The 1,034,233-nt window shown below is 38.9% G+C and overlaps 62 protein-coding genes and 2 long non-coding RNA genes across 103 annotated transcripts; 28 read left to right on the plus strand and 36 right to left on the minus strand.

Annotated features, from left to right (window-relative positions):
• Positions 1-1,774: 1,774 nt before the first annotated feature.
• Positions 1,775-12,279, plus strand: LOC102225981 (solute carrier family 25 member 35). Its single transcript, XM_005802892.3, has 5 exons — positions 1,775-3,066; positions 3,142-3,207; positions 3,292-3,444; positions 6,492-6,626; positions 8,895-12,279. Exons 1-5 carry the CDS (start codon positions 2,695-2,697, stop codon positions 9,063-9,065), a joined length of 897 nt encoding a protein of 298 aa, XP_005802949.1. The 5' UTR covers positions 1,775-2,694; the 3' UTR covers positions 9,066-12,279.
• Positions 12,280-12,776: 497 nt separating this feature from the next.
• LOC102237103 (mannose-P-dolichol utilization defect 1 protein-like) lies at positions 12,777-19,929 on the minus strand. Its single transcript, XM_023341976.1, has 7 exons — positions 18,652-19,929; positions 18,368-18,433; positions 17,070-17,202; positions 14,931-15,016; positions 14,268-14,383; positions 14,074-14,184; positions 12,777-13,984 (listed from the first exon to the last, which is right to left on the minus strand). The coding sequence occupies exons 1-7, from the start codon at positions 18,740-18,742 to the stop codon at positions 13,862-13,864; spliced, it is 726 nt and encodes a 241-aa protein (XP_023197744.1). The 5' UTR covers positions 18,743-19,929; the 3' UTR covers positions 12,777-13,861.
• A 96-nt stretch (positions 19,930-20,025) lies between these two features.
• Positions 20,026-22,544, plus strand: LOC102238279 (transmembrane 4 L6 family member 1-like). Its single transcript, XM_023341977.1, has 5 exons — positions 20,026-20,951; positions 21,228-21,293; positions 21,804-21,940; positions 22,016-22,202; positions 22,294-22,544. The coding sequence occupies exons 1-5, from the start codon at positions 20,775-20,777 to the stop codon at positions 22,300-22,302; spliced, it is 576 nt and encodes a 191-aa protein (XP_023197745.1). The 5' UTR covers positions 20,026-20,774; the 3' UTR covers positions 22,303-22,544.
• A 995-nt stretch (positions 22,545-23,539) lies between these two features.
• On the plus strand, positions 23,540-28,942 carry LOC102216474 (transmembrane 4 L6 family member 4-like). Its single transcript, XM_023342663.1, has 5 exons — positions 23,540-23,849; positions 24,077-24,142; positions 24,965-25,098; positions 25,170-25,388; positions 28,409-28,942. Exons 1-4 carry the CDS (start codon positions 23,673-23,675, stop codon positions 25,369-25,371), a joined length of 579 nt encoding a protein of 192 aa, XP_023198431.1. The 5' UTR covers positions 23,540-23,672; the 3' UTR covers positions 25,372-25,388; positions 28,409-28,942.
• On the minus strand, positions 28,530-34,319 carry LOC102227651 (mitochondrial ornithine transporter 1-like). Its single transcript, XM_005815752.3, has 7 exons — positions 33,882-34,319; positions 33,058-33,147; positions 31,763-32,021; positions 31,541-31,678; positions 30,753-30,928; positions 30,517-30,675; positions 28,530-30,431 (listed from the first exon to the last, which is right to left on the minus strand). Exons 2-7 carry the CDS (start codon positions 33,110-33,112, stop codon positions 30,310-30,312), a joined length of 909 nt encoding a protein of 302 aa, XP_005815809.1. The 5' UTR covers positions 33,113-33,147; positions 33,882-34,319; the 3' UTR covers positions 28,530-30,309.
• Positions 34,320-38,120: 3,801 nt separating this feature from the next.
• LOC102227908 (insulin receptor substrate 1-B-like) lies at positions 38,121-51,053 on the minus strand. The gene is made up of 3 exons (XM_023342839.1): positions 50,337-51,053; positions 44,443-47,580; positions 38,121-41,889 (listed from the first exon to the last, which is right to left on the minus strand). Exons 1-3 carry the CDS (start codon positions 50,683-50,685, stop codon positions 41,882-41,884), a joined length of 3,495 nt encoding a protein of 1,164 aa, XP_023198607.1. The 5' UTR covers positions 50,686-51,053; the 3' UTR covers positions 38,121-41,881.
• Positions 51,054-55,120: 4,067 nt separating this feature from the next.
• LOC102222325 (retinal guanylyl cyclase 2-like) lies at positions 55,121-68,834 on the minus strand. The gene is made up of 18 exons (XM_023341899.1): positions 67,827-68,834; positions 67,446-67,747; positions 66,978-67,350; positions 66,803-66,887; positions 66,606-66,717; positions 66,398-66,517; positions 66,216-66,296; positions 65,335-65,511; positions 65,094-65,250; positions 64,846-64,995; positions 64,528-64,676; positions 64,293-64,450; positions 62,503-62,695; positions 61,109-61,283; positions 59,853-59,951; positions 59,105-59,199; positions 58,934-59,016; positions 55,121-57,138 (listed from the first exon to the last, which is right to left on the minus strand). Exons 1-18 carry the CDS (start codon positions 68,698-68,700, stop codon positions 57,054-57,056), a joined length of 3,468 nt encoding a protein of 1,155 aa, XP_023197667.1. The 5' UTR covers positions 68,701-68,834; the 3' UTR covers positions 55,121-57,053.
• A 6,992-nt stretch (positions 68,835-75,826) lies between these two features.
• Positions 75,827-80,376, plus strand: LOC102222061 (very-long-chain 3-oxoacyl-CoA reductase-like). Its single transcript, XM_023342809.1, has 12 exons — positions 75,827-75,861; positions 76,880-77,100; positions 77,534-77,580; positions 77,741-77,816; positions 77,931-78,041; positions 78,275-78,342; positions 78,448-78,492; positions 78,575-78,609; positions 78,686-78,767; positions 78,864-78,929; positions 79,909-80,058; positions 80,156-80,376. The coding sequence occupies exons 2-12, from the start codon at positions 76,920-76,922 to the stop codon at positions 80,276-80,278; spliced, it is 984 nt and encodes a 327-aa protein (XP_023198577.1). The 5' UTR covers positions 75,827-75,861; positions 76,880-76,919; the 3' UTR covers positions 80,279-80,376.
• A 3,292-nt stretch (positions 80,377-83,668) lies between these two features.
• Positions 83,669-89,490, plus strand: LOC102236840 (testosterone 17-beta-dehydrogenase 3-like). Its single transcript, XM_023342693.1, has 12 exons — positions 83,669-83,717; positions 84,797-85,017; positions 86,207-86,253; positions 86,414-86,489; positions 86,604-86,714; positions 87,187-87,254; positions 87,360-87,404; positions 87,487-87,521; positions 87,598-87,679; positions 87,776-87,841; positions 88,474-88,623; positions 88,721-89,490. Exons 2-12 carry the CDS (start codon positions 84,837-84,839, stop codon positions 88,841-88,843), a joined length of 984 nt encoding a protein of 327 aa, XP_023198461.1. The 5' UTR covers positions 83,669-83,717; positions 84,797-84,836; the 3' UTR covers positions 88,844-89,490.
• Positions 89,491-89,927: 437 nt separating this feature from the next.
• On the minus strand, positions 89,928-100,561 carry LOC102236582 (solute carrier family 12 member 9). The gene is made up of 14 exons (XM_005802932.3): positions 100,260-100,561; positions 96,328-96,534; positions 96,057-96,191; positions 95,802-95,939; positions 95,410-95,712; positions 95,199-95,306; positions 94,911-95,022; positions 94,664-94,821; positions 94,502-94,584; positions 93,860-93,984; positions 93,551-93,743; positions 93,291-93,465; positions 91,189-91,335; positions 89,928-91,097 (listed from the first exon to the last, which is right to left on the minus strand). Exons 1-14 carry the CDS (start codon positions 100,471-100,473, stop codon positions 90,256-90,258), a joined length of 2,940 nt encoding a protein of 979 aa, XP_005802989.3. The 5' UTR covers positions 100,474-100,561; the 3' UTR covers positions 89,928-90,255.
• A 2,894-nt stretch (positions 100,562-103,455) lies between these two features.
• Positions 103,456-114,514, plus strand: LOC102225716 (guanine nucleotide-binding protein G(I)/G(S)/G(T) subunit beta-2). Its single transcript, XM_005802891.2, has 10 exons — positions 103,456-104,160; positions 108,319-108,399; positions 108,511-108,549; positions 108,846-108,952; positions 109,597-109,660; positions 110,749-110,911; positions 111,314-111,380; positions 111,476-111,677; positions 112,117-112,333; positions 113,493-114,514. The coding sequence occupies exons 2-10, from the start codon at positions 108,343-108,345 to the stop codon at positions 113,597-113,599; spliced, it is 1,023 nt and encodes a 340-aa protein (XP_005802948.1). The 5' UTR covers positions 103,456-104,160; positions 108,319-108,342; the 3' UTR covers positions 113,600-114,514.
• A 4,717-nt stretch (positions 114,515-119,231) lies between these two features.
• On the minus strand, positions 119,232-153,266 carry mink1 (misshapen like kinase 1). 5 transcript variants are annotated; one of them, XM_014470213.2, is made up of 32 exons: positions 151,891-153,263; positions 147,717-147,782; positions 146,023-146,205; positions 145,823-145,933; positions 145,643-145,733; positions 145,435-145,565; positions 145,288-145,342; positions 139,112-139,190; positions 136,735-136,910; positions 136,561-136,630; positions 136,264-136,474; positions 134,468-134,575; positions 133,810-133,896; positions 132,229-132,402; positions 131,971-132,141; positions 131,445-131,711; positions 131,232-131,311; positions 131,038-131,141; positions 130,765-130,856; positions 129,283-129,306; positions 128,807-128,958; positions 126,670-126,787; positions 124,940-125,056; positions 124,589-124,700; positions 124,100-124,249; positions 123,654-123,797; positions 123,106-123,240; positions 122,846-122,946; positions 122,598-122,747; positions 122,351-122,510; positions 122,122-122,261; positions 119,232-120,863 (listed from the first exon to the last, which is right to left on the minus strand). In XM_014470213.2, exons 1-32 carry the CDS (start codon positions 151,945-151,947, stop codon positions 120,780-120,782), a joined length of 3,900 nt encoding a protein of 1,299 aa, XP_014325699.1. In that variant the 5' UTR covers positions 151,948-153,263; the 3' UTR covers positions 119,232-120,779. The 5 variants fall into 5 exon arrangements, with proteins under 5 accessions (XP_014325699.1, XP_023197747.1, XP_023197749.1 ...); XM_023341979.1 differs by having other exon boundaries at positions 122,351-122,747; positions 151,891-153,266; XM_023341981.1 differs by having other exon boundaries at positions 122,351-122,747; positions 131,445-131,603; positions 151,891-153,265.
• Positions 153,267-154,965: 1,699 nt separating this feature from the next.
• On the minus strand, positions 154,966-176,371 carry LOC102225016 (phospholipase D1-like). 2 transcript variants are annotated; one of them, XM_005802888.2, is made up of 24 exons: positions 176,100-176,371; positions 171,485-171,640; positions 171,254-171,381; positions 170,203-170,345; positions 169,959-170,052; positions 169,443-169,508; positions 169,197-169,255; positions 168,857-169,102; positions 168,620-168,763; positions 168,441-168,524; positions 166,690-166,768; positions 166,481-166,591; positions 166,182-166,391; positions 165,924-166,071; positions 164,116-164,234; positions 163,735-163,848; positions 161,709-161,813; positions 161,257-161,345; positions 160,232-160,345; positions 159,991-160,037; positions 159,607-159,741; positions 159,010-159,163; positions 158,068-158,185; positions 154,966-157,480 (listed from the first exon to the last, which is right to left on the minus strand). In XM_005802888.2, exons 2-24 carry the CDS (start codon positions 171,615-171,617, stop codon positions 157,256-157,258), a joined length of 2,865 nt encoding a protein of 954 aa, XP_005802945.1. In that variant the 5' UTR covers positions 171,618-171,640; positions 176,100-176,371; the 3' UTR covers positions 154,966-157,255. The 2 variants fall into 2 exon arrangements, with proteins under 2 accessions (XP_005802945.1, XP_023198209.1); XM_023342441.1 differs by having other exon boundaries at positions 171,485-171,645.
• Positions 176,372-178,100: 1,729 nt separating this feature from the next.
• On the minus strand, positions 178,101-196,005 carry LOC102236331 (acetylcholine receptor subunit gamma-like). Of its 2 annotated transcripts, none has more exons than XM_014470199.2 (12): positions 195,860-196,005; positions 182,833-182,966; positions 182,111-182,155; positions 181,868-181,977; positions 181,604-181,759; positions 181,420-181,517; positions 181,105-181,305; positions 180,528-180,642; positions 180,326-180,440; positions 180,030-180,237; positions 179,736-179,869; positions 178,101-179,104 (listed from the first exon to the last, which is right to left on the minus strand). In XM_014470199.2, the coding sequence occupies exons 1-12, from the start codon at positions 195,924-195,926 to the stop codon at positions 178,934-178,936; spliced, it is 1,554 nt and encodes a 517-aa protein (XP_014325685.1). In that variant the 5' UTR covers positions 195,927-196,005; the 3' UTR covers positions 178,101-178,933. The 2 variants fall into 2 exon arrangements, with proteins under 2 accessions (XP_014325685.1, XP_023197547.1); XM_023341779.1 differs by lacking the exon at positions 195,860-196,005 and adding an exon at positions 183,086-183,201.
• A 3,114-nt stretch (positions 196,006-199,119) lies between these two features.
• LOC102236073 (ceramide-1-phosphate transfer protein-like) lies at positions 199,120-205,979 on the plus strand. Its single transcript, XM_014470214.2, has 4 exons — positions 199,120-199,653; positions 202,683-202,741; positions 202,925-203,121; positions 203,495-205,979. The coding sequence occupies exons 1-4, from the start codon at positions 199,584-199,586 to the stop codon at positions 204,105-204,107; spliced, it is 939 nt and encodes a 312-aa protein (XP_014325700.1). The 5' UTR covers positions 199,120-199,583; the 3' UTR covers positions 204,108-205,979.
• A 432-nt stretch (positions 205,980-206,411) lies between these two features.
• LOC102224746 (sodium/potassium-transporting ATPase subunit beta-2) lies at positions 206,412-218,560 on the minus strand. 2 transcript variants are annotated; one of them, XM_023342185.1, is made up of 8 exons: positions 218,148-218,560; positions 212,547-212,675; positions 212,346-212,453; positions 211,927-212,132; positions 211,624-211,683; positions 211,380-211,406; positions 209,971-210,066; positions 206,412-209,872 (listed from the first exon to the last, which is right to left on the minus strand). In XM_023342185.1, exons 1-8 carry the CDS (start codon positions 218,236-218,238, stop codon positions 209,705-209,707), a joined length of 885 nt encoding a protein of 294 aa, XP_023197953.1. In that variant the 5' UTR covers positions 218,239-218,560; the 3' UTR covers positions 206,412-209,704. The 2 variants fall into 2 exon arrangements, with proteins under 2 accessions (XP_023197953.1, XP_005802944.1); XM_005802887.2 differs by lacking the exon at positions 211,380-211,406 and having other exon boundaries at positions 218,148-218,558.
• Positions 218,561-220,399: 1,839 nt separating this feature from the next.
• LOC102235819 (neuronal tyrosine-phosphorylated phosphoinositide-3-kinase adapter 1) lies at positions 220,400-253,099 on the minus strand. The gene is made up of 7 exons (XM_023342483.1): positions 252,475-253,099; positions 234,544-234,783; positions 227,404-227,771; positions 225,566-227,326; positions 224,587-224,829; positions 223,639-223,745; positions 220,400-223,075 (listed from the first exon to the last, which is right to left on the minus strand). Exons 2-7 carry the CDS (start codon positions 234,729-234,731, stop codon positions 222,641-222,643), a joined length of 3,102 nt encoding a protein of 1,033 aa, XP_023198251.1. The 5' UTR covers positions 234,732-234,783; positions 252,475-253,099; the 3' UTR covers positions 220,400-222,640.
• A 2,950-nt stretch (positions 253,100-256,049) lies between these two features.
• Positions 256,050-260,484, plus strand: LOC102228247 (diacylglycerol O-acyltransferase 2-like). The gene is made up of 8 exons (XM_005814949.2): positions 256,050-256,153; positions 256,601-256,691; positions 256,838-256,945; positions 257,266-257,336; positions 258,289-258,493; positions 259,144-259,318; positions 259,420-259,604; positions 259,682-260,484. Exons 2-8 carry the CDS (start codon positions 256,610-256,612, stop codon positions 259,834-259,836), a joined length of 981 nt encoding a protein of 326 aa, XP_005815006.1. The 5' UTR covers positions 256,050-256,153; positions 256,601-256,609; the 3' UTR covers positions 259,837-260,484.
• Positions 260,485-260,962: 478 nt separating this feature from the next.
• On the minus strand, positions 260,963-273,382 carry srrt (serrate, RNA effector molecule). 3 transcript variants are annotated; one of them, XM_023342397.1, is made up of 20 exons: positions 273,305-273,382; positions 272,590-272,708; positions 272,299-272,427; positions 272,074-272,220; positions 271,270-271,458; positions 269,291-269,460; positions 268,557-268,741; positions 268,372-268,482; positions 268,101-268,260; positions 267,871-268,019; positions 267,710-267,771; positions 265,046-265,124; positions 264,668-264,856; positions 264,386-264,556; positions 264,091-264,244; positions 261,996-262,189; positions 261,726-261,882; positions 261,499-261,591; positions 261,316-261,415; positions 260,963-261,220 (listed from the first exon to the last, which is right to left on the minus strand). In XM_023342397.1, exons 2-20 carry the CDS (start codon positions 272,706-272,708, stop codon positions 261,145-261,147), a joined length of 2,634 nt encoding a protein of 877 aa, XP_023198165.1. In that variant the 5' UTR covers positions 273,305-273,382; the 3' UTR covers positions 260,963-261,144. The 3 variants fall into 3 exon arrangements, with proteins under 3 accessions (XP_023198165.1, XP_023198164.1, XP_023198163.1); XM_023342396.1 differs by having other exon boundaries at positions 264,386-264,550; positions 273,288-273,308; XM_023342395.1 differs by having other exon boundaries at positions 273,288-273,307.
• Positions 273,383-276,983: 3,601 nt separating this feature from the next.
• On the plus strand, positions 276,984-279,521 carry LOC111610024 (centrosomal protein of 135 kDa-like). Its single transcript, XM_023341941.1, has one exon. The coding sequence runs from the start codon at positions 277,997-277,999 to the stop codon at positions 279,089-279,091; it is 1,095 nt and encodes a 364-aa protein (XP_023197709.1). The 5' UTR covers positions 276,984-277,996; the 3' UTR covers positions 279,092-279,521.
• Positions 279,522-279,558: 37 nt separating this feature from the next.
• LOC111610111 lies at positions 279,559-281,959 on the minus strand. The gene is made up of 3 exons (XR_002753497.1): positions 281,614-281,959; positions 281,371-281,481; positions 279,559-281,241 (listed from the first exon to the last, which is right to left on the minus strand). It is a non-coding gene; the product is annotated as an uncharacterized LOC111610111 (long non-coding RNA).
• Positions 281,960-283,244: 1,285 nt separating this feature from the next.
• Positions 283,245-291,169, minus strand: LOC102227732 (E3 ubiquitin-protein ligase RNF167-like). The gene is made up of 10 exons (XM_005814947.3): positions 290,745-291,169; positions 288,085-288,210; positions 287,923-288,003; positions 287,687-287,824; positions 287,521-287,608; positions 287,146-287,236; positions 286,881-286,986; positions 286,098-286,191; positions 285,696-285,776; positions 283,245-285,552 (listed from the first exon to the last, which is right to left on the minus strand). The coding sequence occupies exons 2-10, from the start codon at positions 288,187-288,189 to the stop codon at positions 285,131-285,133; spliced, it is 1,206 nt and encodes a 401-aa protein (XP_005815004.1). The 5' UTR covers positions 288,190-288,210; positions 290,745-291,169; the 3' UTR covers positions 283,245-285,130.
• A 6,898-nt stretch (positions 291,170-298,067) lies between these two features.
• Positions 298,068-299,575, plus strand: LOC102228765 (olfactory receptor 52D1-like). The gene has a single exon (XM_005814951.2). It carries the CDS (start codon positions 298,355-298,357, stop codon positions 299,273-299,275), a length of 921 nt encoding a protein of 306 aa, XP_005815008.1. The 5' UTR covers positions 298,068-298,354; the 3' UTR covers positions 299,276-299,575.
• A 693-nt stretch (positions 299,576-300,268) lies between these two features.
• LOC102231021 (connector enhancer of kinase suppressor of ras 2-like) lies at positions 300,269-340,602 on the minus strand. Of its 4 annotated transcripts, none has more exons than XM_023342727.1 (22): positions 340,051-340,602; positions 333,038-333,201; positions 329,883-330,085; positions 328,166-328,253; positions 325,523-325,564; positions 325,312-325,431; positions 322,486-322,545; positions 322,024-322,092; positions 317,790-317,936; positions 315,736-315,854; positions 314,172-314,374; positions 313,915-314,004; positions 311,353-311,537; positions 311,201-311,249; positions 310,917-311,095; positions 310,762-310,835; positions 309,688-309,759; positions 309,386-309,453; positions 306,162-306,262; positions 305,593-306,073; positions 301,492-301,691; positions 300,269-301,405 (listed from the first exon to the last, which is right to left on the minus strand). In XM_023342727.1, exons 1-22 carry the CDS (start codon positions 340,112-340,114, stop codon positions 301,358-301,360), a joined length of 2,826 nt encoding a protein of 941 aa, XP_023198495.1. In that variant the 5' UTR covers positions 340,115-340,602; the 3' UTR covers positions 300,269-301,357. The 4 variants fall into 4 exon arrangements, with proteins under 4 accessions (XP_023198495.1, XP_023198494.1, XP_023198493.1 ...); XM_023342726.1 differs by having other exon boundaries at positions 315,736-315,869; XM_023342725.1 differs by having other exon boundaries at positions 328,166-328,271.
• A 2,717-nt stretch (positions 340,603-343,319) lies between these two features.
• Positions 343,320-351,102, plus strand: LOC102230758 (protein NLRC3-like). Its single transcript, XM_023342303.1, has 7 exons — positions 343,320-343,369; positions 344,296-344,552; positions 345,676-345,780; positions 345,933-346,010; positions 346,108-346,213; positions 346,302-346,539; positions 346,943-351,102. The coding sequence occupies exons 2-7, from the start codon at positions 344,392-344,394 to the stop codon at positions 348,493-348,495; spliced, it is 2,241 nt and encodes a 746-aa protein (XP_023198071.1). The 5' UTR covers positions 343,320-343,369; positions 344,296-344,391; the 3' UTR covers positions 348,496-351,102.
• Positions 351,103-353,341: 2,239 nt separating this feature from the next.
• rnf121 (ring finger protein 121) lies at positions 353,342-362,696 on the minus strand. The gene is made up of 9 exons (XM_005814290.3): positions 362,536-362,696; positions 360,605-360,642; positions 360,130-360,271; positions 359,604-359,758; positions 359,355-359,462; positions 357,073-357,193; positions 356,860-356,993; positions 354,803-354,904; positions 353,342-353,717 (listed from the first exon to the last, which is right to left on the minus strand). The coding sequence occupies exons 1-9, from the start codon at positions 362,611-362,613 to the stop codon at positions 353,597-353,599; spliced, it is 999 nt and encodes a 332-aa protein (XP_005814347.1). The 5' UTR covers positions 362,614-362,696; the 3' UTR covers positions 353,342-353,596.
• Positions 362,697-363,749: 1,053 nt separating this feature from the next.
• LOC102229193 (ribonucleoside-diphosphate reductase large subunit-like) lies at positions 363,750-371,122 on the plus strand. The gene is made up of 19 exons (XM_005814289.2): positions 363,750-363,914; positions 364,580-364,668; positions 364,747-364,924; positions 365,283-365,383; positions 365,486-365,545; positions 365,619-365,658; positions 365,764-365,926; positions 366,442-366,583; positions 366,680-366,763; positions 366,870-367,031; positions 367,115-367,194; positions 367,286-367,487; positions 367,603-367,752; positions 368,476-368,697; positions 368,791-368,867; positions 368,967-369,102; positions 369,981-370,076; positions 370,162-370,350; positions 370,433-371,122. The coding sequence occupies exons 1-19, from the start codon at positions 363,896-363,898 to the stop codon at positions 370,622-370,624; spliced, it is 2,382 nt and encodes a 793-aa protein (XP_005814346.1). The 5' UTR covers positions 363,750-363,895; the 3' UTR covers positions 370,625-371,122.
• A 583-nt stretch (positions 371,123-371,705) lies between these two features.
• Positions 371,706-382,523, minus strand: LOC102230498 (short transient receptor potential channel 2-like). Its single transcript, XM_005814293.2, has 13 exons — positions 381,227-382,523; positions 380,282-380,974; positions 379,042-379,242; positions 378,792-378,956; positions 378,518-378,692; positions 378,233-378,433; positions 377,388-377,550; positions 377,214-377,306; positions 376,828-377,020; positions 376,618-376,745; positions 376,460-376,532; positions 376,264-376,378; positions 371,706-374,140 (listed from the first exon to the last, which is right to left on the minus strand). Exons 1-13 carry the CDS (start codon positions 381,419-381,421, stop codon positions 373,263-373,265), a joined length of 3,273 nt encoding a protein of 1,090 aa, XP_005814350.2. The 5' UTR covers positions 381,422-382,523; the 3' UTR covers positions 371,706-373,262.
• Positions 382,524-383,944: 1,421 nt separating this feature from the next.
• Positions 383,945-415,237, minus strand: rb1 (RB transcriptional corepressor 1; the record flags this gene model as incomplete). Its single annotated transcript, NM_001286307.2, is given in 27 exon segments — positions 383,945-384,020; positions 384,137-384,183; positions 384,435-384,574; positions 385,226-385,256; positions 385,346-385,494; positions 385,589-385,702; positions 385,803-385,907; positions 386,005-386,150; positions 386,504-386,661; positions 386,920-387,035; positions 406,091-406,296; positions 406,430-406,506; positions 408,549-408,580; positions 408,680-408,736; positions 408,812-408,928; positions 409,028-409,115; positions 410,330-410,407; positions 410,496-410,605; positions 411,614-411,691; positions 411,783-411,928; positions 412,148-412,258; positions 412,507-412,556; positions 412,941-412,979; positions 413,063-413,197; positions 414,167-414,270; positions 414,446-414,566; positions 414,971-415,237. Coding segments are annotated over 27 exon segments (2,739 nt in total). The 5' UTR covers positions 415,084-415,237.
• Positions 388,461-390,405, plus strand: LOC102229968 (lysophosphatidic acid receptor 6-like). Its single transcript, XM_005814291.2, has one exon. The coding sequence runs from the start codon at positions 388,862-388,864 to the stop codon at positions 389,918-389,920; it is 1,059 nt and encodes a 352-aa protein (XP_005814348.2). The 5' UTR covers positions 388,461-388,861; the 3' UTR covers positions 389,921-390,405.
• LOC102234924 (lysophosphatidic acid receptor 6-like) lies at positions 401,492-405,398 on the plus strand. The gene is made up of 2 exons (XM_005816554.2): positions 401,492-401,642; positions 403,767-405,398. The coding sequence occupies exon 2, from the start codon at positions 403,842-403,844 to the stop codon at positions 404,841-404,843; it is 1,002 nt and encodes a 333-aa protein (XP_005816611.1). The 5' UTR covers positions 401,492-401,642; positions 403,767-403,841; the 3' UTR covers positions 404,844-405,398.
• Positions 415,238-416,664: 1,427 nt separating the features above from the next.
• On the minus strand, positions 416,665-430,347 carry LOC102230825 (sodium-dependent proline transporter-like). The gene is made up of 14 exons (XM_023341690.1): positions 429,336-430,347; positions 426,419-426,641; positions 425,824-425,955; positions 423,499-423,709; positions 422,616-422,754; positions 422,356-422,490; positions 421,265-421,368; positions 421,055-421,179; positions 420,852-420,964; positions 420,640-420,777; positions 419,663-419,762; positions 419,396-419,514; positions 418,646-418,819; positions 416,665-418,011 (listed from the first exon to the last, which is right to left on the minus strand). The coding sequence occupies exons 1-14, from the start codon at positions 429,405-429,407 to the stop codon at positions 417,841-417,843; spliced, it is 1,956 nt and encodes a 651-aa protein (XP_023197458.1). The 5' UTR covers positions 429,408-430,347; the 3' UTR covers positions 416,665-417,840.
• A 280-nt stretch (positions 430,348-430,627) lies between these two features.
• LOC111610026 (SLAIN motif-containing protein-like) lies at positions 430,628-435,042 on the plus strand. The gene is made up of 7 exons (XM_023341957.1): positions 430,628-432,233; positions 432,544-432,677; positions 432,778-432,897; positions 433,713-433,811; positions 433,909-434,196; positions 434,399-434,524; positions 434,620-435,042. The coding sequence occupies exons 1-7, from the start codon at positions 431,821-431,823 to the stop codon at positions 434,868-434,870; spliced, it is 1,431 nt and encodes a 476-aa protein (XP_023197725.1). The 5' UTR covers positions 430,628-431,820; the 3' UTR covers positions 434,871-435,042.
• A 1,451-nt stretch (positions 435,043-436,493) lies between these two features.
• On the minus strand, positions 436,494-451,819 carry LOC102231084 (transcription initiation factor TFIID subunit 1-like). 4 transcript variants are annotated; one of them, XM_023342391.1, is made up of 41 exons: positions 451,516-451,819; positions 451,229-451,343; positions 450,989-451,112; positions 450,781-450,897; positions 450,147-450,266; positions 449,781-450,022; positions 449,449-449,664; positions 448,867-449,109; positions 448,561-448,798; positions 448,319-448,426; positions 448,067-448,234; positions 447,848-447,975; positions 446,824-446,931; positions 446,545-446,718; positions 446,085-446,258; positions 445,882-445,986; positions 445,589-445,789; positions 445,371-445,512; positions 444,795-444,925; positions 444,618-444,698; positions 444,387-444,536; positions 444,174-444,293; positions 443,801-443,976; positions 443,458-443,690; positions 443,158-443,365; positions 442,891-443,056; positions 442,528-442,739; positions 442,308-442,416; positions 441,165-441,263; positions 440,908-441,085; positions 440,747-440,814; positions 440,548-440,670; positions 440,348-440,440; positions 440,155-440,239; positions 440,006-440,073; positions 439,356-439,472; positions 438,953-439,060; positions 438,682-438,777; positions 437,753-437,954; positions 437,209-437,374; positions 436,494-437,097 (listed from the first exon to the last, which is right to left on the minus strand). In XM_023342391.1, exons 2-41 carry the CDS (start codon positions 451,340-451,342, stop codon positions 436,875-436,877), a joined length of 5,934 nt encoding a protein of 1,977 aa, XP_023198159.1. In that variant the 5' UTR covers position 451,343; positions 451,516-451,819; the 3' UTR covers positions 436,494-436,874. The 4 variants fall into 4 exon arrangements, with proteins under 4 accessions (XP_023198159.1, XP_023198158.1, XP_023198161.1 ...); XM_023342390.1 differs by having other exon boundaries at positions 442,885-443,056; XM_023342393.1 differs by lacking the exon at positions 438,953-439,060.
• A 751-nt stretch (positions 451,820-452,570) lies between these two features.
• On the minus strand, positions 452,571-458,409 carry fam76b (family with sequence similarity 76 member B). The gene is made up of 10 exons (XM_005806613.3): positions 457,859-458,409; positions 456,878-456,942; positions 456,728-456,782; positions 456,391-456,546; positions 456,113-456,300; positions 455,312-455,362; positions 455,138-455,215; positions 454,891-455,026; positions 454,671-454,772; positions 452,571-453,679 (listed from the first exon to the last, which is right to left on the minus strand). Exons 1-10 carry the CDS (start codon positions 457,943-457,945, stop codon positions 453,590-453,592), a joined length of 1,008 nt encoding a protein of 335 aa, XP_005806670.1. The 5' UTR covers positions 457,946-458,409; the 3' UTR covers positions 452,571-453,589.
• Positions 458,410-459,066: 657 nt separating this feature from the next.
• On the minus strand, positions 459,067-466,687 carry mtmr2 (myotubularin related protein 2). Its single transcript, XM_005806617.2, has 16 exons — positions 466,452-466,687; positions 464,882-464,984; positions 464,772-464,795; positions 464,508-464,574; positions 464,278-464,372; positions 464,093-464,197; positions 463,860-463,964; positions 463,699-463,782; positions 463,470-463,619; positions 463,205-463,393; positions 462,586-462,771; positions 462,294-462,500; positions 462,096-462,188; positions 461,895-462,008; positions 460,658-460,834; positions 459,067-460,574 (listed from the first exon to the last, which is right to left on the minus strand). The coding sequence occupies exons 1-16, from the start codon at positions 466,526-466,528 to the stop codon at positions 460,410-460,412; spliced, it is 1,941 nt and encodes a 646-aa protein (XP_005806674.1). The 5' UTR covers positions 466,529-466,687; the 3' UTR covers positions 459,067-460,409.
• A 469-nt stretch (positions 466,688-467,156) lies between these two features.
• cwc15 (CWC15 spliceosome associated protein homolog) lies at positions 467,157-469,962 on the minus strand. Its single transcript, XM_014471613.2, has 7 exons — positions 469,880-469,962; positions 469,347-469,488; positions 468,737-468,849; positions 468,521-468,624; positions 467,883-467,993; positions 467,617-467,744; positions 467,157-467,527 (listed from the first exon to the last, which is right to left on the minus strand). The coding sequence occupies exons 2-7, from the start codon at positions 469,475-469,477 to the stop codon at positions 467,398-467,400; spliced, it is 717 nt and encodes a 238-aa protein (XP_014327099.1). The 5' UTR covers positions 469,478-469,488; positions 469,880-469,962; the 3' UTR covers positions 467,157-467,397.
• A 1,882-nt stretch (positions 469,963-471,844) lies between these two features.
• Positions 471,845-485,531, plus strand: LOC111610086 (zinc finger protein 185-like). 2 transcript variants are annotated; one of them, XM_023342484.1, is made up of 9 exons: positions 471,845-471,892; positions 472,275-472,417; positions 472,504-472,594; positions 472,740-472,817; positions 482,579-482,671; positions 482,778-483,803; positions 483,881-483,943; positions 484,098-484,200; positions 485,088-485,531. In XM_023342484.1, the coding sequence occupies exons 2-9, from the start codon at positions 472,408-472,410 to the stop codon at positions 485,190-485,192; spliced, it is 1,569 nt and encodes a 522-aa protein (XP_023198252.1). In that variant the 5' UTR covers positions 471,845-471,892; positions 472,275-472,407; the 3' UTR covers positions 485,193-485,531. The 2 variants fall into 2 exon arrangements, with proteins under 2 accessions (XP_023198252.1, XP_023198253.1); XM_023342485.1 differs by lacking the exon at positions 471,845-471,892 and adding an exon at positions 471,906-472,166.
• On the minus strand, positions 475,254-479,782 carry LOC111610087 (tigger transposable element-derived protein 6-like). The gene is made up of 2 exons (XM_023342486.1): positions 479,501-479,782; positions 475,254-477,691 (listed from the first exon to the last, which is right to left on the minus strand). Exon 2 carries the CDS (start codon positions 477,683-477,685, stop codon positions 476,384-476,386), a length of 1,302 nt encoding a protein of 433 aa, XP_023198254.1. The 5' UTR covers positions 477,686-477,691; positions 479,501-479,782; the 3' UTR covers positions 475,254-476,383.
• Positions 485,414-491,556, minus strand: LOC102223480 (myelin proteolipid protein-like). 2 transcript variants are annotated; one of them, XM_005806622.3, is made up of 7 exons: positions 491,445-491,556; positions 489,456-489,639; positions 489,211-489,367; positions 488,819-488,996; positions 488,485-488,558; positions 488,300-488,365; positions 485,414-486,283 (listed from the first exon to the last, which is right to left on the minus strand). In XM_005806622.3, exons 1-7 carry the CDS (start codon positions 491,446-491,448, stop codon positions 486,212-486,214), a joined length of 735 nt encoding a protein of 244 aa, XP_005806679.1. In that variant the 5' UTR covers positions 491,449-491,556; the 3' UTR covers positions 485,414-486,211. The 2 variants fall into 2 exon arrangements, with proteins under 2 accessions (XP_005806679.1, XP_005806678.1); XM_005806621.3 differs by lacking the exon at positions 491,445-491,556 and adding an exon at positions 490,028-490,242.
• Positions 491,557-496,999: 5,443 nt separating this feature from the next.
• On the minus strand, positions 497,000-522,757 carry LOC102223918 (neuroligin-3-like). Of its 2 annotated transcripts, XM_005806623.2 has the most exons (7): positions 522,455-522,757; positions 513,752-514,422; positions 509,657-509,716; positions 508,706-508,855; positions 506,375-506,560; positions 502,229-503,018; positions 497,000-499,055 (listed from the first exon to the last, which is right to left on the minus strand). In XM_005806623.2, the coding sequence occupies exons 2-7, from the start codon at positions 514,230-514,232 to the stop codon at positions 498,263-498,265; spliced, it is 2,460 nt and encodes an 819-aa protein (XP_005806680.1). In that variant the 5' UTR covers positions 514,233-514,422; positions 522,455-522,757; the 3' UTR covers positions 497,000-498,262. The 2 variants fall into 2 exon arrangements, with proteins under 2 accessions (XP_005806680.1, XP_005806681.1); XM_005806624.2 differs by lacking the exon at positions 509,657-509,716.
• Positions 522,758-526,478: 3,721 nt separating this feature from the next.
• Positions 526,479-541,896, plus strand: cchcr1 (coiled-coil alpha-helical rod protein 1). 3 transcript variants are annotated; one of them, XM_023341752.1, is made up of 20 exons: positions 526,479-526,508; positions 527,216-527,265; positions 531,254-531,554; positions 531,645-531,806; positions 533,038-533,155; positions 533,399-533,581; positions 533,834-533,997; positions 534,102-534,216; positions 534,402-534,512; positions 536,120-536,263; positions 536,335-536,445; positions 536,672-536,778; positions 536,858-536,970; positions 537,065-537,137; positions 537,318-537,436; positions 537,541-537,729; positions 540,777-540,878; positions 541,042-541,187; positions 541,275-541,392; positions 541,492-541,896. In XM_023341752.1, exons 3-20 carry the CDS (start codon positions 531,361-531,363, stop codon positions 541,623-541,625), a joined length of 2,403 nt encoding a protein of 800 aa, XP_023197520.1. In that variant the 5' UTR covers positions 526,479-526,508; positions 527,216-527,265; positions 531,254-531,360; the 3' UTR covers positions 541,626-541,896. The 3 variants fall into 3 exon arrangements, with proteins under 3 accessions (XP_023197520.1, XP_023197518.1, XP_023197519.1); XM_023341750.1 differs by lacking the exons at positions 526,479-526,508; positions 527,216-527,265 and adding an exon at positions 529,449-529,772; XM_023341751.1 differs by lacking the exons at positions 526,479-526,508; positions 527,216-527,265 and adding an exon at positions 529,449-529,772 and having other exon boundaries at positions 531,317-531,554.
• Positions 541,897-555,036: 13,140 nt separating this feature from the next.
• On the plus strand, positions 555,037-648,161 carry gria3 (glutamate ionotropic receptor AMPA type subunit 3). 2 transcript variants are annotated; one of them, XM_005806625.2, is made up of 17 exons: positions 555,040-555,245; positions 555,373-555,486; positions 557,083-557,241; positions 572,384-572,623; positions 593,835-594,019; positions 615,961-616,014; positions 616,200-616,361; positions 617,246-617,413; positions 617,704-617,808; positions 620,674-620,781; positions 622,368-622,574; positions 624,539-624,912; positions 626,618-626,816; positions 635,139-635,386; positions 642,397-642,511; positions 645,242-645,490; positions 646,727-648,161. In XM_005806625.2, the coding sequence occupies exons 2-16, from the start codon at positions 555,399-555,401 to the stop codon at positions 645,485-645,487; spliced, it is 2,658 nt and encodes an 885-aa protein (XP_005806682.1). In that variant the 5' UTR covers positions 555,040-555,245; positions 555,373-555,398; the 3' UTR covers positions 645,488-645,490; positions 646,727-648,161. The 2 variants fall into 2 exon arrangements, with proteins under 2 accessions (XP_005806683.1, XP_005806682.1); XM_005806626.2 differs by lacking the exons at positions 642,397-642,511; positions 646,727-648,161 and having other exon boundaries at positions 555,037-555,486; positions 645,242-645,361.
• Positions 610,457-611,942, plus strand: LOC111610159 (piggyBac transposable element-derived protein 3-like). Its single transcript, XM_023342960.1, has 2 exons — positions 610,457-610,795; positions 610,904-611,942. Exons 1-2 carry the CDS (start codon positions 610,603-610,605, stop codon positions 611,380-611,382), a joined length of 672 nt encoding a protein of 223 aa, XP_023198728.1. The 5' UTR covers positions 610,457-610,602; the 3' UTR covers positions 611,383-611,942.
• LOC111610160 lies at positions 613,398-613,998 on the plus strand. Its single transcript, XR_002753530.1, has 3 exons — positions 613,398-613,547; positions 613,631-613,743; positions 613,816-613,998. It is a non-coding gene; the product is annotated as an uncharacterized LOC111610160 (long non-coding RNA).
• Positions 648,162-649,567: 1,406 nt separating the features above from the next.
• On the minus strand, positions 649,568-676,024 carry thoc2 (THO complex 2). 7 transcript variants are annotated; one of them, XM_023342955.1, is made up of 39 exons: positions 675,906-676,023; positions 672,697-672,752; positions 672,334-672,425; positions 671,982-672,033; positions 671,809-671,879; positions 671,375-671,496; positions 671,155-671,288; positions 670,332-670,492; positions 669,613-669,705; positions 669,268-669,423; positions 668,864-669,036; positions 668,550-668,745; positions 668,432-668,470; positions 668,195-668,325; positions 667,618-667,719; positions 666,773-666,857; positions 666,166-666,259; positions 665,989-666,069; positions 665,809-665,905; positions 665,367-665,484; positions 665,099-665,278; positions 664,830-664,994; positions 664,444-664,719; positions 664,191-664,332; positions 663,892-664,049; positions 662,718-662,846; positions 662,467-662,598; positions 662,161-662,345; positions 661,083-661,258; positions 660,890-660,992; positions 659,535-659,911; positions 659,290-659,348; positions 657,768-657,803; positions 652,075-652,203; positions 651,845-651,911; positions 651,602-651,747; positions 651,328-651,398; positions 650,577-650,623; positions 649,568-650,489 (listed from the first exon to the last, which is right to left on the minus strand). In XM_023342955.1, the coding sequence occupies exons 1-38, from the start codon at positions 675,968-675,970 to the stop codon at positions 650,596-650,598; spliced, it is 4,677 nt and encodes a 1,558-aa protein (XP_023198723.1). In that variant the 5' UTR covers positions 675,971-676,023; the 3' UTR covers positions 649,568-650,489; positions 650,577-650,595. The 7 variants fall into 7 exon arrangements, with proteins under 7 accessions (XP_023198723.1, XP_023198725.1, XP_023198726.1 ...); XM_023342957.1 differs by having other exon boundaries at positions 650,577-650,617; positions 652,075-652,206; XM_023342958.1 differs by having other exon boundaries at positions 649,568-650,492; positions 650,577-650,617; positions 652,075-652,206.
• A 1,392-nt stretch (positions 676,025-677,416) lies between these two features.
• LOC102231604 (cohesin subunit SA-2-like) lies at positions 677,417-695,633 on the minus strand. 2 transcript variants are annotated; one of them, XM_023342507.1, is made up of 34 exons: positions 695,436-695,633; positions 690,450-690,576; positions 690,266-690,344; positions 689,939-690,097; positions 688,876-688,972; positions 688,720-688,796; positions 688,398-688,602; positions 688,151-688,302; positions 687,596-687,669; positions 687,216-687,339; positions 686,491-686,589; positions 686,224-686,303; positions 685,843-685,950; positions 685,192-685,291; positions 684,879-684,996; positions 684,690-684,793; positions 684,508-684,600; positions 684,333-684,422; positions 684,029-684,232; positions 683,864-683,934; positions 683,659-683,746; positions 683,397-683,477; positions 683,199-683,291; positions 682,936-683,110; positions 682,703-682,842; positions 682,519-682,620; positions 681,841-681,989; positions 681,635-681,763; positions 681,349-681,554; positions 680,518-680,755; positions 680,245-680,355; positions 680,019-680,145; positions 679,810-679,887; positions 677,417-679,417 (listed from the first exon to the last, which is right to left on the minus strand). In XM_023342507.1, the coding sequence occupies exons 2-34, from the start codon at positions 690,491-690,493 to the stop codon at positions 679,394-679,396; spliced, it is 3,819 nt and encodes a 1,272-aa protein (XP_023198275.1). In that variant the 5' UTR covers positions 690,494-690,576; positions 695,436-695,633; the 3' UTR covers positions 677,417-679,393. The 2 variants fall into 2 exon arrangements, with proteins under 2 accessions (XP_023198275.1, XP_023198274.1); XM_023342506.1 differs by having other exon boundaries at positions 685,192-685,300.
• A 2,651-nt stretch (positions 695,634-698,284) lies between these two features.
• Positions 698,285-699,961, minus strand: LOC102225211 (ependymin-2-like). Its single transcript, XM_005806629.3, has 6 exons — positions 699,688-699,961; positions 699,513-699,544; positions 699,293-699,430; positions 699,011-699,197; positions 698,844-698,925; positions 698,285-698,736 (listed from the first exon to the last, which is right to left on the minus strand). The coding sequence occupies exons 1-6, from the start codon at positions 699,944-699,946 to the stop codon at positions 698,610-698,612; spliced, it is 825 nt and encodes a 274-aa protein (XP_005806686.2). The 5' UTR covers positions 699,947-699,961; the 3' UTR covers positions 698,285-698,609.
• An 8,748-nt stretch (positions 699,962-708,709) lies between these two features.
• LOC111610075 lies at positions 708,710-712,160 on the plus strand. Its single transcript, XM_023342322.1, has 5 exons — positions 708,710-708,731; positions 709,682-709,837; positions 710,608-710,709; positions 711,024-711,203; positions 711,354-712,160. The coding sequence occupies exons 2-5, from the start codon at positions 709,682-709,684 to the stop codon at positions 711,537-711,539; spliced, it is 624 nt and encodes a 207-aa protein (XP_023198090.1). The 5' UTR covers positions 708,710-708,731; the 3' UTR covers positions 711,540-712,160.
• Positions 711,845-739,855, minus strand: LOC102225469 (unconventional myosin-Ic-like). 2 transcript variants are annotated; one of them, XM_005806630.3, is made up of 36 exons: positions 739,773-739,855; positions 737,499-737,572; positions 736,749-736,881; positions 735,316-735,429; positions 732,463-732,684; positions 727,546-727,701; positions 727,318-727,433; positions 725,945-726,143; positions 725,754-725,834; positions 725,458-725,637; positions 725,273-725,371; positions 724,444-724,557; positions 724,255-724,326; positions 724,052-724,171; positions 723,890-723,972; positions 723,015-723,120; positions 722,817-722,897; positions 722,661-722,752; positions 722,103-722,197; positions 721,987-722,033; positions 721,758-721,838; positions 721,494-721,599; positions 719,845-719,962; positions 719,644-719,757; positions 719,250-719,326; positions 718,542-718,610; positions 718,296-718,380; positions 718,048-718,207; positions 717,868-717,951; positions 716,301-716,394; positions 716,169-716,224; positions 715,960-716,095; positions 715,048-715,118; positions 714,876-714,973; positions 714,670-714,769; positions 711,845-714,543 (listed from the first exon to the last, which is right to left on the minus strand). In XM_005806630.3, the coding sequence occupies exons 5-36, from the start codon at positions 732,478-732,480 to the stop codon at positions 714,517-714,519; spliced, it is 3,135 nt and encodes a 1,044-aa protein (XP_005806687.2). In that variant the 5' UTR covers positions 732,481-732,684; positions 735,316-735,429; positions 736,749-736,881; positions 737,499-737,572; positions 739,773-739,855; the 3' UTR covers positions 711,845-714,516. The 2 variants fall into 2 exon arrangements, with proteins under 2 accessions (XP_005806687.2, XP_023198088.1); XM_023342320.1 differs by lacking the exons at positions 732,463-732,684; positions 735,316-735,429; positions 736,749-736,881; positions 737,499-737,572; positions 739,773-739,855 and adding an exon at positions 728,275-728,376.
• A 462-nt stretch (positions 739,856-740,317) lies between these two features.
• On the plus strand, positions 740,318-753,670 carry LOC102225731 (rho GTPase-activating protein 35-like). The gene is made up of 7 exons (XM_005806631.2): positions 740,318-740,545; positions 743,115-747,025; positions 747,286-747,427; positions 749,367-749,444; positions 749,593-749,724; positions 749,934-750,039; positions 751,133-753,670. The coding sequence occupies exons 2-7, from the start codon at positions 743,306-743,308 to the stop codon at positions 751,542-751,544; spliced, it is 4,590 nt and encodes a 1,529-aa protein (XP_005806688.1). The 5' UTR covers positions 740,318-740,545; positions 743,115-743,305; the 3' UTR covers positions 751,545-753,670.
• Positions 753,671-757,367: 3,697 nt separating this feature from the next.
• On the minus strand, positions 757,368-828,462 carry LOC102220915 (Down syndrome cell adhesion molecule-like protein 1 homolog). 2 transcript variants are annotated; one of them, XM_023342780.1, is made up of 33 exons: positions 827,820-828,462; positions 814,970-815,290; positions 806,511-806,657; positions 787,080-787,226; positions 786,697-786,975; positions 782,441-782,716; positions 782,032-782,328; positions 779,734-780,006; positions 778,339-778,623; positions 778,117-778,236; positions 777,852-778,028; positions 777,102-777,301; positions 776,597-776,693; positions 776,356-776,484; positions 776,096-776,263; positions 775,946-776,016; positions 775,141-775,381; positions 774,422-774,568; positions 773,459-773,614; positions 769,291-769,430; positions 766,427-766,580; positions 765,835-765,952; positions 765,550-765,713; positions 765,370-765,468; positions 764,919-765,107; positions 763,145-763,432; positions 762,894-763,049; positions 762,752-762,782; positions 761,360-761,478; positions 761,106-761,258; positions 760,792-760,986; positions 760,387-760,698; positions 757,368-759,301 (listed from the first exon to the last, which is right to left on the minus strand). In XM_023342780.1, exons 1-33 carry the CDS (start codon positions 828,409-828,411, stop codon positions 758,865-758,867), a joined length of 6,678 nt encoding a protein of 2,225 aa, XP_023198548.1. In that variant the 5' UTR covers positions 828,412-828,462; the 3' UTR covers positions 757,368-758,864. The 2 variants fall into 2 exon arrangements, with proteins under 2 accessions (XP_023198548.1, XP_023198547.1); XM_023342779.1 differs by having other exon boundaries at positions 774,383-774,568.
• A 4,414-nt stretch (positions 828,463-832,876) lies between these two features.
• Positions 832,877-846,522, minus strand: LOC102232121 (sodium channel subunit beta-4-like). 2 transcript variants are annotated; one of them, XM_005806656.2, is made up of 6 exons: positions 846,125-846,522; positions 845,704-845,914; positions 840,320-840,483; positions 840,015-840,234; positions 838,012-838,141; positions 832,877-837,802 (listed from the first exon to the last, which is right to left on the minus strand). In XM_005806656.2, exons 2-6 carry the CDS (start codon positions 845,774-845,776, stop codon positions 837,706-837,708), a joined length of 684 nt encoding a protein of 227 aa, XP_005806713.1. In that variant the 5' UTR covers positions 845,777-845,914; positions 846,125-846,522; the 3' UTR covers positions 832,877-837,705. The 2 variants fall into 2 exon arrangements, with proteins under 2 accessions (XP_005806713.1, XP_023197489.1); XM_023341721.1 differs by having other exon boundaries at positions 845,704-845,917.
• Positions 846,523-850,085: 3,563 nt separating this feature from the next.
• On the minus strand, positions 850,086-858,876 carry LOC102232371 (myelin protein zero-like protein 2). 2 transcript variants are annotated; one of them, XM_023342910.1, is made up of 5 exons: positions 858,673-858,876; positions 854,018-854,187; positions 853,061-853,271; positions 852,450-852,615; positions 850,086-851,707 (listed from the first exon to the last, which is right to left on the minus strand). In XM_023342910.1, exons 1-5 carry the CDS (start codon positions 858,719-858,721, stop codon positions 851,638-851,640), a joined length of 666 nt encoding a protein of 221 aa, XP_023198678.1. In that variant the 5' UTR covers positions 858,722-858,876; the 3' UTR covers positions 850,086-851,637. The 2 variants fall into 2 exon arrangements, with proteins under 2 accessions (XP_023198678.1, XP_014327109.1); XM_014471623.2 differs by having other exon boundaries at positions 850,086-852,615.
• A 1,770-nt stretch (positions 858,877-860,646) lies between these two features.
• On the plus strand, positions 860,647-868,074 carry LOC102225997 (platelet-activating factor acetylhydrolase IB subunit beta-like). 3 transcript variants are annotated; one of them, XM_023342256.1, is made up of 6 exons: positions 860,647-860,843; positions 861,159-861,305; positions 862,747-862,860; positions 863,216-863,332; positions 863,480-863,602; positions 865,273-868,074. In XM_023342256.1, the coding sequence occupies exons 2-6, from the start codon at positions 861,222-861,224 to the stop codon at positions 865,549-865,551; spliced, it is 717 nt and encodes a 238-aa protein (XP_023198024.1). In that variant the 5' UTR covers positions 860,647-860,843; positions 861,159-861,221; the 3' UTR covers positions 865,552-868,074. The 3 variants fall into 3 exon arrangements, with proteins under 3 accessions (XP_023198024.1, XP_023198023.1, XP_023198025.1); XM_023342255.1 differs by having other exon boundaries at positions 860,647-861,305; XM_023342257.1 differs by having other exon boundaries at positions 860,647-861,305; positions 862,771-862,860.
• An 8,689-nt stretch (positions 868,075-876,763) lies between these two features.
• On the minus strand, positions 876,764-882,544 carry LOC102226255 (transgelin-like). The gene is made up of 5 exons (XM_005806633.3): positions 882,398-882,544; positions 878,567-878,753; positions 878,294-878,465; positions 878,063-878,165; positions 876,764-877,974 (listed from the first exon to the last, which is right to left on the minus strand). Exons 2-5 carry the CDS (start codon positions 878,744-878,746, stop codon positions 877,824-877,826), a joined length of 606 nt encoding a protein of 201 aa, XP_005806690.1. The 5' UTR covers positions 878,747-878,753; positions 882,398-882,544; the 3' UTR covers positions 876,764-877,823.
• Positions 882,545-894,043: 11,499 nt separating this feature from the next.
• On the minus strand, positions 894,044-916,239 carry LOC102226510 (gap junction delta-2 protein-like). 2 transcript variants are annotated; one of them, XM_023342895.1, is made up of 3 exons: positions 914,931-916,239; positions 912,215-912,271; positions 894,044-896,471 (listed from the first exon to the last, which is right to left on the minus strand). In XM_023342895.1, the coding sequence occupies exons 1-3, from the start codon at positions 914,999-915,001 to the stop codon at positions 895,613-895,615; spliced, it is 987 nt and encodes a 328-aa protein (XP_023198663.1). In that variant the 5' UTR covers positions 915,002-916,239; the 3' UTR covers positions 894,044-895,612. The 2 variants fall into 2 exon arrangements, with proteins under 2 accessions (XP_023198663.1, XP_005806691.1); XM_005806634.2 differs by lacking the exon at positions 912,215-912,271 and having other exon boundaries at positions 914,931-916,237.
• Positions 916,240-920,258: 4,019 nt separating this feature from the next.
• Positions 920,259-929,710, plus strand: rab6a (RAB6A, member RAS oncogene family). Of its 2 annotated transcripts, none has more exons than XM_005806636.2 (8): positions 920,259-920,582; positions 923,099-923,157; positions 923,239-923,292; positions 923,815-923,920; positions 924,073-924,184; positions 926,154-926,247; positions 926,903-926,969; positions 928,226-929,710. In XM_005806636.2, exons 1-8 carry the CDS (start codon positions 920,513-920,515, stop codon positions 928,288-928,290), a joined length of 627 nt encoding a protein of 208 aa, XP_005806693.1. In that variant the 5' UTR covers positions 920,259-920,512; the 3' UTR covers positions 928,291-929,710. The 2 variants fall into 2 exon arrangements, with proteins under 2 accessions (XP_005806693.1, XP_005806692.1); XM_005806635.2 differs by lacking the exon at positions 926,154-926,247 and adding an exon at positions 924,864-924,957 and having other exon boundaries at positions 920,260-920,582.
• Positions 929,711-930,625: 915 nt separating this feature from the next.
• dnajb13 (DnaJ heat shock protein family (Hsp40) member B13) lies at positions 930,626-935,824 on the plus strand. Its single transcript, XM_005806638.3, has 8 exons — positions 930,626-930,808; positions 930,895-930,998; positions 931,289-931,450; positions 931,538-931,686; positions 932,356-932,469; positions 935,059-935,172; positions 935,368-935,444; positions 935,632-935,824. Exons 1-8 carry the CDS (start codon positions 930,741-930,743, stop codon positions 935,795-935,797), a joined length of 954 nt encoding a protein of 317 aa, XP_005806695.1. The 5' UTR covers positions 930,626-930,740; the 3' UTR covers positions 935,798-935,824.
• On the minus strand, positions 935,554-943,892 carry LOC102232634. The gene is made up of 15 exons (XM_014471627.2): positions 943,806-943,892; positions 943,569-943,700; positions 943,309-943,442; positions 943,019-943,226; positions 942,739-942,936; positions 942,559-942,660; positions 942,280-942,460; positions 941,891-942,002; positions 938,327-938,455; positions 937,902-938,012; positions 937,596-937,812; positions 937,325-937,522; positions 937,147-937,248; positions 936,894-937,074; positions 935,554-936,049 (listed from the first exon to the last, which is right to left on the minus strand). The coding sequence occupies exons 3-15, from the start codon at positions 943,432-943,434 to the stop codon at positions 935,950-935,952; spliced, it is 1,965 nt and encodes a 654-aa protein (XP_014327113.2). The 5' UTR covers positions 943,435-943,442; positions 943,569-943,700; positions 943,806-943,892; the 3' UTR covers positions 935,554-935,949.
• Positions 943,893-967,061: 23,169 nt separating this feature from the next.
• Positions 967,062-974,405, plus strand: ppme1 (protein phosphatase methylesterase 1). The gene is made up of 14 exons (XM_005806640.3): positions 967,062-967,346; positions 968,670-968,763; positions 969,364-969,456; positions 969,561-969,618; positions 970,215-970,266; positions 970,554-970,708; positions 970,824-970,914; positions 971,217-971,282; positions 971,384-971,507; positions 971,581-971,710; positions 971,836-971,880; positions 971,959-972,023; positions 972,142-972,209; positions 974,030-974,405. The coding sequence occupies exons 1-14, from the start codon at positions 967,261-967,263 to the stop codon at positions 974,031-974,033; spliced, it is 1,131 nt and encodes a 376-aa protein (XP_005806697.1). The 5' UTR covers positions 967,062-967,260; the 3' UTR covers positions 974,034-974,405.
• Positions 974,406-976,264: 1,859 nt separating this feature from the next.
• LOC102232894 (olfactory receptor 52A1-like) lies at positions 976,265-980,072 on the plus strand. Of its 3 annotated transcripts, XM_023342704.1 has the most exons (3): positions 976,265-977,644; positions 978,237-978,266; positions 978,358-980,072. In XM_023342704.1, exon 3 carries the CDS (start codon positions 978,362-978,364, stop codon positions 979,184-979,186), a length of 825 nt encoding a protein of 274 aa, XP_023198472.1. In that variant the 5' UTR covers positions 976,265-977,644; positions 978,237-978,266; positions 978,358-978,361; the 3' UTR covers positions 979,187-980,072. The 3 variants fall into 3 exon arrangements, with proteins under 3 accessions (XP_023198472.1, XP_023198471.1, XP_005806715.2); XM_023342703.1 differs by having other exon boundaries at positions 976,265-978,451; positions 978,533-980,072; XM_005806658.3 differs by having other exon boundaries at positions 978,237-980,072.
• Positions 980,073-985,628: 5,556 nt separating this feature from the next.
• LOC102233156 (nectin-3-like protein) lies at positions 985,629-1,016,821 on the plus strand. 2 transcript variants are annotated; one of them, XM_023342863.1, is made up of 8 exons: positions 985,634-985,992; positions 994,643-994,990; positions 996,680-996,979; positions 997,476-997,593; positions 999,659-999,810; positions 1,012,396-1,012,540; positions 1,015,282-1,015,384; positions 1,016,489-1,016,821. In XM_023342863.1, the coding sequence occupies exons 1-8, from the start codon at positions 985,686-985,688 to the stop codon at positions 1,016,639-1,016,641; spliced, it is 1,626 nt and encodes a 541-aa protein (XP_023198631.1). In that variant the 5' UTR covers positions 985,634-985,685; the 3' UTR covers positions 1,016,642-1,016,821. The 2 variants fall into 2 exon arrangements, with proteins under 2 accessions (XP_014327104.2, XP_023198631.1); XM_014471618.2 differs by lacking the exons at positions 1,012,396-1,012,540; positions 1,015,282-1,015,384; positions 1,016,489-1,016,821 and adding an exon at positions 1,003,908-1,007,023 and having other exon boundaries at positions 985,629-985,992.
• Positions 1,016,822-1,019,454: 2,633 nt separating this feature from the next.
• Positions 1,019,455-1,027,336, minus strand: LOC102228054 (reticulon-2-like). Its single transcript, XM_023341727.1, has 7 exons — positions 1,026,624-1,027,336; positions 1,023,750-1,023,957; positions 1,023,484-1,023,622; positions 1,022,088-1,022,157; positions 1,021,912-1,021,958; positions 1,021,769-1,021,827; positions 1,019,455-1,021,679 (listed from the first exon to the last, which is right to left on the minus strand). The coding sequence occupies exons 1-7, from the start codon at positions 1,026,634-1,026,636 to the stop codon at positions 1,021,577-1,021,579; spliced, it is 639 nt and encodes a 212-aa protein (XP_023197495.1). The 5' UTR covers positions 1,026,637-1,027,336; the 3' UTR covers positions 1,019,455-1,021,576.
• Positions 1,027,337-1,034,233: the final 6,897 nt, after the last annotated feature.

Here is a 1,034,233-nt window from a genome sequence, read left to right on the forward strand (position 1 = left end):
GGACAGACACAGTGGTAGCACAGAACACAGAGAGGCCCAAAGTAGCTCATAATAGGTAATTAATTACTATAAAGCAAGGAGAATTAAATTTACACACTAAAATGATATCAAGTTACATCTCTAAGTCATTGTTAGTTGATCACAAAATCTGAAGGGAAAAGAAATTATATTCAATTAATTTAACTCAGTAAAAAACACAGTAAGTATATTGCTTTATATAATATTGCACATTATAAGATTAAAGGCTCTAATATATTGCTCTTCAAATCAACATAAAACACACTTTATTTTCCAGTCTAATCCAGCTCAGTGACACGTCATACCTACTTAACCAGGCGGGGCTAGTAAGTAAAGTGGCCATGTATAAATGTAACAATCCAGCATTCATTTTATAATTCTAATGTGAGTAAAGTAAGTAAGTAAAGTTTATTTATAAAGCACTTTTCACAGACATAAATTGTACAAAGCGCTGTACAATAGAAATCAGCCTTCAGACCATACAAAACATAAAACCAACATATTGTGTTTAGAAGAAACACAATAAAATCAGGAGATAAAAGCCTGGGAAAGTAAAAAATGTTTTTAGTTGCTTTTTAAAAACCCTCCACAGAGTCAGTAAAACAGAGCTGCAAGGGCAAACTACTCTACAGCCTTGGGGCCACCGATTGAAAGGCCTTCTCACCTATCGTCAGAGGACATATCAGTGTTTCATAATGCCCTAAAGTTAAAAGAAGGAAAAAAACCCTCCAATTACAAATATTGACATTGTTGTTGCTATAGCGTTTACATGTCTGTCAACTAATTAAATAGATGTAATTAAATGAGGTTTTGGACGTCAGCGTTCCAACTCCAACACTAATCTGTCATGAACTCAAGAGACTAACCTGGTAACCTCTGCTGAACTCACTTTGGTTCACGCCGATTAGTTTGGAGAAAAAGACTGCAGAATGTGCCATTAATAAACCGTTGATATTCATTTCATCCAACTGTTGGATTTATATTATTGGGGCAGATGTTGTAGTTTTTAAAAAAAATAAAGGGTTAAAGACCGTGACCCTCTTGGATCATAGGAGAAACTAAAAGGAGTCTCATTATGGAACGTCTTCCATGAATCTTAAATAAGATGTTAAAATTGTGCTGTTAAAAGATGTTAATCAGTGGATTGTGCCAGTTATTTTTCTTCCAACTATAGAAAACCAGTTTTTTTACTTAAATAACATTAAATAACATTAGCCTTTCACCTGCTAAACTTTTAGCAGCAGTTTAATTTACTCTTACCACCCTGCAATGAGATAGTAGTGGTGGACTGATATATGTATACAAATAATAAATTTTAGTCTGACTTGTTTAATCATCTCAGCTTTAGTTCAGTTTTAAATCCAATTTTTATCTGCCATTACATTGTACATTATTGGCTTTAAACCATTTTTTGAGTTGGAAACTCAAACCAGTGTGCTGGATCATGATCTGATCTAAATTGTGTGAAATAAACCCAAGCCTGAATCAGTTCATATGACACACTGGCTCATTTCAAAAACAGCAGTCTTGTTATTGAAGTAGTTTGTAGTTTTGAGTTGGCTGTTTTCCCAGCTTAACCAGTGATGCTGTTGTAGGTCTTCTTCTATGTGAGCAAGCAATGGACAATTTATTACTACTTCAGAATTTTATAACTACTTTATTATTATAACAGTTATGATTAATATCTATTATTTTTCTTTCTTTTTTGAGCCTGTTCGCTTTGAGGTACAGGTGGCTGCCGCCCCCTAGCGTAAAGGAATTGTGGCCAATTAAGGTCAAAAGTCAATATTTGTCTTCCCACTTTCGAACTCTTTTCTTCACCACCATCATTTTACTTTGGTAAACTTGGGTTGACTTTCTTTTTCTTTTTTGGAGGAATAATGTACAGCGTAGCAAAGATGTATTTTCAGTGAAGCGCATACATTTATTTATAAAACACTGTCTAATTTTACACGCTGCTTTACAGCTTTGGTTTTAGTTACTTTATGCACGATTCTATAAATATAATCTGTAACAAGACAAAGCCTGTTCATGGTCTACGATAAGGTTTAAGGACGTTTTATGACGAACACTCGTATTGTTTTCTTTAAGATGAGATGTTCAAGGGAAGGATGAAATGTGGGTTAAAAACTGGGTTAGACGTAAATGTGGGTTTGATGTGACTGTATCGTGTGCCAGAGAAACAGAGAGCAAGAAGTTACTGTTTCTAGTTATGATGGGCTTAATGTTGCCGCTAATGTTTGATTGTGAAAGCACAGAAAGTAGTGACTTTCTTTCTTCTTTCTTCGTTTTTATCTATCATTTGTGTTTCTTAATATGCGGCTTAAAAATACAAAATAGATTCAAATCAATTGGAAATCACACAGAATAAGAATTAAATTCAGATACATTTATGAAGAAGCCATTTTCTTTCTCCGCATTCAGCGGATATTTCGCGTTTGACTTTTGTTTATTAAAATTCCGACTGTACAGGAAGCTCGTGAAGCAGCAATGTCTGCGCGCTTCAGCTAACCGCCATGCATCTGCGGCTTACGACATTACAGCGCGTGAGGGAGTTGTACAGTAAACGTGGGCGGGGACATCGCAGCTGAGCAAATACGTCACAAACATGAAGGACAGAAACCAGTGTTAGCGAGCCCGAACTCCGCCGCTGCCCGTTGTGTCGATCTGACCGGGATGGACTTCGTCTTGGGCGGCGCGGCGGCCTGCGGAGCGTGTCTCTTCACCAACCCGTTGGAGGTCGTCAAGACGCGGATGCAACTTCAAGGGGAAATGAAGAGCCGCGGCACCTACCGGGTTTACTATCGCAACGTCTTCCACGCTTTCTACACTATCGGTAAAGTGGACGGACTGGCCGGCTTGCAGAAAGGGCTGGTCCCCGGGCTGTTTTATCAGTTCTTCATGAATGGAGTCCGGCTCGGCTCCTACGCCATCATTGAGTCGGCAGGTTACATCCACACCAACGGAAGGGTCAGCGCGGTGAAAACCACGTTAGCGGGAGCCAGTGCTGGGGTGGTGGGCGCCATCATGGGCAGCCCTGTGTACCTGGTCAGTGTCTGACTTCACGTTGAATTAGTCAGGTGTCACCTCTGACGTATAACGATGAACTCTCCTCACTGACAGGTGAAGACACATCTGCAGAGTCAGTCTACCTCCTCCATCGCAGTGGGACATCAGCACAGACACGAGGTAAAGCACAGTGACACAAAGTGATAATAAAAATGTAAATGCAGTTTTTTCATGGGTTCCTCTCCCTGCTTCTTCTCCGGACAGGGGATGATCCATGCTCTCAAAGTCATCTACAGGCAGCATGGCATTCTGGGACTGTGGAGGGGCTCCAGTGCTGCTATACCAAGGGTCAGCATTGGCTCTGCGACCCAGCTCTCAACTTTCTCCTCCTCTAAGGAGCTAGTCATCGACCTAAAGGTTAGAAAATATTAATTCTTCGGGTTTGATGAAGATGGCATCCTGCCAAGGTGTAAAATTCTGTTTTATAAGCTTTCTAGGGTGTGTGTGCATGTTTTATAAATGACTTCACAGTTTGAAAGTATCTGGGTTAACTAACCATATAACGTGATAGAGGTGTCTGAATATTTTTGGATTTAAGGTTGTGAGTTTACTGGAATCAGGTGCATCAAATGTTTCAAAAGTTTGAACAAGATCCCGATTACAAGTGGCCAAAATTAATTTCCCTCATAGAGTGATCAGACTCAGCCTTAGTAGACAAAGCAACTCTTTATCTGGGCTGAGGTTGAAGTAGAGCCACTGTTTCTCCATATTGAAAGGAGTCGGTTGAGGTGGTTCTCCTGGGACACATGCCACTGGGAGGAGACCCTGGGGAAAACTCAGAACTCACTGGAGGGACTGGCCTCTGAACCTAGGAATTTATCAGAATGAGATGAAGGGTGTTGCAGTATTTCTGTAAAGCAACTACTTCAGTCTCTACCAGAGCAGATAGCCTGACTAAATAACCAGTTATTATTGCTTGTTATACTCCCACTGTTGCTCTATACTCTATAAAGAGGGAAATAATTGTCAGGTTAAATTTTCTAGGCTCTTCAAAACCTAATACTAAATTTAGTAGATGTTTATTACATATTTTTACTGAGCTCTACATGCCAAAATCACCATAACAATTAAGAAATGTCAAGGTATGTTTAACTATGACTGTAAAAGTTATCATGTGCTTCTCTAGCAATAACTATATAACTATTGCTTTTCTGTTACCACGTGAAAGTTGCAGAATGAGCAGCGCCACACAAGATTGTGATTGACAGCGCTAACACACGCCTCCTGGATCCGATTGGTTGTTTGTAGTGAGCGCAGGGAGCACTGGGAGAAGGCAGAGGAGACAGTGAAAGTTTCAACAAATATGTAAAAAAAAATATTACTTGCAATATATTTTTTAAAGGCGCTATATTTATATATGGACATTTTCTGCAAACTATTTTTCACTCAAGGTTATCACACCTTGTGGTCCAAGGCCTATTCTTAGCCTTACAGAACAAATTGTTCCAGCTGTTTTAGCTGCTAGGGTTAAAAAGATTATCAGGTTCCCTCGTCACTAATATAATCATTTGATCCAGAGGCGATCATTTGTAGTCAGTAGCTGTGCACCGATTACACAAACAGTCATTGTTGCAATGACAAAACGCTCTGTGATGCACTCCACTGGGATAGAAATCCAACACCTTTTACTGGGCCCCTATGGCTGAAAACGTTCGACTTGCACAACCAGTGCTGCAGTTTACTGGTGGGCCTTGCTGCCTAAACTCTAGCTGAAGGGAGTCCTTGATACTCCAGAAGTTTTCTGATGATTAAAGAATGTTATCTTTACTTGACAGGAAGAATTCTAGGAATTATTCAACCATTTGCAAAGTTGTGTAACTTGCTCCGTTGTGAAAAGTCACCGGGAGGAAGCGGGGGGCCGAACCCCTCCTCCCCACATCGCCGCCAACATTGGCTCATTTACAAGCTGCTAAACGTCTGAAATACAGGACAGCCTTATGTTTTATATAAACAGACACATACGCTGCTTGCCACTCACTGGTCTACAACTATAACACATTTAAATAGGTAAAGGTGTTTTAGCCAGTGTACTGTGGAGACATTTATTGGTACTTCTGGTAAAGTGTGCAGTAAGCCTTAAATAAATTCATCTTTTATTGCAGGAGGTAGGCATTTTACACAGAAACATTTAGAAAGGACATTAAAAAAATGCAGTTTTTCAGTGGAGGAAGAAAAATGAAACCACCTGATCTTGCTCTTATTGACCAATATTAGAAAGCAGAGTAGTACAGACATTGTGAACTTGGGAAAAAAAAAAGGAATAGTTTATTAAAATATACACTGTCAGAAATGCTTAGTTTATGGCTTATATAGTTGAGGACACTACATTCTTTATGTGTGCAGCTATATTGAATACTAAATTCAGTGTCGCTTAGCGAGTTTCACTTTTTCCAGTCAGGATACTTTCCTCAGGGAGGAGAGTGAGAGCTGCTACTATGTGATAAAACAACTGTGCTCACAGTTATGCACTGGATAATATTTGATGCTGTTTGCCTGTTTCTCTTTACTTGACAGGAAGAATTCTAGGAATTATTCAACCATTTGCAAAGTTGTGTAACTTTGTGTTTCTTTATGAAGTCTCTAAAACACGAGGACTTTTTAAATGAAAATCTGGTGCAGTCAAGAAAAATAAATAAAAATGTAAATAGTTTTTACTTAAGCTGGATAATGATAAACTCAATATCCATCCATTTAATCATCCAGATAAATGGATGGATAGCGTACTGAAATGGTTCACCAGACCCAGAAAAGAGCCATTTCAGTTCCTTGTCTGAAACCTGTGGGGTTTGGGGAGGCATCATAAGTTTAGTCATTGTCTTCCTGTGCAATTCTGCTTTCGCTTCCAGCAAAATCTTGGCTTTCTCCCATTCACTTGAATTGTCTATGGTAGATTTTTCTACCGGGCCAATCAGTGAACACAAGAAGTTGTGATCGATGATTTCCTGCGCTGTTTGAGAATACTAATCTGTAATTTTAGCAATGGCAGCAGAGGAAATGAACAATGCTTTTTAGTCCGGGTTGGTCACGCTTCCAAATATTGAATGAACATTGACAGCATTTCTCTCTTTGCAGCAGAGGATGGTTGTTTACAGTGCAAGCAATTTCCTGCAATTCTAATTAGATTTTTCTAAAAATCTAAGTACAGTACTGAGAAATGTATGTTAAGACTTTCTCCATGCCTTTATCATACTGAAAACCAGTAACCAGTTGCTACTTTAGCATGCATGTAACACAGGTGCTAAGTTTAGATCCAGTCCTCTGTTTCACTTAGTTAAAATTAGATATAGTTTCTATGTAAGGATGGGCTCATTTTCTGCCACTGCACAGTCAGACCTCTTCTCAGAACTGCTTCAGAGCCCACACTCGCTCATCGCATGCCTTACGACATTTCCATCTTTGCAAAGGTTTTCCCGCAGGACAGCTGGTTGGTGCCTCTTAGTGCCGGCATGATCAGCAGCGTGATGGTGGTGCTGGCAATGACGCCTTTCGATGTGGTTAGCACGCGACTCTACAACCAGCCTGTCGACCATATGGGAAAAGTAAGTGAAATAAAAATAAAGGGAAACGATTGGGTGCCCATTTAGGGGGAACTTTTAGTCGTTGTTTTTCAGTACATCGGATCTACAGATACCTTGTGTTTACGCTACACGCAGATGCTAACATCTATGGTTTCACTTACAGTTTTTATATACATTTACCCTAAAATGTAATGTAATAGATTCCCATTTAGACACTCAGATCAGTTTTAACCTTTGAATATTATAAGCTTGCATAATGTAAAACAACAGGGGTACCAAGTGGTATTAAAACCTCCAAAATAGCAGTTTCACCTTATGTGACAAGCTCTTAGTTAATATTGTAAGCGAGACAAAGATAATTCATCTTTCTAAATGCAAAAAATTACACAACATAAATTGACAATAAGGCAGAATGAGTATAGATTTAGTAAATGTTGCTCAAGCCTCACATTTCTGATGTGTCAAATTATGTCCAATTGATAATTTAATCTTTACTTGGATTTGTCAAAAAATTACAACTCATAATAAAAGATGCCATATTTTCTGCAAATATGCACCATTGCTACAAAATGGCCAAAGGGACTACTTGAATGTCACAACAACGTTCTGATAAACAATGTGACTTTATTTCTTTCTATGCTATGCAGACGTTTTGTCTTCACTAATGAAGACTCTGACTTCGTAGATGAAGGCCTACAGAAAGCTTTCAGAGGCTGAAATGACTCTGTATTTTCTGATCATTATTTCAATAATTTCATCCCTTGTGTGTGCCAATTGGATCCATTTAACTTTCAGCCCAAGACAGTCAGGCGATCATTTAGTCTGGCAAAGTGCTACGAGGTGAAGGCATCTCTGTCCTGAGGCGTGTACCGCGTTGTACATGTCACACATGTTCCAGCGCACACTGAGTGGAGGAAACAAGGGTTTATTATAAGCCGCACAAATACTTTGTAGACATGAGAGGCGTTTTCAGAAAGTACAAAAGATATGAAGCCGTGTGAAAGCTGCTGTGGCTTGGCTGATTTCGAATGAGAAGCTTGACAGTTAAATTTTTCTGGCTACGTTCTGAAGTGAAAACATTCCAGGTGTGAGCTTATTAGCTTGTGCTCACTTGTAAGTTGCTTCAGATGATATAATATGATGAATGGCAACTTGAGCAATGTTCTGTTGATATCAAGAATTTTTACTTTCAAATCGATTGTTTCAGGTTTTTATTAAAATTAACTTAAGAAATACTTTCTCTAAGGATGACTTTTTTGTTTTAGTCAGTGCCATGGATTGTTTTTTAATCCTTACCTAATCCTGTCACAGGTTTATGTACATTGTAGCTTTCAGGCCAGTCTGTGTGTGTGTGGATGCCTCGGGCTCCAGCACTGCATTTACATTCGCCTCCAAATTTTGGTCAGGATTCAAAGGCACATAATGTTCTCTCTGTGCCAAATCATTTGAAAATGCAAAGGTGTGCAAGTAACTGCTGCATTCCTCTTGTGGGAAAGTCATAGTTCGTTGTTAAGGCTCCCTGAAGCTCTTAGTCTACAGGTTATTTATAGTGTCCGTTGTCCCTTTGCTCTTCAAGGTGTTGTAAGTTAAACTGTGACGGTCGTGTCATTATATCATCTGGAGCATGAAACATGTAAACTCAAACACAAGGACACCTGATACCGGAGAAATGTGAGAGATAAGAAGACATTATCTCTTCTTCTGACTTTTTTCCCATTGTTGTAAAATTATAACCACAAACCTTTTTATCTGGTGGACCAACACAAAGTAGGGTTTTTATTTTGTTGTTGTTCTTGTTTAATAAAAACCTGAAAAGTGTGGTGTGTGCATTCGTACACAAGCCATATATTTTGCCACGTCAACCCAAGGTGAGTCTGTAAACATCAGTTTCTAAGGATTAGCTCCGTCTATATTTCCATGAACTCTGACCAGTTTCCACAGCATGATGCTGCCACCACCGTTTATAACCACATGGACGGTGTGCTCAGAAGGATATGCGATGCTAATCTCTTGCCACACAAAATATCTTAAATGTAAGTTAATTCTTGATCACATCTGACCAGAGCACATAGTTGCTTAGTCTTTTGCGCAGGGACTAATGACTTTTATTTATTGTATGCTTTTGTTATTATTATTGTTGCCTTTCATAACTTGTATTCTTCTGTTACATAAAATACCCCCATAAAATATGTTGAAGTTTGTGTTTGTAACGGGATTTGGGAATGAAAAGGAAAGACAGAGAGCTTCTGTTTTACTGATTGGATGTGATTTTCCCGTCTTTTCGTATAGGGGCAGCTGTACAAAGGATTCAGTGACTGCTTCTCCAAGACTCTGAAAAAGGAGGGCCTCACAGGACTCTACAAAGGCCTGGGAGCCTCTTATTTCCGACTCGGCCCACACACCATCCTGTCTCTGTTCTTCTGGGATGAGCTGCGCAAATTGCACCAGAAGCTCAGATAACATCAGGGAAACCAGAGAAAAAAAAATGGGTAATTCATTATGCAGAGGTGAAATGAATCTTCATTCAAGGAGGCAGAGGAAAAACTAGGAGCTGATCTGTTTACTTATTTTTACTGCGAAGGAGCAAAGGTTACCTTTAACACTCCATCGAGAAAGCACATTAAACCCGAAATATGGAATTAGATCTGAAACTTCACCCAGAAGCTCAATCATTAATGGAACCGTCTTGATTTGTCACATTGTTATGTGTGCACAGACAAAAACACACGCAGTATGTCATATAGGCAAACACATCTACCCCTTATGACTCTAATTACATCATTCCAATGCATTTCAAATGTGCACTTTATGCATTATGAAGAAAGCATCACATGAGCCAGTGTGGCAGCCAAATAATTTCTACTGTCTGAATAGACCTGTGATCCCGTCGCAGCCTGACTTTGACCCCGTCTGACTCACCGTGTTATGTTGAAACAGCGTAATGCTTTAATTGCTGAGGGAAAATCTCTCCTCAGTGCAAGTGCTGCTTGTTAAACCTGAATTCCTTGAATTAGTTTCTGAAGAGTTTGTGATGAAGTGCAAAAAAGAAAGAATTGTTATTTAAAGTGGTCAAATAAAAAAATAAACGTGTATATAGAAACTAGAGGCTAAACTGATTTGTTGCAGGATCGTTAGTGGGAGAAAAAAAATCACAGAAAAATCCTTTGAAGTGTCCAGAGTGGGAGAAGTAAAACGGATCCAGTGCTGATCCATGGAAATTTTTTAAAACGGGAACTGAAACTAAAAGAAATGTATCTTCCCTTTTTCCATTCTCAGGGTGCTGTGTTTCCTATGTGATGGGCTACCTCTTTTATACATTATGAAATCAACTAATTTCACTGAGGCGAAAAGCCATGATGTGTATTAACAACAGACAGGACCAAGAGTTGTAAAAACTCTGTAAAAGAAACAAAAGTTGCCTGAAAGAAATGTCAAAATAGTTTTAGGTGATTGAGTGATACATGTGTCATGCAGCATCAGTTTTTATTATACAGTACTTGCCAATGGTAATGAATGAACGTTTATTACTAAATTCTTGTTTTCCATAACCAGAGCTTGATTTTTCATTTTAGCGTAAAACCTTCTTTTCCTGTGGATGAAATTTTTTCGTTACAATTTTCCCAGATTTTCAGCAATTGTGCTGAGTACTTTGAAAATGCCTAAACACTTACAAGTTAGAGGACTTATTTTTGTTACTCTGAAGGCATATTTAATATGATGCAATAACGATTTTTGTGCCTTAAAAATTCATCCAGGGCATAAATGACAATCCATGTTTGTTTATCCTTGGGTCAGGTCAGCAGGGGGGCTGGTGTCTGTCTCCATATTGTCGAGAGACATCTTGGACATAAGTTGTCCACTTTTTTATTTAAGTGACATTTCACTTTAGGCTAACTGTTTAATTTTTTTATTACAGATTAAATAACAGCTATAAATTTAGCAACATTTTAAAACAAAACTGAGCTTTATTATTCATCCCTGACCCGTGTCGGTCTGTTTCACTGCCTTCAGCAGATCCACATCATCAGAACAACTCTCATCAGAGGACAATCTGGAACATGCTTTGTTATCCTCTACAGAAGGGTTTCCAAAGCTGATGTCTCATCTGTCAGGCAGATTTGGTGCTTTTTTAATAACATGTAGGTTCCACCTACAAGTAGGGGTAGCCGATAAATAGGCCAGCCGATAAAATGTGGATTTCCTCGGCCGATACTAAAATGTGAAGCGGAGCTTATTTACCGATCTTATCTACCTCAGCAAAAGTCAAATTCCTCTGCCTCTTGTCTTCTGCTGCGCTGCTGTGACACCTGCCAAAATTGGAATCGGCAGGTCAGGCTTTTTAAAGATCGGCGATCGGCCAGAAAACTGCAATCAGTGCACCCCTACCTCCAAGAGTCATAAATGTAATGAGCTGTGTTAAAGCTCTTTGTGATTTCTCTCTTTGTGTGCGTAAAGGAAGCGGGAGGTATAGTGAGATTTGTTGAAGTAAATTAGATTTTTGGCCATTTGATTCGAAGCAGACCTGTTGCCATTTTCTCTACTTTTAAAAAGTAGCTTGGCTATATTACGCAGAGCTTCTTTGAGACTATGAATGATTCCCTGTGAGGGCTTTTATGTATGCAAGACTATGTATTAATATTTTGTTTAGCAGAATTGTGTAAATGAAGACTAGTGTGTTACATACCTTTTAAAGACAATATGACCAGAAAGGATCAGAAATCTGTTATATATAGATATAATATATTATATCTATGTTCCATAAAAAAATACACTGAGCTATTATTAAGAGTATGCTGACAAATCATAATATTTATTTTTATGCCATACTGCTGAGAGCTCCTTGACTTAAGAGTTACACTCTGTCTCCTCTTCACATCTGTAGCATCCAGTGTAAAAATGTAAAAAAAAAACCTTATAATTTAGGTTCATCTCCTTAATATTTGGCAGCAGTATAATCTCACACAGAAAAGGAACAAACTCCCACCTCTAACGCCCTAAGTTAGCATTGCTAAAATGCACAGTCAGCACAACGATGGAGGCAGTTTAAAAAAAATTTAAAATCTCTGCTTAAGAACTGTAACGAATTTCTCAGGGAGAAATAATGCTAGTCATTAGGCTTTGTACGAATCTTTGTCAAGGGTACAAACAAATGTGGAGGTTGCTATTCATAGAGCCGAGCTGTTTTGGTTGTAATGTCGTAGATGCAGTCTTGAGTACTATAATCCAGCGTGTTAATCCTTAATCCCCATCGTGAATGTCTGCTTGATCTCGATTGTGGTAGTCTAAAAATACACATCGCAGCAGTGGAGGAAGAGTGGGTGAAGAAGGTCAAAATGAACCTCTATAAAATCTAAAAAAAGCAGCTATTCTGAACTTTCAATCAAGAAGTCAGGATATTGTGCCAACTTGCCTAAAAAAAGAGCAAATGTTTGTCTTTTAAGGGATTTTGCCTGTTTTAGGATCTTCAAACATGACATAAACACTGCAAAGACGTAACAAGACTTCATTCACACAAAACGATTCTTCGTCTGAAACATATTCATTCATATGAAAGATGGGTCTCATGTAATAAAGACAAAGCTGAGGCTTTTTTTCAGTCGATGTGTAACAACAGACTCGTCCATTTTCTCTTGATGATGGACATGTAGAGCAAATAAAGGATTTTTTTTATTGATTCCTATTGTGTTTATCATTTTTTTATGCTTTCTGTTCAAATACAAATAATGAGCAATCGGCTTTTGTTGAAAATACCCAAACGTTCACAAGGTTTTGAGGTTTACCAGTGTTTGACTCGACACAGGACCAAATATGAAATCAAAAGAATCCTGCAGCAGCTGTTGGAGAACAGAAAGTGTTCAGAAACTTTACACTCTTGCATTATTTTGGTTTGAACACGAAACCAGACTGGAACTGAGGAAATTGCTAATTTAGAAACTGAAGGAAAACGACTGAGATCATGAGCTTATTAACACCAAAATACACGCTGGACTTCTCCAAGTATTATGTTACCCCTGGAAACATAACACTTGTGGATTGGTGGTATAGCGCGTTCAGAGTTTCACTGCATCATTCAATGGATTTTTGACACAGAAATGTTATGTTATGGCCTGTACCGTCATGGGAAAATTTTTTGACAGTTGTCCAGCAACCAAAATTAATCGCCAAGCACTGTTAGGTGAAAATCACTCAATCAGGTTTATTCAGTATCGAAGACGCAAGATCAAAAACTCATGAACAGATTAAAGGTCCAAGTGAGCCTCAGAGTTGGTTCTGTGTGGATTCTGACAACAGGCAGACAAAATAACAGTTTTACACCAATGATAAGGAAGGACAGTCTAGCTCCTGAGCAGCTGCAGAAAACAGCATCTAACGTTGGGTGTGTTGCCTATAGAGGTTCATTTGGTGAAAGTTCATAAACACTTAGAATTAAAAATGTCCTAAAAAAAAAAGTCTTAAAAAAGCTAATTGCTAATAAAACTGTCTTTTCACACAGTGCTGTATCCAAGCATAATATTGGAAAGTTGAGTGGAAGGTTAAAGTCTAACTGGCAGCAGGGATGACTGCAGACCACACAGAGGCGTTAACAGGACATGCACCATATCTGTTGCTTCCGTCGTGTTAAGATGTCAGTTACGACAACAATCCAACGTCTGCTATTCTTTAAATTCATAGAAACCAAGATCCCAGAGTCAGGAATCATGTGTTAAGTCTTCACAGTCACATATGATTTGGGAACTATGCCATCTACTGGTACTGTGTTTTATCAAGTCTAAAAACATTCTGTTGTCTGCCAGGAATCCTCTGCTCCCTTTGTCTGTCTTGTACCTCTTCATCTTAATTTGTATTTTCCCCTCATAGCCCAATACTATATCACATTTCATTTTTATGCAGATGACTGCCACTTACACGGCTCCTTTCAAATACCAAACACACAAATGGAGGATATTCTGAGGATAAATAAGAACAGGCTGGCATTAAATAAAAAGAAGGCATTCACAGATCCTCATTAGGACTGAAATCTGAGAATGTCGTTTTTCGCAAAGCCACTAGAGGGTGCCACATGACGTTTTAACAGTTGTAGCTAACCTATAGACACAAGGTATTAAAAACTTCACAAAAATTCTAATAACAAACACAACATGCGCCTTGTATTAGAGAGGAAATATCCTTCACACAGTGTTGCACAACAACTACATATTATTAAAATCATTCATACATCAATATCTTAGTCACAGAAACACTTGCTGCCTCTGAAGCTAATCCGTCTTCTTGGCAGCAGAGCCAGTGCTCCTCTCGTAGCAGACTATCTGAGCCACTAGGACAAAGCTGAGACATGTGGACAGTATGTGAGACAAAGTAGTGAAAGATCCTCCGCTCTCCTGTAAGAAAATGATTCACAAAGCTGGAGTTAAAAATCCCAAATAAGACAGAAAAAGAGTACAACATTCAACTGTTTCTAGCTGCTTACCTGTACAGAAACAAAGGCAGCACCAAGAGCACCTGTACATGACAGTAACGCTGACAGGCTGGACAGCTGCCCTGTGTGGCCATTCTGGTAGTTTGTTACTGTTTGAACAACCTGGAAAAAGTAATTAGGACACACATCTGTCCGCATAAAAGAGTCCATGCATCTGCAGAAAGAAGAGACCGATAGATTGCTACCTTGCTTAAAATGAAAGCTGCCAGAGTGGAGGTGTACACCAGTCTGATGACGGCCGCAGCCGCAAACGAAACCAGGAGGAGGATTAGGCCACCAAAACCCAAGAGCAGTAGCATTCCTGGCAAACACATACACACACATTTCTAAGATTTAAATTGTACACTAGACCCAACAACACCAGAGAGAAAGCAAGACCTTTTTGAATTGATAGTTACAAACATGGTTAAAAAGTTTGTTAATTTGAAAAGACACCACAAGGTGGCGCTGCATTAAAGCCTGCAGGACTCTAAAAGAAATAAGCTCTGTGAACAATTATCCAGTTTGGACTTGCACCCTAAGAATTTAAGATTTTAGAACAATAACAATATATGTATATGTACATATATATGTATATATACATACATATATATCAGTGCTATCAGTGGCAGTGTACAGCTGTATTTTCTTTTAAAGTGCTATACACACATTTCACTACTTTGTGAAAGATTTAACCAATAAAATGTTTGCCAGGTATAAGGTAGTCGTGAATGATCCCAGCCATGGGATACTGGTATGTTGAGGTATATAATTCGATAACTACGAACTGAAGACAAAATAATAATCAGCATGTCCTCCTGCTTCCCTTCATTTTCTATATTTAGGATGAATACTGATTCAAATCTGACCTTTGAGGGTTTCACCGCGATAATGCAGGATGAGGAAGATGATGGTTGCTGTCTGAGCCAAAGTGAAGAGCCTCTCAGCCCAGGCACTGTGCAGACGTTCAAACAGAAAGCGCAGACATACTGGTAAACATACTCTGCCAGACATTAAACAGGAAAAGCTACTTACTCTGCAGTGCTTGGACACTAATAGAACCGGAGTCTTTGAATCTGAATGCAGTCATAATGGGGAGTGCGGACCTGATAAGCTAAATATTCGGAAAACGGACGACCACCCAGGAAACCCTGCAAACAGCTGCACTCCCATTGATGGTTGTATTCATAAAGCAAGTATTTACAAATGAACTGTCTAAGTGCTGCAACATGGAGATGAATAGCAAGTTAAATGATGCGATGGTCCTGGAGCAGCTTAATGTAAATCAAACTGCAAAGTAAAACAGAGACAGATTAAATGAAATCAGTCCTCAAAACTATTACATCAAAAAGTCGGTGAAGAGAAATATCAAAACCTCCTGAATAGTTCAGAAGCAATTGTATATTTTACATTAAAAACATGGAATAAAATGGCAAAAAACTACAAAGCTAAAAAAAAAAAATACTTTAAATCTTATGATAATGATCATTAGTTCCCACATTAGACAACCAAAATAATTACATTTAGGGTTTGAAGCAAGAAGGCGGTAGATGTTTTCAGGAAGTCCTACACGACTGCTTTAGATTTCACAAGAAACACTTTATTATAAAACAGAAAACAGAAGAATCCTATCCACTCAAGAGAACACAATAAATGTAAAACAACAACAAAAAACTGTCAAGGAAACTCACTCAGTCACTCAAATCAACAATTCATTGTGCAATCCTGTTTAATAATACACATTTAATCTAAGAAAATTAAGAAAATATGTGGAAAAGAAGTTAATAGATTAAATTACCAAACAACTATGAATTACAAAAAAAGTGGAGGAAATTGAAAGCTGAAAAGCACAAAATTAACAATTAATAATTCAGCTCAAATGATATTCAAAGTCATGCATGTTGGTAATATCTAAATATAAAATCCTTACCCTTACTTTGAGAAATTCCTGTTATGTTTCTGTTTTGAAAGAAATCTTTAATATATATATATATATATATATATATATATATATATATATATATATATATATATATATATATATATATATATATATATATATATATATATATATATATATATATATACCCGCGGTGGGTGAGAAGGGAATTTTATATATATATATATAAGTACAAGGAAGAGATAAATGCTTTGATAAAACCCTAAAAGCGATTTAAGAAATCAATAGCAGAGAAATGAGTCTATGTAAATCAACTCCCACGTATTTCTGAGGATCTCAGAAAAGAATATCTAGTCCCTCTGCCTCAGATCCCGCTAAGTGCGAAATGTCCAGAAATCCTTCAAAAGGCAGGTCCCTGAAGGCATCCTGACACTAAGCCTGACTGGCATCAGTCCTTTTGATGAAGCGGCTCGTTGTTACTGTGAACCAGGTCTTCACCATATTTCTAAGACAGAGCCCAGCCACATATAGATGAAGCTCAATTCTGTATTATTTTATTTTCTTCCCTCTCTTTCATTTTTACACTATCAATTCAGAACGCAGGCCATTTTAAGTACCTTACTACAAACAAATCTAGTGAATAAACAGAAATACATAAACCATCTGATCATAAAGATAGACTCAAATTCAGCTACATTTATCCCACTTCAGTCTTACTAATAATTGTAAAAGCTTTCTTTATAAACGAATGAAACAAGTCACTTTAAAATAGAACAAACATTATTCTTATCTGTAGTCTCACGTTTTTGTTCTCTAAATATTTCTTTTTGAAAGCCTCAAATTAGAGGACCTGATTAAATCCACTCAGCTGTGAGCTGCACCAATCTAGATCCTATCCAGAAATGTAGTATTATTTTGTGATTTTTTTATAATGAAGAGACCCTGACGTCTGGAAGAAAATATTCCGGAGCGGGTCAACAGAGTCTCCCGCAATGTTGGGCTATTTGACGGTTTTTGTGTCAGCAAGCAGAAAATACAAACAAAGTCACAAACAAATAACAGAATACTAACCCTTGACTTGCTTATTTAGTGGTTATCGATTACTTACAAGAATGGGAAGTTGTTGGATGCAGCGTAGACAACCGGACATGACAAAGCATAGAGCTGCAGCAGGAAGGCGGTCAGACTCAGGCCTTCTGCACTTCCTCTCCACAGCAGCTTCAGCAGCTGAGGGAACTGTGCTGCTCACAACAGATGATTGATGTGGAAACATAAAATGAGAATGGAAACGTTAAAAAAGTGCGCAGGAGCTATTCATGATGACTTCTATGCTTTATCTACTAAGCATGTACGGTTATCTTGTAAGCAGCTTGCTGAAGTCATCAAACAACATGACTGCATTATAAAGTGGAAGCTTGCTGAAACACCCAGCTTCTGCATACAGGCAGCATGACAATGATGTGGCTTCAGGACCAAACTTGCAAACAAACAATGTTTGTTTTCAAGATTGAGACATATCCTGTCACTGTTGTTTATCTGAGTTCACAGGCTCTTGTTCTAATTAGATCATTGCTTTCCATCACAAAGTAACGAAAAGTCAAAGAGCAAATTTAGATTTAGGCTCATTGGAAATAAAGACAACCCCACAGTGCTTCGGAAAAGGAATCATTCCCATTTAGTGAGATTGGATGGAAAACATCAAATGTATTGTCACAAGTTAAGTTTTGGTGCTGGATTTTGAAATCATACATATATTTTGATATAAATTATTCCATGTTTTAGTTGGAGCTGGCTGTGTGTTTAGGGCTGCTAAAAAAAATCTCCCACCTGTGCTGGGGGTCTCTGCAGCTCCTCCAGTGATAATACTAACATCTTGGCTGTTTCTGATAAATGTTCTTGTTTCTTGACCTAATAGTTAAGCTGAACATTTTTATTTGATGGACCGAAACGTTGCAGGTTGTCGTACAACCTAAACCTGCATTAATCTTCTCCATAACTTAATCCCTGACTGGTCTGCTGTGTTCTGTGGTTTCGGTTGTTCTGTTTGTGTTCGTTAATTTACTCTAACAAACTTCTGAGGTTTTCATTATAGGATGCAGGTGGATTATTTATTTTTAATTGAATGAACCCTAAACTATTTAGGAACATGAGAGAGTAAAGAGGAGGAGATACACATGCAAGCTGAACTTTTTAGATATTTATTTGCAAAAAATATATATATATATTGCAATTTCCAAATGAAGCTTTACTTGATCAGTTACATTAAATCACAATAAAATAAATTGAAGCTTGTGGCTTTAATATGAGGAATGTGTAAACGTTTAGAGGTTCAAGCCACTGCACGTTTGTTTTTTTTTAATTAATAATCCATTTTTGTTGTTATTTTCTGATATAAAACAGTCTTACCCAAAAATGTGTCCAGTATGATCCAAAATCCGACAATTTTGTTCAACACAAACTTTAGACAGGGACCTGGAAAATAATCATTGTAAGAAATAGCGATATTCAGATCACATCAAACTGTTGAACCACACAGTGAGTAAAGTTTAAATGCTATTTCCCCATGCGTTTCTGATTAAACTCGTAATAAGTTTGCAAGAGCAACATGTTCTCCACTCCTCTGCGGCCGCCATATCCTGCACATCTGGAAACTTTCCCCCCTCAAATATTTCACCTCAAACGTCCCTCACCGTGCAAATGCAAGCGGACGAAAAGCTCCTCGTAGCATTTCTCTGGCATTAAACGGCCCACAAGGAGGCTTTTCAAGGGAGACGTGTCCATCGTGGGCCAGCTGTGGACGGGAATGACCCGCTGAAACAGGGGGAGTGGTCCAACGCTTCCCAGATATTTACAGGGGGCGCCGTAAGTGAGCTGTCACGCTTAAATCAGAAGAAAATGGTCCGTCCTTTTTATTCTCGCTCTTTGAAAAAACATTAAAAAAAAATACCCTGCGTGTTTTTAATGACAGAATACTTCAAAAACTGGAGGGTTACTTCTGCAACCCTAACCTAACCCAGAGTTCATGAGGCAGACGGTGGATAGTTTCTAGATAACACTAGACATAGATTAATCAATTAATACAAGCCGCCATTTTGAATGACGTTATCACACTTTAATTCTTTCCACGGGATAAAATATGGTATATTTCTAGTGCTGTTTATATAAGTGAATTTTGTTAATTACTTCTCTTGACCAAAACGTTTTACCTTTAACTTATTATTTACCTTTTAACTGCTCATTAATAGCCACGTACTAATTCTGGTCATATTCAATATTCACACTTTGACCCTCCCTTACAAAAACAAATCCCATGAAAATTACATGCGATCACATGTATGTGGTTCATACAACTTTTTACATGTGAATGATGTGAATCACATGTGGAAGCACATGTATATGTGTGATTTTGGAACATTTCGTGGTAAAATCAAATGTTTTCACATGTGAAAACATGATTTTCATGGGATTTTTTTGTAAGGGCTTGGTCCCAGAAAGGGAATAAACTAAACATATTTGTGTAATGATAAATATCCAAATAAAATTTTTAGTCTTTAGTTTTTTTGTTGTTTGATCAGCTTTGGAGCTGCAAGATGTAAATTATTTAGAGCTGCATTGGGGCCAATGGGATGGGTCCACCTACTGTTTTCTTCCATTATAAATGTCCAATGCTTGTATTCAAACTAGATTATAAATCCTATCTTTGTGTTAATAATTTATGAATGATTAATCTGCAACTAATGTTCATCTACCACACTAATGTTTTTCCTGCTTCACCGACAGTCCGTGTGCTCAATTTGAATACTGGTTTGATCTGTATTCAAATCTTACTTCTACTATAAATGCAAAATTCAGATTACGGTCAATATAGAGAAGTACAGAAAAACTGTCCACTTGGCCATATTTTACACTGTCAAATTTCAAAATGAGTTTCACATGAAATAAAAGGTTCACAAAAGAAAATGTACAAATGACAAATGTTACAACAGAAATATATGTAAAAAAAAAATCAATAAAAGATTTTTATTTCTGGTCAATTTCTGGTTAACACAAATACCACATGTTATTATTAAAATTAGGTTCTATTTTATGAAAGAGTAGTTATCATGCCCTATGACCAGTTTTCTTTTCAAAACCATGCAGGCAACCATATTCCTGAAAACAAATTGCTCTTAGAAACAAACATACTTCCAACAAGATTTTGACTTCATGTCTCCTTTCACTCGTCTTTTATTATTCCAGTTAGTCAGTTTAGTCAGAGTTAACATTTGATGAGATGGAGACACAAGTTAATGCGCTGTGGTTTCCTTTTATAGAAATTGTATTTCCTATTCAAAATATTATCAGAGGCCGTACTTGGGGCTGTTAGTGATGTCGCAGTCATTGCTGAGACAATGATTGCTCAGTTGCAATTGGACACTGTAGAAAACAATCTAACTGCCATGTTGTGTTAAAATTAAATAATTCTTTCTTTGTTTCTTTTCTGCCCCCATTCTTGCAAAATAAAAAAAGTATTCCCATCATTCTAAAGAACGTGTGGCATACCACAAGGCTCGGCCCTAGGCCCTCAAATGCTTATTTCCAACATGTATCGCAAAACAACTGCAGCATAGGCAAACTGCCCTTTAAAACGATGTAGTTATTAGAAAATAAATTATTCAGCCTCTTCGTCACAGTCACACAGACACAAGGGCAAGTGCGTTGAGCATTTTTGGTCATGTTCAAAGTGGGACTATTCTGAAAACAGGAACTAACTTGACTAAAATGTACATGACTGGAGTTTTTGTTGCAGTCGGCGGGTTTTCAGGCAGACAACATGTGTACTGGAAAGTGCTCCCTTTTCATTGCGATCTCTCTGTACCCCCTGGTTCTTCTGTCCATCCTCTGCAACATTTTGCTCTTCTTTCCTGACTGGAGCACCAAGTATGTCAAAGAAGAACACATTACTAACGAAGTAAAGTACATGGGAGGATTCATCGGTGGTGGTGTCCTGGTAAGTAGTTGGTTGGTAAACGAGACTCCAAATGGAAAAATGTTCTAGACTTTGTGAAATTATTATTGAATAGAATTTTTGGGGGAGATAAATTAAAATACTTTGCACATCTTTAATGGATTTGATAAATGCTTTTGTTGTCACGTAAGTCATTATCAAATGTCTTAAAACCAAACCAGGGGCTGCAGAAAGTTTGTGCCGCTAAAAAGCTTTACCTGACTCTTATCATGCAAACTGAATGCAATCCACTGATCCACCCAATGTGTCCTAATACAGGTACTGATCCCAGCACTGTACATTCACTTGACTGGAGAACAAGGCTGCTGTGCAAATCGCTTCGGGGTGAGTTACTCTGACCTAATTTTAGGTGAAACGGAGCAGCAAACACAAGTTGTAACCAAGTTAAGGAAGATCTGCAACAAAACAGGCTAAATTCAGACTAGTTCAGTTGTTCCTGAGCCGAAGAAATATGCTGCGTTGTGCTGCATCACCATTGCACAACACCAAGGTACTTTTGATGCAGATAACAAAACCACAGTTTACCATAGTACACAACATACATTTCCTCACTTTTGTAGGTGTGATGCGTAAGCACTGTGGCCATTAACTTTAGCATAAAACAATCAAATATTTGCAAATTGTTTCATTGTGTGCATATATTTGATATATATATATATATATATATATATATATATATATATATATATATATGTAAATCTGTGATGAAGAGAGGGAATCAGTGAATATTTTTCCTGTTTAAAATGAGTGAAAAAGGAGGTAAACTCATGATTAACTATTTTAAAATCATCTTCCATTTTAAACTGACCTCTGCTTCTCATTTAATATTGGCAGATGTTCTTTTCCATCATATTTGCCGCAGTGGGTGCAGCTGGTGCCGTATACAGCTTCGTTGTGGCGTTGCTCGGCCTCTCTAACGGGCCTCTGTGCAGAACCTCATCTGTCGCATGGGAACAACCGTTTATAGACAAGTAATAAGTTGAAATGCATCTGTGGCTGTTCTTGTTGCGATTGGGTCATTTACGACCTTTTTGTCTTATCCTCAGGAACCTGAGATATCTGAAAAACCCTAATTCATGGACCGAGTGTCAAGAGCCAAAGAACGTGGTCCAGTTCAACATAGGTCTGTTCATCACCCTGATGGTGGCCAGCGTTCTGCAGGGTCTCCTCTGTGCCAGCCAGGTGATCAACGGCTTCGTCGGGTGCATCTGTGGAACCTGCAACGACAAGCAGGTCAGAAAAAGCTGTGTGACTTCAAAACGTCCTAATTTCCACTTCCTCATTCAGACATTTTTCTCATTGTCTCATTTCTTCTTCTTTACAGGAACCCTGAGTTTGTAGGCATGAAGAGTTCAAAAAGCTGTCGCCGTGCAACATCTGGGAATAGGCTGCTGATGGCTTTTTAAAGAAAATGCTTACTTCAACACTGATGTTCTCTTCAGCTGTATTGGCTTGTTATTTCCACAATATATTACAAATTCTTGATTCTGCTTGCAGTGTATTAATCTGAGGAGATAAGTGTTGGAAACACCATGCACATAAATTGAATAATGAAATAAAATGTTTTAACAGGTAGCACACTTTTGTTCCTCGTGTTAATATTTTGAAGTTGCTATTTCCTGTTTTTTTTCAGTCAGCCAATAAAGTCTGAGGTGAAAGTTTGTGCAGTATATTTTATCTGATATCTCTGTGGCCAGAGATATCAGATAAAAGTTTTAAAAAAGGAAAGTAAAGATGTGGTTCTACATAACAGAGAATTTTCTTTTTTTTTTTTTTTTGATAACTGCTAATTGTATTTGAAAGCCAAAAAAGTTGTGAATATCCATGAGTCTTTCATAATAATGGGCTTGTCATAATGTACTCCTATAGAAAGGGGGTTCCAGTTTTTCAAGGAGCCTTTCCTGGTTGTAAATCGTATCACAATGAGTAACACTGCCTCGCCCAAATGTTACTAAGAGACCAAGCTTCTTCTCAAATCACTCACTTCCTGTCGTTACTGATTAGACAATAACTTTTAATCATTTGATGAACACCAGAGAAACAACGAGAGACGCGCATCAATGTCCAAATTGTATTTGGTTCTTCATAGTCTGGATATTTTCCAGGTTTTCACCGAAGCCAAACATGCTCTGTTTGTCTCTCGCTCCTGCAGCTGCAAGTGCAAAGTTCAACTGCTCAAAGCTCCTACTGTGACAGAGTAAACATTATGAGCTGAAGGGCCTTTAAGGAATGTTGTGGGTGTCACGCAAAACAACAATCAATCAGAATCACCTGTTACAGCAAAATGCAAACACAAACTTTCTTACATCTCTTATTCAGCATGCGATCACTCAGGAAAGTAAGACTTGGTGCAGCCATAGGGACGGCACACCAGCACGTCTGGGTGAGATGACCTAAATGCATTGATATTAGCCATAAAAAGTTTAATGTCCACATTAGCTTTACTAACCCAACAAAACAACACTCTGCCCATTTCCATGACAGCAGAGAGTGAGTCACATTCACTTCTGCAGCCTATCCCTGACTCTGTTTGCCGTTCTTATCTTATCAGATTTAAACCTCCCACAGTCGAGCCGTTTTCAAAAGACGCCCCGCTCCAAACCGGACTACAACTACCCGATCGCTCCAGGGTCAGAGAACAGCAGTCGCCTGAGCTGAAATTTTTAACCAAAGGAAGTTTTTTCTTTCCAGAAATCGGCCAACATGTGTACTGGAAAGTGTTCCCTCTGCATTGCGGTGACTCTGTACCCACTGGTGCTCATTTCCATCATCTGTAACATTGTGCTGTTCTTCCCTGATGGAAGCGTCCAGTATGCTCAAGATGGACACATTACAGATGAGGTGAAGTACATGGGAGGAGTCTTTGGAGGAGGGATACTGGTGAGTTTTTCCTTTATTCAGCTTTAGTTTTATCTGTCCAGTATAATGTTTTCTTATTCATTTTAAGGTGAATAACAAATACCGCATGAATCTCACTGCTAAATATTTATTGTCTCCTGAGTAAATGTTGTCTTTCCTATATTTTCAGTAAACAATTTATGCATTCTGATTCTGACCTCATGATAAAACCTGAGTCTGAATATGTGCTAAAATAACCTCCCACACAGGTTCTGATCCCTGCACTTCACATTCACCTGACTGGAAAGCAGGGCTGCTGTGGAAATCGCTGTGGGGTGAGTCAGACAGGAAACAGTGAAAACAGTGACAGATTAACGATGCGAACTCCTGAATAAAGCGCCTACTGGATATAAAAATGTCAAAATTGTATCACAGAGTTAAATAATCATTACACGAGTCACCAAAAATAGATATTCCCCAAATATATGATATATGGAGTCAAATTTAGTCAAATAATGATTCCAACTTAAATGTACAGTAACTACTGTATTTCTGAACAATTTACTGTAAGCATACATATGTTTCCAGATCCCTTTATTTTGATTCAACTAATAAGCATTTACTGTAATCATTTGCATTTTCTGACAAACTTTAGATTTTTATTTGTAAAAAATATTGAAAACTGTGGATAATTTTCCTTCCACTTCAGTGCCCAGTGCTTTCTGTCGGCCCATAAAGCGAAGTCTCAATAACATAAACCTGGAGCTTGTGATAACAGAGAAATTTTACGGGATAAAAAGAGCTCTGCAATATAATTTGTAAAGATAGAATTTATTCCGGTTTTTATCATTGTTTGAGTACACCATCTTGGGTTTAGGAAGGATTTTTTTTTAAAAATAGAGGAAACATGTTGAGGCAACAAACTCCCTAAAGATTTCTTGTAAGAAGTTGATTTTAAACTGAGGACTGGGATCAATCTTCCCATGCAGACAGGACAAAGTCAAACAGTCATAATTTGTTTAGATTTGAGTTTATGCTTTTGCGTGAAAACCAAACACATATTGATGTTGTCGATGTAAATAGACAACCGGGGACAATTAAATCTAGTATTAAACTGCAACAAACATGATCCTGACCCTCTCCTCTAATCTCTGCAGATGTTCCTATCTATCGCTTTCGCTGCGGTGGGCGTGCTCGGTGCCCTGTATAGCTTCGTTGTGGCCGTGCTCGGCTTGCACAACGGGCCTTTGTGTAAAGTATTACTGGATTGGGGGAGGCCTTTCAAAGATAGGTAAGACCCAGAACTCTAAGGTGCTAATGTTGGTGTGCCGTCTGTAGCATAACAGCTTCTGTTTTTCACAGTGACAACAGTTACCTGGGCGACAGCTCGATGTGGTGGAGGTGCACTGAGCCTGAGAACATCGTCCAGTTCAACATCGGACTGTTCAGCACTCTGCTGGTGACCAGCGGCCTGCAGGTAATCCTCTGTGCCATTCAGATGATCAATGGGCTCTGCGGCTGTCTGTGCGGCACCTGCATCAAGAAGGAGGAAGGGATGATCTGAAGATTTAAAACCAGCAGGTACCCACATCAGCCTTTTCTCATTGAGGTTTCAGTAATTCAACTTAAAGCATTAAGTATAAATTAATACCACACATAAGGAAATTGTTAGGATCCTGATTGTTTAGTTGTTTTGGAGTTTAATTTATTATTCTATGCCTTTTCTTTGTTTAGATCAGTCTTGTTTCTGTTTTACTTCAGTTCAGTTCTTCGTGTTTCTTGTTATGTTTATTTCTATTATCAAGTCATTCTTAGTTACTCTAGTTTTACATTTTTTTAGTTATTCTTTGTTAGATTTATTTACTCCAGTGTAGGCTCCCCCTCACTACATCCGCAACCCTTTATTTCATCAGTCTGGGTCTTTTATTTAGCATTCACCCTCCACAGGATTTAAGCACCTTATCCTCAGTCACTCCTTGTCTGTTCCTCTCGTCACTTTGATGGGTATTCTCCTCCTGTCTCTGGTTCCAGGTTTTTAATTTAACCAGCAGGCAGGAGCTTTGTTACCCATCACCCTTTTTCCTTAAAATTATCAACTGCTCAGCGTCTCAGCCCCTCTGCATGTTGGTCCACTTTCAAAGTCACCACATTATGACAGCTACATGTTCAAACATTTGCTATTGGTTTTATTTTATTATGTATGTAATTTGAAGTTTTCATTAATCTGCAACTGCAAGCCATAATCAATACAATTCACACCAGCCCCGGCGGGATGGACGTGCATCAGGGACACTGTTTTTAAAAAACATGTTCACCTTGGAGTGGCCAAATTTCTATTATTCCTATCTCGATTTAATAGGGACTCCTCGCACTGTATTTGTTGCCCTCTGTCCTCCGCACTTTTTTTTCAGCCATTATAACAGTTTACGCCGTTGTTAACGTGTGGTGGCGTGTTTTTCCGAGCCACATTTAAACGCAACATGAGCGTTTAAGATGCCCGCGCTGCACCGAGTCTGACTCAAACAAATAAACACCTACAACCCCTGGCAAAAAGTATGGAATCACCAGTCTTGGATGAGCACTCATTCAGACATTTCATGCTGTAAAACAAACTCAGATCAAAAACATGATACAATATTAAGGTCGTTCCAAAGTGCAACTTGTTGGCCTTCAGGAACACTCAAAGAAATGAAGAGAAAACATTGTGGAAGTCAGTGAATGATACTTTAATTGACCAAACACAGGGAAATAAATATGGAATCACTCAATTCTGAGGAAAAAAGTATGGAATCATGAAAAACGCATAAACAAAAGACCATTCAAAATACATCACTAGTATTTAGTTGCACCACCTTTGGCTTTTATAACAGCTTTCAGTCTGTGAGGCATGGACTTGATGAGTGACAAACAGTATTCTGCATCAATTTGGTGCCAACTCTCTTTGATAGCAGTTGCCAGATCAGCTTTGCTGGTTGGACCCTTCTTGTGGACCATTTTTTTCAATCTCCACCACAGGTTTTCAATTGGGTTGAGATCTGGACTATTTGCAGGCCATGACATCGACTGAATGTGTCTTTCTTCAAGGAATGCCTTCACTGTTTTTGCCCGATGGCACGATGCATTGTCATCTTGGAAAATTATTTCATCATCACCAAACATCTGTTCAATTGAAGGGATGAGAAAACTGTCCAAAATGTCAATGTAAACTTGTGCATTGATAGAAGAATTAACCACAGTCATCTCCCCAGTGCCTTTGCCTGACATGCAGCCCCATATCATCAAGGACTGTGGAAATTTGGTTGTTTTCTTCAGGCAGGCCTCTTCATAAATCTCACTGGAACGGCACCAAACAAAAGTTCCAGCATCATCACCTTGTCCAATGCAGATTCTTGACTCATCACTGAAGACAACTTTCATCCAGTCATCCACAGTCCATGATTGCCTCTCCTTAGCCCATTGGAGTCTCGTTCTTTTATGTTTAGGTGTCAATGCTGGTTTTCGTTTAGCTTTCCTGTATTGAAATCCCATCTCCTTTAGGCGATTTCTTACGGTTCGGTCACATACATTGACTCCAACTTCCTCCCATTTATGCTTCATCTGTTTAGTTGTACTTTTTCGGTTTTCAAGACAAATGGCCTTAAGTTGTTTGTCTTGACGCTTTGATGTCTTTCTTGGTCTACCAGTACGCTTGGCTTTAACAACCATTCCATGCTGTTTGTATTTGGTCCATATCTTGGATACAGCTGACTGTGAACAGCCCACATCTTTAGCAACCATGCGTGAAGGGTTACCTTCCTCAAGAAGTTTCACAATCCTCTCTTTTGTTTCAAGGGACATTTCTCTTGTTGGAGCCATGGTTCTCACCACTCCACTTCGTCCAGCAGCCCTCCAAGGTGTCATGACTGCAGGTGTTTTGAACTGCACACTAACGGGCACATCTAATCTGGGGCAGGTGTCCATTTAGGGAAAGGAAATAGACTGGGTGTGTCCTTTTTTTTCTACCTCCAATTTGAGTGATTCCACACTTTTTTCCTCAGAATTGAGTGATTCCATATTTATTTCCCTGTGCTTGGTCAATAAAAGTATCATTCACTGACTCCCACAATAGTTTCTCTTCATTTCTTTGAGTGTTCCTGAAAGCCAACAAGTTGCACTTTGGAACGACCTTAATATTGTATCATGTTTTTGATCTGAGTTTGTTTTACAGCATGAAATGTCTGAATGAGTGCTCATCCAAGACTGGTGATTCCATACTTTTTGCCAGGGGTTGTATTGTTTCATTCTGGGCGCAATGAATCTTAAGTTTCTTTTTTTTTTTAAATTTAACAACAAACAAATGTTAATACTTTACGAACAGCGGATTGCAAATCACCCGTATGAACGTGATTTGTTACCGTTTGTGGTCAAGTTTGGTCAAAATTAGGTAACTTTTGAAAATGAATAATTATTGAATGCCAACATATTTAGCAAAACTGCTAGTTTGACAAGTTTAATCAGAGTCAAAACGTATTTATTTGTACATTAATACTGTTTTAAGTAGTCACTAAAACAGTAAATAAATGAGTGAAACCTTAACGCTCTTTTATTTTTCTCTTTCCCAGCTGCTGCGAGTTTCTCACTGGCGCCCCCTGCTGCATCCTTTAACAATAAGAACTGCAGAAGGCTACAGAAAGTGTCTTAAAACTAAAAGTTTGATGTTTTTGTCAATTTTATGCTTTTTACTTTAGTACTGCCTTGCACTTACATTCAGTAGTCTTTCTGTATTGAAAGACTGTATCATTTTGCTTAGAAGAGGCTTATTTTATACCCATGTACATGTTTGTAATTGTATTTCATGCCATTATTAAATTAGGATAACATTCTCAGAGACTGAGGATATGAAACACTGGACCTTATGAGTCGTTTGATTTTTTTTTTACCTGCATGCTGAAGAAGCTGCTTTTAAGCAGCTGTTGAGTAAATTCAGTGATTAAAGTCTGCTCAGAGATAATTCTTTTCTTTAAAAAAAAAAACCAAAAAACTTTGTGATGTTTATGTACTAGCCAAAAACTTTATTGCACTTATGGTGAAACAAATTATATCATAGTCTGTCCTTATGCAGCTTCAAAAATGCAGCTATGTTTTTATCATTTAATTTTATCAAAAAAAGTGTAACCTCTGTTTTAGTGTTTAATTGTTAAAGTGATTTCCTTAAAGAGAAAATAAAATACATGAAAACCCCCAAGATCTCTTTTTTTTATTCATTTATTATTTAATGCATTTTAATGCAAGACCATGTTTGCATTAAAATGTAGGTTATTCAACAATAAAAACACAGAACATGGAATTAGGCTCAAAAAGAGCAACTAACAAGGCTGATATGTTAATGATTTCCTTCTATATAACAAAAACCAACACAGGAGAGACGTGAACAGCAGGAGCGAAATAAAAGAACAAAACCAGCGTGGAAAAAAAAAAGTATTTTAAAGTAATCGTTTTCTGAGTGTTTTTAATAGAATCTCAGGATGAAAACAGATGAAAGCAAGATTTCTCCTGTTTTTAAAATGTACAGAAAAAAGGCCTGAGGAGGTCTATTGGCATGAAAACATTAAGGTTCCTTAATATCAGGAAAAGGTTCTTTAAACAAGGTTCCTGCATATTTCTCATGTAGAAAAACGATCCACGCTTGACTCTGAACAGTTAACCTGTGCTTACTGTTGAAAGCAAAACATAAAAAAAGTATTAATGTTCACTTTGGATTTATGGCCGATATCTCTACATTTGGCGGATATGGGAGCTAAGAACAATAGATTGGAAGGAAGGAAATAAGAAAAAGTAATGAAAGAAAGGAAAAAGAAAGAAAGGATTTGTGACAAGGATGGAATATCAGAAAGAAGGAAAGACAAAACGAACAGGAAAGGTAAAAGAGAAGTCAGAAAGAGAGTGGAGAAAGTAAACACCAAAGGAAGGAGGCATGGATGAGGAAAGGAAAACATTTCAAGGCACAGGGGTTAAAAACTATAAGAAACAGAAATATTAATCTGTAATCATATTCTTTTTCGTATGGAGACATGGGAAAAAAATGAAATCAAATTCCAGCTTTCCGCAGACTAGGAACCTGTTTAAATAAAAACACAGTCATCTTACTACATGTTAGGCAACCTATATCAATTAATATGACACTTTACGATCACCTTTTTCATATGTGATCTTAATGTTAGCTTGAAAACAGGAGTTAATTCATTAAAGTAAACTGCACCGTCTAACAGAGTCTTCCTCACTCTTATGTGTCTTCTGGCAGAAAGTTGTGCGGACACCATGCTGTTGAGGTAGGAGAGAAACTACCAGCTGGAGTGTTCACAGCTTCAGTATTTCACTGCACGCCTTTTCCTCCGTCACATGTTCAGAAACCAAGTTATAAAATTTAAAAACACTGACAATCCAGATAAGGATGCGTGTAAATACTGTATCACTGGTTTATAGGCAGTGCAACTGAGGGAGTGTGGCAGTTTGACGGAGCAGCTCAGTTGTCGAACTGCTTCATCATCAGCTTCCTGCTGACCTCGTAACCCAGGAACAGCGCTCCGTTAGCGGGGAAGCAGCGCACGATGGTGGGGGTGAGGCCGGAGTACAGCGCCCTCACTCCTAAACACACCACACAAGATTGGAAACGGCTCAGAAAGCAGAACGCCACATGTCTGTAGTTCCTCCCTTTCCTGCCGGTGCATACCTTCAGAGCGAGCGATGGTCATGAAGGTTTTGAAAAACCCCGCCTGCTTCCTCGTCATGGACATGACCTGAATCCGAGATTTGACACAGTCCATGGGGTAGACCACCAACCAAAGGCACACGCCTCCGATGCCGCCGCTGAATACGATCGGAGCCACACCTTCAGCACATGCAGCAAACACAAAGTTACTGCATCGGAATCAGACCGAAACAGAGTTATCGTTCCGCTCCCAGTACCTATATCATCTTTTTCACATGTCATGTAATCTGCGAATCCAGTCCTGCAGAGTTCGTAGGCGCCAAAGAAGCAGAAGTACCCGGGAATCTCTCTGGCTATAGTGGTGGTCAGTCCAAGGAAGAAGCCCTGCGGACCCTCGTTCCTCATAATGGACTTCACCACCGACCACACCGAGCTTCAGACACACCAGACACATTTTCACTCTGACATTAGCCGGGCTCAAGTACACACACATTGTAGTCGATCTACAGATGTGCTTAACAATCACTGACCACACAGTCGTGCCGTACATGCGGCCGGTTGTGTGCATGTGAAGCCAAACCATCTGCAAGTCCTGCTGTTAGAAAATAACGATCTGAAGACGTTAGGAGTTCACCAAAGGACACGCTAGCTGCGTTTCTATTGATAATATAATGGCAAAAATTATTTTCCCATTACAAAAATGAATTCCCTTATTGGAAGAAAGCCAATTTTGGAAAAAAAAATAAAACCTTTCGATAAAAAGTTTTTGTGCTAGTATGAGGTGGTTTTTTTGGTATTTCACAAAACTCCAATGGAAACACTTTTATTATCAGACAAGTCATGTGATCAATAATCAGACCTTATCGGAGAAGATGACAGGAAGTGATAGGAATGCTGGCGTCATTCAAAAAAATATCGATAAATATCGTAGAATCGATAACATAGCCCTTTGTTGGGTGTCTTTTTCTAAAATGCAAGTATGTGACCACAAATACAGTCAACTGAAATAATACTGGCAAACCCCCCCCAAAAAAACAAAACATACTTGTTGCTTTTGGCAATCCTTCCAGACATTTCCATCTCATACATGGCTTGTAGTCGACATTTCACCAGCTCAGTGGGGCAGAGGACGAGTGAGGAGAAGATAGAAGCTACAGAACCAGCACAGGCTTTCTGCATGTTGCTGATGAGAAGGGAAGAATAATCAAACCCACACTTAGAAACTGGACATATACGTATGCTTCTTTTACTGTTAGAGGCGGCGAACCTCAGCACAGCGTCGTGGTGCAGTCCAGCTGCAAAGCGGATGACCTGCTGGCAGAAGCCGTAGCTCATGAACAGCACAGAGTTCTCTGCGATGTTGGCCATCAGCGCCGGGATGGTGCCCTGGTACAGCCCACGCACGCCATCTTGTTTGTAGGTGGAGACGATGCAGTGGACGAAACCCCGGTACAAAGTGGGAAAGGTCTGCATCTTTACCTTCGCTGTGTCCAGAGGCTGACCGCTAAAGACACAGGCAGCCCCTCCTACGACACGGGGGGTGAAACCACACACAAACACAAAAGAGCAAGGTACACATTGTGTAAGGAGAGATAAAGATCTGAGAGCGATGCAGACTGCTGCACTCGGCTGAGCGGAATAACCAGCAGCGAGAAACGAGCCGGAAAAAGTCAGGCGTCATCAGAATGATCATCTGGGGTGTCAGACACATAACCATCTTATTATCACTTCACTCAGTTCAGCTCCGGTTTTATTTCCACTAAAAACATCATTTGGTTTAGCAGCCCAATCAATTCTAACATTGGAGCAATCTGACAGAAACCAAAATGCCTTTAAGACATGTACGGCGTATCGCAACCACAGACCTCTACGGATTTTATGAGATAGACCAAAACAAAGTAATGCCGAAGTAGAAGAAAATCAATGCATAGTTTGTTCAAAATAACTGCATTTGTATTCAAACCTGTTGATTGATATCCCTAAATAAAATCCAGTGGAACAAACTGCCTTCAGAAACGTCCTCGTTAGTAAATCAACCTGTGTTTAATTTAATCTCAGTTGAAATCCAGATGTTATGTGAAGGACTCCAGATGTTTGTCAGACAGCACAGCAGGGAAAATTTTTTAAATTTTAAATGACAAAAAATACCCTATGTGTTTGCAGCTTGTGGGAATCCATGTAAGAGATGCAGCATATATGCAAGAAGGTTTGCTAACACAACATAAAATACAACGAACACAAAATAAACATGATGTGCAAAGTTGATAGAGAGCCGCACCCTAAAAGGGTTGCAGCTGTAATTGCGACAAAAGCTTGAAACTTCAGCTTTTTATATGTAAAAAACAATTTTTTTTGAACCATGTATACTTTTTTTCCTGCTTCACAATTGTGTGCCACTTTCTGTTAGTCTTTCACATAAAATTCCAATGAAATATACTAATGTTTGTGGTTGAAAAATACGGAAAGGTGAATATTTGTCCTTTGGCGAGGCATTGTAACTACTGCCGCAGACGCTTCGTGTCAAGAGCAATTGTTTGCACAACATTTAAGGCTTTTAATTACCAACTGCTCCTGCAGAGAGATCGATGATGGCCTGGACCACTTGGTGTGGAGCCATGGTCACCTGAGTGGATTTCTCCTTCTCTCAGCAACCTAGAGGCAAGAAAAAAAAGCACATTTTGTTACAGACTTCCAGCTGTGAGCAGTTATTCAATACTTGGCCGTCTGCAGGAATGTGTGCGCTTTCGTCTAAGGACTGGATCGGGTCAGAGAGCAGCAGCTGAGCCACACATTTCCCCTCCCCCTCCCCCCAACACTTGCAGCTGCTATCATGTGCGAATGAGTTTCAGCAACCGGTCACCCTGACCCCTCACTGTGTTCTGGAGTGGTTAAGAAACCCTGAATGTTGGTGGGGAAAAAAAATACAAATTGAAAAAATAAAAAATCCATTTGCATTACTAATACAAAATGCAAACCCACATAGCCTAATTTCCCTGGAATTTGTCTTTGTTGTTTTCAACAACCTTATCGAATTTATACACACAGCGTTCCTTTAAGTCGAGTAAAGCGCCAGACAGAGTAGTTTTAGGTTTTATAGATAGAGCCCTTTGACGTCTCTTTAAAGAGCTACCAGTAGAAGGCGCCAAAATGCTACCATCTGTCCAGCATTCAAACTATTTTAAATGGCGAACGTGCGCCAATATCTGTCTTTTTCTACTTCACGTAAGAACAAAAAGAGTCAAATGTGACTTTTCTTTGAATGAGTTTTGCTATACTAAAGCTGAATGCCAACTAGAAGAAAGTTACTATTTCCCCCAAAATGCACTCCATTAATTCCACTCTGAAAGCTGAAATATTAAAACGGACTGTTATTTGCATACACAAACCTAGCAGGACAGCGAGGACTTCAAAACAGCGCATCGGAGGTTGAAGTCGGAGTTTGTGAGTCAAACATTAAGAGTAACGGTGACCCTGTGAACTGCTGACCGACGCTAGCATCCACGGTGGGCCTCATGGTTTGTGTTAATGCTATCTAATGGCGTCCAACATCAGCCGCCGAGTTCACCGACAGAACCAACTGAACGGTTCGGCCATCAGAGATGTCAAACCGATGGGAGATGATGGGAATCTACGGTTGTTCCCTCACATCCGAGGAGGAGCAAAAGCTACAGACCACTCGCTCTGAGTTAAATTTCAGGTACCAAATCTATCAGCGTCCGCGCGACAAACAAACGTACGTTTGCGACGAATAATACTTTACGTTAACACAAGCAGTTTTTGTTTACTAAGAATACAAAAGGATAGCAGGTTAGAAGGGTTTTATTTTACACGATTCTAAGTCTTAGCATACGTAACGGTGGGTTTGAAAATGTTACGGTGTGATTGTGTTCATCCTAATTTAAGATCTTTGATAGGAAACAGCATGGCACCGAGCGAACTACAAGTTCCGGTTTTTTTTTTCTTTTTTCAAAATAAAATTTCCTCTGATTATAGGAGAGAACAGCGCCGTCGTGTGTTACCTTTATAAATATAACGTGCCTTCCAATTCGTTGATCTTTTTCCCATTTTATGTTAGAATCCCAAACTTAAACGCGTTTAATTGAAATTTAATCAGAAAGATTTACACAAAATAATACACAATTGTAAAGTGGAAGAAAATGCATAGCGGTTTTAATTTTTTTACAGATAAAAATATGAACATATGAAATATGATGTGCTAGTTTTCTGTCACACAGAATACAGAAACAAGCTCAACGAATATCAGTGCTTCAGAATCCATTCTCTTTTTAAAGAAATTGAACGTATCAATGCAGATTAGTATTAGAACAGGGGGGAAGGTGAGGGTTCCCTTCATATTAACCTGATTGTGTTTTTAGAAGAAATTGTTTTAAATATTTGGAAATGTAGTAACTAATTCTACTTATTTTAGATGCATATGTACCAAATCCATCACAATGGATAAATGTTACAATGCATTTCTTCTTTTACCAAAAAAACATCTTGCCACCTCAGAATGGACTCTTGCAGGAGCCATTATGAAATATGTAACAGTGCAGGCGTCAAATGCAGTCCTATCAAGGAACTTCTCAGAATGTCCTGTTCTTGATCACAGCAATCCAGGGTACTCTGAGATCTCTGCTCTTCAAATGGCTTCATCCATAATTGCCTTTCCTGATATTAGGGCTGTCTGAGGGAACATGTCCTTCTTTTTCTGAAGCAGGAACATCCCACACTCTCAGGACTGTGAAAAAACAAGATCAGATGAGACTTGTTAAAGAGAAACACCTTTTATTCCCCCTATTTTTTTTATTTTTTAATCAGTGGACTGATGAACTCCAGTTATGGCAGCTGGTTCTCCATAGTGACGACCTCAAGTCTCTTTCTATTTTCAGTTTTTGTTTACAGTACTATTGTTTCCCTTAACTAAGATTCCAGGAGTTATTAGATTTTGGGTGTCTTCAAGGCTTTAATACTGAAGTTATTGCTTTTCTTAATCTGTGTGATCTGTTGTTGTAGAAAGGGAAACAGATTGCATCCAAACTTTAGAGAAAATCTAAATTTTTTGATTGCAGGTTTTTGTTTTGAGAAACAAACAAAAAGAAGTCTAAATTCACAACCCCAGCAGACTACACAGAAAAATTAACATGATCATTTGTTCTCTGACATGTATAAAAATATACATGTCAGAGAACAAATATCTATTGTATTATTTTAGCTAATGTATAGAATGCATGTCATTTTAATTTTAGGTCATTTATGATACATTCAAATGTCTTTTTTTTTCTCAGTGGAGAACAAACACCCAACAAACAGCTGGACTTTTTTAAAAACCAGATTTGGCTCCTCAACACCAAATATGATTGTGAATTATTTTCTAATCCACACATGGTCAAACATCATAATTACAACAAAAAAATAAATAATAGTAATAATAATAATAATAATAATAATAATAATAATAATAATAATAAATGATGTATCCATTTTTTGTTTAGGTAGAACAAATCAGATTTTTTTAAATTTTAATTAAATAAGGAATGTTGTATTTTGTACAGAACCCTATCACAATTAAGATTTGTGAGATTAAAACTTGAAAAGGGAAATTGAGATGAAGATAAATATTTCACTAAGGTTTAAAGAAATGAATAGTACTGTATCGTAAACTATGAGCTCTTAGAGGAATGAAACATATCCCTGTAAGTCTTGCAATTTACAATAACAAGTTTTAGGGACTTTAGTTTTAGTCCCTAAAACTAAATAACATTTTGGTCAAAAATTTAGTTTCGTGACTAAAACTGTCAAAATTAAGTATGGATCAAACAGGACAATGATCCAAAACTAGTTTTAAGCTTCTTAAAAGACAAACATCCAACCAGAGTCATGCTTTATGCACCTTAATGAAAACACAATGTTTGTGGGTTCTGTGAAATACAAATTTCCTATTGAAAATACATTGATGTTACTCACAGGGTAATAAATACTGAAACTAAAACTGTCAAACAGCCGAAACCTCACTCAGTTGTTATTTACCCCAAAACCACCCAAACTCCATCTGTTAAACAGAGGAGGCAGGGATTAAAGAAACTCCATCGACAAGCTTATCCTTTAAAACTCAGACCTGTGGCGGCTTACTGTGCATCAGTCTAGACTCATTTGACTCCGTGTCATTAATTCAAAAATAATAAAAGAATCACAGAACACTTTTTTTTATATCACTTTGCCTTTTATCAAAAGAAAAAAAAACATTGTTGTTGTCTACATCACAGACAAAAATCATCAATACTCTGTTTGAAACAATTTTGCCATAAACAGAATGAACCCCATGCCGCCCCGTCCCCTCCCTTCCCTTGAAGCAAACTTCTTTATACACATTAAACTTTACATACCTATAGTTCCTGTTCATCTTTTACAATTACATCATTATCAAAGTAGGATCATTTGATTTTAAAATACATATGATGCTCTTTTACTGTAGTTATAGCAGGTATCCTGATTGTACATACAGTATCATTTCCCACATTTAGAGTCCGTGGAGCAGCTTGTGCACTGTGTTAAAATAGCTAAAGAAAGCAGCCACCTATCTTCCAATGGTAGAACAAAAAAAAAAGAAATACAGCAGATATTAACATATTAAGCTACAGTGGGTTTGGTTGTAAAGTTCTGCACTCCTCTTAGCCGTTTGCACCCACTGAGCCGACATCAGGCTCTCCCAGGGGCTTTACAGTAACACCAACTGTTGCGTCTGCTCTGATTTGAGATTATAAGGTACAGTCAGAGATTCTCTCTAATCCCCAATTAGAAAGGAGGCTAACACAAACAGATTAAAACATACCTCCGATAAGATAAACTATGACAACAGAAGCTCCTGTATGGATTTGGTTAAGATTGTCAATATTGAGTGTACACTGAGAGTGCAGAGACTATGTTAAAAATATCAAAATTGTAAGGAATCCTGAAGGAGCCTCAGTGGTGCCCAACGCTTGGTGCTTAATATGTCTTATTTGAGCCCAAAATATTATCTTTGGTGACAAAGGATGAGAAATATGGTTGTAATAATCAAACAATGAAATAGCAGGATCTATTTTTAAAAAATTGTGATTTATTTTGAAAAAGCAATAAAGGTCATGCTTAATTTAGGTGTGTATGTCAGCCCAATTTTGCAATATGCAAATATACAAAAGTTTGAAACTTCTTATGTTGAAGAAAATAAATGCGTTTTACTTTAACATAATTGCTTTTTTTTTAAAAAGCAGGATTGGCAACCTTATTTTGAAAATCCAAACGAACTTGTTTTTTTGGATTAGGCCAAACAGTAATTTGTATCCTTCTTTACTTGTAGTATTCATTTTTTAAAAAGTACCTGTTAGTCTTACTGTGAAAGTCCAATTTTAACTACTGCATTCTTTATGAAGCATGCACATTGGTTGCCATGGTGATTCCCGCCTTTTCCTCATTTTAATGGAGTGGCTCCTGTTATTACTGTTATTAAGAGGAACGAGGCAATCAGGCACCAATAAGTACTAATAAAAAGCTAAATACTTTTAAGAAACAGATGTAGTTTTCGAGATAAACTTTAAACTGACTTGACCACACTGGTGCTGAGTCCTTTAAATAAATAAACAAAAATTTAAATCAATCTAAATGTGGGAAAAGCTACCAAATGTCAGAACTCCATCAAGAAAACCTTTCATTTGTTTTTACCCTGTGTGCACTCAGCCAGAACCCTGGACTCAGAACAAGTTTGGTTCAGCATTGCATCACCTTATCAACAAAATACAGCAGACATTTTTTTTTCTTTCTAAAAGTATTTGCAATTAAAATGGTCTGCAGTTTCAGCAATGTCACAACAAGGCCAAATAAATGTTGCCACCTGTGGCCGTGATTAAACACCCCCCAGTTAAAGTACTACAGTCAGAGAAACACAATATGAGCTTTAAAAAGGAAAGAATATTTTGACTGATATCTGGATGTGTGTGTTTCCTAAATTAGACCAACAAATTATTCTAAACCTTTCATTAATTTTAGACTTTTGTTTTTTTTCTTTTCTTTTGGGTACTTTGATTGGCTGCAGCAGGATTTATAAAAGAGGAGGCAATGAGTGTAAAGACTTGGTCCACAGTCCAACAGATGTTGTGGGTGGAGAAAAGAAGACAATATGATAGAGAAACAGAACTACTCACAATTACTGGAAGCTCAATCAATATCTGTATCACCAAATCACTGAAAAGCATGTTCATACAGTTTTGACACGAACAAGCTCACAGCCACAAGCACGCTCCATTTTTCCAAAAGCTTGTTAAGGGAGTGCTTTTAAAACGTAAAAGTTAATTCATTAATATCGTGTTCATTATTTACATACAAGATGGCAGCTTCTTCGTGAAGCAGAAACCAGGAAAGTTAAGATGTAGTGCTTTGCAAAGGTATTCATCAATTCCACATTAGGACCTTATCTGACAAACTAACATGAATACAGTATAACTGTGGAGTACAGATTAGATGTTTCTCAAAAATGATTTATTAATAAAAATCTGAAAAGTGTAGGCCTAAATCCAATTGGGAATCTGTGACTTGGACATTTACTGTTCCCAGATGCTTTACAAAGAAGAATGTCTACGTTGTTTGAGCAAAGCTGATTGAAGTACCCTAAAAGACCTTTCTTATTTGAATTTGTAATTATTTTGGAAAAGAAATACATTTTGTCCAACTTTTCAGCTGTGCACTATGTTGTGGTGGTCTGTTTTATAAAATCCCAATAAAATACAGTTTGAAGTTTGTGGTTGTAATGTTCAAAAGCAATGAATAGTTTTGCAAGGCGCCGTGTATGACTAATGTATCGTATATGCTTGTTTTTTCAGGTGGGTGCATGAGAGTGAAATAGAAAGACGGGACCACTACAAAAAAATATATGAGGAGAGGATTCTTTCTTCTTTGTCTTCATTGTCTTTTCTCTTTTTCTTCTTCTTTTTTTTTTTTTTAGCAAAACCTCAGTTTGACAAAACCAACCAAAAAAATAAATAAAATAGCGAGAGGGGTGCATGTGCTTACATTGTGGCTTCAGTGTTAGGCACTGCAACAAAATCAAAACTGCTTCCTTTTTCATGTCTCTGATAAAACACTTTAAGGCAATCTAATCACTGTTGAACGGCAGCAGTTTTACGTTTCTGGTCTGTCCTCCTTCCACAAATTTAAGCTTTGAAGAGAAATGTTATTGTTTTCCCCCAGCCCCGTTTTCACAACCCATTTTAAGATAACCTGTGTAAAAACAGCTACAATCAAAAATGAGGCACTTTATAAAAGAGTATATAGATATCTAGGCTATATAGTATTATTCATTATATGTATACTGTATATTTTATATACCATTGTAGTGTGTCATTTTATATTAAAATTGTGTTAACTGTTTCGGAAATGAGGAAAACTATAACCGCAGTATGTACTATAGTTTCTGTCACTCTACTCTTATTACTATAGTATATACCATAGTGTAATATACAGTTGTAATAGAAAAGCTGAGATGCCAAAAAAAAGCATTTATAATGTTTCTACTAAGTTTGTGTTACTTAAAAGTTCAAAATGATTTTAAGTCTTCAACTAAAAAAAAAAAAAAAAAAGCAACGTATATCTCTATTTTTTTTCCTCTGATGGTCTCTCCTGCTGAAGCGCTCGTTGTGTGACTCAGACATCATGTAATTGATTTGACAGTCATGTGTCAGCCTCATCTGATACACTGTTATTAAGAGGAATCCGAAGGCGGACGAGGGGGGAATATTTGCAGCTCTCTGTCCGTGTAGATGTCGCAGACCGGCTGCGTCTGTTCAACTTCTATGCGTCTAACGATCGGGAAAATCTTTGAACACTTAAAGTGGGACATGAAGAGCCTTGCTAGTTTTATGTTCAGGAGTCTTTAGCACCTATCAGCCAGGACATTTCCATAAATACAAGCAAAAGTATTTTTCCCACTTGAATGGGGCTGGACTTTAAATGCGTCACAGCAATGGGGATTGATAGGTAAATGGTGGGAAAGCATCCTTCACTTTAACTGGCATCTCTGTAAGGACGTGCAAAAAGCCTTAAAATAAATTCCTATTTTATGTTTATATAATTTAAATCTCTTTATTGTATTGGGAAGCCTTTAATTTGTAATGCATGACTTGCGGCTTCCTTGGGGAAACTTTTATGTGACGCAGAGGCACATTGCTCTTTTCCGTTCTTCAACGTGGGAAAGACAAGAGAACATGGCACTCAAGAAAAACATCAACCCCATAAGTTAGGAAATGACCACAAACACCCAGCTGATGATCTAAATTTGGCCATATCTGCAGAAAGAGCAACAATTAAAATCAAGAAAGGGAACAAACAAGGCTGGCCGAGGCAAACGTATAGTTTGAAAACTCCAACAAAGAGTTTGTCAGATTTGCATTACATCCATTGGATACTAGCTACATGCCAGCAGGTTTTTGGGCAGCTTGCAGTGAAAAGTCATTTTAGTCTCAGAATCATCTTATGTGAAATTTTGCTACTGCAATAAAGGACAAATTTATTTTAAAGATTTTTAAACATCCTCACCAGGAGAGCAAATAAATGTGAAGGGCTCTGTAGTGAATTTACATTTCAAAGCATTTGGCCAGTATTTGGAGCACCTCAGTAACACAAGAGCAGTAGTCTAAAAGTATAAAAGCTTTTTTGGGGCAACTTTACAGTAGATAATAATTTAAAACTGTTTACAGTGAGATGGTGTGAATGTTTAAGAAACGTATGTCCAGCAGTTATCTTCTTACTTGCTTGAACCTAAGGGACATCTGTTGATCATTTAAACTATGTGTGCAAAGAAAAAGAATGTAACACTGAAGCGAAATTAAATAAGCGTACTAATTGGCATATAATTACTTTCCAATCTTGTGGCACAGAACTTCAACGAACTGGTTCGCTCAAAAATGACACATGGAGTTTTTGCCAATTATAAAATTCAATGAAACTAACATTAACACACATAATAAAACATTTTGGAACGATTATGATTTTTAATGAAGTACAAAAAAAGGTGGCAACCGTATTTTGTAGCCTGTCACCTGTGAGCTTCTCTGTACCAAGTTAAAAAAAGATCAAGTGTCTCCTTAGTTCAAGCAACGTAACGTCTTTTCCTTACGCTTTGATTGTGTGTTGAGTTTGTAAGGTTGTGTGTGTGTGTGTGCGCGTGTGTGTGTGTGTGGGTGTGTGTGTGTGTGTGTGTGTGTGTGTGCGCGTGTGTGTTTGGCACACATTTGGTTGACAGGAAACACCAAACAGGAAGGGATGAGCTTTCCATAGTTTCAGCGTTCCGACTCCGGCGTCCAGTTCTGTTGTGGCAACACATGGCGAGCCGTCGCATCAAAGACAAAGACGGAGATCAACAGTCTGGAATGAAAGAATCAAAAGAAGGCAGAGATGTTCAAGATAGATAGATGTTTGACACATGGAATTTTCTCATCTTCATGCAGTTAAGAGCATAAAAATTTTCTCTACCCCCAGCACATCTAACGTAGACTTCCTGAGCACAGAATGTTACAGCCGATAAAGCCGTTCTGTCTAGATTATATATTCGCCCAGGCATATTGCTTTTGTTTAATCTAGAAGTCCTGCTGGCAGCTTGAGTAAATATCACATGACGCTTGATATCTTTGTTGAAGGATTTTCTGATTGGTCTCATGGCCGTTGTTGCAGATATCAATATTGTGTGTGTTTGTGAGAGCTTTATCACTTCCACAGATTATTGTTTCTTCTTTTCTTGATAACCACCTGAACAGCACAAAGTGTTCACTGATCTAATCTGATCATTTTCATACAATAAAGTGGCAGCACCTACAATTCTCGTCACAGGTCTAAACGTTTGGCTTTAGATGATTTATTTGAACCAAGGTTTTCATGTCTGGGCTGTTAAATGAATGATTTCTTAAAAAGTAAGACAGAAATTTGAACTCATTATGGATTTTCTGTAATCCACACAGTCATATGTACTCAAATATATATACATACATCCCCACAGATTTTTGTTGATGTTGCTGTAGTATCCATTAACAAGCTGTGGAGCACCGATGTGGGTGTTGTAGCCAGCAACACACTTCTGGATTCAAATTTCTATGCAGAACTTGTAGAACTAATTTAAAATTCCCAACATGGATCTAGCTTTAAAGAAAATATTTTCAATAAGGTTGATATTAATGGTAAGTTCTATCAACAATTGTTTCAACATTGAAGAATTGGGGTTTTCTTCCTCATGTAGTCGACCAGTACTTGTAAACTAGACCATCAGGAAGAATCTAAGACCACCATGGTTGGCATTTGGCTCAACATTCTCAAACTTGAATGTCTAACCCCGACTTATCTAGACATACTTCTTCTCAATGAAATGAAATATCTTCATTTTTGATAACAAAACACGTCTCTGGATGGCGTTGGGCTCCAAGCCTCAAATGTTAGGAGAGCTTGATGCCAATAGTTTTGGAGCAGAGCTTTCTCTTTGTTGGCAGGTTTTGTCTCCATTTTGATGTTAAATTTACTTCACTGTGGAAAGTGATGCTGGTGTTCCAGGATTTACAATTAGGTGCTTGAAGTCACCCCAAACACAACCTGTTGAAAATTGACAGACTATGCATAAAAGTCAGATCCATGCCAGAGAAACCAACCAATTTAAATATATTATACTAATTCTGCTAAGAAGAGTGGTCAAAAACCTTGCCAGAATTTGTCAGAAGCTCTTTTATGGTTAAAAAATATTTGATGTCAAGGTACAAATTTCTATGGGACGTTTGACCAAATACAGTTATAGACCTGAGCCTGTATCTATAGTTTTGACCCTGTGTGGATTACAGAAAATCTTTAATCAATTCAAACTTGTGCACTCAAATCTTATTAACGTTATTGAAGCCGTATATTGTACAAGCTTTCGCTGTAGAAAGAAAATCAAACCCACAAATAAATAGTTAAAAACCCAAAAATCAATATAAGAGTCATGGCAGGGATGAATGCATGTCAACTTCTGATTGGAAATGGAGTAAACCAGGTTCTTTCTGGGTTTATAATGAAGTACTGACACTGCTCTGAGGTACAGTTTATCAGAAAACAGTTACAGTTAATGAAACCAGGATAAATGGGCTTATAGAGGTTTGGATTACTGAAAGGCATGATCAGTCATTAACTGCAGCATAAATAATTACTTATGGACAGAGTACTCCCAGAGCCTTGATTTCAATTATGTAAATGCTAAATAAATAGCTGCACATTTAGAATATGATTGTCCATAGAATCATATTGCTGATAGAGTGCATATTTTTGTAGATCTGCACATGAAAGTCAATTTATAAAAAATAAATAAAAGAGTGAACCTTAAACAGTATTAAGCCAATCTTTGGAATGCAACTTAACGCTGCCATCAGAAATTCAGCAGCCATCAACCCGCCCACATATAAACATATAAACACCTGGCCCGCGTTTTGTCCCCTGTGCCTCCATTCATGTGAAATGGCTCATTACCAGCAGACAAATCAATTGGCCCTGCTCTCTGAACACCCACTTGTGATAATAAGAGACTCTACAGACAGCCCACAGACTGGAAGCGCAGCGCTGCCCACCAGCTTGAAGCCATGGAAAACATCAGTGCAAGATGAAAGCAGCAGTGACTAAGATCCAGACGACGATTTTATCAGATGACTATTAACATCACGTCAAAGCATGTATCCAATCTGATTAGTGTTAAATGTTTTTTTTCTCCTCTTAGCTATATTGAAATGTTTACATCATTGACAGGGTTTTTTCATAACTGTTGGGACTGCAGCTAGTTCTTATTTTGCTTATAAAGCCATTGTGAATGCCAGACAATGTTCTGAATGTCTGCAATTGTCAATTTGTCATTTTACAATTCAGAATGAATACTTTTTAGATATTTGTGGTCTGAGGACTCACAGCACTCACCTTGCCCATCCTTCCTGCTGTTCTGGTTCGTTCGTAGCTCCTCTGATTTGTAGAAATCAATACTGGCATAAGTGTTGAGGGAAGAGCCGGCACTGGTACTCGCTCCGACGTTGTAGACAGGAGAGGTGCGCTCTGCTCCAGCTTGAGGGCTCTCCTTCATGGCTAAGTCAAGGTCTATGTAGTTAAGGCCTTGTTCAGTGGATGTGGTGGAGGCTTGGGGTGGAGGCGTGGCAGACAAACCAGCAGTCTGGCCATTCTCCCACAGTGAGCAGTCCAAACCCTGCCGATGACTCGCTGCATGGCTGCCCTCAGGGAAGAGGGAGGTAGAAGAAGATGCGTATGGTGGCAAAGATGGCGGTGAGCTAAATGTCTCTGACCGGTGGCTCAGGTGTCTCTGTTGATCACCTCGGACCAGTCTGCTGCTCTTATCAGGCGACTGGAAGGACTTGACTGGGGAAGAACCCAAACTTGCATCCTGCTCTCTAGATAGTGGTTGACCAGAGTGAGTGGCAGGTCTTGCTAAGTTGCTCGAACTGGAAATTTTGCTGTCTATAAATGGAACATCCGTCAGCCCTGTTGCCATCTTTATTTTTGTTCTGTACCCTGCGCTGCATTCTGCTACCAGCGGAGAGGGCGAGCTGTGTTCATGCCGGGCCTTGGGGGAAACTGCCGGTGGGTCCTGTAGGGTGCTGAATGTGGATCTAACATGAGTCAGTGGTGTTGAGGATTTCCCTAAATCCATGTTGACATACTCAGCGGAGGTGGAGAGTGGTGCCGAGAAGCTGCGGGGAAGGTTAGCAGGGTTATCATGACAGAGCAGCGGTTGGTTTATGGGCCAAAGAGTTCCATGGATTAAAGGTGGTCCGTGATGAGACCCTCCACTTTGTTCTTTATCGAATGCACCATCTTCCTTAAAGATAATACTTACATAGTCCCCGACATTCTGGGACCCTGATGGTGGTAGATTCTCCTTAACCCTTGGCAAGGTGTTCGCTTTAGCAATGTCTGAAGATACACTCAAAGGACGCCCCCTCCTCTGTTGCTTTGGGCTCTTACTACTGGATGCACGCTTTTGGTGGTGACGTCCGTCCTTTGTGGATGTTCCTGCACTTTTGTATTCTGCCCCAGTTCTTAATAAACTTAACCCCCGCCCACCAGAAGTTGTCTTATCTTCAAGGCTTTCACTGCTAGCAGAGCTGGAGGAAAAAGAAGAGGAAGACATGGAGAGCTGGCAGCTTCCTGCAGAGCCCACTGCAATTTTGTTTCTTTTGCTGTACCCTGTTCTCCCTCCCCTACCAGCACTTTCATGCCCACTGCTGTCTTTCTTTTCTTCCCCTTTGTTCAAGTCCTCCTCAAAGCGAGTATAAAGGGTATGCTGATAGGCTCGTGGCAGGGAGAAGTATGAATTGAACATTTTTGGTTGCAGTTGGTGCTGTTCAGGGTGTGAAGGTGGTGTGCTGCAGGCAGAGCGACTGCTGACAGGGGAAATGTTCATGTAGTCACTGGCCGCTCGGCTCTCCATGCTGGCTCTGCTCTCCCATATGCCCAGTCCATGCAGGTCTGTGGAGCTGCTGCTGTTAGGAGACATGACCATGTAGCCCTCTGAGGAGGGTTGGCGGATGTGCTGAGGAGGGGACACACTGTTTTTGGGGGTCATGGCCATGTACTCATCATCTGCCCCGGGTTTAGCACTGGCGTCGTACATACCCATTGAAAGAGATAGTGAAACAGGTGGAGATGTCACCCCAGGTAACATTGACATGTAGCCACTGTCTACAGCTGCTCCTCTGTCCCCATGTCCCCTGCTTTTGTCAGCCCTCTTCCTGTTCTTCCCTACTGCGTCAAGCTGCCCACCCTGAACTGCTGGATTCCCTGAGCCTTGATGCAGATCCGCACTCTCTCTATTAGCACTCTGTGACATGATGGCATACTCTTCCTCATCGTCATCATCTTCATCTTTTCTGTGCGGGGTTAGTCTTTCATGGGATGCCAAAGGCAGGGATGCCCTCTTACTCAGCAGCCTTCGCTCGGCCTCAGACTCTCGACTTGATGAGCGTCTCAGAATCCGTCTGCCTTTTGAATGATGATGGGAACCAAGCAGACCTTCTCGTTGTCCCATTACTATATAGCTGGAGGAGCCCTCTCCATGTGCATGATGTCCTGATAAACTTGGTATGAGCAGAGAGTGTTCACCAGGACTGGAACCATACTCATCTGAGGACCCGTAGTCACTCGGTGAACCTGAAACAGAAACTCTTTGAGAAACGCGAGCGTAGGAGCAAATCGACATGCCTCCCACTACGGACCCAACCAGGCCACACTCTGACCCATGACCTGAACTGGAGGACAGGCTTGGTGCAGGAGAGGGAGCAGGGTTAGGTGTGTAACGTGCAAGGCTTAAGGTTATCTTAGCAGGTGTTGGAGCCCTTGTGGGTTTGGGCCTAAGCGTTGGAGTAGTTGAGCAGGATCCATTCAGGCTCGGGCTGGAACTGGCCCACGTCCCTCTGGCACTCGCTCCTCCCTCTTCCGACCTGGCTCCAATGCTGGCTGTTCGTGCCCTTGGAAATCCATGACGTGACGTGGGTGATGTGCTTGTGCTGCTGCCACCTGTTCCTGGGGTCTCAGTGCGTGCTCGTCTGGAGAAGCCCACCTGGCTTGGTGGCAGGTTTGGGTGATGACGCCGACTCGGGACACTAATGGGGTTTGAAGCAGTACCGCCACCACAAGAAGTTCCCACAGACTGAGACTTGCTGCGCTGACGGAATTCCTCACTTAGGGCTTTCATAGCCTCCAGCAGAGTCTCGTGCATGTTTTGAGCCACAACAGAGTCGTCCACTTGCATCCAGAACTCTCCGGGGCCTGTAATGGCTGAGCGTCCCACCTCAATGAAGAAGAAATTTTCTGAATGGCCACACCTGCGGACATTCATCAGCTGCAACACCACAGCAGCCACATCTGAGTTGAGTTTGACAAAGTTGACTGTCTTATCAGTTAGGCACAGTCGATAGATGCCCACCAAGTTCCTGGCATGTCCAAGACCTTTAGGCCAAACCTTGACTTGCCATACCTCCTTAAAAGTCGGGATGGGAGATGGAGAGCTACACTCTCCACTGCTGCCATAGTCTTCAGGAGTTTTACCTGGGAAGAAACAGAGCAGAAAACATATATTAATCAATTACACCTCTAAATGTTATTAAAAAAAACAACAACACTGAATTTGATTATTTATTGTCTGTCATGATATAAAAAACTTAGCAAAATATGTCTCTGCCTAGCAGCTGTGCTCAATTAATCTGCATCACTTTAAGCTCCAGCAAATAATAATTATTTATGTCCTATAAGAGGCTTAGAATAAATTAGCTGAAAAGTAATACCACAGTGGTACAGGTGACCATTATTTTTCAAGGTAAATGAAGATATGTAGTCGACTACAGTGAAACTAGGAATTAGTTCAACATTTTCTCTAAATTAGTTGGTAGTTTTGGATATGAGTGATATGGCTCACCACCCAGGGCAGCATAGTTCAAAACCAAACAATTTTTTGTCACAACGTTTCTGTCGATTATTTGTATGTCCAGTGAAATGGGATGTGACACCATACAACGTAGGCAGTTAAACAAAATTCACCACGCAAGGCTAACGACACTAAAGTTGGCATGAAATTCACAGGTTTAGATCTAGTGCCAAATTTAACACGTTTTTCATGGGCCAGATTAAATAAATCGTTCTGATTCACATTTATTAAAGCACAATTTGTGATTTCTCATCCTTCATCCCCTGAGAGCCACACAAAGAAAAACCGTATTGTGGGTAGGAGAGCTCAGAAGGTTGGCTGGTCACATTGCCCACACAGCATTTCAACTTTGAGGAGTTTATCTGTTATTTTTTCCTACTTCAGTGGTTCAACTTTTGACTTTTGTCTTCAAAAAGCCAGTAAAGATACTGTTACTTGAAAAAGTACACATTTAGTAAGGTGTTATTTCCATTTAAAGGTTTTAGAAACACTGAAATAAACGTTGGCCAGAGGTTCTTACAGCTTTTTAAACAAGTAGCATCTCACTAAACTCCATGTTGGTCCATCATATCGTCATGCTGTTTTGAAATAGTATTACAACATGGAGTTGGATTTTTTCCACTTTTTGTTTCTGTTTTCTTACAAACATGTTTTCATCCAAGCTCCGTGTTGGGAGCAAGAATATCCAAAAGTCAAATGTAAAAATAAACAGGATGCCCCTCCAATCTATAATAGAGAAACATAGGGTTTTTTCACCAATCTCAACCTCAAAGTCCAATATTAAAAAGTGCTAATCAAGACTGTGAAAAGGCGTAAAAAGTAAAAAAAAAAAAAAAGGTTGAAAAATATCTAAGATGAAAATATTTCTAGTATACGAGGAAGTTGTGCCACTGTTACGACAATGACTACTGAGGATCAAAATAAATAAAGCAGACAAACCACTGCTGGTTCTGAATCTGAATAAAAAAGGTAGGTGCATGACAAGTATTTCAAAATTGAAAATGAAATGTGTTAGAGATTGGCATCATGGGTGCTTGCTATCATGTTAACATTGACCAAAATCTTGGAGGACAACTTCCTTTTAAATACACATAAGCCCAACATTATTCAAAAAAAAAGAATAGATTTTGGCTTAAGCAAACTTTTCAATACCATGTTTTTCAATACCATGAATTTGACAGAGAATCCAAGGAGGGTGAATAATAATCACCAATCATCATCAAAGATAAAACATTAAATACCAGTTTTAAAAAAAAGTTAAGTGACTATAAACATGGTTTGATGGCTGCAACCAGATATTTCATTAACTGATTACAGAGAAGTGGATCAGTAACGCACGATATGCTATTTTTGAATAGGAAAATGTAAACAAGACATGCACGCATAGAGATATATGCACATACACACACATACGCACGCACACACACACACACACACCACGGCTCTATTGATGCTGTCCCTGGCAACAAGATGTGGTCTACGCACTACGCTCTGAGCGCGTATCTGCTCAGGCTTCCACAACAACACGTCGGAGAGGGGCAAGCCCATCAGTCTACACTGACTGACTGAAACGCATGAAATGCAAAGGGGAGGGGGGCGGGTGGCGGTGGTGGTCTGCTCCCATCATAAGGATAACAACGTAAACACGAGGGTAGCCAACAGAAACATCATTTCCAGTCGGATGCCGTCCCGATCCTGCCTTAACCGCGCCGCGCCGCACAGCGCGAATGTAGGTTAGGCGAGCGGCAAGTCAGAGCTGTGCAGAAAAACAAAAACACAGGCTGCAGCGGAGTGCACCGCGATAGGCTACTACTATATGATGCATCCCTTGGATGGTTGCTATATGCCCACTGCGTCATGCAAAGCACACCATCGTGCGAATGCGGGCTACATTTTAGTCAGAAGAGGTAGCGGTTTTCCCCTGCTGTACGCACGAACAATTAAATATGCATCACATTATTATTATTATTATTTTTTTTTTTTTGCCGACTGGAATTGATCCTCTATGTTGAAGCTTGGTGAGACTGCTGCACAAACACATAACGCGTGCCGCCCGTTGCGTGATGGTCTACCCCGCTCAGTCAGATGAACCACCTCCTGTCTTTAAAAACAGTCTGATTTGCGGAATACAGTGAGATTTAAAAATAAATGAAACAAACAAACGATTAAACCACATATGTCGTAAAAAAAAAAAAAAAAAAAAAAAATCAACATATTCTGACAATACAAGCTGGGCTGTGCTCTTTTTTTTTTTTTTTTTTTTTTTTTAACAATCTGGAATGGGCGAGACAGATATATGGAGATGAACCAGCCTATAGGGCAGGACAGGCCTGATGGAGAAACAGACAGTGGGAATCACAGCCCACGCTTCATGTCTTACAGTTGCACTGAAGATCCAGCATGGCTTGGTACCACTCATTCTGGACCTCCTCGCTGTCCGCAGCGATGGCAAAGCTCTCGCTGCGGGTGTAGAGCACGATCATGTGCTTGTTCTTGGAATCCGCCCGCTTGTTGATGTTGAAGCAGGTCTCCAGGTTCAGGACCTTCTTGGGCACAGGTGATTTACTGCGGAATTTCTTTTCGTTCTCATAGTACTCAAGACGAGCGGGACCATGCTCCGAGGCCGCCCTCAGCACGAAGAACCGCCGGTGCATCGATTTGTGCTTGCGGAGGTAGCCGCTTTTCTGCACATCTTCATAGTTCTGCGGCTCGACCGCTTGGCTCTCCATGACCAGAGCAGCGCGATGAAAGCCCGGTTTAGACCGTAAGAATCTCAGGGGAAAAGCTGAAGTCCATGTGTTCTCCTCATTTGTCCTGCTGCGGCTACATCCCTCCTCTTCTCCGTGCGCACGCTGGAAAAATCAAGCATGTGTGCGGGGGATCAGGACGGGGGAAATCAGCCGAAGCATGTTTTTTTTTTTTTTTTTTTGTATCTGGCATCAGCTGCAAGGGGAGCAAATGAGGGATAAGGGGGGGTATCCGTGCACCGAGCGTGCACAGCGAGCGCCGCCGCTCGTCCTGCAGCCCAGCCCAGTCCTCAAGTCCGAGCCCGGTGCAGTTCAGCTGCTTGAGGACGTCTCCTCCACCTGTCTGAGGATCCCCAAAGCCTGTGGAGACTCCCCCCCCCCTCCCCTCCTCACAAACACACTGTCAACGTAGACGTAGTGATAAACAAACAAGTTCCGTTATGAGCTTTCAAAATAAAGTCTTTCCCCAATTCAAACTTTCGAAAATTAATACATGTTCAATTGTGGTTCTGCTGAAGATATCAATGCAGTGCAGTTTATCTTAACCAAGGAAGGATCTATGAGGATGGGGGACCCAGGTCTTGAGACAGTTTTGACGTCTATACCGACACCACTTCCTTTCACATGTGCGGACATGTGAAAGAAAGATAAAAGATGAAAATGAGTCCGTCTACATCAACCGCATGTGCTTCCACCCACATACTACAATTGCATGAAGTCATTCAGAGGGGCCACAATTGTCCCCCATTTCTCACTTTGTACACCCCTACAGTAAATATACCTCACACTGTTTTCTAAGGAGAGGCCAGAATTTCTAATAACCTTAGCATGGCACACGAAATCTCCAACCGACCAAAAACAGAATTTTATGTTTTATTATATCTCTGTCATGTTAAGGTGGGAGACAAAAAAAAAATGTCAAAGCACATTTCAAATAAGTAAAATTCAATTCAGTTTATTTATGCAGCACCAATTCAAATCAGAAAAAATAGGCAATTCAATCTAATTAAGTGTGTAGCGACAGAGGACAGTCAGGTGCATTGTGTTGTTTCCTCTAGTGGCTTCAACTGGGAGAGAAAACACGTTTGTAGATGAGCTCCGAGCTAAATTAAAAGGTTGTATGTTGACAGAGATCACAGTTGTTTTCAGCAAAGCTCCACCAAATCCAAGTACCTTAACAGAATCTTTAGAGGTTTATTAATCTATGTTGTTATGGTACAACTTACAATAAAAGTGATTTGATATAGTAAAACAAGTTTTTCAGGGTCAATGATTTTAGGAAACGGATAAATTGTAACATATATAAGTGATCCTTGTGAGTGGAGCTAAATGTAACTACCTCGAAATTGGATGCTTTGAAGGACAAAAAAGGAGAACATATTTAAGTAAACAAATAAAGTGTGTCATTTATTTACCTCTTTGTTTCATGCATTTCAGAATATCAGGCATAAAAGACTGTGTGGGAAGGCTACTGAAATAAATACATAAACGTTGAAAGTCATTTTTCTATAGGAGTAGCAGTTGCTCCATTTTAAATTGTGTATTAGGGTGCAAATATGATCTTATGTCTTCTCAGTAATCCGCTTGTGAAACTGGAATATGCTAAAATATGCTAAGGTGTAGTCCAGGTGTGTAGGGTCATCGGGTTAATGGCGTACCCATCCGTGCTTTTATTGTGCAAGACCGTCGCATGGTTTCCGGAATCGCCCTTGTTAAACTTGACGCAGGAAAGCTGGCACCTCCAAGCCGGTGTGTAGGTAGAAAAAAAATAAATAAAATAAAATAAAATAAAACCTAACCGGGCGGCTGCTTGGCTGGGGTTTAACCGGGGGACGCTCTCACGACCGTGCAGAGGAACAGGCAGTTTGTGTTTATTAATTCAGCTTCTTGATTTCACAAAAACAGGAACGGAGCAGCTGAACATGTTGTTCCAGAGGTCGAATTTTGTCTGCAGCCTCTATGTTCTGTCATTCAACCTCTAAATGCTTATTAGAGAGGAAAAGTTTACAGAACATCCTGCATAGTGGTGAGCATGTAGCCTGTTGTTTTATTGTAACCATAGCTATCTAATTATGCTGTTTTACTCTTGTGTAATTTAGCAAGTTGCTTATCATTGTATAGCTCTGTTTAATATAAACTTAAAGATTTTATTTCAGCCACCAGCTGATCAGGAATGTATCAGATGTTGCCAATAACAGTTTAGCATGTGGAGCTAATAAATTAAATCTGTGCCAATCTAAAGTTATGCAGGACCTTCTACCCTCGGCTATCATCACTCCTGAATAACTATTAACTTTTTATTATGGAAGTTTAAACATTCACTCATTATGCATCTAACAAAACCTTTTTCAGTTTGCATCTGGGAACTGGAAACAATAACTATGTATGAGATGCCTGAATCAATTTCACATGACTTTCAGGTGTGACAGCGCTTAAAATCGTAATTTTTTTGTTTTTAACCTCCTGAGACCCTGCATCCTCATATGAGGACATTACATTTTTGTAAACACAGATGTAAATAATAACATTGATTGAATAGTCTTATCGTCACACAGATAGACCCAATGTCCTCATCTGAGGACATTGGGTTTTGAGATAACCACTTATTGTAGAAAGCTAAAATTTAATTTTTAGGCTAATTGGGTCCTGACAAGGAGAAAATGTATATGCAAAAACAGACCCATTGTCCTCATATGAGGGCATTGGTTTTGACATAGTTCAAGAGCACATAGAAAGCTAAAATTTAATTTCAACTAAAGTTAGGTCATACTAATCCCAAATAGTAAGGAGACATAAAAAATGCACATCACACAAAAGCCCGGGTCTCAGGAGGTTAACGGAACAGATCAAAATATTGCAGTGCTTACATGTAATGTGATGCTGCCGCCACCAACAATCACAGGGCAAGTTGATGTGTTCAGGGTGAGATATAGCAGTTTCCACTCAAGAACATTCTTGCACAATGTTTTCTATCTTCCCCATGTCTTCAGACCAAATTTATTGGCTTTCTTTCAACAATGACTGCCTCCGTCTGCTCTGCGCTAGACCTCAGGTTTCAGATCTAACAGGTGCATAATTTGTGTGAGATAACTTTCTGGAGTGGGATAGACTGCAGGGCAGTTTTGCTGAAAGCACATAGTATAGTCTCCCAATTCCCAGCAGCAAGCCGGGGGTGCCAACTCTACACACGGTGGTGCTATCGTCTCATCAGTGCATGTGCATAAAAGCAGCACAGCACTTAATCGGGACATGATTGTAGCATGCGTTTTATTTTAACTGCAGCTCATTCATCTCCCTTTTAATGCTGCCCTGGGCAAATTCCCATACGGCCCAAATAAAAACCACAACTGTGTGGAGTGCGTGTTTTTAAACAGCAAAGAACAATGACAATGAAGTGGGGAGGCAAAAAGGAAGAATCAATCATGGACAGTATCTACAGATTAATACGTTAGGCCTGTTGGAACTAGAAGACAAAAAGCAGGACCAGAGACAGGCATCGACCTTTAACCTTTGGGCCAAGTTTTCAGTCTAAAGGTGTTTGGAAAACTTCACTGATGCTACAATAGTTCAAGTCCCACAAGCAATTTCATTTCTGGGGGTTATTTTAAAAAGGTTCAACAAACAAAACGACAACAAATGAAGTTTTTAATGACACATAGCTCGGAACCCGTCCAGGTTAAACTTGGCTTGTTGCTTGGATAACTATGAGGACACAACATTGGCTCATCTCTTGAGTCTTTCGAGGTTTGGGTAACTTATAGGTCAGTATTAAATGCCAAACACAAGTAGAAGATCTATGTATGCAAATACGCATTTCTGGTCAGGTACTGGAACTCCAATCAGCAAAAAGACGCCACAAAAAAAAAAAACTGTGCAAACAACATTTAAGATGGTGAGTGTGAAATATAGCATATCTCAGAGGATAACCTCTTAAAATGATCTCGCACAGGCTCTTGGAGATATTGTGTTGTTTAAGACCCATTCTTATGTCTTTAAGAGTATTTTCCACCGTAAAGCAGAATCACTGAGGCTCACAGAGACAAAACAACAACTAATAATTAGCCACGACTGTCTGAGAGATTGGGCTCCACAGGAAATATATTACTTGTGACATGTTTAAATGCAGTTCTTTAGCCATTTTAACACTGATGTACTGGCGTCACTGAGTGTTTTTATTGATTCAGGCAACTGTCAGGCCGCCACTTGGGAGATGAGCCTCTGCAGAACTGATGGTCGGCAGCGAGTCAGACATAAGAGGACACAATCTTCACTAAAACCATAATTTATTTACAGAAACACACTGAGATCACTTTCAAAATGAACAATGCAGTCCATTCAGTTTTGACGTGACCTACCTGTTTGGCAAATTGGTTATAAATCTAAAAAAAAAAAAAAAAAAGAACAGGTATTGCCTTTAAAATAGGATTAATCATGTTGCTCTTCAGATACCCATCAATGAAAGAAAAGACCACTCCTCCCATGTTGCTCATCTTGATTCAGGATTTTCTCTTTGTCATGGGTTTAATCGTGCTTGAAAGAGTCAGAACTGCTAAACAGTTAATGGTGTGTAACACATCATATGCAGCCTGATAATTAAGTCATCAGGCGTCCAGGTTTTTTTGTTTTTGTCTCTATACACTAAACTACTGCAGCAAGGTGAAAAGTGATAATCAGCAAGCTGCCAAAAAAAAGTCTGCAGCCTGTTTTTAAGAAGAAGTTCATAACTTGACATCGCCTGCCTGCTGATACATCAGTATAAGATTTGTGGCAGACTGTGACTGAACCGTTGGGATTTGTTTGCATCTCCAGTTCAGTCAAATAATTAGGAAATCCAAGCAGAAAAATCAAACAAACAAAAAAAAAACCCTAATTGTGCAGGACACAAACTATGTACACATTTACATTATATACAAATTAAGCCAAAGAAAAAACCTTGAGGAGTCCAAGCAGAAGTTCTAGGTTGAAGAAAAGACACACGGACATTTCCCTCTGAGAGACGGAGATCCTTCGAGTTTAGCCCGCTGAAGCAGAGCATGAGAAACGATCATTTCAGCCAATTGACTCTAAAGATCTGTGCATCATTGTGGAAGAAACATGCTGTATTAAATAAAGGCCTGCAATCAGCCATGCATGAAGCATGCTACTGTAACAGACTGCCTATAGAGGAACGGCATTGATGAAACCAAGCGGCCATATATAGGATACAGCGCTTACAGCAGTATGCACACCATCAAAAACAACACTGTGAGTCGCTTCGGAAAGTGCTTAAAACGCATGTTCTCAATAGGCTGAGATCATACAGTAAATTCTCACTAAATGATAACCCTGAAAGAAAACACAGTGTTACAGTATCAGGGTACTAATATGAGAATTTAACATAAAATGATCAAAAACATCCATTTGATTTAACTGCTTGCCAAAATAAAAGTTATAGGTGGTATTTTTGGGGAGACAAATGCATCTAGTCTGTAAGTGCAAGCTAAAGTAGCCATTTTTCAGTCAACAGGTGGGGGCGCTAGACTCCAGCACTTTCCCTGGCATGTCATTCGAAAAGACTTGAAACCACAGAAGCAGTGGGATGGAGAATTTTGGCAGTTTTGTTACAGGTACTGGACGGTGAGAGGGTCCCTGAAGCGTTTTCTGTTCTGTCTTTGCAGATACTTTACACCAGGGGAATTTAGTTTACTTCTTTTAGATTATGTTAGATCATTTCAAAATGAAATGTCACATAAACAATCTACTCCACTTTGTGATTTGTACTGCAAAGACCGGAGTATTCCTCAACTACCCGGACTGAGCCAGGCGCTGATGAATAAATCCTAATGAAACTCATAGTAATAGGAGTTGATGTCTAATATATGTGTAGTTTTGACAATGAGGGCTTCTGAAGTGCAGTTGGGAGAACTGAGCTTTTGGGCCGCTGACAAAATCTGATCAATATCTTTATAACGCACAAAAGTAGGAATACGTACAGTAAAAGAAGCACAGCTACCAAACACATGGTACGCAGTGCTAGATATCTCTTATTTCTGGGTGGTTGTCTGACATCTTAGACCTGCTATGTGCATGAAAGACCTTGCTGTATTTTATGCATTTTTGGTTCAAAAACAACTGATGTGAAATCAATTGAAGATCCTTTTCTGCTTGCCTCCTTTTTGCACAGAGGAGTCTGGATTCTTCATTGAAGTGCTGTGATCTCACTACTAATGCAAAAAACGCATAATGTGAAAATCACTGGTTCCAGATGCGCTTCTGTTTCCTGGGTTTGCTGCTTCCCGTTACGAGCACGTCTTTGGCGTGGTAGAAACATGACTTTTCCCAGATCTCGAACATCAGCCCCTGATCCCGGCCTAGTTCGCCTTCTTCAGTCGATCCAGGAATTTTTGTCTTCTGTCTGGAGGGATCTCTTCCAGCCCGATACCATGATTGACACCGCTGTAAGAGGAAAAGCAGTTTTTATGCATCTGTGAGGAGAATACAGGACCAAACGGCATATTTAGTAGGAATACACAGCAGGAGTGAACATTTTTCAACTCTCCATTTAACACAGCTTGTTCTACACTGAACCAGTGAGGAAAACTAATTAAACTGATTCTATGATAGGATATATTTTGTGTGACAATCACATAAGTAACTTCACTTCATAATAATAACACTTATTATTATAATAAGGAACGAAAACCTACACTGGTGGTCAGAAGAGTTACAAATTAGGACTTATATTCTTCAAAAATAAAAGCCTCAATTACTTGTTTAGACTAAAGCAAAAGTAGCTTCCACTAATGGATAACACTGTCTTTTCAAATCAACACTTAAAGAAACTACTCAAAATATAAGTCTAAGTATTATTAAAAACTATATTCTAGTAAAGTAGGTTCAACATTACTAGAGAAAATAAACCCCTTCTGAAAAAGGGTTTATGTTGTTTGTTCACAATACAACTCAGAGATGCTTTACAAAACATAAAAATATTAATGAAACAAACCATTAAAGGTAACAACTGTAAGGCTGTTTATATTTGTTTTAAAATTCCTTTTAGTCACATTAACAAAATTATTTTTCTTATCAGTCTGATATCTATTAATAATCAATCTTAAGGGTAAATCATCTTGGTCAGCAACTCATTTTATTACGTATTAGACACAAAGGATTCCAAATATATTTATTTTAAGATTTAAAATTTAATACTTGAGTTGAAATTAAATGATTATACTAATTAGGGATCAATTGAAGCAACAAAACATAAAACAAACAAACTACTACCAGGAAGAATTCTGAAAGAAACTCAGCATAAATAGTTGGAGTTTCATTAGCTGCTGAAAGACATGATTTTATGACAAATTATGTCAGTTTATGTCTCTGAAATTGAAACAGAAGTATTTCTGTGCATAATTTAAACTTCTAAATACCCAACTTCAAAAGAAACAAAATGGATGGAAAGGACGAATGACATCGCCAAGACAGATTTCATGTCTCTGTTGCAGGTGCACGAAGGCAAAATAAAATTAGTGGAAAACCATTAAGCAACTGAGTCTAAAAACAAAGTGATCAGATTGTATTTGATTCCAGTTGAGCTTTTTTCTTGGTTCTGGTGCATGACAGACTTATTTCCTAATCAGAAGGTTTTCCTTCATGATGACAATTTATTGAGTTCTAAACTAGCAGCACAAGGTAGTCGATTTAAAAAAAATGATTTGAAATGTGTTCACAGGTATGAAAGTAAACGTGGTTTGTTCAGAAACTCCCAGATTTACAATTAACGTTTCTGTCACTTAAGTCAATTATGCAAATAAATATGGTTAGCCTTTCAAAATATATCTAGTATATTCACTTTAATATATATTTACAGAATACATTTTTGCATATTGAGGTTGGACCTAAATCAGACATGAAAAGAAAAAAACTATTTTGTAGTAGAAGGAGAAGTAAAAGCAGTATTTCTCACTGATCTATTTCTAAACATTTACAATGCAAATAAAACTATTCTGCACATTGGCACAGAGAGCTAAAACTACAGGATTTCAGTTAAAACTGTTATCCTAACATTCAGATGTGTTCAACTGATGCATTTGTAACTCATTTGAAACTCAATTGAAATTATCTTAAGCGCTCGCAGATCCTAGAAGGGGCCATTAGCAGCCACAAAATCTTCTATACCTCTGGAAGGAAGAGTTCACCGAGACAAATAACGTTTAGGTATTTTGGGGGAGCAAACAAAAGCTTTTCTTACTCTTTGGTCTCGATGGGAACTGGCAGAGGCTTGTTAAAACCTTCCTTCCCCACCAGCCAGTAAGTGGTCTCAATACCTTTTCCCTAAAATCAGATCACAGTTTGTGTTAACTACTAAAGGACTTACAGTTTTTCTCACATTATTAAAAAGTCAGTCTTTCAGTGTACATACCTTTAACTCTGTCAGACCTCTGACCTGAATCTTGTATCCCATATTCAAGCTGTTCAGGAGATCAACTGTTGTTTGGTTCACATGGATTCTGTAAGCTATGCATGTGCAGAAGAAACATCATTTCAGAGTAGGGAAATCGCTTTATGACATATCCACATAGAAACTATTTGTGTTGGGATAATCTATCTTTATAGATGCTGCTCAAATTGTAAGTACATTGGGACACAGTTGGGAAGCCGAAGCTGATGACGGTGATGTGAGGTTAGATTGGTTGTTGTTTGTTTTTCCTCCACTTGGTGGCAGTAGATCATTACTGGGCAGTTTTTGACTACACATCTGTTCATCCCTGAATATCCACCATATGGTTTAAATTAGCAAACAAAAGCAACTGGTTAAATTCCAAAAAAGTTACATCTCATAAACTGTAGCTTCTAGGGAAAGTCTTAAAAGTTTTCATGTATTAAAAGGCCACAAGAACTTTCACATTAATCCTCAGCTTTATGCCTAAATTTGAATGTACACAGAGTATGATTAATATAAATGTGGTAATTATTGGCATTTATCCCGAAACTTCAACATGCCCTTTAATTCTGTTGATAGTGTTAAAGGATTAGCAGGTACCGCTCACTTAAAGCCCTGTTTAACCTCAGGCAACGTGTATTCGGACTGCCATACACCTGTCCTCCAGCCCAGAACGCTCATAAATTTTTTTTTTAGAAAATTAATGCAACCATCTAAAGATACTTACGCAAACTGGTGGACTCCATTCGAGATGTGGTGTTGACCGTGTCTCCGAACAGACAGTACCGAGGCATCGTCAGGCCGACCACTCCTGCTACGACTGGACCTGTGATTGTCGTATGTAGAATAACACATATACGTAACTATAGATGTTTATAAACATGCATTTTCATAAATGCAGATGGCGTTCTAACCGGGAGAGAACAGAAATGCATTGGGCCATGTCAGACGTCCAGCGTGTGCGGTGTCTTAATAGGATGACAGCACTCTAAGTGGATAGTGTTTCACCGTTCCAGGAACACGTTTCAGACGAGGATAAAAGAGGTAAAAATATCTCCTTGACTTAGCAGCTTGGGGACTCAGATTCTTCTTTAACTCTTATTCACTCTGAAGTGGAGTTTAGGTTGATTTTATCCAATATTGCACAGTACTGACAAATATAACTCCTGACTTACTGAACTTTTCAAGAGTTTTGGCTGCTTTTCAGTAATTACTTTTTATGTAACACACAAAATAATTGGAAATACAGTGTATAAGAAAGATAATATTAAATATTAAAGGTAGAAATGTTAGCGTGTCTCCAATCATTTAACTTTTCTAGGGAAGCTTTTTTGAATCCATGGGATTTCTGAATGACTTTCCAAAGCTTTTGTTCAGGTCTTAGTGGTCCTTGAAAAAGATCATTACCCTTTGGCTCAATGATACTGAGATCATTTACTTTTATTTAAAGTTTTCTCTGAGTGACCTGCCTTTTTGTTGTGTTTTATTTTTTTACTTCTGAAACATGTTTTGGATTAGTTTCTTCATTTATTCCCCTATAGTTTCTAAAGCTTCCTGGTGTTACAAAATCTGAAGTAAAGCTAAACTGTGATAGGATGATCCTTTTTTTTATAAAATTGTATTGTTTTGCTTTTGTAAGTTTTTGTAGATGCAATAAAAGAAGGGAAATATTTGCTAAGTGGAGACACAAAGAAGATGTATGTCTTTAAGTTAAGGGTATTTTTATTCTCAGACGATGCATCAATCTGAGAAATTAATCTATATAAATATGTGCAGCAGCCAAGCATGTTAGATAATTGAAAAAGAGCTTTGGAAAACTCTGATCCATTGTTTGTATATGCTGCAAACCATGAAGTCATGAGAGCTCGCTGAACACAAAATGCAATCATTTGTTTTAAGGAATTGTCCAGATGCTATTTCAAGGTGTGCAGTTGTAATGTTGGGACTTTATTACTGAACAGAAAGTAGTAACTTGATGCTCACCGGAGTGCAGGCCAACACGGAGCCGGAGTTTCAGGTCAGGCATGTGTCTAGCCTTGAAGCTCCCAATCAGGCTCAAAATATCAAGGGACATGTTGGCCATCTCTGCTGCATGACGATTGCCATTCCTGGTGGGAACTCCAGAGGCCACCATGTACGCATCTCCAATGGTTTCCACCTGAGCACCACAAAAATGAAGAAGTGAACAAACACAAGAGCGGGATTTTTGTCTCAACCTTCATTTAAAGACAATTAGAAAACTAAAAAGTGAAGATAATGTCAACTCAATACCAATAGGTGTCAAATAAGGAACATCTGTCTTGAAATAATAAATATAAATGTATTTGATTAAAGAGCTAATTCATGTTCAGCTTTATTCAAGTCCCAAGGGGCAATTATTAAAAAAGTAAGAAAGACATTAAAACTCAGGAGTTTTAAAATTGAGGGGCAATACAGTGTGCCAAAACAACATCAAATATCAGTCCATACAAGATATGGAGAGTACAAACAGTGCATTGTATCATCATCCAACAATTTCTACTAACATCAGTAACACATGTGAAAAAAAATAGAAATCAGCTAATAAACCCAACAGTCAGATGCTACTCCTCCTGCCTTGTCCTGCATTCAAAAGAAAAATCACTAATGTGTTATGAAGTATTTTATTCCTTTAAAGGCAATATTAATGGCAGTAACGCTGTATCTGCTGCTGGGTACTGGCCACATTTAAATGAAAAATACAAACAGGAACTGTGTAAACAGTTTCAAAATGACAAAGCCTATTTTTAATTTCTTATTTTAGGTCAAACAAGATGAGTTTCCTTTCCTTACTACAGAAAACATCTATATTCTTAGGTTTCACACTATGTAATGGCATTATAGAAGGTTTTCAACTCTTTGTATCATTAAACACTGCATGGGTTGGTTGAAATAATATTCAGACATTAAATTTAAAAAATGAAATAATGGCCACCACCACATTTTATTATTCTTCCTTCCAGAAGTACATCAGTTTTTAACTTTTTTTTGTTAAAGTATAATTTCATGGTCGTGTTGAATGAGCCTCAGATCAATGTTTGAGAGATTTACAGAGGGACGCCATTTGTCTGATTGAGGTGATGTAGGTCATAAGCAAAAAAGTTATGATCCACTCCTATATAACACTGTATAATAATTAAACAGATAATATAAAGAACAAAATCCATTTCAGATATAAGGGTTATAGTTTGATTCCATGCGTCACACAATGTAAAATAGTTGTTTGTTACCTTCAGAAACCTTTTTAAAAAGTAGCAATATTTGAGTTTCCTCTGACATGCAAACAATACTACTTAAAAAAAATGCTAAATTGAGAATAAAGTCTTACTAAACGCTGCAAACAGCCCATGAATGCTGACCTTGTAGACGTCGTGCAGTGGGATGATGGCGTCAAAAAGCGTGTAGAGATCGTTGAGCAGGTCGACCACCTCGATGGGCTCACTGAGCGCGGAGATGGTTGTAAAACCCACGATGTCACTGAAGTACAGCGTGACTACACTGAAATGTTCCGGCTCCACAGGCTTGCCGAGCTTCAGCGCCTGGGCCACAGTCCTGGAAGACGGACAGGAAGGCTGAAAGGCGAGCTTGTAGCGCCGACACACCGCTCGGGTCTCTAACAACTATTGCAGTTGTGTTTTCAAAACTTCAACAAAATGTGACTAATTAGCTTCATCATTCTTCAGTGGCCACTAAATTTAACTATACTACAATCTAATCAGAGTTCAGTGAACACATTAATGATGTTTCTTCACTCTAAAGAGTGAGTTTATTTGCATATTAAGATAATATTAGCATTTTAGCTGCTAAGTAGTTAGCTACCTAGTGCTAGCCATTTTCAACATTTACACTTTGACCAAAATATTTGTCACAAATTCAACTTGCAGACAAGCTATGAATTTATATTTATTTGTGTTCATTATCTTTGTCATTTTGTAGCAGTTTTAATTGAAAAGTTATTTCAATTTTTGAGCCTATTTATTTTGGTTTCCAAATTCAGATCTCTGTCAAGTCTTTTCATACATGACGAGGCTGTCATCTTTACATTGATTCATTCCAATAAAAATAAAAATAAAATGAATTAATTTTGACCCAATTTTTTATTATTACTATTTAGCCTTTATTTTACCAGGATAAAAAAACCCATTGAGATTAAAAATCTTTTTTTTCAAGGAAGTCCTAGCCAAGAGATAGCAACAAATACAACACAGAAAAATACACAGTTAAAAGTCAATGTCAAGCTATAAAAAAGAGGCTCATGGAATCGGCCTCAATAATTTTTAGTTTAAATTTAAAAGCATAAAACAAAATGGGTTCAGTTGATCTAAAAGTTCCTTATAACAAGTTCCATGAAGAGGGAGCAGAGTGAACAAAATATAACAAAATATTACTTATTTAGTAATCTGGGTTATAGATTTTTCTAATCCTACATTTTAGTTGACTTTTATGTTTAGAAAGTAGTTACTTTTACAGAGTCAAACCCATAACCTAACCCTGTTAATTTGAGTCAAATGAATTAACACAACCCTCAGTCAGCAAAATAATTCAGACATTTTTGGAGCATAATCACTTAACACCCATGTGGACTGGTATATATATATATATATATATATATATATATATATATATATATATATATATATATATATATATATATACATATATATATATATATATATATATATATATATATATATATATATATATATATATATATATATATATATATATATATATATACTGTATATATATAGTATATATACTGTATATATACAGTATATATATATATACATGTATATATATATATAATTTTATTTTACGATTCTATATTATCCGAATAGAAATTATGTTCAATGACATGAAACACAAACGGATCTTCTGTTGCTTCAGGACAAAGAGAGCCTTGTCTGTTAGGAAGTTTGTGCATTTTTGCACAAAAAAACAAACTTAAGGTGGGCACAATGAAAAAGAACTGCATTGCCATCAGTCACTTTAATGATGCAGCATTTGACTTTCTATCACTATGACTAAGCAGCACTTGGTAGTGAAAATGTTCCTCCTTTGCATCTGTTTTAATCTGTAGCTCGTTGTCAACTGAAGTTTTGAGTATAGCATCATGTCTTTGTAATGTTTTCACATAATGAATACTTACTTGGGCAACATCTGAGCCACCAGTTGATCTGTTTTCTGTCTCTCCAGCTCAAGCTCCTCCGTCCTCTCTCTTATAAGATCCTCCAAGTTAGAGGAGTACTGCTCCAACATCCGCAACATAGAGTCTATAATATTAGTCTTCTTTCCTTTGTGCTTGAACTGTCATGAGAAGGTTTGTTCCCAGTAAGTTTCAGTTCATTATAGAATCCCAAATTAACGTATTTTCAGATTTTTACCTGCTTGAAGATATCCTCAAAGGTTGGTCTCTTATCTGGATCTTCACTCCAGGCTTGTTTCATTAACTGAATTACTTCTACAGGGGCCTCCTCCACTGATATAATGGGGCGACACAGAGGTGGAGGGTCTTTAACCTTGTTGATAATCTCTGTCAACACAAAAAAACGAACAAAATATTAGACACACACAACACAGAAGAAATTAAAGGGAACAGTTTAGTTTAAGAGTCCTTGTCTCATACGAGGAGGATTTTTAGAAAGACCTTAGATATATAAAATTACTTAAAATCTACCACCATCTTGCCTGACATTACTCACCCTTGGGAGGCATATCCAGCATGCAGAAAGGCGAAGAGCGAGAGACAATCTCCTGCACAATGATGGAGAAACTGTAAACGTCACCAAAGAAAGTTCCTTTCCTCCTTAGACTTGGGTCTCGCAGCAGCTCCGGAGCCGACCAGAGCAAGTCTTTTTATTGGACAAAAACGCACAACCATAGATAAGCAAATTGTCATGCATAAGTAAATAAAGAACATTTTTTATTCCAAACTTGTAAGTGTTCTCACCCTCAGGCTTTTCATCATCAGTGTCTATGCTTTGTGCAATCAATATTTCATTAAACCCATAATCTGTCACCTTCAGCACAAAGCGCCCATCCACCACACAGTTACGGGATTTGAGCCGCCCATGGATGATGCTGCGATGATGCAGGTACTTCATTCCCTGATGATAATAAAAAAAATAAAAATACATGTAATGAGACAACCTGGTCATGTGTAAAATAAAACAGAGATAAGTCTTTCTTACCCTGATCAGATCCATTAACAAGGAAGACTTGAACATCCAATCCAGACGCACTTCTTCGTTGCCCAGCAAATCCTCCAGACTTCCCCGGCTGCAGTGCTCAGTAACAATGCCAAAGATCCCCGAGTCAAAGAACAGTCCCAGGAAAAGATTTAGGTTCTCGTGCCTCATCTCCCTTAGCTGCAAGGGGGGGGGGGGGGGGGGGGGGGGGGAGGAAAGCAACACTTTTTCAATGTTTTACAAAACCACTGTGCTCTGCTTTTTTGTGACCAAAAAGTATTTAGTATTGTTGTTAAATTATTTGGTTTATCAAAGATGGAGATTCCACATCAATGAACACAAAGATTCCCAAGTTCAGTCATTTTGAAATGCAAATACAAATACAACTTTTTCAGTTTGCCAAATTTTTTTATATATATAAAGAAATCAACTATCATGGCATCTTCCATCTTAAGATGCAATTTAACCTTGCATATCATCATTACTCTAAAATCTAAACATCCAGGTTACAAAAGGGAAAAAAACAACAAAAGTTGCCATAATTTGGGAGTTCATGTGAAAAAGTAAAAGATTTCTCATTTAAAAGGGTTGACAAACTGTTAATTTTTGTAACTTCTGATTTGTATCTCATTAAATCTTTCTCACACAAACATCCTCAAGGCCAAAGCGTCTACCTGGCAAAAATAGAAAACTTTCTTCTTCTGCCAGAGGCTGAAAGAACAAGAACAAAGTTCTTTCTGGCCAGGACATTTTCTTGGACACCTTGGAAGCCCTCACATATCTCTCCTACTGAAGCACACCACCTTCATATTTCTCTGACACCACATTATAGGAAAAGGTTCTGCCCAGAATGTGTCAAGACCAAACTTCAAGAACTCACTTACTTTCACAAAGACTACCTCTGTGCTGCCATTCACACTAGAAACTGTTCCTGTGGGACTTTTCTTCAACCAAACCCAGTCACCCTGTAAGATAAAATAAGTATCATTTTGAATATCAGAGGCTCCAGACAGAACTAAACGTGGGAAACCTATCCATTGCATCTGGCGTGGTGTGATTTTCTTACCTCAAACACAGCAACGTTTGAACTGTCCGGAGTGGAGGCTAGGTAGCTACGGCCAGACACAGAGTGGTGAGGTGTCTTCATGTCGCCTTGGCTTTTCATGATACTTTCATCATTTAGCTTCTGCTCACACAGAGGAAAAAAAAGGTAATGCCAGAGCAAATCATTTGGAAATGCAAAGAGGTGTCAGTTTTGATTCAGTGAGACTGACCCGTTTGCTGACTTGAGTATTGATAAAAACGAGATCATCAAGAGTCAGGATCACCTTCGATGAGCCACCGTTTCCATTACTCCCAAAGCTGAACCCAACTTTGCCTTGTTTCCTGTGCACAAAAACATCATGTATAATTAAGAAAGCACAAATACTGAGCAAGCTGAGATGTAATTTTCCTACCCTGTTATACCTACTTCAAGTAAAGAAAGATGTTTACTACACCTCCCACCAAAGAAATGAACAACAGGAATAGAAAAAAGAATGTGATTATATCCATCCCTTTGGAAAGAAAAAAAAGGAACAAACGTTTGTGTAAATTACCACATTTATTACATCAGTGTATGGATGCTAGTCTGCTAATACACTGACCTCCAGTGCAAGCAAAGTATGGGCTAAACCAGCAACTTGAATCTGTGTAGGGAGTGCTGCCTGCAAAGTGAACTGAGCGACCAAGATATTGCAAGCCTCCTGTCTTGCCGTCTGTGTGACTACCATGAAGAAAATGTGTGGAGTAGAGCGAGGTGCCCATGCCGCTGTAGTCCAGCACTACATAGCCAGTCTGCATCCCTTCACCGTTTCTTCCTGCCTGCAGCTGCTGATTGAATCCTTCAAATTCAAAGCCTCCCTCACTTTCTCCCAGGACAGCACCTGATACCCAACGGTCTCCACTTGTGCGGGCTTGTTCAGCAGCCATAGCAATATAGTACATCATGTTGTAAATGGTGCCAAAGAATGGAGAAACCTAATAAAGGGCAGTCAGACAACACATTTTAGGAAGAATGCTTTGTTAACTTTGGTGTCTTGCTTTCAATAATTAGATTCCTCAACAAGTCTTACCTGTTCTGGTGGAGTACTGCTGCGGATTTCATAGGTGTTTTGAGCCTCTCTGAAGGCCTCATAGAAATCGCGTTCCCCAGACTCCATGGTGATGGTGAGAACTCCATCATAGGCTTTTCGGAGCTTGGTATCATTTCCTAGCATGTAGTAGTTTGCGTCTTTGTATGGTAGGGAATACAGAAGCGTGTCATAGGTAATAAAAACATAGCCACGGTCTATCATACGCATAGCTAAGGCTGTTGTCAGGAGTTGGTACTGGGCTTGGCCACCAATCAGGACAGAGGGCATGCACATGATGATTACTGCAAAAAGATTAACAAAACAAGTTTGCACAGTTTGCATGGGCTTAAGTTCTTGACTTCTGAGTAAAGTGCATCTTACCTCTAACTCGATCTGCTTCCCTCACTCTTGTCAGAGCTCTCCGAGGCCCATCCTTATCACTCTCCATTGTGATTACAGGGTTGACAGGTAGGCCAAGATCCCTGAGTGAAGTGGCTAACTCCTGTCCTGTGGCTTCCCAAATATCAGTTTCTTCTGAGATGATGGCCACATGAGCCCATCGAAAATACCTTAACACAGTAAAAATTACATGGGCAGACAATGGCAGTGGTCTTAGGAAGGTAGGGTACATGTCTCTTGTCTTCATGTTGGGTTTGAGACAACCCCAAGACAGAATCCCAACATCCCACTCTTTTGCATACAAAGCAGCAGAGGAGCAGTAGCCTGGGTTAGCAGGACCCAAGAAAGCAGCACCGTAACCTTCTAGATCAGCAAAGCGAACAAGGGCACGAGTTGACTTGCAGTCCTCATTAATCAATGTGTAGTCATACCAGTAGCCTTTGTTAAGGTAGGGGTTCTTGTTTATACGGCTGGTGGCAAGGCGGGCTGCCAAGTCAGGGAGAGCCTTAGAGTATAAGATGTCACATGTCCAAGGTCCAACCAGGGCCACCTTGAAAGTGGTTGCCCATGCTTGACAAGGAAGTAATGAGATCATGAGTAATAGGAGATAAAACCAGTTCCCCCTTGATCTTCTGGTTTGCTGCACTGGGGATGATGGCAACTGTGGTGTTGATGACAAGGATTTTGATGACAGTGATAATGGTGTTGATGATAGCTGAAACTTTCTACAGCCAGCAAAACTATTTGTAGTCACCGTCCATATATGCCTCTTTCTTATCACTTTAACTGAGTGGTGCCTCCATCGTGGGTGGTAGGCTAGGTTGTGAAGACATTGAGGGTCTCTCTGATTTGTCATTTTCACATCCAGCTTCAATGATGCCTCAGACACAGAAGGTGAACTGAGAGTTTACAATGGTAGGTGAGATTTTCTTTGGTTCTGGGATTACTTCCCTTGGCACTCTGCAGGCCTCTAGTCCAAAGGTGGAAGACTCCAAGACATCACTGCCTCCAGGAGACAAGAACGAAAATATATTAGAAGGAGACATAAGACACAACATTTCATAATTCTGTTGGAACTGAACACTTGTTCTGATTTAATCTTTATTAATCAGAGATGAGCCTTGAAAATCCATTGACACAATGTCATTATGAATCCTTTCAGCATCGATATGGCCTCACCGCTGAGGACGCGCTGCCTGTGCTGTCCCTTGGAGAATTACTAGCATGTGTGTAAGAAGCTCATTAGCTTTGCCAGAGCTAATTCCAGGTAACCATCAACTAAATCTGGATACTGTTCTCTAACCTTCTTTTTGCTATGCTATCTCCTTTGCCTGTGATTTGGTCTTTTCAAGGTTTTTGCACCATCTTTAAGTCTAATCCAGTCATACATGTGGTACTTCAATGTAATCTGGTATAAATTAAGGTTTCCTTTTCTGAAAATAGTGTGATGAAATTTGTACTGGACTAAAATTATATTAAATGAAATCTCTTTTTAACTTTATAGCTAAACATAAATTGCTGAGTCATACCAGTCTCCTGAACCACGTCTGTTACTTGTATATTGTGTAATTTACATCTACAAACTCAGAATTTAAAACATTTTCACCAAAATATGTAATTAATTCAAGAAGTTTTTTAAGTTAGAATTAGAGTATATACTAGCTCTGGTACTGTTGAATATTCAAAGCTTTCAAATTAAACTTATTTAAAGTCTGTAGCGAGCATAGAAAAGCCTAAGCAAAGCTTCACAAAATAAAGAATTGTTTATTTTTACACAGCACATAACCATATCAAATTAATGGAGATCTTACCTGGAGTAGTTTTCAACACAGGAGCCATGTCAGGGTTTGAGTCTGTCGTTAAATAGCACCATGCAAATTCCAGGTGAATTAAGTGTACTCAAGATGAGATTATCTTTTGTCTTGCATTGTGAAAAATATAAATCCTAAACTTATGTGAGGTACAAAACAAAAATAAAAAAGAAAGAACTACCGGGAAGTTTATATTATTTTTTTGTCCAAGTTGTTAGAAATAGGCTGAATGAAAAAAACTTCAAAATTCCAGGGAATTGGTCTTCTTGGTTTAGTTGTTGCTGTCCCTGTTTTGGACTGGGACCCACCCCAAACCACAGGTACATGAGAAGAGGTGCAACAAGGTTCCAGAGTTTGGACTGGTAAAAATAGATTGGCTTGATAGGCTGAGGGCTTGAGAGAGGGAATAAGTAAAGGGAAGGAAAAAAGTGGGAAGGGCTGACAAGCTTTGACTTCTCAACCTTCTTTAGCTTTTAATCCATGCTAGTGTGGGAAGCATGTGTGTGGGGGAAGCGTAGTGGCAGAGAGGATCACCAGGAGAAGAAGGTGAAAGTAGAAGCACACTCACTGTTTCTCACGTGCTGATTTATCCAAGCAACTGTTGCATAAAGTAAATGACTTCTAGATAACTGGAAGCTTAAATTCCGTTTAAACAAGTCAGTACCTTCACATGTCTGCATGAAAAGACAGAAACTTTGAGTGATTTGCAGTTCAGGCCTGTTTAAAATCAAGGACAAATGACAATCTCGAAGTTTACAACACAACATGAAAGTAAGTTCATGGAACATTTTATCCCATATTCTGATCTGACACTGAAGAGAAAGAGACACACCAGAAAGGTTAGGGATAACATATTAAAAGAGACTGAAAAGAATATTATTCCATAATCCCCTTCAAATGGGAAGAATATGGCACAACTATAAATCTACCAAGACATCAAGTACTCCACAAAGCTGATCTTGTGTAATAATGACAAGTACAAAGCAAATGTTAACACTGGCATACGAGATCTTGTTTGACGATCGCCACAAGCCACTGTGGTTGTGGGAATGTGGTACAAGTCAGATACGCCTCGAAAGAGCGCAAAAGGGGAGGTTCGGATAACTGGAGGCTAAAAGATGGGTATGTGGTGCTGCAACTCAGGAGTCAAGCATAAAATTATACAAGTCACAAAGCATGAATTTCTAAGCCTGATAACATGGGGCTATTCTATGATGTGAGCTAAGGAAAATCAGTCAACAATTTTCAGGGAACAAGATCAACTTTGACCCCTGACACAAAGTGACCCCCCATTCGCAACAAGGGAGATGGCAGAATCTCAACACTTTTAGAAAAGCTTCCCTGTTCTAGACTTGATTACAACTCAACCTTAAAATTACATATTTCTCCAGGTCTCAACTGGTCAAATTTTGAAATTACTTTGAAATTTCACCCAAGTGCGTAGAGGCTGGAGTTTGGTAAAGAAAGTATTTAATAGTATTTAACTGAAAGTCCAAGGGCAGCAGCAACAACAGGAAAACAACAGGTAAGTCAGTTTCCAAAGAACATTGACTAAAGAAATAGGGAAGTATTGTACATGATGTACAGTAGATCCTCTGTATTCACAGCATTTAGAAACCACAACCACCTCCAAATCTGAGAATACTTGAAACCTCCTCTAAAAAACACTTACACCTGCTTGATTTCGCAGTACAATACGTTTTGTTCAAAAACCACACACTGTGTATGGCACAGTGGAAGCCATCTTAGCACTACTGCAGAAGCTAATATCTACAGTCTTTCTTATCTCTGCTCTTAGGAATACAGCCAATCAAAACAAAGTGACACTCCTGGATTGTCACCAGCCAATAGCATATCAAGTACCATTGTGACTGTGTTTCAGCTTCCAAGCTGCATTTTCTTTTGAAAATTACAGATATGCCAAACGGGAAAATCCTTCAATATACAAATTTACTGAGTAATTAGAAATTATATTTCTCAGAAAAATGTGTGAAAAGTTGAATTTACCCAAACTGAACCATGACAGTAGGTGGGGGTCCATGTACATATGCAGGGAGGGTAATAATTACCAAATGGAAGCAGCTCTGAAGCAGAAAAGTGAGTGTTTCTGTCATTCTCCATTTTATTATGGAAGATTATTTTATGAAAGATTTCTGAATATAAATGAAGCAACTATTAAAATGAAAAACAACCATCCAGTAAGAAAGTCTAAGAACAGAAATCATAAGAACGTTCAGAAATGAAGCAACCAAAGTACAACCAATCATGGTGAAAGATTTTTGTTCATAATAGCCTTCCATCTCCCTCCAACCTGTCTGTGTTGAATCTGTACAATGATGCTCATGAGGCAAAAGAAATATATAAGCTGGAGCAAACAGCTGAAAATATCTGGTGTGCTAATTGTGATAAGCTAACAGGGAGTTATTTCTTTGATCAACTGAAAGAAACAACAAAAACTCAGTTTAAAAATGAAAAAGCTGCTTAGAAATAATTCTCAAACATGCACCCTCAAAGACCTCTTCATGAAGGCTGGTTGTGGCATATGTGAGGTAAGCGCTGTTCTCATTTGTCCTGTCTTGCACATCCACAGAAGACTTGTTAAAGTAATCAGATTAGTCAGGCGAGGCCTTGCTAAACTGGTCAGCTGCACGCAAGCCTCTTAGTGACATGGCTGACAGCACTGTTAGAGATCACTCCAAAGCAAGGTCGGACATACAGCCAGCTCAGCAGAGGCAGCATCACTTCACCATACTGTCAGGAGGTGATCACCACTTGTGGTTCATTGAGAGGCTCTTTTAGCAGGCAGTAGATGTGAGGCCACTTGCTTGCAAAACCAGTAATAAGACATTTTGTACAGCGCTCAAAAACACATACTGTCTCAGGTAAAAGCATTCGTCTACCTTAATTCATACTTTACTTGAGAGGATCTGTGAGAGGAGCAGCAGGGAAACAAAAGTCTTTTTCCTGATCAAACATAATTATTCAAGTGATTTGATCTGGCAGACTCTCCCAGTGACATCACTCCCTCCTTCCAGGGAGCGTGTAGGAAAGCTGGGAGTCTTCACTGAAAGTCATACCGCAGTGTAATTTATCAAAGGTAATCCTGAGCAGCCTATGGGGAGAGACCTTTATGTCCATCCTCACTGGCTGCAGAGAGCCTCTCCAGGATGAATCCTAGAGGATCACATACAGTAAACGGTGGATTTTCTCACCTTCAAATTATCCGGTGGAATTACTAACACAACACTTTTTTTAAATTATTATTTAATTTTTTTAAAAATCCTCTACGAGCTTTACTGGGGGGAGTATCGCAAAAGCAGCGTTACTTTACCTGTGTGAGTTTTTGCAAACAGACACGTTGATGCATCGTAGTCTTTTCAGAGGTTTGAGTCGTATTGACTGTATGCTGCCACCTTTTGAGGAAGTAGCGCAAGTGCAACACGATTCTTTTCAAACCAAAGAGGCCGAGTTGATTCACTGACCCCATCCGGACAAGTTTAAATGATTAACCATTATATAGTAGATTATCTGTTCAGATTATTTATTGTGGGCACTTAGACAAAAGATGCACACCCCAAAAGGCAGCAGATGCACAACAACAACTTAAATGAAGGATTTAAATCCCTTGACTTACAGGAATTCAAATGATATGAACACAGGAACACCTTTTTGGCCAAGCTGTTGTTTTAACCACTCAACTCTTCATCTGATTGTAACAGACAATTTCAAAAGTATTAAAACCCTCCCTTTCTCCTATTTTGTTGTATTACAGCATCAAACTTCAGTGTATTTTACTAGAATTTGTGATAGACCAACACAAGGTAAACATTAATAATTGGGGTGTGAAAGACAAAGCATACGTGAACGTCAACCTTTCATAAAAGTCTGGAAAGTGTGGAGTACATATTCGCTTTACCACTTTACTCTGACCAATAGAGAGCAAAGAAAAGAAGGACCACCAAAAGTGAGGAGCTTGAGGGATTGGAGCACAGCCAACAAATGTAAGTCACGTTTGACGCATAATGACCTCCCGGTATTGAACCTGCTTTGGTTAACTTAATACAACTCATATTAGCAAAAGCAGTTTGCCCTAGAGTTGTTCTGCTTCATCATCCATATGCACAGCTCATGTAGGACCATTAGCCTTCAGACATTTCCATTTTTATGCCCGCGACCCATTCATTTGTGACCGATATATAAAACTTGTCTGAGAGGATCTATTACCTGACAAAATGCAGAGAAATGTGCCTGCAGTTCTGGGAGAGAATGAAAATGGAGATAATCATCCCTACTGATGAGGGAACAAGAGTCAGTGGATTTCATACAACAGAAGATAAAAGAGGAAATAAAAGCATAAATAAAAGTGATCTGGAGAGGCTCTATCTTAATGAGATAACAAATGGTGAATTTGAATCGGATTTTGACCTACATTACTTTGCTGATATTATGCAGACATGGGGTGAAAAAAAGAAACCTGATTAGTTATTCAAAACCAGGTCAGTGTTACATGCATTCCAGTAAACAGTAGCAGTTTATCCTGAAGGATTTCAAGCAGTAGACTGGCAAATTATGCCGTGCAAATTCAGGTTCCTACAAAATGTCCACCAGAGAAAATCCAACAAATAAATAAACAAAACAACAGAACAAACTAATAAAATAAATTATGAAATTGTAAACAAACTTGTCATCCAGTCGACACTAACACACCAGACTAAAGAAAAAACAAAAGCAGAAACAGTGTTCATTATTTTCAGATCCTTTGAACTAACAAACTCCACACAAACAACAAAATGTACCTGCATATGACCAAAATAAAAAGAGACACTAAATTATTATAATTAATAAGAATTTTACTATGATAACAATAATATTATTTGTTTTGACAACTGTCTGCTCATTTAAAGTGTGATTCATATTGTGTATGAAATTTAAAAAATAGGCATGTTACCTTTTCCCCTGAGTTATGTTTATTTATTGCAGTTGAAACTGGGAGAAAACAAGAAATGCTGCCAGCTGCAAAAAAAAAAAAAAGAAAAGATTAACTTGACCAAAAACAGGACGGCATTGGAAAGAAATCATCCAAAATAAAATCCTGTCCCCAACAAATAATCTTAAACATGTCAGTCATCTGTAACATATTAATTGTTTTGTCATTTTAAGACTCATATATTCAGTAAAGCTCTTTAGTTATACTGAAACTTTGTGACATCTTATATGTTTGTATTATTTACTTCAGTTGGCTGCAGGCTGCCTCATGAGACTCAACACACATGGTGGTGCAAAGGAGAAAAATCATTTCAGTTGTTTAAAATGTCTACCAGTTCCACAAAGTTTATTGATGTTTAAGAATATGTTCTTGCATTATTATTATGCCGTCAGTGTTATATTACTTGAAAATAGCCTCAAAGCAACATTATGGCTTATTGCAATATCTTCTGGAAGAATTTATTGTCCACCAAAATTTGCCATGGTGACAGGCCTGAGTATGTGTATCAAATGTATCTAGGGGAAGCTATTATTTCCTCAAAACAAAAATGACGGCATGATTTATCAGACAGAGTTTGATGATAACCAGCATGTTCTCGTCATTTGGGCTACAGGACTAGAATTGTACACTCTGTGCGCTATCACCATTGTTGTCACTCTGTCATTTAATCAGAGGCAGTATCAGTTTGTCAATGTACAAACATTCTCTTTGTTTCTTTTTTTCTTTTCTTTTTGTTCAATGTTTTGTTGGCTCTAGTGGCCTTTATTTCGCAAACAAGAACGTGGGCTATGAGAGGTGGAAGACATGCGACCGCGTCAAGGACTATGGCCTACATTGGTCGTGCCTTCGCCACCGCCACAACCCAAACGTTCCCTTTAAATGAAATAGTAGGATTGTTTCTACTGAAATAAACAGCTGACATATTGTAACTGTGACAGGTTGAAGACCAATTACTTTTTCTCCAGTGCAGCTCTGGGGTATTCTATAACTTCATAGCATTAAAATGTTTAGAATAAATATTAATTAATGTTTCACATACGCCTATAAATAATTGAAATCCTACTTATGTTGCACTAATATTTGTATTGATTTTATTTGAGGGACTTACAGCAGTAATCAGTTAACCCTTACGGGTCTGACCTGTAGTGCCACATTCACCACTAGGGGGCTTTTGCGCTAGAGAAGCAACATAAAATCATCGGGTGATTCTTTTTCACAGGTAATGGAGGTCGAAACGTTGTATATTGCTATCCTTTATATTGTAAAAGACATTTTATAGATAATCATTTATCATTTTTATAATCTTTAACAGAATTTTTTTTTAGTTTTATGAGTAGTCTGATGCAGCTTTGTTGTGCGTTTGCGGTGTGTTGGGTGATTACCATTGGACTAACGGCAGAAGCTAAAAAAAACAGTTTGTTGTCCTTATTTTAATAGGACAGTAAATATTTAACTATATTTTCTCATTTTTGTTCATTAATTGGCTTTTGTAGGTGATCATTTTTATGTTTGTGAACTTTAGAAAAGTTCCTCTCCACTTTCATGACTATTTAGACATAATGTGTCTGTGCGTCAGTTGTGTGCGTCAGTTGTGTATTGGGTGATGGCCGTTGGACTAACGGCAAAGGCTGGGAACCTGTGTTATTTTACTGGTCAGAACTATATCAAAACACTGATAGATTATTAATTATTTGTTAGTTTTATTCCCCACTGTATGTTATTGAAAACATGTATTGTTGTGTTTTATTTATCATATATAACTGATGAGGCAGAAACAACCTAGAATCACTCCCTAGATTTTTTTTTTGTCATTTTCACAGGGTGTAACGCGACAGCATCAGCTTTTAGAAACAGTTAACATCTCTGTAATTGTGTTGATTACTGGTTTTTCTTGGGCCTCTCGTGATACAACCAGTGCCAATGCAGTGAGGACAGGTTATTTAAAGCAACAAACCATGCTATTTTAAATATATAATTTGCTCATTCTACTTATTAACACTATCAGATATGATTCAGCAGGTAGAAACTGCTGTGTAATTTAGAATCTCAATTTGGTTGGTTAAAGTCAGAGGATGCGCCTGGGCCAGGTTTGCTTCTCAGAACCATTTTTTGTGCCAACAAGTTCAGCATATTAACAATCAACCTTCTGCAGCAATCTCCTGGAAAACAACTTAGAGGGGGTGGAGAAATGTGGGGAGGAGCACAAACTAAGTATCTCCATTTCTTCTGTTAAAAAGGGAGAAAACCGCTTCTAAACTCTTCCACATTCAGCTGAAAATGCTGCTTGCTCTGGACTTCCCCCACAAGGCGTTGATGATTGATGTTCTGGCAGTCTTAGGAGGTTTAACTGCGTCTCTCCACCTGCTGAAATTCACCTGGAAATGTTGCCGTGGATTCAGACAGTACGTGTGGTCGTCGCGTTGTCAGGCGAACCTGCGGGCGTTTGGACAGTGGGCAGGTAAAGTGTGAGGAAATCCATTATTCACAAAAAATAATAATATTTCAAACATTTTTGAGAGATTTATTTTTGTTCTTTTTGATCAGACAATACAAAGTAAAAACAGAAAAAAGTAAATGTACAATAAAATGATCATGCCACCATACTTGCGATTTATACAGTTTGTTTGAAAAGGAGCATGTACAAGATCTTTTGATTTCCCTGTCCCTCTTATTATCATCGACATGTGATTATTTAAATCTCCCCATAACAGATAAACTCTTAAAGTACTTCCACACTGACTGATATTTAAAATGCCATTCTCATCATAGAATGAGTAATTATTTACACAGTACTAATGTCAATAATAGCATTTTTGGTGTTTCAGACACCCATCCTATGTTGTTCCCATGCTCTACAAAGTTGACTTATCTCTACTAATTTCCTCATGCAGTTGTAACTGGTGCCACGTCTGGCATTGGTAAAGCTTATGCCACTGAGGTGAGTTTGCAGCTTCATTTTGGAGAAATTAGATTTCAGATTTGATGTATTGGTTATATCTTTGCGTAGAGTAATTTAAGACAGAATCTACATATTTATCAAGACAGATTCTTGTCTGAGCTACAGCGTGTTCACCATCTGTCTGCATGTCTTCCTGCAGTTGGCACGTCGGGGTCTGGATGTTGTTTTAATAGGAAGGTCTTCCAAGAGGCTTCAAAAGGTTGCCGAAGAAATCGGTGAGTCAGGCAGAGATGATGGAGGTGTCCTCTAATATTGTCGTCATAGCCAATAAACTCATTAAATTTCTCTTAAAGATGAAACTGTTAACACACATCTACTGTCTGCCTCAGAAAACAAGTACGGACGAAAGACTCACACCATCAAAGTGGACTTCACAGAGGGTGGCAGCATCTACTCAAAAATAGCTAAGGAGCTCCATGACCTGCAGATTGGAATTCTGGGTAATATAGAAAAAACACAGTTAAAAGTCATTATTTATAAGCAGCTCGTGTTTAACATTAAAAACATTTCTATGTTTTGCTGTTTTTAGTTTTCCTCCATATACAAAATCTCCTAAAACAGTTAAAAACAAGTGCTGTGTTTCATTATTTATCTTATATTTGCTATGTTTCATTTACTAAAATAAGACACCGGTAGTTTATTAATGAAAGTTCTTGTATTTTAAACCACACAGTTAACAACGTTGGAATGATCTGCAATGATCATTTTGCCTATTTTCTGGAAACGCCAAATCCTGAACAGGTGATCTATTAGAAATATCCCTTTTTTAGGGCCAAACACTGGATGATTTAAACTAACTGAGGCTATTGTGTATTTTCTAACTTTATTTCTATTTATTTTGAACAGAAAATCACTGAGATCATCAACTGTAACATACTCTCTGTACCCCAGGTAAGATGTCTACGCTAACATACCATCTAATGGGTTTCATACAACTTTCTATCTATAAAAATATGATGTTGTCACAATACAGATGACCAGGCTGGTTCTTCCTCCCATGGTGCTCAGGTATCCAGACACATCAATAACATGCAACAATAGGATGACCAGATTTTTAAACATTTGGGTTTTATCTCATTCCCAGAGGCAGAGGATTAATCATCAACATCTCCTCTGAAATGGGTCTCCGTCCACATCCACTGGTGGCTCTTTATTCGGCCACCAAGGTGTTTATTCTCTGGTGTTTATTTTCACACATTCATTCAATCCCATCATAACCTGCTCACTCTCTGACCCTCAACGTTACGTATACTTTGTTACAGACATTTTCGATACATTTCTCCCAGTGTTTACATGCTGAGTACAAGTCAGAGGGAATCACAGTCCAGGTAACGCACACCTGCCCTCTCTGAAACTGCTCTTGTCTTAATGATACAGTACATTTATGACTGAAATATGTAGACTTTTCAATTTACTTGGTTTCTTTATAGGTTAAAAGAAGCTCTGATTAACTTTTTTTTTCTTTTTTGCCCTTTTTTTAGTTAATGAGATTACACTGGACAACAAATGAATTTGCAATACTATATTAACACATAAGATCATGTGGCTTGGAAATAAAAAAATAATGGATGCAGTAGCGGTAAATAATATCTGCATTGAGCAAGTACAAGAGAACACATTTCTTTGTATTATGTTAGATCATGAAGTCTGCTGGAAGCCTCACTTTAAGCTTGTAAAAGCAAAAATAGCAAAAAGTTTGGCAGTTCTGGCAAAAACAAGGCATTTGATGAACCAGGAATCCTGAAAGTTATAAGTTTCAATGGTGTCCTGACATTTGAATTACTGTGTGGAAATTTGGGGAAATACTTAAAAAAGCACTTTACTTTGTACAATGCAAATAAAAAGCAGTAGGGATAGTTATTAACATGGGATATTTAGACCATACAGATTAATTACTTTTTGAATTAGACATAATAACCTTAATGGATCCTGTCAAATACAAAACTGGTCAAATAATACAGAGTAAGAAGTAATCACTTACCAGAAAACATTAAAGACGACTTAAAAAATGAGTTTTAGAAAGCAAAAAGCACAAATACCAATGAGTAGCATGGGCACTGCAGTCTGTGGAGGGAATTTGTGGAACAATTTGGATGAGGACTTGGAGGACTGTATAAATATAAATCAATTTAGAAAATTATATAGAATATCTTTATTGCAATTGTACATGGATGACAAAGAAATATACGAACACATTGATATTTCTTCTGGCATAATTTGTCAGTATAATGAACAAATATACACCTTTTATAATGAATCTTGACCTTTGTTGTTATGTTATCTAATTTCAATGTTACTGTTCCTCAGTGTGTGACCCCATTCATGGTGTCCACCAACATGACAAACAACATGAAAGTCAACTTGTTTGTGAAGAGTGCTCCAGCGTTCGTCTATGATGCTTTGAACACTGTGGGTCACTCCACCTTCACCAGCGGCTGTCTGTCCCATGCACTGCAGGTCAGAGCAGAGCAGCAGTAAGCCATCATCTGTTCCGATGTTTCAACCCGTCTCCTTTCACGTCTTCACTTTTCTCTGCTTGCCCAAAATCCTACAGAGTGTGGCTTTCTCCATTCTCGTGCCGGACTGGCTTCGGATGTCGACATTTTTCATCCGGTGGCTGAGAAAACGTCCGAAAATAGAAGCTGGTCGGAAAGAAGCGACTCAGGAAGAGGAGTGAAACTGGGCAAAAAAATAACTGAAGGTTTATTGTGTTTTAAAAGGTGACTGAAATGACCGTTGACTTTTTGTTGTCCAACGCAGGCATTATAAGTCGTCTTATTACCTCAGAATATATGTTAAAACTCATGTATTATAAACATTTATTTATTAACATATCAGATTTGTGTGTTTTATGTCTCATTGCTGAGAGTTGAGCTAAATTGACTCTCCTCCAGTATTATTATCGTTGCAGTAGCATAACTGTGCAATGCTACAATCACAAAAATAATTCAAAAAGCAAAATAAAATTTCTCAAATTTCTCACAGGTTGATATTTATGTGCCTCAGAAAAATATGGTGCTGTATTTAGTAAACAAATAAATACATTTAATACATAAATCTCAGCCTATTTAATGTTATGCCCACGTGCTGTACAGCATATCCACTGGCGGCGCCGTAGTTATGAAAGCAGCTTTGGATTACACTGGACTTGATAAAACACTAGCTGAATATAGCAAAATAAATCAGCACTCACTGTAGAAACTTCAGCAACTTGGTTTCTGTGCCTCTCCACTGTTTCCACAGACTCTGTGACCAATGTGATGCTTTGCTTCATGATGTCAGAACAGCATCAAAAACTGTGCGTCACTTTGATATGGTAATTTTCTCCTGGAAGCAAAATATGCTTCAAGAAGGCTGTACTATAAAAAACTGTGAATTAATCAGAAGAAATCAAAGTACAAGATTAGTAGAAAGTGAATAAAGGTTAAGAGGACAATTTCCAACTGCAGTAGGGATTAGAGGTGTAGTATTAAACATGTCAATTTTGTTTTTAGAAACAAAATTTCTAGAAAATTACACCACATGTTGGAATCTATCAGACTAATTCAGAAACACACACAAAAAAACTAAGTTCCTCAATCATGTGTAAATTAAAATAAAGAGGCATTAAAATATATTCAGAAAACGCCAAGAAAATGTAAACAAGTCAAGAAAACAGCAGGAATTTGCAAAGTAGCATCAGCTGATTTAGTAATAAGTGATGTGAAAGAGATTCTGATTACGGAGGCATCACAAAAAAAGCTTTTCATGATGGCTAAAAATAACATCTCTGAACAGCTTCACTTTTATACAGTATAAAACGTTCAGTTTTATACAGCTATAAAACATCCTGGTGAGGTTCAGGTGTTTCCAAACTCCTTATAGTTTACCTGCGTTCCTCGGGGGACAAAGTTTATGAGTGGGAAAATCAGCATTTCACCGTAAACCAAACGCGAACAACAGCTGCTCACAAAATTTCAGGAAATGGAGTCGAAAGAACAACCAGAAGAGGCCCAGACAGCTTCAGAAAGATCTGGAGCTAACATGTAAGTTTTTCCCCCCAAAAAAGCAACAACTTGGAACTTGACAAGCAGCTCTATTCACATTTGTTCTGAAAATTAAAGTTTCGCTCGCATTAACTGGCTTGTCATAGAAAAATGATACATTTACTTACCCAGTGAGGAGTAAAAAGGAAAAATACACATATATTTTAACATAAACATGTTTGGTAGTGATAGGAGTTTGAGTATAGTAATGTCCTCAAAACAAAAATGACAACATGATTTATCAGACAGAGTTTGTTGATAGCCAGCATTTTCCCATCATGTGGGCTATGAATTGGACACTCTGTGCGCTACCACCATCGTTGTTACTCTGTCATTTAATCAGAGGCAGTGTCAGTTTGTCAACGTACAAACATTCCCTTTAAATGAAAGAGGACGGTTTCTGCTTAAACAAACAGCTGACACATTGTAACTGTGATAGGTTGAAGACTAACTGTAGCTCTGTGATGATTTATGTAATTATTCATGTGATTTTATAGCATTAACACTAGAATGGCTAGAGTTAGTCCACTTTGACGTATACCTATATCGGCTTCGATAGTCCAACTGGCCTGAAGGATTTTATCTAGCAGGTGCTTTTGTTCAGTAAATAGGGCCATTACCTTATCAGTACCCTGGTAATGGCCTCAACGCATCTCACAGTTGCACAATAGACTTAGACTTCGACTTCGACTTAGACTGACTTTGTTGTCATTTTCAATGCACAGGGTGTATAAAGAACGAAATTTCGTTGCATACGGCTCAGGATAATGTTTGAAGTTCCAATGTTGTGAGTAAAATAAAAGTCTGATGGCAAGTAGGAAAAAGCTGTTTCGGAACCAGGTGGGCCTGCACCGGATGCTGCAGAACCTCTTTCCAGAGGGCAGCAGGGAGAACAGTCCATGGTGGGGGTGTGAGGGGTCACTGATGATGTTTCGGCCTCAGGACACGCATCCTGCATCGATGGTTGACCTGACACTTCGCCCTTTTGCCTGAGCTGGGTGTGGAAGGTTGTTGCCGAAGCAGTTTCTCCTTGTGTGCCTTCTTCTCACTCACATGAGAGTTACCGAACTCTTTTGCAAGCTCAACCAGGAAGTCCACCCGTCTCTCCTGCACCCCAATGCATGCCTGATAAAGCACATGTGCATTCAGTGCTGCCATGTCAATCATGTTTGCCAGGTTTGCTGACCAGCTGTCACATAGTGATGGAACCTTGGTCACCCCCCGCAAGATTATGACTGAAATAAATGCCATTAGTTCTTGTGAACTAAATAGGTGAAGCAGTCACCTATTTATCCTCCACAGCACAAAAGGCTGCATGCAAATTTGCATGTGCAAAGTCTCCCAGATTTCTTTTGCTTACACTTTTTGCATGATTTTTTTGAGGTGGATCAACACAATTAATTTGGTTAGTTTATTTCTAAACTGTCATGTTATACCCTCTTAGCTTTATTTCAAAGAGAAACATTACTAATTTCTTTTAGAAAAACCTTTGCATATTTTTTGAAACAGATTCTATGTTTTGCAAACTCTATGTACATTTGGCAAAATGACCTGGATAATGCAGCACAACATCATGGATCAGCTGCAAAAGGTCACATCTCTCCAAAAACACTTCATGTATGCTTCAAAAATAAACTGAAGAGCACTACCTACAGGAGACCTGATCTCCTGCAGGTATCATAGATACCCACCCCCAACATGGACTATTCACATTCCTACCTTCTGGCCTGACGGTCAACGACCACATTTACAATTGAAGAAGGGATGCTAATTTGAGCCATCAGAGTCGTCAGGGTGGACTCCGGCCTTTTGGCCCTGCTGAGCCGATATGGGAAGGACTCGAAAACTGTATCATCCTAGTGTTAAAAGGGTTCAGAATTTATATTAACGGACATATTTAAGTCTAGAAACTATTTAAATACAACTTATGTTGCATTAATATTGTTATAGTTTAATAAGCAACTTGAAATCGACCAGTAGTACCACATCCACCACTAGGGGGCTTTTGCGATATCCTCTCGTTCCATTAACCTGTTGATGAGAAAGAAGCGACCTAAAATCACTACGGTGATTCTTTTACACGTCACTCAGGTAATGCTCGTTGAAACGTTGTATATTTGTATCCTTTATATTGTGAAGACATTTTATAGATAACAATTTATTATTTTTGCAAACTTTAAAAGCATATTTTAAGTTTTATGATTAGTTTGACGCAGCTTTTCCTGTGGGTCTGTGGGGTGTTGGGTGATTGCCGTTGGACTAACGGCAGAAGCTAAAAAAACAAACAAACTGTTTGTTGTCCTTTTTATGAGGAAACATGTTGTGACGTAGATTTTTAAACTACATCTTCTTATTTTGGTTTATTAATTGGCTTTTGTAGATGATAATTGTTTTATATTTGGGAACTTCAGAAAAGTTGCTCTCATTTCCGTCGGTTTGTGTTTTGTTTTGGATGATGGCCGTTGGACTAACGGCAAAGGCCGGGAACCTGTGTTATTTTACTGGTAAGAAACATGAAAACACTGATACTGGGGCAGCTTGTTACTGTTTTTGATTTCTGCACTGTGTGATATTGTGGAAAATGTATTGCTATTTTTCTGTTTATGATTCTATAAAACTGTTGATAGAGAAGCAGCCTAAATCACTCCCGTGATTCTTTTCCCACTGTCACAGGGTGTAAGAGACTTACAGTATTAGCTTTCAGAAATGGGAAACATCTCTGTTACTGTCTTGATTCCTGGTTTTGCTTGAGCCTCTTGTGATTAGATGCAATCAGTGCAGACAGGTTACTTAATGCTTTGACTCTGAACAACAAACCATCTTTAAACCAGCTTTAAAAATCATATTTTTAAAGATGTAATTAACTCATTTTGCCTAAATGGTAAATTGGTTGTAATTGTTTAGCGCTCTATCAAGTTCATAGGACTCAAATACGATTCAGCAGGTTAATATGTTAGATATTGCTGGATCAGAACTTGGTTGGACATTTTGTTAAAGTCAGTGGATGTGCCTGGGCCAGGTTTGCTTCTTAGAAATACTTTCTGTGTCAACAAGTTCACCATAGCAACAATTACCCTACTGCAGCAATCTCTTCTAAAATGACTAAGAGGAGGTGGGGAAATGTGGGGAGAAGCACAAACTAAATGTTTTCATTTCTTCTATAATAAAAGGGAGGAAGCTGTTTCTAAACTCTTCCACATTCAGCTGAAAATGCTGCTTGGTCTGGAGTTCTCCCGTAAGACGTTGCTGACTGATGTTCTGGCGCTCTTTGGATTATTCATTTTGGTTCTCTGCCTGCTGAAATTCACCTGGAAATGTTGCTGTGGATTCAGACAGTATGTCTTGTCGTCGCTTTGTCAGGCGGACCTGCGTGCGTATGGACAGTGGGCAGGTAAAGTAAAGTTTGTGCACACACACACAAATTCAACCAAATATTTTTGATGAAAAAGTTAAAATATAATTCCATAAATGTTCTCCACACCTTTATAAGCCTTCCTTAGCCATTATATTTACTCATTTATGTGGTTAAAATTCCACAAGTGGAACATATAATGTGCAAAAGCAGCTTTTTGTGAAGTTATTCTTTCACTCTAGACTTTTGAAATGTCCACATGGTTTCCCCCAGTCTATTATAAGCCTGGTGGGCCACCAGGCTTTACTTGTGACCCACCAGGCTAAACATTGCTTATTTATTTAAGTCTTTTTAAAATATGTAGTTGGTGTTCAGATATTGATCGTCCAATCTTTTAAAAAACACATGATTATGAGGTGATCTTGTTAAATTTCCTGTCAATTTTAAACATTTTTTAACTCAAAAACACGACGGGCCGCTGAATGAATGACTGCCCTGCCACCCAACCAGCGGGCAAGTTTTCTGGGGGAAACCTTGCTGTCTAGAATGACATTTAGTGTGTTATTGTTTCATACATATGCAAAAAAAGGTTAACAGTCTTCCCCTGACTTTTCTACCACTATTAAGTGTTGGCTGAACCATTTAGTGATCACTGCTCTAAAGCATTCAAGCTACTAAGATAGTTTAGCTACTGAAACATCTTCTGTACATTTCTGTGCTCTAACTAAAGCTAGGTTTTAGTCACCTGGGTGTCTAAAACGTTAGCTCGGCCGGAAATCTTTTTCTGTCGCTGCCATTCATGTGTGGTCTGTAAAGAGTTAGCATCCCCTTCTTGCTGATGAAAATACTAACTTCTAGCTCTAACATGCTTTGTGTGGGGTCTACGCTGCATAAACCCCAGAATGTCATTTTTCCTTGAGGGGAGGGATTAGAGCTTTCCCAGGCCACAACTTGAACTGTAAATCTCACTCACTTATAGCAAAAACATAAACTCAGGACATTTTCAGTCATTTACTGCTTATCTCATCCCTCATCATTAGCTCGGGTCTTTTGAAGCTTTTCTTAGCTTTTGTTTTGACAATAAAGTTGTCTGAACAGTGAAATTATATCATGTGTACATTTTGATCAGTTTGCTAAAAGAATCTGTCCTACCAAACTTAAAATGTATGTTTTTAAATCACTAGACATTCTACAAAGTTGACGTATCTCTACTAATTTCCTCATGCAGTTGTAACTGGTGCCTCGTCTGGCATTGGTAAAGCTTATGCCACTGAGGTGAGTTTGCAGCTTCATTTTGGAGAAATTAGATTTCAGATTTGATGTATTGGTTATATCTTTGCGTAGAGTAATTTAAGACAGAATCTACATATTTATCAAGACAGATTCTTGTCTGAGCTACAGCGTGTTCACCATCTGTCTGCATGTCTTCCTGCAGTTGGCACGTCGGGGTCTGGATGTTGTTTTAATAGGAAGGTCTGCCAAGAGGCTTCAAAAGGTTGCCGAAGAAATCGGTGAGTCAGGCAGAGATGATGGAGGTGTCTTCTAATATTGTCGTCATAGCCAATAAACTCATTAAATTTCTCTTAAAGATGAAACTGTTAACACACATCTACTGTTTGCCTCAGAAAACAAGTACGGACAACAGACTCACACCATCAAAGTGGACTTCACAGAGGGTGGCAGCATCTACTCAACCATAGCTAAGGAGCTCCATGACCTGCAGATTGGAATTCTGGGTAATATAGAAAAAGCACAATTAAAAAAAAATTATTTATAAGCAGCTCGTGTTTAACATTAAAAACATTTCTATGTTTTGCTGTTTTTAGTTTTCCTCCATATACAAAATCTCCTCCAACAGTTAAAAACAACTGCATAGCGTAGCTGATGCCTGAGCTAAAACCTAAAGTAAAACTTAATTTGGAGGGAATTGCTGCCACCTCCTGGTCAGTTCAGAGGTTGGTTTCCATGGAGACTAGACATTGCAGGTGGACAGACTCTTCTGTTCAAGACACAGATTACTTACGTGTCAAGAGATGGATAGGCTGTCTGCATCTCCTACAAGTAAAGGAAGATATTTGATTAATTCAAACCTCCTGATAAGAGAAACACTGTTTTGGTTTATTACGTATCTCACACTTTCTGCTTTTTCCTTAAAAATAAGACACGGGTAGTTTATTAATGAAAGTTCTTGTATTTTAAACCACACAGTTAACAACGTTGGAATGATCTGCAATGATCATTTTGCCTATTTTCTGGAAACATCAATTCGCGGACAGGTGATCTATTAGAAATATCCCTTTTTTAGGGCCAAACACTGGATGATTTAAACTAACTGAGGCTATTGTGTATTTTCTAACTTTATTTCTATTTATTTTGAACAGAAAATCACTGAGATCATCAACTGTAACATACTCTCTGTACCCCAGGTAAGATGTCTACGCTAACATACCATCTAAAGGGTTTCATACAACTTTCTATCTATAAAAATATGATGTTGTCACAATACAGATGACCAGGCTGGTTCTTCCTCGCATGGTGCTCAGGTATCCAGACACATCAATAACATGCAACATTAGGATGACCAGATTTATAAACACTTGGGTTTTATCTCATTCCCAGAGGCAGAGGATTAATCATCAACATCTCCTCTGAAATGGGTCTCCGTCCACATCCACTGGTGGCTCTTTATTCGGCCACCAAGGTGTTTATTCTCTGGTGTTTATTTTCACACATTCATTCAATCCCATCATAACCTGCTCACTCTCTGACCCTCAACGTTACGTATACTTTGTTACAGATATTTTCGATACATTTCTCCCAGTGTTTACATGCTGAGTACAAGTCAGTGGGAATCACAGTCCAGGTAACGCACACCTGCCCTCTCTGAAACTGCACTTGTCTTAATGATACAGTACATTTATGACTGAAATATAATGGTGTGGACTATTGGTTAAATAATTGTATGAACTAATCCAATTGGTTTCTTTCTAGATTGAAAAAACCTCTTAACATTTTTTGTCATTTAATATTTTATGATGTTACAAAGGATAAACAAGTTGATTTGCAGTACTATCCTTACTTAACTGGCTTTCTAAGGATAACAGGCATTTATTTTGAGAGGATAGGAAAACCTATTTAAGAGTTTGGGTAGCTTTCCAATGTGTCAGTGCTCCAAGGGCTAACCCAACACAGAGTCAATAACAAGACCAGAGAATAACAATGTCCATGTCCAAGAAGAAGACCAAATCAATTGAACTGCATATTTTTGCAGCACTTATGAGGATATTTCTCAGGTGGAGGAGAAATTCCCATAAAAGTTACTTCAGCTAAAGGTCATCACACCATTTCTATCAACTAATTAATCTAAATTTTATTTTTGTTATCTTGTTTTAAACCAAGGATAATTTGTCAGTATAATGAACAAATATGCACCTTTTATAATGAATCTTGACCTTTGTTGTTATGTTATCTAATTTCAATGTTACTGTTCCTCAGTGTGTGACCCCATTCATGGTGTCCACCAACATGACAAACAGCATGAAAGTCAACTTGTTTGTGAAGAGTGCTCCAGCGTTCGTCTATGATGCTTTGAACACTGTGGGTCACTCCACCTTCACCAGCGGCTGTCTGTCCCATGCACTGCAGGTCAGAGCAGAGCAGCAGTAAGCCATCATCTGTTCCGATGTTTCAACCCGTCTCCTTTCACGTCTTCACTTTTCTCTGCTTGCCCAAAATCCTACAGAGTGTGGCTTTCTCCATTCTCGTGCCGGACTGGCTTCGGATGTCGACATTTTTCATCCAGTGGCTGAGAAAAAGTCCGAATATAGAAACTTGTCGGAAAGAAGCGACTCAGGAAGAGGAGTGAAACTGGGCAAAAAAAAATAACTGAAGGTTTATTTTGTTTTAAAAGGTGACTGAAATGACCGTTGACTTTTTGTTGTCCAACGCAGGCATTATAAGTCGTCTTATTACCGCAGAATATATGTTAAAACGTATGTATTATAAACATTTATTTATTAACATATCAGATTTGTGTGTTTTATGTCTCATTGCTGAGAGTTGAGCTAAATTGACTCCTCCAGTATTATCGTTACAGTAGCATAACTGTGCAATGCTACAATCACAAAAATAATTCAAAAAGCAAAATAAAATTTCTCACAGGTTGACATTTATGTGCCTCAGAAAAATATGGTGCTGTATTTAGTAAACAAGTAAATACATTTAATACATAAATCTCAACCTATTTAAAGTTATGCCCATGTGCTGTACAGCATATCCACTGGCGGCGCCGTAGTTATGAAAGCAGCTTTGGATTACACTGGACTTGATAAAACACTAGCTGAATATAGCAAAATAAATCAGCACTCACTGTAGAAACTTCAGCAACTTGGATTCTGTGCCTCTCCACTGTTTCCACAGACTCTGACCAATGTGGTGCATTGCTTCATGATGTCAGAACAGCATCAAAAACTGTCATTTTGAGGTAAGATGTGGTAATTTGCTTCCTTTGAGTAACTTTAAGCAGAAAAACACTCAGCAAGAAAAAGAAAACACTTGAAGAAGGCAGTAACATAAAAATCTGTAAATTAATTGGAAGGAATGAAAAATGTGTATTAAATGAAGGTTTAATCAATTAGAAGGGAATGCATAAAGGTTAAGAGGACAAATCTATAACTGCAGTGGAGGAAGGAGAGAATGACCCCAAACACACATCCAAGAAAACAAAGCTGCAAGAAAGAACCAACCAATAACCAAATTATATACTTCTGGAATAAACTGAAGGTTTAAAAACTCAGAAGAGACAATGAGAAGCTTAAAAGTTTGAAGACAGTTTGTTTGTGAAAAAAAAGACATTAAAGTGTACTAATTAGTTTCTCCATTTAGACTTTTAACACACAGTCTTCAAGACAACATTTCTGGCTTCACAGAGAAAAAAATATAAACATAAACTGTGTTTTAACATGTTTATTTCTCTTGTCGGTCCGTTGGAGACACAGTTTTGCAAAGAAGTTCTATCAAGAAAAATTATGACCACAAATATGCTGGCTTAAGTACAAAGCCACTTCAAGTATATAAAGTAGGAATGTTTCCTATTAAACTTCAAGTGCTACTTGAATGTGGACTTGTTCCAAGCAAAGAAAAAAAAATCAGGTGGTAAAACAAATAAATACTGCAGAATAACATTCTTAAATATGCAGAATTGGTACTACTTAGATTTAAGTAAACAGAGAACTAAGACTTTGTGATATTTACATCATCAAATGAGGCGAAACGTGCTCAGAGGTCAGTGTACGTGACCGGGGTGACCCCGTGAATCAACAGCGTAGGCCCTAAACCTCTGGTCACCGCTTCCAGCTGAGTCAAGAAGTGCTGTGACTGGTTTCGACAAGCAGGGGGCCGAGGTAAATACAGGAATCGCACGGCAGCCTGAGAGCTGTGCTCCATCAACATGCGGTTCACTGCAGACAGGAAGTCGTCGGATAAACCTGGCGTTGGCTCTTCGCAGCGCTCCCCCTCTGGCAGGGCATAGTGCTGCACCACGGAGTCCCACGGCACAATCTTGATGGACGCCCTGATCCTCAGCTTCCTCAGCAGCTCCCGAAACGTCTCTTCATTGACCACCCAGCCCTGGTCAGAGGAGCCCGTCTCCACATTCAAGAAGATCCTCATTCTTGCATGACGCCACTTGCTAGACATGTTGAGCACGCAGGCCATCTGCAGCAGGAACAGACTGCACACATCCTGGTAGTCCTGGTTGCCTGGCTGGAGCAGGTTGAGAGGCCACACGTCTATCGTCCGCTCAGACCCGTCCACTTTGCTATCTTTGCCTTCTCCCTGCAGCTGGAAGAAGTATCTCCCGAGGCACACGTTTTTCTTCATTTTAATGGCGTCGGAAATAATGCCGACGTACTCGTCCGGCGACAGCCACCGGGGGCTCTCGACGTGTCGGACAGGAGGGAAATGGGCTTGCAGCGAAGGCAGGTCCACCCCAAAATTATATTCCCCCTCACTGCTTTCTCCCACAGATGAATGGCAGAAGGCAGAGTCCTGCAGGAAGAAATCATCTGGAGTGCAGCTGTCATAGAAACCCAGAATCAGAGTGTTGGGCTTCATACCACCTGGGAGAAAGATGGGCAAAAATCAGACTCGGCACATGCAGACAAAACAATGGAGATAATCCGTGTAGACAGAAGGTGGTGAAACGTTTACCAAGTCCTGTGATGCGCAGCAGATGCTGTGTTCCCTGTCTGACTGAAGGAGACAGAGTGAGGTCTACAAAGGCCTTCACACCTAGTTTATCAACCAGACTCAGCCAGAAGTTGTACTGGGTCTGGACAGGGTCTGATGGCAGGGAGTCTGAAATACAAAGCATTTATTACAGCTTGACCCTAATTAACAAAAATTAATACCATTAAAGGGAATTAAGTTTGCTATACAGATATATTAAAAGAAAATATGTTGAGTGGCACTAGTGAGACTTTGCTAGAATATGCTAATTCCCAGGTTTCTTTGACGTCATTGAAAATACACCACATTTTAAGTATTAGTATTCTATTCCATATTTAGCACCTTGAGGACTAATAGGTTTGTGATCTCTTGTCAATTTATTTGGAGTAATGATGAAATCTTAAGCAATACAATAAAATAGATTTGCTATCAGCAGAACTGTTGGAAATCTTGTGTTTAGTTTATGATGAAATCAGAAAAAGATCTCCACTAATTAACATAACTAATAAATATTGTGTAAAAATAGAATAGTCTTAATGAATTTCAAAAGATTTTTTACTTTGCATCAATAAAGGTAACCGTTATGATAGCAATAGGGTTGTAATGTATTTTCTACAGCACCAGGGGGTATACTCACGAAAAACTGGAAATACAGCAAAAAAAAAGAGAAAAAGAAACCAGACTTAAACAGTGCATTATTTCTACTTCATCTTGTTGTCTTAAAGTATTTTCCTGGAGTTCATGGAGATAAAAACAATGACCCATTTAGGCTGAGATCAGAGATGACTGAATATTCACATGACCAACACTCAGGTGCCAGTAAGCTTCAGAGAAAACCTTTGTTGATATTTTCCGTGCCAACAGCAGCACTGGGGAAAAGGGCAGACCCAACAGGACACTGTTGCCTATTGCAGTGTATGTAAACTTACGGACATCTACAGCCTCACCATGTCTTGCTAAACCGGATCTGTTGCATTAGAATGAATGACAAAACTATCACATGCTGATGTATAACAGCAGTGGCATACTTCTGGGCACATGACTAATCCACCCGCTGGGCGTGCTTAGCAAAAGTATTCATACATTTTTACATTGTTAATATTTTGTCACATTACAAACACAAGAATGTATTTTGTGGAGATTTTAGGAGATAAACTGACACCAAGTGGAAGGAAAAGGATAGTTTGATAGAAAGGTTTCCAAAAAACAATGTAGAGGACACACACATGTTGAAGGAGGCGCTCTGCCTTTCCCCGGCAGAGACTCTGAACATACAGCCAGAACAGCAATGTTATGGATTAGACCAGGGGTGTCAAACTCCAGTCCTCGAGGGCCGCTGTCCTGCAGTTTTTAGATGTGCCACAGGTACGAAACGCTGGAAGGAAATGGCTTAATTACCTCCTCCTTGTGTAGATCAGTTCTCCACAGCCTTGCTAATGACCTAATTATTCTATTCAGGTGTGGTGCAGCAGAGGCACATCTAAAAGTTACAGGACAGCGGCCCTTGAGGACTGGAGTTTGACACATGTGGATTAGATCAATGCATTTTTATGCGTTCGAAATGGCCCAGTCAAAGTTCAGACAAATATCCAATTTGTCTGGATATTTATCTCAAAATATCCAGACAAATTGGATAGTTGTCTGGATATCCAATACAATTAAGTATTAAGTTGACTCAATTAAGTATTGAGTCAATACTTAATCTCAGTATGAGCTTAACACATGAGGGGTTTGGTTTTTTTTGAAAACCATGGAACTGTGTTGAGAGTTGACACAGAGAAGTGTCAACTGTGGACTTATTGAGTTGGTCCAGCAGGTAAAATTCCTGTAAAATCCATTACAACGTGTGATATTGAAGACAAAATTTCAAACGGTTCAAGGGAGATGAAACTATACAATTAAATACCCTCCCTCCAATGACAGACACAATTTCATTCTTAAAGTACATCAAGGTGGGAGTGAAAGAATTACATTTTTGAAAAACAAGATCATTTAAGCAGGGAATCACAACATGGTGGTAATTTCAGGGATACATACGGTGAGATCTATTAAGAGGACATTATAGATCAAAAACGGATAATTACCCAGATCTCCCAGCTGCACATGCCCCAACACGTACAGCCCGCCCTTCTTCAGCTGGTTCACAAACAGAATAAGCTGGCAGGAGGAGCGCGGGTTGGACACCATCAGCAGGACTTGGGGCCTCCAGAACTTCACATGGTCTTTCCTCACATCCAGCATTAACAGATACTTCCGCACCTACACACATATCAGTGACAAAACTGAAATTACACAGTTATGGAGGGGAACATGCCTGAGTTCTGCATATGTTGTGTCCAGATACCTGGTGAAAAATGAGAGCCTGGCTGATGTAGCCCCAGCTGCTTGTGGGTGACCTGTAGTGGAGGAAAAGCAGCAGCAGTAGCAGCAGGACGATGCTGCCTGAAGAATACACGGGGTTGATGACAAACATCATGACCAAGCAGCTGAGGATCCCCAGCAGGCAGGTGTGCCACGAGAAGAGCTGAAAAGTTGGTCTGTTAAAACACAAGGAGGAAACGCGAAGAAACCCTGAAAACTGGATCCAGACAGTCTGGAATCAAGGAAGCAAAAGTATATGAGAAGAGTCTTTGATAGGAAATTATATCTTTACCTGAAGTTTGGTGCAGATGCCCATTCAAGAGCCAGACAGGCCAGATCTACAGCAGCGTAAGCAAGTAGGTAGAAGACTGTCACGAGACTCGCCACAGCATTCAGGTGCCCTGCAAACACCACACACTGACAGAAACATGGAAACACAGAAACGGGTTGAGTTTGAGAACCTGCTGTTTGCAGAGCTGCTGCAGTTTTCCATGCAGAAATTCTACATTTTCTAGAGTTCGCAGTTCTTTGCAGTCATTGTATTAAAAAGAGACATACTATTACTTAAGGCTTTAATCATACAGCCTGCAAAAACAAAAAAGGGAAGGAATGAAGGAGAAGAGAAGGGACGGTTTGGACAAAAGAAAAATGACAGAACAAGATAGGCGAGGAAAGAAGGAAAGAAAGACCAGAAGAAGAACAGAATGAAAAGAAATATAAGATAAGGAAGAAGTGAAGGAGACAATGCAGAAAGGAAGAAAAAAATATCAAAAAGGTAGGAATGACACATTCAGACAATGAGATAATAAAGTCTAGAAGTACAGCTATTTCTCTACATTATTATTATCTTTTCAATATTTATCCAGATCTGAAAATGACCAAATGAAAAAATGAAAACATTTTTCAAAATCTAAATTTAAACGGCAGTACTGACCTGTGCCAGGCCCCAGGTGTACAGCACCGCCACCCACGGGTTCCCAGAGTTAGATGTGACCGTTGCCGGGGCCAACGGCAACCCTGAGAAGAAAACATCAACCCTCACATACAGGAAAGGGGCCGTGTTCAAAAAAGAAAAAACAAAAATCCTATGACTTACCAAAGAGATGATCCAGAGCAAGAGCGTGGAGAATGCGGGACGCTCCGATCATGGCGCACATCGCAGCTGACAGAGAGGCACAGTAAATCCCAATAGTGACAAGCGGCGACCAGATGTTAATTCGCTGCAGGAAGCCGTAGTCTTGAATCAAGAGGGTCCTGAAACAGAATAAAACATGCATGATCTGTTTCTGTTTAACATAACTGAAGCTGGTAGGTTGTATTGTCAGGTCTGACAGCTGTGGCACCTGTCGCATGTGGCGCTGACCAAGATGAAGAGGAGGACGTAGACGGTGAAGGTGTAGAAGACAGCGATGATGGTGCCTTTAGGGATGGAAATACTTGGAGTCTTCAGCTCACCTTCAGGTTGAGAAACAGCAAAGATCTATGAACATGTTTATGCAGAGACTTGCAAAAGCAAAGCTTGTTTTTCATTATTTGCCAAATGAAAGCAAGTTTACTTTAATATCCTTAATGCAAAAATTAGCCGATACACTGTGATTGACATTAGAAACATAAAATAATGAATTTGTAACCTGACATGTTGGCTCCAGCCATGATCCCAGTGCAGCTGGTGAACATGACAGCAAACACGGTGGCAAACGACATGACGGAGTTGGTGCTGTAGTCCAAAGAGTAACCGGCTGCACAGAAAAACATTTAAAGAAAAGTCAAAACCCAAAGAAAAGCTGCGCTATTCACTCTTCTTCTTCACAAGCATCAGCACTGTCCATAATCCTGACTCACAGCCTAGATTGTTCCTCAGGGTGGTGGCGCTGAAACCCGTGTAGCTGGCGTTGTAGCGGACCGTCTGGTTGCCGGGCCCCACGTGGGTGATGACAAAGTCTCTCGGCTTGACTGCCACAGAGCTGATGAAGACGGACAGCAGCGACACGGTGACCACCAGCAGGATGGCGAAGGCCGTGCGGGAGTAAATGTGGGCGCCCACCAGGCACACGAGGAGACAGAGCAGGAGCACCACAGAGGAGTACAGAACCGTGTACCAGTAGCCCTGAGGGAGAACCCGCAGCCCTCTGGATACAGACGACTCTGAAATAAACAAAATAACGGGCCTTAATCCAGGTAGTCTGATGATTATCAAAAGTAGGTTTGGGATTTTAAGCGTGGACGCGACATACCAGGATCTGCTCCGAAAACATCTAGGACGGCCTCCACGAGACCCAGGACGTACTCGCCGCACGCAAACACTTTGGCAAGAAAGAACATCAAACCGATGCTTCCACCAAACTCGGGTCCCAAAGAGCGGCTGATCATGTCTAAAATCATTTCATTAAGGATCGTTTATTTGTAAGCGGTAGTAAGTATAAAAGTGGGACAAATTATTAATAGGAATAATTAAAGACCCACAATCTGTTCACATCTGGTAAGGATACAATAGGCTCCTCCGCCCTGAATGGCTCCGTTAGTGGAAATGGCACAGATTGACAGTACTGTGAGAGATATGATGGTGTAGGCGACGACTAGCATTAAAAGACCCTGCAGCAACCCCGCATGACCCACCACAAACCCTGCAAAACGGAGGTCACATCGCTCTGAGTCACCATGACTGAGCAGAGCCCAAAATACTTTACAAACAGCAAAACTAAACTGAACTCGCTTCTTTTTCCCACTTCTCTAAATTATTTTTGAACCTGCGCCACACACCTGTCCTCAGAAACAATATGATGCTGAACATGGAGAGGATGGTCGGCACCATCACACCAAAGAAGGTGTTCAGTCTGCGCGGGTCCTGAGCTGCTTTCCCAGAGCTGGAGTCCTGGGGGGAGTCCGACGCCGCGCCGCATGTCGCTGCGGTCAGGGTCAGCCCGCAGACCCCCGAGGTGATGAGAGGGGAGCGTTCGTTTGGCATGGCTGCAAGAGAATGAATAAAACGCATTGTAGTGCTTCAAATGGACTTAAATCAAACAATTCTGAAACTGAAAATTTTGATAAAAACCAGCTTACCCTGAAAAACTGTAAACTATCCATAAAAACATTGAAGTTTCTGGTTACAATATGAAAATGTTAGCTACATAAATACATTTGTGAGGCACTTTGTGTTATGTTAAAGTACACCAGGTGAAACATCACTAATTAAGTTCTCTGGCCAAAAAAAGATCACTTTAACAATCAGTTGAACAGATACTGCAACTAGCATCATAAAAAGATTCTGAGTGCAAAAAAATATCTGCGGGGAAGTCAGATGGATAAATACCAAACAGCTGTGATCATTGTGCCCTGAGGAGGCACAGCATTAAAAACAGACATGAGTCTGCGATGGGAATCTCTTCATGGGCTGCAGGACATCAGAAAATCACAGTCAGTGAACAGCATTCATTGTTGAGTCTCAAAATACGTTCAATAAAAGAAAAATAAAATGCTGCCATGCAATGAAAAAAAATATATAAACAAGATTCAGAAAAGAAAACACAAGTAATCGGACAAAATTAAAACAGTATATGACTAAGAGTCTTTAAGTGGAGCAGCTTAGACTTTGGTACATGCTGCTTTGTATTAGCATATAGAATAAATATACTCATCTGGAGATGAAAAGTTCTCTACAATGGCTTGCAAAAATAATCACATTACAACTACAAGCCTCGGTGTATTTTGTTTGCGTTCCATCTGACAGAGGACACACACTAGTGCAGTGTGTCCTGCACTAGTTCCCAAAGTGTGGGGCGCGCCCTCTACGGGGGCACAGTGCCATTGTAGGGGCAAGGGAAGAGGTATGGATGAATGCAAAAAATAAAAACAGTTGAAGTGTTTCACTGTAAAGATGGTTTGTAGTGTGTTTTGTTGCAACCTGAAGTATGAAATAAACTTCAATGGAGTTTGAAAACAAAAATATGTGTCTAGGTTTATGTCTGGTTGACCGATGTGTGGGCCCGGTTGATTTTTTTTCTTTTTCTTTTTTGGGGAGGGGATTTTATCGTAATCGATAGGGGGGCCCAGAAAATCTTTGGGAACCACTGGACTAGTGTATGATTGTGATGTGCCTCACATTCCCTTGTTTTTGATTTAGCTTTATCCAGCTTTATAGCTTCCCCATTCCTGCTGAAGAAAAGCATTTCCACAGCATGATGCAGCCATCACCATGGTTAACAGTGGGAATCGTGTGTTCAGGGTTTTGTGAGACTTGCATTTCACACAACCCATTTTTGGTCTCCATGTAGATCCGGGGTGTCGAACTCAGTTTCATCTTGGGCCATATCAAAAATCTGGTTGCACCAGAATGTATTGATAAAACCCATTAAACTGGTAAATTATGAATCAATAGCTGTCCCTCCAGGATTTCGATTGTTTTTGAAACAAATCACAGATTTTGTAGTGCTAATATATTAGTGCATCATGTTTGCACTAATATATGATGTTAAATGAAATTTTTTTTTAGACAAACTCCATGCAGTTTGACTGAAACTGAGCTATTTTGCAAAGAAGAATGGGCAAAAACTTCACTTTCTACTCCCCAGATATGTGAAGCTGCTTGAGACACTCTCCAAAAGACCCACAGCTGCATCAAAAGATAGTTCTTCTTTCCTTTTCTCTTTTTTTGTTGCAAAAACAAAGACCTGCAACCCATGCATTGTTCCCTTCTTACTCACATTCATTCACTCATTACTTGGTGTTGATTTATTTCATAAAATCCAAATAAAATCCATGGTTACTACCGTTTGGAGCATGATAAAACATAAAAGCCTTAAAAGATGTAGGATTACTTTAGTAATTCATTAACCGTACAGTATGCACTAATTTAATTTTCAACGGCATGGTTTTGCATAGTCTAATGGCTGGTGATAAACTAATAGCAGTAGCATTACAATGATGCTTTACCGTTTTATGAGATGTCGTTTGCTCTGTGTTAAAATAAACACCTTAAGTTACTAGGTCCCTTTGTCCAGTAGAAATGTTTTTCACAGCAGTTCCTCTTTTGAAGAGCTCTGCTCATTATAGTCACTATACTCCAGTGTTTAAAATATCCTCACAGGTTTTCACAATTTGAACTTTAAAGCAAAATCGTTGCACAAGATATTGCGTATCGCCCTTCAGAGGCCCCAAAGGAGAACCTGTGAAGCTTTCATGTCACGCTCCTTCATAAAGTCTCCCGCTCGCACTTGAGGTTGGTATTCGCAGTCATCTGATTCGTAGCAGCTTGCTTCTTTTCACATGCAGCTTAAACCAGAAAGAGATCATTTCAGCAGAGCGCCACGCCTCGGCTGTCCTTTAACTCGCTCGTTTGCTTCTGAAGGTTACTCTTTATCATGAGATGAAATGCTCAATGAGTTGCTCAGCTAAAGGAGTCACATGATGGGACAAGCAGAGCCGGTCGTGAAGAGGATGTAATCTCTCTGATAACAGTCTTCCTGCTTGCTTTTGCAACAACCGAGACACCATCTTTATCACTTCATTACGTCTAGAATAGATATATTGAAAAAAACAAACTGTTTTTCAAACTAAATAAAATAGAATTTGCCTCAATCCAACAACCAAAAAGTCCATAAAAAAAAAGACTGAAAATGGTTCAGAAGTGGTTATTTCAGCAGGATAAAAGCCCAAAACATACAGACAGAACATTTCTCTTCTTCCACACGCACCTATGTCTCCAGAACTAAACCCTACAAAAGAAAAGAAACTGTGGAATTAGCTGAAGAAAAGAGAACATTAGACAGAACCCAGAGATCATGCTTAGATGAATGGTCAAAGATCTCCCTTTCTCTCCAAATGTTCCAGCCTTTGGGAATGTTAAAGGAGAAACATAGATGCTGCTCAAATAGGCTTTAGACAAAGTATAGACAGCAGAACTAGTAACTTTGTTAACGCAATTATTTCTCATCGTTTTCCCCGTTAATAAATGGACTCAATCCAAAGTTTGATTCTACATCTTCAGTGTTACACTTGGCTCCTCTAATGAAAGATGAGTTTATTTAAGGTTTCCACAAAGGGACGCCATAAATAACTGCGTGGTTTCACAATGGGAGCTACCAGAGCTTCTCATGCAGTGATCTTTATCAATTTACATTTAGTTTTCTGTGCTGTTCGTGAATTTACTCGAAGGTTTACAGAGGCTCTCCGCCTCACCTTAAAGTGTCGTTTCAAAGGGGAAGTTATAGGCAGAAAGGTCTTTTTTTGCGTTTCCTTCCCTGTAGTGTGATGTTGCTGGGTTTGCATGCTCCGCAGGAGGCTGTTAGTGACGCACTGAGCTTATGATGCAGCTGCAGACAGACCACATCTATCTGAAGGCCCTCTGCACCTCAGCGAGCTCCACTTCAACTTACCAAAACAAACCAACGCTTCCGTCACGTATAAGACGTTGCGTGAAGGTGGGGCGACTGCAGCAATAATAATAATAATAATAATAATAATAATAATAATAATAATAATAATAAGTTAACGCATTTTAAGAGGGCGAAAAGATGCAAAGAAAACACTTGACGTTTTGTTTACGCTTCAGTAGTGAAGGTCAGGAAGTTACCAAATTCCACGCCAGGAAGAACGACCGAATGGGACAGTTTCCCAGACAGATAACAACATCCTGGATGTTTGCACCCTGAAACATCCGGAGGCGTCTCAGAAAATAAACGTCCAAGCAGGCTTACCGCTCAGCTTCATCCACTTCCGGCCTGTTAGCTCCTTATTTATTTCGGGGCTCCGCCGCTGATGCCGGTGTGTGCGCGCGCTGCTCGGCGGCGTTGCAGTGACGCTCCGGCGGGCAAAATGCGACCGCGGCAGGCCGGTGAAAGGAAGGAGCTCGGAGTTACCTCCGGGACAGCTGGATGTTGTGGGGAAATGTGCTGCCCAATAACAACACATCTGCCCCGTCACGCCTCGCTCCCCCTGTTATTTGTTACAAAGAGTCACGGGAGCGCAGAGAGAGCCCCATGTGACATCCAGAAGGGGAGGACGAAAACATCTCAAACACGAGCCAAGGTACTGCTGGTGGGACATAACCCCGCCCCTAATACCAGACCTGTCAAACGTGAGCTCATCGCTGGCTCGGAAACATCCTTTAATGCATCTCCAACAGTAACGGAGCTGATCGGGGATGCTGGGTTATTTCACAGAATAGTGAATGTTTATTATAAGAGAAAAACATGGACAACAAGCTCTACAAGATCTAAGTAAAGTGCAATTGCTAATCAAAATTTGCAATTTTCTTTATCACCACAAGAGGTCACTGTACAGTACCATGCACGGATCCCTCTAAACACTATTTAAACTTTTCTTAAAATCTATTATTTTGTAACAATTACTTTAAAAGTTGTAATGACATTCAATGTTCTATAATTCTTTCATTCAAAATGAGGACACGGGGTTCCTCAGTTCTGTTTTTGATCCTCATTACATTATCAAAAACCATGTAAGTTATTCCCTAAATCCAAATACCAACGTCAGAGTTAAGTTTATGTCCATAGCACAAATTCAAAACAACCAAATGCTTCATAGTCAAGCTGAATACATAATTTTACTTTTCTTCATTTTGAGCCAAGAATGTTCCGTGGAGATACAAACACCGAACCATATCAGGAGAGTAGTTTCTTCTGACATGGTTGCTGAAATCAGAAACTACTCAATGCATCAATTAAGATTAAACGACTCGTTTCCATCTGAAACTCAATCTGCCAACACTGAACTAAAAGGCAAACAGAATAATCAAGTGACACAAAACATAAATACAAAAAAACTACCCATAAAACATTGGATTAAATGAAAACAAGAAACATGCTTAAGAAAAATAAAACAGTAGATGAAAATCTAAGTTTCAATAGATTTTAAAGTTGTCTAAGCAGCATCTACTTAGTAATCTGTAATTTTGGGGCTGCCAGGGGAAAAGCTTGATCACATTTACACATCAGTCTGTAATCAAACAACTTTAATTGTGGTCATATTTGACTTTAAATTCATTTGCGGTGGAGTTATTTTTACATGTATTTCCATCCAGAGTTGCTCTCATTGACTCCTTGAGCCACTCTGGCACATTTTGAACCTGATAGATTCTGACACGGCCATCTTGGAATATGGGCAAACCATCAGGGAAGCCAGAATTCACTGATGGAGTAACCCGGTCATTCAATTCATTCAGGTAGTCAGATGGTCTCACTGTTTAGCCACACAATATTATTGAACCTGCCTGACCAAATGAGCAACTCCAGATCGTAGCTCTGACCCACAGAGTTCTACAGTAGGCGCTGAGGATGAACGGTCCATGGTTTTCTCCAGGCTACACAGCTGTGTCGTCTCAAATCCTTGAGTTCCCTTCACATTTTATAAGTGGGAATGCTCTTACTTTCACTGTTAAACAGAGCCATGGATTTTGCCATTGTTTTTATGACTAGATTTTTGCAGATTATGATCACTCAATATTTTTTTCCATCCATATTTCTTTTAGCAAAGTTGACGGTTTTCCTCTACACTTTCAATGAATGTGGTGGTAAGTTCTTTACCTAATTTTGGTAGATTCAACAATCTCCTTATTTTCCTTCCTTGTTTGATGCATGCCAATAATGTGGTTCATATGAAACATAAATATTCAGTGACCATAAGATGTTTCTTCTGATATGCATAGTAGCTGAAATCAGAAACTACTCAATGCATCAATTAGGATTAAGTGACTCGTTTCCAGATGAAACACAATCTGCCATGCAGTAACGCTGTAATTATCCAATACACTACACAGGTGGTGTATTTTGATTACATTTATGACATCTGTCTATGTAACAGTGTGATTAAATCTATAGCATAAATGTGGTTCAGCTTTCAAGTTCACATTGTTATGAAATGGTTTGTCAAAAATAAGAATGAAAGACAACTGAAATCCTCACTTTGATATAAGCCTGCGTCTGTTCTGATATGGAAATTAAGTTAAAAAGTATTTACATGCAAGAATCTGGCATGTCTACAAAATAAACAGTTTGCAGATAGATATCATCTAATGGCAAAATTAAGATGCTCCAGTTCTCTAACTTTGCGCTTAGTGCTTTTACCTTCTTCACCATCCAACACAAAAGTACGTGACAGTCTCATAAATAATCCTCACCCATTCCAAGGGAGTTGGGAAACTATGAATCATCTCTTACAGATCAATTATGTCAGGCAGTTCAGTCCAGAAAGTTCTTGGCTCTTTTGTGTGCTTTCAAAGCATGTAGCTGGAAACATGGAACCAAAAACGCATGGCAGGCATATAATGTGAGCACAATGTCCACAACATCTTTTGTGGTAGGAAACCAACACACCATCCCCACAGCACAACATGGTGGTGGCAGCATCAGCAGCAGCAGGACAATATCTCCAAACATATGAGTGAGAATGATTTAAATCTAGTCAAAGTCAAGATCTAAATCCATGGAAAGATTTGAAAACTGACCTGCACAGAGTCACTCCAGTCAGTCTGACTGAATGGCTAAACTTGGGATGTTTTGGGGAAAAACACGGACAGCAGTAATTCAGATGAAGCTGGTAGAAGTCAACCCCGCAAAGGACAAAAGCTGTAGTTGCTGCAAAACGTTGACCCGAGAGTGAGGCTAAATCAAAATTCAAGTCAGAATTAGGAAACTATGTATAATTTTCATTGTAGCTATTAAAGTCATTATTATTTAATTATGTTGCAAATATTTTTTCAAGGGTTATATCCAAATGAGTACACGAACAGCTAAGCTTTCATGAGTCACATTTTTGTTTTTACATTAAAATGTGTGCAAATTTTATTTACATTAAATGTGTAAAATGCATAGTGTGGATTGTCCCTTTTCTCTCTCTCTCTCTCTCTCTTTCTCTTCAAGTCTTTGTGTCAGGAAGGCTTATTGATATCAGGGATCTGCTCGTTTCTCCTGTAAGGAAAAATACTACATGAAACGGCTTTACAAGACGTATTGATGTACTGCTGCAAGGATTTTCATCTTATTGTTCATAGGTAGCGGTTTGCAGATTTTGCGTCGGTGCTTCGGGTCTGAGCAGCTGTCCTGCAAGAGTGTCGGAAGAGGGAGGGAGGAGGCAACCAGAGGGAGGAAGGAAACGGGGATAACGTCACGAAGACACGGAGTAAAACGGGCAGAGCAGCGGTTAATGGACGATCCTTGATGCGGGCCAGAGGAAGGAAAAACTGGGGCCAGTTCTTTTGATTTTTCCTCCCCCCTTACATTAGACAAAAATGTTTTTCCTAACCTTCCGTACGTGAAAAGGTGCGACGCCGTCAGCAGAAAGGGGGAAAAGAAGAAAGAAAGAAAAAGGGGGGGGAAAAAAGCAGCAGCAGATTTGATCCTTTCCTATATCTAGGTTTTTGGGGTTTTTTTTTCCTGGAGCTCCACCAAAAGAGAAATGGAAATGTGTGGAGCCCTCCTGCGTTTTCCTGTTCACTGATCGCGATTACACGGAACTTTTTAAAGAAGGATCGTCCCCGGACTGCATCTTTAATGCGTGAAAAAGACACGTATTTCAACCCTTCACGGCATTTCGGAGACGACGGTTTGAGTGTTTTTTGAAGCCCATCGGGAGAATTAACAGGTAGCCACCCTTTATTGAACGCCGTGGGTCAGCAGCCTGGTCTGCGTTAAGATGGCTGGGCAGATTATTTTTGATCACATATGGGCTACGGCCAAATGATTGCAGGTAGACTCGTGTTTGACGTTTTCAGATAGATATAAAAGGCATAGAGAGGTTGCATAGAGAAAGAGAGAGAGAGAGATGCGGTGCTGATGCATCCAGATACATCCCCCATGAAGAGCGGCTGTTTCTTTCCAGTAGATTTTTTTTTTTTATTTCTGGCCTGCATCTGCATGCTGCTGCATACACATCCTTAGACATTTACATCTGGTCCATCAGACAAGCAGCAGTCAAAATGATCTGCTCTGCTCTCCAGCTGCAGATGTGACCACCCTGCTAGCCCAGCATCAGATCAGTGCATCCAGAGGGGTGGGGTCCCCTCAAGATCTCTGAATCCCTGTCATCCTGTGTTGGGTGTGCGGCATGGTCTCACGGGCGAGACAGCCGAGGGAGGTAAAGCCTCCTCTGTGCTGCTCAGCAATGCATCGGCGCAGGAGGAATCTGCAGTGCAGCTCCACCGTGAACCGTCAGCCGGTTGACGCTCACAAGCAGCTAACACGCACACAGAGCATCTGGCTGGAGTCAGCCAGGCCTGATCTCTGATGTGTTCCTCCTCCACTTCCACCTCCTCCCCAAGTCTTTCTTCTCTTCATTGGCTAAACGAGCAGCTGTGCCAGGAGACTGAGACCTATGATGCACCTTCCATTGGCTTCCATTAGTGCTGTGTGATCCATCTGGTCGCAGGCCCCTCCAGGGAAATGTAGTCTACTATAGCTAAATGCTCTTCCTTGCAGTGCGGGGCTCTCTCGTATTCTGGGTGGTTGCATGTATGTAAAGCGTGGAGCAGAGCTGGAGGAAGATGGTGCCGGAGCTCTAAAGAATGTTATATTTGGGGCCCAGTTGGACCAGACCTGAGTATCTTAAGCCCATCGGGTCACATCTGGGCATTAATATTTTCTATTGACATCAATAAATGTCAATAGACTAATAATAGTCTATTGACATAGTCTAATAGTCTATTAGTCTATTGACTAATAATAGTACTATTAGTCAATAGACTAATAATAATACTAATAATAGTCATGAAAAGTGTTCATTTGAGCAGTATTCAGGTGTAAGCATCGTGACACTCAGGCACCCCACTCTGTCTTTCCCACTTCATAAATCTTTTGCTTCAATGCCTAAACTGTGACTGTACAGCACTTTGGTCAGTGGTACTGTTTTAAAGTGCTATATAAATAAACTTGACTTGACTTAAACCTAACCTTAAATACAAGCCGCATTGATAAATCTTAAAATTTTGTACTGTTTGTGATCATAAGCACGGTCATGAGCTGGAAGAGAACTTGGATGGCTGAAAATAATGTCCTGAAAGAACCGGAAAGGAGTTCAGAATGTGGAGTCTTGTTGAGTCTTAGACTGATGTTGATACTGCTGACCCAAATGGAGTAAATGGAGTTTTATTTTTCCAAATAAAAGCATTTCCAGAGTACAACAGCAGATCCCCTAAGCCACTTTACAGATCTGCATGCCTGACCACGTTCTAAGTGTCTTAAAAAGTTATGACTGGTTGGTGCATGTGCAGCAGAAATCCGGTCCAAGTTCTCTTTGGGTTAGCAGCTGTGCAAAAGATCACAAACAATATTTAGCAATTTGTGGATGTAATTTGTAAGACTAGTTAGGGTTAATTGTTGGAGCATAAAAGCAAACAATAAATAAAAAAATAACTGTGACAAAAAAGGCCTGAGAAAAACTCTCCACACGGAATACTTTACCATAATAACTGGAAAGTAATGCATGACTAAGCCTGTCATGATAACTGATAAATCGTCCCAGGAGTTTTTGCGATAAACAGAAATGTTGTTTTCAGACAATTGTCAAAAAACCTAATGGTAATGGAATAACAGTGCAAGAATGCGTTCTTAAAGATCAATAAACTTTCAATTCTAATGAACATTTGGCACTGGAAATTGAAGACGTTTTAAATATCCAAAATGAATAAACAAAACAACAAATAAGATGAATTATGAAGCCTGAAAAATGTCCACCAAAAAAGGGCTAGTTGAGACCAAAGCACCAGACTGAAGACTTTTATTATCCAGTTTTTGGCGGAAAAAGAGAGAAAAGAGAAAAACAATATATCATACAAATGGAAATTATTGCACTGCCTTTAATTTATCATCCAATTAATTGATTTATGCTGACAGGCCTGTACATGCATGTCTTAGGATGCAATATTTTAGTACCTTTTTTTTTTTACTGTCCTAAATACACATTCTACTTGCCAATAAGATATTCAGTCTGTTGGGTGGAGTCTCAGACAACTTGACAAAGCTTTTCTAAAACCCCAATTAATACAGTAAAATAAAAATAATGGCCTGTCACATTTTATTGTTCTGGTTTTACCAGCAGCTGACGATACAGGAATGTACCATGAAATACATTTTAGGTTGAATTGAGCTCAGCCAATTAACTGATCCTAAACAGTTACTTATTGAGCTCTTTGCTAAAATGAATAAGCAGCCTCTGAGTGAAGCTCATCGCCCCTCAGTAACCATAGCAACAACAACATCAATTTTAAATAGTCCAAACTTGATTGAATTTTATGAACCGAGCTTCATGTTTACTTAAATCAAACACATCACCGATCTTTCTTGACCATCGAAACATTCATGTAACAGTATTTATTAAATAAATAGCAGGAAGTAAGCACAGTAAACAATGTTATTTCTAAAATATACTCATGTGGTACATTCTAAATGGGCCACGAGATCCCATGGTATCTAAACGGCACAATGCTTCTCCGTTTAAGTCAAATTTACCCAGCTAAGCATCAAGTAGTCGCCTCATGCTTGATACCAAGTGTCTATGTTTGACACTTTCAAGGACGACAGGAATTTTCCTATTTTTCTTTGACAAAATGAAAAATTCTCATCCAGAAGAAGCTTTTGCCACTTTTTAACATCTGTGTACAAACTACTAATAGGCTTACACCAAGGTTGCATGATATTTATTTTAAAAAACCGTCATATTCTTACTTTTCCCTAAAACACTGAACTCGTCTTCTCTCCTTATCCAATAAAGCTGATATTTGGATCTAAAGTCACACCTCTGAAGGGTTTCAATGCAGACTCAGAAGAGTTGAGAATGTGAGGCCGGTTTAATTAGTTTGGGTTGAAAGCATGCATAAACAAATTTATTCACAGTTACTTTAAACTTTTACCAGTGAGCAAAGTTTGTACCTTGTCAAGTTACAATATTTTCAATTACTTTACATATTTAAAGTGAACTTAAAGCTAAATCCATTCGTAGTAAATGCAGCTACAAGTAGGAAGTTTCAAGGTACATCGTTTCTGTGAGAAGCTAAACGTTCTGAGCGCCCCCTGCTGGCCTGGAGGACCTAAGCAGCAAATAAGTTTGCGTTTGCCTTGGGCTGGCTCTGACAGGGACAATGTTAGCCAGTTTAAAAGCGCAACCGTTGTTGAAAAGATGAAGTGGCATTTACTGTATGTTGATGGAGGGTCTCTCCTATGGCGGGAGACGGTACTCAGCATTATCATGAGGTCTGACTGACCTGTGTGCTTCAAGGGGAACGTTCACCATTTATCTGTTGCCTGGTAATGAAACTGGCAGCTGAGTAGTAGCTTAGTCATTACAGATTATTCTCCCCTGTTAAATCAGACATGGTTTTGCCGTCATAAACAGATTATAAGTGATTTCCTCACAGTGGCTTCAGTAAACCAAAGAGATTAAAGTGTGTGCTTCGATTTAAGTATTTATATCCACAAGTTGGGTGCAAAAAGTGCTTTAAGTAAAGTTTATTTTAAAATCTAATTGTTTGATATTTGATTAAGATGACCACTGGATTACCGGATTATGAGAATATTGAACTATGCATATCCCAGATGGGATTTAATCATATGTACGGTCAGAGTATATCTGCTTATCTCCTCTTCTGGGTGGAAAAGGGAAGGCTGGCTTTGAACCAACCTCAGCTGTCACCAGACAGGAAGCTCAGTGGACATAGGCAAACGGTCATCTGCTGCCACTACCCTGAAACACACTTGATCGTATTTAAGGCAATGTTTTATAAAATTACAATGGTTCTCTAACCAACAGGTCAAAGCTTGGAAAACATCCAAAATGAGCGAGCTGGAGCAGCTTCGTCAGGAGGCCGAGCAGCTGAGGAACCAGATAAGGGTAAGTTATGATTTGAAAGCAATGAACTTCAACTTTAAGATAAAAAATCTATCTTTCTTAAAATGCGACATCCTGTCTTGTCCTCTCCTGTGATGGTGTGCTGCGCATTAGGATGCCAGGAAAGCTTGTGGCGATTCAACACTCACCCAGGTAAATGGCACTGAAAACCGGCCAACTAAATGGTAACTGGACTGAATTTATATGCCGCTTTTCTTGTCATGCCGGCCACTCAGAGCCGCAGGCAACTTGAGCTAAGTGCCTTCAACATGTGGCGAGAGGAAACGAACCTACAATGTTCAGACTGCAAGAAAACTATACCCACTGATCCCACAGTCACTGCCAAACAAACTATTAACATGTGATATTGTAATGAGTTTATGAGCAAACATAATTAAACCGAACACTCTGCAAAATAAAGCTCATGAAAATCTTGTGTTCTCATTTAGATGGCTGCTAGTTTAGATCCTGTTGGCCGGATCCAGATGCGGACAAGACGCACCCTTCGTGGACACCTGGCCAAGATCTACGCCATGCACTGGGCCACAGACTCAAAGTGGGACTCCTAAGTTTTGACCCCGATACTGTCCATGTTCTGCATGTTGTTCTTTTCTTTGCAAAATTGCTTCACTTCAGCCACACTAGATGTTTTTGAACAGCACGTCTCTGAGTCACTGTAGTCTGGACCCGGGAAATATCAAAACTCTCATTTTTGAGTCTTTTTTTTTGAGATGTAAATTTGCACCTAATCACCTAAAATTGTGTGTTATGCTGCAAGGCTGGCTTACGGTTGCGCTTATTTTGGATTGTCCGGATCTCGCAGTAATCAGATATGGCTAAATTATGATAGTCATCGCAGTTGATTTATGATTTAACAACAGAGGCAGTTATGTTTTGGGATAGGGTAAAAACATTTTAAAAAGAAAAAAACTGCTTTTTGCAATTATTCAGGTCATTTATAAAAAATTGGTTTGATAATCTGAAGTATTTAACTGCGATGAAAAATTGGCAAAACCCGAATATGTGCACTGCGCAAGGGAGAAAGACGGGTAATTAAAACACGGAGGTTTTAACAACGGCAGGTCGGATGTCGTCATCAGTAAATATTGGGGTAGTTGTGATCCAACATGTAGACTGGGTTGTACCTGGGATTTATCTAGATTTGTGTTTCCAAACCTTTGCTTTCTGTTGCTTCTGCAGGCTTCTGGTTAGTGCCTCTCAGGACGGGAAACTGATTGTGTGGGACAGCTACACCACTAACAAGGTAAAGTCAGTAAAAATTCTGCTCTCATGAGGTCATAACCCGTCTGGACGAGAAGTTGAGTTGAGTGACTCAGCCCAGCTTCCAGACAACAATTGCAAATGATCTAATGTAACATTTACAGTTGCTTCAGTGGAGATTTCCTGCTGTTAGAGGATTTTTATGCATTTTCCCCTCTAACCGCAGCACTGGATGACATTTGGGCCTTGGAAAAGATTTACGGGTTGTTTCGTATAAGTGGAAACTTAAATGTCTTGTTACCTTGTGAGTTTTATGCTTTTCTCTCCCGTACAGTGTCCGACACATTTGCATAAAGAAATATTGGTTTTGCGACACATTTTGCTCGTTTCTCATACTTTTTCACTATTCCATTGACCTCTGACCTTTTTGACAGGGGAAACTTGGTAGGGTGAATATTTCGCAAAAAGGAAAAGAGACTATTGTACAAAATGAGAAAAAGTGTTTTTAAGCTTACACAGTTTGCAGAAGTTTTCATATCCCTTGCACTTTTTCAAATTTTCTAAAAATATAATTATATATACTTAGTTACATGGTTTTGAAAGCTTCTTTCTTTAAAAAAAAAAAAAAATACCTCAACCGTGTTTAACCATAGGAATTGAGTCAAAGTGATGTGCATTATTAGTTTTCCTACAGCGATTTGAATGGAGGTCACAAAGTTTAATTTTGGTCTCATCCAACCAGAGCCCCTTGTTTTACTCGTTGGCTGGTTGCTAAGTTTAAACAAGACCAGATTGTTGAAAACTTCATTTACTAATAGGTGACTCACTAGATTTCATTGAGTGGTATCAGATTAAAAGGGGCTGAATGAACCACACTTCCAAGATTTTTATATGTCTAACATTTTTGAAAAACGCAATTACTGCTTTGTGCTAGTCTATTACATAAATATCAATTTATGTTTCGGTTTTTTGCTGCTTTGAGGATATAAAAAAAAAAAGGTTCAAGGGGTATAAATATTTTTGCAAGGCTGTTTATAAATCTGGCTGCACACATCGTGACTCCTTCATACTGATTCCTTTCTGCGATGTTGAGAGTTTGCATTTCGTCACATGATGCGTCTTCCTTCTTAGATACACGCCATCCCTCTGCGCTCCTCCTGGGTAATGACCTGTGCGTACGCCCCCTCTGGGAACTACGTGGCGTGCGGAGGCCTGGACAACATCTGCTCCATCTACTGCTTAAAAACACGTGAAGGCAACGTGAGGGTCAGCAGAGAGCTACCTGGACACACAGGTGAAATTTACCTCTATAGTAAGCCCAAACTGATTCATTACCCTGCCAGAAGAATGTTTAAAGTGATATTTAACCAACATGATTCTTTTGGCTGGAAGCGATACTGCTTTAACGAGGTCCGGTCAAGATCTCGATTTCACTCTGATAGGGAATCTGGGGAGGGAGGAAATTAATTTTTCTTGAGATATTTCTTTTGTCTCATTTCTCATCAGAAACAAAGTTCTTGATTAAATGGAAATTTTACCTCTAAATTTGCCAATTTGCTGTGAATATTCTGGGTTTAATCTGGAACATTGAGCCATCAAAAGAAGTGGCAGGCCTACCGCAGTTACTCCAAGAGGGCATTAGTGACTCAAATGAAAGAACTGTAAAGATGACGCCCTCTTCTCTCCGTAACCCCAGGTTACCTTTCATGTTGCCGTTTTATTGATGACAATCAAATCATCACAAGTTCAGGAGACACCACCTGGTGAGTCTGACGAGTCAAAGCCATGAACCTGCAGTGCAAACATGTCCTCCGAAGCTGAACCGCTGTTGACAGACTCTTTTGCTCTTTGTCCCCAGCGCGCTGTGGGACATCGAGACGAGTCAGCAGACCACGGTATTCTCGGGCCACACTGGTGACGTCATGAGTCTGTCCCTGTCGCCCGACCTCCGCACCTTCGTCTCAGGAGCCTGCGACGCTTCGGCTAAACTGTGGGACATCAGGGACAGCATGTGCCGACAGACCTTTACGGGGCATGAGTCGGATATCAACGCCAGTTGTGTGAGTGCGCCAGCCAAACGTAAAACGACACGGCTTCCGGTTCTCTTGTTCCTTCTCTGCCTGTATGGATCTATAGTTTGACACAGTTCAGGAAACGCAGTGAGATCAGATCACAGTGAAGATACTCGTGATGAACGCTCTTGAAAGCTCTTCACATTTTGTCGTGGTACATCTGCAATCTTTCTTTTATTAAGATTCTGTGTATTAGATCAACACATAGGAGAAAATAATCTGAAGTGGAAGAAAAATGAAAGTGATGTATTTGAGCATCTGTGCTTTCAGGAGACGAACAGCAGAGACATTTTTTTAAAAACGATCAGATCAGATTAAGTGAGACACAGACATAACAGATTCCTATAAAAGCTCCTGGCAAATATGGGAGCTTATTTATTGCTGCTTTTGCAAGAGTTTGCTTCTTAGCCATCACTTCTTTTCCCAGTTCTTCCCCAACGGAAGCGCCTTCGCCACAGGCTCCGATGACGCCACCTGCAGGCTGTTTGACCTGCGTGCAGATCAGGAGCTCAGCATCTACTGCCACGACAACATCATCTGTGGAATCACCTCCGTGGCTTTCTCTCGCTCCGGCCGTCTGCTGCTGGCCGGCTACGACGACTTCAACTGCAACATTTGGGACGCCATGAAGGGAGACAGAGCAGGTGGGCCCCAAATCAGATTAGCTGTTAGTGCGATACAGCGCAATGTTGATGTAGCAGCTTAAACGTCGGCTGGTTTTTCTGAAAGATTTGTTATAAAAAGTTAGTTTATTGTGAAAAATTCAGCCTCGTGGACGGAAACAGGGTGCATGATGCATTCAACATGAAGAAGTTGCACACCTGCAAAGGTCTTAGTTCTGCAAGATGGCGACAGATTATATAACGCACACAGTTCTGAGTTGTTGTGATTTTAAAAACAATTATTCCTTAAAAATAAGAGCAAACATTCAAACTAAACATTTGATTTTTGTCAATTTTTTTTCAATAAGACATTTTGCAGCCACAGTAAAAGTTTTATTTGTGTCATGACTGTAATATAAATTTACACAAAGCTGCTATTACTGCAGATTAAACGAGGCAGCTTTAGTGACATGTACCTGCAAAACCTTAAACTACGTCACAGTTTCCATTTATCATTAAGTCTCAGGAATATTTGTGTGGAAACATCTGGAAACAATGTTTAAAATCATACATATAATAACATAAAACAGTCATTTTTAACATAAAAATGACTGTTTTTAGGGTAGATGCAATGTAATGCAAGTGATGCATTACATTGCATTACTTGCAACGATATGCAAGTAATGTATCAAGCGAACAGCTTTTTGTGTAACATTAAAAGCTTTGAAAATGTTAAATTACTTAAATAGGACTACAATTGTGCAAACAGGGGCAAGAGGTGGCATAGTTCTCATCTTATTCTTAAATGACACAAAAATATAATTACACTTTTATATTATACGAGAGCCAAGAGACAATTAATTAGTTGTGTGATAAAACTTAAATTTATAGTTTTATTTGCCAGGTTATGTAATTGCTTAATTTAATTTATGGAGGAAATCACTGTGATGTGCAGTTAGTAGCTGGTGGAGGTCAGTAAGACAGATTTACAAATGATTTGTTTCATAGTATGTTGATAAAATATTACACTACTGTCAAAAAGTTAATTACATTTTCAATTTTATTGCACTTAAACTTGCTGAAATGGTTCCGTTATCCGCATGTTTTGCCGGTTATTAATTCTGTAGTTACTACACAACTAAAAATAAATAAAAAATCTTAACAAGCGTCTTTTTTAAAAAAAAAATGTGACTCCCTACAGGAGTCCTGGCTGGCCATGACAATCGCGTGAGCTGTCTGGGTGTGACAGATGACGGCATGGCGGCGTGCACCGGATCCTGGGACAGCTTCCTTAAGATATGGAACTGAGCCACGCACGTCAGCAGGAACCACACGCACGCCCAGCATCCCTGCACACACACACGCGCACCCCACCCCTAACCCTCCTCCTCCCACCGATGCTGTATTTAAGATTTAACAGCCAAACTGCAACATTTTACTGTACATATTATGAACAACGTAGGTCCGAGTTTATCCACACAGCCCCCGGTTCCACAAGGCTTTGAATACAAGAAATGAACACATGCCTACATCACACACTACTGACTAAAATGCACAGCAGCACACAAAACTCGTTTATATCAAATGTGACCAAATACAGCTGAATACAACTTCAGTTGCTTGAATGACAAAAACACACACAAAAAAACTTAAGATTCACTGTTACCTGAAGCCTTTTAAACACATCTAACACTCCTAATTCACACAGTTCTCCTGAGAGACACCGCTCCTCCAGAAGAGGAGCGGGAGAAGAGCCCACCGGATGATTCTGCCTTTGTTTACAATGAAACTCAACACGCGCTTCATGTTCCTTTCTGTACCATTTCTGCATCATACGTCTTCAGTGACGCCGGCGTGAAGGAAGAGTCCCATAAGTGCATAAACGCTTCACTGACATGCTGTTCAGGTCATGTGGTCACATTTTATAGCTATGTACATCTCACACGCTAGTTTTTAAGTTCACTTTTGCTCCCTTTTCTTGCCTTTTTTTTTTTTTTTAAACTTGTTTTATTCATGTTTTCCCTGTGTGCCTCAGATACACTGAAAATTAGATAATTATCAGGTAATTCCAAATGATCTTGGAGAAAAGAGGGACAAATTACAACATACAGAAACACATCTAGTGTCAGAAGCCAGTTTTCAAACTTTGACTTTGTCATTGATTATTTGGAAATTACCATGGAATAATTGTACATAATACTAATAAATAATAGCCTCTCCTGATGGCTTTTGTGGTTTCTTTTCTAAAGCTGCAGATGGGATACTGCAATTACTGTGTTGAATGCTAAGAATTTATTCTTGGATAAAATAAACCCAGAAAAAAATTTCTGGACTGTTATTGTCTTTAGCCACAAGGGGGTGCTGCAGTCCACTTTGGAACAGATTCAAAATAAAGTTACAAGCCATCCCACGATCGGCAATCTTTGTATGGGGTTCCTACTCAGTCCATGTAATAATAAAAAAGAATGAATATTTATCCTGAATATTCATCTTCATTAGAAGTTGCTAGAATTTATATCAGGCAGTTCTACAGTCATTCCCTAGATATTCATTTGGAGGAAACGCTTTTGGAGGTGTGATCATCCTGTGTGTGGTTGAGGATAATCTTTGTGGTCAGCTTTAAATGTAGAAATGGGAGAAAAAAATAAACAAACGTGTTCCACCAGGAGTGGAAGAAAAGACAGGAGGAAAAACATGGAGGAAGGACCAAAGAGAGACAAAGAAGTTGAGAAGAAATGTCAAAAAAATGAAATGGCACAAAGATGGAAGGCAGGAAGAAGGAAAACATGGAAGAGAGGAAGCAAAGAAGAAAGAAAATAAAGCAGGAATAAAAATGGCAAAAAAGGAAATTAGTTGATATATGGAACAGATGAGGGGCAACATTTAGACAAACGGACAAAACTGTTCCCATAATCCATCTTTTCCAGATTTTTCACTGTCCAGAAATAAAATCATGGATGATTTTGTCCCTTTTACAATCTTTTTAAAATGATTGTATCTGAAGCATTTCATTTTATTGTCATTTCTGCTTCAAATCTTTCTAGCAACTTCTAATTAGTAATCCATGACTTCTGAGACTGCTTCCTCAGAGTAAAAATATAACATGAAACAAAAACAAAAAAAGTAGTCTTTTGTCTTCATCCCGTTTTCCTTTCATTGCAGATGTAACCATCAACAGAAAAAACAGCACCAACAAACCAAAGTGAGATCAAGATTTTATTTTTCAAACAACCTGTATTAAGACATAAATTCATTCAGCACAATCTTTTGAAAGTTTAAAGTTTATAGGTTTATGAAATACAATCTGAAGTTAACCTCTCACAAGTAACACAGATGTGGGCACATTAAAACGTTGCAAAAATGTAAAAAATCAAGTTATTGGAAAAGAAAAATGGATATTATAGCTCTGTCTAAACATCCTGGTGATTATGATTTGCCAATACCATTCACACACGCCACACCAAAAACAACAGAAGTGCCATAATAGATTATTACTAGGTTTTCTATTTATCGTTGCCATTAAGGCAGTTTCTGACATTTCATTGTCTTTAGTTTCCCAGGTGATTGTATTAAGCTGACAGAGAAGGAGCTGTCGTTTCGAGCACTTATAGACGTAAGAAGAAAATGGTTTTGTAACAAACAACCCAGCCTACATTTATTCTGCCAAAGGCCACTGAAGAATCACCACCTGCGAGCCACACTGACGTGGACAGCCAGGGTTTTGATTGGTTCAGATATTGCTTATTTAACAGAAGCGTCACCGTCTCGCCACGGTTCTTCTATCAGTTTCAGACGATGCCTTCAGCTGATCTAACTGATAAACCCTAAAGTAACGCCGACCTTCTTCAAAGTGTATCTGTTTAGGTTTCAATTGGTGCTTAGTGCAAACTTGAACAGAACTTTCACATGTTAAGGTGCTTTTTTATTTTAAAACCGTTTAGGGCTTAGTATTTTTAAAAGGATGCTTTATTGTAATTAGAGATACACAAACCAACATGCCAAAGGTTGGAACTGGTTAGTTTTCCTTGATAGTCTCTGCTGGGTAATCAGAAGAACAAATCCGAAAAGATATTTAAGCATTTCTTAAATGCATGAAAGCTAAAATTAAATTACCAGCATGTACTTTGATCTATTTAGTAAAAAAACGCAATGTGTAATGAATTCAAATGCTTTGAATTCCTTCATTTAGTGATTCAGAACCACGACTTCTATCAAAAAACTTTCACTGCATTTTATATCCCTTTTAATAAAGAAATGTACATGGAGAATTGATCAAAATAGGCATAAAAAATGCTAATCTATACTAGCCAGGAGAAAACTGATTGGTGCAACTCTGGCTATAAAGTAGTATCATGTTAGCCTTAAATTTAATGTGTAGTCTTAATGCTTTTAATGTCTTCTTTAACAGCGAGGCTTACTTTTATAAGCCTCAGTAACAAATCTTGAATGTTTTCAAAAATGAGTCAATTAAATTCTGAAGTTTGATTTTAAAATATGATGCGTTTTGCCTCAGATCTCCCGCAAATTTTACACATCCTAACTAAACGCGCAGTCTCTAATTTTGGCATAATTGTTGTCCTTTCAATGAAAACTTACTTCTTAAAGTTAAGAACTACGGTGCCGAACTGGCTTAGCTTTGGATCCTATTTAGTTTTAGATGTGCCTACCATGTTTTCACACTACAGTCCTCAGTTTTAACCATCGCTGACATCCTTTATTTCTCCAGTTTCACAAACTGATTTTGATAAAACAAACATAAACCTCTGGTATTCTGACAAATTGTTTAAATGTACTTCAGACTCTCTGGTCGCTGTTCCCTTGATAAGAGGCTAAAATCGCCATTCTGATAAATTGATTGATAAATTCTGCACTTCCTTTATGACGATCACCTGAGAATATTAACGGTCCGTCAGCCCCGCGCGGCTCGTCAACCAACATGGACGTCGCTGTGAAAGCTGTTGGACGTCTGTCTGGACAATGCAACGGCCGACAACCGTTTCATTTTTAAACAGCCATTTTATCTGATTTCATGCTGACAAACCCGACGACAGAGAATGTGGGGTATAGGACTCCGTCTCTGTTATGCTAACTTGACCCATCCTAAAATACATTGTGCTTAGAATAGTGTGTTACACTTTTGTACAAAAACAAACCTGTTTTATAGATGTACATTCACCTTTATTTCTGAATAATACTAATTTACAAACTTTATAAAATAGGCTTCTGAGAATATAACAAGCTACTCTCCCGACTACAAGGTTACACAATCAACATCACTGAAGGATAAGGAATTATTTGATCTGTGTAACATGAACCTAAATTACCAACATCGTTTTGAGGACACTTCTCTCACACACACACACACATACATATTCACTTGAGGGTTTTCTCCAAACTGGTTTCATACACATGGCTTTTCTCTGTGCTGGTTCCCTCTGTAAGCTGATCCACTACACATTACATTAAGCTCAATGAATGCATAATAACCCATTTGTTATTTCTGATTGGACGCGCTATGAATCATTTGGAGTTGATTTTGGTGCCAAAGAAAATGCATCTCACGTTCAACTTGGGGGATATTCTAGATTTCATCCTATTTTATTTAAGTGCACTTAACCGGCACTGAGTGGTAGTCCTAAATGTCTTTTTGGAGTTTCTAGTAAGAGACAAGGGACGGGGCTAAAAAAAATTATTCCTTAGGCTTCTAACTTTCTCTACTGCAAGGCACTACTTAATCTGTAAACACGATGGCAGACTGATTGAAACTAAAAAAAGGAAAACGAGTGCCAAAGCTCTGTGTGTATTGTAAATCTGCAGTGTAGGCCATGGCACATAAAAGATATTCAACAAGGGGAAATAAAAAAACGTTTCATACAGTACTATACAAACTGTTGAAGTATGTGTTAGATATACATCTGTAAGGGTTTGTAAACTGAAGGAAAAGTGTTCTCCATGCCCATTTAAATTTTATTCCTGTACAATAAACCATCTATCTATCTATAGAATAAGAATTTTAACTTTGACTCAAACATGTCCTGCGATCTTTATAGCTTTATGACGGTACATCTTATCCTGAAGGGCAAGCTTTAGCAGAGTTTCCCACTGATCACTAATCAAAGGTTCCGTCATCATTTCCTCAATTAGTTTGGTTTCTGATCAGACAGAAATCTGGTTGAATATTTTTACACACTCTTCTTTAGAAATAGTAGACTTAAGCTGAACGTTTTGATTTTAATGTGCATTCGGGATCTCTCTTCAGTTTGAAACCATCTGACTCAAGCGCTCAGATGAAACTAAAGTGGTTTAGAAGTTTGAGACTGCAGGAACCATAAAAGCTCAATCACTTGGATTAACCAGCTAAATGGAGATGAAGTTGGACGATTAAACAATTGTTGATTGGACCTTCTGGGATGTCCTGGACTCAACTTACATTAAAATTTAGGTTTAAATGATTAAAATTCAGTTCTTTGTTGGGAATCCAATCAGTTTAAATTAACTACCAATTCTGAAAAGAAGAGTAGTCAAATATTCACTCACAAGATGGTTGGTGTATACAGAAAAAATACATGTGGCTGCGTTGTTGTACTTCATGTTATCGTTATCAGGGTTTCCCCCAGTGTATTAAAAGCCTGGCAGGCCACCAGGCCTTACTTGTGGTGCCCCCACCAGGCTAAGCATTGCTTATTTACTGAAGTCTTTTTAAAATGTTTGCATGTTTTAAGACTTTATAGTTGGTGTTCAAATATTAATCTTAAAATCTTCCAATAACACAAATTATCAGGTGATATTTTCACATTTTTAGTCAACTTTAAACATTTTTTAACTCAAAAACACGACGGGCCGCTGGATGAATGACTGCACTAGCACCCAACCACTGGGCTTAGCAAGTTTTCTGGGGGAAACCTTGATTATACATTGACAAAAAAAAGGTCAGTTGAGGTTATCTGTGTGTCTAAACCTTCGATCAACACTGTATATTATATATATATATATATAAACCAACTATTTATACATTACAGGAGGAAAGCCTTGGTCAGTGATCTGTGAGTTGTTTTCGCCTCTATTCACAGCTTCCATTTAGTTTCTGCTTTCTTTGGCCTCGACTCACCCAGTTATCCCAACATGCACTGTGAACTTTGGCAGAATGTAAATCTATAAAATATATTATGTTTCATGAGTTGTTCCACTCATGCTCTTCAAAGTGCCCAAAAAGCTGGAGTACTCTGCCGAACTGCAGCGTCTCCCTGAAGATAAATTTTTCTGCTGGCTGAAGACCACAAAGAGCTGTTCTCCTGCGCAAACACTCCTCACACACATAGTCACGCAAAAAAAACAAAAAAACAATTTAAGGACTAAAATATGATACAGCAGAGTTGATCAGCGATTGTCCCTCCACACCCATCCTCCTCCTGAAGCTCTCATCATGCTGCCTCACATACAAACTCCCCTCTTAAAAAGACTCCACAACAGTAGAATATATTGCAATAATATGGCATTAGAAGTACAGTAGAAATTAAGAAAATCAGTAGCCTAGAACTATTACAGAACCACTACATACAAATAGTAAATTTGCGTACTTTGTAAACCTATGAAAGATGGATACAAGTTGAATGGAGTTGGTTTTTACACAAACCCAAGAAGAAACTAAAGCAGGAAGTTGTTCTGTTCTGACTCTATTTACCTTATAAAAAAAGACTTTGAACTAGATTTATCATTTATTAATAATGAACTGAAATTTAATGTACATTTAAACGATTCAAGGCCTGATTGCTGTGACAGCAAAAAAACAAACAAACAGGGTTTACAAATAACTGAAGTATTTAAACAAGCCGCTTCACCTAGGTTTTGCTCATCTTTTTGTAATACATCAAATGTTTGTGGTTAACCTTGATATGGAACAACTTCATTTCAAAACGGCAAACTTCTGAACAAATAAGGTCTGTGCACCACAGCACATGGACTCTTCAGCATTTCAAGTTTGAAACGGATTCTGGTCCAAGTCTCAGGCGATATACTATTGATTTTGAACACAGTACTTGAAAAATAATGCCTTCGTCAAATATAGGAATGTTAACGTACGTCACAAGTAGAAACTAAATAGATCAAACTAAAGAAGACAGCTTCACAAACAGAACAGAATCAAGCTAGGTTATATATACAGAGTCTAAATTAATTGCGGATATTGACATTTGAATCTCATCTGCGATTTTTCATGATGATTCCCGGCAGACTGCCAGCAGGGGGTGAGCTGTACCTTAAGCAGTTTAGGCTGGAATGAATGTAGAGTTTGGTTCTGTGGTGTTTTTTTTTGTTTGTTTGTTTTCTGTTTTTCTGTGTGAGTTCTGGATGTCTTTGCGTTTGCGGTGGGAGCACGCAAGTATGTAGGAGCTTCAGGGTAAAAGAGAGTAGTGTTTGTAAATTGTGTGCATGCGTTAGCAAGAATGTCGGCTCTGCTGGGTTCTACGCACTGACCAAAGCAGCTGCCGCTTCACCAGTTCATGATGCAGTTTCTGTTCAGGGTCATGAAGTACACCTGGCTGCTGCCTCCTGAACGCACGGAAGCAAAAAACACCTGGGGAGCAGCACAGACACAAAGGGCATGCAAGTGTTATAGCAATTATTAGCATATACACCATTATTCTGAAAAAAAGGTCACTTCCCTTTTTAACACAAGTCTTAATGAGTTAGAAACAAAACTTATAGAAAGTCAATATTTTGCAACTTTTACCACTTGAAGTTCGTTGCACTGTCACTACAACTAAAAGCACTTTGAAATGCCTTGCTGCTGAAATGTGCTATACAAATAAAATTTGATTGATTGATTGATAAAAACTAAATTGGTGTTTTAGTATTTTGTATATTTCAAGCTTTGAAAGTCTGAAATTATTTGAAAACAAAAAGTATGACAACTGCAAACATAGTAAGACATGGCTGTAAACCTTGACTAACAATCCTAGCAAGAGGGCATTGACAAAAAAAAACAGCTAGCCTTGGGATTCCTAGAAGATCGGCCGTTTTGGAAGAGTGGGAAAAACTAAGTCATTATTAAAACAAAGCCATGCAAAGTCAATTTTGCAATTTTCCACAAGCCAGAGAGGGAACACAGCAAGAGTACAACACGAGATGCTGTTCTCAAATTATACCAAAACGCAACATTTTGGCCAGTAAGCAAAAACATTCAGTGTGGAAAAGTAAAACTACATTTGTGACTGGACAAACCATTCTGAAACTTCCTGGTTTCTACAGGAAGAAACATTTTTAGAGGAAAAAAGGACAGAGACTAGATGTGAATGTTCTCCTTTTAACAGAACAAAGATTCAAAACATACAATCACACAGATAATTTTAATAAATTAATATGTTTTAATCCAAAAAAAAGACACCTAAGTCAAAATGAGAAACTGAAAAATTTTGGAAATTGATGTGCCACAGTGTACAACTGCACTGTGGCACACTTGCTGTACATATATTTACATATACATACTGTATCTGCATTTTTTGAATCTTTGCAAGGACTGCTCTAAGTTGCTTTTTATATTGACAGCATGTTATATTTTATTTTTATTTTTATTTTGTCTACAATTGCTACTCAGTGGTGGTTGTTGTGTGTCTTGTCTCTATGCTGCTGTAACTGTGAAATAATTTCCCTGCTGGGATGAATAAAGTAATTCTATTCTATTATATTTACAGATATAAATCTAATACCACCTACATATGAAACTTGACAACTATTTTAAAGAATTTTTTATTTCAAGTTCAGAAAAGATTATTTTAATCTAGGTTTTGGTATTTATTTGCTTCATTTCTTTTCGTTAAGCATTGCTGTCTTACCTTATCATTTCTTTCACAAAGGAACTTCAGTCTCTGAGCTCTCTTGTGCATGAAGACCCCATCCAAGTGACCGGTCTCCACAGAGCGGATCTCGATGGCCTTTTCACCCCATCCCATAATCTGGTTGGAGCAGATATGAGCTGCAAACCACAGAAACATTAGCAATGACCAGTGCAACTCCACCTTACATAACCACACAGTTTTAAAGTTCGCTGGGTTTGAGTCGTACCAACGGATGTGGGCATCTCGCCCCACTGCAGGACGACATCTTTAATGATCCGTCCGTAGGTGTTGACGTAAACACCTTCGTCCTCGTAGCAAAGCAGCATCTCCATGCCGTCAGAGTTGGGCAGGAACACAATTGCGTGTGGAGTCACTTGGCTTTGGATCTGCTTGCAATGAAGGAGCAACGTCAATGCTTCCCCAAAGATTTCACTTCTACCAAAATACTGCAGACTGAAAGCTTTACAACTCACATGAACAGGGATGTAAATGTCATAGTTATTTCCAGAGTCTACATCGATGGCGTGGAACCCAGCACAAGAACCGTAGATGACCTTCAACCTCTGGCCCTCTTCTACAGTCAAGTCAACCAGTACAGGCCTGTGTGGCAAGTCTGCAAAAGACTGGTTTAAAAGGCCAAAGGGCATGTGGGAATTTTTTTAGGAAAATAATTAGCTAGATTGACCTCAGAATGTAATGTGATGGGAAAGGAGAGCTCTACCTTGAAGGCCATGAATTTGTGATAAGGTTTGGGCGCCCACGCATAAACCTCCACCGCATTCTTCAAAGCAATCACCAGAAACTTTATCCTCTCGTATTTCACTAGACAGAACAACAGTAAGGCCCTTTGTCAATAATTAATAACTCACTCTTATTTATTTTAGTTAGCCTTCATTTCACCAGGTTAACCACTTGTTGCCACCAATAGTCAACCATCATTTCTCAGAAGGAGAAAAGATGGCTGACATGGATGAAACTTACCCACTTTGTAGTGTACACAGCCCTCCATTTCTCCCACAGTGGTCCAGCCTTGCTTCTTTTCCACCTCCGGGTCGTTGTGAAGGATCTTATTCCTCAGCCATGCCAGGTAATACACGCGAACCTTGTTCTTCTTGCCTTAAACAACAAGGAGATCTTGATCAAAAAGATGTCAAATGTTGTGATAAGCTCAAGAAACAAATTTACATCAGGGTTTCAATCAGTGTATAATAAGCCTGGCGGGCCACCAGACTTTACTTGTGCCCCCACCAGGCTTAGCATTGCTTATTTATTTAAGGGTTTTTTTAATGTTTGCATTTTTTTAAGACTTTATAGTTGGTGTACAAATATTAATCTTGCAATAACACATAATTTTCAAGTGATATTTAAAAAAATAGTTTTTTCTTTTGAAGAGCAACATCAAACCAGAGAAAACTAGGATTATGCACCATTTTATTAGCATTTTCCTATTCTAATTGAAAACTATGAGTGTTTTGCTCTCAAAGTTAATTATTAAAACCCCAAAAGAATGCCAGCTAAAGTTAGTGTACCTGATATTGTGATGAGCAAGTTGAGGCCCTCCAGAACATCCATTTGCTGGAACCTACGGGAGTTGATGAGTGGGTAAACTTTTCCTTGACCACTGCGGTCCAGCAGCTTTAAGCCGTTCTCTGTGCCCACCAACAGGTTCACACCTACAGACAAACACATGGACACATAAATAACTAAGACTGGATGTGAAAAACATTGTAATACTATCGTTCTTGTAGCCACAACTAAAAATAACACAGTAGAATTCATGTTTTTCTATTTACTTTTCTTCTTTACTGCAAAAACAAACTGTAAATTGGTCACCTCTGAAACAAAAACTCTATAGGAGCAGGCTTTTGTGTTTAACTATGCTTATAATTTAATTAAATGCATTTTCCTTTTTGTATTTTCTTTAATCTGATATTTAGCTGTTTTTGTAACAGAACAGTGTGATTTTCATCCTCACCCCAAAGTGCAGCACATAGGATCTCAGAGTTGAACCTTTTCTTGTACTTGCGGATCTCAGGTGTGTCATTAGGAGGGCGCGTGTTGGTAGGATTGACATTCACCATGGATCCCTTCCTCACTTCCATCTTCAGCTGCTCAAATCTGGAGCCTAGAGAGCAAAAACGTGGATTGTTTTCACTAATGATCATTTTCAATATATAATTTTTTTCAAATGACATTTGCATAAAACCAAACCAGCAGAACTGTATATGTGATTCCCCTCAGAATATTTTTGTTGCACAACAGATTAGGGTTGAATACTTTTGCAAATATGACAGATCAAATGTATACAGACTAAACATATGCTAAAACTAATTTTACAATTTATAAATGTTTTGAAAAAGTCAGGTTTGACAAAAAATTAACAAACCAGTGTGGCTGCAATGTTAATTGGTCAATATTTACACTGAGCAGATACTCTGGGACGTTTAAAAAGCTTGTGACTCACCGCTGATGGACATATTGTCCCCGGTACCACCTGGTGACTGATACATGCCAAGATCCACAAAGGTGGTGAAGGACGACTTGCCAGATGCCTTCACCAAACCCCTGGATTGATACTGGATTGAAAATGTTGTCGTTATTTCCACATTAAGGCAACAGAAATTAAATTTTGAATATTTTATACACACAGTATATATGTAATTTTACTACCTATATCACTTTACAAAGACAACTAATAGTCATGTATTGAACAACGTTTGATGAATATTTCATGCCTGACATGATGGCATACATAGCAGACATAAAAATAACCCACGGATTGAGGACTGATATACTTAGAATCAGTGAAACTTGCATCATAAACAGAGTCCTTCCCTGGGGAGGAGTGAGAGGCTGAATCGGTGGGAGAGTGGGAGGGCTGCACCACATCTGGCAAGTTAGTGTATCCGTTATGGCTCCTCTTCTCTGGGGTCTTCCAGGTAAAACAAACACACAATTCGTTATGTAATGATGACGCCACAGATTTGAATCTGGACTAATGTGCTGCAACCAAGTATGACATGTTCAGCTGGAAATAAACTAACCACTTAGAGACCTAATCCCTATATCCATCCATTTTCTAACACCCTTGTCCCTTTGACAGGTCGGGAGGGCTGCTGGTGCCTATCTCCAGCTAACGTTCCGGGCAAGAGGCGGGTGAAAACTATGGACAGGTCGCCAGTCTGTCGCACCTAAAGCCTATATATTCTACCAAAAGTAAGAATCAGAAACATGTGTGCCTTTATCACTTGACAAACCTATGAAGTATTCCCTAAAATTATCATCTATGATTTGAAAAAGGGTTTGACTAGCCACGTTTTCAGAAGTCAAATTTCCTTTCAATTAGAAAAACTTGAGCACAAAATGTAAATTTTCTTTAAGAAGGTAAAAGAAAATTTTGAAATACACTAAATCTAAAATGCTTACCAGATAAGAAGTTACATGAACTTCATGTTGGAAACAAACTGTATGTGATGTAACCCAAAATTACATGAACCAAACCTATGAGCAAAGTTTTTCATTTTCACAATAAATGGCTGAACGGGAAAATTTCTATTTTTACATAGAAAATCAAACAGAGCAAATACTCTCCGGCTTTGAAGGCAAGTTTTTTTAAATGGGTTAAATTTCAGGAATCATAAACTAGTAATCAATGATTTTCTATTTCTTGTAGTTATACATTTGACATGAACTACTGTACATGAAAGCCACTAGGCTGGGCGAGGACTCATGCATCTTGCCATTACAAACAGTGAGCGAGATGTAAGGGTGGAAAAGAATAACCCTGGAAGCAAAGAGTGACTTCCTATGCTCCAAAAGTGTCCATAACAACCATTATACACAATCTACACGGCAAGTTTTGAGAAGAAGCTACAGGGAATTTAACTGGAACTGTGTGCTTCAGACAGATGAGACCAAGTCTTAACTATGGTAACAAATGCTGCGGGCCTGTTTCTATTTTAAAACGCCTGGGAGCCCTGACTGAGTGCAAGCACTCATGAGCTCTTTCAAACACCAGGATGTTAAAAAAGAAAACATTGTGAACTCTTCTTGTAAGCTGAAAATGTGCTGTCATTGAGTATTTCAGAGATAATATTGCAAAACATAAAACCAAATCAACACAAATCCCTAAACCTAAATCATATAAAACCTGTAGAGCAAGGCCATTGCACTTAACAATAGAACTCCTTACTTTCCAATTATCAATGCAACTTGGTGCAAATAACACCAGACAGACATGAATACAAATGCACTTCATAGTATTCATCTCATTAGGAGTCCTCTGGAAGATGTCTCCTGTCATGGTTGTCTCCACAGATATCTCAACAATGCTTCAGCTGACAACGTAACAGTGCTTGGCCAGAGGGGAGCTTAGGGCGATATGGAGGAGTTTGACAAAAGTTTAAAATGCCTGTTTAGAAAGAAATGACAGCAAAACAAATCCAGTAATTTTTTTTACAGTTTCTAAATATCATCGGTTTTGCACTGGTGAAAAAGAAACACAAAGATGAATTTTAAACACCATTGCATGTAGAGGTGACTCACTCTCTGAACCAGCATTGTCTGATCCCCATATCCTCCAGCTTGCTCTCCCTCTCCCACCTCACCCTCATCTTCATGAACCACCATGGTGTTGACTGAATCACTGTCTGCATCTCTGTGGCTGGATAAAAGAGAAAACATGATCAGGAAGATATGATGCTGGAAGCTAAGTGAATATAATTACCATAAAATGGACATGTCTTGAACAGGATGCGCCATCCTCCGTCCTGTTTAGATAATTTAAGAATTACTGAATTGCTGATTAACATGCCAGTCCAATATGGCTTACATTACTATGCTGAAATCCCTTTTCTTCATTTTGTCCCAACCAGACTTTCTGCAGGAGAGTGAAAATGTGCTGCATCCAACACAGCATCAACTCTGCTAGCAAGTCGTCATTCTAAACATGCAAGGCTGTCCCTTTTGTTTCTGATGATACATCGGCTTTGAATACACATCTCCAGTCTTCAATGAACTCACGTCTTGCTTCTGCTAAAGACAGTTTTTTACCTGGAGGATTTCACTGAGGTGTTGAGCTGCCATTAGGATGTTTTTTTCTCTGGCTTGACATGACTGAATTTTTCAGCTTGTTATGTGCAGACCAAAACGTGCAGAAAAGGTTGCTCCATAAATTCAACACTTGTGTCAAAAGTTAAAAAAAAAAAAAAAAAAAAAATAGGCAGTTCAACAAAACAAGTATTCACATACATGCTGGCGTTTGCACAATTACCTGCTCTGTTTTTACTCATTTTTAAAGAATATTTCCACTGTTATTGTACATTAAAGATCTGCTGTTCTTGTATCAACCTTCCAGACCTCTCAGGTCTTCCGATTCTGGTTTGCATCCCCAGAACCAAAAGAGGAGAAGCAGCATTCAGCATCTATGCACCACAAATTTGGAGCAAACTTCCAGAAAACTGTAAAACAGCTGAAACACTGACTTCCTTTAAATCCCGACTAAAAACCCACCTGTTTAGGATTGTATTTGAAACGTAATCAATTACAAATTTAATGATGGAACTTGACTTAATGTCATGTTTTGATTGTTGATTCCATGTTGCAACTGCACAAAAATCCGTGAGGGACGACAGAGTCCCAGAGCGAAATTCCGTGAAAGAGGTGTACGGAGCCTCGTTCCGGAAGCCCGTTGAAAGGCTGTTTTAAACTGTGTGATTGTGAGCGCGAGTGGGAATAAAAATACCAATAGGTATTTCGTTCCATATAACACAGTAGGAGTGTAACCAGTAAACCTTTTATGGATGCAAAAGCAAGAACCCTCCACTTGATGACTTTGTGTTTCTGTGTTTGATATGATGTAAAGCACTTTGAAATGCCTTGCTGCTGAGATGTGCTATACAAATAAAATTTGATTGATTTATTGATCTGCCTTTCTGCATTAACAATTTAATGTTTTATAAATAGTCCGTCTTTTTCTGTTTTCAATACACTGAATGCACATTATACACAGAAAGTGATCCGACTCAGCTGCACATCCTTTGGACAGTAAGTTCAATATTTTTATTTCTAATAACTGCACAGTGTTTTCTGTTTTGTTACTCTTTTATAGTATTAACATTATCTTTACTATCTTTAAACATTATTAAATGTTATTGTTAATCTTGCTTTTTAACACTAAGAATTTTCTGTGTGAACCTTTACACCTGATGCTGCAGTCACACCTGAATTGCTCCTTTGTGGGACAATAACAGTTGTTTCCATTTCATTTTCTGCATAGGTCTTTTCTACAGCAACAACTGTCTGTGGAAATTGAAATGCCACTTGCACAGCAGACACATGACACAAATAGACTGGAATTGTGCAACTATACTTTGAAAGTCATCGTAAAAGGTGAAAAATAGTTAGATTCTCAAGGAAAACCAAACCTTTTTCATCAACAAATCGTACAAGGCCAGCTTTGGAAGCCGTGTTCACAGAGAGGTTAAGACCTACTAAAAGTCACAACTAGTAGCTCTACTGGTGTATCTGGTATTAAGTTTAGTAAAGGACTTCAAAACAGATCATTAAAAAAAAGTAACTTTGCGCAACACCCAGAGATGTTACCGTAGAAGAAATAGGATCATCCCTAGCAGTTTGTTGCGTCTTGAATAATCAGGAATATTTGTGTTAACACTTTCAATACCGATCAGTCGGGCTCTCCTCCTCCTCTGGTCCCTCGCCGCTTTCGCTTTCTTCACTACTCTCACTGCTTTCTGAAGATGAGGAGTAATCATTGGCCTTGACAGGGGGACGCGGTGGCTCCTCAGTACGCTCCTTAGCGTAGAGCCCATGGTCCTGTACACACAGACGTCACAATTTACTTACAAAAGGCACTTAAAACAGAATATTCTAGCAAGAAACAAGCAAACAACACACATGCTCACACAACAGTGACCAATGTGTGAAAAGAAAACAGACATTACAGGATCATCAACAACAAAAACAAAGTTGAGAAAATAAATCAGTAACAGAACATGCCATTAGGATCGTAATATTACAGTTGATGAAGGAAAACGTCAGCCTTTTAATCAAATCTGCATGAACATTAAAAAGTGAAGGAAAACAAACGCATGCATAATTTCAAAGCCTTGCTCAACACACAGACACAGTGCTACTAACCTCCCCTATAGCCCTCTTGTAGCTCTGCACATTCGAAGTCAACAAACAAGAGAGTTAAGAAGATGAGAAACGTGAGCCGTGAGAGCAAAGATGCCCACTGTGTAAAAGTAAGCACTTCTTTCTCTCATACATGGATCATGGTAGCACTGATGGCTTCATCAGTCTGAGAATGCTAAGCATTGATTCATTCAGACAGTATTACACAAAGTACTTCCTGTAATACTGTTCTTCAAAGCATGTTCTTCCAAAAACAGGAAAGTGTATAGCTGGATTTCCAGAAATAAAAGCTATATTTCAATGTACATGTGTTTAGTTTTATATTTATGTAGCACAAACTGCAGCTTGTCAGATGCAGCATAAAATGAACCTGAGAAAACCATGCAGGAGAAAAGTTGGAAGAGATGCTTCATATTTTAACTTTTGCCAAAACACGTGTACAGATATTCCTAGATTTAAATGTTACTTCAAAACATTAGCAAGCGTTTAAGACTAGCACTGGGGTTCAATTAATGGCAATCAGTTTGTGCCTGAAAGGGCATTTTTAATTGTGAATAAGCTTTCTGTAATTTCCCTTAGACTTACTTTAAGCAACTGGTGAATTTCCAATACAAGTAAAATGTCTGTAAATTTGTGTTATCTGTGTTGTGACTGCTTGTCAATGGCAGCGGTCTTTCAGTTGCATTAACATTAAGAGTGCAACGATGCGGGTATTTCTACCGGAAATATCAGGTACAGCCCACGCTTACCAAACAAAGACAGCGCTGCTTTATACCTCGACACATGCAGAATGTTTTAGGTGAACTAAGCACGCAGTGCATTGTTGTATAAAAAGTGACACCAACATTGAACAGAGGACTTCCAGCTATCACTAAGCACTATCATTTGGTAACGTTAAGGTTTCTCATGCAGCTTCAACGGAGAGAGAAAAATAAACCAGAGCAAAAGTTAGTCAGGGTCCGCATTTTTCAACAGGAATACGACACATCGCTCGTTCTGCACTTCAATAAATTACGGTACTCATCTGAAGGTAAATTTCACTGAAACATAAAAAATAATCTGCTAAAATCAAATCCAGCTGCCTGTAGCAACCAACCAGTCCCAAATGCTGCACAGCAGCAGCAACACACTGCTACTGTCCTGATTGGGCCTCTGACCAGAGGTGATGTCTGAACAGCTGAGCTCTTTCAGCTATTATATTCAAGAATAAAAAAGTATTTTAATTCCTTCAGGAGTTTTATTAAAGAACATATAAACATTAATCTTCTCAAGTTACCAGTTCTAAAAACAAATTTCCAATCAGTTGTAGAGGCCACTTTTTGCTTCTCTTGCTTGAAGCTAACCGTGTTGTTACCGTGTGCCGTTACAACCCTAATTTAAACACAGTTGTGCCTCCAATCAACACAGTTTCATAAACAAGTCATTTGAAAAATGGTTAATATGATGCAGCTGAAGAGGAAACAAAACAAAAAGAAAAAGACGTACAGCAGGTCGCCCAGGACGAGAGGATGTACGGGATTCCCCCGGCTTATGGCGACTTTCATGGGAGAGAATTGGTGAATCCATTTTGGAGGTACCTGACGAGGAATATAGAGGCGTCAGGGTCCCTCGCAAACCTTCCATGCAAATCCATGCAACTTAAACTGTTTCATATTTTCTCATGCAAAACTCCAATGTATTTTATTAAGATTTTATGTGATGAAACTTATTGCAAACGTGGCCGACCACGTTTGCAGCACTGGGGAGGAAGGGACTCACTGAGGATGCGATGCCTCTCTAGAGAGCCAGTTTGGGGCAGACCAGATATGATGCTCATACCGTCTCCTCTCTCCCAGCGATCATTGCGGCTGAGATCTGGATTGCTGCCATGAAGGTAATCTAAAGTTAATAACTCTAACCGTACCTTACAATGATCTAATTTGCAAAAAAAATATATATATTGTCATCAGTACCTGGCTCTTACAGGATGCCTAATGCCAGAGGTAAGGTTGGTGTTAAGAGCTGTGGCAATGGATGCAGTTCTCTGAGGAATCTGACAGCAACAGTAAGATATGTTTTTAGTTTCCCACAAAAAAAAAAACAGGTTAAAAAGAGTCCATTGGAGTTTTTAATATATTCTGTTTGATTCTACAAATGCTAGATGAAGTTGAGGTATTGGACTTTACCTTGGGTGGGAGCTCTACATCTGGCAGCCGGATCCAGGGGCCGCGATCCTCCCTGATCTGATGCAACTGAGGTCCCGGGGTTTCAGAAGTGGGATCCGAGTTCTGACGTACAAGCTCTCTGGAGTGGATGGGCCGGGGTGTGGGGGCGAGGGAGGGGTCCTGGGTGGGGAAGGCGGACATGTTCTTAGTTGGCTGGTCACAGAGGGACTGAGAGCGAGGGACAGGGGCCGCGTAAGGCTTCAGTGGAACCAAGTGAGCCATCTGGAACTGCGGAGGGCAGGAGCAGCAGACCGCCAGGCGGGAGCAGCAGCCAAATGCAAGATAGTCCAAGATGTAGGTCAAAGTGAAGAGAAATGCATAGATGGGGTTGGTAGAAAGTATCAGTTTTAATGGGAAAACAGAAAGATGTAAAGAGAAAAGAGAGTAAAGATAGAAAAGCATGAATAAAGCAGCCCAGATATCAACTGTAAGACAGTCAAGATTGAGAAATATTAGTGTTTCTGCAAAGTTTTATTAAACCACACACCTTTCCTTGACCACCTTGGGGTTCAACTGGCCTCTGCATTGGAGGCGTTTGTGCAGACTGGACCATTCCCGACTGACTGATGGAGTCTGAGCGCGACTGGATGGCAGTGTCAGACACGGTGGTGCAGATTTTCGGTGACCCTTGTCTGTTTAGTTTACTTCGCTCCTCCACCTGCAGTAAAGAAAACAAGAGATTTGATTTGGAGAACAGAGCCTTTTCCGGCGGCATGCTAACACTTTCGAAAACAGACACTCCAACCTCTCGGGCCCAGGTGGGTTTGTTGTTGGGCTCTAGGTTTTTGTTATAGTGATAAAGCTGGGGTTTCTTTTCCTGCTGCTGCTGCAGAGACACCAGGTAGGCATGCTCCTGCTGCAGCTGCCTCTGCAGCCGCTCCGACTGCCGCTGCTCCTCCAGCTGCTTTCGCTTATACTCCTGAGGAAGACAAGGCACAGTAGTGAAGACGAGGCATACTTCTAACTACATACATGCAAACCTTGAGCTTTCACCAAACTGAAAAAACAAAGGCTAACGTTTTACAAATCAGGAATGTGATAACTCCCATGTTGCTATATGAGTTACAGTATCTGCTGATAATGTCTGTGAGTCCATTAACATATCCTGAGTTGGAAGCATTTTTGATAGTTAAAAGCAACAACAGAAACATAAAAGCTCCAGAGCTTTGGGTGAAAATGAGCAATGCTTTGAAGACATTGAAATTCTCCAAGTGCTTTTTTTTCTCTCATCAATAAACTATAAACATACAGGACACTTTCATATTCTTACATAAGGTAGTATGCACAGACTTATTTTGTGAATTATAATATTCATGTATTCACTTTACTTTTGTAAAGTGTGCGTCTTGTTTTCAATTGATTATTTCAGCATGAGTATCATATATTTCAATAAATAGACTTCAGAAAAAGCACCAACAAATGTAATTTAAGAAGCATTTATTAATCTGTGTGTTATGGCAGCCTTAACACCTCAGTCACAGATCTAAAGTGTCCAGTACTCCCATCTTGTTTTCCTTTTCTTTCAAAATGTAACACAAAAGGCCAATTTTAATAACTGCTGTTCTTTTGAGGACAAACATTAGTGAACTTTTGAGATAATCTTGACATTATCCTACCATTGGAAGGTCTTATGACAGCTAAATGTTGGACTCCTTTACAGAGTAGATAACGTTTCTAGACTAATTCCTGTGCCGAATGTAGCAAAGCTGTCCCACAGCATCACTGAGCCACCGTGAGGCTGTGCCTAAACACACAGCTGATGTCTGTTCCAGAGAGTGAATCACTGTGGGACTGCAGGGCTCATTGGAGATAGTACACAGTGTTGAATGTAGATTAAATTCTAGTATTTTAATGACTAAGTTGTTCTTCTGTGATCTGTTTGCTGCAAAAGCACCGGACATTTTTAGATTATTGCCAATAAACTTGTTTTGTAGTGGAGGATTCAATAATTTCAGGTACAACTTGATATGCAACAGCCTCATGCGTACAATCGCTTTTGACTAATGTTCGTTCTAAAGTGAAACAAAGATTCATTTTTAATGACGGCAACTCCTACGCACCACAGTAGCAATCTGAAGACAAAGATGCAGAGATGGCAGCACTTCTAAACTAAGCAAAAGACACTTCATAACCAAAAATGGACAAACCTTTTCAGAAAATTTGGGTTATTTTAAGTCTTTTTGAGATAGACAGCAGATTTGACATAAATGGAAGCAACCCACACTAACACAGAAGTTCATTTCAGTTTTAATAACTCGAAGTAATATGGAAGAAAATGTCTGCAAGCAAATGAGGAAGTGATTAAGCATTGGTAAGGACTAGTTACCATAAGCAGCGCCTGCTCCTGAAGCAACTGCTGCTGAAGGATTTCTAGCTGCCGCTGCTCTTCTTCTAACTTGTGCCTGATAAACTCCTGCAGCGAGGCAGGAGGGCACAGAGGAAAGGTGGTGGCACAAGAGAAGGAAATGATGTGGGAGAGGCATGGAAGATAAACACAGATAGAAGGTTACGCAATATCATTCCAGCAAGCAAAAGCAAGAGACGATTTGATAAAAGTCAAAGATTCTGCTGATTATTTTAGCAGGAAAGCTGCTGCTGCTGAGCCTTTGTGGATAAAAGATACAGATTATATCAAATATGACATTGTGAGCACTATACAGAGAATGTGATAAGCTACAAGGCATTAAATCATTCAGATATTTAGGAGGTCAGTGTGAATTTGGTGAAGTTTGCAACACTACAGGATGATCTTGCTCTGATGCCAGACTCTGATGCCGCCGAGGATAGACTGGAAATGGAGAAGCAGAGAGCTCACCCACAGAAATCTCATCTCTGGGTAAATACACTAATTTAGATCCCTGCTGCTATGGCAACCCTCTCACGGAATTTCACCACCAGCACAACTAGCACAGCGCTGCCGGCGGACACGCCCACCCCTCTCCTGATTGGCCGGGCGCAGCTCTGCTTCTGCCGCGGTTGGTTACCTGCTCCCTCTCTGCCATCCTCCTATCTTCCTCCCGTCTCATATCGTCGAGTCTCCGATGGGGGCCTTTTTCTTGCTGCCTCACCATCTCTCGCTCTTTTCTCTGTTGCTGGGAGAGAGGTGACAGGAAGGAGAGAAATGAGCAGAAGGGTTATGCTTGCACAGATGAATTAGACTGCTTAGGGGGAAAAAAACGTACTGTAAAGAGTTGGAGAAAAATGAATAAAAGAACTGACTCTCCTTTACAAACATCTTTTAGTAAAACCACATGATTTGTTCTTTATTGCGCTGTGAAGACCTTTTACATGCCTCCTTGCTGCATCACAATAGCTTAGAATATATTTTATTTGAATAATTTAAAATGTGAATCAGCATTCATTAAAAAAATTATGCATCCATCATGTGACCACCCATTTATTATATATATTTTTTATTTTATTATTTTTATTGTATTTATTTATCTATATACATTTTTTTTCTCTTTTTCTGTTATGTCTGCATGGTGATTTATGTTTATAAAAAAAAAATTCTGAGAAATGATGTAAGTTTTACAAAATGTAAGTAATGTGAATAAATGAATAAGCTGCTCTATCACAAAAACTTTCATTGGTGGTTATAACATGTCAAAATTTTAAAACAAAGTTATACTTGGCCAGTAATTTAATCACGGAGGCTTTAGTAATTTTTAAAATCTATATTAGTTAAAGTGTCTTCAGCTTTACCAGTGATGTTATTCATACTGGCATTTGTTTCTAGCTCTTAAATGTAACATAGTAAATGTTACTATCCATCCATCCATCCATCTTCTTCCGCTTATCCGAGGTCGGGTCGCGGGGGTAGCAGCTTCAGAAGGGAGGCCCAGACTTCCCTCTCCCCAGCCACTTCTTCTAGCTCCTCCGGGGGAATCCCGAGGCGTTCCCAGGCCAGCCGAGAGACATAGTCCCTCCAGCGTGTCCTGGGTCTTCCCCGGGGCCTCCTCCCGGTGGGACGTGCCCGGAACACCTCACCAGGGAGGCGTCCAGGAGGCATCCTGACCAGATGCCCGAGCCACCTCAACTGGCTCCTCTCGATGTGAAGGAGCAGCGGCTCTACTCTGAGTCCCTCCCGGATGACTGAGCTTCTCACCCTATCTCTAAGGGAGAGCCCAGCCACCCTACGGAGAAAACCCATTTCGGCCGCTTGTATCCGCGATCTCGTTCTTTCGGTCATGACCCAAAGCTCATGACCATAGATGAGGGTGGGAACGTTAAATGTTACTACTGACAGTAAATTATTAATGGCAAACGTATATAAAGAAAAAAAAGGAAGTGTTGGCAAACGATGCTGATGTCTTGGTAAGTGCTGATAAAAAGCCAAGAAAATAAATTAGTAAATACAGCAAATGCAAATATATTGTTGAACCTCGTGTTATTAATGTTGAGAACATTTTTGTAAAATTAACTTTAGCACACAGAGACCGTTTGAATAAGTGCCTGATTAGATTAGTCTACAATCAAAGTATATTTTCTCAAATCTCAGTACTGCACAGAAATATTCTGATCGTTTTGCTTACAAAGGTCAAAGTTTATCTGTATTGCACATTTTCAGCAACAAGGCAGTTCAAAGTGTTTTACATCACAAAACATCATACAATTATGAAGCACGTAATAGACATTACAAGCAAATACACCTTGTATGTTGATCAACTAATCAAAGACAACTCTAAACAGGTGGGTTCAAAGTATAAAGCCACAGGAATTATCAAAGAACAGAATATACGATTTAGTGAAACACTAGAGATAAAAAGTTGAGCAGTACCTCTTCGAGTCGGCGCCGTTGTTCCTTTTGCTCTTCGATGCGTTTCTGTCGGTCGTGCAGCAGCTGCCTCTTGTGCTCCTCAGGATCTCGGCGCTGGGCGGCCAGTTGGGCTTGCTGCCTCTTGAGGGCCTCCGTGCGCTCCTTGTTCTCCTGCTGCAGCCGCTGGAAGTCCCGCCTCAGAGTTGACTCACCAGGCACGTTGAGGATGGAACTGATGATCAAAATTAAAATTATGGATGGAGAACATTTGCAAAACTTAAGACTGGCAGACTGAACAGAAATGATCAAATCAATTACCTTGATTCTCTATCGTCCCCACGATTTTCATCGTCCTCGTCACTACCACTGTACTCATACTCTGTCTCTTCTGCAGGGTGATCAACAATAAAGAAAACATTAATCTGATGCAAAAATTGCTTCTTCAAAGCAATCTAAGATGCACTTTAAAATCCTTCAGTCTCTTCTCTTTACCTTTCTCTCCCCTCTTTTTGCGTGTGCGGTCAATGTGGTCTTTGAGCTGAATTCGGACCTGACGTTCTGTGGGCTGGTCTCTGATGAACGAATGCTTGAGCAGTTGCTCTGTGCTGGGCCGGCTGTGATACGTCTTGACGAGACAGCCTTCTATAAAGTCGATAAACTTCTTTGACCTGGGAGGAAAAGTAAGATCAAAGAATGACGATCCTTCTGGGAACAAGGAAGGCATAGAATAACCAGAATACTGCTCTTTGAACTGGGAGAGGACTCTAAGGACCCTGTTGGATCGTCTGGGAATTTGTGCAAGCTCTGGAAGCTCTTTTTGCAAAAGTAAAATCAATTTTATTTTTGCTTTGAAGAAGAACACTAAAGGGGCAAATACATCTTAGATCCATTAAACAAATATTGAAAGTTTAAAATTTAAATCAAGCACAGTCTTCCATCCAAATAGATAATTTTAAAAAAATAGCCATGCTTCTCTTAAAAATGGAAAATTAGTGCCACATATGAATGATGTATCATTTGGATCTGTAAAGTCTAATCCATGACTTTTTTAAGTAGGACTCAGACTTTGATTGAAAAAACTACTTTTCCTAACATGTAGATGTTAGGAAAGATGACGCAGGGAGTTAACAGCCAGACCACCAAGGCAACCAGAGCTAATTTATGTTAGCATTACACATATCAGTGAAGAAAATGTTTTCTTTTACTGTATAGTTTTACTTTGTGTCCACTTTCAGTACAGAGAATCTACTGAAGTCTGTAACTCCCATTAAGCCAATAACCACTTCGACTGCAAATTTAGCCTTGATAATTAAATGTAGCTTCATCATTTTCTATGAAGCATGGCACATCTGATCCAAGTTATGGAGATTGCGTCTGACAGATTGTGCAGTCTGATTATATAGTGCTTCTTTAGCTTAATTTCCATCCATTACATCTGCAGTTATCAACTTGACGTTACTTTTAAGGCCAAAACACAAAGTCAGTCACAAAGTCATATAATGCACCTAACCCCTCTGGAGTAAGACATCAAGTGGAGAAAAGTTAATTTACACAACCAGTGTGTTATTTCCTAATGTATACATTTACAGTTTACATTGAGTAGGTTATTCAGGTGGAAACATGTGGACCTATGACTGTGCTCATTAGCCAACAATAATAAAACCAGAGAAGAAATTATGTATGTGAATGCTACCAGAATGTAGCATGCTACCAGATGGTTCTGAATAACAGGGAACCTGGGCTCATGCCAAACTTCTTTCAAATTTCTCTGTTTGTCATCTCTCCAAAGTACTGATCAGAAAGATTTCTCATGATTTGCTCCTCCTTACTGAAACTGGAACTGTTTAATTACTCTGAAGTACAAGCCTGAGCACAACTGAGAAAGGTTGAAAAATGGCATCTGACCTTTAAACATACAAGAGATCAAGTGGTTGTAATTTACAACTCAAGGTGAAAATGTTGCCAATATGAAAAAAATAACTAAGAGCTGCAACCTGGTAAAAATACCAATATTCATAGATTGTGACCGAAATGTTCATAGAAACTTCTCTATGCGTTTGCACTACTTCCATTTATACATACCGTGTTTATGTAATTAGTCTTTTCACATGTTGGATGTAGGCATTATAGGATGAAAATGTGACATATGGAGTGAGAAATGTACACTTTGGAGTTCTGTTTGGGTATTTAAATACTTGACGCTTTTTGTTTCTTGCTACGGACCAATTTGCCAAACAATTAGCAGTCCTGTTTTACATTTGGTGGGACTAATCAAACAAATACTCTGAAATATTCATAACCCAATAGCCACCGCATCCTAATATGTTTTTGATGATCAGAACAGAAGAGGAAACACAAGAGTCTGGCTCTTGTGGGAACATTGTTCACTTGCTGAGAAGAAAGAGAGAAATAGGAGAGGCAAACACACAGGACTGGACAAACAATGAGAAATTAAATCTTAAATGTCTCTGTACCTTCTCATGCCCCTTTGTCTCGAAAGGCATTCTGCAAATTATCCAGCCATTTGTTGTACAACTCAGCATCATTTACATTTAATGTCCTTCTCTTCTAATGAGTTCTAGCCAATTACTGCTGCGTTGCTAAGTGATTATAAGGCAGGACTGCCTTTTATTATATTGTCATTCTATACCACTGTCTTCGCTTTTCCATCATTACAATTTACTTTATGTGTTGGATTAATTTCAGTTCAAAGAATTGAAACAAATAACTCCACAGTGAAGAAATCTGAAACCACTACGCGCATTAATGCCACCACAACTTTGTCTAAGCAGAACTGAACACTCAGTTACATTTGCAAGGAGAAGCAGTCCACTACAGAATCTGAAAAAGAAGCACAATTTACACTCACCATTTCTTGGACTTAAGCTTTGGAGGGGGGTTCCTTGGAATCAGAAAGAGGGCCCTCATTGGGTGCATGTCACACAAAGCTACAGAAAAAGAAGATTATAAGACTTAAATTCCTGTTAACCATGCTGAGAGCTAAGGAACAAAAGAAAACGCAGAACAAAATACATTTTCTTCTGCGTTTGCAAATAACGCATAGTTTGCAAATAACCTTAAAACACCGTTATATGTGCTTTTTCTACGCTGAAACAAGGTTACAGCTGTTGTTACCCAATCTTTCCTGGTGCCTCAGGCTTATTGTTACACTGAATGTAAGAGCAAGGACTGTGAGTCACTGTGTTCCCAGTGTAGGTAGGCAGCTAAACCTGACTGGTTAGCTTCAGTTTCACAGTAAATAGGCTTCTATTATGCAGTCTTTCGGTAACGAGCAACGTGACCGACACAGTCAAAGGCAATCAGATTTTTTCCCCCTTTCAGTTTTTGAAGGGCCACAATAATCCAGAACAATCCCAGCTAACTTCAGATGTAATTTTTAAGGATGGTTCACCCACTGGCTGCATGCTAACAGCAACTTCCTGTCAGTGGAAAGGATCCAAGTATTGAAGGAGTTTTAATACATACCATGAGAGAAATTCTGATTTTTTAGGACCTTTTGGCCACTTTCTGCTCAAACAATTTACAACTTAAAAGCTCAAAATTTAAGTATTTCTAAAACAAAATTACATTTATCTTATTGACAACTTTAGGGGCAAAAACGTTGTGTCTAAAACAGTTTAAAAAACAATTAGTATTAACATTACCAAAGTCTAGCGAGCTTTTTAATCACAAAAGCAAAACATTCCATTTATTTTATGCAATAAACCAATACAGAATATCATATCATGTAAAGTTGAAAAAAAAAGAAACACGGTTTCCATATTTTATATGCAAATGAAAATCTAAAGTAACATGACACTTTATTGCATTTAACTCCCTTTACTCTGATAGCCCTAAATAAATCTACTGCAACCAATGGACCTTACCAAGCTCCGCCCACAACCGACCCACGTGACCACAAGTCTCACAAACAACGCCTCGCGGTGCATTGTTTCTATGTAATGTAATCTTTGCTCGTCTTGCGGGGCGCAGGCGATTGCCACGGTAACAGGTGTGCTTAAACTACAAAGAGAGAGAGAGAGTAAAAAGGTACGAGTGGTTTTGAGTTGATCACCTGTTCGGGTTATTTTACCTTTGTTTCCCTTTGCTGTGGCGCATTACAGCCGCTGTAGTTTCTAAACGTTGGACTAATTTCCTCGTTCGTTTGAGTTTACGTCATTCACAACAAACATCAAGTAGAACAAATATATTTCATAAAACTTTAACAAACAAATGGCTTCTACCGCAATAATTATGTGAAATTAAATTAATTATATCCCAACTTCAGAAGATTTGCCTTTACCTTTACAGAGCTCTTTGGTTCGTCCTATCAGTCTGTAGCTTCTCATATTGACGTCATCAAACCAAATTTCAGATCTACCATAACTGACTGACGCCTGCTGGCCTCAGGTTTGCAACCGGCTTGTGACTGAGAAACCAGTAACCTCCTCCCAGATGATGACATGAACTTGTGAGTTCCTCTGTCCATTGTAGAAGCTGATATATTGTGAAAATCCGGTAGAAATGATGCACTAATGGAGTCATGTTTACATAGAAACAACGCGCCGCGAGGCTTTGTTTGTGAGACTTGAGGTCACATGGGTCGGTTGTGGGCGGAGCTTGGTAAGGTCCATTGCCTTCTGAGGTCACTAACAATTAACAGAATCCTGTGCATAGGAGAGCTTAAGGCAGAGTTGGGTAAACTATGGTCAATTAAGCATTAAGCTCGTTGGAAAAATCCTAATAAAATATATTAAAGTCTGTGGTTGCAATATGTCAATAACAACAAATATGTGGGTTATGAATACTTTTGCAAGTAGCTGTAAACTGTGCTTCCACAGTCATTTCTGCATTTTCCTCTCCAAGTAAGAGTGGAAATATGCGGTGCAATATTCTCAGTCATATTCAGCTCCAGCTCAAACTGCTTGGAAGCTATCTTAAGTTTATAAACTCCTGTATTTAAATTATGTACATGTCTTCTTTGAATTCTAATATCATATTACTTGTCATACTTATTACATTAGATTACATTCATTTCTTGAGTGACAGGTTGAGAGGTGCAGGTCAGCCTGGCCTCTGTTGCTGCTTTAACGGTGCAATACAATCACAAGGGGCGACCAAACAGGTTTGATTATTGTGCAACCATACACTTGTTGTTACTGTATATTATACTACACCAAGCACTACACAATTAGGCTGAGAGTCGGTCGAATTGGCTGAAAATGGACAGAAAATGCATGCCCAGCATAAGTATCATAGAGAAATGCTATGATAATGCATCTTCAGTAAGCTCTAGGCTCACTGAGTATAATTTTGTATATTACTTTGTGGGATCAGCAAAACCTTTCACAATAATGTGACTTAAATTACAGCAATATACCGCTGCCATCAAAACAACAAAAAAGAAACAATGCACCATCTTTAGAAAAGGAAAATTTATGCTTACTCAAGTTTACAAGCACAAACACAAAAAACAAAAGATATTTGCAAGAGAACTTAACAGATCAAATGCCTAACGTTTTACACTGAAGCACGAAGTGAGTAGCTGGGAAATGGCTTCAGCACCTATAATTAAAAAAGAATTTCATAGAAGGGACCATTCTAACCTACTTCAGTCACTGGAGTGATGGCGTAAGTACATGCTGCATAATTTATAATTGTACACCAAAACCAGCTCGACAGTTGGCCTGTATACCCTGCTACATGTCACTCATAGCAGCAGTCTGTCGGAGCCGTATGTCTCCATCAGCGACGAGAAAATAAACCATAGAAACATTCATAATTTCTCATAAATAACTAGCTTTAATTTGGATTTAAGATTCAATAAACTCATAATAACTTTTTCATTACTAATACTCCACATGCTTATAATGAAATCATAAAGAAAAACTTTTTGTGAGATTGGCCTATACAACCCCTGGCAAAAAGTATGGAATCACCAGTCTTGGATGAGCACTCATTCAGACATTTCATGCTGTAAAACAAACTCAGATCAAAAACATGATACAATATTAAGGTCGTTCCAAAGTGCAACTTGTTGGCTTTCAGGAACACTCAAAGAAATGAAGAGAAACTATTGTGGGAGTCAGTGAATGATACTTTTATTGACCAAGCACAGGGAAATAAATATGGAATCACTCAATTCTGAGGAAAAAAGTGTGGAATCACTCAAATTGGAGGTAGAAAAAAAGGACACACCCAGTCTATTTCCTTTCCCTAAATGGACACCTGCCCCAGATTAGATGTGCCCGTTAGTGTGCAGTTCAAAACACCTGCAGTCATGACACCTTGGACGGCTGCTGGACGAAGTGGAGTGGTGAGAACCATGGCTCCAACAAGAGAAATGTCCCTTGAAACAAAAGAGAGGATTGTGAAACTTCTTGAGGAAGGTAACCCTTCACGCATGGTTGCTAAAGATGTGGGCTGTTCACAGTCAGCTGTATCCAAGATATGGACCAAATACAAACAGCATGGAATGGTTGTTAAAGCCAAGCGTACTGGTAGACCAAGAAAGACATCAAAGCGTCAAGACAAACAACTTAAGGCCATTTGTCTTGAAAACCGAAAAAGTACAACTAAACAGATGAAGCATAAATGGGAGGAAGTTGGAGTCAATGTATGTGACCGAACCGTAAGAAATCGCCTAAAGGAGATGGGATTTCAATACAGGAAAGCTAAACGAAAACCAGCATTGACACCTAAACATAAAAGAACGAGACTCCAATGGGCTAAGGAGAGGCAATCATGGACTGTGGATGACTGGATGAAAGTTGTCTTCAGTGATGAGTCAAGAATCTGCATTGGACAAGGTGATGATGCTGGAACTTTTGTTTGGTGCCGTTCCAGTGAGATTTATGAAGAGGCCTGCCTGAAGAAAACAACCAAATTTCCACAGTCCTTGATGATATGGGGCTGCATGTCAGGCAAAGGCACTGGGGAGATGACTGTGGTTAATTCTTCTATCAATGCACAAGTTTACATTGACATTTTGGACAGTTTTCTCATCCCTTCAATTGAACAGATGTTTGGTGATGATGAAATAATTTTCCAAGATGACAATGCATCGTGCCATCGGGCAAGAACAGTGAAGGCATTCCTTGAAGAAAGACACATTCAGTCGATGTCATGGCCTGCAAATAGTCCAGATCTCAACCCAATTGAAAACCTGTGGTGGAGATTGAAAAAAATGGTCCACAAGAAGGGTCCAACCAGCAAAGCTGATCTGGCAACTGCTATCAAAGAGAGTTGGCACCAAATTGATGCAGAATACTGTTTGTCACTCATCAAGTCCATGCCTCACAGACTGAAAGCTGTTATAAAAGCCAAAGGTGGTGCAACTAAATACTAGTGATGTATTTTGAATGGTCTTTTGTTTATGCGTTTTTCATGATTCCATACTTTTTTCCTCAGAATTGAGTGATTCCATATTTATTTCCCTGTGTTTGGTCAATTAAAGTATCATTCACTGACTTCCACAATGTTTTCTCTTCATTTCTTTGAGTGTTCCTGAAGGCCAACAAGTTGCACTTTGGAACGACCTTAATATTGTATCATGTTTTTGATCTGAGTTTGTTTTACAGCATGAAATGTCTGAATGAGTGCTCATCCAAGACTGGTGATTCCATACTTTTTGCCAGGGGTTGTAGGTGGAGTACTGCTCAGTTAACACTGGTATCACTGACTAAACTTTTCATAAATAAGAATATCAAAAACAAAGTAATGAGAGAAACCAGGTCTTTTTTTTTTTTAGGAAAGAAATGGTATTCCTCAGACAGCATACAGTCAAAAACTCACAAATACAGCTCAGATACTTACTGTATGGAGAATATTAAATGCTGATTTTATGGAACCAACAGTGGAAAAAAAATAAAGTAGCAATCCCAATGATAATAAGATTTAAGGTGTGAAAATATAATATATATTTTATCACTGTCAAGACAGTGTCCAATACTATAAAAGAAGAATCTTAACATCAAACGATAATGATGCTGGTTTTTCTGCTGCCATTCTCCAAATATATACACAACTCCCTCTCTGATCTGTTGGTGCAAACTGTCAGACAGCTGTGCTAATGGAGGCAACTCCCTCTAACGCCCTGGGCAAAAGAAGCGAAGTACAATTTATAGACATTTTTCAACAGTATAATAAGAAAACTCAAAGTAACATTAACTAAATGTCAGCAACAAGCTGCAGCTGCTGGTCCAGGTCTAATAAACAGTCTACTGAGGCAACTAATCCAAACGTCAGCAGAAATAAGGTTTTACATAGTAATTATAAGTATACCTTTAACTGTAGCAGGTGTTTATTCTATGTAAAAGTTTTCTACTATTTTGTAGATAAATATTTTTGGGGCATAAAACTAAAATCTCACTCAACACTCTCAAGTGTTTTCTACTCTCGGACGTAAAAAACTGAATCAGAGAAACTTTCCTAGTGGTGATAATTTAATAGCGCGATACAATTTAAAGCCACTGTTTCAGAACCATAACTGAGCCAAAACAACAGTGGGTCTTGCTGAGGGTTATCACTCCATCAGCTCATCAGAGCAGCCCATGCCCAACACATTCCATTCCTGGCATGGGAACGGACAGGCCCGGATTTCCACAGCAGTGTTTGTTAGATTTATTATGATTTGCAGATTAGTTGTTCCATTTCAAAACAAAATCAAAACCCAACAGTTAACCCTTTAAGCCCAGATAAAAATAAAAAATAAAAAAAACTTCTTCACCAAGCGTATTAGCCTCACTTCACTATTCTCTCAATCTTTGGTTCTGCACCAGATTTCCAGCAGAGAAATCTCCTCATCAACCATGGAGATCCGTGCCATCAGCCTCCACAGGCCAACTGCCAGCTCACAACTCCACTACCTTAATTACAGTGAGTCAGCTGTCCATCTGAAGACACAGACAACAAGGCTGCAAGCACAACACACACTCATTCATGAGGTCTTTAGAGCTGGCTTTAAAAATTATGAAAAATGATCAAATGCTGAATAGATACATGTAGAATGAAAAAAATTATAGTCAATGAAGAAGATTCACTTACGAGGAGCTCCCTCTGCCATCTCGATGGCTGTTATCCCCAAAGACCAAATATCACTCTGTAAAATAAATGGCATATAGTGTCTCTGGTTAATGTTTTATTTTTACAGCAAAGGAGCACTGATAATAAATACAGCCTTTCTGCGGTTACCCTAAAGTCGTAAGTGGAGTCCGGATTCTCGTCACAGGCAATGACCTCAGGCGCCATCCAGTAAGGAGTACCGATGAAGGTGTTCCTCCGCCCCACAGTCCTGTCCAGCTGAGCACTCACCCCAAAATCAACTGCATTGAGAGGGTTGAGACCAGTACAGTGAGACATACTAAAGCAAAACAAACTCAGTATTTTTATTTCAGCATACCTAGCTTGACCTCCGCATTCTCCGTTAGCAGCACGTTCTGGCCTTTGATGTCTCTGTGGATAACCTTATGGGCATGGAGGTGAGAAAGGCCCTGTTTGCAAACAAAGAAGTCAATCACGGTCAGTGAGAGGAAAAGGTTGCTGGATAATTGATCCAACAGTCAAAACTACAGTTTCTCACCCTTAAGATCTCTCTGCAGATGTAAGCGATCCAGTCCTCCTTCAGAGAGCTGCCTTTAGTGTTCTTCACTAAGTCAGTCACTGATCCGGCTCCACAGAACTCCATCACCAGCTGTTCAAAGGCAAACACGCTTAACGAGAGCATGATTAATGACAAAAGCTCTCATAATGTCATTGGACCAGATACAAATGTAAACAGACCCAAAGTTGATCATCGTGTCCTGGCGGGCTCTTCTTCACAAAGGCACCATAGTACGTGGCTATGTTGCGGTGGTGGCTGTATTTCTTCAGCATGTTGATCTCTGCTTTGATCTCTTCCTCTTCCTCCTCCGTAACATCCATCACTTTTATGGCGGCCAGTTGGCCTGTCTTCACGTGACGGCCCTGGTTAAGGAACAATTTGGATCCTTTAGCGCATTCTGCAGTCGTGCCTTGAGTTCAGGGGTGCACCAGTTGCATTTTTCTGACCGATCGCCAATCTTTAAAAAGTCTAACCTGCCCATTCTGATTTTGGCCAATTGTTTTGACTGAAATGTTACTAAATTTAGCAAAAAAGTTGCTAGGTTGGTAACTAGCAATGTGGGGTTACGATTGTTAACAGCAGACGTGCAGACATGACCTGGTGGGTCGGTCTGAGAGTCAAACCTCCCTCATGGCAGAGCAAAAGAGAACAGAGGGGGATTTTTAGACTGTTGCCCAGGTAGATAAGATCACTGGATAAGACTGGCTTCACATTTAAGTATTAGCTGATCACCAACCTTCCAAAATTAAGGTAATTGAGGCCAATTTATCACTACTTTAGATCACCTGACAGCTTGCATTACCTCTCCTTCCACAGCAGAAAGAGGCTGATAATGTTATAATACTGAATTTCAACAACAACGGGGATAAAAGGTACGTTTTCAATCTTTATTGAATTTTTTACTGTCTAATTTAGCATCTGCAGTTTGAAAGTCTGTTTCTGTCTCACTGTGCACAAGAGGGAACAATGGTGCCTGTTCTTCATCATTTGCTATCCTTTGTTTTGTAAATATTTCTTTTTTGTTTAAATTGAAACTTGTTTAACATTTGTTATCAATGCATCATTTTTGTCGTGTAAATTAGTAATATCAACTTCAAGAATCAGCTTTAAAAACATCGGCAGTATGTATCAGGGATTGGTTATAAAAATAAAAAAAGAATTTGTTAAAAATCCTCATTCATCTCTAATATGAATGACCACAAACTTTGGAAGAGAAAGAAACTCACACAGATCCTCCATCATGACTAATAGTGGGCAGGTAAGTGTTTTTTTCCCCCTCATCATTTGCTAAAAATCAGATTCACTTAGGAGTTTTTGTTCCCAACAAACTACATCTTTGTCTTATTTGTTAAAAGCATCCAGTTCCAGTTAAAGTCCAAGTAGAGCAAATCAAAACTTCACATTTCAACTTTTAATGGCAACACAAAAATGACATTTCCCTGACATGGCTCCAGGTCAACTGCCTGGCATGTAGATAATGTCCGATAGTTGTAGCATTTGGCAATCCCAAAATGCTACTCTTTTCTGTTTTACTTCAACAGCGAGAATTGGAGATCTTTTTTAACATTTCATACCATCTCATTTACTGTAGATTGTAGATTCTCCTCTAACCTTAATGATCAATGGGTAAAAAAATATGGGTCTCTGTCTTATTTATACTCCAGAAAAACAGAAAGTCATAGATTGCCAATTTAAGTTCCTAGAACTCTCTGATCAGCCTAAACAAGTAAAGTTTTTGTTAAACAAGGCTCCAAATACATTTATTTTAGAAAGACCATTAAGAGTACCAATATTTGTACTTTCTCTGATTATTTCTCTTTTCACACCAGATGTGCCTGTGAATTTGTTTATGTACATATGCACAATGGCTCACCTTGTACACTTGCCCATACGTCCCATTGCCGACAACCTCGACCAGCTCAAAGATTCCTGCTGGATCCTTTGGAAGAACAACACATTGGGGTTAGAAAAACATCATAATACAAAAAGATTATTAAAATGTCTCGCTGTACGAATAATGCCAACTGAGTTTGCTCTTTTGGTTTCACCTGCTAGAGAAAATATTCAATTAAAACAGATAAACTTGGAGCAAACTATGCTTATTTAGTTTTTTAAGAGGTCCTCCACATGTATGCATTAATTGACAGGTTGTGTGCTACCTTGTTACGCCTAAGGTTTCTTCAGTAAATAAAACGTCATCCTCAAACAAAGAAACTCCACCTGTTCTTAGAAATGCTTCAATATAGATGCAGTCATGAAGTCATAAAAGTGTCCACTAATAAGTACATTTCATGGATTTTCTAATCTGCGAGTATGAATATTACCATAAACTTTGATGTATATTCGTCACTTAACCATGTAGCTCTTTTAATAGCATAAACTGGAATGATATCTGCTCTGTGCTCTCAAGCCAAATTAAAATTAAACATTCATCGGCAAAGAGATCCTCTAACCTTTCCGTTCCCACCAACAAACCTTGAATTAGGAAAATTAATTTTTTTAAATATAAAGAAAAGAATCACAGTGCATTCAACTTTTTATAGTACATGAGACGCATATCTAAATCCGAATTTTCCTTCCTTTTCTGGATTTGATCCATGTACATTTCTGCATTGTGCACACAGATCTCACTGACACTAATAACGAGTAGGCTGCTTTGACTAAATTATGCAACCCCCTCCCCTTAGAGACGAGGGAAAATGACAAGCAGTTCCACTTTCATGTAATTTCAATATGGCTTTAAGAAGATGTGTGGGTGGTGAGACTGCTGCCTTGGGTTTAAAATGTACACCATGACCTATCCTGCTTTCATCTATCTCCAATCCTGGTCCTTCTACCTTCAAAATGAAGATTTTCACTTCATGGTCAGAGATGGATGTGAAAAAACAAAATCATAGTTTTGAGAAACATCCAGGAAAAAAAAAAAAAAACATGAACTGGGTGTTAAAGGTGATAGCTCGTCTAATGTTAAACACTCTGAGGAAGAGAGTGTTTAACATTAAACACATCTTGAATGTGTTTAACATAAAAGAGGAAGAGATGTGGCGTAAAACGGGAGGGAAGAGAATGATGGTATGGAAAGGAATAATGTAATGACGGAGTGGGCGATGAGGCAGAGGTGGTTGCTTCACCCACATCCGCCACAGAGAGTGGGATGAGACGAATGAGCCGAAAGAAGGGGAAGGGTACACTTATATTCAAACATTAGCATAAGCAAATCAGCTTTGAAAAAAAGAAGAATGAAGCAACAACAAGAAAAAGGGAGGGAAATGTGTTCAGCTAGGGTGGCTACAGATAAATGCTAATTATCCCTGGTACATAATACGTTTACTTATTGTTAAAATAATGGAGATAAATGAAGTTGCTTATTCTGCTGTAACATAAAGCTTTGACAAGCTAGCAGTAGAAAAAACACTATTTGGAAGAGGAATGAAGCTCCTAAAGGAAGTAAATATCAAATTTCCTGTAAGGTGATCATTTAGCCGACATTCAGGAAAGAAATGAAAAACAGAAAATCTTTACAGATCATCCAGAAAAATAAAGACTAAAACAGTCAAATTATTTATTTTTTCTAAATTTATTTTAGAATGTTACAGCTACTCTCCAGTCATTAGATTCGAACACAAAGGCTGAACACAAAGTGCTTAATTACAACAAATGCATAACATTTTTATAAAGCTTAATTCTCTGAGGCTTGGTGTGATTTTTTTCTCCTTTTGTGATTAGCCATTATTACATTGTCAAAATTTCAGCTTAAATCTAGAACAAAGGAATGTATTTCTAGATGTCTAGCAACAAAATTAATCAAATTTATGTTCCAATTCAGATTAGATCACAAGGTCCTAATCCTCAAAATGTAACCAACAATGTCACCTGGAGACACCAATCTCTAGATAAATTAATGTTGTAAAATCAAATAAATAATCCTGTTCAAATTAATTGTTAAGAAATGTCTGCTGCAAGTCTTTACATAAAAATATTTCATATTTTTAAATATTATGATCGAGTCACTGAGACGTTTGTTGATATTTGAAGTATTTTAACTATGTTCCTCCACTGTAATAGTAACTGTAATCATGTTGGAGAGCAGAACCGACTGGCTCGAAGACAATGCAGTACGTAGCCACGTGTGATTGCATGGTATTCCATTAATCAACACCTGTTGCCATCACCTGTTGGAACACAGCCAAGCACCAACAAATACAACTGAAGGTTAGAAAACAAGATGATGAACATGAAGGCTGCCTAACTTTGTTTCTAATTCAACTCTACATGGCACTTTTACATGGTCAATTTCCAAAATCACAAGAACATTTTCACACTTGTCTCTGGTGGGTGCTGCTGGCCAAGTAGATTTTGGTGATAAAACCTTACAATAAAAACGGAAGCAAAGAGAACAGATAAAGTTCAAGCAGTACTTTAGCAACTGAAGCAGTAAGTGGACCTAAACATCGTCTATCAATAGTAATATATAAAAGGAAAAGGAAATTAATTTCTAGATCTAAGAAGCAAAGGGGAAGAACCTTCTTTTTTTTTTTTCCAATTGTGTGTTTAGCTAGCATCTTGTGGAATATGTCACTTGATGCCTTTGCACCAGTTAGTGGAAGAGGTTGACTTCCCATTTTAAATGGATTTGTTTTGAAGAACAGCATCACTCTGATGGACATGCAGGGATGTTAAAACAAATCTCTTTCGTTCCCACAAAAGCATGTGGGGATGCAGATTTTGATCTACAACACCGAAAAGTAATAAAGAGGAAGGTCAAATAGGATCTGTATCAAATTTGGTAATTCTCTACATTTTGTCTAATGTCCATACATTTGCAGCTGGTGTCCTAAAGCCAATATCGGTGTATCTGCCTCTAGACTCATTTTACATACAAAAATAAACATATACGTCTATGCAAAATGTAGCAAAGCTATATTATTTTTGTAGCGAACAACAAGGTATGGGCATTTCTAACTCCTCTTTATCAGAATAACTAAACCACATTTAAATCAGCTTTTTTTTTTGCATGAACATGAATTCTAAGCCCATTACATACATTTTAAATAAGGCAATTACTTTTCCAAAAGCTTAACGTTCACCTATTTTGAACATTGAAAATGGGTTTCAATGCAACAGTCCAAGTCGACAAAAGAAGATGAGGCATTCAAATCTCAGAACACTGCATCAAATGCCAGAGACGGTGGGGATAGCATCATTTTTAGAGTATGTTTTGATGTTGATGCATGGCACAAAGTGGATGGAGTAATGAAATAAACTACTACCTCCAAATTATTTAACTTGAACTCAAATTAACTGCTAGCTTGATGGTTGATGCTTGAACACAACTGAGTGTCTCAGGAGAACATCAAACGTGTTTTTGAATGGATAAAGTAGGCTAGCATTAAATTTTTATAATGATTTGTTTCAATCACAAACCTACCAAAGATGCATAAATTAAGCAAAGTAAAGAAAGGTAACTTAAAGCTAGTAAAGTCACTAAACAAACCCTGCCAGCAGTCAAATATCAAGCCACAGAACCTTGTTGTTTATAATGAAAAGAAGGATGCGGTGTACTTATGGCATTTGTCACTAAAAGTCTGCCCAGAACAGGACAAGAAAAGTGCCTAAAAATACAACTTAAAAAAAAAGTCTCATTCTCAAATCAATTGAAATCCTTACAATGTCCTTGACAATATGGTTTAATATGGATGATTATTGAGAAAACATCCCTTTAAAAACTGATAGCAAATGTTTTAGAGTATTAGGAAGCAGGCATGGAATAAAAGAGTATAAGATTTTGATAAATCAGAAGATACATTTTGCTGTGATTTGTGGTTGTAAACATCCCAGCTGCCCACAGCACACACAGCCCCGGGGAGGGTTGGGGGGGTGTGTTGGTTTGACTTCAAGTTTGTTGCGTGGGTGCAACATGACTGTGATTGTGTCAGAGGAAAACTCAAAAATGACATAACATCTACAGGGACCATTGTCTGCGACTGTAACAAGACTAAATTACTGAACCTCGCAATAATTGCAATAATGATAGTAATAATACTCACCCTGAGAGCTGCGAGGTCTATGTCATCCAGGCTTCGTGTGGGGGCGTTTTCAGACATAGCTGGCCAAACTTATGACGTTAGCTAACAAGTTAGCCACTTATTACACAAGAAGAACTTTGACAGGAAAAAAATAAATGGCTGCCCACGAGCCTACTCTATCGATATCATACAGGAAAACTGATTTTCTATATCAATGCGGAGCCCTTTAATATAGCAAGTCCATCCCAGGGGCTGCATCAGACGCACCCAGCAGGCTAGCTCACGTCAACTCTGGCCGAGAGCTGCGATGTTTTCCGCAGCTGATTTAGAAAAATGTCAGCTAGAAATTCTGACTGAAACACAACGAACGTAAAATAAGATTTTTGTTTGTTTGTTTGTTTTTTTTTTAAACAAAATGGCACCGTTCCAATTCAGCCGGCCATTAGAACCGAGCTAATAACTTGCTGGTTTTAAACGCAGCGCACCTCCAGTGTTGTTGAACACCTTGCTGCGTTCATTTTGACAAGATGCTGCTGTAAAACATCCCTAGTAATAATATATCGGATAAAATTATGCAAGCACCGAAAATGATAATAATTTAAAAAAAAAACCCTACCCGATTTTGACAGAGGAGCACTATTTAATTGTGCTGACAATTAATATAAAAAAAAAAATAAAATATGCGGGCTTGTTCAACGCAGTGGTTGTTTTTAAGAAGAACGCAACGCCTGTGATGTGATGGCGTCCGGGTCCGTCCGCACCAGAACCGAACGTCAAACTGGCACTGGCTGCCTTACATGGACGGAATACTGCAGTTAAATCCAAGCCGAACAATTTGATTTAAAAGACTCTAAAAAAAAAAAAAAACGCAGCTCCCACTGCTTCTTCGAGTCAAACTTTACACGACGACCAAAAAAAAAAAAATAAATAATAATAATAATAAATCCCCCACTTTTTCAAGCCGACCGCAAAGTAATCAGAGTACTGGCTCAGGTGTGCGCCTTTAATCAACCCGCAGCTAACGTAGCCGAGCTAGCAAGCTTTTTCCCAGGATAAACTTTCCCTCTCAGTCCATATTTTTTCTGTGTTGACAGTCGCGCCTAGCACTGCCAACCTTCCGGGGGAAACACAGCCAGGCTCTATGTCCGTAACACTCAAAAGACCGCAGCCATCCGTCCGCTAAACTTAATGCTAAACTGTCGTCTCCTCCAGCGTCCAGCTCTGTCGAAACTGCAGTCCAACGGTGCCAGGCACACGGCGTAGCTTCTACCTGCGAAACTTGTTATTTCGCCATGTTTTGACTCCTAAGTCCAGCCTCCTACTTCCAGCCTTTAATGTAATGTCGATTGGCTGCACACTGCACTCCTCAAGTGTTTTCTGCTCCAGAAAGGGACTACGGAGCTGCAGCAGGGACAAATTCGTATGAAAAAAATAAAAGTAAGAGTGGACCTTAACCTCAGATATGTCTGCTCAGACCTGCCATGTCGGAGTCATTCATTCAAACTCACCCGAACACACCCTAAAAAGTTAACATGCTATTCGTGTTTGGCAATTAGTAAGTAAAGTATGATGAACTCACCCAACTCTACCAATTTAAAGCAACATACCAGACTTCTTTGCAATTCAGTTAAACTGACTTTCGATTTGTCACTTAGAACACCATGCCCTAGTTGTTCTATTTGTTTAGTTGGAAATAATTTGAGAATGAAGATAAAATCTACTGTCCTAAAAATAGCTTTCCACACTTACAGGTTTCTGGTGACGTCACATAAGGCAGGTGTAGGAGTATAAGCACAGAATAACTCTACATGGGCCTTCTTCTGTACATCTCAAGTGTTGTCCCACATGTTGTTCTTCACCGCAAAGAAAAATTAGTTAATAAAGCAATTAAGTAAATATTACACAAATAAAAACTATGCCAATTTTGTATCTGAACAGTAAGAAAAAATTTCCATCGTTCAACAATAAGAACGATGGAAAAGTAAAGTAGCGTAAAGCCACTGTACTGGACTAACAAATGATTTCCAAAAGGAAACAATTTCCTTTACTTATTTAATTGTAAATAAGTAAAGGAAATGTACTTATTTATAAGTAAATAAGTAAATTTTTAGCCACTATTTTTAGCCACTTTTAAATAAGTAAAGTAACTTGTTTACTTATAAGTCTTTACTTATGTGATGAGCAGAGAATATGCACTAAATGGTAAAAACTAAACAGGAATACAGAAAAACCTGTACCACTTAAGCGTTCTGAACAATTACTGCCATTATCAATCACCAGTAAACATCAAGTACAATTGCCACTGGCTCAAAAAATGGAAGGTTAAATTTCTTGCAACTCAAACACAATTTGAACACCTTAGAGTTTGTCCTAACCTGGTGAAAACCAGCCCCTTGCTCTGCACTATTGCAGAATTTCTTCGAGTGGAGTTGCACAGGAAATCTGTCACAATCTGTCGAAAAATCTTACTAATACCAGCTGTTTTCATGTTCCTATTGTGACGTCATTGACCCAGATTATGATTGCTACATTTGCCTCCATTGTTTTCAACATCATTCTTTTAAATAATGCATGATTCACCTCTAGAAAGTTCAGGAGAACAGTCTGGTGCATGCATAATTGAGACTCTATAGCTGTAACCTGTATTTTGTACTATGTCGCCATTCACAGAGAAGCTCAAAAATGGAATTAGCAAGTAAATCCTGTTGGTAGCTTTTCATTAGTTTCTACATAAAATTATTAATTTTAACAAGTTGGGAAACTGAACACACAGTTGTGTCAGTAAGGTCTGCCTTTCTACATCTGTACAAGGTGCTTCTTCATGTCACAGGAATATTTCCCAGTGTATCCCTTACTTATTTATAGTTCAGAATCATAATAGTGACGTTCTGTTAAACGTTAGAGGTCATCAGTGAATATTTGCAGTAGGTAACTCATCTTTCCTAGGTATAACTTTCAAATAAAACTGGTCACAGAAGCTGAAGCAAACTACTTACCAGACTTCCTTCAATTTGAAGAAACTGCAATCTAAAAAAAATAAAAAAAATTAAAATCGTACACTAATAAATGTGAACAAGCAATTACATTCAACATGTTTTTTTTTAATGCAAGTTAAAATAAACATGAAATCTCAGATTACAAAGGTTTAAAAGATTATAGTGATTACAAAACAATACGAGAGCAGACATCGATCCAGCTTTAATTAAAAACAAGTACGAAGAAATAAGAAAAACAGCACCGGTTATAGTAAAAAAAGTTAGTTAGGAAGACAATTTTAAAATTATATCTACCCTGAGTGTTAGTGCCTCATTTATTGTATCTACAGATCTACATATAAAATGGTTTTAAAAATGTAAATATAGATTTTGATAATAAGCAATGAAAAATATTTCTCAAGTATTACATTCATAAAACGAGTTCCTAAGGCTGGTTCCTAGATTAATAGAAACAGAATGATTATAAGATCACTTGTTGGTCAGCTAAAGGCATCTCTGCTTTCCCATCACAAAGTGTAGCACTTTAAAAAAAAAAATTTGTATGCGAAATAACCAGTAAAAATGCCAGCATCTACTGTGCTAAGATTCAGAGTGGTTTTTCTTTTCTTCACAGTGTGACTATTTTTGAGACCAGGAGAGTTCTGTGTCTAAATATAAATGTTTTTTTTTCTGGCTCCTGTATAAAAGGAGCTTTGTGTAGAATGAGTTTACACAAGGCATCTGCCAGTCATATTTATCACATCAGTTTGAAACCAAGTAGTAGTGCACTTAACCTAGGCTTATCTGACAGTTTAGTACAATTTAACTTGAAAAACAACATGGTGTTGTTAACATTAGTGAATCCTGTTTACCCCCTTTGGACACACATGCACAAAACCAAATACAATGCAGACTTTTTTACACCGTTAGGGATATAACACACTAATGTCTTATTTAAAAACCTGATGAGCTTCCAGTCTTAAAAGTGTGCTTCTAATTAGGAACACATTTAAAGGGGAAGAACAGATTTTTTCCAAACACATCTATGTTTTCTGTCATTCAGTTAATACATGGTGCCTTGCAAAAATATTCAAATTTACAAATCAGCTCATTTTTGAAGCTAGTTGTCAGTGCACTCAGTTTTATTTAGGGATATCAGTAAAGGGGGTTCTTTCACATTTTTAGTGACTAAGCATGTTTAAACAATAAAAATGTTCTTACTTTTCATGAAAGAACCTCAACTTTGTGTTGACAAACCACATAAAATCATAATGTTATGTAATATCCTATGTAGCAATGTGACAAACTTCAGGGGCTATGAATATTTTTGCAAGGCGTAGTGCAGTAAGTATTGGTTTCCCCCAAATGAGGAAACAAAATATATATTTTTTTAAAAAGTCCAGTGCAAGAGATTTGCATGTTGGTCAACAAGTGATCAATCTGAGCATTCGGGGAGAAAGAAGTGTGTCAGACACATTATGTAACTTCTCAGCTGGACCTCAACAAATGCCTCATGCCTGTGAGCAAATATAACATAAGGTAGACACACAAGACTCTTCATGGCTCCTAGACACGACATGGAAGTAGCTGCAGAATGCCAACAGAGGGTGGAATGTTGTGTGCTGGACTCCAGGCAGTCCATTTGGATGTAACGGTTAAAAAAAAAAAAAGGTAAAATTTAACAAGATTTCAACGACGCACGAGCTAAATATATTTTCTCTCTCACATTTAAATATAAAAATGACACAGAAGTAACTCGTCCCGATCAGCAATATCGCTTTCTTTTTTTTTCCTGGCGCACCATCCTGATTTAGTAAGCCATCCGTCCTATCAGCGCTCTCCTTTTCTGCCCCATCGAGCCTTTATTTCAGCTGCGATCCAGTCATCTCTTTATATCCGTCACCATAACAACCACAAATGTTCTGACAGGTTTTCTGGCACTGCAGTGAGAGGTGAAGCCTCGGAGGGAGAGGGAGAGAGTGAGAGCGCGGGAGAGAGAGAGACAGAGCAACCCACCAAAAAAAAAAATATATATATATATACAAATCTTGCACCCATAAATGTACACTATGTTCCCAGATCATGGGAGATTGTTGATTTCCAGTCCAACCTTGCAGTCCTCCAATGAGTCACACACATTCATTTATATGAGTTTACAATAGCGTCTACTGTTGGTTCGTAGAAGTTACGTGACAGACATCATGAATAAACTGGCCAGTACAGGTGTGTCTATTATTCCAACAGATGATAAAACCTTTAAGTAATTTGAGCCAGACTAGATTTAGGATTGACCCATAAACTGTTTTAATGTGGGAGCTGGTGTTACAATTAGTTTTGTGCGCTGGGATTTAGGTACAGGTTAGCAACGATTGTATCAGTGTTGTAGTGGCCTGATCTAGGCAGATATGTGGTTACGTCCAAAGGTCTGTAGGAGCCATCCCTTCTTTACTGTTCAGAGGAGGCTGCAGGTTTTCCTCACACAAGAATTTCAACGGAAAGTGAACCAGCAGCCCTCGGATGGCCTTCAGCTCCTCTGCCGCCTGCTCGGGGTCTGTGTCGCACAGGCGTTCTTGAGAGCTGTAGTTCTTCAGCAGAGGCAAGTTGTGAACACTGTTACAGGGAAGGCACCTGAAAACCTGATGGATAGAACGTAGAGGTAAGAAACCCGAAACTAAGGCTGCGTTCACACTGCAGCCCAAAGTGACCCAGTTCCGATATTTTTGACGTAATGCAATCTGTATCTGATCTTTTCATGACAGTCTGAAGAACACAGGTCAGATTTTTTTCAAATGCGACCCAGGCCACTTGGATATACATATTCGACCTATCTTTTCAAATGTGTCCTAACATCCAAGCCTCATTCATTGGACCTGAACGTTGTTGAGACTCTATTCTACATCCTGATACAACAAACATGGCGGATTGGAAGATTTTATTGTTTTTTTAATAACTAGAAGATTATGTTATTACAGTGACACCATTAGCTCCACCATTAGCATCTACGTTTACTTCCACAAACATTGAGCACTTCTTCATGGCGGTTGGCAAAACACTGAGCCCGCTCTCTATGTGTGACATTATTGCACCCTCTACTGGCACACTGGAGAACACATACAAGTCGCATTTGACAAATAAAATCGGAATTGGGTCACTTCAGGCTGCAGTGTGAACATAGCAAAGTGGTGGCAAACAGTAGCAATGCGTCGTTTGCGTTCAATCATACCTTGTCGTAAATGATAGCGTTACGTTTAGCAGTTTCATTCCATGTGAGGAAAAAGAAGTCGTCGCTGATTGGGTCGTCAATGTTGATGCTGGGGTCTGAAGTTCCTCCAGTCAGAACCCTGTTGCAGCACAGATCTTTAATGCTGTTTGCAAGTTCATCAGAGTGCATTTGAACAATACAAAATGCTAATCAAAGAAAGTTTTCAAGGCACTGTACAAAGCTTTTTTTTTTCTTTTTGCAAAAGTATTTGTAAGCCTTGAACATTTTCATGTCATCTTACATTACAACAATGGTTCCCAAATATTTTCTGGGGCCCCCTATGAATTACAATAAAATCCATAGGACTTTATTGTACTGCCTGCGCCACCATAACATTGGGTTTGACTCTTCCATCCATTCAGAGTTAAATAACACTGAATGGGTTCATATTTCAGTGTATTTAGGGATGGTTTGGGGTTTTGTGGTTTGCTGTGGTCAGCTGAAAAAGTTTGCATTGTTGCCATGCATATTGTGCTGCAGAATTTTTTGTGTACACATTGTTCATTTATGAGGTCCTACGTGACTATGAACCCATTCCGGCACTGAGCAGATGCTTAAAACAAATCATTGCGTGGTTGTGCCATAACCTTCTTCAGCTGAACAGAAACTAAAGTAATTCTTTTTTGACAGAAAGAGGAACAATCAAGAGTCAGCACCCAGCCCCAGCGAGAAACTGCTGATCAGGCCGAAAATCTGGGTTTTGTGATTAAGTCAGAGCATATTATTAGAGGAATAATGTCCCAGCAAGATCTTGGGAAACTCATCCTAGCGTAGGTATTGATACTTTTCTGTGTGGCGCTGCATATTAAATGTTTGACAGTTTTGTTAGCTTGAGACTCCAAATGAACAAAAAGCCATGATCCTTACTAGGGTGTTATCTCAGTAACAATGTTCTGTCCTGACCTGAAGCACTCTTTGCGCAGAGCAAGCGCAAGCGGTCCTGCCTCGTATTCCTGTCCTCCCATGACGGATGGGACCCTCTCTTGATCTTCCACAAGCACTGCCAGCTCACTGTCTCGGCTGCCCAGCATGCTGCGATCGTTGATGTTGGCTGATCCTGAACAACACGTAGAAACAAGAGGTCCATTTAACTGACATATTTTAAAGCATTTGTTTAAAAGCAATAATACTGGTTCAGTGTATTTTTTTTTTACTTTTCTTGTGTTCAGTCATGATTAACAGGTACCTTTACAAGCATTTTTCTATTTAAGGCTGGCAAATTCTAAATATGCAAAAACATAAACAATTTCAATGGAACATTAAATCTGGCACATCCTTTTTGTTTTCTTTTGGCTAACACAGCAGTTTGCTACTTCCCTTCTCTCTGGTCCGACAAGATATAATAATAAAAGATTAGATATCATGAATGCCAGTTTTTCTTTATACAGGTTTATGGAAAATAAGGGAATAAAAAAAATAAAATACAAAAAACTTGCCGTTTACATAATTTCTCTAACAACTGACTGGATTCCTTGAATGAGTTTGCTGTCAGTGTCTCACCAATTATATAGCAGCGGTCATCAGCAACGAGTGCCTTGCTGTGAACATAAATCAGCTCTGTGACCAGTTTCTCGGAGAGCCGGGAATGCGTCCTGAGGCCACAAAATGTGATGTACTCAGTCCACTGGTCCTTCACTGGGGGACCAATCACAATCACATTATTTACTGTAGAAAATATTACTGGGAAGATTTAGAAACAACTCAAACAGACACGAGAGCTCCTTACAAAATTAAAGTAAAACGAAATCAAGAAAAATGTAAGAACAATGATGTGCAGAGACAAGTAAAGGAACAGAAGGACAAGCAGAAGATCGAGTTTTAACAGGAGGTCAGTAGATCAAATTTTAAATGATGAACCAAACAGATGGGCAATCAAAAACTTACCCTCACTGAGCCTTGACAGAATCGAGTGATCTCCGCGGCACATAGTCCTTACACAAACAAACATAATAAATATAATTGGGTTAGTAAGATAAATAAATCTATACAGTTATATGTTGAATAACTTTATCATGAAAGAAAATATGTCTCAATGTCTCTCACAGGATGTGAAAAGTGCATTTCCTGTGCTATTTCTGTGCTGTGGGCTGAGAGTAGAATGATAATGCGAGGAGAAGGATCTCACCTGTAAGTGAAGTGCATAATGGCTTGAATTGCATTTCCACCTCCAGTGGTAATGTCTCCCTCGAAGCCAGGAAGCAAAGGAATCACCACAAACACCCTGTACTTCTTCTGCTCTCTGCAGGGAAAAACAATGGCTGATTGGTTCCAGTTGCACAGATTGTACTTTAAAGGTACCAACATCCAGTGGTGGGTGTTTTTTTTTCTTTTTAAAGTGTACAAAAGAACAAAACAAAACAAAACACTGCTTTAATACATTTGGGCCGATTGCAAGAGGCCAAAGGATCAATCAGGTGGATATAGAAAAAAGTAGGACAAATGAGTGACTTTTGACAGATTTTGACATACAGTAGATCCTGAAGCATTCAAGTTGAATTTAAGTTTAAAAGGTTTTAATTATAAGTATTTGACACAGAGTATGACTATAATGGCTATGATGCATTCTGACATGAAGTGTGACTAGCAATGGTCTTCTTCAAAACTTTGCACCATCTTCAGGTTCCTGCAGGTCTCCTTATACGCAACTTAAATGTTTTGCAGCCACATAAACACTTTTTAAAAGTGGAATTTAATAAAAAAAATTTAAACGGGACATATTCAAAAGAACTCTAAAAATTGCCTCATCTCTTATGAGATGTGTAACCAGAGGCTTCAACACACAAAGAACTGGTTTAACAGGTAGAGTTAGTCTTGAATAAATAATGTTTAAAATCAAATTACAAGCCAAACAGAAAAACACTTGCACTGACTTGTTGTTCTATAGTTGGAAATCTACATCTGGACTGACTGACTGCACAGAAGAATCTGGCTAGTACGTTTAATACATATATCTTCATAATGGCAATTTTATTTTTGGATTATTTCAGTGAGAAGCTGAATAAGTGATAAACAAAACTCTTACATCAAATCTTCTATTAGCTGAAGCACAAGTTTAATTAACGTAAACTTTTAGAAATTGGCTCTACATAAATGTGCCAATAAAACATGAATAAATCATAGTTTACGTCTCTCTCGTCAGAGAAAACCCACCTGTGTGCTCGCAGGATTCGATCTACGATTGCATCCCCGATCTTATTGTGGACGACCTTGTCCTCCGCACAGCTGATGAAGAACTGGTTCTAAGGGCAGAGAAAAGGCAGATGGTGACTCAGTATGAGGCGAGGGCAAAAGCAGATAGGAAGCTGGCAAAGAGCATTCACGAAACCTTAATTAGGCACCAAATCTGTCAGAGAAGTGAAATAAATGTGTTTTAGACACATATCTCATAAAGCACCCTATATGTAACTCCACAAATAGAAACGATGATAACATTAATTTATGTGTGATCACCTTAAAGAAATTCAGCATGAGCAATGTCAAATAAAAATAAATAAAAATCTGAAGCAAGGCCAGGTCTTTTTAAAGATGGAATGATTTTGAAAGGTAACTTTTTCCAACGCTGCCAATATGCAGGAATAAATAAATAAGTGCTGCTGTTTTACCTCAATGTAGATGTAGTGCTCGCTGTTCTCAATGGTGTGTATGTAAGCCTGAAGGATCGAGTTCTCACAGCTTCCCGTTGACCAACGTTCAGAAGAGCGCAGCACCTGAGGAAATAACACACACAAATTCCCAGAGTTCTCAATTCTTCCAGGACAATTTATCAAGTATGAGGACAACAGGTCATAGTGAATGTCTATGATATAAAATACATGCAAAAACAGAGTGGGAGGGAAGGAAATGTTCACAATCAAACTCATACTTTCACTTTGGTTTACTACAAAAGCAGATCAACACTTTCAATAGACGAATGTTTTGTTTTTGCAAATAAAGTAAACCTAAATCTAACAAAGATAATCCAATATTACTTCCACTAATTTTAAGGATGCTTGGCTTGTGGAGTGAACAGCGGCCCACCTGAGCCGGCAGCAACATCAAATGTAACCAGAGAGCCTTGAAACCTGAATAACGCAGCCACAATAGCAAGCAGGAAAACAACAACATATTGGGGCCACAAGGGTTACAGTTACAGACCACCGCCCACACTGGAATAAAAGAACGTAAACACATCAGCAGCTAATGCTTTTTGAACATATATGCCCAATGCTCAATATTTAAACAATTTTAAACAAGCCATTTAATACAGCAGGTCTGTGCCAGTCAGCTTGCTTCCACACTAATGTTGTCGTGATTGCTTTGCACTTCTAGCATTATTGTTAATTCGGAAATATTCAATCCTCTTCTCCAATCTAAACAGCAGGTTTAAAGATTCCTGTTGGAAATAAGATGCTTCTACTCTCTTTCCCACTCTTTGATAGTGTTTTCTCTGGCTTTGCAGACGAGTACAAAAATGCTGGAAGTAATTTCGCTCTACAGGCTTTACTTTTGTTCCACCATCTGTCACAGCGTAAGAACCGTGAACACTGAAACGCTGTGTTTCAGAAGCCAGAACAGTGTCTCTTTGTTGAACGGTTATCTGTCTGATTTCCTGTGTAAATCTAATCTGGAGACAATGTCAAGAGGGACATTCAAGCTCAGTTCCAATGGCCTGTCTCACATCGCACCAACATCACCAATCTTCCTAAATTATAATATGTAACACCGTTTACATCCTCTGTAATGTGGTATCGCTTTCTAGCATTCAGAGAGATTCTGCTCTACCGTCTGAAGTAAAGCCTCTGGGATTTTTCTTTATTGTATTGGACCAAGAGAGTCTGGTTTATATCAGGCCCATCTTTGGTACTGTCTAATTACTGAGGCATTTGTTTTGCTGCTATAATTTTCAATGAGAAATGCAATCCACAACTAAATTCAGAGATTTATTAGGACATGACAACAGAGCAGTCTTTAATTAGTTTACTCAATGTTTGCATAAAAGCTGTGAAATCACCAATGCTGACTGGTGGTCTGAAGATGTTTTTCATGTTACTGACCTGATTATATTTAGGTGCTTATAAGTCATACAGGCCACAACGTTGGTGTAAAAGTTGTTACTTTGGAAAGAACTCTCCTAGTTAGCCTTTTTTGATATGAATGAGGTATTTAAAACTGAAGTCAGAGGAGGTGCAGAGGTATGCAGCAAAAGAGAGCAAGGCTGTAGCAGGTGTTGGTCATTTCATTCCTTGATATTGCTGCAGTTTTGGTAATTCCATACATACATTACTTTATCTGGTATGAAAAGAAGCCATCTTCCACTGAATGTCAATTCAAACATGTTTTCAGGATTTTTTATTGAACTGTCAAAGCAGCGAAAACAACAAAGTGAAACGGCTCACTAAGCTATTCTGTGGGGACTGACTGATCATTAAGGGACCCGAAGTCCGGGCAGTTAGTGCTGCTCGTGGGTTAGGATTTAGGTTTAAGACTAAGGGGTGAATTGAGTTTAGGTTAGATGTAGGGTTAGGCATGTGGGTTTAGGGTTAGTCCATAGAAGTGAATGAAAATGTATGGAAGTCAATGCAAAGTTCCTGTGAAAATAGAAAGCCATACAGGGTGTGCAAGCGTGTGTGCGTGTATGTAATCAACTACCTGAACTTTGGCTTTCTGGGATCCAGGAACAATAAATGGCAACAAGTCTGCCCCAGTGTGAGACTTGGGGAGAAGGTAGGGGTAGAAGTTATCCTTGTACTTGACCTTGAAGATCTGAGGAAGACAAAACAATTGAATGCATGGATTCAAAATCAGAGAAGAATTACACAGTAAAGTTTACTTAGAAAATTACTTTTGCTCTTTTTATCTAAAAAATAAAAACATACTTTAACAGTGAAAGCCCAGTCATAACATGACTGCAGTGCCCTTAAGCATCTTTTATATGCCCTTCCTCTTAAATATCTGTAATAGTAGGAATTTTGCACTCTCAACATGTTCATAAAACTCAAAACGCTAATAATATAAGCATTAAAACCTTACCTTAGTAAAGTTCCAGCGCTGGATGAAGTGCCTGGCAGCGTCCCTGGCAGCTTTGCCATGCATAGCTGTAGTCAGGTCACGCCAAGGCATGCGAGGAACTTTAGTGCGGTCAATGTTGTCTGAAAAAAAAAAGGTATTAGTGTCATCCTCTAGCTCAAATGCGCTTTGCATTTTTAGAGTGGACTTAACTTCTTAACTGTCATGATGACACCAGCATCCTCATGGTCAGACATGCAACTGGCTTGCATGTCTGACCATGACATGCAAACCAGTCATGGGTCTGAGAGTTAGAGCAGCAGTATGTGACTTTTATTAAAAAAAAAACAATAATAATAGGTGTTTTACATGTTTGTTAAAACTGTCATCATGTTGTGACAGTGTGAGACAGAAAGTCTGTGGAAAAGAAATCAAGCTCCTTTGCCTTCTCCCTATGGAGCTGCTGTCATCTGAACAAATACACTGCTCCATCAGAAACAACCAATCAGAGCCAGGAGGAGGGTTTTAGCACTGTCAATCACCCATGTGTATGTGCTGCTCTCATCCTCCTCCATTCTCACTGCTACGCTACAGCTGGTTCACCACAACAGAGGCTGCCATCAACACTCAGGCTAGTTAGCATGGCCACTGATCACAGAGGATAAATGGCAAGTTGTTTCTCCGCCATTAGCACATTTAGCAGTGCATACACAAGATTTATAGACAGCGCTAAGACACTCCTCCTGGCTCTGGTTGGTTGTTTCTGACCAGGAGTGGTGGATTTGTTCAGACGACAGTAGTAGCACTGAGAGGAGGTGGAGGAGCTCAATCTTTTCACAAATGATCTGTCTCATATTACACAATCACAAATACGACAAACATATTTTTGTAAAAGTTACATACTGCAGCTTTAAGGAACTAAAACTCTACATGCTCATGTGAGACGCTATCTTCTAGGGACTGCGATTGGTTCTCCTTCTTCTTGTTTAATGGCAGCTTAATGTAGCATCACCACCATCAACTGGTAAATAGCATAAACCAAATGTCGCCCAAACTGACCTCTCAAATCCTACCTTACAAATTGCTCCCTCTTAAAAAAAAGTAGAATAAGACCTGGTAGCTTTCACTTCCTAAGTCTTCCTGCAAAATATCAATAAGGTCTAGTTTGATTGGTTGATAACACGAAACAAAATAAGACACATACACACAAGGAAAAGCAAATATTTCACCAAGTAATCAGTTGATAGAAATGAACTGATAATTGGATCTAGACTGGATTAAGCAAAGTGTGTCATGATGATGCATCCTATGCACAACTGAATTAATTGCCGAACAGCCTCAACATGTTTGATTGCACCTTGTTTACATCTTCATCATTGCTGTAATTCGTCACAGCTTCTCGCCATGCTGGTCGCTTTACTAAGCCACCTATTTGATTTTAATGTGGACGCTCACTTGTCAGCAATTCGTAGTGTTTAATCTGGAGAAACGATCAACCTAAAATGGAGAAGAACAGAAAATCCAAACAGGACACAGGAGCACAGCTGAGCTCTATACATTTTAAGGAGAATGTCTCTCCTTTATGTCGGTCTTTCTGGTACCTTCACCGCTCTACCTCTCATGTGTAAGGTGCTTTAACAAAGTTTTAACTTAAGAGGGTGTCTGCAATTTAATTTCTTTTTTACCATTATTAATTTATTTTTGCCACATTAACAGTGGAAAAAGTGTCTTGTTCTTACATTCATCTTAAATTCATCACAAGAGAAATTAATAAATTGAATAAACTCTTTTAGATCTAACCTCCCACATATACCGAAAGAGGTTTTCAATACCTTCAAATGGCCTGTCCAGTAGGGTCCAATCTTTCTTGATGAAGTTGCTATAGTCCTTGCCAAGCCACAGTTTAGTGTTACCAGCCAGATTAGTTGGATCCTGTTTTGTTTGGTTATGTGCATTCTGGCCATCAGCCACACCATTGTCCTGTTTAACAGAGTCACTGTTTTAGGACTCTGGCTACACACTGATTCATAAATTACAGTAAACAAATGCAAGGCACACCAATTAACAACCCCAACAGGGCACATCCTTACAGTTGCATCTTTGTTTGGATGTTCCTCCACGCCCCCGTTTAACATCTCTGCCTGACCCAGGTCGGCCAGTCGATACTCTCTGTCATCCCATCTCCCAAATGCCAGGTCAAGTCCCCCAACAAACGCCACCGTCTGGTCAATGGCAACCATCTTCTCATGGTGAGCCCACAAGACCACCGCAGATGAAACGTGGTCTGGATGTCGCATCACCTGATGGATTACAGAAGATCTAACTGCTAGTCGAGCGCAACAAACAAATGTAACTCTGCAAAGCAGTTTAACCCCAGAAGATTACAGACCTTGATGTTCGGGTGCATGTTCATCAGAGTCCGTTTGCTGTAGTCGCTATTGATGCCAAGTGCCATCTCCACCTCCTTGTAAAGCAGGACACAAACCTTGACTCCTTCTCCCTACAGATAAACGAGGCAATATGGTTTGGAAACAAACATAACTGAGTTTAAAATAAAAAAAACAATTCCGTTTTCATTGAAAGAGAACGAATACCTACTGCTTTCCGTTTTAGTATCTCATCCAGTCTCCAGTGGTTATCAGTGGCAGGTCTCTTTAGGAAAATTTCCGGGCTCAGCCTAATAGAGATTAAAAATCAGAAAAATCATTCTGTATGCTAATGACCTTGGAAATGTAACTTTTATAATACAGTGCCTTCCAAAAGCACTTTCAACTTTTCTTTTTTTTGTCATGTGACAACTGAAAACCTTAAGGTATTTTACTGGAAATGTTTAAGCGGAAAACCACTTGAGGCTGTGCTTAACTGCAAAGTAAAAGAGTCTGGTTTTGTATATTAAAAAATATATATTAAAAAAGTGTGGTGTCAGTACATAGCTAGGCTGATGTTATGGCAACAGGGTAGCCATAACATCAGCAGATTCTGCAGTCCTTCTGCTGGCTCAACAGGAAGTAACACTTTCAAAATAAAACCTGAATTTCACAATAAAACTACCCTAAACCGACATTAACCTTACTGAGAATGAAAAAATATTAAAGACAGAAGGCATTGCACAAAATATATGATCTTAATATTTCTTATTTATGACTCCAACACCTGAGTCAATATCTTTGTGGGTCCACATTTTGATGCTAAACTGTAGCTATAAGTATCTAGGGGTATGTTGGTACCAATGTTTCACATCCAAAGACCTTTCTCTGTTGATTTTCAACATTTCATAACCTTACTCATGCACATAAAGTTTCAGCTGTTGTCACAGATTTAGAAATAAATCTAGGTTTAGACTCTTGACTGACTTGATCACTCTTACACATGATTTTAATCTAAACCACCTTAGGAAGGTGAACTTCTGCACCAGGCTCAAGTCTTTTATAGCCTCTAGGAGGTTTTGTCTCTGAACTGGCCTGTTTTGAGCTCCATTCATCATTCCATCAACACATTCCCTGTTCCTGCCACTTCCATGTTTCACCCTAGAGAGAGTTCGTTTAGGGTGGTGAGCAGTGTAAGTTTTATTCTTATATGACTGAAGAACCTTCTTCCATTTGTCACTACATGGCAAGTGGCAAACTGCCAGCAGAACCTCTAATGGTTTTCTTTCAGCAATAGGTTTCTTCTCTGTACTCTATTACAAAAAGGTTTGATTTATGGCAAAACTAATAGTTGTCTTGTCAACAAATTTTTCCACCTGAGTTGTAAATATTTGCATCTCCTACATTTATTCTGCCCTTACAGTCATTTTAGATGGATAGTTATCATAGGTCACATGGGTGCCTCTTTAAATAATACTCTCCATGCCTGGCTTGTCAGCTTAGGGTGGGGATGCCAATAAATTAGAAGCTGTGCCGTATTTTATTTATTCTTATTTTCTCATTTTTCTAATGACAGACGCTTAACCTGCTTTTTCATGCTGCTTTTTTATTTTTTGCTGGGGCTGAATACACTCATACCAAAGGGCAATTTGTCCTAATCAGTACCTTAACAGTGGGAAAATATCAGAGTCCATGGAGTGAACAGACATGCAGAAAGAGCCCTGGTCAAGACTTTGTTTACTAACTAGCAATGCAATTAACTTTACTTAGGGTTATCAGAGTATAGAGAGAAGATTTTTACTTTATCACAAAATACTGAAGAAAAAAAAAACATCCATCACTTTCTGTCCGCTTCACAGCTATGTACTATGTTGGGTTAGTCCACAACACCAAATCCCAATAAAACAAAAGAAAGTTTGTGGTTTTAAAAATGGTCAATTTTGCACAGGTTGATGGAGTATATAAATCTGTTTATTCTCTTACCACCAATCTGTGATGAAAATCTCCTGCTTTGCTTGTTCAAGGGCATCAGCCAGGTCTGCAAAGTAATCTTTCCCATTCACATACCTTAAATGAAAGCCAATGAACTATAATAAATAATTGAAAGGAACGACTGAAGTTGACTGTGACTGTTAGAGTCATGTGTGGATCAGGGATCTGACCATTTAGTAAGAGTGTCTTCTCGCGGTGGAGCAAAGCCTTGGAAACGGTGGACCTTCAGAAAGTCACAAGAGTGAGCCAGCCGGTTGATTTCATGAGTCCACCATTGGCTTTGTCTGTAGCTTCTGCACTTGATGATCAAATCCCTGGTTAAAAACACCCAGAAGTGTAGTAAAATGAGCAAAAATACAGTAAGATCTAGACATAATAATAATAATAAAAAAGAAAAGCACACACACCGTGTGAAGTTCTTAATGCAGACTCCATATTCTGTTCCAGTCTCGGCACTACCTACTTTCACCTCAAACTCAGGGTCAAAAAGCAGCACAAAGTTGATTTCATTGTTGTCTCGGCTCATATACAAAAGGAAGGAGTCTTTGACCACCAGCCAACGGTGCGACCAGCGAAAACACACCCGATGGTGGCCGATGCAATTCAGACCCAGAACACGATGACCACCCGACCTCTTAATGATCGGTCCCTCCCTGAAACAAATCCACACGCACATCACAATAAACCTTTATCATCCTGTCATCTCCCTAAGAGTCTCTGTTTCATTCAAACATTTTCTTTACTTACAGGCCTTTTGGTCCCAGATCACTGACAAAGGAGAGCGCACCGACGGAGAGGAATTCAAGCTGAAAAAGACAACAGAAATGTAATCATGAAATTTGACTGTAGGCTGTGTAACATCCACTGAATACATAAAAACAAATATGCTTTGGCACGGCAATGGGGCGACCTGTTTTCCTGTCTGACAATCGTCAAAGAAAGTCTATTTGAGCCGACAAAACCTTTAAGAAAAAAGATGTTTTAGAAATGTACCATGCTGCGGTCATTTCTACAGAATCCGTTCTCCAGCAGATCGTTCAGGTACTCTTCAAGGTATTTCTGCGTTGAAAAGAGAGTTAATTAATACCAGTTGACATGTGATCAAATTATTTCTTCCAAGAATATTTTTTTGTAAGAGTGTATGAGAATGACATCACCTTGCAATTTATAGCCAATTTTAATCTTTTTTTTAATATTTTGTCATGTTACAACCACCATCCTCAGTGAGTTATATTTAAATTTCATGTTAGAACTACACAAAATTCTTCAGTAAAAAGAAAAGGAAGCACAGTTTTCCTGTTTTTTGATTCAGACCAATTTTCTCTTGTATGTTTAAAAATGAATTCCAGTGCAACCTCTTGCCTTTATAATCCACTTTATCAAAACAGTGTCAACGTGTGTGTCATCTAATCTAAAAAATGGGACTAAAAGAATCTTTTTTCTAGGTGTTTTTTGCAAGGGACTAAAGTTAAATCAAGAAGCCTTTAGAGGATCCTGAATCCTGGATACCGTTTTGCTTGAGGCTCCTCTGGCGCGTTCTGTCCCCTGTAGGCTGGGCATTTCCTCTGACATTACCCTCAGCAGCTGCCTTTCCTTCTCAGGCCTTTGAAAAAAAAAAACAGAGTTTGAATATTCAAAGTAATCTGTGCTTGAGAGATCCAATATTAAAATCTCAAAGCAGTACATCACTCAGATTTCAAACACTCGTCCCCCTGAGTAAGAGGCTGATTTGCATGTCAGTCGAGACACCGACCTTCTAATGGGCATAAAGTGAAGCATCATCTTGTGTTTGTAAAGGTCTCTGTGAAGCTCCTGAAAGTGCTTGTACTTCCGCTTTACTACCCAGTGAAAGGGTCCATGAGTTAACTTCACAGTGTACAGGTTTCGTACACGCACCTGGGGGCAGATTATTCAAATGATGTAAACCAGATTAATTAGCCATAAAATAACAAACATTAAATACCAAAGAAGGGACCAAAAAAAGAGAGGACACTGAATGTTCAAATCATTTCACATTTAAAGTAAGGCTTGTATCCATAAAAGATTATTAATTTGTATTAAATTGTTTAGCATTTCTATCTGCAAATCTGCATTTTCATAAGAGCTTAAACTGTTAGCTACTGTTTACACTTCAACATGTAAACAAAACATATACTGTACATGCAATGCATACATTTCTCATAGTAAAATCACATGCATTTAATTAACACACCATGTCTTATGGAGCTTAGGAAGAAAACTTTCAAGCGACTGAATCAACAATAAATTTGTGTTATCAAAACATTTTTAAACCAAATTTGTCAAACAGCCAAAGCTTGGTTAAAATCAAAACATTAACAGGACAGTGATCTCCAACACAGCCACAACTCAACAACAGAATGGCTCAAAAAGTACAGAATACATTGAAATGGTCAAGTCAAAGTTCAAACCCCTTCAGTGTAAGAGGACAAAATACTTATACAGAAAGTAAAGTTTGCATTACTTGACACGACAATGAGGGGAAGTATCATCCTGAAAACTTCTAGTTATTGGTGCAACAGTTTTTCACCTACACATTTAATCATGCAGTTTACAAAGCTTTTCTATTTTGTATACATAATTTCTTAAGAACCATATGCTTTTGTATCATATGAATGTACTTTTAAATAACATACAACATTCAAAAGACATTTTTTATTTCAAGGTCTTCTCTGCACCATTTTTCTATCGTGTTGAAATCAACACGATAGAAAAATGTGTTGCATTTACCAAAGAAAATATTTATTGGCTGGATACACAAAAAAAACATATCTTAATATATTTACCTTTGATCGACTAGTGTGTTTCTCTGTGTTGCTCACATTGCATGTAATAGGTGTACCAGGCATTAAGTAAGGTAGATCCATTTCTTTAATTTCAGTCAGACGATGAATTATTGTAAAAGGCCGGCCCTCTGGAATATAGATAATTGGAAGAAAAAAGGTGCTAAAAGGGTTGCCGTCAAGCAACAAGCCAGCTTATACATTGAATCTTTTTTCAGTAATATTTTTACATACCGGTGTTTTTTAGGAGGCTGTCTAGTTCATCTAGTTTCAGGTCATAGCGGTCGTGCGAGAAGCGCCTCTTGTTGAGGTGCGGTACAGCTGAGCTCACAGCTGCAGGCTCGATCTCATCATCTGGACTGGCCATGGCGCTTACGTAGAAAGGTCAAGCTGCCCTACGAGAAAGAAAATAAATACTATCCAAAAAATTTGACATCACAGACTAAACAGAAAGACCAAAACAAGATCAGACTCTTTATGCTGGTTAAATCTTGGAGGTCAAGGTTTCTGGTATTAAATGCAGCAAATTTATAATAAAATTGATGTCAGTTTTGATCAAAAGAATAAAAATGGTCATAGTAAAGCTGTGCAAAAAGTTGAAACGTAACCACAGTTTTTCAAGCTAAGTGGATAGAATAACACAGTGCAGCCCCTCCCAAACCTGTTGCTAAGCATAACCTTCCAATAATCAGCTGTTTCAGCCAGACACCATTTTTATTCATTTTACCATTATTAGCAATACTGTTAGAGTATGGCTATTGAATATTCACCACCATTACTATTGTTCGTTCTCATTAATATTAGTCATCATGAAATACAGTTTACATCAATTTTACTTTTGTATTATAAAAAACAAGATTATTATTATTCTAATTAGATGAGTGTTATTGTTAGAACTGCTATTATTACTGATATGTTTATTGGTTTTATTTTTGTTTTCCTTATTACTATGTATTATGTGCAGGCAAACAAGATTGTTACTCACTAACAATTTAAAACAGCAAACATTTCAGCAAAATTGCCCACGCTTGTATGTAAATGTCGTGGGAACCACATTGTGCAATAAGAAAATTCAACTAATATTTCTGGTCAATGCTGTAGAAAAAACAAAAATCGCAACCCATCATTTTTATTAAGGTGAAGCTTTTTTTAGGTAGGGATAGTTGTGAGTTTGATGTAATAAATATAATAAACTGGAACAACTGTGCTGTACAACTTTTGTTTTAATTACAGTGAAACCATGAAACTGCTATTTCTGCTCATGTTTTTCCAACTGGGGAATCTCATATAGGCCCATGTCTAGTAGAAAAAAATCAAAAATAAATTCCTCTTTACCTTCTGGGTAAATAATATCACAATTAAACTTTTTTTTTGCCTCCTTTAAAATGCTCCTCACTGATAACTTTCCAATGACAGTAACATAAAGTAATTTATCACAATTTCAGTTCTTTTAAGCTCCATAAGAAAGAAAGAAAGTTTTCTTGTTGCCATCATCAACAAACATCTTGTCTTTTTGAAAGACATGTTCTCTTGTATTTCTCGTCCTGCAGAGTTTCCAAAAACAATTGGATGACCGTGCTGTGTAATGTTTGCACTCCTCAGACAAAGAAGCCGTGTCTTCCCAAAATTGACTAAATAAAATAAAAAACAAAGATTGTATTTTTTATTAAAAAAAACCCAACAACAACAACAAAAAAAACTGTTTTCACTCTCAGAAATTGTGAGGTCCTTAGGCTGGCAATTTCTGAGGCCTGGCTCATATCACAATTTGGAGGCTTCGCTAGCTGTTTCTGTTCTCCCTTAGGCAACAATCAGACCCCTACCACAAGATTTCCAAGCAAGCACAGAATTAACACTTTCTGTTGCCAAACAAGATGCAACACAGCCAAGTGACGCAGTGGCAATGTCTGAATAATTGGGTTAATTATCTGCAAACAGGACCACAAAGCGCATATAATCACAGAGGAAGGAGACAAGCAGTAAGCAAAAGTAAAAATAACTCAAGAAAAACAAAACTAATCTGTATCATGATAATTGAAATGGGAGGGACTTAATTTTGAAAGCCAAAAAATGTGAAGCTCTTCATACGTCTACCTAGTGAGCAACAATAAGGCATGAGACATGAAGGACGCAGCTACCAGTAAGAAAATAAGGGAGTGTGTGGGGCCTTGTATGTGGTGTGTGGGTAGAAGTCTTTGAATGGCTGTTTCCTGGGAAACAGGGCAACTGGAAAGGCGGGTGTGTGTGCATCCGTGTGTGTGTGTGTATATAAATATCTGAGACAATAAAAGAGGTACTGAGAATTGCGGTTGAGATATAGCGGAATCACATCTGCAGTAAATCCAAACACTTTTCCAGGAAATGTGTGACTATGTCACAGCTCTTCCACGTGAAACGGGGTTAAATATTACACGTGAGAGAAAACAAACACACAAGAGGCTGGATGGCAGACAGGAAGTGACAGTGGGAACACCATCTGCGATTGTGTGAAGCGTTTACAAGATCTGAAGAGCTACAACATGAACAGATCAGATTTTATTTTTTTTCCAAATGATCACTTCCACTCATCATCATCATCATCATCCATCACAAGAACCTCATGTCACCCAGCTGATGTAATCCAATGTTTCACAGATGGGACAGTGCTTGAAAAAAGCTGCATGTTTGATTAGAATTTGTTTTCCAATTATATATTAAATGAATAAGAAAATGAAAAGATTTTGAGGTTTTAATAATCTGTTAACCAGAAAGAGTTATCTCACTAGCTTCTTTCAAACTAAATGTAAAATCTAATAAACATGTAATAATAATGTCATTATTTAAGTTCAGCATAGCTAACTTATAAGTTAAGCATTCATCTCCTGTTCTTCCGAATGGTCAACGGTAAATTGCAGACTCCAAAGCACTTCAAACTTTAGTTATTCACATTCTGATGGTGTTAAGCTTCATAGTAGCCCTGCGGCAGTCTGACCGGGCCCCGTCGGAGCCTCTGACCACCACCACCAGGCAGGGCAGGCAAAATGTCCTGCGCGAGAACACAACGGCCGACACAAACGGCTGCAACCCAACAGCTACAGGACAAACTCCTAAAACCGTCACCCCAACCTCAAACCCAAAAATGGATAAAAAAGAAAGAGAAAAGTGTCAGTTTAACCGCCTGGAAGCTCAATGTTGAGGCAGCATTACTCTATTTGAACTACAGAGCCACATTTTTGTAATTCTCCAGTTTCTTCAGAGGTATCATGGACCTCTTGGCTGCTTTTCAGAGTAATGCTGTCCTCGCCTCACCTGTCTCTTTAGTTGGACGACCAAGCCCTGGTAGGTTTCCACTTGTGCCAGCACTGAGAGACACTGAAGGCCAACCCTGAATAATGATGTTTGTTCACTAATGTTCACACAGATTATATTTTATTTACTGATCTGCCAGTACAGATGGATGAATACAAACCGCACTTTTAAGATTCATGATTGTATATCGTTTTACAAAAATATGTATCCTTTTAATCTACCACTTTATAGTTTTGTACTGCTCTGTGCTTGTTGAGCACATTAAATATTGATGATAATAAAAAAACCCATAAAGGTTTGTGATTGTGATAATATGTGGAAAAGTTCCAGCAGGTGTTGCCTTCTGGTAAAAACGTTACGTTTTGGTCAAGAAAGTTAACAATAGCCATGATTATTTATTGTTAATAATGGAAGTGCATAAAGGTTCAGCCCTAAACAGTGAGAGCGAGTTTTATCCTCATCAGACACACATGGGATGATCTTGTCTGGTTTTTGATCAGTCTAGAGGGAATTTCACAGGCTGAATGCCAGATCTGATTGTTCTGCATGCTTGTTGAAATATTTTTCTTTATAACATCAGAAAAGGCAACCTTGCTAATTCAGATGAACGCACTTGTAAGCTAAAAAAAACGAAGCGACATGTTGACATTTTAAGAGTGACCTTTCTGATGCACCAAAACAGCAGAAAATCTGGTTTCTACCACCAACCAATGCAAAGGCTGGCGCGTCTTGCAACATAAAAACTGGGTGTGGTCTCAGGTGAAACTGACAACACAGGAATCAAGACTCAATCAGGTTTCTCAGCTTGATGGTTAAATCTGAAATAAAGCTTTAGACACATACAAGATTATATTTCGTTGCATGTTTCACCTTCCAATCAAACATTTCAAACATACATAATATCTGATATGCTGGAATATTTTAAGGGAATGGTGGCAAATTTGTACTTTTAGGTCTGGACTTTTCTATCAATAAATTGAGGGAAATAAATGCCACCTGGTGGGGAAGCTAATAAACATTTATCATAAATCCCTTCATGACTAAAACAACAACACAAAGTCAGATACTACCAGGAATCAGTTTTAAATACACGTCGCCGTTTTTGTAACTTGTGTCACTGTAACTTTAAAACATCACAAAAGCACGTAGGGGAAAAACCTTTTCGTTCCTGACAAGAAGTGATTGAAGTTTGGGAATCCGTCAGAGTTTTGTAAAGTGCACACAAATCTGCTTGAACGATTCAATAAGTAGAATAAAATTAGCTGAGAGCTGATTTAGACGTTCATATCAAGGTTATTCTGGCACAGAAAGGATGTGATCTAACTTTCTCTCGTCTCCACCCATCCCTCGGCTTCTTACCGCGTCTGAGTCCGCCATAAACTTCACATCCGTCTACAAGGACGCGTAAAAAAAAAATGTCACGGCTTTCAACAGACGAGCATTTAGAAAACTGTTTTGTTGTCATACCCCAGGGTGTAAAAATCTGCTGCTGGACCTGTCGTCACGTCACTGCGACAAACGTAACGAAGCGAAATACGCCGATGCCTAAGAATATACTTACTCGTGTTTTAATTACAGCCCAGTCCACTTCCACGCTCCAAACATTTGTGCCAAAGTCTGCGCATTCACACCATTATTTCATCGTTTTCCAACCAGTGTGAAAATGTCACCCTGTAGTTGAGGTGATGCACTCGTTTAGTCCCTCCCATCGGCCGAACATGGGACAGCATAGAGGGGTGGAAATGTGATGAGAGCCCTCTGCGTAAATCTTTAAAGAGCTGCTTTAGGGTGGGCTTGTCTGCTTGTTCACTAAAACGAAACTAACGCTGTTAGAGATCAGTTACTCGGGATGTTTGGCATTCTTGCAAGTGGAAACAAAATAGGAATGGGGGAGTTTCACTTTCCTCCCGTGACAATATTACACTCATATAGTGCAGAGAGCGAGCCTAGGACAGCCCGCAAGCATTCAAAACACATGCAAGAATGTGTGGCAGTGCACATACTAGAGCAACCACGTCATACGAATAAACACGTGACTTCCGGTACGGGCTCTTTCAAAATTAAGTTCAAAAATACATATAGTTTGTTTTTTTTTTCTTCACATTGATTTAACTGCAGTTCAGAACAAATGGCATCTTAAGGCAAACATCATACAAAATTACATAATCAGATCAGATCAATCCGATTATAGAGACAAATAATTTATCCTCACTTTTCATAAGCTGAAGTTTATTTTTTTTTAGTTTCCTGTAAAATAATTACAATTGTCCAGCCTTGACGTAACAAATACTTCTGGTCTCATTGTGAAGGTTTTCCTGTCATCCTGGGAAAGGATGTTCCTAATTTTGACAGTATTACAACACAGGCAAAAGTGGGGATCTATATTGGTTTAATATGGGACTTTAAGGGCATGTCATGGTAAAATATGACTCAGAGATTCCTCAAAGTCATAGAAAGTTTTAAATGTAATAATTTCTCTTTAAAATCTTAACATCCAGATTATCTATGTGGGTCCTAAATTAGCATAAATAGTCATTTTAGCTGCCTTCTTTCAGTTCAAAATGTATTTTGATGAGGTTTTGCTTATAAGCTAAACATGTCATTTTTTTGGTGGAACATTCAAAGTAAATTCTGGACATTTTTGATAATACAGAAAGATAATGTGGATTAGCAGTAATTAAGGTCAACTTTGCTATTAAAGGTACAAACCAAAAATTTGGGGTTAGAAAGGGTTTACATTTTACTGTCTCGCACATGATACAAAAACCCCTATTTCTCCTTATCACAAGGTAAAGAGGGGACAGATGGATGGAAAATGATATTTGGCTATATATATACCTTTAAGTGAGCTGAAGGATATCACTTTGGCTACCACTATTACCTTGCAGCAAGAATGTCCTTGGTTCAAGTTGCAGCCTAGAGTTTGTCTGCATGAAATTTGCATGATTTCCTAGTGCATGTTTGGGTTCTTTCCATGTGCTCCGACTTTTTCCCAAAGTCCAAAAAGTGACTATTTTAGTCACTCTAAGTCTAAGATGAGTGTGGGTGTACTTTATTGCTCGCGTTGCCCTGTGATGAACTGGGAACGTGTCCAGGCTGTAACCCGGTACTTGCTGCAGTGATCACTGGAGATAGGCTGCCCCCTTGTGATCCTGCAAGGATAAAATGATATAGATGTTGGGTAGATGGATATATCTTTATGTTAAATGACAATAGTTAAAGAAAAAAATTTCAAATAGTAGGTGAACTATCGACACAAAGAAATCACCCAAGACATAAGGCAGAGACTTGTAGAGCTGCTCAAGTCTGGTTCATCCTTGGTAACAATTTTCAGATGCTTTAAGGTCAAGGAGTTTAAAAGACAATTCCACTGAATAATAAATACATCTCTGACCGATTCTTCGTCTCAGTATTGTGACATTTGTCCTGTATCCATTTATCTTAATGTAGTACAATTTCTCGCCACAAGATGGCGTTTTATCCCATTCAAGTTTTAACAATGTCGCTCGGACTAAAAGGCTTATCCTAAGTAAAAAGCGCAAAAAAATAGGTTACAAATAGGTACTTAGAATCAAAACACTTTATTTTGGAATCATTTATTAAATACACAATTACAAATAATAGTACAAAACCCAAGTCTGGGAATTGCTACAGAATCTCTGGTTCAACCACCCAAATGCTGCAACAGATATAAATCAAACAAGCCTCGATGTGCTTTATTTGACATGTATGGCAACAATAAAAGTTACTTTATTTAGTTCAGTGTTACACATAAAAATATTGACAAAAAAATGACCAATAAACACATAATATCATCATTTAATCCATCTGCCCTACAAAAGGTCATTAAAACAAGAAGGCAAATAAGTGTTTTATGATGGTTGCTCTGGGTTTTCTTAAGACAGTGAATAATTAGGCAACTTTTGCTCCTCACATATAAACAAAGCAGCTAAACCTCAGAGGGAGTCTCCTTTTACATACGTCTTTCCTCCAGTAAAATTAAATTTGCTTAGTCAAAAGCTTTAGACTTTTCTCCTGAAATGCCTAAAGCCTAAACTTTCTCAGTTTTGAAATGTCACGTCTTTCTCATAGACTCAAAAGTAATAAAGAAAACACAAACCATATTTTGAAGGATTTTCCTGAGCATTGTTATGATTTAGAACATAGCTTTATTGAATCACCAAAAGAACATGCCAAAATTTAAAAGTAAATTAAACCCTCAGCTGCTTTCCAGATGATCAGTGTGATTTTTGACACAGATCTATCCAACCTGACCAAACCCTAAAAGGCTCGGACTTCACAAGCTGTGCTGCTAACTTACAGCATGAGGAAAAGAGAACCTTGTAAATAAATGCTCCAAGAGCAGCAATAATGGGTTTTTTTGGGGGTTTTTTTTTAAGCAACTGGAACATATTTCTTGTTCTCTCCAGGAAATGGAAATTCTGGAGCTTGGTTGAAGTGCCCAGTAAGGAAGATCCCCACAGTGCCTACAGTGAAGAGGAAAATGGCAGCCCAGAAACACACCTTGTCGATCATCTTTCCTATCAGAACCCAGCTTTCAATTTCCTGTGAATAGGATAGAATAGAATAGAATAGAATAGAATAGAATAGAATAGAATAGAATAGAATAGAATAGAATAGAAACAGTATTTATTGTCCCAGAAGAGAAATTCAAGTTTAACAGCATAACACAGCAACAACCTTAATGGGTTTTATTAGAATTGTTTTTTTAATGCACTAACACAAAGTAGGACAAAACGGTGACGTTGTAAAGTAGAAGGAAAAAGGAACTTTGTTTAAAAAAGTTTATAGAAAACATGACTATTTATATTCAACCTCCATTACTTTGACACCCATGAATAAAATCCAATCCACGATTGGTAAGTGGAGTTCTCCTGTGTGAGAGTTTGTTAGAGAAAACCAGAGAAAAAAAAGAAGCATAATGAAGACCAAGAAACTCAGCAGAAAGGTTAGAGGTAACATTTCTGCGACTACAGATCCCACCAAGATAAAATGAGTTTAAACCAACGCACAGTTGGTTTCATCTGTATGTTGAAACCAGAAAATTCCACTAAAATACATTGAAGGTTATAAGATGACAAAGATAGCTTAAGAAGTAAATAAACTTTTGGAAGGCACATCATATTTGTTTAAAACAGAACAAAATTAATCTGCAAACTTAAAATGCAATACTCACAGATCCAATGTCATTCTGCTGCCTTTTGCTTTCAGCAATGAAGTTGCAGGCGTCCACACACTGCTTAATCTCAGGTGCCGCCTGCGCTAGACTCTTGTACAAGTTTGCTGTGCTGCTGACATCTATATTATTTACTACAAAGATTGAGAGAATAACAGATAGGAGCAGAGTAACTCCACTAATAGAAGCAAATAATACTTTGGGGTCAACAGCATCAGCACAGGAGGAGGGATTCTTCTAATTGGAGTATATGGCAAACTTTATGAAACTTTATCAAATGAAAATCACTCTCACCAATTGATCGAGTGAGGCCATGTCTCTCTCTTTGTTTGTCGAACATCATTTCACTCCGAGGTTGTTTCAACACATATTCCTCTGCTCTCTGCATGAGGCCGAAAGAGCTGCGCCGCCTCTCCTTCAACCCGTTCATCTCTGCTGTCGCCTCACTGTCGTCCACCAGCGGGGACATGCCTAAGAAACGAGGCACCATTTCCAAGAACAGCTACAGGAGACAATTTGGACAATCTTTGTTAGCTCACAAAAAACTATGTCTGTTTTTCAAAGCATGTCATTTCCCGCTGTGGGCTTACGTGCTTGACAGTGTGGGACATGATGTGAGTGCTGGGGCTGCGGAGAGAGTAGTTCAGCACCACAATCTGATTGGTTGCGATGAGAGTTGTGACACTCATGACAAAAATGAGGTACCTGAGACGGACATTAGAGATGATCTGTTTTGGATTAGAGTGTAAAACATAAGCAGCAGGAGTCAGAGGGAGACTACAGATGACTCACTTTCCAATCAGAGGGACAGAGAGCGATGTCTCAGGGACCTTTTGAGCAATCAGAAACAGGAAGACAGTCTGAGCCAGCAGCACAGAAATGGAGACAGTCAATTTTTGTCCTCCAGCTGGAAGGAAATGGCAAAAAAACCCGTCTAAAAATATAATCATTGGACAATAATAGCAACACATAGAGAGGGAAGCAACATTTTGGAATTTTTATTATTTTGCTGTCAAATTAATATGGAGGACACTAAAACTCACAAACGATTAATTAATATAATATAATACTATATAATCAGCCACTCCAGCTAAGAAAAGAAGGTAATGTAGAATAACTTTTGTGTCACTTAATTTAGGCATAATGAGATTAGCATCAAACATAATACAATCTCCATATTTACAACATTAAATATGTCCACATCTATTAAAACAACAAAAAACTAAATTAGATGAATGAGTTCTATTTTTGATATGATTCTCATGCACCCCCTTTCTAATGCTGCCCTGGACAACTACCCATACGACCCGCCAATTTTCTGTTCTTTTTTTGTTTCTAAGGGCTGTCAATAATAGGAATTTGCACTGGCCTTGAGCAGGAAGGAAGTAGGCCAGTACAACCAGCGAGGAGATGAGAGAGCAGGGCAGGATGATGTTGATGATATAGAACAGGGGCTTCCTCTGAATGACCAGGTTGAACACAATCTCCTGATATTCCAGGTCGTCGGGGGAATACCTCCAGTTGATCATCTTCCTGGCAGGTCGGTGGACAATGGCCCACTCACCGTTCTCTGTTACGGGGACACATTAACAGTCGGCGTAAACCTGAAGAGTTTATTCGTGCTTGACAGTAAACTCTTCAATTCTGTCACTATTAAGATAGTGACAGAATGGATTTTGTGTACCTGTAAAAGCAGCTGGGTCAATATGCACCCATTCAACTAGTTTATCCTCTTCAGTAGCCAAGATCAAGTCTAGCTCGTTGTAACTGTAAGTTTGGGATCTTGTTTGGGTTTTTGACAAGAGAAAAGAGAAGAAAGACAGTTATGATGCAGCGGGAGACCTGCATACTGTGTTTTATTTTATTACCTGAATACCAGTGTGCAGTTTTGATAGTCAAATGGGAAGTAAGTAATTTCAATTGCACAGGTGCTACGATAGATAGCAGGAGGCAACCAATACATCGACCCATCACTGCTGATCAGGACATTTGCGTAGTAAGCCACATCAAACTGGCCATCAATGCTGCACAAGAAGAAGAGAAATTGGAAACAATGCTGACCTGAGGCTGCATTCTTGCTCTGGAGCAGGAAAAAATATGCAGTATTTGACACATTTTTGTGAAGCCCTCACTTGTTTTCAAGGACTATGTCAGGAAGCCAAACCGTGTTGTATGGGACCCGGATAACTTGAATGCCGTGATAATTGCTCTGGTTCCAGGCAAGGCGATAATCAGACCATTGCTGATGATGACATTTGAGAAAAAGGTCACCAATGACATTAAAATACAGACATTGGCTGGAGTCAAACAAGAAAAAATGAGAGACATATTGCTTCCGGTAACTCAAACTACAAATGAAAAGAGAATAAACTTACAATTTCAATCCATACATTGGTTGTTAGAGTCTCTTCCTTTTCATTCTGAAAATTTGGGGGAGCAGAAAAAGAAAAGCATTGAATATCTGTTGTCTTTAAATAGAACCAGTACTGTGCTAAGAAGCTAATCAGAGAGGTAAATCTTGTAAAACTATTTGCTTTCACAATTTGTTATGTCTTAGCTTGATTTTGGAACAACACGAAGTAGTGAATACAGGAAAGACACACTGAAGGTTTTAACTCTTTTAGTTTCCTGTCCCCGTCTTGCTGCAGCGACAAATGGTTTCTAACAGGCATTGCTAAATGTCAAAAGCTCAGTCAAATTAGATGGAGAGCATTTGTGGACACAATTTCAAGGCTTGCAACAAATTTTCAACAGAATTTAAATCTGAACTTTGACTGGGCAAGAACATGACCACACATACTCCCAAAATGTTCATGAAGCTGTTTGCTCACTAATGTTTTCCAAGAAACTTCACGAGAACAGGAGTATTTGTTGTCCTGGCGAAGCAGTTGACTTGATTTTATGTGAATATGAAAGCACACTTTTTAGATTTCTTTTACAAAAATCTAACCTTATGTTGATCTTTCACATTAAACCTCATTCAAATACATTGAGGTCTGTGGTTGGAAAGTGGAAGTCTTTTTGCAATGGAGTTTGCTCTTATCTTTTATTTGTGTTGTTTTTCTTTCTTCAACAAATGACAGCTTGCAGCTCTTACCAGTGAGATAAGGTTCGTCAGCGTCAGCTTGATCGTAACCTGCACTTTCTCCTTAGGTTCAACGGCTGGACGAATGTTCTTGTTGTAGTTTTTGAACAAGTCGTAGATCAGCTCGGACTCCTCATTACACACCACTGTGGGAATGAAACACAGGATGTAAGAGAGACACCAGGGGAATTTTCTGCAACGATCACCACATATTCAATAAACATAAAATCAATCTGCTAAATTTAATTTATAACTTTAGCCTTACTGTACATCTGTCTTCCAAGTGTTTGATGCCATATGCACAAACATATAATTTCTATTATACCGAGCAGCCCTAAATCTGCACTTTAAATCAGGCTTGGCTCATAAACACCAGAATTAGTTTTCACGTTCTGCAACGAAAGGTCAAAGTTACACACTACAAAACATGGAATCATGTTCTCCCTTATGAGCCGGCAGCCTGGCTGGTCCTGCCAGGTGCAAATATTTAATCTACCCCTGGGACAGTTTGCATAGCTGCCGCTCTGTAATGACAGCATTGACAGCTGTTTAATTTTTATTTTAATCATTAAATACAGTTGAGCTTCATATAAGACGCATTCAGACACAAACAAAATCACAGTGTGAAAATATGAATATCTAAGTGCAACAGTCTTTGAGCTCCTCTAAATAAAAATAAAAAAAACAAGTTAAGGAACAGAAATCTGTGAATTTGGTTTGATCTGCAGTAATAAAAATAACATTGCACTGCATATCTGTTTGAAACAATGCTGTTGACTTCAGTGCAGGGCTATTTGAGCCGAACAGTATGTACTTATCTTCTAAATACAGCTCACTCAATCAACTCAAGTGCATACAAGGTTTAGTCAGTATTTAATGTCAGCGCTTTGACCTCTCTTCACTTCCTGCAGCTGATACCTAAATCATCGTGAAGACAAGCGTAGAGAAAAGAAATCGTACAGAGGATGGCAGAAGGGTGCATCAAAACGGTGACAAACAAAAGCTGCAACAGGATCTATTATACCGTGTGACACGAAGGCCGACAGCATCTTGTGTCAGAGCAACATGACTGTACAGGTAAATATTACAACATCGCTGTTTCAGCTTTGTAAATAACTGACTTGTGCCGAGCTGATCACTGGCAAATAGCACAAAAACATACATTCAGGTCAATGACAATGTATAAAAATTGTATTTACAACGCATGATGCAACTCTCATCAGGTTAAAAAGTGCAACCCAAAATTCGGAAATACAAACAAACAAAAAAATGAATTACTCATTCTTATCTCTACCTTCCCTGCTTTGATTTGTCATCCTCATTTAGGAGTATATCTTTAAAAGATTGAAGGAGTTATTTATTATTTCAGTAAAGATATATTTAGATGTGTAACATTGCTGGCTTCACCTCTGATGTGCAACTTTTTAGAGCAGTTCCAAAATCTCAACCAGTTTTCTAAAATATTTGGGACATATTTCAGAAAATCCATTCTTTAAACTCTAGTGCGCATGAACACACCAGATGTGACCTTTCACATGAAAACTGCTTTTTTCCCAAGGTCTAACAAAAGAGCTGATAGCTCAAAAGGCTGTTCACTGATTCAGATTTCTTTCTTACTAAACTTCCCCCAACAGAACATCATGTCTTATGCAGGAAATACATCTGGAGTGCAATAATGCATTTCTTCAGTTAATGCTAATCAAATAATGTGTTTAATACATATTGACTGGGTCATGCTGAAGTGAAGGGATACAGAGACAGGACAGATTTCTGGACTCCAGTCTCATGAAGTATTATAAAGAACATTATGAAGAATATAACAGGTTCAAAAGCTGGCTGCTGTGTCCAGTAGCACTGACCAGCATCCAGATGCAGCTGGTTTTGATATAACATCATTGGGCTGTATTTCTGTTTTGTTTTGCTTTTTATATTTATGAGTGTCAAATATGGAATAGAAATAAAGCATGAGAAATCCTTTCTGTAGACTTCTGAAAGACCATTTGTTTTTGTTTTATTAATCTGTATTTAGAAAAATAAAATCCACTGAGATAAAGAACTCTTTCACAAGGTTGACCTGGGCAAGAATGCAGCAGCACACGTCAGGTAAGACACGACCAGAAAACAGAAATAACAGAAATAGGCATTCAAAATATAGAAATGGCAACAATTTGACAACAAAGGGCAGTAGTTGTGACAATACTAATTTTAAAACAGTGGCAATTTAATATTTAAAACAGATATCTGTGGTCAGTAAATGTTTGATAAAGTGAACTTTAATTATCTTTAATTATTTTGCGAATGTGATGCTTTTTAAAATGTATTAATAAAACATTACTTACAGTTTACAAAATCTATATTATCATCCTCATTTTATCTTGTGTTTCAGATCATTTTAAGTAGGCCTTACTGTGATTTAAAATAAAACTTATAATTTATTACATTAACAATTAGTTCTATGTTAGTTTTTATATATTCCTCAACTGAAAAGGACTCATCTTAGTGATAAGTAAATCCAAATCTGAAAATTATACAGACAGTTCTTGTTGTATTTAAAAGATTGATAAAGAGCGTCAGAAAAAAATCTAGTGGATTATGAAACTGTATATTCAGATAGTTTGATGTATGATGTTTCTGCTGTTTTGTCACACCCAGACATTTTAAATAGATAAGTAAACAGAAAAAGCAGGCTCAATGATGATTTCTTTGATTAAGAGAAAAAATCCAAACCAACCATAAATAGTTTCCCCGGTTACAGTTATTATATCTTTACCAGATATCAGCGTTAAACTGTAGGATTTTCTTCTTTTTTTTTTTTTTATTTATATTTTTATTCAAAAAACGTACAATGTAAGGTACATAAAAATACGGTAACAAGAATTAAATTTGCTTTATCTTTTAACAACCCGACCCCACCCATCCACATTCAACAGAAGAGAAAGAAAGAAAGAAAAAAAAAAAAAAATGACGGGGAGCATTACGTATCGACAATACAACAATTTGTCATCATCAATTATATATATATATATTCATACATACATATATATACATACATACATACAAACATATACATACACATCTTAGGGCTCTATAGGCTTATGGAGGTGATTCTATAAGGATTTTCTTCTAAAGAGCAGAATTCATGTTTCCATCAATTATAACAAACCATCGTCACAATAACTCCACCATGTTGATCTGTCATTATAATGTCCTTTTCCTGAAGTGCTTTTAGTTTTGCATCTGATGCAAAATGAAATTTTGAAAAAGTTTCCCTTTTATCCTGTCAATCCAAATACTCTTTTCCAAAACATCTTTAAAATAATAAAAAAAAAATGTTTAGCAAACACAAGTGAAGTATTTGTCTTTTTTTTGTCAGCATTTGTTTTCTTTTAAGTTTTCCCATGGATGCAGTTTTTGTCCATATTTCTTATTGATGAACTCTGACCTTAACTGACACAAGTGATGTCGGAGATGCTTCAGATGTCGTTCTGGGTTCTTTTATAACCTCCTGGATGAGTTGTAGTATGTAATTCTGATAGGCTGGACACTTCCAGGAAGATTTTTATCCATAATTTCCATTTGTGGCTCTCATTGTAGATTTGAACATGGTTTAATAACTCTTCCAGACGGACAGACTTTAGATTTTGACATGATGTGTTGTTTTCTTTTAGCCTATTTCATGTTGCCAAAGAAATTCTTTTAATTTTTTTTGACTAGAAACTTTACATCAGACAATACTTACTTGTGAAAATTAGCCAAGCTTTAAAAAACATAATGTGGTTAACCGCAGTAAATTCACTATTTAACAAGAAGACTCAAACTTTTTCACAAGGGGCCAGGATAACTCAGGTAATTATTAACCCTTAACTGAAAGTAGAATTTTAAAACTGCTTTTGTATTTGCCCTAGTTATCGTCTGACCATAATTTATAAAAATAAAAAAACTGACAGATCAACAATCCTAACATTTCTATTTTTACAAGGTAAAAAAAAAAACCCACAAAGCATAATTCAATGAAAAACATCCCTTTGAATCATAACCTATGTTGGGATCCTGTATGTTGAGGCCTTGACTGTTTTCAGCACGATAAGTTGTGTGTTGCTGTCAGTAGGATCAAAGATCCTGCACAACCACCTCACCACTGGCCCCACACGCTTTACATGTCTTAATTCAATATCAGGATTGTTCAAAAATAAAGAATAATTAAAGCTGCAAGCAGCCTCGGGCGGCCCTCGCAGCAAGCGCCGCTCCGGCCTATTGGCCACCGCGGGGGTTCCGGCCACCGCAGAAGCTCTCGCACGTTTTCCAGAGCCGCAGCCCGCTCCCCACCGCAGAAGCTCCGCCGCAGTTTCCAGCATCGCCGCCCGCTAGCCGCCGCAGAAGCTGTCGCGCATTTTCCCCGCCCGTCCACCGGGCGACAGGCGTGAATGCGTTCGGCGGCGCTCCCCGACGACTGTCGAAAAATCTGGTGCAGATCGGTCGATGCGTCGAGGAGATACGGCCGATGTATTAACTTAGGGGGCGCAGTGGAGTCAAATTACATCTCAAACCCGTCGGGCTCTTTAGAGGTGAACAAAGATCATACATATCCAGTTTGGTGCCAATCGGATGATCCACGCGTGAATTAGAGCCAAACGTATGCATATGGCGAGGGACTGATATTCGCCATTTGGCCACGCCCACACGGTTCAGCCAGCAGCGAGCATTGACAGAGTTTATCATCCGAATCATCTTGATTAGGTCAAGAGAGCCATAAACGGAGCTTTCCACGGAAAAAAACGGCACTTCCTGTTCCGAGGGGGCGGGGCTTAGATGACGTCATAATATGGTGACGTAGGATCATCCGGCATCCCACCAGGAACACTCAGGCAAATTTTGGTGCAGCTCAGTCAAAAAATGTGGAATCCAGAGGCAAACGTATACGAACGGCGTTGCCGCCATTGAAAACTCTTGGCACTTTAAAGCAAGCGAGACCAACTTCCTATCTGTCATCCAACACAGAATCACCTTGATTAGGTCAAGAGAGCCATAAACAGAGCTTTCCAAGGAAAAAAACGGCACTTCCGGTTCCGAGGGGGCGGGGCTTAGATGACGTCATAATATGATGACATAGCATTGTCAGGCATCAGACCAGGATGAGTCAGGCCAAGTTTGGTGCAGCTCGGTCGAAACATGTGGAATCTAGAAGCAAACGTATGGCATCGGCGTTACAGGTCACTTCGCCACGCCGCCACACCCAGCTGCTTCATCGCAGCCGGTCAGGGCTTGGATCCACAATACACCAACATGTCTTCTGTCTCTGGACACAGTTTCATGTTGATTAGGTCAAAGGGCTAAGATAGCGACCGTTCACAGTAAAACATGACACTTCCTGTTCTCAGGGGGCGTGGCCTAAGTGATGTCATCATTTGACCATTGGATATTATTGGACACTCGATTATGATCAATCACTGAACGTTTGGTGTCTCTGTGAGTTTTTGTGTTAGAATTACAAATTATTTAATTTTTTCCTCCATTACAACAGTGAACTGTCATTCCGTAGGGCAATGCTGCCCTCTGGTGTCGAATTACTGAAATAATGAAACTATTTCAGTGGGCAGCAGAGGGCAGCACTGCCCTACAAACAACGAACATGGACTGTTTATTATGTAATTACACAGAAGATCTCTCTAATTCATTCTGAGGGGGCGGGGCTTAGATGACGTCATAATATGATGACATAGCATTGTCAGGTATCACACCAGGATGAGTCAGGCCAAGTTTGGTGCAGCTCGGTCGAAACATGTGGAATCTAGAAGCAAACGTATGGCATCGGCGTTACAGGTCACTTCGCCACGCCGCCACACCCAGCTGCTTCATCGCAGCCGGTCAGGGCTTGGATCCACAACACACCAACATGTCTTCTGTCTCTGGACACAGTTTCATGTTGATTAGGTCAAAGGGCTAAGATAACGACCGTTCACAGTAAAACATGACACTTCCTGTTCTCAGGGGGCGTGGCCTAAGTGATGTCATCATTTCACCACAGGGTATTTTAGGACACCCGATGACGGCCAATCACTGAAAGTTTGGTGTCTCTGTGAGTTTCTGTGCAGGATATATAAGAGTTTGGTGTTTCATGGCGAGTAGGTGAACTTTGACCCCTGGTAACCCCCCTTCAGCAAGCTCATACAGTCACCAATTTGATAACTTTAAATCAGACATGCCTTATGATCAGACTGACCGAGTTTGAAGCCGATCAATCGAAATCCCTAGGAGGAGTTCGATCAAATACGAAGGCTGTAAACGTCAAACTCGAGGTCCAAAATGGACCTTCAATAGAAAATGGCCGACTTCCTGTTGGGTTTCGACCATGGCTCTAATAGACTTTTTTGTACGTCCTGACAAGATACACATATGTACCAAGTTTCGTAATTCTAGGTTAAAGCATGGCTTGGGGCTGTTCATTTAAAATACTCTAGGGGGCGCTATAGATAAATTAGGCCACGCCCACCAAATTTTGTTATGAATTCCTGTCGGTGGGTGGATAAGGATCCATCCTAGTGAGTTTGGAGCAGCTGGGCCCGAAATTGTGGAATTCAGAGCCAAACGTATGGCAACGGCGTTACAGGTCACTTCGCCACGCCGCCACGCCCACCTGCTATGTCAAAACCGGTCAGGGTTGGAATCCTCAACACACCAACATGTCTTCTGTCTCTGGACACAGTTTCATGTTGATTAGGTCAAAGGGCTAAGATAGCGACCGTTCACAGTAAAACATGACACTTCCTGTTCTCAGGGGGCGTGGCCTAAGTGATGTCATCATTTGACCATAGGGTAGTGTAGGGCACCCGATGACGATCAATCACTGAAAGTTTGGTCCCTCTATGTGTTTTTGTATAGGAAATATAAGAGTTTCGTGTTTCATGGCGAGTAGGTGAACTTTGACCCCTGCTAACCCCCCTTCAACATGCTCCAAAACTCACCAATTTGATAACTTTAAATCAAACATGCCTTATGATCAGACTGACCAAGTTTGAAGTCGATCAATCGAAATCCCTAGGAGGAGTTCGATCAAATACGAAGGCTGTAAACGTCAAAATCGAGGTAAAAAATGGACGTTCAATACAAAATGGCCGACTTTCTGTGATAGTTGGCTTATAACATTAAATGTAAGTTCTGAGTCTTTTGGTGAGCTCTACATGTGTACCAAATTTCATGTCTCTACGATGAAGTACGTTCATACCATTGTGTCAACATAAAATTGCTAGTTGCCGCCGTTCAGCAATTTTTTTTGCGATTTTTGCGACAACCTTAAAATTCAAAATTTTTAAATTTTCTAGTTGCGACCGCCAAGTTTGGTGAGTTTTTGAATATGATAAAGCCCCCAAAAAGGCTCCTCTTTAGGGGGGCAGAATCGTAATTAAAGCTGCAAGCAGCCTCGGGCGGCCCTCGCAGCAAGCGCCGCTCCGGCCTATTGGCCACCGCGGGGGTTCCGGCCACCGCAGAAGCTCTCGCTCGGTTTCCAGAGCCGCAGCCCGCTCCCCACCGCGGAAGCTCCGCCGCAGTTTCCAGCACCGCCGCACGCCAGCCGCCGCAGGAGCTGTCGCGCGTTTTCCCCGCCCGTCCACCGGGCGACACGCGTGAATGCGTTCGGCGGCGCTCCCCGACGACTGTCGAAAAATCTGGCGCAGATCGGTCGATGCGTCGAGGAGATACGGCCCATGTATTAACTTAGGGGGCGCAGTGGAGTCAAATTACATTTCAACCTAGTTGGGCTCTTTAGAGGTGAACAAAGGTCATACATATCCAGTTTGGCGCCAATCGGATGATCCATGCGTGAATAAGAGCCAAACGTATGCATATGGCGAGGGACTGATATTCGCCATTTGGCCACGCCCACGCGGTTCAGCCAGCAGCGAGCATTGACAGAGTTTATCATCCGAATCATCTTGATTAGGTCAAGAGAGCCATAAACAGAGCTTTGAAAGTAAAAAAACGGCACTTCCTGTTCTGAGGGGGCGGGGCTTAGATGACGTCATAATACGATGACGTACGATCGTCCGGCATCCCACCAGGAACACTCATGTCAAATTTGGTGCAGCTCGGTCAAAATATGTGGAATGTAGAGGCAAACGTATACGAACGGCGTTGCCGCCATTGAAAACTCTTGGCACTTTAAAGCAAGCGAGATCAACTTCCTATCTGTCATCCAACACAGAATCAACTTGATTAGGTCAAGAGAGCCATAAACAGAGCTTTCCAAGGAAAAAAACGGCACTTCCGGTTCCCAGGGGGCGGGGCTTAGATGACGTCATAATGTGATGACGTAGGATTGACGGGCAAGCCTCCAGGATCACTCAGGCCAAGTTTGATGCAGCTCGGTCAAAATATGTGGAATGTAGAGGCAAACGTATACGAACGGCGTTGCCGCCATTGAAAACTCTTGGCACTTTAAAGCAAGCGAGATCAACTTCCTATCTGTCATCCAACACAGAAGCAACTTGATAAGGTCAAGAGAGCCATAAACAGAGCTTTCCAAGGAAAAAAACGGCACTTCCGGTTCCCAGGGGGCGGGGCTTAGATGACGTCATAATGTGATGACTTAGGATTGACGGGCAAGCCTCCAGGATCACTCAGGCCAAGTTTGATGCAGCTCGGTCGAAACATGTGGAATCTAGAAGCAAACGTATGGCATCGGCGTTACAGGTCACTTCGCCACGCCGCCACGCCCAGCTGCTATCTCAAAGCCGGTCGGGGTTGGAATCCTCAACACACCAACATGTCTTCTGTGTCTGGACACAGTTTCATGTTGATTAGGTCAAAGGGCTAAGAGAGCGACCGTTCACAGTAAAACATGACACTTCCTGTTCTCAGGGGGCGTGGCCTAAGTGATGTCATCATTTGACCATATGGTATTGTAAGCCACCTGATGTCGATCAATCACTGAAAGTTTGGTCCCTCTATGTGCTTTTGTATAGGAAATATAAGAGTTTCGTGTTTCATGGCGAGTAGGTGAACTTTGACCCCTGCTAACCCCCCTTCAACATGCTCCAAAACTCACCAATTTGATAACTTTAAATCAAACATGCCTTATGATCAGACTGACCAAGTTTGAAGTCGATCAATCGAAATCCCTAGGAGGAGTTCGATCAAATACGAAGGCTGTAAACGTCAAAATCGAGGTAAAAAATGGACGTTCAATACAAAATGGCCGACTTCCTGTGATAGTTGGCTTATAACATTAAATGTAAGTTCTGAGTCTTTTGGTGAGCTCTACATGTGTACCAAATTTCATGTCTCTACGATGAAGTACGTTCATACCATTGTGTCAACAGAAAATTGCTAGTTGCTGCCGTTCAGCAATTTTTTTTGCGATTTTTGCGACAACCTTAAAATTCAAAATTTTTAAATTTTCTAGTCGCCACCGCCAAGTTTGGTGAGTTTTTGAATATGATAAAGCCCCCAAAAAGGCACCTCTTTGGGGGGGCAGAATCGTAATAATAATAATAATAATAAGAAACAGTACAGAAACAATAGGCCTTCGCAGCGCTTTGCTGCTCGGGCCTAATAATAATTAAAGCTGCAAGCAGCCTCGGGCGGCCCTCGCAGCAAGCGCCGCTCCGGCCTATTGGCCACCGCGGGGGTTCCGGCCACCGCAGAAGCTCTCGCGCGTTTTCCAGAGCCGCAGCCAACTCCCCACCGCGGAAGCTCCGCCGCAGTTTCTAGCACCGCCGCCCGCTAGCCGCCGCAGTAGCTGTCGCGCATTTTCTCCGCCCGTCCACCGGGCGACACGCGTGAATGCGTTCGGCGGCGCTCCCCGACGACTGTCGAAAAATCTGGTGCAGATCGGTCCATGCGTCGAGGAGATACGGCCGATGTCTTACCTTAGGGGGCGCAGTGGAGTCAAATTACATCTCAAACCCGTCGGGCTCTTTAGAGGTGAACAAAGATCATACATATCCAGTTTGGTGCCAATCGGATGATCCATGCGTGAATTAGAGCCAAACGTATGCATATGGCGAGGGACTGATATTCGCCATTTGGCCACGCCCACACGGTTCAGCCAGCAGCGAGCATTGACAGAGTTTATCATCCGAATCACCTTGATTAGGTCAAGAGAGCCATAAACAGAGCTTTCCAAGGAAAAAAACGGCACTTCCGGTTCTGAGGGGGCGGGGCTTAGATGACGTCATAATATGATGACATAGGGTCGTCAGGGTCCCGCCAGGGTCACTCGTGCAAAGTTTGGTGCAGAAGCTATCGACCGTTCACAGTAGAATTACAAATTTTTAATTTTTTCCTACATTACAAAATTGAACTCTGTCTTTCCGTAGGGCAATGCTGCCCTCTGGTGTCGAATTACTAAAATAATGAAACTATTTCAGTAATTTCAGTAATTCGACACCAGAGGGCAGCATTGCACTACGGAATGATAAAGGATCCCCTTTGTAATTACATATTACACAGTCGATCACAGGGGAACTTTGAGCCCTGCTAACCCCGCTTCAACATGCTCCAAAACTCACCATATTGATAACTTTAAATCAGACATGCCTTATGATCAGACTGACCGAGTTTGAAGCCGATCAATCGAAATCCCTAGGAGGAGTTCGATCAAATACGAAGGCTCTAAATGTCAAAATCGAGGTCAAATGAACTTCAATCTAAAATGGCCGACTTCCTGTTGGGTTTAGAGCATGGCTCCAAGAGACTTTTTTGTACGTCCTGACAAGATACACATGTGTACCAAGTTTCGTAATTCTAGGATAAAGCATGGCCTGGGGCTGTTCATTTAACATACTCTAGGGGTCGCTATAGAAAAATTAGGCCACGCCCACCAAATTTCGCTATGGATTCCTGTTCGGGGATGGATAAGGATCCATCCTAGTGAGTTTGGAGCAGCTCACCCCGAAACTGTGGAATTCAGAGCCAAACGAAATTCGATGGCGTTCGCAACGCCGCCACGCCCACCTGCTTCATCGCAGCCGGTCGGGGTTGGAATCCACAACACACCAACATGTCTTCTGTCTCTGGACACAGTTTCATGTTGATTAGGTCAAAGGGCTAAGATAACGACCGTTCACAGTAAAACATGACACTTCCTGTTCTCAGGGGGCGTGGCCTACGTAAAAAAATAATTTCACCACAGGGTATTTTAGGTAACCCCATAACGATCAATCCCAGAAAGTTTGGTCCCTCTATGTGTTTTTGTATAGGAAATATAAGAGTTTCGTGTTTCATGGCGAGTAGGTGAACTTTGACCCCTGGTAACCCCCCTTCAGCAAGCTCATACAGTCACCAATTTGATAACTTTAAATCAGACATGCCTTATGATCAGACTGACCGAGTTTGAAGCCGATCAATCGAAATCCCTAGGAGGAGTTCGATCAAATGCAAAGGCTGTAAACGTCAAACTCGAGGTCCAAAATGGACCTTCAATACAAAATGGCCGACTTCCTGTTGGGTTTCGACCATGGCTCTAAGAGACTTTTTTGTACGTCCTGACAAGATACACATGTGTACCAAGTTTCGTAATTCTAGGTTTAAGCATGGCTTGGGGCTGTTCATTTAAAATACTCTAGGGGTCGCTATAGAGAAATTAGGCCACGCCCACCAAATATCGCTATGGATTCCTGTTCGGGGATGGATAAGGATCCATCCTAGTGAGTTTGGAGCAGCTCACCCCGAAACTGTGGAATTCAGAGCCAAACGAAATTCGACGGCGTTCGCAACGCCGCCACGCCCACCTGCTTCATCGCAGCCGGTCGGGGTTGGAATCCACAACACACCAACATGTCTTCTGCCTCTGGACACAGTTTCATGTTGATTAGGTCAAAGGGCTAAGATAGCGACCGTTCACAGTAAAACATTACACTTCCTGCTCTCAGGGGGCGTGGCCTACGTAAAAAAAAAATTTCACTGCAGGGTATTTTAGGACACCCGATGTCGATCAATCACTGAAAGTTTGGTCCCTCTATGTGTTTTTGTATAGGAAATATAAGAGGTTTTTGTTTCATGGCGTGTAGGTGAACTTTGACCCCTGGTAACCCCCCTTCAACATGCTCCAAAACTCACCAATTTGATAACTTTAAATCAGACATGCCTTATGATCAGACTGACCGAGTTTGAAGCCGATCAATCGAAATCCCTAGGAGGAGTTCGATCAAATACGAAGGCTGTAAACGTCAAAATCGAGGTAAAAAATGGACGTTCAATACAAAATGGCCGACTTTCTGTGATAGTTGCACTATGACATTACTTGTAAATTCTGAGCGTCTTAGTGAGCTCTACAACTGTACCGAATTTCAAGTCTCTACGATGAAGTAAGTGAATAGCAATGGGTCTGTTGAAAATTGCTAGTTGCTGCCGTTGAGCAATTTTTTTTGCGATTTTTGCGGCGACCTTAAAATTCAAAATTTTTAAACCGCCTAGTCGCTTCCGCCAAGTTTGGTGAGTTTTTGAATATGATAAAGCCCCCAAATGGGCCCACGAAATGGGTGGAAGAATAATAATAAAACAGTACAGATACAATAGGCCTTCGCAGCGCTTTGCTGCTCGGGCCTAATAAGAAACAGTACAGATACAATAGGCCTTCGCAGCGCTTTGCTGCTCGGGCCTAATAACAATCCTTCATTTTGGTAATGTTCCCACACATCTATTACAGGTGTATCTCTTTCCCCTTTCCCTACTCTCACATTATTCCTACTATCACGTTTTTCATTTAAACTGTATAAACAAATTAAAAATTATACTTAAAAAGACCCTTTGGAGATTAAATTCAGTTTTAAAAACAAAAACCGGTAAAAGTCCTAGTAAGCGTAAAAAAAACTGCATTCTTACCAAATTCCATCTCATTTTGTTTCGTCTTATGGGTTGTAAATGGTTAACATGACTTACTTCTTGACCACAGAACATTTTCCACACATAATGAATCGCTAAACGGAAGACCTTTAGAGTTGCTCATCCTTGAACACTGATCGTCTGTCCACATATAGCATCATAACTGCACAGCATGCCAGTCACTGAAGATCAACCAAAAGTTTGCAAACACACCACTTACCCAGGCTCGTTAGATTCCCTAGAGCAGTTAGAAATACGAAAAATATCCCTAAACAGCGCAGAGCCATTATGTCCCCCGGAGCCCTCTAATGCATTCCACTTGACTATGTTTAAATATAAAGTGTGAGGAGGAGAAAGACTGTGAGAGTAAAGACCGAAGGGGAAGAGCCTTAAATCCCCCCTATCAAACACCCTGACTGTTGTCCAGCCCCGCTGTCGGTCTATCCGAGGCTCGGGTTTCACAGCAGCTGGAGGCACTAAACCAGGACTTCAAGTCACACTCCAGTCATCCACAATAATCATCATCAAGATCATTTAACAACTACAGCAATGCAACCCGTCCATCCTGTGTGGTTTAGTTTCTGAAACTGCTTCCTGTCGATAGGCATATGTCCAATTTTATTGGCGGCGTGGATTTGTTTTTAGCTGTTTTTGAGTGGAACTAACGAAAAGGCACGGATCCACAGACCCCCATTGGGGTCGCAAGGAGAACAGGTGACTGGATGTGTGGGCCTGGCCCCCTCCCGTCGACCCCCCTCTGCTATGAATGCTGGGTATTAATACATACTGCAGACTCATACCGCTTCCACTGCAGGAGTCCTGCAGCAAGACAGAGACTGTGGATTACCAGTATTAATAGGAGACACTGCTTAGAAAAATCAATAAAACACCGGGGACCGAGTCTCTGATCTGCATCAAGATAAGTCAGCTAACTTTTATGTTTTCTGCAGCTCACTTCAAGATGGCAGTCAAAATATAACTGACATATTTTACTGTTATAAGTTTTGCTGTGAGTAACAAAGATTATGTCTTTATTCAGGGCGAAGGGTGACAGTGGGAAATCTGGAATGTGCCATGTGAGTTGCTCAGAATGTGACGTACTTCTAAATATACAGCAAGGAAAGCAGAGATGGGCTTCTTTACAGTAACTAGAATTTAGAGAGGGTGTGAGTGTCTCACTTACAACTCAGACGCAGGTCTAGAGCAGTCCAACTTCAAGTTTAGAAAACACCTATGTTTACATCCAGGAAAATACCAAAAAAGTACAAAATAAGTTTTCAGCGAGGGTCTTCGACTAAAGCCGTGTATATCTCTTACTGAACTGCCTTTCATAAACCACACAAAGGGGTTTAGAAGCCAATAAAACCACTGAGGTATGACACACAGACAGGAAAAAAACCCATTATACAACTTAAAAAGAGTTGCATATTTTTAGGACAAAAAGGAAATGACAAAAATTACTCAACGCTTTAGTATAAACACTTTAGAGAAATAAATCTACAAAAGAATAATGAGACACTGATTCAGATACAGAATCAAAATTCAAACAACATTTTGGTTTTCATATTTTGTTACTTTCAATAAATTAGTAATTTTGCAGCTGATCTCTGCACATTTCTCCCACAAGAGCTAGCAAATAAAGTAAAGTACACAGTACAGGTGGCAGCAGCCTCTTTTTCCCTATCAGTGCGTCAAAGATTGTAGAGGAAAACCCAGAATTGAAGGGCCATTAAAATGTTGTGCCTATTAAACAATTTTGCAAGCCGCTCACTTGAAAATAAGTCACAATTTGGTGGCTACTTTCCTTTCTAATTCCAGTGAAAACTACACACTAATCAGACTAGTTTTTCTCACTTTGTTTCTTCACTTCCAACCCAGCTTTTGTTAGATAAACAACGATTTGCAGTCTGTGAAATGGTGCTGTTGTTTATTTAAGGTTGTTAAACATGAAACCCGATACGTCAGGGAATATGCTCTGAATTATAAAAGGCTGCACTGAGTCAAGATTTGCAGAACCACCTCTCTACAAGCTACAGCATGTCTCTACAAGCTTTGAACATCTACAGCCCCCATATTTTTCCCATTCCTCTTTGTAAGACAGCTAAAGGTCAGTCATATTGCATGCAACCCTAACCCTACAATTCAGCGGTGTCTAACAGGGCAACACAGATGGATAACACCAGAAACAACCATGCCCACACACATACTCCCTCCTAAGGACAATTCAGAGAAGCCAGTTAACCTAACATTCATATTTTCTTTTATTTGACTGTTGGAGGAAGCTACGATACCCTGGAGAACCCACAAATGTACAGAGAAAACATGCAGAACGGCCGCCATAGGCGAGAGTCAAACAAGGAACTATATTGCTGCAAAGGCAACAGTGTTAACTGCCCAGCATTTATTTCCTCACCAATAAATCCAAATAAAATACATTAACGTTTTGAAATGAGTCAAACTTGAACACTTTTTTTAGTGAGAATAATAATTGTTTCAAGACAACATGTTTCCAACTCTATGCATGCATGACCTAACTAAAGTAGTTATGTGGCTACTGAGGGTAATTTGTAGCTTCACGTGTTAGATAAGGGCTTTATTGCAAAGAGAACAGATAGGCAGACCTCAGTTGTAAATATCTGTTCATTTTTTTTATAATGTGTCATTGAACACACCAGTGAAGGTTCTGCTCACCGACCTCTTCAAAAGAGCCTCTTCGGTTTAAGTTTACACTTGCAGAGGCATCACAATGGTGGCAAAGTAATGATGTGAAGCCAAATACCTGCAGCTGGTGAATGAGTCCCTTCATCCCCTTTTTATCAGATAGTGCCTATTTCAGATCAGATCATCCACTGGCTCAACTGAATGAAAGGCCTGTGTCCAGCGGCCCCCACTCCAACAGTCTCATAATGAATGGCCCTGCTTTCACTTTTTTTTTTCCCGCTCCTTTGCTGGAAAAGGCCATTGTTAAGCCCTTCTTCATGAGAGGACACGTGCTGCAGCTTGAGTGTGGAGTTCAATGTCTGTTTAGCTCCCTTTGGACAGCACTGACTGAACCATCGGAGGCAATAATCAGGCAATTTATGAGCCACATTAGTCAGTTTACGGACATGATTTATAAATCTTAGACTTTAGCTAAAGGAAATTGCATTGTAGTACAAAGGCCAAACTTTAACTTAAAACAAATTTAAGATAAGTGCGTTATTCCTTCTGTGTTTTGTGGAGCTTTATTTTTAAAATTTGAGCAGTTTTATGCACTTTTGTAACCTACGCTGACATGACCTTAATACATAATTTAACTATTCATCTTGTATTTGCATAAACTAAGAGGCTTTGGAGCTTTGCTTGTGTGTGTTAGGGTCATTGTGGCCCTCCCTGTGGCGTGTGTAAATTAGTTTTGATGTGGCAAGGGAGAAAAAGGAGTGGAGGAGAGGGAGAAAGGGGGAGGGAGCGTAGTGGTGGGAGGAGAAGTGAAGGAGCAAGCATTTCTCTGCTCACCAGGAATATAGCACATACAGAGAAGATGAATCCGGAAGAGAGAGGTCACTGTCGGATAAGCTGAGTTGGCTGTACTTTATCAGCTACAGGCTGCTCCCGGCTGATCTCTGGACTCTCAGATTGAGCAACTCACCAGGAGACTGGCAAGCTGAATAATGACAAAAAAGGGAAAACAACAGAAGGGAAAACAGCAGCTTAAAGATGCAGGAATAACTAACAGCAACATGCATACAGGTTTTGGAAATGCAATGACTGGGAAATGTTTTCTTTTGAAGTTTTGAGGAAGAGCATGATAGGTTTCAGAGGACAGGAGGGGGGTCAGAGGACGGGGTCCGGTGACAGTCAGTGAAAGGGCCCAAGTCCTCATGTGAAACACGGAGGAATTGAAAGGTAAAGGGCAGAGAAAAAGCAACAGAGGCAGACTGGCGGGCTGCAGACTGAACGTCAGGATGGGTGTGAAGCGCAAGGCGGCCGCTGCTATCGTGGTCCTGCTGCTGTGTCTTGGATCACTGTGGCTGCGTGAGTATTTCTCTGAGTGTGCAGTGCTAGTCGGCTACGATTAGTTTTATTTCCTCCGCTCTGTTTGGAATGCATTTGGCTCAGACTGAATCACATGCTGCAGACTCAGGAACACTGGTCATATTTCATGAATATGGATCAGTAAGATATCTACCTTTAAGCTTAATTCTGAGGTGTTGGACTTTCATAAACTGTCAGATTTCTAACTTACAGAAGAATTTTTTTCTTTTACCACTATAAAAGGTTTCTTTTTTATTAGAAACCTTCTTAAGACGTTTCTAATATAAAAGAAAAATAACGAGCAGATAACAAATGTGTGGTGTAATAACTCCAGGAAGGTCTAAACTGAGACCATGTGATATCTGTTCCAGTACGGATTGAGAGCTGATCCTGGTTTAAAGATGGAGCTGAAAGCACTTTCATCTTAACCCAACTAAAAAGGTTCTGCGGTCCAAAAATGACCTAAAAATTTTTCTTTTTTATTTACTTTGAAAGGTTTTCATGTCCTATGAGCACGTCTTTCACTTAAACTGAATCATACTGATAACTGTGCTTGGAGACATCAGACTCAAAATTTATATAGCAGACTAACTGAATATAAGTAATATATGTCCTATTATATAATATCCTAATTTCAGTATATCTCATGAATATTATTCTGTGGCAGATTTTGCTACCCCATATTTCAGGATGTAAAGAATATTAAATTTATGACTTAATTCAACAAGCAGCATGAATGCAAGAAACATCAGGTAAGCTCACTGGGTTAAATCCAGAGTACATTATAAAAATATTCATAGCCTTTAAACCATTTCTTAGTTCACATTTGAATGTCTATTGCAAATACAATCTAAAACTTGTAGCCTTTTGTTCGTGAAAGTTTAGAGAATAGCTTCTTTGAATACTTTGTATAATCTGGGGAAAACTATTAACCTTCTTTTGCAGCAACAGTAACATTTATGTGAGGCCTATTGTATTTTCACCCTACTGGAACTTGTGGTTTAGATAAGAATGAAGCGCTCCTCCATTTTCAGGGTTTCGAATGTCTTTGCTAACATCCAAACGCTGAGCCAGAAACGCTGGTTCCCATACTCCCTGTGAGAAACTCTGTGATAACCCAAGTAGAGACGGCAGTGACTCTCTGTCTGATTAAAACAGATCAAACTGAGCAGAATTTGATTCTTGTGAGAATTAATAAAGTTCTGTTTGAGTGGAAAATCACAGATTTCTGTTTGTCATATCTGGAAACTCCTTTTTTTTTAAATTTCAATTTATACAATTATCAAGTGTTTTAAGTCAAAACCTTTTAGAAAAACGATTTGATGCAACTGCAGATGCATGTCTTTTGAACTATGTCTTTATTAGTTTTGTATATGTATTGACAAACAGTTTTTTTCTATTCTGCTTTGGTCATTGGATGGAGAGTCGTTAGGCATAATTTTTTAAGTCCTTCCACAGATTCTCAATAGAATTCGAACACATAAATATCTGGTGTCATATTTAACTGCTACCGCAGTCTTGTCAGAGTCTTGTGCAGCCTCCAAAACCAGGAATGCTTTGGTTTACCTCTATCCACCAACACAGCTACAATTCGACTCTAACCAACTTTCCTGGTGAAGAAAAGCATCCTGTCATCGTGATGCTGCATGACGATGTGTACAGGGTCACCGGGAGTGTTTCCTTCCCTCCATTTACACAATTTTGCATATCATCCAAAAATGTAAATGCTCGTCTGAGTTGACCAGAGAATCTTCCTTCACGTCTTTGCTGTGTCCCCTACACTGATTGTGACAAATTGAAAGTAGGACTTATTGTGACTTTGTTCTTGCCAATCTTCTTCAAAGTCTGGATTGATGAGTAACAACTAATATTTGTACAGTTGACAGATTTTCCTACCTCACCAGTTCATCTTTTGAATTCCTCCTTGGCTTTGAAAGGCAATTGATTGCATTATTTATAGGTGTCAATAAGGTGAATTAACACAAATACACCCTGGGGGCTGCACAGGGGCGCAGTTGGTAGCACTGTTCCCGGCCCGGCGTCTTTCTGCATGGAGTTTGCAGGTTGTCCCTGTGCATGCATGGGTTCTCTCTGGGTACTCCGGCTTCCTCCCACAGTCCAAAAACATGACTGTTAGGTAAATTGGTCTCTCTAAATTCTCTCTAGGTGTGTGTGTGCATGGTTGTGTGTCCTGTCTGTCTCTGTGTTGCCCTGTGACAGACTGGCGACCTGTCCAGGGTGACCCTGCCTCTAGCCCAGAACGTTAGCTGGAGATAGACACCAGCAGCCCTCCTGACCCCTGTTATTTAGGGACAAGGGTGTTAGAAAATGGATGGATGGATGGATGGACACACCACAGTTTTCTCTTTCATCACAACCATGCTGCACTTTGGACTATCATATAAAATCCCCATAGAATAAATTGAAAATGCTCTGGGACAAAATAATTAAAATGTTTAAGAGTCTTTGATGCATTTGCAATGCACTGTATGTGATTAGAAAGCTCATTTTTGCACACTGTTTGGTAAATCCTTGTCTAACTTTAAATCATCAGAAAAGTTTGAAAGCTTAATGTTTGTTCCTTAATCTGTTTCCTGGTAATAGGATTACCGATCGGCAAAACTGCAGCACATGAGAACAAAAGTAGGCTAACATCAAGCAATTGAAGGCAATTAGAGGTATTACCACAGCGGCAGGATTTAATAAATTATAGCACTGCCCATTGATCAGCTCTTCACCCCCTTAGCACACTCTAGACTCTCTCTTTTTGTTGATCTTACCTGTAGCATGCAGCTTTTTTTTTTTTTTGGATGAACTAATCCTTAAAAAAACAATCATAAAATTATCAAAACAAAAGCAGCTATTGTGCTTTTTATTTTGCTCATTGAAGGCTTCAAACAAGAAGCCTTCAATGTTTGAATGCTTCTTCAAACATTGACAAAATACTACACCATCACAACTGTCAATTTTGAAGAGATCATGGCCAATATTGTATGACATGTTCATGTTTTTCTAATGTCTCACCACAGAGGGAGGTTTGGACTATCACTGGGATTCCTGTTTAAAAGGTTACAATCAGGTTAACAAGGTAAAATTACACAAAGGCTGTGCAGAAATGACTCAACTGCTAACCAAACCTGGGTTTGTGTTGGGAAACACTACCCAGTGTGTGATTCACACTATCACACTAGCAGTGAATCAAAAAATCACATGAGCTTTTTCTTTCTTTGTCCCCTGTTGATTAACCCCTGACCTCACCACACACCCCCAGCCCCCACTGCAGAATCAGCCTCACCAGCTGTCCAACAGCAGCGAGGCAGATGAGACACAGGGCCCGCCTGTTCTCGCTCCGTGCCCTGGCCAGAACTTCCAGGTGTCAGTGTTGGTCTCCCACCTGCTGGCTGCTCGGGCTTACACCTCGGATGTGCTGCTGCAGCCATATCTGTCCAGCTGGGACGAGCTTGTAAAGTAAGAGCATCAATTAAAGCTTTATCACAGACACAGATAAATTAGCTTGAAAAGTACTCATATCTCTTGAAATTTTCACAATTAGTCATGTTACAACCTCAAACTTCAGTCTATTTTAATGGGATTTTATGATACAGTAACAAACACTTACATCATTCTAACTTTTACTTTAATTTTTAACAATTTTAGACCAGACATAACTGTGCAACTGCTTTGTCTGTCTTTTAACTAAAATACTAATAAAAAATGCTTAGAAATGTTTGGTTTTTAGGGACATAAAGCATTAACTAGATAACATCAATAAGGTGCTGTACATATGAACCCACTTCCGGCACTGGAAGAGGATTATTTCTGTTCTTTGTCTCTGTCCCAGGTTCATGGAGTCTCTGGGCCCTATGGTTAGTTTAATATCACAGGAGATAGAGACTAAGACTGCTATAATCCGCCAACTGGCCCTGCTTTCTGAGAAGAGCCCAGAAGCAGAGCTTGTCCCAGACATTCACTCAGGAAATGCTGCAAACTCACCAACTGTGGTGAAAAAGTTTGCTGGGGATTCGCGGGGGGCCTACCACTCCGTGCGCTCAATGATTTGGACTGAGCTGAATCGAGGCATAGTTGATTTCCACCACCAGACAGACTCAGGATGCCGGACCCTTCTGCGACTCCATCGAGCTCTGCTCTGGTTGAAACTCTTCCTGCAGAAGCTTGCAGAGACGCCGATGGCCGGACGGCTCAGGAGTCCCTCCGATCTGTGTCGGGAGGCGTACCAGAACACCCTCTCTCACCACCACACTTGGTTTGTCCGGCGGGCGGCTGAGTTGGCCTTCATCGCCCTGCCGGAGCGAGGATTTTTCTTCAGGCTGGTGTGTGTGCAGAACCAGGAGGAGCTGAGCGTGGTGTTAACCAGAGTAGTTAATGCCATTGGAGAAATCTATGACAGGACACAGAAGGCACTGGAGGAAAATGGCATGCTGGACTTACCTTGACGATGTGAATCATCTTTTTGACTTTGAAATCGCTATTAAACTTTCAATTTCAATCAGGAAAGAAGTAAACCTTTCAAAACCAGCAGGGCAGACTATTACTGAAGTCAAAAAATAAACAGTCTGAGCTTATCATCGAATTACCTTAGAGATAATTCGACTCATTTAACTGGGTGAAAACGTCATTATAAAAGCATCTGCGTAACCCAAAGGAAGCAGTGTTTTGTGACAGATTAATGGCTCTTGTTTTTGTATTTTCCTTTGCCTGTCGTGGCACTTTTCTATGGATTAGATAATAACTGCCTGATTAAGTGTGAAGAATTTCATGCTCATTGATTTTGTACGCAGATGCCAACAAATTACCGCAGCACCAGCCTCCCATGATGCGAGGTCTCATGTGAAACTATACGTGCTGAACAGGGGGCGGCATGCTGCATTTCAGAGTAAATGTGCCAACATGACAGACAATAAAAATATTTTCTGTCATATTTAGAAAAAATAAGATTTAGTTACACAAGAAAAACGTACTTGGCAGTTTTCTTCAAAATATGCAACTGTATATATTAATCCAGGTCTGGATGAGTCTGGAAAAAAATGTTTTCCTTCATTCATTCCTTTCTTCTTTCCTGTATGTTTTTTGCCCTTTCAGGTTAGAAGAGGTTACAATGTGTTAAATGTAGGAACATCAGAGTCTGGAAAAGTATGAAATTTTTACCTCGACATGCTGATCACCGTTGTTATGTGATCATTCATCCAGCAGAGGCTCCAGTGCTCTACTCTGGAGTAATCTTTCTATTCCAACAACTTTGCGGCTAAAATCCACTGGCAGACTTTTACAAAATAAGATCCTGGTATAGACCAGAGAAAAAATAAATAAACAAAAAAAATAGGCTTTATGCATTCAGCTTTCTTAAAGAAAATGTCTTGCAACTAACATTCACTGGTTTACGTCCTACTGTGTTAAAACCCTATAATGCTTCATAATCCTGGCCACCTGCTTTTCCTTGCATTACTCTCTTTCTAAGGAGGAGAGAAAAGAAAGGAGGGATAAAGATATAGCTTGAAACCGTGGAAGAGAGCTGAAGCCATTCTTTATAACAGCTTTTACATAAAAAATGTGTTAGCTGTTTTTATTATGATTCTATATCAGATTATATGTCTAAGTTTAAGCAGTTTTTTGTTAAAAAAAATACCACCAAAGAGTGAATTGTGACTTTCACAATAACTTAGTTTAAAAAGTGTATCCCCCCCTACTACCACTCATTCTATTTCATAGCATCAAAAGGCGAAAACAAAACTCCTACTATTTATGATTAGCTCCAAATTTCAGGGGATGGTTTTGAATTTTTTAAAGGGGGGTTCTGTTCAAATATTTTAGGCAGTCCATATCTTATCTGCAGTTTATTGTCCTCTTGGTGTCTTTAGCTTAGCATAGATCCAGATTGGTTGGAGCAACAAGCGGAAGCTAACGGCTAGCTAGTCCAAGAGCAGCCAAGACCAAAGACTTAAAACAACTGTAATTTTAGAAATGTCCCAGTTTTTTCCTTTTAAGGTCCTTTTATAAACCTTTAAACTGTTGCTATGTTTGAATTGGATAGTTATTTACATACAACTTGATATTTCTTTACACTAGAAAAGGAGGTAAGAGTCGGTGCATCACTAATGATCTTCCTGTAGGAAACAAACATATATTAAGAAAGATACATGTGGGGCATTGTGGATCGTTATTGGCTGATTTAAAAGTAAAGCGGAATATTTCAGGTTTAGGTAAACTTCTGCCTCCTACCTTTATTTCCTTTCAAAGCAAACATCAATTTCTGTGTCAATAATACCTAATGTAAACATGAGGACTGAATAAAGGTACAACTACTATGATGTTTTTGGTTCTGATCACTCTCAAACTTGGTGTTGCACTCAGTGTCCAGTGTAAACTAATCTGAAAATAAACTAAATGAAGAGTAGGACTAGTTAGCATGAATCGACAATTTGACTGTCACATGAAAAATTGTGAACTACTACTTCAAAACAACTCTAATCAAAAAAATGACAGCAGTTTATGCAAACACTTTTTGAAACTTTATACTAGTCACATTTGTGTGGATTTGCTATGGACCACTGAGATTATTTTGAGTGAGATTACAGAATATATTTACAAAAAGACACATTTGACACTTCCTGACTCCTTCTTTTTCTCTTGAAAGTATAATATGTTGTTACAATATCACAATCATCGGATTATGCCACAAAATAATCCAAACACTTCAGTAAACATGAAGCTAAAATGCAAGAAGCAAAACCAAGTCCGAGTTCCCTTAAATTACATTTATTTATTTTTTGTCTTGACTTAAACATGAGCAAAAATAGACATAAGGTAAAAGCCAAAAATATGGATCCAGGATTATTATTATTATTTTTTTCATAAATGTATATTTTAGGACAATTCTTTGAACCACAATCATAGCAACAGTGCAACTTTAAGAAGGTAGGTGTGGGTGATGATATTTCTGGTATTTATTCACTGAATCAGGAATTTCTCTCTAACACTTCACACTGTGCAGCTTTGCAGTTTCTGAAAGTGCTTTGAGGGTTAAAGTCCTGTTAGAACTTTGATTGCAAGCTTAAAAAGCTATTATTTTTAAAAAATATTAATTAAACAGAAAAAGACAGACTCAAACGATGGTAAAAACATTAAACCATAATGCAAGTCTAAACAAATTTCTGGCATCTTGCCTTTTGCTGAACTAAATTATGAAACCTCTTCATGTAGCTTTCATTACACAATACAGTTCAAACCTTACATTCTCGTCTCGTTACAGCAAAAATACTCGTTCATTCACGAAGCATTTTATTATTCACTTTTTTTTATATTGGCTGCATATGCGCACAAACGTGGTCCTTCTTTCCCTCTTGCTCTTGAATGTACCGAATGTTGCCTTTGCTCTAAACAAGCACACATTTGCACAGGAGATAAATATATATTGCTCTTTGATAACATTTCCAAATTAGCACAAGAAAAAATAAAGGGATAAATTGAGATAGCAGGAAAGAACATTCTGTTTAACTGGAGGACAAAGATGTCTGTCCACCAGGAGGCACTGTTTTGCTGCAGGGAAACTTTTTCCACTTGTGCGCATGTCTATTATTGTATGACAAGAGGCCTTTATAATTCTGTGGGTGAGATTTTTGCTCAGACCAGCAAATGAGCATCTATCCGAACTGCAAAAATAGATGGTGTGTAAATTGTCATTAATATCTTTGGCAGAAGGAGTAATGTTCAAGTATGCATGACAAGAAAAAAAGAGTGAAATCGGCAGATGAAACCAAACATTTGACTAGATGGTTTGCAGTAATGACTGGATGTGTGTTTAAAAGTATGGAAAAGCTAGAATAAGAGTGCAGTTTTAAAGCCGTGAACTGGGCATTTGATGCTCGGTGCATGAACGATAAAGTAGGGTAAAGAAGTTCAGCGTGCCTGCTTTGGATTAGTTGACCAGATTAAGAGATTACAATGAAATTAAGTAAGAGCTGAAAGCAGGCCAGAAGAAGAGTACATCTGAATCCGTCAGTGAAGTCCCAAAAAGCCAAAAGAGAAGAGCATGTTAAAGCACATCTTTTTGAATTAGGATCTTAGATAAAAATTAGATGATTAATGGTCCAATGTACTTGTCCCTCTAGGCTCAGATAAAAGGTTCTGTTTGGACCTCTGTGAGATTCAGACGCACAAAGAACAATAATATAGACAAGCAGAGTCAGAATCATATGGTCACCAAGTCTCTGTAGCAACATCTCCTTTTCTAAGGGTCGACAATTGTTTAGGGTGCTGTACATGGCTGGACAATATTACAGTTGAGTTTTTACAGATTTGTCAGAATAATAATTCATCTTTTAGGCAGGTTTGTGGGACGGCACAGCACAGTGGATGTGCACCAAAACTCAGGCATGATAAATGACTTTTAATGAAGGTGATACTGGTTAGATATTCATCATGAGGATTTTTCTCTCGTACAGCAGAGAATAAAACAAGAGCAACAAAACAAACTAATAAATCAACATGTGGTCACTCTACATCTAAAAGCTTATTGAGTATTTTCTCACAGAAGCTCAATATCCTGAATAGCGATGATGAGTGTGGAAAAGGTAGAAGGGAACAAAAAAACAAGCTGTCTGCACCCTCCTCCTCCTCCAAAAACTGCAAGTGCTTTTATTAAATCAACTCAGCTTCACAAAAGAAGAAATAAAAAGCACACGTCCAGTGCAAAACAATAAAAAAAATTGACAATGACATCTATTCCTGGTATTAAGGAAATAGATGCAAAACACTCAACAACAACAAAAAGAGACAGAAAACTAAATATTTAGGTTTGAATAAATAAATTACACCAGACATAAAGCTTTGGATTCATCTTTAAAATGCAACTGTACAGTGACAGGAAATGAAGTAATGCTAAAAACTGAATATATGCTGGAAATGAGTAAAATCCATCTCAGTGAGTTGGCAAGAAAAAAAACAACCTTTAATAAGCTAACTCTGATTATCTTTTGGACAACTCTACTACCTTAAAAAAGTGTTTTCCAGAGTTTTGTCTTTTCATAATTAACTCAGTGTTAAAACCACGCCAGATATTGTTCCTGTTTGCTTTGTAAGCAGCTGCTCTGAGTTCAAAGTTTAAATATCCAGGGTGAATGATCTATAACAGGAGCCATCTGATGAATGGATGCGAGCATTCATAATGTATGCCACTTAATGAATATTGCACATTGCATGCAACTTCCCGACCTACAATTAGAAATGGGATCTGTAAATGAAATGCACACACTCATACACAACAAAAAAAAAACATCCATTCAAGCATTTTTTTTGAAGATATGCTTCCAAAAACACACACACTCGGAGTGCATGAGGGTTAAAGCTTGTATTGTGGTCCCTCCTGGTGGTCAGTTACTTAACCTGTCCTTAGTTGACTAGAATGGAGCGGTGGGAACAGTGTGCCTTCAAAGCACACTTAAGACAGCACACACATGCAAATGGCTTCATCTCTGCATCCATCTATTAAGAAAAATGCAGGTTTGTTGGAGTACGCTTTTAAGTGCAACAGAACAGACAGAGCTATATAAGGTTATGATGCCGTATAAATACTGTAGATATACACCTTTTGTATTGTAGTCTGTGTATATTCAGATATATAGTAGGAATACTCTCGAAGGAGGCAGCGGGAGGTGAGCAGCAACACTGTAAACGTGGTAAGGTTGCTTGCAGATTTTGAAAACACATCCTGTTTTATATCTCCTAGTTTATCATGCAGTATAAATAGAGGTCACCTCAAACTAATTTACAGAAAATTATTTGTCTGAACGCTCACCGGCAGAAACAAGGACAGCATTATCACCCTCTCGTGCTCAATTTACCCTGTCGCACAATCCCCTTTCCCCCTAAAAAAAAGAAAAAATAAATAAATAAAGAAAACTGGAGCAGGGTGCAATCGAATCACATGAAAGATGTGAATACTGCGGGTTTATTTTTCTGTGTATGTGCAGTGGTGCAGAAGATGGGGGGAGGGGGAAAGGGGGAAAGGGGAGAAAAGTTTTCAGTTGGGGTCAGGCTAGTTTTGGGAGTTGATCCTCAGCTTGAAAGACACTCTACCAGCAAACTTGTCTCTTTCACTTCCAGTGGGAATGTTGTTGGAGTGGATCTTGCACTCGATGTTGACGTCTTGATTGACGGTGATGTTAAGGAACTTGACAGCGACCAAAGGCTGAGAGTAGTTCACCTGCAATACCAGACCAAAGGCAAACTTTCTAAAAATACAGACAAATATGAAAACATTTCAGAATTTAGACTGTCCATAGATTGAAAGTACTCTCCTACCTGAGCTTTCTTGCCATAGTAAGGGTAGTACATTAGATCAAAAGTGCCATTTGAAGGGAAGTAAATCATCTCTCCAATTTTGTCAGAGTCATCTCTCTAAGAGGGAGAAACAGCTCTATCAGTTATAAAAATACGTAAGTTATCATCTTCTTTATTCTGAACTGTGTTTAAAGCACATACCAACTACCTACTTCAGGTCTATTTAATATGAAATTGTAAACTACAGTTTTCTAAATTCTTTACAAATAGCCTTTCAAAAAATGTGCCATGCATTTGCATTTAACTCTGCCGAATCAAGATGTTGTACCTTTTGTGTCAATTAAGGTTACGTGTTTTGTTTTTTTGCCAGCTTCACTTTCCAGCAGACTGAAATATTTTACATTTTTGTTTCAAATTCAATTTAAAAAACAGTCTCTTAATCCCAATGTGAAATTAAATGTTGTTGTTTCAACTCATATTATCCAAGGTTCTTTAAAGAGTTGCTGTGGGCAGGAAGGATCTCCAGTAGAAGATTTTCTTTCTTCTAAAAAATAGAGGACGTTGTGTCTGTAGGTTCGCAACAATTGAACTGATGACATCACATGCATCGTTGGAAACAGCTTAGCGTATAATGGAAGCGGTTCCCAAAATAACAGTGGTGAACTGAAGAGTTTGATATCTGTGCTTCAGAGGCGACACGTCACAGTAACATGTCCTGGATGACACCATCTGTTGTTGGTGCAGTGAACGTTTTCCATCACACGTAGCATTTAGCATGCAGGCCAAAACTTTAGTCTCATCTGACAAGAGTCTCTTTTTCCTTGTGACATTTTTTCTTGATAATTTTCCATCAAACTAGATTTGTTTAATGAATGGTTGTTAGGTTCTCCCAGCTGAGCTGTTACCATTGGCCTCTTAGCTGCTTTTCCAGTTAGTCTCCTATTTTTGTAGATTTTGCTTGTGCCACATTTTACAGTTTTAGTAGATAGATTGAACAGTGATATGTGAGATGTCGAAAGCTTGGAAAATTGACATCACTTTGCTTTAAACTTTCTCCGCAGCCTGTCTGCTGGGTTCCCTGGTCTTCGTGATGCTCTTTGTTCACTAATGTTCTCTAAGAAACCTCTGAGGCATTCACAGAACTGCATGTGGGCACCACTAATGGCAACCGGACTGGATTTTATTTAAGTGTTTCAGAGTAAAGGGGATGGTTACACATGCATGTCACACTGTTCAGATTTTTATTTGTAAAGATTTTCAAAACTATGTATTATTCTCATTCCACTTCACAGCTATGCAATAGGATAAAATGTAGAAAAAGTTTGAGAGGTATGTATATTTTTTTAACAAGTACTGTAGTTAATCTCTACTTTCTAATCCACTTCTAAGCATCAACATTTCACTATGTGCAACTTGTCTGTTAATCTTACCCATTCATCTTTGCCAACTCTGTATTTCTGAGAGGGAATAGTTTTATGGAGTATAATAGGAGCACAAAAGGACACCAGGAAATTTACAAATGAACACAAATATTGCTGAAACAATGCAAAAATTAGGAGGAAAATATAGGGGATAGCAGAAGATAGGCATGCTGCAAATGAGAGGAGCTATGAATGGGCTGGACTCCAATTTGCCATGGTAATCCTTTCATTGTGAAGGACAAAAAGGGATTACCTTTGCGCCACAGGTGACAGACGGAGCCTGTCCGTCCTTTCCTGGCATCAATCCAATCACCTGGCGTGGCAGAAAAGAAAGAAATGCAATTCATATTTTATCGTCAAACCACAGGGAAAACAAAAACGGTCTTTCACATTGTGTTATGAAGCACAATGGATAAGAGCCACTGCGCTCTTAACCCAGACTTTTCTCCTCTGCAGGGTATTTTTTTTCTCCCAGTCTGCTTTTTTTATGTTTCCTAAATGTCTCCTAGCAACAACATCCATTTCCCTTCCCTTCTTTTTCTCTTCTTTTTCATACCCGATTCAGCTTGATGATGATGCACGGCTTGCCATCCTGGTATCCATAGTAACGGTCATTGAGTCCAGAGCATTCTCTCAGAATGGTTCGGTTGAACTGACAGGAGCGCTTGGGGTTGTTCTTCACATCGCCGCTGTCCTCCTGCAGGAAATACTGGTCCGGAGTGCACGCGTGGTTCTTCTGGGCCTGGATGGTGTCGTTGTAAGCTGCAGGAGGTAAGGGGAGGGTGGGGAAGAGGAGCATGAGGGTGAGGGTTACTCGGTTTGTGAAGCCTCATGACTCAACTGAAACTCTGCCACAAGGCAGCCTCCCACTCACTGATGGTAAAGGAATGATCCAGTATTAGAAAAGCGCAATTGGATAATCCACAGCTGTAAGTCATCTGAGTGGGACCAGCAGAGGACGGGAGTCAGACTTACGTGACAGGAACTTGTCCAGGGCCTGAGCGTACATATCCCAGCTCTCGGTGTTCTGGATGGTGTAAACTATCTCGAAGGTTTCGTCCTGACGGGGTCTAATCACTAAACCTGTGAGAGACAAAGAGGCAGCAGCAGGGTCATGACGACTCACACAAGAGTGGGTTCTGCATCCATGCTGTTTGAACTTGCACTATCTGGCACCTGGTGTGGAAAGGCGGTCCTGCCAAGTGGGTTTGTGGTCATCCAGGGTCTGCAGCATGATGTACATGGTAAGAGCAAACAGGCCCCCCAGGAAGAGGTAGAAAATTATGTAGAACAGAATGATGAGACCTGAAAAAGCAGAAAGAAAATATTGTCTCATTATATATAAGCTATTTTCCATCAGGGTCAGAAAAAACCTTGGCCTCAGCAAGAGTCTCTCTGTCAAATCTAAACCCTAAAACAATAAATATATGATTTATATGATATACTTTAATAGATTTTGTAGTTTCAACGTAAGGCCTGTGCATTATCTCTTAATTTTTACCCATAAAATGATACAGACAAGTTCCTTCAATTCTTGTACTAAAAACTGCTTATGTCTATATCATTACTGTACAGTTTTTAAGTTTTTCATACTTTATGATTCTTTTTTTTTATGAAGTAGGCTGACAGGAAAGGGGGGAAGACATGTGGCAAACGTCGCCGGATCAGGGAGTCGAACCCGCGACAGCCGCATCGAGGACTCAAGGCCTCCAAATGTGGGTCGCGCTAACCCCTACGCCACCACGGCACGCCCCATACTTTATTAATTTTACGCAGAACATTTGGGTCTTTTTGCTCCTGTTGTGCTTTGCTTTCTTTCCATTTAGTTTGGCATTTCATGTGACCCAATGACCATATCCATTATTTTAATGCCATCTAGTCAGTCTGGGTCACAACATGGTCAAATGGCCAAAGCTACAATTTCAGATTGTTTAGGTTACGGTGTAACCCAAACACAAGCATTTATAATTATTTTTTTAACTTGCAAAAACCGTTCTGAGATGCTTTAAATTATTACTATCATAAAAGGCTTAAGACTAAAGCAGCAAAAATACAACACTGCATTTACAGAAAAGAAAAGAAACAAAATCAATACTGAAAATCAAACACATTTTATTTTATCTTTGTTATGATAGGATTATCACCTGCTTTTTGTTGGTAGTATCCACTTCAATATATTTTGCATAATAGGATTTGAAGGATTTTGCTCTCCTCTCATTGGGTCAGTGAAATTTTAGCAATACTAGGAAATGTACGTCTAAAACATTTATTGTCAATTAGGAAAAGTAGATATCAGCAGAATGAGAGAGAATGTTGAACTTTTGAATTAATGGAACAGGAAGTGCTTTTATTTTTGCAAAGCAGGAAGTGTCCTGGTAATGACAGATCAACAGTGGGAGAGTGTTGAAGGTTAAGTTTAAAATACTTTTGTTTTTGTTCTGAGCAGAAGACAAAGAAAACCAATCACATGGTTTACATACTCAGGAAAATATTGCTGATATGACTGCATACTTAGATCTACAGTTTAATTTACTTTGAGTCTTTAGAGCAAAAGTCTAACTCAAAAAAAAAAAAAAAGAGTTTCCCTGTGGTTTAAATTGATAGTTTTAAAGAGCTCTTTTAAAGTCTTTCCCTGTCCTTGCAGAGACCCAGGCAGCAAAAATAGCGTTTTCTGTGACGCACTAACACCTGAGGCCAACACTGGGAAGCAGCTGAGCGCCCTGACCCTGTGCTTCAGCTGGAAGCCCCCCAGCGAAGCCCTCCGTCAGCAGCGGTGTGGCGTCTGCCTCCCTGCACAAAGCAACACTGCCGGTAATCCATAGCAAAATGTCAAGGGGAAGCTGATCCAAGGGAGGGCAATTACCGAAGAGTTCCTTAATGATTCAAAGCCCATGTGGGCGTGCTTTTCATCCAGTTGTTTTCAGAAATATTCAGCTCATTGCTACATAAAATCAAAGTAAAATCGCAGACGACTTGCTTGTTGAAGAAGACGATATTAGCCGACAAGTCAGTGAGCAGAATAAGAGACATTTGGACGAAGAGGTGACAGAGCATTGTCCTTTGTCTCTCCAGGGGCAGGTTGTGCTAGTCAGCACATAGTCATGTGACACCACCCAGGGGAGACTGGACGTGCACAATGGCACACAGGCAACCCTCACTAACGTAAAGAGGGTGTTAGGTTCACAACATGTCCTCTGAGTACGCACTGATGACAGACAGTCAAACATCTCTCTTTCAGCCATTTGCAAACAGCAAATGAATGCAGTCTGTGCCCAACTCATGCTGGGTAATTGCATTGTAACTTGATATAAAACTGTCTTCTGATTCAAAAGACCAAAGGAAAGACATTAGAAAATTAAATCAGGGTTTATTGGTTTTAATGTTTTCCAGTCTCACAATGAGAGCGTTAAGAAGTCGCCTCTCTGACGTCGCAGTAAGAGTTCTACCTTCTTTTTTTTTTAATTTCAGAAATGGGATGCGCAGAAAACCAAATTGGTCCTGTTTTAAGCCCAGGCTCAAGCCTGTCTCATCATCAGCTGGTGGACCTTCATAAAGGCTGTTTTCATTTCTCCTCAGCCCTGCACACAAAGTGAAACATGCAGAAGCTTGTTTCATGTTTAATCCTGAAAGGAGGCTTTGATCCAGTGTTCTGAAGCAACGTTACCCAGCTTCATGAGCCGACACAAGATGAGGAACAAATTCAACAACAACACGTTCAATTAACTTATTTTGAACTAAGCGGAAATAAAAAAATATGCTTTCTACCAACTGTTTACAATCATGCAACTAAGAATACAATAGAATATATACAATTTTGCAATCATAATGGTGTGACTTTATTCCCAGTGTAGTTCTGTGAAATGTCAAGTGAAGCCAGCCTATAATAACTCACAACGGAAATAGACTAATTACCAAGTCTTAGAGAGCGCAGATTAAAAAGGCCATCAGACCTTGGAGCAACGGGAACAAACTGAGCTGGATTAAGTTTGCTCTGTGGGAGACAGAGCCGGCCCAAGGCACATGCAAACCTAGCAGCTCCTGGAGGCGTCCAGACCACCAGGGGCAGCCTGGGACCAATCACTGAAGAAGCCTACTTTTTTTGCTTCATAGTTTTATAAATGAATAAAAATAAAAAAAAACATATTAGCATCTGAAATTCTATTAAATGTGTATTTCAGACTCAAAATATACTAGCTGTCATGATATAGAAGAAAAGTTATCAAAATCATGATTTAGTCTTGCGAGTGTCATCAGTTTGCCTGCATGTGTCTGTGTTGCAGTCCTTCCTGCTACATAAGAGCAAATTAATCAATGAATAAATTATGACTCCCAACAAAAGAAGGCAATGATGACCGACTCTCTGTTCTGCTCTGGTAGTATCAAGTCAAAAGTGCCATGAACATGCTGTTGAATAAATATTCGTTTAGATGGCAATTTTGATCAAATTGGAAAAATATGCTTGAAAAACCAAATATATATGCTATTTTTCTATATAATACATCAAACCCATGACTATATGATCAAATGTAAAAAGGAGCAGATGAAACTTGAACTCATACGTTCAAAGAATTTATCTTTATTTATATCTAACAAACATGTTAGAAGTACATATACATATTTTCCACATTTATTTGAATTATCACACATATAAACATGTAGTTAACATATTATTTATTTACATCAGATATATAAATATACCTTTTATAACCTGTGTGTAAGTAGTAGGATATAAACGCATGGGCAATACAGAGACTTTGAAGTCACAAGATCAAAAATGTAAATTGTTCTTTAAAGTCCTTTGCTTTGCCAGAACATCCTGAATTGATACCTTCTTCATCAGCCAATGAAGTCATTAGATTAGGATTAAATCTCTCTGCTGAACTACACAGGTCGGGAGGGGCCGGGTTGAGGGTGATACAAATAGCATTTGGTCCTCGGCTTTACCCAGATTAAAATGCCCCCAGTGTCATTAGAACACAGCCATATGTGTCCTGCCGTTTCATGAATCTTTAAAATAGTTGCAAGGTCTCTGTACGCTGGGATGCTTTTGGAAAGTTTTAGGGGCGATAGAGGGGATGGGTGGAGGGGTGTTGGGGCAACACTCATAATCTCATGTTAGCCGACTAAAAAAACGAAAGCCAGAGAATTTCAAGGATTTTTATCTTGTTGCTGTTTATAGGCTCTGGGGGGAGGGGGCGGTGCATGCAACACTGGCTTACTATACAAGAGTAAAAACTGACATATATATGTATAAATAAATCTCTCTACAGCTCAGGCACAGTGTCCTACATACTTCTTACCTCCAAACAAACAATTTTGCACCATTTGTACATCGTTGCATATCAGTTTATTTGACTTGATGGTTAAATATTTTTAATAGCTTATAGAGAATTTTTATTATTGGGTTTTTTTTTTGATTGATATAATCTGCAGATAAAACATGTCAGTCAATGGAAGACGCCATGTTTTCATTTGCTGTGGGACTGAACCTGTTTGGTCAAATGGATTCTTGTTAGAGATGAGAGATGATGAAACTTCATCAAACCAAAATAACTCCTCCTGGAGGAGTTAAATCCCCCCAAATCTTATGCAGCAGATCATGAACAAAATATAAAATATTTCACTTACTGCTTTCATTTTATACCAAAGAAACAATTTTGTGCATATATGTGTATTTTTCCTAATGTTGAATTATTTTTTTTCTTTTTTAGCAATTACAGAGACAAGTCTTTATAAAGATGCCTCAATATCTTGTATAAGTTAGTTGAACTGAAAATAAGTTTGATATTACACCATATTTCATTGATTTCAGTTGTGAAACCTCATTTGGACCAACTTGCTCTAATGAAATATGACACAAATCAAAGCAAATAACTCAAGTGACTTCCTGAGTAATGGAGTTTGTAGATGTTTGCTTAGAGGAAACTGCAATTAATATATACAATATATATATTTAAATATAAGTATATATTTAGTATACATTTAAATCATTTATAGATTACCAAAAGCAGCAATGAAACATCTGTGAATATGTACAAACTAACATATGACCCACCTCAGAAGGCTCCATTTTGGAAAAAAGTCAAGTTAGAAATCAAAACGAGCAGTTTAGCACCTTAATTTCTTCTCTTTTAAATTCATGTTCATAAATAAAACTAGAGATATAAGACTTCCTGACCGGGGGCAGCAAGTTCATAGGAGGGGCCATGGCCCCGACGTTGGCAGCGCCCATGTCTAAATGGCATTAAATTAAGTTGAGGAAGAAGTCTGACAAAACACATATCACGTTGCATCATGGTGTACCCACATCTGACGAAGATACATGTATGAAAAGGAGTTTCAATTCCCAGAAAAAGGGCTTATCTGCAGCAGGGTTCAAAGTAAAGCAATGACAAAGCAGAGCTGCTTTAATCTGGACAAATCACATGCAAAAGGGAGGACAGAGCATGACTTCACCCGTATGAGCCAGGAAAAGCTCTGTCCTATATTACTAATAACCCGCCATGAGGGGAATAATGTGCCGGCTTCTGCCAGAGCTGTGCCGCAGTCAGATTTCAGCACCACGGCATTTGGACAGCGGCTGTCTTCTCATTGCCCGAATACTCGCACGAATAAACTTCTACAAAGCTACAATCCTAACGCTGTCACGCATATTTTTAGGGGATTTAAAAGCACTCCGCGTCGCCTGAGGGGTAGCTATACTCCGTAAGAACGACCTGTTACAGAGCCCGGGGAGCTTGTTTGCTGCATTGCCGTAAGCTGGACGGACTTACTCACCCCAGCTGCTCGCCGTTCTGCCCAGAAACTCCCGGGTCCTCGGGTTCCACAGAAACTCTTTCCATTCGCTTTTTTCTCCATCCTTTGCCATCTTGTCCTAAATGTATTGGTGTTTTTTCTCGCCTCTAGAAGTTTGCGACAAAATTGTCCTACGGGAAAGGTTGCAACAACTGCCCGCAACACCGGTAAGAAAAATAAAGAATATATATATATTTAAAAAAAAACAAAAACAAAGAAGTGATGGACCCGAACGCTCAGTGCAAAACAGTTGGTTAGAAATGAAAGTGAAAAACTGTACAGTGGCCTGTCTGATGAGAGAGCAGCAGGACAGACCTAATAATAAGTGCCCTCCCCCCGAGCTCTAGTCTGCATGCCGCAGAGTTTTGATGAGTGGTGCAGAAATGTAGTGATACTGCGGTAAAGCACTCCCTCCGCCTCTCTGTACCCTTCACACACACACATCCACCAACACACACACACTGAGTCTCATCCTCCCTCCCTCCATCTGCAGGCTTAGCCAATCATCTGTTCTCCATCCTCACTCCTCGCTGTCCCGAGTCATGAGAGACAAGCCTAAAAGCAAATTGCTTGGCCAGCCGGGGTCCTTTTTTTATTATTATTATTGGATCCGAAGCCAGAAGCATCACGTATCCGCACGACAATCAACAAATAACATCACCCGATAGTCCCACAGGGATCCCTAAGGGATCTACTTTAAAATACCCAATCAGATTCTGTCTACTAGTTTAGTTAAGTTAAATTAGATAATCATTATGGTTACAAATTAAATATAGAGTATTAAATGAGGTTGTGTTTTTACAGTACATTACAGTGACTTATATACAACTTTTCAAGCCCTGTTGCGTGATGGAACTTAAGACATTATGTCAAAGAAAACAGAAAGAAAAAAAACTATGTCAAGTTAAAACTTCTGTCACCCGATGGGGCCATTGAATGTGGTGCTTTGCGCAGACCCGCAAAGGGTGAGATGAGGAGTGAGTATAGCGCCCTCATTTGGAAATAGTACGTACTGCAGGAGTGCGGAAGGAACACGGTGTCCCGCTCCTCCCCTTTGCTGCAGCTGCTGCAGTGTAATGCATGTTGCATAAAAACGTTTTCCAAGAGCTGGTCCAAAGTTTTCACGGGACCTCAAGTTGATTCGGGGGGTTTCCCAACTACAATTAGGCATCACAGCTCAACCAATATTCAGTTTCGTAATAATGATCAAATTTGTAGGTTATTATCATGACACAGCAGGAAAGCGATGTCAACCACTCAATAACCAAAAAACGTACTGCGTGAATCAAATTTACTCTACATGATTTATGGGCATACAGGAAAAGTAAATAAAAAACACTTTTTTCTTGTTTGTCCTTAAAGAAATTCTGCTCTGGCATAAGAATTAGAAATATCCAACAGAATGCACCTTTTTCTGTTTCTTGTTTCTATAAAAATTGATACAAACGAATCTTGGTGAAGTCAGTTCTTTGGCAAAAACAAAAAAATATTTCATATAGAAGTTAAAGTCAGCAATCTGGATGCACTGATTCACTTGTATCATCTTCAATATCAAGCATAACAAGATTTGTTTTGCATGCATCACCACTGAACTGAAACCTGATTTGTGACAAATCTAGAGCACAAAAATGTGTTAAGATTCCTTTAAAAATAAAGAAACAGACCTTAAAATTAAGCTAAATCTGAAGCTGCAATAAAATGTTCTGATTCACAAGCTGCAAAGTAGAGCAACAGTTTGTATGCAGAGTTTACACTAAACAAAACAAACTTTATTTCCCATTAAACGGACATACAAAATATGGAGTAGATTAATATTTATTATTATTGTTTCAAGCATTCCCAGATCAAACTCCACCACCGGTGAAGTCTAAGAAAGAGCCTATAATTCAAGAAACGTGGATCCAGTTTAAAACTCTGAAATGACAGGACATACTGGGCGAAAGAAAACGCTCAATGGCCCTTATTTCATTTTTGTAGGAATTTGTGTTTATCTGTGGGATGAATGGACTAGGATCTGCCGTAACGTCACAAATCAAAGACTAGGGCATTCTCTCCTTCTCACGCATTTCTCACTTTTCTCATCCACTGTTGAAAATATCACATCAAATTCCAAACTGTTTCAAGAATGCGTGTAGGATCCATCGATTTTTCCAGGTATTCGTTCATCCATCCATGCTTATCCATGCAGGGTCACTGGGTGCATACAAGAACAGGGACCACTTTTGTTTGTAGTGTAAAGTTCATTATATAAAATTTATTTCCAATGACAATATCAATGCAAATATAGCACTACAGTGATTTCCAAGGTACACCGTATCTTACCATATCAATAGAGTATATGGCACTCGTATAATGGCCACAGTTTCAGAAGACACACAAAACCAACAGCCTCTGTAAACTATTCTGGAAATTTTAGCCTGTACCTCGGGTATCGCATCAGTCCGTGACAATAAGGTGATTACTTGGTATTTAAAATCAAACTGGGCACAATAGGAAGTATCATTTGGAGCATTTCAGTGTAAGGAATCTCTGCATGCATTGCACTTGCCCATTTCCTCCAACTTGGCCTGTGTTTTTTATTTTAATTTTTTATGAAAATGGACTCAAAAGGCTTAGAAAAAGAAAGAAATAAACAAGAAAAAGAAAACGTCCAACACGAGCAGATGGACATAAACAAAAGGAAAAGGCCAAAGAGTGAGTCTTAAAACATTTTTAAATAGGTCTTTTTTCACTGGATGTACTGCACTGTACAGTTTGGTACTATAACTATTATTTAAAAAAAAAAAAAAACATCAACCAAGAGACATTCAAGCGCCTTAATACTATTACAGGAGAGCTGACTCTTCAAGGTACAAACTTCATTCCACGTGGCTTTCTGGAAACCCCCAACCCCAGAAAAAAAATATGTAACAATAAGCATCATATTAATAATGTTTATCATGGCAACACTATGTAGTCCATTGAACAACACGGGTATTGAAATAGCAGCAAAGTATTAAAAATGTTAAGACGAAAAAGCTGTTAAAATCTGTACATAAATAAATGTGAATGTAGAAAAAGGGGATCGAATAAATAACAGAGCTTAAAGGGAACCTTGCATAAAATTATATAAAGAACTGTTTGTTTTTGTTTTGTCTTTTTCTCCAGAGGGCTCATTGTTTATAAGTTGAACAATAAGTAATGCATGGGCTGTCTGCATCAGGTACTTAATTCTCTTAGTAAAAAAAAAAAGAAAAGAAAAAGTGAACAAAGTTATGTTTATACAGTCTATGCTACATAATATGTATTGATTACAAGTATGAAAATGGAGATAATTGCTACATTTTCAATACACTTGTACACGTCTATTTACAGTACATCAGGGTTCTGAATTTCTCCTCTAAGCAATGCTTTGTGCAGATTGTTCCAGCATTCGGGTTGAGGTGATCGATGCTCACAGTCTCATCAGCTGCACCGTGTTGCGCAGTCTTTGAGCTGATGGGTGTCAGTGCTCGGTGGAACGGGCGCTAATGTGCAACTGCGTAAAAAGCATGAGCGATGACTGGAGTTTTGTGTACCGCTGATCTGTATCTGACTATACTCGGCTGGACTAACCCAGCCCCAGACTCATCCTACGCAGTAGATTCATCTTTTTCCTACGACCACACAGGACCGTGTAGTTAAGATCCGTCGGACAGGATCCTTGTTTTCTCTCTTCTTTTTTTTTTTTGTCTTACGGTTACAGCACTGCATGTATATTGGTGACATGCAGAGTATGACACAGTAAATATGAGTTCTTCAAGTCTCAGATATGTATGTTATGCTAGCTGACACAAGATATATTATTTTTTTTAAATATGTTGCTCGAGAGTTGTTGTTTTTTTCAGAGCGTATTGCTGTAAAATTGCAGAAAGGCCGAGAAAGTAAATAGATTTACATTACAAATATGCAAACGGACACAGTAGGTAGCTTTTACTTCTCGGTGATGATTATTTGCATCCACAATGACAATCTATTGATACCAAGACATCTCATATACATTCACGATTTTCAAGAAACACTTCGATATCTTATCTACGAGTCTCGTCTGCTCTCCTCTGCAGAGTAGTTTCGATGCTTTGTTGAAGAAAGTACATGATTCCCTTGTGTCTCAAGTAGTCAGGAGGATATTTGGCAACACCAATCTAGGAAAACAACCCACTCTGTATTAGCAATAATAAGTGGTGTTTAGTGGCAAAAAATAACTTGTTGGCAATCAGAACACATCAGTGCAGTACGTAGTACAGAGAAAATACAAATCAGCCGAGTAAGAAATTAACTTAGTCTGATTGTAATAACTACATTTCTTCACTTCTTTTTGTAGTCAAAGTTCAACTAACCAGTCCCTATTACAATAATAGCAAAGTTTGCATTTAATATGCAATCCGTCTTCCTTAAGTAAATTCTCTCCCCAGACCGTTTGAAAGATGATATTATGTAATCCGCTTCTCCTAGGGTCAGATAGCCGTGTCCCACACGACGGCCTGCGGCCTCTGACAGGGTGGTGTGCCAGTCTTACGAGGCTCAGGTGTCCGTCTCCAGCTAGGGAGGATGGGCATGCTGTCCTGCTTGCACAGGCTTTTGTCGGGTCGTCTGTGTGCCTTAATCTCCTTGCACAGGCAGCGCTTACGCTCGATGACTTCAAGCAGCTTGCCGTCCCTCTGCGTCTGCGACGTAGACGACATGGTGCCCCCGCCAGCGGGAGGCTGTCCCTGTGCCAGCTGGGCAAGCTGCTGGAACTGCAACTGTAGGTGGTGCTGTTGCTGAAGCTGCTGGAGCTGCTGCTGGAGCTGCTGCTGGAGCTGCAGCTGCTGCTGGTGGAGCTGCAGCTGCTGCTGCTGCCGGGACACGCTGGGGCTGCAAGGAGCCTGAGCCGGGGTCACACCGTGCAGCTACATGTGAAGCAGAAGGTATTGGTGTTCGTCAGCACATGACTTTCTATGGTTTTAATGTCATCACAGTGCATTAATAAATGGATAGAATCTTTGCAAGTGTTAAAAAAAGGTTCACTTCCCACAGACAGCCACCAGGATGTGCTGTGGCTGCATGTTTAACAGTTTGACGCTCAAACGCATGCAGATAGCCTCTGCAGCACAGTCAAACTGCGTCAGCACTTGCAATAGAGCCAGAAACTGGGCAAAAATGTGATGCTAGGAGACTGCAGTTCACACTCCTGATACAGCTGAGTGTGTTTTCACATCCGCAATGTATTCCTTCCTGACTGCTTCCATTTTTGTCCTGTCGTCACATACCCTCTTTTCCCTTCACAGACAAACCAGACCCTTATTCTGCTCAGTGGGCATAACTACGAGCTATAAATAGATCTGGAGGAGCAGTGTCTCCAGCAGAAGGGGGAAGTCGTAATGAGAGCAATATTAACGTTGGCTTCAAAATAAACTGTGTTTGAAATTTACTAGCGTCTGCAGCTGTAGGGCCAGATGTGATGTATATTCACCTGATTTAGGGCTTCTCGTACTGGTAGACTGCTCTGTCTGTGGACATCTCCTCCACCCACCTGTCTGACTCCAGCAGCAGAGGAGGAGCGGCCCAGCCGCCCCACTTCTGCAAGGAAACAAACGTTACAGTGCATGCCAACTTATCAGAATATTAGAAGGAAATGACAGTGCCCTCAATATGTGTTATATTTCTTTTACTTCTTGTACATTATTTAATTTTTAACCCAAGCAAAAGATTTAACCATGAACGTTTAACCAAAAATAGAACATAAACTCTTTTACATTTGAAGTGTTCAAAGTAAATTAATTAATTGTGAAATGATAAGAAATGAAAATACACTTTTGTGATTAATAAGTATATTTCCCACAATCTTAGGTGATTCATGTCCCACACAAAGTGCAACAGTAAATTTTAAAGTAACTGAGATAATGTTTCTAAGCATGTTTCATGCAACAACTGAAACAGGAGAGAATAACTACTGTACAGCGTCGTTCAAAAGTATTCATACTCCTTGCAATGTTACAACATTTGAATGCGTTCATTTATGATTTCATGATATCGACTAGGACTTGTCAACCAGAAGGAAAACAATAGATGCTTTTCATAACTTTTTATCAGTAGATATTTGAAGAGTGTGTCACATATTAGAATTAAATTATCTTTAGTCTGACACTCTTAAGATATTGCCTAAAAAAGGAAAGAATGCAGCACAATTGCAATCCTTTGTGTAAGTGTAGCAGGACGAAAAGCAATTGTTGAAAGAAAGCAAAGAGTTGTTTTTTTTTAAGTCTGCCCCCAAAAATATGCAGATATTTGATCCTCTAATTTGATCTAGTAATTTTCAAGGGATGCTAATACAACTGCAAGTCACCGCTCATCTATTATCGGGGATTCCTTCTAAACAAAATACTGTAACTAGAAGATAGAACATATTAGATGTGCTTACCTCCGTTACGACAGGCAGGGAAGGTCTGGCAGGGAAGAGGAAGTCCTCCTCTGGGCAGCGCTCTGAATCCCGGGCTGCAGTCCACACCAGCTAAAGACTCGCAGTGACCCAGAGCCCTGCTGGTGGCGCCACTAAAGTGAACTGGGATGCCTGACTGGCCGCCTCGAGAGCCCAAACCGAGATCCTCCTTGTCCATCCTCAACAGTGCATCAGCACTGCCATTCCAGGCCCGCCCTTCATCCTCTGAGTCAGGGAAAGGAGCATAAGTAAATGAAAATGAAACACATATAGAATCACTGTATTCTTCTTCTATTCTTTTCCAGTAACTTAGAGTGATTGTTCAAAAGATTCTGATAAAGGTTATAAGCAGATAATATGCTGTAGAAGGTGATTGTTGTTTTGTCTTAATTTAGACTAAAACTAGATTAGTTGATTTAGTGTCAGAGGGGCCAAAACTAAAGTGGACTTCATTCAACTTAAAACATTTAATGTCCCTGTAACAGTTTGTGCAATAATATTTGGGAAGTCTGTAGACATTAAAATATACGTATGTATTGTATTATGTTTTTTTTTTTAAAGAGTCAATTATTTGTACAGGAAATGACAGTGAGAGTGGGTGTATCAGCAATAATCCTCCTGCTTGAAACATGTACTGAGAATGCAGCATATAACGTGCAGAAAGCAGTGCAACAATTTAGCATAGCATTAAATTAAATTGCTGTGAAACTTTATTTTGTTTCTTTTGATTGTTTTTACAGGATGTTGCTTTATATGAAAGCATTTCTTAGAATCGCCATTTTTGAAGATGGAGTTGTTAAAAGATGGTAGAAGTCTTTGGTCTTGATCTGTCTCAGATTACAAAACTAAGATAATCTGCATTAGCTAAGAGAGTCATCAATTACAAATCTCCTGCATGATAACTTTGCACAAAACCTCACGTCAAAAATTCAAGCCTTATTGATTCAAATTGATGACTTACTCTCTGCCTCTCTGCTCCCATGGCTAAAGGACAGCTTCCTCTGCATGGGCCAGTAAGAACCCTCATCCGCAGCTAAGCTGGCGCTGCTGTCCCAAGGCATGAAGCCAACTTTTGACTGCGATGAGGACCCGCTGTTGCTCTTGGACACCCCCTCGCCCAGACCAGTAAGACTCAAAGGCTGTTGTAGAGATGGTGTCTGAGAGCTGGCTCTCAAGCTCTCATAGGCCGGCGGTCTCCGGAAGCCACTGGACGGGTAGGTCCACAGCAGCGGGCTGTCTGAGGAGGGCGGCTTGTATGCTGGCAGACCGTGGGGTGTGTGAGAGCGGAGGTGTGGGCGAGAATGAGGACGCTGGGAAGAGGATAGTGGCGTAGGAGTGGAGCTGGTGCTGCTTTGAGGTGTTTGGCTGCTAGTGGTGGTGATGCTCTCTATCGGTAATGAGTGTGGCCCTCCTTCCCGATCTCTATCTCTATCTCTATCTCTATCTCTGTCTCTGTCTCTGTCTCGGTCTCGTTCTCTGTCCTTATCCCTGTCTCTATCCCTGTCCTTGTCCTTGTCTCTATCTCGCTCCTTGTCCCTGTCTCTACCTCTGTCCCGGTCTTTATCCCGCTCTCCTTTGTCAGACTTTAGGAGGAAGCTCACACTCTTTCCCTCCTTGCCTGTACTTGATGTTTGCGTCTGGACTGTTGCCTGGTTGGATGACTGAGAGCTGCTCTTGGTCGGAGCAGGGGAATCTCCTCTGTCTGGCTTGCGGTAGTGATGATAGTGCGAGGGGCGATGGTGAGGATGGTGGTGATGATGGGAGAAAGGGGAAGTGGATTTGGAGGAGGGAGGTAGCGGTGTGGAGTGACTCCTGGCTCTCAATCCGGGAGCAGGGCCTAACTGGGAGTCTCGGCTGTATTTGTCCTGCTGTGATGTGCCACCTGATGATTCCTTGGACCCTGACAGGGAGGTGGAAACATTAGAAGAACCCGAGGAGGAGGTGCTGGCTTGAGCTGTCGCAGTGGATGTTTGAGTTTTAGCAGAGGCGGATGTCTTGTTTTGAACCCCAACCCCGCTGGAGGCAGCTGCAGGCTGAGGAAAGGCAAGCAGTGGGGGTCGGTGCTGAAGGAGATTGGGGAACGGTGCTGGGATCTTCGTGTTGGACTCAGATTCGCATTTACCTCCTTGCAACAGATAAGGAGTTGGAGCTCGTGGAGTGTGGGGACTGGTGGACAAGACCTGTGGAACAGGAGTGGACGATGCAGAGGAAGGCAGCGGAGAAGAATGGGAGATGGACACTGTAGCTTTGGGTTTGGAGTAGGATGGAGAAGAAGATGAAGGGCGAGGGAGAGAAGAAGAACTACTGGAGGACGAGGTGGTGACGTGATAGTGCTTTGAGGCTTTAAGCTTCTCATGCTTCGGCAAGAGATGCCTCTGGGACTCTCTGTCCTCCTGATGCGGATATTTCATCTCCTCGTAGATTGCCTCACTCTGGTCTGAGTCAGAGTCGGGCGTGGTGGCCACGGGAGTGACGGGGTGGGGCGTGGCTGTCTGGCTCTCTCTGGTGAACACTTGGCCCACCATTTCTATATAGACTGGCTCATCCTCTCCGTCTCCTGTCTGAATCTGAGAGTCTGCTGCCTGGAAGGGCAAGGGAGTGGCAGAAGGAGGCACACGTGGAGGAAGGGGGTCAAAGGTGAGCTGGGTACTGGGACTCCTTTTGGGTTTCAAAGGAGGCACCTTCTTTGCTCCAATCTCCCCAGAGTCGGACTTCTTCATTGCTGCAAGACATAACAAGTCTTGTTAAAATATGAGCAATTTTCAACAGAGAATGTGTCCAAAACACACTTATGTTTACAATTTTTCTTCTCTGAGTGTTTTCCCTGTGAGTGGGAGCTTGAAGAGGGTGGCGGGGTCTCAGGAGGTCCTCTGCTGTCAGCGGACGAGGAGCTCAGGCGGGTACTCGGATGGCGTTTGGGTTTGGCTGGGGGGCAGCGACCGCCGTGCTGCGACTGGGTGTCAGAGTAATCTCCGTTCTCGAGGCTCGTATCCCCCGCACCAACAGCGTGGCAGGACTGCGAGCGGGGCGCCATGGCCGAGGCACAGGTGTGAGGGGACAGGTCCTGGGAGGCCGGCATGGTCATGAAGCCCATCCGGAAGTGCCGTCGGAATGAAGCCAAGTCCCGAACTTTTCCCACGGTAGCCGATGGATCGTTCTGAGTGGAGCTGCAGAATAGGGTATGGGGGATAACAAAAAAAAAGAAACTGAATCAAGGGAAAATCAAAGTTAAGTAAAAAACATGTTTCTTTCATTTGTACTGACTTGTCTCTTATGTTGCTCTCTCTCTCTCTCATTGCTCTTCAAAAATTCTCTTTACATTGGAAAAAATGCCCACAGGGGTTTCTCTGCAAAAGGAAAGCTGTGCCTCTCAAATGCTTTTCCTTTTGATTGAACTCAAAACACACCGAGTTACAAATTCGATTCCCTTGTCTAAAGTAATTTAGAAATGTACACTACTCTTAGAACCCACCTGTTTTTTTATATGTTTACGTCCAGAACACAGACCTGTCGCCTGAGCAGAGGATCTCCCGAATCATTTCATCTGTTACCGTGGTAACAGCCGTGATTCTTGCATTTGACACTTCAGTCTTTGAAACAATCAATGTCAGACAGCCGTAAATAAAGCAGACTGTAGATTTATTTATTTGTCTGCTATAGTAAAGCAATAATCGGACCTTTAATGAGTTGACATACATATTACCACTTGCTTACAATAAGGTTTTCAGTTTGGATTTTGGTTTAGAAAAAGCAAAACAGACTAAAATAAAACACAAAATGATTATGGATAGAGAGGAGGGATTTCAGATTAGCTTGTCAGGTCAGTGGTTCAAACTGTGAAAGCAAAACTGTGAGGATTGGTGCCCCGCTGAGCTAACCAAAGGTTTATAAATGTGTTCTGACAAGCTTCTGCTTGCTTCTTTGCTTCATAAACTGCCACTACTGTTGAGTATTGTGCTCTTCAGAGGGGGTGTTACACTGCTTCACCCCTCATCAGCATGAAACAAGTCCCTGTGGTCATTATCGACAGGGTTACTGTGAATATTCAGGGCTCGAGAGAGTGAGAGCCTTTCTGTTTTTTGGAGTTGCTCACATACAATGCTTTGCAGGAGGGTTAACAACCGTGAAGGTTTTTCACATTTTGTCTGGCTGCAACCTCAAACTGTAATGTGTTTTAAGTGATAGAAAAACACAAAAAGGCACACAAGTAGGAAGTGGTAACCAATTTTATTTTTTCACAGAGAAGAAATCTTAAAAAATGTTAAAAAATGACACCTCTAAAGAAAATCCTGTGTGATCAATGCCTTGGAAGAAACCTACTTATTAAGTAGACTCCACCTGTGTGGAGTTTAATCCAGCGATCCTATGAAGGCGTCAGAGGTTTCTTCGAGAACATTGGAAAACAAACAGTATCAAGAAGATTAAATAACACAGCAGTTGAGGAGAAGCTTAAAGCAAATGTTGGTCATGAAGCAATATTCCAGATTCTGATCATCTCATGTTAAAATGGGCCACTTAAAAACTACCAAGGCACGATCATTCACCTAAAGTAACAACAGAAACACCAAGTGACCCATAATTTACTCTGGAGGAGCCGCATAAATCCACAGCTCAATTCAATTCAGTTTACTTATATAATGCCAGTTCATGACAAATCACCTTACAAAAAAATGTCATTACAATCCAATCATACATTCCAGTTCGAACAGAGCAGTCAAGTTCAGTTCGTTATTCAAACTGGTTTATAAGGTTTTCTATCAACTCACTGACTTGCAGCAATCCCTCTTACTGAGAATTCATCCAGCGACAGTAGAGAGAAAATTCTCCCTTTTAACAGGAAGAAACCTCCACCTGCTGTGGCCGATGGAAAACTTTGCTAATAGAATAATAACCATTAGCTGCTCATTCCAGAAATATAGCTCTAATGTCTTTTATGCATTTTTTTGTTGGGAGAAAAACGCTGAAAAAAATCTACTTTGCAGTTTGTCAGGAAAAGGGCAAACGCGTGAAAAAAAAGTTGCTCTGCTAAAATGAGACCAGGGTTTGTGAGGTGAAAAACTAACACTGAAAATCACCTTGTAAACAACGCCCACACAGTGAGCCATAGTGGTGCCATCGTCATGCTGTGGGGAAGCTTTTCTGCAGTAGAGACAGGAAATCTGGTCCAAATTAACAGAAATGTGGACAGTGCTAAATAATATCCTGCAAACGTGGGGCAATGGTTAAGCTTCAGAGCTACACTGTAATTGTTTTCATCAAATCAAATTCGTGCGTTGGAGTGGCCCAAAGAGCACAACTAATTTCAAGAAAGAATCTTTTGAAAGACTTGAAAATTGTATTTCAGAGATACAGACTGAGCTAGAGCTAATTTGCAAAGAAGAATGTGGAACACCTTCAATCTCTCGATGGCTAATGCAGGTAACCCAAAACACTTGGTTCCACAACCAAAAAACATGCATTATTTTTACATTTCTAACTACTTAATATAAAATTATACATTTTAAGAAAGAGAAGACGTATAGTGCCCTCACAGGACCAGAGTGCCAGGCAATGGGAGCTTACTGTTGGTATTAAACTTCATGAGCATCAACAGAAGGAGCGCTGAGGCTGCTCATCTCCAAGGGAATACACCGGCTCTTATCTTCCCCTCCTGTGGGAGACAGTTTGTGCATATGCATGCGTTCTAATATGTGTGCTGAAGCGCCAGAGTTCATTTGCATCTCTTCAAGAATGTTTGTGCCCTTGAATGCCTGTGGAGATGTTCTAGTGACTCCTTGCAATCGACATAGATACTCAAAGGCCAAATTTAGCTCAGGACAGAGGCTGAGCATCTGCCTTCTCGCTGCTTGAAGAGCTCTTTTTTTTTTCCTCCTCCCCTTGTTTCTTTTAATGGCAGGAGCTTCAAAACAAGACCAAAGGGCGGCTCTTCAAAGAGTTTCAGGGCTCATGCCTTTTTATTTGCCCTCCTTTTATTGCGGCATAATTTGCTGTAGCTAAGGTAGAGATAAATCAGAAGATCAATAGCTTCCTCATATGTGTTTTTCAATAATAAAATAAAAGCCAGAAGGCAAGAAGAATAAACTGACGTACATACTGAAAACAGAGATTGGGACTGGAGGGCTTTTCACATGGCTCTTTATCTTAATCATACTCCAACTGGAAATGTCTTCTTGACAATGAATTGGATTGTTTGGAGGAACATAGTGGTGATCTTTGGTTACTGTGGTCTGACTGTTATGTGGAAACCAGTTTGAAAACAAGACTAGAACACATAAATCAAAACCAATGAAAGAGACGTTTTAATAAAGTCCAAATATCTAAAAGGAAACTCAAGAACCTTGGATTTGGAAACAAACACAACTCCCTCAAACGTCTTCATGCTGTTTCATCTTGATTGTGCAAACTTCATTGTGTTTTCATGTGAATGGCTGCACTTGATTTGATCTATTTCATTATCAGTAATTTCTAGCCTCACATCTACTAAATAAACTTTGTGCTGAGCTTCTAAATTCCTACTTGCTATACAAGTACAGTTGCATCATTTTGATGGTTCCATTTTTATCTTTGTTGAGCTTTTTACTGTTTTTACTTTTAGTGGTATTAGTTGTGTGTTACTAGCTTAGCGAGTTTGTTGAATAAACTAGCTGTAAGGTTGAATTATTTTGTTAATAAACTTCTATATAAAAGAGAAGTTGTCTGCATTTAAACACACAGCGGTAGCATCTTGCTGCTTATGACTTCCTCTATTATTATAAAATATGACCAATAACTGAGACGGAACTATTTGGCTATTTCCTCATTTTGTAATATTGATCTAAATTACTAGTTTTATTAATAATTGGCCCTAAAAAATAATTATAGTTTTTCACAGCCAAAAACTAGACCCTTACTAACACAACAGTTTAGTGTTTTTTGGTGTCGCTTTTTAAAGTTGTGCTACACAATGCTGAATTGCATGCTCAGTTAATCATATAGCATACTTCATGTGTTCTTGTAGTAAACATTGCTGTGCTTGTTTGGTACATGTCAAACTGGGTTATACTGGATATTTTTAGTACAAATACATGTACTTTATTAAACTCATAATTGTTCATCTTCGGAACAAAGAGAAACGTGAACTTTAAAAACAAAACATTTTATCGTTGTTTTAGAAAATCAGTCAGAGAAATAATCTATTATTCGCCCTAATGTCCCAAAACTTTTGTTGTTTTTTCTGCCATTCTGTTTTTTTAAAATTCTGTGCAGATAAAAATATTAAGACTACTAGAGTTCAGTTCTGCAGAATTACATTGCATGGAGGAAATGTGGAAAGTCAAACCAGCCACAAGTTGAACACTCCTGTCCTAGTCAACGCATATGACCTCTACTGTCAACATGAAACAATTACAGTTTAAAACTCTTTCACTGAAAGATGTAGTATATACTGAATGCTACCTTTTCTTTTGAGTGAAAAATACAGACTTTGCAGAGTTTTCTGATGATATTAATTCCAGTTTAAATGATTCTGCCTGTAGCTGCTAAGTTCCCATTTCTAATTTACTTTTCTGGGTCAAAGTTTAAGTGTGTTTAAGCAGTTAAATCTGAAAAAAAAAAGAAAAAAAGAAACGGTTTCAGGTCAAATTGCGACAGTTTCATTGACTCCTGTGTAAAGCTGAGGGTGAACAGTGACATCAAGTCTGCAGCTGTCCTCATTCTGTTAGGCCTTACTGACACAGTGCACGATGCCTTTATGGGTTTTACTCTATTTCCATCCCTGTTCTCTGTTGCTGCTGTGGTTGTTTTATTTACAGTAAAACTTTCACCTTCTGTTTCCTCTTGCACTGCTGGAGTAGCGTTTACCAGCATGTGACCCTCAGCTGAAGACACATCCGGAAGCAACAAAAAGCAAAAAATAAACTTTCTCATTCATGAATGAGTAACCACAAAGAGAGTCATTTATTGAAGTTACCAAAGAGGATACAATTCTGTCACTTCAAACATCAAACTTGCCTCACAAATGTTATTTTATTTACTGATTTGTTCTGGTCATATGGCTAAGTGTTTTTTAAGGATATTTTATACGTATGTTGTCTGCTTAGGATCCTTTAAAGTGAAGAGACATTTGCTACTCTTGGTCATATTTCTGTGCTGGGATTAATAAAGCTTTGGCTGATAGCAAGGTTTTCTCCCACCAGTCGTCACAACTGGGAATAGTCTGTCTGCCTGTATTAGCGGCATAAGAAATCGACTCTATTTTTAAAACCCATACTGAAACTCACCTTTTTACCATCCTGCAGCTCTCTGCCGTATAATGTGATTTCTCTCCGGAGGCCCTAAGGATGTCAGACTTTGCACTGTCCTCGTCTCTCCTTCAGGATGTTGCCTTTCTCCATCCACGCCTCCTGCATCTGTTATTCCCACTTTCTGTCCCTGTGGCTTCACATCCCAGAATCATTCATCGCGTCCCGATCGTCCCACTCGCTGCCCTGTTCCTCAGCTGATGCCGATCCGACCACAACGCTGATCTCTGCTGCTGACATGTGGACTTCTACCTCCCCGTTCGGGGTCACAAAGCACTCGATGGGACTTCTTCTTCATTCCCCTCCACAAACAAGCCGTGAACACAGAGTGCGCTCTGCTGAGCTGTAGGTGACTCACATTTGAACGTCACGTCTCTCCTCTGACGCGCAGATAAACAAGATACACTCATTCGCTGCGATGCATTCGCTGTTCAACACAATACTGTCATGTGAGTGTGATGACAGAGTGTTAACACCCTCTGCAGGACGCTAGACTTCACTTGTTTGTGTTTGTGTCAGGGCATTTGCTGGCGTGTTATCAGCTAACGTCTGACTCAATAAAACCAAAGGTAGAAGAGTGAAACTTTAAGCCCTCTTAATTCTGATATTGAACAAAAGCTTGCCATTGATAAAGCGGCAAGTCATTTCTTGCCTAGATGAACAAAAGTGGCCTAAAGATACCCTGAGCCACGCTCTTTAAAGGGCCGGTTGTGTCAGAATATACTAATAAAACCAATTAAACTGTTCCTTGTTTTTGTTTTAGTGTTTGTTTGTTTTTTTGCAATCAGAATTGTAGATTTTGTGGTGCCAATTTAGAAATGTTTATAAGGAATTTTTGTGATATTTTCCCTGTGTGATGTCAAATATGACCTTTTATATCATATCAATTGTGGATTATAATTTGACATCCAGTAAGGCTGAAGCAGCAGTCACTCAAATTCAATGTTTTTGACCAATTTTGAGAAAATTTGGATTATAAATCAAAAAAGAAATGTGGAGATTGGTTGATTTTGTGTGAATTTTGCAGATTTGTAAAAAACTGGAAGGACTTATTGATGTAATTTGGAGTCTAGAGGGCCACATAAGAAGCTACGGTGGGCCAGATTTGGCCCCCGGGCCTTGAGTTTGACACAAGTGCCCTAAGCGTATAGCTACAAAATCTTTCAATGTTTTATTTTATAGTGATTTTATGAAACAGACCAACACAAAAAAAGCATATAACTGTAAAGCAAAAGGAAAATGATACATGATTTTACAACCACCTCCCTCCTTTGCTCTGCTTCTGCTAAATACACTCAGCAGAATACTTTGAAGGGGGTTCCACTATGACAGAATTTGTCAAAGTTTAATGGGATATTAATGTTTTTGTTAAAACAGCAATTTCATATCTACTTATATAATAGAGCTTTTCATTGGTTTGGACTCTATCCTATCTCATCTCGAACTATACACAGTATTTCTCACCTTGCGGTACACTTTTAACTTCTGCATGAACTAAGGTGTAAATTCACATGAAACCTCTTTGACTTTATGAACTGCACTTGGAATAAGGATTTTAAAATTAACCTCTTTCACTCTCACTAAGAGGTTTAAGTTTCCTCCAAGCGGAGCCTTGCTGTAATCCCGAACATGCGGCGCTCCTGTGCGCTCAGCCACTCACCTTTTCTTACTTCCCTCTTGCTCTTTCTGCCTCCAGTCCAAGCGACTCTTACGATACAGCAGGTTCATGTCGCTGCAGGATCGCTCCTCCTCGCAGCCTATCACAGCGCAGTGTAGCCGCTTGCTTCGCCTCTCTATGTCACGCAAGAAATGCTCGACTGCCACATCCTGGGCAGAGCCAGAGCTCATGGTACAGGAGAAGACTCTGGAGGAGCGGATGTATGCCAAAGGCGGCTCTCCTCTAAAAGAGAAGAAAACAAGAACAATGTGTATGAGCATGAATCATCGAAAGAACTTCGTCTAGTAGCTTCTCAGGCTGATTGAAGCCGACAAGACTGACAGCTGTTACACACAGTGTGTGGAAACAACAAATGAAACCCAAGTGAAACCAAATAATTAGCAGCACGTGAAGAGAGGCAGTTCATTACAATGCTTATTGGGTTATATTAAACCATCCTGTCCATTACTGCAACTGACAGCCGTCACAGCGGGGAGACAGCGATGCATGCATGATGAAAGTTGCTGTTTTGTTTACCCTGACTACAAGTGTATTTATACTTTCATTATCCAGTTATGAATATTTGAGTAAGCAGGGTAACTCAGCTGCAGAGCAGCTTTGGCTGCAGGCCCTGTGATGGCCTATCTAAGCTCGCCTGCTAAGCAGACAGTAATGTGGTTTGTCATATGTAGCGCACGCACAGCTTCCCATTCACGTTAACCCTATGAGAAAACAGGCTTGTTGTGGGGCAGATATTTGAGAGTCCAACAGTGTATTCATGTCAGAGGATGTGAGTTTGCAGCGCAGTTGGTGAAGAAAGGAACAGCTGTCAGCTGATGCAGCATGATGCCAGTGTTTTTCCATCAGAAACAGAGTTCACATGTGTCTTAGTGGAGAACGCCGAAGTATTTTCACTGGTTCCACTCGAGCTGTGCAGAATCTTTTGACAAGTCAATCTGAATATGTTACCGGATGTGGAAGCTTGTGTGATTAGAAGATTTAGCGATGCAAAAAAGTATTTTTTTTTCCTCACGCAGATAAAACTTTTACTGAACATTTGAAACTCTCCATTTGAGAAACTGAAAATAAAAGTTTGTAAGCTGCAGAGCTACAAAAAAAAAGAGACTTTTTTCAAATCCTTTCATATCATAGCAACTACAAAGTATACTTTAGGGATTATATGCGGCAAGATACACTCTGTGATGTAAAATTGTGAAGTTGAAGAAAAATTGTACATGGTTTTCAGATTATTTTTTTTTTATAAAAATCTGAAAAGTGTGGCATGCATTTATGCTGTCCTGAGTCAACCCTTGATGCTGTTGTAGCTGCAACGTCCATTCAGTACTTTGCAAAATAGCTCAAAATCAGTCAGACTGGACGGATGAATTTTAAAATCTTGTCACAGATTATCTAATAAATTTAGGTCTTTACTTTGACTAGGGCATTTAACAATGCAATAAAATATTTCACATCTGTTTTAAACTTTCGCACAGGCTTACTCTGACCTGTCTCCATTACTCATTATTGTTGAGGGCTTCGTGGACCATCTGTAATTATACCAATTTAAATTACACACAGCCAAAAACAATTTACTAGCTAGGTGTTTTTTTTGAAGAGAGTTGGCTGTGCTAAATGGTATTTTTCATATCAGAGTAAAGGGGGTGAACACGGATTTTTTAAGCAATTTTTTTTTATTTTCTTTTTTACATTTTTGTAAAAATAATTTAAAGATTCTTCTTGCTATGGCTTTATTTTAAACTTGTCTGTTATAAAGTTATAAAATCAGTGTGCGAATGCTTTTGCAAGGCACTCTGTGCTAAACCAGTGACTGAATTATAACATCATGCTCCTCTGAGGATATATTTAAACAACATTTAGAAACCGTAAAACTTAAATGACAACCCTCTTGATTCTGTAGATCATCACGACCGTTTAACATATATTAACCATTACTATGCCATCTTAAAAACTCACATAAACTGTCAACCGTGACTTTCCATAAAGACAGAAGCTAAACAGTGGAAGCATCAGGCATCGTCGACGGGGCCAGGCAGAGTGCTGATCTGCGTGTGATTTTTTTTTGTCATGGCCACAGTGTGTCATTCAGTGTGACAGCGTTGCTTCTGCTATTCCTGTATCCCACAGCCCTGACCACAACCTCGACCACTGCTGCTTCCATGCTTGCTGACTCAATGTTAATTAGGTTAGAGAGCAGCGACTGGAGGTGGGGCTTTCGCTAAGTGTGGCTTTGATTTTGGTTTCTGGGATCTGGCAGCTGAGCCGACAGGCCCACAATTGTTGCATTATGCACTGGGGGGGATTGGTTTACAATTAACCAGTCAGACGGAACATGCAACACTCCATATTCCTCATTAGACATGTCCGTGTTAAGACAAACCTCCAAAATACAGGCTGCGCTCAGTCCCTTCATGAGACAACTGAACTCGGAGCATTTAGCAAGTGGTTTCAGGGGCATCTGCAGGGTCAGGAGTCGCGTGAATTCCTTGTTAGGACCAGAAGGCAGATGGAGTCATGATTCACGCAATTCAATCTGCATGCAATGCTGCATACTACTCATTCATGAACATAAGCAAATGCACACACATACCTACTACGCCCCACAAGCCCCCTCACATGCCAAACACACACATCTACATGTGGTGTGAAGCAACAACAGCAGATCCACTGCATCTAATTCAAATGTTAGTTCATGTTAACAGAGAAAACAGAGAACAAAATATCAAGAGTGCCTTGTAAAAATACTTATTTTATACTAATCTGAAAAGTGTGGCACAGCTTTATCCCTGACATGTCTGTTGTGCTCCTTGGTCTTCAAGATGTTTTGTGTTTGCTTCGTTTTCAGGACAGTTTTAATTACGATCAGATTTCTCAATAATCAAAATTCAGAGGGAAATTGGGCAAAATACATTTAATTTAAGGGCAGCAGATTATAGGGGAATTCATATGAATCACATTTCAGTTTGTGTGAAAAAAAACGGCAACAAAAAACATGTATTGCTTCCATTTCACAATTATGCATGACTTTGTGACCTTTGCGTTCACAACTGGACACGATTTGTGGAGAAATGTAACACTTTTGACCGGAGGTTCATTTTCTATGTTGAGAAAAGCGTCAGGAGGCAGAGAATATGTTCATGCAGTTATGATATTAGCCTTCATCTTTCACTAGTAATGAACTTAACACTTTGGTAAGGTTTTGTGGTGCGGACCTCTGCCCTCCAGCAGTCATCGCAGCTGTAGGTCCAAGTAGAGCTGCAGCACCAAGCTGTGAGTGGCACAGTAACACCACTGTGCAGACGGACACATCATAGCACCATCCTGACCTTGAATAGGTCACACCACATTCAAAATAACCACTTATTTCCACTGGGCTGCATTGTGTATTTGTGGAAATTGAACTTTAAATGGCACAATTAAAATGAGACTTTCCCTATTCACACAGCAGTTGGCTTTAAAGGGCTAGCAAACAGCACAGGACATATTGTACCAGGAGCAACAAGCTTCTCAAAGAGTCAGCTGGGTTCGCATTTTGTCGTTGCTTACATTATTAATTATTGCAATTTAAATTTGGAAATTATTAAGTGATAAAAAGCTGAAGTGAGCGTAAAAACAATTTTAAAAAAATCAAACATATATGGCAGCGCTTATTTAGCCGTGCTCAAATATCACAACAGTTCATGTAAAGCGATTTCCAGCAATTCAACCTGTCAGTCAAAAGTGTAGTTTGTCATAAAGTGAGAAAAAAACAAGGAGAAAATAGTGCTAAACACTGAGGAGAAGAATGAGCAGCTTGAAGCACACACAGCCAGAGAGCAGGGGATACTGAGGCAGCGCCACAGTGACGGGAGGGGCGTTTGGTAAAAAAAAAAAAAAATTAAAAATGGGGGAAGCCGACAAACGGAGAGCAAGAATAAGATTAATATACTCTGGTGAAAACCGTATCCCATCCAGACTGACTCCAAGGCGTACCTGAGTCGGAGACTAATAAAACAGAGGGAGCCATGAGGAAGAGAGGATAAAGAAATACTGAAAGGCAGTCAGACTGAGAATGGGGGTAGGGAGGTGAAATCAAGCCGCTCACATTGTGTGTGGTCTCCTAGCAACACTCGCATTTCTTCCTCCGCCGCTGAATGTGCGACGCAGGACGTCAGGCTCGCCGTACGGCTTGATACCTGGGTGAAACTTTGCAGGAGCGTCAGTCGCACCGCGTCCTCCATCATCAATGGCGTGCGCAACTCTGGAGTGATGAAAGTATCTGCGTTCATCAGCCGCAGTGATGCAAACAGCGATGACGCTCCGACCTTCACACGGCATATAGGTTTTAAACATGTAGAAATACCTCAGCATCAGAGGGTTATTAAAATGTTTCTTAGCGCCTCGATCCATCTGAGATCTGTATTACTGGAAAGTCAAGGTAATTCCCTGACCTCACCTCAGCTCTATATTTAGAAAGATATGAAGGATTACCAACTATTCAGTAACTTTTAGTCACTGGAATGAGAGTCCTGATGTGAAGTGCTTATTGATTGTGGATTTAAAAGGAAGAAATGAAGACATATGTCCTGTCGCATCTTTGAAAATGCTCTTTGTCTATGATGCCTCAATCTTTTCAAATTAATTAACAGCAATAATTTGGGTTATTTAGCTTGACATTAGAGAAAAAAATGGGGGGTTATTTTTTTTAAAGACAGATTTTCATCAAGATATTTGTTTATTTATAGGTGGCAATTTCAAACTAAATTCATAATTAGCAAGGTAATATTTAGCTGGCTAACTCAATATTTGTAAACTAAATATTGAGTTAGCAAGTTAAATAGTTTAAAGAAGTGAATATTTAGTTTGAAACTGTGACATTTATAAGTGATTAATAACATTGTAAAAATATGACTGAAAACATATTTTCCTCCACATTTTCTTCTGACAACTGACACTACCTTAGAGTACATGCTATTTGTTCTTGATATTACCAGAAACCACTACAATTTATACAAATCATTTTAGTCAAAATTCACTCTTTCAGCAGTGAGCAGTCTTCTGCTGGCCAGACAGCACACAGGCTTCTTAAACCTGCACTGAGTCATACTATGCTGACTTTAAAGTTCATTATTGTGTAGCAGTACCAACGTTGATCTCTTTTATTAGGAATAAAGTCACACATATGGTAACTTAGGAGTTACTATCAACCGGTTCAGATGGTGCTCTCAAAGGGAATACATATTTTGCTCCTTTTTGCAACAAAAAAATTGCTTGCTAGACAAACAGGGAATGCCAGCTTTTTTTATGCCTTTATGCCTTGTAGCGACCACACCCTCCTTGAGTGCTGGTTTGGATGTCACAGGATCCACTGACTTAGGGGAGACTAGGATCACCTGAGTCTATTCATGCCAGCATTCACAAAAATAAGAGTTTAATTACTTTTGCTATGACTTGGTGTTCTGCCTCCCTTCAGTTTGTTATGGTTTCTAGCCAGCCCTGACAGCCTTGTCGCAAAAACTGCGAGGATTTCCCACACTTTGTCTGGCTGTATATCTTGCTGTTTTGACTTTATGTTCCGGAGATTTGGCTCATATCCAGAAACAGGGAAGAAAGAAAAGAAGGTTCTCATCAAAGGAAACCAATTCAATGCCAATCAAACTATGCAGCTTAGTTTTGGCCAACGGGGAATTTGAGAGAAACACAAAAATCTCACCTCCACTTGTGGATGCATCCTTCTAGTTGCTGAGGAGAGTTTACTCACCAAAAAAACTAACCTAACAAGCCACTAGTTACATGGTGACACAAATTTATTTTGCTTTTTGCAAGTACATAAAAGTTTGCAAAATATTAATGGGCAGATTTCTCACACTTTCTGTTTACAGCAGCTAAACTTGCAATGGGAAATTGTTGTTCTTAACATTTGGTCAGTGGGATAATTTATGCTGCATCAAATTTACCAAAACAGTTTTGTCCACTAATTCTATCCAGCCCCACCTATGCTTAAAAAAATATTCCTTAGATATAATATAAGGGCAATATCATCATCACCAAGTGAATTTGTTTCATTTTATGTGTGAAGAATGAGTTGAGAAGCTATTTTTGTTTAAAAAATAAATTTAAAACCCCCCCCCGAAATGACTTGTGTTTTGTTTAACAACATGAAACAAAAGGAAGCCCCAAAGACATTCGCTCAAATATACATGTATTTAGATTTTCCTCCCTCAGCGTTGTACAAATTGAGTGCTCTCTAAATTTTTTACGAACCGCGACCAGAAATATCCTCCAAAAAGCTTTCCCTAATCGTGCTTGGCCCCGTGTGACCAGGATAAAGACTTAAAAACTCTCTGAAATGCTCAGTATTTGTCGCACGCATGCACATATTACTTCCACCGTGTATGTGCATAAGTCAACACCTGTACCGAGTGTGGATCATGAATAGTGTATAACATGGAGAGTTGCGGGAAGCTGCTATAAAAAAAAAATCTAACGAGTTCTTGAAATGAAAGGGATGAATGTGTAATCTCTGTCTCTGGTCAAAAGAGACAGGCGTGTCAGTGACCTCCCAATCTCCATTTCCCACCTTGGCTTGCTCTCACCTCTGTCCCCTTCTGCTGGGATCTGCAGCAACCAAGGTGACCTACTGCACTTAGCATATATGAGCTCAGAGCAGCTTAAAGATGTCGAACCTCTTCTTCTTATTCTGCCGTTCATCATAAAAGAGAAAAGAGGCAGGCTTGCGAATGACATGCGAGCAGAAAACAGTAAAAGGAGTAAACCCAGAACAATAAAGCTGGAAAAAGAAACATGTTCAGCGTGTGAGCAGCGTCCGCTCTGTCTCTGGACAACGACAACGACCAACATTTCCAGACGAAAGAGTAAAAAAACATAACCGAGATGTCACGTGATACACAAAACCATGGTCCATCTTTGTGTTTGTTGGGTGTTTTTTCCATCTGCTAGCTGAAACCCAGACACAGCAGCATCGTACATGGCGCTGCAGGGAAAAGAGCGAGGCTGAAAAACTCCTTAATGCTCACGTTTGTGCATGAGGAGAAAAGCTCCTCTCTGCAGCTGCACACACTTCACTGAGCCAGCATCCTTCTCCTGACCAAGATCGGATTTTTTTTTTTTTGGGGGGGGGGGGTGAACAACCCTTCAGTGCTTCCTGTTTCTCTTTGTCCAGCTTCAGGTTTTACTTTAAAGATTAACATTTACCTTTACAATGCCATGAAAAGGGTCTCCTTCTGTTTTTGCTGGTCTGTAAAACTTACTAGCTCACTGAACAGATTTTAATGAAGCAAAGATTACCTGAATAGATTTAAAATGCAGCTTTCAAATAAGGATTTCATTTATTAATGGGAAAAAAAAGCTAAACAAACCTGGCCTGATGTGATAAAGTAATTGTCTCCTAAACCAAATAACTGATTTTACTACAACACTCAAACGTAGTTGTTGTAAATCACTGTGGAAAATTTTTCACCTGGTCTTCTTTACAGAACTTTGTAATTCAGCCACTTTGGAGACTTTTACAGCAATAATAGCCCATTTAAGGTCTTATCATGAGTTAGGTCAGGACTTTGACTAGACCTTGTGCTTTGGATAATTGTCCTGTTGAAAAACCGTAGTGGATTTCAGCGTTGTCGAAAATTGATGGCTCGATATTCTCTTTGATGATATTCTAGTACACAGCAGGATTTGTACCTCCACTGTTTTCAGCAACAGGGAGTCCCACATCATCACTCTACCACCTCTGTGTTTCTACATACACACACACACACCCCTACATATATATATATATATATATATACAAAGTCTGTTAGTTTTATGCAAGTCCGCAGTATTTTTTGCCAAATGTCTTGCAGATCATTGAGTTCTTTGCCTAGCAACTTTCACATTGATACAATTTTTGTCAGTCACTCTTTTTTATCGTCAAATTATGAATACTGATCTTAACCAAGGAAAGGGATGTCTGCACTAATTTAGATGTTGCTCTTTGTTCTGTTAAGTTATTTCTTGATTCTGCAGGTCAGGCAGTAATTTCATCAGGGTGTGAGCTGTGGAAGTGAATTCAGCTTTCTAAATAGAAAATTATATCATAAATTCACAAGTGGCAATTAAATTTTCACACAGGCTCAGACTGGTTTGGAGTGCTTCTTCCTCTTATAATTGAATTTTATTATTTAAGAAGTACATTTTGTGCCCATTTGTTTCACTGTCCTCTAATTTTAAAGTTGTTTGATGATCTGTAATATTAAAAGTGTGACAAAAAAGCAAAAACTGAACAAATCCGTGAGTTTTTTTCTATAACATTATAAATCTTTAATTAAAGCAACCCATGCAGAAACAACTCCTTATGAACCAACATGATGTAAAGATTTTTTTTATACATCTATAAGAAGCCTAACGCTCTATATCCTGTAGCACCAGGATGTCCCTGCCACAACATGACAAACCTCATAAACTATTCAGCAACAATTAGGCAAAGTCCAATAGCCCAAAGCGAAACAGGAATCAGATGAACATCACAGTGCACTTTACATACGATTTGCCTCACAGCTGTTCTTTGTGGGCTTGACTCACATCTTCCCAGAGATGATGGCACAAGCGAAACAAAACAAAACATAACAAGCCTTAGAAAGCTTTATTTGAGGGGGAATAATCAGCTGTCAGTGTTTGAAAAGGATGAAATACACAGGAAAAACCAGCAAGGCGCTATTTTGTTGACCTAAAGGAAATTAGACGTAACAAAAATCTAATGTTTTTAAGTCTGTTGAATGATTGTTCTTAGTGGATAACCCTGACACGTAACAAATTAATAAGTAAATAAATAAATTAGCTTTTTTTAAATATACAATCAACCAATATAACCACACTTATCTGGGTTTCAGTCTATGGGTTTGGTTGAAATAATCAAATGTGCAGTTACTGGCTCTCACTTTAACTGGGTTAGTCGAGCTCAAAAGCTGATCGATTTTCTAGAGTTAATCATATTTATTAAGCCGTTTGAGTTTGATCATAATTTTTTCATTAATTCAGCGCAACAAGCACACTCAACCCACCAATTTATTAAGTACATCCATCCAATCGCTTGTAAAAACAGAGTGAATCAGCCAATCACATGGCATGAACTCACCTCATTTCTGCTCAGTTTTATGCCCCCTTGCCGAATGGCTTTTCTTTTAACTGGCTGGTGATGTCACAGCAGCGTTGGTGTGATTAGCAAAGCCAGGTAGGCCACGAGTGGTCGTTCAACGTTTGAATCAACCTCCTCCTTTCAGCTCAAAAATCCCCCGCTAAGCGGGTCACAGCGTAGGCTGTCTAGGATAAGCAAACGCATACCCACACACCACTCTCCCACCTCATTCTTTTCTTTCTCCTGGCCCGGTTATTTCAGCCCAACACTGTTCACCAGCATTTTAGTAGTAGATTATAAGTGGCTCACTTTAAATTTAAAGACGGGACCGTGCAGAACGTGAAATGAAAGCGTGACTACGGGACAAAGTCACCAGATTCACTACAGCGTCACTTAAAGTGCCTTTCACACCGCTCGAACTTTTTCAAATTTTGTCATGCTACAGAAAACCCATTATGCGATAGTCCAACACAAGATAACGCAAAAAGCAGGAAATGATTTTAAATTTTTTTTTTACAACAAAACGTCTGAAAAACGTGATTGTGTTTGTAGGATCACCTTTCACTGCGACCAAAGTTACGCATCGCTGGGGATATGACACAACCAGGCAGACGGACATTTTTTTCCTCTTTCTTTTTGAGAACCAAGACAAGCTCAACCACACTGGATAGACGGCATATAAACATCAATTTTCAGCTCTTGCCACAGATTCTCACTTAGATTTATTTTGGGCCATTCCAATACGTACATCAATATAGTTTGAAATAAAGATTTTTATTGCAGCTCTGGCTGCATCCTTAGGGTTGTTTTCTCACTGAAAAGTGATTGTCGTTTTTGCACACCCTAACAGACTCTCCAACTGGTGTTGGCATGATACTGCCAACACCATGCTTCACAGTGGGGATGGTATTTTAAAGTTTTTGATCCTTCCACTTCATGTGTATATGCTGAATATATGTGATTTTGCAATAAATGCCAATAAAACAGACTGAGGTTTGAACTGCAGTCTGGAAAATATGGCAAGTTTAAATTAGGGTAAATACTTTGCATTGCATTGTGTGTCTTCTGCTGTTTTGACTGCCTTGTAAAAGCTTTTAAAGTATCAGACGGTCATGTCAACCATCTGCTTTATTGGCCCTACATGAGTGACCGACAGGTTCTCAGCCCAGGGCCTCAATCGGGCAATTTGTTTTCTTGTCATTAGATTGTTCAGGCAACTGACAGAAATTAAAAAAAGGGGCAAATGTCAAGTGATCACAGAATACAGACATTAAAGTACCCAAAGGTGTCAGTGTTTAGCTACATTTTACTATAATTGTGGGATTGGACACCTGGCAGATAAAAAATGTGACTGAATTGTCATCAGACGCATGTATCCATGTGATCTTCAACGGTGAGACAACTTCTGTGCAATGTCTTCTTCTAAAAACACATTTGTCTTGTGAACAAGCTGTTGTACGAGAGTGAAAAGTCTCTGTGTTATTTGCAATGTATTGCTGGTAAAAAAAAAAAAAACAACAACATTAAGAGACTTCTCGAATCTGTCTCTGATGAATGAGGCAAAAAGACCATAAGAAGTCCGGCTTGCAGTTGGCCAAAATCATGCGCTTAATATCACAGCTACAAGTTTAGATAAAAACATGCGCCACCTCATGCTGGTCTGTCACTAAAAAATACCCCAAAATCCACTGAACTTTGTGGTAAAAAAAAAAAGTGAAAGAGCTACAAATACTTTTTGAAGGCCCAGCAGCTCCTTTAGGGTCTGTGAAATTTGAAATCTAAAACATGCTTGTTTTCAGAATCAATAAGCGGAGAGTTTATTTCGCTGACAGGTAGCCAAGCATGTGGGATACATTTCAGTGTGAGGCACGATTGCTCTGACATTTACAAAGCATGCTGAAGATATACTACAGTTCAGATTTGCATTTCTTTAAGTTGCTGCGTGCCGGCGCCTCCATCACAGACTGCTCCTGTTGTGTTGAGTTCTTTCGCTGCTTCACTCTGACCTTTAGCAAACTAGCAGACAATAAATTACGTCTATAAGAGATTTCTGAGCGCCTTCTGCTCCCCATCAGTTTCAGATACGTTTTAATATAGTGACATCTTAGTGGAGGAAGGATCGGGCAACATATTCTTCACTGTTTGTAGCATCTGCCAGCCACCAGGAAGAAGTTTCCACCTCTTCTAAGTTTTCTGAAAAACATTCAAGGTCTTCTGAAGGTCTTAGCATAAATGTAGAACATTAATGAGAGCAAGCACATTAACACACTAAGCTGGGCCAAGCAGTTTGCATTTCTAAGCAAGTACATTAAAATTATACAAGTACTTTAGGGCTAAAAGCTTAGTTTAGATATACAAAAAAATAATAATAATAATTGCTGTACCTTATCTTATTGAATACTCCTGTAAAAACAGCAAACACAAAGTAGTTAAAATGGCTTCAGACTGGGCTCTCAGTGCCAACAAGAGGGGAAGAGCTGCTGGTGCCCAACTTTATTTATTTTGCATAGTACCATGCAAATGACTTTGAAAGGTTTAATGAGAGGAAAACAGAGGGAAATGAACAAAGATGAGTTGCCTCAAGGAAATCATTACCACACATCATTACCCTTGACTACACTCTGCAGTGAAAACTGGATACCATAAGACGCTTACTATCCAGAAAAAAGGGCCTTTAAAAGGAGCATTTAATTTGAAATCCCATTGGTTAATTTGTCCGCATGCATCCCAGTCATCTTCAGCTCAGACGTAGAGCAGACATGTATGAGCTTTTAAAAGCCGGAGCACTCTGGGAGAAAAAAAAAGAAAAACATTCAATAATGTGACTGCAGAGGGAGCTCCCAGATGAAGCAAAAGAAGTAAGTGGCTATTTGTAAAGCTAAACGAAGCCTCTTCATCCTCATCCTCATTTTGTGCAGGAGACCTCTGCACAAAATGCCATGCTTTTTTTTCGTCCATCAGATCATGCATCCAGTGCATCAGAAACAACACAACAAAAATGATGTTGCATACGTCATATGTATATTAAAGTAATACTAGAAGCTATGGCAACACTTTATTTGAGTGTTGCCATTATTTGGAGCGTGAATAAGACTGACGTAAACATGAAAGAGTCTTTATGACTGTTTATGACTGTTGACATGAAGTGTCATTTGGTATTTAACGACACTTTTAATGCAAAGTTGACCATTTTGATGGACTTAATACAAGTTTTAAAGCAACTTTGTATTAAAAGTGTCATTATTTACCAAAAGACACTTCATGACAAGTCATAAACATTCATAAAGACTCTTTCATGTTCACAACATGTGTTACGCCATGTTTATGATCATGTCATGTCAGTCTTATGCACACACCGTCAAATAAAGTGTTACCGAAACTATTTGTTTGTTCTTGTAGAAAGAAAGAAAGAAAATTGTTGTGGTTTTGAAACAGTCTCCATGTTTTTATCGCGCGTGCAAGTCAGAGTTTTGTGTTAGGGAGCGCAGGTACGAAGCGAAGAGCCAGTGAAGACAGCAGACAAATGAGGAAAGTATCTACAGATGTCTGAGGCAGCATTTGTAACCAGGACATGGCTGGTTAAATGGCGTGCCCTTTAATCAAGGCGCCATCAGGAAGAACCTTTACCTTTACACCTATTTATAATGAGCGGTGTGACCGATGTGAGACACTGAAAAGGTAGTAGTAGTAATCTACAAAATGCAGTCTTACAGAGAACTTGATTAAAACTGGGGCTGTTATACTAGTGAATATCACTGACATAAAAAAAACAGTATTTGCTTCAAGATAAGCTGATAGAACACATTAAAATTAATATTAAATATGAATAATTTTTTGGCTCAGCACTAGGAAACATCGTCATTAAAAACATAAAGGCATGCATATTAAACACATCCACACTATTCTATTTGTTTTACCATTAGCAACTGGATATCATCAATAATGCATTTTCCTTTCATTATTTACTCTTTGATGAGTACGAAATAGAAATAAATTGTTTGTTACTTTAAACACAACATTGAATATTCCCGGTTGAGGAACTTGTAGCTGTCAGTTCAGATTCATCCTCTATTATTAGGCTTATTAGGTAATTCTCCATTTTGCTCTTTTGTACCCCAATTTTGTACCTTTTTGTTGCCATTTTATTCCTACTTCTAATCTTTTCTTTGTATCAACAAAACATTTCATATCAGTGTACCTAAACATCCATTTATTTCTTCTTTCTGTTGTGTTTTATGAGTTTTATGACAAATTAATGTCAAATGGTCATAAGAGGCCACATATTTCATGTATTGGATTTCTGAAGACTTTCTATTTCAACTTAGATGTCACTACATATGTAACTCAAGCTGGTTTCCATAATGTCTTTGAGTCACATAACCACATTTTACATTCTAAAGTAAACTATTAATAGATTACAGGGCATTTTACTTTAAATAATTGGTTGCAAATGAGGGTTGAAAATGACACAAAATTAATCCAGATCAGTGTTAAAACTAATCGTCCAATCATAAACTGCTTCTTTGTTTTTAACCTGGGAAAGTTGTGTTAGGAGCCACAAAAACTGCAAAACTAGAAAACGATACAGCTGCAAAATGACCGGAGCCCAATTCTTTAGAACCCAAAATATTATTGAGAACAGACCAATAACTGTTTATTAAGCTCTCTAACAGAAAAGGAGAAAATCAACCTTTCTACCTTTCATATGTTTCAAAATGCAAGGTTTAGTTAGATTAACAAAACAATTCATGTATAAAGATGTAAACAGGTGGGTTAAAAGTAAAAAGCCTGATTCCATTTCCAAACTATATAATGTCCTTATAGAGAGCAGGCTGCAAAAATAGCTTAAAATGACACATAAAAAGAAATTACAAAACTTACTAATCAGGTTCTCATGTTTTATCTTCAAATAATTGTTTGACCTTCATTTACTTGCACTGACAAGGTTGGGATAAAAAGTTCAGTTTCACAAGTTTCCACTAAACAATGATTAAAAGAGAAAGATCCCATTTTAAAAACGGGTTAACTTAAACATCAAATCAGTTAATCAAGTCTTCTCTCGCTTCTCAATCTGTACAGCATGTTGGTGAAAGCGAAGCCAAACGTGTTGGTGAGATTTACTACAACAATTTCTGGGCATATAAATATTCACAAATCATTTCAAATAAATCACGTCGGATGTGAAAACGTTTAACTATAGGTCGTTTTAGAATCACAACAAAAGAAGAATGAAGTCTCCTAAAAAGAAAAAATACAATGTAGACTATAGCCAGTGGATCCTGACTGCAGCTGTCTTCTTTTTAAAGTGCACCAATGGTCAACAGGAGATATGTGCCTTAGTATTACTAACCTAATGCCCTGCTGCTGCTCAAATTCCAAGGGCACAGTCTGTTTGGGTGTTTTAGGAAATCCACAGGAAAAAAAAAGAGAAGAAATCCTCTAATGCTCACCAGGCATGGCTATCCTGGGCTTAAAATGTCTGCATCATCCCCGTCCTCCCGTCCAATCAGAGCGCTCTCGTTTTTTCCAAACAGTAATCATCATGCTTCTTTCCAAATTAAAAAGGATCCACTGCGATCACAAGAACTGAATAATAAAGACAATTTCCAGATCTGCTCCAACCTGCCCGTTCACTCTCGCTCAGTCTGCGTTATCTGCTCTTTTCAGCGGACCGAAGGGGTTTAAACAAAAACACAAAATCGACTGAAATGCAAACTCAGAGCTGCTGTTCTCAGATTTAATCAAATCTCCGGAGTGAATTTTAGGATCACCAGGTGAGCACAACAGACAATGACAGGTGGTGCAGGCTTCAGTCCCCGTCCCCTCCTCCCTCTGCGCTGAAGACACACTGCTTAGCGTGTATATCTCAACACACGCACTCAGTGACCCCAGATTCACAGCTGCTCTCACCCACCCCTGCTCCGCTGGTTTAACCAAACTGCACGCAGAGACACATCCTGCTCCTGAACATGTGTTAGCTTAAGAATTATAAAAAGGCGTGGATAGGAGGATTTTTTTTTTCTTCTCTAAAATCTGCATATCCAAGGTCAAAGCAGACCTGCTGGTAGTTCACCTAAATTCAAGCTCTGAACATGCAAAACCGGTAAAGATATGTCTTCATGTCTCTTTTAACATTCAAACAGGATGAAATGTGCTTTTAATTCTCCATTTGGTAATAGATAATGAGTCACATGACTGCTTAGCTTTGGATTTGTAGGCTGAATTTAGGATTTTCCTTGAAAACCACGAGGCTTTTGAATGTTTCAAATGAAAAAATAAAGCTGACGCGCAAATGTGACCACTTTGAAAGAAGTCTAGCTAATGAATATACCTACATTTTTAACCTCTATGTTTTACACTGTAAAGAGAATTTGGGAGGTTTAGTGGGGGAAATTAAAAACATTTTTATTTTAGTATCATTTTATGCTTTGCTTTAGCTAAAAGGTTAAATTAATACTCTCAGAATAAGTTTATTAACCTTTAAGGGACTCATTGACAATTATACAGCAGTGTCAGAAAAAAATGATTACATGTCTCTTGGATTTAATGTTTTAATATTATTATTACAATAACGTTTTATGCAATAACGTTTAATTTAGTGAAATTGCTAATGCAAAACTCAAACTTGCAACCAAGCCAGACTTCTAAACTATACTTGCAGTTACAAAGTTAAACTTGTAACTTTGTAAATTTTGTAACCTTGAGGCAGCCTTTGCTAGTAACGGGTTACATCTTAGCTACTTACAAGGTTCATCACCTCATCAAAATAGATTTGAATCTTATCGTTATTTAAGTAACATTTTGTGCTTTGACAAGTTAAAAAATGAAAACTAACTTGAAACAAGCTGAGCTTAGCCGGTCTTTTCAAATGATCGATGCGTGTTAGCTGTTGTTAGGGAAAGGCTCGACAAGTCACCTTGATAATACAAAAAAGGAGATACAAAGAATGGCAGAATTGCTTTCATTTTACCATTTTAGAGGATTTTAGAGAATAAACGGCCTGCTTAAGGTCACACCACAGCATCGCAATCCGATTCAAGCCAGTCCAAAACCTCCAGACAGTTCTGGGTGTCCTCCTACATCAACAGTGCTTTTCCCCTTAAAACTCTCCCATGGATACAACATTTTTTGCCCTTTTTCTATTCCTGCAGTTGAATTATGAAACCCGACCTTTCCTGAGGCAAATGAGGCCTGCAGTTCCTTAGAGTTTTTCTTGTTTTGGTGAGATTGATGCAGTCTTTGAGTCATTTTTCCTCTATTTGTGGATAATAATGGCTCTTGTCTGGTTTGGTATTCTTTAGCCCACTTCTTGTTGTTCCTTTTAAGTGATATTTAATGCTGGTAGTAGTCAGGGTGTGGCTAGTAATACTGAATTCAACTTTTTTTTTTTAAGAAAAATGTGGTTGACTTGTGAGTTAACAAAGATGACAATTAGTTGGATCAAGTTTCTTTGAATAGGTTCTTTTTTTTTTCAAATATAAATGACATTATCAAATTAAAACCACATTTTAGATATGTTTTGATTTGTTTGATGTTAACAACAAATCAGTAAAGAAGCAAATACCTTAGCCCTTTTATAGCTGAGGTGGGGTTTTTCCAGTGTTGGTTCAACAGCAGCCTCTAACAGAGACAGATTTAATAGGGCAACAATGTAAGGGTCAATAAAATCAAAGGCTTTTGAAAACAGACAATTGCTTTCAAAAAAGGGTTAAATTCAATCCGTTTGATCGGTGCAGGGTGTGAACGCAGAGAGAAATCTCTCTGTACGTGTGCCTTTTCATTCTGAGTGACAGTCACGCCCGTGGAAAAATGAGCGGGTTGAAACGGTGCTGAGTCGTCTAAATTCTGTGTGTATTTCACAACTGATCAACGTGCTTTAATGTTAAAGGTCCACAGTGGTTTACTGCGGCATTTAACGGAGCAATAATCACCGAATGGCTTTTTTTCTTTTCTTTTTTGCTGAAGGGGAAAGAAAAATCACCAAAAGATGTCCAGACACCTGCACCTCCCAAGACGCGCCAACACGTCCTCACCTGGCTGCGCACACACACACTTACGCGCATACACATCACAACGTCACTCGTATTTTCCACAATCGCAGAAATACCGCCCATTTACCCCGCACACACATTCAACCTTGCTGTATTTACAGCCCCACTCCTCTTGCTATAAGCGCAAACATGCAGATGCTTTTTTTTTTCTCCCCTTCCTCCATCGCGCCATGGAAATGGTTTCCAAAAACAGATCACTGTCACTATTTTGGTTCGACTTTAAAATTAAAATGAAAAAAAAAAAAAAAAAACCAAAGCAGAGCGTGTTCATAAATATCCAGCCAGCTGATGATGGTTGGTGGCTTGTTTTATGGTGAAATATTAATAAGGGCTTGTCACGACTGAAGCCCCCCCTCCCTTACTCCCCCCCCAGAAAAAGCGCTGCGCGGGGATCATGCTGGCACATCTTCCCTCTGTTGTCAAGAAATAAAGGCCCCGTATCTTTACCATCAGAGGCTGCGAGTCCTGAAGGTTGAAAAATCCGGCTTGTGAGCACACATCGGGCTCGCTGTCAGCCCGGGGCTCAAATTTACGCGTAAACCCCCCCACCTTCCCCCCCAAAAAACACACCAATTAGGCCGGACGTCTCTGCGCCATCCAGCCACAAATTCTCCTCCGCTTAACATACACACACGGACGGCGCATTTGGACGCTGACAGCTGGCTATGTGGGTTAGGCGATGCAAGCGACTCATACGGTGATTTACCGAGCAAAACACCGGCCTCGGTAGTATAATAAAGGTGTGATACATACCTGGGAGAGGACAGGATCTGGTTGGCGCAGAGACTCTAGCCAGTTGCCCAGACTCGTAAGAGTGGGGAGTAAAAGAAGAAAAAAAAAAAAAATCAGACAACAACAAAACCACGCCGGTTGTTGATGACACAGCTGTCTTGGCAGACAGAAGCGACAGGGGGAAGAAGGGAGAAAATCCAATCTCAGATGTGTCAATTGACGCGGGGATGAAAAATCCGAAATTCAGACGCAGATCACCGGACTGACGCCTTTTCCTGACGCGCAACCTCTTCCATTTTCATAACAAACAGCGCGCTGTGTGTCTTCTACTAAAGCAGAGGCGCGGCGGAGGCTGGCCGGTGTGCGGTCTGCGCGCAGCCCATGACGCTGCTTCAGTGCGAAGGTACACAAACAGATCCTCGGCGAGGGTACGACAACTCCGAGGGAAAAGGAGCCATGCTTCCAGCTCAGTTCAGACGGTTCAGAGAGGAAGAGGAGAAAGAGGAAAAGGAGGAGGAGGAAGATGAGAGGGGTAAATAAAAACGTCAAAACAAAAATGCGCAGACATCAGCGCGCTGCGTTGGCTGAGGCGCTGGGCATCCTCACCGTGCATTTGCATTTATATTAATATTCATACAGCGGGGCTACTTCCTCAGAGCAGACGACTGCTTGTGTTTTCGGAAGTAGGGGGGGAAAGCGTCAGAGGGGGCGCTGGGTCCAGCTGTGGGGAGATGCTGCTGTGTTTCTACTAATAATAGCAGCGGATTCGTCCGACGTACCTGCACTTATATTAAACTCAGTGGGTTGCTTTGTGTAAAAAATAAAATAAAAATAATAAAGCAATATTGTTAATACAGCTAATTATAATTTTGGTGGACCATGACTGTGATGTCACGTGGTATGAAAACAATGGTTAAATATACAGCTCTGGACAAAAGTAAGAGACCACTTAAAATGGTCCGTTTCTCTGATTTCACTCTTTATAGGTTTATGTTTGAGTGAAAGGAACATTGTTCTTTTACTTTACCAACTACTGACATGCTTCCGAAATTCCAAGCAAAAATGTAGCATTTAAACGAGAAATGGTCAAAATAACAAAAACAGATGCAGTGCTTTCAGACATCAAGCAATGCAAAGAAAACAAGTTCATATTAATTTAGAAACAACAAAACTAATGTTTTAACTCACGAAGAGCTCAGAAATCAATATTTGGTGGAAAAGGTTTTCAATGGGGTTCAGTGCAGTGGACCCTTCATTTTTTTCAGAGCTGAAATCTTGCCATAAAAGCAAGAAGGGTGCTACAAGGTGGACTAAACCCTTATTTCAATGAAAATCAGAAATGAAGATTTGAATGAAAATGTATATACCGTCAAGTAAGTCGATTTGAGTGGTATTCAGACCCATTTACTCTGATATTTTTAAACAAACTTCAGTGCAAATAATAGATGAAGACGGCAAAACAACATCCTAATCGTTGAATACGAGTTCTTCTCAATCTATAACCTGGTAATGGAAAAGTTATGGCACACGTACAAACCTACCAAGACCTGACGGTCTGTGGTCTGGGCAAGGAGAACCACGATGTGAGAAGTAGCCAGAAGTTCATGCTAACTCACAACTATTAGTCGCTACAAACCCACTGTTAAAAAAAAAAGCCAAAGAAAGTCCTGCTTGCAGTTCACCACAAGCTATGGGAGGCAGTGCAAAAAAGTGCTGTGATCAGACGAGACTCCAATTAAAAGTTTTGGCTTTAACAATAAAACTGCACATGACCCATGCTCCAGTCTATATTGATTTATGAAATAAGATTGAAATGTGTTGAACTTTGTGGTTGTAACATGATAAAATGTCAAACTGTATGTCGATAAGCTTTTCCTGAAATACAAACCAATCAATGAGCTAAATCAATCTTACAGTGTCAGTCAGCGGTTTCCAGGCTGTCATCATCTGTTCAGGATGGAACAACTTCTAAAAACAAAAAAATATGGGGTCAAAATTATACATACACCCCAACTAATTGACCCTTAGCCAGCTGAACTGCACCAGCCATCAACAAGCCTCAGGCATACTTCTGGCTGTTTCCAGGTAGGAGATGCTGATGGTTGAACCTTGAACACAACAGGATGTTAAATCATTGTAAATAACGATGACTTCCTGACTGGCCTCACGAAAGCCCCACCCCAATTTCATTGAAAATGTCTGGAATATAGTTAACAGCTGGATCTAGCCAACAGAAATAATTTCTGCTATTTCTTGTATGAATAATGACGGGATATTTAGCCAGAACACAACGTATGGATGGAGGTAAATAAAAACGTACACTTTTGAGCAAGTGAACTGCCAGAAAGAGATTATGCATAAAATCTGTGCCTGGACCCCATGTCCCACCTGGTGAGAGCAGTCACTCATAAATAAAAGGACATCTGTTTGCCCCTTTACGGCAGCCTGTTTAATATTGTCCAGCATGATACATAAGAATATGATTAATAATGGACTGTAAAGCATTTATATAAATTTACAGCAACTTTCTACTCTTAGAAGTCGTCTTAAGGTAGCGTTTACAGCGTTGGCGTTATTGAGAAACTGTCAAATATCGGGAATAGGTCACAAGACAAACTCATGATCACAGCCTTCTTCAGTTGAACACAAAAGTTAAATAAAAATGATTGCACACATTGAAAGGTAAAATGAGGCAGAACATTAAAGAAAAGCCCAGAGGAGGAACTAGAGGAATTTTCTGCACAAATAATCACAGCCTTCAAATAATCGCATCCTTCTTTAGAGAACAAAGTGATGATGAGATATTCAGCAGCAGAACAGAAGAACATTTCGACTTTACTTAGAGTGCAATGAAAAACAAAGTCACCCAAAGAACACAACTCAATGAAAATATATTTTATAAAAACTGGAGAATAAGGGCATTTTTGGATGTCCTTACTAAGTAGTAATGATAACAGGAAGTACTTATTTATGAACTTAACATGAAGAACAAATATTAGGAAATGTGAACAAGTTGCATACACTTGCAATTTTCTACATTCATGGGTCTGAAGAATAAATCTTATTGGAACATTATTAGACTGTTTATAATGCTGGCGTAGTTTTATTTGTATTTTGTTTTCGTGCTGTTGTCTTCCATTCAATTTGAAATCTCTTTCAGTGGGTGGAAAACTTTCACTTCCTGTAATTCCTGATTTGTGAAAACACCAGCTGGATGGTCTGAGTTTCATTATACCTATGTCAGAAAAATCAGGTAGAAGCAACCAGAAACACAAGAAAGAAACACTGAACAAGCCTTACTTGTAATATGTTAGTAAAGGCTAATACTAAAATAAGAGCAGAGATTAGAGAAAAACAGCATGTCGACAGTGACAGGGATTCTTTTAGATTGAATAGGTTACCATGTAATCTTTTTGATCGCCAGAGAGAAAAAACAGAGTACAGTACCACTAATCTAATCATAAAATCAGTGCATGCCTCTGATGATGCTCTATGGATCCAAAATGCAAAGTACCCAACTATAAATCTCTGCAATGTCTCTATCTCAGAAACAGCGTGCATGTCAAAGTATCGGGGGGAGTGGATTTGTTATCAGCAGCCTCACAGTAGGTGATCTGGTCAAAGTGCACTGTGGTGAACTGTGGTTGGAAGCAGCGTACACTCATCCATTTAAATTACCCTCGGAATAAACTCCAGTAAGGTAAGGTACTGGCTTTTATGCTATAAGCAGAATGCTCATAAAAGATATTTTACGTTGCCACGCTGGCACCTAGCCAAGGCTCCTATGTGGTCCTACCAGCCCGACTCGTAAAAGCTTTATTTGTGAGCAAATGAATAATCGTGCGCGAGTTTGCCTGTTAGCTCATTCATGAGCGAGTCATTTGATCAGGCCGCTGAATGCCGTACCCATTCAGGAGTTTATTTCGGCCCTCGAGGAGGGCTGGGTACAAAAGCTGTGCTGCTGATTACCAAAAAAATAAATAAAAAAATTTGTTTTCGATCATAAAGAGATCTGTTGTAGATTCTATTAACTTGAATTAATTCCTACAAGCATAAATATGGTGTCGTAAGACCCATAAACCTTATTGAATTTATGCCAAGTTTAAAATGTTATTGATTGGTGAAAATTATTGCTCCGACCCTTTAGGTCGCAACGATGACGAAAGAAAAAACCCAGCTGAAGGAGTTTTTAGAGGCTATAAGCGTCCTGCAGTGGGTGCTAAGCTTTCTCTTCTTAGGTAAGGCCCTCTTAATCAATCTTTATTTTTTAACTCTTTGTTGCATCTAGCAGCAGCACCACCGTGATACTGACTCATTATGAAGACATTCATGAAGAATGCCCAACAACTGGAGCTAACATGGCTGGATTATTGTGCTTCTGCAGGACTGGCTTGCATTATCTTGATGGTGTATCTTATGTTTACGTCTCTGTGGCCGCTGCCCACTCTTTACTTCATATGGATGGTGAATGACTGGCAAACTCCAGAAAGAGGTAAAATCAAAGACATAGGTTTGTGGAATTTATAATTTTTTCATAAAAGTCTTGTGTTTTTTCTCCTGTGGTCAAAAATAACTTTTCGCCAGATTATTGTTAATAAAAGCCACCAGGGGTGTGAAAATAGAGTAAGATACAACAAACATTTGAAAACATGGCTGCCCACCTAAACTGACAGACCAGATTTATTTATTTTTTACCTTTGCGCCTGTATGCTCACTATAAATTACTAAAATTACATAATGAGAAACTACTAGACTTCTAATGTCTCAATAAAGTTGGTCCTGTCTCTTAACAACTTTTCATATGTCCACCAGGGGGCAGAAGAACAGCATTTGTGAGGAAGTGGAAGGTTTGGTTTCAGTTCAGAGAGTATTTTCCAATTAAGGTAAGTTTAATTCAGCACTGCCATGTTTAATACGTTCAGCACATGATCCAGATAGTTTTTCCCAACCGAATATTTTTGGTTGACGCTTGTCTGCATTCAAAATGTGTAAAATATTTCAAACAGAGTCGAGACTCCACAGCTTTTACCTTGTTTCTACGTCTTCTTTCAACACCTCACGTTCAAAGGTTGTCAATTCATTTGGGGTTTTTCCTTTGCCTTCACATTTTACACTTGATTATTCCCATCACATTTTTATTTAAAATTTATAGTACAACATCTGAGTGAGCAAATTACTCTATACGCACAAAATCTTCAGTTTTTGAATGAATTTCAACATGACAGGAAACAGGAATCTCTGAGGGATATTTCTTCAAAGAATTATAAATAAAATCTCAAAAAATTGTTATTTTCTCTGAATGGATGATAAATTAAATGAAACAGTTTGTTTCAAAAATTTTCTCTTTTGGTATTATTTGATAAAAATCCCCACAAAATAAAGTATTCAGAAGAAAATATCTTCAGATTAGACGAGCCAAAATTAAAAGAATCACATTTGTTTTAACTTGGAAAAAATGCACCCCAGATTTTTATCATGTTGGTTTGCTCCTGTTTAACAAACTGCTGGTTCTTTCAGAGAAGTTCCCTCAAAAATCCCCTTTATGTGATGAGAAATCTGCACATATTAATTATGATAACAAAGCTCCAGTCTTGCTATTATCTGCTTCTCTATCGCAGCAGATATGACGATACATTTATCAGATAAAAGCCCCTATAATGAGCATTCATCCCAGTGGCCATGAATCATAATACTTTCATTAACTCTCAAAGTGAAATCTCTCCAGTTGGCTAGAAACATTTCCCCTAATCTCCATGCAGTCAGACATACAACTCAAGTGAGTTTGCTCTTACAGAAAAACAAAAAAAACTTCTTTGTTTTTTTTGGGGTTTTCAGCTGGTAAAGACAGCAGACCTGAGTCCGAATAAAAACTACATCCTCGGCAGCCATCCACACGGCATCATGTGCTTTGGAGCCTTTGCCTGCTTCAGCACGGAGAGCTGCGGCTTCGCCGAGACATTTCCTGGAATGAAGAGCACCCTGGCAATACTGGCAGGCCTGTTCAAGATACCACTCTTCAGAGAGTACCTGATGAGAGCAGGTATCTACATCTGTTACACAGCAACCGGCAGCATGCCATGGAGATGGCAGCATCATGCTGTGGGATTTTTTTTCTTTCCCAGGATGGAGTTTGATGATTAAATTTTACTTGATCAGGAAACATTATTCACCTTTCCACCTCCTTCTCCGTCAACCCTACACATGCAGCCAGAGTTACAAAGGAGTGGCTTGGATCCAAACATATTCATGCGTTAAATGGCCAAGTCAAAGTAAATTGGAAATCTGTAGCAACACTTTCAAATTGATGTTCAAATTGTTGCTTGAACGTCAATAATGCATGGCACAAAAAACAATCTCCAGATTTACACAGCTAAAGAGAATTGCAGCAATCGTAAGAAAGGTAGGTTTACAACATATTGTCTCATTACAAATGCACACCACACTTTTCAGATTTTCCACTTTCCTACCCTGCACAAATGCGGACTAACTTGTTGTTCTGTCACACAAAATATCAATAAAATTCTTATTTTTAATCTTATGGTACAAAATGTCCAAGAAGCTAAATGTCCTTCAAGAACCTGGTAGATTTTTGAATCACTGTGGAGGAAAAATATGCTGTTCAACTTTACCTTGAATCGTTTGCCGCTATTAGACGCCTTGCTGATGGCCTCGCTTTGTTTGTGTCTGAAGGCCTGTGTCCAGTCAGCAAGCCGAGCCTTGTCCACCTCCTCTCCAAAAGTGGTAAAGGAAATGCAGTGGTGATTGTGGTTGGAGGAGCTGCAGAGTCTTTAGCATCTTCTCCTGGAATCAACAGAGTGGTCATGAAGCAGAGGAAAGGATTTGTGAGGACGGCTCTTGAGCATGGGTGAGAAAACACAGGGGGGGGGAAAAAAAAAAAAGGACAACCTGTGAAAACACAACTTCTCTAGTGGAAAACCATCTGTAATATCTGATGACCCTCCACAGAGCAGATCTGGTTCCTGTTTACTCGTTCGGGGAGAACGAACTCTTTCAGCAGGTGATTTTCTCAGACGACAGCCTGGGCCGCCGGCTGCAGGACTTGTTTAAAAGCATCATGGGTTTTGCTCCGTGTCTATTTGTCGGCGAGCGCTTCGCTCTGCTGCCCTTCAGGAAACCGGTCACTACTGTCGGTGAGTGTTTCACCCGTCTCCAAAATAAGCACTAATGGCAAAACAATCTGAACCCTTTTTGTTCCGTCTCTGTTTAGTTGGGAGTCCAATCTCGGTGCCCAAGTGTGTCACACCGACTGAGGAGCAGGTTGATCACTATCACACGCTCTACATGGAGGCCTTGGCCAAGTTATTTCATGAACACAAAGTCAGCTGTGGACTTTCTGAGAGCCACAAGCTTGAAATCATTTAAACCTTCCTCACTAAAACATCTTTGATTGCACTTCTTTACTGAGAAAGGAGTGTGGAGATCAGATCTGGGCTGAGACCACGAATACTTCAGAAAATAATTACCAGAAAATGAGAGAAAGGGCGCTTTTAAGAGTAACAAGGTGGAAGTGTAATCAGCCTTATTTTTTTTTTTTCGTGTTGATGCACAACTAGAAGATGCATACCTGGAAAAAGAACTGGGTACAATTTATTTAGCATTATGCTCATGATTACATTATTTTGTTCTTATTAAACACTGCCCTCTATGTGCAGCCTGCTGTTCCAATAATCAAACATATACATTAAAACTAGTTTTGGTTTTAATGTGGAGAATAATTCAGCATTGATGGGATGTAAACAGTTGCCTTACATTATGCATAAATCTACCTCAAAGGCAACGAGGAAGGTTCACGAAAAATCCATCTTTTTTTGTATTTGATCTGAATAAAGCATAATGTTTTAAATGAATAAAATCTTTTTTAAAAGATTGTAAACCACAGAGATCTACCAAAATGTTGCATAGGGCATGACATTTACAACATAATTTGACATTTGTGCTTCTTATATTTACTCCTGACGTACATAGCTGGAATAAAAAGAGCCACAAGGTTCAAATTTTCTTTAAATTTGTTTTGGTTTGTGCCTCATTTTTCATTTGTATTTGCAGATAAAAGCAAATTTAAGCTCAGTAATAGAAAGGGTGATTTTGATTTAATAGTTACATTAAATCAAAATGTATGCAGTAGCACCGTGCTGTGTGGATGCTTTTATGCACCAAAATTCAGGCAATTAATAAAAATTTTAAAAATTGTTTTTTGGAAAATAGAAAAAATAATTTGTATTTTCCAAAAATACAAAATTATTTGTATTATTCCCGTTTCACTATAATAAGTGAATATTTTTCACTTGTTATATTGAAAACTACTTTGTTTTCACGTGAAAATTCTTATTTTTTTCATAACTGAAGTTTGTAAATTTCTGATTTACTTATTTACAAAATATATCTATGCCCTTCTGGATGGTTAGCGTCGTAATTCTGATTTCAGGGACAGAATTTGCGTCCTTTCCAGGCTCATTAGATGTAATAATTTACTTATAACACGTAGAAATGTTTTTTTGAACACAATTTTATTGATGATCAGTTTACAGGAGTTTCATATTGTTGCACAATGATCACAAAATGAAATATTTAAGAAAGTAAATACTGTAATTCCTACAAAAAAAGGAAAGAAAAAACAGGCTGAACAGAACACAAGTAAAAAGCTAGGGGGGGGAAAAACTGTTTAACCTTCTAAAAGAAGTCCATATCATCTGGTGCGTCTAGGTCACGATACTCAATTATATTTCGTGGATCTCCCCGGGACATTCTGTGAAAAAATATTACATAATCTTAAATCAAAGTTTGGAAATTCCTCACAGTTTTCTGAAAACAAAATACACACCAGCTCTGTCGTGGTCTTACCTGATGTTTCGCGGCTTACCCAGGTAGCCACCTTGTCCACGGAAGTTGTCATAGTTTCCTCTGCCTCCTCCAAACTGATTAGGTGGGTAAGGTGGAGCACCTGTCCGCCACAAAAAATTAAAAGATTAATCAGAATTTTACCCTGACGGGTCATTTCTAGTGCCAGAAGACGTAACGACATACCACCATAGCCCATCAGAGGCGGACGAGGCTGGCCAAAGCCCATTGGACCCTGAGGGCCTTGAGGAGGAAATGGCAGCGTGGGAGAAAGCAAGCCTGTTCACCAAAACCAGAACGAAATTAGAACTTGAACTCATTTTTCATATTTAAACCGAAATGGACCAATTTTCCAACTGTAGTTGTGTTGGGGAAGTTGTCCTGTATGAAGGGTTAACAAGATGTATGCCAACCTTGGCCAGGGACAGGAAGAGGTGGAAGTTTAATCTCTGGCAGTGACGGTCTTTTAGCATCCATGAGGAAATTGTTGAAAAACACAACCTCCTTTTTAACTTCTTCAATTTTCTCCCCGTGTTTGTTCAGGATGTGCTTCCGCACAAACTCCGGACCCTGAGACACAGTTTGCAATAAACAAATGTCATAAACTCATGTGGTTACACTAATTAGTGTTGTGAAAAAAATTGCAATATTTAAGCCATTTACTAAATCTTCCAAGCATTCACCTTGAATTTCTTGCCACTAAGAGGGCAGAGCCATTTGTCCTTTCCCAGCTCCTGAGTGTTTGCAGATATAAATTTCTCCACCTCATCGTCAGGATCCTTACGACCCATCTTCGCTGCCTCTTCCTCAGAGAGGATTTCCTTTAAACTAAATAAAGGCATCAACTTTTCCTCCGTCACTTTTTCCCACTGTTGCACTGTTTAAGGAAATAACCAGACAAAGCAGAAATATGAGCTTAGAGCAATTTGAACTGTTTTGCACTGAAAACATTAATTGTGGCTTTTAAAGCTCGTCAGTGAAGAATGTGGCGACATCTAGTGGTTAAACACCACATCAGTTATAAAAAGTAGTTCCTGAACATTTATTTCAATTAATTTCTGTTTATTTATTTAGCGCCGATTTACAGATGTCATCTCAAGGCTCTTTACAAAAGAATCATTTCAGTTCAATCATACATGCACTCCAATTGATCCTAGTTTCCACTGTTTTAAAAATTTCACACCATTCCAGAGTCAAAATGTTCAGATATCTTTGTTAATTTTCAGCCCATTTATATGAATAAATACAAAAATTCACAAAACACCTAATGTTTTACAGTTAGCAGGCTTAAAAATGTAAAAATACAAGTGCCTTTAAAAGCCAGAGTGGAGTTATGGAACTTAGACAAATGAATACTGCATTCCTGGGATCATGGTCTAAATGAAATACAAATTTGCTCCTTATTTTACTCCAACACCTCAACATTTTCAGGTCCATCCACTGTAAACTTCAGGATAATTGCGCCTAAAAAGTTCAACTCAAGATTAGGAAACAGCCGAGACGTAACCACATCGACGGAAAAGGTCTGGTGGAATTTCAAATGGCTCAAGTTATGTTTAAGGCATCAAATAAACTGTTACCTGAGCACATAAAGAAAAATGTTTTTTGAAAGAGAAGGGGGATATAACTTAAGGGGTTACTCAAACTTCAGGATTCATAATATACAAAAGAAAGAGCTTTTGTATTTCAATTCATGGTGTAAAATTATGGAAGAAGTTAAATGAGGAGTTAAAACAAAGTCAAAATTTAATGCAATTTACAAGGAAATATAAGAAGGTCATTTTCACAAGATGGATGAGAGTTAGTACAAATGTGTATATGTAAATTGAGGCTAACGCATATGAATGAGTGTGGGTAACGATGCATGGATGCATATATTTAGACATATGTAAACCCAGATAAAATAGAAAATTAATTCACCTATGTTTAGTTTTATTTATTTATTTTTTTAATTTGATTTATTAATGAGGGTCCATCTGAAAATATGATATGAGTTTATGGGGTTGGAGTTCATAAGTTTCTTACTTCTTCCTACTCCTTTTCAAGCATGTTGAGATTATTGTGGTACAAAAATATGTGACTTTTGCCTTCCTTGTTCATGTGTGATTTTATACTTCTTTCATGTTCGAAATAAAAAAAGGTAATATTTTGAGGCGTAATCTGTCAGGAACACATGTAATTTTGATAATTGTAGATAATTTTTAAAAGAATGGAAAGTCTGAAAGTACAATTATACCTCACTGTTTTCTCTATGCGTTCAGAATAGGAAAACGGTGAAATTCCATATAGGCAATAAGTAATAATCAAAGATGAATTAAATTAAACTTAATTTTCACTCTGATGGTTAATATTTTTTGAAGGTTAGAATTTGTTTTGATTACAGTTATTTCCATTTATTTGTTGTTTTTGTTTGGATATTTCAAATATCTTCCAGTTAAACAGGAAACGTTTGTTTTCTTTCTTACAAAACTAACATTTATTGGTCTTTGGTAGGGAGAACTTGCATCATTACACCATTATCAATATTTTACTTGAAAATGGTCTCAAAACAACATTATCATTTATCCCAATAAATACTGGAACAATTTACTGTCTAGAAAAATTTATTGTGGCAGACAATAGCAAATTCAATATTTTTCAAAACAGCGAAACAAGACTAAAATAATGTCAGTGTGCTGTTTCATGTTCATAACATTTTCAGGTGATCTCACAGTTTCACAAACAACGTGGCTCCATGTCGCTGCTCTCACTTGAGCAGCGGCAAGCAGACACACTGACCTTCTCCGTGCGTTATGCGGTTAGGAGGAACTGGGCCGCGAACATGGACCATCCCACAGCGATTAGGCATTTCGTCCTCACTGGGGTATTCACAGGTGTTGTAGTAATCAACTGAGTGCACAATCCGAAGATATAAGAGCAAACGGTCCAAAACCTGGAGATAAAAAGAAAAATGTAATCCATGTAAAGCTTTAACTTACTAACTTTGACCGTTTGAGCTCGGTATGCTCAATAAACATCAGTTTAGATCTTCTTTTTTTTACCATAGAATGTGTAAGACAGAAAAAAAGCAAACCTTGGCTAATTTATCATCCTTCTCCACAGTTATCTCGGCAGGATTTCCCTCCTTAGCTCCCTCGTCTGGATCCATTCCACTGCTAGACCCCAGGAGCTCCTCTTCCTCAGCGCTCACCTCCTCAATCAGGTAATCAGTGATATTCTTCAAGATGGGGTTCTGAGCCTGCAACTTCAAGTAAAAAAATAAAGATCCAAACACACAAATAGCTCATCAGAGGGAAGATTATGTATTGAACTCCGCTCGCATATGAAAAGAAATTTGAATCTTTGCAACAGGAACCTCGGTGCTTTGAGCGCCCTGAGTTTTGCTGCTCCACAGATCGCCCTTTTCGTCCAAAGCGTGGATAAGCTTGGCAGCCAGCTTGATGTCGTTGCGGAGCACCTGTTTGTGCTGAGTGATGCCGTTCACGTTGCGGACCCTCCGAGCCAGATCTCTGTTCACGCCTGGTGCCAGTTCGCAGTCTCTGAGCTTTTAAGAAAGAAGAGTGGAGCCAACCTTAGAGAAGCAGTGAAAGCTTTGGGGTAAAGGAGTAAAACAACCAAAACAGCCGGCCCTGACGTATATGTCATTGAGAAGGATATAAAAATAACTAATCTGTCATTTTATACAGTCATTTTGTAACACAAAATGATCTGAATAAATTAAGGCAACACCCACGCGTATATTCTGGAGGTTCCAACAGATTTCCTTGATGTTGACACTGCGATCAAAGGTCACCCAGCAACGCCTGAAAAACCTGAAAGACACAAATATGATTTAAACATAGGCCTGTCACGATAACAAATTTTGCTGAGCGATTAATTGTCTCAAAAATTATTGCGATAAACGATAATATTGTTTGAAGACCTTTTTACACTGATTTAATGGAAATTATGTAATAATGCATGCGATTTCCTGCCAAAGATAGATACACTTTAATTTCAAAAGAACACTTAACACTGGAACTGATAAACAAAATAAACAAAACAACCAAAAACAAAACTAAAATGGATTCTTAGTCTCCATTAACAAAAAACGCACTTGAATAAAAACTAAACAACATAAAGCCAAAGTGTAAATAAATACTGCATTCAACCTAAAGACTGCAGATTATGAAGTCTGTATATTATGTTGCCCTTCAGTAATAATTAGATTTAAATAGAGAAAATGGGCACATTGACTACCTGATGCAATAGTTTTTTTGCCACGATTTTTCCCTTACAACAATCTTAGAACGTTGGGCGTTCTAAGATTGTCGCTTGCGATTTCGTAACCGATCACCCTGTAGCGTGTGGTATGTTATGGTAGATCATCTTGGCCTCAGATCTAAATCAGGGATTTTCCCTGACTGGGAGCGAGAATGCAGCCTGTTGAATGTGACAGGTAGCCAATCAGAAAGCACAGATTCCTCTCAGTGCTTTCTGAGGGGAAATTACAGAGGGGAATCCCAAACAGCTGACACAGCGCATCCGAAGTCCAGCAACATTGGAGATGATATGTGGAAACAACATTAATGTTTATTCAACATTTTGTGCAAAGAATATAGAAATGACAAGGAGAGGAGTTGGAGCGAAATTGCTACCGCAGTTGATAAACCCAGTAACTTTTCAGCTGTTCTTCGTTAACATGACATAAATAGGTTCTAATAATTTTCATTCAGTCAGGACTTTACGCTGACACAAGCCACATGAATTGCAGGTAGATTGTAGTAAAGCATTGATTAATGCCTGGTTTTAAAATTAGTTAACTGGACTTGTAGCCTTTATTTTGTGCCCATTGTTGGACACCACACGGCAGGAACGAACCCGATCGAACCGTTATACCTAGGATTTCTGTCGGCTAATGTGTGGTCTGTCAGGTTTTGAAAATGGGCCGACAATCGGCCGACAGCTCTAAGATCGTGTAGTGTGAGCTAGGCATTACACTAACATATTCCTTTATTTAATCAGGTAAACCCAGTTGAGATCTAGATCTCATTTTCAAGAGGGACCTGAGCAAAAATTTGCAATACATAGCAACCTGGTTACAAGATAAAAACAATTAATACATATGCACAAGTATAAAACAATAAAAACAATTTAAAAACAATGACACTGTTTCATAGAATCTTGTTGCCTATTTTTAAGAACTGCTCGAAATAAGTCCAGTGAAATCATTTCCGACATCTTAAGTTCAGACTGCAACTGATTCCACGCTGTGGGGGCAAAACACACTGAATGGAAATGAATGGAATGGAAATGTGTGAATGGAAACTAAGGAAATGAGGAAGGGAGAAGTCAGTGGAGAGCACGGAGTTTATCCTTTTTTTATTCAGTGTCATCAACACAAAGACAAAAAGCTCGGAAAAAACGATAAAGCCGATAATTAAAATGAGGTTGATAGTTTTAATTTATCGTGCGATTAATTGATTTGTTTATCACGACAGGCCTATTTAAACATCAAGCATAATTGTGTCCATTTTATTTCTTCATAAAGTGCCATGCAACAGGAAGTTTATCCAGATGTTTTATACTGAGACTTTATATGACAAATCAACACAAAGGCGTGAATAATTACAAAGTAAAAAAGCGAAACATCTACAGAGGAATTTCAATGTATATTTCTCTGCAAAACAGCCCAAGATCTGACTTGATGAAGAGCATCTGTGAATATCTATTATCAAGTCTCACCACAGATTTGATCCTTTCTGTGACATTTGCTTTGACTGGACCATTCTAACACATGAATTTCCTATGATGTAAACTATTCCATTGTATCCAGCTGGCTGTTTACGGTCGTTGTCCTGGTGGCACAGGATTGGACCTCCAGTTCTCTCTTCTTTATTTATACCGTGTTACACAAAGGAGGACTCCATTTAGTATTTGACTTCTGTTCATATAGAGCAGGGGTGTCCTAAGTCGGTGCTGGAGGGCCAGCACCCTGCATGTTTTAATTTTCTCCCTGGTGGTAGTAACAACCTTTTCAGCATGTCGGTGTTCTTCTTAGGCCTTCTAACGAGCCATCATTTGATCCAGCTGCGTTAAACCAGAGAGAGAGCACTAAAACATGCAGGATGCCGGCCCTCCATGACTGACTTTGGGCACCCCTGATATAGAGGTATCCAAGTAAATGCACACCACACTTTTCAGATTTTGATTTATCATAAAAAATCCAAAAAACATGTCATTTTCAATCCACTGTAAAAGTAAGTGCTACTTTGTGTTGGTTCAATGCTTAAAATCACATGAAAATACAATAAATGTGTGTAAATGAACAAATGTGGAAAAGCTTAAGGTGTATAAATATGTGTGCAAAACTAAGTAGGGATTAACAAATTAGGAAGGAATAGTTCTTTAAACCAACCTGCGCTCTGGATGAGGGTCAGAAAGGCAAACGCGCAGAAACCCAGGATATCGCCGGCAAAGCTGTGGGGTAAAAGTAAAAACAATGCAGATCCTGAGATCATACAACAATCAATATTCAAGGCTCAGACAACAAATAATGTCTGTGCTGTTCTGACTTACAGCAATAATCTCAGCCTTGGAGATGGAGGGAGCGATGCTCCTCATGAACAGGGAGAAAGTCTTGTGCAGCGGTCGTGGTCTGGGCGAGTCGTCTTTGGGTTTTTTTTCTTCCTTCTTCTCCTCCTCCGAGGTTTCCTTCGGTTTGTCTCCTGCAGACATCGGAGGCAAACATTGGATGATTTCGGGCATTCTGAAACTCAAAGCCGCATGCTGCGATTTCGATTCATCACCTTCTCCCTCCTCTTCTTCGTCATCCTTGTCTTGCACTTCCTCCTTCTTCTCTGGTTTGTCAGAGCAGTCGGAATTGGAATCGGAGTCGGAGTCAGACTCGCTCTCAGAGGCGCTCGCTTCGTCGTCGCTGTCCCCGCTACGCTTCCTCTTTCTTCTTGCCTGACAATTAAAAAAAAAAGAAAGTCAGAGATGTTCATCTGATTTAGTTGTGTTTAAAATAAATATATTTTTATATAAATATATATTTTAAGCCACTGAAGTCAAAATAACCTTCTTAGGTTCAGGCATTTCTTCTCTGACAGATTCTTTCTCTGCCTCCTGCTTCCTGTCCTGTCCGTCTGCGGCGGCGTCTCGGTCTCCGCTGGGAAAGTCGCTGTCCTCCTGCAGCACAGTTCTCTGTCATTACCGCGGGTCTAAGCGATCACTATCGCTTGCTAACAGAAAACTTCACACACCTTCTCAGTTTTGTTTTTCTCCCCCGAGGGCTTGTGCTCTCTGTCGGCTGTTTTCAGCTCTTCCCTCCTCTGAGCCTCTCCTCCAGCTAAAACAGACGTGGACTTTTCCCTTTCTTCCTCTTCTTCTGGCGGCATGTCCAAAATGCGGAGGTCGTGGTCAGTCCCTCCTTCCATCTTTATCACAGCTAAAGGGGAAAAAAAACAACAACATTTGAGCATTTCGTCTGAGCACGGATGGGAGAGCTCATAAATGGCCGCAATGTTGACTTAATGCACATCACAGTTTTGTACTGTTGGTCTCTGCAAGATGGCAGCAAGAAAAATATGGTTAAATTCCATAATTGACTGTGTTTCAGTCATTTAAAATGTAAAATACTACAGTTCACCATGATTTGATGAATATTTATTTAGAAAGAAGGGATGGAAGAATAGAATGTAAGTCAGTAAGTAAGGAAGGAAAGAAGGAAATATAACTAAAGCCAAACATTCCTTCAACATTTTCCATGATCATATGAGATTTTCTTGGGAACTACTAATACAATAAAATCTATAACTGGAGATCATCAAATGCTGATTCAGGTTTCTTTTAACATTTTAGAAAAAAAGAGGTAAAAAGGTCATCAAAATTAAAAACATACAAGCAAACTGAATTGTGAATTTGTTGTAATGGTTTCACCCATAAAATCAGAAAGTTTCTGGATAAAAATTCAGTAAGTTTCCCTCTGAAGCCTCACCTGCGTCCAGCACCTTGATGATAGCAGGAGTCTGCTCAATGTCCAGGGAAACGTTCTCAAACCAGCCGTTCTCCATCAGGAACATAAAGACGTTCAGACGATTGCAGAGAGCTCTCTGAGCCTCTGCCTTCAGCCGGCTGGCCTCGTCCGGGTGGTATTTGGATCTGAACCTGCGTCCAGAGTGGGGGTCCACCAAAGAGGGGGGAGTGATGGGGAATGGGATGAACAGGTTGGCAGAGTTACAGAAAAAAATAGATATTATAAATCTAATCCCTCGCTGAAAGGTCAGAAATATTTCAAAAAGCATAGATGAGTTTAAAAGGATCTTTCTTAAGAACAGTTTAATTTCAGACTGTGAGGCTTTTTGGTGGAAGAGGTAAAAAGCCAAATTTAGCAACACAAAATCTAAATTGCACATACACTTACACATATTCTGCTAATTTAAGCCCAGATGTTGACTGGAAATGATTTTTAGAATTGCAAAAGCAGGAAAAAACATGGAATTAACTCACCAAAAATGTTAGGAAAAAAACAACAGATTATGAAAAATCAATCACAGAATCAGAATGTCACATAAAAAGTTTATCATTGAGTGATCCACAGTTACCTTTTGCTCTGCCAGTATAATAACAAATATTTACAGAGGGGGAGAAGGGGGTCTCTTCTGTCAAAATGTGCTCCACTTCACCCCAGTGGTGTGTCTGTACACACACAAACTCGGTTTTGGGATTCGATTTGATCCAAATATAAAAAGAAAATGGTGCCAAAAACAGAAGAAAAAAAAAGAAAAAAAAATCCTCCTTGTGTGGAGGACTGATTGGCTGTCTACCTAAAATCCCTGGTACTGTGTGTCTAAGAGCATCTGCATTGTGCGCAGTGCTTGCCCTCGCTATCTAAGACCGACTCTGGCGGAGGAATCCCGCAGTTTTCTTGTAGGGGAGAGAAAAAAAATCGTCGTCAACTTGGCAGTAGAAGTGAAGGGAAGAAGAACGGGTTAGGTCAAAACAGAACAATTTTTGCATCATACCTGTGAAGTAAGCATTAACAAATGTGACATTAAATAAGAAAATCATAGGACAAAGACAGGTAAAATCCTTAATACATGCTTCATATAGATGAAAATACAAATTTGATGGCAACCTGGGTGAAGATGTGTAAAATCTTACATGCATGTTTTATGGCGGTAGCACAAACTCACACTAAAAAAATGTAGTGGAAGAATAATCCAAAACCACCTATTTAAAATAAAGCATACTTTGTTTTTTTTAGACTTGATCAAAATTTCAAGGAACTTCAAATTCTCGATTTTCTGTTTTCTTGGTGTATAAATATGATGACACATAGTAGCCTATTTCTTTCAGTTTGGACGAGGATCAGTACCGGATTCACCTGCCCACCATCAACAATGAACAGGATTATAAGCGTAACAAAAAAAAGTTTCCAAGCTAACTGTTACAGACTTTTGTAATTTTGGCCTCACTGAGACTCCATATCAAACATTAGCCACCATCAACATTCAACTGACTGTTTGGGAGTGTTCTTCTGTCCTACCAGCACATTTGGTGCTGACAGTAAGTGGCCTGTGAGCGAATTAGAACACACAGAAATGGTTTACAGGACACAAAAATCAACAATTTTCCATAGTCATCTCAGGCTGCAGATCTAAATTTTATGAAAACCTATTGGGTGACTTTTTTATGTAGGACTGGATTATCTAAAAACATTCTATTATTTCCTAATATCAGATTTTGTTTTTCAGGGTTGAATGTGATTGGTTTTATCCAAGTTTGAGATTATGCTAGTGAAATAAAATATGTAAAATGTTCTCCACATCTTTACAAGAGGTGCCATCAAATTCTACTGATTATAGATTGAATGTGAAGCTAAATTTTATAACATTTCATGTCAATGGTCAAAAGCAAGTCTACATAATGATTAGTTAAACTAGACATCAATCATTAGGTAAACTCAGGTCGTACCACTCCTCATCTTTATGAGCCAAAAAGAAGTCCTGCATCTGCTGCCGACGGAAGTCGATCTTGTACTCATTGTAGCGTTTGACAGCTTCAGTCTCGTCCACTGAGTCGTCCAGGGACAGCAGGAACTCTTTAAAGTTTTTCATTATCGGAGGAGGTGGACCCAAATCCATGTCATGGATGTTCCCGAGTCTATTGGAAGAAAGCAGTTTGGTGGAGCGTTTTTTACAGTACAGACCAAAAGTTTGGACACACCTTTTAATTCAATGAGTTTCCTTTATTTTCATGACTATTGACATTGTAGATTCACACTGAAGGCATCAAAACTATGAATAACACATGTGGAAATATGCACTAAACAAAAATGTAAAACAACTGGAAATACCCCTTATATTCTAGTTTCTTCAAAGTAGCAACCTTTTGCTGTGATTACTGCTTTGCACACACTCTGCATTTTCTTGATGAGCTTAAAGAGGTCGTCACCTGAAATGGTTTTCACTTCATAGGTGCCCTGTCAGGTTAATAAGTGGGATTTCTTGCCTTATAAATAGTCATGAAAATAAAGAAAACCCATTGAATTAGAAAGGTGTGTCCAAACTTTTGGTCTGTACTGTAGGTCAATGAAGAAACTATTGTTAAAGCCGTTTGCTTATTTTTAGTATAAACCTCAAAATGGCACCTTGCATAAAGCTAATTTTGGAAAATCAAAGTTACAGTCAGACTTTCCTCTGACATAAACCCAAATAGTTCAAATACGCAGCAATAAACAAAATTAAACTCTTAAGGCATTTCCTGATTTTCTCTTACCTAGCCTGGATGGGGATGCCCTGATGAGGCTGCATCAGGTGCAGATCAGGATGGCCCCAGTGCTGCGGTGGCCCATAGCTTGGCCCTCCTCCACCGCCGTAGCCCAAATCATATCCCCCACGGTAAGGATCACCTCCATGATCATCCCTGCAAGCTCACAGTAAGCATCCTAAATAAATGGTAACAAAGATGTTATACCATCAACACGTCAATGTTCAGTCTTACCAGTCTCTTCTCATGCGTTTCTGCTGGGGGCTCATGTCGTGCCTGGGCGGGCTAAATCTCTCCCTGCGACCACGGTCATAATCTCTGTATTCACCGCGGCTCCGACGCTCCCTGCCCCTGTCCCACTCCCTGACATATTGAGAAGGGAAATATGAGAAGGTAGCACTGGTTTTTAAAGGCGTCCAAAAACAAAGTGCTTCTCATAGCATGATGCAGGTCAAAGCTGCTTTTGTAGCAAAAGTGGGGCCAACACACTATTGAGCACGATGTTATTCTTCATCACTGTCATACCTGTCGTTCCAGTCATCTCTGCGTCGTTCCTCTCTTTCTCTGGAGCGATCATAATCACTTCTCTCCCGTCTGAATTTGTCTCTTCTCCTGCGATCGTATTCATCGTCGCTGTCTCCCATCTCATAGGAAAGGAGTACAAATTAACCTCTCCTCTCAACATACACAGCGGAGGGAATGAATGACATTTCTGACAATAAGCTCTAACGTTAGGAGCGCACACAAGCTTATCCAGCTCTATCATTTATTAACCAGGGCCTCAAATTACAAAAGAGATTTGCGAAGCAAACACTAAACAAACTCGTGCTTCTCTCTCTGATCTCGAGTCTAACTGGTGCAAAGGAAGCTGGTTACACAAAGCCGACAGCTAAAGCCAAACTGGCGCAAAGTTCTCCTTGAATAAATACAAGCGTATAAGTTGAAAACCCCGCAGATAATTCTGGATAATAATATGACGCAGAATAACAGAAAAATGTAGCCAACATCCTAAAAATTAAAAACTAGGTAAATAGTAATTTCTTGAGGCTAACGCTATCCAGGCTACTTTAGCTTAAAATGCTAACATGCTCAAACTTAGCTATACAAATACCTTAGCTCTTTTTTCAATTGAATAGACAGATAGCTTGCTGTCTAACCATCATTACAAAATTCGTAAATATAATAAAACACACCAAAACAGAATAATATATTGCAATGCATACGTTTGAATGATATTCACCTCTTTTTCCTGCTCGGTCTCGCAGTCTTGTGCAACAGGAAATCACTTTCGACAGTACCAGTAAAAATATCGCCATCTAGTGTTTTGGAGTGCTACTGTTTTTTGTCTTCCTCTTGTTTTTTCTACATTTCTTACTTTCATTCAGTTCGTTAACTATTTTCCAATACCGCCCAAATCAATCTGTACAGATTTTTTTATACATGTCAAAAATTATGTTTCTATTTATTATAGACAAAATGATAAAGCTTAGCTGACACATTTTAGTTTTTAGTAAATAAATAGGTGAAAACGGAAGTTGAAATATCTAAAGTTAATTTTGCTTCAATAAGCACAAGTTCATGTAATTTATAGTACAACTTTAAAGGCTGTACAGACATATCTCCAAACTTTTAGTATCATGAAAAAGTTCAGTATTTTCTGTCACATATTTCAGAAAGTGAAATTTGTATGTTACAGATTCAAAGCACAAAGTGGAATATTTCGAGTCTTTACTTCTTTGAATTTTTGTTATTAATAATTTGAGTTTTCAGTATCCATAAGACATCATCATCAAAATTACAAGACATAAAAGCTTGAAATATTCCACTCTATGTGTGATAAAACTGAAATTATAAAAAAAAACATATCACAATATATTTTTTAGATTTATTTTTAGATTTTGATGATGATGCTTTTCCATCTTGCATCTTAACATTGTTGATAAATATGCCTTTTTAAAAATATCTTTTATGGTATGAGATTTGTGTAAATTAAATGTTTTGCTTCACTAAGAATGGTGGACTCAACTCAAAAGTTCTTGAAAATTTTAGCTTCCTGTTGTCTTATCTGAGTAATTAATAACATCCACAATTATACACCCCAGCCTTTAAGAGATAAATGCTATAGGCAGGGAAGTAGATAAATTAATAATCTTTAGTTCTCATAACAAATCACTTAAAAATGAAAGTAACTGTGGAAGTTTTTAATTTTATTTAATTTAATAATAATAATAATAATAATAATAATAATAATAATAAAATATTATTATTATTTCTCAGAGTTTCTGGTAACATCTATGTGGCAATCAATGATTTTCTCTTACCCTGGGGTATAAATATGACATTACACAGCCATTCATCACTGGACAAAGACCCATGTTTAACGCTCGGGTGAGTGACCAGTATGGTAAGGAAAAGCTCACTATTAGAGAACTGTAGCAAGAAGTGGCATTTTAGGGTTAGGAAAAAATAGTTTCTGTTAAACCACAAAAAAGATAAACTTACAAAGTTAACTAAAATTTACAGGGATGTTAACTGGAACCATATACTGTAATCTGATCAAATGAGGCTAAACTTCAGACTTTTGGCAACAAACACTAAGCAAATTTGTTGTGAAATAAATTATTAAAATGGAGCAAACCACCCAAATACTGACACTGGCTGACACTGTAACACATATCTTTACTGACCCTTTGCAGTCAACCATCAATTTGTTTTCAAATAAGGATCAAAAAAGCCAGAAGTAGCCATTTTGTCAAGCAACAGTTTAATGGGTAATAATTTCTAACCACATCACGTTCATTATACATTCAAGTGCTAAATATCCTGTTTCTTTGTCCTTCCTCGGAACCTCAGCTTCTGCCTCATGTGGTCCAGCAAAGTGCGCGGCCAAACTCGGGTAGCCTGTGCATCATCGTCCAGGAAGAATTCAGGTTTCATGTCTGGGAATTCCTGCCCGTCTTTCGAGCCAAATGTGGAGTCGTCTCCGACTGCCAGATTGACGTCCCAGGGAGTGGAGCTCATTTGCTTAGGGTCAGCACTATCCAAATAACCCTGTAAAAGTGCAACACATCAATGGTGAAGTGCAGCAGTAGTTCATATCTTGTCATTTATCTTTTGGTGATGGAAATTATGTTTTTAACTGAGTTGCATGGTTGTACATTTGAAGAAATGTCAAAACAATAAACAGGCAAAACTGTAATTTATGCTAAATCAATGCCAGATTGAGATGTTCACTTTATCTTACAAATTGTAATTAAAGCAAGGCAGAAAGAACACAAACACTAAAACCAAATCAATAAAAAAAAATCCCATTATTTACCTTATGTTGTAGAAAAATTGCTCTTGAATCTTGCGGCAGAAATGACATTACAGTAAAGAGCAGACAGAAAAATCTCATCGAGAAGGTTGAATATGAAGACATTGCATCTGGTGTTAACAGGAGAAAATTCAAAAATACAATTGTGAGATGTCCTCTCAAATTGTTACTTTATAGGCTTTTAAGGTTTAGTAGCATGACGACACAGTCCACTGTGCTGCTGTGCTTTTGTTTCTAAGTTCACATGGAACAAAACTCAGAAAAACCAACCTGGGGTTCATGAAGCCAGAATGCTATACTTAGCTGCTTGATATGTGAAGTATTAACACATTTATTCAGATTTAATATGAATTATCTTTTCTTCAACACAACAGGAGGTCATTAAAGGTGCAGAAAATGTTAAAATGAAAAAGGATTAAAATGAGTCGGTTCTTCAGTGCAGAAAGTCTTGATGAATTACAATTTCTATAAAACATGAAGCTATGTATAGCTCTTTACAGCAAAATATTGTAATAACAGTCAGCTTTAATACCAAAATATAGCTGGGATTTATATTTTAAAATTAATATAATTAATTTTAATAAATTAAAATTTATTCACAAAATAGTTTTTTTTGCAAAAGCATTGAACCTTTTCACATTTTGTCATGCCACAACCATGAACTTCAATGTATTTTGCTGAGATTTAAAGGCAAACACAAAGTAGTGAGCTTTCCATTAGTAAAGATTCAATTAGTAATCTTTACTAGTGGAAATCTAAAAAGTGACTGAAATCCATCTTGTTATTCTTTGCAAAATAGTTCAAGCTAATTCAGATTGGATTGGTCTTCTATGGAAGTAAATATGTGCCATCAAGATTTGAATAAAAAATGCCTCTGAAATTTGAATGTTGTATATTAGTGCTTACTTTTTCAATGTTAAAATAAATTCAGAATATATTTTTAACCTAAAAAAAAATTCAGCATCATTATACATCATTTTTTTCATGTATTTGTACATGAAAAAAATTTCAGTGTCATTATTTGTACATGGTTGCAATTTTCATTTATTAAAAAAATTCACATTCCTATTTCAAAGTGATCAAATTTTCAATATACATATTTTTTTCAGTTTAAATTTTCAGTGTTAAAAAATTCAGCATATAAAAAAATTCAACTTTTCAACATTCAAATGCAATATTTTCAGTGTCCTCCAATTCAACTTGCCCAAATTCAGCGTCTAAAAATTTGCTGTAAAAATGGTAAGATTACTTCAGGTCACAGACATTAGCAATGGATGTCAGATTCCAACACTCAGCTAATCACGTGATGCAACCCTCATATTGAAGAAATACCAGCAACTTTTCAACCAGCAACTATTCAGAAATACCAGGCTGGCGACCATGGAGACAAATGAAAACCCAACGGTGAGTTTAATGTTTTCATATTTCTATAGTATATTTATTTTGTGCATGAAGTTTTATACATTTATACATACCTTAAAGCTTGATTTAAAACACGGGTTTGGGCCGTTGTTAATCTTACACCATTTAGTTATGGCATATTACTTCTCGCTACCTCCTAGTCCCCCCCCAATCCCCCGTCCCACACCCAATTTCCCCTGTTTTATTTCAAGAACAAATCCCAAGTCTAGAATCTTGAAAGAGAACTGATGGGTGGCGACTTTCTGGGTTGTTTGTATGTTGTCTTAGGTGAGACTGAGACAGGGAAGTCTTAGTAAAGTCGTAATTGTTCAGGAGATGCTACCACTAATGTAGTAAGCTAATATGGCTGCCTTGTATGCTTCAAAGAGGGGCTGTGAACACTTCCGACATTAATTATAACCACAATCCCATTCTGTTCAGCTACTGTATTGTTCAGGTGACTTCATTTATGAATTAATTAAGAAATTTATTGTCATTACAACATCATCCAAAATACCAGTTACCTACCAAACTGTAGATTTACTTGTGTTTGATATAGTTTCTACAATTTTAATGGGAGAAGAGCACAGTAGGATTGCCATCCTTTTTCTAAAATACGGAATCGCCCCGTATACAGGAAGCGATTTGTTCCGTATTTCTGTATGTCCGACAGTAACGCCTATAACACATATAAACATTTAGTGCAACAATAATTATGAAACTCAAACACAAGATTTGTTAAGGTCAGCTAAATTGTGGCAGGAGCTAGTAAGGACCCCAGAATGCTTCTGACCAATGATGATGTCACGGTTGCCTAGAGACGGACACTAAGTCCCTTTTGCACTGCACCGCTGGACCCGGGTCCATTTAATAATGGCGTATTAAGTTTTGTTGTGCTGCTTTTGACCAAAAAAGATCTGAGCTAACTCCCGCTCTCCGGGTAAACTCAACCGATGCTTGCCACGGTTGTTCCTGCCTTCCCAAACTTCAGCAGTTTTCTAGTTGTTCTGCTGAGATAGTGACATCAATTTGTGACATCACGCATATTGATGTCACAAAGAGCTAGTCACAAAAAGCTGCACTCTTGAATTCTACAGTCATAACCATTGCAGAAGAGAGAGAGAGCAATTACAAGGATTGTGTCCTATCAAGAGATTGAAAAGGAAAGTTTTTCAAGATAAAAAGGAAAATCCTCACAATCAAATAAAGGAAAACATGGGGCAGATTTTGGATTTGTTCAGACAAGAAGGATCAAAAGTGAGTCAGCACAATAAGGCTTCATCTTCTGATTCTGGGAATGAAGAAATACAACAGATCTTGGCTAGAGAGTCAGAGAAGCTAAATGGCATCTTGGAAGAAGTCAACATGATGTCCATTGAGAGACAGTCGCTGATCAAAGCAAATGAGGAGCTGAAGATTAAAGTTATAGACACAGAAAAAGCTGCACTTGCAAAAGACAAGGAATTAAAAAAGCTGTTGGTTGTAAACAGAACTTTAAAGGACGATAACACCGCATTGAAGCAGAAAAACACTACACTGGGGCAAAAAACCACCGCCTTGGAAGAGGACAAAAACAAGCTGGAGCAGAAAAACACCGCCCTGGAGAAGGAAAAAAATACCCTACATCAGGAAAACAGCATTTTAAAACAGGTAAATACCGTCTTGGAGGAGGAAAACACCTTCTTCGAGCAGAAAAGTAAGGTCCTGGAAAAAGAAAAGACTGCCTTGGAGCAGAAATACACCACTCAAATCAGCAACCTGGAGCAGAGAATTTCCACATTAGAACAGGAAAACACCGATCAGAGGGAAAGAATTTCCACATTAGACGAGGAAAACACCGCTCAGAGGGAGAGATTCTCTCGTACAGTGCGGGTAAATGGCATCCTGGAGCACAGAACAAGGCTTTTGGAACGGCAAAACTTTGTTTATGAGCACGAGAACAGAGACCTGCATCACGTTCTGAATTTGAGAAGAGGGCAACACGAGCAGGACAAAACCTCCCAGATGCTAACTATCACTGCTCTGGAGGTGAAATGCACTGCCCTGGAGCAGAAAAACACTACCCTGGAGGATGAAAAGACCGCTTTGGAGAAGGAAAAGACCGCTCTGGAGGAAGAGAACACCGCTCTGGAGCAAAAAAGTATCACCCTGCAGCAGAGAATAACCTACTTGGAGCAAATAAACAAGAGTTTGGAGCTGATAAATGCCTCCCAGGAGCAGGTGAACAGCACACTGAAGCAGGAGAACAGTGCTCTGAAGCAGGAGAATAGCCTCCCGTCGGTCTCTCGGCCTGCCTCCAGGGCTTCGTAGTGAGTCCTGTTGGTCTCCGTGCTGACCTAAAGGGCTTCGTAGCGAGTCCTGTCGGTCTCTGTGCTGACCTCCAGGGCTTTGCAGCGAATCCCGTTGGTCTCCGTGCTGACCTCCAGGGCTTCGTAGCGAGTCCTGTCGGTCTCTGTACTGACCTCCAGGGCTTCATAGTGAGTCCCGTTGGTCTCCGGGCTAACCTCCAGGGCTTCGTATCGAGTTCTGATGGTCTCCCGGCCTGCCTCCAGGGCTTCACAGCGAATCCCGTTGGTCTCCGTGCTGACCTACAGGGCTTCATAGTGAGTCCCGTGGGTCTCCGGGCTAACCTCCAGGGCTTTGTAGCGAGTCCTGATGGTCTCTCAGCCTGCCTCCAGGGCTTCAAAGCGAGTCCTGTCGGTCTCCGGGCTGACCTCCAGGGCTTTATAGTGAGTCCCGTTGGTCTCCGGCCTGACACCAGGGCTTCGTAGCGAGTCCTGTTGGTCTCCTGGCCTGCTTCCATGGCTTCGTAGCGAGTCCCGTTGGTCTCCAGGCTGACCTCTAGGGCTTTGTATTGAGTACTGTTGGTCTCCCAACCTGCCTCCAGGGCTTTGTTGCGGGTCCCATTACCCTCCTGGTTCCTGCTCTGCCGCCGGCAGGTACTTGCTCCGCTGCCCTTGTCGCAGGTCCCATCGACCTCCTAGCCAGGCTCAGGAGTTTGGCTGGAAGGTCAACAGGACCTGCGACAAGGCTTAGGAGATCAGCCAGGATGGGACACATCCCCAGCATCCTCCTAGGTTTCTGCTCCGCCGCCGGTGTCCCCCAAGGCTGCTGTTCCGCCGGAGTCCTCCTCAGATTCTTTTGGTGTTCCTAAGTTGTTTCCATTTCATTTTGCCTTGTTTTCCACATTCTTCATTGGTGTTTCTAATTATGTTTATTTCTTGTTTCTAGTTATTTTCCTTTGTTCTAATTAGGTTCCTTTAGTCTACTTACTCCTTTGTGTTTGTATTTTGGTTATTTCTCCTTGTGTAATCTTCCCCCCCTTTCCAAACAGCCGTTTGCCGTTATTCAGCTATTGTATTGTTCAATACAAATCTGAACATAAAATGTTCAGCAAATACATCTCCGTTATAATCGCCCTTTAGCCATTTCCCGAATCAGAAGTTACAATCGGAAGCCAACTTCAGCTTCAATCCAGAGTCAGTTAGGAAAGCCGCCACAGCTAGAGGATCGGACTGACGTTTCCTTCTGTGCAGTCCCGTTCTGTTTAGGATCCTGCTCAGAGTGTGCATGCCATTAATGGTTTCAACCACAATGCAAAGCAGCATCCGTATCTCTCCGTGTTTTAGACTAAACATGAAGGGAAACTTGACCAACTCCTGTTAGCCACTGTACTAGCCTAGCATAATACCGCCACTTCCTGGACATAAAATTATCACGTTTATATAAGATACGTATCACGTTTTAACAAGACAACTATCACGTCTCAACGTGATAGCTCTTGAATCTTTTTCCCTGCGTGATAGCAATACGCTTCCGTAAACTGTATAACTTTCACATAGTAAAAAACTGCTTGCAAAACTGAACTGCAGCAATATAAATGTAACATCCAGAAGACACTGATGTGGCTTTTGGGTTTACTGCATTTCTTAAGGCTGCCATTTGTTCGTCAGTCAGTTGTAAATTAGAGTTTGGTACTGTGACATTTGACTCTTCATGAAGAGGAAGCCCGCTGTCCTCCCATTCAATTTTGGGAATCTGTACACCCTGGAAAACACAAAGAAGGGATCAAGAGAACTCAAAATTGACTTAGTAAGATATTGTAGATTACTATTTTACAAATTAAGTGAATGGTAGTACACGTGCTACACATTAAATTGTCCCAATTAAAATGTGCCTCTATCAAGGCACCGTGGGGTTCAGGAATTGGATGATGTGTACGACCAAGAACCCAGAGCTGGTTAGGAGTCATGTTGCTTTCAGTTCGAAGTGGGTGATTGTCCCAGCCACTGCGGAAAGTATCCAGATCATCCTGCAGACGTGGCAGGAAGACATAATGGCAACAGAAGAGGTGTGCTTCATTTGAAATGTCCAGGTATCCCTCTTTTTCAAGGTAGCGTAGCACATCATAATAGATGCATGTTACAGCTGTCCACAGATCTCTCCATAGTCACTCAATCCTTCAATTATGGAGTAATAAACGGTTAAAAACTGCCCTTCAAATCTTGTCATATTGAAGACCACACAAAGCTAATGTTACTATAGACATTGAAAAGCATCACATATTGAAACTTGTCATTTGTACAAACCTTTGATTGTACACACTCTTCCCAGATATAAAACTGCTTCTTCCTGTTCCACGAATCATAAACATAAGTCGTGCCACGTCCACATTTTCCACCCCTTGATCAGCACGTACCCTAAAATAAGTGTGTAACGTATTCATAATTTGCCTATAATTACAACATTAATGACAAATTTTAGCATAGCTCAAACATTCTTTGTAACCAAAAATATATTTTCAAGATACAAAATAGTGTGGATTATTGTACCTGAGTCTTCAGTAGCCAGGTTGTTGGGAGCTGTACCAAGATACATTATCTGCACAACACAGCAAACATGTAACAGTCAATTTCATAGCTTACGAAATTCTGCATTTATGTATTTATAGAAGAGTCACGTTCATTTACCTAAGCATTCTCAAACTGAAAAAGAAGAGAGAGACAAGTGAGTTTTAGATTAGCTATATATTAGCTTAATACATTAGCGGTAGCATCTCCTGAACAATTACGGCTTTACTAGGACTTCCCTGTCTCAGTCTCACCTAAGACAACATCAAACAACCCAGAAAGTCGCCACCCATCAGTTCTCTTTCAAGATTCTAGACTTGGCGCAAGTGGTATTTCTTTTTTAAATAAAACGGGGTAAATTGGGTGTGAGACAGCGGGGAGGGGTTGGGGGTGCTAGGAGGTAGCGAGAAGTAATATGCCATAACTACATGGTGTAAGATTAACAACGGCCCAAACCCGTGTTTTAAATCAAGCTTTAAGATAATGTATCAAACTTCATGCGCAAAATAAAATATACTATAGAAATATAAAAACATTAAACTCACCGTTGGGTTTTCATTCGCCTCCATGGTCGCCAGCCTCGGTGATGCTGGTATTTCTTCAATATGACGGTTGCGTCACGTGATTAGCTGAGTCCTGGCATCTGACATCCATTGCTAATGTCTGTGACCTGAAGTAACCTCGCCATGGAATATTTGAAGCTTTTCAAAATTATCATAATTCTGTTTCTCATTACTGCTTTTCTGAATAAAGCTCTTTGCCTAGCTTGTAAGCTAGGCGGAGAGCTAGCTTACAGGCTAGCCTGGTGGGGAGGGGAGCCCTTTCTTTAGAAAAAAGTACAACTAAGTGTTGCTCTTGTTAGATCCCAGAAAAATACACTGAACTATTTGCAAAAACCACAGCATTAAACCTGATGTTCAGTCAATTATTGCATAGTAGTTTTAAACCCCAATAAATATGTAAATTACGTGTAATCACAATATGACAAATTCAAGAACATGTTTATATGTCAGTACAATATGTTTTTCACTCACACACCATATTTTTAGCTTTCATAGTTTGATATTGTTTCTGTTTGTCCGGTGTTTCATAACTTGGAGCATGCTTCATTCAGCTAGGTGCCAAGCTCTAATTAGTTCCTCTCAAAGGCCATGAATTGGAATATTCTCTTAGGTGAGCTGTGCTTTACAAAGCTTTAGCATTTTATTACTTTTCTTGAAACTACCTGTGACTCATTCAGGTTCAGCTGACTCAGACCTGCACAAGGATAATGAGGATAATGAATATGTTTTAATTTGCAGCATGGTGTCGAGTTAATGCATGCTACTGTTACTCATTACCGTTTCTCATGGTGTCAGGCTGGTTTGTCGACCTGTGACTCCTGTTTTGCTGCTTAAAGTTTCTTGGTTATCCACTGTAGGTACTTTTACTTGTTGCCAATCAGCAGCAACTAAAAGGTAGCAAATGTAGAAGACGGAGAAATGCTTTTGAGGCAGGAAACAAGAAGTGAAAAAGTTCAAGACTACTAAAGCTGTACTTTGGCTCTCCCAGCCATCGAGCTAGCTTATAGGCTTTTGAGCTCCACTCCCTGAATAACAACACTCTCCAAAGAATTATTTTTTAAAGTGGCTTTATTATCAAGAATTGTGTCATTTGTCACGAGCATTTGTAAAGAGAAAGTACTCAACCTTCCTTATTACAACAAATTATGGCAGCAGTCCCATCTCTATTCTTTCTACTCTGTCATAAACATTTAATGTTGCTTCTCACAGACCTTTAGACAATTTATGGATTCTCATTCTTATTTTGTACACTGCATGTACAGTCTGATAACCTAGGCACATTCTAAAATTAAAAAAAGTGTATTAGTGTAATAATTAACATTTGAAGATCAGCCATTTCCATTTGTTTCCATTAACAGACAGAAAAAACGTACAGTACAAAAGAAAATTTGAAGCATATTGTGATTCTTAAAACAGATCCAAGTCAATCCTTAACAGTGCGGGATCATTGGGCAGGACAATGTGAAGATATGTTAATAATCCACAGTTCTGTTGTTGCACCTTCATGCTCTGCCCACTGAAAGCTAATCCCCACAATTTATGTCCATCATATGTAGCGTTTCCTCTGCCTTAAGATTGATGGACTTGCATTATCAAATGATACAATAACTGCACTAATTCTCTATAGAAAATCAAAACTTGTAAAGCATATTTGTGCAACTATGTTAGAAATAAAGCAAAATTGATCACAAAAACCCTGTTTACATGTTTTTAGAGTCATACAGAACAACATATAGCAAGCAGCACTGAATAGTTTTAACTTTAGAGCTAAAATTCATGATTTATTTTTTTATTTTAGGAATAAAAACACTATGGCCAAAAACACTGAAGACTTCCACTTGTGAGGCGTTTTACATAAATGAGCAGTAAAAACCCCAAAAAGGCCATCTTTCACCAACTTTAATTTGATTAGACCTGTCCTGATGTTGGGCTACAGGTAAAAGCATAACCATGCTAAAGATACACAAAGGCAGGGAACAACATATTAGATTACAGAACAAGACACAAGAATAAAATAAAAACTGAGAAAGGAGTGTCTATCTCGACCACTCGGATTAAAAACATTAAACACACATGAACATCAAGGCCGATGTAAGGCAACGCACTTTTCCCCTAAAACGCTTTTCAACTAAAGTTAATTGGTTCAGGGTTTATTTTTCAAAGCTTAAAAGTGAAGCAAAAACCTAACATTTACATAACCAAACCCAATTGTATTTTTTTTTTTTTTGCACTTGCTTTTTCACTTACAAACCCAACTGACCTTTAATTGTGAAAAAAAAGAAACCTGAGTTCACTCAACTGAATAAATGGGATAAAGCTAAAAATCTTAACCGCCCACATAGCTATGTGAACAACAATGTAAAAGCAGCAGAGAGATATTAAAGTGTTTCCAATGTTATATTATATTATAATCCATCATCAAAACAGAAAAATCCAGTCCTCCCTCTGAAAAAAACAAGTCAAATTAAAGAGATAAACAATCCTCTACACCCACCTGCAAGTAGTGCAACCATCTAAAGGAGATGATTTAAAACAGGGAACTTTCCTTCATAAACCACTTCAACCACAGTAACTTTCACCACACATATTTCTGTTACACTGTGGCTACACCAGAGTTTAGGTCTTGTGTGATGAAGTCACAGAATACAACATGAGACAAGCAGTAGTTCAGCGAGAGTTATTGTGTGCATCGAAGGGGAGTGACTCCTAACATTTGACTTTGGTGAAACAGATTTGTGCTATGACACTTAAAAAGTTTCCTGTCAACATCTGGATAAAAGATTTGTTGGAAATCGACAAATGTGGAAATAATACTAAAGTTTTAGCCGACTATAAATCTTGCAGCTGACTAAGCAAAATGCTTAGGCAAACCTTTCCTCCCCGTTCGCTTTTCGTCTTTTGGGTTTAAAATTAGGCCAATAATCTGGCGGGTAAGTTCAGACCACCACTCCGTTCCTACCAATGAGCCGAGCTGTGTCGTCCTCGCTGTGGTGCTCATCCTCTCCTCCGTCACCACTTTCTGAGTCAGTGTCCTCCTGTGGGGAGTAGTAGCCATCATAGCCCAGGACGGGGGAGTCGCGTTGTGTTGGAGAGACGAGGCACTGGGCAGTAGTGGTGGTGGTGGCTGAGTAGGCCGACGGGTTCCTAGACGGAGACCCGGGGTTGGACGGGCGCAGCAGAGGGGTGCGCTCAGAGTCTCCTTCGCCCTGTGCTGCTTCCTCCTCTCCCCGGCCTCCGGCTTCCTCCTCAGAGTCGGACTCGGAATGCTCCGGGTTGTTTCGGGTCACGCGTTGTTTGCACACGGGACAGGTCTTCTTGGTCAGGGTGAGCCACGGGTCGACGCACTTGCAATGATATGCTAAAAAAAAAAGGGAAGATTCAAGAAAGAAAACAATATGGTGACTAAATTTTTTAAGCTATTAACAAAAACACTTTAAGAGGATTTCTTGGTAATCTCTTAAACAACATGAAGGTTAACATAACATCCCACAAATTATTTACCATGTGAGCAAGGTAAAACTCTCAGCTTGTCTCCTTCTTCATACTCATCAAGACAGATGGCACACAAATCATAGTCATCTCCTGAAATTAAAGGAAAGCAAGGAGCTGATAAATGCACTTATGCCTTGAAAAGAAGAAATTAATAACGTCACTGATTTTAAGAACTTTTCTCAAAGAAAATATTAATGAAAAAGTAGCTATTTGAGACAGATCTGTAACTTTTATTAAACAGCACTGACAAAGTCTAATTAAATTGTTTTGTCAGACTTAAAAAATTAAAATACAACATCTTTAAGAAGGCCCAAATGATAAAATTCCTTATAGTAAAGTTGCACAAAATGTAAATAATACAGAACAAATCAATGCATCTCAGTGACGGTACAAAGACTACAGCAGTGTTACCTTTCCTGAACTTGTGAGTTGGAATGCGCTTCAGTTGCTCCTTGGTCAAACGATTTTTCCTCAGACGTTTTCTGTACTGCACACACCGTATAACCTGAGCAACACAGACAGGAGACATTACACACACTAAAATTTAACAACCTAACGGTTACCCGACTTACACTGAACTCGTACCTCATTCACAAAAGCTTATTAAGAAAGCAAAAAAATATATATCATTTAGTTATTTTGAGTAAATTTTTTATAGCTTAAAGAAACAAGATGCCAGTCTGCAGCATCTGGCCTGATTTACCAAACATCTATTAATGCAGTAATTCAGGAAAATTAATGAAAAGTGTATCAGTCGCATTTTTCACTGATATTGATCAAATGTCTATCGTGTTATTGATTTATTGCCCAGCCCTGAAACATGAAACCTTTGTCAATAAATAGCAAAGCTTGATGTAACTGAACATGACTTTCAGAGAGAAAATGTTGTGAAAGATTAATCAGTCACAGCGTTATTGCTGAAAACTCCTTCTGCTTTTACGAGGGAAGTGTTTCTTTTATGCCTCAGAGACTGAACATTATTCGTCAGTAAGCAGTGGGTGGAGAAACGGGTATGAGATGCATTTCACATAAACAACACCAACAGCCAAACTGTTCAACAAACAGCCAAGACTAGGATGAATGAGGCTCCCCTGTAGATAAGTTTGGGGTATAAAGGTTCAGGGAAGCATAAGAGAAACATGCTTTAAGATCAGTAAGATAACCTATTTCAAAGAAAGAACCGTGCATACTTACTAGGATTACACACATCACAATAATAATCATCCCTAGTACCCCAGTGAATGGAATAAGGTAGTACGAAAGTGGAAAAACTAAATCCGGCTTGAGTATCACATAGGCCCTTTTGAGAAACAGAGAAAAATAATCTGTTAAATACAACAACATGACCACAGTCTGTAATTGTTATCATGTCTAAATCTATTGCTGGCTTTTATACATCTGCTTTGGCATTTTTCTGATTATCTAGAAAACATTTTAAAGGTTTTATTTTTTTCCTCACCCGTGTTCTGGAATTACTTCCTCCTTAAGCCTTCTTGCAGCATAGGAGCTGGTGAACACAGAGGGAATTTCAATCTGATCTGCAATAGTCTCTGAAAAGGGAAAAAAAACATTTAACCACTTAGAATAATGCAAGTGTGGTAAATTTGTGATTGCACATATTTTTAAATGTAGTCAGAGAATCAGCTTGACTTGAAATTAAACATTTCTTTCCTTGCTTATCATTAAATCAGTCACGCAAAATGACTGATTTAAGATCCATTTGTTAGCATGTTCCTTTAGCATTTAAATGCAAACAAGTCATAGAAATCAACTGTTATCCTATCCAGGTTTCAGCTTCCAGGGTGAGGGGGAGCACAGCGAGATAAACACTTACCATTGCTAAAGTTCATGTTGAGAAGAAGGTTAGAGTTCAAGTTGTGAACGATTGCTGCGCTGTATCCAGCCTGCTGTGCATTTAAAATCTGGAACAATATCACAAATACGTAGGATCAGATTCCATCACAAACATTACTAATCGTTCTTTGTCGAATGTGGCTCACCTTTATGTCAAAATTGCAATCAAAGCGCCTGATGAGAGCAATAAATTTAGTGGTGTTGGCATCATAGTTTGTTGTCAGTGGAGGAGGAGGATCCATTGTTGTACAACCATTGAGTGGATGGGAGACTACCAAAACTCCCTTTTTAGAATGAAAGGAACAGGAAGTCAGGAAAAAAACAAAAAAAACATCAACAATATTAATCTGGGAGCAGTAATAAATAAAATCTCTCTCCTCACCATCAATCCCTGCTTTGGAAGAGAAGGTCCAAACAAAGCAGGTAGGTCCTCAAACATTAGGTCGGTCTGGTTTTTATAACGCTGCCAAGCGAACGCACAACATGAGTGGAATAGAAATACATGATTGCAGGAAGTGAAATGTAAAGCTTTAATTTTACTTACAACAAATATATATGCATGTGTTGGTGAGGGGAAATACATGCAGCTGAAAGCGAGTAAAAAGACACTCAGCCGAGTGCGCTTCCACCACACAGCAAGGTGGGCCATCCTCGGTTGTTTTCAGTGGCACTGCAAGAAAAAAACAACAGAATCATAAACAAATATTTACTAAGTAAAAGAGAACGGAATAAAATATCTGGCATCAAATAACTTGAGCCTTCATTTTAAGTGAATAGCAAGAACAGGAAAGATGCTACAAGTTCCTGAAATGTCCATTATGATAACAAATTACACAGCAGTTACATAATTGTAGGCAAATTCAACAAGAAATCCTACTTTCTATAACTACTGCAGTCTCAATTTTAATGTTAATTGCAAATTAGGTGTAGTCTGATGCAATCAATCCAAGCTTTTCTGTTAGTTGTTTGAGATGGAAATCCTCAAATACATGTTCAGCTGACTGACATTTCAATAAGTGTTAGAAAATACTAAGTCCAGAGAATTATCCGACATTTTCAACGATGAGAGAATTTCCTAACACAACAGGCAAAATGATGCAAAAACTTAGCAAAGTCGCCATGTGTTCCTAGCCATACATTTGGAGGCATTGTTTATAAAGTTTGCAAGTTCAAAGTAAACAGTGGCGAAACAAGAAGCTGTTGCATCTTCACACTGAACAATAAACAAAAGCACATCTCAAAGTTTCAAAAGTCTTGGCTCCAGAATACATGCTGGAAGATACTAGAGATCTTTATAGTCACACAGTTTTAAAAAATCTCTGATGAAAGTTGAAAAATGCAGTAGCAGCATGCAGAGCAAAGAATATCAATGAACAGAAGGTGTTTATCCATGATGGGATAAATTAGGCAAAGATCCCACAGGAACGTTGTCAAAAACTGGTTTCACGGGGGTTGAAAAGTTTTAAGACTACAGTAATCATTAAAGTTGGCCTTTTGTTTGGATAAATCATTTGTAATATTAGTTCCATCAAGCATTACAATGTTCATGTTTATTCCGATTTGTATCTTTTGCTCGTAACGTGGACGAATAATTTAATTTCAGCTGAAAGCATAAGTCTTGTTCTTAACAAACACAAAGGAGAATGTATTCATTTGTAGAAAGCAGCTTGTTTGCTTAGGTCAAAGGTGCTTGTCTAGAAAACCCAAGAGTGGATTTTGTTTACAGAATTTAAGGCAGCGTGAGATTCATACTGTCAAGATATTTACTGCCAAGAGATTGTCTTCTTTTTGTACATTTGTTTTTCACTTGTACAAGCTCTGACATAGATTAAAATTATTCTATCAAATTAAAACAAAATCCAACACAGGATAAAAACCTTTAAGGATTCTTCTGCTGGAAGGTAGGAGACTGAAGTGCTTACACTCAACATTAACATTTGAAGGCAAACAGACAATTCAGGTCTTTTAGTAATGGAAATAAACACAGATATGCAAACAATGAACTGTGAAGTGGGTGGACAGCAGGCCTTAGTTTGAACCAATTGTCATTTAGACAGTATTGACATTCTGCTTTTCAGTATGTAAATATATTCTTTAGACATCTTGTTTCAAATTAAATGACAAATGACTGTTTTACACAAAAAAAACCACTTCTGTGACGATTGTTGCCGTGAGATCAGGTATTTATATCTTAAGGACGACTCGTGGAGACAACTTACTACATTACACTTTTCAACATGCCCACCTAAAACTATTTTACAGAAAATAGTCCATATTAGTGGTAGGGCATTTAGAGCGCTTTACAAATACTATATCTGAGTGAGTGGTGTGCACATTTAGCCCTCTTTACATTGACAACACCAAATAAAATCCACAACTAGTCTCAGAGTGATGATAAACCTAAACCTTTATGGAAGAGTGGTGGTGGGGGGGGGGGGGGGGGGGGGGGGGGGCATTGTTAAAGGAAACCATAAGCAGTCAAATTAACTTGACCAAAAACTATGCAAGAGGCACAGCAAAACATGGATCAAGGTGCTCATTGTAACCAAAATGTGAACTTCTACTGCACATCTCCCTGAATACACAGTTATATGGAGCATCATGCTATGGGGATGTGTGAGCTTGCAGAAACAGGAAAGTTGGTCTGAACAGAAAATGGAAACTGCTACATGCATACACACCCCTACCGAAAGAAAACCGGAAGTTCGCCTTCCAGCAGGACAGCAACACTCAACATACAGCAGCCAGATCTATAATGCACTGAGTTACATACAATTATAACGACATGTTGGTTTAATTAAATAAAAATGAGCAAAGCTTGATTTATATAGACGTACAAGGCTGACAGAGACATACTGGTACGTATCAGTAGCTGCTCAAATTGTGGCTCTCAAAGTATAGCATTTTCATTCCACTTTACAAGCATTTTTGTTAGCAAAAATAGTCTAGCTACAGGTTAGTATGGATATGTTGACCTGCACAAAGGTACGACTTATGCCTAAAGTTACTTACAAATTAACAGATATGTTTTAATAGACCAAGTATTTTAGGTAATAATGCTACCTAGGGAAATAAATATTTTTGAATCAACCTGAGCTGCTTCCCCTGCAAAAAGAAATCAGAGAATCGCTGAATGAGACAAAAGTACATAACTAAGATTTCAAAAGCAACACAGTTCATGTCATATTTTAATAAGGCACTCACCGTATTTCCTTGTTTATGCCTCCACACCGAGGGGTGTAATCGAAACTCAAACCGTCTAACAAAAAAATCCTTAAATGAGCCAGGCTGTTCTTCCTGGACAATTTAAGCTGGGTTATCGCCACCAGTGTATATTTCCAGCAGAAAACACCACAAACGGAAAGGATTAACTTGAGGTTTGCCGATGTTTGGCTAGAGTTAGCAAATGTTAGATAACAGGTTCCATTTTCGTCTCCCTTCCGGAGCCCGTACACATAGTTTATACCGAGTCAGATTAACAAAAACAACTGATCTATCCAACGTAAAACAGACGAAACTAAAACCTAAAATTTCCACAAGGTACATTAGCCGCTTACTGCTAAGGTTTGTTTGCTACTGTTTCTGTCTTTTTCTTCGTGGTCTTTGTTGCGTTTGTTTAGCTGTCTGCCAACTTAAAAATGCTCACTACCGCCACTAGTTGGTATGAATTGAGAATGCATTGTTTTGAGGGGTTCCCCCCCGAGTTAAATAAATAAATCCTCGGTCATTGCCTTGCTTACGAAAAGTACTCACTACCAAAGAAAAGCCTGGGAGCGGACAACTGATTATCTGCCTATTTCTATCACACCTACAAAAAGATATGAGGAAAAAAAACATGCTGGCACTTTCAATTACAGGTGCCAGCATGAAATTCAGATTTATTCTAAAAGAAGTAGGCATGAATAGACCAGCATAACAGTAATTCCGTGTTGTAATTAAGATAAACAGTGAATGTCAGAGCAAATGCGGAGGGAATGAAGGTTTCAACAAGCACGGGCAGAAAGACTAGTTTCACTGCATTCAGTGGTGATGAGGCGTTTCAGACATTTATCTTTTTCGACTTATACAGGCATGGCGTGTGAAAAAACTCGCCCTTTTTTGCAGGGAAAAGAAAACCCTTTAAATAATAAAGCACGTTTTGTCAAATACCCAAACGCTGAACTCAACAATCAGTTCATTGTGGTCTAACGCCACAGTGCCCTCTGGCGTTAGACCTACGTAAAATACAGTTTTTTCTCAATTGTATTAGTGTATTTCTCTGGTGTATATTAGTCCATCATCAACGAGATTAGTGCCTTGTAGTAGCAGTTTCCAATTCCTTCAAACAAATTGCATGCTTTTGGACGTGCATCAATTGCTTCCATGCAATTCTCTGCTGTTTTATACCATCGTTTGCTTATGTCATGTCAGTGTACACTTATGAAGGCTGAATAGTCATTTCCTATAAAACAAATGGCCTTCATTTCATTGCTTGAGGCAATCCAAAAATGTTGAACTAGTTCTAAAAGTCTGTCAGTCTTATGCATTTCTTTTCCATTCTTTCCTGAAAAATCTGAATTTCACAACACTTTCTCTCAGTTTTCTCACTAAAAACAGTGAAACAAAACTTACTGTAACTGTAGATTTCAAATGGCTGTGCTAATAAAGCATAGAGTTGTCTTGAGCATTTTCAGGAACTGTTATTGTGATCTGACTTTCGTGCACTGGAAAAAGTTTCTAGATTAGTTTGTACTAATTGTTTTGAGAAAGACATCAAATAAACTGAAATAACTGTACTTTGGGAGACATTATTAGAAAAGAATCAGAAATAAATGCATAAAAAACATAATATTTTTGACAGGTTTGAGTTAATAGTTTAACATGTTTGTTTTACTTCAGTTAGAAAGACCAAAGATATTTTGATTTACTAAATGCCATAATAATGAGAGAAAGGATATATCAGATATTTATTTATAAATGTCTTCAAAATCAGAAGTTTACATATAGACTACTATCTCTTTAAACAATGAGGGCAAGCCCAGATAATGATGTCACGACTTTAAAAACGTCTTATAAGTTTGAGATAATTGGAGGCATGATCCAATTGGAGGTTTAATCATATAAAACATTTTAGATCATCGACCTGTTGGAGGTGTTATTCTCATATTTATCACCAAGCCACCAGCAGTATTTGTTTCCACAACTTTATGACAAAATTTCTTCTTTATTTAGAAATCAAAGAATGGACGTTCAGGTGGGACAGTGTCTCCCTCTTAGAATTGGGGATGAAAAAAAATGTTTAATAGAAAATTCTGCATGTTTTCTCGGTGTTATACACGACATCCAAATCTATAAATGTAGCTAATGGAAAAATAATAGGAAGGAAGAAAGTTACAGATATGATCTATGTCAAATAAAGTATGTGTGAACAGAAGTCGTTATTCCTGCATGAGGCTTATCGTTACTTCCTCCTGAAGATGCCATGTTTACTGTCTTTGTACAAACTGAGTCACCAGTCGAGGCTGAAGGTCATTATGATAAAGAAAAACAAAACCAGTTCATTCTTCTTTGCCTTCAGGAATTGGCTGCACATTTGTGAAATTTACATTTAAAACACTTTAGAGGTAACTTAGTGCAACAATTAGATGTATATCTGGCAGCCTGTTCAAGCTGAACTTCAGCTTCTTTATTAGACCAAGAGCTGTGCGTGCAATGCAGACAAAGAAAAATAGTTCTTAGAATATCAGTCACAAAGTCTAATTGTTTAAGACGTAGATGTAGCATTTTCTTTTTTTCCCTGTCACTGTGAAAATAAAAGTGCCTTATATGAATGGAGTTTTTTGACATTCATAAATTAATAATGAGTTGGCACTGTGATGATAGAAACAAGCTTCTGTGAGCTTTATGCCGACAAAACCATTCACTTCTTCCTGATTTCAGATAAGTTCTCTATCAGAGTCTCTGGCACCATTTTGTCTGTTTCCTACATACTGTCTATGACAATATGTACCTGTGTCCATGCCTATGAACATAGCTGGCAATGTTTCAGTTCTTGTAATCTCATAATTTCTTTTTCTATTTAAGATATTCATTTAATATGTCCCATATCCTCAATCTGGAAAAAAAAGTGAAAAGTATTTGTTCCTTCACTTCTGAAGTTTGACTTCAGAAATTATTTCCTGAGAAAATGAAGGAGGATCCTTAAATCAATAAGTTTCTATTATTAGCTATTATGTTTTTTGTAATTTCCCAGCTGCATTTCATGGAAGTACCATAATCCTTAAATAAGAAATAAACCTTTTTATATTTCATTGCTTTTTTTGAAACTCATAATAAACAAAGTTTCAATTTTGAAGGCATGTTTTTTTTGTCAGATATGATCTTTATAAAACACAAACTGTCTTTTGGAACAATTTCTACTCATATATGTGCATATTTAGAACTGGGCTGCACCATGGGGCAGTTGTTACACACTAGAAAGTCTGAAAGGGTAAATCCTGACTGGGGTTTTTCTGTGTGAGTCTTCATTTTTATCTGGGCCGTCCTACCAGAACAGAAATGTGTAGTTGTGCATCTCTGTGATCCTTTGTAATGGACCGGCGACCTTTAGAGTGCAGCCTATGCTCAATGATTGCTGGACACAGAACACCAGACCAAATCCCTAATTACAGGATTTGGAAAATTAACTTTTGGATATTTATTACCAGATAACAACAAACACTGTTTTGCCATTGAGTAAAGAAAAAAAACAAAAAAAAAAAAACAAGCAAAAACAAAATCTGAACTTAAATGAAAAAAAAATATATAAAAATTAAAAAAGTAATAAAAGAAAACATAATTTGTATTTTTTATTCAAAACATTTATGCCATTTTAAAATGATCAAACAAGAATAAAGATGTGAGCAGTTAAAATGTCACAAAGTACATCCTGTTACAAAAGCCAAACACGATGTCTGCTTCTCTTTATCGTTGATGAATGGAGCGTCTCCTAGCATGACTGGATTTCTGCAGATACTGATCAGATATGTCCACCTCATAGGAAATGAGAAACGCAGCACCTAAGAAAGAAAAAGTTACTGAATTTCCTTTGCTACCATACATGCTCAATGTGTTCAGATAAAGCATTTTCATAATCCTACTCACAGGAAGCCTTTGCCGCAGCCGAGAGGTCCAAAGAACATTTCTGTTGGAAGGCAAACCTTCCTGCACACTCCACTGAGGGTGGGGCAGGACCAAGGAAACGATACGGCTTCATTTTCAACAACTGAAAAACAACAGCAATGGAGTGGAAAAGTATCTTTAAGTCCTACCATTTGCAGAAAACCATGTAGAACTTGAAAAGCAAGACTCACCATGGAGAAGTAAGAGCATTAAGATGAGGAAAGCTGCTGTACGATATGAAAACATGGTTGAGCCTGACAGTGACGCTCCAAAGTGATGGTTTGGTGTGGATCTGCGTAGTTTTGGTCAGCAAGGAGGAGTGAGGTTAATATGGAGCAGCAGGCTGGTCACCAGACGTTAATATTGACTCGGCACTAGAAGCCTTAAGAGAACATGCCTTTCCTAATTACATCATGAAAACAAATTCAGCGTTTTTAACCCGTGATCCAAGTGTTGTCATGGGACAAGTCACTGAAATCTTCCAAAAGAAGAATAGCCAGTTTTAAATCAGATTTTGCACATTCTTCCTGGCTCTCACTCCCTGGAGGATATGAGGTTGCCTTCTTTGTGATAAATGAACGCGGCCTCCAAAACTGTCATTGGAGCTTACGTTTCAAAGAAGGAGAGCACATATGCATTTGTTTCTAAAATTATCCTAATATCCAAATTCTATTGATTTCTTTTTCTTTATCAGCATGTTAGACTGTTAATAAAAGCTTAAGATAACTTGCAATGGCTATACTAATAAACTCTTGATATAATTTTTTTCTTTAAATCTGTCAAATGTGACAGTTCTGACTTACTGAATAGGGGTTCCAAATTTGTGGGTTCAATTAAAGCTTCCACATAAATAAGTCAAGTTGTAAGTGGGACTACAAAAGTGTCAAATGAATTTAGTCTCTTTATGTCACCCTATGTTTGCTTCTGATTGGCTGATTAGTTCTACACGTCAACACTAATCATGGAGGTGAATGTTTCCAAGAAGCTGAATTTAAGAAGAACTTAGAAATCCAGTTGTGTTACATGCATTTTTCCTTGCATCACATGTTACGGATTTTTGTTTAAATCCGTAACATGTGATGGAGTCTTTTTGTTTAAAGACTCCATCAGCTTGACCCAGTAAATTGATCAAGAGGATTGTTTCCCTTAAATATTGTTTATTTGATTCTGTAATGATCTAAAAGCACTCCTTCGAGCATCCAAAGTCAGAAGAGGTCACCACTGGATGACCTCCAGTCTTAATGTGACTGAAGTGTTTAGGGTCAGTTTAATCCATCTATCCCACACTGGATCCACAAAAGTTAAACAGTCCATATTAGACCAAACATGGTACTTTTACGTTTTGTGGTATTTTTATATAAAGAGTTGCTTCAGATTGATTTTTGATACTTTAAGAGACTGGAGACTGGTTACAAAGGTGTTGCCAAACAGTCTAATTTGTCAAATCCAGCTTGATAAGAATAACAAAAACAATACTGCAGTGACCGACATCACCGAAGGGTCAAGCGCGTTGGACAGTTTCATCAGTGTTGCATCAGTATTTTTCCAAAGGGAAGTCATTAATGGTTGTCTCCTGACTTTTATTTCTATTCTCCAGGTGCTGTCCAAACAAGCGTCCCTTGTTGTAAATCAGTTGTCTTAATTACTTTCAAGAGGAACAAAGACATGCAGTGACTAATTGGTCATTAACTCATTCCACTGGAGGGTTTCTGGTGGAAAAGTATAAATTCATCCTGACAAACAGCTAACAATTGGAAAGTTTCAGAGATTTTTTTTAAATCCAGTTGCTGCAATGCAAGTCATTAACAATAGAGATATATTAATCAAATTTTCCTGCAATAAAAAGTCAAGGGCCACAAAAGGCTGAACCAGTTTTTATTGAACTTTCAATCTGATGTGGTCGTAATGTTTTGACCAAAACCTGGATCTTTAAATGAAAGAAACAACATAGAAATTGATTTTGATCACATGATCAATTAGATTAGTGGATTCTGTATAATCTTGATTTTTGAAAATGTCTCTCTTTTACGGATTGGATAATTATAAATGACCAAAATAAAGGCAACTTAAGTGAATGTGTTAAGTGTGTTTTGTTTAATATTATATACTAATTAAAAGCACTGGAAAGCATTAAACAACACAGAATCAAAGCCTAACTGTCCAACTCAGGAACAAGCTGGCCCACATTTATGCAGCAGCTCTGAAAATAATCAGCTTAGGAGATTACGAACCCATGCAGGCTACATATGAACAAGCAATGATAAGAACAGCAGAAATCATATCCCCTGACTATAGACCCCTACTGCTCTCTGAATATGAGCAGTGGGGTCATTAGGATGGAGGCTGAGGGTGCCACAGTGTAGGACCAACTGACTGTCATTTGTTTAAGCCTCAATCAGACTGCGGAGTTCCAGTAAAAACTTTCACTCCACATATTATACCCTCAATTTGTTGCATTGTTGAATGCTTTGAACCAGAGTTTTATCGTTGTGTTGTTTACAGTTTTCATTGGCAACTGTGTAGCATTTTGACCACGACAGATTTTACACTGGGATGATAAAGTCTATTCTATTCCATTTCCCAGCCTGGAACAATTTAGCAAAAAAAAAAAAAAAAAAAGAAATACATACAAGGGTTTAAAGTAAGGCTTTACATACAAGTAAAGCCTGGTAGCCTGCCAGGCTTATAATCCTCTGGGAGAAACCCTGCATACAACACCCCAGCATGTTGATTCCCAAAAAGCTGCAACCTTTTTTTTATTTTTTTAGTAAATGTTACATAATAGTGAAGAACTCAAATGCAGCAAGGAGGCTGGTAGGTGAAAATAAACAATTTTACTTAAGACATAACAAAAACTAATGTCCACCAATGGTTCCAAAATAATAACCCACAAGAAGACCTCAGAAGGAGCCAGAATTATGGTAATAACAGAATGGTCAGACCAAAAGTTAGCAACCTTAGCTTTTAAGATAAGGAGAATTGATTACAAAACAATGAGCAGGTGGCTGATTAGAAACTGGGTGCAGCTGTGAGGGAAGGAAGAACCCAAAGTTGAACTGAGGAAACAGGAGAAAGGGCTGGTAGAGCATACAGGGAACAGCACCTTAATCTATCACCAAATGAAAGCAAAACCCAAAATGTAAATCAGTCAAATTGTGTGGCACTCCAGGAAAAGGTGTGTAAAACGTCTATAAATAAATTGGTCTTGATTTCACACAAAAATGTATAATTTTATTATATTTAAATAGTCAAATAAAAAATAGATTCTTCTTCTTTCTTTTGTCATCATTGCTTTGATTTTTATACAACTCTTGTTTTAAAAACAATACCAGTATGCTTCACAAAAATAACAAATTTGTCATTTTGATGCATTAATTGTAGCTAATGTATAACGTGTAGATAATTATTGAGTCTCAGTTTAGGGTAGCCAGTTCGATAAAAGAATAAATTACTTGTACATAGATGATGTAATGTTTTATGTTTTGGTCTCGGAGGAACAAAACTAGTGCTTACGTGCTGGGAAGTTATTGGTGCACAGGTAAAGAGGATGTGACTCTATCTCACAGCAGAACAAATATAAAGCTGCGGTTTTACTGCTCAGTGCACTTAAATGCCATTCAGACCCATTCATGTACACACATTTAGGTCACCAACTCAGATAAAGTTGTTTCAACATGAATTTCTCTCTTGTTACATCGATTTATCTGTCTGCTTACTATGGAATGGAAGAGCTCAAGTCCATGTATTTCTGCATTTTCTTCATCGTATACCTCACCATCATCACTGAGAATGTCTTGCTGATCAGGGTGGTTTATTGTGAAAAATCCCTGCGTCAGCCAATGTATGTGCTTTTGTGTAATTTGGCCGTGAATGAGCTGGTAGGAAGCACCGCCTTGCTGCCGGCGACGCTGATCAACATTCTCTCTCACACACACGAGGTTTCTATTTCTTTTTGCCAGACGCAGGTCTTTGTTATACACACATATGCCGTCACCGAATTCACTATTCTCGCGGTGATGAGCTACGACAGATACGTAGCCATTTGTCATCCACTGTCCTACCAGGTGATCATGTCTCAGAGGATAGTGAAGCTGATTGTTTTTATGTGGCTTTACCCCATGCTGGCACTAAGCGTGGTTTTTGTTTTTACTCTTCAGCTGCCATATTGTGGCCGGGCCATAGAGAAGCTTTACTGCCTCAACTACTTGCTTGTGCAGCTTGCATGCACAAATACATTTATAGTTAACACCATCGGTCTGCTGTCTGCAGCTCTCTACACGGCTCCTCAGCTGATCATGATATTTTACTCATACGGACACATCCTGAAGATTTGCATAATGTCGTTCGGCAAATCCAAATTCAAGGCCCTCCGTACTTGCATTCCCCATCTACTGGCTGTAATCAACTACGCCACTGGGTGCTTTTTTGAGCTGGCACAAGGTCGTCTCGACAACAGGCACATGTCTTATCACACTAAGCTGTTTTTGTCACTGTACTTTTTGATATTCCCACCGCTCCTAAATGCACTAATATACGGCTTGGGCACACAAATAATAAGAGTCCGACTCATCAAGCTTTTCACCAAGTGCAAGTGACGTAGTCAAGATATTTTAGATTTGGGTTCATTAAATATGCATCCAGCATGGTGTTCAGAAGTCCTCAAAATGTGGCTTTATTGTAGGACTTACGTTTACAGCAGTCTGAATTCGTGTTAAATAATGTTGTTTGTTTATCTTTGAGTGCTGTTAATCTTGCTGGTTTTTAAATGTTTATCCATAGCTTAATTTTATTTCAGTAGATGCACAAATGCTTTTAAAAACACACTATCCCCTCTGATATTTAGCCAAATTTTTACATCCTATCCATAATTTCTGCTGCTTTGAGCTCTACGTAGAACAAAGATTTTGTGATTTTATCTCAAGAAGCTTGTATCAAAAATAACACAATGCTTATGTTTAAGTTTGCAAAATATTTTCTGGGATTATTTAACAATAAAGTCGATATTTCACAGTTTCTGCCCTTCTCCTTTTGACTTTTTATAGATACTATTATCACAGAACCATCTACAACCTGTTAAAAAAAATGCTTTACTAATTAGCAAAGTCTGATATAATTAAAAACTACAGGGTACTTTATTTTCCAGAGAAATCTGACTATCTCTCTCAAAACTAAAGTCTGTTTCAAGTTTATTCAGTCTTAAAATTAGATTTTCTGTCCTCCAAGTTAGAAAATGTGTTCCCTTAAGTGTCCTGACATTATCGAAAATGATAAAGGTCACAGAGTAGGAAGCTCAGATTAGAAAAAGAGGAAAGAAAACAGGCTTATGTTATCGTCACAATATTTACCAATATTACTGCAATTGCAAGATTTGTCAATATTGTGCTGGCCTAAATGTGATAACTAACTATAATATAATCATTTATTTGAAATTTAAGGGTCAATATTGGGATTCTAAGAATAAAATGTATTTTTATAATACTGTGTATTTTCTCATTCTAGGTTATTAATTAATATTTTATTCTGCATCTGTTAAACAGCAGGACTTTTGTCAGTTTCTCTTTGACCTGAATGAGATAAAACAACAAGCCTTGTTTATGCCTGTACCATATTTTAATCAATAGAAAAAAAAATATGTAGCTACAATATGGCACAGGTGTGCAATATGAGTCAGCTTCAAATGGCATGGTAATGTACTTTAGTCTCACAGAGCATGCTTCTCCATTAAACACTTACTAAATACAATTTTTTTTATGGTTAACATTAAGAGAAAAAAAAAAATCACATTTCTATAATAAGTACAGAAAACACGCTGTGCTGGTGTGTGCATGAGATGTGGGTGGAAGGGTGGGAGCGATAACACCAGTATCCTCTGAACCAAATGCACTTAGAATTACAAAACTGCCGTACAAACAATCAGGTAGACAGCATGCATACAAAAATAGACAACTATTCTTATCGCTCCATTGTAATATACATTAGTTCATTATTGCCAGGCGTTACATTTTTATGCCTCTGCTCTGAGGAAATAGCTTTCTCTCTAAATCTTCTCTTTTCTCTCTTTTTAAAAAGGTACAATGTACATTCACTATCACTGAGGCACAGCACTTGATGTACAGATTAAATAGGTAGCCAAAAAAAAAAAGAAACGTGGTGTGGTCACTGTTGTAGGAATGTAATATTAAATATACAACATATGTTAATATGTTTAACACCCTGTACAGTCACAAAACAAACATACCCATGGATCGAATGTACATGCACAATGAAAAGTGGGGTACAACAAAAAAGATGCTTTTTAAAGAGCAGCTGTACACGACTCCAGCGTAAAGGTATAAAAACAATTCAACAGAAGAGCGGGGGAGGCTGCCATGCATGAAAGGGATGATTTTTAAAAGCTTTCAGATGAATCTTTGAAATGGACACAAAGTGCTTTCAGTTACTTTATTAATCCAATCTTTGTTTGGATCCCTGCCCTGCTTGAGAATGAGATGAGGCAAAAAGTGACATCAGTAGTTTTTGTTTCTGCTTTTGAGAGAAGCAGCAGAAATAAATAAAAGGATGGATAGATGGATGGATGGATGGATGGCTGAGGAGGTAAAAGATGCGTTTTGGTGCCTTTGACTCCAAATGTGAGGCACAAGCAGAAGCCAAGCTGTGGGGGGTGGCGCTCAGCGGGGTTAATCTAAAAACCCCAGCGACCGGTTTGTGTCTTGAAGAGGAACATTCTGCCGGAAAACAAAAGTACTGATTACTGATCAGCAAAACGAGGCACAGATGGAAACAAATTGGTTCTTGGAAGTTGTTTCTATACCTTCAGTGAGCTGTGAAGAATCCGCAGGCGGTGGAGCTTGTCGTTTAGGAGGGGGTCGTTAACTCTGCGGACAAAGGAGCGTTTGTACTCGAGGCGACCGGCTGATCTGTGGTCAGCGGAGGTGGACAGACTGGTCTGCTCCAGGGCCCGGTACAAATCCACCAGTGAGTCCGTCTGCATTCGACAGTCGCGTCCACGACCTCGGTAAACAGATCAGCAAATAAAAGCAGAATGTTTACATCTCAATAAAATCTGAAATCTGCGGGGCAATGAGTTCACACACCTGTATGAATCTCCGTATATGTGTTTTATTAGAAATTTGATTTCATAGACTAGAACAAACTGGTGCGTAGTTACAAAGTGAAAAGAAAATTAAGCAAGTTTTTTAAAAATAATTCTTAGAAATAAAAATCTAAGTGTGGCATTACTCTGATCCCATAAATAAAATTCAATGGAACCCAATGCCTTCAGAAGTCACTTTATTAGTAATCTGAGTCCAACTGTTTGTAATTTAAACTCAGTATAAATCCAGCTGTTCTGCAAAGGGGTTTGTAATCTATTCAGATTTTCCTTCAACTTAATAATTATGCACCATTATGTGGATGCTCTGTGTGAGCTAGCATTTAAAGTTGGAGGGCTGAGCAGATACAACGTAAATGATGGAGCAAAAATCCAATATTCATTTTGCTATAAACCAGAGCAACCATGTTTTAGTAATATTTATTTGCAGAGTTGGATAGTATCTAGTTACATTTACTCTGTTATTTGAGTAACTTTCGGAAGAAAAACTTCTAGAAGAATTTTTACAACACCATACATTTTACTTTTACTTCAGTAATATAAAGTATTGCTACTTTTACCTGTTTGTAGACAACCTTTGTTCCATTTTGTGCCAATTTGGCTTAAGTAATTTCTGAAATAGCTAATTTTTACATTTAATTAATTAAAAATATGTAGAAATAGTGCTTTTACTAAGTAATAAGTACACTTGTTTGTTGAAACATAATTGAAACACATGTTAAGTTGTATTTGCTTTTTATGTGTGAAAAGGGAACACATAATGTGTGATAGGCCATGGCTAGGGGTAGAAATAAACGGGAGAAGTTTATTTACCTTCTATTAACATACAGCACCCCCTTCTGGTAGGAGAGGCACACTACATTAAGGTCTATCCTGTGAAATGCCTGTTTTGTATTTGGAAAGTAGCATCTTGGGGCTGCCTGGGCTTTGAAATGCATATCACTTTTACACCTGTTTAGTGCTCCTCTTATCTTCGTGGGAAATGCAAAAGATAAATGAAGACAGGCCCCCTCTGGGGTGTTTCTTTATTTTGTCCAAAATAAAATATTAACATTGACTGAAAGGATTACTCTGTGCTTTTCTGTCCAAACAGAGCCGAGAGGCTACAGTGGCATCTGGATTGAGCATGAGAGAAATCAAAATAATAGAGGGGAGAAAGAGTCAGAAAAAGAAGAGCCGAAATCAATCAGTATCAAACAGGAAACAGAATTTGATCTTCCACACACAAACGCCCTCAAGGTTTAGGGGGGAATGACAAATAGGCCGACTTCCAATCTAACCCTGTAAAGAAACAACAGTGAGCATTAAACCTTTGACATTTGCTGGCTCTGACTGAATATTTGGGATTTAAAAACATCCCTGATGACAAATAGGGGCAGTTGTGTGCTCCAATCCAGATGAAAGACTTCATTGCTGTTAAAATGAGAAGACATTTTCATCAACATCTTTGTGTAGTACCCTGATCTACTATAAAGGTCGACGTCAATGCTTTTTGCTTCCTAGAATCTATGTAATGATACCACAGGGATCAAATATGCTATAAATATAAATCTTTGGATTGTCTGTCAGTTCTGTGTTATTTTAAGTGGCACTGACACAATAAAACCACCTATGTGATTTAAAAAGATGAACTACTGTGCTTTCACAGAATGTGCTCATTCTGTGAAAGCTTTTAATAATAAATATTTCTCAGAGAATAATATAAATGTAGTGTCAATGTTTTTGTCTGTGGTAACTGGGTCAAGCGCTACCGGCATCTTGTGACGTAATCAGGGTAAATCAAACCAGAAGCATCTAGATCAGGGGTCTCAAACTCCAGTCCTCAAGGGCCGCAGACCTACAGTTTTTAGATGTGCCACAGGTACAAAAACGCTGGAATGAAATGGCTTAATTACCTCCTCCTTGTGTAGATCAGTTCTCCCAGCCTTGCTAATGACCTAATTATTCTATTCAGGTGTGGTGCAGCAGAGGCACATCTAAAAGTTGCAGGACTGCGGTCCTCGAGGACTGGAGTTTGAGACCCCTGATCTAGGGTGAGCATACAGAAGCGAAGGAAGTTGTGAGCGATTTCAGCGAAGACTTGAGTAATTTATCTCCAGTTTTGTAGATGAAGCTGGTTCTACTGAAGGACTACAAACCCTTTTTTTTAAGCCATATTGTTCAGGAATCAACAATGACTCCAACATTTCTTCGCTGAAATCGCACACGATTTATTCTGATTACGTCACAAGGTGGTGCTGGTGTTTGATGAAAACTGCAACACGTTTGTTCTTTTGTGTACACAGAATGAAAGGACAGTAGTTCGTCTTATTAAATTATGTAGGTGGTTTTGTCAGGCCTTAGCTTAGGTAAATTTAGCATACCATAGGGATATGCTTTGATCGAACCAGATGGTGTCCAAAGTCAGTCCTCAAGAGCCACTGTCCTGCATGTTTTAGATGTTTTTTTTGTAAAATACACTCACACCAAATGTATGGGCCACTAGCTGGTTCCTGCAAAACTTGAAGACAGACTGCAGAGTTAATTTAGCCATTTTAATTGATCTGTTAAGCAATTCTTTAATTGTTCTGGAGCAGGGACTTATAAAAGTCGTACTTTGCGGTGGCTGACAACCCTGTAGCTCTGTCTGTGTGTTTAGGCTTGCTGTCCTGCTGGAGTACATGTTTCAAACTTAAGGCTCGGGGGCCAAATCAGGGTCGCCATAACTTTTTATGTGACCCTATAGACTGCAGAGGGTCACATAAAAATAACCTTCAAATTGGCAATTATATGCTTAAATATTATTATAGCAATCAAGGCTATGCTGTTTTTTCTGTATATTATCAAATTAGTAAAACTGCACAGTGGCGCAGTTGGTAGAGCTGTTGCCTTGCAGCAAGAAGGTCCTGGGTTCGATTCCCGGCCCGGAGTCTTTCTGCATGGAATTTGCATGTTCTCCCTGTGCATGCGTGGGTTCTCTCCAGGTACTCCGGCTTCCTCCCACAGTCCAAAAACATGACTGCCAGGTTAATTGGTCTCTCTAAATTCTCCCTAGGTGTGAGTGTGTGTGCATGGTTGTTTGTCCTGTCTGTCTCTGTGGAAGACTGGCGACCTGTCCAGGTTGTACCCTACCTCCCGACCCACTAGGGACAAGGGTGTAAGAAAATGGATGGATACTGTCAAATTATACCAATGTGAAAAGATGTTAAATGTCAAGAAGTTCTCATTAAATGCAGATACAGCTATTTATTAATATTTCACCGGTTTGCTAATGGGTAGTTTTATTATTACATCTTGCCACAACCAGCCTTTTGGGGACATTCATTATTTTGATATGGCCCAAAACGAAACTGAGTTTCACACCATCAGTTGTGACTTTGGTTGTTTACTGAGCAAAAATAATAAACCCCAGATGTTTCCACGTCAAAGGTAAAGCACACTAAAAATAAATTATGTGTGCATTACAGAGCTGTATGTTTTGCACTCTTTTATGTAGTTTCTAAAGACACATCTTTCTACTCTGAATATCTTTTCTGAGACTAATTTGAGTAAAACAAAAGTCTATATTAACTGTTCAATCATCTTTAAATTGCCTGTTCTCTTCAAGCAATCAGTCCCAAGTAGAACTAACTTTTCTCTTTTCTTTTTGTCAAGAACAACAGCTTTCAGCAGATTTTGTGAAACGGTTTAATTAAGAAATCTCGTAAAAAATAAGAGGAAGATAAGAAAATTGATCAAAGTGTAGCAGATGCAACAAAGAAGCAGCTTCCTCAGCAGTATATATGTATGTAAAATGTATTGTTTAGGCTCTCTGAGTCTGACCTGTGTCTCTGGCCCGGTCCAGCTGGTAGTGCTGGGTCTCTCTCTGGTCCGATGCACCAGTGGCCGCCAGGATAGCATGGAGCCCGCTGTCTCTTGGAAGCGTAAAGCTGCGAGGTTTTCCTCCTGCGTCAGAATCTATGCTTGCCCTGAGGGGCAGCGGCAGCGCCCTGTACTGCTCTTGCAGCAGGCTGCGCTGTGCAGGCAGAGTGGACTGCCTGCGGTACTCCATGGCCAGCTGATCCCTGTCCTCAGACTGCATGGATTCTTCCACGGGATACGTCTGCAGGTAGTGCATCCTGGATTTGCCTTCCATCTGGTCCTGCCACGAGTTTCGGTGGCTGCTCGCCTTCTGCCCTGGGGAGACGCTGTTGTTGCTGCTGCTTTCCTGAGGCTCCGAGTGGAACTCCTCGTGTGAGGAACGGGACTGGAATGTGTCCGAAGAGGAGAGGTGGCTATGCTTTGGCTCCAGGTAGGGACTTACCTACATAAAAACAGACGGCTATAGCTAGAAAACAGGGCCGCAAAATGATACCTGCTGCATCTTTTAGGCTAACTGTGTGAAAACTCACTGAGGCTGCTCTGGGATAGGTGTCATAAGGGGGCGGTGGACTGTCCCGTTTGGGTCCGGGGGGCATCTCCATGTCCTCGTGATCACTCTCGCTCCAGTAATCTGCAATAAATCACACATTTATATCAATAAAATTCAAGGAAAGCTACGCAAGATATTCATACACCAGAAAGCCGTAGTCGTGAAAAAGTGCTCTGGCTGTATCGGGTTGAAGTTGAATATTAAAATGGACAGATTTAAGGTGTGAGAACTTCCTGTGAAATCTTCTGGAGGTGTTATGGAGCTAATAAAAAAAAACAAACTTGGCTATAATGAAAAAAAAAACCCTCTCCAAAGATAAAATTGTTCTCACACACCCACCTTGGCAGAGTTTGTACGTAGGCACCTCCAAATAGCAGAAGGGTTAGTTGCATTACTTCCTGTCAGTTTGTTAGAAGCCAAAGAACATTAAGCTATATGAATAACAAAAATATCCAGCCTGCCTCGGTTTGGAGAAAAAATACTCTGCTGGAAGGTTCAATCTAATGCGCCAGCTGCTGGCCAAGAAATCAAAAATGTCTTAACTGAAACGTATAAATGTGATCTTATTTTCCCAAATTAACTCAGAAAAGCAGAGAGCGTTGATGTTAATTAAATCAGATAAGTCCATCTTTATGTTCCTATCAATTTATTTTTAAACTATGCACACATTTATTTAACTAGTGTCATAGTTAGTACTGAAGAATTTATGATGGGCCATATCAAGCCTATCAGATATTTCAGATAGGCTTGTGATAAGTGGGAAAAATCCTGTAAATGGCTTAATAAACTATTTGATAAAAGTAAACACACTGTGAATAATTATTTTTCCTTACACTTGAAATATCTGATTTCAAGCCTAAGGACCTTGTTGCAAGGAATGAATTTGATAAATTAGGAATCAAGATAGGATTTAAAACTTGCTGTTATGGCCAATGTTTACTGATATTATTTATATTTCAGTAAACATTTATATATTAAGTATATTCAATGTGTTGAAAGTGTAGGGAAAGTGTCTTTGCTTCAGTTTAACACTTCATAATCTTGCTCTGCAATTATATTACATGCCACAGCAAATACCGCATAGCCAACCCACTGCCCTCCCTCTCCAAAGCCACCCAAATGGCAACAAGATGGAAAAAACATTGGTCGTTAATCTAGAGCAAATTTTACTTATGGGATCGATAACAATATGCAAAAGAACATCTGCTGATATCGTTCTAAATGCCAATATATTGTGCATCTTATTTCAGTCTTTTTCTAAATCTAATTTACCTGTAAAGAACTCTGGACTTTTTCCAAAAGTATAAAACATAAAAGTTACTATACTAAAGCAAAACTAAGGCAGCTCTTCTACAAGTGTAATGATATAAATATTTTACTTTAGGTACAAAAGCTAAAGAGTGTTCCCCCAAATTGGTTGTACAATTAGAAAACCAAACAGAGGGGTTCAACATTATATTTAATTATTTTTATTGAGTGGATTCATTTTTTTACCTCATATTTTTCTGTGACACAGAAACTAATTTAATTTCTTCTTCAGAATAAGAAAGACATGACAGCAGGCCACTCGACGTGTGTTAATCTTCAGAATTAAGGGAAAGGTTTTGCTCATTTTTTTCTTTTTAAAGGCAGAAAACAATTACCAATGTTTTTAGTTGCTATGATAAAATTTCCCTTGGTTGGTGTTGTTCCAAAACTGAAAAAGCCATTTAAATATTTGATTAGCCCACTTTATAAAACTCCAGATTCTCCATCAAATACAGTTTGTCAGCTTTCCCCAGATACAAGCAGAGGCACTGAAAGTAAAGCTGGGATATTTCAACCCACAGAGAACCTCAAGAGTTAAATATAGCCGCATTTTGGACTTCATAACTGTGCACAGAAGGCTTTTCGAACATGTTGGAGTCCTCACTCCATGCGGAAGTGAAGTACGCGAGTTTTACTCGGCCTCTGGCTGTCACTAGCTGCTTAGCAGCGAATGCTAATTAGTTGGATCGGGAGCATGTACGGAGGAGGAAGAGTGACATAAACACTGAAAAGATCCTGCTGCCTACAATGAAGCATGGCAGTGGCTTAGTGATACCCCAGGGCCCTTTGTTCCCTCTGGCTCTGGGATAACCTAATTAAATTTGCTTGGAGCATCATCTCCACTCGTAAAAGCACAACACAGGTCGCAGACCTAATTTGTTTATGACTGTTAATTTAATTAATCACAGCTTGTAAAAACACTACAGAAAATCTTAATGTTGTACACTTTGGCTGTCATTAATCACTCAATTGCACATTAATTCGCTGCAGTAAACATGCTGTCTTCTGAACTAATCTCTCTTGTGTTAGGCATGCTTAATTTCAATTGAGTCATACACTATCTTAAAACAACAGTATAAACATTCTACAACTCTATATGTTTATCCTTTTATAGTATTGCATTATTAATCATTGGAATATTATCTATATTACTGATTTATATTTAAAACTTAAGCTTTGTTTGTATACACAAGGTCTCATACTTAAGCCAAAATATAAAAACAGAAACACAGTCAGTGTTCTGATAAAAGCATCTGTGTGAAATCATGTAAAATAAACAATTAATAAACATAATATTATTAAAAATAATTACGATAGCATGCTAACCCTTACTCTTGACAACATTTATGGTGCAGAAACAATACCCTCCAGATGCAATAATATTTGTAGTAAACATATCTGACCCACTCTTGTAAAACCACGGGAAGGCTTATAGTTTTTTAAAACAATAGCCATCATACTAAATGTTTATCTTATTACATCCCTAGTCAGAGCTATACTTCAGCATTTTAAACCAGCTGGAACCGTGACACTGTTAGGGAAACCTGCAGAAGAAACTGACAACTTGGGGGGTCACTAAGTTACCATAACAACCAAACTAGACATATCCCTGGAGTGCACAGCTTTACTAGATGTGATATCCACATAGCAGAGAACATTTTGCAACAGCACCAGCGAGTTAATTTAAAGTCTTTGACGTCTTTACGTGCGAAGATAACATCACTTGGTACTGAACGATGTGAATAAAGTTTAAAGAACACAGACTTCATCTATGATTCTCGAAGGAGGTTCAGATCATCACAACCCGATGTCCCACTGTGCCATTTAGCAGCTCTTGACCCCTAGCTGGCATCTTTTTTTTACAGCTTCGTGAAAAGGCTCTGTGACTAATCTCACCTTGTTCCTGGCGCATTTTCTCCTGCTCAGAGTAGCCAGCAACAGCCATACTGAGTCGACTCAGCCACCTGTGGGGGAGAATAACACTGATGACGCATAACGTTAATGATTTTGTAATGTTTTTTTCTTCTTTTTTCTTTGAAAGCTTATATTTCTCTCTTTGACCAATTACCTTGCAAAACTACCCAGTTTTGAAGAGAGTGGGAGGTTTAATAAGGCAGTTCAGCTCTTGGACAATAGACAGTTTGAAATGCAGCACTGGAGGAGTTTGCAGCACGACTATCAAAACCTCGGATACTCACCGGGACATGTCATCTACATTTTCCGCAGCAAAGTAGAAGGTCTTTATCTTGGGATGGCAAGCCTTGAAAGCACTGAAAGAGAAGAAGTTTAATTATATGTGAGAGTACAAACAAGGCCAAGCAGTATAGCGGAGATTAACATATGAATACAAGACTAAATCCTGGCTACATTTATTTTTTATTTTTTAAAATATATATGTGGCGGAGCTGAATATTTTATTTTATTTATTTATTTTATTTTGTTATTATTCATGGCTACATTTAAAGAAGTTTAAACTGACTTTTTCACATTTTTGTTTTTATATGTACTGGCTAATAACTCAATATATATATATATATATATATATATATATATATATATATATATTGATGAACACAACTTTAAACCACTTGTAGGCCAAATCTTTACAGTAACTTCCAGCACTTTGAACTTTGATCTCATATAAATATTTATTGCTATAAAAGTGGTTTGAGGTCGCACATGTCCTGTAAGTATTGCTACAATGATCTGTTTAATAATTTAAAAAAACACACTGAATTATGAATTATTAATTCAAACTCTTCTTTGTTCTGCTTCGCTTCCACCTCTGCACCACAATCCGCTCAGTTTGGGCCAAAGCGTGCCGTGACGTGAAGTCGCGCAGCCAATAGGAATACAGAGACCTGTTGAAGAAAGCTTTACTCTGGAGACAGACTTGAGTCCTAAATTATTCAGCTCCCCTCTGTCATCTAAAATCTCTGTTCAAATAAAAACACAACTGCTGGAGACTTTGGTCACAACGTTGTCGAACAATGTGCGTTACGTGCAGTTTGTTTGTTTTTTATTGCAAATTTGACATATTTGTGCTACTGCTTCCAATCATTTTCAAAGGTAATTAAAAAATTTCATATTTATATGTACATGTAAGTATGTATACTTTTTTGAGACACTTTTATTGTATATTGGTAATGTCTGACTTTTGTTTAAATATTTTAGGATACCTGATATATCTCTGAGTATATCAGCTTTACTTTATAATATATATTTTTTTTAAATCTTCAAATCTCAGAGCAGCAATATAAATTTATACTCACTATTTTCTTCTGCATTCAGTGGCACGATCAATCCTGAATTCTGGGAGACTCACAAAGCCCTCTGCCTTCTCATCCTGACACAAGCAAAAGTAAAGTTACATCCAAGGAATCTCTAAGTACTGTCTACGTTAAAAAAAAATCAAAATCCTATTCACCTCTTCATTCATGTACCAGTAAAGACACGTGTCTTTCAGGATAAACCAGTATTTCTTCCACTTCTGCGAAAAATAGGTTTTAGCATCTTTCTTCTTCCACAGCCAGCCCTGGCAGTCGCCCTGACCCAGGTCCCGGCAGGAAATCCTTCGTTTACTGATGGAGGACATGGGGCTTGCAGCTGCAGGTGGCAGAAAAGAAGAAAACAGCTCATGAAAAAAACAAAAAACACTTGCTCGTGTTTGAGTACACGTGCATAAAAATGAGGCAAAGCAAGTGCGTCTACCTTGCTTTTTCTTCTTAGATCTAGACAGCATTGAGGAGCGCTCAAACACCTGAAAATTAAAAAAAGAAGAAATGAATAATAACAGCAACAGATTTTAGTTGTAATATACGGTATGTTCCTATTGCTACTTTTTGCTTCTTGGAGGGACTGACGTGGTAAAGCGATGCAGAGTCTGAGCTGGAAGTGGACATGGCGACTTCCAGGGCGGGAACAAGCGTGTAGTGGGTGGGGCTGCTTCCTCGCTCCATCTTCCTTCTGTTCTGACTCAGACTGCGGCCCAGTAAGAAGTTCTCCCCAGAGGGTTTGTCCTCACTGGGGAAACGCAGGAGGGAGTTTTCTGCAGGGACAAGAAAGAAGCCAACTCAGGACTGAACACACCTGAATTTACTATACGCTTCAGGAATGAATAATTAAAAGTTTGGGGTCCATTTTACCTACACGTCTCTCTGAAAGAAAATGATGGATGTCTGCCTGCAAGGAATATGGTTAAATGAAGTCACAGTTTTCTAATTTACCTTTGGAAATACCCAGTAGGCTCCATTTTGGGGTATAATTTATTTGTGTGGGGATAAAATGACACAATCTACCAGGCAGACTTTGAGCAGTCCTGTTGTGAATGAAGGTACACAGATTTTAAGCAGTCCACAGTCAGCTGCAGACAGGTTTTAGATGTTACTGCAGCTGCAGTGACAGATCCATTTCACAGACTCCGTCTCAGCTGGTCTCAGTGGGACATGAAGCTGAGGCTTGCTTATTAGGGTGATAAACAGAAGCTGCATCCACGCCACTTCCCAATTATTATTTATCCTGAAAAAATGTCCTGCCAAAGTATTCATGACTTTACCTTTTTTTTAACAAGTTGTGTGCATATCATTTTCATTTTAAAGGACAGAGCAACACAACTGCGAAGCGGGAGAAAAATCCACCATCATTTTCCTTACAGGTGTCGCATGCATTTGTTTTCAGCTCCTCTGAGTCTGTACCTTGTAGAACCACATGTTTCCGCAATTAGAGCTACACGTCCTGCAGAGAGTTCCTCTACAAGCTGTGCACATCTAGGGACTGGAAATGTCGCCCATTCTCACTTACTGGCAGGAAGTAAGTAATTGTTGAGTCCTCAGTTCTTTGGTTTGCCACAAAACGTTTGATTTGGAATCAGTAAAATATTTTTGAATTAAATTAAATTAAATTAAATTAACCTGAAATCATGTAGACGATACAACAAACACATGAAAGAAGGTGATAGGATCGATGTTGAACATTAATGATTAACACAAAAAGCCAACACCCTGAACACTGCATCCCCATGATGAAGCATATTAAAGGCAGTATAATGCTGTGGGAATGCTTGTCGTCAGCAGGGACAAGGAAGCCGGTCAGATCTGATGAGAAGGTGGATGACGGAGCTAAAACCAGGGCATTTCTTTACATACTTAAGTTTATTTTTATACAAGAACACACAGTAGAGGACAAGGGCAAACACAATATAAAGCAGGCCTTGTGATTTACAGCACAGATCCAGGACACAAAGATGGTTAACACTCTAGATACAGCTGCAGTTCAGCTGATATGTTACTGATTCACCTGTTAAAAGTCTTTGTATGTATAACGATCCAGTTTTTTTCAGTGTCTGTCTCCTTTCTACAAACAGGGCAATTATTAGCCTGCTAAAAAATTTAGACCAGAGCGGAGGTTCACCTTCAACAATGTCCTTAAAAATAAAACCGAATTTCAGTATGGTCCAGTCAAAGTCAGCATCCAGATGTTCAAATTAATGAGCCAAAAGAAAAAGTCCCTCCAAAGGGTAAATATGCACACAAAACGTCTTAGGTTTTATTAAAAAAAAAAAAAAAACATATATCAGATTCCTTCCACTTTCCAATTATTTTATGTAGTTTTATGGAATAAAATACAATAAACATATGTTGAAGTTTGTGGCTATAATGCCACAAAATGTGAAAATCCCTGTTATTCCTCAGCCTTTAACCATGATTGGACGAGTGATGCCCGATTACAAAAGAATAAAACAAAGTTTACTTCCAACAACCTGTAACAAGTAGATTAGTGAGGCACGGCGACGTTATCAAATCCACAGCAGAACGCTGTCTCTGAAACAAAAAATCCACTGCAATGTCTGAAAAATCATTATACAATCTACAGAGGAAGCAATTGTCAAGAAAAAGAAAAGCCTCCAAACATCCATGAAAGGTCTCAAGCAGATAAATATAGACCCATAATTTTCTTTCTTTTTTTTTTTTTGAAAAGCCTAGAGAAGCAAGCATCCCTCCCAGAGGACACAAACACATCACTCAAGCCTTTCTTGGGTCAAATTTTAAAGGAAACGCGGCCCCCTCCCGGCACATTTACCACCTAACTTAGCAGCCACCAATGAAATGTGAGCACCTCAAGAAAATATATTTATACCGTTGCCAGAGCAACAGTGTACTTTTTATATTCAAACAGAGAACAGCAGGGCCGAGAGAGACGGGGATGAAGGAGGAAAAAATAAAACGGAGCAGCTATAGATTCTGAACATATGGAGGAGAAAGAGGAAGGAGCAGATATCCGGCATGTTATCGGTGTTGACAGGCCAGCTCATGCTTCAACTTCTTGGCTCAGAGATCTGAGAGGGTGCGGGTATTATAAGATTTCCACCCCCTCGCCCCAGCTTCCCTCTGTCCTTCTCTCTCTCTCTCCCACTGCCTCCCACTCACCTCTCCTGCTCTCTCTCCTCAGCTTCGCCAGGTCTTCGTCATCTCCCACCCAGTTGTATTCCACAGGCATTGAGATGGGCCTGAGCCTGCCTGCAGCAAGTAGGCGCAGGGGGGGGGATGTCAATATTACACAGCCGTCCACACACATAGACATCAAACAGCTGCAGATGTCTCAAAAAAAAAAAAAAAACCCACCCAGAAACCCACACGCCGCTTATTTCCATGACATGAAGCTGCTATTGGTCACGATTTCCTACCGTAGGTGGGAGTGCTCCCCCTGCGGACCGACGAGGCCTCCTGGTTCTGGTCGTACTCGTAGCAGTAGAGTATGGAGTCTTCCTCCACCAGAGGGAATCGCCGCTGACACTCCTGGTCCAGGTAGGAGTTGGGCGACTCGGATCGCTCTGCGGCTTGGGCGTCCGACTGAGGTTCCTCGTCGGTCAGATTTTCCTTTTCGTCTCTTTTAAAGAAAGCAAAACTTCAGAGAAGGTCAAATAAGCTTCCAGGTAGAGCAAACAGGTGGACCTAAGTCGATGTTTGTTGTGGGTTTTAATTAGAAACAGGGACGTCTTAATATTCAGCAGGGGGAAAAAAGGAACAAGTCTCCAGCTGTGACTCACAGATGTATTTATATTTTATTTTCACAAGTATTTGCCCAGGGGAGCCACCGGGCTTTGACTGCTCGTTAATTCTGTTTGTGCTTTAGTAATTGGACGCTCTCATCGGAAGCACCCTCCCTCATACCGGTGGCAAGTATTTCATAACTGCATTTCACTACGGCAAATTTTAAACGATCAGTTGTCACAGCGGGAACAAAATGTCCCCAAGGTGGGCAGAAATTTATGCAAAACATCCGGTGGCAGACGGATTTCTTTTGGTTCAGAAAACAATCAAAATGCAAATTTTCAAAGTGGCAAAAGGTGAAAATGGTCAGAGCATCTCAAAGAAAGTGAAAATGTTTACATTCTTAATGATTCTTGTGTGCAAAGATTAAACCGACTCCTTTAAGATGAAGCATCACAAAACTTTTTCTGTAAAGATGCAACAAGGTGATGGGTTTTTCAGGTTCTTTCCTCATTCGGTTTCTTTTTTTCTTGCCATTCCCACAGGCGTTTGGCTTTATTAACCAGCAACTAAACAGAAATAACAATTATTTAGTTCTTTTATTAGCTGTGGTTGCAAATTAGAGACATCAAATACTCTATAGAGTTCTTATTAAAGATATTCATACACATTTTATTTAATTCAACCAAGAAGTTCATTCTGATAAGAACTTAATCAGATGTTTCCTCAAATATATTTTTAATTTATAGTTGAATATAAAAAAATGCATGTCAAAAACAGTTTTTACCTTTCTCATTAATATCTGGAAAACCGTTTTTTGGCTATACAGCAACCAAATACTGACCAGATTCTGACTGGACTGTTTAAAAATATTCAGATTGCTTCCAGTCAGGAGAAACATTTTGGCAAAACATGAGAAAGCAGCTTTTAATTTCAATCTCTGTGGATATGAATTTTCTTATGCCTCGCTGTAAAGGATCGCAACAGAAATCTGTATTCCTCCTCATGTTTTCCTGTTTTGTTTGTTATTGTTTGCACTGTAGTAAAGTTCTGTGCTGCTTTTCTTCCAATTTTTTCCTCCTGTTGTGATTTCTTTGTTACTTTAACAAAAAAAAATTGTCAGCGAGGGGCAGGGGGGAAAGCTGTGTTTGTGTTACTACAAATTAAAATCAACACCACAATGTTTGACTCGGAAACACTGAACCTTGAATTTTGTACGGCCAGTGCAGTAATTGATTAATTCTTTCGCATGCTTACCTGGGGGTGTAAGGCTCCGCTGGAGGAGGCGGGATGTACAGATCCTGCAGGGCGCAGCTACTTCGCCTGGAGGGAGTGCTTAATGTGCTGGTGGGCGTAGCGACGCTGCTGCTGGGACTCTGAGGGAATATAGGCTGTGTGTGAGAGGGGGTGTGTGTGTGTGTGTGATTGTGTGGGCGTGGGTGTGTGAGAGAGAGAGGACGCGTTTAAATATGTGCAAAAGACAGAGAGACAGGCGGACAGAGAGGAAAAAGAGACAGAGACAGTTACAGAAAATGACACAATGAAAATGTGGACCTCACAACAGCTGAGTAAGTCTGTGACTGTTCACTTTAGTCAGACAGTGAGGCGGCGGAGCTCAGCTGTGAAATGAGCAGAGGACGTTTGCAGAGCTCCACTTTAAACTGGTTCACCGAAAGAGGCAGTTTGGAGAGCAGCCTAGTCATCGCTCTCATGGCTACAGGTTAAACAGTCTGGTTAGTACTGTTACTGAACTTTAAATTAATAGACCATATCTATTTTTTTAGTTTGTTTTTGTTACTATACCTTTATTTTTTTTTTATCAATGCGATAAAACAATCTGCAGATTGGTTAACTTAAAGAGCATAAATTCTGCACAGTTACTAAAATAGACTTCCAAACATACAACCACATCTAGAAGTATTGGAAGTGAGCAAAATATTGTAATTTAAGTTAACAAAATAAACAGCGGTGTTCTTTATTGAGCCCCTTTTTAGTTGTGTATCGTTCCTGCTCCCAAGAAGAAGAATTCAAAATCAAGACAAATTCAGCTAAAAAAGTATTAAGATTTTAGTGTTTCAATTTCAGTTTTGCAAGAAAAAAAACATCTAGTTCTGAACAAATGAGTTTTTGGTAGATTAGTATTAAAATTTGCAGACTGTTTAAAAGATTTTTAATGAGAATAAAGTTGTTTCTTTTGTCTTTCTAACAATCCTAATTTTAAGTTCTCCCATAAAAAAAGCAAACAAAAATTTTTCAGTAAAACTACTGTAATTCTGCTGTGGTTTTTGGTGTTGGTGTGCAACTTCAGTATTAATAGTGGTACCTTCAGTCCAACCTTCTGGATCAACTCCTCAAAAATAAGGAGTCAAAATGTTTCGTTTTCACATGAATCCAGATGTATATATGAATATATTTGATTTTGAATATGATACATCTTTTTACTAAAGCTACAAAACACATTTTTTGTCACTTCTAAACAACTTATCCTTTTTATTTAACTATTTTAAAAGAAGAAGATATCCCATTGCTCAAACTGAGCTACCATGGTATGCATCTTAATCTATCATTAATGATCTGTTCTGTTATAAAGCTGAGATAAAAATTTCTGGTTTTGCAATAGAAGGAAACCCCGCCGATTAACTTCTACACTTTAGTCCTGTTTAATCTCTGACAGACTTTATTTTTTTCTCACTTCTGTCTTTAATGCTGCCAGCAGGAGGAGAAAAAAAAATCAATTTTGGAGGAAAAGAGGAGAGAGGACATTAAGAGGGAGGAGGCAGAGAACGGCTGTACTTTGTGGCCTCAGGGGAGAGAAAACATTTTCTCTGGAAAGCGACACAAAGAAAGCCTGGACCACTTTAATGCTCATTCCTCTCTTTTCCACCCATTCTGGTGCTGGCACACTGTCCTAATAATGTAACTAGATTGGCTGAAGTAGGACAACAGATGCCACTTAGGGATGAAATGATGACATCTAAATGAGTGATGCCGCAGCACTCAACTAATTAGTCACAAGTATAAATTTAGCAACAACAATCGGTTTTGTTCATGCTTTGTGAGTGTTAAATATAGCACATACCTGAATGACAGAGTGCAATTCTAATATCTAAAATGATCCCCAAGGCAAACACTATGGGGTTTTCCTGCACGACTTTTGTCTCTCCTGTTCCCATAATCCTCTCCTTGTTTTCTAATTTGTCCATTTTAGAGGTAACTCTTATTTTAAGGACAAATAAGATGGATGCACAGAAATAAGCACACATAAACGACAGAGATAATCTCACAGGACTGAGTCAAAGCCGTCGTTGTACCTGCAGAGCTAATGGTTTCCATCTCATGTTTTTGAGCAGAGCCGGAGTGGATGTGAGCGTGCTCTGTGGGCGTTTCTTCAGTGTTAGGGTGACACCTGCAGGGTCCCCACGCAGCAGGTTCACCAGGTTCTTCAGCTGCCAGCCCACCTAGCAAACAAGAATAGCCTTGAAACGCACCGGCATCTGCGTGTGTCAGATTTATCCATATTTGAATCTAGTCAGCCAATTAGTGGGAGGGATTTAATTCAATTTAAAGATGCTAAAATGCCTTGAAGAAGTGTTCATAACGCTTGACGTTTGTTCACAATATGTGCACAAATATGTGCACAAACTTCTGCCTATTTTAGATGGACTTCATGGTGACAGATCAACACAAAGTAACATACTTGTGAAGTGAAAGGAAAATTACGGATTATTTTAATATAATCGTCAATTTAAATCTGTACATTGACTAAATACTTTATCTGCAATGACAAATGCAACTGTTTTTGTGTCTCTACCAGCTTTTAAGACCCAGACAGAAAAAATCTCAGAATCTGACATTCTCAAATGGATTTATGTCAGTACTTTGACTAGGCCATACTAGCAGAAGACTATATTTTGATCCACACAATTTCACAGTCATTCTTTCAAGTCTTTTGCGGCCTCTAACCTTTTTTCCTCAAGGATTGCCCTGTACTTTTACTTCTTCCATCATCTCAACATGAGGAAGAAAGCGAGTCTCCGAAGAATTGATTCAATGAATGGATCATAAACAGATCCATGCTAACTTACCATTAGACAATTTTGTAATTAGGCAATTACTGAAAACAAATGATGATTTTTACCAAACAGTGAAAAATTAATATTTCATTTTCCTTCCACTTCGAAAGTATGGTACTTTGTCTGTAACATTAAATCTCACCAAAACAGCGGAAATATGTAGTAAAATGTGGTAAAGTTAACAGGCGTGAAAACTTTTTTATGTTTGAAAGTCTAATCCATTAACTTGGAAGGAAGCCATTTTGTTTTACATGTTTCTGTATTTTTAATAGTACTTTTTGGGTTCTTATGGTTAAGACATGCAGAAGAACGTAGCAATCTTTAAGCTCCATGTAGATTTTGATGTCAAAACGGAAATTAAAGACCAAACCAGTCCGCCTTGTCCTCTACAGTGGTTTTGTCTCCTGCTGTGTGATGCTAGCAGCTACATGCCTAGTTGCAAGTCCTCTTTAAGCGGTTCCTAATCATATTTAGTACATCCGAAAGACCCTGCCCAGACAAACACTCCCTGCTGCTGAACTAAATATGCCAGGTCCAGTTTGGGGAGAGAAATCTTCGCCTGCTGGATGCCTGCGCTAAATCTATATTTCAAACTAGCCTGAGATACCAAACATTTTTCAGGCCCTGACCTGGAGATCACTGTGTTTCTCTGAAAGTCATTTTTTATCTCGACATTTGTTCCAGAGAGTTCATTATAAAGCATAAGTAAAGCAGACTTCTTTTACTTCTACTGTTTGTTTTGTTATACCTCTAAGGAAATTAAACTATAATTTGGGGGGTTTTGTTTGGTTCGATTCCTTGACAGTGTTTTTATTATCCACTGTGAGTATCTTCTTTAAATGCTATATTTTGGTTGTATTGCTTTTCTCATGTTTCCAGGCTTGTTTCTGTGGTTTTAATTTTAGAAAATATCAGCTTCCCTCTGAACAGATTTCTCAGACGTTCCTCATTATTCTGTTGTTATAAAGTTTATTTTAATATTCATTTATATCAGCCAGTTGTGCCAGAATATATTGATAAAAACCGATTAAATTGTCAAAATATCAATAAATAGCTGTTCCTCTAGGATTTTGTGATTGTTTTGGTGGATTTTTAAAAAATCAAAATTACAGATTTTGTGATGCCAGTTTATAAATGTTTGTAAGACATTGTTACAATTTGGAAACTGTAATCTATACAACCTACCTTTGTGAGGATTTGAGTTTTCTTTGTGTTTGTTTAGGTTTCTGTGTCTTCTTCTTCTTATGTTGCGTTTTATGGCAGTTTACACACTTTGCGCATTACCGCCATCAACTGGACGGAGATGTAACTTCAGAAATTATTTTTTATACATCTTCATATCCGGTTTCTGTGTCTATTGAGTCTTCTTGTTGTCCTGTCTACCCCTTGATTGTTCCCAGCTGTGTCTCGTTTCCCTGATTACCCACTGTGTACTTAATCCCACCTGTGTGCCTTGTCTGGTCTTCGTCTTGTCTGTTGTAAAGTCCACAGTCTATGGGATTGCTACCAGTTCCTACCAGTTTTGAGCCAATAGCCTTCTGCTCATTTGTGCTGCCTGGATTATTGTACTGATTCATCATTAAGTTCATAATTTCTCATCACTACCTGGGCCCACTGCGTCTGCCTCACCACTCTACAACCACTATTCATGACAATCTTAGATGTTTTTCCATTTTAATAGATTATCAGTTGGCATGAAGCTAACAGCTAAAAACACCGACAGGTTAAAGAACTAAATATTGTTTGGATACTTCTGTTGATTCTTGATGGTAATGAGGATCTAACACCTCTCTCTTCTGAACCTTTAGATGCTTTGAATGTCTGTATGCCTCAGTGACATAAAAGAGTCGTGACACCCAAATCGGTGCTGCTTCTCTCCACGTTCTTAATAATAAGAATATTATTGTCAGCTCATCCACTGTATTCAGTGGATGAGCTGACTGAAATGAGCAGCTGTGGAATTATTACATATCTTGCTGTTGCACACACAGGCAGCAATTATTTTTTTCACGAAAGGGGCTATATTTAAACTCTGCACTGCAGGAGGCCTTTTTCATTCACAAATAAACCTCGTACACTTCATCACGAGGCACTTCTTACAGTCATGTCAAAGGACAAATTCAGAAAAGATTAGGCAAAGTTACAGCAAGAGGACGAACAAGGCATTTTTACTTGTAACGGCTCAGTTTCTCTAATTACCTGAGTAATTCATAAAACCTTGATTAACTCTGTCATTTTTAATATAATAAATTCAACTTCTACATATCCTCTTCTGACCAAGTAATGTATAATTCTATGTTTTCCTCAGGGAAATACTCAGGTGCCAGAGAACTCAGTGTTTCTCCTATGTCGAATCCAGGAAAGAACATTTCTAAAGCATGTTGTTCTCCTTCCTGTGTTTGTCTTTTACTTTGCACGGTTGCGTGCAGCAAAGGGGGAGGGGGTGCAGTTTATGTCATCACTCTAAGGTGTATCACAAGTAAGCCGAGACATTTCACTGTTATGTAAATTAGCTGTGTGGGCGGACTGAGAGTTGCTTAAGAAGAAACACCACTAAGCACGTTGGGTTGAACACTGGATTTTTCCACCTTGCTGTGTTTTATTGCAATTTTATGGGACAGACCAAAGAAAAGTGTGAAAATGACACATGGGTTTCTGTATGTGAGAGGTTATAAAGGTCATTTAGTATTTTATACGTATTATTCCACGATTGCCCTGTTTGCAGTTCAATCTTTCCACAAAACCCTAAAGAGCTTGATTTGTCATTTTAAAGTTACCCACCAGTTCAGACAGTTAAGTGCTATATCATATGAATTCCTAATAAAATATATTAAAATGTGGAAAAGTTCGGGCGTGCCGTGGTGGCGTAGTGGTTAGCGCGACCCATATTTGGAGGCCTTGAGTCCTCGACGCGGCCGTCGCGGGTTCGACTCCTGGACCCGACGATATTTGCTGCATGTCTTCCCCCCTCTCCTTCTCCGTTTCCTGTCAGCCCACTGTCATATAAGAGACACTAGAGCCCACAAAAAGACCCTCTGGAGGGGTAAAAAAAAAAAAAAATGTGGAAAAGTTCAAGGGCTATGAATGCTCTTGTAAAGTGTTGTCTATTGGATTTTGCAAAGTAATCTGTAATGGGCAATGCAGCAAGCAAAACAAATCCAAGCAGTTCACTTGTGAATGCCCTCAAAGCCTAATTACAAAAGACCCAATAATCATCAAATGACTTGATAGCAGCGCTTCACCACTATGGATACAAAGACGTTAATAGAAGGACTGTAAAGACACAGCCAGCAGAGATGATTGCTTTATGGTTCAACTCATAAATGGTGTGCAGATTGAAAAAATAATATATTTTTTAATATAATCAGTCCTCCATACTGATTATATGCACAAAAAAAATTCAGATTGAAAAAGAAAATTCTGCAAATTCAAACAGGAGACAGGAAAATAAAATAAACCAGCCAGGACTTACGACTGTCTGATGGTTGACCTGAATGACTTCGTCTCCAGCATGGATCTTCTTACAACGATCAGCCAGAGACTGATGAGGAGACAGAAGTCATTGTTGCCGTATGCAGAACCGCACACGACTTATTTAAAATAACAACAAAATAAAATCCTTCACTATTAGTTCATAACAGCAGAAAATGTTTACTTTACTCGACCAATTATGGATCATATTCTTTGTCAGAAATGCCAATCAGGGAAGTAATAACGGCTTCATAATAATCAAAACTACTGCAAAGACAAATCACAAAAAGCTACAACCATTTTGGTCAAATCAGGCTCCGCCTCCAACCTGACTCGATTTCAAAAGAGCAATTCTTATCCGGAGAAGGTGGAGTTAAAAAAGGCACCTTTAAGTCTGTGCATCCACTACATGTGTACCAACAATGAAATGGACAAAGGTAAAAACAAAGAGGTGAGTACTCACTCCTTCTGTCGTCCCGGTGATCACGTGTAAGCCGTCATATGTTGATTTGATGTACATACCCTGAAAGAATATAGCGCCAATATGGATTAATGGACATATAAAAACCATAGGAACTCAAAATAATGTGTAGCCTCACGGATATCTGCAAAACAGTGGAGCAATTTGTACTTGTGAATTTGAAATAATCTGCCTGACGTGCAAAGACAAACACGAAAGATTATCAATCTGCAAAAATACTGTTTGCAAAAGTGCTGAAACTCCAAGCTTTTACGAAGGAAAGGGGCAAGAACAGATTAAGAAACAAACATAGGCGCACAGAAGCAGCATGCCAGGCTTCAAGATGAGTGGAAGAGATTTGTTTTTTAGGCCACTTGGCCCGCTGTTGTGTTCAGGGTTCACTGAATGGATGAGAGAACTTTCATGCCCAGTCCTGGCATTTGTGTGGGGGCAGGGCTTTTATTGTGGCCCCGAGCAGGGAGCTTGTGTCTGAGTGTAGGTCAATGCAAAGATAAAGTCCAACAAACTGCTCATGGCTACGCAGTGGAAGAACGGATTCTTTTTTTTTTTTTTTTTTTTTTTTACTGTTTTGCTAAATAATTACCCACAATAAAGACACACATGTTTGCCAAGTGTTGCAGCTGCAGTACACACACTGTAGCTGTGTGATTTAAAAGCGCCCAACATGCTGGGTTTTGTTTTTGTTTCATATTAACAGATTATTCGCATGCCCATCAGCTGAGCAAAACCCAGTTTTGGAGCCACTACAGTGAGCAGCATCGGACACTGGACAGTAAAGCGTTTCTAACTGACCTCAATATTTCAACCTGCACTTTTCTCCTGTCTGAAACCCCAGGCTGCAGAGGAACAAGCAAACCAGTAAAGCTACGTTTCTGCACGTTTAAAAAAATGGTTTCCATGATTCAAACCAACTAGAAGATATGTTTAAATTTCAAAAACAAATTTATTTTACAAATTTAAAAATGTCTCTTCCCTTTTTGGAGGAAATAACCAACAGATTGAGACATTTCTTTGCTTGAGAATAGCTAATAAAGAATAACTAGCTTGTTTTTTTGTATTCAGCAATGTCTATATATTATTTTTGGTTTTTACATAAAAGGGTAATAAAGAAATAAGATAGAGTTAGTACTGTTGTTCAGAAAGGGAATACCTTCACTGAGTCAGATACACACTGAAAGACAATCATGCTAAATTTGAATCAAAGCAAAAAGATATTGCTGAGAGTCAAGCTGTTACTATATTTACAATTAGTAAATATGATCATCCAGCATTGATTATAGTCTGTTTGTTGTACTTTACATTGTTTTGAAGTCTTTTCCTGAGTCTGTTACACCAACCTAGAAAACAATTCAACACAACTTTACATATTAAAGGGATTATTATGTCAAAGCATTTATAGTATAGTAGTTATTATCTTACCCGCAGTAGATAACACTCTTGGTGTCTTCATTTAGTTTAAATCCAGACTAGTTGGTCCCATAAGGTGAAGAATCTCCAAGAAAAATTAGGACCACAGCAGCTTCCTACACTCTTAAAACAATTTAAATCTCAACACAATCATTGCGGTTTCTGCAAACTTTCCTTATGTTTAAACTGCTGTCACATTTGCTCTAGGTGGTTATTTAGCTAGGCATGTTTATTTTTGATGCACTGACTCCTATCTATAATTTCCTATTCAAAGCCATATATTTATTTTTAAATAACTGTCTAATGTAAGCTATATAAAACAACCTTAACATAAACAACTATGGTGTTTTTGAGTCTGGAGCTGTTTTAGGATGACAGCAGTCTGCTCTGGTATTGAACCCTCAACCCCATAATGCCCACCCCGTCACTCTGACGAGATAATCTGGATACTAAAAGAAGGAGTTATCTACTGCAGGTCAAATATGAACATCTAAAAAACCTTTTAACAAACCAGAACAGAAATGTTAAATTATCCTTTAAAGCTCAATCCATGTCCATTTCCATACAAGCTGATGGAATAATGTTTGAGCAGATGCATGGTGAAAAACTTGGCGTATATATTTACGGATTGTTTCATGATTTGGGATGTGTGTGTCTCCTTGGTTGTGACCACATGAACAAATTCACAGACTCAGAGCTCAAGGTGCTAACCTTGATTTTTGCCAGTTTCTGAGCTATGCAGTTTATTTTGCGTAACCTTCCTATTTACAGACTGTTAAGACAGTTGCTGCTGTCTGCAAGCTGCACTTCTGCAAAGAGGTAAGTTGCAAAAAACAAACAAACAAAAAAAAGCTTGCGTATTAACTTGTTGTAAGAGTACAAAAGCTGAAATCGACCCACTCTGCCTCACTGCATGACTTATGTTTGCTAGTGAACCCCCCACAATTCATTTCAGTGGGGGAGGGGATTCAGTACCCCTACACTAATCATTAAAAACAAATGCATCCACTTGAACGCAGCTTGACAGCGGCATTAGTCTGCTGACCGGCTAATTGTTAGTCCTTCTGTGGCGCTCGCTGTTTATTCGAATAAAATCCCTGAAGCCAGACGAATCAGTAGTCAGGGTAGAGTGGACATGACTGACATCTGGATCCTTTTGGTCACATTGGTTCATTTCTATATTTAACATGACAGCACAGAAGATGATTACTAGCCTCTAGAAGGGTTCTTCAGAAAACCGAGGGTATTTTGCAAACATTGGTAAAAATGCTCTTGCACTGCTTGTTACAACCTCAGCCTAGTTTTTTTTAAACCTTGATAAATTCAAAGCATGAAAGGTTGAAGTTGGTGTGGAAACATAACATTACATGCAGTATTATGTGTTTTCCAGGTGAGTCTTACCAAGCCTTCGGTGGACTTTATGTTGGCCAGCTGCACCACCTCCAAGTGTGCGGACTGAGACACCATGGGGTCCGAGGACAAGGAGATAATCTGGTCACACACTTCGGACAGTGTTTTACACTGAGGGCGACAGATGAGGGACGGACGCATTCTTTAAATCCACGTAAGGTGACTTCACGTTCAGTGCAGCGGGACAAAGTTAGAAACTCACCACATGCAGGATCTTGTTTTCAGTTTCGTACACAGAGCAGTCCTGGGGAATATTCAGAGAAGAAAAAAAATCTGTTACCTCAAGAGAATTAGACTAAAATGGAGTTATTGGCCTTTCTGCTGTAGGTGGATATAAGAAGAAATTGAGCAGCTTGGCACCTACACCATAACCCCCCTCCCCAACCAACCCTCCCACACAGGCATGCACAAACACCAAACAAATGAGTCACCAATGCGGAGGCAGGTCTCTCTCTTGCTCTCTGCTAGCCTTCCTCTCTATCAGTCTTCGGCTCCATCTAATTTGGCCTCTTTAACTCCCTTCGCCCCTCCTTTCAATTTGTTCTATCGCTTTAATTTTTCTCCAGATAAACATAATCCTCCACAGAGACAACGTTAAAAGCCATTAACTGTCACTTCTCTCATTAGTCACCAAGACAGAGATGAGTGACGGCCATCTTTCACCATCCATGAGCAGAAGCAGTGACAGAAAAAACCGAATGCAGAGCCTTCAAATTTATTTCCTCTCTGTGAACTCTTTCCAATAATATGACATTGGAGCTACAAACCTAGATGTGTTTTCTTGTGATACATCAACACAAAGAAGTACATAAAGTGGAGGAAAATGCCTTCAACATTCCTGAAAATGTGAAAAGTATGTTGTGCGTTTTTTATTCAGCACCAACTCAAGATGTTGTAGAACCAACTTGGATCTTTACAGTCTTTAGCAAAACAGCTCTAAGTCAGGCAGATCAGGTAGGGAGCATCTATAAGCACCTATCTAAAGCTTTGTCGCACATTATTTGGTTTAAACTTTTGGCTATTCTACATTTGCATATGTTTGGAAACCTTTTTCTTGCCCAACTGGATGGTGGACCTCCACTTCAGTCTCAAGTTTTATGCAGATTTTCTTCAAGTATTGCCTCATATACATCTACATCTATCACCTCTAAGTACCTTTCCTGTCCATAGTGATGGCACAGAATAATGCAGCCACCACCATGTTTCACTGTGTGTTCAAGGTGATGAGCAGCCACACACAGTCAGTAACCCAAAACCACCTTTATAATTGGAGTTTTCTTTATATACATTATTCACTCTAACACAATGCTATAAATTTTGTTTGGATATTATCATTCATTTGGAAACATTGAAATACATTAGTTCTAAATGTGGTGCGTGTGTGGGGGTGTGGGGGTGTGTCGGAGTGGGCGTGCGTGGGGGTGTGTGTGCGTGTCGGAATGGGCGTGCGTGGGGGTGTGTGTGCGTGTCGGAGTGGGCGTGCGTGGGGGTGTTTGTGCAAAGCTTCCCCCAGAAAACTTGCTAAGCCCGGTGGTTGGGTACTAGAGCAGTCGATTCGTCCAGTGGCCCGTCGAGTAAAAAAGGTTTTAAGTTGACAGGAAATTTGAAAATATCACTTGATAATTATGTGTTATTGGAAGATTGGAAAATGAATACCTGAACACCAACTATAACGTCTTAAAAAATGCAAACATTTTACATAGACTTAAATAAGTAAGCAATGATTAGCCTGGTGGGGGTACAAGTAAAGCCTGGTTGCCCACCAGGCTTATAAAACACTGGGGGAAACCCTGGTCTGTGTGTGTTTCTTGTTCTGCTGTGGAGGGGAGTTCCTTAGACTGAGGGCTAAGGAACCATGGAGAACAAAAAGATGGACTACGGCGCTGATTGGGTGATGCCATACAGAGCTCCACCATGAGGGAGAACCATTGAGTCAGTTATTAAAGTTTTGTATAAGTTCTTTTGTGATTTGCTAATTTGGTTAACTTTATATTTAGCTAATAGTTATTTAAGGACATCCTTCAACAAATTATGTGTTTAGTACCTTTTTGTTAGTTACATTTTTAAGTAGATGCTCCGTTTCTCCCCTCTCAAGTGTCTGCTGTGATCAGCAAGTATTTAAGTCCCTTTTGTTTTTGTCGTGTGCTAAGTCAGTCTATTTTTGTTTTAACAGTAAACTTGATTTATTTTAAATCCCAATTATGACTTGAGTTTAGTTTCTTCTTTTGACATATTTAGATGCTCTGTATTAATTGTTTGAGTTTGTTATTTTGGGGAAATAAACCCCCTTAAAAGACAAACTAACACTGTATCCTCATGCCTAACTGGCTCTGTCACTTTCTGTCTTAAACGGTCAGAGCTGCTTCTTCTGCATACTTGCTTTGTTCCAACAGCAAACAGGATATCTGAACAAAAAGTCATTGTACACAATTATTGACATTTGAGAAAAAACATGACAGTAATCAGGCTTTTATACTTGCCTGGACAATGTATTTTCCTAAATTATCAGTACCTGAATAAAGTTGATAGTACAGTATTAGTAAGTCTCTGACAATAAATAAAGATCTTAAATCTTTGGGTCTTCTTTTTATAATTTAGATTAAAAGTCTAAAAGCAGTAAATTGTTTATATTGAGCTTTTACCCCTGCTTAACTACACTGCTTTTTCAAAAAGATAGGATAATTGTTTTCAACTTTGTATATTGGACATAATAAATAGCTAAATACACTAAAAAAGGCAGGAATAGGTCCTACGGCTTCATGTCGCTCGAAGTGTAATATGTGGGTCAAGTTGCGCCGAGGGCATGAGACGTACATCATGATGTGATGCTGCACAGTTTATTCACCTGCTGCACAATCGTGGTGAGTTCGAGACATAGCTGGATCACATTGTTTCTGGTCACAGAGTAATCCGCCACTGCAGCAAACGGTGACCTGAAAAAGAAAGAGCACCTGAAATGAACCATTAGACCGTTCTTCATCACAGATTGAATCACTGCTAATATGGTGGAGACTCAACGATGCTCACAACGGTGGAAGAAACGGCCTTGCTATCAACAAATATCCACAAAATGAGTAAATATATAGAAATTCTCCAGTTTCTATGCTTTTAGACCAAAGCATTTGCATAGGATTTGAAAGCTAAATCAGTTTTCTGCATTTATTCTGTCTAATTTTGTCCACAATTATGCATGTGCACATGGAGAAACAAGACATGAAGCCACATAAAAACAGAGTTGTTCAGGTTTTTTTGTGTCAACCTGCTGGCTGAATTGACTAATGTCAGATCTTCCTGTCAGCTGATATGTCATGGATATGATAGAACAACATTTACAAAAAAAAAATTCAATCCCTTTCACAAAAAGGTTCAAAAATTGCCCAGGTGTTAGAGTTAAAACACCCAAACGACTCAAGAATAATTTAATTAGTAAAATAAAACTGATATAAAAAATGTTTTTCTTCAAATTAAAATCCTACTTTCAATGACTTCTGCAGTCTAAAAGTTATTCGCACCTCGAAACAGAGTTCTCCATAAGAGCACACATCTCCAAATCAGGTAACCTGAGACCCACGTATTGGATCAGACGGCTTAAATACTTGTACTGTTGATGGTTTCATTGCTTGTTACAAATAACAAGCAATTTCTAAATAACAAGAGCTGTTTATATTGGCCAATACAAGCAAATATGTAGAAACTGTTCACATTTTTTATGCGAACATAAAGAAATATATTATTTTAGATAAGACCCTGAGAATGAAGCAGCTGCTGAAAAGAACAACATGCCTACAGTAAAGCATGGTGGTAGCTTGATGATGCTCTGGGGATACTATTCTTAGAAGTGCTGCGGGTCCAACACACCTGAATCAAGTGGCTGAATTATCTCCTCAGCATGTAGACAAATTCTCCTGCTAATGACCTGATTATTTGATTCAGGTGTGTTGCAGCAGAACCAGATCTAAAAGTTGTCAGACACAAAAACGTCCCTGAAGTTTGGACTTTGGCTGGCGTAAAGGCTTGCAGCAAACAAACCCAGAAATATTGAGTAAGGAACTGAAGGCATTTCCCCATGAGGGATTGGCCAAGATTTCTGAAGAATGATGCCAAAAGTTGGGTATGCAGTCACGTATGCAGCAGGTCATAAAAGCAAAAGGGTGTTTGCTTAGCGGAAGTGCTAAGAAGGGTCTGTACAGACTTCAGTTGTCAATATAAAGGCTGGTTTGGTTTTTAGAAAATACTTGTAATCTTAATTGTGCTAAATTATTTTAATTATTGTTGGTGCATTTATTTAAAACAGTAGCTGCTATAGACTGTTTATTGTGCCAGTAAATGTAATTTGCAATTGGGGTTGAATAATTTTAGGAGAATCTAAATGTGCAGAAACACCTGACTGTAGTTTTGCTTTCTAAATCTTGTCTTTTACGTTTAGCAAAAGCATAATTTTTTTAAATATCAGTACAGATCTTATGTTTCACAGTGGGTGGGTGGGTGGGTGGATGGATGGATGGATGGATGGATGGATGGATGGATAACTTTATCCAGCAGCATCATTTTGCAAACCTCACCTGTCCAGCCATGCCAGCAGGCTCTTGGCAGCAGCGATCAGGTCCACCACAGAGGTGAGGAAGTCGTTGGGCAGCTTGTGAGTGGCTCTGCCATCGTAATGGCCGCTGCGCCGCCGGCCCGTGATGAAGTTCTGCAGGTTTTTCGCAGACGCGCTGAGCTTGTGAGAAAGCGTCTTCAAGTTCTCGGTCTCCAAACCGTAATTCTAGAGAGAGGGGAGGGTAAAATCTCTGTGTTTGACCAGTTTGTCAGAGTTTGTTTCACCGATGATGACGCATTCCGGCAATATTTTTTTCACACATCAGACTCAAACTTATTGTCACCCTGACACAACTCTATAAAAGCCACAGGGGGAGTGGGTCCCCAAGAATAACGCTGCAGAAATGAAAAAGCAATCTAACCCAGCTGTCACTTTGATTGTGTACAGATAACCTAACGCTCATTTTTGGTGCAAATTGCACGTGCAAGAACTGTGGAGTCGCTCCTGTCAGGGTTTCTTAGGATGAGAGGGGACAGCAGGAGGGCTGCTAATCATATTTAATACAGGAGAGCCTGACAGACTTAAAACTAAATCCCAGTTACATAAGGGGCTTTGGAGCCGATGCGTGCCCCCCTCCCGGCAGGGATGAAGGATGAGAGGAGTTCACATTTTGATAGCATCTACGACCTCAGCCCACTAAATCTGCATCCAGTTTCTCCACTGATCTCTGGGATTATCTCACACCGATGTGCATTTCTTTTACTCTACCCAACAGCCAAATTCATAATTCATATGTCATCTCATCAATAAATTTGTGTTTTATCCTGCAGAATTTGCAAAAGAAAGAAAATGGAAATGCACTGCTTGGAGTAATTACAGTTTTCATATTTCTTAGTACTTTAAAATGCAAATTTACAAACATATACATTTGAAAGCAGATATATACATATGACCTTTCCTCACTGTTTAATATTAAATTAGACATTTCCTGTTTACGTCAGTTGGGGTTACCAATATGATGTCTATTTGCTAAATACCAGAATAATGACAAAATATAAATATTTTTAAAACATTCTTCATTTTGGGAAGTTAACATACATTTCCTAACTGATAAAATTACATAATAAAGTTTATTTATGTACAGTGTTTTGGATATCTCTCTCCAAGCTTCTCATAGAGGTTTGCAGGAAGTTTGGCCCATTCCTTCTGACAGGTCTGCTGTAACTGAGTCATGTCTGATGGCTGATTCGCTAACACAAACCTTTTCCGCTCTGCCTAAATGTTTTCATCAATAAGCTCCTTAAAAGTAACTTCCTGGCTTAGATCTTGCTTTTAAACATACTGGTAAAATCTTCTTTAGGGTTGGGATAAGGGCCAGTCCAGAAGCTTAAAGTTAGTCTAAAATCTGTCCACCTCAAATCTGTTCTGATGTGTGTTTGGGAGTTTGAAGCATCTGACCCAAACTGGTGAACAGGAAGCTGGTCGGGATGTTTCAGAACAAGAATGAGGGCGACCTCTAATTGTTTCATTTCAAACTCAAATCAACAGCCAAATGGTTGAAATTTGGACACAAATAGATGTTCCAACAGGACAAAGGCACAAAAAACATAGAAGTGGTTCAATGGCCTCCCGAAAGCCCAACTTTCATCTTCAGAAAATGAACAGACTTCACTAAAAGGTTAAAACCATGCCTGGAAGCCAACCAGTTTTAATGAGGTCAAATATTCAGTCTAAGCTTGTTGATGGCTGCACAATGTGTGTGGCTTCTCCACAACTTGGTTATGTGACATTTATCCAACTGTCACTAGGGGGTGTGTGCACATAATTTACACAGTTTTTGAGAAAATCCTCCATAAATTCAAACAATCTCAGCTAGTTCTAGTATTTAAAATTCACTGAAGTTGCCTGTTGTATAATCATTCCAGCCTGAACCAAACAGTGCGTGTTTACAAATTGATTTTACTGCACAAAATGCTACATTTATGGTCCTCATTTAATTTGTTGCTCCTCTTCTGAGCAGAATACTGTTTTATGATTTTATTTCTTGTTATTACTGATGTAATCCCACCAGTATCATTTAAACAGTAACAAAGAAAGCTCAAGGAAGGAGTTAGGGTTATGAGTCGGATGCATTCTCACACTATAGCAGCTCATTAGTCAAATCAGCAGAGCGACGGTGTTTCATGCTGACACACAACAAATGTCTGTATCTCTGACAGTAAGTAAGTGCATAAACTACTTCAAAGTGAGCCAGTAAAGGATGACAGCACTGATGACAACAGAAATATCTGCCTGCTTTAAGAAAACATTCTGTTTGGATTGATAACTTTATCTCATGGGATATTTTTAAACTGGAACCCAAAGCGGTTTCACATTTCTAACATCTTAGGACTTAAAGTGGCAATTCAGCTGCTTTGATTGGTCAAATCAAATTCTAATACCTGCAGCACTAGCTTTACCCTCAGTGCACAAATGGATACAAGGAAGTGTATTTACTGGAGTTGCATCCAGTAAATACAACAACCTCCAGCTGAGCAATCCTGTAAGACACAAAAGTAAATTTAGCCCATTTAAGAATATGGAGATAACAAAGCCAGACTGTAATGGCCACACGTTTTGGACCAATGTGAAATAAGATGTGACTTCTTCTCAGAAGGATTAACAGAGTTAAGGGACTTTTTGAACCAAAAGTAAAGCTTTCCCTTTTATTAGTCCTTTCAGTTGATGCTGCCACCACTGTGTTTCAAGCCAGGGATGTTATGCTTAGGGAGGATATTCAGTGTTTTCCACCCAATAAAGCATTTTGCAGGTAGGTCAAGAAGTTAACCTGATCTCACTTGACCAGACCAGCTGCTTCCCAAGTTTGCAGTGTCCTCTATACATAAATAGCAAGCATAAAGTAGGACATATTGGATCAACAATGGCTTCTAATTGCCTCTGTTCCATAAAGGCCAGAGTATGTGGAGTTCCCAGCAGCCTTCATAAGAGTTACTAAACAATGTGGAAAAGTTCAAAGCGTAGAAAAGCTTTTGCAGGACACAATATTTTCTTAAGTTTCTATTGATCTTACAACAAATAAACTAGTTTTCCTATTTCGTGATTCACAGAGACACACATTATTTGTTTGAAAGCTCAATCTGTGACTCAAAGGCAGCAGCAGTGAAGCCTTGGACTCACCAGTGCACACAGTAAGTCCACAGCTTCCAGTATGAGCTCCTGGTGGCCGATCCTGGACACGCCCAGATCCTCCAGCTCCTGGTGGGTGATGCGTAGCAGCTGGTCTCCCCCTACTTTCTCCTTCTCAAAAGTCTTGATGTACTGCTGCAGGCAGTCGTCCAGGCCTGAGACGACACAACACAGTTGAGTCTGATTTTGTGAATTCTTGCAAAATCTGCTTTTACTTTCTACATGCTAAGTAGGCTCGACGTTGCCTTCCATATTCCATATCCAGAATATGCAATGTGAATCTGTTATTCGTGTGATCACAGGTCGCGTTCTGCCGCGTTCAAGCATGATAACAGTCTGTGTGACACAAGAAACGTGACACATTTCCCCCTCCACAACATTATTCCAGCTACATTTTCAGCTCCGAGCCTGAAAAGAAGCGTTTAATTTAACAGGGTTATGAGTTTGCGCGCGACTTGTTTTACATGTTTTAGCACCGCAGCAGGTGTGAAATCCTTGTGGAAGAAATACTTGATGAAAGATAGCAAACTAAAAGAAACTGAACACTCATTTGTACCGACGGCTTGTGCTTTACATCTGAAATTGCAAAGAATTCATCCTTCTATTTTGTTCACGCAATAAACAGGTTCATAAGGAACTCAATCTATTGCTATTGCATCACAGAAAACCTTCAAAATCGTTTCTCAGGCAAGATTAAGAATCTCTCTGGCGCAGAAGTCAACACAATTGCATTCTGATGGGACACTTATGGAGCTCTTAGGCGTTGACTGCAGTTTTATGACTCACGCTGCTATAAAAATGCAAAATCTAAAGCAACCAAATTCACTGGACTTTCTTGAAAAGAATCAAAGGCAGTTGTTATTTGCCCTGTAAATTATTTTGGTTTTGACTATATTCCCTCTTTTTCCTGTGAATTGGATTTTCGACTAATGCAGCTTTTTTATTTTAAGCAGAACAGATTGAGACACTTTTATTTATTTTATGTCTTAAATAAGGCATAACGTCATAACCTTCATTTCTATGTAAGTATTTGGATGCATAACTGAGCTCACAAAATAAATTACCTTTTGAAATAGATTTTGTTTTTCTTCCTTAGTTACTCTTCTGAGAAATTGAGTCAATTTCTTCATCATAAGATATTTTATTTATTTGAAGGACATTTAATAATCTGATTCTTATTTTTTTAATCCCTACTTTTTTATATTTGTAATAAGAATTATGTTGTAGTAGATTAATAAAGAGCTCCACATGTTTCTCTTCAGCAATACCTTTTAGTTTAAAATGTAGCTAAAATACTGCAGATCAAATAATGCAAATAAATAAAACTTAATATAATCCTTTGGCATGGGGATAAATAATGATCCAAGCATTTTAATGCCTTGTGTTTTATCATAGCTGTATATTGTGCGGGGGGGTGGGGGGGTTCTATTACTAGCACACAAATTAGCTCATATTGAAGAGCATAAAAACTCCAGCTTACTAGGATACGTGTTTTATATTTCAAAGTACCACTCACAATATTTTGGCATGCTAACGTCTCATTTCTACTCTGCAACGGAGCCAATGGAGTGTCTATTGTTCTATATCTATGGATCATATTGTCTGGGAATATCTAGTGACCCTGTTTCCTTCGGGTGTAACTATAGTGTGACACAGGAGTCATTCTTCAGAAGGGGAGAGACAGAAGAACATAAACATTCAAGTAAGGACAATGTTGATCATATGTCTGGCTTGAAGTAAATTTCCCCAATGTACAGTTAGATTAACCCTAAAACCGTTTAAAAAGTCCAAGAAAGATTCATTGTAAGATTGTTCTACAGGAAGGAAATGTTAATTTATTCTATTGCTTTTCACTTGAATGCTTTTCACACAGCCTTTACCAATACTGTGTGGGACTAGAGAGTGTCTGCTTTCTACCTCATTGGCTTTCGTTTTTAGCAGTCCAGACAGGGAAGTCAGCTTTTGTATAGCTTATGTAGCGACTTTCTCTCTTATTTTCCCTCCCCCATACACGTGCAACTCCCCCCCCCCCATCTCATCTCTCTGCTGTGGTGGACGAATCATTCACATGGGACTTGGAGCAGACTTGATCAAGCGTTCAAGATGGGTTCAGCTAGCAGCTAATTGTGGGTGTGTGTGTGTGTGTGTGTGGTGTGTGAGGGAAAGGCTATAGAGAGCTCAACACTTTAAGGCTTTACTAATCAATCTCTATAACTGTGACGGTGAAGTATGCAACCAATCTCTCTGTATTCTCCTATTAAATAAATTATGCTAAATATTTGATAGCTTGGCGTGGAACTATGTTGGTGGGTGTAGGAGGCTAATAATGACAATCAAATGTAGCATGAACCAACCTTTGAACTTTGACTTTTGGCTTTCTTGCCCACTTCAAATGACCTGCTAGATTTATGTGTGTGGGCATCTATGCCAGCCAAACAAATCGTCTGTCTAAATGTTAAGCTAATCTCTCAAAATAATGAAGTCTTCTGGCAGTTTCACACGGGTATCATTTTGTTTATACGCTGAGCTCCTGCATGCTGTAAACCCTTTTTAAGTTTTAGAATAACTTACACATCCATTTTTATGAGTTGCATGCTTTAATTTTGAACTACAAATGAAAACAAATAAAATTTGTGTTTTTATACAAGGACCTGCGAATCCTTTTGATTTGACAATTTTGGCCCACATGAAAAATAGTTTGAAATATAGATAACTTTTTTTTCCATTGGTTTTAGGTGTGATATTTCTCCCTTTAATCTTCTAAACTGTTATAGTTCCTGCATTCATTAAAAAAAAATTAAGCAATCTCTTCTTCTTCCTTTGAAGTTTTATTTAAACTCTCTGAAAAGGTCATCTTCAGCTGAAAGTGATCCAACTTATTTGATTTTTAGATTTAATTTGTCACAGACACTGAAATCCTGATTAGTCGCTACATATTAAACACAGATATTTTTCCTATTCTGTTTGGCATTTAGTCCACATTTAAATAGGACACCATTCATTGAATGCACATGATAGTTTCCGCCACATCGGTTTTCCTGCCCATTACATGTATGGGTCAGATTATTAAGCACCTAGAGGAGAAATTAAAAGCACAGTGCCGACATGCGCTGATCTCCGTTATGGATAATCCACTTTTAACGACCGGGGGGAAAAGCAATTCGAAACAGATATATGACAATTTGAGTGGCTGAGTCAGACAATTGGGTGAGGGGGAACACAAGAGGAGGAAAATCAAAGTGGTTCCCTTTGTTAATAGGGAAGGTTTGACAATGTTCAGACTGTGAGCTTGAATTTGGTCTCCAGCATTAAAAAAAGAGGCTGCAGAAGATGCTGCTCACATTGAGAACAAACTTGGAGGGAATCGTTTTGTGTATCGTTTCTCTTTAACGTTGAGTGTTTAAACAGCTCCGTCACAGCTGGGAACAAAGCGCCTCGCTCAAACAAAGCTGACGGGAGACGGGAGTGGGGCTGTGGGAAGGTCACGGGGTCCCCCCTTCTCTAGCCTCCTGTGACATCACGGGGCACAAAGAAATAAAGGAACCTGGGAATCCTGAAAACAGAACAGTGCCAGTCGCCAGGGCTCGAGGATGGATATTTAACAGGACTCCCCACCCCCTGCAGCCGTTTCTTCTTCCTCAGTGTCTCTCAAAGTCACTTTTGTCCCTCACTTCACATTACCACTACGGAGCGCTGGCCACAGAAATGCTCTTTGCTCCACTTGTCAGATATGGCACACAGAGGAGTCCAATACAGTCGTTCTTCCTACTTTTCTCATTTGTTCTTTAAGTCTTTTCACAGACTTAAAGTTGAACAACCAGCCTCGCCACCTTTCTGCCTGGTTCTGCATCTTTTTTTGCTTACATTTAAAGCTCCTATTTCTCCAATGTGATTCTTCAACGAATCTGCAAACACAAATTCAATAGACTCAAGTGCAGCTAGTTATACCACTCATACTAGTAGAGATTTGATCATTTATTTATTTGTTTGTTTCAAGGATAACCCATTGAGATGTTTCATCTCATTTTCAAGGGGGCCCTTGTCGTTACCACAGGCTGCTGACCGATACCAAGGCAACCTAAGGCTTTATAATGTTTCCAGTGGCTGCAGTTTTCCATCATAAAGTTCATTTGCTTTAAACTCATTTTAATGAGACGCCAGCAAAAGAACAATGAAGTAACGGAGCAGTCCCCCTCCCCCGCAGGTTGCTGTGTGCTGCCAGTCACCTTGCATAAAAACGCTAGCATCCGATAACAAAGAAAGCGACGAACTGAACAGAGATTCGTCCAGCTGTCTGGACATTACAATAAACCCAGAACTCCCCCTTCTCCACCTGTGGGTGGCTGGATAAAAAGCTAAGCTACATCACCAAGTGCCATAAGTTGAATGAAAGACGGCTAACATACAATACCAAAGTAGTTTTTTATGATCATATCAATCATAGATTAAAATAACGTTCCCCGTCCTTCATATGTATGATCCACACTGCCAGTCAGCTGGCTGAAGGAAAGCTAACCTCCTGCATTTTATTTACTTACACAGTCGTAAATAAAATGTTTACTTCAATATATTATTTACTGGATGATTTTTATTCCAAAATGTTTGTGTATCAAATCAAAATATCCCACAAAAATAGAACTTAAATGTTGGTAAGAAATGACCCGCCTGGGGATTTCTTCTTCTTTTTTATTTTTTGTTCACGTAAATATGTCAGCTCATCAACATCAGACGAAGAGCCACCTGCAACTGAAAGCCAATGTTTGACCTTAAATAGGCCATTCATGTCCCAAACCTTAAAAATGCGGCAGAATTAAAACACTTCTGCAACAAGAAGGGAACAAAATTCCTCCACAAGGATTTAACAGACCGATTGCCAGTTATCACAAAACCCTGATGTCCGTCTCTGCTGCCAAGACTGGCACAAGCAATTACTAGGTTTAGGGTGCAATTACTTTTTCCACATAGTGCCAGTTGGCTTGGATAGTTTTCTCCCCCTTAATGAATGAAAAATTGTTTTGAAAACTGCTTCGTGTATTTTTTATGTGTTTGTCTGGTGTCAATATTGGATGATGTGAAACATTTCAATGTGACACAAAGCCCAAAACAGAATTCATCTTTAAGGGGGGCAAATACTTCAACTGTGATAATTGAAATATAGTTTTTGAATTCCAAATGTCAACGTAATTGTACAATGTTTCACAATTTTGTTTTCAATAGACATTGAACAGCAATGTTTATAATACGATGAGCATCTCACGCAGCTCCATGTAGCAGCAGCAGCGACCAACAGGCTGCGAATTACAATGCTATATTTACAATGTGTACTGAAGCGGTACAGATGTATGGATGTGGATGTGAAGGCCCCTGGTCTGACACGTGAGCACAAAGCAACACATTACTGAGACAATTACTATTTAAAGAACTGGGGAGAAAAAGACAAATCTGGACAGGCAGAGAATTCCCTCCAAGTTTAAATAAATATTTCCACTTACATTCCTATCACATTTGAATTCTGGAATATCTTTGTAATGCAAACAGACAAAAATAAGCATAGCTTATGAGGAATCTGTGAAGAGAGTGGGAATGGGCCGAGGATGTAAAAAAAAACGAAGAAACAACAGCAGCTGTTTGGGGACATTTACAGATCTCTAGATCAAAGCAAACACTAATCTGACACAGCGACCAAAGCTGGGTAGAGAGAGACAAATTAATCACAACAACTTCAACATTTTTGAGTTTCCAGGCTTTTAGTAATGGCACATCAGATTAGTTTAAGCATAAACATTTCTTAGATGGAAAATGGCCTCAGGAGGGATCTACTACTTGTCTGAAATTGATCTCTTTCTATGTATTAACTCCTGCTAAACACTAACAGTAAAAACACAGTAGGGTAAAGAAGAAGAATATTTCACAAAAACAGAATAAAGTAATCACTAATCATTTTTGCTGCATGTGGATTTCTGTTATCACGACACAAGAGGAAGGAATAGAACAATTATTTTTTGTTTGTTTTGGTTGGATGTCACAGGTGATGGAGGAAATGAACACAGAGACTAGAGCATTTTTTTATAACTTACTTTGACTCATCTACTCATCTTCACAAACCACTTCTTTGTTTCTTATGTCCAAGTTTTCCTGAACTCCTTGCTGTGTGCTCACAGAATCCAAGTAAATTTATTCGAAGGAAAGTAAAACATGTGAACAAAAAGGGAAATAGGAATGGATTTTGCAAGAGCACTGATCAGCTGTGCCTTTTGTGATGTCATCAGGAAGTATGAGCATCTGAAGCTTGTTATTGGTATTTTTGTTGTTTTTTGTTTTTTTTGTTTTTTGCTTCCATCATAGCAAAAAAATACGAAAACAAATAGAAAAACTGACTGAAATACGTTGTCATATACAGTATAAACAAACTATATTTAAAGTACGTTAATTTTACTGAAAAGTAATGAGGAAAAGCTTTAAGCTTTATCTCCTGTCGGTCTTGATGTCCCTCTCTGTCAGCTTACTCGGAGAGTCCTTCCAAACATCTGTGGATGAACATTTAGCAGATGATGCTGCAATGATTGCTATGCACACACACTTCCCAAGATAACTTTCCCCGTTTTCATCTGAACGCAGATTCTGACCCCATGAGCCCGTGTCATCTGGGCATAATTACTAAATCTCTGCTGTTTCCCCAGCCTCCCCAAGGAGGAAGCTCTAATTTAACAATGGACACAATGAAAGCGCTTGGAGACGTTTGGATGCGCTCTCTTCTGGAGAACATCCCCATTCACGTCGCTATTGTTCCAAAAAAAAAATAAAAAATAAAAAATCAATGATAATAAATCGGGTTTGCATAAACCCAAACTACGACGTGGAAAGGCGAGGATCAGCAGGTGTTTTGCTTTCTTTCCGACACCTCGGATCAGTTTGTGTCGGAATGTGTTGAATCGCTGCGCAACACTTGACTCACTTGAGCAGTTTTGTGAAAATGTTACATTTATCAGGCAATAAAAACCCACCTTTCATCCAGTCTACCACTTGACTTGGGCTCCACTTGCTCACAGGCTCCATAATCAGTGCCATGGTAGAAGTTTGTCCTCAAGCTTCACAAAAGAAAAACACACCCAACTCAACCAACTCCCTTCTCAAAATTAGAAAAATAAATAAATAAATAAATAAGCACGCAAAATCTATTCAAAATTCCTCTTCCAAGAAAAGACGCCCAATGGCTTTAACTGCCTTTAAACGTCAATGGAGGTAGGTATTGGTCCAAGATGTCTATTTTTTTTTTTTTTTTTTTTTTTTGTGGAGCGGAGACTGAGTAAAGCCCGGCAGGCTTCTGCAGATTCCGGCGCTGCTCAGTCCTTTGAATGAGGTCTTTCAATTATCATTCATGTCAGGCTCAGAGGCGGTGATGCTGCTGGGTCTCTGCTGCCCGGCTCTTCTGCCTAAATACATCCCGGTACCGTCCAGAGCGGCGAACAACACGCAGACTGTTTACTTCATCCTGCCGTCTGGAGAGGTAGCATTGGCTCTAAGCATCCTCCCTCCCCTTCCCCAGACATGGAGTCACAGCCCTCGCTGCCTTCAGCAGGCGAGGTCTTTCTGTATGACGGGTGATTAATGCCGCAGGAGCGACAACCGCGAAGACTCAGCGTGTAGTATTGTTATGTTTGCTGGTCATTTGTCTGTGAATAGGCTCTTTTTTTTCCCATGAAGGAATCTAAGACAGTGCTTTCAAGCTTAATATTTCTTGAGAAATTCTTTTTTTTTAAGTTTGGCTCGGGATATTTGACGTGGAATTCGATTAAACTTTATAAGGCATTAATATCTTTAACTGGATCTCTTAGCATGTTCCTTTTTTAAATCTCTGAGCTTTATTTCAAGCCCCTTTTAACAGTGATAAATTGATAGAGAGGCTAGCCTAGCCACTGCCAAGTCAACTTGATTAAAATCTAAAAATTTGAGAGACGCCTACTTCGTTATGAAAAACGACCCAGGTTGAACAAAATTAGGATTAAATCTAAATCTGCCAACTGTACTGTACAGTAATCCAAAGTGTGTAATCTAACAACTACGAATTACATCTGTGTTCAGTGACTGAAAAAACATGATCATTATTTGATTTAAAATGAACTTATTCATTGCCAGTGGAAAAAACAACAACAAATGAGTAGCAGGTAGGAGGCAATACAATCATGAATGAGTGTTTGTTTACCTTCCTGTTTAATCACCTCCGTCCCTTTTGTGTGTGTTACACTACACAAATGATGACACACACATGCTGCTAAAACAAAGATCGCTGTTTGTGATCTTTGTTCTGACACAAAAGAACAAAGATCTTTTGACATGTGCTTAAAAGAAACTATATGAAATTAGACTTTGAACGTGTTTCCAATAAATAGAAACAGAAAGTGTTGTGTATTCTGATGCTAATTCCTCTACATCTTCTCTAAGCCTGCGGGCACTGATCGCCCTCCATACTGGCCACTGTTTTCTCCTGCTGTCTTTGTCGCTGCTCGCCTCCATCACACAAAGCGCACTGTAGTGGAACAGTGGTCACCAAGGAAAAGAGGATGCTGACATGTGATGATCTTTATATATACTACCACTAAACAGCTTCAGGGTTTAAACCTTTTCGTATTCCTTCATGGCTCAGTATTAAGCCATATTTAAAATACACTGTAATTAAGTAAATAAATGCTACATTTGAGGGGCTTTAAATTACCTTATAACTAAATTTGAATTTATTTTATTTTTAAGTTGTAGTGAAGAGGCCTTTTCTCAAAGGCATTTAAAAAAATAATGATTTTACAAATAATGATGAGTTGGGCTTTAATTGCAAACATTCAGCTTTGTCTTACAGGACTTTACATCCAAAATTGTCAAAAGAGTACTGGAATCAGGACTATATTACTTACATATACATTGAAACCATTTTTCAAGAGATGTAATTGAGTATTAACTTAAAAGCTGCTTTGTGGCCAGGTGCGGGATGGTGCATTCCTGTTTTGCTCATTAGTCAAGCAGGAAATTGGTCCGTTTTTGATTTTATGTGATGAATTTGTGTTTAGAAACAGTCATACAATAAATGTATTCCTAATGCAGATTATAAAGGCTAGAAATTGCATGAAAAGAGCACATCAATGTGAAACTGAGCTTTAAAAAAATCCATGGTTTGATACATGATAATTTAAAAAAAGTTACTGGTGAGCTTATATGAAGAGGAAGGAAGATAATGTAATGTGCATGAATCAAACAGAAACAGAGCTGAAATGGCAGAAATGGTCAGAAACATGTCAAGAAAACTTATAGCATCTAGTAATAAAGGGTCAATAATACTGGCTTTACTAGGAAATAAGACTGTGATAAATTTTATCATCCTTTTTTTCACTGTCACATAATATAATTTTTCAGCCGAGTTCCACAGTATGCTGGAACAATAGTGTTCAATAAAATTAAATAACGGGAAAAAGAGGAATAGATTTTTTTCACACTCATTGGTCTTTAAATGTTTATTCACAATCATCTACATAAAAGCCAGTGCAGCACAATGAAACCCAAGTCTGTTAGCAGTGACCGTCAAAAAGATCAATAATCATAGATACAAAGAGAGGAACAGTGGGAAATGTGAGAATGTGACTTGATACAGCATCTATAAATCATGATTCTTTTTTTATCTCTGTGAATCATACTTTTCAGTCCAAGAAAAACTCTGATGCAGGGGATTGACATTCAGTTCCAGTCTTACATAACAGCAGCATCATGGTATGGACTAAAACTGAATGATTTATCTTCTCATAAGGAAGCTCAAAATGTGCTGTGAATTAAGTCTTACTAAACCATTAAAATGTGTGTTAGCCATGAAAGCCTTTCTTCATGGCGGTGGAGTAAAATATGTTGAAACAACTTATTATCTTTATGCATACAGACAAAAATACACCTTAAATGCAATTGGGAACATCTATAATGTAACATTAAAATTATCTATAAATTTTAGTCTACAAGAATAGCTTTTTTTTATCAGACAGAAAGCATTTTGGAAACTTTACATGTGCCTGAATTAATTTATTATTTTAAACATAGTGGGGTGAGGGGTTTCAAGTGCTAACTGTTTTTAATATTAAAAGAACAATAAGATATTTTAGCTGTTCTTCCAAGGAATGACATAAATAAGCAGGTTTGAGATTAAATGACCTAATAACCAACGTTCAGTAGCTGACGGGAGTGTGCTTTTAATGACTTCGTCCTCTAGGGGGCAGTCGAGTTTATCAATCCTCCATTTCAGTTTGACAGCGAACAAGAAAAGAAACTTCCTGATAGCAAAGATTTCCTGAGGTAAGGTAACTATTCTGTCAAAAGAGCGGTAATTATTTCTTAACAATGACATTTTATATCCGAGCCAACTCATTTACATGGTTACATGGTTTATGAACATATTAGTGAAAGTTTTGACAACACTGGATTTATTAATGTTGTCTTTGGGACACCGAGAAAGTTAGCTAAACGCTCACACCTAATTTAGCTTCAGTGAAAGGAGAACACGTTCTTTATCTCTGGTATGTAGAACAGTGAAGTCAAGCTGCAAACACATGGCGTTTAATTGTAGATAACATTAACTATGTAATATGATAAGCCATGATTTTGCTCTAGATAGACAGAAGCTCTCAATTTATGGGAAAAAAAAGAAGCGGTTTTTAAAACTAGTGTTTTCCAATATGCCGCTTTGTCCACATTTAGAATTGAGTATCCAAAACATATAAACCTCTCAGATAATAAGTTAGATTCATGACGTGGCGTGTGAATTTACACCTTATGTGCTGTTATGTCCCACCGCTGACGGTGTGGAAAAGTTTGGAATTGCATCATTTTTTTCAGATCTGGATGACTATTGAAATGCAAAATAGATTATCGGAAAAATGATTTCCATTACACCCCATAACTAAGGAGATGATGATGATCAGGTGAGTACTCCATACTCAACTGATCATCATTTGTCCATCCAGAAATGCAAGTCACACATAAGTATTTAAAGTTAAAACCAGGTATTAATATATTTTTGCCCTTTAAGGTCTTTTCTACAATTGTTTCACCTTTTTATCTAAATTCACTGTATCTCTAATTACTTAATTTCTTTTGAATGCTCAAGCTTTTTTGTTAAGAAAGCAACATGATAGGCGCTGGAGCAGAATGGCTCTGAAAAAACCTGAATATCTGGTCCTCACAGGTATTTCTTCTTCTTTTTTTTAATTGCTGTTGTGCAGGTTCAGGCAGATTACCCTGTGTTCACGCTGGGCGGAAAAAGCGTTCACTGGTAGTTTTTGCCGAGTCGGTCGCTGAGTACACTTCTGCATGATATAATGGCTGAATCGAGCACCATGTTGTCAGACAACTCTTCCATTGGGGATGCAGTGTCCAGTAGAGAAGATGTTGAATCCATTGAGGATGAGGGTCTTTACTACATTCCTGAGAGGAGACCATCTCTTGACCTTGGACCGTCTCCTATGGACACCAGTCAATGGTACGTTAAGATCTATGACTTTTTAGCCTTTCCAAACGAGCTAAAGATTCATACAATGCAATCACAGAGATGGAAAGAATGTGTGCCGTTGGTGGAGAAGGGCAAAGGTCATCACTGTACATTCTAAGGTTTCTCTTCACCGAAATTAGTCTAACTTAAGATGTAATGAAAGCAGCCTGTACTTGTGGACAAAATAAAGCATGAGAGCTTTTAGGATTATTGTTGTCTGCTTTAAGACAAAGTTTCACAACCTTGCAACTTATAACTTACACTTGAATGCTATTTAATTACAAAAGCATTGTGCATAACTTTAGCAGAATGCACACAAAAATCTGTAAGAAAAATATTTTTTTTTTGTAATTACATTTGTCATTAGGCTATATAAATGTCATTACAGATGTTTAAATGTAACAAAAATATGCCTCCTGGAGGAAAGTAGAGTTAGTGCAAGTTCCCCACAAAAAGAAAAATTCTCACATGGAGCTCAAATTTGTACTCGTCTATCAACTTTAAGGCATTTCAGTTAAAATGCCTGACTTGATGCTAGGTGCAGGAGTTCATTGAGGTCAGACTGAACTGCTGATCTTGTGCGTATTGCTCTGTGAAAACCAAGCAACTAACTCGAGATGCACAGATGAGCTTTTACTGATAAACGCAGATTTCCAGTTTTCTCTGACCTACTAATTAAGATTTTCTTTCTCAGGAATAAAACCAAATTTATAGTACCATATATTATATTTTCTAATCTCTGCTTTTTATGAAGGATCATTCCATTGATTCCAGTTTGAAGAACTATAAATTATAGTTTCTAAAATATATATTCCTGCTGCCATTAGAGGCAATGCCACACTGCTGTAACACCTTCAGATTGTCCTGTGAGGTTTTGATGCTGAAGTAGTACAATTCTTACTTTTGGGTCATCTACCCACATCTCTCAGCTGGCTGGTCAACACTCTGGGCAGCTGAAGTTAGAAACTGCTTGATTTCTGGCTCCAGATTTCTATTCTGTTTTTCCTGGTGATCACCCACCAATGGCTAACCAACGACCAAATTCTTTTTTCAACTATTGGATGACTGATTTGTGCATCACTTCATCTAAAAACTCTAACTCTGCTCCCTTCAGGTATTTTGTGGATCAGGCCTTGACTCCGGCTCAGAGCTATGAAAAATTGACTAGTGAAGAGGAACCAGAAGGCGTGGCAGTCGAGGAGGAGCCCCCCTATACAAGGTAGAAGCAGCATTAAAGACTCACAAAAAGCTTAAGCATGATGATCACTTTAGGTGCTCACATTCATATCGGAGCGTTATGCTGATTGAACAATATTTCCATCTTCATTACCTCACTGTAATGTTAAAGCGTCATTGTCTTCCTGGTTTTAGCGTCCGACTGGAAAGAGTGGATTCATTTTCCAGCTGCTACTCCGTTGACAGCAATGACTGTGAAAAGACGATTCCTAAGTAAGACATGTGACCACAGTGTTAGATTTTAACGCATGCGGGTGTTTGATACGTGGTCCTAAGATGTAATGAAACCTGTGTGTTGGACTTTGACCAGGAAAAAAAACAAAGAGGAAGTCACAGAGCCCTCGAACCAGCTCAAATTAATCCAAGAGCCAGAGGAAATCAAGCATCCATCTTTGACCCTACAATTCACTTTTAAGGTGTGTTTATGTGGCATTCACCTTCACCAGGCCTTCAAAACCAGCTCAAGCTGGAAGTGATCCATTTATTTGCTCTTTTTCCTCTTAGGCTTTGTGTGAGACCCTGAAGAAGCTGCAGGAAGATGATTTCAGGATGTTCAAGTGGAAGCTGTGGACTCATTACCCGCAGCCTTTCAGCGCCTCTCAAAGCATGGACATCGTGGACCTTGTGGACCGACTGCTGGAGAGCTTCACCTGTGAAATGTCTGTGCAGATCACCAGAACCATTCTCGTCAGCGTCAGTAAAAAAAATGTTGCTGAACACCTGCGGATGTTGTACATCAAAAGTGAGAGCGTTCACCATGTTCATTTCCATTTAGAAGTAACGCGAATGATTCATCGCTGTGAAAAAGAATTTGATGCTTTTCAGATTTCTTCTTTTCTTAGATGAAACAAATGGTTAATATCAGATAACCTGAACAAACGCAGTGAACAGTTTTGATGACCACATTTTTTTGGGTCAGTTTTATTAGCCAAAAACAGGTTTCTTGAATAATTTTAACAAAACGAATCTGACAGCATGAAATACGCAAAAAGCAACACATCTGAGAAAATCTAAACAAATCTAAGAACAGAACATATTCCTCTATTAAAAATTGACAAGAAGTCTTGAAGGATACAAATACTTTTTTCGCAGCTCTACAGATCATGTTTTGATCTTAACCTGATTTTTTTTTTTTTCTCTTCCAGATCAAATACGTCATGAATTATGTGAATTGATGATACAGAAGTATAGCGAAGTGTCGATCACTGAAGGACAAACAATGCCACTGGACGACATCTATGTAGACGTCTCTACTTTGTCATGTTTTGACAATGGCCCAAATATTGAACATGAGGTCATGCAAATAGCCAAGCCGTACACCAAGAAGAACCCAGGCAAACGGCAGTCGTTAGCAGATACAGTCTCTCAGGAATGGGTAACCAAGTCTCATGCAAGGCAGGTGTATCTCTATGGACTGGCAGGATCGGGGAAGTCCACGTTTGTCAAAAAGCTTGCCCTTGACTGGGCTCGAGGGCGATCACACCAGAATTTCTCCTTTGTCTATGTCATAACAATCAGAGAGATGAACGAGTATTTAGAAACTAAGGTCTCTCTGATGGATATAGTGAACAAACTGTACCCAATGGCACAGAGGATAAAAACAGAGGGCTTGAGGTATGAAAACAATGAAGCTTTATTTATCTTTGACGGTCTTGACGAGTACCCTGAGGAGTTTAACTTTAATCGAACAGAGATTCACTCTGATGCCACTTGTCCCATGACCATGAGGGTTCTCCTGACTAACCTCCTCAGAGGCCGGTTTCTCAGCCGCTCCCGGTTCATGATAACGTCCCGGCCTCATGCCGATCGCTGCGCCCCGTGGGATGGGCATTATGACGAGATCGAAATGGGCAGTTTCTCCGACGAAAACAAAGACGAGTATTTCAGGAAGAGGTTTAAGGACCCAACTCAGGCAACCCGTGTCATCGAGCACGTCAAGTCGGTGAAAACTCTCCATATCATGTGCTGCCTGCCCTTGTTCTGCACGTTGTTGGCAGACGAGTGCCAACTCATTTTCAGAGAGTCGAGAACGGAAGAAAAACTCCCCACAAACATTACGTACATGTACACAAAGCTCCTGCTGAAGCTTGTTCACATTCGTAGAACAAGAGCTCCGGATTTCAGTCCAGAGGAAGAGCTGAAGTTGCTCATGGATCTTGGGAAATTTGCCTTTACCTTGCTGGAAAAGGGTCAGTTTCATATCAAGAGGACGAAATGTCCTGAGATCTCTCACATAGAGGCAGTGAACAGAAGTGGCATTTGCACGCAGTACATGACAACTCCATTCGTCCTGTGCCATGAGGACGTGGTGTGCTTTCTCCACCCCACCATGCAGGAGTACATGGCTGCTCTCTATGCATACCTCTCCTTTAGGAACCACGACAAGAACATTTTTGATCAACCGATAAAATCCAAATTCAGATTGAGCACCAAGGGACACAAAATAATGGAGCTGTACAAGGTAGCAGTGGAAAAAAGCCTGCAATGCCCAGATGGCAAACTGGACATGTTCTTGCGTTTCCTGTTTGGGATGGGATGCAAAACCAACCAAGAACTTCTCCTGCCGTTTCACAAGCCCCCTGCGAAGATCCTAGACTTGGCTAAAGACTGTGCCTCTCTCATCAAAAAGAACCAAGGATCTCAGCATCCAGATCGGAGTAAGAACTTGCAGTGTTGCCTGAAGGAGTTGGAGATGTGAGCCTTTGACTTGGCTCCAAGTCAAAGTAAATAAAATGGCCAATCACTACGCAAGAAAACAAAGTAGTGCACTTTAGTGTCCGAGAAAAGTTGCATGCATGGGTAAGGCCCACTGGCAATTTATGTTTGAGTGGGAAGCCTATTCATATAGTTTAGGAGCATATGAGGAAAAGCTGCTAATTTATGCGAAACACTATCAGGATATTGTCTAAGTTATCAGATCTTCATGTTTTCTCCCATCTTCAGGGGTTTCAGTAGCTTCATGATTTTTCCGACATGTTAACATGTCATAACCCCAAACCCCAGTGCTTTTTGTTGGGATTTTGTTACACACAACAACCAAACAGGAGTAACAGTTTTGAGGAAAGGAAATTGATTAATCATTGTTGACCTTTTCTTTTAGAAATGATTTAAAACTCCCAGTTTCATTTAGGGTTGGACTTTGAGCCATTACCATTCATTAATATGATTTAAACCAAGTCATCCCATCATAGCACCGTTTTTATGTACAGTATATTAAAAAAATAACGTCACTTTCTAACCAGGGAATTTCTGGAGGTGGGCTGAATGCAAAACACACACTTTCAATATTTTTATTTTTTAAAAATACTTTAGCTTCACAGTTATGTTGTGCTTAGTGTCTGTCACACAAAATCCCAATAAAATGCATTCAGGTTGCAGGTTGCAGTGTGACAAAATGTGATCAAGTTGAAGGTGAAATAAAAAAGTTTTGCAAGGTGCTATGTTTGATTAATCTGCAGAAACCCCCAGTATTACTGAGCAGAAATTTCCAGTCCAAATGAAAGGTCTGGAAAAGGCAGCCCTCTATCACTGTGAGTTTTCTCTTCTAAAGGCTGTGGCAGAGTTGTGCATCCAATGTCTCTTGCTGCCATTTATAGGTTTTCAGACGCTTTAGTTTTTTGCTAGCTCTGCAAGATCACATAGGGAGTAATTATAAAAATGGCAAACAACTTGAGTCACACAGGAATGGATTTTGGACACGAGTCTTAGAATACATCTGAAAGCATGCTGTTAAATTAAAGATCAGAATATGTAAGAGTTTAGTCCTTCAGGCAAAACGGTACTTAAATTTTCAGACACCTTGATCTGGACAGTCTCTAAGTTTTGATTCATTATTTAATTTATTTTTTGTAATAACATAATTATCTGTTAGATTAAAGATTGACCTTGAAGGAGGAGCTCATGACGTGTAATTATTTTGGAAAAGTTTTAAAAACTAAAGTGGAATCTGGTGTTTTAGGGTAATTTTGTCTTTTAGCCTCCTCCCTTCCTCTTTGCATTAAGTAATAAAATGTTCCATTAGGAAACTGATTCAACACTCATTATTACATGTATGTACACATACGGTCTTAAATTGTGTGTATCCTTTGCTGTCTGAAAGTTTGTGTTGTTGTTGTATATATACAGTATATATATGTGTGTGTGTGTGTGTGTGTGTTTGTATGAAAGCAATGCTACTGAAAAGAAATCTTTATCTCAAGTCTTTATTCTTTGTCCCATCGTGTGTTTGATAAAATAAGACTATAAAACTTTCTATTTTAAGTTTATGATAAATATCTAAATTTCATATAATCTGTGGCACATTTAGTGACAAAAATACATATAGCATGTATTTGTTCTAAAATAACAGACAAGACAAAATACCCAGAATCAGAATTTATTGAAGATTGTGTGCACAAAGAAGTTGACTTTGGTTTAAAGCACTCACAGCATACAAACATAAAAGTATAAAGATATACACTTTAGAGGAAATAAAATGAAGAGTAAACACATGTCTTTACAACCATTTCTTACTCTTTTTGGTACATGTGGGAAAAACTCTGGCTTGTTCTGACGGTGCAAATTTGATCCTTTTGTTTCCCAGAGTGCCTGACTACTCTGGCCTAATTATGCGCAAGCATTGCAAAAATGTCCGCTTAAATGCAATAAAGAAATAACTTGTGGGAGACAAAAGCATGTTTTACATTACCCAAGTCTCCATCTCACACATATTTATTTAAGGTTTTATTTAAATTCAAAAAAAGCATAATATCAGCAAACAAAACAGAAGAGTGAAAAGCTTAGTGATTTATTTTTGTAATATTTTGTTTTTACACAGAAGTCAATGTAAAGTGCCTCAGTGCTGCATTTAGATGAGCGCTTGTTTACCTTTCAAAGTCCTCTAGATATTTCTCTCAGCCTCCAGCCAGTGTTTTGCATTGTCCCTTTTTTCTCTTCTCCACACTACTTCTGTAGGTAAAGAAACTCTTCTACCAGAACGACATACAGTTCATGTTAAAAGTGCATATTGTAAAATGAACTTTGCTCAGCAGGTGCCTTGATTGCCTCTATTGTTTCCCACTACAATCAGTGTCTGCCAACTTTATAAACTTCTGTGCCATTCCTACTGCATTTATTACAACACAGCTAAAGTTGGAACTAAAGTCCTCCAATGCGACGTTTTTCAGGAGCAAATTCTTCTGTAGGACCAATCCATCCATTAAAGATGATCTAAAACAAGATTTGTTTGCAATCAGAACCAAGTTGAAAGCAGAAATGCAAATGATTGAAATGTTATGGTGTAACTTCTATTAAAATGTTGAAGTGATCCTTACTCGTTTGATTCGATTATTCTGTCATGGCTGGGTGATTCTTCGGGGAAAGTGCCGTTGACGAGCCAGTAGATGAGAGCCTCGTCCTCGTCGCAGTTCGGTAATGCGTCACAGTGGAGAATCAGATGCTCACCTGGGAGGAAAGATCCACAATCCAGGGTTGAAATGTTGCTTTCAGTAGACGTTACTTGAAAGCAGCGTTAAGAATTTTAAACAGCAAACAACAGATCCTGTTGGACATGAATGTTGGGATACAAATAAAAGGATAACGCATGAGTTACCTGGATCCACCTTTATTTGGCTGTGTAGAGGCCCGATAATCTTTGGAGAGTCAAACTCTGAAACTGAACAGCTGAAATGAGCCAATATAATAACATACATATAAACCTGTCATATTTAATTGCTCCTTACCTGGAAATCCATGAGCCAACACCAGGTACAGACATCCAAAAGCTGTTGCACAGACCACAAAATGATCACAAAAATGGAACCACAAATAAAAATACAATGTATTTTCATCAATATGCACAATTACCTTTGATAGCAGATTGCAGCTTCATATTGATCTGTCCAGTAAGCATCTACCGTCTGCAGTATATGCAACTAGGGATCCCGTTATATAGCTGTACACACTTCCCCTCCACCCACACAGTGTCGGGGGATTTCCTCACAGTTTTGGACATTTATGTTGCTTGAGGTCAACAGTTTTCTATTGTGTGAGACTTACGGTTGACTCTATGTTGTTACGCACGGTGATTCAGTGGAAACCCTGCAAACGTGCGGTTCATACATTATACACAATCATTGTCATGTGACAATTATTATAGGGTACTGATTGATTTGTTGTTTGAGATGTGTAATACAGACCTGATGATCTTTGATTTGAAGAGTTTAGCTCTAAAACAAAATGTTTAGGGCTTTGACCTTTGAAAATGACAGCCAAAATTATTAAATATTTAGCCCAGGACTGTGCAACCTTTACAAACCAAAGAGCTGTTTTTGCCTTCACTGCAATCAGAACCAAGTTGAAAGCAAGTGCAAATGACACCACAACTGTTAAAAGTTGTGGTGTAAAATAAAACTTGAGAGCTGCAAATTTTACATGACTTTTTGAAGAAAAACAACTTAGAATCTTTTGGTTAATATCTACTATAGACAGTTTAAATTTTAAAGATATTAATTTTTTTAAAGCTTTAAAATAAAATACATAAAACCTTTGCAAAAAGAGGATGGATCAATTTTCTCTGAGATGTACAGGATTTCTCCCATTGCATTATAAGACTGGCGGGCCACCAGGCTTTACTTGTGCCCCACCAGACTAAATATTGCTTATTTATTTGTCTTTTTAAAATGTTTGCATTATAGTTGGTGTTCAGGTATTAATCGTCCAATAACACATAATTATCAAGTGATATTTTCTCATTTTCAGTCAACTTTAAAAAATGCTTAACTCAAAAACACCAGTCCACAGGATGAATGACTGCCAAGCTCCCAACCACCGGGTTCGTAAAGTTTTCTGGGGGAAACCTTGGATGTAATTATGAAAACAAACAAAAAACACCACTTCCAACCTAATAAGGAAAACAGATGTAAAAAAAAAAAAAAAAAAAAAATGACACTTGAACTTCAGTTTCATTCTGTTGTGGTACTTCAATACAATCCATGAAAAAATTGCTGAAGTCTGCATTTGTTTTTTTATATATATATTTAATATTGTACATTAAAGAGGAGACCCTGATTGAGCCAGTTTGACCAGGATCATTATGTTTTGTTTTTTAATTAACCAGTATGATGCCTTTGAGTACTATAGTTTTGGGGAAAAAAAAGGTTTTCCCTTGGTCTTATAATACTGAGACCAATTAAATAACCTCCATTACTTCAGAGCTACAAAATTTTAAAATTGGGATATTGCTAAAAATACCCTGACAGTAACCTTTAGGTCAGGGTAATCAGAAAGTTTCATAAAATCCTAGGTTTTGTACGATTAAAAGGTTTTTCCCATTGACTGGACGCTTCTAGTCAGAAGACGTATGACATCAGTTTTAAGAAACCTATGCAACTTTGAGCTAAAAATACGTCGACAAATGTGAAGCAGTGAGATGAGTGATTAAACTGAAAGAAGAAAATGTGTCAATTTGAGGAAGTAAAATGTTGACGTAAAAATGAATGACTCATAACTTTCAGACATGATTCAAGCACGATACCGTCAAATATTTAAGACCAATCAGTAAGAAGCACCTTTTTCAAACCAATTTACTAGTTCAACCAAATAAGAAATCACATGGGTGTGAAACAAATCCCAAGAAATTAACAGACCTCCAGAGAGAGAACACTAATAAAATTCAAATAAACCGTAAATACAGATATGCGCCTATAAATATTTACAAAAAGTAGAGACACTTTTGTTGGTGTTTTAGTTTAATGTTAGGCCCACAGTCTTTTTGGAGCCAGTGCATATCTTCTCAGTCCATTGAGGTCTTTAGTCCGGGATCACTCCAGACCCAGGACGTAGTTGATACCTTGGACAAACCCGATGATGACGGGTTGCCAGGCTACCAGGTATCGAAGCCAGTCTAAAAGTTGTCCATACATGACATGTGGCCTCTCCCAGCTGAAGAAAACAGTGAAGGAGAACAACTCGAAGTAATCAGAAGAGATATAACCTCAACAACAGAGAATCAGGAACTCAATTAGAATATCAATGAAACTCAACCTAATGTAAGACATTAAGCTCATAAAAAAATAAACAAATTGATACATTTCAAGTTTATTTTTTGCTAATTTTGATGATTATGGCTTCTAGCAAATGAAAACCCTAAATTCAGCTGCTTACAGAACTACACAATAACCAGGTTAATAAAAATCTACTCTTTAAACAGCATGCTGAAAACCTATATGCATGTACAGTGCAGCATATGCACTGAATACTTGGGTTAGGCCTCTTTTAAAATGACTTATTGCATCAATGCAGCATGATATGGACGAGCCTGTCATTCTGCAAAAAGTCATGTCACTAAAGACCCGCAGGTGCACAGTCCAGTAATTGTGTGGCGGCTCTTGATGCACAAACCACACCCAGTGAACATTCACGCGTATGCCCGCTTCATGTACATTTCCACCTTCCAACCCATTTCTTCCTTCCACTCAACTTTCAACTGATATCCTTGGATACAGCACTCCCTACTGTTTTGTGGGTCATGCCCCTTGTGGAGGGCGTCTCAGCAGACTGGATGGGACACAACACTTTAAAGTTAATAATATTTCTGTTTGGCCTTATGTAAAATACTCAATTTTTTGGGATTCTGTTCACAATCCTCTAACTTAAAATAAACACTTAAGATATATATAATAAATCGGTTTTCTTTCCCTGAACTGAAGTGCTAAAGGTAAACTTGTTAATGATCGTCTAATTTAGTAGAATCCCATTTCTGCTTTGGGGAACTGCTGTCACACGCGTCTAATGTGTCTTTAACTGATCCGTGAAAAGGAACAATAACTTGATATGCAAGCTGTAAATTTCTAGTACGTTAATTAGCGTCTAGTCACTTTGTTCCACTCAATTAAAACTTCTAACAAGTTTATAATTTGGCTTAACTTCTTATAATACTCAACAGCAAGATTTAACATTCAGCACAAAAAGTATTTCATAAAGTTCTGTTTTAAAATCTTCTACGGCTGGAACAACAAGAAGGATACGGATTGCTGAACATCCTCTTCAGATCCACCTTCTCTTTGCAGTACGGACACATCTGCTTCTTCCCCACGATGCACCAGCCTCTTATGCAGAACTCATGGAAACTGGACAAGGAGTTAAGGCTTCATCACCAGCTTGAACATGAGAAAGTGTGGATATGAACATTTCACAGCATCAACAACAGAATAGTGGCAGTGAAAACGCTGATTGCAAACAGGTTGGATAAATCCAGGCGTTCATGGGGAAAAAATGGACATGAAAACATAAAACAGCCCATATTTGGAGGCTGACAGGTCAAAGGAACAAACATACCACCAGGTGGCAGTGATGGGGGATATTCTCAGAATTCAACCGGGTTATATTTCTGTTAAAAAACCCTTAAAAACATGCAATTTTAAATATATCAAATGTAGCAGGCAAGTGAATATGATTTGTATACTGCTGACTGTATCCCTTCTTTCACACATGGCAGGAGTTTGGTTGTTAGTTTGGTTGTGGACTTGTATAAAAATGCTATTTCTATCTAAAACACCAATGCCATGTTTGGAATGGATTGCAGCAAAACATTAAAGATTTGTAATGGATATTCTGTGCAAAATATTTTACTCAGAGAAGTAAATTCTTTAAATTACATCCCATTACATTAATGTCCATATGTAAATTGTTTTCTCTTGATTATTCACCGATATTTTGTCTCGAACATCCGATAATCTCTCTGTTGTTTTTCTAATCATAATTTAACTGCAATAATAATAATTTAGTAAGCTGGTTTATGGCTTGAATTATTTTCACTGTTGTTGTGCATTTCTGCTCATAACATCACGTAGCTGCAAATCAAGTTTGTTTATAAATCTTTTAAATTTCTGTTGAGCCCATTCTCCTCTGGTACTCCTAAAAAACGTATGGTGCAGCATCATGCTGCCGTCACGTTCTGCTCTCAACCAGAGCAGGCAGCTCTGGTTAGAGCTTCCTGCTGGGAAGCTTTAACCAGCTGGGAAGCCCTAACCCAGTCCCAGCTTCCCAGCAGGGACTGGGAAGCTGGTTAGAGTTGATGGGAAGATAAATGGAGCAAAATACGGGGAAATTCCTCTTTAGACAGGACAATGGCCCTAAAAACGCAGCCATAATAATGGCTTAGTCAAAGTCAACAATATGCAACTTAGAATCTGAGTTTCGATAAGGTCTGTTTGCAGAATTTGCAAACAATGGACAAGAATTTCTCTCAGTGTGCAAAACTTATACCGACAATGCAGCTGTAATTCCAATAAGATAAATTAGTGGTAGATTATGAAAACCATATATCTTATTTGACCCTACTTTGTGTTGCTCTAATTTATAAGAAGGAACAGCAAACATTTTAAAATAAAGAAATAAATGAAGGTTTTAGAATATTGTCAAGTTTTTCATGAAATAATTACATTGAATTTCCACAATAATGTGTCTCTAAAGATAACGGCAATGTTTTTTAGATCCATTTGTCTTGTCATTTTGTTGGAAACAATGTGCTTTTTTAAGCATTTATACACAAATCCCATATAAAAAATTGCATCCATCCTCTTTTTGCAAACATTTTCCCCCTATATTAAAGGCTAAAAATAGAAATAAAATGGCAGTTATTTAAAAACAACAGATTTTCTCAGCAGATATTTAAGTTGTGTTTAAGAGCCCGTGTAACATTTGCACACCTAAATGAAATTTTAGCTGGAAAAATGACACTCTAGATGTTATGGTTGCAGACCACTGCTGTGGACGCTAACATGAAAAAAACATGCTAGTGCCAGGTTTTAAAACACAGAGTTTGAAAAAGGCAGAAATCGTGCGGTTTACAACGTTCGGCAAATTCCAATCAGCACTGAGGAAGTAGCATGGGGTATTTTTAAAAAAACAGACATAACATTCTGGGATAAAGGTCAAGCTAATTCCTCTTTACATTGTGAGAGATTGCATGTTCTGGTTTCTAAAACAAATCCTGAAAACAACCCATGATGCACCAAAACTTCTCTTTTCACTGATAAGATCAAATTAAAAAGCACGTCTGTATCAGTGACAGGCAGGATACACGTGATTGCAGGACAATCTGTAGGTGTTCTCGATTATCCCTTCCTCACTGACATCTACGAGAATGGGCTGACCGCACACGGCACAGATGTTGTCCGAGAGGTGCTTGGTTGGCATCCCTGATGCACTGTAATACTGAAACGAAAAGCACAAATGGTTCAAGTAACATTTAGAGTCAGTCACTACCTCTAAAATATGCAATGTAGCTACTTACTCCGACGGTTGAGGCCATGAAGTCTGCACACATCTCAGCAAAGTCTCTACCAAGGACTCCATAGTACAGCCCATAGAACAGCAGCGAAACGCCAAAATCCATAGCATCCTCTGGTTTTATCCTGCAAGGATAATCAGAGTGATAAACAAGAGCTACAATAGACCAATAAAGAAAAGTGAACTAATAAAAAGACTTAACACTGCACCTAAATGATCAATTCTCACTATTTTACAAACTTTGCTTTTAATTATTTAGGATGCTTAATCATTTCAAATAGAAAACCTTTATCTCAAGATTTACTTTAGAATCAATAAATCTTATAATAGCTGTAACCATGTTTTAAATGTATCTAAACAAAACAACTGTTTAATCTTGTAAACAATGAAACTGAAAACAATAGCAATCATCTCCTTGGCAACCATCTCCATGGAAAAAAAAAGAGGAAGACAGACATTTTTTTTCCGTACAGATCATATGTCTCACTTGTCATGAAAGCTTAATCTCTTTACATAATGTTTACATTAACCTTTGCAATTTTAGGAACAGACTGATTCTTATAGGCTACATTTTTCTGGACCGAGTCATTTCACTTTTTATCCAAACAAATCTAGTAAAATGATTTCCAGTCGGGTTGGTTATGGTTCATTTCAATTCAGTTTATGCATACATAACGATGACGAGGCACTTTCCAAGATAAAAATCTAATTTGAGTACAGAAATTAAAAATTGATTCAAATTCAATTACATACAGCGCATCCAGAAAGTGTTCACATTGCTTCACTTTTCCCATATTTTCTACAGCCTTATCCATAATTGTTTTAAAATGTATATTTTCCCTCAAAATTGCTCCAAATACCCAAATATGACAATGTGATTTTTTTTTTTTTTAGTTCAGCTGAGAAATGTAGAAAAAAACAAAAACAAAGGAGTAGATGCACAGTTTACTCCAATTCAATCCTAGTTCTAAATTAATCCAGTCAAGTTCAGTTAAAATCCACATTAGTAAAAAGATAGAGTCTAAATACTTGGGAAATATTATTGAGCATTGTCATTACAAAACCAGACAAATTAGCAAATGGAACATTAATTACATAAACAGAATTATTAGCCTTTGCCCTTTAACGTGTTCTGACACATAAGTCAGATGCAACAATGGGGAAATGAAATAGTCCTGTGTCAGAGAGTTTAGTCACAAGAAAAGAAGCTACAGATATATTTGGCGTTTGCTAAAACAAATCCCTACAAGTGAGAGGGTTAGCTACAACAGCTTATATTTATAATCTCATGCCACCACTACACTTCAACCACAGAGACCTTTTGGTTGCTATGTGTACAGCTAACTCAAATAAAGTGACTCAGAAAATTGGAATATTACATACGACCAATAAAGAAACTGAATATTAATACCCGATACCAGCATCAAGTACTCGTAGCCAATACTCCAAACGGATTCCACAGTTCTGCTGGATTTTCCTCCTGTGCTGTGCAACTCATAGACTAAACTAAATAAATTTATTTTCAGAAGTTATTGTGTGGTATCAGTACTTGGTATCAGTGAGTACCTAAACTGAAGCACTTCTACTCAGTCTAGAACAAAAACATATCGGGACACCCCTACAGAAATTATATTAATGCTTTCTTTGGTAAAACTGTTGAATAAGAAATGATAGAAAAGGTGAACGAGCAGATGGAGCCGTATACCACTTCATGGTTCCCTCTGCACTTGCTCATAGTGGCTGTGCTTGATTGGCAAGGAAACATATCTGACCAAATCCCCATAGAGAACACCAAACCCATCAACACTATTAAAGAAAGCCGGGCTTCCTTAAAATCACAGATTGGCAATATTCATGTCACCTTACATTAACTCAGAAATTCTTGCTAAGCAGCCAAGATTCCTTACTTAATGTCAATCTTGTACAGTACATGAAGTAAATTCAAAAGATTAGCATTTCTGCAGTAATTTTTGTCATGCTTAAAATTTTCTATATATTACAAGTTTAAGTTCTGTTACTTAAACTACTAAAATAAAGAACTTTTTGATAGCCTTCTAGTGTTTTTAGGTGAAGCGGTAGATGGATACTTAAAGTACGGTAGTTGTTACACAGAATTTGAAAACAGCACCATCTGGCGGTGAGAAAGTGCAACACATCATGGAGCGCTAAAAGCTAAAACAATTGGTTGAGTTGTACACCTTTCAAAAACACACTACACATCACCCACTGAAAAAATGTACAATATTTTTAAAAAATTAGAAAATAATTTTGTGCAATTATACATACCTGAATATAAGGTTTATACCAAAAAGTGTAAACATGACCACGCTGTAGCCAAATATTCCTATGGCATAGCTAATCTTGTACAGGAGGAGGAACCACTTGTACACCAACCTACAAATACAATCAGACAGTAAATGTGTTTAACTTGAGACTGTTTTATAATTATTGCAGCACTAATTTGTCATTTCTCCTTTTTATGTGGATATTTGTCTATATCTGAAGTTTTTATGCACATCTAAAAATGAGATTCACCTCGGTGTGGTGCAGGCCAGTGGCTTGCGAGTGGCACGAAAGGAGATGTACGCTGTGATGACGGAGAAGACGAACCACGTGGACAGAAACCTCCACCAGTGGAGTTTTGTAGTGAAGTAGAGCGGAACTACCCACATCTGAAACAGTGTCACCAGCTACGAGACAAGAAATGTGCAGAATCAATAGTGAATTTGAGCAAAATAAAAAAAACTAAGTGGTCAATGCTATCAGAGATGAGGGAAACTGAAAATCCATTTGAATTTAATTAACAACAAGAATGAAAATATCAGTTTTTATTTCTCTGTATTTAGCAAACGACACTGCAGCAATGTGCTGCCACAGATATAATCTAAATGTAAAGATGCATGTTCCTCAACACTGGAGATTTCACAAAAGTACTTGTCACGCCGATGCAGACACACATACCTCTTGTCCCACTTGAACAGATTTTGAGACTCAGTATGCAAACCTTTACATGATGATATTTCCAAATTCACACTCAGAGCTTGTGTCTTTTGTGCCTTACGTTGTACGACTTTGGGTGTCTCTGTTTCCACTGCACGAGTACCAGCTGGGCGACGACCAGGGTGACGATGAGGATCAGCACCATTTCTGCGTGCATGGCCTCATGACCTTTGTGTTTGGCATGCATTTTTGCGTGCTCCACTCTGTCGATAGAAATGTAAATGAGCAATGTAGGTTAACAAACAACCGCATGATCGGAAGATTTACACCAAAACAGGATATGTGCTCATGCTGGCACAGGTGCTGATAGAAATACTGCAAATGGTGTCATCTTTAAAAACAAGAGTAAAATGTTGTGTATTTTGACCTTGGTAAGATTAGATTATGTTTCAGATAAATGCATTGAAGAGACAGAAACAGATATTGATTTATTACTGATGTATTATGCAAAAAACCTTGTGCATTATCAGCTGAAAACCTACTGACGTGCAACAATTAACTGTACAGATAAGTCTGAGTGTGATGCATACACTGACCTCCATTTCTCTTCTGGTGAAAGCTTAGACACATCAAACTGTAAAAAGGCAGAGAAAAGGGTAGAAAGTTAAAAAGGGAATAAAATTGCAACGCAGTAGTTTGTAAATGACTGTCACTTTTGTAATTCCTTCATTCTGTGTAAGATCCCAAAACTGCAACACATTTCTTTTGGTCATTTGTGTTGTATTGCTAAAACCAAAAATTGGAATCAGTCATAATTTTCTTTCTTAAAAAGCCTAATCTCTGTATCACTTGATGTTAGTTTTATTTTATTTAAAGAGGTGAGACAACTGACAACTAGTTCTCGGTTAAAACTAGACCTGTATTTTAAAAAAACCTTTTCTAGTTGCGGTTATCACTATGCAACAATCAATTTTATTTTAATCATGAATTCTGGTGGGTAAATTAATGATAAAATTTTATTTTTGTAATTTAAAGACTCTTTGATGCTCAAATGGAAATTCAAATTGCTGATTCCCATCGAGATACACGTAGAACTTTTTATGGAATAAAAATACCAAAACAAAGTAAATAAAAAGCACTGGTCGAGTAAAAGCCAAATTGGTGAGCCTCTGACAGGTAAAGCAAATAAAGCATTCTGGAATAACATTGTTCACTGCACTCAACAGCTGCTGTCCCTCCCACGTTGTTGAGCTTGTTTAGCAACCTGAAATTAATTTAGAGACTGGTAGGAATCACTGACATACACCTGTCTCCTTATAATTACCTGGAACAACAGAGAAATATTAATCGTCATTCTAAGCAGGAGTCCAATTGAAAGTTCAGATGTACCAACTCAAAAAATTAAGAATATAGCGTAAAAGTTAAATATTTCTTGCCAGTCATCTCAGAAAGTGAAACGTAATTTTATAGAAATTCATTACACATGGAGTAAAATATTTCAAACTTTATTTTTATTTTTTATAAATAATTTTAATGATTATGGTCTACAGGTTAAAAAAAAACCTCTCAAAATTCAGTGTCTTAGAAAATTAGAATATCATATTAGACCAATCAAAAACTGATGTTTTAAGCACAAATGCCAACCTTCTGAAAAGTATGTACATTTCTATGCACTCAACACTTAGTTGGGAATCCTCCTGCATGAATTACTGCATCAATGCAGCTTATAGAGGCGATCACCCTGTAGCACAGCATGTAAGTGAGATGTACTAGTTCCCAGTATGTGATAATTTGTATTAATTTCTGTGCAGTAATACTGAATAAGGCAATCATTCTTAATTGAACGTGATCAGTTTAGCGCAATTTTGGATCCTATTTGTTATTATACTGTTATTTCACTGCCCTCAATGTGATGAAGGATAACCAGGCCAAAGGTTACAAACTGATCAACATCTGAATTTTAGGAGTATTTCAAAATTATTTCTATTCATATACACAAAGTTGAAACAATAACACAACCTAACGCACTGACACGCAGTCTCATCATTGCACCTTTCAAAAAGCTGAGTTTAATTCAAACACTGAAATATCTCAGGAAGTGATAAAGTTACTTCCACTGAAATTACCTGACCTTTGAGCCCCACCAGCCACATCATCTTATACTAAAGATTGCTTTAAAATGTCACTCACAGCTCAGCAAAATTATAAAGGAGGAAAAAAATTATAGTCGAGAGAGAAAGGGAAGAACACAAGTAGCTTTGATTGAGTAATAGCAGGTGATGCTCATGGTCTTAGCAAGGCTGTAATTTTATTTTTGTTTTTGTTTGCATTTGACGTCCTGGTTCCACAAGTTTAGCTGTTAGTTCACTTGACAACCTCCTTCCTCCCAGACGCCTTGCCTGGTCATGGTTGTTAAGTTAATCGTGGTAGTTAGTAGTTAGCTAAATCTGGGAGCAGGAGCTAACTCAGAAGCTAGCTCCTTTCACAGACTAACCCAAGGCTTCCTGTTAATTCTCATTAGTCTAACCTGGTTCGGTTCATTATGCTGCTCCAACCCGTGGTCGTGCTCTACACCGTCAACCTCCACCTCAAACACGCCAGCCATCTTCAGAGAGCTTCTTTAACGTTCCGGGGCCATTAGCATTAGCGGAGCAGCTTAGGAGAGTCACTTCCTGTTTCAAACACCTTCAAAATAAAGTTCCAAATTAAATGTAGGTCAATTTGTAAAGTCCAACGTTATCATGTTTTTTCCCCCCCAAGAAAAAAAACATAATAGCTAATATTTAGAATGTTTTAAATGGGTTAGAATACAGTAAATCAGATGTGCTTAGCTTATAAAATTGTAAAAAAAATATTCTGCTTGCTTGACTCTTCAAGCATAATACTATTCTCTCTTTCAAAGCTGTTATATTTCATGCAGAAAGAAAAATGTTTACGACTCTATCAACAGTACACACAGCAAACTGTGTGTACTGTTTGCTGTGTGTACAAGCAAACACACAAACAAACAGATCGTTGTTGGGGTTATTATCACCAAAACTGTGTGGATTTGTTGCACCCATTGCATAAAACTTCATATTCCTTGTGGTTCTATTTTCAAACAGAAATATCCATTGTGAATTTATTTTTCTTATTAATAACAACTTAGGCTTTACATTCTTGCACAGTAAATATGAATTATTGTTAGCTTTATGCACTTTTCCCTTAAACTGAACTGTGAAAGTGAAGAGAAACTCCGGGAACTTGTTTTGAAAGCTAAAATCATAGAACCAGAATTAAAAATAGCCTGAATTTCTAATATGAAAATGAAACTGTTCAAAATGAGCACGATATCAGTGGTATATTTACTAAATAATGTTAGATTTGACTGTCACAGAAAACGCAACATAATTATATAACTTTATTGTATAGTTACCTGTAAACAATAGGTGTTAATTAAAAACTAAAATATGATCAAGCATTAATATAAAAAGGGAAAGGCTTTTCATAAAACCCGAACAGATCGTTGTTGGGGTTATTATCACCAAACTGCAAAGAGACAACCATAGCCATATAATGTGTTTATAACAACCGTATGCTATAATAACATTATACATATGACATCCCGCCAGACTATTCAGAGCAGGATGTTAATGGGCTGCGCTCTGCTTGTGATTGGGTTAGAATCTCCCCAAATCAGCGCTGATTGGCTGGAAACACCAGCACTGTCCGCAGCGACAGCCTTTCAGCCGCGTTTGACTTGTTGGCGCTCTTAGTTTGAGATTCAATGTTGCAGAGGATAATAAGCTGCAACAATCGTTTAATAGTTTTATTCTCTTTCTGTCTCCGACCGAGAAGAAAGTACTAAAACCTTCATTTTAGGAATAAAGAGCTGATCTTCCGTCAACATGCACGTGATTAAACGAGGTATTGTAATCAGCTTTTGTCTTTTTTCTCCTTGTCAGAAAACATGAAGTTATTGTTCTGCAAACTTTGTCCAACCTCTCAGAGGCAGTATGCGTGTTTTATTTTACAGTATAATATCATATCACAGACGCTGTGGCGTGTTTTAGTTTCTTTGTGTGCAGTTTCAGTTTCCGCCGAAACAGAACAAAGAATCCAGTTATGAAACGACAGAGTTGACGATTTCTATCTATGTTCTAAGATTTTCCCCTTTTAAAAAAAGAATATATATGCACATATATTCTGCATTCAAAATATGTTTTTTGCTCAAACAAACGCATCTGAACCGAAACTTAATGAACAAATGTGCCTTGTTTAGTTGTTTATTTTGTCTATTCACTTTGATTTTGATGCAAAATCGATTCACAAACTAAGACTGTATAAATGTCAAAATAAGCTTTTACTGTTGCGTTGGCGCGCTCCTATCTTGGCGCTGCAAAACATGATGTTCAGTGTGAGCTTCCTGATCATCTGGATCAGGAAGCTATTTGTTGTTATGTTGCTTGAGTGGCGTCAAACAACAAATAAAACATTCAATGACATTTAATATCATTAAACCGCTCTAGTGATTTATTTCAGTACCTGGTTTAGTAATAAATATTTTTTTTTAATTAAAATTTTTCTTATAGATGGGCGCCAGGAGGCAGTTAGTTTTGATAAAATCACATCCCGCATTCAGAAACTCTGCTATGGGCTCAACAGCGACTTTGTGGACCCTGTAAGTTCAAACAACAACAAAAATCAAACAGGAATGTACACTTTATTCTGTCATAACCTTGCCTCTCTATTTACACAGACCCAGATTACAATGAAGGTGATACAGGGTCTGTACAGTGGGGTCACCACTGTGGAGCTGGACACTCTGGCTGCAGAGACTGCTGCCACTCTCACCACCAAACATCCCGACTACGCAATCCTGGCTGCTCGGATCGCTGTGTCCAACCTGCACCGAGAGACCAAGAAAGTTTTCAGTGGTATGTTTGCTTGCTGTTGATTGTTTCATAATAAGTGCAAGTGGCTCTGAAAAGTATTAACACACCCTAAAGATTTGCACATTTTGTCAAATTACACCCACAAATTTCCATGTATTTTGCTAAGATTTAATATGGCAGATCAATACAAAATAGTGCATAATGGTAAAGAGGAAAGAAGAGCAACTTATTTCTTTAATAAGTTACATAATTAGTAATCAGAGCCCACTTGATACTTTTTGCATCCACATGAGTATCACAGTCTATGCAGCTTCATAATGACATCCATTGCTTCCTGTAAGTTACTTGCCTCTGCCACGACTCAACGTTAAAATCAACAACCTGTCTGCTTCTCACACAGACGTGATGGAAGACCTGTACAACTATGTCAACCCCTTAAACAAACGTCACTCCCCTATGATCTCCAAGGAGACACTGGACATTGTCCTCGAAAACAAAGATGTAAGTAAACATGAGGGAAATAACATATGCTTGTGCTTTTGGTTTTCAAATTGAACTAATTATGTTTCGCCGGTATTAACATGGCAATCTCGACTCTTGCAGCTCCTCAACTCAGCCATCATTTACGACAGAGACTTTTCTTACAACTTCTTTGGTTTTAAGGTAAGACTTTGTTTTTGGTATAACATTTTAACAATTAGCAAGCACATTGACAGATTTTATTTTGTTTTTATAGACTCTTGAGCGATCATATTTGCTGAAGATCAACGGCAAAGGTATGTTTCCTTATTTATTAAGAATTTACTTTCATGACTGTAAATGTCCCCATCATATTATTTAGCATTTTAAGACCCTAAATTATTGTCCACCGCTTTCCATAGTTGCTGAGAGACCCCAGCACATGCTGATGAGAGTGGCAGTCGGGATTCATAAAGGAGACATTGAGGCAGCTGTTGAAACATACAACCTGCTTTCAGAGAAGTGGTTCACTCATGCCTCTCCTACCCTGTTTAACGCTGGCACCACCAGGCCTCAGCTGTCCAGGTAAATAAGGTGAACACTGCACACTTCCTGTGAGAAATTAAAATTCTCTCATCATGGGAAGGAATGACTCAAGTTAATGATGCCTATGAATCATTTTTTGGACAGTTGAACAAGAATTGACTTTAATGAATTGGGTGGAGACGTTTTAATTGATTGAGGGGTCAGATATTCATCCATAAGTTTATTGATGGCTTTACAAAGTCAATAGTTTACTAAGGGATGTTACGCAAACATTAATAGTGTGTATGTTGGTGTAATTCTAGACCAGTAAGAAAAAAAAAATGTGAATGATTTCAAACTTGTTTGCTAGGCTCCCATTTTTGAAATTCATTGGAGCTATTTTTTGTCTCGTCAGTCCTTCATGGAAAGGAAAAACTCAAATGCAACATTAAAAGTCTAAAATTAATAGGACTTTCAGGACTATTCCTGACAAGTGTATTGTGCTCCGAGTAAGCATAACCTAAACTTTGAAGTTCATCTTTTTTGTAATTCAACCTCTTGGATGACTTTTGCAGTTGTTTCCTGCTAGCTATGAGTGAAGACAGCATCAACGGTATTTACGACACACTGAAGCAGTGCGCGCTCATTTCCAAATCAGCAGGAGGCATCGGCCTGGCGGTCAGCTGTATCAGAGCAACGGGCAGCTACATTGCTGGTGTAAGCCACATAAATGCAGCAAAGACTAAAACCAAATAGACTGGTTTATATGTTCTTTTGAACAACCAGATGTAATGTATATGTTATGTTTTTCAGACTAACGGCACTTCTAACGGGCTGGTTCCCATGCTGCGAGTGTACAACAACACAGCACGTTATGTGGACCAGGGCGGCAACAAGGTGAGAATTCGTGCCAGAGACGTTGAAGGAGTCTAACAGTGACGCATAAAAAGGTAATTGAAGGGCTTCCTAAACCCTTAGCCGCACTGGGCCATTGTGTTTATAGAGACCAGGGGCCTTCTCTGTGTACCTGGAGCCGTGGCATGCTGATGTGTTTGAGTTTTTGGAGCTGAAGAAGAACACGGGTAAAGAAGAGCAGAGAGCCAGAGACCTGTTCTTTGCCTTGTGGATTCCAGACCTCTTTATGAAGCGAGTGGAAAGCAATCAGGTGAATCCCGAGAGAAATTTCCTGTCAAGTAGATCTGGGGTGGATTTATCACTAACCTTGTGTCCATTCCTCTGTCCCCGTAGGACTGGTCTCTGATGTGTCCAAGCCAATGTCCTGGGTTGGATGAGTGCTGGGGAGAAGAGTTTGAGGAGCTCTACACTCGGTAAACACGACACGACAAACAGCTTTTTTTTTTCACCAAGCAGTGTGTTTTTCAGGGCTAACGCCTCCTTGTTGATCACATCCATTTCCAGTTACGAGAAGGAGGGCAGGGTAAAGCGTGTGGTGAAGGCTCAGCAGCTCTGGTACGCCATCATCGAGTCGCAGACAGAGACGGGTACGCCGTACATGCTCTACAAGGACGCCTGCAACAGGAAGACCAACCAGCAAAATCTGGGCACCATCAAGTCCAGCAATCTCTGCACAGAGATTGTTGAATACACAAGTAAAGATGAGGTGAATATGCTGACCCCTACAGGCTGAGATTGTTCCTACATGGCACCATGACTAGCCTTCTGCAGTGAGCTGATGATAGGTATTTTCAATCAGCTCTGCTTTGTGTCCAACTCAGGTTGCAGTGTGTAACCTGGCTTCCATCGCCCTCAACATGTATGTCACCCCAGAAAGGAGCTTTGACTTTAACAAGCTTGCATCTGTAACCAAAGTGATTGTCAGGAACCTAAACAAGATCATCGATATCAACTACTACCCAGTGCCTGAGGTATGACTCCAGCGCTAATGCCTCCAGGGAAGCTGACCTCCCTGCAGCTGCAGTTCCAGTCAGATGTTTATGTAATCGAATATTATGATGATTAATAGATTAATCAGATCAGAAATTTGCATATTCTGCAGATATTTAATTTAACCCCTGAAGCTTATTTTACAAAAAATTTGAAATGCAGAAAAAATAAATAAGTAAATTCCTTTTTAAATAAAAAAAAGAACATTTTATTGTCTAAAATATAGCATTCCTTTAGTGCACGCATGATTATTTGTAGAAAAGGGCTCGTCTGCAGATAAAAAATACTTAATGATCCACTTAAAATCTATAAAGTTTAGGAATATGTAGATTTTTTTTTGTTAATCGATTAATAATTGGATTGCAGAAGGTGCTGAATTGGATTTTTTTTTTTACTGAATTTGAACAAGGTGAAACTAAAACTACTACTTTAGGAGTTCTGGATTGACCATATTTACAGAAAAAGTTTTTTATTATTATTTTAAATTCAAAATCCATATATTTATTTGTCCAATTACTGCTCTGAATATGTTCTTTCTGCAATTGGTTTCTTTTGAGTTTGAATGCTCTAACAATGAATCATCAAGTAAATGAGCTGAAACAATTATTACAATAATCGATTCATTAGCAATAAATGTAGGTAAACCATTGCTTGAAACAGTGAATTTTTCTTTTAAACACCACCTCCTGCTTCCTGCATTACAGGCTGAAAAGTCCAACAAGCGTCACAGGCCTATTGGAATCGGTGTGCAGGGTCTGGCTGATGCCTTTATCCTCATGCGCTACCCATTTGAAAGCCCAGAAGCCCAGTTACTCAACATTCACATCTTTGAAACCATCTACTACGCCGCCCTGGAGGCCAGTTGTGAGCTGGCAGCAGAATTTGGCCCGTATGAAACCTACGCTGGCTCTCCTGTCAGCAAGGGAGTGAGTAGTCTTCACACACCCATCTGGAGAAACATCTCTCTAATCTGCAGATTAGAGCTTAAATTATGTGCTCATCATGCTGTTCTGCCTTAGACCCTTCAGTATGACATGTGGAAAAAAACCCCAACAGACCTGTGGGACTGGAAGGCACTGAAGGAGAAAATTGCCAAGTAAGTCTATGTGAAATCTTCACTTCCTCTTGTTTTAAACATCTGTTTTCCTGTAGCAGATCCTTTATTAACCCTACGTGTTAAATTGTTTCTCCTTAGGCACGGTGTGAGGAACAGTTTGCTTTTGGCCCCAATGCCCACAGCTTCCACTGCCCAGATCTTGGGTAACAATGAGTCCATTGAGGCATACACAAGCAACATCTACACTCGCAGGGTGCTCTCAGGAGAGTTTCAGGTCAGTGCAGAATGCATTTGCTGCTTTAAATCTCTAAAAAAAAACAAAAAAACAACAACAACAAAGAAACAAACATCAGGATTTAGTTTAGTCATGATCGAAATCTTGTTCATATAGTAGTGATTTGCAGACTGTGTACTAGTCCAGTGTACTAGTAATCAGTGTATTGAAATCTGTTCCATTTAGATACATAGTTTGAACTGTATTAAATGATTCACGTAAATACTGTTAAAATTAAATGGAATGTATCCCATTTCATTTATTTGCATTCAGTGATGCTCTGGATTCTATAGAATCCAGTTTTCTTGGCAGTGACAAATATTTAGTCCAAACAGAAGTTTCTTAAGAGCCAAAGATCTGCATCTGGCACGACAAATCCAGCTACAGTCATAAAGAAACTTAAATCTTGCTCCTGTTGACTGCTGCTACTGCTAGGCTAATGCTAGCATGTGTATTAGCTATAGTCTGCCTTGTGGTTGCACCTAAACATGTGGAGACAAAAGCTATATAAAAAAAAAAGTTATTCTCCAGCTTTATAAACAGATATTTGCTTTAAATGTCATAAAATTTAATTTTAAATGTTTCAACTGCTTTCTGTGCAACTACATGAAAAGTTTTCTGGGTTTCATTGAGGCAGTGCCATCTCTCTTTTACTGTAATTTGACAAAACAATGTGTGTTTGCAAGTTTTTATTGGTTGTAAAAATTGTAGACGTACGACTCACTGCGCTGTGTAATGGATAAAATCAGATTAAGCCTACAACCGGAGTTGAATTTAGTCCTGGAAAACATTTGCTGGGATTGGAAATATGACTGATTTTTAAGACATCCATAAAGTAAGAAAAGATTGCCTTAAGATCTTTTAAATTTGTCGTACAGATTGTGAATCCCCACCTGCTGAAGGACCTCACTGAACGAGGACTGTGGAATGAGGATATGAAGAACCAGCTGATTGCTCACAACGGCTCCATCCAGGTGAAACAAAATAAAAAATCTGCAAGAAAATTAGTTTTATTTTTCAAGAAACAGATTTTATAACATGCTCTCGCTTCTTGCTTAGGACATCAAAGAGATCCCAGATGATCTGAAGCAGCTCTATAAAACAGTTTGGGAAATCTCCCAGAAAACTGTCCTCAAGATGGCAGCAGATCGTGGCACCTACATCGATCAGAGTCAGTCTCTGAATATTCACATTGCTGAGCCAAACTACGGCAAACTCACCAGTATGCACTTTTATGGATGGAAGTTGGTACGTCTGGACCCAAAGGACAAATATCTAAACTCAGTATCAGCAGGAACTCCTAATAATCCCTGTCCTTTCTTGCCTGCAGGGCCTGAAAACCGGCATGTACTACCTCAGAACGAAGCCCGCTGCCAACCCGATTCAGTTCACCCTGAACAAGGAGAAACTGAAGGAGAGCCAGTCAGCAAAGAGCCTGGAGGAGGAATCCAGAGAGCGCAACACAGCAGCCATGGTCTGCTCCTTAGCCAACAAAGATGAATGCCTGATGTGCGGCTCCTAAGACAAGGAACGAGTCTCTCCAGCTCCATCGCCATAATCATTGCCGATTTATATTTTTATAAAGTACTTGGGGGTTATTTAATGTTTACAAAAAAATTTTAAGTCATAAAAATGTATAGTGTATTGAATTAATAGGATTTCATGAATTAATATTTTACTTAGAGTCATCAATGCAGTTTTATTTTTAATGAATTTCAGGTTGATCTTTGTTTTAAATGAAATCAGCCATCTGGCATTAAATGTTAAGGATGCTAATGAAGATATAAAAAAAACTCCAAAGCTCACTGACCTGCTGCACATTTTTTTACTGTCACATTTTACTACTGCAATAAAACATTTTTTTAGTTTTTTTTTTTAATATACATTTACAAGAGGGGTGGCATTAAATACGTAGGGTTTTATATTTTGAAAATCGTCAGCTTGTAAGTTTAGGTCATTTTTTTACTTCAGTTGCTTCATAGTCGGTTGCTTTGCTTTTATTTATCAAAATAGGGATAATTTTCTATTTGTACAACAATAAAAAAAAAATTATAAAAAGTAGTGGGTAATGTGTATGTTCTGTACTTTATGCATATTTTGTTCCATATTTGTTCAGATTTTTTTAGCAGCTGCTCCACACCAGGATGCCTCCTGATCCAATAATTATAAAAACACAAAGCCCTTTGTTAGAAACATTTTGAGTTGGTTTGAACCGACTAAACCGAGGCTGACATGAAACAAGTCGAATGGAAGCAGAACATGTTTCTTATCCAACAAAAATATAAGGTGATATCGCAAGTGTTTTTCCAGTGAAGGAGAATATAATGTGTCCTGGGACAAATGATGCAGCAGGTGAAACATTAATGACTTGGTGTGCTGGTTCATGCCCCAGAGGGGAAAACAGTGCTAAACAAGCAGGGACCTGCATCTCTCACACTGTTTCATAAACTACAGAAAAACTGCTTACTGAAAAGGAAGTGAAGGAACACATCTGTGAACCCAGTCATCTAATAAGTTACAGCCCAGTTAACGGAGAAGAAACAAATTCCATTTAATTTAAAACGAAACCAATTATATTCAAATATTTGACCAGTAGAGAATCTTTAATGGAATGGTCTTGCCAAAACAAACAAACAAAAAAACACACCATGCCATTTTACAGTTGAAATGGTGACAACTTTTATTGGCCTGACTGGTACATTTCATTCTTTAAGCAACATTAATCTGCTGTCACTGTTAATTCAGCAGGTAAACAAACTTCACAATAGAAAAGCTACATGTAGTAAGGTTTAACAAGGTTGTTGGTTATAACAAAATAAAAAAAGCAGTAAACTTATTCAGTGCGCCTAATGTAAAAATCATTTCAACAATTTGTTCTAAAAACCAAAAACTAGAACAAAATTTAGTGGGATTTTTCTTCAGTTTTGTGGGTTAGATTGAATCCTGACTTCAACTTTTCTGAGAAATTTGCTGAGTTCAATATTTGTCAGAAGTCCAACTGAGACTGATTACTAATATCAGTACAAGTAGGCGATGTATGACTGCAGCCTGTGTGTACAAACACTGTAGAGGTGGCTCCAGACACTTGGACAAAAAACATCGCTGTCTCCTTTCCCTCCAGCCTCTCTCTATTTTCAGTGTCCAGTTCTGATAATAACAGCGTTAATCTCCGTCTTGCTGTCCATACACCGTTGGACTGATTTCTCTGCCACAGCAACAATTCATACAGCCTGGCTTCTTCAATCGTACAGTGTAAAATGTGTCACTATTAAAGCTACAGTTTGTATTATTTACAAAAATATGTTTTTGTCCATATTTGTTCAAAGTCTCACCATGTCGGGAAACTATATCATGAGACAAATAATCTGAGAAAAGATCAAACTCCTTCACTTCCTCCCTGAGCTACTATTGCCGCCTGAAAAAAATGCTCAAGGTCAAAACCAGCCAATCACATCCAAGAGGAAGGTCTTAGAGCTGTCAATCAACTCTGTGTACGCGCTGATAAATGTGCTAATGGCAGAGAAACAACTTACTGTTCAGACGTCATCGGCATCTTAATGAAATGCTTATAAGAAGTAGTCATAATAAAAAGAAACTACTCCTTATATTAGTTTTAGGGTTTCCAAGTGTTAATGATTTGCTATTTACCAGTAATATAAATCTAACCTCAGATGTACAGGAATTAGAGATTTATCTAATCATGCATTGACACCAAAAATCTGTTGAATGTTGAACAGATTTGACTTCCTTTAATGCCCAGAGCAGGTTTCTTTCCTCAGCGGCTGAGATGCTGAGGCTCTTGGAAAGTAGTGGGGAGATTATGAAATGCTAACAAAAGAAGAGACATTTCAAAAATAATGTTCAGTCAATATTGCAATTGCAGTTTTCAGCAATAGTATTGCAAATAAAAACATTTCTGCCCAGAATATAAAATGTTTGTGTTAAATAAGATATTCGTTTGCTTTCTGTGTGAACCTGTCCTCCTCTGGGTCTAATCCTTGCTTAGCTGAACTTCAGGTTACTTTTTTGATGCATTAGTCTATACAGACGTCGGCTATATGCAGTCTTACAGCTGAAAATATCTGTATGTACGGTGATATTTATCTACTGAGCATTTTTTTCTTTTTCAACTTCTCAAATTTTCCGGTTATCAGAGACCATCATGGTTTTACTGGTGTGCCGTCAATCGATCCTTCCCCTTCCTGTGAACCAAAGCCGGTGTCGTTGGAGCTGCTGCTCCCTGTTGGAGACTGAATCACTTTCTTATTTCCGGTTTTCTCGTCCCCCTTGGTTACGTGAGATCTTTCCACAACATTACCCCCATACTTTTTTCCCTTCATCCATCCTGCCTCGTCTGGTTTTTCTTTCAACTCCATGTTATTGAACTTGTTTATCGTTTTCTTCGCATCTGTTGTTTCAAAACTAGTTTTGCTGCTCTCTATGTGTTCAGGTCTGATCTCTGCAAGATTTTCCGTCACCTTGGGGTCAATATCTCCTTCCCTTTTATCCTCCTTGCCCTGTATGCTCTCAACTTTCACCTTTTCTTCTACTCTAATAAAACCCGTCCCTTCTGAGAAGTCCTCTTTTACGCCATCATCACCTTTGCTTACTTCTACAAGCTCTGTATTTTCAGTTTCTTTCCAATCCCCAAGCTCTGTTTTCGCTCGTCCCTCTTCCATTTTCACCACCTCGCAGTCTGCCGCCTTACCCAATTCTTCTTCTTCACTTTCATCCACCTGATCCAATTGTGTATCTGTGTCCTGCCGCGCCTCTGAATCGGCCTTCCTTTCATCGGCCCCTTCCTCTTTCTGATGAACTGTCACTTTAAGCGATGTGCTTTTGTCATCTTGGCTGCTGTTAAAACCTCTGAAGTTATTCTTGGCACCGATGATGTATTTCCCAAGCACAGAAGAACCGTCCTTGGTCAGTGCGTCGTTTGCAGCGTGTCCATCAGTCATCAGAAGCTGCTGGATCCCTTTCATTTCAAGATGCATCCTGGAGACCGCCTTGTTCAGCTCCGTGATTCGGTTACCAATATCTACGGGGAGAAAACACAAATCACATCACAGTAATTAGGTTTGCTAATGGCAATTAAATTTAGTTGGAAACTCTTCTTTAATAGGAAAGGCTAACACTATGGATATTTGATTATGCAGGCTTCACACTGTAATCATCACAAATTATGGTTTCTGTTGATCGGCATGATTTAATTTCAAGGTTCCAACACATCTTTAATTTACGAATTTGATACCTTACCAGTCTCAAACCTCTAGATTTGTTTTGGGAGGTTTCAGAAAATAGAAAATTCTGAAAGTTTGTGTTGAAAATAACATTTAGCAGCTTAAATGGCAATCTGGCCTCATCTACAGGATCCACCAACCATGAAACATTTAATTTTGTTTTATTCAAAACCTAAAATAATGATGAGTAAACAATTTAAATCAAATTGTGACGTGGAAAATTATAGTTGTCGGTTCTTTGTCAGATCGACGATGTACAAATGCAATCTCTAAATACACTAAGAACATGTCTTTGGGAGTACATAAATTATTTTAAAGATGGTCACAGCAATGTTATAAACATTATTAGAGAAGTTGTTTACAGTCGAAAGAAGCTCCAGGGGGGGAAGTCTCAACGATTTATGAGACATTGTGTAAACAATTAAAAACAACAGAAAAATCCAGTTACAAAACGGCACAGAACTGGTTGATTTCTGGGAAAAAACATCTTGGCGGATTCTGGGAATCCAAATTAATTCCTACACACAAGATTAAGCAGAAAACTGATGTGATCTTTGGGCTCTCATGAGTCACCACATTAGAACAGAACATTTTCTTGAATTAAAATCCCAGGACAGACTCAGAATAACCTCCTTGTTAATGTACATGGTTTTCAGAGCATCCACAAATGCATGTTAAAGTTTTAACATTCGTCTTAAATAAGCTCATTGTTCTCGGGCCTAGAAATGGGATGCACTGAACTGAGCTAAAGCGCAAAACTATTTGATGGTTTGATAAATTAAAATTATGGAGTTGTTTGCGGAAATCATGGACACTGCTTCCTCCAGGCTGAAGAGGATGGGAACAGCCTTATTACTAACAATAATTTATAGTCAAAGCTCCTGGATGGAGTGCTGAAAGGGAAACTTATTTGATATCTTAAATTAATTATTAGTTCATTAAAATCTACAGCAAAGACTTCTCAGGTTAATCTGACCTGAAAATATTTCTTCATCGAAAAGACCATACCGAAATAGGTTGAATAGTATGGCAGTTAAATTTCCTCATCGATGTGTCATCGCTTATTGGAAAACAGAAACTGGAGTGAGCACTCTTACGTTCCAATTTTTAAAAAAAATGGCCTGAGGCATCTAATTATCCTTTCAGTCTATGCCAAATATACAATATTGTGTTTGACTGCGGCTACCGTCTGATTGGTCATCAGTGTTTTTACATGTGAAGCATTAGCTTAGTACAACTTCTTCCATCTAAACAACATGTCGAAACTAGGGCACCATTATAAAGTATTCTGCTGACAAAAGTTGTTGAGATAAATGTGCTGGTGTTGGAAACAATGCTGGTCAGGACGAGGTCAGAGATTGGATCTCCCAGAATCCTAACAGAATCACATTAGCCTTGTGTTTTTACTTTTTTAATTAACACCTTTTCCCAATTTCTTGATTTTGAGCACAAAAATTAATATAACTATCATGAACTATAAAGCCAAACGCAAATGAAAATAAAAAACAAATTAACATGACCAATGTTTGCTCTTTAAGTCTTAATTATTTCTACCACTCGCTGATATGTGTTTTGTCGTCATCAGTTTCATTTTCGTTCCGTTTATTTTTTAAGTTTCTTTGATTATTTTATATCATATAGCTTACTCTTTTATTAACTAGTGACCATATCAGAGATTTATGTGTGAAAAATATTGCACTATGCGACTTCCCCCTTTTGTTTGCGTCTCTAAGACATTACATTAGCAAATTGGCACAGTCCTTTCTACTTAAACCAATCAGCAGATGCAACTTATCGTAACAGTTGCAACTTGCAGACAGTGTGATACTTTACTTTTCATACTGTAAAACACTGGTATTATTCTATGTCTCACAGACCACATTATAGCAACTTAACTGTGTTTATATAATGAGTTTGTTACCTTTCCTCTTGGTCTCCTCAAACTCCCTGCGAGCTGACTCGATGTAGCGCTGCACCAGAGCTCTGATCACCTGTTGTCGGTAAGGCAGGTTGTCCTCCGTTCCTTTGTCGTTAGACTTTTTCAAAGAAAACATTTAGTCTAATGCATTAAAGTAACGCAGAAAGTGATTAGCAAAGAGCACTGAACACACTCTTACCATAGAGGCTACAGGAGGGTATTTTTGCTCCGAGTTAAAGTTGCAGCAACAGCAGAGACATTTAAAAAACCCCCTTAAACACAATTTTAGAAAATTATAAAACACAGCATTAATAACAAAACAAAACATGTAAAGTGCTGTGGAAGATTTGAGCTTACCTCAGGATGTAAAACACAGCTTTGGGAGAAGGGATGATATTGAAAGGCACAGGCATGGTGAGGCCCTCTCTGAAGTAGCTCAGGTACAGTTTAGACCGGGCAAATTTCCACTCCACATCTGCATCGTCCTAAAATCACACTAAGGACCTCAGATTCCATCTTTGAGCTTCATCTTCTACCAAACACAGCTCCAGACATGTTGCTCCGTACCTCAATCTTCTGAAAGGAGTTTGTGATCATGGCAATCAGCATGTTGAGCAGGACAATGACGATAACGAGGGTGAAGATGCCGTACAGGATCCTTCCTACAAACTCCGCTAAAACAAACTGCGGCATGTCCACATAGTCCTGGTTGGCCACACCAAACATGGTCCAGAATAAGAAGTTGAAGGTCTCATTAAACCTGCGGTAAAGTTGTGGAGCATCATCAAAATGAGATTGATTTTATGGAAAAAAAAAAAGGCTTTGAAAATGTTTGCAAGAAAACTGCAGCAGATACAATGCGTGCATTCCAAAGGCTCATGCTACTGTGTTCATACCATCACTACTTCTATAATCCTGCAGTATTTATCAACCTGAACTGCCCATGTTCTCACCTGCCAAGATGTGGAGAGATGACATAAGGAACGTAGACATTGTTGATGCCGCAGAGGAAGGCCGTCCCGATGATCATCAGTATAAACATGAACCTGCGAAAGAGCAACATTTGTTCATGTGATTCGAGTTCCTCTCTAAGCTGTGTGACTATCCAGATGTCGCAATGCCGTCACCTCATCATGTCATCAATCATCTTCCCAATGGAGATCTGCAGCGTTCCCAGGGACTCGTGGGCCGGCAGGATGTAGGCTAACCGGGTGAAGCTCAACATGCTGGTTACTGCAAACAGCACCTCGGAGATGAGCTGAGGGTCCTCCTGGCGCCAGTTGTCACGACCTTATACATAAACACAAAGCAGTTGAGTATAACAAAAGCTTTTTAGAATCGTTTTACGGTGCCTTCTAAGAGCATTTATACCCTTAAAACTTGACGTTACAATTGTATTTCAGTGGTTCTTATTGTGATTTTATGTGATCCGTTTGGCATAGATGATTATGAGAGGATGATTATGCCGTTTTAAACATTTTTCAAAAACAAATGAAATGCATGTCCTTCATTTGTATTTGGTTCTCTTTATTCTAAAACCTCTATTTAAAACCCATTGCATGCATGACATTACCTTTAGAAGTCACCTAATTATTAAATAAGAGACAATTTAAGCAAAATTTTATCAAAGATAAAGTTGTTCTGTGAAAGCCAATTATTACCTGACTAATCTGATGGAGCCTGGGCTATTCTGAAGAGATAAAATTAGCAAAACATTCACTATCTACCTGTGCAAAACTGATAAACAAGCCAAAATTACACTAAAAGGTGGTTCTACACCTTAGTGACTCATGCAAGGTGAATATGAATACAGCTCACACTTTTTAACATAACTGTGTACAATTATGTCATTTATTTTTAAATAACATAATTGTATGTTATTTAACATACAATTATGTTATGACATTCCAAAATGTGTGTAAATATTTTTCCCAAAGCACTTTAGCTGAGTAACTTGGCACCAATTTCTCACCAGTCTGAGTAAAGTAGATGCACTCGTCACTGTTGCTCTGATCATGGCACAGGAAGTGACCTTTGACCATGATGAGCACACGTAAGGCAAAGGATGCCAAGTACATGCTCAACACAATCATGTCCAAGCAGTTCCACCAGTCCAGGAAGTAGCTTCGCAAGCCCTCAATCCAGACTTCCTTACACTCATACCAGAAGAATCCTGCGTGATAGAAAATGAACTCCCTTTACGTTCCAGTTAGACTGGAGGTGTTAGTTCATGTTAAACCTGACAGACTGGACCTACCAACCACCCACACCATGTGGAATGAGCTGTGCAGAATATTCTGCTGACGGGATGCAAATTTGTCACGATACATCTCCATAATTATGGATTCTCCGAGCAATGTGATGAGAAACCACAAGTACGACGCAGAATGAAGCAGAAACTTGATCACAGGGATTCTAACCATTTTTCCCGCCTGCAGAAAAACAAGAGGACTGTTGAGCATAAACCACATATAACATCTGTCACTTCTAGTCTTAAAACTCTGCAAGACATGTAGCGATTTTTATTCAACCTTCGACTTTGGAGCTATCCAGTAGACGAGGCAAAGAAAAGGCATGGTTAGAAAGATCCCAACAGAGACGAGGAGCTTCCAGGCTGTCCTGCTGCCTCTCCACCCTGCCAGGTTTCCACACCAAATGGAAGAAAGAACCTGCTGACAGATCGGATGGGCCACAAACTAACAAACACAGAGAGAGAATAAAGTTATTAAGGTAAATAAGAGTTTTTTTCACATGGAGCTAACCATGTCCCAATCTGCTCACCTGCTTCTGGTTGTAGTTGACTGCAAGCCTCAGCCGTGACAGGTTGGGGATTCCCTCCTCAAAGGCCTCCTGGTCCAAAGCGTCCTGGCTCTCGTCTCCACAGCTGTTCAGGATTGTGGTGACTTCACTCTGGTTACGGCACATGCCCAGTAACTCGACGGCAAACTCCTGACAGAGTTGCTCCAGGTCCAGGTACTGAGGCTGCAGGAGAAACAATTAGTTTTTCCAACTAAACAGAGACGAACAGCGATATGCAAAAAGCATTTGCCTTTTATTTATTTTTGTTTTTACTTTGTTGACGAAATTTTTTTTAGCTCAAATGAAGAAAGAATGAAAAACAAAAATATTAATCTTGTAAGTTTTCAAATGATGAGATGGGTCTATATGAAATAGGGATCATCAACCTTGATAAATTATGAATTAACCATGCTGCATTTATTCCACAAGCCACGCCGAGGCCTAATTACTGAAAGACATGTTGAACCAAGAAACCACTTAATTACAACCTGTAGGCAAAACTAAAAGGCACGACATGATGTTCAGATCTGACTAAATGTAGGCACCAAACAGTCTGGAAAGGGTTGGGAAAACTTTTATAAGACTTTGGGACCAGTGGTCAATCATCAGTTTCTGACCATAAGCGTAAGCCTATTTGGGTTATGCAGCAGGGCCAAAGCACAATCTGAAGTCTAATCCTGAACGGCTGAAAAATGAAGGTTTTAAGATGGTTTATTCAAAGTCCAGACTTTAATCCAATGAAGATTCTTTGGCATGACTTTAACTTGCCAAAATCAACTAAGACGAAATTTTGCCACAATGATCTTACAGACTGATTGCGAGTTCCTGCTGTTGTTGCTATACCTACTGACTCCATAAAGAGCCATAGTGATTTGGATAGTTTTTTTTCTCCCAGTATACAAAATCCTCATTTGTAAAATGCTTTTTTATTTACCAGGGTTATATTTGTCTGATGTGATGTATTTACGTGTGACAAACCAAAAGAAAAGGAGGAAAACGGGCGTGCCGTGGTGGCGGGGGGGTTAGCGCGACCCACATTCAGGCAAAACGTAGCCTCGACGCGGCTGTCGCGGGTTCGACTCTCGGACCCGGCAACGTTTGCCGCATGTCTTCCCCCTTTCCTGTCGGCCTGCATTGAAAGGGGGGACACCAGAGCCCACAAAAAGACCCCTTGCGGGGCGATAAAAACAAAAAAAAAAGGAGGAAAATTTTAAGAGGGCACCTTAAATTCAGGCTCTTTTTGGGACAACCTGCGGAGCTCTCTACTGAGACTGAAGGCGCTGAGCATAGCATCGCTGGAGGTGATGGACAGATAGGCACGGCTGGCGATGCCACGGTAGGTGTTGATGCGAGACAAGGAGAACTTCAGCAGGTCGTACTGCCGGCCGTTGCGACACTCCAGACAGGCGCAGGATATCTTATGAGGCCATGGGATGCCATGCCCTTTCTGAGTGAGCATGGTGACTATTTCATAAAGATCTTTCTGACAGGCAAGTGTCAGAGGTGTGACACCAGGGGCAAACTGTGAGTTGTCAATGGACCGGTCGAAGATGGCTTGAGAGAAGGATCGTACATCCATCTTGTTGCCTTTCTCCTGGTCCAGGCGGTCCAACAGGCGTTTCACCACCTTGGGCTGGTTTGTGTCCACAGCCACCAGCAGAGCCTCGTGAATCTGCCGGAAGTCAAACTTTACTCCCTGCAGAAGGGCATCCATGGCATCCTCATTGCCCAGGCGGATGGAGAGGTTGAGAGCCTCCCTCCACTGGCGGTCCTCCGACTCATCCAGCTGGCGAATGATGCCATCCCCAGTCTTCAGCAGTCCACACAACATCTCTATTTTTCCCTCCTGAATGGCACTGAGGAGCGCCGGAGGGAAGCGCATCTTCTTGTTCATGATCTCTCGCCATTGCTCTGGCTGTGGAAAAATGCAAGAAAGTTACCATCTAGTCACAAATGAACAGTGAATTCAACAGCTAATATTTCATGCAAGTGAAGCAAAGTTTTCTGATTAGCCTTGATAAAGATAGAATTGATTGACATGTTGCTTCTTAAAAAGGAAAACAAGACAGAAATTAAAGCATATTTGCAGCACAAAAAAAGTGTAAAGCTACCCTTTTCTCCTTGCGATTGCCCATTCTGTAAAGCACATAAATACAAAGGAACTCACCGTGAGGTTTTCCATTCTTGATGACAAACCAATCCACTCTTTAACGTTGTGATCCAAAAGCAAAAGCCTGATCAGTCTTTGGAGACATGAAGTAGATATCCACCAACTATTATGCGCTTCAGAGATGGAGGTGAAAGATACCAAAAGACTGGTATGTTCCCTTTCAATCAGCGAACTGAGCACTGTGGCGATCATGTGCTACCGCCTGACTAGATGGATTCATCATCTTCCATAAACTCAATAACAAAACTGAATGTCCCCGGGGCCAGGGCCAATTAAAATGTAACCTGGTTAAAGTGTTTCATGCTTGGCTGGGCTGAAAGCAAACTGTTTCAAACAGGAATTATCCCTGGTCTCCCCATTAGTAACAGCACCACAGGACAATTAAAGAGCCTGTCATTGTTGCTCCCCAGATGAGGAGCAGGAAGCGCAAAGCACCCTGGATAAACAAGCACCTCACAGTTAAAGATTCACTAATTAATTTGCCCGTTTTCTCAACATTCAGTCCACTTTATAAAAGGTCAAACGGGATGAGAAAAAGCAAACTTTTTTCTTACTACGCATATTTTATTGTGAATTCGTTCCAATTTACTCTGATGTCCCTAAAAAAATCTGGCGCAACCAATTGCCTTCAGAAGTTACCTATTACAGTCACCCTTTGTCTACTGTAAAAACATAGCTCTACTGTAAAGTCACCAAATGTTTTGGAAAAGAGCCTAATCAAAACCAAGAAACCCTGGAGACAAATCAAGGATAACATTGTGGAGACAGATGAAGCAAATTGAGGTTACTCAGTTTGCCAAGCCCAAGCTGTGCACCACTGATAGAGCCCTCATTCACTTTACCATTCCAAAATGGAAAGAAGACGGAAATGCACGAGTCAGGACCCCCTAAACTGGCAAGCTCAGAAAAGCAACCAGAAGGGGCAAGTTAGAGCAGGAGAGAATAGATGGCCGGGCAACAATTTCGGTCAATAAGTGATCAGAACAGGAAGAGAGCCGCCTCAAAACACCTCCAGCTTTTATTACAGCAGCAGTGGATTCTACCTGGTATTGACTCTGGTAGTTTAGTTATGAAATAAATTGCATCAGTCTATTAAACAAAATAACCTAAAATTTGTGTCTGTAATGCAAAAGTTATAATGAGCAATTACTGATGCATTGATTGGGGTTTTAATAAGAGTCAGTTTTCTCTCCACTCTAAATTTAAAGGGATAATTTCAATCTAAATACGGTTACTGAAGGAGGAAGTGGCTTATCGTTCAACTGATGACACTACAGTTTTATCTAAAAGGGAAGCCTGGTGAACTTCTGCCACATGCAAATATGACTTCATGTAGCAGAAATTACAGCTTACATGAGCTCCTAATCTAATCCATAAATTGGGAGTTTAAATGTAAAATAAGATACAGAGTTAAACAAAGTGAGAAAAGCATATAGAAGCTAAAGTGTAAATAAAAGCTTTACCAAAAAAAAGGGTAAAATGTTTCAACTTGAAGGAAAAAAGACTCTTAAAAACTTTAAAATAAGGAATATTGACAAAAGAAAAGAAAAAGCCTTTAAAAGTTTGAAAGATTTTGTATTTCAAGAAAAAACACAAAACAGAAATCAAATCAGTTGAGCAACATTTTTTTTTTCCAATAATCAGTTTAACCATCTCGCAACAGCAGAAGAAAAAACTGCTTTCAACAAATGAAAAACAGACAGAGTCAGAACTTGACGGATGTTTTCTTACATTTGGTTTGGTGGAATCTACTAAATAGATTAGACTATAAACACATTTATCGTTACACAACATACTGCTCTATGTTCTTGCTACACATGATCAGTGATGAACTTCTCACCTTTTCTGGATCTTTTACTTCTATTCCCCAAAATAACAAGTGTAAAAACTAATAGAAGAGTTTAAATCATATTGGAGATTTTTGCATTTGATCTGTATTGTTTTAAGAATAATTTTTTAAAAAACAATCATTAGAAAATTTTATATTTCAGGCCACAAAAAAATATTTTGTGTCCTTTGTTCATCATGGCTGACTTCCTGTTGTGTATAATATGAATGCCACTCCCTGGGTAAGCTACTCCTTCTGCATCCTATGGATTTCACAAATCAAAAATCAGTGTTTTAGAAAATATGAGTGTAGAAACTTGTTTGGTGCAAAAATGTAGACTGAAATAATCTTTTTTTATTTCTATGTGTTTGTGCTCCCCCTTGACAGAATACCACCCCGGCCAGTGATCCATATTGGCCATCTGAAACCCCCCCGCTGTGTCCAGTTTTCCGATGTTAGGATTTGATTGGCAAAAAAAAAAAAGAAAAACCAAAAAATTTACTCCTACTGTGTAGACAATAGCCATGATTTAACACTAGAAATGTTGAATCATAATTAAGGCTTTTGCTATATAAAAAAAAAGCATCATGTGTTGATATACTGAAGATCCATGAGGAGAAACAATGACTTCCTCAACGAGAAATAACTAATCACACTCCTAAAATAAAAAAAAATGTTCTTTGGAAATATCAAAGTCCAAAGAACAATAAAAATCCTGTAATAAAAATTACTTCAAGCCTAAACACAAAAAGAGAAGAAAGTCTTCCACATCCTCAAAGTTAAATAAAAACTAAAACACATTATTACATGTACAGAGAAGCTGCATGTTCCACTTAATGTGTGAACTAACAGAAGTGTTAGTGACAAACAGTGCAGGTGGGCCTGGCAGGCTTTACTGTGGCTCGTCCCTCGTTTCGGGCTCCTCCTTCATCTTCTGCTCATGCATGCGACTCCAAGTGGAGCCTGAGGAAACGGAAACCACACTTCATGAACAACCGAAACAAACCAAAGTGCTACAAAAACACGCAGAATTTAACCAACAAAAGCAGAAATGGGAACTGATAGCCACTTTCACTTACTCATCTCTGTAAGTTTCTGAATCAGGGTCGAATCCCCTCCAGGTTTGCTGCATAAAAATAAACAAACTCAGCTGAAATGCACCATTTGAATCCTTTGACAAATTTGATATTTAATTGATTCCAAAACACAGGAATTGTCATTTCATGCTCTAACAAAAACATTTAAACTGGAAAAAAGAAAATCCATTCTTATTTTATTCACATGCGGCAAAATGTGTAACAATATGTTTTGGATAGGAATTATAAAACATGACAGCGTCTAATTAGTACGGCCCTGGCTAAGGTATTTGATACCAACCTGCCGTCTGCTTCATCCTGCCCGTCCACATCAAAGCGCAGCTTCTTCAGAGGCTTGATGGCGGCGCTTTGGTCCATCGTTCTCTTGTGGGAGCGTTCGCTGTTGACCATCTGGTTGATCTTCTGGAAGCGATTGCCCAGCTGCAGGAACGGAAGAGGCAAAACCAGAGAGGGAAATTCAACTGACTGCACAGTTGTCAATCTCATCACAATATGTCCGGGCGTTCATTGTGACAAATTCAAACAATATTTGTAGAAATTAATCAATTACTGAACACACTCAAACCTCACAAACATGAACAATACCTCTTGCGTACCTTGATATTGTCTTAATGGAACTAATAGAAAATAACTGGTGGTATAACTTTTCTTTTACTGGTGAATATTGCAGTGCCTTACAAAAGATACTTTGAAACTTTCCACATCTTATCCCATTACAGCCACAAACCTTTATGTTGACATTTCATCTTATAGGCCAACACAAAGTAGTACATCATTGTAAAGGAAAAGGACACAGTTTTTCAAACTTTTTTATTAATAAAAAATCTTCAAAGGGTGCCTTTCTTTAGGTTCAGCCTTAAGAGTCAATTCTTTGTAGAAATGACTTTCACAGCTCTTACAGCACATCTGCAGACTGTAATGTCTGCCCATTCTTTTTCCCAATATACCTAAGGTTCAGTCAGATTTCATCAACTTGAAGCTAAATTTTCATTGAGTATTTGTTTTTTGCAGCCTCTAATTCTGAACAATTCTGCAAAGCAATGTGCAACTTCAATTCTGATAACTACTCACCCCAAATGATTCACCAATGGACACCAACATTCTGCAAAGGCAAAATACAGAAATGCATTAAAACGCTGTCTGTATTTAGAGTGTGTAATATTAAATTTACCAACAAAGGGCAGGACTGACCTGGAGCGAGGAGTCATGATACCCGGCGACATGCGGGAGCTTCTCAAAGGGGAGATGTAGATGTTGTTGCTCCCAGGCACACGCAGAGGAGAGTTGGGTAACTTGTATGGGCTGCGAGGAATTTGTGGAATTGGAGAAAGGGGAGGCGGCTGCAAAAAGTAAAAGAAGTAACATTTAAGTACTGACGTTTCTGAAATTATTTTTATAAAAACTTTGCTGTAATTGTGACTTGTGATGTCTCACCCTGATGGACGCATGTTGCAGGATATTCGTTTTTAACTTCTGCATGAACACTTGGTTGTAGAAGACAATGATGGAGTCATAGTGGCCCTCGATGATCAGCACGTTCTTAAAGGTCTGCAGAAGTCGGAGAAACAGTTGAGGGTTTAGTGTGTCATAATTTTAACTTTAAACAAGTTTGCGTCAGCAGCGTAGAATGTTTGTCAGGCTGCATCACCTCCTGGTTGGTGTTTGTCATGTTCTTGTAGGCCGAAACGATGGACTTGAAGCGCAGATCGACACTCTTCACTTTGCATATGGCGTACATGGCCGACATCATCAGCTGAATAAGAAAGAAAGGAAAAAAAAACATAGAAGTTGGAGAAAGATGAAAGTAACTCAGAAAGTGAATTAATGGGAACTTCACTCCGCTTTAGTACCTGGTCCAGGTGGCGGTCTCTCATCAGCTCATACTCATGCTGCAGGGTGTACTGAAACAGGGTCCATATTATAGGCTCCAGTTCAGGGTGAGAGGACAGCAGATATGAGCAGAGAGTCTTTAGCCTTGTATAGGCCAGGCGGTACACTACAAATAAAAATAAAATAAATAAGTGATAGGAGAAAAGTGGGTGATAGGAGGCAATCAGTGCGTTAAACTGGCAGCTACAGTGTTTAGCAAAGACACGATTTGTATTCAACCTTTTGCATCAAGTCATAATACTACCACAAAAAGTTGAATGGGGTATCACCTTTTAAAATTTTCTTTATAATAAAATTTGAGACGAGTGTAATTTCAGATCTATTAATCAGTTTCACTGGCTGGATTCTGTAATAACCCCTTTATACATGAACTCAAGTGATATGTTAACATTTGCCAAGGAGGCAGTACCACAGCCATCCTTATAAAAAAATGATCAAAACAACTAAAGCGCATCTTACATTTTTTATAGAAGAGACTGAGGGAGTTAGACTTTGGCTGCCTCGGAGCTTGGCAGGGCGCCTGGGAGGTGGACTGAGAAGCAGTGGGCTGCTGGGGAGGCGTGGCCGGGGAATCAGGAGGCAAGACCCGCGATGCTGGGCGTGTTGGTGTGAGATATCTGCAACATGCAATACAGAAAGCAGAGGGAGGAGTTTGTCAAAGTATCGAAACGGAGTCTAAAAACTTTCCACTTTAATGATAATCTAAACACTGATAAAGCTTCACCGCTATGTGGAGAGGAAACTTGTTATGACTCATGGAATTGACCAATCCCTATAACGGCATTTATGATTCATAGTGGTTTTGTAATAGTCGAAACGTTTTTGGGCTCTGTTTCACAAGAAGTCAAAATCAGATTGGTAGTGTGACAACTTACAGGTCCGCGGCGGTGTGGCTGTGCTGCAGCGGCTGGCTGAAACTGGCTGGAGTCTCCACCGGCTCCGCTGCTGCGCTCGCATGCTCCTGTTTCAGAAGCTCAAACAGCGGAGAGCCCTGCAAAGACACAGACATTTACCTTCAACTTTGTGCATGTGCATCTTGTTCATGCAAATAATCACAGCTCTCCACATTGATTAATGTATCTCACACCAGTTCATTTAAAGGAGAAAGTCTAATTACAGTGCTGCTCTAAAATCTTCCTGCATGTGATCAAAGAATATTTACTCACCATCTGTTAAAACTCTGCTCTCTGTATAAGTGTTACGTAATAACCTGATAAATTGTTCGGGCAACAAAGCGCACAGTAAGCAAAAGCTTTGTGTCTCCATGTACTTTGATAGAGTTCAATATCTTCAAAGCATTAATACGTTTAATAGGTGTTGTTGCTAGCAACAATACCTATGGTATGATGCTGGTAGGATGCTGGACTACTGTTATGAAAAGAAATGGTAGTTTATTTGAATTAGCTGGGTTATTTGCCACAAAGTTCACAAATATTTTATAATAAAGGTAAGAGATCTGAATGTTAGTTTGCAAACTAGTTTTAGGACATATCTGGATTCATTTGGAAAGTGATCTGAAATGATTTTTAAGAGTTTGGAGGTGGTCTTTCTTTGTCGTTCCACTGACTTTAGTAAAACAAGCCACACGCATGATGCTACCATATTCACGTACTTTGATTTAATTAATTCACAAATACAAGTGTTTATTTTTTTTATCATGAACAACAAACTACACTCAACTCTTGAGATTTCAAAGTGATGTAGCATATATTTTTATTTGCAGTTTTCTTCAATATTGTGATAAGTTGGACAAAAACAAATTTCCCTTGCAAAATTGTTATTAAAAAAACCCAACTCAAAAACATCTGAATAGAAAACATCTGTTTCTCGTACCATGTTGACACAAGACACTCCCAACTGTAGGTACATTGACACAGGTAAGTTCCCCCCTACACACATCCGAGCTTTAACACTTGGTAATTTCATTAAGAACATTAGTTTAGTTAGAGAATTGTGGTATTATTATCATTATGCACCAAAACAGTACAAAACTAGAGCATCATAAAAAGGGAGTCGAGGGTAAGCATGTGGTAATAGAAATAGCTCAAACCAGCACAGACGTGCCACTAGAACATTATGTCACGCCCTGCTGACATCACTGAAATTTCAAAATCACAAACTGTTTTATGGCTTCAATAACATACATTACAATATATCATTACAGTCAAACTTTCAGCAGGTTTAGTAAGTAATTTGGTTCAAATGTCTTCAGATAACACATCTATACTATTTCTTCTGACAAAAAACTAAAGCATGACCTTATCTTTGTTATATCACAGACAGAACTGATTGTGATAGATGCAAATGTTAGGTTTCCAAATGTGTCAGTGCTTATTAGTGTCCCTGTATCAGAGGGAGGACTTTGGCTCCTCCCTGCCCTAACCGTCCAACCAGTTCCTCCTGCGAGCTACATATGTGCAGACAGCTGTGTGATTTTATGATTTACAGTAAACCAAGACTAGAGTTAACAATCGCCATGTGCCCGCTGCAGGAACAGATGGAAGAACATGAGAGGGGAAGAGCCACTCGACTGTTCACAGAGCTGACGAGAAACACATGATTCTTCTTTCTAAAGGGATTAAACCACTCTACTGAGAGAGACGGTGAAGAGGACACCACACTTATTCTTTTTTTTTTCCAAGTGGACAATAGAAATATTTCACAAAGAGAAAATAAAAGACTCTGGAAGACAAAAGAAGGTAATTTGCACAGCTGAAGCTTTTTCCTGCCTGTTGAGCATAGGATTAAGAGAAGAAATTAAGGGCAAAGAGAGTATTATTTTTTTGAAGATTTTAAACTGACAAGCAGGATCTAAACATGAACAACAGCAGCAGCAGCTGTGAGAAAAATGATGACTTCAAGTACCCTCTATACAGCGTGGTCTTCAGCCTGGTGTTTGCAGTGGGACTTTTATTCAACGTAATAGCGGCGTACATCTTTCTTTGTACACTGAAAGTACGGAATGAGACCACCACATACATGATGAACCTTGTGGTCTCGGACACCCTCTTCGTCCTAAGCCTGCCTTTTCGGATTGTGTACTTCATCAAACGAAACTGGATGTTTGGCGGCGTCCTCTGCAAGATTTCCGTTTCCCTGTTCTATACCAACATGTACGGCAGCATCCTCTTCCTCACCTGCATCAGCATGGACCGCTTTCTAGCCATTGTGCACCCATTCCGATCCCAGAGGATCCGCACAAAGAGGAACGCCAAGCTGGCCTGCTTAGGGGTATGGGTAGTGGTTCTCTCTGGTAGTATACCCATTGGGCTATACCTGGACACCACCTCAGAAGCAAACACCAATTCTAACGACTCAAAATTCTGCTTCGAGAACTACTCGAAAAATCAGTGGAAGACTGAGCTGTCGAAGGTGGTGGTTTTTATTGAGACCGTGGGTTTCATCCTACCACTGATGCTCAACATATTTTGCTCGGTGATGGTGTTACGGACACTGAGGAATCCTCACACAATCAGCCGCGGGGGGAGCCTCAACAAGGCGAAGGTCTTGAGGATGGTCATCGTGCATCTGCTCATATTCTGCTTCTGTTTCATTCCGTACAACGTTAATCTCATCTTCTACGCGATGGTGCGCACCAAAGTCTTACAGGGGTGCAATGCAGAGGATGTGGTCAGAACTATCTACCCCATAGCTCTCTGCATAGCAGTGACCAACTGCTGCTTTGATCCAGTTGTTTACTACTTCACTTCAGAGACAATTCAAAGCTCCTTCAAGCGAAAGTCGACAGTTTGGTATCACGGGACCAGACTATTTCACAAACTGCAAACAGACAGCTCACAAACCAGTTCAAATACGGCAATCACGAGGGCACCATCAACGGGCATCAGATCCAAAATAAACGAGTCGACTGTTTGATGACAGCTATACTGTTAATATGAGCAGTAACCCAACAAGTAGAGTTGGTATTTGTAAAACTTGAATTGAAGCACAGTGACTTTGAAGTCCAAACAAATATAGTAATAAGGAGTTACTCTAAACAGAATACACCAGACTTTAGACTGAGATTAAGGATGATGATCCCTAGGAAGCAATAAAACAGAAGAACGGTGTGTTGCAACTTTTTATATAACAGCTTATGCCTGGGAAATGGGTGTGTAAATGACCAATTTACATGCTCTAAATAATTGTCGCACATGTGATGTTGTGTCTGTAATTTTATTTATAAGAGCTGAACCAGAATTATTGCTCTTTTAAGGTGATGTAGTATGACATTTGTAGTCATTTGTGTATTCTGTAGTCACATTAAGCCCAATGTGCACCTTACAGCGTAGCATGCTTCGTAATGAATTACAAATTGAGTAAATAAAACAACTTCTATTTTATTTAAGATTCGAGTTGAACTTGATTTTTTAACTGAATAAGGTGGTGTAAAGTGAGCATATTTGTCTTACTGGTTAATACCACGTTGTGTATCGAGGGTCCAAACATAACAGTTCTAGTGAAAATCCCATACTTTTGCAGACCAATTGCAATTACAGAAGAGTATGATTAATTTATGGCAGTCACAGCCAGGCTTCATAACAGAACTTGCAAAACTACAGGCTAAGATGATGCATTAAAACTTTCAGACAATGGAACAAAAATATAAAATCAGGAAACATCTAGTCTTTTCATATTTTTTTTCTATACCCAGAAATTGTTGAAATTTAAATTCACATTCTCTATGTGCAGTTAGAGTTTAGCCACAACAGTGCCAATGATTCTGAAGAAACATTTCAGGCGCGGCCTTTGGCTGAAGCCTTTACAAACAATGTGAACATGATTAATTTGGACCTGCCCAATTACACTTCCAGATGGCCATATAGAAAGGACCTTAAATATCTTAAATATGTCACATTAAAATGTTCTTAGCTTGGATTTAATTCAGCGTGTGGGGGTGTGCATGAATGTGTAAATGGCTGAATGTAGTGTGAAGTGCTTTGGGGCCGCCTGCCAATGAAACCATGGCTCTTTTCAAACAAAATACCGTGGAGCTTGTGAAATATTTGCTCCACCTTGTGCAGGTTTGCACAGCAAGACTGAGCATTACTGCATTTTTTTTGTTGAACGGCTTGGCCTGAGGGTCTATGCAAACAAGAATAGACTCATCGTCTCCAGTGACAGAGAAACCAAAGCATGCGAGCCAAAGCATGCCTCCTGAGGTGAAAATGTTCACAAAACACAGTGAGGAAGGAAGCAGCTGTGCCACAAGTATTTAGAGTGAAATATAGGTTTCAATGAAATCTGTGATATATATATAGATATATATACATATATATACAGTATATATATATACATATATATACTGTATATATATGTATATATATAGAAATTTAGATATAGATATCTATCTTATCTATCTTTATCTGTTTATATAGATAAATTTAGATTTAGATATTTATATCTTGCCCATATATATGAGAGAGATATCTATATCCATGTCTACATATCAACATCTATATATCTACATCTCTCCCTATAAATATAGAGAGGGGTAGATTTATAGATATTTAGATTGATATCCTATGTAGATATATATAGATTTATATATATTTATAGACAGAGAGACATATATATATATATACATATATATAGTATAGATATATATCTATACTTTATATAGATATATATCTATACTATATATAGATATATATCTATACTATATATAGATATATATCTATACTATATATATGTATATATGAGAGAGAGATTTATATATGTTTAGAGAGACATATCTCTCTACTCTTTATACAGAGACATGTATATCTATATATATATATATATATAGATATATCTCATATATATATACATATATCTACATATGTAGATATATATATATCTATATATATAGAGATATATAGATATGTAGATATCTATAGATAGATAGATAGATAGATAGATAGATAGATAGATAGATAGATAGATAGATAGATATACAGAGAGAGAGAGAGAGTTATCTATCTTTATCTATTTATATAGATAAATTTAGATTTAGATATTTATATCTTGCCCAGAAAGATAAATAGTTTTTAACATTTTTCCCAATTTGTATAGGTTTAGACTTCTAATAGGCTCTTTCTGTTGCACATTGTTTACATTTTTTTTCCCAAATCTCCCTTTAATTAATAAATGTGGTTGTCTTATTTTCTGTTTAGAATTAGAAATAAAATCTTACACTGGATGAACATGAGTACTGATGTTGTTGAACGTGGGGGAAGCCGGAGCACCCGGAGTGAACCCACACCTACACGGGGAGACGTTTCCCACCGTGCAGTCCTGGCTTTTTAATATTAAAATGTCCAATTAATAACAACAGTAGCTCTTTTTCCAATTATCGCCAATCACCCAACCCACACGTGGCCCCACCTCCCTTTCAAATCTAATATACTACAGACGTAAAGTGATGTCTATGCTGGATGGACTTTACATCTGTCTTTGAACTTGCGCAGAGATGTCGGAGATAAAGCCTTTTTGAGACGCTTCCACAGTGAAATCTTTTTTCTGGGGCTCTCTTCTTGTTCAGCGATATCGTTCTGTTCAGCTGACTCTTCTGCTACCTGAGGGTCTAATTCCTGAGATGTTGCTTGGATTACATCTTCTTTTACTGTAACCTTTATCTGTGGATTGGATGTACTCTGATTTTTCATTAGACCACTCTCCCCTTCTGTGGAAACTATGGGAACTTTACCTGTTACATCTCCTGAAACCTTGCCAGGTTTTGTCTGTATTTGCTCAAAAGCCGTCTGGGGGATCTCTGGTATTATTTCAAAATCAATTTTTGGTGTCTTAATGTTTTGGACTGTCTCTGTTGGGTTTATAATGGTTTCCAGTTCAATTTTCATTGCCATCTTTCTGTTTTTCTCACATTTAGATTTAATCAATGGCCTTGTCTCATCTGGCTGGTCCAAAATTCGTTGTGTTTCAGGGACCGTTTCGTCTTCAGTCACCTGCTGTTGTTTACCAATCACCGTTTCATTCGTATGAATCTCAGTTATGATGGTAACTGTTTGATCCCCAACTACTTCCTGTATTGAAACTTGTTCTGTGTTTTCTCCAGAAATTATTTCATTACTGACAGCTTTCAATGCAGAATCAGCTTTCATTGCTAATTTTCTCTTGTTCTTACGTTTTGATTTCTTTGATGACCTTTTCTTCTCTTCATTATCCCCATTTTGCTGTGTTTCGGAGATGATTAGCTCTGCTGAGATTTGCTGGGGGCTAGAGATAACTGTTTCAATCATATCAATGTCATTTATGATGGCAACTGTCTGATCCCCAACAGTTTCTGGTACAGAAACTTCTTCTTGTTCAATGTTTTTTCCAGAAATGTTTTCTTTATTGAGGGTCTCCAGCTCAGAGGCAGCCTTTCTCTTGTTCTTATGTTTAGATTTCTTTATTGGCTTTTTCTCATCATGATGGTCCCCATTTTGTTGGGTCTGAGAGACCGTTGCTTCTTTGATTGCCTGCTCAAGTTTAGCAATGACTGTTTCAATCATATGAATCTCATTTTTGAGTATAGCTTTCTGATCCTCAACCGTTCCTGGTATGGAAACTTCTAGTTGTTCACTGTTTTCTCCAGATACTTTATCAGTGTTGAGGGTCTCCGACTCAGAGGCTGCTTTTATTGCTGACTTTCTCTTGTTCTTACATTTAGGTTGCTTTGATGGCTTTTTCTCATCTTGCTGGTCAAAGTTTTTTTGTGCTGTGGAGACCGATTCTTCTTCAATGATCTGCTGTGGTTTACCAGTCACTGCTTCATTTCTATCAATCTCTATTACAATGGTAGCTGTCTGATCTCCAACTATTTCTGGTATCGAAACTTCTTGTTCCCTTTGTTCTCCAGAAATGTTTTCATTAGTGATAGCTTTCAAATCAGAGGCTGCTCTCATTGCTGGCTTTCTCTTGTTCTTACGGTTAGATTTCTTTAATGGCTTTTTCTCATCTTGCTGGTTCCCATTTTGTTGGGTCTCAGAGACCATTTCTTTTTCAGTGATCTGCTGTACTTTAGAGATCACTGTTTCTTCTGTATGAATCTCGTTTTTAATGGTGCCTGTCTGATCCTCAACTGTTTCTGGTATAGAAACTTCTAGTTGTTCATCGTTTTCTCCAGATACTTTATAATTATTGAGGGTCTCCAGCTCAGAGGCAGCTCTCATTGTTGACTTTCTCTTGTTCCTACGGTCAGATTTCTTTGACGGCTTTTTCTCATCTTGATGGTCCCCATTTTGTTGAATTTCAGAGACCGTCTCTTCTTCGATCGCTTCCTGTGGTTTCCCAATTTCATTTGCGTGAATATCATTTGTGCTGGTAGCTGTCTGATCCCCAATTACTTCTGGTACTGAAATGTCTTGTTTCTCACTGTTTGCTCCAGAAACCTTTTCATTACCGAGGGCCTCCTGTTCAGAGGCAGCTTTCATTGGTGACTCTCTCCTGTTCTTACCTGTAAATCTCTTGAATAGCTTGGTCTGCTGATCCTGATTCCCATTCATTTGTATTTCAGACGGCTGTTTTCTTAGCAATAAAAAGAGCTCAGTCTGCGTTGAAATTGTTTGATAATCTGGTTTGAATTGAGATCTGGTTTCCAACACATCCATCTCAGTTTGAGTTGAAATCGTGTGACGGACTGGTTTTAATTGATAGCTGTTTTCTTGTACATCCATCTCCGTTTGTATTGAAGCAGATTGATAACTGACTGCTTTCTGCTTTGGGGTGTCTTGGTAATCGGTCTGAGTTTGAACAGAAACCATTGATTTGTTGCTTTGTTTTCTTTCTGAGAGTATTTTCCTCATCAGATCTTTCTGCTGTTTAAGTTTAGCGTTTAGTTTCTGATTTATATTGAACATCTCCTCAAGCTGATTCATTAAGTATTTCTGTACTTCTATATATTCCAATTCAGACTCCTTAGATTTGACAAGACACGTACACTTTGCCTGACTTGTGTTTTCAGAAGAGTGGGTCAAATTCTGAATTTCAGGTAAACACTCTAGTTGAAGATTTTCTGCTGTTAGATTATCAAGAACCTCAGTTAAACTCTCTGTTTGGATGTTGTCCTTGGGCTTAACCGTAGATGGATATTTCTCTCCTTTTTGATCGAGCGTCTCCTGCGGTGTGAAGATGGATTCCTTTTTGGTGGCTATCTGTGTTGTAGAAATCACTGTCTTCTTGGAGTAACTTTCCTTTTTCAAGGAAGCTGCTTCATCATGTTCTGGTGCTGGTATTGAAACATTTTGTTTTTCAATATTCTCAGCTAAAAAACTTACATCTATGCGAGGTTCTGACTTGGGGAGCATCTTCCAAAATGTCTTATTTCCGGTGCTGGGCAAAGTTGCCTGATCATTTTGTTTTTCCGGCAGAGGACCATTATTAATGTCATTGTTTTCAGTAAAAAATGTAAGATCTATGCAAGCATCTGACTCTGGGAAAGATTTCCATAACAGTGGAGTCTTCTTGATGCGCTTCGTCTTTGATGTTTGTTTCTTCTCTTTTTGATCCACTTTCTTCTGAGATTTGGAGATGGATTTCTTTTCACTGACCAGCTGTGTTGTAGAAATCACAGGTTCCTCTTCGCAAGTCTCCTTCTTTAAGGAATCTTCCTGATCACCTTCTTCTTTAGGCAGAGAAGTGTCCTGCTTTATAACATTTTCAGCACCAGAGTTAGAGGGCTGTTCCTTCTCTGGAATCTCCTGCAGTACGGGGATCGATTCCTGTTTGGTATCCAGTGAAACATCTTCCATTCCAGTACTTTCAGCTGAAATCTTTAGATCAGCAGGGGCATGTTTCTCTAACCAGATTTGAAATGGTATCATTTTCTTCCTGTTGCGCCTTGTCCTTGGTGGCTGTTCCTTAGACTTAGAGGGCTGTTCCTTCTCTGCTATATCTATTGTCTCCTGCACTCCAGCGGTGGACTCTTCTTCACTGACCAGTGAATTGTTCTGCTTTTCAATATTTCCTGCAGAAATCGCCTGGTCAACGGGGACGTGTTCCTCCGACCGGGTTTTAAATGGTACCTGGTTCTTCTCATTGGACTCACTTTCTGGTGTCGGTCTGTCCTCTTTTTGATCTACTGTCTCCTGTGATTTGAAGATGGATTTCTTTTCACCGACCAGCTGTGTTGTAGAAATCACAGGTTCCTCTTCGCAAGTCTCCTTCTTTAAGGAATCTTCCTGATCACCTTCTTCTTTAGGCAGAGAAGTGTCCTGCTTTATAACATCTTCAGCACCAGACCTAGAGGGCTGTTCCTTCTCTGGAATCTCCTGCAGTACGGGGATCGATTCCTGTTTGGTATCCAGTGAAACATCTTCCATTCCAGTACTTTCAGCTGAAATCTTTAGATCAGCAGGGGCATGTTTCTCTAACCAGATTTGAAATGGTATCATTTTCTTCCTGTTGCGCCTTGTCCTTGGTGGCTGTTCCTTAGACTTAGAGGGCTGTTCCTTCTCTGCTATATCTATTGTCTCCTGCACTCCAGCGGTGGACTCTTCTTCACTGACCAGTGAATTGTTCTGCTTTTCAATATTTCCTGCAGAAATCGCCTGGTCAACGGGGACGTGTTCCTCCGACCGGGTTTTAAATGGTACCTGGTTCTTCTCATTGGACTCACTTTCTGGTGTCGGTCTGTCCTCTTTTTGATCTACTGTCTCCTGTGATTTGAAGATGGATTTCTTTTCACCGACCAGCTGTGTTGTAGAAATCACAGGTTCCTCTTCGCAAATATCCTTCTTTAAGGAATCTTCCTGATCACCTTCTTCTTTAGGCAGAGAAGTGTCCTGCTTTATAACATTTTCAGCACCAGACTTAGAGGGTTGTTCCTTCTCTGGAATCTCCTGCAGTACGGGGATTGATTCCTGTTTGGTATCCAGTGAAACATCTTCCATTCCAGTACTTTCAGCTGAAATCTTTAGATCAGCAGGGGGATGTTTCTCTAACCAGATTTGAAATGGTATCATTTTAATCTTTTTGCGCCTTATCCTTGGTGGCTGTTCCTTAGACTTAGAGGGCTGTTCCTTCTCTGCTATATCTATTTTCTCCTGCACTCCAGCGGTGGACTCTTCTTCACTGATCAGTGAATTGTTCTGCTTTTCAATATTTCCTGCAGAAATCGCCTGGTCAACGGGGACGTGTTCCTCCGACCAGGTTTTAAATGGTACCTGGTTCTTCTCATTGGACTCACTCTCTGGTGTCGGTCTGTCCCCTTTTTGATCTACTGTCTCCTGTGCTTTGGCGATGGATTCATTTTCGATCACCACTGAAGCGTCCTGCTGTTTGATCTTTTCAGCAGAAGTCTTCAGCTCCTCAGGTGCGTACTGCTCCATCCAGACTGCAAATGACACCTTCTTCTTCTTGTTACGCTTGGGTGGCTTGGGTGGCTCTATTTCCCTTTCAACAATGTTGTTGAATGCAACCTCTTCGACTCTACTTTGGCTGGACTCCATTATAACCTTTGGTTGTTTTAGGTACTAAGCTAAAATCACTTGTCTATAAACTCAGTAAAGATTTCACGTTAAACTTGCTGTCAATCTCCAAAGAAATGTGAACCAAACAAAGCTGAAAATCTTACTGCGGACTGCTAAATAAATTCTCACGAGAAATGTATCAACAACGGCTGCTAAACGGCTGTGATGAAAGTATATCGATGTGAGGAGTTTATATAATCGCTGGTGATGTCAGAATTCTGCCTTTGGAGTTATATTGTGATGTCACATTGTGATGTCACAGTTTCCTTCGATATTCAAAGTGGGCTTGTCTGATGGATTTTTTATTAACACGGCGGATGCGCGCGCAACGTGACTGCAGAAAGAGTCAGTGGTCTTTTAAACTGTCACTGGTTGCCATAGTTACCCCCCATGTAGCAACCTAGGTTACTACAACTGTTTAAAATTGAGTGATAAAATAAGTTATGCTACCAAATTGACATTAGGAAAAGGAATACTGTATTTTACTGTATTTTCCTGCTTTTTCCTTGGTCCAATAGTCACACTTAGTGGTCAACGTATGCTTTTATTTTGAAGAACGGCATATTTCTTATTCGTGTGTTTTGTGGCATGCTGCACTTCCTGTTTGGGTCTAGCTGGGGGGGGTTTCTGAGAGAAACTGTTTTATTTTGAAGAACTTGGAGGCTTGTACCTATTTGCTTAGTTAAATCCAGGTGGCGACTTTTTTTTTTGGCCAGGCAGTGTATATTAAAGATCAGTATCAACCTTCCAGACCTCTCAGGTCTTCTGGTTCTGGTCTTCTCTGCTTCCCCATAACCAGAACAAGACATGGAGAAGCAGCGTTCAGCTTCTATGCACCAGAAATCAGGAACAAACCTCCAGAAAACTGCAAAACAGCCAAAGCACTGAGCTCCTTTAAATCAAGACTAAAAATCCAGCTGTTCAGAGATGCTTTTGAACCATAGTAAATTAAACATTGACCAACATATTTGATGTGTGTGATTTTGGTGATGGCGCTCATCAAAATATGTCTGTTCAATTGTTGACTTTATTGTGCGTTTGGTTTTCCTCAAGATTTTGCAATTTTCTTTTTTTTTTTGTTGTTTTTTTTAAAGAACTTTGAACTGCCATGCTGCTGAAATGTGCTACAAACAAAGCTGATTAATTGATTAAATAGGAAACAAAGCTAATCTGACTCTGCTCAGATGACTGCCTGCCTGCTCAATGTCTTTCTGAGAAAACCTCCCAGCAATTCCAGTAGCAGTTGCCATAAAGGTACTGGAAGTGTCAAGCACATAAAAACTCTTTTTCTGTGGACATTAAACAAGCAAACAAAGGAAAACTGGGGTTTTAGATCACTAACCATAAGGTTATATTCTAATGTCATGTGGAATGTGGAAAAAAAAAAAAACGGGTTGGATTACAGTCTGCTGGTAGAATGAACCTGATCACATACAATTATTTGTTTACAGATTTATGTTGTCTTCTTAACAGCTATTTTTTAAAAAAAACAAACAACCTTTAAAATTGGACAAAAGAAACTTGAGTAAATACTGTAGAAAACATTAAACCTAATTACAGTTGTGCCACAACTGCCAACCAGCGTTTTTGATCACGGTCACCGTTGACCCAGTCTTTTTTTGAGTAGTTTCTTGAATTTAGCTGCAAATTATGGTTTTGAATATGAACAGCTTGTTTAAGGTTTTGCCAGTGTCAGATTAAAGTCCAGACTTTGACTAGGACTCTCTAAAACATTCATTATGACCTGCTTGTGTACTTTGCATCATTATCATGTGGTATAACCAGAGTGTGGACAGCATGGCCCTGCGGCCCAGCAGCAATCAGGTTAAAATCTCAGGCAGGGATCTTTTCTGCAAAGAGTTGGCATGTTTAACAGACTGACAGAATCCACGCAATTGGCTGCACTGGGCAAACACTAGTAGTGCCTTGCACAAGGACACAACAACAGACCGACAGAGCAAGGGTTCAACATGGCAACCCACTGGTTAAATAACTCAAGATCATAAACTGATGGTTAGGCCTGTTCCAATGAGCAATAAATCAATTAATTGCATAATACATTAAAAATAGCTCAATATTTCCATTAGTATGGGTTATCATTTTTCTCTATTCTCTTTTTACTTCCACCAGAGACTGGAAAACAAAGGTCTCCAGTCTTTGTGCATTGGTTTCAGTTTTGTTGACAGAGCCTTCATAATTAATTTGGTTTGCTGTTTTGTTTGTTTATTTTGGATATTTCAAATATCTTCCAGTTACAGTGTTAAATTTTCATTAGAATTTAAAGTTTCTTGATTTTTTTGAGAATGTGTTCTCGCTTTGTATACCATTGTATTACTTGAAAATTGGTCCCAAGACAACAATATTATCGTTTATCGTCCTGAACCAGTAGAGTGGCCCCAGACCATTACCTGACTACCAGCACTGTGTTTGATGGGTAGTACGATGTCCTAGATGCTGTGTTAGTTTTACACCAGATGAAATGGCAAAACATCCCGTTTTGTCTCGTCAGTCCACTGATTATTTTCCCAAAAGGTCTTTGTGTTCAAGATTTTTTTTTTTTTGCAAATGTGAGATGGGTCTTTGTGTTCCTTTTGGTGTGCAATGTTTTTTTTTGTTGTTGTTTTAGGGTTTTTTTTACCTGGGATTACTCCCACTGAGGTCTTCTTGGCCAAGTCTTTCTCTAATGATTAGATACCGTAACTAACACTGACCTTAACCGAGACAAAGAAAATCACAAACTATAAACTATAAGGGATAAGATTGAGTTGTATAACATAAGTACTTTACTGATATGATACAATCTGCAGCTGCTGCAGTGGGCTGCTGTGTACACAGAGCAGATGCACCGCATGATTTTCCTGTCTGTCTCATTTGATAAATGTTGATTACCAAAAGGTCAAAATGATAACATATTGAGAATGGTGCACAACAACCTTGCTTGTGTTCGAAGTGAACTAAGTGCATTTGAACATCCTGCAAGAGGACAGTGAAAGAGTTTAGCTTTGTGCCTTGGATATTGTTCAATAAATGATGGAAGCCTCGGTTCTGTAATCTCATGCTTTAACACACGCATCCCCTGGTCTCAGCAGATACGTTTGCATGATGTGAAAGTAAAAAGTTAATCTATAACAACGGGTTTCTGTTCGCACATTTATTGTGGAACAATGATTTGAAAGGGTTTTTTTTTTCTTCTTCTCTTTTCTTGATTTTTTTGGGGGGGATCCAGGCATGATATTCTGTTTTTGAGAATGTTTTTGTCCATCACATTGCCAGAGAGGTTCTACTTCAATGACCTAATATTTCTACAGGCAGGAAGTAATCTTGCCTGGGTGGGGCATGTGAAACTAAATGCAGTTTTTTAAATGTGGTTAATCAAATTTAATTAATTACTTAACTAGGTAGGGAATTACTTTTTTCTGTATGGGCTTTTCCACTTACAAAATGCTAAAAAAAAAATTAATTCATTTGATAAAATGCATTTTGCATTTGCTTCTTTACACAGTAAATACAACATGTTAGATCCTCAAACAAATCAAAATTTGTAAAAGTACTGCATTTGAAATAAAGGAAATACTTTGCCAAGCAAAATTTTATCATAAATATTAGTGTGAAATCTTTTAGATAAACAGAAAAACAAAAGTTTTGATAGACAGCTACATGATCTGGATCAAATAGTATAAAAAAAAAGTAGACTGAGAGAGCATCATTGGCTTATAAGGATATATGATTGCAGCAACTTTCTGTTATTCATCTATCAAATAGACAGAAAAATGGTTAATAAGAATCATTTTTAAAGGCTTTTTTTTAAAGAGCTGTAAATATAACTGCATCCATGAGTTAATAAAGCAAATTAGCTTTAACAAAAGGCTAACGACTTTACAGTTTAGTAAGAAAACTATCTTATCAGACAAATAACCTGTTGATCAGGATATGTAAAGCTTTCTAAATGACAAATATTTAAACTGTGCAGTGAAAATGTTGAAGTGTGCAGGGATGGAGCGTGGGAGCAGAGCAGAACCAAGAGGAGAGAAAACGGTAGAGATCTTTGTCTGTAGAGCAGATCAGTAGCATGCAGGTGAAGCAGGATGGAGTAATAGGTGCCCATTTCCAGCTCGCTATTTATCACACTGCCGGCCTTGATATCGGTGAGTTCTACTGATTTACCTATTTTAATGAAGCTTAGGCAGCACTGCTTTTGCAAAAAAATATAAAACAATGTCTAGAATATATATTTTATATGTTTTCTACATTATTTAAGTCAGATGGTGGCAAAAGTTGGATATGAAGTTTCTGCATCTTGATAAATTTGATCAAATATATGAAAATTGACACATTTTGCAAATATTATTTGATTTTAGGTTCACAGTAAGACCATTTTACTAATTATTCATAGGCACATTATAAGAATAATAACATTTTTTAAAGATTATTGGTAAGGTGTAGTAGAAAAATGCTTGTAATCAATTAGAGCACAGGTGTCAAACTCCAGTCCTCAAGGGCCGCTGTCCTGCAGTTTTTGGATGTGCCACGGGTACAAAACGCTGGAATGAAATGGCTTAATTACCTCCACCTTGTGTAGATCAGTTCTCCCAGCCTTGCTAATGACTTAATTATTCTATTCAGCTGTGGTGCAGCAGAGGCACATCTAAAAGTTGCAGGACACCAGCCCTTGAGGACTGGAGTTTGACACCCCTGAATTAGAGGCTTTGTAATTATTTGCATTTTTATGAAGCAGCAGCGTTTGACAAGACAAGCAAATTACACTGAGATTTTGGGCTGTGGTTATGTAAAACAGGTTCTACTGTGATCTACTGGAAACTAGAAAGCTGTGGTTTTGTTTTCAGGCAAAATGTCCTGGGGGGAAATAAACCACAAGTTTGGGATGTCATCCATTTTAATACGTTGCTGTCCAGCGCTCTTTATTGAAATAATCCCGTCATTAAATCACTGAATACTTTTCCCCACCACCGGTAAAACATACGAGGGAAAGAGTTTGTCACACAACTCTGAGATCATTCTGCTCCGTATCCACTTGCACTCAAACATCTAAGTTTTCCTCATTTAAGCATTAATACTATGAGTTAACACTTCACAGTGGAATTAAATGCTGAATTTTCTTTTAATACGAGTGTTTTTTTATAATTAATTAATCAAAATAATTGCATTAAAGTCCCAAATAAAGATTGTTGCATGCATTTACACAGCACCTTTAAAAACCTGAAGTGCTTTTACAGTCAAGATGTTTTGTTAATACAATGAAAAGCTCAGCAATCAAATACTTTACTATATACAGTATAATAATAATGATGAATTATTTAAAATAAATGAATGCTGCTAAAATACCTTTGAACCTATGAAGTTAGAGAAAATTTAAGTCAGACTGGGGCTATGCAGGAACACGTGATATGTGATTATGTAGGTGAATATTGCAATAGGAATATGACTTCTCAGCTGTGTTAACCTCTTTCTGCTTTGGGTTTATAGATAAACACCAGATAAGTAGTTTATTTAGCTATTGAAAGAAAAATTAAATCCATTATATCCATCTGAACAACAATGTTTTATTGAAGAAGTGTTTCTGTCTGTTGTTTTGGCAATAAAACAATTCAGTTGTAGTTTCTTAATAATAACCTTACCACCTCTTCACCTTCTAAGCTTTATATACTGAATAAAAGTGTCACTAAATAAAATACAGCCTTGCAGCATCTGAATGCAAGGTACCTAAATAAATAAAAATAAGTATTCACTTACTGGCCAAGCAGTTCTTAACCAAATTGTATATAGTAATATCACAATAATGATAAACTTGCACTATATCGTGCATCCTTAGAGTAAACTGTCACTAGCTGTGGTTTAAGTGGTTTTGACAGAATAGAGAAGCTGATCAACTGTGTAAATACCAAAAATGTCTCATAACACAAAGTAAACATTAATAAAAAGTGCTTACAGTCAAAGCCTACCATAACGCTGAAAAATGCTTAACGACATGTTTGCTTACGTGCCAACATCCAAAATTAAAACGTCTGACCATCGCAATCAAGCATAAACTTTACGAGATATTTAATGTGTAAATAGTGAAACACTGAGAAGTGCTGCGTTCTCAATGTAATGAAATCAAATGTTTACATGTTTTATTAGGAAAAGCTGGCATTAAAACTTCATTGGCTGGATGCATTTGACCATGTCAGTCATAGGAGTATTTAAAGGAATCACTTAAGCTAAATGACCTTCATAAAAACCCTGTTTTAATTTGTACCATCTTGTGACAGGTATAATATCTCCAGCAGAAGCAACACAGAACGCGCCGCTCTGGACATGCGAGCGATTTAGAAAACGTTTGAGACATGGAGCTGTGGAACGTAACAGATCTGGAGGGAAAACCAAGCTCGCCTTTGTCTAACTGTACTGTGGATACAAGCTACCGTTTCACCTTCTATCAGGTGTCCTACAGCGTCATCTTCCTGCTGGGACTGGTCACCAACAGCCTGGCTCTGCACAGACTCTACACGTGCTCTTGCACTATGAACAGCACAGCCGTCTACATGGCCAGCCTGTCCTTCGCCGACATGTTCTTTGTGATCTCTCTACCTATGAGAATCTACTACTACCACCAAAAGGCTCGAGCTTGGTCGAAGACTGAGGACCTGACCAGCTGGACTCCTGGAGCAGCTTTCTGCCAGATCACCTTCATCCTCAAATACATCAGCTTGTACGGCGGGATCTTCTTCCTCGTGTGCATTGCAGTGGACCGATACTTTGCTGTTGTGCACCCTCTGTCGCCGAACCTCCGCAGGCGGCGTGTTGCGCAGATTGTGAGCGGGGGGATATGGTGTGTGGTGCTGGGACTCAGCGTGAGTCTGCCGCTGTTGCGTTTGGCAGCTTCTCACCAAAACCGGCCCTGTCTGCTCGACCCGTCCTCCCTGCGCCACAGAACTTTCATTCTGATCTCCCTGAGTTTAGTTTTGGGGTCATTTCTGCTGCCCACTCTGATACTCCTCTACAGCTACTCCAGAGTGCTGAGCGTGCTCCGCAGGTCAAGGCATCGCTGTCGCAGCCAGCGCCGCAATTGTCGGCAGACCCTTAAAATTATTTACTGGGTTTTGGGCGTCTACCTGCTGTGCTTCCTGCCCTATCATGTCAATCTGCTGGGCTATACCTTGACACACATGAAGCTGCTGCCACACTGTGGCCTGGCCAAGCTGACCAAGACTGTGCACCCAATGGTGCTCTCACTGGCCAGCTTTAACTGCTGCCTCAATCCGCTCATCTATTATTTCTCCAGCAGTCTGGTGCACAGGGAGACTTCGGGAGGTGGAGGAAGTAGCATTCAATGCCAAGGAGGATAACTCCAAGGATTACAGCCTATTTGAAACTTTTTAATGCTAAACACTACTGGTTTTTGGTGAGTAAAGTGAACTCAAAGTTGCCTTGTTTCTGTATTAGTGAGGTGTCAGAGGAAACATAAAAGCTTTAGGAAACTGCTTAAAATATTTTGTGTCATCTGTTAATTCAGGATGGTCAGAGGAAGTCAACATTATTTTTTCTATAATGTTAAAGAGCAAGTCTATGGTTCTTTCAGGCTGTGAAACAGAGAGCGAGAGCAAGACTTACAGCAGATATTTTAGCAGTAAAGCTCTGTTGCATTGTTTTCAGCTGTTATTAAACTCTCATTTGTAAATATAGGCAGCTTTAAAAAAAAATACACAGGTGGGTTTATAAATGCTGAACAACAATTACTAGTAAGAAATACCAGAAAAGAGATAATAATAAGATAATTCTTAAAACTAAATAAAATAACTACTCTCTGATTAGTGAAGGACTACATTTGAGTAAAGCGATTTATTACATAACAGGGTTTCCCCCAGAAAACTTGCTAAGCGCTGTGGTGTGGGAGGTCATTCAGCTGCCTACTATGTATTTGAGTAAAAAAAAAATTTTTTTAAGTTGACAGGAAATTTGAAAATGCAACTAGTTAATTATGTGTTATTGGAAGACATTATTAGCAATACCTAAACACCAACTATAAAGTCTTTTAAAAGGCAAACATAAAAAATGCAATTAAACAAATTTTTTGCACTTCAGTTCTTTCATCCTAATCAAAGTCTCTAAAATATTTTTATTCTTTATGCGTAACCTGTCACTTTGTTTGCTGAAGTTGTTAGCATAAGGACCAGTAAAGACAGGCAATGGCTACAGAGTTTCTGCAGCCCACCAGAAATTCTGGTTTCTTTAAAACCAGAAACTCTGGTGGGCTGCAGAGTAGAAAGCCACCAGTGCATTGGCTTTCCACCAATGCACTGGTGGAAAAGCCCTGCATTAACAAACTGCACTACATTTCTCAGGTCTCCAGCAGAGGACCAGGCCTCGACGGGATGCTACTTTCAGAACACCTGCAGCTGTCTGGACTCATGATGTCTCAACTGCATTTAATGGCTACAGTATTTTTCTAAAATAATACATTAACTCAGATGCTATATTATAAAATGTTGAATTTGATACTCTGTTAAGGCTACTGTTTTTCTCCTGCTCACTGACAAATAAACACCATCTAATCATATTACCAGCTCGTGTGTTCTGTTGTGGCGAGACTGACCGTCCTCCATGCGATCCTCTCCATGATGAGGTTCTCGCAGGTCTCCAGATGTTTGATGATGTCTTTGCTCAGCGTCGGTTCAGCCTTGATGAAGCTCTCAATCACTTTGTAGAAGTCAAAGGCGGAGAGGTTGAGGACGTTCAGAATCCAGGGGAAGCACAAGTTCGTTCCAGTTTGGTCACTTCCTCCGTTCTTGAAACTACTCTCTGGTCACAGAAATGAGCAGAAGTTAAAGACAAACGATCGTTCATCTCCTGCAATGAAGGGTGCAACTTAAAATATAACATTGAACGAAAAGGTAGTAGGGAACTGAACAAATTAGGAGATTATAGGGAGCACCTTCATATGTTGCCATGACGACCTCCAAAGAACAGGCCAGGAGTGATGTGTGAAACGTGAAGTCATTGAGGAGTTTACTAGAAAGCAGATGACATGATTTGGTTCAATTAAAAGGCAGATAATGAAATACAAAAACATACCAGAAACAGGAAGCACAAATCAGGACTTAAAATTATTTGGTTTGGATTTATTTACTTCTGGCCTCAAGGTTACAGAAATCAACATATTCCACATGATCAACTTTCTTATAAGAGTCCAAGCCAGAAAGGAAAAACAGAAAAAGGTACACTTCAGATTCATCAGAATAATTTAGAAAATGGGAAGAAACCCTTAAGACACAAATTAAAATCCATATTTCTATAGATTCTGTAGAAACATTCCTTTCATTAGCAGATGTGACCACTTCTATAAACCAAGAAACTATGGAAATTTGCTAGCATGGAGAATACAGATGACTATTAACCCAATGTCAGGAAGGTCAGAGAAGCAGTTATTGCCAGACATCGAGGGTTAGAAGTCCATTTTTAAATGAGCTGACCAAAAAATTATTCACGAGAGGAAAGTATTTAAGGTACCAGATAAGAACATCCTGACAAATTCACTACACTGTCAGACAGTACAGCGCTCAGAAAAAATGAAAAAAAAAAACAAAAACAAAAAGAAAAAAAGCTGCCAAACTTTAAATGCTTAAAGTTATATGTTAAGAATCAAACAGTGAGAAGTTATGGCTCGTTTTCTGTGGTTGCCAGGAGAAATCGTACAAAGTGCAAGACTATGTCCTTTGAACAGATAAGACCAAACTAGAGATGTTTGATTATAAACATGGTGGCGCAGAGGAGAGATTTGGGCTTGTTTTAAGAAAAATTACTGTGTGTGAACCAAAAGATAAGATCGTCAACAGGGCAAAGGTTCAAAACACAGCAGCAACTCTAACGGATGGATTGGTTGATAGACAGACATTTTTAATAATAAAAAATTGAGCAATGACCCAGTCAAAGACCAGAGCTCAAGATTAATAAAATGCTGTGATGAGACCTAGAACGCTCACAATCTTCAAAATGCCGGAAGCCGTTTGTATAGATGAGAGAGATAAAATTACAGCACACTGACGTAGAAGAACACAAAGTATCATAAAAATAACTAGTGTGATTCGCCACAGTTATTACCACAAGCCGTCGAGTCAACCATTTCACTTAGGTTTGCTTTTTCATTTTGACTATATTGGTTGCATTGAAATTATTTTCTAATCTAATCAATCACCATTTATAAAGCTGGAGTAGACACAAAACGGGGCCTGAAATTGGCATGTGTTGCTTTCTACATAAAGGTCGTGAACTATATAAAAAAATAAACTTGACGGGAGAAGGTGCGCTCTCTCACACCAACTCTGACCCGTACGTACGTTCGTTGTGGAAACTGAGGAAACCGACCACACACATGGTGAGGTGAGGAATTGAAGCTACCCTGCATCACAATTCATCTCAAGACATTCAATTTCACAAAATATCAAACTTTAATCAGTTTTGTTGTCAGCATTCAACAGAATAATGTCATTTATGCTTCTGCTGGTGAACCTTAGCTATACAAATTCAAACTATGTGGACCCGATGTACTTATGACGTATATATAGATTTCTGCTTCTGTGAAATTGTGTTTCTATTCTTTTCTCTGTGGTTGCCATTGGTGACCACAAAATAACATTGAACAGCAGGCTCATGTAAAAACACCACAGCCTTCATGAAGTACTTTGCACTGACCATTTACGGTTGAATGTGGGTGTGTAGAGGACAGAACATGAGGCGGTCAGAAAGTGGTAAGCAAACTTTGCAGTTATGCAGTTATGATTTATAGAGGGGAAATTTCTTTCTGATGTTCGTGTGAATAGTTTTTTTTAAATCCGAATTTTTTTTCTTTTTGGCATAAGTACACTTTTAGCACAGATCCTGCGCAATGTTTTATAAACGGGACCCCAAACTATTTTAATATGTTCTAGATTTGAACAAGGTTGTACTTTCTTTTTCCGACTGCACAAGTTATGCATCCATTACTAAGAAATCAGAGTTAAAGGCAGCAAGAATAATTTTTTTATGTTGCACTGCAAAAAGAACCTTATAAATACCTGAAATTTTGCACGGAGAGACGCTTCTCTTCCTAGAACATAAAAAATAACAAATGATTACAATGAGTTCAGCCATTTCGATACATTTTAACACTGAAAATTTCCAAGCACAAAGAAACAAGTTACTGTACCGATTTCAGCATAGCCTCCATTACTTTGTAGTATAATCTTACGCCAAGGGCAAATCTCTGAAAGACGAAGAGAACTTTTAGCAAGAGATAAGATCAGTCCAGGACAGGATGTGGTGCTTTTAAGCTTCATACCTGCCTGCCATACACAACACAGTGAGGCCCCACTGCTTCGCCAAACTTCTGGCTAAAAACCTGACCAAGTGTCTCTAAACGTTTCTGCACATCCTGCGTCGGGTCCACAGTGCAATTCTGATCACAGCAATCAAGGACACACAAAAACATCTTAAATTAATCAAACTAGAAGAACTCAAGTTTAATAACAGGTTAATTGTGGTGTAAGAGACTCACTTTGAAATATGTGGTCAGTGTAGTAGAAGGTTGATCCCCGTTGGAGGGAAGATCTCCTCTGAGCATCCGAATAGAGGTCATGGCAGCTCTGAGGAGAAAACAGAATGTAATGTGGGAACTGGATTAACCCAGAAGGAAAAATTTAATGATGACTGTCATGACAAGGTTTTTTTTTTAATACCTGATTGTTTCCCCTTATTATGGTGAAACTTTATTAACTCCCTAAGGCACTGTTAAGAATAAATAATTCTGTTTTTCTTCCATCTCTTTTAGCTAGTGGCTAAGCTAAAGCTAAATGAAATGACATGTTAGGAAATGCAAATGAGAGCTAGGGTTAAAGGATATGACACAATAGGGAACACCCTTTTTAGGGCGCAGCTTAGATAGAGGCTAACAAAAGGAATGGAAAATTTTTGTTTGATGCCATTTTGTCCTGCTAACTCCTAAGGGTAGCATGAGAAAAGGACCAGCTGTATTTTGGTATTAATAAATGGAATTCATGAATTCAACTCACTGACTCTTTTTCAACCTCATACATCAAGAAGTTAGCATGGAGAACGGATAAATTCTCCACAGCACCAACCAGGTGAAAGACATCCAACTACTCACTGTGATGGAGACCAGGGGTTCCATCTCTAATAAATGATGACTGATTTTATATTGAATTTATTTACAGACCAAATGTGTTTTGTGTCAGTTCTTTATTTCAGTTGCATTGTGACATTTAGTTGGACATTCTTTTTGGGCCAGGGAGACTGGCCATCCTTCCTGCTCAGGGAGAACGTGGGGGAAAATGTCAGTTTGTTTCTGATTTAGACTGGTTTAATTTGAGTTTGCTAATTGTTTGAGTGCTTACCTTTCTGGGTGTGCCTCGTCGGCAGGGTGGAGCAGCAAAGGGAGACAAGTGCTCCAGGTGCTGTTAAAAAGCTCCTGGAGCATACCACTTTCAGTGATCAGTTAGGAGGGGTAATACTCTGAGGAGTTATATTAAGTTAAGTTTATTCTTTGATTGATCTTAATTGGTTCTAATGATTTGCATGCATGTAAATGTGAGATGGTACCATTTATTGTTTTGGTGTTAGGTTTGTATAAGTAGTGTTTGTTGTTTGTTCTTTTTTCATCACCCCTTTACTTGGTTTAAGAGGTGAACTTCCCTCTGGTTTAAATGCCTGCTTCTCGCTCTCACTGTGAAAATGGGTGTCGGTGTAACTGTGACCTGCAGCTCCAAATACATCTACCTCGACTGCATTTTGTTGCCTTGTCGCCGCACAGTTGCCTGAACGCAGAGCCTCTGACACTCACCTGATCGGAGTCTGAGGAGGGATCATCGGCCCATCTTCCTCTGGCTGGTTCTTCTTTGGAGTTCTCTCCACCTTTGATCTGAACAAAGAATATTACATTTGTTTTTCCTTCTCTCTTTTCGCTAAAGCCAACAGCAGCCACTAAAGGGGAGAATCTTAAGATTTACATCTCGAATTTAGGAGGAAGAACGGTCTCATCCCCGTCGAAAAACAGACGTCCATCGATGTCTCTGCTCTTGAGGTAGAGCTCTTCATACTGTTGGTTGACATCATTCACCTGAGGAGAAGATTACACCACAAGCAGACATGATGTTTGTGAAAGGAGCTTTTATGGAGAAAGACAAAATCCAAAAGCAGACTTGGGCATTCACATTTATTAAACCTCGCAAAAATACTGTAAATAATTTGAAAGCTTGATCCTTAACCTGTTCTTGTTGCTCAGAGTGAACAAGAAAAATAAGCATTCTTGCATTTTTATAATGATTGATTTCTGTATAGGTTAATGAACCAGTTTGGACAGAGTTCTTTCAGCTGGACTATTTTGGTCCATGTAGTACAAAAATTAATTAACAGAGTTGGAGTCACAATGGAAAAGCCCAGCCTAAAGTTGTCGCTTTGTGTATCATAACAGGTAAACAGAAAAATTTATTGTCAGTAAGATATTTGTGGAAAGTATTGAATAAATAATATTGAAAGGATGATGTACATTTGTATTCTGCCCTCTTTGATATCTTTCAATAAATAATGAATACTTTAACAAGCCATTGCATTTTGTTTCTCTCTGTTCAGATTTCAGATGCAAAACTAATACGGCAAATAATTCTGTAGAAAAAGCTGCCAACTCTCTTTTGCTGCCCCTTAATGAAAGCAAAATATGTGTTTATGTACCCTCGAATCTTACTAAGATTCAAGCTGTTTATTCAGGCCAATACACGGTAGCATAAATAAGGTTGGACAAACATTCACACATATACTAGTAAAGTCTGTAATGTTGACCATCTGGCCTTTACTGGGGCAATATTACAGAAAAATATATATCTCCCGTATCATTCTTCACAGAAGTGTGTCAATGTCAGTAAACAGAAGCCTCCTGCCTCAACGCTTTCATTTCTGCCTCTGCAATAAAAGAACTGGACGTCCTGTTCCTGACTATGTGCGAACAAATACTCAAGGATGAGAATGAACAGATGTCATCGGCTGCAACAGAGATGATGGAAACTGTGAGTGCTGTGGGGAGAGAGTAAAACTAAACAGTGGAGCAGGTGCTCTGAGAACAGGCACTCACCTGAGGAAAGTCGATGGATCTCGAAAGATCCGTCGAGTCCAGAAAAGCCAAGAAGCTGGTCTGGTACACGTTCTTCACCTGCAAATGTGGACAACAAACGGGACAGCTGAGCAAAAGTTAAATGTTCTCGTATGATAATATGTGCAAACACGGAAGAGAATTGTGAAACCTCTTCGAAATTGCATTCGTTGTCTTTGCACAAGGTTTCAAGAAGCTGCGCATCAACCTCTGGTTCTGAAGGTCGGGACTTGGCTTTGCTCTGGTTGCGGCGAGATGTTCGTGTCGGTGGGCTCAGGACCTTGCTAATGGCCGATTCTGCCAAACAAAATAAAAAATTAAATATCCGATACTTAAAGATCTTAAATTACTAAAGAGATCTGCTTGGAATGGTTCTCATTTAAGCATGTAACCTTAAATAGTGATTTTTTTAAGTCATAATTATTTGCTTTCCTATAATTATCTCCTTTTCCTATTGAAAAGGTGGCTCAAATATCTAAATCGAAGAAATTTGAATGAAATGTTGCTGAGGCTTACGATATAAAGACTGTAACTGGTCTGAAGAGCAGCGCTTGATAAACAACTCCAGCGTGCAAAGCAGCAACTGGAAGGATATGACCAGGTCATCCTCCATCTGCAAAGCTCTTCCTGCAAACAGCCGAGGAGAAACACATGAGACGCTCCGACACCAAAACACCCAAACTGATAAAAACAAGGCGGCATTTGGCATGACAGTCTTGATGTTTGAATTAAACTGAGAGCTACAATACAGCACAGAGCGGGAAGTCATGAAAAAACAAGCAAAAAAAAAAAAAAAAACATTGGACGGCTTAACGTGAAAATGATTCTACTGATCTTGTTTTATTTTTTTAACTTCCTAAAAGAAATAAAACTACCTTTTGCCAAAAGAAACATTGTCCAGCAGGTCCGCATGGTCTCTCTCTCCCTTGAAAAAGAGATAAGAAAGCATTAACAGTGTTTTTTTTTTCTCAATTCTTAAACAAGACTACAAAAAGTTAAAAGAATTACAGCGGTATGTAAAAGTATTCATACCCCGGTACTTTTTCTACTTATAATCACATATTTTCAGACTTTATTTGAAATTTTATTTGATGGATTCTTTTATAATTACACCTTTAATTTTGTGGTATTCCAATTTACACAGATGCCCCTAAATAGAGATGCACGCCACACTTTTGAGATTTTATTAGAAAATTTGACTGAAGCTTGTCCTTGTACTACGACAAAGTGAAAAACATTTAGAGGACTTAATACCTTTTCAAAGAGCTGTGCCACCAATGATGGTTGACAACTGTTAAACCCAACTTACCTGCCATCAGATGTCAGAACAAAGATGTTCTTGCACGTTCTGAAACAAAAACAGATTTCGCATTCAGCTACATTTGTGCCACATTTCGCAGAAATCTCTTCTCCGTTGTTGTGCTCACTCACTTCTCAAATCTTTGGTAAAGAGCCAGCATTACGTCGTACTTCTTCTCCAGTCGTGTCAGTGCTGAGTTGACCTTCATGCTTATTGTATCCAGGTTAACATCCAGTTGTCTCACCAGAGCCAAAAACTGCTTCAAACTAAAACAAAACAAAAACATAAAATTGGGAATGCATTTCCTACTAAAGACTACAAAGCTTTATATGGTGAATCCAGCGCATATAAACATTTGGTGCAGTACAATCAACGGTCTTCTTGAATTACATATTTTAAGAAACTTTACTAGTAAATGAGGATTTAAGTTTTCATAGAGAAAATCTATGAAAAAATTTGGCAGTGTATTTTGATGAACAAAACACAGACAGATGGTTTTGTAGACCGCAGTTAACGTCGGGTAAATTTAAAACCCAGCGAGCAAAACTGGAAATAACCAAAAAAACACAGTATGTAGTGAAGCACACCAACATACATGTATATTGCCAATACATTAAAGGGGGTATCATGTAAAATCACTTTTTTTGACTTTTACTACTTACTACTGCTCAGTTTAACGCTAATAAGAACGGTTGGAAACAGCATACTGGAGAAGGCATTGTTGTGATGAAGGCAGTGTCAGAAAAAGCAGGAGCTTCTTAAAGAGACAGAGGCCAATTTCAAGGCGCCAAATTATAACATCAAATTTCTTTTAAGTTATGTTTGATATCTGCAGCATGTCTACAACATATGAAGGTAACACACGTATTTAATAGAGCTAAAAAATTGCACAATGGGTCAGAAAAATACATAATTCGCCCCTTTAAAGAAGGAAAGCTGGCGGCTCCAACGTTTTCCTTCATTGCGAAGTGATTTTTAGATTATTTCACTACAACCTGTCGTCTTTATTTTATGTCATGTTAGCTGTACAGTCTTCTTAATAACTACCTGCTTTTTTCAGACAAACTCTACATCCTGTTTAGTTTATTTCCACCACCAACTTTATGGTAGATATTAGTTTGAGGAGTTATGGATAACACGTGGCAGTGTATTTTGATGAATAGAAATGAGTGTTTATGGATGCAGACATGAATACTATGAATTAAATCTTCTAATAATAAACGGAGACCACTTACTTCAGACTGACAGCTTTCAAAACTTGGGTGACAGTAAAGCTACCAGTATCCATGTCCGTAATGATCACAAACAGACAAGCGCCCCAAAGTCTTTGCTGACTGCCCTAAATGAGAAAAAACATATTCAGAACAGTGAAAGGAAATGGAAACTTTCCAGTCATTTTATAAAGGATAAAGTAAAATTAGTTTTGTATCATTAGCATTAACAAGGTTTATATAGCTCCTCAGGTTTTAAGTTACACATGTGCAGAAACAGCTGTGTGTGTAATAAATACATACAGGGACTTTATCCATGGATTCCCGAACGGATTCCCACAGGGTCCAGGCTCGGTCACACACCAGGTCTGAAACATGAAGGCTCTTACACAGACTCACAAACTCAGCGTGCTTTTCTCTGTGTCTAAAGGTGGAGAATAAGAAGAGCAAAACATTCAAGTCATTTGACAGCAGCAGCAGCAGCAGCAGCATCCCAGTGAAGCAGTACTACATAGTTCAAACACAAATCATTTTCCTGCTTTATGACAGCGTTATAATTCATGCTACTTCCAAGCTAATATCCTGCGGAAGTGTTTATTGTATATTAAAGGCTGTAAACTCACTGGTGTTATCCTAATAGCAGGCCTTACTGTTGAAATTAGCTAAACAGCTGGCCTAACAGATCGTTAGTCAAGCTAACATTAATGGGTTGAATAATTTGACATATTGGCTAATAAACTAAACACAAGGCTACATGTTTATAAAGAAACCGAACAGCTTGGTGCTGAAATGCTGCCTTCTCTTGATTTTCCGAATTACTTGTCTTACTTTTTCTCAGATAACTCTGGGCTATCCTGCTTGTCTGGAGGAGAAGCGCTGTCAGCGCTGGGCTTCGGCTCCTTGTTTTGTGTCGTCCCAGAGTGGCGTTTTTTAGGCGGCATTCTCACAGCCTCTGCTTCACTAAAGAGCAAATCAAATAAGCAAAACACAGACAGGTGGTTTTGTAGACCGCAGTTAACGTCGGGTAGATTTAAAACCCAGCGAGCAAGTTCCGTCACAACAATACACCAAACTCTGCCCTATTTCCTGAAACACAGTTAGAACGTGTGTTTGTTTTCCGAACCAGCGCACACGGCGGAAGGGCGGGGACGCCAAGTTTATGGTTCCAGTTCAAAGAAAAAGCCTGACAAATGGCGTTTTTCTTTACTTCTTTTACCTCTTTTTTAACCAAATAAAGACAATTTATACTTATATATACATATATCTAACTAAAACCTTTTAATTTATCTGCAGCTCTTCAGACGACATATTGTGACCTCATTAGAATTGTGAGAGAAGCAGAAAATCAAGTGCACCCAAACTCACGAGACAAAAACGCGGGAAAACTATTTACGCAACATCCGCTTATTTGCATTTGTCCCGCCACAGAGAGCGAGAACGTGAAAGTTTATGTTTTTATTTGCGCTTGTCACGCCTTCGCATCTGATTTGTTTTCAGTTTCCGTTTTCAGTAGAGCACGCTGTACAACAATGGTGTAAATAGTAACAACATGTTACATTAAAACATTGTTCAGTGTTTTAATGTTATACATGTATGATTTAGCCTGTTTCCGTCTTATCTCTGGAGGTTAGTGCAGATTATTACTGTGAATCCCTTTTGAATGTAAAACACACAACACACTCAAAATGACATTTCCCACTATTTGTCTTTAGTATTAGTGCTGCCCTCTTGTGGCAGAATCATTTTACAACTTACATCTTGATTTTATAAGTCTACTTAATGACATCTAATGTACTGACAGACGATTATCGAAGTCAGTGTTATTACAACCACTATGTGATTCTCTTCAAAATACTATGTAAATATAACTTAATCGTCGTGTAGGCTGTATTTTTACATTCATGCAGCTATAAATGCGGCAATCATGTTTGCAATGTCTTAATACTTTACTCGTCTTAAAAAGTAACTTAGATGTCAAAGAAACGTTACTGTCTTCACTAAGCCATTACAGATGTTTACAGATGTGATCAGCCAGGATCCTCTATTGCAGCAGATCTGAAGAAGCCTTTATTAATTCAGTAACTGTTGTGAAGAAGATAGGCCCAAAGCTTCCTCAGCTCTCTTTCCTTTTTTCTACATAGCTCCACTGTGGCATCTTAATTCGTTAGTTATCCTCTTGTCCATCCCTTATATGTCCAACTGCTGTCATCTGAGTACATCTACAGATAACAGGACTACTGAAAATCTGAGACATACAGAATGAAAGAGAATGGTGACAGTATAGATTCCTGTGTCTCACAAACTGTCTTGTTTCCAGGTGGTTATTGTGGCCATCATCTGTCTCCTAATGTTCTAAATTAGGTTTAATTGTCTTAAACACACAGGAGAAATGAAAGCGCACTATTGTCAGTGATCCCTGCTTTCCCAGCAGCAGGTTTGTTGAAACCATGATTATACTTTGAAAAATTAAGTTGCACAATACAGTTTATAGCATCATAGTAAAAACAGAATAAGCATTTTGGATTTCATTCTTAATTTTCCAGATTATTCAACTTTATTCAAGGTCATGTGGGAGCTGGAGTCTAATCAAACTGTCACCAGGTGAGAAGGAGAGACTTTCAGTACATTACAAGCCAGATAAATGTTTAACAAAAATTGGAGATCTGAATCTGAAGTTAACATGGAACAACAAAATCAAAGTAAAACTGAAACCGTTTGAAAAGCAACAGTGTGATGGTCTCAGATCGTTGAACACAAGCAGCCACAAAGCAGTCAAGATGCTCTCCTAAATCAAACCGCGTCTCCAGGGACACAGGGTCAAAAGTGTGTCCCTGCAACCAGAGGGGAAACAAATATGCAGGTTTATGTTCATTCTGTCACTACAGACGACCACAAACAAAAATATCTATTTCTGATACTTAAGGACATGGCAACAATACCACTGCAGTTTTACTAGGATATTGTTATATTTGCCTATAGGACAGGGAGGCTAATAAAAATAAATACATTGCTTTTTTCCAGCCAGCCTGCAGGTTTTCAGGATTGCCCTTCCTATAGCTACTCTGCTCAAGTAAAAAACATCCCCAAAGCATGATGCTGCCACCACCATGTTTCATAGTGGGAAGGGTCTTTTCCAGTGGAATTTTCCCTCCATGTATATCCATGTAAGGCAAAGTTTAAAAAAAAATAATAATAATAATTTGTTGCATAGACACTTCTTTAATACTTGATTTAGCAAGTAATTTTAAAAGTATTTCTTCTCAAGACATACTTTTCATTCAGTTTAAATAAGACGTGGTTAAAATATATTTATGACTAAGTAGTTTAGTCTGGCAGGATAATGAAAAGCAGTCACTTCTCCAGGTAAATTAGCATAAATAGTTTTCCTTCTTGGTTTTTCAATTAATATGTGGTTTGTAAAACGACATAATAACAAATGAATCAAACTAATTTTCAACTTTACCTTTGTATAACATAATCAATCCAAGATAAATTGCTTAAAAATACCATTCATACATACAGTACATACACAGTATTATAAATAAATCTTTCATTCCACACTGGCCTGCAGGACACAGTCTGATCTGCCACCAGGGCCTTGCTGGAGCAGGTAGCAAAATAATAATAAAAATAATAATAAAAAAGGTCTCTTAAAATCATAGTTTGCTCATTGTTGTAGATTCCTCCCTGCTGCCTCCTTATGCACTGCTTCCCGTTTCCCATGTAATTGCTGTGAAGTCCTGGTCTGTGAGCGTGACGGTGTAAGGAGCCTCCACTCGCTCCGGCTCCACGTGCTCCTGGCTTCTCACCTCACTGTTCAAGTTATTTACCCTCCAGGAGTTCAGAGGTCGGATTGCTTTCTTGAAGCGCTGCGAAGGAGAAGTCAGAGTCGCACCGGATTAATTCAGCAAGATTTGAACTGTTTGTATGACCATGACAGAGGTGAAGAGGGTATATGTTTTGGTATTTTACAGCCACAAACCTTGGGATTTAACACCATAAAATGTTGTATAGTTATGAAGAAGAAGAATACTAAAAAATGTTGTTTTTTTAAACTCATGCATGCATTGCTTTTTAGGATTCAGCCCCCTCAGGGTCATTCCTTGTAGAATCACCTTTCACAGCAATTAAAGCTCCAACTCTTTTGTGACTGTGAAGCCTCTAGCAGCTTCACAGATCCAGAGACCAGCATGTTTTATTTTTCTTGTTGCAAAATAGTTTAGGCTCAGTTTTATTGGATATAAAACAACTGTGGACTTAATTTTCCTGTCTCACATTCTAAAACGGATTAGCTCTGTCCATGAACTCCTACAATGCCTCATTGATTTTCCTTCTCTTCAGTCGCCAATTACTTTGTGTTGGTCTATAACATGAAATCCCAATAAAATACACCTTTGTTGTGGTTATAATGTGGTCAAACATGAAAAAAACTTTAAAGAACATGACTACTTTTGCAAAGTCTTGTAACCGGACCTCACAGTGCCAATCCAGCAGCATACTCACTTCTTTTAGCGAACCAGTTTCCTTGCTGATGGCCACAACGGCCCAAATGAGGATCTGCAAACAGCAGGTCGCACCCATGCACACGCCCAAACCTTTACCCCACCGCGGATACACATAAGAGCCGTAATGGAGGGGTGTGTTGTACATCTCCAAAAAAATGTAGATCAGGATGAACTGTGGTGGGAGAGGCACAGAGGAAGAGAAATGATTCTGGTGAGAGAATCAATGGCAGCGGAGAAATAGACAACACAAATGCTGCAGACGGGGAAGATATCAGATTGAGTCTCTGCCCTAAATATTCAACCTGGGTACATATTCCAGGACAAAAAGCAACTACAATTACTTTAGTTTGTTTGGTAGCTTGGGATTCTGTAATCATTTCCTTTCTTTCAGCTCTTTACTTCATTCAGTGTGTGCGAGCCCTGATCATGTTACCTTTTCACTTCAAGTGCAAAACTGCTTCAGGTAACACACAATAAAAGAGCTGTAATAACAGTGTGAGTGATGTAATTAAGGTTAACAATATCAAAGAACAATACTGAGAGTGAATTAAATATAACTCAGTTTAGGATTAACACAAGAGGATGTTGGTTATTTTGAGCATAACTCACAAAAACTAGGATTTTGGGAGTTATCTTAACAAGTTATCTTAACCTAAAATAGTTTATATTGACATATTTATAGTAAATTTGATGTTTTCCTGTAAAGAGTGGGAAATAACTGATTTCATACACATTTGCTTGGACTCACCAGGAGGAGAAACGGTGTGCAGAAAACCCAGCAGGCTTTGAAGTAGATCAGCACTTTGCTGCACCACGGAGGGCAGTGGCAGATCATGTCAATAATGTCCTGACAAAACTGGTTGACTCCTGTCAAAATTAAGTCAGCGAAGAGATGCATGTTAGAAACTGAATTATCACCAGGACAACAGAGACTAGCTGCCCTGAAACTCGTACAGTGGAACGATGGGATTAGTTAGGGATGGCAAGTGACGGTAAGGAATGTGAGATGGGATACCATAGAAGAAGGAGATGCCAATGCACATGAATAGGGTGATGATGATGAGGCCGAAGCTGGTGCTGAAGGAGTCGATGAGAGTGAACCAGTAAATCCCTCCCTATTGAGACACGAACAACAGGGAGGGAATATGAATGTCAAAACTTAACGGTGCATTGCAAAAGTATTTATGACTGTCAAACTTTATCATAATTTATCAAATTTTTATAAATAAGAATCTAAATATTGTGGTAAGCACTCTTATTAAACTCTTTCCCAGTTAATGCTTTGTAGAAACAGTTTCTTTTTTCTTTTTTTGCAATTACAGTTTCAAGTTGTTTGTGGATACATCTGCCAGCTTAGCACATCTAGTTTGATTTTTACTGAATCTTTGCAAAAATATATAATATACAGTCATATTCAATAAATCAGAATACACAATCCAATTAGGCTCACTTTTCAGCTTAAAAGTATCTTTTGAAAATAATCTAAGTAGATATTAAGACATGCTTTTCATTAAGCTCACATTTCTGACCAATTTATTTTGATTTGGCTTGTGTTTTCCTTATCTTCAAATCAAAAATCACAGATAGAAGTAATAGAAATACAGACATAAAAACATCTATCTGTGTGTAATTAATTTATATAATGTGTTTCTCGCAACAAATTGAGCAACTGAACAAACAAATTTTCCAGTAATATTTTAATTTATTGAACGGGTCTGTAAATTTGTCAACCTTAGTTTTCAAATTTTGCGTCAGATTCTCAATTGGATTTTTGGTTTAGACTTTGACTAGGCCATTCTAACACAGATATATGCATTTATTTAGACCCTTCTATTGTATCTTTGCTTGTGAAGACCCATTGTTGTGCTGGAATGTGAAACTTTGTCTCAACCTTATGTCTTTTGCAGCCTCTAACAGCTTTTTTTCACTTTTTCTGTTAGCAATCCATCATCATAAAGGGAAAGAAATCCACATTATTCACAAATGACTCACATCTGTCACTAACAGAAGGCCCATTAGGTAGAAGGTGAAACACAGGGCTCCCAGGAACAAGGACTTGTGGAAGGTGTTCCTTCTGAGGTTTGGGAACTCATCCAGTACAGCTGTGGTGATGCCCTCCATGTTACCGAACTGCCAGGAGAAAAAGGTGTCATGTCAACCCTCTGACAAACAGATTCCCATTCTTCCTGATCAGTCAATCTTACCAGAGTATCGACCCCAAGCATGAACAGCATGAGGAAGAACATAATTGACCAAAACACTGAGCCAGGCAGCAGAGCAAGAGCTTCTGGATAAGCAACAAAAGCCAAACCAGGACCTGAGGACACAAACAGATTATGTTTAGGGTTTCTGCGGTCAGTGGCTGCAACGCCAAACATGTGGACAAATAAAGAAGCATGGCGGCTACCTCTGTCTGCCACCTCTCCAACAGGCACTCCCTTCCTCCATGCCATGTGACCCAGGATGGAGAATATAGCAAATCCCGCAAAGAAGCTGGTGCCGCAGTTCCCGATTGTGATAACAATAGTGTCCCTGAAGTCAACAGCAAATGTTATCAACAGAAATAAAGTGTTCAGGATTGACAGTATTGATAGAGTGCATAATACAGCCCACCTACCTGATGACGTTGTTGTCGAATTTATTGTAAGATGCCATAGAAAGCAGCCCACCAACCCCAATGCCCAAAGAGTAGAAGATCTGAGAGGCTGCGTCATTCCAGACCTGAAATGTTTCAGGGAAAATTCAGTGTGGATCATGAAAAAAAAAGCACGTTTTTTTAAAGCCTCTCAGCCCAATTGGGTCATGGAGAGAGTTTGTAGTGTAGCTTACACAGTTTGTCACACCTCCTTTAATTAAATTATTTTTTTAAGAATTTGTATGTCTGCCTTGGTTAATGTCTGGAAGGTTTGCATTAAGCACATTTAGCATGGTTATTTAATTAGGTTATGAATTTTAACTCATATATAATAAATATTTTATTTATTTGTCTATGCTGGATGCTTTTTTTATGTTTAGGTTTTTTTGAAATATTTGAGAACTGTGACTTTACATGTTACACGCAGGGCTTTGTCAGCTATTTCAATTTCACAGTTTGTCACACTGTATCCAAACTTCAAAGAATTTTACGGGATTTTATGTGACAGAACAACATAAAGGAGTGTGTATTCGTGCATTATTAAAGTAAAAAACACAGGGTTTTTGAACAAGCGTGGCATGCATTTATATTTGGTTCCTTTAATTTTGAAATCCCTACAGAAAATTCAGTGTAACCAAGATTTGAACACCTCATGAAGCACTGTTCAACACATCATAAATCTGATAGAGAACCCGTGATGAGACTTGGGCATGAACATTCACAAATGCTCAATTTTCAATCTGAATGAGTTTGAATTTCAGCATTCTACAAAGAACAATGCACAAAAACTTAAGCCACTAAATGTGCAAAGCTGCCAGAAACAGCTGTAGCTATAATCACAAAGAAATGTTCTAGAACTATTGCTGAATGCTTAGAATTGCTGAATTGTTACATGTGAACAAATTTTAAAATCATATAATATTCTTTCCCTTTCACAATTATGCACTGTGCATTGGTCCATCAAAGAAAACAGAGAAAATACGGTGGTCTGTGGTTGTAAAGTCACAAAATATGAAAAAGTTGAAGAGGAGTGGATAGTATTACAAAGCAACATGCATTGAGCTCTGACGTACCTGTGCGTTAGCTAAACGGCTCCAGTCTGGCGTGAGGTAGAAAGCGACGCCCTGGAGCGATCCCTCCAGTGTCGCACCTCTGATGATCAAAACAATTAGGACAAAGTATGGGAAGGTGGCCGTTACATAAACCACCTAAAGAACACAGACGTCACAAATGTTAAATTCAGAAAATAGAGAAGTATGGGGAACAGATTGAGTTGGGAGTTTCAAAATTGATTTATTTTTTATTGTTTGGTGGAAACATTGCGGTAGTTCACCTTGCCAGAGCTGCGGATGCCTTTAAGCATACAGAGGAAGATGATGATCCAGGCAGCTAACAGGCACAGAGCCAGGGGCCACCGCACAGGGCCCGGGTCGTGAAGACCCTCACTGTTCACAACGCCCAGTACTTTCTCACTGTAAGATGAGCAAACATTAATTATGGAAGCATTTTAAATCATACCTGCTTAGCTAATGCCATTTATATTTGATCTTTAGATGTATTTGTTTTTTTAGAATTTTATGTCCCTAAAAAATTTTTTCTCCAAGTGCAACATTCCAATAATGGTAGTATTTTCTGAAAAGTTTAAATATTTATTAAAATGCACTCCTGGTTTACCAAATTTAAAATGAATTGCAAGTGTGGAAATAAGCTTTGATAATAAATAATGATTGGATGTATGGAATGTCCACATATTTGCTGAAAAATAGATTTTAGCAATAGGTAACAAGAGGATATAAATCTATTTAATATTTTTAAAAACTAATCTACCTTTAAATCAGCCTTTAAATTTACTAATACCTTCATTTAAAAGAGCTTAGAATATTAACCCATTGAAGTTACATTACCTCAGATAAATAAATGAGAAATTTTACACCTTTTTCAACCGCCTTTTGCCAAAACGACCACACTCAGCATTATATAACATTTTACAAATATAGGAAGACAGATCTTTGACTATTTTTCTAAAGAAAATTCTTAACATGGGATTCCCTCCATACATTACACTGTTAGAAAATGCATTTATTTTAATGCTTTTCTTTGCAATGGGAGTTAATAAGTATGGAGGATGTCGTTGATTAACATTTTTGTTTAGTCACATTAGAGAGAAACACAATTTGTATTTCAAGTATGAACTGTGGTGGAAACAATGCACTTACTTCCAGAAAATCTCTGTAGGGGATCGGGGTCTTTCCGAGGAGCTATTACCAACGGTGCGATTAGCACAGATAGCGACATTGGCCACGGCGTCACATGACCAGGGCAAGGGGCTTTGGAAAGAGCTGCCCAGGTAGTAAAACGTCCACGCTATGATCACGTTGTAGTAGAGACACACCAACGTGGACACACACAGCATCCCAATCCCAATGCCTGCATAAGAAGACACAAGTATGAGTGTAAGAAAAAACCCCAGACACTATTATGTAAAAATGTGTAAAAAAAAAAGGTTTATGTTAAAATTTTAATCATATTCTCCCCTAATTGCAATATTCAGAATACGTTGGGTTGTACTGTAAAAAAATGAAAACATTTTTTTGTTCTTTAGCTTCAACATGCTAATCTGATTCTGGCATTTTAACTTCAACAAATTGTTTACCTTTGTAAAACCAACTCGAGTTTGATTTATTTTTGTTTCTTGTAATAAAAACATTCATGCCATTTTCTTTTTGAATTAAACACACATATATATATACAGTATGCTGTATATATATATATATATTTTTTTTTTTTTTACCCCTCCAGAGGGTCTTTTGTGGGCTCTAGTGTCCCTTATATGATAGTGGGCTGACAGGAAACAGGGAAGGAGAGGGGGGAAGACATGCGGCAAAGAAAATGAGATTGTGTTTAATCATTTCAAACTTTTCCCCTACAAATAATGTGACATTTTTCCGAAACAAGGAAAGGTGGGACTCAACTGAATAAGAGCGCACACAACTTTAAACAAAAACTTTTTGAGAACATCACTTTTTTTGTCACATTTAGTACTGAATGCTAGCCTGGCCCTTAGAATTTTGATTTTCCTCTCATGAAGTTATTTATTGTTACTCTAGGTGTTTGCTCGGTCTCAGTGATACTCAAACATATCATCTTCAGCTTTCTTGCAAACACCTAAACATTCAGAATACAGAAAGTTTTATCACATGTAGATCACAAAAAGGACTAGCTAGAAATTCAGGAAGCTCTTTTAGGTGTTGCTGTTTTCCTCTTGGCAACCTCTGCCTAGTTTCAGTCTCGTTTTTTCATCTTTTCATATTGGTTGTTGACTGCCTTCCTTGAGCCACGGCAAATAAATAATGCACAGATTTTTTTGTATTCTTCAGGTGACTCATACCTTTGTACAATAAGATCATTTTCACATTTTGTAACCTGTTTTAAGACGGAAGCTTTTGTTAAAAGATGAAAAAGAGGGAAAGAGGAAACTCCTACTAGATCAGCTCATCTTTATTTCACATTCATCAGATTCGGCTCACAATAATCGATTGGAGGTGTGAACACAAGTAGACTAAATGTTGAGACCGTAACTGTGATTTAATACAGCATGAATGGACACACTCATGCAAACAAATTATTGTAAGTTTCTACACAGCAAAAACCTAAAATTGTAGTATACCTGAAATAAGACAAAACTAACTTATAAGTAACTTCTCAGCAAGATACAGTAGCTCGTTTTAAGTAAATAATACATTAATATTGATAAAAAGTACTAGTTCCATTGGAAGATTTATTTCTCTTATCACATGGGGGAAAATGTCTTGTTATAAATTCAATAATTTACCAATGAAACTATCATTTATCAATATTAAGAAATTATTTACGTAAAACAAGCTACTGTATCTTGCTGAAAATTTACCCATAAGTTAGTATATTTGAAAGAAGACAAAACTAAGATATTTGCACTAGAAACTAGACCAAAAATACTTGGTAAGATTTTGTATTTTGCAGTGTACTTTTTATGTTAAATGTGACCAATGTTTTTCAGTTGAATTGTGTGTCACAAAAAAAAAAAAAAACAGGCGTTTTAACGGCGGTGTTTACACTTGTAAGAGTCACTGTGTAATTAGTGATGTGGTCAACTTAGTGACTCAGCAACTTGTATTGTGAACTTTAACACAACCTGGACCATAAATAAATTAAAAAAAAAATAGTTGAACTGTGTTAGCTACTTTCATCCAGATCCAATATTTGTTTAAAATTAAATATGTTTCACTTTTGGCAACTGAAGCAGTCAGGAATGTTTAGCTTGAACTGCAAGACATATGAGCAATGAGGTGGCACGCTAACATGAGTCAGCAACCTGTAATTTTACCTGATTGTGCTGTTGGGTTGGAGCAACGTGACATGAAGCAAAACAGACAACATGGAGATTTCTGAAGAATTAATGCTGCAGTTCATGGTGAATTTGGAGACATTAAGTCTTCATAAATTATCACTGGTAAGGTGGGCATACTAACCAGCCAGAAAAACTGGATGAGGGAGGTCATTACCTTTAAGCAGAGGGCAGCATTTCCACACCATGATTGGGCCAGCTGAGCCATACTGGCCTAAACTCAGCTCCATGAGGAAGAGAGGAACTCCCGTCACAAACAGCATAATGAAATACGGGATGAGAAACACGCCTGTGAAGAAGGGAAACAGGCCAAGATGAGGAAAGCCAAAGTTGGTAATGAATTTTTTTTTTTTAAATGACAGTAATATTCTGGGATTATATACTGCTTGTGAAGGCAGATTTGATTATAAAACCATCAATTTTAGGAGACAGCTTCATAGAAAGACGCTAATCTTTTCTACAGTCAGTCAAGCTTCAACATGTTTAATCTCAGATGAGTGGATAGAAAACAGACTTCAAATCTAGTGTGTAATCAAGGGAAAATACTATTTTTGCTTAGACGGTTCGTAAATGCTGTGAGACACTCGATTTTGCAGAGAATCTGCCAAATAAGCCAGCATGTTGAGGAACAAAGCCAACACCCATGGAGTTATGCAAAGACAACCTCTAATCCAAATTAGTGCCGAGAACCATTAAGCACACATGCCTCGGTTTTAAAATCACGATATGCAGCATGCTTAATGCTAGCTCACCTCCTCCATTGCGGTAACACAGGTACGGGAACCTCCACACGTTGCCCAGACCCACGCAGTAGCCGATGCAGGACAGGAGGAACTCGTACTTCCCGCCCCACTGATCCCTTGGGATAATCGCAGCCGGAGCGGGAACTGGACTGGAGACTCGGGTATCAGACTGCTGCGGTGGGGTCGGTGTAATTGCTGGGTTGTAGCCATTTGGAGAAACAGTATGCCCATTCTAAAAGATATAAAATTAAATTGCACATATGATGACATTAGTAGAAATACATTGCAATGGGGCGTTCTGTGGTGGCACAGGGGGTTAGCACGCCCCATGTTTGGAGGCCTTAGTCCTCGACGCGGACGTCGCGGGTTCGACTCCCGGTCCCGACGACCTTTGCCACATGTCTTCCTCACCCTCCTTCCTGTCTGCCTACTGTCGAAAAAATACGAGCCACTAGCGCCGCAAAAAACTCTTCGGAGGAAAAAAAGAAATACATTGCAATGCGAGAAATCTTTGATTGTTGCTGACAGCTAATCAATGTAAAGCTGTTCATAACTATAAGGAAATTTAGTCAATGTAATACTACAAGAATTACTTTACATTATTAACACCTCTTAACTCATATTTTGTTTGTGGTTTTGATTTAATACAGATAATTATCCAGTTCAGTCATAGACCAATTTAAATCCAATAAAATACATGTGATTGATTATTAAATTCTGTAGATAATGCCAATTGGTGAAAGTTTCCTTCTATCTAAGCAAGTTTGGGAAACTTAAGGACTGATTGAGTCCTTAAGTTTACAGCAATCTCGTCACACCGAGCAAGCATTTTGCAACAATAGAAAGGAGCAATTCCCTTTTAACAGAAAGAAAACTACACAGTTAATGGCAACAGTGATGTGATGCTATAGGAGGAAAAGCAGAGCGCATTAGTTGCAGCAGCAGCTCCTTTAATGCGTTTGTCCAGAAAAGAGACAAAGTCAAACAGAGCTTTGCACATCTATTCATAGAAATTTTCACATATTCAACTAGATGTACTGTATGTTTAGGCTTTGAGCTGACAATTTTAACACAGAAATATGTGTTTATTTAAACCATTTCATTGCATTGTTATTTACTCTTAATATAGAAATATCATTCACACTGTGAAGCATGGTAGTGGCAGAATAATGCCATTACCATATTTCTACTCAGCAGGGAGAGAGAAGCTTGTGTTGATGGAAAGACACCATTTCATTGGCTGTAGTGCTTTGTCCTTCTGGAAGGTGGATCTCTCCCCCAGTCTCAGGTATTTACAGGGTTTCAGCAAGCATATTATAAGCCTGGCGGGCCACCAGGCTAAGCACTGCTAATTTATTTAAGTCTTTTTAAAATGTTTGCATTTTTTAACACTTTGGTGTTCAGGTATTGACCTTCCAATATTTCAACAACACATGATTATCAAGTGATATTTCAAATTTCCTGTCAACTTTAAACATTTTTTTAACTCAAAAACTCGATGGGCCGCTGGATGAATGACTGCCCCAGCGCCCAACCACTGAGCTTAGCAAGTTTTCTTTAACATATTTATTATTCACCAGCAGATAATAACACAACAAACATAATAGAGTGAGAAAAAGCACAAAAGGGGCATTGATCTACTAAATAATTAACCAGATAATAGAGCGAATAACAGCAATAGAAATCAAATAACCGAACAAAAACAAACAGTTAGTTTCTAACATGTTTTCTTTTAAGAAGTTTGTCCTGAATTTTGCTCTTGGTGTCTTTAAATCAACACCAGCTTCTCTCTCCCTGCTGAGTGGAAACATGGTAATGGCATTATTCTGCCACTACCATGCTTCACAGTGAGAATGATATTTCTATATTAAGAGTAAATAAAAACGGTTGCTTTATTCAATAAGCATTACGTCAGACATTTCAAATGGTATCGATACTTTTGCAAGGCACTTTGAAGCTTAGATCTAAGAACATTGTTTAACATGTATCAGATGAAACTCAAAACCATAGAATTATAATGTACTGTTTAGTTCTTCCTACAAAAACAATCAACATCTAAACTACAGAGGAAGTTATGCCAGGTCACAAGGAGGAACTTTAATGGAGATAAGAGCAGAGCTTCTGCTTTATGTGCTGTCACACTATTTGTTCAGAGTTTAAAGATGAATTATTTATATGAGTTCAGTTTTATTGTTATAACATTTTACGTTTGAGTCTGAAAGCTGTCATCAATTACCTACTTCAAAAGTTTTACATACTTTAAAAAAACCTGGTAAAGTATAGGAAATAGGAAGGCCTGAAATTGTATTGCAGACACAAATAAATTATATAAATAATTGTTACAAAAACATTTAGGAAGTGATCACCAAAACTATGCAGAGATAAGAAAGATTTACTATTATTATCTTCATCTGACAGAGCAGAAAATACAGCAAGTGGTTTTCTTTTATTATTATTATCTTTAACTAATTAGAGATTTTGAATGATTATAACTGAATTCAAGAAGAAGTTTATAAGTCAAATGAGTTCACACCAAGCTGCACCTGGGAAGAAACTATTTTAGGTTACATTAGAGACGGAACAAAAGACGGTTTCCTGGGCGGATCACCTGTATCAGTGTGATTCTCAAACTATTCTTGAGAATAGTTTGTATGCATACATGTGTTGAGTGAGCAGGTCCATAGTTTTATCTCAGTTTTATCTCAGGCGCGTCCAGTACATCTGTACAAAAAGTATTGTGGGCGGACAGGTTAGACCGCTTCATCTGATGACGGTGAAATTTAAAGCGGAAAAAAAGAAACTTGTACATTTTACGCACTTATAGAGTGACGTCTTGGGAGCTCAAAACAAACAAAACAAAACAAAAAATTAAGAAATTACAAAATAATAATGAAAAAACCAAAACAAAATAAAGCTCAGTTGTTACCTGCGCTGCCGCTGCTGTGCCTCCTCCGGCGGAGCCTCCGTCGGCTGCTCCTTTGCCGCTTTCGTCGTGCATTTCCACCCGGCAGAGGTGGCGCTTCACTGTCTAAATTCAACGTCGCTGCACCTCATTTTCTGCAACAGACTGTAGGGACACCGAGCTGCCTAAGTATTTCGGCGGCTCTCGATGGAGTGGACCAGTCGGAGAGTCAGACCAGGCAGGTGGACATCAACGGTGGCGACGAGGAACCGAGTCCGGCGGAGGGTGAGGTGAGGGGCGGGGAGAGGAGAGGAGACGCAGGTGCTGCATCATGAAAGAGAAAACCTCCACCTACCACTTTAAAACGAGGCGGCGACTGTTTATAGGATGTGTACACAGTAACTAGGACAATTTGACGTAGAAACAAATGCAGAATGATGCTTTGAAGTTTTTTTAAGAACCAATCAGCGGCAACCAGCTTGTGGTAAATTCTGTGTGCTGTAAGTTTAAGCCATGCAAGCTGTTCGGCTCTTTTTTTATTATTGCAAAACCTATAGAAGTAATAATTATTATTTTTTTTTCAAACTCACTCATTGGTTTTGGGCTACTTTCTGTAAAGAACATAATTAAACACATATAACGCCCGAAGCTGATACAACTTTGTGTATTTTCATGCTTCTTTCTCGGCTTGTTGTTTGTGCGTGTGGGTGTGTGTGTGCGTGTGTGTGTGTAGGTAAATGGAGGGAAGAGGTTGTTATACAGTGTGTGTCTTCTTCTTACTGCCGGAGGCATGTCTGCAAACTGTAGAAGGGTGGCACACTAAGATTGCAATTTCATCTAAAAGCCCTGCAGTCTTAGATTACAATGAACAGTGGGCTGAAACTTGAATAACAAAACTGTTTATCAACCCAGACAAAACACGTGGACATGTTTAGCATGCAAAAACTATGCAGTAGATTTGTCTGTTACAGTGGCAGGGCACAGACTCATTTTTCTAGTTACATGATTAGCCTGTTTAGCTTAGCATAGCCTAACTACAACTCTATTTTTAGCACCGTTAAGCTAACTCTATTCAATTGATCAGCTTTATGGGTAAAATTTGTAGTAAAGGCTCAATTAAAAAATATAAAAATAAATTATTATAAAGCCTTGCAGGTACATTTAAAGACAAGGTATACAGCTGCTCTTCTGACTGATGAAAATGCTTTGCTCTAAAGCATTTTATTTTAAGTGCAACACGCATTTAACATTTTTATTGGTAAAAAAAAAAAAAAAAAAGAAACAGAGCTCAAATAAAAGTAAAGTCTCCGTAATATTTGACAGTCCTCACAGAGAAAAATATATTTGTCAGGTTTTTGAGAGTTATTGGCTCAGACCAAAACTCTGAATTTTTTTTTTTACAAGTGTTTTTCTATCTCATGATGTCCGCACATAAAGAGAGACATGGTTAACACGTCAACAGACGTAGGTGTTAATCTTCAGAGCCATGGAAAAGCAGACCATTGTCTTCTGCGCCTTTACGACATACACATTTGTTTACGCGCTGAACCACGCCTGGGGCATTCAAAGGTTCAAAGGCCTTCACCTTTTCACGCCTCCATCAACATATTATTCCTCCTGCGTTCTGAGGATTTATGTGGTGAAATGAATATGTACTAAATTAAAGACCTTATGTCGCACATGTTTTTCTGCTGCTTTCATCTGTTATGTACGTGTACAAATGTATCATTTTCATGCCGCTACATTCATCTGAACTCTTTTCTTAACTTTTTCTTAGCTGGCGTTTAACCACAAAACCAAAGAAGGTTTTGCTCTTCACACTTTGTGAGTGAAGAAGAATCTTGAGTTTAACTTGGTAGTAAGGAAAGCTGTAAATAAGTCTGCTTATCCGCCTGTGGATAAAAACCACACCTCTCAGTCTGGCCTTTGTCAAATCAAACCAAGTCAAATGAATGTTTTGACCTTCTCAGCTCCCGTCACTGTCCACTGTAGGGTTCTGTTGTTTGTGGAGAGTCTCTGATGGTAGCACTTCATAATCTTATCGATGGTCTTTGGACAATCGAGGTCGTCAGGGATCAGAATGCAACAGGATTTGACACAAGAACCACAACAAGTCTAATACTTAACAGAGAGAAGACAACATAAAGATAAAGACATGGAACATGGTGATGTGTGTGACTGGCTATTTCTGCTGCCTAAATATAGTGTCAATATGAGCCATGACAGTGTGATGCCGACTGGGTCGCTCTTTCTAAGTAGCTACCTGTGCTAATCCACTTAAGCTCGTGATGCTTCTCTAAATCCATCCAATCTGTTGAGTCCCTCATTTAACAACCTCACTCAATGAATCTGGGTCAATAGATGTGACTGCTGCTGTGTGTGATGAACAAAACCAGCAGAATTTTCCATCTTTAAAGAGTTGTTTTAACAAGAGCATTTTGAAGATTTTATCAACGTTCCCAGATGACAGCTTGGAGCCACAAGGAGGTTTGAGGATTTTGCAGAGAAAATGGAGCATCAAGACCACACGAAAAGCAGCTGGAGAGAATATTTGTGCAGTCAAACCCAGGCAGAGCTTGGTGCGACGGCGAACTGGCCTGCGATCGGTGGTGAGGTAAAAAGCAGCAATGCACAGCTGGACGAACAGGCACATCTATACTGCAACTTCTGGACTGATTCTGAACCAGCAAGAGTCAAGAACTGGACCAGCAGATCATTTGCCATGGATGCTAGATTAAGACTTGATAGTCTGAAGTCTGGGTGTAATTCACCTCATCCCTGGGGTAACTCGGACAACTCTTTATACTACTATGACAGTGAAAAAGACCTCTGGAATGGCGGAGACGTAGAGGAAGAGCAGTCTGCTTTGGACGTGGTGGAGATCCTTGATATGGAGGAAAGCATAGGAGATGAAGAGAGCTGGTAGGTTCTGCTAGGATTGAGTTTCCTTGAGCAGACCTTGTGGTTATTTATGTATTTACACCAATCTTGTCTAAATTATAAACTTTAAAAGGCATGGTAAAAATGTTTGGTTTAACACTTCAGTGAAATTTGCAAAAGTTTCTTACATTTTGTCAAGTTACAACCACAAACATTCATTTACTTGTTTTAGACTCTTTTGGATTTTGTGCTAGAGTAGATGTGGGAGAAAACAAACACTCTGCATCACCCTGAACACCCTGAGCAGAAAATGTCCGAGGCATATAAATAGATCACGTTGTCTTTCTCACAGGTTATATGAGCCTCCGAATAGGCCGTCGTTCGAAGAGAGGGAGTCTGCTCTCAGGTGGTGTCGACACGTTCTGGATAACCCCAGCCCCGAGATGGAGGCTGCCCGTCGTGGGCTGATGAACAAGCTGGATCCAAGTTAGAAATCAGCCTCACAAACTTAGGATCTTACAAATGTTCATCTGTTTAAAAGAAATGTGGTATGGTCATTGGTTTGCTTTATTTCTACCATCGCCAGGATCAAGATATTACTTCTGCAGACATGCAGCAGTTTCCACTCATTCCCAGAGTGTCTCCTTGGGTTTCGCTCAGGACAAAACATCAGTCAACACATCATTCAATGACCCTGACAGCTTAGGTAAAATCTGCAGTTAAGCGCTGGCATATTCTCTTTAGACAATTTGCAGAAACGCAAAACATTTTTACTCAGAGAAGCACTAAGCAATATGTCAAAAGGTCAAGTTTAGGATACAATGTGGGTGGGACTGCAACATGTTTCTTCCACAGCTATGGTGGTTCTACAGAAAATAGTCCAAAGATGGTCTAGTTTTGCAAAAGAACTATGAACTATGATAATAATAAGATCGAGAACATCAATCACATTGGTATGACAGGTTACTGATCTACAGAAGCACATAGTTGGGTATTATTTTCAAGATGAACACTAGTTAGGAGAACACATCAGAATTCTTTAAGAGTTCCTATTACACTCTAAATAAATATGCAGAAAACCCTGCAGAATGATAAAGCAAACAAAAAAGACAAGCTCTGTCCTGACAGAGGAAAGGCAAAAAGGAAGTAGGCAGAAAACAAGGAAGTCGACCTACGCAAACTTCCAGTATGTCAAACATTTACTATGATATTGTGGAAATGGCGCAGTGGACTTTAATAAAAACTCCTCAACATGTTGTGTTAGCGGGATGTGAAGCATAACAAGGCAGAGATACCGTGCATTTCAAAAGGTCAGACTTACCGCAGAGAGATGATGCAACATACGAATCAGTGGTTTTGAAGCTTTTTATGAAAATGTCACGTAAAAAGTTAGAAAATACATGTCTATTTAACAGTAAGAACTCTAAATAACATTTTTGAAACAAATACGTTTCCTACGGCCTAGATCTGACACTGTAGCACAGTTATCACAAAAAGGTTTCCATTTCTTACTTTGCATAGATCACGCTAAGGTGACCCACCCTGATGACTTCATAACCACAAGCTACAGACTACAGGATATAACAGATGTCCACATAATGGCCAGAATACAGGAAGACAGTGAGTATAAAGAACACAAGGGACCTGGTGGCATGTATTTCAATTATCTTTCAACTGGTAAGGTCAGACTATAAGACTTGTTGCTCTCACTTTTCAGGTTTAAGACAGGACTATATTTCCATGCCTGCTGCAGCTGCCTTGAGGAGAAACTCAGACTCGTTTTCCTCATTTTTAAATACCGAGGCTGACCATGCTGGTGACTCCAGTTCCAGAAATAAAAACACTGCTCCAGACTCTGCCTGCAGGCCCGGTCTGACAGCTGCAGGCTCTTCCAGCTGCAAGTTACCAACGCCAATGGCTAAGCAGGGCGGCCAAAGCCCAAAACTGACCAAACTTCACCAGCAAGTAACCCAGTTCAAGCTGCTGAGGCTTGCCCAGAATAAAGGTACACACACCGACACAATCACAACTAAATTGTACCACAATGCACAACTCATGCAGTTGGCTATGGAGAGATTTATTACAGATTTTAAACCATGTTTTCATATTGATCTGGAGAACTTTCTATTTTAGTTATGGTTAGGATTTTCTACTGCTTATTCTAGGGGTGAAAAGTGGTAGTAAATCTGATCCTTTCCTGTCCGCAGCATCGCCAGGCAGGATGAGGGCACCTCTGCAGACAAGCCTGCGCTCTCTCCAGGCTGTCAGGAACAGTAGAAGCTTAGAGGTTGATGTCAGCCAACCTGCTGCCCACAGCAACCACCATCCCCCAGGTTTTTATCATTCTACACTGTCAACAAACTGCAGAAATAAGTTTGATCTTTTTCACGTCTCTTATTACATCTAACCATTTAACCTTGCGTCGCAGTTGTTCCATCTTCCACAACAGCGTCAAGCCGTGCCGCATATCTGAACTCCAGCGACGTCGCCAGCTTAATGAGAGAATCCCCAGACAGAATAACGGCGGTGAAAAGACCGCAGAGATCCCAGTCCCTCAGTCCCAGCAGGATTGCTCACCCTTCCAAGGGATACCTGTCTGTTCGTGGGCGAGTTTTTGCCTCGCCAGACAGGGTGTCCACTGCGGCCTGGGGCAGGCATGCCTCATCCATTCAAAGGTGAAAAATTTCACTGGGAAATCCCCATTAGACAAACTAATGAGGAAGAACACTAAAAGTGGCTTAAAAATGTATTTGTACTGTTTAAAACTTTATCACATTTGTCACACTGCAACTTCAAACCTCAATGTGTTTTATGTGACTAACACAAGGTAGTGCATAGCTGGGAAGTAGAAAGCAAGTGATGGTTTTTAAAAATAAAAATCTGTAAAGTGTGGTGTGCTTTTTTATCCCAACTGTTTACAGGACAGCTATTGATCCAATATCCTAAACTTTCACCCTCTCACAGAGGTTTGTTGATTCTCCAAGACATGGCCAACAGCCTAAGCTGAACAGAGAGTATTAATCAGAGAAGCAGCCAGGATGCTCATGGTAACCCATCAGTTTTTGTATATCAGTGTGCGGGGTAGATCTATGGAATAGATTAAATTATGAACTCGAGCAAAGTACAAATATAAACCAACGTAAAAAATTGGAAAATATGGCAGGAAATCACAAGATGTTTTATTGTCTACCTGTGATAAAAGAATCCAGATAGACGATCTTCTCAAACAAATTGTGTGCAATTGCATAAAAGTTGGCATGATTGTCTTATTTTTTTGTTTTTAGTTTTTGTCTGTTCTGTTCAAATAATCTGGTAACAGGACAACCATAGGGTGTAAGCTCTGCAATTTAGGATAGGAAAGGTATTGCTGAAGAAAACTCAGACGAAGGCAACATTTGTTTGCCACAATGACATGTTGTATGTTGCTCAAGGTGAAATCATCATGTGGTTTCTTTAGATGAAGTTTCTGATTGGTCAAACTCTGAACGTAACATTAAAGAACATAAAACGCTTATTTGATAAACTTTGCTCATATGCTGAACCTGATAAGACACATAGACCTGACAAGCTATACGAGTGATTAAAATACACTGTACACAAATCTATTTGTGTAGATTGAAGGTTGGTATGAAAGTGGAAGTGCAGTGACACTTCTCTTCAGGGCGGCTGACAACGGAACGGTCTGCAGTGAGAGGAATGATTGCAACAGGAAGTGTGCAATTTACCATCATCATGCCAAAGAAGAAGTCATACAAGTAAATAATGTGTGAAAGGAAGTGTCAGCAGCCGGAAACAGAGGCCAAGAGCAAGTTAGCATTTAAAGAGGATGTCCTTCAGATTTAGTCTACATGCTGCAGGTCAGAGGGAGAGGGATCTTTTTTTCTTTTTCATTGAAGCTTGTTGACTCACTTTTATTCATAAATAACATTTCTACCAGTCAGTTCCTTTAACTTCTATTTCAGTGGAAACAAATGGTAAGGATCACATTTGGCTTGTTCTTGAAGCGCCATCTGCTGTTCAAGGCCTGAATTGGAGAATCTATGGTTTTCTACAAATGATCTCCAAACGACACACTTACTTCAGCTGGACAAAACATCCATTAAATAAATTTAAAAAGAACTGAAAAGAATTCCTTAGAGTTCCCAGAAAAACAAACAAACAAAAAATTGTAGTTTTAGTTTGTTTTCATATAGTTCCGGCCTTTTTCGTTGTTTTAAAGTAATCGAATACCTGGGACTTCTCTGAGAAACTGGCTGTAGGTGAGAACATTTCATCAAATATTTCATCAAACAAACTTGTAACTAATGGGGAACTGAAGTTTTATTTTTGACAGCATTTGTAGACATTTTTATAGTTCTTCAGTATTATTTTACTTTGATGGTAGCCTAGAAACAGCCAACAATTGTTGCATACTTAACTGAGTTAAAACAGTAAAAAAAAAACAAGCGAGCTCACACCTCCATGTTGGAATCCACCATGATGGATATTATTCAGTTTACATAAAAAGGAACAAGCTATAATTTACAATGCTCTGCTCTCGAAGTTTCCACAGTAGCGGCGATCACCATTTACAAAATGTTTCTACATACAGTATTTACCTGAGAAATCTGATTTCTCCGTTTTGAAATTGGAATTCCAACAATGTTGAAGTTGATAAAGTCCAGTCAGGAAAATGAAATTCGACTAATTATCAGAGTCCATGTCACTGTCTCCTCCGATGGATCGGAACTCCTCGCTGTCTTCGTCTTCGCTGAGCTGGGCTTGGGACAGGACAGCTGGGCCTCTTCTCCGCGCTTCATCTTCCTCGTCTTCCTCCTCCTCCTCGCTGATGCCGTACTCTTCGCCGTTTCCCATGCTGGACGGCTGCATTTGACTGCGACTCTCCGTCTCCTCGTAGCTGCCGTAGCTGAGAGAAACGAAAGGGAGAGCAAAACGCAAACATTTAAAAATGACTTTCTTTTGTACGAAGCTTTCAAAAGTGAGAAATGTGAGAAAAGACATCTATTTATTGTTTTACCTGATGTTGCTGTCTTCCATGTGTTCATTACCAACCCCTTCATACGACATCATGCTCTCATCCTGCTCCATGCCCATGCGGGCCGTATCCTGAGCTCTCCGCGGAGGCGCGGGTCGGATATCCACTTCCCTCTCAGAGTCGCTGCCGCTTTCTGATAGCTGAATGCCTGCATGGAAAAGCAGATAAACGCAACACATAAACACACAAGTAGGGAAACACAACACACAGGCAGATAAACGTAACACAAACACACAGGCAGATAAACGCAACACATAAACATACAAGCAGGGAAACGCAACACACAGGCAGGGAAACTTTAGGGTCACAAATGAAATCCTAAATTTAAGATGCAACTGTAGAAAGGCAAAGAATATAAGCTGTGGGAAGAGTTAAAACACAGTGCCTTGCAAATGTATTCAAATGCTAAGAAAGAGGACAATTACAAAAATATATTTATATCTCAAAAGTGTGGAGTGCATTGGATACTCCTTGATAAAATCCAGTCCAGTTCAAGTACTTTTGACAGAGTTTCTGATGAACTCACCAGAGAACGGGTTGTCCCCTTCTTCGTCGCTGGCGTCATCCTCTCCATCAGACATGAGCAGATCCTGGTACAGCACACTGGACTGAGCCGGGTGGTTCGACCGCCCGTGTCCTCGCTCGTCGTCGTCGTGCAGCCGCCTGCGAGGCGGCAGCAACATCTCTTCATCGTCTTCGTCCTCCAGATCTCCATCGGCGTCCTCTGCCTGGAAAGCAGACAAAGAAATGAAAGTGTAAAATATAAAATTAAGATTTCAAGAATAACAACACAACTAACGATTATATTAGCGACTGATTACGTTATTGATTATCCTGACAGTTGGACAAAAAAAAATTGGCGCATTCTGACGTTTTTTTTATTTTAAGATTTTTTTATATACAATATTAGAAATACATTGAAAGACGCTAATAGACAAATAATTTGGTTCTTTTTTAATAAGAAAAACATCTTATTTTCTAGAAAATAATATAAGATGATTGATGATTTGTAGCAGAGGGTGCGCCTGGAGCTAAAAAACGTTTCAGCCCTTTCTGCTTGACTGAAGATCAATACAGTGTAGGAGCTGATCTGTGATTATTTTTTGGATTACTAATTAGATAGCAAAAGGTTCTTAAAAAGATTGACCTATTTTTATATTTTTGCAGAATTTGAAACAACTGAAGCTAAATCTATGCCACTTGAGAAGTTTTTGGTAGAACATATTTACAGACAGATTTTTTAAAAATCTTTCATGCAGAATATATATATATATATATATATATATACATTTTAGGCTTTTTTACACCTTTGAGTATGTTGTCCTTTCAGTAATTTGCCATTTATTTTAGTCTGTATACTCCACTTAAAATTAATCAACTACTAAATAAGTTTTGTTTCAACAAGATTAATCCCCATCTTTTCATTTTCACATATAAGTAATTGATGTTTCTTACAGGAGCAGGAGTCTTGGGTTTCCCATCATCTTCCTCCTCGAAGCCCTCGATGTCCACATCTGAGTCCTCCTCTCCTGGTCTCCTCATGTGCCGTCCCTGAGAGCCAGAATGAAACAAAAATAATCACAAACAGACCAGCTTTGCTGAAATGAAAGCATATTATATTAAAAAAGGCTTTGTACTGGACAACTTTTTTGGCAAGCAGGTAAAATAAATTGCCCGATGCTCTGAGGAAAGTCTGAGGAGAGGTGGCATGTGTCTCCCTCCATACCTGCCCCCCTCTCTTCTCTGGAGCAACCAACAGAGGTCCCTCAGAGAAAAGGCTGCTGGGCTCTCTGGGTAGACTCCCTGAAGCCACGCTGTCAAACAGATCAGCAGGCTGGCCAACACCACACACAGTGGCATACACAAACAAAGAGAAAGGAAATATAGGCAGGAGTGAAGCACAGGAAACACGTTGGAAAGTGGGGGAGGGGAAAAAAAAAAAGGAGACACTGTGGTGAAGAAACCAAATACAACGTCACAATCTGGAGGGGAGCGCTAGTAGAGCAAAGAAGTCAGAAAAAAGGGCAGGAATAACAGTGAACGATGTAGCAAGGAATCTACTACATGTACAACTATGTACACTTCTATCCTCTATGCCGGCAACCTAAACGGGCTGCGGACGTGCTTACCTGCGGCGTGTACGGCCCGGGTGTCATTGGGTCCAGGCTCTCCAAGTCTGCTGCGTCCAGAGCTGCCTCCTTGGCTGTAGAGATGTCCTTCTCCAGCTGGGTCAGGTGCTCATCGTACTGAAAAGACATGAAACGTTATTTGAGTAAAACTTCCACCCTCTAGTGTCAACCATTTCGAGAAAACAAAAATGTCAATAGTTAAAATCAAATTTCAACTTCCTCTAAAGTGATACTTGTGTGACAAGAAAAACAAAAAAAAACAAAAACAAAAATGGGATTCAGTCACATTGTACGTGACAAAAATGATTCCCTTTACTTAACAAAAAACAGAAAATACAGAAGAGAACTGGTGGATGGGTGAATAAAAAAGGATGGATTGATGTAAGACATGTTTCAATGGATAAATAAATGCACAGAAAAGACTTAAACACTAACATAGGGAATAAAGTTTTAGGGATCCGATATGTTTTCATTAAAATTCAGACTTTTCCAGACTGTATGGAAATCCTTACTGTTGTAAAGCTAATCCTCACTTCATTCACAATTCAACACAAAACCTGTAACTCTTGTGTTTGATCTTAAAAAGATCCCTAAAAGATATCACCAGCAGTTTATACACAGAGATAATATGTATAACAAATAAAACATACCTCTGCTAAGGTTCCTTTGCACACATCTACAATCTCCAGGGCGGTCTTGGTGTACGGACTGTCTGGACCTGTTCAAAAGGCACATTCTGTTACATGTTGTTCTACACAAAGTCAAAAAAAACAAGAAAAAAAAACAAACAAACAAGCACCATTGTATTTGATGCTGTTGGCGTGGATGAGACTGACATCTGAAAGGAATATTTCCCGATTCTGGTATTTATGCTTGGAGATGTTCTGCAGAGTGAAAAAAAAAAAAGACAGTAGGATTTTAGCCGTCTCAGCCTGATTTCTTTATAATGTTGACACTTTTTTAAAATTACAGCCTTTTTGTTAGTGTCTCACCTTCCGGATAGTCTCCAGATCCATAGGATTTACAATAACCTTATAATAATCCGGCACAAACTTTTTATTGACAGGATGGTGAAACGGCCACGACTGTTGAAGGAAACAGTGAGAGAGCAGGGAACAAGTGAGAATCAATTCTATCACGGATCAAACACTCTGTATATTGTTTCTAGTAAGAAAGAGCAGAGCAGACTCACATCAAGAACCACCATCATTTTCTGAGTCACAATGTTGTCCAGGATGAAGGAAAACGCCACCTGGTCGTCATCATCCAGAAGGGGGTTGATCGCTTTCTCCAGCCTCACCAGCCGATCCTCTTTCTGCCGTCACAGGCAGAAATGTGATGGTTATGGCTGAAACTAATGATATTATAAAGATATTCTGGTTCTAACTCACCTCTTTCAGCTTAGCATCACACAAGTCAAGCATGGACTGCGCCACTTGTGTAATGGGATGTTTCGCTCCTGGTGGGAAAAAAAAACAAAACACAGATCAATCTCAGAACACTGACGGGAAAATTCGAAGGCACGTGAAGAGAGTTTTGAATCCAAAGTCACCGTTGTATGTGGCGCTGTTTTTGACAATGAGCTCCACGGCCTCCCGGAACTCCTCCCTCGATGGGTACATCCGCTTCCGCACGTTCTCCCTCAGCGTCTGCAGGTCCATGGGCCGATTGATTATCTTGTAGTAATCCTTGACGACCTTGGCGTTGACCGGTGTGTGGAAGGGGTACGTCTAGATTTAGAGAGAGGAATGGTTTTGATGAGCCTGGGCAGGGAGAAACCCAAACTAGAGCATGTTTCTGAGATCTTACGTTGGGGTGATCCCGCATATCGTTGATGATTCCCTCCAGCACCGATGACAGGGTGACCATGGGGTCGGTGCGTCTGCGGTGGATTGCCTTGTGTGGTTTCTGTTAAAAGAAAAGAAGAAAAACAGAGTCAGAAAAACACGTCAGAGCATATGATTACCAGGAAACTTAACTTTCAACAATATCCACATAGAGGCCAAAGGGTTTTGTCTGGCTCATAACAAGAAATCAAAACTCGTACAAACTTAGCCAGCCAGGACAGGCAAATTGAAGGCAGCTAATTAAAAATTTTTTCAAAGGAAAATGATACGTACTAAACAGTGTCTTTTTCTTTAACCAAAAAGCAAAAGTTTTTTGCTTTTATTTTAACCTCATAGTATACTGTGCACGTTCACAAATATCCCGCAATTACTTCAAAAGCAGACGTCAGTATATTTATCCTTGCGAAATAAACAACGTATGAACCATATATCATGTTTTGTCAAATGAGTAGAATGAAAATTTTTCATTGAGAAATTGATAAACTCCAAAAATACAGGACATAATATGTTTTAACAGGACATTCCTCTTTAAAAACGGCTTATTTGTACAAAAATACTACTTCTTTTGATTGTTTAATCAAAATATCGTATTTACATTATTCTTGAGCAGGTACAAAACTTTGGAATAAATATTTTTTTAAGTTAAAACAAAAAACAATGAAAAGAACTGTAGCTAAAGGGTACTTTAAACTTGACAACTGCAACTCGGTGTGCAAAACGTTTTAACTCCACTGCTTTGGGGCCATTTTTGACCAAAACCTTTCTTTTAATTCATATACAGAATCATGGTCAAAAGTTTACAGAGTGACAGTTTTTCATAAACTTCACAATTTCGGTTTTTATAGAACCTCTGTTGGCCTGAAGAGTGGTTAGATTGCAATTAGTAGCAAAGTTAATAAAAATTAGTTTAATCACATTTCGCACTGTGTTTCACTTGCATATTTTGTGGTCTTTTAACCCTTTTACCTATTTGTGTATCACTTTCCTCTCTGCGTGTTAACCTTTAAATTATTCAGTTTTAATTTATTGATTTGATTCTTTTATAACAATGGGTTAGTTTTGGTCAGTCCTAAGTGTGGACTGAATGTTTGATAATCGTGCTCACATTGAGGTAATCACAATGGACGGCGCTGCCAACGCGTCTCTTCTTCTTTGGTGGTAGTTGCTGCTTGGGAAACTTGAGCACCAAAGACTTTCTGCGCACCTCATCGGCACTGTTAAAGAAGCAGCAGTAGCTCACATGTATCAAAGAGGATAAAACATAATATATAAAGCATACACATTATGAGAATAGATTAGAAATTAAATAAACAACGATCTGGTACCTTTCAATGAGCTGCTTGCCCAGTACAATCTTAGTGCCCTCCACCTTGATGAGTTCCTCGTTGTCGTTGTGGATCACAGTCTTTTCCAGCTCCTCCTCCTGCTCTTCCGTCATGGCGACCGGGTTGGAGGGTGGGGCGTTGGTTTGGTAGTACAGCGGGCAGAATTTGTTGGTTCTCATGTGTCCAATGGCTCCACACGCGCCGCACTTCAGCTAGAAAAAAACCCAGAAGCAAACATTAAGGAACACGATAATAATCTACGTGATCAGTATATGCTACAAATTTAAACTATATAAACTCAGAGAGAGCTTGTAAAAGGGAAAGAAAATGTCTATAAAACTGAGTCAGCAAGCTTACTTTTACCTTGAGGTCTGGTCTCTCCTTGACCTTCTTGGACTTCTTCTCCGGAGGTCCTTTGATCTTGTCTTTCTCTTGGTTTCTCTTCAGCCTCCTGAGCTGCTCTTGAATACGCCGGCGCTCCTTCCTCATCTCCTCTCTGTGCTGCTCATCGAAGAGGGCAAACTTTCGTCTGAAACAACACACCCGCAAAACAAAGACACAATGAAGGTGTGAGGGATCCATCTCCTCCTAAACGGACCTAAAACTCTGGGATCGAAAGCCAAAACTCACATGAACTCATCGTCCTTGGTGGTTCTGATCCGGGTGTAGGCGTCGATGACGGACGCTTTACGAACCGTCTCGCAGCGCACGTATTCTTTGCCGTCCTCGTCCCTGAAGGTGCGATAGATCTTGAGTCGTCGCCCCGTAGCCGACGAGTTCAGGCTGGTGACGGAGGACGTGTCGTCGTCTTTGTGGGAGCTGGTGGACAAGGCACTGGCTATAAAGGGAAGGATGGTCACATGAGAAGGTAGACACACGTTTCAGCAGGTAGAACGTGTTCTTGTACAGCTGAAAAGCTCGTTGGCTTACACAAGCCTTTGCGGCGCTCCTTGCGTCCCTTGTTGTCACGATCGCTCTCCTCGCCCATCAGCATCCTCTGCAGTTCCTTCCTTTCCTGCTCCTCCCTCTCGCGGGAAAGCTGTGAGCTGGTCTTCTTATTCTGCAGCATGTTCTCAATGTTCTTACCCATCTCCTCAAAGTCGCTATCTTCAGCTGAACTGCTGTCTGTGTCTGTGGACAACACCTCTGTGGACTCCAACACTCTGCCATCGAGGGGTGAAAATAAAAATAATAATAATAATAAAAATAAAACTAAAAACTTGCACAGGGTGATTTCAGGGTAATAAATATGATGCTACGAAATAAGCCCCACTTGTTCTGCAAGTCAAAGATCCTCTGACACTCCTCCTTGTAGCGCTCCTGGTGTTCGGCGACAGAGAAGCGAGAGCCTCGAGCGAACTTGCTCATCGGGCCTTCGCCTGAACGTGCCTGCTCCGTGGACATGGTCCTCACCACGTCAATAACCTCCCAACGGGAAAGCTTCTTGATCTGACACAAGAGCAACAAAAAGGACTGCTGAAAAATGGAGCAAAAATACCATTCCCAGAGAAAACAGCATGGTGGCAGCATCATGATGAATAGTTGTATAAAGCTGAATATGGCATTCAGCAGTTCCAGTTCTGTATGAGTAACTGTATGTTTTGAGTAAATACCTGCCAACAAACCAGACATAATTTGGTTTTTACCTCTTCCTCTGGCACACCAAATTTGCGAAGGAGCTGCTTGGCGTTCTTCAGAGAGAGCCTCCTCAGGTCAGCGTCCGTTCCGGTCACCGTCTTTTTTACAGGCTGTGGCTCTTTGTCATCCTGATGAAAAACAAAGACAAATATATGAAAAAAAGGCAGAAAACCTGGAAAAAATGATACCAGGATGACAGGAATCTACTTCAGAAAACGGACTTTTTGTTGAGTGGGCTTGTTTGGCACTTTCACATATGAGAAACCTTCTCCACAGCCAGTGGGATCTGCCACTCCCGTGACCTCCAACAGACACTTCCCCTTCATGGCGGAGATGAAGGCTCTGGTTGTGTTCCACGGTGCCGTCCGGACCTGCGGTCCATGACACAGAGTTAGTGCGAAAACAACGCTTTGCTTCCTCTCGTCTCAAACATTGTTCACGTCATCAAGCACCTCGTCATCGATCTTCATTTGAAAATCCTCTTCGTTCTCCTCTTCTGGAGCAAAGAAAGACTTCTCACCATACCCAGCATCCTGCAATGGATGGAAAACACAAAGTTAAACACAATATAACATTTGCTTTTGTTCGGTTTTATTTTTTTCCCCCCAAGATGAGATAACCATTATTACCTTAAGCCTCTGCTCCGCAACCAGCATGCTGTAGTAAGCGCAGCACTGCTCTGGAGAAACCATGGCTCTGATTTCTTCTTCTGTGGGCAACCTGAAGTCAGGCTTCAGCACCCACCAGTTTGAGTCCATTCCTGACACGAAGACAAGACACTTGGAGTTTTCCTGTACTGGTAATGTTCCCCTGATCTCAGGACACAGTGTTATAGGCAAAGACAAATCTCACAATCTTTTCACTAGCTTTCCAACTAAATTCCAGACTTTTCGCCACTTCTAGACCTTCTAGAGCTCTCAGTCCATTATCTCGGTCAATTTTTAAAGTATAAATGACGGTACGCTATGAATATACGACAGATATCTCCAGATATCAAGATTTTGAAAAAAAAAAAAAAAAAAACAAGCAAAAAAAACCACACAACACAGCTAGAAAGAGATGGAAAGACAGCCAAATGAACAGCTAAGTAAAAAAAATCCCTGTCTCTTGCTACCATTTCTGATCAACACTAGAAGCCATGTGTGAATGTCTAAAGCTTTTCCTCCCAAATTCAGTCCGTGTGTGTGCGCGCGTGTGTGTGTTACCTGTACGCTTGAAGTCAGCGCAGAGCTTGAGCCGCTTCCTGATGCTGCTCTCTGAGTGTGAGGGAAAAGCTTTCTTTATATCCTCCATGCGGATTCTCCGAGGACGGTCTTTGCTCTTCCAGAACAAGCGGTAAATGAACACCTGCAGGGAGCGCAGATGACCTTTAGCAACATAAAGAGGTGAGGTCAATGCGCCGCGACGAGATGAATGCACCAACCTGCAGGAAGTCTCTGATGTGAGTATTGGCACGTTTGGAATTCGGACCAGGAACCTCAAACAACGGGCACTCCTGACCGACGACAAAAATGTCCACGAGCTCCCTGATGTAGTAGCCGTGTCGAGTTCGTATGACGAGAAAATCCGTCTCTGGCATCTTGTGCAGGTAGATTGGAGCACGGAAGAGGTTGTTTTCAAACGCCTTTAGGAAAACGAGAAAATCACCGTGTGTCAGTAGGTCAGAGAGATTTTATCTAATTGTTTATATATAATCTAAAACGTGGGGATGCAGACCTGAAGAAGCTGACCAGGATGAAGAGAACCAAGGAAAGGGGAGGTATGGCAATAAACTGTTTCTCCATATTTACAGTCAGGCGCTCCTGGATCCTTTCCGGGTTTCTGCAGGACACAGGAATGTTGCATTTACAAACACATTTATACAATGACCAAGTACGAACGGACGTAAAGTCACAGCTGAAAACAAAGAAACTACTCACCCTTTTGTAGTAGTTTTTGATCTTGCTCGCCATGCCAACCTGCATGATGAGAGGCGGGTATTCCTCGCTGTACTCCGCCAGGATCAGATCCCCGTCTTTACCGGTCAAGTCCTGCGGCGTTCGCATGAAGAACATGTCTCCGCCGCCTGCCGCCTGCCGCTCCTGCTCTCGCATCTATTCCCCAACGCACAGTATATGCATCGTGTTATTAACAAAAAGAAAAACAACAGCTAACACAGCACAGCCTCGTTGTATAAGTCCCTGCAGAAGACAGTGAGGGGGAGCTGCTGAATTGTATTTCTCTCTGGTTTGTGTTTTCATTCATTCCTGTTCCATCTGTGTTCACTAATCTGCTGAATGATCCCATAGACCTGCCGACTCACAGAGCTGTAATAATAAATTAGCTTCATGTAAGACAAAAGGATAAATTCGCGTTTGTCTTAAGCGGGGCTTTCTTTACCTTGGCTTTCTTCTTGATGTGTTTGAGCAGCGGCTGAACAGCGTGCGGACCCGGCTGCGCTAAAGCTCCAAAAGAGTATTTCTTCAGGGTCGGTCGATGGAACTGCCGAAGCTTCATTGGACCCATGTGAGTGGGGAAGAAGGGCTGCCTCAGCTCAAGTGCTGGAATAGAGTGCTGTGCAGGACAGAGAAAGAACTCATAAAAAAAAGAAACAAACAAAGAAAGATTTGGCAACATATGGTATAAACCCATTTGATCCGTCTGGTCTCTGTTAGCTACCTGAATAATGTTGCCACCAAACGTTCCTCTCAGGCCTTGCTGTTTGGGATAGTAGAACTCATCGTTGGAGAGGTTCCAGGGATCTTTAACTTCAGGTTGGGACATGTTCTGTGATTAAAAAGAATCTTAAAAAATGTCATGTTACAACTACAAACATTCTTTTTTTTTTCTTAACAAAACTTTAACAAAAGTCTGAACAGAAAAAACAAAGAAGAACACAACATGCATATAGCTCAGGTGAATGCCATGTTCTGTTGGTCCTGCTAATAGCAGCCGCATCCACTGATGATCTTCAGTGATCCATAAAGAAGGCTAAGTTGTGTGTTTGTATCTTAATGATAATAAGATATAAAAAATAGCATTTTGCATATGAGCCAAAGAGTTTTTTTTATTTGTTATTATTTTAATTTTTATCATTGAACACCTTCTCCTACATGGCATGTAAAAACAACAAACATGACTTCTTCTTGCTATTCCTCCACAGAGATCAGATTTATTTAGTGCTGACTGAGCCAGGGACCTCTGTAGCTCCTTCAGAGTTTCATAATTTTCTTTCAACTTGAATTAAATTACGCACAGCTTGTCTATTCACTGATTAGGCAACTTCTGGGGGCAATTAATTATACTGGAATTTACTCAGTGATGTTAGCGTAAAAAGGAGATAAATGGAAATAAACTCAACACTTTTCAGATGTTTATAAAAGATATTGAAAACCATGGACTTGTTCCATTCTGGTTCATAAAAGTCCCCAAAACTATAAGGAAGTTTGATGTGACGTCACATGAAGTGTGAAAAAACTTATTCGGTATAAATATGTCATCTTCCACAAGCAGGTCCAAGTTAATACAGCATAGAAAAAAAGCCAGCTAATGCTCACTTATAGGGTTAACTACTGTTTTTCCTTAAATCCAACACTGATAACCATGAATAAGTATAGTCCCATCTGTTCTGAAAATATGTTGTATGGCAAATAAAGTCATTGAAGGTTGTAGAATTTCTGTCTGCTTTGATGGACTGATATACCTGTTGTGGCTCGTCTTTAATCACGCCGGTCTTCCCCAACAGAATCCGACTCTTCTTGATTGCCGTCTCCTTCTTATTCTCCTTTGACGGCGAATGAGACGTTGCCTCCTCCTTTTCATCGGGAATTTCTAGAAGACACAGGAGCTCAGTAAATATCCAGCTGAAGTTAAACATGAGTCACAAAAGTTGAGATCGGTGAGGTTACGGTTTCTAATTCACCCAGTATTATATTCTCATCATTGGGATCCAGTGTAAGGACCGGCGGCATGAGAAAGTGATCCATCTCCTGGTCGTCCCAGATGATGTTGTCTTCCCAGCGGCCGTACACCAGCTCCTCATTGTCAATGGGGAAAATGGAAAACCACGAACAGTCTTCTTCTAGAGAGGCTGCAAAGAAACAAAAATAAACAATAAACATTAAAGTGGAAACTATTTGACAAAATAACTGTGCAGAGAAAACTAAAAGAACACCTTGATTGTCGTGGCTGCTTTTTTCCCGCTTCGAGCCAGAGATCGAGGAAGCTTTTGGAATAGGCAGAGGTATCGGTGGGACCAGCTGGGAATTGCTTCGGGTCAGACCTGAAGGATCATAAAGTTTATGCTTTTATTCCCTTTTCATGGAACCTGGTGTTGAGAGATTTGCAGCAACAAAGCTACTTTTTTGTAACATTACGAGGTTTATTTGTGCATATTATCCAGGCGTCTACTCTCACCCTGCTGGGCATTATAAGCGTTAGCATTTCGGGTCATGCTGGAGGGGAGCCATCCTGCCAAGCTGGCTCTCTGAGTCTTGGTTCCCTTGTGTTTTACATCTTCTCCGTTCCAGATGATATCGTCCTCCCACTGGAGCTGAGTGACCATTAGGAACAGTTCGTTCTCCAGAATTCGCCTCACTTTATCTCCATCGCCACCATCGTCATCTACATCCATGTTGTCGTCTTCCTTCAGAACCTGAAGAAATATAAAATGGAGAGTCACCACTAGTCGAATAAATGTAATCCTCGCCTGTGGAAACAAACCTCTTCAGGAGGTTCCGTTACTTCTTTGGGCAGATCTTGCTCTTCAGCCTCATTGGGCTGATCTTCTTTGAGTTTGAACCCGTAGTTGAAGTTGCTTCCGTCCTCAGGTACTCCCAGCATGTCGTACCAGAGCTGGGCCGGACCGTATCTCCATTCTGCTACTCTAGGTCGAGACTCTGTCTCTTTGTCCGCGTCCCCGGATGTCTGCGAGAACTTTGATTCCACTGGAGCCATCATGGTTATCTAACAACGCGTAGAAAACATGTGAAAAACATGTTTTAAACTAGAAAGAAGTGACAAATCACAGTGAAATGGATCTTTCTTTATTTTTCAATGAGTGTGCATCTATCTGCTGGATCTGACTTAATGTGGCAAATCAAAAACAACTGATCCAATTGGAATTTAAAACAAGTTAAGAATAATTCTTAGACAGTTTAATTCAGATTTTTATCCTTTAAGATACAAAATAACTCTGGAAACATAAAGAAAACATTTTTTCAATCCTTAAAATAACTTCAAAACTCATAAAAGCATTCAAAAACTAAGAATAAACTATAAGACCTTTTAAATCGAAAGTCTTACCTCATCGTCAGAGAGACACTGTTCTGGGGGTGGAGGGAGTGCGTACTCATAAATCCATCCAGACTTTTTCTCCTGACTTGGTTCTGAGGCGTCTTCCTCTGGCGGAGGAGTCCCCGGCTGAGGGTCTCTGTGTTTCCGCTTCTTCTTCCTGCGGGCACTCCTCCAAACTGAAGGCATGTTCTTACCAGGACCGAACAGCCGTAAAAACCTAAGAACCTGACAAAAAATAAAAAAAAAAACAACCTCTTAGACTACGTGTTTCATTTCAATTTAGTTAAAAAATGACTCTCAAACAGCATCAGATTTATTTTATGTTTGAAAAACTGATTTACCTTGCCGGGCTTAAACTCTGGAAAGAGCTGTGTGACACTTGGTAACGCCTTGGCAGCATCCTTCTGCATGATGCCCGCAAGAGGAAGGGTGAGACTGTCCGGAGGCCCTAGAACTCCTGAACCCTGGCAGGGCCGCTCCGTCTCCGACTCAGAGTCTGAAGAGCTGCTGAAATCTACCTTATCGGCAGTGGAAGATGGTGCAATAATGGAGGGCAAGATGATGCCATCGCCCTCTTCCCCAACTGCCAATACAGAGAAAAATTAAAGTTGGAGTAAAGTAGTAATCCAACTTTAATACAAGCACAAGTTGTTGTTTGTTTTTTTTACAGACAGCCCTTAAAAATATATCTTATAATTTCTTTTTACCATTTGTACCGGCGGGCGATTCTTCTTTCTTAGTTGGAGTAGGAAGACTAGGCGGTGGTGGAGGAGGCATTAGCTTTGAGTCAATATCCTCACAGTCGGCATCATAATCATCCTCATCATCTAGGAGGAAGGAGTTTAAAGACGCGGTTACACACCAAAAAATAGAGAGTAAAAGATAAGGTTAAGAAAACAAACAATAAGGGTATCGTACCGTCGCAACAACTAACAAAGTAAAATCGCTTTTCATATTTTAACCTTGGTCTATTATAAGGAAATTTGGTTTTTGATGCCAATAAATGACATGTCAGAGCAGAATGTCTGTTGAAACACAATCCTAAATCAAGATTTAGGATTAACTTATAACATATTTTACAAGTTAAATACTGCAGAATAGGGTGTAACTTAAGAGTTTTCATGAGGTGATATGCAATTACATTAAATTACATGGGATCTGAGCACAGCTGCGATTACTTATCTCCATAATTCCACAACAATCTGTGATGACAGAAAAAATAACAACCATTGAGCATAGCGTTGTGACACTGACAAAATAGAAATAGAAGGGAAATAAAAGAGAAATTTGAGGTACGAAAATGGAGCTGATACTGTTACAATGGAGGCTTAAGATAATCACCTGTTTTCCTGCTGGGCTGCAAAGACCCCATTGCCTGGTGGTACTTTTTAGTCTCATCCTCAGCAACTTCACTGATGTCAGAGTAGTCCACTGCATCGTCTGTGCTTTTCACCCAACCTGCAATAGGAGATACAAATATATCTGGTCAATATATCACATCTGGTTGCTGGTCATAGTCTTGCCAAGCGCTACCATCATTCATACTCACCCTCTGAATCCACGCTTACAGATTCTCTGTTTTCCTCCTTATTCTCGCTCTCATTGGCCGTGATCTCGGTGATGAGAGAGCCCAGACCCAACGTCCCCAAACCAGCAAGATGCTTCTTGGACTCCTGGAGCAAATCAGAGACAAATATTCCCTAAAAACTGGCAATATACTCACGTAAGTATACTCAAGTGTACTCAAGTTGAGTATAATATTGTAACAAAAAGTCTTGAGAAGGCTCACATTGTCCAGAACACTGTCTCCCTCTAACTGGCCATCTTCATTGATGTTTCCAAACAGGAAGCCAGTGAGGGAAAAGGGTCGGTCTTGGTCTTCATCGCTGTCTGAATCAGACATCCTACAATAAGAATAAATGACATTATAAACACGCTATTCATCCTCAAACTCTGTCAGGTACACAGCTAAACCGAAGGAACGTAAGCTATGCAACAATGACTATGTTTTACACGTTAGTGTTCAAGTTACAAGACCGGCACTGTATTTAGTGAAGGGAATTATGTTGTACTTACCTTCTCTGGTTCTTCTTGAGACTGTGTATGTTTTGTTTTGGTATTTTCACTGCATGCTAACACAGGCAGCTAAGCGCTAAAAGGTTTAGCTAACGATGGTTAAACTAAAAAAGCTGCAATACGTAAGCTAAAAGCTATGTTACTATGCATGTTTCCCTCCGTGCCTAGGTTAAATTGGCCAGGCTATGATAAATAATGTTAATGTATTTAACAAAACCGCGAAACAACCCGATTAGATACGAAGTTTTGTTTTTATTTGTGCAACACAGTGAAGCTATCCGTAAACGAGCGGAAACCCCACCGCGACCCGGAAGAACAGCGTGACGCGTTTACGGACTACTCGGAAATTTGTTGAAACTTCTGTTGAAATTTCTGTTGAAACACAAAGAGTAAAATACTGAAGTAAAGAATATGATCAATAAAGTAAAATAAATAAATAAATAAAAATGTTTGATGGACTCGACCCATTTCGCCTGTCAGAAATTGTGTATTTGAGTCTGGTTTGTGGGCCATTTTGGTATGTGACGTCCACCCCAAAGCAGCTTCTTTTTCGTTCTCATGCCACTTTGCAACCAAGTTGATGGTATTCCTGGAGACATTGTCCATTTGTGGCCAAATTTTAATCTTCTGCAATCAGTCTTACGTTGATTTTCGAGAAATGGCTTCTGCCTCTCTGAGTGGCCTTACAGCCCGTGTCGGTGGAGGACTAGCTCAGTGACAGAGATGTTCATCTCTGGGTGACGGAACACGTCTCCTTCCCAAATGATATCACATATTTGTCATGTCGTATGTGAAGCATGGTTAACAAAGAGTTTCTAGAGGTTTTGAGTAATGTCACCAAAAATCCTTCAACCTAATTTGTTTTACATACATTTTAGTGGTGCAAATATCTGTACACCTCTAAATCGTTTGAAATGCCAGGTATATTTGTACAAATCATTAAAAAAAACGACTGTTATATATCCAACTGTCATTGGATAGCTTCATATTAGCTATGAAGTTAGACAGCTAATATGAAGTTAGCTAGCTAATGGTCAAAAAAACAAGCACACAGCAACAGTTTAGCCAGTTTAATAGTTTTAAACACTTGAGTTTTGAAAAAAAGTACAAAAGTGATCCTGAACGCCACAGTATGAAACCAACCCAGTAATGTAGGGTGATAGGTGTGTTCCTTTAAAAAGCATTTTCTACAGACAAGTGTATTTCAACTGGCCATACTATACACATAATGTACTCACTAAAACAGATAGAAGCAATGGTTTAAATACAATGGCTGAGCCCAGAAATACATTTAAAAGTTATCCTTAAAAAAACGTAATTAAAAGAAGGAGGAGAAAGAAGTCTCGCCACAACATCATTCTGGTCTCTGGCAGTAAAATCATGCAGTGTACAACCGTTCCAGTACAGAGGACCAGTAAAGCACTACAGCTGTCACACAGTGAGAAAATGGGAGGCCAAAAGGCCTCAGACAGCCATTCAGAGTGCTCACTGGTTGTTTTTCTTAATCGGTCCAGGGATTTCTCTGCTGTTTGACGGTAGCCCAGTCGGCATTTGCATACATTGTAAAGTTTCACATAATTTCTGTTAATGAGAGCTCATCTTGCATCCACTTAGAAAAATATAACTGATGATTGCTATTGAAGAAACCCCCAGAATGTGGGCTATTGTCCCAGTATGGTGTGAGGAAATAATAATAAAAAAACCGCTAAGAAATACAGCTGAATAAATAAATGCATGACATCCATAAAATCAGTCACCAGAATGCTCTCCACATTAGCACACCAAGCTTGTTTTGTTTTGGCCCGGCAGTGTTAGAAACAAGGGCTTCATCCTCCACGCCATCTAAAGTCGAAGCCCTCGAGGCAATTTTGCCACGACACACCTAAAATACGCTGCTTTTTAGAGGATGGTTTCTTGAATGTAACAGCTGGTTTCCTTTTACAGCATGGCTTCTGGCTTCAGCATCGTCGGAAGCAATCAAAGTAGATGGCAATGAGGAAACACAGGAGGGAGACTCTCACAGTGTTACGAGAATGAAGCCGCTCTTCGTCGTTAGCCGCTGACCGGCCTATTGTTAGGGCAACAGCAGTGAGCTTCCAGTCCGGTCAAACTTTTTGCCCTTTGAGAGGGCGGCCACTTGTTTCATCAGCTCCCTGTTCTTGGACTGTGGAAAGACACAAACAGTGAAATCAGAGTGGATATATTTCTCTCCACTTCTCAATAACCAAACATAATGGCCATTTCTAAGATATGATGTGCAAATTCAATTACAAGAACAAACTGATAATTGGTTTCCTCATTGTATTCATAAAAGATGTAACCACATACTGTCAACAATAATTTAACGATGTATCGCAACACATATACAAGTCGGTGCTGATAAAGACACAAATAAAGTAGTAACAACTATAGGCTATTTTTCCATTCCATTTCCTTTCCATAAATCTGTCAAAGTTTGGGAATCTGGATAATTTTCTACTTCCTTAGTGTTTTGCTGAATTTAATTCTACCTCCATCAAGAAGCTAAACTTTTTTTGCGTTTTGTCTGGTAAAATTTTAATGGAAAATTAAAACCTGATCACTGCGTCCAACCCTAACAACATTTGAATTTTCAGGTTGTATTAAATAATGCAATGTAATAGTTAGTGACAGTAATAAGATTTATATTATCCTTTTGATATCAAAATGAGAAGGATTTCAAACTACATTTCTTCACCTCTTCCTCCCCTCCAAGTCTGATTTGGTGTAAACATCACTCCCTCACAAGAAAAAAATGTTTCTTTATAAAAACTAATAAAGCATCGTTGAACTTTTGAACTGTTAATGCCTATATTCTATGATAAAATGACAAAAAACAAAGCAAAAGTTAGACAAATGGCAAAGTGTGAGCATAAAGGGCAACACAATGTTGAAAATGTGAACCCCTTTGTTGCACATGTGGATTTGAGATGCAAAGCTTAAAAATCTTGTACAACAGCAAGTTGATAACTGTACTGAGATCTGAGTTCAGTTCCTAAAATCCATGTTCCAGGTTTTCTTGAAACATGTATAGCCTTGAAGCTTCCCAAAACCTAGCTAGGATACGCTAAAAATAACCAAAACAACAGCTTAAGATCAAACCATTTCAGAGCACGGTCGTACACCAACTACCCCACCTGCTGTTGCTCCATGGCCTCTTTGTGTGATTTCTCCATTTGGTTCATCTTAACTCTCATATTTGACTCCTGGTACTGAAAGTCTGCTTTAAGCTCTGTGAGCTACAGGGAAAAAATGCAACATTTAATTAGCAGATAAAAAAAAAAGAAAAAAAGAGCAGAAACTCAGAGCTTTGACTGAATAATTAGTGCTGGAGTTCATCTATGGAAGACGACTCACCTTTCGATCCTTCTCCAGAATGGTCTGATCCCTCTGCTGAAGAAGCCTCTTTAGTGACATAACTTCCTCTTTCAGCTGGCTGATGAGAATGAAGTTGTCTGTTCCACCAGAGTCCATGGACTGGGTGATTGAACTACTGTTGGGATGAACAAGCAAACAAATAATGAAGAAAAAAAAAAGCTCCTGAACATGTGGGACAAATATAATGCAGCTATAAAGTTGAGCTCAAATGAAACGCTGGGGCTACCTGTCCCCATTGGATGGCTTCAGCTCCAGTTTTGGTTTCTTCTTTGGAGTCTCCTTCTGGATTGAAGACGATTTATGGCTGCAAAAGCAAAGCAAAGAGGAAAACTGAACTGTGAATATTTAAACATAATTTTAATCGCTGTTGTGCAACTTAACGAACTTGAAGTTGCTGTACCTCTGCTTCCACAGTCCAGGCTCCTGCTCAGGACTCAAGCTCCCACTCAGTCTGTGAAAGATGGGTAAACTTAGCAAACTGCACTTCATGGTATAAACCTTTTACTCCAACTATAGTAAAAGAATGATTTTCAGACAAGAATACTGACGATGGCTGAAAGTTAGCCATTTTCAGTACTGGTGAGGTGTCTTAAAGTGAAGCACAGATATGTAAAAAATTATTTAAAAGAAAAACTTTCTGCCATTAATTCAGGTTGAAAGTGAAGTAAAAAATAAAAATCTAAAGCAGATAACAGAACGTCTCTACAGCAAAGTTGCTCTACTTTTTCATTTTAAGTTTTCAACATCTGCCATGAAAACATGCCGATTTTGGAAATGCATCATAGTTAAGGTAAAGATCTACATTCTCTAGCAAATACACACACAGATTGGAAGGCTAGCCACGCTAATCGCTAACGTAATATGAATTACTGCCTTATAGTTTTGATTTTGTCTCATCGTGTTTTGTCATTTGTGTACTCATCGTGTTTCTTTTAAAAATACTGGTAAATCTGTTTTCAAGTCCACACTCTCTCAAACAAGTGGTGCAACATCGACTCTGGTCTTGATAATTACTGAAGAAAGACCAGAAAATACTTTTTTTAATGCTATTCTTATTTTTTCCTATGTTTCCATTCTTGGGGAGAAATCAGAATCACACACAATCGAAATCTTGCAGGTAAAAACATGTACGAGAACTGGACACAAAGCTCAGATTGGTGAATCTCTACTGACTAGAAGTGACAACTTGTGGCAGACATACTTGTGGTGGGAGCTGCTGTGTCTGTGCTGGTGGTGGTGATGATGATGGTGATGCGATCTGGAGTGGTGGTCTTTCTCATTCAGGGATGAGGAGTTGGAGGAGCTGAAGCCTTTCCTCTGTTCTTTAGTCTTCTGCAGGACGCGGCGGTAGGACAGAGTGCAGAGCCAGCACAGCAGCTTGCCGTCCACCTGTAGCACAAGCAAGAGAGAGTAGGTGGTGAGACTCCGCCCATAACGTACGTGCCGCAAACTCAGACTGGACATCGCTCTAGTTTTCACCTTTCTTCTGCCTTCCTCCTTGCGGTCGAAAGCGCACTGCTGCTTGCACTGTTCGCAGGTCTGTGGGGGTCCATATTTCTTCTCCGAGTTAGTACACCGCTGGCATTTTGTCCCGATGAAAGCTGCAATGATGTTACAGTACTGGCAGGGTTTGGGCTGCAAAAACAGATGAAGAAAAACTTTTGAAAACAGGATATGGACACGAAACAGTCACAAGCAATTTCAATATGCGAGGTCTATTTTAAAAGACTGACGGTTTGGAGCACCAGTGCGAGAATATAACGCAAGCTCAGGTCAACTTTGCATTAAAACAGATTTGGAAGATTCTACTACTCACCGTTCCGAACTGTTTGACGTTCTGGGCACATTTCTTGCAAATTGTATTTGTTTTACTGTAGAGGAACAAACGGGGTTTGATTCCACAAAAAAAATAAAAATAAAAACATCCCAAATAAGAGGTAATAGAAAATAGTGGAGCCCTTCTCACCTCTCCTGCTGAAACTCAGATCTGCAGTATGTACACTTCACTATTGGGTGTGCAATACGACACTCCTGCAAAAGAAAAAAAAATTAAGTACAGAAGCCTCCAGTTATTGGCCCACTTGGTATAAAAATGTGTAAAAAGCCTTAAAATTCAGATTTTTTATGTTGAGATGCATTTATAGTTCCAATCTGATGGAGAATGCTTCAGAGATTCTTTACTGCATCTATTTTCTTATTTATTAATCCAGATCGACAAGTCAACTTCAGTTGAATGACATGCTCTCTTGTTTTTCCCATTTTAGAGAATTGCAAGGAGGCAATGAGTTTTTAATTTAACTTTTTAAAAAGTGAGATTCTGCTAATGCACAATAAAACATCACTTTAAAGTTTTATTTTATTTAACATCTTTACAGGGAATGCCAATATTTTACCTGTATACACGGTTCATTTCCCCTCCCTTTTTCCTTTTGTGACTCATTATAACAGGAGAAATTGTTTACTTGTTTTAAGTTGGCATCCTTCAACATTATAAAGACAATATGGCAGGCAATTAATGACTGAATTCAGTTAAAAACTTTAAGAGCAGTTAATCCAGAGGTGATTGAGGGACATTTAAGAAAAATCTGAAACACATTAATTTGTAGAAGCTAATTAAGGGCATGTGGAAATTATATAAAGGCTTAATTGTGACTTAAAAGGCCTTTAATTCTCACCATACAAGCAGCAGCACCACAGGAGCAACACGTCTGAAAAATATGTACACTAAGTGACCCGTATAACAAATGTTTAGCAGGTCAGGGTGTGGTAACACCGATATAACTCTACAATAAAAGGAACATTACGTTCATGTGGATGTTTTCCAAGTTGTTACATAATCTGAGCCCTTGCTAAATCTCTCCAAGGTGGCCATAACCAAACACCCGCACACAACTACACTCCTAAGGTCGTGATTGTTTGGGTCGTCCTCCCTCTCATGCTCTCCAACCTTGCAAAGCTGCTGGCCCTGCGACAGCTCCTCGAAGGGGTACCGCTGGTTACACTTCGTGCAGGCGTACAGAGCCGACGTTGCCATTCTCGCCCCAACCTGAGCAGTCGTCCGACCTAGCCGAGGAGGAGCACCGAGGTCCAGCTGCGAACCGAACGGATTAGCCGCGCCGTTTCTACCGTCAGAGCCGCTCGCTGTTGCTCAACTGAGAGCTGGGGGGGGGGGGAAACACACCGCGTTGGCATCCGACGTTAGCCCGCTCGGCTACGTAGCGCAGGGCAAATACAGAAATAGCTCAGCTGGAGGGAGCGAGCGAGAGGCGAAGAACAATAAAGTCCTGATCTCCGGGCTCTCTCGCTGCGTCGTCCCGCCGCCGATGGCTTCTCCTTGGCTTTTAATGGCGTCGCCTCGGAATTAATCCTCATCAACAATGAACTCCGCGGGGTTCAAGTTTCCGCTGCTCTCGCCGAGGAATGTTATTTTCCTTGTGTTTTCCGTGTCTCTTTTTTTGTGTCATGTAACCGGAAGAGGCCGACAGCTCACGAAGAAGGAAGGAAACCTATCGCGACACAACATCCGTCCGCGGGATTTACAGTTTGAAATGAGCTCAGCCAATCAGGGGGCCCGCACAAATGTTCACCTTTCGATATCGCATACACTTAAAAGAATGAAATGCAAGTTGGCTTGAATATTTTTAAATGCTTTAGGGTGTTTATATGATTGGAAGCCATTTCGCAAGCAAAAAAGTGATAACACTGAAGTTCCGGTGGATATCATGAACAAATTTCAATTTAACCTCAATCTGAAGTTATCCAATCAAGGGAATCCTGGCAAGTTACAACCATAGACTTCAATGTATTTCTTTGCGATTTTATGTGACAGACCAACAAAATTCTGAAAAGTGTGGTGTTCAGACAAATTTAATACCCCTAAATAAAACCCAATGCTCTTCTGTAAAGGCCTCAAGTTTTGTGAGAGAGCACTAGTGATTAAATAGCATCATGAAAACCAAGTAACACTGCAGACAGATCAGGGAGAAATTTGGTGTAAAGCTTACAATATCCCAACCTTTGCCTATCTCAATGGTCACCGTTTAATTAATCTTCAGAAAATCAAAACACATGCATAAACAATATGGCACAACTACCAATTTAATTATGTGTCAATCTAAAGTGACAGAATATGAAATTATCCACTCATAATCAATAAACATTAAAAATGACTCCACAGTGTCACTTTTATTAAATAGTTTAATATGGTTTGACATCTGACAGTACACTTGACAATGCAGGAAATAGATGAATAAAGGTAGTGAGCACAGTATAAGGAATGGTGTGGACGTTTATGACTAATAGTTCTACATTTTAAAGAAACAGTAATGCATTATGAGTGACAGAGATGAACACAGAGAAAGATGTAGTGGAATAACAACCTAAGAACAATTAGTTTGTTAGTGGGTATTGGATATTTAAAAGCTACAATGCAGAAACATAACAATGTAAGAGTTCCCACCAATAGAGTCAACCTGTCTTATTTATTTTTACCATGAAAGGCACTTTTTTATAAACTAGAGATCATTACTGCTAGCGCTATTAGGGAAGTTACCAAACATTTCAACAGTTTACATATGAGGAAAACATCATGAGGCTGATTAGTGTTTCATGTGAGTGTTTTTATCATCATTGTGCACATTTGAGTTTTTACTCTTGATTATTTATATGAAAGGCACAGATTCTAATTATTACATTACATTTAATAACCAAAACAAACCCAAATAATTGCATATCCTTTACAACTAACTGATATCACCCCCAAAAATTATGAGACTAAGAGAAAGAGGATGCTTACAGTTCATAACAAGTCCATACTACAGGATAATAAATAATGTTAGCTTCTTAGAGAACTTAAACTTACAAAAGTTGAATTGCTCAGTAAAAGGAATGTTATACATAGTATCCCTTCTCAAATTAAAACAGATATTTGGTCGCAACAGTCTAACAGTATTGATTTATGAAGACAAAGCAAGTGTTAAAAATGTTAGCATCATTTCTTTTTAGTTATCGGTTGAAACAAATATGTACAAACTCAAAGACTGTTGGGTTTTTTTTGTGTGTTTTTGCAGCACTATGTGTTCACAAATTGTGCTGCTGTGCTTCGAAATGAACATGAAGTAGTGGAGTGAGTGTTCCTATGAGGCATAAAAAAACATAACCCAAATGGTAACTAGTGTAAAAACTAACACTGATTGTGGGTGGGTCAACAGGCATTAAAGTCCTTCTTTATTTATTCTTTTACATGCCCTCCTACCTCACAAGACTAATATTTTATATATGGCTGCAGTCCAGTGATCTCAGACATCTCCAATGTAAACACACTCTACCTGAATAGTCACACATCTTTGCGTGTTCAAACTTAAGGTGGTAGTGTATTCGTCCCCTAAAGAGGCGGATCGACACACGGGCTCTTCTTGGATCCAGTTGTGACACCGATTCTTAGGTTTTCCAATGTTCTCCCAGGCATAAAAACACTGCTTTCATAAAGACATTGAGTGTCAAACAAAGGTTTGCACGGGAGTGATGGAGCGTGTGGGTGAGCCCGCCCTCTCCGAAGATGATGAAGCAGAGCGGTTCGTCACCTCCCTCTGTAGCTCGTTCACCCTCTTCTGAAGCTCGGCTCGCTTCGCCAGCAGCTCCTTGTGGCGCTGGTGAATAGGTTCCTTGTCGAACACGGAACAAAGAAGCCTACATTTTCAGCTTTGGAGCACTTAAAAACCAACTAACAGAAGAATTTATGATATACCTGCGGTTTCATGCGAGGGTTCCAGCGGATGTAGTAACCAGACCAAAGTTCCAGGTGGCGCAAGCTGACAACGGGGAACAGCACCTGGTTTGAGTAGTTTACATACATTGGATTGGTGAACTCCTCTAGCTGGCTGTTAATGTAGGACCACACCGAGACCGTCCTCTTGGGAATCTCCTTAAATTAAGAAGAAAAAACAACTGCATTAATGTTTTTGCATCATCTTGACTGTTTTTATGATTTGTTAAAATTATTCTGTCACTATTGTGAATCCACGTCATGATTCTATGAAAATATACGTGAAACTGCTGAGAGCTTCCAACTTAATAAATCTGTTTTATTTACATGGCAAGTCCGAACTAAACACTGATCATTTTGAATTAAAAAAGTAGCTACCTCACCCCTCAAAAACAACAGCTTAGTACCTGCTGTGTGTTTAAGTGTGTAGGCTTTGGACAGGTTGCATGTACATATAATATAAATCACTTTAAAGTCAACTAAAAACTTTTTTCTTTGACCATTGTAAAGTAAAACCCATGCTCAAACAGAACCATAATATAATTTGAGAAGGCCACCTATATCAATGAGCTTTAACAATGGATGCAATTACCAATGGAGGTTTAATTGACCATTTTCCAGTTAAAAATGTCACTCATCATAATTTGTGGCAACTAAGGCAAGAAAATATGTAATTAGGATCCCTTTTATAGAGACTTAAGCCACATTAAATTACAGTTTAAGTGAGTAATCAAAGCAAAAGAGGATTAAAAAGATGTAAAATCAGTGACAAAGGCCAGGTGGCAAATACTAAGTGATGATAATTAACATGCTAATTAGGGAATGATGCGCATAAAGTGGAGACTAAATTTAGTTTAGAATGCTGACGAGGTGAACTCTAAATGTGTGTACACTGATTTCAGCTAAAACATTTTTTACAACTTGGAGGTTTTAATTTTGCAAAAAGCATTAAACTTTCATCCCACACAAGAAGCATAGAGAAAAAAAGAAAAGAAAAATTGCCTTACTCTGTCCTAATGCAATACAATCTGTACATTTTACACTATTCACCCCCCAAAACATTCACCATACAAATATTGAGCAACACACACAAATGCAACAGGATTTGATGTTTCACAAAATGTGAAACGTGTTTTTAGATTTCACAATATATGTGACGAGTGTGACAGCAACTTATAGTGGAAAAAATGACTCATTGCAGAATCAAAAGAACCCTTACTTCCTTCAACCTTTGCTGTTCACTGTTACACAGGAATGTCCCAAACAGGCAGCTGTAGAGATGGTCCAGGATTGTTACCAGGAAGTATTCATTAAACTCAAAAGCTGCAGGAAACTTCAATAATAAAAAAAGGATACATATTATCTTTCAAGATTCACTTTCTCCACGCAGAAATGTATCACGCGGTTGTCCTTTACTTACCTGTCGAGTCAACTGCCACACACAGTCAATGAACTGGATAAAGACAGGGGAACGGTCTGCATCGTTGTGGTTTTTATCGCCGTGACCGATACGCTGACAGACCCACGATGAGGAAAGTCGCTTATTTATTTTTAAATTACAACATACAAATATATATATATATATTTTTTTTAAAGGGATAAAAACGTTTCAGTTTACCAGCTGGAAGCGATGTCCAAAACTCAGCCACTCTTTCTCGAGCAGCACTTCGAAGCCGCGGATGGTTCTGTAGTAACCGTCCAGCATGAGCAGGGACAGAGAGGTGAGCTGGGCGGTCCTGTCCCAGCCGTCGCTGCAGTGCACCACCACGGACGTTTTCCCAGACTCCACCTTGTCTGCGATCCTCAGCGCTCCGGCCAGAATCAGCTGAAAACACACCAGCAGAAAAATAAACCCAAAGTAACTAAGAAATGTTGGTGGGTGGCTTGTTTTCATAAATAATCCTGCCCACCTTGATGTGTTCGAGCCAGTGAGTGGACTCCAGGTTGGACAGCCAATGGGAGTCCTCGATATTGGGGTAAACTAAATCTTTGATTTTGCGCAGCGACTCCCGCATGACGTGGATGTTGTGGATGTCCAAGAACACGAGCTCAGCGTTCTGATATGCGTCCTCACTTTCATATCCACCGCCTTTCATCTGCAGAAAGGAAGAGAGAAATAATTGTTTCCTAGCTTAATATTCAATTCAAGCATCATTAAAAACAGAATCCTTGTGCATAGTAAAAATAGCAAAAGAATATATTTTGTCACATGAAAAAGTGAGATTTTCAGTTTTCATCGTAGAAATGAAACCACAATAAAACAATTATTTTAAGACTTTTCACACAGGAGTTTAATGTATGTCTGCATAATCTTTTCTGCTAATGAAAGAGTGCATGAAATCACTTTTGACCTGCTTAGGTGCTGAGAAATGACTGTTTCTCAATATAAAAATAGTCGTACCTCTAAATTCATGCTGCCATTTTTGTAATAAGTTTTGCTCAATGGTGTCAACAAATTCTAGCAGCTCTAATTTTATCCATCTATAAAATTCAAGTAAAAACTGCTTTTTAAAGATTTATAATATCGACCTTGTTGGCAGCGGCGTTGACGCTCGGCCTGGCATCAAAAATGAAAAGCTTATGGGACTGAGCATTAGCATCCATGATCGCCTGCAGGTATTTCTCATCTTCTTTGCTGCGCTTGCCATTCACTCCGACCATCGGCTGGCTGCAGCGCGTCACTGTGGCCTGGCTCTCTGGGTGGATCCATGACAGCACCTGCCGCATGAAGGTCAGGAAAACATCAGCACCGTCGACGAGACAAAGTCATGGATGTTTGGGATGGATTACTCACAGGTATCCTGCCTTTTGCTCTAAAAGCTGCCACTCTCTTCAGGTCTTCGTCTGGTATGTTGACCGGAACCACAAGAGTGGATGGGTATGTATCGCAGAGCTCAAAGTGGTCATTTACCTTCGTTATCCTCCAGCTTTCATTGGGTATACCCTGAGAATAAAAAAACATCTGTAAGAATGCTCCTAATAAGATTAAGAAAAACATTAAAGCTTCGCGCTCCTGGAATTACCTGTCTTTTATACTCCGATATGGGATCATACACCTTCCATCCGTTTTCAGGAAAAACTTGCCCGTATTCAAAGGCAAAGATTTGCTGTGTAGTGAGGAGGAGAAATGAAGCGGTTGTGCAGCGTTAATGCGACAGCAGCAGTGAGCTGGAGAGCGACTCACCAGTCCGTTGGAAACAGGAAATGCAAATTTCATCAGAACTTCAAAAATCGACTTCTTGAGAGTGTCATCCACCTGTTTGTGTGAAAATCGCAGAATGCGCATGTCCTGCAAAATAGCAAATAGTCTGTCACCATGGCAAAAAATTAGCAACAGTAGAAATGTAGGTTTTTAATAAGTGACGTGTGATGAACCAACCGGTTGTATCTACGTATGAAACAACGCCAGGTATTCACCTTGCAAACTACTCCATATGACGAGTCAACACGGTTCGAAGCATTTCCAATTTTTTCCACTCGACTTACAACTCCGAGAGGTAAATCCAGCATAAACGCCGGATCCTAGATATGAGCAACAAATTAACAAAATAATTCTTCAAACTACTAACAGCGTTTTCATCTTTACCATGGTCCGCACGCACCTTGTCCATGGACTTAAAGAAAAGCCTGTAGTTGGTGACCATCACTGTTCCCCTCAGCGCTCCAGTGAAAGGACAGAAGTAGGTAATGTCATATGCTATTGAAAAAACCCCCCAACAAAAACAAGATCAAGCTCAATTATTCAATAATTTTTCTTTTCAGTAATTTGAAAATAATAGTTTACTTCCAGTGCCAGCCCTTTAAGTCCCAAGCAAAAAAGGAAATAAATTACCCATATCTTGCACAGTTTCATTCGGAAGTAACTGTGGTTCTTCTTTATCTGAGTCTCTATGTGCCTTCTACAAAACATCCAACATGCAAAGCAGTCATTCCTTCTCAAATATGACTTTAATATTCACAGATTTATAGAAAAATCTTCAAATACCCAAATAAATCATGCAGAACTAATGCAACGTTACAACGTTAACATTACAAGTTCCACTCAGAGTTTTGAAAAGTTGCTGATTTTGGCTCAGAAACTTATGCAATAGCATACCTTGGCAGTGGCTTTAGGCTTCACCTGGGGGATGCATAAATGAGGAGAGTTATGAAAACTTATTTTTATCAAGCTGCAGAATATCAATGAGCTGAACGCAGGCAACTAACCCGGAGCTCAGGAGAAAACTCTGCAGACGTCGACACAGAGTCGGAGGACAAAACAGATGGAGGTTTGGCCTGGGCAGAGCGGTCGGAGCGAGAGGTGGAAGTGCTGAGAACAGATAAAACAAAGACAGAAGATAAAGAAAATGATTTAATCTTTCTTCCTTTAACTTAAGATTTATGTTTGACGATAAATTGATAGCTATATGAATGCAACCAGCCTTCTGCAGCTAAAACCCCTTTTGCATCAGATTCATCTTGTTACTATAGATCTATAGTAAAAAAAAGTTAAAAGCTTTTATACCCATACAAGTCTATCACATATTGTCATATAACCATGAACTTCAATTAATATTTTTGGATTGCTTTCCTGATCATGATATTTAGTGTTATCTATTGTGATTATAATAAAAGTTATTAAACATATTAATTTCAGTCTGTGTCCAGAACCCTACGTTCAAATAATCAGCTTTTACTGACAGTTCCTCGGACCCGACTTAAGAGGAAAGGAGATCGGGCTTATTCTGTTGTTGGTCCTCTTCTATGGAACAATCTTCCTTTCCAAATTAGATCTGCCCACAGCCTGGATCATTTTAAATCGCTTCTTAAAACTCATTTTTATTCCTTAGCATTTAATTAAACTAGTGTTTTGATACTCTGTTTTTATTCATTTGTGTTATTGTCATTCTTGTACAGCACTTTGGTGCAGTTTTATGCCTGTTTTAAAGTGCTATATAAATAAATTTGACATTGACATATTTAACTGTATGGCTGTGCAATGCTGTTATTGTGAATTTATCAATGTCACTATAAATCAATATTCTTATCATGACAGGAAGAAATGTTCTGAGATAATACAGTAAATGCCCATTTCTATCTAGCAAGTCAACTTTTCCTGCATCTTACAGGTTCTGTGGTTCTCCTAAATTCTCAAACTAAGCCTGGTTTTGCTGGAGGTTTTTTCTTGATAAAAACAAGTGGCTCCTTTCCACTGTCACCACATGCTTGTTCAGGATGAGGAATCGCTGCAAAGCCAGCAACTGGGTGAAATTTGCTGGGACTTTTACAGTCTCGATTTGAATTATCGAGACTGCAACTCTGCAAAGTATTGAATTATAATTAGGATAATTTAGAACTTTATGTATTTGAATACAATTTACACACAACTGAACTAAATAGAAAAGCAGGCGGGTCTGAGATTGATGTATAACAGAATGCACAACGCCCATGTCTGTCTTACACACACTTTGGATTTTAAATGGAATGTTTTGCATAGGTTTTATTGCGTCCATGAGCTTTTATGTCAGACAAACAACTGAACTCAGAAACAATAAGAAAAACTAATACATGCAAGCCAAGCTCTTGTCCTATTTTAATGACATCTGTGATCGTCTTGTGACAATTTAGGAGGCGTTCTTAATTATTGGAGTTTAAACACTCACTACTAAAATTACACCTATGACACTGGAGGACGAAAACATTAAATACGTTTAAGAAGCCCCTATATTCATTAGTGCGTCAATTTTCAGACTTTTACCCACATTTAAAAGCAATAAGATATGAAGGGTTTAGCTACCTGGACAATGAATCAACACTTGGCTGTCGGGAAGAGGGTTTCGAGCCCAAACTATCGACGCTACCGCTCTTCTCCATCTTCTCCTGCTTCAAAAATGTAAGTAAAAGGTAGGACGAGCTCCGAAAACGTGATGTAGACCGGGGTTTCCGCTGAACACCGCCTTTAAATGCTCACTCCCAGCATAGCAAATCCTCACAAACAAAAGGAAGCTGCCATTTTTCCCCCAGAAGCCTCCCAATCCCTGTCACAAACAGGACATTGTGAAGGATGGCGCCCTCTGTCGGTTATCTGAGATATTAGCAGTCCATGGGATACTTGAGATTATTACAAAAATTATTTTTATTACATGCAACTAGAAAGAAATAAAAGGTTGACACTCATTGAGAGTTTGTATCAGACTTTTTTATAAATAATATGGTGAAGTTGCCACATTACAACTTTTTTTAGGTAGTTTAATGGTGATGGGTCATGAAATATTTTTTTTACAAATTAAAATGTGAAAAGTGTGGCATGTATTTCAATTAATCTCTCTTTATTTAGATGCCCAAAGTGTATCAATTTTTACTAAGGGACACAATGCATTACTAGCAAATATTTTACCATAAAAACACATGTAAAATTATTTTCTATGGGAAAGATTTTAAATTTAACTTCTGTTTGACATTCACTGATAACTATATTTGAAGAGGCATTTCATGGGAAAAATACTGTGAGCCAAGTCATTGTTTATTGAAATAAAAAATAAACCACAGAAATAAATGTTAAATCACATTTCAAAATGTTTTCACAAAATTTAAACAGAGGATGCAACTCATTTATATACAGCCATTTACCTGTTTACTCTGCAAAGTCTAATGAATTTCAATGGCAGCAGACGCTGCCTACCATTTGAGGGTTGCAGACCAAAAATGATAAAAATGATCCAATAAAGCACAGAGCAAGTCCTTTACTTTACATATTTTTCCATAAACTTCTTGTGGAACTCTGAGCGCAGCGTATCGTTGACGAAGCGTTTCTCTTTCCGTGCCTCATCCACCCCTTTGGCACAATTTTTAAACACAACATCATCGTCCCACCTAAAGAGATGATACATGAGAAGGTTACTGGTGGTGATAAACAACACACACACACACACTCACAAAAGTTTTCTGTCTGAGAAATGTACCTCCTTTTGACTCTAAATGTATTTTGAACTTGGTTCTGTTGCTGCTGGCCGGCCAAATTAATCAGGGGATTGCCACTCAAGATATTTTCCATTCGAATCCTCTCTTCTTCTGCCTTCTGCTCTCGCTCCTGAAGTGGAAAACAAAAAATAAATAAATAAATAAAGGAACTAAGCCCAAAGAGACATCATTCAGCTCCTTTCTAACATTTAATAACTGTACATCCATTTCAATCCAATAAGCAGAAACACGAGTGTTCAGTTGTTACTTTGCGTTCCTGCTCCTCGGCTCGCTCTTTCTTGATCTTGTCCAGTTCAGCCAGGAGGGCAGCAGTGTCATCATCGTCACTGTCTTCCTCAGAGTCTTCATCTTCATCATCCTTAGAAGGATGAAGAGAAAATGAGATGGGGAGTCCAATGAGAGTTTTAAAGAGGATGAATAAAGTTAGCAATAAGGTTCACGAATATCACACCATTAATTGTTCAAGTGAACTTCGTTTATTGTAAGAAGAATTTTGATTTGTTGTGAAACCAATAAACTGCAAAACCCAAAAACAACAAGAATTGTTTTTTTCCCCTATATTTTCAATGGGTGATTACACAAGTAGTACAAAAAGTAACAATACCTTCAAAACCATGATTTAATGCAGTTATGTTGTGCTGTTTACTGACACAATTGCATGAGCAATGTCCTGACGTAGGCTATTTAATAATCGGTAAGTTATCTTTAGTGAACTTTTGTTTTAGGAGAGCAGCTTTAACTAGATTGACATGCACTCGATATATTATCAAAAAGCAATATAGTAGATTTCTAAATATGATTTATAATCAATTTTACTGGATAAATAGAACAAAACATCAAGATAAACTTTTATGTCCATATTGACCACTGTGAGTCCGAACTTACGTCAGTCAGAGGGTCATCAGCATCAAGGTTTGCTGCTGGGATTTGATCCAGTCTGGGCCTCTTTGAAGATGATGAAGAGGATGACGATGAGGATGTGGTGTGTTCTGGAAAAAACAAATACTAATAATTGATCCCGTATGTAAAAAACAATTAAAAAATTAGGGACTGTGTCAGAAATATAGCCTAAGAATATTATTCTATATTTAAAACAAAAACCTCTGGGTCCCCTCTCTCTGGTCTTGTCACGGGAAACGACACGTTCCCTCTCCTCCAGCTCCCTGCGGAAGTCACGAGCACGCACCTCCTCGGGGGCATCCTGGGTGGGTTGCCTGAGCACCAGACAGTATTTATTGTAGGACAAAAGAAAAAGAAAAAAAACACCTAAAAATAACTTATGACGACGCAAAACAGTCTCTTTACTGTAATCTCGTCCAAATGAACACCCAACAGAGAAAGCAAATATTAGCTCATTATCCCTGAGGATTTTGCTCTAGCTGTCATGATCGAGGGAGTAGGCTGGGCGGTAGATTGAGTGATGAATCCAGAGCTCTACCAGTCAGACTTGCTTCAATTAAATTCAAGCAAGTCAATTAAGCCATCAACAAATCCCAACATTCAACAAAGCATGCTTGTTTAAGCTTTTATTTTCAACAATTACTATGTTTTTTTTTTCTTTTTTAAACGCACACTTATGATCTTTGCATCATTTGAAATGTTTATTAATTCTCTTTCATATAAAACCACTTATTTTCTCAATCTCCTTTGAAAAACCATAAAATCTACTCTCATGAAAATTTGAATTGGTCCTTATATTCGATCTACAGACCTGTACTTGATCTTTGTATGACCTGGAAGATCTCGGCTGGAATACTGCTTGGAAAGAGCACTCAGATCTCCCTCTCCTTTCCCCCTGCCTCCTCTCGCAGGCTCAAATGTGGGTCTTGCAGCTGTAGTCATCTTGGACGGCTCTGTTTTATTCAAACGTAACACATTAAATAATACATATGGTGGGAAAACAAGTTATTAGTTTTATCTTAAAGTATTTCACATCATCGTTAGAATATTCAACGCAACAAAAAAAAAAAATCTGCATTGTTTGTTGGGCTTAATCTAACTGTAATTAGACAATCCTACTAAATTATCAACGGACTTTAAAGACAAAGTTTGCATATTAGCTAGAAATGCTAAATACAGGCTAACTTGGTCCAACGCGCTTGTCTCGTCAACTGTGTATCATAAATGCTCCGCTCAAATTGAGTGAAAGTATAATATTCTTTTAAATAGTAAGCTGTGTACATTTTTACTCTCTATATCAGATACGTGGTTATAGGTAGGTTTTTCCAAAGGCTCAATACTTACCAGGCTGCTAGCACACGACAAAAGACAGCTTCTCGAATCCGTGTGGCGTCATTTCCGGAATAAACATAAAAAAAAAAAAAAAAAAAAAAAAAAAAAAGGAAAAGATGCGTTTATAGAACTCGGACAAAATATATATTTTGATCTTGGTACAAAATAGTATCATCATAACTTTGTGGAATATATTTGTATTTCCAAACAATTTTATTTGTAAAATATTAAACGGGTGTCAACAGATAAAAACGACCCACTTGTCTACTCTAATGTGTTGGCTTTAGAAAAACGTGCAGTGTTATGGAAGAGACGGTAGAGGGCAGGAATTAGCAGAAAATGTATAAACCCTTCAACCTGTGTTGTCATTTACAGCCAAAATGTTTTTATTGTTCGTATGCAAATGTTCGTCTGGCACAAAAACAATTTTTTTTTAAACATCCTGCCTAAAGAACCAAAACTTACTTGAATACTAGGACATAATCATTACGCCAGAAAGCAAGTCTTTCTAGATCAAAATTAGAAAACTATTGCATTTTAATTCTTAGCTGTATAAATTATAAAAACATAAAAAGTGCTGCACAAAAGCTGTCACTTATTTTGAGAAGAAATGAATTTTTTCTTTGATGAAAGAACTGAAATTTTGAAGCGTTTAAATAAAACCTGTGATTCATACAAATATTATGGATATTGTAACCATTACCTTGTAAACTAGCAATGTAGTTTTTTAGGCACATAGTAAGATTTATATCTCTATTAACCCAAAATTATTCTTCAAAAAGGAAAGCTGTAGAACTTTTCAATTTATAATTAAATTGCTATGTGGGAATCTGAAATGCAATATAACTCTTCAATTGTTGTTTTCTCTTTTTTCCACTGCCTTTGTAGTACGCCATTTTTTTTAAAAAAAAACCCAAAACTTTCTTTACTTATTAGGGTTTACTTTTTCCCCACTTCAAAAGTTTCTAACTAATCTTCTGTTGAGCTGAACATGTATTTGTTTTGGGCTGTGCAGTTTATCAAGTGAGGGTTTTCCATGATTATGACAGGATGGTTTAGACAATGTGGATCCAAGGAAAACGTAAATTTTTCTTTATACTGCTTAAGGAAAGGGTGAATTAAATTTAAAAAAATAATTATTGACATAAAACAGTATCAAAAAGGAAAGACAGAGGGAAAGATGGAAAGAAGGACACAAGGAAAAAGAGAGCAAGACATGAAATGGAAGGTAAGAAGGGAATGACACAACATTTAGAAAATGTAACAGAAAATAAAATGTGAAGCTACAAATATTCTTCTATACTTATCCAAACCTGGAAAACAGTGAAATAGGAGAATAAACCAGGCTGTGAGCTGTTTTTGGATATAAATTGGCATAAACAGGTTCATTCAAGTTTAGTAAGATGCTTGGCAACAAAGATCACTGCGTGTCATTTGCACTTGAATGCCATTGAGTGAAAATGATAATGCAAGTGTCCAATAAGGAAACTGTTAACAGTTTCAGTAGTTTCAAATCCGGTTTTTTCTGATTCCTGAAATCTTGTTAAGTGGAACGGTATGTTTTGCCACAAATGTTTTGCTGGAAAACCAGTAAAAAAAAAAGCAAAAGCAAGCAGCTTCCTTATTGAACGTAATGTAGCGATGACGGGTTTACAGCTTTTTCCACAATAAAGTCAGTGAGTGAAGGTGTCAACCAGAACTACATTTCTGCAGCGATTTCAAACATTTTCAGATTCTCCCACAGCTGAGATGATGAACCGTGCTTACCTTTTCTTATCAAGAAAGAGCTGCGGCACAAATATTAATGAATAACATCTTTGGAATGTGGCTTTCCAAAGAGTAAAAAAAAAAAAAAAGGGAGAAAAAAGATACACCTCTCCAACATCCAACCGTAGAAACCTAAACGCTCTCAGGGGGTGGAATCTGAAATGACAGGTTGTGGGTGGGGAGGTGGGAGTTAAAATATCACTACCAATCTGCCACAAGGACACAGAGGAGGCTCGACAACTCAGCTGACTCAAACAGGTGAGAGCACAGCCTAACCCAAAAAATTGGCCTTTTTCACAGTGGATCTGATCTCGTCTCTGACTTGTTTGCACGGCCAGACCTCATTAGAAAGTCTAAATTGGCTTCATTTTCAATGCATAGCAAATTTGACCTGGTTAATTGGTGCTGGCAGATCCTTATTTAAATTCATTATAAGAGATTAAAAACGAAGCACAGGTCAAAATGTTAACAGCGCCTCAGAGGGAAGACAGAGAAGATGTGACAAGATCTGACAATGTAAATAAAGGCCAAGGTAGATATCTGAGAGTGATCTAGTAAACTAGATCATACACTTGTTTATGTCGAGTTGTGGTTGGGGTGAAACTTGTTAAATAGCAATTAGTCATTTCTTTCAATGCAGGTTGATGTCTTACAAGTTGCGGCTCATTAATCAGCTCAGGATAAACGGACAGGAAGAGAGAACATAAGGCTGAGTTCATTTAGTCTTACTCATCGTAAGAAAATCTCCTCAGGTCGAACGTCGGAGAAACATCATGTCAAAAGGCAAGTTGCTCAATGTTTAGGAAGGTTTTTTTTAGACAAATTACAAATATTTGCTATTACTAAGTATTATGCTTTGTATCTTTTAGACATTGACAGAAATCAGGTGTTGCAAAACATCAGGGTGCGAAAATCAACCAAGAAGGACTGCTGGTGGATCCAAAGTTCTAACAATGACAAGTGAGTAAAGTTAAACCAGTAATTTGCTGCTAGGCTACAGGATAACTGAGCAGGCAACAAGATGGTTAATTTGTCCAACCTTGTAAAAGGAAGTTGTAGAAATGACATGTTAGAAGTAATAACAAAAACTTCTCCTGTCCCTTAGGATAGTTCCTGAAGCGAAACAGGAACCTGCTCCAGCGATGCAGAATTCATTGGTCCAGACGAGGATCAAAAGATTCCAGTGAGTTACACAAAAGCTGCTCAGTTGTAGCTAAAGATTTGATCCCATCTGCTTATTTTAAAAATAATACCACCTGTATAACATCTAACCAACTTATTTAACTAAAGTGACTCAAAGTACAGTAAATTAGTAAATTTTTCAAACACGTTTTCTTCCAATTAATGTTTCATTAACATTTCTAGATCCTGCAATTTGCAAAAAAAACCCTGCTTCTTGTTGTGTTGCTCAAGTTGACATTGTTCTTCCAAGGATTTCATCACCCTAAAGTAATTAAAGTATTCCAGGCTTCAGGCCCAACTCACCATCTCAGACTTTAACAGACATAAACATTAACTTTGTCCATCAGCTGATTCCCTACAGACCTACAGTGTGAAAGTGACCTGGACTTTTAATTACTTCACATTGGGCTAAATATATACTGAAGCATTTTCTACCCTCAGGGAAAACCCATTTGCACAGAATAAACAACAAAATAATTCTTCTTAAAGCCTAAAAGATAAATCACTGATTGTAATTGTCAATCGTTTACCAACCTTGAATATTGAGTGAGCACTGCATTTTAAATACGAAACCAAAAAGCCTCAATTCAGAGTAAGTGATTGTGTGTTTATAATACAGAAATTCACAGCAGAAATGACGAGCTTTTATATGTATATGTGACTTTTTCTCCCACCAACTCTGCTGTTTGACATGGTGTGAATAAGATAAATTATTTTAGCGCCAATCCTTGGTTTGGTTTATTGATGTATATATGTAGAAAGCTGCACATTACTATTTTTATTTATGGAAAAGGCTAACAAGGCCTTTCATAGAACTCAGAAGTAAAAGGTGCAATTTTTTATTTTGCGAAATTTTGGCAAGTGGGTTCACACAAACACACACAGGTAAGTATACCTTTTTAAAAAAAACATTTTATTTAAATCGTCTCCCTGAGAACATGCTATTGGCTCCATTCTTCTGTGGTAATAGCAAATAGAGCATGCAGTGTTCGGATACACTCACTCAAAACTCTTAAATTAAGAACAAAATACTGTAGTAGATTGCACTTGGAGAAAAAATAACTCTGAAAAGTTGCAAACACACATTTGATAACTCTCAAATAACCCTTCAGTTAGGTCTGCTCTTCCTCTGGTGACAAGGATGAGCTGGATTATTATACCGCATCATGTGTTGTGTTGTTCCCACCGCATTCGTGCAGCCTGAGCCGTGGCAGCACCAGCCTGAACGGTCGCATTCAGAGAGAGGAGACTTGAAGATCTGCTTGACCAGCCCGCCCACTGACAGCTGAAGAGGCTGCATCTGTAATTATGACTGCAGACGTGGGATGGCGCATCTGTCAGCGCGGCTGCAGCCACTGCAGAGTTTTAGTTGCTAAATAACTGGCTGTGACACGTTAAGTTTGCACCGGTTGCGATATTAAACGGCCAACAGTTACGTTTCTGTAGTGGACGTTTGACCTTGTGTTGCTTTGTTTAGAAGCTTTTGAAATGTGTTGGAGGCTCTGTGTGTTTGTGCGTTTTAAATTTAAATAATAGTAAAATAAAAAACCCAGAAGAATTGGGGACCATAGGGAGAAAAACACGAGAAAAACGAGACTTTCTCTGCTCTTTAGACCAGGGGTGTCAAACTCCATTCCTCAAGGGCCGGTGTCCTGCAACTTTTAGATGTGCCTCTGCTGCACCATGCCTGAAAGGGATAATTAGGTTATCAGCAAGGCTCTGGAGAACTGATATACACAATGAGGAGGTAATTAAGCCATTTCATTCTAGTGTTTTGTACCTGTGGAACATCTAAAAACCGCAGGACAGCGGCCCTCGAGGACTGGAGTTTGACACCTGCGCTTTAAACGTACAGTGCAGGCCACTCTTACTGGCACCTCTGGTGCAGATGAATAGCAAATCCTTAAAATAGATTTACGCAATATTATAAAAAAAACACCAACCAAATATGTAATGTGACTACATCTATTGAGTGGGAGAGAAAAAAAAAATCACAAAGGGCCACAATTACTGGCTCCCCTGCTGTTAACTCTTTACCTCATCTTTTACCAACAGAGAAACACTGAGCCTTCTCCAACAATATCTTCCCTTAAACTTATATCATAGATAGGATTCACATTTAGGAAGAGAGATGGAAAAGAAATGATGTAGTGTGTGCTGAGAAATGTTTGTGTTGGTTTGGTTTTACACTGCAAAAACAAGATTTTTTTTATCTGGTTTCTAACGCAGATATCTTAGTATTCTCGAAATAAGACAAAATTAACTTATACTAACTTTTCAGCACATAATAGGAGCTTGTTTTAAGTCAATAACTCCTTTGAATTAAAATTACTAGTTAGAAGTTAAATAATCTGCTGGTGGAGCAAGACATTTTAACTTATGTTATGGGAAAAATGTCTTATTCCACTGGAAGATTATTTCACTTATAGCTAGTACTTTTTCATCAATGTTAAGGAATTATTTACTTTAAAAAAAGCTCATATTTCTTGCTGAAAAGTTAATGGTAAGTTAGTACAATTGAAATAGGACTAAACTAAGATATTTGCAATAAAAACTAGACTAGGTCTGGTACTTTTGGTGTTTTACAACATATTGTAAAACACCCAATAATGACCCAATTTAAGTGTCTTTGATGCTACGCACTCTGACAAGGTTTTCAAGCCCTTTGAAAGTGAAAATGACCCACAGCATGACAGATCCTCTGCCGTGTAGGCTCAGTCTTAGTCTCATCCAAAAAAAAGAACAACTCCCAGCAGAGTTTATGTTTTTGATAGGACAGAAAAGGCCTTTTCTGGCAAGCATGCAAGCAATTGGCTTGCAGATAGCATGTAATTGTTGTCATGGAGACTCGGTGACCTTAAAATGTCACTCTTTGCCGCAGTTCTCTTACAGTAACGTGCGACAGCCGCAGTGTTTCTTGGCTTATGAAGAACGCTATCCTGTCTATTGCATTGTGTCACATACATGCAGCAAAACGTAAATGAAAATATAAAATACACTTAAAAAACGTATTTGTTAGAGGTTCAAAGAATTGTCACACCAGTCATTTTGTTGAAAATGGCCAATTCTTGCTGACGTAAGGGAATGTATTCCGATTAAAATGGTGATCTTCTTAGTTATGCCACTGCAGTAAAAATTAATCTAATTAAATTAATGTAATTTAATTTAATTAAAAAACTGTTCTATAAAAAGAACTGTTTTTATAGTTCTCCAAGAGGCGCCAATAAATGTGGCCCACACTGTATTGTCCCAATTTACCTTAACCGGCTGGGAGGTAAAGGAGTGAAGCATTGTAAGATTGGCATTGAACACAATGCAGGAAACTAATTAAATATCAACACATCCCTTTATTCTGGCCGGTGGATAAACAGAGCGTCCTGCACGGAAGCAGGGGGGTGGTGCGGCGTGACGTCCCCGCAGGACTACAAACTCACTCGGCATCTTAATGAGCGGGACTAGTCTGAGTTGATTGGGTTTGGCTGAGTAATGCGACCAGCCACGGTTTCCTCAGGAGAACCGACCCCGCTCACCTCAAAGGTACAGACAGTTTGATGAATTGGTAATGAGCTAGGAGGAGGGTCCAGGTGCTGCGAGCTCTGCTACAGAGTGCATGCCTTCTGTCGATTTTAACAAGGAGTCGCCAGCAGCGGGGTCGATGCTGTGTGAAGGCATTAAATGAACCTCATTAAGCGCGTAGTGGTTAAGCGGAAAAATGCCACATTTCCTAAAACCTTCCTTCACAATCCGGACACCTTCCTCTTCCTTTGCTATCTGATACGTTCTGTTTAACACCCCCGAGAACTCCTTCTTGCTGAGGGCGAAGTGGCCGTCGGCGCCGCTGTCGCCGTCCCCGGAGAGAGAAGCGAAACGCTGCTTCAGGACCATGAAGAGGCTGGTGTCGAGCGGCTGCAGGATGTGCGAGCAGTGGGGAGGCAGGCAAAGGAGGATGACGCCCTCTTTCTGAGCCGACTCCACCACCTCCAGGCTCACCGGCGACTTGTGGCCATCGAAGATCAGCAGCAGAGGACGCTCCTTTGCTGCATGAAGGAGAAAATGTTTGAGGAACCACTTCTTAAAGAGCTCCGAGTTGACGTAACCAGATTCCGACCACCCGTAAAGGGCATCAGGTGGACCTTGAGTCTTGTAGCACACTCCTCCTGGATAGGCCTTGGAGTAGATAACAAACGGAGGAATGTCTTCTCCAGCTGCGTTGAAGCAAGCCAGGACAGAGACGTGGTCCCTGGAGCTTGGCGCTGGCTTGTAGCCCAGACTCGTGGGCTTGGAGAGGACGGCCTTCCTCCTGCCCAGTTGGTAGCCCGTCTCGCTACAGTTGTAGATCTGGCTCGGCGAGTCTCTGAGCCCGTGTGTGTCTGCGATCGTGCTCAACAGACGAAAGAACTGATCCACCGCTTCCTTCCTGACACACACTGTCCTCCCACGCACAACATTGTCTGCTGGCTGAATAGTAATGTTCTTTTCTTGCCTTTTTCTAAAATTGAGCCACCACGTCTGGCCCAGTTTGGAAAATGCCACCCTCCGGTGCTGCCGCTTATAAATGGACGATGCAAAGGACACTACCTGCTGCTTGGTAAGTGGGAATCCATGCTTGGACATGTATAAGGAGAACTCCACCAGCAGCTTCTCGTCTGCGGAGGTGATGAGCCGAGCCGGTCCGCTGCGGCTCCCAGGTGTCACCCGTCCACTCACTCTGTCTCCAAGCGAGGACTTGGGGACGCCAAACTCCTTAGCCGCCTGCCTCACTGTGCTCCTCCCAGACTTCACCTCTATCAGAGCACGCTCCATGGCCTCCTCCGTCCATTTCTTCTTTTTCTTGCGCCCAACTTTGTCAAGATGGTTTCTGGACGGCATTTCTTTCTAAACAGACAGGCAGAGGAAATTTAGACTTTAAAGATTCACTTCAACTCTGTGAACTAACCAATATAAACATCACTTAATATACTAAGAAATTTCACAATTTGGCATCTAGATACAAATCAGTACTAAAATAAAAATATATGGTAGTTGATATTTTTAGTATTTAAGCAGGATTTCCCCCAGTGTATAATAAGCCTGGCGGGCCGCCAGACTTTACTTGTTCCCCCACAAGGCTAAGCGTTACTTATTTTCTTTTTAAAATGTTTGCATTTTTAAGGATTTATAGTTGATGTTCAGGTATTAATCTTCCAATCTTTCAATAACACATAATTACCAAGTGATGTTTTCAAATTTCCTGTCAAATTTAAACATTTTTCAACTTAAAAAGACGATGGGCTTCCTTGGCACCCAACCACCGGGCTTAGCAAGTGCTCTGGGGGAAACCTTGTTTAAGATGATTCATATTTTAATACTTTCATTCTTTCTCTTATTATTATCATTGAAATAAATAACAGCAATGATGAAACTTAAAATTTTTTAAATGAAAAATGACAAATGTAAGAATAATAAAAGTATTAAATAACTGGTGATGAAAGCACTGTCTTTAAGCTAGAAGATTATTTTAAGTCTGTCAACCTCTCACTATTTTCACAAACCTTTTTAAGAAATGGGAACAGGTTTTGACTGTCTGAGGGTAACAAAGTGGCTTACGGTCCAATTTCAGACCTGTTCTTCTTGACTAATTATTTTATTGTGTGTTGACAGAACACTTCATCTCTTGAGTTCAGGAGCCTTTTTATGTCTGAATAATTCATAGGCGAGAGCTAAGTGACTCACCAAACAAACTAGGGCTGCACAAAATTAGGAAAACATTATGGTAATATTGTTGAAAAGTGCAAAGAGAATATCGTTTGCAGTTACCCTCCTTCTCTTCCTATAATAATGTCCCTGTCACTTTTCATATGATTCTGCAGCTCGGTTACTTCCACAATAAAGTAGGACAATCCATCAAATATATATATAATATTCACCTACCAAATGTCTTATCTGTTTTGTTTTGTTTTATTATTTATTTCTGCAAAAGAGAGCGATTTAAATAGGCGAACATTACAATTAACCTTGCAGTACTGATTGAACAAAAGGAAAAAATATATTTTCTGTAACAGTATAAATGTTAGGACACCTGTCCACCTAACAGGTGATGTTTCCCCCTTCAGTTTGAAATAACTTCTCAGCTCACTCAGCTGGCCTCATTCTACAAAATAGTTTCCTTTTGTAAAATTGATAAAATTCATTTAGTTAAAAAAAACACCCAGAAATACCCTTTAGTGTAATTTCTTTAGATTTTAAACTAAAACATTTAATTTAGCTCAGGTTTATGAAATATCTCTTTTGTGTACACATTTTATTTTGTAGCAGCGGAGGCAAAACTGGCTCTGAATTAAAAGGGTTGCTGACTACTTCACGGACGTCGGAAGACGGAAATTTCAAACGCTTCTTTTTTTCTGATCTTCTGTTTTCAAGACCGAAATTGAACTTTCTACGTCCTAAATTAGGTTTTAAAAATATTCAAATGTGCTTTATTTGTATGTTTTTTTTTTGACAACATACATTGCATAAAGCAGTAGCGACAAAATCGATTCTCCTTAACTTTTCAGAGCCTGAAAGCATCAAAATACACCATACAGAGGCTCCAAGGAGATTCATGATGGAGACGTTCAACATTTGAAATTATACTGCGTTATATATATATATTTTCTGCTACAAAGACGTCTTCTTGCGACTCTAAAATTGTCAAAGCGTACTTACGGGCCAGGGAAGATCCTCGTAATATTCTTATCTGGTGATAATTTCTCCTGTGTTGGTTTCTCCGTGATGAAACGTGAACGCTGCTGTTCGTGAAGTACGATGCTGTGCAGTCTGAAGGCTTCTGAGGTAGTTTTGAAGTTGACAACATAATAGTTACAGTTTGTTCATTTAATACTAACCGCTATTTCATCTCCCGGCTCCAAAAACACAATAAATTATATATTATATAGCAGGAGTGGAGACATTTCGTCTTCCCCTAGCTTAAGACTGCTACAGCAAGGAGCGCAACCGGAAATAAAGTTGGGTTAATTTCAAAACAAAAGTATTAAAGCGACCATTACCAAAATAAGTGCCCAAAACTTCAGAAATTAAAAAGTAAAATCAATAGAAAAATATTTTCAAATTCTGAGTTCATTTTGTTACATTTTATTTAGCCTATATAATTAGGTTGGATATTGATTATATTTTATGTAATTATTTGGAAGATTTAACATAATACTTTAGATTTAATACGTGTTTGTGTTCTCCTACTTCTTTTCAAAAATTGTTTAATTGCGTTTTTATTTCTGATGTTTTTAAACCATTATTTTATTAATTAAGCTTTTCGCACATGTACTTTGTCACATGAATAAAAAAAAAATTAATGTCTGTTTTTGCTTGTTTATTTATTGCTTATATTTTTGAAATACAACTTAAACAATTCTAGTTTAAATGAATTTATAGTTAACATAGAACATTAAAGCACACAAGCTAGTTAAACTTGAGCAGGGGATTAAATGGCTTCTATATGTACACCTTTTACAATGGTTTTGAATCCAATAATAGAAAATTGCTGATAATCAATATGGCGATTGAAATTCTTGGGTGAAATCCAGGTTTTACTCAATTTCCTTTTGCTGTAAATAAATAATTTAGTTTTGTGTATTTTTTGGCAGGAATAATTTTCTGTACAGCTTTGCATTGTGTTGGAGACTGTCTTATTATATATGCTCTATGGAGTGTCCAGCATATTGATTTATTGATTCACCAGGTTTGCATGTCTCAGTTGACTGTTAAAAAGCATCATCAAATGAGGCACTTTTCCGCTGTCTTCTGATATATTGTTACATAAAGAGTAAGCCATTTGCTCAAGTGACTTTATGATGCTTTGTCCGCGTTTCATTCAAGCTTTATATCTATAGTGGGCAGCCGCTACTCATTTACCAGTCTCCTCTCCTGTTCCACAACAACGTGTCCTGTGAGAATTAAGCTGTGAACAAACACAGTGTTGATATTTAAAGCAGAATTTATTAGTTATGGAGCTCATATACTCACTGTGTTTATCTCCCAGAGCAGATTCTTTGTGCATATTTCTTTTGCAAATATAGATCACTACTTGGCTTATATTGTAAAAGGAGACTACATTATGTTCTGAAACCCCAACAAAAACATGAAAAAGTCCACTGTATCTGACAATAGAGCCTTTAAATGTGACTGCAGTTTTGAGTTGGTTTGAACCTCATGGAAATGTTCCAGAGATTTGTAATATGAGGTTTTAAGTGACAAAGTTCACCTTCAGTTGTGTTTTTTACTCTGACCTTTTAACATCAGACAGTGTGCCATATGTATTGAATTTTAATTCAGAACAAGCTGTGCAATGTGAGTCGGTTCCTTTTGTGCATCTGCAAAATCATGTTTTAACACCCGATGATCAGAATTCTTTGGATGAAGTTCTAGTAAAGATGTTGTAAAGTAATATATTACCTGCAATACAGATCTTTCTGTATAATCCAGATTTGTTAGTCCTGGTTGACTTGTTCAAAAGCAGTGATGAAGCAAAACAGATTTCTAAAGATTGAAAACAACTAGAATTTTGTTGTAGAAGCTTACACAAACATTATCTTATTGGCCTTTAAACTGTCTTTATATTTGCATTGGGTGGATATTTATTAAGAAGAGAATTAATATGTTCATGGGAGGTAGAAGGCAGTGGGCCCTCCAAGATCTTCTTGTGTAAAATCACATAGTGAAAACAGAACGTGGTCAAGCATTTCCAAGTAGAGTAACTCTCTTGCATAAAATTAAATAAATAAATAAATAAAATACCAAACAAAGATCTGTGATATTTCTGCTTTCTATGCCGTTTTACTTATAATTCTGTTTTCAGTTGTGTTTCACACAGGAAAATGACTGGTGGTGCACCTAGATTTAGCCTCTGGGTTCATGCAATCTGGATTTATGCTGAAAGAAAATATAGAGCAGATAACTCTTGTAAAGGCTGCATTTAGTGAGTGATCATATAAACCTATATGTACATATATGTATATATGTACAAACCTGTACATATATACAGTACAGACCAAAAGTTTGGACACACCTTTTAATTCAATGAGTTTCCTTTATTTTCATGACTATTGACATTGTAGATTCACACTGAAGGCATCAAAACTATGAATAACACATGTGGAAATATGCACTAAACAAAAAAGTGTAAAACAACTGAAAATAGCCCTTATATTCTAGTTTCTTCAAAGTAACAACCTTTTGCTGTGATTACTGCTTTGCACACACTCTGCATTTTCTTGATGAACTTCAAGAGGTAGTCACCTGAAATGGTTTTCACTTCATAGGTGTTGCCCTGTCAGGTTGGGATTTCTTGCCTTATAAATAGTCATGAAAATAAAGAAAACCCATTGAATTAGAAAGGTGTGTCCAAACTTTTGGTCTGTACTGTACATATATATATATATATATATAGATATCACAAAGGAAGATGCTTGATAATTCGCCTCCTATCATAAATTCCTGTTTACATAGTTATTTATTTCTTTAAAGATAATCACCTAATGTAGATGTGAAAATGATTTAGGTTTGCTAAATTGCTTTTCTATAAACCTCCACAATGTTTTCTCAGATTTGAGCTATAATGACATTCTGCTTTCATCTTTGCTTCTCTCCAATCAGCTGTAATAAAAACTCCCAGCGTACTGAACTTTAAAATAAGGTTCCAGGTTTCTCAGCTTTTACTTTTACTGTAAATTGTCATTGATGCTATCAGATGAATTTTTCTGAAAGTTGTCTTTCACCTTTTTGTTGTAGGCCTTCAGCTAATCAGACAAACAATGACGTTGATTCTATTAAACCTGATGATTCGACTGAGGAAACAAGAAAAAATACCACGAGGAATACAAAGTTAGTATAGAACATCCTCTTTTTAACTGTGTTTGCAAAAATGCTGTAGATCTACTGTGTATCAAGTGTTTTCTTAATTATAAATACATACCATGCTATGTTACAGACGCCAATCACCAACCAAACAAGCACAAGAGCAACAGCCAGTCATAAATACAAACAATGAAAAGAAGGAGGTGGAATTAAAAGCACCAGCTGGCGAGTCCAATGTGGAGCAGAACGGGGAGGATGTTAAGGTCTCTGCAGATGTAAATAATGAAGAACAAATCCAACCAGTTTCTTCAGAAAATGGTAAAGTTGATGCAGCAGAACCACCACCTGTCCATAAAACTGCAGAAGTCAAAGAACAAAACCCTGACACTGATTATCAGGTTTCCTGTGATCTTGGGGTGAAATCAGGTGCGACGGGCACTGCAGAGATTCCTGCTCCACCCCCAGAAGCTTTGATCAAAACAGACACAAGTAGTTTGGAGGATGGAGGGGAGACAGTATCCACGCAAACTACAGAGGGAAGTCGAGAGAAATCCCTGCTACCTGCAGAAGAAATTGTACCCGCTGCCTCTCCGTTTATTGTGAACACTGCTACCCCGTATGAAGACATTCCTCCTCAAGCCAGTGTGGAACCTAACATGCAGTTCGAATCTGTAAGCAAGTCACCTGCTCAGCCTGGAAATGAAACACCTGCAGAGGCCAGTAGTGAAAAACAACCCCCGGAGCAAGTTGACAATGAAACTGTTGAAGCTGAGGTTGAGGCGGAGGTGGAAACCCCCGATGTTGATAATGCAACACCCCGTGAGGAGGCTCCTCCACTTAACAGTGTGCAACCAGTCGCCTGTACTCTACCCGAGTCACAGGATGAAATCCAGGCAGTTGACAATATTGTTGTTGAACAAAGTGTTGAGCCATCATTTGGAGATAAAGTACATTCCATGGATTTGAACATTGAAGATGCTCTTAAACCCATACCGACTGCAGATCCTGAATCTGTTCAGGATAGTTCAGATTACAGACCCATTAATCTGACAGATGCCCTGCATGTGGAGGCACCCCAAAAAGAATCTGTTCCTAAAACTGAAGCTCAAGAACAGCCTCATCAAGAGGAACCTAATCCCCAGCCTGACGATGCAAGGGTGTAAGCATGCTTTCACAAGCAGTAGAAACATGACGATAAAACACTTTATATTTATTGATGATTTTTTTTTTATATAGTTCTGAAGGCCTTCAGAAGCCTGCAGAAGAACTAAATTCAACCCAGGTTTTTGAAATATCCAGGTAAGTTTTCAATAGGTCATGTCGCATCTCTAAGCATTGGCATGGTTTGGCATTTCTTATAGAAAAATGTGAGGTGTAAAAAGTATTTAAAGTTATAATTAACACTGGAAGCTTTACACTGTGAGGTAATTCAATGTTTTCACATTTATTTTAGTGACGGAACCCCTTTTTGCTCTTACTGCAACAAAATAATTGATGGGAACGTGAAGATCACTTTGAGCGAACCGCCCATGGTATGCCATGAAGAATGCCTCAAGGTTTGTATTTCTTTGCATATTTGATTTTCTTAAAATACAAACTTTTCATACCCATAGAATTTTTAAAATATTTCATAAGGTTATAACCACAAACATTAATGTATTTTATCATGATTTTATTTCATAGGCTACACAAAGTACTCAGAGTAAGCTAAAACATTCTCCACCCAACTTTTGATGTAATTACAAACACAAGTATTTTGGGTATTTCTTTACTTGCTTTAAACATCGAAAAACTAGTTTGGGCTCATTTCTATTTTCAAAATAGTGAGCTATATTGTAAAGGGTGTCTAAATATAATTGTTTTGAGTCTTGCTGCAGATTCTCAATCCAATTTAGGTCCTGATTTCTACATAATATGTTTCTGTCAGAGACATTCCATCGTAGTTTGGAGCAGCACCTCTGACAAACTTACTTGTCCTTGCTGAAGAAAAGCATTACTACAGCGTGATACTGCAATCACCATGCTTCACAATGCATGCTTTAGGGTGTTGTTTTACTGTTAGTAGTTTTAAAGATTCCCTCTCATTCCAAAAAGTTAAAATTTTGTTGTAATCAAACCAGGAGGCCATCTGACACACACTTACTAACCCAATGGTTTTCTCTGTAATTAGGTGACCTCTGATTAGAACTGGTTGCATTGCACGTCACACATATCCAATTTTTACTTGCAAAACATTTTTTAACCATTCACCTTCTTCCCTCCACGCACAATTAAACACTACTTTGTGTAGATCTGCACCATGAAATCACCATAAAATATGTTGCGATTTGTGGTTTGAACAGGACAAAATGCTTTAAAGACAAAAAGGCGTTAATACGGTGTGTGGTTGAAATAGTAACGCTTATCATTGCTTAATGTTAACCAATGTTTGTGTGTTCTGCAGTGCGGCGTTTGTGCTAAGGCCCTGGGAGAAATGCCGATCGCCATGTTCTTGCTTGGCAAAGTGATCCACTGTGGAGACTGCTTTGAAAAAGCTCTTAACTTTTGAATTCTGCTGGCGGAAAATACTTTCTGTCACCAAGCTTAGAGTGAATAATGTGCTCTCTGAGAATCTCCCCGGTTTTGCCCTTGATCTGTACACTGTTTTACTGAATGTTTTCTTTCACTGAAAAGGAGGACATGGTGTGATGTGATGTTTAAAAATCGTGTATTTACAAAGAAATTACACAGTGCTAATTACCACAGATGTTTGAATGAAATGCTCCATAATCAGCATGAATTATTTTAATGCCATGTACAGGATGTGATTAAAATAAAATTACAATCAAATCCTTTAGATCAAATCAATCACTTAATTAGCCTCAATTACAAATAAGCATACTCAACACTGGTCAGCTTCAGAGCCGTTATTTAAATATCGACCTCTCTGTTGCTAATTTTAGGTAATCATGAAGGCTATTACTCACGTTTAAGAGAAACAAAAATAAAATAAAATGCACAGCAGATTTCTTCTGAAGAGAGAAGCTCCAGGAGAAACTTTGGTACATTCAGCTTCACCTGCTTTAGACTCATGATGCTCATGGGCGAGTTGGAGATAATAAGGCAGCAGCAAAAATTATATTCACAAACCAATATCTGCACCAGTAAACACTGTACAGGATGCACACAGTTATGACTTGCAAAGCAAAGCTGTCGTTGCTCTTAATTATTCATGAAACCTCATACATCACAATCAGCTCCAGAAAAGCCTCACAGAGCGAATTAAGAGAGAGAGAAAGAGAGAGAGAGGAAAAGAGAAAGAGAGAGAGAGAGAAAATGAACAACAAAGCTAAGAGAATCATTTGAGAGGATGACTTGTGAAACAGGTTGGGGCTCATTACGGTGGGTGAATTATCTTCCTCTCTTTGTCTGTTGTTCATATGTAACAGTAGAGAGAGACATTGATCTGTTATCCAAAAAGAAAAGAAAAAGGACTGCAGATGATCCAAGTTTGAAAAGTTTCTGTTTCAAGAAGGCAGGACTAAAACCTGGAGTTGGACGAGTATCTCATAGCCAGATGTGAAGCACTTAGCGAATTCCTTTTCTGCCCAGGAACCGCAAGACTGCGTAGTTGTAGGTGGTGGGAGCCAGATAGAGAATCTGAAAGAAGAAAAGCAAGGCAAGGACAGACATGAAACAGCATTAATATTCTACATATATACTGAGAGTGTATAACATTCAGTAAACAGAAGCAGAGTGAAACAAATACAATGCAATCTTTGGTTCCAGATGGTTAGAAAAAGACATGTGGATGTTTTCTGCTCAGAACTTCAAAAATTGATTGGAGTATTGTTCCTGATGCCTGCGGCAATAATCAGGTTTAACAGCTTCCTTGTTATTCTACACAGTCTACTTGGAAAAATCTAAAATAGGAACCAGATGAATTAGAGAACAGGCTTCCAACTAAAAGCAAAGACACGCAGGAGAAACAACAATGCAATTTAGAGAGGTCAACTAACCTAAAATGCATGTTTTATGTCTGTGAGAGGAAGCGTGAGTACCTAGAAAGAACCCACGCATGAATGGAGAAGACATTCAAACTCCATGCAGAAAGGCCCTGGCCTGGATTCAAACGAACAGACCTTCTTGCTGCAGGGTATATGACCTTGTTTACTGAAGTAGGTCCAAGATACATTTACAGTTCCTGGGCATAAAAGTGAGTGCTTCAAACTTGAAACTCTTAGTAATATTTGAAGTCATATCTTTAAAATAAGAATGGAAACAGCTCTTGAATTGTCAGGTTCTGTTGACAGAATCAACTAACAAAGACTGTCTGGCAAACTCTGCCTGGCCAGACTTTGCTATAAAACAATAAAGAAGCCTGGCATTCCATTTGTCTTGCAACAGTTTGGGTACTCACAGAAAATCTAAACTGTAAGAGATATCACAAGATATGACTGATTTGTAAGCACTGTGATAACCCTAAGATGGACTAGCAGCTGGTAATGAAGCCAAAGTCAGCATCTGCATCAGACATATAGGCACCAAATTCTATTTAAATCTAAAATACTGATCAAACATGAAATGGATAAGATTAAGAGTGAGATTACGATGAAACCCGTGTTACATTTGTAAAAACATAAAACAGAAGGATCCTCAGAGATTTTTTTTTATCAGTATGACTGTATGGCATTTGGTGATCATAAAAAAACAAAACATATAAACCAGCTATAAATGTGCAATAATTTTCAGGAGTGATTAAAGAAATTGGAATAATTAGTTTCCCCCTGAATTTTGCTCATTTTGATCAGTCAGTCAATCAAGTTGATGTGTAGAGCACAATTCAGCAACAAAGCTGATCAAAGTGCTTTACATCACAAAAACACAACAAATCATAAAAACAACAGAAACCAGTGACAAACATTTACATTTACAAAAATGCCATAATCAAAAACTTCAATACACATCAAATATGGCGGTCAATGTTCTACTTATTATTGTTGAAAAACAACTCCAGGAACTCCAAACAGGTGAGTTTTAGTCTTGATTTAAACAAGGAAGTCAGTGTTTCAGCTGTTTTGCAGTTTTCTGGAAGTTTATTCCAGAATAGCTGGATGTAGTTACAACCCTGTCATTTACGTAGAAGCTTCTGTAAAGACAGGAGTGGTCCACAACTCATAACAAAGACCATCCCAGATGAAACACTTCGAAACAGGATGCATGGAGCAAACAGGTTCTCAAGACTCAATATGTGTAACAACCAAAAGGTTGCAGCAAATCAAGTGATTATTATTGTCTACTGCCTTTCATCCCACCTTAATTTTTCTTTATATATGTCATGTGGTGTGGTACACACTGAAGACAACAAAGTACTTTAACAGCAGATTACTATGCCAACAAACATATATGAGTAGTGTGGTAAAGGGTGTACAGGTTTATAAACCTAAATTTTTAGTTTCAACCATGCTTCTATTTTGTTCATATTGTCTCTGCCCACTCTTAATAGCATTTGCTTGAAAATATATCTTTGATTCATCAAAATGAAAATTCTAAGAGAATCGTCTATCCTAGTAAGATCCAAATTACTCTCAATGTCTGTACAATACTCCGCTCTTAAAAAAAAGAGATAATCCTCTTTAAACTTTAAGCAAAATCAGTAATATATTGAGTCCTTACCAGCGCCAAAAGGGTGACTCCAGCTCCTGCAAATGTGGCTATGTACAAGTCATAGGTGGTATGGAACTGTAAGAAGCAACAAAAAAACAATTGGTTTGGCTTATATTAAATAAAGACTTGCCTACAAATGCATTCCAAGCATGTAGCATCAAACAAATATGAGTGATCCCTTGACAATAACTCACTTCGCTGGTTTTGCAAATAGCCGCCAAGGTCATTCCACAGGACTTGCCCGGCATCGCATCCCAAGGAAGCAGACCTGAAATGAAAACATGACGTGAGCGAGGGCTCTCCAACTAATGCTGAATCATGACAGGGCTGTGATGCATGAACGCTCCGTTTTACACGCAGCACATCAGAGACACAGCGATGAAGAATTATCTCCATCGTTTCATAGCAAATTCAACCATCGGTCTCATGGCCACTCCCCATCGATTAATCCCCCTTGCTCCCAAGGACACATTAACACTCTCATTGGTGGGAGGGGGGATGCAGTCAGTCATTGTAGGAGAAACCCACCATACTGCCTAGCATCCATGCAGATCCAGCTATGCTGATTAATGCTGGGGGTGGTTTCAGCCAGGATGTTGATGTTGTGGCAGGTGTGCTCCATGTTGAACAGGAAGAAGACCGGGATAGCGGAGAAGGCAAACACTGCCAGCCAGATGAAGGCCAAGATGTATGTGACTATAATGAACTGTTGAAACAAGAAGGTTATAGATTAGTTGCCTTCAGGCGCTCAGGTGTCAACCTGAAAAATGTGTTTTCGTTCAAATTGGTCATCAACCATAATTAATCATTCCGAGGAGGGGGGGGGAGGAGGGAATACAGAAACAAAGAGGGTTTCATTAACACAAACCAGCATTCAGCATCTCAACAAGAACCTGACGTCATGTTCCTCCCCGACTCACCGTCAGGCTGAGGCAGCGGCCACACTGGGTGCTCCTGAACTCCCCAAAGGTTTGCTTGACCGCACTTGTGGTGTAGAAACCCTCAGCCAGAAGCAGGATACCATAGAGGAAGAAAAATGATGCCAGCCCATAGATCACGAACTGGAAGTATTTAATACTGGAAAAGTTACAGGGGGAAAGTCAGTCGAATGGAAAATGAAAGCAATATTTGAGAGCTCTTATGAACTCATCCAAGTATAACTCACAAAGACGCCATGACCTCAAAGTCCTTAGGGTCGCGGGCAAAAGTCTTGACGAGTTCCTCCGTCTGGGCCAGCGCCTCATGCCCACAGCCACAAAACAGGGCCATGCCGGCGTAGCACAACAAGGTGGCCACCAGGGATGGGTAGGGCACTGCCCCAATGCACCGGATACAGCAATCATAGCAACCTGAGGGGGCATAATATATCAGCACACAGGCGGCACATACCGCACATATAACCACACAACACATCAACGTCACTGCAGAGGGGGGCTCTTTCACCCGGTTGGGGAGCTATGAGGAAGGTCTCGCTCTGGCGGCACATCCATGAGCACGTGTCAAACCCCCCACAAAAAAGCAACAGAAAACAAGGAAAAAAACACAATTAGAAAGCAATAACAAACAAGAGTTCAAACAGCGTCTTCCAGCAAAGCGTCCAAACTAAAGCAGTCGCCGCCGCCCTCACAAGCAGACTTGTGCACGTCTTCCGGTTTAAGCAGTCGTGTTGAAGCATTTAGCAAATATCCAAGGGGTTAATAATAAATGTGTTGCCAGAAATTGGATAGAGAAAAGCACCTAAGGCTTTGCAAAGCCAGTGTTGTCTGACCGGAAACATTTGCTGCCGGTGATGCCTTGCTCTGCAACAAGAAAAGATCCAGTACCAAGCAGTGATGTACAACGCTGCCTGCGAGGTTACGCTACTGTACAATATTGCGACGCTTCTGCGCTGATTTCATACGTATCTGATGGCTCTTCTGCTTGTGCCAACTCCTCACAGCTTAGTCCCAACTAAATCTGGCCCGGCCCCTCTCTCTGCGATGGTCACAGGCGTCACCGGGCCATTCAGGGATGGTGGTGAAACCCTGGGGGGCCCGAAGAAAGAGTTTCTCTTTGTGGCTCGCGGGTACAATATCCATTGTGTTTGGAGAGATCGGAGATGAACAAAGGGCAGTGATGTCAAACAAACAAAAGGCCATCATGACACCAGAAACGGTGTCGTGCGTGATGGCAGAAGGGGTCACCGGGACCATTTCAGCACCACTGGCTGTGTGTGACTATTGGCTATCCACAGCTGGCTGAGGCTGGCACTGAGTGTCAGTGTGGGCAGGGGGCTGGGCTCAAAGGTTCAAAGAGTGGGTGGCAGGAAAACGAGAAGAAAGGGGGGCAATTCAAACAGTTTCCCAACAACAACAACAACAACAACAACAACATTCAAGTTTACAACAATTACACAGGAAATCAGGCAGATTCTTAAATCTTTATGTGTGGTTTCATAAAAGTCTCTAAAAGGTCCTCAAAGCATCTGTGTTCTTAATGCAGAAAAAGAAACCATGTGTTGAGCTAATGTCTTCCCAAATTATAAATCGTAACAGAAGGAAGTGCAATAGTTTCCGAAAAATAATAGTGTAGTCGCACACAAACTACTGCAAAAAAAATGCCACTGTTGCCTCTGCTTAGAATTCATTCAACTGGATCTCACATTAGTTGCAATAAATATGCAAAGGTTGCTGAAAAAAGCATGCTAAAATAAGCACACAACGTTTTTAGAAGCAAATGATATAAATCTCCTTCCCATGGGTGACCTGGCATGGACTAAGCAAGATCAGATTTACTCCCCCTCAATCTCAGACTCTCTGATTTGACTTTGAATTATGCTTCATAAGATCACTGAAGGAGATGAGGACCACTTTCTGCACTGAAAAATAGTCCCCACTGAGCACTTGTGGTGTTTTCCATTAAGTTTGAAATCATCTTTGCTTACTGAGCTTGAAAGGTGATCCAGCTGTAAATGAATATTTGAACCTAGAAATGTGTTTACATACATGAAAATTGCAGGAATAATTTGCGAGCATGCTTTGCCCACAGTGCAAGAAGGTCAACCCGGTGTCCAAAGACATATTAAAAGGCAACATTAGCAAGTTATTGAAATTCACAGTTTTCAAATCCCATTAATAAGAGATGATAAGAGTTATTAAAAATTCTGTGCACTCACCCATGTCCAGAAAGAAGAGCGGGGATATTGAGGTTTAGCTGGACGGCTTTGTGACTGATATGAGGATATGAGAAGTTATTCCCTGCCACCCTTATATGAATCTGACTCGAGCTTTTGTCTCATCAACAATACATAGAGCACATCTCCTCGAGTCACATCTTAAAGTCACAAAGCCCCATTTCAGCTGCCAGTCATTATTTGTGTAGCCGCTAGGTTCAGGAAGGGGGACGAGAAGAGAGGCCAAAATCCTAATCAAAACTTTACTTGTTTTACTTTATATAGGAACTCTTCTGAGTATAATTGTTTTTCCTCTGCAGCATTTTTATAAAAGGTGGTTTTACACTGCAACACAAATTTAGAAGCAGAGATAGTTTTTGAAGCTACAATTTTTACTGATATTTGCCATAAAGTCTCAATCTATTTAAACCTACTCACCTGTTCAAAATAAAGAATATTTGACTCTATTTGATGAGTCCTCTCCTTTTCCCTTTCTCCTCTTCTGTTTTATTTAATATTCTAAGTACAAAATACATTGTCGTCCCTGTTCGTTTAACTTTCTTATATCACAGACTTGTTTAACTTTGTGCACAGTAGTTTGCAGGATGCATCCAATTAACTTTCACTTCTAAATGTGTTTGTTGTCAGCGTGCCAGTGCCGTCTGTCTGCGAGCTCCACATGCTGGATGTCAGCAATACACAGTCGGACAATTTAATGCTCCTCTAACCAGCATACTCATAGACAAAGCGATAAGAGGTATGCAGAGTGAAAATAGTGAAATAAATCGCAACGGTGGCTGACATTGATGAAGTTGGCTAACAAGGCTGACATTGATGGTTTGGTCCAGCTGCTGTGCTCCTTCCCTCCCTCCAGTTTGACCCAGTTGATGTCAAAGCTGAGTTCGATACAAAGGAGCCAGTGTGGGACAAGAGAAAACATTGCACTGTCCTTTATTAGAGAGAAAGTCTTCATCCTGTTTTTATTTTCTGTTGAAGCAAAAAATATTCAACTGTATCAGAGGCAATCAGATGCCTTTATAGCGATCCAGATATTGTCACATTAGGATCAAATGCTGTATTTTTGGGAGATTTTATACCATAGCTCAACAAAAAGTAGCACCGAATTGTCAAGGGGAAGAGTAAGGATTAATAGTTTTCAAAATGTAAAAAAAAAAAAGCATAAAAAAATGGTGAGCACTTGCTAATTACCCTGATAACCCATAATAAACTCCAGTTTGGTTAATTGCCCTCAGAAGTCACGTTGAATACAGTAAATACAGTGAACCCATGTGCAATTTGATCCCTGTTCTGTGAGGGCCTCAGAGGTTTGTAAGAGAAGATTAGTGATCAAACAGCATCATGAAGAAAGAACACAGCGGTAAAGACAGAACTCAGGGTGAAGTGGCAGAGAAATTTTTTATTTTTATTTTTTATTTATTTATTTTATTTAACCAGGTAAAACCCCATTGAGAGATCCACATGTCATTTTCAAGAGGGACCTGGAAGTAGAGTAACAAAACAGAATGACATAAATTTTCTCTATGAAAGAGAGGCAAGAAGAAAGCCAATGTTGAAAGAAGGCTATGTGGAGTTGGATTTTCCAGTTGGTCACATGTTGGGGCCACAGCAGACATGTGGAAATTACCATCCGATCAAATGAGTCCAAAACATAACTTTCTGGCCTATATGTAAAACCGTATGTGTGGTGGTAATCGAACGTTGCTCATAACTCTGAACACACCATCCCCACACTGACACACAGAAGCAGCATCATGCTGTGACGGTGTTTTTAATTGCCAGTGACAGGAGCGCTGCCTGAGTCGATGGGAAGATGAATGGAGCTAAATGCAGCACAATCCTGGGGGAAAACCTGTTAGAGGCTCTGAAAGACTTGAGACTGAGGTGGATCCTTCCACCATGATGACCACCTTAAACGAAGAGACAGAAAAAAAAAAAGAAATGAAATGCTTTAGATTGAAATGTGAATGAATGGCCCAATCCAAGTCTACACATTAATCCAATTGAGGATTTGTGTGATGACTAAAAATTGATGTTCAGACTCAACTTGTCAAAACCTTCACAGTAGATGTGAAAAGCAGGTGGAGACATACTCCCACAAGACTTTCAGTAGTAATTGCATGAACGGTGGTTCAACAAAGGGTTGACTCAGGCAGGAGAATACAAATGCATGCAGATTTGTACATGCAAACCATTTTGAAAAGACATGCATAATATTCCTTCCACTTAAGAATTTTGTGTTACTGTATGTATTTTTGTATTTCGTAAAATCCCAGTAACATGAAAGGTTCGAGGGCTATTTGAACTTTAGCAAGGAACTATAAATGTACAATGCTTTGCAAAAGAAGGCTCTATGTAATTAAAATTGAATTCACTTAAATTTAAGCTTAATTGCATGTCATCACTCTTTAAACAATCTAACACTTTGCAAGACACCGCAGTTATCTTAGACTGCAGCTGACGCAAAGCTGTTTGAGTAACCCTTTTGGGGTCTGACATGCTCACCAACATTAACAGGCTTATTTTGTGATGGTATTTTAAAAAAAAGAAAAGAAAAAGAAAAAAGATCTCAGTGGTTTCTATTTCCCCATTCTCAATCCTTTTATGTCCTAAAAAAACAGAGTGGTTAAAGATCAAGAAGAGAGCATTAATGAAACATGCTGTAGTGGGAATGATGCCTTTGAAATACCAAAGAAAAGCATGGAGCAATAAAACAGAGGAGAGACCTGGAGCATCAATTAACCTCTGTTCTTTCCGAGAGGAAGTTGATTGGCTGTCGATGTGAAAAATTAGCATTAGCTTTGATTATCGAAAGAACTGCTTACTTGCTTGACAAAAAAAGAGAGAATTTCTATATGAGCTACACTGCAAATTTGGGTTTGATTGCATAAACAGCTATGTAAAAGCGATCCACATGTCAATAGCATGTATAGGATTGTGTGTAGAGGTCATGGGATCTCTGTGAGTTAGTTGTCTTTGTGGCTGTTTGCTGTGAGGCAGATGCACTTGCTAATATTTGCACACAACACAGCAATATGCATGGGCTCTCACTATGTTTGCGCCCTCCTTTTCACCCTGTGATCACTGTCTATGCTTCTTATGTTATCTTTTTGTGGCAAACCAGACAAACACCCATCAGACAAACAAACAAACCCTTGATAATTCAGCTGTGATGACCTCCCGTGTTGAGAGTTGAAATTATTTGGTTTGCTGAGTGATGAAGGAAAGTTCAGGCTGAGCTGTTTTCCAGCTGGGTGTCTATATGCCTGCGTGTTTGATTGTCTTTTGTGATTATTACAGGCTCTGTGTGTGGCTGTGTGTTTGAAGCCTGCAGGGTATGCAAGTAGTCACACAGTTTGAAAAAATCTTCACGTTTGCTTGCACTAGTCTGATAGTCTGACAGTGAGACCATGCAATTTCTGGAGTCTGTCAAAGAAATGACTGGTTGCCACTTCAGAGAAGTGCTTGCAAAAGAATTCATATCCCTTATACATTTTTTTTTTGCATTTTGCATTTTGTCATGTTACGACCAAAGACTTCCATGTATTGTACTGCCATTTCATGTGGTAGACTATCACAGAATAAATTGTGTAGTGCAAGAAAAATGATACATGGTTTTCAAAAATGTTTTTGCCAAAATAACAAATGAAAAACGTGGCGTGATGTTGAGGTATATCTCCAGCAGCTTTGCACATGTAAAGACTGAAGAGTTGAGAACGTCTATGGAAATCGAGCTTTGCCACAGATTCTCTAGTTCTATGTTTGGGAACATTATTGTGCTGGAAGGATAATCTGTCCCTTAATCTCAAGTCATTGCAGCTTCTAAAAAATCATTATCATTATAATCATTATAAACTTAGCAATATAGTTTTCAGTGCAAGGCTGCTAAGAATGTTATAAATGCTAAATGGAGAAAGTCTGTTATGATGACATTCTGAAGGCGGAGTGTCAGAAAGAACTGGAGCTTCTTAAAGAGACAGAGGCCCAATTTCAAGGTGTTAAATTGCAAAGTCAAATTTCTTTTAAGTCAAGTTTGATATACAGCATTTTTATAAAAACTGAAGGTAACATAATTATTTGATTGTGCTATAAAATGGCTTTATGATGTCTGGAAAATACATAATACTATCCTTTTGACATTACACATTTATGTGCAACTGAATCTGGATAAAAACATTGTCTGTATTGACTTTAAAACCAATACTTTGGTGAAAGTGTCAATGTTGAACATAGCTAGTCCTAGTGTTATGAAACTGCAAAATGTTTTGGAAATGTTTTATTTCGAAAGGCTCCCCAGATAGGGAGAAGAGCAAACGTTTGGTGACAGCTGATTGAGTAGAGGAAAAGAAATTAAATGCTCAACACTGAGAAAGAGCTCAATTGTTTCTGTGGATATTCTACAAAGGAGAATCACAGTATCTGGACACCCACGAGTCTTACACTAGCTTGAGCTAAAAGCTTAGCAGATAAAATACTAATGTTTATTTAGTAATCAAACCTATAGTGAATTGAAGTAATTGACAATCCAATGTCATTAAGCTCACTATACAGCACCATTCTACTATTTTGCCATTTCTTATTTAATCCAGTGGAAGACGTTTATTGAAGTCTGGTGGAGGTGTCAAATACTTTTTTGCTTTTTATTGACCCCTCTAAATTACTTCCATGTCCACAAATGTGTGAAATCCAGCCATGAGTCCAGTTGTGGAATGATCTGGCAAATAAATATTCCACTACCAGTTGGAATAGTGGGGTTATAACGAAATGAAAGCAATTGGGAACTATAGCAATTTAGAAACAAATTGTTAGGTCAGTTAAATAAAGAAGTGAGGTCAATGAAAGCTGAGGTGCGTTAAGTGTGCAAAGGTCTTCAAAGTTCTGCAGAGTCGACAACTACAGACCTCCGAACTTTATGTGGTTGTCAGATTATTTCGAGGTTAATGCACAAAGAGCTTCATTGAATAGGTTCATGACTGAGCAACACAATGGATGAATCTGGATTTGGGAATGTCCATGAGAACAGCACTGGTCTGACGGAGGTAGAGGAGTTGAGATAATTGTGGCGCTCTTCATCAGAAGTGTGGGCTCAAACCCTTAATTTAAGTGAAAGAAATTCTTAATGCACACCAAGACATTTTGAACAATTTCATGCTCCCAATTTTGTGCAAACGGCTTGGGGATGTCCCCTTTGTGTTCCAACATGAATGTTCACAAAAAAAAAAACATCCCACTGGACTTCTTTGGGACGATTTAGCAACTGTGAATCTAGCCATTCTCATCCTACATCAGTGCCTGACCTCATAAATGTGTTTCTGGTAGAACGTTGAAAAAATCCCATACGCTCTTAAACTTCAACACCTTAAAACCTTTAAGCCTTTATATGCTCCTGTTTCATAAAATTTAATTCAACCTCCTTCATATTTCATCCTTTCACAGATGTTTGACATTAAGACCCCAATGTAGATCTATCACAAAATAATGATGCAAGGAGAGAGTAAAGGCCATGTACAGTCAAATCTCAATGTTCGACAAGACATGTATGTAGTTTCAAAAATCTTTTAATAGCTGTCTCATTTAGGTTAAACAATGTTATGATAGGTTCAAAGAAATCAAAGCTCAATTCTTCATGTCCATCATGTCCATTCAGTGTTGGAAAACTCCCGCATTTAACAAGAGTGTGGGTCCAAACCACTTGCAGAAGGAGCAATGTTATGCCATAAAGAGTCATAGAGCTCCTTTTTCTTTTCTTTTCAAATGATGGATAACTGAAGTGGTATACATACAGCTACAAAGTAATTACAGTCATCTCTCTGAAGGGCTTACAGTATTCATAAACAAACAACAAATCAAATATCAGTCTAAGTGTATTCTGTACAAACAAGCCAAGTCAAAGCCAAAACCATGAGTTAGTTAGAGTAGGAAAACACATCTTAAGCAATATTTTTGTTTATAGTGAAGCACAAGTTATATCCCTACAGTGTACTTCGCTGAAAAGAAATGAAAATCACATAGAGCCAAAGTATAGCAAGGATACTCAAGTGGACTACAATAAAATACACAACACTACATATGCAAAACTGAGAGGTTAATTTTAACCAATGCCTAATTTACATTTCTGTAGCACAGATTTCAGCACATCCACACGCTCACACACCCACGCCAACCCACTCACACACACATGCGGATGCCATATTTGCACCACCGGATCAGAACATTTTGGCTAAGTTGGACATTTCCATCAAGTGTGGCCATCATTCATTCACTGCAGCTAAGATTCCACAGTAAGTCAGTGTTTAAGCGATGTACAAGGCATTTTGAAAGTAATTACAGTAAAAATACTTTTTCATAATAAGCAATATGACATGAGAAATGCGTATAAAATAGCTTGATAATAGCAACAGTAGTAATGCTTCTCTGCTTTTCCAAGAACTCCCCTCCAGTCACCGTGAATCGTAATGTCACTTTGTTCCACGAGAGCAAAATAGATATCACAGAGTAAGAAAAAGCTTCCCATACAAATCCAACTGTATAAACATTATACTAAGTTCCTGCTAGGTAAAGTTCCAGAAAGTGGAAAATGAAATGCACTTTTTTCTCTTTTAAACTGCCTTCGACAATGGTTATTATAAAATGACTCTGCAAGTAAGACTTCCTACTATGAGAGAGCAAAGGCAGGATGTTGTTGGCTGCACACCTTTGGAAAAGACGAAACAAACATATTCGATCCTAATTTACGTACACATTCTAAAGACAGCTTTAAATGTTTGTATTTCGCATTTTGTCACATCCGCCCTCGTGCCAGGCTATACCCGAGTGGTCGAGTGGGTGCTGGGCAAGCCTGTGGAGCTGTAGCCAGCGGGAAAGGTGCTGTATGGACTCATGTTGGAGAGGCCCATCAGAGAGTTGGGGATCATGGTGATGTTGTTGGGGGTCATCAGAGGGATGTCATCTGGGGAGCGGCGCTGGCTTAGAGAGTAGCTGGGTGAGGCGTGAAGAGGATTGTGGAGGGCTTCACATGGGCTCCTCTGCTGGGACGACAGGGTCTCATCTACCGTGTTGGTGTGGCTGGCATTGTTGCCTTTACTCTCGCGTTGGGGGCTGGGTTGCTGGGACGTCTCCTGGCGACTGCGCTTGTCCTTGCGGTAGTACAGGGCGGCGAAGGCCAAGACGTTGAGGAAAAGCAACGACGCTCCCACGGCGATGGTGACGCTGAGTTCTGTGGAGTAATCTCTGGGATTGGGCATGATGAGGGGACCCATCTCTCTACCGGCCTCACCGTCACCATGAGACGTGGACATGGGAGGCCGGCCGGTGCTGCCGGACCTCTTGCCGTTGGACTGGGTGGGGTCCAGAGGGGTGACTTTGGTGGTCGTTGAGGAGTAGTGGAAAACATCGTGGAGGTTGTAGAGATGGGGGACCAGGTGTTTCCAGAAAGCTACCTTTGTGGCTCTGTAGTGGTCGCGGATCCGAGGCTTCAGGCCAATGTGCAAATACAGTTGGTCGTAGGGGTCATACTTGGACCAGGCGACCTCCTCAAAGCGATTGGCCTTGGTGTGGATGAACTTGGTGTCCTGCGGCACTGGCTTGTTAGGATCCCTGTAAATACAACACAGAGAACCTTAGCACACAATATAAACAGTAGGTTCATGATTAGATCAGATTAGATTAGATTTAGGGTTGGAACTTTTACATAGATTTTAATGTGTTAAAAATTTACAGTGAACTTAATCACTTTTTTTTCACATACAAAAGTCCTAAACCAAAACTTTAGTATATACATCCACAAACAACAGTGGTAGCTGCTTTTCTTGGCCCAATGGAGGTTTGATTTTGCTTTGAAAAAGACTATTGTTCTGTACAATTTGTGCAAAAAAGGAGTTAGCCAATTACTGAAGTTATTAAACCCTAAAATACTATCTCAAAACAAAACACGTCATCCCCAACAAAACGTCCCCCACTGCTAATGTCAGGGTTCATGTTCACATTTCTAAAGATGTATTTTGTTCTCCAAGAAAATATATGACTGATTAGAGGTTCTGGAAACACCAGATCCTTATAACACTTTTTTAATAACAATATGATGGTTTCAAGTGCAGATAAAAAGAATTTAATCTCTTTGTTGTTTAACTCATGTGTATATTCAATAATTCATCAGTTTTTGAATTGAAAATATTTATTTTGTGGATACATGTTTTTTGATGAAAATGCTATTAATTTTGCTTTTAGGGCAGTATTATGTCTTTTTCAGGCACATAGGGCTATTTTATAGCACAATTCAGTAGCTATGTTACCGTCAGTTGTTATAAAAACTCCAGAAATCTCATATATACTCAATTTATTTATGGGATTTCTGTGAGGAGAAAGATTGGAAGCTTCGAAGAGGAGTTGCACCTCAGAGGCGGTGCTCGGTCCCCCTAGGTGTTTTGCACAGCTGAATGGTTGTCATGGAGATTAAAGGATTTCTCAAACATGGATAAAAGAAGCAAAGCAACATTCTACGTGTGCTGTTGATTAAGGAATAACATTATAACATGATGTAAAGCTAAAAAGATGAATTTACATAACACTGCTGCGTTAATTAATTACAGATCCTGCAATTAACTCAATAAAAATTTAATTGTCACCACTAATTAGATTATATTATGTATGCATGAGATGCTAAATAGTTATTTGAAATTATAATTCTGTTTCATAAACTTTCATTATGGCTTTTTCTATTTGCTCTTTTATGATTGTGGATGCAATTGTGAATCACTTTAACTGTTGTTTTTAAATGTGGTACATAAACAAAGCTGACATTGACAAAGATTAGATTACATTTTTAAAAGATTATTGTCATTACACATCTATAAAAACTGTAGTAAAATACAGTCCAGCATCTTAGCAGTTCTGCAAAGAACAGCAAGCACATTGTACACAGCATATATGGGATATGCAGTCAGAATAAAGTAATAAAATATAGGAGAAATTCTGATGTTATCCTTTTTTTAGCATATAAAAACATAATGACATGTTTTGTTTTGTGCCATAGTTTGTTTCAAAATGACGAATTGAAGAGTGCTCTACAATCTGCTCAATGTTCACTAATACTCTCCAACAAATATGTAGGGGTCTTTTAGAACAGTTGCCTGCCATTCACTAATTATATGACCTCTGAAGGCAATACTCTGAAGGAAACACTCCATTCGTGGAGTGTTGATACATTTATAAGGCACTGCTGTGGTACCATGTTCATTTAAGGAAGGCCTTTCTGAAATTCTACCAAAAGGGAAGACAGATTTCTACAAATGAAAGTGCTAAATAGGTGCACACAGTGTAATATTCCCATCTCTCTTCAAAGAAACAGCTTTTACTTTTTCCTACACAGCAGCATTAGCAGCCCACGGTGACCCGTGCCGTGCTTTTGCCTTCTGCCGGGGTCAACCTACACAAAGATTTATTACAGCAGTAGAGTGCTTCCAGCAAAGCAGCAGAGGAGTCCTCCACTAAAGTGAAACTCACTTAAGTGTCTCTTGGCTCAGTGAAAAAAAGAAAGAAAAAAAAAAGACCCAGCAAGGCTTTGCTTAGAAAAAGGCCTGCAGAGCTTCGCACTGTTGAGAAACGAGAGTTTTCCTTTTAAACAGTCAGCATCAAATTGAAGTTGGTCTCGAATAATAAGCATCGTTTTGCACTCCATGGACAACTTTTTGAAAATTAATTTTTGATGTGATTTCAAATCTCCCCAAGATGAAATGGGAAGAAATAAAAACATTGAGACAGACAGATACATGTTTGTTGCTTTTTAGTCATATCAAAAGAAATAATAAATTTTCATAACAAATTAAAGATCGGAAAAAGAAAAAAATATGACATCCTTTGCTTCTGCCCATGAGTAACAAATTGATATCAGTGAATTATGATTCTACATCAGCATCATGGAAACAATATGAAAGAGAAAATCTTCTGTAAAGTTAATACATTTCAGAAGTTAACACATTTTATGGTTAAATCGTTACAATTTTATTAAATACTTAATAAAGTTTAAGTTTGTTTTCCATTTAATACAAACTAGTGTATAAACGGAACCAGGAAGGTCCACCCACCCATCCATCCATCCATCCACCCATCCATCCATCCATCCATCCATCCATCCATCCATCCATCCATCCATCAATCCATCCATCCATCCATCCATCCATCCATCCATCCATCCATCCATCCATCCATCCATCCATCCATCCATCCATCCATCCATCCATCCATCCATCCACTATGCACTGCTCTATGACCTTAGAACTGCATTGAAGTGGCAAGATAAATTTGATAAGTAAAATCCTGCATCTGCTTCACATTTAAATACAAAAAAATATTGTACTTGTGATTGTGTACAACATGAATAGTGACACGAAAAAAAGGAAAACCGAATAAAATTAAAGAGCTTGTTGACATGTATCCTAATTAAAATTAGTCACAGCACAGGAAGCAGACCCTCATTTCAGTTTTTAGACTTTAAGGAATTTAATAAAAAGTGAAGAATTTTTTTTTCCATGAGAGAATTTCAGCTTAATAACAAAGAAAAAAAAAAGAGATAAATGTAAGAGAAGCGTAAGTGGTAATTCAGGCTGAACTTAATTAGTGGACTCTACTTCAGAGAGAAACCAGCGCTGAAGCTACTTCTCAGTCACACCGGGAAAGTTAAATTAGACATTGAATAGGAATCAGGAGGTCAACTACAACAAATAAACAAATCACAGTGAGGGATCTTGTTGGCAGCTGCTGATGTAACTCACCCGCTCTTTGCAAAGTTGGTCCAGTACGTCATGACCACGGCACTGAGCATGATGTCATTCCTGGAGAAGTTGCAGGGGAACAGATCCGTGGGGCCCACCATCGGGATGCCAAACACATACGGCACCTCGTCTCCATGCGCCGAGTCTGACCACACGGGCTTCATAAGGCTCTGGCAGTGGTGGTAGAAGGCGTAGAAGTACGTGGGCGAGCCGTAGCGGGCGTGCAGGTCAGCTGTCACCACTGACGGCTCCACCCACTGGTGGTCAGTGAAGAGGGCAACCAGCGTTTTCCTCCGGGTTTCCGGATTGTCCTTGTCAGCCCAGTCCGTGTACATAAATTTAATAGTCTCCCTCAGGGTGTCCTTACCCTCTGGGTAGCCGTACAAGCTGTCCACAAAATCTGAGACGGCAAAGTCAAAGTCACTGCCGGAGACCCCGTCCTCCAGGTCCATCACGTTCTCCACGAAGCGCAGCCCTTCGCCCTGATTCACGCCCAGCATGATGTCGTAGTTAAGGAACTCCCCCTGCTCCATCAGGATCTCTGGGTCATCCGGGATCACGTCGCCGTCAATGACAGGGCCAAAAGCCACACGGTAACGGTCGGCCTGGATGTCCTGCTCCACCAGTTCCTTGGCACTCTTCTTCTGCAGGCAGGACACCATGTCCACTGTATCCAACACGTTGCAGCCAACCCTCTCTGCAAGCATGCGAGTGTACTTGACTGGGTGGTAGTTGACAGCCCAGCTGGAGAGTGCTGAACCGCTTTGGATGATGGCTCTATGGAACAGACCTTGAAAGAGAAAATTCAAAATTACAAAAAACAACAAAAAAACACAGGATAACAGCTTGTGTTTAACCTAATAAATGTTTTCTGATTCATTAAGAAAAGCCTTGAGCAGAATCCTGATTCATGTCACACTGATGTAGATTCACAGTTATTATTGTTTTTTGTTTTTCATTCCATAAATGCGGTTTACACATATGGTGACTGACAGGAAACATTATACTGATTCTGTTCAATTTAATTTATGTGTACACGTGTAAGCTGCTCTGTCTTTTTTTATGAATGAGTTTTTATGAAACTACAGGGTTTCCCCCAGTACATTATAAGCCTGGCGGGCCACCAGGCTTTACTTGTGACCCCACCAGGCTAAACATTGCTTACTTATTTAAGTCTTTTAAAAATGTTTGCATTTTTTGAAAATTTTATAGTTGGTGTTCAGATATTAATCTTCCAGTTTTTCAATAACACATAATTATCAAGTGAAATTTTAAAATTTCCTGTCAACTTTAAACATTTTTAACTCAAAAACACGATGGCCGCTGCCCTAGTGCCCAATCACCAGGCTTAACAGGTTTACTGTGGGAAACCTTGAACTAATGTCCTCACCATGCAAACAAAACATTGGTGAATCCTCTGATTTTTTAAATGTAAAATCCTCATTTTAATAATTAAAGTCCTTGTTTTTTTACTTGTTTGTTTTTATTATTGCACTTCTTTTTCTTCCATCTATACGTGAAAAAAATATTTCGACCTTGTTAAAATCAAGAAATGTTAAAGGGATTTCAACAGTGAAAATGTAAAAAAAATGTGGGGAAATCAAAATGCAATTGTGGTGCATTCAAAAATGTGTTTTGAATGGGAGTCCATCACACAAAACAGAGCAGAAAGGGAAACAGAATATGGTATTTAATAGAACAGGCATATTGTACAAATGGAATTGAAGAAAAAATTATTAAATTCACCCCAGAAAAAACAAATCTGGCCAAAAAAAGACCCCAGATTTATATATAGCAAGGGGATTGAGGGATTGACAGATGAAAGCAAACAAGGAAATTTGTGATGTGCTTTGATAACTGGTCAGAAGGGCATAGAGGAGCAAAGAGTGATGAAACCAGAGCAAATGGAAAGTTGGTAACATAGAAGTGTGTAGAACTTCTCTTTTTTTTAATGTAATGATAAAAATGTCCAACATTTACTCTGCTGTCCCTTTCATGTCTTTCATCTGTGTGCCTCTCTATGCAGATCACGTCTGGGCATGTCAAACTAATGGTCAATTTGTAACACTGTGTCAGCGAGTAGGCGTCGAGTTTTTACTCCACCAGTTCTTTGCAAACATACTGTAATTGTAGAATCGTTAATATGGTGTCTCTAACAAGCTGCGGGGCTTACACAGACTGCTGACGCCAACTGTACAGGGGGCGGGTGTATGCAGAGAGCTGAATATGCAGTAACCCTGAGCCTTCAATGTTGATACAGGAAACAAGCTGGTCTTTTGAATTGTTTACATGTGGTGCATCACCTCTGTCTCTGGGGAATTTGCATGTAAAGTGACACGACTCTACCTAGGTGCTTGAATGTGTACATTCAACAGAAGAATCGTGCAGCAGTAGTGTTCTTGCAGGGGATTTTTTAAAATAAATTTTTCTCAATTTCAGGGCAGCAGTGAGTGAGTGGGTCTACTTCAAAGACAGCTGGAGGTCTTTGTGCATTGGCTGTAGCGAGAGAGAGCACATCCAATACAGATTCCTACAAAGGACAGCTGCTGCAACCTCTCTGGCACTGATGAAAACACAATCTCTGCCCTTCTTCTGATTTTGTGCAGCATCATTGAGTGAGCTGGAAGATTAGTAAAGCAACAATAAGAGGGTTCAATCCTCAGATGCTGAAATACAGACATCTGAGACTCACAGGGAGGCTTTGAGAGGACATCTATCAAATGCAACAGCCCTGTGCTACCTGCTTTTCAAGGAGTTTCAATCACCGAGTGTGGTGGGTAGTATCTGCTCTCTCGTTGGGTGATATCATTAAATTACCAAAACGGGCTGTTTTTGAGACAACGCGCCAGTTTTGCAGGGAATACAATGTCCAGCAAACTGTTTAATATGTTTTGTTGGGAATTTATGTGAGAGGCCAACACAAGGGTTAGATTATAAAACAATAGTACATCACAGGGCACAGTTCAATGCATGGTATAAAAGTGGAACAATATATACCTAAAATAGTAATTTACAGTTTAAATACATTTCAGTTATGGAAGGAAACATTTTTGAGGCTGGTCAAGACCTGAGACTGGGACAGAGGTTCACCTACAGCAGAACAAAAGTCCTAAACATGCAGCCTGAGCTACAAATGACTGGATTAAAGCATGTTCAGTTATTATAACGGCCCAGCCAAAGTAAAAAACTAAATCCAATTGAGAATCTGTGTCCAGATTTAAAAAGGTGATGTCCAGAGTCATCCAATCTGACTAGTCTTGAGCTAATTTGTGATCAGAAAGGTAAAAAAAAAAAAAGTCTCCAAATGTGCAAAGCTGGACATAGCCCAGAAGATTTGCTGCTCTAATTTAAGCTAATGTTTTTTCTACATTTTATGGGGACAGAATATAAAATCCACCCCACACTTTTCAGATTTTTATTGCTGCATTTTTAAAATCATTCATAATTTTAATTTCCCATCCAATTCCATGTAAATCAATTTGTGTTGATTTATTACATAAAATCCCAGCAAGTTACACTTTGTGGCTACAAAGTGACATAATGTTCTATAAATATTTTTGCAAGTCATTCAAGACTTTTTTTAAATTATTATTTCGACAATGTCCGTTAGGTGAAAACATACTGTTTATTTTAAAGTTTTGAAATAAAGTTAAACCGATTTGTGAAAAGTCACTGCTGTTTTTTGGTAACTACTCAACTTTGTCGACATGCACAAAATTGTAAACAACTCCATTGCAGCGTATCTGAAAAGCAAATCAGCTATATTGGTAAAAAAAATATTCTCAGGTGGACCCAATTTCATGCTGAGAACTTTATAAAAACAACAGGCTTCTTTAAGAGATTCACATTTTAGGGGGGAGAGAGAGCTTTTAGACTGATTAGTTTGTGTGGAGAGGGACAAAAGCAATCACTTACTTAACAAATACCCCATTTACCCCACCCCGTCATCATAACACTTCATCTCCCTGCCAGAGCATGTAGAGCTATGCATAAAACATGAAGAAAGTTCTAAAATAAAAGTACTTGGTTTGAATATGATTATTTAAAAAAAAAAAAAAAAGATGGGAAAACACAGTCGAGGCATATTGAAATGAATGACCTAGATATTGACTGATGAAGCTTATGTGGTAAATTGCACATTCTTACCCTCTGAGTGGTGGGACAGCGTCAGCAAACTGACACACGAAGCTCCGATCCCAGACCCAAAGACGGTTATGCGGCCTGGATCTCCTCCGAAGTAACCGATGTTTTTACTGATCCAGCGCAGAGCCTGAATCTGATCCAGGAGGCCGTAGTTTCCCTTCGCCGCCTGGTCACCAGTACTGAGGAATCCTGATGTATACGGGGAGGCAAGAAAGGCAAAGCTAAGATTAAGGCTATGTACTACAGTGTAGTCACATCTTTGATCCAAGTGTGTTGCCCTGCAGGGAATCTCAATGAACAGAGACAGGTTCCCCTCAGGTGTAAATATGCTTTTACTCTCTCCCTCTGTGTTTTTCTGCTGTAGTCAGCTCCTTATGGTAGTCCCTCAGCATCGCACCCCTCTTTGTGAATGTGCTACTCATCAAACCTAAAATCTCCTCTCAGAATAGTCACTTTATCCCATGTAATGTGCATGAATTAAATTGATAAAATAACATAAAACTCAGAGGTGCTCTTGATTCTTCTGCTTGTTCTCCCTGTCTAGTTGCATCTAAAACTCCCGGATAGAAAGCAGACTAAGCAACAGCAACAGCAGCACTGACCTTGTGAATGCTGCAGCATTTATTATTTAAAGCAGTTTCACTCCCAAGAACAATACAGGTTGATAATTTTGTCCAGATTAGATAAATGTATGTGAACCAAAATAATTGGGGTAACAAAAACTTTGTGCAAAAAGCATTTATGAGGATTTGCGTTGTTATTCCACAAATAAAATGACAGAAAGCATTTCTAGCTTAGTCAGATTTTCCCATACATTTGCGTGCTATTTTATAGTGAATAGTGGAAAATAAAGACCACTTTGGCAGGTAATTCTGTGGTTCATGTGGAGAGGTAAAGTTGTATTGCTGATAAAATACCATAACATTCATTATTCCAGATACATCATATTAGGCTTTTTGATTTTGACATTGAGTCTCAGTAGGATATTATAGCTTTTTTCCCAATCTGCTGCTTATGGAGAAACACAGGCGTCGTAATATTAGCTTGTTAGTAGGTCAGGTTCAGGTAGACTGAATGGCTCTCTGCCTGAGAGAATGCTGCTCTAAGCTTGAAAACTGAATTTTGAAAACAGCATTAATACGACTGATGGATGCTGCTTCCTTTCAGATTTCATACCATGATGTTTAAGGGTTTTCACAGCAGGAAATATGTCTATACAGACAGAATTAGCTTTTCTTTCAGGTGGAGAAGAAAGTGAAATAGCTTCCTTTCAACCAGCTGTTTAGCATCAGGTGAGGGAGGGCCAGTGTTTTCCCTATGCTAAATACACCTGCAGGGAAATCTACTCATTCCAGCTAATTCTTTGGCATCTGGTGAAAGAGACTTTAAACTCTTTACACTGACAGAAATTGTTAGCAAATTTGTAACCTTGTAAGATTCTTTCCTTTATGTTCTTTACTAACTAATGCGTTTACATACATATGTGCAAGCAAAGCTAATTAAACGTAGCCAATCTTTCCTGACTCTTCTGAGTTTGTGTTAAAATGGGGAAGAGCAGATGTAACGGAGGAAATGGGTTAGCCAAGCTAGTAAAATAACCCAAACTCAATAATTTAACAGCTTTAACCCTCTAAAACACTTAATCTAAATTACTATTCATTAAATAAAAGAATATGAATATTTACATAAAAAATGCTTATCTTGAAATGGGCTCTCTTTATTCCTTTATATCCTAAATTAAAAATTTCTGCCTGGATATTTTTGCTTATTTTAATTGCACACAGTTCTTTAAATGCCCTTTTAGTAAATATATATTTGCCCATTTATCCATAACAACTGGAACTTTCAATATCTAGCAAGTTATTTTCGCAATTTACTGTCTATTAAAAGAGCGACCCTCAGATTAAATTCGCTTCCTGGTACGGCGGGAGTGAAATTACCGTAATAACTCAATATTGGCTGGAAAGCGCAACGTCTCCCCTTTCAGAAACCGTTGGAATTTTTCAGAAAGCGCAACGTGTGGCAGAATTACGGTACTACAAATTTTGGCTGGATCGACGGCGCTCCATTTAGGACAGTTTTAAACTGTGCTTCGGATCGGCACTGCTTGGAAACTCAGGCGTTAATAAGACTAAACAGGGTTTTACTGCATTTTTGAAGTTACCACACACACATACACCCCCACGCACGCCCACCCGCCCACACACACACACACACACACACACACACACACACACACACACACACACACGCACGCGCACACACACACACACACACACACACACACACACACACACACACACACACACACACACACACACACGGTATAGTTACCTAATATTCCAATCCTGTAGTTGAGAGTGACGACCACGACGTTCCCATAACTGGCCAGAATGCTGCCATCCATCATGTTCCCAGTGCCCTCCATATAGGACCCTCCGTGGATGTAAACCATAACAGGTCGGGCTTCAGAGTCCCTTATATCTGCAAAGTTGACACACACACACACACACACACACGCACACACACAACCCACACACATGCTCAGCAAACAAGTGCAGGGACAACAGCACTGAAGTGGAGAATTAATCGAGAACTGTTGCTGAAACTTTATATCACAACTGCCCAGTATGAGGTACGAGAGGTCTGCTAGGAAAATGTGCTTGGAAGCAAGCCAGAGTGGTAGGCCTGTGGCATAAAAGCTGCAATGACAATCAAAAATGCATGGTAAATACACTTTGACAAGAGTTATGAAACTAATCAACATTTTTTTATGAGGTATGGAGGTGTCGGCCCAAGCAGACTTGCCATATGCACTAAATCTAAAGTTCTCTATTGGATATAAAGAGAGAAGAAGGCTTTGATCAAAGCAATATACATGATATTTTTTTTATCCATATTTGAACTCATAAGGACAAGGTCACATTAAACGTTTGCTCTCTGGTTGTATGAACCAGAAAAGGAAAAGATCCAGTTCACTATACTGACAAATGAGGTTTTTTAGACGGACCTTTAAGGGAGATAAGAAGATATTTCAGCCTGTGGATCAATGCCTGGAACAATAGAGACGGTGCACTTACTGAAAAGACTGCAACAATTCTCAATTCAGGACAGGAGATGCACTAATAGAAAACCTATGTCGTCATAAATCAGACGGCCTTATTTTTATTTCACTCAAAGAGAGAGAAAGCAAAAAAGAACACAGTTGTTTGGAAAAGGAAAAAAAAAGAGATTTGAACAAGAAGAATCCATGCATCAAGACTTTTGAGCTGGTAGAAAAAATACCTTCAGATATATGAATCTCAGCGTGTGAGAAAGCCGCGCCCCTTTTCTTGTGTTGGCTTCCTGGGATTCAGAAAGGAGGAAAAAAAAAAAAGAAGTACAAAATTCAAAAAAAGCTAGGTAGATTTGTCTGCGCCTCTTATTTAATATACCGCTCCAATCAAAGAGGCAGCAGGAAGAGGAAAGAGCCAGAGTCTCTTTCTGGCAAAAGAAAAACATCAGGCAGTTTTAAGTATGGCAGTTAAAAAAATGGATAAACTGGTGCTTTAAACAACTAAAAGTTTGTTTTTTAAGTACAGTGCTTACATTTCTGTAACCAGTAGATCTCCATCACGTTTGATAGTCATAGATTCAAACAATTTAAAACTCAACATCAATTCCAAGATGTTATTTTGGTCATTGTTGCATTATTTTCTCGAAGCTTTTACAAACTTTGATTCCCTATTTAATGACTTTTCATCATAATTTCACTCTAGATGTCAGGAAATAATTTTCATAACACTGTCAAAGCACAACTGCATTTGTAAATATATCCCCTACAGGCTATATATGTCAAGTTGATGTGATTTGGTAATTCTTCTGCGTGTTAAATATAAATTCCAAGATGATTTTCCATCCAGAGCATAATTTGCATATTAATGAGATCATTTTTTAATTCCCCAAATGAGTAATTATATTATTAATTCCACAAATGTCTATTAATCAGGCAACAGACAGACAAGCTTTACTCTAGCCTTGGCGCCACATTCATCTGTTTTTAAATTTCTCTAGGTTAAGGCAGGATGAGGCGTTTTGAGATGTTTCAGCCTAATTCAAGGAAGTTCTGTTTAAGTGATTCCCTGACTCTACAGGTCTGGCAGTAATTGGGTCTGGTGAAACTGAATTCAGATTTCTAAAAAAGAGAAAATGTATAACTCATTTAGACAGGTTGGTTTGGACAGCCTTTTTTTAATTAATCAATTAAATAAAGCCCTAAAAACTGATCTTTAATGTAAGCTTTGTCTAATATTGAAATTTGCTGATGATCTGAAACATCTAAGTGTGACAAAAATAAGCAAAAATGCTAAAAATCTGTCAGGAATGGGAGGCATCTTCACAGCGCTACAGGATTAAACATAGAAATGATTCTTTAGATGGGAGTGACTGAAGGTGAATCCTTCATTATTCCTGCAACTACCATGTCGATTGCTCAAGTAAATCACTGCAGAATACATTATAAAAAAACACAAAGTGTATTGCTCAGTATAATGAATAACTAACAAGTCAGAAGGTGCATTTTAAAAAGCTCAGAAATCAAGAAAATACCTTGTTTGGAAGCGCTGGAGATTAGTTTTAGAGAAAACACCCGAGCAAAAGTGAATAAATATTGAATCACAAAATGCACAAGGTGCATTTCAAATGAACAAAAAACCAGAGGACCAAACGGGTCATGTTGCTTTTCTAATGCATTTGAAAAGGAGAAATTTAATTGACCTGCTTTTGTGCCAGGTGGCCAGGCCCGTAGGGATCTCAGGCAAGGGGATTTTTGAAATGCATATCTTGCACCATTTTGGACAGCTACCTTTCAAGCAGGCTGTTTGTCGGCTGTTGCTATGCTACCACAGGCAAAAAAAAACAAACAAAAAAAAACAGTCTCAAAGAGCGGTGTGGCAAATACACAAACAGAACCCGGTTCAGCTCTGAATGTTGAACGTTTTGCACTGAGCGCCTGTGAGGGGAGGTGAAAGCCTCTCAAAAATTGTGCTTAATTAGCACCTTGAAGTAACGGGAATAAGGAGAAAACTGTTAGTCAGCGCTGGATTTCCAAATCACCCAGCGTTGCTGCCGTATTACAATGTTCTGTTAATCTACAGATTCACAGCAGACACACAAAGTGTTCCCTCGCCGGTTCATTTCACAGCTCAGAAATAGGAAAGGATTCAGCATGCAATAGTCAGTTGACTCCTGCGCTTCTTTAATTGGCCCCCAGCAGACACACTGTCTGAACAAAGCAGTGACTCATTAATAAGAAGACGATTTTGGCAACAAAAAAAAAAAAAGGATTTGAATAAAGGAAAGTAATTTCAGCCCTTACAAGGCAAGGGCTGAAATGAGATTCTGATGAAATACCAGCCTCACCATTGTTCTGTAATATCTATATAATATGCTATTGTTGGTTGTAAACTGGGGAAAATGATTATCTGACTGACAACATGTATTTATTTATTTTTTTGTTGTTAGTTTTAGATAAAACAAAATATAAAATTAACACCTACTACATATTCTTTTGCAGTTTTAAAGTTGCAGTATGTGACTTTTATAAACTTTTTTTTTTTTTTTTACATATTTGTTGAAACCATCACTGTGCCATGACAGTATGACATGAGACAGAAAATAAATAAAAGTTCTCTGTCTTCTCTGTGTGGTTCTACACAGTCATCTCTAGAAATTGGGTAAAAACAACCAATCAAGGCCAGGAGGAGGGACTTAGCTCTGTCAATCATGCATGTGTATGCACTGCTCACACACTCCCACAACAGAGCCTGTCATGAATACACAAGTTAATAAGTGTGGGCGCTGATGATGATGGATAACCAGTTTTCCTGTGACGGTGAGTTGTTTCTCTGCCAACACATACACGAGCATCATTGACAGCACTAAGACCTTCCTCCAGGCTCTGATAGTTTGTTTTTGACTAGACGCAGCATATTTTTGCAGATGGCTGAAGGACCACAGGGAGAAGACACAGGAGCTTGATTTTTTTTCACAGATTGTTTGTTTTATGTTGTACTGTCATCATGACATAATGACAAGTTTTAACAAATATGTAAGAGGAAAAAAAAAGATTGTTTATAAAAGTAACATACTGCGTCGTTAAATGCTTATTTCTGAGAAGCACAACTACAAGCTGGTTGATTAGTCAGGCTATCTACTCTGGTAGCAAGTCAGCAATGCACTACTAAGCAGACCAGGCATTCGCAGCTTGCTGGCCTTTAATAAGACTGATGCATTTGTTTGCTTTTTGTTGCACAAAGACTGTCTATGTTTTTCACAATTGCTTTTCCAAACAGCCAATTTTTTCTTTTTCTTAACCAAAGGAAAGTGTAGTAGCCTTAATTCTGCTGGCTGACAGGCAAAATGTAAGGGAAGGGCAGTGCTAGCTTGGATTTTGTAGTGACTGTATTAAAGTTTTAAAATTGTGACACAATCATTGGTTGCGGTATAAGGCCTGGAACAGCTCACCAATGTTCAGTGGCTGGACTGGATAAAAAACTGCTGAATTGTAAGGAGTCACCACTCTCTGGAGATAATGGTCCTGTTCCTGAATCCACAGTGGGAATCTCTCACAAAAGAAAAACAACCAGGATAAATGGAAGTTTTAGGAAAATAAGTCTCTGTGGAAAAATGTTCCCAGTTTGATCATCAAGATGAGCCTTTGCCTCACTAAAACTGGTCCTTCTATTGTTCATTTTAACACGAAACAAATGCACCATCATAGCTAATAAAACTGCAGTTTTGCACAAAAAGCCACATCCATTATCTATTCTTTTTATATTGAGCACCCTGTCTCTTTTGTGCTCTACTACATAAAACTCTGCTGTGTGGGAAACAGGGTCCACCACTGACTCCCACAGCAAGCTCAGCTTATGATGTTTGAAAGCTACATTACTCTCTGTTCTGCACAGGGTGAAAAAAAAAAACCTGCTGTCACTCGGGCACTTTCTCTGACATCTCATTAAAAGGTTTCGAAACTGCGGGAAGTTTTGAAAATATAACTTTGTATAATCTGCCGGCAACCGGTCGGCTCCCGTTCCTTCTATTATTATTATTTTCAAATCTGTAAAGTAGCTTTGTTTACTCTCTGTGTAGTTTCACAACACGTTAGGTGTCAGTTTTAGGGTCATTTTAATTCACAAAACAAACATTTCTGCTTGTGAGATGATGGCATCATGTAGAAAAATGGCAGCATTGCTTTGAATGATAAACCAGCCTTTCGGTTGTAGCAGTGGCATGAGCAGCGGTCGCAGAGTTCATGGTGATCACAGGACAACAAGCAGCAACAGCGGCAAGTGGCAGACATGGACCGTCATGGTTATCGGTTTTACCCCACCCACTCACCATCCTCCGTTGGAGCGTAGATGTTCAGGTACAAACAGTCCTCGCTCTGATCTTGAATGTACGTGGCTACCGTGTCCAGGTTATAGGTAAACCAAATGGGCATCATAATCTCTGGCGCCGTGTTGTGGATGTTCTGCGGGCACACGGGCATGAAGTGGGTCGCATTCTTGACCCCGGACCACGGCGAGGGCTGCTCGGGGGGCATGAAGCGCTTCTCACCAACAGGCGGAGCGGCGTAGGGGACCCCGAGGTACTGATCGACGGGTCTGAGGACCTCGCTGGGCACGGGCACCCGGAGGCCCCGCAGTTTCCCAAACTGGGTGGTCACAGTTGGGTAGAATTTCTGGCTTGTCGCCTTGGTCAAAGACCAGGAGGAACATAACATCCACCAAAGAAGAGCACAGTGAGCGACAGTTGCAGTCCCTTGCTGATGGAGCAGGTGTGCAGGCAACAGATGGCCTTTGAGTGTAGCCAGCCACATGGTCTGGGCAGGACAGTGCTGTTACACAACACAAACGCACACTCTAGTGTCTGATTAGACCCTCTGCACTGACCCCGTCAAACAGGCATCACTCGATTCGTCTTGAAATCCAATAGTTATCGAATCCAGATGCACCTCGGTCAGGAATGGATCTGCCCTGCTGCGTGTTTTCATGGCAGTGCGTATAGATCTGAAAATTAGAAGAGATCAGTAAGATAATTAGATCACGCAACATTTAATAATCGTTTAAAATCCTTACTGTGCAGTGAAGAAATTGAAGTGAAAACTTTTACTTAGAAAACTAAGCACTTAGTTTGAATTTCCAGCAAAAATGAATACGCTAATGCGGAAAAAAATCTAAAGCGAGAAGAGACTCTACAATTTACAATTCATATTATATGTATTTTATTGCAATGTCTACAATGTGAGATTAACAAAAAGGAAGGCCGATGTCTGAGATGCTCTTTGACTGAGGTAGAAAAAATATTCTGTGACAAATTGAACTCTGGGATTCTGTTTTTAAATTATGGTCTGTTTCCCTCTTAGCTAAAGAGGAGAACAGGATGTCATCAATGCACGGCACAAGAAACAATAACCTTTGGCTACAATAAGCCGCACTGCTGCTCATGAGACGAGTAAGCTACACACTTTATAATCATTATGATACATTGGTTTGGCTACCAAAGTGTGGCGATTTTATTCGGAAAGGCTTTTCTTTATGTCAGAAGGACAGTTCACAGCATGAACATGAAGTGCTGGTCACAGGTTGACAGGTTCGATTGAGTTCGATTGGCTCGATTGAGATCATTTTGATTCTCAGGTTTTGATTCTGCATTTGAGTTGTACTTTTTGCAGGGCAAGAACTTTCCTTCTGAGCTTTGAACTCCCCGACGATGGAGGATTTGTCTCGTGCCACGGTGCCTTTGCAGCGCAGCACTGACACGTTTGAACCAAGCAAGGATTTCAAGAGGATAATTGAGGGTGTTTAGAACATATCAGTGCAGCTGACCTGGATGGCTTATGACACAGCAAAGGTGGAGACTTGTGTCAAGGAGGCGAGGGGGGAAGCGTGTTTGTGTGAACTGGAGGAGGCGCATCGCGGATGCAGAGCGGCTGTCATTGGAGAGGCTGAACCGCAGCCGGTGCTGAGTCATCACAAACTTAAACTGCAAATTAAGTGATGTAAAATCGTACTCTGATATACTGCGTTCAAGTAAAAGTTGCTGGTTGCAGTGTTGTTGCTGGCTGGCTTTATTAAAGCAGCGTGTGTGTTAACATAATTTATAGCTATGACTCGGAAGAAAGAAGTCTCTGCTCTAAATATCTTTAATGCCTAATAGAGAGACATCTTAAGGCCAGATGGGGCAGATATTGAGCTTTTTAGAAACAATGAAAAGAAGGATGGTTGGAGAAATCAAGGTACGACTTCCAGGTACGAAGAAGGCAGTACCTACTGTAAAGTTTTGTGGTACTACGCTTAACATCTAATTCACTGGAAAACTTTGGCCTACCTTTATATTCAAGCCTCAATGTGCAATTTTGATCCAGCATGGAGTATTTAAAAACTCCACAATTAATTCAAACTTTGTGTGCCTAACCTTTGTTAAAAAATCCACGGTACTATGTATTATCAGCAGCAGGATCTGCGTATCAAGCAGTGTGACTTACTTTCCAACTTACAGCAATTAACATCGGCTTTTCTCAAAAGCTTACCGAGTGTTTTTACAGGAAGAGGTGATGTCACGCGGTGATAGATGAATCCCACTCAGAAGTGGTTCAAAGCTTTGCTCTGGGAATCCAATTTGGAATGAAGCACATATTTTTTTAAAAGTTTAAAGTTTTCAGCTCCAGCTTTCAGCTTGTGCTTTCTAAATTTAAACACATCATTTGGCTGAGTTACAAATCATTGCATTTTAATTTAATCACATTATGCACAGAATTCTGTCTTTGTTTAATAAGAGGGGAAAAGAGAGATAATTGAGAACTGTTTGAGTTAGAGAATCTAATGTTTCCCAGCATCCAAATCTATGTACACAGGCTTTTACCCTTAACGGGGAAAAAAACCCACGTCTACATATACTGCAGAATACTAATCTCCGCTGATCTATCTTATCAGTCGAGCCGAAATCTGAAAAGCACTTCTCAAGATAAAAGGCGTTAAAAGCTCCTTTTGATTTTTTGGTAAAAGGAACAAGACAAATGGCAAATGAAATAAAATTCTTTCATATATAAAAGGCACACTCTCCAAGAATATAAAAGCTTCTGACCTGCCGATGCTTCACTGTTTAATTTTCAAAACCTCTGCACAATGAATAGATTATTTGTATCTTTCGTGTATCTTTCTGTAGATCTAAGCAGCTCTGTTAGAGACTGACATGGAGATGCATAATGGAAGTGTTGCACATTCCCAGAATAAACATGTCTGATGGGACCACACAGGCACCGAACCCTCCACATACAGCAGAGTAAATTTAGGCTCGCTGAAAGATTCGATGAAATCTTCCAGAAAGCTGAAACAATCTGTGTTGAAGGTTTCTTTGTGGTGGAGTTTTAAAAAATATGTGGTTTTGTTTCACTTTTGCTCCGATTTGACCCCGTTTCAGCAACAACAAACTGATTGCTAGAGAGAAAGATTTTATTTATCTATGAATCTAATCATTTTCTGGTTTCAAACATGACACCTTATAACATTCTTTCTAAATGTCACACAGGAATAGATGTCACTGATTATGCTTTTTTTTTATTATTGTAAAATCCAACTCTTAATCTAAGCGCATTTATTCAGTGGGTAAAAAAACCCCAACAAATGTTTAGACACAAATGCAAGAGCACCTTCCTACAGTTCCTACAAAATAAATACAGCATAACTTTTTTATTTGGTCTTCACATCAACTTTACAGGGCACTATGACTCTTAGCCGCTCTTCAAAATGGGAAAGACACAAGAACATGAAATTTATGTTCCATGTATTGCTTTATAAAAGTCAGGAAATGGCTAAAAGAAATCAAAACTACTTAAATTTGCCCATATCTAAAGTCTGAGTAATACTTAAGTAGAAACAACCGAGATTGTGACAAACAAGACTGGGAAGAGAAGAGTTAGGGAGTTTAAAAAAATCCACATAATATTATTTCAATCTGGAGAGACTCAGACGGAGATAAGAAGACAATTAGAAGAGTTTATTGACAAACAGAATTTAAAGTCTTTGGCGCTCGGGCCCCGGCTGGGGATAACGGTTATCGCAGCGTTAGCGATAGGCTTCAGATGAGCATAGGAACGTCATCCCCCGGGGCCCGGCACTGGTGGTGGAGGTTGAAGAAGGGTGCGGGCCTCAGGACCGGGCGAATGGAGGAGAAGGGTTGGTGGTGGGTTGAGCTCGGCTGGAGAGCGAAGGACACGATGAATGAAGGTCCTTATCAGCTGGGACTTGGTCGATGATTGGACGTGACGTGGCTTGGTCCGGCGTTGATAGGTCGACGATTGTGGGCAGGTCGCTTCAATTAACGGGTCCCGGTGGGGATAAAAGAGTCTTCCAGTTTGAATTTGCGCCAAGGCTTCATAATGTTGCAATAAAACATTTACTTATTGAAGACTTTAAAAAAGATTATGATCTGGTTACCAGTCCTGGGGTAGACCAAGGTTTTAAAAAGTTACTTTCAAAACCATTTTTAACAGATTGTCAGTTTCTGCAGCTGTATGGCGCATAGAGTGAGCCAGCACTTCAACACCTGCTCCTGCACACTGCTGGTCAGATAGCTAAAAAAAAAAAAAAGGTATCATACTTTTTCTTTGCTTACATCAAAAACAAATTTGGCAACTCGAAGATGATTCCAGTCATGAGAAACATGAAAAACCTTAGTGTGTAAATTAAACAAGTACCATTTGTCAATCTTATAACAGCCAACACCAGAATCTACCTGAACAGACAGTTTGCTTTAAAATCATCTATCCATCATCTACAGTATATATGCTTGCCCTTAACAGCTGACTTTTTTATTTTTGCTTTTTTTGTGACAATAAACCCCCGTCACCACCACATCCCTAAACCCAAACTGTTAACAAGCTGGACATTAGAACAAGCTTGAAAGGAACAGCTGTGTTGCTTGTCTTCCATTTAGCCGGTTTGTGATGAAAGAAACCTGCGTCCTGTCTTATGCCAGCCTGTCAATGAACAAAGCAAAACAGGCTTGTTAACCTAATCAGATTTATTGATGAGTTTCGTCAAAAAGACTGCTACTACAAGCTCAATTTTTAATCTGATGAACCTATCAACAGAGGGGACAATTTCCCCCGACTAACTCGCTAAAGTAATTAACCATATTTCTGATGCACCCAGCTTTCCTCTGCCTCTGCACCATTTTATATGCACTATGGGGAGTGTAAACACACACACACACACACACACACACACACACACACACACACACACACACACACACACACACACACACACACACACACACACACACACACACACACACACACACACACACACACACACACACATTAAAAAAAAGGTGGCTCTGTCTATCTTTCACAGGTGCTGTGTATCAGCTAACAACAACATCATTACTGCCTGCCAATTTGTGAGCGATGAGACAAATCAGATCACTTTCCCTCTCTCGCTATCACAGAGGTTCATGTGAGAGGAGTTGGACTCGTCTGCTCCGGGTCCAGCTTTGTCTGTATTAATTAACAGTCATGAATGTTCCCTACGGCCAATAAAAAAAGAGAAAAGGACAAGGCTTTCCTTTGTCATCTATCTGCCATGACAATGATGTGAAGCTCCTACGACATTAACAAGGAAGTAGCAGAGAACCTGGCTTCCTTCTGTGTAGACAGGGAAACGTCTTCTGTAGGTAACATGGGTAATGCACCCCAAAAGGCTTCACTTTTAGTCGATGTGGAAAATTGCTTTATTAGGAAAAGATGTTGTAATGGTAAGTTGCCTGAAGTTTATGAGGAAGCGGTGACAGAAGAGATTAAAAACAACTGGAGGTCCAGAAAATTTAAATGAATTCCTAAAATGATTTCCCTTTAAATTACACAGACATGGCGCAAGTATCAGTCAGCATGCGCCTTTCTTCAATTTGATTTCAAACCAAACATCTATCTGGCAGTGCAAAGCTATTGTGGATTATTTTAGAGGCATACACTATAAAACAGGAATTTTTAGAGTGGAATTATTAAAATTTTAATAAAACTTATGAGTTTGTAAATGGAATATTTAATTAAGGTTAAATTCTAACAACTTTAACTGCTTTGTTTTGTTAACAAACCATACAACACAAAGTTGGTTTGTCTGCCAGTAATATTCCTGTTTGTCAAGTCCAGTTTCAAATAGGAAATACTGAGGCTTCCTAATATACACGGTAAAATTGGTTTTATTGGGGAAAAAACATAGTACAACTTAACTACTTTCACCAAATGTTCCAAAAGTTTGTATTTTGTAGTAAGAATTTAAACTTGTGTCCAGTTTGAGCTACATTAGCAAGTGTGCTAATCCAGCTATTATGCTAGCAGGCTAAGACATTGTGTTAGAATAGATCTGAACTTAAGTGATAAAATAGGTCTGTTTCAATAAAGTTTAAAGTTTACTGACCAAAAATGGTCATTTTTGTATTTTTTAACATAGAGAACACAGCAGAAACAGAAAACATGCTTGTTGGTTACAGTTTTTTTTTTTTTTTTACCAAACAGAGGTTTATGTTGATCTTTGCAATTCTTTATTGTTATACACATTTTGAAGCCTTACTTTAACATCCGCGAGTTTTGTATGCAACTTTTACGATTTTATTTTCATTTGAAAATGAGAATTTATTTCTCTATTTGATTCATGCTATTTTTTAAAAAAGTAAAACAAAATTAAAAATTCATGACTGCAGTTGTGAAACTGTATCTTTGGTATTATTTGGTACAGATCGATCTGATCGTGTAGGCTTTAGATGTGTGCTATAAGGTGATTCGAGAAGGAAAACATTATAAACATGCTGTCACTTTGCTTTTTTATTCACTGATGATTGGCAAATATTTGTATCTGTATTTATTTCATAAAATATAAATGGACAGATATCGCATGTTAATGATTCTTGAGTGAAACTGAATCCATCTGCTTTGCACTCTTTGTGCAAAAGAATTTAATGTTAGTTAGAGTTTTGTTGACATTTTGAAAACTGGTTATAACCGGCTGAGATATTTTTGTGTGATCTACCAACAGTAAGTGACACAAGTGGAAGAAATATGATTAAATGTTTTACAAATTCCCATCTGAAAATCAAAACATGCAAAGACATTAGATCACATAGACTCCATAATCTTTTACAACCTCTTTTTGCTGCAGTTACAGCAGCAATTACTTTTAGGTATGTAACTAGCAACATTGCATATTTAGAGGTAGACTTGCTTGCATATTTACCTCTGCAAACTTTCTCAAGCTCAGTTTGATTAGATGGAAAGTGATCTTTAAGTCTTGCCCCAGATTCTCAATTAGATTTGGGCCTGGACTTTGACTAGGTCATTCCAAAATAGGTCTAAGCCATTCTATTAAAGCGCTGGGTGTGTTTGTGTTTGGGGTTGTTGTGTTCCTCTAGTGTCACACTGACCAGTTTCCCTGTCCATACTGATGAAGCACATTCCAACAGCACAATGCAGCCAATTTCTGAAGCTCCTCCAGTTACCATGTGGCTCTTGGACATTTTTTGTTTTTGCCATTTTCTTTTCTTTTTTCATTTTTAAATGATTGTGGTTGAAGTAGATCTGTCCAGGGTGTACCCCACCTCTTTGACCACTGGAGATCAGCATCAGTCCATCCGTTAAAGAACATGGATGGACATATTTTTTAAGATGTACCAATTTACCTATTGCATTAGTTAAGTTCAAATGGTTTGCTTTATCAGTACATCTATTAAAAAGCATTCTGACATTATTCACATGAACCACAGCACAAGCTGAAAGAAGCACTTTTCTAATCTATAATGGGAGAGAAGGATGAAAAGCTTTATGGCGAACATTGCATGGGTTAAGTTGACTGGGTAGCTTAGACAGACAGTATGCCCAGAATTGAATAAACAACATGCTCCTCCCCCCAAAAAAACAACTAAATCTTAATGTTTTACAGTCATACCACAGCCAGATGTTTATAATTATGCCATGTTAGTTTGGGGAATTATGCCCACAGAGAGCGAGATAAGGAGAGCGATGGCTGGAGCAATTGTCTTCAACAACTGTTTATTTATTAACGTATGAATACTTTCATTAATGTATTATTTATTCATTACTTACTTAGCAGCTCATTTGAATGTCGGCTAATCACTTACCAGTCCCTCACATCCAACATTTAATAACAACATAATAAAGCTTCTGAAAGTCTGTTGGATTTTTTATTTTTTTTTCTGGGGGTTTAGAGGTCGGTAAATGAATGTATAAGCAACCCCTTTGTAAACTTTCTGGGGGCGTCCCTGTTTCATAAAGGAAAATCCTTAAACCCTTAAAGTCCCATTTTGCTGACTCCATCCAGGGTTACAAACCCATTAGAGGGATTGCTATAATCATGTTTCACTCTACCAATACTATTTCTACACCTACAGCATCGACAACAAGCACACAGTTCAACACCCATTCAGTGCAAATAAAAATTTGTGGGTCATCTCATCGATTGTAGGGGTTTTGATACCTTTGAGGGGGGAGGCTAGAAATGAAAGCAGCTGAGATGATTTCAAACAACGGGACCAGGCTGCACAATGTCCTTGTAATCCGACTGGCTTGGAACAAACGGTGTCCCCCAATTTTTTTTCTCCCCCCTCCTTCCCTAACCCGAATTTGCCAGTGGACTAGACAGGAGTGGGGATGGATGCATGGATAAGGAGAGCATGTAGGGAACACTCAGCATAATAATCACTGCTTCATAAATTAACGCAAGGATCCAAACCCACAGAGAAAACCAAGCCACAGCCCACGTAGCATCGACAAAACTGCTGTAGTGTGTGTGCGCGGTGTCTGACGGTGTGAATAGGAAGCTTGTTTAATCTAGGTCTAGGACGGTGGGAAAAAATCGGACAACGTGGAAGGAAAATATCGAGAGTGAAAAGGAAACCAATGCATAACAGAGCAATGGGTTTGTGAAACAATCAGCCCAGATGTCAGCTATCAATCAGGACAGAGATTCGTCTCTCGGAAGAGAGAGAAAAGAAGAAAAAAAACCCAGCATCATTAGGTTAACTCACCTGCTTCTACACCAGCTGAAACGCGCTCCATCCCAACATTTTCCTCCGTACCATTCCCGTCAGTCAGGATGCGAGACAAGGAGCTGGAGAAAGGGGAGGAGGAGGTGGTGGTGGTGGTGGGGATCTGTATAGAATATTCCTCCGGCTTTAGGATATCAAACACACGAATCTTCGCTCTTATCTGCTGCTTCGCACAGCCTGTGTGCTTTGCGCATTCACGACGCCAAGGTCAGGAGCGCCAACGGTTTTAATGGAGCGCCCACCACACAGATCTCTCTACGGCGCCCACTGCCAGCGCGTTACCAGGCAACCACCGGGATACGCCAGCGCATTAAATCCCCCCCATCCCCAAAAACTAATAATAATAAAATAAATAAAACAGTATGGGAGGGAGACGGGGGGGGGGGGGGGGGGGGGGGGGGGGGGGGGGGGGGACCTGACTCATTTCCAATTTACAAACCATCAACTAAACACCTTCGACCTCGGACAGCACTCATGCGAGCCCAGCGCTTTGTTGACGGGTGCAACCCATCTGCCTTTGACCGAATGAGAGAGATTGAAAGAGAGGAAAAAAGAGTGAGGCTATTCAAGAGGTGAGCAGGTCTGCAAGGAGAGATGATGCCGTGCATTTGGAATACACGGTTTGCATTGGCGACAGCGTTTCAGCTTACTGTGACCGTGGAGAGAAACGAATGCACCCTGGAAAAATAAGGACGGAAACATTCCTATGAAGTGTTCGCTACTTTGTGACAGTATTCATAGCTCTTGAACCTTTATATATAAATAGACGTTAACATGAAAATGGATTTGGAAAAAAATAATAATAATAAAGGAAGCGTTTGCTTGCTCCCCTTCTGAGATACCCATAATGAAATCCAGTTCACAAATAACCAAATTTGTAAATATTGTTCAACTGTGCAATTTCCTAAATTGCAACACTAAGACCGAGATAGGGTAAGGGAGAAATTTATAGCATAATAATAATATCCCAAGCTTTTAATATCTCACTGCAATCTTCAAATCCACTAAGGTCTGTGGTGATATCAAGAAAAAATGGAAAGGAGTCCAAGGGGTGAGAATACTTTTACAAGATTCTGTATGTATTAAAGAAATAATAAGTTTTACCTGTACCTGAACTCCCTTGCTGTATTAGGCACATATTATAGGTTATTTTTATCTACACAGTAGGATATTCAGGTATTAATTTAGCCTTGTCATGACAGTGTAAGGGTTTTAAAAGAAGGTGTAAAGGTGAGGAAAGTAAAGTGATTTTTGCTTCTTGCACTGTGCCCAGAATAGAACGCTCTACTTGGTTCAAACCTCTGCTCTTCTCCCAGTATAAACATAGAAAATGCTATCAAAAATCCACGGCAACTACTCACTAACCTACAGTAAGTAGTCTGTGTGGGCCAGACACAGTTGCTGACAGAGCAGACATTCCCCCAGATACTTTTCTTTTTTTAATAATGCCCCGTGGCCATAGATGTGATCCATAAGTGAAGAGAGATTTTCACACTTCTTGGGAGAAATGCAGGCCAACATTTTTTTCAAGCTCAGTTACCGTACAAAAGCTTTTAACACAAACTAAACTGGGGTTTTTGTTTAGTTTTTTTTCATACACGCTCAGAAGCTGATGCACCGTTTGAAAGATGGGTTTCTATAGCATTTCTGCTATGGCTGAAGTATATTGATTAATGCATGAGGCTGATTGTAAGAAAGTTAGGCGCATGTTCCCTGAGGTATCATATTGTTCCTTTTTTTAATGTATGCACGGTGCTTATTAGCACCCCTGTCACATATAAAGGGTCCAAGTTAATTTGCATACCGAGACATTTTAATTAAAGACACACTTTCCGGTCCACATATTTGCAGTCATTGACACTTTCTGCACACAAACCCTAAGTGTAGGCTGAATCAGCTTGATTGGGGATAAAGAAAAGCAGCTTCCGTGACCAAAGGGTTGGCTAACACAGCCAGTGTGCTTTGTTTTGAAGTTTTCTTTCCTAATGAAACGCAATAAGCTCCACAGTAGCAGTTAATAATTTAAACACTCTTTTAAAGTGTCAAAATGACAGAGACTGATCAAACCATGACGACTGTTGCGATGTTTTCACAAGCATTTGAGACTTCTCTGTGTCACGAACGGTGCGGTGTAGGTGGTGAGGCAGACGCCAGGAGATCCAGGTAAGTGAAATAAAGAATATTTAATGACAGAAACGATCCAAAATTGTAGTCCAACAACCAAGGCAGCACTGCAGAGCGGAAACCAGGGCTCTTCACAGGTAGCGACAAGGAGACATGAATGGACTGAGCACAACCCCAGACAAGACGCCAAACGAGACGAGGACCCAACAACAACACAGGCGACATTAAATACACAGGAGGTAATTACGGGGACGAGAAACACCTGGGGACAATCAAGGGGAAGACAGGACAACATGGAAACTCAGAGACACAGAAACTCGAAATAAATACACAGGAAAAACACGGAACATGACACTCTGTGAAACTATTAAGACTTTGTGAGCTTGCTAAAGTTTTGTCACGTCACAACTGGAAATATCTATGTAGTTTTGTTGCATTGCTTGAGACAAATAAAGCCCATATGTGTGACATAGTTTCAGTATAAATCCAGCTGATAAAAACCATGGAATACAACAGATGGGTCAGAGACTCATTTCCAATAAAAGGTTAAAGAGTAATAAACTGTAAATCTACAAAGATACAGCTGTTCACTTAAACTGACTGACCTTGCCAAGGTTCCCATTGTAACTCGGGAGGACCTGCACAGATCCACAGCTCAGGTCGGTGAAGATGAAAACTATTAGTCACGCAACTAAAAAAATATGGCTTTCAAGAAGATAGCCATTGTTAAGAGAGATCCACAAGATGCCCCATCTTTATTCTTGCCAGCAGAAATGCATTTGAGGCATCTAGAAAGTGAAGATGGTAAGGTTGGAAAAAAAAAAAAAGTAAAAGTTTATCGCAATATATATTTTTTATTTATTTTGATAGAACGTTTTTGAAAATCCCCTGCAGTTGATTTATTTTTTGGCAATATACTTTATAGCTGGGATTGTAGAGCACTGAAATGAAAGCCCCACAAACAAATATATGGCTCTTAAAAAAAGAATAACTTACAGGGATTTTGGCTACCTCCAGTTGCATTAATTAGTTCAATTTTATTGCTAAACAGCACAAAATAGACTTTTATGTTGTTCTTGTTGGGGAAAGGCTTTCATCTAGGAGCTGAGAGAAGCATTATTATTGCTTCTCTCAGCAATAACAGGCTGATTAAGCGTCATCAAATAGAGTTAATCGTACAATCACAATAAATCAAAACCAGCGTTGGGAGCATGCTGTGGTGAAGGGGTGAAGTGACGAGTTGGGCGTCAGGGACATTGGACGGATTCAGCAAGGACATTTAACCAGGATAAGATGGATGGAGTTAAAGGCAGGACAACCTTTGAAGAAAAATCTTTTGGTGGTTGCACAAGACTTAAGACAATGTTGTTGAGGTTAAAAGCGTTTAGAGCTACGATGGAATAGTTTAGATTGAAATGTTTTCACGTAATAGATTAAATAATGGTTATATTCCTAAATACGATCAATTATCTGACTTGAAAATGGGGGTTCAAAGATAGAGCTTGAGCTGTAAGGCAAAGACAAATTGACCAAAAGTTGATTTGAATATGTGCAAAGCTTATATGCATAAATCAAAACAGGTGATTCTACAAGTATTGAGAAAGTGTCTGTCAGATTACGCATGTGCACTATTTAGATTTCTATTTTTAATTTCATAAACCATTTTCCTTTCCACTATTTAAAATTTTTCTGTTGCACTCATAAAATGTAGTTCCCCTTTTTGCGACACAAAGGGGAACTACTGTGCCGTCTCACTGTGCCATGAAAACATTTGCATTTCTGCAAATGTGATGTTTCTTTACTCACATTTGGAACTTGAGGACTTCTTCCATCAAACTGGAAACAACCTCCTGGTGTTAGGAGATCTGCTTAGGATGTCTCCAGGTTCCACACAGAGAACACAGTAAAGGTGGGACTCCATTGGAATAACAAGTTTTCCTGGCAGCCTTTTTCTTTTGAAACATAGAAATGAGAGAAAATATGTAAGCTGAATTGAGGACGTAGGATTTTTGTTATATGAATAAAGACATGTATCTATTAAAGCTGTGTTCCAATACTAATTTATAGTTTTATCACTGATTTGGTACAGTTAAAGGAAGATGTGATTTTTCAATCAAGAAACCTTTTTTTAGCCTATATACACCACATTTTTGAGCATTGATTTCTTTATTAATAGTTTTTATTTGGGATTTTTCCTATGCAGTCACGTATGGCATGACTTGTGGAACATTTTATGTAAGAACATATTTATATTGTGTTTATTTTGGCATTGTACAATAATTGATAGACTAATAAATAGAGCTGACAGTTAAAACAGAATTTTAAAAAAGAACTGTAAACACTGCTTTCTCAAAACCTGTCATAAAAATGAAAGAGACTCATGGTGACATGATGTAAATCACAATCAGCTGTCTGATGAAATATTCTGATTTCAGATCTATAGAAGTGAATATTTTGGTTGACAGTTCACTATCTGATGTTTGGCTTTATCAGGATGCTCCAATCAGCTATGGTTTGTCCTCAGCAGAAGGCCTGATTTTGATGAGTGAGAGATCTTATTCGTTCTGTTCCTGATGGCTCATTCTAATTCTTTTATTCCTCTGCTTTGTACTTCAGGACCTTCTGCAGAGAGCCCTGTGCCAGAGGGATACAGCTTTAGTTCAAAGGTGCATATTAACATTTCCAGCACTCCTACTGTGTTCAGTAAGCACCTCTTGTGCTGTACTTCATTACTAAATCATATAAGATACACAGCCTTTATGCCACCCCTAATCTCTCTTTATGGTTCCCAATACTTTGTTTTTATTAAAGGTAATTATTCATTAGTTGCATCTGCTCTTTCGCTCTCTCTTGTATCTATATGTGATCAGCTATGTAAATGAGTTGAAGTAAAATGTCTCTTTGTCCCTTGAATAAAGCATAAATAGATTAGATTTGATTAAACTTTAATGAACCCCCAGGGGGAAAGTGGGTCATGGCAGCGGTGGGGAACAGGATATACTGTTAGTAAGTGCAGATAGAAATGGTTGCTGTTCTTGCCTGAGGAAAATATAAAGCACAAGATACACGTATTTCCTGTTCATCTGAAGTGTAGATTTTGATCTTTTAGACAGAGGGAGATGTATTTACAATTTAAGGCATAAAAACAGTCAATGGGTATAGATACCAAATATGTAAATAAACTCAGAGCTCAATAGTGCTGTTAGGACTTTTGAGTGCTGTTAGGACTCAAAATTGAATCCTAAAACTTATTAAAAGCAGAAAACAGCTTTATAAGTTTTTGCATTCAAATGTTAAACCCTACAACAAAGATTGCTCTTTGCTATCCCTTCCTGCTTTGTGTCTGTACGGCAGAAATGGTTTGGTTGTCGGAACATTCCCACAAAAGGAGCAATAATACGATCCAAAGAAGTCGGCATTTCTTGAAGACTGTTGCCAGAGAACCATGTGGCTTAAATGAAAAATGTTTCTACATAAATTGTAAATTGCTTACAACCCAAAGGAAATTTAAGACTAGACATCACCTATTTAATGACAATTAGATAGTTCCTGGAAGAGGGTCCAAAATTTGTCAAAGGCTAATTTTTTAATGGGCTGTAGACAATGTCAAATATTAATCTAACAGAGCATGCTATAAGGCGTTTGATTCTCTCACAGAGCACAGTAACTTGTAGATGAACAAAGTGTCAAAACTCTCTTGCTGTCTGATATCTAGAGTCCATAAATTAAGACTAAGAACAGCTACTGTATAAAAAATGTTACTTTGTGTAAACATTTAGGAGCAATGCCTGAAAATCCTATTGAGACTTGAATTCTGATCACGAGATTCAAAGACCAGAGTGCTAACGATTACGTCATAAAAGTCACTTAATTGGCATGTGCCAGATCAAAACATGCTACTGCTAGCTTAGATGCTATCTTTAGTTTTTTTAGCTAGTGTTAGCAATCAGCTAATTTCAGCTTTTACATGGGTTTGTTCACATGGCATTAAATACGTCACAGTAGGTCAACATGCTAGTGTAGCCTAGATACTATCATCAGTATTTTAGCTAGTTTTACCATTTTAGCTAATTTTAGATTTTACATAGTTTTTTTTCACACCACATGTAGTTTACTGTAGGTCAACTTGCTAGAGATAGCCTACATGCTATCATTAGTATTTCAGCCAGCGTTAGCTTTTTACCTAATTTTATCTTATTTTCTCCTGTGAGTATAGATTTGACAGCAGTGTTCTGCTGAAAATTTTCGCTCCTCTTCAACAGTTTTTCTATTTGCATTTTGTCCAATTCTTACATTTTATTACATTTCTGCAATTTACTTCAAATTATTCAGCGATTTTCACCAAATACATTCAGCTTACAGCATTCACAGTGGGTTTTTAAAGAAAATGCATCGGAATTCTTTTTTATGGTTTTGGTTATTTTTGAATTGGAATTACTTCAAAATTGCCCAACATTTCGATTGTATTATATAAAATATTTTAATTGATTTGAATTGCATTATGAATGAATACAAATTTAAAAGTTACAAATAATAATAAAAAGGACTTTTATTGCATTCTTGACGTTTTTTCCGCCTTTCCTTTAAAAGCATGTGCTAATGCACCAATGTGTTTGAATAGCTAATCTTTCCTGGTCCTGGTGTTGCTCAGCTCTATATAAACTTTTATGCTTACCAAGCGCCAAATAAATACGCAAAGTCCAAACTGCGCTACCAGTACCTGTGAGAACTATGACAGTCAAGCGCTTCAGCTACTGAGAGGCTAAAACCTGCGAGACCGTACTTAGGGAAAAGGAACACCCGAAGTTACTTCTGGGTAACTTCCTTCCACTTTCCCGTGATGCACTGCGCTTGTTGCTGAAGAAGCATTTGAACGTTGTTTGTTCAAATATTAAGACATGCTGCTAAACAAACGTCCTCATGTCAAGTGTGTTTTGAGCGTAAAGTAAAGCTACAGTTAAAATATAATGCTAACGGTCACCTCTAGTATGCTATAAGTCGTTACTACGGCAACGAGGACTGATGTAACACGACGGAGAGTAAAACAGCAACATTCGCCCGAACAACTCCAACTGTCTCTTTTTCTGTAGGATTTTCAGTCTCTTGTTGCACATGGAAAAGCACATTTTCGGAAAGGAGAGGCTTATAGTGCCAACTGACTTCACTACACCAAGTATGTTCCGTTTAACTTTATTTCAACTTCCTATTAGATTAATCTCGGTTTAGCTTTTCCTACTAACTCCCAAGAGAAGGGTCCTATCTACCCTGCATGCCTGTTTTTAATATGCATCTCTTAAAAACATCATGTCACAGTCAGATTTTGTATCGTTTTGTTCATAAATTTTTTAGTCTCGATAAAACCCACCCCAGCCTTTAAAGTGCTTCAATGCAAACATGCTTCTAGTGACATCACGTAAATGATAAGTCAATAATTGCTCAGTTATTTAAAAAGAATATTTTTTTAATATAACATTTTATATTTGCATGCTTTCACTCACATTCGTCCTTCAAAGATGTTTATTTGTACTCTGAACTACTGCTGCTGTTTGAACCAAGTGTATGAACGGTGTTTGGATTTTAGAAAATATAACAGCTTTGAAGGTTTTAAATTTAAAAATCTCAATTTATTACTATGATGGCCAGCTTTTTCAATACGATGTCTTGAATAGTATTTGTGTTAGTCTTAATTTTGTACATTTGCTCAATCATTGCTTCTGTATATCTGTTGATCTAGCTGTCGATCTATTATTTTCTTGGCTGTTTAATCATTTAAGCTTAGTCATAAAAATGTGCCTTGTTTTACTCTGTGACAAAACTACAAGCCCCATGAAGCATCACAATAACACTGTCAGTTAATCTGCTTCTGAAACTGGCTTACTGTAAAGTTAGGCAGTTAAAATCGAAATGTTCCTATGTTATTTCATATCACTTGCTTAGTCGTAGGAAAGTTTCCATTCAAGTATGTAACAAGGTTTGAATGGAAAACGGAAATTTCCATACTGATTCTACAGTTTTTTGAACCTACCATATATTGTTAGTGTCAAAGTTACGAATCCTGGGTCTAAAATAATTGAAGCCACACATAAAAGCACACATTTGAGTTGACAAAGTTAGAGTTATCATATTTAATTTTTAAAGTAAGCTAAAAATAAATAAAATAAACTTATTCAGTAAATTTTTACAATTTATATGGGTCCATCTCAGTGGTTTTAAATTACACTTTTTACAGAAACCTTTTACAGTAGAGCAGTTTGTGAAGAGAACAAGTTCAGACTGGAATTGGCAGATTTTATTGTCTAGAAATTTTCAGTAATCATTTCAAGTCAAGCTGCTATAAAAACACTTTGTTTGGTTAAATTATTCTACTAAGATTGTTTTAGAAGTCCAATGTTTCGTACAGCTTCAATCCACTATGTTGATGCCCCTTAGGATTCCATCTACTGAAATCCACACAATGCAAAATTAGCAGCTTTTTGTCCTGTGTACTCTTTGAAAACCCTGCTAGTATATTCTGGTTAATGTGAGAATATGAGAGAGCATATTGAACAGCAGTGGATTTGATCAGGTTTTGCTTTGAAAGACAAGGAACACTTAGTGATGGTTTGCACTGCTCATTGATGCATGTCTACCTAAACTTTGTGTAACTTAATTTAGGGAATATTCAGGAGGATCTTGTGCCTCCGTCACATTTTGCATCAACTGTCCCATCTACTGAAGCACAGACAGCCTCAGGATCAACATCCCAACCACATCCTCCACACATGCGCTGGGTGAACCAAGCAATAACAAGAACACCACCAGGGGCTCCCAGCATTGTCAAACCATGGCTCGCCATCACACCGAACCAGCAGGAAATTTTTGAGATGAAGAAGGAAAATCAGAGAATCATGATGCTACAAGGAAACAGCAGACTAGGAAGGATGTCTGCAGATCCCCTGTCAGATGTTGGAACTAGGTATTTCCATTGTGTTTCTTTGAAATATTCTCAGTCATAAAATAAGCACAGGTGGGTTGGATGTTATACTCTCTTCTAATGCATTTCTAGAGAGTGGAGTGAACAGTGGTCTCGATGGGATTCAGAGTGGCTACGGGAGGCAGAGAAGCTCAAGACCGAAGCTGAGAGGTCAAAGGGTCAAGTGGAGGCCCTAAAGGAAACATCAGAGAGGTACAGGGAAGAACTGAGAGACAAGGACGTCACTTTGAGCAGGTATCCGAACAGTTCATGTTGTGCAATTAAATGTTGTCGTAGTTTAGTTTTATATTTGTTCGACTTTAGGGAGAGTCAAAAGTGCCACAATTCGATTAATAAATAAAGCAATAGATTCTTATGTGTCATAAATTGTTTGTAAGTAAAAAGCAATTGCAAAATAGTGTGTCAAGTTTATATTAATTTAAATGTTTATTTTAGTTGCAAATAGCACGCAAGTAGTATCCCTAGTAAATTAAATATTTCATGCAGCACATGAACAAGTTCATTTAATCTGCCAGTCCTCTGAATTTAAAGTCAGTGGGCGGGGCTAAAACTGTTCCAGTCAAGATGATTGGTCAAAAGTGAGGTTGCTATGCCGTTTAGCCAATTAGCTCCTCTGTAGTAGTTAAAGTAGGTTTGTTGTGTGCTACATCCCAGTAAAAAACTAAGTTGTACAAATTAGCTGTTCAGCCATTCACAAAGCACCATGGTGCTGTGCAAAACGCCATGGTGGATCTAGTGCCGCCTTAGAGATGCAGCTCCTCCTCAGAGCCTCAATTTCCAAGCTCCCGAGGTTCCGCCTCACAATGCGGTCCTCCTCTGCGACTCCCCCCATTCAGCTCCTTCAGACTAGCCAGCAGCAATTAGCAAACACCTGCTGGAACTGCACATCTGCTGAGCTAATTAGACAACCTACTTCTCAGTGAAATGCTGGTAAAAAAATTTTTAAAGGGTTGATAACAGAGGAGAGCTGTTGTGATGACTTCCTCAAGGCGGAGTTTCAGAAAAAGTAGGAGTTTCTTAAAGAGACAACCCCAATTTCAACACCTCAAATTTCAAAGTCAAATTTTTTAAAAGTCGTATTTTATATATATATTGCTTTTTTTAAAAACTGAATTTAACAGTTACTTGATTGTGCTATAAAATGGCATTATGTGTCAGGAAAATACATTATACAGCCGCTTTAATAAAATGATCAGTCATTGTGAATACTTTTGACCAGCCAGTGTCTATACTTTTACATAGAGTTACAGTTACATTAAAAATGTTATTTATTTCTCATTTTAATTACATATTTAATTAAATATTGACATGTTTATTTATTCAAAATGTTATTTTAATTATTAACTGTAAGAATGATTGTAATTAATCTTTTTTTGTTGGATTGTGACACTTTTGAACTTGCACATTTATCAACTATGAGCCGTAAATATATATTTTCTTTTCAATCAACCTAATGTGGGAGCAGACAGAGGCAGGAGATGGAAATGATGCATGGAGAACTGTCAAAGGCTAAGATTGAACTCGACCGACTCAGAGAGGAGCTCAGTCTCAGCAGTAAGCAGAAGGAGGAAATGAGCTTACAGGTAATGATGTTGACTGACAAAACATTTCATTTCGACACTCCAGCAGACAACAGCCACCTGGGAGTTACGCTCATCTTGTAACACTCATCTTTGCAAGACACTTTGCGCTTTTAATACAGCTTTCACTCTTACTAATAGCCTACGGTGACCTTTAATTTAGCAGGTTTTAACATGATAAGACTCAGAAATTAAGGGTGTTTTTGTTGTTTTGCTCTGTTGTTTGAGCTGAAATCTCTTTTGCAGGTTGAAAAACTGCAAATAGAGTCCAGTGAGCTAAGGAGAGATGCAGAGAGGAACGAGGAGTTATCCAGGGAGCTCGCTCTTAAGGCCGAAATGAGCCGGTTGCTGGCTGAAGAGGAGGCCAAACAGCACGGTCTCAGACTGATGGAGCAAAGTGAAAAATTTAAGAAGAAACATGAACTGGAGGTATGACATTAATCTTTTTTTTGTTTAGGAAATATAAACAGTCATAATCCTAAACTTTTTATATCCAAATTGTAATGATCTTCCTTTTAGGCAAATGCTATATGACTAGCAAATGCTCATTAGGTGGCATCAACTCAGCTGAGCTGAAACGGTGAAGCAAGTGGAGTGAAACCTTCACCTTAAGCTATTGCATCATTATTTGTTGGTGCTCTAGGATTCTCCTTGTTTGCCTCTCTCCTCTCTTTCGCTCAGCTTCAGCAGTTGAATGTATCCCATTGTGCAGAGCTGGGTGCAGCCAGAAAAGCAAACAATGACCTGCAGGACAGACTTCAGTCACTGACCGCTGAAGTGCTGCAGTTGAAAAATGCTCTGATGGAGGTATCTACAGAGAGAGACGGGCTGAGAGAACATTTAAGGTCCCACAATTAATTTAAAGCAAAATGGAGCAAAGCATCTAAAGCACTTTGTAGCGAGATTCCCTTGTTTTCCTCTTTGTCTGATAATGTTGCATATATTTCAGCCAAATGGGACAAGCCTTTGAGACACAATCTGCAACACTGCACAGCCTCAGAAATTACATCGGCCAGCTCGCCCCCGAGGAAGGAGAGAGAAAGCGATTAAATGAAGCTGTTGAGGTGAAGAGAATCTAAAGTATACTGATCGAATGAACCTCCGCGATGTTGCAGCGTGACACTTTTATTTTCTCTTCTCACATTATTAAAAGAAGCAGTAACTAAGCAAGTGAAAACCTAATTTATGTAGCAACACTCGTATCACAATAATCCACAGCTTTTCTGTTCTAATCTTGTCTATTTTGCAGAGGCTGAGCAAAGAGAAAGCGGCTCTTGAGACGACCACAGAGCTTCTGACAGTCAGGCTTAACTCTGTGAATGAGATTCTTGCCCTCCAAGAAGAGGAGATAGTGAAAAGTGTGAGTGTTTCGTTTTTTTTCCCCCCTCTGCCCAGCAATGCAGGTAAAAAGCCTTTTAACTGAACACTTTGAGCAGCATTTGCTGCATGTCAGTAGCCATTTGTAATGTTTTCAAAGAAAATCTTACTATCACATCCAGGTGTGAAGGAAAATGTTTTGGCACCCCAGGTAAAAAGGTTAAAGATAAATGTGTATTTTTTGCAACAGCAAAATCTCCCCCTGACATTTAATTTGAGTAAGCTGATTTGGTTTACAATACATCATATTACAAGTGCCACAAATAGTTGTTCTTCTAAATCTCCCCTTCAAGCTTCAAAAAAGATTCAGGACTCTGGATAATCTAGAGAGAATGTGCAAAGAGGAACTGTTTAAAAGCCCTTTCTCTGTATTCTTCCACCTTGTAGTATTATGTTAGCAATGTTTTTGTAATAAAACAAACAAAACAAAACCAACAACAAACAATTATAATAAATCTTTTCTTCTTATTTGTTTATTTTATTTTTTTTAGATTTTTACCTGCTAAAAAAAATGCTCAAATTAAAAGTTGGACTTTTCTAAAATTTCTTGGTGAGGTTAAACTAGTGATATAAAAGATGTATTCAATTCCAGAGCTTTTCACACAAATTTCTCAGGGGGGCCACTAAATGTGGAGGGAGGCTAAATAAATCATCAACTTGCAAATTTTTCCATTTGAGGTCACAGAGAGTTTAAGTGAGGACAGGAACAATGTCAGACAAAAACACAAAACCCCAATTCTCTCAGCTGGCTTGAATTGCGCTGTAAAAATTACGTATATATATATATATATATATATATATATATATATATATATATATATATATGTCGTCTTCAACATTTTAAGTTTTGAATGCCATCATTACAGGTAGTTAAGTTAAACATTGCTTTGAAAATATCTTAATGCCTTAAAATCTTAAGTGTAAAGAAATTTTCATCTTTTAAAGAGGAAGTTGCTCTTCAGTGATGCGCTGTTGCATAATAAAGCACTGACAATAAAATTAAATTCCTGGAAACACTTGTCAGTAGATGGATTCAAACATCAGGGTTCCAGGAAAACCATTTATCCGCCATTATCAGTGGCCGTGCTATGCTACTTAGCTTTCATGGCAGGCAGAGAGCCAGGGGGAGGGTTTGAGTCATGCGTACATGAGGATGATTAACAGTTCTAAGACCCTCTTCCGGGCTCTGATTGGTTGTTTCTGAACAAGCAGTTTATTGCTGAAGATGGCTGCTGGCCCACAGAGACGAGGCAGAGGAGCTTGATTTTTTTTTCACAGATTATCTGTCTCATATTATACTGTCAGGACATAGTGACAATTTAACCAATTTACAGCCATAAAAGACCAAAGTTTTGCTTTGAACAGGTGGAAGTTCAAGGAACTACAGCTCTGTAGTCATAGGGAAACAGTTAAATCAAATGTTAAGGTTACTTATACAGCACTATAAATATCTTTACAGATGGTACATAAATCTGTGGAGAAGTCAGTCGTTAAAACACACTTCCACCTTCTACCATAAAATAACACTCTGAAATTATTGTAATTATGTTGAGCTTTGGCTATAGTTATTGATGTTTGAGTTTCTTGCAGACCTCAGAAGATCCTCTGATGAAGAGTGGACGTGGGGGCCTTCAGGTGCTTCACCTGTGGAGGGAGAAAGTATTCAAGCTGTGCGTCCAGCTTCGCTCAAAAGACATCGAGATACGAAGAGAGAAGGACAAACTTCTCTCAGAAGTATGTAAAACTTTATCTGTCTAATCCAGAATGTTTGAATGGGGGATAACGGGAGTTATCGCTCGTTTCAGGTGAGATCCACGGAGCTGCAGCTCCAGCAGGAGCAGCACCGAGCGAGCGTGCTTCAGCACAGTCTGCATGATAGAATAGCTGAGCTGGACTTGGAGAGAGTGGAAAATGAGGTGAGAACCAGAGCAGCCGATGTGTGAAACCTGATGACACACCACATATTTGGGTCTAGTTAGGAAACGGGAAAAGGTGCGTTCATCACAAGCGCAGTCAGCATCGTAATACGCGATGCGACTGCTCAAAAACTTTGTAAGAATGGAAGAGATCTGAAAAAAGTGACCTTAACAGATTTTTTCCTGCATATCCTGTTACAGATGTGGGTTTTTTTTTTCATTCTAGACATTAAAACAGAACCTGGCTAAGGCTCACAAAGAAAACACAGAACTGATGTCACAGAACCTGACGGTAGAGGCTGACAGTAAAACGCTCACCGAGGCTCTTCAAGGGTACAATGACATCATCAGGATTTCTCAAGTGTTTTTATGAAACATAATTTTTTAAATGTAGTTAATTCCTGAATTACAGGTTCAAACAGCAATTTGAAATCAAGCTGGCAGAAGTGGAAGCAGCTAAAGCAAGACTGAGCAGCTGTGGACAGAGACTTTGTTTTGCTAATAGGAGAGTGGAGATAATCCAAGGTAGTGAGGCGCTGGAGGTTGTTGATTGTTATTAGCTTAATGTGGGTAGTGTTTATGTGGAAGAGAAAGTTCATCACACTTTTTTACTTTGCAGGTTTGGTCATGAGGAGGACAGCTCTGAAGAAAGTAGAGCAAGCTTCCAAATATTTGGAACAGGATAACGACAGGTAGAATTTTAAATTGTAGTTTTTTTTCTTGAATTTCATGGTTGTAAAGAATTGTGAGACATTGTTTTTTTGTTTTTTTTACAAAGCAATGCATACAGAAAGTCACTTTCTCTTAATGGGTCTTTTAGCCTAAAGTCTCTACCCCCTTTTTCGTCCATCTTGGTTCTTGTTGCCTGGCAGCATCAGAAACTTAAAGATCGAGCACAGATCGGTGTGCGAAGAGAGAGACAAACTCGCTCAAGAGCTCAGAAGAACCCCAGAGCTCATTGAGAAAGCCCTGGCCGACCTAAAAGAACAATGTGAGACCCTTTTGATAAAATGTAATTTATAATTTACTGTGAATCCATGTTTTAGCTGATGAATGTGATTTTTTAAAATATTTATTTTTTTATGTCCTTCACAGATGAGAGTAAAGTGAGGCAACAGCAGCAGGACCGGGAACACAGCTGCATGGAGGTCAGGCTGGCTGTGGCTGCTAAGGAGCAGGCTGAGCAAAGCTTGCAGGAGATCCAAGCCCAGCTGGAGGAGAGCAACGCCAGTCTGGAGAGACTCCGCTGTGAACTGCTTCGCCAGCAAGAGCAAAGCGAGCATGGTGAGGCAGCGGCTATTTTAGGATCCTTCACTGCCCTTTTTTTTTTCTCTCCCTTATTTTTCCTCCTCTGGTTGTACTTCACACTTGGGGTCACACATGTAGACCCAGGTAACCAGGAGCTGCAGTGAAACAATTTGAGGGTTTGTTACAATCTTAATAGCACATTGGATTCAGGAAGTTAGGAATAGTTCATCTTCTTTGATTTCAGAATCAAAGAAAAGTAACTATTTTCTTCGTTAAGAAGCAGCTTAGAGTAGCAGCTTCTTGTAAAACAGCTGCAATGATTTGAAAAATAAGAACCAGTCCCCTAAGCAAAAATAAATATCCAACTGTAAACATACACTTGATAAAATTATCCACCAGTAAACATACTCTTGATAAAATGCATGCAAATTTGTTTTGTTTATGGATGCATAAAAAGAGTACATTTGTTTTGTTCGTCGTGTTTTTTGTTTTCATTGGCCAAAACTTGCATTAAAAGGATTTCGTAGGGTCTGTAGTATGCTTCCAGCAAAATATATATTCTGCTGGAATATACATATATATATAGTTTATAGTTTATATAAGTTTCATATATATATATATATATATATATATATATATATATATATATATATATATATATATATATATATATATATATATATATATACAGTATATGACATATATATATATATATATATATATATATATATATATATATATATATATATATATATATATACAGTATATGACATATATATATATGAGAATTATACATATATAATTTATATAAATTATTAATGAATTTAATATTCCTGATTAACCTAATAAAATCTAACAAGTCATAATTTATACATATAACCTATCAATTATGTATGCTGTTATTATTACAGTTTTGTTTCTTAAACTGTTTTATTATCAAGAAAAAAATATAGTGATGAAAACACTATTAGTATCTTTGTAAAAACTACCCTCTTCCTGTTTCATGCAGTTGCTCAAGAGCAACATTTTAAGTCATTTATAGGATGATAAATAAATGCTACGTATAATATATTATTGCAATTTAGGCTTTTTAAGCAAAAATCTAACTATCACTGTCCCAACATCTCTGTCCTGTTTCTTACTTGATTCTGAGAAAAAAAAAGTTTTTTATTGCTAAATTATCCAAATATGAACAAAAATCTAATTATCATTAATTGGCCATAAATGTACTGAAGCTACATGATCATACCATCATTTAAATGTTTAGTTTCTTGCTGGTTTATTTTGTACTTCAGAAGGTTGCATCAGAAGCTTGTTTCTGAATAAGTAGGACTCTGGTGGATGAGACGCAGATGTGCAGGCATGGCTGGATGACCGTTTGGCAGGCAAACATGCGATGACCCACACTGCCTTAAACAGCAGTCTAATGAGGTTGTTGCCAAACCTACCCAACAAAACACTACACTTAAGAACATCATTATGACTGATTCTTTTTAACATAAACACAATAAAAACGTTTCTGCTTGAGAGTTCAGAATGACAGAAAACCGAGTGAAATTTGGGTCAGTCAACCTGGAATATTGAAATGAAATAAACCCACTGGAACCCAGTTTTTTTCCAGCTGTGATCCGTCTAAATGAAACAGTAATTATGTTTGATTGTTAATTGGGTAGCATCAGATTATTTTCTGGAACTCTGGTGCAGTTATATTGGGTTCCTGAGTCGTACCAACTTATAAAGAGTCGGTCATTCTCCATTCACATAGCTGTGGGCTGCTTGTTAGCTGCTACAGCATGATTTCTCCTTGAGCTCCGGCTAAACGTCACCACAAACATCTCTACGTACGACACACTGACACACCGTTTTGACTCTCCCTCTGTCACAAAACAACCAAATCCAAATGTAGGATGAATGTTCTCTCACTGTGTTACACTTTTTATATTGCAAGCAAGTGGCCCAGAGACTAAAGTTGGCACTGCTTTAGGTGCGTTTTGCTTTAGTAATCACTTACATTCCTGGTTCTCTGAGGCCCTCTTCAGTTTCCACAGGGGTTCTTTAAATAATCTTTCCTGCGCTTCTCTTTCCAGTACTTATTATTGTGGGGCCAGAGCTATAATGAGTTTGAATCATTTATTGGTGGCAGTCTCAGCTCACCATTACAGCTCACCTTTCAAACAGAATACCCATTAAAATACTGACTAATCCATTCTTTGCACGTTTATAAGGAGGCTGTTGTAAAAACAGTTATCATGGGTTCGCTGCTCTGATTTATGCTCTCACTGCCAAATTTGTCAGTTTAAGTCAAAGGCCTGAAACGTGGCTGTACTAACAGCTTCCTAAGAAGCTCTTAGTAACTTTGAACAGAAGGGACAGTTTGAGTAAGTTTTCAGTGTATTTTTATATTTTTATACAAATTCTGCAATGAATGTCTCAACAGAACGACACTAATGAATGAAAGCTTTTATTTTAAGTGATTTCTTTGTCATTAGGCCACAAACTAAATCCTTTTTTTCTATGAATAGAATGTTTCATTCAAGAAAATGTTTTCACAACCTTTTAGCTCTAAAAGCTAAATCTAATTTTAAAAACCTAATTATTCACATTAAGTGCATTTTATATTGCAGGTATAAAGCTTGACAATTTGACAAAATGGTGTAAGATTTGGCATTTGGTTGCACTGTATTTTATTTGGGGTATCAGAATTAGGAGGGTGGAATGCAAATGCACCCCACACTTCTCAGATGTTTTGCAATTTTAAGTTTTTCTTTTCACAGTTAAGCACTGCTTTTTGATGCTCTGTCCCATTAGATTTCTTTTAAATACATGGATGTTTGTGCTCTGAAAAAAGAAAAGGATTGGAGCAGAGACCCGAGATTCCATGCTACACTCGTAACATGGAAGCTGACATGAATAACAGATTTTAAGGGGATGGGGAAGGCTGGAATCACAGGGAGTCAACTGGAGACATGCTTTCAACCAACAGTTTGATTTATACGTGAAACAGTGGTGCCTTTCTTTGACCTCTTTGTTGTGGTGGTTCGGGTTATGCTTTTTTAAAATTATTATTATTTCTTCTCATTCAGCCTTGCTGGAAAGAGTGTCCGAGGTCGAAAACCGATGTGGAGAGAAACTGAGAGAGATGGAGGTGCAAGTCAATGTGGCCAGGAGAGAACACACCAAAGCAGGTATTGTACTCAGGCCACACACATCCTCAACGTGGGAGAAGGAAGTTATATTTTTAATGCAGGCTGTGATATAACACGACTGGATTTGTTTGCATAGTGTGTAGCGACGCAATATCCCAGCTTGTCCCCGTGGTTTATGAGATGTCTGTGTTGTCTGTTGCAGTTATGACTTTGCGGGAGTTTCAGAGAGAGGCAGCGAGGAGACGTGATGAGACGAGAGAAACCCGACATTTGGATGTTTACAAGACGAAGCTAGAAGCATTTAATAAACAACCGAAGGAGATGGAGCAGAGCAACGACTCAGCTTCTGTAAGAAACAAATAAAAAAAATAATTTCCAAAAAACATTTGAAATGTTTTTATTTTTGCTTCACTATATAAAATAACTTTGTCCCAGTTCAGGGTTATTGAAAGATGGCCGACAGGAGACAATAGGCACGGTCACACAACAGCTGGACAAAACTCTTTTCCTCACCGCAATCAAGAAAACCTCCCAGGAGCCCATCTACCTACAGGTATTAATAAATGTCCTAATCCGTACCTTTTTTTTTTAAAGTTATGACATTTACACAGGTGCTTCCGGTCTGACCAGCAGCCTGTCTGTATCTTCACAGAGCGACTGCTGAGCGTTTTGGAGGAGCTCCATACGCTCAGCGCTGCCGTGGTAAACAGCTCAGAGGACTCTGCAGAGGAGGACGGACAGAGTGACGGCGGTGTGAAACCATCAGCAGACAGTCTGCACAAGTAATACCTGGAGATGAGTCACTGAAGCCAAGGAGAAGGCGCATTACATTTGTGCATAAAGGTGGGAAGTGGTGTTGATGCCTCTTAAAGCCTAATGGAGCAGGTGGACGAGCCAGACATCAGAAAACCTGTGCTTAGGGATGTAACAGCCAAGGTGTGCTGGGACAGTATAAATGTGTTTTGCTAAATTATAAATCTGTCAAAACATACTGGGTTTTTAATCTACCGTATATATGTATTTAAATTCTTGTAGTTCCTTTTTCAATAAAACTATGTAAAGTATAGTTTGCGATAGAGTTGTTTTTTTCTTTGAGAGTTTCCAAATAATCTAAGTGATCTTACTGTCGAAGGTAACTGTCAGAGCAAGGGCACCAAAAGGTGAAAAGCCTCATCACACTGTGGTACAATAAGACAGACATCAATAATTGGAAAAAGTAAGTAACACTGAATGTTTTCCCGTAATTTATTATAAAGAGAAGTCTTCCGAATAAAACATGGAAGCCTGATAGCTATGCTGAAGGAGAAGCAGGGATTTCAGGTTAATGCTGGCTGTGTTCCACATGTGACAACAGCTACGTAAATTCTCCATGTCTGGTCTAAGAAGTTGGGTTGAAATAGAAAATCCTTTCTTCCGAAGAAAACATCCACCTCTGGCTGAAGTTCCCAAAAGGTTTTGGGGGACGGTGGAGAACTTTTTCTAGATAGCATCGGCAATACGGTCATTCCATTACATGGGATGGCAAATAAGGCAATTATTAAATTGAATCAGGAAGGAATGATTTGTCTTCATCTTATTTTTATACATCAGAAAAAATTGTGTTTCGTTATTGCCCTGTATTTGCTGTGTTCCATCAAACCTAGAGTCTAGACTCCATATAAATTAAATGGCACCTTCTTCCACATGTCTACTGTGTCCCCTACATCGTGGTTGGAGGCAAACTGCACTTTGGACGTCTTATGGCTTTCTTATTTACAGGTCTGCATGTCTAAGTGTCTTGTTAAAGGATTTGCCTTCCTGGTTTGTGGGTCTCTGAAGCCGCTCTACAGTTATCATGGTTCTTTTAGGTGTTTCTCTGATTGTTGTTCACTTTTTCTGATCTGTCAGTGTAGATTAGTAGCTCCGTGTTTAAAGCCTGGGACATTTTAAAACCTAATCTCACATTAAATGCCTTTTTCTTTCTCCCTGACCTGTTTGCATTGTTCCTTGGTCTTCATCAGTGGCGGCTCTAGGTGGTGCTACAGCTCACCTTAGATCCGACATGGCACCCCCTAATAAACCTTCAATTATAAATGTGATTATGAATTAAAAACAAAAAGGAAAAGACAATGGGAAACTGATGAGCCTTTGTATTTCACATCCTTTAAAAAGGCTGGTTTTATGTATTTTCAAGGCACACAGTGTGATTTTACAGCACAATTAATCAACTGTTACCTTCAGTTTTAAAAATGCTGTACTTATCAAACATGAAGAAATTTGATGCCTTCAAATTGCGTCTCTGTCTCTTTAAGAAGTTCCTGCTCTTTCCAACATTCTGCCTTCAGCATGTCATCGCCACAATGTTTGTCCATTAAGCCATTAGCAACCTGTTCTTAAGAGAAGTAGCTCCTATGATAAGCTCAACAGGCTTTCAGTTCCTCCAGGTGTTTGCTAATTGCTGCTGCCGCTAGTCTGGAGGAGCTGAAAGTGCAGAAAAGGGAATCCCAGAAAGAAAATCAAAGCAGCACTCCTGGTATATTTTAGATGAGGAAATAGCATTATAACATTATATAAAGCTAAAACAAACTTGATTTTAAATATAATCCCCTCAACTCCCCTTTTAATCAGTGGTTGGAAGAGCTGGACTGCTTGGTAACATACTGCCAGAAAGAGCAATTCTGCAAAAACATCCATCATGTCTGTTTGAGACTCAAAGGAGAGGTTTCAGAAAAAAGTTACTAAAACACGCACACTGCTTATGTTGCATCACTATGTAGTCAGGGAGGAGAACTAGGAAGCAGAGTTCCACCAAGTTCCCTAGCATCTTGGTAACTTGATGCTTTGCAGTGTTGTTAATGGAAGTTGTTTAAATAAAAGGGCATTTTTAGACTTCCATAAGTTTATATCTGTGTGCTTGACATTTCCAGTTCATCAGTGAGCTGTGAACACAGTTTCCCTTGGGGAAAAAAAAACCTACCTGGAACAGCAACAGGGACAGCGTGACCACTGACCTTTGAAAAAATCTCCAGTCTGGTTCAAGACTGCGTGTTAACGCTTTTCCCCCTCCACCACAACAGAGGGCTTATGTTTCTGTTCTAAAGACTTCTGGAACTAAGTGAAGAAATGTCCCCTCTGCTACATGTCATTGAGTTTTGACGTTACAGACAGTCCCACCAAATTCTACACAGACTAACAGTTATGTCCAACTTTAACTGAACTTTGAAAGTCGGTGTACTGCAGATGTGTTCCCTAATCTGCGTTTTTGAGTGGTTGTACAGATTTGGTACTTTTATGTGCAGTCTTTGTCCTGACCATTCATAGCACATTTGGAAGATTTGTGAACATTTTCTAGGGAAACTTATTGTGGAAAGGTGTAATGTGTGTGTGTGTGTGTGTGTGTAAACTCTATTCAAAATTCTTTAATACAGAGCAGTCATGTGGAATGATGATGATAAACTCCATGATAAACCAGATAATTGTGCTATTTGTCATGTTGTCATGGGTTCTAGCAAATTTCGCAGTAGTTCAAAGTTTCAGGCCTCAGGTAAAGCCCGCTAATGGAGATCCCGGTGAGAGTGAGCGCACTAATAAACTCCTGACTCTTCTTCTCTGAGATAATTTGCTGGGACACTTATTACTTCGGGTGGTGATTCATCACTTCAAGCAAAGGACAAACGCATCGCATGCAATAGTTTGGAAGAATAACGCTGTTTGAGAAACTTTGTCCTGCTTACATTTGACTTACAAGATCAGAGAGATAACAGAGAAAACAGTGAAACAACTTTAGTCTAAACCTGTGCCAGATTATATATAATTTATTGTCACTATAATTAATATTTAACCTTTGATCATCGGGGCGATATTGTGGCTGGTATTTAAAATCTCATTGCGAGCAGTGGTGTTAGGCAGCGTCATAAATATCCCAGTAAGATTAATAATTCCGTGTCATGTTAGCAGCTGTTCCAGCAGAGCTGCTTCAATCACGCTGTCTGCTTCTTATGCATCTTAAATCCAGCAGAGGGCAGTCTTGTCAAAACTCTCAGCATCGAAAACAGTCCAGCGATCTAAAGCCCGTTTGAAGAGTGGGCTTTGGTTATTATTGAAATACAATCTGAATCCCAGTAGGGCCAGTATGTTTTACTGGTTGCTATTCTTTGGTTATTTACCTGCAGCTCAACTAAAGCTTTATAACTTCAAGGCTTTTATATCCACAAATTCTTTATTGAGGCCTTTTATTTCTTTGACTGTGTCAACTTAATTTAGTCTGCTTCTGGATTTCTGTTAAAACTTTTTTCATTTAGTTTTTTTTTAGCTATATAATAGCATTATAGTGTATAATCGACCATTTTTCAAAGTCATAATAAAATTAAAAGATACCAACGAAAGGCGTTTCTATTACGGTGCCGCGTAAAAGTAATTAAACCTCTAATTATTTCACATTTGTTACATTACAACCACAAACTTTAAAGTCGAGACTTTGTGGAACACACTAACTTAAAGTGGCAAATAATAGTGGCGTACAAGACTAAATATATTGAATTCTTGTGTTTTTGTACGATGGCAGACATGAAAACAGGATTAAGCATCTGTATCTGTATCAGTTTCAACTTTAGAGTGATGAGCAGCGTCACTGTTAGTTGTCTTGGCAACAGGTTTCTGAACCTCCTCCAGAGGCACAATGAGACACTTTTCTGATTAAAGCTTTTTTAAGATGACCTAACTTTAAACTTCTCTACAACTTTCTCCCTCACCTGTCTGCTGTGTTCCTTGGGCTTCCTGATCCTGTTTAATATTTTGCAATCAACCTCTGAAGCCTTCACAGAGCAACTGGGTTTATACTGAGATTAAATTAGGTATAGTTGAACTCATTTAGTAAATACTTCTGAAGATAATTGGCGGTATTAGATTTAAGAAATCGGATTAAATGAGGAAGAATACAAACGTTTGCCAAAGATTTTCTTTCTAAACAAATAGGAAAATCATGTTTATTTTTATTATATATTATTTCATTTTATTATGGAATCATGTTATAATCATGGACTGTTTAGTCATGGTTAATCACATAAAATAACAAGCACATAAAATCCCCTTAAAATGCAGAAACGTTTTTGCAGTTTAAACTTGAAAAAAAAGGAGAAATTGCTTGACAGGTATGAATTTAATAAAGCCCTGCATCCGCATATCCTTCCTGCAGGACATAAACTGAGATGTGCATCCTAATTTACACATACATATATTGAAAATAATTCTCAGCCAGGACACTTTGGATCATCAACTGTTCAAGTTTATTATTATTATTATTTTTCTTGTTCAAACTTTGCATTTGAGTGGGACAAAAACGAACGTTGCATGAAACAGCCTGGAGAAACGCATTAATAAGGCTTTTTTTTTATTGAGAGCAGGGGAGAAGGGGGCAGTGCATCATGTTTGGGGAAACTCATAAATACGTTATTAGCATTTCAGTCCACTGAGGAAAATTAGATTGCAAAGGTAATAAAGCAAAGACAAATTTTGTTAACAATTTAGGTGTGAGAAAATACTCCAAGTGGCCCAAAAGAGAAGAATCCAAGGAAGTGATGGAGAACTTGCAGACATATTCTGTCTGGCGTTAAACAAACCAGCTGTGTAATTCCTGCTTCACTGACTAATGTTGGTATCAAACGATTGGAAAGCGCTGTGTTGTCTGTAATGGTGTTTGCTTCTGCAATCGCACCAGTGTAAAATCAGGACATATGTTATCAACACCCAAGAGGAGATTTTACTGTCAATTGCATCATATTTCCTGTAAAAAAATAAAAATAAAAAGTATTTCGGCTGCACAAATAGTTATCTTGCTATTTGAAACGTTAATGATTGCTAGCTACCTTCTGATCTATGGAGATCATACTGAAAATATTTAGGCCAGATGTCCCATAGACAATATTGATTTAATTTTCTGTGAATAGCATACACAAGTGTCAGTCTTTGGATTTATTCCTTGTGATTTTCACTTTTACCTTTTAGGGCTTCTCATCAGAAAGCTATGTTTCCTGTAACACTAGCTACTTTACCCAAAGTCAAGTTTGGAGCTTTAATTTTAGTGAAAGCTAGAAATGACACCACCTGCGATCCATTTTGTCACACGTTGTCAAAAATCCCCAAAGCAGACTTCTCTTGGGGGCAGTCCTCATTTAAGTCTGGCAAGCCTTTAAATGAGTTGTTTTTCTTTTTACCACTGCAAGCTCTTGTAGGTGTTGAAATTAAAATCTTATTGTGTTTTCTAAATTTTATTTTCTACTTCTTCTACAGTTGAAACATAATTATTTACATGCACTGCATAAAAGACACACGGCATTTTTATTCCCCCTGTTTAACGTTGAATGAGATTAAATCTTTACTGTGTTCGGCTGGTTGGGAATATGAGAACGACTTATTTGCTAAATGCCAAAATAATGGGGTGTAAAAAAAACCAAAAAAACTTTCTACACATGTATAAGTTTACAAACATCAAGGTTAATCTGCCTTTAGAAATTTGGGAAATCCCAGGTTGGAAATGTGATGGTTTTGTGAAATGTAGGAACACTTGTAAATGTTTTTTAAACATCCACGCTGCCTCCTTGGAAAAATGTTTACAGCATAAGCTAATACACAAGGTAGAAAAATGTGTATCTCCACAAGTCTGCTTCATCCTTTTGTGCAATTTCCAGATGCCTAAATGTGCCACATCTGTCTAAATACTAGAGGTTAAACACCATGGGAATGTGCAGCCATCAGGAAGGAGACGTGTCCCAGAGTTGGATGTGTTTTGTTAAGAAAGTGTCATTATTCACAATGAATGCGGCTCTGTGCAGATTAGGACTGAACAGCCACTCAAATAGGAAGAAGCCACTGCTCCAAAAGCAACATTACAGCCTGAAAAAAAGCTTACAAATGCCATCATGGACATTTAATTTATGGAGACATGTCCTGTGATCTAATGAAACTAAAACTGGCTGACCATGATTATTATTGTTACATCTGGAGAAAAAAAAAATAAAGAAACTTGAAAGCCTAGAAACAATGTCACAACTGTGAAGTAGCTGGGAGGCAAATCTAATTTTGTGTAGGTGTTGTGGTTTGGGAGAAACTTGCATTTTCTTTTTTTTTTAAATAGATGGCATCACGAGGAAAGAGGATTTTTTTTTTGGGGGGGGGGGAATATTGAGGAGACACTTTAAGTCATTAGCCAAGAATTTAAAACTGGAATACAAAACGGTCCTCCAAATGGACAGTGACCCAAATTTACATAGTTGAATCAGTTACAAAGTGTCATAAGGATAAAGTTCATGTTTGGAGTGCCCATCATAAAGCGTCAGCCGCAAAGAAAATGTTTAGACAGGGGAGAGAAGGCATGTGTGAGCGAGAAAGCCTGTAAACTTAACTCAATTTAAATATCAGTCAAAGACAACACATGTAAACACAAAATGCGGTTTTTAAATGAAGGTGTTTATTATGAAAGGAAGAAAATCCAAACCTACAAGGCCCTGTGTGGAAAAAGTAATGGCCCCTCAGATCACACCAGAGTTCACTGTCTCTACTGGACAAACATGCAAAAAGCAAATACAAAGTTAGCAACACTTTTTCACATCACTGTGTTTATTTTAAAAGTATCTGATCTTATACTTATTATCCATCTGCGATTTGCAAGCTGAGCCACAAAATGATCAAATCGATGCAGATTTCTGATTATTATTATTATTATTTTTTTTTTAGCTCTGCCAAAGTGTCGTGGGTAATCCAAAATATTTTCTAAAGTTCTGCCGGGCCTCAGGGTCGTGGCAAATTGAGCTGATGTGATCCAGCGAGTCAGGGCTGCAGCCCACCAGAGCTGCGTGCTGCATGAGATCCTTGTGGATGCTTGTGTGCTGCCGTGGAAGGCTGTGCTGCAGGGCAGAACAGCAGCTTCAGTGGCTGTGTGAGAAAAGGCCGCCAAGGAGTCCTATTTATAGCCGCAGCCAGGCAATGTGGGGCATTGTTTCAGGCATTTACAGTAAAGAGAACTGTCCAATCTCAAGTCACTACAAAGGTTTATACCGTTTCCTTCCTGGGGTTGTTTGAATTTTAATCATTTAGCTGGTTATTTATTTTGCTGCTGTTGTGTTGCTTTGCTGCTGGCAAGTCTGCAGATGCCTGAGCTTCAACCCTGTTAGGAGGCTGAACTGAAAGACTATGACTAAGCTTCACTTGTTTATAACACAATAATAGGCTATTTATTTTTATCTCATTATAAAACGAGATAAAAATAAATAAGTCCTACCTATCTGGACTTAAAACAGAGACATGTTTACTCTGATCAGATCAGCGGGGAAAATAGTCATGATCAGCATTTGGCATATTTTGTACAAACCTCTTAGTGTAAACTAAACAATTGAAGATTTAATATTGGGAATGATACCAATCTGTGTTTAACAGCAGGATGCAAACTTTTCCATCCAACCCAAACCTGCAGAAGAAATCAAGGTTTGAGGTGAGTGTAAAATAATGTTTCTTTTTAAACTTGGTGCCTTAAACATATTTCATTCAAATGTAATGTGCTAACCTGCTTTTTGCTGATGCTTCATTTAACTCCAGTCTTAAGTCATCTTCTTTTCCTTTTGTTTTGGAAATGCGTGGTCCGCTATGCTTGATATTTTTCATAGTTCCCTTTGAGTTTAAAGCTATGAAAAAAAATCCTAAATGCAAAATGTGTAGTGGGAAATACCATTAAACATCACCCTTGCTGTGTCTCCGAGGTGAAACATGGCAGCAGCAGAGTTGTGTGGAGAAAAGTTTTTATTCTGCAGAGACAAGGAAAGGGACCAGAGTCAGGAAGAGAATACCGGATAAATCTATCAGTGAGTTGGGACAAAAATAAAATGCATTTACACATCAACTTCTTTAAATTCCCGTTCTTAAGGGACTAAAGTGGATTTAGAAATTATAACTGTAACATGGATCCAGAGGTACAATGAATTGATTTGGATCAAAGTGTATTTATGCGTTACAATGGGAATGCTGTACAATTGAATCTTAACAATCAAAGCCCACCTCCTACCGGGCTTTATGAGCCCTGAATATCATAAAGAGGAAAAGAGATTAGTACACTGATAATAAAAATTTTAATTTTATATTTTGGTACCTAAGCAATTTATCTTGTGGTTCTGTCAATTTGTTGTATAATATCCTTCATCTGTATTTCTTTTTCACCATTTAGTTCTCTCTATGTCTCAAATTAAGCTCTAAGGTGCAGCTGCAGCTTCTGACAGATTTATTTCCCTTAAAATTACTGCTAATCTTCTTTTTTTTTAAGTATCTTTTTTTTATTATTTAGTTGCTATTTTGTCTTCTGAAGTCACTTACAGCTTGGAGGGTTATTGTCATGTTCAGTGGTGCGTTATTACTTTTTTTTTATTATAACAGACATAGTTTACCGCACACTGAACTGAGGTGATGTGGAAGATCGTCTCTACCGTCTGCACACAATATCTGTCAGCATTAGATTTGAAGAAATGAGTTCTGCTGTAACAGACGACTCTGATTCAGTCTTCCACAGGGAAAACATGGCCGTAGGCTCCCCTTCGCATATGCTGCTGTTTGTTGTTGTAACACAGCAAAAGGATGCATGAGATGAAATAGGAACGCATTACGGCAGCAGGTCAAGGAGTTACTGACAGAAATGGTTTGCTTTATGCTTCCAGAACAGTCAATGTTGTTGTGGATGACAGTGTTAAAAATTATAAGAGCGCTTGCAATCAGCATTTTAGATAAGATTAGTGTTTGTGTTTGTGAATGCACAGAAATGTGCGAAGCAACTTTGAGACGATCTGCGCGGCTCTCAAAGGAATTCAAATCTAACATGCTCCTGTTTTTTTTTTTTTTTGAAGGGGTAAAAGGGAGATTTCTTCAGCAAGGCTGTTGTGTGCATTTTTTTTGTAACCTTATGGGGAAGGATGGTGCCTCCTTTTTTCTTTCATCAACTGGCAATCAAACAAAGAAAAGTTAGGAAACTCAACAGGTTTTTATTTATCATTGGCTAAGTCCGAAACAAAAAGTTTTGTCTGCTGGATTTGATTTAAAAGTACCATTTGTCATTTTTGGACACGAATACTTCCTGTTAAATCACAAAAGATATGCTACCATGCAAACAAAGCAGGATGAAGGTTAAAAAAAAGTTTTCTATTGCTTATTTTTATGTCTGGTGAATGAAGAGAGGCCACCTCCTCTGTTCTGGCTCATAAAATTTAATTCTGCACATTAATTAATATGCTGGCGTTAGCACAATAACCATGTGCACTGAAAGAAAATATGACCAACCGTTGGGATCTAAAGGTGTGAAGGTTGGTGTCTAAGACGCAGACTGTTTCAGCAATTCATTGCAGGAAACACCAAAGAACAGACTAGTGTGCTTTAGCCACTGGGGGGGTTATTGATTTAGAGACAGTCACTGAAATTTCAGACAGACGGGACAGTCATCAAGGTGAAAAAGAAATGCAGCTTCAGTGAGACCATATTTCTGTGAATTGTGACTAACTCCAAACCTGCGTAATACACTTGTACTTACTCATCCTGATTCTCTGAAGCTCTGCAGCCAAACTCTGTACAAAATGTCCTTACAAACCCTTACATCTGTACTATGAAGGTCTCATACAATAACACTGTCCACATTTTCACAATTGATACTAAACTGATTAAAAGTCAGTCATTGGACTTTTGTTTTTTTTGATGACTTAGTCAAATTGTGTCTGATGTGTTTGATTGCAGACGGGCGATCTCTGAAAACTAATTCTCACACTGGATGTGCCTGTATTTAGGACACTTTGCTCCCTGAGGCTTACAACTTGTGTGCATAATTCTGAGGGTTATAACAAGCAGTTGCTATTTATAAAATAAGGTTACCACTTTCAGAAACAGACGTATTGGTGCTGGCGAGTCATTGGACATGTTAGTTCTGCACTGACTGTGGCTTGCTTCAGCGTCACACGGCGGACACGCTCAACTTCCAGAAACAGAAAAGAGCATTTATTTACGTGTGCAGATGTGTAGCAGGGAGACTGCAGCTTAGTGAGTAGAAAAGCTCTACTTTTGAGGTTTGTTTGATGTGCAGATGATTCTAGTGAGTGCATGCTTTGCATGAGCCTCATTTACACAATCAGTTTACATTCCTGCAGCTCGTTTATCAAATTACATCAGCCTCCTGCAGCGAGTAAGCAATACTAGCGTGGATGAAACAATTTAACTTTCCATATCATTAGGGAGATAAATGTTCACCCCAGTGGAAGTTCAGCTGGAGGAATCTAATAAAGGTATTTCAGCGTAAAGTCATTTCTCATCATACTGCAGCATCATGATGTGTCTTAAGTCATAAAGTGCTATAAGACATGAAAAGAAACAGCTGAACAGCAAACAATGAAAATTCACATTTGATGTAAAAGGGAAGCTTTTTAGACGGCTTCTAATAGTCTCACCTAGTGGAACATGTGGGAACGGGAGGTAAAGCAGCCCAAAAATGTAATAACTGTTTGATTTTAGGGTCATGCTAGTGGCGTAATATCTCTGTTGCATGTGTACTTTCAAAAACCAAACTGAACTGAAATCCATCCGTCTGTCGGTCCGTCTGTCCGTCTCATCCCAGCTACTCTTCAAAAATGGGAAAGACTTGATGTTCAAAATCTGATTTATCTACAGTCAGTTCAATGAATAAATAAATATACGCAAATGTAACTGTAACAAAAGAGGCTGGAAGCAGAATGGTAAGGGAAGTCAAAGAAATCTCCATTTTTGGAGTATTTCAGTTCCATGACCCCACTGCAAAAAAAAAAGATTCATTAGAGTTTTATCTTTGCTATTGGTGCCAATATTTTTGAGGTTCATATGAAATGTTGTAGTCAGTTATTATAATATGTAATATTATAATGAATTAGTTAAATACCTTTTTTTTTGTTGATCACTAAAAACTATTCAGTTCTAAATAATTTCATTGTTATTTGCATTTCTTTTATTTCAAATTAAATACATGTGCTAATTACTACAAGGCGGGTCATATTGTTCCATTTAAGACAATTCCGTAACAGTTTTCGGAGCCCAACATAAAATCTTTTGATAAAGAGGTTTAGCTGCAGCACTACCGCCTGCGCTTTGATGTGTTCTCGTCCCACAATGCACCACGTACGGGTCTGCATTGCAGGCAGGTCCATTTAATTCCCAGACTCTTACATTATGGAGGATCCTGGTATTTAGGTGCATGTAGTGTGGTTTGAGACGGCTCACCTGAATTCAGAGGAACTTTCCTGGATTGAAAAATCTTTACTGTGTGGATTTATTTATTTTTATAAAAAATGACCCTTTTTATGTGCACTGTGCAGAAACCGACTTTAGCCTCTCTCCTCTTTTTATACTGTAGTATTGGTTGTACTAGTAGAGAACCTCAGCAGTGATTCGTACAAAACCATTTTGGACATTAAAATATGTCTTGTGTATTAACATATTTTTATTTCCTGCTAATTTACAAAGCCACACTTACTAAAATTGAAATCATATCCCAAACCCCTTCTTATCTTAGCTGTTGCAATGGCCACCAAAATAAATAAATATGCTGGCCTCTCCCCTGGTGCCCTGGCAGTGTTATAAGCCTATGCTTTATGAATATGAATATAATTTTAATAGAGTAGAAGAAAACTATCAGAAGCAAACAGTAGCCCTCTGTGCATTAAATATTTTTTTTCTGACACAAGAAAACAATACAGCAATCACAAGAAAAGGAGCTTCGTGATTACAAGAGAATAGGGAAAAGTGATTCTGAGCCTGCAAGGCAATTATGGATTATGAGAGCTAAATCTGTTACACTCAATATGATATGAGTTATGTAGATCATGAGTGGTACTTAAATGCATCATCATGGTTTGTTTGAATTTGTAGCCACATGTGGAGAGCTGCAGCAAGTAAACAACTGCAACCACACAGCGATACGACGTAGCTAAACTGAATGGAAGATTTTTACACCATAACTTTATTTTGAGCTCAAAGGAAAATATATAGATATTTTTGTTTAAATCTTTAATAATGTTTCAGATATCCTGTTATTGTGTCCTCATGTGCAGAGGCAGAATTGTACTCGAGTAGGAGTAGCACTACTTCAGTTGTTACTCAAATAAAAGCAAAACGTTGCCATAAAATGGAAACACTCAAGTAAGGGAACAAAAGTATCTGGTGAAATGGCTACTCAAGTATTGAGTAATTGATCATGACATCTGATTTAATATTTAAAGGGGCAGTGTTATGCTTTTTCGTCTTTTTTTTTAGCTTCACATCATGCTATAATTGTATTCCCTCGTCAGAAACATACCTGGAGTGTCGCTGTGATTATTTCACGCATGTGTGACAAATCCTTTAATATCCCATGGCAACCATTCAGCGGACCAAGCGCCGCCTTAGAGGACAAAACTCCTCCTCGAAGCTGCAGTTTCCAGGCTTCTGCCTCACAGAATATCTGAGTACCACTGAATATCATTATTACAAAAATAACTAATTACGAAAATTAAACACTTTTACACGTCCTTCGTCCCAACGTAATTGCGCCACTACTACGTCTTGCAACGACCCCCATTACTATTTTATTAAGAAATAAATAAGCATTCTAGAATTGCCCATGCAAATAGCCTAACCTGAAGCTCCTCCTTCTTTGTACCCATTCATTTATTTATTTTTTTTAATCACTCTATGCTTCTATTCATATCTTAATATATAACATCTGTTATATGGTTAGACAGGCTGTGATTAAACGGGAATAAATCAGCCCATTTGGCCCCGCAGTTACAGTTTCTACTCTGAAACACCTGCAGGGGACAGCGGAGGATTATGCTGTGCAGAACTACACTGCACCCACACGCACAACAGGGAAGGAAGGATGGATGGATGGATGGATGGATGGATGGATGGATGGATGGATGGGAATATATATACCCAGACGCACACACACATCAGTCAGTGGTATATCGTTGCTCCCTTTTGACTTTAATGCCTGTGCGTGCCGCTCAGCCTCTGCACCACACACACACCCACGCCCACCCCCCCACACACACACGCCAATTCTGCAGTGACGCGGGGAGGAAGGCTGCACTTATTATAATTCAACGTCAGAACAAGTTTGATAAACGCGCCCCCCCCCTACCCCCCCCCCCCGCCCACTCTTCCTCTCCCTCCTTCATCCTCCTCCTCTTTCTCGCTCTGGCCCATTTCAGTGGTCTCCATCCACACAGTGAGGAGATCCGGTGGCCCGTCTCCTGCGCTCCACTCCACCACCACCATCTTTGAGATAAAACACTGGCTTGAGGTTCTTGGAGCAGAAGCAGCAGCAGCAGCAGCGGCAGCGGCAGTCGTAGTGGGCTGGCGCTGCAGTTGCGCTGGTACACATTCAACGTGGGCGCACACACGGTGAGAGAGAGAGAGAGAGAGAGGGAGAGAGAGAGAGAGAGATCCGCCGCCGCATCTTGTGGATTTCTTTGCGCTCCAGCCCGTGTTCATGATTCTCCCTGCTTCTCCTCGCCCACAAACACGCCAGGAGTTGATTTCACTTCTAGGGGAAAAATGTGGAGTCGCAGAGTTGCGGCGGTCCTGGTTTTACTTCATCTCATCGGGGACTCGCTGGCAGGGTTTCCAAACCAAATCAACATCGGTAAGTTCAACTCGGGTGTTTTTAAAGCTTCACATTTGTCCATCGAGGACGAGTTTTTGGCTTCTGGTATTCACCCACTTAGACGACTTAGTCCACTTCTTTGTACCCAAGCGATCTTAGATTTAAAAAATAAAAATAAAAAATAGGGCAAATCCAGATACTGCACATCGCCAGTTTAACAAACAGCAGATCATTATATAAAAAAAATTAATAATAATAACTAGGTTGAAATCTTAAGAGGTCCTAAAATTGTCAGAGCACAATAAATAATTATTTTATTGTATAAATATTTTTAGATGTGATGTTTAAAATAAAATGTTAGTTAATGGAATAAATGAAAACTGTTTAATTTGTCACTTTTGCACCATTAAAAAATAGTTTTGAAAAAGAATGAATTAAAATTAGTGTGGAAAGAATTGATCAAAATTTGTATTTTAATATTGAATTATTTCCTGTTACCTGTACTGAAGTCCATCATTAAACAATATTAATATTGCTTAATATTTAATATTAAACATTAAGTTTAATATTAAATATTAAACAATATTAAAAATCCATGTCACAATTACTCATTCTACAAATAATGTAGAATGTAGAGTCACCATGGCTCTTCAAATAAACCCGGATGTCTGATTGGTTAATCTGCACCAGAAGTCAACTGCAGACCAATCAGCTACTCTATGCCAGTGTTAGGCCCTGCCCACTCATTCTGATGGGTAATGAACTCTTTAAAGTACATGTAGATACATATGTATGATTTTATAGACATTTAAATTAAACTATGAATGTTCTGCCTTTTTTGTGGTCTAAATAAGTGTTCATTAGATGAATTTTATAAGTTATTTCTTCCAACAAAAGTGTGTGTGTTGCTGTAGGATATTATATTTCTACCCTTAGAATCAGTAGCAGAGAATATTTTACCTTAAGTTACATCCTGACATTAAAATATAAGCTATTTCCAATTGTCTGAGGAATCCTAACCTTGTGTAACCAGCTAAGCACGCACTAGCAAATTAAATTGGTTGATTATTGTCATATTTTTGAAAACATTATTCAACAAACACATTTGCTTATTAAAACAAACTCTGTTGGTCTTCAGGTAAATTAATAATGGTTCTGGTGGATACAAATCTCAAGCATAATGCATTTTTAAGGGGACAATGGAGCCAGCAGTATAATCATAACAACTTTTACACATGCTACTAACAACTGGCAAATAGGCAGAGACCAATTCCAATGCTTTTAAACCTTTAACCCTTAAACGTTGAGGATGGTGAGCAACAAATTTGATTAAAGCCACCTGATGGACTCGAGGATCCTTCATGAGGATCTTAACATGGTCCAGGTGAATGCTGTGATTTTGAAGCCACGCCCCTTTAGCTCCACAATCTCAGCCGTGTGCGCTGAAAGCACACAGGCCCATCATTTTGTGATGCCAAAGGATTCAATTTGACAGAAGAGGTTTATGGTCACATATTTATTGAGAAGCTTTGGTCTGAAATGTTTTCAAAACATTTAGCTAATAAAAAAGAAGAAGCTGTTGTTAGCTCTTTCTAAAATCTGACAGGCACTTTTTGTGTGTGACATTTCCTGCAGGTGGACTGTTCATGCGCTCCACAGTGCAGGAGCACAGCGCCTTTAGGTTTGCTGTCCAGCTCTACAACACCAACCAGAATGTGACAGAAAAACCTTTTCACCTCAATTATAATGTTGACAACTTGGAGTCCTCGAACAGTTTCTCTGTCACACATGCCTGTAAGTAATTGTCTTGTTGGTTTGTTGTTTTTGTTTTATTTTCTTCTCTCAGTTGTGCTGTTTATGTCCTGCCCTCGATGGATGCAAAATTACTGCAATTATTGAAGTGAAACACAAAACAGCACAAAGGTTATGCTAAGCCTGTCTGTGTTGTATTCAAAACAATTGCACAGGGGTTTATAAAGACATTTGTGGTTATAAAAAAAAAGAAAAGAAGAAAGGACTAAAACTATTGCCAAAGCGTCTGGCGTGATTCCTTCGCTTCTCGCTTATGGCATCCAGAATCCTCCATCTGGATCATGAAACCTGATGGTCTCTAACTGGCCAACCAGGCCTTCTTTTTGGAAACAAAGCGAATGGATAATTAAGACAATAAGCAGCTCTTAGATTGTTGTACCACAAACTAAAAAGGAGTAATAAAAAGCATTTTAGTTTATGTTGAACAGGGGAAATTAATTATTCTAGTGGGTAACGAAGGTCCACATCATAAACAAGCGGAATATTTGAACAATGCTCTCAACATATTCAAATTGTGCTAAAGTGCACATTAAATAAATGAGGCTGGTTATAAATGTTTAAAAAATTGCTTTTGATGTCTTAAGTTAAAAAAAAGCATAGACTTAAAGAATTAACATCCGTTTTTTTTTCTTATTTACCCTGCTAACTTCGATAGTTTAAGTTGGAAATTATGCTTTGGTGTAAGTTAGTTGTGTCACTTAAAGGTTTAGATCTCCACTTTGTTCCTCGTTGCTGTCACGTTTTATGGGTGGCTGTTCATGTTGGCATCAACGTCCGAAGTCATACAGTGCCTTGCAAAAGAATTCATAGCTTTTGAACCTTTTCATATTCACTGACATTACATTAGAGCCACAAAATGTACCGTATTTTACTGAAATTTCATACAACAAACCAACATAGAGCTGCAATTTTTTAAAGGTATCTGCCGTCCAGATTTGTTCACCTAGAGACAGTAAGTTATGCCCTTTTGTTTGTGCAAAATAGATCAGATTCATTTGAATTCCAGATTTGAACTCTGACCTCAGATTGTCAGGTTTAGACTTTGACTAGGCCTGACTGTGCGTTCAAAGTTGTTGTCATGCTGGAAGCAAGTCTATTTTGCTTTCTCCATCTTCCCATGAATCCAGCTTCCCTGTCCCTGCTAAAGAAAAGCGTCCCCACAGCATGATGTAGCCACCGCCATGTTTATTTGCGGGTATGGTGTATTCAGGGCTAAAGTAATGGTGTTAGATTATGAGGTTCAAATTCTGTCTTGTCTAATCAGAGCACCTTCTTCCACCTTGTGACAACCCGCTGACAGGACTTTCCACAGCTTCCTTCCAACAACAAATTTCTTCTTGCCTCTCTTCTATGAATGCCAGATTTGATGATGATGAAATCTTTATTTCGAACATATAAAAACACTAATGTTAACAGAGGAGAAAAATAATACAAGAATAAACATAGGAATAACGCCAAAACATAAAACTAAAACTTTCTTATTCAGTTTGAAAAGGAGTAGGAAGAAGCCAGTGCTCATTAAATCCTACCCCTAACTGACTCATCCACTCTATACATTGTGCATCTCAGTCTGGAATGCAGAGTCTAAATACTTCCCACGTTTTAAATATTTCTACGTATAATTTGGTCTCCATGTCACAATTACTCATTCTACAAATAATGTGGCATGTTCTTCCAATCCTAGCTTTGGAGCTCTACAGATCCTTCAGAGTTAAAGTGGATTTTATTTTGGGGTTAAATGTAAAGAGGGATTTTGAATACATATGCGTGCAGGAGTAACAAAGGGATTTGAAAACCACGTGTCATTTTCCTTCTAGCTTGCTTGATTTTGATTCCTATTGATCTGTCCCATTAAATCCCTAAAATATATTTTTGTAAGGCAACCTTGAGGATCACATAAGGTTCCCTCAGCAACCTAGCCTGTAGGTGTCTATGTCTACATCTCCGAATATAAATAGCTCATTGTGCCATCCTTGTCCTGGTGAAATCTGCGTGGCAGTCTCCGCAAACATGATGAATTTGATACGAAGGAGCGAGGAGCGTGACGCTGCCTGATAGCTGCACGACGTGCCCCCCTGCCCTGCCGTGCAGGGTGTTGAGTCCTGTCTGGAGAATTAATCTGTTATCTCTCTTCCCACCAACAGCACTTAACACTTTACGCTCGAAGATCAGCCGCAGCACTCTGAACTCTGTCAGCTCTCTCAGAGATGACTGCGAAAGCTAATGAAGTGAGAACAAGCCTGCTAAAAGAAAGGGAAATTTGAACGCAGTGGCGCCTCCCACATTCAGGCCCCCACCCCCTCCATCGGCTGTCCTGTAGGTGGACTGCTGTCGTATTGTCGGTAAGCGGTGGCGGTGCTCGCAAACTGCATTTAGTGGAGTCTGGCATGCAGCAGCAGCAGCAGCCGGAGGGGAGCAATCGCTGCCACAGGCAGGTTGACACACTTTCACAGTCTCACGCCACGAAGCCGCCCGTGTTCCACTGCAACCTTGCTCCGTTGGCAGCTGAGTAATTACACCGAAGCAGCTGTTGGGTCAGTGCTCAGCTCAAGGGCACTTCAGCAGGCGGTGCTGAGGAAGACACGCACGTTACCTGCTGGGATCGTCCTGATCTGGTGGGGAACATGACGTTTTTTCCCCCCGAATTAACACAGACTAAATCCAAACTCCATTGTGTTTGGAAGGAGCTTATGGATTCCCTTTTTAAGGGAAATCCTTATAAAGGATAATCAGAAGGATTAATTTCAGTGTGATAAGCTGACGCAAGCTGAGGATAATACTCACTAGTTGACAAAGAACATTGAGTGGCTCATTATGCAGACCAGCCAGGTTCAGCCGGTGACTCCAAAAAGCACCAAGCTACACGGTTACATATATAGCAGGCGGAATTGCATAATGTCCTGCTTTTCTTGGCAGGTGTTGATGTTTCCGATGGATGTTGTGATGAGGATGTGACACATATCTATTTTGGCAAGAACTGAAGGAAAGTCCGAGCTGTGCTTTTTCCCACAACTCGCATCATCGATTGAGAAAAAATATTAGCATGTGTTATGATGACTGAGATGTTTTAAAGGATGTTCAGTATTTATTTCTTCTTCTTGGAGACGTGACAGAGAGGGGCAATAATGAAAGGGTCAGAGTAATTAGTGGTAAGTCAAAGCTTGTCTTTTGTGATTGTTTTATGGATTTGGGTTGGAGTAAAAAAACAGGACAATGCCGCTCCTCACCCTCTTTCCCCCCAGCTCAATCGGTATGTAATGGCTGTTACAAATCCCTGATGGCAAATGACTCTGTTGTTGCTGGCAGAGAGGATCAATAAGGTGGACGGCCGTCGTCCGTCCGGCGGTGGCGTGTTTGTGTTTATGCTTGACTCTGGCTTGTTCCCTAGTACGGAAAAATCAATTCACGGCAAACTTTTTTCTTTTCTTTTAACCCCCTTAACTTCTCTCTTGAGCTGCATTTTGAGCTGTGATGCTTTGACTGCACATGTAAAAGTGACCATAAAACTATGAGGTCAATAGTGCACCGCAGCAAACAGTTCCCAGTTGTGATTGAATGAATTCTGACAAAGAGAAGTTTGCTGTGCTGTATTATCTCTCGACCACCTATTTGTGACTGGAGAGAGGCTGCAGAACGTATTGACGTGACACGTTGCTGCAGGCTGGGACTGATTGCATGCATAAAAGTGGCAATGGGAAGGTCATATCCATTAAGACTAAGGTTAGGAGTGGAAAATACAAGAGAAGAGAGAGCTGGACATTAGGTACTGGGTGGCATGGCATTCGTATGATAACCATGGATAAAGATAACTTGGTTTCAATGTAGTGATGAATGAAAACATAATATGATCTGATTTGTTTTATTCCCTGAATTTTCTAAAATAACACAAGACTTGACTTTTTCCAATACAATAAAGTTAGTTATCATATTTACAGTGTCATAAAAAAATATTTGCTGCAATTAAGATTTCTTCTGGTCAAACAAACTTTAATTAGCTGGTTAATTGGATAGCCTATCTGCTCAGGTAGACCGTAGAATCAGCTACTAGACAGGCATGCTGCTTGTAGCTTAACCAACTCTTGTATTTATCAGTGTGACCTTCAAAAGATACGTGACACTCCTTTAGTTTGTTCTTGAACAGAACATTTTCCAAATAAACAATAATCAGCCAGCTTACCTGCAGCGCACAGCCAGTAATTCTGTACAAATGGTTAATTTCTTTAAAAAGATTGGTATAAATTGAAAACAGTAAACAGTATTTGAGGATCCTAAAGTGTTTGAGTTTACTTATTTTCTTTTCAATTTTGTGATATTCTTGTACATGTTCATTCTTTTGGTATTTTATTGATTTTATTTTTTGAAAATAACACTGGCTCCCCTTGTTTAGTTAAGTTAAGAGTTTTTCTGTCAATTAGTCATCTTCCCTCTGCCCCTCCAGTTGTGCTCTCCACACAGCTGTTTCTTACACCCACTTGTTCCTGAGTCAGGTGAGCATCAAGTGTTCAAGCTCTCTGCTGTTGCCTATCAGATTTCTGAACTCCAGAGTTCTTCGCTTTTTTATTTTATCTTTGGACTCCTTTCCTTCCTCTGTTCCTCATCACTTCCTTTATGATTCTGCCTACTTCCTGTCTGCATTAGGGTCCTGTAAGTACACAAAAGATGACCCCATGCTTACTAAAAAAACATGAATTTCTCATTTGTATTGCTGTGTATGTGCTATGTCATTGTATAGTACAATAAAAGACATTTGTAGATTTCTAAACTACATTTCAAAGCTATTTTGTTTTAGGAAGGAAAGCCAAAATATTCACAGTGTTTCTTGCAAGAGTGTTTGTTCTAAGCTATTAATCCTCCCCCTGCTGTGACTCAACCAGTGTGCTGCCGTTCAGACAGAGGCTAATGTTAGAGCACTTCAGTGTGTAGGCAACGGACAGTCCCACTAATGCAGCACAGACCAGTTCATGCAGCCAGATTTCCTCCTCTTCATCCTCCTTCTGCTCTTTTTCTTCTACATTGTTAACACTGTGCTCAATACTTTGATTCATTAGCAGCCGTCCGCTGATTAGGAGATTTTTAGTCTTTGCAGAACTCGCATTCACATTAGCCTGTGAAAGATGTGCACACAACTTTGATGGCGTAAGCTAATGGGGTATTTACTTGATTAAAACTCTCCCCTCATATTTTGAAGTGTTATGTGTTATTTGCATCATAGAAGTTAGAAGCAATTGGTAGGATAATCACAGCAGATACTATTTTTAAATAATCCCCATCGTAGATTTTAGGCCTAATAATTTAGTAACTCGGAGAAAAGTACATACATTAATGTATCTAAAAAAATATTATATCAGCAATTGTTATGTTGAATATTAGTAAGAGAAACATTGCTGCTACGAATTGTAGAAACATATGTTAGCTCAGTTTTAATGTGAAGATCTGGCAGAAAGATACTTCATACATTTCCCTAATTTCCACAGATTCATCAGACTTTTAGATAATGATTATTTATGTTGAGCCAGGCTTGCTTGTTTTTACCAAAATTAGATGAACAAATATTCAAGTTTGCATTGCTCCTATGAAAGTCAAGAGTCCTAATAATTTTACTAACATTTTTGACAGTTTTTTTATTTTATTTATGAAGCTGTGACACTACTGGATATGAAAAGATAAATGAATCATCTGTTCTTGTTTTCTATTTTAGATTAGAGTTTTGGAGCTTGTGAGAATATTGTAATATCTCATGGGCAAACATCGATTGACAATGCTTTACATAATTTTCTGTGGCAGTAAGTGAAGCAAAACAAGCACGCTCGAGCGTAACCAAACAACATAAAACAACCCTGAATTCATCATAACCCTGGGAACTCATGTGAACCGACAGTCATGAATGATGCATGAACATCAGAGACGAGGAGGTTGTCAAACTGTTTGGCATGAAGGAGAGCAGTCCTTGTGATAGCTTCCATCCTAATCCCCAGCTAGACCGCAGTGATAATAGCGCAGGCACACAGAAAATATTTACTCACCTTGCTTTTCCGCATAGTACTGAGGTCAGTAGGAAAGAAAACATTTGGATTTGGGATGCAATGGTCGTATTTGGTGGTGATCATATTTTGAGATGAAGAGTAAAAAATCATGTAGCAGCTACTAGCTTACCTGTCAAGATTGTTATAACAGTGATTAGCACTGCTAGCATGACAAAGGAAGCAGCCTCATAGGCTATGTTTACACTGCAGCCTGAAGTGACCCAATTCCAATTTTTATTATTATTTCTTTTATTTTTTGCCATGGTTGTTTACACTTCCAAATATATTTATGCGACCTGTATGTGTTCTTCGGTGTGAACTGCAAACGACCTGAAAGTCTCCCGCATGCACAGTAGAGGGCGCAATAGCTTCAGGGTTCTCAGTGTTCTGCCAACCGCCATAAAGAAGAGGAAGTGCTCAGTGTTTGCGGAAGTAAACGTGGATGTTAACGGTGGAGCGTAGCTTACAATTTTGAAGTTGTTGTCCGACCGGAGCAGCATATTAACAACTTAATCCCCATTATCGTCCGCCGTGGTTGCTGTTTTTCTTCCCGCTTGGGCGTATCAGGACGCAGAATAGTGACGTTTGTCGAGTATCAGTGACGTTCAATCCGATGAATGCGACCTGGACGTTAAGGTCACATTTGAATCGAATACGTATCGGCCTGGGTTGCATTCGACAAAAAATCCGACTTGTATTGTTCAGACTGCCATGAAAAGGTCAGATACAGGTCGCATTACAGCAAAAAAAAAAAAAAATCGGAGTTGCGTGGCTTCCGGCTGTAGTGTGAAGGATAGTAGAGTCACTTTGGATTATGGAGATGTTTTATATATGAATGCTTCGACCAAATGTCTTCAATCATTAAATACTGTGTATCATTGCGCTTTAAGATTTATAACCGGTAGTAGACGTCTGACACGTCATTGTGATTTGTACGCAAAAGCTGAATGGCCTCCTTTAAGTGTACGGAGAAACAATCATTTAATGATCCTGATGTATAAATCTTTACTCGGTCTAACCCCAGCATATTTATCCACTCTCCTACATAGAACTGTCAGTTTTCGTTCTCTTCGCTCCAATAACATTATTCTTCTGCATGTCCCACGCTTTCGAACTGAAAAAGGGAAGCAGGCATTCAGTGTGTTGGCCCCCACAGCGTGGAATCAGTTGCAGTCTGAACTTAAGATGTCGGAAATGATTTCACTGGACTTATTTCGAGCAGTTCTTAAAGATAGGCAACAAGATTCTATGAAACAGTGTCATTGTTTTTAAATTGTTTTTATTGTTTTATACTTGTGCATATGTATTAATTGTTTTTATCTTGTAACCAGGTTGCTATGTATTGCAAATTTTTTGCTCAGGTCCCTCTTGAAAATGAGATCTAGATCTCAACGGGGTTTACCTGATTAAATAAAGGAATACATATAGAGTCTTACCTGAGGTTTCCAGTAGGATGCCAACTCATTCACGTTTCGGTGGTGTGGTGGGGGTAAACTAACGTAAGAGGAGGGGGCGCGCCATAATACGGATGTTTACAGTAGAATACTAAGACGGGAGCACGGCGGGAAAGGAGGGTATACAGCGGCAGTTTTCCCGCCCAAGACGGGAGACTTGACAAGTATGTGCCAACGTTTTCCTTTTCAAACATTGCTTCGTAATAGACAAACGTTGAAGGCTGTACAATTTTTACTCAAAACACTTAAAAACGAACCATTTCGCTTTACAGAAATTACGATGAAAATTTGTGAGAAATAGATGTAAGGTTTCCAGCAGTAGATTATGTTGCATTCTGGATGTAAGAGTGTTGTGGAATTATACATTATTTGGACCCTTGTGAATGTAAGAATTCACAAGGGCTTTGTGGGCTTGTGATGTCTCACTTCTTTCAAGGGTATGAGGCTTTGAATGGTGAGTTGGACATTATTTTGCATTTCAGAATAGTTTGACAAAAGCGTCTACAGTTCAGATTGTATCCTTCATTGGCATACATGATTGAAATAATAGCTTTTCAATAAAAGCTATGATTTTTTTTTTTAATCTTAGCTATCATATATTCATGTAGCATGCCCTGCCCGCAGGACATAAGAACGCTAATGGATAAAACTGAGCGACTGCATTGATCCTTCCTGTTATCTGCTGAAAGTCTTGCTCTCTCTCTGATTCAGCTCAACATACTGTGGAAAATGTTTTCCTTTTCAATAGCTCCTATATTTCCTCTGATTTCATTTTATAGATACTTAAAACAGCAAATTCAACACGCCTCTTTGAGTGTTGAATTTGTTAAGCAAGCTTAACATTTCCCAGTGCATCTCTAATTTGCATACGTCTTTTATTTAGGGATACACTTTTCCACAAATGTCTTCTTCTGATAATAACCTAGAAATATTCAAGTTTTAGCTGCTGCAGCCTGTGGGTTGTCAGCTCGGTGAACTGCGAGGAATTGAAAAGCAGTCGTTCTTAGATTTGTTGTGGCGTTTCGAAATAGAAAATACACGCACACAACATCATTTTGCAAGCAGTGTATTCACCGACATGAATAGAGTGTTTGACCCTTAGTTTAATAAGAACTTTTAACGTCCACCGCTGCAGGGTGAGACATGATTCATGCACCATCGTGCTCATAAATACATTTCTTTCTTTGAAAAGGGAAGTAAATGTCCTCAACTTCAGCAGCAGCGTTTAAATAACAGCCGAGTGAGGCTGCAGCTATCAGTTAAATCCCAACTTATCCAAGCAAGCTCACAGCCTGTTTATCTCAACTCCGAATCTCATTTCTAGTTTTCCTCCAACCCAGTCACTAAACTCTGAGCAAAGATAAGGCTGTGAAATGGCAGAATAGTCTTGAATAGCTTCGGGGGCAAACCTCTGGAGATGTGCAGTTAGTCTTTCATCCCGTGTATCTAAATGTGCTTACATGTCAGCGCTGTAACAGAGCGACGGTGATCGCTACTGACAAGCTACAGTGATGTTGCAGCAGTTCGTTTGCTGGCTTACACAATGTCCTCGACCGCTGAAATCTCTGTTTTTCATTCAGCTCTGCCTCGGATTATTCAAGGACAACAAGCCGTGAGCCACGCGGAGTAGTGTCAAAGAGAGGAATCCAAAGATGATATCTGTGCAGTGAATAATTTAGGGAGTTTCTTAAAGAGCTGCTTTTGTGAATTTGTAGAAGTTAGTTTTGAAGATTAGACCGATTTTTTTTTTTTTTTTTCCCCTCTGTCAGGTTGATTATCTGCATTTGATTCAGATAATTCATTTCCTGCTGGGGCATTGTCGTGAAAGTGGTTGAAGTATTGGTGTAAGTGCTGATAAATTGCGCAACGGGAAGTAGAATATTTCAAGAGGCTGAGTTGAAATTAAAACCTTTTTAATAAAGAGTTGCAAGGCTGCAGAAGACTCAGTTGATTAAAACTCCTTCCTTAGACGAAATATTAACAATCCATAACATTTTAATTAAAAACAGGATTTCAGTGCATCACATAACGCTATCTCATGTGTTAAAGCAAAATTATTCATCTTTCACAAACTTTCAGTGTTTATTTTTTTGCCGTCTTAAGTGTTTTTTTTCCCTCCCTATCTCCTCTTGAGTCATTCTTCGGATGATGTTCTCGCAGTTTATGTAAAGAATGTGTAGGTGGAAGGTTTGCGTTGCTTCTTCATGCAGTGAAACGTTCAAGTCTATTCGTCTTCCTAGCGCCCCGGTGGCCGCAGGGCAAGTCTACGACATTATGCATCAACTGCTGTAGATTTCCCGCCCGTCATGTTGCTTTAGCATGTGGACCGCATCTAGTGGTATTCTTCACTTTAGAGTTTATCCAGCAACTGTCGCCACTCTCTTTAAGTGCATAATGAGCACATATATATATATATATATATATATATATATATATATATATATATATATATAAATATATATACATGGAGTCACACACTGAGGGAAAACATGTAGTTTCACAAGAGGGAACTCCAGCCAGCATGTAACAGCACCGCCTGAGGAGGAACACCTACTCAGCGTTCACTTTATATGCGCCCTATTCTTTCAATGTGGTTGGTCATCTGAGACAAATTGTGCAACATTGCAGAGCGTGATGTGTTTAAGCATATAAAACCGCTTAAATGTTATTACAAAAAGATATCATTTTAGCCATGTGCCTTTTGCCTTTAGCGTCACTGAGTCACATTTCGACTATACTGCAGACCATGTGATTTAACACTCTTAACTGAACCAGCGGGTCATTATAATGAATTGAAATGGTTTTGGACGGTGTGAGATACATTGACAGGCAGTTTATTCACTGAAAAAGGGGGGAACGACTTCTGGTCATCATCGTTGTTGTTTAGTGTCTTCTGCTAACCCTCACTGAGGTCTTATTTTGTGTAAATATAATACACTAATTAAAATGCCTCAACTGCAGATAAAAAGGTGAGTAACACTGTAAACATCTAGAAGTAAGTTCTTCTGATGAGGTGAATTCAGCCTTTTCACCTGCAGTGGATCTGGCTGAAGACGAACCAATCTATAGTCAATATTACCTGTAAGTTTTTACTTAGCTGGTTGGGATCGGTGGCCGACGGGTTAGAAATAGAAATAAACTCTTCCTATTCGTTAACCATGAGCACACCAACCTACAAATGAGATTTGTATTTAAATCTGCATTTCAGCCCTAAAATGTTTGCCAAAGACAATTTAATTGCCAGTATTTTATTTTGCAGATATAATACTGTGCAAACTCCTTGATTAACTGTCCTAATTTGAAGTAATTTCAATATTCACCTACAATGTAATTATACATATTTTTTATATTAAGGTTCACCCTGTCTTTAACAATCAACTACTTATATAGCAAATGGAAATAAAAATTGTTTTAAAGATATTACTAAGCTAATCTGACACTGTTATCTATTGTAAAGGCAAAGAGGCCCAAAACCACCACAGACCAAAAAAATAATAATAAAAAAAACGAAACAAACAAACAAACACAAAGGCATTTCTCATTTTCCATTAAAAAGTTTTGATGATTTGTGAAATATTTGACAGAATCTTGAGACAAAATTTGAATTATTTGGAAGATTTTTATCCAAGCTAATGGAAAACAAAGACAGCATTTAATTCTCATTAAACTCTGTAATGTTGGTGTTATAGTCTGGAAGTGTTTTGCTTCTTCTAGAGCAGGACAGCGTAACCCTAACTAGTAAGTTGATTTGGGGGAGGCATTTATTTTTTCGCACAGAATAAGAGAACAATTCTGCTAGGGGGAAGATACGTTTTCACGGTTCTGTATTTCATACATAACAGCCCAAAGACCAGCTAGTTTCCTATCCTTCCTTACAAGGTGTAACAATACCTTCCCACCAAGCATCAATACACACAAAGAGCTGTTATCACAAAAAATACTGCAGTGTTCAAGGCAGCGTTTCATCTTCTAAATCTTGTGGCACCTATTGGCGATTCTGTCCTAGAAAATTTCACCTCCTCGTCTTTCTTGGGTCTTTCCTTTTACCCAGCTCCCTAATGCCGCTTTCTTTTCGCAGACCTCGTTCTTGCATCTAGCTCGCAGGCCAGCACAGCAGCTCCAACGCTGCTTCTGTTCAGAAATGCAGCTTCCAGAGTTCAGTTGTTGCATCCCTCCATCAGCTGGTGTGGTGAAAAGCTCAGACATCCACGCAGCAGAGTTCAAAGTTGTGTTTAAAACGGGGGTGCTGCTAAGGATGCTGTACCTGCCAGTCACGCCTAACAAGGTGGCGAGAGCTGAAGCTAAACAGAAGGTGAGGGAGAAAGGAGAGAGCTGGAGGAAAAGAGAAAAAAGACCCAACAATGACAGGCAGATGTGGGTGTTTGCACAGCGATGAATAAGACGGGAGTTGAAGAAAAAAAAGTAAGCGGTAACATTTTCCATCTGGATATTAGTCATGCATAGAAACGTCCAATGTTAATAATCTGAACTGAAACGCACAGAGCAGAAAAATACCACAGCATCCCCTCTGCGATAAAGTAAATGATGCGTGTCTTCATTTAAGGCTGGGATCAGAGGAATTTACTCTTGGCGGCTGATGTTTATGAGCCGAAATGCGTTATTTTATTAGTCCTTCAGGAGAGTGGGCTTCCTAGCTTCACGAGAAACTAAAATGTTCACAGGATTGATTAATGCTAGATGAGCTGTCCGTGTTGTGGTTGTCAGCATTGTTCTAATAATCTGAAGTAAAGAGAAACCTGTGAATTTATTATTTAGCACGGATTGATCCGCCACGGTGGCTTCAGTGGCCATCTCAGGACAGCACAGAGACAGGCAAGGCAAACAAGCTAAGGGCAATTTAGAGTGAGAAATTAGCCAAACAATCTTATCTGGGGACTGTAGAAAAAAAGAGAGAAACCACTGGGAGAACTTGGAACCTTTATGCAGAAAGACGTCAGGCCAGGATTCAAACCGGAGACCTTCTTGTGTTGCATGACATGAGCTCTAACCTCTCCACTAGGTCTGTCACGATAAGAAATTTTGCAGTATGATTAATTGTTCTAGAAGTTCTTGCAATAAATGATAATAATGTTGTTTTGGGACCATTTTTAAGTACTATAATGGTAATTTCATAATAATTCAAGAACACATTCTCAAAGATCAATAAACTTTAAATTCTAATGAACATTTAGCACTGGAACTGGAAGACATTTTAAATATCCAAACTAAATGAACAAAACAACAAATAAATTGAATTATGAAGTGTCTGCATACAAAATATGACTAGATGAGAACAAAGCACTAGACAGAAAACTTTTATCAGACAGTTTTTAGTTGAAAGAGAAAAAAATAAATCATTCCAATCGAAATTATTGAGTTTGTTTTAATTTTTCATGCGATTAATTGGTTTATTGATTATTGTGACAGGCTTACTCTCCACCACCATGATTATCCAATTCCTGATAAACAAAAACAACAAGGAACAAGCTCTCGAACTAAAGCTGAATTCAACATATTTGCATAGAAATTGTTCCTGATTATGAAAGTGGAGTAATGACGATTTTGACCGCTCAAAAAGGTTTGCTGGTTGCACTCCTGTTGTTTTCTATTTATAAAAGAGAAACGTTGGCTTTTTCAGACAAACATTAACATGTGATATGAACACGATGGTGGCAATTAAAGAAAGAAAGGGTGCAAAGAGAATTTTTTTGAAAATGCAAAAATCACATCAAGTAGTAACAATAGGTGGCCAAACTGCTAATTTCTCTCCAATTTTTAAACATGGTAGCGCATAGTTGTGAAGTTCAAGGAAAATATTCAACACATTTTACAAAGAAAATTTACTCTAATACCAAAATAAATGTGTGACTTCATTCAGGAGTCGCCTAAAGTTCACCTCTGTGTGATTTAACATCAAATACAACTCTTCCCTGAAGGTCTCAGAGATTTTCAGGAGAACGTTTTAGATCATGAAGACCAAGGAACACAAGATAAAGTTGAGAGGAACTTCACGTGTTAGGTTATCAGATAACTTCCCAGTCTTTGAACAGCTGCCAAAGCTCTGTCCAATCCATCACGTGAAAGAGTGAGGCACAACTGCAAACCTTTCATGGCATTTACAGTCATGCAATCCACAAATCTCAGCTTTACAGAAGAATGACAAGAAGAAAGCTCTAGTTTAATTGAGTCGATCATAAGTCATGTTTGCAGGGCCCACAACAAATACGTGGACAAAGATACTCTAATCAGATTAATCCAAAAATGTAATTACCATGTGTGGCGGCACACCATCCCATGATGAGATATGATCTTATGAAGCGTGGTTGTTCTTCCTCAGCAGAAACAAGACGAGTTGATCAGATTTAATAGGATGATGATTGGTGCTCAATGCAGGGAAATCCTTGAAGAAAATCAGAGTGGAGCTTCATCCTCCAGCAGGACAATTACCCAAAGCTTTCAACCAGTTACAATACGATGGTTTTGATCCAAGCGTGACCATGTATTGAAACCACCCAGGTAGGGATCAGTTTTAAATCTATTTGGCGTGAGGTTTTATGGATGATTCCACGTGCTGTCAACACAATCTGACCGAGCTTGGAGTGTTTTTACAGAGTGGGGTGAAATTTCATCCTCTACATGTCCAAAGTTGATGGAGCCATACTCCAAAAGACCATAAGCTACAACTGCCGCAAACGGTGGTTGGACAAAGTATTTCCTCAGGGAGGTTTGATACAAATACACTTATCAGCTCAAAATCCTTTTAAAGAAGATTATCTAAACATTCCCATCTCAGTTTTCCGACCAGGAAACTGTTAAGTGCACATCAAAAGACCTATGAAAGCACAGTTATTGTCACAGTACACATGATAAATGTCTTTAATAAGCACAGGCAAGCTTTAAAGCACATGCAGGCAGAGTGAACTCACCTCCGCAAACTTTTATTGGCACTGATTGGACAATGAATGTAGACAATACACTTCTTAATGAGCACATTACAGCATATTACCTCATTTAGCAATTTAATGTTACGGACAGACTTCAGGGTTGTGTTAAGATTTATGGACATAACAGCAGGTTCTATCATTCACTACATTTCCCAGGGGTCTATTTTTACTGTCTTTGTTCCCATCGATCATGTGTAAATAAAACAAAATAGCTAATGTCTCTTAAGGCAATCAGTATCTGATGTTTTTATGGCTGCAATTTTTTTTCCAGAGACCCGCAGATGGCCACAGATAGGCCTTGTTATAAATCTTTTATAGCACAGAGATGCTCAGCGCTGGAATATTTGCATGCTCATGTTTCAGGGAATTTGTCCATTAAAAGATGTGACCAGAGCACTGACTTCCCTATTATTTCTAGCTGATTACCCAAGCAGCAGTATTTGCAGGAAGGAGAAGTGAAGGGCAGTGGGCAGCAGAGCATGGCCACAGGGAGCAGACATCCCACATGGCAAACATTTATTCAGATACTCGCTACTTTATCCACATGATTAACACTCATCACGACCTCACGTTAAATATTTTCAACTCCCATGCAAACTACTGCAACTTTTACATGAAAACTTTTACTTAAAGGGCTGCGTTCTTCCTTTGTGACCTGAATATGCCCCTGTGTTTTTTTTTTTTTTTGTCTCCGTGTCACCAGTCTGCTCCCAGTTCTCCCGGGGAGTCTACGCCATCTTCGGCTTCTACGACCGCAAGTCCATGAACACGCTGACCTCCTTCTGCGGCGCCCTGCACACTTCCTTCATCACGCCCAGCTTCCCCATCGACGCCGACGTGCAGTTTGTCATCCAGATGAGGCCCAGTTTGAGGGGCGCCATTCTCAGCCTGCTGGACCATTACAAGTGGGAGAGGTTCGTCTATCTTTACGACACCGACAGAGGTGAGCGGGCCCCTTCTGGGAAAACAACAACACCGATGCACTCCGCAAAGCGAGCGAGCTAAAGATCAGGAGCGCAGATGTGCCGCGACAGAGAAACATCCGGACGGGGGAGAAAGGAGAAAAATCTGTTTCAGACCAAAAGCCAGCTCAAGCAGATGTTTTATTACACACTGTATATGATAATATGTAAATCCCTCATTTCAGTCCTCATTCAAAGCAGTCAGATGCATTTTATTCTCTGACAGTAATGATCCTAAATTGCGTCTGTATGTGGGTGAATCCGGCTCTGTGAGGCATTCAATACTTCCTTGCTTCTGGTAAATGAGTCATTCACAGGTGCTGCTGTAGTTTGACTACAGACGTCTGAGTCTATAATTCCAAAAAAAAAAAAAACCCCTGGCAGATTATAACTTCGCTCTAATTGGATTAGGTAAAGAAAGTGTGCAAAAACCTCCAACTTTTCTATGTGGTTTAGGGCCTCTGACTTTCTTCGTGTGGGCCCCATCTATGCAGCGGTGAGGGCCGTAAGGGTCGTCATTTGTAGGCGTTAAGAAACAGCAGAGCAGTCTGTTTTCTAACATACTGCAAGCAAGATACATACCAGCTGTAGATGAACACAAACAGCTCTGATCTGTGGATTGTGAACGCCCCAGGATATCAGTATCAGTTCCTTTTTCATTATTAATTTACTTGGATTTATTTAGATAGCAGATATAGAGCATAAAATGATGTACCAGTTAAGGAGAAAGCAGCATTTTCTCCTTAATTTGCTCAGACTAATAATCAATAGTTCAAATTATTTAAAAAATAATGCTGGTGTGACATCTTTCATACAAACAAAGATGCACTGGATGTTCTGGGATAACATTCCCTGATACAGTTTTAACAACAATGCCTTAATATTTTTGCAGATGTTTTTTTTTGTGAAATAATATTAGTATTCGCTCCACGCAATTAAATAAATAAGCTGGAAACCCCTAATTTTTTTATGGAGAAATGCAAAAAGTAACAGTATTCTCTCTCATAATCTTAAACTCAGATTAACGTTTGGATCACATGGTTTGATGCTTTGTACCCTCAAGGCAAAAACTTCTTTCTTCCAGGGTTTCTGAAAAAAAAAATGGTGTCACTGCAGTAGGGGTTGTTCAGACACCTGTGAAGAAAAGTAAAAATGGTCACTGCTGTTGGAGAAAGAGATTTGTTCCAGCTTGAGCAAAATTCTCTCTTTTAGTGGAATATGCCTTAAGTTTTGGTTCAAAACCAATTTTATACAAATAATTTTGCATTAGAGCTGCATAGCACATCAAAGATAGTACTGGGACTGTAAAAGAGTGATTGCGTGCAGCGTTTGGTTTGCTGAAAAGGTTTAGGTGCCCTGCATTCAAACTCTGCTTGCCAAAAATACATTTAGCCAGTTGGATGGAGTTTAATTTTTCTTTATGCCCACATCCAATATAGATCTCAGTGATCAAGATGCTCTGCAAGAGAGCAAATTATAGGGAGATGGGGAAATTCAATCAATAACAGCAACACAATATTCAATAATCAAATTTTCACATTATAGATTCAACTCATGCAGGCCTAGTTCGAATGTGGGATAGTCAAAGAATGCAAGCCTCATAAAAAAATAAAATTTGGTATTGGCTAACAAAAACCAATTGTTGGCCAATAAATTAGAAACCAAACGTCTCTAACTTAATACACGCTTCTTTTACAACGAGTCGTCTAATATCATTACAGGTCAATCACAACTTAAAGGTACAGCTACCATCTTCTTTATTACTCCGGACAGCAATCAGCAAACTTCAGGAATTGGTTCAATGTTTCATATCTCTTTTCTTTGGCTATCTCCACTGACTTTGGTTAACTTTTCTGATTCTGCTGCAGCTTTAATAACTTTTAAACAATGTCCATCTGTTTTCTAAAGAAATTAGGACAGAACATACTGAAAATTCTTTGTAAAAACTTTCTCAGATTAATTTTTTTTTAAACATTCCTTTTTTTTTTGTTTTATAAGTGGAAAATGATTTTCCAACAGAAGGATTTTTCTGTACGCATTTGCTCAGCTGCAAACCTTAAGGTTAAACGTATTGCTTGACTCCAGCCTTCCTTCTGCTGCCCGTTCAGAAAGAGCTCAGCAGCAGTTGCTCTCCAAACTTTGCAAAGTGTCTCCAGCTCTGAACAGATTTAAAAGAGGGAGATTCTGAGCTGTTTTGTCTTTACCTGTGTAGGTGTGTGTTGATCAGTCCAGCGAGAGCTCTTTGATAATGAAAGCCAAACACATGCTGATCTAGAGAGCCTAAGAAAAGTCAAACTCTTGCAAGCTTTTGACAGTTCAAACACGTACCTGAGATTCTCAGTGACATTCACACCTGCTACAGGTGGAGGTTACTGAAATTGTACAGCGTGTGATGTTATGCGCAACATATTTTAATGTCACCGCTTTCAGAGGAAAAAAGATTTGGAGAATGTTGCTGGCTTCAGCCCGACTTTGAAATCTGACAAACTTTTCACAACTGTGGATTCCAGCTATTTTTAAACCTTCATCCAGCATTTCTAGGACAACTAAGATCCTTTATAACTTCCTCTGCTGTATTTCATGCATCTTCAGCACAGATGTCACATCTACTGCAGCAATGAATCAGATTGTCCCACTTGACCACAGAGCAGGCAAATGCATCTTCAAATATGTATTAATACAAAAAAATAGCTTTTTACATCCATATGCCATCTATTTTGCTACACCTGGTAGAGATTAATGATGCACTTTTTTCACTTCCAATACAGACATCTGAGGTTTCAATTCAGAGCTGATACAGAAAAAATGGTGTTGAATTGATTTAAAATGTATTTTTTTTAATCTCCTGAATTACAAAATTATTTGATAACTTTGCACCAGTGCATCACCCTTAAACACACCAATAGCTTCACAAGCTTGGTGAAGCATGAAAAACAACTTTAATTTGTTCAGCCAGTGCATTTAGGAGCCAATGTAAAATAAATAATAAAGAAACTGAAACTGATGAAAACAATAGGCTGATTACCTTGGTTAAAAATGCAGAAATTAACTGCAACAAACCTTCTTTCAAATGGTGCAGAAAGTGCAATTGGGAATGCTAAATATAATGTAAAATAAATAATTAAGCATGATGTCACACAGAGCACAGCCATTTTCATCTTCTCACTTTAACACCAGGTTATGTGTTTAACATGACAAATGGTTGGAAATTGAAACCGTGATAGAGCAAAATCATAAACCTGAAATATGTAGAGCTTCCAAAAAGGCTCTACATAGTTAATAGTATCATTAACTCTCTGAAATACTACAACATTTCTTTTAAATCCAGTGGACTCTACTAGTAAACTAAAATAGGTTGTCATTAGCTCTTTTAACAAAGTAACCATTCTAAGCGTAAGACCAAATCAACACGGAGACGTTTCACCAGAAACAGCAACAACCTGCTCATATGTTCATCTCAGTCCTCAGACCTAAATCTCATCTTAAAGCTGAAGAAAAGAGTATGGAGATAAAAGAAAAAAATTGCAAAAAGGGGATGGTCAAATACTCCTCTGAATATATTCTGACTTTTATCTTTCAATGCCGATATGAAATTATATTTCTGCAATACAAGATGATGTTAGTTTAAGTCTTTCTTACAAATCTTTACCAGGGTTGCCAATAAGAGTGGCTGGTACTGTATGCTCAGTTACGTTTGGCCTCATTAAGAAGCTTGTTATCGCTCCCACACGAGCGGAAACCTCGGTCTTATTGATCTGGCCGACGTGTCTGTGGCAGATTGCGGCGCCTGATAATTGGTTGTGTGGCGTGGCGAGACGAAAATATTTACCCAGTTTATTGCCTCTCATTGGTATTATCAACCTCGTCTGAAGTGCCTCCTGATGTGGCCCTTGGATGCTGTCCTGCTTCACTTTGTTGGCCTGTTTCACCTGCTGCTGCGTGGAGGCTGACAGGCCACCATCTGTAACACTTTAGCCGCTTTCGCAGAGGAAGCCCAAGCTGAGGATGTATTAGTTCATGCTGCACAGCTTGTGTTTGTTGAGAGACGGCTTAGTCGTCCCGTGTTGACTCGTCTTGCTCATTGCCATCCATGCTCCGGAGTCGGTGTAGCCATTCCTCATTCAAATGTCACTTTAATCTTCATTATAGGAAGAAGACCTTATTTATGGGACAGTGAGGAGTCTCTGAGAGATGCTGATGTGAGTGATGATAGTTGACTTGGGACAATGACCGAGTAATGTGCCGCAGAAGGATTTAAAATTGGTATGTAAAAGGTCTGTTACCTTAAAATATGCAGAACAAAGCAAGGGCATCTTAAAGTCATCCTGTTGTCAGAAAAATCATGAAAATGTGTCTCTCTATCCCTTTTAGATCTTATAAAATACACTTTCCATGAAACATTTTTCTGTTATTTACCAAACCTTTATCCATATTAATGGATATGGACGATAATAGAAGATTTCTTTTTTCAAAACGTGGCCCAGAATTGGTTTCACATCAGATTTTAAATTCCAAATGGTGTCGACATCAAATATGTTCAGCCTCGCTTTGATGCTGGAGATTGGCCTGCTCCGACAGCTAAAACAGTTTCCACTGACATCTTTGCATTAATTATCAAACCGCAAGAAGTTCTTTCTTCGGGCCGATCTTCACAGGGTTCTCGCTCCGATTCATGCAGCTCGTTTTCAAGGAACCGATTGGCAGATTAACAGAAGTTAAGCAGAAGAAAAAGCTAAAGAGGCAAAAGAAAAAAAAAGTTTGTGGTCATTAAATATATAGGCTTTTGTGCTGCCCTGCAACACTACCTATTTATCCTGATGTGCTGGCTTTGAAATGGCCTCATTAAATAGAATAATGGCTGCCGGCAGAAATGACCTCTTGAACCGAAGAACATCTGGTCAGCACCAGCTGGCCGCTCATAGAAGGATCCTGCCAACTCTTTTCTTTTTATTTTTTTTTTGCAAATTTATTGCAAATTCCTCCCATGCAGCATTTGATGTTGTCATAAATAATTATTTATGTTTCTTAAAAAGGATTTAAAGTTTTTTTTCTATAACAAGGCTCCCACAATTCCCACTGACAGTTGTTTGGCTCCAAATGACTTCCGTCTCCGTCGGCTCCAATAGTTTTTCCTTTTCAAAAAATGCTATCATTACCGTTGGCTATGTTCTGCTCGCTAGCATCTCCTTAACTGCTAACAGGAGCCATTTGCAGTCGTTCCTAATACGGTTTCAGACTGTTTAGATCTCCCTGATGTGTGATTGTGCCTTACAAAAGTATTTACAACTCAAACATTTTTGTACTTCAAAATACTTTGCCGTTTGAACTTTGTCCATAATTGCAGAAGAAAGAAAAGGATCGAGAGTTTTCAAGAGTTGAATACAAATGAGTCGACGTGAACCAGGACATCTAGATATTGACGTTGTTGTCTGTTCTAATTTGCAAAAATAGTTTGAATTTATAGAGATTAGATGGAGAGCATCTGTGATCTTTGATTTTCAAATTTTGTCAAGATTCATAGAAGGATTTTTCTGGGCCATTTTGATGCATGGTTATGTTTTGATCTACCCAGCTCATCTTAGCTCCATCTGTATGTTTAGGGTCATCTTCATGATGAAAAGTGAATAAATACACATTTCTTTTGTAGATTTACCAGGATTATTCTGTAATTACCTCTATTCAGCTTCCCTTCCACTCTGACCAGCTTCACAGTCCCTGCTGAAGAATAGCTCCCTCACATATAATGCTGTCAATGCCATGTTGGGCTGTAGATAAGGATGTGTGTGTTGCTGTTATTTCCTTCACACATACAGTTTTGCTTGCGGGCCAAAAAGATCGATTTTGCTCTCGTTTGAGAATATCAGAATCAAAATGAGAGTCATTGTTCTTGGCCATGTTTGCAGACACAAACAGTGACTTTGACTTTGGTTCAACCTTGCTCTCTTCATGATGCTGTTTATTCTTTACCAAACCTCTGAGAACGTGCTAATATTAAATTACACACAAGTGGACCGTCTATGATGTAAATAACTTGCGATGGCACTGGACTTTCCTTAGTGATGTCAGGGTAAAGGGAGCTCCAGGCAACTTAACCACATACTTTTCAGATTTTTTATGATTAATAAAAGTGATGTCCTCTTTTCCTTCCATTTCACAATTATGCAATGCAAGATGCTGTTATTTTACAGCTTTTCACACATTTTTACCAGGGTTGCCAATAAATGTGGTTGGTACTCTATGCGAGCATACATGTGATTTACAAGCATGCTCATGTAAATCACATGAACACACCTTCATGTGATTTACACATGAAATCCCAATTAAATATGATAAAATTCAGGGGTGTAGCTTAATAAAAAATAGTACCTGGCTAAGCAGAAGACATCTGAAAACTAGTGAAGATCAAATCTAATGACCACAGTGCACATTTGGGTTGATAGAGATCCATCATACTTTACATAAAGTTATATGTGTAATAATCTAGTTTTTAATGAGTGATGTATATTTATTAGCTTTGCAGCTGTTGGGAGAGTGTAAAATAAATGCAACTACTTAAATAAATGCAGCAGCCTATAAGTAATAAATATTTCTGTTTAGTCAAAAAGAGCAATTTGGCGTACCTCGTCAAAGCACATGCTCATCTAAACTGAATTAAATCACAGTGCATTAGCAAATGTGCTTGTTAAAGATCCCGTTGTAATGCTCTCCGTCTCCCTCTCTGCTCCTGCTGCTTAATGAACTCTGCATAATGAAAAATAGATCTTTGGCTGCCATCAAAATGAAGCAGCGCCATTTAGCAGCATTAATGGCAGCGCTCCCTGCTATCTCCTGCAGACAAATGGGGACAGTGGGATTGGTGGAGGGCTTGCATTTGATGTGTAATCACACTGCCCCGCTGCTGAATGTCTCTTTGGTTTCGTCTCCGCGAGGAAACATCTGATTAATTGCATATGGCTAAAGCGCTGCACTCAGCAGTTAAGCATACGGGCTGATTAACAAAGGAAAAGGGAGGAAGAGAGATAGCAGATGTACCTCCCCGAGAACGCTGCGCCGTGACCTCACTCCCAGACAGAACGCTAGGCCTCGACATCCTGCGCTCCCCTTTTGTGAAGCCACCACCCTTCTGTTTAACCTCTTTTTCAAAAACTCCGAGACCCTAATATTGGGATTTAGACACCAATTTATCAGCCAGGCTCTACTTGAAGAGAGAGCTGTTATCTGGTTCCGTTCAAGGACTCCTTTAGGCTTCATAGTGAACGTCCAAAGAGAAAAGAGGCGAAAATAACAAAAAAAGTTTTTTTTGTTGTTTTTTTCCTCTATGCTGCTTTCAAAGGATACGAATGAACTTGAAGTGAGCTTCAAGGCTAAACAGAACAATCAAATTTGTTAGACCTTTACAATTGGGCAGTGTTTTTTTGAAGTCACATCTGAGAAGGTTTTTTTTTACTCCTGCTGAATAAATTTGAGCTTCTCTGCGGGACTAAGCTCGCCTTAAGATTTACTGCAAACAGAGTGTGTTTGGAGAAGCCGCTTGAGAGCTGCATGTTTATCTTTGAGTGTGTGCGCGCGTGTGTGTGTGGTTGACCTCATTGGTGAAAACCTCAAAGAGCTCTGTGCATCCACTGAGAAGGTACAGCTGAGGCGTTGGCTGTCTCCAAGTGTTTCTGCATGATCCGAGCCTCCTCTCTTTACACTGCGCTTGATCCGCTCTGCCAGACACCCAAAATGGCAACGATTGATCCGTGCACATTCGAACATGGAGAGGCTGTGCAGCTTTAAAATAAGCTAACAAACAACATGTAGATCTCCATTGTGCAGCTCCGAGCCTATAAAAGCAACCGAATTGTTAAATTATTAATTGAGAAGCTTTTCTGCAGATCAGGAGGTGTATTTCCACCCAATTTTCTGTCTTTTGTGTCTGTTTAGAGAAAAAAAAACTCCTCGTGTATTTTATGAACCCTTTTTTTCTGAAATGATTGGTGGATAGCCTTGACAGCGCAGAAATCCTAAGCTGTCTTCTCAGTTTTTTTTTTTTAAAAGGTGAGCTGCACCCTTTGCTCTCGGTCTCATCCATAGATTTTCCACTCTATGCGTCACCGCGTGTTCCCAAATTTGTTTTGAGGAAAACAGCCACGGCTTAGTCAGTCTTGCAGACTTGAGCAAAAATGGTAATTCGCAACCCTAGCAAGACCAAAATAATCCTTAGTGGACAGTTCATGCAAACCTTCACTATTCATTATTTGCGTCACCATTTAGGCATTGTCTGAATTCTGGTATCCCTCCACTGTCTTGCGAAAGTATTCACGCCCTTTGACATCTTTGTCATGCAGAATTCTAGTTTTATTTTATGTGATCAGTAAACACCTAAGTAGCAATAATTGTGAAGTCGGAGGAACAGGATTTGTGGTTTTCAAAGTTAGTTTATGAATAAAATTCTGAAAAGTGGGCCGTGCATATGTTCACACCCTCTACACACCAGTCAACTGCATTCAGAGGCCACCTAAATAGTAAATAGCAAAGAGTCCTCTCCTTGTGTAATTTATTCCTGGTGTAAATCCAGCTGTTCTATATGTATTAGAGAACATTAGTGGACAAACAATAAACATCAGGTCAGGGAGAAACTATGGAGAAATTGATCCAAACTTTGAATTACTTGCAGAGAGTTGTTACATCTATCATCTGAGTGAGAAGAATATTGCAGACCTACCAAGACATGGCTGTTCACCTGGACTGAGGTTTAGGTTTCCCATTTGCAGTCTGCCAAAAAACAGAAGCCATGTTGAGGAAATATGTGGAGCAAGATCTTCTGAGCAAATGACACCAAAACTGGAATGACCCAATCAAAGGACAGATCTCAGTCCAATTAGGAATTTAACAAGACTTGGAAATACCCAAAAAGACTTTCTGGTGCAATAAAACAAATGTATATCACAGTTTTCTGCTCATGTCTTTGTAAACCATTTAAAAAATCATTTCCTGTCTACTTCACAGTTATGCACTACCTTGTGATGGTGTAACACACTTATTACAACTGAGGAGTAGGGCTGTTGTAAAAGAATATTTTAGTAATTGAGTACTCTATAGATTACTTTTACGATTAATCGAGTATTTGGATCTCTCCCTCTCTGTCTCTCCAGTGCTCTTCCTACCGTTCTCTCGGAAACGTAACGACTCCGTTCTGACAGCAGAAAAGCTATCGTACTCCCAACATCACGCCACGCAATTTAACAATAGTTATTTGTCCCTCAACACCTGGCAAAAAGATGGAAAATTCAACGTCATGCTGCTAGGACGTTGCAACAACTCACAGGCGGAAGTGAGAGCGCTGCCCGCCACAAATAATGACCCGGGCAGAACACGGTTAGCTAAATAATAAAACATAATTTTAACGAAGCTTTGAGGCAGATAAATTTTCCTCAAGGAATTTTAATAATGGAGGTACTCGAATCATTTGAGGAAGCATTACAGCCCTACTGAGGAGAAACAGCAGTTCTGCTAAAACAAAGGAAGTTTACCAGAAATAATCAAAGGAATTAAACTTCTGTTGGGCCAGAGAGACCAAAGATGACATGCAGGGGATGTATGGGAGATGAGCAGCAGTTGTAGCTTTGACGTATTCCTTGTTTATGCAGAAATGGATTTGGACACAAAGATGCAATCAAGCCAACGATGAGTGATTCATAACACTGCATCTTATAACAAGAACAGAAACCCATCCTCTCCCTGTTTTGCTCAGAGTTTGAATGGGGGTGGTAGCACAAGTCTTATTTCAAGTGAGACAAAGGCTTTTTTTAATTCTCCCCTTAGCTTTGCCTCGGTGTCTCACAGACAATACAAGGACCACATCTCATGGAAAGATAAAGAGAGACAAGGAACAGAAGAGTCAGCAAATCCTTTGTGCCTCTTTTATAAATAAATAAATACCAATCAGATGTGCTGTCAGATCCATCAGATGCTATTTAACGCTTCAAATTTCAAACATCCTTTCACCTCTGAACTTTGCGTGGGTTATGAGGAGCTCGGCTGACCAACAGACAGGAGACTCGCTCTAAAAGCCATCACTCTTTTTATTTTATTTTATTGGGCTTTAAGCTTCATTTTGTGCTGATCAACTTCTGTTGACCTTTTTCAAGGACATTTCTTCAAGATAGTGCGAGATAATGGTGTGCAAAGTAGTGACACCGGCAAGTGCGGCACTTGTGATTTTGCTAAAGTCAATAATTTTCTAAAAAATATACTGTATATACACTTAAGCTAAAGTTTCCATTTTTCAAAAATTTTCAGTATAAAATATTTCAGTTTTGCTGGACTCAAATAAATGTAATTCTGTCTTATAGAAATGAATTGCTGACCCAAAATTTTATGAAAACAATTCTGATTAGCTGATTGGTAAATATGCAACACAATCTAATATTTATATACGCAAAATTCAGTCAGTTTATTTTTGTAAACATCTTTTGGGTATAGGTGATGCATTTAAAAGATGTACACCAGCATCCACGCATGAATTTTAGTGAAAAGAAAAATCAAAACAAAGAACAAAACGTACATCACGCCGGCCTGTAACGCAGGCAGAACTTTGACCAGAGTTCTGTTTCTCCAAGCAGCTTATATAACTTTAAACTATTTGGATTTATCCTTTTTTATAATGGGAAAGTGATATTTTGTGACTTGTGAAGGAAACCAGAAGAATATATAAAGTGGATTCCGCCAAATGTTTTTTTTTCTGGAGGTTTACAGTTTTTGCTAGGTAGAAAATAATCTATCTGATTATTTCAGATGTGAGATTTAGTAGGAGTGGGTGGCGTGGAGGTGACTGAGCTCATCGCAGTTCATCTAATTGGAAGCAAGGAGCTGCTATCTACACTGGACTTCACTTGGAGTGGGTGTTGTCAGACTAATTGTACTCAAAAGTGTCCTTTCGCTGTCATCTGCCAACTTGAATCCATTTTAATTTGTCGCCTCCGTCTGAATGGCCCACTGAAATCCGCCTTCTTTGTTGAACCACGTGATTGGGCTGAGATTGTTTGTCGAGATTTTCCAGAAGTGGGTTCGGTTGTTCTTATCTAAGGTCGCTTTGATGCCACGCTTGGCTCGGAGCGTCCCGCGAAGACGGTGCTGTTGGGATGCCTCCGAGAGGATTGGAAGGAGGTCACCTTCTCCGGTGCAGGGGGAGGATCGACTGAGTCACAGTTGAGGCTGCACACTACGCTCCTCTGTGACTCGTCATGTGATCCGCTGCCCAAGACTGAAGGGAAGGAGGACACAGTCTGGTGCCTGAGCTGCTTCAGTAACACACAGAGGATGCAAATCCTGTGGTTAAAATTCTGGAGGAGGGCGGAAAAAGAAAAGGGGAGTGTAAGAAAATCTGTACTTCCAGATGGAATTCCCTATCCCATTTTCTTTACCCCATTTTCTTTAGATATTACATTTATTACATATTTTGATTATTGATATGGAAAAAGGTTTTATAATAAAACAGAACTGATGCAGGACAGATCAATCCCATCGGGAGGCATTTACATGAATTACAACAAAAGAGTTAGCTAATTTCTATGTGAAAAACACATTTTTGTCCCAACACGTCTTGAACACGTCTTGAAGTGTTGCATTCATGTTCCTACAGAATGTTTTGTTGTCCCGATTGTCTATTTTGTGAAACGCACCAGTACATTCTGAAAACAACATGATGCTGCCACCGCCTTACTTTTATGTTGCTTTTGAAGTAGTGACTTCTTCTTAAATGAGTGACCTTTCAGTACTCATTTTAATGACCCTGTTGACTGGCTGGACATTTCCACAATTTTTATATGTGCATATGATTTTTTTGAATATTGTTTTACCCAGCAATGAACTTGGTTTTTTTATTGCTCCACAGTCATTTAAAGGCACAGTAATGTAGGTGTATGCAAACTTATGACTCTATGTTAAGAAAAAAATCCGTCCTTCAATATTTTGGCTTTTAACAAACTTTGGTTATGGTATGGAAATATATGCTTTCATTTCCATCCATCCATCCAGGCTGAAAATTAGCCTTCAGCCCAACAGGATGCATTTCATTTTAAGTAAAAATATATATACATTTTTTTATTGCACTACTTAAAAGAATTTAGGCCTGGCATCGTAGACTAACTCAAGCAATGTGGGAACCATTAATTAATGATATCCAGTAATTTGCCAATAATAATAAAAATAATAATAATCCCGTCTCCAAAGTAATATAAATGATTATGAGCCCTCTCCAATTTTATTTTGCTTACAGTTGGATCTTAAAATGTTCTGCTGTGTAAAGCCAGCAGTCCCAGCTTTAAATAGTACTATATCAGCAGAGTACATACTGATCGCCTTGGCAGAGCTGTGTGGGCTGCAAAGCTCATATATTCCAGAGATTCCCACATAGCAGCCAACTCTGCATTGTGCTACACACCCAAGCAGTTGCTGCTGTCTTCGGGTTTTTGTGGCGAACAAACGACCAAATATAGTCAATTTTATGCATGAAGTTGCAGTTGTTTTCCTAAAGAATTAGAATCCACACGGAACGTCTGAGCAATTGATGTAACACAGCAGCCCCGCGTTTCTTCTCCGTCTAATTGGTTCTTATGATGCTCGTTTGCACGACATCTGAAATGTGAGGGGTTTTTTTTTAACCAATGTTGTTACGTCGTAGGCCTGCTTCGTGTCGCCATTAATCTTTTCAGGAGAAAACTCGGTCCTTTTCCCAGTCTCTTTTGAGTAGCTGTCCATAAAGAATGATTTCAGCCAAAAGCTGATAAAAGAGCAAACTGTCGGTTCGAGTGCTGGTGCAAAATGAGCTTCAGAGGAAGCATATGTCGCGTCGCTGGAGACTTTTCCCTCCCTTTCTGTTTCAGGGAGGGCGCTTTTACAGACTCAATTATTCAACATGGAGGTTCGTCTTACACTGGGACAATGACCTTAAACGTGCAGCCCGAGCAGCAATGGAATAGTGTAAAAAAAACATATTTATATGCAACGGCCTAGTTGAAATAATCTGTTCCCCCTACAAAGAATAGGTTATTTCAGACAGCTAAAATATTTGGTCCACAGGATTTGTTGTTGGTGATGAGAGGAATAAACAGAATTAAAGACTTGTTGGTAAATTAATTTGTTTCCCTGTTATGGATGGGGAACAGATTATTTCAGGCAGCTAAAATATATGGTTCCCCTCTCATAACTTTGTCAAATAAAGAGCAAATGTTTTCAAACTTACATGATTTATTGTTGATGATGAAAGGAATAAACACAGGTAAAGACTTGCAGGTAAATTAATTTGTTTCCATTTTATGGACGGGGGAACAGATTATTTCAGGCAGCTGAAATATCCATTCTCTCCTCTCCTCCCTGCATAACTTTGGGAAATAAAGAGCAACTGTTTCCAAATTCTCAAAAATTGTTATGTGTGATAGCATGTAGTATACTAGAAATTTCCTTAATCCAGTAATCTGTCATACTTTACATTAGAACAGGATTTACCAGAAAGTCTACACTCTCATCTTTTCAGGAAGTCTTAATTTTTGTGCTCTGCCATCAGCCAGCAAACATCCTCTAATATCAGCAATGAAAAATTATAAATACACACTACATGTTGGAAAACTGTCTGGTGACTGACTTTTATTTCTGTCAGGATTGACAAAAGTTGGTGAAAGACCGGTTCTCTTGGCGTTTAAAACAGCGACACAAAACAGCGCAAGAAGTCCTCCACACAAGACCTCGTTTATTTATTTATTTTACAATTTTGTTATTTTAAAAAGCAGCTATCTTTGTAAAACAATAGCTGCCGATTAAACTGAATGTTACAACCTTGACATGATTATATGAGTTGTTTTTACCGAGAAATCAATCAGAAGCGCCGTGAAAATGGTCAGATCCGCCTGTCTGGCTGCAATGCGCGCTCCCGACACCGGCTCAGATAAAATCAGTCAATAAAAAGCTTCGCCACATGTAAACATAATCTACTAGTCATCCTTATAATTAAACATAGCAATGCAAGGTCATCTTAGTTTCCTCAAGAGCTTCCTCACATTGCAGCATTTAATATTAACTCTTTAAGCAAACAGTTCAACAAGCCTGCAGCCTTTGGTCTCCACTTAACAGCAAGAGGGAAGCAAGTGGATTCTTAAAATGTTTGACCTACTTTCTCTTTTTGTTTACTGCAAACTGCTACCTACTCGGGAAGGTTGAGATGAACGGTGCAAATGCAGGTTGTAAAACCTAAAAACAACAACAACAAAAACCCAGAGCTAATAACAGCTAAATGCCCTCCAGACTGGAGCACATCTAAAGACTTGTGGAGCTCGCTGGAATTCATTTCCATCAGCGTCCAGGTAGTTTTGTTGAGTGCTGCAGCGGGAGAGATGTGTGATGCGCTATAATTGGCATTGTTACAGTACGCTCCCAATTTTGAATTTGTGTAATTGTTCGGGTCAGTGCTGAATAATCGAGTCTGTAAAAACGCCCTTTAACGGTCGTCCGGCCTGCTGTAAAATGCACCATCTGTTTGCAAAGTCAACCACAACTACGAGTCGTTTTGGACAGCAACCAATAAGGCAGTGCAGAGTTTATACTTTCCAAGAGACTAACATATCTTCATTTAGAGGTTTGCATACTTGTGAACTCATAGGTCAGGACGTTTGAGTTCATTTCTTACAAATAACAGCTTGCACGCACAAACGTCTCAGTCCAAAATCACAGGAGGAAAAGGACGAAAAATAACACTCAAGGGAAACGTGCAAATCCCCCCTCGCCTCCAAATCCTTTGTAAAGCAGCTGCTAATAAATTTTAAAATGTCATACATATCCCAGCTTATGACGTTCAGAGCCACACGTCGCAGAACTGGGAGGAGAGCTGACGCTCCGCTTCCCCCCCCCCCCCCCCAAGTATAAACACGACCACATGTTCCTGCAAATGTGAGCCGATAACGTCCAGACTGAGGTCAGCTTCTTGTTAATCATTAGACCTTCTCGCAGAGCTTCCTGACAGCGCAACCGCCACCCTTGTTTGATTGCTTAACCTCTGCGCGTATCAAACACGGAGACGCGGGTCTCTTTCGCCTCCGTGACCCCCGCACCCCGCGGGGCTGGCGTGGCGGCACGCAGCGAGAGCCACTTGTCTTTAAAGGCCAAATCTGACCTGAGCGCCGTCTGCTGAGCACTTCACTGTGAAGGTCACCGGCAGGGGAAGGGAGGGCGGATGTGTCCGCTAAGTTTGCTGTGCTCTGAATACTTAGCAGCTCCGTGCCGAACACGTCAACTCGGCAGGTCTGAAACGATTACCAGTAAATGGCCGAACTGGTTAAGGGCAGCAGGTTGTTTCTGTTCCAGGAGCGACGAAGAGAAACGGGCAAAAATGTGCCGCATATTTATTCTGGATCCTTTGAATGCTCAGAGATATATACACGTTTTAAGAGATTTTAGACCTTTTTAACACATTGTTTGCTGCATCTAGAACCCCCCCCCCCCCCCCTGGAAAGATGCATAGCTTCAGCGGTCAGCTTTGAGGTTTTCTGTTGGGCTCTTTATCTGGTTAAAAATGCAATTTTTTGAGAGATTTTTCTGCTCTGATATAGAGGCTGGGTTGTCTGAGTCATTTCCGTTGCTGCTTCTGCCACTTTTTTACAAATCTTTTTTAATGAGTAACCATGGTAGCAGCGTTAGACTGGGAAGCAGGTGATTGAGCTTTAATGCCCAGATCAAGAAGTTACATGATCAAAAAGTAGCTGAAAAAGAGATGCTTCAAAGACGGGAAGCAAATGAAAGATGAGGAAAGCTACAGTGGACAGCTAAAGTATTCATACCCGTTGATGTTTTTTGCATATTGTCATCTTAAAACTACAAACTTCCATGTATCGAAGTGGAACTTTTGATATAAAACAACATTTTAGGAAGTCAAACATAGCTTTTTGTTTCAGCATCTGGTCAGCTTGCTGCAATTAACGGGATCACGGATTCATGAAACGCTGCAAAACAATATTTGATCATCAAGTTGTGCCTTTAGGCAGCACCACACTCGCAACTCTGCCTCAGAACGGCTTGAAATATAAAATAAATGTTTTCAAGTGCCTTAGGAATGCCTTGGACGTACATTTGATTGTGGCATAATCTTAGACGGTTTATTTGAGTTTAAAAACCCTCCAAGGAGGGTGAATGAAAACAGTTCTTCAAAAGAGAGTGGGTGCAAAAAATCCTCCACAGTAAAAGACTATTTTCCAGGCAGTTTAGGTTTGCATCTTTTTTTTTATGAAACACTGCTTTAGCATTCAGTCCTAAATATGTTTAATGACATTAATGCAGTTAGCATTAACCTGCCGTGAAATTCATTTTCTTACAGAGATTACCTGTGAACATTGATTTACTAATATTTTCGTAAATTGCCTTTTTCAGCAACTATAATATCTACAATTTCTTGCAGCTTAATTCTTCCTCTAACATACTATGATGCCTCTCATTTTGTATAATCAGTATCTATTCTGGAGCATATTTTTTGTCTTTAACTAGGACATACTGTATATTTAACTCAATAAGATTCTGTTTTATATTTTTTCACCGCCTGACATGTTTTCTGTATCCACATTTCTGATCTATTTCCAATGTTGCGAGTCATGCATGATTCTCTTAGAGTGCTTATAATGTGAGGTCTTTTAATATAAATATGTGTAATATGACGAATAACACGAGCAGTTAAATGTATTTGTTCCATTTGACATCTAAATAAAGCCGATTTTAGCTGTGCAGTTTGAGGCATACAGACATTTGACAAGGGACACATAATATTAAAAAGCCTCATGCCTGTGGCTCTGTCCCATTTTTCTCTCATGCACATTTATTAGCCAAATGCTGGGTTTACAAAGAAGCAGGAAGCAGAAAAGTAAATGCAATCTAAATATATGTAAATAACCTTTAGGAATTAGTTTATTTACTGCACCCGTAAAAACTAATAACGTTTCTTGTTGCGCAGCAGCTTATAAAATAAAAATTACGCTTTTAATATTAGAAGTGTTGTTTCATGTTCATTAATACACAAAACTAGAAATGTTCAATTATTTTACCTGCCATCAATTAACACACAGCAACCTCCGGTGCTATTTTGTTCCTCCAGGATAGATTATTTTTTGCAGAAGCCTTATTGTTTCTTTTTCTTTTTTTTTACAAAATCATCTGTGCCATAATTATTGGCAACCCTGTTGATAGTTTTGACGTCGCCTTTTTGCTGCTTCGTTTTCTAAGACAGTTTATAAGGCTTGTGCATACGGAGACATCTTTGGCTGTTTCTCTCCTTTGTCTGGTTAAATCTTGTGTTCTGATCTCATTTTGTAAGATTGAGGACTGAAACTGCCGTGGAAGAATTTGCTTTATTTGGTGAAGAATTAATATTAAATTGCAAATGTGTTTTCAGCCGGTGGGTTTTGGAGAGAAAAAAATAAACATTTTCGCTGATAAGCAGAAGTGACCACATTTCATTTAAAATCTGGTATTTCAAATAGCCCATGACGTCTTGACTCCAACAAGGTTTCCAGGGTCTTTGGAAGAGAATCAGGCCCACATCATAACGGCGCCCCCACCATGCCTAACAGAGCATGATCTCTTTTTCCCATCCCAACATGTTCACCTTCTGCTTCATGCCAGCACCACATGCAGAGTTTGAGGTAAAGTTTCCGTTTATTTAGCAAAGTCGTACATTGCTATTCATTTCAATAAAGGAAATGGTTTGAAAATGAAAGTACCGTTAGACAGCCATCGCTCAGCATCAAAATCAGTGCAAGTTTCTGTACTCGGAAATAAGAACAAACAGGTAAAACATAGCGTATCAAAAGACTGACTTGCATATCTTAACTATCAGTTTCTTTTATGGATGTGTTTATCCATGAGAGTCGGTGATGATCAAGGCACATCTCCATTTGTCAAATTTTGACAAGTACACAGATGACCGAAAATGTACAGAAAAATGTTTCAGAGTATCCTTGAAGTGCCTTTTTTAGCAACATTTGAAAGAATGAAAGAATCTGCAAACAGATCCTGTTTTTTCCCAGCATGCCTCCTAAGTCGTTGCTCGTTGGCAGATAGATCATCTCATGTGCTTGTTATGGACAGTTGCTGACTTCAAGATGCCACTTTTTGCTACAACACACAACTTTCTGCAGGCATCCATTCTCAACATCAACTCACACAGCTCAGTGAACCAAAACATTGATTTTGGGCTTCAGCTGGGGGTATTTTTTTATTTTTTTTTATTTTAGAAAAGGTGACTTCTGACTATAAAATGGTGCTGAAAACCATTGCTGTGTGACATAATGTCAGTTTAATTTTTTTTCAAGATTTATTGTGGAGTTTACACACATTAGTTCTACTTGAAGGTATTTGGTTCTCCTATTTGCTTTTATCATTGCTACATTTATTGCATAATTCTTGAGACTTTGACCAGCCTTGTTGGTCACATTTCCACTTTTCCCAATTTGAAGAACAGCTTGATATTTAAACTTCAGAAAGTACAAGCAATTTTCTGAAGTAAAGTTCCTTGTACTAATAAATACTAGAATCGTAATAAAAAATAAATATTAAAGTATACATTAAAAATAATTTCATTAATTTTTCAAAGGACTAATAGGGCTGCAGTAAGAATAAGGGTGGCAATGGTTTTTAAAACAGTAAGAATATTACTATAATTATAATTCAAGCAATTATTTCTGAACTTGGGATTTTGCTCCACTCAATAAATATCCTTGAATTAAAAGTTGGATTTTTTTGGGAAATTAGCCTCCTGCACTAAAAGATGAAGTTTTTCACATCCTTAAACGAGTGGCCACAAAAATGCTAAAGTTGCTTATAAATAATATATTTCCCAGAAACTTTCGTCAAGTGCTTCAAGCAAATGTTGAAGCCTAGCACTTATTTATATAATTTAATTAAACTTAAAATATTAAGAAGTAAAAGAAAAGAACTAGTTATGTTTGTTTTCAGCTGATTTATAGACAACCTGTCATGACTGCTGACCATAAATCCCGAAACCTTTAAAAAATTACGACCGTTTAGACTCTCCCCTCATTGTGATGAGACTTTTTAGCATCACAGCTCAGCCCTGTTACTGTCAGCTCAGCTTCTCCCTTTCTTATACCTCACATACTTTCATCACCCGCTGCGGTGAGCTCTGCAGAGTCAACACGCCGTTGAGTTGCATCAATTGTGTCGTCTGAGCTGCAGCCCGTTTTACTGCGTAGCTGTCAGTTCATTTCTCAAGTCTTATTGTTGCAGTTCAGGTTGATTCTTGGTTTTGGATTTGTTAGTTTGAACTCGTCCACCAGGCATGAAACAGCCAAGTGTGAGATGAGACATCTAGTTACCAAACACCAGACCAGAGGACACGCCGTTATTGCCCAGTTAATGGTTTAATTATCCACTCTAATCCTGCTATTTAGGGTGTAGCACCCACAGCTTTTACTTAATCTTTTTGTGGCACCAGTCTGTGAAACTCTACAGTCTCTATCCTCTTTGTTGTTTTAGTTATTTTTAACATTTGTCTTTACTGTGGCTAATTTAATCTCAGTATGAGCTCTTCTGTGAAGGTTTGTTAGAGAACATAGTGAACGAACATCATGGAGACCAAGAAAAAGACAGGGCAGAGAGGTTTAAATGCAGCGTTAGGTTATAAAAAATTATCCAAAACTTTGGACATCAAAAAGAATAATGTTCAATCCCTCCTCTGGAATTAGAAAATATCTGACACAACCGCGAAACAGCCAAGACCTGGCCGTCCACCTACATTGACAGCCTTGGCAAAGAGAGCATCTATCATGTACGTAGCCAACAGGCCTGATGTAACTCTAGATCCAAAGCTCAGGGATGGAAATCTGTTGCCAAGGCAACTATTAGTTGTGCACTCTACAAACCTGGCCTTTAAGGAAGAGTAGCAGAAGTAGAGAAAATATTAAAGGCGAGGCAAAAATACATGCAGTTTAAAGTTTGCCCTGTAGGACACACAGCAGCTGCCAGGTGCTCTGATCACAGAAGAACACAAATGTAGTTTTTGGCATAAATAGAAAATGCTATTTGTGGGAAGGCTTTTATTCAGCTGGTGGGAGTTTTGATGTTGGCGGAAGAGCGAGTCGGGCTGACCGTGGTGGTTCGAATCCCCGCTATGTCTGACTCAGTTACACCCGGCTTGCCTGCTGGTGTAACGTACCACCAGTGTGTGAATGTGTGCGTGAATTGGAGAATGACTGAATGTGTACAGGATATTTACCTTTTCCAACAAAGAGATGCAAAGATTGAGGGAGTGGTTTAGCTTCTAGCATGGCATTTGCCCAAAATATACGTACACCCAGAACTACAATGGAGTAGATCAGAGGAACCTCATGTCTTTCAACAGCCCAATTTAGGCTCAGACCTAAATCTAATTGAGAAGATTTGGCAAGACTCAACAATAGGTGTTTTCAGATGCTCTCTGTCCGTTCTTATTGAACTTAAGGTGTTTTGCAAAGAACAATGGGAAAGCAATTCATGTTACAGGATTTCCCCCAGTGTATTATAAGCCTGGCGGGCCACCAGGCTTTACTTGGGCCCCCATCATGCTAAGCATTGTTTATTTACTTTAGGTTTTTTAAATGTTAGCATTTTTTAAGACTTTATAGTCAGTATTCAAGCAATAATCTTCCAATAGTACATAATTATCAAGTGATATTTTCAAACTTTCTGTCAACTTTAAACATTTTTTAACTCAAAAAGATGACAGGCCACCGGGCTTAGCAAGTTTTCTGGGGGAAACCCTGGGTTACATGTGTGAATCTGGTGAAGATGTGCCCCCCAAGAAGACTGTAACAAGGACACAAAAAGTCATTTTGTTTTGACTCAGGGGTGCTGAATACAAATACATATGTATGATTTGTTTTATGTTAAAAAAAAAAAGTTCACAGTTAAGCAACTTTGAGTTGGTCTATCACCTAAAATTGCAACAAATATTTAAAGGTTTCTAGTAGAAATGTGACAAATATCTGAGTTTCTTTAAAAACCTAACTGCACGATCACATTTGTTATGGAAATGTTAAACTTTTGCTAACTGAATCTGTGCCTTTCTTCATCAATTCTGTTCACTTTTTTATGTTTGTGTGTTTCTCTGTCATCCCCAAAAAAAAAACCCCACACAGTTCAGTAATTTAGCTCTCTCCTCTTTATTCCCCCCCAAAGGCTTTGCAATCCTCCAGGCCATAATGGAGTCGGCTGTAGCCAATAACTGGCAGGTGACGGCTCGCTCTGTTGGGAACGTGAACGTCTCAACGTACACACAAATCATCAGGGAGATGGACAACCGACAGGAGAAACGTTTTCTCATCGACTGTGAGGTGGACAGGATCGACTTAATACTCCAGGAGGTACTGAGCCAACACACACTGCTGCTTCGGCCTAGTTCTGCTAAAGAAAAGTAGCACACTGGAAGCAAACCTGTCCTTGAACATCAGAAAATAAATCTTAAAGATCATGATGTTTTTTTTTCTTCCTCTCTATCCCAATGTTTCTGCATGTTTTATCTTTTGAAAAAGAGAAAACATGTTTATTCCTCTCGTTCTTCAGACTTCATGGCCTTAAACAAACTCTGTAAAATAGGACAATTTTCCTGGCATTTGGCTCCACACTTTTCCCTCGTTTTTTGTTATTACCCTAAGCTCCTCGAGTGCATCACGATTGCCTCACATCTCAAAATTCTCATTTTGGAAGCGATGTTAAAACAGGCAAACTGGGTGCTTTCAATTAAAGCTTGTTATTCCCTGTTCTCTTTATTGATGTACTCGTATATGTGTGTGCATGGGTGCGTTTGTGTGTGTAGTAAGAGGTCACCTGGGTTTAATTCACATAGAGGAGCTAGATGGCCTGCTCATCCGTGTTTTGTTGGTGATCATCAGTCCCTTTTTTCCACAACTTGTCTGCTTGTTGTTGCTTCACTCGAGAATTTTTAATGTTTATTTAATGTAGCCTATTAAATAAGAACCAAGTTAAGAGTTTTCTGACTTTCTTGGATTAGTTCAACGGGGGGAACCGAGAATTTGAGCTTATAATGTTTTACTTTTTAAGATTCATTCAAAAACCTGTAATCTACACGTTTAAATAATTTGAAAACTTGGAAGAAACTTAAATATTTCCAGTAAAAAATGGATTATCATAAAATTTACAGAAAACAGTTCTGGTATCTGATTACAAATCGGGTCCAAACAGAAACGTCCTGCTGCCGTTTCTCCAGCTGATCCCAGAACAGGTCCGGTTGAACTCGGGTTTTCCAGAGTTGGTCCGTTCGCCTCGGTTCCGAGCTACGAGTCCAGAACCCGTAGCTTATACCAGAAGCCTGGTATAATTTTTCATATTTTAGTAGGTAGAAAAAATTGTATGCCAAAATATTTGTCAACATTAAGGCTGAAATTTTTGCCCGTTTGATTTCTTAAATTTGGTCAAGTTCAGTCAGATTGAATGTCTTACAAAAAGAAGATGGATACATTTTCTTCAATGGAAATGATATTTAAAAAAAAAAAAACAGTTTTCAAGTTAATGACAAAAAAAAGATCCCAAAAAATTATTAGAAATTTCAGTGTAATTATGTCATGAAAAAAAAGATAAAAACCGCTAAAACCTGCTTTTGTTTATATACTGTATCTTATTGTGATTGTGTCTAATTTTGATTATTTGATTGAACAACTATAAATTCCTAATGATGTTTGAAAACACCAAGAAAAAGTGGCTGTGCTATCCAAATTGTTTTTTTAATACTGTTTTCTCTTCTTTTGATTCCATTAGAGCACCAATAAATATTAAAATAAGTTGATTCTGCGGGGCAGTATTTTATGTTTCTGTAGCTTTGACTTCAGTGCAGAAGAAAATAAGTTACAAATACAATTCTCCTGCATTTAGCAGCATCTGCAGTGTTTAGGGTGATGTTTTAGTGTTAGTCATTTTGCTACACAAAGAATTTTCTATGTAGGCCAAAAGGTTGACCTATATGCAGAAATTTGGGTCTCCTCTGGCCAAAGGACCTTGTTGCACCGTTGTTTTCTACTTGGTTTACTGCAAACTGCGAACAGGACTTCTTGCCTTTCTTTCAGCAGTAACCTTCTTCTTGTGGAGTGCATCACTAATAGCTGTTCGTTTAACATATTCACTCACTCACCTGAGTCCACAGCTGCTCCAAAATCACCATAAATGTAAACAAGGTTAGAGATTTTTTCCTCTATTTTCTTCACCTAATATTTCTGCCATAGACATGCAAAGATGAGTTGCTGCTGACCTCCATCTAGTCATTCATAATTCACACGTTGAGATGACGATATTAACTCTTTGTATAGCTGCTTATTTACACTTTTAAATCCAACAACTCGCTACTCGCACCATTATATCATCCTCACCCACGAAGTCGACTTTACTCAATGAAAGTCAGCTCTTGCTGCTCCTCTTGGGATTCTTCCACCTTGGAAAAGTTATTGGAAGTTTTCTGAAGCTGAAATCTTCAATGAAGTATTACATTGTGATGACTTTTTATGTTTTCTTTAAAAGAATCCTGTCATTTCCCCACTTCATCCCTGACTACTTCCTGAGCTTGTATCAGAAAAGAAAAACATCCCCGCAACACGTTGCATCTGCCAGCATCTGGAATGCAGAGATGGTAATCAAAATGAGCAGCTTAAATTCTTACACACACACACCTACACACACACACACGCTGTTGGGAATTGTTGCCAAATAATTCCATATTTGCTCTATTAAGGCAGGATTTTTTCCTCTTCTGTTCAGGATATCCCCAGCTGACCGTTATGTGGCTTTTTTGCTAAAGCGTGACTCTTGTCTGACCACACTGCCAGATTCATAGAGCAGCGCACTGATCGTTGTCCGCCCGTATCATCTACTCACACTTATGGCTTTCTGTCTGACCAAGTCGCTTTACCTTCATCACTCCTCGTCAGTGTTTGTCAGGGAATCTGGGCAGCCAGATCCACAAACACTGATGTAGTTCCCAAACCTATTCCCTTGGTGACTCATAGAGCTTTCTGTTGTTTTACTTCTCTAAATCTCTTGCTTAAAATAAAAGTAATGTTTTGTATTTCTGCAGGCCCTTTTCTAAGTCGCATAGCTTGTTTTTTCTTTGGCGTTGAGCACAGTCTGTGGAAACATGGGTGTGTTTTTTCTCACTGTGCCTGTCTTGTAGAGATAGGTGGGTATGGGATAATTACACTAAAGTAAAATTGCTTGAGTTTCATTGTATTTTGACAAAAAAATTCAAAATTAAAACATTCTTCAATTTTTTGCTGTTAAAGACAAGAAACATATAATTTATCCATCCATTATCTAAACGCTTGTCTTTGCATGGTTGCAAGTTTGCTTATCTCCATCAGTCACATATTAGTTAAAACAGTTGTAAAGTCAAAGTCAGTGACATTTGTAGTCACTTAGCTCTATCACTTGCTAAATGTACAATTAGCAGCATAAGTTATGCTTTGTCATGCTGTTTGTTTTAGAGCAGCATAATTATAACAAGCTGATATTAACTCATTGGCACGTTTGATTGTCACTTTTTGTGTTTTTTTTTCCCAAGACTTTAAATATTCCCCCAAATTCATGTTTATTGTAAACATTGGATAATTGTAGTTGCCCTCTGTCAGCCAGCTGGTGAGCAGTGCTCAGTAACAGTTGGGGGATGGTTGGCGATGCGTTGCTCTTCGGTTCCCGCGACCAACTGGTGACACCGTCACTTTCTCTGACCTCTCAATGAAAAGACTTGAATCCAGGAACAGAAAAAAATATTAGTTCTTGAGTTGTAACATTTTAAAATGTGCTATGTCATTGCTTCAGAAAACAGGTTATGCCTAATTATCCCTTTTACGAAGTGTCTGATGGAAAGGAAAATAACCAGGGTTGCTGTTTGAGTACTTGGACTTAATGTGAATAATTTCACTAAAATGATCTAAGTGCTTTTTTGCATCTTTGGTTATGTGTAGCAGAAAATATGTGTAGTGACCTCCAACACGTCAAATCTGAACTTTCACACACATTTAAGTGCTCTCACCAACTACCTTGAAAATAATGTTGGCCTTTCATCCCACACCGAAGGATCTTTCCCAAGTCTTTGACACGCTGAATGTTATAGCCCAGAAATTTTTTTGCTGAAAAGAAAAACATCTGGTGTCTAATCTGTTTTGTGAATATTTATCATTCAATAATTTGGAAAGAACAGCTTCATTAATCCACATAAATTTGTTTTGACTGAGCCAAAAGCCTGATTTCAGACCCTCAGGTAGGCCGTCTCTTCCCTGCTTTTTTATGCTAAGGTGGTATTCTGGTGCTGGGAAAATCAATGCGCTCAGGGTCCTAAGTGCTTAAGAATAAGGCAACTGAAAGGTTTGTGCTTTTTAGTAAATTGACCTTGTGTGGCTGGTTCAAACGAATCTGTCGTTGTGCTCCTGGGCAAGACACTTCATCTGCCTCGCTGCTGCAGGTGGTCACAGAGCCCGGTGCCTCTTTGCTTCTGTCACTCTGCACCAGGCCAGCTGTGGACACCAAGTAGTCAGCACATGGAGACTGAATGTAGTGTAAAGGCTGAGTTATAGTTGTGCTTTAAGAGTTTCGCATGGAGCAACGATTTTGTGGCTTTTAATTTTGATGTGTACCTTGGTGAGTATTCTCTGAAAATCAGCCCTCATAGAGGGTTCCTATAAATGCCAGAGTGAAAATTCAGACCAGGTGCCATGACAACGCACAAGGTGCAACGTGCAGGGGTGGACCAGTTCAGTGCGTCAACAGCTAGCTTTAAGCGTTTTGTAGTCCTACAAACTACATAAGGTGCTATACAAGTACAGGCCAAATACCATTTATCTTAATTTGAGTAATAATTATAATTTTTGATTATGTGTAATTTTTTTATGGTGAAATACTGTAAATCCTTATTCTCATAAATATCCAGACTTCTACACATCATGAAGATACAGATATCGGCATGTAAGTTGATTATCTTTGACCAAAAAATGTTTAGACTTGGATTCAATTCCAATGAAGTGCAGTCAGGTATCATTAATAATAAAAAAGTAGTGCTTTACAGACAAAATAAGGAGAACATAGAAGATAAAAGTTCAGAAATATGTAATTTCAAATAATTTTTAAAATCTATGCAGCTGGATTTATGTGTTAGAGTAATGTGCTTCCTCTTTGCGTCTTAACACAGCCTTATCCTTATAAGAAGCTTCAATGTCTTAACCTTCTGTTCTTTGTTGATATTTCTGAATATGACAGCTTCTGCCCTGCGCATAATGATCTTCATTATTGATGGACAGACAGACTTTACTTTGACCTTCATCTGCATCTGTTTCCATTACCTTGGACGCAGGGGGGATATGTTTTATGCAGCTCCGGGAAATGTGTGATTAACCAAGAGAAATATGAGTTTCTCTATCTGCCCTTCACAGTCACACAAAGTGTTTCTTCAAACAATTTTGGATTATCTTCCCATTAAATGTAAGTCATCCAATTAGACATTTTAGGTCTCTCTCTGCAGCACATGAAGCAGATTCTGAGAGGACGTCTTGCCTGCGGCGCGTTGAAGTCGAGTCAGTCTCGGCATCCGTCCCTCTGCTGGCCACGCCCTCATCTTGTGAGGATGATTCCTTATACAAGCGAGTGTGACATCAACACTTTTTTAAATGTAACATCAGCTCCTGTGTAAGTAGGACACACTGTCCCGTTGCACCAACAACAATGAGCCTACTATAAATAGCCTACTCTCCTAGCCTGAGGGAAGATCTCTCATGAAGGCAGGAGTGAGCAAACGCGACTTAGATCAGTCAGGCATCAGCTGCTCTGGACTTGATGTGTTTTTCAATCAGTGAGACGTTTATCTTTCATTTCTTTTTTGATGAATGCAATGCAATCCAGATGCCTTAGCCAACCATTGATGCACGTTCCGAATATGCAGACAAAGTTCAGAGTCACATAAAGTAACCAATTATGAAACAAGCAATAAGCATTGTATTTTGTTAAATGCCATCAAATGTACATCAAATAAATGTTCCAGTTACAATTAATCAAAGGGATCTTTGCAATTTTCTGGAAGTTTGTTCCCAATTCAAGGGTCATTAAAAATGAATGCTACTTCTCCATGCTTGGGTTTGGTTCTGGAGATGCAGAGTAGACTTGAACCAGAACACCTGCATGACAAAATCAGGGTTTCCCAAGTGCATTATAAGCCTGATGGGCCACCAGGCTTTACTTGTGCCCCCACCAGGCTAAGCATTGCTTATTTTATAAGTCTCTTTAATATGTTTGCATTTTTTAAGACTTTATAGTTGGTGTTCAGGCATTGATCACCCAGTCTTTTAATAACACATAATTATCAAGTGATATATTACAATTTTCTGTCAACTTTTTGAGTTGATTTTAACTCAAAAACACGACGGCCCGCTGGATGAATAACTGCCCCAGTGAACAACCACTGGGCTTAGCAGGTTTTCTGTGGGAAACCTTGCATAATAGATAACCTATTTTTGATGTATACATGTTCTAAATCATTTGGTAATTTATAAACTAACAACAGTGTTTTAAAGCCTGTTCTCCGAGCTACAGGGAGCCACTGTAAGAACTTTAGAACTGGGGTGATATGCTCTACTTTCCTAGTTTTAGTGAGAATTCGAGCACCAGGGTTCGAGATCAGCTGCAGCTGTCTGATTCTTTTAGTATTAATACAATAAAAGATAAATGCATGTATGAGTTTGCTGAGACATTAGTCCTTTAATTTTGTTGATAAAAGGCCAACTTTCTCCATGAAGTTCCAGGTCACTACACCCAGACTTTTGGACTGATCACTTATTTCTAGATGTAATAGCTGAAGCTGCTCGCTGATTCTGGATCGTTCCTCTATAGGTCCGAAGACAATAACTCCAGTTTTGTTTCTGTCCAGCCGGAGAAAGTTATGGCACACCCATGCATTGATTTGTTCTAAGCATTTGTTCAGTGCTTGGATGGGTTCAGAGTCTCCTGGTGACATTGTAATGTAGAGCTGTGTTTCCTCCGGTGCAGTGGAAAGCCGGAGAGCCGGTTGGAATCGATCTTGTTGAGTCAGTTTGATGCCTAGATGGAAACATGAGCAGAGCTGAGCACCCAGAAGCGCCCTGGAATTACAGTCCAACTAAAGAACACGGAGGATCACGGAGTCCTGAAATCATTGGGTTTTGTCAATCTCTTTTTGGAATCTGGTTGGATTGTTTTTAAACTCTGAACTGGCAGTGATGCTTTTGGTAAATACTTGCTATTTTCTCTGGACTTTCAGTTGATGAGAGATGTCGCAAATTGGGACGTGTCAGCTGTATAGTGATTTTGCCAAATGCCTTGCATAGCAAAAATGTGCAAATCTGCTAATGCAGCATAAAAAGACACAGGCATTTTTTTTATTTCGTGCTGTCTGACATTAAACAAGACTAAACTTTGTTTTAGAGTGTGTTAGGATTACCAAAGATAATTATACGTGCTAAACAGCAGAATTACAGGAGATTTTTTCGTTTTACATTCTCCAAAGTGAGAAGTTTGCATATATGTTAGAATTTGGTAACGTTGTCTTTTAAACTAAACAACTTGGGTCAAACACATTGGGTGTTCTCAAACAATCTTCTCACAATAGTTTGCAGGTATTTTGACCCATTGCAAAAAAAAATTATTCACTAAGTGAAATTTATATAGATTAATTACACACAGACTGTTGTTTTGACGCCTTTATTTCTGTTAATTATGATAATTTTCTGCACACAGTTGAAGACAACGCAACATTAAAGATTAAAATATCTCAAAGGACCAAAGGAAAAAAAGATTATTATATATACGAAAAGTATGTTGAATAGCAATAATAACATTGTTCATTGTAGATATACTTTTAATCTGATAAACAAACCTCATTGGTGGGTATTTTGTATGGTTTTGAACATGAATGAATGTAATCTTTGTGTATGTAAACTTGTGATTTTATAGAAAAGTTTTAAAAATATTCTCTACAAAATATCTCTCTCAATATTCTGGCTTTCAGCAAATAGTGAATAAATGAAAGATTTTGGTAACTCCAAATAACCTAAAACCAAATTTAGTCTACGTAGTTTAGTTTAGTGTACTTACTAAAAATTAAGCAATTGTTATGGCTCTGTCTTTCTAAGCTCGACAGAGGCAACCGTGAAATTCCTTTTTAAGTTAGTTTTATTTTCAAATAACTTCATATAAAACAGTTGGCAAGACATAAACTCGTACATTAGTGCTAATTTGTTTCTCCCAGGAGTTATTAGCTGAAAACTTGCCATACTAAAGGATGGCACATCTCTAAGGTCCTTTGTCTGGATGGATTTTCAGGTACTGCTTTATCGGCTGGAGATATATTTTGGACTTGTGTACAAATTACATTTTTTTGCCAGTCTTGGAGTTGATTTTGAGATCACAATTGAAAAATTAAACTTGTCTGGATACAGACTAAATGCGGCGGAAATCTAAAGAAAAACTTTGAAAGACCTTAAGACATCCTGCTCTTTTTATGTTTGCTAAATGCCAAAATAAGTAGTTAAGAGATCATTTTTAAACCAATTACTTTTACAATATAGCCTGTTATATTTTTATGCTAACAAAAGAAAAGTAAATTTCCACTTCCTAATATTATTTAAGAAATTGGGAAATTTATTAGGTTTTTTTTTTATTATTTAACAGGGGCTGCAGTGCAGTGATCTTCTGCCTTAGCAACAAATTAAATATACAAATATTATCATGAAAAGTGTATGTGTGGTGCACCAGCTTCTACTATACTGCCTATCAAATATATCACAGTTACAAGACCACTGTATGAACATAAACCCTAATTTTCTTTGGCTTCACCTTCACATCAAGAGGACAGGCTTCAGGCTTCTGAAACAGTTCAACTTTGAGCGTAATAGAGGAGGATTTAGCACTAGTTTGTTTGTTGTCAGGCATCTAAAGAAGACCCTGGAGAAGTCTGCGTTAAAAGCAAATCCAGGAAAAAGAAACGACATCAAACGCATTTATAGCAGGAGAGTTGGCAGGCAGGTGTATAGCTACAACAAAGACTTTAAGAACATTACAGGTTTGGATTTTCCTATTTATTTTATTTTTTATTTTTCAGTTTTTTTGAAACTGCTGCTCAGTAAGAAAACTGTGATGTTTAAAATTATGCTGCTGGTGGGCTACTACAAACAGAATATTCAGCAGCTTTGAAATGCACAGAGGGAAACCATTTCTTGCTTAACGGCTTGTGTTATACTGAAATAAGTTGATAGATGGTAAGAGTAATATGTTTTTTTCTGTACTTCTGCAAACGTGCTGATGCAGGCAGAGATTTCATTATGCGTTGCTGCCAGGTTTTGATTAAAGATTCAGCTTCGCTGAGGGTTTCCACCGAGGTATTTGAAGCAACGTTTGTCTGATATGTTGCCATGTCCTTCTTCCTCTGTAACCAGGTCTGTTAACAATTAAATTCCTTTTCTCATCTTGCCCAGTTTTTGAGCATCATAACTGTAATTAGATTATCAGTGTAACAGGACAGTCATTGACTTCAGGATGTGCGCTCTAGTTCTGAATAAGTCAATTCAGTGTAACGGAGAAAAGCCACTATCTGTGAGAAGAGAGGCAAATCCTCTTTGAGACACTCGGGCAGACATCCAACTCTGCGCAGGACTGTGGCTCCAGCCTGCTTAATTAGAGTCAGTTCCCCCAGGAATATTTAGGTCGATTGTCCTGCAGCTCAGCCACGCTTCAGACAACACGATGGGCGGGAAGAGCCCTAAAGATGGACAAATCCAGAAAACCTGAAACAAATGTGGTCTGAACTTCACATCATGCGTTTTACGCATCTTTATGCAGTGAATTGGTTCTTGTTTTTCCAGCCTGAACATCTCATCCTATAAAGCAAAAATATTAGGAGACTTGGCCGGTAAAAGGAACAGAAGTAAACCAAAGGTTAAATTTAATGCTGGTTTTCAAGTAATTATTTTTAGAAGTGCAAAATATCTGTTTTTTGTGTGAAAGAAATTAGCTTTTAGCTGAATTTCTAACAAGCAAGCTAAAAGTGTAACTTTCCTTTAGTCAGCTAACCGGCAGTATGCGGCAACAAGTTACTCTGTTGTTTTACATGGCCAGATAAACTCTGACACTTTATTAAAGTTGTGAGAAACCTTTACAAAAATATGTTTTTGGTTGTTTTTTTTTCATATCTGTTAAAACTTTCAGTATATCCTGACTGTAAAACATGAAACAGATTATCTGTGAAGAAAATTGAGCTCCTTTGATTTCTCTCTGTACCATCTGCAGGGATAATCTGCTTCTTGTCAAAAACAACCAATCAGAGCCAGGAGAGAGGTTTTAAAACTGTCAATCACACTTATGTATGCGCTGCTTAAGATTAATGTTCTGCAGAAGCTAGTGATTATGGAGAAACAACTTACCCTTATAGAAAAACTGTTTGTCTGCCATCACTGGTGGCTATGCTAACTAGCCTGAGTGTTCATGGCAGGCTCTGCTGTAGGAAAGGAGCACGTACACAAACATGATTGACAGCTCTAAGACACTCCTCCTGGCTCTCACCATGGGGATTTGTCCCATTTCCCCTCCTCCTGGGGTCAGATTATGGGGTCTGATGGGGCCACAGACCCCATCAGACCCCATAGTTACAGTAAATATCAGAAAACGGATCAAAAACACCAAAGGTTTAAAATTTGACACCAAAAATAAATAAAAATAAGACAGAGATATAAAATCAAACAGCATCTCAATGCTGAGATGGTTTGATCTTAAGCACAAATTCACCATTTTAAAGACCTCAGGATGAGTACTGTTATAAATCTGATTTGACTAGACCGGTGGCCCTCCGAGGATATCTGGGATGATCTGAAGAGAAGAGTTTGAGTTAAAGTAATCGACTCTGTTTTGTGATTCAGGCATCCTGTTCGAATTCTTGCCAACATGGACTGCAGAGATAGCTGTGCGGCATGGGGATTTTGCTTTCTCTTCCATTTAATGAACATTAAAAATTAAAAGCAAGTGAGTTTAGTTGATGCCTACTTCAGGACCTCATATTGTTTTAAGTTCTGGAGTCTTCCTTTCTACTCTCTGTTAGCAATAGCTTTTCAAATAGCTCTCTTTTAACCAAGGCTCTTCTGGTCATGTAATAATAAATGAGTAAGTCTGTTAACTGTGGTGAGCGATTTTTACGCAGGCAGAAAAAATGTTTTGAATCCAGGGATTGCTGAAACTGGAGCATCAGAGTCCTAAAACTATTTTTCATACCCAGATGCTTTTTTTTTTCCAGAACAACCCGGCCATCAGAGGGGAAGTTTACGGGTGTAGTAAATCTAATAATTTGTCATAAGAATATAAAAAATAAGTTTAACAACATATTGATATAAGAACAGAGACTGATGAAAAATGTTTACAAAACAAAATCTGAGAGCTTGGATTTAGCAAGGGAAAAATGAAAAGGAAACATATTTGATTTATTAGCATATCAGATCTGATTTGCCTTTGAAATTAAAACTCGATTTTGTAATTGTTTTTGTTTTTTTGGCTGCTGTTAGCAGTTTAAGAATAACATATTTGTTTGCATTACTAAAGGAATGTGTTCTCAAAGAGGGATTATATAGAACTACATTTTACAGCCAGACTGACATGACACTGTCATAAATACGACACAACACCTGTATGAACATCTTTGCTTTAAAGTGTCATTATTTATTCAAAAATGCAAAGTGGGCAAATTTAATAGACTTTTAATAAAACTTTTAAAGCTTTCATGACAACAGTCATAAACATTCATGAAGACTCCTTCATGTTCATGACAGATGTTGCCATGTCGGTCTTATGCACACCCCTTCACATAAAATGTTACCAAATAATTAACTGTTTAACATTACATTATACTGACCACGAGCAAATTTAAAACAGAAGAATTTTCACCACGGGGCAGTAGACTTACAGAACATAATAAATGCTAAATGTAATTGAGAAAACATGAAAATAGTGAAAATTAAGCATCTTCATTCAGATAAAACCTTTGCATATTTAACTTTGACTTGTTTTTGTCTAGAGAAATCCTTTAAAAATGTGACTTTTTGAGGCTCAGGGTCTCATCCAGGTTTAGCCCAATCAAGTTCGGTGAAAGTCGGTTTGAGGTAGTTTATCTGATTAGCCTTCACACAGCTTTTTAGAAACTTTACGTGAAGGTCTTTTCACCTGTCACTTTTCAATCCCTAATTTTAATTGTTTGTCATATTTTCTGTGAGTTCAAAGGAAATTTATTCAGTGGTTATAAAGAACTGCCTTAATGTTAGCTATATGTAACTCAACCCACGTACAGTAAATATTTTTTTTTGACACTTACAAATTAATAAGCATAGAAAAAAGTCCAACAGCAGCTACAAACATTGAACCATCGTTTACCTCCTCCGAGATTAAGATACTAAGAGAATTGAAATAGACTTATTTACTTTTTATGTGCTGATATTGTTTGGACGCGCTGCCAACTGAGCGCAAACTAATTAAGCTGTTTGGGAATTTTTGTTTTCACTCAAGTCACATCATTGATTGTTCTGAAATTAGTTACTTAAGTGAAAGAAAAAGTGATAAATGAAGCAATCAAATGTGCGTGAAGCACTACAGAGTCAGCATTCATTGATTGAGGATATAGTGTCAGCTTTTACTGACTAAACCGAGATGCATAAAATTTATTGGATTTCCATTTTATTAGTGAATCTGAGCTTTTGAAGCTTGCAAGAGCTAATATGAAGCATTAAACTGAAGTGCTTTGTTTGCGCAATTCCCTCTCTAGTTCCTTGTTTTTGCTTGGGGCACTTACAATAAACACCAAATGTTTTCGTGTTATTGTACACAATCATCTTAATAATCCTTTATTCTATAAAGAGAACATTGTGCATGTTTCTCTGTGTGGATTATTTGCTCGTTTGGAAGTGTCTCCTAAGATTTGTAGCTAGTCTCTAGATACCGCAGCTTCATTAAATGTCACTTTGGTCACTGCGACTCGCCTCTCACATGACTGGAAAGCAAATCAAGAGCTTCTTCAAGACAATTTGGGAAACAATAAGTCAGAGAAGGTGCTGGGAATCTGTGCTTGTGTTGAAAATTTATGATGTGCAACTTCAAAAGTGAAGTCTGAGCGCAGAATGTTGAAACACAATGAAATCAGTTCGTATCTGTGAGAGAGGTAATTGGATTTATTGTTGAAATTGCTCAAAGCTATAAAGCTGTCGTGGGTTCAGCCTCGGAGTATCAAGGACGGTCCCCCTCTAGAGACTGCTGTGAGACGAGAATAAATAAAGGGCTTTAGGGTGCAGAGGTGTAAGGAGAAAACAAACTGGATGGGGAGCGAAGACACTGAACGCAACGCAGTGCCTTGCAAAAAAAATATTTATTCATATTTTGTCATATTATGACAGCGTATCTATTGGGATTTTATGTTGTTTTATGTTGATTATCGCACAGATATTTACCTATGAGAGCACTTGTTTTACAAAATGCTTTGCAAATAAAAATCTTAAAAGTGTGTTGTGAATTTGTATCTCCGAGTCAATACATTGCAGATCCAGGGTCAGAGCTAGAGGTGGTGGCCAGTGTTGTCCTGGAAACCGGTTGGAAAGCTCAGGTGTCATTGAAGGTGACTGATGGGTCACTTCACCCAGCATTGAAAGATTTGCGATTAGAGTAAAAGATTTTTTGGGGAGGCGTCTCGGGGCCCTTCGGTCACACGTTCCCATTTTATAACAGTCCACAAGTAGCGCTTATCAAACGAGACGAGCAGCGAGGGAGACGTTGAAAGCATGTTTGTTTTACCAGCATGTGAATAAAAACACACAGGGAATTGTTGCAAGTTTGACAGACTTGCAAAACGGTTGAAAGCTGCACTTATGAGGCCAATCTTTGTAATTAGAGATGTCCACTTTAGACTCTTCTGCTTACACACTGTAAAAAAAGTCAGTAAATTTACGGTACAAAACTGTAAAAAACCAACAGTTTTTGACCGTCGTATCCAAAAACATTGCATTACCGTAGAAATTACATGGAACTACCGTAAGTCGAAACTGCAAAGAAAGTCAGTAAATTTACGGTAAGAAATGGTAAAAGACCAACAGTTTTTGACCGTCGTACCCAAAAACATTGCATTACCGTAGAAATTACATGGAACTACCGTAAGTCGAAACTGCAAAGAAAGGCAGTAAATTTATGGTAAGAAATTGTAAAATGCCAGCAGTTACTGACCAGAATATTCACAGCATTATACTGCCGTAGAAAATACATGGCATTATCATAACTGAATAAACATATATCCTAAATAATTGTGACAGTCACGAATGTAGAAAATACAGAAATATAGTGTAAAAATATAAGTAATTGTAAAGTTCTTAAAAAATTGTAATATTGCCAGCAGTTAATTACCCTAAACTTAACAGTAGCAATCAGCCAAAATTACAAATTTTGCTGATGTTTAGATCTACAATGTAAAAGCGTAAACAAGACTGCAAAATAATTTTTTACAAAGAACAGAATGCTGGTGTGATATTTTGGTTTCTTTTTTAATAATGCCTTTAATACACCAAACTGAAATCTCAGCAGTAGACCAGGCATCGATCTGGCGATCCACCGATTGCAAAGCAAACTCCTACAGCCAACGCCACCATCATTTATGAGAGCATTTGATCATTAACATTAAGAGAACTGTATGTTAGCCCCTCTTGCTTGAATGAAGCTGAAGTTGGTTTCCAATTGCTGCTTCCAATTTGGGAAATGGCTAAAGGGCAATTCCACCTAATTTTTCACTGCAATCAGCATCTTTAATTTACTCTAGCTAAAAAACTACAACACCTAGACTCTTCAAATCTGGACTAGATTATTCTCAACTCATATCAGAATATTTAAAACCAAGTGTGGGATTTGTAAAACCTTTATCTGATTTGTGAAACTTCAATAAAGAACAATTCTAGTGTTATCCAAAATCATACAAGTTGTAAAGTCACCCATCATTGAAGTTTCACAAATCCCACACTTGGTTTTGAATATTGTGCTATTAGTAGAGAATAGTCTAGAGCAGGGGTCCCCAAACTTTTTCCTGCGAGGGCCACATAGCTGTTCCTTTCTCTGCTCGGGGGCCGGTCTTAGTTTTTGGAGAAAGATACCTTAGAAACTTATTGTCGGCGGGGGGGGGGGGGGGGGGCTGTTCTGTCTTTGAAACTGTCGACGGGGGGGGGGGGGGGGGGGGGGGGGGGGGGGGGGGGGGGTTGCTGACTACGACACATTCGCGGTCGCTTTTAGATAGATTTTTACCCAGAATGGAAAAAACCGTGAGTGAAACGGTGACTGGGACTGACTAGTATATATTTGAGGGAAAGTTAGTTTAACATCTGCTCAAGAGCCCCCTGGTGGTTGAAGAGAAATCCACAAACCAGAAAATACAATATATGAAAAAATACACTGAATGCTCTCTGGTATGAGGAGGCGGGCCAGATCCGGCATTGCCAGACCAAATGACGCAGGCCGTAGTTTGGGGACCCCTGGTCTAGAGAGTTTTTCATTTTGTAATTGTGATAAATAGTAGGGTTTACAGTAAATGGAGACTGTTATTTGTCATGTAAACAAATAATTATCTAGTTTGCATTGCTGCTTGATCCTTCAGCATCAGCAGCAAGATTCTTTTAACTCTGTTCCTGTAGTGGTGTCCTGAACTCAACACAGTAAAGTCACTGTGCTAACTAAGGTTGCTAACTAGGGTGCTGAGAGCCCAGTAGGCCTGGTCCTTGTCAAGATGCTGCTACTGTCTTTGAAATCAAATTTCTGCTATTTTTGCACGTTCAGGAGGAGAAGGGCAACACATCACAGGTGAGTCCCTTTCACGGTTTCAACTGAAGTTAGCTAACTTTAACCAACTGACAAAGAAATGTGTAGTTTCTGAGCCATGCTGTTTATGTACATGCACTGCAGCTAGATATTTTTACTATATGGAACATTTAATCTTCACAGATGCAACACTTCCATTAATGTTTCTGTAGGAACGGCTGCATAGATTATATTTCTGGTCTACTTCAGACTACATGTGCTTAAAGTTATTGTTAATGGCAGAAGCAACTTTTTCCAAGTTTGGTTCAATAATTAATTTGAATTACTTTGAGTGTGAAATGTTCATGCATGCAAGTTAAATCTCTGAAGAACATGTTAGCTTTTGTTTCAATACTTTGGTAATACTTAGAAGTATAAAGCTTGGCATCAGAGATATTATTTAATATTTTCCTTTGACCTCTTGACTCTCACACCCAAAATACTTGCACTAAAGTCACTGGGTCCATGACAGTTGAAGGATTTGAAGATAAGAGAATTTAAATATTAATATTTTACAGCTTTTCTCAGTTTGGGTGCATCTCTCAGAACAGAATTGAAATTCTTAAAACTACCTGTTCAATCTTCAAATTACTGTGTCACTTCTGCACATCAACAAATTTGTTTTGCAAGTTTTGCTTTTGTACATCATGTAGCTGGTTATGTACACTTCTATGCTTTTATAATTGTAATTTGCTTTTATCGTCTTGATCAAAATATGTTAACCCTCCTGTTGTCCTCGGGTCAAAATGACCCGCCACTGTGTTAAACCCCCCCCCCCCCAAACAATCCCCTAAATGTAATTTTTTTAACTTGAGATTTTAAGACTTTTCCTAGATTGGCCCAGACAATAGAAAAAGTTCAGTGTTGCTTTTATTCTCATTTCCATGTAAGCTGTACAAAAAAAGGTACAAAGATGGTCTTCAGGTCAAAATGACCCGTGAGGCAAATGGAGTTGAAATCAAGGTCACAGAGTTATTTACAAACCATAAAATGTTACAAAGTTTTAGTTGTGTCTCAGATCAATCAGTAGCAGAAGTGAGCAGAGAGTGGAAGGCCAATTTTCCGAGCCACAATGCCAGTCAAACTCTTTCACACCTACTCAAGACTGATGCGATTTGATGACCGTGAATCAAGACCAGCAAGACGTATGACAGACAAACTTGCAGCCATAAGAGAGGTATGGGACAAGTGGGTGGAGCGGTTGCCCTACCTCTACAATCCAGAGCCTGATGTAACAGTGGATGAGCAACTGGTTCCATTTAGAGGTAATCTGTTTTCATATTTGTAATAAAAGTGATTTTCACTATTGATTTCTTTGACTGTTTTCTGTGACACTGATACTAATCACTGATGCTAATGTCTTTTGTCCAAAGGTTGTTGTCCTTTCCGGCAGTATATGCCCAGCAAGCCAGCAAAATATGGGATCAAGTCATGGGTGGCTTCTGAATCAAGCTATGCTTGGAAAATGCAAGTCTATACTGGGAAGTCAACCAGTGGATGCCCAGAGAAGAACCAGGGGTTGCGAGTTGTGCTTGATGTGACAGAGGGACTGAGGGGTCACAATGTGACATGTGACAATTTCTTCAACTCTTATGAACTCGGACAGCAGCTCCTGAAGAGGAAGATCACCATGGTTGGTACAGTTCAAAAGAACAAGCCTGAGCTCCCACCTGCACTGCTTGGGTCAAAGGAGAGAGAGGTCTTCTCCTCAAAGTTTGCCTTCACACCCACCACCACTCTAGTTTCCTACCTCCCAAAGAAAAACAAGAATGTAGTTCTTCTGAGCACACTGCACAAAGACGGCGACATTAGTGACCGTGAGGACAGGAAGCCAATCATCATCCTGGAATAAAACCGAAACAAAGGAGGTGTGGACAACCTAGATAAGGTGATTGGAGCATATAGCTGCAGAAGAATGACTGCCCGCTGGCCCCTGGTCATCTTCCACAACATCATTGATGTGTCCTCCTACAATGCCTTTGTGATTTGGATAGAGATCAACCCAACCTGGATGTCTCATAAGCACAACAAGAAGAGGGTGTTCCTGGAGCAGCTAGGAAAGGCACTTGTAACTCCACTCATTGAAAGAAGGAAGCATGTCCCCCACACAGAAGCCTCAGCAGCAGTTGTGAAAGCTATTCAGAGTGCAGCAGCTCCTGATCAACCTGAGGATCCATCTACCACAGCCACTTCCTCAGCTAAGCCAAGTAAGAGGAAGAGATGTCAGTTCTGCCCTCAGACTGTAAAACACATACTGTGTGCTGCAGGTGTAAGAAATATATCTGCAAAGGCTGTGCACTTGCATACTGCCCTACATGTGCCAATTAGTTGAATGGGTTATGTTATTTTTCATATTTTTGTATTGTACATCCTCTTGTTCACTGGAGAAAAGTAAAAGAAAATTAGTCACTGTGATGAATAAAAATGCATTCGAAACTCATTTTGCACATTTTTTTTCTTAAGCTATAGAAATTCAAGTGGAGAGGGAAAAGTCAAGTATTCACACATTTTGTGGTGAGTGACAATATACAAGATAGAATTTGGTGTTTAAAATTCAATTAAGCTGCTTATATTGGGGGTTTATTGAAGACGGGTCATTTTGACCCGGAGGATAAAGGGTGTATACAGAAAATGAGGACAACAGGACAACAACGTGTCTGTGTTGAATTCTCAACTTCCAAAATAGCATCAGTTCATTGTGTAAGTCTTAACATGCATAAGTCTTAAAGTTGTCATAATGTGAATCATATATTAATTAATTTATATTCTATTATTTTCTAAATCTGTCCTGAATTGGTAAATTGCTCCCAAGTGAGTCCTGAGTTTCTCTAACAGGTCAGTGTATGAACCATTAGCTCAACCAACGATCAACCAGTTTTCTGAAACAGATTGGAGGTGCATCTTGTGAACCATCAGTTGGCAACATTATGCTCTATATAGTCAGAACACAACACAATGTTACATGTCTGAGAACTGATGAACAAGTATCTGGGCAGAGTGAACAGCCAGAGAGAAGAAGAGGAGTGAGGCTGAGGAGGAAATAGTTGGGAGGAAAGCAGAAGAAGAGTCAGAAGAGGCTGAGGACATCTGCCAGTTTCCATCAGTCCAACATCAGGACATGGCTGAGACCCACAACATGATGCTGATGGAGGTCCTCCCACCCTACTGTTCATTCCTTAACCCCACTGAGGAAAAAAGATTCCTCAGTGGAGTTAAGGAACAAAGTGACTATGGAAATTAAAATGTAATGTAATTTCTACAGCACTGTACAGTTTTCCTTGAGGAGATTGTCCTGTGGCTCCTTTTCTACTTTTTTTGTTCTCTGCATTTCTGTCTTTTTCTTTCTGAATCACCATGGCATGGTCCATGAATAAATTATAGCAAAAGCGTAAATCAGTGTTTCTCAATCCTGGTCTTCAGCGTCACCCTGTCCTGCAGGTTTAGGTATTTCCCTTCTGCCACACACCTGAATTGTATCTCTGGATGATTAACAAGCTTCTGCAGTACTTGATTGTCATCCAATCATTTGAATCAGCTGTTCTGGAGTAGAGGCACATCTAAAACATGCAGAGCAGGGGGGCGTTGAGGACCAGGGTTGAGAAACACTGGCGTAAATGATCCTTTTGTAGTCTCTTCTCATGACTAATCGATTTGACTGTCTTATCTGTACATAGAGAGACTATAACTTATTATTTTGAGTCACTGATATGTTAACAGACAGGATTTTAAGAGCTGAACTAAGGATTTTGAAAGCAAACAAATGCTATTTTTCCTGTTTCTACAAATTGTTTTGAGAAATGCGCTTACTGTTTTGTAAATGCCAACAATGACTCGAGAAATGCACCAAAAGTGACTGAGAAAAACTAACCTAGCATAAATTGTCTCAGCTGTATCAATTTGTTTGCCTGTATGAAAAGTGTTCACATTTACAGCTTTGTTTCTGCTAGCTTGCAGGAAATGTAACTTACATAAATGGTTGAAGACAACCTATTGGCCTTCATGAGACTCAGATAAATGGTGAGTATCTATTTCATAAATTGCCTAAAACAGTTATATTTGTTTTTATTTGTTTTTTGTTTGTGTATTTTGTCTGGTTGCAGACCAGAGGATCACACCTGTTGACAACAAACAAAGGTTTAACTACTGAATTTTCAGTCAGAAATGATCACACCACCTGGTTGAAGTACCTGTGTCCATATGCAAGTCAACAAAGGTGAAACAAACATTTAAGCGAATAAGATGTTCATGTAGTGCATCTTTCTAACTTTTTCTTTTTGTTTTCCAGCAGAGAGGAAACACCCGATTGACAACATGCGAGTCTCAATTTCAACCTGTGACTGGGAAGACTACAACCATCCTGAGCAACGTCTGATCTCAGCGACTTGTGACTCTCAACCCAGAACAAGAATCCTTTTATCACCATTTTGTCTTCTACAATATGTTATCTCTTATGTGGACACATACTGTTTGTTTTGTTTTTGTTTTCCAGATCTCAGTAATACCGTGAGGAAACTGGACATAAAATAGAATCAGTTCTTTTTTTAACTTGACTTTTTAAATAGAAATTGTTTCTTTAAGTGGATTACTCGTAATCTGTATTTTTGTTTAATTAGAAATTATTTTCTTTATAACTTTCTGTATAGAAATGCTTGACAAGTTACACTTCCTTGGTTGTTGTACTATAATTTGTATGGTAAAATTCTGGTAGGAACAGAGACCAGTAATTTACCATAAGTTTTTTTTGGGGGGGAGGGTTTACAATAAAATGTCAATATATCATACAGTCTGGATGTGTTTTTCACTCATGTAGATATTATGCCTCAGTCAGCATGACCGTATTTACTACGGCAAAACCACATTTTATTTTTTTTAAAATATTTTAGGAAGTACGGTATTTTACCGTATATTAAAAATACGGTAAAATCCTGCATTTACAAAATACGGTGACAAACTGGCAGCTGTGGTTGCCAGAATTTTACCGTATTTTAAAAATACGGTAAAATCCTGCATTTAGCAAATACGGTAAAAAACTGGCAGCTGTGGTTGCCAGAATTTTACCGTATTTCAAAAATACGGTAAAATCCTGCATTTAGCAAATACGGTAAAAAACTGGCAGCTGTGGTTGCCAGAATTTTACCGTATTTTAGAAATACGGTAAAAAACTGGCAGCTTTGGTTGCCAGAATTTTACCGTATTTTAGAAATACGGTAAAAAACTGGCAGTTTTGGTTGCCAGACTTTTACCGTATAAAGACGGTAAACTTCTGGCAACTCAGCTGCCAGTTTTTTACCGTAAAATGAGGCCGTTTTTTTTTACAGTGCAGTCTTTGAAACAGGCTGCACCATCCACTGTTTAACATTAGAACTACTGGAGTTCAGCTGCACATCAAGCACTAACTATAGAAAAAAAAATTAAATGGCAACTCAATATTAAACAAAAACCAAACAATTCACACAGATGTATCGATAACCAGAGGAATTACCAGAAGTGTTGCAATGGGCCAAGGAGAAAAATAACTGAACTGTTGCTCAATGGTCCAAAGTCCTCTATTCATTGTATTTTATGTGGAAAACAAGATGCCACATTATGGACGAAGAATGATGTAAAGAATCAGAGTTTTGTTAAGAAGGTCATGCCAGAGCCAAGACCTGATACAACTCATAATGTATAACAGGCTCATAGGGAATCTGATAACTGTAAGAGATTAACTATAAGCTTTAGATTAATTTGCAAAGCATTTTTCTTCATGCAGAAAATGCATGGAAGTTTCAACATGACGTGAATACTTTAGCTCCTGATTTACATTAAACAAATTGTGATCTTTCTATTGCAATACCTCAAAACGTCACGTTTAGGCTATCCTAGCAGTTTGAATGTATCAAGCTGTGGAGGAGTGCAGAAAGTAAAAAAAATAGATAAATAAAACTTTCCACTCCCCATGGCGTTTTTTTAAAGCTTTATTCTCTGTAATACAGAGAAATAGACTTTTTCAGGAGTTGAAGTTTAAAGAAATCACTGAGCTTTCTCCGACTCTGCTTCGTCCTACAGGTGATTTCACAATGTTTGGGTTCAATTAAGTCTAATGTTCGACTGAGAAGAAGCAGACTGCAGGAACTCAGGCAGCTGCAGAACGAGAGAGGGAGGCCTGCCAGAGCCATGACCTTATTTTACATGTTGAAGTTAATGGGAAGGAACAAGCACTGTCATGGTGGTTTCTCCCCACCCTGCATGGGCCCATACAGCACACACATACACAAACAAACAAATTTGCTATCATGGCCCTACTTGCCCCTGTGTATGTTGCTTGAAATGTTTTTGTTTTTGCTTTCTTTCCGACATGTGTTTTTCAAATTAAGGGACTCTGTCATTTCTGATTCATTGCTTTGTAAATGTTCTCCACCTCACTGTGTGTATTCTTCCAAAACCGAAGGTGGTGGCCTTAGGGAAGAACACCAGGGGATACCACTATATCGTAGCCAACCTGGTAAGAGCTAGCATAGACTCAACACACAATAATGCTTGGTGTGATGCAATTAAGTAAAAATGAATGTAACCCTCACATTTAACTCCACGGCAAAAAGTCACACAACTATGGCCACAATAGAAAAGCTAAATCACTTTCTAAAGTTTCTTGCTTTATTATCAGCCAGTCGTGCTTTTTGCTCTCAGGGGATCTCCAACACGAGTCTGGACAAGGTCTTTTCTGGTGGGGCCAACATCACAAGCTTCCAAATCATCAACCCAGACAGCCCCATCGTGCAGCAGTTCCTCCAGCGCTGGGAGCGCTTGGATGAAAGAGAATTTCCAGAAGCCAAAAACACTCCACTGAAGGTCAGCGAGGCATAGCTGCCGATACTGCAGATGCTTTTATTTATGTTCAAAGGCAGCGTTTCCCCTATTGCTCGTTTTCCGAAGTACAGAAGTTTTAAAGTAACTCAAGAAGTATTTTTTCCTTATTGATTTGCTGAAAAATGCTTTGATGACCTGTGCCCTGAAATTCAATGGATTGTCTGTTTGAGCAACACATAATTGTGAAGATCCTTTGTGATTTTAGCTTTTTTTTAAACAAATATTTTAGAAGAATCTGAACAGTGTTCCATACATTTGTATTTAGCCACTTGTTCTGCAAAAGGGCTGCAAGACCTTTAGGTGTCTGTTCCAACTTTAGACATCTGGACACCAAAAAGCTGCCGAACGATGCCCAAATCAGTCAGATAAGTTAGAAAGCAACTGTGGATTTAAATTTTCAATTCTCAGATTTAGTGGATCAGTCAAGCACATAATCGTGCATTAATATAAACCACTGCATTGCAACTCTGATTGTACGTTTAGGGTTGTTGCTCTGCTGAAGACTTCTGTAGGAAGTAGGTCAGACTGGATTTTTATTTGGGGGTATCAAAGTAAATACAACACTTCAGACTTTCACCGGTAACCAATTTTGTAAACCCTGTGTCCTTTCCTTAGCACAATTATGTGTTGATTGATTGACAGACATAAAAACAGACACATAATACACAACAAAAAATAAAAAGAAAACTTGTTGCTTTTTTCCCATTCTGTGGTTGTCATGAGACAAAGTGTGAAAATGTTCTCTTTGTATGAATGCTGTTTCAGTGCACTGTACTTGTAGCCACTCGCTGTGATGGTGCAGCGCTGCGTTGGGTCACTGTGACGTCACGTCTTGCTTTAAGGTTCTCGTTTGGTCTATCTCTCAGTACACATCAGCACTGACCCATGATGCCATCCTTGTGATCGCGGAGGCCTTCCGGTATCTTCGGCGCCAGCGAGTAGACGTGTCACGCAGAGGAAGTGCTGGCGACTGCCTCGCCAATCCCGCTGTGCCTTGGAGCCAAGGCATCGACATAGAGAGGGCACTCAAAATGGTAGGACTGAGGAGAAGCTTTGTCTTCACTTCTGATACATTCTGAATGTCTATTTCTTAACTTTTTGTGTTTGATTATATCTGGTGCCATTACTTTTATCACAAGGGAAGACTTACAAATAACAACTCTTGATAGACCTCTGCTGCAAATGGAAACATTATTATCATTTTTTTATGTGCCATAACAAAACATGCTGAGTCTCGTATAACATTTTCTGCCAGGCTGAGTGTTTGCCTTCTTGCTGTGTGCTCAGAACAGGTGTGATAATTGTTTTCTTGGTACAACGGCAGGTTCAAGTACCAGGTATGACAGGAAACATCCAGTTTGACACATTTGGGCGACGGTCTAATTACACAATTGATGTGTACGAGATGAAGCCCAAAGGTCCCAGGAGGGTAAGTGAGCACGTAGCGTCAAAAACAATCATAATTTAATTAATTCTAAATGAGTTTGTTTCTTGAAGGACCAGCATATGATATAACAATCAGCACTGTGTGCATCGAGTCATGAATAGAAGGAAGTGTAGGACACCACTGTGGTTTGTTTTCTCTTTCCTTACTAGCTTTACAGCTGCTGGCTGTAGCTCAGTCTTGCAAATCCTTCTTGTGTCACCTGAGATGCAATTTCCTCAAAGATTTTGATTTGGAAATTTTCCTTTCAGCTAAAAACAATAGCCTGGTGTAGAACAAAAATAGAAATTATTAATAGAGAGTATGCTACCCAGCCCAAAGAATAGCTTTCACACCATAATATTTTTCTGCAACCACATTTAGCTTTGATTAGTGAACACATTTGCATGTGATATTGTTTAACTAAGCTTACAAATGCAGTTTTAACAGCAATTTCTTCCATATGAAACTCATTTACAGGTAGAGCTTAATAATCAGTATTGTTTGTTTCTGAAATAATGTGCAAACAATCTTATAATTAATTCGTTTTTATTGCAGTAGCATAACTTCACACTTAATAAAGAGCCTTTAGTTTGTGCACAATTTTTAAAAAATCACTGCTGGGATAATTATTATATAATTACACCATTGTAATTACCATTAGCCGATTTGTAACTAACTTGCCAACTTTACTTGCTTAGTGTCAAAAGTTGTTTTTTTAGGTCAGATAGTCTAAAGGTTATGCCGTGTGTCTTTTGATAGAGTGCATGTAAAGAATTTGCCGCTGCTCCTACTTTGGGGAACTGAAAGTCAAAGCAAATCTTGCTTGTTAAATCAAATGTACAGTGTCCAAACATAAAAGTATATTTTCTCTCTATCTAAAACTCAATAGAAAAAATAGTATGCTGCCATTGTTACCCACAAATGTAGGCATGAGTTAAGAACTTCAGCTCACATTAACATTCAGCTGGAGCTTTTCCATTTTGCCCACAAGCTTGGACCTTGAGCCTGGGATTGCTATGAGGAGCTAGCAAACAAACGCCTGCTACTAGGAGCTGCACTCATTTGGAAAAGCCATTTAGTTTGTTAACTTGACATCTGTAACAGACGTCAATGCTTGTTAGTTAACATGCTGGACAGCTTCTTTATAGCACTGACAGGGCTGCTGTAGAATAAAGTCAGCTTGCCAACGGTTTGCCTGTAAGCCACAATCAACAGTTAGCATTAAGACCGTCCAACAAACCCATATGTGAATTCGAAGACATATTTAGGTTGAACCTTTACACACATTAATTACATTTTAGCTATTGGTTTTGAGTGCAGTGGTTGTGTTTGGGATATTAAACATTAGGCAGGCCAAAGGCATGAACAGTGCTGTCTAGAAGATGCTAACTCTAGCGCGTAGCTACAGTAGCTCTATGACCCTGAAGGCCCCACAGAAGCTGACAGCAAAAGGGAGCGGCCCCATAATGTCTGTGCAGCTCAGCTCACAAGACGTCGTACATCAGCAGCCCCCTCATGTCCCGTCTCAGTGTGAGATGATATGCAGTGACAACAGAGTGTCTGCAGTGTATTATTTCCACCGGAGAAAAAAGAAATCTGAAATAAACAATGCAGCTACCGGAATCATCTCAGGGTAAGACGGAACAAGGCCATTTTTATGTCCAATGATGCTCTCTGTTGCATGGTATTGTTAAAGTAAAACAGAATCACTACATTGCTATATAAGGCATTATATATATATATATATATATATATATATATATATATATATATATATATATATATATATATATATATATATATATATATATATATATATATATATATATATATATATATCTAGGGTTTTTCCTCACTGGTATTAATTTTATTCATGTTTGGTTGCTTTAGTGGTGCTGGTTTCTTGTTATGTAAGAGAACATTTGCTGAGCCAGGAATAGATTACTCCTACTCTGCTGAAGTGTAGCCCAGGTGAAGTGAGGAGTGCAGCTACAAGCTTTTTATTAAATCATAAATCAAGGAAAACCAAACTGTCTCCAGCTGTACACTCGGAGCGGAACAACACTTTACATGCTTGGTGGCGCCACAGCAGGCATGAGAACCTCTAATAATACAAGTTTCCACACAGACACACAGTGATTAGTGACTTTAATCATAATTATTTATTTACCTACAAGTATTTGTATATTAACTTCACCTGGCTTTTTTAAGTTGATACTCATGTTACACAGATTTCTGTCGCTTTTACTGAAATTCATTGTTTTTACCTTGAACAGCACATCGAGTTAATAAACAATTGTTTGAAAATATGCTTTTTTAACATATTTGACCTTGAATTAAAAAAAAATTATAACAATTGATTTAAGTTCAAATCGAAACACAACAGTTAGCTTATTCCAAATCCAATTAAAGTAATATAATAACAATTATGATATGAATATTTATAATTGACATGAGCAGAAATATAAACAGCAATATGTTTTATACAATTTTTCAAAATATCACTTCTCTTTGTCAATCTGTTATTATAAAGTAACGCAAGTGCAACAAGCTGCTCCACTGTCGCTTATTAACGAGTCAGCGAGGGAAAAGTCTGATAGCCTTCTTTATGCCAGGTAACTGGGAATGTGCAGAAACATGTGGGGAAGGGTCAAAGATGCATCACTTCATGCTCCATACAACAAACGAAAACGTTTCTTATCAATAGAAAGACTTGAAATCATTAAAATGCTATGACAAAAAACTTTTATGGTTTTTAAAAATAACTTTCTAAAACCTTGGATCATCCTGACAGTGGGAATCAGCCCACTGCAAAATGTGCTTTCCACTTCCTGTGATAACTGTGAACCCTCTGTGTCACTTTTTCAGATCGGCTACTGGAATGAGTACGAAAAATTTGTATATATTATGGATCAGCAGGTCACCAACGAATCCTCTTCTGTGGAAAACCGAACAATTGTGGTCACTACTATTATGGTACTCACTCTCAAAGCAGGTTCTAAGTGTTTCACCATAAGATTTCTGCCACTCAAGGTCAAGGTGTCCATTGTTGCAATCTGTCCTGGGAGGGTAGAATTATTTTACTTTTCAGTTGCTTTCCATCCACTCACTACATGTTGAAACAGTCGACTCACAAAGAGTGTTTCAACTGTATCCGTGTGGGTGCCAAAGCATTTTGGTTTTTTTATATTACAGTGGGCTGTTGTAGTAGTGACATCACAATAACGGCTTTGGTAAAGACTAACTATAAAGATAGACATCATCTTATTCACATTCAGTGCGTACGTAAGTAAAAATCTTTCCGCCTCATTAAGTAATTTGTCAGTGATGGTGGTTTACATAGAGTTAAAATGATCAGTAGGTAAGGGAGGGTTAGTTGTTTTTGTTTTTTTTAAATAGACCAGGATGAGGACCAGACACAGCGCTAGCAGCGACATTAGCTTTAGGTTAGAAATCATTAGCCATTTTTAAATGTACGATAAGGTGCTCCTTATCGTACATTTAAAACCATGGCTTTCTCGTTCCTTCTGACTTTGTCTATTTTGTCTGCATCTTAGGCAAATTCAGAATGTAATAGTCACACATTCCCATTTCAGCCTCTGAAAACTCATTGTCATCTCAGCTAGAGTGGAAGTGCTATTCAGAGTGAGAGAGAGGAGAAGTAGTAGTGTAGTGCCATTGCGTTATTGTCTGTCAGGCATGCTTTTGATTTAAACAAAGACAGCTGTTATTTTAGACACATCACAGTCATCTCATTGACTTCACGTTGCTTTTTCAACTCTTCATAACATTAAAGAATGACACATATTCGATGAAAGATAATTCTTTCATGTTGCTTTATAAGCACTTGTGCAAAACTGTTCCACATCAGCAGATGTGGAATGTGATAGCCGGTCTCTTGGGTCAAATAACCTCTGAAAAACATGTACATGCCATGTGATACAGTAAATCCCTGTTGATTAAGACCTCAAGGTGACATTGATTCATCTTTAATGGCTAACATGTTTTACAATTTGGGGTAAAAAGATGTTTTCTTTGAATCTTACAAGCAGTGGTGATGTGTATCTTTCAAACTATGTAGTTTAGACAACAAGCAGACAGACAATTACTTCTCTTAGAATACTGTGGTGGAGATACTCTGATGTGGCTACCAGTGGTTACTCGAGCAAATGCATTTTCTATAAGATGAAATGACTTTAATGTCTCGGATGTCACTGACGGTTACTTTATGAACTGGAAATGTGCTCCATTCAGCTCGTCCTACAATCTACATGCAACCCTTTGTCCAATAAGCATTTCCACACATTTAGATAGCATGACCAAGGTCAACAACCTAATCCCTCATCCTGCTCACTCATTCATGTCCTGTCCTTTTGTAACATGCCTGAGAAGTGTTTGAACTTTTTTTCTATGTGTCCCACAATTGTTTTTGTGTTTTTCGCCTTGCCTTGCATGCATGCATGCTTATTTACCAATTTAGGCCTTGTGTGACCCATGAACTCTGGCCGCTGTGGATGTGCTGTTGCTTTCACTGTGAACTCAAAACTATGTCTAATTAACAGGAAGCGCCGTATGTGATGTACAAGAAAAACTATATGCAGATGGACGGCAATGACAGATATGAAGGCTACTGTGTCGATTTAGCTTCTGAAATTGCAAAGCATGTGGGGATAAAATATAAGCTGTCGATAGTGCCAGATGGAAAATACGGAGCCAGAGACCCGGACACCAAGACGTGGAACGGGATGGTGGGTGAACTGGTTTATGGGGTGAGTGTCTGCCTGCCTTATTTATTGGTTTTTAAAAGAGAAATTCAAGTCAGTAAATGCCAAACCAAACAATTACAATGCTGAAAAACAACATGTGATTTTGTCATAGTGTTTTGCACAGGTATTCATACCCACTGTACAATTTATTTAATTGGAATTTTATTTGACAGAACATTAAGTAATCCAGAAGTATGTGGTAAAATATGTGATGCATGGTTTACTTTTTATATAATAATAACATGAATTACCCTAATATTCCTGATTAAACTCAAGTGTAATCAGACGTCTTCAGAAGTCGCCTTATAAGTCCATATTTTTGCAGTTTTTTTCTCAGTATAAATCCAGCTGTTTTGACACAAGAACAGAGCAGATGGTTGAGGGATAAAGTTGAGAAGTTTGCAGCATTGTTAAGTGACAAAACAGTATCCCAAACTTTGAACATCTGACAGAGCTCTGTTCAACCCATCAACTGAAAATTGAAAGAGCACAAACTTTCCCAAACTTGATTGTCCACCTAGACCAGGGATGTGGAACTTGGTATCCTACCAACCCTTAAAGGCACATCTGGTGTGTTGAAGCCAGATGTGCCTTGGCTTCAACACGCCTGGATCAAATCATCAGGTCATTAGCAGGACAGATTTTTATTTGTAAAAAAAAGTATAAACGAAAAGCCTTTGAAAGCCACGGAAATCCTCCAGTACAGATTTATGCAATACTTATTTAATATTCGTCTGTGACACAAAAGCACTGAACTGTGTGTTGGAATGTCAATATTTTTGTGTTGCATGAGAATTCCTCTTTATAGAAAAATGCTGAACAGTTCAAGTAGTCCAGTTTTATTCTCAGTGTAGTACTGACTTTCAATCAAGCTTTCATGACTTGAAAATGAACTGGAACTGTTCCATATTCTATCACAGAGTACACTTGGCATCGTAATATTAATTATGTTCATGACAAAACTTTATACTTTATCCACGTCCTCCACTATTATGTCTGATGGTCAGCTTCAAGGTGACCGAAGATGTGGCGTTGGTATACTAGTAAATTCAATAATGTTTACACATTCCATGAGAAGGTCTGTAGAAGTACATTCACTTTGTCTACAAGTGAGTGACTTCTATGTAAAACCTTTTTGAACTCTGAACCCTAAAATCTACTGCGCGGTTCTTATCGTGCAGCTCAGGAATAACTTACAATTGAACTGGCTCTAAAAAAATGAAATGCATCTTTTATGAGACCTCAGCCGCTGAATGACTAATGTTGGAAATCCAACTCAGAAAAGCAGACTTTAAAAAAGATGTGCAGGCAAACTGTCACTGCAGAATTCCTGATCTGGCTCTCTAGCGTCTGCAGTTGTGTCAATGTCCGTTTTAGTAATTTAGACAGAGATGCCCCTTTGTTGTAATTAAAATGGCTATGAGGAGACCTCTGTATCATCGGTACATTTTATTGCTGTTTATCAGCTCCACAGCTGATGAATAGCCAATGGAAAGCAGCTTTTGACTGACTTCATGTTCAGCATTTGTCAGTGCGGTCTCTAATACTAATTGCATGTCTGAGGGGTTTTGCAGAGGATCTTTCAAGGCAGGTTCTGGATTTATGAACTGCTTGCATCAGCTCCCCCTCCTCTGTTTTCTGACTCTCGCTTTGATTCACGACAGAGATTTGGATTGAGACAAAGACATTAACCAACACAAATGCTGAGTGACTCATTTCCAAATGGCAGATTTGCTCCGACCGGCTTTTTAACATGTCTGTTATTCAATATATACTTAATTGCTGCATTTCTGCAGGTCCACGCTTTTTACTCTGTGAATGCATTGTAAAGCTGCATTGGTTTGGTTTTGTGTTTAATCGATATTTCCTTGAAGCGATTAATATTTAAAGCCGTGCTTGATTTTTTTTTTCATGGTTTCTCCTGCAAGTCTAACTCCCTCCTGATGTTCCTGCTTCCATGTTTACAGAGAGCTGACATAGCCGTGGCTCCTCTCACCATTACGTTGGTACGGGAGGAGGTGATAGACTTCTCTAAACCCTTCATGAGCTTGGGAATCTCTATTATGATTAAGAAGCCTCAAAAGTCCAAGCCAGGCGTGTTTTCCTTCCTGGACCCACTGGCCTATGAGATTTGGATGTGCATAGTGTTTGCCTATATTGGCGTGAGCGTGGTACTCTTCCTGGTGAGCCGTTTCAGCCCCTATGAGTGGCACTTGGATGAGAACGATGAGGCCAAAGACCCTCAGAGCCCCCCTGACCCTCCAAATGACTTTGGGATTTTTAATAGCCTGTGGTTCTCCCTGGGCGCCTTCATGCAGCAAGGATGCGATATCTCACCAAGGTTGGTTGTTGTGTTTATTCTCCACCACTTCTCAGATGCCCTTTTCATATCACATCATCTCATTGCATTTTATAGTCCCGTACATGCATTTCCATCCTGCAGCGGTGCATATGGGTTATTTTGAGCGTTGCTTTTTCTCCTCTCCACTTAACCTCATGCTCCATTCCGTTGCCCTTTCCTCCCATTTCTCAGACCAAGAAGCCTTCCTCCTCTGTTCACTCATTTGTTTTGGATCTGCATGCTGGCAGTGATGACCTCCATCCACAAAATAACTTATATCCACCATACTGAGGGCTGTAAAATGCACTGAGGTCATTGCGATTCATCCAAGACACCAGCTTGAACTCCTCACGATTCTTGGAGGGCTACCGTGTTTTTGCTGCATGTCTCATTTTACGGTCATCATCTTGGCGCATATGAAGTATTTTGTGTGAAAAAAAACAACCCTCATTGTTGTATTAAAAAGACATCATGTGCTGCATTTTCATCCAGTCCTTCACATTTCCACCCAGCTATTTCTTCATTTGTTATAACCTTGCTTGTGTTGACTTCTTCTAGAGGATTCTAGAAGAAGGATTTAACATATTTTGTTTCTTTCCCAATCATTTTAAACAGTAAATAACCAGGTTTATCAGATATTTTCATATTACCTTATGAATTATGTTTATATTCTTGGGAAAGATGGCAGAGGTCATATGTTCTGTACAGACGGATGTTGATTCTGTAACTTTATGCAATTATCAAATAATCTAATTGTTCCATGTTTGTTTTTGTTCTTACAAATATGTGACAAACTCTGTCTTTAAGTTCTCTGTATGCGCAGTGGCTATAGTATTTTTCCTTGACGGTGAGCCATTTTAAGCTAAAAGGTCCAATAAGTTCAGAAAATTACCTTCTTTGGAACAAAAAAATCTTTGCCGTTTTTAAAAATATTTTACACCTTTTTTTAAAAGCAACTGAGTGAAACAAACTTGGACGTTTGAACAAAAATGCTAATCAGAAATGCTCAGATTAGAATTTTCAATTTCTCTGTTAGAGAAGTAATAGAAGAAATGAGGACGACCTTCAACGTATTTTTTTTCTAACCTCCCTACTGTGGGCAATCATTAAAAATGTATATAAGCAATAGAGTCATCATTGTGCTACGTTGTGAATGTGGTCGTCGTAAAGCAAGGTCTTAATATTTGTATTTAATATTTGACCAGTTTTGTTCTTTAGTCGTTCATAAATAATAAACCAAGCCGGCGATTCCATGATGTGCTGATTGGGCCTCAGTAGGTTTCATACGGAGCGTTTTACATAAAGCTAGCGTTTTACCAGGTTGAGATCTTATTCTTTTTATTCTGTTTCCAAATGTCACGGCTACTGAAAGAACTTCCCTGGGCTGAAGTCCGGTCATCTACTCCGTCTCGGGGCATTTCACACCTTTGAAAACTACATTGAGAAACAGTCACATCGAGTTAATGAGACTTGATATTGCTCTCAACAAAAGAATCATCTGTCCAGGCGGCAGTATTTAGCTGATTGTTAGCATGTTATTAATATCTGCATTGGCCACCAGAGAAAATGTGGTTTTATTGTTCAGTTGTTTATGGATTGAGTCAGTTCTGATCTGACGGACATGATGGGAAGTGATCCTTTCCTCCTCATGTATATCTGAGCACTCTGCTCTCATGTCTGCTTCTCTTCCTCCTCCTCATCCCAGGTCTCTGTCGGGCCGTATTGTCGGGGGAGTGTGGTGGTTCTTCACCCTCATCATCATCTCTTCCTACACGGCCAACCTGGCTGCCTTCCTCACCGTGGAGAGGATGGTCTCTCCCATCGAGAGTGCAGAGGATCTGGCCAAGCAGACTGAAATCGCCTACGGCACGCTAGACTCTGGCTCAACTAAGGAGTTCTTTAGGGTGAGTGTCTCAGCCAGCAATCCCCACGCTGCGTATAGATAGGCCCGGTCTAACCCGGTTCGTGCCAGAAGCTCAGAGTCTCTTGAGCTTTCCTTTGGGTTTTGATTTATTACCTGCCACGTAACAGATTGAAGTATAATCAATAAAAAAAGCCCAGGACTGTATTTTTCTTTTTACTTCATACAGCACTTTCAAAGTCCAGAAGCCAAAGAAAGTTTTACTACAGTTTCAGCTGATTAGTTCAGTTCATCATAAATGTGGTTTTATGAAGTAAAATTACACTTTACTATAGGAGAAAACAGCTGAAATAAAATTACAAGCATTTGCCTTGATCAGCGATTTACTTTGGGATGAAAAGCTAAGATGACTTTTATAGAGCTGAACCTCGGTCCTGCTGTCGTTACATTCAACTAAATGATACAAAGTTTTGGAGAGAAGGCCTGCAAACGGTGTGTCCACAATGCATTTTATTCACAAGATTAACTTTGGTTTCTTCAAATTAACTTTTTTTTTCTCGCCCGTACAATAGGATTATTTCTGCCATGAATCTGGGACAATTATGCTCCCTCATGAGCCTGTCTGTGGAGTCATAAACCAAAGTTTGATTAGCTTTCCCATTAATATGCACACTCATTTCTATTTTACATTTCTCTGGAGTGCTGCTGAAATGCAAATATAGTTATTAAACCCACCTCAGACGCACAGCAACTTGTAAAGGTAGTCATACAACCTTTTCATATTTTGTCACTTGTCAACTACCTTTTTGAGGAGTTACAGCTGCAGGTCTTTCAGGATATGCTTTGCTCATTTAGATACTGAAATTTATGGCCATTTTCTTTACAAAATAGCTCAGGCTCATTCAGTTTGTAGAGAAAACCTCTGTGGAGGTCAGTTTTCGACTCTTGGCACTGATTCTTTGTTTGGTTTACGTCTGGACTTGGAGATGATTCAATAAAGGATTCCTAATAAAATCAAGATATTTCTGGACAACTCTGGCCATCCTCTTCATGAGACTGTCTTGGGAAAGCAAGGTGTCTTCAGTCAGAGGTTTCTTCAAATTCACTGTAATACAGGCCGCTACTGGAGAGCTCTCCTACCAACAGCCATCACTATTTAGAATAACCCTTTGAAGAATTTGAATTAATATGAGTTACAACAGCATTTATTTTTCCTTTGGTATCCAGAAAGTATTTTTGAATTTGAATATGCTTTGATTCAAATCCTTCCATTGCAGATCTGACTGTATGTTGAGGTCAAGTCATTTGCAGCCTCTAACAGAGTTTCTTTTTGGATTGCTTTGTATTTTTCACCATCCATCTTGTCCTCCAATGTCCGCCAACAAACTTCTAATGACTTCACAGAACAGATTCATTTAAACTGAGATTAAATTGCACAAACCTAATTAAGTAAGGGTCTTGAATATTTTTTCAAGAAAGAGCACAGATGCAAATAGAATATGCAAAAATACAAAATCTTACTAAGTATTGCTTTTGTCTAGTTTCTAGTGGAAATACCTTAAGAAAAAAGACAAATACTAGCTTGAAACTAAATTTTCAGTAAGAAAAAAGCTTATTTTAAATCAGTAATTCCATAATGTTGACTTTTAAAGATGTACTTTTTTCACTTATAGCTTGGGAAATGTGTCTTGTTTTAAGTGGAAAAAATATGCCAGTGGGACTATTACTTTATTGTCTTAAAACAAGCTCCTATATCTTGCTGAAAGGGTCTTTGAAAGTTTTGTGAACTAAGATGTTTGTACTAGAAATTAGGCAAAAATTACTCAGTAAGATTTGCAGTGTATTCACAAACTGCAGTTCATACTTTAGAAAGTTATGTCATTTTGAAAATAATAAAAAATACACAGAGAAGTGTGTAAACTGAGATGTCTCAGTCCGATCAGAGTCGCTCCTTCTGATGAAAACAAAGTTTGAACAACTCAAAAATAAGACTCTAATCTGCAGGCTTCTTTTCACAAAAGTGCTTTCTCACAGATGACGCCATGTTCCTAGGAAATAGAAATGACATTCACATCCAGAGTCCAGCTTAGAGCCGTTTCTATTTTTAGCCCTTGTCGTTCTCGTGGTGCGATTGCTCGGAGTGAGACTGCGACATTTGATAAATATAAAATCCAAGCTCTCCTTCAGACACTGGGAGCAATCTGGAGGGCATTTTGCATTGCTTACATCAGTCCACTGGGAGCAATAAAAAAAATAATCACATCTTCCAATCTCCTCTCCTGAGATCCAAACAGCAGGAATGCAGCAGATTTCTTTCTGTTGGGTTTCATTGTCTGCTGCTGGGTAGAGACGACTTTTTATTTCAATACACAGCCAGTCTTCGAATAGTAAAATGAACAAATGCTTTCAAAAACACTCCAAGAGAGAAGTCATTTGTTATTATTATTTTTTGTTAAAGGAGCTCCACTTAGAGAGGAAATTAATTGGTAGGGATGTGACTACTTGTAACATCACTGTGACTCAACGCCTTTAACGAAGGCATTCAAGCAGGATGAATTTAAGTGCCAAAGTTAACAAAGTTCTGAAGGAATGACCTGAAGCATTTTTTTTTACAACTGTGCAAAAGAAAATGTAACTTAGAACCTCGCTTATGCTGTAATTCAAAAGTACTAACAAATTGAATCAATGGGAAGCAATATCCGTTTAAAGTCTGTTTGGGGGATTTAGGATGATTTTATTCCATTCTAAAAATAAAAGATGAAAGCATTTTTAATGCCTTGCATGTCAGGTTCTAACCCCAACCATAAAATACGTAGATCTACAGTATTTAGATCATTTTTATGTCAATAACCAAACATTTTTAACATAGCATTCTTTTTAAATGTGACAATGTGCGTCATTAAATCAAAGAGCATCAAAAAGACTAAAAAACACACCAAACACGTCTATTTCCTGTGAGGAGAGAGCATTAATCAGGGAACCAACACCCTCTCAAAAGTGAAACAAAATGGTGGCAGTGATGATGTGGGAAGGTTTGCCTTGAGACTGGGATAGAAGTTCACCTTTCAGCTTAACGGCTACTCCAAACAAACAGTTAGAGCGACAATTGAAGGTTTTAGCTGAAAGTGTATTGGTACAGAATATTTACTAAGGATTATTTTTTACTGAAATCTTTTAATTTGAATATTTTTCAAGCTAAAGAATAATCACAAGAAACTTGAAGATGAAAAACCAAAAATGTCATAGAAATAGAAAAAAGTAGTGTGTCTTGTATTTCCTGAAACAAGTTGGATAAAAAATTGCGTACTATACATTACCGACACGTGTTTTAGTCTGCAAATCGCTTTTGTTTGTTTTGTTGGAACTTTCCTCACAGTTGGAAATGAAATATTGTAGAGGCTTCTTAGTGACTCGTCCCACTAAATCAGCTCAACAGGCAGCAGCTGAAGTCAGGAAATGCTCTAATCAAGTGTCTGTTTGGCAAGATGTGGGTTATTAAAGGTCCTCATGAGCAGATAATTGACAGACATGTTGTGACTTTGCCTGGAACGAGAAGAGTCAGGCAGTTTTTCTGCCAGACTGGGAGAATCGACATTTTAAGAAACAGTTTTTGAATTTAGGAGATCAAAAGTCTCATGATTGATAGCAGCTATGAAATTTCATGGTAATTATCAAGGAAGATGCTTGAGTTAATGCAGATAAATCATAGGGCTCCGGGTGCATAATAAATGGAAATAACTAACATGGTAATTTCACTGTGACTTTTACTTTTTGCCACAGTCTTTAAAGGGGATTTTTTTTTTTAAACCCACAGGGTTTTATGAAGCTTTGAAGTTGAAATTTAGCCTCTGTGGGGTTTAAACTTTTTACATGTCGTAGCTTCTTTAAACTACATGTAATGTGTGATCTTTCATCCTCTTTGACACTGTTAAAAACTCCACTGTGAAATTTTCCAAATGAACAGAAACATAGACAGGAATCACATACCATGACATCAGTTTTTCAAAACAGCGAAGGCGATTAGTTTAACGCCTGTTTGGAATCATAAATGGCAGAACTTGATCTTACATAACAATGACAAAATCAACATGATATGCTTTACATAAACTATAATTTACCCGCTGTAGTTATTTGCCTTCTCTGACCGAGTGCAATGCAGTAAATGAGTTTTAACTCATAATTAACGTGCATGTAGCTAGCGGTTGCTATCAGATAAATATTTAACTACAGTAAGAGCGTGGCGGCTTTGTTTGGGCTGTCGTCTCTGTTTTTGTTTGGGTAGCGTGACAAACATACACAGCGCCATGAATCACTCTCATCTCTGTCGTCTGCTGACAGACCAACTAGGAGCTGCAGGAGAAGAAGGCAGTTCATTTCCTGAATGGTTGACTAGATGTAGACGTAAATTTTGCTTTTGCTAGAGGCCGTCAGCAGTTTGTCAGATCCAACGTTGAGGTTCAGTCAGGTATTAATTGGAAATATTTGTCAGTCGCTTTGTCTCTGCGAAAAACAGCGGCTGCGAGGAAGTTTCTCAGCAGTTGTTCTGAGTCTGACAGCTCGAGGAGTCACGCGGTTTTCCACACAGATGACCATCCTGCTGCTGACAAGCAGTTCATCTTTGTGCACCGCAGAACGAGTACTGCTGTTTTCACACTGTGGCCAGGCCCTGTCATCAGCCATTATTGTCATGTGAGGTGTGTTTACATGCACACTTCACTGAACTGAAATCGTGCATATGTCAAGAATGATTCACTTACTAGCCCGAGCCCACAAATCCATTACATGTCTGATGAATTATTTATTTTTGCCGTGCACAACACCGAGCTGCCATGGTTTGTCAGCTCACCCGGATGTTTTCATTTGCTTTAACCTGCGAGACGTGATGTCGGGCTGACTCATGCCGCAACCTGGATGAAAACAGGACGTGGTTCCTCTCCATCAAACGCTTCAAATGAGCCAGCAAATATACGAGACCCTCCGCTTAGAAAAAAAAATTAAGAAAAAATGCTGTCATATGTTAAAATATGAGAGGACTCAAGCTTACATTTAACTCTGTGGCGCATCTCCTCCCTCTTGGTGCCTAGATTCAAGAACAGAAGGTCACGTTAGCCCAGTTTAAAGCAGCCTCTTTATTTTCTCCTCTATTGTAGACAGCTGTGTACTCATGCTCCCCAGTGACCAGCGATCAGCCTCTCGCTGGCCATTTTTAGCAGCGTACTGAGTGTCATCGGGGTTGTGCTGTGCACGTCTGTAGCAGCTCCAGCTGGCAGCTGACTAGGCCACAGAGGTGAAGCTGTCAGTCTCAGAGTGGAGGGGTCAAACGTGTTAAAAGACGACTGCCCTTAGAAAACAGTGCTGGAAACTACAGAAACGTTGGGGGTTTAAATTTGACTTAACATTTGGCATGGATTCAATAATATGTTCTTGTATCAAAATAAGTCTGAGTTGGGTAATCGTCAGGAGTTTAAAGAGTACTATGCAAAATCGACTTGCAGAAGCTTGATAACGTTTTATAATTTTGATAATGTTTTACACAGGTATGTGTTTTATTCCCTCATTAAACACATACCTGGAGCTTTGCTTTGACTCATTCATGCATGTTTTGAGAAATCCTTAAATCTCCTACCTATTTTCCCAAAGCTCCTTCAGACTAGTGGCAGCAGCTGAGCTGAAACTGCTGAGCTCATCCTATTAAATACAACGCTCCTAAAAGCATTTAGTAATGGCAGGGAGAAGCAATGTAGTAATGACATGTTGAAGGGGGAGTATCAGAAAGGATAGTAGGTTCTTAAAGAGAGAAGAGGTCCAATTTCAAGGAATCAGAAGCCAAATTTCTATAAACTGAGCTTTTAAGCGACAATATTTTTATAACAACTGAAGGTAACATATTTGTGGTATAAAAGGGCACCGTGTACTTGGAAAATAAATTAATATTACTAAGATTATCACGTCCCCAACCAGTTCTTTAAACTTTTGCACAGCACTTTCTGTCATCATTTTCTATTGAAACCTAAAATTCACACCTTACTTTATAATTGGTAAGCGATACGAAGTTGTTCCAACCAACAAAATAATATCTGACCCAGGTTGATCTTCCACCATAGATGCCATCTGAACGTCGGCTTGCATGGTGCAGTCACAATCAATAGGAAAAAACGCTTGAAAACATCAATCTGTGTATAGTTAATCTATGTAATTAATGTTGCTAAGTTACTGTTACTGTTACTGTTACGAGTTACTGAAATAAATTTAGTAAATCTGACCGTTCATCACTTGGTAAAGAATGTCAGATTTGTCAGGGTCAGATACAAGATGGTCAGAAAAACAATCATGAAAACCAGTTCACTAGTGGAAATATGGCAGCATCTTTATCCAATCCCATGCTTTTTATATTGACTGTGATGTAACCCACTGTAGCGTAATGCAGCACATACCTTCAACAATATTTTATAGATATATATACAGGTATATCTATAAAATATTGTTTATTGCCGTCACACACTATAAAAATGTTCATAAGGATGTTTTGTTGGATATCTACTATGGATAAGCGTACATGTTCACGCTGCATTTTAAGCTGCACTTTAGAACAAGATAAATGCACTGTGTTAAAATATAAAAAACTTCTCACGCACGGTGCAGGCACATGATGAAAAACTCCTCCGACAAGGACGTTATGAATAATTGGCTTTAAAAAAATATGAAAATGGAATGATTGTGTCACCAGCTGTCACCTGCTGGCGGAGCATAAACTGAGACGGGGGAGGGCTCATCTGCCCATTAATATTGATACTAAACAGGGTCTGGAGTTTACTTCTGCTGAGCTGCCAGATTGTCCGACTTCAGGCTGCTGGCTAAAAGCCCACTATATCTCTGCCGTGTGCTTTGCATTCAAACGGTGAATCCTCTCTGATGTAAAAGAGAGAGAGCGATAATTGTCAGGCTGATGTATGCAGAAATGTTCAAGCGCATTGCTCATCTGGCTTTGACCCGATCCATGATATCATGGCATGGTGTTAATGATTTAGAATACCTGCTGTGATACCGGTGCCCTCAGTGGGGTCATAAGGAGCAGCAGCACTTATTTTGACTTTGGTTTACAGCTGCTTGTAATTACTAGTATGGACTTTCAGAATTATGCTGTGAGAGGTAAATAGAAAACTGATGTACTGTGTGCTAAGTGGGGAGCTAACATATGTAGTCAGAACCTCAGAAAGGTGACATTAAGGGCTGTGCATGAATCAAACCCATCAGATTCATACGATCAGGTTAGATTTTTTTTCTCCATGGGATTTTTTGTTGTTGTTTTTACAATTTCTTTCCCAAATTTCTGCCTTTTGAAATTAAAAAATAAATAACACTTGCAGAGCCAAAATAAGAAAAAAACATGATTAATTTCATGTTCATATGTTGGTAGGCATTAATGTTTATGTGTTTTGTGAAAGTCTTTGCTGGATTTCTCCCGGTTCGACCTTCCACAGTCCAAAATCATGCATGTCTAACTGCTGATACTAACATTCCTCCGATAGACATGATTGCGATTAGTTCAAGGTTTACTTCACGAGACTCTAAGATATGTGAAGCAGCTATGGACACTCTAGTGAAAAGTTCAAATAAAATATAAATGACCCATGTGCTTCCTCAGCTAAAGATTGGATTTTACCACACTGTTGTAACTCTATAAACTTCCACAGCAGATTTCCAGAAGTCAAGCTGTATCATATTCTCGTAAAAATATGTAATAGTGTTGGGAACCGTAAACCAGACTCTATCAGTAGTAACAGATTTTTACCAGTATTTATCAGACATTAAAGCTGGTTATTGAGGTTCTATAAGCAGTTTTACAAGGATCATGACTAGACGCAATAATCAAATCACAACCTCCTCTGTGCTGCAGTGACTGATCGCCAATCCAACAGAGGACAACAGAGAGAGTCGGGACAAACAACCACACGTTCACCGCTAATTTTAGACTGACCAATTAATCCAACAAGCATGATTTCGGACAGTGGAAAGAAAGCAAGTGTATCCCCAGAGAACCCACACTTGCATGGGGAGAACATGAAAATGAATGTCCGAGGCTGTCATTTGAACCCAGGACCCTCTTGCTGCTAAGCAACGGTGCTACCAACCGTTGGCAGCGACGGTTGGCGCTACCGTGCTAACGGCGTTAGCACCGTTAGCAGCACATAATTTTTTTAAATGCTCTACTTAGGTTAAGTTATCCTTTCTATAAATAGTCTTTATATTTTTGTGACAACTTTGAATGCCAGCTCCTGTCTCCAGCAGATTTGTGTGACAGTTTTCATGCCTTTCGTCAACTAAACCTCCCATCTTCTTCTCTCCTTTTTCCCTTTGAATGCAGCGCTCCAAAATAGCCGTTTATGAGAAAATGTGGTCGTACATGAAATCGGCCGAACCCACCGTGTTTGTCAAGACGACACCGGACGGGGTCTCCCGGGTCCGGAAGTCGAAGGGCAAGTTTGCCTTTCTGCTCGAATCCACAATGAATGAGTACATAGAGCAGCGGAAGCCCTGCGACACCATGAAAGTGGGCGGCAACCTCGACTCTAAGGGCTACGGTGTGGCCACACCTAAAAGCTCAGCATTAAGGTGGGTGGGATAATATAACAATATCCTCTTTGTTGTTATAGTATTCCACCTACCCTGATGTTTCCTTTTGTCATACTCTTCTTCCTCACTCCTTAATTCTTCTATTTTGTTTCCAAGTGCATCTCTAGGTGAACAGTATTATGGGTTATCTGAATTGAATCAACACATTTATTGTCTTGTCCTATGTTTCTGGTTTGACTGTGTCGCTTTTGTTGTTTTGTTCCGAAACGTTATGGTATATGACTCACTTTCTGTGTCTCCACTTGGATGTCAGTGTGCAACACCACCTCCTCTTGAATGTTCTTTCAGTTTCTCCTACAAGCTCTCCTCCTCCTTGTTGTCTGTGGTGCTCCTTGTTTTGTTTTTTTTGTTGTTTTTTTTTGCATTACCTCTACTTTAACTCTGATTTATTCCGGAATCATTTTTTTTTTGCTAGTTTTACATGCTGGTCTGTCAGTTGTGATGAATGTTAAACTGCATGCTGGATGTTTTTTTTAATACTTACTTCAACAATGACAGAATGTCCCCATCCCGCACACTTCAGTTACAAGTAATGTAACCCTCCATGCCACCTCTCTAATATTTAACATTTCGTTTTGCTGTAAAAGTGCTTTTTATCCCTCCACTCCTGTGGAACTCTTTTACCAATTTGTCCCTCCCGTGATGCCCTTCTGAACCATTGATCTTGATCACTATTTCCTACTAATTATTTCATATTAGATTTCTCACGGACCTGTTCATTTTCTTACAAGCTATGTTTTATCGTTTCAAGAAATGCTGTTAACCTGGCAGTGTTAAAACTGAATGAGCAAGGCCTCTTGGACAAATTGAAAAACAAATGGTGGTACGACAAGGGAGAGTGCGGCAGCGGGGGAGGTGACTCTAAGGTCAGCCTCGATGTCACCAAAATCGGGTATCCTAGAGCAGAGTAATCGGCAAGGCTGTCGTCACTGACTGCAGAATCAGGGGCCAAGCGCCCACTGATGTGTAACTGATTTTAAAAAAACTTTAAAAAACAGCCTTAAAAGGTTGTTTTAGTCATCCTTTAATCTACAGCTGTGATCACATGGGAACCCTTTACTTGGCTAATGGAGGAGGAAAAAACATATGTGAGAAAACCTGAAGTTCTGTGATGTAAAAGTACTACAAATAGTGTTTATGACTGAGTAGCAGCTTGACCTGTGGTTATGAAAGGCAGAAACGACGTTTTCCTCAGTTTTTTATACCCACAGGCCAATTGGGAAATCTCTATATGTCTCTATGATGAACGCCGGTAGGAATCCACTCTCCGATCTGCCGCCTCAGAGTTTAGGGCAGGCACGGGAAACAGCGTTGTCTTGAGGGGACTAAGCATCTCAGGCAAACGTGAGAATTCTAATGACAGAGTGACAACTAACAGGACAAACTTTATTTTTGTCTTTATTTTTTATTTCCTCTAACATCTTCCCACCTTTGCTTGGTCTGGATCTAAGACCAGTAAAAGTCTTTCCATGGCCACCCTCACCTGGTAAAAACCCGCTGTAGTAAAGAGAACTGCCAGAGGGGTATGAAGGGATTTGATTTGATTATTCTCTTGTCAGTAAGTTGTTGTCTCCAAATATGACAAGCAACAGAAAACTGTGAGACTATACGACCTTTGCTAACTTATCCCATCCTGCAAAAAGCCCAAAATGACACATGACTCGTTTAAGTTGAGTTTTTTTGTGACACTGGTACGTCTTAAAGAATTAGAGAATCATTGATAACTTACTTAATTCAGTAATTCAAATTAAAAAGTGCTTGTTAAATTTGCTATGCACAGAATTAGCGTACATATTTCAAATATTTATTCTTGTTAATTTTGATGATTGTGTCCTCACAGCTCAATATACAACCTGAATATTACATAAAACTGATGGAAAATGGACCTTTAAAAACAAACAAAACCAATCACAGTGTCCAAGCATGGTTATTGAAGTTGTGTGGGGGAAAAAAAGTGTGGCAGCAAAAGTTGCACAAGCCTTTAGCAGATTGTGAAACAAAATCCATTCATGAGTTTGGGAGATATTTTCAAAATGTGTCAGATCTTCACTCTTTTGAGGCTTTTATTCTTGATGTAATTGCTCCATCTTGCCACTTTCTCTCTGTGCCCGTTTATTGTCTGAATTACTTTGACTAAATACCTATAGTGCCACAAAAAATGTAATAAAATGCCACTTTTGAACCAGAGACAATGTTAGCAGCCTCTTAAACAAACTATGGAGAAAAAATGGACTCTCTTTCTCTCTTTCAGAGGTTCTCTTTTCAGATGAAAATAAATGTATTTGATTTGAAAATCAAGGTCTAAGAGAGGAACAGAATCCATGTTGCTTGAAGTCCAGTGTGAAGTTTCCACAGTCAGTGACGATGTGGAGAAACCACGCCATCTGCTGGTGGTCGTCCACTGGGTTTTATCAAGGCCAAATTCAGCGCAGGAAGTTTTAGAGCAGCTTCCCACACTGCCAAACAAACTGAAACCTTCTTTGATGGCCACGATATCACTGAGCATGACTGACCTACCATGTCTCCTGACCTGAACCCCATAGAGAAACTAAGAATTATTGCTAAGAGGAAGATGAGAGACACCAAACCCAACAGTGCAGATGAGCTGATGATCAGCAGAGCCACAGACTGGCAGCATCACTCTAATGCAGCAATTCATGCTAAAGGAGCCCAGATCAAGAATCTGGTGCTCTTACTGTAGGACGGGGTGTCCAGGCTTTTTACCCCTGTGGACAAAACTGACAAATTTAATCTACTGGTGGGCCAAAAAAATAGATTAAATTAAAAAATAGTCTGTGCTTTTTCTTCATTTTACTTGCTAAAATGTAATTTTTTTAAAAATGAAATCTGTATATCATTAAATATCCAAAACATAAATAGGACTTCAGAATGTTGCCTTATTGAAAAAAAAAAACAGACTTTTTTTGGTCATTAATTGTTTTCTATTTTATTCGTCAAATTTTTACGGTTCTTTACGTGTGATCAGGGGCCAAACAAAATAATTTCAAGGGCCACAATTAGCCCCCGCGCCACACTTTGGACACCTCTTCTGTAGGACATACTTTTTAGTAGGCTGACATTGCCGTAGTATTATATTTTTAGTAAATATAAATATTTAGTAAAAAATATTTACTAATGTATTGTCTATTATGTAAGACAATACATGCTATTTGCTTTTATGTATCATCTTACATAATAGACAATAATTTATTTTACATGATCAATTAAATAACTTTTTCACGATACTCTAATTCATTGAGATGTACCAATAAATGTCGAAATGAGTAAATAACTCCTGTAATTTACATTTTATATTTTCTTTTGACATTTTATGTTAAAGATGAACTTCTATTTTTGTGATTTTTCTTTTTTTCGTTTGTCATGCTGCGAGCATTTCTTAGATTTAGTAGCATGATGCCGTACAGGAGCTCAGCCCTGCAGAGCACCTCAGATCTTGTCCTACATCAGAGTCATTTTGACGATATTAAACCCCTGCCCTGCTGTTTTAGATATCATCCTGTGGTACCTCTGAGTTCATGTCTGCTCTCCAGCTTGCATCACGACAGCAGTACCATCAAAGAGGAGAGCAGGGCGACTTTGCTGTCATTTTCTGTTGATATCCATTTCTGAGTGAGCAGGGCATGGAAGCTACCAGAGAATAACACAAAGACGCCTTCCTCCTCTTGCTTGGCTCAGCGCTTTTTAGGCATGGTTGGAAGGAGCCGAGATGATCAGTCAAACAGTACCACATGTGACTGCCACGTTTCCGTTTCCTTATTTCGCTTTCAGAAAAAGCATGCGTGTTATTTAGGAAGGAAAGGAAAATATATTGTATGTAACAACCACTGGTGCCAAAGCAAACCCAAAAACTGCGTAAGAAAAAGCTGAATCTAGACAGAACGCTTAAAATCCTGTTTTCTGTCCCTGTTTCCTTCAGTCTTTAAACTAATGATTTTGAAACATGTACCGTACTCTCCTGTGTGCTCATTCGTTCTCATGGTTTGTGATTTTGAGTCGTCGTTTTGTCTGCATGAGCTGTTTTGTGTTTGTGCGAATGATCATAAGTGTTTTCGGACTCCATTCTCCCCTTCACTCGTTCCTGTTTTGCAGACAGACTGGAAGGTAAAGTCATGACTTGACATTCTTGCATCAAATCAAACTCCTGTGCAACAAATGTGCTCTTTTTGGCACTTAGATTTTATATGATGCAATCCAGCCATCCTCAAAAATAAAAAAAAAAGACAAAGGAAATACAGTCTTCACATAAAAATGGTAATATAAAAATACTTCTTTTTTTTCCATCACAATATTTTGCAGAGGTGTTTGTCATATTTTCTCTTTTAACAGAATCAGAATGTTTTTTTTGTTAGTTGAACCTGGAATCTATTTGCAGATACATCAACAAAGTTAAAACTTTAATCTTTGCAATTAATAGAAGGAATTTTTATTTATAAAATTTTCACAAAAACAATATGATAGAGTTTTGAATGCATTCAAAATGGTGAGGGGAGTGCAAAATGACACCTTTTAAGACTTTTCTACCCAAGATTAGGTTAATTAATTCTAATTATGAAATTAATTAGAATTAAAATATATATTTTGTGTAAGGTACACAGTGCCATACCGCATTGTACTCTGATGTCTTAAAAAGTTTTATCAGTCAAAGCTTAATTTGTTTGAATCCATTAATCGGAGTATAGGAATGTTGTAAAAAGTAAATATAAAAATGTTATAGTGTATACCAATAACTGACAGCTGCTGAGATGTTGGTTTTATTTGTTTGTTTGTTTTATTTGCTCCCCTTACATATACACTTATACAAATTTTCCTGTTCAAAATGGCTATTTTGGGTCTTTTTGCTAACCTGCTTGAGTCTAAAATGAACTGATCCAACTGATGTGGTTTTTAAAAAGATTTTAAGTCATAGAAAATCTGAAGATTCTTCTCATTTCTTCCCTTTGCCATTTCATGTTGTCATACTGTAAATTGGGTCGTTTGTACCAAACTCTTTCAGGTCCAAAAAGAAGCTGTCCACTGTGCCGATCTTGAATCAGTTATTATAATTTAATTTTTTGGGGGGTGCTTAATACCAACTTTGAAACCTGATGATTTATAGCAGTGTTTTATAATCTGCTAGCAGTCTACTCACAGGAAGTGTAGTTATGTGAGTCCGTCAGATGATGCCTCCCAGCAAGAAGTCGCTCAGACGTGTTTTGGTTTGATCAGAGTTTCCAGTCTGTCGTTTTTAATCAACTGGCTAATAATCATTGGAAGCCTGGATGGTGTAATATGAAATTTTTAGAACATAATGTTCAATTAAATTATACTCTTGGCATTATTTATGTCCATATTTAATCTAAATTTAAAATATTTAAAGAAATAAACTCATATCCAGTGATTATGTACACGGGTAGAAAATGTTTTTTGTGTGGAGAGAGCTGGATGCAAATTGATGAATGGGGAAACTGGAAAGAATAGAGCTGTAAACGGGCGGCTGTAAATGTTTTGTTTTATTTTCTGGTACAATCAGTATCACAACCAAAACAGCGACTATAACAGGATTCATGTTTATTTTCATAATGTTGCTTTATAAGAGGTTAGTGGAGGGCTGGGCGAAGGCATTTAACAGGCCATCCTGACCAGATAATCTCAAATTTAAAATGTTTTATTATGAACTTAATTCGTTCATGCTTGCTAATATTTTTATTCGTAGTTCATAAATTAATATCTATTCTTGCATAGCATAACTCCCAGAATTTTCTTGCAACTTTCTTGTTCCCCATCTGAAAACATTCTGGGAACAACAGAGTCTGAAAACTCACATTCACAGTTTCCTCCATTCATATTTATTTAGACTTAAAAATGTATATTCAAACCGCATATTTGGCAGACGTTTTTCAAAACTTTGCAGGAATCCTTGTTTAAGTACATTTTAATGAATGTAATCCAAAAATGTCTTCAACTACAAACTGCCGTACTTACAGTCTTGCATACAAATTTCTTGATTCAGATAACTCATTAAATTAAAGACAACCTAAAAACTCATCTTATGAGTTACTTTGAATAACATGTAAAAGGCTATGAGATTCATATTTCTCTTTGTACTTTAAATTCTGCCTTGTGCTGTGAAAATATGCCCCACTAAAATTGTCATAGATTAACTTTTCTTTCTTCTGACTGGAAACCAGGACGAAACGCCACCCTCCCTCTCCCCTTCAATTTTCATTACAAAACAGGCTCTATCTGTTTGTCTCTGGAAACACAGTGGTGAATACAATATATTTGATTTGAGATTATAGACACTGGAGCCTTTTCTGAGAGGAAATAAGCTTGGAAATGGAGCAGTTGAAACTTGAACATAATGTCTCGCAGAACAAGTTAACGTCTGACATCTGCCTTCAACGTCGTAGAGCTTCGCTTCGTCGTCGTTTCTGTCCGTTGTGGAGCAGCAGACGATTCGATCAGAAGAGCAAACCAAACGCAAATTTGTAGAACACCTTTGGACTTGCTCTCCCTTTTAAACGGGTCAATCTGCGAGACATTAATCTCAATCAGTGTTTATGTAATTATTGGACTGCTGTTATTGTCTGTTAGTCAGGAAAGGGTTCCTGTTAGATCCACTTTGCCAAACGGCAACAAAAGGCTACCAAACAGCCAGAAGAAGTGCTCTCAGCAATCATTGCCTCTGTTTCTCCCTCATTCTTTGAAAGCTACGCAGCAGCGGCTTTATTCTGCACAGTTTAATCTCTTCTGTTCTTGTGATCAGTGTGTGCCGATTACTCAAAGCGATACAGGTGGGGTCTGGCATGCTAGGTTAGCCATGGATGGTGAAAGTCTTTTATTGCTATACAATGTAGTTCTGCTTGCTATCTGTGACATGTTGGCCAGGACCCTACTCTATCGCTTTGTACAGTATAAAGTAGTTTTAAAAAGTTGAATAACATAAAATAACATATTACAATGTTATTTATGTTATTTCCCACGTGAAGAACTCCTGTAAACCTTGCAGTATTGAAACTCAGTGAACAAGGCATCTTAGACAAGCTGAAAAACAAATGGTGGTACGATAAGGGTGAATGTGGAACCAAGGACTCTGGAAGTAAGGTCAGTCGCTGCAGGTCTTTTTATACTGATGGAAAAAATGCATTTTACCTTCACTGTTCATATGCAGACATGTAGAGCATACATCCTCAGACATGTTGGCATGAAACACAGTCATGGAGACTAGATTACCTTCACACACCACAGTTTAGGTCATTTACACAACAGGGCACTGAGGCTTTACTTTAACTCCACGCCATTATCGCTCTGTGCAGACACATAAAACTGCAGCATGATTACACACAGTTTGTATTCATCCCATTAAACTTTTAAAAAGTTTAACGACAAGAACTGAAACCATTATACTGCTATTTTTTGTTCAAACTTCTATTGAAATTTAGTTTGCTGTTGGTCTTATTCATTTGTATGTGGAGTTGTTGTTAAACCCTTTGACAAAAAAGGAAAAAAAAAAACTTGGGCTGCTGTGCAGAATGTTCCACAACTGAATGAAACCCAGAAATTCATTATAATTACAAGTAATTAACATAGCAACATGTTTTATAAAAAGAGGGACAAGTAATGTTTAGTGGTAGTTTCAATAGGGAGGATGAAGGTGGTTGCCCAGGGTGGCAACAAAGATGGGGCACAGATTTGTCTGGGACCTCCCCAGTTGCAGTTTTTGGTAGGATACTGTAAACAAACCCCTGAATAGTTTCATTTCTTTAGAGTGCAGTTTATTACCCATGAAGATGTTCAGATAAAAAAAAATATTGGAACATTTTCTTTTGGATTATTGTATTTTTGGACATGCTTATTTCTACAGATGTGGATCTAGCCAAAAAAAAAAAAGAAATCCTTCCTCTAAGCAGTGACTTTATCTATAGCTTATCGATTTTTATTACTGGGGTATTTTATGTATGAAAAGATCACAACTAAAACACTCCACGAAACAAGAATGTGAGTTCATATCACTCCAGTTCAGGCAGGTCAAACGTTAGGTGAGAGAATGTAGCTTTAACCATTCTTTCAAAAGTGCAATTGTGAGGTCAAACACTCATGTTGGACAAAAAGGCCTGGCTCAAGGTCTCCATTTCTTATAATGGTGTTCTGTTGGGTTAGTGTCAGGACTCGAATCAAGTTCTTTCATAAAAAACCTCACTCATCTATGTCTTTATGGGCCTTGCCTGAAACTTAGTTATTTTGAAAGAGGAAGAGACCATCTCCAAACTATTCCCCCTAAGTTAGCCTAAAATTCTCCAACAGCAGTAGGAGTCCCTTTTCGTTGGAAACTTTCTCCACTGCTCTAAAGGCCAGTAAACTGACAACATTCACACAGCATCCAAAAAGCCACAGTTGTCATCCACCCAATGACATGACTCTTTGCTTTGCACTTGGTCGTGGACAAAGTTTGGACGCAGCTGTTCGTTCTTTACACAGTCTTCTCAAACTAATCTAAAGGCCGCGTGGAGTCTGAATGCTGTAGCCTTGCAGAAAGTAGTGGACCTCCGTTCTAATCGCTTCAGCCCTGCTACATCCCCACTAGCAGTTGACTTTTGATTATCAAGAAGTGAGGAAATTTCACTAAAGCCCTAATTGCACATCCAATTAGTCTACCATGATGGGATTTACTGGAGAACAACCCATCTGTTCCCAAATGATTGTAGAATTAGTCTGCATATCTAGGTGCTGGATTTTATCAACCTGCTGTTGTTGCCATGGGAGGGACTGAAAGGCCTGATTTCAGTGATTTGGATCGGTCCTTTGTCCCTCTACTCTAGCCCATGACACGATTGTCACCAAAAATAGTTCTGCAATGCAACCTCATGTGTATTTGCACACTAACGCTTCACTGAGCTGCCTCTGGTATTTATGAATAAATCAGGAACAATGGCGGCAACTTTGTTACTCTGATAATACCCTGTTTGTGAAATGAGGGACAATTTTTTAGCGTCCTGTCTCTTCTTTTTGACATGTTGCTAAAAATTTCTGTAAGCTATTTTCAACAATTATGTTATTGAAAAAGAAAAAAAAAAGTTAAATTCTTTCCTTTTCTGCATTTTTTTGCAGCTGCCCAACTTTTTTTGAACACAGAAAAGGCCATTGTTGCCCTGACAACACCAAAGTGACCCTTAAATAGCAAGTAAGTGGCTAGGAGGTATTTAACGGTCACAGTGTGACGTATGATGGCTTGTCAGAGTAACAAACATTTTTTATGCATTTTTAATTATCATAAAATAACTAGCTTGCATACAAGTAGTCCGACTTTTACCATATAAATGCAGATTTAACTGGTTTTGGAACCGTTCCATTGGGTTTTAATGCAAATGGTAACACTTGCAGAACTGAATTTCAATCTTACTGTTTGGCTTTTAATGGCAGCAAAATGGTTCAGTTCACCTTTTTTACAGCTTGCTACTCTGACTGTACAGATGCAGTGTTGTGAAGGTTGAGTTCAGCAGCTATGGTAGTAAATTGAAGCTAATCTGTAGACCTGTACGACCACGACCGCCTTCCTCTATGTGTGGCCTCGTAAAGAGACCATAAAGCAGGATAGTTGACAAGTCTCTCTACATTCACCTTCTCAGGGATTTTTTTTTAGATTGATTAAGAGGAGGAGGTCTGTACATGTACTGTTTTTAGTCAGATTAGGCAGTTATACGTCAGGATGTCTATACACACATTTAGCGACCTCCTCAGAGTAATTGCTAGAGATAGAGTAGCAGTGTTCATGTAGGTTTTGTGCCTCTCAGTGTCTGTTTAAAACCCCTTAATGGTGGTCTGTACCTCCCCCAGGACAAGACAAGTGCATTGAGCCTGAGCAACGTGGCAGGCGTCTTCTATATTTTGGTCGGGGGGCTCGGCTTGGCTATGACCGTTGCTTTGATAGAGTTCTGCTATAAGTCACGGCAGGAAACAAAAAAACTCAAGCTGGCGAAGAATGCCCAAAACTTTAAGCCAGCCCCTCCAGCAAACGCCCAGAATTTTGCCACATACCGTGAAGGCTACAACGTCTACGGGACGGAGAGTGTGAAAATCTAACGGGTAGGTCTTCTGTCGTTTCTCACATTCACTAACACCGGTGGGTTTCTTTGCGATAGATCAGGGGTCTGAAACCTGCAACTCTGGAGAATTTTTTCCAGAAACACTTTCAAACTTTTTACAGGCTCGAACAGATTTGGTTTTTCTTCCAAAGAGAGTCCTGTATCAAGGTTCATTTATCTTCCCATTCATTACGACCAGATGAAAAGCGCCCTCGCAGCATGATGTTGTGTTCCTCTGCTGTATTTTGCTATGGGGACTGGTAATGTTAAGGGTTTCAGGGTTTGCATTAAATTTATCATTTTTAAAATTCCACATTTATCCTGACTTTACACAGTTTTCCTAATATTTAAGAAGAAAACATTTATCTAGCATGCATTGCCACAAACGTAGATTAGCCCCTTTTTGCTAGAAAAATCTGAACATTAAACACAGATTCCTTTGCTCTCAGTGCCTGTGGGTCCTTAATTTTATTAGTAAAAATAGAATATAACAGAATTATCTTTGTTTGTCCTTCTTGTCTCTGTACGGTGTCCACTCGAGGACACCGTACAGAGACAAGAATCATTATAATCATTATAATTATTTATTTGTTACGCGGTGATGAAAGGAGGAAACATCTGCTTGTGGCTGGTGATGAAGCCGCATGACAAGCAAATGGAAGCACATTAATAACAATATAAGCAAAGTAGACTGTATAATATACTGAAATACACAACGGAAGAAAAACTACACAGTTGTGCAGATGATGACAGAAATAGAACAAAGTACAAAAACTACAAATTGTGCATTTTGAATATTTGTTATATTTGTTCGTGGAAATATGGAAAATGGTGCAACGAAAAGCATGAGTGTAAACAGCTTGTTGTGTTTGGTAGTAGTGCTGACTCTAAGAGTTATCTCTACATCAGCTCTGCAGTGACGTTACTCTGTCATGCACATTTTGAGAAGTTCTAATGTCATTTAATGAAGTGTGGGCATTTGTTCTTCTTCTCTTGCCTCTAAACATCTCCAGTTTAAAATCCTGATATAAAACAATATCTAGGTCAGAACTTACCTGTTTTGTCTGCTGGTAATATAAATACCAAATTGGTCATTTTTAATTAGAAGATTTCAACATTGTAGGTTATTTTCCTTCATTTGTCTCCTCTCAACTAAATTGTAAAGATCATCCCACCAAATTCGAGCAACTGGGAATTTGAGGCTCTGAAATGATCCACGTGGTTTTCTGTTTTGCAGGTGATTCTTAAACCCCACTGGTGCATAAAGGATAGAAAGAGCCACTCCGACACGTGACACGTGACCCCGTTAACCCTCCGCCCCTCGAAGGTGGGCATCCTGGAAGTGATGCCTTCCTCGTCATCAGCTTGGACTCAAGCCAATAAGTCAACAAGTGCTCATTTGGGGTTATGAACTGTCACACTAACAGAGGGCAATCACACACATCTGGACTTCTGTTTGCGGGAACATGGGAATTGCCTCTTGTAGTGCCTTAAGGAGCATTTTGGCGTCATGGCAATGCAGAACAAATTAAATTCACTTGATAAACACAGAACAAAAAAACAGAAATCCATGGAAACGGCGGCGGTTGGATAAGAAACGGCTTCATGTAGATGGACTGATGTAATTACTGTTTTATATTTTGAAGACGACACAAAAAAAAAGCCATGGTTTGCAATGAAATCCCTGAGGTACTTAAGTAATTTAAATCCTTTAAAGAGATATTTTTGTGGTGAAACCTTAAGTTGGATAAATGTTATGTTTAGTGAGGTAAAGTCCTTTTCTTGTGTTATTATTATAAGGATATTTCCAGTGTCAGAACATTTAGGACAAGCATCAGTAACAATAATAAGGTTAAGGATCAGTTGAACTGGCAGCATTTTCTATCAGTTTTTTTTTTTTTTACTCCAATTTCAACACGTCATGCTTGTGTACATCTGAAACAGCCGGGATGGTGTTTGTTTCATAGCCTGCCGGACATTCAACCTACTCTGTAGTTACTTGGATGCTTGTTTTAAATCAAGTACGTCATTTGTTTAAAACTGCCACTTTTGGAAGAAAAGAAAAAAGACATTTCTACTGAAGAGGCCGGCTTGTTTTCACTTAGCAGCGCATTACTGAGCTCGAAACAATTCCCAACTCTCTAGATGAAAAGAAAAAAAGACCCCGTTTTATGTAACAGAGCATTAAAGACGGTTTCAAAAGAGCCCATGGTTTACACTTTGTACACATTTCAGCACTGCTCTCACGTAAGTGCGGTTTCATCCAACAGTTTTGGTAAACGGCAGTGTGCCGTAGCTTCTTTTGGTTGTGATGAGCTTTCTGTGCGACGAATCAAACATTTGTACGACTAAACTCTCTGAAGTCCGTAGGGAGAGGCTGACATTCGAAACCATTTGCGCCTACACTTGTTTGATAGCTCTTTCTCATCCTTTTCATAAAGTGCATGTGAATTTGGTGGTAGTTTAATCAAATAGCAACTCCAGACGGACCCCGGTTTAGTCGGCTCTAAAATGACTTTTATTCCTGTTTGATTTTAGGGGGCTTTTTTGGGGTTAATTTATTGATACCTCAACTATGAGAGTTGCATGTATGGACACAACAAACCTCTGTGTAGAGGTCCTGTACAAAGGATTTTATTACATTTCCTTAATAAAAGAAGATTTATATTCAGCTTTGGGATTTTTCTTCTACTGCTTTTCTAAAACTACAAATCTTGACGTGTTTTAAAAGGTGCATATTATTGTGGTCAAGAAATTGCTCTAAACAAAAGAAACTCATCTGCTGGGACTACTTATTAAATTTGGGCTTTTGATGGTTTATTTGAAGATTTTGGTGCTGTACTTGTGGATTATTTTCCAATTTGCACAAAGTCAAAAACTTTCATCAAACTTCAAGCATAAAAATTCAGCCAAACTAATGACTGGTTGAACGTTCCTAAACAAACTACACCCCAAACACGTTTCTTACAGACATATCAACAAGGTTCCTGGATTATTTTTGGCTCATTTAAAGTGTTTTAATTATCTGGCATCGACCCAACAGTGCGTTTAGTTAACACTCTAAACGCTTTAGATGACTCAATAATGAGTTTAAATGCATGTTTGGCATCAAACATCCAATTATATTCAAACTTTATCCGTCCCAAATTGTTGCCCTCAGGTGAAGGAGCCTGGGTGTGAAAATAAAACCTCAGAGGCTCATGTTTCTTAGGAAGTGGAAACTGCAGCAACACCAGTGTGACTACAAAGCGAATCCAGCTGTAGATCAATGTGGACCAAGACAGAAGTGTCCTGATTGAGCCACAATCTGGTCACAACGACAAGAAATTATATTGGACAAATAAAAGTGAAGCTTTGAGACGGGATCAGTCAGACATGGTAGTGGCAGAATCACAATGAGGGTCCAACAGTGGGAAGCAACAATGAACCATTTCCAGCTAGTTAAATCTTTTATACCCTTGTTGTTGCATAAGGATCCAAACAAATCTGCAACAAACAGGGTTTTATTAAGCTTTCAGAGCGTCTCCAACTCATAGCTTGTTCAAAGAAAGAAAAAGCAGAAAAAACGTAACTATTTATGTTTAAAAGCCAGTTCAGCAGCAGGAAACAAACCAGTTAAAAGGAAATCTACAAGAATTTTGCCTGATGCTTGTTGAAAACTGCAAAAGGTGTGTGGCACCGATACAAGTCGCTATTGAACAAATATTAGTGGTGTTGAACGTGCAGCGTATAGAAAATGTTTTGGATTTATTTCCGATTAAAAATTCTTTAAGGCAAGACAAGTAACCCACAGAAACCCCATAAAAACTTAAAACTATGGTAAAAGGAAAACATGAACTAAACCGAAACGTGAAGAACTATTTTCTCTTATTTATACAGTTCAATCTTACTTTTAGAAAAGAAAGGTTTAATTTCACTACTCCAAAAGTAACAGAAAGACCCGACTACTGTTGGGCTTCTACAATTAATTAATCAAAGGTAAACAGAGCTTGTCTGGCCGAACATTCATGCTGATTATCAAAAGTCTCTAATCTACAGCTTCCAGTCTTGCAGAGAATAAAAAAGGACAGACACAGAGTTAAAGTGACACTAAGAAAACTATTATTTATTGAGTTTCTTTTTTTTTTTCTTAAAAAACAAAACATACACTCATTGAGTACAGCAGATAAAATCTCCAAAGGCCATTTTTGAAACAGTTGCATTTGGAGTACAGAGCGTCAGAATTTTTCTTTACAATTCTACATCTGAATCAAAGTTGAACCGACATTTTTCTGTTTTTTTTTTTTTGTGTTTTTTTTTTTTTATAAATTATGTAAAAACCTGATTAACACAAATTCACAGGAGAACTTGCATGGGACACGGGAAAAAAAAAAGAAAAATAAAAAGAATGAAATAACATGATGCGAATTTCATGTTATGCTTTTTATTATTGTACACAATATACAAACTGGTCCTAGGTATTATTTCCTCACTTATACTTGCTGTCCTACTTAGATGAAGGTGAAGATAAATAAATAAAAGGATCTAAGTAGCTCAAAAGGATATGAGGTAAGTGAGTATGGGAACGCAGGTTATATTCAATAAAACAAGCAAAAAAAAAGCAAGGCCCGACATTGTACAAAAATAAAACTAAAAAACAAAAACAGTTTTCAAACATGCGATTATTGAATCAATGACCGCTTGCTACCAACAGATCATTTCATACAGTAACCACATTTCTGGTAGGAGTAACACTGTGATTACAGCAGCACCTTGTGCCCAAACTATTTTATGTATATTTATATATATATGGAAAAAAGAAGACAAATTTTATTCGGCTGGTTTATCGTCTGAAACAGGAAGAATAATTGGGTGATGTGTGAATTAACCACAGCTAACAGGCATGGGGGAAGAAAAGAAAAAGTAAAGGAAAAATACAATCGGAAATAAAAACGAAAGTCAATAAGTGGTACAGGTGGAGTTGTGGATGTCTTGCAGATAAAAGTACAGCTTATCCATTTCTGCTGCAGCACAGAGGGGAGGAAACAAAATGCATCAGGCGACTCCAAGAAGGCTGATTGACGAGAAAGAAGCTGAATGGTTCTTACCTTCACTGATTAGTACACATTATCTGTGCTTGTCAGACGACTTATGAGTGTGGTCGTTAAGGGAAACTGAATCACTTAAAAAAAAAATTTTTTTTTTTTTTTTTTTAAAAAGACCCGGGACTATTGATTGTCTAAAATGTGCTCCATCAATATCCAGAGGAAAAAAGCTCAGGCGGGAACCAGAACCGCTTCCTTTGATATTGCTGAACATTTTTTTAATTAGTGTCTCCTAAAGTTTATTTAAAAACAGTCAAAAGCACTGATTTGTTTAAAGAGTGTGGGCAAATTGTCAACATACAGAGCAAAACGTTTCACCCATTAGAGATCAGGTTTAAGTCACAGAGAACATGGTCAGTTTAAACCCCAACATAACCACACAGGTAGGAAATATTACCTCAGTCAGACACTCTGAGCTGTTCAAAGACGAATCTGTAAAACAGTTCTGTTGTATGACTGTGCACACAGCAACACTCGTTGGACCTGAGCAACACGGCCGAATAAAAATACAATAAATGATATCAGGATGGAAGCAAAAAGAAAAACCAAATTAATTCGAGACAGATTTATAAACACACGGCACACAGAACAACGGAGGAAACTATGGCTGCTTAGATTAGGGTGCCGAAGTAAAGACAAGCACTCAACTCAGACTGTGTGTGTCAAAAATATACAACTTGTCAAAAAAGAAAGAAAGAAAAAAAAAAAAGAGATTACCGGTAAGATTTTCAAGTCACTGTTCACTCAAGGATATTGCTTTTTCTCCTCCTTCCCTCCAGCGCTGTCCCTCTTCTCCTTCTTCTCAGACTTTTCATGTCTGGACTCCTGCAGAACGAATTAAAGGTTCACTTTATAAATAACAAATATGAAACCAACGTATTTTTCTTCCACTTCCCAAATGCAAAAATCCGTACGTACGATAATTCATTTTATGCAAACAAAATAAAATGCATGGGTTTTTATCTTAATAGGCTAGTCACATGCAGGTAAATAATGAGCGTCGCCATAGTAACGAATGCCGAGCTGACCTTCTTGCCTCCGGAAGACGTTCGTTCGGCTTTCACGGACTCGGCCTTCTCCTTGCTCGAGGATTTGGATCTCTTGGTCTTCTCCTTCTCCGGCGTCAGTGGAGAGTCGCAGGAAGGGCTGGTGCTCTGGCTGTTTTTGGAGGAATCTGGGGAGAAAACGGTTCCGCCGTCACGTTCACTGTTTTGCGTTTCACCGCGGTCGACTCGAGACGGCTGACGCCTGTCGGGACAGAAGGCGCTTACTGGTGCCGTTCTCGTCCTTCCTCCGCTTGGATTCTTGGCTGGCCTCGCGGTCGTTAACGGCGTGATCCTAAAAGAGAAGCGACGTTATTAGGCATTTATTGATGAACGCTGCGCTTAAAAATGCTCAAATGTTCTGCCGCTGGTAGTAGTTCAATGCGTCTGTGAGCTGAACAACTGCCTTTCCCCATCTGGTCTCTAACTGGTCAGTATTTTAAGCGTAAAGCGCTCACTCGTTTTCTCTCTTTCCGCTCCTTTTCCTCCTTCTTCTCTTTGGATCGGCCTTGTACGCTCTCTGTGTCTTTCTTCTCCACTTCCCTCTCTCTGCTCTTGGACCGGGCAACTGAATTAAAGTTGATGTGCTGCTGGAAACAATCCCACATGAACAGAACACAAACAAGTTGAAGCCTGACTCTGCTGCCGAATCCTCATTAATGATTTGCATCACTCTAAGACGACATTAACGACGTTGGTATCCGTTTTGTGTCCAGGCAGCGTATTCAGACACTTCTTTTTTTTAAAAACTTATAATAATTTTAATATAGCAAAACTATTAAACATCATCAGGCTGTAAGAAATCCTTACAAATGATTCATATGAACTCAGTTTTGCCAGTGACTCATCGCTGCGCTCGTCTTCCTCTCCGTGTTTGTATTGATTTTTAAACATTACTGCTCGCCTTCAAAAGCCCAAATGGCCTCATGTCTAAATCCCTCTCATCTCTCGTTAGATGCTCTGGTTTTTAGGACGGTTCTGGAGGATGAACCCAATCACATAAGGGATCGTCAATAAAATTTGTCTTTGATTTTTTTTCCAACCCTCCTCTAACATACACTCTCAGTAATCCCTGTAGCTTTAATGGCCCATTGCTGTGGTCTTCGAGAGTTTGCGGTTTAATGCAATGGATCTTCTGTCCTACTCTAGAGAGGAACAGGAAAAATAACACTTTGATGTTCACTGAAAAAGAAAAAAAAAACTGAGCCGATTTTTGTAAGTACTGGAGGAAAAACACCAAAAATGTAACGGCAACAATAACAAGACAAAAGTGCTTAGTGCCACTAAAGCCACACGAGCAGCAAACATTGATTCGCTCATCAACCTTAATTCAGACCCATTCAATTTATTTATTTATTTATTTATTTGGCGTAACAAAATCTAAGTTGATGTACAGTACAGACCAAAGGTTTGGACACACCTTTCTAATTCAATGGGTTTTCTTTATTTTCACGACTATTTATAAGGCAAGAAATCCCACTTATTAACCTGACAGGGCAGGTTGACCTATGAAGTGGAAACCATTTCAGGTGACTACCTCTTGAAGCTCATCAAGAAAATGCAGAGTGTGTGCAAAGCAGTAATCACAGCAACAGGTTGCTACTTTGAAGAAACTAGAATATAAGGGGTATTTTCAGTTGTTTTACACTTTTTTTGTTTAGTGCATATTTCCACATGTGTTATTCATAGTTTTGATGCCTTCAGTGTGAATCTACAATGTCAATAGTCATGAAAATAAAGGAAACTCATTGAATTAAAAGGTGTGTCCAAACTTTTGGTCTGTACTGTAGATTTGATACTTTAGGATGAAGCAAAGACACCGTTCTCTCATTCTCTCCCTAAACATCTTGTTTTCTAATTCCAAGGCGGCTTGCTCTTCAAGTCATCTGTACTCAACCCGATGCAATATTTACTCTGCCATCAAGAGAACAATACAAAATGGCAACCAATTAGAAAAGAAGGCATACAGTTGTGCAGTCAAACAACCTGTGGAGTAAAGAAGGGATTTTCAGGAGTACTAATGGGAGTCACAATCAGGGATTAGCAAACTGCACAAATCTAAACAGATTGACTCAGCTGCTGCAGTTCTGTTTCCCAAACATTCAACATTAAAACATATTACAGCCACGCAAGGAAGGGAGCGAGAATAAGAGATTTCACACGAGTCATAAAAGAAACAAAATGCCATCTTCCATCTGAACAGATCGAGTTCTACAGATGTAAACGAGGAAGAAAGTCTTTTGAAATGTATCCAAAACCCGATCTACTGATCATCCAGTGGTAATTATGATATCATTAAAACTGAATGTTTTTTAATGTCGGATCTCAAAGATGGGATAAGAAATAGGTAGACATGAGAGTTTTACTACTTTCTCCACTTTTTGCTCAATGGAAGTATCAAATATCAAATTTTAAAATATGATTTAAATGCAGTCTAGTAATGCAAATCTGACTTCTTTATGTGACTGGTGTCCTAAAGAAGAGAATTACACATGGGTTTGTTTCTCCAAGAGCAGTATTTGTGTTTGTGGGACTATGAATGTGTTGCTATGCAGTGATTGCCATAAAAGAGGTAATAAATAACTCTCATCACCTTTATCATGATCACATTATGCCACAAAATCGACCACCCCTACTTCTTGCTGAAACATCCTCTCACTGTTAGAGCTGATTGGTTATAAGCTCAAAACTGATCAAGTGGACCGATCTGATCGGTCAACTTGCATTTGAAAGTATATTTCGCTATATTCTGCATTTCATAAACGAACAGAATAAAGTCTTTGTATCTAAACCAAGAAGATCATTGTGCTGAAGCCCCTCTATGCCAACAAGAACACTTCATGAAAACAAGAAATGTCCCTTTATGTGCTGTTTACAGAGAACTCCCAGTTTTTAAACTTAAACACATTACATAGACTTTGGCCTTTTTTTTTGACATAGAACATGCATTTCATCCATTTTGCACCAAAATTTAAATTAGAAACATATAAGTCAATAAGTAACAACAAAACAAAAAAGCAGCTATTACACCTGTCTTCTACAGAACTGGACCATCCAAATGATGCGCTTCTGAATTCAGAAGAATGTAAAGCAAACACCTTAAGATCTGTGTATGTATTGCAAAGCAACTGGGAAAGAAAAAAGCAAAAACTATTCAATGATAAGAAAATGTCAGGAACATTTTTTTTTTCTTTTAAATCTCTAAATTATCAAACTTTATAAAGTAAGAACCCACACATATGGACCCCCGACTCATTTTTGAATGTCATATCAACTACTTCTGCAAGACCTCCCGTCACCTCTGACGCATTTCCAAACTTCGTCTCATTCTCTCCCTCTCAGATGGTGAAAGGTCGGTCCATGTCTTTGTCTCCTGCAGACCAGAGAACTGTAACACACTTCACTTCTCATGAGCCTGCAGAGGCTCCAGTGCGTCCCAAACTCAGCAGCTACCATCTTGATGAGAGCGAGCAAACATTCCCCCTATCCTCCGCTCTCTTCACTGGCCTCCCGTCCTCCTCACACCAGTGTGTGTGTGAGGACTCCTTCAACCAAAAAGCAAACTTCATCTGCATCCATGTTGTCAAGGAGGAGTTAATCTTCACCCAAAACAAAAAAACAAAACTCCTTGGAAATTTGTTTTCACATCATTGCAAAATAAAAGAAATGGATACTGATGCTGAAAAAAATTTACATTTGCAAGAAATAAAGAGAGAACCTTTTCCATGATAAATGAATACATTTACTAAGACATTCTGTGACAATGTAAAGTCAGAAATTTGTAGGAAAAAACAAACATTTTCCAAAATGTAAGTTGTAAGTCCGAGTCCATTTTCCTGCATTAGAACATCTTCCGGGTTCACATCCAAAGCAGCCGTGTTACAGCTCCTTCCTCGCAGTCCCAGGAGTTCATTGCAGATCTTTTTCCAAGGCATTCATGGAGAAATCTTTGAAATCGTTTCCACTTTGGAAAATATCCAGATGCACCTCTCCTAAATTTACCACTTCAACTGAGAGGACTTGTGGGATTTTATTTGTCGCAACTGTCTGACTGTCTAAACCTCTGTAAACTTGAGTTTTTTATTGCAAATTTCTGACTTTACAATTTCAGAGAATGTTACGTTTTAATACCACAAATGTATGTACTTCATGCAGGAAATGATTACCCTTCATTCTTGCAAAGTTTTTAAAATCAGGGTTTTTTGTTTTTAAAATGAAATTCATGTTCATGAGGTTTTATCAGCAGAAATCTACTCCTCCGTGGCAACAGCCCCCCCCCCTTTCATCTCTACAGCAGCCCATGGGTACAAGAAGATTTATCCCTAAGGGAAACAATTTACTACTGCTACCACAAAAACGAAAATATCACCAAGAAACCAAAAAAAGTCTAATTAGAACAGCAATCGCCACAGCTGTTGGGAGTGTACAAATCTACAATTACAGATGGTAAAACCATTTAACTGAATGGGACCTGAGATAAGGAAAGGCTTTTTGCTGCACCACAAAAACCAAAAAAAACCTAACCAGAACAAAATCTGAGTTTTTCTTGTTTTTTTTAACGACATCACTTGGGTGAAGGAACTGAAGACAGGGAATATTGATTTAAATATGCAATTTAAACTCATTGGTTCATCAAAAAAACAAACAAAAGAAGCAGTAAATCCAAAGAGCAGAGCTGGCAGCAAGAGCTTAAATCAGGGGTCTCAAACTCCAGTCCTCGAGGGTCAATGTCCTGCAGTTTTTAGATGTGCCACAGGTACAAAACGCTGGAATGAAATGGCTTAATTACCTCCTCCTTGTGTAGATCAGTTCTCCAGAGCCTTGCTAATGACCTAATTATTCTATTCAGGTGTGGTGCAGCAGAGGCACATCTAAAAGTTGCAGGACACCAGCCCTTGAGGACTGGAGTTTGAGACCCCTGGCTTAAATGGTCAGGTACCAGATTTGACTAATAATTAGGTTTCTGCTCATTAGTGACATGGTATTACTAAAATATGAATAAAATGACCGTCTCTTGCATGTTTAATTGTCCAGCTTGCTACAATTGCCTTGTCCATCCAAATAATAATAATAATAATAATAATAATAATAATGTTTCCCCCCCTATCAAGCAGTCAATAAAAATGCAAATATCTCAAACTAACACACACATAATTCTGAAGTGGAAAGAAAATCCTCATCTTCCAGTACGTTCCAACCCTGGCACACTGCTCTACACATTTTAGATCAATGATGCCCAAGTCCAATCCACAAGAGTTAATTTCATGCAACTTCTAACGAGCCATTCATCTGATTCAGGTGCGTTGAACTTGTGCACACCTGGCTTCAATTGATGTCTGATTAACAGGTTTTTGCTGAACTCCAATCACTTAAATATTATCAAGGAACGGCTCCCGGGGGCAATTGGCTGCACTAAATTTTATTTCGGAGAATCAAAGTAAAGGCGGCAAAAAAAGTAAAAAAAAACAAACTTTGGTAACGTTTTTATTTGAAGGGGTGTGCATAAGACTGACATGACACTGTGATAAACATGACCTAACACCTGTCATGAACATGAAGGAGTCTTCATGAATGTTGTCCTGAAGTGTCATTCGATAAATAATGACACTTTTTAATGCAGAGTTGACACTTTTAGTTGAGTTTTAATGTACGTTTTAATGCAGCTTTGCATAAAAATGTAGTTATTTACCAAATAATGCTAAGTTGACACTTTTTATGCACTTTTAATGTAACCTTTAATGCATATTTGCATTAATAGTGTCATTATTTACCAAAAGACACTTCATGACAATAGTCATAAACATTCATGAACACTCCTTCATGTTCATGACTGCTCTTATGTCAAGTTTATGACCGTGTCATGTCAGTCTGTTTTATTTTTACTACGGTAATTTCTATTTGTAAAAAATTTTGAAAAACCATGCATCCTTTTCTTTTCCACTTCAGGATTATCCACCACTTTTGTAAAACGTGTGCAGAGTTTCCTGAGGCACGAATACTGTCGATCTTGAGGCGACAACAATTGGAGAACTGTTTGGAGAATCACATTAAAACTACTTTATATTGCAAAAAGGCGAGTTCGCCAACACACACACAATCAGATCGCTAAAATGGGAAGACTGTACGTAAGAGTAACAGAGCCGGTTCAAACCTTGGTTGCAGGATCCTTGAGTTCGTTGCTACTGTCCTGTAGGGATGAATGGAGATGACAGATGAGCTGGGAGGGGGTGGGAGGTAGGAGGAGGTTGTCAGACAGCAGTAGAAAGTCGGTAGAAGAGGAAGAGGAGGGGGGAGAGAGGCCGATCCAACAGCAAACTCCTCCCTTGATCTCTGACCTTCAGAAACTGAGGCTTTGACAAAGTTATTACATAGAGGAGAGTTCATAGACTCAACATCTGGAATGTCAACACTTAGAAAATAGATAAGATCTAATAGAAAAACCCTGAGCATGTGTAAAATATGGAGTAAGTCTTAACACTAAAGCATGTCTGCTATATCAGCGTAGCTGGTATAACAATACTTCTAAAGTGCGAGTGCTGTTAATAGTGGTCATATCTGTGACTGTGTGTGTGTGTGTGTGTGTGTGTAAGTGCAGGTGTGTGCCTGTGTGTGTGTTTGGAGTGCATCCCTATAGAGATAACTGCTGCTGTCACTTACAGTTCAGGAATGGATAAGACACATGGAGCCTATTTCTCTCGTGGAAGGATTAAATAAATGCCTATCACAAGCTGCCAGTGGCTGGGCCGAGGCTCCAGACGACTCAGGTCTCACCCACTCTCTCCCTCACACTCTCTTTGTAGGGGGCAGGCTTTATTTTCCACAGCATTTCTGGTGGATTCGCAACATTCATTCTCTCGTCTTCCTCGGGGCGCTGGCGGCTCTCTCTTCCGCGTATGGCTTGCCAGGAGCGACGGATGCGAAGACGGCCAGAAGCTGTAGAGTCGAGTGTAGCGGCGCTGGCGGCGGGACCGACTGGGCGTGCTCGGTGCGATGCGAAGCTGGTGGTGTTGATGGAATGGGCCGTCTCGAGAAGCGAAGAGGGAAGAGGGGCCGGCGACTCGGACGTGGAGACTCTCTGGAGGCGCCGCCACAGAGGTTTGCTGGACACCATCCGTCTTTGAGTGGGCTCCGGGGCGACACCGAGGTACTTTACATCGCGTTAAAGAAGGAAGAGCTCAGAAAAATGGAGGGAAAAAGCTCTTGGAGACTATTTCGACTGGTTGAATACGGCTCCTGGTCGGAGGAAAAAAAACACTTTGCCTTTGGAGACTTCTTGACGGGGCGGGAATACTATATTTTTTTAAAAAGCACAAAAAAAAAAAACTCCACGGGAATATAGAAACGTGGTCAAAAGATTCTTCCGAAGGCACACCGACTGCTTTCACTTCTATAAAAATAGGCATTTTTTTTTTTCAATATGAAAATATATAATATACATAATATTCTCTTGACTAAGTCCTTCAGGATTTCTCCCAATAGTGGAACCTTTTCAGCTCAAGTCCATGGAATGGTTTCCAACTCCCATGTTGGAGAGTCGGGAGACTTCCAGATGCCGTGCCTGCGGTGCGACAACGCTCCCGGGATGATCTTCGGAGCTGCTGGAATGTGCAAGGCAGGGAATGCTCCAGCAGATAGAGAAGAAACGGGCACAGCCTTCCTCAGGCCATACTAACCTTAACAGATGAGGAGTGGGATGGGGACGAGTGACTGTCGAGCTTTCGTCTTTTGTGATCTGCAGAGACGAAAAAGCAGAAGTTGTTGATCTGGACGGCCAGCATCCATGATGAAAATACCCCACCACTTTATCTCTTTCTTTAACCGGGTTTCTGCAGGTTTCACCAACTCAAATTTAAGACTTGAGAGCATTATGAATGAAATTTTGATTTCTTTGGAGGACAAACATGTAACAGCTTCTTACCCCTCTCAGATTCGGCTGAATCGGATCTCGGATTTGGTGACTTGAGGGTTGCAGTCGCAGCATTCCTGTCTCCTTTCTCCTTGTTCTTGGATTCCTTGACGGCGTCTCTGCCTGGTTCCACTGGCTCCCCGTTTCCGGCTTTGGCCTTGTCGTCTTTGCCGCTCTTTTCGTCCAGCTTGACTTTCTCCCGGTCTGCTTTCGGGGTCTTCTCCTTACCCTCGCGCAGCAACCGCTCCTCCTTTCCCGCTCTTTCGTCTCTCTGCTTCTCCCTGCGGCTCTCTGCCTTCGTCGTCTCTGGTGTGCTTCCTGGCGTCTTTTCTTTCTTTTCTTTTTTTTCTTTCCCGCTCTTCTCTTTGTCATCTTTTACAGCTTTGGTGCTGCAAGCAGATCAAAGTTTTGTTTTTTTTTACTTAACAAAATCACTTGCAAGCAGTTTTTCTAACACTAAAATAAAAATTGTTAAATAAAGACAAAACTTAATAAAGTTGAATCAGAGTTCCTGCATAATTTTTTACGTAAAAATTTCATCCTTTTTCAGAGTGGGATTTCTTGGGATTCTTTATGAGTTTTAATAGTACAAACAATACAATCAATTTAACCATAGAGGGTTTTCTTGAGAGCTTAAAAATAAAATCTCTGATTTTTTTCATACCAAATCTGATTTCCAATTTCATTCATTTTTTTCCTGAAAAAAAAAAATGTAAAATGATGGAAAATATTTTCAAAAACTTTCTTTAGTTTCAATCACTCATTCTGGCAGCTCACCTGAAGTCAAAGTCTGAATAATTACAAACTGTGAAACAAGATTTTAGGCCTTGGGTGGGCTGACAAATAAAATCCCAAGAAGAGCATTGATGGAATAATAATAATAAAAAAAAAAAATCCAGATTTTTCATTAAATTTTCATTAAAATTTTTTTTATCAATTGATTTATCACACAGCCCTAGGTCAGATGTAAAAGATGAAATCTATCAAAAATACAGACATGGATGGATGGGTGTCTGGTAGTCAAACAAATGGATAATTGAAGATAGATGGTTGGGTGGATTAAGGCTGAATGGTGGCTGGATCAGAGACTTGGCTGGAAAAATTGATGCATGAAAATAAACAGATGGGAGAATGGATGATGGCTAATAGATGGATCACAGATAAACTGACGGCGAAGGAAAAGAGTGTGAGAAATGGATAGATCTTATCGCTGAACAGGGAGTAAAAATTTGCAAAAAAATCCAAAGTATTTTGTCATCTTTCCACACTTACGCAAACCTGGAATATATTCTCCATACTTTTGAAGACTGAAAATGAACCCTGTTTTGTCAGGAATATGTTTACATGTCATATGTGAGGCAGGTTACCTGTTGAGAGCACCGTTTCCATTGCTGGTGGTCACTTTGGCTGCTGTGCTGTTGGCTTTGTTGACTGGTTTTGTGGTCCCCTGAGATTTATCCTTGACCCGGTCTGAGCAACACAGGGTCGCATAAATTAGAAATTCAACAAGCAGGCGGATTTACAATAGATAAGAGTAATAAACAGTTATTAATTACTCACCCCCGTCTTCAAATCCCCCCTCCTCGGTCTTGCTGGTGTTGGCGGCGGGCTTGCCGGTGCTTCCAGGGCCGTTCTGCTGACTCGCCGGCGTGGCGCTGCGAGCTGGCTGGTCCTTGTGGTGGAACTCATTCTCAGGGACCATGTGCACCTTCTGGCTTTTCAACCGACCTGAATAACTGCAAGACGCACACGCAGTTTGCACAAAGGAACGAGAAACCCCAAAAACAGCTTCTGAATCTCACATAGAGAAAGTCACTTCTTCTTCTGGGCAGAAACATTCCTATTTACCAACACAGATGGATTGTCAGAGGTCTACTATCTGCAGAGCCAAAATAAGCTCCTCCGATTGCTTTGCGATTAAATGAAATATTACTATTTCATAACAAGAACACCAATTGGATTCAAATTCAGTCACAAAAAAATTTCTGAATTAGCCAAACGTCTCGCTAGAAGGTCAAATATTGAAAAATCCATTTTTGGGTGGGAAGTGGGCACAACGCTGAAAATCTCACTTTTTCCTTCTGTAAATTCATCAATTATTGTTCTTTGTTCTGAATTAGAGGTTAGAAACTTGTGATTGATCCCTAAAAATGGATGAAATCAGTCATTTCTTCATTTTCTGAAGGATTCAAAGCTACAATGTCTATCAGTAACTAAGCAGTGGGACTGTGGATCCACAGAGAAGTCCCCTGTAATTAACCTTGAAGAGCTTTGGTCAAGCTCACACTGGTCAGAACTGCCCTCCTCTCCACATCAGACTGGATTCATTTTTAGTTGAAATCATTGCTGTCTAATATTAAAAACTTCCTTTTTTTAGACTGACTCACTGCTAAAGTAAAAAAAATTGCACGCAAGCTAGAAGAGGCCAAAATTTGAACTCAATTAAATTTCCTCAAACAGATATGATTTAAAATCTTATTTTTAGAAATAATTCCAAAGTGAATCAATAAGCTATAATCCTGCCAGATAGTTGCAAAAGCTTCTCAAGAGACTTTGTGTATGTTTCTGTTTTATCTCAAAGCTTCAAGAAAAAGATGCTAACTAAAGGCTCCACATGGAGCACACAATGCTGTGTTACCCCATTGCTAAGGCATAGAGGTCTGGCCTCTTATCCTTCTCTTCAAGGCAGATCTTGTGGACCCGGCACTCCAGCGCTTGGCCCAGGTTCAGGACCTTTGGGTAGCAGGGTAAGATCTTGGTAAGAACGATCAGAATGTTCCGGATGTGGGTGTAATCTCCTGTTTCCAGGCAGTGGACTGAAGCCTAGACAAAAAAGAATCGATTAGAAATATTTATAAAAATGCGGCATCTTCTCTGATTGTTTTCATCAAAAATCACAAAAAAAACAAAAAAAAAACAGAGAATCATAAAAAGGCCAGCTCACTTTAGTCAGCATATAGTGCCATTTGTGGACCACATGCCGAAAGTTCTCATAATCCAGCTGATCCGCTTTGTTTCCTCCATCGAACCCTGCGGCTCGGAAGATTGTCAGGAAGCCTGGATAATTCACACACTCCTACAAATTGCGCAATAAGAAGAAACTTATCAAATACCCGCTGACAATATCTGACAAAATGTCAGTTATTGCAAATAAAATGTTGCAAATAAATGCAGAAATTTGGCAGAGCTGCGAACCTTCTCGTAGACGGCGCGGTTGCTATGCCACCGGGTCACCGTTTCCAACATGCAGCAGAGGAAGCGGCCGTAGCGGTGAGACTCGTTCTCTGTGCAGCTGGCCACCGTGTAAATGATGGCAGAGAAAACCTGCAAAACAATCCAGCACAGCTTTTAAAGGGATCCACCTTTAGCTGTAACAATATAATCTGTGTGAGTAATGTTTATTTCAGATGTAAAAACAACGCAGTAGAAATAACGCAGGCTGTTTTCATAAATTTAAATAAAATATTGTCACGCGGATGTCGTCATGTTGTTTACACTGCAATGCATTCTGGGTAAATGAGATATGCTAGATCCGATCGCTCTAACTCTTTCCCTCTTTTTTTCACGTGGGAAGCGATGCAGACTTATCTCACTTGTTGTTTCTTACAATCAACAGCGACGTAATGTGGCATTGTCTGAATTTATAGCAAACACAATACAACAAACAACTCGGGTAAAGTTAGCCTTCCTGTGTTTACCCTGTAGGTTCCAGTACAGAACAGAACAAACCGTGTCATCAACGGCGTTGAGCAGGTGGAAAAATGGCGACGTCCACTGGTGAAAAATATAACGAAAGGCAGAACGTTTTTGAGTTTTTATGCATCTCAAACAGCACTATTTTTAGTTGATAGGAAGGTTACAACATATTAATAATGTTTATCTAATTGTGGACAACTTCTCTCAATTTTGTGATGTTTCTGGTGAAATTGTGACCATTTCCTGCTAATATTATGACTATGTTCGCATAACAAAAATTCTCATAGCCTGATACTTTGATACTGATACAACTTACAGAAGGGATGATTGAAATAAAAGACAGGGAAAAAAAAAATTCAGAAACAATATCAAGTAAAAAAAAATTTTGTTATTTTTTTTTTTCCAGGGGGAAAAGATTTCAGAAACAAAATCAAGTAAAAAAAATGTTTTTTAAATCACTTAAATTCAGAAATTGCATCTTGTATGAGAAAAAAATCTTAAATAAAATGTTATTTTTAAGCCACATCACCCACTCCAAGAGTCTAGGTGTCCTTAGTAACCACAACGCTCATTATAACCAATACAAAATAAATCAAAATCGATGAAGTTCTGCTTGAAGAAACCCCGCAAGGTTAGTATTGAAATATTCTCACAGGTTTCCTGAATCTCTTACCCTGTCGTAGCAGAGGAGAGTGCAGAAGTTCGGGGTTTTCTGCTGGTGGACGAGCTCGACGAAGCGGGCGCAGTACACGGCGTCGATGGAGGAGAAGATGCAGCGAGGGAACAGGCACAGCTGCAGGAACTTCGTTATGGTCTCGTTCTTTGTGGATTCTGCCATGAAATTTTTAGAGTCGCATGAGATCGCAGAGCAAGATGAACACGAGACTTCATGAAAACTTCAACATTTATGGTTAAATCATCCTTTGTCTGCAGAGACTGAAGACTGAATGACGCGTGCTTAATGATACTTACTGGTTAACAACCAGCTGTCTTTTTCCAGCTTGAGACGGTGCAGAACTCTTTGGACATGCTCCATTTGTTTCTTTTCTTCCTCCTGTAACTTTTCTTGCAGGGCTGTGCAACGTTCCTTCTCCTTCTTCTTCTTATTTAAAGGCTTAAAATAAATGTAAAAAAAAAAACTGTCAGAACAGCTCTTTATCTTCTACTGCTCTGATTTCTGTTTGTCAATTAAACAGGCACACATTCCAGTTAAACAAATACTTACTATCTCAGAGTTCTCCTCGATGGCCTTGATCTGGACCCTTAGCTTGTTTACCTCCCGCTCATACGCAGCATGCGGCACGGCCAAGTCATACATGGTGAGCGACCAGAAGGTGGCGTAGAACTGAGGCCGCAGATCGTCCCAGACTCTGGCCGGATGGAGCGACATCACAGCCTCGTGCACCGGCATCATCACCTGTTCGCACGCCGCCACGTACTTGGTGACCTTCTGCTGCTGTCGGTTGCCTTTTTCAGCCTTCTTTAGCTCCTCGTATTTTGACTGTGGTTTTAGAAAATAAAATAATTTGAATCGATTATCCAAGATTAGGTCTCACAATAGGTGATAAGAGCAAGTTTAATGGTCTGAGGAGCAAATGGGAATCCACTAACCAAGATCTGATGTGCGTACATGGGGCGCGACAAGAAGAAAGCGGCATCATGCGGGGTGTGAAACTGGTTACAAAGGACGTCGATGGAGGGAACTCGCTTTATATAATCCTCTGTGCTGAGATTGGAGGCTAGAAAACCACCAAACTGCACCAGTGTGTCGTGACACTGAAACAAAAAAAAAAAAAACAGAAAAGTTTCTTCAGGGTGAATATTTTTACAGTTTGGAAACTCAAAGGTATTTAAAAATAGACTATTGAGAAGGTGCAAACCTGGTCATAAAGGTGCCCCACGAGTTTTAGATGCTTCTCTCCTCCCTCCAGGAAAACGACTCCATTTCGTTGTTGGGCCATGAGTAAACACAGCGGCAGCGCTAGTTCGTGGTCAAGCAGAGCATCCTTCAGGCGCTGAGAAGATTTCTTTGTGTTCCTGATCTGGCCGAAGTAGCCGCCCTGTGAACACGGTCATATTTATGAATACCGACATCACTGCAGGGCAAACACACCCCATACACACAGATGACATTATAGACTTTTGTACCTCAGCTTTCAGCTGCTCTCCTCCTGTCATGGCCTCCAACTGCTCTGAAGTCATTTCGTCTGTGATCTCAATGCCAGCCATTTTCTGCACCACCTCCTTCAGAATCAGCAAGTCAAAACTGCAACAACAAAAAGCCACTTAAGAGAAACATGGACAGCAGCTAGATAGTCTTCTAAATTAACAATTTAATGTAATTACAAGAATGTGCATTTCGTGTTGTTTAACAAAATAAATAATGCATTGCAAGTCGAATTAATAAACAAGTGACCCTTTGCAATGCCTAGCATTAGCATATATCACAAATGTTTACGTTAGAAAGTAAAGCTGTAAAGTTACTATCACACACTTCAATACATCACTGAATGCATCATGGTAAAATGCTGAAAAAGGCTGTTGCCTATAGCATCTTGGTTGCTATATAGACACATTAGGTTTTTCTGACCTTTTTCCCGCCTTCAGCTGGTTGGTAACATACTGCAGAAGGCCGGCCAATTCAATCGGGTATTTTCTGAACACGGCTCCACACAGACTTGCCAAACCTTGAATAACAAAAACACAGAGATGTGACTCATATACTCAATCTCTGCATTTTCATGCAAATTCTGAGAGCGAAAACACCAACTCTGGAGCCACAAGGAGAGTGTAGTGTCGTCATGTTTCATCTTCTCCTTCTCGGGGTTGGCCAGAGCTTCGATGATGCAATCTGAGGTCAGAGTTCAGAGGAACAACACAGAAACACGGCTCTTTTTTTCTTTTAAGACGTCAACAGAAACATTTACGAGCAGAAAGTGCAGGATACAGGCCAGGACGTCATAGTTGAGAGATGTGAGGTATTTCAATGAGTCCACCACCGGAACAATGAGGTTGTCGTACCACTGGATCTGAGACAACATCTGATAGGCAAGAAGACGGTGGAGGAGATTTAGTGTGCATGAACTGATAACAGCTGCTATTTTTAAAGCAGAGCTAAACAAAAATGCTATTTGTAAAAGTAAATGTGCAGCCACTAAAAATCAAACCCTCAAGCTACTCCTAATGGCATACAATTTATAACATCCCATCATTTTATACAATTTCAATTCCAGAGGGGTTAAAAACAAAAATTTATAGTAAATGAGACATTGTACTACAAAACCAGTTGAAATGATTTTAAATATTTTGTACATGGAGTTTTCCAAACCAGTTTTTATTTTGACTAATGAAAGCATGATTTGCAGACAGGCACAAATTGGCAGATCTGGAAAACTGCCACAACATAAACAACAACAAAGATAACAACCCACATGAAGCAAGCATGCTGTGTTACATGATTAAAAACTACTTTAAAATAAATGTATTATTTGTGTGTCTTTTCAGAGTTTATCCAAACAATTCAGAGTAAAATAATTGCAGCCGACTATACTAACGTAATCGAAGAGGATGGTGGGGTTGCTATGGCTCAGTTTGCCAATCTGTCGTCCAGACTGTTTTATGTTCTCTTTGGTCAAGCGCCTGGGGAAGAGGGGGGGAAAAAACAAATAAAAACAAGAAATAAAGTGATTTCAGCAATAATATACAGTAAAATGTGTGACACTTATGACAGGCAAAAAAACACTGAGAAAACAGATAAATCTCAGCCAATTAGGATGTGTGTTCAGATGATGATTGCCAGATTTAAAGTATCTTTTGAACCAAACAACCTATAAGCAGACATTTAACATACTTTTCATTAAGCCTACATTTCAGTATAATTTTTTTGTTGCAGGCAGAAAACAATAAGAGAAGTAATGACTTAAAAACATCAGTTTGTGTACTTATATGCTTCATTTAGTCAATTGAGTCACTGAAATAAATGAGCTTTGATATAATATTCTAATTAATCGAGCTTGGCAAGTAATTATGCAGCATTAACAAAATACATACTTAGTAACCTCACACTTGACTCCGGTTAAAGTTACCTATAAACCAAATAAACTTTTATCTCACATTATTGTGGGTAGACGGTAATGCATAGAAACTAAAATGATACAATTAGCTTAATGTTGCTGTTCTTCAGTTTCGATATAAATACTTAACATGAACATTGAAGTACATCTCCACCCAAAACGAAGAAAAGAAAAAGAAACAACACTAGAGTTAGAGATTTAAAATATTAAGATTGAGTTCCAGAAACGTATACATTTTAGACAACAACTCACATGTTGTTATTAGTGAATTACTAACTTTATATTTTGGATGGAGAAAAAAAACGGACAGAAATTAATCTTCTTACTTCATAATGTATTTGGCCCTTTCCACGGTCTGGGCTTTTACTTTAACCAACAATGGATGGCCGGAGTAGGTCTCATTCTTCCACTGCCCATAAAGCCGGTACCTTATTGTACAAACACAAAGAGAAGAGACACTTACAGGAAGTTGGTAAATAACAATAATAAAGCACTGACAGGAATCGCCAGAACAATCCACCAACTTCAAGATCTGGAAGGATATATTTTTTCAATTATTGCACCATAAAGCAAGTAATTAATTCCTGCTTTGTTTACTTGTGAAGCTTTTTAATATTTGATCACAAGTCGGTGCATTTTGGCTGCATTTTATCTGATACACCCAGAGTAGACAATTACGAAATGGAAGAAAATTCCATTTTCATATGTCAATAAAAAGCAATATGCTCTTGAATTCATTCCTTTTCTCTGGAACCCGTACAAAAAAAAAAATCTAATTTTAAAATTCAACAAAAGTTGCCTTTATATTTCAGCAAACGGATTATCAGAGGGACTCCAGATATAAAACAAGATGCTGAGCTTTAACATTTCACAGAGCTCTGTTCAATGTTTCAAGGTCTTTACCTGTGCTGGTAGGGAAAGAGCTTAAACAGGCCCCATAGTTCCTCAGACATGCAGGCGTTGCACTCCATTAGAGAGAGAGAGGGCAGCAACACCTGATCTGCGATGCTCAGGAAGCAGCTCAACAATATCTCCTGAAATAAATATACATTCAGTGTTAATAGGGTTCATGTACACCGAGCTTAGGTGGACCGTTTCATGAGGAGTTATCTTTCAGAGGATTTTTAGTCCGTCACTAACCATCTTATCTTTCACTTCAGGTCTACCGTCAGATTGATACTGTGAAACGAAAACATAGAAAATGGGTCAAAAGGACACCATCACATAGGTGCGGTAATACACAAGGAAGCGGCTTTACCTCTTTCATGAAGGACTTGCCCAATCGTACTATCTTAGCAAAGAGAATGGGGTCATGGGAGAGGTGAGGGCCCAGGTAGCAGAGCATGCTGAACGTATCTTTCCGTAGATCCTCGAAGCTCTCGGTGGGCTGAGGAGCCCGCTTGTTCTTCAGCGGTTGCAGCGCACAGCCCTTTGCTCCTTTTGGAACGCCAGCTCTTTAACGAACACAGCATGGTGTCAGGTTTTACTGGCGTCAAAGCTCTCAAATTCATGGTTTTTGTCTGGCTGTTGTGGGAAAACACTGGACAATCTGTGCGACATGATAATAAGTACCTTCTATAAAGAGGCTCCACGGTCAGGTGTACAAGTTGGCAAAGCGCCAGCGCAATGGCCTTGTGAGAAGTAGCGTAAAAAGACGGCATCTGGTCCATGATACTCTGGGCGTGGTGCCAGTCTCCGATCCTGAGTAGAGCCTCCAAAAGACCGAGCTTCTGGTTGTCAGGTGGCTTTAGGAATTGGAAAGAATGGTAATTCAAATAATTAAGATAAATTAAAGCTAAATAATGAGCACATTAGTTACGAAGCTTAGCACAGAAGGGGCCACGCTGCAGTGATGTATTATTCAAACTGTTCCAATTGATCATTTCTAATGAAGATATTGAGAACGAAGCAGGATGGAGTAGAACCTGACTGAGAGCGTCTCCCTAAAACAGGCAACAAACGAGAGAGTTATTCACCTTCTCGTTCTTTTCTTCTTCCTTTTCTTTCTCCTTCTCCTTGTCTTCACTTTTCTCCGAGGGAAGCACGACCGTCACCAGCTTGCGAGCGATCTGCTTGGCCTCTGAAATCTCCCGTTTGTGTTCTTCTACAATGGTGGCATCTACTGGCATAAGCTGGAATTGGAGAACACAGAAATAATTTTAAAGAGGTGTATTAAAAAAAAAAACTTAAAGCAAAGGCGTGCCTCTTTAACTATTCAAGGTCGCATTTGCTTAACACATTAGAAATGTCCAGTAAGGGACCAAAAAACCAGTGAAGAAATGTCAATGTTTTAGAATATGAGTTGCAGTTCTTCTCCTTACATGAACATAGAGATCCTCCAGCTCTATCAGCTTGTGGTTCAGGAGAGCAGCAGCAATGTGGTAAAGTGATTTTGGAGTTTCCTCATTAGGTTCCTGGACAAGAATTACACTATATGTCAGTACATTATTTATGAAAAACATGCAAAACAATCCGTTTTTAAATCTGGTTGTTTTATTTCATCCAAGCTGAGGAGAATCTTTCAGGGGTTCCTGCTTTAAAATACAAGAAAATCACAATATATTTTAATAGATTTTGTTTACCTCTGTTAATATTGATGACAATCAGAATCTATGCAACCGTTTTTGAGAAAATTATTACAAAAGGCCCAAAAATTTTAATTCTTTTCACATAGTCATGGAGAAGACTGTAGAGTTGTCTTGCCAAAAGCAATGCACACCCTCCACATGTAGAATAAACGCCACAAAACGTTACAGCTCAAGAGGCTTCCATAGACTGATGTATCCAAACATGATAATGGAAAGTTCAGTGGCTGTATTGTAGCCAGCTTTTGCAAAAGGATTAGTTGTAAGCTATAACCAAAATTAATAGAAACATTTGAAATGTGTGACTTTTGTGTAATGAAGCAATACAAAAGGTGAACATTTTTGAATAGAATTACTGAAATAAAATATTTTTTCAATGATATTCAGCTTTCAATTCACTAAGATATAAATTGCAGGGTTACAACACCAAAACCCTGGACTTCCCGCTCACTCACCTGGTAGAACTTGAACTTAAAGCCCAGTATATGGCAGAGGGTGATTGGCTCACACATGTAGGACTTGATGAGGGACAGAAAGAACTCATCTTGTTCAGACCGGCTCTCATACACCTCCAAGATGATGTCCAGAACCCGATTAGGATCCAAATTGAAGCAGCCTACGGTGAAAACAAAGAGATGGAAGAAGAAGACAATCAGAGATTGCGGTAACACTTTATTTGACGCGTTGTGAATAAGACTGTCATGACACCTTTATAAACATGACATAACACCTGTCATGAACATGAGTAAGTCTTCATGAATATTTATGACTGTTGTCATAAAGTGTCATTTGGTTAATACTTTAAAAATGATGTAGCTTTATGTTATTAAAGCTAAAATTTAATCAGTAATACTTTTGTTACAAATTTATGTCAGATCATGATTTTTTTGGTTAATGTCAAGTTGTCATAACAAAGACATTTTGAATAATGTCAACTTTGTATTAAAAGTGTCATAATTTACGGAATGACACTTTATGACAGTCATAAATATTCATGAAGACTTACTCACGTTCATGAGTTCAGGTGTTATGTCATGTTTATGACGGTATCATGACAGTCTTATTCACAACCCGTCAAATAAAGTGTTACCGAGACTGCTTTGAACGACATTTCAAAAACTATCCACATTTGAAAACTTGTCGATTGATACAGCTGTAATCGATGGTGAGTATAGCGGTACGATCAATCATTATTGATAACCCGGCAAGTAGTAGCTCACATTGAAATAATGTTATAAATGTTTAATGAAACAACTTAAGGTAGTTCAACCTTAGTACCTATGAGGGACTTTATGCTCTCCAGGACGAGGTGGCTGGTGATATTGCCGGAAAGGTCTTGACCGAGTTCTGTGATCAGTTTGGCGTAGCCCTCGTTCTCTTCCCTTAGCAAGTTAAACTTCTGCTGTTTGTAACTGAATAGAAAGAAAAGTTGGGAAAAAATAAAGTAAAGTACTGGATATGCATCATGCAAAACAAGAGGCGGACAGCTCTTACTTACAATAGCTTAGTCTTGATTTTTACAATCTTTTGATTAAACTGATGAGCTTGTTTTATCAATCCAAGAGATTCCAAGGTCTCTGGGTCGAGTCGTTCTTTCAGGATGGCCTCCGGTACAAAAGACTGACATAATAAAACACAGGATGGAAGTCGGAAAGGTAAATACTAGATGACAAATACTGAAGTACCAACAATACCAGTAAATAATGCCTCACATAAATGACCAATTTTTTGTATAAGCCATCTTTTAATGGAAAAAAATAACCAGAAGAGCAGGAATGTTTCAGCTGCTACGCTGAGAAAATTGACTTGTATTAACAACCCAGTTCATCTCAAAGCAAGCTATGAGAGAAGCTCTGAGACACATGCATAAATATATAGTTTCAGTCACTAAAAAAAGCTAAACCAAAATCAAATGTTGGTAAAAGCTCTTACCAAACAGGCTCCCACTAAATGAGTGTAATGGTCCCGCTTGTTCTTTTCTTCTAGTGCACCAGTTTCTAAATCTGATGTAAAAGAACGTGGTGGCAAGGGAAGAGAGCATGATAAAGATATCAATCTCTGTTTTATTAAATTGAATAACTATTATTTCAAACTGTATAGTATACCTAATATACAGAACACATCTGCTAAAATTGATGGCAAATCATCTCTGAGTTCCTGAAAAACAAAACAAAGGCACGTTAAGATGAGTACAACAAAGCAATGACTCATTAAAGCAAACTGTATTGTGGATTTATTTTTATTGCAAAACGTATTAAAAACTTTAGTATAGCTTTGGTTGATCAATTACACTTTACTGAAGGGCAAAAGGAACATAAAGTCATTACGTTCCTGATTTTAAAAAAGCTATAATTCACAAAAATGTTGCAACTGAACAGTAGCAAAAGACTGTTTTGTTATTTCTGCTCTGCTTTATGGAGGCGGAGGGTTTGCATGAAAAAGAGGACATATTCCTACCATCATTTCCCCGAGGACAGCGGAAACGAGATCAATTTTCAGGTTACCCTGGACAACCTGCGAGCAGACCTCATAAAGAGCGGCCTGTATGTCTAAAGAGACAAAACACAACATGTCCAACTTCAGAGAACACATGAGAAAGCACAAGGTTCAAATGATCAGAAACAGAAGAGTGGAAGTGTTTTTAGGTTGGAATAACAGATTTTATCTGAGCATCATTGCTATCAGGTTTTCTAATGTCAGATTAAGATTTTAACAGGGACTGTGCAATATTCAGAAAATGTACAAATGACTGATAAATATCATAAAAGTTTCTTTATGCAGCCAGACTCACATCAACAAGGAAATTATTATCCAACTTACCTTTAGTTTCATTCCCATGATCAGTTTTTTCTGTTAGCTCTTTGCAGAGTTGCACACTGGAATGTAAAATAGACAAACTGAGATTAATTCATCCAACATAACATGACAAAGAATAGTTTTTTACAGCTTAATCAAGAAATGACCAACAAAATCAATTTAACAGAACATATTTCCATACAAGTTTCAGTTTCTTAGGCCAAATACTAACCAAAACAGAGTGCACTTGATTACGTCTCTGATAGATAACGACCTTATGTGCCTCATAGTTGTTGAAAACAAGTTGCACAGTGAAAATGAACTCTACAGTCAGACAACAACCCACAAACAAGAAAGAAAGCTTTTGGCGATTTTCACACGGAGCTGCAAAATGTATCTAATCTCAACAGTTATTGCAAAATCAGTGTGGGAAATCGCAAAGGACTGCTTGGGTGAAATATTTGGTACGATTTTTAAAAATTACTCATTCATCCTCTGCATGTTAATAATATATTTGGCCAGTTGGATGGAGTCTAACTCTGCACCGATTGCAGTTTTCTGGCTGGTCTTTAATCTTCAAAAAGCCAGATCTGCCGATTTTGGTCAATACCAATTATTTGTCTGTAAAGTCGCTAAATCTAGCAGTGGTTGCCAACAACGACTGTTAACTGCAAATGTGCAGACATGACCTGGTTTCCAATGAAGAAAAGGCCTTCTGGAGTGTTTTTAGAGACAGAAGGCAGCTAAAAACAAATGCAAATCATTATTGGCTTTGAAACAAAAAACAATAATTATTATTTTCATGGCACCTACGGATCTTTGAGAGCAGGAAATTTTTTTTTACATGTTTCCCCCATCAAATCAAGTGTGACAGCAGTTTTGAACAACTTCACAATTGTTCAAAATTATGACAATAAAAAGCAAAATAACTACAAACTGGACATGAGCGATCTTAATTGTAATCATGATATTTTGCATAATTTATTGCAGAAAAAAATCAAAGTAAAAAGTTAAAACAAAAAGTAATTTTAACTGTAACCAAAAGCAGCATTCTGCAATGGGACATTTCATATTCAACCGAGGAATCATACACGCTTTGACAGACGCAGATTTAAAGCAACTTTTTTCCCCATAATCTGCTTATAAGTATATGAGGGTAAGATCTGACAAAGGGGTGAATTGCTAGTAATGTGGACTTGTCTCTTAAAACTATTCAATTTAAACAAGGGCGCAATGGCTACATAAATAGTGCTTAACCCTTTCATGCATAGTGGTCACTACAGTGGACAGCTATCTAAAAGCCATTTTCTTGTGCTTCCTGTGGATTTTTATGTTATAAATGCACACAGACCACTGAAGTGGACACTAATGCATCATAAAATATACCATCAACTACTGGCCATCAGCTGCAAATGCAAGAAATTATTTTTGTTAAATACAATATGGCCGACAGACAAAAAAGCATGAGAACCGACCCGGTCCCTCCTTCTACTGTAGACGACTCTTGCAAGTAAAAAAAATATTGTGACATCAGATAACCCCTAAGGAACAATACTACTGATGTATTTTTCAAATAACAACTTTGTATTTGGACAAAATTACAATTGATCACGTAAAAATTAAAAATAAAAAAAAAATTATTTTTACAAAAAAAAAATTCCTACCTTTTTTATGCCTTAAGAAAAGAATTTTAAAAAATGGGGAAAAAAATTCTGACACAAAGGATCATAATTCATGCATGAGAGGGTTAAATCTAATACTTAATTGTGGCTACAGTTCATCTCTCAATAAAAATATATTGTTCACAATCACTTTTAACTTCCATTTGTTTGCTGCAGGGCATTCCAGATTTAATATTATGGTTTAGAGAAACATTAAAAGCGAAACATAGAAAATGGAAACTTCCTCGCTTCATTTGCCACCTGCTGCTGAAGTAACATTCTGAATGTCTTCACCAAATGTCTCACAAATCAAACATACATTAACGTAACTGGTTTAACTGAGGAGAATTATTTAAATGTGATTTGCATGTTTGAATGATGTAAAGCAATTTTGTGTGAATACATTGTCAGCCACATACACAAGCTTGCAAGCATAGGAGTTTTAGCTTTAGCACAACTGCAGGCCTTTCTCAGATATGCGAGGCCTAAGGTTACTAACTGCTGCTGTAGCTGTGTGTAACAGCACATATATGACGTATATAATAGATGGATCTATTAAAAATCTGGTAAATCTTCACTCATACCAAGCCGTCTCTAGTTTGAAATCATCCCTCTGTCCCAAATTTAAAAGCCTAATCGTTCACGGGGTATGGACGATCCAAAGGTAACTGTTTGAATACTATAAAGTTGATGCTTGTTGTTGATATTCCGTCGGTGGAAACCAAGAATTAGAATTTTACACTAGCTCCCATTGCTAATTTGTTATTTCTTAAAATGCATCTAATATCAGATGCTAATAATAAAAAAAACGACTGAGTGTCAAAACAAAATGCTATCGCCTTCTTAACACCGTCTCTGTATCTCGTCAACGAGTCATTATATTGAAAAGATTGGGTGGGCAATATTAATAATAAATCATCATTTCGATTTCAAAAAATTGATAAAAGCGAAGAAAATTAAATAAAGCGCTTGAAACCGCCAATAACGAAGCTAACATTACTGCTAACTAGCCGTAGCATCAAGCTCCGTTGTTTCCCTCCACATGATTTATTAGTTTTTATATTATAAAAGATTGCCTTCAAAGTTTTGTTTTCTACTGGCTGTCTATCACTCGTCTGTAGGACGTCAATGGGCCACAATCCCCCGAAGTTGGCACTATTTTTCACTTTATTTACAAACTAGGGATCAGATAAATTTAGCACTAGACTTAGCTAGGTGGATTTTAACTAGCTTGGTGCGTGTTTACAATTTTAGCTAGTCTCTTAGCGAGCAAATGTGTTTAGCATGCTAGAATACGTCAAGTTCAAAATGTTATAAAATTGAGTCAGATTATTATATTTTATATTCAAGTTACTTATAATATGTACATTCAACATTTCCTTACGGCGACGCAAGTTAGGCCACTTAAACTGTTTGCTAACGTTACTCCTCGATTGCTACAGCTAGCATATTTCAAACACTGGCCCGCAGGGCGTTTTAGTGCTAGCTCTCACATTTTTTTTGTTTTGTTTTACGGAAACTATAACCCCCCCTCTATTGTGAGGAGATTTATTGACGCTCAAATGTACTCACAATTCGTGTTTTCCTGATTTTTCCCAGTTTTTGATCCATTCACCGGGGAGAATAAGTGTCGCCATCTTCCATACACACTGTCCGGATGTCTAGTTAAGCATCATGGAACACACTGCAGGGTCAAATGTAGCGGTTAGCCGCCGATGCTAGCTCGCTGTTGCATGGTGGGACTGAGAGAAGTGTCAGCACAAAATACAATGGTCAACAGTGGTGTCTTTTACTTTAAGTAGTAGGTGAGAGAAGCGTTCATTTTTAAGTTTACCAATCCAAAATTACTGTTAATTTGGGCTGCTATCTTGGCGTAGATATAGATTAATATAGACATATGGCAAAGAAGTGTTAATATTTATGACCTTTACAATAGTTAATTGAAATAAAAAAATACAGGTCTTGTACAGGTCTAGTCAATACAGGTCTAGTGAGAAAATGTACAATGTGTCTGAATTATATGACAGAATATTGCATATTGTAAATTGTGGTATGCAAACTTTGCATCTGCCTCTGCTGGAATGAGAGGCCCAAATAGTATCAAATTCAGATTTACAGATCAACCACTCCTATAAAAATACATTGATTGAATGTTTGTAAATAGACAAGTGCCAATTCATATATTTCTGCTGTTTATATTTGCTCTGGGGTCACATTTCATGCAGTGTAACGGTTTGTAAGTAGATAATAAAGTTTCGCCTTGTAAGCAAAGCAGGACACTTCCTCCCCACCTCTATATCTTGCAATAATAGGGCTTTTTCTTTGTACTATGAATTTGGATTTTCCTAGATCCCAGTTAGAAATGCAAAATAAAGGCTTTCTGAATTCAGAATTCTGACTATGACTGTGAGTATTAAAGTGGTCAGGGTTTCCCCCAGTGTATAATAAGCCTGGCGGGCCACCAGACTTTACTTGTCAGGCTAAACATTGCTTATTTATTCAAGTGTTTTTTTTTAATGTTTGCATTTTAAAAAAAAGATTTTATAGTTGGTGTTCAGATATTAATCTTCCAATCTTTCAATAACACACAATTATCAAGTGATATTTTCAAATTTTTTGTCAACTTTGAACATTTTTAACTCAAAAACATGATGGGCCACTGGATGAATGACTGCCCTGGCGCCCAACCACCAGGCTTAACACGTTTTCTTGGGGAAATCTTGGTGGTTCTGAACTGTGCAATTGAAAAATTTGCAGGAATAAGCTGCTAAGTATATTAGCACTTCTACTGGTTTTGTTCTCAACCAGTGCCACGTATAGTGCTGTACAATCTTAATTTGTAAACAGGTTCCTTTAGAGAAATTTGTTATCACCTTGCCTTGCAAATTCCACTGATTATCCAACTTACAACTAGAAGAAGCTTCACTTAGATTTGAATTAACTCCCACATCCCAGCTCCAACATCCAAGACAAATCGCATGGATTGTAATTTTGATGGAAAATAAATTTTTACCATTTGACAACTAAATAAAAATGTCTCAAAATAGGACAGTTTCCAGACTTGCATCACAATCATCATCACACAGTTTTAAAGGATTTATTTGGTTGTGTTACATCTCCAAACATAAATACAAATATTAAAAGATGCAATGGGCACTTTGTAAATAGAACCTCCTCCCACAAATTTAATATATGCGAATATTTAAATATGTATAAACATACAGATGTATTCAGATGTTCAGCAGTTCAATGCAAAACCTAAACGACATAAAATGAAATGCTTTAAATAGAGGGTGTACCATTCCTATTTCCCCAATATGAATACTTATTGTATATGACCAAGATATCCGTCTTCAGTTCAGAGAAATTAGGGATTTGCGTCTAGCTACAATATGCGTATATATTGTCATCTATAAAGGTAGAATTTGCCAGCCAGGCCAGTACAGAAAAAAAAGAATTAGCACAACAACCCACTGAACAACAAACAAAACAACTGTGAATGCATACTTAAAAAATTAGTGGGTTAGTGTCGGAGTAACATTGTTTTACTTTAACCGCTACATAAAATTTCACACGAGGAAAGTGCACATATAAACGCACACACTCACAATATATTACACCTTTGTAATTGTACAATTTACAATCCAGACACTATCATAGCTTACTAAAGTATTCTGATCCTTAGTAATTGAGCATAATTTCTTAATATCAACAGTGAAAAACCAAAATGTATAAAAATCCTCTGCACAACTGTATACTGGAATTAAAAAAATAACAAACACCACCCAACTTTCTTATGCATTTTTTGTATTCTTGTTTTTTTAACAAAAATGTAAATATATGGCATGAGTAATAGTAGATATTAGTTACTGTACAATGTAAAAACAGGCTATAGGAAAGATTAAATGTTACGGTGGGTCAAGATTTCATTGATGGAACTGTGAAGGTTTCCAATTCTAAAAAACATTTCTAGAATCAACCATCCATTTGATTTAGAACTACATTTAAGTAATACATACCTTTTGCACGCATTCATTATAGAGAGAAGAAACAAAAACAGAACCAACTGGCCATATCTATAGTAACACCATTCTATTTCAATTAAAAAAGATTACTTATGATTCTAGGTGAAATAGCATGATTATAAACCATTAATTTACATTTGATTGTCAATACAAAATATCTATAAATCAAAGTTATCTATAGGGTATAAAAGCAGAACACTTTCCTTAAAAATACCATCACAAAGAAATCTGGAAACGTATTCCACTTGTGGCAAGGCCTTTGAACAGTATGACAAGCTAGTTCACGTTATAATTTACTGCGTACAGATCTGAATATATGGCTACATGCCATGCCAAAATCTACAGTTCACCAGTACAAGAAGTGAACACAATAGCAATAACTGCATTATTTCATTTCGTGGCCGTGTAAGTCCTGTCATCCTGAAACTACTCTATGTTCATATATTTGGCAAGTTTGTCTTTAGATTAACCTGGAATCAATCCTGTAAGTAACAGCTATAAGAAAGATGAGACGCCCTGTCTTTAAAAAAAATCTGTTCTTATTTAAGTCTCTCAGACAATCACTGAACACCAAAATCATGAGAATAGTAGTTTTCATCCAGAAATCTGTCTAATGTTAATGAAATTGTGTTCACCTCTCCTGATTGTTGGCCACTTTGTATTTACATTAAGACAACTCTTTATATACCAAATGCAAGAAAAGGGAAAATGATAAACATTAAACGTCTGAAATTAAGCCTGCACACACCGACCACATGTACCCCCCTCTAAAAGTTTCTTCTAGAGATCAGGTACTGAAACAGAATCGTGTTTCTCTGCAGCCTGACCAACAATAGTGTTTGAAAACAGCAGGATGATTTAACACAAGGCTCTCCCTCCAAGTCTTTAAGTGTTAAAGAGGCAAATACTGGAGTCTCAAAAGACCATTGTAATAGTTCATTTCAACCTTTTCCTTTCAAAGATTTCACAGAGAACGGTCATTTCTTCTTCCAAGAAGAGGATTTTCATGATGCATTGTCTTTGATCCAGTTCGTGTTAGAACATTGAAACATTAAGAACCTAAAAACAGACAAAGGTAGAGTTAGACTTAATTATAGTAAAAGAAACAACAGTTTCATTTTGGTATTTAAGTATGTGGGTGGGTGCATGAACATCGTAATCAAAAATTTAACTGGTTAGTTTACTTTTGTTTATTTCCCAGCTAAAAACTATTCTGCAGCACATGCATCATAACTTAGACACACCACATATATAAAACGGTGACAAAATTGCTTTGCTTGATGTTTTACGCAACTGCTACTCAAATCTCGCAGCAATGCACCAATAATATTAGTTAATCTCAAAATGCAACAGGAGAGCAATCAGATTCAATGAGTCAATAAAAGCATATTTAATGGATCATTCAAAATAAATGTACTACTGTACAAGCATAATACAGAAATTATTCTTACCGAATCATCCATAATGGAAGACGGATCAAAGTAATCTGGCTTTAGTTCATTTCTTTCTCTTCGATTCTTAGATGCAGGCTGAGAAGCAACAGCTCAGTTAGAAAACAAATCTCAACATACAAGAAACGGGGGACAGAAATGCTGTTTTAGCTGAACACTATGCTGCCCAAAAAAAATCAGCTAAGTTGCATCAACATTTTACAAATTACCAAATCGATCTCCATCGTATTAAAATCCATGCCCTCATTGATATCTTCCAAGCGATCCTCTGATGACATCATCACGTCCTCCACTATCGGTTCCTCATCATCCTCCATTAATCCGGATCCTCGGCGACTGTGGAAAACACAAACGAAATCAGCAATGAGATTTAGCCTGGTTTTTTTTGTCACAGAGAAAGACAAAAAAGGTCTCCAAAAGCAAGAGCTGGCTCACATTGCTTGCTGCATGTGGTTCCTCATCTTAGCGTAGTGCATGCTAATCCGCTCCTGGTGCTGACGGGCTTCAGCCTGTTGCCTCTGAGTCAGCATCCAGGTCACCTGGGTGCTAGGAGACAAGGTTTGGTAAATATTATTTCATTCATAAGTTACTTCAAACAATTCAAGAAGTACCGCACACTCCAATAAAAATAAAAAAAACAGCTGCAGGTCTTAATCAAAACCTGCAGCTGTTTTTGTGCAAGTACAAAACTGAAGAGAAGTTTTGTACTTGTAATCTATGGCAGCCTGGTGTTGGTGATGAGGCAGCGGTTGAGGAGGGAGCGCTTGATGAAGGTGCTGCTCTGCTGGCATGGAGAACGTGGCGGCATAGCCGTCCTCCGGCCTCATCCTCTTTGGATCCCTCAGCACAGTGGAAGTGAGGTGGGGCGAGTGCATCATGACCGGCGTGGGCACACTCTGCTCACGATTCATCCAGACTCCGTCAAAGCTGCTGCTGCTGTTCTCTTCTGCAAGAAGACGATATATTAACATTCCTAGTGCAAAACACGTTGGTGGCAGCATTATGCTGTGGGGAAAAGGAAGCTGATTAGAGTTGATTTGAAGAAAGGTGGAGCTAAATACAGTTCATTCCTATAACAACAAAAAAAGAGGAACAACTTGATGCTGGTGCACAGGTTCCTTTTCTATCAGCCCAACAACTCTAAACATACAGCCAGATCTAAAGCTGGGTACTTTAGATCAAAACTTGTTAGAATAGCCTAGTTAAAGTCCAGACCTATATCCAAAGTAGAATCTGTCTAAGAACATTTAAATCAACCTGAGTTATTTTGCAAAGGATGAGCAAAAATCTCAGTTTCTGGAGACATAAAAAAAGCAGCAGCTGAGGTTACAGTGAAAGGTTGTTCTGCAAAATTCACAGATAAATACAAAGGTGAATCGAACATTTCAGAACTTTTAACTTGACAATTCTGCACTACTCAGTGTTGGTCTATAACGTAAAATCCTAATAAAACACAAATGGAATGAAATGTGGTATTTTTTTTATTTATTTTTTTTTACAAATGCAAGTGCAGTAATAAATAATTTTAATAAAACTCACCTTCGGGCAGTTTTCTTTTGCTTACAGCGGATTGTTTGGACTTCTTGCTTCGAACGGACCCCCGACTGCTGATCCCACTGATGACAGACATGGTGTCGTCGTCCATCCCGGCCTGCAGCGAGTTCCTGTATGAGATGAGGGGCAGCCAGCAGTCGTCTCTCTGGAGGGCCATTTGAAACGTCATGAATCGCTCCAGGTACATGTGACTGCAGAGTTCAGAATGACAAAACAACGTTAGAGTCTTTTCAGAACTCATCGGAAATAATACATCTGGCCAGAAACTTACACTGTCCTCTTGTCTTGTCGAATGAGTTTGCTTGAGAACTCACTGAGGATATCCAAAAATGGCAGATTAAGTGGCGGACCCCCTTCTCCTTGAGGACTGGGTTCTTTAAATGCAAACTCAATGCCGTCCCTAAAACAAATAGTATTTTCCACTTATTAAAAGACACACTGTTGGAATTTCAGCTGTTTCTCAGCACAGGTACTCACTTATGTAACATTGCAATGGCCTCTCTAGTCTTCAACTGGTCCAAACCAAAGGTTAGAGAGAAGCGTCGAGCCAGTTCTTTGATTCCACAGAAAGCTGACAATGAGCGGTCAAAGTTGAAGCCAAGTTCAGACATCATCTCATTGAATAACTGGAATAAAAACACAAAATAACAAGAGAACATACTTTATTAGATTCAACAGGCTAACGCACTAGCTACAAAAAATGATATAATTTTGACTGTGTGGTAATCTTAACTGGGTTCTACGGGTGTTTTAGGTGTTTTCCAATCTTAGAAGATATGTAGGAGTTTTATTTTTTTAGTGATACATTGGTTTATTTTCCAGGAAAGTTGAGCTTCTGACAGAAACTCCAGTTCCTGAAACGTGGTGAGCTGTCTCACACAGCAAACTCTTACTTCTGTAATTTGTTAAATTGCTGAAACTTCCTTTTTACTTGAGAAAAGTATTACATAAATCAATTTTATTGTGTTTACTGAGTTGTTTAACAAATGGAAAACTAGACAGTTAGATGACAGCAACACACAACGAAATCTGGGAGAAGCAGGTTTAGCAGTGACTCTGTTTAAGAATCTATATCATCTTGAGCTATAATCTATCTAGAACTATAAATTGTAGCAGGAAGGAGGGTTTGGAATAAGTCTCTGTAAGAAACTTTACCTTTTGCAGACTCAATATGAGCGTCTTTGCACACTGGATTTTGTCAATTTGTCTCGTTTTACTCATTGTTTCTTTGATGATATCACCGTAGTCATTGTAATACTGAGGAATAAAAAATAAAGATAATTAAAATAATTGTAGAAAACTGCACATATAATAAATCTTTTGCCATATATGCACCTACTCTCATGTACTGTTTAAATATATCGGCTCCAGTATTCATTTCAACAACGTTGTATATAATTAATTTGCAATAGGCTGCAAGAAGGTTTCTTCGTTTGTGCAGAGCCTCGATTTTACTGGCCTCATCATCTTGTTGTCCATCTGGAAAAAAATAAAATAAAAACAAACAAAACGCATGAAACAATTTTAAGATATTTGAAGCAAAACAAGAAAAAACCTGGCACAAGTTCCAACCCGTGCTGTTGCTGTCATCGTCCTGATCGATAAAAACTTGATACAAGATGAAGGTGAGCAGTTCCGCTTGCAGAGAGGAATCTGGCACGTAGACCAGATTCTCCAGATGTTCCCGGCCTGACGACATGATTTGGTGACTGAAGATCAGCAACACGTCACACAGTATTGTGAAAGCCTAGAATAGACGCAGCAATCGTTTATAAGTATGAACCGACTGCATTTCGAGCTGCAGGAAAAGAAAGGCGGTTCCATCGTCATCCCACCTGCTCTTTAACGGCTGTGTTGATGCTGCTTAGGTAACGCTGGCATATTAAGCAGAAAGTTCTCATCTGTTTTCTCAGAGTCACCAAATCCCCCTAAAAGAAGCAGATAGATGTTCAGTCAGACTGTACCAGATCTATCATGTAAATCTTAAAATCAATCATTTCGCTAAATAACCCAACAAGTTTAATGATAAATACCTTTATTGAACTGCCTTCTGAAACCTTAGCAAGGTGCCACAAGACTATGTAATGTGTGCACTGCATTGCATGAATCACAATCTGTTGAGACAAAAGTTGACAAGAAGCGGTGTGTAAACAGAAAAATCAAATGCTCACAAGTTCAATTCTGTGTATCAGATTTTCATACTGCAAAAGTGATCCGAAATACTGATAAAATCTGTTTGTTTAGGATTTTAGGAAAGTTTGTGACATTACAGATGACCCGTTAGTGCTGCAATACCTGTTCAGGCATGTCTCCATTCTGCAAACCTGTGCTGAGGAGGCTGTAGTTGCTGGTGAACAGATCCCACTTGGAAAGATCGTGTGCACTGGTTAAGTAAAAAGAAAACAAATGCGAATAGAAGTAATTACACAATAGGTTGTCATAAAATAACATTCTGTAAATTCAACTTATAACTTAAATGTCAATGAGAGATTATTTTTACTTGTGAAAAGCAGTGATTTTCTTAAGTGTTGATAGAACTTGGTAGGCGTCATCCTCATCTGGTTCTTCCCCCTGAATGAACCACAGATGAAATCCCTTCAGATTTTTGCCTAAGAACATTTGTAAAGGAATAAAAGCAAACAGTCCCCACCTAATTCAAACCTACCTCTTGCAGGAAGTCCTCCAGAAGTCTGTTGAATTTGTCTACCAGCTCATCTAGAAGCTGTGACCGGGCGATGTCCACGCGGTTGAAGATGGTGAATTCCTCGTTGCACAGGTAGTGGTAGGTTGTGGAGCAGGCCTCCAGCACTTCAGTGTCTGTGTGTTTATCCACAACCTCCCAGATTTGGCGCAGCAAGGCATCCATATGCTGAATTGAGAGAGATGATTTATTTGGCACTGAACAAAATCTAGACCTCGAGTAAGAGTTGTATTAAAAAAAATCTTTAAGCAAGTGAAACCTCACGAACCTTTTCTAACCGGCCGGTGGTGTAGATGTCAAGATCGAAGTATTTTGGTATTTGGAGTAAACTGGTCACCTTATCAATGTCCACACAGTACTGAGACAAGAAAACCAAAGATGTTGGTTTATATTAAACTTTTAAAAAATAAATCAACTCTGAAAAGGCTATAATCTGCTGTCACCTTTGCTAATAACAGAGGTAGTGCAACTGCAAACATCTCTGTGGTTCGTGTCCGATCGTCCAGCTGAGTTTTCTTTTCTTTTGCAGTCAAGACCTAATGCACAAGTGGTCACCCAATTACCAACATGACATAATTCCGAAATCATGTTTTATCATTGATTTATCAAACAATACGCCTCTCACCCTCTTTCCTGAGCCTCTGCCTACTGGAGGATGACATTCACAAGCCTGTCGAATGGCAGAGAGCATGATCTCAACCAGAGCCGTCTCTTGTCGATCAGTGAGGGCTAACAAGAAAAAGAATATATCTGATATGAAATGATTAATTCTTTCCATTTACTTTTATATCTGCTTCAATGTTCATGTCCTTACCCTCCTCTCCCGGCATGGGTTCATCCAGCAACAAGCTAATCATGGTTTCCCAGTCCTTCAGCAGCTCTGACGCACACTCCCACAGGCTGTCCACCAAATAAGCCCCATGTTCATGGAGCTAATGAAAAATCAGATTTCCTGTTAAACTGAACACAACGCAACACTACAAGGACAACACAGTCTTTAAAAATTCATACAGCAAAGCGAATAAATGTATAAAACTGAAAATACATTTACGATGAAATCTTAAGATTAGAGTTAAAAATGCATTAAAAAAAATACAAAAAAAGCGAAGCCTCAAAGACTTGGTTACCTCACTCTCCAAGAAGAAGAAGACAGTTGTCTTGATAAGGCTGCCGTTGAGGCTCTGCCTGCCCCTCCTTGGTAGACCTTCATCCTCTGGACCTTGATGGCTGAAGAGCCTTTAATCAGTGTTAGACAAAAGCTGCTATAAATAAGTAATAAAACAGTGCAGGGTGAAATCTATAGAGGGATTGGTAATGTTATGTTCTGACATGGGACAAACATGAAATGTAAGACATTTCCTCAAATTACTCAAACCCTTGGAATGTTTAGATGTAGAATAATATTTTTATTTGACCAACATATTTATTCTGACTGGAAGTAACATTAATGTTTTGGAATGACCAGTGAGAGACTTCAATATGTTAGCTGTCTGCATATTGAATAAGAATTATTTTCAGAATAATCTAGCGCAGTACGACTGTCTTCTATGTTGCAAAGAAATCCATCCAAATCTTCCACAAAGAAGAAACATAAAGGGACCATCAAGCCAATAAAAAGAAATGTTGTAATATTCCTGTGAGTCCTTCTTATTTCTGAACAGCTGAATCTTTGATTCATTAGTCTCAATCAGACTTTAGTCCATCAATAAGGCTATTGATAGAATACAACCCATCATATAATTTTTCTCCCAGTCTTATCACTGCAGCACATTACTTACTTTTTAAACAGAAATTCTCCTGCAGAAACAGCGATGGGTCGATGCGCTGAGTAAACCAGGTGATACACACTCTCACAGTCCTCTGCTGTCAGAACCTCATCACTGCTCCTGTTGGCAGTGCGAATATAACCAGCTTTGTCAATTTGTGCCTGATTTATTTGATGTTCTATGACATATTCCTGCTAATATAGCAAAAGAAATGATAGATTTACGCTACTACGTCTATAAGTCATACACTATAGATGTTATTTTCCTTAGTTTGTGCTTAAACATTAATGTTTGAATCTGTAGAAATATTAATCTACCACAGTGACTTCCATTTGTATGTTCAGGAATTACCCAGTCATAAAGAGAAAATAGAATAAACAGAGCAGTACTTACTGTAAAATAAGCGTCAGGAGCTTAATAGCTTGCACTGCAACGTCGTATTCTTTGTCCAGAGTCATAGACACAATGCGGTCCTGTCGGAAAGAAACCATCAGTGTTAAGTACCTGATTTCTGATACACTTTAGATTTGTGTGTTAAAAAGTTAAAGCAAGGTACTTTGCTGTGATTAGGCGTCCAAATACGGTTAATTACTAATTAAAAATGGTATGAATTAAAGATGTGTGATGCTAAGCAACAAGTCAACCCTGCTGCTGGCCTACCTTAAAGCGACTGGTGAAGAGTTCGAGGCGGGAGCCGAGCTCTCTGCTGTAGAACAACCCCTGCAGGGCGGTCAGGCACTTCAGTCGCACCTCACCTTGCTGAAATTACACCCATGATACTTCAAATATGTGATGTATGGCAGAAAGATCGTCAACTTTCTTTATGAATAACAAGTGATAAACAGCACTGCTTAACGTTTGAGAACCTGTGCTGTAAAAGGTCACAGAGTCATCCACCAATAAGTAAAAAAGAAATATCATATGAACATTTCTGTGATCTGAAAAAAAAAAATCTCATAATACAGATAGTAAAAAAAATCTAATAATATAGGAATTGTTTTAATGAATTATTTGAAATAAATTGTGCATTAAATAGATTGTTGAGAAATGTAAAAAATTATACATGCATTAATTATTCAATATTTATATTTTAAAACATTTAAATTATGAAATTGAATTTTCTTTGAATGTGAAACCTTTCCTTCACAATTTCTCCTAATCATGTCCAAAGAAAGCATTTTGGAACAGATTAAATTTAGCAAAAGATGCAGATGTTGTGAAGATAGCCAAAAAGTTGCTTATTCTTATAGAATAAAAATTACTGAAGCTCTCCAGAAGTTACTATTGAATCATTAAAAAAACTTAACTTTTAAACCTCTCCTACAGTATCACCACTAAATTAATAGAAGCTCTCAAAAAATATGTGGAAAAAAAAAAAAACTCACCTTGTCGTGCATTGTCCAGCCAACATACTTCAAGTAGCTGTCATTGAGGAAGGCATCACTGTACAGCTTCATCCACACTCCAATCTCCTCAATACAAATAGCTCGAATTTCAGCAATGGCATCACTGGAAAAGATGAAAGCATAAAGAGTGAGGCCTAATATTACCCTGAAATATTTTTACAGAAAGTCATCATTACTCCCTTAAGAAAAAGACACTGAACAAAAATTTCAGACGACATTTTGTGGTGGCACCAGTTTTCCACTAGATGGAGCAAAAGTGCAATAAATATGAAATGCGAGGTCTGAACCTGAGACTCAACTGAGATTCATCATCAAGTCTTACAGCCTTGCAAGTCAAATCATTAAACCATTTTACGTACCGATATCTGTGAACAAAGACTCCTTTGAAAATCGCATTCATCATGTTTTCAATATCATCTTGATTTTCCTGGAGCTGAAAAATAAACATGAAGCAATGTTTAAATGATAAAATAATCTATTTACACCTAAACCTTTACCCTCATTCAAGTTGTTTTGTGGATTTTGTTTTATTTTGTATTTTTGGTTATAAAACCCTAACTTTTGATTGTAGTTGTTGTTGTTTTTTTTTTTTTTACATTTTTATTTTGTTAAACCCAAACAATAAACCCCAAACTGATAAACCTTTAACATCCAGGTTTCTTTAATGTTACTTCTCCTTCCCCCTGGCTGAGCTGGGTCGTAACATTTACCGATAAAATTCTGAAAAGTTTGGTGAACATTTGTATTATGTGTGTGATCAGTGAGGTTGAATCAGAGTCCAGACCAAAATAAAAATCAGAATAAGTGCAACACTGATAGAATAAATTGCCAGACATTCAGCCATAAATACAGGAGAAAGTGGTTTTAAAATGATAAATGGGGAAAAGAAAACTTCTGCAAGATTTCTCTCTTACCTCTTTTCGCTTTTGTAACAACAGCTCCAACCTATCATTGGCCCTTTTTGCAATGACTTTGTTCCGTTCTGCCTCGTACTGTCTCTGAGTGTTGTCCATGTTGATGCTCAGGTTCAAAGCGACGTTCACCAGGGCAGTCATCAACTTCATGGCTGGGGAACACAGCGGAGCTCAAACCCAAGTCCGAAGACACATCGCCATGAAGACGTAAACGACATTAATAAGCAGACAACAGATAGAAACTGACCCGCTAGTGTGCTTGTGTGTCTAAATGCCCTGACCTGCGAGTCAGACAGGCCAGTGAGCAGAGAGATGACCGTGTCCATCATATACTCGTCATATATGATGCTGTACTGGCACTGACGCACGAGGACAGCAATGAAGTCGCAGAAATTTATCCGGAATCTTTTCCACTGTGGCCCTGAGAGTGTTAAAGGATAGTCGCCGCTGTCCTGTTTGGTGACCAGAGAGTCAATCAGACCGAGGACAGGAGCATCATACAAAAAATATTTGAGATGTTTATAAGGGTCGTTCCAGACAAACCAAACCACAGACACGGTGTACTTCACCTCATCGAATTCCTCCGTCATTTTCCTGATGATTTCAGAATTCTGCATATGTCTGAACATTTCTTCACTCACAGCACCTGCACAAAGAAATCGAACAGTTTCAGCCAATCTTTGCAAAAATAAATGCTTTCTGCCAACATCGTGTCTGACAGGTACCTTTACACCCTGAGCACTGGATGAAGAAGTTGATTAACTCCAAAAGCGCCACATCTCTGTCTTGCTTGTAGGCCTCAATCCACTCATCAACAACAGACTAAATGAACATCAGAACAGCAATTTACAACATAAGTTACTCATATAATACACACAAATACAAACTGAAGTAGAAATAACCTGCAAGAATGGGAGTTGATTTAGCTTTTAATAAATATGACCCATTCAATGAATGTTGGGACTATTAGACTTCAATATTTTACACCGACAGAAGCGGCGTTTCCATTTACCATGAAACTCCACAAAATGGACTTATGAAAATTTCAAAAAAGCTCGCATTTTTCAACAAAAAGTTTTTTACGCGGGCGTGCCGTGGTGGCGGAGGGGTTAGCGCGACCCACATTCAGAGGCAACATGGCCTCGACGCGGCTGCCACGGGTTCGAGTCCCGGACCTGACGACGTTTACTGCATGTCTTCCCCCCACTCCTTCCCCCTTTCCTGTCAGCCTACTTTGAAAAAGGGACACTAGAGCCCACAAAAAGACCCCTTGCGGGGCGATAAAAAAAAAAAAAAAAATAAAGAAGTTTCTTACGCAAGAATGAAGTGATTTTCCAGCTGGACTGAAATTTGCGTATTTTGCAAAACTGCAATGGAAACATTTATTTTGCATTATGACAGGTTGGCTTCACTAGAGGTCTCAAGTTCATCAGAATTTGAGTTTGTCATTCAAAATGCTGAATCTATAGCTCTAAATTGCTAACTACAATTTCCTCAAAACACTGCGTACGTAGCCACTTCCAAATATAAGGAACTTGCCGTCAACGTCTTTTCCGATGGCTCATGATGATGATGAACGCTAGAATCATCCCCTAGTGATGATTCTAGCTAAAATATAAATATTTCTCACATAATCGCTTATTCATGTGTAATTTTTCTTCTTATTTAATGGAAACATCACAATGGCAAAATCTGACATTAGCAGAGTGTCAAAAAAGATTTGCGCATATTCGTAATGGAAACGCAGCTATTGCTACCCAGGTATAAAAAGAAGAGTAATGTACTCACCTGTGTTGCGCTCCTCCCCATTTTAACCACTTCGAAAAGGCTCATATTGTCCGTCCCGTTCTCCTGATGATGGCCGTTCACCCAGCCGGCACCAGACACCCTCCCTGCACCCCCACCTTTGACCTTGTCTCCCAGCACCTTCCGCCCCCTTTTTGCTCCCTGTGAATGAGAACAATGTTTAAAGATAGATGAAGGCGCAATTATGATAACTCTGAGTACAACCAGTGAAAGAGTAGACTAAGAAGAGAATCTGGTTACAGGAAACCAAATGAAATAAATAAATGAGGAGTTCTCCCAAATGTTTAACGATAAGCTTGATGAACCTACCATGCCTCTCCCCGCTGTGGCATTTCGCCCATCAGGATCCTCAAGGTCTGCATCTGAAGACAACTGAGATTCTGACTCTCTGTGTATTAAAAAACATGACATATTAAATCACCACTAAAATAATCCATTATCATCAGAGAGATGAGATAAACACCCGCCAACACGTCTGTGATTTACTGCTTACTGGGGAAACTGGAACTCTGCGTGCAAATCCTGTGCCGCTATCATTTCTGCAACATTTTCTGGAGCTGTGGAAGTAGATCCTCAGTCTGCTCTGGCCCTCAGGCAAGAAGAGATCGGTTCAGACACGCCTGCAAACAGAAACAAATCACACTGAGTAACCACAGAACACGCAGTCAATAAAAACACAACATGGAAATATAAGATCTACTGTACAGGGGGCGACGTGGGATAAAATAATAAAACAACACAAATTAAATGTGCAGCAAAACATCACTAAACTACCCATAAAGAGACAGCACTGAACATTCAAACTATACCTTAACTGTTAGTTTGCAAGATTATCTTCAAAAATAAAAAAAATTCTAAGAATAAATGAGGCAAACGAGAGACTACTCTATTATTATGAGAATAATTATTAGCATAATTATCTTAAACAATAGTAATTATTTTTAAGTCTAATTTATAACTTAAGCATATTTATTATTCACCTAAAGAAATCCACCAAACCAAAATTCTTGTAAATACTCAAACTTTTAAACAGAAAAGAGGAAAAACATATAAAATTTACTTTAATAGAAATGTAAAAATGAAACAAAAAAATAACACTGCTGCCAAAAATAAAAATTAAGTAAAATCTGTTTAAAAGAAAATCGACTTAAATTTAAATAACCTCTTGGGGCATTTCAATTTGGTACATTGTGTTCCAAATATTTTCAAAATTGCTATATCACTGCATATTATTATTTCTCTTCTTAGTCAAATATTTTAATGAATTATGAAGATAAATAATCAGAAAAATGCTCCAGTCTCAAACACTTGGAGGTTTTTCATAGTGTCATCTATTTCCATTGATTGTGGGTCTGAGAAGCCTGTTGAGATCAAGTCTTCTCTTGCAGGTTTTAATAATAAAAAATATAAAACGAGATCATATGTGGTATTATTAAAATAATAAACTAAAGTTGAACAAATATTCTATTCTGTCATTCTAGTCTCAATTTCAAGCTTGATCTGCATGAAGTTCTCACAGGAGGGGATATACAATTTCCTTACAACATTACTGTATTTACTCCACAGATTTTAAACCGTAAAAAACGATATGACGGAGAATTTACACGCTTTAATAGTGTTTCCTGACATTTCGCTTTGTTAGCTTATCTACATCAGAACTGAACAAATAAAAAGTATGACACTTTTTTTTAAACAAGCTTAAGATTTCTATCAAAATATCAGTAAGAAAGGAAAGTGACACAGGAATGATTTCTACTCTGAGCAGGAACAAAAACAACTAAATTATTTCCAGTAAAGCGCAGAAATGCCACCGAAGCCTGAAAGGAAAGAACGGATAAATTAAGAAGAATGACGGCTAGATTCCATACTTTAGTTTCACTATCTTTGTACCAAGCATTGTGGTTCTGTCAAACTGCCAGGACTTTGTGGAACACACATGACAAAATAAGCACCGCTTCAGTTCGTAATATGGCACCAGTCTTCTTACGGACAGGACTGGTGCTTATTCTCCTGCGATGGAGAAAAAAAGTGACTTTGCAAAAGGGAAATGAGAAAAAAAACATCAACAGTTTTAATATTAGCAGGTACTTTTTTGAAGTCCCGTAAATCCATAAATGCTCCACACTTGCTAGTTTCATGTCCTAAACTGAGAAACGTGCTGCTTCTTTCTCTTGTCATCATAACAGATGAATTCAACTTAGTCTTGTAGTTTTGCCAAAAAATAAAATAAAATCGCCAATTGACAATATTTTTTTACAGCAAACATTCTGACTTGTAATAGTACTGGTGCATCTTAATAAATTGGAATATAATGGAACATTTAGTTTGTTTTGTAGTTTAGTAACTCAAACAAAAATACCATCATGACACACAGCAACATATTTCAATATATTTCTGTTATTTGGGTGATTCAGACTTCCAGCTAAAGAAAACCTTGAAGTCAGTTTCTCAGAAAATTTAAAAATACATAGGAGCAATAACTCATTAATTATGCAACTATTTTGCATGCCTTGTTTGAGCCTGAAGCAAGGCGTGCAACAGTTCTAGTCCCTATCCTGGAGACATCTCTGTGTGGCGGTGCTTGATGACTTCTGCGTTAGCGCAAAGTTTTTTGTGTTTTGCCTCACAGTCCTCTCAGGGCTGCAGTGAGATCCCAAAAACGTGTAGATCTTTTTCTACCAGCCGTTTTCCTTCCACTCAATTTTCCATTAATACTTTTTGATGCAGCTTTCTGGGAACTCCCTGCTTCCCTACCAATGACCTTCAGTGGTTTTTACCTTAAATGTAGAGGGCATCAAGTCAGCACTTTTGTATTTTTATTGATCTTCCTCCCTAATTTTCTGAGAAACTTGATTTCTTGTTTTCACAAGCTCTAATTTATGATAGTCGAACTGGCATAAAAGTTTTTACCTTTATATATATATATATATATATATATAGACTCAAACATTTTACACTTATCGCAGTAAGTGTACAATTTAATCTATGTTACTTATGAATTTAGTTCTCCTTTTTGAAAATGTTCAGCAAATATCCTTCATACAAAAGCGCACAAGCGGAATGCGTTCCCACTTTCAGCAGAAATTTGTTTTATATTAGCAAGTTCTTCGTCCAAGTGGAATGCAGCCATTGTTTTCACACCCTCCCCTTCCCATCTGAGAAAAAAAGCTCTTCTTTTTCTCTTCCTTGGCTGTTACAGTGTGTAATGCAGCTCTATTTTTTTTCTCATTATGAAAAACAAGCAGGAAGCAAAACAGAAACAATGAATCTCCCACAAGGTCAAATGGGGGTGCTTTCCTCAAGTACTGCACTGACTCATTTCGTCTCTCACCATTATAAATTCATCAGCCTGAAACCAAAAAAATTAAACCAACATTATTTTATTTTTACCTCTTTGTTAAACTATTTGCTTGTGTTTTGAAAAGCTGAACTTCAACGCCTAGTTGAATAAAAACGACTGAGAGAAGGTCTTCAGAATTGGTCAGGCTATTTTTTTTACGAGTAAGAACTCTGCACAGTTCTGATCTGCTCTAAAAGCACACAGTCAGCCTAAATATATACACATCTTCTTCCCTCCTCCAGCTTTAAATCATTCTTATCTCTCACATTTAGGGATGTAACATCACTTCCTGTAGTTTACTTGTGTGCCGACAAACTTTTGCTGAAAAGATTTCCTCTACCTCAACATCACATACAAAAACACAGGTCACTGAAGGAACAAACGTCCTAGACAAAGAGTGCACATACTGTTACTGCACTGTCACTGTTTCCTGCCATGAAAAAAGTAAGTGTTGGATCATGCAAAGGTGTGAAAACGTTGCCATAAGCAAAGAGCATAAAATGATAAAATCCCATTACACTTAGAACTTGCCAATTTACTATATCTTTCTGCTTTAACTCAGTTAATTATTTACAACGGTCGTTAGTTTAACTTTATTATTGGTGCTATAAACATAATCTAAAAATGCAGCATGTAAAAAGAGATATTTAATAATCTCTGTTGGCATTAAACAGCCAACTTTATATATAGATACCAATGTGTCCTGAAAGTTACAATATGAGAAGAAATAGTAAAAGGCATGATAAAATGTTAATTAATTAATAAAAGCCTTAAGTGTTTTGACAGGCCTTGATTTGTGTTCTTTATTTAGGCTTTCCTACCTACTAAAAAATGCGTGTATAATTTTTTGAAAAAACACAATAAAATCGATGTGGACTAATGAACCCCAGACCTTAACATCAGTAATTTCTCGGATAATTTCAGTGTCTTTTAGATATCTAAGTTAAAGTACTTACTGTAAATTACCAAGAAATATTTGTATAGTGTTTGTGCTTGTGTTATGTCCTAAAGACTACAAGTGAACTGAGCTTTTTAAAACCCTGGATGCTATATTTCTCAGTATTTTAACTATTTTTTATTTCCTTAGCGAAAATGTTAAAAATAAGTTGTCTGACGGGCCACACTGGCCTCAACAGTCTTGAATTTTAATAATCACTGAATCAACAACAAAAAAAAAACTATAAACATAAAAAGTTTTTATTTGGGCCAGTAGTAAATAAATCCACATTAGCACAGCCATTCCACTCCTTGTAACAATGCCTGTTATATTTACCACAAATATTACTGTGGCTGCAGATGGGCTAAAAAAAAAAGAAGCAAAATCTTATTTATGAATTAGTATGATATACTTCAACCCTGAAATCTGTATTCTGAATAAAGGGACATATTTGAAGGTTCACATTATTAGGCTCCCAAACAAAGAGAGCACACAGATTACTCTGTCTGGCAGAGAGTGGCTGATTTTAAACCCCATAAATGGACATGTAAACTAGATTTTAGCGCCTCTACAACAGTACTGTTGTAAAATAAACATCACACTACAGGAAAAGTCTAGTTTCACGCCACCTTGAGTCTTCACTCTAGCGGATGATTTCAGTACATTTCTGTCAAGCGTTGTTGTCGACTTAAGAAGATCCCAGACGCAGATGTTTGGGAGGCTGGAGAGTGATTCCTGCTCACTCTCAGCTCTGTCTGATGTACGACCTGGATATGACGGATCTGCCTAATCCGAGCCAATGTTATTAATACGAGGCATTAACTCTCAGCATTGACAATGTTTTCCATTAGACAACAGTCTTCACTTCTTTATAACCATTGCTACCTATCTGAAAAGACAGATGTTCACTTTAATATTTGGGCATACATATATAAATATTATCCCAATACTTTTAAGCTTAGCTAGCTTTACCGTTAGCAGCGAATGGCTAACAATACTATTAGCATATAAAAACTATCTGAAGCCATAAGATACAGTTATTTTTCCTTGCTATTTTTAAAGTATTCTTACAGGAGTGGATTTATGCATTAACACCTACAGGTGACATTATTCTCAAGTGTCTCCTCAGTGAACAAGAACAGTGGCATCAACAGCAAACTACCAAGATGTTAACGTTAGCTATCCGCCATTTTACAACTTACCTCGTTTTAATTCAAAGACGTACAGAAACCAAATAAGTAAAACGTTGCGGGCTTTGTACATTGATTGTTTTCATTAATTTCCAAAACAAGCTGTCACTTTCTACCTCTCTAAATTTTTGGGTTATTTTTCAGCTAGCGTAAAGGAGCCCCTTGGTGGCTAACATAGCAAGGTACACTGTGTATTTTGTCGTTGTTCATGCAGCGTACAACGACACCTCTTGGTGGCATGGTGTACTGCAGGTAAGAATTCACACATGACACTGAAACATACAACTGTACGGTGAATTAGGCATTTAGATGAAAAATATTAACTTTCATCAAAGTTTGATTGTTTGTTTGTGTTCCTTGTAGTTGTTTTGTTTGTTTGTTTTTCTTTATTGCGGAATTAATTAGAAAATTACTTGAAAATAAATGCATACAGAGGCTACCCTGCTGTATTAGTAGACTTCTTAGAATAACTCTTAGTACTTTTTTCTTCTTTCTTCTTTGTCTTTTTTTGTTTTTGTTTTATATGTTTTCACTTTAATGTATTATAAAATATCTTTAATGACCTAAGGAAGAAAGAGGATAATTGGTGTTCAATTTTAAAAAGTCAACGTTTCAAAACTGTGGCATACATTTCATTTAGCACCCCCATTTTGTTGGACCCCTTTCTGCTCCAAACAGCAGGTAAGTCGATAAACCTTTGAGGAACTTCATGAGATTTTATCTCTCTTTTTTTTTTTTTGCTCCAATTCATAATTACCAAATGACATAAAATAGTCCCAGTCTGCTAAGCAATAGTAGAAGAAGAAGTAGATTTTATTTTGGGGTAGTAGAGTAAAGGGAGAAGATTGTCAATGTGCATCACACTTCTCAGATTTTTATTTGTGACATCTTTTTTTATCATTCTCTGTCCACATCAAAATTATGTTTAGCTCAAATAAAAGTCTTTGACATTTGTGGCAGTAACGTGAACTACCTTTATCCAGCAAACCATTTTGGAGAAATGTATCTAACTACCATGAAAAAGCTCACATTGAAGCTTATCGTGGAGAACTCCAGTGGACTTCACAAATAAACAGGATATTTCAGAAATAATTCTTCCGTTAATATCAATCATCTGGCTTTCTCCCGACACGTGAGAAGTGTTTCCAGTTGCTTAAAAATTACCAAGGGTTCTTCTGTGACCTTGTCATACACTTCGCTCTTAGAATGATACTTTAAGGTTAACCACCACAAAGGAAGGTAATAGTGGTCTTGGTTTCCTCATTTTGTAGTCATTTTGCAACTGTTTCGAGATGATTATTTAACATTTTCCCATGCAATTAACAACTTTATTTCTGAATGTCTTCAAAACCCCCCTTTTCCTTTTACGTACTGGGGGGTTTTTTGTCCCAAGAAAAACCTTTTTGAATAAGTCTGTCCCTCTATTTTTCTGAAGTAAATAAATAAATTAGAAAATAGTAAAATATATCAGCTTCATATGATTTGTTGACTTGTGTAGCCTGTACAAGAGGGACCCAAGCACTCTATGCTCAACAATGCTGTTAAAAAATAAAGAAGTTGATCAAGCTGAAGTTTTCCATTGGAAAACACGAAGATGTAGGCTTCACAACAATCCCAAAACATCAAAACAATGATGTGCTTTATTTCTACAAGTTATGTCAAAACAGCTAGGGCTGCATCCTGAAACATTAAAGAGGTGGTATTATGTATTTTCTATACACAATACTTGCTTTTTCTAAGCTATTGCTGACCAAGATGGTAGTTTGTCGTAATTTTTTATTAGCAGTAGGAACATAAACAATCAATCAAATAACTTTGTGATTTGAGATCATTACTCAAACACAAATTGATGATCTTCAGAAATATAATGCTTCCTTCAGGTCCTGTTTCAGGTCTGTGGGGGATTTTTTTGTGCTTATTATTTTGTTCTTTAAGCCTGACACTATCTTGTTTTTTCATTCTCCACTTTGCTTTGCTTAAATTTTAAGTAAACTCAGCACAACATGTTTTCACTTTCAAAGCTGCTAAGATAAGTAAAAACACAAAAGGGAAATCACATACTAACACTAACAGGATGATGAAGCTTAAGTGAAAAACAGAAAAGTGAGAGTGTAATAAGGCATTGTACAGAAAGTTCCTGAAACGGAGGACAAGTAGTGTCAAACCTATGAAACAATGGAAAAGTTCCTGCAATTACCTGAACTCTATAATATAATCATTTTTGGGTGCAGAGAGGGTTTAAATTTCTTTGCATGTTTTGCAGTAATTTAAGAATTCATAATTTATTAAATTTATTGAATTTAGTAATCTTTCTCCTGAAGGTGGGGAGTTGGTCAGTGGGTGGCTATAGAAATGCAACAGTTAAAGTAACTGATTGTAAGTTAACATGCTATTTATGGTAACCAATCACATTTGATACCTTTATTCATTGTGCTGTTCCTGTGCTGTAGTGCACACACAGCACACGTACAATGAAATCTTAAATAAATTGCGAACAATTATGCAAGTGAAAAATTAAAACTCTATTGACACACACTGAATTATGAAATTATGCATTATATTGTATTGATGACACGTCTGAAGAATGCTTTGATATTTCTATTTATTATTTAGTGTGCTTGTTTATGATTTTATTTAAATAATCCCATGTGGAAACATATAACAATTTGTTTCTTTTCTGGATTGGGACACTCATAGCAACATGCTTAACATTAATTTAATATTCATTTGTGTAAAAAAATGTTTTGAAAGGTTTCTGGACTTGGCTAAGTTTATAATGTTCCGTGACCCAAACCACACCTTTACTGTAAATCATTTTTGTTCAAACAAAAAAATACTGGCAAAAATGAAACACATCACACTTTTGGCAGCTTCGACATTTTTATGAATCATATTTTACATGTTTTGTCAGTGGTGGTACAAATTTGAACAGCCATCATTTGTTAGTTTTCTTTTCTAATTACGCAATCCTTACCATAGATTTTCACCTTGCATCAAAATCCAATATCAATTCAGCACAGGGTTTTTTTTTTCTCAGGGCAGAGAGACGTGATTAAAAAAAAAGGTGGGATGAAGTGGAGCATCAAAAGAAAAACTGGAGCTAAGCATAAAAACTAAAGAAAAGCAAAAATAATTCTGGGAAGTCATGATTTGATGCGAGTTTCATTTTTCACTAGCAGGTTTCATCTACATGAACTCGTTGAGGAAGCTGTTTACTGTTCCCTCGGGGGTGTCTTCCACAGGCTTTTCGAGACAAATAGAGGGCACCACAAGGAGGTCAGGATCCTTGATTTCCAGTTCGACATCCATGTTGCTGTGAAGAAAAAAAAAAAAAAAAAGCATGAAATTTACAGGGAAATTTGGCAACGTTACCCATTACATCCTGTTTCTACATGCCCAAAAGAACCACCTAAAACTAACCTGAAGAAGAATGATGTGGTTTCAGTGAAATAGAAAGTGGATACTGGCAAACATCCCGTGGTTACAGACATGGAGTATGAACCTGACAGAGAAATCAGAAATCAAACTTGAAAATTGCTGAAGTTATAAAGCCATACTGAAGTCACATCTCATAGAAACTATCCCACCTTTCATATTTGTCAGTGATCCAGTCCAGATATTGACTTTCAGTCCCTCGCCTTTAATGGAGGAACTCCCGGTGGTCACTGTACTGTGAAACTTGGCATCATCAGGAATGTCAAAAGGATGCAAGGGCATTTGAAGCTTTTTCTTCTCACAGCTATGGTTTTTGATGTCAATCTCATAGAAAATCCCCTGTTGAAAGCAAAAACATATTCACTTGTCAGGTCATGAAACAACCTCAATGAGACATTTCTTTGGAGGGGGAAAGGGTGAAATTTATGAGCTACCTCATCGAAAAGCATCAGCAGGTCCAAATCAAGTGATGTGTCTGCCGGGTGACTCTCGTTGGAGCTGAACCTCAGTTTCTTGCCCACTGAGTCATAAGTGAATGACCCAAATGCTTTTGTTTCACCTTTCAGATTCATCTGGTTAATTTCAAAGACAAGAACATTTTAAGTTTTTTGCATTACTGGTTAGATCTTAATCACAATAAAGATAAAGACTCACCACACTCATAAATCCAGTCATGTTGTGTGTATCTGAAACAAAAGAGTAATGCACATTTATCCACCAGGCAAACCACACTGAAAAATAAAACTATACAACCTTTGCAGAAAGTATCAAAAATCCTCAACCTTAAATAGACAAAAGGGTATCAACAGAAGTATTAAAAGTGTCTTACGACAAGGCTCATGATGATGGTCTGCATGGGTGGTGGTGGTCAGACACATGAAGACCAGAAGCGCGACGGTTGCAAACATTTTCCTGATCCAACAACGGTGACAAAATAATGTTAGAGATGGCAAAAAAGGAAGCAACCAAGAGCACATCTGTCTGTCTGTGAACCAACAGCTGCTTTTATAGAGCCAGAGCCTGGCACAGAGTGTGATGCTTGTGTAAAGAATACCCAGGACGATAGCCCCCTCCTGGACTTCAAACATCACATCGTCTTAGCATGTCAACTTGTGACTCCCCAGGTGGTGACCCAAATGATCAAATGTTTAGTCCAGCTTCTCTGTTGTGTTTGTCCAGCTGTCCTTGCCTGTTGTTCAACATCTCGCTGCCTTCTTCAAGACCCCTTCAGTGTGAGCATGACCTCTAAGGGGAAGGAAAGTTCATGTGAGGTAAAGTACAGAACCACAAAATATGCTTGGATGTCTTTCAGATGGCAGTGATGTTCCTTAGACATGCACAGCTTTAAGGAAATGGGCAACAAAGGTCTTCCAGAGGTTTGTTACATGATCATTATTCATGAATGAATAATATTTTACACAAGTCCTAACTTTTCCCATAAAAGCTCTTGATGGAGGCCTCAACTTTTTTCTTATACTTGGAACTGTGGCAGAACTGAAGAACAATACATGCAGGCAATTTTCTGTAAGACGGTGACTAGTCTCTTGGCATACTTGTAAGCACATGTGGGTTTGTAACTGTTATTTAGTATATTTTCATTTTCTCCTGTATAACTTTTCCAATACTTTGTAATTCAACAATCCCATCATTTAATTTTTTTATTCTTTTCTATACATCAAACTGCAACAGGCTGCAGGTGGAAATTAGAGTCTGCAGCTAAATATGGGTTATTTGCAGGCTGAAATATTCTGGTTTACTAACATGCAAAGAGCTTTTAAATCATTATCTATTTCAATAATGACATCTCCACAAAGATACAGGCTTTTATGTAGTAAAATATATTAGTAGGTCTTTCAATTTATAATCAGAAATTTTAATATGTGATCAATATTGTGTATAAAAGACTAATACAAATTGGTGAATGATTGTGAAGTGGAAGGAAAACAGTGATAGTTTACAAATTGGAAAAATGTTCCATACAGAGGCCATACTTTTTGTGGAACTGCTTTTTTTCTACTTCATAAAAAATTCAGTACATATCAAGTAGGATAGATGAATTAAAAAAATATTTTTGTTGTACAATATTTGAAACTGTTTGTGAATATTTAGCATTTTGCACTGGAGATCAATGTAGATATAAAAAAAATGTATCTACATGTTTGGTAAAACTCCTAGTTCATCCAAAGAAAATTGAAAAAAGAAACTACTTTGAAATACATTTCCAAGGAGTCGTTATTTTATGAGTCATTATATGAGAGGGAGCGGGAAAGGGCTTCGCCACTAACGGGGAGAGTAGTTCTGCAAAAAGGCAATCTTATAAGAAGTAAATTTTTCCCTGAACTACAATCAGGATTTGAAACTAAAACATTAAACGTCGCGTTTTAAGTTAAACTGTACTGGCAGAATTTACTTTAAAGATAAAGGTCATAAAGTCACACAGATTTTAACATTTATTTAATATCGAGTGCTGACCAAGTAAACCAACGTAATGAAACTTTGGCTTACTTGCTCTAAAACATTAAGACGGTTTTTACTTTGCAGTACCTTGAGATGACGTTTGCTGTAATTTAGTGTCAGGCCAAGGAAATAAGCTTAATTGAACTAAATCAAAAGTCTAATGCTTATGTAGTTGAAATGTAAGAAATAGGACCAAACAGAGAATGACATTTAACACATTTGTTTTGTTCCCAAGTCTTTGAGTGTGACTGGTGTTGCATGTGTTTGTTTCTTTCCCTTTACTAATGGTACTAATAGAACAATCTATTCTCTGGATTGTTTAAAAAGTCTGATTAATCAAAATATATGTGTCTTTATACACTAGAGTTAACATTTAATCAGGTGGCACTATTTAAAGTTGTTTTTAACAGAATGGATGGATTATTTTTAATGCAATGCTAGAAAATGTTTTGGCTATATTAATTTTTTCCCCTGCATATTCTGTATGCAGTGCCTTTATTTAGCAGACAAAAATGTATACTGTTTGAAATTTTTTTTTCATGTGTTTGCAATACAGTCACAAACTTCAATATATTTTGGGGGGATTTTGAATGAAACACAGACTCCAAGTGGAGCATAATTTTTGAATGAAGAAATGTTATAAGTGGTTTTAAAAGTTCCTTATAAATTTAAATCTGAAAATAGAATTAAATTCATCCAGTCGCCTCCAGAATCCATCTGGTGAGTAAATAATGCATCTGTAAGGAATGTCATATCAGAATGCATTTATTCTGTGAAGGTCTCAGAGGTTTGTTAAAGAACATCGGTGACCAACCATGAGGAGAGAGAGAAAGATAAAGCGAGTGTGAGAGAGAAAATGAAAGATAATTGCATCTCTCCATCTCCTCAGAGAGAGAGAAAGAGAGAAAGCATTAGTCAGGGAATTAGCCATGATATCCATGGTAACTCTGAAGTAGCACTGAACATTGCTGATTTGCTCAGGACAGCAGACAACAATGAAAAACAGTCTGGTGTATGAAAGTCTTTAAGGTGGAAAAAGCTTGTTGAACTTGGTTTGGGGTTTTGTTTATTTCTATGTTTCTAAGTTTCTCTTTTATTTAGACTAGCCATGTTTTTGTTTAGTTCTTTCTTAGTTATTCTAGTTTCAGTTTGTGTTCTTATATTTGTTGTTATTAGAATCCCAGGTTGTTTTAGAGTTTTATTTATTCAAGTCTGATTATTTTGTATTCCTTAGTCTTTTCTTTGATTAGATAATTCTAGTTCAGTTCTTCTTAGCGTTTCCAGGTAGGTTAATTTCATGTTTATAGTTATTCTTGATACTTTAGTTTTATGTTTCTTTAGGGTTAGATGGCCATCCTCTTCCCCTGTGTACTCTTCAGCGCCCCCTGTGCCACTTTCTCTCTCTATGTCTCCTCAATCTGCTTCAGGCTCCCTCCAGTCACACCTGTAATCAGTTATCTCATCAGCCCAGGTCTTTTGTTCACCTTTTAACCTCCCCAGTATTTAAGTTGCTCACTGTCAGTCACTCCTTGCCGGTTCGTCTTGTCAACTACAGTCACCTCCCGTGGAGGTGACTTCTCCACAATCATGACTGTGTCTCATGTCTGGCTTTATTTTACATTACATTTTGTTTTATTCTGGTTTTCCTGCATTTTAAAACTTTTTCTCTTCATTTTTTATTGAAATTACCACTGAACCTGCATCTTTTGCCTATTGCATTTAGTTAATCAGAAATTCATGAATGTTCTGCGAGTTACACTTTACTCTCACCTCTTTGTTCTGAAGAATGAAATGACCACAATGTGTATGTGAAATTAAACAAAGAGTGCTATTTTCTTGCTTGCTTCATTAGCCCTTTAACAACATTGATTAAAATGGAGAAAAAAAGCCACATGACTTAGCCCTCCTTGCAATGCACATGATTAACACATGTGCCGGTATGCAATTTACGATAAAATGAATTGCATGAGTGGGTGTCTTTTCAGACTTGCAAGCACTTTTTGGAAGGAAAACTAAAACTAAAACTAAAGCTAAAGCGGTTTTTGAAACCACAAGTGAACAAGATTGGTAATAGATTGATAGTAAATTGCAAGTGTCACATGGGAAAACTAGTATTACCATATCGGTAAGTTTCAAAAGAGGTAGTGAAAATGAGGAAAGCCCTTCTTCATGTGGCTCTTCCCCCTTTATTAACCACAACATTAGTTCCCCCCAAAAGGAATCACCCCAGGCAAGCAAATTCTCTTGCAGTTTTCATTCAGTTAGAAATTATGTATTGATCGTCACAAATAGTTTATAAGGAAGAAACTTAATGTTTTTGTAGTTACATTGTTTTATTTCTGTCACTGAAAAATTGACACTTTCAGCAAGTTTCATCAGAACCAATATCTCTTTTTACAAAATAGAAGACGTGAATTTACCAGGCAAATGAATGAATCAACAAGCCATACAAAATAGAAATGGGTACAAATTTTGCTAACATTTATTAAACTTTTAAAATCCCTTGTGCTTTGAGTGGAAATACTTTCTGCAAATAACAAGGAAACATACATGCATGTTGCTGAGTAACAGATAAGCTTGAAATAACTTAAAAGTAGAAATTGGCATTAAAAACTGCATGTTGGTCAGGTTGTGGTTATAATGGTTGACACAAAAGGGAAATTATGCCCCTTATTTACGTGCCCCTAAGACAGTAATGTATGCTGACACAACCGTACATTGAAAATAAGTAGTGTGACAAAGAATTTAAAATAAAATTTACCAGCAAGATAAGACATGGTCATGTCTTGATACAAGATATTTAGCACTGTTTGTTTTACTATGTCAATTATTATAGATTTTATTGAGAACATTTATATAAATTAATTTAATAACTGTGGGATAAAAAAACAAACAATCTAATTTAAGATTAGGAAAAATGTAAATAATTCCAAGGAATGCACAATATATCAGTATCGACATTGGTATCAGCCCAGTAAGTAAAACTGGTCGGATATGTGTATTTTAATGTTGTTGCCATGTTGTGTGTGTGTTTGAGAAGGAGAGTGGAGGCCATGTGGTATTTGTTCAGTCGTGGGACATTTATAGTAATGCAGCACAGGGTTCTGGGTTGTTTAACTAAAGCAGAGACACAGTGTCAAAAGTGGAGGGAATATATATATATGAACTCTCTCTTTGCACAGCCTTTTTGTGTCCATGTGACTTGCAGGATCTTTGACACCTTCATACATAGAAACACATTTATCAGCAGTGTGAAAAATGCACTCTGTCACCAATTTGTTGTTCTGGATGGCATGAATTATGAATTATATTTTAATACTTTCCTTCATGACATACAAATTAGTAGCCACATTGAAAGCTATAGTAAATATATGATCAATTATTTCCCCATCAAATTTGAACATAAAGAAGGAAATTAATTAAAACTAATAGAAATTGGTGACTTATATTAGTCCAGCATAGTAAAACAAGTCTTTCTGTTATATTAACTGGAAGATATTAAAGCGTAATCCATAATTTTACATACAAATATCAATATAAAGTAGTGAATCAATAAAAATCTTATGAAATCAGGTGTCTTGTTAGTCTAGTGTTCATCTAGTGTTCATTAGTTCATTCATAGTGTTCTCTAGTTAGTCTAGTGTTCTAGTGTTCACCATTCAGATTTGATTCTCAGTGTTTGAGTTACATGGAAGCTATTGATTTTGGGGGTCTTTTTGTTTACATTTTTGAACCGGCTAGACTTTGTTACTAGTTCCTAAGAGAAACATAGGTTCTGGAATGGGTTTACAGAGTCTTGTACTGCTTTCTATGTGACAACACCTAGCATGAAAAGCCGTTACTGACTGTATCAGTAATGGCTTTACTGATACAGTCAGTAACGGCTTTTCATTTTACCAACAGATCCACCGAGCCGGAAAGAAATACGAAGCTTAACCGGATCCAAACTGGTTCCAGATCAGGCTCTGGTACTCCGACCTTCATAGTTTAGAAAGCCAGTTAACATGTTTGCCACTGTTACTATTATTACTTCCTCCATGCACTCAAATATTCTGGTTTAACATTTACTGTATCAGTAATGGCTTTACTGATACAGTCAGTCTCCCTACAAACGATTCTCTCTGTTGTAGCGAATCAAGAAAGTAATGTCTCTCAAACATCCAACTTAAAGCCAAATGGAATGCAGGAATAAGACTGCTTTGAGCATAAAACCGGACAATTGGGGAGAAAGATTATCCAAATAAAACTATTTAAGAACATAATCATCCATCCACTACTCAGCTGCTCCAGGAGGATGTCAAATATTCATTGTGCCAGTCAATTTGAGCATGTCTGTTGAAAAACAATGAAAACCTGGGGATTGTCATGAACTGATGAAGTTCCTACACAGAATGTGGAAAGTGGACATGAGTCAACCTAGACTAAGGGGCTGCTCAGGCTGTTCAAAATGGTGGTCTTATGTAACTCAACCAAGGAGTCACAATTGATTAAAACTACTTTTACTAGAAGAAGCCAACATTTTTTAAGTGCCATATAATGCTTTGTTTCTAACATTCATATAGAACAACAATGAGAGTTTAGCAATGTTGGCTGTTAGCTTGCTTAATGTTTAGCTCCTTCTGTAGTGGCGGAAGTGAGTTTTGCTGTGGTTTCGACAGTAAATAAGTCACTGAAAGTCTACTGACTCACACTCTCAAACTGTCACTGTAAAGCTGAGCAATGCTTTACTTTAAATAGACATAAGGGGTTATACTCTCTTTTTTCTTCTATTTTTTAAAAGAAAAAAACGGGACTTCCCCTCATGAAGACTTGGTTTTAATGATCACAGAAACAGCTGGATTATTAATCCAAATGCTGCCGGGTTAGAAGTGAGCTAACTTTAAAAAGAAACGATAGCATCATTAAATTATGGTGTTTAACCCCTTTGCTGTCACATCCAAAACACTATAGGGGAATTTTTCTGCTTGGACTCTTGGGTGGTTGGGATTTGGTTGGGTGAACAAACACCTGCCTAATATCAGAAGGCTGTTAGCAATAAGTAGCACACGGCTAGCGGATGTTTAGTGTAACATGGAGTAGAAAGCTGAGGCCGTTGTTTCTCCCTGCATGCAGTGGGTGGCGCAGGTTGCTACAATCGATAGTAGTCACACAGGCACACCCGCTAGAAGGAAACAAACGCACCCTGTACAACACTTTCATTCTATTGGCTGAGAGGTTGCTAGGCAATGGTGCATTTTGTTCCAGAAAAGAGCAGAAAATGTTTCATAAGCGAGCAGAGTTCAAACAGAGACTATCTGAAGATGGCAATTAGCCAATTTAACTAAAGCAGTTTTTAGAATGTAGTGTTGAGGAAAAAATCTCATAACGATTCAAGGAAATTTTGGTTCCTACAAAAACCAAAAAAACCACATAAACTTCTGTCAACAACTAAACTTGGGATTTCACATAATTTGAACAGCCTGAAAATCAACACTGGCCAGCATCAAGAAAGTCTTCAGAGAAGAGTGCTTAGCTTAGGTGAATTCCTGATGTGTCATGCTGAAAATGATGTTGAAACCTTCTCGTGATGCTACTTATCGTGATGGAGAAGTGTGTCAGATTTTCTTTTCTTTCATGTTTAAAAAATGAAATAAGCAGATTTTTTGAGGAAAGTTGCTATTTTTTCTACACACGTCAGAATATCCATTAAGTGGAAATTCTTATGGTGAGATTTTATGAAGACTTTTCAAACTCAATTTAATGAAAATAGCTGCATTACGCCTCTGGGCTGATATAGTGAGGAAGCAGAGATCTAATTTCAGCGTTCTCTGGAAAACTGGTATTTACAAATAAGTCAGTGTAAATGAAGAAATGAAAAAACATAAATTTCAGTCAAATAACAACAGGGTATTTGGAGAATTATTATTATTTCACAACTTTTTAAATTTTATTCACAATTGTATGATTGTAGCTATTTTTGGGAGAGCTATGCCTGTGTTTTAATTTTGACAATATTCACATTTGTTTTTAGTCATACACAAGTAAAGTTGACAAACCATTTCAACCTGGAAAGACTCAAACACACACAGAGAGAGAGAGTGGTATTAGAAAATTTAATTGACAAATGAAAGTCTTTGGCGCTCGGACCCAGGAGGAAGACTTGGACTTTCTAAAAATGAAAGCAGTGTGTTCTAGGTATGTTCCTGAAATACATCCACAGGTGACGGATGTGCCATGATAATCTCACAGAGGTTTATAAAGTCATGATATCATCATCAGCTCTTTAAATTCTTTTTAAAAATAGTTGGACATTTTTTTGCATGAAACTTTTTCTATTTGTCTTAATAGGTTCACTCTACATATAAATTGAAAATTTATTTATTTTACACATCTGTACCAACCCCTGGGTCTACTTTTTACATAGATATTGTTCGGGTAAATTTTACCCGGCAGTCAAGTTGAAGTGCAAAAAAAGATTTGAAAATTTCCAATTCTATATGTTTCCTTGCAGCTATGACCCATATTTCACCTAAAGAGATAGAAATCATTCTGAATGTAAATTTCTTACTTTGAAGACATTCATTAATAAAAATGACCTATTCTTTCTCTCATTATTTTTATTTAGAAAATAGAAATAGGTTTGGTAATTCTACTTGACCTAAAAAGGAGAAGATAGGTTCAGGCAGTAATAATAATAATAATAATAATAATAATAATAATAATAATAATAATAATAATAATAATAATAATAACAACAGAAAGCCATGTTTTTTTCTTTCATCAATCCTTTTTCTTCCAGCTGTTGGGAAATATTTACTGTTTCCAGTAATGAAGTGACCAAATAATCATAATGACAGGGTCTTTTCTAGAGTATTTATTTCCCTTGTGAGATACATTGAAACTGAGTAATTGAGTACTAGAATCATGAGACTCCTGAAAGATTTCCCCAAGATGCAGTCAAGGCTGACTCAATGCTCAGGCTTGAAGGCTGAACTTGACAAAAAAAACAAAAAAAAAAAAGTAGAAGTTTCAGAATTTAGGATTTTAAGTTTTACACAAAATAATAATTCCTTGGTTTAATCTCACTGCTGGGGTACACAATGCTGTACATCTCAATGTTTCTCTAGTCAAATAAAAAAAAAAAATCTGGCAAGTTTGTGTCACGGCAATGAGGTGTTTTCCTGCTCTTGCTCTCGTTCATGTGTTTCGTTAAGAAACACTTCACTGACCACAAGAAGGTGAAACTTTTCAAGACAGAAAGATGGTGAGAAAGAGAGAGAGAGAGAAACAGAGCAAGACGAGCGAGCGAGAGAGAGAAAGAGTGGGAGGAGAGGGGTAGAAGACAGAAACTGAAAGTATATAAATGAATATAAACAGCAGCTGTGGTAAGTTTGATTTAGTAAACTCGCCAAAGCTGCACATCACATCACCCTGAAGGTAAGCCAAATTCAACAACTACTATATATATATATATATATATATATATATATATATATATATATATATATATATATATATATATATATATATATATATATAGTTAATTGTTATTATATGTGTATTGTTAATACACATATCTGTGTATTAACAATTTAATGGAAATGTTTTGCTTGTTTATATTAGAGGCCCTGAGTGTCTGACTCAGATATTACACCTGTATATTTATTGTCTTTGTAAGCCACTGATTGCTGTTTGTTTACTTGATCTTCAATGAACTATACTCTTATCAACTATAAACTATTAATCCATTACTGATACACAGCAGAGAAATGGGAGGCTTCATCATGCATTGTGTGACAGATACACTGAGTCATTTAGTCTCAACACATGATGCAATTACATAAAAAGACTAGCATAAATGGGAATATTGGCTTTTTCCTTCTCAACAGCAAAGTTCAGCAGAACTGCAGGACAGAAATAGGAAAGTTACGTTTTGCAATCTGACTTCATCTTTTTTGCCTGCAACATCCTTCCTTAGTGGGGTCTGCTGCCTGCAGGCTGCCTTGCTGCGCTAAAAGAAGGCCTAAATACTTCCTTCCACATTGAAAGTGTTTAGAGGAATTGGGACACTTCTGTTTTATGTGTTTGTGCAACTCCGCCAGAAACGGTGGTATTGAATTGCATAAGAAATGAAGTGTATACTTGGTAAGCAGATGTCTGGGGAAAGACTAAAGTTGTGGTGTGGAATTTCTTTCAGAAATATTTGAAAACTCCCGTAAATGTGCAAAGTAACATCTGTTTTATTTTCTATATTTGGCAGCGGTGGCTCAAATCCAGCTGCATGATCTGGTTCAGTGTTGTCCAACTTTAATAATCTTTTTAAGAAAATGTAATCTCTCAAACGTGATTTTAGCTTGCAACACATGAATCCCCTGTGTCTGTTCCAGATGCCCAGTTGGTGCGCTTTCTTCCTTCTTTGGTGCATAATGAGCTGCGTGGAATCTGCTCCTTCATCGCCATTTGTCCAGAAAAATAAATACAAGAACTCATTTCGTCTCACAAGATCCACGCGAACCAGGGTGCAGAACCTTCTGAAGAAATATGTAAGTTAATTAAATCTGGAGCTAATTTGCCGGGGGGTCAGGGTGGGGTCAGAACAAAACAATGAAACAAAGCAGGACAATATTTTATTGTTAAATATAATAAGAGATCTAGCAGATGAAAACTGTGATCCTATTGCAATACGACTGCATCTAAAAGTGCAACACCTTAATTTTACATTCATCTTTTATATTGTGAAAGTCAAAATTGATCCAAGGGATCAATTAGTTATAGTTTCTGTGCCAGTGCATATAATCATGAGAAATTAATTTAGTATTATTTAGTCAGTTCAGGAGCCATAGCAACCATCCATCCATTTTCTTTACACCCTTGTTCCTAGAGGGGTCACCAGGGGTGCTGGTGCCTATCTCCAGCGAACGTTCTGGGAGAGAGGCGTGGTCACCCTGGACAGGTCGCAGGGCAACTGCGACAGACTGGCGACCTGTCCCTGGCGACAAGGAGAATTTAGAGAGAGACTGATTTAACCTAACAGTCATGTTTTTGGACTGTGGGAGGAAGCCGGAGTACCCATCATGCACAGGGAGAACATGCAAACTCCATGCAGAAAGACCCCAGGCGGGGAATTGAACCCAGGACCTTCTTGCTGCAAGGCAACAGTGCTACCAACTGTGCCACTGTGCAGCCCCCATAGCAATCAGTTCTGACCCAGTTCTGACCCAGTCAACAGGTTCTAGTCAACAGCCTAGAACCGCCCATCTCAGCTCGTTTTTTTTTTTTTTTTTTGCTTTATACCTGACTTTTATTTTCACAGAAGGAGCAGCAGATGGGAAACGTACATTTCGAGGACCGAAGCCACCGCTTGAGAGATCTGCCTTTGCTTTCCACTGACTTCAGCAACTGGCTTCAGCTGTCGGTAAGAGCCAAAGAACAAATTCATGGAGAACAAAAATGTACAGTGATGCATTGATGTGTGACGGCTGTCACACTGTAATTTGCGAACATTACTGAGAATTTCTAATTCCGTTGAGTTTTTTCCCCCTAGAATTCTTAAAAAAAAAAAAAAAAAAAAGTCTGGTGACATCACCCGAAAGCCTCGCCTTGCAGGCCATAAAGTTTAAGAAAATTTGAGAGGAATTCCCCTTTCAGAGCTGCAAGCATGTACAGGCGGGTATGTGCAATACTCTTGTTATGTAATGGACCTATATTTGTCTCCTGTTGCTTGATCAGGACTGGGACCGTCTAGACGGCGCGTTCAGAGACATCCAGTCCTACTGGAGCATGCTGGAGAGGAAAAGGAAGCAGCTGGAGAAGGAGCTGAACACACAAAGGACGGCAGCCAGTTTGCTTCAGAGCATCAAACACATTCAGCTGGATTTACGGGACCTGATGAGCCAAGTCAGCAGTCAGGTACCCACAACTCCTACTGACATACGCCCATGTATTTTTGTTTGTTTCTTTTTCTTGTTTGGTCTCGCTCTCTGTTAAAGTCCACGTGAGTTTTAAAGGAAGTGACACTGCAGCTGGTCTGATAAACTTTGTTTTGCTTTCTTCCTCTAGATGAGAGTTGTAAGGAGTTCCTGGGTCAGACCGACGCCTGCTGCAACGCTCCAGAACCGACTGAGGAGCTCCAGAACCGTGTGGGAAAGCACAGTGGAGGGCTACATCATTCTCAGGGACTTAAACCTTTACCTCACCAAACTAGCAAGGGACTTTCTTCTGCTGGCCTCCAAGACACACTTGTGACACAAAAGACTGCTTAGACAGAAGACTTAGGACAAAAACTGAACCATCAGCCCACAGCTATGGGATTAACAGCTGTATAACGTTAATCTAAACATTGGATTACTTTTTTTTCAATGATGTACTTCTGAATATCCCAGGGCTTTTTGGGGGTATTTCCCAAAGTTTCTATCTGTCCTCTAATTGGATGTTAGACACATGTCTCCAACAGACGTCCCAACATCCTGTTTTTCCGCCGCCTCAGTCTTCAGGACTTTCCAAAGAAGTATTTGCTATTTATTATTATTATAATATTTATTAATATGCTATTTATTTTTAAAGTGGTTTATTTGAACATTTCATGAGTAGAGAAACAGAGTTTTACAGAACGTATTTTGTACTGAACAGTGTTGCTGAAGGGTTTCAATAAATGTACTGAGAAAAACAGTGAAGACTTCATGTTTCTAACACTTAAATAGTTAATAGTAGTTGCTGTAAGTCAATGTATAACATAAGACATGTTTCATACTTTCAGGCAGCTCCAAACCAACAGCTATGAAAGGTTTGGAGTCATAGTCCTTCAGTCTTGGTTATAATGTCCGATCTGACATTTGAGTAAAGGGTCATTTCACTACTTTAAAAAAATCTAGACGAAAGTTGCTCAGCTCAAGTTCAAGATCTAAAAACAATTAAAATGGTCAAAACTCGGTTCAATTATTACACATAAGGTTCTGATTTGAGACACTTGTATTTAAATTATTTATTGATGCAACAAAGCATTGGCAAGTTACCGGTACCAAGATATTGATTTTTAAAGAGATGCTCCAGCATTTTGAAGTGCTTTTATTGAGAGAAAATTATCAGTTTTATTTAGCATTTTGTAGTGTTGACCCTCCCTTCCCACACGTCTTTCTTGGTTACAAGAAAGGCAAATTTGGCTGCTTGAAAGTAATTCTGGTTTTGAAAAAAACACCGATAAATGCTATATATTGTGAAAACTATTAAAAAAAACAGCAGTGTGGATGCAGTGCATCACTTTTATTAAGATAAGAGAAACTATTTTAGCGCGAGTGCCATAAGAAGCATTTCTGTTACAAGTCAACAGTATTTATCATATGTTTTTTAGTATTAAAATCAAAATAACATTAAATAAATGGTGCACATAACATTATTAAAATAAGAAAAAGCAGATTTTATGTTAATTTAGCAACAGTACAAATAATTGTATTTTCACATAAAAGCAATTACACAATATCTCACATTTTACTTTTAATATTGTGACAACGTGATATTTTTACTCACAGTGAAAATCTCGTACAACCCCATGTGTAATTTTGGTTTTCTTTGTGTTCATCTCTAATTACCTCTGGGTTTATTACTGTTAGAAAAAGGTCTTGCCAGATGTAGTTATTATTGTTACTATCAGTTTGCCATATTGTGTTTAGTTTCTTTGTGTTTAATTTCTTTGTAAATTCTTGTGTTCTTTGTGCATTTGGATTTATTTCTCTTGGATTTCGGTCTGGTCTTTCCCCCTGGGTTTGTACTTTATTTGGGTCTCAATTTAGTCTCATTTTGTGTCATTCTTCTTCTTCTTCTTCCCTCAGTCTGCCTGTTTGCTCTCTTCCACAGCCGTTCCTTACTCTTTGACTACCACGCTTACACCCCGTGTCTTTCTCCACTGTTGCCTCAGCACATGAACTCACTGGTTTTCATTGCTTTTTGCTGGTTTTCTTTTTGCTTCACTTCTGCCTCTGTGTTTTTTCTGCGTTTGGGCCCTTTGCAACCACCACCGTGTTTGTGCTTGAAACTGCATCTTTTTTAGTTCAGACTGGATTATTCTAGACTAATTCCAGATTATCAGAAACACAATTTGTGATTTGTGAAACATTTATTCCTTGTGTTCAAACCTTCTCAATTCTGAAACACTTGTCAAATTGTTTTACACTTGCTTACAATTATTTGTGGAACCTTGTTCTGTTGGCATTTAGACCATCTTGTATGGGGTTCTTCTTGAAAACCGTCATTTAGAGAAGTTTAGTCTGTACTAAATGATTCTGCTCTGATTCAGACTCTTTAAGACAATTTGTGTTCGGATTTTTTTATAAATAGTATTTCTGAACACTTTAAAATTTAGTCCACCTTTCACCTAAGGTTGTCTAAATATCAAAAACAGAAAAAAATGTTTCACAAATGGCAAACTGTTGCAATCTGTTCAATATTTATTTATTTTTCATCCATGAAAGGCATTTCTAATGTCTCTGGGAAAGGAGTGAATCAACATCAGTAATAGGACACGTTTAGTTTATGTCCTGGATATTTCTGTTTAGTGGTTCTTGAATCACTCAAATCTCTGTTTACACGTTTTAAAATTCAAAACTCTTGCCTGAGTTTTGTCCCACAATCTTCTCAATTAAGCCTTTTTCCATGTCACTTTCCCCCCCTCCATTTAACCTTCTAATACGTGGACACGGTCCTTTGCAAATGTCAAGATTCTTTAGAAATGACATTTTGTGGCTGAACCTGGGGGTTTTTTAAACATGGTTTGCTGGACCTCTCCCAAGTCAGCACTCATCCCCATGACTGCGCGGGCTGTAGCATTTCTGTAATAAAAAACCCTTTTGTAATTAATAATCCAATTTTCTGAGAAACCGAACCTTATGTTTTCATAAAAGCAAAAATCCTTCAAATTAACCTAAGCAATAAGAGTATATTGTTGTTTGTGGTCAGTCTTGAAAACGTCTTAGATTTACTTGTTGAACTGAAGGGTTGAATCAACTTTTTGTTTTTATCATCTTCTAATTTACCGAGATCCACGTGTTCATGGCATGATAAGTAAACAGTGCTGCAGCAGCACTTTGATGTTGAGCTAGAGCTGATTTAAAACAGTGCAGATTATCTGAAAGCAGTGAAAGAGCCCTTAGATGCCAAACACGAAGCTTCAAATCTGATGCCGACTTCAGCATCATCCATCCTGACTATCGTCCTGCTGATTAAAGGATCTTCATGTGGCGCTGCTCTGAGGAGCGGTCTGAAGAGGAAAACACAGTTTCAACACAGTCAGCTGGATGGAAGTTTTTTTTTTTCTTTCATACAAAAACAGAGACTCCCTCCCACGCAGCCTCTCTGCATGACCGGAGAACAGCCGCTGACTCACCACCAGCAGATGTCCTCTTTTGCCTTTGGCCACCTTCAACTCTGAACCCCTGATGAAATCTATTATTCCCTCCTTGGTTCTGGACACGGTAAACCGAATGCTGCGATCCACACCCCATGTTGCACAACCAGGACAGAACGAGATTGTGAGTTCAGTTTGCAAAATTCATCACTCCAGAAGACCAGAGCAGTAAAAAAAGTTCTGACCTGCCAGGGCTGACGTTGACGTAGTTAGTCTTGCTGGCCATCATGGCCAGTTTGGTCACCAGTTCGATCACATGGCTGCAGTGCAGCACAGCGTCGCCCTGAGGGAGGCACAGCTGGGATTAAACTAGCTGCATTTTTGGTTCACACAGATAAGCAGCACACCCTGCAGTACCTTCTGTTTGTTATCCTCGCACGGCATGCGCAGAACAACCATCCCGTCACAGAGAGAGCTCACAAAGATGCCTGATTAGAAAGAAAACCCATATTAAACTCAATCGACTGTAAAACTAAATTTTTGATTCCTTTAACTCTAAAGGTGACGTCGGTTGCAAAATTCATATTTTGCACGTTTTATGCTTCCATTTGGGTCTGAACTGATTCTAAAAACAGTCTTTTAAAAAAAGCTGAAAAAATTTGGAGGCTATAGGTTCATATTTTTTGTTTGTAAAATAAGCAAAAACCTCCCAGTTGTCAAGTCATAATTAATGGTCACTGCGCCGTTACAAAGTAATGGAAGCTGAGCTCCAGGATGTTTGGTTAGCTGGTTGTTGTTTCCTTACCATTCAGAAACCAAATGTTGGTTTTGGTTACGCAGGACGCTTTACTAATGCTTTTCGAAGATGTACGGTTCAATTCAAATCAATTCCAGTTTAATTGTGTAGCACATTTCAGCAACAAGGCAGTTAAAAGTGCTTTACATCATATAGTCACCAATTGTGAAGCAAGAACTAAACATTATAGTTTGTCAAATGCCAGTGGTGTTTTATAATTACACATTAGTTTGCAGCCATTTTCACATGCAAGAGTAAATGTTGAGTGACAAGAGGTCCTAAAGCAAGTTCATTCTTCTTCTAAGATCTCACTACCTGCGAATGATTTTGTGTAAAAAAAGTAATGAAAATGTTTTGCATAGCCAGTAGACCTATGCTAACCTGTACAAGGTAGGATAATAGGTCTCTTTTCATACCACCTTATCAACCATGCTGGGATAGTTTCAGAAATTCAGAAACATTTGTTGGAGGTTAAGAAAAAACCAAGATGTGAACGTTTTTTCACATCTTCAACCTCTGCAGTTGGTTTTCACCTCTCAGAGCGGCGTAGTCCAACCTCTGCTTGATCTTGGTCCGGTCCACCAACACTGCGAAGGAGTTGGTGAGGAGCAACTGACGGAGGCGAGGCTTGAAGCCCCTCCTGTCGTACTTTATGACGGAGACTCCATACTGAGAAAAACAAGGAACACATGTTACTGCCAGGGAGCGTTTGTTTATCGTTCTTCATTATGTTTAATCCCACCTGCACTTTTTCACTCCCGAGAGTCTGGAGGACTTTTAGGCTGATTTGCTCTCGCTCTGTAAAGCAATGGAAATAGTCGGTGACATCTCTGTTCATGGCACGGAGGTAAACGTGGGATATGTGAAGGTTTACCAAGCCTGGTATCCAGAAACAGCCTCCCAACACTTTGAGGATAGCTGCCCTTCTGATCCTTGAAGATCTCACTGGCTACAACCTTTTGCATCATCTGAAGGAAACACAGAAGTCAAACAAAGTAAAATACTCTGAGGTTAATTTACACTGAAAGGGTGAGGACAGTCACTGACATTCCTGGTAAAGATGTGCAAAACATCCAGATCCTCTTTTACACTCTCCTCTCTTCAACTCACCCCACAGGGATCTTGCAAAAAAAAAGGATGGTCACAGAAGGAGGTTGTTATTATGTCAGCTGACCCATTTCTGCATTTATTTGCCATGTTTTGAGTAAATATCCAGTTTTTCAGTTTTATAGAGACTTATTTGAAATCTCCTGCTCTCTGGGCCTTTGGGAGAGCAGCAGACCCACATCACAAATCCTCCAGTGTCATTACAAATATCAGACTGTTTGTTAGACCCAGCTAACCAAAGCACACTGTTATCCTAGTGATAACTTATATTGTATGACAGAAAATGTTTTTTTCTTGCTGGCATGCCTCTGAAACAACAGTTGAGTCTTGATTATCCCAAGCCGACACTCTTTGCTGCAGTTTTCTAACAGTGAGCTTTGGAGATGTTTTTTAACTGCAAGTACCAATCTACCTAATGTTTGTGGCAACAAGATAAACTTGTGTCCTCCTTCAGTCTTGTTTGACACAGTTCTGTCATTATTTAACTTTTTAATTATTAGTTGGGCTACACAGCTCTGAAAAAAGTTGTGACATCACTCCACTGAACCCCATTGAGAACCTCCTGGTCATTCTACCAAATATTGATTTCTGAACTTGATTTCTGAGTTAAAACATTAGTATTGTTGTTTCTAAATGAATATGAATTGTTTTCCTTGCATTATTTGAGGTCTGAAAGCACTGTGTCTTTTTCATTATTTTGACCATTTCTCATTTTCTGTAAATAAAAACTACATTTTTGCTTGGAATTTCACAGACATGTCGTCAGTGGTTCATAGAATAAAAGAATAATGTTGATTTTACTCAAAGATTTACCTGTAAAGAGTGAAATCAGAGAAACTGGTCATTTTAAGAGGTCTCTTAATTTTTTTCCAGAGCTGTATATGAGTAAGTGTATACACCTTTAGTCAAGTAGTTGTATTCTTATAACATACAGAACCCAAACTGAATTGCATTTTTGCTTGTGTTTCCCATTTTTAACAGTGGCTAACAGAGATCATCCTCTTTCTTGTACCATATATTCATATGAAACTTGTAATGGATTGCTCGCTACAAGTTTCAAGACTTTCTGGCCCATTTAAAAGAGTAAAGTATAAGTTACAAAAATGCTATTTTGTAGGAATTATTGGGGGTGGCAGGTAATTTAGTAAAAATCTGATTTTACCTCCCAGTGAACAAATGAACTCAAATGAAAAGTTGGATTCTCCCGTCCTGCCCCCAACTAAAAAATGAATCTATTTATACTCTTTAATCATCTTAAGCAGATGACTAAAGAGTATCACCTTTAATCATTATACAACAATACAGCAAATTGTTGGATTTGCTGTAACACGTACCTGCTTCTTCCATTCGGGTTGAACTCTCCTGCAGTACTTGATGACCATGTTCCGCATGTGAAGCCCTTGGAGATGCTCAGAGGCCTGCCAGGAATACAACCGTATGAGGAGAGTGTTGTGTTTTATGTGGGTGTAGTGGCTTTAGCCAGCTGAAGGACATATTGTTGGTATTGCTCTTACCTCAACAAGCAAAGCAGGAGGTGTCGGCCAGCTCTTGTCCAAAACGCTCCTGGGGAGATTTTTCCTCAGATGTTTCAGGAAGGAGCAGCGTACATGATCCAGGAAGTAATCATTGTCGTCACAGTACTCCTCATGACGGTTGATGAAGCCCTTTATGAACCTAAAATGAATTTATTTTTTTAGAAAGTTATGTGGACAGAAAAAGGAAATCTGCAAAAATAATCCAAACCGACGCATTAGTCCTTCACCTGCGTATCAAGTGAGCTGCCTCTCGTCGCTTTTTAGCCCTCCTGCGTCCTTTCATCCCTCGCCACCCAGACTGGATCACGATAACTATGCAAACAGATACATGCACATATTAGTCTTTGCTGAAGATAACGTATTAAATCAAAAACTCAGCTTACATCCTCAGAGGAGTAAAGTTAAATGTAGTTTCCAGCTGAAAGACACAACACTAAGAAGTTGTTAAGCCCAGAGAGGACGTTTGTAGGGACCTGCATGTCTGATGCGCTGATAATTGGCTCTTTCCCTGTAGCCTCTCCAAGACTTCTGCAGCGTCACAGCTGGAGAAAAACAAAACAGAAAAAAAAAAAAAAACAACACATTTTGGATATGAAATTTATGAAGATAGTTCTGAGTTCCTCATTCACTATGGAGTTCACCTTAATGTTCATCACGTTGCTTAATGAGGCCAGTTTATTGTGAATAAAACAAATATGGACAGAGGACTCAGTTTGCAATGTCCTGACTGGTGATTGGCTGGATGGAAACTCACAAGTCTGCACTTTTTTCAAACCATGAACCTGTCAGTGTAATCAGAGGACACTATTTGGTGTGGATGCTGTTACTTAGGTAGGAGGATTCAAAATTATACATTTTAGTATCAGTGAGGTCTTTTATGTTTAGATCTATGGGCACAAATTACTGGAATTTGAGCCCATACCAAATAAAAAGAGTGCAGATTTTAAAGAGAAATCGGAATTGCCTAAAATAAGCATCAGCAGGTCAAAGCTATATAAAAAAAATATGATTAGACGTAAATCACCAAACTCAGATTAGTGCAGCTCTAGTGTTGGATGTATTTATTGTGAAAGTGAGAGGCAAAGTGTTTACAACTGTGACCTTTCTGGTCCTCTAATCAAACTGCACCTTACAAAGTTTTATGCGTGTCATGTTAACGTAAGATATTTGTAATCTCTTACCGATCTCTGGTTTTTTTGCCTCTAGGGCATCTTCTGTGGCGAAGAGAGTTTTTGGGAAACGGATAAAGATCTTTGACCTACAGAAAAAAAGACACCAAACAGAAGAGTGATGCTCTGCTCCATGGAAATTAACTACACTTTCAACCTTGACTCACATTTACATCTGTGTCACATCTGAAAAGGCTGAATCTATATTTCCTGCACTTATTGAAAGGATTCATTGACTTTATAATGAATTAGATGTTGATAAATGTTTCTGGACCATTCTATTCAATTTCTGGCATTGTAGGCAGAATTTAAAATGATCTGATTAACTACAGATTAAATGTGTGGTAATGAACATTGCCTTTTAGATCTGTTTTCAAAAACTCTTGCCACTTTGTTCTCTGTTTACCTGCCCAGTTTGTACTCTTCTGGTTTGTAGCCCAGGTGGTTCACCAAAGCAGAAACCCCATCAGCCAGTTTTCCGTTCCAGTTGGGCCACGTCTCAGGACACAGGGGCTTGTACCTAAGTTGCAATTAAATTTCCTTTCAAATTTATCAGTTGGAAAGAATGAGCAGACTCAAAAAGAGATGGAGAGGAAGTGTGGGTCACCTCTGCAAGAACGCCTCAAAGCGCCGGCGATAGGCGAAGCCAGCGCGCCGGACTCTCAGGTTCTCCATCAGACCCAAGTATTTCACCTGGTGTCTCACCAGAACTTCATCAAAACGTCCTGCGGGCGGACAGCATTTTCATATTACATCTATGTCATTTAAAGCACATTTTCATTACAGTTAATGAGGAACCGGAACATAATGATTTACACTAATTCTTCAAATTAAACATGACCTGATCTTTTTTCTTTTCAGAGATGTACCTGGTTTTCAGACTCACCGCTTCTGCAAACGTTCAAGAAAGCAATCTTTCTTTATTAAAGAAGACACATACTGTACTGTAAAAACTCGTGATCACTCTTTTTCTGACTGAGCACATTTATTTGGATGTCTTATGTGTCATGTGTCTCGTAAGATTCAGGTCCAGCTTCATTTATGTGTTCAGAAAAGAGAAGTTTCCTTTCAGCAATCAGAACTTATTTAGATGACTTAAATATAAGAAAACATGTGCTTACATGGCAACTTACACTACACTGTGTCAGATTTGTGTCCAAATGTACTTTTGTATGGGAAGTTACCATGCCAGTAAAAGCTATGGCTGAAAGGGGAGTCCTTGTTTTGGATCTCTGTGTTTTTTAAGGCCTCAGGAAACAACCAGCTGGTAAAAAAACAAGCATAATGTCTCTCAACTAAGATTTTAACTGGACTTGGTTCAGGGTTTTGTGTCTCTATAGTTCTGATGACAGAAGTGAGATTATCATTTATAGTGTTGCTAAATTTATCAAAGCATTTATCGTTTATTGCAGTAAAATCTCAAACTGGAAAATGCAGATAAGTCTACATTTAGCCTAAGTAGACTTATGCAGTTTGGGTTTCTATAAGATTTAGGTCTGGAGCATGAGATGACCATGGAAGAACATTTATGTTTTATGTGATTATTCTGCTCAAACACCTCACAACAACCTGTTTTCATCCCAAAGCCAAATGAAGTGCTTGCTGCCAAAAAAAAAATCAATCTTACCAAACAAACACGGTTCCAGTTAATTTCACAGTAGAGCACAGCATTGTCCAAATGTTCACTTTTGTGATATTGGAAAGAAAATGTGTTTTATTCTGGCATCACTCCCACACAACCAGTCGTCATGTAGATGCCATTTGATGTTTGTTATGGTGACCACTGTTTACTGCAGTTTCTGATCAGTGAACTTTGGAGATTTTTTTTACCTCCTCCAGCATCATCCTCATGATTATTGCTAGCAAGATAAATATGGGTTCTTGCCCAGTCTTGTGGTTATGGGCTTAAAGAAACTGGCTTCTGTGTTGCATAAGTCAATGATTAGGAATTAAAAGTTCCTGGATTCTCTCACCAATTTTAAAAAGTAAAGCATGAATTAAAACAAAGGTTGTTTGATGTGGCATGGTTAAATTACTTAACAAATTAAAGGTTGGATTTTTCTGTTTTTGTGAGGTTACATTTTACTCCTCTTGACCAGGGGTCAAAATAAATGTGGCACCCTACCATTATCTACAACCTATTTCCACCATATCTCGTTTCTTTTGTTGTTATTTTTAAGATATGATGTGATTCAAATGTTATTTAATTTGAAACTAGTAATTTCCAAGTGATTTTCAGGAGGAATCTGAATGTACCTGGTTGCTTGGCATCATTAGGTTTGATACAGCGAACGTAGGACGGCTCTTTAGACATGAGGATCTCCATTAGCTTCATCAAGCTGTTTTTAAACTGGGAAGCAGCCTAAAAGAAGAAAGACAAAACCAACAAACTGTGGCAAAATGCTGGAGGTTTGTTTGTTTGCATGCAACACAGAGAACAGAAGACATCTGTGCTGTTTGACATAAAATGGCCTAAAAGGTAAAATAAGAGTTGGAAGGCTGTGAGAAAATCATTCTCACCATCTCTGGACGCTTTTGGTCGATCACTTCCTCCCTGCGGAAGCAGTGACTTAGGATCTGGTTTTCTGACTGGCACATGACCTAGACAAAAACCAAACCACAAAACCACAAGTCAACAACGCAGGATGACACGCCCTCCCCTTCCTCTTCACAGAAACAATGAATAACACTCTATCATTTCAGAAAGGTGCTGCAAAGCCCTCTTGTGTTCATTTTTACATCCCATCACCTCTTTTAGATTCCTGTTCAGCAAGTCGTTGTTCTTATCCAGGAAACCTGAAAAAAAAAGAAACACTGTTTATTATTAAATAATCAACTCTTCTTTAAAGACTTGATCTATTTTACCGTTGACATTATAGTTGACCTCTCCTGCGTAGTGCAGCAGCCTGAACTCCTCCCTGCTCATTACCCTGCGAGTTTTTCCATTCGCCAACTTGTGCCTGAAAGACATTCAGCGTTATCGAGACAGAATAACTTGCCACTCTTTCGGATCTAACTCATTGCAACTACTCTGGCATTTAGGAAGTGGAAACAATTTTGCCAATCTTGAACTGAAACGGGAGTCATTTAGTCTGATTAAGTAAAACATTTTATATCTGAGGGGGTCAATGTGGGTCATGTTGAGTGAAACCTTGACAGAGTTTGGATTTTGAACAAACGGAAAACAAAACTAGCTTCAGGACAGGGTTTCAAAGTCTAATACTCTACCTTTTTCAAGATACCCTGTATTTAAAGGCAGGGTCCCTGCCATGAAATCAGCCATTGTAATTTCTCACAAGAAAAGCGGTCTACTATCCAGCCAAAAATGCTGCTATAAGTTTGTTTATTATGTGTGGTCGAGCAGTAATTTGCTAAGGGACATTTAACCTAATATTCTGTACTTATGTTTTCGATGGTTCATACGTAATAAAATGTGGATGGCCGCCAACTGTGTCCTCCAGCTTCTCCAAAAAGGAAATATCACCAGTCTCTCCCGGTCTCAGGCACTCCTCGTCCTGAAAGAGAGTTCCTTTAGAGCCAGCCAGCGGAAAGAAGAGACCATATGCAGCTCATACAAACCAGAATGGAGATGATGCCTTTGTGCTTCTCCTCTATCAGGTCACAAATGATCTTGTTGTCGAAGTACTGCACCGTCTCCCACTGTATTTTAAGGAGACCAATGTTATGTTGCTATGTGCACACAACTATGAACAAACGTGACAAAGTTGTTTGTTTTGACGACCAAGTGGGAAAAAATAAAAATAAAAATAGACTCACGGCAATTCCTTCCGTCTCATACTCCTCCTGCTCGGATCTGAGGGTGAGCTCTATGAAGAGCTGCTGCAGCTTCTCATTGCAGTAGTTGATGCAGAACTGCTCAAAACTAACGGAAGAGTTAGAATTAACTAACTCGTCCCTTAGAAGAGTGAAACAGACATTTGTGTCTGTTTCACAAATGACATGTGAAAAAGACATTGTTTACGAAAGACTTTTAAAAAGCGTCCAACACAAAGTGGAGGAATGAAGATTAGCCCTTTCATAGCGGTCACTGCAGTGGACAGCTATCTAAAAGCTGGTTTCTTGTGGATTTTTATGTTACAATTGTAACATAAAAATGTGATCACATGTGGTTCACACAAATTTTTACATGTGAAAGGTGTGAATCACATGTATTCGTGTGATTTTGGAACGTTTCGTGGTAAAATCACATGTGGAACATGGGAATCACATGTGATCACATGTGATTTTCATGGGATTTTTTTGTAAGGGTAAAATGCACACAGACCACTGAAGTGGACATTAATACATCTTACAATACGCTATCAACTATTGGCCATCCACTGCAAGTGCAAGAAACTTTTTTTTGTTAAATCCAATATGGTGGACAAGCGAAAAAGATGCCGACCAGCCCAGTCCCTCCTTCTACTGTAGACGACTCAGGTAAAAAAACACCCAACAAAATACTGCTGACATATTTTCCAAATAACAACTTTGTATTTGGAGAAAATTACAATTGATCACCTAGAAAAAAAATCCTAGAAATCTTTCTTCTTTTACTACATTTTTTTATGCTTTAAGAAAATCAAAAACACTTTGGAAAAAAAATCCTGACATAAAGGATCATAATTCATGCAAGAAAGGGTTAGTTGCACCTGTTGTGCTGCAGGACCTCAAATCCGTAGATATCAAGAAGCCCAATGATCGAGGCGTCTTTGCTGCTGTGGTGGATTTCTGCCTGCAAAGCACACATCAGTGTTAAAACACGCGAGCAACCCTGCAGCACAACGGCTGAGTTTCTGCAACTGTTCCTGCACCTTCAGAGTGAGTGACTGGTTGATCTTCTCCACCAACCAATTAAAGGTCCGGCCGTACACGGCCTTCGCCAAAGCGTCACGGGCCGAGACTGCCTGTTCAAAATTTAGTGGGCTGATCATCTGTAATTAATCCACAAAGACACGACAATCAGCACACAGTAAACAAGTCACAGCACGAGGATCATGCTTGAGAGGACAATAACCTCCTCTCCTTTGGCTGTGAGTTTCTTGTGAGTGAGGGCCTCCTTCAGGGCGGAGCCATCGACACCCAGCAGCTGCAAGACAACAACAGCACATGTGCTCTCAGCTGTGTTGTTTTTTTTGTTGTTGTTGTTGTTTTGTGTTTTTTGGCATATTTCAGCATGTAGAAATACCACAGAGACTGCTCTGACCTTTGCAGCATTTGATAGCTGGGTCTCAGTGGTGATATAAGTTTCTCCTTCCTCTCCTTCCCCGAAGAGAGTGTTGCCCAGATGGAGAACACTGGCGATGATGTTCAGCAGTTTCTGAGGCAAACAGATGGGACAAACAGCTGAGCAAGACACTGAAAACAACCAGTTTGGTTCGAAAGGCTCATAGAATTATAAATATTGAATATATTGAATCTTTTTTTTTTCAATTTAATCAAGTTGTCCTGTGGCTCTTTAGTTAGAATCCAACACTAATAAAATAACCGTATGCATTGTTTTTAACTTTTACTACCATTGTGTCCTTTTTATTTATCCCATAGAAATGCCTCTTCTTGTTTTTCTTTTGCATAGAAAGCAGTCATTGCTCAGATGCTCAGACCCAATCTGGTTATGCTGGAGATTTCTTCCTGTTAAAAGGAAGTTGTTCCTCTCCACTGTTGCCACATGCTTGCTCAGAATGAGGGATTGCTGCATTTCTGCAAAGTTAACGACTCCATGCAACTGGCTGGGCTTCTTTAGATGGAAAACTTTTTAATAAATAATCATCTGAACTTGTAAGGTATTATAAATTGAATTGAACTGAACTGTATGTGCCCGGAGCTGTATCCCATTATATGACTAGACTCTTCTGCAGTGACTTGAATTTGAACTGAACTGAATTTATTTGTCTTGTAAACTGGACTGAGATTATGTTTGTCCTAAATTGCCACCATGTAAATAAACTGAATTGAATTAAAAAACGTTTAAATTGTTGCATTGATATTGGACCAGGCAACGCAAGTAAACAAATAATCCAGTCCATATTTGTTACCTGCACTTCCTCTGCGGTGAAGCCGATCACGTCCAGGGCCTTCCTCACAACTCTCCAGTTGTTCTTGTCACTTATGGAGCTCACTCTTGGACAGCTTCCCTAAAGAGAGCAATTTGAAAACACAAATGACAACGAAGCTGCACAATCCTCTGTTGGACAACAGGTAGTTCGGTGAGCTGAAGTACTTTAACCAGGTAGCGGTAGCTGTGAGGGTTCCTCTCTAGGTTCAGCGTGTTGAGCAGATCATTGTCTCCTCCATCGAGGAGCTGATAGAAGATGTGGAAATTTCTTTCCCCGTGGTTCTGGTGCACCACCCGGGATTTCTCCAGCAGGTAATTCAGAATATGACCACCCATTGTTGCACCCTAGAAAAAAAATCCCACAAAGCATTGAGACCGGAAAGAAATAGTTAGATTTTAATTGAGGGTTTAAAACCATTCTGGATGAATTGCCATTCTAGAAAAACAAAAACATAATTTACTTTGAAGTCAAACTGGATATCCATGTATTTCCCAAAGCGGCTGGAGTTGTCATTTCTCAGTGTTTTGGCATTACCAAAAGCCTGCACAAAGAAAAAACGACACGATGGATTTGAAGCGTCTGCACTAAACACGACTTAAAATAACTTGATCGACATAAAGTATTTAAAAGAAGTATATAACACCAAATGACCTCCAGGACAGGGTTGGACTGCAGCAGACGGTCACCGAGGGTCAGCATGTGATCATTAGTGGGGCAGGTGACGGCGAAGTAGAGGAGGATCTTCTTGGAGGCCTCTGTCTTACCTGCCCCACTCTCACCTGATATGAGGATACACTGATCCCTCCTCTCTGTTCGCATGGCCCGGTATGTGTTGTCTGATATAGCATAGCTTATGGAAAATACAAAATATCACAAAAGTAGCTTTAGTGACAAAATGAGATATAAATAACAACTCAAAACAGGAGTATTTTGTTTTTTCCAACGGTCAATTTGAGACATGAAAATATATTTTTTACATTATAGGGAATTAGATTTCACCATAAAGGCTTGTGAAAACACAAGATAAATAAGTTAACATTCGTCAAAAATCTTTTAAAGATATTCTATCTGATTTGACTTTTGCCAGACTTGATTGTAAGGCCTCAAGGGTGTTGAAAGATTTTATTTTAAATTAGTCAAATATTTATTTATGAAAAAATGTAAGCTCATATGAATCAGATCCAACAGGACATAGGCATGTCCAAAAGAATTTAACTAAACATGACAGGAATTTAGATTAAATGTGTCTTAGTTATTTGTATTAAACAGCAGGATTTTTCTCCTACGGTGCTTTTTGATCTACCAAATATGATTGTTTTCTAATATTGACAATCATTTTTAAAGAGAGACAGCTTCAGTTTTCCTTCTGTATGTGTCATGAGGGCTGTGATCGAACCACAAGGCTCAGAAATCTCCACCTAAGCTGGGGGAGATTCTGCAGAGAGCAGCTGAAACTCTGTCTGTAAGAGTTAAGACATTTGAAATCAATGATACCATGAAATATCAGTTGAGTGCAACGTGTTATTTTTCTAGAATTAGTCTATTTTAGTGAGATATTACACTGAGGTTTGGCATCACACAGTTGCCTGTTGTTAAAAACTTGGATCAGTAATGAGGGGAAACAATCTACAGTGAAATCCCCAGTAGTAAAAGTACAGTATAATATTTAATGTAATGCATGCAAACTCTGCATGTCCATATTATATTTGATCAGTAACATAGCTTCTCTCTATCTCTTATGCCAACAACAGGTATTGATCTTGGGGACAGAGTAATGATAGAAAAGTGGGAAAAGTTTTTCCTGAATATTGTTCATCCCTAATCTTTTATAACTACATTATTATTATTATTGTTATTATTATTATTATTACTTGGAAATACCACACGGTGTAAAAAGAAATGACTACATTTGATTTTTCAAGAGTCAGAGGGACAGAAATAACCAGCTATGAGAGCAGTTTTCAGTTTCTAATATTCTCAAGAAAAAACATTCAATAATGAATGAGGAACACGCAGTGACTCACATGTGAGGAGATATTTCATAGAAGCTGACACCTCGGTAACGCTCCATCTGCTGCTTGGAGTAAATCTCCAGCTCCTTGTATGGGTTCACTGACACCAGCACCGAGCCGATATATGTCTGAGGGGAAAATATCGAGGGAGGAGAAAATAGAGTCAAATAAACAGCACAAAGTGACTTTTGTGCTTCCTTTTTTATTTTAAAGCATTTGAAGAGAAGTGGTAGTAGGTACATAGATGAGGTTTTCCCTGAAGCGTCTCCGCAGGTTCTCTATGAAGGTGGCCTCGCTGTTGTAGTTTTCCAGCAGGACAAAGTCCTGCACTCCGACCCTGTCCCGGGCTGTGAGGGCGCTCTCCATCATCAGGCGCACTCGTCCCTCATCCACCTCCTGAACAAACATGGACATTATTCATGGGTTGGATAAAGCAAGAGTGTAGTTTTGTATTTTACCAGCAGAGGGCACAGAAGCACAAGTTTAATCTGACTCATGCAACAACATTTTTTCAACCGTGACCACACCAACATCTGGTGCTCAGAATAAGAATACATGCCGAATGACGTTTTTAAACTTAGAAATCCAATCATACAAGGGCACAGCAGCTATATAATCTTAGATTAGTGAAACTTTAACAACTTTTTGCATACAGATTAGTAAAAGTCCCACCTCTCCTTCCCAATGTTAAACAGTGGAGCCGTTAGAAAAATCCTAATGACAAACGCAGAGGATAAAATCTTCTGTTGTGAAGTTGCGATTACGATGTATGTACAGCAGACACACTGCTGCGTCCACAGACAGGATTTAATCAGCACAACTATGACAATATGTGTACATATCAACTGCACCATGGTGGCGAACATCGCAGAGATATTCTCAGTTTGGCCTTTTTGTAAGACCATGAACACACTAGCCCTTACATGCAAGCACAAATACAAAGAGGCATTCATATCGGTTGATACTTACCGGTGATAGTAACCCAGAGATGTAATTTAGGGTGAAATTGTTCCACCACACCCCAAGCAAGCTAAGAGCACACTGTGTTTCGTACCAAAAGGCTTGGTCATGAGAGAAGTTCTTCTGTTCCACATTCACAAAGGAAAAAAAAAAAAAACAAGCAAAAAGTGGAACAAAGGGGGTAGACGTTCACAGGACTTCTGTTTTTAATGTGTGCAAGAGTCTCTCAGGGGTCTCATTTGGCCTATTAATGCTGCTAAGAGGTCATTATCTCCAGACCCTTGGTGCAGGAAAGTCCATACAAAAAAAAACACACGAGGACAACAGTGGAAGAGAGCCAAGAGCAGAGGAAAGTCAGCAAACACTTCCACCACAGCCCCTCCTCTAGGTTTCACCTCAGGAGTATTGTTCCACCACTTGCAGGTGGCCTTCCTACAGATAGTAAATTCAGTTCACTGTCAGAATTTTTCCAAAGGATGCATGTAAGGAATTCTGAGATCACAGACTCACAGACACACCATGTTTTTATTCCACAAATACCACAGTCGAGTTTCCAGTGATACCCATGTGAGGATGTGACGTTCGTGTTTATGCAAATAATCCCAAATTCCTATACTGATAGGCTGCAGGGGAGTGACACACATTCAAAGCTGCAGGATCCAATTTGTAGAAAAAAACACAGGTTTACCCCTTGAGTTTAGAATATTTTATCCTGGAGAGACAAAAATTGTAATCCTTTGATACAAACAATCACCCTTAGATGTAAAGTAAAAGGTGATAATGTTGAGGAACAACCCAGGGAACACAAAGACTCAAGAAACTGGAAGATGCAGGAACATCTGTGAACATATTCATAGTTAACAAAGCTCTATATGTCTTCCAAAAAAGAAGCATAATCTACAACTAAATTCAAAATTAAAAAATACTTTATAGATCTCAAATGGAAATTAAATGTAATATCCATGTCTGAGTAGACTGAAGCGTCTCACATGGAGGTGGTAGCATCATTCTGAGGCTCCATTTCACTGCAGGTGGAACTGGTGCAAAAGTGGATTAAAAAATGAATGAAGAATACGTCCAAATTCTTCAACTTCACTTCTAATCAATCACTGCATGGCTTAAACTTGGACGTAGTTTGATGTTAGATCAGAACAATGACCGCAAACACATGAAAAAACTGAGAAACAGAAAACGCGGGCTTACAGTAAGCATCAGAAATGGCAACTCAAAGAAAGTCAATCAATTTAATTTCTTGGAATATATCCAAATGTTAATGTGTGTGTGTCGGCGTGTGTGTGTGGGTGTGTATAAATTTAAACTTACATGAATACTGTCGACTCAAAACTAAAGAAAATTAAAAGTCTACAACTAATAAATTCAAGTCAATTATGGCTGCATGCGAAGTTCACACTAGCATTGCGGGTCAGAGATAGGTAGCTTAAGAAGCAAACAATATACGTACTGAAGTGAACATAAAATAAATGAAAAAAATAAAAACAGCCAAAGTTGAAAGAAAAAAGAACCTCAGAAAGTCTAAAGCAGGGTCTAAAGTCGGCCCTGGAGGGCCGGCATCCTGCATGTTTTAGTTCTCTCCCTGGTGGTACCAACAACCTTTTCAGCTTGTCAATGTTCGTCTTAGGCCTCTAATGAGCCGTCATTGGATCCGGGTGCCTTAAACTAGGGACAGAACTAAAACATGCAGGTCCCTTGATGACCCACTTTGGGCACCTCTGGTCTAAAGTCACGTTGCTCCAAATATTTATACCTGTAAATGCTCTTTACAAAATACATCATAAAGGAATGAGGGATGACTCATGACATCTGCAGTCCTCTGTAGTACGAACTTGGCAGACAGCATGTATACAGTGTACAAAACGTCTGACAGTTCTGCGTAATGCTACAGGCTGCAGGAGATAAATCCCCTTTGCTTTAATTCAACTCCAAAACACAGCAAAACACTCCCTTGAAGGCCCTATTAATTTCAAGTCATGAGTTTACTTTTTGTCTCAGTTCCAGGAATTGCATCACTGGACCCAAACAACTTCCAGCAATAAGAGGCCTTTATCCAAAGCTACAGTCATGGCCAAACGTTGAGAGACTGACGGAAATCTTACTTTTAACAAGAGAAAAAGTTTTTATGGTAGTAATTTAGGTTGTGCAGTGTGATCAGGTGAAATGGATCAGGTGAAATGGAGTTAACTGCAAAGTTAATTACATTTATTGGGAATTAACTTAATCACAAATTCTAACTTTAGCCCTAACCGCAAAATGACCTGTTAGCATCTTTTCAACAATCGTTCTCAAGTCAACTTAAGGAGAAAGTTGACTTCGCTCCGTTATTCTCATTACTTACAGTGCAGAACTTGTTAAAAATATCATCAGGCAAATACAAGTGAGGCATTCACAGAACCCAGTTCTGGCCAAGCAAAACATCAACATTATGAAACTGGACTGTAGAAGACTCAAGTGGAGGCATTTTCTCCAGTGAAGAAAAGTTTAGGACATCTGGAAAAAGGGTTGTTCATCAAAGGAAGGTTGAATCTTCCCATGAGTCTTGTTCCATCCCAACAGAGAAGCATCCTGAGAGCATTCAACAGTCGCCTCTTGTCTAAGGAAGTTGGTGGACTTACTTTGCCTTGAATAAAAAATGGTAACATAACATCCTCTAAGAGCAACTTCACCCAATGATGCAGGAAAGGTTTCACGATGAGTAATACCTTTCCCAGCATGACGGAGCGCAGCGCACCATGGAAAAAGTTATAAGTGAGTGGCTCAGGGATCAAAACATTGACATTTCTAACTTCTTAGATCAGGGACATTCCACTCTAGTCTTCAACACTGCAACAACACAAAATCTTACCAAGTATTTTTGGTCTGGTTTCTAGTCAAATATCTTAGTACACTTGAAAATCGGCAAAACTAACTTATAAGTAACTTTTCAGTAAGATATACAGTAGGAGCTTGTTTTAAGGCAATAATTCCTTAGTATTGATGAAAAAGTACTTGTTACAATGGCAGATCATTTAACTTATAGAGAGACATCTTCCCCATGTTGTAGTTTAGTCTTATTTCATGTGTCCTAAGATATTTGCACTAGAAACTAGACCAAAAATACTCAGCAAGATTTTGTGTTTTTGCAATAAAGAGCCACGATCGTGCGAATTCAAGATGCATCCCTGATTTGAAATAATTGAATAAAATGGGTGCATTGCCTCCTAGGCATGTCATCAAGTCCTGCAGAGGCCAGTTAATGTCCCCAGACCTTAATCATACCCAGAATGTGCTGTCCATCCTCAAAAAGTGAACAGACAAACTACAACACTTTCAGTGTTCTAGTAGGAATGGGTCACCATCAGTCAGGAGTGAGCTCAGCAGCAGATGTTTTATTTTTTTTTATATACCAGAGCAAACTAATACACTGCATGAACTACATGCCTTTGTTACTCATGAAACTTTCAGGATTGATCCTCAGGAACATCTGACAAAAGAAAAGACACTGAAATGAACTATGAAAAGAAGTGAAGATTATCTTTATGTCTCTGGCTAAGGTACAATAGAGACCTGAACCGCGGAGGTGGAGATGCAAACAGAAAACACTTTAATCCCTACTGGTTTTATTGTCAGAGAACTGGCCGAGGCATGCAGAGATGGCATACTTTGGAAGGCAATGCTCGCGTGCTCTGTGCAGGGTCTGACTCTGACTAGCAGATGGCTTTGGTGGAATTTGTAAGTTTGTAGGTGCAGCTGGAGTAACAGCCAGCGATGAGGCTTAGGAAGAGAACTTGGCTCCAGGCTCCATGACTGAGCTCTGCAAGGCCGACTACATAGAAATTGCATTCCTTATAAGGCTTGCCCCTCCACTGCGTCCTGGAGTGAGCTGGTCTTCTACCACAGCTGGTTCTTTCTAACACTAATGTGCTGGAGGCTGAAACTGGTGGAGAAATCCCACGTTTATCCAGCTTTGGTTTGAGTTAATGCCTGAACAAAAACCTCAACATGTACACAAATCAAAAGGGTGGAAAGAGGAGTCCCAGAGTGAGTCATTGGTCCGCTTTGCTTTTCCCTTTGTGCTGTCTCCGTGGTGGTTCAGATCTTTAGTGTGTGAGAACCAAACACTCTAAAAACAGTTGAATCCAAACCTGTATGCAGCAGTGAGTGTTGCAAACACAACAGAGAGCATCATAAGGTAGATCTTACCCTGCCTTGATACCTCATCCTGTCCTGTTAGCGCTGGGGGGGAATACAGCGGTGGTTTCCCCTCAGCGGAGCGCTCCTCCTCCTCCTCCTCTCTCAAACAGACTCCTCAGCTGCTCCTTCTCATTCACCTTTGCCCACAAGCGACACAGCCCAACAACTTGTCCACTTTCTCCTGGTCTTCTCGGCTTCCTCCCTCCTCGTAGTCCGGATTCCTCCCCCCTCCTGAGAGGACAAAGAACACACACTCAGGCCAGAAAGCTCTCGGCTCCTACGTGTTCACACCTCCAGTCCATCTCGCCGGTGGCAGGTCAGAGTCAGTGACCGTCACTGCATGAGTTCCTTCTCTCCTGCACTCAAAGCTTTACTGCCAGAGACAAGGGCAGGAACTCCACTCACACGTCACGCTGAAAGGAGAAGAAGGGAGGAAAAAAAGAGGCGAGGGAAAATATGCTGTTGGTTGCTGAAAAAAAAAAAAAAGAGCTTGAGAAACAGAGAGCTGAGAGGTTCTGGAAAAAGTTACTAACATCCCCAAATTGCAACGATGTAATCAGAGTTTAGCTTTAAAAAAAAAAAAAAGGAGAAAAAACCCCCAGAAATCATATGATGAGATCTTATTACATTCCTTCTTCTTAGTCCTTCCCTCCCCGTTCGGTTCGATCCCCTCCCTATTTTCTCCCGCAAGCTGAGACAGATTCACATCCACTGGGAGTTATTGAAATGTTTCGTGAGCAAGACGGCCCATCGCCTTGTGGCTTTCCCCTATTTACAAAACAGCTTGCACCAATTAAAAAAATATTAATCAGCAGATGTGACATTAGTCATGGCAACGGTCATAAATCTTTGGCACATGTGAAATTAGCATCTGTGCTGTGTGTTTGGGTTATAAAATTCCTATGTGATTATGCTCCTTTCCACTTTGGACTTTTTTTAGGGAGTGCAATCAAGGCCAGACGCCCCGTGTGGGAGAACAGCTCCCTCTTCTGGTTTCTCAGCTTTCTTCTCGCTTTACTCTCTCCTCACATCTCTCACTTTCCCCTGCTGGCATCATCAAATATCCAGTGCGGAGGAGCCTGAGTAACGCTACCTGGAGAGACAGAGACACTTTGTCTGTCAGTTCTGCCACGCTTGGATGTGTGTGGATCTTTAAACAAGCAGAAAAAAACTGAAAGTAGTTATTTGAATAAGAAATGGGCAAAGACGTGTGCAATTGTATACACTGCCTGTAGAAATAATTCACATCCAAGGACTTGGATGTTGTAAAACCAGCAGAAATTGTTTTTTTTGTTTGTTTTTTTGACAAAACAACAGCAACAAAAACTGATTTGAAAACTGATTTATACAAAATAATGATCTGTAAAAAAAAACCCATAAAATAAATGAGTAAATATTCACTCCATTCTTCCTTGCAAAACTATCCAGGCATTGTCAGGTATTGTGGGGATTGGCTGTGAACAGCCCTTTTGAAGCCTACAGCAAATTCTCTATGTGACTAAGGTGTGGGCTTTGACTGGGCCACTTCAGAACATCCACCTTGTTGTCTTTAAACCTTCTCTTTGTAGCTTAAGTTCGATGGTTTGGGTCATTGTCTCGCTGGAAAATAAGTGTTCTCTGAAGCCATAGTTCTCTTGCAAATGGAAACTAATTGTCCTCCAGGATTTCCTGATATTTTGCTGCATTTATTTTAAATTTTACCTTTCGAAGCCTTCCAGGACTTGCTGTCAAGAAACATTTCCACAGCATGATGTTGTCACCAAAATGTTTTCACTTTTGTTCCACCTGGCCCGTTGTCTTTTATGAGCTCTGATATGAGCTTTCTTCAACCGTGGATTTCTCACAGCCACAAACACACAAAGCTTGACAGATGACGAACCTGGGCAACGGTGGTTGGATGGAGAGTAATTCTTCACTATGTTGAGGCATTCAATGGGAATATTTTGGGATTGAAACCCAAGAAACCAACCTTAAAAACGTTGCTAGAAGAGCTGTACTGCTTCATGTCTTACATTTGCAGCTTTAGAGACCCAGGCTAAACATACAAGTGGTATTTAACCAAAGTAACCAGTAGATGAGCTCCAAAAGTGGAGTTTGATTTGGGCGACAGGACTCACTGCGCAGGGTGGAATGGGTTTTGGGGTAGCATAATCACAGGGAAAATTGAGAGGGACAAAAACGTTAGCTGTTCCTCAAGCTAGTTTTTATTATTTATAAGGAAGCCAGAGGAATGGATAGTTTCGAATTGTTTTGAGGCCTCTTTAAATTTTACAGCCTGCTGTAATCTTCACTCTCACTCCAAGAGTCAGGAGGCCACCAGACTAAATGTCTGAGGTTTAAAGAACATAAACCCTTTTCAAAATGTTGAGTAAGAATGTCAGCCAGCAAACATTATATGTTGGTGTGTGATCAAAGCACTTTTAGGCAGGAATAAATACGTTACGTCATAAATTATCTCTCACCAAAAAATTAATTGTACTTATATCAAAAAGATTTAGTAGTCCTTTCCTTAAGTTCTGTCAGGTTATGCTACTTGATTTTCTTCGTATTGTTAAAATTAATAATAATTATTTATTTGTCCAAAAACTTTGGAAAAACACTCGGGCGTTTATACGGTATCTTATTTTTATGTTTATGATAATAATGTTTTTCCTCTGAAATTGGGATTTCTCAGGTCAGTGTGTTTGTTTAGTAGTTTTTTGGGCAGAACCATCAGTCTACATGAAAGTCAAGCATATGTCCTTTTTGTCCCAGCCTGTCAACACAGCAGCACGTCTTACTGATTTTCCTGACATTTTACCTGTAAAAATATCTTTGCTCATTAAAATAAAATGGTCTCACTGGAAGGTCAGTCCTTCTCACCTTAGATGTGTTATTGTCTTGCCAGGTTGTTTTCGATCACTGTTCCGATCTTTGTTTAGCTGTTCCTGTAAGAAGTATTTCCTTCCTTCATGCTTCCTGATGTTCAGGATCTTCCTTAAAGAGAAATACCTCATTTATATGCATATCTGCACTTTGTGCCTCTCAACATTTTGTAAAAACAGTCATTAAAAAAGCATCTAAAAGGCAGAAAGGTTCATGGAGGTCATATTTACCTACTTTTTTGTCCAGATCAGTTTCAGATACACGCATCGTGTTATTATGACAGCGTTCATTAAAACTGGCAACAAATCCTCGGTATGCCTCTCTATCTGATTTCAATTATAGATAATCTCATTATAAACTTCACAACTAATTCTGAACATCTGACTCAAGAAGAAATCCAAAGATTCCAGCAAAAAAAAAACCCATAAACTTCATTCTTTTTAATATATTTTTTTCATAATCACATTATTTTTTACATATTTATTATTCATATTTTCATATTCAGACTAATCATCTGCCATCGTTGGTAAAAGAGCTGGTAGTGAAGTGATTCCCCATCCTTGTGTCTTGGTTTAAACTCTGCCTCACATGCACAGCTCAGTTTCCAGCTGCAATCCAGATAGACTTTACCAGGCCAAATATTTCAGTTTGTGTTTTTTTCCCCCCTCTCTCCTGAACATTGTTTACCATTTATGAGCCAATCGTGAAGCTGTACTTTGGAGAAAAAAAAAGAATATTTGAAAAATGCTCAGACATTGTACCTTACCAGTAGTAAATGTTTATTATTCGCATGGTATAAAAGACTTTTCCCACCCATTGTCTCCCTGTGCAGAGCTCCCTCAGCGCCCATCTGTTGTCCCTCTCACCCCGTTCTAACCTTTACTGCCTCTCATCCCCCAGATCCCTGTTACATAGAGGCTCCTTTATACATCGACTGAAGTGTAAAACAAACCCCGGTAGAGTCTTAAAGCCGCAGAAACTTGTTTTATGAGGTAAATATAACACAATCTTAAAAATATAGATGATGTGAGTCAATTTTTCCTTTATGATAAGCAAGAAAAGAAAAATATTGAGATAAATCAAATGATATAAACATGCTAGGAAAATGTCTATATCCTATATCCAACATGAATGTTGCTGTGTTGCAACATTCAAGTGTTGCTGTTGCTCTCTGTATTGTATTCAGCCTTATGGCTCTGCCTAGTGGATGTAATATCAACTACATGGAATGATTCCTATCTGGGTTTTTCTGAAGGAATGACTTCACATTATTCTGGCTAAACAAATCTATCCTAAACATTGAAGACTGCTAATAACCAAGGTTTTCATTTATATGCAGTAAAACGTTTTTGGAGCAAGTGTGTCAAATCACACTTTAGGGCTAAAACATATCGGACACATAATTATGCAACTCATGCAACAGTGCCTACCTGTTTTCTTTTCAAGTGGTCCGAGTTGTCCGCAGCCGTCCGGCGCTTGCCACAGCGTTGGTAACTTCTACCGCAAAGCCTGAAGCCTGGAGAATGTAAAATTCATCCCTCCTGCACTACCTGTCAGGAATCTCTGAACACAAACAGAATAACAAAACACAGCATAAAAAAAGGGCACGAAAAGAAACATGCAGTGCACCAAATCTAAAAAAATAAAAAATAAAATTATCTTGTAAAATCCTCAATGAGAGGCGATGTCAGCTGGGTTATGGTGTGTAAATCCACCAGGAGGCAGCAACAGTGAAGGTAACAGTAATCAGATATGATGTTGATGACTGATCTATTTAATGGCTGATGTTAGATTGGATCAGGATCAGCTCTGCACAGAGCCTCTCCTCCAATAAGATCCAAGCATTTGTCCGTCGGGCTGATTCAGTTCAGCAGCTGCCCCATCAAAGGTGGAAGAGCAGTGGTGTATGGTCTACAGCTAATGAATATGTATTAGGCTTAAGGGAACTGCAGGGAATTACCCTTTCAACATTGCACTTCTTTATAGAAGTGGTTTTCATTAGTATTTTTCTTTCTCTTTCCTTTATTATCTCGGATTGTTTGAAAGTCATCGAGACTCTGTCGTCTTTCTGTTACCTTAGCAATAAGTTAACCCAAACTGCTTTGGTTGTGCAATACATATCCCACTCAACAAACAATAAAGATTAATATGCAGTTATTTACAATATATTGGAGACTCACCTTTCCATCATATAGAAATGTTGATACACAGGCAACAACCATAGCACCATTGTTACACGAGGTAGTTCAAAATCCTTTACAGAAAAATAGTAAAAATAAACAATTAAAACAGAAAATGTATTAAAATAAAAACTTTTAAGTGTCATATCAAAAGCAAGAGTGCAGTTGGTAGCAATGTTGCCTTGCAGCAAAAGGTTCTGGGTTTGAATTCTGGTCTGAGGTCTTTCTACATGGAGTTTGCATGTTCTCCCTGTGCATGTGTGTGTTTTCTCCGGGTACTCCGGTTTCCTCCCACTGAACAAAAACGTGACTGTTAGGACAACTAGAGTCTCTAAATTGTCATTTGGTGGGAGTGTGTGCATGGAGTATTAAGAATAGTCCAAGAATGGAGCCCTGAGGGACCTTTAGGTCAGGGGCCTCAAACTCATGTTCATTTTGGGGCGTGTTAAAAATCTGAATGTTCTTAACATTCATACATTGTGCCAAAATGTATAGATAAAACCCATTAAACTGTCAAAATATCAATAAACAGCATTCAATTCTTAAAGTCAGAGAGTATTCATCATCTTTTCACACTGATCAGTTCATCCAGAATTTCTTGATTATTTTTGTGGTTTTATACAATCAAAATCACAGATTTTGCAGTGCTAACTTAGAAATATTTGTAAGGAATATGTACAATATTTGCGCTAATAATATGATGCTAACTGTGACTTTTTATTACTCGCCGTATCAACCACGTACTATAACTTGGCAGCAAGTAAAGCTGAGGCAGCAGTCACTTAGACTCAATGTTTTGGGCCAATTTTGAGAAAAAAATTACAGTACAATCAGAACAAATGTGGAGATTTGTTGATTTTGTGTGAATTTCACAGATTTGTGAAAAACTAGTGGGACTTATTGATGTAATGTGGAGTTTAGAAGGCCACATAAAAAGCCAGATTTGGCCCCTGGGCCTTGAGTTTGACACATATTTGCAAGCTAAAATTTCTAATTGCAAAAGGATTCACAGTAGTGTGTAGAGTGTCAACCTACATTTAAAGTAGTTAATGCCTAAAGTTGTTACTATTCTATGGTTTGTTAGTTCAATAGTTTTAATTCTAACTCAAATAAGTTATGGTGCCTCACAAAGCAAGACTGAGACCATTTCAAAGTGTTGCTATGAGGCTATAAACAAGATTTCTGACAAATAAGAGCAACTTAATATATTTCTCTAACTCCAATTAAAAGTAAAGAAAGGTCTGTGCAGGCTTTTTCATTTTACATATTTTTTGATGCTACGGGACAGAATTTGTCTGTGTTTGTTTCTGTGTTGGTCCTTTAATGACTTGTCAAACTAATCAGGGCCTTGCTTCTCCAGACTGGTGACAGCATTCAGTCCCCTAACAAATAATTGCCTGTCTGATGCTGCTCTTGCACTTTATTAATTCTAATCTCCTTAATCTCTTAAAACAGATTAATCATTAAAAAATGTCAACAAACCTATCATTTGTATGGTGTGAACTACATCACGATTGGCTAATTCAAATTTGACACTTCTTAAAAGCTAAATGAAGCATTCTGTAATATTCAGTGCTCTGGTTTACATTTTAAAAATTTAGTGCCCGATGGTATTTATTTCAACTTTATTTAAACATTTTAGACTACATAATTATGCTTAATGCCACACATCAATGTATTATTACACACAGACCACTTGTATTACTATATGTCATGTATTTGCTAAATTTGCTGTAGCTGCCAAGTTCCAGTTGAATATGCTGTGCTTTGAGTTTTGAATGACTCACTAATTACCTTTGGTGTCAAAGGAAAACTTGAATATTTCTTAAAAGAAATAAAAATGCACTTTTCAGATTTTTACATAAGTAATAGGTGCTGCTGTTGCATCAAATAACAATAAAATAAATGGAGTTTGGTGGTAATGTGACAAAATATAATGAAGTTAAAGTATTATGAGTACTTTTTAAATGCTCATTTAACTGTTGGAAGCCAGCAGGGGACGCTTGCAGGCCTTTATTTTAAACGGTTATATTTCTTTTGTGTCAATTTTCTACAAAAACAAAATCCAACATGGCATAACGGTGCAAAGATGTCCAGCTTTTCTCCAACAGAAAGGAAAATATTCAAATTGTTTTAACAACATGCACTTAATTGGACAAAACAACGTCCAATACAAGTTTTGTATTGAACGACATTGACTAATCGATTGCGTTTGGGTCAGAAACAGTGCAAAGGCAGCAGCGTGGTGGAGAGTTAGAGCAACAGAGAGCCGACCTGCTGCAGTTGTGTGAGGGCGCCGCTGGGTGAGACTGAGTCCCTCTCTCGGCTGCTTCGGTCTCCACTGCTCCCTTTTCCCAAAGAAAAGAAGAGGAGATCTAGGTCCGGGGAGGAGGAGGGCCGCCGCCGCCATTATCGGAAAGCTGAGAGAAATTCCACTTTCACACGCGCGATCGGCTCCTAAAATTGGCCAGGACATGAAGGATCCGTGTTGCAGCAGGAGCACATTTCAACGGAGACACCGGGGCGATTACAACAAACTCACTGTTGTCTGGTGTGCGACACCGGCCCAGCGTTATTATGTGGCCACAACAATGGACAGAATAATGATTGAAAAAGCAACGTGGTGAACCGAGAGGAAGACGTCTGGAGCAGACTTTCTTTTCTTTTTTTCTTCTTCTTTTTTTTTTTTTTTTTTTACACGCCCGAATTTCGCAGGCGGAAACCTCCCTTTTGCAAGAATAGTCCTGGACATATTTATTTCTTCCCGGCGTTTAAATGCAACAATAAAAAAAAAAAATTTAAAAAAAACCCAACATTGTTGCAACAAAAAAAAAAAAAGGAAGAAGAAGGGGCGAGAATCCAGACATGTGTGATGGGGATTCATTTCCACTGACCACGCCATACGCAGCGTTGTGATATCAGTGTTATTTGGGAGCAGTTCCCGGCGTTTATTCTGCGGCTTTTGCTTATGCACATCAGGCGGCGGCGAGGGCTGCGGCAAGCGCTGGCCTGACAGATGCGAGAGGAGAAAGGGGAGAAACGCGATGGTATGTATCGCCCAAACGCGCGCCGATCGGCCCCTTTATTGGCTGACCCGGAGAAGCTGTCGAGTGCTCACACCCAAGACAAACTGGGTGGAAGTGGGTTCTCTTTAATCGCCGTGTGTGTCGGCGTGCAGCAGGGCAGGTCAGTCCACAGCCCCGGCGCTGCAGTTGCATGAGACAGCAGGCCTGGCGTGGTCAGCCCCTCTGTGCGCCCTGAAGCCAATGTTCGCTGGTAATCCTTAGCGGAACACAGAACTTGTCTCTGTAAGCGGGTTATACAACCCTGCGAGCCGAATTTGCGCTCCAGATCTCTGCTCAGAAGGTGTCAGATTGTTTTTCTAAATATCCGTTTGTTCGGGCATCAGGCCTAGCTCAGCTGCCCACATTTGTTTTTGACCCTGCTGGACTTTGCCTTTAAAGAAAGGGCAAATTGTGCCACCTCTCTCTCTCTCTCTTTTTTTTATTTGTATTTTAAATATAACTGCTTGGGTAATGTCGAAGTAGCCAAGGTCACTTTGTGTTATTAGTTTTGCCTTATGAAGTGGCCATCATAATGGCATTGCATCAGTACTGATATAGAAGCAGTTATCTGTGCTTTAAAAATAGATGAGGTGAGAAAGTTTATGGCATCTTTTGCTTTGTTGTACTTGTGTTTGAGGTTTTTGGGGGCAAATTATTTTTCTAGTGGCTTTTATTAGTTGGTAGGCATGAGGAGAAGAATGTGAAGATTATATTTATAGTCTTTTTAGTATTGAATATTTAACTCCGTCAAAAAAAAGCTTTGACATGGTAGAACAGGTAAAATGGAGTCTACTGCTGATAAGGACTGGTGATTGTTTAATCTGCTTAAGAATGATCTATAACTGGATATATAGTTATTCCTGGATTGTTTATATAAATGATTTAAAAAAAGAAATGGCTCAAATACTGATCCTTGAAGAGCACCTGTCTTTATTTGTGCAGCTAAATAGTTGTATATGTCTGTACAAATGTATGTTTTGCAATTTTTGGACAACCAACATTTAAAGCCATAACATATTTTTGAGTTTTAGAAGATGGAACTATAGTGGGGATTAAAGTTAATGTCCAAAAATAAAAGCTTAAACATGTTTTTCAAACACATATATATCAAAACCCAGGAGATTTATTTTGGAAGATTGTTTTAACTCATTTCCCCTCAGGAATATTTAGCACGAATGATTTCTGAAATACCTCAACTTTCTAACTTTTAACCAAAACATGGGAAACTTGTATAATTTGAGAGTTTATTTCAAATTTATTTACATATATGTATATATATAAACTTTTTGCTACCTTATGTGGTTTGATTACCACATAAGGTAATCAAATGATATAAGAAGATAGTTGGGGGATGGGAGGATAGATTGTTGGGCTGGAAGACATTTAAGTTAACATTTATGTTCCAATGTATCAAAGTTTGAAAATTCCTATTCATAAACAATATCATGACTATAAATCTGGTCATTTCCCCCGTCTTGTAGCAGCACTATTTGTCTGGCTTAAAAATAAGTAGAGAATGGCGTGTCGACAGCACAGTCATTTATATGCATGTCACTAAACTCACTGATCAGCTGATACATCAGTTGAAGAGCCACTCCCAACATGCTTGTTCTTAGATTTTGGATCTCAGTCCCTGTCTTTTTTTCTTTCTTTTTTGTTAGATCAGCTGAGCTGAGAGTAATCTCTGCTGCATAAAATTATCCCTGGTAAAATGCAAAGACCGATTTCTTTTAATTTGTCACCAATGAGCGTGTTACTCAGGCTAAAGCTCAGTTATCGAATCAAAATTTCAGCAGGTTAATTCAAAAACTGACATCGGGCCAGTCAAACGCAGAGTTCCAGCAAAAAGTCATAACATAATAGAATTTGTCCACACAACAAAGAAAACATGTCGAACTAGTCCGTCCTCCTCATTGTTGTGCATTGTAGCTGCAGCGCTGCAATTGATAATAAATAAGCTTCCCTTTTTCATGGAAATTTGCGTAAACCTGTGTTTTTCAGGTTTGGCTGCTACTACAGTGTGAGAAAAATCAATGGCTTCTGCCAGCATATATTATAATGGCTGGCATTGGTGTTTCTGTAACACTCCCCTCACTAAGTTTGGCTTGTAATGAATGATGGTGCCAAAGAAATACAATAGGGCTTTACAAAAAAATACAAATCTTGGAGCTGTACAGTAAGAATGCTAACAGAATAATTTCACACAGTGTGCAACTAATTGATGTAATTTTTGCTTGCGAAATGTCACACTTTGGTAAATAATTGATATTTTAATATCGATGAGCAAAAGGGACTATTTTGTCGCTGAAACAATAAGGTTTTTGTGCAAAAAAGGTCAGCTTGTTAAATTATAATTCTTGTTTTAGAGGCACACATAGCACAACATTTAGAAGCATATTGCTATTGGATATATTAGGAAAAAAAATTATTTTTGAATTTACTGGTATTTCCATTATTTCCAAATGTGTTCAGTTTCTTCTTTTGTACATTTTCTCGATTAACAAATGCTCTTTTTGTCTGACTTCCCTTCTTTTTTTGTTTGTTTTGACAGGATGTGACTCTTATAAGGAATGAATGAAAGGACCTGCTGCTCTTATCACTGCACTGTTATTTATTATATCTGACGCCCAGCAGAAGAAGGAGCAATCTGATCTGTTCTGTGGATCAGCACTATACGGACAAGCATATTAGTGATCTCTTTTATTCAGTGCCTATTTGTGGCAGGATGAGTTTCGAAAGGCTATGATGGCGAAAAAGCAAGATGCACGATCGCCCATTTACAACCTCATTGTGGTGGGTTTGTCTGGAACAGAGAAGGAGAAGGGGCAATGTGGGGTGGGCAAATCCTGCCTGTGCAATCGGTTTGTGCGACCCAGTGCTGATGATTTCTACCTGGACCACACATCAGTTTTAAGCACCAGTGACTTTGGGGGTCGTGTAGTTAACAATGACCACTTTCTATTTTGGGGGGAGGTGTCTCGGGTCCTGGAGGAGGGCCCTGAGTGCAGGATGCATGTTGTGGAGCAAACTGAATTCATAGATGACCAGACATTTCAGCCACACCGTAGCACTGCTATGCAGCCCTATATCAAGCGAGCAGCTGCGACCAAGTTGGCCTCGGCAGAGAAACTCATGTACTTCTGTACAGATCAGCTGGGTTTGGAGCAAGACTTTGAGCAAAAGCAAATGCCAGAGGGGAAACTGCAGGTTGATGGTTTCCTGCTTTGTGTTGATGTGAGCCGTGGCATGAACCGTAACTTTGATGACCAGCTGAAATTCGTCACAAACCTTTATGGCCAGCTCAGCAAGACCAAGAAGCCCATTGTGCTGGTGCTGACCAAATGTGACGAAGGTGTTGAACGCTATATCAAAGATGCGCATACTTTTGCAATCACAAAGAAAAGTCTCCCAGTAGTCGAGACTTCTGCTCGCTCAAATATTAATGTGGATCTAGCCTTCCTCACGTTGGTTCAGCTTATTGATAAGAGCAGGGGCAAACCCAAGATCATACCTTATTTTGAAGCCCTGAAACTCCAGAGTCAGCAAATAGCTTCAGCCAAGGATCGCTATGAGTGGCTCATCAACCGTATTGTCAAAAATCATAATGAGACTTGGTTGAATGCCAGTCGACGAATGAACAACTCGCCAGAGTACAAAGAATATGTTTTCTTGGAAGGAACAGCTAAATGCAAAAAGCTTTTTCAACAGCACGTCTACCGCCTGAAGCAAGAGCACATCGAGAGGCGTCGCAGGATATACCTTAGCACTCTCCCTTTAGCACTTAGTTCACTGGTGCCGGATCTCGATGAAATAGATCAGCTGAGCTGGTCTGGAGTGCAGAAAGTGCTGGAGTCCAAGCAACACTTTACTCACTGGTTTGTCGTTCTGGAGGATTCTCCATGGGAAGACACATCTCACATAGACAACATGGAGGATGAGCGAATTCCCTCAGACCTACTGGAGACTGCTGAAGCAGAAGATATATTCAATGCCCATCTGGAACATCTAAGAAATGAATGTAGACGTGCAGAAATAAGACAGGAGTTTAAGCAAAAGTTAGCATCCTCACCCTTTGTCACGCCCGGTAAGCCATGGGAGGAGGCCCGCAGCTTCATCATGAATGAGGAGTTTTATCAGTGGCTTGAGGAGCCAGAGTACTTGGACCTGTACAACCGCCATCAAAAGGAGATTATTGATCGTGCTAAAGAAGACTTTCAGGAGCTTCTGCTTGAATACTCTGAGCTTTTTTATGAGCTTGAAGTGGATGCCAAGCCTAGCAAAGAAAAGATGGGAGCAATTCAGGAGGTTCTGGGAGAGGAGCAGAGGTTTAAGGCGCTGCAAAAGCTTCCTGCTGAAAGAGATGCCCTTGTGCTGAAGCATATTCACTTTGTCTATCACCCCACCAAGGAAACGTGCCCCAGTAGCCCTCACTGTGGAGACTCTAAGATTGAGCAGCTCCTAGCATCTCGTTTTCCCACCTGTTACCCCTTCTTCGATGTGAAAGCTCATTTTGGGGACACCAAAGCTGATAGAATTAATTTGGTCATCCTAGGTAAGGATGGGTTAGCCAGAGAATTTGCCAATGAGATTAGAGCTCTGTGCACAAATGATGACTGGTATGTTTTAGACGGGAAGATGTATGAGTTGACACTGCGGCCTATTGAGGGGAATGTACGTCTTCCAGTAAACTCCTTCCACACCCCCACATTTACCCCTCATGGATGTCTTTGTCTGTATAACTCAAAAGATTCTCTATCTTATGTGGTAGAAAGTCTTGAGCGACTTAGGGAATCAACTCTAGGTCGAAGGGATAGCCAGCTGGCTCAACTGCCAACATCCGTCCTTTTAGTCACTAAAAGAGGGGTGGGCTCATATGTTGATATAGGTGGAGACACTGCCTTAAACCTAATAACACAGGGACAACAAGTTGCAAGGAGACTACAGTGTAGCTTTTTAGACCCAGCCTCCCCCGGTGTGGGCTATGGGCACAATGTAAATGAGACTCAGATCAATCAGGTGCTGAGAGGCCTTCTTGATGTTAGAAGGAGCACATCTTTTAGTAGCAGCTCCCCACCTCTCCTCCCTGAGCCTCCCGGTATCCGAGACTCTCCACATCAGCCAGCCCAAGAGGCAGACCTACGCATTGTCATGTGCTTAATGTGTGGAGACCCCTATGACATTGAACAGCTCCTGTCTCCTTTCCTGATGCATCAGCATTGCAGACCTATGTCGAATAGTGGCACTTCTGTGTTGTTAGAGCAGACTATTGGGGGGCACAAGCTGGCTATAGAGCTTTCTCTCCTCTCATATCATGCCTCGTTCACTTTAAGGAAGAGCAGGTTAGTGCACGGCTATATTGCAGTGTACTCAGTCACCCGGAAAGCTTCCCTGGAGACCCTGTGTGCATTCTTATGTGAGGTTCAGGACATTATCCCCGTTCAGCTGTTGGCAGTAGGAGATAGTCAGGCCGAGCTCACTGACAGCGACTTTGCCTGTGAACAGCTGATTCAGGGGGAGGAGCTGGCCCATGAGATCGAGGGTCGTTTCAATAGTGTGGTTTGTGGATCCGGGGGAGTGGTGGGAGGCCTGCACAGAATAGAAATGTTTCATTCATTTCTGATGGAGGTGGTAGAGAAGCGCAACATCGTGGAGGCCACACATATGTATGACAATGTTGCAGAAGCTTGCACCGGTGAAAATGTATACTCCCCGCGCTGCATCTCTCCCAGTCCTATGACCATGTTTGTGGATTCAGAGGATGACGTAGAGCCTTCTCCACCGTATTACGATGGCACTCTCTCCTCTCATGGTGGCGGCTTCAACATGCCTGACTTGGACTCCAGTGACATCTCTGTCATATCTGAGATCAGAGACTTTGAAAATAAGCTCAACAACAAAATACCCCCCCAAGTGAGAGTAAAACCAGGTGTCACTTTTGACTTCCGGAAGGTTGGCCGTAGTCCCTACATTGACACCTTAGGTCATCGTCGGTCCCTGCCCTCTGCTGTTACCTGGGTACCTGGTGGAGATGTGGGTTACGACCCCTCAGACTATGCCGAACCCATTGATGCCGTCTCAAAACCCCGCCCTAGCAACGAAGAAATCATCTACTCAGTTCCACATGACAGCACGCAGGGCAAAATCATTACCATCCGCAACTCCAACAGGATGCATTCAAATGGAAACGGCTCAGACAGCGAGGTAGACAGCAGCTCTTTGGAGAGAAGGAGGAAGTTCTCAGCAATCGGAGTGAAGCCCCGACTGTACCGCGACCGCTCCAAGCGGCTGGGCAAGTTCAGCAGTTTCCGTACAAGCTTTATAGGCAGCGACGATGAAATGGGAGCTCTGTCAAAGTCCAAAGAAGATGACTTTGGGACTTTGAAAGGTGACAGTCTTGTTAACGAGGAGATTGAGGACCCAAAGAAGAGGAACATTCTGAAGAGCCTCAGGAGAACAGCCAAGGTTTGTATTATTACAACCTTTTCTATTTTAAATCTTAGAGAAATTAGAGTAGTTCATGTCCAAATGTTAAATATTATGATTAAGGACTATTTTTGTTTCAGCCTATGGAGTGCAGTGCACTATTCTTTCTAATTCCAGCACAGAGGTATATCCCAGTGAGATGGGTCTACAAGCCTCGAGAATTAGTAGCCACTATGAGGGAAACCTGGCTTTGATGAATATTTTAAACTAATCAAAAGTCCTGTTTTCATCTCTCGCAGAAAACAAGACCAAAGCCGCGTCCATCGATTCCCAAGCCCATGGAGAGCTGTTACTTTGGAGTGCCGCTAGCAAGTGTGGTCTCCCCAGACAGACCAATTCCACTTTTCATAGAGAAGTGCGTCCACTTCATTGAGAAAACAGGTGAGTTTCTTTGGTATATTAAGAAGATTACAGACCTAAATGTTCATTTAGGTTTGTGCAAGATGCACTTCAAAACTACATAAAGTTTATTTCTTATAGATTTGAACTGATCGACACTTAGGGATCAACATCCCGAGTTTGCGGCTTTAAATAATTCAGGAGCAAAGTGAGAATTTCTACTTTGATAATTCTATCATTCAGCCTATCCCACTTATAAAAACGAAAGTGTTTCTGTGCGTGAATAAAAACTTGAGTGCTTTTTGAAAGACTAGAGAAAAGAATTAGTCATAATGAACAGTTTAATATATGAAATGGAAAACAGAAAATATATTAATTTGTAGGAGTAACTTGGTAAACAAGAATGCTTCAGTTATCTTTTCATGATCATTATCTTTAATATGCATTTCTTATCAATTACTGGCCAATGGAACACAATACATGTTTACTTTACATTGATCTTTTGTTTCTAAACGGATGCTGAGGCAGCCGATACGCATCCAACAATGGCTTTAAAGCAAATATTATGCTCAGTTAAGGTCAGTGCTGACTCGTTCATAAATCGGCTGGAATCAGCAGAAATGCTCCAGATTGCGCTGTCCATATCTCCGCTAGCTGAAGACTGCCAGATAAGCTGAAGTGTTGCTTCCACTAAAGGCACTGACCAGACAAACACAATAACAGCCAGTCATTTTTGTATGAGTCAGTGTGCTTTTTTTCTTCTCCTTTTGAAAACGTACTGTATTAGTTCACATCATATGTGCTGCATCTGGTGAAGATATGTTAAAAAACAAGTAGAATTTATAAAATCTGTTCTTTTATCTAAAATCTAATATCTAAACATCACATTTTTACCCAGCTGCACTGCATGCTTGAAGAAATGAATAAAAATTGGTCAGATAGATTTCTCACCAACATTAGCTCAAGATCCAATATCTTTGCACTTCCAGCAGCACAACTTCTCACATGCATCTAAAACTTGGTTAAGTTTAATTTAATGTTTAGACTTATTGGATTTTTAGATAATATTAAACAATACATTTTCTCTACGTCACTTCCTCTCTGAGTAATTTCTCTTGGAAACCATTTGCTTCAACCATTCATTTTTCTTTATTTGAGATAATTTGCTCCAATTTACAGCAAATTCTCTAGATAGCTGATACAAAGAGTAACAACTATTACTGGTTGTAATGGGGGTTTTTTATCATTAAAAAACCATTACAACTACTGGTAACCAGTAAAATTACCACTAGTGGTCCTTTTACCATTGTTTGCAGTTTTGATAATTAGGTTAAAGGTTAAATTCAATTCAGTTTATTCATATTGCGCCAATTCACAATAAATGGATCTACCTTGTAAAATCCATTGGAGGTCCCAGCCAACAGAAAGGCTCGTGTCTCTGAATCTTTTCCTCATAAGATTTGTAATTTTTTTCCCCTCAGCCTTCGTGCTGAGCTGACATCTGCTGATGACAGATTTTCTCTATATGTTCATCTGCTCCAGGCATGGGACTCGCACAAAGTCAAACTAAAGGTTTAAGAAGTAGCCACTTACAATAAAGAATCAGAGATTATGTTGTTCAGTTTACATGATGCGTCGATGCTGGTGAGCGCTTTCAAAGGTTTATTACTGAGAACCTGGAGAAAGTCACAGAGAGGCAAAAGCTGAAACAAAGTGATATAAGAACTCAATTTACTCTGCTTCGGAGTCTTGTTTAGTCCATGAAGAAAACTGGAGAGCTCCAAATGGTCAACACATGCTTTCTTCTTTTTCAGAGCTTTGTAACCTGATCACGTAATTTGTTTGGTGCTTTTGGAAAGTATCTTCACAGTCATGTCTGTTTGCAGAATGGCCGAAGAGCCGTTTGTACTTTCCCTTTTTGCTGCTATGCCTCCCTCTACATGCACACACCTTTCTTTCTCTGCTTGCTTCGTCCTTCCAGGCCTGAACACAGAGGGTTTGTACCGTGTGAGTGGCAACAAGTCCGAGATGGAGAGCATGCAGAAGCAGTTTGAACAGGGTGAGTTGCTCACATGTAATTATCTGACTCTGAAAACATAAACATAGGGCTGTCAAAAGGAAAGGGACAAGCTGCTGATGATGACTGAAACTGGTGCTCCGGCTTTCTTATCTGATCCCTTTTACCTTTGTCGTTGTTTCCCCTTCAGACCACGGATTAGACCTGGTGGAGAAAGACTTCGCCATAAACACTGTGGCTGGAGCTCTCAAAAGCTTCTTCTCAGAGCTGCCTGAGCCCCTGGTGCCTTGTGCTCTGCAGGTGGAGCTATTGGACGCTTTCAGTAAGCAAACACTGCTGGGCTGGGAGGGTCCTCACACAAAACATAAAACAATTATTTCCTTAGGAGGAATGGGAGCTCATCTGGTCTGCTATTGTTTTGTGTGTTTGCGGTATTTGGGGAGAAAGGTTGTCCCGATGATCTAGTGACAGAGTTCAGCTGAAATTTGATCCGATGGATTAGTGGTGAGAGATAACTCTGTGTTTGTGTAGAAATCATGGACCGAGAGCAGAGGCTGTATGCCATGAAAGACGTCCTGAGGAAGTTTCCTAAGGAGAATTACGACGTCTTCAGATATGTAGTGAGCCACTTGAACAGGTAAGCTTTCTGATTTCAATCCCGGTCTAACCGATAGACTGGCTTGCATTTGTTTTGACCATATAAGTCCTTGAACTTTTTCCACATTTTGTCATGTCACAACCACCAATATATTACTTTTAATTGAGATACGACAGACAGCAGCTTTTAACATTTTTGCACATAGAAATCCACTAAGTAAGGAGTGAATTTGCCTCTTTTATTCTGATACCCAAAATTAAAGTCTAGTTCAACTGAGTCGGGTTATAAAGCAATGTCACAGCCTGTTAAGAGTCCAGTGTTGTTAAATGGAAAGCCAAGAAGCCCTTGGTTACTCTGGAGGAGCTTCAGAGATCCACAGCTCAGTTGTACCTCGTATGAGTCAAAAATGAATTTTTTTTAACCTACTTTCGTAACTATAGAAACCAACTCTGCACACCAGCTCAAACGCACCATCCTCATGGTGAAACATGATCATCATGCTAAAGATAGGTTAATGACAGAACTAAATACAGGACAAACTATTGAGAAGGTTATAAATAATTTAAGGAATAATATATATACTGTATATATATTTTAGATGAAAACAGGATGGGGGGAGTTTGCTTCAAATTTGGTACCCATTTTACATTGTTTAATTCTCTTATGAAGGACGCCTGTCTCTTCCCCTATTAGAGACAAAGTTACTGAATAGAAAACAAGATGTACATCTAAATCTGCAAGGTGCATGAATACTTTTGGTCTTCAGTATATTAGACTATCAAAACTTTGAACCTAAATCCAATTGAGAATTTTTGGCAAATCTCAGTTTACATTCACAGATGCTCTTCAATCAATCTGACTGACTTTAAGATTATTTTGCCAAACTTTCATTCATTATAACTCAAAATCTTAAAAGATCTGCAGCTGTTATTCTGCAGATCACCCAACAGAAGGTGGGTTTGTAGCCTTTTCGTTCCACTTTATGATTACGCCCTTCTTTATGTTGGTCTGTCGCATAAAATGTCTTAAAAGACCTTTGTGGTTGTAACGCTACAAACTGTGAAAACTTATGCTGTATTAGTTGCTTTTTTTGGATGCTGTAGACGATGTGGTGTTGTGTGTTTGTTCCCAGGGTGAGCCAGCTGAGCAGACTGAACCTGATGACCAGCGAAAACTTGTCCATCTGCTTCTGGCCCACTCTCATGAGGCCCGACTTCACCACGATGGACGCCCTAACTGCCACGCGCACCTACCAGACAATCATCGAGACCTTCATCCACCAGTGTGCTTTCTTCTTCTACAACCAGCCGCTGATCGACTCCCCGACGGGCCTCGGGGGCCTCCCCGCCTCGCCCACCACCACCCTGGGCGGGAGCTCCGCCTACTCCTGCTACCGCTCCTCGCCTCCGCACACCGCCGCGCACTTCAGCCCCCTGCAGCAGTCTCCGCCCACCACGCCGCAGTCGCCCCTTCAGTCCCTGCTGCCGCCGCTCCACCAGCAGCCCCACGCCCACCATTCTCCTGCTGAACAAGAGACACTGTGAGAGACGATGACACCGTGTGTGCCCATGATGACGCTGGACCTTGTCACCGCTACACACAAACACATTCAGACACGAGAAAAACAAAAAGAAAGCAAAGCTAAATCTCAAACATGGACAAACCTAGGCTAGGACGACGTGGGAGTGGGGAGGGGGGGGGTGCAGGAAGTGATGGTGGTCATAGTTGTGTGAAATGTGGCATGCTTCCATTATCAGTGAGGCGGGCGGAGGACGCTGCAAGGCTATACTACCAAGAAAACTCCAACCCACGCTGGACTGAATGATTTTCTTTTTTTATGTGTAATATTAATTTTTCTTAAAGTACCACCACTGGATTTATGGACCAGCCCCCCCTGTAGGCCCGTAGGGCAGCAGTTTGTTACATAGAAGCAGAAGATTATCGTCTACCCTTTTTTTTTTTTAAAGGCATTTCTCATGTTGCTCTATTTGAGGGGCTCAGCATGCTGGGAAAGGAAAGAGGGTGGGGTATCACATCCAGGGATGCACTTTAACAATCACTGTTTTTCTTTGCTTATTTTTGTTTGTTTTAATTTCTCAGCTCAAACAGCCATACGTACCATTGCCTCAACCGAGCTCTGGCAGATCAAACTTTGTTTACATCATGTTTTTTTCCTTTTTAAAAAAAAAAAAATCCACAGACCTATCTGAAGCACTTTTTGATAGTGTAGTATTAAATATGAAGAAATGCCACATAGGTTAATTATCCATAATGTTTGTTTTTAGTGGCTGAATGTGGCACGAGTGCAGAGTCTTTTTGTAGAAAAAAACAAAACAACAACAAAAAAAAGCAAAGTTAGTCTTCTAATTAGATCCAGTTGTCCCAGCTGTTTTGGGTTGTGATGGAAAGTCTGAATCTGCTTAATGTTCCTCATTCATCCATACATGTGAGGAAAATAAGGAAAAAGAAATTCTTCTCATCTTCTAGCTGTTTGTTGATCCAAGTGGATGTTTAGGGGCTTTGTTTTTTTTTTTTTATCCGACATCAGTTGAAGGAGAACTGTTGCCATGTTGAATGTGTAACCTAGTCGCATCATCATCCTCATCATGGGCAGCCGGTGTCCATGGAAACGAAAATGCTTGAAACGCGATAGGCAGCCCGACGCGTCGTCGTGCTGTCTGTCGACCCCCAGCTCCTTGTCTTCATGTCATATTAAGAACCTTTAACCGGGTCTGGGATCTTTACTGTTACTGCAGGTTCTGCTGAAACGGAACCTGGTTGGAGAGGAAGCGAAACCCCTGCTGCGGTTGGGACCCGTTCGGGGAGCGTCTGCTCACCGTTTTCAGAGACAGCTCTGCAAAATGAAGGCCCTCTGACTAAAACCTTATGAACTTTTAACAAGAAAGTAGCCTGCTGTCTTTCAAATGCGAGGATTGTAGCACTGTGTTTTGGTTGCGTTTGCATCGGGCTCATCTGTTTTACTGGTACTGTTGGGGATTATCATTTTTGTGTTCAACAGACTGGAACAAGGAAGAAAAGAAAAAAAAAATGAAGTGTTTTTCTCAGACTGCCCTGAGCTTGAAGCTTCGACCATTCAGACCAACATGATACCTGGGAGTGTATAAATAATATTGCTGCATTATTTGGCTTTCAGCAAGAAAGGAAAGAAAAAAATAAATAAAGAGAGGAAAAAATACCCGACCAAATGTGCCGTTGGAAGGATCAACGAGTGGGTGCACACCACGTCTCCGTTATGGTTGTTTATTTGTACGTTGTGGGGAAGGGGGAGGGAGGGACGCCGCCCTTTAGTTGATGGTAGAAAACATTTCTAGTGTGTATTTCAATTATTGGAGGTTCCTTTTTACGATTTTTGTGAATGGTTTAAAAGGCCACTTAAAATTAGTGCATGATTTAAAAAAAAGAAAAAAAAAAAGCGAAAGAAATAAAAAAAACAACATAATACCACACAAGAAGGGAGGAGGATGGATGCCCTCTTTCTGTTTTTAAAACATGAAGTAAGTGTGAGAACAAGAATTGATTTAGCTGAAAAAGTTCATGTATTGTGTGCACCAGGAGCAAACGGTGGAATTTGTCTGACCGAGAACGTTTGAATATGAAGGCCTTATGTGAACTGTATAATAGTTAATAAATTAAATCTTGTAAAACTTCCCGCATGTGTATCTATGTGTATGTTTTTATTGGTCTAATTTTCCAGTCAAGAGTCTGACTTTTGATTTTGGTATTTGGAGAAACTTTGAATACCGAGCATCCTTCTTGTTGGGACAGCAGTGTGTATTTGTATTTGATTTGCTTTCTGACCAGAACCAAGCAGCAGAACCAAACCTCCTAGAATGAATCACATTTTATTAAATTTGAACCACAGATAAAGAGACAGATAAACTTTACTTTATATTTAGAAAAATGTGCCTGACATTAGTTTGTGGAGGCAAAATGACTTTCAAGTAGTGTGAACACTTTTCCATCGCACTGTACATTTTCTCTTCAAAGTGATAAGCACATTACATATTTTAAGCAGGAACAGTGGCTCAACAGGCTCTTATACTAAAGCTTATTAAGCAGAAGCTTTAGTATAAACGCACCGGTGTATGAAACTAAGAAACATGTATTATTCACAGCATATCCGTCATGAACGACTGCACTCTTTTAGGAGAGCACCTTCCGTCACAGTATCCCGAAACCTCTCTGGACGGTCATAGCTTTGAAAGGATCACTGCGCCACCTTGTGGCCGTTTGGATGTAGAGCAGGAAAAAAAAGATCTGGGTGTGTCCCATGTAACAGATTACCATGCCGTTACGAATTTATGCGCTTGGGTCTTCTAGATTTGTGGGAGACAGCGCAACTAATTACAGTGCAAATATTTAGGCAAGTGAGAACGTCTTGTACCAGAAGTATCCTATCAAAAATCGGACTTTTTTCTTTCTTTCTTTCTTTTTTCCACATCGAAATGGAACCTGTTAGACATCTCTTATGCTTAAAAGCCGTCAGACGAGCGTCCGGAAGCAACGAACGCTACGATTCGGATGCAATTTGGTACATAACCAATGAGGATGCAAATGATCCGCTCTTCAAGGAGCTGGCTTGTTTAGAACAGCCACTAGAGGGCACTAGCGGCGGGGCAGCAGAGCAGTTACCAGGCATCAGGGTGTCAGTCAAATCGGCCAGTCACCAGACGCAGATGATGTGACAACATTTATGCAGCCTATGAAACTGAATCAGGTTCGCTTGCAACCGCATGCAACACTTTTCTGGATCCCCAACATCTAAATCTGACCTTTCTTCCTTCGTGGTAAAAATGTGTTGCTTTGAAAGGTGGCCGAGCTCTTCGACTGACTGTTAATTGCCGAGCCAATCAGAGAGCTGCCTTCAGAAGACGCTAGTAAGATGCAGAGCAGCTTTCGATGGCCACATGGTGCAGAAAATGGACTTTGTCGATAGATTTATGAATCTTAACTTCAAATAGAGTATGTCTAGGAAGTTGCCACTAAGTATTGTTGAATTAAATAGGGTTGCATGGTTGGATTTTTGCTCTTTCAGCTGGCTTACAAGGTCAGATCTTTCTGATTTATGATGTGTGGATTCAGGTGTTATACATCCGTCAGTTCCTTTATATAATAGAAGCAATGAAAACAGTTTTTCTAAATGGTTTTAATTGTAGTTTGAGTGCTTAAATAATTAATTTGCCTGCATAATAGTCATATTGTTGAAGTTCAAACTTGACGGTTTACTGCTCCGTTTCAGAACCACACCTTTATAAATAGATGCAAACTTGTTTATGGATACCTTTAATAAACGACAACTTAAAGAGAACTGAAGGAACTTTGTGCATTCTGATCAATGCCTCCTGATAGCCACGTTTCTCAGTGAAATTAGGTATTTTATGCTGTCTACAAAACCTTTTTAAATATTGTTCCCTGTGGTATGAATAATGCAACAGTGACTTTACTGAATAAAAACGGAATTGAGAGGATAAGTTCGATTTTATTGTGTATTTGTAATCCACACAGGTTGTAAGATTGAAATTTGAAGCAAGATATTTGGATACACTGTTTTGCCAGGTAACCAATTTTAAACAAATTGCAACAATTCAAATTAAACTTAGTGAATGGTCTGAAATTTGCCAGAAGATGGTGGTTTGGCTTGATCAGGTACAATTGTCCAAATATTTACGTGTATTTGCATTTGTATTCTATACATACTTGTCCTTTCCTTTCTGGAGGCCGGTGTCTATCTTTGCTAACATGAAGTATTGGGCTCTGTATAACATTAGGTCAAATAGTTTTAGTCAAAAAAAAAAAGGAAAACGGTTGAAAATGACAGAAGCCATGGCATATGAAAGATAGCTTTATTGCACAAGGTGTTAGAATGATCTTTTTAGTTTTTGCTTTTTCATAGAAAATGTACCTTTGAACACAAGCAATTGCTGTAACAAGCAACTTAAAGAAATGTTTGGGATATCTTCAACATCTTTTTTTGTTTTTATTTTTCATACATTTTTCCATCAATTTTTCCCTTTTAGCAAGCATGCAATGACTTTTCCGAGGGTCGAACAAAGTATAAAATAATGATATTAAAAAAAGTAAATGGGACAAATGACAACATCAAAATACGTTGTTTTTTTTCTTTAAAAAAAAAAAAAAACTAAAAATTCTTCAAATTAGTAGTATCAAAAACATAAGGGGGGGGGGAAATGTGTTTGTCCATCTTTAGAAAAAAACAACAAAAACAATTTGTGATGTTATTTCAATTTTGAAAGTGGGACTTTCCACCTTGATGCGTCCCCTGATTTATTCTGAAGAAAATAGCTCTTCATACAAAACTGTGTTTTATGTACAAGACTCAATTTAAAAACAACACTGACGAAGGTAGAGATGAAGGGTCTGGTGTGGGTCGGGGGGGCGAATTTGTACCTCAGTTTATCTCAGTGGGGAACGAAGGCGAGAGCCGAAACGATGCCGTTTCACATCGTGGCTCCGGTCCAGTATATACACAATACAATAGTAGTCTGTATGACCAAAAGAGCCACAAGTCCCTGATTTTACTTGGCTGAACTGGTGTGTAACACAGGCCGTGTACTGTTGGACCCCTGGAACCTAAATTTCTGACAAAACTGAAGAAAAAAATCAAAATCCACAGACCAACGAAAACCCTCTCCTTTCCTCTAAACAAGCAAGCAGACAAACAAACAAAGCAAATGGGTAAATAAATAGTCAACACAAAACACTATTGTGGGACAAAACGGCCTTCCCATAGGTTCTTGTGTTCATGTACAACAGCGAGAAAAGGATCATGGATGGATGATGTGGAGATAAAAAAGAGTGGGACATTTACAGTTCTTCAGACAGGACGACAACAAAGATATCAATTCCGTGAACATCATATAATTTTCATAACTGAATTCCCTGACATATAACATCTCTTGACATTAATATTATTAATACTTCATTCACATTATGACTGGCATTCAGTTCAGCTTATTTATTTGGCTGAGAAGCAAATAACTACATCTTGGGAGGATTTGCCACCTAGCCACAAACACAGGCCTTAAAACCGGAGAACAACCCAAGTCTCTAACCACTTTGCAGCAAACTGCATACAGGTGTTTTGGGATCCACTGAGATAACAATATACAGTGCCTTGCTAAAGAATGCATCCCTCTTGAAATACTTTTTTTTTTTTTTAGATTTGTTTCATGTAAACCAGGGGTGTCAAACTCCAGTCCTCAAGGGCCGCTGTCCTGCAGTTTTTAGATGTGCCACAGCTACAAAACGCTGGAATGAAATGGCTTAATTACCTCCTCCTTGTGTAGATCAGTTCTCCAGAGCCTCACTAATGACCTAATTATTCTATTCAGGTGCAGCAGAGGCAAATCTAAAAGTTGCAGGACACCGGCCCTTGAGGACTGGAGTTTGACACCTGTGATGTAGACCTATTGATGATCACATGTTATTTCACATCCACCACCAATTTAACTCTACTTTATGCTGCTTCGTCACATAATATCCCAATACAATACATTGACGTTAGCGGTTGTGATGTGGAAAAGAGGCGTAACAGCTTTTACAAGACACTGTAACTTTTGAATCTTAGCATATCAACCTAAACCAAACACTCGGGCTAGTAACAAGCTATAGAAGAAGACATCATTGAAGGCCTGGTATTGTGATTGTTTCCCCCCCAAAGCCACACAAACAACCAAGGCGCCACAGCTTAGGGAAGGTGTAATCTTCCCACCCTGCTTTCTGTTAGCCCATCTCCACAACAGAGAGGGTCACTCTTCCTTCTTAGCTGGCCAGCACGCACTAACATACAGAATATCTCACATATATACTAAACATTTTCTTTCTTAAGTCCAACTTTTCTTAAATTTTCTCTACTTCTAAATTCAGTGATTGAGCGATTGTCTCCTTTCTTAAAATTTGCCGGTAACGTTAAACCGCTGTATATAACTATCACGTCGGTGTAGCGCATACAGTTTATACTTTGTCATCATTTCCCTTAGATGTCAATAATATACCTACATAGAAATATATATGTAAAATTCTTTATAATACCAAATATTCTCTATTTGTAAGGTGAGAAATTACAGCTGCTTCACCAGGGTTGTAGTGACTGGACTGAAGAGTTGAGACACCGTTCAGCTGCAGAGAGATGAGTGGAGAATACTGATTTGTGGAGGTGAATCTGAATCGTTGCCTTTTGGAGTCGCAATTAAAAAAGGGAAATCTGCCAATTCTTATTAGGGAGAGACACCAAGAGAGTGAGAGAGAGCGTGGGAAAACAGGGGACTTAGCTGAAGTCCAGCAAACTGATCAAAAAATATAAAATAAGTCAAATCAAAAACTATGAAGGACATTGTGTTTCCGTGGGTGTGTGTGTGCGTGGGCGCGTGCGTGTGTGTGTGAAAAAACAAGATGGTCGCACAGCTTCATACTGGCTATTATAGTTTTCATGAACTCAGAGCCTTCAGCTCTTTGGTTACAGTCAATATTTGCAAAAATGACCACAGAAATCACATTCTGCATTTGGCTGTGTGTCTCCTGCAGGAACTGAGTGGAGCTGAGCACCAGCCGGCTGGAACTGTTAGTTGGAGTTAGTAGTTCTCGTATATTTAGTTCCATTTGAACATGAACAGTAGGGTTAGCTGGGTCTCTGTCTAGACGGGTGGGACGCCTCCAACTCCTCCGCCCCCTTGAAGGAAAAGTAGACAGGAAGCCGGGCGGTTCGCCATGAGCTTGGCTTTCAGAAAGATGCCCGCAAGCCTGTTGTGGCCCAGACTTATGAGAGCCAGAGTGGTGCTGGCTGCGGAGCGGGGCAGCAGTGCGAGTCTGTGCGGCGGACCGGACTACACCAGCGTGTAGGACTTGGAGTAGGCCCCCACGCTCTGCTTCTGCAGCCTCCCCAGGGCCGAGGAGCTGCTCTCGAGCAGCGAGTCTCTGGAGCCGCCCACCTTGTTGCTGTTGGTGGGGTTGCTGCTCGTGCTGGACGTGGAGGCCGTCGCTGCGTTGTTGGAGCTGGGCATGGTGAGAGTCCTCTGGGGCAAGGTGGAGGTGCTGGAGCTCGCGCCCAGGCTGCCCAGGCCGGAGTGACCCAGCGTCAGGGCCTGCTGCTTGGCCGGGTCTAGAGTCTTGTGACGGCCCTGGGTGTGGTACGCCCGCTGCGTCAGGCTGCGGATCGAGGCTTCCCGTGGCGGCACTGCTGGACACGGGTCATGCAGAGAGTCCCCTTGCTTGCGGAAGAATGGGTCTGCCTTCATGTAAAGGGGTAGATTGCAGAACTCACCTTTTGGAGAAAAAATAACAATAATCAGGACAGAAATGTTGTTTTCTTTTTAACTGAAAGGGAATCTGAGTGCTTCAACCTGTGACTCCTTTTTGCCTCTCCAATTTTATTATACAATATCTTGCAAAAGCATTCATACCCCGACCGAGTTGAATGTTTGGACATTTTTTCTCCAATGTCTTTTGATAATTGTGAACTAAAAGGAAAATGACACATGACTGTCAAAATGCTTCATAAGACATAAATTCACTCTGAGACATCCACCTTAGCTGCAGACATCCAGTGCTCAAGTGGGAGAGTCTGTCCAAAGAAAAACAAAATTTTGCTCTCCATAAATATGTTTTTGTGGAGGATTAGCAAAATAAAAACCTTCGTTAGGGAATGCCGTAAGGAGTTTTGTTTGCTACAAGCCCAGTGAGAGACAACAAACACATGAAGGCAGGTTCTCTTGCTAAATGACACTAAAATGTAATTTTTCTGACCTAAGTTCAGAATGCAATTTGTTGTGGGAAATTAACACACACACTGTATCCATGGTAAGACATGGTAGTGCAGCAGAGATGGACGGAGCTGGAAAATAAACCAATACTAAAAGGCTTTGGAGAAAATTCATTTTACAGCAGAACAACAACCCTAAATATAAAGTCAGAACTACAATGGAACGATTTAGAATAACGTTAATTCATGTGTTAGAATGGCCCAGTCAAAGTTCAGACCTAAATCCAATAGAGAAGCAATGGCAAGACCTGATAAGGTGCACAAAAGCACTTCAGCCAATCTGACCTAGAATTAGGTGACAGAAAAATGGGAAGAAATTTCAAACTCTAGATTTGCAAATCTAGAGTGTTTCTACAGTGTTAATTCAGGCTCTGTACAAATGCATACCAAATGATTCAGCTTTGTTTCTAAAAACATTTAGAAAATATTAGTTTTTTTTTCTTCAACACTACTTTGTCTTGGTCCTTGGCTCCTAAAATCCCAATAAAGATTTCATGTAGCTGTGACGACACAACATGGAAAAGTTCTAGGGGTATGAAAACTTCTGCAAAGTACCGTAAAACATCTACACAAATTGCTCCACTTACTTTTGTTTGCCCGGTGGGGAATGGGCACCGCCACGTTCTTCCCGCGGTCGTAGTCCTGCGGTTTGGGGGGCGAGGCGGTGAAGCGGCAGATGCCCGGCTCAGACGGCGTGCTGAGGGAGGTCATGCTGTCCGCAGGGTCGTTGGTACCGGTGGTCATCTGGTCCGACGAGCTGTCGGAGATGAAGCACTCTGTGATGGTGAACTTGGCGTGCTGCAGGTGCTCCTCCAGCTTGGCGTGCTCGTATGCTCGGGCCAGCTCCTCATAGGTGGAGGAGGCGCTCTCCGTCGACACCATGCTGTTACGACCCTTATCTGGAAGAACAAAGGAGGTATGTTCAGAAATTTAAATACTGCATGCCAGTATTTACATTTTTCTAACAAATGGTAGCAGTCAGATTGACAAACCCGTGTCTTGAGAGAGGCTGGCGCTGTAGCTGTCACTCTCGGTGGCGGTGATGCCGTGGGAGCCCATCGTCCGCCAGTCGGACGTCAGAGTTCGCGCCGAAGCTGTGGACTGACTCGGTCGACTCAGTGTCCACTGGCTGGAGTATCTGTTCCTGGAGCTGTGAGCGGACTTTATGCTCTTCCTGGACACAGGGTCTGAGCGACAACACAGAGATGAGAGTTCAGCTCGGTACAACGAAGGCTCTGCATCAATGATTCAGCCGTCTAGACGTCCATTTTCAGACGCTTGAGCATAAAACATGAAGCGAGCTCACTTGTGCCAGGGCGGATGTCTGACATGTCAATCAGAGGTCCTGAGTTCTGGATCAGGGCCTGGTGGTGCAGGGACACGCCCGTGCAGAAGTTCTGGGGATTCACCGACTGGCTGAACTCGGTGTCTGTCACCGGCACCGCTGCCTTGTCCTCTCCTGCCGCAGACACGTGGAAATGCAGTTTTTAGACACTCCTGAAGTAAAAATGACCGCTAAAACCATCTGTGGTTTTAGCGTCATGTTTTAAAGTGACTTGCCTATTTGTTTGATGCCTTCCTTGTCCTCGATGAGCAGCTGAACTCGGGGAATGTCGATGTGGAGCCTCGGCCCTTGCGGAGGGCCCTTCACCGGCGTGTCTATGCTGCGATTGTTCTTGCTGGACACACAAGCACATAATGATGTCAAATGTTATATACAGAGTAGATGTAAAACATACATTTTTAAATCTTGCAACATATTTTCAATTAGATTTAGGTCTGAATATGCTTTGATCTATTTCATTTTAGTTCTGTATTGTAGGAATCAGTGTTCTGGATTGACCTGCATTTCCTGCCTTCCACTTTCTATTAGCTCTGATCAACCATGTTTCACCAGTACAGATGTGTGTTCATATACTACATGTTTTTTTCCCACAATTAGAATTTCTGGTAGCCAAAAAATGGCAGTTTCAGGGCCATCTGAACAGAGCATCTTTTTATTTTTAATTTATTTATTTCGAACACACAAAAAGTAAAAACAATTAAAAAAAATTGAAATTAAAACAAATTATCATGCCCATTGACATACAACTTTACATTATTTGTTGGAAAAGTAGCAGGTAGAAGATACAAGATTTTATGATTTTCTGTCCCTCTCATACTCATTTAAATCTCACATTCTCATCCCTAAATGTACAATTATTTATAGAGTTTTAATATAATCAATAGCTGTTTTGGTCTTTGAGACACCCATCCTTTGCAACATATTTCCCAATAAGCTCATTTTTAAACAGTTTTTTTTAAGCAGTGTTCCCTGCATGGCAAACTGCAAAATGACTTTCTACGGCTTTCTTTCAAAATTTTGCTTCATTATATTTCTTCCTTCTTCCATTAAGGCCAGCATTTGTTGAATGAGTGACTAGTATTTGTCCTGCCGATATATTTTTTGAAACATGTTACCGGCATCAAACTCCAAAAGAGGGAATATTTGCAAAACAACCATAAAGTTTATTTCAAAATGACATATCTTGTCTTTGTAGTTAATTCAGTTGAACCTGGTTTGAAAAGGATTTGCAAACCTTTATATTCTGTTTTTATTTATGCTTTAATTAACGTCTCAACTTCAATGGAATCGGGATTGTACCTCTTCTGCAGAGCTAATATTAATATTCATGATGTTTGTTCACAAAGTTTTAGAACAATACCTTTTCTCAGGGCTTCACAGAACATATACTAACAATTAAATTAAATTAAATTTACTACTAAATTTACTAATGTGAAGGATATTGATTGCGCTGGAATTTATGTAGGTGCCTCACAGTTCTTTCTTGATCCACTTCACAGTCATGCAGGTCTTTCATTGATTTTGTGGTCGTCACATTTTGTTCATAACTATGGAATATTTTAAGAATACAATGTGCCATCTACATTGTTATAAAAAATAAGTCTCACCTGATCAGCATCTCTGCCAGGCTCTTAGCATCTGTAATGAGAGTGACTTAATTAGCTTACTGTTAGCCTTGACTTTAATCTATGCATCTTAGCGCAGTGTTACAATAATCTATTCAACAGATTTATCTCTTCTATCTCTTACCCCGGAGACGTTTAAGCCTCTTCTCTTTGCGTTTCTTACGGATGATGAAGAGCAAAGCCACGCCCAGAGTGACCAGGATGACAGGAGAGCCGATGGAGAACAGTTTTTTCACGTCGTCCCCCTCTCCACGGGCAGATTTAATGGGGGGGATCGTACCTGAGGAGAGTTAGAAAAAAATAGCAACAAAGACTAATTGAAATTCAGAAACAGGAAGGAGAAAAGGAAAACAAAGGAGAAATAAAAACACTCACTGCCATCATAGTCGGTGGTAGCAAACTGGGAGGTCTGGTTTCCACAGCCAGCGCTGTTGCAGGCCTTCATTTTGAGCTCGTACCATGTGGCCTCGCGAAGCTCGCTGAGGAACAGCTGATTGGTGGAGTTGGCCTTAAGGCTCTGCCAGGCCCAGGTGCCTTTAGGCCTGAAGTCCAGCATTAGGTCAGTGATGGGGCAGCCGCCACTGGTCCAGCCCTGCAGGTTGAGTCCCGCATGAGTGGAGTTGATGTGGGTGAGCAGCGGCTGGTCCTTGTTAAACACCGGCTCTGGAGAGAGAAGAAGACACCAGAAAGCAACAGATGAGAAACAGGCTGAGACTTGGTAAGCATATGCTGTAAATAAGGCTGGTGGCAAGGTCACAGCCACTCAACATTAGCATGAATTTTAAATCAGTTTGGGGCATTTTAAGATTTCTCTTACCATGGTGGAATAATTATATAGCAAAAAAATCTACAATGAGTTTTGAATACAAGGGTTGAATTTATTGTAGATTTTCACAAATCTATAAAAACAGGCTCATATATGTGCATACAGCCCCAGTAATGTCTGGATAAATATCTTCAGCAAGTTGCAAGTTTTGTAGCCATCAACACTTAATTCTGTATATCTGATATCTCTTAGTAGTGCTAATTTAAAGAGGCTGTTTTTTGTGTGGCTTTTTATACATGATCAACACGTTTTTGACAAAATTAAGGTTGAGGCCATTACTGAACCGTAACCTTTCACAGCTGTGTCAGCTTAGCTGTGGATTTAAGAAGAAGCTGAAAGAGTTGGAGGTATTCCTCCGACTTCAGGATCTGTCCACTTTTTAGCAAAACGCCATAATTGGCAGCAAAACAAACACCCAAAAGGATGATACTCCACCACCGTGCTTGAGAGACGGTATAAGTGCTTGTAGACTCAAACTGACTCCTCTAAACATGCTCTCTTTACTTAATTAGACTGTAAAATGTGTTTGAGGAACTTTCTAAGAAATTTTCTTTCAATTCATGGAGATGGTTGGCATCCACTTTCAGATCTTGGAAAAGTTGTGATCTTGGAATCAGCAGTTGTTTAAAAAATATCTCCTAAAGACTTTCCCAGTTTGTGTAAATCTACAAATCTCCTTCAAAGACCCTTATTGCGTTTATGAGCCGTTCATGTTATTTCGATCAATTTAATAAATGAGGCCAAATAAAAATATGCGTTTATAATTTTAACAAGCAAAGAGAAACAACCAGCTGCAGAAAATCAACAGACTCGTCACGTTGCAAGGCGTTCCAGAGCCCTCAGAAGCTTTTTGGTGGTTCAGGTGAATGTATATTTGGTTGGAGAAAATCCACAATAAATTCAAATGTTTGCACTCATTTATTGTTTTAAAAGTTCACTGAACTTGTTTTTGCACTGACAGATTGTCCTAAAAAAATCTTTAACATCCCAAATTAGAACTTTACCGACATATTCACTAAATTAACACACAAGTTTCAATGAGTCTTGTTTGTCAGATTAAAAGTTGACAGATACTTTTCAGTAAGCCCCCATTTCTGTTTTTTAAAAATAGTTTTTTTTAATGGTTGTAATTTTTTATTCTAAATATAATGTTTCCATTACCTGTAGTAATCACCATGTTTAACTTACTGCTAAAGTTCCTGAAATTAATGGGCTTTTCAATAACATTCTCATTTATTGAATATGTCTGTATATACTCTGGTTTATCATTAATTTACTGCTTGAGACTTTATTTGTCAAACTGCTCCTACACCCTCCTCTCACCTCTTCCGTGCGTCTTGGCCTCGATGATCTCACTGATGCGACCCGAGCCGACGCTGTTCTTGGCTGCCAGCTTGACTTTGTACCACGTTCCGCAGCGCAGATTGTCCAGCCTGAAGGAGCGCTCGCTGGAGCTGATGAACACATCCCTCCACTCCTCTGTGTTGTCCACAGAATACTGCAGCACAAATCCTGCAGGCGCACAACACAGTTTTTGTCAATGAAGCCAATGATCAAGCTGAAGCTGCAATGTTTGGACACCAGGAGGCGACAGCGAGCTTGGAACGGATGCAGTCAGTACAGGATTCGCCTCTTCATACACGAATAGCACTTGTTTTCAAATGCAACTCACTTCAAGAGTGTGAAACTGGCAGAAAAAAAAATCATCTCAGGAGCAACGTTTGTTTTAAGAATAACTGTAAAGAATGAACAAGCGGACCAGAAGGGCGAGTACCTCTGATAGAGCTTCCTCCATTGTCCCCTGGAATCCAAGCCAGGGTGATGGAGGAGGTGGAGGTGGTGGAGACAGTCAGACGAGGCTGGTCAGGAGGAACTGAACACGCAAACAGAAACACACTGAGTCAGTGTGGAGCCACCTTCAACTAGTAAGTCAAAGAAAACAGCTTCTTCTTACCTTGCACCACCAGATTCACAATGATGGTGTCAAACCCCAGGGTGTTAGTCGCCGTGCAGGTGTAGTACCCAGAATCCTCGGCTTTTACCGAACGTAGCACCAGCGTGCCGTTGGACAAGATCTGCCGCTGACCGTCGGCCGTCACTGGGACGGCAGAATCCTCGCTGATGAGAGGAGGAAAACAGTCAAACAGAGTTATTATTTTCAGTTTCCCTCCTGAAGCGGCAGCAGCATCCATCTGAGTGAGTCATGACTCAGACATGAGTTGTGTTTAAGGGGTCTGACCTGTCTTTGGTCCATTTAATGGTGGGGGCGGGCTCGCCGACCGAGCTGCAGGGCAGACGGACTTCCTTCATCCAGGGCGTGGTCACCGTGCCCCCGAAGGAGAGGATTTTTGCCGGAACTGTAGAGACAGACAAGAAACACTTCAACCTTTGACATGGACTGCAAAGTCTGTCTGTGTGTGCTGTTTTCTGCTTTGAACCGCCTGGAGGGAAAGGCCTTCACTTGCATCAGAAGGAATAAAAAAGATGCAGCGGAGGGTTTCAGTGCAACCCCCCTCCTCAGGCCACTTGGGTCAGTCTATTTTTTCTCCATAGATCCTCCCTTCGATTGATCCCTGCCTACTTCCTCTCTCCCCGGGGGTCATTTTACTAGATAGCCTGTGTTCATCACCACATAATTAACAACAGCATTCCTTGCAACGTACCGACAACTCAATCAATACCACAGCTGTCAATCAATAGCCAGAAAAAGTAGACAGAGAGGAGACGGTGGAGGGATGAAAGTGACTGGGGTGCAGGAGATCTCCCTCATAACCTTTACACAGCCTCTCTTTACACGTCTCCTCCGCCGCGGGCTCTCCTGAAGGACCCACCTTTCCCAGCAGGCTCCACCGTGACCTTTGAGCTGATGTTGCCGCGGCCGGCGGTCGTCACGGCCGCGGCCCAGATGTGGTACTGTTTGCCGCGGCTGAGGTGCGTGATACGGTAAAAGAGCATCTCGGGGTTGGCCTCGTACTCGCTGGGCGCCTGGGAACGAGAGCACGCCATGTCATGTTAGGAGGCCCTCACAGCGCAGCAACAGGACAGGCTCAGTGGTGGCGCGCGAAACAAACACTGGACATATTGCAAGTCAGAATTCAGGTTTGGTTCAACACGTGTAATAAGACCACATGAGAAAATGAAAACATAATATTTTTTACTAGTTTTTTTGAAAGTATAAAAACTAAAATAATATCTGCCACTGTCAGTTTACAACTGGATAAGCAAACAGCATGAAGTTTGATTCAACTCATGCTTTAATAAATAAACATCCTTTGTCATACAGTACTTGTATTTGTTCATGGTAAGTGTTTGTTATTTTAACTATTAAACTAAAACAAAGCAAATTTGCATGTTTTATCTAAACAAAGAGAATTGGTCAAAGTCAGAAGTCAGAGTCGATAGATCAGGCCTCAGAGAAAACCACAAATCGGTTTCGGCATATCGGTGCTTGCTTTTATCACAAGGTGAGAATTCAAAAGTGAATCAACTTTATTTAGAACGAGAGCCCAGATATTAGATAGGGTATACTATCTGGAAGACTGTGCTCTACAAAAGGCATAACAGAAGAATATATGTCGCTGTTCTGAGTTTACTGACTGGACATGCACCTGAGAGGCAGCCATTTCTGTGCATGTTTGGATTCTCTGAATGCTGGAGACAGAAAACTGTTCAGGACTGTTTGATGATGGATTGTAATTTGATTGATCGCTTCATTATGTCATAATTCTGCAATGAGTGAATCAAGTGTCTTTGTTAATCCGTTTTGTTAATTGTTGGGTCAGAAAACACACTCAGCATAGCACAGTTCTGTTAGTAATATATGTTGGGAGAAATATAACCCTGATGAAACTATTTATGAATGTCTTGCTGTATATTCAGCGATGTGTAGTAAACCAAAGAGTCATATTTGAATCTTTTTTCTTTTAAATTCTTAATCTTACGTCTATATTTTTAACAATAGTGTTTTCTATTAATGTTCTAAAACAACCTAAGGTGTTATTTATCGCCACCATTTTATGGCACAGACCGGATATTTTATTTCAATTTGCAGCTATGCTTTTAATCTGAAAAATAAAAAAATCTAGCCTGTGTCAGTGTTTATCAGTGAGGATTCATAGATAACAGGCATGCTGGAGATTTCTAGAATTCAGTCTCTTTTCTAGGATTTTGTTACTTGTTGTTTGAGCATTTCAAAAAATAAAAATACACACATTTACTGTAAAAGTGAAATATCGATGGTTCTTAAATTATGAACAGCACAGGGCAATTCTGAATAACAATCTCAAATTCAATTCTTTTTCAATGTACATAGTATTTTTAAATATAATTTCTCCCTGATATTAATGTAAGAGCGTTGTTTGAACTTTTTTTTACTTGCCTGTCTACTAAACAAGCTGGAAGAAATAAGAAACACAGCAATATGAGACATTATCAGACCACTTCCTTATTATTTGTTATATGAGCAAAATCATTTTTCTGATACATTTAGAAATATTAATTTTCTTTTTCGTACAAAATTCACTCATATTTTCATTAAAAATGTCGAAATAGATGATAAATAGACACACAAGAGTATTTGAAAGATGAAACTGTAAGATCAGTTCAAGTCTTCAGCATTAAAATATTACTGCTTAATAAATCTAATCTACCATACGATTCACTAAGAAACATTTTAAAAGGTGAACATTTACTTAAATTCACACACAAAAACCCCAGAATAGCTTGTTCAAAAAACTCGTAGCTCTTTCTGTTTTTATTCCTTTGACTGGTTTATCTCTCGGCGTTAATCTTCATTTCCTTCACCGCTTGCCTTTCCTTTTTCTCTCCTCTGTCCCTCACTGTGTTACTTGGTGAAGAGGAGAGGATGGATGGACAGAAAAGGGGTGATATATGTGTGTGTGTTTGTGTGTGTACAGGGGGGTTCGAACATTCCTCCAGCGTTGCGGTGGTGTTGTGGTGATCCAGGGAGTGATACAGGGAGATAATGAAAAGACGGACAAAAGCACTCTCATCTCGATGTAACTGATACCTTCCTCTACTCCTCCCTTACACCCTGCCTGTCCTCCCTCCATCCCTCTCTTTTTCCCTATTTCCCTGTGGTGTCTCCCTACCTCTATCAGTGTGCCTCTTTTTCCTTCTCAGCCTCCTCTACCCCCCTCCTCCTGCCTTTCCTTCCCTCCCTTTCCTGCCCATGCTCATTTACATGGCACTCATGCACAAGGAGGGAGGAATATTTGCGAATAATAAGAAAGTGAGATCCATTCCTTATATCAGACTTCGCTGCGTGCTTTGCTGTTTATGTGCACATAATCTAGCCAAAATTGAAAACGCTCCACAATACGTGTATAAATAGAAAATGTTAAAATGTGATGTATGTGTGTGTGTGTGTGCGTGTGTGTGTTTCTGATGCGGCAGTCTGCATGTGTGAGCTTGTTCTCAGCCTCATTTGCATATCTACGTCTCATCACGTTGCCAAGACAACCTCATCTGTTCATCTGGGAGGGCAGGAAATAAAGCAATGGTGCAAACACAGTGAAAGACAGACATGCGCAAAGATTCACACACACACACACCCAAAGGTTCAATTAATTATAGTGGTGACAAATTAATCATTTCCTTTGGCTGATTTTATCAACTTGCTTTTACAAGCAACGGAGGCATTTTTTTTATTGACCCCCATAGAGGAAGGACTCACCGGCTGCCCAGATCCTGGACTGGAGCAGTAAATGGTGTACTTGCGGATAACACCATTTGGTTTCAGAGGTGGTAACCAGGACACGACCACGCTGCTTGGAGAGGAAGGAACTGCCTTGATGCCGGCTGGTGGACCGGGAACTGCAGAAAAAAAAAAAAAAACAGAGAGCAGCATTAGCACACGGAGGAATGCATATGCATATGTGTGCACGAGTATGCATGCTCAAAGGTTGCTGAAGGCTTTATGTGGCCAGAAGCAGCATTTGACTTGGAGGCCACCAAAGGATCGCAAACATCACTTATGATTTGACAATCTTGATCAATGTTGCTTTGTGCATTAAGCTGTGTTTAGTTCACTACTGAAGATACAATAATTTTCTTAAAAGCCACCATGAGATACCTAAGCCTAAATAAATAAATAAGTAAATAAATAAATAAAGAGCACATATGTAGTTATTTCTCTAATTCACATTTGGTTCAACAATAGTGTTCACAGTGCTAGTCAGGAAAAGATACAGTATATACACTATAAAAGGGATTTACAAGGTTAATATGTTGCAGGGCATAATACTCATTTGATCTTGTCAATATAAGATCGAACTGTTTTGGTTCTGCATTAATTTAATTTGGTTTTGGGTGTGTAAGGAATGTAGTTGGGTCCTTTGTCTGGAAGAGGGGTGCGTTGGCGCCATAATCAAAAGAGTCCACTAGGGGGACTAGTGCGCTCTTCTCTACACGCACTACAAGAGTAAGTGAAAGCGCACTGATTTCATCTTGTCATCAGTTCTTCTCTTACATTTGTCCTTTTATAAGTTAAGAAATGGGATCTAACTCCCAGGAGAATGATATGTGGATGAATGCTAACCCTGTATGTGCGAATTTGTATGTATTTAGTTTATATTGCTTTAATGTGATGTGCGAAGAGTGTTTGGCTAACTAGCTTAGCTCTGTTGCTAACGGCAGTAGGCCTCATGTTCCGTTCGGCATCCGGCAGTTTGATTTGTTTAAATTGGAATAATAACTTGTGATTTTTGTGAAGTAGTACAAGCAATGTACTGTTTCTCATCATTTTGGTTGGAAATATATTGGAAATATTTTATTTTTAAATTATTAATTTAGTTCTGACTGTACCATAAAAACATTACTTAAATAATTCAGAGTGAAATGTTTAAATATCGTTAAATAACTGTAATGTGAAATACTTGATTTTGTATAAAAAATATAGTATAAATGACTTGCAGTTAGAAAGGTTGAGAATTGTATGAAAATAGATTTCTGTGTTCTGCTTCTCTACACTCAATACAAGAGTAAGTGAAAGCGCACTGATTTCATCTTGTGATCATTTCTTCTCTTACATTTGTCCTTTTATAAGGGCTATCAAATACATAATAAAAATAAAAATGTGGCTGATTACAGCCACATTGGTTTGTACATCTAAAATTCAAAAATGGGTAAAAACTTCTACTAATCGTTTTTACCATTTGTTCTGGTAATAAATGTAACTTTAGATTAAAATTTTACTGACATGTTGGTTCGGTGAAGCGTTGTTCTCATTTGTTGTTTATGGTGTCCAATAGAGAACGCAGATATGTTTATTGGAGTTGTGCTATGAATAAATACAACAACTTGGTAAAAATTTATATGAATCAATCAATCAAATTTTATTTGTATTGCACCTTTCAGCAACAAGGCATTTAAAGTGCTTTAAATCAGAAAAAACCCCAAAAATACAAAGTCATAGAACACATGGTCAACAGTACATTTTCTACATCAAATTATTGATTAATGTTTCATGATTAGGTTTCAAAAGCAACTCTATGTTGAGTTTAAGTCTTGATTTAAAGGAACTTAGTGTTTCAACTGTTTTGCAGTTTTCTTGAAGTTTGTTCCAGATTTGTAGTGCATAGAAGCTGAATAACCATCATAATCTGTGCAAATTAGTAAGTGTATGAGTTGGAGCAAGAATTTAGATTAGCTAGTTTAGTGTCGATGGTAATGCTAAAGTAAAACTTGCTAGATTAGCAAAAGTGTTATTGTTCCAAGTCAAAACTGTTAGCTTTTTAACCTAAAACAACTGCTGTCAATGGACAGTCGGCTACATATTCTAGCTGTGGTAGTCAGGAAATGGTTTATATATACCTATCAATCAACATAACGATATGAGGTTATGAAACTATACTAAAGCCAAACTTTTTATCAAGTTGCTTCTAAGCCTGTAGCAGCAATCATTTACTAATGAATGATGCATATAACTTGTTGTCAGGGAAAAGGTTTTTATGCCACCTTGAAAATAGTTTTGTGCAATAGGATATTTATAAATCATTTCTTCTTTTTACTGTTTGTTAAATTCCTGAGGACACATTAGATTAGCAAAAGTGTCTTTTTGCTTCTAATCAAACACTATTTTTAGTCAAAGAATACACCACATATAAAATAAAATCTATGTTACAAGAAAAGTGCAAGAAAGAACTGTCCAGATGTGTTCAGTGACACTGTGGAAACGTGACCCCTGCTAAAACCCAAAACTGACTGCATTAAATCACTGCTAACATAACAATTAAAATAGGCTCTTCTGAAGACCTCCTGTGTCCTCCAGGGCCTCCACACAGCAGCATGCTTCGCTTATTATCCAGGCCTGCCCTGTGTGTGATCGCTTGTTGGGATGGCTGTTAAAGTGAGCAGGCTTGTTTGCAGATTGGTCATCTTATCCCACACTAAGCCGCTCTGGGAGGACTTGGAAGGACTCGGTTTGGGTGGACGGCAGTGACATATGTTCTTTCAGACGCTGGTCAGCAGTTCTGACTCTGTGACACCCTGCATTCTCTTAACTCTCGCGCTCACAAACAGATTAGACCTTAGTGTCTGATCCGCCACTAGCCACTTCAGCTTGACACTGGACACTGCTTAATGCTGATTACAAGATAATGATTCAAGAAGGCGCTTAAGGGAAGGAGTCACACTTTACAAAAACACATCAGGACATTGAAATGCTTCAAAAGGGAGAACAAAAGAAGCTTTTTTTCACATTGATTGTACAGTATATGGCGCTACCAATCAAGCCTATTCAATCTGCTCCATAAATATAACTCAAGCTTGACAGTGGGCCTCATCTGGGGTTTATAGAAGGAGACCCAGCCCCATAAATCCATCCCCCAGTTCTTCTTTTTATCCTCCAAGAGGCCCCCCGATCTAGCCATTCACCCAACTTATACCCCTTTGACTCCTCAACCCCACACATGACATTAGTCAGCATGAAAACAACATTAACTAAGAAAGTGTTGATGCAGCGGGGGAGCGCTCAAAGGAGGGAGGCGGGGATGAAGTCCAGGGGAGAATGGTAGCTGTGTCTCCAATGGGACTATCAGAGAGCAGCCAGCGATCGTTATCGTTACTGGACCGCCATGTCAAAGTAGGAGTGGCAGATATAGAGAGAGAGAGTGAGAGGGGAAAGATAAGTCCCATCTGGTGCCCAAAATCTGCCCCAGACTCCAGACAGACGGGCGGACTGTCTGCTACGCACGGCTAGCACAACCAAAATGATGATGAAGATGAGAGGCGCAGCGGTGCTGCATTAACAGCCCCATTATGGATGCAGTATGTGCTGGTTTGTCAATGGGAGGGTGTGTCACACCCCAAACAAATGAAAATTACAAAGACCTCTTTATTTCATCAGAAAGAAAGTCTTCATCACTATTTATTTATTTTTTGCTCAGCCAAGACGACCGAATGATCAATTTTCTGTCTTTGCATCTTCAATCCACTGTGCTCCTCCTCCTTCTTTATAAAGAGACATGGATCTGGCTGTAATCCCGCCTCCAATGGTGTAAGCACAAAATTAATTCTCTCTAATCCATGCAGAGTTAATCTTTGCGCCTGTGGCAGGAGAGGATGCGGGCCGGGGCTGATGGCTGACTCCTGGATGCTGGATGCTCCTCCTGCTCCTTCTCCACCCCCCTCGTTCCCACCGCCAGCCCTCCCTCAGCCTCGAGCCGTGGACCTAAAGCCTCTTAATTCTCATTAGCACCGCTAATGGAGCTTCCCAACACAAATGGGCTTTTGTCATGGGCTAGATACAACACAGTTCGCTTTTTGTTATCTGCCTCCTATTCAACGTGTCTCTTGACTTGAGCACAGTGTTTAGACAAATAAATTAGAAACTGTACACTCACGGTCCTCGCGTGTTTGTATGTACAGGACGTTGCTGCGGACTCCGTCACCGGCCTGTGTGTAGGCCAGAACCTGAACGCTGTAGTTGGTGAATTTCTCCAGCCCTCGCAGCTCCACCTGTTCGCGTGTGGTGGTGATGTTCTGCATCTCTCCCCATTCTGAGGCAAAAAAAGACCGGAAAAATTTGCGTGTTCATCACCTGCAGCTATTTATTTTGTTTTTATCAGAAATTTTTAGGACTGTAATTAATGCAGAATTGCTCTAAGTAAGCTAGGATGGTGATAAAAATATATATATACTACATATATCAATATTTATATAAATAAAGATAAATATACATATATATGTATATATTTATTTTGCACAAATGTGCAGTGCCTTGCAAGAACATTTGTACTAGGACTGCATGGTATTACAAGATCATAAGTCAGCGATGGTATTGATAAGGATTGTGTCGCCAATAGTGATTGAAAATTCAAATTTTTTCTTTCTTGTTCAGCTATTTTCCTTGCAGCAATGAGATTTGATTGGCCCTCAATGTGCTGAGTTTATATGGCATTAATTCCTATGGATTTGTGGGCTGTCTCAGTGTTCAACCACATGCATGTCAGGTTATCTGGCCTCTCTAAACTGCCCTTTGCTTTGAGTGTGTGTGGATCGCTCTCTGTCCTGTGACGTTTTTCCTCACTGTTTTGGTCAATTATATAAAATCCCAAGAAAATAAATTGAGGTTTAAAGCTCAAACTTGAAAATGTGAAAAAGCTAAACTCGTTCTCGTTTGCAAGACACTGCATAGAAACACGTGCAACGAAACAAAAGATGCTTCATGAGAAGGGTAAACAAACAAGTTCACAGCACTGACACAGAGGTACGCGACTATGAGGATGAATTTTGGTGAATTTTAGAATGAGATAGGTGATAATTACTCTGCATCGGCCACTGGGCCCGGCCCCCACAGCACCCACCTCCGTCGGGGAAGAGGGACCAAAACACAACCCGGTAGCCTTTCAGCACGCCATGCAGCGTCATGCGCGGAGGCTCCGACCACGTGATGACCGCCTCATCCGACGTCACCGAGATTGCTCTCACGTTCTGTGGGGGCTCGCTCGGCACTGTAAAAGCAAAAAAATTAATACGATCCATAGAATTTAACTTGACATAAAATAAAATACTGGGTTTATTTTCAGACTTTAAACCCAATGCGCCCCCAATGCGTTTCAGATGAAACACTGAAAAGATCTCCAACCACAGACATTGTAAAACCAATCAGTCTAATATGTTCAAATTGGCCCAGATTTAATGGTTGCTAATTTGCAGCTTTTAGGGAGAACAAGAAGTGGGGGTTGATGGAAGGGAGAAAGGGCATTAAGAGAGCAACGTTAATCATGAAATGGTTAAACCCAAGACGCTGAAATGCAGATGAGTGGCGATATGGAGAATAAAATCTTAAGTAAGAAACTATTCACACATCTTCAATCTAGCAGATGGCTGCAGGCCTCACACTTAGAGACAATAACTGCCACTCAGGGTGTCTACCATTACTTTTCAATCAGGCAGCAGGAGTCAGTGAAGAACTATTTTAAATGAGTCACTTTAAAAAGAAAGCTTTTTTCATCCTCTTCTCCACAGCTGCCCAGTAAAAATCTCCTCCCTCCATCCTCATTTTACCATCAAATGGCCATACCGTCTTCCAGTGTGGTGGCGTTGATCTCGGTGCTGGACGGCCCAGTTCCAGCTCTGTTGAAAGCCTGGACGACCACGCCGTACTGAGCAAACTTCTTCAGGTTGTCCAAGGTGTACACCTCGCTGTCCCCCGTTGCTTTCATCTCCACGATGCTGTACTGGCCGTTGCTGCCAGGCCCGTTCTCTCTGTAGCCAATCTGATAGCCTCGGATAACCCCATTCTGCAGTTCCTTCTTGGGAGCCTAGATGTTTTGGAGTAAAGAAGATGATTATTTTGGAGAAGAAAGAATACGGGAACATTCGTACTCTGAATTATGCATTATTTAGGTTTGGTTTTGTTTTCCTTAAGTCTATTCTGAGAGCATTTCAGCCTACTGTGCACCATTTATCGAGTAGCATATGCCAGATTATACATTCAGATCTACCAGCAATGAAGTGTGAAATCACTTCAAACACATGATGCATTGAATCATAAAAAAGTTGTTTGGATAGAAAGAGCAACTTCCTCCAACATTGCAGGGAAAGTCTGCTGATCCAGTAAGAAAGAGCTCTGTTTTACAAATAAATAAACAAATTATTTATATATATATATATATATATATATATATATATATATGGCTGCAGGCCTCACACTTGTCACATATAGACAATAACTATATGTATAACTATATACTTAGAGACAATAGGGACAATATGTATGTGTATATAAATATATATATATATATATATATATATACTGTATATATAGACAAAGATTATTCATAAAAAGACTCAATGTTAACATGCAGGAGAATCATGTTTTTTACCCTCCATGTGACTCGAATGCTCTGAGACGTCATCGGTTGGAGGACAACATCCATCGGGGGCCCATCAGGTGCTGTTTGAGCAGAATTTATTGTCGGACTGACAAATCTTAGCCAAACAACAAACAAGCAGAAAACGTGGAAAGAACTTACGCGCTTCCTCAGTGCTGATAGTGAGCTCTTTGCTAGGGAGGCTGCGTCCGATTTTGTTATACGAATACATGCGGATGCTGTAAACGCAAGCCGGATGCAATTCCACAATGTTGGCTTGATTGTTTGTAGGGGAGATGTTCCTGGTTGTGTACATGTGATCCCAAGAGTCTGTTGAACATGAGCAGAATTTTGGCATTTTAAAAATCTGTACAAGAAGAAATAAAATAAACACGCGGAGGCACAAATCTGAGCTGTTTTACCTGATTTATTCTTGTACTCAATATCATAGCTGGTGATGATGCTGTTGCCGTCAAACCTTTGGATCCAGCGCAGGTTCATGCTTCTGTCCTTCACCTCCCTCACTTCCAGCTCAGGGGGATCTGGTGGTTCTGTAAAAGGGGGAGGAATAGGCATTGAATTCCAGAATATGTATAAGGAATCATATCCATACATACAGCAATAATAGTGTTATTGAGATGTGGAAAATGATGAAAAACAAACCTTGCACTGTGAGTTGGATGAGCCCTCGGCCTTCTCCATAGGAGTTGATAGCGTGGCAGGAGAAGAAGACTGAATCTCCTCGCTCGGCTGGGTTCAGCTGGAAAAAACAGCACAAAAAAGGTCCAGCTTGGGGTTAAGATACGTTTTTTTTTTAACAATATGTAATGTTCTGTACTCTGCTTAAAACAGCCTGGTCGTCTTTTGACAAAAAACACTTTTGTTAATCTTGTCTGCCTCGGACACACAGTAGAGGGCAAAATATATTCCGACCTGCATCTCTAAAGCTTCCCAAACAAATTGTACAAGCTCAGTTAGAGACCAAATTTAAATAATTAAAATACACTGAATTATATGTTTGAATCATGGCCAAAAGTGGAAAAGTTCATGAGCTATAAACGCTTTTTATTTTAATGTATTGTAAATCCAGCTTTTGAACAGTTTCAAATAATCCTCCTCCAGTTTGTTGCAGAAGCTTTAAAGTTGAGCCCAGCTTTTGTATTCTTACCTTCAGGGTGGAGATGACTTCATCTCCCTTCTTGTTGATAGTGATGGAGTACCGGGGGTTTCTCTCTGCATCAATGACCGTGTCTCCTCTCTCCCAGCGGATAATAATGGGCTGCTCGCCCCGTGCTGTGCAGTTCAGCTCCTTGGTCTGGCCCTTCCTCGCCATGGTGGTGTTGGGGTGGCTGGTGATCATGGCGGGAACTGAGCAGATCCACAGACATGTGTCACAGTAATGAATAGTTTTATATGGAGTAATGAGATGAGGGAATGGGGCTGTGGTATTGGAAACTGTGGCTATAATACAGATGTATGGATATCGCTATTCTGCCTCTACGTTCCCTGTTGTCATTTCACGCTTCAAGCCTCAGCGGCTCCCTTACATCACACCCTATTTCCCTATTTCATCCTCGTCTTCTCCAAGATTTCTGCTCTTTCCTTCTCCTCTCTTGCTTACTTGTGGATTATTGATTCAACGGGGGATCCTGTGGTTTTGTTTTTATCACTAATTCAGCAGACTCTTTTCCTCGCAAAACATTGAGTGGTACGCAAACTGACAGCTGAAACACAAAAATCAATAACCAAGATGCCCCCGGTTAGGGGTGCGCAGGACAGAGACAAGATTTTGCCGTGTTCAGTGCAGGCCAAAATAGCCTGGGGCGCGAGTGCATCTTACAAGACTGATCTCTGTTACAATCCAGGAGATGTGGTTAAAAAAGTACTTGAGCCAATGGAAGATCTGACTGGCACTCACTCTTGACAGTGAGGATCATGCTTTTACTGATGTCTGAGCCAACGCCGTTGGAGGCCTGACAGAGGTAGTACCCTCTGTCATCCTCAAGGACATGCCGGATAAGCAGGGAGCCGTTCGACATGATCTGGATGCGGCCGGTGAGGGGGACGGGGTGGTACTGCTGTGGGTTTCCAACACCTGCAGATGAAATCACAGAGCATACAGAAAAGCGTGTCGAAACCTTCAGTTGTTTCTGTTTGTGGGAGTAGGTGACGGCTCGTTTTACCTTTGGCGTGTTTCCACATAACTTTTGGAGGTGGATAACCCTCCACCGAGCAGTTCAGAACGCCTGCTTTTCCATAAATGCAGTCCTGGTTGTTGGGCTGAACCACAAAACGTGGCGGCACTGGAAGCCAGACAGAAAAGGAAGAGAAGGTGAAACAATCGCCCCCCTCTGTCAGCTTCCTTTGCATGTTTGAGGCAACCCATGCCTCGCTCAGTGCCTCACCGGTGACAATCAGCTGTCTCTCCCAGCTGACGGTGGCTGCGGCGTTGCTGGCGATGCAGGTGTAGTTCCCGTTGTGCTTCAGTGTCACCTTGGAGATCTGCAGGGAACTCATGAACTCTTTGGTCTCGATTGCGACGCCAGAGGCAGAGCCTGGCACTATGAGCTGGCCGTCTTTGTGCCAGGTGATGCGTATGGGCATGTCCCCAGACGACACCACGCAGGCGATGTACATGAGCTTCCCCACTGAGGTAGAGGGGATGTCGAAGGGCTGGATGAGCGGCGGCACTGGGAGAGACAGGAAGAGCACATGGAATCAGAGGAATAAAGGCAGCGATAGATGTCTAAGGGTGGCAGTGTGGCCATCTGGAGCAATGCTGAAAGAGATAGAGAAGGTCATTGGCCAGTGGGTTCCTTCTTTGCTGCCACCCTCCCTTTAGCTCCCCCGTCTCCTGCAGCCCATAATAGCTGCTCTGGTTTGAGTCCAATTGGCTGGGGGAAGTCATCCCGTTGCCATAGCAATGGAGGTTGAGGTTGGGGTACTACAGCTGAGACATCTGGGGGATTTAATCTAGGCTTCATTATTATTCATCTAATTAAATCAGAGACACACTCAGGCACACGCACACACCCTTAAACACCTCTGCAGCTGCCGCGCTACCATCGTTAGCCGACTGTCAAGCTGAACAAAATAAAGACGCAAACATCCAAAATTTACAAAAGAACACCAGCAAACACTACTGATCTGCATCAAAAATAATGCCATCGTTGCAAGTTGGAATATTGCATGTGCCATAATTAGTCTGAGTTTATTACAATCAGACCAATCCCAGAGATTCTTGAACTGTGACGTATCCATGGTGATCAAATGAAAAGGAAATTTAAAAATCTATCTCTTGATTTGTGTACAAATATGCAGAGAACCGACTAATAGTTGTTAAAATAAGTTGTACAATTATATTTTGCAAATAAAACTTATTTCTTTTTTGTACAGTCTTTAGAATAGATTATCCACAGTCCTGGGTGTGATCTTCTGCTCTCTTCTCTGTAGATCATTCCACAGGTTTTCTATAGGATTTAGCTCAGAAGACTGAGAGGTTGGTGACTTTTTGGTGAACAATTTTTGGCCATTTGTTTTGGATCGCTATCATGTTGAAAAGTACCAGTGATGATCAATTTTGAGTTTTCTGGCAGATATCCAGAGATTTCTATTTAAAAAGAATCTATGATGCGATACAGAGCTACACAGATCCTCTGCCATTCTTATTTACTTCCATGAAGGGTAAATAAGTGCACTAAACAGCATGTTCTACAATTAAACATTGCTTTCAGTAGGCTTTTTTCAGATGTTGCAATTGGATACTTTTATAATTTTCGCTATTTTCTCCTCACTCTTACCTTTAACCGTTACATGGACCGTCTGGTTGATTGACACTTGGGGCTGGATCAGAACGCTACACAAGTAGGTCCCTTCGTCGGCGCCCTTCTGCACGTCCGTAAGCCTCAGGGTGCCATTCTCAAACACCACTTGACGATGATTATCAGGCAGCTGCATGCCGTCCTTCAGCCACTTGATCGAGTAGTACGGGTAGCCAATCACGCGGCATGTTATATATGTGTTTCTGCCTGCCACCGCTGTGATATCTCGCATGGGTCTTATTCGAGGCGGACCTGGAGACACGGGGAAGAGAGGGAGGGGATGGAGGGAGGACACAGGGACAGACGCGAAAGTAGGAGAACAGGGCGGATGAGGTGACGGAGGTCATAGGGGCAGCCAATGGGGACGAAAGGTGAAGAGATAAAAGTTGAGGAATGGAGTGATTGGGGCAAATTGACAAGTGGAGAGGAAGGTTAGTTATGCCCCCATTGCTAAAATCTGACTGAGGATATTTGTTAATATCTAATTACCCTAAGCAGATTTAAAATGTATCTAAATGAGTAAATACAGACAGAAAACTAACTAGCTAGCTACATTTGTTTGATAGATACACAATATTGCCAAAGAAATTTGCTCATCTGTCATCCCATGCGGCACATGTGAACTTGAGTGCCATTTTTTAGGGTTTAAGATGATACCACACATCCTCCCCAGCTATATCAGTTTCAATTCTTTGGTAGCTTTTCACAAGGTTTGGGAGTGTGAAAATGCATTTGTGAGGTCAGACACTGATGCTGGAAAAGAGAGCTTGCCATCTCCTCCACAATCCATCCCAAACTTATTCTGTCTTGTTGAAGTCAGGAGTGTGAACAGGTAAGTCAAAACTGATCTTTACTGACCTTGCTATTGTACTGGTGTGTAGTCATGTTGGAACAATCCTTGAGCTAATCTGAAGGCCACAAACATTTTTGAAGCAATTGAGCCTACAGAAAGTTGGCGACCTCTGACCACTATGAACCCCAGCACATTTCAGATGTCCAGGTTTCTGTTGTTTCCAGTCAATTCCACTTTTCTATCATACCACCAACAGCGGTGTTGTATGGACTTGTTCCAAAAGTGGCGTCCAACATTGATGCTATGCTGAAAGTCGCTGAACTCTATTCTTTCACAAACGTTTGTAGAATCAGTCTGATGTGCTGACTGGCTTTTATACAGCTGTGGCCATGGACATGATTAAAACACCAAATTCAATGATTATATGGTTGAGCAACTTTTGGCAACATAGTGTAGATACAGTCACAGGAAAAAAAGAGTGCTTCCATGACTGCATTGACAGTTATAGAAAAACTAAGTACACCCCTTGCATGTTAAGTAGTTTTTTGTAGACTTTCTCCTCTGTTGCTCTTCAGTATATTGAAATTAGAACAAATGTGTTTATACATCTTTCCTTCAGGCCCATCAATATGTTTCGTTGAATGCAACAGTCTTTTTTCACTGCAAAGTAAGCCAACATCATCACTGCACCACCACCAGTTGGTATAGTGAGTTTGTGTCGAAGTGTTGAGCTTGTTTTTCGCCAAATATGGAGCTGTGCATTCTTCCTGTGGCAACTCGAGTATATTTTCACGTATATTTTCCCATAATCTTTTTGGAGGGAAAAGGGTCTCGCCTGGTAATCCTAACAAAAAAGCCAAGCTTGTTCAGTCTTTCTCTAAATGTGGTGACATAAGCTTTTACAGGCAACATGTTCCTCAAGCTCCAGTTTTGTTTTTTGTTTTTTTTAATTGATCTGAGCATCTTATTTTGGAGAGAATTTACTCTGACTGGGAAGACTTAAAAGGTTGGATTTAAAAATGTTCTTAAATGATCTCATAACCTTTCTCAGGTTGTTGAAGAGCAACAGTTGCTTCCTTAACGTCTGCTAGTGTCTTCCGGCCTTAGCACTGCAGTAAAACACAAATGCTTTCTCCTTTCCCTTTAAATATTAGGAAGGCAGCAAGGGTGGACTTAGTTTTTGATAGATAGATAGATAGATAGATAGATAGATAGATAGATAGATAGATAGATAGATAGATAGATAGATAGATAGATAGATAGATAGATAGATAGATAGATAGATAGATAGATAGATAGATAGATAGATAGATAGATAGATAGATAGATAGATAGATAGATAGATAGATAGATAGATAGATAGATAGATAGATAGATAGATAGATAGATAGATAGATAGATAATGATATTTGCTTTGATCTAAGCCCTGCATGTTTGTATAGAGTCAGGTGTGAGTGCATTTATATTGAAAAGCAGACAGGCACCTCTTACGTTTATGCGCGCTTGGTACTCGGCGCTACCGGCCGAGTTTCGTGCGACGCAACGATACACTCCCCCGTCTCGAATGAGTGGACTGCTGACGTTGACGTGAGACACGGTCAGGCCGTCGGACAGGGTGTACTGGCTGGTCTTGTAGGTAGAATCTCGCACCACGGGCTCATCGTCTAGAGTCCAGGTGATAGAGGGCGGTGGGGCTCCTTTGGCAGAACACATGAGGGAGAAAGGCTCGCCGGGGTTCACCACCCGCTCGCTGAAGGAAGACACAATACGAGGAGTACCGTCTGAGAGCGGACAGAGAGGAAAAATGGAGATGGAATAAAGCCGTGATTAAAACCAATTCATTTTGTAGACATCTCTTCTTATTACGTATCCTGACGGCCTTTGTCCACGCACCCTCTAAGAGAATAATGGAAAAGTCCTGAGCTGTGTGGCCCTTTCGGGAAGCAAAGCATTGGTAGGCTCCAGAGTGGAACTTCTGAGCTGCAGTGATCTGCAGCGTGTCGTTGTGTTGTCCCTGTATGAAAATGTGCTGGTCGGGAACAATAGGCTCAGTGTTCCTGTACCAGCTGATGGTGTATTCTGGAGAACCCTCCACAGTGCAGGTGAAGAACAGGGTGCTGCTGATGCCTGTTTTCAGGTTCTTGGGAGACAGCGTCACTCGCAGTGGATCTGAAAAAAAAAAAAAGCATGTGATGACAGATTGAACTGCCTGAAGGTATGATCAGACATGCAAAGCAGAACAATAAAGCTATTTCTTTTTGTTGTATCTTTTATGTTTTCTTTATAGCAAGTCTAAACACTATCAACCAATTGATTATGACACAACCAATCGATTAAGACAATACATACATTACAGTTCTTAAATGTTCATTTTTATGAGTGCTAGTAAACTTAGTACAAATATTAATTAAATTTTTCACACACACAAAAAAGGTTTTTCTATGTGATACGAAATTGGAAGATTTACCAATTTTACACCTGAACGACCCTGAAAAGGGATTGGCCAGTTGCAAAAAATTTAAATCTGATGCATTTGCAATCACTGAGGTGTATTCTTCTGTCATTTAATATGCTCTTTTAGGAAATATGGGTCAGGTCAGCATCTGTCTTCACGAGTAGTAACGCTGAACGTTAACTCTAATGCTAATGCTAGAGACCGCTCAGAACAAAATAATTTTGTCTTTGATTGGAAATATTTCCAAAGTTTGTGTGTTTCTTTCTCATTTTCTCTCTCTCTCAGACACACAACAATAATAATATACACAATATATTTTTTCATACGTGAAACAAAAAGAAAAAGTCTGCTATTCCCAATCTTTCTGGAAAAAAAGTCAATAAAATATGTCATTCTTTTACTTGCGTTTTATTGGTAGTTACCTCTATACCAGTGTTTCTCAACCTTTTTTGGGCCAGCGCCCCCCTGTCCATTATCCAGGTCGCCCCCCCCATCACAGAATTTGTAGGCTACCTTTCACTGAATATTATTGTATTAATAATATTACTATCACTATTGTTGATGTTTTGATTTTTATGGTTGTTTCTGTATTTATCATCAAAAATAATTTCCCAGAGAACAAAAAAGCCATGGGAATAGAAATTATTTTTACAGGCGTCTACGAAAAATGCTAAGAACATTCAACTTAAAATCGATAGACCTAACAGTAGCCAATCAGAGTGGAAAGAAATATTCTTGTTCTGTGCCATTTGCTGATGTTAGTTGCTAAATTTTGCACAAAATGACCAGATGAAAGATGTTCAACAATACAAGTTTAAACTTTCATCTATTTCCAAAACGACAATGCTCTGGCACATTAAAACACGGGTAGAACTGCAACAATATCAGTCATAACTCTTCTCTTCAGTGTTTCTGGTGGTGCAGCTCTGTGCTGCCTTCAGGAAAATGGCTCTTCAGAGTATCATTCACAAAATTTCACCCACATGGCATTTACTGTGCAAATCAGTGCATTCAGTGGAAAACTAAAACTTCCAGATCTTTAATGCCACACAAATATGGGACAGAAACATGGATTATATCTTTATATAGACCTTTCTATATAAATAGTTAATAGTTTTACTGGACAGAAATTACAAAGAACAAAGCTGGTTCTTAATCAAATCCTAAAGAGTCAGAATTAAAGAGTCATGGAGTCACTGAACAGCCTCGTGATATTAACACGGATATGAAAACTAATATTGAAGAAATAAATATATCAAAACTAATTAAAAACATAAATAAGTTCTAGGTTTCCTACTGATATGGTCTGTAAAATAATTTTCTTCTTAGTGCTAGATGTGGTCTCACCAAACCCATGGCACTTCAACAATATTGTTTTACCTTTTATCTGGAAAATACTGTCTGTTTGTTCTTGCCATACAGTACTCTCTACTAATTATTGCTCGAAAGGTCTTGCCATACCAGTTTATTCATCTGTATTTACTTTGGTTTCTTAGTTTTTTTCTTGCATTTTGTTCTTCGTTCATTTCCATTTAATTTTCTTTCACTAGTATTATCCTCTCTTGGTTTGTTATGTCCTCTTTAGTTTCTTTCCTGTTGCTAGATTTATTTTATCAGTTGTATTGACGCTCGGTCGCTCACCACCAGTAATCTTCACTCATCACCTGCTGCGCCGCCGCCACCGCCTAATCATCATGTGTTTCACCTGATTTGCCTCTCATAGTGATTTTTCATTGTTAACCGCCGGATTCGCTGATCCTGATTCAAATCTAGTTAGCTTGTTGCTCCGTTCTACTTCTCGGTTCTCCTGTTTCAGAGTTTTGTGCAATGTGCGTGTCTTTTTCTCTTTTTTTAACCTCCTACGGTGCGGAGTGGTCGGGAAGCGTATCGATGGAGAAAAGCAGACTAAGGTAAACCTTTTAAAACAACGGGAAAAATCCCGGTATTTTGATGATTTAAATTCAAACGTACTGTGGTACTACCATTTCATACCGGATCACTTTCAGCACCGATGTTAAATGTATAAAATGAACATTTTATATTATCGTGGAATCACCCATGGAGGGATTTCTTTATTTAAATTGGTTCATTTTTCTGAGGGATACAGTAAGTGTATCATGATTTTAGTAATTACAAAGGAGCGATATTCTGTTGTCCTTCCATGGAAGCGGGCAGCATCCAGACGGACAATAAAACACTTTTAATATAAGTTGCTGCTTTGACATGATCACAGCACTGCCAAGACATATGTACAAAAGTCCTCAATAAAACAAAATATTTGAAAGTCAGACACCAAACAAGTGAATCAGAGCAACGTCATCAGCCGGTGTAATGCTGAACTGAAGCGGTGAAGCTACCAGTAGCAGGAGAACGGAGCTGCGCCAAGAAGCTACAAACACTGAAGAGAAGAAGAGCTGCCATCGATACAGTTGCAGCCATGCATGTTTTGATGTTACACAACACCCTTTTAGCTAGTTGCTCAAAGTTTAAACTGGTATTGTTGTGCATATAAGGTCCAAAGTTGACCTTGGAGCAAACGCCCCCCCAAAGGAATCTCTCAATTTGTATGAATTTCCACCAGCGCTCCCTGAACGCCCCCGTTGAGAAACGCTACTCTATACCATAACATGGAGAAAGTTTTTGTCATGCAGAGTGATACAGCACTGAAACTTTGAGTTATTTTTAAGAAAACATTTTATTTTATTAATAGGATGGCTAACTATATTATTTATCTGGAAAGTAGAAAATATAAATTGTAGTCTGCTGATAAGGTATGAGCAGGTCAGAGCATTACAAACAAAAAATGAGCTACAAAATCTCTGGTCAGGGCCTCTACTAAAAATTAAACATATTTTAAATTTAAAAACATCACTCTGAAACTGTTACACTAGACTAGCATGATGACACGCTGATTTAAACGTACAGTAGGTGTTTACGGTTAGAGAGGGCACAATCAGCAGTGGTGACTCAATCAGTTCGACACACTCATTAAAAAAGCAGCTGGAGATATCTCTTCACATCTCTGTCCACTTGTGTGTTTATAAGTGTGCCTGTGTGTAAAGGAGAGTGCGTGAAGGCGTGTGTGTGTGTGTAAATGTCAGTGAGCAATAAGGCAGCTGGTGGTGTATGCTGGGGGGCATCGCTGCGTCTCCCAACCCCCCCTCTCACCCTGTCAGAGTCACAGAGTGTGCTGCCATGATGTGCCCACTGGCAAAGCCTACTGCCTTTCCATTCTCTCCCTCTGTCTCGCCTTCCTGCCTTTGTTTCTTTGTATACTTCTCACAGCGTGCATTGATCTAACCTGCTCTTATTATCCTGTTATTACATCGTAGATAATGTCATTCCTACACTGTCTGGACATCTGATTGTCCCTTCTGTGACCCCTTGTCTTCTTTTCTATCTTCCTCAGCTTCAGTGTGTGTGTGATGGTGAATGGTGCTGGCAGCTGTGTTATGGAGTCACACTCCACAATTTACTGCCCCTGTCTCTCTTTTTGAGGGCTGATACGATGGGGCATCAAGCAGCTCACATACATTTGTTACCGACACACTCGAAGTGTGACCGCTGGAGAGTCGTGCCTCAAACCAAAAAGGAGACAGCTCAGAAATGTGTCCCTCTGCCAGGATGATTCACTCAAAAGACACGGTGAGAAACTGTCAGGTTATTTGTCGCCGAGTGTGTGTGTGTCACACACCTATTACGTGAAGCTGTCCAGACACCTCCTTGGAGCCAAAACTGTTGGTGACCTCGCAGGCGTAGCTGCCGCTGTCCTCCTGCCTCAGGTCGCTGATGGTCAGCCCAGTCAAGCGCCGGGTCCAGCGGGCGTCTGAGGGCAGCGGCCGACCATCTTTCAGCCAGCGCACGGTGGGGCTTGGGTAGCCGCCCGCTATGCAGGGAAGCTCGATGCTCTGGCCGGCGTACACCTCCCCGGCTTGGAAACTGTCCAAGATGGTGGGCGAGGACTCACTTGGGTCTGAGGGAAGAGGTTCTGTTACAATTACTTATGAGCTAAAAGAGGAAACAAATCAAAACGGAAGTAAAATTTATTTAAAAAAAAAACAAAAAACGGGTGCTCACCCATTACTGACAGCCTGGCTCCGTTGCTTTGCCGCGTCTCACCACTGTACTTATGCTTGGTGATGCAGCGGTATGTGGAGAGGGCATCCTCTTTCTGAACATCAGAGATGTAAAGAGCTCCAAAGGAGGTCAGGGAGAACCTGTTACCTAAAGAGAACATATCCACAATGAAGAAGTGATGACCACAAATTAATGCATTCTCATTTAAACACAAACTAAACAGCATACAACAATACATAACACTGTCTCTACATGACAAAAGCTTATACTGACTAAGAGTTCAATGCACCGAAACAATTTTGGAAAGCCCAGAAGATGATGTCATGGCTTTTGCAAGCTATGGATGTAGAGGCGATACTAATAGGGAGCCATGTTTGCTGTGATTAGTTTCTTTATAAACATCCGGTATAATATAAAACATACTATCCCAGTCCCCTGTGCATTCTGACTGTGGAACAAATACGTTGCGCTTATTGCTAAAGCGTGTTGCACTGAGAGCTAACAGCTGCCTGAACAGTTGTCTCTACCTGCCTAATGATGTCGCCTCCAACAACCTGGCACTCGGTCAAGACCTGGAGGACAAACTTCGGTCACTTGAACAAAACAAATAGTCTCTCGCAATACATAACCCCTACTCTTCTGCGTAATACCACAATAACTAATGTAATACAACAGATGAAATGCTGAACAGATTTTCAAGTGACAAAGCTGCCTCTTCTCATTTTCCATTCAGTTGTAATTTGTTTTTATGTAAACCATATGAGGTTTTGACTTAGTGCCTTGGCTCAAAAGGTTTCTCCACTATTCAATAACTTGGGGCAAAACAATGACTTTTCCTCATATTTCCATTTTCCACTGCAAATAATGTTTTTTTTCATGACTGTGTGTTTCAGTGTTACAAAAACGTTTAGATTCGTTTTTCATTAGACTCCACTGAGCCTTTTACAAACAACAAAATAAACCCACTAACAATTAGTTTACAGATGTTTGCTTTGCATAGGCATCTGTAAGTTAATAAGGCCTAAGTTCACACAGGAACACACAGGAAACCACATGATAACATGAACCTACAGGGAGGTAGACTGTCCCCCAGTGACATCCTCTGTGCCTTCTGTCCTAGATCAATACAGAAGTCATTTAAGATTATCAATCCTATAGACTAGGTCCATATCTTGTCCTCTTATTAAAATAACTGTATAGACTTAAGTTATTTCTTTCTGAAACTCCCCTTTCAGAACGTCATCACAACAATGCTTCTTATTATGCCATTTACAACCATTCTTGGAGCGTTGGACTGAGAAGTTGTTCATATAATGAGTTCAGGTCCACCAGGTGTTTGCTAGTTGCTGCTGCCACTAGTCTAGAGGAACTACTGGGGACTGAAGCTCCATGGAGCAATATGAGAGCAAACATTACGGCACCGCCCAACGGTTGCCACGGGATCCTCAAACATGCATGACAGAATCAAAGTAACACTCTAGGTATGTTTTTGATGAGGGAATAACATTATCATGTAAAGTTCAATAACCTGCAAAAAACTGATAAATTCTTGTATTTAAAAAATAATCAATATATTATTATAACTGCACTTATGTCGTAGTTGCTTTTCTGCTTTAAAATAAAGAAAATTAAAAGATTTTTATGTTTCCATGGTTCCCAAAACTATTCACAGACCTGGAAAATTCAGTGACAAAGAAGTCTTTTCATTTTTACCAACATGCTTCTTCTCACTGGTAGTAATATTAAAGCTTTCGAGTGACCTAACCAGAATCCTGACTTGAATCTAATAGAAAATTTGTGGTGGAAGTTAAAGATTAGGGTGATGGCAAGAAGGCTCTCTAAACTCAAAGATGGGATTTTTCTACTTGTGATTAAGAAGGAAGAGAAGTAAATGTAACAACGAGATCTGCCCATCATGCCCAACATCAGCATTTGTGACGTCATCTTTAACATTTAGGGGTTGAAAATCTAAGCCAGTATAACTCAGTCCTGTTAATGATGATCGGCCCATTTTTGACGAGGACTGACTTAATTGTTTTTAACCTAGCAATTTTTAAAGTGCACATTTTCTAATGTTTACTTAAAAAACACAGCAGTTCCAGTCATCTTTAAACTCCGCCACACTCCTCCATCATTTCTTCCTCAGTCTTCATGCAACGTAAGTTTCACTCAAGAAAAACTTGATTAAAAGAGTCCCTTATTAATAAAGTTATGGTATAATAAATAACAAATTGAGAGTGACAGGTTTCAAAATGGATTTAATGCACTCGGTTTTAATTTGCAAACATTACATATCACCTGCGCTTTTTAGCATCCGTCTGCTAGCAGCTGGTCTGTGCCCATGTGTATGTAAGTATGCTCATAAGTATCAATATTTGATCTAAAATTCCTGTGTTTGTCAGTCAGGAGGCTGAGGAGATGTGGTGGAGGTGGCAGTTAAGGACTGTGTATGTGTTTCCTCTCACAACATCATGACCTTAGAGGAGGCACAGGCTGCAATTTCACAGCAGCCTTTGTTTGCCCCCCAGAATGAAGCCTTACAGGATAATGAGCACTTTAAGGCTGCTACTCCCACAACACCGAAGACATGCCTGTCACAACACTCTGACACAGGAAGGGAGAGAGAGGTTGCAGGAGAAAAAGGGGGGAGTCAGCTGGATCTGTCAAAGCCACACTTTTTGTCTCGGTCCCCAGGTCCTCTGCAGCGAGGCTCAATTCATCCCATCTGCAGCTTCTGAAACAATGCTGATTACACAACTCGTGTCACATAATCTCTCTCACTCGCTGTCCGTCCTGACCAAGTGGTTTGCTCACAGAATCCGTCTTGAGTTGACTCCCGCTGACCCCGTCTTTGTGTGAACTCTCATATCATCTGTCTCACCTCTTTTATCTCTCTCGCTTATGCTAGCTCTCAGTCTCTAAGCACAGTGTCAGACAGAGTAAAATATTAATTACTAAATCTGAAATCACGGTGCTCCTTCAGTTTTTATTCATGTTGACTTGACTGGATAATGAGAAAGGGAGGCAGCATGCATCACACACACACGGACACGCCCACACACGCAGACAGTTGCACATGCAGGTGCAGCAAAATGTGAATATAAAAATCTTGAAAATGTGAGTAACTTTGTGTTTACTGAACAGCAAGGAAAATACCTCATTCACCAACATCGTTCACTTGATCTGGAAAGCCAAAAGACCCAACAACCTCTAAAACCAATGCATCTGAAAGTCTGGATTTGTATTAGTCTGATGCCATAAATAAAATCCAGTGCAATTAAAAAACTTCACAAGTCACCTAACTGGTAGCTGTGTAATTTACTCTCAATAGCATAAAGCCTCTGCAGAAGAGAATCCACAGAATGCACAGCAAACGTGGAAGAGGATGTTCTGGTCGCGGCCTTGACTTTTCAAGATTTAGGGAATTTACAGCGGACAGAATTGTGTTGATTTGCTAAATGCTTCTGGCTACCTTCCCACAAGTAGTTTGCTGGAAGTTTGACCCATTCCCCCTGACAGAACTAGACTGGCTCAGGATTGTAGGCTGTCTTACTCACAAGTTTTATAGGCTGTACCTACAAAGGGACTAAGATCGGGGCTTTATGTGTATTTCATAAAAATCTGACTTATTTATGCAAGGCAATTTGTGTCCCAATTTCAACATCCTGGATGATGCCTTGAGAAGTTATTATTTTCCTTCTTTAATAAACTGCACTAATCCCCCCTGGAGTAAAACACCCACACAGCATAATGCTGCTTCCTCCGTCCTTCACAGGTGGAATGGTGTCAAGTTTGCAGGAATGATACGATGGCTGGACATTAACATAATATTTATTTCTTGTTTGAACAGATGGACGTAGCATCTTCAGGTCTAAAATTCTTCTCCTGAAATCTTTAGATTTTTCCATGAGGAAGAAAGCTCCTCAAATGTTGTGAAATAATTAAATCTCACAAAGCAATGCCATTACTATCTAGGCTGTCTAAAACTGACACTAATCTTAATAAAATAACACAATGCATGCGACTATGTGGTCAAAACTTTACTTCACAAATCTTAAACCCCTAAAGAAAGACTCACAAATGACCAAAGCAGCTCCCAGGGACTCTCAGACTTAAACAATTTGTCAACAACAAGATGAGTCTTTAAAAAATCTTTTCAGTCCTAAAGAAGCTCTTTGAAAGCAGCCGCGTTGCCTTAAGGAAGTCGACATTGTTGGATCTCGCCAGAGTTTGGTCAGCTTCAGTGAGATGCATTCATGGAAAAAAGATAAGCAAAATTGCTCATGTTTCCTCCATGCAGATGGGCGCCAGATGGGAGCTACTATTTCAGCCTCCTAATTCCAGCCCCTGCTCTAGAATACCCAGAAGTGTTTCATAATGCCATAATAATAGCTAAACTTTTGGATAAATTCATATTTGTTGCAATTTTCTCACTTGTTTTCCATGAAAAATATGTTTCAACTTTGCTGTTCACCTTCCTAAAATGCTTTAGGAAGGTGACATGTTGATCATATTGGACCAGCTTTATTTATAGGGCATTTTTAAGCACCCACAGGACCAAAGTGCTGCTAGCATTATGAATGATTTAGCATGTTTGATAGGAATAAATTCAAAAGATTCAAAAATAAAATGACACACATGCTCATTTTGCCTTAAATTGGGCCTCAATTTGGAATTAATCAAATGAATAAAGTCTAATCTGCAGACCAGTTACAACTGGAGCATTTATGTAGGATCCACCTGCTCTAGCTGGTGTTTGTCCAGGACCTACTCTGTGTTCACATACAGAGATTATCCGTAGTGTTGAGATTCATTACTCGAACTGATATTTTTGTTTTGTTTTTTTATGTAGTCAACAAAATGGCAGCCAAGCGGTGACATAACAGTAGTAACCTGCTGCAAGAAGGAATTTTAAAGTAGGGGAAGGTAAATGGGAGATATTACAAGTATAAATGTGTGTAAGAGAGAAAATGAGAAATAAAAAATAAAAGCATGACATTGTCTATAAATAGAGCATATACTGTAGCCTTTGTGGGTCCAAAGGTGTGCATGCAGCGAGTGTGAGTTAGAGGCAGCCTCATTTTCTCACATGCAAATGAAGGCGTCGGTGCAAAGATAACGAGGCCCATATTTCCACCTCCTCAGCGGGGCCATTATTTATTGATGTTCTGCATCTTTCCCCCTCCCCTCCTACTCTCGTGCTTCCTTCATCCTCTCTCTGTTGCTAGGGCCTTCTCACCGCCGTCACGTTCGGATTTCAGCGCACATCCACCAATTACTAAATCATATTTTGTTTTGCAAATCGGTGAGGATGACAACGACCGTGTAACCTTTGTAGTTTTGGAAATATGAAACGGCTTTGGAAGTTGCTGAGATGAAAACGGTGTCTATAGGAAGATGCTCTAGATAAATTTACAGTAGCTTGAAGCTTAATTACCAAGTACTTTTGTTAAAAATATCTAAAATAGCACAAAGTAATTTCATGTTGTGTTTTTCTCCAAAGGTTAAAAATTGTAAGTTTTTTTTTTTTTTTTTAACCAACTGATTTTACCTTCTGGACATCTTTTTACAAATTGTAAATATACTATTTAGACTAGATCAAGTGACTGTAAAAGAAAGGTATGACTTTTTATAGGTCCCCTCTGCATGGACTGGAAAAGGCTAATGAGTCATTGAACTCCCACTCCTGTTCCTTTTTCTAGTGGATCATTACAACCTGTTCCCTGGGGTCCACATCTTACTCAACACAGATTACAGTCAATGACAGTAGTTTATTCCCTAGAAGGTCTCTCTACTTTAAATTATAATGCTTGCTAATTAAGACATCAAAGGATAGCGAGAAGTTTCAAAGGTAGCAGACGGTCAAAGGTTTTGCAAACGGTGAAGAATCTGTCTGGACGTAGATCGTGTTTATTAAAACATTCATACCGCTTTTTATTTATTTACATTTTCGTACTACCAAAAACTTTATTCCTTTAATAGGGATTATACCTGATGCACCAACACAAAGCAGACAATAATAAAGAAGAAAGAAGATAATACATTACAATTTTTTGAAAATAAAAATCTCTTGCATTTAACCAATCGTGAAACTACCATTTGCTGGAACTGGGTCTTTAATTTTTAAGAGGAGGGGGTTACATTCTTACTGGGTTTGCACATCTACATCTCCATTTTCAAAATGCATGGCTCAGTTATATTGGATGGATAGAGTCTGTCAACATCAGAGTATTTGGGTTTCAGCTCAGACTTTCACTTTGATTCTAACAGAATGTATGCATGTAGGTCAAAAAGTTCAATTTAGAAACTTTTTCCACATCTTTGCAAACAGGACTTTCTGTGGCTTCATTTCAACAGTGGCATTCTTATTGACGTTCTTCCATAAGGGCGAGATTTGTGGAGTGCAATCAAGTCGACAGGTACTTCTGAGCTGTGGAGCTCTGCAGCTTCTCAACGGTTACCTTGAACCTTTTAGCTGTTTCTTTGAAGCTCTCTGTGTTGGATAAGTTGGAGAACCAAGCTAAGATAGGTTTTGCAGTTGTGCGACACCTTTCCCACTTTCTGATGATTGAATAAACAATACTCCATGAGACTCCAAGGTTGCAATTCTTTTATAAGCTAACCCTAATTTAGACTTTTGCAAAATTTTCTCCGTGATCCGTCTACTATGGTCTTTAGTCTTCATGATCCTGTTGTTGACTTGTGATCTTTAACAAACCTCTAAAGCCTTCATAGAGCTGCTAGAATTAAATTGAACTCTTTTTACCAATCAAGGGACTTTTGCTGGCAATTTGCTGCTATGGATTTTAATTAGGGGTATCAAATCAAAAGGGGCTAAATGCAAATGCACACAGATTTTTTTGTTGTTAAAAAATAATAAAAGCATTGTCAGTTTGCTTTCACTTCACATTTATGTACTTTTTTCTGTTAGTCCATCGTACAAAGCCCAAACATACAGTGACGTTTCTGTATGTTTCAAGGTGGTTTAAATATGTTTTACAAGGCTCTCTATAGATGAGATTGCAATTTTTGTCAGAATAGGACACATTTACACCAAAAATTCTTTATGGATATAATAAATAACACATATTGTCTCCATATTCTGTTGTCTGTTTTCTCTAGTTTATACTTAAAGCACAGCTGCTCTTGAAGCCTCAATAGTGGCTTAGGGTGCAGTTAAGATTTTTATATTTCAACAAAAGTCAAACAAAAAATAAATGCACTTGCTGCAGATTATTTTAATAGTTTTGTTGGTCTTTTCAACACATCAGAAATAGCTTTGCTGGACAAAACGGTTTGAGTTTGAGTGTGAAAATAAAGTCAACATTCTAAATGTGACTTTATCAAAATTGTGCTCTGCTCTTCTGCCTTATACCTTTTCCTCTCAGCGGCAAGTTGCACAGGAGAATTTGAAAGAAGGTGAGAAGACAGAAGGAAGGAGGAGCAGATCAAACACTTGTGACTGTCACCGAAAGGAGACAAAAGGAAAGAAAAAACATGCAGCATAATCTGGAGATATTTCCCTGCAGTGCTGGAATATGCTCGGTGCCCACAAATGCTGACATGATAGGCACGCACACGCGCTCGGAAACACCAACCAAGCTTAAAATATATATCTTACACAAATGTATTTATATATATTTAAATGTTTGTATATTAGCATCAAAAAGTGGATGGTAAGTGTTTATTAATCAGAAGGAGACGGGAGAAAGAAAAGATGGGAAAAGTCAAAGGAAAGATGGAGGGCTAGCTAAGGGGGGATGCAACAGTGCATCTCTCTGTTCCCCATTTATGCAAAAAAGGAAGTTACATCTAAATTCAGAGCAAGAGCACACGGCAGCCTGTCTTTGCTTCTCTCTCTTTCTGCTGTGTACATTTAAAAATCAATGCAGATCATGAAATATGTGCTTTCCTAGCTTTATTCTGTTGTATTCTTGCATATTCTGCCTATACGGCTCACTAGATGTCCACTAAAATATGACCAGTAGCTGCAGTTAGATGATGTCCAGGTTTGACTGGTGGGTGGCTCGTCAAAAACTCAAAAATCCCACCTTTTTTCAATCTTTGAATGCACCATGCCTACCGTGCTACCTGGTTGCAGAAAAAGCAACGCTCTTCAGTGTAGACATGTGTTCCTGAGAGAAGCAGTATTTGTAGAATCAGTGAGGTGTTTAACATCACTTAATTTAGGTGGTGAAATAGTGACACTCTGAACAGATACCCAGAAGGTCCAACATAGTACAACAAAAAAGTATTTTCACCAAAAACACACCAAGGCAGCTGCTTTATAAACACCAGCTCTGCTCACTGCAGAAGACAGTTTAAAATGGCAACTTTGTAATAATTTGTATTTACTTAAAAAGATAAAACATGATTTTATTGTGAATGTTTGATGTTTCCACTGCTTCCAATATAATTTATTAACCTCACATCACAGGAAAGCGGGGAAAAAAATACATTTTCAATGCTTTTCTTATGTTTTCCTACATAACTGTACAAAAATTACACATTGAAAATTGACCACAAACTTTGATTGGCGAGTCTCACACTGGTCTCCTTTTATTTCACAGTCAAATCAGGCTTTACTGCCACAACCGATGCTCAACAACACTGATAAATGAGGGTCCATTCTGCTGCATTGCTCTAGCAAAAGAGACTTTGTTACGGCGGCCAAACCGTTTCTACGGAGCATGAATCAATATGCCAGTTAAGTCCAACACAGCATAAGGAATGTCTGAATCTCAGCCTTCAGCTCTCTCTTTTTCTCAGCTCGCCTCTTTGTCACTTGTTCATTTTCTGAAAGAGGGTCGGTCGAGTCGCTGGGAGAAGCCGCGGCTCTGTCATGTTTTCATTAAAAAGCTACGCTTCACTGTCTAATCCTAACTACTGTCCTCTTCCCTAACCAATTCTGACTGCTTACCTCATCTTTCAATCATATGTGCCCTGCCTCTCGCCTATGTGTGATCTCTTGCACACCGACTCTGGGCGAGTGCGGAGGATGCTCGAAAGTTGAGCCGGACAAACGTAGGAGCAGAGACGGGGCGGGGTGGGTGACACGGACAGGGAGCAGAGTCCGGTTTCTGCAGCAATGAGACCTTGTCTCTTCTGCTCCACTGGATCCTCTGTCCCAATTTGCCCTGTGTGACTTTAAACAGTAAACACTGGGGGAGGGGACAGAGTGGAAGGGTCTGTAAAAAGTCTGAACGGATCGTTGAGGACAGAATTAAAACCAGCTGCATTCGCGAGATGCACACAACACAGAGCCACAGCATGGACTGCGTCCCACCCCAACCAGACACCCTAAATGGACCAACCCAGATAGAGGCAGAGGCAGGGAGATTAAGAAACAGTGGGAGCATCAGAGGAAACGAGGGATGGAGGGGAAGAGGCTGAGAGGATGGAAGAGAAATAGGGAGAGATGTAGAAATAGGACTCCATTATTCATGACGTGTGTTTCATGTGCTGGGTGACATCTGGGACAGCAGTGATAATGAGAGTCCCACGAGACAAAAAAAACCCAAAAAAAACTACATACACACACATCCTAATACACAGAATCATACAGACACGTGCTTCCGCAGTCCATACACCTACCCTGTGCAGGATGTCCCATTAACTTCTACTGAACTGTTAATTGTCTGTGCACCAAAATCTAAATTCGAAAGGAACGCAAGACTTTAAAAGTGTGCCGGAAAGCAAGCCCCCAACAGCACAAAGCTCTCACGTCTTCACCTTTTTTCTTTTTTTTTACCTAGTTTCAAATAAGATAAAGAATCCACAATTTGTTTATGTCTTTGTCTGATTGTGTGTGTTTGTGTGTGATGCAGTGTAGTCCAGCTTAGCCCATGGCCTGGGGCAGTGAGCTGCATTAGCAGCGCTGAGTGAGCTGCCTGGTCTCTCCCTATTAGAGCGCTGGTGGCAGAGGAGTGTCACCGCCCAGCAAAGAGACACGCAGGACAACAGAGAACATAAATACCGCTAGACACACACATACACACACGAATACAGACAGTGACACACCACGGAAGGACAGGTAAATGACTCTCGATACAAACAGGACCAAAGAGTAATATAAAGGAGTTTATTTCTAATAAGGGATACAATTCTGAGATGCTCTCCTCCCTGCCATCACCCTAATATTTAGTTCTTGCCAGAAATTCCTCATCAAATTCAAGTCAGGACAGGATTCTGGTTTTCAAATGTAGAAAATAGTATATGTCGGTAAAAAGATGACCTTAAACATAAATCTGTATTAATAATTTTCAGCTGACTTGTATATATATTTTTTGTAATTTCAAAACACAACTCAAAGGAAGTCACACTATCAAGCTGTTCCAAAACCCAAACCACTTCTCACAAAATCTTTATACCTTTAATATCAATTGCAGAAGTATGACAGAGTATAAAGGTCCAATGTGGGAAAAAACAAAACAATTTAGGTTGATTTTCAGTTCAGTTCAGTTATTTATATAGCTCCAATTTAACAAATGCCATCTCAAGACACTTCACAAAAACTGTACATGTTTGCTTGACATGTGCAGTTCACTGATAGCACATTTTGCACCTTCGCCTTGCTGGGGCAATAATCTCCTCCCATATGCTAACTGGTCTGGGCATCCCAGTTTGCTTTCAGGATTCTGTGTGTTTTGACAGGTAAAAAACTGACTGATAGTGTTTGGGAGAATACACTTCAGTTTGCATGACACAACAAACTACTATTACTGTCTCCTTTGTAGCTTTATAGTTAAGATTTCTATTTAAAGTTGCCGTATGTCACTTTTATTATTAAAATATTTTTTCACACTTTTATTGAAACTGTCACTATGCTGTGACAGTATAGTATGAGACAGATAATCTGTGAAAAATCTTCTTCCACTGTAATCTAAAAACAACCAATCAGAGCCAGGAGGAGGGTCATAGCGCTGTCAATCACCCTCTGTGTGGTGCTCCTCTTTCCCCATTCCCTCTCTCCCCTCTGCTGTCACTTTTTGGTTGATAAAAACCAATTATCTGTAAAATATGAACATATTTCTGCAAAGAGAGCAGCCCAGGCTCAAACTGGTTTTTATTGTTTGCAGCTGATTATAGTCCAAAGAGACTTTGACTGCAGAGAAGAAAACTAACCATGTGCTGAAGAATGTTGAATTATTGACTTGTATACATGCAACATTTTGTATGTACAAGCTAATCCACAAACAACAGCTGAGAAACAACTCTGTCCTCTTCCGTCACGTTAACCTCGCACAAGCCTTTCTGGTTTGTGCGCTGCTCATCTTCCTATCCATTACAGTCGATCTCAGCCAGCAGTGTTGACTTGACCCATCTGTACGTTTGGGCAGTTTATAGTGTGGAGAATCAATAGGTCTGATTGGGAGGTCATGTAGGAACATGGTGCCTGGATAACCTCCAGAGATCCCGTTCAATCCCTGATCACGATTCCTCCCAGATTCTAGATGACCAGTGGTGTCAGATAAATTAAAAGTGAGTTACTTATAAATGTGGATATTCATAAACATGAAGTTGTCCATTCAAGAAAGACTTACTCCATGTGACCGTCTCATTAAATCTCATATAAAACACTCATGCAAGTTGAGAAGCTCTTTCTAAAGCCAGGATTAGAATAAAAATCACTGCCTTCCATAATGATAGAAAGAGACATGAAGATTGAAAATCAGATCCAAACTTCTTGCCACACTTTCCTTTGTCTCAGTAAAAAATAAACATTTCCTTAAACACAATTTCCTAGCAGAGCCGCTCATAATCTCCTCGCATTAATCCGTCTTTCGTTAGCCTTAACAAAAGCATGGAAGGGAGCCAAAGAAAAGGGGGTAAAACCTCTTTACTTAAATCCTATTCCCACTCCAGGCCACATAAACCCTTCACCTCTTTTACTTTAAGCCTCGACACAAGCCTTCCTGCTTTCACTTTTTCTTAAAGACTCTGGATGAAGATTAGTGTCTATCCTTTGCAGCCCCAGTATGGACAAATCGTTTACCTAATTTTTAGAAAATTTAGAAAATAAAAAATGCACAAGTGATGCTAATCTTACAGGCTTGACCTGACTGAAATTACAAGACCTCATAATAAAGATGCAGCTAATTGGCTCTCAAAAGAAAACACACTCTTGTTGTGTTTTTGAACACACAGCACCTCTCCAAATTATTTCTACTTTTGAAAAATTTCAACATTTTCACACTTTACAACCATAAACATAACACGTTTTATTGAGATTTGAGGTGACAGACCAATACAGTAGACCAAGTGTGGACTAGAATAAAAAAAAAACGTACAATTTCCAATTTAAGAAAAAAAGATTGAAGAGTTTTCTATGGGATGTTCAACTTCGTAGCTTAACTCTGCCTTATACTTCTCCAGATCTTTACAGAAGAGTGGAGTATATATAGTTTTATGTTTCTTTCAGTTTCACAGTTAATCACCACTTTGTGTTCATCTATCACGTAAAACCCACATAAATTAAAATTGAAGTTTGTGAATAAGACAAGATTCAAGAAATAAGCTCAAATGTTTGAATAGTTTTGCAAGGTTTTTGTGGACTTTGTGAGCATCAATTTGACAACTAAGGTTTGAAACTTCTGGTCAGTGTAAAACAATGAAAAACAGAAATCCGTAGATCTGAATTTATCCTACTCATCAGATTTTGTGATAGCTTGTAACCAACTTCAATAACCAAACAGAATAATTTCCTATTCTATATGAAATCTTCATTTCCCTTAACCCTTTCCAAATGTACTGGCTCCCTTTCTCTTTCAGTTGCCGTACCAACACTTCTTGGCTTGGAAGAAAAGATAGTGGCCAGATTCCTGTCAGAGTGATGTGCTCGCAGGGGGCTTTCCCATCTTTTCCTCTTACAGTGAGTGACACTGATACACTGACACACTGTAAACATGCCCGCGCAGCACCCGTTTTGTGTTCGGCGGAGACACAAAGCCAGCAGAGGCAGAGGGGAGCGACTACGAGCCACGATGGAGTGCATGCATTATGCGAGTTAAATGCACGCGAGCAGGCGAGTGTGGCAGTGTGTAAATAGTCAATAATAGCCGACACTTGTCAGCCCTGTGCTCTGCACACACAAAGCCTGCAGTTGGGTCATTGCTGAACTCCGCCTCTTCTACCCCACTCCCCATTTCCCATCTCTAGCCCCCCCAGTCCCAAACACACACAACTGGGCCTCTCAAGCAGATATAATTATGCCTATTGTGCCCCTTGAACACACAGGCAACACGCATGCAGACACACTCACTTATCTGTGCTAATTAACACACCCACCCACGTGCCTATTCAACCTAACTGAGTAAAAGATGGCTGTCAGCACTCCATCTGCTCCTGCTCTGCTCTCAGCACACTGGGGCAAATAAGAGAGGGGGCAAAAATACCCACAGAAGGCGGCAGAGGTGAACAACTCATACATCAAGTGGCAATCATTTACTTGTTCTCATGTTCTCAGACAAAATCAGAAATCAGAGCTAAATTTCAGCGCATTTGGGATAAGTTTGCATGTGTGCAGTCGCACCCTCATCTGCATGATGCAGTCCTGACACTAACCCCCCACCTTGTGCCCTGCTGCGTGCCACATGGGACAGAGGCAGAGAAGAGGCGGGAGAAGGATGATGCGCGACCCGATGATGATGGGGGGAGGCGGTGGTCGATAGGGTTGTGTTCCAAGAGCCCTGGGGATGCCCTGGGGGTGCTCTCCGTCCTCCTCTGTCACACAGCGCCCTGATGCACCCGGGCAGCCCAAACACAACAACAACAGGACAGCCGTCACACGGCGGGGCAGAGCTCTGCCTTAATGTGTCCCGAGTTAATGTTTAATGAGTACTCCGCATTCAGGCCGCCTCATGCAAAACCTGAAAATGGCTTTACTATGTTGGATTTGAGAGCAATGCGTGTTTGTGCTTTGTACTGCTTGTACTTTCTGGAGGCGCGTGCGTGTGTGTGTGTGTGTGAGACAACTGTTTACAAGAGTCCGCGGTGTTCCAGACGAGTGTATCTATTCATGTATTCCTTCTCCGAGTGCACAGGCACAGATTTACAGTACAAACAGACAACGTGTCCTCACACGCCGCTGCTCTCCATGAGGTCTCTCTGCCACCTCTCTGCTGCACCTCTGTAGAGCCTCATGACAATCACTTTTTAATCACTGAACAGGCACTTTACACAGCTTGTGCATAACCCTTTGACTTTGACTGGGAGAATGCAAAATATTAATATTACTTCCAGTCAAAAGAAACATGCTGGCAAAATTAAGAGACTACTTTTGTCAAAATTACATTTTCAAGGCATATCAATCAAAAGATTGTATGGCATAATTCATGAAAATTTTTTTCCCTTTCTTTAAATTGAGTATTTTAAGGTTTTAATATGAATGAAAATCTAATATCAAAGGCCATTCACAGAATTATTCACACTCTCTGAAAGCTGATCAGCTTGCCTGTTGTTTTCTAGTTGTCTGAATGGATGTGTGTTTATAGGCTGCGCGCTGTCATGTCTATTGAACGGCCTAACATCAAACTGGGACCCGAGGGACAAACGATCGATCTGTAATGTAGCCTGTAAGTGACCTCGCCACCTGGTGAGTCCCTGTAGAATCTAAGTGTGCACCACAGGGCCTCTTAATGCAGCATTTACACACTTCCACTGATTAAATTCACCCAGCCTTCAACAATGAGGACTTCTGTTGTTGGACTAGATTTCATGTAAATCATATGACTTCTTTGCAAACGCATAAACATGAGCAAACTGTGTAGCAGGTGGATTACATAGAGCATTGCGGGGCATCTTCTGTGGACCACCATGTGGCTGCAGCCATCTGCTGGTCCTGTTTCTATTCATCGGAGCCTCTCATTAGCTTTCTGCTAGTTACACTGGCTGCCTGGATCTGCAGGCATCACTGTTATTTTTATTCTTGTCCACAAACCCTCCATCTCTCTGTCCCTGCTCCAGCTCTCCTGCTTCTGATTCTCACTTAGACTACCAAGCCTCCCTTGTCTCATCAGGGTCCATCGTACGCACACACACATGCAAGGTCCAACTGCAGGCAGCGTACAGTATGGGACGGCGTAGTGCGAGGGAAATAGGTCAGTCTGCCTGCACCCCCCCCGTTAAACCCCAGTCACTGTCCTGGCTGGACGTAAAAGTGGGACAGGCGAGGAGACACGCATACTCACCAACACACACAATGCACCAGATGGGTAACGTGTGTGTTTGACAAAACGGAACCTGTTGGGGTTCAAAGGGCACACGGCTGTGTTGTGTTATGTCATTAACTCCACCTTCCAACCGGTATGTTGGTGCTAATGATTAGTGTCCGCACGTAATGACACCACTGTAAAAAAAGAAAAAAAAAAGAAAGACATGCAGGTATGGAGAGAAAGTGAGGATTAGCATTTTTAATTCAGTAGAAGCAGGGCTGCCTAGGAATTTGCTTGTCGTTATGTTGTGTCCAGATGGTGGGAAATTTTAGAGGATAGCTAAAGGAATGAACTGCGCCTCGGGTCAGTCGTAGAACAAATCTTCCTTTGAAGGCAACGGTTCTCTAAGACCTCAAGACCCCAACTAACTCAAATCGAATTTAAATAATCAACTAATGGAGAAAATCAGTAAGTAATGTAGAAACTATCTTGTAGCCCCTCTTTATAACTATAATTACAATAAAACTCAAGGTTTTTATAAATCAGAACTAGGATACATGATGAAACTGGAAAGGAAAGTCTGCAACTTCCTGAACAACAGTTGTCTTTGCTACACAATGACAAAACTGGAAGTGTCCCCCAAAATTTCCAGTTAGACATTTCCGAGAAGACATTCGCCAAGGGTCATCGGGCCAGGACTCGAATCTATGATGGTTGAATCTATGATTCAAGTCTGTGTCGCACGCTCTAGCCCTGCGCCATCCAGACGTTAACTGTTTTCATTATTGATCAGCTGTATAAACACAGATATAAGAAGCCATGTAAAAGAAAAATTTAATTTCTATTGAAGCATAAGGACTATTCATTCAGGCAGATAAAACATAGAGTTAGGCTTACATTATGGTCATTATACTTCATTTAGTAAAATGTTGATTTGAATAAATACCTTTTGCCCTTTGAAGTTGAATTTGAAATTGCAAATGTTGGGAGTCTTTTAGAAGTCTTAGTGAAGGTATTGTCTAGACCAGTGGTTCTCAAACTTTTCTCAGTGATGTACCCCCTTAAAAATATAATTTTAGTCAAGTGCCCCCTGACACGGGCAAAACATTTTTGGAATAAAAAAGAGGTACAGTGCTGTAAATACCCTGTGAATACTGAATATAAAATTCAGTGTATGAACACACATTTATATTTTATCGAACTTTTTACAAAATAATTTTTCCCAAGACTTATTATGAGGAGCCTACTGATTTTTTAAAGATATTTTGAAAAGCTTCACGTACCCCCTGCAGTACCACCACGTACCCCCAGGGGTACGCGTACCCCCATTTGAGAACCACTGGTCTAGACAATCTGCGTGGGAACTGATATAAGTCTTACCATGCTAATCGCTGTGATTATACGCAAAAGACGGTCTAAAATTTCAACTCTAGTCATTACAGCAACTTTTCTCTCTCACACACACCTCTGATTCTAATACAAGTAGTTAAGACCAGAAAGACTTATTAGAACATTGTTGCTATAGTGAAACTGGGCTGACCTGGGCAATTGTCCAAAGATCTCTGATTGGTAGATTTCTATGCAGTAATAATGTCAATAATATAATATCTAGTGTTACTTAAGAGTGTGCAGTGGACTCCAGATGTTTGAGCTATGACCACATCCACTAAAAATACTCAAATACTTAAGATCCCCTCTGAAAATGCTTATATCTACCTATTTTAATAGTTTAAACATCAAGTGCTGTAACATGTATTAATAAACACAATGGAAAACCGTGTTAGATGTTAGCTTCTTGAGCAGAAGCTAACGTCTACAGTCTTCCTTATCTCCATTCTTGGAGGTACAGCCAATAAGCTCCTGGGGAAATCAATTGTATTGACTGGTTTGCAAACGCCAGGCAATAGTACGTCAAGTAGAATTGAATTTGGGAAGTTCAGCTTCCCAAACTGCATTTTCTTTGAATGTTTTAGAAAAAGACATCTGTGAATCTGTGAATACTGAACTGTAACCAGTGGAGGTCTACTGTTTGTGACTTAAGTGTTAATGAGGTATGAACTGAGGCTCAGTTTTGGGAAATGCCTATTCTTAACATCCTTATATGCAATAGCGTTTTCTAAGATGAAGATCACTAAGATGGTCAAAATGAGTCCATATGAAATATGAACATATACTTATAGTATGCTAGTGTTTTATGTGAGAGATGACAGGCAGATTAGACAAGCCTCATCACTGTCATTTTAAGAATATTTATTCATTTTATTGCTCAAATAAAACTCTCATCTTTCACGAAATCAATTTTATTTCACGGTCCAAGAGCAAAGTTGGAAAGTTTTCTCATTAAATATGAAAAAGGCAAGTTATTAAATGAATGACCCAGCTGTGTGCAGAGAAAAAGCAGACGTGTTCACCTTTACACAGTGGATTTACTCTCTGAGGATCAGCTGTAACACCTTCTGCTGTGTTTCTTAAGACCAGCTGACAGGACTGTGGCAGGCAAGGCAGGCAGTCAGCCGCTCACACATTCACACACGGAGCTTTTAGTCACAAAATCAATTTTAATTTTCACATCTTCATTAGATCTATCCAGAGAGACCCTCACTGGAGAAGCAGACCATGATGAAGCACAAAGACAGTTTGGTGATGGTAAATACTGAAGCATGAGATCAGCATCAGTAATATTTCCCAAATATTTGCTTGTTTGTACTTTCATATGTTTCTCTGTATTGTTCTGACTCAGATTCACTGGAATATGCTACATTTCTGACAGCCGAAGACAAACGTAAGCTGAGCTCAGTGTGCAACTCGTCTCGTTCAGTATCTGATTCTCACACTCACTGCTCATCAACTGACCTATATACCCCTAATTACCCACAGCAGCCTCACAAACCCATACACAGAGACCGTAAATACACTCAGAAATGACCCATCCAAATTAGATCATCTACCGTGCTTATAAAAATGCTTTGTTCTTTCCATAGTTTTGTACATAGCTTTCTACTGAATATAATTTTACATTTATGACAAAAAAAATAACAACAAAAACTCATAAGGCACATATTAAACCATCTATACCATGTATCATGGTGTTGGAAACATCATGCTGTGAAGATGCTTCTTAGCAGCAAGCCCTGCAAGGTCAAGATTGATTGGAAAATATTGCCACGTGACTTGGGAGAACATTGACTTTCTAGCAAAACAAGAACCCAAAGGAAGGGTAACACAGAAGTGGTTCAAAGACAATAAGGTTAAAGTTCTGAAGTGGCCAAATCAAAACCAGAATCTCAATCCTACTGAAAATTTGTGTCTGAACTTGAAAAGTGCTGCTAACACCAATCAACAAGCAGCGAGACAGAAATTGAGCTGTTTTGTAAGGAATGGAGGAAATGAATTTAATAGCATCTCCCACAATGTTTATCCTTTGTAAACATGAAAACAATTTAATAACCTCCTTTACTTTGTGCTTGGATACCAAAAAGCTAAACCATCAAAAAAAAAAAAAAAAATAGATGAAATTATAATAATACAGTACAAATGCAACATGGTATCAGTGTTTTTTTGCATACATAGTAAGTAAAACACCATCTGCTATAGGACCTAAGGCCATTCTTGCCCTACTACCCTCTTTGTGTCTCTCTTAATTCCCGCTAATTTCTGTCTTCTGCAAAGGGATCGCGAAAATAAACCCTGCATTCTTCCCAAAAATAAAAATTTAAATGCACAAAGTGCTGCATATAACATCAAGCTCAACTTTTTTCTGTATCTTTCCCTGTCAGACACACTCACACCCAAATGAGGTTAATGAAGATGAATGTAAGGGCACCAGTCCTATTGACATCCTATGTCTCTAATTGTGGCCCTGTTCTTCAAGGACACGGTGGGAAGACAAGCAGGGAGTGGACAGAAATAGAAACGGTGGGACTTTTGGAAGAGAGTCTGTCTCTCGTTTTCTTTAGTGTCAAGCTCAATTAAGTGCAGGATTTGACATTAGTTGGGGAAAACTGAGTGTGATGAGGAAAGCGGTGAAAGGAGGGACAGAGAGAGGGAAATGTCAAGAAAAAAACAGGAGGAGGAGGATGAGGGCCACCAGATCAGTGATCCAGAACGGTAAGCAGACAGAAGACACACGTTAGGAGTTCGGTCAAGCAGAGCGCTGCATCAAACCTTCCTCCCACAAAATCAGAGACATAAAGGATAAAGAGATTCCCACATCCAGGAGATGCAAAATCTCCAACACACAAAAAACGAAAAAATTACAGTCAGCTATTTGATTTCCTACCTGGAACAATGGAAACAGTGTCTCTTTCCCAGGACACAACACTGACATACTCCTGCACGGCAGCAGGAATGAGGCACTTGAACACTGCTACGTTGCCCCGCATTGAGCGTTGGTCCGCCACCCGCACAGTGTAGGGTTCCCTGAAAACTGCAAACACACACAAAAAAATATCATTTAATAGAATTTTTTAAGCTTATTTTTATTACAAACAGAGGTGAAATAAAAGTCTAGAATAATTTAATATGTGCAAGGTCTTAAGACTGAATAGACATTGTCAAGACACGAATGTCACGTGTCATTCATGTGAATGACACATGAGTGCATTTATTGGCACTCCCGGTAAAAATGTACAACAGTCTCAAAATAAATTAATCTTTTATTGAAGGGACATAATCTGACACTGAAATATTAAGAAAAATCCAATCGTCAATGAGAGAACAGTTATTCAATAGGAAAAATACCACACTAAAAATGTATTACTTTTAATAAAATGCTCAGTGAAATGGTTGAAACCCTAAAACATACCAAAGTGTGTTGCAAGGTTTTCAATTCTGTTTACTTTGTTCATTTTTATTCAACAACTTTTGTGTTCTGCTCCATGTCCATTCTGATTTATTTCTCTTAGGTTGGTGTTTATCTTTTCTGTAGTTCCATTTTGAGGCTTAGATCTGGAATTTCATTTTCTAAAGTGGGATATCTGTATCAGAAACACCCGCGTAGGCATAGAACCATTTCCAGAAATGTTTTCATCCACATGGAAACACTATTTAAGAGGTGCTCAACATGGCACATGCGACATGTGCATAAAGCCTCCACACGGTAAGAACAACAAGAATACAAAAATGGCGAACCACAAAGTGTGAGCGGAGTCTTTTGTGTGGACAGACAACAAAGTCGAGCATCTTCTCCATGTCACAATGTATTATGAAACTCATAAACTACAGGACAAACATGCAATCTGCCTTTGTTGTTATGTAAGATGCGCTTAGAGGTTGGGTTAATACGTTAGGGTTTTCTCCAAAAAGGCACTTTTGCTTTCCGCACGTGTAGATAAGGGAGACATTTTCACTCTGTAACCCATTAAAAACACACTATTAGAGTTTCCTAAAGCGCCGTTTCCATGTGGACCTGAGGCTCAAATATGTAAAAACTTTCCCATTTTAGGAAAAAGCTTTTCCCTGTAGAAGGGACCTTAGTTTAGCTCAGTTCCTGTCAATTAGTCTCCCCTCCTCACTTTTCCTTCTGCCACAGCTGCACCACTTCTCCAATGGTTAGTTCATCTGGTTTCTTTGTCATTTTAACCCTTTCTGCATATTTAAACTCCTGGTTTTCATTTGTTTCGTGCTGGATTTTATGTTACACTCACACCAGTTTTATATCATGTTTCCTTCATGACATTTTAGTAATTATTTATGTATCATTTACAAAAACTCCTCACCTTTCTACCTCTGGTTCTGCCTGGATTTGGGCCCAGTTACAAACCACATAACTGAAGCAGCTAAAGCAGTTTTTTAATTTAAACTTTATGTTCATCAGAGTTTCAATGCACACCTACAGTAGGTAGCACTCTTTGACTTTCTGTTTCCCTTGAATATAAATGTCAATGAACACAGGACCATTTCTTCTATCCCAGAACCAGTAGGCTGAATGTGGGTCCTAACTTATCACACAGTGAGGACAATGGTAAGCTAAATAAAAAGTCATGAAGGCTCACTGTAGCTAATAGGACCAGGTATGCTCACCAACGCTCTCTAACAACCGTAAAATGTAATGCACATATCAATTAGTTGTCCACGACTGATGCCAGAAAAAAACTTTTTCTGTCCAATCATTGCAAACATAAAAAGTTAAAACTCCGTTGGGACTTCAACAGGGACTGTGTCCTTTAGTCAGATGAGACTGAAGGACACAGTCTCACATGAGACTAAGTTGGAGTTTTTAAGCAACAAACACTTCAGGTGGGTTTTGTGTGAAACAAAAGATGAATCTGTGAAAATAGACTTTATCTCTACTATTAAGTGTGGAGGAGAATCTGAAAAACTTTGGGGCTGTTTTTCTTCCAAAGGAAAAAAAAATTAAAAATATAAAAAGTGGGTTGTTTGGGTCTTTTAACATTCATCCATCTGAAACAAAGGCAAAATCACGTCCCCTGACTCCGTTTGATGCACAGGAACAGTCACCCTCAGAAGACAGTACTCCTGTCTCTACAGGTTAGCCTGGCTGCCCAACAGAAGAAACTCATTTCAATATTTTGATCTGTTTCTCTTGGCCATGAGTGTTATCTGATGACAATAAGGGAGGGTCCGACGGTGAGAGAACAAATAAATCAAGAGCTTTATCAGGTTTACCAATCACAAAATGTACCCACTTTCATGGCCAACTTTTCAAGCAGAAAAATATGATGAAAGGTTAGCATAAGAGAGCTGGACAATCTTGAGAGATTGATCAAATTATATTTTACAATGAGAAATGTTATCAACTGAATAAATGTAATGTAAATCTTTAATTGATTTTTTCCCCTTTTTATCCAGGAGTATCTTTTAATAGGATAACAGAAACAACACTCAATTTCTTCTAGTCTTACTTCTCCTTTGACCATATATGACTCAGGCCGCCATTAAACAACACAATCAAGGAAGTCATTTTCTAGCGCTGGCATGACATCAACACCATTTGTGCACAGAACTTCACAAGGATATAATGCACAGAGCTTCAAAAACCATTGGGAGTTTGTTGGTGCTTTGGTTTTATGCAGGTTCAGGCAATATATTACACTCTGTTGAATGAGCAGGAGCTCATTAGCAAAATGACATGAAAGCTAGGACGTATCTGAAGGTTGCTAAGAGACTGGTTCGGAATCCCTTGCCTGGTAACAGACACGGAGATAGCATGCACACATTCCCCGTTGCAACAGGGGAAGTCATGCACAAAAATTTACATCTTCTTTAAATAGGCAAACCAGGCGCAGGAGGTCAGCCTGGTTCTTGTTTTAATAAATATTTTCAAACTCATGTATTTCTAATTGAGTTTCAGGTGTTATCGCCAGAAAGAAATTGGCCAGTGATCCTTGTTTATAACCATTCATTGGCAGAGGAAGCGCAAAACTATCAGGAACCAAATAAAAATCTACATTCTGTCCGATTGTGACCTGATCGCCATTGGTGCCAGGGCTTGACGCAGGCCGCTGGCGGCAGGATGTTTGCTTCAAGCTAATCCCCCCCTCAGCTCTTGAGGCTGGGCTTTCTGGTCATGTGGGAATGAAGGCAGCAAACCGGCTGCCGCCTCGCTCAGGGTCCCGGCTCAAATCCCCCACTTGGCTCTTGTATTAGTATTAGAACAAATATGAGTATTAGTTCATGCCTGTGTTGGGAGGCAGAATATGGAAACAGATGTTGATGGCAGCAGGGAAGGGGGAGGGACCAAAGTGGCCGGAATGAATGAGAGGAATAAGGTACAGAGCAGGACAATGGATGTGGTTTAAAGGTAATCCAGCTGTGTGTTTGAAGTATCTGTTAATTGGGTTCTTTGCTTGTATTTCTGGGCCAAAAACCATAAATGTACTTCTTCTTTGAAACTCTGGATGAAACCTAGCTTATTTAAAGCAGCCTAACATTATCAAATTAATAAAAAATAAAAATAAAAAAAACATATCAGTTAGGTCTGTTAATGAAAGAAAATTACAGAAGCATTTTAGTCTGGAACAAGATGAAGAGAGGAGACCAAAAAATGGAGAAAAATAACTGAATGTAACAGCAACAGAGGCAACTTCAGGTCAAAATGTCCCAAATTAGACTGCTGCAGTGTCTGCTGATGTTTGATGATTGATCATCTATTCTAATGCACTATGGAAAAGATTTTTTCTCTGGCGTTTGTGAAATAAATCAATATATGCTGTGCCAAAAAGATGACAGTGTCTACTAGGGTTGCCAACTTTTTGGAACACCCTTTTTTCAGGTTGAGGAGGGGTTATTAACAATATGTATCACCCAGGAAGCAGAATAAGTTTACCTGAACAAAGTCAGAGTGAAGGTAGACATTTGTGGATGTTAGATTATGATTGCTAAATTTTGTTAAATAGCTAAACCTTTATTTCAGCAAGCAAAACACTGTTTGCAATGTTAGCATGAAATGTTAAAACAATATAAAATGCAGCTTTTGTTTGTAGCTTTTAGTCATGTATTTGTGTTAAATTTAATAATAACCAGATACATCTTTTGCTAAAGAGAAACCCTTCCCTTCACTGTCAAAGACACTAAACTGATCAATTAGTAATCAGTGTTCAGTGTTGCAGTTAGAGAAGTGCCAAAAGCATGTTGCTATATAGTTTACAGCATGGACTGGTAACCATGGCGGACAGAGATATTAAAAACTTTAATATATAAAAAAAAAAAAAATATATATATATATATATATATATATATATATATATATATATATATATATAAATATCTCGTCAATCTCAATCTACTGTCCCCGCTACTGTTCTGCATAGGCCTGAACCCCCTCAGCCAAATTATCAACAAGACTGGCTACGGATACCGACTCAAAAATGGGGCCAACATCAGTCACCTTCTCTACATGGATGACATCAACCTGTATGCCAAGAGTGAGCGAGACATCGACTCACTGATCCACACCACCAGGATCTACAGCACGGACATTGGGATGTCATTCGGACTAGAGAAGTGTGGTCGGCTGATCACAAAGAGGGGGAAGGTCATCCGCACAGAAGGGGTCTCATTCCCAGAAGGAACAATAGCAGACATAGAGGACAGTTACAAGTACCTAGGTATACCACAAGCAAATGGCAACCTCGATGAGGTCACAAGGAAAGGAGCCACAGCTAAATACCTCCAACGAATAAGGCAAGTCCTGAGAAGCCAGCTCAATGGAAAGAACAAAATCCGTGCGATAAACAGCTATGCCCTGCCAGTAATCAGATACCCTGCTGGAATAATTAGCTGGCCAAAGGAGGAGATAAAAGCCACGGATATTAAGACTAGAAAACTACTAACAATGCATGGAGGGTTCCATCCCAAATCCAGCACCCTGAGACTGTACACGAGCCGCAAGGAAGGAGGCAGAGGACTAGTGAGTGTGAGAACCACAGTCCAGGACGAAACAACTAAGATCCATAAATACATCAGGGACAAAGCCTCAACAGACAATGTGCTCAGTGAATATCTCAGACAACAGGGAACGGAGGTTGAGGTGCCAGAGATACCATCATGGGAGGACAAGCCCCTACATGGGATGTACCACCAGCAAATAACCCAAGTGGCTGATATCAGTAAATCCTACCAATGGCTGGAAAAAGCTGGACTCAAGGACAGCACAGAGGCCCTCATCCTGGCCGCCCAGGAACAGGCCCTAAACACCAGAGCAATAGAGGCCCTTGGCACAGCCAAGATACTGCGCAGAACCCTCAAGCTCCCAGGCCTCTGGTAGAGGACCCGAGCTGAGAGGATAAGAACCACCCGCGGTGGGTGAGAAGGAACTTTTTTTTAAAAAAAAAAAATATATATATATATATATATATATATATATATATATATATATACACACAGTATATATATATATATATATATATATATATATATATATATATATATATATATATATATATATGCTTTAAAACTGTTAAAATTATTAGTAGATTTTTAGGGGGTAAAATTTAAAACTATAACAAAGACCAAACCCCATGCTGTTCTGTAACTGTTCTGAATAGCAGAGGGTCCAGATCCTCTGTACAACTCAAATCATAAACATGTCAAAATGGCTGCAACCGTACATTTTTTTACCCTGTGTCAGATCCAGAAGCAGAAGAAGTGGAGCCTACTGTACATCCAACAAAGGTGCAACAATCAATAGTTCAGATTTTACCCCTCAAAATGTTGTATACAATATATATTTTTAACATAACAAAGAGAAACCTTTCCTTTAAAGCAGTGCTCCCCAACCGCAGAACAGTCAAGACTTGGAAATTTTGCTGCGGCCTGGGGTGTGGGGCAACAGATAATGCATGTTGGGGGTCCTTTCTAAAGCCTTTTTTTTTTTGCCCCGATTTTACCTTACAACATCCTGCAGTGTGTGGTGTGTTACTTGGTGGTGTGTTGAATATGTCCAATCTAAAATTAGCCATATTCAACGTTGTCTTGGCCCGATTATCGCAGCCTGTGGGGTTTTCCCTGACTGGGAATGAGAACGCAGCCTGTTGAATGTGACAGGTAGCCAATCAGAAAGCGCGGTGACGTAAGAACGGAGGGAATCCCAAACAGTTGACATGGCGCAACTGAGAGTCCGGTGGACATCGGAGGTGACATGTGGAAATGTTTATTACTGTATGTAAAGGCCAGAAAACATAACTCGCCTCCAAATCATAGTGCAGCAAACAGAGCGGCTGCTCCCGCCGTCTTTTATCAAACGCCTTTTTTTTTGTTACGTCTTTTATCGCTTAAAATGAGACCACAAACTATCACTACTGCTTCTACATCGTCATCTGTGCTTGATTATTCTAAATTCATGTATGGTATGTTGGATTTTCTTCTGGAATCGGTTCGTATGTGGTGTGTTGCTCCTGCAATGTGGCTGGACACAGGATCGAACATGTACTTTTATTGGCTCTGTGGTCACAGAGGTTTGGAAAATCGGCCGACAATCCTTAAATCGTGCCCTGTGAACCAGATCTAAAACTCATAAGATCTACTCCTCTCATCTCGTCTCGACCACTGCCCTAACGCTCTCTGACTTTGGTCACTATGGTAACGTTTACATATCCCTTCAAAATAAGATACAGATGCACCACAAAAACGAATATTTTACTTTAACTCACGATAACGACTAATGGGAGCCCTGAGCTTGTTTTTCAGCTAGGAGACGGTCCCACCTGGGAGTGATGGGAGACAATGACCCCCGAAGTGTTGCTTATGCTCAGGGTGCCTGGTCTCTACGTGGCGAAGCAGTTTGAAGCTTCATTGACTCATTAGTGAGCCGGTCACCATATCATGCAGAGCTTGGAATGTGGGAATAACCTACCGGGATAAATCCATTCTCCTGTCTCTTCTCTTTTCCCCTTCGCAAAGAAACTTTCCAAAGACATCTGATCTGTTTCTTACTCATTTTGCTGCTTGTGGGATCAAAGTTGGCCCGTAAGACGTAACTGAGAGAATCCGGTTAAAGGATTTTCAAAATAAAAGATCCTTCAGGCTCAAATAATTCATAAAACGGAAATATTTAATTATTTCTTGTGCGGCCGGTACAAATTGGTCCATGGACCGGTACCGGTCCATGGCCCGGGGGTTGGGGACCACTGCTTTAAAGCACAGGTGTCCATTCTTGTTTTCATCTAGATCAGGTGTCTCAAACTCCAGTCCTCGAGGGCCGCAGACCTACAGTTTTTAGATGTGCCACAGGTACAAAACACTGGAATGAAATTGCTCAATTACCTCCTCCTTGTGTAGATCAGTTTTCCAAGCCTTGCTAATGACCTAATTATTCTATTCAGGTGTGGTGCAGCAGAGGCACATCTAAAAGTTGCAGGACTGTGGCCCTCAAGGACTGGAGTTTGAGACCCCTGATCTAGATGCTTTATATGTTGGAATGAGACGAAGTTATAAAGGAGAAAGTCTTTATCTTTCACTTCTCAGCCATCAAATACACAATACAAAAGTGAAAATTTATTTCACTTTTAATCATTAAGCAGTGTTGAAAGACAGTCCATGCAAATGGCAAAATATATGCATTGCAAGCAGAGATTTAACGTATGGCAGACGAAAGACGCAAGCCAATCTAATTTTGCATCCAAGCATTTTTTTTGTGATTGCTGAAGTGCACACGTTACTGTGGACAGTTGCGATTTAAAATATTGTGTATCTCTAATGCAACCCATAAAGATTAAATGTTTCAAAGATGGAAGATTTGGTTAGGAACCATAGAGTCCACTTTTACTGTAAATATGTTAAAGCTACAGTATGGCAATAATTACCATGATGGTAGTGTGTTTTTTGTTTTTAAAGCATTAAAAAAAAGTATAAAACTATATAGTTTATAGATTTATGAAATCTTGCATTTGCTTTAAAAATGTCCTTAGCCTATTTTGTTCTGACCTTTTCTCAAGTGACTGGAGTTTCTTCCTTGCTTCTTTTGAGATGGAAAATATTTAAAAACTCCATCTGCTGAATGAGCGTCATTCAGCAGATGGAGAAGCTGAACAGCCGATGTTGGAGCGTTTCATCACTCGCTCTGTCTAATAGGTGTAAGTAAAGGCCGAAGCCTGATGTGGTGAGTGATGCAGATGTTCTCTCTGCAGACTCTGTTCTAGGTCAATCTGTGTTCAGGTCAAGGGCTATTTTAGGGCAGGTGATTCAGTGTGGGCTGATTCTTTTTCTTTTTTTTTATGCAGCTGTCAATCACATCTGCTCTATTTTCTGCTTAAATCACTGTCTGTCGCTGGTACTCACCAGCTTTGATGCGGATGTTTGGGCTGCGGATCTTGCCCGCCTGGTTCTCGGCGGTGCAAAAGTAGTCGTTGTCGTGGATGTAGCTGTTGTACGCGGAGGGCGAGAACGGGTACAGCTGGAGGGTGCCGTTGGCGTGCACATGGCGGATGTGGGGCACGTCGTAGATGTCGTCGCCAGTGGCCAGGTACCAGCGCAGTATGGCGCTGGGGGTGCCCCCTGCAGGACAGGGCAGGGACACCCCCACTGAGCTGGAGTAGGTTACCCTCTGCAGGGAGGCATTTACAAAGTACAGCCTGGTAGAGCCCACATCCTCACTGTGTACTGCAGAGACAAACAGACGAAACATTAGCACTTACATGTCATATGGGGTGGAAACACCAAAACAAAAGAAAAACATCACAGAAGTCATGGGCCAGCTGTCATTATCTATGTATACCAATGTGTTATACATAGATATCAGAGATAATGACGAGGCTGCTTACAGAGAGGAGGTAGACCGTCTGGCTGAGTGGTGCGACAAAAACAACCTGCAGCTGAACACCGAGAAGACCAAGGAGCTTATCGTGGACTTCAGGAGGAACGCTGACCCACATCCACCCATCCACATTAAGGGGACAGTGGTGGAGCGTGTGGACACCTTTAAGTTCCTGGTAGTCCACATCTCCGAGGACCTGACTTGGACTACCAGCTGCTCCAAACTCATTAAGAAGGCGCATCAGCGCCTCTTCTTCATGAGGACCCTGAGGAAGAACCACCTGTCCTTAGAGATCCTCACGAACTTCTGCCGCTGCACCATTGAGAGCATCCTCACCAACTGTATTACAGCTTGGTACGGGAACTGCTCTGTCTCCGACCGGCAGGCGCTGCAGAGGGTGGTGAAAACTGCCCAGTATATCGCCGGGGCACCGCTCCCTGCCATCAAGGACATCTACAGGAAGCGGTGTTTGAAAAGGGCCGGGAAAATCACAAAGGACTCCACTCACCCAGCACACACACTCTTTTCCCTCCTGGCCTCTGGGAGGCGTTACAGAAGCCTACGGACCAGAACCACCAGGCACCGGAACAGCTTCTTTCCCACAGCTGCCACGCTTTTGAACGCCTCCTGACATAAAACATAAACTATAAGGACTGTACTCCCCTATCCTCTCATACAACAATAACACATGGACTATCCTCACACACATACACATCACGGACTGTTTTCTTCACATACAACCTGTAAATTTTATCTGCCATTATTTATCTATAATCCATTCCCTAACATTCTTGTATATTCTGTATAATCAGTATAATCTGTGCATATAGCTCCCATATTTATATTTATACACAATATCTATATCTCTTGCTATAACCCCTTATAGTCCATACATACATAGTCTTGTACATCCGTAAATAAATATTTATATCTTGTAGAGCACTTCTGGATAGATGCAAACTACATCTCGTTGCTTGTACTTGTGACAGTGCAATGACAATAAAGTTGAATTCTATTCTATTCTATTCTATTCTATTCTATTCTATTCTATTATAAAGGTAAGATTAGAATAACGCTACAATTTTAAACTCTGCGCAGCATTTTGAGGATTTTCCCCTGATAGATCATTCAAAATTTTGTTGTGTGTTTTCCTAAAAACCTGTGTTCTTCTTTTGGCATGTTTTGGTACCATTGACTACTATTCAACTTGAATTTATTGAAAACATCACTATTCCATTTTGATCTTCAATCCTAGTCATTTTTCAACATTTTATACACCGATATCAATTAAACAGTGTGAAACCCATTAAAAAACATGTAATGATCAACACAATTAGAAGTATTTCTTGCTTTTTTTTTTGTGGAATTATTAAAGATTTTTATTCATTATTATTAAAAGCAGTAAAACCATTTCATACATCTTTACTTCAACTATTATATTTACTCCATGTTATCACACATTGTAATGGTTCTTGCCCACATCAAAACAACAGAAACAAGTTTAAAAGGGTGGGAACGTCCTTCAGACGTGTTGCAAAATAATCAAAAATAAATGTATGTCAAATGTCCAGCTGCAAACATCAGTCATGTGACTCAAAAAGCCAGGGATTTGGGCTAAAGCTTGTGATGGTTTAGGTGGATGGGACATGGTGGGGGGAGGAGGAGGAGGAGTCCGTTACCTCCCTACAGTTTGTGTGCAGATACACAAAGACAAACAGAAACACGGGGAGGGAGGGAACTCGCTGATAGGTTATGTGATTGGAATTTCTATGCCAGACGCAGAGATTTAAGTCTGTTTAATCTCCTTACATATTTACACAAAAACACACACACAAATACACACACGAAGCCATGTTATTCATAGGCCGTCAGATTAAACACACACACCTCCAACAGAGAAAAGGAGAGTTAAAAGAGGAAAAATTCACGGGGGGGTCGGACCAGGTTTGGGAGTTATTAAAAGAGGAGTTAATGGGGGGACACTTATGATGGACAGATGTGGTATTTAACCACTGCTGACTGTAATTTACCACATTATCTCATATACACCCACTGACCAAATGGTTCCCCCTTTCAGTCCGGGACAGATTTTATTAAAGGTCCTCAAAGATACCAAAAGATGTAAAGTTTGGGTTACCACCTGCATAAAATCACTGTATTTTTTTTCTGTACATTAACAATTTATTACAAACTTTCACAAAATTGACTGGTGATCGAAAAAAAAAAAAACAACTTACATTTAATTTGCTTCTTTGTTGTTTTTTGTTGTTGTTGCTGTTGTTTCTTTTTTATATTACCACTCTGCTTAGTAGTTTGGGAAACACTGAGCACAATCACTTGTGGCAAATATAACATTCAACAAGCAGAGATATTTTGCAAAGATTTCACCAAAAAGTAACATTTATTTTGGAAAATATCTTTTTGAGACTGTAAAGCTGTGAAAATTAAGACTCACTTCATAGGATTAAACAAAAAACTTTTTAAAATTTGACATTTTGGAAATGTGTAAACGGCTACATGTGGATATTCCATGTGTATGATTATTATTATTTTAATGTTAACGTTTTCCTCATTTGGCACACTATGCTATACAGTGAGGGAAAGATGTGGTGGTTTTGACTCACAAAAAGGGAATAATAGAACCTGTAATAAATATCTCAGACATTGCTAAAGGCTTTTACAAAGAGGACGGTTTTATAGAGAGATTTGAAGGCAGTTCGAGATTTAGTGTGCCCAATTTCAGTGGGCAGGGAGTTCGATGAACTGGGGGTGGGGTTTGAGAGGAAAATGCTTTATTTCTCGTTATAACAAACGTTGACCTGGAGGTAGTTGGCAAGGCACAAACCATGGATCTCCGTGGTCAGGCGGGCGAAAAAAGGTCAATAAGTCAGAGGTGTTTTTAGGAACATTTGGGTTAAAGTGCTGTTTTCTTTATTCATGGGGAGAAAAAAAACGTTTTTGGCCACTGAGAGACTGACCAAGGAATATTTAAAGCATTGGAATTGAACTGGTTTTGACACTATCAAGACCAGAAACATTTTTGACTTGAGATTAGAATAAAATGTTATTTTCAAACTCCTGGACAAAATTATTTGAGAGACAGTAAAGATAGCTAGCTATGAAATCTTTAAATTTACAGAAATTTTAGGTCATGCAAAATTTAAAGCAATGAGATCAACTTTTCTATAACATCAGTCAAGCTTACTTTAGATATGATGTGTCACCACAGATGAACGCAGATGCGGATGAATTGACAGAATTGTGCTTTTTACCTTTTTCTTATGACAAATTAATGCAAAAATATCCAATCAAACATGGATCTTTGTTGTTCTAAATTCTTAATATCAATATGATGTTACAGAATCAAAGAGAAAGGCAGTCATCTTATCCACCTGATGAGGTTTATCAATAATTGTAGTTTCTTTTAGAAGAAGGGGAGATCCCTGGTTAAAGATTGATAAATCTGGGCAACATGTTACAGATGGTATATGAAAATATGTCTGGCAGTCCAGCGGTGGGCTGCAAAAACCAGGTCAGACTCCCTCCCCTCTGCAGATTACTGATAATAGCCCCTGAGCATAAAGCCCATATTAAAGATTGCAATATCTATAATCTCCCAATGGGGGGACAGCAGTAAAGTAGGGAAGTGAGGGGTCGCCCTATCAGCTTGGGGGGTGGGGGTTGTGGGCAGCGAAAGACCCTCTCATACAGTAGATTATATGGCCTGGAGGCATGGGCATTTGGGGGGCTGCAGAGCACTGGGACTGATGGTGCGGGAAGTGGATCAGAAAGAACTCCCACTACTCAAAACCATGTCAAAGCTGTGTCAAAACCATGCAAAATGCACACACACACACTCACCAATACACAAATGAAAACAGAATTAAAAAAAAATACCTTCACATACGGCCTGTCCTCAGCCATATTGGGAGGAGGCAAAGTGGCTTTCAATGGAGGCTCAGAAACTCCACCAAACAACTACAAACCATCAACCTAAACATTTTAAGTAGAAACTCTGTCGGTTAGTGCAGATTATTTAGAGAAAGAAATCCCTCTTTATAATGTTGTGAACCAAAACAGCGCTTCCTTCATCTGACAACCTGATGTCTGAACAAACACCATGTCTGTCTGTCAAGCCTACATGTCTGTCTGTCTACATGTCGGTCTGTCTACATGTCTACCTATCTAAGTCAATAACTCAATGAAGTCGGCTGGCTGGATGGAAAAACTTCTATCTGACCATCTTTACAGAAGCAAGTTAAGAAATGTGCTGGCTAATAAAGTGTGAGAAATTTCATTTATTGGTCAGTGTTTAAAAAAATCTTACATTTTTCAACATCTCCTGTGCAAAATGCTGCAATATATATGCTGACGGACTTAAGGGACATTGAAAACACATGTGGTTTCTAGAGCTTCACACAAGCAGCTACAAAACGCAGCTACCAGCTATGAGGTTCTTAATATTTAATTTCCCATTTCTCCTATACTCAATGCAATCTTATATAAAAGTAGGTATATTCTAATTAAGCTAAACTATAACTTATTAAATATTTACAAATAGAGAAACCAACTACATAATTTTGATAAGATGACCCCCCTGCTGTGTGCAAACAATATAAGTGGTAGGGGAAAAGCAACAACAAAACAAAGAAGAAAAACATTTTTCAAAATTATTCTTCACCATGTCAAAAAATAAAAACTACCATTTAAAAAATTATATTTTTAGAGTATTTTAAAATTTTATACAACAGATTTATGCTTCACAGTCAGCAGGAGATATTTGTTACAAAAACTAGTACAAAAATGTGATAAATATATATTAGATATGCATGAGAAAAAAAGAGTATAGACAACGTATTTAAAAATGAAGTCAAAGGACAAACAAAAGCTAATTACGATATGACCATTTCATTTGCAGCAGAGCAAAAGAGATCAAAACTTTGAACACATGGCACAAAATCTGGACAAAGTACGAAAACGTTTGTTTGTTTTTTTAACTTATTATTAGAAGACTACAAAAAGTCTTAATCAGAATTGGCAAAAAAAATTATCATGTTGCTGAAAGCAGATCAAAAATGCGATGAAAAAAAACAAAACTCCAGACGTTGCAGATATTTAATAACTTATTAGGCTTTCAGCTTGATACTTGGAGGAAAAACAACCTATATGACACTGGTTTAGTTATTTTTTGCCCTTTATTATTGTCCTGTCCTGAAAAAGTTGCAGAACTACATCTTCTGACATTTCTTCTTGGACCTACTGATTTCATATATATAACTATATGTTACATAGCAACAGTCCTTAAGACTGGCACTGAATTGGAAACAACTGATTATGACCGACCAGAGAGCTGGAATCTTTTTCCTCTATGATAAAATATTTTTCACACTTTGTTTACTACTCTTTTCTTAGAAAATAATCTTGAATACTTGAATATTTACCTAGTCCATCCTACCTCTTACTAAGTTACCAAACTTCTGTTTAGCTCCTAAATAGCACTTACACTTTAAAATGTTATTTAAGGGCGTGCCGTGGTGGCGTAGCGGTTAGCGCGACCCGTATTTGGAGGCCTTGAGTCCTCGACGCGGCCGTCGCGGGTTCGACTCCCGGACCTGACGACATTTGCCGCATGTCTTCCCCCCTCTCCTTCCCTGTTTCCTGTCAGCCCACTATCATTTAAGGGACACTAGAGCCCACAAAAATACCTCCTGGAGGGGTAAAAAAAAAAAAAAAAAAATTATTTAAAGCTTATCACACAGAGATTGTAGCATTGAACATTTCTGGTATCAGTTTTGAAGCAACATAATAAGAATCACAAAAAGAGACCACGTGTAACTACAATGAGTTACTTTGTGGCAATGTCTAAACTCTAAACAAATGGCAAATAAACTTCACACCAATATTAATCCTTACGACACTACTGACTGACAGCACATTGTAAAGCAAAGGCTAATTTTAATTGACCTATTTCTACAACTTGGATCTCGGTGGAGCAAAGAGATGCCCCAATGAGAAGATGAGCTAGTGCAAGTATTCCACCCATTCCCCACTGGGACAGAGATTTTAACACTAAAAACAGCCTGCCTGAAAACTGTCACGTTACATTATCTTGAAATTATCATAAGGAGTAAAAACTGAGAGATAGATTTAGATCACAACACACAAAATGCTATATTTTGACAAAAAAGGGACAGCTTTTTCTGCAGAAAGAGGGCAACTGTAAGCGATACGTCACAGATCCAGCCCACCAGGTGTAGTCAAAGGCTCGGTGCTGCATTTGTGCCAGGACGGCAGAGTTTCCACTCCACTTAAAACCAGCAGATCAAACACTAACCACCACCTGTGCCAACCAGTACGGTGGCTTACACTGCCAAGAAAACAAACCGTAACTACTGCGCCAGTGATAGAAAAATACAGGAACATAAATATATTGCATGTTTTTAGTGATGTTTAAAGGCTATCCTGTTGAACACGTTAAGAATTTTTTTTTTTTAATCAGCTAATTGATTGATTGATAGAACCTTGCTTCTAATTGTCTATTTAGAAAGTAGCTTCCTCAGAATTAATTCCATCCCTTACCATTACTAATGTAAACTGCCTAGCTGACTTTTTCTGGCGGTGCCATACAAATGTCCAAACTCCCAATACATCTTCCTCAAACAATTTAAGATGGATCGTTGAATATTTCTTGTTCAAAGCCAGATTAATCTGCAGCATGTGACCTATGAAATAAACCAGTGTAAACAGCAATGCAATGAATATTTGAGGGATGGTTGCTGGAGGAATTGTTGCTGATTTTCTGCTGAGCCAGCATTAATGCTGCAGTTTTCATTTTACAGGTTTCACTGGTGACAACTGCATCCAGTGGCCCACCAATTACTGGTTATCCTAAGTGAATCAATCCCTTGCACTCCTAAATGTTGAGAAACCAGACTACCAAGCACACCAAGTACACAACAAGGTAATAAGCTATTGAAGTACCAGGGGTCAAAAAGCGCATTTCTGATTTTCTCTAAAAAAAAAAACTTAGTTCATTAAAAAAACAAAATTAAATCAAGTGCCAATTCCTCTGAGCAGCTTATAGCGTAGAACAGAACCACAACTTTTGAATTATTTTTATAGACATTTTTATGTTTTGCTAGTTGGTTAATAATTGAAAAGTGAAAAAGAGAAATGCAGAGTCTTTTGGCCAACACCACGTCACCTCAAAGTAGTTTTGATCTTGCAGCATGAAGGGAATCAGAAGGAATATGAAACAGGATGGCGGAGTTAGAGACTATATTCTAACGATTTGTGATTCCTTTAAGAATAGTGGTGCTGGCTAACTGTTAGCCACTAATGATGCTAATGATTTACTGTGCTTGAAGAAATGGACACAATTGAACACTTCTGGTACAAAATATGAAATGTGCAGAATAGTCACGCATGGACCTGATATTTATACAGAGATATTATTTTTATTTCTTCTTCACTTTGTAGAAACACAAAAATGAAGAATTTTAACAACTCCTGTAGCATTAAAATCAATTTAAAATTAGACAAAAATGCAACGTGGATTGGTCAAACCTTGATTTGAATAATCTGTGTTGTCTACTGAGTCTTTAAAAGAAAGTTTCCAATCTATAAAACCTTGTATTTTTGTCGACGAAAACATTTTCTTCTCAACAAAATTATTACAATCTTCTTGGCTTGCTCACCTGAATTCATTATTGTGTATTAAAAGTTGGAAGGTGAAGTAAGCAGCATGACTTTCAAACACAGGAGTGTAAGTCCAGGTATTAGTGTTTCAAAGTGCAAACACTTCCCTTCATAAAATCTATATTTCACTTGCAAATTCCTTGAAGCTTTGGTTCTTGCTTTATCACAGTTTTTCACTTTTCACAGTATTTGGTTGAGATTAATGAAAGATTCTCAAACGTATTCAATGCTTAAACCGCACTCTCTGATCAAGCAGACTGTTTTGAAAGTTAAAAAAAGACACTTAGTTACCTCAAAATCATGTTGAACATGAGTAAAAGGTGTGCCACATCAAAGTCCTGCTTTACTTTACAAACAGGCAAAGATGTCCGTCTGTATATCCTGCTCAAATCAGATCACAAGAATTTTGCATTTTTCACAAAATGATCACCTACCAAAATATTTATAGATTGCTTTTTCTAAATATGTGAATTCCAAACTAATTCTGAGGATTTAATACACGCGTTTACGTAATTAAGCAGAACAGTTGTTGCCCAACCTTTGCAGCTCATGGGCAGCTGATAGCCTGGTAGCAGTACTGACGGTGCTGTACGGTTTTGGAGAAGGTGTTGTTGCAGCTCTCCTTCACCCTGTAGGCTTCATCAGCCTCGTTCAGACTCAACTCCGGGGAGAAAAGCAGCCCTTACAGGGAAGGTGTTGGAGTCGTTGATGGCACCGCTGGAGCTGCAGCTTAGGCTGTCAGAGTCGCGGGAACTATTTTACACGCCCTGCCAGTGAGCCATGCATGAATATGTATGCTGGAGAAGCAGAAGTCATAACCTATGCAAGGTTTCATCATGCATAATGCAGCTGATCTACGCCTCTCCAGGATGTGAACGCACACAAGCATGCGTGCACGCGCACACACACACACACACACACAATCCAAAGCTGTATTGTTTTGGAGGGGGGCTAAACAAACTCCAAAACCCCCAGATGTTTCAAATTCACACATTTTTACAATTCCACATGCCCCTGTGCCCAACCCAGGACAAAACACATCCTCATGCTGCCCTCGTCTGCTCTCCTCGTTCCCTCTCACAAATCTCAACCTAACAATAATTTCCAACACATTTTGGGTTTTATTTTATATAAATATATATCTAGACACCAGTGGCCAGCTTTTGCAGACCTGCAGAAACGCATCAAGATTAGCTGAAAGAACTGTTACAAAAAATCTCTCTCTTCTTTCCCGTAGTTCTATCTAGAAACAGCTTTGGGGGGTTTTTCAGAGTAGTTCTACTTTTTCTCTCTTTTTTTTGCTTGCCATCTGTCACTCATCCATCAGGTGTTTTCGGGACAGAAAGTTGTGTTTTGATTTGGGTGGCAACAAGCAAAAGCAACTATATGTGGAAACATAAACCAGCACAGGAGACACTGAGACGAGATGCACTGAGAGAAGGGGTGCGAATTGAATATCGGTGGAGATATGGCGGGGGGTGTAGAGAGGTGTAAACTTATAGATAATCCTCGGGAGCCTGACTTAAATAGGTAGCTGGTGGGTGGAGAAGTCATGAGGAAGGTTGCTGAAGTTGGATCTAATCAATGGATGGGGTTTTGCTGTTCCCCACCCTTGTCCCCAGCAATCTGTTCCCCCCAAACCCGTTGCACCCACCGACGCCTCCGCCCCCCCGGACCGTGCTGTGTCAGTAAAAAAAAAAGTGTGCTACTTCAGCAGTCCTCTGGGACCTGCTACCCCCTCACTTCAAAGAAGCCAGTTTCTCTCCTAATGTGAATATCAAATCTGTGGATCACAAGTCCCAGCACAGTCTGCATAAACTGCCCCTCCCCCCAGCCTTTAATTCTGCCTAGTGATGAGGGAAAGAGAGGGAGGGGAGTTGTTGCGAGAGGAAGCGACTGAGCAAGAGAGGGAGGGAGGGAGAGACGGAGAAAGAGATGGAGATAGAGGGAGATCCAACGAAAAAAAAAAAACAACTACTTGCTTCAGAGATTTGACATTTGCCGAACACTCCCTCCTTCGGAAAAATGTGCAACGCTGGCGTCCAATGAAACTCAGAGGAGGTCTGGCTCAATTTAGCAACACTGTGTTGATACACAGAGTTCTTACTGGGGAAAATTTTGCACTTCACTTTTGATGTCGGGCAGGGATGTTGTTTATTTTACTGTCCTCTATTGGTTAGTCCTTTTGGACAAAATATGAGATAAATTCAGTGAAACTGGAGGACAAAGCTGTGCTGTACCCTGGGGCTTTTCCGAATAGCAGCTTTTTATTATTCTTTGTGAATGAATGAAAACTTAAGAGTTAAAGGCAAATTATTAAAATCAAAAAATATTATTCTATAGTAGATTCATTTTTTCAGAGAGAGAGAAAAAAATTAACTATATGAATCACATTCAAGAAAAGGTCAATTACAGGTAAATTAACTCAAAGACTGCTATTTTTTACAGCCTTCCTCCATGTTCTTAAGAGTCAAATGAAGTAATGTGAGGTTTTCTGGTAAAAAAAAAAAAAAAAAAAAAGAGGCCTGCTTGAGAAATTACAAGCACAATGCTGCCCATAATTGAATGCTGCATATTACTCAAGTTGCAGCTTTAATTTTGGAGTCTTGCAAAGGAAAGGGAATTGGCCAAGGAGGAAAAGGAAGGGGGGGTCAGCGGTGTGAAGGAGCATGGTTCCCCCTGCTGCTGTCACACCTCTCATTAAACACCTCTAATTAAAAAAAAATCACATCATACCATTGCAATTTTGTATAAATAAATTACCATTTCAATTGAATTTATTTTTATTTGCTTGAGATTATATGGCTGTTTATTAGAATGTGAATTTAATTTTACTTATTGCTAATCAATCCACATTTGCAGTGAAGACAGCCTGTAAATTTAAAAGAAAAAAAAAAACAACCTGTACATCTGTTTTTCAGGAACACCTAAAAATGTTGCTCTTATAACAGAATATTTTTGAAGAACAATTAGTGACTTTGCAACGGAGTTTTTTTTTTTTCATTTAAGGCCTCAAAACATTTTTCCTTTCTTTTTCAGTCGTTTTCGAGACAGCTTGGTGCAAGATATTTTTTTTTTTTTGGTTTTATTAAAAAAAAAAAAAAAAAACTAAGCACGCACTAGAACCATTACAAGGGACGTCCCTGACGCGCGCCTCTGGTGCACGCGCCCGCGCTGGCTGACTGACTGGCACACGCGCGCGGACACGTCCGCGGGGTCCAGGTGCGCTATTAGAGAGGAACATGACCGGGCAAGTCTCTAATCTGCACCCACGCCCCTTGGAGTTTCTCATTTGGTGAAATAAATTTGCGTATTTTAATATAATTCCATTGAGCCTTCAGCCAAGCTATCAAATCACATTGAATAAATTGTAGAAATAAAAAATATATAATACGAGAAGATATGTTTAAAGAGCTCATTTTTCACCAACTAAAATTTGTCTGCATTTGAGACCAGTACAAGAAAAAAAAAAAAACTTAATTCATACGCTGGTGGACCTATTGGGCCTTTTAATGCGCTAAAACCGCCATATTTCTGCTCCCAGTACCCGAGACTTTTAGAAATAAAAAAAAATTACAAATTTGTCTCTCTCAAAGCTTCAGCTAATAAGGACAAAATCACATAAAATCGGCTCCAGACAGGCAGGATGCACACAAAGGCCTATAAACACACTCTAGTGTTAGAGGGTTGGATTTATGTTATTTTCGACGCAGATTTCCTCGGGATTATTTTTAATGCACTGTAAAAGAACAAAGATGAACTTTACAATAGGGTTAGAGATTTGTTGCATCGTGGACAAGAAACACAAATGAAATAATTTAAAGGAGCATTTCGCATTTGCAGGCAAGGAAAAAAATCAGAGGACGTTTTTCAAAAAGGGGCACGATGAATTAAGTAAGAAGGACAAATCTGAATGCGCTAATTATGGCCTTTATGTGGGTGTAGACCTATTACACTAATAAGGCCGTTGTGGAAGAAAAGGGCCCCTTTTATTTACCATCAAATGACAACAATTTGTCATTATTAGAAGAAAAAAAAAATCTCATTCTAAAAATAAGAGCGTCTCTGTAGCAACCGGCGGTACTCCCCCCCTCCCAATCAGTCCATCCAAACAGCTGCAATTAGCAAAGGCTACAAGATGGAAGCACCTAGATATAAAAATAAATCACAAATGTTGCACCTGAAAACTTTGGACTCGAGTGTAAAAATGACTTGGTGGAGAAATCGCAAACGGGCTCATGATACGAGCATGTTTTTATTTCTGTCTCACTCCCCCTCTGTTTGCACCTCATTCTCCCCATTCAGCCATTTTACATATTCATAACTGGAGTTGGTAATGCGAAAACAATCCGTGCTATCAGCACCATCTGAGACACCAAGGTGCGCTACTAAACCCCCACCAAACATCCTTGAAATTATACCACTTAAGCACCCTCTTTCACAATTTCCGCTCTTTCTGCTGCAACAGCTTTACTCAATTTGATTTAAATGATGAATTTCAATCACATCATTAGATTAGGAGCATGAGAGAAGACCAGCAGGCAATTTGTGTATATATATTTTTTTAAATTAACAGCAGTTTCCACATGTAACTTTTCGTTCAACTTCAATACCAATAAGCCTGTCTTGCACCGCGTGGTGAAATATTTCAAAAAATATAATTTATGTTTCTCTTACCTTCTTGGAGAGAGTACAGCAGGAGTAAAGTTACAAGCCACATGCCATAAATAGCAGGTATATTTTTCAGGAATTGTTGGCAATCCTGGTAAGTGTGAGGCGCGTTCTTTTGGCCAGGCGGGTCTCCGTGCTGGACTGGCGACTGTGCTCCCGGGAGGTATTTCCAGCCCTGCTGCCCCGCTAAGCATGGAGGGGAAACGAGAGGCGCCTCGGCCCCGCCCATGTCCCCTCCTCTCTTCATGAGACTACCGTGCATGCAAATCCATTTTTTTTCCCTTCCTTTCCTGAAATTAATCGCCAATCGGGTCCTTTTGCAGCTGATCGTTTTGGTCCACCTGTGTCCAAGATCTCTCGCTTGGCACCGTTTGGAAAGGGCGTTTGGAGAGCGCACCCACCTGTGCGCCCCGATGACCGCGCTTTCTTTCCTGCGCAATATGGATGCGGAAAAGTCGCTCAGACTGACCCGGAGCCTATTTTGGGTTGGCACACTCTCCTCCGAGTTGGCGCTAGATGTTAAGGTCCATGCAGCTGCGGAACAGGGTGGGCTACAAATATTTTTGCTTTTCTTTGTCTGCTTTGGGAGAGCAGGCATTTGCGCACAGAAATACACTGCAGAGAGAGCAGGAGAGAGGTGCGGGCTATGGGGTATGGCAAGTTCACAAAGCGAGCACAGTGTGCCAAACAAACCAAAGGTTACAGGGACGCTCTCAAAGACGGAGCAACTTTCTGGAAATCTGTTTTCTCTTTCAACTGCTGCCCAATTTTAGGAGAACAGCTCCACTGCATAAGTATAAAGGATGGATGAAGGAATGAAAGCTACAGGATCCTCCCAGATGGTACAAAAAATAATTAATTAAATGTTCAATATCAAAATATTGTGCTGCAAAATCCACAAAGATCAAAATAACACAAAGTAAACACTGATAATAATGCAATAAATTATTTGAAAACTATTATTTCTTCACCTCACTAAAAACTGAATGGGGAAAAATGTTAGAATCCGCCCTGCTTGATCGTTTCAAGTCTTGCATCACTTTGTGGATTTTTTTTCTCCAAAATAATAATAAAAAAACTTAATGTTCGTATTTAAACTTTAATTCAATAAGCCTGCTTTTATTGGTACGATAAAGTTCTTGCAGATTCATGTTGTTGAGGACGTTTTCACTTTCTGGCGATATTTAAGAACAGTGAAATATAACAGCGATGTTAAAACTTGCTGTAATACTGCAGATATGAACACATATTAGTTGTATCCCCAATTTTACAGAGATTACCTGAAGTTCTCTCCACGGTTCGCTCTCTGCCTCTGCGATCTGAAATCCAAGCGTCTAAATCCATCCTGCGGCTCAATGGTCCCATCTGCTGGTCAAACTTGGAACAGAAATGTGTACAGGCTAAACTTATTGTTTACCATAAATACACAAATAAATGTTTATCTAACCTTTCAAATGAAATAGCCATGTTGTTCATCAATACAAAATCAACAATAATGACGTAAAAAAATGACATGTAAGCATAATTACTCACCAGAAAATGCTGAGTATATGCTCAGATTAGCATAAACTTTAGCTCAAGCGCTACAGAAATTATGAAGCTAATGTTTCCGATCTAAAGGGAAACAGTATGCTGCCTATGCTAGCTTATAATACAGACAAAACATATTTTGAAGTGTGAACGAGAGTGAAATATTTGTAGAAAAAAAACCATGTCACGATACCTGCCTGGTTTGCCCCTGAGACCTGCAGATCTCTTTCAACAAATCATCTCTGCTGCTGGGCTAATGTCTCCTCCCTGACTTTGCTCTTTCTGTTGTTCCAATAAAGATTTCTTTTAAATATGTGAAAAGCAAGAGTCGTAGACATGAATACGTAGACTCCTCATGGAGCGCTAACATTTATTTATTATTAACAGAAATCAAATAGCTAAAAAAAAAAAACAAAAAACTTCGGCTCCTTTTTTTCTTCGCCGCTCTGTGGTTCACGCTGTCACGGTTGCTGGGCAACATAAAGTACGCTGAGGCGGAGGCTATGCAGCTAGCTAAAGGCTAAACCTGTCCGAATTCATAGCTTCTCTCTTTCGGTCGTCGTGGTCTTCGAAGGACCCGGATGCAGACCCTGAATTCGAACACAGCTTTTAACATAAGTCTAGGAGATGTATGGAAGCCCGTTTCCGCCACTCTGTTAAAAAATTTTTTTTAAAAGAATCTTTTTTTTTTTTTTTTTTTTTTTACAGAGTGGCAGAAACGGGCTTCCATAGAAACGTGACTTATTGCGTGAGAACATAGAATTCCGCGGGTTTGAAACGGTCGTTCACATGTCATAGGCATCAATTAAAGACTTCAGGGTCTTTAATTGCTTCTCTTTCTCTAACCGTCACTTTGCACTCCTTTGTCGCAGAGCCCGGATCAGTACTTGTTGTTCTTGCTATTTTAGCTTTATGGTTATCATTAGCATATTGAGTCACTAGCCTGTAGATACTACCAGTAGGACGTAGGTTATCGCTAACATGTTGACTAACACAAAATTACTCCATTTAGTATGCTAACATTAGTGTATAAATTAAAATTATTCAAAATCCTAAGTTTAGCTTAATTGATGCAAGTAACATCAACATGCTAGTGACTCAATATGCTACTGATAGCCATCCTGCTAACATTAGGCTTGTACCTAAAATAAGCATTTTACAGTTTCATATTTATTAGCAATTATTGCCATATTTATTACCATACTGAATGGATTAAGTCAATGTAAGTAAACATGCTGGTGACATCACACGTGCTACTGACATCATTCAGTATGCTAATATTAGTGTATAAATTAAAATTATCCAAAGTGCTAAGGTTAGCTTAAATGCTGTCGGTAACATGTGTGGCACCAACATGTTAATTTACAGTGACTTAATCCATCCAGTATGATAAACATAGCTAATGCATATGAAATTATGTAAAATTCCTTGTATTTCAGATACAAGGCTAATATTAGCATGAGGGCATGGGGTTGCCACCCGTCCCCTTAAATATGAAATCATATTTGGCTGTTAAATGTTGCGTGAACCGATACGATTCGTTCCGTATTTCTATAAATGTCCGATACACACGCCTATCACACACATATCAACACTAAGCGAAACAATAATGACCAAAATAAAACACAGGAAATATTAAGGTCAGCTAAATTGTAGTGGCGGAACCATAGACATTAATACGTCTATGACAAGAGTGAGCACATCTGCAGACAAATAAAAGGGGATTGGGTTTATGCAAAGCATTAAATAGCCTGCAAATAACGCAACAGGCAGAGGTAGCAAGAGTAACATTACTTCAACATATTTTTACTCAAGTAAAAGTAAACTTTTCCAAGAAATGACTTAGGTAAGAGTAAAACAAAAATATTTGGTAAAAAGACTACTCAAGTACTAACTGCTAGTCTTATTTAATATTTTTTTAAATGTCATAAATAGATAAAACAAAGTTATGTGTAAAGTTTGATATATTAAAGGCTAAAATATTTTTTATGACAAATAAATACAAAATAATGCATTCCGACAGAATAAACCCTGTTTTGAGTTATTTTTATAATATTAATCTTTACATAAAATTATTAATTAAAGTAGGTAATGTGTATATTAAAACAGTAATGCTCTTCCACTGACAATGTATAGTCTTTGTTGTATTTTATTAATTTCCAAATGGCACAGCAGATAGAAATAACATTAAAACAGTAAAGCTGCTGCACCTTTAGAGAACAAAGTTTCATCTAGCCTACGTGTTGGCACGATGACAATAAAGTTTCACTTGACTTGAAAATATTTTATAAAAATGACAAAACTTTTCCCAAACTGATGGGCTGTAATATTTGCTTCAGTAGAATTAATGGATTTTTTTTTCCTTTTTTGGCATTATGTTATGATAACACATATAAAAAAAAACAACAACAACAAAAAGAGTGGAAAACAAGTCCTTTTTATCCTGACTGGTGTCAACAAGTCTTGAATCTAACAGTCTAACTTAGTAAAGTTCTAAAACTGTTTAAATTTTTTTGTCCTTTGCTGCCACCTTTTGGCACTTTAACTTTACTGCAGCACTCTGTTGATTTTATGATAAAATATGGTTCATATGTGTGAAATCTGGCTAACCTGGTAACTGTAGTATTCTCTTCTCTGATTATTATTCCAGTTTTCCAGACATCCTGGTCTTTGGCAAACTGTAACCTGGGCTTTATGGATTTCCTAGAGAACAGATATTTAATTCTTGCACACCTCTCATAAAATATAAACGTGTGTAGCCTCTTTCTGATGGTCATGCACTTTCCTACCAGAAGTAGTAAGAACCTGTTGTAGACTTCTTTTAGAAGCTCTTACAGTGAATTTTTTCTACAGCCAGTCTTGTGCGTGGTACAGGTCGCTTTGAATATTTTCAACTTGTGGGCTATTTTCTGTACAGTTGGATGGTTAATTACAAATTTTTCTAACGTACTTAAATGCCTTGCCAGACTCATAAGTAATCACCATAGAATGCTTGCTAACGATTTTGTAATTGTGTACTCCTAATCTGACACACCCTTTGAGTATTTTTAGCTTTTTTAATTCAGAATAAATGCGGGATTCGCCTTAACTAAAAATCCCTTGTTTTCTGCCCAGGTAAAAGTAGCTTTACTTCTTTTCTTCAATTTTGATAAACTATTTAAATTCTTTGAAAGTTTTGGTCTTGTTCTAATTTATACTATCCACATGTCCACTTTATGTTAGATAAAATAATTAGGCGGTGGTTGGCTGTCGTAAAATTTCACTCTCCCTATAATTATAGGTCCAATTTAAGTTGTAGAGATGTGTATTGTAGGATTCACACATTCAGAAATGAATCATTAAAATAAATCAAGCAAATTGATAGGATGGAGAAATTTAGTGTTAAGGTTCTCTTTCTATTGCATAAGTTTACTCTTTGTCTACCTAAGGTTTTTGCAAGCTTAAAACATTTACAGCTTAATTTACTTCTTTGGCCTGAAAGCAGGTAGTGCTAACGATAACAGCGCATCCCTAACTACACAGAACAACAGAGATTATATTCAAAACTTTATTAATTTCAAACAGAGCTGATATGCATTTAAGAGATGTTGAAAACAGTAACTTCATCTAAGTGCAGGCCATAGCGTTACAGCTGTATATTTAAATGCAGAGAGCAGTGGGAGAGAAGCAACAGAGTCCACAGGCTTCTCAGTTTCTGTTCCAGTTGAGGGGGTTCTGGATCCCGCCTGCATGTCATCACCACAGCGCACATTCCTAAGGTAACTACTGCTGTATCGAAGCTGTCACAGTAAATCACAGGTCCTGCTGCTGTCATTTGCATAGAGTTGCATGTAAAGGCCTACAATGCCACATTTGTTTTGACACACTGACGGCTTTAATAAAAGATTGTTAATATTATTGTCATAATGTAATTTTTTAAAATTTCTATTTAAAAAAAACAAAACAACTCACAGTAAAATTACTTAAAGTTAGCAGAGAAACTTCACCCACTTTAAATTTATTATTATTATTATTATGACATCCTATAATTTGGCTAAATCTTTTATAAATGTTTCCAAAGTCACAGAACAACCCAGGCACAGTGAAAACTGGACTTGAAATATATCAATTTCTCCTACTGATGGGTGAAGTGAATCTGCAGAACAAATCAATCTCTATGTAACTTTTTTTTTTTTTTTGTAAAAAATGTTTTTACGTTTTGCTTTTTACAGAGAACTGAACAGCTCTATGAACTAGTGAACCGGAACTAAACAATAAAGATCAGTCAGCTTAAAAATAATAAGAAAAAAAAGATAAATAAATAAATAATGTATGATTTGGTTGCCAGCGGTGACGGCATCCAGTGGCGGTTAAGATATGGGCCACATGGGCAGTAACCCCGGGCGGAGTTAGACAGTGAGGTGCAGGAGGACCATAACAAATTATGATATGACTTTTTTATCTGTCAGATGCACCTTGAACTTTTTTTTTCTATTGTTTTTTAAATGTGAGTACACAATAGAGACCAAGTTACCTGCTTTTAGCACTGCCTTTTCCCCCAAAACCATAATCTCTGATAATTTCCTGCATTTTGGTTGGTTTTCAGGAGTTATGGTCGCAAATGATGTCAGTCAAACTGTGCCAATGCAAGACATCCTCTCATCATTTATTCCTCAGTTAGCTGGAGTTTTTATTTTTAGCTACGCCAAGCGAACAATCTGAAGAAATTTTCTCTTCACAAACTTGCAATGTATTGTTTATCATGGAAGCAGAAAATGTAACATAGAAGCTAACAAACCTGTTGCTAGTCAACAAAGGTTGTTATAGTGGGGGTGGTTGCTTGCCCAGGGCCCCATACATGCAACATCCGCCACTGATGGTCTCACATTTTTGTGCTGTTTGTTTTTGCTTTTCTTGTGTTGCACTTGCATGAACAATGTGAAAGACAAATCCAATCTGGATTACACATACACAAAAATATACATCTTCTTAAAGAGCCCAGAGTACCCCATTAAAATATTGCTTCAAGCTAGTATTTAAGTTCTTTTAGAAGCTCTTACAGTGAATTTTTTGAAGAAATTTTCTCTTCACTTTTTTTCTTTACAAAGCAATGAGGAAACCATCAGAAAATTACACTTCATTTTACAGTACTGTCTTATTTAGTTTACATGCACCCGTCTTCCAATTTCTAGAGTTAGTATAAGTATTTTTCAAGCCATTATTCTCTTACTATTACTTAAAATTGTACTTTGCAAGGTTTTGATCTCACCATAAAGCAAAACTCTGTTGGAAACTTCCCTGTCTCACAAAAGCTGCAACAATGAAACCATCACCTTCCTCTTTTTTCTTGTGCAATAGACTTGAACTATGAGCCCTCTGCTCAGCTTACTATCTGACATTTGCAACATCAATAAACCCAATAACATTTAGTTTATGGGTGCTTTCGTCTTTGTTCTAAATTAGAAATGCATTTTAATAAAATCAGTACAGTACTTGTGTTTTAAAAAAAACAAACAAACGCTATCCCTCCCAATATTACACACACAAAAACTGCTGGGTTATTTTTCTACAACCTTAAATGCTGCTGAATTAGTGCTGCTTAAACAGAACTTGGGTTATTTTATCCAAAAATTGGCTCAAAAAATTTGACTCAGGGAGGAAGATCGAAGAAGAAACTAGGAACTCTGCCATTCTCCATAGATTTTTTTAGAATAATCTGATTAGAGTTCACTGAACTTCTACCACAAGATTAAATAGGAATTTGTAAGATGAAAAAAAGATAATTTAGAACAATGTCTATATCTGTAGTGTAGATTATTGTCTTTAGTTTACAGTAGAGAACACATTCAGTCAATAAATATTACATTAGCCTTTTATCTGCTAAGTATTAGCATTAGCTATGTTCAACAACCACACTTTTACCAAACAATCAGTCACAAAGTCAATATAGACAAGATTTCTTCAACCAATTTTTGGGTAGTGTTGAATATAGGAGAAGGGCTGAGGGTTTCACATTAAAAACAGGCAAAAAGCTTAAGTTAATTCATACTCAAAAACACATTTTTACTGTTTTTCTCCTTTTTTCCCCTAACAGTGCCAATTTCCTTTCCTTCTATGCCAAATACATTATAAATTGAGTGATGAAATTATAACATTTTGGATGATCAAGAGATAATTCCATTACTGAAGACCTGGCAACAATGTTTTCGGTTGGAAAATTTAGGCCCAAGGCGAAAAACATTTTTTGCTCAATGGCTGGATCAGTCCATATTCAACCCAGGACAGACAGCATAAACTTTATTGAGTTGGCTTTAGCCCAGCAGATTTTACAGTGTAAGGAAGAAGTCTGTTTTCTCTCGAATCTACAGCAACTACTGCTTAGCCCAGTCAGGGTAAGCTTAATGGCATTAGCATAGCATGAAATTGGTTTGCAATTAATTTCAGCCCTGACACTACCAGTATTAGTATGAGAAGGTGCGTTTCTTAAAGTATATTTATATCTCTTTATATATATATTATATTTAAGCATTAGATCTAAAATATGGCCCATGTTGCACATGCTCCTATTGCATTAGGTATTTATTTGAAAAGCAGCATCCTCTGAATGGTATTCATTTATCTAGATATTGTGAGATTGTCTATCATTTTGATGTAAAAGCTTATTGTCTTGTAACAGTTAAGGGTTTAAACACTGTTTTTGCAATATCTAGCTATCCTACTAAATACTAAAGCTTTTATGCTTTAACAGGCACATGTGTTGTTTTCAAGCAAGGAGGAAATATGGCATGAAGAACTAGGCTGAATTCTACAATACGATATTTGCATTAAAACTGGTTAAAGCCCTCTTTCCTTCGCTAAAACTAAGCATAAGACTAATTTGTGTAGAAAAATACTGAATATCAACAGAATTATCTGTTTATGCATTATTCTTATGTGAGATTTGGTGTTTATTTTAAGGGGCTTCATTTCATCTGTAATTGTATTAAATTTTCTCAGCCTAAAGCAATTCAATTAACTTTTTTGTTTTGACTTTGGATGAAGAACAGTCAAATATTTTTTTAATGCCTAAAATGGCAGAAGCTACAGCCTGAGTGGATATTTGGTGGAAACAAACAGTGAGCAACTATGCTAAATGCCATACAACTTGATTTTCTTTTTACTTGTGTAGCTACACATTTTCATAACTTGCACCAGTTCTTAGTGACAAAATGAAAACATCATTTGTTTTTGTTGCTATTTGAATAATTTAAAGAAAAAAAGGGGGAATTCATTGTGTAAAACATCTCCAAACTGTTTCTGAATAAAGACATTGTAGATGCTGGAGGGAAATTCTTACTTCAGTCAAATCTTATTGCACAAGTAAGATATGTTCTTATACCTAAGGAAGAGTAAAGAGCAATTATGTTGTATGTCAACATAATTGCCATACATTATAAGTTAGAGCAATGGCTCTGTGGCAGAAATTTGAACTGAGTAGTAGCACAAAAACAGGTGTATTAATGAGGGCTGCATTCCAAAAACTCAAAAATTTAGAAAATAAAACCCAGATTTTGGATCGGATTGTGTCCATGATACTTCTGTGGAATCAGCGGTATGTGCACAGAGTGCTGTGCCTAATTAAAATTCAGGATGCAAAGGGTGGTGTGCTTGACAGTCCACAGTGCTCAGTAAAAAAAAAAAAAAATGCTGCTAATAGGCTCATAAAAATGCGTATGCTGTTTACTCTTTACACCATGGCTGAAACTGATGTTAGAGATTCGGAAACCTCTAATAATGGTAAGGAAAACATGCAGATTGTCTGAAAACATTGTATTCTACTCTTAAAACATAAAAAATCTTTGGAAAATAGTTTTTGCAAAGTTGTCATGGTTCCGTGACATTGAAAAGTGTTGAAGGAAATGGAAAATCCTAGAGCGGCCTTCATTTAGTGGAAAAGGGGCATTAATACACCTGTGTGCTTGTCCCACGTCAGGCATTTTTAAAATTATGAAATAGGTCTGTTAGATCTGATTTTATTTTTCCTCTACAAATTAATTTCAGGTATACTTTAGAATTACTTGCTGTAATGCTTTGTTGCTTAGCTATTCGTCCTAAATAAGTTAGTTTGAATTAATCACAATTATAACTTAAGCAATGAACAACATAATTGTGTCAAACTTGTATACATTCAATATTTGCACAATCTTAAGTTGTATATCATTTGCACAGTTACCACTTATAGCACATTTGGTATCATTATGTGCAAATGTATGTTTTCTCATTCAAACCTCATGACCAGAGTTATTAAATTAGACACAATGACCCGTCAACACATTTGCATTTAGAAGTCTCAGCAAATATGATCTAAATCTGAGTCATGTTTAAGTTTTACATGGCCCACGCCTCATTTCTTTTTTGGCGTTGGTTTGGAATCAGCTTTGGATCCTGAGAGGCCGTTCTCAGTGTTGTCGATCCCTGAAGAAGAGACAAGGCACTCCTTACTGCGGTGGGGAGAAGCGAAAAAGGAGGTCGCGTTAGAGCGGCAGAAGAAATCAAAGCACCTCAAAGACAAACTTGCAGCTTTAAGAAAACAACTACAGCATGTGTACGGCTCAAACGGAAATGCCACCGAGCAGCGGTGGTGGCATGTGATGAAACAATACGAAACATTTGCACTATCATTAGAAAATGCCAGGAACTGAGAACTCACTTTTTCTCCTCGAGTTTGGCAAGAACAAAGAGAGTGAAGTTCTTGAGCAACATAAAGGCCATCAGGAACGCAATGGCTCCACCTACAGCTGAGGCTATAATGATGGTCAGCGTGTTGTCCACCACCCTTACTGCAGATATTGAGCAACAGAGAAAGAAATCATTTAAAAACATTTGAATAGATTATTTATATCTGTGTCATAACAAAGACATACTCAGAAAAATGGAAAGGGATGATTCAATCAGAATATCTTTTTTTATTTACATTCCTTAAAGTCTTAAATTCTTCTTGCTTACCATTTCAATTACATGTGTTACTATTCCCTGTGTATTATAAACACAACTTATTATTTTCTCCAGCCTGATTCCATTTGTCATCGATGTGGCCCACTTTACTTTATCTCCAGATAATAAATGCATGTTCTGGTTTACTTTTACCTGAGTATGCATATTACTGAAGCATCAACAGAGCCCAGTCGAGATGCTCCATTTCTGTAAATTGGCCAATTTCAGGTTATTTTCTTGTGATAAACTAAATGTAGATAAGACTTAACAGTAACAATCAAGACAAATGGAGCAGCAGGATGGAAAACTAAAACTAAAACTGATAGATCTCGTAATATGTGGGTAAATTAGGCAGTAGTTAAAATGAATTACCAGCCAGGAGATTTACAAAAATAAAAGTTACACCTGTATATTATTTAGTATCAATACAAAAACTCTGACAAACAGATGGCAGCTGAGACGCCCAGGGTAACTTTGGGAGAGCTGCAGAGATCCACAGCGTAGATGATGCAATCCATGAACAGGATACTAATATGCATTTTAAGCAAGAAAAGATGTGAAAGAAATCCTGTTTTAATTTCACCACAAGCCATTTAGAGCAGTCGTCCCCAACCGGTACCGGGCAGCACAATAAATAATTAAATATTTCCGTTTTATGCACTGAGTCTGGAGGATCTTTTATTTTGAGAATCCTTTAACCGGATTCTCTCGGTTACGTCTTGCGCGCCAACGTTGATCCCACAAGCAGCAAAATGAGTAAGAAACAGATCAGATTCTTTGGAAAGTTTCTTTGCGAAGGGGAAAAGAGAAGAGACAGGAGAATGGATTTATCCCGGTAGGTTATTCCCACATTCCAAGCTCTGCATGATCTGGTGACCGGATGTTAATGAGGCAACGAAGCTTCAAACTGCTTCGCTACGTAGAGACCAGGCACCCTGTGCATAAGCAACACTTCCGGTGTCATTGTCTCCCATCACTCCCAGTTGGGACCAGCTCCTAGCAGAGAAACAAGCGCATTGATTTGTCGTTATCGTGAGATAAAATTTTCATGAAAGTAAAATGTTCGTTTTTGTGGCGCATCTGTATCTTATTTTGAAGGGATATGTTAACGTTACCATAGCGACCAGAGTCAGAGAGCGTTAGGCCAGCGGTCGAGACGAGTAGAGCTTGTGAGTCTTAAGTCTGGTTCACACTGCACTTTTTAAGAATTGTCGGCTAATTTAGAGAACAGCAAACATAGGGAAGAAGAAGCTGGTCTGGTATAAATATGGCCTGTGTTTGGATATTTTAACTGTAGACTGTGTATTTTCTTATAGCCTCTGCATGTAATCGTTAATTACCAGGTAAAATATAGCAGAGTGTCTGCCATACATCAACAATGTGGTGCAACCTGGAGCCTTGCTCCAACTACAGGAATGTAAAGGTCAAGTTGAGGAAGGACGATAGGGGAGAGTGGATATTTTAACTTTAGAAGAATCATAGAAAATATGAATCATATGACAAAACATTTGAAGAGTTAGCCATCCTGCAAAGAAGAGAGCCTCACTGCATGAGAGGAAGGCACATTTAGGTTAAAAATTTATGTTTTTCTTTTCAAAGTTTCTATGAAACACATTGAAGTCTGACGCTGTAGCAAAATGTAAAAAAAAAAAAAAAAGTTTGGCAAGTATGAAACTTTTCTAAATCACTATATACCAGCAAGAAATGTTGAAGTCTTACATTCATTCACAACAATAAGGTGGAAAACTGTACTGTGGTTCTTGTTCTTCTCTTTGGGATTGCGCCCAAAACACGTGTACAGGCCTCCGTCCTCGAAGGTGATGTTCCATATCAAGATGGAGATGTTGTTTTTGTGGTTCTTTCCAATAAACTCCACTCTCTCTCTGAATATTTTCACATCAGGTTCCACGTCCTCTGTTGGTATCACAGCTTCACACACCTGATGGAGTCAGCAAGCCGTCAATCGAGCAACAAACTCAACCGTCGAGTTAGCAGATGCTCAATGGAAGTAAGAAGGATTTTACCTTTTGCATTGTGCCATTATCATTGTATTGCCAGTTAAAGTACAGGTCTTTGATGCCAATGCAGCTGGCATATGTGCAAGGCAACATGACCGTGCTGCCGTTCACTGCTTCCAGGAAGGGAACTTTTCCCACTGACATCTCCAGGCCCCGAGCAGACCAAACACCTGGGACAGCAAAGAGATATTGGTGAGATAACATGACGAAACATGTAAGGCGTTTGGTCTTCAGCAGCAACACTGACTGTGACCTTCAGAAAAAAACCAAGCTGACTTTTGTTTGTGCCTGCTTATTTTTTATTTTTTTTTAAACCGAACCAGTTTTCTGGATGTCTTTGTTTAAATTTATTTTAAATTCAGTGAGCCATTTTGATGAAAATAATCTAGAAGTTTGAGCCACATTGTCACCATATTTCTAGGGCTTATATAAAGAGACAAAAGTATAAGCATGTGAGGACTGCAGCAACACTTAAGGAATTAAAATAGCAAATTTAAAGACAGACTAAAACATTTTGACTTTGTCAGTTAATAAAGCTGGTTTCTCAGCACAGCAAGAACTGATAACCTCACTATAAAAACAATATGCAGCATTCTTTTTAACTAAAGATTCTAAATGTAAAACTTGGTTTTTGTTCTTTGTTTTGCTACAAACAACAAATTGTAGCAATTTCATAGTTCTCTAAGCCTATGCAAGAAATAAGTCAATATTGGTTTAATAGTGCTCGCTGTAGGTTCATGAAGGTGTTTCAAGTGTTATTGGGCGTTCTTTTTGCTGGAAATATTGATTCCCTTGGCAGCTAGTTGCTGTAGGACAAATCTAAAAAAAACAAAATCACAAGAGGTACGGAGTGTCCAACCCATAAAACCGAAAAGTTGCATTGTTACACTTGTACCAATATTTATAACTTTTACAACATCTTAAAGTGTGTCCTTTTAGTCAATGTTTGGACATGCTTTTGATTAAGCTTGTTTGTCCTCTGACAAACTGCTGAAGGGAAGTTATTTTATAATCAAATGCAAAGTCTGTGTCTGATATTATTGCTGGGATTCATTCAGATTTTATTCTCAAACTACTTTCATTACAATTCATGTCTGTGAAAGACGTACTAGTGATGAAACATTTGATTTACAGAACTCTCTATAGCATTCTGCTACTTTAACATCTCCTATTCACATTCATGAACTTGAAGCCTCAGTAACAGGACACCAGCATGTCCTTGCTGTGACATTACTGTCAGTAAAGGATTCAGTCTGCTTGTGCTTGAAAGGTGTAACTCTACACTAGACATCATCAGGGTCAGGCAGCTCCAGGAAGTAGCAGTGATTTACTGCTGCCTTCATGAAAGTACAACAAATAATAGTAAAGAAACAGAAAACAGAAAAAAAGTGATGTGAAGAGCAAGTTGTTTTTATTTTTTATTTTTTCATATTAACATGGGTTCCACTTTAACATTTAGTTCCCAGCTTTGAGTACGCAGCAGTGGGATCACAGACTGAACGTCTGAACCAAGGAGCAGCCACAACATCCCCTGCACTGTTTCCAGCGATCCTGAGATTCTGCCCTGTGTTTTGTGTTCCCGGGTTACACAAACAGCACGGTCAAGGTCAGCGCCAGCCAAACACCACTGCAGCATGTAGGAAAAGTACAGCTAGGGCAGCCAAAGGAAGTGGCTGGGAAGAACATCTTGTTATCGGTTATTTCATTTAAATACACCTGTGAAATCTTTTTTTTTTTTTTCCAGTTATCTGTGTGACACATTAGTTTCAGTATTTTTGTCCACCATAAGCTGCGAAGTTTATAATACTGCCAATATTTAGGCATGTAGCAAAAAAAAATCAGCAACATACTTCCTCTCTTTTTTTTGGGTCAGACTGCTCCTGTGCCTAAAGTCATAGTTAGAACAAAAAAGAAAACTCTGGATGAATAGAAGAAAGGTTATGCTGTAGGAAGACATTTTTGCTGCTGCAGTAACAGTTTCTACTCCTACCTCAGCCTCTCTGCACTTCTTGGACTCTGAATTAACGAGGCCTTTTAAAATCAGCAGACTGCTGAGCTAGCATGCGCTCATGCTGCGCAAAATCATTTCAACTTTCACGTAGACACACTGGTTGTTCTGAAATACAAACTAATGAAGTTGTTAGGATCCTGCGATGTTTCCAGTTTTGGTTATTTGGTTCTAGTTTCATTATTATTCTCTGTTCCTCAGCCTCTTTATTTGATTAGATCTGTTTTATCTCAGATCAGTTCATCCTCACAGTATTTAAATCTTTATCCTGCTGACGATCCTTGCTAGTTCCTCCTGTCAAATCTTGTCTAGTTATCTCCCTGCTTGCTTTTTGTTCCTGGTTCCTGTTTTTGTTCTGCTCTGGCTCCCTATGCTTTTTGTAAGATTTCAGTTTTATTATTGAAACATTCAATCCATGCTCCCAGCTCCTGTCTGCATTTTGGTCCATCCACAAACTCACAATTCATGACAGAAGTGGTGTTAGCCATGAAAGATCTTGCCAAATGAGGCTCCTGCCACACTATTCAGACATGCTAAATGGAAGAGACAAATTTTATTTCCTGCTTTATCATTTACCTGTGATGTGATGTTGTTTTGAAGCATTTTGGTCAGCGGAGGTTGTTGTAAATGTGCTATATAAATAAACTTTGACTTTGTCTTTGGCTGACAATAAAGCAAACTGCTTGATTTGCTTCCTGATTATTTCAGCTGGTAATCCTCAGGCAGCAAGCTGGTTCTTTAAAGTCAATGCTTTCTCCTATAAATAATTAAATCTCACTTACTCACACAACTTGGCTCGCTGAGTTTTTTTTTATTTTTCAGGTTTCCAGATATCGTCTTTTTTTCCCATCTTTGTCTTTTTAAATATAACAATACAAGCAAAAAAAAACAAAAAGTGCTGCCCTAGTTTCTGGCCTACATGACGAATATACTCCTTTTTAAAAATTCACTGGTAAATTAGGAGAAAATCAGGTTGCAAAAGTACAGCTTTTATTTTCATTTAGATAAAAGGTAATAAAAAAGCTTCGCATTTAACACAGAATCCTGTAAAAGAAACTTCCTTCTTTTTCTGTTTTGTCACATCTAAATGTTTTTAATAATTTAAAAAAAACATTAATATCAGGCAAAGATTACTCTGATACAAATAGCAGTTCTCAAAAAATCTTAGAATATTTCAGCTGTGATGGGAAAAACATTTTGGTTCAACTTAACCAGCCACACAATGTCAGTAATATTAGGTAATTACCCAGCCAGAACCTGTCTAACAACATGAAGTAAGCGTTAAGATATCAAAAAGCAACAAGACATGCCACAAATTAAAGACATACAAAAGCACATATAAAAAAAGTTAATAGTTACAAACACAAGGTTTCCCCCAGAAAACTTGCTAAGCCTGGTGGTTGGTGCTAGGGCAGTCATACATCCAGCGGCCCGTCGTGTTTTTGAGTTAAAAATGTTTGAAGTTGACAAGAAATTTTAAAGTATCACTTGATAATTATGTGTTATTCAAAGATTGGAAGAATAATACCTGAACACCAACTATAATGTCCTAAAATGTGCAAACATTTAAAAAAGACTTAAATAAATAAGCAATTCTTAGCCTGGTGGGGGCACAAGTAAAGCCTGGTGGCCCGCCAGGCTTATAATACACTGGGGGAAACCCTGAAACATATTTCTATGCCTGTGGCACTTCAGTATAACAAAGTAAGACTTATTATCCACAAACATGGAACAACTGTGATCACCAGGTCTACCTGCCTCAGTTAATGTCATTTCTCCTGATTCAACAATAAGGATTAAAAATAATCGGGCAAAGATGGCGTCCAGGAAAAATCAAAGCTGACCTGTGAGAAAACACATGCCTGCCTCACACTAATCCAAAACATCTTGAAATATTTTTATAAATATTCTGCAGAGTAATGAGAACAATTGGTATGCTGGTTTCACTAAAAAAAATAAAACACAACAGTTTAGCAATTCAGAGAAAATCATCCTATATGAATATCGCCCTGGTTGAAAACAGTGATAGTGTGGTCCTCTGGGCTCCTTTACTGCTTCATTATGGTTCTGGAGTGGCCTAATGAAAGTTTGTACTGAAATCTAATTAAAATGCTGTGACATAAAGTTAAAAAAAACAATTAAAAAAACATAGTCTGTGCTCTAAAACCTCCATAGTGGTTGAATATTTTTAAATTTAAAAGAAAATTTGGCCAAAAAACCCATTGCCATTTATTACAAACACTTGTCATCCTTGGTGACAAAAATTAACAATTAGCATTGGGGAGTAATTACTTTTACACATAGGATCAGATAGGTCTCCTGTATCCACTAGGTTTATATTTATATATAACACAATGAATATCCAAATAAAGATCTAACTTTGTTGTGCTGCTTATCCACCTGCATGTGTTAAATTCTGGTGCACAGTTTTTTTGTTGTTGTTGTTGTTGCAGGTGGCCTGTAAAAAAAATAACTCCTTTTTGTTGTTATATAATAAAGTAACAAAAAGTCCCTTACTCATCTCTAATTAAATTTACTGAACTGAAAAGACCGGACAACATAATTACAGGCTGTTTTATTAGTGATTCATGTGTGCTGCAGTTCAGGAGGCTTAGAGACATGATTTTCAAGATAATGTGTGCAAAGGTGGGTCAGATAAGCCGCCCGTTAGCATTTTTCTAAATGACCTGATTAAAAATATATATATTCATCTCCAGACTATAACACAACTGTAAGGCAAACCTGTATGGGAAAGCATCTGACCTATATGCGAAATTCCCTGCAACAACACGACAGCAACATCCTCTGCTGCAAAAATCAGAACAAACTGTGAGAGAGCAGGCCAGGAGTGCATGATACAGCCTTCCTATAGCAGCAGGATCACCTTACTTAACTGAGATTGCCTTCTTTTTATACAGAGTCACAAACTAAGCCAGTAGGAATTGAATTTAATCTAATATACCAGAGGTAACATTTAAAGCATAAATGCTGATTTAATTTTAAACTGAAGATTTTGTTTCTTGTTTGTTTTTGTAAAATGTTCGGGTTATTTCCTCTTTAGTTATTCATCCTTTGGAGATTTTTCTGTCATGGAAGAATTTGATGCAGCAGCATGTCTCGTGAAAATGCCTGTAGGTAATGTATAAAAGACCACAAGTAGCTTTAATGCCTAATTATTAACACTATAACACTGTGTCTTGAATGACAAGTTGAGGCAAGAACTCTAAAGCATTAGGAGATTCCTTGAACACCAAAATTAGATAAAAACATATGGAAATAAATATATGTTTATATATGCTTATATAAATATAAGCATATATTTATTTTATGTATATATATATCACATAGAAAGAAAAGTCAAGAGATTAAAGGCTGACTTTACCAAGCAGCAAAGTGAAGGCTGCATATTGAGAGCCCAGCTTGGCGCGTTCGACCCCAGTCCACCGAACTTCCATGGCAGCTGGCCCCAGCTCACTTTGATACTGTTTTCCAGATGTGTAGGATCAATTTTGGAGGCTGGAATCCCCCCCAAAAAGTGCTGCTATCGTCTTGAAGTCTCTTGGAAACCTTCAAATGCACTCATGTGGAAAACGCTGCTGCAGTTTAGACGGAGGGCAGCAGAGGAAGAAGAGAAATGGGTGAGGAGAGGTGGAAGAAATTAAAAAGATTTGTCAGTGCACTGTCAAAACTTTTTCTGCATCACAAAAAAAAAAAAGCAAAACACTAATCAATGAATTAAAAGCTACTTTTGTAAAAAAAAAAAAAAACCTAAAAGAACATACAGTACAGTTCTTTTTGCCTACCTGCTCCTGTGGCCCGGCGGCTGGCTTCACAGCTGAGTCAGTGTGGGACGGGACGGAAGCAGAGCGGCAAACTCTCACTGCGCAGAGTCAGGGTTCACACAAGGAGATTCTGCCAGCCAGCACTTTCACTGCAGAGACAGCCACATTGCAGCGCCAGCCAGGAGGAGAGACAACCGGCTGGGAGACGGAGAGGGAGACGAGCAGGAAGGCAAACAGCAACGCAGACACACAGAGGGAACACAGTGTTTCAGCCCCACTCAGCAGAACCCCAGCAAGCTGAATTCTTCCCAGGGTCGTCCCTCCAGATGTTTCACAACTTGTCTTTCTTTTTTTTTTTTTTGCTTGTCATCTCTTGCTGGCTGCATGCCAGACCTCCTCACTTCTATTTGCCCCACTTGGTCACCTGCCTCCACATTCGTCTCATAGCTTGTTCCTCCCTCCCCATACTGCTCCCACCCACTGCCTCCAAACCCTCCTCCCCATTGTTAGGTTTGGGGTGTGTGTGTGTGTACAAACTCAGGCACCCTTGGCTGAGCGTTCTGAAGATCAGAGGAAAGTTCTGCAGTGCTGGCTGAGGAGGAGGGTGTGTGATATTGCTTCAGGGCCTGGGCTGGGACGCACCGCCATTCATAAATATGGCGGCTTTCATTCTTATTTTAGCTGGAGAGAATTACAGCAAAAGAGTAAAAACAGTAGATACTTAGTTTTCCCCTTGCATGATGCAGACTTTCTTTTGAGAACACTTTTGTTTGTCTGCAGCTTGTTACATTTTATAAATGATAAAAAGTATTTTTTGAGTCATTGGTATCAGTTAATTATGCCAGGACAGCTCCTTTTCCAATTTGGTAAATCCACCATTCTTTCAGTTAACAACATCTGAATATTGATAGAATACTGATTTACTGATCAATTCAAAGATAGGATTCTGTGAAAGTAAACATTGGGAAACGTTTCAATTGGAAATATGGACGTGACTTTGGCTTTTATTTTAGTCGAGGGATGGCCTTTACTGAGAAAAGTTATGGATTTGTTTGCAACTTAGTCTAAATCTACTTCACATTTATAGAATACCTTCAAAATTGTCAGTGCTTTGCAAAAGCTTCCATATATGTTTTTCTTAGTAATTTTTGGTTGACATATTTGTTTTGCATTCAGCATAAATAAAAATCTTAAAAAGATTGTATACACATTTTTTTTTCCTTTGACAAGGCTATCCATATAATCTAAAAGAAAAGATACATGAGGAGCAGATTATAAAATGTTTCATTCCACATGGTTTCTCCTGGATTTGAGGTTTCTCTGCCAGTCTGAGTCTCTTCTCTAACAGCTCACAGTAAACTTTTCCAGGAAGGCTGAGAAATGTGACACCCATACATAGCTTGAGATGATCCCCATTTCCAGTTTCTGAGTCACTGAACAGTTTTCAAGGAATCAAACAAAAATCTCTCTAAAATGGCCTCTTAAAATTCCTGAGTTGTCATTTCCAAAAATGTACAACATTCTTTGGTAATGTGGGACTTAAAGCTGCAGTAGGCAACTTTTTTTATGTTAAATGTTTTTTTGGTTTTTTTTTTTTACATATTTGTATGGTATTTGACAGATAATCTATGACAAGATCAATCTCCTCCACCTCTTCCCTGAACTACTATTGCCATTTGAAAAAATGAACAGCTTCTGACAAAAAACAACCAATCAGGGCCAGGAGGAGTCTCTTAGCGCTGTCAATCAACCTCATGTTTTTGCTGTTCAACGTGCTAATGGTGGAGAAACAGCTTACCATTACAGGAAAATCATTTATCTGACGTCATCGGTGGTCATGCTGATTAGCTTGAGCGTTCACAACAAGCTCTGCGAGCTGCAACACCTTAGAGTGCAAAAGAGGATGAGCTGCGCCACACATGATTGTGATTGACAACGCTAGGACCCGCCTCTTGGCTCTGATTGATCGTTTCAGGTTAGCACTGGGAGAAGGCAGAGGATCTCAAATTTAAAAATACATATCTATGTCTCATATCATACAATCACAACATATTAGCAGTTTCAATAAATATGTACAAACAATATTTTTTTTATAAATGTTAAACACTGCAGCTTTAAATCCCCAAACGGCTACTGTTCCTCCAGAGTGAAAGAAACTGGTTGAGGGGGTTTGTGGATGCCAAACAGGAAGAAACCACCAAGAAAATGTAGGTTAAGATGTGTTGAAGTGATTATCTTACTGTTCTGTTTCTCACTAACAAGCATGAGACAACTAGAAAGAGCAAGACTTGGCTTGCCTGACAGTGTGGCAAAAAACAGTTGGAGAGTTTTGCTTTCAGTTTGATGGAAGAGTGTTTATTATGCATCCTTATACTCAAAGATGGTGAAAAGAAGAACCAATTTATAGCATTTATTTTAATTATTTTAAATGAAATTATGTAATGAAGAAGGCAATCAGCTTGGGTAATTGTCATATGCTCAGTGATATTTATTCAGAGTAAATCCGAATTATTCTTTTGAACAGATTTCTTGCTTCCAGTAAATCAGAATACATAATTTGGGGATAAGAATCATATGAACCAATGATCCAGACTACTTTACATTTTTCAGAAATCCACAATGTAAAAAAAAAAACAACCTTAAGGTAGGTTGTTGTGTAAGGTAAAAAGAGGTAGGGAGTTTATTAGATGTTAAGTTAACATTGAGTCAGAGACAGTTTGGCCAGGATGCAGGCTCACCACTCTGCTCTGCTGGCCCCTCCACTGGAGTATCAATGCAGCAGCGGTGGGAACTCTTCCAAAACTGCAATAAGAAAAAAAAAAAAAAAAGCTTTTTGCTGCAGAAAGATAGAGTGCTGCAGAAGACCCGACCAAACAGCTGCAGCATCTTGGTAGGGATGTCTATTTACACACACACACATACAAGTAGACGAACTATACTGTGTACAGATGCTATGTTCATGTGTTCCTCATCATAATTTAACGGTGCCAGGAAGATGCATCCTCAGCTTTAAAAAGAACATAGGCACCTCTGGGATTACTGCAGCAAGATGTGTGCTGCCCGCAGCAGGAGACAAGGACACACATCTCAGGTGTTATTGTGCAGTAATGACGTCAAGTAAAGAAAAGATAAAAAAAAAAAACTTAGCTGTTTGAAGGGAATAATTTAAGAACCATCTTAAAACTGTTATCTTTTTTATTCCTTTTGAACTGATCACTACAAGTCACGTTAGTACATCAGAAAAAGAAATGGCAAAATACTTTTTTTTGCATGCTTTCATTTACCCCCAAAATTTCCACTCCAAGTTCTGTTCAAATAATAATTAAGAAGTACTTTTAGCTTTTTGACGAGCTTGTGCACTCTATGGAACTACAATAGTGCCCTTAGAAAAATTAAAAGCCAGAAGCCAGATATGAAAAACTAAATAATTAGAAATTAGAAATACTAGAAAATGATTTTTTTCCAACACCAAATCTATTATATTTTAGTGTAAATGACTTTTTTTTTTTTTTTTAGCCCTCCGGTGATTCCATAATTTATATTGCAAGATGAGGTCATCCACGACTTACCCCTCAGAGAGACATAAAGGCACCCTTATGACAAAATTTAATCGGTGGAGTGATTTATGACCCTAATCATTAATTGCTTTTAATTTCCGGTGACCGAATGTGTAAATAAACATTCCATTCCCCAAATCCAACCCTGCACAACATGCCATCTGTGTGTGTGTGTGTGTGTGGGGGAAGAGGGGGTAAAAGCCGCTCAGGATGATCAGGACATTTGCTCACCAACTTTGTGAGACTTTGTTTTGGTAAACTCCTTCCAATCTCTAAGAAGGTCTGGAAACTACAATTAAAACGCCAACGCAGGATGATTCTCATGATCTCTGGGGAAGAGTAGATGGCAGTAGTGCTCAGTGTACCTGTGTGTAGGGGTGTGTGCGTGCGTGTTTCTTTAATCAAACGCTGCTAAAATACACAACTGACATTTCAGGGCTTTAATGAAATAGCATTCACCTTATCAATACATACAAAAATATAAAATATAACATTCCCTTATGCAACATCACTGCTGTGGTAAAAACCACAACATGTCATTCAGCTGTAAAGCTAATTCAATGTAACTTTATTGAGAAATGTTATCTTTTTTTTTAAATCAACATACAAAAACAAAACAAAACATTTACATCACTCATCTAAGAATGAGAATCTAAGAATATTAAATGTTTGGTGTTGCAGCAGAAATAGAGCAACACTGTTAAGAATTTGCTAGCATGGAGTCAAACTAAAAAGGCAATGTCCTTAAAAAATTTATAATAAAACCTAATTTATGCTGGAATACAATTCGTGTCCATGCAAAATTCTGGTACAGGACAAATTTAACCCATCTAGTCAAATTAGCACAAACAATTGTATGACACTGCTCTTATAGAATAGAGAACAAACACAATACAAATATCAAACAAGATCATTAGTAAAAGAAAAAACCCCCCAAAAAACTTAAACACTTTTCTAAACATTAGAATAATAGTGTACTGTATATTTGAAAGAAAAAAAAAAGGATGGGAGTTCTGTTGCTCTTGAAGAAGTCTGCAATAGAAATGCACCAATCAAAGTTTTGCCTTGTCTGATTTGATCTAAAATTTTTGCTTCTTCTAATTCTTTTGAATTTTTTTCAATTGTGATGAAAGTATTTAAAATATTTTTCAAACTCAGTAGTCTGTAAATAAAATCTGGGGACAGCCAGCGTTTTGAAAACAACAAAATTATTATAGATTTGACATCCTAGTTCAGCAATTAGCATAGTCAGCATTAGTAACAGTAAACAACAGTCAGTGTGTTTAAAATGATGATCCTAAACAAACCACAAACAACTGTGGTATAAACTACACTCCCTCTTAAAAACCTGCCATCGTTCAGCTTAGTGAAACTGAAAATAGCCAAGATTGAGTCTTCTTCCTTTATTAACAACGTCCACACTGAAAAGTGTTGCTACCACGTCATGCTAGCGTGACCTGGTGTTGCTCAAGGAGCTCAAAGAGCATTCACTGTCTGAAAAAGATTTGATATTCCAGTTCCCAAGCAGACACTGACAAGTCAGAACCTGTCAAGCTGCCGTGTTGATGCTTGGTTCACAAAACGTTGGAGGAGGATGAAGTTTAAAAGAAGCACAATTCACACAGGCTTTATTACATCCCATATTTCTGCTTGAGGCAGGTGGCACCAGCTGCTGAAGTAAAGCTGGCTCACCAAAACTAAGTGTTTCCACAGGAAAAAAAGGAAAAGAAAAACATCTAAGAAGACAGTATCTCCGGTTCTGTTTTACGCTTTTTCAATGCTTCTTCAATGATGACTTAAAATACCATCAGTGAATTGTGCAACACAAATATTTCAATTTCCTCTACCAAAATAGGAACTTATCTAATCCTCATCATCATTATCACCACCAAGATCGTCATCGTCGTCGTCATCATCCTCATCCTCATCCCCAAGACCTTCTTCCTCCTCATCATCCCCGCTGTGTGGCTCTGACTCCTAATCATCTGAACTGACAGCTTCCTTCTTTGTTTCCAGAGCTGTCAGGTGGACTGCCTCTGCAGGTGAACTGGTGTAACCGCACGGCCAAACACATTCAGTCGTAGATAAAAAACAAACAAACAAACAAAAAAAAACACAAGCAACTGGTGAGACGGGACGATCAGTGCACAGTGGATCATGCGGTAAATGAACACATGGGATATGTTCCCCCTCAGAAAGGATATCCATCACCAACGTAACAGAAAAGAAGAGATACCAAAAGTGGTTACCTTGAGGCTAGGCAAGCCCAGAGAAGAAATGCAGCCCTGGACAAAGATCACCTGTTCATTGCTCCCACGAGTGTGGATTTGGTAAATGGCTCACCTCAACTCAAAGATTGGAATGCATTGTGGAGCAAAAGTCATCAGCACACCGGCCTCATGCAGTAATGTCCTTAGTGCATGAGGATAAAGTCGTTAGCCTCATGCGCTAAGGGTAGTAGCGCAAAAAAAAAGAAAAGGAATTTGCCCCCAAAAACTAAGAAAAACTTTTAAATGTTTCAAATCAAAAGAAACTTTTTGTGAAGTAGATAAAAATGTCCAGATTTTTCATTTAAGCAACATAATACGCAACACATTATATCTCCAACACTACAGTGGTCTCAGGAACCTGAATTAATATCCGAAAGCTGGCGCTAGAGGAGCAAACATGACAGAAAAAAGGCCTTTCATTCATTTCTTTCAGAAAAAGTAACCCAAGCAGTCACACTGACTCCATAGCAGTCCCGAGAAGAGGAGGCTGACAAGAGCTGTGGGTCTCTGGGGCCTCACCACACAGTTGGGTCTTTTCTGTACTCCTCTAGGCGCATCTCAATGTCCTTTTTGTTATTATTCTTCCTGTACATCTTCACAGCAATGAAGATACCAAGAAAGACCAGGATGACGGCGCAGGAGCCTCCGACAATGGCCGCCAGGACGCTGATCTCAGAGAGAGTTTCTAGAAGCAAAACCACAGAGAATCACTTACGAGGCCTTAACTCACAGTGCCTTGCAAAAGCATTCATAGCACTTTAAGAATTTGTCACATTACAACTACTAACCTAAAGGTATTTTGTTGAAATTTTTTTTTTGTCATAGGCTAAGGGAGGCCAACTTCAATCCTTGAGGGCCAGTTTCCTGGATGTTTTAGCCGTTACCCTGCTTTGACACAACTTGATTAAATCCATGATTCTTTACTAGGCAGCTGCAGAACTTCTTGTAACATTGAGCGGGGGAAATGCCCATTAACTTGTGTTGAAGCAGGGACACAACTAGAACATACAGGAAACATGAACTGGAGGACTGGAGTTGGTCACAAGTGTAGCAGACGCAACACAAATCAATAAATAACTGTGAAGCAGAAAGAAAAGAGTCATCAAGATGCGTGCATAGTACGGCTTCACCTTTGTTGACGACTCTTAGGATGGTTTCTCCAGTACTGCCGTGGGCATCTGGAGGATTGACCACCTGACAGATGTAGGTGCCGTTAAACGTAGGGAGAACATCAGTCAAGGTGATTGAGGCGTCTTTTCTCATTATGTCTCCGGACCACTTCACATGCCCTTTGAATATCCCTTTTTCGGGAGGATATGGATCTTCCTGATAGTAAAACATCTGGCAAAGACACACAAATGGTTTAAAAAAAGGGCAAGAATACAAAAAGAAAAAAACAAGTAATACTAAAAGTAAAACTACGTAATTTTGATACAGTGAACACATATATTTAAACCCCTAAGAGAGTCTTAATGACGTGGTTCCAATGACAAGTTGCCTTATAGAGAATAAAACGTTTATGAAACATTACGTTAATCAAAAACAGAGGGCTTAGTTTGCACAGTGAAGAACTGGAAAGCATATTTATTCGCTGCTGAAAAGCAGCAGCTTTCCTTGTATTTGACTAAAGAGTGCATATTTAGAAAAAGGACTAGAACTCTTCATAATGAACTAGAGGTGCACAACTATATTTATTGCAGGTTTATTCCACATATTTGTCAAAGATTTAAGAAAAAAAGTCGCATTTCCTCTCAAGGATGTGAGATGATGTGACAACGTGGGACTGTTTCTCTTCCAAAGGCCCTTTGAACTTTGCTTAACCTGAAAGTAAGCAATCATTCTGTCTTTCAGATTAAGAAACAAAACGTTTTCACTTGGTTACAAGAAATTGCATGACTAAGCACAAAGGTTGAGCCTTTAAAAACTTTTCCATGTAATGTGTAACAACATGAAACTATGGTGTTTTTCATACTGTCCTGTTCTGTATTTTACACCCCTGACCGTTAATAATGTCAGAATAAGGTTTACTGGTCTCGATGTCAGTAAAATCAACTTTTTGGGGAAAGAAAGAGAAACTTACTACTTACACGTTCAGTACTTTTTGAAGTGATGGACCGGAAGTCCCATGATACTGTAACTGTCTGAAGCGACACAGGTTGCGTGGAGCTGAATGTACACTTGAGCTTCACACTCGTTCCATTGACCGCTTCCACTTCGCTTGTGGTGAAAACTTCTATTCCCCAAACATGCTGCACCCCTAAAAAAAAGACATCAAAAAGTTAGAAGATTCTGTAAATTATTCATCATAACATTGCGGTCTGAAATAATGAAAAAGGTTTCATATTGATTAGCATCTGTGTGCAAGCTACCATAAGTCCAATGCAGAGATAAGCACCTGTAATGACTTAGCAACAATGGTTTAGATTTCAAGCAGGGTGCGAATGAAAATTATGCAACTAACAATTAAAGGGGAAAGAGTTAAAATAGGCAATTCCAGACTTAGGGGAGTGAAAAAAAGTTCAGATGAGGGATTTTTTTTTTGTCCCAGATATGCATGAAAGTCATTTAGAGACAGAAATTTGCTGACCCTGAGCCACAATTCAACATGTCACTAAAAGGTAATTTTTCTTTTTCCACTGTTGCTCCATGCATGATCATTATCAAAGATTCCTCCAAAAGCAATGACACACTTCCAGCAAGTGTCACTATATCCTCGTCAAGGTGGAGTAAATTACGCCAATCAGTGACTCAATGTAATATGCTTGGTTTGGTTAGATAGAAAACTTTTAACCAATTTGTAATTTAATTGAAACTGACCGCACTGTTTGATGTCTAGGATAAATTTGGCATACAGATACTTGACTTGTAGGATTGGATTGACTTTATTTTGTAAAGTGTGTTGACATAGCATGTGTTGGTTCTTTACTCTACATGATTAAGGTGAACTGAACTGAATTAATACCAGTAGCATGTATATTCATGAAAACTCAATAGATTTGGACTGCAGTATAACAAATGACACGCTACTTTCCATTGGCGTTACATGGCCTACATTAGTATTGTTATTTTGTCTGATTTAATTCACTCACTAAATGCTCTCAGGATGCTGCATCATCCGTTTTTTTCCCCTGAAACAACAGCAAATATATTTTTTTTTTCTCAAAAGGGTTTCTACAAATACACGTCTAGATACATTCAACTACGGTCAGCTGAATATTTTAGCATGGCGCAGTTTGCTGAAGTGCTAAGCTAAAGCTACTATGTTTAATCTCAATTTTGATATGACTTGTTGATAATTCAGCTTGTAACATATTTCAGAGCACTTCCATGTGGGTCCGGATAAAAGCTCTAACATTTGGAATCAGATCAGGACATCCTTAATTGAAACTGCCAATAAAATAAGATACTATTGTGAATTAAATGGTAGAAGAAGTAAACAGATTTTTTTTTCATGATGCAAAAAGCTAAAGCTGATGGATGACATACGCTTGAGATTTTTTGAAAGGATGGAGACAAATGTTGAAGGAGTGGATCTTTACAAACATGGAGACTACAAAGAGACAGCAGACAGACAGTGGTCTGGCAGCAGATTAGAAAAGCAAAGTAACTACGCTATCATTATTGTAGGAGACAGTTCAGAAGATACGACTTGACATTCTCAGCTTGAAACGACTTAAGATGAGAATGTATGAAAAATGCTAATTTAAAAAAAATACCACCGTGAGATATCACCATTTTTTTAAATGTTGTTTAACACCTTTTGTCAGATGAAGACCTTTATATATTTTTTTATGAAATGGTAAGCCATTTGTAAGGAAGCCTTACCAAATGGAATTTTTCCATAACCACAAACACAACAATTTACAGAACATTTATAAATTCTACCTTTTTATCTACTTTATGCGTTTCATTTTTTATTATGAATATCACGAAACTATTATTCCTTGGTTCCATTTTATGGCAATTCTGGTAATTTCAATTCCTGTGGTGTAGCAGCAGAGATTTGTTACAAAACAAACACTGTGTTAGTCTCACAGAAAAGCAACTACATTGAATAAATGTATAACATCTTGCTTAGCAAAGCAGCAATAAATGAATTTGACGAATAAGCAGAATCAGAAATAGAAATGAAAATTATAAAAGCATTCACCGAAGTCAGTGAAACATTTGATTAAAACAAAGTGACCTCTGCGTCCAAGACTTTAAAGTGCTATAACGTTGACAAGCGAGGGCAGTAGATTTTTAGATTCTTAAAACTACAGACTTCAAACTCTACAGCAGGTCTTACTACTGGGTTAGAGATACAGCTTTTCAGAAAATAAATTCAATCATAAAGAAAAATAAAACACTAAATGTATCCAGTCGGCTGCAGAAACTCATTCCTGCAGAGATTCGTCTGCAAGTCCCAATCATGCGACTTGACAAAAAACAGATAATCAAAGGCTTCTTTTGTTTAAAAAGAAGCCTTTGACACTTTTATTCTTTTAAATGCTAACACTACCCACACACAGGTTTCTCTAAAGGAACTAAGATTTTGCAGCACAATCTTAGCCACAGCTGATGATAGTTACACTCCATTATTAAAGCACAAAACCCATCCTTCTCCCAACACGAGAGAATAATGCAGACAAGTGTCTTCTTGTCTGCTGGTTTCCATAACTTCCCTTTTTCATTTTCACTAACATCATTTGATCAAAATTATCCCACAACATAAAATAATATCTGAATGGAATGAGCTCCAATGTGGCCTTTAGGTAGGGCAGCAATTTTAAAACAAATAAAAATTAGCAGCTGAAAAAAAAAATCATACAGCAATAATTTCTCACAATGAATTACTTTATTAAAAATAGAACATAGAAAGTAAAGAAAGATCAAGAAGAATCAGAACATCGTGCAGCATCAAGAAAACGACAAACCCAAACTTCAAAGATGGCTGAGAGTCGCACTAACGTAGCCTTTATCACTCCTTTAAGCATTCCTTTCATTTAGAGGATGACCTTCCAATTAAAATCACACTCAGATGCAAATTTTCACATGAGTGAAAAATCTACAGCTAAGTTATGAACTTTTAAGATCAAAAAAAGTTTCTTCAACCTGATTAGTTTTTCTTTTTTTATGCCAGTGATGGAGGTTCTCACGGCTCAACCAAAACATGCAGCAACAGTGTGGATTTCTGACCAATACACCCACTGAAAACAAATGCATGCCAACTATATAATGTTAGTTATTACAGGTTTAATACCCACCTACACTCCAAGCTGAGGTCAACATTGGAGAACTGTGTTAAGTCACTAAACAAAGTTTTGGTTATCTGAAGATACCAGAAGCAGCTTGCTCGATAAAAACAAGGACAACCCTAGCTGTGCGAGTAGCACGTTCAGGTTCATGACCGTTGCAATGTTTTAATCCACACTGCACAAGTATTACTTGTTTGGAGTGGCTGGCTCTACGCTTTGCAAAAAAAACAACAACAAAAAAAACCACACACTGCAGTAGTGTTACCTACACTTGTAAATCTTCATTTAAACAGACCAAAGTGGAGACGTTTAGCTCTAAAACTCACACCCAGCATGGTGGTGAAGAGACGATGTTTGTTCTTGTTATTTCAACCACTGGGGACCCTGCAGTCACTGACGGAGAAGATAAGGTATTCTAGACTCAAATGTGAAGTGTGATATCTAACACAAGCAATGGGGAGTCACCTTTATAAAGGGTTTAAAAGGACGGGTAAAATTTCCAGTGCTGCCGTTTCTCATCTTAATAAAATACAAGAGAAAGAGTTTAAATGTTCAAAGCTTTCTTTTGCTTGGAGCATAAAGTAACATATTAGTGCCTTCTGGCTCCTGCCGCTGAGCATTGCCAAACAGCTGGCTGAGAGAGGGACATGCTTTTCAGTTGCTTGCACCAAAGATCTATTGCCCCCCAACTGGGTCAGGTAATAAAACAAAGATCAAAGTGAATATGCAACTGGTTGTGAACCTAAAGAGGTCGTCACACTCACAGTTTACCTTATTTAATATTTGATGAATATCATAGGATTTTATTTTGCCCTGGCAGGTAAAACAATAAAATAAAATAAGAAGAATGCAGCACTAAAAGCATGACTTCATGCACGTCTCTCTTTAAATTATGCCATAGCACTGGCTTTAAGACAAGAAAGTCTTATCAACATTTTATGACATGTTTGTATGCAGAAACTTTTCCTATTTACTGAATATAAGATCACATGGAGGACAAAGTTCTTGACTGCTCAAAATAACTCTGAATTAGTTGAAATTTGAACATTACACACGTAAATATGATCTTTTAGATCTTTTTTTTCCACAGGTTTTGAAAGGATTTTGAAACCCGGTGTAATAAATAAATACAATTGCAAAGACAATGCACAACACACATCAATTATATAAACACATTCTGAAGTCACATTAAATGTTCTATTCAGCTTAATTTTCTTTTCATGCCACTTGCACAAACACAGACGCATTTAACAAATAAAAATAGGCCCAGAGGAGGAGCTGGTCTAAAGGTTAGCGATTCAAATGATAATGAAACGTCGGTACAGATTTCCAAACAGCCTTTTCCCCTTTCAAAATTACAGCTTAAATCTATGAAACTCGTAAACACTCTTATTAATAACTGGGTATCCAGTTATTGAAGCACATGGGAACATAAAGCGAGCGTTCCTTTGACGTGGGGAAATAAAACCACAGCGAGCAATGTCCAGGAAGTGGCACAAACTCACCTGGTATCACGAATCCTCCGAGGAAAACAAGAAACCATAACCGATCCATGAGATAAAGTATGTTCCCTCAGACCCTGCTGTGATATTCCTTTAGCGGAGGTATACTGAAAGAAGACATGTATTCTAACGACCTCTCTCCACAGACTATCTCTCTGTTAACTCAAATCACAAGGGAAAAAGTGATTCGTGCGCACAAAGAGCACACACCTGAGGGGCGTAACCTGTTGCGTAAGCACGCCCACACAAACTGCCACCTTTAGAAACAACCCAAGTCTAATAAACGTTTGACTTGCGGCAAACTGAGAAATTCAAATAATTTTTTTGATTTATAATTACATGATAATAATTCATAAGGGAACGGCAGCGTATGCCATCTAGTGGTCACTAGTGGTACCAAAAATAAACTTTAAAGCCAAGCCAGGAGTCAACAGAGGGACTGGGCTGTGTTGGGATGAGATTATTATTCAAGCAGTGTATTAACAACTAATACAACGTTTGTTTTGACGTTAAATATTGGCTTGTTTGAGGAAAATGTGGAAATATGATGCTAATTCACATGTGTCTAATGATTCATCAGGTATTTTAGCTCCGCTATGCCTTTGACAATATTCAGACTCGTTGCAGGTTTTCATTTAAAGTCAAGGTAAAACCACAAACCTCTCTGATTAATCCTCTCCAGAACTTGGCACGTCCAAGTTTAGGATTTAGTAGAGAAATGATACGTAACATCCAAAGCTTATGGCATTGTTTTATAACCCAATCCTTCTTGAATCTTCTCCACTACTTTAATCCAGACCTGTTTGTTGGGCTGTTTGGTCTGCATGATGCGGTTTGCCTACTAATAACTCTAACAAACAGGTTTTCACACAACAGCTGCGTTCATAATTAGGAAAGGGACTATTGATTAATCAGACAACAGTCCATGTGAGCATCTTGCGGCAGCGGATGTTATTATCTCAGATGGATAGAAACTCCTTCCGTGATCTTTCCAGCTGCCTTTACCACCCGATGGTTGTTTAAGTCGCAGCAGAGCCACCTTGTGGACTTAATGAAGAACTGCTGCCACTGAATTGGATGCACATTGATTTCTCCTGGACACGTTGATGCTGATGGTTTTCTTAATGTCATGGACTGATGAGAAAAATTCTCCTTTGGGATTTTCTGATGGAGAGGAGAAATAGTGTATAGAAGCACAAATGGCAGGGAGGCATGTCAAAGGGAAACCAGATTCGACACTAGTGATGTGTCGGTCGCTAACGATCCGGCTCTAAGAGCCGGCTCTTTGAAGTGAACGATTGGAACCGGCTCCACAATGGGAGCCGTTTTAGGATCCTATTTGGGAGCCGGGCTTTTTTCTACAGTATATCGCTGTCTCTCCGCCTCCCTGTCGTTGTGCTTGTGCTCTGCAAGTGCCAGAGCCGATCGTTTTTCCCCACATCGTTTGTTTTGTCCTGCGGTGCCTCGCTGTCTCTCCTCCCCTTCTCCCTCTCCTTGCGCGTTTTGCTCTTCTGCCAGTGCTAGAGCGGAGAGTTTTTTTTCCCTCGGTCGGTCCACTGCCCTCATGTCAAGCGTGTGCTCCACACATCTGACCCATCACACATAACACTGAATATTATTTGATATTTGTATTGTGGCACCTTTTCTGTTATGAAGCTGCGTTGATACTTTTTCGTATTGTGGTGGGTGTTTGTATTTATATTTAAGTGTTTAATTTATTTTAAGTTATTTTTGTGGAAGTGTTGCTATTTTGTGATAATTTAATTGGTTATAATAAAATGTTTATTTATAAAGCATTGTTATGCGGCATTTTTACTCATCATAAGTGCTTAACAATGTCAATAATGAAACAAAATATTATAAAATTAGGTTTAAGCTATTAATTAATTAATAATGTCAAAAATATATATGGGGAGCCGTTTGGGAGCCGAAAGAACAGAAGAGCCATTAGAGCCGCATCTCGAAAAGGAGCCGAAAATCCCATCACTGTTCGACACAACACCGCCGGAGTTCTCCAGACACAGCATAGTTTACCTTATTGACACACCCACTGTTTGCCAGTTTAATTACTAGCTAACCTCTCTAACCGGTAGCAACAGCACAGAGCTCGAGTTAAGCCGTGGCTGAAGAACTACGGGTCTGACAGGAGCGGTATCACACCCTGTCAGCGTCAGGTGGTGCTTCGGATACATTTTACCGTGATTTCTTTCTTTCTTTTTTTTTTTTTTTGACATGTTCTGTTTAATGGCGTGTCTGTCACGCTGTCGTGGGTCATTAGCTTCGTAGCAGCTAACACGCTAACGTCAGATAAACCGCAACCCAACAGAGTTAATGCGATCTACTGTGTGATCTCTAAATACCCGCCTACATCCGTATCATTATGCTAGTCTGGCTGCTCCACTGCTGAGAGCTGCAGCGTCATGCTAATGTTTACTGGAGCTGTTTAATCAAATTGAACCCACAATCAAGACAGTCATCTTATCTTCCAGCGTTAACCACGGACTGGTGTAGAGTTTAACCTATTAACCAGCGGCGGGGTCTCCTCCTCCTGCATGATGAGTGGTGGTGATCTGAACCCAGCTGCAGTGCCTCTGCCAGTCGAGGATCGACAGGGTGATGGACGGTGGATGTCACAGGTATGTTCTGCACTCATAATTGTGTGCTAAATGCTTTAAGGCGCGGTGTTAAACTTGTTCATGTGTTTATGTTCAAATGATCGTGAGATGGCAATTAATCTGTCCTGTGATCCTGTAAATCCTGAAGAGTCTGCTTTTCCAGGGTTAAGGCTTGTGTGTTTTCAGTGCAACAGTCAATCTAGCTTGTTTAGTGGCGCCTTCTGGCAGGTCTTTGCAAGGTTAATCCTCTGAAGCTTGCACAACTAAGACAACCTGCTTTGCTTCAAGCCCTCGATCAGACGGCCAACCTGACGGGTCCTGGCTGTGATCAGCTTGTAGGATTTGTTCTAACTCGGATAGATCACTCTCATCTCCCTGCTGCTCTGATTGACAAAAAGTGATGTCACAGGATGCTTATCCTCAACTTCAGTAATGGTGCCTGTCAAAATTATTTGTACCACTTATACTGTATTTTCGCAGTGTTAGTTTTCTGCCCCAGATGTTTTGTTTGTTTTTTTGCATGAAGGGTTAAAAAGCTCAATTTTCGCTTTATCTAAGCAGAACACCGTTTTCCACATGTTTGCTGTGCCTCCTACATAACTTGTGTCAAACTTAACATCTTTCTTCCATAAAGGCAGGCCTGCATAATGTCAAGAAAACTGAACAGTGTAGTGTAATTGCTACACTGTGTACAGTGAATACTGCGAAAGGTATATCGATTACGATTCACCCATCTTTTCCTTCATCACAGTATCCTACCACACATCAATACCCAGATAGAACAGTGTAGACATGCCGTTTTGGGAAACACTTTACATTTTTGTGTGAACAGATTTTGATGCCATTTCATAATCTAAACTTCTTCACAACTTGTGTGTTCCTTGGTGTTCGTGGTCAATGCTGGATTGGTTCGCAAAGCAACCAATCCAGGAGCGGCATTCAGTTTTCTTGCCAGTGATTGGTTGTAAATCCAAAAGCGTGAGACAAGGAAAACCATATATCTTAGCTTCTGCACTAATGCCAAGAAGATTTCCACTGTGCATACTAATGCATATTGTGGTCTATATATTGTGTGAATTATTAAAATAGTCGGTCATAAGTGCTTTTTGAAAGGGTCTGAAGTATTCATGGATTAAAGCTATTCGGGAGCGTCTGCTGTCCCTAAAACCTATGAACACCAGGGAAATACTTTATAATAAAATTAAATACACACAGCTGATTTCTGAAAACCTGCTTGCTATTTTTTATTTAGAGGTGTCAGAGTAAAGGGAGTTAAATAAAAATGTACTCCAAAGAAATAAACTTAGACAGTTTCAAGGTATAGAAGCGATATGAAGGCTTTTGAGAAGCATTGTACATAACATGAAGAATTTGGATGTGGTCTATCACATCTATGCCAGCAGTAACTACCCTTTGTGTGTGTGCGTGTGTGTGTGTGTGTGTGTGTGTGTGTGTGGGGTGGGGGGGTGCCTGTGTGTGTGTTCAGCATACAAGATTTGTGCAGGAGTGCAAAGATGGCGAACCAGAGGTTCTTTTTGTAGGGGACTCAATGGTGCAACTAATGGAGCAGTATGAGGTGAGGCAAACTGTGTGCATTGTTTTCATTGGATATTTGATCTACTTAGCAGTTTTGCTAAACATACACATTCTGCCAAATTAACATATTTCCAAAATTTGGATCTGTGGTAAGAATCGCTCAAAAGTGCTTTCCTTCATGTTACTTATATTTTATCATCACACTGTTCTGTCATATATGATTGCTGCAGTAAAGTTAAGCCATTTGTCTTTCATTAAATTAATAGGAAGCAGCATGTTGTGCAGAGACTGTTTGTGCTACCAATGTGATAAAATGACTGACAGACATGTTTTTGTTTTATTTTTATTTTCTCGCAGTAATTTCATGTAAAATTGAGATTTGTTTTGCTCCCTAGATCTGGAAGGAGATGTTCTCTCCTCTTCATGCACTTAATTTTGGTCTAGCCGGTGACACCACCTGTAATGTGCTGTGGAGGCTGCAGAACGGAGAGCTAGAGAACATCCGCCCAAAGGTGGGAAAGCAAAACTAAAGCTCATTGGGCTTTTATACGGGTATTCAAGAAACGCCCTGAAGAGACTGTTCTCGGTTGTTCTATCAAGTGTGTTGCCTGATTTCTTTTGTGGAAAGCAATAAACTGACTCTCTGTGCTCTTGCTAAGGTGGTGGTTTTGTGGGTGGGAACCAACAATCACGACCACACAGCAGAGCAGGTTGCAGGAGGAATTGTTGCCATCGCACAACTACTCACTAACCGCCTTCCCAAAGCTAAGATTGTTGTCCTGGTGAGTTTATAAGTTAATGTGGATGCTCTTAGTTTATTTATAAACTTGTTACCGCTCTTGATAGGCTAGCTAACTGTAGTGATTTATTCCTAAGTCTCTGCTCTTGATGAAATTACACAAAACTCTTAGTATTTTTCATGGAAGCGACTATAGTAAAAAAGTGTTCATACTTCCATTGCTTCCAAAAGAACAAAGACAAAGTCTCCACAAAGTTTAATTAGTATATTTTTTCGATGTGCTGAACTGTAACAAGGAAACTGAAAAGCGACAAGGCCAAAATTGTTAGACCACATGTTCTTTCTTCACTTCTAAAACAAATGTGACCATTCAATTTGCTTTAAAACAACACCTAAACATTCATTTAACCTTCACAACCACCCCTGGTTAATCAGTCAGCATTGAACTGTGCATAAGAGACTCTGGTCAGCAGAGGGCCAATGGTACTTGAACTACTCTCACGTTTGTTCAAAAAAAAAAAAAAAAAGATATGCACCAAAGAAAGAGCCTAGATCGTTATAGTGAGGGTGAAGGCCATTTCCAAACATTTCTTGGTGACAACGATGCATTATTGCAAAGCACCAAGATACAAAATCTCCTGTAAACAAACCCAGGCGTGCCTATAAGTATAATATTTTAAAAACTTAGAATAGAAAAATTATTAGACGTTAACAAGGATCCCTGTGTCTTTGCCGACATGTTTGTTGCTCAGCTGGTCTTTATTGGAGTTATTATTAGTCAAGGAAGATACTGTAGGTCTGAGAGCTTTTCCTCTCTTTCTACCAAAAACTGGATGGCAAAAGTTTCGAGTCTGGTGCTTTGGTTTCAACCAGCCCCTTTTTGTGAAGGACAGTTTTGTTTACAGAGACTTCAGTATTCATTTTATTTGTTGTTTTTATTTATTTATTTTGGATATTTAAAAGGTCTTTTAGTTCCAGTGTTAAGTGTTTGTTAGAAATTAAAGTTAATTGATTATCGAGAAACTGTACTTAAATTTGTCATGAAAAAATTACTTTAGCAAGAGACTGGATGAGAAGATTACCATTGCATTACTTGAGAATGGGCTCAGAAACACAAATTTATTGTTTATCGCAATAATTTCTGGGACAATTTATTGTCCATCAGAATTTATCGTGACAGGCATGATGGACAGCAGCTGTTTCTTCCCTATGGTTATTGCTGTTGTCTTTCCAACTTGGCAAACACAGTTATCTTTACACGAAGTCCATTATTTCAGTGTCCCTGCTTATATAGACGTGGTCACACTTGATGATGATCACTTAATCAAATACATTTTACTGAAGCGCCTCAAGTAGTGACTGTGTGGAACCTGTTGTGTGTTTTTGTACACATGGGTTGGAAATGTATTTAGAATCTGGATAAAAACTCGGTGGTTTTATTATATCCTGAAAAGCCAAACCCTAAATTACAGGAGGAGTTTTCCTGACGACTTCATGGATATTCCAACCCCCTCTGGTATCTGGTAATGTCAAAAATTCAAGCTGTGCTTACAAGCAGCAACGGCTGCAGACTAAAAATAGGATTCATCTGATAGAAGTAAGAATGAATGTCAGATTTGAGAAATGTAGAACAGCATTTGACACCTGTGAATGCACAGGTTTGAACGACTTGACGGAAGTCCTCTAAGTTTGACATGTCTTTGTGCCGTTGAGGGTTTGTTACCCCGCGGAGAGCAGCCCAACCCGCTGAGGGAGAAGAATGCCACAGTCAACAGGCTCCTGCGCTCCTGGCTGCCACGGCTGGGCCAGGCTCTGTTCTTGGACGTGAGCAACGAATTTCTCCACTCCGATGGGTCCATCAGCTCCCAGGACATGTTTGACTACCTCCACCTGACTCCAACAGGTTACAACACCCTTGCCAAGCCTCTCAGCGACCTGCTGCTTCAGATACTGGAGGAGACGCCCGAGGAGAGAAGGGCGTCGCTGGTTTAAGGGCTGTGAGTCCACCAGGAGAAATGTCTGACTTGGAGTAGGAGATCTAGAGCAGGGAGCTGGGAGTGGAGGAAGACGCTATGCCCGACATAGACACTGATTGCATTAGAAATCTGTAAGTTCAATTCACTGCAGCTGCAGATGGAAAAAAAAAAAAACATTGTACAATGTCTGACATTGAGCCGTAGTTCTGAATATAAATATAAATCTGGAAAAATGAAGAAAAAAATCTTTTTTAATTTTTCATTACCTCACCTTTGACTGTTTTGATGAGCAAACTAAGCGATCTGAAGTAAAGCCATCCAGTCACTTGGAAAGCCGCAGACCTCCTTTCAGGTTTACGTTCTATTGTAAACTTCTTGGTGTCTAAAAATGGATTATAAACATCACTAACCCGTACAGTTGCAATATAAATCGTATGTATATATTTGAAACTATGGTATATGTATAGTTCTGAATCTGTTAAATGGAGACAATCCACATGAAATTAAAGCAAAGCACCAATTTCTTTGCCTTTTTAAGCTCACAGTAGTTGTGTGTTTTATCATTTGACTCTGGAGAAAGAAGCGTTCAAACGCAGAACTAGCAATCCAAAACTAAATCACACTGATACCAACGATGAGTGTTTGTAAACTCCTGTAAAGAATTGGAAAAAGCTGCATTTGGACATTCATCAGAATGTCTCACTGTTTTACTCATGGTCAAACGGGATGCTAGCGCAGCAGCATGTGTGCTGAAGTGAACCTCGACTGTGTCGTTAGAAATTAAACACACACAGCCAACCAGCATCCTGCAAACTCCCATATTAGTGACACGGTGGCATTCAGTCTTCCAAACACCATCTGTGAAATGTGAAGCTTCTTTCCCATCCAGCACAGTGATTTACATCGTATTCACAAAGTTAAATAGTAATTTAACATCTTTGTAAGTGCATTTAAAATCAGCATGGGCACAGATTTAAATGTACTGCTTGCTCTTACAAAGATAAAGAAAAGTATGTATGTAGTCGTTGCTACTGTTGTTTTTCTCCTGTTGTGTGTTTCTTCCTCCTGTGTGCAGTTTGTTTGACATATAGACATGTGCCGGTTCATTTTTTTAGTTCCACAGCACACAAATAAGAAGGGAAAAAAAAGGAAAGAAAATAGTTATTATCTACACAAAATTACCTATCATTACAATTATATTACAACATTTTTGTTGTTCTGATGCATAAACAGATCAGATCAAAATAAATTTTGTTGTATTTTTCAGAATGCTATATCTTTTCACTTTTCTGCTCTTTGAAGAGTAAATTAAGAATAATAAACTGATATTGGGTGCTTAGTGTGGCTATCTACTCCACTATAGCCTCCAGTCAGCTGCTCAGTGTTCTTAGTGCAAACGCTTCCCAAATTAGTTTTTTTTCCCCCTAATGGTTGAATAAGTCTTTCAGCCAGCTGACCAGCAGTGGGACGAGCTTGTACCACAATATAGATAAAAAATTCTCTGGAGCCTCTTTAAAGAGACTTTCAACCACAGGATTGATATGATGGAATTAGTCATTTTGATAGGTTTTTAAAATCCTAGTGCACCTAGACTTTGGTATCCAGGCCCATGCCTTGTTTGTTTCAACATATTTTACTAATACACACAAATATTTGTCTATCTCTGTTTTTTTTTTCCCCAGTCAGATTTATTCATTATTGATTTATTTGTTCCTGACCCACATGTAAATGACTTCCTGTGACCTGTTCATTGTGTTTTTGCTAACAAGTGTTTTTTAGGCAAAAGGTTGAACTATATTCGATACGATCACTCCAAATGCTAAAAGCAATCACCAGTAAAAAAAACATACAGAGTAATTTGTCTGTGAGCTAATGCTGCAGCCCCTGTTGCACTTTGAGTTGTCCGGCATTACTGCTGTTTTATGCACTTGCACGTGTGTGTGTTGCATGTAAATAGTCGGCGTGTGTGTGTGTGTCTTAAGTATGTACACCGAGTCTGGCGCTGGTTTGTGTGTGTAGAAAGGAGCCTTGTTGTGTTTAAGGGATCGTCAGATTGTGGGATATTTGCTCTGTTATGGCTTGTCATGTTCCTGAATTAAAACATTCCAGTAAAGAGGAATCCAACCTTGGGCTTTCTGCTCCTGATTGGAAAATCATGATATCTCGCATGACTGGGTAATTTGATTCTAATAATAATATTTAAAAAAGAAGGTCCAGGTTTATTGTGCGCAGCGCAGCGTGAATGAGTTACAGTCGCCACCAGAATGAACCGTTTTGTCAGGGAAGCAAATTGGCAGAGACACTAATAAGGCCCTTTGCTTGTTCCTTGTCTCTTCTCTTTTAGTCAGAGAGTTCCTCATTACTGGATTAATTTGCTTTCACCAAGTTTATCTGTCGTACGCTGTAATGATTCTGCAGCACTCGGAGGCGCTGTCGATTCGTCTTTAATTGGCCTCATTAAACAGTTAGGCATGCAGGGGCGATCACGATGGCTGCCTTGTTGTAAAACACAGAGATAATAAACCATTTTCCTCATGTTCGATGTGTCTCCCATTAATTGGAAGTGTGACCCGCCGCCTTCCCAGTGGGACGTAGTTTGTCCCGTTTCGAGGGCTCTGGTGCATGACCAGCTAAATCTGTCAACACGCGTGCAAACCCTAACAGCTAGTGCATGCTCTGTTCACAGAAAGATCATGTTTCAGACGGCAGGGAATAATCAGTTAGCGCTTTTGTTGTTTTAGACTTTAAAAAGCCAAATACAGGAAGCCCAATGTCCAAGGTCCCTCAGAGTTAAAACAGACTACAATAAATATTTAAGCATTCCCTTCTGTCTACACATAGGAAATGATAACTTTGTAATCTCAGCAGAAAAGCCTGCCTCGTTGCCAAATAACAAATTTTATGAGGTTTTGGGGAATATTTGCTCAGTTTGAAATGAATTTCCTATCAATATTTGGAAAAAGTTACACTAGCATGATTACAGTTTGGCATTACCTCCCTTTGAAGCAACTTTGATTCCAAAAACTGAAATATATATTTTACTTTTTGTCTTCGGTACTGCATTCAGATCTGCTTAGGACCTAGAATTACCCACTATAATGCATTCTTAAATGTAATACATGAAAAGTGTATCAGATTCGGGTGCAAAAACATGAAAAAAACCCTGAACTATCTGTGTGTAATGGGTGAACAAACAAATCTGTATATTTGCTCAAACCTTTACACGACTTGTTTAAATGTGTTTGAAAATGTTTGTTTCAAATCAAGAGATGGCTTCTTCAAATTTCCCCCACCTTTACACTTCAGGGATGAAAAAAAATGTAATATAATATGAAAGTAAGCAAATTTAGTGTCTTTCCCCAAGCAATAGTATTTGATGGCTCTTATAAGATTTTGCATTAACTCTTGTAAAGTGATTTCTTGATCAAAACTTAAAACCAAAATTTGTCCCACGTCGTAATTCCACAACCTGAATATATAATTTATGAGAAAATAAAAAGACATTCTTGTCGTGATACAACCCGATAAAGGAACGAGAATTCATAAAGAGTTTTTGTTTAATGTTTTAGTGTCAGCGAATGATTAACCCTTGAGATCTGAAGGTTTGCTGTGAATTGTCATTACCTACATCAGCCACATGAGGGCTCTCTAGAGCTCCATCTGCGTGACATCAGTTTCACCTGTGATGTAGACGGTGAAACCTCATCACGTTTACCAGCCAACAAAATACGCAAAACCTCTCAAAAATGTGGCAGTTTTGTGATTGAACAAAAGTAGAGATGAATAGTTTTAGGGTTTGAGGAAATTCAGTAACCATTTTGTGAAGACGCCTCTGTGCAGCAGCTCTGCAATACGAGTCTTTCCTGCATTGTTACTGCATTCACCGAAGACTACATGCAGTAATGTAGCCTCATAATGTCACCGAGTAACGTCCGGAAAAGCCTGTTCTGACCCACTATCACAAAAATAAACAGACTGAGTTTGGCCTTTAACTGGAACAGCAAGTTTTTCCAAGCTGATACTAAGTATGACATTTCTAACGACATGCACACCAGCAGGAAGGTCAAACACGGGATGAATTTGTGGAAAAGGACCTCAGACTCGCTGTTAAATATGATCTAGATTCCCAAAGGTCCACAAAAAATACAACTGTTCAGCTAAACTGGATCTTATCTGCGGCTTGGAGTGCAGATAGGCGAGTATAAACGATTGTAGATGAGGACCCAAACTTATTTTAGCACCATGCATACAAAGACTAATAAAGGAAATAAAAACAACTCCAAATGGTCAACAAGTCTCCATAGTAGCCATTATAGTTGTACTGATGCAACCAATGCCATCATTCAGTACATGCAAAAATTTATTATATGGCCAAAATTTACTTCCTGTCCTTCAAACAGGAAGTGTCGTTCCTCAAGTGTCCTCAAGTGTCGTTAAATCCTTTAGATTAGCTTGATCACAAGAACGATTTCAGAAGGTATTTCTATTCTGATACATCTGTTGACACTATTTTTATGTTACTCACTAACTTCCCTTTAACATTTTACCCTAGCTGATCGTCTCTTGATTCCAGCCTGTTGAGCTGTTGCTTGGTGACCGTTGATGAACATCCCCATCTGTTGCACATAGTCATAAAAAGCCCAGAACTCCACTTGCTGTGAGTTAATGGTAATGTCCTCGTTTATGACACTGGTTTGTGGCCTTTAAATATATATTTCCTTTGTTGTGCTTATTTTATTCTCTTGATTTCATTTCCCCTTTTCTTTCTGACTGTAACTCATTAATATTATGACTTGGTGTTGCTATGAAGGCTTGGCCAGTCAACTGATTGCAATCTTCCAAATGTTAATTCTTGTCTAACTCTTGTACATTTTCAGTAATCATGTGCCTCAGGAGCAGGTATGACAGACACAGACTGTGTGAGAGCAACCAGTAGGAGGCGCTAAAGCAGCAAATAGGACGTTATTCGCTCTCATGCTTCAGCCAGGCAGTCAAGGGTTGAGGCCAGAGATCTGCTGTGATGTGTGACAGTTTTTCCACTGCGTCACTCAGAGTCCTAATGTTTTGACTTTACTAAGTGTGGCATTAGTTTCAGTCCAAGAACCACACTGAAATCACCGAGAAACGTCTTTGTATGGAAGTTTTTGCAGAAGTCACATACAGATGGTTTCTTATCTTCCCTCCCGCGCACTGTTCTGTAACCTTCCGCTTCTGACATGGGTGAAAAACAAATGTTGAAGCCACATGAGTTGGATCAATCTGAAACCTTTGAATGACCTCATCAGAGGGATGATCTGTCTCCTGTTGGTACAGCAGAAGCGGTGGACTTTAGCAGCTCTGTGCCCAGTAGGTGCTGAAGGATTAAAAACATTTTAGCGTGGCCACCTAGTTTCATTTTCCCAGAAAGTTGTAGGATTCAAACTGGGATCTCTAAAGTCAAAAACGTCTCCTCCTTCTCTGACCTAAGGGCCAATTTTATAGCCTCTGACATGCCAGTAAATGGCAGCAGAGTGCATTCCTCTTCAGGCTGACGATGTGTTCCTGTTTTTACACCTTTATTAAAAGCTTTGGCAAAGTGAAAACATCTCAGCAGCACAGATCTGCTGAAAGGACAAAGTTAAAAGTATAAACAAAAGGTAACCAGAAATGTTTTAAACATAACAGATGGATTTCAAATTAAATACACTTGTCTAAAAGGTGATTATTGAGATTCATCACTGCAGCCTGAAAACTGATATTCAGTGTTTCTATTGGGATTTTACGCAAAAAGCAAACACAAATGAGTGCATAATTGCGAACTGGATGGAAAATGATGCTTGATTAAAATTGTTTTACACGTAAAAATCTGAAAAGTGGTTCCAATTTCTATCCAGCTTGATTTAATCTGACACCTCCTGAACGGTAAAGTCGTATTTGCGGTGCAGAGGACACAGCAAACGTTTGGTTAGATTCAACTAAAACTGCAGTTTCTAAAAGTAAATAAATTGTTTGCTTCCTTGTGTTATCAGATAAAGTCTCACAAAAATACATAAAAATCTGTTGCAAAATGTCAACAAGTGGTCAAAAACCTTTGTAAGGGACTATGTGTCACACATTTTTATAGTCTCATATTCACAGGTTTGCTGAAATGACATTTAATCATTTTGGACCAAACAGGTGTGGCTATAAGCAAACAAAGACGAACAGTTGTGTTTTTTTTTTTCATTCGATGCCTGAAACCCAGCTGAAATAAATTTAGGTAAATCAAACTTTGTGAATCCTAATATGGTATGATGAATTACTTTTGCATTAATGTTAAGTTGGGTACTTCCTGTCTTGCCTTCCTTTAAGGTTACTTTTGCATCATCTTTTCTGTCAAGTAGACTCTGTCTGTTTCCCCTTTTGCAGCCACTTTGTGTTGCATTTGCAGTCTGCTGTGTTGTAAATGTGCATGGTGCACAACACACTGCTCAGCAGTGTGTTGTGCACATTCTCCTGCTTGTCGTGTTTTCAGTGCTTCTTGGATGTAGCACATGCTGCAGGTCTGCTCTTGTTGTATGTTAAAGTGCTAATTTTCTGAAAGTTTTTCTCCAGGAAGATTTCTATTTGACTCTGACTGCAAGCAAACATGTTGGTTTTGCCCTTTATGAAAGTCCTTATAAATGACTTTTATAGAAGTCTTTATAAATGGGAGATATTTTGCTCATAAAACTTGGATTAACTTTACTTAAGTACATGCCCGTATAGACCTGAGGTTGTCACGAAATAACTTCAGGTAAAGATGTTTTTGTTTTTTCTCCACTAATAAATCTACTCTCATTCCTTTCAAAATCACCTCCTTTGTTCTGGGAACATTTAAGATGGGTTGATTGTTTATAGCTGATGTCATGAATGCCATGAATGACAAACCCTGCAGCTGCAGAGCCGATCTGAACACTTTGCCAAACGACAGCGCCCCGACTTCTGTTTACTTTAAGTCTGAGGTGGTTGAATTGGAATGTCAGCTTCTATAAACCAGGTGGCTCTGAAGGCATCAGTCTCTGTTTTCTCATGAAGCTCAGGCCAAATCATGTTAGATCAGAGTGGGCTTGCTGAAGCTTGTGCAGATTACATCTTCTAGCGCAGGCTTGGATACAAAATAAAGAGTCGCGGCTTCTTTTTCTATACGCGCCTTCTCTTTTATTTGAGGCAGCCTCTGATAAGTTAGTTTGAGCCGGTTGTTGGGATGCGTAACCGTGGCAACAAGGAGTTTTTTTTCACAACTGGGTGTAGCTGATTGGCGTCTCAAATGATACCTGAACTATGACCTCAAATCTCAGAGCAAAGAGGTTTTGTGGAGGCAGAGCAGGACCAAAGAGAAGCAGGACGTTCAATCCATCTCTTTCTGACTGTACATCCAAGCAGAGATTTAAAGGAGCAGCAAAAGCAAATGAGATGGATTAGCTGTGCTTGGCAGCCTTTGATGATTTTATCTAGTGGAGGCTGTTGTGGAATATTGTCGCTTTCAGTTTTTAAATGTCGGCTTTGCTTACTAAAGGAAAGAAAATCCAAATTAATCGCTCCTTTTTGAAATCATGAATTTACAATTTCACTCTCACACCTTGAGTGTCATCAACTAATTAGAACAGACTCACAACCTGAAGTAGGTGGGGGGGGAAGCACAATCAGATGAAATGTCTACAGGGACAAATCCCTTTCACAGCTCCTCAAGTGTGTTTTACAAAATGCTTCCTATAGTCTTTGATCACTATTCCCTCTTCCTAATTATTTCGTCTTTGAGATCCGACTTTCTCACAGTTCTTTTGGTCACAGGTTATCACTAGACATTGTTTGTGTAAGCGAAAAAGAGAAGCCAGAATATAGTTTGCTTTTCCTAACGAAAGAAAGACTGATGAGCTATGTGTACAAAGTTCAACGTTTTATTTTCTCTAGTGGAGCAGATGACAAATGCTACCGGGCCGAGAGGAGGGCGGGGAGGACAGTAAAAATCTCCAACGATCTCAATGAATGTTGTTGTTACCTAGGAAAGCTGACGCGTTGTCGTCACAGCGACGGCTATGAGGTGATCGGGTAGATTAAAATGGACACCTCTCAGAGTAACTCAGGATGATACAGAGGAAATGTTATCTCGTAGTTCAGAGTCCAAGGCATGAAGAAACTTGTTTGCAGTGATAAGACTTGGTTACATCATCACAATTCCTTTTAAAAAGCTTTTAATCTTTTCTCTCTGTTTGCCTTCTCTTTACCGTTTTATATAATAATAATAATAATAATAATAGTAAACAGATTGTTTCATATGTGCTCTAATTTCACATTGATGACAATTGCAGGAAGAAGTGGCTTGAACTTCCTGTTTAAACAGGGGAGGCTTTGTCTTGCTGTTGCTCCACGTCCGCTGTGCCTCCTGCCGAACTCGGTTGGGATTTGAGGGGCTAGTTAGGCTTCGTAAAGCTAAACTAGTCACAAGTCAAGTGAGTTTGAGCACCCATCATCACAGATGGGTAGTACCACAAGTTAGTTAGCAAAAACTGACGCAACAGATACTCTAAAACATCCATTTGTACCTAATTATCTTTGTGGGGTCGTGGTGGAACCGGTGTTTAAATTCAGTAGTGATTTGGCGAGAGGCGCCTGTTCAGCACATGGCAGACTCTGTCAAAACCTGTTTTGTGGGAGCTTACATCAAAAATAAACAACACTGCCAAGTTTTGGTGAGATTTTACAGAACAGTTCCAACCCGTTCACATCTTTTATGTATTGTGTCAATGTTGCACCACAAACTGTAGCAAGTTTTACCTTGGTTTTTATGCGACACAAAGCAGCAGTTTATTGTAACGTAGAAGGATAATGATTCAAGGTTAGTGATATACTGTGCAAATAAAAATATGAACACTGTGTCTTGCATTTGTATTTAGAACTGCCTTTAACTATTTCGGGGTTTATCTCTATTTTTAGTGTGAAAAGATGTTCCTGTGCATGTAGGGGTTCTGCCCCGATACTCATGTCTCCCCCCACAGCCCACAAAACCTCAGTAGAGTTTGCTGGATGAAAATGCAGGCAAATTAAAGGAGCACGAATATCTTACATTGCACTGTAAAATAGTGCTGCCTTATTCTGTGTATGTGGTTTCAGGTTTTCAGGTGGCTTCTGTCAGATTTTCCTCCCTTTTGGCTATCTTCATGCATTGTAAACACCCATTGAGTAATATAACTTTTGAGTCTACAGTTGATTTACCACAGCTGTGGATTCTGCTGCAGAAGGAAGAAATGATGAAAGGAATGTGTCACCCAAGGAAGTGCATGGACTTATTATTCCTTTGTGTGTAGGTGCTCACATTGTATCCTGTTCAGTGTGGGGGTCAGGAAGGTGCATCTTTTTTTAACCCTCTCCATGCAACAGTAACTGTTTTTTTTGTAAATCGCCTCTGCTTTCTGAAATCCTTCTTTGTCTTAACCTATCCCATGTCTGACCTCAACCCCCATGCTCTCCCCTGAGTCCATCTGGATGTTTCTATTTTTGAAATAACACTTTATGTTGCTTTAGAATATCTTTTCTTATCAAATGTTGCTTTGTCCTCCTTTTTTTTTCCTGCTTTCCTCACAGTTTTTCGTTTGTCTTTGTCCCTTCTCTGAGCCGGTTCAGGCTGAACTTTGCTTGAACAGATCTAAAAGTGAAAACAGTGTAAACAGAACCTTGGCAGGAGAATTAGTATTCCTCCTCTGAATCCCCCTCTGCTTTTTCATCTTGTTTCATCCAATCAGGCAAAATCCATCATAACACCCTCCTGCTTGCTCTCTTCTCCTGGCTTTTGGGGATGTTGTTTTCTTTTTGTCAGATCTCATCACATCGGCTGATCTGTAGCAGAGATCCGGTTCAAGTTTAAAGCGGTGGTTGTCACGGACTCATTGCTTCATCCGTTGCTAAGACTTGATCAGGTACTCCACAGTCTGTCAGCCAGAGTAGATTGTATCATAAGAACTAACCCACATTTACTTTTTCCTTATAGCTTTGTGACAAAAAGCACCACATTTTAAAGAAGCATATTTAGAAATTAGGCTTGCTTGCAGAAACGTATGAACTCTAATTTCAGGTGCAATGATGTGTTAAAGATCTACGGTACCATGTAATGAGTCAAAGCTAATGCTTAGATGTACAGTAAGTTTGTCATTGCTAAAAAAAAAAATCACAGTGTTTCAAAGATATTTACACTCATTACGTAATTTGTGGAAGCATGCTTTGCAATTTTGCAGCCATTATTCTTCTCCACAGATCTGCTTTAGGTCAGTTGGGTTGGATGGCCAGCTGTTGGCAGCCATTTTTAGATCTTTATGGAGATAGATTTAGGTCTGGAGGATGTTTGTTAACAATCCACGCCATTTCCGATAAACTTTGTGTCAAAGTGGACAAACAGTAACGACAGCAATTCTCAATAGGTGAGAGTTCAGACCCTTTGTATGAAGCAAAACGTATACAAGAGACTGGTTTTTACCGGGTGACAGGAAGTGCATGTCTTTGTATTTCATAAAGTCTTCCATTGCTAAATAATGGAGACCTTACTTCACATGATCTGCTTTTGGAGGACTGCAATTTCCTTTTCTCGAGTTTCTGCTCTGATGTGCACGTTCAGCTGTGAAACCCTACGTAGATAAATGTGTTCAATCAGCTGAATTAACCACAAAGATTCAAATCAAGTAAAGAATCGGAAGCACGATCAGTGGAAACCTGACATCTGTGCTCAGTTTCTAACTAGTAAAGAATGTGAACACTCTTGTTCCCATTTTTAAAATGTAATAACTCAAAAATATGTTTCCACAAAGGCATCACGGGCTTTGTTGTGTAGAGCTTTTTGTTTAGAGAAAATGTGTAAATTGGATTTTAGCACTTATTGGAACAAAATAGAAAAAGTAAGGGGTGTGAACATCTTTGGGTGTCACTGATCACTTTTCTTAAAAATCTTCAGCCACCTTCCAGCACAGACTCAAAATTGCTCCTGGGAAAGTAACGGGTCACACATCCTGCAATTTGCTTTGTTTGCTCCCTTGCTGATATTTCTCTCCATGCCGAGTTGTAATATTATGACCTTTGTTTCATCTCAAAGTACTTTCACAACTGTACAGAGACGTCCAAAAATAAACTGATATCACTGCCAGAAAGTCAACACTTGCAGCTGGAAGTACACAGAAGGTAACATGGTGTAATAAATAAACTGTAGATTCCGCCATTGCAAACTTATTACTCAGACATTGGCATGTCCTTGAATGCACCACCCGGTGAAGTTTTATTGTCTTTTTAAAAAGAGTTGCATCCTGGTTACAATAGTGAAACATCAGAGAGGAGAACAGAGAATTGATTGTTGCTTGACATGTTTTCTGAAAAATAAATCAACCGTAAATGTTTGCATTCGGTTTTTTGTGGAGAGGTTATGAGCCGTCAATGTCTTACCGGTAGGAAGTATTTCTCCATTTCTCAGTGGGTCAATCCAGATTGGGCCAAAATCAAAGAGGATTGATGCCATCTTCAAATAATTCCAGTCTCAGCAGGTAATGCAAACGCTATTTTAGAAACCTTTAAACCACCATCATGCTTGCATTAGACATAGAAGCTTATGGTTCTAAAAACGTTGCCATGTGAAACGCACAGTGGTCAAGCAATTTTACAACCACCTAAAGGTCAGACTTTAGATCAAGTTATACTTATTACACAACGATAATTTTGTAAATGACAGGATACATCTGTTATTGTAACATACCATTAACTCATTGTAAATAATAATAAAAAACAACTTCTGTGTAAATTAATCTAATGCAAATGTGATTCTAGTTTGAAGATTTACAAAACAGCATTCACATGGAAGCAGATTTGAGATTGGAGCCACTTTAAGATGGCAGCTCTCCATTAATATTGGGCCCACTCTGACTAGCAGTTAGCATTAGCCTCCATGGAAACTAATCAGATGAAGAGCATTACCCATTACAGGCAAGACGAGATTTGTCCATAACTTTCCCACAGAAACCCGATTTCAGAAATTTAACATACTCCTTCTCGGGTCGTGAATGAAACATAATCGATTTAAAAATGTAATTGACAAGAGACAGGCAGAGGGGTAGCTATAAATCTACAATGTACCAAGCTTTAGAAATCAGCTTAAGGTCTCAATGTAATATGTGCTCAGGTTCTCTTTGGCTCCTAATTTGGTCCAGTTTTTCTTGACCAGTAAGGTCAGTTTTCTCCTCACGGCCAAAGTCAGAGTCATAGCTTCTCTGTCCCTCCTCGTAGGACCTCTGAGGGCCGCATAAGACCCGCCCTGCTTCAGGGGTTGTTGATGATCTGCCTCGGCAGTCCGTAGCCCGTCATACCAGCTTGAGACGCTCCTCGATTTGTGCCCATCTGCAGGCCGATGACGTTTCTGCCTTCGTTCAGCTGGTCCTCTGAAAAATCTCTCTTGTTTTCCTGCGACTTCCTGCACACATTCAATCACAATTTTCAGCACCTCAGGCTTTTCTTTTGTCTGGATTTAGTCACAAGGATAATAAAAGTGTTAAACTCACTTGGGGAACCAGTTAGGATCTCCTTTGTAATTCCCATCATTCTTGGTGACAGCCAAACTACCCAGGGACAGCAGGGTCCTCTGGACAGCAGCCAGGTCTTTGCCTGCAAATATGCAACAGTCCCATTTGAACACATTCAAGAGGAAGAAATAGACCTGAACATTAGCCTCTTAATTCAGACGATAATAATTCTGCTAAAACACTGCAGTAGGCGTCTGCTTATTTCCTTACTTTCATAAAGATCTACAGTCTGGAACATGTCCGTTTTGATGACTCCGTAGCTTTCTGCGGCTTTAAGGAACATGGAGATTTGCTCCATCTGCTTGAAGGCCATACCGGAGGTTTTAATGGCCTTAATGGGTTTGTTGGCTCCATACAGGCTGTTGATGAGCTCACACAGTACCTAAACACAGAAGGAAACAGATACCTCTCATCAACACTGCCACCAGTGTGATTTACTAAGTCCTATTTAGATAATTACATTCCTGCAGACCAAACACTCACACATCCATCTTTGAGCCACTTTTGGAAGCCAGCCTTGTCTTTCTCGGGCTCTTTAACACCAGGGCCACACTGGGCAATAATCCACTTCACCAGCCTCTCCTCCAGTTCCGGGTCGTACTTCTTGTCAATCTTGCTCTGAACCTCGCGGCTCAGGCCGTACGCTGGACCCCTGTTTGCCATATTGGTCCTGTTGGGTGTCAATGAGAGAGTTACTGTAGATAAGCTGGTAGTTCATTAACCTTACATCTGCTCAGGATGGTGTGTCCATGTTATTGCAGCATTTGCAACCGAATGTTTGCACTGTGCACACCCAAAACCCAAGATTGAGCCAAGATTTCTATGCTATTTGGGATTACATAACTTTCTTTTGTAGTCTTTATCAGATGAGTTTCTTTCAGATATATAGTACCTTGCAGAAGTATTTTGTTCTAACTTTTTCCCCCCATTTTGGAATGTCTGCACCTTAAGCTTTAATATAAATTTTTAAAAATATTTGAAAACATTAGAAAATCTGTTAAAGGTTTGCAATAAGCCGTATAGTATGCATATAAAACATGTGGAGTGTTTTATAAATTAACACTGCAAATCACTAAACACACCATCTTCTTGGTGGGACATGGTGGTGGTTGCATCATGCTGTGGAATGTTTTAGCTTAGCAGTTTCAGGAAAACTGATCAGAGTGGATGGTTTGATCCTGTAAGAAGTCTTATAGGAAACTAGAGATTGGTTCACTGTCCAGCAGTGTCTCAAATAAACAGCACCATCGTTGGAATGGCCCAGTCAAAGTCCAGATCTAAATCCAATTGAAACTATGTAGCAATATACAAAAATTACTCACAAGCACATTGTTCATTGAATCTGAATTTGTACTATTTTGTTTGACTAAGACAGGACTCTGACTGTAATTCACACTGTCAGGTTTATACAGCTTGAGAATTCAGATTTTTTTTTAGATAAATTAGTTTTACATAATGCAGTTTGCAGTCGGAATCCACCGAAAGCGTCCGTGCGTTTTTGAAAGCCACTTTCACTGGATTGTCTTGAGTATATTAAACTATAAAGATAAAACCAGTTGCTCTCTCAATAAAAAGGGAACAATGAATTCTCTGGAAACTTTATAGGAATACAGTCTGTGTCCTTTTCTACAATGCAAAACACATTTAACTTTCGACTGTAAATCATGTCCAAAACAATGAGTGGTGGTGTTTTCATTATCCAGGCCATGGCAGTGTAATTATCCAACAAACACGAGAAAATTAAAGTGATGGATGCCTTGCGGATTACAACCCGGTTGCTCTCTGCGAGTAATTGTGGCTGGCCTATCTCAGTTATTAATGCTGTTTGAACTTCCTGTCGAACCGCCCTGCTCCCTGCATCCTGTTTGCTCACTCTGGTGTCACTTCCTTCCCCCCCTTCCTGACAAAAGTAGCTATGTGTACAGAGGGGTCTAAACAAAACACTACGGTTGTCACTATGGGAACCGGTTTCAAAATGACAAACACTGCATTCAGCCTGCTAAATTGTAACAATACTCAGCCTGTGCAGAAGCGGGTCAAAGATGCCAAAATCCTGCAATTTCTGGTTTTCCATGACTCCAGATAACATTATGCAGATGTTTAGAAGTTATGGGAAAGTCTTCCTGGGTATTTTTAAGTAGTCCACACACAAAAAAGTGGTGTGTTTTGTAAGTAAATATCAATGCAAGTATGTGCTTGTGAGTTTTTGCAGGAGGATTGGTTTAAATTTGATCCATGAGACATATTAGGTTCTCTGGTGCAGAAAGACACACCTATTTTGCAACACAGGACACTCATCAGACTTGCACAATAAGTGATGATAACTTGACGAATCATCCTCACAGAAACAGCTGAAGAAACTTGCACATCGTCTCCATTTTTTTTTTTTTCCTGGTTTCGGTGGTTACACACCAGATGGATCTCTTCCTGTCCTCTAAATTATCCCACTAGTTTGTTGCAACAACAAGTGTAAAAAAAAAAAAAAAAAATCCCAAAAACATTTAAAGTGTGTTTCTCAATCGGAGGAGTTTCATCAGGGATGTTCTGGCATGCCCGGGTTAACAAGCTGCAGCTGCAAACATCAAGACTTATTCTCAGTGAGAAATCGAGGATGACAAAGTCAATATAAACTCTCAGATTACCCGACACTTTTTGAGCAAATGGCATTGTTTCCAAGCCAGTTGTGTGTTTAAGTGTCAGACTGGGGGACTTGGAGACGTTTCAGCGTGGCTTTATCTTAAAGCATGAGCAAACAAAATGTGTAGACGAGGAAGAAGCAAATTAAGGGCAATTTTATAGTTTCAGCATTAAGTGCTAAAAGAAAAATGTACAAGAATTTTTGTGTTTTTTAGAAAGCACCAAAAGTGTCAAACTCCTGTCAAAACAACATTACAGATGTAATATCTTGGAGAGAAGTTTGTTCAGAGCTTATATAAATTTAAAACCCACAACATGTTGAGTTTCTCGTTATCCATTTACACTTTTAGTGTAAAAAGTTAGATAAACTAGTCAGACTTTCTGCTGAAGTACATTTAAGAGAGCTCTTTTAGTTTTTGTTTCATGAGTGGAAATAGCTAATCTTTCATTCTTATAAAAGGGAAGAAGTCTTTTAGGCAGCTGTACTCAGCAACAGGTGGGAGAGGGGCTACACTATTACTCTATGTTGATTACACCCCCCTCCCCCAAAAAAACAATCTGAAAACTTAGACATATTGTACAGAAGAGGATTATGATGAGGATTCTGACGAATCCCAGACTTGTTCATGCACCAAGTTAATCTAGTCTGTAAACTCAAAGGGACAGGCTTTCAGTGTGGGTAAAGTGCACTTTTACAAATCCTATAATAAAAGAAATAGTTATGCGATTATTTGTACATGATAATATAAGTGACACACCCAAGAATGTTTGATTATTTGGATTATGACAGACAATCAGAATCCAGATTGTTTTTTGTGGCACTAATCCTCTCCCGTATCACTGTTAGTACGTCAAAATGTAGAAGTGGTGCAAATTTATTTCTTTAAACTGGTTCTGAAACCATAACAGTTTACAGTTATGGTTTCAAATCACGTGTTATGAGTTCTCTATAGTTAATCAATATGCAACAGATTTGGATCAAGTCATTATCAAAAGTTAAATCTCACCTGCTTTTCTATCGAATAAAATGACAAATTCATACATTTGTTCCTAGTGTTAAACACATTTCCACCAACGTTTGCCTAAAGATACTGCTTTATACCTGAAACTCAGAAGACCCTGCAACGCCATCTGTGCTTTCATTTGCACCAGCTCTCCCACACTCTCGTATCATAACTTGCGATCTTCTGTTAAATGAAGCGTTTCACAACTTGTTGAGTTTGAGAAGATCACATAACAGATCCAAGTAAAGGAGCCGATATCAGCTTTTGTTTAATCTCTGCCAGACCTGACCTTTCTCACATACTCGCACACAAACACTCTAAAAGAAAAAAAACACACCTCCTGCTTGACATGAGGCACATGATGGACAATGTTCTGCATTTACTTCCTGAATTAGACTCTCGCGTTTCAGTTTGTGAAGCAAAAGATGTCTAAAATAGACCATTTCAACTTGAAGTGGTTGAATCTGAAGGAATACATGAACATTTTCTCCAAGCCTGCGCATAATTAAACAGTAAGGAAAGAGAGTAAGAAAGAGGGTGGGGTGCTTGAAGTATTGAACTCTTCTCATTCTCCCTGTCTGGAATAATCCACAGCAAACAAAAAGGAATCCAAACTACCAGAAAGATCTCAGAAACCTCAGACTCAAAAGGAAAACTAAGTGATTTTACTCACGTTGGGTTGTAGCTTTCAGGTGGATAGAAATTAACTTGGCCTTGTGCTGCTGTGTTTTCCTGTTCCCTCCACGGCTCGGTGCAAAGTGTGCTGCCAGCACAAGTACAGCAAACACCTCCCGTCTGTGACAAAAGAGAAAGAGAGAGAGAGAGAGCAAACCGTTACGCCTTCAGACCCTCTCATTTCACTCCGTGACCCGCCCATGGGGCTCCAACTTTGTTTCCTCACTAAAATTTAAATTCCTTATTTAGGAAAAGGAGAGGAAGGAGGGGGATTAAAAGCAGAACATGTGACTTGAGAGCGTGGTGTGGTCGCTGAAAAGAATTCTCCAAATTTCCCACTCGACCACAGGAGAACAAGATGGGATTAAGCAGAGGAGGGGAGGCAAGGCAGGGGCGATAACATCCTCCAGACGGGTGAAGCTTAAGGAGCAGAGAGAAGGGAGTTGCTGTAATTAAAGAGCGATGAAGCACATGTGGGAGATTATGCACTGCTTTAATTGAAGCCGGTGGTGTTTGTGGTTCTTAAAAAGCTCGTCTGAAACAAAAACAGAGAACCGGCGGCTGTGAAACGGAAACCTCCCCCTTCAGGACGAACAAGAGAAACGGGTAATGAAACAAACAAGCAGAGATGTTTCCCCCTCTGGTGCATTCCAGCCTTTTCACCTCTTGATGGCAGCAGCAAGTGTGAACCTGTCGGGGCTTCTGCATAAAGACATGGGATTGTTTCTGATGTGATTACGCTCCAAGAAACCTGATCCGTTAAAACCCATACAGGACACAAATGCTGCCTAACCAACAGGCAGGTTGTGATTTACAATCACGTTTTATTCTTTCTGCATTTGATGAAAAGTTCACAGCCAGTTCGCCTTGGCATTAGGTTTGGCTTTCACTCGCATAACTTCGAGATCTTGCAGAGAACTTTTCAATTCAACATCTGAAAGTGGAAAGCGTGTGACCACAGAGAGCTGCCTGGGTTAGGATTACAACTGAGGCGGCCAAGAGGCCAGTGGCAGCTCTGGAGGAGCTGCAGCTAACTCCAAGAGAATCCAGCTAAACTAGATTATCAATCGGTCTCTTCTCAAATTTGAGAGTGGCAAGAAGAAAGGCACAAATTTGCTGTTCAGTTAGCCTCTTACCCTGTAGGGGCCACTAAAAACACGTGGAAGAAGTGTGGGCTACGTGCAAAATAGTGTGTGGCGGAAAACTAGCCTGCACATACTTTTACATGTCTTGTAGCATTGTGTATGAAATTTTTCTTTAAAGCCATTCTGTAGATGTGTTAGAAACACTCTAGATGATGTGCAGCTGAAATTGCAGCAAAGGCCTATTTTACAATGCAAAGATTCATGGGGGTAGATTTCATGTTTACATTTCTTGAAATTGTCCTTTGTGGTGGTCCATGTTAATAAAATGTATTTTAAAATAATAAATGTCAACCCTGTGCAAATGAATCTGAAGTGAAAGCAAAAATCTTCTAAACCACACCAACATTTCCCCCCACCACAGTTCAAGCCAATAACCTTTATGTGACTTTGGTTTTTGAACATTTTGTTTCACTTTCTATCCTTAAAGCCCTCATGTTGAAAGTTTACTTTGTTTTCGCCAATCCTTCTCCAAAATGATGCACATGTAAAAACGATCAGATCGTCTTTGCTGCGTTTTCATCCTTGACACTAAGCTGCTTGTTGCTGCTCGTTAGCACCATCTGGTGGACAAAGGTGGCAGATAGCAGTCAGGATCCTTATTTGCCTCCCCGTAATTGCTAAAGTCAGAGCGACTTGTGCTCTCTTTTTTTGTCTCTACTGTGGCTTGTAAAGATGACAGACTCAAAAGCAGGCAGGTTCTAGTTTTCAGAGACTTTGAAAATTGAACAGCAATTAAAGGAAAGAGAAACTAGTCAAACCTCAGGCAGCACAGCAGCTCAAGATGGACGAACAGGAAACAAAGGAGATAAAACGCATCGAAAACCAGGAAGTAGGAATACTGGAGAGGATGATTATTGATTGAGGACAGCTGTGCTGATCTCATAAGAAACAGCTGTGAAGAACAATCATATTACAAAACAAACAGGAGCTTAAAAACATTATAGCTAACATCAAGGTAGTGTTAGTAGTTAGGTATTTAAATACTGCAGATTTCTCTTTCTGAAGATAAATGTAATAAAATACATGTAAAGTAAAGCAGATAGACAATTATAGGCTTCCTTGGTAATGAGGTACAGAAAGTCTTAAGCTAAAAAAAAATTTTTTTATTGCCACAATGCATTTGCTTATTGGACAAATTACTAAAAAAAACACTCACTTTGTGTGCAATTATTTAGTGGGCAGAAAGGTTATATATATATATATATATATATATATATATATATATATATATATATATATAAAACTGAATGTACATTTTTACTTTTTTAGATTGATTATAATATTTAGGGAATTTTATTTACATGACTTCCGGGTTGATAAAGACGTGGCCTACTTCTGTCAGCCATTCTTCAACAAGAGAAATATGACATGAGGTCATATCACTACAGTGAAGTTGATGTGCTTTAATCAGCATGCTGCACAAAATTACTAATTTAAACCTTACTATATGCAGTGCATACAGTGGTAAGGAGTTTCAAAGATGAGAAAGCGTTGGGCCATCTGATCCTTCAGATCTACATCCTGCAGAAACCAGCAGGGCGAGCTGGAGAGAAGAGAGCCTGACAGAGGATGATAGAGGGAGATGGTGCAAGTCAAAGATTTCTCTCTCTATCTGTGTGCTCCAGCACAAAAGGATGGAGTAGGAAACATATAGGGGCTGATCTACTGGAAAAAATAGGGTGTACAACTTATTAGCAACAAGGTGTTGCCAAAAACTATGGCACTAATAGTTTTTTGTTTTGGTGTCTTTCATCTTTTCGAGATGGTGTCAGTGAATGGGCTGTAGGTCAGTTCAGAATGAATGCATGTGAATAAATAATGGTATTTGTGTTCTGCGAACTCATTAACACTGCGACTCCTCTGGTCCCAAAAAACATCATAAATATGAGAGGTTTAGAAAACATTAGTGATCAGCCCTAGAACATACAGATGAGTAAACGCAGGCCATTTTATCAAACTAAACTTAGACAGACACGCCGCTGGGTGATAATGATCAAACCGAAAGCTGCTAATTGAAAAAGAGTCAGAGCGCTGTGCGGTCATCAGGGTGTAAAATTTGAGCCTGCTGGACACAAAGGAACCGCACAGGCTGAGATGATGAATTGCAGCTCAGGGGACGGTCGGAGAAAAGCAGTTAAGTGTTTTGTTGCTTTCAACCTTGGAGGCGAATGATTTAAGTTCGCTGCTTTTTTTTTTCTACTTTTCTTTTTGGCTCACATCCAGGAACGCATCACATAGTCCTGTAAGATCTGCCTGAGTGATTTCTGAGTTTCAGAAAGGTGAAAACCCTCCGAGTGGAGTGGGCTTTCCTTGGTCAAAAACAGCTGGACACATAAACAATAACTGAGAGTCTGCAAGAGTCTGTGACAAGGAGCAGTGCTGCAATGCTGCTGCTCTCTCCTGCAGGTCTATTGATCTCCATTACCATGTACATTAAGTTTTACTGCTTTCCATCAGCAGACAATCAGGTGTTTGTTTCAACAATATGTGCATTATTTTACAGCCAAATTCTAGTGAAACCAAAAAAAGCTAACTTTATGATGTGCTTAGTGCCCAGAGTCTCTCTCATTTAGATCAGTGTCTCATTTTATAACTGGAAACTACTGCTTCAAATTTGGAAAATAAACACTTAAATCGACATAGTTGGAGGAAAAACAGGAGCGCCTTACGAAAGTATTCAACCCCCCTGAACTGTTTCACATTTTTTGACTTTACAGCCACAAGATTTATTGTATTTTGATGGGATTTTATGTAATAGACCTACACAAAGTAGCACACCTTTGCAAAGTGGAAGGAAAAAGACACAATATTTAAATATTTTCTGTAAAAAAAGATATAATAAAGTGCTTGGTGCATTTTTCTCCAGTCCCTGTTGCTCTGATACCCTTTAATTAAATCCATTGCAACAATTTTTCTTAAGAATTTTCATAGTTGGCAAACAACTCTCACTTGTGTGTAATTTAATAAAACGAAATATTCTGTTGTTATTGGACATCAATGAACAAACATCTTGAAAAACACAGAATGCAGCAGACAGGTCATCATCCAATTCATAATAATGCACTTCTTTGTGTTAGTCCCAATGCCAGAGGCTGATATTTATGCTTGAAAAGTGACAAAGTGTGAAGAAAAGCTCAAGAAGTATGGACACGTTTGCAAGTATTCACTAAATGATGCATGTGGTAAACACACTAAAAGCAGGAAAATCACCTTTTAGATTTTATGATTCAGATTACTATTATGCTGATAAATAAAAAGCTAATTGCTATTCAGTAATTTTCTCCAATCTTGGTAATTCTGGACTCTAATTTCCTTGCATAGTTTTGCAAACGCTCTAATGGCCAAACTGCCAGCAAAATAATAAATGCCAACATGATGTTGAACTGCTAGAAGCAGGTTTTTGCCTACCAAGTGGAAAAGGACCCCCTATTTATCGCAGCTCTTTAAAAAATAAAATTAGAACGCTACATGCATACTAAATGTCATTCTGAGCTCCAGATGGCCAATGATAAATTATGTTTTACTCAGTCCTCCGCTCCCAACTACAAGGATAACGATGCAGTGGCAAACATCAACTAGGGAAGTGCTTGGTATTGATACTTTCCTGCACATAGTTTAAAGTGGGCCAGTTTGCAAAGACGTGTGTGGTGATCCGGTAGCACAGGATCGATAAAACAGTCGGAAACTTTCCAAGTGAGATCATTCAGAGTCGAGTACGCCGCAGGTATGACTGCTATCTGCATAATGCGATCTCAGATGTACCGCAGAAACTTGTTTATCGATGACATAACAGGACCGCTTCTGCAATTCGTCCAGCTGAAGTTTGCAGTAATCAAACAATTGCTGACAATTATTCTCCCCGTGCTCTCAGCTGACCCCTGAATGTCCATATAAATCTCATCCTCCCCACCTCCTCACTGTAACCGCCGCTCCGAGGCGGGAGCCAGTTCAGCAGAAAATACCCATTTGCCCTGCGGTAACTGTTTGGTCGCGTTCTTTTGTTTGAAAGCAGAGCTCTGGCTGCAGCAGCGATGACGTCCGTATCCTAACCAACTGTATCGACTGAACACAGCTGATGGACGGCAGCGGCATGCTGTTTATTGTAGCTGGAAGTGAAGATCAGACGTAATTTATATGACCTCTGTGTATTGATAGAGGAGCAGAGAGGGGGGATGGGTGTGAAAAGAGAACCTGAGATCATAGAGGGTAAGGATTGTTCTGACTTTCCTTAAGAGTTAAAAGAGAAATTTGTGTTTTTTGAAGCACGGTTCTTCTGTAGAGCAGTCACTATCCCACCTGCAGTTCAGACAAACATGTAGTTTCTTCTTTGTCATGAAGCATCGGACTAAAAGAGTCAGCTGATGGGGCTCAGGATTTTTCCAAAATCTAAAGATTGCATGTGCTTTTATAAACTCCTGCAATGTCATCTCTTCGGTTTCCAAAGTCAGAGCTCTAAGGTTGCGTTTCTGCCTGCTTTAGTTCTGTCCCAGGATCAACACACCTAAATCAAATCAAGTCGAATCATGGTTTGTTACCAAATCTTCTGCAAAACCTGACTACAAATAACCAGGCCGAGACCAAATCTGGTAAAGGCAGAAAGGAAAGGCAGAATGTAAATGTGTTAATTTATACTAACTTGAATTGCTCAGGATTTTTTCATTTTTATTTCTACTGTACATTATTTCTCATCTATTGCCACGGCCAGACTGTCTTCTGTTACAACAAACCTTTTAGCAGAACAGCTGTATTTAAATTGGGAATAAATATAACAGGAAGCCTATTTCAGATTTGAATATGTTTTTTATATATTTCTTTTCTTTTCCTGCTTTACTTTACAAAAGGTGAACATGTTCAAACTTTACGTTTATATAAATGATCAACTTATACAAAGGGAGCATTTATAGAAAAGTTCACAAATTAGTGTTTGCATCAACCATCGTACAGCGTTAACAGGTGATGTTAAATAAAATAAATCTAAAAGTGGGTTAGAGAAAAGTATCTGTTTATCCAAACTGATAGCGTTCAAAGAAGTAGATACTGACTGCTTATAACTTCTCAACAGAATCCCAGCTGACTAGTCTCAGTTGCAGCATTTTTTAGCTTTACCTGACTTTCTATATACATATGTTTAACAAAATTAAATAATAAAATGTCACATAGCCTTCTCAATCCAGTAAGGGAGCAAAAGGTACATGCACTGAGTGTTCATGCTGATGCTCAAAAGAACAACGCAAAACCAGGACTGATTTGGTTTTTTGTTGCTGTTGTTGTTGTTTTGCTTCTCTTCCAGCATCAAGAGTAGGTCAGATTAATCCAGGATTTAAAACCATGAAGCCTTTAACATTTTCCTGCTAACTCTCCTCCAAAGACAAATTAATCCAATAAGATACAAAGAGGTGAACAAAGACATTTATTGCAGCTCTCAACATTGTAACCTGGCCATTTATGCGTTTTATATACTCTAATTGTCTAAACATTTTTCTAGAAAAATGTCTAGTGTGATGTCAGAGCAACAAAAAAAAAAAGAATAAAATAAAACAGCTCAGATTCCTTGGTAAAGCTGTCTCAACCTAATACAGAAACAGGAGCATCCCAGGTCTCCAGCTGAGATTCAGCAACTTTGACATTTATAAACAAGAAGGAAGAAAAACGGAGGAGGGAGGAAGGATAACTGGGATTAATGTTGATACGAGAGGAAATCCAGGTGGACAAACCGGAGCGGGTCTGGATGAGTGAGGACGGAGAAGGTCAGAGGATGGCAGGAGGGCAGGATAAAAAATGTAGAGGTGGAGGAAGCGGCGGGAAAGAAACGAGGGCAGGACCAGATGGAGACAGAGAGAAAGGAAAAGCAGAGAGAGACCGATCCCACAAAAGGAGTCAGAGTCACTTGCAGAGAGCAAAATAGAGACTGACATAAACCGATGGACGGAGCCATTAGGAGAGTGGAACTGGAGCGGGCTCCAGAGAGGAATAAGCCAAGTCCAATTTCATCTTTATGAGTGAGGGAAGTGGCAGAGAGGGAAATATCGAAGGAACGCAGGAGAGGAATAATGAAATGATTCCCCTCCGCGTGCTGTGTTACCGTTAGCATATTAATAAATCAGCTTAAAGGAGCGGGTCATGGAGCAGAGAGAGATTTAATGAGGAGGCCCGGGCAAGTTTCTGTAACAAGCCGGCCGCTTATAGTCAGTCTTATTACTTCCTACAGTATCATGAAAACGTTTTTGCCTCTTTAGGGAAATCCTCTTATTTTGCTTTTTGTGACACTTAAATGTTTCAGATCATAAAGAAATGTTAATATTAAAGATAAGTTGAGTAAAAACAAAATCAATTTTGAAATAATTTCCCTGCTGGAATGAATAAAGTAATTCTTCTTCTTCTTCGAAATGATTATTGAAAAAAGCTTTCTAAACCAACTCGATCCTATTAAAAATAAATGGCCTTCTAGGGTTCATTAGTTACAGAAAATCAGGAAATTCTGGTTATTAGTTGAAGTCCCAATTATTAAAACAACGATTAAATTTCAGAGTTTGTAAAAACAATGGGATTTATTGCATTTGGACGACAGTGGAGTGACTTGAATATTATATTTTCCTGTTGTCCAGTAAGTGACACAGCACACGTGGAAATGGTCAAACTACAAAACTGCACAACACCGTAAACGGGACAATCGCACCAAACCTTGTGAAATAAATGAAGAATCAGTGGCTTGATGTTAACAGATTTTAGTTGGTTTCCAAAAAAGGAGTTGCCAAGCATTTCAGTCTCTTGATGTGCAATAACGAACAGGAGAGACGTGCAGCTGGAACTGTAATGAATTTAAAGTAAACTCATGGAGTCTGAATATTGTTACATGTCATATTTTTTCAGTTTTTTGTTTGTAAAAAAAACAACTAATTATAAACCATGCAGTAACTTTTTAATCAGATGATATTTAGAAGCACAGGCTGTGCTGTTTAAAAAAAACAAACAAAAACAGATATTGTCTGAAGTTCAGAAATGTGAAACTAGAGAAACAGCTTCATTTGCAACACCCACTTGTGGCCACTTTCATCTTTGACCTGCGTTGCTGCCTGTGCCCACTATGCTGCAACATTTGCATGCAGCTCTTCTCTAACACATTACTGCATTGTGATCTTTTGAGCTAAGTAACATAATACATCTCTAAACCTCTTAGCAGTCATTTAGAGTATATCTAAATGATTCTGACCAGAGGCTACAATTAGACCAAAAACATCCCATAGGATTGGCTTCAGCTAGCTTGCTTCTATTAAATAGCACTTCACCTCTTGAGCTTCTAAACCTTTTGGTTTGCATTTGCTGTAGAGTTTGTCTCATATTTCATCCATTCTGTCTTATGAATAACCCCTGATTTGGTTTCTCCTCAGTTCTCCAAACACTTCAAATACCAAAAAACAATCTGTAATCGATTGTTTTGTTGCTAAGATATCATCAATTTGTTAATATTTCTACATGTCATTTATGTCTATGATAGCTCTGTATGGAAAACTGTTGTTCTCATCATCATTCCTCTGCTGTTGACCAGCTATTTGCACACTTTAATGCATGAGTAGGCGGCTGGGATGTACTGTGTTATGCATTGCTCTATTCAGTGGCCTCTGCTGGGGACAAAAATACGCTAGAACAAGACCAGGAGCTGTTTTAATTCTGATTAGAGAATGAAAGCAGTTTTGGATTCATTTGTCAATGTAAGAGTATTTTTTTGCTTTGCTTTGTTCTTTTGCACAGGAGGCAGCATAGTTTAACCTTTTAAATCAAAATGTTTTCAGGGAGACAGTTCAATACAAAGACTGAGCATGCATATGCAAATTAAATGTGTTCGATGGCACAAAAAAATCTCACATTGGTGAGTAAACAGAGACATTTTATATCCAATCCAGCTCAATACAGGAAGACAGTGGAGCTGCAAACTTGGAAAACCTGAAATCGGTGTAGTGGATCTATATAGTAAATTAATACTCTGTTTGTGTTATGTCCTGTGTTGTTTGTGGGTTTGTTTATTCTGTATTCCTTCATTTCTTTTCATGAGATCGGTCCTGTTTCTGTTTTACTTTATTTCAGTCCTTCGTTAGTGATTCTAGTTTGTTTATTTCTTGTCTAGTTATTTTTTTATGTTAAACTTAATTTCCTAGTCCCCACGTCTGTCACTCTCTCCTCTGCATGCCGGCTGCTCTCTCCACCCACACCTGTTAATCAATTATCCTGCTCCATTGTTCCAGCATTCACACTCCCGGTATTTATTCACTTCTCTCTCTTTCCTACCTTCTGGTTCCTTTTCTTTTGGTTAATCCTATTACGTCCCCATCAGTATCCTGACATTCTCCTTTTTTCCCCATTGGATTTATGATTTTTGTTCTACTCTGGCTGCCTGGGTTCTCTGTGATTTTTTTTGGTTCATTATTTTTTCATTAAATCTTCTAGACTATTTGCCATCTCATCGTCCTGCATTTTAGTCCGCTAACAATCTCGTCATGACAGTTTGGCACTGAATTAAAGAGAGAAACGTTTTGAGAGAAGCATTCCTGGGTTGTTTTTATCAGCCTGTCGAAAAGTACTATCTCATAAAACTGCTGCAACAGAAGAAAATAGGACTTAGCCACTATTTAATGTTCACCTCACAAGTGCATCTTTAGAAGCTAACTACTCAGAGCTGAAGCTTCAGAGCTGCAGCATGTTCAGCTCACCATGTGTCAAATTTTCAGCACAAATCAATGTGGACTTTAATGTTCTCTGTGTGGCACCAGGGAGCGACAGGAGATATAGTCCAGGGCTTCTGCTCTTCACTGGTGTAGTCTCTCGGCTGCTTAACATCATTACTGCCCTCTTGTCGCCACAGCAACCGGCCTGGTCACATCCTCAGCAAAGCGTCAGCATTTGAGCTCAGTTTGTTTGTTTGCATGCTTTAAATTGTGGAGGCTGGGCATCACGTACCAAACGGATTCGGTCAGGAGTTCCTGTGTGTCAGTATATGTGGCTTGTAGGGAATAAATAAACACCGCTTTCATTACTTTACATAATATCTGACACTCCATTTTATTAACACTCCTCCACATCACCTTTGTTCCTCTTCCTCTGGTCCCTCGCCGCCATCGGTGTCCCCAGGATGCGGCCACGTGCCTCGCGCGCCGACTGAAGGTTTAATAACGCTAAAAGGTTCGCCACCCCCACACCTTTGTGTTCTCTCCCTCAGTAACCTCGCTCATTACTGGAATTATCAGCTCCCATCTAGTAACTCACTTGCCTGCCGAATGAGTCACAGACTCTGGGAAACGGTGGGCGTCAGACGGGGATATTTATACTGCTCAAGCGCGCGGAAGCTGTGAAGGCGGAAAAGCACAGAGGAAAAGTTTTTGCACTGGGTTTACGGGGAGAACAAAAAAAGTTTACCCAAGAGTGTAATATCCTGATATGAACAGATTAGAAATCCATAATTCATCAGGAGAAGCCCTAAGAGTGTGTTTATGTTTCTCTAAGAGATGCATCATCTCTTTGAGCTAAATAATAAATGGTAATAGGGGCCTGAGCGTCTCTCTGTTGTGGACTTTTGCAAACCCCTTTAAACTTGCTCACATTTTGCCAGTCTACTACCACAACCTTTACTGTGTTTTACTGGAATTTTGCACAACAGAGCAACTCAGAATGTACATAATTGTAATGCGGGGGGGAAAAAGGATATACTTATTTTAAAAATGCTTGAAAAATAAAACTCCGAGTGGCGTGAAAAGCGTTAGACGCAAACTTTTCTCAGGTGCCGCGAAATAAAACATGGCCGACATGCCATTTATTTAATAAGATGGATGTTTTTGTTTTATTACATTTTGATAGATGCTTGCCCCATTTACTATCAGATGTAGAGTTCTTTGGTAAATATAAATATGTTTTTCATCTAAATCGACGTGTTGAGCTCTGTGAGAAGATTTATTAAATGCTAATAATCGCATATGCTCTCCATTCAATCTGACAAACCCTGAATTAATATCTAAAGAGCATCTGGCAAACAAATCAGTCAGTGGATGTGTTAAAACAGTAGATGCATGTCCTAAAATGGAATTTCTTTATTCTTTTAACAGTAGAAATTTTAGAAGGCATTTGTCACTTGCAATTATGCACTACTTTCTGTTGGTCTATCACATAAAATCCCATTAAATTAGATTTAAAAAATCTGGCTGTGATATGATGAAATGTGTAACACCTTACAAGGCATGAATGCTGTCGCAAGACATTGTGTGCACGGTTTAAATATGCTTACTACCACCTAAATGCAAGCTAGATCTACTCAGTGCAATTAATTATAATTTAATACCACAGGGTCTGAATTCTCCGTGCATTAAGCTCTTGCTTTTGATGCTCCGTGTTCATTCTGCTGATGTGTGTGGTTTGCTCAGTCCGGTATGTCTGCTCTGACCTTTCCAACACATCAACTGAAAACGGAAGCAATGCGATGTTAATTGGGACCGTAAAACACAATACAACCAGAATCGCTGCATAATCATTTATTCACATATTTCTTTTCACATGTTATTGTCTATTATTGCTGCAGTTGAGGCGCCTTTCCGATTCTCTGCGTTCAGTGTTCCCCATAAAACGAGATTTCCTTGTCGTGTCTCTTTATATTTTTCATCTTCATGCATGCTGAATATTACATTTCACAGGAGCAGGATGCAAATAAATAAAACAGTCTCTTTTTAAGTTACATGTCATATTCTATTCCATTCTATTAATGCTTCTGTAACATGCCTTTTTCAAAGTCCGAAGAAGGAAGGAAGAAAAATAAATAAATAAAAGACTTTGTGGGACATTGTCTCCGTTAGAGGGGATTGAAGGCATAACAAAGAGCACATTAATGCTAAATATTGTCAAAGCTGCAATCTATGGTTAATTTTCAGAAGCACCCAAAGCCCCTGCTGCCCGCCCACATGTAGCCTATCCATATGTGGCAGGGGAAAAAGGCTAAGTGTAATTACTACATTTCCTCTATGTACAGTAGCTTTGAAATATGGCACCAAAATGTGCTTGTGAAAAAAGGTTTGAGGTTATGCATTAAAATATTCGTGACTACGTTATTTTGTATTTCCCCTCCGTTTAACTCAAAAAGGTCTCCATTCATAAGCCCTCGGCAGAAAGAGCGTTTTACAAGCCAACGTAAGGATACTGGCGTGGTTTTCGGTTCTGAGCGTAAACGGCGTGCCGTGGAGGCGCCAGGAGCAACGAGGAGCACCGACACAGTGTTGGAAATAAAACTCATTGTCAGTCCGTTTTCTTTGTGGTATCTGATTCATCAAAGCACATAAAGAAGTGTGACTTTTTTTTCTTCTTTTTTCCCCAAAACAAAAATCCTGCAGCGACAACAACAATACAACACAAACACTGTGTTCCAGTTCACACGGATCATTCTAGTGCTCATAGATTATGCTCGTTTAAGAAAAAAGGTGCTTATTTATCCATCAAGTGACTATTCTCCAACAATGAGAAATAACTATCTTACTTTCAGTAATTCAGAATAATTTAGCATTCAGTTTCCCATACACACACACACACACACACACACACACACACACACGCACACACACCCCCGCCCACACACACACACACACACACTCTCCTGCGTATGCATGCATGCACGCACTGGCGTAAGCTCTTGCATATGCACATATGGAAAAAATTACATCATCTTTTTTATTGACCCACAGCAAAGGCAACTAAGAAAGAACTGTAGATTTTTCAACCTCAGGCTATCTTTACAGTATCTTAGTGTTATTTGTAAATGCTCAGTTTCAGTGTTAGTTTCTCTGAAAGCACCTAGTGTCACCCAGGGAGAGGTCAGAGGTCAGAAAACTGGACATACAGGTTTTTGCGGGTGGTACTTTTTGTCTTCAAGTGTCAAAATCCCTTTTGGGTGACATGTTGTTTTGTTGTGACTACACAGAGTCTGTGCTCTTGACCAGTAAGGGTTCAGTGGCCAGTCTTGTGTCCTACTGAGCAGGCCGGGGAAAAGCTCTCGTCCAAAGTTTCAAAGGTCCTCGAGCTCCCAGGCGGAGAAGCCTCTGTCAGACATACGCTGACTCACTGGACTGGGTCCTGCCCAGGTTTGGGGCCTGGGACAGGTGTGAGACGTCCTTCTTGCGTACTTCGCAGATGGACTTCCTTCGGGCCTGCACACCCCGGATGGCCGTCTTTATCTTCCTCCATCCAAGGTGGTTGAGCTCGGCCAGGTTGAGCAGCACACATATGCCGCTTACAGCGAACATAAAAACCAGGAAGACAGTTTTCTCCGTCGGACGAGACACGTAGCACTCCACCTCCTTCACACAGGGGTAGCGGTCACACTCGAACATCCCCGGGACGTTAAAGCCGTACAGGAAGTACTGGCCGGCCAAGAAGCCGATCTCCAAGGCGTTGCGGAACACCACCTGGATGACGTAGAAACGGGAGATGCCTTCCTGCCGCCGCACTTTGGAGCTTTTGTGCGTGGGAAGGGCCCCTCGAGGTCCGTTGGGGATCTCCTTGACGTCCATGTCGTGGTCGTCCTTGCTTTCGGGGTGCACCAGGATGCCGTTGATGTTGCGTGAGTGCAGTTTGCGAACGTGATGGTCGTGGTGGCGACCGTGGTGACCGTGTCCGTGGTGGTCCATGTGAGAGTGGAGCAGGGAGTAGCTGCGATCACGCGCTTTGGCGGACTGGTGGACGGAGTACGTGATGAAGCACAGGCTCGGCGTGCACACCAGGATGATCTGGAAGACCCAGTAGCGGATGTGCGAGATGGGGAACGCCTTGTCGTAGCAAGCCTGGTTGCAGCCGGGCTGCATGGTGTTGCAGATGAACATGATTTGCTCGTCTTCATACACCTTCTCGCCCACTATCCCGACTATGAGGATGCGGAAGATCACCACCACTGTCAGCAGGATCCTGCAGAGACGCAAAAGAAGAAGGAACAGGCAGGTAGGGGAGCGGAGAAAGACGACATCAGTTAATGAGGAGCAGATGTACCAGTCTGCAGGGAAACCTGTGTGTGTGTGACTGCTCAGTTTAGATGCTGAGCTTCTTGTTCTAAATGGTGATTGGGCGTTTAATGATTTTTCCTTTTTGCTCGTTATTTTTACTTTTTCTAAGCTGCAGAAAGAGAAATAATTTTGTAGTCACTAATAACGCGTGCTCATGTTGGACCACTGATCAGGAGAGAGTAAAACCGAAGACGTTGACACTTTCTCTGAAGATATATAATCTTTACATCTTTTATTGTTCTATGTAGAAAAATGGTTTTAAATGAATAACAGTTAAAATGGCTTTTTCCTGTAGCAAGTAGCTTTAACCTTCAAAATGGAACAAAAAAAGAATCAAAAATATTAAAACTTCCTTATATTAGATTCAACACATCAGTCAAGCAGAAACCTTGCAGAAAACACTGAAACAAATAAATGCATAACTTGATGTGAAACAAATATAATATAAAGTTAAACAGAACTAAATTGAACTGAATTGGATTTTAAAAAATAGCTTAAAGTGGCCTAACACTATTAATTAAATTTCATTCAACTGAACCAATTAAGTGAAAATAAACTGAACTGTAATAAATTGAATAAAATGTGCTGTTGTTGACCTAAGTTCAGATAAACTGAACTGAAGTGAAATAAACTAAACTTTACTCAATTCAGTTCATTTGGGTTACATGACATTACAATGAGTATTCTTGAAATAAGCATAGTTGAGCTGAAATAAACTGAGATGAATTTAGTTTAAACGAACCTAAAAGACTGAGATTGGCAGAAATTAGCTGAACAATTTTTATGTATTTGTGCTAAAAGCAGCTAACAAACAACATTAATCAGATTGATTTTATGTTCTTTAAAGTGACGAGGCGTGCACTGATTCTGCCTCCATTAAATTGACTCTGATTGGACTGAAGTGAATTGAATTGCGCTTCACTGACAGTAACTGGTTGCGTTTTGGTCCAATAAAAAACTCACTAAACTGAATTCAACTGATCTTAACAGAGTTGAGAAGCAATATATTCTATTGAAAGGAACTGAACCGAACAGTGTTGAATTGACTTGACTTACTAAACTCAAAGGAGCTGATTGCATTGACTTCAGTTTTAAATTAGTTGAAATTAAAATTTAGTAACTAATTCCAAGTTAGTTGAGTTTGAGTTACATGGATTTTATGTAAATGAAATTGTTCCTGGTTTGACATGATTTGTGCTGCGTAAAGAGCTTGGATTGAACTAAACTGAGTCAAATGTAGTTCTCTTCTTTAAAGTGGGTTGACATGTGACTTGAGTGTTGGTGCTGTAAGCGGTTTCTGTTAAACTGAGTTGAATTGACCTGAATTAATGTGAACGAATCCCCTGGAGACAACTTGTAAATGGTTCCGAACATTCATGGTAAAACCTTCTGGGGCGCCTTCAGGGATTTAACATTTAAACGAACGCACCCTCAGATATTCAATTTTTATGTTAATGTTTTTTAAATGTAAAACCCCCATGAATCTTAGATTCCACCATGTTGCTATAAGGAGGAAGCAAATCCCTCTATCATGCACAAATAAACCTCTGAACTTATTGATGGTGTATTCTCTTTTTCCCACGACTGCAACAATGATCCCAATTAACTTCGCTGTTGCACTGAAGGGTTTTCTACATGCTGCTGCACTTTGACCCTCATGGCCACCAGGAAAGGTTTAATCTGCGTCTAAGCGTTACAGTTTAAGAGCTTTTGGCGAGGCTTTTAAATTCTCTGCATTTATTAAAACAAAGACTTGAACAAATCCTATCTTCTGAAACTCACAACGTCAAACTATTGTCAGCTTTTTCTCCCTACGCGTATATGCTGAGCCGTCAAGGGTGGCTGTTCTAAAACCTGTCAGGACCTCCCATTGAGCATTATTAGAGCGCTGCTGCAGTTATAGAAAGCCGTGTCCAGGGAGCAGCAGAGCTACAGAGTGGTGCAGCTGCTTTTAAAGGCCTCTGAGAGACTGATGTGCTGCACTGTTACATTCTGGTGTCGATCCAGCATGGGCACTGCGGAGGAGGACTGGGGCTTTAGGGCTGCACACTCAGCTCTTTTTAATGAGCAAGGAAAGCCTGCGCATCACGGAGGCTCCCCGATACTCACGCCACAATGCAGAGGATGTGCCTGTAGCCCTCCTGCATGGAGGAGGTAATCACTTTTAAAACACTTGCTCCTGCGCACAACAGGGACACTCACTATGCAAGTTAGGGGACAGAGAAAATGGGTTAGAAAACCCCTGGTAGAAGGCATTCACTAAGGATCCATGCTTCTGAGGAGGGCTAAAGTGAAACGGTATTGATGTCTTTTACGAACAAGTGGATTGCCGCACTTTCTACCTGCATTAAGGGAAAAATTCTGGAAGGAGGAAAGTACAAAGTTAGGGGAAAAGCACTGCAAAGATTGATAAAAGGGAAGGGAAAGTGTCTGAATCCAGGCTTCCTTGTGGAGGGAAATAATAAACGTCTCTGAAGAGCGTGACTGGGGTGGCAGCTTGTTAAAGCGAAGTGAGAGGCAGGTGAAGACAAGAGCAGAGAGGAGCGTGTGTTGACAAAAAGCAGACTTAAAATAGAGCAGTGTTGCATTACGGCTGCTCCTGCCCCACCTGTGTTTATCTGCTTGTGTGTGATACTTTTTTTTATTTCTTTCTTTAAAAAAAAAAAAAAAAGACAGATTCGGGGATGCAGAAACAAAGACAAAGACTCAGCCATGTGTGCAAAATGGTGAACACATCCAGCAGCCTGTGCTCAAAGCAGCTGCGAGTGCATATGCTACGCTGACTGAGTGTGCTTGATAACCCGACTGAGTGCAGCTTCCCTGCAAGTTTTGAATTTAAGATTTTGCATGTAATTTTCATGAAGTAATAAATTCATCTGGTGGCTCTGTTTGCTCAGCCTCGGTAGGATCAGGAGGTTTGGCAGCAAAGCGTCTGAGTGGAAATTGATGCACCTTTTGCCGTTTCTTGCATAAAGCTCTGAATAATTTTGAACAGTTCCCCTTTAATTTTGTTTTCGGAAATGGAAACTGCGTTCGAAAGAGTCAGTCTAGATTCTGTTGTTTTAACTTTTGTCTCTATCAGATTTCGAACAAAGAATTCAGTTTGCATTTAGTAACCTATAAGGTAGCCCTTAAGTTTAGTGCTGACCAAATCTTCTTACGGTGCTTGAAATGTGCCCAACATGGGGGCAACTATTTTCCATTTAGTGGAAATGCAAACACACACAGGAACACTCAATCGGGCACTGTTTTCTTTATGGTGCTGAACAGTGTAACGCTCATGCCTATGACAACACTCTGGCTGGAGAGTCATTTCCCTCAGATCAAAAACCTCCACTCTGTATTTGATGCAAGCAGACATGGACATTTTTGGTTACATATATTTAACTGTAATATTTGTTCACATTCTGTTTTAATCGGCAAAAGTTGCATTGTGTTTCAGTTAAAAATCAACCTTTTCCCCCTTGTCAATAAAGAATACACACATACTGCGTGGTAAAACTAACTAATTCTCAATGTTCAGGTGGTGAAGAACTCAAAGACGAGGCGGTTTTCTGATGCGGAAACGATTTTGTTGCGTTGCTCTGTTTCTGTCCGATCTATTATAGAAGTTGTTTTGCAGCAGATGGCTTGTTTCACCAATAATCAACAACGTATATGATCCCTGCAACGTAATTTAGCATATAACCACTTAGCAGTCAACTGGAAATATGCAAGATGTTCGGTGCAAACCAGTGGCCTGCTCATTAAACACTCTTCTCATCCAGCTTACTGAGGCTTATATCCGAGGTTTAATTAGTGGTGGTCTGAACTCTCAAGAGTCATTTCTGTGTGCATTCATTTGTGGCTTTGTGCCTTTTATAAACACTCTCACCTCACATATACTGTGAGCCTTTTTGTTACCACTTAAAAGTAAACTAACCTGTATGCTGTTCATTTTAATTAAAACTACTACAATCTGTTACACAATCTACAACCTCTAAACAGATGGTGTAAGACAATTCATGTCCCCGACATAATGACATATGTTTTTATAGAATTGTTGTTTCACATTGTGTGATCATCGGGTGATTTATCTTCTTAGATTATACAATTAAATGAAATAGGATCAGATGTGATTTAGAGGTTTAACCATAAACTACAAGCGTGTAACGATCTGAACTCATGGAGGCTTGAATGGCTTTCAGTTCCTGAAAATAAAACAAAAACATCTGCAGAATCCAATAAAGAGATATTTCACAAGTATGACTTATATCATACTGTATCCTAATGGTCAAAAAGGAAAGTTTTGCTTATTTATGTTAAGGACAGCAGTTACCACATCCTATGTGAGGGAGCAGCAGCAATGTAGTCTGTTGCTGAAACTGTGAAAAGGTTTGTTGAACACTTTTTCCTCCATGTCGGATTTGAACATGTGCTCTTGCTGAATAAAAGTCTCTTTTGGGTTTAAAATGTATGATTGATCATAAATTCCCTATTTTACATGAAGTTACTACTAATAAAAAGATTTTAGGTTGATATTTCTCTAACTTTGATTCATGAGGGTAACTCTTTTTATGCTTTTCTTGTATTTTTTTTATGCGTATTGTAAGTGGAAAGCGGTTGCATAAATACAAAAGTTTTTTTTAAATTAAATAAGCTACTTGCAGTGCTTTGCAGAAATACTTTTCTGTTCTCTACTTTTTTATTTTTTTTGACAATTTGATCAGTTGCAACCACAAACGTCAGTGTATTTTACTGGGATTTTGAATCTAACAGACCAACAGAAAGTAGCCCATAATTTGTTTTTTGTTTTTATGGTTTTAAAGGTCTGACTGCTTGTTTTGGATCATTGTCTTCCATCTACCTGCCCATAAACTGTAGCAAGATTCTCTTCTCCAAAGCATCATCCTGCCACCACCTTGTTATACTGTAAGACTTTTATGCCACACACACATTGCCAGACATTCTGTCTGGATCTCATCTGAGCAGAACGACTTCTGCACCATGTTGCCCCCCCAAGTAACTTGTGGCAAATAATGAAGCTAGATATGGCATTTTTTCAACATTGCTTTATGTTCTTAGTACTCTTCCATAAAGGTCCGATTTGTGGCATACAACGTTAATAATTATTCTGTTTTATGCACATGTACACTTTATATACAAAGGAAGTAATTTTTCAAAACAGTTAATCATATTAGATTTTATTGAGGGGTGTTAAGGTAACAAAGGCTGAGTACAAATGGCATATTTTGTCCTGTGTAAAATATTTATAGTTATACACTTCTTCTTTCACTTTATAACTCTGGTCTAATTTGCTTGGATCTGTTTCATAAAAACAATAATAGAATATTTTGAAGTGAGAAAACTGACGTATCCACATGTGTAGGTTTCCGTTAATTGATTGGCGCAGCATGAATCATGTTATAGGCCAGATCTTTTGAAGTATCATTGAGGACAAACTCGGATAAACCTTTTGTTTGACGTTGCAGTGCCGGCAGCCGTTTCTGGCTGCGGTTTTTTCTCTGCAGCTTTGTTCACCTCAGTGGTTACTTTGCAGATTTAACCTGTGGATGTTCAATACTGCAGCTACGGGCATTCAGTCTGTGCCGAAGCAATTTTTGTCATTAAAAAAAAAAATCCCAAGACATTGCATGTATTGAACGCTTTCTGTGTTTTCAAGCGTGTGTGTATTTATGTGTGTGTACGCACCAGTGCTGGGTAACAGGATAATCAGCACGAGGCGGATTGCTGCATTAGCAGAACGCGGTGCACTGAGGTTATCTGCAAACATCAGTGTTTTAAGTCCTGCAGAATAACAAGCCAATACTGTTAGCTGGAGCAGATCAGGACAGTAAAGCCCAGAGGCCTGAACCTGCAGAATATTCAATTGCCATCATAATTTGTGAGAAGAGGGGGTTCAGAATCCTAAGTGTTCTTACATCCCAAGGGAAGGCTCTAAAAATAAACTCACTTGTTGAGTAAAATTGCTAAAGACAACATGAAAAAGATTCAGGCGTTACAACAAATGGATCCTTCAGCAAAAGGTTCTTTAAATGATGGGTAAAAAAAAAAAAAAAGATCACCCACATCAGTCTCCCTCTCATCACCTCATTTAGCTGCCTTCCTCCCAGAGGACCTCCTCTTAGTTGAGACTAATGATTATAATTTCAGAGGCCCCTGAAATCCCCCTCGCTGTCCAATAGACGTTACAGGATTTGAAGAAAACTGATGTGTCTCTCTCTCTCCCCCCGCCCACGTGGCTTCACATTCAGAGCTTCTCATTTTTATCTGTTTGCGCTGCAGAGACGACAGTTGGCATTTTCCTAAAACTTCAAAGACCAACAGCGGCTCGTGGGCAAGCAGAAGTAAAGGTCTGGAGGGACGACGAGTGGAGGAAGTGAAGATACGGGCGTCACGCTTCGCTTCGAGAAGCCCTTCGAACGAGTCTGCTGACTGACCTGTGTGATTTGTGTTTCACTTTATGCTTGCTGCTCTTCAGCTGGTGTGTTGGCTGGATATGCAAGCCCTGTCTTTCCCAGAGGATTTCACGCACGCACGCACGCACGCACGCACACGCAACACAAAAAAAAAACTTCATTCATACAACAGCTGCTGCTGAAGGCCTTCAGGGAGAACAGAGCCCCCCTACGGCACAAGAGCAGATGCATCAGCAAACACACTGCTTTTCCCTCTCGCGTAAAATAGTTGCTTGCTTTAAAACATGCAAAACATTCTGTGCCTGCAGAGAAACAGTCCTGAAGCTTTCACCCTGCCCCAAAATGAGGCAATTTAATTATTAAAGTTTCCAGAAATGTGAAGATTTTAACTCCACTGATCTTCTAACCAGCTTCCCTATCCATGCGTCAGGAAGCGTCCCCACAGTATGATACTGCCACCGCCATATTTTGCAGTGGGGTTTGTGCTTTCGTGGAGATGTGAAGTGTTTGTTTACAGCTATAAAAACAAATCAAGAATGTCTCTTACTTTTACTAAATTCTCAATGACATCAACTTAAATTTTCTAAACCTAAAAATAGGTCGAGTTCAATGACCCTTGGTTCGTCACCCCAGAATTACAAGGATCTTTTTTAAAAAAAATATATAATTTTTAAAAAATGTCATTTAAATATATAATTTTGCTCCACAATAACTTTTTTCCTAACGTATTTTCTGTGTTTCTTGGTTTTCTTGATGCTGTTTGATCACTAATGCTCAATACCAAACCTTAACTCAGGAGAGTGTTCATATGGAGAATCATTTACATAGCAGAAAACACTTTATTTTTCATCTCACATCAAATATCTTGCTTTACGGTAACCTTTAGCAACAAAACTTAAGGTGTAACTTATTACAAAAGACAAGTTTCTGGAAGGGTGTTCGAAATCAGAGTTATCTGTGGTAAAAATATCCCTCCCGCCCATAAGCTCTCAATAATAAGCTCCACTGATTACTGATGGCACCGTGTAATGAATAAAGACCTTACCAGGCCTCAACTTTAGGCAGCTTAATTATCAGAGCGCAGGCATTTCTTTTCTCCCGTCCCTCATCTCCTCATCCGCACTCCCCTCTTAAACTGCTAATAGTTTCAGGCTTTGCCCATGTATCAGGCAGTGAAGCAGACAGCCAGGGGTGCCGCTAAGAGTGGGCGCAACAATTACTTTAATACGGGCTATATTTGTGTTCCCTCAGCTGAGGCGCTTCAATTAAGAGATTTGTAAGAGATTCTGTTGTTTCTTTTATGATTTTAGAATTAAAAATCTCTAGGGTTTGTTTATATAACAAGAATTAATAGTCACAGAGATGTAATTATTTCACCATATCATTCAGCATCTCAGAGGGAATTGAACTCCAGCTGTTTTAACAGGGATAAAGAAGGAAACGGAGGAAAAATGAAGATTGAGGCGCCCAACAGGTATGAGGCAAAAAAAAAAAAAAAAAAGTTAAAGGATTGTGATTAAACACAGTTTTTCTGTCATTTCAGCCTAACCATGCATGACTACCAGATCTGGCTTTTCCACATCTCATTTGTCTTCATGTCATCTGAAACTACCCTTTCATTTCTATTCAAGCAAAGAACGGCAATGTGTATACAGAACATCTAAAATAAGCCGAAAGCTTCAAATGAATCACATCAGCATTTCCACTTGCGTCCAAACCAGCACTTTATGCTGATTGAATCAAAATGAGCGCTTTTAAAAAATATTCCATAAATCATTTATTTGCTCGTCAGAATTTCTGAGACAAACATGTCAGGAATACGATTTTAACTCAGAGCAAGACATTTCTTTTTGGAGATTAGTCTTTGATTGCTTTACTTTTATTTCTTCACATCACCTCCTGTTTTGTTTTAAGGAAACATTCATTCCACCATTAAGATCATCTGCTAAATTAAACGTCTCCTTTCTGCAGCTTTTTATGTCGGAATATATGTAGAAAATATTCCAATAATATATTTTTTCCTTTAAACATGTTAGTTTGAATGAAACAAAAATACATTATTTGTTGTACTCTGAACAAAGCTGAAGCAGATGACACAGACATGTTTTCCTCTTCTGTCATATTGGACCCTGACTAGACTGGCTTGGCACAGCCCCACTTGGCCATCTTGTGCAGGAGAAAGCGAAGATGTGGAGGGGTGTCCAAGGATGTGGAAGAAAATCTGATCTGACATTAACACTGAAATGTCCATGAATAATTTTGTTAAAAATTAAAGCTTTGCAGAAGGAAAAAAGAAGAAACACTTCACTAAAGAAAATCACCGGGAGTTCAAGCTGTCAGGCAACACAGTTGCTACAGTTTTCATAGCTTGAAACAAGTTCAACGGTGAATTTCTCAACACAAAGATCTTGTCTGTGACCCTAATAAACAAGTTGCTGCTGATGTAGGATCTGTCAGTCCCTGCTGTTTTGTCTATCTTTTGTTATACTACATACAGGAATGTTGTGATGAATAATGTAATTCAAATAATTTAACAAAAAATGGATTGTCGAGACTTATGCCCCTCTCATTAAGCAATATAAAAATGTCGATTGGGATTACAGCAATCAAGCCATTGTTACAATTGCTCATCAACTTTTTCAATGTTTTTACTGTTACTTTGACCATTTATGATGATTTACTCCAAGTCGCAGCACGAGGAAGACCCTAATCTTTATTTTACAATCATCGCCCTGCTACACAATATGAATCAGACATAACAAACAACTCTGTAGAAACGGGTTCAACCTTGTGCTAATTTTGTGTACATGATAGCATTAGCAGAAAGCAGAAAGAAAAGCAACAATCAAAAACTCATTTAAATATTTCGCCCTCCCGTTATCCTCCATGTTATTTAGAAACTTAGCTCACACTTGAAAGCTTCGAATTATATCAACCTCAAAGCCGACTGCGGTGTATGGCCACATATTTTTTACATATTTGATTTTACTGTGCATGACCGAGAGGAACACCCACTAGCCATTGACAGAAAATGCAAATACCCTCTAAGATCCTTATTGAGTTAAAATTAAGATTTTTTTTGGAGTGTGTATGCCGCCCCTCAGATGAATCTTGTTTTATCAACGGGAATAATTTGACATAAATTTTCAATTTTAACTCAACTAAAATGCTGTATTTAAAAAATGCTACTTTTTATTGACTACGGTTTGCAGAACTTTATAATAGAATATGCATATTATTTTGCTGATACAATTGATCAGCCCAACAATCTATGTGATATCCTTGACAGTGACATTCACTTCCTGTTTGTCTGTGACACGTAACCTCACCTGTGTTGCCCTTGGCTGAAACATTATCCATTAAATTTTGCAAATGTTTAAAAGAAAGCATAAAATCTTTCATTTGTATACAGGTGACCTACATGAACTTTATTGAAATATCTTACAGGCCAAAATATCAACAAGTTATACCAAAACAGAGAGAATAAATTCTACCACTAGCCTAGCACTTACCCTAGCCACATGAAAACATTGTCAGCAGGAGAAAACATGAGTTCAATAAAAACTGTAAGTGTGTGTACTGATAAAATAGCTGTTGCTCTCCAGAAAACTGGATCCTGGAACATCATTGGTGAGTCTGTTAAGTGGGATGCAGTAGTAATGAAGTGTTATTTTACTGTACTGGGCTGTGCATGGGCAGTGAAATTTAACCTGAAATTGGCTAATCACCGCTATTTTGGGTAATTCATGATTTTGAAATCTGCAAGAAAGTAAATATCTGTTCTTACGTATATGGAGCTCAACATTAGTGCAAGGAAAAAACTAATCTGCTTTTTCCCCGTTAGAGGATTATGTACAGTTACAAATTCTTTAGTTCTTGCAGTTTGAAAGGTTGGTTTGTTTTATAGGCAGTTTTATTGATTTGGTTAGACTCCTATTGCTAGTCTTTGCCAGGTAATCTCTAAAGACTGAGTTCAATCAGTTTACAGTCCAATAGAACAAATAGTAATGTACTTCCTTGGATTCTTAGGAGTTGTAAATGCCTCATTACGTGTGTGAAGGTATGGCAATATGGATCATGCATGTGATTCACAGAGTTCACATACATAACGCCTTGTAAAGTCTGCACAAACACACACATCGCTGATTGGTTGCTAAAATGAATAAAAGCCTGTGCTGAACAAAAGCCGAACTCTGCTTATCTGCAAAAATCGCCCCGTCGAATAGAATAATCAATAATATTCAACATCAGCTATTGCTGCACAAGTAAAGCAATGGCGACTCTGGATGCACGCAAAACACTTCAATTCAAATCACAACAGCAGTGGATGATGGATTACGATTTCTAACCCGTCGCTTGAATATTGGTGACAATATTTCCCTTTGCATCAAAATCCCTCTATGGCTGAACGCAGAAAATACCCTTTTCAGGGTAAGGCTTTTGAAAGTTACATGAAATATGTCCCGTCTTAGTGTTTCTGATAGGATGATGCCCTCAATTCCAGCAGAGCATTCCTGTATCTTGGATTATTTTAGGATAACTGGAGTGCCCTCCTTAATGCAGGGTACTTCCGTCTTGTGGATATCCTGACCCATTTAGGGGAAAAGTGAAGGGAATGTGTCCTTTCAAACCCACAAGAGTGAAAAGCGGCAGACACTGTGTGTTTTCTGCTTTTAAAGCCAGCAAACAAGGCTTTCCAAGTGTCATCCAACATTGAGCTGCTCTCTTTTTCTTTTTTCCGAGCTTTCACGGCATTGAGGCATTTCATACACCACTTTGTCCTGCGCATTAAAAGGCCGGTCAGTTCTGCATCCATTTTTAATGAAGGACTTGACACATGTTGCAACTTGAAACAGGCAAAATACAACATTTATTAAGAATTTATGACTTATAATGCTGAAGTGAGAAGTGATAGATTATAAATAATAGATTGAGTTTGTTATGCCTGCATAAGATATGAAGTGGGGGGAAACTGATTTGGACATTTACACCAACATTATTGTACACAAAAATGCCTCTTATATATGCTGAGTAAGAAATTAACATGCCAAAAGTTTTTTTTAGCTAATCTCCTAAGTTCATGTTACACATAATATGCCTCTTTTTCTTTATTTCAGCACCGGCTCCAAAAGGAAGCAGCTCTGACACAGATTCCCTGGACCGAGCCTCTGCGGAGAGAAAACTTTTTCTGCTTCCTCTGCATCCTACTCTCCCTAAATGCAGGGTTTTTTTTTGTTGTTGTTCTATCTCCACAACTTCTCCTTTTATCCATCGGCAGGCTTTATCATTTGATCTTTCGTTAGATCCTTCTATACTTCCATTTATTGCTGCCTCGTGTGCTTTCTTACTCCTCTATTAGTCTTTGGCGCTGGCGTGACTACAGCATTGCAGTCTTGTTGAAGATGCATCGACACTCTTCCTGTCTTTCCTTCCTCCCTTCCTTTTTCCCCCCCCTACCTGCTAGACATCAAATCCTATTACATTAAGGAGTATCCGCTGTGTAACCCTTGGTTAACCTGTGCATTATGCATTATGTAAATACTTTTTTCCCCCTCAAGTACGCTTTGTGTTAGAGCTAATAGCTTAGGGTTTTAATTCTCAGTATTGTGTTACTGTTGTGTATAGCTGACATCACACAGGGGAAGAAAGAAAAACGAACAAAAGCAGATGGTGGGAGATGCTAGACACCAGTCATCCACATTTAGTTATCCTTTTGGCAGTTCAGTGCAGTTAATAAGCATTTGTTTTCCCTGCAGGAACAAGCACTGTATTCGCATTATGTACAAATTGAAATCTTTGTGTATAAAAAAAAAATCACTTGTATGGTGCAAGAACTATTCATAGCCCATTCCTTGGACTTTTAGCACTTTGTCACATTAACTTAAAAGCATTTTATGGGATTTTTTTGGTGATAGACCAACACTGAGTAGTGTGTGATTTCACAAATACCGGCATGAAAATGTGGGTCTACGTTTATTTTTCTATTGAAATAAACTAGTTGTGCGCCCTGCAAAATATGCATTTATGGAAAATTGATACAGCAATGCTGTGAGAGACGCTTCTCTTCAACAATAGCAAGAGATAGTCGATGTCATGAGAAAATGGTTGGAGCTAGAGCGGGCAATCCAGGAAAATAACCTGTTTAAGGTTGCAAAACACTTGGCACTGGGTTTAGCAGGACATAAGCCCTAAATATAAAACCAAAGCAACAATGGAACAGATTAGATCAAAGCATATCCATGTCTAGATGGCCTAGTCAAAGTCCAAACCACCGAGAAGCTGTAGCAAGTCTTGGAAGGTGTTATTGCTTTCCATCAACTCTAGTTGTCTCAGTTGTGCAAAGCTTTCCAAAACCCCTAGCTGCAGCTCTGTTTTCATATGAAGGAGGTTTTAGAAACTATCAACTCAGAAGGCAAAAGGCAGGCCAGCAAGTGCACACCATACTTTTCAGTGTGTCCCGTCTTTCATAATTATGCAGTGTTGTGTGTTGGTCTGTCAGATAAAATTTAAATCAAAAACGTTAAAGTTGTGATTGTAATATGACCAAAAAACCTGAAGTTTAAGGGTTATTTTTGAAAAGAAAAAAAAAATCTTTTGCCAGACCTTGTATGAGCAAATCAGGATTTGTATGGTTTTCACAGAGGTGGAAACATGGAAGATTCATTAATAAATTATGTATAAACCCATGAGACACAAAACAACCACCAACATTATCAAGGCTGCCAAGTCAATTTAAGACAGTTGTGCCCTCAGCATAAAATCTGTTATTCATTTTTGTGACAGTTAGGCATTTAGAGATCCACCAAGGCACAGCACAGACAGCACAGTGCTGACTAATGCCACCTAAGTACTTTCCATTATGAATCCTAATCAAATAGGCTGGAATATCTCTGTAAGCATGTATTTTAATTAAATACATAGAGTGCACAAATAGCTCTGGCTCTGTCCTCTTAGGAAGCTCCCTCTGCCCATTACAACCAGAAATTTCATTAATTCCCCAAACTGACAGAGCAGCTGAGACAGGCTGTGGCTTATTTTCAACATGTTTAATGCTTCAAAGTCTCACATCTTTGTAACTTTAAGCACAAGGTTCTGATCTACAAACATGGTTATTGCAGCCTTGACAATGCTTTCTTTATCGGTGTAGTCACGATTGCAGACGTTGGTTATCCATGCACATACTGTACACAGACCAGTCAGATCACAGCACATAACATCAGTCTCTGAATGAGTCACCATACGCACATCACCTGTGGTTAGTCAGAGGCACAGAAGCAATTCTCAGTTGTCATTCTCCTTCCAAGACAGTAATTAAGCTAACCTATGCCGCTCCATGAAGATGGTCCGATTCTATTTCTGTATTCCCGGGCTAATTACCTGTCCTATGCCTGGGCATAGGTTAGCTTAAAACCTACAATTAAGAATCAGCTTAATTGTAGCTTGATCAGACAGTCTAGTCATCCGACAGAGGAACTACATTTGTTGATTGGCGCTCAAAAAACGATGACAGGCATGCAACCATGTTTTCAGGGTGATGCGGGGAAGACTTTTCAGTCAAAGGGCAACATCTTCTATTTCTACTTTGGAAACACAGTGTTTGTGCTGCAAGCACACACATGCAAAACTGTTGAAAACAAAAGAAAACGACACACACAGGCTGGACGCTCCTAGTCGTGATGCGGTCTTTCGGACAGTGGCTGCATGCTCTGGCCCCACCCTGTGAAGTGTTAGACTTCACAATGCACAACGGTGCCACAATACATCACAGTTGTTTATGTTCACAAGTGCAATGGAGCACACCTGACCACCCCCAACTAAACAGCTGGGGGTGGTCAGTGGTGCAGTAGACTTGAACCTTTCAACCCATAGAGGTCAGTGCGTAAATTTGTACGTAATTTGGTGTGGAGTGGCTCAGTAACAATCTAAGAGGCACCTCCACAGCACAAAACCGTGCCAGTGGTGAACAATTCTCCAATTTGCTGGTACGTCCATAGACATCCATCCATTTTCTAACACCCTCCTGGGGTCGGGAGGGGTGCTGGTGCCTATCTCCAGCTAACGTTCCGGGCGAGAGGCGGGGTTCTCCCTGGACAGGTCGCCAGTCTGTCGCAGGGCAGTCCATAGACATCATTGTCATAATTTAATGTGGAAGGTGTCAGTAATGTTCTGACCATGCAGACACATGCTTAAGATTTGGAATCAAATTGTTATCTTCAGTAGATTTGTTAAAACTGCAAAAAGAAAATAATAATAATAATTACCTCTCTACAGGTAGAAAGCCCAGATCCAGACCATCGATTCATGATAAACTGGAATAATCTAGTTAAATACTTATAATATGGAAACTACTGTACGCTTCACTATTTTTAATTAGGGTTTCCTGCAAACAGGCTAGATATAAAAACCACATGAGTTTGAAAAGGATAAAAAAAATAATTCAGGGATCTATGACCAAAAATTATGTACAACGTGAATACAAAAGACAATGTAGCTTGTCTCCTATTTCCTAGTCAAAGTGAATCGAAGACAGACTGGGAAGCTCCTAATGTAACAATTAATACCCTGGGGTCAACTAGAAAGAGCCATGTAGGACAAACACAGTCTGAGGGAGGCCAAATACAGAGGGATTATTTACAAAGCATCTCAGCGTAATCAGCACTGTATCGCATAGCTGTGGTCGCTGTAAAACTACTCCTTATGGAGGGAAGGGGAGTGCTGTTTTCTCTAGCTCATGGGGTCATTTACATAGCTAAATTTATGTCATATAGAAAGCTTTCTATATGATAGTTCTCAACACTGAAAGACAAAAAAAGGCATGAAGAATTGATCTGCACCATTTAGAAAAGCACTGCTTCTTTAACTGTGGTACTTTATTTATTTTTTTAAAGAGTTAACCTTTTATAATGTTCACACGCCTGAAGGTTACAAGAAAGCATTACATCTTCAGAGTGGAGTGTTCATTATGATTTTGAGAGAAGTAGCAGACAAATTGAGAGTTGCTTCTGTGCCTCTGTAAGACTGTAGGTGGCTTGAATTGTCCAGAGATTGATTTTCATCATTCATTTATTCAGCTGCCAGGACAGGATTTCAAAGCTGCATCAAGTCATTTTTTTCTCTCTTTATTTTGACCACTAGGGGGCGGAAAGACTCCAAAACATGTTCACAACAGTTAGCATCTAGCTTATGAAGTTGTTATGGCTGACATATTAGCAAACAGTTGCCTACTCACATATCCAGCAGAAACAGAGCAACACGGACATCCCTTTGGTCTCCTTTGTCTGGCCACCTGTTGAATGTAATTCCAATATTCACTGTCGCTTTAGCCTTTGTTTGCTCCTCTGGCTCATGAGAAAAATATGAGTACCATTTTGTTTTCCTAAATGGCCGACATCCTCCACCAGCTCTCCAAGTTTGGTGAAATTGTCACGAAGGTCAGCTAGCTCGTCTTCGCTCCTGCTCAACAGCCAACTCTGCTTTGGCTGATGCTTAGTGGAGCTAGAAAAATGTCTGTGTAGCGATTCAGGTCTAGAATCTAGTTTGCTGAGAATTGGCAACGAAACCAAGAGTGGGAAGGAAACTTGTGATTTATATGAACGAAGATATTGCTTAATGCACCTCTAAATCAAGCTGGTTTGCAGGTTTTCATCCCACCAAAATATTAGACCATTCATAGGTCATTCCTCTTTCAGTAAACAAATAGGAACTGACTGAAATTTCTTGGTTGGAAGGGAACTCCCTACCACAGGGAATGCCTCAGTCCAGATAATTTTTTTGAGAATATCTTGACAGCTGAGGTGGAAAATTCCATTCCTCACCAGCCGGTGTCCTACATGTAGGCGTCTCCCACACACCGGACACAATTATTTGAATCTGGTGTTGGAGCAGGGGCACATCTAAAACTGACAGGACACATGTCCCAAAATATTCCACCCCTGTCTTAGAGACCCACCACATCATCTGTGCTGCTTTGACGCAGTTGCAGTATCATTAATTTGACAGATTATTTATTATGTATGTGTACATTATAAAGCCTTACAAAAGATTTCACACGTTATAATTTTTCACATTGGATCACTTATAACCACAAACTGCAGTGTATTTCATTTGGCCGTTATATGACAGACCTACACAAAGTGCCAAACAACTGTAAAGTAAAAAAATATATATATATAAACATGACTTAATACTACTTTTATTATTATTGATGTTGTTGTTGTTGTTATACAATAAATATCTAAAAAAAATCATATGAAAAATGTGGTATGCAATTATAGCCACCATTCTGACCAACTACCTTCTTTCAACTCTACCAATCATCCCCACAGCATGATGCCACCACCACCATGTTTCACACTGGGAATGGTGTTTCGAGAGTCATTTGAAATGTTATTTTGCCATCCCCAGTGTTTTGCATGTAGCAAAAAAAAAAAATCTGGTCTCAGATGATTAGAACACTTTCTTCTTCATGGTTGCTGTGCCCCCTGCGTGACTTGACGTAAAATACAATGGCTTTCTTCTTCCTGTTTATCTTCCATCTTTAGGCCAGATTTGTTGAGTGCACAAGTAATACTGCATCCTCCGACCTGAACCGCCGATGTCTGCAAAGTTACAATGCACCTCTTGTCTGCTTTTATGAAAGCTCTAGAGGGATAAAAGTATCTGGGGGAGTTGTTACTGAGACACACAGTTTAGGTGACATCTTTTGACATCTGATAGCACTAGATTGTATTTTTGGGTATCACAATTAAGGGGATAAAATAAATCTGCACATTACATTTCTTAGATTTTGTTTGCATAAGATATTTGACATGTATTGTGTAGCTTATGCTTTACAATGCACTGCAGTATCATCATCAGTATATTGTTCTATCAAATGAAAAACAATGAAATACATTAAAGTTTGTGGTTGTACTGTGACTAAATGTTTTGTCTTTTTTAAATAGCAAGGCACTGTGTTAGCCAGTTCCTGCTTCTTCCATGGGTAAAAAAAGAGCCACATTAGAAAGGAGCAGGTTAGAGAATGCCCTCCCTCCAGACTACCTGTGATCAGGGTTAATGAAGAGAGAGCAGCCATATTAACTGATTCAAAGGTTTCCCATTTTCTTTGTCTTCTAATGAGAAAATTCTCAAATTGCACTCTGACGCATCCTGGTTTCACAGGCTGGGCAACGTTCACTTTTCCAAATGAACATCCAAGTGAGACGTTTGGATGGTGTTCAGTCGCGAGGAAAATTCCACTTTTGCATCCCATTAATCACACAGAGATGATGCGGAGCACATATTCCACACAGATTGTACAGAATGTCTCCACGGCATGTCCCGACTCACAACCTAAGAAGAACCTTTTTTCTTCTTCACCTCGTCACTGCAAACTGTTCTGGCTGTGAACGTAAGAAGCGATCCCACCGTATGATCATAAGGAGGAGGGTTAGTGCAGGCCAAAAGAAGCTAACAAACTTTTTGTAAACGTTAAACACAAAAACTCTTCAAATGTCAGTCTCTAACACTTTTGATTTCTACCTTCCTCACCTTGCTTTCATCTTCCACATCTTAGCACTCTCACTTCTACTCCCCTCTCCTCCTTCTGTCCTATTGGTCTTTGGCCAAGCTCAATCTATCAATACCCAGGCTATTAGCTAGTATCAACTAAGGACCCTCTCTGCATTAACCATAATGCTTATCAAAGCCTGGTATTGATTATGTGCAATTAGTTTATCCCTTAACTAGTGATGCGAGAGGAGGATAATTGTGAGGAGAGGGTGGAAATAGAAAATGAGGGAAGAGTGAGGAGAGAGCTCTGGGACAAGCCTGGAGAAGGAGCTGGGGGTGTGCGGGGGTCACCAAACAAAACGGGTACTGTACATGAAAGCACACACCTCGAGTTAATATTAACAAAACAACACAAACTTGAGAAAATAACATTTTTATACCAGCCTGTGCCTTACCTCCCAATCATGGTGGAGTGCTGCTGGACAGCTGCCTCCAGCAGCCTCTCCAGGATGGTCCATTCTCCCATGGTGATGGACCGGCGTCAGCGGTGTCACAGGAAACAGGACTCTCGGCTTTCCTCTGGCCCGCAGGACCAGCCTATGACCAGCTGAACCGAGCACCAGGTCCTTTCTGACCTCTACTCGCTGACCTGGCTTCTTGCCTCGGCGTCGGTGTCTTCTTCTGGGACCGTCCCCTTTCTGGGTACTGAACTCACTGCATCCCCCCCACCTCTCCACTACCTCCTCCACAGTGCAGTAATGCTTGTCCTCCTCCCTGCAGCAGCAATCTGCTCTGCGCTACAGCATATGCTATAGCTCACTGTACGACAGCCATGATCACCCTCTCACTGTTCTACTTTCCTCTTTCTGTCCTCTAGCTGTTCTCTCTCTCTCCCTCTCTCTCTCTCTCTCTCTTCTTCTCTCTCCTTCGTCCTCCCCTACCCCTGGGGCACTCCTTGTACTTCAGCTGCACTCTCGGCCATTGGTGTCATTCGCCACTCGTCCTTGCATTGTTTAGCTTTGTCTTTGCCTCACCCTTGCTGCTCTAACCTAAACACTCACACACAACACCTAGAGCTGATCCACTTTGGCTAAGCTCACCATAAACGCACACACACATAGTTTCCTCTCGATGACAGCTCCGACTCCCTCTCTACTACTTCCTTCGTTGGACTGCAGACCCCCTCCAGAACACAAAGCTCCTGCCTGCTGAATGTCACTTTATGACTGGAGGAATGGTCGCTCCCCGCAGCTCGGAGCGCCACACAGACCCATAAAATCCTGCACACACACACGCATGCACGCCTGCAAACACGCTGCCACCCAGTCCCTCAGTAATAAATCAGCTGCCTTACTGCATCCAGCAAGACTGAACCTGAGGCAGCTCTCCGAAGACCCTCTGTCCTGTCCGCCGTCGTCCCTCTGGCTAATTTCGGCACAGTCCAGTGCCCAGAGTCATGTCAGCTGCAGAGGGCAGGAATGGAAAACTGTCCAACCTGTTTCTAGATTCCATCATCTGGCATCACTCCCCCCCTTTCCTCCTCTTCTACCTCCACTGATTCCCTCCTGTCTCTCTTCTATTCACGTTTGCGTGCAGATCTCAGTCCTTCCTGCTGCCTCTGCCTCAGTGCTCCATCTCCTCTCTCGGAGCTCTGTGCTCTCCTCTCTGTCCCTGTGCCTCCTTCCTTGCTTTCTCGCTCTATCTCTGTCACACTCTGTGAGCATGCAACACCCCTCTCCCTCCCCTCTTTCTCCTCTGTACCTTCTCCGCTCATAGATCTGCTCCCTCTCATCCCCGCTCCTCCTCCTTTGCTCCCTCCCCTTCCCTCTTTCTTCTCGCCTCCTCTGGTAAATGTGCTTGGATTGCTACCCTGATCGCTGCTTCCCTTATGCTTGCAAGAATGCCTGCTGCTGTGCTGCTATGCCTGTCTCTGCCTGATGTTGCACAGAAAGGGCGGATTTGAGATCTAACAGTGGCTCCATGCCCCGCAATCCTTTTGTTTTCTTTTTTCACATTGAACTCTTTCAGGTGCCACAGATCAAAAGCGTTAAAGGAAAAACTGTCGTTCCTACATCGAATTCCCTATTTGTCTCTTAATGTCACCATCTGACCCAACCCTCATGCCCTCTTATGTTCTTTCTCTCTTGATCGTCTCTTTTGTATCTCCCTTATGCAGCCTCCATTAAAGCCCCCCCACACTCTGTCCCTCTCGAGAGAAATGAGCGCTGTATTGTACTTTGCCATGACATTGAAAGCTGCCTTCAATAGATTTATGGTAACATGGTGAAGGAAATGTGTCAGTCTACCTCCAGCCCACTCACAGAACCATGCAGATGGATAGATTGTTGTCAACAAACTCAAATGCACACGTACATGCAACCAAGGTAAGCAGAGGATGGACAATTGTTTGAATTATACAGAATCCTTGGGCTGCTCTCAAGATGTGAGTCATAGTAAGGTTTTCCCATCTGGAGGACTGAGTCAAGATTTGCAGAAGTGAAAAAAGATGCAGTGGCAGCACATGAGACCAGCGCACCAAGATAAAGTCATGGCAGCAGATTTAGCTGTTTGCCCCTGGGATGCTTTTGAGAATTTTATACCCCTCTTATATATATAAAAATCATATATATATATATATATATATATATATATATATATATATATATATATATATATATATATATATATATATATATATATATATATATATATATATATATATATATATATATATATATATTTATTTATTTATTTTTTAAGAAAAAAAAAAGGTGAAATCTTAGAAACTTTAGAAAATGCACATGTGGAAAATAGATAAAGATCAGGACTTGATGGGGCAGCAAAGAGATTTTGCCAGATCAGCATCTTCTGTGGTGGGACTAGAGACGGGAGGGAGGGGGGAATGGATGTTGGACGGGGGGAAGGGGTCTTTCTTTTACCAAGGACATATGGCGTAGGAGTGCTGAAGCACAGAGGAGAGCTGGGCCGGTGGAGGCTCTTGCTTGGCACGGGCCGACTCTCAAACAGAGCAGCTGAAGCGCTGGCATCAGCCGGTCGGCACTCCGGAAATAACTGGATGGCTCATGAATGAAGGGACACAGATGTATATTGTCTTTTCAGCAACCTAAAAGAGTGAGCTAAAGCAGACAGAAACATGGATATGGTACTCACGGTCATGGACACATATCTGCTATAATGCAAGCATAAATATAGTAAAACCTTACCTCTCGAAAGAATTTATAAGTTTGCCAAATGAATAAAAAATTAGGCATGGTTTTCAACTTGTATTATAAATGGAATAAGCTAAAAAAGAAAAAAAAAGTGTGGCATTTGTATTCAGCTCCCCTGAGTCAGTATTTTATAGGACTGTTGCAGATACAAATGGGTGTGTTTCTATCAATTAAGTGACATTTTTTGGCATCCTTTGCAAAATAGCCTAAGCTCAGTCCGATTGGATGAATATCAGTTTCAAGACTACTGACTCTTGATTAGATGTAGGACAGGACTTTGACTTGACCATTCTAACACATGAATATGTTTTGCTATAAGCCGGCCCACGGTAGCTCTGACTGTATTTTTCAGGGTTTTGAGAGCAAAGGGGAGCAGCTTAACATAGATATACCAAACTTTGCAGACTTTACTGTAAACATTTTGAAAATAAAACAGCATTTCATTCCACTTCACAGTCATGCACTTCTTGGCATTAGTCTGCCGCATAAAACCCAATCAAAGTCATATACCTTTGTGACTGTAGCATGACAAACAGCTAAAAATTTGAAGCAAGGAATGATTATCTTGCAGAACACTCCATAAAACACTTTCTTAGAATCAACGGGGTCCTCTAGTGTTTTACTGCACGTCTCTCATTCACAAGCACACGTGTGTTGTTTCACTTTATTTACATGCACTCTACATATTAAGTGCACTCTGTATGTGGAGCACTTAACTTTGGATCAAAGCACTGACCTTCCAGTTGGGGGACAACCACTCATCTTATGAGGCCCTGACTTCATCCATGAATTTAGAGTGCACACGTGGAAGTAAGAAAAAACTAATTTATGAACTGATGTGTGTACTATGCATTCTGTAGGAACCTTTTCTGTTTTCTAACATTTTGTCACAATAAAACAACAAACTTCTGAATATGTTTTTTTAGATTTTATGTTACAGAGCATTGAAAAACTATGCATAATTGTGAAGTAGGTTTTAAACCAGCATTTCCCATTCATTTTTATGTGACTACAGATGGAAATTAGCATGGCAATATTGTACATTCATTAATATGAATTTCCCCATTCAAATAAAATCAGTTTCGTTCAATTTGCATTCAGCTCTGATGAGCTAATTTCCCTACATACATTTCATACATTTGAAAATTGGAATTGAAATTTCATTTCATAATTATTGAGTGTAAATATAATAGATTGAAGTGCTTAGCTGTTGTATGACAAAATGTAATAATGTTCAAGAGGTTTAAATGTGATTTTTTTTTTAAAAAAAACACTCTATTCACAGTTTGCTGTTGTGAACACATTTTTGAAGAACTGAGTGTCTCAACAGTACAGCACTGTGTCTCTCTTGTAATTCTGTTTAAGATCATTTTCCTGCTCGATTGTGAACCTTTGACTCTTCTGCAGCTTCCTACAATAATGCAGCAGAAAAAGTATATTTGCACATCACAAAGTTTCCACTGCCATGCTACACTGAGGATGATGGCTTCAAGGGGAAATGTAAGAAATGTGAAAACCATATATATGTTTTCTTATCATTTAAAAATGATAGAATCCCCATTCTATAATGTCTTATAGAATCCCTATTTAATAATTTTGTCATGTAACAATTGTGGTTTTAGTAGCATAAAAACATTTGCAAAGCACTCTGAACTACAACAGACAGCTGCTGTCCCATCAGCTGGAGGCCACAAGCAGTCCAGTGGGTCTTGCACACAAAGTAATGTGATGACAACTGAACAAAAAAGTCCAATATCACACCCACTGTAAATGCTGCTTTCCCTAAACGACGATTCCATTTTCTTCACAGAAATAATTATGGCCAGTTGGCTTTCTTTTTTTATAGAAAACAAAACATGGTTGCCAACAGAGGCTGGCACCACTGCAGTGAATTTAGAAGCACACACATGCTAATTGCAGTGAGAACTAGATAACAGAAGATGGTAAAACAAAAAACAAACAACAACAAAAAAACAAGCATTAACCCTTTAATTAATGGTAAAACTTGTCAAAAAAAAGTGTCTCTGTCCTATATTATGTCAATTTTAAATATGTGTGTAAGGGCTAAATGTTAATTAATTTTGGATAATTAAATATATATTTTTTAAAACTTGCGAATGTAATAAATACGAGGAGACTTGCTCAGATAGATTTCACCTAGCTCTAATAACAAAGGATTTATCAGTCACTAATTATGTGAGACATTAATCAAGCCAGCTTCCGCAGAACTCATGATTAGATTATCATAAAAAAATGCTTAGTATGTAAAATCTAAGCTGTGGTGTACGACCGCCCCCTTCTGGACACAGCAAAGCATAACACGTCTTTCACTTGTGATTTAAATTTTAGACCAGTACGTATCAATGTAGAAAATATGGACGAATTTACATTTATATAAGTTAGTACTATAGGGTTTTAAATATCCAGCAGAATAAATGAGAAAAATCCTGCCTTTTCTGGTTAAATTCATCATTTGGTTTCTCAGTCAGAGCACCTGACTTGGTCTAATTCAACCACTAGGGGGCAGCATGATTGTCACTCGAACAATGTTCACTTTGTGTCTAAGGAAGAAGTTATCCAGCTAGCTGGTAGACAGTTAAAGAGACTGTAGTAATGCTAACTTGGCCGCAGTAGTGACTGACTTATCCAATAAGTATTAAAGCTACAAGGGTTAGCTCTGGAGCAACTAGCATCGCCGAGTGGCCATTTATCAGCGTTGGAAAACCAGTAAAAGGCTGCGGATAGTGGACCTTTAATAACTGACACCAGCTGCTGCGAAAGCTCAGAAAGTACCATTATATTCAGTCATGTCTGCGGCCGGAGACTTCGGAAACCCTTTAAGAAAATTTAAACTGGTCTTTCTCGGGGAACAAAGTGGTAAGTTTAAACACATCCCGTCGTAACTGGTTGAAAGGAAAGTAGCGCTGCTGTCTGTATGAAACGCAGCCGATTTTAATGGCTCGTTGTGGGGATTGACGCCGAGCTGTTAGCCGGGCTAGCGTTAGCCGCATATCGTTACACTGACTGTGTTGGCACTTTGGGAGCATTGCGACACTGTTGATGCCGTGTGTTTGTCCACGCTGGCTGCTTCTTGGACTCGTCTCGTCACTCCCTTCCAGATATGACTCTTGATTAAGGAAACTGACGCATTCACGTAGTTGCTCACTCTGACGCGGTGTTGCTCATAGAAAAAAAAAAAGGTAAAGTAATGGGAAACTTCGGTGACTGGTTAATTAGTCGAAAACAGGAGTTATAATCGAGAATTGAATCTATTGATAGTGTGTTGTTTTATAAGGAAGCAATCAATGTCGGTGAAAGTGCATGAACTATGATGACTAGTTATTTTTTCCACCCTTGAGGCACTCCATAATTACACAGACCTATCTGGTAGCATTCCTGAAATACCCCATCCTTATTGCCCCCCTTTCCCAGCCTGAGCCCACCTGTCCAATGTGAATTAAGCTTTAGGGAGGGAATAAGGAATTTTATTTTCAGTGGTACAGTGTTTACTTATTCCCCAGGCTTTTTAAAGCTGAGCAACAAGACAAGCGTGAGACTAAATTTGGGGTTTCTGGTTTTATTTTAATCAAACTTTGCTGTACAGATGGGAGCTGTATTTACCACACAGTAGGATAACTCAGCCCATAATTAAAGAGAATTGATGAGCCACAGGCTTATGTGTGTGCTGGAAAACCACTGCTATTCCACATAAAATCATAAATATGATTCCCATTTAATGACTGGACGCTGCTATTGATGTCAGCCAAGTTTTATATTTTATTTTTAATCAGGCAGTAGTACTGTTATACAAATTATAACTACTCGCTTACAAAAAATTTAAGATGTAATTTCTAAATTAATAACTTCTTTTTTGAGTTGGTTTCTGTGAATAAAGATGTTTTAATTAGTGCACCAGTTAAACATTCACCAGTTTTGATTGTTGCATCGTCCTTATGATGAGAAGTAATCAGATAAAATTATAATTAGCAGGTTAGACCTCAAAGAAAATAAAAAAAAATTATTGACCTGGGAAATAAATGGGATCTGTGGTTCTGTAGTTTCATTGTGTTGTATACTGGCCTATTGCTGTGTATGTAATATGTAGTGACCAAACTATTTTATGTTTAAATATACAGCCAGAAAACAATGCAAATTTAAAGAAACAACTTAAACAGAATGTGGAAATTGAAAGCAAGCAAAGTTATGCTGAAAATCAAACACTCAAAATAAGCATTGTTTGACTGTAATAACTCATAGTTACTGTTCTATCAGCATCTATACCAGTCTATGTGATTCAATTATTGCTGTATTTGTCGTGATATAATCTAAAAAAAGATAAGTTTCCCGTCTTTGGGTAAGTTTTGTTGTCTTTTCCACGTGTAACAGATTGCTTTTGTTTGTCGGCTATGGGTCTTTGCGTCCGCAGAACCAGCTGTGTTGACTTTAGCCATGTCTCTGTCACTTGATGCACATTGTAACTGATACTGTAACCTGAGCTCACCAAAAAGTCACAGTGTGTGGCTGAGCACCACAGTCCCAGAACTCAGCGAGACGTCATAAGTTCAGCTGTTAAAAAAAAACAACACATTTGTTTTGCACTTGTGTACAAGTGAGGAGTTTGTATAAAACATCAGCTCTTAAAGCTGGGGTCACAAATATGTAAATGTGAGATCCTCTTGAGAAAATAACATAAATAGCTGTGAGAAAGCATGTAGGAGTGTTTTGAGATAAAAGACGGCTCTTGAATAAATTAAGTCAACTTATAGGTCAATATATTGACAGTTGATTCTGCTTGTGTTGCCATTTTACCAGTTTTTAACTGACTCAGGATAAAATGCTTGTACGCTCAACCAAGAGTCGGGGTCATCACCCTCTTAGATTTTTATTTTGTGGGTCAGAGGTTGGACATTTTGGAAGGCACTGTTATAAATGGAGAACATGAAAAATTAAATACCTTTCTTTAAAAGCTGTAGTTTGCTTTTCCATTTAACCAAAGGATTATTCCAGGTGCCGTAAATGGATTTAATATGTTTCACCACCATATTTTAAATATTTCAAAAGCAGCTCTTTTGAATTAATATTAGAAATGTCATTACAGGTAAGCTAAAAATGGTCTTGGTGTGTTTGTTTATAGTGAAATATTTTTACTAAGGTCAGCTGTATATATACAGTAAGTCCTTATTTTTAGTGTAGTTTTTCTTAGACTTATTTTGGACTTTACGTCAAACTAAATGGTCAGTTTGATTTAATCATCCTGTTGCAGAGCAATGGCATATTTTAATCAGTAATTTAGCCCTTTTACTTTGAAAGGTCATTACTTTGATGGCCTTTAGCAGCTGAATAATCTCCCAGTTTGAACTAAATGTTTTTTTTTCTTTCCATTTGTGTCTCAGTGGGAAAGACGTCATTGATCACCAGGTTCATGTATGACAGCTTCGACAATACGTACCAAGTGAGCCATCACTGTTTTTAAGTCACCATTCTTTATGTCTGCAGTGGATGAGTTAATTCATAATTTCTCATCTATTTTCAGGCCACAATAGGAATAGATTTCCTGTCAAAAACCATGTACCTTGAAGACAGAACAGTAAGTTTGTTTCCTGTGCTACAAATGTTCAGGGATTCTCATGTGTTGGGTGATTTTGTTGTGCTTATTTATTTTTTTATGGCTTGGTGATTTTGTGATCAGGACACTGTTCCCTCTGGACAGTCCGTATATTCACTCAGTGCTTACTCCTTCAACTTAAGTCTTCTCCGTCTCCTTCCTACCCCTCCATCTATCTCTCATCCCATTTTTTTGAAATGAAAACACCTTACTTGATCAGAAGAAGAGGGATGGTGACAAGTGAAGGGTGATTATTTATTTATTTCCCCTCCAGGCCCAGACAGCTTGCTTTCTCTGATGGTCATTCTCGACCTGCATGCCCTACGCTCTGTCTGTTTCTCTTATTTTTTCCCCATCCGTCTTTCTTTATTTGGTTTTGTTTCGATTTGTTTTGGCCACATTAACTTAGCTCATTTATCTGTTTTTTTATTTTTTTATTTCCATTCTCTCTTTATTTCTTTTCTTTTTTTATATTTTTTGTTCCATCCTCTCCCTGGCCCACAGATCAGGTTACAGTTGTGGGACACAGCGGGGCAGGAGCGATTTCGCAGCCTGATCCCAAGTTACATCAGAGATTCAGCCGCTGCTGTCGTTGTGTATGACATTACAAGTAGGTGACACAATATAAGCTCCGTCTGTTCAGTTATACTTTGTGTACAAAAACTTCAGTTCAATTTCAGACTCTTTAATAAATTTCTAACGTAAAAAATGTTTCCATCTCCCTAATAGTGTTGATCTGTTTCCGCTTTTTCTTTCATCCAGATGTCAACTCTTTCCAACAAACCACAAAGTGGATTGATGATGTCAGAACAGAGAGAGGAAGTGATGTCATTATCATGTTGGTGGGAAACAAGACAGACCTTGCAGACAAAAGGTTAGTTGTTCATCTTTCTTGCCTTTGTCTTTTAAGTGTAAAAAGGCAGATTAATATTATTAAAGGGACATCATTATGTAAAATTAACTTTTTTGAGTTTTACATCATGTTATAATGTTATTCCCTCATCAAAAACATACTTGGAGTGTTGCCTTGATTCTTTCATGCATGTTTGAGAAATCCTTTAAGCTCTTGTGGCAACAGCTCCTCTTCTTTTTGAGACGCAGCACCTCCTCACAGGTGCAGTTTCCAAGCTTCCGCCTCACAGTACACCCCTTTCCCACAATCCCCCACTCAGCTCCTTCAGACTAGTCAGCATCAATTAGCAAGTGCCTAGTGGAACTGCGCATCTGCTGTGCTCTTCATATGAGCTACTTATCAGTGCAATTCTGGTAAAAATGTCGTTAAAGGTTTAATAGAGGAGAGCTATTGCAATGACACATTATGCTGCCTGTTTAATTACAACTTGCTTGTTATTAATAACTTTTCCAAAGCAGCGTTACATCAGATGAGTTTATTTTTTCTCCTCTTTATGGATGTCAGAGCAATAATCGACTTTATCTTTTCCGCATTTCTGATCTCTGTCTGTATTGTAGGACTTTTACTTTTCTCTCCACTATATAAACTTGTATTTTCATCTGTCTGGCTGTGCATCTTTTAACTTCCTTATCTACCACAGGCAAGTATCTATTGAGGAGGGTGAACGGAAAGCCAAAGAACTAAATGTAATGTTTATTGAGACTAGTGCGAAAGCAGGATACAACGTGAAGCAGGTAAGTGTGTGTCTGAGTCGTGCTCTGAAGTCCTGCTGCTGGTGCTGCAGCTTCTCTGCCAAAAGCTTCCTTCTGGAGCAAATAAAGAAAAGTTGCAACTGAGCAAGATTTTATTTATTTATTTTTTTAGTTCTTCCAAATGTGCAAATAACTCATACTTTTCTTGATATTTCCTGGATATTGAAAATATTTATTATCTATGGTGCCTTATGCAGTATTCATACCCCTTTTTACATTGCAGCCTCTAACCTCAGTGTATGTTGTTGGGATTTTGTGTGATAGATCAACACAAACTTGTGCATAAACGAGAAGTGGAAGGATAAGGTTTTGTGGATTTCAATTTTTTTTTTTTACCAATAAAAATGTGAACATGCAGTGTGGATTTTTATTCAGCTCGGCTGAGTCAATAGTTTTTTGCATCACATTTTGCTCCAATTACAGCAGTAAGTCTTTTGGGGGTATCATTCTAGCAGTCCTTGCAACATTTTTACCAATTCATCTTTTTTTTTTCTAACAGCTCAAGCTCACAGTGGATGTAGAGCATTTATGCACTTTAGTTTTCAACCCTGACACTCATCATTTCTTGGATTTTGGTCATTGAGTCATTTTAACTTAGAAATGTGCTTTTAACCAATCCACTTCATCATCTCTCTGGCTTTATGTTTAACATTGTTTTACCTGTAGGAAGGAAAACTGAAGGGACCAGCTGGATTTATACAGTTTATGTCACACACACACATGTGGGCTTTGTTTACTAAATCTGGAGGAAGCTGGTTGCATTGTGTTTTTCTTCGCAACACCAGAGTAAAAGGAGCTACTAAAAATTAAAAGCCATTCGTCATTTGTCCATTTATTATGCACTACTTTGTGTTGGTCTGTCACATATAATCACAAAAAAACACATTTGTGGGTGTAGAAGAGTAGATTGTCAAAACGTTTAAGGAGTATTAATACTTTCTGCTGGCCCTGCACTGAGCAAACTTTGAATTTAACTGCAACTCAGTACATATTAAAGTTTTTAAAATTGCACCGGGAGACTTTTGGTTCTTGAGCAGCGGTGCCAGTTGCAGCAAGGAGGAGCACGGCTTATTATTTCACTTCAATATAATCACAATTTTTTTTTTTTCTTCTGTCTGTGTTTCGATGTCTGTGATGCGTGTCACGGTGGGTGTTTGTTCGTTTGTTGGGACTCGCAGACAGATAACCACAGAAGAAGGAGAGCAGAGAGCGAAAGAGATGAATGTTCTGTTTATTGAAACGAGTGCAAAGACAGGCTACAATGTCAAACAGGTAGAGGCTGCGCACGCTTGTGAGTGTGCGTCCACAGCACTCGCTGCCCTGTTTAGATTGACTTCTGTTCTACACGCATGCGTGCTAGACATGTGCTTTAAGCGTCTGCTTCCAATGAGGAGCATGATTTTGCTTTTCAAGCTCTCGCCCAACTGTTGTGCGTAATGACTTGGCCAAGTTTTGATCAAACGTCTTCAGGATGGGTACGAGTTTGCAAACCAACGACTAGCCTTTCTTGATTTTCGCAGTAAATGTTTGTTACTGTGAAATCTTGGTTATGGAAAGTTGTTTCATTTCTTGCAGTTTATTGGGGATGTGCATGCTCTGCATCTTGATTAAATATATCTCACGAGGATCCATTAATCAATTTAAAAAAATTACACCATCAGTGGCTCAGTTGCACTAGAAAGGCACTCCATGTTTTTTTGTAGACCTCTTGACTTATCAGATGCATGTTCATGCAGGAGCCCCAACACAAGCGCCTTAATCACTGTCGGATTTGACAAAGCTCTGTTGGGTGTGTTTGCTTTGTTAGAGCTTGAGGTGAACTTGTGCTATAAAATAATGTGATCACACTGCATGTGTGCTTGTTTCGACCGGTTGTTCTGTCCTGAAAATATTCCTGACGATATTCGTCCGCTTGTCTTTCCTGCAGCTTTTCCGTCGCGTGGCAGCCGCCCTCCCTGGCATGGATACCACACAGGACAAGAATAGAGAGGACAGTATCCTTTGTGTGCTCGTCATTGTCTTCGCCTGACATGACAGAGGAGTTGGGAGGTCTCCTTGCTCTCTAATGTCACCTCATATCAAATCTTGCATATAATCCTTGCCACGGGGAAAGTCCAGCGCAGCTTTATGACGTCTCACTTTTGTCATTTAACCTATGAGTCGCTTTAGATTTAATTTTCCAAGGACATCCAGCTGCAGATTTAGTATGGTCTAAAAAGAGCGCCTTCCCCAAAGGTCTAAAGTATAAACAAAGTTTGCAAAATGATTGCTCTGCAAGGTTTTAATAACGTGTCTGCAAATCATTAAAAAGTCTCAAATGTATGTATTTAAAATTAAGGTCTTAAAATGTCTTAAATTTATTATTTTTTTTAATGTAAGATGTCCTTGAATATGCCTTAAATTTTGTTGTGGCAGGACTATTGAACCTCATATATTCTATGTATATATACTGTATATTTTTTCTCATGGGACTTTTCATCAGGCAACAGTTTGAGTCACATGCAGGAATCGTCAGTGCATTTTGTAACTCGAGGCGGCTCAGGCTATTGCTAACTAACTGCTAATATACCCTGGCTAGCTAGCCAACAAGCTTTTTCTGCCTTCTATGGATAAGTGCAAATTTATCACAAGTTGACTGGACAATGTTCATCAAGCACTAGTCCTTCCTATTGAAGAATTTTATTTCAACAAAGTTGTTACTGTAGAAGGAAATCCATCTGAGAAGTAGAGTAAGAAACCAATAGAGAATGGAGCCACGGATGCAGCTATGGTGACAAATAAGGGAAAAAGATCAAAAGGAATGGCATTTAATGTCTTCTACTAAAGTTAAGAATGTGACAATATCTATAGATAATCTCACAAGTAGTACCATTTCTTCCTCGAAAGCCTTCAGGTCTTTTATTTATACATTTATGTTGTGATACAGGCCTTAAATTTATTTGATAATGGTCTTAAGAAGTCTTTAATTTGAGTTGGTGAAACTCTCTGGGTTTCTTTTAACAGTTGAGGATAAATTGCCAGTGGTAAAACTTAAACATAAGAACAAAACCTCAGCTAAAATGTGGTGGTATATTTTGTTCATGTTGGAATGATTTGTTAGTGCTTAGTGTGACTTTTATAATCACTTTGTTCAACATCCCTTTCCTCCAGTTGTTTCCTGTTTAGGTGTTGGCTGCAGTGCTTTAGTTCCTCTTTAAATCGGCACATTTTTTCTTGCTCTGTGTTGTTCCTTAATCCACCAACCCTGCAGTGATCGACATAAAGTTGGAGAAACCACCCGAGCAACCGGTCAGCGAAGGAGGCTGTTCCTGCTAGAGTTGTCAGCCGTTCCGCAGGCGTTTTCCTGGAAGCCGGTCTTTCTGTAAATCTTCCCTTCACCACACCCGCCTCCAGTCCCCAGTCCGACTGAGAACACTACACACCCATTACCTTCGGCTGCCGTGACTCCACCCGCGCTTTCATCCTGATGCTCTGAAAGCCACATATCACTAAAACTGAACATCACACTGTAACTGACATATGTACTGAAACCACAGACACACGTGGAGCTCACCTTTACATAGAGCTCCTGTTTTCAGTCATTTCAGAAGAATATGTTGTTGCAGATGCTATCGGTCATATTGGTGTATTTCTTTACATCTTTTATTTTCCAAACCAAACCGAAAGCGAATGTCTGCTGTAAGTTATCTGTCCAGGTTTGTGTTTTCAGAGGGAGAATATTCATTTTAGCAGAAGAACACTGCTTTAAGCCTAGTACACTGTGTGGATGTTGTGTGCATTTGTCACTTGACATAATTTATGCCGTATATGAGAGATTTGGAAGACTTTCTGATTTTAAATTGGTGGTGAACAAACTTCTTTTATTAATCGAGTACAGTGTGGGAATTTAAGTGGGAGCATGTTCAGTTTAATTATTATCACACTGTCTCTGTGGTGCAGCTAAAGTCGGAGACAGAGACCTTACTCTAAAAATTATGTTGCCTGGGCTGTCAGAGAATATTCTGTCACCTTTTTATGAGCACATATTATGAAAACACATCAGATTCGCACTACAAGATTTTTAACGCCTCATAAACGTACCACAATATGTCAGCCTCATTCACCGTCCTGCCCCTGCACGTCCTCCAAGTTTTTTTTTTTAAGTCAGCTTTTTCCCTAAAGTTTCATAGACTTTTTTTTCTCCCCTTTGATTGTAGTTTTAAAGAGAGGATTTTCACTTAAAACCCAACACAAACTATATGGATGGGGAAAATTGTAGCTTTTTAGGCTAAAATCGTAGAGGGCTTCCTTGGCGTCAGGTTTCGTATGATATTGTTTGAACACTTTCAGAACTTTGTTTTATTTTTGCTTATTTCTACTTTTTGGCTTTGATTTTTTTATTAGTGATTTATCAACACATGTATTTAATCTACAATGACTTGAAATATTTATTTCTGTTGGATTCATGCTTCTTCTTTTCTTTTTTTTTTTTTTATGACCAGTAATATTTTCCCTTGTGGTAACGAGTCCTGAATCGCTACTAAGATATGCATTCTTCCAGACGAGCTTTGACAGAATCTGTGACGGATTCTGCTGCTTTGTCTGGCTCCTCTGGGTGGGAGTTCGATCATACTGATGATATTGTGCAATTCTTGTGAGAACATATGCAGGAGAGTCCAGTATGTATAGTATAGTTGTTAACATTTCTGTCTGGAATGGTTTTAAATGAAAGAATAAATTTACACTTCTCACAACTGATGTAATTCATGTGTCGCACATAAAAAAACACCTAATAATGACCCTTATGTCCCCTCATAATTCAGCTTTGACTTGCTGTACATAAATCAAGTACAGTAGTCTATTTAAAAGAAGCAAAAATGTTCATTTGAACTGTTGTTGAGGTAAACTAAATGCCTAGATTCTTTAAGACTCCATATTTGTCATGCAGTAAAATACCAACATTTAGTACGCCTTTTAAAAGTGAGAAGTATTTCCATGTCACTTCAAGCCCCACAAACAAGTGCATTTTATGCAATAGACCAACACAACGTACTACATAAATTAAATGACCAAGAAATGAAACATGGTTATATCATAACATAAGTAAGAAATACGAAGTGAGCTGCTGTGTCTCAAGAATTAATGTATCAATAGTTGCACTGATAATAGTAATTTATTAGATAGACCTATTTTCAGACGAAAAATAGACCTATTTTTAGACGAAAAATAGACCTATTTTTCGAGAGCTATAATCTCGAAATATAGGTCGAAATTATAGGTCTCGACCTATAATCGAGACCTATTTTTTGCTCATTTTTTTAAGCAAAAAAATGACTTTTTTGCTTAAGAAAAGTCATTTTTTTAAGCAAAAATGACTTTGCTTAAAAAAGAGTAAGAGCATTCCCCCCCCATCGCCGTCCGCCACATCACTTTGGTTCAAACAAAACAAAAAACGGACAATTTTTAGAAAATTAAAAAGTATTAAATATTTTTTTGTATTAAAATTATTTAAAAACCCAAATAAACATCTGTGGATGGTTTTTACAAAGGCTTTTGTAAAAACTTACAAAGGCCTTTGACCTTTGTAAGTTTTTTTTTTTTTTAACAAATTTTTATCAGGCGCCATATAACATCTTCAAACCTCGCGAGAGCATTCTAGACTTCCCTCACCATGGCAACCAACATCAACACGCACCAGGCTGCTTCGTCTTAGTCGATTTTTCAACGCGAGTTGAAGTTTTGTATTTTCTCAGGCAGCTAGCGAGCTGTAAGTGTTTATCCTCACCATGAACCGTGATTACTACGAGATTCTTGAGCTAAACAGAAACGCAACAGATGCGGATATCAAAAAGGCGTAAGTTAAACTTACCTTTTTTCTTTTAAATCAGGCTGTTTGTGAGAACGTTACAGTTTTTTATTATTATTATTATATTTACGTAGATACCGACGTCTTGCGTTGAAGTTTCATCCGTGTAAAAACAAAGAAGTTGGAAGTAAGGTGATATTCCACGACCTGGGTGAAGCCTACGATGTTCTCAGTGACCGTGAGTTTGCTCTGAGTCCACACTGAATGCTGCTGCGGCTTACAAACTGCTCCCACAATGCCTTGCGAAATTATTTACATCCATGAGATGTTGATTTAGTGTGCTAAATGCAAATATATGCAACACTTTTCAGACTCTTATTTGTAAATGCTAATAAGAAATACATTTATGATTTTCCTTCCTCGTCACTACGTTGTTGGTCTATCACAGAAAATCCGTCAAAAAAAAAAAATCACATTAAAGTTTATAGTTGTAAATTGACAACATTTTGCAAATCTATTCCTTTTCAGCAAGAAAAAAGGCAACTTATGACAAATTTGGTGACGAGGGACTCAAAGGTGGTATCCCTGTAGAGTTTAGCAGTGGTGGAACTTGGTCCTCCAAATATACCTACCATGGCAATCCTGACAAAACGTTCAGACAGTTCTTTGGAGGTGACAACCCATTTGCAGGTGAGAAAAGTGCATTCAAAAGCCATATTGTACCTTTTGTTTTTAATTCAAAGCTGCTGAATTTATTGCGTGTTGTCTTTCCTGCAGATTTTCACACCATAGAATCAGCTCTTCAGTTCAGCTCCCTGGTGGTAGGAGTTGAGAAAACACAAGATTCTCCAATAGAAAGAGATCTCCCTTTGTCCCTGGATGATCTCTTCCACGGATGCATAAAGAAGATTAAGATTTCTCGCAGGGTAGATGCTACTAACATATTAGAGAGGTGTTTTTTTTTCCCCCCTCCTCTGCCCAGTGCTCTTCCTACGTTAAATCATTCATATGTCCATTAAATGGAGTGCTTCTGGAGTGCTGTGATTCTTAAAGTGGTACAAGTCACAACATAGACGTTAATCTAACAATATGTCAAAACAGAAAAAAATACTGGATTACCATGTACAGGTACAGCACTGGTCAGAAGTTTGCATACGTTCGTCTTCAGCATGTCTTCTGATGATGTATTTTTCAGGTTGATCCAATAATACGACACAAGTTTCAGTTGATTAAAAAAAACTATTTGATGAACAAGTTTGGGCTTATTGTGGATTTTCTTTAATCCACACAAGTTTTGAATCATTGTCCGCACTGTTTCCATGGGGATTAAGGACTTGGCATGTCCAGAAGACGTTACCTTCCTGTATTGACTCCCAAACCAGTTTCAGTGTATGTTTAAGATCCTCATCGTGCTTGTGTGCAAGCTTCAAACATCAGGGTTTTTGAAGGTTGTCCTCCTTCATTATTGCATCATCTCTGAGCTATGGTAAAACTTTTCAGACCAATAGGCCAAAAACGTGCGTCCTCCTATAGATACGATGGCTTTCTTATTACTGAAAAGTGGGGTTTTCTACATTTTGTCGTGTGTGTTGCAGGTTATGAATGAGGATGAACAAACTTCCAGTATCAAGGAAAAGATTCTGACTATCGAAGTAAAACCTGGATGGACGGAAGGCACCAGAATCGTTTTCACCAAAGAGGGAGATCAGGTATACTCTATCTCAAAGGTGTCAAACTCATTTTCGTTTTGGGCCAAATCAAGATCATGAATGCTCTTCAAGGGCGGGTTGTGCCAGAATGTATTGATAAAACCAGTTCACAAACTGTTAAAATAGCAATGAATTCTTAAAATTAAATATTATTGAACATCTTTTCAGTCCCTCCAGAATTTTGTGATAATTTTTTGTGATTTTTTGCAATAAAAATCAAAGTGTTTGTGGTACTAATTTGGAAATATTTGTGATATTTGTGCATATTTATGACGGTAAATGCGACTTTTTACTACTCGCTGTATAGATCATGGACTATAACCTGACATTAATTAAGGCTGAGCCAGCTGTCTAGTGCAAGTAAGTAAGTTTTTGGCAATTTTTGAGAAAAGTATTCAATAAACTTCCAATTTTTAGTGCAGAAAAGTGCAGGGATTTGTTGATTTTGCATGAATTTCCACAATAATTCTCAAGAAAATGGAGGGACTGATTGATATAATTTGGCAGTACACAGATAAAAACTGCACGGATTTGATTGAAAATATAATATTTAAGCACATTTAGTGTTTAGTCTAGAATCTAGAGGGCCACATAAAAAGCTACGGCGGGCCGGATGTGGCTCAGGAGCCTTGGGTTTGACACATTGTGCTATTCTGCACAGTGGCGCCCAAAGGGGGGGAAGGTTATGACAATACTAAGGGCCCCTGACCAACAGGGGGCCCTCCACAATTTATTTATTTATTTATTTTTTGTTCATAGAAATAAAATAAAAAAAAATTGGGGCCAATTTCAGGTCCTGGACAGGACAGGTATTTTCGAAGATTGTTTTTAGCAGTAAAAATTTAATGTTCCCCCTCCCAGACTAAAAAACACACATCCATATTTGCCCTGAGCCCCCCTGGACCTGCATGAAATGGTTCGTTCCTGCTTGGAGCTTGATGGTGACGGTGTTCAGCAGCAGACAGTGGAAAACACGAACGACTGTAGCAGTTACTATGCTGCTAAGAAAAATAATTAAGTCAGGTTTTCAAAAAAATAAAGATAGAGAGAGGGAGAGAGAAAAAGGCAAGAGTCTCAATTTATAACCAAGTTTTTCTCCAAGACAGGTGGGTAGACTGCGTGAGATTATCAACCATTTAGCATAGTTAGCTTAGCTACAGACTGCTGTTTGCCTCCATTTCAGTAGCATCTAATGAATTAAGGAAAAATAACACCAAGATATTCATATATTTAACTTGTCCCTGTACTTTTTACCACTTACAGATGAGTCAGTCAGCAGCAACTCTAACCCACGTCCCTCCTGACCTGCCCTCTCCTGAGTGAAATTAAAGCTGCAATGTGTAACTTTTATTTTAAAAAATAAAAACATTTCACATATTTGTTAAAACTGTCATTATGTTGTGACAGTATGGTATGAGATATAATCTGTGAAAAATTTATTTCCTCTGCTTTCTCAAAGTGCTAGAAACAACCAGTCAGTGGCAGGAGAGTTTTAGTGCTGTCAATCACAATCTCATGTGGTGCTGCTCATCCTCCTCCCCTTCGCTCTGTGCTATGCTGCAGCTAGCATAGCCTGTTGTAAATGCTCCGTCTAGTTAGCATAGCTACCAGTGACGGCAGATAAACGATGTTCCTGTAATGATTTGTTGTTTTTCCAATATTAGCACATTTAGTGAGTGAAGTTGATTGACCGCCCTAAGACCCTCCTCCTAGTTCTGATTGGTTGTTTTGGTCGGAACGTTGCATTACTTTAGTCAGTAATAGCAGCTCAAGGAGCAGGTGGAGGAGATTGATTGTTTTCGCAGATTATCTGTCTCATAACAAACTGTCCTGACATGGTGACAACTTTGACAAATATGGAGAAAACATATTTTTTATTAAAGTTATGTACTGCAGCTTGAGTAAAATGCAACTACATAGCATTTTTTGAGAAGTCTGGTTTGCTTTATGTGTGTTTTGCGTGTTGCCTATGACTGTTGCTCATTGGAGAGACATTTCAGTAAACTAAAACTAATAGAAAAAATTTAAGCAACCTACTTGCATACTGAGTGTTGCATGTAAAATTCATGAGCAGTAAATATTGTGCTACTTATCAGTATTGGACCAAAGTAAGCAAGGCTTTAAAATTGTGATGCTTTTGATAAATCAGATAGACTCAAAAAATTGTGACAGCAGCTGCGCAGGGGGGGCCCAATTAAATTTTTTGCCATGGCGCCCAAGATTCCTGGCAGTGCCCCTGATCCTGCACACTGTTTTCATAGTGCGCAATTTTTTTATATCTATATATTATACAGAATTTCTTGGCATATATGTTGAGTGTTATAGCCACTGACAGGTATGGTTTATTGAAAATAATTTTTAGGATTTTACTTATACACATTGTCATGTTTTACCATATATGAACAAACTGTTGTGCTTTAACTCTGTTTATGTTTTTTGTATTTTTGTGCTATTTGGACAAAATAATTTCCCTCTGGGGATGAATAAAGTAATCTTGAATCTTGAAAGGTCAGATTTGAGGAAATTCAAACTCATTCAGGCGTCGTCCTTTTAGACCAGGTTAGTCATCCTGTTGTGTTTTATCTGCAGGGACCAAACTGCATCCCTGCAGACATTGTGTTCATAGTGCGGGAGAAGCCTCATCATTCGTTTACAAGACAGCTCAGTGACCTCATCTTCAAGGCCAAGATCTCTCTGGAGATGGTGGGTCATGTCTGTGTTTTATTGTCTGCCATATTTGTGTCCTTTTCTTCCAAGTTTTTCTTTCCTTCCTTCAAATATGAAAATATCTGTCAGAAAATTCAGTTTTTTTATTTGTCTATAAAGGATTTGGTGATGTAGTGCGATAATCAGAAGAAGCTCTACAGCTGCAAACTTAACATATTCCCCTCTCAACAGGCCCTGACTGGCTTCTCTGTGAATGTGGAGACACTAGATGGCAAGCTGCTCACCATTCCTGTCAATGACATTGTGCAGTAAGTGCTTTCTCATGGAAAGGCCTACCGAACGGAATTCATTTATTCTTCTGGATTTTGCAGAAGCTTCCAATTAGAGGTCAAAGATCAACAACAAACACACATGGTGTCAAAAATACAGCCACTCAGCGTCAAGTGTATGTTTTAATATCAGCACCACTTTCTTTTTTTCCCCATGATGAACCAGCCAGTCGTACAAAAAAGTGCTGAGTGGAGAGGGAATGCCGCTGCCGCAGGATCCGACCCAGAGAGGAAGCCTCATCCTCACCTTTGACATTGAATTCCCAGAAAAGCTCTGCGCTGAAAGCAAGCATCTGATCAAACAAGCTCTAAATCTGAAATATTCACACTAGTTTAGCTAAATGTGTGGCACTCCCAAAAACTTTAAAAAAGGTTTACTGCATTAGGTATGAGCCGAAGTGTGCACTGAAAGAAAGCTAAATGGAAGGCAGCTGTTTTCCAGTAGCAGCCTTCAGGTAAGCTTCAGTGGTTATAATAAAGCTGTTCAGCTGTGATTCGCTGCCATCAAAGCTCGCTTCAGCTGCTCGTATGTGACAAACATCACCACGTTCCAGGAGCCCAGCCGTAAGAACGATGGCATGAAGCTAAATCGGGAGAAAACAGAGAAACATTGTGCTTTATCAGCCTTTTGTTACAGCCACCAAGAGCCGAAAACACCACAACACAGTGAATCAGTCAGCTGATAAACATTTATAAAATAGATCACAAATTCTGTATCTGGTACAACCATCTATATGTTTTGTAGATCTAGAGCCCCATAAAGTCAATTAAACTGTCACCTTGGATTGCAAACCAAATATTTGTAGTCATAACAGCGCAAGCCCCGCCCACAAACTTCACATCTTATTGGGACAGAGTTCAATAAATGATCAAATACTTAAACCATTACTTAAATATCCCATTTAATTAGTTTATATTGAAATAAAGTTGATAAGGTGTGTAAAGTAATCAAATTTATTTAATATCTTTATATGAGCCACGGGGATCATTTAAATTATTTCACACAGTACTGAAAATAAAGTAACATTTTATAGATAATTGAACAAGTTTAAAGAATATTAACATTAATAAAATCAAAATTTTAAGTGTTGGGTTAGACAATTATTATGTAATTAAAAAATATACACACATGTAAACAGTTATTAAACAACTGACAACTGATTAGAATAATATTTAGATTTTTAAGTAAAACGGTAAGTACATTCAATAAAAATAAATATATAATTCATATATATATTTATAAACTTATAAATATATATATTTTTATTCAATAAAAAATATATAAATATTTTTATTCAATGTATTGGCAGTTTTATTTAAATTACTTAAAAATCTAAATATTCTAATTCTGCTTGTGGCACTTTTGACCTCTGATATTCTCCTTCTTGTGGTAAATCTTTCAGAAAAGTCTCTACAGTCTTGCCTTACCCCTTATAAAAGGCAAGCAGACCTTCTTTGGCCATCATGGCAGCAGCACAGTTGAGGACGCTGCTGTACTGGCCGAGAACGGAGTTCATGTATCTGGTTTTGACCACATCCACTGGGGAAGCGATCACAGTTGTGCATAATCCGGCACCAAAGGCTGATACGAAGTGGCAAGGCAGGTTGTCTGTGGAGGACAGGAAGCTACAGTTCCAGATTCACACTCGTGTTTCACATTGGACCAAAGCCACTACTTTACCAGACAGGGGAGTGGAGGTGAGGAGGAAATCCTTAATGAAGTCATATGTCACCAGCTCTGTGCAGTTAACGATGGCATTGCGGGCAATGTTGGGTCCTGTGCCTGAGTGCGCACACACGTATTTGTCAAAAAAATTAAACGGCAGTAATTAAGACACCATCTCTTAGGCGCAAGTAACCTTTCCAGAGACCACGGATGCCTTCCTCCTTAGCAATGGTCTTATAAGCATCAATGGTGCCACAGTAGCGCCTTGCGCACTCATTAGACCTGGCCTGTGCCTGAAAACGGACTTTCACCACATCTGTGGGCTGAGCCAGAGCCACAGCCATTCCTCCTGTGGTACATCCCGCAAGCAGACGACTGCCGATGCTGACGTCTGAAAATTTGATATCAATTTTGACTCGTGCAGGCCTTCTTAAGTTAAAATATTTTGAGTCACAGAAACTTACGATCAGATCCTTTAGTGTAGAACTGCTTAACAGAGTCATAGAGACCAATGCGGACAGAGGCGAAGCTCATCTGTCTCTGGAGCCCTGCAACCAGCCCGCTGTAAAGACTCAAAGGCCCCTCTGTGCGCACCATGGTGATGATGGTACCAAACACACCCCGATATTTTACTGCAGGAACTTTCCCCATTGCTTCAGAGATGCTGGTCTCTCCTTGGACCTGTGTAGGTAGTGAAAGAAATCACACTGGCTAACGAATAAGGAACAAAGTAAGGCGTTTAAGCTTAAAGATGCAGAACGTTAACATACTTGCAGCCGCACTTTGGCAGTATCCAGGGGAAAGGTGAGCAGGTCAGCAATGCAGGCTGCAGTTCCTGCACCCACAAACTTAACAGCTGCTGTTGGAGGCACATCCACTGGCTGAAATCCAACCATTTTTTTATTATTCTCTTTGGATTAAAACTAAAATTCAATGGCAGCGTTTGTATATGGACCAGACAATTATCTGATCCAAAAATCTGAAATAAAACAGACTTTCCATTAGTAAATCTATTCCACACTGCCAAGCAGAATAACGTTTTTTGTACTTAATGAATCTCCATGGCATGCTTGATCCTTAATTTTCTAGTGATAAGTGATGCATCTTTCTGATTTAAGTAACAAGTTAACTTGTAAACTCTTACTTTTCATCTATCCATGTGTTAAACGAAACGGATGGAACGCTTTATTCTTACCTTTACTGGAACAGTCAGTGCGACAGAAACACAGAAGATCAGGATTCTCTGAAGGTGTCTCTTTGGCTGAACGTTGTTCCAGCTATAAACCAGCTTCCTTGTTTTTCCATAGAAGATCTTGCAGAAATGATGTCAATTAAAATCATACTCTGAGTCCTGACAGAGCAAGCATAAGTCTGAGAGCAGGGCAACAGTTTGACAAAATAAAAAAGCTGCAAAAATAGAAAAATATTTCAAACAAAAAAAAAAAAAATCAAATATTACTTTTGTATGGGATTTGTTAAGATTAAGGTGCGTCTTTAGGTGGCACTGTCTGAATGGATCTGAAGCAGTGAGTGGGGAAAAGTGCAGCAGGGCGGAGAGAAACAGAGAGAGCGAGCGTGTCTTTAAATACTGCTGTGATGCTGTTACATAATGGTGCAGCACGTGTTTTCTGTGGTATCTCATAGGAACAATGTTTGCTGATCAATCAGACAGAAGAGGCTGACCAACGTCGTCTAAGTCTATTTGTATATGAATGTAGACTTTAGAGCAGGTTTGTCTCCTGTCTTTATTACTAATTTAATTTCCACGTAAAATTGTAACATTATCAGCAACAAGCAAACAAGGCTCTTCATTATATTTTTTATAAAATAAAGTAACAACAAATCAAAATTATTACTTCTTTCTTTTTTTTATACAATTTGTTTAAGTCAGCCGTTTAGTGGTGGGAGTGTTGTGTATTATTAAGTAAACGCTGAGTCATGCTGAACATACAAAAACACAGAGAGCGCCAGATTGGAGCCATATGTCTCGACCAGTTTCAGTCAAAAACCTTTTCCAGTGTTTTTTTTTTCTTTCTGCTTTGTCCAGTGATTAACTACCACCCTGTCATTAATCTTAATTAAATTTGCAGTTGTTATAGATATCCAAGGAAATTTTCCACATTTTGTCCCATTACAACCTCAATCTTTAGCAGTCTTTTCTGGGATTTTATGTGGCAGGTAATCAAAGCTATTACATAATGAGAAGGAAGATTAAACATGGTTTTAATTCTTTTTAATTGATTTAAAAAAAAGATAAAACTGTTGTGTGCATATGTATTCACCTCCAAAGAGTCAACACTTAGTAGAACCAAACTTTATTGAAATTATCGCTGCAAATCTTTTTGCGTTATGTCTCCACTAGTTTTGCACATAGAGGCAAAAATTCTTCTTTTTTGCAATATTACTCAAGCTCAGTCTGATTGGAAGGAGATTCTGTGAATGGCAATTTTCAAGTTTTTCCACAAATCCTCAATGTATTTATGTCTGAACTTTGATTAAGACATCCTAACACCTCAGTGAGCTAATCCATTCAATTGTAGTTCTGGCTTCATATTTAAGATATTTATAATTTACCCACGTGGCCCTTGTGACACCCAGCATGTGAATCTTGTCTCTTTGACTCCATATTTAAAATCCACTGCCACAAGTACTGGAGTGAAATTGGACAGCAGCCTGGAGTTGGACACACAAGTCAAATCTGTGGTATAAACAAGTTTTTTTCTCAGTGTGACAAATTTCCAAAATCAAGACAACTTTGTCTTGGGACGATTTTTTTTTTACCCCATGCCTTGACTTTTGTAGTGCGCTATATTTCAGGGTCAAACCAACTCCCCTCCGTGACCTCCCGCTTGTTCAAAAACAGTCGCACAGACGAGAACACGTCACTCCTGATGTCGCTGCTCTGTACTGGCTTTCTGTGTGACAAGTGATTTCAAAATTCTTTTGTTGGCTTTTAAATATCCTAATGGTTTCGATCCACGCTATCTCTTGGACTTGCTTCACCCGTACTCTCCTTTGCAGTCTCTAAAGTCAGCTGACCAGCTGCTGACCGTTCCAAGACGAGGCTAAAGCGAAGTTATAGAACATATTTATAATAATTCAGGTTGCCAAAGTATGCAAGCCTGCCTTAAATGTCTTTTCTATGGTGTTTGATGCAACATTAGTTGTTTCTTCTTCTGTATGATGTATGTATAATGCTTCTGTCTAGCATTGTTTTATGTATCTACTTTTCTTTTTGCTTACTTTTCAGATGCACTTTTGTGAACCATTTTTTGTTTTTAAATGTGCTTTATAAATAAATGGATTGGGTTGGATAAGGTCAAAGTGCTGCAAGAAGATGAACCTTTCTCTCTCAAGTCTTTTGCAGCTTCTTACAGGTTTTCTTCCAGCATTTCCCATCAGCCCTGAGCTTTGCCGTCACTCTGGAACGTACATCACGAATCTGAAAATCACGTTTTTTCTTTACTTCACAATTATGCTCTACTTCTTCTCTCACATAGAATGCTAAAAAAAAAAAAAAAAAAAGCTATGAAGAAAGTTTCCATATGACAAACCAAAGAATTCAAATGTTAATTTGCAAATATGTCTAAGTCTAAAGATATTTGCAAGTTTGCCGTTGTAGTTACTTTTTTTAAGTGATATTTGTTTGAACTGCACTGTCTGTCCGCACCGCTAGCGGTCATTAGACAATTATAGACGAAGCATACATGTGATATCTGAGGATTGTGAAGTGCGGCGTTATTACCCAGGGCTTGGGTACATGTTGTCCTACATGCATCGCTGTAAGATGGCGCTGTCCCACTACGTATCTCACTCACCCAGCTGTGAAAATAGATCATGCTGCAGTTCTTCAACGTAGCCAATACCAAACCCTTTCCTGATCAGGCTTCATGCCTTTTTATGGACAGTTGATATTTTTGGGGGGCAGTTTGAAATTGCTAAATAATTTGTAACTTCAGAAACTTTAGATTTGTCACATATTACTGGATCCAATAGTTAGTATTAACAGCGGAGACGCAGGCTTACTATTATCATGTAGCATTTTATTTAACAGTGCAATTCTTTTCTCATCTCAAGTTTAATGACAAAGTGCAAAACTAATAGAGCTAAAATATAATTCTGTTTCAGACAAAATTTTACTTGATATTTTTAGTTCTGAGTTGTGAAAAATTAATTTCATGACCCATTGACCAGCAATAAATCATGCAACTAAACGTGAATGTGTTTACAGCCAGCGATCTACTCCTAGCCATACACCCAAAGCAACAGCAACATTTTGGCAATATTGACAAAGGAGGTAACATAAAAGTGAAATGGTCAATGTTCTTGTGGAAAAATGTCTAAATATCAATTCTCATGCAACAGTGCTGTCGACGTGACTGGAAAGTTCATCACTGTAAACATAAAAAATCCCATCATCAGACATCCCGTTGAGCAAAATTCAGTTATACTGATACGTAATGGAAGCTCTGGTCATATCAATCCTGATGAATGCGTTGTGCTGTAATCTGTGAATCCTCCTGGTCTTGCAGGAATGTTCCTGATTCTTTTGTCACCCACGTCTTTATTGGCAGGTGGTGAAGTACAGTACCTGTCCTCAAAGGCCAGATCACCACCTAACTCAACAGTTAGGGCCTTTTCCCAACACTTCTTCATTTCCAGCTGTGTTGCACACTTTTTACTCACGGCATCACACCACTTGTCATGACTTTTGCTTCTTCGCATTCTTGAAATAGAAGTCCCTGACGAGCTTCAATCAAAACGGTGACTCCCAGTACTGCTGTGCTCTGGTCATACCCCTTTTAATTTGTTCATATGTCACAAACATGACAATGTTCCAAGATCCAAGACGCAGAAAAGAAGGCATGAATCTAGAAGAAGCAGAAGACGGGAATTTAAGGAAGTGTACCTGGCATGTTATGTTATTTTTACACTCCAAAAACTACTGAGGTATTTCTTTAACCCATAGCCAGGGTTGTTAGAGCAGAATAAAATTACACCCAGTTTATTAAGTTAGAGAAGAGAGCAAGTTTACTTTTAATAACATCAGACCCAACCACGACAATGATGCTAAATTTCTCCACATTTGGTTGGTTTTTCACCCAGCAGTTCTTAAAATACAGTTTTAATTTTCTTTTTAGCTCTTACCCTTTATAGAAGGCTGCAGGTCCTTCGTTTCTCAGCATCGTCAGAGCGCAGTTGATGGCGCTGGTGTACTGTCCATTTCCTGAGTTCATGAACCGTGTTTTAACCACATCTACTGGAGACGCTACTACAGTTGTGCAGAAGCCAGCACCAAAGGCAGCTGTGAAGTGGCAGGGCAGGTTGTCTGAGGGAGAACAGAACATAAGTTGCTTCCTGTGACAAGGATTTGTGTGTTAGGATTTTTCAAATGATGGCAGTCAGTTGATTGATTCTTTCACTCACCTGTCATTAGGTCATACTTCAAAATGAGTTCTTTGATCATGTCGTAGGTGACCAGTTCTGCACAGTTTACAATGGCATTCCTGGTGATGTTTGGCATGCAGCCTAGAAGAAAGAATATTGTTCACATCTCTGGTGTTTTTTTTATGTGTGGAAGTAACTTATTGAGTGAAAAAGCAATACCTCTCCAAAGTCCCCGAACTCCTTCGTCTCTGGCAATTGTCTTGTAGGCGTCCAGGGTGCTGTTGTATCTCCTCTCCCCATCAGCCACTCGCACCTGGGCTTGGAAACGCACCTTCACCACATCTGTTGGTTGTGCAAAAGCCACAGCCATGGCTCCTGTGGTGCAGCCTGCCATGAGTCGGGTAACAATCCCAGCACCTGAACGGCAAGAATGTTAGGACCTGTTAATGTGAAACAAACTGCATTGTCCTTTCACTTTTTTAAAATACATTAAACTCACTCTCTGTGCCTCGAGTGTAGAATTGCTTCATGGAGTCATAAAGGCCGATCCGAACAGATGCGAAGCTCATCTGCCTCTGGAGACCGGCTACCAGTCCGTTGTAAAGACTCCTGGCTCCTTCTGTGCGCACCATGGTTTTGATGGTTCCGAACACACCCCGGTACTTCACCACACCGGATCCTTCAACCTTTTGAGACTCGCCCTGGATCTGGGTACATTGTGGCGTTTATGAATCTTTCGCAGCACATAAATGAAACATCTAGAATCGTAACTATTTGAGGTGTATCTACCTGTAGTCTGACTTTGGCCGTATCCAGAGGAAAGGTGATGAGGTCAGCAATGCAGGCTGCCGTGCCTGCTCCAAAGAACTTAATGCCCGCAGAGGGCACCAAGTCGGTCGGTTTCACTGCAACCATTTTTATTTCTGGAATTGGTACAAAAACAGACACCTTTGCTCTTAAAGATGTGTTCCTTCAATTGCAACTTTAGACATGAGTTAAGGTTAAAGTTAAGTTAAGTTACCATTTTGTAAAGGTAAGGTTGTGCTTACCTTTACAAAATGATGCAGAGAAGTTTCAAGTTTTCTCAAGAATGTGACACGGCTTTGAGAAGGGTTCTGTCGTTGAAAAGCTTCTGGCCATAAACTTTCTCAGAAGTGAGCCAGCCAGCATACCACTGCTCACTAAAACAGGCAAGTAATCATCAGTTTGAGCATCTCAAGCCATTTAGACAAAATTTAACATTCTGTTATACCGATTAAAAGCATCAATTAGCATATGACATTTACCTTGAAGATTTTAATCCAATTAAAAGAAAAATGATAAGTTCCTCAATATCCTTAGTCCAGTACTTCCTGCTGGATGCTTACTGTTTCTCTGAGGACGGAGAGGACCCCTGAATTTATAGGCACCTTTTTCACATGACCTGTTAGTAGCCCAACAAGTTTTCCACACCTGTTTTTTGGCTATCATGTGTACCAGTCTGTGACACAGCGGGATATCTGAGCTCTTGTTGATCTGATTCCACACGTGTCTTTATAAAGGACTAGCACTGATGTGCACTCACTGACATTTACACCATTTTCATAACATTTTTCTGAACTTAATTTAACTCTTTTTTTTTATAATAACAATGTGATGCATGTGTAAAATTGAACCTTTATATCCAGGGCTTGTTGTTTACAGTAAATTTCCACATTAACTGTAAACATTCCAGCTTGTATTACAGGACAGACGTCAGAGAGTGTTCCCTGTTTTTCCATTGGATAACTCGCACAGCCTATCAAGCTCAGAGGTGTGTACTAAACGTTTTAATGAGGCATACGCTCTATGATGACGTTGGTGCCCAACAAGAAAATTCTGATCCATTTCAGAAGATCTTGGAATTTCACCAACCGTCCAATGAGGACAAAGTTACGAAACCGCCCGACGTTAATGAACAGCTTTACTTCTGCCTCAGCCAATCCTAAAAAGGGACCGCTGTGGGTGGATGCCACATCTGAGTGCAATCACTTCGACGTCCCATCCAGGCTTGTTAACTGCAGCCAACAAATAGTCAGGATGCAGAATGGAACGTGCTAAAAGAGGGGAGATACTTGGGAGGCGAAGGGTTAGAATAGACACACAATAGCTTGTGTGTTTGTCGCTTTCCACAGCAGCTGCTGGGTCTTGATGAGCTTATGTAAGAGCAGACAACTGTGCCCCCACAAATATTTGATGATTCAATTGCTGTTACATGAGGCAGCATTATTCTGATCCCTCGAAATGCAAGTGTTTCATCTCGTTATATATAATATTGCAGCTTTAAAGCACTTTGAAAAGCTATTCATACTCCTAGAACGTTTTCGATTTTTTTCATTTTATAATATTAAACTTTAATGTATTTTCTTGGGATTTATGTGACAGTCAATCTTTGTGTAAGTTAGCCCCACAGATGATATTAATTTTGATGTCAACTGGACAACATCCCTAAACATACAGCCAGAGGTGCAATGCAATAGTTTCGATCACAGGGTATTCACCTGTTGGAATGGCCCAGTCAAAGTCTAGATCTAATTTCAACCGTTCAGATTCTTATTTATAAAATGATTTTTTTTTATTAATTATACTCCTTTTACTTTAAAATTAGGCTCTGATTTGTTTTAGTTTATCGCAGAAATCTGACGTGTCAGGATGCAATCCTAAGATGTCTTTTTTGCAGAGCAACCATCTTCTAAATATGACATGCCTGAAATGCCAAATACAGGACACATAAAAAAAAATCTGTCATGTCAAAATGTTCCATAGGTTGTTTATTTGTTTGCCAGATGGGAGGACGTCATATACCATGAGATGAGCTTCTCAAAATCCTTCAGTTTTATTTTGTAAACAAGTCTGTTGACAATAAAGTCACCCTTTATGACAATAAAGTCACTGTTTACCGAATAATATATTTACTGTTTTTGAACCATAAAGGTTAGTTACTTAACTAGAAAAACAAAATTTCTGAAGAAATTTAGCCGGGGCCTGCCAAGGCGCGCCCGTCGGGCATGGGCCCGGCGTCGTCACGCCACAAATTGGCGTCGACGCTAAAGAACGCCGCGACGTAATCAGTGGCACGCGGAGAATCGCAAGAACGTTAAGCGAGGCGGACGTGCACCATTCAGTACGATTTAAAATGTTGTCAAGGCTTTTATTTTGGAAGTTTTGTTAAACTTCATTTCAAAGGGCCAAACTAATCCCATGCGTAATAGTCCTTGGGTTAAAATAGTTATATAATGCTCAAAACACAAGTAGCTGATGTAAAAATATTCAAGGCTTTTATTTTGAAATTTTCAGTATGCTCCATTTTAAAGTTCCGAACTAATCCCATGTGTAACAGTGCTTTGGATGAAAAAGTCATATACGGCCAAAAAAAGCAATTACGTCATGTAAAATATTCAAGGCTTTTATTTTGAAATTTTCAGTATGCTTAATTTTAAAGTTCCAAACTAATCCCATGTGTAACAGTGCTTTGGATGAAAAAGTCACATAAAGCCAAAAACAGCAATTACCTGATGTAAAAATATTCAAGGCTTTTATTTTGAAATTATTATTATGCTCCATTTTAAAGTTCCGAACTAATCCCACGTGTAACATTGCTTTGGATGAAAAAGTCATATACGGCCAAAAAGAGCAATTACGTCATGTAAAATATTCAAGGCTTTTATTTTGAAATTTTCAGTATGCTTAATTTTAAAGTTCCAAAATAATCCCATGTGTAACAGTTACTGAGTTAAATCAGTTATATACAGCCCATAGCAGCGGGTAGTTCTAAAGGCCAGTTCTCAGTCCTGATCTGTTTCAACTGAGGATAGATAGAACTACAATGATGCGTATTTGTAGTCCAAATCAGCAGCCAACAGCCTCTTGAGTTCCGTTGCCATGGTAAATAATGGTCTCAGCAGGTGTGAGCTGTGAGTCATACATGCTCAAACACACAATTGTGTGTTTGAGCCAACACGGTTTACTGAAAAAAAGCATTGGAAACAAATCCTTCTTGTTCGGGAACCGTAATACATATTCGAAAACCGTTTCGAGCGTATGAGAGGCCTATGTGTCTTCTGCGATAGTCCCGAGATTCATATCTGTACCTCACTCAGAGCATTTACAGTGATGAGAGAAAGAAATGTTGTGCCCAGATCTGAAATTCTATTCAAATACATGGGAGAGAGCCTCAGACAGCCTCAGAAAATCCTGTCGCATGACTTTGCTCTGAAGCACCGTGACAGAAAACCGTACGGTCTAGATAAATTTCGAAAACATTTTACCGGAGCAGACAGGCGTATCAATGTCAGGACCGATTGTGATACTAATCGTGCGATATTTGTGGGCGTGATGGCGATTTCAAAAATGATTGGGGCTGAAAAAGTTGTCTTCATCTCTCACTCTAAGCAGCCAGAGACGCACTCTAACTTTAGGAAAAATGAGAAACTTTGGGTCGCTTAGAGGCAAATTGTGGACAAACCGTAACTGGTATCGACGAGCCGTCTTCACTTTCGAAGAGATCACAGACGTATCTACAAAATGAAATTTGAATGGCATTTCTAGGTGAATTTGTGACGACACAGAAAATCCTCAAAAATAGGGTATTTCTAGGATTTTTCCCATTGACTTATAATGGGGTTTTTTTCGTAGTTTTTTGCGAATTATGTCGCCACGTTAAGCCCAAATCCCACCAGAAGTAATAGCTGGAATGGCGTGAATTTTCTGCAGGTTTTGATACCTCATTTGTAGGTGTGCACCAAGCGGTATGAGCCGCATTAACGGTTACGGAAGAAAAATAAAGAAGAACTAGAAAATTTCGGAAGAAATTTAGCCGGGGCCTGCCAAGGCGCGCCCGTCGGGCATGGGCCCGGCGTCGTCGCGCCACAAATCGGCGTCGACGCCAAAGAACGCCGCGACGTGATCAGTGGCACGCGGAGAACCGCAAGAACGTTAAGCGAGGCGGACGTGCACCGTTCGGTACGATTTAAAATGTTGTCGAGGCTTTTATTTTGGAATTTTTGTTAAACTTCATTTCAAAGGGCCAAACTAATCCCAAGCGTAATAGTCCTTGGGTTAAAATAGTTATATAATGCTCAAAACACAAGTAGCTGATGTAAAAGTATTCAAGGCTTTTATTTTGGAAGTTTTGTTAAACTTCATTTCAAAGGGCCAAACTAATACCATGTGTAACAGTGCTTTGGATGAAAAAGTCAAATAAAGCCAAAAAGAGCAATTACATGATGTAAAAATATTCAAGGCTTTTATTTTGAAACTTTTGTTAAGCTTCATTTCAAAGGGCCAAACTAATACCATGTGTAACAGTGCTTTGGATGAAAAAGTCAAATAAAGCCAAAAAGAGCAATTACATGATGTAAAAATATTCAAGGCTTTTATTTTGAAATTTTTGTTAATCTTCATTTCAAAGGGCCAAAGTAATACCATGTGTAACAGTGCTTTGGATGAAAAAGTCAAATAAAGCCAAAAAGAGCAATTACGTCATGTAAAAATATTCAAGGCTTTTATTTTGAAATTTGCAGGATGCTTCATTTCAAAGGGCCAAACTAATACCATGTGTAACAGTGCTTTGGATGAAAAAGTCAAATAAAGCCAAAAAGAGCAATTACGTCATGTAAAAATATTCAAGGCTTTTATTTTGAAATTTTTGTTAAGCTAATCCCATGTGTAACAAACTAATCCCATGTGTAACAGTGCTTTGGATGAAAAAGTCATACAAAGCCAAAAACAGCAATTACATGATTTAAAAATATTCAAGGCTTTTATTTTGAAATTTTCATTACGCTTCATTTTAAAGTTCTGAACTAATACCATGTGTAACAGTGCTTTGGATGAAAAAGTCAAATAAAGCCAAAAAGAGCAATTACATGATGTAAAAATATTCAAGGCTTTTATTTTGAAATTCTTATTATGCTCCATTTTCAAAGTTCCGAACTAATCCCATGTGTAACATTGCTTTGGATGAAAAAGTCATATACGGCCAAAAAGAGCAATTACGTCATGTAAAAATATTCAAGGCTTTTATTTTGAAATTTTCAGTATGCTTAATTTTAAAGTTCCAAACTAATCCCATGTGTAACAGTGCTTTGGATGAAAAAGTCACATAGAGCCAAAAACAGCAATTGCCTGATGTAAAAATATTCAAGGCTTTTATTTTGAAATTATTATTATGCTCCATTTTAAAGTTCCGAACTAATCCCATGTGTAACATTGCTTTGGATGAAAAAGTCATATACGGCCAAAAAGAGCAATTACGTCATGTAAAATATTCAAGGCTTTTATTTTGAAATTTTCAGTATGCTTAATTTTAAAGTTCCAAACTAATCCCATGTGTAACAGTGCTTTGGATGAAAAAGTCATATACGGCCAAAAAGAGCAATTACGTCATGTAAAATATTCAAGGCTTTTATTTTGAAATTTTCAGTATGCTTAATTTTAAAGTTCCAAACTAATCCCATGTGTAACAGTTACTGAGTTAAATCAGTTATATACAGCCCAAAGCAGCAAGTAGTTCTAAAGGCCAGTTCTCAGTCCTGATCTGTTTCAACTGAGGGTAGATAGAACTACAGTGATGCGTATTTGTAGTACAAATCAGCAGCCAATAGCCTCTTGAGTTCCGTTGCTATGGTAAATAATGGTCTCAGCAGGTGTGAGCTGTGAGTCATACATGCTCAAACACACAATTGTGTGTTTGAGCAAACACACTTTACTGAAAAAAAGCATTGGAAACAAATCCTTCTTGTTCGGGAACCGTAATACATATTCGAAAAGCGTTTTAAGCGTATGACAGTTCAATGTGTCTTCTGCGATAGTCCCGAGATTCATATCTGTACCTCACTCAGAGCATTTACAGTGATGAGAGAAAGAAATGTTGTGCCCAGATATGAACCGAGATGGGCTGTCACTCTAATTTGAAGAAAAATGAGAAACTTTGGGTCGCTTAGAGGCAAATTGTGGACAAACCGTAACTGGTATCGACGAGCCGTCTTCACTTTCGAAGAGATCACAGACGTATCTACAAAATGAAATTTGAATGGCATTTCTAGGTGAATTTGTGACGACACAGCAAATCCTCAAAAATAGGGTATTTCTAGGATTTTTCCCATTGAGTTATAATGGGGTTTTTTTCGTAGTTTTTTGCGAATTATGTCGCCACGTTAAGCCCAAATCCCACCAGAAGTAATAGCTGGAATGGCGTGAATTTTCTGCACGTTTTGATACCTCATTTGTAGGTGTGCACCCAGCGGTACGAGCCGCATTAACGGTTACGGAAGAAAAATAAAGTTCTATAACTAGAAAAACAAAATTTCTGAAGAAATTTAGCCGGGGCCTGCCAAGGCGCGCCCGTCGGGCATGGGCCCGGCGTCGTCACGCCACAAATTGGCGTCGACGCTAAAGAACGCCGCGACGTAATCAGTGGCACGCGGAGAATCGCAAGAACGTTAAGCGAGGCGGACGTGCACCATTCAGTACGATTTAAAATGTTGTCAAGGCTTTTATTTTGGAAGTTTTGTTAAACTTCATTTCAAAGGGCCAAACTAATCCCATGCGTAATAGTCCTTGGGTTAAAATAGTTATATAATGCTCAAAACACAAGTAGCTGATGTAAAAATATTCAAGGCTTTTATTTTGAAATTTTCAGTATGCTCCATTTTAAAGTTCCGAACTAATCCCATGTGTAACAGTGCTTTGGATGAAAAAGTCATATACGGCCAAAAAAAGCAATTACGTCATGTAAAATATTCAAGGCTTTTATTTTGAAATTTTCAGAATGCTTAATTTTAAAGTTCCAAACTAATCCCATGTGTAACAGTGCTTTGGATGAAAAAGTCAAATAAAGCCAAAAAGAGCAATTACCTGATGTAAAAATATTCAAGGCTTTTATTTTGAAATTATTATTATGCTCCATTTTAAAGTTCCAAACTAATCCCATGTGTAACAGTGCTTTGGATGAAAAAGTCATATAAAGCCAAAAACAGCAATTACCTGATGTAAAAATATTCAAGGCTTTTATTTTGAAATTTTCAGTATGCTTCATTTCAAAGTTCCAAAGTAATCCCATGTGTAACAGTGCTTTGGATGAAAACGTCAAATAAAGCCAAAAACAGCAATTACCTGATGTAAAAATATTCAAGGCTTTTATTTTGAAATTATTATTATGCTCCATTTTAAAGTTCCGAACTAATCCCATGTGTAACATTGCTTTGGATGAAAAAGTCATATACGGCCAAAAAGAGCAATTACTTCATGTAAAATATTCAAGGCTTTTATTTTGAAATTTTCAGTATGCTTCATTTTAAAGTTCTGAACTAATACCACGTGTAAGAGTGCTTTGGATGAAAAAGTCAAATAAAGCCAAAAAGAGCAATTACGTCATGTAAAAATATTCAAGGCTTTTATTTTGAAACTTTTGTTAAGCTTCATTTCAAAGGGCCAAACTAATACCACGTGTAACAGTGCTTTGGATGAAAAAGTCAAATAAAGCCAAAAAAGAGCAATTACGTCATGTAAAAATATTCAGGGCTTTTATTGTGAAATTTTCAATATGCTTAATTTTAAAGTGTAAAACTAATCCCATGTGTAACAGTTACTGAGTTAAATCAGTTATATACAGCCCAAAGCAGCAAGTAGTTGTAAAGGCCAGTTCTCAGTCCTGATCTGTTTCAACTGAGGATAGATAGAACTACAACGATGCGTATTCGTAGTCCTAACCAGCAGCCAATAGCCTCTTGAGTTCCGTTGCTATGGCAAATAATGGTCTCAGCAGGTGTGAGCTCTGAGCTGTGAGCTCTCAAACACACAAGTGTGTTTGAGCAAACACACTTTACTGAAAAAAAGCATTGGAAACAAATCCTTCTTGTTCGGGAACCGTAATACATATTCGAAAAGCGTTTTAAGCGTATGACAGTTCAATGTGTCTTCTGCGATAGTCCCGAGATTCATATCTGTACCTCACTCAGAGCATTTACAGTGATGAGAGAAAGAAATGTTGTGCCCAGATATGAACCGAGGTCGGCTGTCACTCTAATATGAGCAAAAATGAGAAACTTTGGGTCGCTTAGAGGCAAATTGTGGACAAACCATAACTGGTATCGACGAGCCGTCTTCACTTTCGAAGAGATCACAGACGTATCTACAAAATGAAATTTGAATGGCATTTCTAGGTGAATTTGTGACGACACAGCAAATCCTCAAAAATAGGGTATTTCTAGGATTTTTCCCATTGAGTTATAATGGGGTTTTTTTCGTAGTTTTTTGCGAATTATGTCGCCATGTTAATCCCGAATCCCACCAAAAGTAATAGCTGGAATGGCGTGAATTTTCTGCACGTTTTGATACCTCTTTTGTAGGTGTGCACGCAGCGGTATGAGCCGCATTAACGGTTACGGATGAAAAATAAAGAATAACTAGAAAATTTCGGAAGAAATTTAGACGGGGCCTGCCAAGGCGCGCCCGTGGGGTTCGGGCCCGGCGTCGTCGCGCCACAAATCGGCGTCGACGCCAAAGAACGCCGCGACGTCACCAGTGGCACGCGGAGAACCGCAAGAACGTTAAGCGAGGCGGACGTGCACCGTTCGGTACGATTTAAAATGTTGTCAAGGCTTTTATTTTGGAAGTTTCAGTATGCTTCATTTCAAAGGGCCAAACTAATCCCATGCGTAATAGTCCTTGGGTTAAAATAGTTATATAATGCTCAAAACACAAGTAGCTGATGTAAAAGTATTCAAGGCTTTTATTTTGAAATTTTCAGTATGCTTCATTTTAAAGTTCTGAACTAATACCACGTGTAAGAGTGCTTTGGATGAAAAAGTCAAATAAAGCCAAAAAGAGCAATTACGTCATGTAAAAATATTCAAGGCTTTTATTTTGAAATTTTCAGTATGCTTCATTTCAAAGGGCCAAACTAATACCATGTGTAACAGTGCTTTGGATGAAAAAGTCAAATAAAGCCAAAAAGAGCAATTACATGATGTCAAAATATTCAAGGCTTTTATTTTGAAATTTTTGTTAATCTTCATTTCAAAGGGCCAAACTAATACCATGTGTAACAGTGCTTTGGATGAAAAAGTCATACAAAGCCAAAAACAGCAATTGCATGATGTAAAAATATTCAAGGCTTTTATTTTGAAATTATTACTTTGCTCCATTTTAAAGTTCCAAACTAATCCCATGTGTAACAGTGCTGTGGATGAAAAAGTCATATACGGCCAAAAAAAGCAATTACATGATGTAAAAATATTCAAGGCTTTTATTTTGAAATTTTCAGTATGCTTCATTTCAGAGGGCCAAACTAATACCACGTGTAACAGTGCTTTGGATGAAAAAGTCACATAAAGCCAAAAACAGCAATTACCTGATGTAAAAATATTCAAGGCTTTTATTTTGAAATTATTATTATGCTCCATTTTAAAGTTCCGAACTAATCCCATGTGTAAGAGTGCTTTGGATGAAAAAGTCAAATAAAGCCAAAAAGAGCAATTACGTCATGTAAAAATATTCAAGGCTTTTATTTTGAAACTTTTGTTAAGCTTCATTTCAAAGGGCCAAACTAATACCACGTGTAACAGTGCTTTGGATGAAAAAGTCAAATAAAGCCAAAAAGAGCAATTACATGATGTAAAAATATTCAAGGCTTTTATTTTGAAATTTTTGTTAATATTCATTTCAAAGGGCCAAACTAATACCATGTGTAACAGTGCTTTGGATGAAAAAGTCACATAAAGCCAAAAACAGCAATTACCTGATGTAAAAATATTCAAGGCTTTTATTTTGAAATTATTATTATGCTCCATTTTAAAGTTCCGAACTAATCCCATGTGTAACATTGCTTCGGATGAAAAAGTCATATACGGCCAAAAAGAGCAATTACGTCATGTAAAATATTCAAGGCTTTTATTTTGAAATTATTATTCTCCATTTTAAAGTTCCAAACTAATCCCATGTGTAACATTGCTTTGGATGAAAAAGTCATATACGGCCAAAAAAAGCAATTACCTGATGTAAAAATATTCAAGGCTTTTATTTTGAAATTATTATTATTCTCCATTTTAAAGTTCCAAAGTAATCCCATGTGTAACAGTGCTTTGGATGAAAACGTCAAATAAAGCCAAAAACAGCAATTACCTGATGTAAAACTATTCAAGGCTTTTATTTTGAAATTATTATTATTCTCCATTTTAAAGTTCCAAAGTAATCCCATGTGTAACAGTGCTTTGGATGAAAACGTCAAATAAAGCCAAAAACAGCAATTACCTGATGTAAAAATATTCAAGGCTTTTATTTTGAAATTATTATTCTCCATTTTAAAGTTCCAAACTAATCCCATGTGTAACATTGCTTTGGATGAAAAAGTCATATACGGCCAAAAAAAGCAATTACCTGATGTAAAAATATTCAAGGCTTTTATTTTGAAATTATTATTATTCTCCATTTTAAAGTTCCAAAGTAATCCCATGTGTAACAGTGCTTTGGATGAAAACGTCAAATAAAGCCAAAAACAGCAATTACCTGATGTAAAACTATTCAAGGCTTTTATTTTGAAATTATTATTATGCTCCATTTTAAAGTTCCAAACTAATCCCATGTGTAACAGTTACTGAGTTAAATCAGTTATATACAGCCCATAGCAGCAGTAGTTCTAAAGGCCAGTTCTCAGTCCTGATCTGTTTCAACTGAGGATAGATAGAACTACAGCGATGCGTATTCGTAGTCCAAATCAGCAGCCAATAGCCTCTTGAGTTCCGTTGCTATGGCAAATAATGGTCTCAGCAGGTGTGAGCTCTGAGCTGTGAGCTCTCAAACACACAAGTGTGTTTGAGCAAACACACTTTACTGAAAAAAAGCATTGGAAACAAATCCTTCTTGTTCGGGAACCGTAATACATATTCGAAAAGCGTTTCGAGCGTATGACAGTTCAATGTGTCTTCTGCGATAGTCCCGAGATTCATATCTGTACCTCACTCAGAGCATTTACAGTGATGAGAGAAAGAAATGTTGTGCCCAGATCTGAACCGAGATCGGCTGTCACTGTAATTTCAGCAAAAATGAGAAAGTTTGGGTCGCTTAGAGGCAAATTGTGGACAAACCGTAACTGGTATCGACGAGCCGTCTTCACTTTCGAAGAGATCACAGACGTATCTACAAAATGAAATTTGAATGGCATTTCTAGGTGAATTTGTGACGACACAGCAAATCCTCAAAAATAGGGTATTTCTAGGATTTTTCCCATTGAGTTATAATGGGGTTTTTTTCGTAGTTTTTTGCGAATTATGTCGCCACGTTAAGCCCAAATCCCACCACAAGTAATAGCTCCAATGGCGTGAATTTTCTGCACGTTTTGATACCTCATTTGTAGGTGTGCACCCAGCGGTACGAGCCGCATTAACGGTTACGGAAGAAAAATAAAGAATTATAATAATATTAAAGAGACACTTTGTTGGGTGTAGAGTAATAGGTTCCTGCCATTGCTTTGCATGGCAGGCCCCAACTAGAAAAACAAAATTTCTGAAGAAATTTAGCCGGGGCCTGCCAAGGCGCGCCCGTCTGGTTTGTGCCCGGCGTCGTCACGCTACAAATTGGCATCGACGCTAAAGGATGCTGCAATGTAATCAAGTTCAGATTTCTTTAGCCGAAATCTCTTTGCTTCCTTGTCTTTCGTTAGGCGATGAAATACGTTCATGTTTGGTTCGGTTCAGTTCTACTCTAGTGGGCAGACTGTACCGCAGCTGCTGCGCTACAGATATTTCTCCGCTGATTTTCAGTAAAACTCTACAACGGAGAACCTGGAGGTTCTGGTTCGGATGAACAAAATAAACCCAGATATTTTATGTTTTATTATTTGAAATTATTGATAGGCCAAGCATAATGAAAAAAAACTCAGATCATGAAGTTATTTTATGTAATTCAAACAAAAATTATAATTTACATCATACCAAGCTAATATTATGTAGTTCTGCTGTTTTTCACTGTCGGCACAAGACGGCAGCTGAGAGTATCTGTATCCGAAGCAACTGATTCAGTGAAGTAGCTTAATATGCTAGTTCCGGTTATTTGTGGCAATTTCTGCAAGTCACAATAGCTCTAGGTTGAGGTAAAACAAAATTGCCTTATTTCAGCTGATCAGATTGATGTTAACAGAGATTTTGTAGCCTAACAGGTTTCACGAAAGCCAGTTAGCAAAGTGCTAACATGTGAACAAATTGTGGTTCCATCAAGCTAGCAGCTACGCTATCAGAGCAACAACAAAATATCCCACAGCAGTCAAACTTTTAAAATCGATCACATTTCTTAAAGAACACATTACATTTAACAACTGTAAGCAGTTCTAATAATACTTACCTTAACCAAGCAGTCGGAAGCAGAAAGCTCTTCTTCTTCTTTTTGTTTTTAATGGCGGTTGGCAAGCAACTTAATGGTGTGCATTACCGCCACCTACTGGTATGGAGTGTGGATCAGGGCGCAACTTAAAAAAAAAACAACACTAAATCCTTTCTATCAGTTTAGTTTTCTTAAGAAATTTTATGAAATAACATAAATATTCATGGGGCGTGCTGTGGTGGCGCAGGGGGTTAGCACGCCCCACGTTTCAGTTAACCGCTCCCCAATCTAAAGTCTTACATATAATCCTGTTACCTTCAAAAATGTAATAACCGCTTTATTTATTTTGTGTTTAATTAATATCTTATTAAGTTTAAATGTCTCTATATCATATTTCCTAATTTATTGTACTTGCTTTATATTTTCCACAATTAATTATTACATGTTCTACTGTTTCCATATCCATACCACACTCACATCTACCTGTTGGATGTTTACCAATCAAATTTAAAGTTTTGTTTAATCCAGTATATCCAAGGCACAATCTTTTTTTTTTTTCATACTTGCTCTTTTCGCTTTTCAGACTTACAATACTTCATTTGAGCCAGCTGGGGGAGACAATTCTCTGTTTTAGCCAGTAGGGTATTAGGGCGTTTGTAGGAGTTTTCCCATTGAATTATAATGGGGTTTTTTTCGTAGTTTTTTGCGAATTATGTCGCCATGTTCATCCCGAATCCCACCAAAAGTAATAGCTGGAATGGCGTGAATTTTCTGCAGGTTTTGATACCTCTTTTGTAGGTGTGCACGCAGCGGTATGAGCCGCATTAACGGTTACGGATGAAAAATAAAGAATTACTAGAAAATTTCGGAAGAAATTTAGCCGGGGCCTGCCGAGGCGCGGCCGTGGGGTTCGGGCCCGGCGTCGTCGCGCCACAAATCGGCGTCGACGCCAAAGAACGCCGCGACGTAAGCAGTGGCACGCGGAGAACCGCAAGAACGTTAAGCGAGGCGGACGTGCACCGTTCGGTACGATTTAAAATGTTGTCGAGGCTTTTATTTTGGAAGTTTTGTTAAACTTCATTTCAAAGGGCCAAACTAATCCCATGCGTAATAGTCCTTGGGTTAAAATAGTTATATAATGCTCAAAACACAAGTAGCTGATGTAAAAATATTCAAGGCTTTTATTTTGAAATTTTCAGTATGCTTCATTTCAAAGGGCCAAACTAATCCCATGTGTAACAGTGCTTTGGATGAAAAAGTCATATAAAGCCAAAAACAGCAATTACCTGATGTAAAAATATTCAAGGCTTTTATTTTGAAATTATTATTATTCTCCATTTTAAAGTTCCAAAGTAATCCCATGTGTAACAGTGCTTTGGATGAAAATGTCAAATAAAGCCAAAAACAGCAATTACCTGATGTAAAAATATTCAAGGCTTTTATTTTGAAATTATTATTCTCCATTTTAAAGTTCCAAACTAATCCCATGTGTAACATTGCTTTGGATGAAAAAGTCATATACGGCCAAAAAAAGCAATTACCTGATGTAAAAATATTCAAGGCTTTTATTTTGAAATTATTATTATTCTCCATTTTAAAGTTCCAAAGTAATCCCATGTGTAACAGTGATTTGGATGAAAACGTCAAATAAAGCCAAAAACAGCAATTACCTGATGTAAAAATATTCAAGGCTTTTATTTTGAAATTATTATTCTCCATTTTAAAGTTCCAAACTAATCCCATGTGTAACATTGCTTTGGATGAAAAAGTCATTTACGGCCAAAAAAAGCAATTACCTGATGTGAAAATATTCAAGGCTTTTATTTTGAAATTATTATTCTCCATTTTAAAGTTCCAAAGTAATCCCATGTGTAACAGTGCTTTGGATGAAAACGTCAAATAAAGCCAAAAACAGCAATTACCTGATGTAAAAATATTCAAGGCTTTTATTTTGAAATTATTATTATGCTCCATTTTAAAGTTCCAAACTAATCCCATGTGTAACAGTTACTGAGTTAAATCAGTTATATACAGCCCATAGCAGCAGTAGTTCTAAAGGCCAGTTCTCAGTCCTGATCTGTTTCAACTGAGGATAGATAGAACTACAGTGATGCGTATTCGTAGTCCTAACCAGCAGCCAATAGCCTCTTGAGTTCCGTTGCTATGGCAAATAATGGTCTCAGCAGGTGTGAGCTCTGAGCTGTGAGCTCTCAAACACACAAGTGTGTTTGAGCAAACACACTTTACTGAAAAAAAGCATTGGAAACAAATCCTTCTTGTTCGGGAACCGTAATACATATTCGAAAAGCGTTTCGAGCGTATGACAGTTCAATGTGTCTTCTGCGATAGTCCCGAGATTCATATCTGTACCTCACTCAGAGCATTTACAGCGATGAGAGAAAGAAATGTTGTGCCCAGATATGAACCGAGATGGGCTGTCACTGTAATTTCAGCAAAAATGAGAAAGTTTGGGTCGCTTAGAGGCAAATTGTGGACAAACCGTAACTGGTATCGACGAGCCGTCTTCACTTTCGAAGAGATCACAGACGTATCTACAAAATGAAATTTGAATGGCATTTCTAGGTGAATTTGTGACGACACAGCAAATCCTCAAAAATAGGGTATTTCTAGGATTTTTCCCATTGAGTTATAATGGGGTTTTTTTCGTAGTTTTTTGCGAATTATGTCGCCACGTTAAGCCCAAATCCCACCAAAAATAATAGCTCCAATGGCGTGAATTTTCTGCACGTTTTGATACCTCATTTGTAGGTGTGCACCCAGCGGTATGAGCCGCATTAACGGTTACGGAAGAAAAATAAAGTTCTATAACTAGAAAATTTCGGAAGAAATTTAGCCGGGGCCTGCCAAGGCGCGGCCGTGGGGTTCGGGCCCGGCGTCGTCGCGCCACAAATCGGCGTCGACGCCAAAGAACGCCGCGACGTAAGCAGTGGCACGCGGAGAACCGCAAGAACGTTAAGCGAGGCGGACGTGCACCGTTTGGTACGATTTAAAATGTTGTCGAGGCTTTTATTTTGGAAGTTTTGTTAAACTTCATTTCAAAGGGCCAAACTAATCCCATGCGTAATAGTCTTTGGGTTAAAATAGTTATATAATGCTCAAAACACAAGTAGCTGATGTAAAAATATTCAAGGCTTTTATTTTGAAATTTTCAGTATGCTTCATTTCAAAGGGCCAAACTAATACCACGTGTAACAGTGCTTTGGATGAAAAAGTCAAATAAAGCCAAAAAGAGCAATTACGTCATGTAAAATTATTCAAGGCTTTTATTTTGAAATTTTCAGTATGCTTCATTTCAAAGGGCCAAACTAATACCACGTGTAACAGTGCTTTGGATGAAAAAGTCAAATAAAGCCAAAAAGAGCAATTACCTGATGTAAAAATATTCAAGGCTTTTATTTTGAAATGATTATTATGCTTCATTTCAAAGGGCCAAACTAATACCACGTGTAACAGTGCTTTGGATGAAAAAGTCATATAAAGCCAAAAACAGCAATTACCTGATGTAAAAATATTCAAGGCTTTTATTTTGAAATTATTATTATTCTCCATTTTAAAGTTCCAAAGTAATCCCATGTGTAACAGTGCTTTGGATGAAAACGTCAAATAAAGCCAAAAACAGCAATTACCTGATGTAAAAATATTCAAGGCTTTTATTTTGAAATTATTATTCTCCATTTTAAAGTTCCAAAGTAATCCCATGTGTAACAGTGCTTTGGATGAAAACGTCAAATAAAGCCAAAAACAGCAATTACCTGATGTAAAAATATTCAAGGCTTTTATTTTGAAATTATTATTCTCCATTTTAAAGTTCCAAACTAATCCCATGTGTAACATTGCTTTGGATGAAAAAGTCATATACGGCCAAAAAAAGCAATTACCTGATGTGAAAATATTCAAGGCTTTTATTTTGAAATTATTATTCTCCATTTTAAAGTTCCAAAGTAATCCCATGTGTAACAGTGCTTTGGATGAAAACGTCAAATAAAGCCAAAAACAGCAATTACCTGATGTAAAAATATTCAAGGCTTTTATTTTGAAATTATTATTCTCCATTTTAAAGTTCCAAAGTAATCCCATGTGTAACAGTGCTTTGGATGAAAACGTCAAATAAAGCCAAAAACAGCAATTACCTGATGTAAAAATATTCAAGGCTTTTATTTTGAAATTATTATTCTCCATTTTAAAGTTCCAAACTAATCCCATGTGTAACATTGCTTTGGATGAAAAAGTCATATACGGCCAAAAAAAGCAATTACCTGATGTGAAAATATTCAAGGCTTTTATTTTGAAATTATTATTCTCCATTTTAAAGTTCCAAAGTAATCCCATGTGTAACAGTGCTTTGGATGAAAACGTCAAATAAAGCCAAAAACAGCAATTACCTGATGTAAAAATATTCAAGGCTTTTATTTTGAAATTATTATTATGCTCCATTTTAAAGTTCCAAACTAATCCCATGTGTAACAGTTACTGAGTTAAATCAGTTATATACAGCCCATAGCAGCAGTAGTTCTAAAGGCCAGTTCTCAGTCCTGATCTGTTTCAACTGAGGATAGATAGAACTACAGTGATGCGTATTCGTAGTCCAAATCAGCAGCCAATAGCCTCTTGAGTTCCGTTGCTATGGCAAATAATGGTCTCAGCAGGTGTGAGCTCTGAGCTGTGAGCTCTCAAACACACAAGTGTGTTTGAGCAAACACACTTTACTGAAAAAAAGCATTGGAAACAAATCCTTCTTGTTCGGGAACCGTAATACATATTCGAAAAGCGTTTTAAGCGTATGACAGTTCAATGTGTCTTCTGCGATAGTCCCGAGATTCATATCTGTACCTCACTCAGAGCATTTACAGTGATGAGAGAAAGAAATGTTGTGCCCAGATATGAACCGAGATGGGCTGTCACTCTAATGTGAAGAAAAATGAGAAACTTTGGGTCGCTTAGAGGCAAATTGTGGACAAACCGTAACTGGTATCGACGAGCCGTCTTCACTTTCGAAGAGATCACAGACGTATCTACAAAATGAAATTTGAATGGCATTTCTAGGTGAATTTGTGACGACACAGCAAATCCTCAAAAATAGGGTATTTCTAGGATTTTTCCCATTGAGTTATAATGGGGTTTTTTTCGTAGTTTTTTGCGAATTATGTCGCCACGTTAAGCCCAAATCCCACCAGAAGTAATAGCTCCAATGGCGTGAATTTTCTGCACGTTTTGATACCTCATTTGTAGGTGTGCACCCAGCGGTACGAGCCGCATTAACGGTTACGGAAGAAAAATAAAGAATTATAACTAGAAAATTTCGGAAGAAATTTAGCCGGGGCCTGCCAAGGCGCGCCCGTGGGGTTCGGGCCCGGCGTCGTCACGCCACAAATCGGCATCGACGCTAAAGAACGCCGCAACGTAATCAATGGCACGCGGAGAACCGCAAGAACGTTAAGCGAGGCGGACGTGCACCATTCAGTACGATTTAAAATTTTTGTCAAGGCTTTTATTTTGGAAGTTTTGTTAAACTTCATTTTAAAGTTCCGAACTAATCCCATGTGTAACAGTGCTTTGGATGAAAAAGTCATACAAAGCCAAAAACAGCAATTGCATGATGTAAAAACTATTCAAGGCTTTTATTTTGAAATTTTCAGTATGCTCCATTTTAAAGTTCTGAACGAATCCCATGTGTAACAGTGCTTTGGATAAAAAAGTCACATAAAGCCAAAAAGCGCAATTACCTGATGTAAAAATATGCAAGGCTTTTATTTTGAAATTATTATTATGCTCCATTTTAAAGTTCCGAACTAATCCCATGTGTAACAGTGCTTTGGATGAAAAAGTCACATAAAGCCAAAAAGCGCAATTACCTGATGTAAAAATATTCAAGGCTTTTATTTTGAAATTATTATTATGCTCCATTTTAAAGTTCCGAACAAATCCCATGTGTAACAGTGCTTTGGATGAAAAAGTCATATACGGCCAAAAAGAGCAATTACATGACATAAAAATATTCAAGGCTTTTATTTTGAAATTTTCAGTATGCTTCATTTCAGAGGGCCAAACTATTCCATTGTGTAACAGTGCTTTGGATAAAAAAGTCACATAAAGCCAAAAAGCGCAATTACCTGATGTAAAAATATTCAAGGCTTTTATTTTGAAATTATTATTATGCTCCATTTTAAAGTTCCGAACTAATCCCATGTGTAACATTGCTTTGGATGAAAAAGTCATATACGGCCAATAAGAGCAATTACGTCATGTAAAATATTCAAGGCTTTTATTTTGAAATTATTATTATGCTCCATTTTAAAGTTCCAAACTAATCCCATGTGTAACATTGCTTTGGATGAAAAAGTCATATACGGCCAAAAAGAGCAATTACGTCATGTAAAATATTCAAGGCTTTTATTTTGAAATTTTCAGTATGCTTAATTTTAAAGTTCCAAACTAATCCCATGTGTAACAGTTACTGAGTTCAATCAGTTATATACAGCCCATAGCAGCAGGTAGTTCTAAAGGCCAGTTCTCAGTCCTGATCTGTTTCAACTGAGGATAGATAGAACTACAGCGATGCGTATCTGTAGTCCAAATCAGCAGCCAATAGCCTCTTGAGTTCCGTTGCTATGGTAAATAATGGTCTCAGCAGGTGTGAGCTCTGAGCGCTGAGCTCTCAAACACACAACTGTGTGTTTGAGCAAACACATTTTACTGACAAAAAAGCATTGGAAACAAATCCTTCTTGTTCGGGAACCGTAATACATATTCGAAAAGCGTTTGCAGCGTATGACAGTTCAATGTGTCTTCTGCGATAGTCCCGAGATTCATATCTGTACCTCACTCAGAACATTTACAGCGATGAGAGAAAGAAATGTTGTGCCCAGATCTGAAATTCTATTCAAATACATGGGAGAGAGCCTCAGACAGCCTCAGAAAATCCTGTCGCATGACTTTGCTCTGAAGCACCGTGACAGAAAACCGTACGGTCTAGATAAATTTCGAAAACATTTTACCGGAGCAGACAGGCGTATCAATGTCAGGACCGATTTTGATACTAATCGTGCGATATTTGTGGGCGTGATGGCGATTTCAAAAATGATTTGGGTTGAAAAAGTTGTCTTCATCTCTCACTCTAAGCAGCCAGAAACGCACTCTAACTTGAGCAAAAATGAGAAACTTTGGGTCGCTTAGAGGCAAATTGTGGACAAACCGTAACTGGTATCGACGAGCCGTCTTCACTTTCGAAGAGATCACAGACGTATCTACAAAATGAAATTTGAATGGCATTTCTAGGTGAATTTGTGACGACACAGCAAATCCTCAAAAATAGGGTATTTCTAGGATTTTTCCCATTGAGTTATAATGGGGTTTTTTTCGCAGTTTTTTGCGAATTATGTCGCCACGTTAAGCCCAAATCCCACCAAAAATAATAGCTCCAATGGCGTGAATTTTCTGCACGTTTTGATACCTCATTTGTAGGTGTGCACCCAGCGGTACGAGCCGCATTAACGGTTACGGAAGAAAAATAAAGAATTATAATAATATTAAAGAGACGCTTGTTGGGTGTAGAGTAATAGGTTCCTGCCATTGCTTTGCATGGCAGGCCCCAATAATATTAAAGAGACGCTTGTTGGGTGTAGAGTAATAGGTTCCTGCCATTGCTTTGCATGGCAGGCCCCAATAATAATAATAATATTAAAGAGACGCTTCTCTCCGACAATAGTAATAGGTTCCTGCCATTGCTTTGCATGGCAGGCCCCAATAATAATAAAGAAACTTTTCTTGGGAGAATAGCAATAGGTTCCTGCCATTGCTTTGCATGGCAGGCCCCAATAATAATAATAATATTAAAGAGACGCTTCTCTCCGACAATAGTAATAGGTTCCTGCCATTGCTTTGCATGGCAGGCCCCAATAAAGAAACACTTTCTCCGACAATAACAATAGGTTCCTGCCATTGCTTTGCATGGCAGGCCCCAATGATGCATAAGATTAAGGGGAAAGTTATCTCTGCACACGTTCAATAGGGTTTCAGGACACAAAGAACCCAGACAGCATTGTGATGTCCCAGTTCATTCAACATCCTGTGTGAAGAAATGTTGAGGAGGGACAGAGATCTGCTTTCCTCGCTCACACTTTCTCGAGAACACGGTTTGGGTAACCTTTGAGCACACAGTCTGGCCAGTAAACACCTCACTAGTCCGGCTTCAACCAGCCTGAAGCTCCGCCCGTCACTTCCCTCCCTTGCAGCCTCATGAAACGAGACTAAGCATTCAGACTCCTGGCACTCTGAATGCCACAAACATGATTCGCTTCTGAGAAAGAGATCATTTCCATTGCTCTATAAATAAAGATCATAACACTGCTCCTCTAATAGGATAACTGCGTCACTTAAAGGTTAGTGGGACACAGGGCCTTGGCAGGGAGAACTTTATTTTTTCATCCACACACCCATTTGAATGTGAACCTTGCCCTAATTGTTTTGGTTGTCATTTGACGGTGTAAAATGTATCATCTTTCTGATCGTTAGAAATCTAAACCATTCCAACTCTTCATTAGTTCTTTAGTACCAATTCATTTTCAATAAAAGCGTTTGTGACATAAGGTGTTTCGAATCATGGATGAAGAGCTGTTTTACTGACACAGCAGATGGACCTACGTACCAGGAATGACTCAGCAGTTTGTTCATTGTTTTTGATGAGTTAGGATGGTGGCTTCTGCTTTACAACGTTCTTATTCGAGGAGCAGGAAAGCTGATCTAAGCTGATAAACTGGCTAAATATTTTGCGATATTGAGTTGCTTCAAGAAACAAAGAGCACAGTAAACGTATCTAGTGTTATTATCATGACATTTAACAATTAAATACTGTTGCTGTAATTTAGATGTAATTTAAAAAACATTTTTTTAACAACACCCCACCACAATCATGACTAAATCCTACCTGATTTTCATAAATCATTGTATCAATAAATGTATTTTTGTTTACAAAAAGCTAGTATTTTAACTGGAGTGTGAACGTTTCTGACAACCACGCCGCATAGTTTTTAAATATTAAATGGGGGATCAGTAACATCAAAATACTGAGTATGCGTCATCACTCAGCAGGAGACCATGAAGAGTGAACTATTTGCACACCTGAAAGGTTCTGCCTTCCCTTTGAGTAAGTGAAGCTCGTAAATACAAAGCAGGTCACTGCGAGTTTGCATGCAGACTTTTTAATTCCATTCTAAACTTTACCTGGAGCCAACGGGGACACGCCAGGAGAAAAGTGATCTCTTTAGGCAGTTTCTGTCAGTCTTTTTTCACAGATTTTTGGAATATTGCAACAGTTTAGAAACAGATTTTTCTGAGTCACTTTGCTTCTCCTTCCAGTGATATTGATGAGAGTCTCCAGTGCAGAAACTTGTTTACCAATGGCTTGTTTCCATTATGCAACCCTGAACCTTCTCCCACAGAACTCAATTACCCCAACCCTCAATATTCCCTGGGCTGTGATGTGTTGCCGTCAATCCGAGACAGAATAAATAAAATGTGTTGACTACGTAACTTTGATAAAGTTACTCCAAATTAAGTCCAAATTTGTAACTTTAACAAGTTTTGAATGTTTTGTAGATGCAAGCTTTACTTACATCCACAGTAAAACAGATTGTCAGATAATTGGAAAAACAGTCTGATGTTATTTATCCAGTCATAATTTCCGATTTTATCAGTCTTTGGTAAATAAAGAAAAACCACGTTGCTGTTCTGGGATAGCAACGTGGTACCAGGAGAATATGTCTGAAGTTGGAACAAGATCTAAATAAGTCAGAAAGACCACATGAATGAATCTTTTGAACACAACAAAACCATGATTTTGTACTAAATATGTAAATAATGACTTTCAGCTCACAGATCTTGATGTCTGCAAAACGTTTTGCTTGTGTTGTTTATATTTCAGAATCTTTGTGTCTAAAAACGTGGATAGGGTTTGTACATTTTCCATTCAGACTGAACAAAAATGTCTGTCATTTGCTACACATAGGCAATTTCTTGTACAAAACATAAGCTATGACATTATTTTTAATCTAAATTAATTTAAGTTTTCATTTCATTTACTACGAGTTTTCCTTCACAATCTTACCATTATCACCGCACTTTTAAAACCCTCAGTCTGTTATATTTGATCAACGTATCTCTATTTTGCCTTAAAAACACAGTTGCATGTTGAACTAAACAATAATCAAAACAAAAAATCTACACCATAGCCCACAAAGTGTTTTCTATAAAACGGAGCTGAAGTTGATTGCCGGAATATTATACCGCCATCTTGTGTTCAAAGTTGGAAAGATATGTCGAATAATTCTCAAAATACTACAAAGTGCCTTACTAAAAAAGTATTAATACCCCTCAAACTGCTCATATATATATATAATTTATATACCAATATATAAAAATATATAATTTTTATAGACCAATACAAATAATTGTGGAAAACAGCTGATCTCTGCTTTTGAATATTTTTTTTCCTAATAAAAAATCCAAGAAGCCTTCGTCGTAAAGCCACATTTTACTAACTAATAGACACTGTGTTGTTCTGAATAATTTTTTCTGTCACCACTGTGGTTTTCTATATTAAAGCGTGTAATTAAAGAACACATGAGCAGCACCTGTGTTAGTTTTAACAAAAAAAAGTTTTATCTGCTTTCTACTCATAGCAGCTCATCCATGCAAGTAAAGGATACAGTGTCTAATTTTAAAGCTCTGTTATATACATATAAAAATGAATAAAATCTAATTTAACACTGTGTGTGATTTTAAGTGTTATTAGATGATCTACTGTATATCAAACATGCCGGCCCATAGACTAAAAATGTGGATAAGGTTTTTAGTCTACTTTGTCACTTTGCATTGACAAAGTGAACATCTTTGTCAATGCAGCCATTAGAATGTATCTCTTAAGGACCCACTGATGGTTTATAACAACTTTTCAGTAAAAAAAAAAACAAACCTAAATAAATAAATTGAAATGCAATATTACATACTTAGCTAATCATTATTTCTGATGATTACACAAAAAAAACTAATTCCCAGATTGTCTTCTGCTATATACATATATATTGTAGAATTATTATTATTTAATTTTATTTTATTTTATGTATTTTTATTTTTATTTTTATTTTATGACCGGTAGGGGGCAGTAAAACTTCCACCAGCTTATTCTCTTATGACGGTGGGAAAGAAAACAAAGAAGACGAAGAAACGCACTGAGAGGAAGAGGGCTAGCTGGTTGCTAATTTAAACAGCGCAACTCATGTAATGTGTCATTAAAGTCGGTGTTCCTGTCAGAAAAACATCATATGCGGCTAAAGAAGAGGAAGACCATCACAAACATTTCCTGACACAAGCCAACTCTTTGCTGACTCCATGGAGAAGCAGTTGCATTTGAACCTGCTAGCATCCAGACCCCCTATGGCAGGTGGTTTCCAGTCCGGGTCCAAGATGAAAATGGGGTGAGTCAGCTAGCTTATTACATCGGATTTCGCGCTGTTTAAATGTCCTGTTTAAGTTTAGCTACTATCAAACTGACCCGGTTGCGTCTCCACACCCGAAAGTTGGACCTAGCTCGTAGCGTTAGCCAGGCTAAGTTCACCGCGGCTCTAGTTTGTTGTGAAACACGATTCGTTCGGGTCATTTATTGTTTTCTTCATTCATAAATCTATTGTAGGTGACAGGATCTGTTGGTAAAACGGTAAATCAGAACCTTAACAGGGTGTGTTGAGGTTTATATCTGCATGTAGGTGACACTTCGCTGCCTACATGCCTAGCTGCAGTGTTTGCACCTCCCTCAGCCCACAGGCTCACTGCACCAGTTTGGATCTGTCACCCTGTAAACATTTAAACACCTTCTGTTTTTCCCGGGTTTCTTTTTGAAAGGAGGAAATTTGATTTAATGCTAAACTTGAATGGATTGTAAAATACGTATTGTATTTCTAGGCTTTTTCATAGCCCGTCTATTGTTCATAATTAGGTCATCTATCCATGCGTTTGTTCATAATCAGTTTTTCTTCATTTCCTTATTGCTCCATCTGTTTTTAATTTGTCCTGTCATCTATTCACCCAGTTGTTGTCAGTTTATTCATCCACAATTCACTCATGCTACATATTTTTGTAGATGTATCTAACATTGTTTGTCATCCATTTGTTTAATCACCAGTCTGTTTATTAAATAATCTGTGTATGTATTCATCTATCCTTCCTCTTTAGTCTGAAGAAATTGTCTATGAGTCACATGATTTTTTTGACACTTTAATTTATAAATTAACATTTTAAGTTAAATTTTATTTGTGAGTAGATTATGCATTATGTATGCATGTATTTTTGGCTGAATAAACTTTAGCACTTGTTTGAAATTTTGTAGATTGTAGTTTGGCTGTTTTATTTACTTTTTTTAATTATTGGTTTTCTTTCTCTTAACTACAGTTCAGACTGTTGAATGTGTTTCTTTGGATATTTATGTCCAACTGTAATGTTTCCATATCATCGTCACAATTGCATTTCTTCTGTCTTTCAAACATCACTTTTTTTACCTCCATATTTATGCACATTTTGTTATGTTTTTTACGCTCTGCTTAGTTTTAGAACATTTATGTTCCTCATTTTGTCGTTGTTTTCATTGCCTCTTGTTTTTATCTTACATAAAGCATGTTCTATTGTTAGCTTCGTTCATCTTGTAGTGTCTTATCTTCTATCTTAATGCTTTACCAGTTTGGCTACATTATCCGTGTATGCCAAATGAAGGTTTCTTTTAAAATGTGTTTTTCTCCCTTACACAGACCTGGACGAAAGAGAGATTTCACCCCCTTGCTCTGGAGTCAGTACTTTGAAACCATAGAAGATGTTGAAGTGGAGAATGAAAACGGCAAAGATATATCCTTATGTAAACCCTGATTCATCCTTTACATTGCCGAACAGAGAAACATGACAGCTGTCTTGACACCACTGCATTTGGCCATTTTGGTGATGTCATGTCTGTATTCAGCTGCTCCAGCATGAAACCCTTTTCCATAAGACACCCTGCATGCTGCTTGAGCTAGTCTGAAGGGAACAGAAAGTTTAGAGTGATATGTGTGTTTACTCTCCAGAAAGTTGCTGAATAATTCTGCACACTTTGCACCACAGCATGCTGAGTTTCCGTTGTTCCTAATTGCTTCCACGTTGCTGTGGTCCCGCTAGTAGCTGACTGTGGAATATCTTATTTTCATGAACTAACTCATGAAAATAAGTTAGTTATTTTCATTTTTCATGAAAATAACTAACTCACTGAGCTTCTTACAGGGACGCTTTTTGTTTTGTTTTTTTTCCTCACAAATGTTTGTAGAGGGAGGCATTGCTGAGGATGAGCAGACAGCTGTGGAAGTGCTTCCTGTTTTCTCACAGCAAAGTAACTGCATGGCTGTTCTTGTTTTGTTTTTTGTTTGTTTAATCACTTGCACAGCGTTTGTTTTTATGTCCTTGACCACCCAGAACATTTTCAGACTTTACTGCAGCGGCTCCAGCGGTCCTGTGCTGCTGCTGCTCCATGGAGGCGGCCACTCTGCGCTGTCCTGGGCCGTGTTTACTGTGAGTTTGATTAACACTGCTGCCGTTATAGACTGTCTTAAATACCTAAATACAGAATAGCATGGTGGGCAAACGATGAGACATTGTTACATGTGTTCTTATAGGCCGTCATATGCAGCAGGATCAACTGCAGGGTGGTTGCCATGGACCTTCGAGCTCATGGTTTGTTACACTGATTACGGAAAACACTTCTATAGAAATGTCCTTTTAAACATAAATGTGTCAAATGTGTAAAATAAGCCTTACCTTTAGCTTGTTTTACACCCTAAGTAATTCATAACAGTGTGGAGAAATCAATACAGCAACACATTTCCTGTGTAAAAAGGGAAAAAAAGGTACTATTCTGATCACAGGAGCAGCTTTTACTAGCACTAATGTCTCTGTTCTTATGATCAGGAAGTTTCTTGTGGATTTAGTTGAGTTTAAAATGCCTCCTCACTATCTAAGCTGCTACAGAATATGTCAGTGTTGGTTTTTTTCTTTCTTAGAGAGTTCAGTTATTTCATTAGCTGTTGGGATCTGATGTTTTAAAAAAATGTGGAAACCAAAACATATTTTTTTGCCTAGAAATGACTGGAAAATAATGGAGAACAAAACATACTGTGCTTGTCATTCAATAGTTTTATTTTCAATGATTTTTTTATAATGAGCTTTCTGTTCTTGTTTTGGTGGCATAATTGTCCATTTTTAACAAGGTTTGCATTTTTAGTCATTGCGAGTCTTACCACTCTGCAACCTGTTTCTGTCACTCTTTGCAGGAGACACTAAAGTAAAAAATCCAGAGGATCTCTCTGCAGACACCATGGCAAAGTAAGTGTTTTTAAGAAGTGTGTTGAGCGGAGAAAAGTTTCCTGTTTGCATCAGTTGCTTAAAACCGCCGAGGATCCAAGCAGATATAAGGTTCCAGCCATTAATCATAACAACCAGTACAGGACATGCAGTCAGTGAAAGTCAAAGGTGTTTTAAAGTTTAAATTGATCATTTAGAGTTGATCAATCTTAACTATTTGATTTCTTTCCATATTTTCTTAATGGCATAATAGTTTTCTCTACATCTCTGAATAATCCTAATGTTTAGTTCTTCTCTTTTCTTTAAAGGGATGTTGGTAAAGTGGTGGAGGCATTGTACGGAGAGAACCCCCCTGAGATCATGATGATCGGACACAGTATGGGCGGAGCCATCGCCGTTCACACAGCCAGTGCTAACCTCGTCCCATCGCTGCTGGGTCTCTGTGTCATCGACGTCGTAGAAGGTAAACTATTGCTTTTAACAACTTGGCTTTTACTGATTTGTCCATTTTAATACACCTTATTGTTATTAGCAGATAGAAAACGGGGGTATAAATAGAATATATTCTTTTCCATTAGGTACAGCAATGGACGCTCTGAACAGTATGCAGAATTTCCTCAGAAGTCGGCCAAAGACATTTAAGTCTCTGGAGAATGCCATAGAGTGGAGGTAAGTCACAAGCACTAGGATTTAAACTATAATCTCCTCTGTTTTATTGTTTTGAGTTGTAAGAAGTTGCAGCCTACTTCAAGGTAAGGGAGGTGTGTAAGAGCATGTCCATAACCTCATGCTGACTTTGGAAGTGTCACGGATTCCACTGAGAGTCCGAGGATTTTGGAGGAAAATCTGAGACATTTTTACAAAATAAAGCTGAAGCAGAACTTGATCCTGCGACCCAAAACATTCCAATAAATTCACAAAGAATCCTCTTTAGAAAAACTCCCTAAAGTTAGTTATTTGTTTGTTTTCAGCGTGAAGAGCGGTCAGATTAGAAACATCGAGTCTGCTCGAGTTTCTATGGGAGGCCAAGTGAAAAAGTATGGACTGAGCTGTTTTTTTTCTTCTTTTTTTAACACATTCAGTACTCCATAAATTTCTGTAACAGGTATTTGACCTCTCTCTATTTTTACTTGCGCAGATGTGAGGAGTCTGCCAGCAATCCAAGTGTTTCTAATAGCATCGGCGAGGGCATCATAGAGGAAGAGGAAGAAGAAGGAGCAGAAGAATTGAACAAAAAACGAATGAAGGAGGACGACCAAGAGGTTCAGTCTCTTCTTGGTGATTTTTCTGTTTTATGCAACCATTGTTTTGTTAAAAATAATTTCTACCCTCCAGGTTAAAAAGGAAAGCTTCTACACCTGGCGAGTGGAGCTGTCAAAGACGGAAAAATATTGGGATGGTTGGTTCAGAGGTCTGTCAGCCCTTTTTCTCAGCTGTTCTGTGCCAAAACTGCTGCTTCTTGCAGGTTTGTTCTCCTTTTATTACATTTTTATCTTTTATATAATTTAGTTTCAGGGTATTTTGCCTCTTTAAAAGCAAGTTATGTGATTAATCTAAGAGATGTTTCTATTGATTTGTGTGTTTTTACAGGAGTGGACCGGCTTGACAAAGATCTCACTATTGGACAGATGCAAGGTAAAAAGAGGCTTGCGGATTTTATTGTAACTGTATTGTTGGTTGAGTTTGGCTAAAATAAAACATGTCTGTCCACAGGGAAGTTTCAGATGCAGGTCCTCCCTCAGTGTGGCCATGCTGTTCATGAGGACGCACCTGAGAAAGTAAGCGTTTACCTGTTTAATGATTTCTGAAATATACAAGGCTTATTTGTGTGTTTGTTCTGTTTAACCAGTTCAGGCTGTTTCATTCAAATTCACATTATTTGTTCGTTTTTGTCAGGTAGCAGATGCTCTAGCAACATTTATGGTCCGACACAAATTCACTGAGTTTAAAGAAGGATTTCTGTGGTAAGTCAACTTTGTTTTTTTGTTATTTTTCAATTATTAAATCCAGGATTGATTATTCTATTAATTTTTTTTCAAGCAGCCAAACAAACATTTTCCTTTTAAGGCATGAATTATATGTATAATATGTCCCCTTTTGCATGATGAAAATATGTAAAATGAAATTATGTGTTTACTATTAAAAGAGCCTAAATATTCAGAATAACTATGACAAGACTGATGTGATAACAGACTTTGTTACGGCCAGTTTTGCAAGATAACAAGTTTCCAAAAATCAAAAAAGCAGGAGGTTTTCGACTCACTCAAAAATAAAAATCACCTGCGGAGAGTTTTCTGGTTTCAAAATGTGAGCTTTCTTTACTTATAAAAGTAACCGAAATATTCTCCGAGTTGACTTACAAAAAAATGTAAATATAAACTTTAATTGGTGGTAGAAAAAGAGTTTCACTCCTTAACCAAACAATCAGATCAATCACAGCAGGAGGCTGACTGACAAGGAGGGTCTAAGCAAAACAAATAAATAAACAAGTAACAATAGATCTACCATTCACATAACTTTAGATCCCTAACCCTAACATTAATACATTAGCAAAACATAAATTAATCTAATTCTTAATAAGCTCCAACAGACTTATAATTTTAAAAGTAACTAGTATTAGTTATTTGCTACAGTTTGATCCTTTTGTAGATATGTTTATATTCTCTGCCCACTTGAATTTGATTTTAAAAAGAGCAAAGTTAATGTCGGCTTTTTAAGGCAGCTAATCAGGAAAACATGCTGGAAAAACGTCAGAAAACGTCTGGAACCTCACAGAAAATGCAGCAGCTTTAAAAACAACTTTTTCTGTTCTGGCTCATCAGCAGCTCCTCGTTCAGCCTCCTAAGCTTCCCTTGTGTGCTCTGCTACTGACATAAAGCGTCCAAAGCTGCTGTTTTCATCCTGTAGGCCTCGTTCGTCGACTTTTGACAGCTTTGAAAAACGTTTATAACCCGGCTCATTAGAGACTCGGGCGCCTTGTTTGGTTTAAAATCCTGCTGCAGATTTAAAGCCACACAGTCTCATACAGATGCAGAATGCAGGAATTAGAATCACAGCAATTTGAACAGATGAAATCATCAAGGATGTTTATATGCTGGCTGAATGATTATTGTAGCCAACTTTATTGATGACCTCGACGAATCGTAGTTCTGACTTATTGGCCCTCATTGGACCTTTGAAGAAATTCATCAGTGGACCGTGGAGAACAGAGGCTACTCTTGCTGAGGCAAAAACAAAGCCATGCAGAGGACAAAGTGAGGCCCTGGGGCCTCTTCTCTCCCTCTGAATGGTTTTGTTCGGCCCTCCAATCACAAAATCAAGACTGGAGCAAATCTAAGCACAGTTACACCAGACGGACTTCGTTTTGAAGGAGAATTTAAGACGTAAAAAATGCATCTTTTGTGAATATATAATTTTGTGGAAAACTGCAAGCACCAGCACCTCCCTCTGCTGCAGTAAAAATTTAAACTACATTGTCGGTTTGAAATCTTGCATATTTAGAGTAATGTTGAACAGATTTTTTAAAAGTGTCTCAAGAAATGACAGTCAATAATACATCTATAGTGACAGTTCGGCCTTGACCACAGATTTTGTGGACCGAGGTGTTTTTGCTAGATTTTCTGTACAGAGCAACTTTGATTCTGAGAAAAAGCTGAGGCTCCTACCTCAATTTCTTTTGTTTGAAATGTAAAAATAGACAATGGTAAATGTTTTACAGTATCTGAGCTTTACTGTAAATATGTGTATAATGTCTTATTTTTTTTTAACTGTCTTTTTTTTCCAGCTAACTTCCTGTCTTGATTAAGCCAGCAGGCGTAGAAGAAATGTTTCAAGATTCATTGCAGTCATTGTGGAACTTGAAAGCTATTTAAGAAAAATATTACATTATTATTATTATTATTGTTGTTGTTTTGCTGCTTTTGTTCTGTAGATATTTTTGCCTTTCAGCTTTGCCTTGTTTTCTTTTAAACACTATTTGATTATTTTTCTTTGTACTCCCATTTTTTCTATTCTCTGAAATGTAAAGCTCTTGTTTTGGTGTTTTTATTTTGAGTGACTGCATCATTAATTCACTGCTAATGTTTGTCTCTGAAGTGTTAGTTTGAACTATAATGGCAATGATTAAAAATGGATGCAATAAAAATATGTTCAACACTTTATTGGATGTGCTTAATGAAAATAAAATCAGTGTAGCCATGTTGAGGTCTGTCTAAAAATGTTTACATTTTTAAGTTAATGTTGAAGAATTTGGTAAGTAGTAATTGCAGTTTTAATTTGACAATTTAAAAGTACACTTAAAACAAGGGTTGATAACTTTCTGTTTAGTTTCATATCTTGGATCTCTAACGTACTTCTAATGACTTTATCATTCATTATTTTCAAACAGCCAAAAATATTAAAAGTAAATTATTGTTTAATTAGGACTTGCATGTTTGTAAACTTCAGTGCAGATTACATATTATTTGTTCTAGTGTCAAACTATGGGGACCAAAACCAGGTTTTAATTGTCCCTCTGTGGACTAGCATGATGACGGACGTCTTGTATGTCAAATAAAAACACGTGAATAATTAATGAATCATAACGAGCCTCTGAAGAGCAACAGCCTTGGAGAATATTTTGTAGTTTGAATCTATGAACTAGTTTTGTTGGTTACTGAGGCTAATGTTTTTTTAGCTGTCATTTTTGACTTTCCAGAGAATACTTTTCACATTAAACTCTTTTTAGATAACTCAAAGTGAGACATACAGTGTGATGGGTTTCTCTTACTTTACATAAAAACTTTATGAAATCCTCCCAAGATGTGTTTCGCCTCTCTTATTTGGCTCTTATGGTAATATTCCTACTTTGAATACATCCTCTTGTAAAATAATTCAACATGACCTGAATAAGCCAACACAAATCCAGCTAGGTTCATACTAATTGCACATGGCATGCCTCAAGGCTCAGTTACAGGGCTGTACATGTTTAGCACATTTGAAGGATTTGAATTTGTAACATTTTCAGAGATGGTGGTCACTAAAGAAACAGCTTAAATGTTAGTTTGGCATCGGCTAAATTTAGACAAAATTGATGTTTGAAAACACACACACGTCAATATACAAAAAATAAATGGAAAGCATAAATGGATAATCAAAATAAAACTGGATGTGGAGCCCACAAAATTGTGATTGAAATGAAAAGTTGTAATAAATGAATAAGAATGTTTGTTGGCAATTTGTGACCACAGTTAATTTTTCATGGGTTTATTTATGGAATCAGTTTATCATTGCATGCTCTACAGAACCACTACAGATGATTTTTTCACCAGAGGGAAACTGGTTCCATGTTTGTGTCTGCAGGTTTAATATGGATCAAGTGCAGGCCAGGATTTCATCTCAGGTCCCATAGTCCTTTGTCCCTTTTTAAATGAAGGTCGTTAACCCAGTTTCTGCTACTTTGCTTTTTCTTTTCTGCTCAGTCTGTACAGTTTACTGACTTAAGCAATAGCCTGTGGTCAAATCTGACATGTTGGTTCATCTGTCTAGGTTTGGTGTCTGGTCCTGGAGTAGGTCATGTGGGAGCCAGTTGTAAACAAAGATGCTCTCACCTCTTATCTCAGCTGCTTCATCCAGTTTGAACATGGAAGCCCAAATCCATTTCCAAACAAGCTGGGACTTCACAGATAGATCTAGAGGGGCGACACCTTAAAACAATCCTTTGAAACCCCAGAAATCACTGCAGTTTGAAGCTTTAAACACAAATAAGATATTAACTTATTTCATATCTCTAAAGTTAAACTTGAGGCCTGCGGGCCGTATCTGGCCCTCAATACTCTAATGCAGGGGTGTCGAAGCTTTTTGTCATGTGGGCCAAAAACATGGGAATGAAAAATAAAGCAAATAAAGTACTGAATTTTTTTATTATTTTTTGTAGAAAATTGAGGTTATTCATTGTTGATTGTAAACTTTAAAAAGGGTTTTGCAGATTTGCTTTATTAAAAGAAAAGAATATTGTTTTCAAATTCTTTTGACAAATTTATTCTCAGTTATAAGAGCAGATTTTAGGGTTGCTTCCTTTTAAAATGTTTGCAACATTTAGCCAAATTCAGTAAATTAAATAAAAGTAAATTTTGGTGTAGCAAAGTCAGTAAAAATCTCAGTATAAACGTGGATCTACTTATAAAAAGACAAACACTTTGTGTTGTGCCTAACTTTTTCCATTATGAGAAAAGGATGGTAATAATTTCAGCCTGATTTAAAAATAAAAAGTCAATTCGGATGGATCAGATTTCTGTAATTTTCAAACTACTTTTGGGGGCCAGACAAACTCAGTCGAAGGGCCACAAACGGCCCCCAAGCCACACTTTGGACACCCCTGCTTAAGAACATCATAAAAATCGATTCAGTTTTTTGCATAGTGTCAAATTACAATGTGAAAAAATGTTAAATATGAAATTTTAAGACATACTCATCATACGCTATAACTCTTTACCAGTTTGTTAATATGTAGTTTTAACAAAACTAGTTTCACCGTAACCGGCCCTTTAAATGTGAAAATGAGTTTGACGCCCTGTTGAACTTTCTCAGGTACAAAACTTTAAGCCAACCTTTAGTTAAAGGTGTTTTTCATACAACTCACATCATTGTGGAGGAACTTTGCCCAACTCTTCTTCGCAGCACTGCTTTTGAAAAGGTCATGACATTTTAACATGCTGACTTCTGGACTTTAACTAGACTTTTGCAACTCTGATTATTTGTCAGACATTTTGCCATAGATTTTCTGCTGTGCTCCTGCTCATTGTGTTGTTGGTGACCCAGTTGTGTTAACTTACGCCTCTATGCTCCAAACCATGAAAGCAGCAAACGTGCAGTATTTCTTATCACTGAATTGACAGAAATGGGGTTTTTTTTGTTTTGTTTTTTTCCCATGACTAAGTTTGTTCTCATGGCTGTCCAGTCCCAACATCATGTTCAGTTATCAAGCCATTCAAACCTAAAAATACCTCGAGTATCGCGCCTCCAAAACCATCTCTGACTTGAACAATTTAATAATTGATTCACTGTTGGGCAGGTACTTTGGAAAAAATATCTTTTTACATCAAGACAGGTTTGTGTGGAGATTCTTTTCTCCATAATAATCAAAATCATCACTTTAAAACAACTTTTATGTTTATTTAGGTTATTGTTGGCCGATGTTAACGTTTGTTGGATAATCCAAAAGTGTGACTGAAAACAGAGCAACTATTTCATCACACCAATGAAACCCACGTTTGATTGGCTGGTAAATTCAGAAGAGTGATGATGTCAGGAAAAGCATCCTATATCTAAAAAAACAAAAAAAAAGGAGTCTGATTCTCTTCTTATATTTATCCCCCGAAACATCACCGTCGGGAGAGGAGTCAGGACAAACCAGTGAGGAGTAAGTGATTTGTCCAAAGCATACACACAGTTTGTTTTCATTTAGCTGAGCATGAATAACTGAACTGTTTATTTTGTTTCGTATCAGAACATGGGTTTAAATTGTGTTTTGTGCTGGGTTTACGGAGTGAATGATTTAGAGAAATCCGATCTTCTGACTAAACTGATGACATTTTTGTGACATTGTCAGTTCATTTCTGTTAATACTTCTCATCCCCCCAAAAACAAGTTTTAGGAGAAAAAAATGGTTTTCTAACAGAGTGTAATGATTAAATATTACAAACTTGAATTTCTGTAAATTGAATAATAAACAGTGATAAGGTAAGTACATGTAGATTGAACATTGCATCTTCATTGTGCAAAATCCTCCATCTCTTTTATGTCCTTCTGGATTCTCCAGAAACCGATCCATATGTGAGAACAAGTCATGCATTTTGATTTTGACAAGTTAGAAAGTTGACCTGATTGAACAAAACCAATGTGACTTTTGGGTTCAGCACATCAAAAGTACCCTAAAACAGTTGAAAAACCTCCAGACATTTTTTTTTTGGTTGTTGATCAGAGCGATGTGTGTGTTTGGCTTGTATTTGCAGAAAACTGGACTGGAGCCACAGGAATGAACGGTACGGAAGGTCCAAGCATGATCCAGATTCATGTACCTGTCAGGGTTCTGCTGACTGTGCTCCCATGCCTCTTTTTCTTGTACGTCAACAGCGTCATGCTGTTCGCCCTGGTGAAAAAGCCCCTGCTCCTGGAGTCACCCCGTTACATCCTGTTTGGGCATTTGCTCTTCTCCGACTTCCTCCAGGTCCTACTGACCACGCTGCTCTACATATTTGCTTTGACCATGGTCAGAATCATCACTTGCGTTTGCATTTTCGTCATCCAGTTTACAGCCATCACCGTGAAGATGTCCCCCATCAACCTGGCTGTCATGTCGTTGGAGAGGTTCGTTGCCATTTGCTTCCCTCTGAGGCACGCCGCCATCGCAACCTCCAGGGTGACGCGTGGCGCCATCGCCGTCATGTGGACCGTGGCCTCTTTGGACTCTTTCACGCAGCTCTGTCTGTTTTTCAGCCTCGGCAACAGAAGCCTCACCGCTCAGCAGGTCTGCAGGAAAAAGACGGTATTTCAACTGCAGGTTTACGTGATTGTGAACCAGGTTTTCACAGTCGCAAATTTCGTCCTGGTTACCGTTATTATCATTTACACTTACATCGCTACCATGGTGGCCGTGAAGTGCGGCTCTTCTTGCGCTCACAGGGCCAAAGTGGCACATCAAACCGTGATCCTGCACGCACTCCAGCTGTGCCTGTACCTCATCTCCACCCTGTTTAACATGATAAACTCCAGCGACCTGTTCAACTTGGACCCAGGTGTTGCTCTTTACGTCAATCACCTGCTCTTTTTAGGGCTAATCATTTTCCCCAAGTTTTTGAGCTCGCTTTTATACGGCCTTAAAGATCAGACGTTCAAGCACGTCTTCAAATACTACTTTACCTTTGGCTACAGATCTTCAGTAGAGCCCTATCCCACGTCTTGACCACTAATTGGAATAAATTCATGTTTTAATTTGCGTAGTGTATGAAAAGGTGCTTTGAAGTTTTTCTTAGATAAACGAGAGAAAAACCGAGTATTTTTGCTGAAGTTAAAAAGAGTTGAATGGAAATAAAAAACTAACAAGAAACAGGTTGAAGCTGCATGTTTGCATGCATTGTATAATTTGTGAATGCAAGAACAATGAGAGATTTCTTTATTGTTGTTTTGTTCAAATTCACATCTTTACAGGGTATACTTATTTTTAGCAATTGATGCAGTTGCCTTAAAAACGTGACGCCTCGGGTCAAACATCTCGGTTGTCCTTCCACAAGATTCTCGCAAGAGCTTTCTGGACGCCTGGCCCATTTCTCCTGGCAGAACTGGGTCTGTTTCGAAAAGCTGCTTTGCTCATACACACATTTTCAGCTCTACCCACACATTTTTAATTGGACTCAGATCAGGTCTTAAAAAACTGGCAGATATTAACCAGTTTTGCAGCTAATTTGGAGATATGCTTGCTGTCGTTGTCCACTTGGAAAGCCCTATTTGTGCCTAAATTTGAACTGCATGGCTGCTGTCCAGGGATATTGTTTCAAAATTTCCACAAAATGGTTTTTTTGCCCATAATACCATTTATTTTTGTAAAGTAGACCAGTCTCCCTTACTGCAAAAACAAAAATTTACATTTTTTCTTCCAAATGACAGTCATAGTAGCCAAATACTTCAATTTTTTGTTTCACTTTTTGACGTCTCAAAAAAAACTAAGATTTTTATCCCTGAGAGCATTATACAGAGTACACAAACATATGGTTTCAACTATGTCTAAAAAAAAATTTTTCCCTTTAAATCTGCTGCTGCTTTGTGCATCTTGTCAAAAAAGAAAATGCTATTTCCATTTATCTCTCAAAAATAAACTAGTCCAAAATGGAACCGTGTAAAAATGTGTTATTTTGTGACGCCTTTTTGGTGTCTGTGTTTGAATGTTGAGAAATGTAATATTTATGCAGAAATCATCCATGTAAATATCATTTATTAAGTCTAGATGTCGATGCTTGTGCTATCTGTGGAAACAGGTTTACAAAATTTCACTTGATTTTTCATTACAGTTGATATATTTCAAACACATAACTTAAAAAAAAATATTGAAGGGGAGCAGCTTGACTTGATGTTTTCAGCTAAAGCCAGCTTAGCCACGTGTAAAGTCTCTAGTTTAATTGTTTGTTTGTATGTTGTTGATAGGTAAAATATATCCATAGCTGGTCATTGTTTACAATTAGTAAAGAAACCTGCTGATGATGTGAATGTTATGAAGTACATTTAAATGACCCGAGGTGCTTTACTATAAACCATAAAACAAGATAACACACATGTACAATAGCAATCTAAGCATATTTGTACAAAATATGTTTTGTACAAACATATTTTTAGTTTGTACAAAAACTAAAAATATGTTTTACAAATTGATTTCAAAAGACTCGACTACAATTCTGAGTGAAATCAAGCAGATGAAAACAGTTGGGCTTTCAGGAGTTCATTTATTTCCTCACTGTTGTGTAAATATGACACTATCTGTGCTTTGTCATTCTATTTGGGTTTTTGTGAAAGCTAAAGCATATTGCAATTGAAACTAAACCTTTTCAGGTGCTGAAAACAGCAGCTTTTAAGTTTTAGGTCAAAATCCCTCTGATACAGTAAGGAGAACCTGAGTTCACTGCTCTAACCAGCAGATGCCACCATAGGCTTTGGAAACAGGCTCCCAAAGCGCCTGTCAATTAATGTTGACTTAGTCTGTGCAAGTATGCGACTCATAAATCTGCAATGTGCAATAAACCCAGTAACACGTGACTTTATTGATGAAAGTCTTTCTTTCTCACAGTGAAGATGGATGGTTGTGTAGGAATAAAGCCTGAGCCTGGCTGCAAACAATTTAAGAGGCTAAACAGGCAGAGAGAGGCTGAAAGGCAGAATAAAGGAAGCATCTGTGCAGGAGGTGGACTAATTTAAGCGATCTTTACTCCGCCACAGTCCACAAGCCCACTCAATACCTCTCCAGCTCCCCGTGAAAGAGCTCTCCAAGGGCTGAAAAACATTCCAGAGCGAGAAAGTACTTGGTGACAGAGATGCGCTTTAGTGTGGACGACAAGAGCAAGAGGGAAAAGGTTGTTGTGATGATAATGGAGACCTCTCAGATGTTTGACAAGACAGTTTGCGTCTTAACAGTGGCGAGCTTCTCTGCAGGAGGGGGAGTTTCACGTGGGATCGTGGAGGTTTTCAGGGAGGCCTCTCGGCTGTACAAACAGGGAATGCATCCACAAAAGAGCCGATGACGCACAAACAAAGATGGCCCTGGACATCTCAGAGAGCTCGTCTTTTGCGCCTGTAAGGAGAGACGCAGACCTCAGGACGGAGCTGTAACTTCCATCCAAAGTCTTCTCGCTGTAGCCCAGGTGCTCGCGCGACATTTGTCTACGTCTGCTGATTTTGCAGTTTCTAAGCTTCTATGTGTAGCAGAATGGGAAGAAGTGGGGTAGCTGCTCATGTGAGGGGGTGGGGGGAAATACAACAACAAAAGGGAGAAAAAGGGCATTCTCTGTAAGAGTACAGTGATGGATTGGTAGGTCTTCTGCTCCATTATGAGAGAACCATAGGAGGATGTACAGAGCTGCACAGATTCTAATTCAGAAAAAAAAGCTAATCAGATTTTAAAAGCTTTCTTTTCCTCTAAATGCAGGCTTGCAAAAGTATTTGATGCCCTGTTTTCAGATTTTGGTGCACATTTGAGTTCAGCCTCCTTTACTGCGATACCCCAATGTGAACTCCAGGGCAAAGAGTAGTAAGAAGATAGTCATTGTTGAAACAAAGTCATGCATTTGCTAAAAGCCATCAGACAGCAAACATGTATACTGTGAGAGGAGATGAAAATTATTTTTAATAAAAAACACTTTATGAGGAAGAAAACTACCACTGCTCATCACCCTGAACACATAATCTATGTGAAACACAGTAGTGAAAGCATCATGCTGTGGTAAAATCAGTAAGGTGGCTCAGGCTGATGGGAGAATAGATGGAGCTAAATATTGGGAGAAAATCAGAGGCCATAAAAAAACTGTGAGACTGAGGGAAAAAATTCACCTTTCAGCAGGACAATGACTCTAAACAAACAGCCAGAGGATAAATAAAAACACCACCTGTCATGTTCTGTGTTTTTCTGTGTATTTATTTAGAGTTTTCTGTGTCCCTGAGTCTTCGTGTTGTCCTGTCCTCCCTTTGATTGTCCCCAGGTGTTTCTCGTCCCCGTAATTACCTCCTGTGTATTTAGTGTCACCTGTGTGTCTTTGTCGGGTCCTCGTCTCATTTGGCGTCTAATGTGCTCTCAGTCCTTCGTGTTGTCCTTACGTAAAACCAGTTGCTACCGGCGTTGAGCCCTGGCTTCCGCTCAGTCGTGCTGCCTGTGTTTTTGGACCGTTTTGACTTGATTCCTTACTAAAACCATCATTTCTCACTGCATCCTGGGTCTGCTGCGTCTGCCTCACCACCTCAACACCGCACTTCATGACACCACCTTCATGTGCTAAAATGGCCTAATCAAAGTCCAGACCTATAGACCAATTAAAAATACTTCAAAATGTGTGTACCAAACGTATTTCGTAAATAAAAAAAGCTTTCATTAATCCTCAATTTCTTTTTTCTGATGCCACCTCTAATGCTTACTCTGATAGCACTCCTGTCTCGATTCCTCTAAATCTCTGCCTCGCTGTCAAACACACATCGACAGAATCTCACTCATCAGTCAAAGCATTTCAGACATTACATGTACAGACACTGGGAGATTTAAACTCCAACAGATTTCCTGCTGCAATTGAAATAAAAAGGGGCTGGATGCTTTTCAGATTCTCACACGTACAAAAAACATTTAAAATATTACGCCTCCACTTTGTAGTTACGCCATGTATTTATCTCAACAAAAGACATGAAATCCCAGGGAAATTCATTGAATTTGAGATTAAAATGTGACCAAATATGAGTAGTAAAAGTTGAGTAGTATGTATCCAACTACTCAAAGGATCAATGCATTTCACCCACTGAAAAACATGTAGTTGTGAACAACTGTTTGTGCATGTAGGGCTGTGGATGAAGGGGATACTTCAGAAAAAACTCTGTCCATGTAATTCAGAGTGAAAAGCTGACCTGGTTAGCGCTCTGTGTCCCCTATATGAGGGGCTTGCTGTCCCTGCCACTTCCAATTCCTCCTAAACAGATTTTGTTGATGGGGAAAACAGTTGCACTTTAAGCTACATAATTAGTTTCTCTGTGTTTAATACCCAAGTGATTGTATTAAGAAGCAGCAGCGAGAGAAAAACATCAACAAAAGTAATTTCATGTTATCCTCGGCTGGATTACTTTGGCAGAAAGCCAAAAAGTTTGAATTTTTAACGAATGTTTGAATTTTACAAGCTCTAAGATGTTTGGGTTTCAAAGCAGATTTTAAAGATAATCACCTTAAATTCACAAATGTAAAAAAAAAACAACAAATAAAACAAGACTTAGGCTATTATTTCAGCTTGTAAACAAGGCACATTAAAGCAAAACCATCTGCTGTCTGGAAGCAAAGTACAAAGAAAAAGCTCTTAAAATCTGCATAAAATAATTATATATTTCACTTTTTTTGGAAAATAAACTTTGAAGAGAAACAGAAGACAAGTTAAATCTTGCTGAGAACACGTCGTCTTTTTTTGGATGGGGCTGTTGGAGGTGGTGGGCGGGAGGGTAAAACACAGGAAGGAACACCAGCTTCTTGCACTCAGAGCTGCTACAGCTTCAGTCTGTGGAGTTTCATTACTGAGCTTGAAAAAAACATCACAAAATAAATTAAGCGGATTATTATTGGAATTACGCACCGAGATGCCTAATAAACTGTGCTTGAAAGAACAAAGATGCCCTTTTAATAAACTAGGAAGCAATTAGCTCTGACTTAGAGTCAGAGCTAATTGTAAATATAATATAATAACATGTAAAAGCTTGTGGAGATCTGGGAAATGTGATGATTCAGGTGGAAGAAACTTCTAGATCAGGGGTGGGCACTCCTGGTCCTCGAGGGCCGGTGTCCTGCAACTTTTAGATGCATCTCTACTTCAACACACCTGAGTCAAATAATGAGGTCGTTAACAGGACTCTGGAGAACTTGACTGCACTTAGGAGGAGATTCAGCTGTTGGATTCAGGTGTGTTGGACCAGGGAGACATCTAAGAGTTGCAGGACACCGGCCCTCGAGGACCAGGAGTGCCCACCCCTGTTCTAGATGAAAGAAGGAAGCAGCTTCTTCTGCTAAAAACGAGTGTGTGAGGATCGACACGAATCATAAACGTTCTGGAGACATTTTGGTGACAGCTGTGAACATACCGTGTCTTGAAAAACCATTTAAACCCCTTGATTTATTTTCACATTTTGCCACGTTCCATCACAACGTCCTCCACCGGGACTATAGACGCTAGACAAACACAAAGCAGTGCATGCTTGTGAGCTGGAGTAAAACGAGTCAAAAATCTGAACCTGTTCACTACATCGTCTGAAAATGGAGATAAGCACTGAGGAACAACTAAACTACCAAAACATGGGCATCTAAATGACTGTAAAATAAGATTTTTGATCAGTTAAAAGCCCCTTTACAACTCCACCTCTGGACAATCAAACAGCAGCACATCTATTAGTTGAGCAGCCTGTAAAGAAATTAGATGTTTGTGGAAACCATAAGAAGTTCTGTCTGCTGTTTGTTTGTCTCAAACAACAGGAGTGCAGCGTAAATGTGCAAATGTGTGACAAATAAGTAACAATGGACATTAAGGAGAACAAAGGAAAACACCGGAGGAATCTAAATCCAATTAAGGACCAAAAAGTTGACATTTTATCTTATATAATCTGTATCCAAGGAGATCTGGATTAGGAAAAAATGTGCAAAACTGGTCATGATTTAAGAACAAGAACATTTTAATCTAATCCCAGCAAAAAGTGGCTCAAAGCTTTGAAAACAAACGCATCTTATTTTATCCGGTAAGCATCTTTAAAAACGTGTTACTCTAACACAAAATGCCAGTAAAGTACCTTGAGGATGTGAGTGGCACTTTTAGGAACATTTGTAACAGTTTTTCTGCTGTATGTATGCTGCTTGAAAATCTTTCTTTGAATTTAGTTGTCAAATCTTGCAAGTGTTGTTCAATAGTCCAATTTTAAGACCGGAATTGCTCGAGTGGAGGGGTTAATAACGCTGAGGCCGCATAAGTGTCTCCAAAGGTTCTCCTTTAATATTGAGCCACTTTTGACTATTTCCAAAATAAAAAAAAAACAAAGCAAGCAGATATCATAGCCATAACTCTGACATCTACAAGAGAGAAAAAAAAATACTTATCCATATTTTCATCTAGTAAAAGACGACGGCAGGAGAGGAAAAGATCTGATTAATCAATATCTGTGGAGTTATCAACAAAGATGACGTAATGTGAATATCAATGGATCATTCCTGGAGGGGGAGGATGCTGTGGATCTGTAACCAGGGGCCCGCTCGCTCCCAGTGTCAGGTGTGCCCACGGCCTCCCCGCTCCCGCCGGCCCACATGGTACAGTCCACATGCGGTTCGGAGTTGTTGCCGAGGAGGTTCCACTCTTCAGCGCTCCTCAAACTGGCATGCGTCCTCCTCTTCGGCCAGGCAGCAGGGGAATGCACTTCTTCTTTTGACGATGCTACTCTTTTCTGAGCGGAGGCGTCTCAGACAGCAGCGCAAGAGTGCGCTCTGCTACGTTTTGTGCTTTATTTCAGGTGAGTCCGGGTTTATTTTATGGTAGTTTTCTTTTTTTCTTTCTTCTTCTTCTTCTTCTTCCGGCGTACAGACAGAAGTTTTGTCAAGAAGCATCAGAGAAACCTGAGCGAACCAGCTGGTACCGACAGCCGGACGCCGCGCCGTGCTTTCGAGACGAAGTTTGCGTTTAGAGCCGGTGTCGTTCAGAGGCTGAAACTTGGTGCCAAGTTCGCTTCGGAGGAGCGGGCAAAGCGGGCTGGCACCTCCGTGGTTGGTGGTGCGAGCTGGAGAGACGGCCAACACGGTGACACGGAGTGATTTAAACCCTCAATTAGCGAACGAGGAGGTCACTGCGGAGCCGGTGGCAGCCATATTAGCACCATAAAGTGTTATATTAATGTGACGTGATGCGGCGGAGCCACCTGCTTTAACAAGAGTTGAGGAACTTGGATTTGAGTCACCAGACAGAGACTGTGCTGATAATACATCCTCCCACCCCCAACACACACACACACACACACACGCAGTGGGATGAGGGTCAGCCACCATGTGCCTGTGGTGCAGCCTGAGCTCCTTATGGTTTAATCAAAGAGTGGGCAGTTTACTATCTCCACCCAGAACCACGCAAGTTTGTGCCCACTGATTCTTGTGCAGCACCAGCAACCAGAAGAGCCAGAGCTCTGGGGGTTTGGGGTCCAACTTGGACTGAAAGCTCGGCTCTGATCTGCCCTCAGTTCAGAACCCAGAAAGGCATAATGAATGGGACGATGTGATCCAGCAAAATGTTAAGTGAGTTTCTTTCACAAGTAAAGCCTGGTGGCCCACCAGGCTTATAATTCCCTGGGGAAACCCTGAATTTATTAGTTACCAGCTCAATATGTAGCAAAGTGGTTTAATATGCAGGCCAGGAAGTGGTTTCAATTAACCATTTTCCCATTTTAGTGTTTGTTTGTTATGAAAAGTTGTTTTGTTCAATTCTAGCTGTATGTTAAAGTGATTGTTCTATGTAGAGGTGTTTAAATGGAGATGGGTGAATGTTACCTGGATTATTGATTTCATTTTTTGTTTTTCTAGGGAGAAGGGACAATAGGGGGAAAAAATCATACTTTTTACATTTTTAGCCTAAACAATTTTCCAATGTTTGTCTGTAGTTGGGCTTTTGGATACATAAAAACTTAGGGGAAAAAAAGAAAATTAAAGAAATGTTAAGAATCCTTTATCATATTCATTGTGGTTTGACCAATATAAATATGTAAACTAGAACTAGAGATGCAATCCACATCCCTTTAAAAACACACAGAAACTGCCATTTTAATTTAGTCCAAAACTATTGAAGCCATACTTGATGGGTGGTCAGCCAAATAAAAAAAAATGCGACAGCTTTTATACTTTAATTCCTTTACAAGTTCTGCTGCCAATCATGTAAGAGTTGGGCATCTTCTGTTTAACAGTTTCTGTTTGTGACTCACAGGATCTTCCACTTGAGTGTTGTGGAGTGTTTCCTCTGCAATTAAGCGACAGGACAATCTGCAACGACCGGAGGCCTTTGTGTACAGTGCTTAGATAAATTTGATGAGGATTAGAAAAGTCACCCATATATTCTTTAGCATATTATTAATATGCTGCATATTGTCTTGTTAACATGAGTCATTGTTTTGTTTAAAGCTGTTAATGAATCTCAGGGTTCAAGTTTAGGGGCACAGACAGGTGTTTTCGTAGGTCTAGTTAAAGTCTGCTGCACATTTCAATGAGAGTTTTGACCTTCTGCTTGTTTTGAATGCAAAATGGATATGCAAACCGCTCCAATTTATCGCAGCACAATCTTAAAGTTGCAGACATTTTTTTTCTCTCGTTTCTTCCTTTCCCTCTCCCCCCTTTTTTCTTACAAAAAAATGCGCTTGTCACTGCTTTTACTCCTCTCTTCATTACTTTACCTTTAGGTCAAAATTCTATAAATATTCCAAGGATTGGACTGATGGCAATATGTGACTGTTCTTCAACTTGAGCTGCACAGATTTAGTGAAGAAAGTCATATATTCATACTTTTTCTGCTCAGTAAAGGCACCATCCCTAACCTGTGCCAGTGTGGAAGTTGTTAAAGAGGGAAGGTACCTACTTTCAGTTTGAGCAACATGTTTAAAAATGAATATAAAGCAAAAAAGACAACATAGCCTGCAAAATGTATAAGATCTCTTGAAAGAGTGATAAGTAGGACAGCAAGATGCAAAGTATATTTAGAATCAGTGTTGACTTACACCAGTCCTGAAAGAGTTTGCGAATGTTGCTTTTGCAAATGAAAAGAAGCGTGAGATGACGTAATATAATCCAGCTGTTCTGTTATCTTATTGTGAAACTTAATCACAAAAGGTAATGCTTTATTCTGCATTATCTATTTATTTTATGCAAACAACTACAGCAACATAGTCACTTGTAGAGTCTGGGAAATACTAAATCATTGGGTGAATTAACCTTAAAGGCCTGGTTAATATTTTAGAAATCTCAACTGATAAAGTGCCCAACTTTACAAGATTTTTAGCAGAGATCTCAATCTTTCAATGTTTCAAATATCTTTCTGAACATCAACATGTAAAAAACTTAGTTACTAACTGGTTAAGAAATTAGAAGTGACTAAACGTCAGTTAATTTCATATTTGTTTGTTTTACTAGCTCAGACACCAACTATAAGTTGATATGTAATTAAAGCACACAGTGGAAACTGTCTTTTTACTACCACAGAAGCTAAAATCTACAGACTTCCTTATTGTCTCTATGACGCAGCTAATCACCACCAAGGAAAATGAACGGCTCTTCTGGATTGGTTGCTTTGGAAACCCCAGCCAGGAGCGTCACAAGTAGCACAGCTTACGTAGGTCAACTTCCCAAGCTGCATTTTCTTTCAAATATTTTATGCTCTGTGGAAAAAAATCGAAATAATAACAGGCAAATTTTCGTGAATAATTTGAAGATACTCTCCACAGAAAAAGTCCACAAGTTAGTGAATTAGGGAATACAGTGAGGCAGTGGTCCACTGCATTTGTTTTCATGAAGATTGAGTCAGTATTTTCTAACAGGTATACTCAATATAAACCATTAGAACATTTCTTTAGCAGTAAAAAAACCTGGAAACTCTTGATATAATTTGTTCTCGGATACTTTTTTCTCTTGTTGGTGCCATTGTAAGAAAAATATTGGAAATTGGTTAACATTATCCAGATATTAACACCAAAATTACGAGAATTAGAAAAATCCTCTTGTTTTTTTTTTCCTTTTCTGTTGATTGAAAAGGTTGTTTTTAAAATAAAACAGCTCTAGGATTGCCTAATGTATTACACTCAGTGAATGTTCACATTTGCTCTGCCTTCTCATATTGTAAGGAAGTGTGCTTTACTGCCCACCTGGTCGATAATTTGGAAGTAACCTTAGCCGTGTTGCTTTACTTGCAGCTCAGTGTGCTGCTCTAGAGTCATTCTCTACCAAAACACAACGCAAATCTGTGATGCACTTTTCTGCTGGCCAAGTCTTGTTCCTCCTAAGGGATTTGCTTCTAATTAGCCACTTTGTTCTGTTTATTACAGCCATTCATAACTCGGGTCTTGACACTTGACAGCATTTAGGTAGTAAGAAAACGCTGACTCGGAAATGACCTAACTGTTGCCTTAACAACAAAGCTGCACCTAATTTAAAAAGGTTAATTGAATGCATTTGACATTAAAAACAGATTGAGATTAGTTGGAGGCATGAGATCCGATACTCCTTCGCTGTCCTCCTTATCATTCACAACAAGCTCCGTCACTTCCACCCCAACACTATTACCACTTGTCCAGGAATCTCCACTTTCACCAAGACAAGCTGCCCTTTAGCAAGGTACACATACTAATACACTTACCGCCACATAAGTGGCGACCGTGGAGGTAATATTGACTAAAGTGAGAACAAGCCGAGTGTCCCCAAGGAGCAATTTGTCCTTGATGCCTGGACGATAATAAGTATAATCTGTTTTCTGCTCTCCGTCAGTGAGACACGGTGTGTTGGATTTGCAAACCTAACTGAACGTGTCTAGAGGTTTCTCTCTTTAGGTTATAATAAGAACTCCTCTCTTGGTCTCTGGGGGTTACGAGGCAGGAATTGCAGTCGCTGTGTCAAGATGGGAGGCACGTTGGATCAGTTGGAGGATGCTCTGATCATCATCACTCTTCTTACTGAGCTGAGGAAAACAAGGCCACGGTTATGTAAGCTTGTCATCACGTCTCCAATAAAAATTTAATTCGGTGGCTATACCTCTTCCATTTCATATTCAGTGCAGAAGAAATTCCCACTGCTATGACGGGATTCTTACCCCCCAACTTCCACCATTCAATAAGGAACATAATTGGCTTTTTGCAGAAGGAAGTGGATCACTTGCTCCGTATTGTTTTGTTGTTTCAAGCTGGATTTAGGTTTGGCATTTTTGTGCATTCAGTAGCTAAACAAACGTTGTTCTGTTAGTGTCATGGAGGTATTTTGGCTTAACCCACTTGGCAAGGGACAAGCGAGATTACAGATCGGTTTACAGTCCACTACACTGGCATTTTACCATTTTTTTTCTTTGGTGGGGGGAGGGAGGCATCTTCAACACTGTGTGTACTAGAGAAAGGAAATAAATATTTGAATGAACCTACCTTTAAATGCCAACGTACAAGTAAATGAAAAATATAATGTCTTAAAGCATATGTGGCATAAAACTTGAGATGTAATCACATAAAATGCACGTAAAATATGAAGTAATAAAGCAGATTTTAGCTTTTATGGCTAAGCTGCAGGAAGTAATGTTTTCAGTCCTGATGTATATGCTGCCCCCTCTTTAGTTACCAATTATCTGAGGGGTCTACATGGTTCAGACCAGGCTAGAAACTCTGAAATGTCTATGTATGTCACAGCAAGTGTAAGGGTTTTTTTTAATATTCACTGTTTTTAATAAATATTTATTATATTGATAATCCACCAATGGTGATAAAAAATCAGTTACTTTTATTTTTGACCAGCTCTAGGCAGGTCAGCTTTTGAAAAATCTGATTTTTTTTTTCTCTTCTTGTTGCAAACTGATAACTCTCTTTTTGCTCTATTATAAATGAATAAAAATATTTTCAGCATGTATTTAAAGAAAACAACAACATCTGATCAAGGTTGGAGATACACACTTTAAAGCTACTGCTACCTTCAAGGAACATGTAGCACACTTTTACTACAATTTTAGTGCCTGATGCATTTAATTGTTGAATGAGTACAAGTCTATAGAAATGGACAAAATTACTTGTCAGAAGTTTTTTAAATTTCATTGAAGAAAGAAAATCTGTTGTACATAAACGTATGTGAACAAGTACAAGTTGGCCTTTTAAAACAAGGCCAGATTTGTTGTTGTAAAGTGATTTAAGATTGACAGTAAAACTTTAATTGGAAAAACTAACTGCTAACATGAACATAAAGTCTTTACACCTTTTAAACACGCTTCTTTTGACCAGTTTTGCAATAATCAGAATATTTTCTAAGGCCAATTTCTCTGGCTTAAAATTTAATAGGTTCCAGAGATGTATTGGGATTTATCGTATCGACACAAAATCTACAATAAAATGATGATTTGAGAGGGTTTCACTGACCACTTTGTGTACACTGAAAGGCCAGAGCATGGAGGGGCTGCATGGATAACGACAGTGATCTTCATTGGCTTCAGTGCAGTGTGGCACTGGAAAGTATTGGGTTCTGGGATTCATGCGGTTATTACTCTGACACGTCCTGTTCTCAGTAAGATGAGATTCATATGTCTGGGTCAGTCTAAATCAGAAATGAGTTCTGCATTTAAAGGAATAAAAAATTTCACAGCTAAGTAATATCACACTGTCACTGCTGTTCAATTTAGCTGAGCTTCGGCGAAGATTTTGAAGACTTTGTCAGCAGATCAGAATACTAACATTCGTAATACCAATCAAAAGTGATTGGTATTGCTTTGGAATTGGAAAAATAGGGACACTTGCATTTTGTGCTTTACTTTCAGGAAAATTTCCACAGACTGTGCCAGTTTTTGAAGACCTGTTCCTTTGTAGATTGAGGTTGGTCAATGACTGAACTGTTTCTGGCAAAACAACAGAAGAATATTTGGAGTCTGTTCCCAACCGTGTGCAGCCCATTTCATTCTGCAGTGATGTTTTCCTCTTGACAGCTTGTTACAATTAGGGATTTAATGAAAGAATTTAAGTGTGTGATTGCTGCTCGACGCATTTTATTATGTTAATATTATAATTCCTGCTTTTGTATTTAGATCTGATGTTTCTCCTCGATGCGCTCCTGCCTCTCCTCTCCCTCAGCCTTCTTTTCTTCTCTTAATGATGATGTCATCGTGTTAGCATATCACTTCCCTTCCTTCCCTTTTTTTTTTCCCTACCAGATGCAGCCTGTTCTCGTCATTTGGACTTTCCTCAGCGTAGCATTGAGCTCCTAAATTTCAATCTTGCAGCATTTCTGGCTGGTGTAGGTAGCAGAGCAGGGTTGGTTATATTTGGACAAAAGATACACAAAGTCTGATTATAATTCTTGAATTCAGGTCAGTAGGAGGGAGACTTTTTTTTTTTTTTTTCGTGATTGAGACCATTTAGTCTCCATGTAAGCTGTGTGGTATTTGTTCTAACCTCCAATTCTTGCTTTGGTTAAGACATTTTTAAACTGATTCCAGAATATGTCAGAGGGTTCAGATATGAAATGGACTTTAATGTCAAAAATACACTTCTCCCACTGAAGCTGTCCTGATATTTTTGATCTTTCCTTTTCAAGTATTTAAAGTATTGTGTTGCAGTGGTTTTGGATGAGGGTTAGTGTTTGATTCAGTACTAAATGTTTTATCTACAGTCCAAGTTGTTGTTCTTGCCACTGACTGGACAACATGCTTGGATACACTAATGCACATAAATTACGTCTTTTATTTTTGTTTTTTTAGCATTTGTTCTCAGAGGATTGGTATATCTTACAAATAAAAATGAATAAATCTGTCACTCTGATCAATATTTGAGATCTCAGGATTAGTGCTTCAATGACCAGCATTTTATTTTGTTTTGTAGATTATTTTTTAAATATCTACCATTCCAAGTTTTAGCTGGTGTAGCTATGTGGAAAAAACATACTTTTGAAAGATAGCCCAAAAGCTACAATTTTATTTTTATTTTGTTGTGCACTATATCAAGGTTTTTTTTTCCCAACCACAGCATAGGTTTAACAATGTCTAAATAATGTTATTACAGTAGAAAATGATCTGGTTTACAGCTGTTGTTAAACAATTAATTAAATTATTGTAAATGTACTTGAAACTAGAAACATTTAAACATAGCTCTGCATGTAGACAAACCAAAGACAAAATAAAAAATTGACTTTGTAATCTGTCTTTTGTGTATCGGATTATAAAGGCAATAAGCATGATTACCATTACTAAGAGCATTCTTCACAGGGATTTCTTAATGAATGAAGCCCCTTTCCATAACTCGGATTTAAAAAAGACGAACAAATCCTAACTTTCTGATTGAAGGAAACTTATGAACGATAAAGCAGAACAACTTTGCTCTCATTGGTTCAGTTTTCTATTTGTGGTCATCTAACCCCAGTAAAACAGCTGACATGCTTGCTTACAAGTCTTGTTCATTTACCAACAACTTCCACACTAAAGATTGTTTATTACAAAATTGCAATAAACAATCTGGGATGGTTGAGATAAAAATCATCTATATTTGGGCTCCAGTTGATTCCTCTCTGCTATAATTTCTTGGTGAAGGCTTCAACCTCACAGCAATGAGTGTGGCATTGGCATTTTCTCCTGTTGGTTTGGTACTACTGCAGTCAAAAGCATCTATGACCTGAAGAAAGTCCCACTCAGGTGTCCATTACCCAGTACAACGAAATGAGACTGTTGAAAACTTGAGGAAACGTATCGTTGGAGGAAAGTTTGCCTTTACTAAAAGTTTCCCATTCAGAATGAGTTATGCAGCTTTAGTCATAAATGGGTTTTCACCAGTCCTGTTCATTTTTATCCCAGCAGGTAAGAATGTTTTTAATCACTGAGGTGTATTAAGGCTGTTCCCATTTTAAATAGTCTCATCTTCAGTGAAAGGAAAAAACTTACTGCAGCCTTTTCTGCTGCCGTTTTCTAAGTCGGTGAAATATTACACTTTTTAGGGAACAATAAAAAGACAACTTCAGTCCTGCCAAGTTCTTGAAGTCAGTTCAAATAAATATAACTCACAGTAGTTTTAAGACTTAATTGTCCCGGATTTGGTCATCCTGACATTAATTTGTTTCCGAGAGCTATTTGTTTACGCTAGGATTAATCAATCTAAATCGGGTTTTTTTGTTGTTTTTTTTTTAACTCTATGGATCGACTTCCAAAACAAATGCATAAATCTAAGGGGAAGCTTCCAGATGTCAATAAAATAATTTGTGGTACTAGTTAGACCAGGAGAATATTATAGTTTAATTAAACAGTGGACTTTTATTTGGATTAAGAATGTGAAAAACACTTTACAAAATTCCTTCATGTTCTAAAAAAAAAAGGAATATTCCTGAATTATGGTTAGTTATTAAAGTTCCTAAGCATTTTGTGATGGACGTTATTGAAGGCGGGTTGTGACTAAATTGCGTTTTGTGTCCTCTTGCCAGGCGCTGTGTGCAGTCAGGTGGTGGTGCCTCAGAGAGTGAGTGCCGTGCTGGGAAAAAATGTGACTTTAGACTGCCGGGTGGAGGTTGGCACAAACCTCACTCTGACTCAGAGTTCCTGGGAGCGCCGCCTGCCTTCGGGCTCCGTAACCGTGGCGGTGTATAACCCCGAGCTTGGCACCTTCATCCCACCGGAGTATATCAACCGCTTGCATTTCCGGTCGCCATCCTCTCGCGATGCCACTATCGTACTGGGAAACGTGGGCTTCTCAGACGTGGGGATCTACACCTGTAAGGTGGCTACGTTTCCTCTGGGAAACACACAAGCCTCTACCACCATTAGTGTGCTTGGTAAGTATTGTAACATTTTCCTTTTGAGATTGAAGTTCTATGTTCATATATGTCACACATGTCTGATACTCTTTATTAGCTAGTGCCATATTGTTCCACATTCTATGAATAATTTAACGAATATAAATAGCAGCAGTTTGGGAAAGATTGCTTCACCACCTCTGTTAATTCTTGACTTTAGGATTTCCATTTTAACCCAATTTAATTTGGGTTTTGGACGACTCGTTCCAATCCCAAATATGTGATTAAGTTCCTAATGCATTTTTAAGTAGTTGGTATTGGAGTCACTGACGAGCTCAACTCCTCATATCTGTAGTTGATGGAAAGTCATTTTTATGCCTGCTGCACCCTCGGTGAGCCCTGCAGTCAGCAGGTTTTAAAAATCACAGTAAAATCTTCTTTTCTTTTTTGCACAGCTCCCAAAACTGCATCCCATTCCGTGCTTTTAACTTTTGTAGTTTCCTAGGGAACAGACAAATGTTATGTCAAGACTTATGCCAACTTTTAAACTGATTTTCCCTTAAGGACGCTCCAGTTCTCTAAAGAATAAAGAGTGTAAAGATTGAAGACTTAATGTATAAATCTGAATGGCTCCATTTGTTTTAATTGATGATATTTCCATGTAAATGTAACTAGTTCAGTGATGCACTTGAAGGGGTCACATAAAGTTGTTGGCTTTATGGTTCAGTATTTAGGAAAAGTGAATCAAATGTTTATAATCCCAGTTTGAATCGTCAGAATCTTTGTTTGACTGAACATTTCTGAATTTGACTGTGGGATGAGGTCAAAGGAATCTGATCAGAACTTTTCACAGTGGACAAAATTACAGAATGGCACAAGAATTTACAAAATAAAGGAGTGCCAAATTTCCACATTCCTCATGGAGTTACATGTGTACAGGATGTCTGGCCAATCAGATTGACTCTCAAAGTGCTTGCACATTTTGAAGCACACAAGAGCTGTGTGTTGACAAACGAGCAACAGAGGAGAAAAGAAACGTATTATTTTGATTCTCAAGAAAACAAGATTTTCCTTTCATACAGGAAGTGATAGATTTCCAAAAATCACAACAGTTAAGTTAGTGCATGAGTTAATGAGGCAACTAAATGCATTTTAAGTAAGATCAGTTTTTAAACTGTTTGCATGGACTAGTATTGATGTCTTTAACCTAGCTTTCTTTTCAGAGTGTATTTAGTTAATGTCTTTACAGTCACCTACCTGTAAAACATTGTTCTATTTTTTCCCATAACTCTTTGCTGCTAAGTGAAAACCTTAAGAGCAAAGACAGAGGAACAGAAATCCTGCCGCTCAGGAAGCTCCAGTTTAGTCAGGGTCTACTACCGATCCGTGCATCAGAGTCATTTGTTCAGTTTGTGAGCAATATCAAGTTCAAGGGCTGTGTTTTCAATTTTGCTGAGGGGATTACCCATTTTTCATTTGGGCCAGAAGTTGTCACTGCAGAGACGCTCTGTGTGCATCCACCCTGTACGTTTTTTACCAAACACATCATAAAGGGGGATGGAGACGCCTATTAAAGCTGTTATTGTTTTGTGTGGTTTTGTGTATGAAGTATCGAAGTTGATCGACTAGTTCAGTAATAACAAAAGTAATATAAGCGGCATAATAAAGCCTTGATGCTGTTGATAGAATTGATTTTATTTAGCTTTTCTTTGGCCGTGTGTTAAACAGTGGAGCCAAAGGTCTACGTTTCCGCCGGCTCAGCCGCTCTGATCGACGGGGGCAACGACACCGTGGTGGCCACCTGCATCGCCGAGCGAGCTCGGCCCCCTGCTGAGGTGTCTTGGGAGTCCAACCTTTTCGGCCAGTCAGAGGTGCAACTGTTCGACGACGTCAACGGCACGACCAGCACACAGGTGCGCTACATCTGGCAGCCCACGCGCCACGTCCAGGGCCACGCGCTGACCTGCGTGGTCCGTCACCCGGCGCTCCAGAGCGACTTCAGGATCCCCTACCAGCTCAACGTGCAGTGTACGTTTCCATATAATCGTCTGGATTAAGACATCTTCTAATATTAATCTAAAACTATATCTACTGGGTTGAGGAAGTACAATTCTACAAGTACTGCAACAGCTTTGTTTTCCTTTTTTGCTTTCTGACTAAGCAGTTTTTCTCTTTTTATCCTCACTGTTAATATTCTCGATTTTAAATATTGTCACCATAATTTAAACTAGCAAGTCATTAAGTCTAAGTTATTTTAAAATATATTGAATTTTTAGGCACCTGCACACAAGGGCAAGATGACAACATTGTATAAAATGGAGCACTGAAACTGGGACTTTATGCTAATTTTGAATGGGAAAACTACAGCAATCTCAGCTCCAGAGTCATCATTACAGCATATCAGAAATGGCTCTTATGTTTTAAAATTGATATCGAAACCATGCTAATATACAGTATTTTGCTCAAACACTGTGGAAATTATTGAACAAAGTTATGCTTTAACCATGTTTTCCTTTTGCTGCAGTTGCTCCTGATATATCCGTTGTGGGGTATGATGGGGACTGGTATGTGGGCCGAGAGAATGTCCAGATGACATGCAAAGCCAACGCCAACCCACCGGCTCATCACTTCAGATGGATCAGGTGTGTGCTTCTGTTTAAACGCAATAAGCTTTTTAAAATTTTTCCTGGCCCAAAGTAAGTAAATCTAAATCTTTCCATCTTGTAGCACAAGATTGAGTTGCACTTTGTGGCGTTTCTGCGAATGCACTCAACTCTGCTGACAGTTTCCTTGTGTGCTCCTTTTAGTCCTATATGTTTCATAAGCTTAACCTTAAACATAGTCTTTGCAGGATGTTGAGGTTAAGTACGTTGGTTCAAAATGACAGCTAACACAGAAAAGCATTCACTTACAAAGAGTAGAACGTCAGCTGTCGCATCAATTCTTACAAAGCAGATCCCATCTAAAGGCTTCACTGAAGAGCTTTGTATAAAAGTGTAGCATAAAAAATGTCTTATGCTACATATGTCTAGTTTTCAGACATCAAAACCCTCTCGGATAGCGGATGGAGAAGTTAGGTTTGAAATTTTGCACTAAAACTCTAACCTGTTTACACTAGTAAAGGAACAAATTTGTGTCTATTCTGACATAAATCTTACCAGTTATTTTACCTGCAGTACATAACTTTTGGGGTATAAAGATAAAACTCAGCCACACAATTATGCCAACAGTTGGTCAGAGTGAATTTAGTGATATCAATGTTCATTTTTAAAGTGTTGGTATAGAATATTTAGAGGGAGCTTTGGTGGCTGTCCAGACTTATTCCTGTTTGTTTAGACTGGGATGTCTCTAACCAGTATCTTATCTGTCCATTCTGCAGATAAGATACTGGTTGCCACAAAATCACAGCAAAGTGGAAGGAAAACATTTTTAAAAATGACAAAAAAATCCAGAAGCCTATGTGCATTTACTCTGCCTTTTTTTTTCTCCCCAATACCTGTGAATAAAATCCAGAATGTCTTGACAGGACCTGAACAGACTGTCGGAGCAAAATGGATCTAAATCCAAATAGGAGTCTGTGGCAATACTAGAAAAATCAATGGTCAGTAAAAACAGGATCTGAAGAGTATGCAGTTATGCACTACTTTGTCCATCAAATAAAATCCCAGGAAGTTATTCCTGGTTTTAATTTGACGTGAAAAACTTCAAGTTGTCTATCCTTTTGTGAATGGCCTCCTGGACGAGTCTCATGCTGCTGCTTCCAATTCATACTATAGCGCGATACAAATTTGAATTGTAGATGAAAGTAGTGCTTAGGCTCAAAGTAACTTGCGTCTCCCTAAAGGTGAGCTCACTGTGTCTGACAACAAACAGAGCCTGGTCTCTGTTCTTGGCAGGCCTCTGCTTAATGTGGGGAGGTGCCTCCAAATTCGTAAAAGTGATATAAAATTTCTCTTAAGTGCAAACGACGGAAACATGCGTTCATGTTTTTTAAATATGGTTTTTAGTTTGGTCTTCTCATGGTGCCCTGGGCAATTGCCCCAGTGACTCATTAAAATCTGTCTCAGAGCAAATTAAAGTAACTTTTACTTTAAAGTTATTGAAACTATCCCCATGTTGTGACGGTATAATACGAGACAGATAATCTGTGAAAAGATCAATATCCTCCATCTCCACCTTGTGCTGTCTGAAGAAATGCACCGTTCCCTGTCACAAACAACCAATTGGATCCAGGAGGACTGTCTTAGCGCTGTCAATCACCCTTATGAACATGCTTCTCAATGTGCTAATGGCGGAGAAACAACTCATTGTTACAGAAAAACTCTTTAAATGTCACAAAACGCTTTTGTGACACTGACACTCTGCCGATGGAGAGAAGCTGTAGCGTAAAAGAGAGGTGGGGTGTGAGCGGCCATGATTGGCCATGTGAATACCAAGACCCTCCTCCTGGCTGTGATTGATTCACTTTTTTTTTTAAATTATCTGTCTCGTATTTTACAGTAACAATTACTGACCGTTTCAATGAATGTTTAAAAATATATATATATTTTTCATGAAAGTTGCATACTGCAGTTTTAGCAGTTTTTACAAGCTACAGAAACCTATAAAATGCTTCTTCAGATTAAGATCAGCTTTGATTGCTTGTTTCTACTGGAAATTTGTTTTCGGCTCGTCTCTGATGTCTTCCCTTCTGTGTGTGTTTTGCAGATTGGACAGTGAAATGCCAGACGGCGTGGAAACGAGGAACAGCACTTTGCTTTTCCTGCGTCCCCTTCATCGGAATGACTCTGGCGTTTACAGGTGCGAGGTTGCCAATGACATTAACCTCCGCAGTCGAGATGTGCGCATCCTCATACAAGGTGAGCAGAATTTATAGACAGGAACACAGCTGACTCCCAGGAAGCTCTGTGCATGCGTGTTCGTCATTGAGGGCATGACACTGGCATTGTCCTTCAAGCTGAAATGTGACACTGTGCCACTCTAAAGCTTTGTGTACAAACTGAGTGTATGTAGCAATCCAAGACACAGTGTGCTGGAAATGATCTCGGACTTGGACCTAGCTGCATGCAGATTAGCCCTGATTAGCATGAGGCCTCCAGATGTTCAAACAGGGAGTCCCTAGGTCAAACAGCTGCCATTACTTAATTCCTCTTAAAGACCACAGTGCATTGCTTTTCTGCTCTATCCTGTTGACTTGATGCTGAGGTATGTCGTATCTCTGGTGTGCATTGTGAGCATGCTCCTCTGGCCTCTCCAAGTCTCTCTCGCCTGTGGAAACTCTCATCTTGAATGAATCTCAAAGCTGCGATTATTATGGGGGGGGTTTTCCCCCCTTTTTAAGTTCCTTTCCTTCTTGTGTTTCTATTATTTCTGCATGTGTCATGCAAGAAAGAAGCAAAAGCCTGCAGCCTCACTGTGAGATGATGTCCCAGATTCATAAAACATTAACTAGTCCTTTTCAACTCCTATTTATTATTTATCATCCATATTTCATTTTCCTTTGAGAGGACCTGTACGTGCGTGTTTTGTGTGTGCACGTGTCGGTGTTCCCTTCACTGTATGTGTCGTTGTGGGTTTGCTCGTCTCGTTGTAGAGTTTGCACCCTTGAAGACAACAAACCTCTGGGTTTATGTTTCAGATGTCTAAGCTGGGAATCTTTGCCTCACATTTGGCCCTGCACTGAAGTTACAGTATCAAAGTGATTTTTTTTTTCCATTACTTTAGCTGCTTGTGATTATAGCCTTTGGGTTGCCTGTCTGTGGGTATAACCACTAACCCACTTTCCATAAGGAGGGTTTTCTCCAGTGTGGGGAAAGTATACACTCAAAATAAGGGCTTGAAAATAATTACATGTGTGCTTATTATTAGATATCCAGGTGCAAGGGATGACCCTTACTAACCCTTTTAAATATAGTAAAAGTATTTTTTTAAAATAAAGTTTTGTTGTGTGGTTCAGGGCTTATTTTTTGTAATACTCATTTGTGTAACAGTCTGTAAATCTTTAAATTCCTCTAGTTTGTGACTCTTTGTCTCATAGTACCTCTAACCCGCAGCCAATAGTGCTAGAGGGAGAGCAGCATTAATATAATGTTAGAAAGGAACATCAAATAAAGAGAATAACAGTTTGGTTTGCTTTTCTTTACAGACGTAGCCAGAATTTGGCCAGTGATCAGTCAATTAATTTCCAGCTTTACTGGATCTGACTAGTGACCAGCAGGTCAAAACAAAAAGTAAAAATCCAAAAATGTTTTGATGAGTCAACACAACGCATTTAATAATAACACTCTTCAGTATGAATGCCGTTACTGAGTGAAGACTCAAACTCATGATCAGAGTCTCTAAGGTTGCATTTAGGAAGTTGGGCTGGAAAGATAATTGGGTAATTCTAGAGCAGAACACTGCAATAATGGTGTTAATTATGATCAACTTGTTTTAGTTTTTGACTCTTATTCTTTTCCGTCATTAAAATATTCCCACTCTTTTTGAGCTTTAGCATCTCAACCTCTAAAATTGTGCGTAAAGTTTAATCTCTGGCAGTAAAACTTGAACCGAAAGGCAAAATATATTATTGGTTTGCATAATTTGTGTTAATAGTACAGGAAACACTGGATGCAAGCAGCCGGTTGTGGTTGCGATATCACACCCATTGATATTGCGAAGCATATTGCCATTGAGTGTACTGTGCAGCTGGCGTATGAAGCTATTTAAAACTGAACAGCATTTTCTATTTTCTGCTGTTCATTCAGAGCTAAACTTTAGCGAGCGCTGGTCATTTCGCTCCTTCATCATTTCATGCTTTTGCAGTTTTAGCAGTTCTGCTCCCGTAAAGGAGCAGTCTACCATAGGACATAGATCCATACTTACCTAGGGGATGTTTTGTTGAATTGGCAAAAAAGCAATCTGAGCCACAGTCGACTTTAGGGGATATTAGAAAAGGCTGAATGTATTACAGTCTTTCTTTGGAGGGTTCGACCTCTGTTACGGGACATGCTGGGTTTAGAAATATTACCAAAGTTTTAGAAAATATCAGGTAAAAAATGGTCTGTATTATCTAGAATATACAAAGGGAATGCTGTTCTAAACATGCTAATTGTGCTAATTATATCATTTTTGAAATAATCTTTTGGTTATGCAGTGGCAGAGAGGATAGCATGTCGTCTTGCTTATGTATGGATCCTGTTTCTGTTCTCTCTGCGGTTTCTCTCCTGGTACTCTAGCTTTCTTCTTACAGTTCAAAACCATAGATAGATATCTGTGTATGTAAATAGCTGGTTGTCAAGGCGACCTGCAGCACATGACACCAAATGATTTAACTGAAACTTTCAAGATTTATGGTTAAATAGTGTTATCAAACATTAGCTGTGACCTTCTTCCAGCAGCTGCTAGCAGCAGTATGTTCAGTACCTTCATGGAGACGCCAGGAGTTTTAGATTAACAGCTTAAGTAAGAGAAAGTATTTTAGGAGAGAGCAATTTCTTTCCTCTGTAGCTTTTCAATGCCTTTTAGTGAAGAGTCGGACTGTGAAGAGCCTGAAATCAAAGCATTAGGATGTTTTATAGCTCAGACTATTGTTTTAGAGGATGCAGGATTTATACGGGGAAAGTGCTCAAGCCGTCGTATAATTAACATTCCCGCCTGCTGACGGTTCAGCAACAGACGACGAGGAATTTCCAGAGATGTCCAACACAGAAAATATAGCTTTAAAATGTGAATGTTTTTATTTGCGTGCTGAGCATCCACTTAATGGCCCTAAAGTTGACTGAGCTTTATATTGCAGGAAAAAGGAAATGGTGATTGTTTCCCTCCCGTCCCCCGCTTTTTTATTGTTTTGTACAAAAATCACATCCAAGCTCATTCGTTCTTTTTTTATGTGACGGCATAAAATGTTCTTTAAAAACAACACATTTTAAAAACCGTTAATTGTGAATTACCTACCGCTGAATTATAGTGAATTATTGTTGGAAGATAAAAAGCTGTAACTCAAAACTGAACCGTGGAGTTTGTGAATCTTTCCACTCTTGCGTAGAGAAAAATATGTCCTTCAAACAGTATTTCAGGGTGTTGACGTTTTTAATTTTAGTGATGACAATAACTTATGACTTTTCCAGTATAAACTTTTTTTTTTTTTTTTTTTTTTAAAGACTTCTGAAAGGTTGCTGAATATAAACCCAAACTTTGCTGTACCCAGTTCAACTTTCCTGTTATCTGCTAAAGTCAGATCGGGGGCGATGTTGTTCACCAAAACGGCCCACGGCAAGATATAAATTTACATCCGGTGGCAGACGGCTACTTTTCTAGTACAAAACAACCAAAATGGAAATGTAGGGAAGCATAGGAGCAACATGACCAGCAATTATTGTTCACTATTGAACATCCAATAATGTTCCTTATTCTAAATGGTAGCTTTTTTTTTTGTTTGTTTTCTACAAATTCTTTAAAAAACAAACAAACAAATGCACTGAAAATGAAAATACCTCTATCCGAGTCTAGTTCCTACAGTAACACCTTCCACACTGAAGAGAGGTGTTACTGCAGCCTGGTAGTACTTAAGTATGGTGCCTTCAGTAATTGGAAAAATTGATGAATTGATGCTGGTCAAGATAAAAATTATTTTCATCACGGATCTAATAATTTATTTAGTTTTTTTTACAACAACTTTCTACATCTTCTCACAAAGTCGATGAACTTGATTTGAAGTAAAGCCCAGAAAACAAAGCTTAAGACAGAAGCACATAGTTTGGTGTCTCATTGTTCCCAAACTCTAGATTTTACTCCTAACTTTCTTACAGCTATAGAAACTCGTGGCCACTATAAGCATATAGACCTTAGATTAGTTGATTATCTGTCCCTTCTTAGTGAAATGCTGATGTAGATGCCATTGACATTTTCTGCTTCTGTCTGTTCATCTCTCCCCTTCCACCCTCCATCCCCCTCTCACCCTGTTCCCCTCCATTAGATCCTCCCACCATGCCTTCCACCATTACCGCTCCTGTCCTAACCGGCTCTTCCTCCTCCACCTTTGTGGTTGATAAGGGCCACGTCCTCCTGAGCTCCCCTACACTTGAAGCCCTGCCTGAAAGTAATCTTGGTTCCATAGTGGGTGGGGCTGTGGGCGGGGCCTTGTCCCTGCTTCTGGTGTTGTCTCTGGTCGGCGTGTGTTACCTACGGAAACCGCAGACTTTTCACGGCAGCTACTATGCCAAGCAGAACCACGGCAATGCTGATTTGCAGAAGGCCGCCGGGCAACACGAGCTGCGGCCCACAAAGGCCGGCGGCGGCGCTAGCACCCGGGATCATGACCGGGAGGAGTGGGGCGACCGCGAGCTCAAAAAAGAACGAGACCAGCATCGCTATAACGAGTACAACGGAGAAAAGTATCCCGTTAACGGCTACACGAGGGCCATGAGGGAAAGCGGCCGCCTCAACCAGCAACAGACTCCCCGTCAGGAACACGCACAGTTTTCTAGTCCACAGCGGCCCAGGTGCGCCAGATACCCTCACCCACCTAAACCGCAGGGAAACGGCTCCCCCTACCTGTCGGATGACTGCTACGATAGCGGGGCCGACGGCGATTACGTGTCGCACACAGACGGCTCGCTCATCTCACGTAGAGAGTGGTACGTTTGATAAGCTGGATGGTTCTGCTGGAGCAGAAAAGCAACTAAGTTTTGTTTATGAAGAAAACACCTTGTTGTACGTGTACACACACCTCAGTTCTAGTTCTCTGCAGCTGGTTTGTTTTTAACTCTTTGGGACTGGATGGTTTGAATGTGGAAACACTGGGAACTCTTCAGTCAGTGTAACATCTTGGTACCTTTATCTGTATAAAAATGAAGTGTATGCTGTTGCTGCCTTACTACATGGACTGCCATGGTTGATTTAGCATGAATACTGTCTTTTCAGTTGAAGCCCTGGTGGCTCCAGATAGGCGGCTGCAACAACAATCAAATTATGTTATTCTACGGTTTCAAACTTTTTCCAACGGATCATTCCATGCCAACTTACCAGACTCTGTTGGTTAAAAATGACTCATTTATTTTGTTAAAATTATCCCATGAAAATTAGTTGCTTGCAAAGTTCTGTAGCTTCTTGTGAATACATTACTTTAAGTCTCATCTTTATGTTTTGCAAAGATACTTGACTGAGATTGAAATACATCAGTGAAACCCTGTAGATAGCTGAACAGTCATTTGCTAAAATGTTTCATTTTGTTTAAAATCATTTGGTTGCTGTGAAATTTTTAGTTATGAAATGTTTACTCAAATTAGGTTGTCATGTATGTTGTTTGATATGAGTATTTATGGAGGAGATTCAGAATTTTGCATGGCTCGCCAACCATTTGATCTCTTTTTCTGAGCTGAGCGGGTCGGTTGAGCCGATGTGGCACGTACCTAATTTGTGTTAGCTTTGTTGTGTTTGCACCTGTTTACAAAACCACTAATATTTTTTCTTTGTTTTAAATGTAAACTTGCAGGATTTAAGCAAATAATTTCCCAAAACCCTGCATAGGAAGCTCATTATGCACTAGATTTGTCTCCGTAACGAATCTGATGGCTTTTGAACTTTAACAGACGATGAAGTGCATTGCACTGCCTGTCCCACAAAACTCAATGACTCATTGCACTAATTAGTTTTCATTTGGTCTGCTCTTATGTAAATCATGAGGTAAAAATTTAGAACAAAATGGCAGTAAATGAACTTGAAGAACATTCATCCTGAACTGATGCAGGACTACTTTCGTTTTCAGTTGATCATTAATCCGATGCCATAAAACGAAATAGCAGGGAAATTACTTCCATGATATTCTTAGATTTTTCTGGGAAAAGTTCCAGGTTAGTTGTCCTCATCAGTTAGCCAAGCATGTTCACAGTATCCTGTCGCCTTTTTATATAATGATGGCTCTGTTTAAGAGTTTGGTCGCTGGCATCAAAAGCGTGCCATCAGCAGGGTATTGTTTGAAGCGGGCTACTGCAAGGCAACCACCACACGCTGGCCTCCTCATCAAAAACGGCTTTGTTGCATAATTAATTTAGATTTTTCACATTTTTTTCTTCTTTTTTTTTTTTTTGTCATAACACTTTTCCACACAAACCACTAATAGTTTTCTTTTCTCTTGTCTGAGCAATTTACATCATGTGTTGCAAATACAAGCAGAGACGGTAATGGATAGTAGTTGTTCTCTTACATTCATTCATTCATAGAGCAGAAAAACTTAAACAATGTAGACACATCAGGTCCATTTCTCACCTGATTATCAGCACTTTTACTCTTTCACTGCACCGAGACGGAAAATAATCAGTTGCACTCATAAAACTGAAACTACAAAAAAAATAACGCTTGAAAATAACACTTTGTTTTTGTAAATTTACTTGCCAGTTTATACTCTTGAAGTACTGTGACTTATTTGTATGCTTTTTTTTGTATTTGTCAGTGTTATTGGGCTTCACAGCTCCAGTAGTTCAGGTCTCAAACATTCACAAATTAATGTGATGTAAAGTTTTTGTATGCAGAAGAAGAAAGAAGAAAAAAAAAGGTATCCTGGCACTTGTACCCATTTACTTGACCACATGGAGGAAATCCAAATATTTTTGTTTTCATGTACACTAATTGTGAATAAATGCCAACTTTATTAGTATGATCACACCTTTCTGACGCGAGCTGCCAGATGCCGCCTCTATCGAACTTGCATTTAAAGTTCGATAGCATTGTATTTAAACTTGTGAGGGAAGCATTGCCTCACATAAATAACAGTATCAGCGTATATAGACAAAATATATCACTGTTGTGTACAGGGTAGCCTAAAATAGAAGAGATGCTTTATTATCAGAGTAACAGTTGTTAAAATGGGAAAGTGTATTACAAATTACTTGTCTGGTTGTGAATTTTGTGCAGTGACTAGGCTGCTGAAAACGAGAAAACGACCACTTACTGTTGTCAGCAAAGTAGTAGTATTACAATTTCTAGAAAGATGGTGCACACTTTCATAATAGCAGGAAAAAACGTGATCTCTTTGCTTACAAAAAAAAAAACTTGAGGTAAATATTTCCGTTAAGTTTGCTGCTGTGTTAAATCTACTTAAAATGTTTTGGGGTTTTTTTTTTTATTGATTTTTGATCAATCAGTCCTTATCTTTCACAATTGTCCAACTAAAATTAAATGTACGCTGTAAAGACGATTTCAGCTGCCGGGTTAAACGGCCGTTTCTTTTCCCTATTGGATTCGTATTGCATACATGTGGAAAACAGGAAGCACGGCACTCTGAACCCTACTTGTGCTCGCTCCTATGCACTAAGGAGGAGATTCCTTTAATCAATACGTTTTCAGCTCGGCTCCTCGGTTTCCAGCTCCATGCCTGGATCGATGAAGTTCTTTTGTATCCAGATCATCAATAACCTCACCTAAGTTGAGAAATAGAACTAGTGCCTTAGATACTTTATTTTTTGTTTGTTTGTTTGTTGTTTATGATGGATGTGACATATTTTCTCAGAATTGTATTTGATTTTGATTTCACTTAGTGCCAGGAGGAATTCTTAGTGCCATATTCACCCAGACAGAGGATGTTGGTTGTATATTTGCAAACCTAGAGGCATTAAAAGAAAACACTCGGTGAAAGCGTTGAATAAATTTTCCTGTGAAATGACAGATCTGTAAAAGGGGTTGGTTTATGTAACGTCACCATTGTTTTAAAAAAAAAAAAAAAAAAAAACTTCAGTGTCACATTAATTTAAAAAACAAAACAAAAACTTTTTCTTTCTTTTTTGTATATACAGCAGAAAATGTAAGATTGTGGGAGGAAAAAAAAAGTCAGTGAAAGCAGTGGAGCATTATTTTGTCAATCCTTTTGAGAAACTATTGTTCAATAAAGCACCTTAGCACCTGTGAGTTTCTTCTTCTTCTTCTCTCTGTAGCATTTTCAGCTTCCCATTACTCAGACTGCTCAGACTCAGCCTCTTTGTTCATCTATAAATGACATCATCTCAAGCTCCCCAACGCATACTGCTGCATAACTCCCCCACCCCAACCCCACCCCCTCCAAAAAAAGAGAGAAAAATCCAGCGCGTGTATTTGGGACGCTCCACATGATGTAATTCGGAAGCCTTTTTTCTCTTCTTTCTCCTCCTCCTCTCACTTCATCTACTTCATCTCATCTTTGTTTCTATTTAGGCTGAGGATTTATAGTTTTTCCTGTACTGCTGAGCTGCTGGTCTCCGGTGGCATTTCTGTGGTCAGTGGAGTCCCTCCTAACGTTCACCTCTCTCCCCTCCATCAGTCCCCCGCTCGCTTCGTCTCAGGACAGGGAGGCCTTCGCTCCTCTCCTCTCCTCCACCCCGCTGTCTTTCTCCCGACGTCTGCCAGCTGGTAAAATTAAACGCTGAGTGTTTCCGACTGGCCCAAAGTCCCCACTCTCCAGCCCATTGACTGTCCCCATGGCAACAAGCTCATCTGGAGCTGCTGATGGAGGCTGTCGTCCGTACCTGGCCACAGAAAGCGGTGGTAGAGGGGCCTGCCGCCGAGCTGAGAGGTTAAATGGGGGTAAAAAAATTGGAGAGAATTAACTGCTTGTTGTGAAAATCTTCCTTTTATTTCCCCCGCCGCTCGAAGGGTAGAACCACACCGCCGTGACCTTGACTCTACTAAGGTCACACTTCAAAAGTCTTCATTTCAGCCGACCTGTCCGGCCGCGGAAGGGTTTCCGTCTCGGCCGCAGCGGTCGTCACTCTGACCTTAAAGTAGGGCAGGCTCGCACTCTCGGTCTGAAAATAAAATGCTGGAGCAGCTCGGTAGCTGTAATGATGTCAGCCGGCGACGCTCTGAGTTTGTTTTGAGACACTTGTGTAGAAGATCAGCAGATTTGCTTTTCGCCTGCGACACAACAGTTTCCAAGGATACTTTTCACGACGCACAAAGGGACTAAGCGAACGTCTCAGCCGGCACAGAGGGATGCAGCGCTGACAAGAGCGCGTGTGAGGGAGAGGCTTTGATATCATCCCACCCTGGAAGAGGTGGGCGCAAATACGAACCCATTATTAAAAGTTTCCGCCCCGGCCTCTGTCCCCCACCAGGTCAGGCCTGCTCATCGTAGGAGAAATAAAAACATGTTTACTCTTGCTCAGGCCTCTTTGGTTAATTCATAAGTCTGCTTCTCCGACCCTCCCCGAGCAACGCTGTGCACTTCTGTTGGCCTCAGTGATGCTGCTGCTTCGTTCTTCCTGTTGTTGCTGGAGAGGCATGCAAAGGACAGAAGGGAGCCAAATCCCAGTGTGGGCACAGTTGATTCACCAGTAATCCAAACCGCTCTTCGGGTGGATGGTGTTTAAAGCAAAACTGCTTGTAAAAAGTGACACTGTTACTTTTAAACAAAGACTACATAAACTGTAAATAGATTTCAGGGAAGACCAGGACTATGTATGTGAAGGTGCGTCTTTAAAATGAATACACACACTAAATTACAGGAATTGGTTTTTGATCGCCAACTGAAATTGTAGTTTGGGTTCTATGAAATCTGAATATTTCATAAGACCAATAAAAATAATTATCCTAAATACAGAGGCCTAATGTGCTATTGCTTTTTGAAATTTTTTATTTTATTTTTTAGCCTACTTCGTGTTGCCAGTAAGGTGGGCTCTAGATGGTGGCTCCTTGTTAATCAGGCCTGACTTTGCCTAATAAAATAATAATTTAAAAAGAAAAGTGCTACCTTGCTATCATTTTTGTCATTTTGGATAGATTATTTCCCTTAAGAAATAAAATAATTGCAAACATTATTTTTGGATTTCCTCAAATTACCTTTGATATTACAATCCTTGACAGAAAAAATACTTTGTTTTTTTTATTCTGACTGGACTTTGATTCACAATCCCCTCAAGCCTGTGGTTATCAGAGTTTCTTGTCCACATTTTTATCTTCCACTAAACTTCTCAATGTTTCCTTGATACAGCACTCTGTGAACAGCCAGCTTCTTTACTACGGTAATTACATTTTTATAGTTTGACATCCCAGTAGAGGATGTCTGTCTGTCTGTTAGCTGGACAACTGTCACTCCACTTCACCAGTTAAAGTGTTTAAATCACTTACTTTTTTTAGAAACTGAATTCTGGGTTTTGTTTTGTTTGTAGCTAAAATGAACTGAAATGTATCATTCCATTATTAATGGCTTTATTATATTATCCTAATTTATTGGGCCCATTTTCTCTCTGAGCATAGTGACTTTAACCCAGTTGTGTCCTTCTGGGTCCTTCCTCTCTCTCTAAAAGTCAGCCTTAAGGCCTGTGGACAGGCAATAAAGCAGACATCTTGATAAGCTACATTCTTAAAGTCAATTCGATCAACTCAAGAGGCCCTTTTTTTGTAGTTCACCAGCCATCAAAGGTAATGAAAAGCTTATTAGCTGTTACAGGACAGCATGAAGAGAGGGAGCAAAGGAGGGGGAAAAAAGTGACTTTCAGTGCAACTGTTCAATCTGCATGGTAATTAAACTGTTATTTAAAATTCTCATCTCAGCACTTTATTGATTTTGCCCCTACCTTAGCGACCAAACTAAGTGGAATTGACCATTCCACATTTTGCCTCCTGTCCTTCTTTGTCCTCCACTTCTTCCAGTGGCCTACATTCACAAGCTTTGGGCCAATCACATCTTATTTGGGCAAAGCCTTCATCTGTGTCTCTTTTAATTCATCTTAATCGTGATTAATCCTAATCCCCTCAGTGGACAACATGCAGCATATGCAGACATATGGTCTAACAAAGCTAATTTGTCCCACAATGGAAAAGCACTGAAAAGAACAACGGGGCCAAGAGATGTTGGACAGAGAGGTAATGAGTGTCTAAATCAAAATGAATTTGATTTAAACATAAGCAGCAGAAACTGCTTCACACATGGTGAAAGCAGTGAAACAATTTAAGCTGTTTGTCCATAAGTAATAAAATCTACTTCTCAGCATCTTGAATGCTAAGCCGCAGGTTTTAGTCTGCAAGTTGTATTGAAGAGATTTTTAAAAAGCAATGTTTTGGGTCTTCTTTTTTTTTGTCTTTAGCTACAGTAACCGAGTCAGGCTTTCATTTTCAGAAGACCAGTGTATAATTTTGTTCTATTAAGTGAGTAGTCAGTCATTTTAAGTGTTAAACCGTGACAAGGTGCAGTTATTGAATCACTGGTAAGGATATGCAAAAAGCGTGCAAATAAATTCATGTTTCATTGCAGTAATTGGATCTAAAAATATTTAGGAATGCAGTCTTTAATGCTTGTACATGTATTTAGTGGGTAAAATCCCACAATGAGGAGGACTAGTTATGAACAAAACCAGTATGATCTGACAGAGAACGATGTTTTTGACTATTCCCAACATCATCCAGAGTTCAGTTCATCCAAAAGGTTTTCTGTAGAAGTTTGTAAAACACATTGACGTCCATGAAATGATATTTACCTGTGTGTTTTTGATCATTATCCTCCTGAAATATCCTTTTCAGGTTCAAAATATTTACAATGTTCTCGTATTTCTAAGAGTCAGTGATGCCACGTATGCTTTTTTTGTTGTTTTTATGTTTTTTTACATTTTATGGTTTGTTTCCCAGTTCCTCTTAAAGTCCCACTTGGATTTAACCTTCATATTTATGTTTGTCTGACACTGCTACAAAAAGTTGGCATGTAGATGATGAATTTAAATCAGTTTGTAGAAAAAAAATCTCTATTGAAAATGAGATTTGTTCTGTAGAAATAAAGAAAAAATCATAAATAAATAAAAATGGATAGTTGCTCCAACATGCTGCTGCAGTTCTCCAACAGCGAGCCTTTTTTTTTTTTTTTTACTTCAGCTGTGAGTGGCGGCAGGATAAATATGGCTCCCCATCCAATTCAATGGCCAGTGATAAAAATACATGCTTTATTCCTTATTATACCCCAAAGAAATAAAGTAAGGGTTTCCAAATTAGAAGTTCCTAAAAATAACTTTAAAAAGTAAAGTATAAACTTGCTATACATATATATATATATATATATATATATATATATATATATCTCCAATTAATGTGTTCAAATTAAAGGCTTAACTTTTGTAAAGTTTTCAGGATTCAGTTATGCTGCCACAATAAAAACTGATTTTATTTTAGGGCTTTTTGAACATATTTAACTATAAAGTTGCACAAAGTTTTAACTTCTGCATAGTACTCTCTCTGGGTCACTTGCCTTTAGAGCATTGTCCCTTTTTTTTTGTTTTTGAATATTTCTTGCTCCTTTATCAACACAACCTCAGAGAGACTTTTGATCAATGCACAAAAGATTCTTTAAAATGGTTTACAAATGTTTATAAAGTGTGCAGCTTTTGTAAAAGAGAAATATTAAATATGTTCTTTAGCTGCTTCCTGTTTAGTCTGTTTTGGGTCTGACAGAAGCTGTGTGTATCTAATTCCTTCTGATACTCTGGAAGCCTGCGTGTGCTCTGTCTCAGACCAGTCTCAAGCGGAGAGGTCCAGCTCCATCGCCGTGGCCGGAGCCGTGATGGGTGCCGTCCTCGCTCTCTTCCTCATCACCGTCTTCATCATCGTGATTCTCACCGCTCGGAAAGCCCCTCCGACTTCCTACACTGACAAAGTGTAAGTCTAGCAAATAATTCATGGGGGAGGATGTGTTTGGCTAGTTAAATAACGACATGGGACCTCTGGAGGTTATTGGAGCCCACTGGTAGCTGTGGTTTACTTCTCGCTCCTGTGGAGAGCTCCGCGCCCCGGAGCAGGAAACACCGCGGGATCAGGTTGAAGGGCGGGAGATTGTCTTTGTCTTGGCAGCAGGCCTTTGTCCTACTTTTGCTCCAAATGTGTCTGCAGTCCACCAGCTGCCACGTTTAATTTAAGAGCGAGGGGGAACTTTAGGGTTAAATTATTTACACTCTGTCTCGGAGTAATGTGACTGATGTGAAACACTTTGTGAGTCTGTGCCATGTTTTTTTTCCTGATAGATAAAATCACAGGGAAGATCTAGGTGGAAGGTGGACCTCCATTACTTTTTTGCAGAAAGCGGGAACGTTTTTATTATGAAAATACAGCATTAACTCGTGAACGTCTTCTGAACTGCAGCGCTACAATTAAGCTGAAGAGCTAAGCGCCTCACCTTATGTCACTTTTGGAGATGATTCACTCCTTTCCATTACTTGAACGCACTCCAGAGAAATCTCAGACTTAGGAGGGTAGATCATAATGATAAATACTTATGTAGGCTAGCTGTTGGAAAAATATTAACCTGTTCTCAGATATCATAAAACTGGCATTGTTCTGACTAACAACCAATGTATTCTGGTTCCGGTTCAGTCTCGATATTCCAGGTTCCTTAGTGAACAGAGGAACAGTCAATTTGGAACAGGAATGGCCCTTCTAACACTGTTTCTACGTAGGCAGGAGTATGAAATTGTTACAAATTGTTTTGGTATGCTGCAGCACTAGGAGGGAATCCCAACCCCTGTAAAAAGAGACTGTGGAATCATCCTTCCACTAAGCTTTACACTCAGCAGATAGTCAGGCAAGTCCCGTTCTCCACAAAACCCAGAAAGATCCACACACAGACAATATATGATTGCTTCAGAGTCCAGTGGCAGTAGGTTTTACACCAAGCCATCTCAGCCATGGAAACCGAGTCCAAAGAAGTGCTTCATGACTTGTTCTTGAACTAATTTGAAGGCTGCAGTCTGTCTGTAGATTGCAGATTTTCGACAACGTTAGCCTTGCGCAAAGTGTTAGCTGTTAGCTAACAGTTAACTGTCAAACTGTTAGCTGCTAGCTAGCTTTAGCAGTTAATTATCAAACTGTTAGCTAACAAATTGACCGTTTAACAGCTGTTAGCTAACAGCTAACTCTTAGCCGTGCCAAACGTTGCTGCCTTTTTTACCTTGTACCTTAAGAAATCAGACATTCATTGTGTAGTCTTAAAAGTCTAAAAATATTTTTTAAATGGCTTTATAACCTGTTTCAGGTGTAAAGATGTTACTGACTGTTATCTCTTTTTGAATTTCTTTAGATCAGGGCATGATAAGTTGCTTTTTGACATCTTTCAGCCTACTTTACCTATTCATCACGTCCTATTCAAGTTATTTCTTTATTGTACGACGAAAATACACTAATTATTGTTAAGGGGTGATTTTTCCACAGATTGGTTTAGATTGAATCTCCATCTTCATATAACGGGGCAAAAAAAAAGGTTCTTATGCGTCATTTAAAGCTCAAAATAAAATGACATTCCTGCCAATTATGAGTGCATGTAATTTCATGTCAACTCAGAAACGTTTCGATGGGTATAAATATGGGACTGACAGCCCACCCACTCCCCATTACATCTTCCTGTCCTCTGTTCATGTCTACATCATGTCAGTGACAACTTGGTCCTCAAAGTGATTTAAAAGACGTCTCCGGTTCATGTCTGAGGCGGACCCGGCAGCATGGAGAGCAGCTCGGCGCCCCTGCATCACCGCGCTGACACTACAAAACGCTCGGCCCGGCGGCCGTGTGCCACGCCGGCGTGGTCAATGCCACGACAAACTTAGCATCTTAAGTGTGACCGTGGTCGGAAAGTCCCAGTGGAATGAGGTGGAAGTGGTGGGGGAGAGGAGAGGAGAAGTGGGAGTGGACGCAGGCCTCGTCCCTCTCCTTCATCACGCCCAGCCGTGAGTGTAGGACAGCAGGTCACGGAGAGCACCGACTGTAATCTGTGTAGGAGAGGGGGGGGAAGCAGCGTTAGGCGACACACAGAGGTGGAAAAATCGATGCCTGTCGTGACATCTTTTTTATAAATTGCCAAGGTCAGTTTCTAGGTTTTCGGTTTAGCGGAGGATGGGGATTTCAGGAAATAACGGAGTGACTGTAACGCCAACGTCACGCAGGAGTCCAGATGAACAGCTGTCAGAAATCTTCAAATTTACTGGCATGTGCAGGAGGAGTCCATCACCTTTATCTCTACGGAGGCCGCTGTCCCTCTGACAGGCAGACCTGAGCAATTTTATTGACTTACAACAGGCCCTGGTAACTAATATCAGACAAAATTGCCTTTTACTCAACAGATTTGTTCAAGCTGCAGAAAACCTGAGCGTTATATTTCCCAAAACGCATCCAGCCTTGCCTAGAAAACGCTCACCTCTCTCGCCTCTGGTTATTAATTTGTCACCTTAATAACATCGGCTTGATTAAAAACTTATTCCTGTAAGCAGCCATCCTGAACATATGATTCAAAAGTTAATTTTCTATCCTTTATAAACACTCTCTGCTTTGATTGTTTTATTCATTCTGATTAAAAAGATCCTCTCCTTTCTGCCATGTCTCTCTCTCTTTTTTTTTTTCCTTTCTCTGCCAAGGATTGACCTTCCTCCGACTCACAAGCCGCCCCCTCCGTATTCGGAGAGAGCACCGGCTGTTCCTCTGGGAGTCCACGCATCACAAGTGGCCTGGCTGTGTCAGGTAAACCCCGCCACCTCGCCGCAGCCGACTCAGAGGCGTGTGTGTGAGGAGAGACCACTTTGTTTGCTCATGATGAGTCACAGCAGATAGTCGGAATAATAATAATTAAAACAAAAAATAGACAAGTGGGTTGTGTCATTATGAGACCTAATGGCTTTCCTCATTTCATATAAAGCATGATTAATTTTTAATCTGTGTTCTTACCATGTTCTTTTTTTAGACTCGCATGTGGAGTTGTTTTTGAGTCATATAAATCTAGTTTACTTTTCCTCAGGAATTGCAAACTCTACTCCAATAATCTTGGTATCAAAATAATGCCAGTATTTGGGAGGACTCAATCAAAAGTAGAAGCGGCTGCTACAGCTTCAGAGAAAATGAGCATGGAACATAAAATCATTTTGCTTGCATTATCCGGTATACTAACCTTTTAGAAATATCGTAAATGAGGCTGCACTCTTTTGTAAATTATAGATTCACTTGTGGACATTACCTGTATAAGGATTGATGCAGCTGCAGTGAACTACAGCAAATTTTAATTTTTTTTGTAAAAAAAATTAAATAAAATAATATCTAGACAATTTGCACTTGGCACAAGTTGACACCGTGTACAAAACTGGGTATTTTCAGTGTTTTTACTTACTAAATGTAATACACTTAAATTTACATGTTTAAGATTGCTTATTTTTGAGCTCTTTTTTAATGTACGTACACATCTGGGGGGGTTTTGTCCAGCTATAATTAAACAATAAGAAATTGTTTTAGAAATTCAGCGTAAAAAGGAGAAGAAAAATAACAAATTTAGGCACATTTTACTGAAATTAAAAAACAAAACAAAAAACCTCCAAAATATATACTTTTTTGGCACTACCAGAGCTCCCTACAATATCTTTTCGATGAAGGTTCCAGGTCACTGATGTCTGTCCTGCAGCCCATGGGGATAAGCTCAAACGCTCAAATGCTTTTTATCAGCTTCTAGCCAAGAGTCTGACGTTTCTGTTGATCCCAAATATGTCTCTGTCTAACTGAGTAGTAACGAGTGCAGGGAACAAAGTTAAAATCTGCTTGGGATGTTGTTTTTCAAACCTGCTTCATTCTGACTTGCAGGCTCGTAGAACGGACCAGAGGCTTCAGCAGCGCCCGCCCGCAGCAGCGAGGCCCGCACCACCATCGGCTCAGCAGCGCTCCCGCCTGGAGTGGGTGTGCCATCAAAGCGGGACGGACCGGGTGTACATCAACCACCGTGAGCACTACGTGTGACAGATCTCCTACATGCAGTCCACCAATCACCCGAGCAGCAACCCAACATATGTGCTTCACCTGATTCACCGAGCCATCAATCCGCAGGAGAGGAGAGGACAGGTGGCAGCGATGGAGGGAAATGTCTCACTGTGCAGGCAGCTTTTATCACATATCACTACAAAAAAAAAAAAAAAAAAAGTTAGGCATTTTGAGGGAACAGCCTGTTCTTGATGCGAGCCGTTTCCAGGCTCTCTCTGAAATAGGCTTTGCTGTGAATTTGTAGCTGTAGAAAGCCACGGTTAGCTCAGAACAAAAGTGGAATCAGGGGAACAGCCAGTACTGCTCCCTAAATGTCAGACTTTCTCTGGCTTGGCTGTATCAGACGCTCAGCTTTTTCTCTCCTTTTTTTTTTTTTTCAAAAAAAACATTTTTAAAAAACCCTCGCCTTACCATACAATAGAACGGATAATTATTTAAAATGGAAATCTGTGGCATTTTATTTATACTCAGACTCACAAACAAACCAAACCTCAGAGATCCAGTGAGATTCAGTCTGAGCTTGAACACAGATATAGAAAATATGTGTTTGGGATTAGAGCGTGTAAGCTTTGGATAGATTTAACTTTTACTAGTGCAATGACAAAGTATTCATACCCACTGAAATTTAATCACATATTCCAGATTACAGCCACAAAAAAGTATATTTTATTGTGATTGTACACAAAGTAGCTCATAATTGTGAAGTTGAAGTGAGTACATGGTTTTCAAAGCCTCTGCAAGTTTATTCAGTCACTTAGAGTCAATACTTTTACTGGATGTATTTTAAGGTACATATCTACCAGTTTTGCATGTTAAGAAGACAATATTTTTGCCCCCTTTTCTTTTTTTTTTTGCCCATATCAGCATCCTGTTGAATCTAAGATTCCAGTCTGGGCTTTGTTTATGCCAAACATGTTTCAGTCTGAACCGTTTTATTGTCATTTTTGCTGTTTATTTATGGAGGTTGGTTGTCTCCACAGCATTTCTCTTTATGTTTTTTGGATTGCTTCGTATTCAGCTCTATTTTTCCACCAACTCAGACCGGCTTTCCGTTTCCCACCTTCTTCAAACGAGTGCTACATTTATGCTGATTTGTGCAGCAAAGATTTTCGTTTGTGCTGCCATCATATTAAAATTAAGACAATTTATTAGTCTCCCATAGGAGAAATTTGTTTAGGAAGGAGGGGCAAAACTGCAATGCAACAATAAAAACAGCACATGCAAAAAGGACAGTAACTACATAGAAAAAACATAAAAACACTAATCTCAGCTTGTGTTTGGCTTTGAAGATATCAATGAGAATTTTAAAGGTAATTTTGATTTCATAAAAGTGGGGGTGGGTCAAATGGTTGACCTTTTGACCTTTAAACTTTCATTAATATCTTCAAAGTCAAAGCAGCACAAACAAAAAAATTTTACTGTACAAATATAGTCGAGTTGATTGACACCAATTTTGTCTGATTTGAAGAAGGTGGGAGGGAGGGGGCGGGGGAGGGGGCAGCTTCACTCAAGTCCTGTCCAAGCTAAAGAAAAACATCCCCACAGCATGACACTGCCTCCACCGTGCATCGCTGCAGTTTTGTTTAGAGGGTAAAACAAAATGACTCTGATCAAATCTGGATAGAGCAAATGTTGCTTGTGACAAACTGCAGACAGGGCCGCTAATGTTTTTTTGTTGTTTTTTTTTTCAACAATTGTCAAGATGACAATTGTGAGTTTCATTAGTGAAAAATAAGAAAAACCATGCATCACTTTAACTTTTATTTTTAATAATTATGAGCTACTATGGTTGTCTTAATGTATTTTAATCTCATTAAAATACATTGAAGTTTGTTGCAATGTGATAAAATGTGGTCCTATTTTAAACCTAACCTTTTACTTATCAGACACTATAGGTGTGACTAGAGCTGTGTAGGAATCTAAATTTAAGGTGAATCAGAGTTTGAGTTTTAATGTGCCGTTCTTCGAAATAACTAACCTGTCCAAGTGCCGTTTGGGGGGTCTTACTGACCTCCACAGACCACTGTAACAATGACATAATCCACTGTGAAGCGCTGAATATAACTTGTGTTCCTGTGTGATGTATTTGCATGTATTAAAATGCACATTTTTACCAGTCGGGTCTCATTGTGACGCACGAAAATCACAAAAACAGCATGTAAAGAGAGAAAACAGTCAAAAAAGGGATTGATTTTGAAATGCTGTGAAACGTCAAGCGGCTCCACATGAGCGTGTTCAGTGAGCTTTTTAAGTAAACACTGACAAATGGAAGCTCTGAGTCACGATTTAAGGCAATAAGAGAAGCTGCCCTTGAAGATATGAAAGAGAGCGTGAATTGACGCTAGTTTTATTTTCTTTCTTTTTCCTCTTCTAAAAAGAAACAATTTCTCAAGGTCACCGACACATTACTGTGGCTCCCAGACAAAGGGATGTTTTTATTATTAAATACTGGGAACAGTTTAAAAAGGGTCATTTACTAATAATGAGCTAGACGCTGCAATGAAATCATGTTAAAAGTGTTTGGTGTGAATTGTGTGTTATCTTAGATCACTCAGCTTCAGCCCAGTAGCACCTTTCCAAGATTGACACCTAGTGGTTAAATGTGCTTCTGCAGCTTTAAATGAAGGCAAATTGCATATTTTCTGTAATTTTTCTTTCCTATTTTTGCATTAATAATTAGAGCTAGATTTATTCTGAGCTTGAGGTGCAATTCTTTTAAACACAGAAATTACTGCAAAAAGCTGAGCTCCAGCGACCCACGTTGAATATTTTACAGGCACAACACACTTGTATAGCAAATACTTTTCTTTTTTATTAGGGAGCAACATTCCAATAGGAAATAATACAAATAGTAAGTACCAATAGAAATATTGTAAACCAAAAACAAAAAAGTCACATCAGTGATGACATCTGCAGTGATTAAACTGTTATAAACTCACGACTAAGTTTTACAGTATATAATTGTACATTTATTAATACCGATGGCCACTTAGACCAATTTAACACGAACAGACTTTCAGAACTTTCTATTTACTCCATGGCACCAAAATAAAGAAAATGCAGGTTGAATGGAAAGCGCTGAGGGGGAAAACGAGACAAGTGAAAACACCGAGAGCCGAAATGTCTGCAGATCTAGATCCCCACATCACAAGTGATGACAGAAAAAAACAAGTTAATGCAGTACATATGAATATATGTAGATATATGCTACACACTGTATGTAATTTAAGCTCATTAAGACACAACAGTTTGAGTGCAGCCTCGTTTTCACATTGATTTGATATGCGTAAAGATGGTTTCTGGCGAGGAAATTGCACTGAAACACCCACACACTGGCTCAGTGTTGGCAGCTAGCTGTCAGTAAGAAAAGTCCCCACATATACCAGATTTAAAAGTGAGTGTATCCCTTAGACGGGTGAAAATTTCCAGGTCACAAGAGTTGATGTGTTTTACAGTACGTTAGAGATCAGTAGAAACTATAGTGCATTATTTTGAAGTGGAAGGACGTTTTTAAAATAGTTGACAAATACAAATTGTCACTCAAATTTCATGTCAGTTTCCAAAATAAAGGAAACAAAATTTTGTGCATTTTTTGCTCAGCCAGATTGGACAAAAAAACATCTGTTAACAGGGCTTTTCAAGTCTTACCACAGATTCTCAACAAGTCATTCTAACTCATGGATATGCTGTGATTTGAACAAATCCATTTTAGATCTCACCCCCGACTCCCACATCATTATGCTGCCACCAACATGCGTAACCCTTGAGATGGAGTTTACATTTCCCACTCAATACTGGTTTCATGTAAGACTTTGTATGGTTTTCCTTCAACTTCACAATTATGCATTAATTGGTGTTGGTCTGTCTCATAAAATCCTAATAAAATAAGCTGAAATCTGAGGTTGTAACGTGGCCAAATGTGAAACAGTTCAAGACTTTAGCGTTTTGAGACCCAAGATGGTATCCAGCCGGATCTGTGGGGTTCCAGTGGGGCGCCACAAATCCGGATGGTCGAGATCAGAACGTATGAGTGCAGCTCACTAAAGCAGCATTGTTGTTTCTTAAAAAAAAAAACCTTAAACAATTTTAGTCCTTCTTCTGGAAGGTTTCTGTGGGTTATTCATGGAATCAACCTCATTAGAAGTATAAATATATTCACATGAAGTGATCTTGCACCAGGAATTAGAATTATATAAAATGTAAAGTCTTGTGTAAGTGGATTTGTTTGTTTACTGAGATGTTCTCGACAGGCAGTTTTGTTTGTTGTTGTTGCTCACGTAATTATCCGGTAAGTCAGAGCTAGTACTTATATTGATCTGCATTGTTTTCAGCACTGCCTCCTGGTGTTCAAACGTTGAACTACAAGTTATAGCAGAAGTGATAAAGTTCACTTTTCTAAACAAAATTAATTAATCTGATCCCTCGGATTTAGTGCTTTAACTGAAAATCATTGCTTTACATTAACCCTTAATATAAAAACTTATGAAAGCAAGAAAAAAGAGCCTGATTACAATAAGTTTGCTAACTAAGCAAAGTGTGATTAGTTTCCTTTTTTATTAAACGTTTCCAAAGTTGTTTAAACGTAAATTTAGTGCTTGATAATAAGTAACTTGTATATATGTATATATGTATATGAAGGTATATGTTGTCACCATTTGTAGAAAAGGACCGTGCAAACTGGTAACATTAAAGTTGCCCACAGAGAGCATCTCAGTAAATAACATTTCCCACTTCATCCTCTGCCCGTCCCTCTCTGTGTGTGAATGGCAGCTTTGTTTCTGCTGTCGGCATCAATTAAATCTTGCTCCCATAAACAATCACAGTGGAGAGATGGAAATGAGCAGCCCCACCGGCGGCCCCACAGAGCACAAACGTTTTCTAAATCCCAAATTCCTTCAGTGTGCAACCAAAAGGTTACTTCGACTTGGGTTTCTGTTTGATGGCGGGAGCAGCTGGGGGTGCAGGTTTGGAGGCAGGGGCAGAAGAGGGTCTCACCATCTCATACAAACTGTCAAACCTGCAACAAAGCAATGCACAGTGAAAAAGATACCAACAGCTTGGTATTATTATCACAAAACAACGTGTTTTATGTAGCAGGTTACTTACAGATTTCTGATTTTCTTCACAAACGCTCTGAGCGCTCTGACAACCTTCCTTATCCGGACCTGGCAACAAAATGAGAAGTTAGTATCCCCAAAGCAAATCTAACTTTCTCTGGGTTAAAAAAATTAAATAAGTAAAATATTTACCTGTTGTTTTTTGTATAACAGAGGAAGGGAGAAAATCGCAATCACAGCTGGAAGCAAAAACAAAAAAGAATCAAACTGAAAAAACAAGGATGAATAAATCTTTGGTAATCGGATCAGGACAGAGAGTTTAAAGAGTTTAGAGTTGGTTTACTTAAGTACTGGCTAATGTTTCTCACCAGCTATGATCAGAGTCAGTCCATTGGTGGCGATGCCCACATACGTCAGCAGATAGAGGAGCAACAAAAACTGAGGGACAGAAGATGAATTATTGGATCATTGAGATGATATTATGTAGCTGGAATGTAAACAAGTTAATGCTCCGACACAAACAAAACTGTTTAATTTACAAAATCATACCTGCACCAATCAGGCTCTTTCTGACTGAATTCAGGTTTTGATCGATTTGCTTTTTGGTTTTCTTGGGTCTTTTTTTTTAATCTTATTTATCATGGCCTGGTATATTTATATAGGTCTTTTTTTTTTAACTAAACTGAAAATCTGCACATGACAGTACATGCTGTTAGTTGAGCTGTTAACACACAGAAAATGAGGCCATTTTTTTGAATAAAGGAGATCACATTTTTCTGTATGGGAACTGCCCATTGATCACCAATCAATGGGTGATTGGTGATCAGCTCTGATCCTGTAGTTTTAAAACTACAGAGGTTTAATATACAAGAACACCATAGATCATCGATTTTCAGCATATGTTTTTAAAGAAGTGATATTTGTTTTAAAAATATATATATTATTTGCACTGTTTTTTCATCAGTTCTCTTTCTAACCCCGTTGCCAAGTTTAAATAAAAGTCATACTGCGCCTTATACTGTTTTTTGTAAACCCAGGTAACAATGTTTACAAAATTGTTGTTATGGAGACACTGAGTTTTAACAATTTGTTTTTATTTTCTTACTTTCTTGTCTTTTGAATTCCATTTTGAATTCTAACTTAATGAATTATATTTCTGTGTTAAAACGTATTTATACATATGGAAGCAGCTTTTAGGACTTTGAGAGTTGTGTCAGATTATGCTCCTACAGTAAAATATTGAGAGGCTAAAAATGTTTTTCTGATACCACAAGAGGGGGCCAAACATTTCCAATCCAACACTTTTGATCATGGACCTTTATCTTTTTAAAAATATTCACACCTCGTTATTTTTTGTTTGTTTGTTTGTTTGTTTTATCACGTGACAGCCACATCCTTTTTAGCTTTATTAAGATTTTATATAAAATACCAACGCAAAGTACCACATGGCTCTGATAGGGAAGTAAATGATACATAATAATCAGTTTGTTTTTGAAAACAAGTCTAAAAATTGTGGTGTTTCACTTCAAATACTGATAAAGATCTTTTGGAATATGTCTCTGCCCGATTTTCACATGTGCAAACAGAAAGATACTTTGTGTTGGTCGGTTACATAAAATCCCAATAAAATACCTCAAAGGTTGAAGTTCTAATGTGATAAAATGTGACAAAGTTCACTGTTCTAAAGCTATATATATATATATATATATATACATATATATAAAGTATATACTATCGCATCTTTCATTATTATCGCTCTCAGACCTTAATAGAGTCTATCACGTTCTCGATGAAGAGAAGGCGTTTAATCTCTGTGACGGCAAAGGCAACCAGCAGCACCACCTCTTCGACCAGCATCACCGTCTCCTTATCGGTCAGAGAGCTGTCGTAATCCAAATACGACCTGGGCACAAAATCACAAACGTGGAACGTACCGGAGGGCGTTCATCCTGTCACCCTGACACTTTTCCCCGAAATGTGTTCATTCAATGATGAATTCATTCATCAAGAATGAATGCAGACCAACTCACTGAAAGGGGTGAACGCCAGGGTTCCAGCGCAGCACTTCCAGTAGTTTATAGTAAAGACGGAGCGTGGCGGTGATGCACATGATGCCCAAGCACACGTGTGAGAGCACAGTGATGGCGCTCAGCTGGAAGAGGCTGGCCAGGCACATCACCAGCCCGGTAAATACCACACCGGTCCACCGCATGTTCCTCCAATACACCAGATCCATGACTGCAAAACACAGTTACCAGCAATCAGCTGCGCTGTTCTAAGAAGCAGTATTTGACCCCCCACACACACTTTTCTTCTGTTTTTGCTTTTTCTTTGTTTTGTTTTGGTCAAACTTAAATATTTCAAACCCTTAAACTAATTTTATTTGTCAAAAATAACCTGACTACAGGCAACATTTAGGTTTTTTTTTTTTTTTTTTTAAATGTTGATTTCATTAAGGGAACCACTTTCAAACAGTTCTGTCCTTATGTGAAACAAATAATTGCACCCTCCATCATAGCTGGAGGTTGCATTTCATCCATGTTTTTATACAGCACTGTTTTATTTCCACCACATTGAAGGGTCTGTTTCAGGTCCACACAACTTAATGTTGGAGAATTTCAAACATTTAAGTGTGACAAAGAAAAAATAAAATGGAAATCTGTAAAAGGGGAAAAATCCTTTTTCACACGATTGCGCATTTCTGAGAAATCTGCAATAAAAGATAAAATAAATAAGGCAGTCTATCGCTTTGCCCTGAGCCATACTTCTCTGTGGTTCATAACATAAATTTGAGAATAAACTGCAGTGAATGTCACACTAACAATATGATGGGACCGTAAAAGTGACACAGTCAGAACAATACCAGAAGAAAAGGGGGGGGGGGGATCACAGTTTTGATCTATTATGGTTTCTATTCCCTGGGATTACAGAATACGAATTTAACTTTCTCCATAATTGTTATCGTGTTTTAGTCTAAATAAGAACTCAGAAAACAATGCATAAAAGTTCTAAAATATGTATTTTTCTAATTTGGTTACAAAGCTGTAAAGCAGGAGTTTGCATTATTTTATTGTTCTGTTGAGAGATTATGAGAAGTCAGTATCTTACCAGTAGTAACACACAAAACAAACATACGTTTCAGAACTAGCACCTTGTCAGAGCTGGGCCAAACCTAAAGCTCCTTACTGTAGCATGTTTCATTACTGTAGTCAGTAATGAAACAGGACAAATAAATAATTGCATGGCAGTTCAAATGGATGCTATTTTGTTAATTTTTGCATAGTCTTATTCCTACTTATTTATAAGATGGTTGATAAGTCTGAGAACACCATCCGAACTTTGCAGTAACAAAGTGGCAGCATGATGTTGTGTGGTTAGTTTGCTGGAGGAACGATGGGTCAGAAAATAGAGGAAAGAACATTATGTGGAAATGTTGATGCAACATCTCAATCTTATCTGCCAGGAAGTTAGGATGTGGTTTAAATGGGTCTTCGAAATGGATAATGACCATTTTAACAAATTAGTCACAAAATGGCCACACAAAGTCCAACAAGGTCAATGGAGTGACCAATCTCAAAGCTCTGACCTAAAGTCCAAACCTGACTCAGTTACACCAGTTCTGTCAGGAGGAACGAGCCAAAATTCCAGCAAACTATTGTGAGAAAATTGTGGGAGGAAGCCCAAAACTTTTGGCCTAAGTTACACAGAAAATCTACAACATACTAAGGCGATGTATTGAAACATCTAAATCCAATGAAAGTTAAAGATATATTTCTAATTGTTGTGTTATTCAGCAAATATGAATCATTCTGCTGATCCAAAACAAATTAAAACAGGAAAAGTTTAATTCCATCTTGAAGTGAGAGGAGAAAAAGGTTATACGTGTATCTTTTTTATACACTGTACGCAAATGTTTCGGTTTCAACTATGTCCACTGTTGGTAAGATATTTACTACTCACAACCTTTCCACAGAATCCGATTTAAGGAATTGAACTATCTCTTTAAATGGAGCCGCCTTGTTTCGGATGACTCCAAAATGCTGTGTGACTCAGTCCACTAGTGGGAGCGACCCACTCTTCAGCCTCACCGCTCAGATCAGGTTCATCTTCAAAACAAACTAAATGTGACGCGTATCATTATGTCTGCGACGGACTGGACCGTCATGTATGCTACCTACACTGGTTTTGTCAAGGAAAACAGAAAAATATTTAACAGTCATCAAAAATAAAACAATCTTCTGAATTTAAATTAAGAAATACAGCAGATTTAGAAGAACAAAATAAAATACAAATGTCTGGAGCTATTAATAATGTGTGATGAAGGGCTCTGAATAAAGGTGTAAAATATTATCTAGGATCCTATATCAAATACTCAGCCTCCCAAAGATTTGACAACTACTTTAAATCTGGAGATAATTATCTTTCCTATATAGTTGCATTTCAAACAACAGGGGATGAAATACCACAGCGAACTGAAGCTGGGTTTTGCCGTACATTTTCAAAATCATGCTCAAACGAGATCAAATGTAGATATTTAATTGAATTTATATGCAGGACTGAGCCGAGCCACTCTCAGTTTAGCTGGTGCACCAATACAGTCATTTCCCACAGCCTGGCAAACACACCCCAAACTACACACTCATCCTAAAAACAAATGCAACCCAAACAAGTAGCAAATCAAACATAGTTGTCAGTATCGTCTTCTTCGAAATGAATCAGGATAACACGGGTCTCTTTTAGGTGAGTCCTTTTTCTGTCCACCGGATATGAGACATGCTGGACTCCTAGTTCAACCTGGACCTCTTAAATCTGCCTAAAGGAGAAACGAAGGACCTGTCGCTTCCCTCCACCTCACAGCTGTTCTGATTCTCTAAGCTTTTAGCTGCCGCTCGTTATTTCCTTACGTTTGGAGGCCATTTCGGCGGCAGTCCTGCTTGCTCCCCTCTCTTCCTTGAGCTTCCACCGTTGGCTTGCACCCCAGGCTTTTTTTGGCCTTCACAGCTCTGTCAGCAGTATAAGGCTGCCCCGGCCTAATTTTATCCCATGCTGGATACACCCTGTGACGACTCACACACACACACACACACACACACACACACTGAAAATTGGGAACCTGAGACATGTCCCCTCAGCTTCCTGGGACCCTCCTGCCCTCTCAGTCAGCGTGAGAGAGGCCTCTGCGCATGTCCAGACCAGCCAGGAGCAGCTTCTGATGTGAAATTCATCACTGATCAGGAATCATGAGGCAACAGCTCAGGTCTGTAGGCCGCTCTCTGTTAATTTCAGATTAAGGCTGACTCATGCTGTAGATGGAAACAGTTCATGCTCATCACCTCACAGGAGAGTTCAGTCTAAATGTATAAACATTCAGCTGAGTCACTTTTAAGTTTGTGGTTTAAATTGTGTCCCTTTGAGCCAAATTCTAGTTTCTATTTTAGTATTTAAGTTTGATGTTCACACTGACTTGTTGGCCAATTTGACTCCATTTTGACTCCCTTTAATATGTGTCTGACCAAAATTACTGCACCTTGAGGGAATTTAGATTCAATTTTATTTGAAGACTTTTTTGGATATTGTGTGGGAAAGCATAATAAAACTAGAAAATTTCGGAAGAAATTTAGACGGGGCCTGCCAAGGCGCGCCCGTCGGGCATGGGCCCGGTGTCGTCGCGCCACAAATCGGCGTCGACGCCAAAGGACGCCGCGACGTGATCAGTGGCACGCGGAGAACCGCAAGAACGTTAAGCGAGGCGGACGTGCACCGTTCGGTACGATTTAAAATGTTGTCAAGGCTTTTATTTTGGAAGTTTTGTTAACCTTCATTTCAAAGGGCCAAACTAATCCCATGCGTAATAGTCCTTGGGTTAAAATAGTTATATAATGCTCAAAACACAAGTAGCTGATGTAAAAATATTCAAGGCTTTTATTTTGAAATTTTCAGTATGCTTCATTTCAAAGGGCCAAACTAATACCACGTGTAACAGTGCTTTGGATGAAAAAGTCAAATAAAGCCAAAAAGAGCAATTACGTCATGTAAAATTATTCAAGGCTTTTATTTTGAAATTTTCAGAATGCTTCATTTCAAAGGGCCAAACTAATACCACGTGTAACAGTGCTTTGGATGAAAAAGTCAAATAAAGCCAAAAAGAGCAATTACCTGATGTAAAAATATTCAAGGCTTTTATTTTGAAATTATTATTATGCTCCATTTTAAAGTTCCAAACTAATCCCATGTGTAACAGTGCTTTGGATGAAAAAGTCATATAAAGCCAAAAACAGCAATTACCTGATGTAAAAATATTCAAGGCTTTTATTTTGAAATTTTCAGTATGCTTCATTTCAAAGTTCCAAAGTAATCCCATGTGTAACAGTGCTTTGGATGAAAACGTCAAATAAAGCCAAAAACAGCAATTACCTGATGTAAAAATATTCAAGGCTTTTATTTTGAAATTATTATTATGCTCCATTTTAAAGTTCCGAACTAATCCCATGTGTAACATTGCTTTGGATGAAAAAGTCATATACGGCCAAAAAGAGCAATTACTTCATGTAAAATATTCAAGGCTTTTATTTTGAAATTTTCAGTATGCTTCATTTTAAAGTTCTGAACTAATACCACGTGTAAGAGTGCTTTGGATGAAAAAGTCAAATAAAGCCAAAAAGAGCAATTACGTCATGTAAAAATATTCAAGGCTTTTATTTTGAAACTTTTGTTAAGCTTCATTTCAAAGGGCCAAACTAATACCACGTGTAACAGTGCTTTGGATGAAAAAGTCAAATAAAGCCAAAAAGAGCAATTACATGATGTAAAAATATTCAAGGCTTTAATTTTGAAATTTTTGTTAATATTCATTTCAAAGGGCCAAACTAATACCATGTGTAACAGTGCTTTGGATGAAAAAGTCAAATAAAGCCAAAAAGAGCAATTACGTCATGTAAAAATATTCAAGGCTTTTATTTTGAAATTTGCAGGATGCTTCATTTCAAAGGGCCAAACTAATCCCATGCGTAATAGTCCTTCGGTTAAAATAGTTATATAATGCTCAAAACACAAGTAGCTGATGTAAAAATATTCAAGGCTTTTATTTTGAAATTTTTGTTAAGCTTCATTTTAAAGGGCCAAACTAATACCATGTGTAACAGTGCTTTGGATGAAAAAGTCAAATAAAGCCAAAAAAGAGCAATTACGTCATGTAAAAATATTCAGGGCTTTTATTGTGAAATTTTCAATATGCTTAATTTTAAAGTGTAAAACTAATCCCATGTGTAACAGTTACTGAGTTAAATCAGTTATATACAGCCCAAAGCAGCAAGTAGTTGTAAAGGCCAGTTCTCAGTCCTGATCTGTTTCAACTGAGGATAGATAGAACTACAGCGATGCGTATTCGTAGTCCTAACCAGCAGCCAATAGCCTCTTGAGTTCCGTTGCTATGGCAAATAATGGTCTCAGCAGGTGTGAGCTCTGAGCTGTGAGCTCTCAAACACACAAGTGTGTTTGAGCAAACACACTTTACTGAAAAAAAGCATTGGAAACAAATCCTTCTTGTTCGGGAACCGTAATACATATTCGAAAAGCGTTTTAAGCGTATGACAGTTCAATGTGTCTTCTGCGATAGTCCCGAGATTCATATCTGTACCTCACTCAGAGCATTTACAGTGATGAGAGAAAGAAATGTTGTGCCCAGATATGAACCGAGGTCGGCTGTCACTCTAATATGAGCAAAAATGAGAAACTTTGGGTCGCTTAGAGGCAAATTGTGGACAAACCATAACTGGTATCGACGAGCCGTCTTCACTTTCGAAGAGATCACAGACGTATCTACAAAATGAAATTTGAATGGCATTTCTAGGTGAATTTGTGACGACACAGCAAATCCTCAAAAATAGGGTATTTCTAGGATTTTTCCCATTGAGTTATAATGGGGTTTTTTTCGTAGTTTTTTGCGAATTATGTCGCCATGTTAATCCCGAATCCCACCAAAAGTAATAGCTGGAATGGCGTGAATTTTCTGCACGTTTTGATACCTCTTTTGTAGGTGTGCACGCAGCGGTATGAGCCGCATTAACGGTTACGGATGAAAAATAAAGAATAAAGAAAATTTCGGAAGAAATTTAGCCGGGGCCTGCCAAGGCGCGCCCGTGGGTCTGGGCCCGGCGTCGTCACGCTACAAATCGTCATCGACGCCAAAGAACGCCGCGACGTAATCAGTGGCACGCAGAGAATCGCAAGAACGTTAAGTAAGGCGGACGTGCACCATTCAGTATTATAAAGTAAGTATATCAGCTAAAATCAGCAGAAACGCTAATGTTAGCGTCATTGCTTTCATCAGTATGTGGGAAATCACTAGGATATTTTCTGTAATTGATTTACTCCATTCAGTATACTAAACATTGCTAAAAAGTAAAATAAATAGCTAATAGCTTATTGAAGCTAAAATGCTAACGCTAATGAACCTTGCATTGAACTGTTTAGTAACAGTTCAATGCTCACAAACTGCAGGAAGGCAGTTCATTAGCATTTACCTAATGATTGTCACAAATATAAATTTTCAATAACGCACACACACAACATATCACAGTTTAAAAATATATATTGACCTTATGTTAAAGATTTCTACAAACTTTTTACAGGTAAAGTTTACAATGAACCAAAATTACAACATTTAAAGAATACCATAAATTTAAGAATCTAATGTCTCTGCAATAAAAAGAAATTGCTATCTTTTTTATTTTTAAACAACACCTCATATTGTTAAATAACTGATTTTATGTATTCAAGTTTTAAATATTACATTTGAGTTTGCATGGATGTAAAATTACTGCTCAGTTTAAAAATTACAGTACTTTTAAACTGAGCAGTTTAAAAATATGCTCAGTATTTTTAGACTGCTCAGCTAAACTTCGCTCTTTAGCTCGTTAGCTTGTCGATGTTTCAGTTTTATTCGCTGGGAAAATTATTCTTTGTCTGCTTTGAAGATAAGCAGACAAATAATAAAAAACAAGTTTTGATATTAACTCTCAACTTCATTCACAAAACTTTTTCGTTATTTATTACACAACGAACATGCATTTCACATAAGAACAAAACAATGAGGTGACGTTGCCTGTCCTTGAACACAACGCTGATCCCTCTTCACCCTGTCACCAACTCACACACATCCTCATTGTGTTGTGTTCTGTAAATAAACACAAAACACAAAGCAAAATCAATAAACTATATGCATATTCCAGTATACTGAGTTTTGGTTTTACATTCATTCTATTTAAATGTAGTTTGTTTGTGCTTACCAATGTTTTCTGGCCGGATGTCTGGCACCGTTTTCCCCTGGTCAGTTCGTCGATGTCTGGTTTTAGTTCTATTCTGTGGCAATCCGCAAAACGGCGTGTAGGTTTTCGTCAGTAATGCGCGATCTGTGCTTGGTCTTGTTTAAAGTCATTATTGAAAACATCTGTTCGCACAGATAGGTGCTTCCAAACGTGGACAAAACACGAGCTGCATGGAGTCGAAGCTGTGGCATCAAATCAGGGGGCAGGAGACGGTAAAAGTCCTCGATTGAAACATCACGGGACTTCGCTCTTTAGCTTAGCTTGTCGATGTTTCAGTTTTATTCGCTGGGAAAATTAATAATCAGCTTGAGGTGACTCTGCTGCACTCTAGTGGCGAGAAGCCGTAATGTTGGTTGGTAAGAATCGGAAGGCATTATGGGATATGTAGTTTGTAGTCAATTCGTGCTCAAAACCTATTTTAAGTCAATCAATGGGGCTGTAAAACGGTGGTAGGGGGGAGAGGGCCACATAAAATGACGTAGCGGGCCACATGTGGCCCGCGGGCCTTGAGTTTGACACATGTGCAATAGAGGATCTATCTGCTGCTCATGCAAAACAGTCTATTTTAATCCCATGTGTAATAGTCATTGGGTTAAATCAGTTATATAATGCTGAAAACGCAAGTAGTTGATGTAAAAATATTCAAGGCTTTTATTTTGAAATTTTCAGTATGCTTCATTTCAAAGGGCCAAACTAATACCATGTGTAACAGTGCTTTGGATGAAAAAGTCAAATAAAGCCAAAAAGAGCAATTACATGATGTAAAAATATTCAAGGCTTTTATTTTGAAATTTTCATCAAGCTTAATTTTAAATTGCCACACTAATCACATGTGTAACAATTGCTGGGTTAAATCAGTTATATAAAGCTCAAAAGAGCAATTTTCTGATGTAAAAATATTCAAGGCTTTTATTTTGAAATTTTTGTTAAGCTTCATTTCAAAGGGCCAAACTAATACCATGTGTAACAGTGCTTTGGATGAAAAAGTCAAATAAAGCCAAAAAGAGCAATTACATGATGTAAAAATATTCAAGGCTTTTATTGTGAAATTTTTGTTAAGCTTCATTTTAAAGTTCAAAACTAATCCCATGTGTAACAGTTACTGAGTTAAATCAGTTATATACAGCCCATAACAGCAAGTAGTTCTAAAGGCCAGTTCAGTCCTGATCTGTTTCAACTGAGGGTTCCACTGTAGATAGAACTACAATGATGCGTATTTGTAGTCCAAACCAGCAGCCAATAGCCTCTTGAGTTCCGTTGCTATGTTAAATAAGTTTCACACCAAGGTGTGAAGTGTTAGTGAAAGAGCCTGAGAGCCTCAGAAAATCCTGTCGCATGACTTTGCTCTGAAGCACCGTGACAGAAAACCGTACGGTCTAGATAAATTTCGAAAACATTTTACCGGAGCAGACAGGCGTATCAATGTCAGGACCGATTTTGATACTAATCGTGCGATATTTGTGGCCGTGATGGCGATTTCAAAAATGATTTGGGTTGAAAAAGTTGTCTTGATCTCTCACTCTAATCACTGAGAGAAGCACTCTAACTTTAGGAAAAATGAGAAACTTTGGGTCGCTTAGAGGCAAATTGTGGACAAACCGTAACTGGTATCGACGAGCCGTCTTCACTTTGGAAGAGATCACAGACGTATCTACAAAATGAAATTTGAATGGCATTTCTAGGTGAATTTGTGACGACACAGAAAATCCTCAAAAATAGGGTATTTCCAGGATTTTTCCCATTGACTTATAATGGGGTTTTTTTCGCAGTTTTTTGCGAATTATGTCGCCACGTTAAGCCCAAATCCCACCAAAAATAATAGCTCCAATGGCGTGAATTTTCTGCACGTTTTGATACCTCATTTGTAGGTGTGCACCCAGCGGTATGAGCCGCATTAACGGTTACGGAAGAATAAAGAATATTAAAGAGACGCTTCTCTCCGACAATAGTAATAGGTTCCTGCCATTGCTTTGCATGGCAGGCCCCAATAATAATAAAGAAACTTTTCTTGGGAGAATAGCAATAGGTTCCTGCCATTGCTTTGCATGGCAGGCCCCAATAATCAGGACATTGCAGGTTCAAATGTTTTTGAAATCTAACTCAAAGTGTAAAAAAAAATAAATAAATCAGGTGGTAGGTTTTATTCAGACTTCCATTAATTATTTGAGAAAAGAAACCAAAATGGAAAAGTTGTAAGTGGAAAAACTAAGTACACCCATGCTGCCTCCATGAGATTTTAAAGGTAGAAAATCATCATCAAAGATCTTAGATAACCCTTACTTGCTGCCGTTCGATATGTGAAGAGTTATAAGGCCATTTCCAAGCTGAGACTGAGCTGAGATCAAAAACAAACAATACTGAGATCAAGACCGAACCAGAATCAGATTCTAACTTCAGCATCGTTATCCAGCTGTGGTATAGAGCCATGTGACTCTCCCAAATAGATTTGATAAGCATACTGAGAAACAGAAAACTGTGCTGGAGCTCAGCTGACACAATCAGGTTTTTGTTGTTCACAACTTGAGGCTGTGGCGCCCCCTGACATGCTGCCCTGAATGCTGAGCCACAAATACCTGGTACAAACTGTCAATCAAGGCGGTGAAGGTCTGGACTTGTTTAACAGTCACCGATTCGACCAACCAAAATAAAAGATATTTGCCCCTCAGCTAAAGTTGGGCAGAAACTGGTTAATTAACAGGAGTATTTCAGCAATAAATGTATAACAGAGTAGCAGAAAGGAAAAATTACTTACTTAGTTTTTTTTTCATCACCGTTTTTTGTTCATATTTGGCTTTTGCTGAGGATATAATGCCAATGTGGAAGGTAAAGACGCTATAATGTCGTCATGCTTTTCTTCTGTCTTCTTCTTTGTTAGTTTTGTTTCACATCAAAACTAACAAAATAACAACAAACAAATAAAATTAAAAAAATAGTCTTTGAGGCTAATTCCATAACATGCAACTGTTTCATTTAGATGACCTCCAATTTATATCAAACTGTAATGTATTTTTGTTTCTTTATGCCTGTATTTAACTATAACTCTTGTAACTGTGTTTGATACTTGCTGCTGCTTACTTGGCCTGGTATTTCTCGAAAAAGAGGTTTTTAAGCTCAATGGGATTTAAATTTTAAAAAATGCAGATTATGAGTAGCACTAAAGCAACAAATGACTATTTAGAGTAAACCAA

Source organism: Xiphophorus maculatus, chromosome 11 (genome assembly GCF_002775205.1).
Source record: "Xiphophorus maculatus strain JP 163 A chromosome 11, X_maculatus-5.0-male, whole genome shotgun sequence".
Lineage (NCBI taxonomy): Eukaryota > Metazoa > Chordata > Actinopteri > Cyprinodontiformes > Poeciliidae > Xiphophorus > Xiphophorus maculatus.

Coding starts and splice junctions, on each gene's coding strand:
- dnajb13 (XM_005806638.3), top strand. CDS start 930,741: ATGAACCGTGATTACTACGAGATTCTTGAGCTAAACAGAAACGCAACA. Junction 932,470..935,058: donor TCACCAAAGAGGGAGATCAG/GTATACTCTATC, acceptor TTTTATCTGCAG/GGACCAAACTGCATCCCTGC. Junction 935,445..935,631: donor CCTGTCAATGACATTGTGCA/GTAAGTGCTTTC, acceptor ATGATGAACCAG/CCAGTCGTACAAAAAAGTGC.
- LOC102238279 (XM_023341977.1), top strand. CDS start 20,775: ATGTGTACTGGAAAGTGCTCCCTTTTCATTGCGATCTCTCTGTACCCC. Junction 20,952..21,227: donor TCATCGGTGGTGGTGTCCTG/GTAAGTAGTTGG, acceptor GTCCTAATACAG/GTACTGATCCCAGCACTGTA. Junction 21,941..22,015: donor GAACAACCGTTTATAGACAA/GTAATAAGTTGA, acceptor TCTTATCCTCAG/GAACCTGAGATATCTGAAAA.
- LOC102229968 (XM_005814291.2), top strand. CDS start 388,862: ATGAACAACAGCAGCAGCAGCTGTGAGAAAAATGATGACTTCAAGTAC.
- LOC111610086 (XM_023342484.1), top strand. Junction 482,672..482,777: donor AATACCACGAGGAATACAAA/GTTAGTATAGAA, acceptor GCTATGTTACAG/ACGCCAATCACCAACCAAAC. Junction 484,201..485,087: donor GCCATGAAGAATGCCTCAAG/GTTTGTATTTCT, acceptor TGTGTTCTGCAG/TGCGGCGTTTGTGCTAAGGC.
- LOC111610075 (XM_023342322.1), top strand. CDS start 709,682: ATGCCCAGTTGGTGCGCTTTCTTCCTTCTTTGGTGCATAATGAGCTGC. Junction 710,710..711,023: donor GCAACTGGCTTCAGCTGTCG/GTAAGAGCCAAA, acceptor TTGCTTGATCAG/GACTGGGACCGTCTAGACGG. Junction 711,204..711,353: donor TGAGCCAAGTCAGCAGTCAG/GTACCCACAACT, acceptor TTCTTCCTCTAG/ATGAGAGTTGTAAGGAGTTC.
- cchcr1 (XM_023341750.1), top strand. CDS start 529,712: ATGGAAAAGCACATTTTCGGAAAGGAGAGGCTTATAGTGCCAACTGAC. Junction 529,773..531,253: donor AACTGACTTCACTACACCAA/GTATGTTCCGTT, acceptor AACTTAATTTAG/GGAATATTCAGGAGGATCTT. Junction 533,156..533,398: donor AGGAGGAAATGAGCTTACAG/GTAATGATGTTG, acceptor TCTCTTTTGCAG/GTTGAAAAACTGCAAATAGA.
- LOC102224746 (XM_023342185.1), bottom strand. CDS start 218,238: ATGGCAAAGGATGGAGAAAAAAGCGAATGGAAAGAGTTTCTGTGGAAC. Junction 212,133..212,345: donor CCTGGACAAGTTCCTGTCAC/GTAAGTCTGACT, acceptor TACCTCCTGCAG/CTTACAACGACACCATCCAG. Junction 210,067..211,379: donor GAGTTGGCAAAGATGAATGG/GTAAGATTAACA, acceptor TCTCCCTCTTAG/AGAGATGACTCTGACAAAAT.
- LOC102231021 (XM_023342724.1), bottom strand. CDS start 340,114: ATGGCACTGATTATGGAGCCTGTGAGCAAGTGGAGCCCAAGTCAAGTG. Junction 333,202..340,050: donor AGTGGTAGACTGGATGAAAG/GTGGGTTTTTAT, acceptor GTGTCGTCTCAG/GCCTGGACGACTGCCTGCAG. Junction 328,272..329,882: donor CTGCTGGCATGGCTGGACAG/GTGAGGTTTGCA, acceptor GGTTCATTTCAG/GTGCTCTTTCTTTTTCAGGT.
- LOC102231084 (XM_023342390.1), bottom strand. CDS start 451,342: ATGTCTGATTCAGACAGCGATGAAGACCAAGACCGACCCTTTTCCCTC. Junction 440,671..440,746: donor GTGATGCTAAGCTGAAAGAG/GTGAGTTAGAAC, acceptor CTGTGACGGCAG/AAAGAGGATCGGCTGGTGAG. Junction 438,778..438,952: donor CAGAGAAGAGAGGGGGGCAG/GTATGGAGGGAG, acceptor TCTGGCTCTCAG/GGACGGCACATGAGGAGACC.
- ppme1 (XM_005806640.3), top strand. CDS start 967,261: ATGGAGAAGCAGTTGCATTTGAACCTGCTAGCATCCAGACCCCCTATG. Junction 969,619..970,214: donor CATGGACCTTCGAGCTCATG/GTTTGTTACACT, acceptor CACTCTTTGCAG/GAGACACTAAAGTAAAAAAT. Junction 972,024..972,141: donor ATGAGGACGCACCTGAGAAA/GTAAGCGTTTAC, acceptor CGTTTTTGTCAG/GTAGCAGATGCTCTAGCAAC.
- LOC102230825 (XM_023341690.1), bottom strand. CDS start 429,407: ATGCACGACGAAAGCGGCAAAGGAGCAGCCGACGGAGGCTCCGCCGGA. Junction 422,755..423,498: donor CCTACAGAGATTTTCTGGAA/GTAAGTGCATTG, acceptor CTCATCTTACAG/TGAGAAAGTACTGGGCGTTG. Junction 421,369..422,355: donor GCCGTTTAGCTAACGCACAG/GTACGTCAGAGC, acceptor GAAACATTTCAG/GTCTGGAATGACGCAGCCTC.
- LOC102232121 (XM_005806656.2), bottom strand. CDS start 845,776: ATGGAAGTTCGGTGGACTGGGGTCGAACGCGCCAAGCTGGGCTCTCAA. Junction 840,484..845,703: donor AGCCTTCACTTTGCTGCTTG/GTAAAGTCAGCC, acceptor TTGCTGTCCCAG/GTGTTTGGTCTGCTCGGGGC. Junction 838,142..840,014: donor CCTTATTGTTGTGAATGAAT/GTAAGACTTCAA, acceptor CAATATCTGCAG/TAAGGGTGGTGGACAACACG.
- rab6a (XM_005806636.2), top strand. CDS start 920,513: ATGTCTGCGGCCGGAGACTTCGGAAACCCTTTAAGAAAATTTAAACTG. Junction 923,293..923,814: donor TGTACCTTGAAGACAGAACA/GTAAGTTTGTTT, acceptor CCTGGCCCACAG/ATCAGGTTACAGTTGTGGGA. Junction 926,970..928,225: donor GGACAAGAATAGAGAGGACA/GTATCCTTTGTG, acceptor CCAACCCTGCAG/TGATCGACATAAAGTTGGAG.
- mink1 (XM_023341979.1), bottom strand. CDS start 151,947: ATGTCTGAAAACGCCCCCACACGAAGCCTGGATGACATAGACCTCGCA. Junction 125,057..126,669: donor AGACAATGCTGGTTCAGAGA/GTGAGTCACCTC, acceptor TTTACCTGGAAG/ACCCCAGAGAAGAGGAGCCA. Junction 122,947..123,105: donor CTGTGTACACTACAAAGTGG/GTAAGTTTCATC, acceptor TGTTCTGTCTAG/TGAAATACGAGAGGATAAAG.
- LOC102233156 (XM_014471618.2), top strand. CDS start 985,686: ATGGATCATTCCTGGAGGGGGAGGATGCTGTGGATCTGTAACCAGGGG. Junction 985,993..994,642: donor CGTTTTGTGCTTTATTTCAG/GTGAGTCCGGGT, acceptor TCCTCTTGCCAG/GCGCTGTGTGCAGTCAGGTG. Junction 999,811..1,003,907: donor TGTGCGCATCCTCATACAAG/GTGAGCAGAATT, acceptor CCCCTCCATTAG/ATCCTCCCACCATGCCTTCC.
- LOC102232371 (XM_023342910.1), bottom strand. CDS start 858,721: ATGGATCGGTTATGGTTTCTTGTTTTCCTCGGAGGATTCGTGATACCA. Junction 853,272..854,017: donor CTTCAAAAAGTACTGAACGT/GTAAGTAGTAAG, acceptor TGTCTTTGCCAG/ATGTTTTACTATCAGGAAGA. Junction 852,616..853,060: donor CCTAAGAGTCGTCAACAAAG/GTGAAGCCGTAC, acceptor TTTTGCTTCTAG/AAACTCTCTCTGAGATCAGC.
- LOC102227732 (XM_005814947.3), bottom strand. CDS start 288,189: ATGGCCCACCTTGCTGTGTGGTGGAAGCGCACTCGGCTGAGTGTCTTT. Junction 287,825..287,922: donor TTCCAAAGCAGGGATTGATG/GTGAGGAGAGAG, acceptor CATTCTAAAAAG/GGAGTTTTGGTAGTCTCCCA. Junction 286,987..287,145: donor GAAGTAATTCCAGAACACGG/GTGAGGAAAAAA, acceptor GTTTCTCAAAAG/GGCCTATGTGATACTCAAGC.
- srrt (XM_023342397.1), bottom strand. CDS start 272,708: ATGGGAGACAGCGACGATGAATACGATCGCAGGAGAAGAGACAAATTC. Junction 272,428..272,589: donor AGAGATGACTGGAACGACAG/GTATGACAGTGA, acceptor TCAATATGTCAG/GGAGTGGGACAGGGGCAGGG. Junction 268,020..268,100: donor CGAAGAAGAGGAGGGAGAAG/GTGATGAATCGA, acceptor CGATGTCTGCAG/GAGACAAACCGAAGGAAACC.
- cwc15 (XM_014471613.2), bottom strand. CDS start 469,477: ATGACTACAGCTGCAAGACCCACATTTGAGCCTGCGAGAGGAGGCAGG. Junction 467,994..468,520: donor CTGATGACCCTCTGACTGAC/GTAAGTTCGGAC, acceptor CATCCTTCTAAG/GATGATGAAGATGAAGACTC. Junction 467,745..467,882: donor CCGAGGAGCAGGAACGCAAA/GTAACAACTGAA, acceptor TTTCCACTTCAG/GAGCGAGAGCAGAAGGCAGA.
- LOC102225469 (XM_005806630.3), bottom strand. Junction 719,963..721,493: donor TAATGATGCCAAGCAACCAG/GTACATTCAGAT, acceptor GTCCGCCCGCAG/GACGTTTTGATGAAGTTCTG. Junction 716,096..716,168: donor TCGGGAGTGAAAAAGTGCAG/GTGGGATTAAAC, acceptor TGTTTTTCTCAG/TATGGAGTCTCCGTCATAAA.
- LOC102236582 (XM_005802932.3), bottom strand. CDS start 100,473: ATGTGTTGTTATTGGGCAGCACATTTCCCCACAACATCCAGCTGTCCC. Junction 95,023..95,198: donor GGCTGGAGCCAACATGTCAG/GTTACAAATTCA, acceptor CTCAACCTGAAG/GTGAGCTGAAGACTCCAAGT. Junction 93,466..93,550: donor AGGCTCTCATTTTTCACCAG/GTATCTGGACAC, acceptor ATATGTGTGTAG/GTGCGGAAGTATCTGTTAAT.
- LOC102220915 (XM_023342779.1), bottom strand. CDS start 828,411: ATGCCTGCTCTCCCAAAGCAGACAAAGAAAAGCAAAAATATTTGTAGC. Junction 777,302..777,851: donor CATGATCCTCACTGTCAAGA/GTGAGTGCCAGT, acceptor GGATCTGCTCAG/TTCCCGCCATGATCACCAGC. Junction 765,469..765,549: donor TGTGAATCTGGTGGTGCAAG/GTAAGAAGAAGC, acceptor TTGCGTGTTCAG/TTCCTCCTGACCAGCCTCGT.
- LOC102234924 (XM_005816554.2), top strand. CDS start 403,842: ATGGAGCTGTGGAACGTAACAGATCTGGAGGGAAAACCAAGCTCGCCT.
- LOC111610026 (XM_023341957.1), top strand. CDS start 431,821: ATGGAGCATCAAGACCACACGAAAAGCAGCTGGAGAGAATATTTGTGC. Junction 434,197..434,398: donor GAGGCTTGCCCAGAATAAAG/GTACACACACCG, acceptor TCCTGTCCGCAG/CATCGCCAGGCAGGATGAGG. Junction 434,525..434,619: donor CAGCAACCACCATCCCCCAG/GTTTTTATCATT, acceptor CTTGCGTCGCAG/TTGTTCCATCTTCCACAACA.
- LOC102228054 (XM_023341727.1), bottom strand. Junction 1,023,623..1,023,749: donor CCTGGCGTTCACCCCTTTCA/GTGAGTTGGTCT, acceptor TTTTGTGCCCAG/GTCGTATTTGGATTACGACA. Junction 1,021,959..1,022,087: donor ACTGACTCTGATCATAGCTG/GTGAGAAACATT, acceptor TTTTGCTTCCAG/CTGTGATTGCGATTTTCTCC.
- LOC102236331 (XM_014470199.2), bottom strand. CDS start 195,926: ATGGCTCTGCGCTGTTTAGGGATATTTTTCGTATTTCTAACTGCTCTA. Junction 181,760..181,867: donor GACATAGTCCTTGAAAACAA/GTGAGGGCTTCA, acceptor CTTCTTGTGCAG/CATTGATGGCCAGTTTGATG. Junction 179,870..180,029: donor TGGCCTCACTCGATCAATTG/GTGAGAGTGATT, acceptor CAATCTTTGTAG/TAAATAATATAGATGTCAGC.
- LOC111610024 (XM_023341941.1), top strand. CDS start 277,997: ATGGGGCAGATTTTGGATTTGTTCAGACAAGAAGGATCAAAAGTGAGT.
- LOC102216474 (XM_023342663.1), top strand. CDS start 23,673: ATGTGTACTGGAAAGTGTTCCCTCTGCATTGCGGTGACTCTGTACCCA. Junction 24,143..24,964: donor GCTGTGGAAATCGCTGTGGG/GTGAGTCAGACA, acceptor TAATCTCTGCAG/ATGTTCCTATCTATCGCTTT. Junction 25,099..25,169: donor GGGAGGCCTTTCAAAGATAG/GTAAGACCCAGA, acceptor TGTTTTTCACAG/TGACAACAGTTACCTGGGCG.
- LOC111610159 (XM_023342960.1), top strand. CDS start 610,603: ATGCCAGTCAAACTCTTTCACACCTACTCAAGACTGATGCGATTTGAT. Junction 610,796..610,903: donor GCAACTGGTTCCATTTAGAG/GTAATCTGTTTT, acceptor TTTTGTCCAAAG/GTTGTTGTCCTTTCCGGCAG.
- LOC102223480 (XM_005806621.3), bottom strand. CDS start 490,067: ATGTTTCCGGTCAGACAACACTGGCTTTGCAAAGCCTTAG. Junction 488,997..489,210: donor GCCGCTGCCTCAGCCTGACG/GTGAGTCGGGGA, acceptor TTGTTTCAACAG/TTCATTATAGTCACATACAT. Junction 488,366..488,484: donor CTATTTGCAAAACCAGCGAA/GTGAGTTATTGT, acceptor TGCTTCTTACAG/TTCCATACCACCTATGACTT.
- LOC102230758 (XM_023342303.1), top strand. CDS start 344,392: ATGGCTGAATCGAGCACCATGTTGTCAGACAACTCTTCCATTGGGGAT. Junction 346,011..346,107: donor TGTGAAAAGACGATTCCTAA/GTAAGACATGTG, acceptor GACTTTGACCAG/GAAAAAAAACAAAGAGGAAG. Junction 346,214..346,301: donor CCCTACAATTCACTTTTAAG/GTGTGTTTATGT, acceptor TTTTCCTCTTAG/GCTTTGTGTGAGACCCTGAA.
- LOC102225211 (XM_005806629.3), bottom strand. CDS start 699,946: ATGTTTGAAGTCCAGGAGGGGGCTATCGTCCTGGGTATTCTTTACACA. Junction 699,198..699,292: donor TGCTGATGCTTTTCGATGAG/GTAGCTCATAAA, acceptor TGCTTTCAACAG/GGGATTTTCTATGAGATTGA. Junction 698,926..699,010: donor ATCACTGACAAATATGAAAG/GTGGGATAGTTT, acceptor TTTCTCTGTCAG/GTTCATACTCCATGTCTGTA.
- fam76b (XM_005806613.3), bottom strand. CDS start 457,945: ATGGCAACGTCGGCTCTGTACGCCTGCACGAAGTGTAACCAGCGGTAC. Junction 456,783..456,877: donor TCTGAGTTTCAGCAGGAGAG/GTGAGAAGGGCT, acceptor GTTCCTCTACAG/TAAAACAAATACAATTTGCA. Junction 456,301..456,390: donor AGGAGGAAGGCAGAAGAAAG/GTGAAAACTAGA, acceptor CTTGTGCTACAG/GTGGACGGCAAGCTGCTGTG.
- LOC102226255 (XM_005806633.3), bottom strand. CDS start 878,746: ATGGCAAACAGGGGTCCAGCGTACGGCCTGAGCCGCGAGGTTCAGAGC. Junction 878,166..878,293: donor GACTGTAGATCTTTATGAAA/GTAAGGAAATAA, acceptor GCATATTTGCAG/GCAAAGACCTGGCTGCTGTC. Junction 877,975..878,062: donor GATCCTAACTGGTTCCCCAA/GTGAGTTTAACA, acceptor GAATGTGTGCAG/GAAGTCGCAGGAAAACAAGA.
- LOC102227651 (XM_005815752.3), bottom strand. CDS start 33,112: ATGGCTCCACACCAAGTGGTCCAGGCCATCATCGATCTCTCTGCAGGA. Junction 32,022..33,057: donor TCTCTCTGCAGGAGCAGTTG/GTAATTAAAAGC, acceptor CCCGTGTCGTAG/GAGGGGCTGCCTGTGTCTTT. Junction 30,929..31,540: donor AGGATTGCCAAAAGCAACAA/GTATGTTTTGTT, acceptor GTGTGTCTGAAG/CTCGGTGTGGTCGGTGGTGA.
- LOC102231604 (XM_023342506.1), bottom strand. CDS start 690,493: ATGATAGCGGCACAGGATTTGCACGCAGAGTTCCAGTTTCCCCA. Junction 684,794..684,878: donor ACCCATGCCGGGAGAGGAGG/GTAAGGACATGA, acceptor TTTTCTTGTTAG/CCCTCACTGATCGACAAGAG. Junction 683,478..683,658: donor ATGGAGACATGCCTGAACAG/GTATTGCAGCAC, acceptor TTGTCTCAACAG/ATTGTGATTCATGCAATGCA.
- rnf121 (XM_005814290.3), bottom strand. CDS start 362,613: ATGGCTGGCGTGTTTGAGGTGGAGGTTGACGGTGTAGAGCACGACCAC. Junction 359,759..360,129: donor GACACCCAAAGTCGTACAAC/GTAAGGCACAAA, acceptor CTTGTCTCGTAG/CTGGTGACACTGTTTCAGAT. Junction 356,994..357,072: donor TCATGGCCTCAACCGTCGGA/GTAAGTAGCTAC, acceptor TTTTCGTTTCAG/TATTACAGTGCATCAGGGAT.
- LOC102232894 (XM_005806658.3), top strand. CDS start 978,260: ATGAACGGTACGGAAGGTCCAAGCATGATCCAGATTCATGTACCTGTC.
- LOC102223918 (XM_005806623.2), bottom strand. CDS start 514,232: ATGTGGCTGGCTACACTCAAAGGCCATCTGTTGCCTGCACACCTGCTC. Junction 506,561..508,705: donor CTACAGGATTGGAATATTAG/GTAACTATACCG, acceptor CGTATACATCAG/GATTCCTCAGTACTGGTGAC. Junction 503,019..506,374: donor GCTGTCCCACCACTCAGAGG/GTAAGAATGTGC, acceptor TTCTCTTTCAAG/GTCTGTTCCATAGAGCCATC.
- LOC102225016 (XM_005802888.2), bottom strand. CDS start 171,617: ATGGCCAGTCCAGATGATGAGATCGAGCCTGCAGCTGTGAGCTCAGCT. Junction 166,072..166,181: donor ATCCAAACAAAGATGCAACT/GTAAGGATGTGC, acceptor TCTGTTAAACAG/GACAATGGTGTGGCTGATGG. Junction 160,038..160,231: donor ATTATGCACTTCACTTACAG/GTGAGATCCTTC, acceptor TGTTTGTGTAAG/GACTATGTGCCGCGGAGATC.
- LOC102222325 (XM_023341899.1), bottom strand. CDS start 68,700: ATGACAAATCAGAGAGACCCTCAATGTCTTCACAACCTAGCCTACCAC. Junction 61,284..62,502: donor CACTGCACGACGTCTACAAG/GTCAGCATTCAT, acceptor TGTGGTGCTCAG/GTGGAAACCATTGGAGATGC. Junction 59,017..59,104: donor GAGGTCTGACAGAGTTAAAG/GTATGTACACTG, acceptor ATCTGATTTTAG/GGAAAAGGTATTGAGACCAC.
- thoc2 (XM_023342953.1), bottom strand. CDS start 675,970: ATGGCGACACTTATTCTCCCCGGTGAATGGATCAAAAACTGGGAAAAA. Junction 664,995..665,098: donor TGGGGCACCTTTATGACCAG/GTTTGCACCTTC, acceptor TTTTTGTTTCAG/TGTCACGACACACTGGTGCA. Junction 652,207..657,767: donor TCAAGGATCCTGCAACCAAG/GTTTGAACCGGC, acceptor GATTGTTTCCAG/CAGCACATCAACTTTAATTC.
- LOC111610087 (XM_023342486.1), bottom strand. CDS start 477,685: ATGCCGTCCAGAAACCATCTTGACAAAGTTGGGCGCAAGAAAAAGAAG.
- LOC102222061 (XM_023342809.1), top strand. CDS start 76,920: ATGCTGCTTGCTCTGGACTTCCCCCACAAGGCGTTGATGATTGATGTT. Junction 78,493..78,574: donor ACATACTCTCTGTACCCCAG/GTAAGATGTCTA, acceptor GTCACAATACAG/ATGACCAGGCTGGTTCTTCC. Junction 78,610..78,685: donor CTTCCTCCCATGGTGCTCAG/GTATCCAGACAC, acceptor TCTCATTCCCAG/AGGCAGAGGATTAATCATCA.
- LOC102237103 (XM_023341976.1), bottom strand. CDS start 18,742: ATGGACACGTCTCCCTTGAAAAGCCTCCTTGTGGGCCGTTTAATGCCA. Junction 17,203..18,367: donor CATACTGGACACATTTTTGG/GTAAGACTGTTT, acceptor TGTTGTGAGCAG/CACAGTTCCCTCAGCTGCTG. Junction 13,985..14,073: donor CTGCCTTTGTTTCTGTACAG/GTAAGCAGCTAG, acceptor ATTTTCTTACAG/GAGAGCGGAGGATCTTTCAC.
- gria3 (XM_005806625.2), top strand. CDS start 555,399: ATGTGGAGTCGCAGAGTTGCGGCGGTCCTGGTTTTACTTCATCTCATC. Junction 557,242..572,383: donor TTTCTCTGTCACACATGCCT/GTAAGTAATTGT, acceptor CCGTGTCACCAG/TCTGCTCCCAGTTCTCCCGG. Junction 620,782..622,367: donor TTGTGGTCACTACTATTATG/GTACTCACTCTC, acceptor TCTAATTAACAG/GAAGCGCCGTATGTGATGTA.
- LOC102225716 (XM_005802891.2), top strand. CDS start 108,343: ATGAGCGAGCTGGAGCAGCTTCGTCAGGAGGCCGAGCAGCTGAGGAAC. Junction 108,400..108,510: donor AGCTGAGGAACCAGATAAGG/GTAAGTTATGAT, acceptor GCTGCGCATTAG/GATGCCAGGAAAGCTTGTGG. Junction 110,912..111,313: donor AGAGCTACCTGGACACACAG/GTGAAATTTACC, acceptor CCGTAACCCCAG/GTTACCTTTCATGTTGCCGT.
- LOC102226510 (XM_023342895.1), bottom strand. CDS start 915,001: ATGGGAGAATGGACCATCCTGGAGAGGCTGCTGGAGGCAGCTGTCCAG. Junction 912,272..914,930: donor CACTCCACCATGATTGGGAG/GTAAGGCACAGG, acceptor TACATTCAACAG/GTGGCCAGACAAAGGAGACC. Junction 896,472..912,214: donor GCTCTGTTTCTGCTGGATAT/GTGAGTAGGCAA, acceptor GCGTCTCTGCAG/GATCCTGCTGACAGTGGTGG.
- LOC102232634 (XM_014471627.2), bottom strand. CDS start 943,434: ATGGTTGCAGTGAAACCGACCGACTTGGTGCCCTCTGCGGGCATTAAG. Junction 942,003..942,279: donor CCTGCAGCCTTCTATAAAGG/GTAAGAGCTAAA, acceptor TGCTTCTTCTAG/ATTCATGCCTTCTTTTCTGC. Junction 938,013..938,326: donor CACTGACTGTTCCAGTAAAG/GTAAGAATAAAG, acceptor GTTGGATTTCAG/CCAGTGGATGTGCCTCCAAC.
- LOC102225981 (XM_005802892.3), top strand. CDS start 2,695: ATGGACTTCGTCTTGGGCGGCGCGGCGGCCTGCGGAGCGTGTCTCTTC. Junction 3,067..3,141: donor TGGGCAGCCCTGTGTACCTG/GTCAGTGTCTGA, acceptor CCTCACTGACAG/GTGAAGACACATCTGCAGAG. Junction 3,445..6,491: donor AGCTAGTCATCGACCTAAAG/GTTAGAAAATAT, acceptor ATCTTTGCAAAG/GTTTTCCCGCAGGACAGCTG.
- LOC102225997 (XM_023342255.1), top strand. CDS start 861,222: ATGATGAGTGGTGGTGATCTGAACCCAGCTGCAGTGCCTCTGCCAGTC. Junction 861,306..862,746: donor ATGGACGGTGGATGTCACAG/GTATGTTCTGCA, acceptor TGTGTGGGGTGG/GGGGGTGCCTGTGTGTGTGT. Junction 863,333..863,479: donor TAGAGAACATCCGCCCAAAG/GTGGGAAAGCAA, acceptor GCTCTTGCTAAG/GTGGTGGTTTTGTGGGTGGG.
- LOC102228765 (XM_005814951.2), top strand. CDS start 298,355: ATGAATTTCTCTCTTGTTACATCGATTTATCTGTCTGCTTACTATGGA.
- LOC102230498 (XM_005814293.2), bottom strand. CDS start 381,421: ATGATCGCCACAGTGCTCAGTTCGCTGATTGAAAGGGAACATACCAGT. Junction 377,551..378,232: donor CATCTACTTTACTCAGACTG/GTGAGAAATTGG, acceptor TTTATGTATAAG/GTCGTGACAACTGGCGCCAG. Junction 377,307..377,387: donor ATGATTGATGACATGATGAG/GTGACGGCATTG, acceptor GCTCTTTCGCAG/GTTCATGTTTATACTGATGA.
- mtmr2 (XM_005806617.2), bottom strand. CDS start 466,528: ATGGAGAAGAGCGGTAGCGTCGATAGTTTGGGCTCGAAACCCTCTTCC. Junction 463,620..463,698: donor TATCGGAGTATAAAAGACAG/GTAATTCCAGGA, acceptor TTTTATTCTCAG/GGTATACCCAATGAAAGCTG. Junction 462,772..463,204: donor TCAACGCCGCTGCCAACAAG/GTCGATATTATA, acceptor TCCTTTCTGCAG/ATGAAAGGCGGTGGATATGA.
- LOC102236073 (XM_014470214.2), top strand. CDS start 199,584: ATGGGTGTGAAGCGCAAGGCGGCCGCTGCTATCGTGGTCCTGCTGCTG. Junction 202,742..202,924: donor GTTACAATCAGGTTAACAAG/GTAAAATTACAC, acceptor ACACACCCCCAG/CCCCCACTGCAGAATCAGCC. Junction 203,122..203,494: donor AGCTGGGACGAGCTTGTAAA/GTAAGAGCATCA, acceptor TCTCTGTCCCAG/GTTCATGGAGTCTCTGGGCC.
- LOC102227908 (XM_023342839.1), bottom strand. CDS start 50,685: ATGGAGAGCCAAGCGGTCGAGCCGCAGAACTATGAAGATGTGCAGAAA. Junction 47,581..50,336: donor GCTGGATCTTCAGTGCAACT/GTAAGACATGAA, acceptor GTTTCTTCCCAG/GTAAAACTCCTGAAGACTAT.
- LOC102229193 (XM_005814289.2), top strand. Junction 366,764..366,869: donor TGGACCAGGGCGGCAACAAG/GTGAGAATTCGT, acceptor TTGTGTTTATAG/AGACCAGGGGCCTTCTCTGT. Junction 370,077..370,161: donor CTCACAACGGCTCCATCCAG/GTGAAACAAAAT, acceptor CTTCTTGCTTAG/GACATCAAAGAGATCCCAGA.
- LOC102235819 (XM_023342483.1), bottom strand. CDS start 234,731: ATGAGCTCTGGCTCTGCCCAGGATGTGGCAGTCGAGCATTTCTTGCGT. Junction 224,830..225,565: donor TGGGAGCAGAGAGGCAGAGA/GTAAGTCATCAA, acceptor TCCCTGACTCAG/AGGATGAAGGGCGGGCCTGG. Junction 223,746..224,586: donor CCCTGCCTGTCGTAACGGAG/GTAAGCACATCT, acceptor GTTTCCTTGCAG/AAGTGGGGCGGCTGGGCCGC.
- LOC102225731 (XM_005806631.2), top strand. CDS start 743,306: ATGATGGCGAAAAAGCAAGATGCACGATCGCCCATTTACAACCTCATT. Junction 747,428..749,366: donor CCACTTCATTGAGAAAACAG/GTGAGTTTCTTT, acceptor TCGTCCTTCCAG/GCCTGAACACAGAGGGTTTG. Junction 749,725..749,933: donor GGAGCTATTGGACGCTTTCA/GTAAGCAAACAC, acceptor GTGTTTGTGTAG/AAATCATGGACCGAGAGCAG.
- LOC102236840 (XM_023342693.1), top strand. CDS start 84,837: ATGCTGCTTGGTCTGGAGTTCTCCCGTAAGACGTTGCTGACTGATGTT. Junction 86,490..86,603: donor AAAGGTTGCCGAAGAAATCG/GTGAGTCAGGCA, acceptor TGTTTGCCTCAG/AAAACAAGTACGGACAACAG. Junction 87,680..87,775: donor CTCTTTATTCGGCCACCAAG/GTGTTTATTCTC, acceptor ACTTTGTTACAG/ATATTTTCGATACATTTCTC.
- LOC102228247 (XM_005814949.2), top strand. CDS start 256,610: ATGACGAAAGAAAAAACCCAGCTGAAGGAGTTTTTAGAGGCTATAAGC. Junction 256,692..256,837: donor GCTAAGCTTTCTCTTCTTAG/GTAAGGCCCTCT, acceptor GTGCTTCTGCAG/GACTGGCTTGCATTATCTTG. Junction 256,946..257,265: donor CTGGCAAACTCCAGAAAGAG/GTAAAATCAAAG, acceptor TATGTCCACCAG/GGGGCAGAAGAACAGCATTT.